This window comes from Balaenoptera ricei, chromosome 5 (genome assembly GCF_028023285.1).
Source record: "Balaenoptera ricei isolate mBalRic1 chromosome 5, mBalRic1.hap2, whole genome shotgun sequence".
NCBI lineage: Eukaryota > Metazoa > Chordata > Mammalia > Artiodactyla > Balaenopteridae > Balaenoptera > Balaenoptera ricei.
The window spans coordinates 6,747,966-7,901,398 of record NC_082643.1 but is presented as its reverse complement, the minus strand read 5'-3'; the positions used below and the strand labels follow the sequence as shown (position 1 = coordinate 7,901,398).

The following is a 1,153,433-nucleotide window of genomic DNA, read 5'->3' as shown; positions in this document are numbered from 1 at the left end:
TGATCCTTTTAATGTATTCTTGAATTTGGCTTGCTAATATTTTGTTGAGAATGTTTGCATCTATGTTCATCAGGGATTGGGCCTGTAGTTGTGTGTGTGTGTGATATCTCTGTCTGGTTTGGTATAAGGGTGTCTGGTTTGGTATCAGGGGGATGCTGGCCTCATAGTATGAGTTTCCTCTGCAATTTTTTGGATTAGTTTGAGAAGGATAAGTGTTAACTCTTCGCTAGATGTTTGGTAGAATTCACCTGTGAAAGAATCTGGTTGTGAACTTTTGTTAGGATTATTCTTTAATAACTGATTCAGTTTTATTACTGATAATTCATCTGTTCAGGTTTCTATTGCTTCCTGTTTCAGTCTACAAAGACTGTACATTTATAGGAATTTGCTGATTTCTTCTAAGTTGTCCATTTTATTGGTGTATAATTGTTCATAGTAATCTCTTAATGATCCTTTGTATTTCTGTGCAGTCAGTTTTAACTATTCCTTTTTAATTTCTGATTTGATTTATTTGGGCCCTCTTTTTCTTGATCAGTCTGACTAAAGATTTATTGATTTTGTTTTTTGCAGAGAACCAGCTCTTAGTCTCATTGACCTTTTCTATTGTATTTTTCAGTCTCTATTTCATTTATGTCTGCTCTATCTTAATTATTTCTTTCCTTCTACTTACTACAGGTTTTGTTTGTCTTCATTTTTCTAGTTTCTTTAGGTATAAGGTTAGATTGTTTATTTAAGATTTTTCTGTTTCCTAATGTAGGCTTGTATTGCTACAAACTTCCCTCTTAGAACTGCTTTTGCTGCATCCCCTAGATTCAGGATCATTGCATTTTCATTTGCATTCATCTCCAAGTTTTTTTCATTGCTTCTTTTATTCCTTCAGTCACAATTAATTGCTTAGCAGCATATTGTTTATCCTCTACATGTTTTGAGTTTGTTGCAGTTTACTTTTTTCTTGTAGTTGATATCTGGTATAATAGCATTGTGATTGGAAAAGAAGCTTGATATGAGCTCATTTTTTTTTAACATCTTTATTGGAGTATAATTGCTTTACAATGGTGTGTTAGTTTCTGCTTTAACAAAGTGAATCAGCTATACATATACATATGTTCCCATATCTCCTCCCTCTTGTGTCTCCCTCCCACCCTCCCTAACCCACCCCTCTAGGTGGTCACAAAGCACCAAGCTGATCTCCCTGTGCTATGCAGCTGCTTCCCACTAGCTATCTGTTTTACATTTGGTAGTGTATATATGCCAATTCTTAATTAGCATTAGCTGATTATCCAGGTAAATGAACTTTGCTCTCTTTCATGCTCTGTTTCTGGCAGGTTTACAGATCAAAGACAAGTAGGTTAAAGCAACATTTACAAGTTAAACATTTTTGTCACCTCAATCACTCATTTCACAAGTAATAAAAGTTACTACCATTTATTAGTTAACCATGTGTCAGTCTCTGAGTGAGGACTCAACCCACATTAGCACACATTTAACTTCACAGCAAGTCTATGAGTTAGACATAATCCTAGTATTATAGGTGTGAAAACTGAGATTTATAGAGGCTGAGATCATATAGCTACTTAGTGGCAGAGTTATGTGACTCCAAAATCCGTGCTTGTAAACTTATACTCTTCTACGAATTCAATGAACACTACTCTGCTGACCTCTAAGAGGACATCAACTATTTGGGGCACAGGCTTAAACTAATCATTAAAGCTATGTTTGAGTTTGTATCTTGATCTTATTTGCTCATTTTATCTTTGATTTTTTTTTTTTATCTTATAAGGAGAAAAAAGTTAAGAGTAAAGATTAGGCTTATATTAATCAAATCTCATCCTAATACAGCCATGATCACAGCCTCAGGCAAACCTACCAGACTTCCACAGTTGGTTTCCCTCTCCAAAATGACCATCTTATTCATCCTCCTCTCTCTTCTCTGTTTTTTTCACGGCTCTGCCATTTCACATCCCCTGACTCAGCTGATAAGGTAGCTTCATTTTCTTTTAGGAAATCAGTACAACTGGAAACCTCTCACCTTCCTGTTATAAGCCCTACCCCACTTACTGCACCTGAAACCTCTACTCCTTCTACAAAGGATGAACCATCTGCCCTTGTCAAGGACACCCCCATTGGAGTCCTGGATCCCAGTGACTCTTGCCTTTCAAAGATCTTCCTCCTGTGTTTATCCTCTCTCTCCCGCCCCATTGGTTTCTTCCTTTTACTGAATTGTTCCTACTTGTATATAGACATACTTTCACCATGAAAAAGCATCCTCTCTTTAGCCCTCAATACCCTGCTCTTCATAGCAAACTTCTTGAGTGTTCTGTAGTAACTGTCTGTATTTTCTCACCATCCATTTTCTCCTCAATGCACTCCCACCAGGCATACGCAGTCTCAATCCTGTGAGACTGTGCCTGACACAATGGCCGACGAAGTCCATTTCCCAAATCCAGTCATCACTCCCACTGACACTGACTTCTCAACAGCATTGGACACAGCTGAGCACTCCCTTCTTTTTGAAACATTTTCTCCTCTTAGCTTCCATGACATTTCCTTTTCTGGGTTTTCTCCTACTTGACCCTCTGTCTCTTTTAGCTTCTCCACTGGACCTATAAATGTTGAGCTGCCTTTGGGCTCTTCCATTTACACACACTTGCTTAGCCGATTTAATGGCTTTGATTGCTCTCAAAATATCCCTAGCCCAACCTTTCTCCAGGATCGACTCACCTACTTAACACGTCATTTGTCTCAGAATAAATGTCTCAAACTTTTATTTTTTTTCTTCCTGTTCTTCCCCTGATCTTCTCATCTCAGTAAATAAAATCATCATCCTCTGAGTTACTTAAGTTATTCTTGATTCACCTCTATGTCTTCTTTCTCCATATCCAGTATATCTATCAGAATGGTTCTTGGTTCTACCTCCAAAATATATTCTGCCCAATACTCTCAATCATTACCACTATCACCTTAGGACAACATGCTGGACTACTGCTATGGGTCCCTCACTATCCCCTGCTTGTCTTCTCTACAAGTGACTTTTTGCACTCACCCACCTAAAACATTCCTCAGTACCGTCAAAGAAATCATTTTTTAAGCTGCAGAGCAGATGCACTCCTAATATAAATACTACTTTTTTTCCATGAAAGATTCAGGTGTGTATATCTTTGTAGATGCCCCATGATTACTACAGCTAATTTGCAAACTGCTCAAAAGAAACTAAGACATGAAAGAGCACAGTGAACAAGTATCTGCATCTTTTATTCTTGAGGAAATAGATTTAGGTTTCAAATATCTTACATACCAATGACATTTTCACTATGATTTATTTGCCATGCAAAACTGAGAAACAAGCTGATGCTAATGGATTCCTACTTAAATGCCAAGAGCATAGCCCACTGACTATAATGAATTTTGGTGCATTACCATGACTGTGAATAAACAAATGGCAAGCCACCACTTCTACAACTGTAAATTCCTCCCATTTCATTTTGTTTTTAAAAAATCAGGGTATCTGTCTCTTTATTTCTACTGTCTGGCCATGATTGCAAACAATTACAACCACACACATAGTTATTATTTATAAGTAAGAATTTTTATAAATACATATTTAACTTGTAGATGAGAAAAGCTGCTTGGCTTATGGGCTGAGTAGGAGGGGAAATTGAGGGTTCACACTCTACCTAGGTGTGTGCCTTCAGTAAATGCTGTTTTTTTGCTTCCTGACATGTCTTTTGATGGATGTCAAATCAATAACTCTTAATGCATAAGAGAGCACAAGAGGCTAAACACTTCTAAGGAAAAAAATATATTTGTATGAGGGTACTGGATTCTAAACATAGTAAGAAGCAGAAGCTCAGTACTGAATTTGGTTACGGGATGGAGGTTGGGTGACAGGGATTCTGAAGCTGATCCCCAGTAACAGCCTCCCTCCCTCATAGGTCTGTGGATCTAGGAGGGTCTTCAGAGGCTCCTGTCTAATTTGTGCTCCCCTCTGGCAGTGCTCACACATAAGATGGTCTAGGCATGCCTGTTTGGGCATTCTGTGGTCTTTTGCTTGTTCTCTTTCTCAGTTCTTTGATTCATCCTTTTTCCTGAATTTTCAGACCCTGGACATAACTAAATTAATGGCTTATCTCATAATTAGTCCTCTGTTTATTCAGTTTAAAGAACCAGAGGAAAGAAAGTGGGGAAAAAGTGTTAACACAGCAAACTATCAATTGACTGCCCCTCTAAAATGTATAATGAAAAGCACTTTCAAGTTTTTGTTTGATTTTCTAAAATTGCATTGTGGTTTCAATTCCCTAGCAATATGACTATTAAGTGAGGAAGACCTCTATGGCTGTCTCTTAGCAAACCAGCTAACTGGAAGGCAAATTTTTTTCAAGTAGTGTGCAGGTGTAATAGGGAGGAACAAATCTGACTCCATATTGGATCTGTTTCTTTTACTTTAACCTTTGTGTTCTATTGCTTTTGCTGCAAGGATGTTGGTTGCCTGTAGCCTAAGATATACAGGATAGCCCATTCTCAACTTTATGACCTTTAAAGCTATAATACTTTTCCATTCATATAGAGATAAAAAGTTGCAGAACAGAGAATAACATCTGCCTTGTGGGAGATTTACAGGAACATTGTGACTGGACCTACCTGGACAGTTGCAAGAACAAAGGATTCTGACACCAAGAAGTCTGCAGCAACCAACCACAACCCCTCCCCTTTTAGTATAAAACAAGCCTGAATTCTAACTCGGGGAAGATGGTTCTTTGGGACACTAGTCCACCATCTTCTCGGTCTGCTGGTTTTCTGAATAAAGTTACAATTCCTTGTCCCAACAACTCATCTCTCTTTTTTTTTTTTTAAGACAGGATTTTGGTTTTCTTTTTAATTTATTTATTTATTTTTGCTGTGTTGGGTCTTCGTTTCTGTGCGAGGGCTTTCTCTAGTTGCGGCCAGCAGGGGCCACTCTTCATCGCGGTGCGCGGGCCTCTCACTATCGTGGCCTCTCTTGTTGCGGAGCACAGGCTCCAGACGCGCAGGCTCAGTAGTTGTGGCTCATGGGCCTAGTTGCTCCTCAGCATGTGGGATCTTCCTAGACCAGGGCTCGAACCCGTGTCCCCTGCATTGGCAGGCAGATTCTCAACCACTGCGCCACCAGGGAAGCCCACAACTCATCTCTTGATTTATTGGCCTGTCGTGCAGTGAGGAGTAAGAACTTGGACTTGGTAACACGGTACTTATGCTAACAGAAGAGGCATCTCGAAGCTCCGCTGATAATGATGGGCATTTAATATACAAAAGGATACATGCAATATTTATGGTTATTTTTAAATTCCTTATTAAATTATTTACTATATAGGCCTCAATAAGTATTCATTACTGGCTCCTTGATGAGGGTGGTGTGTTTTATATACACTTTTTTGGCTACTCCTCACGGTTACAATATAGGCTGACTATAGTTTAAGTTGTTTTTTTAAAAGCTTCTTGGATATTTTGGTTCCAAATTCTTCCAGGGCTGACTAAGAGTGCCTAAGTTGTTTTCAGGTATTTTTTTAAGAGGCAAATAATAATTTATATTATTAGTGGTTATATAGAATTTTTCTTGCCTTTCAGAATTGGAGAACTCCCTGAGGCTGGAGTGAGCATTTGGTGGCATGGTGAGACCTTTGTGCTAAATTTGCAGTTGAGCAACTAGTACCTGGGGGGATGAAAGACAATTTCAATGGTTCCTGGAATTCAGGTGTTCTTCTTGAACCCCTGTGTTATAGAAAAATGAACATGGGAGCTTCCTCTATCTCCGGTCAAGGTAAGAGGTTAGGGATGATGGTTGGGAAAAATTATTTCATTTGCATCATATTGGGGGAAAAACTAAGAACTCCTGTGATCATTTGAGAAAACTGTGTATGCAGACACTTGAACCTCTCCTTATGATATATATGCCCTCAAATCTGTAATAATATCACCATGCTTTCCTTTCTATAAACTAAACCTCTTCCCTCTGATCATTGTGAATATTTTGCTATTTATCTGTTTAGTTCTGTTAACTATTCCACTTCTGTGGTTAAAAAAATCCTCTGTTATTCTTCAAGTAAGTCACCTTATGGAGATCGGTGTGTCTTATTATAAGCAATGGTTCCCAAAAGTAGTCTGCAAGAGACTACATCAGAAATTACAGTCTTTTAATGTATGTATTTTCCCTCCCTCATATGTAGGTGTGTGTGTGTGTGTGTGTGTTCCTGGGTCTTACCTCATTTATCTGGCAATTCTTGTACAAAAGGCTGTGTGGAAAACCCCCTAACTAATGTCACATTCCAAACCCCCTCATTCGGCCTTTATAGAAAGATGTAGGAAGTCCTCATGTTATCTGTTGGGTCAGGTTTTCAGACAGTGAGGTTTTTATGTGAGTTGTGAAGAGACAGAAATTTTTATCTTAGTTTAAGAATATCACTCTTGTAGATTTTGTGTCTTTTACGGGCTTTTCCTGTAGGATTGGGGTGTTAAAATGAAAGCAAGTCTTCTCCAGCTTGTGAAGATGTGCTAAAATCAGGCCAGGGCTCAGGAGAAAGTAGGCAGGGTGTTGTATCTAGGTGGGCTTTCATCTAGGGCAGGTCTTGAGTTAGAGTGGAAACAAGCAGATTGGGTCCTTGTGGCCTTTCTGAGGTTCAGGGAGCAGAGTCCTGGCTAGTAACAAAATATTTATGTGCCTGGAGGACATCATCTTTGTTGTAAATACTGCCGGGGAACTTGCTGGTGTGTTACTGAACCAAACTTCGATCCACTTGCCCCTGGGCAGTAAAGCCAATCTACTGACACCGGGTTGGGGTGAAGGAGAGTGCAGTATTTATTGCAGGCGCCAAGCAAGGAGTCCGGGGCAGCTAGTGCTCAAAACACCCGAATTCCACTTGGGTTTCAGCAAAGCATTTTTAAAGGCCAGGGGTGAAGGGGAGTCCTAGGGTATGTGATCAGCTCTTGCACAATTCTCTGATTGGTTGATGGTGAGGTAACGGGGTCACAGGGGTTAACATTATCAATCCTTAGGCACCAGTAGGTCTTGGGGCTCATGGTCATTAAGTAGTAAACTTCTTCCATTTGCTGGGGCTTTTAGCATCTGTAAAACAACTCAGGAATGGGCATCAGATACTGTTATCTAGGTCCTTCAAAGGGGCTACGGTACAGGGTATGGGGAAGGCATCTGTCCCGGGAAGGCATCTGTCCCAGGAAGGCCCCGTATGGTCCTGCTTGGTTACAGGTGTCTCTGCACCCTGGAAGGTAGGTTACAGAATTGGTGGAGTTAGTTAGAATTCTGCTCTCATGTTGTGGGAGACACCAATACTCACCAATGCTGCAGAAAGGAAATGTGTACCTGCAGTCAGCAGGAAGTAACCGTCCTCGAGCGTCCTGAGCGTGTCATTACCTAGGAGACCTTAACTTTTCTGACCTGACATGTCACGTTACAAAAGCAAAGCAAAATAAACAAGATCCAAACCTGTTATAAAAAAAAATCAAGGTTATCAGTATTAAAAGGCCCTTTTAAAGTCTTGGCCTTGATCTGTGCTCTTGGACTGTCACTACGGACTCTCTGCTCTTTAATTCCTAAAATGAAGTTTTGTTTGGGTCACATCTGACTTAGGGCACTCAGAACCCCAGCACTGCTGAAATGCAACACCCACTGGAGAGAAAGGAAGGCTTGAGGAGCCTTCCCAGGCCTGCGCGCGCCTGTGGAAGGGTTCACGAACTCTCGCAGAGGGATGGTTTAACCCAGGTGTCATCCTATTTGACTTGACCACTTAAAGGGCTGATCTTCTTTATACTGTAGCAACTCGAACAGATTCCACATCTCTTTTATCACTGAACTGTTTTCTTTCCAACTTGTTATTTTTTTATGTGTGAAAGTCTTTAGATCAGATACTGAGAGGCTCATAACAGTAAAGGGAGCTTAATTAACATCAAAGGCAAATTCACAGTAAGAGAAAATAAAAGCAGCCAGCAATAGAAAGCATAGAAGCTAGACCTACATGCCCCTCAGGAGTAAACCCACGAGGCTTAATGCCCTGAAGACAGTGTACCAGATCAAGGGGGGCAGAATAAAAAGTTGAATCCAAGTTAAAAGAGAAATCCCCTCATTGCTAATCCCAAATTCTGCATTCAGTATATCCTTAGGGCAGACATCCCACAGGGGCAAATCCCTTTTCTTTTTTCTTTTATATTTACATTAAACCAGACTTTTGTGATCCCATGGCATGTGATGGGGCAGGCCTCTAAGGAAGCCTTTCACAGGTGGACGTAGGGGCTTGGTTTGGGAGTGGAAGGGTGACTTGGAGTATGATCACCTTTGTGGCCTTTATCTCACGAGCAGAGTGTCCGTGTGGATGAAGCCGGGAGAAACATAGCATCTTAGCATATGCTGGGTCTACAGCAGCTGTAGATTCCTTGGGTCACTGTCCTCTTCTGAGTTTCTAATGGCCTCGGTCCATCTTATTACTCAACTCTTTGCTTGGTTTGAGCCTTCGGTGATGTGACATGGCACACTGAACCCAGGCTAATGAGAACAACACAAGGGGCTGAAACGAACAAGATCTCTAACATTTTAAGATTTTCCTGCAGTCTCTGATTACGTTTGCCGTTTGAGGATCATGTGTGTTCCAAGGCCTAGGTTATAAAAAGAATCATACATTTTCCACATGGCCATTTGGCGGTTAGAAATTCTGATAGAAACCCCAACAGATTTTTTATGCACATTACATAGGTTGCCGTGGGAATATCATGAGCTTGCAGTCTTTCTGGTAGCATAGCAACAATTCCAGGCATGACGTCTCCTCAGCACATGCAGCAAAGCAGCGCCTTCAGTGCTTTCCTGTAACTTGCTAGTGGCTGAGCCGACATCTGACTACAGGCTGGCCTTGACTGATTATGCTGTGGGCGGTGCTAATAACGTGAACAGTAACAGAACTCTGCTTCAAAGCCTTTCCCTCTTCCTAAGAATAAACCTGTGTTTAAGGGTCTTTGTTATTATTTATGTCTATACACATGAAACATACCTTATGATATTAAGACAAAAGGGATCCTCTTATATTTCATTTAAGATGTTAATTCCATAAATGATTAAATATTTACTGAAAAAGCAGAGAGGTCCATTGGCGTGATTGTCTGGACATTATTTTACAATCATTGGTTTAATGTGCTCCCCTCCCCTCGACAGCGATTTTCTAAAACAAAACAAACCCAAACCAAATCCAATCAAAACAAGACAAATAAAACCCTGCAACAACAACAAACAGCTAACATTTGGGCATGCTTCCTATCTGCACGAATAAAACTAAGCATTTCACTGATATCATCATGAACCCGTTACCCCCATTTTGCAGATGCAGAAACTGAGGCTCAGAGAAATTGAATATGTTATCAAAACTACAGAGGAAGTTAGAGGTGGGATGTGAGCCCAGGTCTATCAGACTCTAAAACCTGTTCTACAAGCCACCCTCCCTCTTTCTCCAGAGACTGTGATCTGTCATTGTACATCCAGCAGCGGGTACAGCGCCTGATGCTTTAGGCATATGGTAAATATGTCTGGAGTGACTTGATCCAGCTCCACACAGATATTCAGTCAGTCTGAAGAGTTTTCTGTTTCTCTAGGCACTTTAAATTATGTTTGGAATTCCTTTTGGGAAGCCCGAATTCCAGGAACTCAGTTTAAAACTCAAGGACCCTGTAACTTTGGTACAGACAGCAGTCTTACTTGGGGACTTAGTCCACGCAGCCTGCCTGACAAGTTGGCAAATGAGAAAAGTGAGGGGCATTTTGCTGAAGGACTGGAGTGAGGTGAGTAAGCAGGGAAGGGAAATGGATAAATTTGTTGTTGCCTCAGAGGTTAATGGAAAATGTCCGTGCTTTGCTGAGCATAACTCACTGAATAAAAGACGGAGAAAAGTTGCTTCACAAGGTCACTCAGCTCTGGGGAGATTTTGGATCTATGCTCAATCAAAGCCTTTCACCTGCAGTGGCCGATCAAACCTTGCAAGTGGAGTCAACCAAATTAGTCACCCGGAATTCAAGTGCCTGGATTGCACTTTCTTAGGATTTAATTCCTGTTACTGTCACACCTGGGAATGACACCTCCTAATTGAGTGTCTTCAGTAATGCCCAGAGGCTCCTCTGTGATAAGCCCCAGAGGACAACCATTTATCTTATTTAGATTCGGACTACTTGCTGAAGAAAGGCATTTGTGTCAGCAGAAGAAGCCAGCTTTGGAATATAAGGAGGACCCCAACACTGTATCACCTTCTAGATGAACAAAAAAGAGGCACAATTTTTAAAATTTTTGAAAGGCATAAGCATAGGGTTAAGAATTAAGACCAGCATTTTTGGTCTCAGCTGCCATTAAGGAGCAGAGTACCTTGGCCCAATTCCGAACCACTCCAGACATATGGTGTTTCTACCCAGAGTCCAGAGTAACAGGGAGAGATGTCAAAAACACCTATTTACTGCGATGGTGGATTATTTGCGTTCAGTTTCCTGGAAATCCTTTAACCTTGCTATTTTAAATATTATGATAGTGAGCTGTGATGACACGTCTTGCCTGATTCTATTTCTGCAGGTATTACAGCATGTTGACTACACACTATGATGCTCAAGCAAGACTCGTTTCCATAGCATTAGATCTGTTGACTGCGTGTAGAGCAACTCAGTTCTTCAATAGTTGTCCTCTTGGCTGAAGAATTGGGTTTAATTACATACCGTTCACCTGAACTATTGAGATTGTACTGTAACTGGTCTTCTCAACTTGTTTCTCCCCACACCAATTATTCCTACTCATCGCTGAGATATGAATCATAACTTTGCCCAAGACACTTTTTCTGCATGTACAATTTTTGTCTCCCTAATGCTTACAGAATGAAATCTAAAAATCTTAACGCAATTTTCCAATTATTTGTCGCACACATTCAACTATTCTGCAGTGAAATCTAGATGCTTTTTCTGTGTGCAACATATATATTTTTCTTCCTTATTTTTGTCTGTGCTTTTACTGTCTCCTGAAATTCTTGTCTTCCCCATCTTGAGGACATTCTTTCCATCTCTAAGTCTATCTTTTCCATGAAGTTTTCTGATGTTCTCAAAAAGATGTATTTTCTTCCTTTGAATCTGTGTACTTAGCACTTCTCATGGTAATTATTCTTACAGTTTATTTTTATTCTTTATTTATTCTATCTTTATCATTGTTTATAAATTCATATCATCCTCTAATCAGGTTGTAAGTAACAGGAGGTTAGGGATTATGTCCTATCTTTGATTTGCATGTAGTAGGATATCAGTTAAAATTTATTGAACTGATCTCCTGCTAATAAGACTGATTTAATTTTTCTTCTAAGTCTCCACTTGTTTCCTTTCCATCTAGAAAGCAGTGTGTGTCATTGGTGATAATCTAGCACCTGTAAATTCTTTTCAGTAGTATGTTAAATACCGATGTCTGTCAAATGTGATCCATTTCTAATGTTAAAAGGAAGTGGGTTAAAGCCCATGGGAAAAGGTTACATTTGTGCTTGAATTTCCCCCTAGTTTTAATTCTATTTGTCTTCAAAGGAATTACCCCTCTGCAGCATTTGATTACTTGTAACATTCCAAACTACTTGACATTCCACAAAACTAGTTAAACACTGTGTTTTGTGGAAAATGATACAGAAAACTAATTTTCATGTAATTTTCCATATATTTACTCTGAGAGGAACTAGAAAATGAGACTGTATCCAGTAGCCCTCCTACATTTAATTTGCTGTTGTTCTCATTGCTGTTTTAATTCTCAGCATTCTCCTCTGGCATTTAAATACTCCAGAGTATGAAACTGACATCTGTGAATTACAATGGTTTGCCACTATACTGAGACTTGACTGAAGCATTGTAGCATTTCAAACAGAATTGAAATAAAAATTAATCAGTGGCATTCATGCTTCAGCAGGATTCACAGGACAAGAACTTGCTAAATGTTCAATGGGCTCCTCAGTGATACCTAGCTCTCTCAGGTTCACAAGCTTGAGGCTTAAAAAATTTCTCAGAACTACAATGAAGTTTCAAGCAGAAACATAAATTGGAATTAACCCTAATTTGAAAACTACTATTCAAAATTATTCTGACAGCTTAAAAACTGTAATTCAAGCTTTCCATATAAACTTTTAAATATCTAATATGGTCTATTGTCTTGCACCTGTAGAGACTCAACAAAAACTAATAAATATATGAAATTATTAACTTCCTTACTATGATGATATCTTATTTTGTCACTTTTGTCATCCAGGGTTTTTTAGGGCTGTCTAGAACAATTAACTAATTTGAAGAAAAAACCCTCTTTATTGTTAGGCATGGGCCAGATACCATTTTTTAGGACTCAGCAGACTCTCTGAACTACAACTTGAGAGTGAATCTATTTATATATGTCTGTAGTTACCATCAACAAAAAGGTGATTATTTCCCTTCCTGATGATTTTAGAACTCGTGTATTTGCCAGCCTAATGCAGCTTTGAGGTGTTGTCATAATGGGCTTTTTACAAACTCTCAATTTCTGTTATTACTTTACCCTTTATTGGAATGTAGCAGCAAAATAAATGACCTTTGAAATAAACATGCGCTAATTTTAGAATAGTTTCTAGCTGCTCTAGAAATGTTAATACTTTCTGCAGGGACAGTGTCTGGAGACCAGACTTAGCTTGGTCCCATCCCCGCAGGATGTCAGGCACTCTTAGTGGATGTCGGTTATCCCATAGCCACATGACGCTGTAGTGTGCAGAAGGTTTGCGAATATGCTCAGGGATGTTGTTTCATGATTGTTAGTATCAGAGGCAGGTCCCAGATGAAGAAGCAGTGATCACCACAATCAGTCTAGTTAACACCCATCACCATACATAGTTACAATTTTTTTTCTTCTGATGAGGACTTTTAAGAACTACTCTCTTAGCAACTTCAAATATACAATACAGTGTTATTAACTATAGTCATCTTGCTGTACATTATACCCTGATGCTTTATTTATTTTATAACTGGAATTTTATACCTTTTGATCCCTTTCACCCATTTTGCCCTCCCTCCCACCCTCCACCTCTGGCAACTACCAATCTGTTCTCTTTATCTATGAGCTTCGTCTTTTGTTTATTCATTTGTTTTTAGATTCCATATACAAGTGAGATCATACAGTATTTGTCTTTCTCTGTCTTATTTCACTTGGCATAATGCCCTCCAGGTCCATCCATGTTGTTGAAAATGGCAAGAGCTCATTTATGGCTGAATATTATTCCACTGTGCGTATAGATGTGCTATATATATAGATACATAGATATCACCTTTTCTTTATCCAGTCATCCATTGACAGACACTTATCCATACCTCAGCTATTGTAAATAATGCTGAAATAAACATGGTGGTGCATTTATCTTTTCAAATTAGTGTTTTCATTTCCTATGAATAAATACCAAGAAGAGGAATTGCTGGATAATATGGTAATGTTATTTTTAATTTTTTGAGAAATCTCTGTACTGTTTTCCATAGTGGCTGCACCAATTTACATTCCCACCAACAGTGCACAAATGTTTCCTTTTCTCCACGTCCTTGCCAACACTTATTATCTCTTACCTTTTTGATAATAGCCATTCTAACAGGTGAGCAGTGATTTCTCCTTGTCATTTTGATTTGCAGTTCCCTGATGATTTGTGATGTGAGCACCTGTGTATGTACCTGTTGGATAAATAAATAACTTTTGAATATTTTTTTAAAAAATCAATTATTTATCTCAACTTTATAAAATGGTAAAAATGCATAATTGACAATGTTTCAGTGTACCCTAAACTATCTGTTAGTTTTTATTTTCTTATGAGAGAACAAATTTTTCTTTAAGAATATTAAAAGTAACTTGATTTTTCTGGTGGTCCAAACCAAACTGTTAATGGAAAAAAGTTAATATTGTGGAGACAAGCCTATCACAATGTGAAGGGTGGGTGAAAAGTGTTTACTTCACTGTTTTTTGTTCACAGGCATTTCATATAGTCTTCCCTGGGTTAGTTCTAGGTTAAAAAATAATTTGTGCTTATGCATCTTTTGGTCAGAGTCTTGGCAAGAAACAGGTGAAACTCTCTTTGGGGTAATTGAAGAGAGTTTAATGAAGGGATTGTTTTAAAGTCGTGAGCAGCTTAAGATAACCAATAAGAAACTTAATAGTAACTATGGGAAACCGATACCATCTTCAGCCTGATGAGGAAACAAAGGGAGTTTTTACTGGAACCCTGGGAGGGCTATGTCTGCAGGAAAGGGACACCCGACAAAAGAGGTATGCAGCAACTGTCAACCATTTTGGCACAGAGGGAGCCCAGGGAGGAAACATATTCTCTTTCCAACAATATTCCAATATCCTGCTGTGTCCTCCGCTGGCCAAACCCAACTGGAAGCCAGAGGGAAGAGAATTGGTTAATATGATGCTTAGTGGTCGGCCTTCTTGGGCCATAGATCAGGGCGGCAATGGGTAGAGTGTGGATCTGGTAGGGCGAAAGGAATGCCAGCACACCTATTGTCAAATCTTTTAAATAATGATAATGCACAATTCATTCACATGAGTTGATAGAAAACCTGGCAAAATATCTCAAAACCTTAAAAATTCCAATTTTAAGAATGTATTATAAGAAAATGGCATAAATAGACACAATAACTAAGCTACAAGAATGTTCTTCAAAATAGTATTCATAATAGTATAAAGCTGGAAGTAATCTAAATGCCTTAAAGCAAGAAATTGATTAAGTAAACTGTTTTTTATCAATACAGAGAAGTAAAATTAAGTCATAAAAAATGATGTTGAACTATATCTTATGACATGGTACTACATTGCATCATAGCTTTTTATAAGATAGACTTATGGTTGACAATTATTTTGTATATAAAGAAACAAGATATATGTATGTAAAGCAAAAGGGTTAGAAAGATTGTCATCAAAAATAGTTTTTAAAAAAAACATAGTGTTTTTTTCTGGTAGACTATAGATGATTATTTAAAGTAAACATATTGGTTTGTCCATAATTTTAATATTTTATTTATAGTGAATATCTATATTAATTTGGTTATTCAAATAATATTTTCAATATGGTCAAATGAAAGCTGTTCTGTTTAAAGGGGAGCTCTTGAGGTCCCAATCAAGAAGGTAGAGTAGGAAGATCCTGAGCTCACCTCCTCCCATGGACACGCTGAAACTACAAGTACATGCAGACTAACTGTCCCAGAGAATGACCTGAAGACTAGCAGAAGAGATGTTCTACGATTAAAGGTATTAAAAGAAGGCCACATGGAGACAAGTAGGAGTGGCAGAGACACGATCCAATCAGAACCCCCATCCCAGTGCAGTGACCCACAAGGGGTATCACAACCGCGGAGGTACTCCTTGAGGAACAAGGGTCCAACCTCCACATCAGGCTCCCTGAGCCCAGGGAAACTGCACTGGGAAGACAAGCCCCCATAATATCTGGATTTGAAAGCCAGCAAGTTTACACCTGGAGACACAAAGGATTATGGGAAACCGAGACTTGGCTCTTGAAGGGTTCATGAACAAACTCACTCTGAGTCCCAGTGCTGAGGCAGCAGCTTGAAAAGCACCTGGGTCATATGAGGAGATTCAATGACTAATTTTAGCGCATGTGGGTAGAGATCTGGTAGAACTTTCTCTGGGAATGGAAGTGTGATTGGTGCCATCTTTTTAATACTCCTTCCACCTAGCTGGCCCAGCCATTTCTGTCGCTCTTCAGCAACCTAGCTAACATCATGCCCTGCCCCAGCAGTCTCCTGAGAACCTGCTCCACCCAACCTATCCACCCCAGTCAGCCTCTCCAAAGCAGTTCTTACTCCACCCCACCTGAAAGGCAGCCTCAGCTGACCCTGGAAACCCTTCAAAGCAGCTCCTGCTCTGGGGGCCAGCTATGCACACCAGTGGGCCTGCAACATTTGTGGCTGGGCCTCAAAGGCAGTCACGCCAGAGGAAGCCTGGCACTTCAGCATGCCTGAAACAGTTGTGGCCAGACTGTTCAGCCAGGTGGGCCAGGGATCAGCCCCCCCACCAGGGTATCTGCATCACTCACAGCTGAGCTACATAGCTAGCTGGACCAGGGCTCAGCCCTGCCACTAGCACACCTACAGCAATCATAGCCCAACCACAACAGGAGGGCATGCACAACCTCACAGGGGATACCCTTGGACACCTGGCTCTAGTGACCAAGGGAGATTGTGCCATAGGGCCCCACAGGACACCTTCTACATAAGGCTACTCTTTCTCAAGACAGGTAGATGTAACTGATACACCTAATATACAGAAACAAATGAAGAGAGTTAAGCAAAATGAGGAGACATAGGAATACCTTTCAAACAAAAGAACAAGACAGAATCTCAGAAAAAGAACTAACCAAAGCAAAGATAAGCAGTTTACCAGGTAAAGTGTTTGAATTAATAGTCATAAAAGACTGAACTTGAGAGGAGAATGGATGAACTCATTGAGAACTTCAACAGAGATAGAAAATATAAAAAGAACCAATCAAAACTAAACAATACAATAACTGAAATGAAAAATATACTAGAGGGACTCAACATCAGATAAGAGGATGCAGAAGAATGGATCAGTGATCTGGAAGACAGGGTAGTGGAAAACACCCAATCAGAAGAGTAAAAGAAAAAAAACAGTTAAAAAAAAAAAAAAAAAAAAAAGGATAGTTTAATGGACCTTTGGGATAACATCAAGCATTCTAACATTTGCATTGTAGCATTCCTAGAAGAAGAGAGAGATAAAGGGACATCAACCGTATTTGAAGAAATAATGTCTGAAAACTTCCTTAACCTAGCAAAGGGAACAGATATCAAAATCCAAGAAGCATATAGAGTGCCAAACAAGATGAACCCCCAAAGACCCACACCAAAACTCATTATAATTAAAACGTCAAAATTTAAAGACTGAATCATAAAAGCAGCAAGAGAAAAACAACTAGTTATGCACAAGGGAAACCCCATAAGACTACAGGTTGATTTTTCAGCAGAAATTTTAGGGGTCAGAAGGGATGGCACAATACATTCAAAGTGCTGAAAGAAAAAAACAGTACAACCAAGAATACTCTTGACAACCAACAAGATTATCATCAGAATTGAAGGAAAGATAGTTTCCCAGACAAGCAAAATCTAGAGGAGTTCATCACCACTAAACTGGTTCTTTAAATGTTAAAAGAACTTATTTAAATGGAAAAGAAAAGGCCATAACTAGAAATAAGAAAATTATTAAAGAAAAAATCTCACTGGTAAAGGCAAACATATAGTAAGTGTAGTGGATCAACCATCTATAAAGCTATTGGATTGGCCAAAAAGTTCATTCTTTTTTTCTGTAAGATGGCTCTAGGAGCACTTAGTTTTCTTTAACTTCATTTGAAACAATTTTGTTAGATTGTATGTGACAGCTTTCAGATCAGCATGCATTTAAAAAAAGACTTATCAAACTGGTGAGTTTTTGTGTAGCCATTTTAATATTGAAGATGGAAGAAAAAAGCAACATTTTTGGCATATTATGCTTTATTTTTCAAGAAAGGTAAAAACAGAACCAAAATGCAAAAAAAAGAAAAAAATATATTTGTGCAGTGAATGGAGAAGGTGCTATGACTGATCAGATGTATCAAAAGTGGTTTGCGAAGTTTTGTGCTGGAGATTTCTCGCTGGATGATGCCCCACAGTCGGGTAGACCAGTTGAAGTTGATAGCAATCAAATCAAGACATTACTTGAGAACAATCAATGTTATACCACATGGGAGATAGCCGACATACTCAAAATATCCAAATCAAGTGCTGAAAATCATTTGCACCAGCTTGGTTATGTTCATTGCTTTGATGTTTGGGTTCCACATAAGTGAAACAGAAAAAAACCTTCTGGACCGTGTTTTTGCATGAGATTCTCTACTTAAACGTAATGAAAACATTCCATTTTTAAAACGAATTGTGACAGGAAATGAAAACTGGATACTGTACAATAATGTGGAGTGAAGAGGTCGTGGGGCATGTGAAATGAATCACCACCAACCACAGCAAAGGCCAATCTTCGTCCAAAGAAGGTGGTGTTGTGTATATGGTGGGATTGGAAGGGAGTCCTCTATTATGAGCTCCTTCCGGAAAACCAAATGATTAATTCCAACAAGTATGGCTCCTAATTAGACCAACTGAAAGCGGCACTCTACAAAAAGTGTCCAGAATTAGTCAACAGAAAATGCATAATCTTCCATCAGGATAACACAAGACTGCATGTTTCCTTGATGACCAGGCAAAAACTGTTACAGCTTGGCTGGGAAATTCTGATTCATCTGCCGTATTCACCAGACATTGCACCTTCGGATTTCTTTTTATTTCGGTCTTTACAAAATTCTCTTATTGGAAAAAGTTTCAATTCCCTGGAAGACTGTAAAAGACACCTGGAACAGTTCTTTGCTCAAAAAGATAAAAAGTTTTGTGAAGATGGAATTATGAAGTTGCCCAAAAAATGGCAGAAGGTAGTGGAACAAAAGTGTGAGTACGTTGTTCAATAAAGTTCTTGGTGAAAATGAAAAATGTGTCTTTTATTTTTACTTAAAAACCAAAGGCACTTTTTGGCCAAACTAATAGTATGAAGGTTAAAAGACAAAAGTAGTAAAGTCATTTATATCTAAAATAATAAAGTGACACACAAAATAAAAAGATTTAAAATATGATGTCAAAAACATAATATGTTGAGGGTTTAAAATGCAAACTTAAGTGACCATCAACTTAGACTGCTATATACATAGGTTGTTATATATGAACCTCATGATGACCACAAAGAAAAAAACCTTTAACAGATACACAGAAAATAAGGCAAAAGACATACAAACATAACACTAAAAATAGTCATCAAATCAAAAGGGAAGAGAACAAGAAAAAAAGAAAGTAACAGAGAAGAACTACAAAACAATCAGAAAACATTTAAAAAATGGCAATAAATACATATCGACCAATAATTACTATAATGTAAATTAACTAAATGTTCCAATTAAGACATAGGGTAACTGAATGAATAAAAAAACAAGACCCATACATATGCTGCCTATGAGAGAATCACTTCAGAGCTAAAGATACAAACAGACTGAAAGTGAGGGGATGGAAATATATTCCATGCAAAGGAAACGAAAAGAAAGCCAGGGTAGCAATACTTATATTGGGCAAAATGGACTTTAAAACAAAGACTGTAACAGGAGACAAAGAAGGACATTACATTATAATAAATTGATCAATCCAACAAGAGGATATAACATTTGTAAATATCTATGCATACAACATGGAGCACCTAAATCCATAAAAGTAAATATTAACAAACATAAAGGGAAAAATTGACAGTAATACAATACCAGTAAGAAACTTTAAGATCCTACTTACATCAATGGACAGATCATCCAGACAGAAAACCAATAAGGAAACACTGGCCTTAAATGACACATTAGATCACATGGATTTAATTGATAGAGAGATAGAGAGATAGATGATAGCTAGCTAGATGATAGCTAGCTAGCTAGATAGATAGAAAGCAAGAACATTCTATCCAAAAGCAGCAGAATACACATTGTTTTCAAGTGCACATGGAACATTCTCCAGGATAGATCATATGCTAGGCCACAAAGCATGTCTCAGTAAAATTAAGAAGATTGAAATCATATCAAGCATCTTTTCTGACCACAATGGTATAAAACCAGAAATCAACTACAAGAAAAAAACTGCAGAAAACACAAACATGGAGGTTAGACAATATGTTACTAAACAATGAGTGGGTCACTGAAGAAATAAATAAGAAATCAAAAAATACCTGGAGACCAATGAAAACAGAAACAATGATCCAAAATTTATGGACCACAGCAAAAGCAGTTCTAAGAAGGAAGTGTATAGCAATACAGTCCTACCTCAGGAAACAAACAAAAAACCCTCAAATAAACAACTAACCTACACTAAAGGAAGTATAAAATAAAAACAAACTAAGCCCAAAATTAATAGAAGGAAGGGACAATAAAGATTGGAGTGGATGTAAGTTAAATAGAGAGTAAAAAAAAAAAAAAAAAAGAAAATATCCATGAAAATAGATCTGATTGTTGGAAAAAATAAACAAAATTGATAAAACTTTAGCCAGACTAATCAAGAAAAAACAGACAGAGGACACAAATAGATAAAATCAGGTATGTAAGAGGAGAAGTTACAACCGACAGCACAAGAAAACAAAGGATCATAAGAGATTACTACAAACAGTTATATGCCAATAAAATGGACAACCTAGAAGAATGAATAAATTCCTAGAAACATGAAATTTCCCAAGATTGAATCAGGAAGAAATACAAAATATGATCAGAATAATTACCAGTAATGAAATTTAATCAGTAAAAAAAAAAAAAAAAACTCCCCAAAGCAGAAGTCCAGGAACAGATGGTTTCACAGGGAAATTCTACCAAACATTTAAAGAAAAGTTAACACCTATCTTCAAATTATTCCAAAAATTTGAAGAGGAAGGAATACTTTAGAACTCATTCTACAAGGGCAGCATTACCCTGATACCAAAACCAGACAAAGGCATAGAAGAAAAAGAAAATTACAGGCTGATATCCCTGATAAACATAGATGCAGATATCTTCAACAAAATATTAGTAAGCTGAATTCAACAATACATTAAAAGGATCAAACACCATGACCAAGTGGGATTTATTTTAGTAATGCAAGGATAGATCAATATCTGCAAATCAAACAATGTGTTACACCACACTAACAAAGCATAGGATAAAATTCATATGATTATCTCAACAGATGCAAAAAAAAAGCTTTTGACAAAATTCAACATCCATTTATGATAAAACTCTCAACAAATTGAGTATAGAGGAAATATGCTTCAACATACTAAGGCCATAAATGACAAATCTATAACCAACCTTATACTCAGTGGTGAAAAGCTGAAAGCATTTCCTCTAAGATCAGGAACAAGACAAAGATTCTGACTCACCACTTTTAATCAACATTGGATTGGAAGTCCTAGCCATAGTTGAACTAAGACCTGAAACCATGAAACTTCTAGAAGAAAACATAAGCAGTATGTTCTTTGACATTGGTCGTAGCAATATTGTTTGAGATATGTCCCCTCCGGCAAGGGAAACAAAAGCAAAAATAAACAAATGGGACCTAATCAAACTAAAAAGCTTCTGCACAGTGAAGCTGATTATCAAGTCTAGTCAAATCTATCCCTTATTATTATTTGATTTCATAATCCCTTTTCCTTTTCAATGGTCTTTGATCTATTCTCATCCATCTGGGTTATGTCAAAGGCTACCTAGGAGATCTCCCTGACAACGAATTCCCATCCTATAATGCTGCCTCTATATTGGCACTAGAGTGACTTTTATAAAATGCATAATTAATTATGCTCTTTCCTTACATAAAAAGTCTTGAATGACTCTCAGGTTTGAATATAGCCCTAATAACTTAGCTTGGTGGACAAGGTTCTTGATTATCTAACCTCTCTCTAGTGTTTGAACCTCATTTCTCAGCATATGCGTTCTTGTTTGTTTATTTTTATTTTGGCGTTCCCAGTTTAACAAGGTATTTGGTTGGCCAAAAAGTGCCTTCGGTTTTTAAGTAAAAATAAGATACATTTTTCATTTTCACCATGAACTTTATTGAACAACATACTCACACTTTTTTTCCACTACCTTCTGCCATTTTTTGGGCAACTTCATAATTCCGTTTTCCCAAAACTTTTTATCTTTTTGAGCAAAGAACTGTTCCAGGTGCCTTTTACAGTCCTCCAGGGAATTGAAATTTTTTCCATTAAGAGAATTTTGTAAAGACCAAAATAAATGGAAATCCGAAGGTGCAATGTCTGGTGAATACGGCAGATGAATCAGAACTTCCCAGCCAAGCTGTAACAGTTTTTGCCTGATCATCAAGGAAACATGTGGTCTTGTGTTATCCTGATGGAAGATTATGTGTTTTCTGTTGACTAATTCTGGACACTTTTCATAGAGTGCCGCTTTCAGCTGGTCTAATTGTGAGCAATACTTGCTGGAATTAATCGTTTTGTTTTCCGGAAGGAGCTCATAATAGAGGACTCCCTTCCAATCCCACCATATACACAACATCACCCTCTTTGGACGAAAATTGGCCTTTGGTGTGGTTGGTGGTGGTGCATTTCGCTTGCCCCACAATCTCTTCCATTCCACATTATTGTACAGTATCCACTTTTCATCGCCTGTCACAATTTGTTTTAAAAACGGAACATTTTCATTACATTTCAGTAGAGAATTGCATGCAGAAATATGGTCAAGAAAGTTTTTTTCGCTTAACTTATGTGGAACCCAAACATCAAAGTGATGAATATAACCAAGCTGGTGCAAGTGATTTTCAACGCTTGATTTGGATAGTTTGAGTATGTCAGCTATCTCCCACGTGGTATAACGTTGATGGTTCTCAATTAATGTCTTCATTTGATCATTATCAACTTCAGCTGGTCTACCCGAACATGGAGAATCATCCAGCAAGAAATCTCCAGCACAAAACTTCCCAAACCACTTTGGACACGTCCAATCAGTCACAGCACCCTCTCCATACACTGCACAACTCTTTTTTTTTGTTTGTTTTTCAGTTGTTTTTTTACCTTTCTTGAAATAATAAAACATAATATGCTGAAAATGTTGCTTTTTTCTTCCCTCTTCAATATTAAAATGGCTACACAAAAATTCACCAATTTTGATGTCTTTTTTTAAATGCATGCTGATATGAGAGCTGTCACATACAATCTAACAAAATTGTTTCGAATGAAGTTAAAGACAACTAAGTGCTATAGAGCCATCTTATGGAAAAAAACAAATGAAACTTTTGGCCAACCCAATACAAGTAGTTTCCAATGTGGCTTTCTCTTACCTGCCCAGTCTTCGATCCTACTGTTATTTCTGCTTGGGGTACTCTCCCGTTCTGACAATCTCTGACTTGTCCTATACAGTCCACTAAAGCAGTACTGTAGCGGGTGGGATTGTGGCCTTCCGAACAACATCTTGAAGTCCTAAACCCTGGTACCTATGAATGTGACCTTGTTTAGAATAAGGGTGTTTGCAGATGGAATTAAGGTAAAGATCTCAAGATAAGAGACTCCTGAATTAGGCTCTAAATCCAATGACCAAGGTCCTTGTGAGAAACAAAGGAGAAGATACAGAGACACCCAGGAGGAGTCACGTGGGGAAGGAGGCAGAGCTTGGAACTGTGCTTTCACAAGCCAAGGAACACCTGGAGTAACTGAGAGCTGGGGAGGAAGGGAAGGATTATCCCCTGGAGCTTCCAGAGGGAGCACCGTCCTGCCGGCACATTGATTTTGAACTTGCGGGCTGCAGAACTGTGAGAAAATAAATTCTGTTGTTTTAATCCATCCAGTTTGTGGTAACTTGTAATAGCAGCCCTAGGAAACAAACGCAAGCAATTCCTTAGGAGACCTCTCTTTGGGAAGCAGTATCTAATTACAGCTGCACATGAGTACTTAGGTTTCAGGCAGACTTGTGTTGAAAGCTCACCTTTTTAAGAATAACTGTGATTTGGGACTAAATAAGTAACCTCTCTGAGCCCAAGTTGTTTTTTTTTTTTTTAACCTGTAAAAAGGGGTAATAATATTTACCTTATAAGATTGTAATAAGGAATTAAATGAGACAATCATGGGAAATGCCCACAAGATATAAGAGCTCAATAAATATGAACTGTGGTGTTAGTCTTCTAAAACCCCACCCCTGGTCAAAATTAAGTCCCTCCTTTTTCTGAGTTCCCGTAGCATCTTTTATCAACCCCTCTTATGGGGTTCATTACTCTGTAATCTCCTTACTTTTAAGTAAGATATGTTTATAAATCTTTCCCCCCAGCTGCCTACTAAACTCAATAAAAGCAGAGCTATGTCTTATTCCTTCCCGTCTGCCTAGGGTGTTGTACAAAGCCAAGCCGATGGTAGGCAGGCAGCACAACTGAATTGAGGGACTGTGGCAGCATGACGCTTTCCAGGTAGGGCCTGGTACAGCGCTATGAAAGATGACAAGATGCTTAACAAATATTATTCTCTGATGCTCTACAATAGGGGTCCCCAACCCCCAGGCCATGGACAGGCACCTGCCCATGGTAGGAACTGGGCCGAACAGCAGGAGATGAGCGGCAGGTGAGCGAGCGAAGCTTCATCTATATTTACAGCCGCTCCCCATCGCTCGCGTTACCGCCTGAGCTCCACCTCCCGTCAGATCAGCAGCAGCATTAGAGTCTCATAGGAGCGCGAACCCTACTGTGAACTGCGCATGCAAGGGATCTAGGTTGCGTGCTCTTTATGAGAATCTAATGCCTGATGATCTGAGGTGGAGCTGGGGATTGGCTGCAAATACAGATTATCATTAGCAGAGAGGTTTGACTGCACAGAGACCCTAATCAATCAATTGCTTGCAAATTCATATCAAAACCCTCTCAGTGAGTGGCAAGTGACAATTAAGCTACATCTTAGGGAGTAGACTGGACATAAGCAACACACGTTGGGTATCACTGTCTCCCATTACCCCCAGATGGGACCATCTAGTTGCAGGAAAACAAGCTCAGGGCTCCCATTGAATCTGCATTACGGTGAGTTGTATAATTATTTAATTATATATTACAATGTAATAATAATATAAATAAAGTGCACAATAAATGTAATGCACTTGAATCATCCCCAAACCATCCCCCCACCCCGGATTGTGGAAAAATTGTCTTCCACGAAAACAATCCCTGGTGCCAAAAAGGCTGGGGACCGCTGCTTTACAAGACTAATGGAAAAACTCTTGAAATTTAGATAGAGACAACAATTGACCCACATAACTCCATTTATTATTTTATTTTATTTTTTAAATTGAAGTATGATGGATTTACAATGTGTTAGTTTTAGCTGTACAGCAAAGTGATTCAGTTATACATAAATATATATTCTTTTTCAGATTCTTTTCCATGATAGGTTATAACAAGATATTGAATATTGTTCCCAGTACTATACAGTAGGTCCTTGTTGTTTATCTATTTTATATGTAGTAGTGTGTATCTGTTAATCCCAGGCTCTTAATTTATCGCCCCTTCCAGGTTCCCCTTTGGTAGCCATAAGTTTGCTTTCTATGTCTGTGCTTATAACTCCATTTATTATTGAACTACTTTATTTTCAATTTTAAGATCACAGAATCTTAAATGAATATGGGCCTATGTGCTCATGACCTTGCTCAAGATAACCAACAAGGACCTACTGTATAGCACAGGGAACTCTACTCAATATTCTGTGATAACCTATATAAGAAAAGAATCTAAAAAAGAATGGATATATGTATATGTATAACTGAATCCTTTGCTGCACACCTGAAACTAATACAACATTGTAAATCAAGTATGCCCCAATAAAGTAAAAAAATAAAAATAAATAATTATTTTTAGAAAAGAAAAAAATAATTCCTTGCTCTGTGGAATTCTACCTCCCCTCCCCAACCAAGTTAGTTATTTCCTGTTGTACTTTGTGTATGTTTGTGCTCTTCTGAATAGTCCATACTTACCTCTTTAGTTGTCTAGGCTGTGCACTGCTTGAGAACAAGCTCGTTGTGGTGTTCTTCTCTGTATCCTCAGCGCCTAGAAGGTGTTTAGGCGCATAATAGGCAACAATGAATATTTCTTGAATGAACAAATGAATGAATAAAATCCCATTGTTTACAGGTGATAAAAAGCAAGATCCAGAGATATGGAATTGCTCATGGTACCTATTTGAAAATTTGGGATCAGAACTCAGAACTCCTAGTATCAAGTTTTGTGCTTATACATTGAAAGGCAAATACTCTTTGGGAGAATACTGAGTAAATATCCAGTATCAGTTCTAATTCTCAGAGGGAGTTTTATACTCTGCAACAAAGTTAATCACTCATCACTTCCAATTTATCAGCCCACTGAAACTTGGAACACAGAGGAATCATAAAGCCCGAATTGCTTGTCATGGACTAAACTGCTCTCTTCCCACGAGGTTGTTTGCCCACTTAAATCAAAATTCATATGCTGTGCTTTCTCGATTTAGGCTTCATGGAACGTCAAACATTTTTTTATCATTGGTTGCATAATGCAGCCCATTTATGAATGGCAGTGGGTATAATAATCTTTTCCATAAGGCTGGTCCCACAGAGGGGAGGATTCTGTCATGACACTGTGATGAAAGCTAATTATGTTCCCCCTTCCAACATCCTTCTTCCATTATGCCAAGAATGACTATCAGGAGATTGCCAGCTGGACCGCTCTCCTCTTTCACTCAGACTCTGTCAAGAAACTTATTTACCACGGAGATGGAAAGTATCTTTCCTCTTGCCTTAGGGCTTCTACATATAATTTTGACAGCCTTTACTTTATCAAAGAAATTGTGTCAATTTAAAAAACCATAGCCTCTCTTACTCTGGTTGAATATCAAATTTTAGACACAGAACGATCTCTTGAATGCCACATTTGAAAAAGACCTTGAGCCCAAATGAGTGAAAATTTATACTTTTGAAGTGCCATTAGTGTTATAATGATCACTGTGGCCTTCCTTCAGAAGGATTTCCTTAAGTTTGAATTTTCACTGTACACCACTATCGTTTAAAGCCGTTAACAGGTATACCTGCCACATGCATGCCAGGCTATATATATATATGTGTATATATATATATATATATATATATATATATATATATATATATATATATATATATATATACACACACACACACATATATATATAATCCCAACCTGCATAACTTTAGGCAAGGATTTCTGATGGAAACACAGAGCTAAGCATCTCTGAGGCTGATGCATCTCAACAAATGCCAGAGCAGGTGCCACTAAGGATTTGATGGATCCTTTCCAAATAGCAGCAGAAGTGTCCTTATAGACCAGAGCATACCCTGTCTTTGTATTTGGAATTTTTTTCCTGCTTTTCAGGGGTTCTATGTCCTGGCTGCACATTAGAAATATGTGCACATTATAAATACCTGAGGGAGCTTTTTTAAAAGTTTGAGAATTGGGTCCCGTCCTAGTCCAATTAAGTCAGAAAGTCCAGGGATGAGATCCAAGCATGGGTACTTTTAAAAAGCTCCCTGGGTCATTCTGTTGTTCTTTAAAGCCACATCCAAGCTAAGTTTTAACTTGCAGTCACATTAGGGGGCTGACATAGTCCCCAGAAATGCATTTAAAACATCATAGCACGAACTTCCACTGTCAACGAGCTACCAAAATGGTTATTAATGGTGTTCTTTTGCTTCAGTCCCTTCCCTGCTCACCGCCTCAAACTCCCTCCCCAAGGCACAGTTTCCAAACAACTACAAATTTAAGTGAAAAGTCAAATCAAAGTAAGACCAGGGTGAACAGAGGAGCCAGCCTTATACTATGCCCAGAACAGCCTCTAGCTTGAAATGCCTAAACACACAGAAATGACCAGAGGGAGAGAAATGGGGCAGCAGAAATATTCTAGGCAGACAAAAGCCTTTTCTCAATTTCAGCTGCTCTTATTTCAGTCTAGTCAGATTGTGAGGGCTGTCCTTGTGTTTCTCGTATTGCTGCACCGTCTTTTCACTGATGCTTCTGCTTAATTGGTTGCTCCTTCCCCAGAATTTGAATTCAAGGTAAAGTTACTACGAAAAACCTTATCTGTCCTGAACCAGTTATTATGGAAAGAAAGACTTTACGTGATCAAATCAAGCCTTTCTTCTCAGCTATCAACCATAACGCCTGGTCCACAGCACTCCACAGAAGTTGACTCCTGGGGCTGGGACCCATCTCTCAGGGCCATGATGTCTGGTGACCTGAAAGGAAAAGTATTTGGGCTGCTCCTTCCTATTTAAGATTCACTACTTGTGCTGACTAGAGTAGACAGATTGCAGCTGTGGTAAAACCTCTATTTGTTCGAGTTGGTTCTTTCACTCTCTACTGGGCCATCTTTTAAATTGGCAGTTATAAGTAATGACAAGGAGACCCCCTCAAGGTTGGCAGGTAGGATGAGTAAGTAACAGGCTGACATATCACCTGCACTAGAACAATCTCTCAGCTGTCCCCCTGAGATGGAAAAAAGCCTATTCACCTTTATCAGCTCCCCGCAATGAGTCCTGAAATCTCAGCTTCTCTTCACCATGAGCCTTGACCCTTGGTTTGATTTAATCTCACAGCAGCCTCTATTTTCTTCCTCTAATAAAAGCCTAAGCTATTTAACAGGAAATGCAGTGAGCTGGCATACCTATTGACTTCATTTTGGTAGGTAAATTCACTGGCTGACGGAAAATGTAATCCACCAGGATGGAAAGAGAGACGGATGAGCAACCCTTGGACAGATTAGCAATTCAAGGTTGGCTTGGATTACAGCCATCAGAATCAACAACCCAGAGTGAAATCCACCAATTCATCGTTGATTAAAAAAACTCACCTGTTTTATAGAGTCATTGTCATTTTAAAGTTGAATCCACTCTATCAACGTGTCATCTATTTAAGTTTAGAAGAATAGATGTATTATTTATTTATATTTATTTTATTTAATTCTGTTTTGTCTATGGCATCAAGGGCAAATGATGTAGCTTTTAATCTGGTTTTTCACATGGTCCACTTCCTGAACGTCAAGCACTAGTAACTGATTTTCTGGACTATTAATCAAATAGATTTAAATTGATGAGGGCCTTTGGTTTGGGAACATTGTAATTCAAACTTTGTTTTTTTTTTTTGAGTGGCTATCGGCCCTGATGTGTTTTTTAATTTTGTTTTGTTTTGAGTTACCACTGTAGGCATATTTCTGGCACTAAATTCAATAATAAATTCTCTTTACTAATCTCCCAGAAAAGTCAATTTAATTTTCATATACTTGGATTATAATAGCTTTTGAAAGCAATATGGATTAAAAGGCAAGGTTCAGAATTCCTGACCTATTATTAAAAAGAGCTATAATCATTATTACATCTATAATATTGTTAGCGACTCTTAATCCAGTGATCATTCACCCACTAGACCAAGAATTAGTCACACTTCTTTAGAAACATTGTGATTTATCATCTTAATAGGAATTTGAGTATTTTAGAAACGAGATGGGCTACAGCATCAGGACTCTTTTCTGCTGTTGCCAGAATGGTTATTCACTGGGAGGTTTATATAATGAACAATTAGCAGGCTATGCCCAGTGAATGCTACCTCTGCTGCACACCTGGAATTGCTTTTCCATTTTTCTTATAAATGCCTCTAGGCATTAGGCCACTATGGAATAATGACCAATGATTCATTGCTGTTAAAATGGAAAGGGCCCCAATCCACCTCAGCTTTGTGCCTTTCTCCTTGTTTTGTATCACATATAACCTGATACCTCCAGTTATTATCTTTTTAGATGAAAACCTCCTCTCTTGTGGTCTTCTTCATGCCCGTAAGCAGTTGCTCATTCCCAACTCTTGGAACCACAATGGAGAGTAGAAGAACAATGCCATGGTTATGGACCAGGCACAGATTTGGCTTACAATAAAGTGGAATCCTGAAGTTCTCAGGAAAACTATTGTGGAAAACAAGATTATTTCAACATCAAAGATCTCTCCTACTGAGTGTTTAGTTCTCTGTTAAAGAGAAGGCCAAGGGTGTCATTGGCTCCATTTGGTTCAGATTCTGGAGGTCACTTGGGACATTGCTCTGGGTTGGTAATAGAGAGGCATGTCAGCATTTCTAGGATCAAGACCAAGTACATCTAAACCCTGTATGGCCACGAATAAACAGTATCAGCTTTATTGATGTTTGACATAAGAGTCAGAAGCAATGCGTATTGCCCTGTAGCAGTAGCTGGCTTAAAGCTAAAGTTGGAAACAGTGGTGTTTTTTGTAATGGAAAGGCATTGTTTTGTCCCTTCCCTCCCAGGAACAGATTTTTCCCTTCTTTTGGGGAGCTGCATTTCCTTCCACCTCAACTAATTATTTCATTTCATTCTCTTAGTCACAGGAGTAATAGCATAACCCAAGCTGGAATATTTAGAGTACTTGTTCATTTCTTATTTTGTTGCTTGTGCTTTAGGTGTCATAACTAAAAAGTTTTTGCCTAGACCAATGTCAAGGATCTTTTTCCTTATGTTTTTTTCCAGGAGTTTTATGGTTTCCAGCCTCACATTTAAGTCTTTAATCTGTTTCAATTTATTTTTTGTGATTGGTGTAAGATAGGTTCTAGTTTCATTCTCTTACATGTGAATATCTAATTTTCCCAGCACCATTTATTGAAGAGACTGTCTTTTCTCCATTGAGGATTCTTGGTTCCCTTGTCAAATATTATTTGACCATATGTGCATGGGTTCAGGCCCTCAGTCCTATTCCATTGGTCTATGTATCTGTTTTTATGCCCATTCCATTCTGTTTTGATTACTATAGTTTTACATTATACCTTGAAATCAGGACGTGTGATGCCTCCAGATTTGTTCTTCTTTCTCAAGGTTGCATTGGCTACTCAAGGTCTTTTGTACTATCCGTGATGGATTTTTAAAACATCAGGGCAAATAGGCACTATCACCAAAACAAATACACTCAAACCAAAAGGGTTTTATTCTAAGTATTTTTCCTTAACAATAAAAATGTTTGTTTTGGGGCTTCCCTGGTGGCGCAGTGGTTGAGGGTCTGCCTGCCAATGCAGGGGACACGGGTTTGAGCCCTGGTCTGGGAGGATCCCACATGCCGCGGAGCTACTAGGCCCATGAGCCACAACTACTGAGCCTGTGCATCTGGCATTGAACTCTCAAAAACCTGGATTTGAATTCTAGTTTTAATTTGTTAGCACAGGGAACTCTACTCAGTGCTCTGTGATGACCTAAATAGGAAGGAAATCTAAAAAAGAGGGGATATATGTATACATATAGCTGATTCTCTTCGCTGTACAGCAGAAACTAACACAACGTTGTAAAGAAACTATACCCTAATTTTAAAAAAAATAATAAAAAGAGTATTAGGAGCCCTGGTAGCTCAATATGAGGGCAATTTGGTTTGCATTACATTTTTAGCAAGATCATATATCTGTGAAGAACTTCCTCAGTTCTACATGTGGATGACCCCATGGCACATAACAACATATCAGCCCATTAGTGTCTCAAAGCACTTTCTGAATTTTAAGTAAAAATCAAATATTTTATAAATGCATATAAATACTTTGTGCATATGAACATTAACAATAATGTAATTGTATGTAATGTAAATACTTTTCTACTTCTAATGCAGGAGGGACTGTAAGAGTTCACTAATCTCATGTCTAATATGGCAGCAGCTTTTGCCAACTGGCGTTTCTCTAGAACTATTACTTGTTAATGTTCCGAAATGTGCTACTATCATTGCTGTCCAATAACAGAACATTCTGCTGTGATCTGAAGTGCCTACATTGAACTGAGAACAACACACTGCCCTCGCTTATGAATTATTTAATTTTTTTATGTAGGTGGAAAATATAACTGAACCAAGTAATAATTATTAGTTATTTATTTAAATATATCTCATAGTCTGTAGAAGTCTTTGACAATCAAGGGCAGTAGTTGCTCATATAGAAAATTTGGAACTAGTTTTTCCAGTGAAAAGAAACTTTTACTAAACCCTAAGCTGTTTTCTACATTAATCCACATTTTTGGAGATATATTTATCTTTTCTAAGAGTATTGTCTCATTATTTATATTTTGTGCAGTTCACATATGAAACAAGTCTTCAGATAAGACTCAATTCTGTTACGCACCTTGTTTACTCTGTAATGAAACTCATTTACTGAGGGAAATAATTATTCATAAAGTCTTCAGAGTTTTTCCAGGAAGGCACACAGTAAATGTGAAATATTCATTATAATGGGAACATTTCAACATTTTTCTGTGCTTGTTATTTTGCTGCAGAGAATATCTACCAGTATCTACTAAGAAGTTCACATTTGACCATTTTTAAGAAATTTCAAAAAATTGGTGATGTTGAACCTAATTACTTTTTCTTCTTTTTTTGCAAGCGTCACATTAACCCTTTTGCCTCCTAAATATTTATTTTATTAAAGTTAGGCCTAGGTCTGCCACACCGTGGAGTATCTTGTGGAAAATCATAGAAAATTAAACTTGGTTATCTATTGTTGATCTGATATTTAGTAGAGTTATATTAAAATCTATCTTCATTGACTGCTTTCTCAGAGGTCATAAATCCCAGCTTCTGTAAGGCACATCACTGAATTGCTTTTCTCATATTATTTTGCAAAATAATATATTTCATATCAGGGAGATAAGTTAAGATGCAGCTTATTGAGGCCAACTTGATCAGATTACAATAGTTAATTCAGCTACTATATATATATATATATATATATATATATTTTTTTTTTTTTTTCAAAGTGGTTGGTTTATAGTCAGACTAAGCATCAAGAAACTGTATTTATCCAATTGTGCACAGCAGGGGCAGGAAGGAATGTACATAGGACTAAGAGCCCTGGGGGAAATCAAACAAAATTCAGGAGTGATAGCATCATATTCACACGGAAAAGTAACTATTGATTGATTGAACTCTATAATGTAGCATCAATTTTATACATATGAAAGAAATATGGAATACTTCTTAAAAGTATCAAAAATATAAAATATTTATAGAGCTAACAGTTCTTCCAGTTTTCCATAGTGCTCAGAAATATTTTGAATTTCTGTTTGGTCCTTTCTGTCTGTAGCACTTATACTATGTTCATCCAGAATGAGGAAAGAAATTCCTTAAATATATGGGTCGACTTCTGAGTCACAATGAAAAGATTTACTATTCTTAACTACTTAGTGTATGTTTTGAAATGTACCATAATGAAGATAATTTCTTTATTTTTGCATTTTAAATGAAATCTTAGTTAAAGCTGAGTAGCTAAGATACAGTCAACTCCATCATTCAAAGGGGAATCATCACTTAACATTCTGATTATAATTCCATGTGAAATAAGCAAAAAAAAAAAAAAAAAAAATCTTTTAGCATCCAAACAATATGGAGAAAAATCACTTACTTCTTCATTGAAGCCAAATGCTTTAAAATTCTATTTACTTTTCTAATTACTGGCAGAGGGCTGGTAAAATAAATTATGGCATCTTTGCAAGGGAAAGTTCTGTAGCTTACTGGGTCCAGGGCAGGCCACCCCTCAATGGCATATAGGTTATTTTGAATTAAAGATACTTAAGAAATGGCCAATGCAAGAGGGATACTCAGACCCTCGCTTGTATCTCCCTGAAAGCAGGAAATAAATATCCCACGTGAAAGGTCCTTTCCCTGCATCTGGACAGCCTACCGTTAGAGATCGGGAATTTGGGCAGAGAAGCCTGTATAAACAAACATTGTTTCTTCTTTACTACTCCAAGCCCAAACTTTGTTTAGATTCTTCCCTAATTGAGCACCCAAAGCCTAAATCCTTTGTCCTGTTAATTCCTCACAAATTTGTTTCTTTGTCTAAAAAAGTGTAAAAGCTGTTTGCTTTGGCCACTTCTTAGGTCCCATTTCTGAGACCTCCATGCAAATGAATTAAAATTTCTTTCTTTTTCTTCTGTTAATCTGTATCATGTCAATTTTATTAGTCCAGCCCCAAGAATTTAAGAGGAGTCAAGGGGGAAATTGCCCCCTCCCCAAAACTCATTAAAAATAATGGAGTAGATCCATACTTCTAGGAAGAAAGCAAATGGTGAACTAATATGTATTGTATAATACTAATTGTTTAAACGAAGTTTAAAAGGTTGCCCTTTGTACGTCTTTTATCTTTGTGTATGCTAACCATTTTCTAGAAGGGACTTTAGACATTTCCAATGAAAATTTGGGCTGTCGATTTGAGTGGGGAGACTTTTATATTTTTATGTAATGTTGGTTCATGTTCCTGCTTTACTTGTATAATTTAAAAAATGAATTAGTTTATTTTAAAGATGAGTTGGTTTTCTCAGATCCTACTTCCTTAATGTTGCACTCTAAGGTGGGAGCTTTAAAATTACAGAAACTCAACTTAAGCCAGTTTATGTAGAAAGCAGAAAGGATATTTTTTATATTTCATATTTTATTTCCGCTCTTCTCTCTGAGTTGGCCTCCTTCCAACTTTACCACATTGTGAAGGAAAGAGGTGCTGTCAGCAGGTAGGCTGGTACCCTCATGGCCTTTCCATTAGTCTCTAGAGGGCTCTTCGCCCCAGTCACAGGAAGGAACTCTGATTATCCCAGCTTGTGTCACTTGCTAAGGCCCTGGACCAACCCCTCGCAGAAGGAGTGGTGTTTGCAGACATATGCGATGTTATTGCCTCAAGACTCAAGGCCCATTATCATGGCAAAGGAAACACAACCAGAGCAAAAAGAGGTAGCCTGTTTCCCAAATAAGGGAGAGGTGCTAGGTGGGCAAAACCCACAACATACACACATACACACACATAATATTTGGGACATTTATCTAGATATTATTTTGACTAATAAAATAGAAATCATTTAAATGTATTAATAAATCAGTAGTAGCTTTTGTCAGTATAGATTTTATCAAACACTAGACACTAAAATTATAAGTTTCTTTTTGTAGGAAGGAATAAACAACGTTATAACACTTTAAAATTTCCTCATGTTCAAAGAGTTGAAATCACTGGTCGAGGTCTGAACTAGACTGTCGGTAGTATTAATGGAGAGCAGGTGCAGATGAAGAGATGTTTTGGTACAGAAAGTAGAGAAGTTGGAAACTGTCAATTATGGGGGCAAAGAGGCGTAAAAATTACATTCTTTCAATGTCCTGCTAATTATTTTTAAAACTTCACAATAAAACAAGAGTGTCCAGATATATGACAGTCAAGAATCAAACTTAGTAACAAATATTCTGCCTTTCTGCTTTGTATTTTACTCAATACACTTATGCAGAAATAATACATCCTTTATTATTGTTTATTTTAGACAAGAGGGTTATCGTGTGTAATAGTTTGGGAATGCCAGACCTGGGGAGAACTGAGCAGGTTAGGGAGACATGTACTGGACTTTTGGACTTGGGCTTGGTTTCTGCAAGGAGTATATAGTGAATGCTTGATGGTACAACCAAAATGCTTTTGGCAGAACAATACAGAGAAAACCCCACTGGCTTCCAAGGACAGGAAAGAGTGATTTTATAGTGACACTGTGTCCTGGGCTGCCCTTTTGGTCAGATAGTGAGTACACTTGCAGCTGTGAGTGAACTGAGGTGCTGAGAGGTTGAAAGGACCAGCGAATACATTTGAGAAATGCTTTTCCCTGTAAGAAACATCACCACCATCGTGCACAATACAAACATATTTTTGAATACCTACTATTTGATGTAGCTCTTAGGTTTCTGGAATGAATTTGAATTGCCTTTTGCTTGAAACAAGGACATTCGTTAAGGGAGAATATGCCATCAATCTCTGCTTCCTAATATAACTTAATGAATACCTAGGCCATACAAATCATGGGTAATTCAATGCTTAGTTAATGTTTGTTGGCTCAAAGAGAAATCAATCCTACTGGGACACATTACGATAAAGGGTGTTTTCTGGGACGGTCCAATATGTGCTCTAGAATATTCCCTGAAAATGGTAGATTCAGTCTATTCTTGACAAATTTTTGGAAGAACTATTTATCCTAGGATTTTAAAGAAAGCCAAAAAAAGAAATTTTAGTGTTCCATTATTAAATGTCCTCCTGACTGCTGTGGCTGGGATAAACAATAAATGGCTGTGTGAGCTGGGAGTGGGCGTTCAAGCACCTCGTCCTTGGGGGAACAGAGGGAGGCTGGTGGCAGAGTGGCCATGGATTTGCTGGGGCCCAATAGAGGCAGTCACCTGCCCAGGGAGGCATGTGTCATGAGGTGAGGGTCTTGCATTATCCATGGCTCTCCTGGTTGGTGGCCCCATTGCGGTAGGAAATGAGAAGTGAGCAGGGAAGAGAAAGACAAAGGAGGAGGTTCAGTTGGTAGCAAAGGGTCACCAGCTGTAGCTTCAGGCCCCGCAGGCCTAGGGCAGAGATCTGGCCCCCTCCACCTTTTTCAGATGGAAGAAGAAAACAAACACCCAAGGGTAATCGAAATTGTGATTGGCTCACCAATAGCCCCAGGACAAAGTCAGAGATCACTACCCAAGCATAAGTTTTCCTAAGCTGCAGAAATAGAAAGACTTGCTGAGCATGTCATAGGATGAATTATGGAAGACACATATGCTTCCTTACAGCAGTTAGATTGGCCCTGCCCCACTTGTGCCCAGCAAGTGTAAGCTCTCCTGGAAACTGGTCCTCTGGACAAAGACCAGAGAAGAGGAGCAAAAGAAGAAACAAACACATCAATAAAATATTGCAAAAGCTAAGCAACTGACAAAGGATTGAAGGAATAAACAGGCTCTGCAACCAGAGCAAAATCATTTGATTATTAATCTCTGGGAGGAACACTAAGATATCTTCTTTGGATTTTAATGAAGATATTATTTAGTAAATGAAGTCTGACCATATGGAAACATTGTGTTAGTTCTAAACTCAGTACCATAGTAACTTTTAAGCTTGGGTGTTGTTTAAAAACAAAATCCAGCTGAGCAAATTTGTAGATCTACTTGGCTTTATTTAATGATTCATGAATCCAGAAACATCCCATCTAGTAAATAGAAGGGCATTCTGTGGAGCTATACAACATGGAAGGTTTTTATAGAAATGGTGCGGGACAAGGAGGGTATTAACAAAAAAAAGAAAAGAAAAGAAAAAAAGAATTGTTTCTGGCAAGGTTATCTCACTAGTGCTGACCAGGAAATTCCAGAAATTTTATTCCTGGGAGAGATTGAAACTGCAATTTAGTTTTGGTTCGCTGTTCTCTGGGCAAGTGACTTCACCTTCACTTACTTACTTACTTTCTTTCTTTCTTTCTCTTTCTTTCTTTCTTTCTTTCTTTTTCTCTTTCTTTTTCTTTCTTTCGTTCTTTCTTTCTTTCGTTCTTTCTTTCTTTCTCTTTCTTTCTTTTTCTTTCTTTCTTCCTTTCTTTTTTCTTTTTTTCTTTCTTTCTTTCTTTCTTTCTTTCTTTCTTTCTTTCTTTCTTTCTTTTTCTTTCTTTCTTTCCTTCCTTCTCCTTCTTCTTCTTCAGCAATTTACCCCTTTTAATCAAACTGTAAGCCTAATTGAGACATATGATCAACACTTAAGGCACCAGGGTCACTCTCAGCTACTGCTCTGTATTTCTCATGGCTTTATTGATCTTTGGTTGGTAACCATAGGTCATGATGTTTTTGCTTAGTCCCTGTGGCATTCACAGGTCATGGTTTCAGGTTCATAATGCTTTGCTTCTTCTCTGATGTTCCAGTCCTAGAGAGATTATTTGCTTTGTGGTTAGCAGCTGTGAACATGCATTTAAAGCTTTTGAGAGAATACAACAAATATGCCAGGGGGATTATTAGCAGGATAATTCCAAATGTTTGGAGTGTAGTTTGGAGCCATGGTCACCAAGACACAAACCAGTCAAAGAAAGACCCTCATGAAGGGGTCACCCTTTTAAGGCAAGTGGCTTTCTCAGGGATCTTACATAAATTAGTCTTAACTTCCCCAGAAATGTCAATCCAGGTGCAGCAGGTGGTGCTGGCCACAGCACAGACACCTCCTTGCTCAGCTAAAAGATAATCAAGGGCTGTTCTATTATCAAGAGGAAACTTGGCCAGAAAGTCTTAGGATTGTTGCTGGGCAGCTAGTGTCTTAATGATGGAATCTGCAATATCTCTAAGAGTTAAGAAGAGGTGTCTGATCACATTCTCATTTATCTCTACTCCTAACCAGAGAATGGATTTATTCACAGGGATTGCTGCATTTACCCATTCAAGCCAGGGGTCAGTCAGGTCTTTAGCACATGTGGGAAGAGATTTTCCTAGCCTAAAATAGTCATCCTAAATGCCTTGCAAAAATGGGTGCTGCTGGTGAGCTCTCTCAGTGAGTAGGGGCAAATCTGGTCTAGATAGCTATGGATAGATCAGAATCTTTGTGACAAACCCAGAAACTTGAAAGTTTACCCCCGTTAGCAATGGTCTGGGAGATACAGATGAGGGTGCTACCTTTCCATGCCAATGCCTGAGTAAAGAAACGGAAAAGAGGAGAAAGGGTGTCGTGTTTAAAGCATGAAGTGTTGATCCATTACCTTTGGCAGAAGCAGTTGTACCTCAATGTCAGCTACTTCTCTTCCCCATCAATTTGGTTTGGAAGTCTCCAGCATTTGTACAAGACTAGGTATCAGGTGGGGTTCTTCTTTGGTTTTAAGATGGGTATCCAAGGTTCAAGTCCCTGAAGTTTACTGCCATCTGGGTAGTAAGGAGGACCTAGTTCAGTCCCTTCCAAGGAGATTTAAGAGCAGTCTTTGTTTCTAGTGATTCCAAATATGGAGGGTGGGAGAAAATTGGAAACATTACTTTGGTGAGTTATAGACAAATATTTGAGGAAACTAGAAGAATTCAGGATCCAGTCTGGTTTACAGTTATATAACAAAACCTCAAAGACAATTATGAGGATTAGACTCTAATATCCAGAAAGTTGCAAACATAATTTTTCTCTCTATAATTAGTCCCCTCCCCATTTTTCACCAAACATAATAAAATGAATTTTTCTGTATTAAACTTAGCTTGATTATTTATATAAGTGCAGATAAAAAATAGTGATTAACCATCTTTTAAAGACTACTTTGTTGAATCTTTTCATAAGGAGTCTCAGACTGAACCTTCAAAAGCCTCTGAGGCAAGGAAGCCAAGTCAAGGATATACACATTCAATTTTACCTGTAATACAATTTCAGTCAAAACCTTGGTAATATAGCCAATGTTTTCAATTGTGTTCTATAACAAGGAAAATAGATTCTTACTGAACTTATGCAAATACAACTATATATATATATATATATATATATATAGTCATAAAAATAAGAATACTCACTGAGAGTTTCCAAATGCTGGAGGAATCAGGTAGGGAGAGAAATTAAATGTTTCATCTTTGTTCATAAAGGTATACTTTACCAAATTGGTGATAACTTAAGAGAAAAGATTTCTTTAAATCTGAAAAATATTAAAGGACAGCTATATTTTAAACACAAAATCATAAAAAATGATAATTATCCTCATTAGTTAATTCAGTCTCTTGTTACTAATTCTTGTTCTGCTTGAGTCCAGTTTTTTTCATTAGTTCTCTTGACCTTGCCTGATGATTGAATGTGATAAGGACAATGATAATTCCAAGAAGTTTACAAGGTTGCCATTAAGGCTCGTATGATTTGTCCAGTGAAGTGGGTGCCTTCAGTGTTGGAAATTGTGTAAGATAAACCTCAAATGGGAAACACATTTTCTAATAGTTAATTTGCCACTGTGAGGGCATCAGCCTTGCAGCCTGGGAAGATTTCATCCAATCTGGAAAATATACACACAATAACACGAACATATTGATAACCCATACTAAGTGACAGTTGGTTGAAGTCCAGTTTCAGGTGCTCAACTGGTCCAGAGGGAGGACATCTGAGGCTTCTGAGGACAAAAATAGTTTTTCCAGAATTATGGACCTGAAAGGTTAGACATTGGTGGTAAACCATTTTTTAAAGAAGTCTTTCCACCAATGTATATTTACAATTGGAGTCATCTTAAATGCACTATGGTGGGTGAAGAAATGCAAAAGCTGCGTTTGCTAGGGGGCCAGGAAAAATTGAACAGCTGTCTTGGGTTTCCCATAGCTCTGACTGTGTGTTTAATTAACAGCAATTATATACCCATCTTAATTTCTCTGATTTAGGAGTAGACTGTTGTCATGTTACAAGGAAATCAGGATGGTGAGAGTCTGGCAATAAGGGGTTATTTTTTGCATAAGCAGCGTGGACTCAATCTACATGTACAGCAATCTTTTTAGATTCCATTTGTTGCTGCCTTTGCAGTCAGACAGGGCACTTCCCTGATACTCAGGTTTTGTTCTTTTGGTGTGAGCTTCAATTTGGATGTCAGCAATTTCAAAACGTTACATAGTTATGAGAAAACTTACCTCTTTTAATGTTGAGGGTACTAGGTTTAGGTAATCAAAGGCCTGATAAACTCAGGAAATTATTTTGGCAAAATACAGAATCCTTGTGTTCTAGGCAGATTACTTTAAAAGCTAAAGAAAAACCTTTCATAATCTCTTATTATCAAGAGTAGACCAACAGTCCAAGAAGCCTTTGACCTTTTAGCCAATGAAAGGAAATAAAGATCTAGTTTTACATCACTATACTATTAATATTAAAGCTCATTCTTAAAATCCCCACAGTAACAATTCAATTTTAGGCAACTTGATTACACAAGATTTCTTCTCTCTCTCATTTTCTCCCTCTTCCCAAATTTCTATGTCCCTAGATTGTCCTTCACTTTTTTCTTCCCATTCTGAAATAACCAAAAGTTTTATTTTAGATAAAATTACTCTCATTTTCCTTAACGAGAATGCATCTTTATACCTCATACCTTTTCTTAGCCAAAAAACACATCCTACTGCCCTTCCACAGAGAATTGTTTCCATTATTAGTGCTAGTAGTTTTAATTAGGCATATTAATTAGAAATATTAACCCCTAGAAACCTTAATTTCTAGTGAAAACTAAGAACTAAGTAAAGATGAAATATGTCATACAAGCACTTTTTTAGATTTACAAATTTATGAATATATTTTATAATTTCTAGAAATGTGTGCTTCTTCACAGCATAGCCTTTAAAGATGACACAAAACATGTTTACTAAGAGACCCAAATTTAATATTTCTGCAATAGGAAGGCAAAAGTATATAAACTTACATTCTATAATATATGTTTCACTATTTTGCCTTATCTGGAAATAACATAGCAAAACTCTAAAATTACAAGTTACCAAGAAGATTTTGGAGCTATTTTTAAGTACACATACCAGAAAATATAATTGCTACTAAAAAAGTTTATTTTTAAACTCTTACTTCACTTACATATATCTAAATCATTTGCTACCACTAAAGAAGAAAGAAGGAACAAAAAAGAACTGCAAAGAGAAAACAATCAACAAAATGACAATAAGTACATACATATCAATAATTACTTTAAATGTAACTGGACTAAATACTCCAATTAAAAGACATAGAGAGGTCCCTCTGTCTTGCCTTTGTCCCAGAAAAAAAAAAAAAAAAAAAAGACATAGGGGGGCTGAATGCATAAAAAAAAATAAGGCCCATATATATGCTGCCTAAAAGAGATTCATTTCAGATCTAAAGAAACTCTGATTGAAAATGAGGGGATGGAAAAGGTATTACATATAAATGGAAACAAAAAGAAAGCTGGGGTAGCAATACTCATATCAGACAAAATTGACTTTAAAACTGTAACAAGAGACAAAGGATATCACATCATGATAAAGGGATCAATCCAACAAGAAGATGTAACAACTGTAAATATCTATGCATCAAACACTGGAGGACCTAAATACATAAAGTAAATGTTAACAAACATAAAGGGAGGAATTGACAGTACCACAATCATAGTAGGCGACTTTAACCCATTGCACTTATATCAATGGACAGATCCTCTAAAGAGAAAATTAATAAGGAAGCACTGGCTTTAAATTACACATTAGATCAGATGTATCTATATCTATATATCTATATCTATCTATTATCTATCTATCTATCTATCACATTCCATCCAAAAGCAGCAGAATACACATTTTTTTTTCAAGTGCACAGGGAACAATTTCCAGGATAGATAATATGTTAGGCCAAAAAACAATTTTCAATTAATTTAAGAAGATTGAAATCATATCAAGCATCATTTCTGATTAAAACATTATGATACCAGACTACAAGAAAAAAACTGCAAAAACCAGAACACTTGGAGGCTGAACAAATACTCTACTAAACAACCAATGGGTCACTAAAGAAATCAAAGACGAAATTTAAAAAAAACCTCGAGACAAATGAAAATGGAAAGACAACAATCTAAAATCCACGGGAGGGACTTTCCTGGTGGTTCAGTGGTTAAGAATCTGCCTTCCAATCCAGGGAATGCAGGTTCAATCCCTGGTTGGGGAACTAAGATACCACATGCTGTGGGGCAACTAAGCCTGCAGACTGCAACTACTCAGCATGTGGGCCACAGCTTGAGAGCCTGCATGACTCAACTACAGAGCCCACACACTCTGGAGCCTGCGTGCTGCAACTACTGAGCCCACGTGCCACAACTAGAGGGAAGCCCACGCACCACAACAAAGAGCCTGTGCACCACAGCGGAGGATCCCACATGCCACAATGAAGATCCCGCATGCCACACCTAAGACCCGACGCAGCCAAAAGTAAAAAATAAATAAACAAATATTTAAAACCCATGGGATGCAGCAAAAACAGTTCTAAAGGGCAAGTTTATAGTAATAAATGCTTACCTAGGAAAACAAGAAAAATCTCAAATAAATAACCTAACTTTAAACCTAAAGGAACTAAAAAAAGAACAAAATCCAAAGTTAGTAGAAGGAAAGAAATAATAAAGATAGAACAAAAATTAATAAAATAGAGACTTAAAAAACAATAGACAAGATTAATGAAACTAAGAGCTGGTTCTCTGAAAAGATAAACGAATAGATAAAAAAGAAAAAAAGAAAGAAGGACCAAATATATAAATTCATAAATAAAAGAGGGAAAGTTACTACTGATACCACAGAAATACAGATCATCATAAGAATTACTACAAGCAATTATACACCAATAAAATGGACAAACAAGAAGAAATGGATAAATTTCTAGAAACATACCATTTCCCAAAAGTGAATCAGGAAGAAATCCAAAATATGAACAGACTGATAACCAGTAATGAAATTAGATCAGTAATCAAAAAAACTTCCAACAAACAAAAGTCCAGGACAAGATAGCATCTACCAAACATTTAAAGAAGAGTTAAGACCTATTCTCAAACTATCCCAAAAAATTGAAGAGGAAGGAATGCTTCCAAACTCATTCTACCAGGCCAGCATTATCCTGATACCGAAACAAGACAAAGATGTCACACACACACACACACACACACTACAGGCCAATATCCTTGATGAACACAGATACAAAAATCCTCAACAAAATATTAGCCAACCAAATTCAATAATACATTAAGGGATTATACATCATGATCAAAAGGGATTTATCCCAGGGGCACAAAAATTGTTCAATATCTGGAAATCAATCAAAGTAATACACCCCATTAACATACTGAAATATAGAAAACATATGATAATCTCAAAAGATGCAGAAAAAGCTTTTAACAAAATTCAACATCCATTTATGATAAAGAATCTCAACAAAGTGGGTATAGAGGGAACATATCTCAACATAATAAAGGCCTATTGACAAACCCAGAGCCAACATCATACTCAACAGTGAAAAGCTGAAAGCATTTCCTATAAGATCAGGAACAAGACAAAAATAAGTCAGATAGAGAGAGACAAATCCTGTACGATCTCATTTATATGTGGTATCTAGAAAACAAAATAAACAAAGAAAGCAAAATGAAAACAGACTCATAGATACAGAGAACAAGCGGGTTGTTTCCAGAGGGGAGGAGGGTAGGATGGGGGTCACCCAATGGATGAATGGTTAAGAGATACAAACCTCCAGTTATAAAATAAATAGGCCATGGAGATGTAATATACAGCATAAGGACTATGGTCAACAGTATTGTAAGAGCTTTGTATGGAGACGTTGTTAATAGACTTATTTGTTGATCATTTTATAATACATGAAAATGTCGAATCACTATATATTACATCTGAAACTATTATAGAATTATACATAAACTATATTTCAATAAAAAATAAATATTAAAAAACACTTAATTGATAAACCATAAAGAGAGAACTAAGTAGATGGAAAGGTAAATCATATCCATGAATAGGAAAGCTCAATATCATACAGATATGTATTCTTTTCATACTGATCTATAGATTCAGTTCAATTCAAAACATCATTTCAGCATGGTTTTGGAGGAACTTGACAAATACATTCTAAAATTTATGTAAAGAGCAAAGAGTCAGTGATAAAAGACAACCCTGTAGAAGAGAAATAGAGCAGTCTACTTAGTAATAAGGCAGTGAGGGTGCTGGCCTAAAGATAGGTAAATAAAAATAAAAGAAAATTGAGAACTTAAACCTATACATTATATATAATAGGGATTGTGTTTGCAGATCACTGGGAGAAAGAAAAGACTATTCAGTAAAATATTTGGCATTATCACATATCCTATGACACAGAAATTTCTTCCTAGATGTATTTTCTGATAAACTCCTGCACAGAGATGTACAAAATGTTCATATCAGCACTACTCAATAGCAGTAAATAAAACCATTATTTCTATTTCACTTTATAGATTCAATTTACGTTTCTGAAAGAGTAAGACTTAAATGTAGAAACAAGATCTCAAAATTTTAGGGAACAATACTGAGAGAAAAATCGTCATAATTTTAGTAATAAGAACAACAAAAGATAAAATTACTATGTTGACACTAAGGACTTATTTCCTTATTAAAGATATGATAAAAAGTGACAAGACAAATACATAAGATATTTACGATATATACAACTGCCAAATAATTCATATATATCAATAAGAAAACACACAGAATCAAATGGGAAAAAGAACAAAATATGTGAACAAGCCTTCCACAGGAAGAAGACATGAATTATAAGTGAGCATCTGAAAATGTATTCAACCTCATTAATAAATAGAGAAATGAAATGTAACATGATTTACAGCTACTAGATTTGCAAAACTTGAAATTAGTTAGTATCAAGTGTTGCAGAGAATGTGACTCAATGGAACATCTTATATGCTGTTGGTGGGAGTATAAATCAGTGCTACCAAATGGGAAAAATATTTGGCATTATCATCTACCCTATGATACAGAAATTCTTATTTTAAATGAATTTTCTAGATAAACTCCTACACAGGAAATATTCAAAAATGTCCTTAGCAGCACTATTCATCATCATAATAATTGAGAACAACTCAAATGCCAGTTAAAAGTAGAACTGGAAAAAAAATTTAGACATTGATGAGGGTATGTCAAAGGGGCACAGAAGCCAACTCAAAGAGCTCCCAGTGGCCAAAGCAGTATTTGGTTATAACCCCAAATTAGAGTTAGATAGTGATAAATGTTGCACAACATTATGAATGCACTAAATGCCACTGAACTGTTCACTTTAAAGTGATTCATTTAATGTTCGTGTAAATTTCACCTCAAAAAGAGGTACTAGGCTGCAGGATTAGAAGCAACCTCTGAAGAGCAAAATAGTAATAAAGTCAACAAAGTAGCATGACATCACTCCACATTCTTCCATAACATTCTCTGTTTTCTTATATTTCTAGAAAAAATAAACGTTATGGTGGGAAATATTTAATTTCCATGGTAAAGAAGCAACAGCACGGAGCATTGATATTTAGAGATGTGCTCTATTTGGTGTATACTTACCAGAAAGTGAAGCTTGGGTCATAACAACTAAAAGTATTAACAGTTGTTATTAATGAATAAAGCGATCACACATTTACTGAATTTGCTTACAAAAAAGTGGTACACTAAAAAGCTGATTGGAAGTCTTTGCACATGCATGGGGCTTGTTAAATGTCGAGTGTTAGCAGGGACACTGAATGTCAAAGTCTTTAGGTCTTTCCTCATGGGCTGTTCAAATTCTTCAAACAAGTAGGTTGCCAGATTTAGCAAATAAAAATATAGGATGCCCAATTTAATATTATTCTATTTAAGCGAAGAGTAATTTTTAATCATAAATGTGACCCAATTATTAATGGGGATATAGTTACATTGAAAAATTATTCATTCTTTATCTGAAGTTCAAATTTAATTGAGCATCCTGAATTTTATCTGGCAACCCTATAAACAAGCCTCTTATAATCTCCTGCCTGGGGGTGTAGAATCCTTGCTGCCGACATTCTTGGAGCTAGGTTCAACCAGAAGACTGAGGTTACCATATTTCTTATATAAGTTTTCAAACAAATGCCTGTTTTGAATATAGTTTCTTATGGTCTGTTTTATTCCCGCCGAAGAATAAAGTTACAGTGTTCTGCTGGGGTGGAGAAGACCATTTGGCAATTCAAATCTTGTTAATCTACTTTAAAATTTTACATCTATTTTGAGTTCCTTGTTTACACCTACTTCACTTCTACACCCTCACTTCTAGACGTACTTGTTACCACCAGTTCCTGAGAGTTTTGCCATCTGTGGTGGAAATTGTGTTTCTTCTTGGCTTTCTTTGAAGCCAGTTTAGGATTAAATTTACTCCAGTCTTCTGTGACAGTTATCACTTATCTACCTATTTTTCAATTTTATAAATCCATCCATTTGGGCAGGGAGAAGAAGCAAATACACGTCTTCAAATCTTCTTTAAATCTTCAAATCTTCTTTAACTAGACTGTCTTTGTCTGTTCAGGCTGGTGTAACAGAATACCATAGACTGTCATACTGGTCATAACAATAGAAATTTATTTCTCGTCGTTCTGCAGACTGAGAAGTCCAAGATCAAGGTGCCAGCACACTTGGTATCTGGTGAGGTACTGCTTCCTTGTTCATATACAGCTGTCTTCTCCCTGTGTCCTCACATGGTGGAAGGAGCAAGGGAGCCCTCTGGGACCTCTTTTATAAGGACACTAATATCATTCATGAGGGCTCCACTCATTAACCAATCACCTCCCTAAGGTCTCAACTTCAAATAACACTACACTGGGGATTAGGTTTCAACATATGAATTTGGGGGGCACACAAATATTCAGGCTATAGGACAGATCTAGATGTTTTAGTAGTGACAAAGAAGAGATAATCTTAATCGTAAATAAACTCTTCTTGAGAATAAAAAGTGAGAGAATAATTACTGACTCATCTTATGAGGGAATATAATTTTATCCAAAAAATCAGAAAAATATTTACAAGAAAATGAGTTTAATTTTTCTCACAGATATTAAGAAACCATGCCACACAATTTATTGTGTATTTTTTATATTAAAATACTTTAAAACAACATCTTGAGCAAGTTGAATTTACACCAGGAATATAAGGATATTTTTAATATTCGAAAGTCAGTTAATGTAATTAATCAAAAGACACAAAGAAAAAATATATAGCTATATCAGATAGAAGAGGCATCTGATAAAATTCCCCATCTGATGTAATTCAAGAGAAAAACTCACAGTAAATCAGAAATTTAAAAGCAGGGATAACCATATTTCTACCAAATAATCAAGACTAAATTTCATATTTATCTACCAGATATCAAAAATAAACTTAATATTTATCGTTAGTAGCATTCTAGTTCATGTCAAGAACAACAAAAGGATGCCCACTATCTCTACTGCTAATCAAATTATACTGGAGGCTTTGATCAATTCAGTAGTTTGGGAGTAAGAAATAAAAGGTGTGAGAGTATTAAAAAAAATAAATACACACTTTACAGATAGAAAGATGGTCTACAAGAAAATTCAAAATAGTCTACAGGCAAATTATTAAAACTAAGAGTGCAGCACAACTAATATTGCACAGAAAATATGCAAAAGATAATTGCAATTTAATACATCAGAATTTTTTAAATTAAAAATGTACTTTTTGAAAGACAGAGGAAATGTAAGTGCCTAGATAAAATCTAACAAATGAGGTTTTAGACTTTTATAGGGAAAATTATAAAACTCTATGAAAAGACATATTAAAATACCTGAGTAAAATGATGTTTAAGTTTGGAAAATTTAAATGAACAAAATGTAATTTAGCTTCTAATTAATTTTTATTTTTATTACAAAATCCCTTAAAGTTCCAATAGAGTTTTTGTTATTTTATATGGAAATTTAAAAGCTGATTTAAAAATTCTCTTGTATCAGTAAAGGGTTATGAATAAACCTAAAAATTTGAGGAATACAGACAGTATGGATTCACCTTAGCAGATATGAAGACTTTTGATGAAGCTGTAAAAATATAAAATGTGACAAATTGATGCAGAGTTTGAATGCTAAGTCATGCAACTGAGAGCTAAGAATGAGACTCATTCATATGAAGACACTTTGTATATTATAGAGGTGTCATTACAAATCCAGGAAGGAAAGATGATCTAGTCAATACATGATGCTCAGGTATTGGAACAATAAAATTAAATCCCTGTCTCACAGTATATATAAATTAATTTCAGATGGACTAAAGGCCTAAATGTGAAAAAACAACACTTTAGAGTATTTAACAAAAATATTGAAGAATATCATTGTCATTTCAGCATAGAGAAGGCTTTCTTAAATAAGATGCAAAAAGCACAAATCAAAAATTAAAAGAATTTATGATTTGATTTATATCAAAATTATAAATTTCTGCATTTCTAAAGACACTATAATCAAAGACAAGTCATGTCTTGAGAAAAAAAAAATATTTTCAACAAAAGATTAGCATCCAGAATGTTTAAAGAAATGAAAAGCAATAAGAAAAAAGACATCACACAAAACTCATAGATTAGTAAGCCCAAATTGGTGGTAAAAATATAAACCTACATAGTTATAAGTCAAGGAAATAAAATATTTCATACTCATCAGATTGGAAGTTTTTTAAATATGAAAATAGTAAATGTTGTTGAAGACGCGAAGAACAGGAACACTCGTACATAGCATGAAGAAGGTGAGAGTGTAACACTACAACCATTTTGAAAAATAACTCGATCATATTTAACCCAGAAACTTCACTTCTAGGCACAAGTCTTTATTGAAGCATTGTTTTTAAGAAAGGAAAACTGAAAGCAACTTAAGTATTCATCAGCTGGAAAACAGATACATGAGTGTGGTACTTTCATACAGTAGAATACTGTTCAGCAGCTAAAATGAATGAGCAGTGCTATATGCATGAGCATTGACAATGCTCAGAAAGACCATAGGAAAGGAGGCGGGACTCAAGGTGGCAAAGCAGGAGGACATGGCGCTCCTTCCTTCATGAACACATCAAAAGTACATCTACCCCCTCCCCCTGGTAGCCATAAGCTTGTTTTCTACATCTGTGACTCTACTTCTGTTTTGTAAATAAGTTCATTTGTACCATTGTTTTTTAGATTCCACGTATAAGTGATATCATATGATATTTGTCTTTCTCTGTCTGATTTACTTCACTTAATATGATAATCTCTAGGTCCATCCGTGTTGCTGCAAACTGCATTACTATGTATAAAACAGATAACTAATAAGGACCTGCTGTATAGCACAGGGAACTCTACTCAATACTCTGTAATGACTTATATGGGAAAAGAATCTTAAAAAGAGTGGATATATGTATATGTATAACAGATACACTTTGCTGTACAACAGAAACTAACACAGTATTGTAAATCAACTATACTCCAATAAAAATTAATTAAAAACAAAAACAAAAATACATCTACATGTGGAACAATTCTCACTGAAAACTAACTGGAGACTGGCAGAAAGACTCCCATACAACCGTGGCTGTAAGAAAGATACACAAAGAATTGGGTAGGAAGGGGAGGAAAGCAATCAGACCAGGACCTATGCCCGTGGGAAGGGACTCAGAGGAAAAAGGAGATTACATGGGTGGAGATCCTCCCTGGGAAGTGAGTGGCTCAAGCCACACACTGGGAGTCCCAGCCCTGGGGTCCGACACAGGGAAGATAAACCCCTTTCAGTGGTTGGAGGGCTAGTGGGGCTAGGAGGAGGGCTGTGGGAAGCCTGGACTCTGCTCTTTAGGAGACAGACTCACTTGCTTGCTCCTAGAACAAGACAGAGAGGGCAGGTTCAAACCACATGTGTGGCTGACTGGTCTCTTGTGACCACCCCACTCTGTGCCCCAGCCTGGGCCAAGCGAATGCTCCAACACCAATCAACCTAAGTACTCATATATATATATGGACGTATATATAATGAAATATTACTCAGTCATTCAGCCATAGAAAATAATGATATTTTGCTATTTGCAACACTGTGGATGAACCTAGAGAGTATTATGCTTAGTGAAATGAGTCAGACAGTAGAAGACAAATGTTATCAGTTATATGTGAAATCTAAAAAATAAAACAAACATATATAACAAAACAGAAACAGACTCACATCTGTAGAGGCCAAACTAGTGGTTACCAGTGGGGAGAGGGAAGTGGGGAAGGGCAAGATAGGGGTATGGGATTAAGAGACACAAAGTACTACGTATAAAATAAATAAAGACAAAGATATACTGTACAGCACAGGATAATATAGCCATTATTTTGTAATAACTTTAAATGGAGTATAATCTATAGAAATATTGAATCAATATGTTGTACACCTGAAACCAATATAATGTTCTACATAAGTCAACTATTCTTCAATAAAAAAATAAAAATAAAAAAATTTTTTAATTAATATAAATTAAAATAAAAAGAGCTAGAGGCAAAGAAGTTTCAGGCACATTATCAGCATTTTCAGCTAAAAGGAAATGAATAAGGAAATTGCTTCATACCTTTTGGCCATTTAAAAAATTAAAGTCTTTACAAAAAAATAAAGAACATATAGAATCAAAAATGCAAATTAAGAAATAATATGTAAAGTTTAACAGCATTATAAAGTCATGTGTAGTAAATCAAAATATTGTTCTTGGATACATGCACAAGTAGCAAAATTATAAAACTATACATAAAAATGATAAATTCCAAATTCAAGATAGATGTTATGTCTGGGGAAAGAATGAGAAGGAGGGAAACCAGAAGAGATATACAGTAGGCTTTACCTGTATCTGAAATGTCTAATTTCCTAAAATCCTCCAAGGCAAATTTAGTAAAATATTAAGATAGACAAGATTGTTGTTCAGTATATTATTCTGTAGTTTTTCCTATATGAAATATTTAATAATACAAATTATTATTAAAGACAAATACTGTATGATATCACTTATATGTGGAATCTAAAGAATACAACAAACTAGGGAATATACCAAAAAAGAAGCACTCATAGATATAGAGAACAAACTAGTGGTTACCAGTGGGGACAGGGATGGGGGAGGGGCAAGATAGGGGCAGAGGAATAAGAGGTCCAAACTATTAAGTATAAAATAAGCTGTAAGAGTATATTGTACAACACAGGGAATATAGCTAATGTTTTATAATAGCTATAAATGGAATATAACCTTTAAAAATTGTGAATCACTATATTCTACACCTGTAACTTATATTGTACATCAAATATACTTCAATAAAAATAAAGTTACTGATATAATCACGCACACCCCCCAAAGATTTAGGCGTAAAAATAAGAAACTTCGGGAGATAAATGAAAGTTATTTGCTCCATCATGCGACAGGTCACTCTAAAAATGTTTAGCCTTCTTTCTTCACTTTTTTCAGTGGGCAGTCTTTTTCTAGCATGCCTCACTAATGAAGAAACACTCATCATATTTTAAAAATCTAGATCAAGTCTTATTATAAGTCACTGGGCCCATCTAAATGCACTTAGTCCACTTGGCCACCCTCTCTCCTGTCTCCAATAGTGGTCATTTCGTTATCTTTACCACCCTTGTCCCAATTTCTCTCAGCCCCACTCTTTTTTGTCCTTGCCCAATGACCTGCCCCTGAGAGGCTTCTCACACACCTGCTCCTATCCCTGCCTTTCCCTTGAGGCCCAGAGGATGTCAGGTCCCTCCTTTTATAAGCTTGTTGCTGCACACTTAGGCATCTCTCAAACACTTTTCCTTGTTTTACTGTGTCTTTCTTACCTTCTCTGAATCTGTTCTCTTATCTGTAAAATGGGGGCAATAAATACTAATTTCCAACGTTGTTATAATGATCAAGTGAGACCAAACAGAGAACCTATGTCAATGCTAACTTTTACTGTATAAGCCATATGTCTTAAAAGAGTTGTAATTTATAATCTAGGTTTTTAAGTGTAGGAAAATTTTATTGACTTCTTAGAAGAGTTCTATTTATATAATATTTGTTTCTAAAATACCTACAAAAGCATTTGCAAAAATAAATTCATGAACATAAATCAGGGAAGGAAAAGAAAAGTAAATGTGTACCAAGTGTTAAGATGGGACTGCAGGAAAGATTTTTGAAAGTTTGCAGAGAATCATTAATTTGATAGTCATTTTGGTTTTTCTCTCCACTCTACCTTTTTCCCATAAGGTGATATTTTCTCCACCAGAACTAGTCAGAAGAATGTTTGAGTTTTGAAAGAACATGTTTAAAATTGATAAAAATGATGAATTATCTTATGTTTGAATTAGTAAATTGATAATAATGCTTTGAATGAACAGCAGGACATCAAAACACTTTTGAACAGTATTATGAAGCATTAAAGATGCTTCTTTTGGACTAACTGCTCATTTCCTAAATAAATTTGATAGCTTTTCTCATTTAATAAAAGGGTGAATTGGAAAAATATGAACAGATTGTAATAACCAGAAATAAATGAACTCAACAACCTGGAAGAGGAACGATTGCCAACAGACTGAATAATAATGTAGACGAACTTTGGCATGCACAATCTACGTATGAATAAGAAATATAATTTTTGGCATTTAATTTTAGAACAGACTGCTTAGAAGTGGATTTTGGAAAAAATAACCTTTTTAATATCCTAAAAAATGTTTTTCTAAGATATATAGTCAACTGTTTTACCTAATAATTTAAAATATCCTGTATCTCTCTCTCTCTCTCTTTCTTCTTTTCTTACTTCATTTCAAAAATGCAAAACAAAACAAAAAAATCCTGTAAAGTATGACTATAATGAAGATTATAGTTCTTCCTATTTTGATTCCATAATACACACAAAAAGTGGAAATTTTGCTCTTTTGCTTAAATATCTTGATTATAGTTGATATCTCTGAAAAAAGAATCATTATCTTAATAGAAAACTGGCATTTTCATTCCAGCCATTTCCTGCTACCTGTGCAATTTTGTGCAAGTCACTTAACATCTCTAAGTCTCAGTTTCCTCATTTATAAGAAGAAAATAATCAAGAGTGTTGTGATAATTAAAATGAAGTAATGCATCTGACAGTATGTTAAAAACTATAAACTTTACAAACCATGCAAAAATAATATATTTTACATATTTTCACACATTATTATTTCCCCATTGGAATTGTCTGGCACCATATATTAAGAGCATCCAGGTAATGAGCTTTTATTTTTCATTCACATATTTGTCATTGTGTAGAAACATCCAAGCAGCCATAAACCAATTGAATCTAGTTAAGCATTTAAGTAAAGGGCCTCAAAGAGGTGGTCTACTCTCTTCATATCATAGCTAAAGAAACAAAGGCACAGAGAAGTAAAGGGAGAAACCCAAGGACAAACCAATAGCTCGGTAATAAGAGCAGGACTTTGGGCTCAGGTGTTCCAAATGTCTTTTTACTATTCCGTACTACCTTCATTTACATAGGATAGGAATGGAAACCAGTGCTTCCTGACTGTGAGTACTGTGTTAGGCGTTTTATGTACCTTCTTCCAAACATGAAATGTTTGTTGAAAACATACCGTGATAGGCAATGGGAATTGAAAAATAAAGATAAATGGTGGGGGAGGGATGGATTGGGAGTTTGGGATCGACATGTACAACTGCTATATTTAAAATAAATAACCAACAAGGACCTACTGTAAAAAAATTTTTTTAAAGAAAATAAATAAAAAAGAAAAATAAAGATAAATAAAACAACCGTTGGCCACAAGGAATCACAATGCAATGAGGAACAAATATATATGAAAAGAACAGCAAAAAACCAGGATGTGGGCTTTAATAGAAGTAGGTTAAAAAAAAGGTTCATTGACGATACTGAAAAAGGGAACAGAGAGGTTGTGGTCAAGTAAAAAGGGGAACACTTGACTGATTTGGATGAGGAGTTTGCAAATTGTGTGTGTGTGGACATGGGGTTGGAAGGACCTGGTGGAGATTGCTGGAAGAGAACATCCCAAGTATAAAAGGAAGACACGTGCAAAAGTACTGAGGAAGCAAAACACCTTGGTGTGTTGGTGAAACAGCAGGATGTGGAGTGTGAGGGAGGGGTCAGCAGAAGAGGGATTTAAGGAAAGAAGAGGTGGAGAGAGGTCCGCCCCGTCCAGCAGACCCGCGTTAAGATGTGGGAATGAAGAGGAAGAGCAGGCACTACAGTGTGGAGTTCTTACCGTCAAAACCGGTGGAAAGATCTTCATGGCTTTAATGTAGGCAGACAGGCCTCACTTAAATTTTTTTTTTTTCCAGTTAAAAAAATATTACTCCCTGGAGCAGAATGGAGAAAGAATTAAAGTGGTAGGACTTCCCTGGTGGCGCAGTGGTTAAGAATCCGCCTGCCAATGCAGGGGACATGGGTTCCATCCCTGGTCCGGGAAGATCCCACACACCACAGAGCAACTAAGCCCGTGCGTCACAACTACTGACCCTGCACTCTAGAGCTCGCAAGCCACAGCTACTGAGCCAGCGCGCCACAACTCCTGAAGCCTGCATGAACTAGAGTCCATGTGCCGCAACTACTGAACCCACACAACAACTACTGAAGTCTGTGCACTCTAGGGCCCGTGTGCAGAAACTACTGAGCCCGCGTGCTGAAACTACTGAAGCCCATGTGCCTGGAGCCCGTGCTCTGCAACAAGAGAAGCCACCACAATGACAAGCCCACGCACAGCAACGAAGAGTAGCACTTGCTCACCGCAACTAGAGAGAACCCGCGCATAGAAACAAAGACCCAATGGAGCCAAAAAAAAAAAAAGAAAGAAAATAAATTAAAGTGGTGAAAAGTGGAGTGGGAAGGCAAGTTAGGAAACTACTGAGAGAAATGACGGGGGTTTGATCTGAAGTAGTGGCAGCAGGGATGGGAAAATGGATAACAAAAAGGATGAGGGTGTTGATATCCCCATGCTTCAGGTGAACAAATGGAAGCTCAGAGAAGCTAAGTAATTAACCCAAAGTCACACATCTAGTAAGGAGAAAAATCAAGATTGACTCTAATGCCAGGACCAGCTTCCAAGCTGCATTCCCTTGGTGGGTCACATCTACATAGAGGATGGAGACCTCCAGGTTGAGGTCCTCTTTCTTAATCAGAGCAAGGGGACCTCTTTCTTAATCAGCAAAAGGCACTTAATGAGCCCAAGAGCCATGTTCGAACATAACACTGTTTCTAATGTGGCACCATGTGTCCTGGGTCAGACATTTTACTTTAGCAATTTTATTTTATTTTGACAAAACTACTACAAGAGTACATATGACTTTCTTTTTGGAAATGCTATTCCTAATGATTAAGTAATATCTCTGAGCTAATCTTGGTCCCTGAGGGGGGAAAAGAAAATGTTCTTTAAAAAAACTATTAATACAACACGTCTTTACTTCGGAACAGGCTTGCTAATCCTAAGTAATTTGCTTAGGCTCACTCCCTTCCTTCCTTCCTTCCTTTCTAACTACCTCCCTCCCTCCCTCCCTCCCTCCCTCCTCTCTCTCTCTCTCTCTCTCTTAGAGAATACTGGGAAATACAGTCAGCCCTCTGTATCCACAGGATCCACATCCTTAGATTCAATCAACTGCAGATGGATTTGCTAGAACCTGAGGATGTGGAACCAGCGGACACAGAGGGTCGACTGTATTACTGCACTACTGTCACTTTATATAAGGGATTTGAGCAATTGAGGATCTTGGAATCCATGGGGGATCCAGGAACCAATGCCTCCAGGCACCATGGGACTATGGTAATCTGCAAAAATTATGGAGGTAGAAAAAAGTTAATAGAAAGTCTAAAAAAATCAAAGCCTTGGTTAGTACTTGGAATCATTTTTTTTTAAACATCTTTATTGGAGTATAATTGCTTTACATAGTTGTGCTAGTTTCTGCTGAATAGCAAAGTGAATCAGCTATATGTATATATATATATATATATATATATATATATATATATATATATATATATATATATCCCCATATCCCCTCCCTCTTGCGTCTCCCTCTCACCCTCCCTATCCCACCCCTCTAGGTGGTCACAAAACACCGAGCTGATCTCCCTGTGCTATACAGCTGCTTCCCACTAGCTATCTCTTTTACATTTGGTAGTGTATATATGTCCATGCCACTCTCTCACTTCGTCCCAGCTTACCCTTTCCCCTCCCCTTGTCAAGTCCATTCTCTACGCCTGCATCTTTATTCCTGTCCTGCTGCTAGGTTCTGCAGAACCATTTTTTTCCTTTTTTAGATTCCTTATATATGTGTTAGCACATGGTATTCGTTTTTCTCTTTCTGACTTACTTCATTCTGTATGACAGATTCTAGGTCCATCCACCTCACTACAGATAATTTAATTTCGTTTCTTTTTATGGCTGAGTAATATTCCATTGTATACATGTGCCACATCTTGTTTATCCATTCATCTGTCGATGGACACTTAGGTTGCTTCCATGTCCTGGCTATTGTAAATAGAGCTGCAATGAACATTGTGGTACATGACTCTTTTTGAATTATCGTTTTCTCACAGTATATGCCCAGGAGTGGGATTGCTGGGTCATATGGTAGTTCTATTTTTAGTTTTTCAAGGAACCTCCATACTGTTCTCCATAGTGGCTATATCAATTTACATTCCCACCAACTGTGCTAGAGGGTTCCCTTTTCTCCACACCCTCTCCAGCATTTATTGTTTGTAGATTTTTAGACAATGGCCATTCTGACCGGTATGAGATGATAACTCATTGTGGTTTTCATCTGCATTTCTCTAATGATTAGTGATATTGACCATCCTTTCATGTGTTTGTTGGCCATCTGTATATCTTCTTTGGAGAAATGTCTATTTAGGACTTCCGCCCATTTTTAGATTGGGTTGTTTGTTTTTTTGATATTGAGCTTCATGAGCTGTTTGTATATTTTGGAGATTAATCCTTTGTCAGTTGCTTCGTTTGCAAATATTTCCTCCCATTCTGAGAGTTGTCTTTTCATCTTGTTTATGGTTTCTTTTGCTGTGCAAAAGCTTTTAAGTTTCATTAGGTCCCATTTGTTTATTTTTGTTTTTATTTCCATATCTTTAGGAGGTGGGTCAAAAAGGATCTTGCTGTGATTTATTTCAAAGTGTGTTCTTCCTATGTTTTCCTCTAAGAGTTTTATAGTGTCTGGCCTTACGTTTAGGTCTTTAATCCATTTTCAGTTTATTTTTGTATACAGTGTTAGGGAGTGTTCAATTTGCATTCTTTTACATGTAGATGTCCAGTTTTCCCAGCACCACTTATTGAAGAGGCTGTCTTTTCTCTACTGTATATTCTTGCCTCCTTTATCAAAGATAAAGTGACCATGTGTGTGTGGGTTTATCTCTGGGTTTTCTATCCTGCTCCATTGATCTATATTTCTATTTTTGTGCCAGTACCGTACTGTCTTGATTACTGTAGCTTTGTGGTATAGTCTGAAGTCAGGTAGCTTGATTCCTCCAGCTTCATTTTTCTTTCTCAAGATTGCTTTGGCTATTCGAGGTCTTTTGGGTTTCCATACAAATTGTAAAATTTTTTGTTCTAGCTCTGTGAAAAATGCCATTGGTAGTTTGATAGGGACTGCATTGAATCTGTAGATTGCTTTGGATAGTATAGTCATTTTCACAATGTTGATTCTTCCAGTCCAAGAACATGGTATATCTCTCCATCTGTTTGTATCATCTTTAATTTCTTTCATCAGTGTCTTATAGTTTTCTGCATACAGGTCTTTTGTCTCCTTAAGTAGGTTTATTCCTAGGTATTTTATTCTTTTTGTTGCAGTGGTAAATGGGAGTGTTTCCTTAATCTCTCTTTCAGATTTTTCATCATTAGTATATAGGAATGAAGAGATTTCTGTGTATTAATTTTGAATCCTGCTACTTGACCAAATTCATTGAGTAGCTCTAGTAGTTTTCTGGTAGCATCTTTTTTTTTTTTTTATCTTACATATACTTGTAAGGGTCTTTTTCAATGGCAATGGGAAACCTTGATTCCATACAAGGACCAATAAACGGCTATCTTCACTAGAACGTCTGTGTTTTGGCTTTCAGTAACAAACAGTTTCCCATTGTCTTTCTTCTTTTCTTTTGAATTTTTGAATTTTACTTTATTTTTTTATACAGCAGGTTCTCATTAGTTATCCATCTTATACATATAGTGTATCCATGTCAATCCCAATCTCCCAATTCATCACACCACCAACACCCCCCACCACTTTCCCCACTTGGTGTCCATACGTTTGTTCTCTACATCTGTGTCTCTATTTCTGCCCTGCAGACTGGTTCATCTGTACCATTTTTCTAGGTTCCACATATATGTGTTAGCATACGGTGTTTGTTTTTCTCTTTCAGACTTACTTCACTCTGTATGATAGTCTCTAGATCCATCCATGTCTCTACAAATGACCCAATTTCGTTCCTTTTTATGGCTGAGTAATATTCCATTGTATATATATACCACAACTTCTTTATCCATTCGTCTGTTGATGGGCATTTAGATTGCTTCCATGACCTGGCTATTGTAAATAGTGCTGCAATGAACATTGGGGTGCATGTGTCTTTTTGAATTATGGTTTTCTCTGGGTATATGCCCAGTAGTAGGCTTGCTGGGTCATAAGGTAATTCTATTTTTAGTTTTTTAAGGAACCCCCATACTGTTCTCCATAGTGGCTGTATCAATTTACATACCCACCAACAGTGCAAGAGGGTTCCCTTTTCTCCACACCCTCTCCAGCATTTGTTGTTTGTAAATTTTCTGATGATGCCCATTCTAACTGGTGTGAGGTGATACCTCAGTGTAGTTTTGATTTGCAATTCTCTAATAATTAGTGATGTTGAGCAGCTTTTCATGTGCTTCTTTGCCATCTGTATGTCTTCTTTTTGTATCCTGCAACTTTACCAAATTCATTGATTAGCTCTAGTAGTTTTCTGTTGACATCTTTAGGATTCTCAATGTATAATATCATGTTATTTGAAAACAGTGACAGTTTTACTTCTTCTTTTCCAATTTGTATTCTTTTATTCCTTTTTCTTCTCTGATTGCTGTGGCTAGGACTTCCAAAACTATGTTGAATAATAGTAGCAAGAGTGGACATCCCTGTCTTTTTCCTGATCTTAGAGGAAATGCTTTCAGTTTCTCACCACTGAGAATGATGTTTGCTGTGGGTTTCTCATATATGGCCATTATTATGTTGAGGTAGGTTCCCTCTATGCTCACTCTCTGGAGAGTTTTTATCATAAATAGGTATTGAATTTTGTCAAAAGATTTTTCTGAATCTATTGAGATGACCATATGGTTTTTATTCTTCAATTTGTTAATATGGTGTATCACATTGATTGATTTGCATATATTGAAGAATCTTTGCATCCCTGGGAAAATCCCACTTGATTATGGTGTATGATCCTTTTAATGTGTTGTTGGATTCTGTTTGCTAGTATTTTGTTGAGGATTTTTGCATCTATATTCATCAGTGATATTGGTCTGTAATTTTGTTTTTTTGTAGTATCCTTGTCTGGTTTTGGTATCAAGGTGAAGATGGTCTCATAGAATGAGTTTGGGAGTGTTCCTTCTTCTGCAATGTTTTGGAAGAGTTTGGGAAAGATGGGTGTTAGCTCTTCTGTAAATGCCTGATAGAATTCACCTGTGTAGCCATCTGGTCCTGATTTTTTGTTTGTTGGAAGATTTTTAATCACAGTTTCAATTTCAATGCTTGTGATTGGTCTGTTCATATTTTCTATTTCCCGGGTTCAGTCTTGGAAGGTTATACCTGTCTAAGAATTTATCCATTTCTTCCAGGTTGTCCAATTTATTGGCAGAGTTTCTTGTAGTAGTCTCTTAGGATGCTTTGTATTTCTGCAGTGTCTGTGGTAACTTCTCCTTTTCCATTTCTAATTTTATTGATTTGAGTCCTCTCCCTCTTTTTCTTGACGAGTCTGGCTAATGGTTTATCAATTTGGTTTATCTTCTCAAAGAACCAGCGTTTGGTTTTATTGATCTTTGCTATTGTTTTCTTTGTTTCTATTTCATTTATATCTGCTCTCATCTTTATGATTTCTTTCCTTCTACTAACTTTGGGTTTTGTTTGCCCTTCTTTGTCTAGTTCCTTTAGGTGTGAGGTGAGATTGTTTATTTGAGATTTTTCTTGTTTCTTGAGGTCGGCTGGTATTGCTATAAACTTCCCTCTTAAAACTGCTTTTGCTGCATCCCATAGGTTTTGGATCATCATATTTTCGTTGTAATTTGTGTCTAGGTATTTTTTGATTTCCTCTTTGATTTCTTCAGTGATCTCTTGGTTATTTAGTAACATATTGTTTAGCCTCCATGTTTTTGTGTTTTTTACATTTTTACCCCTCTAATTGATTTCTAATCTCTAGCATTGTGGTCCAAAAATATGCTTTATATGATTTCAATTTTCTTAAATTTACCAAGGTTTGATTTGTGACCCAAACCTATGTGATCTGTCCTGGAGAATGTTCTGTGTGCACATGAGAAGAAAGTGTAATCTGCTGTTTTTGGATGGAATGTCCTATAAATATCAATTAAATCTATCTGGTCTATTGTGTCATTTAAAGCTTGTGTTTCCTTATTAATTTTCTGTTTGGATTATCTGTCCATTGGTGTAATTAAAGTGTTAAAGTTCCCCACTATTAATGTGTTACTGTAGACTTCCTCTTTTATAGCTGTTAGCAGTTGCCTTATGTATTGAGGTGCTCCTATGTTGGGTGGATAAATATTTACAATTGTTATGTCTTCTTCTTGCATTGATCCCTTGATCGTTATGTAGTATCCTTCCTTTTCTCTTATAACATTGTTTATTTTAAAGTCCATTTTATCTGATATGAGTATTGCTACTCCAGCTTTCTTTTGATTTCCATTTGCATGGAATATCTTCTTCCATCCCCCACTTTCAGTCTGTATGTGTCCCTAGGTCTGAAGTGGGTCTCTTGTAGACAGCATATATATGGGTCTTGTTTTTGTATCCATTCAGTGAGCCTGTGTCTTTTGGTTGGAGCATTTAATCCACTCACATTTAAGGTAATTATCGATATGTATGTTCCTATGACCATTTTCTTAATTGTTTTGGGTTTGTTTTTGTAGGTCCTTTTCTTCTCTTGTGTTTCCCACTTAGTGAAATTCTTTTAGCATTTATTGTAGAGCTGGTTTGGTGGTGCTGAATTCTCTTAGCTTTTGCTCGTCTGTAAAGCTTTTGATTTCTCCATCAATCTGAATGAGATCCTTGCTGGGTAGAGTAATCTTGATTGTAGGTTTTTCCTTTTCATCACTTTAAACATGTCCTGCTATTGCCTTCTGGCCTGCAGAGTTTCTGCTGAAAGATCAGCTGTTAAACTTATGGGGATTCCCTTGTATGTTATTTGTTATTTTTCCCTTGCTGCTTTTAATATTTTTTCTTTGTATTTAATTTTTGATAGTTTGATTAATGTGTCTTGGCACGTTTCTCCTTGGATTCTTTCTGTATGGTACTCTCTGTGCTTCCTGGACTTGATTGAGTATTTCCTTTCCCACGTTAGGGAAGTTTTCGACTATAATCTCTTCAAATATTTTCTCAGACACTTGATTTTACTCTCTTCTTCTAGGGGCTGTATATTTCAAATGTTGGTGCATTTAATTTTGTCCCAGAGGTCTCTGAGACTGTCCTCAATTCTTTTCATTCTTTTTTCTTTATTCTGCTCTGTGGTAGTTATTTCCACTATTTTATCTTTCAGGTCACTTATCCGTTCTTCTGCCTCAGTTTTTCTGCTATTGATTCCTTCTAGAGAATTTTTAATTTCGTTTACTGTGTTGTTCATCATTGTTTGTTTGCTCTTTAGTTCTTCTAGGTCCTTGTTAAAGGTTTCTTGTATTTTCTCCATTCTATTTCCAAGACTTTTGATCACCTTTACTGTCATTTCTCTAAGTTCTTTTTCAGATAGACTGCCTATTTCCTCTTCATTTGTTTTGTCTGTTGGGTTTTTACCTTGCTCCTTCATTTGCTGCATATTTCTCTGTCTTCCCATTTTGCTTAACTTACTGTGTTTGGGGTCTCCTTTTCACAGGCTGCAGGTTCATAGTTCCCTTTGTTTTTGGTGTCTGCCCTCAGTGGATAATATTGGTTCAGTGAGTTGTGTAGGCTTATTGGTGGAGGGGACTGGTGCCTGTGTTCTGGTGGGCAAGGCTGTGTCTAGTGGTGTATTTTGGGGTGTCTGTGAGCTTAGTATAATTTTAGGCAGCCTCTCTGCTAATGGGTGGTGTTTTGTTCCTGTCTTGCTAGTTGTTTGGCATGGGGAGTCCAGCACTGGAGTTTGCTGGTCATTGAGTGGAGCTGGGTCTTAGCCTTGAGATGGAGATCTCTGGGAGAGCTTTCACCATTTGATATTACATGGAGCTGGGAGGACTCTGGTGGACCCATGTCCTGAACTCGGCTCTCCCACCTCAGAGGCTCAGGCCTGACACCAGGCCAGAGCACCAAGACCGTGTCAGCCACAAGGCTCAGAAAAAAGGGAGAAAGATAGAAAGAAAAAGAAAGGAAAAGAATATAATATAATTAAAATTTAAAAATTATTAAAATAAAAAATTTAAAAGTAATTTTAAAAAAAGAGAGCAGCCAAACCAATAAACAAATACACCAATGATAACAAGCGCTAAAAACTATACTAAGTTAAACATAATAATCAGAAAGAAGTCAGTCTCAGACAGCAAACCCAAGCCTACCATTACTCCCGAAGTCCACTGCCTTAATTTTGGAATGATTCGTTGTCTGTTCACGTATTCCACAGATACACTGTACCTCAAGTTGATGGTGGAGCTTTAATCCGCTGCTCCTGAGGCTGCTGGGAGAGGTTTCCCTTTCTCTTCTCTGTTCGCACAGCTCCCGGGGTTCAGCTTTGGATTTGGACCCGCCTCTGCGTGTAGGTCGCCTGAGGGCGTCTGTTCCCCGCCCAGACAGGACGGGGTTAAAGGAGCAGCTGCTTCGGGGGCTCTGGCTCACTCAGGCGGGGGGAGGGAGCGGTACGGAGGAGGCGGGGCGCGCCTGCGGCGTCAGAGGCGTCGTGACGTTGCAGCAGCCCGAGGCGCGCCGTGCGTTCTCCCGGGGAAGTTGTCCCCGGATCACGGGAGCCTGGCCGTGGCGGGCTGCACCGGCTCCCGGGAGGGGCGGTGTGGAGAGTGACCTGTGCTCGCACACAGGCTTCTTGGTGGCGGCAGCAGCAGCCTTAGCGCCTCATGCCCGTCTCTGGGGTCCGCGCTGATGGCCGCGGCTCGTGCCCGTCTCTGGAGCTCGTTTAGGCGGCGCTCTGAATCCCCTCTCCTCGCGCACCAGGAAACAAAGAAGTAAGAAAAAGTCTCTTGCCTCTTCGGCAGCTGCAGACTTTTCCCGGACTCCCTCCCGGCTCGCCGTGGCGCACTAGCCCCTTCAGGCTGTGTTCACACCGCCAACCCCAGTCCTCTCCCTGCGATCCGACCGCAGCCCGAGCCTCAGCTCCCAGCCCCGCCCGCCCCGGCGGGGGAGCAGACGAGCCTCTCGGGCTGGTGAGCGCTGCTCGGCGCCGAGCCTCTGTGCGGGAATCTCTCCGCTTTGCCCTCCGCACCCCTGTGGCTGCGCTCTCCTCCGTGGCTCCGAAGCTTCCCCGCTCCGCCACCCGCAGTCTCCGCCCGCGAAGGGGCTCCTAGTGTGTGGAAACCTTTCCTCCTTCACAGCTCCCTCCCAGAAGTGTGGGTCCCATCCTTATTCTTTTGTCTCCTTCTTTTCTTTTTTCTTTTGCCCGACTCAGCTATGTGGGGATTTTCTTGCCTTTCGGAAAGTTTAAGGTCTTCTGCCAGCATTCAGTAGGTGTTCTATAGGAGTTGTTCCACATGTAGATGTATTTTTGATGTATTTGTGGGGAGGAAGGTGATCACATCTTACTCTTCCACTATCTTGAAGGTCCCCCCAGTACTTAGAATCATTTAAAAATTTTCATGTATATCAGATTAAATATCCTGTTTCATATATCTATTTTCTAAGAAAAAGTAAGATGAAGATTATTGATGTTTCCTTTTACCTTGAGACTAATCTATAAATAAGAAAACTACACTCTGATTTCTTGTAGGAATCTTTTACTAAACTAAAGGAAGCTTTGTCAATGGAACTCTAAAGAAAAGAAAAACAAAATAATCCTTTTTTTTCAAAAGTGTACAATTTTGAATTGTCTAATTCAAATAGTTAATGGTTTATTTTAATCTTGGCAGACTTGAGAGGGGACAATTTTAGGGAATACAACTTTGGTGAAAGAAGTCAAAAAATTTGCAGAATCTAAGTTTGATGATGACACAGAATCAAACTGATAAATGCTTTAGTTTATAATTGCTCTTGGTAAATTTCTTGTCTGTGGAATAAACAAGCGCATGTTAAATGGTGTGTCTTATTCTTTAAGCGCCTTGGTTTCAGTTGCTTTGAACAGTAGAATAAAAAATGGGTTTAAGAAACTGTGAAAATTGACTCGGGGGTACAATTTGATTCAAGACATATTTGACTAAACTTTTTCAATTTTCTCATCTAAGAATAAATAATACCCATCTGTATTAGTCAGTGTTCTACAGTGAATCAGAAACAACAGAAATGTTGCCAGGAGAGTTGTAGTTTGAGACCAAAGGCAATCTGATGGCAGAGTTCAAAGTTCAAAGTTCAGAGGTCAGCAGTTTCTTACCCTGACAGGGATGATGTCCTCTCTTTCTTCATTAATTGTGAATTCTGTCAAAGCTTTTTTATTTTTTTGAATCATAGTTTCAGAAACGCTCAGATTCCTTAATAAACCATGTCTTTTCTCAAACAACTTTTCTGATTTCCCATTTATTGCAAGACGGTTTGAAATCACTACCTTTGTTTATGAACACCCTTGGCTCTTATTATTTTTTGCACAGACTTTGAATTGCTTGTTTGCTTCTCATGTCATATGGGAGTTCATTCCGTGTGCAGATAGTTTTGCTGTTTCTGGTATGAAAAAGCTCTATTTTGCTGCTTCTCTTTTGTCCCAAGTTCTCTGTTTCTCAGCTTTATTAATAGTTAATCTTCTAAAGGCCTCTGCTCACGCTGTAGTTGTATTTGTTCTGGGTGGAGACCGACAGGGTGGAGGGTAGGGCAGCTCTGAGCAGCTCAGTTGGGCAACTTGAGAAAATGCGGTAAAGATGTTTTGGGTACCCTCTGCGCTAATTTTGGGTTCCCAACCCTCCAACTCCTGAAGACTGCTCCTCCCTTTTCCACTCTCCAGCCAGTGCCCCTCCTCCGCTTTAAGATCCTTCTACCTCTGAGAGGCTAATTTTTATTCAAGTGTTAGGTTACTTCTTAATTTCCATTATATATGAGGGCCATAGGAAGAGAGCAATATTCAGCCCAAAGAAATATGAGTTGAATACCCAGGAATGGATAAGGTGTCCTTTCAACCATATTATATAGGTGATTACACGCTCTATTTGTCTGGGGGTCCTTAGAGAAGGTCTCACCATGAAGTAGAATGTGTTGGATTCCTGGTCAGCACACCAAATGTAACGGAAGCTCCTGGTTTCCCACTCTGATCCCCCTATCCTGCTGGTGTAGCCATCCTCCAGTTGCTTAACGTGTCAGCTGCTAAGGAATCACACCTGTACCCTTCTCAGGAGAATCCCCATCCAACAACTGAAGGCACCTAGCTTCAAAATTCCTGGGCAGTTATTCTCACTTCAGGGACAGCCCATGGCCATGGCCATGGCCAATGGCAGACTGATACACAGGACAAAATCCCAGCCACTCAGCTAAAGCTGGAACTACAGTGGGTTACCATTCAGTCTCTTGAACTCCTCATGGGCTCAGCTTGAAGCTGGTTTCAGCTGAACCCACGTCTTTGCATAGCTTCTACCCATCTTTACTCTGCTTCCTTCACCTCATAGGGTTCTCCCAAGAGCACGGCCTCAAAATCACTTGCACAAAAGCACACCCTTAGGCTCTGCTTCTAGGGGACATTACTGAAGGCCCTGAGCATATACTTAGGGAACCAGCAAAGCATGGGACCTAAAAGAGACGAGGGACATTTTTTGCAGAAAGAATTTGGTATTGCAAGTTTTAGAAAATAACATTGCAGCACTTGCCGTGAAGGAAATCAGAATTTTGACTTCTTTTTTAGAGTTTCATATTGTTTTTCTTCTGAATTACATCAGACAGGGCACCTCATCTCTTGAGTGCTTAGTTATCCTACACATCTTAACCAAGCATTGGTAGTAGGAAAGGGCATCTCTTGCACATTCCTATTTGTCTTCCATTCATTCAAAACCACATATCTCTGTGGGTTCATGAAAAGCAAAAACATAGATAAACTGTGGAATTCACAAATTTCACCATGTGCAAATCTCATAACTACAAATGAATCTTCCAAAAGAAGTGCATAGGTGAGTTGCTGGGCGGCAGCGCCTACTGTGGGGATTTGCACTTGGCCGCTCTAGGAGCCAGTTCTGGTCCAGAGAGATGTGGGAGGCTCTGATATATTCTGTATATGAAAGGAGCTCGGGCACTTCCAGAACCCAGTCACAACTGCGGGCTCATTTTGCTGGGCCTCCTGTCTAGAAAACTTCCACGAAAACAGAGAAAACCCAAAGAGTTTTTCCTTCCATGGCAGCAGGCTTCGGACTGACCATGGAACTGTTCAAGTTTAGGTGACCCTCTTATTAGATGGGCTATATCTCTTCAGTTTTTCACAACCCAGAACCATGTCTGTCTATGCTCACATCTCACATTCTAAGGCAGCCAGATTCGCCCATGCAAGGCACATTCTGTCCATAAAATTTGTACCTTCCTTGTTATTCTGCATCTTCTCTGGTTCTGCCCTGATTGAACGGTGTTACACCCCATCTCTGATCTGCCTCTGGACCTTCTCATTTGACATTGTTATTTGGGTTCACTTGGTTTTGATTCCTTGCTCCTCCTTTACTTACGCCTCTTCCCTGCCTCTTCACAGGAACTCCTGCAGATGGATAATCCATTTGGGCATCTTTCAGGTTAAGTGCACTTGACAGCAGCCCATCCCTCAGGCGCCACTGCCTCACAGTGTCTTAGAAAATGTTCCCAGTGTGTCCCTTATGATAGAACAAGACAAACAGAACACAGGGGAAACCACCAAACAGGCAGGCAGCTTTCCACTGTCAAGCTTCCAAATAGATTAAGCTCTTAAATTCTACCGCCTTTGCTCCAAGTACCGTGAGGTCCCAGTGGGGTGAAAGGTGAGCTGATTTCTTGAACCTCTCCGTTGACCTCATCTTGTCGACCAGGGTTTCTCACTAGGGGATTGCTAGCGTATAACCACTCCCCAGCCCACACCTCCGTCCATGTTGCAATTACTGGAGCTCTAGGAACAGGGTCAAAAATCTTTTTTTTACCATGACTACATCTACTGCTTGCTGTCTTTCATTGCACACCCACTATGGAACAGTTACTGTGCCAGATACTTTCAGAGTCACCATTTTTAATCCTTACTGCTATGTGCAGGCTAGGTATTAGCTCCATCCTGCAAACGAAGTTGTGGTTTAGAGGGGTTCAAGTCAGATATTAAGTGATATATTTGGATATGAACCCACATGCGTCTGAGTTCCAAGCCTTTGTGCTATTACCTCCCTTTTTATTATCGTCTTCCAGCGGCTCACCTCAGCCTAGCAACCATCCATTTGCAGAGCCCCTTGGATTAGTTACCTATTGCTGCATAACAAGCTTAGTGGCTTCAAACAATGCACATTTATTATCTCAGTTTCCATGGGTCAGGAGCCTGACCATGACTTACCTGGCTCCTTTGCTCAGGGTCTCAAAAACTGCAATCAAGGTGTCAGCTGGACTTCCTTCCTTTCTGGAGCTTGGTGTCCTCTTCCAACTGTTAGCAAAATTTATTTCCTTGCAGCTGCATGCCTGAGAGCGCTGGCTTCTTACTGCTGTTGGCTGGGGGGGTTCCTAAAGGTCTCCCCTTTTATGTCCCAGGGACCTCCTCTCCTCTCCAGTGTGTTACCATGGAGTCTTACAAATGTAACACAACCAAAGGAGTGACAGCCCAACACCTTTGCTGTATTCTATTGGTTAGAGGCAACTCACAAGTCCCTCCCGCACTCAAGGGGAGGGGATCCTACCAGGAGTAGATTATTGCGGGATGATATGAGGGGTGTCTGCCAGACTCCTTTGCCGAAGTTCTCACAGGGCTGCTGAGGAAGGTTCGGGAAGCACGGCCCAGAGCAGGAGGGATGAAGTTTCTGCTGCAGCAGCTGGTCTCAGCTGCCATTTTCCTGCCCCAGTTAAGTGGGGAGGATATTATTTATCTACTTTGCTGGGGCAGGGTGACAATTTGGCCATAGAATGCTTTGATATCCGTGATGGAAGGTTCTTTATAAAGCCAAAGTACGTTTTTCCTCCAAAAGAAAAATAGAAAGAAGTCATCTGTTGCTAGGGAAACCACAACCTTTCCCTGTGCTTATTTAGAAAAGACACATATTCAAGACTCTTCTCTGTAGGAACAGAGATTGTGCTTTATGGTGGTGAGAATAAACAAAGAAAAAAATATTCCACTCAAAAAGAAAATCCATTATTTTGTGTCTTGCGGAAAATACTTTATTCTCGGGGGGTAGGGTGGGGTTCCATTCAAAATTCACCCCTTTTCCCCCTTGCTATTTATGTCTTGTTGGCATATGAAGCTTCATTTGAAGTCGTCAGAATCTTTGGGTCTGGGCAAGACTGGAGAAGCTGAAGGGATCCTGGACAAACCAGCAAACACCCGTTCCAGGAATGCCTGGTTAAAAGGCCACGGGACTCCCCCTCGCGCCCAGACAGTCAGGAAAGAGTCTCCAAGTATTTTAAATACTCTTAGTGCATCACCATACTCCTGGATTATTGCTAAACTATCACATTCTTGTTTAATTTTCGGGTGTCTGGAATTTGAGCTAAGCCCCGCCGCCTTAGACCTTTCGATCCGCGGCATCCCCTTTGGGGCAGGGCTGGGGCTGCCTCCTCCAGCGCCCGTCACTGGCTGCCTGAGCGATGCCTCCAGGCTGCCGGCCAGGCTGCCACCGCTCCCGGCCCAAAGGAACTACTAGCTAGAATCTCTGCAGTGATCTCCTGGGGATATTTTACTTGTAAAGTGGGGAGGAGAGGCAGGATGGGGCAAGGAGGAGATAAAAACTGGAGCGTTCTGACCTGCAGAAATACTATCACATAACAATGGTGGGTGTCTAGGAACAGGACCTTGCGTAGACTCAGAGTCGAAAATGAAGAGAAAAGGCATCTGAAAATGGAGGAGAATATTATTTTGGCTTGGCCTTGCGTGTATTCTCTATGGGACTAATTCTTCTGCTGTTAGTTACTGTAGGGAAGCTATCCCAAAGCGGGTTTTATGTCTTCTCTTCCTAGGGGAGGAACTGTGTGCTCTTGGAGACTTTCCTCACCACCTCCCTCCAAAGGCCCCCATCATCCAGGGGCTGGGGAGAGGGGTGTGGACCCAGGAGCCAAGTCATCCAAAACCCATCTGCTGGGCCAGCAGAGCACTGCAGAGGGTTAGCTGCAACTGAACTAGAGATAGTCAGCTAACAGGTGAACAGTGATTTTATTCCTTGCTTGTCTCAGACAACCCTTTCATATTTATCCTTGCTCTGTGAGTCAAGGCCTGTGCTGATGGCACAATATTTTATTCATTATTGTGCTATGTTAATTCAAGCTGTTAAGTTCTCTCTTGGAAAACTTCTCAAATGATCGCAACCATAGTTTAAACTAATCTTAATCGTAAAACAATAGAAATAAGTGTGGAATAAAAAATTCATTCCTCAGTTTAACATAAAGAGTTAAACGTAACTTTTAAATCAGTGGTTTTAATCATTATTTTGCCGTAGTCATTTGAATCATACTAAGAAAGAACTACTTGAACTAGATTTCTAATGATCAATAAGGTTTAAATTTCTACAGGAAACTTTTTATGGGGAAAAGACAGCCATTTTGAACTCTGCATCTGCCCACAAAGGAAACATCACAGGAGGCCAGATGTGTGAATGACTAGAAATTATATGGAATACTTTATCTAGGGAATATAAGAAGGATAAGGGTTTCAAAAAGCAAACACGCCATTGAATTCCCTAATTTTCAATTACTATTCTAATAATTGAAGGATCAAACATTTTGGTTAGGAGTGAGAATGCTAATATTCTTCTAATTATAAGTTACGGGCAGCACAATATGTTGTTAATAGCACTAGATATTTTGTTGGTATTCTGTAGTAAAAGAAAAAAACATTAAATCCAGTCAGTGGACAGGTTCCATACCAATAAGGCATAGCTGTTTTTAAGCTCTTCTTCAAAAGTGAAGCTCACACGTTACTCAAAAACTATGTAACTATATTCTCTGCCTCGGGTTCCTATGTTGCTGGTAGATAAAAGCATCAGGAAGGTAAATGAAATGGTCAAGAAGAGAAAGAATAATTGGAAACACTTGACTGTGGTTAGCTTGTTCTGCCTGAATATAAGAGTATCATGGCTTACAGTGGCAAATTCACCAACCAAGTTTATTTCTTGGTAGTCCATCTAACTGCTATTTTAGATTGATTCACAGCCTACCTAACACTCAGGGAGAGGTAATTTCATAAACTGGAAAAGAGAACTGAAGATTAAATATATTTCTAGAAAATAATTCAAGAAAAAAATTTGCTAAGTTTGAGAAAAACATGTCTTTTAACATCAAATTAAGCCTAATTTCAGACCACACAAAAATATTTTTCTTCTTTTAAAAAACTGTTAGAAATTGAAATAACCATCAAATTATTTAGAAATCACTTAATTACCTTGAATCAGATATCAAGCCATGGACTTGGTCTGCAAAGTTACTGATTACAGGACTTAGAATTAAGATACATCAAATGAGGTTATTAGCCAGCCCATTCTAAAAGTCAGTAATTGTGTTATTTTTCAACCTTCTCCATATACTCTGTTGCCTGTGAAGTTGGCCTGAACATATTTTCAATGGGAATTGACAATTGAAATGGCAGAGAAGTTTCAAATACATGTTCAGAGAATCTCCTAATCTTTCTCATCAGACAGATAATTTCCTGTGACTTGTCAGTAAACAGTGGAGTGATGTAATTACAGACTCATTGTCTCTACCTTGTTTTGCTCTGTGGAAGGTGGGCAGACATGACATCAGATTTGTATTTTTCAAATCCCACATTTACTTTGTATAAATACAAATGCAGGTATAATATTATATCATTGAAAGGGACCTTAGCAATCAACAAATCCTAGATCTGAGACCTTGAGAGGTTAAAGTGATTTGTCTCAAGTCATGAAGACAGATAGTATCAGAGCTGAGATAGAACTGAAGATTTCCTGGTTCTTAGCCCAGTGCATTCACAACCCACTACTGAGGCATCAGGATTTGTTTTAATTGTGTGAAGTAAGTATAAAAGTACTACATTGTGATTTTCAGAACTCTTTGTGGACCTCCATAGGATGTGTTTTCCAAATGATTTTGGAAGCTTAAGTTAACACCTGCTGCTTTTAAATAAATGAAAACATTTTTATTCTTTATACATTTTCCTTGCTTCCACTGCACGTGCCAAACAACAGTACACAAGCTGTCAGTATCTCCATTACAAAATCCACAACAGAAAGTGGTTTAGAAATTCTTTTTTTTTTTTAACATCTTTGTTGGAATATAATTGCTCTACAATGTGTGTTAGTTTCTGGTGTATAACAAAGTGATTCAGCTATATGTATACATATATCCCTATATCTCCTCCCTCTTGCGTCTCCCTCCCATCCTCCCTATCCCGCCCCTCTAGGTGGTCACAAAGCACCCAGCTGATCTCCCTGTGCTGTGCAGCTGCTTCCCACTAGCTATCTATTTTACTTTTGGTAGTGTCTATATGTCAATGCTTCTCTCTCACTTCGTCCCAGCTTACCTTTCCCCCTCCCCGTGTCCTCAAGTGCATTCTCTACGTCTGTGTCTTTATTCCTGTCCTGCCCCTAGGAAGCAACATAAGTGTCCATCGACAGATGAATGGGTAACAAAGATGTAGCACATATATACAATGGAATGAAAAATTCTCTAGAAGGGATCAATAACAGAATAACTGAGGCAGAAGAATGGAGAAGTGACCTGGAAGATAAAATAGTGGAAATAACTACTGCAGAGCAGAATAAAGAAAAAAGAATGAGAAGAACTGAGGACAGTCTCAGAGACCTCTGGGACAATATTAAACACACCAACATTCGAATTATAGGGGTCCCAGAAGAAGAAGAGAAAAAGAAAGGGACTGAGAAAATATTTGCAGAGATTATACTTGAAAACGTCCCTAATATGGGTAAGGAGATAGTTAATCAAGTCCAGGAAGCACACAGAGTCCCATACAGGATAAATCCAAGGAGAAACACGCCAAGACACATATTAATCAAACTCTCAAAAGTTAACTACAAAGAAAAAATATTAAAGCAGCAAGGGAAAAACAACAAAAAACATACAAGGGAATCCCCATAAGGTTAACAGCTGATCTTTCAGCAGAAAACTCTGCCAGCCAGAAGGGAGTGGCAGCCCATAGTTAAAGTGATGAAAGGGAAAAACCTACAACCAAGATTACTTTTCTTTATCCCTGATTTTAAGAGATTTGTTTATGATGTGTCTTGATGTAACTTTTTTTTCATATAACTTGTGCTTGAGGTTTGTTTAGGTTACTGGATCTGAGGGCTTACAATTTTTATCGAATTGGGGAAGATTTCAGCCATTATTTCTTCCATTTTTTTCCATCTCCCCCCATTCAAATTTCACAGCTCATTTTTTTCTCATTCCATATTTCATGCCACAGTTCATTTTTTTTCTTAGTCTTATTTCTTTCCATGTTTCATTTTGGATAGTTTCTACTGCAATGTCGTCATAATAATTAATCATTTCTTATACAGTGTTTAATCTACTATTAATCTCATCAAGTGTATTTTTCTTCACCTACATTTTTTTTTTTTACAGAAGTTTGATCTGGGTCTTTCAACTCTTTTCCATGTTTTCCATGTCTCTTATCATGCTCATGTTTTCCTCAACCTTCTTGAACATATGGAGTATATTTATAATAGCTGCATCAGCATCCTTGTCTACTAAGCCTATCATATGTATCATTTTTGTGTGTCCTACAAAAAAGTGCAATATACAATGAGTACATAAACTATAGTAGATTGCATTTTTTCTGCTTCTTTGCATATCTGTTATTTTCTATTTGTATGCTAAACTAGATGTTGCAAATTTTACCTTTTTGGGTGCCCGAGTTTTTATTTTGTATTTCTTAAATATACTTTGGCTTTGTTCTGGGGTGAAACAAAGTTATTTGGAAGCAGTAGACCCTTTATAAGCTCTGTTAGATGAACCAGGACCGTCCTTAGTCTTGGGCTTACAGTGGCACCACATTCTTCTGAAGATTCCATGTGATGCTTCATGTGTTAGAAAGTCTACACACTCGGCTGGTTAGAACATGAACTATTCCTGGTTCTTTTTAAGCTCTGGGGATTTCTACTTCTTCAAAGTAGCTCTTTCCCCCGACTTTTTGGTTTTTTCATGGCAGGCACCGATCAGGTGAAGCCTCGAGGAAGACCCTGTGCATACCTCCACGTCTCTGTCTGGGCAGCTCTCTCCTCTTCAGTTCTCTGCCTTAACCATTCCGGCCATCTTGGTCTTCCTGAACCCTGAACTCTGTCTTCTCAGCTCAAGGAAACCAATGGGCTAGATTTGTGTTCCCCCTCCCTGCACTGCAGCTTGAGAACCTCTCTAGGCAGTAAACCCAGACATTTTTAGGCCTCACCTTTCTTCTTTTTTTCCTCTCAACACTGCTTGTTGTACAATGTTGGAAAGCTATTGTTTCATGTATTTTGTCTAGCCTTTTAGTATTTTAGGTGGGAGGAGGCAAATCTATTTCCTGTTACTCCTTAATGGATGAAAGTAGAAATTCTGGGGCAGAGGTTTTAATGGCATGTGGGAGGAGATTTTCCTGTGATATGATTTTATATCTAGGACACAAAATAAGATTGTACAGTAATGCAATTTCCTTCAAAAGTAAAATTAATTTTGGTATGTTTTTCAAATATATTCTTTGCTCTCATATCTTATGGGAATTGTTACAAGGATCATAACAGGCAATTATTTGCCTCATTAAGTAATGCTAATTTTCTGTTTAGCGTTTTCTTATAGTATTTATTAGTTGAAGAATTGAATATAATGTGTTATTTTTTTCTTTTCATATTTTTTAATTCCATAAGTTAAAAGTGTTTTAATTAAATTGTATTTTTTCTATTAGTAACTTTCCTTTAAGTGCTATTCATATTCCTTATATTTTAAACCACTAAAATGATTGATTTGTCATTTAGTTGACAGTATATAGTTATATTCTCTAAACAAGATGCTTGGATCTATGTGTAACCATATGTAATCCTAAATTTCTCCAGGAGTACTAGGTTTGGGGCACAAGTGAAATTACATTTATTTTCTGAATCGTCAGAATTCTGATGATTCTCAACAATACCCTTCATAGTCAAGCAGTGTCTCAAAGCATTTCTCAGCTATTTCTGGGAAGCCCCAAAGGCATATCTCATATATGCCTATAAACCAGTCTTATGCCAGTGAGTCACCTGCAGTTCGTCATATAGCATCCAGCATTTTTGACACCCACTGTGTATAAACTCACTCCACAAATCCTCTGACAAGGTGGATGGCACTCATGGTGAAAATATCACAGTTCTTGCCAAGGACATTAGCTCATGACTGCTACAGTGATCATGTCCTGCTGGTTTCTGTGCAGAGGCAGGGAGAATATGCTTGGGTTTCTCCCAAAGTCTCTCTTAAAAGAGGTTAATTTCTGGCATTCATTCTTCACATAGAATTTCATCAAATATTTTATGAATATAGTTCCATCAGTTTCTAGCCTTTACTTTTCTAATCAATATGATTCAAACTGGTCTGAAGGAGGCTAATGGGTAACAGATATAATAAATTCTTTTAACTATCCTTTTTCCTTTCTCCTTCAGTAAACCTGACCTAACCAAGCTACTTCCTCCTTCTGTATTATTACAAAATAATCCCCTCCACGTGTATTAAAGTATACAAATTATGCACTGAAACAGGATGGGTGCTATTCCCACCAAACAAGTCAAATTGCCCAGGTACTTTTAGAAAATTGATTCCAGAGAAGCTTTGAACACATACATTATGAAATGTCCAGTCTCTAATAAACCATGCATAATTAACTCTATTCATATATATCAATAAATGGGCCATTTCCTACATCTACACTGTGCAGTTTGCTTATTTTCCTGAATAAATAATGATTGATTATTGAGTGCTTTACATGTATTAACCTATCTAATCCTCACAACAACCTTACACATTAACACATTTATATTTCCATCTTACAACTTGCCCAAGTTTCCATAACTAGGAAGTGGAGGAGCTGAAATCAGAACCGTGTTAGTCTTGTTAGTCTTACTATGGCTATTTTGTCCCTTTTAAAGAAAAGTAGACTGTAGAACAATTTAAGTTGATTATCATTTTGATTCCACTTTGAATGCTTATATATAAATGTCTTATGTACTTTTATTTTCTGATTTTCCTTTAAAACATTATACTTCTCAAAATTGTCAGATTGTGGATGGAGGTACATAAACCAAATACCTGGATGAAAACTGAATATTTAGTAAAACAACTGGTTATTTCTAAGTACTTTATACTGATTAGGTAAGTGATTACATTATTCTTTTATTTTTAGACCTTTCATATATTGTCCTATATATATACACAAGTATATACACACATATTTCCTGACAATGCTGTATTTGGGTATTAATCTATTTTACTTGAAGATTATAAAAATATTTTTGTGTGTGGGTGTAGTGTATTGGTATCTTTTTTAAATTCAAAGTGACATAGACATACATCTGCTTGAGTTAAGATTACTCTAGTGTGCCTAACTCTGGAATAGAATAATGAACCAGGCAAATTTTTTTTTAATCCAAATACATTACTAATCCAATTTCAATTAAATGTCTTGTTTAAAACAAATGATCCATCTACAGGTTTCCCACGCTTTCTGAAAGTAAGAGAGTTCCTATGAAACCTTTTGTAAGTTGAAATCGAATAAAGAGAAGGACACATGCCACTAACGGATGCACAAAATAAATTGAGAAAAAGCAGATATGCAGCCAGACACAGCTCAAAGCTATGGCGGCTAGATGCTTGATGCTGAGTGTAGGTCCTGGGAAGGAGCTTGGTGGCGTCACTCTCCCTGCTCGGGCTGCGAGCTGCCTCTATAATGGCTCAGGTCACTGCAGAGCAAACGCTGAACACTATTTTTGATTTTTACCTTTATTCTTAAAAGCGAAAATCTCCTTCGGATTTTTATTCAGTTAACAAAAACAGGTACTACTGTAAGCCTTTCAAAAAAGCGAAATGCCAAAGTGAACTTTGGAAAACTGGGGGACACCTGGAACGCATTGTAATGTCAATAAATTGGAATTAAAAGGGTGGATCAAGAAGGGATGTGGGAGCATTCTGCATTTTATTGAGATATGAGCACAACTGGTGCCCAGGGATCAGCGCCAGCTGTGAAAAGATGATTTCATGTGAAGTTCTATAAACTTACCTGGGAAGTGGACTCAGCCAAGACTATTGCCTGCAACTATCATACGATATCCTCAGTCTAGGCAACTCTCTGTAATTATAATTGAAGGGGCTACTTGAACTCAGGTTCTTCTGCTACCAAACAGCTAGTTGTTCCCTCGTGTTAATACACTGGTGTGCAGTCACGGAGGCAGTGGGAGAAGGGGTGGTCAGGGAGAGGTGGGCAGTTCAGATCTGAGTGCGAGGGTGTTGCCGTGTGAGGCTTGGAGACGCTGTGTCTGCCGTGGTGGGACGGTTAGAAGAAGGGCTGCAGACAAAGGACAAAAAGGGGAGCATAGATGATGCTTGTTTCAATATTTCACCACACAAACTCTGTTCTCAGCTGAATTCCAGGAGGTCCGTGCTGTAAGCCACATCTTTAACTACCTTAGGTATTTTCACATATCCTAAACCCAAACAATGTTTCCCTTGTCCCTGAATTTCCCTGATAGTCATTTACTTTTTTGCTACCCTCTTTAATTCTTTGTTGATTGATGTTTAGATTAAAAATCTTTGTTTTTTTAGCTCCCCAGTAGGAAATGGATGAATCCCCATCTTGAAATATCATTTATACCAAGATTTCTTTTCAGGTCAGTTCATTAAATAGCCACCAAGTGTTAATGATTAAGTTATTTTGCACATTTGAAAAATGAGTATTATATACACGAACTATACTGAAGCAGCTGAGAAATGGCTTCTATACAGTCTTTTGCAACTGACATTGACCAACACTAGAATAATCTTTGTATCAGAGGCTAGTTTGAGGAATTTGCTTTGTCTTGTCCTGTGCATGGAACAGGGTCATCTACACAGTGTGTGAACAAGTTAAATGCCACCATTGAAGTGGACTTTCAGAAGGGTCAGGCTTCCTGCCCTGCAAGGCTGTTAGCTGTGCAATTCTTTATATAGGCTTAATGCTAATTTTCCTTATAACTTATTGAATACATTTAAGCATAGTACTGAATATATGCATTCCAGTCCTTTTTTTTCTTTGATACTTCCATTCTTAAGGAGTTTGACGATTCAGGGTAATGTACATGTGAGTTTATGTTTATAATTTTTTATGATTATAAGAAAATTAAGTGATTTCTTATGATAAATTGAATGAATACTTGTCTTTATTCAAGTCATGAGGGTTTTTGTCCTTGTATTATACATAATAAATATATAAGTGATATCAGTCATAACATATCCCTATCCATACGTGTAACCAATAGATGTGTACCATGTGTGGAAGCATGAGGATGTGCCCCTGTGCCCCAGAGATCCCCTTCAAAAGAGAGCAGCCAGCTGAGAGCCTCCTGTTGTCAACCCCTTCAGATCCTCCTCAGTTTTTGAGTCAAGGTCACACTATTTTTGAGGTGAGCCAGTCAATGATCAAGCAAGTCTGTGGAACCAGAGCTTAGCCATTTCCACCCCAATGGGATCCTTTACAGGGGTAACCTCTGCTCCGGTGCCCCCTTGGGGAAGCAGGGACTCTGTCAGACCTGTACTGCTGTATCACGGCTCCCTGGACTGATCCTGCTTCTGTTCTTTTGCTTTCAGACTCCAACTGCCATAGTAGAGTATAAAGTTCACCTTCCACTTTTGCTTTTCATTCTGATCTCCAACTTCTCACTAGAAATGTAGGGATTAAAGAGAAGATGTATACTCTTGCCTCATTTATCAAAGATAAGGTGACCATATGTCCATGGGTTTATCTCTGGGCTTTCTATCCTGTTCCATTGATCTATATTTCTGTTTATGTGCCAGTACCATACTGTCTTGATTACTGTAGCTTTGTAGTATAGTCTAAAGTCAAGGAGCCTGATTCCTCCAGCTCCGTTTTTCTTTACCAAGATTGCTTTGGCTATTCAGGGTCTTTTCTGTTTCCATACAAATTGTGAAATATTTTGCTCTAGTTCAGTGAAATATGCCATTGGTGGTTTGAAAGGGATTACACTGAATCTGTAGATTGCTTTGGGTAGTATAGTCATTTTCACAATGTTGATTTCTCAAAATTTTCTTTCTCAAGATTGCTTTGGCTATTCGGGGTCTTTTGTGTTTCCATACAAATTGTGAAATTTTTTGTTCTAGTTCTGTGAAAAATGCCATTGGTAGTTTGAAAGGGATTACACTGAATCTGTAGATTGCTTTGGGTAGTATAGTCATTTTCACAATGTTGATTCTTCCAATCCAAGAACATGATATATCTCTCCATCTGTTTGTACCTTCTTTAATTTATTTCATCAGTGTCATAGTTTTCTGCATACAGGTCTTTTGTCTCCTTAAGTAGGTTTATTCCTAGGTATTCTATTCTTTTTATTGCAGTGGTAAGTGGGAGTGTTTCCTTAATTTGTCTTTCAGATTTTTCATCGTTAGTGTATAGGAATACAAGAGATTTCTGTTCATTAATTTTGTATCCTGCTACTTTACCAAATTCATTGATTAGCTCTAGTAGTTTTCTGGTAGCATCTTTAGGATATTTTATGTATACTATCATGTCATCTGCAAACAGTGACAGTTTTACTTCTTCTTCTCAAATTTGGATTGGTTTTATTTCTTTTTCTTCACTGATTGCTGTGGCTAAAACTTCCAAAACAATGTTGAATAATAGTGGTGAGAGTGGACAACCAACCTTGTCTTGTTCCTGATCTTAGTGGAAATGGTTTCAGTTTTTCACCATTGAGAACGATATTGGCTGTGGGTTTGTCATATATGGCCTTTATTATGTTGAGGTAAGTTCCCTCTATGCCCACTTTCTGGAGAGTTTTTATCATGCAGTGGAGAAAAAACAGCCTCTTCAGTAAGTGGTGCTGGGAAAACTGGACATCTACATGTAAAAGAATGAAATTAGAACACTCCCTAACACCATACACAAAAATAAACTCAAAATGGATTAAAGACCTAAATGTAAGGCCAGGCACTATAAAACTTAGAGGAAAACATAGGCAGAACACTCTATGACATAAATCACAGCAAGATCCTTTTTGACCCACCTCCTAAAGAAATGGAAATAAAAACAAAAATAAACAAATGGGACCTCATGAAACTTAAAAGCTTTTGCACAGCAAAGGAAACCATAAACAAGACAAAAAGACAAGCCTCAGAATGGGAGAAAATATTTGCAAATGAAGCAACTGACAAAGGATTAATCTCCAAAATTTACAAGCAGCTCATGCAGCTCAATATCAAGAAAACAAACAACCCAATCCAAAAATGGGCAGAAGACCTAAATAGACATTTCTCCAAAGAAGATATACAGATTGCCAGAAAACACATGAAAGGATGCTCAACATCACTAATCATGAGAGAAATGCAAATCAAAATTACAGTGAGGTATCCCCTCACACCGGTCAGAATGACCATCACCAAAAAAATCTACAAACAATAAATGCTGGAGAGAGTGGGGAGAAAAGGGAACCCTCTTGCACTGTTGGTGGGAATGTAAATTGATACAGCCACTATGGATAACAGTATGGAGGTTCCTTAAAAAACTAAAACTAGAACTACCATATGACCCAGCAATCCCACTACTGGGCATATACCCTAAGAAAACCATAATTCAAAAAGAGACACGTACCACAATGTTCATTGAAGCACTATTTACAATAGCCAGGACATGGAAGCAACCTAAGTGTCCATCAACAGATGAATGGATAAAGAAGATGTGGCATATATATACAATGGAATATTACTCAGCCATAAAAAGAAATGAAATTGAGTTATTTGTAGTGAGGTAGATGGACCTAGAGTCTGTCATACAGAGTGAAGTAAGTCAGAAAGAGAAAAACAAATACCGTATGCTAACACATATATATGGAATCTTAAAAAAAAAAAAAAAAAAGGTTCTGAAGGACCTAGGGACAGCACAAGAATAAAGACGCAGACATAGAGAATGGACTTGAGGACACGGGGAGGGGGAAGGGTTAGCTAGGACGAAGTGAGAGAGTGACATTGACATATATACACTACCAAATGTAGACTAGATAGCTAGTGGGAAGCAGCCGCATAGCACAGGGAGATCAGCTCGGTGCTTTGTGACCCCCTTGAGGGGTGGTATAGGGAGGGTGGGAGGGAGACGCAAGAGGGAGGGGATATGAGGATATATGTATACGTATAGCTGATTCACTTTGTTATACAGCAGAAACTAACACAACAATGTAAAGCAATTATACTCCAATAAAGATGTTAAAAACACACACACACACACACACACACAAAATTACATTGCACATCTGCTTACATAAATAAATAAAGAGACGATGTAGTGTACTTCAGTCTTCTTTGGGGAACTGCTATTATTTTCCATCCTCCTTGGGCCCCTGGTTGTGTGAGGGAGTGAAACCAGTTTTTATAAATACACCTTTCCTTTCTTGGACTAAATTACTGTGATGCAAAATGAGGGTGGAAATTTTCAGACCATTAAACTTAAATTTAAGCATGATCTTTTCCTTTTCATTAAAAAGAAAAATCCAGCCTACATTTCCACCTTGATAAAATAGACTGCTGACTCCTAATTGGTCATTTTAATAAAAGAAAGTGACTTGTAATCATATAAGCTTCAGCTATTAAAAATGTTGTTTCAGTAACTCTTATACGTGCCTGCTCTAATGAACTCTTCTAGTTCTCTATGTGCTAAGACGTTCATTTGGGTCTTTTAAAGTCAATTCTATGAACCTTTAAATATGCAAAATGATGTTAGTACCCTATCCTAAGGCTTCTAAAGTTTAAACTAGGGCTGAAATGCTTTTCATTAAGTTAATTGGCTCACATGTGAAGTTTATAATTACCAAGTACATGCAGTATAGAGGCGAAAATAGATAAAATGCTGCTTTTATAGAAAAAGATAAAGCTATTTACAGCTTCAGTTGGCTAACTGTTGAGATAGTAAATAAATAAAGCAGCAAAAGACTCAGGAAATACTCTCCTTCCTGGAATATTTTTGCTCTCTAGTTTTCTAAAACAGTTATGGAATTTCCACCATAACAATTTTAAAAGGCTGGATTTGAAATCAGGATACCTGCATTTATACCATAGCCCTGCTACTCACCTTCTGTGCAAAAAATAGTATCATTTAACTTCCCTTAGATTTGTTGTTGTTGTTGTTTTTGGTCTATAAAAAACTTCAGAAGATTGTTGTGATCACCAAATGGGAAGATGTAAATGAAAACACTTTTCAAGCCTAGCAAGGTTTATGCTGGTATCAAATATTATTATTTTTTCTATATTATCAAATCTAGAAAACAGATCCAGCTTATTTTGAGAAAAGTTACTAGGTGTTTTGTAAGGAAAATGGGTAAAGTTGATATTACTATCAAGACACCATTATTACTTTACCACAAACAGCTTGGGAAGCTTTAAAAGATGTAGAGTGACTGTGTCTAAAATCTACCACTTTGTACACATTGCACCCTGTCTGTCACGGAGTGTGCAATCAGACGCTAGTCTTTGTGCCATATTCATTTGCTAAGTGACTGTGTGTCTCTGAATTTGAAATATATATATGTATATATATATATATATATATATATATATGCATGTATTTGTTAAGAACTTTTGAGTTTTTATATAATGTACTCTTGCTCATATATTCATACACACGTAAACTCTAGTCTTCCTTCTCCTTTTAATCTTCCTTTTCTGTTATATTTTTGGTTAAGGAATACTACTTGTATTGAGTCATATTTGGCCATAAGTGTAAAATTATACAGCCAGAAGCCCCTTTCATGGCATGACTTGAACCACCATCGTTCTCTTCCAGAAGGACTGCCTTTCCCCTTAACTATCCCTCTGAGTCCTGGAGCTCCTCTCCAGAGATGTCTGCAACGAACACGGGCTACCTGCGGTTGGGGAACCTCAGCGAGGCCTAGAGATCAGAGACCGCTCTGTGTCCCATGGTCTCTGCCTGGCCCAGCAAATGCTTGTTTACCAAACATTTGCTTCTCCACGTGAGTTGCCTTCCTCCCCTCTGAAGTCCACAACCACTCTCCCAACCACGGCTTTTATGTCATTAGCTGAAACTCGTATTTAAAGTGAGGTCTTTGCACATTGGCTTGAGTTACTCATTTTTCCTGGGTCTCTCCCATATCCACGTTATTAAAGTCTTACTTGATTTTTCTCCCATTTATCTGTCTCATGTCAATTCAAGTCTTAGACCAGCCAGAACAACCTAGAAGGGTAGAGAAAAATTTCTTCCCCCCCGATCCTTTGAAAGCAGCTCTTTTGCCCCTTTCCTGTTTGCCTGCTTCTGTTCCCCTCTAACCTTGAAAGAACCTAATTGTAGGAGTGAACCACTAGGCAATTTAACCTAACTCCTGACTTATGCTCTCCTGAATGCACACCATGTCTTGTCTAACCTGTTGATTATTTTCCTAGATAAAAAAGAAGTAAGAATGAAGAATTAAGCAGTTAAGAAATGACTAACTCTCTACCCCAAACAGCACCCTTAGCAATCCTGCAGGCAGATCACACAGGTAGGATAACATCTGAAGGGAGAGGGTCTGCACTCAATGGAGAATGACGCAGAACCCAACCTCCTGCCTCGATGACTCACTGAAATTCTTTCCCCACTTTTTCCCTTTAAAAACTGTCATGGTTGAGCAGAATCTTTGGAGTTGGTCTCTGGACATGAGTCCATCTTCTTCCCAGATTGCTGGTAATTAAAGCACCTTTCCTTTCTATTGACACTTGCCTCTCAAATTATCATTTTTTGAATGGCAAGCAGCTGAACCTGAGTTCGGTAACAACTTTATTAAAATTTCAAACATTACACAAGTTGGACATAAAATGCAATCTTTCCTTCCTCCTTCCTCCCTCCGACATTTCCATTACCACTCCTCAGAAGTAGCAACTTTTAACAGTTTGTTGTGCGTCCTTTCAGAGTGTTTGTGTCTGTGTGTGCGTGTGTAATACTGTTCTGGTCAGGCTGCTATAACAAACTACCATAGGCTGAGTACATTAAAAGACAGATATTTAAGACATTTATTTTTCATGGTTCTGGAGATTCTGAAATGTAAGATCAAGATGCCAGCCATTCTGATTCCTGGCAAAGATTGTCTTCCTGCCTTGTAGACAGCTGCCTCTCACTGTGTCCCTAATTAGTGGAGAGAGAGCAATCTCTCCCTTCCTTTAATAAAGTCACAAATCCCATCACGAGGGATCACCCTCATCATCTCATTTTGCCCTAACGACATTCTAAATGTTTCCGTCTCCAAATATCATCTCATTGGGAGTTAAGACTTTGACATTTGAATTTTGGGAGGAACACAGTTGAGTCCAAAGCGTATGTATCTACACACACACACACACACACACACACACACACACACACACACACATTTAAATATATATGTGTATATATATAAGACAATTTGAATCATATGAAAAGAATTGCAAAGTTTTTCACTGGAGTAATTTTTAAAATAGATTTCAGTTTTACAGAAATTTTAGTTTCAGAGCAAGATTGAGTGGGAGGTGAAGAGATTCCCCGTATACTTCCGTGCTCCCACACAGGCATAGCCCCTTCCATTGTCAACATCTTTTACTAGAGTGGTACACTGATTACAGTTGATTAACTTACATTGACATATCATTATCACCCAGAGTTCATAGTTTAAATGGGGTTCACTCTTGGTTTTGTACATTCTATGGGTTTGGACAAATTTATAATGACATGTATTTACCATTATAGTATCATACAGAGTATTTCAAATGCCCTGAAATCCCTCTGTGTTTTGTTTATTTATTCCTCCCTCTCCCCTAACACCTGGCAACCACTAATCTTTTAACTGTCTCCACACTTTTGCTTTCCAGAGTGTCATATATTTGGAATCATACAGTATATAGCTTTCTCAGATTGGCTTTTTTCACTTAGTAATATGCATTTGAGATTTCCCCATGTCTTTTCATGTCTCGGTAACTCATTTCTTTTTAGCACTGAATAATATTCCATTGTCCAGATGTACTGCAATTTATTTTTATTCATTCACCTACTGAAGAACATCTTTGTTGCTTCCAAGTTCTGGCAATTATGAATCAAGCTGCTATAAACATCATTAATGTGCAGGATTTTGTGTCAACCTAAGTTTTCAATTCCTTTGGGTAAATCCAAAGGAGTGAAATTTCTGGATTATATGGTAATAGGTAATAGTGTGTGTAGTTTTATAAGAAATCACCAAAATTTCTTCCAAAGTGGTTGTACCATTTTACATTCCCACCAGAAATGAATGGCAGTTACCGTTGCTCCACACCCTCGCCAGCTGTCAGTGTTTGATGTTGTCAGTGTTCTGATTTTGGACATTCTAATCGTTGTGTAGTGCTATCTCATTGTTTTAATTTGAATTTCCCTGATGACATTTGATGTGGATCATCTTTTCTTGTGCTTATTTTTCACCTGTTCAGTTATTTTGCCCATTTTTAAATTGGGTTGTTTGTCTTCTTATTGTTAAGGTTTAACAGTTCTTTCTATATTTTGGATAAGTTCTTTATCAGATATGTCTTGCAAATATTTTCTCCCAATATGTTGTTTGTTTTGTTTTTCTCTTGACAATGTCTTTCACAGAATGTAATTTTTTAAATTTTAATAAAGTCCAGCTCATCAATTCTTTCTTTCATGGATATTATGCCTTTGGTGTTGTATCTAAAAAGTCATTGCCATACCCAAGTTTATTTCAATTTTTCTCTTATATTATCTTCTAGGAATTTTACAGTTTTATATTTTGCATTCAGGTCTGTGATTCACTTTAAATTGATTTTTTTTGAAGGGTAGAAGGTCTATGTTTATATTCTTTTTTTTTTTTTTTTTTGCATGCATGCACATATCCAGTTCCATCACTGTTTGTTGAAATGACCAAGTTTTATCCATTGTGTTGCCTTTGTCTTTGTCAAAGATCAGTTGACTATATTTATGTGTGTCTACTTCTGGATTCTCCATTCTGTTCTACTGCATTTTTTCACCAGTACCACACCCTGTGGATTACTATAATTTTACAATAAGTCTTGAAGTTAAGTAATATCAGTCCTCTAACTTTGTTCTTCTCTTTCAGTATTGTGTTGACTATTCTGGGTCTTTCGCCTCTCCATATAAATTTTAAAATCAGTTTGTTGATATCCACAAAATAACTTGCTGGGATTTGACTGAGACTGCTTTGAATCTATACATCAGTAGTTGGGAAGAACTAACATCTTAACAGTATTCAGTCTTGCTATGAAAGAACATGGAATATCTCTCCATTTACTTAGTTTTCCTTTTATTTATTTCATCAGAGTTTTGTAAATTTCTTCATATAGATCTTGTACATATTTTGTTATATTTATACTTAATATTTCATTTTTAGGGACGCATTTGACTAATTTTAACTTGAGTAATTTTCATTGTGTAAATAATGCAATAACAACATTAAGAGAAATTGAGAAAACCAAAATCACTAAAATAATGTTACCCATATGGTTTTGTTTATTAATACTCTCTTCCAGTTCTTTCCCATATGAATATCTACTTTGCATAGTTATAATTGTATTGCACACACACTTTTGAATCCCATGCTTAAAAATTGACATTGATGTAAATATTTTCCTTGTGACTATGTGGTCTTAATAATTAGCCTTGTCAAAAATTGCAAGTATGTATATCATTATTCATTCCTATTGATAGCTGATTTTTTTACATATGACTGGGAAGTTGGTTTTAAAATTCACAACTTACTAGGAAAAGTAGTTTGAAAATACTTATATATGGCTACAAGTGTTCTGTTACTTTCTAGCTATGTGACTTTGAGTAAGTTCCAAGCTTACTAACTATGCCCTATTTTTCTCATTTGTAAAGTGAGTCCAAATAATACATCTATCCATTTCCTGGAGTGTAATGAGGGGTGACCCCATAATTCATGTTAGTCCCTTAAACTATTCCAGCACATAGAATGTGCTAAATAAATAACATATATATATGTTTATTAAAGATATTATTTACAAATGCTTATGTAAAATGTTTAACATATTTTAAATGTTAGATATATGGTTAAATTAATATCAGAAAATTTGAGGTCCACAAACTAAAATATCAACCAACAAACACTGCAATAATTCTATCAAAAGAAGTCCAATGATTATAAAGCTGTTTTTCTTTTCTGTCAGCACTTCAGTAAAAGATGAATAGACCAGTCGTGGATGATTCAACTTTCCCCATTAGGCCAAAACTTCCATTGATTCAGTTGATTGCTGACAACTATTTTCTGAATATTTGCAAAAATCACTGAATGGGTAACCTACAGAAAATATCATTGCGAGAAGACTCCATAAAAAAATGCAGTAGACCATTAAGAGTTTACTGCACTTAGCAAAAAACACAATATTCCCAGGGCTGTATCCTTGTTGGTGATGAAATAGTAAGTCTTTATACCTAAAATGCTCATATCCTAGAGAGGCGGACATCTTGTTTCAAGGTTCTTCTGAACAAGCCATGAAGAATAGCATTAGCTTACCCTCAGGGTATGATTGACTTTGCTATACAGGGCAGCAAGAGCAACCTCAATTCTGTAACCATCAATGGAGATTTATGATCTGATTATAAAAAGCAAAATGCAGAAAATGCATTAAGTGCTAATAGAATCCACATTAAAAAATACTTACAAAGTTTTGCGCACATGCACATACATGCATGCATTTTGGTTGTTGCTTTGCCAGAAAGAGGTACAGAGGAGCCTTCAGTGTACGACTTTTCTTGATCCAGAAATGACTGAAAATGATGAAAAAGTATACTTTGAAGTAAATCATAGCCTTATACCCCTTCCTTATACTTCTAATGGTCCTGAAAATTTCCCTTAATGTTTTTTTGTTGAGAAGAAAGTCTGAATAGGTTGAATCTATGCATAATTATTTTATGGTTGAGCAAAATTTTATACTTCTCTACAACCATCCAAGAGAAACTGGGATTTCTTCCAGGAACTGTCCCATGCTTCATTAATTTTAAGGCCACCTTCATCTGCAAAGATCATGGTTACTTAAGGAGAATTCTTTTATCATAAGGACAGATAAAATTACTATTGGTTATTTAGGCATTTGATTCTTTTCCAAAAGTCATAGGGAGTGTTTTCTGAAATTCTGGGAACAGATGCAAATTGAACACATTCAGGGATGGGGTGATCTTGTTTAGCCATAGTTTATATGAAAAATATTTGAGTATATTATTCATCAGAAATTGTTTCCTGCTGGAGTTAAAATAATCAAGTAGGATTTCAATAACACCATTGGCAACTTAGAGAATAATCAGAGGTCAAAATTTGGGTTACCATCTAATGTTTAATAATCTAAGAACTCTAGTCTTGTATCCACAGAACCTGGGGGAACAAAAAGATAAGGAAAATTTACATTGCATGGGGATTTTTCAGTTCATGGAATCTTGGACTCTCCTGGAGTCTGGACATCACTAGCTTCCCACCCCACCGCATTAAAAGACCATCTCCTGTGTCTCCCATGGTGTTTTTGTCATATGGTCATTCAACTTCTGCCTTGATATCCCAGTGTAGGAGAGCAGAACTTGTCACCCCCAAATGTGTCTCTTTGGCATGAGGGTGAATTTAGGCTGATTATTTTTAAGAAACAGGAGTTTAGGAAAGTTTTTCTTGTTACCTCCCTCTTAACTGCCTGAAGAACTTAGATAAAGGTCCCGTTCCCAGAATAGAGCTATTTGCACCAGAGACATCTCCAAAGAGCATGGGCTAGGTGTGGAGGGGGAAACTGCACAGGGCCTCGACACCAGAGTCCACTCTGTGCCCCATTGTCTCTGGCTGGCCCAGCAAACATTTGTTTACCAAGCATTTGCTTTTCCATGTCCACATGAATTGCCTTCCTCCCCTCTGAAGTTCCAAACTACTACCCCAACATCCTTTTTTGTCTTTGGCTGAAGATGTTGTTTATTAAGGTGAGGGCTTTGGCCATCTTGGTGAGTTGCTCAGTCTTCCTAGGTCTCTCCCATGTGTACATGTTACTAAACTTTGGTTTGATTTTCTCCGGTTAACCTGTCTTATGTCAATTAAAATCTTAGACCAGCCAAAAGAACCTAGAAGTGTAGAGGAAAATTTCACTCTCCACACCAGCAATTCCACTGTTGGACACATCTAGTTGCTGAAATCACTTATATGGAGATGAAACTCCTCCCCAAAATGCTCACTAATTTTTCCTGGATCTGCCTCTAAATAGGAGAGAAGATTTGTTCCTTTTGTTTGCTGATCACTATTTATATAATTAAAATATTATAACAGCTTAAGGAAAACTATTATGTTTTTCCCAATCTCTTCTTGCTCAGGCTAAGCAAAGTTACATGCACAGGTTTTGGAGCCCAGCTGAGATAAATTCCTTCTTGCCTCTTCCTAGTTGTGTGATATTATTGAACCTTTCTAAATCTTAGTTTTATTGTCTGTAAAATAGCTACAAAGCAACTGACCTTATACATATTCTCTGAGGATTAAATAACAATGCAGGCTCTCAACAGATGTTACCTACTATTTTTATTCTCTTTAACCATTCCTTGTGTAACTTAAATCCTTAAGAGCTAGAATAGATCCAGATAATTTTAATTTGAATCCATCTCTTTGAAAAATGTCAATGTTTAATTTCTGTAATTTTTTGAGAGTGAGAAGGTGGAGAGAGGGGGTGAAGGAGAGGAAAAGAGAGAGAGTGGGAGAGAGAGAAAGAGAGGAGAGAGGTGTCTGTGTGGTGCAGATGTATTTCTCTTGTATCTCAGGCTCTGGCATTTTAACTCCATCGGAGGCTTGCTTTGTACCATGTAGGATATGGCACTTCCTTTATTTCTCCTGGAGTCAATTAAACATGAAATTCAGCCCCTTTCTGATTGCACACATTCATACATAAGCACGCACGCATGCACACACACACACACACACCAAGTCTCTGAATATGTAGCAACATTGATAAAGGTTTGAGAAATTAAAAGGGCTTTGCTTTGCAGTATATGAAAACTTAAACTGAATATCTGACATGTTTGTTCTTGTGAGGGAGGAAAAATAATTTTCTCTTTACTCTTCTAGGTTCTTGGCTGAGGTTCCTCTGTAATAAAAAGACAGATTAACAGGGGAAAAAAGACAGAAGTTTAATAACATGTATACATTCTGGTATACAAGGGAGATACCCAGGAAAACTGAGTAACTTCCCAAAATGGACCAAGCAATCACCTTAAATATCATTTCCAATTAAAGACAAAAGAAAATGTTGGGAAGTCAGGGGAGAGTCAGTTATGAGAGATTACCAGTAAAAGCAAAGTAAAAAAGGGTAAAGTTGTTGAGTAATTTTAAATAGTTGCCATCTCCGTTGATAAGAATTTCTAGAGATTTAGAGTCAACCCCCTCTTCCTGATACAGAGAGGAAGACATCTTTACAAGTGGAGATTTCTCTTGTATATGTAAATGTCCTTACAAAAGGGTAATTTCTACTCAATTTTCATATGTCTGCTTCTTAAAAAATTAATCAGCCTATTGTGGGCTGGCAAATTCTGCTCTCCTTTGCCAATTAAAGAATGTCACTTGCCAGCTGGTTCTACAAGGATTGAGTCACTATCCACTGTAGTCGCTGACCTACAATATACCCTGGGAAGAATTTGGGGCAGGGATCGCGATGAGGCACACTGAGTCCTGGGAAAAGTGGCAGAACAGGCTCTGAGATAGTTAGATATTTACATGAGAAAATTTTATGAACCAGGTTCTGGCATCTTCCCATACTTAGAAATGAACTAAAATAATTGACTGAGTTATCTGTTCCTAGTGACTAGCAGTATCCTACTCAGATGTGTGCTTGACTGTGCATATCTCTTCACCAAAATCACACGTTTACTGGCCTCTCCCCTTACCTATTCGGAGCAGTTTCTCAAAGCTTTCTGAGAGTCTATCTCAGGGCTACAGACCTCAGTAAGTTCCCAAATAAAACTGAAACTCACAGCTCTTGTGCATTTTTTCCCCTCAATGAATGATCCTTCATTCTAAAATACTTCCTCTACATTCAGCTATGTATCTTTGCCACCTTTTCTGGTCTCCTTCCCCTCTCCCAGGAGCGAAACAGAAAAATTCCTCTGAGTCTCCTTCATTAAAGGATCAGATTCTTAAGATTCAATTGGTTAGACTCTAAGAGTACTAGTGACAGGTATTACAAGAGTGATTTGGCTCTAATTAATAAATTCCTTTTTTCAGAGATCTTATCCCTTTATAAAATTCAATAACAAAATAATGTAATCCTACAGAGAGTTTTTTGCACCGCCAATTTGAGAAGGCAGTGCAGTTATTTATGGAAGATCTTTAAACAAGAACAGTTTTTATTACTTTGAAATCACTTGCAGATGTTATTCAACATCTCTGCAATTGCCATAAGATCAAAACTAAGATATGGCACTTGTAACAGCCATCTGTTTAATGCTTTGTTGAGAAACTTTATTTCTTCTAGTTTTTTTAAGGATAATTTCTGTGAGTCCAAGTCTCTGCTAAGGTGAATGTTTAAAATCATTTTCTTCATGAGTACCTAGTACTTGTGAAACTGCTAAAATACATCTCGTGGGGCTCTGAAGAGCTCTGGTCCTTTATGTCTCAGCACAGAAAGAATTCAGTGAGAAGCAAAGTGACAGATAAGAAGTGATTTATTAGAATAGGACACTTACGAGGCTTACAAGTGGGCAGGTGAGAGGGTGTTGCACCCTGAGAACTTAGCGGGCTACAGTTTTCTAGTCAAAGGAAAAGTGGGGAGGGAGATAAGACCACCTTCTTCCTTGTTCTTGAGTAGATGTCAAGCTTCTATTATCACCTCCTCCTCCATGTCAGGTGGGGGAGTTTTCTTGTGGTATGGTAAAAAGACCTCTTCAGGTGGACAGAGCTCCTCGCCCACAGAGGCCTGGGGACAGGCTCTTATATATGGTAAAACTGGAACTGTCATGGTGCTATGGAAATGATCAAAAATGCAATGATATATACTAAAAATGGTAAATCATCTCAGATTTCAGTATAATGTCACCTTTTCCTTATACTTTTGTTTTTTAGGGTACACAGAGGAGCGTGTCTAGGAATCATTAACTTACTGAGCTCACTGGGCAGGATGTGGGTCTCATTCCACCATTGTTTTATTGTTTTAGGGGCAGGTCTCATGTTTCTGTTGCATGGCTTTTTAATTTTTCCTTTTTTGTTTTTTTTTTTCATTTTAAGTAGACTTTATTTTTTAGAATAGTTTTAAGTTCATAGAAAAATTCAACAGAAAGTACAAGAGTTCCCATGTACTCCCTGTCTCAAACACATTGCACGGTTTTGTTGCTAAGCAAGCTTGCTTGGCTTTGTGGTTAAGCAAACCTGCTTTCTTGAGTGATCATTAACTTACAGGAGTCTTCCTTACTTTTTTCTTTACTTACAATCCCCTAGTGGGATTTAACTATTTAATCACCTACTTTGTCCATTTACTCTGTCCCTATCATCCCCCCTGCAGGTGTTTACCCTTTTATGCTTAAAAGGGGGGTAAAGGGTGACAACCGATTGTTAACTGCTTCCTACTGAGAAGGGACGTAGGCCTGCCTGGGGAAGGAGTAAAACACCTGGCTGACTGTCCCTTCTCTGTTGGGAGAACTGTAAACCAATGTCACTTTGCTTAATATCTTTTAGCCCTCTTTGATGTTAAGCATTGGAGGATGAGTTTATGAAAGATGTAAATTAAAAGAAATACAGTAATAAGCATTAGAAAAGTCACTAAAAGAGATTATAAATATGATTTTGGAGATCCAAACCATTTTTTTAAAACAGTTTCCAAATCTGGAAGAAGGTCAATTAAGGTCTCAATCTGTTTGTGTTTGACTAGGTCCAGAACCTCAATGTTTCATACTTTGGGGTCTCTCAAGTCTTTTATCTCAGTTATAGATTTAATCTGTTCTTTATTTTCTGTTAATATCTTTCGGTAATAAGGGTGGCTTCCTTGTCCCTCGAGAAACAGAGGGACAATTTAGTTAGTAAGTCCCTTCCATTAAAGAGATAGGACAGTCAGGCACAAACAGAAAGGAATGTAAAAATGATCAGCTTTTGCTGTTGCACAAAAGGGGTTACAGGAAAGTGTGCCCCTGTCTCTTTCCTGACTCTCCCATTACATATTTTTTTATGATTGTTAAGACTTTCAATCCTTTGGGTTAAGACCAAAAGAGTTGCACCAGTGTCTATGAAAAATTCTTTCAAATGGCCCACCACATCAATGACCACCTGGGACTTGACACTAGTTATGTAAATGGCATCTCTAGGCAGAGCCACTTTTGGCCTTGGGTCCCCTCAGTCTTCTGATTGCAAAACCATCAAAGGCCGAGGGGCCTCCGTCACTCTCTGGCATCTGGGGAATTCCCTCAGCCAATGTCCTGGCTGTTTGCAAAGGGCACATGGATCACAATCTTTCCTCCAGTGCCCCTTTTGTCCACACGTGGTATACTGGTTTTTTCTGTGTACCCATGGGCCTTGTGGTCTACCACAGCCAAATTGGCCTGGAAAGTCCAGTCTCCTATTTGGTGGTCTCTGAGTGGACAAAGCCACTGCCATCATTTGGGCCTTTTGTATATTTCTCTGGGTGTGTTCAGCCTTTTCAGCTATATCCCTGATATTGAAAACTGAATAAGCCAATTGGAGCAAAGCGTTCATAGGGGTCTGAGGACCAGCAGTTGCTTTCTAAATTTTGTGCCTGATGTCTGGGGCAGATTGGGCAGTGACATCCATAGCCAAAAGGGCCTGTCCCTCGGGGGACGAGGGCTCCACATTCGCATACTTTTTAAAAGCTTCCTCTAATCTCCCTTGAAAACGGCCGGATTTTCATCTGGTCCCTGTTGGACTTCTTTCACTTTTTCAGAATTGACCGCTTTTATTGTAAATTTTTTCATACCCTCTATTAAACAGTTAATCATATGGACCCATCTATGCTTATCAATAAAATTTATCTGGCAATTTCTTTGTGGATCTGACTCTGGGACAGGATTGTTCCCCACCCGCTCAACTGCATGGCCCTGCTGGTCTCAGGCTGCCACTTGGTCAGCTTGGACTCTGGCTGCCGGTATTATATGCTGTTCTTTCTCAGAGATGCAGCAGTGAGATAAGATCTGTAAATCCCACAGGTGAGATCAAAAGATCTCATCAACCAGGTAAACTCCTTTGTAAAAAGTTCAGAATCCTCAGAAAAACTTCCCAATTTATCCTCTGCCAGACTTAGATCAGACATTGAAAAAAGCACATGAACTCTTATTGTCCTTGATTTCTATCAGAAATTTCTCTCAGAGGCAGAACCATAGGGGCAGTTGGTTGGTAACTTAGGCTGCTGTGGGTGCTAGTTAGGCTGAAAATGGGCCCCTTGGGTAACTCAGGGTACAAAGGAGCTCCTGGATATGGAGGTCTCTCCTCACCCTTGGGTGTGTTTTCCCCTGGGATAGTAACCTCGGCTGGAGCAAGGGTTCCCACCTGTGAGAGAGCCGTTGCTGGAACAGCCTTTTCCATGGATACGGCAGCTTCCATCAGAGCAATAGTTTTCTACTAAAAAGTTTCATTCCCTTTCTCAAAATCCACCATGCAATTTAATTAAGATTTGTAGTTACAACTATAGATGTTATCCCGTCCAAAGCAGTCTCCCAATGAGGTGTTAACACCTGAGAAATTGCCACAAAGGAATGGTACAGAAGGTGTCCCCAGTGGTGTTGACAATGAGCAAGAACTGGTCTGACTGCAAATTGGAAATAAAGGGTCAGCATTTGTAAGGGTTGGAGGGAGAGGAAGACTGACATCAGGGCTCAGGAAGTCCTCCGTTGGGCACTTCTAGGAATTAGGGGGAAAGTACCTTAAGTCTTGGAAGTTCATTCCCTTCAGTTTTCTTGGGCATTATGTACTTAAGAATATCTGATAAGAGGCTGGTTTTATCTAGGTTGGACATAGTCCTTTAAACAATTTTTGTCTAGTATGTATAGTCCCCTGGTTATAGATTATGGGCATCTAACCTTCATCCAAAGATAGATTACAGTGACCAGCATCAGAAACAAGTTTAGAATATCTTCTTAATAACTCAGTTAAGCTTTACAATAATATAACATAGCAAGAAAGAGCTATTTGAAAAGTAAGTTTTAGACAGTAGGTACTGACCTCAATTAGCAAAACTAAAATTTAATATCATCTATTAAAACATAATTTCTTTTTCTCTAAAATTACCCTTGTTCTTACCAAACATAGCCAAATTAAGATTAATTTGTTTTAAAAATGTCAGGTTAATTGATCACACAGGCTTGTATAATTTGTCCAATAAAGTGGTTGCCTTGATTGCTAAAAATTGTAGAAAGTATACTCCAAGTGAAAAACATATTTTTAACCTTTCTTTTTTCACTATGAGGGCATCAGTCTTGTAGCCAAGAAAGGCTTTAACCCATTAAATAAAAAATGAGGTTTGCCAGGAAGCTGGGAAGAGTCAAGTGACCATCTTAGATTTCTCATAGCCCTGACTGTTTAATTTATGCTATTGTTTACACATTTTATTTTCTCTCATTTAGGAGCAGACTGTAACCATACTACAAGGATGTCAGGATGGCAAAAGTCTTGACAATAGGGGTGAATTTTCTTTCTGACAATTTACAACAAATATAAACTTATTGACTTTTAGTAAAGCCAGGTACAATAAAGTATTATACTTAATGTTGAAGACTCTAAAGACATGTCTGTGTTATAAAGCAGAAACTAACACACCATTGTAAAGCAATTATGCTCCAATAAAGATGTTAAAAAAAAATATTTGAAGTAAAAAAAAAAAAAAAAGACATGTCTGTATTTATTAACACACCTTAATAGTTAAGTTTACAGGCTTGAGTTTAAACAGGGATAGATGTAGAATGTAGGAGAAAAGTCTTAGAATTAAGAAGGAGAGTATAGTTTGCTAAATCCTGTCAGAAGCAACCCAGACAGTAAAATTTCTTCCTTTTCACATACTGTTTCCCTTGTCTCCTGCACCAGCAGTAAGATCCCTTCCACATCTCTAAACATCCACACCACCTTTCTATGGCAACCCATGTTGATTGCCACCGTCCCTCTGGTTCCCTGTCTTTAGATATCCATACCATCGTTCCTCTGGTCTGTACCTAGGTACCCAATCAGAGCCCCAAAGCATTTGGGGTTGATCAGCCTGTCTAAAATGGGCAGTCATTGACTGAGTGTCCTCTCCAGTGCTCCTGGCTTGTGGAGTCCCATGGCCCTATTAGGACCTGGCCCCCGACCTTCTTATTTACCACATCCCATCTGGGTCGCCAGCTGAAACTGCTAAAACATGTCTCAGGGGGCTCCGAGGAGCTCCTGTTCTTTATGTCTCAGTGAAGAAAGAATTCAGTGAGAGGCAAGTGATAGATAAAAAGTGATTTATTAGAATAGGACACTTAGGAGGCTTACAGGCAGGGGAGTGAGAAGGTGCCTCACCCTGAGAACTTAGTGGGCTACACTTTTTATAATCAAGGAAAAGTTGGGAGGGGACACTTCTTCCTCATTCTTGGGTAGACATCAAGCTTCCATCATCAGCTTCTCCACGTCAGGTGGGGGAGTTTTCTTGTCCCTACATGGTCAAGCCAGGACTGTCGTGGTGCAATGGAAATGAGCAAAAAGGCATTAACATATACTAAAAATGGTTAATCATCTTGAATTTCAGTGTGATGTCACCTTTTCATTACATTTTTGTTTTTAGTGTGTGCAGAGGAGCATGCCCTAGGAATTGTTAACTTACTGAGCTCACTGGGCAGGATGTGGGTCTCAAGCCACTATTATTATATCATTTTGGGGCATGTCTCATGTTTCTGTTGCATGGTTTTGTTTCTAAGCAAGCCTGCTTGGCTTTGTGGTTAAGAAAACCTGCCTTCTTGAGTAATCATCAACTTACAGGAGTCTTCCCATACTTTTTCTCTACTAACAATCCCCTAGTGGGATTAACTATCTAATCACCTACTTTGTCCCTTTACTCTGTATCACTTGTGGGGTTTTAAGTCTGTCTTTACTCCTAGATGAGATTGTAAGCTCTACAAGGGCAAGAATCCTGGTGTGTTGTTCCCTGCTTTTGCTCGTCACTTGGCAAAATGTCTGGCACACGGTAGAGTTTTGCAGTGGAGGGAAAACTTTCCTCTACCCTTCTAAGTTCTTCTGGCTGGTCTAATAATTAAATCGACATGAGATAGATTAACAGGAGAAAATCAAATTTTAATTTCACATATATGGGAGTTTATAGAAATATTAGACTCAAAGAAATGACTAAAGCAGGCAGCTTTTATTCCTTTTAGACAAAGAGGCAATACATTTGTGAAGAACTGACAAGACAAAGAAACTTAGGTTTGGGTACTAATTAGTGGGGAAACTAAGCAGAGCTTGTTTACATAGCCTCTGGTTCCTGAATTCCCTGTTTCTGGCAATAAGGATGTGTCTCTACTTCCTGATCAGAGAGGGTGCCTTTCACATGGGAGATTTAGTTTTGCTTTGAGAAGGGCAGAGAGGAGGGTCAGAGTGTCTTTCTTGCATTGGCTGTTTCTCAAGTAACTTTACTTTAGAATAATCAATATGCCAAAGTGACATTTTGGGGGCAACCCCCCCGATTGCATCAATTTCCATAAATATTGGTTGAATAAATAAATGAATGAATGAACAAAATTTTTAAGATTTGTTACAGAACAAAAATGGCAAAAACTCCCTGTAATTCTTTTTTAGAGAAAGGAAATCAAGATGTTAATATCTGCCTAGTTGCCCAGTCTTTTAAAAATTAAAACCATAGTTTTAATAATTATAAACATTGTAATTACGATTTGGCACTAATCATAATCACATAATCATAATGCCTAATTATGATTTGACATTAAAATAAAATGTTATGGAGAAAAGCGAAAGAACAGACCAGCGAGGCCAAATTTGAATTATTTTGGTAACTACTGATATTTCTTTTTACGACTCACATCAGAACAATGATTATTGGTGAAAAACAGTATAGGAGTAACCTGTTATCATTTGGATAACTGTAGATAGAATTTTCACAAGACCCTTTTGTTAGAAATCAAGGCACAACTGCCCCCCTCCTCTCTCCTCCCCCCGTAAAAGGCAGTTTAACACAAGGTCCAAGAGGGTGAACTCTGGACTCAGGCTGCCTGAACCCACACCTCAGCTCTGTACCTTCCAGGTCATAACTCTCTGGGCAATCTGCACAGCCCTCATCAGCTCAGTTTCTCACTTGGAAAATAGAGATGATAACGTACCTACACCTTAGTGTTATTTACTATTTCTAGAGGTCTTGAACAGTTCTCAGTCTTCTCCTGCCTCCTCAATTCCCCTTCCTTCCTTCCTTCCTTCCTTCCTTCCTTCCTTCATTCATTTTTCTTTCTTTTTTTCTTTCTTTTTTTTTTTCTTTCTTTCTTTCTTTCTTTCTTTCTTTCTTTCTTTCTTTCTCTTTCTTTCTTTCTTCCTTTCTTTTCTTTTTCAAAGTTGTATCCCCTTAATTGCTGCTTCTTTCTATAATAATTTCCTAATCTACTTTACATTAATTTGAAACATATGAAACGTGTTCATGGTTGAAGGGAAGCAGAAAATGCCATCCCAAAATATGCCTCTTGGGCAAAAGGATTATTTTAGGCTGATTATTTTTAACACATGGCAGACAGAGGGAATGCTCTGAAAACTGAGTAGACATTGCCCTTTCGTGAGGGGTGTTTACATTTATAAGGGCGTCTCCATCTGTAGGGTGTCCCCCTCTCTGTACCCGGAAGAGGAGGATGACTAAATCTCTAGACACTCTTATCAGTGGAGAAGGCAAGGACTTAAATCTGCATAACAGCCTTTGCCTTGTTTACTGTGCTTTTCTTGGTCCTCTCCTCTAACTGGACTCCTCCCTCACAGCGTCTTCTTTGGTCTTTAGCTGGAGATCATATTTAAGGTGGTAGCTTGGGCCATTTCAGGGAGTTATTTAGTTTTCCTGCGTATCACCCATGTATACGGGAGGTATACATGTTATTAAACTTCTGTTGTTTTTTTTTTTCTCTTGTTATTCTGTCTTTTTATTACAGAGCGGTATCAGCCAAGAACCTAGAAGTGTAGAGGGAAAAATATTTTTCCTTCTCCACAATGCTTTTTGAGGACTACAAATGATAATTTATAGCCTTCAGAAAAAGATACAATAAACATAAATAAGCAGGTAAATCATGCTTAGAGATAATGTTTCAATTAACATTTGGTCTATCCTCTGTTTTCCATATAGAACTTTTTTCCCCTGTTCTGAATAGGACTATCGCAGCTATCACATTATTATCTCTATAACTTAATTTTATTTATTTTAAGATTTTTTTCACACTTCAACATCTCTGAAATTGAGATGCATTTTCCAATCCATAGAGTATGGTAACCGCTGTCAGCCATGCACCTGGCATTGTGTGTGTACATGAATTTAGTCATAGCTGTACATACTGTCCTGCCTGCACTGGGGTTATATGCATTGCTGATACTGCACATTTTGAGTTTAATTGTGATTTTAAATGTCTAAAATGTATTAATTTATAGTTTGGCCTTTTAAAAAAAGCTATGGGAAAAGCAAAGGAAACAGAACAGTGAGATATACTTCTGATATTAATGAAGCAAATATTCATTTGCTGTATCAATTTACATTCCCACCAACAGTGCAAGAGGGTTCCCTTTGCCATTTTGGTAGCTTTTTCTGTTTTTTGTTTTTTGGGTTTTTTTTTTTTCTGTAGTTCTTTTTTGTTCCTTCCTTCTTTTGCTGTCTTCCTGTGAGTTGATGACTATATTTAGTGTTATATTTGTATTCCTTTCCCTTTGGGGCATGTGTATCTTTTATAGGTTTTTGGTTTGACATTACATGAGGTTCATATAAAACAACATATACACATACATGATTATTTTAATTTGAAAATCTCTTAAATTTTATCACATTCTAACAACCCTGACATCTTACTCCCTCCCCATGTTTAATGTTTTTGACATCATGTTTTATATTTTTTTTTGTTTTTTATATCTCATAACTACTTGTTGATATAGATGATTTTACTATTGTCTCTTACCTTTCTTATTAATTTTATATGTGGTTTATCTATTGCCTTTACTGTATGTTTGCCTTTAACAAAGAGATTTTTCCTTTCATAATTTTCATATTTCTAGTTGTGCTTTTTTCCAGTTAGAGGACTCTATAACATTTCTTGCAAAGCTGGTTTAGTGGTGCTGAACTCTATTTTTAGGTTTTGCTTATCTCTAAAACTCTTTATCTCTCCATCAAATCTGAATGAAAGCATTGCCAGGTAGAGTAATTTTGGTTGTAGTTTTTTTTTAATCGCTTTAAATATGTCCTGCCACTCCCATCTGGAAGGCAAAGTTTCTGTTGGAAAGTCTGCTGACAGTGTTATGGGTTTTCCCTTGTATTTAATTTGTTGCTTTTCTCTTACTGTTTTTAAGATTGTTTAACTTTAGTATTTGCTGTTTTAATTATCATATGTCCTGGTGTGAACCTCTTTGAGTTCCTCTTTGTGGCACACTCAGTGATTTCTATGACTGTATGTCTGTTTTCTTTCTCAGGTAAGGAAAGGTTTCAGATATTATTTCTTCAAATAAGTTCTTTGCGACTTTCTCTCTCTCTTCTCCTTCTGGGACCCCTATATAGTGCAAATGTTAGTATGCTAATGTTGTCCCAGAGGTTGCTTAAACTATCCTCATTTTTTACAAATTCTTTTTTTTTTTCTTTTTTCTGCTCCACTTCAATGATTTCCCCCCACTGTGCCTTCCGATTTGCTGATCTATTCCTCTGTATCATCTAATCTACTATTGATTCCTTTTAGTGTATTTAAATATTAGTTATTGTTTTCTTCAGCTCCGTTTGTTTCTTCTTTATATTTTCTAACTCTTTGTTAAAATTCTCCCTGTGTTCATTCATTCTTCTCCTAGGTTTGTTGAGTCTCTTTATAATCCTTACCTTAGACTCTTTATTGAGTAAATTGCTTATCTCCACTTCATTTAGTTCTTTTTCTGAGGTTTTGTCTTGTTTCTTCATTTGGAACCGATTTCTCTCTCCTCACTTTGCCTAATTCTTTGTGTTTATTCTTATGTATTAGGTAGATTAGTTATGTTTCCTGATCTTTGAGAAGTGACCTTATGAGGTAGATATCCTATGAGACCCAACAGCTCACTCCCCTCTGTTCACCAGATGTATATACTCTGGAGGTGTCCTCTGTGTGGGCTGTGTGCACCCTTCTGTTGTGATGGGGCCAATTATTGCGAGTGTGCTGGTATGTTGTGCTGGCCCCCAGTCCAGCTGGCTGCCAGGCCATGCCTCATGTAGCTGCATGGCCCAAGGGATCCCAAGGCTGTGACCAGTCTGCTGATGTCTTGGGCCATCTCCTCCATGGGCTCCACGGGCTGGGGGTATGCGCCAAGTCTGGTGATGCCCCACTGTTGGGCAGGATTGGGCCCACAGGCAGCTGGCTATGGGTCTTGGGACAGGGGCAGGACTGGTGCTGGCTTGCTGGTGGGTGGGGCCTCTGGCTTTAGGGCCTGAAGGGCTTCAGAGTTGGTGCTGGCCTGATGATGGGCTGGTAAGTCCCATATACTAATAGGATAGAGAGAGGACTCTAACAGGACACTTGCCCCCACTGATGTCCTCGTTGCAGACAAGCTCCCCAACGTGTGTCCCATCATCGTTCATATCACCAGGAGCAGTCTGAGTTGTCACCTGCCTCTCCAGAAGGCTCTCCAAAATCAGCAAGTAGGTCTGACCCAGGCTCCTTTCAAATTACTGTCTTGTCTCTGCACTGGAATTTGGAGCATGTGAGATTTTGCACACTCCCTTTAAAAGTGAAGTCTCTTTTTCCCGCAACCCTCTGACTCTCCCATATGTAAGCCCCACTGCCTTCAAAGGCAGACATTCTGGGGTCTAGTTGGGGTTTTTGTGTTTTGTTTTTGTTTTTGTTTTTTGCTACAAGCCCCCTGTGATGGGGATTCTGATGTGGGGGCTTGGGCCCCTCACTCCTTGGAGAGATCCTCTGAAATTGTGATTATCTTCTTGTTTTTGGATCACCTCTCCCAGAGTTTTGTTAGATACTTCCTCTTTACCCCTCCTATCTATCTTGTTGTGGTTCCTTCCTTAGGTATTTAATAGTGGAAAATCTTATCTGGTAGTCTTCAGGTTGTTTTCATAGCTCGTTACTCTGTACAAAGTTGTAATTTTTGTGTGCCCATGGGAAGAGGTTAACTTGGGGTGTTCCTGCCATACCATATTGGTCACACCTCTTATGCGCCTCTTTTACATTCTATTATTGATTATAACAAACAAATTCAATAACTAATTTTACATTATGTCTTCTTTTATTGGGCTTTTGTCTCCCTGGATAGCATTATTCAAAATCAGGTTCACTCTTGTCACCAAACTAATTTGTAAAAATTTAAAATACAACATTAAATAATTTTTTTCTTTTCAATCTATTCTTCTGCAAATAGTAACTCCACTATGCCACTAACTGTGATGATTATGTGACACAAAGCGATAGATTTTTGCTAGATTTTAGCATAATAATTTATACATTAGCATTATGAATTTAATTATAGCACAAGTCTAAAACCATTAGTAACATGCATTCATTACTATCTCAGAGAAACTGTAATCCAGTCTTTCCCAAACTCTATCCTTCGTGGAGAACCATATACAAAATAAGTGAGGTAAATTGTGAGTACAACATTAAGAACAACTATCTACCAATGAATTGGATAACGTAGAAGAAATGAATAAAATTCCTAGAAACATAAGAATTGTTTCTACCAGGACTGAATCATGAAGAAATAAAAGATTTGAACATATCAGTAATGAGTAAAGGGGTTAATCAGTAATCAAAAGCTCCCAACAAAGAAAAATACAGGACCAGATGGCTTCAGAGGGTAAAATCTACCATATACTTATACAATAATTGATGCCAATTCTTCTTAAATGCCTCTAAAAAATTGAAAAAGAAGGAACCCTCCCAAACTCAATTTATGAAGCCACTATCACTCATATCAAGGCCAGACAAAGACACTGCAAGAAAACAAAACTATAGGCCAATATCCCTGATGAACATAGATGTAAAAATCCTCAATAAAAGACTAGCAAACAAAATTTAACAGCACATTAAAAGGACTGTACACCAAGGCCAAGTGAAGTTTATCCCTCAGAGGAAATAGTGGTTCAACCTATGCAAGTCAGTAATGTGATATAGCAACACTAACCGAATAAAGGACATTAGCATCTCCATAGATGCAGAAAAATTTTTTGACAAAACTCAACACAATTTCATGATAAAAACTTTCCACAAATGGAAGAAATTTGTCTTAACACAACAAAGACTATATGTGAAAAGCCCACAGCTATGATCATAATCAATAGTGAAAAACTGAAAATTTTTTTCTTAGACCAGGAATAAGGCAAGAATTCCCACTTTTCCCACTTGCATTCAACATAGTACTAGAAGTCTAAGATCAATTAAGCAAGAAAAATGAATAAAACGATGATGGAAAAAATTGAAGAAGACACAAATAAATGGAAATACATTCTGTGTTCATGGATTAGAAAACTTAATATTGTTAAGGTGTTATACTATACAAGGTGATCAACAGATTCAATGCAATCCCTCTCAAAGCACCAGTGACGCTCTGTATGGAAATAATAAGAACTATTCTAAAATTCATATAAAACCACGAAAGACCCTGAATAGTCAAAGCAATCTTGAGCAAGAAGAACAAAACTGGAAATATCATGCTTCTTGATTTCAAAATATAGTATATCACAACTATAATCAAAATAGTATGGTACTGGCATAAAAACAGACATATAGCCCAATGGAACAGAATAGAGAGGCCAAAGATAAACAGTCAACTGATCTTGGACAAGGTTGCCAAAAATACACAATGGAGAAAGGACAGTCTCTTTAACAAATGATGCTGGGAAAAAAATTGATATCCATTTGCAGAAAATGAAATTGGACTCTTATCTTACAGCATGCACAAAAATAAACTCAGAATGGACAAAAGATTTAAACATAAGGCCTGGAATTGTGAAACTTTTAGAAGAAAACATAGGGAGAAACTTCATGACATTGGTCTTGGAAATAATTTCTGAGATATGACATCAAAAGCATAGGCAAAAAAGCAAAAATACAAAAGACAAGTGGGACTACATCAGACTAAAAAGTTTCTTCACAGCAAAGGAAACCATCAAAGAGTGAAAAGGTAATCTATAGAATAAGAGAAAGTATTTGCACATCATCTATCTGATAACGGATTCATATCCAAAATATATAAGGAACTCCTATAACTCAATAACATAAAGATAACCAAATTTTTAAAAATTGACAAAGGTCTTGAACAGACATTTCTCCAAGGAAGAATCAACAGGGAAAAATTAAATCAAAGTCACAATAATACATCACACCTCTTAGGAAGGCTATTATCAAAAAAAAAAAAAAAAAAAAAAAACCCAAAAGATATTATCTTGGCAACACTTATTAGTGTTGTCAAGGATGTGGAGAAACTAGTTCCTTGTACACTGTTGGTGGGAATGTAAAATGGTGCAGCCACTATGGAAAGCAGTACGACAGTTCCTCAAAAATTTAAAAACTGAATTAACATAAGATCTAGCAGTCCCACAGAAGTATACATCCAAAATAATTAAAATCAGGATCTTCAAGAGATACATGCACTCCCATATTCATTGCAGCATTATTCATAATTTCAAAAATATTGAAACAATCTAAATATCCATCCACAGATTAATGAAGAAAGAAAATGTGATTTATACATACATCAGTCAGCCTTAAAAGAGAAATAAATCCTGCCATAGATGACAACATATATGCAGCTGGAGGACATTATGCTAAGTGAAATAAGCCAGTCACAGAAGGACAAATACTGCATGATTCTACTCATATAAATTATCTCAAACAGTCAAGCCCATAGAAACAAAGAATAGGATGATGGTTGCCAGGAGCGGCATGGAGGGGAAATGGGGAGTTGCCATTTAACTGGTATAATATTTCAGTATGTAAGATAAATAAGTTCTAGAGATCTGCTGTACAACCATGTACTTATGCTTAACAATACTGTGTATTTAAAATTTTGTTATGAGGGTAGATCTAATGTTTCGTGTTCTTTACCATAATGTTTTTTTTAAATCTATGGGAAAAAAAGTAGAAACCGCTATTCTGTGATTTGATTATAAAAGTAGAAACCAGTAAACATTAGTACACATTCATTAATTTTAGGGTCTAAAATTCAGAAATTTTAAAATTTTGTTTTCTTCTGGGTTCAATGCCCTGTACCTCGCAAAGAATCCTTCTAGTATTACTTCAAGTGGATTTTCCTTTTCCATACTCCATCAGTTATTTTCAGAATATATTCCAGTTTTTCTAAATTCTCGATTACTTTATCTATTTTATTTATTCTTTACCTGTGTTTTGGACAGTCGTCTGTTTACCGTCTCCACCCTGGAGGGCTTTGTTTCTGCAGGACTGCTGCATAGATGTACGTGTGGAGGGGTAAACTTCATTCCTTATCTGGATTAGATGCACTGTTTCTTAGATTACAAACGTTTCTTAGTTAACTTCCTCATAACCAGAAGTAATTTACTAAGGAATGGTTTGCGCAAAAGAAGCTTATCTTAGCATGTTGAAAAAAGGTTTTTTTCTATTTTTACATTACTTTATAATTTTAAAACCATAACAATTTAAAACAGTCTTTCCTCAGGACACTGATTTTTAGCATTCATTGTTGTTGGTGAGAAGTCTTACAGTAGTCTGGTTTTTGTTCTTTTGTAAATAAACTGTTTTATTTCTTCCTCAGAAGGATTTTAAATCTTTTCATTATTGATGTTCTGAAGTTCCACAATCATACATCTTCTCTTGGTTACTTGTTTGTATGTTTATTTAGTTACTGTTCTGGGTAGACCTTTAAATATGAAGGCTTGGGTCTTTCAATTCTAGCAAATGCTCTTATATTATCTCTTTTATAGTTTCCTTATCTACATTTTCTTTATCCTTTTTATTTAGAATTTCTAGAATTGGAAGGTGGACTATTTCATTCATGTGTGTATTTTATTTCTCATATCTTTTTTTTGTTTTTTTAAATTGTAATGAAATTGCTTTACAATGTTGTGTTAGTTTCTGCTGTACAATGAAGTGAATCAGCTATATGTATACCTATATCCCCTCCCTCTTGGACCTCCCTCCCACCACCCCCATCCCACCCATCTAGGTCATATATCTTTTGAATTTAATCAATCAAGAAATGTTCAAGCATAAGTATTTTGACTACTTGTACACTGCATTTCTTTTTTATCTTCAGTCTTGCTTTGGATTTATATTGACTTCTGCAATCATCATTTTAATCTCAGAATTTTTTCCTTTTTCACTGAACAAACATGCTGTTCTTGTTCTATGTATGCACTATGTCATTAAGTGAGTCTGAGGTACTAATTTTTTTTTTATTTTCTGTCCCTTGAATTATCCTTGTCTCCTTCAGTCTTTTTTTTCAGTTTGAAATTTCTCTTTTATGTTCAAAGCACTTAAATATTGGATACTTCTGGTTTGTCCAATGAAGGATTAAGACAAAACAAAAGGTTGATTTGAGGCTGGTGTATTGAACTTACTTTCTGATGATTAGGCATCACTTTAAGATGTTTTAGTGGTAGCTCTTTTAGCCATATTAAAGCCTGTGGAGGCCTGCTGGGAACAGGACTTCTAAAATGACAAATATGTCTGGAAGGCTGTGGTCCAAGGCCATTTTTTCTGGCTATAAGCTCTGTCTATGGAACAAGAGGGAGCGCACAACTCTTCTGAAAATTGAAGGTGTAGATGCTCGAGATGAAACTGAATTCTGTCTAGACAAGAGATGTGCTATGTGTACAAAGAAAAGAACAACATAGTAACTCCTGGTGGAAAACCTAACAAAACCAGAGTAATGTGGGGAAAGATAGCTCATGCTCATGGAAACAGTGGTGTGGTTCAGGCCAAATTCCAAAGTAATCTTCCTGCTAAGGCCATTGGACACAGAACCGAAGTGATGTTGTACCCTTCAAGAATTTAAACTTATTGAAAAGTAAATAAATAAAAATGTGGATTTGTTCTCTTGAAAATAAATAAATAAAAAGATGTTTGACTGGTAAACTATGATGGGACACTTCCTTCTAATTGACAATATTGAGACCATTGCCCAGATAAAGATCCTAAGCCAGAATATCCATCCAATTTCAGTTCATTTAGAGAAAAACTATTAGGTTTTTGTGCTTTGGTTTCTTTGTTGAGGAGAGAGAGTTAAAGAATTTGGGAGGCCATTGTGAAAGGAATATTTGCATGTGTGTTATAAATACACATATATCTGTATATGTTTGAAGTATTTTTATTGATTTTGGAACTCATTGTTGACAACAGTATATCCAGTTCAAACAAAAATGATTGAATCATTAAGCTTTGGCTTATATGATACCAAATTAAATGGCCTTGTCCATTACATTAAGTGGATAGTTAAATTAAGTATGTTATCTACATAATCAAAATTTGGATGTGGGATTGAGACTGGTGAGAACATGAAATTCATTTCTATGTTCAGGTCTATGTGTGCAAGTTCATTAATATAAACTGTCGTGATGTAAAATCACTCTAAATAGAATAGTATCCTACTTAATATATTTACACATTGAGCTCCTTTATTAGGAGAATAATTTGAGCTTCTGAGGTACAGAAGATGTAGTACTATAGTGTCCTATCCAGAATGCAAGTCAGCAGAATTCTGTGGAAGTTCTGACCATGATAGAGCTACCAGGACACAAATGAGTAGTCTGGCTAATTCCTCAGGAGATCATAAGAAAGATCTTTTCTTACTGACACTATCTAGTTTCCATCTTCTCAGCAATCAATAATACTTACTTTGTGCAGGTACTCTATAAGGCAGTGTGAGAAGAATAATAATAATAAACACAAATACCAAAATATTCCTTAGGTGTGACAAAAACTTAATATAATTTCCACTTTCCAGAAAGTTTTTTTTTTTCTGGATGCAAGCATATATTTATTTTATTGTGGTAAGAACACAATATGATATTTCGTCTGTTAAGTGTACAACACATTATTGTTGACTATGTTGTACAATAAGTAAGCTCTCTTTATTTATCCTGCATAACTGAAACTTTACATTTGTTGATTAGATACTCCTCATTTCCCCCCCAACCCCCAGCCCCTGGCAATCACTACTCCACACTCTGAGTTTATAAATGTGACTACTTTAGATACCTCATATAGGTGGAATCATGCAGTATTTGTCTTTCTGTGACTGGATTATTTAACTTAGCATAATGTCCTCCAGTTTCATCTGTGTTGTCACATATTGCAGAATTTTCTTCTTTTTTAAGGCTAAATAGTATTCCATTATAGGTATATACCATGTTTTTCCTTATCCATACATTTGTCAATGGACATCTAAACTATTTCCACAATATAATTTTGAATAGTGAATAATGCTGCAATGACATAGGAGTGCTAATATTTTGAGAACTTGATTTCAGTTCTTTTAGATAAATACCCAGAAGTGCAATTACTGGATCATAGGATAATTCTATTTTTAATTTTTGGAAAAACCTCCATAGTCTTTTCCATAGCAGCTGCATCATTTTACCTCCCGTCAAAACCATGTAACAATTCACATTTTCCCATATCCTCACTTGCTATCTTTTTGTTGTTGTTGTAGTTGATAGCCATCCTAACAGGTATGATAACTGCATCGTGGTTTTGATTTGCATTTCCCTGATTATTAGTGATGTTGAGCATTTTTTCATATATCTGTTGGCCACTTTATGTCTTTTTTGGAGAAACATCTATACAAGTCCTTAGCCTATTTTTATTTTGGGGGTTTTTTGTTTGTTTGTTTTTGGCTGCGTTGGGTCTTCGTTGCTGCACATGGGCTTTGTCTAGTTGCGGCGAGCGGGGGTTACTCTTCGTTGCAGTGTGCGGGCTTCTCATTGCGGTGGCTTCTCTTGTTGTGGAGAATAGGCTCTAGGTGCACGGTCTTCAGTAGTTGTGGCGTGTGGGCTCAGTAGTTGTGGCTCATGGGCTCTAGAGCACAAGCTCAGTAGTTGTGGCATATGGGCTTAGTTGCTCCGTGGCATGTGGGATCTTCCCACACCAGGGATTGAACCCGTGTCTCCTGCATTGGCAGGCGGATTCTTAACCACTGTGCCACCAGGGAAGTCCTCCTTAGCCTATTTTTAAATCCAGTTATTAATTTCTGTAAATTTATTTTTAATGAACCCTAATTTATTGTGCAAAGGATTTTCCAACTTATTTTGTTAGATCAAACAACTAAAATACACAGGGAAACTCATTTTTCCCTGTCATCTACCTCCTTCCCAGCTACTCTTGATTTGTTCTTAAATCTGAGAGATTCCTCTGAAGTAGAAAGGAGTAAGGGCTCTCGTGTCAGAAAGGCTCTTTCTAACACTCCCTAATTGTGATCCTGAGCAAGTTGGTGGCTTTCTCAGTCTCAATTTGTCATCTGCATAAAGATAGCAATAACAGTGACCTCATTGGATTGTTTGGAGGATTAAATTAGATAACACGTGACAGTGCCCAACATTGGCTAAGTATACAATATGGTCTTGAAAGTGAAACCCCTTTTCCAGTCGAATTTGTACTCTTCTTGTCGAGGTTTCCCATATTCCAGTTGACATTTAGCTAAGTCTTTGCAATGTTTTTTTCTCCAGCCTAGTACACAGTTTCCTTCACATTTTAATCTTTAGAGTATTTAGGTCCTTCAGAAAATAAAGCTCATCACTGCAAGATCCCATAGCCAAGCTAGACTCATTCATTCTTCTATGGACAATTTTCCTTTGTAAGAGAAGCCAAAATCAAAGTTTCCTGAAACATGAGAGTTTTCTGTGCCAAAGACCTTAAGGAATTCCTTGTATTCTCCAGTACCTTAAAAACAACAGCAACAGAATTTTTGGAGATAATTTCATTATTTCATGGCATCACTAACCAACTCTTGGTTTTTATGGGAGTAATTTTTTCATTTGTAGATTATCCTTGTCCTTGATTTCTCTGCCCTTATCTTGTCTGCCCCTTGGCTATTTTTATAGCTCATTAGTGCCTCCATCAGAGGATGGAAAACGGAAATAAAAGAAGATGAAACTCAAACTCAGGCAGCACCTATGCAACATAAAACGGACCTTCGGGGATGAAAGAAAACCCACCGGGTTGTCTGTGGAGGTCTTAATGACGGAATTATGCTTACTATTTGATTTCAGACTGTTATTCACACAGTGCAGGTTGGCTACTAAACTCGATTTTCTCACAATCCTTAAAATGGTTTATTGGTACTCATTACTACAATGATATCCCTCAGGCACCCAGGCCATCCGGCATGCTGACTGAGTGTCTTGGTCTTTGATCAGTGGGCAGGTGTCTTCACAGAGCTTTCAGTCTCATCCTGGTCTGTATGCTGATTCACATCTTCCTGTTAGGGCTTTGCATCTCATAACAACTTCAAATTTAGCAGGAACCTGTCAGACACAATGATATCCTGGGAGCCAATGTAGCTAGTGACTTCTAGGACATAGAATGAACTGACTTCACTCACTTTTCAGGCTGGAATGAAGGTAGGATTGGTTTACATTCTTGAATGATGTATTCTGTGTTAGGCTTGGCCATCAATAATTTTCAATTTTTTCCTAAGAGTTTGTTATTCTATAAATGACATAGTCCTTGCCAAAAATATAACCTTGACAAAAACTGACTTGTTTTCCAAAACATAAACATTCAGTTTATTACAACCAGTTACACCATCTATAGTTATCTTAGTGTTCTATTTTGTTAACACAGATTTGGTTGTGAAACTATAGATGTCTGTGGATTTTCAAGTAAGTCTGCTTTAACTTCTCATTAGCATGAGAATTAAGAGTGGGGTACAGTCAGCTGAACTGTGTGTAACTAAGTTATTGTTTAGAAACAGTACTAAGAAATGCTTGGCCAGAGTGTTTTTGCATTATTTAACAATATGAATTTTAATACAACTTTTGAAGCACCTATATATTAAACATTTCTTTTAAATTCAGTGTCTCCCAGGGAGTTTTCTTTCCCATAGAAACAGGAAAAAAAGAAACCATGATAAACTTCTAGTCAGACAATCTTTGGATGTTGCAGTTGCCTGAGTGGGGTTAATACTGCCCTTTCCAGTTCTCAAATCTTATTCAGATTTCCCAAAAAAGTGCACCTGAAAACTGAAATATTAAATATTGAATCTCCCTCACCCCATTAACTGAAACTGCCACAATCATCCTCTAAGTGTTGGAATGACCCTAGTAAGGAAATTGGGAGTAACCGTGGCAGTTACTCCAAATTTTCCGGCGATATTTTTGCAATACTTAGACTGAACACATTCATGACAGGACATGGTGAGGAGGCAAAGAAAACTGGGATTAGAAAGAAAAGGGAGGAACAGAAAATTAATGAGGAATTTGTATGAAGAACAGGGAACAGTAGAGCTGTAGTTTCCTAAGTTTAGGGCTGTATGAATCTGCTCTGTGTCCTGCAGCTTGAGAGACAGGTAAGCCAGTTGCTGAAAGTCTGTTCTTCTTTGAATAGCTTTTTAAATTATTATTATTTTTAAAATAATTAGGCTGAAAGGAAAATGTGTAAGGTAAGTTGGCAACGTGTAAAATTCATTTCACACCCACTACTGGGTCTTGAGAAACTGGCTCAAAGATTTGAAAGGGCCAATCACTGTATGTGTGAGAAGCAAGGACCCGGTCTTGAAGACACTGCCTTGGCAGACAGTAACCTCATTGTGAAAATTTAGGACAGCTGTGAAATTAATTAGCTGTCTTCTCCAACCGTGTGAGGCTACAGCAAGAGTTAGAACTCAGAGGAGCCCCCAGCAGTGGGCACGCACTTCACGGGGAACTAGGAAGGGGGGTACTTTTCTCTCATCGAATTGTCACATTCATGTCACAAAGAAAATGGATGAAAACAAACAAAGAAAAAAACACTTTTTTTCCCCCATCTTGAGTATTTAATTGAGATCTTAGGTTGCTTTTAAAAATGAAATATGGTGGCGCAGTGGTTAAGAATCCGTCTGTCAGTGCAGGGGACTCAGGTTCAAGCCCTGGTCCGGGAAGATCCCACATGCCACGGAGCAACTAAGCCCATGCGCCACAACTACTGAGCCTGCGCTCTAGAGTCTGCACAACTACTGAGCCCACGCGCCACAACTACTGAAGCCCGCGTGCCTAGAGCCTGTGATCTGCAACAAGAGAAGCCACCGCAATGAGAAGCCCGCGCGCCACAACGAAGAGTAGCCCCCGCTCGCCGCAACTAGAGAAAGCCCGCGCACAGCAACGAAGACCAAACGCGGCCAAAAATAAATTAATTAATTAATTTTAAAAATGAAATATGGGATAATTAACTCTCTTATCAGACAACAGCTAGACTGCAATGATTACTTAGGAGAGTTAGAAAGGACGTCTATTCTACAGTCAACATGACCTTCATTATTTATTAGGTTGTTTATCTGGTTGCTTTAAAAAGTTTTTTCAGGATCTTTTCTTTTTAACTACATGGGTAAATATCATTGTAGTCTTTACTAATTGATTTTTAAAGTCACATTCAGAGTTCCACGCCTTGCATTTGCAAAGGTCAGAAATGTTTTGAACAGAAGTGGCATTGGGAAGGGGGCATCTATAAATACTATTTCGGATTTTAAAAGATCACATGAGAAGGAAGAAAAATTTCATCTTTGTACTTTGCATGTCTCAGACATATCATGTGCTTTTGTAAATGAGTCCTTTGCCAACATACCATATATGTTCTTATTAATGCTAACCTTCCCCCTCCATAGTCTGGATTTTACTGTAACTTGGTTAGAAGGAAAGAGTATCCCTCACATGGCTCAGCAATTGATACCCATCTAATTAGGGAGATGTTTGGAACCACGAGACTTTCAAGTTGAGAAGAATGTTAAGGATTAGCTTAAATACCTTCTTTTACCAAAGGAGAGATGAAGACCAGGCATTTGACATGATTTGTTCTAGTGAGAGAACTAGTTATGTCAGAACGGAACTAGAACATAGGTACCCTGATTCCCAATTTGTACTCTTTATTGGTGCAATCTCTGTGAGCTACTAGAAATGCTTCCTTTGGAAGGAAGGGCTTCAAAAATATAATTCTTAAAAATAAAGTCCTAGTTAGAATTTATCTTATTTTAGTAATATTTTGTTTAAAATAAATCTTTATTGAAGTATGATATAAATACAGGAAAGTGTCACATGTAACATGTATAGCTTGATGAATTATCACAAAGGAAACACATTCATGGAATCAATACCCAAATAAAGAAATGGATTATGGCAAGCACCCCAGAAGTTCCCCCTTGGGTCCTTTCTCAATCACTACTACTACCTGCTCCCCAGAGACAATAACATTCCTGATTTCTGTCACCTTACATTGGTTTTTGCCTGTTTTTGAACTTCTAAGGCAAGGTTATAGAGAAAAGGGAACTCTTGTACACTGTTGGTGAGAATGTTATATAGCCACTATGGAAAAGAGTATGGAGTTTCTTCAAAAATTAAAAATGGAACTACCATATGATCAAGGTATTCCACTTCTTAGTATTTCTGAAGAAAACAAAAGCATTAATTCTAAAAGATTTATGTATCCCTGTGTTCACTGCAGCATTATTCACAATAGCCAAGTTATGAAAGCAACCTTAGAACTATCAATGGATGAATGGATAAAGAAGATGTGGTGTATATATAAAATGGAATATTAGCCATAAAAAGGAATGAAATCTTGCCATTTGTGACAACAAGGGTAGATCTAGAAGATATTTTGCTAAGTCAGAAGGTGAAAGACAAATACCGTATGATTGCACTTATACAGGGAATCTAAAAATAAACACCCAAAACACAAAAAAAACAAACTCATAGGTACAGATTGGTGGTTGCCAGAGGTGAGGGGTGGAGGATGGGTGAGATGAGTGAAGGGGATTCAAAGGTACAAGCAAACTTCCAGTTAAGAGATTAATAAGTCCTGGGAATATAATGCACAGCATGGTCACAACAGCTAATAATACTGTATTGCATATTTGAAAGTTGCTAAGAGAGTAGATCTGAAAAGTTCCCATCAGAAAAAAAAAATTATGTAACTAACTATGGTGACAGCTGTTAACTAGTCTTATTGTGGTGATCATTTTGCAATATATAAAAGTATTAAATCATTATGTTGTACATCTGAAACTCACACGTCAATTATACCTCAATAATAAAAATCATTGCTTTTTATTTTATATAAAGGTGTTATATATGTTCTGTTCAAATAAACTTTACTATATTTAATAATATTCAATATTACAACATTTGTAATAATGAACTGAAAGTTTAATTCAAAAACTACAAGGGGAAATCTTTCCTTTCTGAGGTCCTCCGCCCACAGAATATTGGCACTGAAAGCACCCATATTTTGCTTTTTCCCATTTACATTTCATATTAACTTTAACTCATCTCTCCCCTGTCCCCCTTTGTCTAATAACAGAATGGAAGCTCCACCATGCCTGCCGTGTCTGATGCACAGGAAAGGGTACAAACTTAAGTCAATGCTTCAGTGAGTGCGTTGATCTGACCAGAAGAACCAGAGTTTTCCTATTGTTGCCCCATCACTAGCTGCTCCAGAAACCAGGTCTCATTATATATACTTAGAGGCAAATATACAGCACTCTCTTTCAGACTGATGGTCAGAAAGATTCTGGGCTTAGCAAAGAAGCAGATAATGAGAGGAAAAATCAAGGAGAGCAGAGTTGGAGTCAATTCATCGTTGTTAAGAATCTTCATGGCAGAAACGCTGGCAGCACCAGCTGTGAGATTCCAGTTGAAGGTGAAAGGAAGAAAGTCTTATTTTCATTCTCCTGGAGAAATAAGGACTACAAATGGATTGGACTTGGGGAAAAAAGTGAGCAGAACATTTTCCTCTGACTGATCAGATTTCTTCATAAAGCTCCATATCTAAGATTTTCAACTTGCTCCTGGAAAGAATTGGAAACATGGAGAGATGCAAATTATAGGTGCAGTAAGAATGAAAGTAAATCCAACAAAAAGCTCTCATTTTCTTTCATTTTAGTGAAATATCTCTGCATTTCTTACCTCCTACTTTAGTTTTTATTTCTATTAAAATTCATGTAATTCGTAGTTGTGAAGATCAAATCATCAAGCCTCCATCCATGCTAATGTGTTAAATGGAGATCTTTTTCTTTTGTATCATCAGGATTTAAATGTTCCCTTGGTTATAAGTTGTCTGAAAGTGGAAATCAACTGGACGAGAGTTGAGAGTACTTTCTCACTGAAAGAAAATTTTATTGCATTTGTTAAAATCTCAGAATTTTAATAATGGAGTATTTCATGTTTAAAGTGACAGAATATAATTTTGATTTTATTTGGTATATATCTTTTAAAAAGTATCGAGTGAGCTTTACAGACCTAAGTGAGTTTTATGTGGGATCAACTATAATGAATATTGGCTCTTATATTAGGTAAGGAGAACATATGGAGTGACTTCCTTTTTTATAGGTGCTGGTAGGTGTGGGGTGAAACTTATCAGGATGACAGTGAGAAGACTCACATTCTAAACCATCTCCCCTTTGCCTGTCCCAAAATACTAGCTCCAGTCAAAATGCAAATGCTCATGTCACTGTTATCTTTCCCATCTCAATAGCAAAAAATTTAATCTTGCTGCAGATAGAGGTTGGTTATTTAGCGCAACAAACAAATTAAATCACAGAGAATATGGAAACTGCCCAGAATTCTCCAGACATTTCTAGTCATTCTTAGTTTGACCAAATGCTAAAAGTAATTCATCCTGTAGAGGTAATAACAAATTCAGATATTTAAGGTCAGATATATAGCTAGGTTGGAACTAGATTATATTTCATTAAAAAACCTTATATTTATCTAGTAAGATTTGGTTCTTTGTCCAATCAGAAAGATACAAGACCAGAAATCTCACTGAAATTTGCCTGTTTATGACTTTCTATTTTTCTTTCGCTCCAGTGAAAATAAATGTATTCTTTACCTTAGAGTCATCTATGAGTAAGTAATACCTAAAAGCTAATTTTTACTGAAAACCCACTTTAGATAGAGTTTTACAAGCACTATCTTAACGTAAACTCGTGAAAGCTTAGGAGGTAGTTTCTATTTTTGTCACATTTATTTCACATATGAGAAAACTGAGGCTTAGCAGTGGTAGAGCTAAGGTTATAAAGCAGACTTTTCAAAATCCAGGAGAAATCAGGATTGCCACATATGAGGCAATCCAGGCAGCTAGTCAGTGAATAATTGATCTAGCTGTCTCTATCAATATCTATCTACCTATCTATCTGTCTATCTATCTATCTATCTATCATCTATCTATCATCTATCTTCTATTACCTATCTCTCTATCATCTATCTGTCACTGATTTTCACAGAAATATGTACAAAATTATGAGTATATTTACTGTAAATAGATGGTATGTGTGTGTTTTTACAGCAAAGGAACATGTTACTGAATTTGCTTATCTCTCTAAAATTAACTCACGTCTCTCTTAAGATTAAATTACACAGTATCGGTTAGGGTTCTTTTTAGTTACAGGAGATGAAAGCACTTAAACTGGCTTAAGCAGAAAGAACAGTAGTAAAATACTGGCTTATGTGACTAAAAGGTCCAGGGGTGGCATGATTAGCGACGCCATCGGGACCATATTTCTCTTTATGTGGTGGTAACCTGGCTGCCATCAGTATCAGGTTTCTGTGCTCTGAGGACAAATGTACAAGAAAACTTGCTTATTTTTTTTCAGCAGATCCCCCCCACGTCCCAGTACTAATTCTGTTGACTCTGTCATGTGGCCATTCTTAAGCTATCATTGTCCAAGGGAAATGTTATGCTTTCCTTGTCCAAGTCTGGGTCATATATTTACTCCTGTAACTGGGGTTGAGGGAGTGGGCAGCCCTGTGCAATCCATGTGGACTAATGATGGACATTAGTAGGTTTTCAAATGAAATTCAGCAAATTATTATCATATAAAGAGGAATGGATACTATTTGGCAAAAAAACCCCAAGTTATACTACAGTGTTCCCAATAGTTCAAATATTTTACAAGGGATATTGAATCCCTTTGCAAGAAATTTGTGGTATTAAGGCAAAACCAATTTTTAAAATGCATATCATATACTGATTTTGTAATAAAGCATTTAAAAATGCCGAGTCTTTACCAAATACTAGGGTATGATTTTTGTGAGTTAGTTACAATAGAGTTGACGGATAATGAAAATAAGATCATCCATTATAATTGCTGACTAAAAATAAATCCTTGATGTTACTGTATAGGAGGGTAAGACATTCTACATTGAACTACTAATATGGTCTATCCTCCAGTTCAGAATTTTCTGCCGAGGGTCTTATTTTGTGGAGAAAACAAATGGTAGATGCCCACAGTATCACTTTTTCTAAATGATCTGATAACAATGTAACTGCCACGTCAATGTACTTCACAAGTTCCCTGAGTCATTAGTTCCAGGATTGTTGTCTCTGCTGGTCTATATCTCTTCTCTTGGCACTTTGGGTAATGTCCGAAATATGGAGCTGGCGTGATCTATCAACCTTCTTGCTAGCACTCTTAACAAGATTATTGGAAAAGGAGTTCAGTTAGTAAGAAAATAAACACAAATTCCAACAGCAGAAAAACATTTGCAAGCTGAAATCCTTCACGTCAACTCATGTCGGTGCTTTAGATGCATCCCACCTTATCCTCAGTGTCTGAAACGATGGAGAGACTTTTTTTGATCACTGACCTTAGAAAAGTGTACATGATTTAACCCTGGCTAGAGTAACCAACATTTCCAAGTGTTAGATTGATTCTATCCCTTTCAGGTGATTAAGATTTTTTTTTTGGTCATCTTATGGCTGTCATTAATGGAAGAGATTTTTTAAATTTTATTTTCTTTCAGCTTTATTGAGATATAATTGACATATAACTGTGTAAATTTAAAGTGTACAATGTGATGATTTGATACACGTATTTACTGCAAAAGGACTATTGCGATAAGTGAGTTAACGAATCTATCACCTCACATAATTAGCTTGTGTGTGTGGTGAACATTTAAGATCTACTCTCATAGCAGCTTTCAAGTACGTACAGGCATACCTCAGAGATACTGCAAGTCTGGTTACAGATCCATGCAATAAAGCAAGTATGTCAGTAAAGTGAGTCTCATGAATTTTTTGGTTTCCCAGTGCACAAAAAAGTTATGTTTGCACTACACTGTAGTCTATTAAATGTGCAATAGCATTATGCCTAAAAAAACAAAATGCTAACCAGTATCTAAAAATGCAGGATTGCCACACACCATCAATTTGTAAAAAAAATGTAATATCTGTGAAGTTCAGTAAAGTGAAGCACAATATGAAGTTTCCTTATCATAGAGTATGTTAACTAAAGTCACCATTGCTGTACATTAGATCCCCAGAATATATTCATCTTATAACTGGAAATGTTTACTTTGGGGCCAACATCTCCCTATTTCCCTACCCTTGCCCCCAGCCCTTGGAAACCATCATTCTACTCTCTGTTTCTATGAGTTCAGTGTTCTTAGATTCCACGTATGAGATTGTACAGTATTTGTCTTTCTCTGTCTAGCTTATTTCACTAAGAATAATATCTGCTAGGTCCATCCATGTTGTCGCAAATGGCAGGATTTAATTTAATGGAGTAATATCCTATTGCATATATATTATATAATATCACATTTCCAATATTATTATTATTAATATTATACATATATATATATCACATTTTCTGTATCCATTAATCCATCAGGGGGCATTTAGTTTGTTTCCGTGTCTTGGCTATTTCGTGAATAATGCTGCAACTAAACATGAGAGTGCAGATATCTTTTCAAGATACTGATTTCATTTCTTTCAAAAATACATCCAGAAGGATTGCTAGATCACATGACAGTTCTTTTTTTAATTTTTTGAGGAACCTCCATAATGTTTTCCATAATGGCTGTACCAGTTTACAGTCCCACCAACAGTGCACATCCTTGCCAACATCTGCATCAAGCAAGGCTATCAGGGCCATTTTTCCAAGAGCATTATTATTTTTTTTTTTTTAAGATGTTAGCTATGAGGTTTTTTTGTTTGTTTGTTTGTTTGTTTTAATTTATTTATTTATTTATTTTTGGCTGTGTTGGGTCTTCGTTTCTGTGCGAGGGCTTTCTCTAGTTGCGGCAAGCGGGGGCCACTCTTCATCGCGGTGCGCGGGCCTCTCACTGTCGTGGTCTCTCTTGTTGCGGAGCACACGCTCCAGATGCGCAGGCTCAGCAGTTGTGGCCTATTTGCTCCGCGGCATGTGGGATCTTCCCAGACCAGGGCTCGAACCCGTGTCCCCTGCATTAGCAGGCAGATTCTCAACCACTGCGCCACCAGGGAAGCCCCCAAGAGCATTATTTTAAAATTAATGTTTTTTTCTTCCAGTTTTCTTGATACAATAATTGACATACAGCACTGCATAAGTTTAAGATACACAGCGTAATGATTTGATTAACATACGTCATGAAGGGATTATCACAAGTTTAGTGAGCATCCTTCTCATCTCATATAGGTATAAAATTAAAGAAATAGGGCTTCCCTGGTGGCGCAGTGGTTGAGAATCTGCCTGCCGATGCAGGGGACACGGGTTTGAGCCCTGGTCTGGGAAGATCCCACATGCCGCGGAGCAACTGGGCCCGTGAGCCACAACTACTGAGCCTGCGCGTCTGGAGCCTGTGCCCCGCAATGAGAGGCCGCGATAGTGAGAGGCCCGCGCACCGCGATGAAGAGTGGCCCCCGCTCGCCGCAACTGGAGAAAGCCCTCGCACAGAAACGAAGACCCAACACAGCCAAAAATAAATAAATTAATTAATTAATTTTTTTAAAAATTAAAGAAATAGAAAAAAATTTTATTTTCATATACAACATACCACAGTGTTAATTATATTTATAATGTTGTACATTATATTCCTAGTGCTTATTTATTGTTTAACTGGAAGCTTGTATCTTTTGACCCCCCCTTCACCTAATTACTGCCCTTGCCCTACACCTCTGGTACCACAAATCTGATCTCATTTTCTATGATTTTGTTTGTTTTGGAAATATAATTGACCTACAACACTATGTTAGTTCTTGTTACACAGCATAGTTATTCAATATTTCTATACATTTCAAACTGATCTTCATGATAAGTCTAGTTACAATATGTCACCATACAACAGATATTATGTAGTTAGTGACTATATTCCTCACACTGTACATTTCATATCCATGCTGTTTTTATTGTTTCATTGTTTTTTTAAATGTAATGCCATTGCACACTTAATAGAGTACATTGTAGCATAAACATACCATTTACATGCACTGGGAACCCCCCAAAATTGTGTTACTTGTTTCATTGGATATTCACTTTATTGCAGTTGTCTGGAACTGAACCCACAATATCTCCCAGGTATGCCAGTATTAGTTCCAACAGTTGTTTGGTGGAATCTTTAGAATTTTCTACATATAAATGATATCATCTGCAAACAGAGACAATTTTACTTCTTCCATTCTAATTTGGATGTCTTTTTTTTTTTTTTTTTTTTTTTGACTAATTGCTCTGCCCAGAGCTTCCAGTACTATGTTAAATAGGAGTGGTAAGAGTGGGCTTCCTTGTCTTGTTCCTGATCTTAGAGGAAAAGATTTCAACTTTTAACCACTGACTATGTTGTTAGCTGTGAGATTTTCATACATGGCCTTTATTATGTTAAGGTATATTCCTTCAACCCAATTTGTTGAGAATATTTATCATGAAAGGATGTTGAATTTTATAAATTATTTTTCTGCATATAAGGAGATGATCATATCATTTGTATCTTTCACTTATTAATGTGGTATATTACATTGATTAATATGTAGATGTTGAACTATCCTTGTATCTCAGGGATAAATCCCACTTGATCATGGCATATGATCCTTTTAATGTGCTGTTGAGTTCTGTTTGCTAGAATTTTGTTGAAATTTTTTAATCTATATTTACTAGGGATAATTGCCTCTAGTTTCCTTCTTTTTGGTAGTGTCCTTATCTGGCTTTGGTGTCAGGATAATGCTGCTTGAGGGAGTGTAAAGTGAAACTGGTCCTCTTACCCTCCTCAGGGCATCTAATTTTGGATTTATTTTTCTCTAACAGTGTGCTGGAATTTCTGTGTTGGACTCCTGGACTTCCACAAAGGCTCTCTTGTCTTAGGGTGAGTGTCTAAATCAGTGTTCTTAGAGGGGAAGATGGCAGGAAACTCTTGTTCTGCCATGTTGATGACATCACTCTCTATTACTGAAAGAGATTTAAGCTAAAGTCTGGAAAACTCTGAAAAGCAATTCATTCATTACAGGGGAGAAATGTATGTTACCAGAGGTTAAGCAATTAATGGAAAGCTTGACCAGGATTCTCCCTCACGAGGCATAAGAGTACAGGATTTTTCTTTATTACAAAATTGGATTATGTTTATATTTTCATTGGGTGTAAATTTACCACCATTTCAGAATGAATAAAATGACTTTTTCATGTCTGATTGGCTTTAGTTCTCTTAGAGTCCTTTCTGTGTTGGTAATGGTTACATTTCTAAGCACTGATACGATATTACTCATAATACTATTACTAACAAATATAGCTGACTCTTATTGAATGTTTACTATGTGCTATGTATTTTGTTAAGCACTTTTTAAGACTTTTTCTCAGCCCAGACTCCTGAACAGAAATCCAAACCCGTATACCTGCCTACCAGACGTCTTCCTTTGGGTATTTTTAAGGTCTATGATAATCTTCAACCCCAAACTTTCTATTCTTCTGTGCTGTCTGGGTTAGTAAATTGCATCTCTATTACTCAGCTCTTCAGTCTTGGATCTGGACATCCTATTTGGCTGTTGTTCTCTCTCTCCATCTTAATGGATGAAATATCAAGCCCTTGTTTATAAAGCTGTCAATTCTAGCCTTGCAAAGCCGCCTATCTTTCTTCATCTCCATGCCTGTCACCTGGCTTATACCCTACCTGTCCCATTACAAGGGGCTCTTAATGGATCTTCATATATCCATCCTTGCTGCCCCTTGACCTATGCTCCACGCTGTAGCTAGAAACATGGTTTAAAAAGCCAACATATTCATGTCACTTCCTTATGAAACACCCTTCTATAGAAGAAACATTTACTTCCCCATTCTGTCGCATCTACCGCCCCCTTCCTTACCCCATACTTTAGCATTTCTGAACATTCAGGTCTTAGTTTAGAAGGCACTTCTTCAAAACATGTCCTTGATTTCTTACAATTGTTTTGGTTTATCTATCATGAGTCCACAGTGCATCTTATTTTTCTTTTTTAACTCTTCATAATTATGTTTATACTGCCTATCTTCTCCACAGGACAACTGCATAAAGGCAGGAAATACAGTCATGCTCACCACAATATTTATATTGTTTGGCATAAGGTAAGACTTCATAAATGTGTTTTGAATGAATGAATAAATCCTACACGGGTCCTCCGCTTCTAAGCCTGGCCCCTTCACGCTATGCCATTCTGCTTTTAGACACATTTTGATTTAATATTCATGTTATAAAAAGTTAGCATTTGCCTCAGGGCTTCAAGAGGATCACCCAATATATTCAATATAGACATTTACATTTTGTTTTCTACTTAGCCAATATCTCAGTTTTTCTTATTAATAAAGATCTCAAGGCTCTTTTTGAAATCATTAGCAAAAAGCTCAGAGAAGAATGGATATTTCTGAGTTAACGTGATTAAAGTATATTTTCAATAGTACTGGATTATCCTAAGGCAAATTAAAAATGTGTTTCGGGCAAAAGATTTTGAATATTGACATTTCTTGAAAAGAAAAAAGTCATCCTAATGGAGAAACCAGAAATTCATTAAATTTCCTAAAACTCATCTTGATGTTAATTATTCTTGTTACTTTTAGTTAGACAAGAGGGCACAATAATATTAGAATCATTAAAGGTCTTAACAGGACTCAATTTTGAATATTAGTGTTAAAGAAAAATACTTGATTTTCTACATTTTCTAAACCAAGTTTCTTTCAGTTTTTATGATAATAATAAAAACTGAGAAGGATTGCATCTCAGATAGTGTGGTAGGTATTTCACATGTATCATCTCTAATTCATGTTACCATGAAAGTTAGGTGTTATCCCCCAATTCTATAGATGAGAAAAGTCAGAGTTAGGATGGGAAGGTAACACAGTAACCTCCCCCGCCTGCAGGCTTTCTGCCAGGTCAAACTGTTCACTCTGTGTGACAGAGGGTGTGCCATCCTCCTCTTCGTATTCATTCTGATAAGACAGCTCCAACGCGGACAATGCAGCAGGATTGCTCCAATCTGCTTCAATTGGCTCCTGCAAACCTGAAGTGAAGCCCTAGCAGCTCAATAGGAAATCTATATATTCCAACAGGATGCCCACAGAGAAGCTGCGGATCTCTAATTTGTAACGATCAGCGTAGCAGGGAGTGTGGCAGGGCTGCTTTGGATAAATGTACAAGAGTTTCAGTCATTGTAGTTGGCAGAAGAACTGAGAATTAGTGTAGGAACTAAGCGTTTTCTTTAGAATCAGTCATTGCATGGGTCAGGAGTCAGCAGCTAAATTTCCTTTATTCATGGGTGCAGCTATGTCGCTAACCGGCCAAGAGATGTTATTTAGACAGAGACCAGTATTCAGTATTTATAATGCTATGGATAAAGTTTGAGTAAATCAGTTCCCATGGTAAAACTATTTTGATCCAATAAAGTGTATTGAATAAATCAAATGTACCTAAGAAAGTCTAGAAATAGCTAAGATGAATTGGGAAAATGCTACAGCTGTAATTTGTGGCTGATAATCCTTGAAGAGACGGTCTGTCTTAACCCTCAGAATCTCTGGCTTCCCTCCCTGAGGTAGGCCCTTGAGTGGCCTGGGTCAGGGCCAGCCGCTCTCCTTTGGTGGCATGGGTATATCCTGAATGCCTAGAAAGAATGCTGCCGCTGCGCTGGACCTGGATTAGTGTCAAGGGGAACCCAACGTGTACAAGTTAGAACGAGTTTCCGAAGAAATACATAGGAAAAGCAGTGAGAAAACGTAATAAATCATGCAGTAATTCACCAATGAACCAGCTTTACCTCAAAGGTAGAGTAATAACATTTTCCCTTAGTTTTAATTTACTAGAAAATTTCCTCTTTCTTTTTTTAAAAAAATATCTCCTTCATAATGCACAAATTTAAGGTAGCCCTTTCCTTTACAAGCCAACTTCCCCTGCTGATTACTCACCCTCTTCCATTTTCTTAATGCATTCTCATCCCCTGAGATACTGTTTGACAGACTGACTTTCCACCTGCCACCTTCTTGCCTCTTCATGTGAATTTCAATGAGTCACAGTGACTGCCTATTTTAACAGTTCAGCATGCAGCTAGTTCTGTAGTTACAAATGCATCAACTTGCTCCAAATCATGGAAGGTGATGGTTAGAATATGGTGTTCAGGATAAGTGTGCTTATCCTCTTACAGGTAAATTAGCATTACTCAGAGAAATCATCTGTTCTAAGTGTACCATTAAGGATTATATCTCTGACCCCAGGGATAGAGCATGCCATGCATATAAGGTGAAGCCAAGACTGCCTTTGACTCCTGATATCCATTCTGCTTTGACTTTAGTCAGAGTGAATAAACACAAAGGAAAAAAGCCTAGGACAGCATTTCCCAGCTTCCCTTGGAGCAAAGTGTGGTCATGTGTCCAAGGATATACTGTAGGTATGGGAGTGATAAGCTGGAAAGAGCCTGTGTACCTGAAGCTTCAGAGCAGGAAAGCTCAACCCTGCACCTCCTATGTCCAGATTTCTCTGTGAGAAAGGGATTAACCCCTGTCTTGTTTAAGCCACTGTTATTTCTGGTCCTTGTTACTCAAAAGTGAACCAATCCTAACTGATTTATAAGGCAAAAACGTGAATGTCCCAAAGACTGTTAATAAAACTGTTAGTTTTATGTAGAAATTATGTCTTCAGAATATTAGTCAAAATGATGAAATAGTTAAGCACAATACTTAATAAGTGAGCATTCAGGATTATATTTTGCATTAACTCTAACAAAATTATTTTTTCGTCAGATTAAATTAAATGAGAACAAATATAGGTCACCTGATGAAGTACCAAGTACATAGTGAGTGCTCAGTAATATTTATACTCTCCTCCTTCTAAATAAAGGTACTCTGTTTCCTTTGTAAAGCTCTTGCTACTTATTTTTATTATAAATATCATTATAAAGTAGCAAAATAGGGTTTTTTCCTGATCTGAATGAAATCTGCCCCACTATAAAAGCATTCAGATAATCTGGTTACACTCTCTAGAATAATTCTGTCTAAAGACACAAGTTGTTTATTTCAAAGCAGTAATTTTTTTCCCACTTTGCACGTGGTCACCCAAGTGGCCCTCAATGAACAATGCCTCCTGGTAGCCATACTGTCATGTGTTGATTGCCCCCCTCACATTTTGACACTGGGCTTGGCCAGGTGATTTTGCTTTGGCCAATGGGACATCAGCAAACACATGGCAAGCAGAAGATTGATATAAATGTACACATTGGAGCTTGTTCTTTTGGAATATTGCCGCTACCACTTGAAGAGGCTTGGACTAGCTTCCTGAAGCATAAGAAATCACATAGAATGAAGGGCCCACCTGTACCAGCTATCCCAGCTGAGTCCAGCCCATAATAACCCTTCAGCTGAAGACAGCTGTTTATGTGAATCTAGGTGGGATCATCAGAAGACCTAGAGTCATGAGAAATAATAAATAATCATAGTCTTACACTAGTAAGTTTTGGGGTGATTCGTTACTCATCCATAGATGACAGACATGTTCACACACACAAACTTCTTTGTGTATGATGTATTTTTTTTATAGTAAGAGATAGAATAAAAAGGTGACTTAGCTAAGTTTTACTTTTCTCCTTGTACTTTGATATAAACTTAGGAAAAAAAACTTACTTCGTATTTTGTGTGTTTGACAGCTAGAAATCAGAGGAATATTAACTATTAAATTTGTGCACTGTGTAAGATTTGACCAGTGACTGATGCTTTTGTTGGTTGCATTAGGAGCCTATCCGCATGATAACACATTTTAATAAATGTGTTATAATAAATAAATGTATTATAATACATTTTAAGTATTTTATATTTAAATTTCAGAAACTTTAGTGAAAGCTAAAGCCCAAGATGGGAGGGAGGGAGAGAGAGAGAGAGGAGACTGAGATTGTCATTCTACGCATATTTTTAAGAAGCAAAGAACTGAGGAATCAATCATTTAACTCACCAGGCTATTCCCTAAGAGTCCTGTTTGGGTTGAAGGGAAGCAGAATTTGTCACCACAAAATATGCCTCTTTTGCATATTGATTATTCTAACCTGGTTGTTTTTAAGTAACAGCACACAGTTGAAGTTCTGAAAACTGAGTAGAAATTACCCTTTTGTAAGAGACATTCTCATTTTTAAGGGAAATCTCCATTTGTAAGGTATTTCCCTCTCTGAACCAGGAAGAAAAGGATGACTCTAGAAACGTTCGATCAATGGAGCAGGCAATGACTTAAATCTGCATAACAACTTTACCCTAGTTTACTATGCTTTTCCAGGTAACCTTTCATAACTGGCTTCCTCTCCCCGACCCTGGGTCCCCCAACATCTTTTGGCTTTAGTTGTAGATGATATTTAAGGTGATGACTTGAGCCATTTCAGAAAGTTATTTTTCCTGGGTCTCTCCTGTGTTTACAGTAGGTATACATGTTATTAAACTTATGTTTGCTTTGTTTTTACTGTTAATCTGTCTTTTTATTATAGGGGTATCTCAGCCAAGAAACTAGAAAAGTAGAGGACAAATTATTTTTTCTCTCCTACAGTTTGGCAACATATGAAGGGACTTTCTGAGACACCATATTCTCTCTGAAGACCACAGCCAGGATCCTAGAAAGCTGGCAGAAGCCAACGAAGGGTAAGAATTCTTACCAAAGTCAGATCTCCTCGATCTCACTCTGTAGAGCCCAGTCAAGACAGTGTAGCCGAAATTCATCCTCTGTACACTGGCACCAAATTGGATCTCAGAGACAGAGTTTTGGGTGAGGTAGAGAAGAATAACTTTATTGCTTTCCCAGGCAGAGGGGGCCATAGCAGGCCAATGCCCTCAAAACTGTGTGTCCCAACCTGAGGGGGCTTGTGAGGAGTTTTAGAATCAAGGGGCAGGGTTGCTGGTAAGGGTTAGGGTGCCTGCAATGCCTGCATTCCTTCAATCCAGAGGTCATCTGGCATCAAGTGGTTTCATGATGGGCTTTTGTTGTTCTTGGGTTTATCAAACTATGACCTTCTCTCTGGAATGAAGAATGCTTCATCAGGTAGCTAACATCTTCCATTGGGTGGGGTTTTTAGTTCTGCAGAAGAGCTCAGAGACATTTTTATGTCTATTCCTAGAGGAGGAACCAGGACCCTGCCCCAAGTTTGCATTATTGTTTCTTAACTGCTCCTCCCTTGTCTCTGCACCCCATCCCTTCCCTAATTAGCAACTGTTTGAACCTGCCCTTTGGAACTCAGGGAAGGTCATGGAGGCTGAATGAAGCCCATTTCCTACAAATAAGAAACAGGGGACACAGAAAGACTTTTGTGCCCAGGAGCCCCACAGGGTCCTGCTGAGTTTCAAGAGGAAGGTAAAAGTTTCTTGTTCCTTTCATCCCAAATTTAAACCATCAAGAGACAATATTTGTGTGAATTAGTTCCTTGGGTATAGTAACTTTGCTAAAAATTTGTTCCGAATGCTCTTGTTTTCTATTGATCCCTTTTCTCCCAGAGATGGTCATTGTTTTCTTTTGTCTTTGTCTTTTGTGTCATTTGTCGTAAGGAGGGGAATCATAGGTGTAATGGGGTTTTCCTTTCATCTCATTCTATATCTTCAGAGTGTGGCTTTGTGATCAGTGGGAATAGTCTGTCTGGTCTCTGCCAGCTGAAGGATGCATGTATGGAAGCATCTGGCAGACAGTCAGACAGGCTGAGGATCTGAGGAGCAGCGATCTCTTCGTCCCACCTCGTGTGCTCTCTGGGGAGTTTGTCAGAAGTCCTGGTACCTAAGGGATCTCTGTTCCCTCACTGTCTCCTTACTGCCGGAAATGTCCCTTTCCAGCAGAATCTGCCCAGTGTCACAGAGTATAGGGTCTGTGACTGAAGGTGTCTCACATTTTTGTGGGAAACCAGAGACACTGTTTTCACCACACCATTCTTACCACCTGTGGCAACAAAGATCTTTGCTTTCTTGGGCAAACTTGGGGTGTAAACTTTCTGGATCTTGTGAGGACCGCATCTTTTGCGCTCTCTTTTGGGATGCCTCTTGTGTCCATGTTTAAGTCCTAAAAAGCCGTAGTGGTTTGAGTGACCATTGAGATGAATATAAGATCCTGCTGGTCAATGGCCAGATGATGGATCCTGTGAGTTAGAAAACCTTCTATCTTTGAGAAAACACTTAGAGTGTTTTCATCTAAAACAATTGTTTCATTGGTTCCTATATGGGAAGACAAAGTTGAAAAAAGGCCACGAAAGAGTATGGTGGTTAGTCTTAGGGACTGCCTTAAAAAGATGAAATTACAAAGCTCTTTTTGCCTCCACTTTTAGAAGAGTCTACAAAATTTAGAGAGGTGTTAAAAAATTCTTGGTAATTCACAGCTCCCACTCATAGGGACCTTGATTGGCTGCTAAAGGCTGATCTTTCCTCCCATGATACTGTACTTCATCAGATAAGCCAAACAGCCCCCTGGGGGCCCCCTCCCCCCCCCCCCCCCCACAGAGAACACAGATGACTGGAATTTTTCCTAGGCCTTCCTAAAAATATCAGCTGAAGGCTGATATTCAGGGGTTGACAAAAACAATAGTAGAGGTTTTTCCCTCTAAAGAGAATTGGTCCCACTTTGATTTGTGCACTTAGAAAGAAAGCCTTTGTTGAATGCTTCATACAGATTTTTGAAAGGTATACTACATCAGACTCTGAAGTTCCAGAACATAGAAATCTTTTGATTTACATCTTAGGTAGAAATCTCCCTGATTTGATAAAGAAATAAACTAAAAATTTAAAGATTAAAGAGAATATAGTTATATGGGCTGATCAGCTTTTTGATATCATTTAGTCTACAACTCAATGCTTTGAGGATTTGGAAACAAATGCTTTTGTCTTGCAAATCTCTACAAAACCAGAATTGCAGCTCTAGGAGCAATTCAACATCCACCTATCCTTACCAATCTCGAAACCTTGCCAATTCATCTCAAAATGCTTACAGGTATTGCCAAAGATTAGGATATTGGAAATAGAACTGTTCTGCACTTAAGAAGAAAACATTTCAATAGTAATCACTCTAGATCTCTGATAATACACAAATATATCCCTAAACAGTTGTGTCTTTGTGATGTAGATTTTCTACTCCCATCTTCTCTAGGACCCAAGAGCCATTCTTTGAAATACAAACTTTAAGGAGATGTTTCTCATTAAAAAGAGAAAAATGAACTATTTGGAAATGGGGCTGATAAAAAATTTTAAATGTCCTCTTCATAAATATTAGTAAAAAGCTTTAGGCATATAAGTAGGTGAATTTAACTTATTTCAACTGCCAAAACAAAATTTGGATCCAACTGTTCTTTTATAAACATTGTACTATTGTACTTGACTCATAACTAAAATTTTAGAAACAATAGTTATGTCTCTGTTTGCATCTGTCAGTATGTTTATGTGTGTCTATATATGTATGTTGTATTTGTCTTATTTTTCTACTTCTCGATGGTATTGCCAAAATTAATTTGTAAACGAGCTCTGTTTAGTTGAGTTGAAGGACAAGCACTTGCAAGGATTGGGTATTCTAAAACTCTCAGAAATATGAAATTAATCCAAATGTTTCTCAAGTTCATGTGATCTGGGACAATCTTTGGTATAAAAGCTAGTTGAAGTTTGTTTATTTAATTGAAATAGGCATGTCTTCAGAGTTATTCAATCTGGGTTTGCTATTAAAATTTGTTACCTCTGTTATAAAATCTGTCAGGAAGAAAAATAGCTTGACATGACAGCTAACTTCATCTAGTGTCTCATGAAGTTTTCAAGTGTAGTCTAAACACAATTGTTAAGAACAAGTGATTTAGATAGATGCAACTGGGATAAGAATTTTAAGGTGAACTTTTCACCTACAATTATGTTTTATGTTGTGTCTACTTAAAAACAGTTTCCCAAATCTTTTGGTAACTTCCACGGTTAGTTTTGTGAAGTTAAATAATGGAAATTCATTGAATATCTAGATCATTTCTAAATAAGATTATATATTGAACATTAATTACTGAACATAGGTTTACCTACATTTGTCTTCTTATTACAGAGGAACTAAAGATATTTGGGTTTGTTATTAAACATGTCTTGGCCACATTGAAAGACTGTAATATTTAAAAAGGGCACATGCTTCTATAAATTATTAAATATATTCATAAATTTGCCAGTCTTCAGAATGTTGGTGTAATATACAGTTTGTAACAGGGAAGAGCCAAATCGGACTACATGTTGGATCTACTACTTTAACCTTTCTTCTACTTTAACCTTTGCTTTCCGCTGCTTTTGTCCACTAAAAAGATACTGTCTATGCATAGTGGCCTACTTCAGGGAACCCTGCCCCTCAGCCTGAATGTTAAACCAAAGTGCCTTTGTTCAGGGAAACATCCGGACTCTGTCCACCTGTGGATGGCTGCAAGAAAAAAGAAATTCACACATCCCCTCCCCGACGCTGGCCATTCTAGGTGATATTTGCAAAACTTATGGCCTTTTTACTTTACTTCCTCATCTCCTCCCCCTCTCTGTGCTATAAAAGAAACTGGCATCCAAACCCCGATAAGATGGTTATTTTGAGAGTTTAGTCTGCCATCCTCTCGGTCTGCCAGCTTTCTGAATAAAGTCGTATTCTTTGCGTCAGCATCTCATCTCCCGATTTATTGGCCTGTTGTGCAGCAAGCCGGGCGAGCTTGGCCTCGGTAACAAGTTCACATTGTGTATTTCTTAGTTTTCACTAGAAATTAAGGTTTCTAAGGGTTAAGAATTCCAATTAATATATGTAATTAAAATTACTAGAAATAGTAAGGGAAATAACTCTCTATGCAAAGGAGGTAGGATGTGCCTGGGGGGGGTTGTTTGGCTTTTTTTGTTTTTTCCTTTTTTTGGTTAGAAAAGGCATGAAGTACAAAAGTGCATTTTTGTTGAGGGAAATGAAAGTGATTTTTTTCCTAAAGTAAAGCTGGTTATTTCAGAACAGGAAAGAGGAAAATGAAGGACAAACTAAATATAGACATTTGGAGAGTTACCTTGTGTAATCAAGCTGGCAAAAATTGAATTATTATAAGGGTTTTAAAATTAAGCTTTAATATCAATAGTGTACTTAGGTAAAACTGGAACTTAATTTCCTTACAAGTTCTATAAAGGCAAAGTTATATTGCACTATTGTCTGCTTTAATAAGAGTCTGTGAAAAGTTTTTCTTTACCCTTTAAGTAATCCGCTTAGAAAGAAAAGATTCTGTGTTTTATCAAAATAATTTCCTAAGCTTTATGTTGTCTTAATCATGTCTTTGATTACTTAAGAAACTTAAATCTTCTCATTATTAAAAGAGCTAAATTTTGCTTACAACTATGTAACCTTCTGTATTTGTCTTTGAAATCTTTTACTGTCACATTGGTTAAATAGATAACAAAGTATTGTTTCATAACGATCCCTGAATCTCATCTAGTCAAGTGTCCAAACTTTTTGATGTTCTTAACAAACTTCTGAAAATCAAATTCTAAATGAAATCCTTTTGACCTGGAAGTAACTTTGAGATTTTCCAAAGGGACTCTGTAACATCTCAAAAAATTTCTTCTTTTTCCTTATAAAAGAGAGATATTAAACTAATCGGGTTTATTTGATATGTTAAATTAAACGAGATGCATTGTCAAATGTGAAGAAATACTAAGCCTTCTTTATGTTGTATTTGTATTTGTATATAAGTGTTTCAGAAGTTACGTGAAATTCCTAAAATTCTGATATGTGCTGGTATAATGTTAATCAGTTATAATTCCAGCTATTATCTTAAAGTGTTATACGTAATGGAAATGAACAATTTCCTTGTCAACTGCATTGTAATGAACTCTCATTAAATTTTGAACCATGACAATTTTTAAGTCTTTTGTCATTTATAGTTATTATTATACTCTGATGCGTTTGCAAAAAATGTTCCTGCAAAAGTGCTTCATCTTCAAGGAAATTCATGGAAAGCACTCTGGCAAACACAAGTTGCTGATAACTTTAAGATCATAAAGATGAACTGGGTAAGAATTTCCAGAACTGATGGAAAAAATGAATTCAGGAGTTAATAACGTGGGGCTGAATGAACTGATGAGGCTGATTGTAATGTGTGTGACTCTTGCTTGAAACATTGATGGTTCTTCAATGGTTCTTTCAGGTTTTCTTTGTGCCTGCCGCTTTGCGGCCACTCAGAAAGTTTCGCTGAGCACCCAATTACATCATCAGAAACATCCAAATTGCAAAGGATACTTGGACCCTGATATCTAGAAATCTTTTTGACTGGCTGCCCCTGAATCAGCAACTGGTTTCTAATTTACTCCAAACGTTAACCTTTGTTTTTCTTTTATTTCTATAGAAATTCCTTTTACTAAATACCTGGTTTCTTGAATAATATAGGCCTAACTTGGGGAGCCCATCTGCATCACCACCTCCTGAAATGAGACACAACAGTTTAACTGAATTTACCAATTTTCTGTACTAGGAGAGTGTTTCAGTAAGCTGGAGCAGTCAGCTTCTGGATTATAAAACTTCTAGGGGTAGTTTCAAAGGCAAGACTTAAGGGAATCAGGATTTGTCACCCCAAACTGTGTCTCTTTGGCATATTGATTATCATAAGCTGGGTTTTTTTTGAAATAGCAGACATAGGGGAACCTCTGAAAATTGGGTAGAAGTTACCCTTTTGTAAGCAACATTTACATTTATACGGGAAATCTCCATTTGTGAGGGTGTTTTCCTCTCTGTACAAGGAAGAGAAGGACGACTCTAAATTTCTAGACACTCTTTACCAATGGAGAAGGCAATGGCTGAAACCTGACCCTTGTTCACTATGGGTTTTCTGGTAACGTCCCAACACGGGCTTTCCTCCTGCCCAGCATCTTTTGCCTGTAGCTGGAAATAATATTTAAGGTGGTGGCTTGGGTCGTTTGGGGGAGTAACTCAGCTTTCCTGGGTATCTTTTATGTGTACAAGAGATACACATATTATTAAACTTCTGTTTGTTTTTCTCTTGTTAATCTGTCTTTTTATTGCAGAGCGTCTCAGCCAAGAACCTAGAAGTATAGAGGGAACATTATTTTTCCTCCCCACAATGTGTTTATTCCATTAGCGAAAGACAGTGGTTGGAGGCTACCAGTAGATGGAATTAATTTGCAAACCAGGCAGAATTGAGTTCACATTTGCCTTTCCATCATGATAATCTGCTTTCTGGACCAATGTTTTCTAAATGTTATATCTTGAAGTATTTTAGGGCAGATAGAAACAAAGTATCATTTATATTTAGGTGGTATTTGTTCCATAATTTCAAAATCCCCTTCCCGGCCATAAACTGTCCATATCATTTGCAAAACAAATGAACTCACTCCTAATGAATGTCTTTCCCCTTGATTCAGTCTTATGATAAGTCAGACACATAATAAAGCATATATTTTATTATAATTTTGCTATTTTGTTAATTAATTTCTTACAGGTATCCCAAGGATCTTTTTTGATATGCGTAATATTGTGGGTAAATACTGAGTCTGAAAGTCAGAATTCCTGAATTCTAGACCAGATGTAACATTGTCTAGTCACATGACTTACAAGCAAGCAATTTAATTTAATTACTTTTTACTTTAAAACATGGGCTTAGTAATATCCTCTCTGTTCTCTTCAAAAGACTTTTAAAGAACAAGAGATCACATATGTGAAGGTATTAATTAACATTAATGACACCTTACAATTTAGAGTAATAATAAAATCTCTTAAATTATAACTGAAAAATTCTTCCTTAAAACCTTCTTGATAGTTCTTAAGTATTTATGCATTCTCAGTTTTTGGCACTGTACACTGATGGTAGTCCTATGGATAGTGGGCTAAGAAATAAACATTCTCTCAATGCATTTGAGAGAATATTATTGAGGAGCAAACAAAAAAACTTAAATCTGGAAAAATAAAAGCATGAGAAAATAGCACATTTTTGTAAGAGAACTTTCCAAAATCACAATAGAATTATTTGGCTTTTGAAAGTGTTGGTTAAGGATGACGTGAACTTTATTCAAAGTGACATTTGATCTACCTTGCTACATTTCAGTTATATATTAATTCCCTGCTAATAATTCTCAGCATTTGATAAGTGAAATGTTTACCACTTCCTCTGAACCTGTTTTCTTTGTACAGCAAGCACTTTGGAAAAAATATCCTAGAATATACAGAAAAATATATTACAGACAATGTTATGCATACCATCAATCTTATTTTTGACTTCAAAAACGCTACTGGAATCATTTGCATAAAAACAAGATCTTTTTGTCTTTTAAGAGATTATCTCCTCCTGCTGCTATTTATCTTACACTGGATTATGCCTTCAAGTGAGGGAAAAACAGCAGGAACAGATGAACCCTTAAAAATAAAGATCCTGTTTCCGTGCAAATACCTCTAATAATTAAAACAGAGAAATAGGAAAGGCATACACAAATTCTCTGACAAAATCCAATAGAGTTTTTCAAGAATAAAAAGGCTTTTATGTTTTGATTTAACATCTGACGTCAGTGGAGTTTGCATGCGTTACTTTGATCTTTAAAACCCTATGTGGTCCTCGGGCTGGTGACTTTCAATGAGGCCTTTTAGGCTTCCCGCAGTCCTCTTGCTTAAAAGGGCTGAGGGGAAACTAAACATAATTGTTTTCTCTCAGAGTTTAGTTTGCAAACATTTGTTGTATTTGAAGATTATAATAATAATGTGTGTGGTATATAACACGTCTACGTGTGTATATGTCTAATTGCTATAGTAATTTATATTTGATTAGCTGTATCCATAAAATATATTTCTCTAACAGAAGAGTAGCTTTCAGCCATTTCAAGGATGGGAATTGTTTTTATTATCAAATAATTTTAAGTCCCCTCTTCACATGATAAATGTTACATTTTCCTTTATTCTAACTTTGGACAATGCTTATTGTGTATATGGATTTTGAACCTCTTTTGATAGCTGTGCTTACCCCACTCCTCTTTCCAAAATAGCCAAGTCAGTACGTATTTGATTTGCTTACTTATCACTGCGCCTCTGCTCTGTGTGGTGTGTACAGGGCAGCTTGACTGGGCTGGTGGATCTCCTTCCATCTTGGCTCACCTATATGGCAGCCAAGGTGGGTGTGGGCTGGTGGCTGGGGGCCCCGCTGGCCTGTTGGCCAGGGACCTAATTTGCTTTCCACCTGGGTCTCACTATATGGTGCTGGGGCTTCTTTGCAGTTTGAAAGCTGGGTTGTAATAGGGAGTATTCATTCCACAAGACGATGGAAGCTGCAGATCACCTACTGGCTGGGCTCAGAAACGTGCCCAGCATCGCATCTCCTCCTGTACTTTATCTGTCAAGCAGTCACAGAACGCACTCAGATTCAGAGGAGGGGACACAGACCCCATCCTTTGATAAGACTGTCAAAATTTTTGGCTACTTTTAATGCACCACAGTTTGTTTGTTTGTTTGTTTATGATTCAGGATCCAGATACTGGCAACCAAGCTTTACTTCATTCCTTCAAAAAATCAGCCTCCTCCGCTACTCACTGTAGTGGGCACAGCACATTCCAGAAGGCCGACTCTGTTTCCTTTGCCCTGTCCTGTGCTAGGGCCCCTTGGGGACTGCAGAACAGTCTGCAGCTCGACACACTTCCACAGACCTTCTTCCAGGAGTTGCTCACTCACACCCCACCAGTGGGCAAGGAATTCTTCCTCACATTTGAGGTCCTTGGTGACCTTCGGGCCTTCATTGGGAATACTCAAACCTCCTGTGGGAATGGTAGCCGCAGATCAATGGAGGGAAATCCTGTAAGAAAGAAAAGCATGGGGCTTCCCTGGTGGTGCAGTGGTTGAGAATCTGCCTGCCGATGCAGGGGACACGGGTTCGAGCCCTGGTCTGGGAGGATCCCACATGCCGCGGAGCAACTGGGCCCGTGAGCCACAACTACTGAGCCTGCGCGTCTGGAGCCTGTGCTCCGCAACAAGAGAGGCCGCGATAGCGAGAGGCCCGCGGACCGCGATGAAGAGTGGCCCCCGCTCGCCACAACTACAGAAAGCCCTCGCACAGAAACGAAGACCCAACACAGCCAAAAATAAATCAAATAAATAAATAAATAAGCTTTCATTAAAAAAAAAAAAAGAAGAAGAAAAGCGTGGAATCATGAAGTACCATTGCAGCTCATCCTCTCCAGGAACCTCTGAGTCCCTGATCCTAAGGTCTTCATGCCCACACAGGCATGAAGAGAGTTGATTTTTCCTTTTTTGAAGGGTTGGTGTCACTCCATTGCCACACCTGTTTAAATAGCAAGAGGCCTTACCTGAGTAAGCTCAAACTAGGAATGCTGGACTTGGTATTCAAATGAGTGGAAGGTTGCTATTTTCTGGGTGTGAGGACTGATGGCTGACCTCTCCAAATGGTGACTGTGTGGCTTAGATAAGCTATAGCTTGTGTAGTGGCCACCGTTTCAGAGGACAGCATTACCGGGATATATGAATCATACTTGGGACAAAGGTCAACATTTGCAGGTAGCCCCTACTTCCTTCCCAGGTCTTCACCCACTTAGAGCCTCACCCAGTACCTCTTTCCTCCTGTCACCTCGGGCTTAATATAAAGTTTCCCAACCTACCTCCTTCTCTTTTGCCTTGACCCAGGCTTTTGTGGGCTTGATTTATACATATACACATCTGTTTAGTATGACTTAGATGTTTTCATTTTTAGATAGAATGGAGGTAAGTGGAGGATTTGAACTCAGTATTAAAAAAAATGACAACCATGCTCCAAACTCTAAGTTCAGACCTCTAGGCAGATTATACTTTCCTCTGAAAGGGAAATAACTGGCTGGGTCAGTCCTGAAAGTATTATGCTTCTCAATTATATAGAACTAAAAACAGGTTGTGAGAATAATCTAGTCTTATATAACCATTTAGTTTTAGTTGTTCCTGTCCTGTTTCACTTTCACGATAAATAATGAAATATGCAGAAGCAGTAAGTTGATTTTCAATTGTCCTCTTGCCTATAAATCTCACAAGAGCCATTCATTTTCCTTAAGTTGTAAATACAGGAATAGGGAAAGACATCCATAGTTCTATAATACCTTAGTAGGTCTGCATGATCGTAGCACAATCAGATGTTATCCTAAATATGTGAGCGTGGACCGTCCATGGTCAGTGACAATGAATCCATGAGTGGCACAGACTGCACTTCACACTGACCTTGTCAATCTGACCCTGGGAACATCGGACCTTTTCTCCTATTCTGGGTCATTAACTTAAGGGATCATCAATTCGTCTAGTGTGAGAAGTGCACCCGTTTTTAGATTAAACCAGTTTAAGCTGTGAATTGCTCAAATAGAATGTTAAGAATTAAAGAGCATATTAATGAGGGGCTAAAATTTCTAACATTTGGGGGAATGATTCTTCCCTCTAGTCTTCTCTCCCCCCTAATCATTTCCTCCTTTGTTCATCATAGATGTGCCAGTTTTCTTTCTTCTCTTGCTTTTCCATTCCCTTTGGATTTAGGGCAAACTATTTTTGCCTAAACTTTTTTTTTTTTTTTTTTTTGGCTGTGTTGGGTCGTCATTTCTGTGCGAGGGCTTCCTCTAGTTGTGGCAAGCAGGGGCCACTCTTCATCGCAGTGCATGGGCCTCTCACTATCGCGGCCTCTCTTGTTGCGGAGCACAGGATCCAGACGCGCAGGCTCAGTAGTTGTGGCTCACGGGCCCAGCTGCTCCGCGGCATGTGGGATCTTCCCAGACCAGGGCTCGAACCCGTGTCCCCTGCATTGGCAGGCAGATTCTCAACCACTGCGCCACCAGGGAAGCCCTAAACTTTTTATTAATGGTGCAACTTTAGATAATAATCCAAACTTTACTAGCCTAACACCTCCTGTGATCTGACTCCTAAAATAAGCACATTTTAATTAGTGTGCCTCTTGGTGCCATAGAATTGTCAAGTAGGAGAAAATTTTTTCCTCCAAAAATCTTTACCAAATGAGCTACCTGATTGACCACTGGTTATAACCAAGTCCTGTGGTGTGAGACACCCAGATTAAGAGCAGTAATAATGAAAAGGTGAAAAAAGGGAAGCCTGACTGTGTCAACTACAAAAATGAGATTAAAGTATTTCTTCTAAACTTCTATTATTTTATTAACACTATCTTTCCCTAATTTAAAACTTCCATTGGATTTGAAAAGAATAGTGAAGGCTTAAAGGAATGTCTGAGTAAAGGATCATTCTTAGTTGAATATCAGCAGAAAGCTCCCTAGAATAAGTACCTTTTACTTCTTCACCCAAAGTACTCTCACTCTGTACCAGGACATAGTCTGGTCGCTCAATCCAATCTACCCATCTACTCTGCTTCCCTACAGGGCTATTCCATAACTATGGAGGTCCACAGTATGTGTTATAAAAGAGACAACAGGCCCCAAACGGAGTCCCTGTGCTAAGTCCTACACCTGCAAACTAAGACTTAATACCTAATCTGATTACAGTTTCAGCCTTTCCTGGAAGTGTAATCTTAACCAGTCAGTCTGGAATTTCCTGGCCAGCACTAGTGAGGTACGCTACTTCTAGGCCCCTGCCTTCCCCCCAAGGAAGGTGATTCTGTCTGAAATGATCCTTTCTTTTGTTTATGACTTCCCTGTCTCACCTCTTTTCTGCCTTTATAGCTCTTTCCTTTTCTGCACCTCTTTGGAGCTGCCTGATTCATGAATACTTGAATAAAGCCAATTTGATCTTAAAATTTACTCAGTTGAATTTTGTTTTGTAACATATGGAAAACAGATACTAGCCTATTTCCCTTCTTTAATTCCTAGTTAACTTTCCCCTTCCAGTATAATAGCTACATCAGCAAAGTGTTTTACAGTGGTACAATTGTTAATTTCATGTGTCAGTTTGGTTGGGCCATGAGATGCCCAGATACTTGGGCAAACATTATTCTGTAAGGGTGTTTTTGGATGAGATTAACATTTAAATCAATGGACTTTTCGTAAAGAAAATGACCTCCATAATGTGGGTGGGCCTTATCCCCTCAGTGGAAAGCTTGAATAGAATAAAAGGACTGGCTTCCCCGAGCAAGAGAGAATTCTCCAGCAGACTCCCTTTCATCTGCAACATCAGCTCTTCCTGGCTCTACAGCAGACAGACTTCAGACTCAAATTGGGACATTGGCTCTCCTGGGCCTCCAGTCTGTGGGCCTGCCCTGCAAATTGTGAACTTGCCAGTCTGAGCCAGTTCCTTTAAAAGTAATAAAAATAATAATAAATACATAAATAAATAAAGTAAACACACACACACATCCTATTGGTTCTGTTTTTCTGGAGAATTACCACAAGTAGGTTTCCATGTGACTTCAGCTAATGTTTATTACCAATTAGCAATCATTTATACTTTAATTTCTCTTAATCTCTGTTGAATATCTTTCGTTAAATCTTTCTAGGAATATTGATACATGGAATAAAATATTTACACACTATACCCAGATATGCAAAAAATTAGTTTTCTCTTTTGTTTATAAAGGTCCTCTTCTTGCCACTGAACCACCACCCCACTATCTCTTCAAGTTTAGAACAGTTCCTTTAATGTCGTCTCAGTTTGTTTTGGATAATAATTTAATAAAATTCAAAATTCAACAGCCAGTTTTCCTCCTCTCTAAAAATTTTACCATTGCCCCACCTCTTCCTCAAAATATGCTACTCAGATGTAGGAGGAAGGTCATGGTGATGGATGAGAGGACACTGGAAGGGCTGGCCTGCCTTCTGGTCTCTGTGTACTTCTCACCGACCTCACGGAAGTGTCCCTAGTCCATCTCGGTCACTGGGCATGCTGTTGAAATCTGCCACAGGTGTACATCACTAATGAAAATCATGACCTCTCCTTTCTAAATTGGCAAGAGTCCTGGGAAGTTGGGACCTTACCCTCCACAGAGGAAGATCCATTTTGGTCCTGGCTGGCACTAAAGAGCCCCCTAGTTCTGGCTGTGACTCCCATTCAGTCTTAGGCTTGGTGGTCCACGCAGGCATTTTCCGTGCAAGAACACTTTACCTCTGCCACAGTGACCACCACTAGTCCCACCCATTGGCAAGATTGTTAGCCAAGTACTATCTGCTTTCTTCTATAGTTCCTCCTAGGCCACATAGGATTTGGGATACCTTTTATACTACACATGAACCTAGGGACATCACTCATACTTGTTAGCTTCTGCTTTATAACAAAGTGAATCAGTTATACACATACAATATGTTCCCATATCTCTTCCCTCTTGCATCTCCCTCCCTCCCACCCTCCCCATCCCACCCCTCTAGGTGGTCACAAAGCACTGAGCTGATCTCCCTGTGCTATGTGGCTGCTTCCCACTAGCTACCTATTTTACATTTGGTAGTGTATATATGTCCATGCCACTCTCTCACCCTGTCACATCTCACCCCACCCCCTCCCCATATCCTCAAGTCCATTCTCTAGTAGGTCTGTGTCTTTATTCCCGTCTTGCCACTAGGTTCTTCATGGCCTTTTTTTTTTTTTTTTCCTTAGATTCCGTATATATGTGTTAGCATACTGTATTTGTTTTTCTCTTTCTGACTTACTTCACTCTGTATGACAGACTCTAACTCCAGCCACCTCATTACAAATACCTCCATTTCATTTCTTTTTATGGCTGAGTAATATTCCATTGTACATATGTGCCACATCTTCTTTATCCATTCATCTGTCGATGGACATTTAGGTTGCTTCCATGTCCTGGCTATTGTAAATAGAGCTGCAATGAACATTTTGGTACATGACTCTTTTTGAACTATGGTTTTCTCAGGGTATATGCCCAGTAGTGGGATTGCTGGGTCGTATGGTAGTTCTATTTGTAGTTTTTTAAGGAACCTCCATACTGTTCTCCATAGTGGCTGTATCAATTTACATTCCCACCAACAGTGCAAGAGTGTTCCCTTTCCTCCACACCCTCTCCAGCATTTATTGTTTCTAGATTTTTTGATGATGGCCATTGTGATCGGTGTGAGATGATATCTCATTGTAGTTTTGATTTGCATTTCTCGAATGATTAATGATGTTGAGCATTCTTTCATGTGTCTGTTGGCAATCTGTATATCTTCTTTGGAGAAATGTCTATTTAGGTCTTCTGCCCATTTTTGGATTGGGTTGTTCGTTTTTCTGTTATTGAGCTGCATGAGCTGCTTGTAAATCTTGGAGATTAATCCTTTGTCAGTTGCTTCATTTGCAAATATTTTCTCCCATTCTGATGGTTGTCTTTTGGTCTTGTTTATGGTTTCCTTTGCTGTGCAAAAGCTTTTAAGTTTCATTAGGTCCCATTTGTTTATTTGTATTCTTATTTCCATTTCTCTGGGAACTGGGTCAGAAAGAATCTTGCTGTGATGTATGTCATAGAGTATTCTGCCTATGTTTTCCTCTAAGAGTTTGATAGTGTCTGGCCTTACACTTAGGTCTTTAATCCATTTTGAGTTTATTTTTGTGCATGGTGTCAGGGAGTGTTCTAATTTCATACTTTTACATGTATCTGTCCAATTTTCCCAGCACCACTTATTGAAGAGGCTGTCTTTTCTCCACTGTATATGCTTGCCTCCTTTATCAAAGATAAGGTGACCATATGTGTGTGGGTTTATCTCTGGGCTTTCTATCCTGTTCCATTGATCTATATTTCTGTTTTTGTGCCAGTACCAAACTGTCTTGATTACTGTAGCTTTGTAATATAGTCTGAAGTCAGGGAGCCTGATACCCCCAGCTCCATTTTTCGTTCTCAAGATTGCTTTGGCTATTCGGGGTCTTTTGTGTTTCCATACAAATTGTGAAATTTTTTGTTCTAGTTCTGTGAAAAATGCCAGTGGTAGTTTGATAGGGATTGCATTGAATCTGTAGATTGCTTTGTGTAGTAGAGTCATTTTCACAATGTTGATTCTTCCAATCCAGGAATATGGTATATCTCTCCATCTATTTGTATCATCTTTAATTTCTTTCATCAGTGTCTTATAATTTTCTGCATACAGGTCTTTTGTCTCCTTAGGTAGGTTTATTCCTAGATATTTTATTCTTTTTGTTGCAATGGTAAACGGGAGTGTTTTCTTAATTTCACTTTCAGATTTTTTGTCATTAGTGTATAGAAATGCAAGAGATTTCTGTGCATTAATTTTGTATCCTGCTACTTTACCAAATTCATTGATTAGCTCTAGGAGTTTTCTGGTAGCATCTTTAGGATTCTCTATGTATAGTATCATGTCATCTGCAAATAGTGACAGCTTTACTTCTTCTTTTCCGATTTGGATTCCTTTTATTTCTTTGTATTCTCTGATTGCTGTGGCTAACACTTCCAAAACTATGTTGAATAATAGTCGTGAGAGTGGGCAACCTTGTCTTGTTCCTGATCTTAGTGGAAATGGTTTCAGTTTTTCACCATTGAGGACAATGTTGGCTGTGGGTTTGTCCTATATGGCCTTTATTATGTTGAGGAAAGTTCCCTCTATGCCTACTTTCTGCAGGGCTTTTATCATAAATGGGTGTTGAATTTTGTCGAAAGCTTTCTCTGCATCGATTGAGATGATCATATGGTTTTTCTCCTGCAATTTGTTAATATGATGTATCACGTTGATTGATTTGCGTATATTGAAGAATCCTTGCATTCCTGGGATAAACCCTACTTGATCATGGTGTATGATCCTTTTAATGTGCTGTTGGATTCTGTTTGCTAGTATTTTGTTGAGGATTTTTGCATCTATGTTCATCAGTGATATTGGCCTGTAGTTTTCTTTCTTTGTGACATCTTTGTCTGGTTTTGGTATCAGGGTGATGGTGGCCTCGTAGAATGAGTTGGAGAGTGTTCCTCTCTCTGCTATATTTTGGAAGAGTTTGAGAAGGATAGGTGTTAGCTCTTCTCTAAATGTTTGATAGAATTCACCTGTGAAGCCATCTGGTCCTGGGCTTTTGTCTGTTGGAAGGTTTTTAATCACAGTTTCAATTTCAGTGCTTGTGATTGGTCTGTTTATATTTTCTATTTCTTCCTGGTTCAGCCTCGGCAGTTTGTGCATTTCTAAGAATCTGTCCATTTCTTCCAGGTTGTCCATTTTATTGGCATAGAGTTGCTTGTAGTAATCTCTCATGATCTTTTGTATTTCTGCAGTGTCAGTGGTTACTTCTCCTTTTTCATTTCTAATTCTATTGATTTGAGTCTTCTCCCTTTTTCTCTTGATGAGTCTGGCTAATGGTTTATCAATTTTGTTTATCTTCTCAAAGAAACAGCTTTTAGTTTCATTGATTTTTGCTATTGTTTCCTTCATTTCTTTTTCATTTATTTCTGACCTGATCTTTATAATTTCTTTCCTTCTGCTAGCTTTGGGGTTTTTTTGTTCTTCTTTCTCTAATTGCTTTAGGTGCAAGGTTAGGTTGTTTATTCGAGATGTTTCCTGTTTCTTGAGGTAGGCTTGTATTGCTATAAACTTCCCTCTTAGCACTGCTTTTGTTGCATCCCATAGGTTTTGGGTCGTCGTATCTCCATTATCATTTGTTTCTAGGTATTTTTTGATTTCCCCTTTGATTTGTTCAGTGATCACTTACTTCGTTATTAAGTAGTGTATTGTGTAGCCTCCATGTGTTTGTATTTTTTACAGATCTTTTCCTGTAATTGATATCTAGTCTCATAGCGCTGTGGTCGGAAAAGATACTTGATACGATTTCAATTTTCTTAAATTTACCAAGGCTTGATTTGTGACCCAAGATATGATCTATCCTGGAGAATGTTCCATGAGCACTTGAGAAAAATTTGTATTCTGTTGTTTTTGGGTGGAATGTCCTATAAATATCCATTAAGTCCATCTTGTTTAATGTATCATTTAAAGCTTGTGTTTCCTTATTTATTTTCATTTTGGATGATCTGTCCATTGGTGAAAGTGGGGTGTTAAAGTCCCCTACTATGATTGTGTTGCTGTCAATTTCCCCTTTTATGGCTGTTAGTATTTGCCTTATGTATTGAGGTGCTCCTATGTTGGGTGCATAAATATTTACAATTGTTATACCTTCCTCTTGGATCGATCCCTTGATCATTATATAGTGTCCTTCTTTGTCTCTTGTAATAGTCTTTATTTTAAAGTCTATTTTGTCTGATATGAGAATTGCTACTCCAGCTTTCTTTTGATTTCCATTTGCATGGAATATCTTTTTCCATCCCCTCACTTTCAGTCTGTATGTGTCTCTAGGTCTGAAGTGGGTCTCTTGTAGACAGCATATATATGGGTCTTGTTTTTGTATCCATTCAGCCAGCCTGTGTCTTTTGGTGGGAGCATTTAATCCATTTACATTCAAGGTAATTATCGATATGTATGTTCCTATTCCCATTTTCTTAAATGTTTTGGGTTTGTTATTGTAGGTGTTTTCCTTCTCTTGTGTTTCTTGCCTAGAGAAGTTCCTTTAGCATTTGTTGTAAAGCTGGTTTGGTGGTGCTGATCTCTCTCAGCTTTTGCTTGTCTGTAAAGGTTTTAATTTCTCCATCACATCTGAATGAGATCCTTGCTGGGTAGAGTAATCTTGGTTGTAGGTTTTTCTCCTTCATCACTTTAAGTATATCCTGCCACTCCCTTCTGGCTTGCAGAGTTTCTGCTGGAAGATCAGATGTTAACCTTATGGGGATTCCCTTGTGTGTTATTTGTTGTTTTTCCCTTGCTGCCTTTAATATGTTTTCCTTATATTTAATTCTTGACAGTTTGATTAATATGTGTCTTGGCGTGTTTCTCCTTGGGTTTATCCTGTATGGGACTCTCTGTGCTTCCAGGACTTGATTAACTATTTCCTTTCCCATATTAGGGAAGTTTTCGACTATAATCTCTTCAAATATTTTCTCAGTCCCTTTCTTTTTCTCTTCTTCTTCTGGGACCCCTATAATTCGAATGTTGGTGCGTTTAATGTTGTCCCAGAGGTCTCTGAGACTGTCCTCAGTTCTTTTCATTCTTTTTTCTTTATCCTGCTCTGCAGTAGTTATTTCCACCATTTTATCTTCCAGGTCACTTATCCTTTCTTCTGCCTCAGTTATTCTGCTATTGATCCCATCTAGAGTATTTTTAATTTCATTTATTGTGTTTTTCATCATTGCTTGGTTCCTCTTTAGTTCTTTTATGTCCTTGTTAAATGTTTCTTGCATTTTGTCTATTCTATTTCCAAGATTTTGGATCATCCTTACTATCATTATTCTGAATTCTTTTTCAGGTAGACTACCTATTTCCTCTTCATTTGTTAAGTCTGGTGTGTTTTGACCCTGCTCCTTCATCTGCTGTGTGTTTTTCTGTCGTCTCATTTTGCTTATCTTACTGTGTTTGGGGTCTCCTTTTCACAGGCTGCAGGTTCGTACATCCCGTTGTTTTTGGTGTCTGTGTCCAGTGGCTAAGGTTGGTTCAGTGGGTTGTGTAGGCTTCCTGGTGGAGGGAACTAGTGCCTGAGTTCTGGTGGATGAGGCTGGATCTTGTCTTTCTGGTGGGCACGTCCACGTCTGGTGGTGTGATTTGGGGTGTCTGTGGCCTTATTATGATTTTAGGCAGCCTCTCTGCTAATGGATGGGGCTGTGTTCCTGTCTTGCTAGTTGTTTGGCATAGGGTGTCCAGCACTGTAGCTTGCTGGTCATTGAGTGAAGCTGGGTTTTGATGTTGAGATGGAGATCTCTGAGAGGTTTTTGCCGTTTGGTATTACGTGGAGCTGGGAGGTCTCTTGTGGACCAGTGTCCTGAAGTTGGCTCTCCCACCTCAGAGGTACGGCCCTGATGCCTGGCTGGAGCACCAAGAGCCTTTCGTCCACACGGCTCAGAGTAAAAGGGAGAAAAAATAGAAAGCAAGAAAGAAAGAGGCTATAATATAGTGAAGTAAAATAAAGCTATTATAAAGCAAAGGTATACAGACAAAATCTCACCCAGAAGCATATACATATACACTCACAATAAAAAGGAAAAGGGGAAAAATTAATATATCCTGCTCCCAAAGTCCACCTCCTGAATTTGGGATGATTCGTTGTCTATTCAGGTATTCAACAGATGCAGGCACATCAAGTTGTTTTGTGGAGCTTTAATCCGCTGCTCCTGAGGCTGCTGGGAGAGATTTCCCTTTCTCTTCTTTGTTCGCACAGCTCCCGGGGTTCAGCTTTGGATGTGGACCCGCCTCTGCGTGTAGGTCGCCTGAGGGCGTCTGTTCCCTGCCCAGACAGGACGGGGTTAAAGGAGCAGCTGCTTCGGGGGCTCTGGCTCACTCAGGCCGGGGGAGGGAGCGGTACGGAGGAGGCGGGGCGAGCCTGCAGCGTCAGAGGCGTCGTGACGTTGCAGCAGCGTGAGGCGCGCCGTGCGTTCTCCCGGGGAAGGTGTCCCCGGATCACAGGAGCCTGGCCGTGGCGGGCTGCACCGGCTCCCGGGAGGGGCGGTGTGGAGAGTGACCTGGGCTCGCACACGGGCTTCTTGGTGGCGGCAGCAGCAGCCTTAGCGTCTCCTGCCCGTCTCTGGGGTCCGCGCTGTTAGCCGCGGCTCGCGCCCGTCTCTGGAGCTCATTTAGGCGGCGCTCTGAATCCCCTCTCCTCGCGCACCAGGAAACAAAGAGGTAAGAAAAAGTCTCTTGCCTCTTCGGCAGCTGCAGACTTTTCCCGGACTCCCTCCCGGCTCGCCGTGGTGCACTAGCCCCTTCAGGCTGTGTTCACGCCGCCAACCCCAGTCCTCTCCCTGCGATCCGACCGCAGCCCGAGCCTCAGCTCCCAGCCCCGCCCGCCCCGGCGGGGGAGCAGACGAGCCTCTCGGGCTGGTGAGCGCTGCTCGGCGCCGAGCCTCCGTGCGGGAGTCTCTCCGCTTTGCCCTCCGCACCCCTGTGGCTGCGCTCTCCTCCGTGGCTCCGAAGCTTCCCCCTCCGCCACCCGCCGTCTCCGCCCGCGAAGGGGCTCCTAGTGTGTGGTAACCTTTCCTCCTTCACGGCTCCCTCCCCCTGGTGCAGGTCCCGTCCCTATTCTTTTGTCTCTGTTATTTCTTTTTTCTTTTGCCCTACCCAAGTACGGGGGGAGTTTCTTGCCTTTTGGGAGGTCTGACGTTTTCTGCCAGCGTTCAGTGGGTGTTCTGTAGGAGCAGTTCCACGTGTAGATGTATTTCTACTGTATCTGTGGGAAGGAAGGTGATCTCCGCGTCTTACTCTTCCGCCATCTTCTCTCCTCCCTCATTGAACTTATTTATAAAGTTATTATAGTATTAAACATCATAATATGTTTGAATAAGCTGATAGTACATAAATATGGCTTAATCTACTTTGTTTACTATTTTTATATTACATATCTGGTAGTTTCTTATAATCTAGAGGTGAATGTTTCTATGACATTATTCAAAAGCATAAAAATTATTGTTGATAAAGAGTATATTGTTTAGGGTTTCTTTTTAAGGTGATGAAAATGTTCAAAAATTGTTGTGAGGATTGCACAGCTAAATATACTAAAAATCATTGAACTGTATGCTTTCAATGGGTGAATTGTATAGTATGTGAATTATATCTCAATCAAATTGTTAAAGAAAAGAATATTGTTTAATTCTGTCACAACAATCACCAGTGTTTAAGTCTATTTGCCTTAGAGCAGGACACGCTAAGGCAGAATGTCAATTTCACTTTTTTCTAGGTTGTATGTTCTCCTGTGCCATCAGTAGGCAGGTTAGAAAGGAAACAACAGGCCCTGAATGGAGTCCCTTGTGCTCAGTCCCATGTCAGCAAACCCAGACTTCATACCTAACCTAACTGCAGTTTTAGCCTCTCCCAGGAATGTGACCTTTAACCATTCTGTTTGGAATGACCTGCTCAGCCCTAATGAGGTAATCTACCTGCAAGACCTCACCTTCCCCCAAAGGAAGGGGACCTTGCCTGAAACAATCCACTCTTTGCTAGAATAACTTCCTTGTTCCACTTCTTTCTGCCTATAAATGTCTTCCATTCTGTACAGCTCCTCTGAGCCCTTTTCTATTTACTAGATGGGATGCTGATTGATTCATAAATCATTGAATAAAGGTAATTAGGTCTTTAAATTTACTCAGTTATTATTATTATTTTTTTAACAGCAGCATCAGCCTTGGGAGCCCTAATGGTCATAACAACTACAAGTGTCTGAGTTCTAATATGCCAGACCCTGTGCTGAGCATTTTGTATACATTATTTAATTCACTGAGATAGGTAGGTGTTAGTGTCTCTGTTTAACAGATGAGAAAACTGAAGCTGAGAATAGTTAAATAATTTAACTTCATTTGCATAGACGGTAAATAGTAAAATCAGGAAGGGAACCAGGTCTGCTTGATTTCAAATACCTTACTTTAAATTCCTGTCCCCTCATAGGATCCCCTCCTGTTGTGATATTCCCTTGCATTAAGATGGTGAAGGGCAGCAGAATTTGCCATGCTAAAATATGTTTCCTAGGCATAAGGATTATTTTAGGCTAATTCATTTTAAGAAACAGCAAACACAGGAAAAAAGCATTGAAAATGAGTACAAGTCACTCTTTTGTAAGAGACATTTGTATTTAGAAGAGAAATCCCTATTTGTAGGGTATCTCCCTCTCTGTACCAGGAAGAGAAGCATGACTCAATCTCTAGAAACTTATCAGTGGAGAAGGCAAGGACTTAAATCCGTATAACAACAGTACCCTTGATTATTGTGCTTTGCCTGATGGATTCCCATACTGCTCTCTCTTCCCCCAACATCTTCCTTTATCTTTAGTTAGAAATGGTTTTTAGGTGGTGACTTGGGCCACTTTGGAGAGTTACTCAGTTTTCCTGGGTGTCTCCCAGGAAACGTATACAGGAGGTATACATGTCATTCAACTTCTGTTTGTTTTTTTCCTATTGATCCGTCTTTTCTTTACAGGGACATCTCAGCCACGGACCTAGAAGGATAGAGGGGAAATTGTTTTTCCTCCCTCACAAAGGGAAATAGTTTAAATAATTACAAATATTTTCTTGAACAGCGCCCTTTCCTCCGGTAGTCATTCTTTCCATCTCCATCTCCTCCTCCCCCTCATTCTCCTCCTTGGCAGCCTCCTTTCCTCCTCCTCTTCTCCTTTTCTTTCTCCTCCTCATGCTGCTTTGTTTTGAGGCAGGAGATAGATGGGCCCCAGACTGAGCAGCTGGGATCTTGCCTGAAACAATCCACTCTGTGGACAGATACACCAAGATAAAGATAATGGTAGGAGCAAGGAGGAGCTGAGTCCTGCCCAGATAAAAGATAAAGAGACCACCTATTTCTCATTCTTGAGGTCAAGGAGACCTCCTGACTACACGTGTGCAGAAAAGCTCCTCAGGGGTCAGAAAGGAAGGGGGTGCCACCCCATAATAGGTGGTGTCAACCTTCCCACAGGCCTCTGCGCTGGAATCCATCTTGGCTAAGAGATGCGCATGCACACAAGGGAGGACCCTGAGTTAAACCAAATATGGGCTCAGAGGCAGGCAGGGCAAGAGGATTGGCAGGAGGAAATCCAGAAGAAATGCCCCATATAAGTCACTCAAGCTACCACAAGGGCGTGACTCTCTGAGCCCACCTGTGTGAGTCTATTCACAGGTACTCTTTTCCTCCTAATGAACACTTTAGTTGTTTCACTACTTTCTGTCTCTTTGTTGAAATTCATTTCTCCAAAGCAGACAAACCAGGGCCTTGTCACCAGCCATTGGCCCCTGTGGTCTAGTGGTTCGGATTCAGCGCTCTCTCTGCCGCGGCCCTGCTTCACTCTCTGTTTGGGGAACTGAGATCCTGCTTCAAGCCGCTGCAGGCCGAGGCCACCCGAGATCAGTTTGAAGCTGAAAACTAAAAGATAATGAAGAACTTTGGCAAAAAGTAGAAACCTGAATACGTAATTCAGGAGTAATGGCAGTTTAATTAAATTCTGGCTCCTTTTTGCAAGTTTTATAGAGGAAAAAGATATGGTCTTGGACTTTATCGTGTTATAAAATCTTGATTCTAATTCCTAAGAATAGACTTCCTTTTTAAGGTTGCCATCTGTCTGGGACTGGCTCAGAGTGGCCACAGATCACGCACTGGTATAGTGGGACATTCCAGATGGGAACTGGAGCAGGGGAGACAATCGCAGACTGTCCATTTTTTTCATGAGAATATTGTCCTCTTTACTATCTAGGAAGGCACCTGATGTTTCCTGTCATTTGAATCTTCTCATATTAGTAAAATTATACATCAAACGTTCATTAAGTGCCTCTCATGTACATAGCACTATTGTATAGCTTTGGGGCTGAAGGGTAATGGGGAGTCTTTATCAACCCAAAATTCTATCAGACTCTCCACCATCACAAGTGCCCCAAATAAATATATAATCTACATAAAAATGTTTCCTTTGAAAATGAAGTTTCACGAGAAATCCTGCAGTTCATCCCAACCTCCCCCCTCAACAGAAGAGGCTGCTAATCCCTTCCTGTAGAGAAATTTTGAAACTATCACTACTGAAAAACCTAATTTGTTTTTTCTTTTTTGGCCGTGATGCACGGCTTATGGGATCTTAGTTCTCTGGCCAAGGATGGAACGCAGGCCGCCCAGCAGTGGTAGAGCCAAGTCCTAATCACCGGACCACCAGGGAATTCTCTGGAAAACCTAAAACTTATAAAGTATGCTGTTTTCCTTCAATGAGCTTATAGTCTAATTGGAGAGTAAATGCATAAACTTGTGGGAAAAGTAAATAGCGTTAAAATATTTACTGAAGTTTTTTTTGGTGGGGGAAGCACGATTTTTTTATAAAAATGAGTTCTTATTTTCCACTTGTTAAAAATCACATTCAATTAGGACATGAGCCTCTTTGGGGGAGTGTTATTCTGCCTACCAGAGTGTTTAACTTGATTTAAATGTATAGGTTTAAAGGATTAATTTACATGTCTGGGTTGCTCAAAACCTGCATATTCATTACAAATGCCTATCTTCAGGAATGGCCTCAGACTGGCTCCTGGGAAATGAGTTCTGATCCATTAGAATATTCTGTCTGAGAAGAACATTTTTGTATGCTTGACATTTTGGGCCAAGTGGTACAAATCCGATTAAATAGTTCATTCTTAAAATGTGGAGAAAAAAAAAAATCACATTCAAAAATCGGCAAAATAATAATAATAATAATAATAATGCCCTGGAGCGTGAGTCATGGGAGGGGAGGCGACCCCAGCCCAGCCCAGCCCTGGGGGGAATGGGTACAACACCACATGGGGCAGCTCAACAGGCAGGACAGACCATGTGCTGGACCAGGGGGCACCCTGTGGGCAGTGACAGCAACAGGACGCGGGGCCGTGGGGCTGGACACCTGGAGGCCACACTGAATGGCCTGGGGTGAGGCGGACTGCCCGCTGCCCAGGCTGGTCCCATATGGTCCTGAGCAGGCTTCACCCAGCTTTGGGGCAGTGGGATGTCAGGGGCCAGGCATGATCCACAGGTACCTTTCTGTGGCCCCTGAGTTTGAACATTTGGGGTGGGAGGAAGAGGGGCTGCGGCAATGAGGGTGAAGAGAAGAAATTTGCCACCCCAAAATATGTCTTTTTGGGCAAAAGGATTATTATAGGCTGATTATTTTTTTAAATAGCAGACACTGGAAAAGCTCTGAGGGCTGAGTAGAAGTTAGTCTTTTTAATCAACATTTACATTTGTAAGAAAAATCTCCATTTGTGAAGGTGTCTCCCTCTCTGTACCTGGAAGAGGAGAATAACTAAATCTCTAGACACTCTGGTCAGTGCAGCAGGCAGGGACTTAAATCTGCATAACAGCCTTACCCTTGTGTACTATGCTTTTTCTGGTCACCTCCCATAACTACTCCCTTCCCCAACATCTTCTTTCTTTAGCCGGAGATATTATTTAAGGTGATGGCTTGGGCCATTCTGGGGAGTTACTCATTTTTCCTGGGTCTCTCGTAAGAGACAGGCATGTTTTTAAACTTCTGTTTTTCTCCTTTAAATCTGTCTTTTATTACATGGGGGTCCCAACCAGGAACCTAGAAGGGTGGAGGGAAAATTATTTTTTCTCTCCTGACAAGAGCAGGAACACCTGCTACCAATACTATTGCCCAGGTGGAGCGCCACCATGTCTAGGGAAGGTGGCAGGGAAGCAGCCAGTGACACAGTGACTCTCCCAGAATGAGGGCAGGAGCCAAGGTACTGTGGGAGGCCCTGGGGCCAGGGAGACAATGGGCCCTTTCCTCTACCAATTGGCTGGAGAGCAGACAACGCAGGGCTCTCTCCCCGTCACAGGAGGGATCCTGTGGGAAAATTCAGGTACCATCACAAGATCAACTGTCACAAAGTCAATAAGTCCCAGAAGCATCACAAGGAGAGCAGAGGTCAAGAACGAGCATCTGGAGCTCTCGACCTCGGTGTCAATCTGGTTCCATCACTTGCTGCCTATGTGCCCCCAGGCTTCAGTTTTCCTAGCCATGGAAAAGGGAAACCATAGGAAGCTGTGAGGACTAATTAACACACCTAAAGTGTATAGAACAGTCCCTGACAGCACAGAGTAATGTGCTAACCACCATTACTGCTTCCTGAAGGAGGGACAACCTCAGGTTGGAGTGCTCAGGCGAGCTGCTCGGAAAAAGGGAATCGCTTGGACTGGGTTTGACAAAAGACTGGTATTTGAACGGCAGGAACTTCTTAAACTGTAGAGGAGCAAACCTTGTCACCCCAGAATGTGTCTCTTTGGCTTCAGGATTACTGGGGGCTGGTTGTTTTTAAGAAACAAAGGGCTCAGGAAGAGTTTTTTACTGCCTCCCTCAATAGCCTAAAATAACTTAGATGAAAGTCCTCTTCTAGGACTTCCCTGGTGACGCAGTGGTTAAGATTCTGCCTGCCAATGCAGGGGACACGGGTTCAAGCCCTGGTCCGGGAAGATCTCACATGCCGCGGAGCAACTAAGCCTGTGAGCCACAACTACTGAGCCCATGTACCACAAGTACTGAAGCCTGCGCGCCTAGAGCCCATGCTCTGCAACAAGAGAAGCCACCGCAATGAGAAGCCCGTGCTCAATGAAGAGTAGCCCCCGCTCGCGGCAACTAGAGAAAAACCTGCTCGCAGCAACAAAGACCCAACGCAGCCAAAAATAAATAAATTTAAAAAAAGGCCTTTTCTAGGAAGAAGAAATATCGCTGTAGACAACTATGGTGTAATATAAAGGAAGTGTGGAGAAAAGCCTGTTTGATCAAAGTCTCCTCCTTGTCCCATTGTCTTTGTATGGTCCAGCAAACATTTACTTACCAAACTTTTGCTCTTTTCATCTTCCTATAAAATGACATTCTTTCCTTTGAAGACCCAAATCCTACCCCACTTCTCGTCTCTCAGATGGCATGTAATCTTCAATTGCCTAACTTGTCCTTGGGCCCCATATTCTTATGGAACCCCCATACCTACACAGTTAACTTTGGTTTTCTCCTGTTAATCTGTCACATGTCAATTTAACTCTTAGGACAGCAAGAAAAACCTAGAAGGGTAGAGGAACGCTTTTTCCTCCCCCACAAACTCAAGACTCTAAACAGCATGTGTGAAAAGAATAGAATGTGTGAAAACGGTATGGTGTTTCTTTCTGTGATGCTGCAGTGAATTCTGCCTCTTCTGTGTCTCATCCAATAATAGTTCCAGGTAAAAGTGATTAGCATCTACTATCAATGAGTAATGGTAGGAAAGTGTTAGAGAATCATTGCAGCTAAGCATTTTCACAGTGCATTCTTTATCTTTTTAAATTTAATTTATTTTTTCATTTTCTTTATTTTTTATTTGAAGTATAGCTGACTTATAATATTGTATTAGTTTCAGGTGCACAACATAGGAATTCATTATTTCTATACATTAAAAAATTATCACCATAATAATTCTAGTGACCATCTGTCTCTAAACAAATTTATTACAATATTACTATGTTGTGACTCCTTTATTTTGTAATTGGAAGTTCGTACCTCTTAATCCTCTTCACTTATTTCACTCATCCTCCTATGCCCCTCCCCTCTGAGAACTAACTGTTCGGTCACTGTATCTATGACTGTGTTTCTGTTTTGTTCTGTTTGTTCATCTGTCTTGTTAAAAAACAAAGAGTCCACATAAAAGTGAAATCATATGGTGGTTTTCTTTCTCTCTCTGACTTATTTCACTTAGCATAATACCCTTAGGTCCATCCATGTTGTCGCAGATAAAGATTTCCTTGTTTTTTTATGCATAGTAATAGGCCACTGTATATGTATACCACATCTTCTTTATCAGTTTATTCATCAGTGGGACTAGGGTTGCTTCCATAACTTGGCTGTTGTAAATAATGCTGCAATGAACATAGATAGGGGTGCATCCATCTTTTAGAATCAGTGCTTTTGTTTTCTTCAGAAAAATACCCAGAAGTAGAATTGCTAGATCATTGGTGGTTCTATTTTTAATTTTTGGAGACACCTCCATATTGTTTTCCCTACTGGCTGCACCAATTTACATTCCCACCAAAAGTGCACAAGGGTTACCCTTTCTCCACCTTCTTGCCAACACTTGTTATTTATTGTGTTTTTGATAATAGCCATTCTGAAAGGTGTGAGATGATATGATGATATCTCATTGTGGTTTTGATTCGCATTTCCTTGATTATTAGTGATGTTGAACATCTGTTCATGTGTCTGTTGCCATCTGTATGTCTTCACATAGCTGGTAGACAGAGTCAGGATTCCGATCCTTATCCATTGTATCATGCTATTTCTCTGAAGTCGTATTGGATTCTTACATGGATAATAATTAACTAGATAAGCACTTTCTTTTTCAAGCATTCATTTCCTTGTTTATATAGTAAGAAAGTGAATATCTTTTTGAGTTATTGGAACTGAATGGTTAAATAAGATAAAATATTTGTAAGACTCTTAAATAACAGATGGCAAATATTTCAATGATCAATAATTATAGGGCAATTTGATAAGGCAGTCGAAAATAAGACCAATATTTATTGTAGTAATAAAAAAAATTGGATATTTTTTCTTTTTTTAGTTAAGGTATCTTGAAACTTTAACTAAAAGCTTCTAGACCTTTCTGTTCTGTAATTTTCTGATATATAAAATAAGTGATATTTTGTTACATATGAATAAATTAAACCATTTCTCCAATTTACATTATTAGTATACATTACTAGGACATTTATAGTAGAATTTGCAGTTTTTCTGATCTCTAACCCACTGATAAATACCCTGACAATACTTTATACAATTAAAACTGTCAATACAATTTTGCTGTCATTTAGATTTATTTTAATACTAAGACAGCTCACAATATTAACCAAGCTTTTCCTTTAAATTCAAAACATGGTCAGGGCTGGGAATCTTTCTCTTGTTGAGATGACATCCCCTAGGAGAATATAAATAAATGAACTTTGGATTTGGAGGAAAATGGATTTGGACCTTCAGGGAAGAGCCTGAGATAGGGAGATCTTGGTGATCCTTACCATCACAGGCCACTGGGACTGCTCACACACCAACGTGTTTCCAGGAGTAGACGCTAAACTTTAGTTTGTAGTTTTATGATCCTTCTTTATCTGTATGCATGGGCTATGCTTTTTGTAAGATACCTTCCTAGAAGTGGAACTCTTAGGCCAAAAGTTATGCATATTCTAAATATTGAAAGATATTACAGGTTGTCTTTTTTAAATTCCATCCATAGTGTATAAGAGTTCCTGTATACTACACCCATTCCAACACCAAATTTTATGTATCTTTTAAAATTTTGCAATTGAACACCCCAAAAATTTGTATCTTATTTTTTTGTTGTTTTGAATTCCTTTGATTATTAAAATGTTAAATATATTTGTATGTTTTTATATTGACAGGTTATTTGCCTTTCTTTTTCTGCTAATTCTTTGGAAACTTCACCCATTTTTATTGGATTTGTCAGAACTCTTCAAATATTATGAAAATTTACCATTTATCTGTTACACAAACTATTTATATGTTGAAAATATTTTCCCCAAATTTTTTGCTTGTATTTTAATTTTACTATACCATTTACTGAAAAAAAATTTAAATTTATATACAATGAAATAATTTAATTTTCTCTTATGACTGCTGAGAATTGTTTAGAAAATTTCTTCCAACCTAGAATTATGTTAAAAAATAGTACCCTGTATGCCCTACTAATTTGTTTTTTTAGATTTTTGTGTTTTGTTTTGTTTTTTTTTTTTTACATTTGTATATTTAAATCTACCTGGAATTTATTTTTGAAAATTATATGAAATAAAATATAAATCAATTTTTCCCCCAAAGTACATCTAATTTCTTCAACATCACTCATTTGACATTTATGCTTTAAAAGTACTAACATATAGCTATTTTCATATGTTTATATATCTTTACATGTACTATATATTTATACACATACTACACATGAATGTTAGCAGTTTTCACATATATAAATATAAATATAAACACACACGTGTATATATATATATATATATATATATATATTGTCCCATGCATGTGTGTGTATATATATGTACATATATATATATGTTACCTGCTTATATTCATATAGAGTATATGAATATATACACATATATAATTGGGTATTTTATTTTATAATGTATATTTGTTATAATTTCTGTGCTAATAACACATTATTTTAATTAATGTATTTTATAATATATTTTGGTGTACTAAAGGACAAGTTGCTACTCATCATCCTTTTTCTCACATTTTAGGGAGTATTCTTGTACATTTAATTTTCCAGATGAACTTCAGAATCACCTTAAGGTCCATTTAAACATCCAATTAAGATTTTGATTGTGTTTGCGTTGAATTTATAGGTCAATTTGGGGAGAATTTAAATCTTTATAATATTGAGGATTCTCAACCAGAAAATTAACATAATTGTCTACTGATTCAAGTTTTCATTTATATCCTTCATTAAATAAAGTGTGTTTTACATAGGTCTTTTACATTTCTTATTATTTTGATTCCTAGGTATACCGTCTAGGACTAGATTTGGCTGAAAGTAAAAGAGACTCAAAGTAATAGTGACTTAAATATGAGGGAGATTTATTTCTCTCTCACATGAACGTGTGTCACAAAGTGCTGGTAGGTCAGCTCTCCCACACAGTCTTAGGGTCTCAGTTTCCTCTGCATTGTCCTGTCAGTTCCGGTCCTCATGACTCACAATAACTGCAAGAGTGGCAGCTGACATATCTGCATTCCAGGAAGACTGAGGAAAAGGTACACAAGAAGGAGACAAGGAGAACATCCAGATATCTTACAAACAAGGCCTCTGGAAACTGACACAGAATAATTCCACTCGTATCCTACCATTTCCCGCTGGCCAGAATAAGGTGTCACATGGCCAGCCCTCAATGGCAAGAGAGCCAGAGAAATATTTCCTTTATTCTGGGACACTATGAATCAGCTAAAAGTCCAGGCTTCTATTAATATGGAAGAAGGGAAAATGGACATTAGGGGACAACCAGCAGATTCCACCGCAGTAAATACTTTTTAGTTTCTGTTACTATTATAAACACATATTATTTTGCATACATATTTTTTCACATACATTTTCTTATGAGTATGTAAACAGATTTAAACTCAGTTATAACTTGTAAAGTAGTGCCCTCCACCAAAATCTATCTAATAAAATGTAGAATCATACCACTGTGCAGTTAGTAAAATGACCAAGGTGAGACCGTGTGACAGCCTGATCCAAATTAAATTTGGTGCTACCTGGGACAGTTCTGTATTCTTCTCCTGGTTGGGCTTCCGGGGTGTCTGAGACAATTCAAGGAATTGTCAGATCAGATGGTAACCCTTCGTTGATCCCACTGGGGAAGATCAGGCTGGTAGAATGTGGAAACACAGGAATCTACCTTTTCCTCTCCTAGAGTTCCCTGTCCAGCAATCATTCTCTTTCCACATGCCCCTCACCCAAAGGTAAAACTCGAGCCCACCTTTCATTTAGAACTGGTGCTCAGAGGAAGTGTATTATTTGCTTTGTATACAAATTCCTAACAATGCGAGACACATTATAACAGTGTTTTGGTAATACATGCACTTTGTAATAAAAGTAAAGACAAAGATAAATATAAAAAGTAGGCAAAAATCACATATAACTCCATATATTGAAAGTAGGAAATATTATTTTTTTTTCTTCTTTCTCTCCCTTTCCTTCTTCCTTCCCTTTTTTTCTTTTTCTGTAAACTTATAAGTTGACCATGAGATGCGGAGTAGATTGAATTGCACAGCTTTGCTGTTCAATCACCCATTCTTGCCACCTATAGTGTTCAAACCTTTCCCATATCATTAATCTCAACTGAGCTAGTGGGAATCGGACCCTACAAACAGTTTTTCTGCCAAAGGAGATGTCCCCAGGTGAATGTTTACAATATTTTTACCTAGTAAGCCAACTTTTTGTGTTTTTTTTTTTCTTTAAACTAAGTCAAAACAAAAACAACAATCTGTTCTCCCCATGGGCTGATAAAATGGCTCAAAATATGTTGGAATTGAGATGAAAACAAATCACCTCCGTACACCTTCAGGACTTGCAAAATCTAAACTAATATCTAAAGAAAAATGTATAAAGCAGTAGATAAAAACTCATACTTCGGTGAGTGAATATTCTTGCCTGGAGTTAGATAAAACCATTCATCACATTCCTCATGAATGTAATCATCTAAGGCTGTATGGTTTGGAGGCCAAAATGATGGGCTCAGTTGTCAGGCAGAACTGGTTTGTAATCTCTCTTTGCCTATCCATACAATCTTGGCTACATTATTTGTTCCTGCTAAGGCTTAGTTTCCTCATCTTTTGATTGAAGGTAATAACAACACTTTCCTAGTATCATTGTTCTGAGCATTAAAAAAGATAATCCACGCAAAGATTTCAGACCACAGTGAACTCAATAAACATTAGCTATTATACCACATAATAATGATAATAACAATAATTATTATCATATATTATTATTATTTGTACTCCTACCATGTGAAAATGTTAATCTAAGCTCCAGTGAATCACACTGCCCTTCATCTATGATTCCTTTCAATGCAATATTACCATTTCTCCCACAATTGGTGGAATCTATCTCTATATTCCTTGAATCTGGGCTGGCCTTGAGATTCGCTATGGTGAAAGTGACATTGGGTGATTTCCAACCCTAGACCGTAAGAATTCTTGCTACTTCCACTCTTGCTCTCTTGAAACATGTCTGCCATTATAGGGAGAATCACTATCTAGCTTCCTGGAGGATGAGACACCACGTGGAAGAGAACAAAGGCACTCTAGGCAACATCCAGTGCACACTGCCAGATACGTGTCTGAGGCCATCTTGGATCTTCCAGCCCCAGCCGAACCATCAGATGATCTCAGGAGAAGTCAGCAGAGGACCCTTCCTTCTGTGCTCAACCAAAATTGTTCATGAGCAAGTAAAATCTTTCTTGTTTTAAGCCACGATTGGTGGTTTGTTATACAGCAATAGTTAACTGATCCAGTTTTATATATTATTTTCCTCTACAAACTACTTTCACTTAAATAGTTTAAAGGCCCAAAGCTGTGCTTGTGCATATTCTTTAAAACACATATGCTGGACCCTAGGAGTAGAAGTTTCAGCTTATGCTTGCTGAGTCAACCTGCAAATGGAGAGATTTTACTTGGAAAGGAGGGAAGCTGCAAGATACAGACAGTAAATCATATGATCTAAGAAAGAACAGGACAATTTTATATTTTTTGTAATTTCTGCTTGAAATCTAGTGAGAAAAATACATTGCGCTGATGTTGAAAAAGTTAAGTAGAATATGTGGCAACATTTTAATAATTAGAATTCTCAAGGGCTATTTTCCTTAGCAAGGCACTTGAAGCATTTAAGGAATCAGGGAAATTGGGACCTGAAACAAGAAAAGCTTAACCATGCTTGGTCTCAGGGAATATCAATCATCTCTGCTTTGCAAATGACATGGGAACCAGAAGTAAACCCAGGCTAGATGCAGGAACTTAGGGAACAGCCCAGTGATAAGCCATTTCCTTGAAAACAGAAATGAAAGAAAACAGGAAAGGAGAAGGTGTAGGAATTTCAGGGGTTGAGAACTTTGAGAAAGGGTAAAAGATTGGTGTTCAAAATAAATGTGGTTCAGCCTAAAGTCTGAAAAAAAGAAAAAAAAGGAGGGAGGGAGGGAGGGAAGGAGTGAGGAAGTTTTTGTGGTCAAATTGGGAATTTTCCTAAAGTCTGTGCCAGAGCTTAAAAGGAGCACATTAGTGGAAGAATTAAGCTTCTTACAGATCAGGGTAAGGAAAGTTCTTGGGAGAAAACCAGAGAAGGGCTTCTCAAAGGTCTCAGAATCTTTGTGGATATTGTGGTGTAGTAAGTTGATTTTTCTGGTAAACTTATTTGGGCTCATGTTAAGTGACTAATCGATTCTAATTCTCATCTCACTTTGAAGAGGGTAGTTAAAGACCACTTTGTTTCTATTTTCCGCTATGTAAACCTATTCACATGAAGCAAGCAAGTTAAATATTTCAACTGTGTTTTAGTATGACAATATTTTGTTGTAAACCTAGAGAAGGAGAACTCAATCTTAAAATATAGATGAAGCCCTCTCATTTCCTCATCATGCAATGTATCAAGAAATGTATCATACACTATCTTCACTTGCTTTTCTTCCACTTACTTTTAACTCACTGAAATAAAGTTTTACTCCCCCATCAATCATTGACTCTTCTTATAAGGTCCCCAAGTTTGCAATGGAAACATTTTAGTCTCTATTTTCACGACTAGGGTAAAGCAGTTGACAGTAACGTGTACTTCCTAAAATTCTCTCTTCCCTTGATATCTATGACACAGATTCTCCACCTCTCTCTAGATTCCCTCCCTTTGTCCTTTAAATACCGTGACCCAAAGTTCTATTCTGCTGTTGGAACTCTTTACTTTTGTATTTGCCATAGTTTTTCTTGTCAATATTATCTATCCTCATCCATAATTTAAAAATATTTTTTATTATATAAGTTTCAGGTGTACAGCATTATGATTTGTAGGGTATGTGTATACCCTACAAAATGATCACCATCACAAGTCTAGTTACCATCCATCACTATACAGTTGACCCTCTTCCCCCATAGTTTTTATATCACCAGCAAGTTGTTTACTCCAAGGTCTGTGTCTTTAGCCTTTACTTCTATCTCAAGCTTAAAACTCTTATATTCAACTGTAATCTGAGCATCTCCTGGATGTTCCTGGCATCTAACACTAATTTACAAGACAGAAACTTGAGTCATCCTTGACTTTTCCCTCTTTTTTTACCTTAAACACCCAATTAGTTACCAAGACCTATTGACTAACGGATAATTAGGAAAAAATCTTTAGTGTCTCACTTCTCCAATCCAATTATAATATTGCCTTAGAGCTCTCTTTGTAAAACCCAAATAAATCATCATCCTACTAAAGAACCTTAGATGGTCTCTCATCCTCCTCCAGATAGCTCACAATTTTTTTAGCCTGGTAGAAGTGAAAGCCTTCACCAGTGGCTTCATGGACACTTCAGCCTCATTTGCACCCACTTTCACTGCAGTTAATGCTGCTAGCACAGAACTATTTTGCATTTCCTGAATAGAGCATGTAATATCGTGCTCTATACCCTTGTACTTGCTAATCTATTTGCATGGACCTTCTTCCTCTCTTCCATCTGGTTATGGAATAGATTAAGGAAGGAAACATTCCTTAAGACACAGCTCACACACTCTTTGCCTTATGAAGTCATTCTTAACAGTCTCAATTTTTCTTCCTAGTCTTTTATATGTACTTTTATATAGAACTTATCACACTGATTTATAATCATTTGTCAACAACAGGGAACTTCAAATACCCAGTCCCTAGTGCAAAGCTTGAGCGTTGGTATGATAGATAAACCAATCAGATGGTTTATTAATGAATGAGTGATAGCACTTGATATTTTTATGCCAGACTCTCACGTTCCTTATCATACTTCTAACGCAGACTTTCAAGCTGAACTAAAAATGCATGACTTTGTAATATGAATGTTTCTTAGTTAGTGTTTCCTTTCAAGAAAATGTGCTGGTAAGATTGACATTAAGAAGACAAATGTTGATGACTTGACTACTTCTCTCTTCTTCCCCCCCACCACCCCGAGCTAATTACTGAATCCCTGGGTTACTGATTATAATACTCCTGGCAATGTTGATTTTCATCTTGTTGAATGTAAATTATAGATTCAGGTCTCTAACATAATCAAGGTTCTTCTTCATCTGATTTAAATTTCCACATCATGAATAACTCTGTCACTTTGCACTTTCACTGTGTTTTGTTAACTTTGTTTAGAGGCTCCACACATGGTTTTGTATACCTCACTGAAACTTAAGTGCAGTAGTTATTTAGAAGATTTTACAGTGATAGGTGGTGTTTAAAAAGCCTAAAAACAAAGCATATATTGGCTTTTAGTAGTGATTATTGATTTTATTTAAAACACTCTTTAAAAAATTATGTCTTTTCCTGGGTCAGGTAATCAAACAGAAAATTCTGGCTAAAATAGCACTTAAAGGTAGAAATCCTGAGATTTTGCTTATATATTTTTTTGTCCTTTGAATGGTCACATTCTATTCCATTGAATAAATGAATCAAAATTTAACTAAAGGACAAAATTTGACTGGAGGACATTTGTATAGCCTCCAAGTTTTTGCCACTACCTGCAATGCTATTCTGAGCCCTTTTTAACAAAAATCTGTTGTCCGACTTTCAAATTGTTCCCAGACTGATAGAGGAGAAATGATATCTTGGAGCAGTTTTAAAATTTCATTTTCCATTATGATGGCTCAAGATCAATTGCACATCTTATTACATGTTTAAGGACCATTTTCATTTCTCTTTCCACAAATTGTTCACATATTATGCCCATTTTTCTACCTGATTGTTGGTTGTTCCTTCTGTTTTAAGCTACTTAAATATTAGGATTATTAATACCTTATCAGGGATTTCCCTGGTGGTTGGCTGGTTAAGAATCCACCTTCCAATGCAGAGGACGCAGGTTCAATCCCTGGTCGGGGAACTAAGATCCCACATGCAGCTGGGCAACTAAGCCCAAGCGCTGCAACTACACTGAGCTCGCTCACTCTGGAAGCTGCGCCACAACTAGAGAAGCCTGCGCGCCACAATGAAAATATCCCACATGCCACAGTGAAGATCCTGCATGCTGCAACTAACACCCAATGCAACCAAATTAATAAACAAATATATTTTTAAAAGCTTATCAATGATAAAATATCATATAAGTTGAATATATGACATATAAGTTAAAAAAAGTTAAAAATATTTTTCTGGGTTTCCTTTTTTTTAAATCTTGATCATGATAATATAAAATGTTTCCATACACAAGAGTACAGAATTTAAAATTTATTTAAATTTAACATTTTATTTAGTCCAACTTATGAATCATTCTCTTATTGCATCTTGATTTTGAGTAGCGTTAGAAAAGTTTTTTCCAGCCCCAAGTTATAGAAGAATTTAGCCATGTTTTCTTGTAATACTTGAATAATTATATTTTTTACATTTAAATATCCCATCTATTTAGAATCTATCATAGTATACAGGAACAGATTCAATTTTATGTTCTATTATTTTGCTGTCCAGTCATTTTGATACCATTTATTAAAATGTCCATATTTTCCCCAATGATTTAAGGTGCAGCCTTTATCATGTGCTAACTTTTTATATGATATTGATTCTATTTCTGTGTTTTCAATTTGCTTCCATTGGTCTACTCACTTATTCATGCTCTAATGCCACACCATTTTAATTACAGAAGCTATATAATATGTTTTAATATTTGACACAGCCAGCTACTTCCTAACCCCCAATTGCTTTTTTTTTTTAAATGGAGATATAATTAATATAGAAGATTATATCAGTTTCAGGTGTAAAACATAATGATTCAATATTTGTATATATTGGGAAAAGATTGCCACAATAAATCTAGTTAACACCCATCACCACACATAGTTACAGAATGGTTTTCTTGTGATGAGAACTTTTAAGAGCTACTCTCTTAGCGACTTCCAAACATGCAATACAGTGTTATTAACTATAGTTGCCATGCTATACATTACATCCCCAGGACTTATTTAATTTATAAAAAATCAAAGTTTATATCTTTTGACACCCTTCTCTCATTTTGCCCGTTCCCCACCCCATCTGGCCTGGCAACCACCAATTTGTTCTCTGTATCTATGAACTTTTTTTTTTTTTTGATTCCTTCTACATATTAAAGAGATCATATGGTATTTGTCTTTCTCTGTCTGACTTATTTCACTTAGCATAATGACCTTGGGGTCCTTATTTTTATGGCTGGATAATATTCTATTGTGTGTATATATATGGAATATTATATATTGATATATATAGTATATATACCATATATATACATATCACATCTTCTTTATCCATTCATCTATTAACAGACACTTAGGTTATTTCCATATCTTGACTATTGTAAATAATGCTGCAATGAACATGGGGGTGTGTATATCCTTTCAAATTAATGGTTTCATTTTCTTTGGATAAATACCCAGAAGTGGAGCTGTTGAATCATATGGTAGCTCTACTTTCAATTTTTTGAGGAACCTCCATACTGTTTTCCATAGTGGCTGCACCAATTTATATTCCCACCAGCAGTGCACAAGTGTTCCCTTTTCTCCCATCCTTGCCAGCACTTGTTATTTCTGGTCTTTTTAATAGTAGCCATTTTAACAGATGTGAGGTGAGATCTCATTGTGGTTTTGATTTGCATTTTCCTGATGACAAGTGAAGCTGAGCGTCTTTTCATGTACCTGTTGACCATCTGTGTCTTTTTTAGAAAAATGTCTATTCAGGTCTTCTGCCCATTTTTAAATTGAGTTGTTTATTTTTGTTGTTATTGATTTGTATGAGTTCTTTATATATTTTGGATATTAACCCCTTAAAGATACATGATTTGCAAATAGTTTCTCCCATCAGTATGTTGATGATTTCCTTTGCTGTGCAGAAGCTTTTTATTGATGTAGTCCCACTTACTTATTTTTGCTTTTGGTATCAATCTTAAATAATCATTACTAAGACCAATGTCAAGACCTAATTCTTTTTGTTTTTAATATTTTCCTGGCTATTCTCACTTATTTTTTCTTTCAAAAAAATTTCATATTCAACTTGTCTAATAGCAGAATAACCAAAAAATTAAGTGTTTTTATTATAACAATTATAATTATAATTAAGTCATCCTGTGTGCTCTTGAATCCACCCCCAAAAATCCAACGCTTCTCTAGTCAGAGCCAACAATGTCACGTTTCAAAACCCAATGGCTAAGTTTCAGTTCTCCTTTTACTGGACATACACTTAGTATTTGACACAGTGGGTCATTTCTTCTTCTTTGAAACACTTTCTTTACTTGATTTCCAGGACATCACTGTCCTAGTTTTTCTCCTACCTTACTGGAAGTCCCTTCTCCCTCTTCTCGCCTGGTTTCTTTGTATCTTTCAGATCTCTAGACTGCAGGGAGTCCTGAGACTCAGAATTCTGGCTCCTTTTTTTCTATCTAAACTCAACTCTTGGTGATTGTGTCATGCCTTACAGGTTGAAATGTCGTCTATTTGCCTATGACCCTCCTGCTTGGCACCTCTCCCAGTTTCCAGCACCTGTATCCATCTGCCGTCACCTGAATATGTGATAGTCTACACCTCCACTTAGATTTCTAAGAAGCTCAAAATTAGCACATCCCAAACTGAAATCCTGATCTTCCAACCTCAAACCTGTCACTCCTGTTCCTTTTTTCTAGTCTTGTAAATGGCAAATATATTCTTTCAGTTGTTCAGTCAGAAGTGTTGGAGACATCACTGACTCTCCCTTAAAGAAGTTACCACCATCTCTCTCCTGGATTAATGTGCTAGCCTCCTACCTGGTCTTCCTGCTTCTACCCTTGCTGCATGTCATATATTCTCAAAACAGCAGGTAGAGTTATCTTGTTAATACACAAGTCAGACCATGTTACTCCTTTGCTCAAAATTCTGTGTTCCTATTTTGCTCATCAAGCCAAAGACCTTACAATGCCCCAGATCCTAACAACATCCAGTCCTTAGTTGCTTTTCTGACTTCATCTCCCAACTCTCACCCTCTGTTTCAGCTGCTTGTACAAGGAAATGCTTTTTGCCAACACATCTACATCATTTGTCCCCTATACCCTTCAGGTCTTTCTCAGACGTCATCTTCTTTATTAAGAACTTACCACACCACAGTGCTTAAAATTGCAACTAGATTCTCATTCCTTGGTACATCCTACCCACCTTCCCTGCCTTATTTTTGCCCATGGCTTGATCATTTAACATTCTATTAATTTTATTTATTTAGTTTGCTAGTTCACTTTTGGTATATCCTGCTGAAAAAATGTAACCTTCAAGGACAGGGTATTTTTTATACTGCTCTATCCCCTGCACCTAAAACAATATCAGGGACTGTTCACTAAATATTTATGGACTGACTCAACAGCAACAACAAAAAAGTGTGTATGCTTTAATTTCACTTAATATATTATTGATTTTGTAAGATGATCAATATTGAAAATGATCATATTAACTGTTAGATTATTAATTTATTTGACTCTATTAAATAGATTTCAAGACATTTCTTTTTGATTTTATCTTCATTTTTAGCTTTCAATATTTCCTTCCTTCTTTCAGTCTATCAGAGATAAATTTTATTAAAAAGGCAAATAACTCTAACACAACATTGTAAAGCAACTATACCCCAATAAAAAAATAAGATAAAATAAAATAAAATGAAAAAAAGGCAAGTAACTGAACTCAAAAAGCTGAGCCAGTTTAATTTATAAACACATTACTAAATGAATAGACAGATTATTAAAATTTTTAAGAACATATGATTAACTAGGACTCTTTCAAGGAAATGTAAATCAAGCAAATATTTTTTCTAAGGGGGTCAATGAATCTTTAAGCGATCTGAGGTCTTTTCACTTCCAACATTTTTATGATTCCATGTGAGAAATGGCCATTGATATTTTCCAGTAGTAATGTAATGCAAGAATCTGGTGGTGAATCATCAGTTTAGTAATGTTTTCCATAATATCTGTTCTGAAACAAAAATGAAATACATGAACTTATGAGTTAAGTTCATTGGGCTCATAGATGAGATTATTCAAAATCAAAAGGGGATATTGGAAAATTTATGCCATGTGGTAATCATAAAAGGTCTTACTGCTTCCCTATATCCTGGTGAACCATCTTCAAAGTTCAAGCTAAATAAATTAGGCCAATCTATGTTCCAGCAGGTTAGTCAGCCATACACAGTGTGGTTCAAAGACAACTGAGGAGCCCCACTAACCACCACACACACATTTCCCCTCCCGAACTTCTCCTACCCTTGAGGTTCTATTTTTGAACTTTTAGTTGTCACATTAAAGGCATCTAGTAATATGTGTTTCTTGGGTGGGGTATCATTAGTTTTTGTTACCTTGGAACAATGAATTTCTCAATTTCTTAAGATGAAGAAGGATCTGGAGAAAATGGAACACAGGGCAAGGTAACTTGCAATGGTGAGAGAAGGAGACAGGAAAGACCGAAATCTTGAAGTTTTGCTTGCCTTGATGTTGGTAGTCCTCAGTAATGGAGAGGTAACATGACTAAATCAGCTACCCGTCATGGAGTTCTGGAAGGGAGAGGTTTGATAGTGACATCTGATCAGATTTGGAACATCAGCTTTGCCTCCTTCATATTTTGGATAAAGGCAATGGCAAGCAAATAGCAGAAGATGGTTTTCCATAGGTTACCCAAATAGAGGAAGCTATAGCTATAAGAAAATTATGAGGTAGTTAGCCCTCATGTAAGAAAATATCTTAACTGTTTCACATTACATCAGCTCATTCTCTTTTAGTGTAAGAGATGAAAATGGAAAATCACAACATTAAATAGCATGGAAAAAGTACTAATGCACAAGGTACATATGAAGCTGAATTTCAATTACTTTAATCTTAATGTTGTTCGTGGTAGAATTGATTATCAAGCCCAAACTCGAAAAGTGATTACCCCTGGGCAAATGCTAATGTTCTGAAGACCCCTAACATGAGTATATTGAAAAAGGTGAAAAGAGGTTAATAAATTGCATCATGAGATCATCCTTTAAGCTAGATGTGTCCACCAAAAGATCACATCTTCTCTTAAATGTATGAGTTTCCTTGAAACTATCCCAATTAGAGAAGCAGTCAGCTTTGCATGCCTGAAAGCCACAGCATAATCTGTATGTGAGTAAAATTCTTATATCCGAAGAGAAAAGCTCATTATCTCACCACAGCAGCACCGAAAGTGCTGAGAGTGACTTTGTAATGGTTCGAGTATGTTCTGAAGAGGAGGAAGGGAGCAAGGGAGTGTCATCTCACAGATGATATGCTATGCCATGTGTGACACTGGACACTGGAAAGGGTCATGCTAGAAGGTGGGGATTTACAAATATGCTTACATCATATATTTGTAAAGAGAATTAATGTTAAACGTGATGGAAAAATTAAATTTCTGTCCTAAAACTTATGCTAAGCATCAATTGTTTTCTTTTTTTTAATTTTTATTTTTAATCTATCACGGATTTATCAGGTGATTTTAGGCAAGTTGACAGACATCAGCTGGACTATAAGTGACAAAATTTGTAAAACAAGAATAATTCCCTTACTTGTTTGGAATCTCCCTGGTGTAACTGCTACATGAATATTGGGGTTTTGAAGCTATTTTAAGGAAAGTCTTATGTAAATAAATAACCATATATATTTATTTTATTGTGTCAGCCAATATTCTTTGGATATGCAACAGATTCTTCCTTTTATATTACACCTCTGTATATGGTAGTAACATAGGGACTTGAGAAACATATTAACCCCTCCAAAAATCTTACGGTCTTATATTGTAGCAAAATACCCAGTATATGACTTTGCGCCTAAATAAATAACTGTTGCCAGTTATAGGTCATCATTTGTATCCAAATCATTTCTATTCATCAACCATAGTATAAAATTTGTTCAAGATTTATTTTAGATTACTAATAAATTCCCAGTTTTCAGATAATTTCATTTTATAAAGTATCTCAAAAACGTCTGCTCTTTTTTTTTTCTTTTTGTAACAATGAGAGCACTGAAGATATAGCATTGAATAACTAACTCAAAATCACAGACACAGTAAAGGATGGGACCAAGACTCAGGCTCTGGGTTTTGGACTCCACATATTCCTCTGTTAACACTCATGTCGAAAAGAGGATATAAACATTTCAATATACTGTCCAAATTGTTTATGAGTTCAACCAAAAAGAGCAAGATTTTCCAACAAATTGTCTCTGAATGATACGAGCAGCATGAGTATGTTAGACATGAGATTTTTAGGTGTGGTATAAGCATATTTAGCATTTGAAAAAACACAGTCAGTTCTGTGTCAAACTATGTGAGAAGGGCATGTATTTCTCTCTGAAAATTATCTCCCTGAGTTTCCCACATAATACTACTGTGAATTTCTCATAATATGCTTTATAACGTTTTCACAAAATGTTCTTTAAAAGAGAGAGTTTGGAGGTAATGCTGATCGCATTCTGTCTTCCCAAAGTCAAAATAAACTTTAAAAAGTAATCCATTATTTCCTTTTCTGTTTTTATGATGTCGGGAATGAAAGGTTGGATGTTTCATGAAATTGGCTGATATTCTTATGTCAAAATTGACTGGATTTACTGGTTGTTTCAGTGGTGGGTAATGATAACTAACAAGGAATAAATAAAGAATTCAAGGAAATAGATTGTGACTTGAGGCATTATTTTCAATGGTTTTACCAGTGAAGGTTTCTTAGAGGAGGTAGCATCTGAACTGAGTCCTGAATAAAATCAGGAAGAAGATACCTGGGGAAAGAATATCATAAGAAGAGAAAACATTCAATGCAAAGGCTTTGAGGTAAGAGCATGCTTGGCTGATTGAAGAAATGCCAGAGGCCAGTGTGGCTGGAATTAGCGTTTCAGAGTGAGTGTGGTAAGGGATGTTGATGGGGAGTTAGCCAGCGCCACGTCATATAACTTTGTAAATTTAAGATAAAGACTAATTATTTTCCTAACTATGATAAGAAGATACAGAAGTGTATTAAGCAAGGAATAAGCAGCTGTAATGTCTTAAAGGGATTACTACAGTTGCTCTGGTGAAAAGACTTAAACGAGTAGAAGCAGGGAATCAGATAGGATGCTTTGATCATGTTCTAGATAAGGACAATGATGGCTTGGAATGGGGTGATAACAGAGGAGGAGACAAGAAGTGGTAAAATTAGCATTATTCTTTAACAGACTTTGTTAATGGACTTGATGTAGGATGTGATATAAAATGTGACACCAAAAATGATGACAGTGCTATTTACTGAAATGGAGAAGCCTGAGGGAGAAGTGTTGGGACTAAGAATTTGGTTTGAGAAGCTTATTGTAATGAAGACTTCTGCATATATCAGTCTGAAATTCATTAAAGAAGTTGAGTCTGAAGTGAAATTTTAAAGTCCGCAAATAAAGACTATATGTAAAGCCCATGAAACTGGATGAGATCATCCAGAGAATTAAGTGGATAGAGATAAGTTACGATGAGTATATTCCTGGAGCACTCCAGTATTTACAAGTTAGGAAAGAAAGATATCCATCACAGGAGATAGAGAATGGTCAGATATAAGAACAACTAAGGAAATATGATGTTCCAGAGGTCAAATGACCAAGTAAGGCATTTCAAGAAGGACACAACTGAATGCTTCAAATGTTCCCAAGAAGTCATATAAGATGAAGACTAAAAATGAAACATTGGAAGAAGTATGGTGGAGATTATTGGTTAACTTGACAAAAGCTGTTTTAGTTGAGTGTATGGAATGAAATTTTGATTGAAATGACTTCTAGACTGATCCACTGAGTATGAAAGTAGAATCAGGAAGTGTGGACAACGTAGGTTTTTCTTTAAAGGAGAGCAGAAAAACGAGGCAACAACCTTAAGAGAGATTTTATTTTTAATATGAAAGAAGCAATACAAGTACATTTGTATGCCAACCTCAAGATCCAGAGAAAAGATAAAAATTAATAATGCAAAATACAGTCAGAGTACTAAGAGTGGGATAGCTCTTGCTCAGATGAGAAGAAATAGGATCTAGGGACTAAATAGAGTGATACCTTAGTAGAAACAGGTGTATTTTGTCTGTTGTACACACCTGTACAAAAATACCACCTATTTTTGTGAGAATGAGGGAGTATGGAATGAGAAGTTCTTCATCTGCATGTGGGAAGGGGAAAGGGGGTTGGGAGATTCAGGAAAGACTAGAAGGTAGGAAATAATTGCCTGAGAAAGTCAGATAATTAATCGACTAAGACAATGTTGTAGGATTGTAGGCAGCGATGAGAGCTCCCGGGATAAGTTGACAAATTACAAACTTGAGCTTGATTTGGGCAAACACAGATATACAAGTAAATCCAACATAGCAGGTGAAGAGTCTGACAGCTGTGGTGTCTAAGTAGCAATCACATTTAAGCTTGGGTAAACAGCTACATTAGTTTCCCAAGCAATTTTCTGACGTGGAGGGCGCCAGGGCTCACAGAGGGATACACACCCCAGAAACTTCCTTGTATGAAAGAGATCATCTGATATTACACTTGTTATCATGATTCTAACAAAGTCAGTGTTTAGAGTAGGTCTCCATTCCAAGCAAGGAACATGGAGTGCTAATTCCAGAAATTGAGGCAGAAACCCAATCTTCAACAGGAGAAGAAAGGAAGAAGAGAAGAGTGCGTAGCTGTGGGCATTCAGGTATCCACAACCTACCCAGCTCACTGGTTCCTGAATCGAATGTAGTATGACTTGTCTCCGACCAGAAATTCTGATCGGTGGGGTCTCCTAATACATTCCTCTCCTGGTCAGGTCAGGCTCAGCGTCCACGTGGGACTGGGCCTCCAAAGAAGGGCCAAGACAGTGGCAGATAAATGGAGCCACCGAAGAAAGCAGGATTGAAAACGGAATTTTGAAGAAGTTTACAGATTTGATAAGAGTTCAAGAATGTGTATTGGAAATATAAAACTGAATGGTGGACTTCCCTGGTGGCACAGTGGTTAAGAATTCACCTGCCAATGCAGTGGACACAGGTTCGAGCCCTGGTCCAGGAAGATCCCACATGCCGTGGAGCAACTAAGCCCACGCGCCACAACTACTGAGCCCACGTGCTGCACCTATTGAAGCCCGCGCACCTAGAGCTTGTGCTCTGCAACAAGAGAAGTCACCTCAATGAGAAGCCCGTGCACCGCAATGAAGACCCAAAGCAGCCAAAAATAAATAAATAAATAAATAAATTTATGAAAAAACAAAACAAAACAAACCTGAATGGTGCCTTTAAATTTACCAGAAAAAGTGAAATGTTTTCAGGACCAGAATTGAATTACAGTGTTTGATGAGTAAATGTGATGCTGTTTTCATTCAGATTTAAAGACTAAAGAAAGAAACACAGCTTTTATCTTGTGACAACAGAAAGCAGGCACATCCATCTATGCAGATGATTTTTTTTTTTTTTAACTAAACCAAAGCATAAATTGATCATGTGTGTCCTTGGATGGAGGGCACTGAATGACAGAGGGCACAATATCCTGAAGCACAGTTTTACAATCAGTAAGGAAAGCCTGTACAATCTTCTTTTTTTTGTTGTTTTAATCAATCAATCCTCCGTAAAGATAGAGGGTTCGACACTGAATTGTAACTAAGCAGAGTCCAAGCTGTGAGGCGTGAAGATGAAGTTGTGCAGAAACTTTGTTCCTGATGGTCAAGCTGGAAGCAATGTCAGAACTGATGTCTCTCTATTGAGTGAGTAATTAACACACTCGTTATGAAACAGCTCTCAGATACCAAGTATCATAAAAGAGTTTTGTGCAGGTGTTGGAGTTCATTCATGGGTTCAAATCCTATGAGAGCTCCTAAGAGTCAGATGTTTTACACTTATGATCACAGCAAAGCCTGGTGATCAGATGCCCAGCAGGAGGGAAGATGGATGAGACAGCAGACGTGGCATCACGTGGTCCAGCCATGTAAGGCAGCTATTGTCGCAGCTCTGTGAAGGCCTCCACTTAGCCTCGGAAGAGGGGGCCACATCCACGCTGCTCACGTCAGTCCCCCCAGGGGAGTCGTAACTCTCATGTAATTTTCTGTTTCTCTGTCCATCAATGCAGTGCTTAATGATGAGTTCCTTACATAGCAGAACCTGATAAATTTGAACTCAGTATTTTATGGCTATATAGATCAACATAACAAAATTGATTCACATATTGTGAGTTGCTCCTATAAGGGGTTTTCTTATGTAGTCTATGCCAAAGAATAAAATTAAATAAAAATATTTCCCCCTTTTTGCCTTCTGTTGCTTATATATTATATGGGTTTTATCTCGTATAATTCATTACATAGAATGCCTAATTTCTATTTTGGTGTCATGGAACTCAAATTCTATTAAGACTGTGTTTTATTAAATCTCATACTATACTTTTCTTTTTCCATCAGCATGATTTTGTGGCAGATGAGTAATGACTGCTTTCCAAAAGAAGAAAAAAATTACTCTTATTTACCAAAAGCATTGAATAGATACGAGACAAGTTAAGAACCAAAGAATGTGGGTATAAAAAATATAATACTCCCCAATATAGTTACATTTCAAATAATAAAAAATTATGTTTATATTTTGATTTTTTTGTGTAGTGTTCTTTTAAAAGAAACCTTAGACATAAGATGACTCAGTTATTTTACAGAGTGTGTGTGTGTGTGTACACAAAATTTTATATAATTGATGATTTTTGGACTCATAGAAACCTGCTAGTGGCCAATTTTCATTAATTTCCTTTTTGAATGAATATCTGATTTGGAAGATAAACATTTTATGCAGTATGTTTAGTTGCTTTAGGTAGTATTTGATACACTGCATACTCTTCATGTTTTATTTTTAAAAATAGTGTGTTTTTTAACGTATTGTGGAATTAATTGTTTAAAGCTCAATGCAACACCACTTAATTATGGGTATATTGTTTCAATTTAATGTATTATTTAGTTTTGAAGTAAAATATTTTTCCTTCTATCCACATATCACCATAGTATATGTTCTCTCTACTAAGTAAAATTGAGAAGGCTTCTTCATAAAGGTTTTGAAAATTCACTATTTAGTAAAGAGACTCTAAGTCAGAGTCATAATTCTGCCAGGGGTAACCACAGAATTTTATAAAAACCTCTTAACCTTTTGGGGCCTAGTTATTTTATCTAAATATGGTCTAAATAATTTCTGAGATCCTTTTGAGCTTAATATTCTAAAATTCTATGAAATTGTCAAGCTGTGTTGAGGTTTTTATGAAAATAGATAACAATGTAATTACAGTGCTATGTTGGTATGTTATGAAAAGCTGTAATAATAAAGTACAAACATTTATCCACAGAAGTTTGTTTAATGACTGGTGTGCTGACCACCAAAAAGTTAGTGTTATGTTTTCCTCTTAAGAGGATTTAATTTTTAAAATAAACCCTCTCATGTTCTTAAATCCACGGGTGGGAGAGCTTGCTACAAAAGGAAATCCGAAAGAAATATGCTTACACAAGATATGATTACTTTAAGGATAAAATACATAATGAATATATCAGGTTAGAAAATGACTTCTTTTAAAAAGAATCATGTAAATATAAATTTCCCCTAGAAAATACCTTATTTTAAAAAAAACCCTGTAAATATAAATTGACTACCTAATTTAAATATTCAAAATAAACGTTTTTTTAATTGAAATATAGTTGATTACACTGTTTCAAGTATACAGCAAAATGATTCATTTTTACATATATATGCATTTATTCTTTTTCAGATTCTTTTCCACAATAGGTTATTACAAGATATTGAATATAGTGCCCTGTGCTATGCAGTAGGTCTTTGTTGTTTATCTATTTTATATATAATAGTGTATATCTTTTAATACCAAATTCCCAATTTTCCCTCCACCCCTTTCTCCTTTGGTAACCATAAGTTTTCCATGTCCAAAATAAACAGATTATTAATGACAAAACCAGCTCTTAACAGTTCCAGACGCCTTTCAAACGCATGTACTCATTTGATACTCACAACGTGTTAGAGCTGCAGTGCCCAGATTACCATTTCTAATACAGAAGAAGAGGGAAATGGAGAGAGAGGCATAGTGCACTTTCTAAGGACTTACTAGGGGTCCCGCACCCCTCTTCCCACTCCCTGGTGTGTGCACGGCCCCGCCTGTGCAACGGGGAGGTGAGACAGGAAATGCAGTGCCAGGCTTTCCCAAGCTGGGCCACGTGTAGGTCCGCAGCTGCATTCGCTCATCCTCAGAAGTGGGGCTGGCGCTTTCTCAGCCTCTTCTTGCTTGGGTCAGAAATCAGACACCGGCTTCTCCGAGGACTGCTTGCCCCAGAATAAAACGCACAGTTCTTTTCTTGAAGGGTCAGATTCATATTATACAAAAATATAAAATAAAATATACACAAAACAAACCCAAGAGCGTGGACCTTATTAATAGTATGGTCTATTAATATTGTCTATTAGTATTGTTTTACACAAGAAGGGAGGTCCTCCTCGTATTTTAAAGGCAGACCCTCCCTCTAACCCATCTCCTTATTTCTTCTCCAGCTCCTCCTTCCCAGAGGGTTCCCTGCCCCGACCTCTCCACGTCTCCCCGGGAGAAAGGCGTCCTCTTGGGGCCTTGTTGATGCGCAAATGTCAGCTTCAGCCCAGAGGCTGCCGGGAACTTTCCTGCTGGCTCCTTCCTGATGTTGAAGGGGGCAGGCGGGTTCTTTCCTCAACAGGCAGTGGGCTCTCACCCTAGTCTGCCTTTCCCCTCCCCCAGCAAGTCACACGTTACCTCAAACTTCAAACCTTGACCTCAGACGGTGAATGTTGATTTTCTTTCAAAGACTGCAAATGTAGTATCCCATGAGGAAAGTTTATTTGCACTATTACTGTGACTTAGGCTGTCCTCCTTTTGAGGGGATAATCCTGACTCCATGGTTCTAACAGCAGTCGACAAATTGCAGGGCCTGCTTAGGTTACAAGGACCACCTCATTAATCAGGAGTGACTATGAACCCGCTGTGGGGGGCAGGAGTCACCCCAGCGTAGATGGTTTTGATTCCAAACTTTCTGCTGACTGGGGACGAGGTTGCCTTCAGCTCCCCCTGATGATGTAGCATGTATATGAATATTATATATGTGTACACACACATATATGCATATGTCTGTATGTGTACATATAGATATAATATCCAATTTTCACTATTTCATGTTGCCTTTCAACTTGGTAAATCTCTGATTTTTGCTTTCGTGTTAATAATTACCAAGAAAGACTTTACCAGTGTTTTCCAAGACTTTCAGTTTTCCTTTCTTTCTTGCCACACACCTCCTTGAAACTAAGTGTGGCAAAGTGACTTGCTTTGGGCAATAAAATGTGAATGAAAGTGATGTGTGTTACTTCTGGGTAGAAGCGTCTGCCTTGAAAGCTAATGCAGTTTCTTCATTCACCTACCTCCTGCTATGATAAACTTTAAAGCCATATATCAAGATGGTGATATTATAAGATGTAGACATCTGTCTCTAGCTGAATCCGTGTTGGACATAAACAGTGAGTGAGAAATAAGCCTTTGCAATTTTAAGGGTGAGATTTTGGGGTGTTTTGAACACAACATAACCCAGCTTATCCTGACCATTATAGCAACTCTTACCAATATGTTTTATTTTTTCTTTATAAATTTATTTATTTATTTATTTTATTTTTGGCTGTGTTGGGTCTTCGTTGCTGCGTGCGGACTTTCTCTAGTTGCGGCTAGTGGGGGGCTACTCTTCGTTGAGGTGCGCGGGCTTCTCATTGCGGTGGCTTCTCTTGTTGCAGAGCACAGGCTCTAGGCACGTGGGCTTCAGTAGTTGTGTCTCGCGGTCTCTAGAGCTCAGGCTCAGTAGTTGTGGCGCACGGGCTTAGTTGCTCCGCGGCATGTGGGATCTTCCCGGACCAGGGCTCGAACCCATGTCCCCTGCATCGGCAGGCAGATTCTTAACCACTGCGCTGCCAGGGAAGCCCTACCAATATCTTTTAATTTGGTGATTCCTGCAACTCACCTTCTTCTACCTGACCCTTCTAATGCTATTTCACTCTATTGAAATACCTTTTTTACTTACATTGCTTTGTGGAATGTTTGTGTTTTTTCGTTTTTATACATACAAATTCTGCCACAAACCTCATGCTAAACTGGTTGTATATTTATTTTCTTCTGAATATTTTAAGTACACAATACACTTTTGAACCCAATGGCACAATTTTTAATATTGCTACAGAAGGTTTTTTTACTAATTATTTGAAAATATTTGAGTATATAGAGGGGAATAAGAAGAGGAATACACAGGCAAAACTCATAAGATGTGTTAGGTGTGGACATATAACGTGTAAGCAAGTAGCTTGCAAAATATAGTAGATAAGTAAGGTTGTAAGCAGAGCCTGTGTGAGCTGAACATAGATATAAAAAATAGAAAGGTCAGAAGGCACCTAATATTCATGGTACCCTAAATATCACGTAGTATTCGTGAGGTACTAAATAGATGTAAGCCATTGAGTGTTCATAAGGTTTTTTTTCTTCAACATCTTTTTTGGAGTATAATTGCTTTACAATGTTGTGTTAATTTCCGCTGTATAACAAAGTGACTCAGCTATATGTATACATATATCCCCATATCTCCTCCCTCTTGCATCTCCCCCCCACCCTCCCTATCCCACCCCTCTAGGTGGTCACAAAGCACCGAGCTGATCTCCCTGTGCTATGCGGCTGCTTCCCACTAGCTAGCTATTTTACACCATAAGGTTTTAATTTGGTCACTCATTGCTAATGTCCTCTGGCCTATGTCCTCCACTCAAGAAACACAGATAAAATCCACAGCTCCTTACAGACTGAGTCCAGTGATTGGTTGGGCATATTTCCCTACATCTCTGTGGCAGAGCAAGTATGTGTGCCGGGCCCAGGCCTCTTCTGTCTGTTGAGTCTATGTACTCAGACCTCAACTCGGTGCTTATAACTATACCATTAGGGGCTAGGGCAGCTCGGGAGAGAGAGATGAAAATTATATAATATTATAATGTTATATAATAGATATATGTGTCTATATATCTATTATATATTGGAGATATGTGTATATATCTATTATATAATCTATCTAGCCATCATCTATCTATCTCATCTTTCTATCCATCTATATAGAATCACCCAGAAGTTAGTTGGTGTGGTGTTCCATTCTTTACATTATCTTAAGTTCAATAACCTATGCCATCTTTCCCCTTTGCTTCTCCCTGTGTGTTTTAGCTGACTAAATAAATCGTGTTATTTGAGCATTTAAATTTGTTCTGTGAGCGTTTCTCTTCTGTGGCTTTTGGGATCTTGCCACCAGCGGATTTGGAGAATGCTGTCATGAAATAAGTAAGATAACTTACTTCATGACAGCATTTTTCATAACAGGAAATATTCTAAGGAAGGACTAATAGATATTTTAGCAATAACAGTTTGGCTGCTATATTTGATGGTCATTAATTCTGCTGCCCTGTCAGCAAAATTTATTTGTAGAAATGCATATTTGTTTTATTTTTCTGAAAAGTTACCAAAAGAAGAATGCTCTGAATGCCACAAAGCATCCTTCAGCCTATATTTCTTTATAGGAGTTGTTTTCAAAATATTTTATGACTCTTTCATAAACTTTGTTCAAGGGCCTTCTATGTGTAGTGCATTATGTTACATAATATGGAAATTACAAAGGTGAAGATATAATCTTTGTCTTCAAGAAACTGATGTTTAATGGGGCAAGGAATGTTCATATAAGGTGAAACAGTACAAAGATATAAAATGTAAAAATATGCAGAATAGAATATTATAGGAATCTAGAGGAGGGACCCAGAAGAGGGAAAGATGTCATTTATAAAAAGGGAATCTGGGAAGGCTTTCTGAATTTAGGAATAGAAGGCATGTGTAAAGATAAAAATTTGCCAAGAAAAGCCAACTGCCTGCTCAGGGAACTTACACAATAGCATTAGGTTGGAGTGAATTTACCAAGTAGTAAGGTCAGTTCAGAAGTTAATTTGATTTACCTTCAAATGCACTGAAACAGAAGTAAACTTAGTTATTATGCTACTGTAGTAGGAGCACACTGAGAATTTATAATTCTATAGTAAAATATTGAAAAACATGACTGCAAACATCTTTGGGACAGAAGGCATATATTGACCATGGAATTATCTTCCAGAGAATAATATTATGTATCTATTCTTAAAATATCCTTTATTTAAAAATATTATTGACCATCATTATTATTTACATAAATCTTATTTTAATGTCAAACTTACATAAAATTTGCAAACAATTCCATATATCCTTTATGCAGAGTCACCGATTATTTATATTTTGTCCATTTATTTTATAATTCTCTCTGTACATATGTGGGTACAATATACTCTATGTTCTATATTTTATATATGTATACACTATACATAGTATATATACTATACAAGGTATATATACTATACTTAGTATATATACACGTACACACATTTTTTTTTTTTTGAGTCACTTGAGAGTCAATTGAAGACATCATGCCTTTTTACTCCTAAATACTTTGGTGTGCATTGGTTAGGACAAAGATATTCTTTACAGAACCATGATACAATTATCAAAATCATAAAATTTAACACTGATACAATATGATACAATGCTGTTATCTAATCTATAGTCCATGTTCAGATTTCATCAACTGTCTCAATCATGTCTCCTTTATGTCTATTCTTTTCCTGTTCCAGGGTCACCAATTGCATTTAGTTGCCATGTCCCTTTAGCCTCCTTTAATCTAGAAGAACTCCTCAGGCTTTCTTTGTGTTTCTTGAACTTGATAATTTTGAAAAGTTCAGACAAGTTATTTTATAGAATGATGTCACTCAAATTCTGCTTGCTGTCCTCATTATTAGTTCCAGGTTATGCATTTTTGGCAAGGTTACTACAAAGGTGATTTGTGTCTTTCTCAGAGTATCAAATCAGGAGACACATGATGCCCATTTCCCCATTTATTAGAGACGCTGTCTTTGATCACTTGGCTTAGGTGGTGGGCACCCAGTTCCCCCACTGTACAACTGCTACTTTTTCTTTGCAATCAAAGAGTAATTGTGGGGAGATTCTTTGAGAATATGTTCTTCATCAAGCCTTTACCCACTACCTTTCATCCACTGATGATTTTCTATTCCGTAATTCCTTCTTACTAATTGGTCCATTCAAACTGATTCCCTTGTCTTTTGACATGTCTCTATCAGTGTTTGAGCACATCCTTACTTCGTGGCAGAACAAGATGTTCTAGGATCATCTTGTATTTCCTCTGCTCTGGCAATGACTCAACCATTTCACCAAGGAGTCCTATTTCCTTTTAATGGAGTATGGTATTTAAAAACCAAGATTTGGGTGCTGTGTGTGCTTACTGATACTGGTGTATTATTGCTTCTAGTTGACCATTTTATTATCTGTTCACTTGGATGTGATGGTGGGGGGAAGCAACAAAGAAAAAACAGCTTAGAAGTGGAAGGGAAAAAAAAGAGAAAGATGACCAGGACAGAGATTCCCCTCTTCCTCGATAGCTCTCTGAGTCTTCCCCACCTTCTCTTTCCTTCTATTCACTCTTCATCACAACCGTATCTCCCTCATTTAAGAAAATTTCTTTTATTGAGGTATAATTGACATACTGTTATATTGGCTTCAAGTGTACAACATAGCGATTCAATATTTGTATACATTGTGAAATAATTGTCACAGTAAATCTAGTTACCATCTGTCACCATACAAAGTTAACTTTTGGGATTTACCCTCTTGGTAACTTTCAGGTATGCTCTACAATATTATTAACTGTAGTCACCATCTGTACATTACATTCCCATGGCTTGTTTACTTTATAGACGGAAATTTGTATCTCTTGACCTCCTTCACCCACTTTGCTCAGGCCCCAACGGCCCTCCCCTCTGGCAACCACCACTCTGTTCTCAGTATATATTATTCTGTTTTGCTTTTTAGATTCCCCATATAAGTGAAATCATATGGCATTTGTCCTTCTCCTTCTGACTTATTTCACTTAGTGTAATGACCTCAAGGTCCATTCATGTTGTCACAAATGTCAAGATTTGATTCTTTCCCAGGAATGAATAATATTCCATTTTATATATATATATATATATATATATATATATATATATATATATATATCGTGTATATATATATATATATATGGTATATATATGGTGTGTATATATATATATATACTATATATATATATACACACACACACCATATCTTCTTTATCCATTCATCCATTCATCTATCACTGGAGACTTTGGTTATTTCCATATCTTGGCTATTGTAAATAATGCTGCAGTGAACATGGGGATGCATGTATCTTTTCAAATTAGTGTTTCTGTTTTCTTCAGATAAATACCCAGAAGTGGAATTGCTGGATCATTTGGTAGTTCTATTTCTCATTCTTTGAGGAAAATCCATACTGTTCTCCATAGAGATTGTACCAATGTACATTCCTATCAATAGTGTATAAGAGTTCCCTTTTCTCCACATCTTCTCCAACACTTGTTATTTCTTGTCTTTTTGGTAATAGCCATTCTAACAGTGTGAGGTCATATCTCATTGTGGTTTTTATTTGCATTTCCCTGATGATGTTGATCATCTTTTTGTGTGTCTTTTGGCCATCTGTATGTCTTTTTTGAAAAATATCTATTCAGATCCTCTGCTTGTTTTTTAATCAAATTGTTTTTTTTTTGTTATTAAATTTTATGAGTTCTTTATATATTTTAGTTATTAACCCCTTATCAGATACATGATTTACAAATATTTTCTCTGATTCAGTAGGTTGCCTTTTTATTTTGTTGATGGTTTCCTTTGCTGTGCAGAAACCTCTAAGTTTAATGAGGTCCTATTTGTTTATTTTGCTTTTGTTGCCTTTGCTTTTGGAGTCAGATCTAAAAATTCATTGCTAAGACCAATGTCAAGTAGCTTACCATCTATGTTTTCTACTAGAAGTTTTATGGTTTCAGGTCTTGCATTCAAGTCTTTAATCCCTTTTGAGTTACTTTTTTGTGTGGTGCAAAATAGTGGTCTAGTTTCATTCCTTTGCATATAGCTGTCCAGTTTTCCCAACTCCCTTTATTGAAGAAAACATTCTTTCCCCCCTGTATATTCTTGCCTCCTTTGTTGCAAATTAATTGACCATGTATGAGAGGGTTTATTTCTGGGCTCTCTATTCTCTTGCATTGAATTATGTGTCTATTTCTTTTAATTGAAGTATAATTGATTTACAATGTTGTGTATTGTCTGTTTTTATGGTTATACTTTACTGTTTTGATTTTTATACCTTTGTAATAGAGTTTGAAATCAGGAAGCCTGATGCCTTCAGATTTGTTTTTCTTTCTCAAGATTGTTTTGGCTACTTGGGATCTTTTGTGGTTCCATACAAATTTTAGGATTGTTTGCTTTCTTTCTGTAAATATGTTATTGGAATTTTTATAGGGATTGCATTGAGTCTATATACTGCTTTGAGTATATAACAATTTTGAACATTTTAAAAATATTAATTCTTCCAATTCATGAACATGAAATATCTTTTCATTTCTTTGTGCCTTCTTCAATTTCTTTCATCAATGACTTACAGTTTTCAGTGTAGAGGTCTTTCACCTCCTAGGTTAAATTTATTCTTAGGTGTTTTATTCTTTTTGATGCAATTTTAAATGGAATTTTCTTCTCAATTTCTCTTTCTGATAGTTTGTTGCTAATGTATACCAAGTTTTGTATATTGATTTTGTACCCTGCTACTGTATTGAATTTGTTTATTTGTTCTAACAGTTTTATTTTTTTTTTTGGTAGAGTCTTTAGGGTTTTCTATATATAAAATCATGTCATCTGCAAATAATGACAGTTTTACTTCTTCCTTTCCAATTTGGATGCCCTTTCTTTTTCTTTCTTTCTTTCTTTCCTTCTTTTTTTCTTTTTTTCCCTTGCTTAATTGCTCTGGAAAGGACTTCCAGTACTATGCTGAATAAAAGTGGGGAGAATTGGCATCCTTGTCTTTTTTTCCTGATCTTAGAGGAAATCTTTCAGTTTTCCACCATTAAGTATGATGTTAGCTGTGGACTTCTCATATATGGCCTTTATTATGTTGAGGTAGTTTCCCTCTCTACCTACTTTGTTCCATGTTTATCATAAATGGAAGTTGAATTTTGTCAAATACTTTTTCTGCATCTATTGAGATAATCATATGATTTTTATCCTTCATTTCGTTAATGTGGTTTGTCACACCGATTGATTTCTAGATGTTGAACCATCCTTGCATCCCATCCCTGGAATAAATCCCACTTGATCATGGTGTATGATCCTTTTAGTGTATTGTTGAACTTGGTTTATTAATATTTTGTTTTGCATCTGTGTTCATCAGGTATATTGGTCTTCATTGTCTTTTTCTTCTCTTTCTTTCTTTCTTTTTTTTTTTTTTTTTGATGTCCTTATCAGGCTTTGATGTCCAGGTAATGCTGGCCTTGTAAAATTAATTTGGAAGCATTCTCTCCTCTTGAATTCTTTTGAAGAGTTTGAGAAGGATAGGTATTAATCTTCTTTAAGTGTTTGGTAGAATTCACCAGTGAAGCCATCTGGTCTTGGACTTTTGTTTGTTGGGGGGTTTTTGATTACTGACTTAATCTCCTTACTAGTAATCTTTCTATTCAGATTTTCTATTTCTTTCTGATTCCATCTTGGAAGATTGTTGATAATAAAAAGTTATTAATTTCTTCTAGGTTGTTCAGTTTGTTGGCATATATTAAAACATTTTTAAGTATGAACTTCATACAGTACAAACGTTGCTATTGACTAAAATAAGACTTATAAAACATTACTGTCAAATCTTACCAATCTCATGAATTCTGCCACTTTAAGTATAAGTTCCACTGCAAAATATATATATAAATTAATGTTTTAAAAAAAAACTTAGGAAAATACAAATATGCATTCTTTAGGTGCAACTAGAAATATGGCAATAAAATAGCACTGCTGAAATTTTAGCTATTCTTTTCTTCCTTGTTTAGCTTTTGCTTGAGATATTTGGCAACTAAAATGGTCTTGATTTCTTGGGAATAATTAATGGTGCTATATATACAAAAGATTAATGAAATTATATACGCCTGTGTGTATTCTTGGTCAAATTTCTGAAAAATACCAGGTTTCTTCTTATCGTGCCTCTTTGCTGAAGACCGTGAGTGATTGAGCAGTGCCAGCACAGTGTGTCCCTGCAAAGTGCTGTCCATGGTGCTGAACCCAGCCTCCCTGAACCAAGTGCACAGCTTCATCATGAATCCAGCAAAGCACTTGCTCCTGCTGTACATTTATGTGACTAGAGGAATCTCAACTGCATACCCAAGAAACGGCCATCAATTTCTTATAGATGGCTCACAAATTAAAACCTATCAGTCAATCCATGTCTAATATTATGTCTCATCCTTGCATGTACTTCAGAACTTGTGGAAGAAAATTCAGGTTAGTAAGTATACAATAAACTGATCTATAAATTGGAATAATAATTTATTAATTTTCATATTAAAAAGTAATGAAATGAATGCTTACCAAGAGGATAAATGCTCATTTTAGTCAAAAATGATTAATAACCAGCATTTAGTCTGCGCTAGGCACTGTCTAAAGTGCTTCATATATATATTAGGTGATAAAATCATCACAACAAACCTATAAAATAAATACCCATAGTTCTTGTTTTATAAGTAAAAAACTTGAAGTACACAGATAGAAAATGATGGAACCAGAATCCTGCCTCAGGAACTAGTCAGGTCAGGAATATAGGCCAGGGTCAGGAATATGGGCCAGGGCCCTTATTTCTAATGCTTTTATGTGTGTGTGTGTGTGTGTGTGTGTGTGTGTGTCCTCACTAATAATAATTGATTCAACTAGCTATTTCTTTAAGTAAAGGCAATATTGCATAGTGATTACGAAAGCTCAGGGGATAGACTTCCTGGGTATTTAGAAAAATACCTGGCACATAACAAACCTCAATAAATATCAGCTATCATTATTGCATGTTTTCATGGCATTAATTACATTGCAATCAGATGTTTGATAAACCTTATCTTGTTCACAAAAATCTTGTGGCCATAGGACATGGTTTAAATATTTATTTTCTTTCTTATGCATTGCTTTTTTATAATTTAAATATAGAAGTTTGGCTGCTCTTCCACCCCCATACACATCTTCTAAATTTGGTATATGTGGCTGGGTAAACAAGAAACAACATAAATTACATACGAAGACATCCAGATAGACAGTGTTTTTCACTGTGCAGCTGATTTACAATGTATGATATTGATAACAGAAAAGTAATTACTATAAGCATTTGTATGTGAACCAAGTCAATTAAGTTAACAGAAAAATTAATGTTTCTTAGCATGTATGATTAGTTAATCATTATTGGGCAACCAAGGAAAAAGTGGTCAGTTGCCACAATAAGATGGTCAGAAGAGACACCCTGTATAAATATCAAGCCAGTATTAAATCAGGGATTTAAATAAAATAAGCGCTTTTGGAAATGTTGCAATGCAACAATTCCTCATACAAATTGTTTCATTTTAATATTAAAAGCAGTGTCATTAATTTACCAAGCATTAACTTGATTAAGAAATTATTCTAGGCTTGATAACTAGATACTCTGTTAAATTTTAATATACAAAGTAAAAAAAATGAACAAACAGAATGCAAGATGAAGTTTTCATCCCTAAAATATTTGAAACTGATGGGAGAGATAAACAAGTAAACAAATCACGGCAATAAACTCTGAAGAGGTAAGTATAAAGTGGCATGGGAATAAACACAAGGAGAGGCATGTGAGGGAGATTTCAAAGAGTATGTAGTTTTTTGACCTTCTGGACTAGCATCTTATGAGAAAGTATAGTTTAGTTTTAAAGGTGTGGGTTTGAAGCCAAGTTTAAGTCTTAATTTTACACGTTATGTTTGGGTGAACTTGTACAAACCCCTTAAGCTTCATCTCAGCTATTATAATGAGTATTAAATGAGATAATGCATACAAAGTACTTAAACTCTAGCCTACTGGTTTTCAATATCATGTTTCTATTATGAAAAATGAGAAAGAATTTGCCATGAAAAGTTTATGGAGTGTAGGTGAGTTCCTTTCGGAAATGGGAAGGAAATTACCTAAAGCAGAGATGCAGAGAGAGTGTGGCACTTAAGTAAAATGTAAGTACATGTGGGCGAGCAATAGAAGAATAAACTAGAAAATTAGAAAGAGTCTAGACTTTATTTTCAATATGAACTTTTAAAAATACACATAAAGGAAGATTAAACGGCCTGGGCAAACATATAATGACCAGGTCAGTATGAAGTCAGTCATGTTTTAAATGAGCTGGCATTTAATTAATCACAGTAGCCTAATTTTTAAAAAATAGTAGTTTGCAAATGTAAAATAGATAGCTAGTGGGAAGCAGCCGCATAGCACAGGGAGATCAGCTTTGTGACCACCTAAAAGGGTGGGATAGGGAGGGTGGGAGGGAGACGCAAGAGGGAAGAGATATGGGGATATATGTATATGTATAGCTGATTCACTTTGTTATAAAACAGAAAGTAACACACCATTTTAAAGCAATTATACTCCAATAAAGATGTTTTAAAAAATAGTAGTTTGTATATAAATGAGACTGATTAGTTCACAGAAAATTCTTGGGTGTATAAGGATTTGTAGATCATCTGCAGCACGTCTGGTTGGAAACTACTGCCAATGATGATGTAAAACACTGAAGGTATTGTTCAGGGAAATGACATGATCAGGTTTGCATCTGAGAAAGGGTACTCTGCATGGTTGAAGGATGTGCAGTAAAAGGGCTGGGGAGAGGGTGAGGCTGTAGGCATGAAATCAATTAGAGGCCATTTCAGTGGTTTGGAAAAGGGCTATGTACCTGTGTGTGTCTTGATAGGAAACAAAGGGCACAATCTGCTAGGGTTTATTACAAGACATTTTAGTAAAGGAAATACTTAGTGATAGGTGAGTAGAGTTAAAGAAACCAACAGGTTAGGACTAGCAAGAAAAGAGGCCACTACCACCCTGAAGCCTTACTACCCTTCTACTCTTAAGGTATCATGGGAGGCTGTTTGAGGGCTGAAATCCTGGGGGAAGCTGAAATCAGGAAGCAAAGTCATATCCATCAGAAGCACACTGAAACAGAGAGGGACTGGGGAAAATATCAACTCAGCTCTCTCTCTTCCCACTCTCCAAACCCAACCCAACCAGAAGGCAGGGGGCAAAAAAAAAAAATCCATGGGAGTCAACTCTCTGGGGAACCGAGAAAGACAAAGAAGAATATAGAATAGATGTAGGAGGGGAGAGAGAATATCCAGCACAAGATGAAAAGGGTCTAAATGAAGGCGATGGCAAGGGGGAGAAGAAGAATACCCAGAAGAGATTTTTGTGAAGTAGGATCCATAGGACTTGATGACTATGTCCCATCCCTTAAGACTCTACTAATTCACATGATAGCATTTGATTGGAAAACATATAATGACTGAATCATATGATGTCAGACATGTTTAAAAGGACTGGCATTTAATTAATCAAAATAGAATAATCTGTTAAATAATAGTTGTATGCGTATATATGAAATATTTTTTTTTTTAATTTAATTTAATTTAATTTAATTTATTTATGGCTGTGTTGGGTCTTCGTTTCCATGTGAGGGCTTTTTTCTCTAGTTGCAGCAAGTGGGGGCCACTCTTCATCGTGGTGCGCGGGCCTCTCACTATCACGGCCTCTCTTGTTGCGGAGCACAGGCTCCAGACGCACAGGCTCAGTAGTTGTGGCTCACGGGCCCAGTTGCTCCGTGGCATGTGGGATCTTCCCAGACCAGGGATCGAACCCGTGTCCCCTGCATTGGCAGGCGGATTCTTAACCACTGCGCCACCAGGGAAGCCCTATATGAAATATTGATTACTCCAACGGGGTTCAGTGAGAAGAGAGATCTTGCAGGGATATTTAGATTTCTTGCTTGAAAACTTGGACGAATGGTGGAATTGTTTACCAAGAAAAGAATTACAGAAGGCAGAGTAGGAAGGAAGAAGGGCTGGAGTTGGAGTTAAGAAAAGGAATGGCATGAGATTCATTTTTAACGGTTAAAATTGCTATTTTATTATACTCTAGTTGGGTTAATTTAGTTCTCAAAGGCTTCAAAGTTAATACTGCTCTAAAGTTGCAGTACTAACTTGTTTGGAGAGAGGGACAGCATACAAGTCCACAGTGGAATATAACAATTTTATAGCTAGTTATCACTTACTGTGGAAAAAATGTGTCTGCACTAAAAATTACCCTCCCACCTGATCAAGACAACTTCACAGAAAACTCTCCCACTTAGATATATGGCTTCGGGGTCTCAGATTCCCTGGCAACAACTCCAGAGAGCTTATTAATGTGATATCAGGAACTAAACTATGATTTTACAACGTTGGTAATTCTATTAGGCTCAGCAGTGCTTGAAGAATGGCATATTGGTTGCCCCAAATAATTTTTCATTGGTTGGAAGTTATTTTATCGACAACATGACTCTCGGCCTTAAAAGCACTTGTTTCCTTTTTTTAGATTATAAATCACTCTTTAATGAACATTTTGGCAGATAAAAATTTTCCCCTCTATTTCTGGTTATTTCTCTATGGTAGATTTTAAAAAAATCAACTCACTGCCTCAAAGGCTGTGGAAATTTTTAAAGCATTTGGCACATATTATAAGTTATAAAAATCTTTACTTGATACTTGAAAATTTTTACCTCAATTTCTAACTTTGAACTTTAGACTTGAATTTTCACACTTGTCTTGCCACTGGCATTTCTTTTTTTGTAATTTCTTTATGTCTTTCCTTCTCATCTACTGAGGTCTTAGTGCTTTTGTATTGATTTGTATGAACTCTTTATATATTTAATATATCAACAATTTGTTATAAATATTTAATACAGTTTATTAAACTTTAAATTTTTGATATTCAAAATTTTTTTGGTATTTTTGATATTCAAGAAGTTTTGTTATTTAATAAAATATATTACTCTTTTAATTTTTTATTTCCTTCATTGCTTATATCTTAGAAAGTCCTTTCCTAGAGATAAATGGCTACCTGTATATTCCTCTTAATTTAATTTTAAATTTACTTTTATAATGTTTAACACAAATCCTTCCAGACTTATTTGGTTCATAAACCAAATAGAGCAAGTGATTTAACCTCTTTGTGCATCAGGTTTCTCTTCTATAAAATGGGAATAATAATTGTACCTACCTTAGAAATTTGTTGTGAGGTTTAATTAAGTTAATTCATGTAAAATGCTTGGAGCAGGACCTGACACATTGTAGGTACTTAATAAATGTTACCCGTTATCATTCACAATTAATTTACTAAATTCTAAAATCTAGAAATCTCTGAATATTGAAAACATGTTCATGACTCATTTGGTACAACATGACCTGAACTGACTCATGGCTTCTTTTATCAAGCTGGATGTGAACCTTCAATATTTTACTGCAGACATATTGCTGTGTTTGATTTCAGGGTGCTTATCTAGACCACTGTGGGGATATTACACAAAATACATTATATACTCTTTTCTTTCTAAAAGGATAAATGAATAAAAACTTTTAGGATGCAGTTAGTCTCCGAATCCAGGATTTGGGGCTATATTAGTTACTGATCAGCTGCTAAATGCCAGACACCATCCTAGGTATTATCATTCTGTTATTTTACTTAATCATCATGATGATCCAGTCATATATTCACTCATTCAACCGAGAGTTTCCAGATCCTGTTCAGGGTGTTTGGGTGTAGCATTAATAAAACAAATTAACTTCTCCTTCCTTCTTTGAGATAGCATCTTATTTCTTTGAGACTTTATCACCAATTCTTGTTATAGCAAATAACTTTTCAGGAGTGATGAGAAATAACACTGTATTAAAATTACTCTAGAAGTACACACGTATCTTGATTTCAGAAACATTGCAATAAATTAAGAAAAAAATAACTTTAGTTGCCTTTTACAGGAGGAAGTGAGGTTCAGAGAGTTTAAGATATTAATCAAGGTCAATGGCAAAACTGGAGTTAGAACCTTTTCGAAAGCCACTCTCTTTTCACTGCTCTAGTTTTACATCTGTTGGAAAACTCCCCAACAGACTAGATCTTCCTTTCTTCTCTCTTCCTCTTCCTTCTCCTACTTCTTTTTCTAGTCACCAATATCAACCACGCATGATTGAATGTTCCTTCTATCTGTACAAGACACAGCTCAGGAAGCCCATTTAGATTTATTAAAACTATTACCCAACCTTTATGTCACACTTCCAACTCTACTTTCTTTTCTCATAAAATCCTCTCAAGTACGACAGATGTCATTAACTTCCTTTCCCAAATGAGAAAGCTAAGGTAGCTAGGTTAAATAAATTGCTTAAATCATAAAAGACATCAATAAGAGAGTCAGGTCCAGAAGCAAGGTCATAGCACTCTGAGCCCTTTCCATATGGCTCTCAGTGTATGGTGTACTTCAGGAATGAAAGTTGACTTGGAAAATCAGGAATGCCTACTAGGGTCTTTCCTTAGTAAATATGTTTGTTAGTGTTTTCTCCCATAATAGTTAAAAAAGATATAGCCTTAGAAAAGCAGTATGCTATAAAGATTAAGAACTATGACTCAAAAATCAGAGAACTATCTCCCTGTTGTGAATATCTCATTGTGTTGTCCTTAATTCCATGTTTATAAATGGGGTCAGCCAAGGTAATTGAAGTAATTTGAAGATATATACATGATCACGGGTGGAAATACTGAAGGCAGATCACTCATGCTATTATGACAGCTGAATACCATGAGCATTTGATTAAGAAAAATTCCCACTTATTATGATGAAGAACTAACATATGCATAGATAAATCAGCCTCTCTACTTTTCAAATACTTTTTTTAAAGAAGAGATTGTATACATACACTTTTTCAAAGCCTGCTGCTGTTATACATAACTTCCCTTTCCTTTCACAAGCAGTATGCCCATTTCAAGAGAACTTTCCCTCATCCTTTCATCCACCTTTAAACGAAAGTAGTTCCTCTATGACCATTTCTATGTCATGTTAGTGCCGGTGACCTGCTACAGACACCACAGACAGAGCACCTGGAAGATGAACATAAGAATGGGACAAGCCTCCTGCCCTGTAAAATAAGCATGTTTAATGACAGAAGAACATTCTGAAGCCAGAGTCAAGATAACATTTAATATTTATATCACATGTGTGCAATAGACTAGTTGGTCTGCTAACATATGTTATGAATATAAGGAGTCCTATTATTTGTTTACATTTTTATTTCATAAATGAGAAATTAATACAAAAAGCTAGGTTAGCAGCATACCTTCAAAGAATGATACTCTGTGATGTGTACCTTTTAACCTTTCCACAAATCCATTCAAATAATCCTTGTTAGCAGATTTGCTGAACATCACCCAATTATCAAAAAGGTGAGATAAAAAAGGATTTTGGAAAAATCTATATACTAAAACTTTCTATTTAAAGAAGCTTGCTTATACATCTGTGCCCAGGGAATATTATTTTCTATGATAAAAAACGTATGGGTCCTTTGAGATACAATGTGTAAAATGATCTATTTTCCTTGTTAATATCCACAGCAGGGAGGGAAGCCTTTGTTTGGATGGGTGATGCAGTTTGTCTTCTCAGATCCACTAGTGGACTAACTATATAGAGAAGATAGTTGCTGAGGTAGTCTTTGTCTTCATTTAAATTGTTAATGTTTTTTTCGTTTTATTTCATTTTACAGTGATCTGTCTCCAAGTATAAAATCACTGCACCTTGCTTTCTGTCTGAAACTCTTTAAGGATACATTAGAAACTAAAATGTATTTAGTATCCTGAGATTCCTTTTCTTTGTAAATAACTTTGGAAGCATTTCATTAACAGGGATAATGGAAATAAATTTTGTGATGGATTTAGTAACTGATAGCAAAGTTCACAAAGGCATATTGTCCACCTCTCTAAATAGGATATGTATATAGAAAATCATGCTTTTACTCTTTCAGAGGAAAAATTATCTAAAAGTTGCTAGTGTACCATTAGGAGGGCAGGCTTTATGTGTTTAGGCTGATATAATAAAATCTTAACTTTGACTAGTTACTGGTTTAGCTGCCTGGACAACTTTTGTAACCCCTTTAGGTATCTGTTTCCTCATCTTCAAAAGAGGTTAATAAGACATTCATGTCATGGGGCAATTTTAACGATCAAAGGGGCATATTCATGTAAGCATTTAGCACAGTATTTGACATATAATAAGGACTTAATAATATTAGTTTTGCTTCTTATGTATTAACAAATTCATACCTATGAAAGCTTGTTTTAAAAAGTCACTAGCTATTAATGAGTCTATTAATTAGGATAAAACCAGAGTGTAAAAATTTTACATTTCATGAAATCCACAAGGGAAAATACTAAAATGTGTTTATTTCCCCCCTGAACAGTCATTGATTTTGTGAAGAGAATCATGTATCAATATGAAAAAAGTGCAGCCAAGCATCAATAATTGAGGCAAAGTTAATACTTCCCCTCTGAATCTTCAGTTTCAACATTTAATATATTCACCATTTAAATGAAATTCTAAGGTTTATATGACTTCAGATGTAATTTTTTTCTAAGAATTGTGACACTTTTTTCAATGTAACAATTGGATGTTTTATCTTATTTATAGCCATCCATTTGGATAAAAATATCTTAAAATATTCAAACAGCATGACTTAAAAAATTATAAATAAAGAAAAAAGCATGTTTAGAAGTGGGAAATGTCAGTGACAGAGGCAAGGATCTTGGTAGGTTAACACACAGAGAAAAAGTTCTCGTAGAGATGTAGTCAATTCACTTTGCTAAGATCAAGGGCCACAGCGAAGGCCACAGCACAGTAATTTTAATTCTCAAAGAAGGCCAGAATTATATAACTGGAGACTCTTCCATAGGACCAAATAAATGAACACATATGAATGCATTTCATTTTTCTTAAAGTAAGAGATAGAGGTTTTGCTTTAACCCTTTAGAGCAGTGATAAAAAAAGTAAAAGTTGAGGGACACATTTTCTGATCTTTTTGGTTATTTGTCTCAGTTTCCCAGATCTGCTAAGTCCCTGTGACCTTCTTCTTGTCTCCACACTTGGGTCTTAGCCCAGAGAATGCTGAAGAACGTCAAGATAAACCGAGGCAATGAAGATAGATGGGGATCAGAGAAGCAATCTAGGAAGGAAGGTTTACAACTTGACCTTCTGATATACTTAGAACAGCATCATTAGCAGTTCTAATTAGCTTCTTTCAAGCAATTAGATCGTTTTTCTATTCTCCAAGATGGTCATTGCTTACTTTACCAAATGCTTACCTCTTTTAGTTTTTTCCATCTAGTTTATTTCCTAGTTGCCCTAAATTTTAAAAATCTTCATTATTTTGTTATTTAAAAATACTTGTTTCTAAAAGTTGTTCGTGCATTTTATATGTCCTTTTGTACTTTGATTTGAAGGAAAGAATGTCATTATCCTTAAAAGTTTATTTTAATCTAAAAAAAGTAAGAATTGTTAACGAGGATGTTAAAATACCTATTTCTAATATATATATATATATAAATGATACCCCAAATATTTTAACTTGAATATAAATAAATGCAAGTTAACACTTATAGATTTCCTACATTATTTGCAAACTATGTACTTCATGGCCTTTTGGATATATTTTTTTAAAAATAATTTCTGATCTTGCTTTCTCACAGTGTATTAACTTTACTTAAGGAAAGTCCCAGTGAATTTCACAATTTCATAATTCATAACACCTGTTGAATACAGCCCATAGCCTTCAGGTTGTTATTCTATTGAGTACTCCTCCTTGTATTTACAAAGATTAAGGAGTTCCTCATTGTACCTATATTTACAATAAACGCTGTTCCTAGTCTCTCCTTCTAAAGGATGATGGTGGATGACCCCACTGGCAGAGTCCCATGTTCCTACCTAGGCTCTCTCAGGACAGCCTGCCTCTTGTGTCTTATCCTCTTGGTAAGCATTCATTTCATTACTGGCTGTTGGTGGTCTCCTGTGCAACCTTAGTTTCTTCTAGGGGTGAGAGTGGTGGATAATCTTGAGGATCTCGATAGACTCCCTGAAGCGCTGATTAGTAAGAGAACAAACTCTCACTTGTCAGACTCTGTTCTCTGAACAGCCAGAGTTTTTAACATGAAGCTGCCCTAGACTGATGTAGGGCTGGGTCTCAGATCTGGCTGGCGCGCGTGTGTGTGTGTGTGTGTGTGTGTGTGTGTTTCCCTTAATACAGGGAAATCTTCAAAAGTACTGTTTGCTTACTCCTCTAATAAAACATGTATTGATTTTATAAAGAATATTAAGTAAAAAGAACTGATATTACATCTTTTACGGCTCTTAACGCACCTCTTGTGATTTACATGGTTTTATCAGCTAGGGCAGTCCCTGGGTGAGGCCACGAGGAAGTCACCTCTAGAGTGCCCAGCGGTGTTTGGTGGGGAGGAAAGGAGAAACAACCTAAGACCGCGGGTGAATCTCTGCCATTAGCTCCTCTTTGGGGAGCCGAGGTTTTTCCGTGTTAGTTTCCTGGGTCATCGCGCCCCCCTAGTTTCCCGATGCTTTGTTTCAGATTCTTTCACCCATAAACAGTACACGCCTTTCTTCATCCTTTCAGCAGCTCGTCGCTGAGGCTGCCGCCGGCCAGACATCCTACACGCTCTCGCTGAGGTTGGGGCTCCGCTGTCCCGGGGCTTCTGGTCATGTCCCGGGGCTTCTGGTCATTTACCGGGCTGCAACCTAGGTGTCCGTCCGCGTGCTGGGGCGCATGAACTGCTGAGAAGCCGAAAAACTTTCTGCTCACCCCACGCCTCTGCCGTCAGTCCCAGCGCCGAGATAGGAATCTTCGCAGCGGCGCCCGCACTTCTCCTCCTGGGCTCCGCCCACCCTCACCCCGCCCGCACTCACCCTCGGAGGCACCGCGCGGCGGACCCCGCCCCGTACTGCCCTTGACCCCGGCGACCCTGTCCGGGAGGGCCCCCGCTGCGCCTCGGGCCCCGTGCCGCCTCCGCCCGCGCTGCGTGCCCGCGTGCGCGCCGGCTTAGCCAGGCTTTGCGCACGGCAGATTTCCGCCGGATGACATCATGGGAGCGAGTGAGTGCCGGCTCCGCCGGGGGGACGGAGAAGGGGCGGGGGGAGAGGAGGGCAGAGGCTGGGAAGCGGAGCCGCAGCCGGGTGCCTGCCGCCGGCCGGCCGTCCGCCAGCGGGAGAGGAGCGCTCCGCCCGCGGCTGACAAAGGATGGGAGGATGCCTGCGCCGCGGGAGGCGGGCTGCGCGCAGCCGGGCGGCCGCCTGAGCGGCTTCTCCCTCCGCCGGTGAGTGACCGCGAGGATCCTCCAGGCAGCGCCGGTGCGAGCTCGCAGCCCCTCAGCCCGCCGTCCCGGAAGCCTGGGTCTCCGACCCGAGCGGGGCTCGGCGCGGCGCCCGCCCGGGAGCGCAGGCAGCAGGTGCCCGTGCCCGGTGGGTCCGCGCGGGAGCGGGAGCTCCGGGTCGGCGTCCGCGGGGCCGCTCGGACCCGCCTCCTCGGCGGCCGCCTGGGCGGTCGCCCCCGCCCGTCCGCCGGCGCTCGCCCCGTGCGCCGGCCCTTTCTGGGGGGCCCCCCGGTGCGCGGCAGCGGCTGACACCGGCTTCGTGCCGGTGCCCGACCGCGCCCCTCGGGCAGCGCGGAGTCGATGCCAGTCCCTCGTGAGGCTCGAGTGCGGGCGTGAGGGGCTCGGACGCCGGTTCCCGGGGAGGGCGCGCGCCGCGGGCCGCCGAGCGCAGCCTTTGTGTCGGGTGAGCGCCGGGGCGCTCAGCCCTGCGCGGGCCCTCGGCCGCTGTCGAGGGGGGCTCGCGTCCCGGCCCCGCCCGCCTGGCGGGGATGCCGTCGTGTCCTTGCCGCCGGCGGGACTGAGACCCCAGCAGGGTCTTGCGCCCGAGGGTGAGTGTCGCAGGTGTCCAGGTGCAGAGCGAGCTTCTTAAGCTCCAGGAAGTGAAGTGAGCGGTCGAGGCAGAAAGACGCCCGAGTTCTGTCCCCAGGTGATGTGAGTGAAAGGGCAAACTTAGCGGGACTCCCTCGCGCTTTGTTTTCTCGTTTCCGAAGCGCTCTTCCTGAGGATTGTTTGTGGCAGGTGGATGCAGTTAGAGGCACGTCCAATATGTACTTAGGGAGATGCACGTCTTCCTGGCAATCCCTTTTGTTATTCAGTAGTGCCGGAAGAGGTCCGCTTGCTAAATATTTTTGGGGTCGGAATCTGTTCTGTCACAGAGCTTTGTGGGCTGACCGAGGAAAGAGTGGGAACCTGCTCGCGTCCCTTCGTTCAGAGTTGGGCTGCCTCTGAGAGCTGCAAGCCACGGCGCCCACACCCACGCCGCCTCGCTGCCCGGGGGTTCCACCAACCTTTTACCCGTGAATTTCTTCTGTTTGGGGGAGAGTCCAATTTTCAGATCGTACAGAAGTAGCGAAACCTATTGGAATATTTGACTTTAATGTCAGTTTATTTCCAAAAGAAACACTTGGTGGAAAAGGTGAAAGAAAGTGAAAGTTTGCCACTTTGGGGTTCAGTTACTTTGTTTTGGAGTTTCATCTACTGTCATTGCCGTGTAAGATATTTAAAATTTTAAGAGCTATTTCATATTCATGAATTTAGTGTATAATAAATTATCTCGGAGTACTAACGAGATTCTTGGTATACGGATTCGCTATTGCAGCATCTAACATAGTAGGAGGGTATAAGGAAGTAATCAGTCATAATTCGGAGGGTCATTTTATTGCCTTTTTATTAAAAAAAATTTGCTGCTTTTCCTTTAGAATGTTTCTTTTCCTTTAAAGACGGGCATTCTTAAGTAAGCTTTTCCAGAACAGAAGCATCAAAGTGAGTTTTTTTGATCAGTGCAAGCTCTTGTGATAAACTTGAGGTCTTTTCAGAACAGACTTGATAGAAAATTGTTGGAGTAAGAAATGGGGTGGAAGTGAAAAAGGAACTAGGTGAGATCATAGAGGGAGGTTTTCCTAAATATAAGCCGTGGAACGAAGATGGGTCTCAGAGGATGTCACATCAGTTTTGCTCATTGTGGCTTTTACATGCTTCTTTCTCTTTCTGGGGAGGACATAATTAAATGTTTGATTGTGTTACGTTCTGTTGACGGACCCGTGATATAACCAGAGAGAGCCTATCTTTATCCAGAACTTCTGGGTTTGGAAGCAACATTTTCTCCGGTGATTCAGAAATAATTTTTACTTTATTATTTGTTTCCTGACTTCGTATCAGAAAGGGCTCCACCAGTTTCTTCAAAAGTTTTCTCTCTTTCTAACTTTGTTGTGCTCGTCTCTTTGTAGTAAAGCTTAAGGAGCTTCACGTGAAGGTTCTTAGAGAGCCTGTTGCTTATATTGGCTGTTCTCCTTAAATATAGTAATACCAGAATCTCTCTGAAACTAGCCCAGTGAATGTACGGTCTACTGATGTGCTCATGTGATGATGTGCACCGGACATAATAATGTACATTTATGTAAAACATATAATCCTGATCTGACAGTCAGCCAGCAGAGATAAGCAGGAGGTGTATGGTATTTGGCTCATGGTTTTTGCAAATGTTATTTCCTTTAACGATAAGATATTTTACTCCCTTTACATGGTGAATGAAAATGTACATAAAGGCAACAGGTTATACTTTATGTCTGAAATCTTTTATTTCAAAAATATTTATCCAAGCAGGTGAAAATGCTCTGATGCTTCACTACACACACACTAGAATATGTGAGGAAAGTCCTCAGATAGTGCAAGCATCTTAGAAATCTATATTGTTTAATATATTTGATAGGCAGTACAAAATTATTTTTCAAAATGTATGAAGTAATATTCTCATAATGTGCTTTAATATATTTCACAAATATTTTGGCTATTTTGTTACACAAGGACTCTGAATTGGGAAAAATGAGAGGAAGAAGAGGAAGTTGTAAGACAAAAACAAAGCTATAGTATGTTTTTTTTTTTTTTTTTAAAGATTTCTATTTTATTTATTTATTTTTTGGCTGTGTTGGGTCTTCGTTGCTGCGCGCGGGCTTTCTCTAGTTGCGGCGAGCGGGGGCTACTCTTCATTGGGGTGCGCGGGCTTCTTATTGCAGTGGCTTCTCTTGTTGCGGAGCACGGGCTCTAGGTGCGCGGGCTCAGTAGTTGTGGCTCATGGGCTCTAGAGTGCAGGCTCAGTAGTTGTGGCGCACGGGCTTAGTTGCTCCACGGCATGTGGGATCTTCCTGGACCAGGGCTCGAACCCGTGTCCCCTGCATTGGCAGGCAGATGCTTAACCACTGCGCCACCAGGGAAGCCCCAAAGCTATAGTATGTTGCCCAGAGTAGGTATCAGTGATGTTTCAAGGTCATGGAAAAAGAGCACTATGTCAGAAGACTGGAAGATTTCCAAGAAAAGATGATGTATGAGGATTAAGTCTGTACTATTTGGTGGCCTCTTGGTTTGTTGTTTCAATTGTCTGATTTGAACAGGTAATGTAGGATTTCTGTGATACAATAAAAGTCTCTTCACCTTCCTTGAGGCTAAATTAAATCTTGAACCCAATCAGAAGTTGGTTTTATGGTATTTTCTGTGGTGTAATTCAAATTCTAGCTTAAGGATGCTTTATGGATCACAAAGCATCGTGACTTTAACTTTTGTGTAGGCCTTGGATATTGAAGTTGTTTAGTAAAAGCCTTTTGGCTGAAAGGTTTTGGCATTTCAGCCTTTTCTTGGAATTATAATTTAAGAGTGAAAACCAACAGTATGGAATTGTTGAAAATATTCAGGAGTGTGATGATATTTATAGGGGTAAGGTAATTTTGTCAATGCAGTTTTTAAAAATAAAATTTTTTAAAAATTGAGAAAAAATCCTCAGAAGCCAGAGTTATCCCCTTTTTATGTATTGGACACATTTTGCAACTTAATGGACTCCTTTGATACTATTAATTCATCTTCTGCTTCCCGGTGTAAGAATGTTGAGCACTGGGTAAGAAAAATGTGTTCTAGCTTTGACTTTGTCATCTAATTGAGGACAAGTCTCTGAACTTCTTGGATAACACTTTCATTTTACATAAAATAAAGATAGTATCTGCTCTGCCTTTCTCACAGGGAGTGGTGTATAGTAAATGAGCTAATGTGCAAAAGGAAGTGCAAAAGTTTTTCTATTTAAAAATAGAGGAAGAACTATCTAACAAATATTATTTAGTTAACTTTTAAACCAGGTATTTTCAGTTAAAGAAGTAAATTTATATAAAGGTGAAATTAGTTTGTGATTTCTACTTTAAACATCTGGTATTTTTAATTAGTAGCATTCTTGACAACTCATTTATTATAATCTTCATAAAAATTGTTACGTAGGCTGTTATATATCTTTATTATTGCAACTTTCCTGGCAACAAATTCTCTCATTTGTGTGTGTGTGTGTGTGTCTGAAAATATTTTTATACAGCCTTTATTTTTAAAGAATATTTAAGCTGGGTATAAAATTTTTATTTGGCAGTTGTTTTCTTTCAACACTTTACCTTGTTATTCTTTTGACTCTAGCTTCCATCAGACCTCTCAATCTTGTTGTTGCTTTAAAGATAATTGGTCTTTGTCTCTGGCTGACTTTAAAATTTTCATTTGTCTTTTTTTTTTTTTTTCCACTTTTACTATGATGCACCTGGGTATGATTTTCTTTTGGTTTAACTTCCTTGGAGTTTGCACAACTTCTTGAATTTGTGGATTGATGTCTCTCATCAAATGAAATTCGTAGTGAATTCTTGATACTCTACTCCATTCTCTTTTCTTTTTCTGAGATCTCAATTATATGTTTAATACATGGTTTCACTGTGCCCAGCATGGCTCTTATACTTATTTCACTACTTTCCACTCTTTATTTCTCTCTATGCTTATTTGGAAAGTTTTCTTTGACCTTTTCTTCCAGTTCACTAATCATCACCTACACTATGCCTGTTATGCTCTCAGGCTCATCTATGGGTTATTACTCTAATTACTGTATTTTTTTTCCAGTTTTCAAATGTGTATTTCATTCTTTGTTATGGATACTAATTTATCTATTTTCTCCATCTTTTCTTGTTACTTTGCCCATGCTAATCAAAATTATTTTAAAGTTTTTTATGCTAATGCCAATAACTGGATTACTGTGAGCTTCTTTTCAGTGTCTCTCTTTACTCTTGATTTTAGTAATTGTGTATAAAAATTGTAGAGGCTCCAGACAAATTCATCCAAGACCAAAGAGTTGTCAACATTTCTTCTGCTAAGCAGATAAAATGGAGTGATGGACAGCCATTGTAATCCAGTGGGTGATAGAGCTAACTCCAGTGCAGATGGACTTCACCCCCTGCAAGGTTACCTAGCTGCCAAGGCACGGACATCCAGAGCCTTCCGCGGGTGCATTCACAAGTACTAAACACAGTCAGGGCAGGACTTCTGAGAATCCTGCTCTTCTTTTCAGAAGCTTTCTTCTTACCGTCTTAGCCTCTAATCATACATGCAACATCATATGAGCAAATGTCATGTGGGTAAAACCAGGCATGTGCCAGTTTGGTGCTTCATCATTTGTTTCTCACTGGGATCTCGGCCGGTCCTATATCTAATCTTTTATCTTTCACCGTCAAAGCAAAAATTTCTTCTGGATTCTCTATCCCATCTCAGTAGTCCTTTGCTCAGGCAAAGCCCATATTCTTAACCTTTTGCCATGTGTTTAGAATGACAAATGCCCCCATTCTTCATTCCAGGGGAGAAAAGCACCCTCAACAATTCAGTTTACTTCTTCAATGCTTCCTTTATCTGGAGTCTTGAAGCCTCTAGTCTTGGCTTCTTCAGAAGATCTTCAATAGTTTTTAACAGATTTTTTTCTTATATCTGGCTTTTCTAGTTGTTCCAGGTGGTAATGTTGGTCACTGTGAGTTACTCCACCTTAACTTTCAGCTGAAGTGAGTCATCACTTTTCACTGAGTACAAAATAGATGTGTAGAGATGCAAGATCATTACTTTGTGATAAAGCTGGAGTTAGTAATCTCAGTAATCTCAGCCTTACGGGCTCCTAGGCAATACAGCTAACTCCAAACCCATTTGATTTAAAAAAGTATTGTCATAAAAAGAGGTCAGATTCTACTAATTATATATTATAATTATACTGTAGCCATATTTTGTACAATATGATTTGGAAACAGTTTGACTATTTCCTTTTTGAGATAGAATTTAGCGACAGTGGAAGACAGCGTTTCAAATAGCTAGTAAATTGACATTCACGGTAAGTAAACACAATGAATTGGCGAAACTTCTTCCTCTTAGGAGTGATACAACACACGACACACACACACACACACACACACACACACACACACGTGTGTATAAAAAATAACATTCCTTTCTGGACATAAGCACCCCGTGATTTAGGAATCATCTTAATTTACAAATAAATTCTACATAAAAGCAGTGAATAATGTGGGAAGTCTAGAGCCTCGCTCTTTGTAGAAACAACTGTCTTTTGTTTTTCAAATTGTTACTCTGGAAAGCAAAGATACAGACTGATAGCTTTTCATATGCATGTAACAAGAGTTAACAAGTTAATAGTATATCAAGTTTTTTCTTATTGGTATATGGATGAAACTCAGAATATATTTCTTCCAGAATAAATGTTGCAAATGATGGTCAGTTGTTTTAGAAATAATGTCTTTAACAGTATACTTAAAGCATGACCTAATTTAACTATACTTCTGTGGATTAGCCTAGAAGTTGTATTGAATCTGTCTGTGGATGGATGTATACTCAAGGTGAACTAAAATATGTAATGCTATTTCTAAGTGATTATATATTCTACGTAACATATAAGAAACCACTGACGTTTTGGGACACAATCAGGTGGAAATTGGAGAATGCCCAGAATGAACTCTTTTTCTGCCTTCCACTCAGTGTCCTAGGGTCCATCAGGAAATTGAGTAATGCTTGGTGGGAGCGATAAAGTAGGCACTGTGGAGTTGCTGGCTCGCTATTTGGGGCTGACACTCTGAAGATCAGTGCTTTGATTCTCACAGGCATATCACATGCCTCTTGGGCCCTTCCTGGCCTCCCTTCAGCCTCACTTCTGGTTCTGTCTGTGACTGTGGCAGACATTATAAGAAGGCTGTGACTCAGTTGTGTTGACTTTGCACCTTGAGCTTGTGCTGAGAACCTTTTCCTTTCTGGTCTGTGATCTACCAGCATGTCTTACCCCTGCCCCTGGAAGTGCAGTGCAGCCTAGAAGTGGGAAGAGTGGGACAAGTGGGCAGTTCGGAGAGGCTTTCTGTGGGGCCTCAGAAGGTCCAGGTTGGGTGGAACCTCAGATGGCCATGATCATGACCCAACTCCATACACCCGTAGTGGCTTTTATTCTTTGCCTGTTTCACTTTACCTGGGGCTTCTTTCTTATTCGCTGAGATCACCTTATACTATTTGCACGTAAATTTTTATTTCAGCCACTGCTTTTAAAGGAAGCTTGGCCTGAAGTATGTGGTAAATTAGCTTCTCCTCTCTAGAGGAAAATGAAAAACAAACAATCAAAAAAAAAAAAAAAAAGAAAGAAAAAGAATCAGGACTAAAGCCTAAGCCACACCCATTTACAATGCGAGAAAAGTGATAAGGAAGAAGTAAAACAACATATTTCTCAAAGGTATTTTATTTACAAAGTCATCATTTTTCAAGTCACCAAATGGGGCCGTTTAAATAATTCTTTTAGTAACTATGAGGTCACCTGTTGACTTAATGATTAATTTCCCTCCTTCCCTTCTTTTCTACTTCCTTTTAATATATATTTACTGGTGATCCACTCTACATCCTGTACTCAGCTGGGTCCTGGTGATATGATGATTGAAAAATGTGGCATGATTCCTGCGTCTTTGGAGAGTTTTATTTTGTGAAATTAATTAAACACTCAAGCAGATGCACATATGGGAGAGCGAATGCACTGAAGGACAGGTACACACTGATTAGAAAGCCGGTTACAGGGGAGTTTGACTTAGTTCAGCTATTATAGGAGAGGTCTGGCCAAGCCTTCTGGAGGAGGGGACACTTGAGCTGACAGCAAAAGGTGAGAGCGAGTTAATCAGGCAGCGAGAGAAGGAAAGAGTCTTCTAACAGAGGGACAAATGGAATGTGCTCAGGGCCCTGTTGTTGGGGGAAGTTTGACAGTTTTCAAGGAGTCGTAGGCAGCCTGAAGGAGGGCGTGTGATATGGTTGAGGAGATGTGCCACGTTTGAGGGGCTGTCCCAGAATGTTCCAGATGTCGACGACTGAAGTGTGTGTGCATGTGTGTGTGTAACTGTGTTTGTGTGTGATGGTGGCAGTAAGGAGGGGCCTCATAAATAAATGAGAGGCTGTATTAGCAAAAAAGAAATATGCGAGGCATCTGGGGAGAACGCTGTATAGTATATAGATTAACAAATAGTGAAAGTGATGAATATTTGAAAAATGTGAGAATTGTAGGAACGGATCATTCTAAATTAGTGCATTTCTAAAAAGAGTTGAAAAAAAAAAAGGGAGTGAGATATTCATGTATTTGTTGCTCTATTTATTTGTCCTAGCTCACGAGATCTTAAAAACTGTATAAAAGGCTTTTTATTAATTACCCAGTCCCAAGTCACTTCCTGCACTGAGATTTTAATAAAGTTAAATTGCCTGTGTACCCACACAAGTTTGGATTCTGGTTCTGCTAATTCCTCTCTAATTTAAAATTCAAGGGACTAGAGACAAATTATTTTCCACTTAGAACCATATTTCCTTTGATATGTCTCAGGAATTTTGCCTTAATAGAATCCAAAGTTATATTCCAGACACAGTGTGAAATGACCCTTTAAGATTTAGCATAATATATATAACAGCTCTTGATGGTTATTCTGTCTTCTTGATGAGATAACTTGGTTTATTTTTATGTTACTTTTAAACTTAATCTTTTATGAAATCTCTTAATCTTGTGTGTCTCATTTTTAAAAGTTTATTAAATAAATGGATATACAAGTATTGCTTCAGCAAGTACAGCGTGAAAGAAAGATTTGTTCCAGAGAATTAGACAGAAATAGGGGAATTAATTGGGCAGATTATTAAGATATTGAATAACAAGTATAAAAGCGAAAGTCTGGGACTCTTTGATTTGTTCCTTATGATGGTGGCGGATAACCACCCCTAGACTCAGAAAAACAAGCTTAGAAAAATCCCTTCCCCTATTTTCTGTAGACCAGAAGTAAGAAAACAAGTCTTAAAAGCAATGACAATAGATATTATTTTCATGGACTTTTGCTATGGGGACGAACCATAGTTGTCAACTTACAGAAATTGTTAAAAGTGATGCAAAAAGTGTTAAGTTTTTTTTTTTAGCACATATTGCCCAGTAACCCAAAAAGCCCAAAACTGTATTTTGAGGACATGTAAAAGGGATCTTAGTATTTGAAGTCTAATTACAATAAACTGTTTTCCTTTAAACAATGAAAGGAAGTATTTCAAAATATTGATATTGGTCATAGGAGTATGGTTAGTTTATTTCCTACTTTTTATTTTCCAAATAACTTTTCAGTAAGTGTGATTTATTTTCATAATAAAAATGTAAATAAATACTTCTTGAATGGAAAAAATGAATATCTGAAGCAAACTTCAAAGTGATAACCTCTGTTAAATTTGAAGGGTTCTTTTGTGGGTGTTTGCTATTTTTTAATACTTTTCTGCATGATATATATATTTTATGATAAAATTAATCATAGAGAAAAAATGATGTGAAAGGAATCTTCTATTTCATGCTAAGTTACCCTCTATGGTGATACATCTAGTGCAAAAATTACTTGAATAATGTGCCTCTCAACAGTATAAGAGACAACGTATGTTTGGCTTTTTCTTACTGGGATCCAAAATTATGTTTGTTTCAAATAAATTGTTTTAAGGAAATTGTTGGTTATCCTAACTTGTCCTAATAAGTAAGAGAACAATTTAATATTGCCAACTTTTGCTTTTATGTGTTTTCATGAAGAGCAAAGAGTTCTCCACATTTTTTGCCTTGCTTTTTTTTTTTTTTTTTTTTTAGTGGTGGTAACAGTTGTGTGGATTACACACTCTGAACTCACAAGCCCCTTAGCCCGGATTGGGGTCCTGCTCAGCAGCTGCCGTGTAATTTGATCATGTGCACTTCACCATGTGGGTGCTAGGGGTGTCCATGCTTTTAGAGATGCAGTGCTTTTGCATTAGTTCTTCCTCAATGAGTGAAAAGTTATTATACTTTACTTAGGTTAATATTTGTTATATAAAGAAAATTTGAAAATCGGTTTTAAACAGAAAGACTCAGTATCCCTGTTAGAGGAATGGTGTACAGTGGTAGCCGGAAAAAGCTCAGACTCTTAAGTCATTGAAATTCCCACTCATTAGTGAGGTACACTAATCAAATTGCTTAACATGGTTGAATGTTGGCTTCCTTATCTGCAAAACATGGATAATAGTACCTTCCTACTAGGGTTGTTATGAGGATCAAAGGTAGTAAGTAAATTCCCTAATAAATAGTAGGTATTTAATACAAGTAGTTCATACCATTATTAAAGCTAGTATTATATACTCTCTATGTTGTCTTGGTACTTTTTAGGTGTGGATGAAATTTGAAGATTTAGTTGCATGAGAAACTAAGAAAGTTGGCAACAACTACCATTACCACCTCCAAATGAATTAATTAATGCATGTATTCATAATTGGTATCAATTTACAGTGAGTGCTTTTATTTTTCCTTTTTTCTCTTTATTTTTAAAACTTTCAATGATGAGAGCACAACACTTTGATAATAGCAATATGAAGGAAACTTTATTTGAAAGATGGATTATTTGCTTAATTATTAGTTTGTGAATCATAGACAACAAACATTCAATCTGATATCCAAGGGTACTGTTACTATATCATAGTAGGATAATAAGCATAATGCAAAAGAAAAGAACAAATGTGGATTTTTTCAGTGGTTTTGTAGCTATAAAACTACAGGGTAAAATAGGCTTGTCGTAAAGAGTTTAAACAATATGGAAATATCTTAGTAAAAAGTGAAAGGCCCTCCTTAATTCCCTCTGAACTCAAAAGTATTGACTTTCTTCCTGAGATGTAGCCAAAATATAGACATTTTATGCTCGTATATATCCTATGTATTTATGCTCAGCTGTATTAGAACATACACCTTTTACTAAACATGTATTGGGCTGTACCTTATCTTTTTATCATATCTCTTGGATATCTTACTAGTATAGTCTACAAATTGTATGACATTACATTTCTGGGAGTATTCAGTGATTTAATTTCTAAAAAGCTCTTGCATGTGGGTACAAAGAGACGAGTTTATGAGAGTATCTTTGTATTAGTTTAAAAATTCTAAAAATCATCAATTATGGTATCTCGAGGCAACTGAATACTATATAGAAGTTAAATGAATGACCTAAAATTTACATGTCTAGGTAGATAAATCTGTAAAATTTAGCTTGTGTGAAAAAGAAGGTTGTAAAAGGTAATTATTTTTTTTTTTTTTGGTTGGGAGCTCATGCTGCCATTCTTTTTTTTTTTTTTTTTTTTAATTTTATTTATTTATTTATGGCTGTGTTGGGTCTTAGTTTCTGTGCGAGGGCTTTCTCTAGTTGCGGCAAGTGGGGGCCACTCTTCATCGCAGTGCACGGGCCTCTCACTATCGCGGCCTCTCTTGTTGCGGAGCACAGGCTCCAGACGCGCAGGCTCAGTAGTTGTGGCTCACGGGCCCAGCTGCTCCGCGGCATGTGGGATCTTCCCAGACCAGGGCTCGAACCCGTGTCCCCTGCATTGGCAGGCGGATTCCGAACCACTGCGCCACCAGGGAAGCCCTTGTTAATTGTTTTTATAAAAACTCGCATGCCTTCCACATGTCACGTAGCCCAGGGGTCCCCAGCCTTTTTGGCACCGGGGACCGGTTTCGTGGAAGACGGTTTTTCCACGGACGGGGCTGTGGGGACAGTTGGTTCAGGCGGTCATGAGAGCGATGGGGGGCGATGGGGAGCGGCAGAGGAAGCTTCGCTAGCTATCTGGCTGCTCACCTCCTGTGAGGCCGGGGGCTTGGGGACCCCTGATGTAGCCTAAACAGCAAGATGTTTGCCCAGGTTTTTTTTTAGGAACTGGGAATCAGCTGTGTCCACTTTGAGCTTGAGCCTGTTAAGAACATGAACCCTCCACATGGGCTTGCGCCAGTGTCCACTTGTGACCTTTTGATGTCAGAGGGCCCAAACTCCACCCTCAGAGCGTGCGGGTGCTGCGGTTTTCTGAGCGTGCATCCCATGGGGAAGCCTGTAACTTAGTTATGTCTTCACAGAATGATTACCTCACCTTCTTCTTGTCTGCAGTTACCTTTCCCTGTGCCTCAGCTTTATCCCATAAATACCCCGAGCCCCTCACCTTCGGGTAGGCAGATTTGAGGTTTATTCTCCCATCTCACTTGGCTGCCTCGTGAATCCTCCCTTTCTTGGCTGCAAACAGACCTTAGCATCTCAGCATTTGGCTTGCTGCATTTCAGGCAAATAAGCCTGGTTCAGTAACACTAATTCTTATTTTTTTTCATTGTCTTGGCTGTCCTTATAAACTTGTCCGTATTATTTTAGAGTCTGCCTGTTAAGTTCCGTAAGACATTCTATGGGACGGATATTCTTTGGTTGCTTCTTTTGACCATTTCTCCATGGAGCTACATCCCTTGTGCTTCTTTGTCTTCTGACTAGTGGCTGAGTTTAGCCAGTGGGAGACAGCAGCAGGAGATTGGGGTGGAGAAGAGAGAGGTAAGGGAACTTATCTTTCAGGCCCCCTCTCTGGCCCTTAGCAGATGTGGCAGTAAATGCAGACTTCTGTGCCTGCAAGCCCTACACAGTGGTCCCCCCCTTGTCCAGGATTTTGCTTGCTGAGGTTTCAGTTACCGTGGTCAACCTCCGTCATAAAATATTAAACGGAAAATTCCAGAAAAAAAAATTTATAAGATTTACATTGTGCGCCATTCTGAATAGTATGATGCAATCTTGTGCCTCCCAGCTCCATCCTGCCCAGGACGTGAATCATCCCTTTGTCCAGCATATCTGCACTGAATACACTACCCATCTGTTAGTGCTATAGGAAAAAACATAGTGTATAGGAAGTTCAATACTGGCTGAAGTTTCAGGCATCCACTGGGAGTTTTGGAGCATATTCAAGGTGGATAAAAGGGGGCTCCTGTGCTACAAAGCTTCAGTTCCATCTGGATTCTGTAACTCCACACCTTCCCTTTGTCCCATCAAGCCTGGGAGGTAGTGGTGGTTGTAGTAGCCAAGGCATAGAGAACAGCATCCTTTTTTTTTTTTTTTTTTTTTGCCACACGGCGTGGCACGTGGGATCTTAGTTCCCTGACCAGGGATCGAACCCGTGCCCCCTGCAGTGGAAGTGCGGAGCTCTAACCACTGGGCTGGACCTCCAGGGAAGTCCCAACAGCATCCTTCTTTTAACTGTCATCACATCTCAGCACTTTGTCCCTTCGGTTGTGATACCTCTTTCCTTCAGGCTTCTGACATACACCCTGGTGGGACTGGAAGTGCATTTTGATCTCATAGTTTAATTTGAGAGAACTGTCATTTTTACGATAGAGCCTTTTTTACCCATATATATGTTACACATCTCTGTTTGTCGAGTTCTTCTGTGTGCTTCCATGAGGTTATATAAACTTTTTTAAAAATAAAGATCTGGCTTAGTTTTTTTTTTTCTGAGATTTATTCCCAGGATTATTATCATTTTTGTTATAATTGTAAATGAGATATTTATAAAGATATATGTTCTAAATGGTTATTGGTGATGGATATTGATTTTTACGTGTTGACTTTCCATCCAGCAAACTTACTAAACTATTTCATTTTTTCTAATAGATTTTTTGGAGGTTCTCTTTTATAGGCTAGGTAGATAATTATATTGTGTCTTTATAATAAAAATAGTAATAACAATAATTACTAAAACTTATTAAGAACTAACTTTTCTGAAAGACATACTTTAGTCACTCATTTAATCTTCATTTCAATCCTATGATATAGATATTATTATCATGCATTTATACTTAAAATTTTTATTAAAAATATGTATTTACTTTTTCCAACTTTATTGAGATATAATTTACATATAACACTGTATAAGTTTAAGGTGTACAATGTGATGATTTAATACATGTATATACTGTGAAATGATATGTTTAGTTAACATATCTATCATCTCATATAGTTTATTTTTTGTGTGTGGTGAGACATTTAAGATCTACTCTCTTAACAGGTTTCACATATACAATGCAGTATTATTAACTATAGTCACCTCCTTGTACATTACATCTCCAGGAGTTATTTAACTTATAACTGGAAGTTTCCACCCTTTTACCTTCTTCACCTATTTCCCCCAAACCCCAGCCCTTGGCAGCCATCATTCTACTCTCCGTTTACATGAGTTTGGGTTTTTAGATTCTACGGATAAACGAGATTGTACAGCATCTGTTTCTCTGACCTGTTTCACTTAGCATAATGTCCTTAAGCTTCAGTGTTACAAATGGCAGGATTTCCTTCTTTTTATGATAATATTCCCAAATACACACATACATATGTATATTAACATATTAATATCTATCCATCTCATGTTTTCTTTATCCATTCCATCTTATCAACATTTAGGTTGTTTCCATGTTTCCATGTCATGGCTATTATGAATAGTGCTGCAATGAACATGGGGGTCCAGATGTCCCTTTGAGATCGTGATTTCATTTCCTTTAGTTACATACACAGAAGTGGAATTGCTGGATCATATGTTAGTTCTCTTTTCAATTTTTTGAGGAACCTACGTACTGTTTTACATAGTGGCTGTACAAGCTTACATTCCCACCAATAGTATACAAAGACGTTCCCTTTTATCCACATCCTCACCAGCACTTGCTATCTCTTGTCTTTTTTGATAACAGCCATCCTAAGAAGTGTGAGGTAATATCTCATTGTGATTTTGGTTTGCACTTCCCTGATCATTAGTGATATTGAGCACCTTTTCATGTACCTATTGGCCATTTGTATGTCTTCTTTGGAAAAATATCTATTCAGGTCCTCTGTCCATTTAAAAAATTGGATGATTATTATATTTGTTGTTATTGAGTTACATGAGTTTCCTACATGTTTTGGAGATTAACCCCTTGTCAGATTGTTGGTTTGCAAGTATTTTTCCCATTCCATAGGTTGCCTTTCTGTAGGTTCATTTTATTATTTCTTTTGTTGTGCAGAAGCTTTTTAGTTTAATGTAGTCCCAGCGGTTAATTTATTTTTGCTTTTGTTAATTTATTTTGTACTTTTGGTGCCACATTTAAAATTTATTGTTAAAACCGATATCAAGAGCTTTCCCCCTGTGTTTTCTTCTAAGAGTTTTATGGTTTCAGATCTTGCATTTCAGTCTTTAAACCATTTTAAGTTAATTTTTGTGACTAATGTAAGATCTAGGGGTCCAATTTTACTAATCAAGAAAAAAAGAGAGAGGACTCAAAATCAGAAATAAAAGAGGAGACATTACAACTGATACCACAGAAATACTTCAGGGACATGAGACTACTATAAACAATTCTATGCCAACAAATTGGACATTTCTACCAAATGATTATGGGTGTTAAAATTCAGAACAAAATATCTGGAAAAATAACATATATGGGTATATTAAAACAGTAACAGTATGAAAAAATGGGGTTATTTCTAGGAGTACAATGAAAGTTTAATTTTTGAATACCTATTAATATAATTCATCCAATGAACATTTTAAGGATAAAATTGCCAGAAATTTTCAATAGATGCTCAGGTGATTTTTGAAAATATACAGATACATTTCTGGTTAAAAACGATTAGTATAAAACAATAGAAGAAAATTTTGTAGCATGTATGGATACATATCTAACTGGTTATAATTTCAGAATGCCTTCTGTGAAAGGTTAGGAATAATACAAAAATCTCCACTATCACCATTATCATTTAGTATTTTTCTGTAAGTGGTGGTCAAAAACTAAGAAAAATAAAATAAGCAGAAATTTGGACAGGAGTAGGCAGATTTATTATTTTTTGAAATCTGACTATCCCAGGGTACGGTAGTGGCTCCTGTGATCACTCTCCCTTCCTGGGGTGCTTGGTCCCTCTGAACAGTTGTCAGTCTGTAACAAGATTGTCTCTTTTGGGTAACTAGACTGCACCTGAAAATACCGAAGAAATGATTATGAGATAATCATGGGTCTTTGCTATAGCAAGTGATCTGAATTCGAGTACAAATGTTATGTGGTTGTAGTTAGTGATGACACAAACGATGAGGAAATTATTTTGAACTAAACTGCTCTCGAACACTTAGAAACAAATCATCCTAATTTTTTTTGCAAATGTAAATAACATGTACATTTAAATAAACATGTAAAATGTTTACAATATAAAAAGATATGCTGGGACTTCCCTGGTGGTCCAGTGGTAAAGAATCCGCCTTCCAATGCAGGGGACGCTGGTTCGATCCCTGGTCGGGGAACTAAGATCCCACAGGCCGTGGGGCAACTAAGCCCACGTGCCGCAACTACCGAGCTTGCGCGCCTCAACTAAGCCCACCTGCCACAACTACTGAGATTGCGCACCTCAACTAGAGCCCGCGTGCCGCAACTACTGAGCTCAAGCGCCTCAGCTAGAGCCTGTGTGCCTCAGACTACAGAGCCCACATGCCCTGGAGGCTGCACGCCACAACTAGAGAGAAGCCCGCATGCAGCAACGGAAGATCCTGCATACCTCAACGAAGCTCTCACGTGCCGCAACTGAGACCCAACGCAGCCAAAAATAAATAAAATAAATAAATAAATAATAAATACATCTTTTAAAAAAAGATATGTTAAAAAGCGTACTAAAATGTGTACTCTATGAATGCGATTATATAGATAACTGGCAAGTATTAGGCAAAAATGTAAATGTATTGTTACAATGGTAAGTTTATGGTTGATTTTTTCCCTTTAAAAATGTATTTAATATTGTTAAATCATCTTTTTAATAAACTGCTTCCCCCGAATCATAGTATCTGTTATGTGACTATGCAGAAGGGTCAGGCCTTGTCCTGTTGATGTAAGACAGACCCTCGCCTCCTGTGAATTTGAACACATGCAACGTAAGAAAAAGAATCACACAATTTTAACCTACATTTATGGTATTATTTAATTTTCTAAGAGATTATATTCACATGCATTATCCAGTGTAGTTATAACTACAGTCTTTTACATGCTGGTCCTTCAGCTGAAGGTAAACTTTAGAAGAGCCAGGATTATATATCCTTAGAACCCACCCATATCCTGGCCACAGTTAATTATCGGGTACAAATTCAATGGACTGTTTGTTGGGGTGGAGAACCCCTGTGAAGTATGCAGGAGAAGGATTATTCTTATTCTTATGAATGAGAAACTTGTTTAGAAAGGTTAATGATCTTGCCCTGATAAACACTGGCAGAAAGTGTTCTTTGGTATTAGGAGCCTTGTTCTTGTGCTTGCTGGGTCGTACATCACTGATCTCACTGGACCATCTCCACACTCTCTATTCAACAGGAGAATCAGTGAGGTGGAATATGCTGTAGACCCAGGGTATGCAATATAGGGAAGCACACACACATATGCCTCTTGATATTAATATAATTGCTAAATAGTGAAATACAGGCAATTACATTGAATGCCAGTCTTGTTTACAGTTCAGTGGCTGGTTCGAAGTCATCACCTGATTATTTAAACTCTTTTAAGTCTTGAATAGCCCTGACTCCACTTTTGTTCTTTCTTCCTCCAAAGTCTCATGCCCTGGAACGATGGAGATGAACTTTGGTGGCTTCTCTTCTGATGGGGTCCTGTGGATCCCTTTTAACTGCTGATGTTATCCTCTTATCTGTGATCCTCTCTTAATTTGCCAGCTACACAAGAGAAAATTTGCAGGTGTTTGTTTTGGGACCCTGGAATCCTCTTTCAAAAGATAAGAACTAGTTATATTTGCTTTAAGCTGTTTGTCAAATATTCAATATTCAGATTTTCTCACTTCTCAGTGGAAAGAAAATTGGCCTGTCTTAAATATACCTGGTTTCTGCCCTCATTTTTTGTTTTTAGATTCAGTCTGTATTTAGTAAATTTTTTATTTTAGATCATCTGGAAATGTCTTTTCTTGTACCATTTATTGGTTATGTAAAAGTTTGCCACATGTAAGTTTGAAACAGAATGGAACACATGCATGTTTTATGTATACTAAATTGTTTTCTTATGGGATTTACTATTAATAAGTCTTTTTCTGCCTGGAGTATTGGATTGTTAGGGACTATGGCAGTTGTGTGTGCAACAAGAGTCTACGTAACCTAGTCAGTAATTTTTTTGTTGTTGTGAAAAATGATTCTAGCAATTATATTTTATAGAAACACATGTTTCCAGAAAAACAATTGGGGCAAAAGTGAGACAATCTGGTAGGACTGTAAGTAAAAGAAAATAAAATTTCAAAATAAGAATTGGAACAGAAGAACACCTATTTGTAGATGATATTTGTAGATGAGTTTCTGTTTGTCTCTGTTGCTCACGAAACTGTGTTAAATCTTGTTATGCAAACTCCCTGCCTTTTTATATCTTTGTTAGTATCTTCACCTGTCATACCTGACTAGCCTTTGATAAATCGCAGATAATGTTTTAAATTTTAACTCGTGACAGAAGCACACCATTTGAACCTCAGTTGTGTTGGTTATTACTTTATGTTATAAAGGAACGTTCCTGACCTCCTCAGGGTAATAAAAGGTGCCTGTTTTCCAGTCCAATTAGTCTTAGGTGTCTGTGTGTCTATAAACTTTGGTGCAGGCCAGTGATGTAGGCAGAACTTCTTATGGCTCCTGTATGGCCCTGACCTTCATCCACATAAATCATATGCCCCTGGACTCATGTCCCTCAGACACTTACACTAACCAAAACAATTGTTGTTCATTTAGATCCTTCTGGTGTGGAATACACCACTGTTTTCTTCTAATAGTTAAGAAAATAGAGAGTTGGCCGTTTGAGAACAAAATAGATTGTTCACATGTGTTTGAAGGATTACTTGTTTTAAAGGATGTGTATCTGTGTATTACACACATAACTGTCCATAGGTTTTAGATATTATTCATTGTTCCTTAGAAAATATTTTCTATATAAGTCAATTTCTTTGTTTGTTCACCCACTATCTTTTACTTCAATACCTGAGGCATACTTAAATTTAAACTGCGTATTTGGTGACTAAGCCCTTTGATGTTCACTGAGGGGAAAAACATGAAGAGTCAATCTTAGAATCCTACAAGTGCTTAATGTACCCAGTGTGCTCCAAACATTCTGGATTTATGTTGATACTTCTGGGCCAACTAGGTAGGGATACATGATTAGAATTGTTGGTGTTCATTTTTGTAATTGAAATTAAACTATGTGTTCTGTGGTTATTACAGTACAGTGTTATGTATGTAATTTTGAAATCCATTCCAAAAGTTCATATCATTAAAGGCAAAGTTCCGCCTTAGTAAATTACCTTTTGAAATTGTCCATGTTTAAAAGTAAACCTCAGAAAGGCATGACAAGGGTTAATGTTTGATTAATAAATTCTCACGGTGAAGTGTTCTTTCTGGTATATTCACCTCTCCCTACCCAAACCAGCTTCCTATAGTTGTAGTGAAATACAGGCAGAGTTCATAGTAGCATGAATGTCTACAAAAATGTGAGAAGGATATACAAATATTGAATCATTATGTTGTACACCTGAAACTATTATATTGTTCTATGTCAGTTATATCTTAGCAAAAACAACTAGAGAGTGATTACAGAGGCAGAGCTCAAGAACGAGGAGAGAGGGAAACTGACCCTGTTTTCAGATAAGTAGCACTTGCAGTAAACACTGCAGATTTTGTGTTGTCCATAATGGAGGGATACAAATCCCCTTATGGATTTATACTGTACCAGTGCATGTAATAGTAAATTAGGAAGTGTGACAACAGCTGCAGAGAAAGGAGGAGGGTGGCTGATGAAGGATTTAATTTAATTTGAACTTTAAATAACTGTAAACAAAGAGAATAAGAAGTCTTGTAATGAGTACCAAAGGTTTGCTGTAAGGAAGTAGCTATTTTGAAAAGCAAGTGCGGAACATACAACACTGTAGGAAAGGGAAGAGAATTAGCTAATCAAACACCAGAGGAGGACGAGGGTACAGTCAGGGTTGAGCTGCTTCAGCCGCATTTAGCCAAGTGTCCTTTGTGTGAATGACTGATCCTTAGGACCAGAACAGTGCATATCGTTAGGTTCAGCTTATGTGTATTTGCTTAAGTTATTTGTCAACAAACCATATGCATATGGTTTACTGTCAGTTGTTGGTGCAGGTATTCTTTTTTTTTTTTTTTTAAATGGAGAGGTATCTTTATTTATTTTTGGCTGTGTTGGGTCTTCGTTTCTGTGCAAGGGCTTTCTCTAGTTGCGGCGAGCGGGGGCCACTCTTCATCGCGGTGCGCGGGCCTCTCGCTGTCGCGGCCTCTCTTGTTGCGGAGCACAGGCTCCAGACGCGCAGGCTCAGTAGTTGTGGCTCACGGGCCTAGTTGCTGCGCGGCATGTGGGATCCTCCCAGACCAGGGCTCGAACCCGTGTCCCCTGCATTGGCAGGCAGATTCTCAACCACTGCGGCCACCAGGGAAGCCCCGGTGCAGGTATTCTTCACTAAGTGTTTCTGTTTTTATAAAATTCAGAGTTAGAAAAAGCTTTCAGCTCTTACTATAAATGAGTATATGAAAATGATCATTGCAGTTGAAATTTTGGTGCCCATAGCTGGGAGAACAGTGCCGAGGGCCATTTCTTCAATGTTTTCCCCAAGCACATCCATGGAGAGACTTTTAGAAGGGCCGTTAAAATGCAGAGCCCTCTTCCCAGACCAGCTCTTCAGGTGGAACTGAGAAATCTACACTGAACCGTCTCTTTGGGGGATGCGTCTGTAATAGGAAGAACATTTTGTATTCTATTACAAGTTAATCACTAAAAGGATGTTGTCTATAAGCTTAAATTATACATGTGGCCCATCTCTGGGAACCCCGCTTCCCAGGTAATGAACGTTCAGCTAAAATACCTTTGTTTAGCTCACAGGAAACAGGAAACATTCTGACCAGGCCCACCTGTGAATGACTGCAGGAAGGAAGAAATGAACACATCCCGTCCAATAGCTGATGGGAATCAGGAAGTGTTTGACTTTACTCCCTCCCCTTTTAGTATAGAAGGGTCCTGAATTCTAACTCGGGGAAGATGGTTCTTTGGGACACGAGTCCACCATCCTCTTGGTCTGCTGGCTTTCCGAATAGAGTCGCTATTCCTTGTCCCAATAACTCGTGTCAATTTATTGGCCTGTTGTGCGGTGAGCGGTATGAGCTGAGACTCGGTAACACGTGTATATAATGAGCCACAACTTAATAGAATAAAGCCTGTTCCTGTTTCTGTATGACACATGCCATGGCCTGACCGAGGGCATTCTATTTCGTCTTATTTTTCTTTTCAGCCTTCTCTCTCAAACCATTTTAAAGTGAAGAAATAGTAGAGACGTAAAGATCTACAAATACCAGGAATGTTTGTTATGGATCCTCTGGGGACGAAGAATTCCTCTTCTTCTCCCTCAGTGAGGGCCAGATGCCTGAGAAGCCTTCTGCCTCTGGAAGCCTGGCAAGAGTCCACCTGCTGTGTTAAACATATTGCAAAACTTGGCAGAAAAAGAAAAATTTTTTTTTCCTCCCTTTGGATAAAGCTGGAAGCTTTTATCTTGTAAGATAAAGCCAGTGGGAGGAAAACCGGTGGCTCTGCTGGGTCACAAAGTCTTCAGTAGGATGCTCTTGGTAGTGACGACACAGTACAGTTCTCCTGGGGCGAATGTTGCGGCAGTTGAGGCCCGGTACCTGCCTGGCACACTGGTCACGTGGATGGTCCTCAGTTCCTGCTCACATTGGCTGCTAAAATATGCCACTCTCTGAAATAATGCCATTTTTAATTTAAAAGTCTGTATCAGTAGTTCTCAGCTTTTGGTGTGAATCACAATCACCTGTAGAGCTGCTAAAGATCCAGATTCCTGGGTCCCACAGCAAGAGATTCTGACATTTTGAGTGAGAACAGCAGTCTGTCACTTTCCTAGTGGCCTGTGTCTCCCAGAGAGATGGACTTACAGCTACAATGTAAGCACCTATGTTGTAGCACTATCCATACTTGTGAGGCTATTTTTTTTTTTAATTAATTAGTTTATTTTATTTATGGCTGTGTTGGGTCTTCGTTTCTGTGCGAGGGCTTTCTCTAGCTGCGACAAGTGGGGGCCACTCTTCATCGCGGTGCGCGGGCCTCTCACTATCGCGGCCTCTCTTGTCGCGGAGCACAGGCTCCAGATGCGCAGGCTCAGTAATTGTGGCTCACGGGCCCAGTTGCTCCGCGGCATGTGGGATCTTCCCAGACCGGGGCTCGAACCCGTGTCCCCTGCATTGGCAGGCGGATTCTCAACCACTGTGCCACCAGGAAAGCCCTGTGAGGCTATTTTTTAAAAAATAGACATTGTTACAGCAAAGAACTTGCTATAGGAAGAAAAATGAAGCTCTAGAGGGTGCCTTATTTATTTCATAGCACAGCTAGTACATTGAAATTGCAGCATAAATAATTTGAATGTTTTGTTGCGGGTACAATTGGTTAAACTGTATTTTCACCATGTGTGAAAATGACTATGACTAGACTAGACTAGACTAGACTAGACTATGGACTATGGTCTTTCATGATTTACTTACAGCACACCAGGAGTAAGGACTGCAGAGAAAATCTTTCTTCTCTACAGAAGCAGCAGCTAAGGGATCTGTCTTGGTGTGTAGCAGAAGTAGTAGCTTGGTCGAAGGGTTTCACTTCAGACGGACCTGCTGAAGTTTAGAGCTTTTAAATGCCTCAGACAGCAATATTGAAAACAATGGCAAATGAGAGAAAGCGTGAACTCCTCCCCAACCATCACTTCTTGAGTAGAACACTATCTCTCAGAACCCACACCCACGTGATGACACACGTCACTGGAGTTAATAGAACGCTTAAAGGCACGATGCAGACGTCCACATCTTCCAAAGGTTCTGTAAGAGCTGGGTGCAAAGGAATGGAATTGCCTTCCTTTTAAATACACCTATTGCACTAGCAATGTTCTCTCTGAATCCCCAGAAGAAAGCGCATATCTTTGTGTTATTTGAGGTTAGGGTTTGTAGAGTAATTACAGAAACTCCTTTCTTAAATGGATTGAGATATCAGAATTTATTAACATATCTTCTTCCAAACACTTTAAAGAAAAACGCTATTGCTATAAAAGTACGTGAAAATAGATTAAAAGACCTTTGGAGCTTCTTTTTACATTTCTATGTTTTTTATTTTAATGTCTGGTTGCTGAATGTCCCATATCATCAGTACTTAGAAAAAGCCAGTTCTTACAATAACAAATATTACTCAGTAACTTTTTCTTTTTTGTAAACTATGCTGAACTTGGTTTAGTAGCCAGAAAAATAGATTTAATTTTCTTGGGATGATATTAATAATATTAATCTAATTACATCTTGCTTTACAAACTGATGATCTTATTCCTTGACTTCCTTCTTCCTTAATGATACCAGCATAAATGATAAACTGCTTATATTAACCAGCTCTCGCCATTCTCATTTGCCAAGAGTCCTCTCAGTGTACACTGTCTTTGCACCCTTTTTATGTCCCCAAAGCAAAAACCGTGTTGAAAATGTCGTTTATTTTTGTGAAATTAATTTCAGATATTCTGTTTAGTAAGTCTCATTTTGAAATTCTCACTCTTCTGTTTCTTATCTTAGTTTTTTCTTTTTTATTGTTTTACAAATTTTCCTAGGTTTTATTTTACATTTTTTTAATTTTGCATTTTGATCATGAAGATAAACTAAGGCATTACCATTGTGTTTTTTAAAATTAATTTTTATTGGAGTATAGTTGATTTCCAGTGTTGTGTTAGTTTCTGCTATACCGAAAAGTGAATCTGTTATACATATACATATATCCACACTTTTTTAGATTCTTTTCCCATATAGGTTATTACAGAGTATTGAGAAGAGTTCCTTGTGCATGCAGTAGGTTCTTTTTTTTTTTTTTTTAAGATTTTTTTTGATGTGGACCATTTTTAAAGTCTTTATCGAATCTGTTACAATATTGCCTCTGCTACATGTTTCGGATTTTTTAGCTGCCAGGCAGGAGGGATCCCAGCTCCCTGATTAGGGATTGTACCCACACCCCCTGCATTGGAAGATGAAGTCCCAACCACTGGACCAACAGGGAAGTCCCCAGTAGGTTCTTATTAGTTATCTGTTTTATATACAGCAGTGTGTATATGTCAATCCCAATCTCCCAATTTATCCGTTCCCCCCCTTTCCCCTTGGTAACCATAAGTTTGTTTTCTACATCTGTGACTTTTTATTTTGTAAGCAAGTTCATTTGTACTATGTTTTTTAGATTCCACATATAAGCTATATCATATTTGTATTTGTCTGACTTCACTTAGTATGATAATCTCTAGGTCCATCCATGTTGCTGCAAATGGCATTATTTCGTTCCTTTTTATGTCTGAGTAATATTCCACTGTATATATGTTTTTCTTAAACCAAGCCAAGGTTTCTTTCATCTTCTAATTCTTTCTCTGGCACAAAGGAAGCTTCCCTTTGCTTCATATTCAGTGTTACTTGGCCAGTGACTTTCTCAGCCTTTATGCCCCTCAGTCACGTTGGTTGTCTCTAGGCTATCCACTTATGACCTCTATTTGTAGTCATGCCGAGAGATCCTGGGGGCCCCTGGCACCCATCTAAGTGTTCACTCTCCCCGGGGCTCCCTGTGCAAGGAGCAGATACCCCCTAGCAGGAGATGCTTTGCAGTCTGTTCTGAGTCACACCTCGGGCTCTAGTTGTATGCTGTGGACTGACTTCTGTAATCTCAGAGTTGTTGTGGGGGAGATGTTTGTGCCTTCCTGGGGAGTAATTCGTATTCTATTTATTGGAAAAATACAGTCACAGTGTACAATTTGTGCAGTCTTTCCCTCTCTTTCTTATGATTCTCATCTTGCCACCCGTCACCCGAGCACTGGGAATTTACAGAATCTGCAGGAGAATCTGAAACTCTTCCTGATGTTATGATCCCTTCCAGAAAATGGATACTTCCTTTTTCTTACGAGGTTTTGGGGAAAAATCATTTCTGAAGTATCTTTTTTGTACAAACTTCGTACTTAGCTGAAAGTTTTGTTTTGTCAGTATTGGGGAGGACAGAAAAAACCTAGTTTTTATCAGTTACAAGATATTTACCGATTGACGCTCAGTACTTACGATAAAATGATAACTCACATTCATTTCTCCATTGCCTCTCTCACTGTAGGATTCGGACTTTCTTCTGTATTGAAAATTGATTGAACTATAATCAGAAATTTTTCTTAAGTGTATTTTATTACATTATAATTTTTTTGAATTGGCATTTCTTATATGTCTTATGTAGGTGTGGTAGGCAGAATAATTTTTTTGAATTGGCATTTCTTATATGTCTTATGTGGGTTTGGTAGGTGGAATAATGGCTCCCTGGTCCCAAATCTCCATTTCCTAATACCCAGAGCCTGTGAAGGTTACTTTATGTGGCCAAAGAGAGTTTGTACGTGAGATTAATTTAGGGATCTTGAGAAGGGGATGTTATCTTGGATTATATGCGTCGGCCAAAGGTTATTGCAACAGTCCTTATGAGAGGGAGGCAGCAGGAATCTGAGTTAGAGAAAGAGATGTGATGACAGAGCAGAGAACGAAGTGATATGCTTTGAAGAGGGAAGAAGAGGCTGCAAGCCAAGGACCGTAGGCGGCCACTAGAAGCTGAAAAGGCAAGGAAACGGAATATGTCCTCAGAGCCTCCAGAATGAGCCAGCCCTGCCAACACCTCAACTGTAGCCCAGGGAAACTGATTTTGGGTTTCTGACCTCTGCAATTATAAGATGATAAATTTGTGTTGTTTTGAGATGTTAAATTTATGATATGTATTATAGCAACATTAGGGAACGAATACAATCAGCATTAGACTTGCCTCTCCCTGAAGATGACAGACAATATTTTACTGTACTTGGTATGATGTGAAATTGGATTGGCACACATGATTTTTAAACACAGCCTCTGTGCACAGATCAGGCAGTTTGGATATTTACAGTCCCAGGATAATACAAGTAATAGTAGCTTTTTCTTTTCTAGGATTATTGAAAATATGTGTGTGTGTGTTTGCTTAAATATTTGTGTGCTTATTATGAAACATTAATAGGTTTTAAATGCATTACAAAGATTACAATTTAATCCTCACCGTTCTGTGAAATACGTGTTGTCATCCCAATCTTATAATGAGGAAACTGAGGTTTAGTTAACCGAAGTCATTCAATCACTAGGTGATAGAGTTGAAATGCCACTTTGATATTTCTGACTTCGAAAGCCAAATATTTACTTGGCAACCGTGTTACATTGTCTTCAGTATGTTTGAAATTTCTTGAAACCTTCTGAACAATATAAGGTGATAAATTTGAAATGCACTCTTACATGTGACTTTACTGTTTTACCTCAAATGCTAAAGAAATATTTTTTTCTTCTTCCTCCTTGTTTCTCCTTTCGTGTTATATTCTTTTGCAAGTAACTGCTGTGTACTGATAAAACATCTCTATAAGTATAGTGGCTCTGATTATGATATTCGAGTTCTATAAATTATAGAGTATTTGAAGTCTTATGACAATCTTTACTCTCTAAAATTGCGTTAATTCCAGCAGCATTCCTATAAAAGGATATAAAACCTACAGTATTGGACAAACACTGGAAAATACGTACTATACTCTATAAACAGGATATACTAGGAAAAAAATAATCACCAGCGTTTCTTATATCAAGATTGGTTGTTCTGAATAAGATTGTTAGTGGAAAAAGGGTACTTCAAAATGGGGAGCTGTTGACTGGCTGATGTCTTGATATTATTAACTTTGTGCTTTATTTTAATAATACTGTCGGAGATGAGAAGAACTTGAAAATGCAGAGGCCTTGTAATGTTCTTCAAATTTTACTTCTACTCAGGAGTTGGACCAGAAAATATTCTTGTAGTTCATAGCAGATTGCATTTTTTTTTTTTTTCATAGCAGATTGCATTTTGAGAAGTGCAAAGAACTCTTTCAAGTCACTGGTATTGGTTTTAGCGGACATACATTAGATACCATGAAGTTAAACATGAACTTGTAAGTGGGAGTACAGATCTTTTTTGGAAACTAGCAGTAGATTGATCTCCAGAATTGATTCAAGAGCCCTGTCAGAGAGAAGGCTTTCATCTTCTCCCCGACCACTCTTGCACTCTGCTCTGTGTGCATCAGTACCATCCCTGTGTGTCAGGAAGAGTTAAAGTCCCAGGTAGAAGAAGATCTTCTGGTGTACAAAAGCTTTGCTTACCGTTAGAACCTCAAAGCAGGTTTTGTTGATCATAAACTAACAGTCTTCACTAGAGTATAAGGTGCTCTAAGACAGGGAGCTTGTCTGGCTTATTCTTTGTGATGGTATCTTCAGTATCTGGAAAGGTGCATGAAATATAGTAGTGTCTCGATAAGTAATGTTTGAATGTATGAATGAATTGGCCAAACATCCACTGCCATGGTCACATACAGCTAAAGACCAGGAGATCATATATTAGTTTAGGTAAGAATCACGTCCATGTTTTTCTTTTTGCTTTGTTTTATAATGCTTACTTTATTATTATTAATTCATTCTCTGACCCTAGTCTCATTTCTATGTAGAAATGATATTGTTATTAACCCCCAAGGAGCTTAGAACTTCATGGCTCTCAGACCAGGCTCTACGCCTTCTCAGAAGCGTGTGCTGTCTTCTGTTTGGGTCCTTTGTGAGGATCCCAGCACAGCAATGTCTACTTAAAAACAAGCTATCTTATATCTGTGTATTTGGCTCCTCCAGATCATGGGAACACCATGAATCTCAGAAGAAGTTGGGATGAGAGAAATCCCAACTTTAATTTATGGAGTAGAAGAGCCTTGTTCTCATAAGTAAGTATTTTAATTAAATAAAGATTATCCCTCTACTTCTCATTTCTTATTGCAACTAATCAGTATGAACTCGCCCCATTTCCCCCCAGTAAAGGTAGTTTATAAATCAGCACCGGCTGAAGTGCAGTCTGGGCTGCTGAACAAGCTTTCTGCTTTTAAATAAGGCTGATTTCCTATGAAGAAAGTCAGGCAGATTCTCTTGATGCCAATTATTGGGCAAAATGTTACATTTTTATCTCTCCCTCTTCTACCTGCTCCTAGAAAACTGCAGAAATATCAGATTACCACTCTCCACCCTGCCCCCAACACAGGCAAGTGTTCAGTTCGCTCTCATTTAGTTTGTTATTTAATTCTACCTGTTCTCCCTTTTAAAAACAATATTTTGAAGTCTAATGGGATTAGAGATAAGGCTAACTTCTTAAAAGCTGTGTATGGACAAAACGAATATATAGAATAAATTGTGTTAAATGTCATGAACAAACATTTTCTATTCACTGTATTTAGCACTAAAGTAGATTCTTTTCATTTTGTTCCTTTGACCACCTTGATTCTGGCTTTCAGTTTACTATCTCTAAATTAATGTCCACGAAGCACAGAAACTCCTCAGGGACTACAGAACTCATAAATAACAATTTTCCTTAGTACTGCTCTCCATTAAACAGCTATTAAGTGTTTTATCATATGTTTCATTTTGGGGGCTAAGATTAGGAATATGTCTTGATTCTTCTAAAGAAATGGCAGCATAGTGCAGATACAAGAACTAAATAATTTACCCACTTTGGGAAATGGGATAAGCTGCCTTTTATCAGTATGATAAATGAAAATAAAATAAAAATGGCGAAGAACAGGCAAACGAGATAAATTCAGCATCATTCATTAACATGACACAGGGGGTACAGCAGCCCCTTGGAAGAGAGTGGTGATTGAGAACAACATCTGTCCCCTTTGCTGAAAGAGACGTTTGTTTCTGGCAAAGAAAAGAACTTACCCAGTTCTCCATTGCTTCAGCTCTGTGGGCCATTCCTCAGCTGGTAAGTCACCAGGGGCAGCTCTCGCTCAGCCGTTTGGCAGGACACATAGAAATAAGGGGCGGAATCTCTGCTAATGCAAAGTGAAGGATTAAATACAAATAAAGATATTTGAAGGAGATTTTCTGGAACACACGTCACTTCTTCATTCAGCTTAGTCCAAAGTCAAGCTGTTTCCTACAATTATGTGTTCTTCATTTATTCATTCAACAAGTGGGGAGCAGCTAGGATGGGCCAGACCCAGTTCAAGAGGCATGGGAAACATCAGTAAATAAAAACACAGTTCCACTCTTCCCCAGCACACACTCACTCGGAGGGTAATCCCAATTGTGAAGTCTAGCAGAGAGTGAACTTAAAAAAACTAGAAATGTGAATGCTGGCTTATAAGTCTAAAAAAAAAAAAAAAAAAAAAAAAAGTGGGAAAATTTTAAATTAAAGAATTAAATTAGTTTTTACTTACGTTTACATTTTTTTCTTAAGGACCTGTAAAGAGGAGTAGTCCAGAGTCACTTAGGCATTATGAAAGTCACTGTAATGTATATAGCTCTGTGTAAATATGCATTCACTCACTCGTTCATTCATTTATTCAACAAAGTATTAACCCTCGTGCCAGGTACCAGTGCTAGGTGCCGCACAATGAATCCGTCTTTTAAAATGATGCATCACCATCTCTGAAGTGAAAAGACTAAGCATTTCTTACTATATTTGAGTATATGCACACTGGTTTGGGGATATCAGCTTTGACAGGATCGTTCAGCACGTGGGACCAGAGATACCAGAAGATGAGACCCAGCGCCTCCACGGCCTTTTGGTCTAGCCATTGCACATAATCTTTAAAGGCTAAATGTATGTGAACAATGCAGTTTAGGTACATAGTCTCTTCAAAAAATAATGAATTGTAGAGAATCACAAAACGTATTTGCTTTTTAAAAGTATAGGGGATTTTTATGGCAGTGAGTCTCCCTATTCAATACCAATATTTCTTTTGCCTCCTTATTACTTGAGCCCAGCTCCTAGAAGACTCATGTCCTATATCCTGATATATCTAGGCATTATCTGTTCAGTTCCACTTAGCTCATGTATTCAGAACTAAGGAGAACAGAGTCTCAGCTCTGAAACCCAGATGTGTGGTCATGGGCTGTGCACTCGCCAGGTCAGCTCTTAAGTAATGTGACTTTGTCTCAGGAGCAATCAGACCATTGGCCTGATAAAATTCATGTTACTGTTAAAACACTCTTTATATAAATACCTGATCTTACTTACCTAATTACTAATAAAGGCATTATGAATGATTTTTATTACTGTGAGAATCATTAAAACAGGTTTTAGTATATTCTTATTAAATTCTTCAGGGATCTTCCAATATTTGCAGTGTATTATCAGGCTCTGGAACTCAGAAATACTTTAGCGTTGGTGAAAGCGAGGAAATAAACAACTTGGAGAAAATGGCAACAGATGATAAAATAACAAAACTGCATTTAATAGGGAAGCCAAGTCCTAACGTGAATATTTGCAGTTAACCACAGTGCACAGTAGAATGGTAAGCAGAGTGACATCTGCTTGATGGTATTACAGCAACGATTTAAAGTCGTGGCTTATCGATTATAGATTTAGTACCTAGCAGGGTGCTTGGCACATGAAAACTGTTTAATTACTGTTTCCCACGGGGAAAAATTAACTAAATGAGTCCATGAACTGCCTTTAGTTATGAAGAACCAAACTTTTGAAACAGAGAGAACAAAAGACTTCTTTAGTTTAATAATCAGTCTCCTTAATTTGTGGGACCGGGTGGTGGGTTTGGGATAGGTGTGTTTCTTTTGTTAGAGGAGGTCAGTGAGAGGACGTGACCGCAGGTTGACCCATGAGCTGGTCCCAGGGATCCAGGTTCCCCCCCGCCCCGTCCTTGGAGTGCATGCCCCACCCCCGGTTCCCACAGTGGGAGCTGTTTTCAAGGACGCAGCCTGGAGAGAGCAATGCGTTGCCGAGACCATCTAGACTGAATATGGGACTAGGCACTGAGCCCCGTTAAGGCCTCTGTACAAGCGTTGCAGATTCTGGCTGGTGGCTGTGGAGATCTGCTTGTCTTGTGGTGCCCACGACAAGCCTCACATGTAAGTTAAAGCTGCCACCTGCCAGTCTGGAGTGGCTGTCTCTTCTGTCTCTCCTTGCTCTTTGTGTCCAGGGCCAGTTCCAAATGTCACTTGGGGAGCTCTCGAGATTGCAAACAAACCACTTTTAGACCTGTTTTGTAGGTGTGCAAATGTATGGACCAAAAGGTTAGGTTTCGCCAGAATTTATAGTTAAGTAGTGGCAACAGAACCGACTCCAAATTCATTTCTGTGTACTGGTCCATTAAAGCTAGTTGCCTTTCTAGATCCTCTTTCTTTTCCTTCTTTCTTCCTTTCTTCCTTCCTCCCTCCCCGCTTTGTCCTTTCCTTTCCTTTCCTTGAGATTATTTCATTCTCACTGTGGTATGAAAGACTGATGGGCAGAATTTCCCTGAGCCATTAAAAAGCCAGTTAATATAAATCATCCCTAACTTGTTGGATAGAAAGCTTTCTGTATGAAGCCAGCCTTATTTGAACCCCTTTCCTGTGATGGGGCACAGCCTTTGCTCTGACTCCCAACAAGAGCAGAAAAACAAAGCAACCTGGGAGTAAGCTTTGAGAGCTCACCTGCCACACCTGCAAAAAGAGGTGAGAAGAGGGCGACCTCATACTGACAGTATTCACAGACTGTGTCCTTAGAGCAAATGTAGCCTTAATACAAGTATAAGCAACTCCTACTGTGAATGAAAATGTTCTTTCAGTAGATTGGTTACAGCTTCCAAGATTCATTATTTTAAAATATGAATATTTGCTTTAAAAGGAGAGAAAAATCCTATAACCATTGCTACATATAATAAAATAAACGGAGTTAGGAAACTGATTTGTGTGAAAAAATGATGGTGGTAGTGATCTCTGGGCCCTTTGAGGCTGGTAGTTTATTTTACAGTGGATATTGCACATCCCATACCTAGCCCGAAAGACAAAATCCTTTGTGGTTAATATTTCCACTCTCTTTGCCTCAACCAAATACCGATACTACGTGACTGTTATACGACCACTCCCTGCTGTTTACTGAACACTCCTGCCTGACGTGGGCTCTCCTTCAGGCATCCCGGCAAGTCTCAGAATAGTCAGTTTGGTTGTTTAGTCTGTCATCTATCACAGAGACGGCACTTGTTTTCTCTTTGGTGGTGCGGGTAGAAAATCCTCCGTTTCACAACTGTGAACCTTCTGCCTCAGCATTTTATATTCATGAATTTGATACTAATGTTGTCTTTCGGTACAGCAAATGCAAGTTCATGAACTCCCATTGAACAAGTAACTCTGTTCTTTCCTCAACTACTTGTGTTAAGTAGAAAAAGGAAAAGGTTGCTATTGAAAATATTATATAGTATACATTACTAAGCTTGCCCGATTGGTGATTGGAGGAGAGAATATATACATATGTATATGTATATATATATACATAATTTTATAATGTTTACATTGCATCTTTATTATGTAAAATCGGAAACACAGACAATATCAGAGAGGACAGTAAAATGAACACCCATGTTTCTACTGCCCAACCATAACAGTGATCAACTTGCGGCCAATCTTTTTTTTGTCTTTCTTCCACATTCCTCCCATTCCCCCAGATTATATTGAAGCAGTCCCAGACATTTCATTTCACTCTTATATTTCAGTATATATTTTAAAATACAAAGACTATTAAATATCTATACCCACAGTTCCAAAATCCTACCTGAAAATTAGCAACATTGGAAGCACAGTTAATAGAGGCAGCTTCTAACCAACTAATTATATTGAAGTGTTCCCTTTCTAAGGCCACTTGCAGAACCTCTCACTCAAAACTACAATCTTACGATGCTGAGTTGGCATCCAGACTGTATCACAGATGGCCAGTTAATCAAGATGCAAGTGTGGCACTAATTACATTGAGTTCTAGGTGCTGAAATCAGGGCTTTTTTCTTTCCTGTGCTCCAGGCCAGCCCTAATGTAAGTTGCAAAATGCAGTAAAGCTCATCTTCTTTTCTGCATCTTGAAAGCCAGCTCAAGCCTGTATCCAGCCCCCAGGGCTCACAGTCTCTGCCTGCTGCCTACCACCTCCCTTTGCTCCTTACTCCCAACCCTGGGGCAACATCCGCTTCTCTCGGAGTCCCATGTCCAGAGTCAATTTTGGTAGAAAGGTCACATCTGTACTAATATACACCAAATGCATGAATTAGAAATAATCATTTTTTGAAAAGCAACCTTTTTTATTTTTTTAACATCTTAAATTTTTTAATTAAAAAAAATTTTTAAACATCTTTATTGGAGTATAATTGCTTTACAATGGTGTGTTAGTTTCTGCTGTATAACAAAGTGAATCAGCTATACATATGCATATATCCCCATATCCCCTCCCTCTTTTTTTTTTTTTGCTGTTATTTCTTTTTCTTTCTTTTTTTTTTTTTAAACATCTTTATTGGAGTATAATTGCTTTACAATGGTGTGTTAGTTTCCGCTTTATAACAAAGTGAATCAGTTATACATATACATATGTTCCCGTATCTCTTCCCTCTTGCATCTCCCTCCCGTCCTCCCTATCCCACCCCTCTAGGTGGTCACAAATCACTGAGCTGATCTCCCTGTGCTATGCGGCTGCTTCCCACTAGCTATCTATTTTACATTTGTTAGTGTATATATGTCCATGACACTCTCTCACCCTGTCACATCTCACGCCTCCCCCTCCCCATATCCTCAAGTCCATTCTCTAGTAGGTCTGTGTCTTTATTCCCATCTTGCCACTAGGTTCTTCATGACCTTTTTTTTTTTTTTTCCCTTAGATTCCATATATATGTGTTAGCATACTGTATTTGTTTTTCTCTTTCTGACTTACTTCACTCTGTATGACAGACTCTAACTCCATCCACCTCATTACAAATGCCTCCATTTCATTTCTTTTTATGGCTGAGTAATATTCCATTGTATATATGTGCCACATCTTCTTTATCCATTCATCCGATGATGGACACTTAGGTTGCTTCCATGTCCTGGCTATTGTAAATAGAGCTGCAATGAACATTTTGGTACATGACTCTTTTTGAATTATGGTTTTCTCAGGGTATATGCCCAGTAGTGGGATTGCTGTGTTGTATGGTAGTTCTATATTTAGTTTTATGAGGACTCTCCATACTGTTCTCCATAGTGGCTGTATCAATTTACATTCCCACCAACAGTGCAATAGGGTTCCCTTTTCTCCACACCCTCTCCGGCATTTACTGTTTTTAGATTTTTTGATGATGGCCATTCTGAGCGGTGTGAGGTGATACCTCACTGTACTTTAGATTTGCATTTCTCTAATGATTAGTGATGCTGAGCAACCTTTCATGTGTTTGTTGGCAATCTGTATATCTTCTTTGGAGAAATGTCTATTTAGGTGTTCTGCCCATTTTTGGTTTGGGTTGTTTGGTTTTTTGATATTGAGCTGCATGAGCTGCTTGTATATTTGGAGATTAATCCTTTGTCAGTTGCTTCGTTTGCAAATATTTTCTCCCATTCTGAGGGTTGTCTTTTCCTCTTATTTATGGTTTCCTTTGCTGTGCAAAGGCTTTTAAGTTTCATTAGGTCCCATTTGTTTACTTTTGTTTTTATTTCCATTTCTCTAGGAGGTGGGTCAAAAAGGATCTTGCTGTGATTTATGTCATAGGGTGTTCTGCCTATGTTTTCCTCTAAGAATTTTATAGTGTCTGGCCTTACATTTAGGTCTTTAATCCATTTTGGGTTTATTTTTGTGTATGGTGTTAGGGAGTGTTCTAATTTCACTCTTGTACATGTAGCTGTCCAATTTTCCCAGCACCACTTATTGAAGAGGCTGTCTTTTCTCCATTGTACATTCTTGTCTCCTTTATCAAAGATAAGGTGACCATATGTGTGTGGGTTTATCTCTGGGCTTTCTATCCTGTTCCATTGATCTATATTTCTGTTTTTGTGCCAGTACCATACTGTCTTCATTACTGTAGCTCTGTAGTATAGTCTGAGGTCAGGGAGCCTGATTCCTCCAGCTCCATTTTTCTTTCTCAAGATTGCTTTGGCTATTTGGGGTCTTTTGTGGTTCCATACAAATTGTGAAATTTTTTGTTCTAGTTCAATGAAAAATGCCATTGGTTGTTTGATAGGGATTGCATTGAATCTATAGATTGCTTTGGGGAGTATAGTCATTTTCACAATGTTGATTCTTCCAATCCAAGAACATGGTATATCTCTCCATCTATTTGTATCATCTTTAATTTCTTTCATCAGTGTCTTATAGGTTTCTGCATACAGGTCTTTTGTCTTCTTTTGTAGGTTTATTCCTAGGTATTTTTTTCTTTTTGTTGCAGTGGTAAATGGGAGTGTTTCCTTAATTTCTTTTTCAGATTTTTCATCATTAGTGTACAGGAATGCAAGAGATTTCTGTGCATTACTTCTGTATCCTGCTACTTTACCCAATTCATTGATTAGCTCTAGTAGTTTTCTGGTAGTATCTTTAGGATTCTCTATATATTATATCATGTCATCTGTAAACAGTGACAGTTTCACTTCTTTTTTTCTGATTTGGATCCCTTTTATTTCTTTTTCTTTTCTGACTGCTGTGGCTAACACTTCCAAAACTATGTTGAATAATAGTGGTGAGAGTGGGCAACCTTGTCTTGTTCCTGATCTTAGTGGAAATGGTTTCAGTTTTTCACCATTGAGGATGATGCCAGCTGTGGGTTTGTCATATATGGCCTTTATTATGTTGAGGTAAGTTCCCTCTATGCCTACTTTCTGGAGGGTTTTTATCATAAATCGGTGTTGAATTTTGTCGAAAGCTTTTTCTGCATCAATAGATATGATCATATGGTTTTTCTCCTTCAGTTTGTTAATGTGATTTATCACATTGATTGATTCGCGTGTACTGAAGAATCCTTGCATTCCTGGGATAAACCCCACTTGATCATGGTGTATGAGCCTTTTAATGTGCTGTTGGATTCTGTTTGCTAGTATTTGTTGAGGATTTTTGCATCTATGTTCATCAGTGATATTGGCCTGTAGTTTTCTTTTCTTGTGGCATCTGTGTCTGGTTTTGGTATCAAGGTGGTGGTGGCCTCACAGAATGAGTTTGGGAGTGTTCCTCCCTCTGCTATATTTTGGAAGAGTTAGAGAAGGATAGGTGTCAGCTGCTCTCTAAATGTTTGATAGAATTCACCTGTGAAGCCATCTGGTCCTGGGCTTTTGTTTGTTGGAAGATTTTTAATCACACTTTCAATTTCAGTGCTTGTGATTGGTCTGTTTATATTTTCTAATTCTTCCTGGTTCAGTCTCGGAAGGTTGTACTTTTCTAAGAATTTGTCCATTTCTTTCAGGTTGTGCATTTTATTGGCATATAGTTGCTTGTAGTGGTCTCTCATGATCCTTTGTATTTCTGCAGTGTCAGTTGTTACTTCTCCTTTTTCATTTCTAATTCTGTTGATTTGAGTCTTCTCCCGTTTTTTCTTGATGAGTATGGCTAATGGTTTACCACTTTTGTTTATCTTCTCAAAGAACCAGCTTTTAGTTTTATTGATCTTTGCTATTGTTTCCTTCATTTTTTTTCATTTATTTCTGATCTGATCTTTATGATTTCTTTCCTTCTGCTAACTTTGGGTTTTTTTTGTTCTTCTTTGTCTAATTGCTTTAGGTGTAAGGTTAGGTTATTTGGGATGTTTCTTGTTTCTTGGGGTAGGATTGTATTGCTATAAACTTCCCTCGTAGAACTGCGTTTGCTGCATCCCATAAGTTTTGGGTCATCTTGTTTTCATTGTCATTTGTTTCTAGGTATTTTTTGATTTCCTCTTTGATTTCTTCAGTGATCTCTTCGTTATTTAGTACTGTATTGTGTAGCCTCCATGTGTTTGTATTTTTTACAGGTTTTTTCCTGTAATTGATATCTAGTCTCATAGCATTGTGATTAGAAAAGATACTGATACGATTTCAATTTTCTTAAATTTACTGAGGCCTTATTTGTAATCCAAGGTATGATCTATCCTGGAGAATTTTCCATGAGCATTTGAGAAGAAAGTGTAATCTGCTGTTTTTGGATGGAATGTCCTATAAATATCAATTAAGTCTATCTTGTTTAATGTATTATTTAAAGCTTGTGTTTCCTTATTTATTTTCATTTTGGATGATCTGTCCATTGGTGAAAGTGGGGTGTTAAAGTCCCCTACTCTTATTGTGTTACTGTTGATTTCCCCATTTATGGCTGTTAGCACTTGCCTTATGTATTGAGGTGCTCCTATGTTGGGTGCATAAATATTTACAATTGTTATAGCTTCTTCTTGGATTGATCCCTTTACCATTATGTGGTGTCCTTTGTCTCTTGTTATAGTCTTTACTGTAAGGTCTGATATGAGAATTGCTACTCCAGCTTTCTTTTGATTTCCATTTGCATGGAATATCTTTTTCCATCCCCTCACTTTCAGTCTGTATGTGTCTCTAGGTCTGAAGTGGGTCTCTTGTAGACAGCATATAGATGGGTCTTGTTTTTGTATCCATTCAGCCAGCCTGTGTCTTTTGGTGGGAGCATTTAATCCATTTACATTCAAGGTAATTATCGATATGTATGTTCCTATTCCCATTTTCTTAAATGTTTTGGGTTTGTTATTGTAGGTGTTTTCCTTCTCTTGTGTTTCTTGCCTAGAGAAGTTCCTTTAGCATTTGTTGTAAAGCTGGTTTGGTGGTGCTGAACTCTCTCAGCTTTTGCTTGTCTGTAAAGGTTTTAATTTCTCCATCACATCTGAATGAGATCCTTGCTGGGTAGAGTAATCTTGGTTGTAGGTTTTTCTCCTTCATCACTTTAAGTATATCCTGCCACTCCCTTCTGGCTTGCAGAGTTTCTGCTGAAAGATCAGATGTTAACCTTATGGGGATTCCCTTGTGTGTCATTTGTTGTTTTTCCCTTGCTGTTTTTAATATTTTTTCTTTGTTTTTAATTTTTGATAGTTTGATTAATATGTGTCTTGGCGTGTTTCTCCTTGGATTTATCCTGTATGGGACTCTCTGCGCTTCCTGGACTTGATTGACTACTTCCTTTCCCATATTAGGGAAGTTTTCAACTATAATCTCTTCAAATATTTTCTCAGTCCCTTTTTTTTCCTTTCTTCTTCTGGGACCCCTATAATTCTAATGTTGGTGTGTTTAATGTTGTCCCAAAGGTCTCTGAGATTGTCCTCAGTTCTTTTCATTCTTTTCTTTATTCTGCTCTGCGGTAGTTATTTCCACTATTTTATCTTCCGGGTCACTTATCCTTTCTTCTACCTCAGTTATTCTGCTATTGATTGCTTCTAGGGAATTTTTAATTTCATTTCTTGTGTTGTTCATCATTGTTTGTTTGCTCTTTAGTTCTTCTAGTTCCTTGTTAAACATTTCTTGTAATTTCGCCATTCTATTCCCAAGATTTTGAATCATGTTTACTATCATTACTCTGAATTCTTTTTCAGGTAGACTGCCTATTTCCTCTTCATTTGTTTGGTCTGGTGGGTTTTTACCTTGCTCCTTCATCTGCTGTGTATTTCTCTGTCTTCTTATTTTGCTTAACTTACTGTGTTTGGGGTCTCAATTTCGCAAGCTGCAGGTTCATCATTCCCTTTGTTTTTGGTGTCTGCTCCCAGTGGGTAAGGTTGGTCCAGTGGGTTGTGTAGGCTTCCTGGTGGAAGGGACTGGTGCCTGTGTTCTGGTGGGTGAGGTTGGATGTTGTCTTCCTGGTGGGCAGGACCACGTCTGGTGGTGTGTTTTGGGGTGTCTGTGACCTTAGTATGATTTTAGGCCGCCTCTTTGCTAATGGGTGTGTTTGTGTTCCTGTCTTGCTACTTGTTGGGCATTGGGTGTCCAGCACTGTAGCTTGCTGGTCATTGAGTGGATCTGGGTCTTAGCGTTGAGATGGAGATCTCTGGGAGAGCTTTCACTGTTTGATATTATGTGGGGCTTGGAGGTCTCTGGTGGACCAATGTCCTGAACTCGGCGCACCCACCTCAGAGGCTGAGACCTGACACCTGGCCAGAGCCCCAAGACCATGTCAGCCACATGGCTCAGAAGAAAAGGGAGAAAAGGAAAGAAAGAAAGAAAGAAAGAAAGAAAAAAGAAAGAAATAAAATAAAGTTATTAAAATAGAAAAAAATTATTAAAAATAAAAAAGTAATAGAAAAAAGAAAGAAGAGAGCAACCAAACCAAAAAACAAATCCACCAATGATAACAAGCACTGAAAACTATAGTAAAAAAACCAAAACAACAACAAAAGGCAACGGACAGTCAGGACCCTGGGACAAATGACAAAACCAAAGCTATACAGACAAAATCACCCAAAGAAGCATACACATACTCATTCACAAAAAGAGAAAAAGGGGGAAAATATATATATATATATATAAAATAAGAAAAGGAAGAAGAAGGCAATCAAATCAATTAACAGATCTACCAATGGTAATAAGCTCTAAATACTAAGCTAAGGTAAACATTAAACCAGAAACAGATTAGATGCAGAAAACAAACCCCAAGTTTACAGTTGCTCCCAAAGTCCAGATCCTCAATTTTGGGATGATTCATTGTCTGTTAAGGTATTCTACAGATGCATCAAGTTGATTGTGGAGATTTAATCCGCTGCTCCTGAGGCTGCTGGGAGAGATTTCCCTTTCTCTTCTTTGTTTGCACAGCTCCCGGGGGGTTTCAGCTTTGGGTTTGGACCCGCCTCTGCGTGTAGGTCGCCTGAGGCGTCTGTTCTTCGCTCAGACAGGACGGGGTTAAAGGAGCAGCTGCTTCGGGGGCTCTGGCTCACTCAGGCGGGGGGAGGGAGCGGTACGGAGGAGGCGGGGCGAGCCTGCGGCGTCAGAGGCGTCGTGACGTTGCAGCAGCCCGAGGCGCACCGTGTGTTCTCCCGGGGAAGTTGTCCCGGATCACGGGACCCTGGCCGTGGCGGGCTGCACCGGCTCCCGGGAGGGGCGGTGTGGAGAGTGACCTGTGCTCGCACACAGGCTTCTTGGTGGCTGCAGCAGCAGCCTTAGCGTCTCAGGCCCGTCTCTGGGGTCCGCGCTGATGGCCGCGGCTCGCGCCCGTCTCTGGAGCTCGTTTAGGCGGCGCTCTGAATCCCCTCTCCTCGCGCACCAGGAGACGAAGAGGTAAGAAAAAGTCTCTTGCCTCTTCGGCAGCTGCAGACTTTTTCCGGGACTCCCTCCCTGCTAGCCGTGGCGCACTAGCCCCTTCAGGCTGTGTTCACGCCGCCAACCCCAGTCCTCTCCCTCGGATCCGACCGAAGGCCGAGCCTCAGCTCCCAGCCCCGCCCGCCCCGGCGGCTGAGCAGACGAGCCTCTCGGGCTGGTGAGTGCTGCTCGGCGCCGAGCCTCCGTGCGGGAATCTTTCCGCTCTGCCCTCCGCACCCCTGTGGCTGCGCTCTCCTCCGTGGCTCCGAAGCTTCCCCCCTCCGCCACCCGCAGTCTCCGCCCGCGAAGGGGCTCCTAGTGTGTGGACACCTTTCCTCCTTCACAGCTCCCTCCGAGAGGTGCAGTTCCCGTCCCTATTCTTTTGTCTCTGTTGTTTCTTTTTTCTTTTGCCCTCCCCAGGTACGTGGGGAGTTGCTTGCCTTTTGGGAAGTCTGAGGTCTTCTGCCAGCGTTCAGTAGGTGTTCTGTAGGAGTTGTTCCACTTGTAGATGTAGTTTTCATGTATTTGTGGGGAGGAAGGTGATCTCCCTGTCTTACTCCTCCACCATCTTGAAGTCGCCCTCTAATTATTTTTGATAACACTCTTTGGCAGGTAAAACAGGGATATCAGAGATGGAGACTGGAACAGTAGCCATTTGTCTGTCTGGGTCACAATGTGTGAGATCTGGGTGTCTTGAAAGTAGCAAATAAAGAAGACATGGCCGAGGCATGTTCTAGCCCATTATTCTCTCTTCTCTTTCTTTTTGCACACCTTTCATTTTTCTTTGTCATAACCTCAGTAGGAACAGAGAGAATAAGAAAATAAGTTAGAAGGGAAGAATAAAAGGTAGAAAAGAAAGACAGAGGTTAGGGAAATTTAGGAAGGAGATGGATTCTTTGTGGTATGTGGAACTCTGTAAGGTCCTGGCATATTTCTAAAGAACAAAAGTGTCTTTATTAAAATGATTTTTTATGATAGGAACAGGAGTTTACTTTATTGTCTTCTCTGCTATTGTGTTTGAAATGTTATGTAATAAAGATAAAGATAAGCCAGGGTATAAATATAATATGAAAGGGCTGATGTTGAGATTGAGAAGATTGAAGGAGGTATTTGGAGAAGATTTTTCTCTTTACCAGTGTGCAAATCATTTATCCTGAGAGTTGTAAGTTATAGATGTATGCATATAGAGGTAGTATGTACACACACAGACTTATGACACTATATATAAATGTGGCAAAAAGGGAAGGGACATGGGGTGAGTTAAAGCGTTCTTTCAAGTGCTTTACAAAGTGACCTGTTAAGGCCCATGATTTTAAAGAAAAAGAACGGAAATGCACTCCTATGGCATTTTAATGGCCTGGTAATAATACCTACGAAATACATGCAAGTATGCATGTAAAACATAAAAGGCTGAACAAAAGAAATTAAAATGCTAAAATCCACTTGTACAAATGACGAGTCTAGAATCAGAGATGTGCACTTCCCATCTTTTTCTTCAAAATCTTGTGTTTCAAGGTTGCTTTGTAAAGCATTTGAAAGGATGCTTTAACTCACCCCATTTTACTTTTCTTTCTTTCATGGGACCTTAATTATTCACCATTATAATTAAATCTTGCATTTATATTATTTTTTTAATGTTACTTATTTTGAATGGCCTACTATTTACTTTCCTATTACTTTGCCACCAGTAAATTCTCTAAGATTGTAGCAAAAGGTAATACTATTTACTTAGGAAAAAAAATATATGTATATGTATAAATATATATATTTAAATGAAAGGGGATAGAAGAAATATTAACTAGAGATATAAAAGACAAAAGTCATTTGAAAAATGGTTTCATCAGGAAAGTGCTAATGGTTAAACATCTCAGGCTTTCAAGCAGCCTAATTATCTACTGACACACAAAGAATATAAAGGTTTAATTCAGGAATAGATGTGCTTTTATGTGTCTGCAAGTAACATTCAAAATTGTTTTTATAGAACTGGATCATCTTTATATTTAGGGCTACCTCTGGCAAAAATGTGATTTATATTTTTTAACAAATACAGGTATAGTTTGAATGGTTGGGAATAGCCTCATTTCCCCAAATGTGGGAAAAAACCCAAATAGTGTTGAATAATCCTCCAGACAAGAGCTCTATTGCCAAGTAGGATGGCGGTGTTTTGCCTACTGGAATCCTATTCCATATCAGTCAATATTGCATTTTTGGAGACCCCCTTAATGCTTCCATGCAGAAAACCAACCATGTGTATATTTCTCACCATGTTCTTGCAGTAGTTTTACTACATCTTCACATGTGAGCAGTGTCTGTTTCGTGTACAGTAAGTCCTCTACATAACGAATGAGTTTTGTTCCTGAGAGCGAGTTTGTAAGTCCAGTTTGTTTGTAAGTCCAACGAAGTTAGCCTAGGTACCCAACTACCACAATCGGCTATATAGTACCGTACTGTAATAGGTTTATAATATTTTTCACACAAATAATACATAAAAAACAAACACAAAAGTAAAGAAAACATTTTTAATCTTATAGTACAGTACCTTGAAAAGTACAGTAGTACAGTACAACAGCTGGCATCCAGGGGCTGGCATCGAGTGGACAGGCAAGAAGAGTTACGACTGGAGGAGGGAGAGGAGGTGGGAGATGGTAGAGCTGAAGGAGCCTCAGCAGTAGGAGATGGAGGGCAAGCTGCAATGTCACTCATGCCTGATGCTGATGGCACAGGTGCTGGTTCCTTGTTGGATTCAATTCTATCTACCCTCTTGAAAGAATGATCCAGTGATGTCTGGGTAGTAGCTCTTTTTTTTTCTTGTCATAGAAGACCTGGTAGCACTGGATTGCATCCTGAACGGCTGCTGCAGCCTTTGTGTACCATTCTCCGTTCGGGTCCTGTGCCTCAGCAACTAACAGTGCCTCCTCACATAAAGAAAATCCCCTTGCCATTTCCTGTATCGTGAATCTCTTCAGTTCTTCAGTCACTTCTTCTTCCTCTTGTCTCTCTTCATCCTTTCTCTGGGAGCGTTTGCATCTTTGAAAGTTTGCAACTTGAAGGTTCATGTGTAGGGGACTTACTATATTTGTAAGGGAAACTCTGTATCAGCTGTATTTTCTACTTGATGGGTTAATTATCCTGAATTACACAACTTGCACAGTCTGAAGCCCACAGGAACTTCAAGAGGATGGCGGTGGGACCCGCCCTGCGTCTGTCACGCTCAGAGCCATGTGCTGCCGCTGGGCCTTGAGCCAAGGGAGTGATGGAGTGAGTGATGGAGGGCGTGAGTCACACGCAGTCCCAGCCTCCTTGTGAAGCGGGCTTGTCCTTGCGCTAGGGGATGAGATGTCCACCCAGCAGACTGTTCTGGAAAGACTCTGTGGGCTCTGAGCAGACACCGCACTGCCCTGTGGTTCAGGTGACAAAATAAGGTGTGCAGCTGGAAAGGCTGTTTCTTCCCACATCTCCCACAGGACCAGACAGCCAGTCGTGTGGCTTCAGAAGCGCAGGGAGACCGCCCCTGGCCTGGACTTGGGATTTTCACAAAGAGGCTTTCTCTGGGGTCACCCCAGGGGAGGTGCTGAAGCAAAAGAGGAGAACCGAACAGATGCTGTCTGCAGGGGCAGCTGGCAGACTGGTGTGTGAGCTAGAGGTCCTAGTAGAGCCCCAGGGAACACCGGGACCCTGGGAGGAGGGAGGACGTTGATACAAGTATGACTTCTTTTCCCTCTTTCTTTCCTTCCTTCCTTCCTTCCTTCCTTCCTTCCTTCCTTCCTTCCTTCTCTTCCTTTCCTTTTTGGGAGATTATTTCATTCTCATTGTGGTGTGAAAGATTGATGGGCAGAATTTCCCTGAGCCATTAAAAAGCCAGTTAATATAAATCATCCCTAACTCACTTCCTTCCTCCCTCCCTCCCTTCCTTCCTTCCTTCCTGCCTGCCTGCCTGCCTGCCTGCCTGCCTGCCTGCCTTCCTTCCTTCCTTCCTTCCTTCCTCCCTCAAGCTGGTGAAACCTGGACCACATCAACTACTTTTCTTATATTTTAATTGAAATATATACTGTTTTAACACTTTGGGCAGGAAAAGCTTATAACTTTCAAAAGAATCAGTTGTCACAGTTTCCATAAGTCAAAGATCGTCGTGGAGGTCAAGGACAGTTTCCTTTTGCCAAAGCACATCTGTTAATTTCTGATGATAATGAGGGTTTTATTTGTCTCTGGCAGTTTTTAATCTCTTTTCCAGGAATCCAGTGACAGAACTTTGTCTGGGGTGGTAAGTCCCCTTCCTTCCACAATGAGGTAAAAATGTAGAATGTTGAGGGAATCATGAAGGGATATTTAAGTTCTAAACATAGAATGCATTACACATGATTAGGTGGGTAAGGTGATTGAAACACAGCAGTGATCCTGCCAGGAAAAAAATCTTTCCTGGAAGTTTTTTCTGTGGCAGGGATGCTGAAACTAGGGATCTTTGGTGATTTCCTCCAGTAGAGTGTTACCACTGAATGCTGTAAATTAACATTTAATTTGAAAAGTAGATATTTTGTCTGTTGAAATATATGGCACATAAGCTGATACACTGACTTAGCTATACACTGGGTCTTTGTTCTTCAGTTGCCATGTTAAGCGTTAGTATTTGGCTGCTTTAAGAAATAGATAAAGGCTGACACTGCAATAAATTTTTCACACCTGACTGGGTGAACACATTCTTTCTTTAACTGTTGTAAGGTTTTGAAGTATCTCCTTGCATTTGATATACAGTTGTGGAGTGCATAAATCTAAATATTATGTCTTGCTGTTTTAAAAATAAAAAAAATAAGTATTTGAGTGTTGTTAACATTTCATTATCCTTCAGAACACATCTGGTTGCATCATTTTTCCTTATTCAGATATGAGAAAACGTCTTTAAGTGAAATATTCTAAATCTAATTTTAGAATTTTCTCCACATATATATTTTCTTAAATTTATTTATTTATTTTTGTCTGTGCTGGGTCTTCGTTTCTGTGCAAGGGCTTTCTCTAGTTGCGGCAAGCGGGGGCCACTCTTCATCGCGGTGCACGGACCTCTCACTATCGCGGCCTCTCTTGTTGCGGAGCACAGGCTCCAGACGCGCAGGCTCAGTAGTTGTGGCTCACGGGCCCAGTTGCTCCGCGGCATGTGGGATCTTCCCAGACCAGGGCTCGAACCCGTGTCCCCTGCATTGGCAGGCAGATTCTCAACCACTGCGCCACCAGGGAAGCCCTCCACATATATTTTTAAAGCCCCTTGAAAATCCATGCTCCACAGTTAGGCTTCTGCTGTTCTGTTTCTGTAGGGTAGAGGAGAATGTATATCCTCCATCGGGATGGCACAGATTTGGACTCCTGAGTCTCAACCCTGACGCTAACTGCACACTAAGCATCTTTGCTTGGACTCCCTGCATACAGCGTGCATAGGACCTGCCCCACCCTGGGCTTCTCCCCATCTGCTCCTCCTCCTGGTTTACAGGATGCCTGCACCAGCTTTCCAGCTGCACAGGCTAGAAACCTGAGCTGGAAAGTCGTCCTAGATTCCTTTGTTTCCCCTAAATTCCTGTATCAAATTAGAATCCTGGTATTAACGACAGGTTTCCTTTGTTGCTGCTTTTTGTTTGTTTTTCCTTCTCTCTACTGACGTTGCTTTAGCATAGCTATCCTCAGTTCTACTTAAATTACTGGCGTGTCATTCCAAGTGGCCACTGCTCCCAGTGTCACCTTCATACCCACAGCTCAGGAGTATCTGAACTTGTCACTCCTTGACTTTAAAGCCTTTCACAATCATGTTCGGATTCCCAGACGTACAATATCCTTCCTGTGTTGCCTCTGCTCTTCTCACTGACTTTAGCCCAGCTGTCTACCACATTCCTCCCTCTTGCCCCCAACTTAACTCCAGCTGTCACAAAAGTACTTGAGATTCTCTCTTTAATGCTGTGATGCTTCAGTCTGTCATTGCTTGCACAAACTGTGCTCTTCAGTTTTCCTTCATTCTTTAAGGCTCATCTCAAGAGTCACATCTAGCAGGGGGTTTTGCTGACTGTCATTGATCTGTGCCACCCCTCTGCTTTCTCAGACTCTGCATGGATCCAGCAGAGGACTTGTAGCTGCTGGTCAACTTGCCCATCTCCTCATCAGATTACTTGAGGTTAAGGTTGTATTTCCTATTACTTTTGTCTTTCCAGTGCGTATAGCATCGGGTGTATAGTAGACTCTCAAATGTATTTCTGCTATCTGAATACAAGATGATAACAATAGCTCACATTTATGAGTACCTGTGCGTGTCAGGGATTGTTCTAAGCCCTATACATGTTTTCACATTTAATCCCTTACAACCAGTCAGTGAAGGAAGTACCGTTATTAACCCTGTTTCACTGTTGCAGAAACTGAGACACAATAAAGTTAAGTAAAATACCCAGGGTAACAGCAAGTCAGCAGAGAATCTGAGCTTAAACTACAGGCAGTCTTTTTATTTGGCTCCAAAATTTATTCTTTTAACTCATACCTATGAATAAGTGAACTTTGTGGTTTGGTTAATAGTTACTTCAGAAAATCTGTAGTTATTGCCAATCTCGGTTATATCAACAAAACTGTACAAACAGCACCTTGAACTTGTCAGACAGGCACTGCTCTACTCTGTGTATCCTCACATGCTAGCTTCCTGTAGCACTTTGCTGTGCTCCCAAGTTCCTACCTACCAACTCGCGGGCCTTTGCCCGTTTCCTTGGTACAGTTTCCCCTCTAGCAGCCACGATTCTCCTAGCAAATTCCTATAGAGTCACACGTTCTATTATCTTTATTATTACTTTTATCTCTCCAGGCATCCAGTTAATCCTTGTTTTTAAAAAATAACTTTCCTTTCATCAGAATTTAAGTTTACTTTTGAATGTGATGTAGAACTGCTGGCTGTTTCTGGAGGTCAGAAGATGGTCTGGACGGAAAGATCCAGCCATTTTGCATCTCAATGTCCTGTAACTGTGACCACGCCCAGACTGTTTTGATGTTGCATTTAACCCTGTGTAAGAACTTGCTGTTTCCATCATGGTATCCTCAAAGGAAAGCTGTAATCCTAGTGAAGGCAAGGATAATATATGGAAGAGAGATGTGAGAAGAAAAAACATAGTTTGAAACTTAAAATAATAGCAAGCTTTATTTTGCTGACTGATGAGACAATATGATGGTTCGGGAGTCTGAAATGAAAAATATTATGGATTTTCTTACTATTAAGAAAAGTTTTCAAGCACTTTTAACTGAAAGCTTTAGAATAGAAATAAAAATGTAAAATGATGAAATGTGACTAGTACATAGCCATGGTTCCTATGTTTTTAAATCTTAATGAAAAAATTTTTTATTTCTGCTTTTATTTTTCCTCTTGCTACTAGATATCATTTATTTTGTGTATTGTATCTTTTGCTATATTATAAATTTTTTATAAAGTAGAATGTTTCTGTCACATTTTTATACATCCTGGGATTCCTCTTTTAGTCAAGAAGGTGTGATTTGTACATGTAATCTCTCAGCTATTTGGTACCCTTCTTCCTAAATTGGTTTTGTAAGTAAGTTTTCTGTAACTTAAAACAATTTTTTAAAATTCAACAATTTTTAATTTACATTTCAAATCATCTGAAATTAATTGTTGTATATGGAGTAAGATAAGGCTCCAGTGTAACATTTTTAAAAGTGTGTAGCTAGTTAAGCCAATAATTTATATGTAATCTATCATTAAAAAAACCTGTATTCAACCACAACTTTCATCAGCACCTGTATAGATACATATATATATGTATACACACACATCCATATAATATTCTTATGATAGTAACATATCAATGTGATTATCCTGTAATATCTTATAAGGCAAATCTCTTCCCTTTCATATATATATATATTTTGTTGTTTTTTTTTGTTTGTTTTGTACTGTTGGATATTCTTGGAAATTTATTTTTCCATATGAGCTCCAATATCATTTTATTTAATTACAATTTATTGATATTTTAATTCAAGTTGCATTAAATTTATATATTAATTTATTATTATTATATAAGGTGTTAACATAAGTCATCCAAAAAAATACAATGCATCTTCATTTCATTACATCTTTTTCTGAGTCCTTCAGAATTATTTTATATTTTTTTCATATAGATCCTGTGACTTTCTTGTTAAATTTAGTACTAAAGATTTTATACTTTTGTGGCTCTTGCAAATATTTTTCTTTTTTCCTTTCAAATTATTTATTGCTAAAATAGAGAATAAATATTGATTTCTTCAAGCTATTTTTATATGCAGAACTTTATCAAATTATCTTATTTAATATAACAATTTTTAAACCTAGATTCTCTTGAGTTTTCAAAGAATAAAATCATGTCATTCATTCATTACACAAAGTTTCGTATATTCTTTTCCATTCTTTACACAGGTAGTTTCATTTTCTTGTCTAATTATTTACTACAACTTCCAAGGTAATGTTGAATGATATTGTGATTTCCTGTGCAATCTCCAATTGTAATTGAAATTGTTTTAATGTTTCAATATTTGGGATCATATTAGCTGTTGATTTTTCTTAGGTAATTGTCATTATATATTTGTAGTGTTCTTTTATTTCTGTTTTACCTAGAATCCCTTTTAGGAATATATGAAATGTGTCAAATGCCTTTTCTACCCATAATTATATGATTATATGATTTTCTCCCTCTGTTTATTGGTAAAAATGATTGTTATCAGATTTCCTGAAATTGAATCACTCATATGCATATTTTTTGTATATGAGTGATTCAATTTCAGGAAATCTGATAACATAGTAATCTGTAATAATTCATATTCTTTTCATAAACCCTACTTGGGGCATGGGATATTAATCGTTTTACACTGGACTAGATTTTACTTAATATTTTCTTTAAAATTTTGCATTGAAATAATTTAAATTGGTCTCTTTTTGTTTGGTTTGATCTTTATTAGATTTTGGTGTTAAAGTTTGCTGTCTTTTTCAAATCAACTGAAGAATTTTCCATGCGCTTTCACATTGTTGAATATTGTAAATAACTGAAAATATTTGTTCTTTAAAGGTTAGAGATTAGATTGAATTTGCTATGAGTCCATCTAATCCAGATTCTTTTTAAAATAGATTTTTCATCACCTTTCCAGTCTCTTTATAGGTAATTGATATATTCCAAAATTTCTATATACTTCTTCTTAGGTCCAACTTGGAAATTTCGACTTTGCTATGAAATATTTTACTTCCTGTTCATTAAAAAAATTTATTGACATAGTTTCAATGATAAATTTTATCATGCAGTGTAATAGCTGGTTATGTCTCTTTTCTCAACCTTTATCTTCTATGTTTTTTGCTATCTAACCACTCCTTAATCAAAGGTTTTATCTGCTTTATTTGTATCTTCATAGAAGTTTTTGATTTGTTTATCCTCTCTAGTTTTAATTAATTTCTGCTTTGTTTTCTTTTCTAACTTTTAAAATAAATTTTGTTAAAGGTATCTGTGTTTCTTATAAGATCTATGTTTGTGTGCTTTCACCTTTGATAATGATAAAGGCATGAAAACTGTATGGTTTCCTAAATCAAGCTTTTTCTATGTCCCATGTATTCTGAGATGGTGTTTACTCATTTGTATGCTTTTCATATTATTTATATTCAGTTTTGCTTTCCTCTTTGATCCAGGGGTTATCTTAGGAATATATTTGTTAGTTTGAAATTGGTTAAGATTATTTGACATTTTTAAATTTATTGGAATATGGTCAGTATTTCTAAACTATAAGATCTTCATAAGAAAAAACCCACCAGGTTTCCTTGTGGCCAACTATGTGATTTATTTTTGTTAGTTACCCACGAACATACTAAAAAGTATAAATTTTCTAATTGAAGAATGTAAGGTTCTATATATATCTTTTAAATCAGTTTTCTTGATTTTTAAAAGTAAATTCTTCTTTGTATTTATGATTTCCATTTATATTTTTCCTGTTTTTAATATCAATTGTTCTTTTCATTTCTCTTTTTAAATACTATTTTTTTGGTAACAGCTTTTTTGAAATATAATTCACATACTGTACAATATCACAAATTTAGAATGTCTGATTCAGTGGTTTTTCATATATTCACAGAGTTGGCCAATAGGCACATGAAAAGATGCTTCTTATTTTACATATTTAACTACTATGTTTTGGTATCTTCAGGTTTATAGGCATCATGTCTCTTCTAATTACATAATATTCCCCTTTACATATTGTAACTGTGTAAACCTTAGGCACCATGTGATCTGATAATATTATTGCCATCCTAGTATTATTTTGTTTGCATCTATACGTGTTTTTCGTGGATAACAACTATATTCCCTCAAGGGAAATTGTCCTTCCTTAACTGTCTTCTTGCACCCACTGCACACACCAGAGCAAATTCAGAATATTTTTACTTCTCCTTTGCTGACTCCCTCTAGGCTGAAACATTTAACACTGTATTCTTCCACCCACAACTCCTTGTTTTGAAATCACTGCAATAAAAGTTATGGGTTTGTTGTGAGAATTAAATGAAAAATAAGTGCATGAAACATTGCTTTTGATGTGTAAGCAGTCAGTAAGTGTTTGCTATAATTATTACCATTAAGTCCACTATTTTCCACTTGGATTTATCTGTTAGTAATTATGTTACAGGTCATTGGTCACCTTTATTGACTGTTCTGTGTACCTTCCCATCTCCAGGTGTCTTGTGCTTTCTTTTCAGTTCTTATTTCATTTGGGGGAACATGGGTAACATACTCGCAGATCCTTTGCCTAGCTTCAAAAGTCTTCCTTTAATGCTGACAGATGAATGAGAGTGATTCTTGGGACGCTGTCCTTGAATTTCAGTCTCTCGTGTTTTTCCAATACCTTCTTGCTTCTGATGTTGCAGGTGAGAAATCATATGCAAATCTGATCACCTTTTCCTTTGCAGATAACTTATTCTTTGTATATGGAATAGTGTAATAATTTTTTCTTTTTATCCTTGGCATTCAGACATTTTACCAGGATGTATAATGATTTTTGTCCCCTTGTATCTTTTCTCCATTACTAAAATGTTTCTTTTTACCTGATTTTTCAAGCTACTAAAGCAGGTCTCAACAGGATCTATTATGCACTCCTTACATTTATCTACTGAATCCTTTACTTTGGGAATCTTTTAATTTTTAAAATGATTTTGTTAAGCAGTATTTTCTTCAGCAAGACTTTTCTTTGTACTGTAAATGCATCTCCTTAGGTATTCTGATTATAATTTTTGTTGACGTCATCAGCTGTCTTCTCCAGTGGTTCCCTATCACTGGCATGTGCTTATTTTTATCTCCCTCTTGTGGTTATTGGGTCCCTTTAAATTTCAATATACTGTTAGGTTAGTTGAAAATCATCTCTATTGGAGCAGCCCAAGTGGCGACTGTCTCTCGTGTGTCAGATCCCCAGGATCCCCCGGGTCCTTACCCCAGCACTCTCAGAGGCTGGTGTCCTCTCACTCAATCTATCATTGAGAAAAACCACACCAATTCTCTATCTTGAGACTCTAACCAACACCTCACACCTGGCTGGCCTTTGGCTCAGAGGAGACAGTGAAGCTGGAGCTGGGAATGGAGGGGCAGTAAGCCATGTCTGAAGGCCATCTCCCCAGAACATTGGTTTTCTAAATTTTATATCCCTGATCATATTTTAAGGCCATGACTATGGATTTACCTATGGGAATCTTTTGTTACTGTGGGATCACCAGTTTCAAGGGCCTGGGTTTTTTTAAAGGATCTGAATCCCTGGCTCTTTCCCGTGTTATGGTTAACTGACATGTTTTTAGTTTTCAGTCTTCTTCTCTTTGTTTGCTTGTGCATGTGATGTTCATGTTTATCTGGGATGGTGAAGGGTTTAGATTTTGTAGGTTTCATGAAGGAAACCTGTATCAGACCAGAAGCCTGTATTTGCTTACCAGTGGCTCTCAGTCTGCAGGTGGAGACTGGGGTATGAGGACGGCCTTGCTCTGTTCCTTTTCAGAGCTGGGTAACTTCTGGGACATTATGTTTATGAGAAGGAGTTCATCTTGTCCACTATTTCTCATAAATTGAGGAGCAAGAATTCCTTAGTTCTGCTTCTGGTGTTCTCCTAGGCCTTTCCTCTCAGAGATTTTAGGAAATATCTGGCAGAGAATTCTGGGATTAAATCCCTAATGAGTGAATTCTAGCTCATCAGAAAATTTTTGTGATTTCTATACACATTAAGTAGAACGCAAATTCCATGAAGATAGAAAGATTGTTTTGGTCTCCATTATTACTTCAGCATCCAAGATAATGTCTGGCATAAAGTAAATGCCAATAAATACACGTTGAATGTAAAGTTGGATTCAGTAATTGACTGAAAAAATTGCATATTGTTTTGCTCTTCTCATTCTGGGATATAAATATGACCCAGGCATGGCCCCAAACAGTGTATAAATCATTCACGAAGCCTATTATCTCATCTCTGTCTTTGTTTTCCTCTTCAAGTAAATTATCTGAACTAAAAAGTAATTCTTTAACATGAGGTTGAACTTTAATAATATAACATTTTTCATGTTCTTTCTTTATATCAAAGAGCCTTATCAATGACAGTTTTAAAGAGATCTACCACATGCGGATTTATTAAAATAGAACATTTTTTTATTAAAATATTTTTTCTCACTTTCCTCTGGAAGAACTATTGCATGTAGCACAGTTAGGGGCACTCAGCCGGGGAAGGCTCTCCTGTTCGAGGTGCTGCCTGTTTTGTTTGCTCCCTGTGGCATCAGGAAAGTGTAATTGTCTTTGGGAGTCCACTCAGTCAGGTCCAGACAACACCTGAAGAGGCTCTTTAACTCCATACTTTATAATGACAACCAAATAAGATGGGTATTATCAGGTCACAGGGTGAGCTGAAGATTATATAATTAAGAATAAAAACATATGTGTTCTCATATAGAAAAATGTTACAAACGAAATAGATTACAATTCTGGCATTAAATTTCAATTTCTCCTATAAAAAGAACTTCAGTGGCTAATATGATCTTGCATTTCCACTCCTGGACATATATATGGAGAAAACTATAATTAGGAAAGATACATGCACCCCAGTGTTTATTGCAGCACTATTTACAATAGCCAAGACATGGAAACAACCTAAATGTCCATCGACAGATGAATGGATAAAGAAGATGTGGTACATATATACAGTGGAATACTACTCAGCCATAAAAAAGAATGAAATAATGCCATTTGTAGCAACATGGATGGACCTAGAGATTATCATACTAAGTGAAGTATGCCAGACAGAGAAAGACAAATATCATATGATATCACTTACATGTGGAATATAAAATATGACAAAATGAACTTATCTACAAAACAGAAACAGACTCACAGACATAGAGAACAGACTTGTGGTTGCCTAGGGGGAGCAGGGTGGGGAGGAATGGATGGAGAGTTTGGGTTTAGCAGATGCAAAGTATTACATATAGAATGGGTAAACAACAAGGTCCTACTGTATAACACAGGGAACTATGTTCGATATCATGTGATAAACTGTAATGGAAAAGAATATAAAAAAGAATGTATATATATATATTTATAACCCATCACTGTTGTACAGTAGAAATTAACACAACATTGTAAATCAACTATACTTCAATAAAAAAAAAAAAAGTACGTTAGTGGCTAAGTGAAACATAAGGGCAGTCCTTTGTAATCCAGGTTCTGTGGGGTCTGCTGACCTTGTCCTTGTCACATTACACACATCCCTTCCTGCTTCAGGGCCTCCAGTAATAGCTGCCTAGACTTCACAGTCGGTAAAAGGACTCAAGGTTCTCCTTTACACAGTCAGCATTCAAATGCATTTCTATAGACCAACTATCCCAGTCCCTCACTGTACACAACTTGATGCAATTCCTTCTGTATTTACCACATTTAAGAATGCCACTTCTTTTGTCCTATAACATGTTCTCTCTCTTTGTAGGGTACTATTTCTTTCTGACATCAGCGTCTATGTCCTTACACATAATATCCAGTCATTTTCACGTCCCAGTTTCTGAATTATGTTGTGGTAGTATGAAGATTTTGTGCTAGCTCTCTCTTCAGAAGAAAAAAATAAATTCCAGATTGAGTATGACAAAACCCATATCTCCCCCACTAATATCAAACACTTCCTCAGACTGTGGTTTTTACTTTTTTAGCCATCAACCGCATGGTTGCAGGCTATAGTGCACTGTTTTTTTCCAGAATACAAGTCTGCAGTTGATAAGAGCTAGCATTTTTTTGAATAAATACCATGTGCAAGGCCCTATAATAAATATTTACAACTGTAAATTCATTGAATTCCTACACCAACTCTCTATCAATTAGATTTTGTTATTATCCCCATTTTTGTAGATGAGGAACCCGGGGTGGAGAGAAATTAAATAACTTGTCCAACTCACAGTTTTAGTAAAAAGAGGAACTTGAATTGAAATTCAAGCAATCAGGCTCCTGAGTTTGCACTTATGACCATTATACTACGACGCCTCTCAAGACCTTGAATTTTCACTCTTTCTGGAGTTAAAAGTAAAGTGCAATTTCTGTCCTGTCAATGGTAATGATATATTTAGACGAAGAACATGGAATCAGGCTGGAGTCCTCAATCCTAGTTGAAAACGATCCGAAATTGCACAGACCTGCGTCTGAACATGTTATCACGTGGGTCTTATGGCTGATGACTGTATCCTGAAAATTGCTTTTTCGCCAGACCATAAGTGCCTCACGAGGAAGGTACAAGTGAGCAGAGAATCAACACACAATCTACACAATCCAGTCTCCCATTTACTCAAGCCTATGCAGAGCTATGCATCCTTTGGTTCTCAGATTTTTCAACCACGATCAATACAACTGATATCCTGCCCTCCTGCAACAGGGTCGTCTATTCTGCATTATCTGATGTCCTTCCTGAGGCAGAGTCTGCTGCTGGTCTCCCAATATTCACTCTCCCTTCCTGAGCAAAAGTGGGGCTCAGCCAAGCTAGTTTCCAGCTCCACTTCTTCGTAGGAGCGATCAGGGGACCAGGTTCCTGTCAGTAAGACATGAGCAGGTGTGTTCAGGGTGTGGAAGGAGGCTGTTCTTGTTCCCCCTCTTGCCGGATGGTGGATGTTAGGATTGCAGGTCTGGCAGCCATCCTAGACCATGAAGAAATGGGGCATCCTCCACGGATGGCTGGAAGGAGGCTGGATCTGAGGACAACCTTGCGGAAGTGCTCTGCTGGCCGTGGACACCACATGTCCAGGCTTTTTAAATATAAAAGAAAGAAACTTCTGTCTTGATGAAGCAACTCTTATTTTGGGTTTCATTGCATCATACCAGCTGAACTTAACTGATTCATTCTAAGTATCAATAGAAGTGATGAGTTTTGAGCAATAGAAAAATAAAAGGACAATAGAAAATGAGGTAAACCGGTTAATAGTAATTTCCATGTGCTGTGGTTTAGAGTAGAGTTAGTTGCTTAATCTTGGAATAGAAATTTATTTATTTTACTTGTATTGCTTTTCAAAGAAAATAGTATTCATCAAAGACATGTCTTCCCGACATTATCCACCAGAAAGAAAGTATAGTGATCAAGGCTACATTAGAATAACTCAGCATAAAAGAAGTACTTTTTCAACAAAAAGATATTCTTTTGTTCTCTTACAGGTAGGTGTCTTTCACTTCTCTTAGGAAACTTTTTTGTGTTATTGTTGCTTTAACATAGGACGTGTGGAACTTGGATATTTTAAAATATTTTAGATAGGTTTTGTTATTTTTAAAAACACAATATTGGTACTAATATTTAAGCAAAACTTTCCTTACTTTCTCTTCTTTCCTATCTCTTCCTCCTAAATCCCTTATGAATTTGTTGTTCCCTAAAAATGAGCCACCTGAGATCTGAATACTAACTAGCGAGCAAAAGTCTTTTGTTATTCTCAAAAGTTGTTGCTAGTGTGACCTATTCATCCCCATTTTTACCAATCCCTTACCCCAAACACTGAAGTTGTTGCCACCTTCGGCATGACTGGCTAGCTGGGTCCAGGCGCCGATAGACATGACTTCCTGTCCTGACTCTACCACTGAGGACCTTGAGTAATGGTAGTTGCTGACATTGTTATCACTTCCAGGTTACATATTAGGAAAGTGAGTCAGAGATTAAATAATTTGCTCAAGTTTTTATGGTTAGAAAGTAAAGAAGCTAGACTTACAACTCAACCCATCTGGTCCAGATCCTGCATTCATCACCTCTACTTGGGACCTCAAGGTATATAACCTCTATAAGACTGTTTACTCATCTCTTAAATAAGGAGGCCTCTTAGCCAGTCCTTTTGATAGCTTATATTTCAGAGTTTGTTATTAACACTGTGTAGCTATACTGTTACTGGGTATCACCTGGTTTTGATCTCATATAACTAACGGTTTTCCAATACCTCCCAGTGAACCAGCCAGGTATTTTGTGAAAATAAGATTTCCTTAAAAAAAGATTTCCTGAGGCCACTGAAAGACTTCAGCTCTCTGATACAGGTCACTAGCTGGCCTGGAACATCTAGAACAAGTTCTAAATCATCAGCAAAATGGACTATGAATTCAGACACTAGACACATTTGTCTCCATATGCTATCTTTTCTTTAAAATACATCTTTATTGTAGTTTAATTGCTTTACAATATTGTGTTACTTTCTGCTGTACAACAAAGTGAATCAGCTATATGCATACATATATCCCCACATCACCTCCCTCTTGAGCCTCCCTCCTACCCTCGCTATCCCACCCCTCTAGGTCGTCACGAAGCACCGAGCTGATCTCCCTGTGCTCTGCAGCAGCTTTGCACTGGCTATGTATTTTACATTTGATAGTGTATATATGTCCATGGCACTTTTTCACTACATCCCAGCCTCCCCTTCCCCCGCTGTGTCCTCAAGTCCATTCTCAATGTCTGCATCTTTATTCTGGCCCTACCCTAAGTTCATCAGTACCATTTTTCTAAACTCCATATATATGCGTTAGCATATGGTACTTGTTTTTCTCTTTCTTACTTACTTCACTCTGTATGACAGACTCTAGGTCCATTCACCTCACTACAAATAACTCAATTTCGTTTCTTTTTATGGCTGAGTGATATTCCATTGTATATATGTGCCACATCTTCTTTATCCATTCATCTGTCGATGGACACTTAGGTTACTTCCATGTCCTGGCTATTGTAAATAGAGCTGCAATGAACATTGTGGTAAATGACTCTTTTTGAATTATGGTTTTCTCAGGGTATATACCCAGTAGTGGGATTGCTGGGTCATATGGTAATTCTACTTTTAGTTTTTTAAGGAATTCTCCATACTGTTCTCCATAGTGGCTGTATCAATTTACATTCCCACCAACAGTGAAGGAGGGTTCCCATTTCTCACACCATCTCCAGCATTTATTGTTTGTAGACTTTTTGATGATGGCCGTTCTGACCTGTGTGAGGTGATAACTCATTTTGCTTTCGATTTGCATTTCTCTAATGACTGGTGATGTTGAGCATCTTTTCATGTGTTTGTTGGCCATCTTTATGTCTTCTTTGGAGAAATGTCTATTTAGGTCTTCTGCCCATTTTATGATCGGTTGTTTGTTTTTTTGTTACTGAGCTGCATGAGCTGCTTGTATATTTTGGAGATTAATCTTTGTCAGATGCTTCATTTGCAAATATTTTCTCCCATTCCGAGGGTTGTCTTTTTGTCTTGTTTATGGTTTCCTTTACTGTGAAAAACCTTTTAAGTTTCATAGGTCCAATTTATTTTTGTTTTTATTTCCATTTCTCTAGGAGGTGGGTTAAAAAAGGATCTTGCTGTGATTTATGTCATAGAGTATTGTTCTGCCTGTGTTTTCCACTAAGAGTTTGTTTTTTTTTTTTTTTTTTTTTTTTGGGTCACTCGGTGTGGCATGCAGGACCTTAGTTCTCTGACCAGGGATCGATCCCATGCCCCCTGCATTGGGAGCATGGAGTCTTAGTCAGTGGACTGCCAGGGAAGTCACCCTCTAAGAGTTTTATAGTGTTTGGCCTTACATGTAGGTCTTTAATCCATTTTGAGTTTATTTTTGTGTGTGGTGTTAGGAAGTGTTCTAATTTCATCATTTTACATGTAGCTGTCCAGTTTTCCCAGCACCACTTATTGAAAGGCTGTCTTTTCTCTATTGTATATTCTTGCCTCCTTTATCAAAGATAAGGTGACCATATGTGTGTGGTTTTATCTCTGGGCTTTCTATCCTGTTCCATTGATCCATATTTCTGTTTTTGTGTGAGTACCATACTATATATATATTTTTTTAAAAATAAATTTATTTATTTATTTATTTTTGGCTGTGTTGGGTCTTCGTTTCTGTACAAGGGCTTTCTCTAGTTGCGGCAAGCGGGGGCCACTCTTCATCGCGGTGCGCGGGCCTCTCACTGTTGCGGCTTCTCTTGCTGTGGAGCACAGGCTCCAGACGCGCAGGCTCAGTAGTTGTGGCTCATGGGCCTAGTTGCTCCATGGCATGTGGGATCTTCCCAGACCAGGACACGAACCCGTGTCCCCTGCTTTGGCAGGCAGATTCTCAACCACTGCGCCACCAGGGAAGCCCTACCATACTATATTGATTACTGTAGCTTTGTAGTATAGTCTGAGGTCAGGGAGCCTGATTGCTCCAGCTCCATTTTTCTTTCTCCAGATTGCTTTGGCTATTCGGGGTCTTTTGTGTTTCCATTCAAATTGTGAATTTTTTTGTTTTAGTTCTGTGAAAAATGCCATTGTTAGTTTGATAGGGATTGCATTGAATCTGTAGATTGCTTTGGGGAGTATAGTCATTTTCACAATGTTGAGTCTTCCAATCCAAGAAAATGGTATATCTCTCCATCTGTTTGTATCATCTTTAATTTCTTTCATCAGTGTCTTATAGTTTTCTGCATATAGGTCTTTTGTCTCCTTAGGTAGGTTTATTCCTAGGTATTTTATTCTTTTTGTTGCAATGGTACATGGGAGTGTTTCCTTAATTTCTCTTTCAGATTTTTCACCATTAGTGTACAGGAATGCAAGAGATTTCTGTGCATTAATTTTGTATTCTGCTACTTTACCAAATTCATTGATTAGCTCTAGTAGTTTTCTGGTGACATCTCTAGGATTTTCTATGTATAGTATCATGTCATCTGCAAACAGTGACAGTTTTACTTCTTCTTTTCTGATTTGGATTCCTTTTATTTCTTTTTCTTCTCTGCTGTAGCTAACACTTCCAAAACTATGTTGAATAATACTGGTGAGAGTGGGCACGCTTGTCTTGTTCCTGACCTTAGAGGAAATTCTTTCAGTTTTTCACCATTGAGAACGATGTTGACTGTGGGTTTGTCATATATGGCCTTTATTATTTTGAGGTAGGGTCCCTCTATACCCACTTTCTGGAGAGTTTTTATCATAAATTGCTGTTGAATTTTGTCAAAAGCTTTTCCTACATCTATTGAGGTTTTTTTTTTTTACATCTATCATATGGTTTTTATCCTTCAATTTGTTCATATAGTATATCATATTGATAGATTTGCATATATTGAAGAAACCTTGCATTTCTGGGATAAACTCCACTTGATCATGGTTTATGATCCTTTTAATGTGCTGTTGGATTGTGTTTCTTAGTATTTTGTTGAGGATTTTTGCATCTATGTTCATCAGTGATATTGACCTGTAATTTTCATTTTTTGTGACATCTTTGTCTAGTTTTTGGTATCAGGGTGATGGTGGTCATGTAGAATGAGTTTGGGAGTGTTCCTGCCTCTGCTATATTTTGGAAGAGTTTGAGAAGGATAGGTGTTAGCTCTTCTCTAAATGTTTGATAGAATTCACCTGTGAAGCCATCTGGTCCTGGGCTTCTGTTTGTCGAAAGATTTTTAATCACAGTTTTCAATTTAAGTGCTTGTGATTGGTCTGTTCATATTTTCTCTTTCTTCCTGGTTCAGTCTTGGAAGGTTTTGCTTTTCTGAGAATTTGTCCATTTCTTCCAGGTTGTGCATTTTATTGGCATATAGTTACTTGTAGTAATCTCTCATGATCCGTTGTATTTCTGCAGCGTCAGTTGTTAGTTCTCCTTATTCATTTCTAATTCTGTTGATTTGAGTCTTCTCCTGTTTTTTCTTGATGAGTCTGGTTAATGGTTTATCAATTTTGTTTATCTTCTCAAAGAACCAGCTTTTAGTTTTATTGATCTTTGCTATTGTTTCCTTCATTTCTTTTTCATTTATTTCTGATCTGATCTTTATGATTTCTTTGCTTCTGCTAACTTTGGGTTTTTTCTGTTCTTCTTTCTCTAATTGCTGAAGATGTAAGGTTAGGTTGTTAATTTGAGATTTTTCTTGTTTCTTGAGGTAGGATTGTATTGCTATCAACTTCCCTCTTAGAATTGCTTCCGCTGCATCCCATAGGTTTTGGGTCATCGTGTTTTCATTGTCATTTGTTTCTAGGTATTTTTTGATTTCCTCTTTGGTTTGTTCAGTGATTTCTTGGTTGTTAAGTAGTGTATTGGTTAGCCTCCATGTGTTTGTATTTTTTACAGTTTTTTTTCCTATAATTGATATCTAGTCTCATAGAGTTGTGGTCAGAAAAGATGCTTGATGTGATTTCAATTTTCTTAATTGTACTTAGGCTTAATTTGTGACCCAAGATGTTTGTTCTATCCTGGAAAATGTTCCATGTGCACTTAAGAAGAAAGTGTATTCTGTTGTTTTTGAATGGAATGTCCTATAAATATCAATTAAGTTCATTAGGTCTAATGTGTCATTTAAAGCTTGTGTTTCCTTATTTATTTTCTGTTTGGATGATCTGCCCCTTGTGGTAAGTGGGGTGTTAAAGTCCCCTACTATTATTGTGTTACTGTTGATTTCCCTTTCTATAGCTGTTAGCATTTGCCTATATATAGTGGTGCTCCTATGTTGGGTGGTTAAGTATTTATAATTGTCATGTCTTCTTCTTGGGTTGATCCCTTGATCATTATGTAGTGTGCTTCCTTGTCTCTTGTAATAGTCTTTATTTTAACGTTGATTTTGTCTCATAAGAGTATTGCTACTCCAGCTTTCTTTTGATTTCTATTTGCATGGAATATCTTTTTCCATCCCCTCACTTTCAGTCTGTATGTGTCCCTAGGTCTTAAGCAGGTCTCTTGTAGACAGCATATATATGGATCTTGTTTTTGTATCCATTCAGCCAATCTGTGTCTTTTGGTTGGAGCCTTTAATCCATTCACATTTAAGGTAATTATCAATATGTATGTTCCTATTACCATTTTCTTAACTGTTTTGAGTTTGGTTTTGTAGGTCTTTTCTTCCTCTTGTGTTTCCTGCCTAGAGAAGTTCCTTTAGCATTTGCTGTAGAGCTGGTTTGGTGGTGCTGAATTCTCTTAGCTTTTGCTTGTCTTTAAAGCTTTTGACTTCTCTGTTGAATATGAATGAGGTCCTTTCTGGGTAGAGTAATCTTGGTTGTATGTTTTTCCCTTTCATCATTTTAAATATATCCTGCTCCTCCCTTCTGGCCTGCAGAGTTTCTGCTGAAAACTCAGCTGATAATATTATGGGGATTCCCTTGTATGTTATTCGTTGCTTTTCTCTTGCTGCTTTTAATATTTTTTTTGTATTTAATTTTTGAGAGTTTGATTAATATGTGTCTCAGCATGTTTCTCCTTGGGTTTATCCTGTATGGGACTCTCTCCGCTTCCTGCAATTGATTGATTATTTCCTTTCCCATGTTAGGGAAGTTTTTGACTATAATCTCTTCAAATATTTTCTCAGACCCTTTCTTTTTCTTTTCTTCCTCTGGGACCCCTATAATTCGAATGTTGGTGCATTTAATGTTGTCCCAGAGTCTCTGAAACTGTCCTCAATTCTTTGCATTCTTTTTTCTTTATTCTGCTCTATGGCAGTTATTTCCACCATTGTATCTTCCAGCTCACTTATCTGTTCTTCTGCCTCAGTTATTCTGCTAGTGGTTCCTCTAGAGTATTTTTAATTTCAATTATTGTGTTCATCATTGTTTGTTTGCTCTTTAGTTCTTATAGGTCCTTGTTAAATATTTTTTGTATTTTCTCCATTCTATGTCCAAGATTTTGGATCATCTTTACTATCATCACTCTGAATTCTTTTTCAGGTAGACTGCCTATTTCTTCTTCATTTGTTTGGTCTTGTGGGTTTTTACCTTGCTCCTTCAGCTACTGTGTTTTCTCTGTCTTCTCATTTTGTTTAACTTACTGTGTTTGGGGTCTCCTTTCTGTAGGCTGCAGGTTCGTAGTTCCTCTTACTTCTGTTTTCTGTCCCCAGTGGGTGAGGTTGGTCCAGTGACTAGTGTACGCTTCCTGGCTGGGGGGACTGGTGCCTGTGTTCTGGTGGGTGGAGCATGATCTTGTCACTCTGGTGGGCGGAGCAGCACCTGGTGTTGTGTTTTGGGGTGTCTGTGAGCTTCGTATGACTTTAGGCAGCCTGTCTTCTAATGGGTGGGGCTGTGTTCCTGTCTTGCTAGTTGTTTGGTGTGAGGCATTCAACAATGGAGGTATCCAGCAGTGTAGCATCCAGCAATGCAGCTTGGGTGGAGCTGGGTCTTAGTGTTGAGACAGACACCTCTGGGAGAGCTGTCACTGATTAAGAGTTCCATGGGGCTGGGAGTTCTCTGGTGGTCCAATGTCCTGGACTCAGCTCTCCCACCTCAGAGGCTCAGGCCCAACCCACGGCCAGAGCACCAAGACCCTGCAAGCCACAGGATGGGGAAGAAAAGGAAGAAGAAACAGAAAAAAGAAAAAAAAGAAAGAAAAAAGAAAAAATACCTCCAAAACAAAACCCCAAACGAATGAACAGACAAAACCCCAAGACAAATGATAAAAAGAAAACTAAACAGAGAAAATCACACAGAGAATCATACACACATGCACTCAGAGAAAGAAAAGAAAAGATAAAAGAAAAAAGGAGAAAACAAAGTAGACGAGAGCAAACAAACCAATAAACAAACCCAAAAATGAAAACAAACACTAAATGCTACACTAACAAAAACATAAAACCAGAAACAAATCAAATGCAGAAAGCAAACTGAATAAAAAGGCAATGAAAGCATAAAACAAACACAAGAACAATAAAAAAGGTAAAGACAGAAGAAAGATGAAAACAAAAGGAAAAAGTACAAAACAATGAAGTAGTACATTAAAAACAGAAAAACAGGAAATATATTTAAAAGTAAAATGAGAAAAAAGCAGAACAAAGGAAAAAAACCAACACGAGCAAAAAACACAGTATAACAAAAAAGTCTAGCAGAAATAGGAAAAAAAAAATAACATGTTAAAAATAAAAGCATGAAAAAGAAAAGAAAAAGTAAATAAAAAATTAAAATTAAAAGAATAATTAAAAAACAACAACAACAAAAAGAAAGCAGTGGTATTTTCCTGTGGCTTTAACTGTCAGTGTCCTTGCCCTCACAGTGAGCCCCAGCCAATCCCTGCCTGCCCAGGACGTCCTCCAGTAACTCTAGGTTGGTCTCTGGACCTGCTGTGGACACTTTGGGGGCCGCTCACACTCTCATCTGGTGTTACTCCCATGTGTACTTGCCCCCAGAGTCCACAGTTGCCCCCAAAGTCTGCTGCCTCAGTTGTAGGAACACTCGTTGTATATTCAGGTGTTCCACTAGTGCAGGGTTTACCCAGTTGATTGTGACTGTGGGGATTGAATCCGCTGCTCCTGAGGCTGCACAAGGATATTTCCCTGTCCTTTCTTTGGTAGCACAGTCACTGGGGTCAGCTTTGGTTGCGGCCCCGCCTCTGTGTGTGGGCCGCTGTCAGGCATCTCTTCCCCACCCAGGCGAGAGGGGGTGAAAGCAGCAGCTGATTAGGGCTCACTTGCTCCTTCAGGCCAGGGGAGGGAGGGGTATGGCAGTCACAGTTGGGATGTGTGGTGAGTGCCTGTGGCGGCAGAGGCCGACGTGAAGTTGCAAGAGCCTGAGGCGGGCCGTGTGTTCTCCTGGGGATGTTGGCCCCGGACCGCGGGACCCTGCAGTGGGGGGCTGCACAGGCTGCTGGAAAGGTGTGGGCAGTGACCTGCCTTGCACACGGGATCCTTGGTGACATCGGCGACAGCCTCTGGGGTCCAAGATAGCAGCCGTAGCTTGTGCTCGTGCTTGCGGAGGTGTGGCCCTGTTGCCTGTGAGTGCACAGAACAGGAAGCTCCTATGGTGGGTTGCCCCTCCAGCACCCCACAACAAAGGTCTCCTGCCCCTTCAGCAGCTCCAGGCGTTTTCCCGGACTCCCTCCCGGCTAGCTGTGGCGCACTAACCCCTTCAGGTTGTGTTCACGCCGCCAGCCCCAGTCCTCTCCCTGGGATCCGACCGAAGCCCGAGCCTCAGCTCCCAGCCCCCGCCCGCCCCGGCGGGTGAGCAGACAAGCCTCTCGGGCTGGTGAGCGCTGGTCGGCGCCGAGCCTCCGTGCGGGAATCTCTCCGCTTTGCCCTCCGCACCCCTGTGGCTGCGCTCTCCTCCGTGGCTCCGAAGCTTCCCCCCTCTGCCACCCGCAGTCTCCGCCCACGAAGGGGCTTCCTAGTGTGTGGACACCTTTCCTCCTTCACGGCTCCCTCCCACTGGTGCAGGTCCCGTCCCTATTCTTTTGTCTCTGTTGTTTCTTTTTTCTTCTGCCCTACCCAGGTACGTGGGGATTTTCTTGCCTTTTTGGAGGTCTGAGGTCCCCTACCAGCATTCAGTAGTTGCTCTGTAGGCGCTGTTCCACATGTAGATGTATTTCTGATGTATTTGTGGTGAGGAAGGTGATCGCCACGTCTTACTCCTCCACCATCTTGCCGCGCTTCTCCATATGCTTTCTTCCTTGCTGCAGTGTGACTACCTTCCTTCCTCATGATAATGTGCTTGGCTGGATCTTAATGCTATGGAACATAGTTCTGCATCTTGGAGTGGTTTTTACCTTGTAGAATTAGAAAACTTTGATGGAAATATTGCCCGTTGGTGTATTAAGTTCTCACATATCTACCATATTTCTGCAGTGGTTTGCTAACTGCTGTATCAAGATGGTAACGAGTCTTTTGCATTGCTTCAGTATTTTCCACAAGATGGTATTGTAATTGAAAGTTAAAGGTCTGTGGAATTTTTTTTTCCTTGAATTAACCTAATACAGAAGAAAGCTGAAGTTGGCCTTTGATGGTCTTATTGGCACTGTTCACTTGGTTTTAATGAAATCTGAAATGCTCTCTGGGGCATGGACAGTCTTGGTGCTTAGTGTTTAAAATGTAGCTTGGCCAACTCCCTCAGCATCTTGCCGTACCCTGGCCAACTCCCTCAGCATCTTGCCATACCCTGGCCAACTCCCTCAGCATCTTGCCGCGCCCAAGTAAACTGCTCGGTAATGTCATTCCTGTACCCTATTTGATACTTACTTGGCAAGTGACTTCTAAATCATTTCTGAAAGTTGTATTGTCACTGTCATAGAAAGAAGTTTTTAGTGCAAGTGTTACCAGCGAAATAGCAATTCCTCAGTCCTTGTCCTCCTGAAGGAAAGAATACAATCAGGAGACATAGAGCAGTTTTAAGTAGCAAGCGTTTTATTAAGCGACATAGAGCAGTTTTAAGCAGCAAGCGTTTTATTAAGCAAAGTCAAAGTATGCTTCCTGGAAAAAGGAGAGTGGGCTGTCTGTCTAGAAAGCAGAAGCAGCCCCACAGTGGGGGTAGGGTTGGTTTTTCAGAGTGGTGGGAAGTCCCTCCTTGTGTCCTGTATCAGTTGATTGACAAGTTGATCAACAGCTTTAGGTTGTGTAACTTTTGTCCTTGTGCACGGGTGCTTACCCATAAGCACCTGAGTGAAACCCATGGTGGGGCAAAGACTGCAATGCTAATTTATTACAAATGTGGCATGATGAACCCTGGGTTACTTTGAGCCACTTTTTGGGTCTGGTGCACCTGTGGCAACCTGTGCTGGTGGGCTCGTCTTGCTTGGTCCTGATGAGGCTGGAAACTTAGTGGTGCTCGACCACAAAAGGGAGGATTTCTGGGCATGCCCTGATCCCCGGTGTCCAGTGGGGAAGGAAACGATAACCCCAGCCAGGACAGGGCAGGGACCTGCTCATGTCTGACCTACTACCTAACACAAGCAGTCGAAGTATACATTTTCCAACAATTTCTTGACTGAGTAAAGGGAAAAGGACTTCAGAGATTTCATTTTGGTTAGTATAGTGGAATAAAATCCATTGCATTGTAAACATAGTGAACATAGCACACAGTAAGGATTCAAGATATGTTCACTCTATGAATAAGAAGTGATAGGAGATAGTGAATAAAAGGCATGATGGCAAGGGCCACATGAATAAATTACTAACAAAGGACTAACAAATACTTATGTACAATTTTTGCATGGTCTCAAAATTGCACCACATGATGTAGTCTCTAGAATATAGTAAATTTTCTAACACTTATTAAGTGTATTTTAGTTTGGTTGGAGTTCTCAGGGTTAAAGTCTCACCTACCCCAGTGGGTGCATATGGAAGTATTGACTGGCAAAACTCCTGTTCGCAAAGTAAAGCGTTGCTCATAAGCAGAACAAAGTGAATTATTTAGAGTCAGTGGCTTACATACAGTTGAGAAAACTTCTGAGGTAAAATAAACAGTTGAGTCCTTCCTTCTATCCCTTGGGTGGTGTGGAAAGAGACCAGTTATTTCCAGGTGACTTTCCCTGGAGAAGTGTGATGCACAAGATTGGTACACTTAGTTCTCTCATTGTATGGCTCTGTCATGCTAGCAAATAAGACCAAGGATAATTACCCCTGTAGACAAGGTGTGATGAACATTCCATCTTAAGGTCTGAACTTGACAGAAGTGTATTTTTCTCTAGTTTCTACAGAAGTCATGTTGAAAGAAATGATCTATTCTGACACAGATCAGAAAGTGCCAAGGAGCAATTTGGGTTAGAGGATACGGTCACAGAACATGCTGCATGAGCATAAGTGAAGGGTTCTGTGTAGAAGCTGAAGGATATTAACTTTATCTTCGAAGCAGTGAAGGACTTTAAGCAGGGGAATGTTGGAATTTGATATATTGGTTGAAGCCCTTCCTCTGACATCTGAATAGAGAATGGATTAAAATGGATGCAACTGAAGCTGGGGAAGCTGTTTTTTTTCAGGCAAAAGATAACAAAGATCAGAACTGGGGCAGATTAGTAGGTATATAGGAGAAGTAGTGAATTTGAGAATTATTAATAAGAAAAAAATATGCCAGGCCTTGATAATTGATTGAATGTGGGAGAAGGAGGCTCATTCTGACTCTCAGGTTGCTGGAGTGGGTGACTTGGGTAGATTTAAGTGTCATTCACCAAGTGAGGCAATCTAGGGAGAGGGATTTTTTGGGAAGCTGATGCATTCAGTTATTCATGGCTTTTGTTTCCTTTAAAATACACATGATTTTGGAGAGGAAACTCATTAAGCTGAGGAGCTATTTAAAGCTGGTGATATTATCATTATGGGTCTTACTTGAAACTTGGGGATCAAAGGGAAGCAAGATGGAAAAAAATTGGTCCAAAATAAAAGACAAGGGACTTCCCTGGTGGCGCAGTGGTTAAGAATCTGCCTGCCAATGCAGGGGACATGGGTTCATCAGTCCCGGGAAGATCCCATATGCTGCGGAGCAACTAAGCCCGTGCGCCACAACTACTGAGCCCGCGTGCCACAACTACTGCAGCCCGCATGCCTAGAGCCCGTGCTCCACAATAAGAGAAGCCACCGCAATGAGAAGCCTGTGCGCCGCAAGGAAGAGTAGTCCCCGCTCACTGCAACTAGAGAAAGCCCGCGCGCAGCAATGGAGACCCAACGCAGCCAAAAAGAAATTAAAAAAGATACAATAAAAGACAAGAGAATCATGTTCAAAACATTAATGAGAAAGCCATAAAGCTCCTCTCCATTTCAGGAAGAGCTTCATGACACATTTAGTTACATTAGATAGGGTCTTTCTTATTTGATGCATGAACATTGTTACAATCTAATTCCTAGTCTCCATGTAAATATGTATTTCTTACGTGAAACACATCTGCACCAAAAATTTTTGGGAGTAGATGTAACCCAGATGAGATTGCAAATCCATGACAAATTTCATCTAATCAGATTATGAAAAAAATGTTCACACACACAAAATAATCTCCAAGGTTAATGTGACTCAACATAATATTTGGAACCATAATTTTTTCTCTTAGTTCCATAGCAACTGAAAATTAACTACACTGATCTCTTTTTAAATGTTTCAGAACTTAAACACACGGTTTGGACAGATGGTCAGTGGAAAGGTTTCTTGAAGAATTGTTCAATGAATTGTACTCTTTAAGAAAATGTTATGTTTCCTTAAAATATGCATAGTAGAGACATCAGTTAATTATATGTATCTCATTCCAAGATGTTCCAAAATGTTTAACTTTGGTTACTTTCATATTGAGCCATAAAGCTAAAGAAGCTATTTCTGTAACTGAAATTCGTATTTTATCTTTCTTCTTTTTTCTGCCTCAAGATTACCTTAGAGAGTGACTGAGAGCTTGTTTAAGAGAATCTTGGGTGTTTTGAATAGTAATCCTCATAAAGATAGCTCAATACATGTCTGTCTACAATTCAGTATAGAGCACAGTCAATGAAAAAGAGTAAGTAATTCAAGAACACTCACCTTTTAGCATACTAAATAAATGATAGAGAGCAACTTCTTTGTCCCTGGAGGCAAATGCAGCATGTACAAAGCTTTTGGAATGGTTCTACCTTTTCCTTTCCCTGGAATTCTTTAAAATGAGTTCTAAGGCAAAACCTCATAAGAAGGAAAGGGTTCTTAGTGGAAAGTTTGAGCACACAATCTTGAAACTAGGTTTTTAAAATAGAATCTGTTTCTGATTTTAATGTAGACCCACAAATTGCTAAATGGAGAAGAAAAGAATCAATATTCATTCTCCACTGTCATTATTAGAAAAATTCCTAAACTGTGTGATAAATATATTTTTATATTTTTTCAATGATCTCATTTGCTTTGTTCTCTAAGTTTCCTTATGAAACTATATTTCTACTGTTTTCTTTAATGATTTAAAATTAAGGAGCTATATAATAATTTAAGCAACTAAATTTCTTGCAGGGCAAATTGTTACACATGGTAAAGGACTAAACACCATGAAATAATAAATACTTCATCTACTGTTGTAAATAAATTTCAATTTTCTGATAAAGATACAAACACATTTTCAGAAACAGAATGGTTTTAATGGTCTCTTAAATCAACATGTTCTTTATAAAAACACTTTCTTCTCAAGGTAGATCAGTAAAACTCAAATTCAATTTTCCTAATGAGTTGGAAAATAATTTAAAAGGAACATCATTTTATGTGTTCATTTTTGCACTGCCTGAGTTTGGTTTTACACATCTTCTTGGTAAGGGAGCTGTCAGGCATCAGAAAAAGAGCAAGCAACGTAATCGCTCTTTGTGATTCACTGTTAAGTAATTAAACAAAGCACAGAGTTACCATTACCTGGCTTGCCCAGAAATTCCTCATACATACTCAGTTTCTGGCTGAGTTCTTTTCCCCCTTAATATCTTCGGGCTTACCATCAAATGGATCTTATTCTGTTGAACTTGCTTCAATTCCACAGCTAGTTATTGGTTGGTTATTGGTTGGTTACCATCAAATGGATCTTATTCTGTTGAACTTGATTCAATTCCACTAGTTACTGGTTGGTTACTTGAGCTGTGCTAAGCCTTGAATATAGAAATAAAAAAGTACAGGAAGACGTCAATTTCTTCTGTCCTCAAGGTACATATAAATGTGTTAAGAGTGCAAGTCATAGTTTATTAATCCTTAACAGTTGTGATGCCTGCCACCATAGCCACTTTCCTAAATTATACTGCCTTGCCCCCAGCCCCCCGCTTGAGGATACTGTGCCTCATGTTCTTGACACAGAGGTGAACTATTGACCCACAGCACACCGTCTGTAGACTTGTAAGCAAACTCTCAGACCCACAGGAACGGTTCTGCCAAAAAGGTCTCGTTATCATTGATTTTTTCTGAAATGCAGAGGGTGGAATAGGGCAGGCACACAGAGAGAAGCAGAGACATGATACGAACACACACTCACACAAGACGCTTTATGTATATATACTATGTATGTATGTATATGTGTGTGTATGTATGTGTGTACACACACAAAGTCCTGGTTGTGAATTAACCAGCACTTGGTAGTTTCCCAGAATTATAGAAAAGAATTAAAAATTTTTTGCCACATACATCAATGGTAAAATAGACCTTCTTTAAAAATATCCAGGGCAGCTAATTCTATATAATTATATTTCTATCCTGTTTTCAAGTTTATTTGTTCTTGCTGCTTAATTTTTCTTTATGCTTAAATTGATGCTCTCTTTGCACAATATATATTTTTATTATCTATCTGTCCATCTATGTTTACTAATATAGAATTTTTATATGATGCCAAGACAACACTCTTTTTCTCTGTTTCTTATCCGGTGATCATTTTATGAGATCATACGTCTTTTAAAAAATTTATACTTTGCTTTTTCTTAAATAATAGCTTTTGTAATCATCTCACATAATTAGTTGATCTCTTCTGGAGCTTGGGTAGTCAGAGAAGTACAAGGAGTGCAGAGTGAGCTACTTTTCTGAGGAAATGATCGGGCTCACAGATCCATCTTTAGAGAACGTGATTTGAAATCAATAGATTCCACCAATGATATCATTACCATTCTCTACTGATTTCTTTGTCCTGGAATCCAGAAAGGAAAATAGCAGATAATTTATCCTCCACATATGCTTCACAGTTTAATGTAAGTATAAACTCTGAGTTAATATTTGCTGATATATCTCACATTCAATGCTAGGCTTCAATGAAATGTCAAGATCCTCTGTGAATTATGTCAAGTCATGGCATCATTGTGATTTTGTTCTACCTAGAATTAATGATATCCTATTAAGCTTTGTGATTTCTGAAAGGGTGCTTGATCTAAGTACTCTAGGTAGAGAGGCACATTTTCTGGTCCTGTCACTGCAGCTTTTCTCATATATTGCTTTTTATTCATTAGTGTATAGTTACCTCATCTGGCAGATATGAAAGAGTCGGTGTAGCTATAAGACAACTTGAAAATTTGACATGTTTAGTAGGCTCAAGTGGCCAATAATGTGAATGAAGACACATGATTTGAAAGCATTACAGCACAATAGTTTTGAAGACTTGGACATTGAGCTCATATATTCTTCCTGAAACGAGGCACATCAGGGAGTTGCACCAGCTTAGAGCTTCTTGGTCTTGTTACATTACACGTTTCCCTATAGTTTTGTTGTGCCTATACTCTGTCTCCTAGCTGTAGCACCAATTTAAGGGCATAACCTGTTTTTTTGTTTTGTTTTTTAAATTAATTTTGATTGGAGTATGATTGCTTTACACTGTTGTGTTAGTTTCTGCTGTACAGTGAAGTGAATCAGCTATACGTATACATATATCCCCTCTTTTTTGGATTTCCTTCCCATTTAGGTCACCACAGAGCATTGAGTAGAATTCCCTGATCTATTTTTAAATTAATCTGTACCTTTAGCATTTAGCACAGTCTCTTATGTAGAGGGTGACCGTCTCAATCCACAAACAGAATATTTCTGTTGCTGTTGTTGAAGTTAATTTCTCATGGGGGTCTCCATTCCTTGAGTAGCAGAAATGCAATGGCATTGGATTCAGACTTTTCCTTCCTTTTGCGCAGGGGGTTGGGGGTAGGAGGTAGGAGACAGTGGGGTAATACAGGGATTACATGGGGTTGGCATGGCCACACATACACTCATGGACCACTGACACGTCCATCACTTTATCTCAGCCTTGGAGGAGTGAACCCGTTGCTGCTAGTTTTCCCTTCCATTCCTGAGCTCAGAGCCCCTTCAGATCCACCCCCTTTAGATGCATCAGAGTTCATTTGGTTACCCCCTTTATCATGCTGGGCTCTAAGGACCTCTGGGAGGCTTTGTCTGCCTAAATACTGGAGTATATTTTTCCAAATCTTTGAAAAGCACAGCTCAGTTTTTCCCTGTTCCCTAGATTTATAAACTCATCTTAGAGTTGTGTCCTCAGTTCAGAAAATCTAGAGAAGCTATATCTTGCTGGACAAGACATGAGTTGTGGGTTGTGAGGGCATCTAGTTTCTCTTCCTTTTGTGTTCCCCGAATCTTTATAGCTACTTTATTTATTTATTTTATTTTATTTTTGGCTGTGTTGGGTCTTCGGTTCATGCGAGGGCTTTCTCTAGTTGAGGCAAGTGGGGGCCACTCTTCATCGCGGTGCAGGGACCGCTCTTCATCGCGGTGCGCGGGCCTTTCACTATCGCGGCCCCTCCCGTCGCGGGGCACAGACTCCAGACGCGCAGGCTCAGTAGTTGTGGCTCACGGGCCCAGCTGCTCCGTGGCATGTGGGATCTTCCCAGACCAGGGCTCGAACCCGTGTCCCCTGCATTAGCAGGCAGATTCTCAACCACTGCGCCACCAGGGAAGCCCTCCCCGAATCTTTAGATGTTTTGTTCAAGCAAGAGTTTTTCCTGTTCCTCCAGGCCTGAGGGCTTAAAATTCAAAAGTCAGAAGGAAATAATTCAAGATTAGAGGGCCACAGGGTAAGAAAATACAGAAAACGAGTGTGTAACATCCCTAAATATTACCTCTCCCAACATTTAAAATTACTCAATGAGTAGATGTTTCATTGATGATGATTAATTTATGGCACCTTGAATACCTAACTTTTAATCAATATCTTTTGTGTAAGAGGCTAAATTAATATTTTCTCTTTTTATTTTATTAAATATCGTCCCTCTTTTCCAGAGAGGTGATAGATGGGCACAAAAAGACTCATTGTTTTGTTTTAATTTATGAACTTTCTGGATGTGCACTGACTTACATTTTGACATTCATTCGTCTTTTAATCACCATTTGTTCACCTCAGTTTTAAGAGGAATATTTTACCGTTTGTCACAAGTATAGATTATAATCTCAGTTTAAGGAATATTAGAGAAGGGTCTAGGAGGTAACTTGAAATCAAGTGAGTATTAATGATTTCCTGAAACAAGTGAGGAGAGAATTGTCTAAAGCTGGATTGTGCAGGAGAATTGAGTCTGATGTGGCAAAGGAAAGGGGAAGTGAGTTTAGCAACAACTGTGAAACAAGGCTTGATTTCTGACTTGGACGGTGACCTTGGACTAGTCACCTTTTCTTTCTGGAATGCAGTTTCTTCTCTGAAAAATGAGCATGTTTGATTTTAGTGGATAATTTCTCAAGACCTCCTAGAATTCTATAATTCTAATAAAAGAAAACTGCTGTTTGTATGTTCTCTCCCTGCTTTTGGACCCCTGCTCCTACTTCTTTGTCTGATTTCATCTAAATGACAGCTTCATCCTGAAGCCACCACTCAACAATGTTAGTCTTTCTCAAAATATTCTGTCCTTTTCCTTCATAGTACTGACTCATAGTTTGTAAATTTTGTATCTGCGTGTATGTTGTATTTATTTGGTTAGTATCTGTTTTCCTACCTCGAGTACAATCTGCTTGAGGGTAAGGATCCTGCCTTTTTTGGACTACAATTGTTTCCCATTTCCTGGGATAGTGTCTGACATACCTAGTGCACATTAAATTTGCAATGAGTAACTTAAGGTGTGACTTGATGAATGAGGGTGTCCACTATAATCAAAGCAATGTGTTTTGGGGTTTTATAAATGATGTTGGAAACTTAGACTATGTCTACATTCATAAATCTATTCGACGAAAACATTCAGATTCACCAAACACCTAAAAATCTAAAAAGCAACTTTTCTAAACAAAAACTAAATAAAAATGGTTTATTTACTAAATTTAGCTTTCTTCTTCCCACAAACAAAACAAAAGAAACAAAAACCTGTGGACCCCGTAACAGACACAATTCTGCTGCTCAGGGACATACTTTATAAAGACCTAACATGAGAAAATGATGGATGCATCAAGAACATAAAATTTTGAAGTGAGTATTTAAGGAATCAGGAAGCATTTGTAAGTTCTCGGATCACAGGTGTTTTCATTGTACTTTAGGGAAATTACGTATCTTGTATGTGCCTTGCTGTAACCCATCTCAATATAAGGTTATTTCCATTGGAGTGAGTTAACACTTGAAATCCAAAATAGGAAACTGAGAATTTATGTAAATTCTCGGAAATTATCCTTAAAGAAATCTGAGCCATATTTGACCAATGCTGCTGACTGACTCTAAATAGTTTCAAAATGAATAAAGACACGAAGAAGTGGCAGGGAGAGACACTGAGAGGTCACACATGCTTTCTCATTTATTTCAAAATGCACTTGCGGTACAGGTAAAGGCTCTTAGTTTACATTAGTAACCCATCTTCTATGTTACTGGCTTGGTTTGCTTCTTTGGAATGTAATCAACTGTGGCTAGAGATCTCACAGTTTGCATTTTCCTCCTGTAACTTGCTCTGAGCTCAGGGATTATCTTCTGGGACGTTTATACTTGTTTTTCTCCCTCTGGTTATAGCTAATCATTTAACATAATTTCTGGCATCTCTTCTGCAATCTCCTATTTATGATCCTAATTGCAAGCTTCTGTACTACTTCGTGGCTTGCAATCTTCCAGTCTTGAGGGATTCATTCATAATTTGATTGTTTTTAAGAGTGTGTTTTAGAATGAAATAGCTTGCCAGTAGTCCATTTGGAAGGGATTCAGTAGCATGTCAGCTTGATGTCTTAAATGCCAGCAGTGGATAGGGGTAGGGGAGCTTTGCTCAGACTTACCACTCAGGGTGTTGATCATCCCAGTAATGCCCACGGGGGCTGTAATTTTCTTCTTTCCTAATAGCAACTAGGAAAATCAAATTCCCTTTACTTTGTCCTCATGAATTTCACTTAAGATCCCAGACCTGAAATGTGTGTGGGTGTGTTGGTGGCGGAGGTCGGGGGCATGGGGCATGGGTGCTTGGGGTAGTGAGGGCTTGGTGGAGTGAAGTTAAACCTATCCCCCCAAGCCCTGTGTTTAGTTAATATCACTTGTGTGGTCCAAGAACAGGTGACAGGGCATGACTACTATTCCATGTAGGGATGAAGAATGGTGATTTGTGAACACCTGCTCTGTGCCAGGCACACTGACAGGTGGTCCACACACCATCTCATTGATCCCTCATTTCATCCTGTGAGGTATCAAGGAGGAGGAGAAGGAAGCAAAGACTCAGAAAGTTAGATCACCTGTCCAAGCTGGCCCTTTTCCTCTGGGTGCTTCCAGAAAATACTCTCCTTCACCATAAAGACAGTCTTCATTTCTTAGAAGAGAAATGTGTACTCTTATTAAAAGATTGAGTTTCTTAAGGTTATTCTACAGAAACAGATCATAAAGTTTGGTCACAAATCATCAGGCAGAGAGGGGCCTACTGAGCTCCAGGGGCCCCTTATGGAAAGAAAGAAGGCAAACATGAGCTGGGCAGCTGACAGCCTGTATGTTCGCCTGTAGGCACACTGTCTTCCAAACCAGAGACAACAGCGCTCAGCTCCAGTGGCAGAGATAAAATTACAGATCCCAGCGTGGAATGCCTGGTGTCCAACTCTTCCCACTGCAGAAAGATAAACATCTCTTAGTGATTTTAAAGATCTCATTTTGAAGCCTTATTATTTGTAAGCATGAAGATATGCTTGTAATTATGTCTAACTGAACTTCCTTTTGCAGACAGAGTCCTTCTCCAGGCCTTCACTGAATATTCTTAAAGAATATTCTTAAAATAATATACAGGCCTAATTAGAATATTCTTTATAATAGAACTCATAAACATAAAAACAAGTGTTATTAGGCTTCCTCTCAGCCTTATCTTCTGTAACTGAACTTCTCAGTATTTTAGGAGTTGCAAATAAGTTTTTGTGTCACACTTCATTTTGACTCCTTTGTCAAAGTCGGCCAATTTCATGAACTCTGCCAGCTTTCAACCCTTGTACAATGTTTTTCCTTCCACTTTGGGACATTTTCATTCTTTTTGCCGTCCGTGATGTTGAACCTTCGGCATTCTTCCTTTATTTCATTGATTTTTTTTTTTCCCTGTTGGTTTTCTTCTTTGACTCTTCGGCTCTCATTAAATATATGAGGTCTTTAAATTTCTGACATTGGCCTTCTTTACTGGCTCAGTGTTTTCCCCTTGGGTAACTGCACCCACTCCCAAGGCTTAGCTCTCAGCACTGTGCTCGTGCATCCCTAATGCGCAAATCCAGCCTGGTCCGCTTTCCTCAGCTCCAAAGAGAATGCCTTTTCTATCAGATGAACTTACTCCCTCTCTGTTCTACAGAATTCGGTGCAGTTAGATCCAAATCTAATTTAAGACAGCCTTACAGATACTGTGTTTCTTGTAACTATTTTTCACCCAAGCTAGAACATACATAGTGCTCCACTTTCTTTTCCTTATTTGTCGGGTCCTGGCAATTATATCTTGAAAATACTTCTGTCTTCCGTTCTCATCTTTCATTTCTACTGCCACTGCCATGAATCGGTATATCTGGTTCCCCAACCTCGAATGCCTTTTCTCCTTTAGCATTGTCTCAGAGTCCTGGAAGTTCGTGCTCCTTTTTTTTTTTATAATTTTTAAAAAATTTTATTTATTTAAATTTATTTATGGCTGTGTTGGGTCTTCGTTTCTGTGTGAGGGCTCTCTCTAGTTGCGGCAAGTGGGGGCCACTCTTCATCTTGGTGCGCGGGCCTCTCACTGTCGCGGCCTCTCTCGTTGCAGAGCACAGGCTCCAGACGCGCAGGCTCAGTAGTTGTGGCTCACGGGCCTAGTTGCTCCGCGGCATGTGGGATCTTCCCAGACCAGGGCTCGAACCCGTGTCCTCTGCATTGGCAGGTGGATTCTCAACCACTGTGCCACCAGGGAAGCCCCGTGCTCCTTTATAAAACTTACATGTCTCCCGTTGTCAACACATTAAATAGTGAATTGTGTGTTTGGGCATTTTAAGTTCTGGTCTCACCTTAATTTTTAGTGTGTTTGTTATTCATGATATCTCTCCAAAGACCCTATCCTAGGCAAATTAGGCAGGCACATATTCACATCTGTGTGGATTAGCTTTTTCTTTTGTTTTCCCATCTTTTTTTCCCTTTCTATTCACATCTTCCATATCCTTTAATGTTCACCTTAAATGCCACCTCTTTTTTGTCACCACCCTGAGTCAGATCAGGCAAATGAGTAAATCTCCCTCTTTTATTATTTGGCATGTAGCTATCTGATGCACTGATTGGACTTATTACCTTCAAACTAGTATCACTGTTAATTTCATGCATGTTTTTCTCCAACAGTATTGTAAAGATATTAGTTCAAGGAGTGGAAATTGTCAGGAGACTGGAAAATCTCTAGAGAGGAGATTTGGGCCTTGGGGGAAAATGCCGTTTTTGAAATTTCAGGCTATATTGAGACGTCCGTGGACAGACAGAAAGCTAGGCTTTAGCATTTATAGATATCTCAAAAGCTCATTATGGCCAGCACTAAACTCCCATAAGGATACACCATTTGGCTCCAATTAGCCTGGTGTACAGTTCGTTGTCTGAAATATTGTTTCAGCCAGAGGATTTTGAAGGTGAGCTGAGAGCAGCCATTAAGGCGGATTCTTTGTGATAATGAAGATGATTATAATGATAATGATATTCTGTGCTGGGGGAAGGAGTAGGAGGGGGGAGAGAGAGCCACTTAGGGCTGAATTCAACACCTAGTCTTTTATAAATATCCTGGTCCTGGGAGATTAGGCTTAGGTAACTTAAGTTTTGACTTTTATTCGGTTGTTTAGGGATTCCAAGGCTACAAGTGGGTGCCATATTTATTGATTTAGATGTTTTTCTTCCACTGAACACACTTGTCGATAGAATTTTGTTAGATAGTGTGTGAATTCTATTGAAAATTGGGATATTTTACTTCGTATAAGACATCTATTGAAAATTGGCCCACTAGACAAGCAGCTCAACTGCTGCCCAACCTCAGAAAATCATGGAACAGAGACTGGAACAGTATTTGAGATCTAGGTTATTTTCATCAGTTGCACCAAATAGGAAAACTCTTTTGTACATCTAGGGTCTTGCAGCCCTGGCTGGAATGCTTAGATTGAGCTTATCAGATTTAATTCAGGCCGCAAAAATCCAACTTCCTTAACCTCCAACAAATTGTGCCTCCTATGCATTTGGTTACTTGATTTGTTTCGTTAAGCTAATACCCCATTTCAATAATAAAGGCAAGTTCTAAATTTCTCTCTTATGTTAAGGCCTGCAGCTTTCAGATGCAATGATTTCTTTCTATTACATTATTTCTAAGATTTCTATTTAACATGTTAAAGTTGTCAGAACTTCTAGTGCTAGTTTTTTTCCCTCCATTAAAAATAGATTTGAGAACTATAAATTATTGTGGACAATTAAGGGATTTGGCCTAGGAAGTGCTCTTAATGGAGGGAACCTAGCTCTAATGGAATGAAAATAATGCTACCTTCACCCAATAAATATTTGTTGGATGAACATGTGCTTAATACATACTTTTAAATGATAATTTTGAGCAGGTATTTGATGAGTATGAATATGTCAGGAGGAATATATTGTGGGCTAGAATGAGTGCATACTTTAAGATGTATTTTGTATAACATGTCAAGATTTAAAGGAAAATACACTTGAAATGCAGTTTTTCTATACCTTATTTTACTTACACCTTTTTATCCTAAAAAAAAAATCTAGCATTTTACTCTATAGAGGATACTACCTGAAAGGAAAGTGAATTATCTCCTATCACTTAACTCCTTATAACCATAGCAGAGTACCTCACTTTGCTTCAGTCTCTGTGTTTATTTAACTTGGAGAATAATAAAGTATAACCTCTTTCTAGAGATACTCTCAGAAGAGCAAGTCTTTCCAGGAACCGGGGTGTCATTTATCCGAAGAAGCAATAATATATTACCTATTACCTTAGAGAGGTGAGGTCTTTGTAAACGTACTACAGGACAAAGACTGTTTTAAGCTCTGCTGAGAGTTGAGTGTAACTTTGTGGAAAACAAACCTGAAAGGCCTTTAGAGAGACAGACTCATAATATTTCAGAGATGACTGTAAATCCATGCAAAGGTATTGTGCCACATCCTACTGTGTGAAGCAAAATATGAAAATTGTTTACAGTATACAAAGGGGAATTGTCCATATTCTGTGCTGTAAATCAGGTGGTAATGGGTTACTTACCATGGGTATTCACTGCCCAAACTTTGAAGAAAATATCTGTTATGGAAAGATTTCAGGGTCATAGGGTTCCTGTTTTTGTTTTCACTTGTACTCAGAAAGAGAAGTGATACTGCATTAAACTGTTCAATATGTTTAACCTCTCTTTGCAATGCGAAGCCACTCTGGAGGGGACTTTATTTTTTATTTTTTTATTTTTTTTCCTCTCTTTTTTTTAAATTTAATTTAATTTTATTTTTTTTAAACATCTTTATTGAAGTATAATTGCCTTACAATGGTGTGTTAGCTTCTCCTTTATAACAAAGTGAATCAGTTATACATATACAATATGTTCCCATTTCTCTTCCCTCTTGCATCTCCCTCCCTCCCTCCCACCCTCCCCATCCCACCCCTTTAGGTGGTCACAAGGCACCGAGCTGATCTTCCTGTGCTATGCGGCTGCTTCCCACTAGCTATCTATTTTACATTTGGTAGTGTATATATGTCCATGACACTCTCTTACCCTGTCACATCTCACCCCACCCCCTCCCCATATCTTCAAGTCCATTCTCTAGTAGGTCTGTGTCTTTATTCCCGTCTTGCCACTAGGTTCTTCATGGCCTTTTTTTTTTTTTCCTTAGATTCCGTATATATGTGTTAGCATACTGTATTTGTTTTTCTCTTTCTGACTTACTTCACTCTGTATGACAGACTCTAACTCCATCCACGTCATTACAAATACCTCCATTTCATTTCTTTTTATGTCTGAGTAATATTCCATTGTATATATGTGCCACATCTTCTTTATCCATTCATCTGTTGATGGACATTTAGGTTGCTTCCATGTCCTGGCTATTGTAAATAGAGCTGCAATGAACATTGTGGTACATGACACTTTTTGACCTATGGTTTTCTCAGGATATATGCCCAGTAGTGGGATTGCTGGGTCGTATGGTAGTTCTATTTGTAGTTTTTTAAGGAACCTCCATACTGTTCTCCATAGTGGCTGTATCAATTTACATTCCCACCAACAGTGCAAGAGTGTTCCCTTTCCTCCACACCCTCTCCAGCATTTATTGTTTCTAGATTTTTTGATGATGGCCATTCTGACCGGTGTGAGATGATATCTCATTGTAGTTTTGATTTGCATTTCTCTAATGATTAATGATGTTGAGCATTCTTTCATGTGTCTGTAGGCCATCTGTATATCTTCTCTGGAGAAATGTCTATTTAGGTCTTCTGCCCATTTTTGGATTGGGTTGTTTGTTTTTTTGTTATTGAGCTGCATGAGCTGCTTGTAAATCTTGGAGATTAATCCTTTGTCAGTTGCTTCATTTGCAAATATTTTCTCCCATTCTGAGGGTTGTCTTTTGGTCTTGTTTATGATTTCCTTTGCTGTGCAAAAGCTTTTAAGTTTCATTAGGTCCCATTTGTTTATTTGTGTTCTTATTTCCATTTCCCTGGGAGCTGGGTCAAAAAGGATCTTGCTGTGATGTATGTCATAGAGTGTTCTGCCTATGTTTTCCTCTAAGAGTTTGATAGTGTCTGGCCTTACACTTAGGTCTTTAATCCATTTTGAGTTTATTTTTGTGCATGGTGTCAGGGAGTGTTCTAATTTCATACTTTTACATGTACCTGTCCAATTTTCCCAGCACCACTTATTGAAGAGGCTGTCTTTTCTCCACTGTATATGCTTGCCTCCTTTATCAAAGATAAGGTGGCCATATGTGTGTGGGTTTATCTCTGGGCTTTCTATCCTGTTCCATTGATCTATATTTCTGTTTTTGTGCCAGTACCAAACTGTCTTGATTACTGAAGCTTTGTAATATAGTCTGAAGTCAGGGAGCCTGATTCCCCCAGCTCCATTTTTCGTTCTCAAGATTGCTTTGGCTATTCGGGGTCTTTTGTGTTTCCATACAAATTGTGAAATTTTTTGTTCTAGTTCTGTGAAAAATGCCAGTGGTAGTTTGATAGGGATTGCATTGAATCTGTAGATTGCTTTGGGTAGTAGAGTCATTTTCACAATGTTGATTCTTCCAATCCAGGAACATGGTATATCTCTCCATCTATTTGTATCATCTTTAATTTCTTTCATCAGTGTCTTATAATTTTCTGCATACAGGTCTTTTGTCTCCTTAGGTAGGTTTATTCCTAGATATTTCATTCTTTTTGTTGCAATGGTAAACGGGAGTGTTTTCTTAATTTCACTTTCAGATTTTTCGTCATTAGTGTATAGAAATGCAAGAGATTTCTGTGCATTAATTTCGTATCCTGCTACTTTACCAAATTCATTGATTAGCTCTAGGAGTTTTCTGGTAGCATCTTTAGGATTCTCTATGTATAGTATCATGTCATCTGCAAATAGTGACAGCTTTACTTCTTCTTTTCCGATTTGGATTCCTTTTATTTCTTTTTCTTCTCTGATTGCTGTGGCTAACACTTCCAAAACTATGTTGAATAATAGTGGTGAGAGTGGGCAACCTTGTCTTGTTCCTGATCTTAGTGGAAATGGTTTCAGTTTTTCACCATTGAGGACGATGTTGGCTGTGGGTTTGTCCTATATGGCCTTTGTTATGTTGAGGAAAGTTCCCTCTATGCCTACTTTCTGCAGGGCTTTTATCATAAATGGGTGTTGAATTTTGTCGAAAGCTTTCTCTGCATCTATTGAGATGATCATATGGTTTTTCTCCTTCAATTTGTTAATATGGTGTATCACATTGATTGATCTGCGTATATTGAAGAATCCTTGCATTCCTGGGATAAACCCCACTTGATCATGGTGTATGATCCTTTTAATGTGCTGTTGGATTCTGTTTGCTAGTATTTTGTTGAGGATTTTTGCATCTATGTTCATCAGTGATATTGGCCTGTAGTTTTCTTTCTTTGTGACATCTTTGTCTGGTTTTGGTATCAGCGTGATGGTGGCCTCGTAGAATGGGTTTGGGAGTGTTCCTCCCTCTGCAATATTTTGGAAGAGTTTGAGAAGGATAGGTGTTAGCTCTTCTCTAAATGTTTGATAGAATTCACCTGTAAAACCATCTGGTCCTGGGCTTTTGTTTGTTGGAAGGTTTTTAATCACAGTTTCAATTTCAGTGCTTGTGATTGGTCTGTTCATATTTTCTATTTCTTCCTGGTTCAGTCTCGGCAGTTTGTGCATTTCTAAGAATCTGTCCATTTCTTCCAGGTTGTCCATTTTATTGGCATAGAGTTGCTTGTAGTAATCTCTCATTATCTTTTGTATTTCTGCAGTGTCAGTGGTTACTTCTCCTTTTTCATTTCTAATTCTATTGATTTGAGTCTTCTCCCTTTTTCTCTTGATGAGTCTGGCTAATGGTTTATCAATTTTGTTTATCTTCTCAAAGAACCAGCTTTTAGTTTCATTGATTTTTGCTATTGTTTCCTTCATTTCTTTTTCATTTATTTCTGACCTGATCTTTATAATTTCTTTCCTTCTGCTAGCTTTGGGGTTTTTTTGTTCTTCTTTCTCTAATTGCTTTAGGTGCAAGGTTAGGTTGTTTATTTGAGATGTTTCCTGTTTCTTGAGGTAGGCTTGTATTGCTATAAACTTCCCTCTTAGCACTGTTTTTGCTGCATCCCATAGGTTTTGGGTCATCATGTCTCCATTGTCATTTGTTTCTAGGTATTTTTTGATTTCCCCTTTGATTTCTTCAGTGATCACTTACTTCGTTATTAAGTAGTGTATTGTGTAGCCTCCATGTGTTTGTATTTTTTACAGATCTTTTCCTGTAATTGATATCTAGTCTCATAGCGCTGTGGTTGGAAAAGATACTTGATACGATTTCAATTTTCTTAAATTTACCAAGGTTTGATTTGTGACCCAAGATATGATCTATCCTGGAGAATGTTCCATGAGCACTTGAGAAAAATGTGTATTCTGTTGTTTTTGGGTGGAATGTCCTATAAATATCCATTAAGTCCATCTTGTTTAATGTATCATTTAAAGCTTGTGTTTCCTTATTTATTTTCATTTTGGATGATCTGTCCATTGGTGAAAGTGGGGTGTTAAAGTCCCCCTACTATGATTGTGTTGCTGTCGATTTCCCCTTTTATGGCTGTTAGTATTTGCCTTATGTATTGAGGTGCTCCTATGTTGGGTGCATAAATATTTACAATTGTTATACCTTCCTCTTGGATCGATCCCTTGATCATTATATAGTGTCCTTCTTTGTCTCTTGTAATAGTCTTTATTTTAAAGTCTATTTTGTCTGATATGAGAATTGCTACTCCAGCTTTCTTTTGATTTCCATTTGCATGGAATATCTTTTTCCATCCCCTCACTTTCAGTCTGTATGTGTCCCTAGGTCTGAAGTGGGTCTCTTGTAGACAGCATATATATGGGTCTTGTTTTTGTATCCATTCAGCCAGCCTGTGTCTTTTGGTGGGAGCATTTAATCCATTTACATTCAAGGTAATTATCGATATGTATGTTCCTATTACCATTTTCTTAAATGTTTTGGGTTTGTTATTGTAGGTGTTTTCCTTCTCTTGTGTTTCTTGCCTAGAGAAGTTCCTTTAGCATTTGTTGTAAAGCTGGTTTGGTGGTGCTGAACTCTCTCAGCTTTTGCTTGTCTGTAAAGGTTTTAATTTCTCCATCACATCTGAATGAGATCCTTGCTGGGTAGAGTAATCTTGGTTGTAGGTTTTTCTCCTTCATCACTTTAAGTATATCCTGCCACTCCCTTCTGGCTTGCAGAGTTTCTGCTGAAAGATCAGATGTTAACCTTATAGGGATTCCCTTGTGTGTTATTTGTTGTTTTTCCCTTGCTGCTTTTAATATGTTTTCCTTATATTTAATTTTTGATAGTTTGATTAATATGTGTCTTGGCGTGTTTCTCCTTGGGTTTATCCTGTATGGGACTCTCTGTGCTTCCAGGACTTGATTAACTATTTCCTTTCCCATATTAGGGAAGTTTTCAACTATAATCTCTTCAAATATTTTCTCAGTCCCTTTCTTTTTCTCTTCTTCTTCTGGGACCCCTATAATTCGAATGTTGGTGCGTTTAATGTTGTCCCAGAGGTCTCTTGAGACTGTCCTCAGTTCTTTTCATTCTTTTTTCTTTATCCTGCTCTGCAGTAGTTATTTCCACCATTTTATCTTCCAGATCACTTATCCTTTCTTCTGCCTCAGTTATTCTGCTATTGATCCCATCTAGAGTATTTTTAATTTCATTTATTGTGTTTTTCATCATTGCTTGGTTCCTCTTTAGTTCTTCTATGTCCTTGTTAAATGTTTATTGCATTTTGTCTATTCTATTTCCAAGATTTTGGATCATCCTTACTATCATTATTCTGAATTCTTTTTCAGGTAGACTACCTATTTCCTCTTCATTTGTTAAGTCTGGTGTGTTTTGACCCTACTTCTTCATCTGCTGTGTGTTTTTCTGTCGTCTCATTTTGCTTATCTTACTGTGTTTGGGGTCTCCTTTTCACAGGCTGCAGGTTCGTAGTTCCCGTTGTTTTTGGTATCTGTCCCCAGTGGCTAAGGTTGGTTCAGTGGGTTGTGTAGGCTTCCTGGTGGAGGGAACTAGTGCCTGAGCTCTCGTGGATGAGGCTGGATCTTGTCTTTCTGGTGGGCACGTCCACGTCTGGTGGTGTATTTTGGGGTGTCTGTGGCCTTATTATGATTTTAGGCAGCCTCTCTGCTAATGGATGGGGCTGTGTTCCTGTCTTGCTAGTTGTTTGGCATAGGGTGTTCAGCACTGTAGCTTGCTGGTCATTGAGTGATGCTGGGTCTTGATGTTGAGATGGAGATCTCTGAGAGATTTTTGCCGTTTGGTATTACGTGGAGCTGGGAGGTCTCTTGTGGACCAGTGTCCTGAAGTTGGCTCTCCCACCTCCGAGGTACGGCCCTGATGCCTGGCTGAAGCACCAAGAGCCTTTCGTCCACACGGCTCAGAGTAAAAGGGAGAAAAAATAGAAAGAAAGAAAGAAAGAAAGAAAGAGGCTATAATATAGTGAAGTAAAATAAAGCTATTATAAAGCAAAGCTATACCGACAAAATCTCCCCCAGAAGCATATACATATACACTCACAAAAAAAAAGGAAAAGGGGAAAAATTAATATATCCTGCTCCCAAAGTCCACCTCCTGAATTTGGGATGATTTGTTGTCTATTCAGGTATTCAACAGATGCAGGCACATCAAGTTGACTGCGGAGTTTTAATCCGCTGCTTCTGAGGCTGCTGGGAGAGATTTCCCCTCCTCATCTCTGTTCGCACAGCTCCTGGGGATCAGCTTTGGATTTGGACCCGCCTCTGCGTGTAGGTCGCCTGAGGGCGTCTGTTCCCTGCCCAGACAGGACGGGGTTAAAGGCGCAGCTGCTTCGGGGGCTCTGGCTCACTCAGGCGGGGGGAGGGAGGGGTACGGAGGAGGCGGGCCGAGCCTGCGGCGTCAGAGGCGTCGTGACGTTGCAGCAGCCTGAGGCGTGCAGTGCGTTCTCCCGGGGGATGTTGTCCCCGGATCACGGGAGCCTGGCCGTGGCGGGCTGCACCGGCTCCCGGGAGGGGCGGTGTGGAGAGTGACTTGTGCTCGCACACAGGCTTCTTGGAGGCGGCAGCAGCAACCCCAGCGTCTCACGCCCATCTCTGGGGTCCGCGCTGATAGCCGCGGCTCGCGCCAGTCTCTGGAGTTCGTTTAGGCGGCGCTCTGAATCCCCTCTCCTTGCGCGCCGCGAAACAAAGAGGCAAGAAAAAGTCTCTTGCCTCTTCGGCAGCTGCAGACTTTTTCCAGGTCTCCCTCCCAGTCAGCTGTGGTGCGCTAATCCCTTCAGGTTGTGTTCACGCCACCAGCCCCAGTCCTCTCCCTGCGATCCGACCAAAGCCCGAGCCTCCGCTCCCAGCCCCCACCCGCCCCGGCGGGCGAGCAGACAAGCGTCTTGGGCTGGTGAGCGCTGCTCGGCGCCGAGCCTCTGTGCGGGAATCTCTCCGTTTTTCCCTCTGCGCCCCTGTTGCTGTGGGATCCGCGCTGTTAGCCGCGGCTCGCGCCCGTCTCTGAAGTTCGTTTAGGCGGCGCTCTGAATCCCCTCTCCTCGTGCAACAGGAAACAGGGAAGAAAAAGTCTCTTGCCTCTTCGGCAGCTGCAGACTTTTTCCCGCACTCCCTCCCGGCTGGCTGTGGTGCACTAACCCCTTCAGGCTGTGTTCACGCCGCCAACCCCAGTCCTCTCCCTGCGGTCCGACCTAAGCCCGAGCCTCAGCTCCCAGCCCCGCCCGCCCCGGCGGCTGAGCAGACAGGCCTCTTGGGCTGGTGAGTGTTGGTCAGCGCCGAGCCTCCGTGCGGGAAGTGCGGGAATCTCTCCGCTTTGCCCTCCACACCCCTGTGGCTGCGCTCTCCTCCATGGCTCCGAAGCTTCCCCCCTCTGCCACCCGCAGTCTCTGCCCGCGAAGGGGCTTCCTAGTGCGTGGAAATCTTTCCTCCTTCACAGCTCCCTCCCACTGGTGCAGGTGCCGTCCCTATTCTTTTGTCTCTGTTATTTCTTTTTTCTTTTGCCCTACCCAAGTACGGGGGGAGTTTCTTGCCTTTTGGGAGGTCTGACGTTTTCTGCCAGCGTTCAGTGGGTGTTCTGTAGGAGCAGTTCCACGTGTAGATGTATTTCTACTGTGTCTGTGGGAAGGAAGGTGATCTCCGCGTCTTACTCTTCCGCCATCTCCAGGAAGTGATCGGGGACTTTATTTTTAATCTATTTTTTTTTAGCATTTAGCATTTATTTTTATGTACTTGTTCCATATTTGAAATTGCTATAAAAATACTACTTGGTAGTGAGCGGTTCATAAAAAGATGCATTTATGCTTAAACTTGAACCATGCAAGCACTTTCATTTATAAGACTAAAAATTGTTAATGTGTTAGACTCCTTTTATATGTACATAAATATTTCATTTATTTATTTATTCATTATTTTTTTGGAGGTAGCTTATTAACTTTTTTTTCTTTTTTAACATCTTTATTGGAGTATAATTGCTTTACAATGGTGTGTTAGTTTCTGCTTTATAACAAAGTGATTCAGCTATACGTATACATATATCCCCATATCTCCTCCCTCTGCGTCTCCCTCACACCCTCCCTATCCCACCCCTCTAGGTGGACATAAAGCACCGAGCTGATCTCCCTGTGCTATGCGGCTGCTTCCCACTAGCTATCTGTTTTACATTTGGTAGTGTATATATGTCCATGTCACCCTCTCACTTCATCTCAGCTGACCCTTCCCCCTCCCTGTGTCCTCAAGTCCACTTTCTACGTTTGCGTCTTTATTCCTGTCCTGCCTCTAGGTTCTTCAGAACCTTTTTTTTAAGATTCCATATATATTTGTTAACATATGGTATTTGTTTCTCTCTTTCTGACTTACTTCACTCTGTAGGACAGACTCTAGGTCCATCCACCTCACTACAAAAAACTCAATTTCGTTTCTTTATATGGCTGAGTAATATTCCATTGTATATATGTGCCACATCTTCTTTATCTATTCATCTGTCATTGGACACTTAGGTTGCTTCTGTGTCCTGGCTACTGTAAATAGAGTTGCAATGTACACTGTGCTACATGACTCTTTTTGAATTATGGTTTTCTCAGGGTATATGCCCAGTAGTGGGATTGCTGGGTCGTATGGTAGTTGTATTTTTAGTTTTTTAAGGAACCTGCATAGTGTTCTCCATGGTGGCTATATCACTTTACATTCCCACCAACAGTGCAAGAGGGTTCCCTTTTCTCCACACCCACTCTAGCGTTTAAGGTTTGTAGATTTTTTGATGATGGCCATTCTGACCAGTGTGAGGTGATGCCTCATTGTAGTTTTGATTTGCATTTCTCTAATGATTAGTGATGTTTAACAACCTTTCATGTGTTTGTTGGCAATCTGTATATCTTCTTTGGAGAAATGTCTATTTAGGTCTTCCGCCCATTTTTGGATTGGGTTTTTGTTTTTTTGATATTGAGCTGCATGAGCTGCTTGTAAATTTTGGAGATTAATCCGTTGTCAATTGCTTCATTTGCAAATATTTTCTCCCATTCTCAGGGTTGTCTTTTCGTCTTGTTTATGGTTTCCTTTCCTGTGCAAACGCTTTTAAGTTTCATTAGGTCCCATTTGTTTATGTTTGTTTTTATTTCCAATTCTCTAGGAGGTGGGTCAAAAAGGATCTTGCTGTAATTTATGCCATAGAGTGTTCTGCCTATGTTATCCTCTGAGAGTTTTATAGTGTCTGGCCTTACATTTAGGTCTTTAATCCGTTTTGAGTTTATTTTTGTGTATGGTGTTAGGGAGTGTTCTAACTTCATTCTTGTAGCTGTCCAGTTCTCCCAGCACCACTTATTGAAGAGGCTGTCTTTTCTCCATGGTATATTCTTGCCTTCTTTGTCAAAGATAAAGTGACCATATGTGCGTAGGTTTATCTCTTGGCTTTCTATCCTGTTCCATTGATCTATATTTCTGTTTTTGTGCCAGTACCATACTGTCTTGATTACTGTAGCTTTGTAGTATAGTCTGAAGTCAGGGAGCCTGATTCCTCCAGCTCCATTTTTCTTTCTCAAGATTGCTTTGGCTATTCAGGGTCTTTGTGTTTCCATGCAAAATGTGAAATGTTTTGTTCTAGTTCTGTGAAAAATGCCATTTGTAGTTTGATCGGGATTGCGTTGTATCAGTAGATTGCTTTGGGTAGTATAGTCATTTTCAGAATGTTAATTCTTCCAATCCAAGAACATGGTATATCTCTCCATCTGTTTGTATCATCTTTAATTTCTTTCATCAGTGTCTTATACGTTTCTGCATACAGGTCTTTTGTCTCCCTAGGTAGGTTTATTCCTAGGTATTTTATTCTTTTTGTTGCAGTGGTAAAAGGGAGTGTTTCCTTAATTTCTCTTTCAGATTTTGCATCGTTAGTGTGTAGGAATGCCAGAGTTTTCTGTGCATTTTTTGTATCCTGCTACTTTATCAAATTCATTGATGAGTGCTAGTAGTTTTCTGGTAACATCTTTAGGATTCTCTATGAATAGTATCATGTCATCTGCAAACAGTGACAGTTTTACTTGTTTTTTTCCGATTTGGATCCCATTTATTTCTTTTTCTTCACTGATTGCTGTGGCTAAAACTTCCAAAACTATATTGAATAATAGTTGTGGGAGTGGACAACCTTGTCTTGTTCCTGATCTTAGTGGAAATGGTTTCATTTTTTCACCATTGAGAATGATGTTGGCTGTGTGTTTGTCATATATGGCATTAATTATTTTGAGATAAGTTCCCTCTCTTCCTACTTTCTGGAGAGTTTTTATCATAAATGGGTGTTGAATTCTATTGAAAGCATTTTCTGCATCTATTAAGAGGATCATATGGTTTTTCTCCTTCAGTTTATTAATATGGTTTATCACATTGATTGATTTGCATATATTGAAGAATCCTTGCATTCCTGGGATAAACCCCACTTGATCATGGTGTATGATCCTTTTAATGTGCTTTTGGATTCTGTTTGCTAGTGTTTGTTGAGGATTTTTGCATCTGTGTTCCTCAGTGATATTGGCTTGTAGTTTTCTTTTTTTTTTGTGACATCTTTGTCTGGTTTTGGTATCAGGGGGATGGTGGCCTTGTAGAATGAGTTTGGGAGTGTTCCTCCCCCTGCTATATTTTGGAAGATTTTGAGAAGGACAGATGTTAGCTATTCTCCAAATGTTTGATAGAATTTGCCTGTGAAGCCATCTGGTCCTGGGCTTTTGTTTGTTGGAAGATTTTTAATCACTGTTTCAATTTCAGTGCTTGTGATTGGTCTTTTCATATTTTCTGTTTCCTCCTAGTTCAGTCTTGGAAGGTTGTGTTTTTCTAAGAATTTGTCCATTTCTTGCAGGTTGTCCATTTTATTGGCATAGAGTTGCTTGTAGTAATCTCTCATGATCCTTTGTATTTCTGCAGTTTCAGTTGTTGCTTCTCCTTTTTCATTTCTAATTCTGTTGATTTGAGTCTTCTCCATTTTTTTCTTGATGTGTCTGGCTAATAGTTTATGAATTTTGTTTATCTTCTCAAAGAACGAGCTTCTAGTTTTATTGATCTTTGCTATTGTTTTCTTCATTTCTTTTTCATTTATTTCTGATGTGATCTTTATGATTTGTTACCTTCTGCTAACTTTGGGGTTTATTTTTGTTCTTCTTTCTCTAATTGTTTTAGGTGTAAGGTTAGGTTGTTTATTTGAGGTGTTTCTTGTTTCTTGAGGTAGGATTGTATTGCTATTAACTTCCCTCTTAGAACTGCTTTTGCTGCATCCCATAGGTTTTGGGTCGTCGTATTTTCACTGTCATTTTTTTCTAGGTATTTTTTGATTTTCTCTTTGATTTCTTCAGTGATCACTTGGTTATTTAGTAGTGTATTGTGTAGCTTCCAAGTGTTTGTATTTTTTACTGTTTTCTTCCTTTAATTGATATCTAGTCTTATAGTGTTGTGGCTGGAAAATACACTTGATACGATTTCAATTTTCTTAAATTTACCAAGGCTTGATTTGTGACCCAAGATATGATGTATCCTGGAGAATGTTCCATGAGCACTTGAGAAAAATGTGTATTCTGTTGTTTTTGGGTGGAATGTCCTATAAATATCAATTAAGTCATCTTGTTTAATATGTCATTTAAAGCTTGTGTTTCCTTATTTATTTTCATTTTGTATGATCTGTCCATTGGTGAAGGTAGGGTGTTAAAGTCCCGTATTATTATTGTGTTCTTGTCAGTTTCCCCTTTTATGGTTGTTAGCATTTTCCTCATGTATTGAGGTGCTCCTAAGTTGCGTGCATAAATATTTACAATTGTTATATCTTCTTCTTGGATTGAGCCCTTGATCATTATGTAGTGTGTTTCTTTGTCTCTTGTAATATTCTTTATTTTAAACCTATTTTGTCTGATATGAGAATTTCTACTCCAGCTTCCTTTTGATTTACATTTGCATGGAATATCTTTTTCCATCCCCTCACTTTCAGTCTGTATGTGTCCCTAGGTCTGAAGTGGGTCTCTTGTAGACAGCATATATATATGTGTGTCTTGTGTGTATCCATTCAACCAGTCTTTGTCTTTTGGTTTGAGCATTTAATCCATGTAAATTTAAGGTAGTTATCGATATGTATGTTCCTATTACCATTTTCTTAATTGTTTTGGGTTTGTTATCGTAGGTCTTTTCCTTCTGTTGTGTTTTCTGCCTAGAGAAGTTCATTTAGCATTTGTTGTAAAGCTGGTTTGGTGGTGCTGAATTCTTAGTTTTTGCTTGTCTGCAAAGGCTTTAATTTCTCTGTTGAATCTGAATGAGATCCTTGCTGGGTAGAGTCATCTTGGTAGTAGGTTTTTCCCTTTCATCATTTTAAGTATATCCTGCTACTGCTTTCTGGCTTGCAGAGTTTCTGCTGAAAGATCAGCTGTTAACCTTATGGGGATTCCCTTGTATGTTATTTGTTGCTTTTCCCTTGCTGCTTTAATATTTTTTCTTTGTATTTAATTTTTGACAGTTTGATTAATATGTGTCTTGGTGTGTTTCTCCTTGGATTCATCCTGTATGGGACTCTGCACTTCCTGGACTTGATTTACTCTTTCCTTTCCCATATTAGGGAAGTTTTCAACTGTAATCTCTTCAGATATTTTCTCAGTGCCTTTTTTTTTTTCTGTTCTTCTTCTGGGGCCCCTATAATTGGAATGTTCATGCATTTAATATTGTACCAGAGGTCTCTGAGATTGTCCTCAATTCTTTTCATTCTTTTTTCTTTATTCTGCTCTGTGGTAGTTATTTCCACTATTTTATCTTCCAGGTCATTTATCCGTTCTTCTGCCTCAGTTATTCTGTTATTGATTCCTTCTAGAGAATTTTTAATTTCATTTACTGTGTTGTTCTTCATTTTTTGCTCTTAAGTTCTTCTAGGTCCTTGTTAAACGTTTCTTGTATATTCTCCATTCTATTTCCAAGACTTTGGATCATGTTTACTATCATTACTCTGAATTATTTTCCAGGTAGACTGCCTATTTCTTGTTTATTTGTTTGGTCTGGTGGGTTTTAACCTGCTCCTTCATCTGCTGTGTATTTCTCTGTCTTTTTATTTTGCTTAATTTACTGTGTTTGGAGTCTCCTTTTCACACTCTGCAGGTTCGTAGTTCCCGTTGTTTTTGGTGTCTGCCTCCCATGGGTGAAGTTGGTTCAGTGTGTTGTGTAGGCTTCCTGGTGGAGGGGACTGGTGCCTGTGTTCTGGTGGATGAGGGTGGATCTTGTCTTTCTGGTGGGCAGGACTGCGTCCGGCTGTGTGTTTTCGGGTGTCTGTGACTTTATTATGATTTTAGGCAGCCTCTCTGCTCATGGGTGGGGTTGTGTTCCTGTCTTGCTAGTTGTTTGGCATGGGGTGTCCAGCACTGGAGCTTGCTGGTTGTTGAGTGGAGCTGGGCCTTAGTGTTGAGATGAAGATCTCTGGGAGACATTTCACCAATTGGTATTACCTGGAGCCAGGAGGTCTCTGGTGGACCAATGTCCTGTTCTTGGTTCCTATCTCAGAGGCTCAGGCCTGACACCCGGCTGGAGCACCAAGACCTTGTCAGACATTCGGCTCAGAAGGAAAGGGAGGGAAAAAAAGAAAGAAAGAAAGAAGTAAAATAAAATAAAATAAAATAAAGTTATTAAAGTAAAAACTTTTTTTAAATTTTTTAAAAACAATTACGAAAAAGAGAGCAACCAAACCAAAAAACAAATCTACCAATGATAACAAGTGCTAAAAAGTATACTAAAAAAACCCCACAAAACAAATAATGGACAGACAGAACCCTAAGACAAATGATTAAAGTAGTTATACAGACATATCACACAAAGAAGCATACACATACACACAAAAAGGGAAAAAGGAAAAAAAAATATATAAAAAGATTAAAAAAAGGAAGAGAGCAATCAAATCAATAAACAAATCTACCAATGATAATAAGCTATAAATACTAAACTAAGTTAAACATAAAGCCAGAAACAAATTAGATGCAGAAAGCAAACCTCAAAATCTACAGTTGCTTCCAAAGTCCACCTCCTCAATTTTAGGATGATTTGTTGTCTGTTCGTGTATTCCAGAGATGCAGGTACAGCAAGTTGATTGTGGAGATTTAATCCACTGCTCCTGAGGCTGCTGGGAGAGATTTCCCTTTCTAGTGTTTGTTCGCACAGCTCCTGGGGTTCGGCTTTGGATTTGGACCCGCCTCTGCGTGTAGTTTGCCTGAGGGCGTCTGTTCTTTGCTCACACAGGATGGGGTAAAGGAGCAGCTGCTTCGGGGGCTCTGGCTCACTCAGGCCGGGGGGAGGGAGGGGTACGGAATGCGGAACGAGCTTGCGGCGCCTGAGGCTGGCGTGACATTACAACAGCCTGAGGTGTTCCGTGTGTTCTCCTGGGGAAGTTGTCCCTGGATCACGGGAGCCTGGCCATGGCAGGCTGCACCGGCTCCCGGGAGGGGCGGTGTGGAGAGTGACCTGTGCTCGCACACAGGCTTCTTGGTGGCGGCAGCAGCAGCCTTAGCGTCTCATGCCCGTCTCTGGTGTCTGCGCTGATAGCCCCAGCTTGTGTCCGTCTCTGGAGCTCATTTAGGCGGTGCTCTGAATCCTCTCTCCTCACGCACCCCGAAACAATGGTCTCTTGCCTCTTCAGCAGCTCCAGACCTTTGCCTGGACTCCCTCCCGGCTAGCTGTGGCGCACTAGCCCCTTCAGGCTATGTTCACGCCGCCAACCCCAGTCCTCTCCCTGCGATCCGACCAAAGCCCGAGCCTCAGCTCCCAGCCCCGCCTGCCCCGGCGGGGGAGCAGACAAGCCTGTCGGGCTGGTGAGTGCTGGTCGGCGCCGAGCCTCCGTGCGGGAATCTGTCCGCTTTGCCCTCCGCACCCCTGTGGCTGCGCTCTCCTCCGTGACTCCGAAGATTACCCCCTCCACCACCCGCAGTCTCCGCCCGCGAAGGGGCTTCCTAGTGTGTGGACACCTTTCCTCCTTCACAGCTCCCTCCCACTGGTGCGGGTCCCGTCCGTATTCTTTTGTCTCTGTTTTTCCTGTTTTCTTTTGCCCTGCCCAGGTACGTGGGGAGTTTGTTGCCCTTTGGGAAGTCTGAGGTCTTCTGCCAGCGTTCAGTAGGTGTTCTGTAGGAGTTGTTCCACATGTTGATATATTTCTGATGTATTTGTTTGGAGTATGGTGATCTCCATGTCTTACTCCTCCGCCATCTGTAAGGTCCCCTCCATATCTGTTGGAGTCTTTTTAAGCTCTATATGGGTCTTGTGTTTTCACCCTTATCATTTGGCACTGTATTAGGATGTTTTACTAGTTTAGATTTTGTGGATTAAGACCTGACTTGTCTTGTGAAGTTATCAGAATTCAAAGCCATAAGGTCTCAAAATGAGGAGATTCATGGTATCTATTTAATACTTAAGTAAACATGCTTTAGGTAAACTGAGTTACATGGTTTCTCTATCTTATGGCTTCCCACCATTGCTTTCTGAATTCAATTTTTAAAATTTTTATTTTTTAATTGAAGTATATTTAATTTACAACGTTGTATTAGTTTCAGTTGTACAGCAAAGTGATTCAGTTACACGTATATGTTATATATATATATATATATATATATTCTTTTTCGTATTCTTTTATAGGTTATTACAAGATATTGAATATAGTTCCCTGTGCTATACAGTAGGTCCTTGCTGTTTATATATTTTATATATAATAGTGTGTATATGTTAATCCCAACCTCCTAATTTATCTGCCCCCTGTCGTGCTATCTCATTTGGTAGCAGTAAGTTTGTTTTCTATGTCTGTGAGTCTATATCTGTTTTGTAAGTAAGTTCATTTGTATCATTTTTTAGATTCCACACATAAGTGATATCATATGATATTTGTCTTTCTGGCTTCACTTAATATGATAATCTCTAGGTCCATCCATCTTGCTACAAATGGTATTATTTCATTCTTTTTAATGGCTGAGTAACATTCTTTTGTACATATGTACTACATTCTCTTTATCCATTCATCTTTTGATGGACACGTAGGTTACTTCCATGTCTTGACTATTGTAAATAGTGCTGCAATGAACCTTGGGGTATATGGATCTTTTTGAATTATGGTTTTCTCCAGATATATGCCCAGGAGTGGGATTGTCAGATCATATGGTAATTCTACTTTTAGTTCCTTAAGGAACCTCCATACTGTTCTTCATAGTGGCTGAACCAATTTACATTCCCACCAACAATGTAAGAGGATTCTTTTTTCTCCACACCCTCTGCAGCATTTATTATTTGTAGACTTTTTAATGATGGCCATTCGGATTGGTGTGAAGTGACCCCACTCACTTTAATACACTTTTTATTTTAAAATAATTTAAAATTTAGATTTACAGGGAAGTTGCAAAGCTGGTATAGACAATTCCTATATACGTCTCCTCCAGTTTTCCAGCTTTTAACATTTTCCATAACCGTGGTCCACTTATGAAAACTAAGAAACCATTAGCGTTACTGCATTGCTATAAACTGAACTCCAGGCTTTATTGGCACTTCACAGGCTTTTCCCCTAGTTTCCTGTCCAGGACACTGCATTCTGTTTAGTGTTTCCTTGGTCTCTGCTGGGTTGTGACAGTGTCTCAGTCTTTCCTTGTTTTCATAACTTAACCAGTTTTGAGGAGTACTGCTCAGCTCTTTTGTAGGATGCCTCTCAGTTTGCGTTTGTCTGATATTCTCACGAGGAACACTGCAGAGGGGAAGTGCCCTCCCCATCATGTCCCCACAGGGGTCTCTGCGATCAGCATGATTTCATCATAGCTCATGTTCATCGGGTCACCTGGAAAGGGGCCTGCTCACTAGGTCTCTCCACCCTCAGGTTGCCTTTCCCTGCCCGTCCCATACTCTTTTCTTTGGAAGTAAGTGTTAAATTTCAACCAACACTCTAGGCTCCCTACCTAGTTTTAATGACTCAGGGAATATATGGAGGAAATTTCCTTATTGCTTCCATTGAAGAGAATTTTAATAACAGTTACCATTTCTTCTCTGTTTTCTATATTCAATCCACTATACTAAACATGGTATATCAATTGTTTCTCTTACTATGACAGACCTATATATAGAGGTTATTATTTCATCTTACAGATGTGGAAACTAGAGTGAAGGATGAAGCAATTTGACAAGGTCACAGAGAACGAGGGCGTGAACCAGGTCTGCTGGGCGCTACAGCCCTTGCTGCGAACCGTTAGGTTATATAGCCTCCCTGATAGACACCCCAAACCTCACCAAATTTGGCCATGAGAAATTTATGCATACTCTTTGTTCTGGCTTCTTGGTTCCCTCTATATGCAAAGATTCATATTTGGGGCAAGTATTTGTATATCAAAAAGTTTATATAACTTGAAAATTCACCTTTTCTAGAGACTATTTATTTCCATGACAAGTGCTGCGCAATCATATATATGAGGTAAATGTGGGATCAGGGTGTAACAAAGCAACTGTATACAAGTGCGTGAATATTAAATTATGGTTGCTGAAGCTCTTCCATCAGTTAAAACTTCTTTAACCATCAATGGAATATTTGTGTTGGTTAGAGAAATCAGCAGCAATGACAGATATAGAAGAAATGTGACTCATCTTCAGCAAGCCAAGGATCCCCAGACTCTTGGGGTGGGGCTTAAGCATCACTGATTGATTTTTCTGACACTGGTCTTGGGTCATAAAACAACAATCACCACCTCAAAACTAGTGTTATTACTAATCACTTTTTAAGTTCAAACAAAATTTTTTACTTGGGAATTTCAAAATTCTTCTTGTGATTATTAAAGGTATTCTAATTATACAGCTATACAGAAACAAAGCTGGAAATTTCTGTTTAAGTGATTCCTGCTTTCTGTTGAAATGCCAGACAGATTTCTCTCCTGTAATTGATAGTGTGTGTGTGGTAATTGTTTTGCTTTCTAATTCATTCTTAATTCCTCTTCATTCCACAACACACTCTTTATCTAATCAATTACCAAGTGCTATTGATTGTAACTGTCTAAATACCCTCCCTCCTTCACCCCTTTTGCACTAGTTTAGGTCATCTTCTTCCATTTCTTTAGCAAATGCTGCAACTCACTACCTGGTCTTCCTACTACTGTTCTTTCTTTTTTCTCGTATGAGAGCTATCTTGATCATGGGGCATTTTTTCTTAAAAGTTCCAGTGCCTTCCTGTCATATGCAAAATTGATATTCAAAGATATAATGCCAAGTTGTTTAAAAACTTGAGACCTGTCCAATGGTTCTACCTTAATCCAGCAAATGCTCTCTTGGGATCTTATTCTCCCACAATATTGAATCTAGTTTAGTTCAAATAAAATCTTGTTTTATTTTTCTATGACTTTTCACATACTGCTCTCTTGTGTGAAATGTCTTCTAGTGTCCTCTATGACATAGTAAGTATTTAAGTTGTGTATTTAAGTTGTCGCACCCTGAAGAACTTTGTAATTATTTTTAAGTATACATACCACTCTGTACATTTCTTGAGACCAGGAATCATGAGATATTTTATTTGTGTTCACAGTTTCCGTGACAGTGCTGGGCATGTCAAGTAGAAGTTCAATAAATATTAAATTGAATTGGAATGTATAATATGTGCAATGCATACAGTTAATTGATGTGTGAATCTGCTAAAAATTTCTTGATTTGAAAAGATTTCATAGAGAAGACAGAAGAAGAGGATTGTAAAGGAGAGGAAGAAAAATTTAGAAAACCTTAGGAACCAGGTGGTTTATGTAGCATGTGAAAAAATATATAGTCTAGACTTGGGACAGCAAATAGATTCTACTTGTAGTATTGACTCTAGTGAGTTGGTTGTGGCTGAGCCACGTGTAAGAAGAAGGTTGAGTCTATGGCAGGATTCAGAAGGCAAGAGAGATACAGTTGCTTTGTAACGCTGCCAGGTCACGGGAGGAAGGATGGGGGGCACTGAGCTTTGAATTGGTTGAGTTGCATCTGGAGCAGTAATTCTCAGGCTATTTTGTCGGAGAACACGTATTGACAAGGGAAATTTACATGTTTTGGATCGAGGCAAAAGTAAGAGTCTTTTCAAGCTACTCCCTGTCTTGATGCTTAAATTCTCGTAATTGATCATGACACCAGAGTGACATGACATTAGGTTGAGAATTGCTGGTTTTCAGCAATGACTTCCAACTCTGGGCCTTAGATTCCTGAAGGACCCTTGCAAGAGTCCTTCATGTTTACAGGCACAAGAAACATTCTGTTAATTTTTAAATAATATCATTTGATCATATGTACTGTAATTTAAAAATTTATATATCAGAATTGTGACTCTTAATAAAAATAACATTTATATAAACAATTTATTAAGTGTATAGTAGCTTCTTGTCATTATGGGTTTTTTTGGATTAATGACCACTAAAATATTTTTACTGTCACATAAGAACACATGATATTTTTTCATTTTCAAATGGTTTCTTATACTCAGAAACAATGAAAATAATTGTTTAAGAAAAGACAGTGAATCAAATTTGACTTTCATGGGTGTTGTTAAAGAAAAGTGATGGGATGGTCGAATGATTAGTTAGGAGAAAGAATTAATATATAGTATATTAATATATATTAATATATATATAGTATATATATATAGTATCCTGAATCTTACAAGATTAGTAGAAGATTTTAGGGAGGGGTGACATTGTATAGCAACACATATGAAAAACAGTTTGCCAGTAGAGTTTGAAATGGTTACAAAATACACATACTCTTGATTTTATTATCGTAAAAACATATATGGAAAAAAGTTAGTTATAATAATATTACTGTGAATTCATGGCCGCTGTTGTTCAGTGATTCTAAGATGTGCATATAATACACATTTTAACATTTCTGAAATTGATATGCAAACTTGCAGTTGGCTATTGGCCAGTTGGAAGTTGAGATACAGTTTTTATTGCCTTTACATTGGTAGACTGAGTTATGGCATGTGTCACTCCTGGGGGCATTACAGTACAACTGTACCATCTTGGCAGTTTATAACAACCCATGTGAAAACCATTTAAGGGGGAAAATGATTCCTGTGTGTTATCTGGAAACTGTTTATTGACATCTTCTGCTAAGATCAAGAAAGCGTCAGCATCAAAACCTGTAGTGTGGGTGTAAGAAGCTTGGAGACAATAGTAGAACTATCTTTTAAGAACTGATGCTTCATCAATTTCCTTGGTGGAATAGAGGATCATTCTGTATGAAAGAAAAAAAAAATCACTTTGAATTGTAAAACATTTCAGAGACTTTAGATTCTGAATATGAAAAAGCTTTAGAAATAATCTTAAGCAATTTATTTTGCATTTATTTTTCAACAGGAGTTGGCAGTAGTCTATGTACAAGTAAATCTAGAAGAGCCTTTTCAATAAGAATTACATAAATATTCTGAGTTACAAGAAATTACAAGGTCAAAATTTTAAATAGCAGATGTGGTTTTTCCTTCTTTAGTGATACATGAAATAATGGGATATTTATAGTTGATGACATCTTACATTCAATCAAATATGGAAAATCTTTAGTAGCTAGCATTATGTAAACCAGAATCGCTCTTAGTTGATACTTCAACAAAATTTATATGACAGTCTCAATAGTATTTGTGGAAGGCATGAATGCGTAAATTATAGTAAGTATAAATGACATTAAAATACCTGAGAGAATATAATACATGTAAAGAATCCATGAATCATCAAGGAAATATGTATTTGTATTTTACTGTATATAGAATGGTAATCCAGACATCACTCTTTACAAATCAGATAATTTTGTTACCAAAACAGTGATTCTGTAAACCAGTAGTTTAAAGAAAGTTTATTGTGTTTACATTCATAGCACTACAAATAATATGCAATAAATTATTTTACTTATATGTATGGATAATCCTCTACTTACAGTGGGGTTACATCCCAATAAACCCATTGTAAGTTGAATATAGTAAGTTGAAAACGCATTGAATACACCTAACCTACCGAACATCATGGCTTAGCCTAACCTACTTTAAACATGCTCAGAACACTTACGTTAGCCTATAGTGGGGCAAAATCATTTAGCACAAAGCCTATTTTATAATAAAGTGTTGAATATCTCATGTAATTAGTTGAATACTATACTGAAAGTGAAAAAACAGAATGGTCGTCTGGGTCTAGAATGTTTGTGAGTGTATCAGTTGTTTACCCTTGTATTCGCATGGTTGACTCGGAGCTGAACTGCCAGCGTCACTAGAGAGTATGGAACTGCATATCACCAGCAAGGAAAAGATCAGAATTTCAAACTCAGAATTCAACGTGAGGTTTCTACTGAATGCGTATAGCTGTCTCACCATCAGAAAGTTGAACCATTGTAAGTTGAGGACCTTCTGTAAGTGAAAATCTATTACATTAGATCTTCTCTAAAGCAGACTTCTTCTATTACTGCAATCCAAGTTTATCCAAGTGATCAAGAACTTCATTTATAGTGTTGAATTATAAAATCAGAATGGAAAAGCTGTAACCAATCTTTCACAAATTCTTAGGTATTAAAAAATTGTAATCTGATGACATGCTTTATCATCAGCAGAGTTGGAGTTCTCTGATCCTTAATCACAGTCTCAGGGTTACCAAGTATTTTTTTTTAATTTCAGTTTAAAAATTAGAATAAACAATGGTAATACTACAGATAATCATCATATTAAAAAAATGTCTACCTAAGATTAACACATGTAAAGGGAAGATACTAGTGACATATCTGAAGCTAAAGTTATTTAGATCTATCTTCTTTGTCCTTGTTTGAAAAATGTGTATATTTCTAGAAGTTAAACAAATAGATTTTGTGGATAATTTTTCATGATCTTTCCTTCATGAGCTATTATATGACAATTTGAGATACTGAGCATAAAATCAATTCTTAGCTTTCACAAAAATGAAGTATGAATACTTTTCAAGTTATTTTCATTATTTTTCAGCATTTCCTTTTTGAACTATATGATTAAGTATTCATTGATGCATTTTATCTTTAAGCCACATAATTGAGATTCTCATTTATAAATTAGCAAAAATTAGGCAAGTAAGTAAGAATATATATATAGAGAGGGGACGTTCTTGAGTTCTTAACTCAAGCAGTCTTTTTCTTTTCCCCAATCATGGTGCTAATTTACTGACATCACAAGAGTTTAAAATAGAGAGGATTAGCTTTTGAACTTTAAGAATGGTTTTGACTTTTGAAAAGCAGTAAGTTAGTAAATCTCAAAAGTTGATATAACGTTTTTTGTAATGCAGTATCTTTTTGTTTCAATTGATGAAACTTCAAATAACGTAAGAAAGAATAGGTAGGTCTCCTTGATTTTTTATGTAATCTTAGAGACATCATTATTCATCCATTCATCAAACTTGTACTGAGTGACTGGCCAAGGACAAGTGAAGGCGCCAAGAATGCCTCTGACTTGAGAGTACATCTGTTAGTGGGGAAAACAGATATGCAGATTAATAGTTCCAATCCTTGTGCAAATGCTGTTATAGAGACATATATTATGTGCGTCAGGACACAGGGAAAGAAAGGTGTGTGTGTGCGCTGAAGGATTTCAGAACAATTTCAGAGAGACGTGAAACAAGACAAGAGAATTCCATGAAGGCATAGACTTACTAGGAAACAGCAGGTCATTTGTTAACAGCAGAAGTGTAGATCCCAGTGGTAGATGAGGCTAGAAAGAAAGGCTGGGATTACAGTATAAAGAGCTGAGTATTTTGATCTCTACATTTATAGTGATGATAAACCACTGAGGTGTGTAACGTGCGGTGTGATACGATCAGAGGTTTGAAAGGTCTTTGTAAGAACAGGATTGAGGATGGAGTGGTGGAGAGTGAATAGAGACACGAGAATTTGTAGCCTATGAAAGTCTGGTCAAATGTGGAGTAAGGGGGGTGGACGGCAAGGTTGACTCTGTTATTGCTTCAATCAGGGGAATGATGGTTTCAACATCATAAAGAAAACAGAAAATCTGTTTTCTTTAATCACTCCCCCAACTCACTAACTTCCCTCCTGCAACCCCTTGCTTGCCTCTTTCCATTACACAAAACTGGCTACATCCATGAAAATATGTTTGCAAGTCAAGCCCAACATTTAAAAATCTGTTTCATAGTGATTATAAAACCCCAGGTAATGACTGATGTACTTCACGTTCATTTAAAAAAAACTCCAAAATCCAGATATCAGAAAATATAAACCCATCTGTTAAACCACAGAATATCAAGCTACATAGAAATCTGTCCTAAGACTGGGGCCATGAGCAAGGCCACCCTTGGGAAGTTCCCAGACCTCCTGGGACTGGTATCAAACAACCCCAAGAGTGGGTGTCACTTCATTGTTAGGCTTCCATGCAGAAAGCCCCAGTTACTAGAGTTTGTTTTATATAAATGAGGCTTGATATATACTCAGCCAGAAAAATATCTGTAATAAACGAATGAGGACATCAACTTAATTAGGATAAATTGGCACAGTGTTTATTAAAAAAAAAACCCAGAAAACCCCCAAAAAACAGTATAGCAAATACCACAAAAAACAAAAACAAAACCCTTCAATATCCATAAAGTATTTTATCTGGAATAGTCCAAGTCTCAAGCATTCAAGATTTGAGTACTTTTTACCTAACTAATTCTAACAAGTACAGTGAAACAATTTGGATAGTCAAGGAACGAGAGAATTTGAAGTAATAGGAAGTAATAGGATTAGTTCATAAGTTTTCTTTATTGATGGAGAGCTAAATTAGTATATACTTCAAAGACAGTCAATTAGGAATGTTAAGTGATTTCTGAGAATTCAATGGTGGAAACTCCTCATGTTTATCTTGAGTCTTTCCCAAAGATTTCAAAAGGACTCCATCAATGAATAGAGCAGGTCTCTAGAAATGTAGTGAAAGGTGAAAATTTCACTGGTACTTACATAATAATATAACTATGAGGAGAGAATGATGATTATTGAATGGGAGGGAAATCTCTTTTGTGTTGCTTATCTTTTACATTTCATCTGGCTTGATGACTTTCTTTTTTATCTTCACTCACAATTAGTTTGCATCAATTCTGCTTTCACACCTAGAAATTGTCATTCTGTGTATTTCCTTTCTAAATTTCTTGTTCATATAGCCACCCCTTTTGTAATACTACTGAATACCACCGTGGTCTGATCTCCACCCTTGGGAAGAACTCCTCTCTGACCCACGGGGCTGTCACTGAACGTCCTCGGCAACATTTGCTTTCCTTTTCCACTTCATTTCTTGGAATTCATTCCAGTGGATTCACTTTTTCATCCCCTACTAAAAATACTCATTTTAAAAATTAAAAAATTATTTTAATCTATTTTAGAGTATTCTAAGTAGCTCTGGCTCTTGTGGTAAGCTTTTTTATGTCTGTCTTTCTTTATCCTATGCACAGTGACAGTGGCTGCTTCTAAAGTTTGTGAAAACTCAGATCTCAACGCCAAGTCTCTTACCTTGAGGATTCGCAACCCAGGATTTCCAACCATACAGATCACGGGTTTAATCTTGCCTGTGACATTTCTCTTTCCTTCCTACACTCACACAACATTTCTTTTTTAGATACTCATAAGCTTCCCATAGCAGCCTTAGTTAAAATTGTATCTTTGTTTTTTTTCTGGGCCAGTTTATATTAGCAGTTGTAGAATTCATTTTAGTGTGCTCTGATTTTCAGCTTCTCAGGGAAATACATCACTGTAATCTAATGGTCTAGTAACAAATTTCTAAGAACTTGTTTCCACATGCAAAACCTTACATAATACAGCCAACAAGAAGCTATTCTTAAGTGACCTTCTGGAATTCTTAAGAAGACAGATACTAGTTTAGTTTTCATGCGGTGCCAGCACCACTGCCATCACAGTGGTGAAAAAGATGTTTTTCTTTTGCACATCATAAAGTGAGAGAGATTGTGCAGATCTTGAAGTTTGAATAAAGGACTACTTCTTTTTTTTTTATTAATTAATTAATTTATTTTTGGCTGTGTTGGGTCTTCGTTTCTGTGCGAGGGTTTTCTCTAGTTGTGGCAAGCGGGGGCCACTCTTCATCGCGGTGCGCGGGCCTCTCGCTGTCGCGGCCTCTCTCGTTGCGGAGCACAGGCTCCAGACGCGCAGGCTCAGTAGTTGTGGCTCACGGGCCTAGTTGCTCCGCGGCATGTGGGATCCTCCCAGACCAGGGCTCGAACCCGTGTCCCCTGCATTGGCAGGCAGATTCTCAACCACTGCACCACCAGGGAAGCCCCAGGACTACTTCTCATTTAAGTTCTGCGAAGGCTGCGCTCATGGTAGCCGGGAAAAGTGATGCAGTCTCAATGACTTACAGATTTGACTGACTGGTTCTAAGGAATGCCAAGGAGTGTGTTCTCTTAATCTATATGCCCAGCATCATGTTTGCTGCTCTGAAACTGAGATCTCTGTTATAACACGACTACTCCCTCTTAAATTGTGTTGTCGTTTAGCTTATCCTGGAGGCCGTCCTTTGGAGTGACAGGCAAGGAACTTCATAGTGAAAACGATGACAGGTAGTCCTTGCCTACTTGCCCTTAACATGAGTTCATTTGCCATGAGGATGGGCTGTTTTTCCCTTGTCTCCATTCCCATGAAATCCTTGTCATATACTTGACTATTGATGGCAGTGACTTTGCAGAACCCTTGACCTGAGTGATGCAATGACCTTTAATGTAGGCTTCCACCGTTTTGCATTTTATACGATGTAATTTTATACACGCGTATGATATAACATATTTTATAACAATATAACATATGCACATAAAAATAATACATAAAATCATCTAAGATACATTTCCAGGCTCTTTAAGGAGGGATTAAGATTCATGATACCAAAGAATTGCATCAAGTTTCTGTGTGCCTCTAGAGCTTTGTACGTTTTCTAAAGAAATGTGTTATTCTGAGGAAATAGTTGGAACAAATGATCCAGTAATTATAAATTAATTGGCACTAAACATTGCTAAAATATGTGACTACATTTATAGGTAGTAGCTAGTTTCAAGGATGTTGAGGGATTGATAAAGGAAAAAAATGACACAGTTCACTGTACAGTAATGGTCATGTGCAGGGGGAAACATTTTACTTTTTAAAAAAAAATATAATGTTGTGTACTGATTTCCTGTGTAGGGGTACCAGATAAAATTCAGGAGGTCCAGTTAAATTTAAATTTCAGATAAACAATGAATAACTTTTTGTGTGTATGTATGCAATATTTGAGATATATTTTACTAAAAAAATTATTCCTCGTTAGTCTGAAATTCAAATGTAACTGAGTGTTCTGTGTTTATATTTCCTAACTCTGGCGACCCTACTCCTGTGCATGTTTATTCACCAGTTAAGAATTATCTCTGATTCCTTGCTGGAAAGTGGCTTGCCTGAGAGATGCGTTTCCAAACATACTGATCATAAGAGTCATGTGTGGGGCTTGTGAAACATTTCCAAATCACAGTTTACCCAAAACATGATGTCTACGGAGCTACATGCCATTCTCAAGCAAAGGAGTTGAGTCTGACTTCTTCCCGTCTCTGAATCTTTTCACTGAATTTAGGAAGGCTTTGTCTTCATCGTCAGTTCCACATAGTTTATTTATTATTGTTATTGTTTTCATTATTATGTTGTTTCTAGTATTTGTCCCTGTGTCTAATCATTGAATCCAGAGTTTGACCACAACACACTTAATTCTGCTTGATAACCATGTTGCACATTGCTACTTAAGAGAATAATGTTACGGGGATTATGACGAACTCTTACTTTTGGAAGGGGAGGGAAGACTAAAAATTTATCACGAATAAGAGTTTACACATATTGGAAAAGGTTTTTATACTTGTATTTTCCAGGTATTCATGCTTTAATTTTATTATATATCAGCTCTTTCCTAAACATATGCATTAAACCAAGGTGACCAAATCCACACGTGTGAACTCACAAAGCTGTATATTTTCTGTTCACTTTATGTGATGAATATTTATTTTTAATCTCAATGGTGTCAGGATATATGGAGAGCTCTACTCAAAATTAGCCTTCCTTAAAAATGAATGTGGTTTGGGTGACAAATTATTCCTCTAAGAGAATCAAGGAGAAATTTGATGTGTTATTTCAAAGAGATGAGGCAAAAATTTAAATTTTGTCAGTTAACAGAAAGAGGGAGAATGAAAGTTCAATTGTATTTGAAATAAAAATGACCTGTCATCCAAGAGACTTCATGACACATGTTGAAAGACACTGGCTCTGTCTGTGCCAGCTTTTCCTTATAACTCTATGATTCTCCACGGAAAACAGAAGACAATAATTGTTAAACAAGTCCTGTCAGGTCATTAGTTTGTTTATTAGTTTGTTAAATTAATTTAGGTAAAATGTTTTGTGTTAGTATTTTTTTCATTCCTGATGGAATTATCTGTTAATCATGTAAACTTGCAATAAGTAAGCCCTTAGGAAAAACGAGATAAGTGAAAAATAGAGTTTTATTTTAAGACTAAAACTTAAACAAATTATGTGTATCTTGTTTTTGTTTCCAATGAAATACCTTGCTTTCATTGAATAATATTTCAATGAAATATTATCTTACTTCTTCTATATTTATTTTATTTGTTTACTATTTTTGGCTGTGTTGGGTCTTCGTTGCTGTGCGCGGGCTTTCTCTAGTTGCGGCGAGCAGGGCTACTCATCGTTGCGGTGCGCAGGCTTCTCATTGCTGTGGCTTCTCTTGTTGCAGAGCACAGGCTCTAGGTGCATGGGCTTCAGTAGTTGTGGCACGTGGGCTCAGTAGTTGTGGCTTGCTGGCTCTAGAGTGCAGGTTCAGTAGTTGTGGTGCATGGGCTTAGTTGCTCCGCAACATGTGGGATCTTCCCAGACCAGGGCTCGAACCCATGTCCCCTGCATTGGCTGGAGGATTCTTAGTCACTGCGCCACCAGGGAAGCCCTCATTTATTCTATATAAGTGAGATAATACATGTATAATACTCCAGGTAAATGATGGACATATATTAAAAACTTAGAGGTTAGATACTGTGGTTTTTTATTATTCACATGATGAACTTTCGAATGCAAGTTTCATAAAAATCACACGGCCAGGGCTTATGATTAAAATTTCCCTTTATCTTTTGGGGAGTCAGACACAAGTAGACTGCTCTGCTGAATACTGGGAAATAAGTTCCATAGCTGTTTGTTGTCATGATTACAGTTTATGAAGTATTTTCCTTGTTCTTATTAGTTAAATTTAGATTTCTATATTGTTTTAAAAATATAGAAATTATTTATTGTCATTGTTTTACTTGCATGTTTAAATTAAATTAAAATATTGTCATTGTTTTACTTGCATGTTTACTCCTCCCCAGGAGTGCTGGTAGGGATGAGATGAGACCAAAGTAGTCTAGTTTGCTACTTTTTATCAGATATTCTGTTGGGAGAGCATTACCATTAAATTTTCACTTTATATAATCTGTGTCCTCACTTTGGCCTCTTTTAAAAAAATACAGTGAAGATGACACAATTACTAGGATATTCAATTTAAAACGTAAGGTAAAATAGCTTGATTAGTAAATAGCAGTTCAGTTTTTAGGCCTTTTTTTGGTTGTTATGAAATAATAGTTCCTAGTGACATCTCTTACAGTTGTCTTTGTTCTGAAGTTCTCACAGTTCTTAAAATTTTAATCATAGATATGTTCTAGTTCAGCAGGGTCAGGTAATTTTTTTGTTGTAAATAATATTTTGCACTCCCCCTTGAAGTAGTAAAACCACTTTTGTAAAATGAACACTTGCTGAAGAGACGGCAGTTGATTTTATCTATGTGATCGGTTCATGAAGGAGAAACAAAATCAGCCACCATAAATGAGTATGCATTTTAGCTAAGGTCATTGAAAGAAGCTTCACTTTTCGTAAGTTAAAAACGCAAACATATTTGGATGACTTTTTATCTAATTTTCCCATGTTGTATTTGGAAAAGTTGTGCTCAATATATATGTTGTTCTACTAGTTTTACTTCTCAGTGTGTATCAAGGAAGGAAAATTGTTGTGATGGTTGAATGTCTTTGTGGTTTTGACCCAGTTGTCTTATAACGTAGAAGGTAGTTACTGGAACCAAGCAGGCGTCTGTGAGGCAGTAGAGCGTCTCCTGGAAGTCAGAGAGTGGGACCAGCCTGTTCTTGGTTTTCATGTGTTCCCAAGTGTGTGGAAACTATGTAAAACTATTTAAAAGGTTTTCTTTTTAAAAATATCTGAGTTGGTTTCTCAGCTCCTCCAAAGTGAGTTGCTTGTTTTAAGATACGTAGCGATGACCTGAATACTCAAAGCCTTAGTTACCTAGTTGCCATGATATGTTTTATAAAGGTGTAGGTGTCCAGAAACAGTATAGGACACCCTACTTCCTGTGAGGTTTTTCTACTCCAGTGAATTGAAATAGACCAACTATCTTTTTTTTTTTTTTTTTTTTTGTCTTCTTTAGCTTAAGGACTGGAGTAAAGACAAACTGAGTGACCTCCTAAATCTCTTTCCATTTGGTCTACACTTACATGTGCATCAGAATACTCATATGAATGAATTTTCAAAAACATTTCATTCTGCATCACATCCAAACTAAGAATGTGTTTTTGCTTTTTTCTTTTTTAACATCTGTGAGCTGATTTGGATAGCCAGCCATCCATCCAAAATCTTATCTCCTTCCTCAGTCTCAGTATCTTTTATATCCAATTCATTGCTAAGTCTCTCCAATGGAGTTGATTTCAAACATACCACAAATCAATTTTAATTGTTGAATCAGTTGTCTTTTTAAAATGGCATTCTCTTACTTAACCTCAAGTAGAGTTTGACATTTAATAACTGTTTGAATCAGGAAATAATTTCTGTTTCTTCTGTTTATAACAAAACAGTTCCTTGCAGAGAAACATAATAATATACTAGACCAAATCAGAATTCAAAATCTTTTTAAAAAATCCTTCTTCCCTTGGTTGCTATGATGTTCCCTGATCCCATCACCCTCCATATACACTCCTGCCTGAATTTTCTCCGATCTTCTTCTACTGGCTTGGGTTTTTTTTGGCAACATCTTTTAAGGTTTTTGTTGGTGTGTCTGGACTCCATTATGCTTTTTTCTTTTTCTTTTTCTTGTTTTTGTTTTTATTTTCTGGCTGTGCCATGTGGCCTGTGGGATCTTCGTTCCCCAACCAGGTATCAAACCTGCACCCCGTGCATTGGAAGGGTGGAATCCTAACCACTGGACCACCAGGGAAGTCCCATTCTGCTCTTTTCTTACTGTATAAATCACTGTGGGTTGTCTGACTGTCTACAAAGCCTTCAGTGAGTACACGTGTATATACTGATGGGTTCTCAAGACTTTCTGGGCTGCTGGCACTCTTGCAAACAATGCTCTTACCCCCCTGACCCCCATCTCTTTCTCTGTGTTCTGTCTCTTAGTGCGTAGCACCATCTTTCCTCATTTCCCAGGCATCTTCCTTGAGGGCAAGGGTGGAAAAAGATAGACTTTGTGAAGAAAAGATGAGGAATTTCCTCTAAAGTGGCTTATGCATGGTGTGAATGTGGTAGGGAAGGTGTATTTGATATTGAGGAGAGGAAAATCGTGACATACTGAACGCAGAGTGGGTAAATGAAATGAATAAATAAAAGAAGTAGGCTTTTGGGACAATATTGACTTTTTCCCCAAGAATAGAAAGATGATTGGAATAGCACAGAAAGAGTAGCAATAAACCCAATTAAAGAAACTAGTATATCATAAAGGTGGCATTTCAAATTAGTGGAAAGAAATGAATTATTCAAGAAAAGGTGTTGAAACAACTGGCTCACCATTTGGAAAAAGAATAACAGTGGTTCATTCCTTGTGACATAAACCAAAATAAACTCCAGATGGATTATAGATTTATATTCAAATATTGAAACCAAATTTATTACACTTGTCAACTTGGCCCAGCAAATAGAAGGCTAGATGTTTTGTTTACAGATTTAGGTACATTTCAGGAACAGGTATGAGGCCCTTTAAGGTATAAATTCAGACTTCTGGTTTCCATTTCAAATTTCTTAAAATTTATTTTTTTCTAATATTATTAGACCCATTATACTAAGTGATTAGATAGTGGGGAAGCCAATGGATAAAACTGGAACAAATACTTCTATTTTTCTATCCCTGAGCTCATGCTACCTAACTATAAAGATTTTGGCTGTAACTTTGTACTCCTGAAAATTTCCCTGGTTCTTTTAGGACAAAACTAGTGATGACTAAGAGAATCGTTGAGCAATTATACAATACTTTGGGGAATGAAGAGAGGACTGAATGGGATGTCTTCTAAGGCTTTTATGTTTCAGGACAATAGGGAAAAAATACATTGCTTATAACCAACCTGAATACTCAGCGGCATCTGGATTCAGTTGTCTCGCAATGTCCTAGTTATTATATTTTTGTCTTTATTGTGGCACATAATCTTTCAAGAACATGAGCATCATTTATTGTGTTGCAAAAATACGTAACGACACAGAGTAGTGAGATCAGTTACTTGAAATATTCAAGCAGAAGCCTGATTGTGTCATGACTGTTTTTAATTTGTTCAGTTCATTCATGCTATAAATAAGTATTGAATAACTAACTACCACATGCCTTTTTTTCTTAAGGGCTGGGTGTGCAAGTCATAATACTTTCCATCCGAGAGCTTCCACTCAAAGTCAAAGATGACGTAGTGTAGCAAGTACTCTAATAGGGATAAAAGATGTTACGGGAGCACTGATCTGGGACTGGCGAGTAAAAGGAGGCTTCCCTGAGGAGGTGATGCCAAAGTTGAATCACGAATGACGACTACAGTTGTCAGCCAAAACCAGGAAGGCGGAGTGGGTGGGAAAGGCATTTTCAGGCAGAAGAAAAATATGTGCATAGATCTGAGGCAAGAGAGGATATGGAGTATTTAGGTGAACTTAGAGGGGTTCTGGACTAGAATATACAATGCTGAGAGGTGACTAGACAGGAGGTTCAGGGATCTGGATCACAAGAGCCCATACGTTATGTTAAACCTGTCACTTTATCAGGAGGGCACCGTGAAATACCACTGAGGGGGCACAGTGTGTGCCACCTGGGCTGCACATCACATACGTCACTGCGGGCTGTGCGGCCGCTGATTGGCCCTCCTCCTTCTAAGAGATGAGCTGAACTAATCGCAAAACGTCCAGCACTTCTGAAAGCTTGAGGGACACCCATACATTAGATCTCTCTGACTTTCAGTTATTGTAAGGTTATCCTGAGACCAGCTACGCATCCAGCTACACTGGACATCTGATGGTCCAGTGTCTCATATTTGCTTCCCTCCTTCACCTGTTCGCTCTACCCCCTGGGCCTCTTAGTTTCTAATCTATAAACTCTCTCATACATCACTTTCTTGCATGAACTGAGTTTCATTTAATGGAGTTTGTTTCTTCTCTCTCACATCATATATGTCATGGAAGAATCCTCCCTGCTGCCAATAACCACTTTCAAATCATTTTGACTCTTTGCTCCTCCAGGCCCTGCCGTCGTCAGCGCTCGGACCACCCGTTTGCACCACTCTCTGCTCGCTAACAAACATCGTCCCCAGCTCTGCAGCCCACCCATAACTTCGACTCTGCTCAGATCTTTTCCAACTTCATCATCCTGTATCCTGGCCTCCTAGTTCCTTGAACTCCTCACCTTTATCCACCTCGGTCACCCACTGGCGTGATTACACCTGCACTCTTATTATCACCAATCATTCCACCATCTCCAGTATCTCAGTTTCAACAAACTTGCACTCAGACCACCGCCTACCAACTCCCTTTATGTAGGAGCAGTATTTCCAGCTCATCAGCCCTCCCAGTACATTTACCCATATGGCCTCACCACCTGTCACCACTGTCCTGCTTCACTGCCCATAGAGGTCCTCATTATAAACACTCCCTTGCAAATGCCCTCAATTCTCTTGTCCGTCTTTCCCTCAAAAACACACAGCTGGTCTTTTGGTCAGAATGCTCTTCGTTGCAAGTGTCAGGAACACAACTCATTTGAATAAAAAGGGAAATTTGTTTCTCACAATTTGGAAATCTTAGAGTCCAGAACAGCTGGATCCGGAGGTTCTAGAACAATCAACAGGCTCTGTCTCTCTGTCGCTATGCTCTCTCTTCCTCTGTAGGAGTGTTATTCCCATGCAGTGAGAATGACTCCCCCAATAACACTAGACCTAAACAATCCTTAAAATCCATGGCCTTAGAGAAAGGAGATCTTTTCAGTCACTTATAAGTGACTCTGACCCTATTTGCATTATGTGCCCATCTTTGCATCAGTCTGGACAGTTATTTGTTGTTGTTAAGAGTTCAGTGTTTGAAGTCATATGGGCCTATGTTCAAACCTCAGTTCTGCTTTCTGCTGGATTTGTGAATTTGAGGAAATAACCTTTTTAAACTTTAGTTTACTCAATGCTAAAATGAAGATAATTATGAAATGGGTATACCAATAATGTTTCTTGTAGAATTATTGAGGGGATTAACTGAGATAATCTATGTACATACTTAGTATAATTTCTGTGCACATTAAATATCCAATGATCCATTAAATCTCATAATCTATTACGGGATGGGACAATGCCCCTTCAATTAACTTCTGTTTTAAGGTTTATTTTTTCCTATTTTTTCACTTCTATACTAACACACAGACTTAAGAATCATTGTGTAAAGTTTTCAAAGAAGGTTTTTTGGCATTTTGTTTAAGGTTTATTAAACCTATGGGTAAATTGGATGGAAACTTGGGTTCCCCTAAAACATGGTGTGTTTTTTACTTTTATATCCCTCCGTAAAATTAGAAGAGCCTTTACATTCCTTAATATATATATTTATTGGTATAAAATAATGTTGGTTGTCTTTGAAAATGGAACCAAATTTTAAAGTCTTATTTTTAACTGATTATTGCTGATAAAAAGTTGCTGTGTTTTGAATATGAATTTTGTCATCTGCCACCTTCCTAAATTTTCTTAGTTCTAGGGGTTTTCCATTGTACTGATTGGATTATCAGGTAGACTGTCTTGTGCATAGATAACTTACACTCTTCCATTTTATAGCATAAAAGTTTTATTTTGTCTTCTCTTATTTATTTGAAAAAGCTACAAGAACCTTTTGATAGACTGTACATTAGTGCAGGAATTATGTTACCTTTTTAACTATGTTTCTGACTTCTAGCACAGGGCAAGAATATAAAAATTTACTTTTTTTTTTTTGCTTTTGGCACCTGGGGAAAAGAATATATAATTGTATTATTCAAATTATTGAATAATTATTGTAATAAATTATTACAATAATTAATGTAATGTAATAAATTATTCTAATCAATACTCAAAAGATAAACTATTTTTAAAATTTCCAGAATAATACATACTTAGTTGGGTATTTGGTTCATGCTTTACAAAGCTGGTTTTAATTTGATAATATTCTATTTAGGAGTTTTCATTTGTATTCAGTACTCAGATTGGTCTGTGGAATTTTGATTTTGTTTCTTTTGCCGTATTTAGTATCCAGGTAATTTTTGCTACACACAATGATTAGGTAAGCAATACTTAGACAAAATTTTTAATTATCCCTTACGTGTTTTATCCATTACAATTTTTATTTCCTCCTAATTAAGTCTGGTATACTTATCTAAAACTGTTCAATTTATGAACATATAATTTTATTATTCCACAACTTTAAATAGAATTTCTCTCATTTTGAAAAATGTTCATTTATGTATGGAACACCTTTTATTTATGTTTGTTAAATTAGTTTTGACAGAGGTGTATTATATTGTTCTTTCTTATTTATCAATTCTGTTTTCCTATTTTTTCTAATATATTAATTTATGCACTTATTTTAAAAAATCTTTATACTCTTTTTATTTTGTTTTCTTTCTATACTTTCTTCAGTAATTAGTTCAGTTATTTTTTTCTTGAATAAAATTTTATCAGGTTAGAAATTTTAAATCTTGTGTAAAATTTTATCAGGTTAGAAATTTGGCTGTATCCTTTAATTTTTATATAGTCTAAATTTTGGCTTTTTTTCCCCCTAAACTAAGAGTTTGTAGATCACATTTTAAATTGTATACAGATTTTGGTTAACCATGTAAAAACATATGTTGATTTTTAGGTGAAATAGAAAACTGAGTTATAGTGATAAAAACTGTGAATGGGCTTAACTAATACACCATTAGGTGTGCATATGCATGTATACGTGGAGATTTTGGTAAATTTGTGTATGGTGTATCTGTGGGTTTATTTTTACCTTTCCTAACTCATTGTTTAGTCTAAATCCTGGGGAGGGGGTGGGGATACAGCAATCTGATGGTGTGAATAAGAAATCAAGTCTGTAGAGCCAAGCAACTATTTTATTTTAACTCTCCACCCACCTCAACATTTCGTTCATATAATAGATTGACTCCCAAAAGGAATTAATCCATATTGGGTTTTATCATACATGTTTCAAAAGCTACTGCTAACAAAAGGGGATCCAAGAGTAACTTTATCTGCTGCTACTCAGATACATTTTATTTCAAAAACATACACTGAAGCATTGCTGGTAGATCCTTAGGAAAACATATTCACATGTAACTTCCAATCACACTGAACCATATTTGAAAGATTTTTCAAGGTCAGCTCTGGCATAAGCTAACATTATACCACTTAATCCAGGAATTATTTTAGCATTTGATTAATGACATATGTTTGATACATAATATAATTTTGTGAACACTAAATCAAATTTTAACTTTATTAGGTTGATTTAGTGGTTTTGGAGAAAGCTTTAAATCTTTTCTGCTAATTTGTTGCTTAGTTTTCTGTTTTATGTTTTTAAAAATTCTTACTTATTAATTTTGAACCTGCCTTTTAATGATGATTCCCCTTAATTGGGAAGTAATGTGAAGGCACTACAGCAATTTGGCCAGCTTTCTGTATATGAGCCCCGCTATCCTGATTGAAAAATACATCAACTCTTTCTTTTCCTCATTCATTCCATGAACTCTTACTTTTTAAAAAATTTTATATTGGGGTATGGTTGATTAACAATGTTGTGTTAGTTTCAGGTGTACAGCAAAGTGATTCAGTTATACATGTACATGTTTCCATTCTTTTTCAAATTCTTTTCCCATTTAGGTTATTACATAATATTGAGCAGAGTTTCCCTGTGCTGTACAGTAGGTTCTTGTTAGGTATCCATTTTAAATATGGCAGTGTGTACATGTCAATCCCAAACTCCCTAACTATCCCTCCCCTCCACCCTTCCCCTCTGGCAACCATAAGTTCCATGAACCTTTATTGACTACACCTGAGTGCTAGGTACTGCAGTGAACATTGGACAAATCAGTGGTGAGCAAAAGCAGAGTCCCTGCTTTCAGGAGATTTACAGTCCAGTATGGGAAATATAAATTGTTAAATGTGAAAGTGCAATTGATGTACATACAGCGTGCAGTACATGCTGATATGTGAGCACACAATAAATGGGTGGGAGGCCGGGGTGACTGCAAAGAGAGTGGATCTTCTGCTGAGACGAAACGTTGAGCAGGGATTCGCTAGGCAAAGTGGAGAGGAGATCCTTTTTGGCAGGGGGAGGCTGCGAGCAGGGGAAACAAGGTCTATAGAAAGAACTGAGGAAAGGTCTGAGTGGCCTTTGCGGTCTGAATGGCCTGGATATTGAGAGCCAGTAGAAGGGGCGTTAAAAAGAGGCCTGAGAGGGAGAGGGTGTCTGCATTGTGGAGGGCCTTATGTTGTATGAGAAGACGTGTCCTCTACTCTCCATGCAGTGTGAAGGCCAAAGAAGTGCTTAAAAGGGGTGACGTGATCTGACTTAAATTTATCACTACATTTAACAAGTACTTATCAAGTGCCTACTGTTCATCAGACATTCCTATGGGCACAAGAAATGCAGCAGGGACTAAAACAGACAAAAAAAAAACTGTCCTTATACTGCTGGTAATGCAATGCAGTGTGTAATAGGTCAGAGAAATCCTCATAGAGGAAGTGACATGTAAGCAAGAATCTGAAGAAAACGAGGAGATCCAGGGAGGGAATGAATGATACCGAAGACCGGTGAATACACGTCAGCCAGAAGAAACCATTCCAGCTGTCCTGACTCTGGACTCTGCAGCTCAGAGGGCACTGATGAGCTCTCACATATATGTATGTGTGCATGCACGCATGTAATGGGCAGTAATTTAAGAAGTGGACATGAAGAAAATAGGCTACAGAGATAACGTAGGGTGAGGGGAGAAACAGATGAGGACAAGATTTTATGGCTGGATGGAAAAAGCTGAAGCTGCTCTGAAGATGGGAGAAAAAAGCCACAAGTATGTTGTGTGAATTCAAGGAAAAAGGAAGGCAGTGGTTTCGTCATTAAATGGTGTTGACAGGTAAGGATAAGAACAACTTATTTTGGGTTTAGTGACTGGAGGGTTACTAAATCCTGTTTTGATGGAGTTACGGAAGCCGAGTCCACTAGAATGGAGAAACGAGAAGTGGAAAGCGTCAGAATAGCTACATTTTTGAAAACTTTTCAAAGATACGAAAAGGAGAGACTAAAATAGTATCTGAAGATTATAGAATCAAGGAAGTCTTTGTTTGTTTGTTTTTAATGGGAAAGACTGTGTTATGTTTAGAACTTGATGAGATCCAATCAAGATGGAGATGTTGAATATACAAATGAAAGAAGGGAAGTTTAATAATACTGTTTAATGGGTAACTCGAACTTGGCAAATATTATAAAGTTTTGTGGAGGCACAACTACAGAGGCAGTATCTCTCTAATAATCATCACAATAATCAATTCATTTATTGTTATCACTTTAAATGTATTTTTCCAGTATCAACTAATAATCTCTACTTAACTAATGATGTTGCTTTTTAAGGAAAAAGGGAAAATACCTTTATCTTTCTCTTAGTTGAGTATTTGACTTCAATGATTTATGCTTCAATCTCTCTTCACCAAAGATAAACAAAATCTACATATTACTACCTACTGTTACAATGCATGACAGTTTATAAATAGCTAAATTTTAGGAGCTACTATTAAGTCCTTGAGTGGATTTTAATAAACCATTAATCTCTTTCTCACTTCTGTGTTATTTATCAACTTTATGTCAAAGGACAAGGACAAATTATCCAAACATTGTTTAGTACAATCATCATTAATTAATTAACACTTATCCAGTGGGGATTTTAACCTTTTCTCCCCCCAAGGGTTATTCTAATGTCAGAGTAGGATAAAAAATATCTATAGCGACCCTTACCTCTTTCCGACTTAACGTTTATCGTAAGTCAATTAGCTCTCTACTAGAAGCAAGGAGGGGAACAGCTGGTTGTGGAAGTCTGTACAGCAACAGCAGAAAAGGAACACAACTTCCAGAAAAATCCTTCCTAATTCTTCTCTTATAATTTAAAATATATGACATGATTAATGACCCATCCTTCTTTACTTTCCATTTCTTTTCTTGGAACTCTTTGTTGATATGCAGTTGCTGTACTTAGATTAAGGGCAAATAAGTCTTATCTCATTACATTTTTACAACTTTCAGAAGAGTATCTACTTTTAAAAGTGGATTCTAAAGCACACGCCGTGTGTCATGCAGAGAGTTAATAAATCCTGGACCAACGGTGACATTTCAAACCTAATCAACACTGGCATTCTTTACTTGCACAAACAGCCGTGAACAACAGGGGATTTGAGAATGGTCTTCTCACATGTAATATAACTTTCAAATTGATTTTTCTTTTAATAATTTTTTCCTGGCTGATCCGTGTGAATCCCCTTTATTAAGAAAAGTAATCTATCCAGGATTCAGTGAAGAACCAACTAACACGTTGTTAATCATTCAGGGAAATGTTGCAGGCTTAAGCACTTTTAGAGGTAGATATTGAACCAACTACTTGCTATAAGCAAACTTTGAAATACAGATAAGCCCCTGTGAGTCATCTTCATCTGCTGAAAGGATGGTTAGGCTGCATGTGCACAAATTATGATTTTCTACCCACTTGCTAACCAACAAGGAAAAGCTCCAGACAGAGTGGAACCTGAGTAAATAAGACGTGTTTGTTTCTGTAGAAAATAATTTACCACCACTGTCTAGTTAGTTTTAGACGAGATAAATTTAACTTTGTGATTTATTTCGTAAGATATTGTCTTCTCTACTGTAAAGCCTCGTGCCCAAAAGACTGATTTTGAGTGTTGGTGGCCTCTGATAAATTACCTCAAATACTGTCAGTTTGAGCTGAATATTGATTTCTTTATTCCTCTTTTAAGAACATTTTTATTTGTTTATTACTTTTTCAAAAAATTTGGAATAGATCTCATTTGCCTGTTTTCTTCTCTCTTTTCGTGGTATTAGGGATTTGGCTTGCTTCTATGAATAAGCTGGAACATCTTCAGAAATTGTTTGATTGAAAACACCACCAGTGGAGTTTCATTAAATTTTAATTACTGTGACTAGGAAACATATACACCTATCTTACTGAGATTATTCTACTGTAGTTAGTGTTATAATAATAGCTCTGTTTAAGATCAATAACTTGAATATTTTCTAAGGTTTTATACCAGTTAAGTTTCTTTCTTAGGAGGTCATATTCTATCTTACAGCTAACCAAATGAGTTTTATGTCTTAGCATAGATGGTTTACAACTTTCTGTTTATTCTTTACTAAGAATTCTGTTAAAACATTAACTCGAGGCAGGATTAAGATGGCAGAATAGGAAGACCCTGAGCTCACCTCTCCCCATGAACACGTCAAAACAGCAATTACATATAGAACAACTCTTTCTGAGAACAAACTGAGGACTAGCAGAAAGGCTCGTCTACAATTATGTATATAAAGCAGAAGCCACACCCACATGGGTAGGAGGGGAAGAAAAGTGATCTAGTCAGGACTCACACCCCTGGTAGGCAACCCAGAAGAGGAAGGGGATATCACAACCTCGGAAGTCCCCCTTAAGGAACAAGTAATTTGAGTCCCACTTTGGGCACCCCAGCCCCTGGGAAACACCTGGAGCCAGCTGGTTTTGAAAACCAGTGGGCTTGCAACTGCAAGAGCCAGGGGCTGTAGGAAACTCAGACTCTGCTCTTAAAGGACACAGACTTTGCTCTGCACAATCTTACTCCCAATCCCAACACAGAGGCAGCAGAATGAAAAGTGCCTGATGTTGTAGCTGGCCTGCCAAAACCACCCCAGAACATCCCTCAGCCCAAACTGGGCTTAGCTTCAATCCGTCCACCACTGCCAAGGCAGCGGCTCTGGTGAACCCCAGGAAAAGCCTAGGCTCTCGTGGCTCCAGCTTCACTCCCTGCCAAGGCAGCAGCTGTCAGTGTGCCCTGGGAGAAGCACCAACCTATGTCAGGCTCCAGCTCCATCCCCGCTTCACCAGTTTCAGCCCACCCCTGCCAAGGCAATGGCCCTGGTGCTTCCCAGAAAAAACCTGGCCCACAATCACTTCAGATCCAGCTCTCCCACCAAAGCCAATGGACACATGTAGTCTGTATAGGGACGCTCCTACACAAGGACAGCTTTTGAAGAATGGGATAGGTGATTGTTTTGCCTAATTTCATAGAGACAGAGAGAAAGAGTCAAAATAAGACAGACGGATATGTTCCCAACAGAAGAACAAGATAAAACCCTAGAAAAAAATCCTAATGAAATGGAGATTAGTAGTTTACCTAATAAAGAGTTCAAAGCAATGGTCATAAAAATGTTCACCGAACCAGGGGAAAGAATAGAGGAACACAGTGGGAACTTCAACAAAGAATTAGAAAATATAAAAAAGAATCAATTAGAGCAGAAGAATGTACTCACTGAAATGAAAAATACACTAGAGGGAATCAACAGCAGATTAGGTGATACACAAGAATGGATCAGCAATCTAGAAGAGAGAATAGTGGAAATCACCCAATCAGAACAAGTAAAAAGAAAAAAATAATAATGAAGATAGTGTAAGGGGACTTTGGGACAGCATCAAACACTAACATTCACATTATAGGGTTTCCAAAAAGAGGAGAGAAAAAGTAGAAGAAAATGTATTTGATGAAATCATGGCTGAAAAATTTCCTAAGCAAAAGAAGGAAAGAGATATCCAGGTCCAGGAAAGACAGCGAGTCCCAAACAACTTTAACTCAAAGAAATCCATACCAAGGTATATTATAATTAAAATGGCAAAAGTTAAAGATCAAGAGAGAATTCTAAAGTCAGCAAGACAAAGTGTCACAAGCAAGGGGACTCCCCACCATGAGGCTATCAGCTGATCTTTCAGCAGAAAATTTGCAGACCAGAAGGTAGTGGCATGATACATTTAAGGTGCTAAAAGGGAAACCAAACCAAACCAAACAAAAAAACCCAACAAAAAAACTACAACCAAGGATATTCTACCCAGCAAGATAATGATTCAGAATTGAAGGAGAGAGAAAGCTATTCTCAGACAAGGGAAAACTAAAAGAGTTCATCGCCACTAAACCAGCCTCACAAGAAATGTTAAAAGGTCTTATTTAAGAGGAAAAAAATAGTAATAAAGAACATAATAAGAAATAAGAAAATATATGAAAGGAAAAATCTCACTGGTAAAGGCAAATATATAGTAAACACAGTGGATCAACCACTTAAAAAGCTAGTATGAAGGTTAAAAGACAAGAGTTGTAAAGTCAGCTATAACTACAAAAAGATGTAAAATATGATTTCAAACAGCAAAACATGGGGGGGGGGAGGTAAAAAATGTGTTTGAACTTAAATGACTGTCAGTTTAAAACAAATATATGTATGAACCTCATGGTAACCACATACCAAAAACCTACAATAGATACAAAAAAAAAAAAAAAAAAGAAAGGAACTCAAACATTACACTAAAGAAAACCATAAAACCACAAAGGAAGAAACTAAAAGAAGAAGAAAAGAGCAAAGAAGAACTTCAAAAACAACCAGAAAACAAGAAACAAAATGACATATAAGTACATAACCTATCAATAATCACTTTAGATGTAAATAGACTAAATGCTTCAATCATAAGACATTCGGTGGCTGACTGGATACAATAAGCAAGACCCATCTATATGCTGCATACAAAAAGCTCACTTTAGAGCTAAAGACATACACAGATTAAAAGAGAGAGGATGGAAAAGATATTCCATGCAAATGGAAAGGAAAATAAAGCTGGGGTAGCAATACTCATGTCAGACAAAATAGAGTTTAAAGCAAAGTCTATAACAAAAGACAAAGAAGGACATTATATAATGATAAAGGGGTCAATTCAAGAGGAGGATATAATAGTCATAGACATATATGCATGCAACATAGGAGCACCTCAATATATAAAGCAAATATTAACAGACGTAAAGGATGAAATTGACAATAATACAGTAATATTAGGGGACTTTAATAAATGCACTTACAACAATGGCTTGATCATCCAGATAGAAAATCAGTAAGGAAACAGAGGCCTTAAATGGCATATTAGACCAGATGAACTTAATAGATATTGACACATTATTCCATCCAAAAACAGCAGAATACACATTCTTTTCAAGTACACAAGTACACAAACATTCTCCATAATAGATCACTTGCTGGGTCACAAAACAAGTCTTAATACATTTAAGAAGACTGAAATCATATCAAGCATTTCCCCAACCGCAGTGGTATGAAATTAGAAATCAGTTACAGGAAAAAAACTGGAAAAAAGCACAAACGTGGAGACTAACAACATACTAGTAAAAAATAAATCAGTCAATGAAGAAATCAAAAGGGAAATCAAGAAATACCTTAAGAGGAATGGAAACAGAAACAAAACTTTCCCAAATCTATGGTATGTAGAAAAAGCAGTTTTAGGAGGAAAATTTATAACAATACTGGCCTACTCCAAGAAATAAGAAACATCTCAAATAAACAACCTAACACTCCACCTAAAGGAATTAGAAAAAAGAAAGCTCATAGGTATCAGAAGAAAGGAAATAATAAATTGCAGTGCAGAAATAAATGAAATAGCAAAAAAACAATTGAAAAGATCAATAAAATTATTATTTTTTTTAAAGATAAACATAATTGGCAAACCTTTATCCAGAATCATGAGGAAAAAAAGAGAGAGGGCCCAAATAAATTTAATTAGAAATGGAAGAGGATAAGTTACAACCAATACCACTAATATATAAAGGAGATTAAGAGATTACTATGAACAGTTAAATACTAACAAATTGAGCAACCTGGAAGAAATGGATACATTTCAAGAAACATATGATCTCCCAAGACTGAATCAGGAAGAAATAGAAAATAGGAGTAGAACAATTACCAATAACAAAATTGAAGTATTAGTAATAAAAGTTCCCAACTAACAACATTCCAGGAACAAATGACTCCACAGGTGCATTCTACCAAACATTTAAAGAAGACTGAACACTTATCCTTCTCAAACGGTTTTGAAAAACTGAAGAGGAAGAAATGCTTTAGAACTCATTCCATAAGACCAGCTTCACCCTGTTACCAAAATCAGACAAAGACACCACAAAAAAAGAAAATTATAGGCCAATATCATTGATGAACATAGATGCAAAAATCCTCAACAAAATATTAACAGACAAAATCCAACAGTACATTAAAAGGATCATACATTATGATCAAGTGGGATTTATTCCAGGGATGCATGCATGGTTCAACATCTGCAAATCAATCAGTGTGATACATCACACTAACAAACTGAAGAACAGAATCATATGATCACCTCAATAGATGTAGGAAAAGCTTTTGACAAAATTCAACACCCATTTATGATGAAAACTCTTAACAAAGGGGATGTAGAGGTAATGTACCTCAACATAATAAAGGTCACATATGACAAACCAAAAGCCATCATCATACTCAATGGTAAAAAAGCTGGAAGCATTTCTTCTCAGATCAGGAACAAGACAAGGATACCTACTCTCACCACATTGATTCAACATAGTATTGGAAGTCCTAGCCACAGAAATAGACAAGAAAAAGAAATGAAAGGCATCCAAATTGGAAGGGAAGAAATAAAGCTGTCACTCTTTGCATATGACATGGCACTATATATAGAAAACCTAAAAACTTTACCAAAAAACTATCAAAGTAAATGAATTCAATAAAGTTGCAGGATACAAAATTAATATGCAGAAATCTATTGCATTTCCATGTTCTAATAATGAACTATCAGAGAGAGAAATCAAGAAAACCATCCCATTTATAATTACATTAAAAAGAATAAAATACCTAGGAATAAATTTCACCAAGGAGGTGAAGACCTATACTCTGAAAATTGTGAAACATTGATGAACCAAATTGAAGACAGCACAAATAAATGTCTTATAATCTGCATTTCCCTGTGCATTTATGAGAGTGAGCTTCTTTTCATATGTTTACTAGTCATTCTTTTTTCCTTTTTTGTTTATGTATTTTGCTCACCTTTTCCATTTTATGATTCCTTTTACTTGATTTTTGAGAATCCATTATATTATGTATTCTGAATATACATTCATTATATATGTTGCGAGGATTTAAAGTTTATAATTTTTCTTGCCACTTTGTGGTGTCTTCAAAATATAGAAGCTTTATATTTTAAGGCAGTCATAAATGCATTTTTCCACTTTGTGTTGCTTATTTTATGGCCTACCAAAGGACACAAAAATTCTTATTTATTTTTATGTAAAATCTTTCAGTATCTTCCTGGAACCCATCTTGAATTCATTTCTGTTTATGGAGTGAGATAGGTGATGCAGTTCAATTGTTTCACATATAGATAACCACTTGTTCTATAGCTGCTGTAACACATATCAGAAAGTGGATTAAAATAACACATATTTACCATTTTATAGTTCTGCAAGTGAAAAGTCAGAGGTGAATTTCACTGGACTAAGATAAGTTGCCACCAGGGTTTCTTTCTGGTGGCTCTAGGGTAGAACTCATTTCTTTGACATTTCTAGCTTTTAAAGACCACCCACATCCTTGTCTCACGGTCCTCTTCCTTTATCTTCACAACTAGCAATGTCACATTTCTCTGACCCTTTTTTCCTTGTTACAATTCTCTTTCTCTGCCCTCAATCAGAAAAAAGTCTCCATTTTTAAGGAGTCGTGTGATTAGATTGAACACATCTGGATGATCCAGGAAAATGTGCCCACCGCAAAGTGTGTATTCTTTTATGTTTTTTTTCTTTACTTTTTAACATATTTATTGGAGTATAATTGCTTTACAATGCTTTGTTAGTTTCTGCTGTATAGCAAAGTGAATCAGCTATACGTATACATATATCCCCATATCCCCTCCCTCTTGTGTCTCCCTCCCACCCTCCCTATCCCACCCCTCTAGGTGGTCACAAAGCACCAAGCTGATCTCCCTGTGCAGTGCAGCTGCTTCTCACTAGCTATCTATTTTACATTTGGTAGTGTATATAGGTCCATGCTACTCTCTGACGTCGTCCCACCTTACCCTTCACCCTCCCTGTGTCCTCAAGTCCATTCTCTACATCTGTGTCGTTATTCGTATCCAGCCCCTAGGTTCATCAGAACCATTTTTTTTTTTTAGATTCCATATATATGTGTTAGCATACGGTATTTGTTTTTCTCTTTCTGACTAACTTCAATCTGTAGGACAGACTCTAGGTCCATCCACCTCACTACAAATAACTCAATTTCGTCTCTTCTTACAGCTGAGTAATATTCCATTGTATATATGTTCAACATCTTCTTTATCCAATCATCTGTCGAGAGACACTTAGGTTGCTTCCATGTCCTGGCTATTGTAAATAATGCTGCAGTGAACATAGTGGTACCTGACTCTTTTTGAACTATGTTTTCTTCAGGGTATATGCCCAGTAGTGGGATGGCTGGGTTGTATGGTAGTTCTATTTTTGGTTTCTTAAGGAACCTCCATACTGTTCTCCATAGTGGCTGCATCAATTTACATTCCCACCAACACTGCAAGAGGGTTCCCTTTTCTCTACACCCATTCCAGCATTTATTGTTTGTAGACTTTTTGATGACGGCCATTCTGACCGGTGTGAGGTGATACCACATTGTAGTTTTGATTTGCATTTCTTTGATTAGTGACGTTGAGCAACCTTTCATGTGTTTGTTGGCAAATGTATATCTTCTTTGGAGAAATTTCTATTTAGGTCTTCTGACCATTTTTTTTGATATTGAGCTGATTGAGCTGCTTGTATATTGTGGCGATTAATCCTTTGTCAGTTACTTCATTTACAAATATTTTCTCCCATTCTGAAGGTTGTCTTTTCTTCTTGTTTATGGTTTCCTTTGCTGTGCAAAAGCTTTTAAGTTTCATTAGGTCCTATTTGTTCATTTTTGGTTTTATTTCCATTTCTCTGGGAGGTGGGTCAAGAAGGATCTTGTTGTGATTTATGTCATAGAGTGTTCTGCCTATGTTATCTTCTAAGAGTTTTATAGTATCTGGTCTTACATTTAGGTCTTTAATACATTTTGAGTTTACTTTTGTGTATGGTGTTAGGGAGTGTTCTAATTTCATTCTTTAACATGTAGCTGTCCAGTTTTCTCAGCACCACTTATTGAAGAGGCTGTCTTTTCTCCATTATATATTCTTGCCTCCTTTGTCAAAGTTAAGGTGACCAAATGTACGTGGGGTTATCTCTGTTCTTTCTATCCTGTTCCATTGATCTATATTTCTGTTTTTGTGCCAGTACCATACTTTCTTGATTACTGTAGCTTTGTAGTATAGTCTGAAGTCAGGGAGCCTGATTCCTCCAGCTCCGTTTTTCATTCTCAAGATTGCTTTGGCTATTTGGGGTCTTTTGTGTTTCCATACAAATTGTGAAATTTTTTGTTCTAGTTCTGTGAAAAATGCCATTGGTAGTTTGATCGGGATTGCATTGAATCTGTAGATTGCTTTGGGTAGTATAGTCATTTTCACAGTGTTGATTCTTCCAATCCAAGAACAGGGTATATTTCTCCATCAGTTTGTATCATCTTTAATTTCTTTCATCAGTGTCTTATAGTTTTCTGCATACAGGTGTTTTTTTTTTTCCTTAGGTAGGTTTATCCCTAGGTATTTTATTCTTTTTGTTGCATTGGTAAATGGGAGTGTTTCCTTAATTTCTTGTTCAGATTTTTCATTGTTAGTGTATAGGAATGTAGGAGATTTCTGTGCATTAATGTTGTATCCTGCTACTTTACCAAATTCGTTGATTAGTCTAGTAGTTTTCTGGTAGCATCTTTAGGATGCTCTATGTATAGTATCATGTCATCTGTAAACAGTGACAGTTTTACATCTTCTTTTCCGATTTGGATTCTTTTCTTTCTTTTTCTTCTCTGATTACTGTGGCTAAAACTTCCAAAACTATGTTGAATAATAGTGGTGAGAGGGCAACCCTGTCTTTTTCCTGATCTTAATAGAGATGGTTTCAGTTTTTCACCATTGAGAATGATGTTTGTGGGTTTGTCATATATGGCCTTTATTATGTTGAGGTAAGTTTCCTCTATGCCTACTTTTTAGAGGGTTTTTATCACAAATGGGTGGTGAATTTTGTTGAAAGCTTTTTCTGTATCGAGAAGATCATATGGTTTTTTCCTTTAATTTGTTGATATGGTGTATCACATTGATTGATTTAAGATTCCGTAGTGTAGTGGTTATCACGTTCACCTCACACATTGATTGATATGCGTATATTGAAGAATCTTTGCATTCCTGGGATAAACCCCACTTGATCAGGGTGTATGATCCTTTTAATGTGCTGTTGTGTTCTGTCTGCTAGTATTTTGTTGAGGAGTTTTGCATCTATATTCCTCAGTGATATTGGCCTATAGTTTTCTTTTTTGCTGACATCTTTGTCTGGTTTTGGTATCAGGGTGATGGTGACCTCATAGAATGAGTTTGGGAGTGTTCCTCCCTCTGCTATATTTTGGAATAATTTGAGAAGGATAGGTGTTAGCTCTTCTCTAAATGTTCTATAGAATTTGCTTGTGAAGCCATCTGGTCCTGGGCTTTTGTTTGTTGGAAGATATTTAATCACAGTTTCAATTTCAGTGCTTGTGATTGGTCTGTTCATATTTTCTATATCTTCCTGATTCAGTCTCGGAAGGTTGTGCTTTTCTCAGAATTTGTCCATTTCTTCCAGGTTGTCCATTTTATTGGCATAGAGTTGCTTGTTGTAATCTCTCATGATCCTAGCATTTCTGCAGTGTTAGTTGTTACTTCTTCTTTTTCATTTCTAATTCTGTTGATTTGAGTCTTCTCCCTTTTCTTCTTGATGAGTCTGGCTAATGGTTTATCAATTTTGTTTATCTTCTCAAAGAACCAGCTTTCAGTTTTATTGATCCTTGCTATCATTTCCTTCATTTCGTTTTCATTTACTTCCGATCTGATCTTTACGATTTCCTTCCTTCTGCTAACTTTGGGGGTTTTTTGTTCTTCTTTCTCTAACTGCTTCAGGTGTAAGGTTGGGTTGTTTATTTGATATTTTTCTGTTTTTCCTGAGGTAGGATTGTATTGCTGTAAACTTCCCTCTTAGAACTGCTTTTGCTGCATCCCATAGGTTTTTGGTCGTCGTGTTTTCATTGTCATTTGTTTCTAAGTATTCTTTGATTTCCTCTTTGATTTCTTCAGTGATCTTTTGGTTATTTAGTAGTGTATTGTTTAGCCTCCAAGTGTTTGTATTTTTTACAGATTTTTTTTCTTGTAATTGATAACTAGTTTCATAGTGTTGTGGTCCGAAAAGATATGATTTCAGTTTCCTTAAGTTTACCAAGGCTTGATTTGTGACCCAAGATATGATGTATCCTGGAGAATGTTCCATGAGCACTTGAGAAGAAAGTGTATTCCATTGTTTTTGGAAGGAATGTCCTATGAATATCAATTCATTCCATCTTGTTTAATGTGTCCTTTAAAGCTTGTGTTTCCTTATTTATTTTCATTTTGGATGGTCTGTCCATTGGTGAAAGTGGGGTGTTAAAGTCCCCTACTATTATTGTGTTCCTGTCAATTTCCCCATTTATTGCTGTTAACATTTGCCTTATGTATTGATGTGCTCTTATGTTGGGTGCTTATATAGTTACAATTGTTATATCTTCTTCTTAGATTGATCCCTTGATCATTACATAGTGTCCTTCTTTGTCTGTTGTAATAGTCTTTATTTTAAAGTCTATTTTGTCTGATATGAGAATTGCTACCCCAGCTTTCTTTTGATTTCCATTTGCATGGAATATCTTTTTCCATCCCCTCGCTTTCATTCTGTATGTGTCCCTAGGTCTGAAGTGGGTCTCTTGTAGATAGCATGTATTCAGGTCTTGTTTTTGTATCCATTTAGCCAGTCTGTGTCTTTTGTTTGGAGCATTTGATCTATTTACATTTAAGCTAATTATCAATATATATGTTCATATTACCATTTTCTTAATTGTTTTGGGTTTGTTATTGTAGCTGTTTTCCTTCTCTTTTGTTTCCTGCCTAGAGAAGCTCCCCCAGGATCCGCTGCTAAGCTGGTCTGGTGGTGCTGAATTATGTTAGCTTTTGCTTGTCTGTAAAGGTTTTAATTTCTCTGTTGAAACTGAATGAGATCCTTGCTGGGTAGAGTAATCTTGATTGTAGGTTTTTCCCTTTCATCCCTTTAAATATGCCCTGCCACTCCTTTCTGGCTTGCAGAGTTTCTGCTGAAAGATCAGTTATTAACCGTATGGGGATTCCCTTGAATATCATTTGTTGCCTTTCCCTTGCTGCTTTTAATATTTTCTCTTTTTATTTAATTTTTGATAGTTTGATTAATGTGTCTTGGCATGTTTCTCCTTGGATTCATCCTGTATGGGACTCTGTGCTTCCTGGGCTTGATTGACTATTTCCTTTCCCATGTTAGGTAAGTTTTCAACTATAATCTCTTCAAATATTTTCTCAGTCCCTTTTTTTCCCTCTTCCTCTTCTGGGATCCCTATAATTCGAATGTTGGTGCATTTATTGTTGTCCCAGAGGTCTCTGAGACTGTCCTCAATTCGTTTCATTCTTTTTTCTTTATTCTGCTCTGTGGTAGTTATTTCCTCTATTTTATCTCCACGTCACTTATCTGTTGTTCTTCCTCAGTTATTCTGCTATTGATTCCTTCTAGAGAATTTTAAATTTCATTTATTGTGTTGTTCATCATTGTTTGTTTCCTCTGTAATTCTAGGTCCTTGTTAAACGTTTCTTGTGTTTTCTCCATTCTATTTCCAAGAGTTTGGATCATCTTTACTATCATCCCTCTGAATTCTTTTTCAAGTAGGCTTCCTATTTCCTCTTCATTTGTGTGGTCTGGTGCGTTTTTACCTTGCTCCTTCATCTGCTGTGTATTTCTCTGTTTTCTCATTTTGCTTAACTTACTGTGTTTGGGGTCTCATTTTCACAGGCTCCAGGTTCATAGTTCCCATTTTTTTTGGTGTCTGCCCTCAGTGAGTAATGTTGGTTCAGTGAGTTGTGTAGGCTTCCTGGTGGAGGGGACTGGTGCCTGTGTTCTGGTGGATGTGGCTGGATCTTGTCTTTCTGCTGGGCAGGACCGTGTCCATTTGTGTGTTTTGAGGTGTCTGTGAAGTTAGTATGATTTTAGGCAGCTTCTCTTCTAATGGGTGGGGTTGTGTTCCTGTCTTGCTAGTTGTTTGGCATGGGGTGTCCAGCTGTGGAGCTTGCTGGTTGTTGGGTGGAGCTGGGTCTTAGTGTTGAGATGGAGATCTCTGCGAGAGCTCTCGCTGATTGGTATTACAAGGGGCCAGGAGGTTTGTATGGACCAATGTCCTGAACTTGGCTCTCCCACCTCAGAGGCTCAGGCCTGACACCCGGCCAGAGCACCAAGACCCTTTCGGGAAGTTTGAGGTCTTCTACCAGCATTCAATAGGTGTTCTGTAGGACTTATTCCAACTTCAGATGTATTTTTGATGTATTTGTGGAGAACAGGGTGATCTCGACATCTTACTGCTCTGCCATCTTGAAGGTCCTCTCAAATTAGCTTTACAAGAAACGCTAAAGGAACTTCCCTAGGCAGGAAACAGAAGGAAAGACCTTCGAGGTGTGGGTGCTGGAACCAGTCCTGCCCAGCACGTGAGAGCTGGCTTATTCCTGCTGGAGCGGCATCAGTGGTGGCTCTCAATGTGTGTATTCTTAGTCACACCTGAAAAGTCCTTTTCACTATAGAAGGTTACGTATACACAGGTTCCACGTTTGGGGGGTGGACATCTTTGAAGTCTGTAAGTCTGCCTATTACATCACTTGCCCTAACGTAATTGATTAAATTCTCCATCATTAGCTTAGTGATTTGCAGTGACATACCTATCAATTATCAAAATTCCTTTAAGCATCGTCCTTTCCTCTATTTTATTCCATAGGTTTACTTCTATTCGTACATCATGCTGGAAGGAGTTATTACTGCAGCTTTAAAATAAGTCTCAAGACTCATTGTAAAGTTTTCACTACTTTCTTTTTCCTCTTCTTTAGAAGTAACTTGACCATTTTGGCTCTTTTGTCTTCCATATACATTTTAGAATCATTTTGTTGAGTTTTAAGAAGAATTCTGCTATGATTTTGATAGGAATTTAATTCAATTCTGGATAAATTTTGGAAAATTTGTTATTGCTATGAGTTTTATTGTTTTATACACAAATAGGGTGTATCGTGTCTTTTTTCGTTGTTTGATAAGATTTTTTTTTTTTAACATGGATGAGTATTTAATTTTATCAAATGTTTCTCTGCCTTTTCTGGTTTTATTATGATAGTGATATGATTTAGCTCCTTTAATTAGTTAATGTAATATTTTACATTTATGGATAGTTATAACTATTGAAAGAACCTTGAATTCAGGGATAAACCCAATGTGATATTTATTTAACAGATATTTATTGAGTATGTCTATTATGTTACAAATACTTTAGGAATACTAGTAAATCAAACAGACAGAAATGTCTGTCATTTTGTAAGTTATACTCCAGAATTTGCAGACAGACAATAAACAAATAAACATGTATATTTATAGGTCATTAAGGATGATAAGTAAAATGCAGAATATTAAAGTAGGAGAGAGCGTGGGAGTGTAAGACTGTAATTTTAAATAAGATGATCAGGAAGGTTTCTCAGAGAACGGGACATCTGAGAATACCCTTGAAGGACATGAGAAAGCAATTACTATGTTTATCTGGGAGCGAAATCTCCCAGGCAGAAACAACCATAAGGCAAACACCCTGAAGTAGGAGCATCTTGGAGATTTTAGGGAACAGGAAGGAGGCCAGGATGACAGTGGCAGAATCAGCCAAGGGGGGGTGGTTAGAAGGAGATTAGGATAGACAATATATGGATACCAGATGGGGGCCATTTCTCAGGCCAGTGCAAGGATTTTACTTTTACTGTAAATACCATGAGAAACCATGAGAGATTCTAGGGCAAAAGAAGTGGCATAATCCATTACATGCTTTAAATGAACACTCCAGCTCTGTATTAAAGATTGATGGTTGGGTCCAGAGCAGAAGCAGAGGGGCCATTCAGAGGCTATTGCAAAAAGTTTCATGAAAAGAACAAATTACTTAAAAAAAAAAGAACATACCCAAACTGAATTAAGGAGAAATAGAAAATCTGAATCTTATCTTCTCATCTTGAATTAGTAGGTTAAACCTCCCCCTCTCCAACCAAAAAAGGAAAGCTAAAACGAAAACCAGCTCAGACAGTTTCACGCCAGAGTTCTAGTATGTAAGGAACAGTTAATTTTACTCTCACAGAAACTCTTCCAGAGACCAGAAAATAAGGCACATTCTCCACTAATTTTATGATAGTCGTATAATCTGCCCATTAAAGTTAGATAAAAATAGTACAAGAAAAGAAAATTAAAGGCATATCCCTTTCAAGAATATAAATCCCTGAATCATTAGAAAATGGTAAGGAATAAAAAAGCTAGTACATTGTAATGGACATCCCAAAGTTAACAGAAATTCAGACCTTCCCTACACTATCACCACCAGTCTTTTCTCCAAGTAAATGGCAACTTTTTCTGTCAAGTTGCTGAGGTTTCCTACTGCCTGTTTCATCACATGACATTCAGAATTGAACCACTTCTCATCACCTCCACTATAATCATCCTAGTCCAAACAATTACACATATTTTCATTATCAAAAGTTTAATGTGTAGTTTTTTCTCATACCTTTCTGGACAATCTTTTTGTACTCTAATATTACTCAGAGTCTGATCAGGAAAACAAAAGCCATGGTACATATTCCAGTAATCATAGTTTCATATCAATTAGGGGCTTATACTATTATTGGAAGAAGTAGGGGAAGTAGACGTCAGGAAAGCAGCTAGAGAAGATTAGAGTAGCTCTGTTTTATATCTGAGATCTCAGCCTAAAAGACCAGAGAGTGGGTACGAAAACTAGAGCTTATGGGGTTTCTGAAGAATTTGTGAATCCCACCTTGACTGACAGTGAGGGCTCATGAAGGGGTCTGCAAGCCATCACATCTGCCCAAGCTGCCATAGCTAATCCCAAACATCCTGAATCCGAAGACCTTCTCTTCACTTTCCTTTCCAGCTCTCAAGAGGTTCTTTCATTAGGAAACTCAAATCTGCCAACAACGCACGTGGAGGGAGACTTTGGTCAACACAGTTCCCAGGCTTAAACGGGAATGGAGGTGGCACCCTGGGCATCCAACAGGGTTTTCTTGTTCTTTTCTCATAAGTTTAATTCCTTCTTTTATTTTTTAACCACACTAACATATTATTTTATAATCTGTATCTAATAATGTAGACATTTGAAGTGTTTTCAGGTTTGAGTCTGCTGCTCGTGTTTCTGCTAACGCTTGTCGCCTTGTGTTAGTGTTACCGAGTCCAAGCTGTACTCCTGGCTGCCAATAAATCAAGAGACTAGTTGTTGGGGCAAAGAATAGCAACTTCATTCAGAAAGCCAGCAGACCAAGAAGATGGTGGACAAGTATCCCAAAGAGCCATCTTCCCCGAGTTACAATTCAGGCTTCTTTTCTTCTAAAAGGGGAGGGCGTACGGCTGGTTGTTGCAGACTTCTTGGTTGCAGGAACCCTTTGTTCACGCAGCTGTCCACGAAGGTCAGGTCACCTGTTCCTGTAAACCTCCAGCAAGACAAATGTTATTCTCTGTTCTGCAACTCTTTATCTCTCTATGAATGGAAGAGTGTTACACCTTTAAAGGTCAGAGCCTTAAGAAAGTGCTATGCTGTATATCTCAGGCTATAGGCAACATTCTTTTATGAAGGTGCAGAGCCAGCACGAGTAAGCACAGGCAACAGAGCACAAAGTTTAGAGCTAAAGGGATAGATCCAGTGTGGAGTCAAGTTTGTTCTTCTCTGTTACATTACCATGTATTTTGTGATTTTTGTCGTCAGAGACTCACGGTCTTTGAAACCTGATATATAGGTTTTCTGGAGGCCTGGTTGGATGGGGTATTCTTCCAGAGAGAATTTATCTCTACCAGACACTTTGGACAGTTACCAACCTGAGACCACTTGGAATTAAATTCTCAACTTGCAGGTTTGGGCCACATACAGGTAGTGTGTGTTCAGGCTGAAACCTGTTTGAGAGCTGAATTTTGGTAACAAACCACACAGGGACCATTCTCTATCCACTGGCAGCTGGGGCCATGGGAAAACTTACTGTCTGTCTTGCAGCATTTATTTATTTTTTATTTCTAGTTCACACTTTCACTCAGTGCATAGCATTTATGGGAGGATCTCCAAACCAAGTTTGTACTTCGTGTGAACCCTGGCTTTGCCCCCCTGCTTCCCCACCTCCCATATGCCATGGGACTCAAGGTGTCAGCCGTTACTATGGTCATCTCAAAGTCTGACTGGGGGTAAGCCCTCCTCCAAGTTTACTCACAGGATGCTTGGCTATATTCAGTTTCCCTCAGGTTGTTGGCCAGAGATAGTCCTCAGTTTCTTGCACATGGACCTTTTCATTGGGCAGCTCACAACGGGACAGCTGGCTTCATCCAAGTGAGCCACCAAGAGGGAGAAAGAGAGGCGAGGAAGGTTGGAGGGAGGGAAGTCACAATATTTTATAACCTAATTTTGGAAGTGACATCTCATTACTTTTGTTATATTCTACCGAATAAAAGTAAGTCACCAGGTCCAGGCCACATTCAGTGGGAAGGGATTACACAAGGGCATGAATACTAGCAGACAGAGATCATTGGGAACTACTTTAGAAGCAGCCACAATATCTTATCCAGAATATATCTTATTCAGGGCTTCAGATATGATCTTCTCTGGTCACTCTAATAAGAAATGACTCTTGTACATTCTCCCATCTCACATTTTCTCTCATCACAGACCTCTGTGTTAGAATCTGTGTCTGTCTTGATTTGTCATGAATACTGCACGGTGGTGTTCACAGCATTTCATCTCACCAAACCTTAGCAGCTTATTCAATCTTGAGCACGTATGTGGCTCTTAATGAATGTTTCTTAAATTGTGGAATTGAATTAGTATCATACCCCCCTTGTTTCTCAGCTAACAGGAAGAATTTATCATGTCTGTATTTTAGTGAATGGTTCTATTAAAAGTTGCTTTTGTCCATGTTATTGCGTTAGATTAGAATACAGATGTTTAATGCTAAAATAAATTGTCAAGATTTTGTTTGAGTCAGAGCTCTCAGTTTGTATATCAGACCCCTATTTTCCTATGTAAAGTTCCTCTTGAAATGGGCAACCGTTACAGGGAATTCATCAATCCTGTGTCCTTTTCTGAATGACAAAAATAAATATTTAATTTGCAAATTTAGAGAAATAAACCTGAAAGTCAAAGAGTCAGGTGGGATATGAGACCCGTTGGCACTGCTTAGCACAATACTGATAAATGTGGGTCCCAAGAACTCTGGATTAGAATCTCGGAGTCGCTATGTGGGCAGACGTGTGTTTTGAGAATGGACCTAAACAAGTGATTCAAGGCTGTCATAGATATTGATATTGTTAGTTGGAAATGTTATTAGTTTCTGGTTGTAACAATAATATTAATGATAATAACAGCTGATAGTTTTCTTTTAATAGGGGTTTACAGTTTTCCAATGCCACTTTTCATTCATCTCACTTGATCCTCAGTAACAGTTTGAGTTGGGCAAGACAGCAATGCTATGGTCCATGTTTCCTAGTCTTTATTTAATTTTAATGTGATAAGAACAGTTGACATGAGATCTACCCTCTTAATAGATTTTTAAGTATATAACACAGCATTGTTATCTGTAGGCATAATGCAGTATAAGCAGACCTCTAGAAATTATTCATGCCGCTTCATTGAAATTTATACCCATTGGTTAATAATGTCCTCTTTCTTCCTTTCTCCAGCCCCTGGAAACACCACTCCAGTCTCTGTTTCTGTGGGATCCCTAAAATCAGTGGAATCTCTCACTATTGCCCTTCTGTGACTGGTTTGTTTCACTTAGCATAATGTTCTCAAGTTTTATACATGATGTCACGTGTTGCAGGATTCCCTTCCCTTCCCTTCCTTTTTTTTTCTTCTTAACATCTTTATTGGAGTACAGATGCTTTACAGTGTTGTATTAGATTTTGCTATATAAAAAAGTGAATCAGCTATATGTATACATGTAACCCCATATCGCCTCCCTCTTGTGTGTCCCTCCCACCCTCCCTATCCCACCCCTCTAGGTGGTCACAAAGCACTGAGCTGATCTCCCTGTGCTATGCGGCTGCTTCCCACTAGCTATCTATTTTATATTTGGTAGTGTATATATGTCCATGCTACTCTCTCACTTTGTCCCAGCTTACCCTTCCCCATCCCCGTGTCCTCAAGTCCATTCTCTATGTCTACATCTTTATTCCTGGCCTGCCACTAGGTTTTTCAGAACCATTTTTTTTTTTTTTTAGATTCCATATATATGTGTTAGCATACGGTATTTGTTTTTCTCTTTCTGATTTACTTCACTCTGTTTGACAGTCTCTAGGTCTGTCCACCTCACTACAAATAACTCAATTTCGTTTCTTTATATGGCTGAGTAGTATTCCATTGTATATATATGCCACATCTTCTTTACCTATTCATCTTTCGATGGACACTTAGGTTGCTTCCATGTCCTGGCTATTGTAAATAGTACTGCAGTGAACACTGTGGTACATGACACTTTTTGAATTATGGTTTCCTCAGGGTATATGGCCAGTAGTGGAATTGCTGGGTCGTATGGTAGTTCTATTTTTAGTTTTTTAAGGAACCTCCATACTGTTCTCCATAGTGGCTGTATCAATTTACATTCCCACCAACAGTGCAAGAGTGTTCCCTTTTCTCCACACCGACTCCAGCATTTACTGTTTATAGACTTTTTGATGATAGCCATTCTGACCGGTGTGAGGTGATACCTCATTGTAGTTTTGATTTGCATTTCTCTAGTGATTAGTGATGTTGGGCAACCTTTCATGTGTTTGTTGGCAATATGTATATCTTCTTTGGAGAAATGTCTGTTTAGGTCTTCTGCCCATTTTTGGATTAGGTTTTTTTTTTTTTTGATATTGAGCTGCATGAGCTGCTTGTAAATTTTGGAGACTAATCCTTTGTCAGATGCTTCATTTACAAATATTTTCTCCCATTCTGAGGGTTGTCATTTCTTCTTGTTTATGGTTTCCTTTGCTGTGCAAAAGCTTTTAAGTTTCATTAGGTTGCATTTATTTATTTGTGTTTTTATTTCCATTTCTCTAGGAGGTGGGTCACAGAGGATCTTGCTGTGATTTATGTCATAGAGTCTTATATCTGTGTTTTCCTCTAAGAGTTTTATAGTGTCTGGCCTTACATTTAGGTCTTTAATCCATTTTGAGTTTACATTTGTGTAAGGTGTTAGGGAGTGTTCTAATTTCATTCTTGTACCTGTAGCTGTCCAGTTTTCCCAGCACCATTTATTGAAGAGGCTGTCTTTCCTCCATGGTATATTCTTGCCTCCTTTGTCAAAGATAAGGTGACCATATGTGCGTGGGTTTATCTCTGGAGTTTCTATCCTATTCCATTGATCTATATTTCCGTTTTTGTGCCAGTACCATACTGTCTTCATTACTGTAGGTTTGCAGTATAGTCTGAAGTCAGGGAACCTGATTCCTCCAGCTCCGCTTTTCTTTCTCAAGGTTGCTTTGGCTATTCGGGGTTTTTTGTGTTTCCATACAAATTGTGAAATTTTTTGTTCTGTGAAATATGGCATTGGTAGTTTGATCGGGATTGCATTGAATCTGTAGATTGCTTTGGGTAGTATAGTCATTTTCACAGTGTTGATTCTTCCAATCCAAGAACATGGTATATCTCTCCATCTGTTTGTATCATCTTTAATTTCCTTCATCAGTGTCTTATAGTTTTCTGCATACAGGTCTTTTGTCTCCTTAGGTTTATTCCTAGGAATTTTATTCGGAGTGTTTCCTTAATTTGTGTTTCAGATTTTTCATCATTAGTGTATAGGAATGCAAGAGATTTGTGTGCATTAATTTTGTATCCTGCTACTTTACCAAATTCATTGATTAGCTCTAGTAGTTTTCTGGTAGCCTCTTTAGGATTCTCTATGCATAGTATCATGTCATCTGGAAACAGTGACAGTTTTACTTCTTTTCTGATTTGCATTCCTTTTATTTCTTTTTCTTATCTGATTGCTATGGCTAAACCTTCCAAAACTATGTTGAATAATAGTGGTGGGAGTGGGCAGCCTTGTCTTGTTCCTGATCTTAGTGGAAATGGTTTCATTTTTTCACCATTGAGAACGATGTTGGTTGTGGGTTTGTCATATATGGCCTTTATTATTTTGAGATAAGTTCCCTCTATTCTTCCTTTCTGGAGAGTTTGTATAATAAATGGGTGTTGAATTCTGTTGAAAGCTTTTTCTGCATCTATTGAGATGATCGTATGGTTTTTATCTGTCAATTTGTTAATATGGTATATTTTCTTGATTGATTTGCGTATATTGAAGAATCCTTGCGTTCCTGGGATAAACCCCAATTGATCATGGTGTATGATCCTTTTAACGTGCTGTTGGATTCTGTTTGCTAGTATTTTGTTGACCATTTTTGCATCTATATTCATCAGTGGTATTGGCCTGTAGTTTTCTGTTTTTGTGACATCTTTGTCTGGTTTTGGTACCAGGGAGATGGTGGCCTTGTAGAATGAGTTTGGGAGTGTTCCTCCCTCTGCCATATTTTGGAAGAGTTTGAGAAAGGTTTTAGCTCTTCCCCAAATGTTTGGTAGAATTCGCCTGTGAAGCCATCTGGTCCTGGGCTTTCGTTTGTTGGTAGATTTTTAGTCACAGTCTCAATTTCAGTGCTTGTTATTGGTTTGTTCATATTTTCTATATCTTCCTGGTTCAGTCTCGGAAGGTTGTGCTTTACTAAGAATTTGTCCATTTCTTCCAGGTTGTCCATTTTATTGGCATATAGTTGCTTGTAGTAATCTCTCATGATCATTTGTATTTCTGAAGTGTCAGTTGTTACTTCTCCTTTTTCACTTCTAATTCTGTTGATTTGCGTCTTCTCCCTTCTTTTCTTGATGAGTTTGCCTAATGGTTTATCAATTTTGTTTACCTTTTCAAATAACCAGCTTTTAGTTTTATTGATGTTTGCTATCATTTCCTTCATTTTGTTTTCATTTATTTGTCATCTGATCTTTATGATTTCTTTCCTTCTGCTAGCTTTGGGGTTTTTTTGTTCTTCTTTCTCCATTTGCTTTAGGTGTAAGGTTAGGGTGTTTATTTGAGATTTTTCTTGTTTCTTCAGATGGGATTGTATTGCTATAAACTTTCCTCTTAGAAGTGCTTTTGCTGCATTCCATAGGTGTTTCGTCATTGTGTTTTCACTGTCCTTTGTTTCTAGGTATTTTTTGATTTCCTCTTTGATTTCTTCATTGATCTCTTGGTTACTTAGTAATGTATTGCTTGCTTCCAAGTGTTTGTCTTTTTTACACTGTTTTTTTTCCCTTGTAATTGATATCTAGTCTCATAGCATTGTGACCAGAAAAGATACTTGGTACAATTTCAATTTTCTTAAATTTACCAAGGCTTGATTTGTGACCCAAGATATGATGTGTTCTGGAGAATGTTCCATGAACACTTGAGAAGAAAGTGTATTCTGTTGTTTTTCAATGGAATGTTCTATAAATATCAGTTAAGTCCATCTTGTCCAATGTGTCATTTAAAGCTTGTGTTTCCTTATTTATTTTCATTTTGGATGATCTGTCCATTGGTGAAAGTGGGGTGTTAAAGTCCCCTACTATGATTGTGTTACTGTCGATTTCCCCTTTTATGGCTGTTAACATTTGCCTTATGTATTGAGGTGTGCGTATGTTGGGTGCATAAATATTTACAATTGTTATATCTTTTTCTTGGATTTATCCTTTGATCATTATGTAGTGTCCTTCTGTGTCTCTTGTAGTAGTGTTTATTTTAAAGTCTCTTTTTTCTTATATGAGAATTGCTACTCCAGCTTTCTTTTGATTTCCATTTGCATGGAATATCTTTTTCCATCCCTTCACTTACATTCTGTATGTGTCCCTAGGTCTGAAGTGGGTCTCTTGTAGACAGCATATATATGGGTCTTGTTTTGGTATCCATTCAGCCAGTCTGTGTCTTTTGGTTGGAGCATTTAATCCATTTACATTTAAGCTAATTATCGATATGTATGTTACTGACCATTTTTTATATTGTTTTGGGTTTGTTATTGTTGGTCTTTTCCTTTCCTTGTGTTTCGTGCCTAGAGAAGTTCCTTTAGCATTTGTTGTAAAGCTGGTTGGGTGGTGCTGAATTTTCTTGACTTTTGCTTGTCTGTAAAGGTTTTAATTTCTCCATCACATCTGAATGAGATCCTTGCTGTGTAGAGTAATCTTGGTAGTAGGTCTTTCCCTTTAATCACTTTAAATATGTCCTGCCACTCCCTTCTGGCTTATAGAGTTTCTGTTGAAAGATCAGCTCTTAACCTTATGGGGATTCCATTGTATGTTATTTGTTGCTTTCCCTTGCTGCTTTTAATATTTTTTGTTTGTATTTAATTTTTGATAGTTTGATTATCATGTGTCTTGGTGTGTTTCTCCTTGGATTCATCCTGTATGGGACTCTCTGCACTTCCTGGACTTGTTTGACTATTTCTTTTCCCATGTTAGGGAAGTTTTCAACTGTAATCTCTTCAAATATTTTTTCAGACCCTTTATATTTCTCTTTTTCTTCTGGAAGTCTCTGAGACTGTCCTCAATTCATTTCATTCTTTTTTTCTTTATTCTGCTCTGCAGTAGTTATTTCCACTATTTTATCTTCCAGGTCACTTATCCATTCTTCTGCCTCAGTTATTCTGCTATTGATTCCTTGTAGAGAATTTTAAATTTCATTTATTGTGTTCTTCATCATTGTTGGTTTGCTCTTTAGTTCTTCTAGGTCCTTGTTAAACGTTTCTTATATTTTCTCCATTCTATTTCCAAGATTTGGGATCTTCTTTACTATCGTTACTCTGAATTCTTTTTCAGGTAGACTGCCTATTTTCTCTTCATTTGTTTGGTATGGTCGGTTTTTACCTTGCTCCTTCATCTGCTGCATATTTCTCTGTCTTCTCATTTTGTTTAACATACTGTGTTTGGGGTCTCCTTTTCACAGGGGCCGTTTTTAGTTCCCATTGTTTTTGGTGAATGCCCCCAGTGGGTGAGCTTGGTTCAGTGGCTTGTTTAGGGTTCCTGGTGGAGGGGACTGGTGCCTGTGTTCTGGTGGGTGTGGCTGGATTTTGTCTCTCTGGTGGGAAGTGCCACGTCCGGACGTGTGTTTTGGGGTGTCTGTGACCTTATTATGATTTTAGGCAGCCTCTCTCTTAATGGGTGGCGTTGTGTTCCTGTCTTACTACTTGTTTTGCATGGGACATCCAGCATTGGAGCTTGTTGACCTTTGGGTGGAGCTGGGTCTTAGCATTGAGACAGAGATCTCTGGGAGAGTGCTCTCCGATTGATATTATGTGAAGTCTGGAGGTCTCTGGTTGTCCAATGTCCTGAACTCCTCTTACCTAGCTCAGAGGTTCAGGCCTGACACAAGACCGGAGCATCAAGACCCTGTCAGCCACACGGCAAGATATGTGGGGTTTTTCTTGCCTTTTGGGAAGTCTGAGGTCTTCTGCCAGTGTTCAATAGGTGTTTTATAGGAGCTGTTACACTTGTAGAAGAATTTTTGATATTTTTGTGGGGAGGAAGGTGATCTCCATGTCTTACTCCTCCGCCATCTTGGAGGTCCCCATCCCTTCCTTTTTAAGGATGAATAGTATTCCACTGAGGAATCTGAAGTTATAAGAGAGTAAGAGACTTATCAAAGCCATGTATCCAGGAAAAGGTAGACTGGACAAGATATGTATCTCTCATGAATGACCTGTGTGAGTAGAGCTTTCGTGACCCCTTTAGCACTTTATTCTAAACATGAGGTACCCACTCACTTACTTACTGATTCATTTAGTACTCTTTTGGCATTTACTGAATATTCCAAGAACTCTATTGACTGTATGTAGAAGTGAACAGAAGAGGCATGGTCCCTGCCTTCATGGCAGGAGCTGATGTTAAATAATGAAACCTTCCAGTTGTTTTAAAATTATAAATATGATGAGCTCCTATATGATGACCACACAGAGGGGAGGCAGTTAAGGAAGTCTCCCCTGAATCAGTGCCACTTAAGTGGAATTATCATTGATAATTAGTAATTTGTTAGGGTTAAAATGGTCTAGGCAAGAAAGAGCAGGTACAAAGACCTGAATATGGGGAGAGGTTGTCTTGGTCTGGGAACTGCAAATTGTCTGAAGGCCTGGATCAGAGTGATGGGGGGAAAGTGCTGTTAAATGAAGCAGGAGATGTCAGCAGGTTCACGTTGCCCTGGGCCCTGCAGGCCACGCTAGGATATTAACGTAATACAGACAACCGAGAGTATAAGCAGCGAGTGAAAGCATGATTGTATTAAATATGTATCTGTAAAAAGTTCGTTTAAAAATGCAATTTAAACATATATGGTATTCATATTTAACAAATATCAAGTGCTTACTATTAGCCTGCTACAGTCTTTAGCTACTTTGGATGACACAAATATTCTAAATTGGCAGAATTTCTTCCATGAAGAATCCAGAAAAGGTGTTCATAACAGTGTCATCTGGATATTTTATGAATTTCTTGGAATGATTTTTATCTATACTTCTTGGCAGAATTATAATTGGCTGTGAAATAGGTAATGATAATTGTCTTCTGTTCTATTTTCAAAATTTCTAATTACTTAGTAATTTCAAAATTTCTAAATACTTATCATATATATTTATCTTCAATCTCTTTGTCAAATTCTGAATAGCTTATTTCAACTTAATATTTACACTAAGGCAGGCAGTCCTGCAGCCTGTGGAACTAAAACCACATTCACAGAAAGACAAAATGAAAAGACAGAGGGCTATGTACCAGATGAAGGAACAAGATGAAACCCCAGAAAAACAATTAAATGAAGTGGAGATAGGCCACCTTCCAGAAAAAGAATTCAGAATAATGATAATGAAGATGACCCTGGACCTTGGAAAAGGAAGGGCGGCAAAGATCAAGGAGATGCAAGAAATGTTTAACAAAGACCAAGAAGAATTAAAGAACAAACATCTAGAAGAATTAAGGAACAAACAAACAGATGAACAATACGATAACTGAAATGAAAAATACACTAGAAGGAATCAATAGCAGAATAACTGAGACAGAAGAGTGGATAAGTGACCTGGAAGATAAAATAGTGGAAATAACTACCACAGAGCAGAATAAAGAAAAAAGAATGAAAAGAATTGAGGATAATCTCAGAGACCTCTGGGACAACATTAAACACAGCAACATTCGAATAACATGGGTCCCAGAAGGAGAAGAGAGAGGGAAAGGACCCAAGAAAATATTTGAAGAGATTATGGTCAAAAACTTCCCTAACATGGGAAAGGAAGTAGCCACCCAAGTCCAGGAAACACAGAGAGTCCCAGGCAGGATAAACCCAAGGAGAAACACTCTGAGATACATAGTAATCAAATTGACAAAAATTAAAGGCAAAGAAAATTATTAAAAGCAACAAGGGAAAAAGGACAAGTAACATACAAGGGAACTCCCATAAGGTTAACATCTGATTTCTCAGCAGAAAATCTACAAGCCAGAAGGGAGTGGCACAATATATTTAAAGTGATAAAAGGGAAGAACCTACAACCAAGATTACTCTACCCAGCAAGAATCTTATTCAGATTTGATGGATAAATCAAAAGCTTTACAGACATTCAAAAGCTAAGAGAATTCATCACCACCAAACCAGCTTTACAACAGATGATAAAGGAACTTCTCTGAGTGGGAAACATGAGAGAAGAAAAGGACCTTCAAAAGAAACCCAAAATAATTAAGAAAATGGTAATAGGAGCATACATATCGATAATTACCTTAAATGTGAATGGATTAAATGCTCCAACGAAAGACACAGGCTCGCTGAAGGGATACAAAAGCAAGACCCATATATATGCTGTCTACAAGAGACCCACTTCAGACCTAGGGACACATACAGGATGAAAGTGAGGGGGTGGAAAAAGATATTCCATGCACATGGAAATCAAAAGAAAGCTGGAGTAGCAATTCTCATATCAGATAAAAAAGACTTTTAAATAAAGAATATTACAAGAGACCAGGAAGGACACTACATAATGACCAAGGGATCAATCCAAGAAGAAGATATAACAATTATAAATATATATGCACCCAACATAGGAGCGCCTCAATACATAAGGCAAATGCTAACAGCTATAAAAGAGGAAATTGACAGTAACACAATAATAGTGGGAGTCTTTCACACCTCATTTACACCAATGGACAAATCATCCAGACAGAAACTTAATAAGGAAACACGAGCTTTGAATGACTTAATAGAGTAGATAGATTTCTTTGATATTTCTAGGACATTCCATCTGAAAAGAGCAGATTACAATTGCTTGTCAAGTGCACACAGAACATTCTTCAGGCAGATCACATCTTGAGTTACAAATCGAGCCTTGGTAAACTTAAGAGAATTGAAATCATGTCAAGCGTCTTTTCTGACCACAGTGTTATGAGATTAGAAATAAATTGCAGAGAAAAAAACATATAAAACACAAACACATGGAGGCTAAATAATACGTTACTAAATAATCAAGAGATCACTGAAGAAATCAAAGAATAAATCAGAAAATACCTAGAGACAAATGACAACAAAAACACGACAGTCCAAAACCTATGGGATGCAGCAAAAGCAGTTCTAAGAGGGAAGTCATAGCAATACAATCTTACCTCAAGAAACAAGAAGAATCTCAAACAATGTAAACTTACACCTAAAGGAACTAGAGGAAGAAGAACAAACAAAACCCAAAGTTAGCAGAAGGAAAGAAATCATAAAGATCAGAGCAGAAATAAATGAAATAGAAACAAATGAAACATTAGCAAAGATCAATAAAACTAAAACCTGGTTCTTTGAGAAGATTAACAAAATTGAAAAACCATTAGCCAGACTCATCACGAAAATAATGGAGAGAACTGAAATCAATAAAATTAGAAATGAAAAAGGAGAAGTGATAATGGAAACTGCAGAAATACAAAGCATCATAAGAGACTACTACACGCAACTCTATGCCAATAAAATGGACAACCTGGAAGAAATGGACAAGTTGTTCGGAAGGTATAACCTTCCAAGACTGAACCAGGAAGATATAGAAGATATGAACAGACCAATCACAAGTAATGAAATTGAAACTATGATTAAAAATCTTCCAACAAACAAAAGTCCAGGACGAGATGGCTTCAAGGTGAATTCTGTCAAACATTTAGAATAGATAAAACCCATCCTTCTCAATCTCTTCCAAAAAATTACGGAGGAAGGAACACTTCCAAACTCATTCTACGAGGCCACCATCACCCTGATACCAAAACCAGATAAAGATATTATAAAAAAAGGGAATTACAGACTAATATCACTGATGAATATAGATGCAAAAATCCTCAACAAAATACTAGCAAACAGAATCCAACAACACATTAAAAGGATCATAGAACATGACCAAGTAGGATTTATCCCAGAGATGCAAGGATTCTTTAATATACGCAAATCAATCAATGTGATACACCATATTAACAAATTGAAGAATAAAAACCATATGATCATCTCAGTAGATGCAGAAAAAGCTTTTGACAAGATTTCAACACCCATTTATGGTAAAAACTCTTGAGAAAGTGGGCATAGAGGGAACCTCCCTGAACATCATAAAGGCCATATACAACAAACCCACAGCCAAAAACATTCTCAATGGTGAAAAACTGAAAGCATTTCCTCTAAGATCAGGAATAAGACAAGGATGTCCAGTCTCACCACTATTATTCAACATAGTTTTAGAAGTTCTAGCCATGGCAATCAGAGAAGAAAAAGAAATAAAAGGTATACAGTTCAGAAAAGAAGAAGTAGAACTGTCACTGTTTGCAGATGACATGATGGTACACATAGAGCATTCTAAAGATGCCACCAGAAAACTACTAGAGCTAATCAATGAATTTGGTAAAGTTGCAGGATACAAAATCAATGCACAGAAATCTCTTGCATTCCTATACACTAACAGCCAAAGATCAGAAAGAGAAATTAAGGAAACAATCCCATTCACCATTGCAACAGAAAGAATAAAATACTTAGGGATAAACCTACCTAAGGAGACAAAAGACCTGTACTCAGAAAACTGTAAGACAATGAAGAAAGAAATCAAAGATGACACAAACAGATAGAGAGATATACCATGTTGTTGGATTGGAAGAATCAATATTGTGAAAATGACTATACTACCCAAAGCAATCTACAGATTCAGTGCAATCCGTATCAAATTACCAATCTCAGTTTTTACAGAACTAGAACAAAAAAATCTTAAAATTTGTATGGAGACACAAAAGACCCTGAATAGCCAAAGCAATCTTGAGGGAAAAGCTGGAGGAATCAAACTCCCTGAATTCAGACTATAGTAGAAAGCTACAGTAAAGAAGACAATATGGTACTGGCACAAAACCAAAAAAGATCAATGGAACAGGTTAGAAAGCCCAGAGATAAACCCACACACCTATGGTCAACTGATCTATGACAGAGGAGGCAAGGATATACAATGGAGAAAAGACATCCTCTTCAATAAGTGGTGCTGGGAAAACTGGACAGCTACATGTAAAAGAATGAAATTAGAACACTCTCTAACACCATACACAAAAATAAACTCAAAGTGGATTAAAGACCTAAATGTAAGACCAGACACTATAAAACTCTTAGAGGAAGTCATAGAAAGAACACTTTTGACATAAATCATGGCAAGATCTTTTTTGTCCCACCTCCTAGAGTAATGGAAATAAAAAGTAAAATAAATAAATGGGACCTAATGAAACTCAAAAGCTTTTGCACAGCAAAGGAAACTACAAAGAAGACGAAAAGACAACCCTCAGAATGGGAGAAAATATTTGCAAATGAATGAATGCACAGAGGATTAATCTCCAAAATATACAAGCAGCTCATGGAGTTCAATATTAAAAAAAACAAACAACCCAATCAAAAAATGGGCAGAGACCTAAATACACATTTCTCCAAAGAAGACATACAGATGGCCAAGAGGTACATGAAAAGCTGCTCAACATCACTATTTATTAGAGAAATGCAAATCAAAACCAAAATGAGGTATCACCTGACACCAGTTAGAATGGGCATCATCAGAAAATGTACAAACAACAAATCCTGAAGAGGGTGTGGAGAAAAGGGAACCCTCTTTCACTGTTTGTGGGAATGTAGATTGATACAGCCACTATGGAGAACAGTATGGAGATTCCTTAAAAAACTAAAAATAAAATTATTATATGACCCAGCAATCCCACCACTGGGCATATATCCAGTGAAAAACATAATTCAAAAAGACACATATACCCCAATGTTCATTGTAGCACTATTTGCAATAGCCAGGTCATGGAAGCAACTTAAATGCCCATTGACAGATGAACGGATAAAGAAGATGTGGTACATATATACAATGGAATATTACTCAGCCATAAAAAGGAACGAAATTGGGTCATTTGTAGATATGTGGATCGACCTAGAGACTGTCATATAGAGTGAAGTAAGTCAGAAAGAGAAAAACAAATATCGCATATATGTGGAATCTAGAAAAGCTGTACAGATGAACCTGTTTGCAAGGTAGAAATATAGACACAGACGTAGAGAACAAATGTATGGATACCAAGGAGGAAAAGTGGGGGCGGGGTGGTGGGATGAATTGGGAGATTGGGATTGATATGTATACACTAATATGTATAAAATGCTAATAAGAACCTTCTGTATATAATGTAGAATAAATTTCAATAAAAAATTAAGGCAAAAATCACAATCTTATCCTCTGCATTATGAATAAGATTTCTAATAGGAGTGTGATAATGTATGCTGTTGTAGGTGTATATGAAATAATGATAATGAATTGAGGGTTAATAATTTGTCAAGAGCAAAGCTATGAAATAAATCAAACTGAGGAACAGTTCTGCAGAATTAAAATTGATTTAGGAGCAGCTCTGACTTCCTCAACACTAGGAAAATTTGCAACATGATGGTGGCAGATCTTATGTCTCAATTTGGACACTTCCTAACTCTCCATGCCTCAGTTTCCTCATCAGCAGAAAGGAATGAATAAAAGTAAAGTGTTTCTCATATTACCCTGCAGATGATAAGAAGAGCTTAATTTTCAGTAAGTGTTTGTTTTATTGAGTGGAGCTGCCTCATCTAATCTTTGCATGGTTTTTCGTTTTAAAAAGGATAAAGAATATATTAATGCATACTAACTGTTTAAATATATATTTTAAAATATATATTCATATATAGATATATACAATTTGCAAATATCAAATGTGGTTTTGTGGTTTACACTCACAGCGCACACTTCTCTGCTCCCCCCTCCTGCCCGTTGCTTTCTAAATGTGTCTTTTCTGCCTCAACTTTCCCCTGCGATTCTCATCTCCTGGTCTTCCAAGGTTTCCCTCTGTCTGCTGTCTCTCACTTACTAATACACACACACACACACGAACACACAATTTGAAAAGTACCCCCTTCTCTTTTTCTTAGAGCTTCCCCCCAAATGTCCTTAATAAAGTCAGCCCTCGTGGGCTCCCATCCTTCTCATCCAGTCCTCTTCTTGCCCCCATTTTAACTCACTCTGTTACACAAGGAAGGGGCAGTAAATACCTCTCTTCTTTCCTGTTATCCTGATCATTACAAGATCTTTGCGGTTCCCATGGATGCAGGAGCAGGGCACAGTATTTCTTTGATTCACCATAAAATCCATCCCACTCACAATGAATACCCACTTATTCCTCCACGTTCTATAATTGAGAGATTATAACTGCCATTGTGACACACACTTGAGCATCATTAAAACTGAACATTCCGGTTCCCTGTTTCATACCCCAAATAAGTGCTGGCATCCCACTTGCCCAGAGTTCAACAAAGTCCAGTGCTGGTTCTGAGTTGTCCACCATGCTTGCAAAATGCAAAGAGATTGATTCCCCATTCACGATCATCATCTCGTGTCTACAGGTGGAAAAAAATGATTTGGTTAAAGACACAAAGTGACTCAGGCCTGACTGGGGGTGGTGAGCAGAAATGACAGAGCAAGATCCTTGCTTGTTGGGGATCTAATTTTGGTGAGCCGAGGCATATTTTCTTCCCACATGTGTCACATTGTCATGCATTACGTATTTAAAAAAATTTTTATGTTATATTGGAGCACAGTTGATTAACGATGTTGCATCATTACCTATTAACAAGCACTTTTTATATACCAGGGACTCTTCCAGTCTCGGGGTATGTGTTCACTTCTAGGGAGGTGCACAAAATCATTAAGACTCATTCTCGCATGCGGCATTCTTCTCAGTTTAACGGAAAGGGACAGTCAAAGAAAGTTTTTATCAATTGATAATATATTAGGTTGGTATAAGAACTATGATTATATATTTATACATTTATTAATACATTCTGTTTTACTTAAAAATAAAACAGTCTTCGTGGTCAGGAAGCCATTATTGTAGAAGTGATATTTGAACAGAGACCAAATCCTTGAAGTAGCTAGCTCTCTGAAGAGTGAGTGGGAAGGTATTTCAAGTAGAAGGAACAGGAAGAGCAAAGGACCTAAGCTGGTAATCCCAGCCACTCTGGGGAGAAGATAATGACTGAGGAGGAGAGGGATGCAAGAGGGTGTCAGAAAGATAGTCAAGAAGGAGTTAATGTAGAGCTGTGATCAGAGTTTGCATTTTATTCTGTGGAAAGAGAAAGCCAGTTGAAGACTTTAAGCAAGGACTTAACATGATTTGCAGTACACTTTTTAAAAGTTGCTGAAAGGAGAATGCATTGGAGTGGGTCAAGAGTGGATGATTTTGGACAAGTCCCACTCTGAGGCATCATTTCCTCATATGCAAAATGGGCATAATGATAGTATCTACCTTACTGATTATAAAGTGTACCTGTTTTCTATGGCTGCTTAACAAAGGATATCAAAATGAGCTTAACAGAAATGTATTGTCTCACAGTTCTGGATGCGAGAAGTTCAAGCTTAAGGTGTCACAGAGCATGCTCCTTGCAAACGTGCTGGGAAGGCTCTGTTCCAGGCCTTTCTCCTAGCTTCTGGTAGGTAGTTCCTTGACCTGTGCGCAGAACTCCAGTCTTCACGTGGCATTCTCTCCATGTATCTGTCTCTGTGTCCAAATCCCCACTCCCCTTTTAAAAAATAAGGACACACTCACAATGCATCAGGTCCCTCAACCAGTGCCTCATCTTAAATAATTACATCTGCAGTTTCCAAATAAGGTCCCATTTTGAGGTATTAGGTCTTAGGACTTGGTTATTTGAAATTTGTGGGAACACAGTTCACTTATAACATGAAGATCAAATGAAATTGTATAGGTAAAGAATTTAACAAAATAGCTTCCAAATAGAGAACACTCAGTCTTTATTATTTTATCATATATAGCCATACCTTTGTGTTACTGGTAGGTATGTAGCTTGTGAAAGGTAGAGTTACTCATCTCCTGTCCCCCCTCCCTCATAGCTCATGGCGTGGGACCTTTGCGTACCCCAGGTATTGAATATCTGAGGAAGGCTCTCTGGTCCTGTATAGACTGTTACACAATTAGTCTGTATGTTAATAAAGTTGATGTTTCTATGAGTATCTGTGGTCATACGTGTTTACTCCAGTAAATACCTTGAACGAGGGAAAATAGCATGAGTGGAATTGTCAGCCAGGGTTTGCTGAGCTCAGCTGTGTGCCATGTTAGGTTGGTCAAGAGAAATATCTAGTGAGGTGAGGCCCTGGAGTATGGTGGGTAGGTAAGCACACCAGGTGGAACCCAACTGGAGAGAGACAGAACAGGGATAGAGGGTTAATTTACCATTTGCTGGAGTGAAGACTGATCCGCAATTTCCACACCATTTAAGTCACCTTAAAGAGCGTGCCATTGACAGATTTATCTTTGTCTCTTACTTTGGGCTGACACTGCTTCAGAACAAAGCAATTTATTCAGCCCCGTAGGCTCATTATTCTGGAGGTTTATAGGTTACAGATATCTGGAGTTTTGTGAGCCACAGAGCATGAAGTGGGATAGGAATAGTGATGTGGGTGTTTGCAGCACCTGTGAACACAGAGGCTGAAGCTTGAGGGCTGATGACCCTGAGTTAGAGGAAAAGAGAAGATCAAACTTTATTTTAGATCCTTCTCAAAGTCAAGAAGAAGAGAACTTACCTCCACATTCTAGGATATTATCTTTTTACAACTTGGTCACTGGTTCCCACTCCTGGTTATATTAGAATCACCTGGAGATATCTAAAAAGTATGCTCAGCCCTGCTCCAAGTCGATTGAATTATTGCTGGGGGTGTTGGACTGACAGCCAGGGTTGAGAACATTGTTAGGCCAGAGGTTTTTGGGTTTTTAAAATTTTTATTGAAATATAGTTGATCTACAATGTTGTGTTAGATTCAGGTGTACAGTAAAGTGATTCAGTGATACGTGTACATATTTATCTATTCTTTTTCAGATTCTTTTCCATTATAGGTTACTACAAGATCTTGAGTACAGCTCCCTGTGCTTTACAGTAGGTCCTTGTTGGTTATCTATTTTATATATAGTAGTGTGTATATGTTCATCCCAAACTCCTAATTTATCCCCCCCTTTCCCCCTTGCTAAGTTTGCTTTCTATGTCTGTGGGTCTATTTATGTTTTGTAAATAAGTTCATTTGTATCATTGTTTTAGATTCCACTTATAAGTCTTATCATATGATATTTTTCTTTCTCTGTCTGACTTACTTCACTTAGTATGATAATCTCTAGGTCCTTCCACATGGCTGCAAATGGCATTATTTTATTCTTTTTTATGCAGTCCAGAGATTTTTGGTGGCAGTCAAGCATACGTGAATTACAGAATGGCAACTGAACGTAGTTTAACTTATCTCCAAAGAGCTGAACACCTTTAAATCTGATGGTTACTGGAAAGTGACTAAATCTATGCAAATGCCAGAGGTTATGTCCATATACTTGTTTCAAGGGTCACACAGAATTTACATATGTAACCTTCTACAAGGGTCACAGAGATTCACCATTCTGGAAGAAACCAGAAAGCTTAATAGTGCAAACTACTCAAATGTTATCCTCCTTATATTTATTGCAACTATGCATCTTGATTAATCATTACAGAAGAACCAGTGTTGATGGGTAGGTGATTCACAGGGATGGCCTGAGGTCAGCCTCTGCACCATGGGAGATTCAATTTAATACAGATTTACTGTTCATTGCTAATTTTTTTGTTAGAAATATACCTAAATCTCCTCTTTAAATTTTATAAACATAGTGCCTATTGTATAGGAAGTCCTCAGTAGGTTTTTGTCTGCTTTTTTTTTTTTTTTTTAATGAATTAACCATCTGGCATAAAGGATGGACCAACTTTTAATGACTATATACTTGATTTTATAATCTCATTTATGTTGGTCTGTAAATACTGAAATATCTTCGGGTCCCAAAGGTTAGTATCTGCTTCTGTAATTCTGAAATGTCATTATTTTTCACTGTTAATAAAAGCCTTTGACTTTAAAGATAACAATTCCCCAGAATAATCAAACTTGAGCTATTAAAGTGAGTGAGACAACAGATGAAAAATAAATCCAGACCTTTTTTGAATACATATTTATAATTAAAGGGCTACACTATATTTTGAAGCCAAAAATGGAAATGGATTATAAAGTGCCTGCATACAATGATTAAAACATGAGCCTCAAGTGCATTTCCTTGATACAATCTTCACACATCGCAGAGACTCATTTTATCAATTGCCATCCAGTGGCAAAGAACACTAAGACTCAAAAGTTAGATTAACTAGGATCCCTAGGATAGAAGATGACTAAAGCCCTGAATTAGAGAGCGTCACACCCTATTTAACTGTGGAACAGAAACCAGAACTCGGGTCTCCCCACTCTTCCTGAGATGGTGTTGCCTTCTACGAGTCCAGGCTACTTTTCTTAAAAAAGCTTTCTCGCTTGCTTGCTTTGTGGCTCTGTTTTATTGCTTTTATGCCAGCTTTCCCTTATATCATACAAAACATGAAAATATAGAAATTTAAAAAGTATTGTTTCTATCTTAAAAATTTACAAATTTTTATTTTTCTGTATTTTCCTGCAGAACCTATCCATATGCACAATTACATTTATTACAATTTTCATTTTTGCATTCTACTAAATATTGAAAAATACCTTATACATTGTGTATTTTCAATTTTTCATATACATATTTTATTTATTGCTAACCCATGTTTTACCCCAAAATATTTACATTATCTAACAAATAGTTATTAGGTCATAATAAAAGTTAGCCTAATAAAATATAAAACAAATATGTTAGAAAGGAAAAAGGAACATAAAATGGAACTGGCAATTTATTATAACATACAATCAAATATTTTTTTGTGATTGGGCCTCCAATATAGATCTAAGGTTTTTATTAGTAAGCATACAAAGGGAAAAATCTAATCGATAAAATTTATTGTGTCTATAAGAAAAATAAGATAAATCATCTAATTATGTACCTCTCTTTTTTTCAATTCTAAGATAAAATTAAGGGTATAAACATATATCGATCAGTCTGGGGGTAGACATGCTTGTGTTTATATTCTGAATAGGCAACCTTTTTTTTTTTTTTTTTAAGGGTTCTTTTTTCTCTACATCCTCACCAACACTTGTTATTTCTTGTCTTTTTGTTTTTAATACATCTTTATTGGAGTATAATTGCTTCGCAATACCGTGTTAGTTTCTGTTGCACAACAAAGCAAATCAGCCATATGCATACACATGTCCCCATATCCCCTCCCTCTTGAGCCTCCCTCCCACCCTTCTAGGTCATCACAAAGCAACGAGCCGATCTCCCTGTGCTATGCAGCTGCTTCCCACCAGCCCATGGAAACAACCTGAATAGGCAACCTTTTATCTCTGCATCACATTTTAGAGTTTCACTGAGTAACTGCATTGAAATTTTAAGTGAGAATTCATCTACTGATTAATATTTGTGATATATCCAATTTTTGTATATATTACGTGATGAACAGTTTATGGGTAGCTATTCCCTCTTTGGACTACTTCTTAAGGATAAATTCCTCTGATTATCTTTGATTTTCCCATGAAAATCTTTGATTCTTGGTGTGTATTGTTAGGTTATTATTATTATTTTTTAAAAATTATTATTTATTTATTTATTTATTTATTTTGGCTGCGTTGGGTCTTCGTTTCTGTGCGAGGGCTTTCTCCAGTTGCGGCAAGCGGGGGCCACTCTTCATCGCGGTGCGCGGGCCTCTCACTATCACGGCCTCTCTTGTTGCGGAGCACAGGCTCCAGATGCGCAGGCTCAGCAATTGTGGCTCACGGGCCTAGTTGCTCCGCGGCATGTGGGATCTTCCCAGACCAGGGCTCGAACCCGTGTCCCCTGCATCGGCAGGCAGATTCTCAACCACTGCGCCATCAGGGAAGCCCCCTAGGTTATTTTTCACAAGAGTTGTGACAAATACACTAGTGTAATCGATTCATGAATACATCGACTTCCCCTACAGCCTCACCATCTTAAAATATTTCTTCCTTTTTAAATAAAGTACACTTGGAAATAAAGTTAATAAGTGATGGGGTATGAAAGTTTAAAAAATAATTATGACCAAAATACACACCAGATTATCTGTATCACCTTATATTCCTGCCTTTAAGTATGCTTTTTGGGCATAGTTATCGAAATCTTCTTCTAATTTATTTTACAGTACTTGGTTCAGCCATGTTTTCCATTTATTCCTGGACTTATTTTGATGATTTATGTTTTTTAAAATGTTATTCACATAAACTAGATTTAGAACTTATTTTAATAATATTTTCATGGTATTCTTTATAATACTTAAGTGTTTTCTCAGTCTCTGCAATCAAGTGCCCTTTTTTCACTTCTAATAGTGCCTGCTTTTGTCTTCTTTCTTTTTTTTCCTGACTTTTCTTGTCTATTCAATTAGTTTTTTGAAAAAAACAGTGCTTTTTATATAGTCAACTCATTGGTTTTTTTATCTTCGTTATAGTCTTTTTCTCTTTTTCTTTTTCTTTTTTCCCCTACTCTTGTGTTACAAGTAAGTACACATATTCAGTCTTTTTGCTTCACCAAAATGCATTTAGGGGTATCAATTTTATTTGGATCACCACTTTGGATATATCCTAACGTTTTGGAAAACAGTGATATCATTTGCATTAAATTTCCAAAACTTGTATTTTTATTTAACTCACAGTTTTCTAAATATTATATTGTGATTAGTGATTAGATAATGACTTTTATGATATAATTAACAATTTTTTTTCCTTGAAATGCCTCTGTGGTCTACTAGATAGTCAAATATTATAAATACTCCTTCAATGTATGATTAGAAGGTATATTCTCTACATATTTGAGGCAGAAAGCAATTATGTCATTTGTTAATTATATAATTCATAACCTCAATGCATTCTTTATATTTTACAAATTTGGTCCATTAGTTTCTTTGAGAGTTATATTGTTATCAAATATGATTTATGATTTTTTGACTTTTCTGAAATTATATCATTTTTCTTTATATATTTTAAGGCTACTGTATAAGGTACATAAATATTTGGGACTCACATCATTTGTTATATTTCTTTGTCCATTTGAAGAGTTTTCCTCTTTGATTTTAATAATTCAACAGCTATTCTATTTTATCTTATGATATTACTTTTCGCATCCTATTCTTTTTGATTTTAAGTGGGTCGATTATAAGCAACAAAATTTGGATCTTGTTGTCTGTGATATTCTCCATCTTTTAAATAAGTGTCTATAACTCATTTATATGCATGGTACTGTTGAAAACTTTGGGCTTATTTTTGCCATATTATTTTGCCCTTTCTTCTATTTTCGCTTATTTATTTATTTTAATTTTTATTGCCATTTGTCTTTTTTTTTTTGAAGATAAGTGGCTTTTTTTAAACATCTTTATTGGAGTGTAATTGCTTTACAGTGGTGTGTTAGTTTCTGCTTTATAACAAATTGAAGCAGCTACACATATACATATCTCCCCATATCTCCTCCCTCTAGCATCTCCCTCCCACCCTCCTTATCCCACCCCTCTAAGTGGTCACAAACCACCGAGCTGATCTCCCTGTGCTATGTAGCTGCTTGCCACTATCTATCTGTTTTACATTTGGTAGTGTATATATGCCCATGCCTCTCTCTCACTATGTCCCAGTTTACCTTCCCTCTCCCTGTGTCCTCAAGTCCATTCTCTACGTCTGCATCTTTATTCCTGTCCCGCCCCTAAGTTTTTCAGAACCATTTTTTATTTTTTATTTTTAGACTCCATATATATGTGTTAGCATACGGTATTTGTTTTTCTCTTTCTGATTTACTTCACTCTGTATGACAGTCTCTAGGTTTATCCACCTCACTACAGATAACTCAATTTTGTTTCTTTTTATGGATGAGTAATATTCCATTGTATACATGTGCCACATCTTCTTTATCTATTCATCTGTCAGTGGGCACTTAGGTTGCTTCCATGTCCTGGCTATTGTAAATAGACCTGCAATGAACATTGTGGTATATGACTGTTTTTGAATCATGGTTTTCTCAGAGTATATGCCAAGTAGTGAGATTGCTGGGTCGTATGGTAGTTCTATTTTTAGTTTTTTGAGGACCCTCCATACTGTTCTCCATAGTGGCTGTATCAATTTACATTCCCACAGTGCAAGAGGGTTCCAATTTCTCCACACCCACTCCAGCATTTACTCTTTGTAGACCTGTTGATGATGGCCATTCTGACTGGTGTGAGGTGATACCTCATTGTAGTTTTGATTTGCATTTCTCTGATGGTTAGTGATGTTGAGCAACCTTTCATGTGTTTGTTGGCAATCTGTATATCTTCCTTGGAGAAATGTCTATTTAGGACTTCTGCCCATTTTTGGATTGGGTTTTTTTTTTTTTTTTTGGATATTGACCTGCATGAGCTGCTTGTATATTTTGGAGATTAATCCTTTGTCAGTTGCTTCGTTTGCAAATACTTTCTCCCATCCTGAGGGTTGTCATTTCTTCCTGTTTATGGTTTCCTTTGCTGTGCAAAGGCTTTTAAGTTTCATAAGGTCCCATTTGTTTATTTTTGTTTTTATTTCCATTTCTCTAGGAGGTGGGTCAAAAAGGATCTTGCTGTGATTTATATAATCGAGTCTTCTGCCTATGTTTTCCTCTAAGAGTTTTATAGGACTTTAATCCATTTTGGACTTTAATCCATTTTGAATTTAGTTTTGTGTATGGTGTTAGGGAGTGTTCTAATTTCACTCATTTACATGTAGCTGTCCAGTTTTCCCAGCACCACTTATTGAAGAGGCTGTCTTTTCTCCATTGTATATTCTTGCCTCCTTTATCAAAGATAAGGTGACCATATGTGCCTGGGTTTATCTCTGGGCTTTCTATCCTATTCCATTGATCTATATTTCTGTTTTTGTGCCAGTACCATATTGTCTTGATTACTGTAGCTTTGTAGTATAGTCTGAAGTCAGGGAGCCTGATTCATCCAGCTGTGCTTTTCTTTCTAAAGACTGCTTTGGCTATTCGAGGTCTTTTGTGTTTCCATACAGATTGTGAAATTTTTTTTTTCCTAGTTCTGTGAAAAATGCCATTGGTAGTTTGGTAAGGATTGCATTGAATCTGTAGATTGCTTTGGGTAGTATACTCATTTTCACAATGTTGATTCTTCCAATCAAAGAAGGTGGTATGTCTCTCCAACTGTTTGTGTCATCTTTAATTACTTTCATCAGTGTCTTATAGTTTTCTGCATACAGGTCTTTTGTCTCCTTAGGTAGGTTTATTCCTAGGTATTTTATTCTTTTTGTTTTCAATGGTAAATGGTAGTGTTTCGTTCATTTCTCTTTCAGATTTTTCGTCGTTAGTGTATAGGAATGCAAGAGATTTCTGTGCATTAATTTTGTATCCTGCTACTTTAGCAGATTCATTGATTAGCTCTAGTAGTTTTCTGGTGGCATCTTTAGGAATCTCTATGCATAGTATCATGTCATCTGCAAACAGTGACAGTTTGACTTGTTTTCTAATTCGGATTCCTTTTATTTCTTTTTTTTCCCCTGATTGCTGTGGCTAAAACTTCCAAAACTATGTTGAATAATAGTGGTGAGGGTGGGCAATCTTGTCTTGTTCCTGATCTTAGTGGAAATGGTTTCATTTTTTCACCATTGAGAATGATGTTGGCTGTGGGTTTGTCATATATGGCCTTTACTATGTTGAGGTAAGTTCCCTCTGTGCCTACTTTCTGGAGGGTTTGTATCAAAATAGGTGTTGAAATTTGTCGATACCCTTCTCTGCATCTATTGAGATGATCATATGGTTTTTCTACTTCAGTTTGTTAATGTGGTTTATCACATTGATTGATTTACATTTATTAATGAATCCTTGCATTCCTGTGATAAACCCCACTTGATCATGGTGTATGATCCTTTTAATGTGCTGTTGGATTCTGCTTGCTAGTACTTTGTTGAGAATTTTTGCACCTATATTCATCAGTGATACTGCCCTGTAGTTTTCTTACTTTGTGAAATCTTTGTCTGTTTGTGTCATCAGGGTGATGGTGGCCTCGTAGAGTAAGTTTGGAAGTGTTCCTCCGTGTGCTGTATTTTGGAAGAGTTTGAGAAGGACAGGTGTAAGCTCTTCTCTAAATGTTTCATAGAATTTGTCTGTGAAGCCACCTGGTCCTGGGCTTTTGTTTGTTGGTAGATTTTTCATCACAATCTCAATTTCAGTGCTTGTGATTGGTCTGTTTATATTTTCTATTTCTTCCTGGTTCAGCCTCAGAAGGTTGTACTTTATTAAGAATTTGTCCATTTCTTCCAGGTTGTCCATTTTATTGGCATATAGTTGCTTGTAGTAATTGCTCATGATCGTTTGTATTTCTGCAGTGTCAGTGGTTACTTCTCTTTTTAATTTCTAATTCTATTGATTGAAGTCTTCTCCCTTTTTTTCTTGATGAGTCTGGCTAAAGGTTTATCAATTTTGTTTATCTTCTCAAAGAACCAGCTTTTAGTTTTATTGATCTTTGCTAATGTTTTCTTTGTTTCTGTTTCATTTATTTCTGCTCTGATCTTTATGATTTCTTTCCTTCTACTAATGTTGGGTTTTGTTTGTTCTTCTTTCTCTAGTTCATTTAGGTGTAATGTTAGATTTTTTTTATTTGAGATTTTACTTGTTTCTTGAGGTAGGATTGTATTGCTATGAACTTCCCTCTTAGAACTGCTTTTGCTGCATCCCATAGGTTTTGGATTGTCGTGTTTTTGTTGTCATTTGTCTCTAGGTATTTTCTGATTTCCTCTTTGATTTCTTCAGTGATCTCTTGGTTATTTAGTAATGTATTGTTTAGCCTTCATGTGTTTCTATTTTTTACAGATTTTTTCCTGTAATTGATATCTAGTTTCATAGCGTTGTGTTTGTAAAAGATACTTGATACGATTTTAATTTTCTTAAATTTACCAAGGCTTGATTTGTGACCCAAGATATGATCTGTCCTGGAGAATGTTCCATGAGTACTTGAGAAGAAAGTGTAATCTGTTGTTTTTGGATGGAATGTCCTATAAATATCAATTAAGTCCATCTTGTTTAATGTATCATTTAAAGCTTGTGTTTCCTTATTTATTTTCATTTTGGATAATCTGTCCATTGGTGAAAGTTGGGTGTTAAAGCCCCGTACTATGATTGTGTTACTGTCAATTTCTCCTTTTATGGCTGCTAGCATTTGCCTTATGTATTGAGGTGCTCCTATGTTGGGTGCATAAATATTTACAGTGTTGTATCTTCTTCTTTGATTGATCCCTTGATCATTATGTAGTGCCCTTCTTTGTTGTAATAGTCTTTATTTTAAAGTCTGTCTTGTCTGACATGAGAATTGCTACTCCAGCTTTCCTTTGATTTCCATTTGCCTGGAATATCTTTTTCCACCCCCTCACTTTCTGTCTGTGTGTTTCCCTAGACAACATATATACGGTCTCTTGTATACAGAATATATATGGGTGTTGTTTTTGTATCCATTCAGCCAGTCTAAGTCTTTTGTTTGGGGCATTTAATCCGTTTACATTTAAAGTAGTTATCGATATGTATGGTCTTATTACCATTTTCTTAATTGTTTTGCGTATGTTATTGTAGATCTTTTCCTTCTCTTGTGTTTCCTGCCTAGAGAAGTTCGTTTAGCATTTGTTGTAAAGCTGGTTTGGTGGTGCTGAATTTTCTTAGCTTTTGCTTGTCTGTAAAAGTTTTCATTTCTTCATCAAATCTGAATGAGAGCCTTGCTGGGTAGAGTAATCTTGGATGTAGGTTTTTCCCTTTCATCACTTTAAATATGTCCTGCTACTCCCTTCTGGCTTGCAGTGTTTCTGCTGAAAGATTAGGTCTTAACCTTATGGGGATTCCCTTGTATGTTATTTGTTGTTTTTCCCTTGCTGATTTTAATATATTTTCTTTGTATTTATTTTTTAATAGTTTGATTAATATGTGTCTTGGCGTGTTTCTCCTTGGATTTATCCTGTATGGGACTCTCTGTGCTTCCTGGACTTGATTGACTATTTCCTTTCCCATATTAGGGATGTTTTCAACTCTCATCTCTTCAGATATTTTCTCAGTCCCTTTCTTTTTCTCTTCTTCTTCTGGGAGCCCTATAATTCGAATGTTGGTGCGTTTAATGTTGTCCCAGAGGTCTCTGAGATTGTCCTCAATTCTTTTCATTCTTCTTTCTTTATTCTGATTTGCGGTAATTATTTCCACCAGTTTATCTTCCAGGTGACTTACTTATCCGTTCTTCTGCCTCAGTTATTCTGCTATTGTTTCCTTCTAGAGAATTTTTAATTTCATTTTTTGTGTTGTTCATCATTGTTTGTTTGCTCTTTAGTTCTTGTGGGTCCTTTGTAAACATTTCTTTTATTTTCTCCATTCTATTTCCAAGATTTTGGATCATCTTTATTATCATTGCTCTGAATTATTTTTCTGTTAGACTGACTATTTCCTCTTCATTTGTTTGGTCTGGTGGGTTTTTACCTTGCTCCTTCATCTGCTGTGTGTTTCTCTGTCTTCTCATTTTGCTTAACTTAGTGTATACAGGGTCTCCTTTTTGCAGACTGCAGGTTTGTAATGCCCGTTGTTTTTGGTGTCTGCTCCCAGTGGCTAAGATTGGTTCCATGTTTGTGTAGGCTTCCTGGTGGAGGGCACCAATGCCTGTGTTCTGATGGATGAAGCTGGATCTTGTCTTTCTGGTGGGCAGGACCACATCCGGTAGTGTGTTTTGTGGTGTCTGTGACCTTATTATGATTTTAGGCAGCCTCTCTGCTAATGGGTGGGGTTGTGTTCCTGTCTTGCTAGTTGTTTGGTATGGGATGTCCAGCACTGTAGCTTGCTGGTCATTGAGTGGAGCTGGGTCTTAGCACTGAGAAGGAGATCTATGGGAGAACTTTCGCCATTTGATATTACGTGGAGCTGGGAGGTCTCTAGTGTACCAATGTCCTGAACTTGGCTCTCCCACCTCAGAGGCACAGGCCTGACACCCGGCCGGAGCACCAAGACTCTGTCAGCCACATGGCTCAGAAGAAAAGGGAGAAAAAAAGAATGAAAAAAGGAAGAAAAAAATAAAATAAAGTTTTTAAAGTAAAAAATAAAATAAATTATTAAAAATAAAAATGTAATAAGAAGGAAGACAGAAAGAACGAAGAGAGCAATCAAACCCAGAAACAAATCCACCAGTGATAACCTGTGCTAAAAACTATGCTAAAGAAAAAAAAACAAATAAAACCGGACAGACAGAACCCTAGGACAAATCGTAAAACAAAGCTATACAGACAAAATCACACAAAGAAGCATACACATACACACTCACAAATAGAGAAAAAGGAAAAAAAAAATATATCTATACATTAAAAAAAAAGGAAAAGAGCAACCAAATCATTAAACAAATCTACCAATGATAATAAATTCTAAATACTCAACTAAGATAAACATAAAACCAAAAAGAAATTAGATGCAGAAAGCAAACCCCAAATCTACAGTTGCTCCCAAAGTCCACTGCCTCAATTTTGGGATGATTTGTTGTCTATTCAGGTATTCCAGAGATGCAGGGTACATCAAGTTGATTGTGGGGATTTAATCCATTGCTTCTGAGGCTTCTGGGAGAAACTTCCCTTTCTCTTCTCTGTTCACGCAGCTCCTGGTGTTCAGCTTTGGACTTGTGCCCGCCTCTGCGTGTAGGTCGCCTGAGGGCATCTGTTCCCTGTCAAACAGGACGGGGTTAAAGGAGCAGCTGATTCAGGGGCTCTGGCTCACTCAGGCCGGTGGAGGTAGGGGTATGGATGTGGGGTGAGCCTGCGGCGGCAGAGCTCAGCATGACGTTGCAACAGCCTGAGCGGCGCTGTGTGTCTCCCGGGGAAGTTGTCCCTGGATCACGGGACCCTGGCAGTGGCGAGCTGCACCAGCTCCCGGGAGGGGCTGTGTGGAGAGTGACCTGTGCTCGCACACAGGCTTCTTGGTGGCTGCAGCAGCAGCCTTAGCGTCTCATGCCCAGCTCTGTTGTCCGCGCTGATCGCCGCGGCTCGCGCCCGTCTCTGGAGCTCGTTTAGGCGGCGCCCTGAATCCCCTCTCCTCGCGCATCCTGAAACAATTGTCTCTTGCCTCTTAGGCAGTTCCAGAGTTTTTCCCGGACTCCCTCCCATCTAACTGTGGTGCACTAGCCCCCTGCAGGCTGTGTTCACGCCGCCAACCCCAGTCCTCTCCCTGGGATCCGACTTCGAAGCCCGAGCCTCAGCTCCCAGGCCCTGCCCGCCCCGGCGGGTGAGCAGACAAGCCTCTCGGGCTGGTGAGTGCTGCTCGGCGCCGAGCCTCCATGCGGGAATCTCTCCGCTTTGCCCTCCGCACCCCTGTGGCTGCGCTCTCCTCCGTGGCTCCGAAGCTTCCCCCTCCGCCACCCGCAGTCTCCGCCCGCGAAGGGGCTTCCTAGTGTGTGGACACCTTTCCTCCTTCCCAGCTCCCTCCCACTGGTGCAGGTCCCGTCCCTATTCTTTTGTCTCTGTTTTTTTGTTTTTTCTTTTGCCCTACCCAGGTATGTGGGGAGTTTCTTGCCTTTTGGAAGTCTGACGTCTTCTGCCAGCGTTCAGTAGGTGTTCTGTAGGAGCTGTTCCACGTGTAGATGTATTTTTGATGTATTTGTGGGGAAGAAGCTGATCTCCACGTGTTACTCCTCTGCCATCTTGAAGGTCTCTCTTGCCGTTTGTTGATCATTGCATTTTTCCCTTCACTGGTTCAGCAGTTATAATTTATATTCTTTTAGGGGCTATACTTAGAATTTTTTTTTCTATTTTTTATTTTTTAAACTTTATATTTTGAAATAATTATAGAATCGCAGAAGCTGCAAAAATAGTACAGAGATATCCATGTACCCATCACTCAGTTTTCTCTAACGGTAGCGTTTAACATAACTACAGCACATCATTGAACCCCCAAATTAACACTGGTATATATAATCAGAGACTTTAGATTTCACAGTTTTTGTATGTTTCATTTACGTGAGTGTGTTGTTGTATGACATTTGTCATGTGTATAGACTTGTATAAGCAACACTGCAGTCAAGATACAGAGCTGCTCTGTCCACAAGGAATCCCTTTGTAGTACCCTTTATAGCACCTCCACCTTCCACCCGCCCCTGGTTAGCACTCATCTGCTTTACTCTACAATTGTGTCTTTATAAGAATGTTATAAAAATGGAATCATACAGTCTGTGCACTTTGAGATTTTTTTTTCATTCTACATCCAAATTTTGTGTGACTCTATAGTTTCTTCCTTTGTAATGCATCCGTTGTATAGGTGTCCCAGATTCTTTTTATCCATTCAGTTCACCCCTTGAAGGAAATTGGATTATTTCCAGTTTGGGGCTGTTACAAAAATCTGCTGCGAATATTTGTGAACAGATTTTTGTGAACATATGTTTTCATTTCTCTAGAATAAATGCCTAGGAATATGCTTACATTTTTTTTTTAAAATTAATAGCTACTCTGTTTATTTATTTATTTTTAGCTGTGTTGGGTCTTCGTTTCGTGTGAGGGCTTTCTCTAGTTGCGGCAAGTGGGGGCCACTCTTCATCGTGGTGTGGGGGCCACTCTTCATCGCGGTGCACGGGCCTCTCACTATCGTGGCCCCTCCCGTTGCGGGGCACAGGCTCCAGAAGCGCAAGCTCAGCAGTTGTGGCTCACGGGCCCAGTTGCTCCGCGGCATGTGGGATCTTCCCAGACCAGGGCTCGAACCTGTGTCCCCTGCATTAGCAGGCAGATTCTCAACCACTGCGCCACCAGGGAAGCCCTATGCTTACATTTTTAATACAGAATTAATCTTGTATCTTTTAAAACAATGTATAGATTAATCAGTAGTCATATCCTCCCCTAAAGAAATCAATATAGTGAATATACTAAATAATCAGATTGTACTTTTGTTGTAATTCACTACTATTTTCCTATTGTCTGGAATTTTAGTTCCAACTTCTTAAAAACATTGTTTCTAACTTGTACCTATTTAAGTATTACAATAGATTTTATTCATTCACTTGCTTTACTGTTTTTGCATCTTATTATTTTCTTCTAGCATGTTTTTTTTCTTCTTGGTTATATTTAGAAAAGGTTTTGTGTGTAGTCTATTTTCCAAGTCCTCTGGTGTCTGCAGCTGTCTTTACTGAGCCTGTCTCCCTTGAATAAAAGTTGGACTATTAGAGATCTCTAGATTTAAATTCTTTTCCTACAGCATTTTTAATATATTATTTCTATAGGTTTTGTATTTAATTTTGCAAATCATAAGATTGAAATAGTATATTTTCTTCATTTGGTATTAATCTATCATTTCTATTTGAAAGCTTTTAGCTTTTTTTCTTATCCTTTGTTTTCAAGTTGCATTTGGACTGTGTTATTAGGCCCTATTGATTTGTTTTCATCCTTTTTATTAGTCAGTGGGCTCTTTCAACTGGAGAACATGCCCTGTCCTTTACCCCCTCCCAGTTTGGAAAACACTCAGGCATTCTTCCTTCAAATATGAATTAGTTTACATTCTCACTTATATTCTCTCTTTTTTCTTCTTGGGAGCTACTTAGAGATAGATTTTGGAAACTTGTGAATCCATGTTCCCCATTTCCTTCTTTAGTCATTTATTGAGTTTCTACTATAACAATTATATTTTTCATTTGTAATCATTTTATTACTGTTAGATGTTTATTGCATTACCTTCTATGTTTATTTCATGTAAACTTTTCCCTCCTTTCTCTGAGGATATTAACCTACTTATTTTAATATGTTAATACTGATTGATTGATTGATCTTTTTGTGTCTAAGTGTTTAATGTATGAAATTTGTTGATTCTTTTGATAGTGTTACCAAACCAAACTTGCCCAAAACCAAGATTGCCCAGTAAAGCCAATCTACTGACACTGGGTTGTGGTGAAGGAAAGTGCAGAGTTTATTGAAGGTGCCAAGTAAGGAGAACAGGCAGCTTATATTCAAAAGACCCCAACTCCCTGATGGCTTTGAGGGAAGGGGTTTTAAAGGCACTGTGAGGGAGGGAGCTGCAGGCAGTGTGAGGGAGGGAACTGCAGGGTGTGTGATCATCAGCTCTTGCACAGTTCTCGGCTTGATTGGCATCAAGGTGAGGTTTTAAGAGTCGTCAACCATCTAGTTGTTTTTTTTTTTTAATATTTATTTTATTTTTGGCTGCGTCAGGTTTTAGTTGAGGCACGGGGGCTCTTCGTTGCAGCACATGGGCTTCTCTCTAGTTGCGGTGCATGGGCTCAGTAGTTGCAGAGCATGGGCTTCAGAGCGCATAGGCTCTGTAGTTGTGGCATGTGGGCTCTCTGGTTGTGGCCCGTGTGTTCAGTAGTTGCGGCATGCAGGCTTAGTTGCCCCACAACATGTGGGATCTTAGTTCCCCGACCAGGGATTGAACCTATGTCCCCTGCCCTGGGGGGCAGATTCTTAACCACTGGACCACCAGGGAAGTCCCAACCATCTAGTTTTAACCAGTCTAGGGTCTTTGTGCTTGTGGTCAGCAGTTTTCATCTGGTGAGGGTATGCTTCCTGTAAAAAACAATTTAGGAATGTGTGTTATACCTTTATAACTTTCAGGGAACTGGGAATTCGGTGATTCTGCCACACGGCGTATTTATAGTCTAAATTGTTACCAGTTTCTCCACCCAACAGCTATTCCTTGTTTCCACATCTTCACTTTCCTTATCATTAACTCTGCAGCAGCCTTTAGAGACCCAGGGGAGGCTCCAGAGACTAAAGCAAAAGCCTTTAACTTCAAAGGGCAGGGACACAGGGGCTTGTATATGGTTTCTATAGTGTTGGTCTTTCTATAGTGTTTGGCCTCCCAAGTGGCACACCTCGGAGGCTGTGTCTCTTCGGTCCTGAAGCCGGTACCGAGCATGGGCACGGCTATGGGGGCGAGGATAGACTGAGAGGACGTCCCAGTGCTTCCAGGTGGAAGTTTATTGCTAGGGCCACATCTCTCCCCTTTCCCTGGGGTTGCCTCTACTGATTTTCTTTTTCTTTTTTTAAGGATGTATACAGTTATTAATTTAAAAAATGTGTATCTCTTCTACCTTTTCTAAAGGCTTGGTGCAAGAATGGGAGAATCCAGCTTGTACCTAATTTTCTTATAAGCCGAACATTTTGACATATTCCTAGTAACAGTGGCCTAAATTATACTTAGTTCTGTAGTAAACTATCTTTCTTTATTCTGTTGCTTAAGTTATAGAGGGTAATCAAATCTCTTTGGATTTTTTCTTGGCATCCATGTACAGGGAAGTTTAAAAAAGTTCAAATCCATTTGAGTTTAGTTTAGCAATCATATTATCTCTAGAATAATTTGTGTATTTTTCTTCCCCAAACATTATTTTGTGATGCTTTATCTAAGATGAAAATTACTGATCCTTTAAGCAATCAAAATCATTTAAAAAAATCCATTGGTGTTTTGTGCCTTTTTTGAATAAAATTAAATAATTATATTTTATATTTCTCTCTTAATCTTCTTAAAATTGAGTTATCAGTGTATTATTTTGTCAGTTTTGAAATGTATCTTTTTATTCCCCCAGTGATTTCCATCCTGTTAAGAGTGTATTTATTAGTATGCAGCTATGGTGTATTCTGTTTCTATGTGGAGAATTCTGCTGGAAGGGATGGTAAGGCAATACAGAAGTGTTTTTATTTAAGCCAAGTCTTGGATTTCTCAAAATCACTGTGCATTATAAAGGAGGGAGCAATAAAAAGTTTTGTTTTATCAATACTACATAAAGTAATTTGCCTTTACCATCATCCTGATACATAAAGGGCAAAGCCATATCCATTTACACATGGTGTAAAACAACAGTGTAAGGATTGAAAGTGGTCATTGTTGCCGTGTGAATTTTGCTTTGGCCTGAGGCTCAAATTTGGCACCTGTGTGGTTGTGCAGGATTTGACAAGGAGGAGAAGGGCCAAGAAAGAAAAACTGCCAGGGCAGACATTACATTTCTTTACACATAAGCGTCCTCAAGTGTTGTCAGTCTCATGGCTTACACTGTATCTTTTTTCTATTGATCATCTCATAAAATGGCAGTAAAACATTGTGAGTTTGAATTGGGTAAATATAATTATACGTTCTGTGTTTGAAGTGGTATTATGCCTTAGAACTATGGAAAGAATGGCTTACTGTGCAATGTTAATAAGCAAAGAGCGAGTTCAAATAGATTTTGCGAGGGAAATACATTTCACAAATGAATAACTCAGCAAAGAAGAACATAAGTCTTATATTAAATATTTAATTTTGTATAATGACTAGCACATTGTTGACCATTTATTTATATTAAATCATTACGCTAGTGATAATTGTTCATGGTAATATATTTCCCTATTTTTGTTGTGGTTCTATTAAACATGGGTAAGAAATGATACCATTCAAGTCTTTTCAATTTTCCTCTCCCAGATTAAAAAAGAACAAAATGAAACAGGTAGGGAATAATGAATTTACTCGATTAGGACACATTTAGATACTCCTGGTTGATGGATTTGAAGGCCTTGATTGATTCTTCCTTGTTCATTTCCCTTTTACATTATATTTCCTCCTTTTTCTTGTTCTAGTGTTGTTAAAACACTTTCTCATCCTATTTACCTAGAGTCTAGTTATTTTTAAAAAGTTAAACTGCTTTAGTTGTAACAGATAATGCTATTGGTTTTTTAGTAATTAAAAAAACAAACTCCAATTTATCATTTTACGAAACTTATGATTAATTATTGATTTATTTACTTAATCAACCTGGGGTGACCTTGGGGATGAGAAATAATTTCTCAAAATATAATTAAAATAAATATCATTTATTAATATAATGCATGTGATATTAGTTTTATTAATTAAGAAATCTCAAAGTAGAAAATTGTGTTACCATTTTTCCTATAGATTTATTTGCCAGTTTACACAATGACATCAAAGTAATACTGGAACTCTTTTATGCAATTTTATCTTTTAAATTTTCCACATTCAGAGCATCTTCTATCTTGGCTTTGGGAGAGAAAAATTCTAAAATCTGGTAACAAGTGAAGATCTGTAAGATGTAATGATTCATTTAAGTCTTTACTCTTACAAATATTTGCCTTCTGTTTTCTTTGACTACCTCTCTTCTCTCCTTGTTTTAATGCTATGTTATACCGTTAAAGCTCTGTAACTTAATGGCTTGTATTGTGCATATGACTCACTCAAAATCTGCCTTGGATCTGCCTTTTATTGGAGCTCCAAACTCATTACCCAATACCATCCCCTGAATTTTACGCCTCTTCTTCTAACTCAGCATGACTCCAGCTGACCTCGTGGTCTTTCCTGGATCTGTCACTCACTCGCTAAGTGATCTTGGGCAAGTCATCTCAACAGCCTCAGGTTCCCCAGCCAGTGTGAGGCTGAACGAGCTAACACCAGGGACGTCCTTAGAACTGTGTCTGGAGGCTCCCAATAGTTGTTTGCTCTTATGGCCAACTCTTCCCTCCCTGACCCCCTCTCTCCGAGGAGTGAGCTTTCCATTTCTCTCAGGGCAACCGCCATCCACTCACCAGATCATCATTTTTCAGTTTGTGCTTTTCCTTGCCTCCCGTATCAAATCCATGAATTCCCACCAATTGCTTTTCTTTGATCCCAAGTGACTCTACTCTGGGTCAGGATCTACTTGCCTGGTTCATTTCATAATTGGCTTTTACTGTTCTTCCTGACCCCTGGCTCTTCCTTCTTTATTTAGTTTTTATACCTTGCTAGGAAAAACTTTTGAAATACAGTTCTGAGTGTCCTTCCACTACTCATAAATTTTCAAGGGATTCCCCAGTATCTGCAAGATAAAGTCCAACTTGCATTGTTTTAGATTCAGGACCCTCAATAGTGCGGTACCCAGGCGTTTTCCCTCTGTCTTTACTGTTCTCTTTGCAAACCTTGCCTCACATCACAGGAAGCCACTTTGATTAGACGCATACACCACGTGATTTCCTTTCTCAGACTCTTTGTTTATGCTCCTCAGTGCCTCAGAACATCTTTCTCCTGATGCCCATATGACCAAAATCATACCCATATTTTATAGGTACAACTCAGAGCCTTCCCTCTTTCTAGTGATTTCCAGTAATGCAGTTATTTCTTAATCTAAATTTTCACTTCACCTGTATGATTTGCCACTTTCTGCTTTATGTTAGTTACATGTCCTCTCTCCCCGTAAGTTTCTTGATGGCAGAATCCATATCTTCATCTTGGAATTCACTCAAGGGTAATAAATAAGCTCTTCCTATAGTACTTCATAAACATCTGTTGAATAAATAAATGGATATGTATTGATTTAGTTATCACTCATGTGATTCCCAAAAGGATTTAAGAAAATTTGTGAGGAAAATTAATGAATATAGCAATAAAAATGTGCAGTCCTTGTTATAGTAGACTTTCTGTAGTATGAGAGTGGTCTCAACATTTGCCACTCATTGCTTATAAAATACTTTGAGATGCTGAATGAATTTATTTTTACTGTGGTTTTGAATTTACATTCAGAAGTACTAAGCCAGTTGGATCTTAAAAAATCTGGAGTCAAGTTAAAAATGTGAGAATCATTCCTTTGTTTCTTTTGCAAAATGTTTTTCAAATGATATATTTATTAAGCAACCTTAGTAAGGTGGTGTTTCCCATTCAGTAAGACACGTCATAGGAGAGGAAATATTTTAATTGATGATAATTTTTAATTCATGAACAATATTTATTTCTGCATAAATATCTTGTGGAACTGGGATTTTCCAGATTTTATTGCCATAAATATTCAATGATGTTTTAACAGTGGTTTAAATTCTTAACAACTTTACTGAAAGATTTTTTACATTTTTGACAAAAGTAGGTTACGTGATTTTTAAAGAGACAGCAAACTGTTTGGAATGAACTATTCTCAACATGTTTTATGAGATGCAGAAAAGGTTATAATTGCCAATATACTTAACATTTTTGTCTAACAGATGAAATTATGAACTTTGAGGAATTTTTTTTAAAACATACTTTTCAGTGATTCATTTAGCCACAACATATTCTGCCCTTTAAAAAAGAACATCTCTGTCAGTACTCCAAATATATTCTATAATTTAAGCTTCTAATTAGGAGCTTTACCACAAAAACTTTGCATTAGGATTTTGGCATAACATAAATATTGCACATTCTTGGTTTTTCAGTTCCCAAGACATACAGTTAGCCATTTGTGTGTGTGTGTGTGTGTGTGTGTGTGTGTTGAATTCTTAACTGGTAGCTTTAATTTACTTTGAGATAATTATTGAATGTCTTAATTTTAATTACTACTTGGTTTTGTTGTATTATTAATAATAGCATAGCTTTTACTATCCTGATGAAAGTTTACATGGTAAATGTTTTATATTTTTAAAAGCTGAAGACAGAGGAAAGGGCTGAAAGCTAACCATGCTGAATTTTAGTCTCCGTGTTTTCATGTACTCACTTGTTTATTAATTCACACATTTGTATGTTCAACAAGTATTTCCTGAGTGCAGTAAAGAGGGAGTGGAGCTGCAGGATACCATAGATTTTGGAACTACCCCGACTCCCATCTTAGAGTCAAGAGGAGGAAAGGCTCAAGGCTTCCAGAGCTTGGATTAGTTGTCCAAACAGGAAACAGTGGAATCTGTGCCGAAAACCAGATCCAGCCTTTCCTTTATGCTGTGATCCATCACCACGAGGTCATTAAATCTCTGTGCCACACATTCTGTTAGGTTAAATGAAGGGAATATTCTGGATCTTTCCAACCAAAAGAATATGGTGGGGTAAATGAGATCATGTAATTGAAAGCTTTTTGAGTTTCTGTGAAGAATGATGCCGTAAAATTTTAAGGTACCATCATGTGATAGTGGTAAATTTTATGAATCCATGATCTTTTCCTCTAAATAAGAGACTTAACACCCTGATAGTATTAGCCTGTGTTCCAACAACGCTTATATTATAAATTGTTCCAGAAGTCTTATATAAAATATGAAAGGATATTCTTTTTCTGTAGTGTCTAGTTTGGTGTCAGGGTCCGGTTTTGTAGTGTTTGGTTTTGGCCACTTAAAATGAATTTGGGGGACTTCGCTGGTGATCCAGTGGTTGAGACTCTGTGCTTCCAATGCAGGGGGCATGGGTTCGATCCCTGGTTGGGGAACTAAGATCCCACATACTGCGCGGCATGGCCAAAAAATAAATAAATAAATAAACAGGAAAGTGTTTTTTAAAAATTGAATTTGTGAGTGTTCCATCCTCTTCAACCTTTTGGAAGAATTTAAGAAAGATAGGTATTAGTTCTTCTTTATATGTTTGGTAGAATTCCCCTGTGAAACCATCAGGTGCTGGACTTTTGTTTGTTGGGAATTTTTTTATTATAAATTCAATTTCACTACTAGGGAGTGGTCTGTTCAGATTATCTATAAAGACATAGAAAAAAACTAGTGGTCACCAGTGGGGAGAGGGAAGGGGGTGGGAAAGATAGGGGTAAGGGATTAAGAGATACAAACTACTGTGTATAAAGTAAAAAAGCAACAAAGATGTATTGTACAGCACAGAGAAATATAGCTATTATTTTGTAATAACTTAAAAATAAAACATAAAATATGAAAGAATAACATCATAGTCATGGAATACAAATGATGTTTAGTGATGTGTAACACGCATGCACTTGAAACAAACAAAAATCTTTGTAATTCAATTTACAGTTTTTGGTTTTGTTGTTGCTCATATTGTTATTAGCAGATTGCAATAATGAGGGAGAAAATGTTTACCTTTAATTAAAAAAGATACATCTCGTTTCAAAATTGTTAAGGTTCGAGTTCATTTGTTTTTTCACTGATCTCACGAAGTAATTTCTGAACAAAACGCCAGCAACACTTGGTAAATAGTTTTGTCTTTGAAAAATAATAATCATGTCTTTAGGGATCAGATTTGGTTTATTTACATATTCCAGTGAATTTATTATGAAATTTAGAATTTCCTCATTCTTATATATAAAATAGTATAGTGTACCATGATCTTTACTTTTTAATCCTCCGGGTTGCAAGAAGAAATCAATATAAAGGAATAAATAACAGTTGCTTTAAAAATAAGATACCCCCATTAATGTTTTTTACCTTTTCGGCAAATGTTCTTCTGAACTTACATTGCCAGTTGTAAATGCTGGGCAATTTATCATCCCCAGGAACCAACGCAGAATATATTGCATATATATTTTGATTATTAAAAATCATTATTCATTTATTCTTGTTCTGCTTACTTCCCCTCTTGACATATAAAATAATTATTTTTTATATGGAAATTTAGGTTGAGTTTCAGAAGCTGCTTTAGGATTTGCTGGAACCTTTGATAACGTGAAGGGGAAATAATGAGAGGCACAAAAGTCAATTTCTAAGACAAGTGTTATAATCACGTTTAAACCAAGAATCAGTGTCACCATCATCATTGCAATCATTATGCAACCATTACTAGGCAGACATTTAACAGTCTTTAACAATGGGACATTTACTCTCACCGTGCACCTTGGAACTGATGCATGTTAAATGTAGCTGCTGAAGTTCCAAGATGGTAAAAGACTTGCTCAAGGTCACAAAAAAATTACAGAGTTTGAGAAATAACCCATGAAATTACATTACTAGCTTAACTGTATCGGTCACAATAACCTTACTCTTCCACTAGTGTTTAATGGAAAAATTGTATGCCGTGATTGATGTATGGGGCAGTATTGCAGATGTAGTATAGGTCAAGTGCTAATTTCTCTAGGGCCTGACCTTTGTATAGCTGTAAGCAAATCATTTTAATTTCTAGATCTTTAGGAGTGTGATAATGTTCACTGATGACTTCCCATGTTTACTAAGTGTGGATTACTATGGGATGATATGGGTAGATTATATTTTTCAATATGGCCTCAACAGCATCTCATACTGCACGTACTCTTGAGCAGTGTGACTTTGCCATCTCCCATCAAGGGTAAGGGTGTAATTCTGCTCGCCTGACATCTAAGCTGGTCTTAGTCACTTACTTGTAAACAATAGAACAGTCCAAGAGTGATGCTGCTTGAATTCCCAGGCCAGGTCAGAAGAAGCCCGGCCCCTTCTCCCTTGGTCTGTTGGCGCTCTCACTCTTCTTCCTCTTAGATTTCCCCTCTGGGAACCCCAACTCATCCTGAGATTCCCATCTTCCTGAGAGGCCACATGTAGCATTTACAGTTCTAGCTGAGCTCAGCCTGTACATCGTCCCAGTTCTAAAGCCAGACTTCATTAGAGAAGGAGCCTCCAGATGATTCTAGATCCCAGCTCTTTGAGTCGTCTGAGACCCCAGGCAGCTCGTACTAGATACAAGCCACCTGCACTGCACACTGTCCAAATTCCTGACCTACAAAAATATATAAGCAAAATAAAATGGTTTTTGTTTATGCTACTAAGTTTGGGGAACTTGTTTATGCAGCAGTAGATGATTTGAACAGAGGGTAAAACTAAACTCTTTGGACAAAATAAAAATTGTCGTACTATCTATCTCTTGAGATCTCTGCTGGAGCAGAGAAGTTTTGATAGTGGAAGTGTAGAGACAGGTAACGGTGTCACCACCACCACGCATGTTGAGCTTCTTATGCACAGGGCATCCTCTCCCAGGGTGTCAGCAGCCTGACGAGTTGCACGTCTTTTCCATGAGATCAGTCATCTCCCTCACAAATTCTGCCTATTTGGATCAACAAAACTAGGAGTGTAAGCACTGATCTGTAAAGTACCTACAGCAGCCAATGGGCAGGGGTCTTTGAATTTGGGACATACCCATAGTGATTAATGATCTCTGTAGAAACTTCAGAAGTTGGAGTTTATTTTGATACAGAGGTTAGCCTCCTGGAAGACAGCAACCTGGGTGGGGGAGGGGAAGTCCCTGACCTTACCCAGAATCCTTCAGAAGGCTCTCTATGTCTAGTTGTTTCTTTTGCTACCCCTCCTCCTAGGGTTGATTTGAGTAATAGTAAAAGAGTTAAAATAAACCTCTGAAGAAAACAGCAAGATTCTAACCAATACATATACCATAATTCCACTTTTGTAAAAACTGTGTGTGTCTGTATGTGTGCATGCACACAGGAAATCTATGTGTAAAAGAGTGAAAAATAGCCTTTTAGGGAATATACCACATTGTTGGGAGTGGGTAATCACCTCTAAGGAGAGAATCATAAGAGTTGAGAGGACAGTTTAAGAAATGAGGATTAAATGTCTCTGTCTCTGCCTCTCTCTCTTTCTCTCCTCCCACCCTCCCCACTTTCTCCCTCTGTGCTGAATATGGCAGAACCAAATCATGACAACGTAGCTCTCACCTTGGGTCTCCTCGATCAGTGTCGTGTAAGACTCGGTCTCCTAGCCGACATGTATGTTCCATGTTTGATCAGGCGTCCATCGCATGTCACTAAAGATACTCTTGGGCTATTTTGTTTCAACTAGTACTGAGTCAGCCAGGTCCACGTAGGTGCCAATAGACTCACTCAGGTGCGACATGACAACCCCTCACCTTGTGCCCCAGCTACGTAACTGTGTTCCTTGCCCAAGAGCTGCTTTGTTGACTCCAAAGTGTGGGGTGCTTAGCACACGTGCAGGCAAAACTCAAGTGTGAGGGATTTAACAGTCCCTCACAGACACTTTTGACCCATGGAAAAGGGAGGCAGTAAGGAACAATTTCCCCCTTTCCCCCTCCAGGTGGAATGTCCTAAGGTGAAGTTTCTGTGGCTACTCACAAAGCAGTTCTATGAGATTGCAGTCACATTGCCACGGCCAGTTTGATAGAGCGGCCTCACATCATCTCTTCCTTCTGTCCCATTTCATTCCCCTTGTCTAGCACTGGTGTTGCCTGGGATTGCATTTCCTTATAAATTAGTAACATATGAGTCTACGCTTCAAGCTCTGCTTTTTGCTAAACCCAGAATGCAATACGTAGAAAAGAGGAATTTCTCAATTGTAGGTCTCTTGTCAAAACCTCAAACACATATTATCTTGACAAACTATTGTCAAGCAAAATTAAGACTGTGGCCAAACATTAAACTATCTAAGGCTTAAACTCATGGCATCAATGTGTTCTGAGTGACCACTGGCCAAAATATCAAATGCAAAAAGTGAAAATTATAATTTTATTTTAGTGGAAGCCATTTGTTTGTAGAGTGATTGGTGAGAACTAAGGTAAGAATGGCTTAGGACCACTTATTTCCTAAGGAATTAAGAGACAGGCAGAGGAAGAAGAAATAGTTCTTATTAAAAATGAACACTGGGAGTGTTGGGAGAAACCCAGGAGGGAGTGAGATCTGGAAGTCGAGTTCAAATGTTGCAGGAATGTAAAGTGAGATGAAGAATGAAAAGTCTCCATTGGAACTGGTCCTGGAAACTTGTCCAGGCAGCAGTATTTATTGTGGAAAATGCTCTCTAAAAAACATGGCTAAAGTTCTTTCAGTACAAAACCAAATACAATAAATAACAAAATATTATATTCACGTTACCCCTCATGCTGGTACTTAGTGGTCACTTCTAATGACTTGTTTACTACTTATATTCTAATGGAAAAATTCTGTGATCTAAAATGAGCTTGAAGAAACTCACTGAAGGGGTGGGGATGAAGCAACATGGCTGACTGATGGTACAGCTGGGCGGGAGGCCAACTCTCCTGGTTCTTATTCTGTGTGTCCCTTCAGGTCATACTGTCCTTGGAATGACCAAGTCTGTCTTACTCGTCCTATAAGTCTAGTGTCTACCTCAAGGCTTACCACCTAAAAAGTGCTTGATGAGCATTTATTGAATTAACAAATAGCTATGACCACACCATAAATGTTTAAGGCACAGATGCTCTATTGCTATATTTAAACGTGTACTAATCAATACAAGATAAGGAGGAAAGGAATGCTTTCATAGGATAATAATAGTGTTTAATTAAGAATGCTTTCTTGCTGTCAGAAAGATTTTCATCAATATGAAATCAGTATTAAGTTCTGGAAAACTGCTAAGGAAGTCAAAGGTATGAAAGAAAAACATGGCACACACACCTTTTTAAAAAATTATTTATTTATTTATTTATTTATTTATTTATTTATTACTGTGTTGGGTCTTCGCTTCCGTGCGAGGGCTTTCTCTAGCTGCGGCAAGTGGGGGCCACTCTTCATCGCGGTGCGTGGACCTCTCACTATCGCGGCCTCTCTTGTTGCGGAGCACAGGCTCCAGACGCGCAGGCTCAGTAGTTGTGGCTCACGGGCCCAGTTGCTCCGCGGCATGTGGGATCTTCCCAGACCAGGGCTCGAACCCGTGTGCCCTGCATTGGCAGGCAGATTCTCAACCACTGCGCCACCAGGGAAGCCCACACACACCTTTTAAAAAAAATTCTGTGAGTTTTCAGTTTCTCAAGAGACAGTCTATTTTAACATCAATGCTTGCTTAAGGTGTGATAGTTTTATTACTGAAAATGTTGACAGAGTCATGATTTAGATGGGTTACCAAAGTCTCTAAGTACAAGGCATTTTCAAATTTTGTCAAAACAGTTTCTTGTGCTCAAAACATGTTTGAATTACTGGTAATGTACTGCCTCCCAACAGAGCGATCTGAACACTGTGTAATCCAGCAGGAAAATCAAAGATATCAAGGACAGCTTGACTCTAGTCATGTCAAACCACACGATTTAGATGATATCTGGGGAGGCGTGTTTTGTGTTTTTGTTTTTGTTTTTTTTGACATACTACTGAAGTTTTTAAAAAGTTCTCAAATACTGAAAAGTCTCATAATAAAACAATTAACTATTGGCAGATTTTGAAATAATGTTTTTTAAAACCACAGTAAGGCCTCGAGTATTGTTACTGAACCAAACTTGGGTCTGCTTGCCTACAGGCAGTAAAGCCAATCTGCTGACACTGGGTTGTGGTGAAGGAAAGTGCAGCCTTTATTATAGGTGCCAGACAAGGAGTCCAGGACAGCTAATGCTCAAAAAGCCCAAACTCCCCTATGTGTTTTAGCAAATTATTTTTAAGGCCAGGTGAGGAAGGGGAGTCACAGGGTAAGTTATCAGCCCATGCACAATTCTCTGATTGGTTGATGGTGAGGTAACAGGACAGGGTCACAGGGGTTAAGGTCATCAATCCTTAGGCTCCAGTAGGTCTGCGGGCTATGTCCTCATGGTCATCAAGTAGTTAACTTCTTCTTCTTGGTGGGAGTTTTCACATCTGTACAATAACTCAGGAAATGTGCATCGGACACTATTATCCAAGTACTTCGGAGAGGAGAGAAAGCAGAGGATGGGGGGAGAGGTCTGTCCAGGGAAGGCCCTATAGGGTCCTGCTCAGTTACAGTATCTGCATACAGGCAGGAATTAGTAAATAAGTAAAATTATGCCTTTATCCAAACAAAACAGATTTTCCAAACTTCTTGAAGTAAAGCTAATGTGCTTGATCGTGACACAGCCACTTTGCCCCTCACTCAGAGCCGATTCACTTTTATTGATATAGATTTAAATAGAGCCTCAGTCTGCAAATTAGGAAGGATGACAGGAAAACTTTAAAAATTAAAAGATTTGACACTAATAGAAAGTCCTTCTTTTAATCAGGAATATCAGTACAAACTTGATCAGAATTTGGTTAATTAAGGTTTTATTTTATATGTTTATAAATACACATTGTTTCATTAGAGACATGGTTTCTTTTTCTGGAAACTCAGTAACTGTTTTCTAGATTCAACTGTAATATTGCTACTCTAAAAATATCTTTCTATACCATATTTTGTTAAAAGCATTGTATGGGTCAGGCCACTCAAGGTGGCTGTCCTCTTGCTCTCTGTCCATCCCCTGCCCGACCAGTGCCAGCTTCACCTACACCTACTCGCATGACTGACCTTCCTACAGACTTGCCCCAGAACCCAGCTAGTGATCGTTCTAGCTTTAGGTCAGAACTCTCCACTATACTTATCAAAGCGGTGGTGATGAGCCAACCTGATGTCAGTTCCCCCACCCCCCCCCACCCCCCCGCCCCAGTTATGGTAGATTATCAAGAAAAGCCACATAAAGAAGAGTAAGGTTGTTTTGCATATTTAGGTCATTGCCTTCTGCATTGATAAGAGGTTCTAGAGATAAGATCATCTCTGCTTCCTGGTACAGTGAGGGAGACACCCTTATAAATTGAGATTTCCCTTATCCATGTAAATGTCTCTTTCAAAAGTTTTCAGAGCTTCATCTATGTCTGCTGTTTCTTAAGAATAACCAGCTTAAAATAATCCTCATACCAAAAGGACATATTCTGGGGTGGCAAATTCTGGAAATTGAATCTTCCCCCAAGAAGTTTCATAGTCCAGAAACTAAGTTGACAGATTCCTACGTATATTACTAAACCGTCTCAGTCTTGAGAATAGCTCAGTTCAGTTAAACAGTTGTGTCTCATTTCAGGAGATGGTCTTGCATGTGGGCTTCCAAAGTTAGGTATTTAATAAGAGGCATTTCTATGGAAACAAAAGAAAAACAGAAGTTAATGATTTGAAGCAAATTATAAACCCAGTGTCTGAGTCCTGAGTGCTGCCAGTGGAGAAGATTTCTAGATGTCAGGCTCAAAGGATCTTCAGATGGAGTGAGGGCAGGTAGTGGCAATCTGACAGATTTTCCTGGTTTACAGTTTGACTGTCTCTGATGTCATGGAGTATATTGGTAAACTTTCTGAGTGAATCACACAGCAACGGGCACAAAGAAGATTGTTTAAACATGAACTATTGTAGTGATTTCATTGAAGTTTATATCAAGTTGTTCAGCTTCAGTTTGCAGAGCTTCAGGAAAAAGGGCAGCTTTAGTTCTCAATGATTCCAAGTCAAAAATATAAGAGAGAATTGAAAATGTTAATTTGGAGACTTGTAACCAGATGTTGGAGGAAAGTAGAAGAATTTAGGATCCTGGACAGTTTATAGTAAACAACAAAATCTCAACGGCAATGAACAACAGTGGAATCTAATAGCCACGGAGGTGTGCTATTGAAACATAATATTTCTCTATAAAATCATCCTCATTTCTACCAAAGATAGCCAAATTAAGACTAATTTGTTTGCAAAATAAGTCTAGATTCAATGAACTTGGCCTGGTTATTTATAAAAGTGTAGCAAGAATAGTGACTGATTGGATAGGCTCTTTTAAATGTGTTTTGCTGGAACTTTTCTAAGGAATCTCTTATTTAAACTTTAAACAAACAATCTCTTGAGGCAAGAAACTAGGCCAAATACTTGCCATCAGACTGTGCCTGAAATACTTACAGATTTGGGTGAATTTCTCTCTTCTTGAGAGAAAAATCCTGAGGTTCCTGCACCTGCCAGGAAGTGATCTTCCTTTCTCACCTGGTGAGGCTGCCAGGAGCCCTGTAAGCAAAGTATCAGGCGAATCGTTCCAAGGGTCTTTATTGGCTCCATAAAGCCAACCATAGTTCCCGAAAGCTGTGGGTTAATATCTGAATCCATGCACGTCATTCACAACTATGACATTCCAGTCAAAGCCTTGGAATTATAACCACTGTTTCCAGTTGTGTTCTGTTACAAGGAGAACAGTTTCTTATTGAACTTATGCAAATAAATATATAGTCTTGAAAATCAAAATACTAAGAGTTTTTGAATTCTGGAGGTATCAGGTAAGGAGCAAAGATAAATGTTTCATCTTTGTCCACAAAGGTATATTTTACCAAATTGCTCTAGGTCATAGGTAGCTTAAGAGAAAAGAGGAGTTTCATTAAATCTGGAGAAATAAAACATTAAAAAATGAGCAATGTCATAAAATTATAATCATCTTTAGCTCATTCAGAGCTATGTAATTAATTCTTGTTGATCTTGATCTTTCATTAGCAGTTTTATGAATCCCGTTTTTCCATTAGAATTCTGTTAATTCTTACCCAGTTCAGTGGTATGATCTTAAATTTATCATAAACCTGTGTGTATCAAAAGTCCTTTCCATGGATCTCCTTGAGATTGAAGCATTTTTGCAGGAATATTTTTACAAAAGCATCTGAGTAAAACAGTGACTCTCTGTAAATGACAAAAGACTTAAAAATTGCCATGGTTAAAGATCTGATGAGAATTTATTGTAATGGAATTAACAAAGAAATTTGATTATTTCTGTAACATAGCACATTTTAAGATAATTGGAATTATGACTGATAACATTACACCAGGATCTAACAGATTTCTAGAAATTTCACATAACTTCTGAAACTCTTATATACCTACATAAACACAGCACAAAGAAAGTTGTGTATTACTTCTTATTTGACAATGTTTCTCATGTAATTTAACATATCATATAAGCCTAATTAGTTTAACATCTCTTTTTATAGGGAGAGGGAACAAATCTTTTGAAATGTTCCAGTGGCCCTCTGGAAGATTTTGAAGTTAGTTTGAGGTAAAAAAAAAACAACTTTATTTAGAATTTGATTTTGAGAAATTTGTCAAAAATATCAAAAAGGTTTTAAAATACTTGGTCAGATAGGCTCATAGATCAGTGTGAAACAATGCTTAGTTTGTCATTTAGCCAAAGTGATGATAGAAGATGTTAAAGGCAAATACAGAAAGTTAAATCATTGTAAAAACAAACAAACAAACAAAAAACTTAGTTCTTTTAATAGAGAAGATTCAGCTTCCTGAACACAGAAAATTGTGGCAAAACACAAAATCTTGTTTTTAGACAGATTATTTTAAAAGGTGCAGAAAAACTTTTTACAGTATGTTATCAAGAGCAGACCAATAGCCCAAAAAACTTTGTTCATTCTAATTTTGTGGGATCTTACTTTTGATATTAAAACTCAATTAAATTTAGTTCAATCTTAGCCAGTCGTGACCACAAATGAAATTCATTTCCAAAGACTCCTTTTTCATGAATTTTCTTTTACTAAAAACACACATCATACTTTCCTTGCATATGGAGATGTTTTCCTTATTGTTTGTAGCAGCTTTAACCACATATATTAGATATTTTTTTTAACCCTTAGAAACCTTTAATTTCTAATGAAAACTAAAAACTAAGCAATTATGAACTGTCTTTTACATTAGCATTTTGCAGATTGGCAAACTTATACTTTTTATAATTTCTAGAAACGTGCTTTCTCATAGAAAATTTCTCAGTGTGGTACCAAATATGTTTATTAATAAACCCACATATCTTTAGTTTGTCTGTAAGAGGAAGCCAAAGTGGATAAACCTATTTTCAGTAATTAATGTTTCAGTATTTTATCTTATTTGGGAATGATCTAGGTATTCAATGGCTATCCACCATTTAATCTAACTTAACAAAACTTTAAATATTCAGGTTTTCAAAAACACATGGTGAAACTGTTTGAAAAGGTCACCTAGAAACTTTTATATCACTTACATCCATTTAATTTACTTGTTTTCAGTGATTATGTTTAGATTCCTTATGAAAATTTCCTCTGACCAAGTTATTTTCCTTACTGACAAGTTATGTAACAGAGATAACATGAACTTATTTGACTAATGAATTCAGGAAGAAAAAAAGTTGTATGTCTGCATTATAACCAATGTTGATAACTCTGAAGACATGCATATTTTAATTAAACTGACAAACTTCGACTAGCTTTAATACCAAATAATTTCTCACATCTTGTGAACCTGAAAAGCATTTGGGTTGGTTAGCTTCTATTATATTTCTGATAATTTTAGAATACCCAATTCTTACAAGCACTTGCCTTCAAGCCGACTAAATAGAGCTCTTTATATAAATTAATTTTGGTAAAACCATCTGGAGATAGAAAAATATCACACATCATATATATATATATGTATGTGTGTATATATATATATATATATATATATGATATAGATATATATGAGAGAAAGAGAGAAACATACAGATAGATGCAAACAGAGAGCTTACAACCTCTGTGGCTAATGCTTTTGTTACTAAAATATATGGAGAAGATTTTTAAGATTTCTCATTTGCCCAACTTCCAAATAGTCCCCTTCCCCCTTTATTTTTCCCCCTGAAGGGAATAATTTTCCTAAAGTTAGTATTTCAAAGAATGGTTCTTAAGTCCTAGAGCAGGTAGGGTAGAAGAACTACATCACAAAGGCACAGAGAAAGTATCTAAGTTTTTTCAAAAATGGAATTTTGGGGGCATATTTGACTATTATCAGAGGTCTAGGCTAGTTATTGTTTAAAATTATTCTTCTTTTTCTTACGTGCAGGACAATTCTATTTCTGATGTCTCAATATCCACAAGCATTTTGACATGAATAGGGGAGGTTTTGGGCTGGGTGAGACTTTGTTTCTGGAAACACACCTCTGTTTCTGTAAAGACTAGGTTTGTAAAAACAAAGGACAGCTGTTTTTAATTCCTCAGAGAATTGGCTTGTTGCCTGAGTAGTATCAGTGGCCTGATCTGCCTGTCCAACTATGTTATTTCTAATTTGCGTCTTTCTCTCTGTGTGCATAGTTTCTTAAGGATCTGCTCTTTTCCAAAGGGACATAAATTCTTTGTGGTGGGGATCAGGATACATCCACAAAAGACATCATACAGGAAGACCTGAAGCTGGCGGAGCCTGATTACAGAGCCCTGGGAAGTAGGAGGAGTTGTAAAAGACAGCAAAGCAAGCCCTACTAACCCCTCTTGAGGCTTCTGCTAAGTTTATTTCCTGGATTTTAATGTTTACACTAGTAGCTTGTATATTGCAGGCCTGGAGATCAGGCTGGAGTGCTCTCTGTAAATCTTGTAAAGGGAGGGAAATCAAAACAGGCAGCTGGGTATTTAAGGAATTCTCTGGAGAAGTTGGAGAGTTTTTGGGTTCTAAGGGAATTTGCTAAGGCAGTGGGTCTGGATTTTGAGAGGGAGTGTTTAGACAAGGGACCCAGAGATCAAAAAGATCTTCTGGAGGGTTGGGTCAGGGAGTTGTGGATAAATGGGCATAGAAAAGGGTGGAATTTACATTAGATGTGGATTTTAATTTTTATTCTAAGTTTAATTTCTGTTCTTTCATCTTGTTAAGGGAGTCTTTAAGGCTAGCGGTTATATTTCATTTTTTTTTTTTTTTTAATTTTTATTTATTATTTATTTATTATGTTTTTATTTTTGGCTGTGTTGGGTCTTCGTTTCTGTGTGAGGGCTTTCTCCAGTTGCGGCGAGTGGGGGCCACTCTTCATCGCGGTGCGCGGGCCTGTCACTATCGCGGCCTCTCTTGTTGCGGAGCAGAGGCTCCAGACGCTCAGGCTCAGTAGTTGTGGCCCACGGGCCCAGCCGCTCCGCGGCATGTGGGATCTTCCCAGACCAGGGCTCGAACCCGTGTCCCCTGCACTGGCAGGCAGACTCTCAACCACTGCGCCACCAGGGAAGCCCTTATATTTCTTTGTATCTGCTTTTTAATTTCTTTTTTCCAAAGGTACCAACGAGACAGTTGTTTAGGATGAAAGCTTTCTACACTTTTAAAGATTATAGCCAATCTAAAGCATCCATTGTCTGGATTTATTAATCTCACTCGTGACTCAAACCAATAAGCCTTTTTATGGCTTAACCAAGGATGCCAGAGGCATCCTACAAGAGAGTACAAAGAAAGCAAACCTCACAAGATCCAGAAAGTTCACTCCCAAAGATAGTCTAAGAAAGTGAAGACCTTGTTGTCCCAGGTGGTAAGAACGGTGTAGTGCAAATGGTGTCTTTGGTTTCCCATGGAAATGTAAGGTGCCTCCAGTAACAGACCCCTTAATCTGTGACACTGAGCAGACACTACTGGCATGGGAGTTTTCCAGAACTAACAAGACAATGAAGGTTTAGATGACAAAGCCCCTTGCAGACCTGAGCCCTTTATGACGAACTCCCTTGATTGCTGGCCTGGCCAGAGATGCCAGTCACAAGCCCAGGTTGTCACCTGTGCTTCTAACCAATGGCTCATTGAATCCACAGCTTATTCAGCTGCCTGCTGGATACACGCCAGTACATTAATTCTCCAGTTGGTGGAGACTGGAAAGAATATTCTCACTGGTCATAAAGCCAAGTTCTCAGGATGTAGAACCACATGGGAGAGACAGAAGACAACAGTGGCCATCGCTGGGATCAGTAGAAAACAAGAGCACTCATAGCAAGTGTTTCCCACTGTCGCTATCCCCAAGCAATTAGCTCCACAAATGTTTTTTCCTGCTAATCTAAAGTTAGAAAATGAAGAGGAGTCTCACCACTCTTTCTTCCATTAGGCCCTGCAGGCAGGCAGAGATTTGGGAGATGGAGGTGGTGACCACCCGTACCGCCAGAGGCCCCACCATCCCTGAGTTCCAAAGGCTCCGGAGTGAGCGGTATCCAGCCAGTGAAGTGTCCTGCCAGCTGTGTACACTGTTAGGGAGGAAGACTTTTCTATTCTCCCTTTCTAGGTTCTTTGGCTGGTTTAATAATTAAATTGATATAAGACAGGTTAACAGGAGAAAAACAAGCAAACGTTTAATAATATGCATACCTCCTGCATACATGGAGAGACCCAGGAAAATTGAGTAACTCCCTGAAATGGTGGAAGCCTCACGTGAAATACCATCACCAGCTAAAGAGAAAAGATGTTGAGGATGGGGATGCAGTTATGGGAAGTTATCAGGAAAAGCCCACTGGAATTTTTACTGTTTCCTCCAAAATATTTTTTAGCATCTGAAAGAAATATATAGCAGGTTTGTATTTTAATCTTTTCAAGAAAACATATTCTTGAATCATTCCTCCTTTTTAATGTTTGTAAAAACTCCATATCTGAAATGTTTTTCATTGTGTATTTGGCAACATTTAGGCCTGTCTCTAGCGCAAGCACAAAGCACTGAGCTGCATTTTAGAGGGAAGGTTTAAGGACAGAAAGAAACACGTTTTGAGAGGTGTTATATAAATATACTATAGAAAATATTATAGAAATAGAATATTATAGGAATAGAAATATAGAAAAAGAATACAGTAGACTAGGAAGGGAGTATCAGAGTGCATTGCAGTTAATAAGGAGAATTATTTTGCAACCCTTTATTTCAAGTATTTTCATGTTTCTGTGTGCATGTGTGTGTGTGTGTGTGTGTACATGCACTAAGTCATGATATAACACGTATTTGATATTGTGGGTTGTAGTTAAATGCAAAACTGTAACAATTTAGTAACACCTTGATATTCTTTATTCAAGGGAAAACAATCCATGGGTTGGGGGATACAGTGCCTCAGCACTGGGGCCCTCTTTCTGAGGGATTTTGGGCAAGAATGAGTTTTACAGAATGTTCAAAGTGGCAACGCGGAACTGGCATGAATGCCTGAGGTTGTGTATCTGACCTTAAGTAGAAAGATCAAGGGACAAGGAAGTAAGTGTAGAGCCCGGAGTTGGTGGCATTTGGGGATTGGCTGACTAAATGTACTGCACTTCTGGTCATTTACAGGTGCAGGAAAGTTCAGTTGGCTGACATGGCACCCTGGATGGGAGTGGTTCCACCTTGGGCCTAGAAATGTATTTCAACATTAGTCAAAATGTTTGAATGTCCTTGGTCTTAGAAGTGCCTACAGATAGTGGGAGGGAAGAAAAAGAGGAGATGGTTACAGAGATAGAAAAGCAGCTGCATCGAAGATCAAGTGTCAAATAAGCAGGAGAAGCACGATGTATGAGTGGAGAGAGCGTGAGGCAGCAAGTGCCCCGTGCTTAGATAACATCTGAGCCAAAGCCCCCAGAATTGGCAGGAAAGAGGTTTTTGATGTCAGTGAAGAATGAAATTTTAATTGGGCATTGGATGCGGTGGCCAGATTTTTAAAGAATTAAGGGCTAATAGGGAGATGAAGTCATGTTATCGCAGATCAGTGATGTATTCAAAGATTTGAACATAAAACAGAAAGAAAATGAATAACAGTTAAGGAACATGGCACAGTCTCAGAAAAAAGTTGTTCAAGATGGTAGGAAGTTGAGTCTATTTGAAAGGAATGCTTGGATGTGGGAATTTGAAGAACCGAATGAGAGAGATGAAGGCGGAGCAGTTATGTGATGCCGAAAGCCGTGGCGGATTTACTGGCCTGCAGTTAACAGAGGTGCACAATGGCCAGTGAAGTGGAGATGTTGGTCAAATAGGAGGATGTTGGGAATACATCAAATTAACCCAGTTTGTAGGAGGCAAAGAAAAATATGGTCTTTAAATTTCAAGGTCATTTGAAATGTGGTCTAGTTCACCGGTTGTGTACTTGTGGATTCATGTACTCACTGAGATGGATTTGTAACCCCCGAGGCAGTGCTCTCACTGTTGCCCACATGCACAGAGGAGCTAAGAATGTGAGCGCCAGATGCACACATTCCCAGCTGAGGTCAGACGAGGGGACATGCTGACTTCTGGATTTGTTACCAAACTCAGGTTCAGCTACTCAAAAACCAAACCTCGAGACACAGGTGTTGGTTGGAAAGGAAGGGCTGCCGTAGTCAGAAGGCCAGCAACCTGGGGAGAAGGTGGACTTGTGTCCAAAGAGCAACTGTAAAGATTCCGCTGACCATCAGAGTTTTTAGAGGGAGAATCATTTGGGGAGGGGGTCAGAGTATTGCTTATCTTCCACTGTGTGCAGACTTTCCCCTGATTGGTTGGTGGTGAGGTAACAGGGCGGTGTCCCAGGAATCTGGTGCTCAGCCTGAAGTGACCGTCCTCCACTTGGGTGGGGGGCCTTAGCCCCTGCAGAAGAACTCAAAGATCTTGTTCTGTGTATTCCTTGAGGAGAAACACACCCTGCTCCGAGGCTGCACTATTGTTTCTTCACTGTTCCGCCCTCGTCTCTGCAGCCCCTCCTTCCCTGATAAAGCAACTCTTTGAACCTGGCCTTTGGAACTCAGGGAAGGTCAGGGAGGCTGAATGAAGCCCATTTCCCATAAACAAGAAACGGGGGACAAGGAAAGACTTCTGTGCCCAGGAGCCCCACCGGGTCCCGCTCTGTTTCAGTTTCAGTCTCTGCTGTGGACAAGCCTCCCTTTTGCAGTCTATTTAGTGCCATGTTTTTCACACTTCTGTGAGTTTCGTCTGTGATTTCACTGTGTAAAATGGCCCCAAGTCTAGTGCTGAAGTGTTGAGTAGCATTCCCACGCGCCTTTTACAGAAGTTACGTGTGTGAGACAAGCATCATTCAGGTGTGCGTGAGAGTGCTTTGGCTGCGAGTTCAGTGGTAATGGAGCAACGGTACATATTAAAGAAGGTGTCCTAAGGCAGTACAGTTTGCCACCCCACCTGTGGCATGAGGGTTAAGGTAAGCTGATTATTTTTAAGAAACAGAAGGCTCAGGAAATGTTCTTTTTACCTCCCCCTTAGCTGCCTAAAGAATTTAGATAAAGGCTCTGTTGCTGGGATAGAGCTCATCTCCAGAGATATGTGCAAAGAATATGGGTTGGGTGTGGTAGGGGAACAGGGCCCAGACACCAGAGTCCGCGCTGTGTCCCATTGTGATCTGCAGGGCCCAGCAAACACCTGTTTACCAAACATTTGCTTTTTCATCTTCACCTGAGTTGCCTTCCTCTCCTTTGAAGTCCCAAACCACTACCCCCAAAGTCCTCTTTTGTTTTTAGCTGAAGATGGTATTTAAGGTGAGGATTTCAGCCATTTGGGGGAGTTACTCAGTTGTCCTGGGTCTCACCCACATATACATGCTATTAAACTCTGTTTGATTTTCTCCGGTTAATCTGTCTCATGTCCATTTAATTCTTAGGGCAGCCAGAAGGTCCTAGAAGGGTAGAGGAAATCTTCCTCCTCTCTGACAGTGTCTTTCAACAGAAACAGACCTAAAGCAAGGTTATTTATTGATCAGTTGGTAGAAACGTGACCAGGTGTTTGCAGGGACCTAATCCAGTGTTTCCCCTAGAAACAGAGGTTCAGTGTTTGCTAATTCTTGTTCAGTGATTGTTCATATCCTAACTACTGCCAAAGACAAGAACTGACTGTACTTATAAACAGCTCAAAACTTAGATGGATGATTAAAATGGAATATTGATAATCCTTTAAAATATTTCTCAGGTCTGTGTTTTATTCTGCCATAATCATAATATAACTATTTTTTGAGTAGGGGACATGGTTATGGATAAAACATTTTTCAGAAGTTTCTATATTAAAGCAAAGAAAATGCATTTTTTTATCTGTCCACAAAAGCTCAAACGGATTATTTGCAAGAAATTTCACAGTAATTTATTCAGTTGTTATGGATCTTTCAGATAATGAGCCATTCAAAGTGGCTTGTGTGTTAAAATGATTTTTAAACAATGTTTTTTTAAAAATATTTTAAATGGTTTTATGCCATAAATAATAGAATATCAGGATGTGTGTTTTCTTCATCTGAATTTGTATCTTTAGTGCACATCCTTTTCTAAAATGTGATCAATATTCTGAACAATTCCTTATTGTTTCCTCAGCCTTCTGTTTCATTGGTTCAACTATTTTTCCTATAAGCATTTCTGGTATAATGTTGCTGTTCGTATCATAAGCTAGAAAACCTGGTAGAGAAGCAAAAATAAAAAATAAAATAAAATAAGTTAAATAAAAGCAATAGTTTTACAGTAGTTTTTGTAGGAACTATGGAACAAAGGTGTTTGAGATCAACCTTCTTCTGCCTAGCTCTTCTGCACGCCAAGGAGAAATCACATGACAAATTAGTTAAAGTTACCACTGTTTGCGTCAGAGGGCTCAACACACAACAGGTTTCTTAATATTTAATATAGATCCTTCTGAGAATTTAACAGAATGGCACAGACTGTTCGTCAGTTTCACCAGCATTTAGTAAACCAAATGAGGTTAAGTGGAGAAAGGGGTGATAAAATAAGGTTTCTGTGGTAAAAAGGTAGAAATGATTGAAAGGAGGAGTAATCAGGTGAAGACTGCAAACTCCTTAGAGGCTCTGAGCCAGAGCCACTGGGCCGAGCGCTTCCAAATTCCTGACCCTCAGAGAGCGTGTGAGGTAACAAATACATGGTGTTTTAGTTTAGATTTCAGAATACAGGCGATGCCGTGTCCCCTTGTGTAAAAGGCCAGGGCGGGAAGTGGAGGAATGAGGCAAAAAGAAAGAATGGATTTAGCCAAATAGAGCCAAATTCCCTATATAACTGGGTTTCTTCACTAATAGCTTTGGTGGAGAAGAAGAGCAGTAAAGAAATTAGACAAGAACTTAGAAAGTAAATGACAAGAAACTTACTCTGAGGAGGTTCTGAATCCCAGCACTCATCACAGGGGAAAAATACTAGGACAACATTTTAGGGTAGGATCAAGAATTTTCCTGAAATATATGTTCTCTTGTAGTTGAAGGGGAGCAAAATATGCCTCTTTGGCATCTTGATTATTTTAAGCTGGTTATTTATTTATTTTTTTCACCTCTATAGGTTATATTATTATTATTATTTTTTAACATCTGTATTGGAGTATAATTGCTTTACAATGGTGTGTTAGTTTCTGCTGTATAACATAGTGAATCAGCTATACATATACCTATATCCCCATATCACCTCACTCTTGTGTCTCCCTCCCTCCCACCCTACCTCCCACCCCTCTAGGTGGTCACAAATCACGGAGCTGATCTCCCTGTGCTATGCGGCTGCTTCCCACTAGCTATCTATTGTACATTTGGTAGTGTATATATGTCCATGCCACTCTCTCACTTCGTCCCAGCTGACCCTTCCCCCTCCCTGTGTCCTCAAGTCCATTCTCTACATCTGCGTCTTTATTCCTGTCCTGCCCCTAGGTTCTTCAGAACCTTTTTTTTTTTTTTTTTAAGATTCCATATATATGTGTTAGAATACGGTATTTGTTTTTCTCTTTCTGACTTACTTCACTCTGTATGACAGTCTCTAGGTCCATCCACCTCACTACAAATAACTCAGTTTCGTTCCTTTTTATGGCTGAGTAATATTCCATTGTATATATATATACCACATCTTCTTTATCCATTCATCTGTCAGTGTCCAAATGGAGATTTCCCTTATACAAAATGTAACTCTTTCTCAGTTTTCTCAGAGCTTCACCTGTGTCTGTTTCTTAACCACCTAAGCTGGTTATTTTTAAGAAAGAGACAGACACAGGTGAAGCGGAGAAAACTGAGAAAAAGTTACATTTGGATAAGGGAAATCTCCATTTGGAAGGTGTCTCCCTCCTGTACCAGGAAGAAGAGGATGACTCTAAATCTCTAGAAGATTCTCAATGAAGGAGGCAAGGACTTAAATCCGCATAAACCACCTTGCCTTCATTTGCTGCGCTTTTCCCGGTCACCTCCCGTAACAGGTCTTCCTCCTCCCAACGTCTTTTGTCTTTAGCTGTAGATGATGTTTAAGGTGATGGCTTAGGCCATTTCAGGGAGTTACTCAGCTTTCCTGGGTCTCTCCCAGGTATACAGAAGGTGTACATGTTACTAAATTTACCTTCGTTTCTCTTCTGTCAATCTGTCTTTTTATTACAGGCATGTCTCAGCCAAGAAGAAGGGAAGAGGGAAAATTATTTTTTCTTCCCCACATAATAGATCTAATACATTAAAACTAATAGAAAGTAAAATGCAATATTCTAAAGAGTGAGTTGACGCTTTTGTGTAGTTTTGTTCTGCAGCGCCATCTGAGATTTGGAATTTGAGATACAGGGAAATAGGGACTATTCCCACAATCCTTGTGTGTGGAGAAGGCAGGAACTAAGCTGGATGTAATCAAGAATATTTTCTTGGAAACTTTACAATGTACACGTGAGGAGAGAGTGATCTGCAAGGACAAGCCTAGGGGGACAGTTTTAGGGAAGGTCCTTATTTAAGGCATGTGAGGAGAAAGAGGTGTGAAGAAAGGGAAATTAGAAATTAGAGCTAAGCTGTAGAAGGAAAAACAAGATAGGTGTTACAAAAGTATGGATACCTCAGCTTAATTTAAGAGTGATTAATTTGGTATAAATTCACTTAATTTGGTATAAATTCACGTTTTCGCTCTTCATCTTGTCCCAGCAAAGACTATCAGAATCTCTTTAACTCAGTAGTACCGCTGGGTAGAAATTCAGATGTTGAGGTAAAGAAGGATCCTGGTAAGGGTAGTTTAAGTGGAAACCTTTCCCATTTTATCTGACGCTGGAAATCTTTAAAAGAATTCTGTATCTGTCTTTGATTTGAGATCTTATGGTGCCTCAAAATCATATCATTTTCATTGTCTATTTCTGTGGGTTTAAGAGAGTACGGAGAATTAGTTCTAATACCAGGGCATCTCTTGAAAAAGCTTATTCCAAGTAAATCTATTATAAACTTTCATTACCTCTGTCTTTGACTGTTCCCCTTAGAAGTGCATTAAAGTTATGCATTTTGTCAAGGAAAAAAAGGACAAGTAGTCTGAGACTCTGTATTGGTCATTTATTAGGACTCTCACAGACGTCAATAAAATGATTTCACTGGCTAAAGCAAGGTTTTAACAGTTTTATTGTTTTTATGGTCATCTCTTGTTATATCATTTGAAGTTTCTGGCAAAATATATCATAGAAAAGGTAAATATGCATGACATTATATTTTTGTAGGTAAGTACCATAAATGGCTCTTGTATAGTTTATTCAGCATGTGCATACATTATAAGACATTATAAAAAGGTATTAGAAGCCTATCAAATAATTAATATTAAATATTTTTCTATTGGTTACCCAGATGTAGATAACTCTAGCTTGTTAAACGATTTTATAGCATCCAGAAGGTGATTTTTGTCCTTCATAGTAATTTTTTTTTTTTAATTTTCTTTCTTTCTTTCTTTTATTTATTTTTGGCTATGTTGGCTATGTTGGCTATGTTGGGTCTTCGTTTCTGTGCGAGGGCTTTTCTCTAGTTGCGGCAAGCGGGGGCCACTCTTCATCGCAGTGCGCGGGCTTCTCACTGTCGTGGCCTCTCTTGTTGCGGAGCACAGGCTCCAGATGTGCAGGCTCAGTAGTTGTGGCTCACGGGCCTAGTTGCTCCGCGGCATGTGGAATCTTCCCAGACCAGGGCTCAAACCCATGTGCCCTGCATCAGCAGGCAGACTCTCAACCACTGCGCCACCAGGGAAGCCCCCCATAGTAATTTTTGATAGGAGACACCTCTGATAGGAGCTTCCCAGAGATTCTCTACTTCATCTTAATTCATAGTGTCACGTAGAACTCAACTGATAGAGGTATTCCGGAAAGAGAAAATTTCTGGAATTTTCAGAAGCATAAATCCTCATTAAAAAAAAAATTTCAGAAAAAATGTCCCATCTGATTTGAACTTCAATTTATTATATTCATGTGGCAACTAAATTATAAGGAAGACTTGACTTTCTTGTAAATTAAGATATTTATAAAGTGACTTTATAGAGGTAACATTTAGATTTTATGCTTAGTTTTCTTTCTTGGTGGCGATGGTATTGGTATATCCTTTCTTAAATTTCACCAAACCTGATTCAATTTTCAAATATATAAGATGAAGGAGACGTTATTTTTCTACAGACTGAACTGACCAGGGAAGTAATATTTCAGGATCTGCCCTTTTTGGTTGGGCTAGTTGAAGAGGAAAACGGCCCCCTGGGAGGGACAGGAGACACAGTTTGATGTCCGGTGTGGGGACAGCCTGCTCAAGGCCTGGATTTTAAAGGTGTGGACACCGTCCATAGGCACCAGTCCTGCTGCATTGTGGGCCCTGAGGGGTTATGTCCAGGTGTGTCATGACAGGTAAACAGGGACAGGCTCTGATGGATGTAAGAAGAGAAATGAATAGAAGGCAGGCCTACAGCTGTGCACGCAGATTCTGGTCTTGGCAAGATCCCAGACCCTAAGTTCTACTAGGGGGATTCTTTAGGGATTTGGGATGTTGAGCAAAATGTCAGGATGCTATACCCAGAGAGATGATGTCATTGGGCAGGTTGATGAGACTGAAATTTTGAAGCAGTGAGCAAGATTGGTTATTGGTACCCTGTGAACTGAAGGGTTGTTATTTTAGAAATAAGCAGAAATCCCGTTATGAGAGTTGTACCCCAAGCTAAGAGTTAGGGATTAAACTTGCAGATAACCTTTATTCTTGTATTTAACAAACACTTAGAGGGATACTGTTAAATACCAAATACTCTGTTATGATCCTGAATCCAAGAATACTACTTATTAGGTGCTTAGAAACCTCCTGTATAATTCCAGAGTTATTTCTAAAGCACAGCTGAGCCTATAAATATGGTTCAGGGCGCATTTTGCAGAGGTAGGAGATGAGGAGGACCTGACAAAGGCAGTAGTTACACACAGTGCTGAATGAATCTCATGTTAACTAAGCAAGACGCTTTATAAAATGGGCCATAATACAGCACACGTATGCAGTTATATGTGTGTGTGTGTGCGTGCACGCACGCATGTGTGTGTATAATTATGTAACATTTATTGCATCTTGTGCTGAAATTGAAGACACAGCTTGAGTTGCATGTATACAAGATTTCTTAAATACTCCTTGATCAGCTAAGCAAAGGATATATTATTTTATAGCCACAATCCAATATAACACATGAGAAAATAGTTTTGTTACGATATCATTGAAGACCTGGATTTTTAATTTAATATATTAAGCATATTATTCATGGGTCAGAGGTATAACCACATATTAAATACGTTATTATCAAAATCTATAAATCCTTTGATGGCTGCATATAGGCCAAGGGTGAATTTGTGGTATAGGAATAGTTTTTCTAATCTTCAAGATATGAGAAACAGGGATTTATATTTTTTGGTTTATTGGTTATCACCCACTGATATCAATATGTCTGTGTCTGAGCCCTGTCATGTGTTTTTCCTTGTCATTATACCGTCTTTTGTCATCACAAGGCATTATATACTCCCCTGACTTCATTTACTCGTGTGTGTGTGTGTGTGAGATAAGATTTTATATACACAAAGACACCTAGGTAGATTCAGCTGTAGTCCCAAGAATAGTATTTAAGCATTGTGAGGAATGTGTGGTGTTTTATAGCAATGGACGTAAGTGTAGTTTGATAACTCTTTATATTAACCTTCAAAAATTAGCAGTCATTTTTGTTCAGCATTCAAGTGATTATAGCCAAAAGATGATGAATGAAAATGGTGTTGCTTGATTAAAATTAGGTTTTACTAAAATTAGTACTGCCTTTGTTCTTTGTGCACTAATCAAGCTTGTCATATAAGTGGTTGCCTTCTTTTCTTTAGAACAGACTTTATGTAAATGAAATAATATGATGATTTAATTCCCAAATTTCTCACTGGTCAGTCATTCTATTATACGTTTTATGATATTGTTATATGAGCTAACTCAAGACATTTATTGATGATATGACTAGAGGTCATTCAATCACTTTCATTACAAGGATAGAATTAGAGCATAGAAGTTGTCCATAATCAGTGATGTGTCCAAAATTAGAGTTGGTTATAGATTTAAGAACTTATTCTCCTGTCAAAATGTATTATCCCCTCTTAACCTTTATGAGTCTGACCTATAATATTAGAGGTTCAGGGAAAAGAGTATGGAGGAGAATATATCAATACTTTTTCAACAGTTTAATGTTGGGCATTTATGTGTAATTTGGGCTGAGAGCTAGGAACAAAAGACAGGACATTTGGTCTAAAGCCATGAATTTGGATCCCCAGCTTTTAGTCTCACACTGCACATAAAAATGCCCCCACACATTTATTGCTCTTTGATTCTGTTCTCACTTAGGAGTGTGTGTGTCCAGTGCTTCACAATGTGCTTTTCACATGTCTTTGCTGGACTTAAAAGCTGACATGTTAGCTATTCCAAATTTGAAGGATTTACGTGCTAATTTTTTTCTATTTCTGTCTGAATAGCAGAAGTATGTCCAAGGGGAAAGGGGGATTTGAACCTACCAAGAATCTAACATTTGGGGTTTCTAAATTTTAGCATGCTTTAAAACGTAAATTGACCAGTTCTCCATCAATGGAATTATGAAAGAAGTAAGCCGCATTAAGATATGTCAGAAATATTGTGGAAGAAAATTCTGTGGAGGCTGAACTTGATGGCTTGTATTTTTGTTCCACCTCAAAACTTTTTAAAAATTATGTTTTCTTCTTCTTTTAAATATCTCTTTTATGCTCTTTCTTTCCCCATCAAAGCAACATAGAATTAGTGTTGGGGACAGACTTTGGACAGAACTTGACAAGCTGAAGAAAATACATCATTTCTTTTTGCTCTTTACTTTAAGTACCAAACTTTTATATCCATCCACATCTTGTTCACTAAACTAGGATTCATTAACCATTTGTGTTCTATTTTTATATTTGTATTGTTCCCAGATTTCTAGGCAGCAATGCTTTCAGGGATAGGATTATTCTGATATACCAGAGATTTAAAAATTTTAGTACTATACTTATTTGAAACGACACTTCATTATTATCTCATAAATCAGTACGCTAAGCAGTCAAAGCAAATGCACATTTAAACTCTTTACCAAAAGTAAGAATAGTAGCGTGTATTAGTTATTTATTGCTGCATAAAAATTGCTCTCAAATTGAGCAACTCAAAACAACTTAAGAGGGCCTGAACTTGGTGTTTCTAGCTAAGAGTCTTCAAATGCAATTGTAGTCAAGATGTCAGTTTGAAAAATGGGCAGAGACCTAAATAGACATTTCTCCAAAGAAATTTAAAAATAAATTTTAAAAAAAGATGTAACTCTGGGTTATAACTAGATGAAGCTGAGCTGGGGCTAGAGGTTCCACTTTCAAGAAGGACCACTCACGTGACTGTTGACCAAAGGCTCAGTTCTTCATTGGCTGTCGGCAGCTGGCCTCAGTTCCTTGTCATGTGGGCCATTCCATACTGCTGCTTGGGACATGACAGTTAACTTTCCCTGGAGTGAGTGATCCAAAGAGAGAGAGCCCCACGGAAGCCACAGAGTCACAGAGATGGCTTTTATGTCCCAGTCTCTGCAGTTACATACTAGCACATGCGTCTTATCCCATTTATCATTGGAAGCAATGCACCAAGGGTAGCCCACGCTCAAGGGGAGGCAAGCAAGAAGGGAGAAGTATTAAGGAATTTGTGGACATTTAAAAACTACATGACACAACTATTGATAATAGCTACCATTTAGTGAGAGCTTATTATAAATTAGACACTGTTCTCTATAAGCGCAAAGCTAGTTCTATGTCACTTGCCTTTCTTTCTCCTTCACATTTGCCTGATGCCCACAGAAGCCCCTGCCTTAGACATCCTCACAAAACTGTGCTATCCATCTTTCCCTTGCTTCCTCTTATGGTTCTGGTTTAAATGCCAGCTTTTCTTTGTCTATTGATTTCATTACGGGCTTTCTTTCATGTATTACTCTGTCCTCTTCTCCCTCTGTTGAGATGGGGATTTGGTCTACCTGTCCCAGAGGCATCAGTTTGTTTTCCCTGATCAAGAAAGGCAATAGGTTTACACGCATTTGTTCACATGAGCTAAAAATTTTCAAGCAATCCTTAGCAAAGGGACTCGAAAATAAAACTATATCCTTTCCTATGCAATATCTGAAGGCAAGGGAATTGTGGAGGACCCTGAATTTCCCCAAATGTTCTTGTTTCAATAATTAAAAAATAAGAAATAGATATACACTCTGAGTTTATTCCTGGTAGATGCATTAGGATTAAGGGAAACATTTTTTTCCCTAAATCTTATAGATTTGTCCATCATTCAGTCTAGTGCTTTTTGGAGTAATCTCCATGGTAAACCAAATGGTCACACATGAAGATTAACTGCTAAAGAGAGCTTTTCGAAGTAAAGGCTGTTAACCATGATAATTAGTAGAATAAAGCTACTTACAACATTCCATTAAACTCAATTAAGGACATGCATGTGTTTAATTCAGTCTATGGTTATTCTCTAATAGATTAAGGAATATTTAAGATAATAGGGCCAAATAAATAAAATATAGCGATAGCAAAGTAAATTCAAGCTTCTGTCACCAAGGGGGGAGTCTGTGCCCCGAAGCTAAGCTTGAATCTCTGTAGTATTTAGATCACATGGTTTCCTGAGCTGAGTGGGTGCTTCTCTTCAAGTGTTACCATTATCGTTATCATCAAAATCATCATTTATTGAAGACTTACTATGTGAGTAGTCTTTCACAAACATTCTGCAGTTTTAACTCTAAAAACATGTCTATAAATCAGTCCCCTTAAAAAAATCCATTTTAGAGATGAGGACACTGAGGCATAGAGAGATTAAGTGGCTTGTCTAAGGTTACGTTTCGAGGGAACAATCAAGTCCAGGAGTTGTTGAGGTACCTATGTTTTCAAGTTACCTTTCCGTACCGTCCTCTGACTATACCATAGCTCTTCCTCCATGTATGACACCACCTTTACCAGCCACCTCCTGGCTCTGTCACAGGGCCACAGTGTTCATCACAGCATAATAAGGTATCTGTCTTCTCCTCAAACCCTGAGCAAAGGGAGGAGGTCCTGAAATTGGCTGAGTGTACAAATATAGATGGTTTTTTATTAGCAATCTTGGGTGGGCGCGCCAGGAAATGGTGGGATATATCCACCACTACAAGAGCACTCCTCTAGTCCTCCTTTTCCACACTATGTATATATATATACATATATTCACATTTTAATAAGGTAACACAGAAATAATATAATACCTCTGGCTAGTTTTAATATATTCGTCAACATCATGTCCTTTATCCCCAGCATAGTTTGTGTAAGGAAGTATTCCTGTCATCAAATATCGGCAAATGCCATTCTCTTCAAATTCTTTGACATCCTGACATCCTTGACCACAGATTTTGGATCACTGTTAACAGCTTTGTTATTCAATGTTCCTGGTTTCCTGTGTTTAAGATGCTGATAAAAATGGGGTGCGGTGGGGTACTTCTCCCAATCTCTATTTACTGACTCTTACATTCTGTTTCTCCACTAATTCCTTGGGGAAAATGATATTGTAGTAAAATCTGCATTTCAATATTTTCAATAATAAACCTCTTTGGCTTTTTGGCTATACTTTCTATCAACCATTATGGATGAAAATCTTTCAACCAGAAAGCAAATTAATGTCAGAGAGATCGGGGTGGGAGCTTGGAAGGAGAAAGACATATAGAGCATAGTAATCTGATGTGGTTCATGGCCCTTTGAAATGTGTTGTTTGTCTTCTATACATTAAGTACACAGTTCTATTTATTATGTTCTATTATACAAGGTTCTATTATATATATATGTTTAGTAAGGTGTATTACATTTATATACACACATATATATGTGTATAGGCACACATGTAGACACATACATGAACATCTGGTGTATTTATATATATGTAATTGCTGCCTTCATCCCCATCTGTATTTGTATATGTGTGCACATATGTAAATGGATAAATATGTGTGTATATTTGTGTGTGTATATATAATGCACATATATATGTCTTACTAGACATATTTTACAATGTCCTATTCTGTCTTCTGTGTCTCTTCTCTATTTTCTCTCATTTTTCATTTGTGTTTCTGCACTGAATTTTGCAAGAATCTTTTGGGTCAGTCTTTCATCTCAGAAATGTGATTTTCAGTTGATTAAGTCTACTCCTCAACTGATTTTTCTTGTTCTTTTGTTTTCCACATGTTTTTATTTTGGCAAACAGATTTTTCCCCCAGACAACTCCAATAATAGTTTCCTTTTTTCTGTCATAACTATCTTTGTTGTTCATTTGTGGAGGTGATAGCCTTCTGAATATCTCTGAAGGTATTATATTTACTTTACTGAGTTTTTTCTGCTTTTATTAATGATGATGTTGTTCAGAAGTTAGCCTGTTTGCAAAATTTGACTTCCCTTGTTCTTTTTTTTTTTTAAAGAAACATTTTTCATTTTCACCAAGATCTTTATTTATTTATTTTTGCCTGTGTCAGGTCTTCGTTGCTGCACGTGGGCTTTCTCTAGTTGCTGCGAGCGGGGGCTACTCTTCCGTTGCGGTGCGTGGGCTTCTCATTGCGCTGACTTCTCTTGTTGCAGAGCACGGGCTCTAGGTGCACGGGCTTCAGTAGTTGTGGCTCATGGGCTCTAGAGCACAAGCTCAGTAGTTGTGGCACATGGGCTTAGTTGCTCTGTGGTATGTGGGATCTTCCCGGACCAGGGATTGAACCCATGTGCCCTGCATTGGCAGGCGGATTCTTATCTACTGCACCACCAGGGAAGTCCCTCTTGTTCTTAATGTTAATTTTCTTTAACTTTTTGGTGATTTGAGGCTATCAGTTTATATTTGTGGTTAAAATTTTATCTTAAATAACACTGGCAGCTAGAGCGCATTTAAAGTCTAAATGTGGATTATGGAAAACCAATGTTGTTGCTCACTGGTTGCAGGGGTGAGAGCACAGCCAGGAGCAGGATAGACCCAGGGGTGTGTTTTCTGAGTGCGGAGTCTCCTGGCCTCTGCTCTTGGCCATGGTTAGCTGAGAACACTTTAACTCCAGAACCCATTTAGAGAGCCCAAGTCAGAATTACAGAGCTGCAGCTTCAGCTGTACACACAGAGTTTCAGGGAGGCTTAAAAATAATTATATAGTACTGTATCCAGGTAGCTAAAACTATACAAACTAAGTATTAAAATAAATGTAAATGAATCAATACAAACACAAACAAAAGAACTGTTGAGCATCTGCTATGTTCCAGTATCTCAAATGAAGATAAAAAGCTGATATAAAAGGGAGAGTAGGAATGAGTTCCTAGGGAGTGGATGGATATTCAGGTGAAGAGCTGGTAAATCGTAGTAAATGGAAGAGGGTCAGGCTGTGATCTCAGTTTTCATGTACTCTGCCAGTATTTTCACTTTCCTAAGCTAAGTTGGTGTTTACGTAAAGGAACTGTAAAGCATATACTTGTTATGCTCACAGCAGATATGTAGTTTCTGCAGAGCAGGTGTCAACATCTAAAGCATGGGGCAGTGCTAGAGGTTCAACCTTGCTTCCCTACGCAGACCCTAAGTCAGCATCCTCCAGGAGCTGAGTGCATCAACCTTGTATGTGGAGTTTCTGAAACATACAGATGCATAGATCACATGGTGGAGCCCAGGTCTTTATTTTTAAAAATGTCTACACTTGGTTCTGAGGGACATCTTGAATTAAGGATCACTGGCCTAAGCAAAAGAGAAGGACAAAGAGGAAAGAAAAATGAGTAGAATGTAAGAAAAGAAATAAGACCAGAAATGGAAGACAGTAAATGATGGAAGGGAGTTGGTTGTATAAAATGCATTATGTTACAGTTGATGGTGTAAAACCCCTCCTGCACTTGCTAGTTCTTGATCTCCTAAGACTATTTCCATCAATAACCTCCCTGCAAGATGGAATGAAATAACTGAAATTTAATCAGGATAAGGAGGTACTCAAAGCAGAAAATAATAGTTATGCTTAAATTTGTGGCATGCATTAAAACCAGTGGGAAATATTTCAAATGGCTGCTTAAGCCTGACAAACTTGGTGAAGAATTAGAAGTATGTGTCATTTGTAAGAAATGGCCAAACTCTTTTTCTATGTGGCTGTTCCATTTTATATTTTTATTAGTAATATATGAGAATTCCAGTTGCTTCACGTTATCACCAGGAGTTGATTTAGTCAGTTTTTTAAAAAAATGTTTTAAAATTTAAATTGAAAAATTATAAATTCTAGTATTTAGGTAGTGGAAAATATAAGAGTATGAATAACTCACAGGAAACATGAGTAGCAGGTCTTCTTAGTTAGAAAAGGCACACCCTTTCATTCGATCGTTAATATACAGTAGGATGACCTAGAAGGAATAATGAAGTCAGAGGCCAGTCTAATAACTAAGTAATACGAAGAGAACATATAATTATGATTGATATGCTCATTAGTCCTAGTGCATTTTTCCAATTTTTTTTCCATGTTTACAATCTTCAGTTTCAGTTATCAGAAGAACCCCTTAAGAGGATATCAATCTTGTCACGGGATGCCATAGGCAAAGAGAAATAGGCAGTGGGCGAAGTTTCTTGAATGCCTGTACCATTTGATCTTACCCATTCGATTTTATAAAGTTTCTTTTAAAAGTATATTGACAAAAGAGAACAAATTTGAGACAGAAAATAATCTATGCATTGAACAAATGCTTCTTAAATGTGTACTTTATAAAAGGCATTCTGTTAGACACTGCAGCAGACACAAAATAGAATGTAATTTGGTGCAGGCAGGATAAGACAGTTATACAATTAACTCTGGTCCAAAGTAGATTGTGAAATGTACCATGGGAGACATACCCCACAGAGCTTGTGGAGTTGGGAGGCAGAAGCAATGACATCTGTTAGGGGGAATTAGGGAAGGCTTCTTGACAACAAAGAAAATCAGTTTGTCCCTGAAGAATGCATAATGGTTTGTCTGTTTGTTTATTTGGTTTTAATTTTTTTGTTATGAAATTAATGTTATTGGAAAAAATTTTGAAAATCCAGATACTTAGAAAAATTTTTAAAAAACAACAAAAAACAAATCTTAGACTTCACCACCCAAATAAAATCATAATTAACACTTGAGCATATTTCATTTTAGCCTTTCTCTGTATTACTGTTACCAAACTGAGGTTCATTTACTTGCCACTCAAAAGCCAATACTAAAGAGACAAGCGCTGGCTGGAAAAGGAAAGGTTGCTTTATTCAGGAGGCTGGGAACCTGAAGAGAAGGTGGACTTGTTTCCAAAAACCAACTCTGAAGATTCTGCTCAACCATGAAAGTTTTTAAAGGGAGAAAAGGAAGTTAATCATTTGGGGAGGGGGTCAGAGTCTTCGTTATCTTCCACTGTGTGCAGACTTTCTTCCGATTTGTTGGTGGTGAGGTAACAGGGCGGTGCTCCAGGAATCTTGTGCTCAGCCTGAAGTTACCATCCTCCACTTGGGTTGGGGGGGGACTTAGTTCCTACAGAAGAACTCAAAGATCTTGTTATGTATATTCCTTGAGGAGGAACCAGGACCCTGCCCCAAGGCTGCGCTATTGTTTCTTGACTGCTTCTCCTTTGTTTCTGCATCCCCTCCCTTCCCTGATGAGCAGCTGTTTGAATCAGCTCTTTGGAATTCAGGGAAGGTCAAGCTGGCTGAATGAACCATATTTCCTACAAATAGAAACGGAGGATACGGAAAAGATTTGTATCCGGGAAGGCCCCTCAGGGTCCTGCTGCATTTCATTGCCTCATGTATTTGAGAGAATAGTATGCTTATAATTTTATATGCTGCTTTTGAAAATTAATATCATATTAACTTAGATAAATAACAGTTGCACTGTATTTTAAAACTTTTTAATAATTATTATAATGTTAATGGTTGTTTATTCCACCTTTCTGAATATTCTAAATACTGAGCCAGCCCTCTCCTATAGGACATTTAGGTAATCTCTTAGGTTTTGCTAATATAAGTTACATTTTGAACATCCTTTCATGTAAAGTCATTTTCTACATTTTAGATTTTTATAGGAGAGATTATTAGGGAAGAGGCTACTAGATCAAAGTCTGTGGAAGTTTTTAATGCTAGTGATATGAAGGTAGATTGGAGAGAGAAGGTAGGGGTTGGGATGTAAGTAAGCAAAAATGAGAGAAGAACACAAAATTAAAATAGCAAGAGAGGTAAGAAATCTAAGATATATATGGAGAGTATCTAGTCCTCCACTTTGACTAAATAGTGTTGGGAAGGAAGAAATTTTCCTCACCCTTCCAGGTTCTTCTGGCTGGTCTAAGAATTAAATTGACATGAAACAGATTAACAGGAGAAAATCAAACTAAAGTTTAATAACACGTCTACACAGGAGAGATCCAGAAAAACTGAGTAACTTGCCAAAATGACCAAAGCCCCTAGCTTAAATACCATCCTCAGCTAAAGACAAAAGAGGATGTTGATGGTGGAAAGGCAGGTATGGGAGGTGACCAGGAAAAGCAAGGTAAAGAAGGGTAAGGTTGTCATGCATATTTAAGTCCTTGCCTCCTTCATTATTAAGAGTTTAAGTCCTTGCCTCCTTCATTATTATCTCAGTTCTAGAGATTTGGTCATATTCCTCTTACTGGTACAGCAAGGGAAACACCCTTACAAATGGAGATTTCCCTTATAAGATGTTTCTTATGAAAGTGTAACTCTTACTTGGTTTTCAGAGTTTCCCTCGTGTCTGCAGTTTCTTAGAAAATAACCAGCTTAAAATAATTAGTATGCCAAAGAGACATATTTTGGGGTGGCAGATTCTGCTTCCCTGAAATAGTGTATATGGAAAGATGCTGTAAAAGAGAATCCTGGAAATGTCCTGAGGCAAGACTAAAACTTCCTGAATTGAAATATTGGTTTCTTTGGATGCTAGTGGGTAGCAGAAAAGAGTGCTCTGGGTACAAATAAATTCAGAAATTTGACAATTGAATAAGTTAATCAAATTTAAAAATGTTTTTCAGGAATTTTTAGAGCCTCTAACATGTTCGTGTGTGTCATTATTCTCTAAAAGGAGAATACAATATGTTAATAAATATGTTTCCTACATATATTTTACCAAGGAACACTCTTTTTAAAGAGCAGGGTTAGTAGTTCATGAAACACACTTTGGAAAATGGTAGTCTCTGCAGAAGGGATTTGATTGCTGAGGAATCTGAACTCAGTTTGAAGGGCATAAAAAAAATCACTGGGGTGAGCCTATCTGCTCACTGTTACAATAAATGGTGAAATTTTTATCTTTGGATCTTCTTCCCAAAACACTGGACCTAGTTCACATAACTATCTGTTGGTTGAAGAATGAATGAGATCGGTGTTTTTCATCTGCTTTTCCAAGAAGCTTGTTATTGCACTGATTATTCAATCTTTTGACTTTCTCTGGTGCCTTTTCAAGAAATGCTCAAGTCCTCAAATGTTGCTGTTAGCAGTCACAACTGTCAGCATGTGTATGCATTCACCAGTTTCCCGCTTCTCCCTTCACTCTTCTGGTTAATTAAGAATGCAGTAATACAAGCGTTTTTTCCTCCCTGTAGGTTTACTGCTGTCATTTTGCATTCCTAAAACTTCATTATTGGCTCAACTCTACAATATGTCCTTTGAGGTCTTCCTCAAATTTCCCCACACACTTTATTATTACTACTGAGTTAATTGATACATAGTTCACATGCTCTATCAAATATTGCCCTTCGGGTAGTGGAACACATATCATAAACACCGAACAGTCATAATCTGTAAAACTGCCATCAAAATCTACAATCTCTCCTTACTATTTTTGATTAGTCAGATATTTGCTATAAATGATCCATCCTCCCCCCCTTCATCCCTCCCTTTCTCTCTCCTATTTTTCTACCTGGCAGACACTGTTAGAACTCCCTATGGGAAACGCTCCCTAGGAAAATCTGAATGAAAGCTATAATTTCTGTTATCACTACAAGTCTATGCTAGTAAGTCCTTTTACTTTTACAAAATTATTTTACTCACAATCCAGTGTGCCTTCATTCATAATATACATAAATCATATATTTCATACATATACCTGAAGAACCACCTATTTTTATGATGCCTTTCTGAAATATTTCCCATAAATTAATTTCCTCAAACACATAAAGCATAAAAATCATAATCTAAATGAACAAGAAGGTAAGAGAAAATAAAAAGACACATGTCGATTTAAAATCTAAAATGCTAAAATATCAATTGCTATTCTAAAGAGTGTTGACAGGTGTTATTCAAATACATTTTCTTTTTTTTTTTAATAAAATGACAACAAAACAGCTCCCATTTGTCTTTCTACAGAGAGTGTGATAATAAAGTGTACCTGCCTAACAGATTGAATTAAAGGTCACCTACATAAACTTTCAAGCTTTCTAGCTTATTCAATTATAGTCAATTTCTGGAGGCTGTTTAATAGCAGACACCAACTATTGTTTTCCCACCCTCTTGCCTCACCAGGTCTTTTTCTTTGCTGCCTAAACGCTGATTTCTTTAAATACTGACGTATATTCCTTGAGCTCAGGGAATGTGGTTCAGAGAAGGATCACAGTTGATCCAAACCAGTCCTGGTAAGCTCATTTTCTCTTGACCTGAAAATGGACATGTTACCCGGTTTTTGCCAATAGAATGTAAACAGAGTCTGCCAGATAGTAAAGCCATCCTCCCCTTCTTCTTTCTGCTTGGAACTCTGATGTTCAGAAGGTAGCAGCAGCTGTGTGATCATGAGGCAACAGCAATAGCATAAAAACCAACAAAATATTGATGGTGGAGGAGAGAGGAAAAAAAAATGTCCTGTGTATCTGAAAGCATCACTGAGCATCTGTAACCATCCCTGGATTTCTATCTCTGGATGTCTGTTTGCATGAGAAAAATAAACTATTATGTGTTTTATTTCGTAGGCAGGTTGGTTATATTTTCAACGAAGATCATTTCTATTGGATGCAAATTTGATGCTATATATTGTTTTTTACTCAATTATGGTTTACATGAATGTAAGGGACTCTGAAAATGACATAATCCTATATTTTTATGAATTTTATTTTCTACTCTTACATCAGATATCAATTGTTATTATTTAATTCTCCCATAATTACTACCGTAATATCATGTGTTTCTCCTCAGTTATAGTTCAATTTTATTTATGTAATTTCTTATTTAATATCTGCTTTATCCATTAGATATCTGCCATCTCTGATGTTCTGAACATTGGTGCACAGATATTTCATAATGTTTAGTCTAACATAAATTTAACACAGTAATATATAGATTTGTTCCCTTGTGTTTTTAAGAATGGTTTCAGTGTGGAGATATATCCTTACTGTCAACAATTCACCAGCAAATTCATAGACTACTCTAGTTATATACACCCTAAATCGACTGTACAAAATGTGATAATCTCCCATAGTGTATGTTTAAAATTATGGACTACATCTTTTGAAGGATAAGACCAGTTTTAAAGGGAAGAGAGACTCTGTCTTTATCCCTTTTTTCCCCCATACAGTTCTTTCAGACTCCATTAGGAGGAAAAGCAGAACAAACAAAAATATTTTGAGGCAGGAAAAGATACTTGCCTAAAATGCCCCTAAAATTTTATTATTCAATGTCCCCACTGCTTTATTTTTGTTAATATAATGGACTTCATTTCTAATAACTTTGACTATGATCTGTAGAGATGAGCAATTATAATTTTCAAAAAGTTTTCAATACTTTTCACGAAATGTAATTTCCAGAAAGTAAAAATATAGCCCTCATTCAGATACAAAATGATAACCATTTTATTCAAATTATTAATTAGGTAGGGACAAATAAGATGGTAAATCTGGTTTCAAGTACCTTTGAGAAACAGGGATTTTGGTAAAGTATTTTAAAATGTTAGAATAAGATTGCTAGGTTAGACACACACAAAGTTGATTACTGTATCTTACAAGGTGATTAAACCATAACCTTAGGGATATATCTTCTTTACTGGACAGAAATCTACAAGTTAACATGTAACTTCATATTGCCTATAATTAACTATATTCGAATAAAAATGGAAAAAACAAACATAGATATATTCTCTTGGAGATTTAAGTAATCCTTGAGTGGCTTTGTTAAACTATGTCATGGTGTAATAGTAAAAGTACATATTTCCCACCATATTTTTTTGTTTTCTTTTTCCTGAGTTTTAATTACATTTTAAGAGGGTAGTCAGATACACTATACAGTTAATAACTTTTAAAAATGTACAGAGGTATTGAATTTTTAAGTAGGTCCTTTTGAGACTTGAGAGCTCTTGTTTTCTAAATCATTTTAGTGTTAATGAAGGATAGCGCAGATATTACCTCCTACTTTGTGATAACATTTTATCAGTGAGAGTGAACTGAAATTTTGAATGATCCATCCCTCTAAAATTCATAAAATGAAAAACTGCTCCAACCTAAATGTAAATACACTGGAATTTCAAGGTCTATATTATAAAACTTGATTTTATTTTGCTTTTATTATGATAAACTTGATACATGTTCTTTATATTGTTTATTACCATATTGCTTTGAAGAAAATTTATTTGAAGATCATTGGTTTTAGAATAGAGATAAAAAATACGTTCTGAACTGATTTCACAACTAGGATAAAAACAGCTTGTGAGTGTGGGAAGACAGGTATCATTTTGTTTATGAATGGGTCTTTTGTTCTTGAGCCATCCTATTATTGTTCTTTAGGCACTAATAGTGTTTACAACAGGACTAAATATTCAACTTTAATAAGGATGGACATGTACTGGAGCTGAGGGTTCTGTTCTTGCACTTTGTTCTCTAATTATTTTAATAACACTTATAAATGTCTGGGCAGAATGTGTTCCTGAGAAAGGAGTAAGCCTTCAGTACTGACATCTGACAATAAGTCTTTATCACCCAAGGTGACATAGTCATCCCTGGGAAACCCTTACTTATTTGATGGTGATTATTTTAAAATAATTTTGGGGGAAAAATTGTTTTTTTCCATACTAATAGCTTATCCTCAATCCTTAACAATACTAGTTGGCACTTTTCCAAAAAACTTTTACATAGACATTTTAGGATTTTAGCTTTTTTAAAAAAAATTGAAGTATAGTTGACTTACAATTATATATTAGTTTCAGATGTACAATATAGTGATTCGATATTTTTATAGCTTATGCACCATACAAATTTATCATAATATTATTTACTATATTCCCTGTCCTGTACATTACATCCCAGTCATATATTTTATAACTGGTGGGTGGTACCTCTTAATCCTATTCACCTGTTTCACCCAGCTAGCCACATGCCTCCCCTCTGGCCAATACTTCTCTGTTCTGTGAGACTGTTTCTGTTTTGTTATATTTGTTCATTTGTTTGTTTGTTCATTTGTTTTCTGTGTTTGTTTTTTAAATTCCACATTTAAGTGAAAATATACAGTATTTGTCTTTCTCTGTCTGACTTATTTCACTAGCATAATATCTTCCAGGTCCATGTTGATCATGGTATGTGAACCTTTTAATGTATTATTGAATTCAGTTTGCTAGCGTTTTGTTGAGGATTTTTGCATCTATGTTAATCAGTGATATTGGTCTATAATTTTCCCTTTTTTTTTTTTTTGTGGTGTATTTGTGTTGTTTTGGTATCAGGGTAATGTTGGCCTTGTAACATGAGCTTGGAAGTGTTCCCTTTTCTATATATTTTTTGGAATAGTTTGAGAAGGATCAGTATTAAATCGTCTTTAAATGTTTTGTAGAATTCGCCTGTGAATCAGTCTGGTCCTGGACTTCTGTTTGTTAGGATTTTTTTTTTTTTTATTACTGATGCAATTTCATTACTGGCAATCAATCTTTTCATTTTTTCTATTTCTTCCTGTTTTAGTCTTGGATTTGTATGTTTCTAGGAATTTATCCATTATTCTAGGTGTTCCAATTTGTTGGAGTATAATTGTTCAAACTATTCTCTTATGATTGTTTGTATTTCTGTGGTGTTGGTTGTAACATTTTCTCTTTTATTTCTACTTTTATTTGGCTTTCTCTGTTTTCTTTTTGGTGTGTTTGGGTAAAGTTTTATCAATTTTGTTGATCTTTTTGAAAAAAAACAGCTCAGTTTCATGGATCTTTTCTTTTTTGGTTGCTATTTAATTTATTTCACTGTGATCTTTATTGTTTCTTTCCATCTGCTAATTTTAAGCTTTGTTCTAGTTCCTTTAGGTACAAAGTTAGGTGCTTATTTAAGATTTTTCTCATTTCCTGATTTATGCCTACATTGCTATATACTTTCCTCTTAGAACTGCTTTTATTGTATCCTATAGATTTTGGAAAGTTGTGTTTCCATTTTCATTCATCTCAAGGTATTTCTGTATTTTTCTTGTTATTTCTTTGTTGCCCCATGATTTTTTTAGTACCATGGTTTTAGTCTTGAAGTATTTGTGCTTTTTTCCTATTTTCTTCCTGTAATTGATTTCTAGTTTCGTTCCATTGTGGTCAGAAAAGATTAATGATTTCATTCTTCTTAAATGTATTGAGACTTGTTTGGTGGCCTAACATGTGATCTATCCTGGTGAATGTCTATATGCACTTGAAAAGAATATATTCTCCTATTTTTGAATGGAATGTTGAGCAGTTATCTATTAAGTCTATGTGGTCTAATATGTCATTTAAGATTACTGTTTCCTTACTTATTTTCTGTCTGGATGATCTGTTCATTGATGTAAGTGGGGTGTTAAAGTCCCCTACTATTATGGTATTATTGTCAGTTTTTCTTTTTATGTCTGTTCATATTTGCTTTATATATTTAGGTGCATATATGTTTATGAATGTTATATCCTCTTGTTGGATTGACCCCCTTTATCATTATGTAGTGCCCCTCTTTGTCTCCATTACAGTTTTTGTTTTAAAGTTTATTTTGTCTGATATGACCATTGCTACCCCAGCTTTCTATTCATTTCCATTTGCATGTTATATATATTTTTCCATCCTCTCACTTTCAATCTCTACGTGTCTTCAGCTCTGAATTAAGTCTCTTGTAGCCAGAATATAGATGGGTCTTGTTCGCTGTCTATTAGCTCACCTTGTTTTTGGATTTGGGCTCTTAATTCATTTACATTTAGAGTGATTATTGATAGGTACTTACTTATTGCCATTTTGTTCCTTGTTTTCTAGTAGTCTCTAGTTGTTACATATATATATATGTATGTATATATATACATACACACACGTATATATACATATATATGTGTGTTGTACGTACATAGACATATATTTTAAACTGATAGTCATTTAAGTTCAAACACATTGTAAAAACTCTACATTTTTTACCCCTCTTGTTTTATGTTTTTTATGTTATATTTTACATCTTCTTTGTATCCTTTAACTACTTATTGTTGTTATCAATGCTTTTCTGACCTCTGTGTTTTAATCTTCATACTAGCTTTTTAAGTGGGTAATCCAGTGCCCTTACTATATATTTGCCTTTAGCAGTGAGATTTTTTTCTTTCATATACCTTCTTGTTTCTTGTTATGATGCTTTTTGCTTAAAGAACCCCTTTTAACATTTCTTGTAAGGATGGTTTAGTGGTGATGAACTCTTAGTTTTTGCTTGACTGAGAAATTTTTTATTTCTCCTTCAATTCTGAATGATAACCTTGCTGAGTAGAGTATCCTTGGTTGAAGGTTTTTGTACTTTAAATATACTGTGACACTCCCTTCTGCTTCCATGATTTCTTCTGAAATAATTGGCTGTTAACCTTATGGGGGTTCCTTTGTATATGACTCTTTTTCTCTTGTTGATTTAAACATTATTGATTTTTAACTTTTGACATTTTAATTGTGATATGTCTTTGTGTGAGTCTTTCTGGGTTCACCTTGTTTGGGACTCTTTGTACTTCCTGGACCTGGATATTTGTTTCCTTCTTTAGATTAGGGGAGTTTCAGCCATTATTTCATGAAATAAATTTTCTGCCCCCTTTTCTCTTTCTTCTCTTTCTGGGAACCCTATAATGTGAGTATTAGTATGTTCGATGTTGTCTCAAAATTCCCTTAAACTAACCTCATTTAAATTCTTCTTTCTTTATTTGCTCTTCTGATTGGACGAATTATACTACTCTGTCTTCCAGATTGCTGATCCATTCTTCTTTATCACCTAATCTACTCTTGATTCCCTATCGTGTAGTCTTCATTTCAGTTATTGTATTCCGATTGCTCTCGTTGGTTATTTTATATATTTTTAATTCTTTGTTGAAGTTTTCACTGTGTTCCTCCATTTTTGTCCTGAGTTTGGTGAGCATTTTTATGACCTCAGCTTTGAACTCTATTGGGTAAATTACTTATCTCCATTTCATTTGGGTTTTTTTCCTGAGGTTTTATCTTGTTCTTTTGTTTGGAACTATTCCTTTGTTTTCTCATTTTGTTTGATCTTCTGTGTTTATCTCTATGAAATTAGGTGAAACAGTTACTTCTTCAGGTCTTGAAAACATGCCCTTGTGTGGGAGCATCCCTATGCAGACTGCGTGTGACAGGTGGTTTTTGTGGGAGGGCAGGGTCTGAATCTAGCGTGGACTGTGGGTTCTCCTGGGGCACATTGGACCCACCATCTTGGCTGGATAATTTGAATTGGAAGTGGAGCCTAGTGGGTGCTAGGGCGTTTCCTGGGATGTGTCAGAAGCAACTTCCTTGGCTGGGTTGGGGGGGTGGGATTTGAGCCATAGCCCAATGCAGGCCAAGGCTTCTCCCAGGGAGTGTTGGAAACTGCCACCTTGGTGGAGGTTAACTGGAGCCAGTGGGGATAGAGTCAGGGCCCCGTGCAGGCAGGGCTTCTCCCAGGGCATGCTTGGGGCCACTGCCTCGGTGGTGGGGTTGGAGACAGAGCCAGGGGTGGGCCTGGAGATGTGCTGGGGAAACCTTGCCAAGTGCTTATCATTCTCCTGCCCCTGTGCTGTGACTGGAAGTAAGTTTGTGCAGGTGCCCTTTAAGTGCAGAGTGTCAGTTTCCTACAGCCCTCGGGTTCTCCCAGTTGTAAATCCTGCTGCTTCTCCAAACCAGTTAAGGGAGATCATCTTCCGGATCTGGTTCCCAGGGCTGGGGTGCCCAATGTGGGGCTTGAACTACTCGCTCCTTAAGGAGAACTTCTGAGTGTGTGACCTGCCAGGGGTGTGGGCCCTGACTAGTTTACTTCTCCTCCCTCCTACCAGACTCTGTGTGGTTCTTACTTTATATCCTTGGTTGTAGAAGTGCTGTTCTGCCAGTCATCAGGTTGTTCTCAAAGAGAGTTGTTCTACGTGTAGTTGTAGTATTGCTACATTCATGGTAGGTGGTGAGAGCTTTTAGCCTTTGATAAATGATAAATGAATACACAGAATCAGAGTTTTGTTTGTTCGTTTGACAAAGATCTCACATTTTTTGCCTTTAGGAGAATTCTTATTTTATTCCCAGCTAAATAAATTAATGCCTACATCAGAATCTTAGCTAGTGGGATAGGCAAGGGATACTTTTCCCAAAATGGTTTTGGGAAGTTATCTGATCTGACTGAATGAGGATATCAAGAAAAAAAATAGGCTAATCATATGTGAGTGGTAATGTAGTACTAATAGTCTGGAGTAATGTAATTCTGTTCAACGATAGGAAAGAATTGTTGGCAAGCAGTTGAAACATTGACAATTTGTTATCTTTAATAAATGAGAGTAGAAAGGTGCTTGCTCTAAAGGTTTCCATTTATTTCTCGTAGTTCTAATTCTGCATTTGTACTCCAAGGTATATTTATTTTCAGGCTATCAGTTAAATTAAAATATCCTGAATATTTCTATAATCTTTCTATAAGCATGTTTGGTAATATGTAGTTATATATTTTACAAAATTAATAAAAAATTAATATTTTTGGATTTCAATAGTTAACTAACATAGATCACAGAGAAAGGTGGAAATATTATCATCTTTTTAAAGTCAGGAATTTTCCCTGCAGCAGCAGAGACCCTTGAAGAACCCTGCTTTCAAATGGTTTTCTCATAGAATGTGACACCTGTAGGCCATAGATAATCCCTTTATTTTTCAAAGAGGTAAAAACTGAGAATGAACTATATATTCAATCATGAAGCTCAGGATAATTAAAATTTAAATATTTTTCTTTGTCAGTAATCAATCTAATCCAAGAAATGACTTCACTTTATTAATAGAAAAATTAACTAAACGTGATCATTCCATTGTTAGCAATTGGGCTCCAACTAATTAAATTTTCACTTAATTATTTTTTCAATCTGCTGCCATTTCTTATAAAGCATACGTTTTTCTGCTTTTTCCCTTATTAGCATCACATACCCTTTCACCTTATATTGGGAGATTTAATGAAATACTAATGAGACTTTCAGATTCAAAAGAATGTTTTACAATGCTATTTTCCAAGACATTTAGAATAAAGAGCTGTAATTGCACATCATTTTTCCTTTGGCTACCTGACAATTTCTTATAAAAGACATACTTTTATTTCTAAACAAATGAATCAACTGCCACTGTTAATACTTACGGTGTTTTCTTTTATAAAGATCAAGGGAGAAAATGGCTAAGCCGTAAAAGGAAATACTTCCATGTATTCAAATGTTGGCATCGTCATAAAAACATTTTTTTTCACAAAGACTTAAACATTTTTTTTTTAATACTAATTATTATTATTATTTTATATAGTTTTTATTTTTGGCTGCGTTGGGTCTTTGTTGCTGCGCGCAGGCTTTATCCAGTTGCGGCGAGCAGGGGCTGCTCTTCACTGTGGTGCGCGGGCTTCTCATTGCGGTGGCTTCTCTGTGTTGTGGAGCATGGGCTCTAGGCGCATGGGCTTCAGTAGTTGTGGCTTGTGGGCACTAGAGCTCAGGCTCAGTAGTTTCGGCGCATGGGCTTAGTTGCTCCGGGGCATGTGGGATCCTCCCGGACCAGGGCTCGAACCTGTGTCCCCCTGCATTGGCAGGCGGACTCCTAACCACTGCGCCACCATGGAAGTCCCTCACAAAGACTTTAAATGGAGTTTATGTTAGTTCTATCCTTGGGAAACATTTCCTATGTTGCCGGCCCCACAGAAAATTGAGTCCCAAGTATCCTCATTAACTATATAGGCCTTATATGAGAACCAACTTAAACACAAAAGTAATATTTTTCATACATTTTTCCCAGTATGTTCTTTGATCATTTCTAATTATTTTTCAGCAATTTTATTGTATCAGTTTTTATAGAAAAAGATAGTTCGGAGTTTTCTCTAGCATGGTTGCCTGAAAATTGTTTTTACTGTTGTTACTTTAGAAAAGTATATTTCACGTTCACAACTCATCCCTGGTAGTGCTATACAATCCTTTAGGATAATTATCAGTTTTTAAAATTTTTGCCCTAGTGTTCTGACTGTTCCTGATCAGCCTTATCTCTTCCTCCTCAAATCCCTTAAATGTTAGATTCTTCTCAACTTCACTTAATTTTGTTGTTTGAAGTTCTTGGCCAGAGTAGCACAACCTAATTATTTAAAGAGTTGAATAGTAATGAGAAAACATGATGAAGGTTTAAGACAAGAGGAATTGGTAGAGATTATGGTGAATCTTGGAAAGTGTGTCCTACCAAAATGCATTAAAGTTTTAAAAATGTACTAAAACTTTCTGTCTACCAAAAAAACCCCACAAAAACAAAAAACAGACTCTTGGCCAGAAGTTGCCCCAACAATCTACCAATGTGTGACTTGTCTTCTAAACTGACAAAGACTCTGAAAATCAGAATTTTAAGCCCTTTGTCTAATGTCACAATATAATGGTAGAGCTATGAATTGGATCTAGATTTGCCATTTACAAAATCTTTGATCTTGGCTTGATAGTACATTATTATATCATATAATCTGATATATTATTATATGATAATATAATGTAGTTATATGCAGTTAAAATGTAGGGACCATTTTCATGAGGATAATGGGGGTTCATTGAAGGGAGACACTATAACCAAAGGTGTGTTTTAGAAGGAAACTTTTTTATACTAAAAAACAGATTGTAGACTTGCAAGTGCAATGTGGTGTCATGTTAACCAGATAGGAAGTTGTTAGGAATTTGTGTAACAAGTTATCATAAATGTAGTAACTTAAAACAACATCCATTTATTATCTCACAGCTCTTAGGTCAGAAATCTGAGTGGCTACCACCCAAAACTACTGCTGCATCTTCTGTTCCTAATACTACTATTTCTTTCTATATTTTAGGGCCTATACTAAGTACCTTATTTGCTTTAGCTCATTTAAATCTCGTAACAACTCTATGAAGTAAGTTTTTAGCATTTTGCTGATTTTAAAGATGAGGGAACGCAACAGTGGTGGTCATTAGAATTGACTCCATCAGCAATGGAGTATTTCTCCCATTGAGTTTCTTTACCCACTTCACTTAAAAGTGGAAAGTAAAGAGTTTCCGGGATGAAGAAAAAAGTAGAGGAAGTTACTGCTGTGCTGAGGTATTCCCTGGAGTACTAGTGATGTCACTTTCATTTAGCTAAAATAGTGTCGTCCTTTCTCCTTCTCCCAAATATGCGAGAGTAACCTCTCACGAAAAATCTCTCAGTGTATTGCTCATCCTTCATGCAAGAAAACAAAAACCATTATAAATATTGATAACAAACACAAAGAATTTTTTACAAAAGTTTCCAGACTGCTGGAGGAAGCAGGAAGTTGATATATCCTTGATATTAATAACAGTTGGAAGCTCTTTTTATCCTGTTGGGATAAATAAAGACAGAGTGAGGAAACCAGAGTCCAAGAGCAGCTCTGCGTTGGGAGTTCACTGCTGCCCGAAACCTCTGATACTCTGCAGAAACTTCAAAGGCCACTCAAGTCTCAGGCCACACGCTGCTGACAACAGGACGGACAGACATACCACTGGGAGCAGAAAAAAGAAGTTCCTCCCTCCCACTTCTACTTTCTCCTAGTGCTTTCCATTGGTGGGGCCCAAACTAATACAGCATGAAGGAAAGTCTAGAGAATGTAATTTGTGGATTTTCCAGGTCTTTGAGATATAAAAGCAGAATAGAAAGTGGCTGGAGGGGCTTCCCTGGTGGTGCAGCGGTTGAGAATCTGCCTGCTAATGCAGGGGACGCGGGTTCGAGCCCTGGTCTGGGAGGATCCCACATGCCGCGGAGCAACTAGGCCCGTGAGCCACAACTACTGAGCCTGCACGTCTGGAGCCTGTGCTCCACAACAAGAGAGGCCACGATAGTGAGAGGCCCATGCACAGCGATGAAGAGGGGCCCCCGCTTGCCGCAACTAGAGAGAGCCCTAGCACAGAAACGAAGACCCAACATAGCAATCAATCAATCAATCAATCAATCTAAAAAAAAAAAAAAGAAAGAAAGTGGCTGGAGAGTAGCAACAAGCAAATAGTCAGATTTTAACATACTGGGGACCAGAGTTGTGGGAAGCTTGTGTAGTTCTTCAAGTTCCATGTTTCCTCTTCACACCCATCCATCACTCTTCGTCAACCCTGGGCCTTCTTCCTCTGTTTCAGGGGTTTGTTGGAAGGAGGTGTCTATTTATTTTCCAAGGGTCCTTTCGCCTGTCTGCAGTTGCTAGAATCTTCCTACTTCATAGTACAGTTCAGTCACAATCTCTGGTCCTGTTCGTAGCATCTATCCACAGTGGCATAGATCTTACTGTTTTTAATTTGGGAGAGAAAAGCAGTAAATTCTTGGATTAGTTTGTTTTGTTGAAATCAGAACTTCTTACTGAAATTGTGAATGTGAAAATGTTCAGTTGTTAAGACGTTTTCCTACATTTGCTCCATGAGCTTTGATGTTTTAGCTTTTACATATACGTCCACGAGCAACCTCAAATTAATTTTTGCATATGAAATGAGATGGAGTCGATTCATTTTTGCCATAAATATATTTCTGTTGCACAGCATCATTTATCAAAAGGCATTCTTTTCCCCATTTATTCAGCATGATATTTGAAATATTCCATTTTTCACTTTTGATAGTCTTTTAGTTATGTTTAGCCTTCTTTTTATGATTGTAGTTTTTAACAAGCATTTAAAAAAATTCTGTTTTTTTATTTGTGTGTGTGTGTGTGTGTTTATGTGTGTGTTTGTCAACCATAGAAAATCAAATAGTGTTCAACTCATATCTTGGCAGTAAGAACTGTGTCTTTTCTCCTGAAGAACAATGACTTTACTGCTGTACATTTATTTCAAAAGAGCTCTGCTTATATTCCCACGATATACTCAATTGTATATGAAAAATAAGATGTCACGAATAAGTTGACACAAAACCCTCATTTTAATTTTAATCAAGTTTTAATAATCACAGGAAAAAAGTCCAGAAAGTTATGTTAGACATTTTAATGTATCCATTGTTAGGGCTAAACTGTTAAGATCTCTCCCCAACTTTTCTAACTCCCCAGGGTGCTGGGCGTTACCCACAGTTAACTGTGTCTCACAAGGTATACAGGGGGGTGAACAGCAGAGTCCAACAAACAGGCAGGGTAACTCTGAATTGCTTAAAATCCTGTTATGTCTCAATATTTCTGTTAATGGATTGATTTTTAACATACACGTCACATTTTTTCTCATTATAAACGTCACTGCTCCTTTAGTTTTCATGTTTCATTTTTAATTTCATTTTAATTCATGATTTTTAAAGAAACAGAATGTCATGAAATGATAACTAATGACTGTCATTCTCAGGCTTAGTCATATATTTATTTTTATGTGAATATTCTGGGTAGAATATATTTACTAAAACTGACAATATAAAGTATAAGTTTTTTATTAGGGTGAAGACTATGTACATTTTATCTGAAGGTTCAAACTTAAAAACCCCAAATTACTTGTTTTTGAGTTAAGGTTTTATGAAAATTTCCATTTCCTGCTGTCCAAAAATTGTTCTTGAAAACTAGTTGAAATGGATTGCATTTTTTTTTTATTTTTCAAAATTGAGATATAATTGACATATAACATTATTTTAGTTTCAGCTGCACAACAAAATGATTTGATATTTGTATATATTTTAAGATTATCATGAGGACATCCATTACTACACACAGTTACAAATTTTTTTTCTTATAATGAGAACTTTTAACATCTACTCTGAGCAACTTTCAAATACACAATACTGTATTATTAACTATAGTCACCATACTGTACATGACATCCCCAGGACTTATTTATTTTATCACTGGAAGTTTACCTTTTGATCACCTTCACCCATTTCCTCTACACGTCATCCCAGCCTCTGGCAACCAGCAATCTGTTCAGTGTTTCTATGAGTTCATTAGTCTTAGATTTCACATATAAGTGAGGTCATATGGAATTTAACTTTCTCTATACGACTTATTTCCCTTAGCATTATGCCCTCAAGATTCATCCATGTTGTTGCAAATGGCAAGATTTCCTTCTTTTTAATTTTATGTATATATATCTCACATCTTCTTTATCCATTCCTCTGTTGATGGACACTTAGGCTGCTTCTATGTCTTAGCTATTATAAACAATGCTGCAATGAACAGTGGGGTGCATGTATCTTTTTCACTTAGTGTTTTCATTTCCTTCAAATAAATAACCAGAAGTGGAAGTGATGGATCATACTGTAGTTCTGTTTTTAATTGTGTGAGGAACTTCCATAGTGTTTTCTGTAGTGGCTGCATCAATTTACATTCTGTGCACAAAGGTTCCCTTTTCTCCACATCCTTGATAATATTTGTTTTTTTGTCTTTTTGATGATAGCCATTCTAACAAGTGTGAGGTGATATCTCATTGTGGTTTTGATTTGCATTTCCCTGATGATAAGTGATGTTGAGCACCTTTTCATGTACTGTTGGCCATTTGTATGTCTTCTTTGGAAAAATACCTGTTCAGGTCCTCTGCCCATTTTAAAATCAGATTGTTTGTTTTTCTGCTGTTGAGTTATATGAGTTATTTTGGATACTAACCCTTTATCAGATACTTGATTTGGGAATATTTTCTCCCATTTGGTAGGTTGCCTTTGTTTTGTTGATGGCTTCCTTTGCTGTGCAGAATCAAATTACATTTTAATTCATAAGATGTTTGTTATTTATCATGTACATATGTACATTTCTAAATGTACTTTCATAGAGCAGAGAATCAACATTTTAGGATAATATAATTTATTGGGCCCAAAGAACATCACATATTTGATGTATACTCTAAATTTTTCTGAAATTAGCTTCTAATGTTAACATTTAAAAATATTAATGACATAATATAATTTTATTAGAATATATTTATATATTACTGATATCACTTTTTTGTTGCCTGTTATCAATGTGCTTTAAAAATAAAATTCCAGAGAAAAGTGATTAAAGGCACGTTGAAAATTTATCTGAGTTAAGAAATGAATTACTGATGATAGGGATTTTTATAAAAATACACACATATGATATTAGCACACATACGTATGTACAGGCTTGTCCTTTGCCTGTTTGCCATCAGTCGCATTTTTGCCCTTTGCTGTTTTGCCCTATCTTTCAATGTGTGTGAATCTATATCTATATCTTTATCTATATCTAATCTGAAATAAGATAGTGAAACAAACGTGTGTCTTCTCTTAACCCATGAAATAACAAAAATTTTTAAATATAATAAATCTGTTTAACATCTCTGGAAAGCTAGAAAACAGAAAAACATATTTAGTTAAATAGCACAGGCTCTGGAGACGGACACATTGGCGTTTTCAATGTTTGACTCACCTCATCATGGCTGGATGATCTTATACGTAAGACACCTTAGGTTTCCTCATTTTTCTCCCTTGTAAAATGGCAGAAATAATGGTTCCTAGTATGGCTGTCATGAGGAATAAAGGAGGGAAATGTACGTCAAGAGATTTGCGTAGCACTTAGAACGTGGTGGGTGTTCAATAAATGTTGTTGTAGCCCCTCTTCTTCTCCTTCATATCATCTTCATCATCATCGTCATCATCGCTATTATTCATTGCTTTTAAATGAAGTCAAACACCACATGACACCACAGTAATGTTCTCCCTTATCAAGGACTTTGCTCCATTGTTTTTCTACATTATTTCCTTGATCTCTCCCTTTCCAAATTTTTTCCCATAAGTATTCAAACAAGTTGTATTGTCCTCCAACTTAAAAAAAAAAATTCATTTAAATCTACCTCTTCCCAATCACTCTAGGGTAGCGGTCCCCAACCTTTTTGGCACCAGGGACCGGTTTCCTGGAAGACAATTTTTCCATGGAGGGGGGAGGGGAGAGATGTTTCAGGCGGTAATGTGAGCGATGGGGGAATGGTTCAGGCGGTGATGCGAGCGACGGGGGGAATGGTTCAGGCGGTGATGCGAGCGACGGGGGGAATGGTTCAGGCGGTGATGCGAGCGACGGGGGGAATGGTTCAGGCGGTGATGCGAGCGACGGGGGGAATGGTTCAGGCGGTGATGCGAGCGATGGGGGAATGGTTCAGGCGGTGATGCGAGCGATGGGGGGAATGGTTCAGGCGGTGATGTGAGCGATGGGGGAATGGTTCAGGCGGTGATGCGAGCGATGGGGGAATGGTTCAGGCGGTGATGCGAGCGATGGGGGAATGGTTCAGGCGGTGATGCGAGCGATGGGGGGAATGGTTCAGGCGGTGATGCGAGCGATGGGGGAATGGTTCAGGCGGTGATGCGAGCGATGGGGGGAATGGTTCAGGCGGTGATGCGAGCGATGGGGGGAATGGTTCAGGCGGTGATGCGAGCGATGGGGGGAATGGTTCAGGCGGTGATGCGAGCGATGGGGGGAATGGTTCAGGCGGTGATGCGAGCGATGGAGAGCGGCAGATGAAGCTTCACTCTCTTGCCCGCTGCTCACCTCCTGCCATGAGGCCCAGTTCCTAACAGGCTTCGGACTGGTACTGGTCCACGGCCCGGGGGTTGGGGACCCCTGCTCTAGGGTCCTTCAAAGCAAAATTTACTAAAATAATTGCCTAAAGGTCATCTTCACTTTCTTTGTTCCAGTTCTGACTCCCTATTCCCGTATACCTTCTGAGTTGGACAGATTCTCTGGCTGTGTTTATCCTTTACTCACACATACAGTACTTCTGTCAGCAGATGTGTGGGTTTTTCCACATATCAAGCAGTTCTCTGCGACATCAGCTGAGTGTCCTACAGTTTAATTCTGGCGCTAACAGGAGTTAGTGCAGACACCACAGGTTTGGGGCTCCATCCCATCCCATAAGACTGCCCCCCATTTCAGATGCCAATTGCAAGTAGTATCCCCACACCTTCTAACTTTCTTAAGGCTCAGTATTGGATTTACTTATTTTTAGCTCTGTTAATCTACTCTCATAGCATTAAACACTATTTGTATGCCAAGGTATGCTAATATTTGTATCTCAAACTTAATATGCCCCAAACTGAATTCTTGTTCTTTCTTCCACATCTAGCTTCTATTTTTCTCCATTTCAGTTTAAGGAATCTACATTCATCCCATTGCTCGTGCTAGAAATTGAGCAGTTAGCCTTGATTTCTCTCTCCCTCACCTCCTCTATGGAACCTGCCATGACACTGTCAATGCTACTTCTAAAATGTTCTGTAGCTTTAAGCCATCAACTTCTCTTCATCTTCAGCGTTGCTGGTTAATGATGCAACCCCTCTCACACTTGGGCACATGTAATTATTTGCTTATCAGTCCATCTGTTTCCCCTCTTGTCTCTTTCTAATCAATACTCCATACTGCAAGCAGAGTGCTATATCAGTTTTTCTTTACATATTCTTCTATTTATAACTGAAAACTAAAATAGTACAGTAGAACTTACTTTTGCACTACTCATAGAAAAATACTTTCCAAGAAAAAAAGTAAAAAACATTTAATTATAGGGAACTTGCCTAACCAAGATGTTTATTCAACTAACTCATTTAAGAGTCAATAAGGCCTAATTATTTCTTTTTTCTTAACTGTGTTTTTTAAACACTTTTTTTTTCTTCTTCTAGTGGTTGAGATACTTCTCATTATTAATTCTAAATTACACATGCTTTTCACAAGACTCAAATTTTCTTCTAGAGGCCACTCAGTAAAATTAATTAAGAGATTTTTCATATTAGTGAAATATTCCAATTACAGATACATGTTAAATGAAGAGGACTGGTTATAGGAGAAGAGGCAGTGACTCATGAAGGAAAAAGGCAATTTGTAATGCTGTATTTATACAATGGGGACAATTAAAATCATTGATATGATTAAATTGTTTCCCAAGAAGACACAGTAATCTTTGCTTCCTCACTAGGATTTGCCTACATAACATCAGCTGGGCATAACTGCCACTTCTCACAGGCTGAACCAATAATGAAGCGAGTGAGGAAAGGCAAGACTCTTTACAGGTGGCATCAGATAAGAACATTGCTACAAATGGGACAAAATAGCTCTTGTTTTGTTTCATTTTGTTTTTGGCCATTCCTTGTTCTCCAGAAATATGGATCACTTTGCCTTAATGTTGGTCATTTTGTGTTGCAGAATTTCCAGAAATATATGTCCCGAGGCAGCCTTGTAGTGTCAGAGACTGTCTGGCTACTAATCCAACCCACCTCTTCTTCTTCCTGGGTCCACAGACAGACTGTCTGTCCCAGACTCCATGCAGTTAGGTAGGACTGAGCTCTAGCCAGTGGATTCTGAACTGTGAACTGTGAAAAGATTCCAGCCCTGGGCCATATAAATATCCTTTGTTTGATGTTTCCTGCTCTTTCTGAGGTTTGATATATAGGTGAGCATGGAGATCTTGGAAATCACATTTTCAAGATGACAGAGCTATCATTTGGAAGGAAATATTCCTGAATTACCATTTGGAGGAGAGTCGTCTGATCAGGAAGAACATTTTGCCCTTGACTTGAGCAGAGAAACTAATGTTAATCCACTAATATTAGTTAAGCCATTGAGATTTTTGGAGCTGTATCCATCACAATAGCGTCACCTTAATGAATGTTAATGCCATAAAATGGTGACCTGATTCTCTTGCTTTTTCATTTAAGGTTTATAATACAAGAAGCTTTTAAATGTTCAATTTTCATTATTCAGAGCTTTTACTCACTTCCTTCTGAAATAACACTGTTTTTATATGATGCGACCTGTAAAGATTCTAACCTTTTTGCGCTTGCTTGATCATCTCTTCAGTTTGTAGGGAACGGCAGTTATCCCCAGACTGATGTTATGTAGGCAAATACAAGTGGGAAGGCAAAGATTACTGTGTCTTCCTGGGAGATATATTTAAATGGCATCTAGAAACTGGACTCAGATTTAATTTAAGGTAAACTTCTGCAGTTGGTCCATGAAAGTTCGGCTTCAGGTTAAACTCCTTTCTGGATCCTTCGGCCTGGACATTAAGTAAAGCTCATGTTTCTCAATTTGCAATAGAGGCAGAAGGAGACAGGAAGAATCTAGACCAGGAAATCTGAAGAAGCCATCTTTCCTCCATAAAGCCCGTCAAATACCTTCCCATTGCATCTGAGTCAAATTCCACAGTCTTAATGTGGAATTTTAATAACCAGGCCCTGGCCCCTGCCTGTCTTTCCAGCCTCTTCTCAGATTTCCTTTATTTTGATTCAGCGACTCTGATTATTTCATTCCTTGAAGATACAGAGCTCTCTGACCTCAGGGATTTCCCACAGGCGGTGCCCCCAAGAATGCTCCTCCCAGAAACCATCGCGGGGAGGCTCTTTTCAAGGCTCTGCTTAAATATCGTGTGTTTAGTGACGTCTTTGTCTCTTTCAGTCTCAGTCAACATTGTTTCTTTCTTTAATAAGTTTTCTTAATAAAGTATGCTTTTCCTTTATTGAAGCTATCACAGTTTGTATTTGTAAATTGGCTTTGGGATAATTTGTTTAGTGCTGCGTGTTTTATTCCCATCTGCGTTTGTCCCCATTGTCTGTAACCTAGTAGTCGGAAATATTTATTAAAATGAATAGATGAATGAAGTTAAAACAGAAAATTGACAGTCTGGTAAATTTATTGGCCCACAATTGACTAAACATTTCCAAATTGGCAATGCTATACCAGTGTGATCATGTTACACAAATGTATTAGGAAATAATGTTTCTATGCATTATAAAATGCAAAACAATGATGACTTGTTTTGACATAAATATTACTATTCTTCAGTTTCGTTAAGAATGGCTTCCATTCTACTAAAATTTTATTTGGTATATATGCTACATTTTAATGGTAAATTAGTATATTTTTTATTTGGTAAAATCATATTTGTTAATCATAATTTTAAATTTGTTTTTTCCTTATTTTAATTTGCAGAGTGTTTTTGGGTTTTGTTATTGTATAATTATTACATGTATTGACTATATCCAATTAAATATGCGAATATCCTATAATTACCTATATGAAAAATTGTAACCTAGTTGTTAGTAATAATTAATTTTAAAAAGAATGAGTTTTATGGCTCTGAAAACTAAATAGACTTTATTTGAAACAAAGAAGAATGTGAAGGCTGTGTTGTAATAAGTTAAGGGGCAAAAGTTTTTCTTCTTTTATATTCTAATTCTTAGTTTGATGTCTGACATAGAACAGAATTGTGTTTAAAAATTTTGGGAAATTGAAACTTCTTTTTGTTTTGGTTTTAATGAGTAAGGATTTTTGGAGCAACTTTGGTCCCATCCAAGAGAAAGTGAGCAAATAGTACAAAGGTTTCCCTTGGTCTGTGCGGTATAAAGTAAAAATTAATCATTTCTCATTTTCACTTCTTGCCAAAGATAAGTGAGGGAGGGGGTGTCATCCTATTTTAGTGTTCAGAGCAGAAATCTAATAATCCAGAATAGAGTGACTCGTTTACAGTTTTCAGTCTTGAACTTAAATTTTATGTTTACATTATTACAGCTGAGCCTATGATTAATGGTCATTGTTGATGAAGTATGAATTCAGTTGTATCCCCTTCGGAAGATATTACTAAGAAATGTATCATTCTGAAAAGTTTTATCAAATAGTGTAGTGTGGTTAGATTTTTAGTTTTCCTTGGCTTCCTTACAATTTATTTTTACTATCTTTTTATGGTTGTAGAGGTATCTTACAGTACTTTAGGTTAATTGAATTTCAAGAACAATTAGATTTTTTTTTAAGTAGAGAATTTTGGCGTACCATATTAGTTAGATAGTCAGAGCTGAGAAATCACAGGAATATTTCAAATTTCTAGCAAGTATTTCAAAGCAAACAAACAAACAAAGCCATCGCTTCGTAGCATTGCCAAATCCTCAATGGGCAGGCAGGGTAGACCTATGTGAGTACTCATTTAGAGCACTTTTGCGTGTTTTAAATTCAGTGAGAGACTTAAAATCCTTCTTCTTATTACATAATCTTAATCCCTGTTGGAAAGAGACACGGAGCAGAATGATTTAGAGCAGGGACTTTGCTATTGTAGAGACCAAGGTTCCAGCCTGGGTTCTTTTGTGTGATTGGACAACTTATCCTGAACAAACTTTATTTTCATTTTTCAAATACAGATATCACTGTGTTGTTATAAGTATAAAATAAAAGCTCTTTGCCTAGGTTGGGAACATACTGACTGGTCAATAAATATAAGCTCTGGGCCGTTATTAAGTGCTAAAATGTAGCCACTTTTAATATATAGGTTGTTTTTCTTTCTGTCAATGGCTAATAATGTAATTAATTCTCAGGCAACCATTTTTTATACAGAATTAAGAATAAGGTTTTCATTCAGGATCAGAAAAGACTACAGGATTTTAAGTTATTAAGCTGAAGGAAAGAATACAGTAAAACACTAGAGAAAATTAAAACGTGTCCTCAAAGAAAATGTTCACGACGTTTCGATAATTTTTGTTTTAAAATAATTGAATACTATTTTGTTTAACTTTGTTTATACTGAAAGAAATTAGGTTTCTTGACTGCATAGAGACATCTAAATACTGGAGTGGTAGGAGAGAATTTCATGTTGTAAATGTAAAATTAAATATTTAATGCTCCCAGTTACGTTTACAAGTCCTTGAGGAATTCACCTTCTGGCAAAGCTGAATGAGGCTGGAAGTGTTGCTGCAGAGAGAGCCCTGAGTTCTCTGCTCAGGACACCTTTTGACACCTCCATCGTTCTCTTTGACATTCTTTTCACAGCCTCCACCATCACTGGCTTTCTGACGCTGGTCGTTGGAGGCATTTTCAGGATTCCAAGGTTTCTGAATCAGACAAGCTTCTTGCATATCTTATTAAGCACAAAGCTTTTAACCCAGAATGGTTAGATATAACTGGGTCATTGCTACTGAGTGGTGAATGACACATTTCATGTCATTTTTCACTGGCAAAATCTGCTCTGTATTTACAGTGAAATGTGACTCACACAGAATGAAAGGCTCTTATTATTTTCCCTATTCTTGTCTGAGTCAAAGAGCAAAAAGTAAAATCGTGATTTTTATTTATTTATTTATTTTTAATTAATTAATTTATTTATTTTTGGCTGTGTTGGGTCTTCGTTTCTGTGCGAGGGCTTTCTCCAGTTGCGGCGAGTGGGGGCCACTCTTCATCGCGGTGCGCGGGCCTCTCACTATCGCGGCCTCTCTTGTTGCGGAGCGCAGGCTCCAGATACGCAGGCTCAGTAGTTGTGGCTCACGGGCCCAGCTGCTCCGCGGCATGTGGGATCTTCCCAGACCAGGGCTCGAACCCGTGTCCCCTGCATTGGCAGGCAGACCCTCAACCACTGCGCCACCAGGGAAGCCCCAAAATCGTGATTTTTAAAAACAGGTTCTTTTATGGAGGTACATGTCTAAAGTCAGGAGGAAAACATTCCTCATCCCAAAGAATTTCTGTAAGTGAAAAACAGGGGTATGTATGTATGTATGTATTGATTGATTGATTGCTGTGCTGGATCTTCGTTTCTGTGCGAGGGCTTTTTCAAGTTGCGGCAAGCAAGGGCCACTCTTCATCGCGGTGCACGGGCCTCTCACTATCGCGGCCTCTCTTGTTGCGGAGCACAGGCTCCAGACGCGCAGGCTCAGTAGTTGTGGCTCACGGGCCCATTTGCTCCGCGGCATGTGGGATCTTCCCAGACCAGGGCTCGAACCCGTGTCCCCTGCATTGGCAGGCAGACTCTCAACCACTGCGCCACCAGGGAAGCCCCAGGGGTATTTTTTGACTGCTGTTATATGTTGATTTCTAATGTTTGTTCTTCTAACTATGTTCAAAATGGTGAACAATCGAAGGATATCATCTTTTACTTTGAGTGAATGACATCATCTAGGGATTTTTCCACTTAATGAAACTTCATGCAAGAAGCTTTTATTTAGCGCCTATCAACCATATCTGGACACATAAAGAAATAATAGAGCCTGTTCCTCACATCTAGGGGGAAAATATCACCTCAGAACACTTACAGTGGAGGGAACAGGTGCCAGCAGAGTTAGGTGCAGACACTACAGTGATGATTCTAGAATATAACACGTCTGTTAATACATAAATAAGTAATTGCTTATAACTGAAATTAGCTTATCTGTGGATCTGTATTTAAACACGATAGTTGAATAAAGCAAATTTTGCAAGTTAATGTAACTCAGAACTTCTGGTTTACAGGTCTGTCTGTTATCTTCTTCACTTTCTCCCCAATTTTCCTCCACCAACATGTCTATTCTCAGTGAGGGTGTTTTCCCCAATGTTCTGGACTGAACGTAAGGCAAATCTCTGACTCTCAAAATCCTCTAGTGATGGTTAACTTTGTATGTCAGTTTGGCTGGGCCATGGTGCCCAGATCAGATCATTCTTCAAGTGTTATTCTGGGTATTTCTTTTTTTTTTTAATTTGTTAACTTTTTATTTTATATTACAGTATAGTTGATTAACAATGTTGTGTTAGTTTCAGGTGTACAGCAAAGTGATTCAGTTATACATATACATGTATCTATTCTTTTTCAAATTTTTTCCCATTTAGGTTATTACAGAATATTGAGCAGAGTTCCCTGTGCTATACAATAGGTCCTTGTTGGTTATCTGTTTTAAATATAACAGTGTATATATGTCAATCCCAAACTCCCTAGCTATCCCTTCTCCCCACGCTTCCCCCTTGGTAACTGTAAGTTCTTTCTCTAAGCCTGTGAATCTGTTTCTGTTTCATAAATAAGTTCATTTGTATCATTTTTTTTTTTTAGATTCTGCATATAAGCAATATCATGATATTTGTCTTTCTGTGTCTGACTTACTTTACTTAGCGTGATAATCTCCAGGTCCATCCATGTTGCTGCAAAAGGCATTATTTTATTCTTTTTAATGGCTGAGTAGTATTCCACTGCATATATGTACCACATTTTCTTTCTCCATTTATCTGTCCATGGACATTTCGGTGGCTTCCATGTCTTAGCTATTGTAAATAGTGCTGCAATGTAAATTGGGGGGCATGTATCCTGTATCCTTTTGAACCATGTTTTTCTCCACATATTTGCCCAGGAATGGGATTGCTGGGTCATATGGTAGCTGTATTTTTAGTTTTTTTTTTTTTAAATTTATTTATTATTTATTTATTATTTATTTTTGCCTGTATTGGGTCTTCATTTCTGTGTGAGGGCTTTCTCTAGTTGCGGCAAGCGGGGGCCGCTCTTCATCGTGGTGCGAGGGCCTCTCACCATCGCGGCCTCTCTTGTTGCGGAGCACAGGCTCCAGACGCGCAGGCTCAGCAGTTGTGGCTCACAGGCCTAGTTGCTCCGCGGCATGCGGGATCCTCCCAGACCAGGGCTCGAACCTGTGTCCCCTGCATTGGCAGGCGGATTCTCAACCACTGCGCCACCGAGGAAGCCCTTTAGTTTTTTCAGGAACCTCCATACTGTTCTCCATAGTGGCTGTATCAATTTACATTCCCACTAACAGTATAGGAGGGTTCCCTTTTCTCCACATCCTCTCCAGCATTTATTGTTTGTAGATTTTTTGATGATGGTCATTCTGACTGGTGTGAGGTGACACCTCATTATAGTTTTGATTTGCACTTCTCTAATAGTTAGAGCTGTTGAGCATCTTTTCATTTCTGTTCTGTGAGGATGTATTTGGATGAGATTAACGTTTATATCAGAGAACTTTGAATAAAGCAGATGTGTTGGGGGGGCTTGTCTAATCAGCTGGAGGCCTGAATAGAACCCGCCCTGAGCACAGAGGAATTTTGCCAGCAGGCTGGCTTTGGATTGAAATTGCAGCTTTTCCCTGAGTCTCCAGCCTGCCAGTGTAGCCCATCAGATTTTGGACTCACCAATCGTGTGAGCCAATTCCTTAAAATAAATAAATCCTGTTGGTTCTGTTTCTCTGGAGAACCCTGACTAACTCACCTTCCCTAACCAGTTTAAGTTTCTGTGGAGTTTTATATCAACTTACTCTTACCCCTTGACCCTGAGGAGAGGGTACTGCACAGCAGGGTCCCACACGGCCGTTCTACAGCCATCGTCTTCCTCTGTCTTCTCCAGACACTTCTGAAGTCCAGAAGGTTCTGCCTGCCTGTCTTTCTCCCTCCCTCCCTCTCTCTCCTTCCTTCCTTCCTTCCTTCCTTCCTTCCTCCCTCCCTCCCTCCCTCCTTTCTTTCTTTCTTTCTTTCTTTTTTCTTCCTTTCTTCCTTTCTTTCTTTCTTTCTTTCTTTCTTTCTTTCTTTCTCTCTCTCTCTCTCTCTTTCTTTCTTTCTTTCTCTCTCTCTCTGCCTTTCTTTCTTTCTTCCTTTCCTTCCTTCCTTCCTTCCTTCCTTCCTTCCTCCCTTCCTCCCTTCCTTCCTTCCTTCTTTCCTCCCTCTTTCCTGAGTGTTCAGAAAAATGGCTGCATTTTATATTCTCTCTTCTCTGTGGTAATTATCATTTTTGCTTGAGTTTTTGACATGCAGACTATTCTAAAAATCCCATAAAACCCCAGTAAGTACCTGATTATAGGAATTGAAATCCAGAGCTTTCATGACTGTTGTCCATATCAAGACAGAAAAGAGAGAAAGAAAAAGCAAATGAAAACAAAAATCAGAAACTCAGTCCACTCCGTTGTTCTCTGAGTGTGTGTGTGTGTGTGTGTGTGTATGTGTGTGTGTGTGTGTGTCACTGTTTTGGTTTAATGGTAGACAGGAATAGGTTAAAATGAACTAAGAGAATGAAAATTACATTGACTACTTCAAAGTATTGTTCCATTACAATTACTGTAGGTTGGTTAAGGAAATTCAAAGGGAGAAACATGGAACTTTAGTTTTAAGCACCTTGAAGAATGCCTTTATGTTCTGCAGATGACATAAGCAAATATTTGGAAGTATTTGGGAACTATGATTTTTGTTATGTGGATACAATAGAAGGAGGTGACAGGATATAAAGCAGCAAAGTACTGTGGAAAAACAGTGGACTTTCATCAGACAAAATTAGATTTAAATGCTGGTTCTAATACTAGTTATGTGCCTTGGACAGGTTGCTTACACAAGCTAAGCTTTGATTTTTTTCACATATATAATAGGGATAATAATAAATATTTGCCTGATAAAGTTTTTTTGAAAATTAATTTTTACACATTCTAGTCTTTTAAAAATGTGTTTCAAAATTATACCACATTTCTTCTTTAAGTATTTTATTTTCTTAACAAGGATTAAGACACCTTATTTCCTGTAACCATGACCCTTAACTCCTTCCTGCCTCTGCAACCATATTTCACCCCACTTTTACCCAACCCTCTATGAGTCAGTCATACAGAACACTTTCGGTTTATGAAATCTACTGCATTCTCTCACCTTTGGGTTTTGGTGTAGATTGTGTCCTTTGCCTGAAACTCTCCTTGAACCATCTTAAAGAGATAGCTTAAGGAGCTACCTTAGATAAGGCTGACTTCTCTTCAGATCATCTCAATGTAATGCCATTTCCTTGGGCTGACTTCCCTGACCCCTAATCAAGTCAGCTCCCCAAGATCTACGCTCCCGTACTGCAACTTCTCCTTACACAACCTTCATAACACATGACATTATTTGTTGCATGTTTCTCTTCTCTCCAAGTTGCAAACTCCAGCACAGCTGAAATATTTTTGTTTTGTCCACCACTGTATCCCTAGGACCTAGTCTCTGACTGTGAATGCTCAATTAACATTTGTTTAATTGAGTAGAAACTTAAAGTATCTGGTTCAGTGGATGAAATCATTCTTAGTTACATTTTCCCTTCTCTCCCTAATATTTTGAGAAACACATTATATATTGCATTTATAGCAAAAATATTTAAAACCCTCTACGTTATACTAAGTAATTTGGACATTAAAGCCAAACTATCCTTTCGACAAACAAAATTCTGAGTTTCTGCCCCCAAATCTGTTCCTTTCCCATTTTTCCCCATTGAGATGACAGCACTGTCCCTCTAGCTCAAACCAAGAATCAAGATGTTGTTCTTAATTCTCTCTCTCCCTTGCCTCCTATATGCAACCCATTAACAATTCCTCCCGACTCTAGCTCCCAATTCACCATTATTTCCTTTTGGAAGCCACTAACAATCTCGATTGTACTAGGGCAATAGCCTCCCAGCACTGGTCCTGCTAAAAATCCATTTTCTCAAAGCAGTCTTTTAAAACGTAAATCAGGTTTCATGCCAAGAAGATGTCAGGATCTTCTGTCATTCTAAGATAAAACCCAAATGCCTTTTGGTGATTTGTAAGGCCAGTATGAGTTTCAGCATCCTTATCTCCTTCCACCACTCTCTCCTGTGGCTCACTCTTTTGAGCCAAGCTGAGCTGGCATTCTTTCTGTCCCCATACAATCCCATCTGTCGGTGTGCTGTGCCTTTGCACTGGCTGTTCACTCTGCCTGGAAAGCTCTCTGGCCCACACGCTCAGGGGTCTTAGCTCAGTTGTCACCTTCCCGGGAAGATCTCCAACCATCTGTCTGCATGACCCTCCAGTTGCTCCCTGTAACATCATTCTGTTTTCTTCACTTCCCTACTACTTGGTACTGTCTGAAATTATCTATTTTTGTTGCTTATTTATTTTTCTACTTACTCTTACTGAGATATATAAGATCCATCAAAGCAAGGATCTTTCTGGATTATTTACTGTTGGAAACTCAGTGCTGGGATTGTAGAAGACATTCCATTTTTGTAGAATGAATTCTTGAAGAAATATACCCTTTTTGTAGAAAGATAATTGTGGGAGCAATTTAATTTACAAACTTTTGTTCAGTATCTTTGTATTTGACAAGAGAACTTGAGGACTTGCTAGAAAAAAGAGACATGAACAAAGAAATACTTTATAGAACCGTACCTTGAAAGATGAATGGAATTGAACTAGTTAGGGAAGAGGTACATGCACAAGAAACAGGTACAAGATAAACTGAGAAAGTGGCAAGTCACCATCTGAGTGTAACTCAGAGCCTGACACATCAGAGGGTGGAGAGGCAAAGTGTCCCTTATTTCTCAGTTATTTTAATCCTATTGAGATTACGCCGTCCTTGATACTTCTTCTGGAAAAATCTCAAAATGACTGTTTAATGTTCACAGTGACATTTTACAGATATCTAGTTAAAAAATAGCACGACAGGCACTAGGAAACAAAAATAATATGATGGATAAGTCACTGTAGAGGGACGACGAGATCCATAGCACATGTAAATGTGGTAACTGCGGCGTACAGATCTGGGTACCATGTTTGCACTCACAGAGAAGGGGCACTTCTTGGAGACCAGAATCACCCAGGAAGGCTTAGGCAGAAGTGATATCTTAAGTGGTTCTTAAAGGAGAGGGTGACCAAAAGCAACTGGGGATTGCAAGGAGGTCCTGGGTGAAAAGCACAAGGGCAAAGACACACAGGTGCAAAAGTAGGGCACTTCTGAGGACGCTTTCAGCAGTTCGCTTCTCTGAAACACACAGCCTGGGGGTCCTGTGTGATGAGCGGGGAGACTGAACACATGCATAGGCCCCAGGCCACAGACAACCATGTGTGTCATGATAAGATGGCTGGGAAGACTTAGGGAAGCTGCTGAAATTTTAAGCAAGGGTTATATCTGTTCTTTATATTTTTATTAGAGTACAGTTGATTTAGAATGTTGTGTTAGTTTCAGGTGTACAGCAAAGTGATTCATATATATATATATTTATTTATTTATTTATCTGTGAATGGCAGAGGAGGGATAAGTTAGGACCATGGTCCTAACTTATCCCTCCTCCACCATTTCCCCCCTTTAGTAACCATAATTTTTTCCTATGTGTGTGTGTTTCTGTTTGTAAATAAGTTCATTTGTATCTTTTTTTTTTTAGATTCCACATAGAAGTGATATCATACGGTATATTTCTTTCTCTGACTTGCTTCACTTAGTATGATAATCTCTAGGTCCACTCATGTTGCTACAAATGGCATTATTTCATTCTTTTTATGGCTGAGTAATATTCCACTGTGTAATGGAATATTCCAAAAATACTTTATCCATGCATCTGTATCATTTTGTGTTAGTATTGTAGACGGATTTGTGGGGAGCAAATTAAGAGGGTGAAGTTCAGTATCAGAAGTTTATTGGGTAGCTGTGTACAAGAGAATGTTGAAGGTCTGAAACCCAGTAGTGATGGTCAGGATGTACAGAATGGAAATATGTGGGATATAAACTAGGCAAATTTTGAGACATTATTTTGAGACAGTTTACTTAAGCTCATTAGACTATCCCAATGCTCTCTTGCTATGTGTGGGTTATAGGATTTGGAACATACAGTCAATCTAAGCACATATAAGTCAGCAATCTGAATAAGATTGTTAAAATCCACAAAAATTTTACTGCGGGGATCTGGGATAACTTTTATTTACTATTTCCCATTTTATTTGAATCTATTGCTCATATGTTTATAGTAAGGGTTTCAGGAAATGTATTTATATTTGCTTAGGATTGCAACCATTTAGTTCTGTGCCTTTCCCTTTTGGTTATGTTAGATATTATAATATGGGACAAAATGATACTTCTATTCTCAATTCACTGATTGAAAAATGAGACCAAAAAAAAAAAAAGCACCCTGTGTCATTTCTTTGGAGCTATTTACTGGTGGAATTATGGCTCAGACACAAATCCCTAATGTCTGCTCTTCTAGCTCTTCTCAATGGACCAATGTATTAACTTATCTTCTTTCTGAATGTTTTCCCCTAAGTCCCATACATCTGTGAAAACATATTATAGGGGAATATTCTCTTTTAATATAGCATGTTTAGTAAATATAGTACACATGCCTAGTACCTGCTGAAAAAGATCTCAAGATCCTTGTGGAAAAACTGACGAAAACCAGTAATATTATTTTCTTTGCTTACTAAAAACAAATAAATCTCAGAAAGGAGAAAATTATTTCTCTCTAAATTGATATATATGCTTTTTAATTTTACTCCTATATACTTTGCTATAGGTAAAATTGGTTAAATCTTATGGTTTTAGTTACGATTTGACAGAACAGATACAACTGAGATCACATTATAAGTGAGAAATGGAGAATTCATGATACTTTATAACACTTGAATTACCAATTACAAATCAAGCTCTTTATTTGTGAGCTTTTTGAAAGATTTTCAACCTAAAGACAGCCTATATTGTTAGGTATTTTGGAAAACACCAATGAAAGATATACTTAGCTTTTTAAAACATGATTTTGGCATTTTACTTATTCTTTCATTTGAGAGGAAATCTCACCAAAAAGATGTCTTTTTATGTTCACTGTGTTATTTATTTTCTGTTATGAATATACTCAGGTTACTTTTCATGTAGTGTATAGATTCAAAGATAAATCATCCGGTTCCAGGTCTCTAAAACAAAGAAGTAGTGGGTACTTGTGACGAGTGACAATAGGATAGAGAGATGTTTCCTGTTCATTCACAAGTATTCATCGTGGGCACCAGGTACCATTTCTTTTCATCTCCAGTGACACATAGCTTCTTACAAGAAAGATTTTATGCTAGAATAATTTTTCTGCTTGACCCATGTTACCTGTTATTTTCTTCACACATCAGAATGGTGAATATTAACTAGGACAGCAGCTTTCTAGAGCATTTATCTATCAATTATCTTTCTTTTCTCACTCATTCTCTTCTTTTTCTTTTCTTTAATGTTTATTTATTTGGTTGCAGTGGGTCTTGGTTGTGGCAAGCGGGCTCCTTAGTTGCGACAAATGGGCTCCTTAGTTGTGGCAGGTGGACTCAGTTGCAGCTCGTGGGCTCCTTAGTTGTGGCATGCGAACTCTTAGTTGCGGCATGAATGTGGGATCTAGTTCCCTGACCAAGGATCAAACCAGGGCCCCCTGCATTGGGAGCTCAGAGTCTTAACCACTGCACCACCAGGGAAGTCCTGTTCTTTTTCTTTTCTTAAATTCTTTCCTATAGAGGGAAAGACACTACAACCCAATTAATACTTCTTGCTCTTGTTTTCAAGTAAAATAAGCTCAGTGATAAAAAAGAAAAATGTAGAAAGAAACAAATTTACAATGAAAATAATGTTAAAAAGATAAAACAAATTACAATGAACTTATTGCTAAAGCAAATTTTATGTACATTTTTGGGAAAAGAATATTGTGCTTTATACCTGATTTTATATTTTAAGACAATGATTCATAAGCCTAAAGAAACTTAATATACTTTTTATTTTTATAATATGTTGCAAATTATTTAATGATGCAGAATCATTGTCCAGAGCCAATGAAGCGTCCTCGAGGACATTACACATATATCTACTTTAGCAAAAAAAGTGTGGAAAAGAGATATCCTCAGAGAGTAATAATAAATAACAGTAATCGATAGTAATAATAACAGCAATTAAACACTATGATCTAACTCAGGGCATCGTCAGTGATACCTTTATCAGTCAAGGTATTTATCAATGTATTGATTGTTGGAAAATTGCAGCAGCACAGCTAGATTCTAGTTGAATTTTCAGCACCGACTGCTGTTTTTTATTGTTATTGGAGACCTCAATAAATTCTAGTCATAATCCAATTTTAGTTGTTCATATCAGATTTCAGTAGTCCCTAATAACTCACTTGTTACACCATGTATAAAAATAAAAGTCTACAGCATGTCAGTAAAACTCAAAAAAAGATTTATAATTTTTGATTAATTCCAAACCCAGTAAGACTTTATGTATTTGAAGTGTCAGTGGTCTACATTCAACTTTATTGCTGGTCTCAGTGGTCTGTCAGGTCCGTTTTAGTTCTGAAATTCCCTAGTTCTTTCAAAGATGAAAATGAGACCATGAGCATTTGAATTCTAAATCCTGGGCACAGGCCAGAGAGTTGAAGAATCAGAATGAGGGCACAGACTGTGTAATCCAGGGTCCCTTGTGCTACACAATGGGAAAGTAACTTTCTGTTTCTGTTTGCCATGGAAGTTGTTGGAATAAAAAATTTTGGAGATCTTGAGGTATATACTTTACTTAGTGTCACTATATTTTACCTCATAATCTGTTTAAAATATTTTTAATATCCTAAATATGTCATATTTCCATGAAAACATTAATATAAAAAGTCGATTTCGCTTTTTAAATTCTTCATTATTTTCTTAATAGTAGCATAAGAAACCTGATTTTAACACTTAAAATTATATTTGGAAAAGCACTTTCCTTTTACTCATTCAGTAAACATATGCTTGTTACATGAAAAAAAAGTGGTTAGATATTGATGGAGGTGTGGTTACAAAGATTAGTAAAAAATGAATCATGTCCTCAACCAACTTAGAATGAATGGAGTGCTGTAAGGAAAATACGTTTTCTTTTCACAGTCAGAGTAGTTTTCACACCTTTCAGCAAAGGTGTGTACATTGGTGAGTTAGAGTTTAGTATAACATAATTCATTTTAGAATTTATGAAGTACTAAAATTTTGATTTTTACTATTTGATATCAAATGGTTAAAACCATGCTTCTCTTCTTTCTTATGGAAACCCATTAAATGCTCATAGAACATGGCCTTAACATTTTGATGTTAGTCAAGAGTATCGTGCTAAATTTTGCTGTGGAATGACAGCATATAATTAAGAGATGGAGACAGTGAGTATGAAAAGCTAATTAACTGCAAGATTTGACAGACACCAGGTAATTAAAAATTAAAATGAAAATAGTTTTTTTGAAAAAACTGAATTAAGTTGTATTTCATGTTATGATGCCAAGAAAAATGGAAGGGGATATTTCCCATTAGAGAGGTTTGTTCATCCATCATGGCAGTTCTCACATTTTGCTCCCAGTGAAGTCATAATGCACTTCCCACCTGCAGAGCCCTTAATCTGTTTCTGAAAGCAATTTTAGAAATTAGAATACTGTGGCATTAAAGTTTAATACTTTGTTGGCACCATGGGCAGAAACTGCTAGATGAAGAAAAAATACCAAATTGAAACTAAAATTATGTTTCTTGCCCTTTTCTCTTTTCACAAAGAAATGGAACTTGTGTGTAATATAGTCATGAGGACAAACAATTTAATTTATGACTCACTCATCAGCTAAACCTTGTTATGTCTTGAACTCAGTTGCCCGATATTTTTATTTTGTTGATGATTCTGTTTGATTTCACCTATTTTTGAAAGAGACAACTTAATCCTTGTGAATCACCACGATCACCAGGATCTTTAAAACGGATTTTGGTCTAGAAATCTTTAGACCGCTAAAGACACTGATTTAGAACTCTTAACCACAGAAATCAAATTTCTTGGGGTATTTGACCAAGAGCCAGTTGCTTCTTAAAGACAGACTTGTTTACTGTAAGGCTCTTGGCTTGAGATTATCTGAGGAACTGGACTACTGGCCTGAATGTTACAGATCTCCCCAGAGGACTGTAGTTGACAGGGGCTGGAAGATTCGAGGCAGCATTTATTCATTCACCAAATGTTTATTGAATGTTTATGATGTGATGATTATTATTATAGCATTGAAGATGAAATAATAACAGACATGGTATCTGCCCCCAGAGAACATCCATGAGCCGTCCATGATGTTCAATGTGAACAGGATTTAAGTAAAAATGTAGAAAGTGAATATGTATCAGTGAGTGTGATTATAGCTATTTCAAAGAAACCCATTTAAATATAGGGCAAATAGGAAGTACAATTACTACTGTAAAAAGTTGGACAGTATTGGCTTAAAATAATCCATTTACCTCACGTCTCTAACATATTACTTATCATAAAAACTTTACCAAATAGTGATTTTCAGAACAAGTACAAAATCACATTTCCAGTGTAAATTTGATTAATTCTGCAATTGTTTGTAGAGAAGGGGCAAATCTCAGAGTCATTGCTCAAAATTGCACTTCTCAAAATAGAAAATATGAATAAATAACACTATTTCTGAGAAATTTGTAGAAACAGTTGCAAAGGTAATTCCAAATATTGTACTCAGAGAAAAAGTGGAACAAGTTAGCAAAATATCTTTGTTAAATGACACTGCTTAGTGCCATGCTGTATTAATTGTGTACATTGTAGAAAAGTAATTACTTTTTAACTTGTATTCTAACAGACATTTGATTTTATAGCTGGATTTATCAATTGATGTGCAGATTATGAATCAGTTCTGGGCAGGTGTCCAGAGTATGAGGGAGAAGTGTTCAGTGGTGATTCAACCCTGCCTCTTAATGTGAGGATTAAGAAAGGACATATTTACTTTGAGAGGGTTTTGCACTGAATTTTGGTTATATTGCATGTTGCAGGAAATAATGAAAATTATTATTATGATCCAATTATCACCACCAAATATTATTCTTTTCAGTATTAAGAGAACCATGTAACTTTGCTTGTCTACTCTGAGGTCAGCTGACCATTGAGGGTAAAGACAATTTCTCAAATGTTTGAAAAGAAACAAACAAAATTCAAACATTAAAACAATTGCTTCTTGATAACAAAAACACAAGTAAAGAGAAGTTCTATGATTTCAAGGGACATGTCCTAAATTAACTATCTTAGTAATGTATCTGAAGCCCTTCAAAGCGTAAACCTATTGCATCAAGACCAAATGAGAAAGATTACTTATCATGTTGATATGATATCAGGATTTCATATGAAGAACAAACTCAGTAATCAAGAATTTGACACTCTCCTGACCTCTTTCTAAAAATTTTTCTTTTGAGAAAGTATTTTTTGTATATGTTTGGGCATATGTAGGAGCCACAATGAAATGTAGCAAAAGTATAGGAAAATTATTTCCAGGGCTGTCAGCAGTCAAAAATCAGATATGAATTCCATACACTGCCCTTTCTCCTAAAAGAAAACCTTCCTTCTAGTTTTGAATGTGCCTTGCTCACTGACTTTGCATCTGAAGGAGTGCTGCAAATGACCCTCAGTGAGAAAGCACTCATAATTTCTAGGTGTTTTCGAACTCAATCTGGTTATTCGGAAGGGCTTTATAGTGCCCAAAATGATTACTACTTAGAGTAATTTATGTTGGGAAATTAGATTTTCTAATCTGTGGAATTAAAGAGAGAAGATGTGGAAGCGGACCGGAGGTACAAGCTCTGTGCTGTTGACAAGGTTGAAAATATCTTCCTTGGTGAACATGATTATAAACAATACAACTCCTATCATTATATGAAACGATTGTGACAGTCATTGCGAAAGATGATGCTTTATTTTGTATTGCTGAACATTGTATTAATTTCTTTTAATTCGCCTACCGTTGTGACCCACATCGCCAAGCGCTCAGCGGGTCCTGCCATCAGCGCTGTTGCAGATGCTGGGCTGGCCTCCTGGGCTCCGTTGATGTAACCAGGGAGGTGACAACAGCCCAGATGATTTCGTCAGTGTACTCGTCTCAGCACAGTAGGCGGCGTGAGCTTCACGTCCACGTTCGTGTCAGTCGCCGAGGTGGGGTGGTTGGGTAGATGGGTGTGTGTCACCGGGAGAAGCTCAGGAAATCCCTGAGTCGCTAGGGGACTGCTACACCTGCTGGTCCTCCATTCCCGGGAGAGACACGACCCAGCCACCCTCTAACCCAGGCGACACACTTTCTGTATCACCCTGGAATATCCCCGGGAGAGACGGGGAGCTTCACTCGAGTGCCCTCCTACAGAAGCAGATCTGTCCCTGCCCCACGGCAGCGTTGCCGATGTCCTCGGACAGAACTGTCCAAGCCCTCTGCTCAGGTGTGCGGAAACGCCAGACCCGCGGTGACATCTCCCTGCACAGGTGCATCCACTGCCCTTAAATGGTGCGCAGACGCCGAGAGTCTGAGCAAGATTCGATTATAACGTGGATTTGCACTCAAATGAGGACTGCTTCGCTCATAGTTTAAGGCTATTTGAAAACATTTCAAGTCATATTATTTTTGGTGGGAACTTCATATATATTGATTTACAAACATGAAAGCAACTCTGGCACACTTAGACACTCTCGATCTGGCCCGAAGCCTCTGGACTAACCTCCACCTACCCCGCTGATATTGAGATTAAGGCACATACCTGCAAGGCCCTGTCCACAGGTAGCAAACTGAGGACTGTCCCTTGTATTATAAATAAACCGATAACACCTAACTAATTACGTGGGAGGAGAGAAGAATGAACTCTTCTGAGATCTTTAATTGAGCTAAAACCTAAGAATCCTTGAGTAATTCAGCTTTGCCCTGAGGCTTTTACTCGTGTGAGCCCCTCACTACTAAGAAAGTGTATAAAGACATAGATCTAAGCAGATTGTACGTTTATTTATTTATTTATTATTTTTTTGGTTTAAAAAATTTTTTTTTAAATTGAAGTATAGTTAATGTACAATGTCATGTTAATTTCAGGTGTGCACCACAGTGATTCAATTATATATATATTATATATATATATGCACATGTATATTCTTTTCCAGATTTTTTTCTATTATAAGTTATTACAAAATATTGAGTATAGTTCCCTGTGATATACAGTAGGTCCTTGTTGGCAATCTATTGTATATATATTAATCCCAATCTCCCAATTTATCCCTCCCTCACCTTCTCCCTTTGATAACCATAAGTTTGTTTTCTATGTGTCTGTTTTGTAAATAAGTTCATTTGCATCTTTTGTTTTTTCTTTTCTTTTTTTAGATTCCACGTATAAGTGATGTCATATGATACTTTGTCTTTCTCTGTTTGGCTTACTTCACTCAGTAAGACAATCTCTAGGTCCATCCATGTTACTGCAAATGACATTATTTTCTTTTTTATGGCTGAGTAATATTCCACTGTATATATTTACCACATGTTCTGTATCCATTCCTCTATTGATGGACATTTAGGCTGCTTCCATGTCCTGGATACTGTAAATAGTGTGTAGTTTTTAATTACAAATGGGAGAGCTCTTTCTCTTCTCAGATTATACCATTTCCTCTCTGAAGAGGATGTGACAGTAGCGGTAGATACTAAGAAATGCTCCCTTCCAAATAAGAGCCCAGGAGATGGACTGGTCCACAGGGTGATTACTACTTGAATGACAGTTGGTGGAAGGAAGTTAGGAGCAAAGTTTCTGTTCTCAGAATTTCACACAACTGGGTCACATAGAGCTTGGCTAACAATGACACACATTCTATTAGGTTGATAGGTTTTTAAAGGGAGAGCTGTATACTAATATAACAATTTTCCTATCCTTGAAGAGATCCTGAACACTGTGGGGCTTTAGGATTGCCCCATGTTTCCAAAAGTTATTGAAACCAGAAATCAGCCCTTGTCCTATTAAACCCTCAGCTAAAATAACAGACTGTTGCGAGGAAATTTAGATAGTGGCCTGAAAAGTTTTTTGTAACTAGTTCTATCTCCCGCAATATAAAAGGAGTTTTAGTGTTTTTTTTTTTTTCCTGGAAAATAAGTGACCTATTTTTATAAATCATCTGGGTATAGTCTTATTTCAATGAGGAAAAAAAGGTTTTGTTTTTGAATCTCCCCAGAGTTTACAGCAAAGATTTGCTCTTCCTTTAAAGGAACTGAGTCTCAGATGACATGAGAACCAGCAGGAAATTTAATTGTAGAAATATATTACTTTTCAACAATCCTTATGCATCTAAGGACTTAATGTTGCTTCAAAGTGTAGGTAATTCTATAATAAAATCTGTTCCATTAATACATGGTAACATTGGATAAGAACCTTTTTGCTGTGTGCAGAACTTAAAGATTGATTAACCTTGGAAAGAAATTTTCCTAACGAAGTTATTGAATGTACTAATTGCAGTATTTTTGTCATTGAAATAAAAGCAAAATTCAATAAAAATAAGCAGTCACCTAAATGACTTATGTGTGCCATATGTGTATCACCAAATGTCAGCGTTAGAGCCTTGGTCAAAACTAATTTTGTATGCTAATACAACACAAAGCTAATCCAAACAGAAACAAGCCTCAGAGTAGGAGTTTATGTGGAATTTTTTCCGCATTTTTACCACCCATCCTGAGTAGCTAAATATAAATTTTAAAGAATTTTATGAGGGCAATGAAATGGTTTGTTTAGAATTTTATACTGTTTAATACAATTTTTAAAATTTTTGTTTTGTTTTTTAATTTTATATTTTAATTTAAAAATGTGGTAAAATACACATAACATGAAATTTACTGTCTTAACCATTTTCGTGTATACAGTTCAGGGACATTAAGTACTCTGACTTGCTATGATGTCTTTACCACCATCCATGCACAGAATACTTTTCATCTTGCGATACCAATATATATATATATTTTTTAACATCTTTATTGGAGTATAATTGCTTTACAATGGTGTGTTAGTTTCTGCTTTATAACAAAGTGAATCAGTTATACATATACATATGTTCCCATATCTCTTCCCTCTTGCGTCTCCCTCCCTCCCACCCTCCATATCCCACCCCTCTAGGTGGTCACAAAGCACCGAGCTGATCTCCCGGTGCTATGCGACTGCTTCCCACTAGCTATCTGTTTTACATTTAGTAGTGTATATATGTCCATGCCACTCTCTCACCCTGTCACATCTTACCCTTCCCCCTCCCCATATCCCCAAGTCCATTCTCTAGTAGGTCTGTGTCTTTATTCCCGTCTTGCCACTAGGTTCTTCATGACCTTTTTTTTTTTTTTTCCCTTAGATTCCATATATATGTGTTAGCATACTGTATTTGTTTTTCTCTTTCTGACTTACTTCACTCTGTATGACAGACTCTAACTCCATCCACCTCACTACAAATAACTCCATTTCGTTTCTTTTTATGGCTGAGTAATATTTCATTGCATATATGTGCCACATCTTCTTTATCCACTCATCCGACGATGGACACTTAGGTTGCTTCCATGTCCTGGCTATTGTAAATAGAGCTGCAATGAACGTTTTGGTACATGACTCTTTTTGAATTACAGTTTTCTCAGAGTATATGCCCAGTAGTGGGATTGCTGGGTCGTATGGTAGTTCTATTTGTAGTTTTTTAAGGAACCTCCATACTGTTCTCCATAGTGGCTGTATCAATTTACATTCCCACCAACAGTGCAAGAGGGTTCCCTTTTCTCTACACCCTCTCCAGCATTTATTGTTTCTAGATTTTTTGATGATGGCCATTCTGACAGGTGTGAGGTGATATCTCATTGTAGTTTTGATTTGCATTTCTCTAATGATTAATGATGTTGAGCATTCTTTCATGTGTCTGTTGGCAATCTGTATATCTTCTTTGGAGAAATGTTTGTTTAGATCTTCTGCCCATTTTTGGATTGGGTTGCTTGTTTTTTTGTTATTGAGCTGCATGAGCTGCTTGTAAATCTTGGAGATTAATCCTTTGTCAGTTGCTTCATTTGCAAATATTTTCTCCCATTCTGAGGGTTGTCTTTTGCTCTTGTTTATGGTTTCCTTTGCTGTGCAAAAGCTTTTAAGTTTCATTAGGTCCCATTTGTTTATTTGTGTTTTTATTTCCATTTCTCTAGGAGCTGGGTCAAAAAGGATCTTGCTGTGATGTATGTCATAGAGTGTTCTGCCTATGTTTTCCTCTAAGAGTTTGATAGTGTCTGGCCTTACATTTAGGTCTTTAATCCATTTTGGGTTTATTTTTGTGTATGGTGTCAGGGAGTGTTCTAATTTCATACTTTTACATGTACCTGTCCAGTTTTCCCAGCACCACTTATTGAAGAGGTTGTCTTTTCTCCACTGTATATGCTTGCCTCCTTTATCAAACATAAGGTGACCATATGTGTGTGGGTTTATCTCTGGGCTTTCTATCTTGTTCCATTGATCTATATTTCTGTTTTTGTGCCAGTACCAAACTGTCTTGATTACTGTAGCTTTGTAATATAGTCTGAAGTCAGGGAGCCTGATTCCTCCAGCTCCATTTTCGTTCTCAAGATTGCTTTGGCTATGCAGGGTCTTTTGTGTTTCCATACAAATTGTGAAATTTTTTGTTCTAGTTCTGTGAAAAATGCCAGTGGTAGTTTGATAGGGATTGCATTGAATCTGTAGATTGCTTTGGGTAGTAGAGTCATTTTCACAGTGTTGATTCTTCCAATCCAAGAACATGGTATATCTCTCCATCTATTTGTATCATCTTTAATTTCTTTCATCAGTGTCTTATAATTTTCTGCATACAGGTCTTTTGTCTCCGTAGGTAGGTTTATTCCTAGATATTTTATTCTTTTTGTTGCAATGGTAAATGGGAGTGTTTTCTTAATTTCACTTTCAGATTTTTCATCATTAGTGTATAGGAATGCAAGAGACTTCTGTGCATTAATTTTGTATCCTGCTATTTTACCAAATTCATTGATTAGCTCTAGTAGTTTTCTGATAGCATCTTTAGGATTCTCTATGTATAGTATCATGTCATCTTCAAACAGTGACAGCTTTACTTCTACTTTTCCGATTTGGATTCCTTTTATTTCTTTGTCTTCTCTGATTGCTGTGGCTAAAACTTCCAAAACTATGTTGAATAATAGTGGTGAGAGTGGGCAGCCTTGTCTTATTCCTGATCTTAGTGGAAATGGTTTCAGTTTTTCACCATTGAGGACAATGTTGGCTGTGGGTTTGTCATATATGGCCTTTGTTATGTTGAGGGAAGTTCCCTCTGTGCCTACTTTCTGCAGGGCTTTTATCACAAATGGGTGTTGAATTTTGTCGAAAGCTTTCTCTGCATCTGTTGAGATGATCATTTGGTTTTTCTCCTTCAATTTGTTAATATGATGTATCACGTTGATTGATTTGCGTATATTGAAGAATCCTTACGTTCCTGGAATAAACCCCACTTGATCATGGTGTATGATCCTTTTAATGTGCTGTTGGATTCTGTTTGCTAGTATTTTGTTGAGGATTTTTGCATCTATGTTCATCAGTGATATTGGCCTGTAGTTTTCTTTCTTTGTGACATCTTTGTCTGGTTTTGGTATCAGGGTGATGGTGGCCTCGTAGAATGAGCTGGGGAGTGTTCCTCTCTCTGCAATATTTTGGAAGAGTTTGAGAAGGATAGGTGTTAGCTCTTCTCTAAATGTTTGATAGAATTCGCGTGTGAAGCCATCTGGTCCTGGGCTTTTGTTTGTTGGAAGATTTTTAATCACAGTTTCAATTTCAGTGCTTGTGATTGGTCTGTTCATATTTTCTATTTCTTCTTGGTTCAGTCTTGGCACGTTGTGCATTTCTAAGAATCTGTCCATTTCTTCCAGGTTGTCCATTTTATTGGCATAATAAAATGTAGTAATTGTAGTAATCTCTCATGATCATTTGTATTTCTGCAGTGTCAGTGGTTACTTCTCCTTTTTCATTTCTAATTCTATTGATTTGAGTCTTCTCCCTTTTTCTCTTGATGAGTCTGGCTAATGGTTTATCAATTTTGTTTATCTTCTCAAAGAACCAGCTTTTAGTTTCATTGATTTTTGCTATTGTCTCCTTCATTTCTTTTTCATTTATTTCTGATCTGATCTTTATGGTTTCTTTCCTTCTGCTAGCTTTGGGGTTTTTTTGTTCTTCTTTCTCTAATTGCTTTAGGTGCAAGGTTAGGTTGTTTATTCGAGATGTTTCCTGTTTCTTGATGTTAGGCTTGTATTGCTGTAAACTTCCCTCTTAGAACTGCTTTTGCTGCATCCCATAGGTTTTGGGTCGTCGTGTCTCTATTGTCATTTGTTTCTAGGTATTTTTTGATTTCCCCTTTGATTTCTTCAGTTATCACTTCGTTATTAAATAGTGTATTGTGTAGTCTCCATGTGTTTGTATTTTTTACAGATCTTTTCCTGTAATTGATATCTAGTCTCATAGCGTTGTGGTCGGAAAAGATACTTGATATGATTTCAATTTTCTTAAATTTACCAAGGCTTGATTTGTGACCCAAGGTATGATCTATCCTGGAGAATGTTCCATGAGCACTTGAGAAAAATTTGTATTCTGTTGTTTTTGGGTGGAATGTCCTATAAATATCCATTAAGTCTATCTTGTTTAATGTATCATTTAAAGCTTGTGTGTCCTTATTTATTTTCATTTTGGATGATCTATCCATTGGTAAAAGTGGGGTGTTAAAGTCCCCTACTATGATTGTGTTGCTGTCGATTTCCCCTTTTATGGCTGTTAGTATTTGCCTTATGTATTGAGGTGCTCCTATGTTGGGTGCATAAATATTTACAATTGTTATACCTTCCTCTTGGATCAATCCCTTGATCATTATATAGTGTCCTTCTTTGTCTCTTGTAATAGTCTTTATTTTAAAGTCTATTTTGTCTGATATGAGAATTGCTACTCCAGCTTTCTTTTGATTTCCATTTGCATGGAATATCTTTTTCCATCCCCTCACTTTCAGTCTGTATGTGTCTCTAGGTCTGAAGTGGGTCTCTTGTAGACAGCATATATATGGGTCTTGTTTTTGTATCCATTCAGCCAGCCTGTGTCTTTTGGTGGGAGCATTTAATCCATTTACATTCAAGGTAATTATCGCTATGTATGTTCCTATTCCCATTTTCTTAAATGTTTTGGGTTTGTTATTGTAGGTGTTTTCCTTCTCTTGTGTTTCTTGCCTAGAGAAGTTCCTTTAGCATTTGTTGTAAAGCTGGTTTGGTGGTGCTGAACTCTCTCAGCTTTTGCTTGTCTGTAAAGGTTTTAATTTCTCCATCACATCTGAATGAGATCCTTGCTGGGTAGAGTAATCTTGGTTGTAGGTTTTTCTCCTTCATCACTTTAAGTATATCCTGCCACTCCCTTCTGGCTTGCAGAGTTTCTGCTGAAAGATCAGATGTTAACCTTATAGGGATTCCCTTGTGTGTTATTTGTTGTTTTTCCCTTGCTGCTTTTAATATGTTTTCCTTATATATAATTCTTGACAGTTTGATTAATATGTGTCTTGGCGTGTTTCTCCTTGGGTTTATCCTGTATGGGACTCTCTGTGCTTCCAGGACTTGATTAACTATTTCCTTTCCCATATTAGGGAAGTTTTCAACTATAATCTCTTCAAATATTTTCTCAGTCCCTTTCTTTTTCTCTTCTTCTTCTGGGACCCCTATAATTCGAATGTTGGTGCGTTTAATGTTGTCCCAGAGGTCTCTGAGACTGTCCTCAGTTCTTTTCATTCTTTTTTCTTTACCCTGCTCTGCAGTAGTTATTTCCACCATTTTATCTTCCAGGTCACTTATCCTTTCTTCTGCCTCAGTTATTCTGCTATTGATCCCATCTAGAGTATTTTTAATTTCATTTATTGTGTTTTTCATCATTGCTTGGTTCCTCTTTAGTTCTTCTACATCCTTGTTAAATGTTTCTTGCATTTTGTCTATTCTATTTCCAAGATTTTGGATCATCTTTACTATCATTATTCTGAATTCTATTTCAGGTAGACTACCTCTTTCCTCTTCATTTGTTAGGTCTGGTGTGTTTTGACCCTGCTCCTTCATCTGCTGTGTGTTTTTCTGTCTTCTCATTTTGCTTATCTTACTGTGTTTGGGGTCTCCTTTTCACAGGCTGCAGGTTCATAGTTCCCATTGTTTTTGGTATCTGTCCCCAGTTGCTAAGTTTGGTTCAGTGGGTTGTGTAGGCTTCCTGTTGGAGGGGACTAGTGCCTGTGTTCTGGTGGATGAGGCTGGATCTTGTCTTTCTGGTGGGCACGTCCACGTCTGGTGGTGTGTTTTGGGGTGTCTGTGGCCTTATTATGATTTTAGGCAGCCTCTCTGCTAATGGATGGAACTGTGTTCCTGTCTTGCTAGTTGTTTGGCATGGGGTGTCCAGCACTGTAGCTTGCTGGTCGTTGAGTGAAGCTGGGTCTTGATGTTGAGATGGAGATCTCTGAGAGATTTTCGCCGTTTGGTATTACGTGGAGCTGGGAGGTCTCTTGTGGACTAGTGTCCTGAAGTTGGCTCTCCCACCTCAGAGGCACAGACAGCCCTGATGCCTGGCTGGAGCACCAAGAGCCTTTCATCCACATGGCTCAGAATAAAAGGGAGAAAAAATAGAAAGAAAGAGGATAAAATAAAATAAAATAGAATAAAATAAAATAGCGCTATTATAATAAAAAATAAGGAAAAAATTATTAGGAAAAAATTTATTAAGAAATATTAAAAAAATTTTTTTTAAATAAATTTATTAATTTTTTATAATAAAAAATAAGAAAAAAATTAAGAAAAAATTTGTTAAGAAAAAAATTTTTAATTTTTTTAAAATAAAAAGTAAAAAACTTATTAAGAAAAAATTAAAAAAAAATTTTTTTAAATAAAAAATAAGGAAAAAATTTTTTAAGTAAAAAAAAAACAAAACAAAACAGACAGACTGAACCCTAGGACAAATGGTGAAAGCAAAGCTATACAGACAAAATCTCACCCAGAAGCATACACATACACACTCACAAAAAAAGGAAAAGGGGAATAATTAATATATCCTGCTCCCAAAGTCCACCTCCTGAATTTGGGATGATTCGTTGTCTATTCAGGTATTCAACAGATGCAGGCACATCAAGTTGTTTGTGCAGTTTTAATCTGCTGCTCCTGAGGCTGCTGGGAGAGATTTCCCTTTCTCTTCTTTGTTCGCACAGCTCCCGGGGTTCAGCTTTGGATTTGGACCCGCCTCTGCGTGTAGGTCGCCTGAGGGCGTCTGTTCTTCGCTCACACAGGACGGGGTTAAAGGAGCAGCTGCTTCGGGGGCTCTGGCTCACTCAGGCGGGGGGAGGGAGCGGTACGGAGGAGGCGGGGCGAGCCTGCGGCGTCAGAGGCGTCGTGACGTTGCACCAGCCTGAGGCGCGCCGTGCGCTCTCCCGGGGACGTTGTCCCCGGATCACGGGAGCCTGGCAGTGGCGGCTGCACAGGCTCCGGGAGGGGCGGTGTGGAGAGTGACCTGTGCTTGCACACAGGCTTCCTGGTGGCGGCAGTAGCAGCCTTAGCGTCTCATGCCCGTCTCTGGGGTCCGCGCTGATGGCCGCGGCTCACGCCTGTCTCTGGAGCTCGTTTAGGCGGCGCTCTTAATCCCCTCTCCTCGCGCACCAGGAAACAGAGAGGTAAGAAAAAGTCTCTTGCCTCTTCGGCAGCTGCAGACTTTTTCCCGGACTCCCTCCCGGCTCGCCGTGGCGCACTAGCCCCTTCAGGCTGTGTTCACGCCGCCAACCCCAGTCCTCTCCCTGCGATCCGACCACAGCCCGAGCCTCAGCTCCCAGCCCCGCCCGCCCCGGTGGGGGAGCAGACGAGCCTCTCGGGCTGGTGAGCGCTGCTTGGCGCCGAGCCTCCGTGCGGGAGTCTCTCCGCTTTGCCCTCCGCACCCCTGTGGCTGCGCTCTCCTCCGTGGCTCCAAAGCTTCCCCCCTCCGCCACCCGCAGTCTCCGCCCCGCGAAGGGGCTCCTAGTGTGTGGACACCTTTCCTCCTTCACGGCTCCCTCCCACTGGTGCAGTTTCCGTCCCTATTCTTTTGTCTCTGTTATTTCTTTTTTCTTTTGCCCTACCCAAATACATGGGGAGTTTCTTGCCTTTTTGGAGGTCTGACGTTTTCTGCCAGCGTTCAGTGGGTGTTCTGTAGGAGCAGTTCCACGTGTAGATGTATTTCTGATGTATCTGTGGGAAGGAAGGTGATCTCTGTGTCTTACTCTTCCACCATCTTGCCCAGACCCCCGCGACACCAATATTTTTATACGGCACACTCCATGCAGGTTTCGGTGTTAGTGTCCAAATCAAAATTGCTAAGAACTTGGGCTAAGCTGAGATCAAGGGGACAGTTGTTCTAATCAGGCTCAGTTCCCTCTGTGTACCAAATGGTCAGCTCCACATTGAAGTCCAGTGTTGCTTCAGGGGCCATTCCACCAAGGGAGTTAATGTTTGATGATGTCCTTGCTTACGTGTATCGTTCTCTACTGAGTTTTCATCAACTATCTTCTAGGCAAGGTTTTGCTTCTGGCTGCTGCTCGGCATTCGCGAGACTTTTTTTTTTTAATTTTTATTGGAGTAGAGTTGATTTACAATCTTGTGATGGTTTCAGGTGTACAGCAAAGTGAATCAGTTACACATACACATATATCCTCTTTCCTTTTTCTTTTTTTTCTGGATTCTTTTCCCACATAGGCCATTACAGATTATTGAGTAGTGGTGAGACTCTTCATTTCTGGCTGAGCCAGCATTTTCAATGCAGCCTGTATCCTTCTGTGTACATAACAATGGATGTGTAACTTTCGGTAGAAAGGGTTACTTTCTCTTTGTTATGGAGGCTAAAAGTGGATTCCCAGTCACCCAGTAGTGAAGATGGAAAACCTAAATGAGGTGTGTAGTGAAAGCATATAAATAATATTCACTGGAGATATTATTTTCTCAGCTTATTTCAAATCAAATCTTGCAAGTTGATACCTACAATCTGTGGGTGGTGGGGAGAGAATATAAAAAATAATAAGATTACCTAGAGTGAATTGCAGGGGCAGGAACCAGGATGTGAGGTGAGTTTTTCAACATTCAGTGATGAGTACTCTTTAACTTTTTAGTCTTTGAACCCTAAAATCCTATCACTTATTAAAATTCAGTAAAACAACAATTAGAGAAAGGAAAGTGTTTAAAGTTTTAAAAATATAAAATATGAGGAAAGTATAAGTGGGATGAGTTTATAACAGGCAGAGGGAAGGTAAAGGTAAATTGGCAAGAGTCTTCAGGCTTAAATGGTTTGACTTAAAAATGAGGGATTTAGGCCTTGATCTCTTGGTCACTTCAAATTCTGAGACCTTATCATTTGACATGAGGGGTTTTTATAAAGTGTTATGTCCAAATATTTTCTTTCTCCATTAAGAAGAGCTCAAAGCAATTGGGCTTAAATTTTCAAAGGAAAAATACGATGTTAGATTTGGGAGAATTTCAAATTATCCATTTCTGATAAAACAGGCCGACTTACATGTGTCGGACATTTCCAGGTAGTTGAGTTTGAGACCTCCCTTTTTGTTTTATTTAAAATTAATTTATTTAATTTTAAATGACAGATACAATCCTTGTAAAACCTCTAGTAGTATAAAAGTGTATAAAGTTAGGAAAAAATGACTCCAACTTCTTCAGTCCTACTCTGCAAGGGTAGTTACGGTATTGTAACTGCTTTTTCTTGCACATACATCAGACATTTTTATAAACCTACATGCATGTACTAAAAATGTGTGTATTATATATGAACGAAAGAAAAGAGAAAGAAAGAGAGAAAGAAAGAAAGAAAGAAAAAAAGAAAGGGAACTAGGAAGGAAGGAAAGAAAGGAGGGAGGGAAAGAAAGAGGGTTTTTTTGTAAAAGAAATGAGCTTACATCATCTCAAGTTGCTTCTTTTACTTACAAATGTGGCTTATTTAATCTTCCTGATACCTTTACATCTACCTCAGAAGATATGTACTGTATGACTTTTGCTTTTTGAGATATATTTTTGTATTATTTGTATCTTAAGGTGCTCAATTTTGTTTTTGAAAATATTATATGGGAACATTAGTAGGATATGCAATTGGCTATATGTCTATTGGTCAAATATATTGACTATATTTTGCAGTCGTCTCTACATTATCCTTCATTTATTCATCTTGTTAACCTGTGGTCGTCTCCCTCTGCACAGTGCCCTCCAGGGAAGTGCTCTAGAGGGACACTGGCTTGGTGTAATTTTCAAGTCTTTATGATTTGCCTTCTTAGCGTCATGTAGCTATTAATCATTTCATTGGCAATGAAACATCTATCTGTGGATTTTGTTCTTTAGTTCATTTTAATAAGTTTCTGAGAAAAGAAGAGAAAACATACCTGAAGTGTAGGTTGGCAAATGATTAATTCTGTTTACATTCAGGGAATTTGTAATGTGATACTAAAAATTGAATTTCAAGAAGCTGTGACATAGTTCTTAGCAAAAAATACGTTAACTTGACACAGAATTTAAAAATAATATTAGTTGTGCTGCAGCAATGTATAAACAAGTTGACATATCTAAAGAACACAGTCTATTTAATTATAGAACATCTTTGAATTAGGACCATATTGTCATGTTCTAAGCAGTACTTAGGCCATCTATTTGATGGTACTAAAAATATAATCACCTTCCCAAAGGAGCATCATAATTTCACACTGTTCATTATAGAAAATTCATCAAAAAACTGTGGTGGAAATAAATAACTTGGAAGTGATTTTGTTTTACAAGACTTCAGAACTATGATGCATCTTCTGTGCCCTCAAATTTGAGTCCTTTCTTTGGCCATCTAATCTGTCCTACCGTGGAATTAGTTGTAGTTCTTGCATGTAGTTGACATAATTTATACTTATCAGGCCTTAGTATGTGCCAGAAATTAGGCGTGGAAGTAGAGATAAAATTATGAACGAAAAGTAGGTACAACCTCTGCCTTCATGGAGCTTACAGTCTAGTAGAGTAAAGTAGATTTACATTCATCAAATAATCTCACACACATTGTATATGTATATAATTAATATATGTATATATCTTATATTCCTCACTATATGTGTGTGTGAGTGTGTGTGTGTGTGCGTGTGTGATATACACATAAATGTTTATGTGAAAGTGTTACAAAAGATACACAGGACTATGCTGGGAGCTAAAATTGAAGGTTGAGTAGGAGTTACCTAGTCAATGAAGGAGGCTCATGTATTCTAGCAGAGGAAGTACCCCAGCAAATGCTTTGAGGAGAAGAAAAATTGGTGGTGGTGAGGAGCGGAGGAAGGCTTAGGGGGCTGACATGGGAGAGGCGAAGGGGACCCAGCATTATGGGGAACTTGCAGGCCATACTAAGATTTTGCTTTTGTCCTAAGAGCAATAAGAGTCTAGTAAAGGATTTTAAACAAGGACATGAGGTGATGAGGATTTTAGTTTGACACGCTTTCTCTGACTACAGAATTGAAAGTAAGTTTTAGGGAGGCAAGTGGTACCTAGAAGGGATGCAGGTAGCATGGTTCAGGTGAGAGCTGGCAGTTTGGACTAGAGCAGTGCGACTAGAGATGGTCAGTGGACGTTGCACTTCTAATGGCATTCATCCCTCAAATACTAAGTTCTACGTTAATCTAAATTTAGTTACTTCCTAATTACTTACTAAATCTTACTTACAACACAGTAAGATTTAGAGTGACTTGTAAGAGACTTAGTAATCTAACTTGTCCCTGAGGTGCAGGTAGATTTAGGATACCTGCACACATATTGCTGTCTTAATGTAAATAAAAAGTTCGTTATCTGCTTAAAGATGTATATCACTGTCTCTTCTGCTACATAAGCTTCCTTATAAAGTAAAGGAGCTTCAAGGCAGTTACCATATTTTTATTTTTTTAAAAATTTATTTTATTGACATATAATTGATTTCCAGTGTTGTGTTAATTTCTACTGTACAGCAAAGTGATTCAGTTTTATATATATATATAACTGAATTCTGATTCATATTCTTTTCCATTATGGTTTATCGCAGGATAGTGAATATAGTTCCCTGTACTATACAGTAAGACCTTGTTGTTTATCCATCCTATGTATAATAGTTTACATCTGCTAATCCCAAACTCCCAATCCATCCCTCCTCCACCCCCTCCACCTTGACAACCACAAGTCTCTGTGTCTGTGAATCTGTTTCTCTTTCATTGATAGGTTCATTTGTACGATAATTTAGGTTCCACATATAAGTGATAGCATATGGTATTTGTCTTTCTCTGTCTGAGTTAATTAATTTAGTATGATAATCTCTAGGTCCATTCATGTTGCTGCCAATGGCATTATTTCATTCTTTTTTATGGCTGAGTAATATTCTGTTGTGCATATATACCACATCTCCTTTATCCATTCATCTGTTGATGGGCATTTAGGTTGCTTCCATGTCTTGGCTATTGTAAATAGTGCTGCTATAAACATTGGGGAGCATGTATCTTTTTGAATTAGAGTTTTGTCTGGATATATGCCCAGGAGTGGGATTGCAGTATCATATGACAGGCGGTTACCATATTTTAACAAAACTTACACCTCAAAGTATTTTATTGTTACCAAGCGCTATATAATTTTCATGGTCAATGTGACTTTGAAATATAATTTAAAAATTATTAGATGTAGAGTGGGTTCAAGATAGCAGAGTAGAAGGAAGTGCACTTGCTCCCTCCGGGAAGAGCACCAGAATCACAACTAACTGCTGAATAATCATCGACAGGAAGACACTGGCACTCACCAAAAAATATACACCACATCCAAAGACAAAGGAGAAGCCACAGTGAGATGGTAGGAGGGGCACAATCACAACAAAATCAAATCCCATAACTGTTGGGTGGGTGACCCACAAACTGGAGAACAATTATACCACAGAAGTCCACCCACTGGAGTGAAGGTTCTGAGCCCCATGTCAGGCTTCCCAACCTGGGGGCCTGGCAATGGGAGGAGGAATACCCAGAGAATCAGACTTTGAAGGCTAGCGGGATTTGATTGCAGGATTTTGACAGGACTGGGGGAAACAGAGACTCCACTCGTGGAGGGCACACACAAAGTAGTGTGTGCATCAGGACCCAGGGGAAGGAGCAGTGACCCCAGGGGAGACTGAACCAGACCTACCTGCTAGTGTTGTAGGGTCTCCTGCACAGGCAGGGGGTGGGTAGCTGTGGCTCACAGTGGGGACAAGGACACTGGCAGCAGAAGTTCTGGGAAGTACTCCTTGGTGTGAGCCCTCCCAGAGTCTGCCATTAGCCCCACCAAAGAGCCCAGGTAGGCTCCAGTGTTGGGTCACCTCAGGCCAAACAACCAACAGGGAGGGAACCCAGCCCTACCCATCAGCAGACAAGGGGATTAAAGTTTTACCGAGCTCTGCCCATCAGAACAACACCCAGCTCTACCCACCACCAGTTCCTCCTATCAGGAAGCTTACACAAGCCTTTTAGATAGCCTCATCCACCAGAGGGAAGACAGCAGAAGCAAGAAGAACTACAATCCTGCAGCCAGTGGAATGAAAACCACATTCACAGAAAGATAGACAAAATGAAAAGGCAGAGGACTATGTACCAGATGAAGGAACAAGATAAAACCCCAGAAAAACAACTACATGAAGAGGAGATAGGCAACCTTCCAAAAAAAGAATTCAGAACAGTGATAGTGAAGATGATCCAGGACCTTGGAAAAAGAATGGAGGCAAGATCAAGAAGATGCAAGAAATGTTTAACAAAGATCTAGAAGAATTAAAGAACAAACAAACAGAGATGAACAATACAATAACTGAAGTGAAAAGTACACTAGAAGAAATCAGTAGCAGAATTACTGAGGCAGAAGAACGGATAAGTGACATGGAAGACAGAATGGTGGAAATGGAAATCACTGCCATGGAACAGAAAAAATAAAAAAGAGTGAAAAAAATGAAGACAGCCTAAGAGACCTCTGGGTCAACATTAAATGCACCAACATTCACATTATAGGGGTGCTAGAAGGAGAAGAGAGAGAGAAAGAACCCAAGAAAATATTTGAAGAGATTATAGTTGAAAACGTCCCTAACGTGGGAAAGGAAATAGCCACCGAAGTCCAGGAAGCTCAGAGAGACCCAGGAAGGATAAACCCAAGGAGAAACACGCCAAGGCACATAGTAATCAAATTGACAAAAATTAAAGAAAAATTCTCAAAAGCCCAAGAGAAAAATGACAAATAACATACAAGGGAACTCCCATAAGGTTAACAGCTGATTTCTCAGCAGAAACTCTACAAGCCAGAAGGGAGTGGCACTATATATTTAAAATGATGAAAGAGAAGAACCTACAACCAAGATTACTCTACCCAGGAAGGATTTCATTCAGATTCAATGGAGAAATCAAAAGCTTTACAGACAAGCAAAAGCTAAGAGAATTCAGCACCACCAAACCAGCTCTACAATAAATGCTAAAATGCTAAGAGAATTTAGCATCACCAAACCAGCTCTACAATAAATGCTCTACAATAAATGCTAATAAAAGTGGGAAACACAAGAGAAGAAAAGGACCTACAAAAACAAACCCAAAACAATTAAAAAAATGGTCATAGGAACATACATATTGATAATTACTTTAAATGTGAATGGATTAAATGCTCCAACCAAAAGACACAGGCTCGCTGAATGGATACGAAAACAAGACCTGTATATATGCTGTCTACAAGAGACCCACTTCAGACCTAGGGACACATACAGACTGAAAGTGAGGGGGTGGAAAAAGATATTCCATACAAATGGAAATCAAAAGAAAGCTGGAGTAGCACTACTCATATCAGATAAAATAGACTTTAAAATAAAGAATGTTACAAGAGACAAGGAAGGACACTACATAATGATCCAGGGATCAATCCAAGAAGAAGATATAACAATTATAAATATATATGCACCCAACATAGGAACATCTCAATACATAAGGCAACTGCTAACAGCTATAAAAGAGGAAATCGACAGTAACACAGTAATAGTGGGGACTTTAACACCTCCTTACACCAATGGACAGATCATCCAGACAGAAAATTAATAAGCAAACACAAGCTTTAGATGACACAATAGATGAGATAGATTTAATTGATATTTATTGGGCCTTCTATCTGAAAACAGCAAATTACACTTTCTTTTCAAGTGCACATGGAACATTCTCCAGAATAGATCACATCTTGGGTCACAAATCAAGCCTCAGTAAATTTAAGAAAATTGAAATCATATCAAGCATCTTTTCAGACCACAACACTATGAGATTAGAAATAAATCACCAGGGGAAAAAACATAAAAAGCACAAACACATGGAGGCTAAACAATACGTTGCCAAATAACAAAGAGATCATTGAAGAAATCAAAGAGGAAATCAAAAAATACTTACAGACAAATGAAAACGAAAACACAACAATCCAAACCCTATGGGACTCAGCAACAACAGTTCTAAGAGGGAAGTTTATAGCAATAAAATCCTACCTCAACAAACAAGAAAAATCTTAAATAAACAATCTAACCTTACACCTGAAGGAACTGGAGAAAGAAGAATGAGAAAATATAAACAGACCAATCACAAGTAATGAAATTGAAACTGTGATTAAAAATCTTCCAACAAACAAAAGTCCAGGACCAGATGGCTTCACAGGCGAATTCTATCAAACATTTGGAGAAGAGCTAACACCCATCCTTCTCAAACTCTTCCAAAAAATTTGCAGAGGAAGGAACACTCCCAAACTTATTCTACGAAGCCACCATCATTCTGATACCGAAACCAGACAAGGATACTACAAAAAAGAAAATTACAGACCAATATCACTGATGAATATAGATGCAAAAATTCTCAAGAAAATACTAGCAAACAGAATCCAACAAAACATTAAAAGGATATATACACCATAATCAAGTGGGATTTATCCCAGGGATGCAAGGATTCTTCAATATTTGCAAATCAATCAATGCGATACACCATATTAACAAACTGAAGAATAAAAAGCATATGATCATCTCAATAAATGCAGGAAAAGCTTTGGACAAAATTCAACACCCTTTTATGATAAAAACTCTCCAGAAAGTGGGCATACAGGGAACCTACCTCAACATAATAAAGACCATATATGACAAACCCACAGCAAACATCATTCTCAATGGTGAAAAACTGAAAGCATTTCCTCTAAGATGAGGAACAAGACAAGGATGTCCAGTCTCACCACTTTTATTCAACATAGTTTTAGAAGTTCTAGCCCCGGCAATCAGAGAAGAAAAAGAAATAAACGGTATACAAAATTGGAAAAGAAGAAATAAAACTGTCACTGTTTGCAGATGACATGATACTATACGTAGAGAATCCTAAAGATGCCACCAGAAAAGTACTAGAGCTAATCAATGAATTTGGTAAAGTTGCAGGATACAAAGTCAGTGCACAGAAATCTCTTGCATTCTTATACACTAACAATGAGAGATCAGAAAGAGAAATTAAAGAAACAATCACATTCACCACTGCAACAAAAAGAATAAAATACCTAGGAATAAACCTACCTAAGGAGGTAAAAGACCTGTACTCAGAAGACTGTTAGACACTGATGAAAGAAATCAAAGGTGACACAAATAGATTGAGTGATATACCATGTTCTTGGATTGGAAGAATCAATATTGTGAAAATGACTATACTCCCCAAAGCAGTCTAGAGATTCAATGCAATCCCCATCAAATTACCAATGACATTTTTTACAGAACTGGAACAAAAAATCTTGAAATTTGCATGGAGACACAAAAGACCCCAAGTAGCCAAAGCAATCTTAAGGGAAAACAGAGCTGGAGGAATCAGATTCCCTGACTTCAGACTATACTACAAAGCTACAGTAATCAAGACAGTATGGTACTGGCACAAAAACAGAAATACAGATCAATGGAATACGATAGAAAGCCCAGAGATACACGCATGCCCCTATAGTCAACTAATCTATGACAAAAGAGGCAAGGATATACAATGGAGAAAAGACAGTCTCTTCAATAAGTGTTGCTGGGAAAACTGGACAGCTACATGTAGAAGAATGAAATTAGAACACTCCCTAACACCTTATACAAAAATAAACTCAAAATGGATTAAAGACCTAAATGTGAGGCCAGACACTATAAAACCCTTAGAGGAAAGCATAGGAAGAACACTCTTTGACATAAATCACAGCAAGATCTTTTTTGACCCACCTCCTAGAGTAATGGAAATAAAAACGAAAATTAAAAAATGGGACCTAAGGAAACTTAAAAGCTTTTGCACAGCAGAGGAAACTATAAAGACAAAAAGACAACCCTCAGAATGGGAGAAAAGATTTGCAAATTAATCAACGGACAAAGGATTAATCTCCAAAATACATAAGCAGCTCATGGAGCTCAATATTAAAAAAAAACCCAATCAAAAAATGGGCAGAAGGCCTAAATAGATATTTCTCCAAAGAAGACGTACAGATGGCCAAGAAGAACATGAAGAGCTGCTCAACATCACTAATCATTAGAGAAATGCAAATCAAAACTACAATGAGGTATCACCTCATACCAGTTAGAATGGGCATCATCAGAAAATCTACAAACAATAAATGCTGGAGAGGGTGTGGAGAAAAGGGAACCCTCTTGCATTGTTGGTGGGAATGTAAATTGATGCAACCACTATGGAGAACAGTATAGAGGTTTCTTTAAAAACTAAAAATAGAATTACCTTATGACCCAGAAATCCCACTACTGGGCATATACCCAGAGAAAACCATAATTTAAAAAGACACATATACCCCAATGTTCATTACAGCACTATTTACAATAGCCAGGTCACGGAAGCAACCTAAATGCCCGTCGACAGATGAATGGATAAAGAAGATATGGTTGGGCTTCCCTGGTGGCGCAGTGGTTGAGAATCTGCCTGCCAATGCAGGGGACATGGGTTTGAGCCCTGGTCTGGGAAGATCCCACATGCCACGGAGCAACTTGGCCCGTGAGCCACAATTGCTGAGCCTGCGCGTCTGGAGCCCGTGCTCTGCAACGGGAGGGGCCGCGATAGTGAGAGGCCCGCACACTGCGATGAAGAGTGACCCCCGCTTGCCACAATTGGAGAAAGCCCTAGCACAGAAACGAAGACCCAACACAGCCAAAAATAAAAAAAAAAATAAATTAATTAAAAGTAACATTAAAAAAAAAAAGAAGATATGGTACATATATACAATGGAATATTACTCAGCCATAAAAAGGAACGAAATTGGGTCATTTGTAGAGACGTTGATGGACCTAGAGACTGTCATCCAGAGTTAAGTAAGTCAGAAAGAGAAAAACAAATATCGTATATTAACACATATATGTGGAATCTAGAAAAATGGTACAGATAAATGGGTTTGTAAGGCAGAAATAGAGACGCAGATGTAGGGAACAAACGTATGGACACCAAGGGGGGACAGCGGAGGGGGGGTCAGGATGAATTGGGAGATTGGTATTGACCTATAGACACTAATATGTATAAAATAAATAATAAGAACCTGCTGTATAAAATTAATAAATAAAACTTTTTTAAAAATTAAAAAAAATTATTAGATGTACGTTAAATGGACTGCTGGAATACTAGTAGATTGCAGTCTCATGTAACTGATGTCTTGAAAGGTTAGTTGTGCTAATAAATCTTCAATTTTAGGCAAGGGGATTTTACAAACTTATGTAAAAAATTAAATGACACAAAATTCTATATCTTCAAATTTAGCACACACTGAATTTATCTAATAAATCTGTATTTATTATATCTAATAAAATTCTTACCAGAGCAGAATCCATAATTCAATATAAATTCCTAACTTTAAAAATCTATAAGTATGTGCCTAATCATGACATTTTTGACAACTAAAGTTTGGAAAAATTGTACTTGTATTTGAATTCATTGCAGTCACTACTAAAGGATACTACCATTATCAGCATCCTGTGATCTAAATCAAGAAACAGTTATTCAGCTCTTAACGATATACAAATACTAGTCACTGTTGGTGATTCAGTGGTGAAGGAAACAAAACACTCAACATCAAGAGTTTTAACATCTAGTATGGAGTTATATTTTGCTAGTCTGTCCTTGCTGTAAACAATCAGCCAGTGTTCAAATTCTCCTCCCTCTGGAAATTATTGGAATATTCTTAGGTTGAGCAAAACTTTCTTCTCGATACTTTCCCCATCTTGCTTTGTCTTTTTATAGGTTAGAGGCCATCTAATTGTTTTTAAGCAAAATTTTCTTTTGAGAAGAAAAATGTCTCCTAGAGATTTTACCAGATGGAGAGTAATTAACTGCAAATGAGAAGGCATACTAATAGTATCTTATAGGTCATAATAGCCTATAAGAATGAATGTGCAAAGTTTCCTCATTAAAGTGCCCTTTACAGTGTGTGTCTGTGTGTGTGTCTATGTGTCTGTGTGTGTATGTTTTAATTCCAGGCAATTAATTTTTATAGTTGACTTTTATGTTACTTCCTAAGATGAATTAGGAAAATTGCATTTTTCAGTGGTTTCTGTGCCACTTTGTGGACATACTGTGACTTTAAAGCTATTCAGTATTATTATACTCATGTATTATCTTATAATTCATATAACCTGCTACTTTTTCCCTTTATTTGTTCAAGTATTACATATTTTGCCATGAAGACATGGCTATGAGAAATTGAGGAGTAAAGAAATTACATTACAAGGCTGTTGGCAAGTGGTGCGTGTTAAGTCTTAATAATTTTAGGTTAGATATAATGAGAGTTTACTATATGCAGGACCCTATGCTAAGTGATTTTCTTAAAAACTATTTTGATTGAATCCTGGAAAGAAGAGGCCATGGCTTCCTCCTTATCTGTCACCTGCTGCTTCTGCTACCTGGGGTTACCTACCTGGTAATTCACTGGTTGAGAAACCACGTAAGGATCCAAAAGGCTCCTGGGGCAGTGCTGGGAGAAGAACAGGTCTCCTCCTGAACACACCACCATCCCAGGGACGGCTGCTGCTGTGTGCTTTTCTTCTCTGAAAACTGAGGCCTTGAATTTGTTCTGTAGATAACATTGCCTCACCTTTAAAAAAAAGCCAGCAAACAACTATGAGGCAAACTTCTTCCATTCACAGGAGAAACAGTACTCCATGTCTTTGTAATTCTCATTTTCCCTAGGCCTACAGTATGATTATATTCTTCTTACCACACTTTTATTTTTTCTCCTTGAGTTACATTTCTTTCTTTTAACTTCTGTAGTTAAATAGATCACTGTTTTTGAAATAAGCCAACATTTTATCATTATCTGACATAAATCTTCATTGTAAAAGAGAAAACACCAACTCCTCAGATATGGTATAGTATTAAAAATTGTAGTGATGTATAGATTTTCATATACAGAATAGCATCATCAGTAATCTGTGATTTATTCTGGGAGCATACGTCAATTACTGCTTGAGCTCCTTAAGTCTGATGGGATGTTCTTAAATAATTATAATTGTTTCTTTCTCTGTCATCTCATTAGTTCCAATTGTTAAATTAAAGTGGGTGAGGAAACCTCACTCCCACTGTATCCGTCTTGAAACCTTTCCTGCCACCAGGGTGGCTTACCCGTCTTCCTTTAGAAAACCCAGATCTCTCCTGGACCCGTAACTTTGCCCCTGCTCCCCCCTCCTCCCTCCATCTATCCTGCATTTTGGCCTCTCTGTTAGAGTTATCTCTTTTCCAGAAGCTTTCCTATCTACTCTGGCTGCATCAGCCGGGTCTAGGCATCTCCAGACTAAAGTTACTTTATCCCTTTGCTAAGAAAGACCCTCCACAAGAGTTACAAGCAGGAGATGATGCAGCTTTATTGTAGAGGGTATTTGAGTGTAGAGGCAGGTATTGTATTTGAATTACGAGTGTAATTGGGTTCAAGGATGTATTTTCAGAAAACTGAGGGGTTATTTGTGAAAGTGTCACTGTACATCAATGCCCTGTTTTAGATCCACAAGAAAAAGTGTTCTGTGACATCCCTCTAGGGCAGAGTGTTACAACTCAAGGACTCTGGTGATGGAATTACTGTCCCTCCCTGATGGGTCAGTGTGGGTGCAATGCTTATTTATGGTCTGAGGGGGGCCAGGACTACACTTATGGCCACGCTCTGTCTCCCACTCTCTCTCTTCTCTCTGTCTCTCTCTCTCATACACAAACATACACACAAATCTACATGCCATTTAACAGCATGATATTCTATCTGAAATTGTGAAAATTGCAGCCCTTTATTTACCCTGGGTTTGGGATCATCCATTTTCCTCTTTAAGAAATACAGTACTTCCTAGGTGTCAACATTAAAACTTGCTTTCATTTAACTCACATCTGGTGAGTGTGTGTTCTTCATTAAAAGATCCACCTTGTTAGAGGGCGAGAACCTGTTCTTAGTTCAACCTTAACACTAGAAGATGTGTCTGTATTGAGTCTGAAACCCTGGACATTTGCTTCTTTCCACATTCATCTCCTTTGGTGGTTACAAGCCATGCAATTCTTGGTGCATGGCAATTGCACGGTATTGGAAGTCAGAAACCTTGGGTTTTGTATTCAGTTCTGCCCCTTCCTAATGGTGTGATTTCAGCAAATAACTTTACATCTCTGTCTTGATTTGATTGCCTACAAAACGATCTCTCTTTTGACCACAGGGAAGTTACTTGCGTGAAATAATGCATATGAAATGATTCACACATTTAGTCATTTGATCAGGATTTATGAGCAGCTTCTTCTTTTTTTTTTTAATGTCCATGCTTTACTTTATTTATTTTTTCATTGTAAATGGATGACCACAACAAAAGCAACAATGATTGCAATTACCAAACACGAAACACCCTCATACTATGTCATAATATTGACATTCAGTCCAGTAATCCTCCACTGTAACAGCTCCTTTACTTTGCAGTGAAAATTGATTTGTATATTCTTTGCCTCTGAGTCCTTGTGGGATTTTTTTTTTTTTTTGTATTCAAACAGAAAGTCACAAAAATTATACTCATCCTCATCAGTTCACTCAGTCCCATGTAATTAATTTTTTTTTCATCTTGATCTTTTGTTAGCACTTTTACGAATTCATCAGTTTTCCATTAGAGTTCTGAAAATGCTTATTCATTCAGTTCAGCAGTACAGTCAGTTACCAGAAACCTGTACTTGTCAGAGTCTTTTCCATGAATTCCTTGAAGATGAAACCCTTTTATAGGAACATTTTTGCAAAAGCATCAGAGTACACCCAGAACTGTCTGTAAATGACAAAAGACTTAAAAATGACCATGGTTAAAGATTTGATGAACGTTCATAATAATGCAGTTGACAAGGAAATTTAGTTATTTCTGAGATATACATTTTAAAGTAATAACTAGTAATAGTTATAACTATTCTAGTAATAACTAGAATTATGACTTATAACATTGTACAGAGCATATTATGAGCAGCTTCTATGTGCACGCAGGTCCTATTCCAGATGCTGGTGAACGAGAATGGAACAAGACAAAGCTCCTAATTCCCATTAGCTTCATTGCAATACACTTGACACTTAAGTACTATACAAAGGTAAATATTAGAAAAGGCTGTCTAACTTTAGCGTATATTATTTATGTGACTGTTTATGCTGTCCACTTAATTAAATTCTTAGCTCCATGGAGATAAGAAACATGCCTTAATTCTGTTATATTCTCTGCAATATATATATAACAAAGTACTCACACATATGTCAAATTCAATTATAGCCAATTTTTATGAAGAGAAACTCTCCTCCAAATTAGAAACAATTAGTTAGCTATTAATGCCTTTAAAAAGGGATGACTCTTTCTTGCTCCTTAATAATTTGTCAGATTAGTTTTCTTGGTCAGTATTTTCTAAGAAGATTGTGTGGGTAGTTGGCACAGCTATACGACTATTTACTAACTGTTAAATATTAGTGTATCTATTTTTAAAGAACTGGTTTAGAATAAGATACTTTCAGTTTGACCTTTAAGCTGTGGGGAAAAAATTAAGGCCTCATAAGCTTAATAGAACCTCTTCACTGACATCCCTACAATCTTCAGAGTGACTGCTTGGAGAAGTAATCTCAACAGATCCAACAATAAGGTTGAGTTTGCTCTGCCAGCTTTTCGGATGTCTCACCACTGCTTACTTCATACCCGTGGCTGCAACCTTTCTCAAGTCTTTCTGTCGGCTGAACAACATCATAGTTGTATTTCTAATGCCTTACACAGTGTATTGTGCTGAGTCAGTCATTCCAGAGAGAAAGGAAGGAGGGAAGCTAGGAAGGAAGGAATATTCCTAGCAACACTCACTTTTTAGCTCTGCATTTTCTTCACTTCAATCTGCTTCTTTACTTCTGTAACACTCTTACTGGTGTAATTGGCCTCCCAGCAGCTGAGAGGCTCCGGAGAAGGGAATCAGTGCAATGCAGGCGCTGATGCTGTCTTTTCAGTTCTCTTCCTTTATCGTTCCTCTGCATCTCTTGCTACTGCTTTGTCACACATTGTGAGACCCAAGATTGCACCTTTGGAGCCCAACATGTGCTGAGCCATAGTGAGAAATACTTACCGTCTTTGAACTTTCTTATTTTAACGCAAAAAGTAATACTGATCAGCTTTTTCTAACAATTTTAGAAGATCGGTGGACACTGTCATGTTAGATAATTTCTGCAGAGTAATGGCTTATGATATTGCTTATCTGTGGAATCTAAAAAATGATACAAATGAACTCATTTACAAAACAGAAACAGACTCACAGACATAGAAAACAAACTAATGGTTACCAAAGGGGAGGGAGGGAGGGATAAAGTAGGAGGTTGGAATTAACATATACTCACAGCTAGATGTAAAATAGATAACCAGCCAAGGACCTACTGTATAGCACAGGGAACTATACTCAATATCTTGTAATAACCTATAATGGAAAAGAATCTGAAAAAGAATAGATGCGTATATATGTATAACTGAATCCCTTTGCTGTACATCTGAAACTAACACAACATTTTAAATCAACTACACTTCAATAAAAAAATAAATAAAAAAACTCAAAAATAAAAAATGAAACCCGGTGAGAAATTTTCCCTAGACATGGAACGACCCGTTATAAACTTGGGAAACATGTTTTAAGGATGAGAAAGGATGGAGATTGCATGTGTATCATTGTTACTTTAACCTAACAGTGTGTCTGATCTGCTATTGTGAAAGTAATCTGTGTTGATGACATTCAGTACAAATAGTCAACCTCATTCAGCTTTTGTTGGAAAGTAATGACTAGAAGAACCAGTCCTAATAAGGTGCATTTTGGGCCGAGTAATATTGGGTAGCCAGTGTTATGGCCAATTGTTAATTTTATTTGTTCTCCTTTAAACTCAATCATATTTGACATTAGATTTCCTTAGAATAGGCATCAAGAAAAAATTGCTCTTCAGGTTAAAAGATTTATTTGTTCTGGAACTTTATAAAAATTGCTCCAAGAAGTCTAAATGGAAAACGCAAAACCTAAATGTTTGGAAATAAATAGCTGGTTTCTTTTTTACTCATAACTTGAACATTGTACTTTGTCAGTTGTCACTCCATTAGATTTCAATTTTAAGAATTCTGTGAAATAACTATTATAGCGGTATTTTTAAAAATTGCTTTTTATATAGTAATCCATCAAATACACAATAGTAGAACTTTAAGATATATATATATATATTACCTTAATTTTGTCCCTTAATTTTCTTTAAAAAAGCTATTCTTGTGTGGGAATGGAGATAGTGTATTGTGCATCCTGAGTATGTGATGAAGAGGGAGGGAAAATATAACTTTTTTTACAATGTGTAACTTGCAAAGCTCTTTCTTCTATGATCTAAAATTGTTTCTGGATATAAGTTACAGACTTGGAGGCTGCAAATTGACTTTTAACTCAAATATTGGTTTGTGTGTGCTATTGGAGATTTATTATTATTATTCTAAAAATAATTTGTCATTGCCTAGTCTGTATATGGGAAGACACTGATAACGAATAAGCTTAGTAAACTCAATGAGCTTACAGTATGCTGAGAAGCAGTGGGCAAGGCTTGAATTTTTTTTAGTAATCCCTTACGAGAGAAAAAAATTAACTTAGGTCTCTGATGCTCAGAAAATATTACTTTCTAATATTCATTCTAACTTAACAAACTTTTAAGTGATTACTAGAAATGGTGTATTGTGTTCGCTGCCCTTAAAGTGATTACAGACTGGTAAACAAGAATTCGATTTCCTTATAGGTTTTGATGAACTAATTTACTTGTATTCTCCCTTCTAGTCACTAGGGAGAAGAATAAGGCCACGCAGATGGTACATTGTAATTCCTGCTCCAACAGACAAGAGAGAATGGGGGGTGATGGATGATCATGAGTTAGACAAGAACTGAGCATCAGAGTATGGGGAAAAGAAGTGATTAGTGCGAAGGTTCCACGTTGGAACACAGGGCTCACGTTTGGCATCTTAATTCTACCCCATGGCTGTGATGTGGAGACCATGGACCAGGCCTTATGGGTGGAGGTAATGGTAAACTCTGCTGAATAGAGTGGAATATTCCCTGGCCAAAACAGAATGTCATTCTTACAGAGCCATCGAAAAACTAGAGAAATACTGGATTTGCTGTAACAGCATTGTTTTCTTAAACTCAGATTTGCATATGGTTGGGAAATCTCCAGAACAGCAAAGTTTAAAGAGTCTAATGCATTTTTATTTTCTCAGCACTCATTCCCAATATCATGAGGCTGATAAGTGACAGGAAGACTCAGTATACTGAAGAACTCGATAATGAGTTTTGTTTTTTAACTTATTATTCTTTACAAAATGTACTTAAATTTCTATTAGGCTTTGGATTCCAGTAATTTGCTTTTCTTAATAAGTTTTGGGAAAAAATAATGTACCCTTACTTTTTCCTTTTAATGGCATAATAGTATAACTTTGACAAATTTTTTTATTTTTAACTCTTATTTGAAAAATAATCATCCCTAGAATCGCCTAATCACTTAATTCACTTAATGTGACACAGTATAAGCATGGTGATAATTTGTGGTCAATGGGCAATACACTTTAAAGGCAGGTAGGTAGACATAAGCACACATATATATTAATTATATTATTACTCTATTGTGGATCTTAATGTTGCTTGATTATATAATCATTTTTCTAAGTCAACAGTAAATTACAGTGATGGAAACACCCAAGATCATAAATAATCACTCTCTCTTTTTACCATTTAAGATGATTGGAATTTGTAAATCTTTCAGTATTCCCATTGGAAAGGAAATCTTCAAATAAATGGTGAAACAATTAATGTTTACTAAAAGGGCAAAAGTACTGTGCAGTGCAAATACATCATAAGACCTTTTTTCCTGGTAGGCTAGTTACACTTGCCACTCGGTTCATTGCAACATTTATTGAATCAAAGAATAAACATTTTAAAACATTGGTTGCATCCAAGGATACACATTTGTTTTTTCTAATTGGGAGCATATACTGGTAGCCAGCCATAATGAGTGATATAATTCTAGGTGAATTGCATCAGAGTTTTTTGACGTCTTTATTAAAGCGCATGGAACCATCACAGTTACTCGTGAACATCGGTAGCCTGTGAGCGTGGATGAATTTTTCATGCCAGTCGGCACATCCTAATGGCTTCTCTTCTGTGTCTGGATCACATTTACTCTCACCTCCACAGGGATTTGCTCCACCAGTTTTGAATAAATTTCTTCCTGGCATTTACCTAAATTTTATGTATCCTTCAAAATTAATTTTAGGTGTAATCTCTTGTTAATCGTGTTTAAACGCCTCTGCCCTGCTCTGCTCCTGCAGCACCACTGGGCCTGCTTCTCCCATCGGTCATCAGTTCACTGTGGTCAGTGATTGACTGGGCAACCCTAACAGACTGCAAGCTCTCTGAGGGCAGGAACTGTAGATAAACCAACATTCATTAAACACGTGCTAGGCATGGTCATGTCCGTTATCTGGTTACATTACCTCATTCAATCTTCACGGCAGCAGTGATTAGGAAAGATAACACTATCCCTGACCCAAATACAATAAACATTTGTTGAAATATTATCTATGACATTAATAATGTCCCTGGTGAGCCTGGAAGCATCAGTCTAAAAAAGAAGTTGTAAACTCCATCACCCATTTAATAGGTGCCGCTGACATTTATAACAACTCTAAAGGTATTTTCATTAAAGGCAGTTAATTCCTGTTAAGCTTCATGAACTCTACCTTTGCAACATATGCTAAGGCTTTTTATGGCCAAAACAAAGTAGTTTAACTTACTATGTTCTTAGAATGGCACACTGACATTTTCTTCAAAATGTGTTTACTGTTTCCATCAAAATATGAAAATTTAAATTTTCATGGTAAGAGCTGGCTCATACTTAGAGGACCTAAAGTGCTATCTTTTCATTTCTTTTTTTTTTTCCTTTTGTTTGGTTTTCCTGGACACCTGGCTTTCTGGGAAGATAGCTAAGAGTTCTGGCTTTCAAAATACTCCTGAGTCCAATTAAGCAGGGCCGAAAACACAGGGATCAGTAAGAGTAAGAAAAACTGGCATGCGAGGTGACCTTGCTAAATGAAGGGTAAATGTGTATTTGTGAGATGATAGAGTTTTAATTCTCCAAGTGGTTTTAAATTACTTGGCTGTGCTGTCTGCCTGAAAATGATGTATAGGTTACTAAGTGAGCGAGTCATTCTCATAGGTAAAGACGGTAAATGGGGAAAACTGGGCAACTGACGCCAGGTACCCATGGGGCAGAAATGCAACCAATGTCCAACAGCCCTGGATGCTCATGGTCTCGTCCAATTTCTGTTGTTTCAATAAATACCCTCTTTTAAATATGCTGAAAACTCTTTGCTTTTATACCTGTTTGACATTACATACATTAAAAAAAAAAACTTACATTTCTTTTTGGGGGTTTATAAATTGTCATTATGCCAACAGAATACATTTTAAAATTAAGGACAGGTTTAGAGACTAGTATTTTCTTTGTAATCCGTGTCTTTTGAAAACACTCAGCATTTTGCTATATGATTTTTTGGATAACTTGATTATATGAGTGAGGAAATAATGAAAAGCCTTTAACTAGCTTCACACTCCATTTGGACTTTGATGGAATTTTCTTAGACGGAACAAGCTCACCCAACATGCCTGTGTATTTATCATCTTGTGCATGAAATAAGGGCACCAGAGGAAAAGGCATGAAAGACAAAGGAGCGCTTCAAAGGCAGGGATCCTGATTAGGCTGATGGAATTCTATCCCCAGGTTGATTTTTGATAGGCATAAAATTCTTTGAAATTCTTATCCCAGATTCCAGTGAGAGTGGGTCTTGTTAAGAGTTGAGCATATCAGGCTCTGTTCCTTGCATGAATTAACTTCTAAAAATTCCTTGCACATGAATTGCTGCATTATTTGCTGTGTGTATTCAGACCCTGTACTTTGCTATGTGAGTCAAGCAAACAGGAAAGGGAAGGAGCAACTGGATGGTGTCTCACTCCTGTGCTGCTTTGTTCACCAAGGTCTGTGATCAGACTGGTGACGTGGCAGCCGCGTGACGCACTGGAGTAGTAGAGACAGGAGAGAGAGGGGACTGAGAAGGGGAGCGCTCCGGCTCAGCTGATGGTCTCAAAGAAAGAAGCAAGACATGGGATTTGGGGTCATCAGGAAAAACAGAACTCAAGTCACCGCACATCCCCTCCGTGCCTACCCCAGTGTTGATCCAAAATGCAGGGCCTTTCAGCTCATGCACACTTAGTGTTTTTGTTCTACAAAAGGTTCTTTAATGCGTAATCCTCATTCACCAGGCACAGTCTGCATAATGTAGTGAAAATAAAAGCTAGAGGTGTCTCAAGTCAGCTCTGCTGCCATTACAAAATACCATTGACTGAGTGGCTTAAACAACAGAAATTTATTTTCTCACAGTTTCGGGGGTGGGTGTCCAAGATCAGGGTCCCAGCATGATGGCTTTCTGGTGAGGGCCCTCCTCTTGGCTTGCAGACTGTCCATTTTCCCCCATATCCTCCCATGGCAGGAGGTGGAGGGGATGGGACACTGGGGGCACAGAGAGAGAGATGGAGACGGACAGCTCTCCCGTGTCTCTTCTTATAAGCACGCTAACACTATCAGATCAGGGCTCCACCCTTACGATCTCCTTTAACCTTAATCAGCTCACAAAGACCCTGTCTCCAAATGCACTCACAATGGGTGTTGGGGCTTCAGTATATGACTTTTGGGCCATAACAATAGATATATAAAAAGGGGGGGTAAATTAGGAGGTTGGGATTAACATATACACACTGCTATATATAAAATAGATAACCGACAGGGAACTATACTATATAGCACACGGAACTATACTCAATATTTTGTCGTAGCCTATAAGGGAAAAGGATCTGAAAAAGTATGTGTGTGTGTGTGTGTGTGTGTGTGTGTGTGTATAACTGAATTGCTGTGCTGTACCCCTGAAACTAACATGATATTGTAAATCAACAATTGTCTCTGGCCCAAAGCCTTTATCAGAAGGATTGCCAGAACCACTGCTCAAAGATTCTGTCTCCCTATTCACAGAATCCTTGAGTCTTCCAACATGTGCTCTTTGCATTTCAAGTCATCGGATCCCCTTCTCTTGGTTGTTTACTGTTCTTTCTACATTTTACTGATATTGGTGACTCCAATCCTAGCCACAGCCAGGCTTCTTTCTCTTACGATGGTATGATTCTTGTTCTATAATAGATGCTTTCTTCTAATAGTTGAATGAGTCAGGGAGGGAGGAAGGAAATTGGGGACGGTCTTACTTACCCCATTGCTGTTTTCTTATTAGAGTAAGAGAAACAAATTGTATTCACAGAATAATGCTACTCATCCTTACATGTACTACTGCATTTTATCTTTACAAAAGCACTATATGATAGAGTTATCTGTAAATGAGACTAATGACTTCTTCTGGATCATACAGTTAGAAACTAGTGGAGCCATGATTCAAACCCATGTTCATATTCATTCAAAGCCTTGATTACCCTGTCAATCCACGGAGGTTTCTCTACCACCAAATTAAAGTTATTGAACCATTATTTTCTTACAAGACCACAGTGGTACACACTTGAAACCACAAATTATTTGTGTATATGATTTAGTATACAACTCATTTCAGTCACTAAATTGTTGTGAACATTGGGCACTTCTTTTTTGTATACATAACCTTTTTATATCATCTTTGAATATGGACGGAATTTATCAGGCGTTCCTCTACTCACTGGATCTAAATGTTTATTTATTCATAATCTCAGTATATTTCATATTGTTGTGCATAAAATTCTCCTATTATCTTTTTATCATATGCAGTATCTGAATTATGTCATTTTTATCACTCCTGATATTGGTAATTTGTATCTGCTCTCTATTTTTCCTGATCTATCCAGGTAGAGGCTTTTCCTATATTATTAATATTTTCAAAGTGCCAGCTTTTAGTTCATGGATTTTTTATTTTTTTCATCTATTTTCTATTTCACCATTTTTCCTTTAATATTTATTATTTCCTTTATTCTGCTTTCTTTGGGTTTAATTTGCACTTGTTTTCCTCATTTCTTAAGAAAGAACTCAGGTCTTTGATTTGGGATCTTATTTTTCCCTTTTTTTTTTTTAACATCTTTATTGGAGTATAATTGCTTTACAATGTTGTGTTAGTTTCTGCTGTATAACAAAGTGAATCAGCTATATGTATACATATATCCCCATATCTCCTCCCTCTTGTGTCTCCCTCCCATCCTCCCTAACCCACCCCTTTAAGTGGTCACAAAGCACCGAGCTGATCTCCCTGTGCTATGCGGCTGCTTCCCACTAACTATCTATTTTACATTTGGTAGTGTATATATGTCCATGCCACTCTCTCACTTCATCCCAGCTTATCCTTCCCCTTCCCCGTGTCCTCAAGTCCATTCTCTATGTCTGCGTCTTTATTCCTGTCCTGCCCCTAGGTTCTTCAGAACCATGTTTTTTTTTAGATCTCTTTTTAATATAGGCGTTTATTCCTGTAAATTTTCCTCTAATAACTGCTTTAGCAACATTCTCCCAAATTTTGATATATTTTTGTTTCATTTACTTTCAGATCAATATATGTTCTAATTTTCCTTTTGATTTCTCCTTTGCCCCATGGGTTATTTAGAATGTGTCAACATTACTTTGTTTCATTTCCAAATGCTTATGAATTTTACAGATATCTTTGTTCTATTGATTTTTAATATAATTTCCTTGTAGTCTGAGAACATACTTTGTATTATGGCATATCTTTTATTTGAGACTTATTTTGTCACCCAGATGTGGTCTATCTTGGTAAATGTTCCATATTATCTTGAAAAAAATGTACATTTTGTTCTTATTTGGTGAAGTGTGCTATAAATGTCAACTGGGTCGAGTTGGTTCATAGTACTGTTTAAGTGTTCTATGTACTCACTAATTTTCTGATTACTTGATCTATCATTTATTTAAAGAAGGTATTGAAATCTTCAGCTGAGTCTTGATTTGTCTGTTTTTCCTTCCCGTTATGTAAGTTTTTGCTCTATGAATTTTGAAACTTCAGTTTGTCCTGTCTTTTATATTTTTATTTTCTCTCCTGCTTGACTTCTCTTGGACTGATTTACTATCTTTTTCTTTCCAAGTGTTTCCCTCTACTAATCTGAAAGTGATATAGAATAGAACTATTCTTTTAGCACTTGCTCTAAACCTTTAATTAACACACTTTAAAGTTAAACATCAAGCAGGATCATAACCTTCCTTCCAAGCACTGCAGGGAAATTTCAATCACTTTATCTCCAATTACCTTGTGCCTTACTTGCATGCTATTTTGGTTTTGTATTTTAGTTTTATCTTGATTTCTGATTCCCTCAATATTATTATGATAATTTTATAAATCATTTTTTTTTCTTTTCAAATATTACCACATAGCCATCAGTTTGTGTGGTTTTCATTTCTTCCTGTATCTAGGATCTTCTGTGTGGGGTAACTTTATTTTTGCTTGAAAACCATTCTTTGCAATTTTGATGAATTTGGTCGATGGCAAAATCTGTCCGTATTTTTCAAAATTTTTCTTAATTTATCTTCATTCATGAATGATATTTTCATGGAGTATAGAATTCTAGGTTGACATGTATTTTATTGTAGTACATAGAAAATAGTATTCCACTGTTTCCTGGCTACGAGTGTTGCTCTGGAGAAGTTAGCTGCTTAAATCAGAGTCTTTTGTGTGTGTGTTCTGCTCTTCCCCCGTAATTTTGCTTAATGATGTTTTCTTTTTATTTTTCCTGCTTTGAATTTTCTGAGCTCTTGTATCTGATAATTAGGTCTTTCATTCAGTTTAGAAAATTCTTAAGCATTGTCTCTACATTTCGCCTGAGAACTCAGGTATATATTGTTCTGGATATCTTTTTTGACCTCTTATCGACTCACCTCTAAGAGGCTGACTCGTAGGAACTGCAGTAATGACCTCCTTTGCCCTCTGGTTTCCAGTGATGTTCAAAGACGGTAAGGCACAGGCAGTGGATGAGAGAGAGGGAGGAAAGTGAACTTGGCCTCTTACTACCGTTGCTCCTCAGCCAGGCCGATGGACCATTTACTGAAAGCCGTGCTCCTGTCAGACAGCCCTTTCCCTATGGCTGTCCTCTCTGGGCCCCATCACCGCTCCCTTACCTTTCCTCACCAGTCCTAAGGAGGTAGTGCTTCCCACAGTTACTAACCTGGGGATACTAAAATGCATCATGCAGTTTCCTTAAACTATGGCCCCAAATTTATACATGGCCATTCTTAACCTCTCCCTAAACTGCCCAGTTGGACAGTACTGTTCCCAATTCAGACTCTGACTCATACCAGTGTGCATGACTCTCTCAGTCTCCAGGCCACTTAACCTGCCTGTCATAACTGGTGTCTCTATGTCTGTGTTACATTCTGAGTCATTCCTTCCAGTTCAAATCTTCCTTCTTTAGTTCTAATGATTTTTGGACTAAATGACTATACTTTGAACTTCTAAAAGTTCTATTGGGTTCTTTATCAAATCTGTTTGGTAATTGATTTATATAGTCTGTGGTTTTCATTTATATTTTATCTTCCTGGTTTACAGCTTTGAACATACAAAACATATTTCTTTTTTATGCTGCCGGATGGCTCCTGTACTCGAAGTCATCATGAGTCTGATTCTGTTGACAGTTGTTTTCATTGCCTCTTTCATGCTTTGTTTCTTTTAGTGTTTTGTGCTTTTTTGAGTGTGAATTCATATTTCTTGGAATTTAATTTATGGACATTTTCTGAGTCCTGGGATAAAGACAGTTTCCTCTAAAAGATTGGTTTTTCTTCTGACAGGTCCCTCAGTCAACTACATTATCAAGGATCACTATAAATTAAAATTTATTATTGGAATTTAGGTCATATGAGGGATGGTTCATGATTACTGCTAATTATTAGCAATAAGACAGGTGTATATAATTCATTTTTACATATGTTTATAGCCATTTGGTGTCCTAGATCTTTAGAGTGAATTTTTTCTTTTAAATCCTCTACTGAGAGAGGCTCCAGGCTTTGTCTCTTAACCTTTAAGCTATACAAGGCCATGAGAACATCACCTCAAATTTATGAGGTCTAACAGTTACCTTCAAGATGAAAGCTATCATCAGTGCTTCATTTTCGTTCCCACTTTCACTGAGGTTTGGCCTGAGCAATATTACTATCATCATTATTCTTTTATTATTATTATTTTAAATCTTATGGTGAGATTTAAAAATATGCTTCCCTAGGTTTTATCCAACATTCTTACTTTTTTTCAGTTGAATGGTTGTTTAGCATATCTTGTTAGCAAAAATGCTGAAAGCAGCAGCCATTATTTTATTCTTATCCTTTTGCCATTATGTGTCATTTGTAAAGAGCATAGAGTTGATTTTACTTATATTGAATCTGAGATTCTGTGTCTTTTAATTGCATGGTCTGTCTTCTGTTATCTTGTTATATGCTCTCTGATCTTTACAGTTCTTTATGTGGGTTATTCTTTAAAAGTTTCATGGAGAAGGTAAGCCTTAAGCTGAATTGTGATGAAAGTGTACCTGCCAGTTGGGGTTTTGTAATGAGAAAAGAACGAAAGAGCACTAGCCCTCAGTGATTGAATTCATATGTTCATTTTGGATCATGCTGTTTCCCTTATTTTAAAAGCAGCATGTAAAAAATTATGTCTTATCCAAAGTTTTTTCTTTTTTTTTTGATGTTAGTTATCTTCCTAAGCAACAAGTTTTTCTGATAATGGATATTTTAAAGTTCTTTAAGTACAGAATATTTTCTAATTTTAATATTCACATCATAAATATAAAATCAGATTATGATAGTGAAATTTTAATATATTCCTATGAAATATGGAGTTTAAAAAGTAAGAAAGTCTTCAGAATTTATCTGTGGTAAAATCGATTGTTTAAAGTTTTGTTCTGAATAAATATTTATGTTTTGTATTGCTAAAAAAAAAAAGAATTTATCTGTAATTTGGATGGCTGATTAAATTTATATTTTATACCGCTTAACAATAATAATAAACATAATGGTAATGGCTCTCTTGAGTATAATATTATGAAGGATTCTAGGGTTAGGTCCTGGCTCAGTAGGAAGGATGTCTTGAAGGAGAAGTCATGTTTTTCAGAAGCATTTTACAGGCCGAAACACTGACAGTTGCATATTTAGCCACAGTGACTACGTTCTCTGGGCTCAGGGTACAGATGGGGAGAATAAATAAGGTCCAGATCAGAGGCAGGATCTGCTGGGCTCAGGCAGCACTCAGTGGCAGAGACAGGGTTTAGCTCCACTCTGAGTCCAAGTACACTTCTCTCTCTAGTGCACTGTATTTCCCGTTAGCTAACGTTTTCCCATGTCTAATAATCTCCCCCAGAAATGTATCATAAATATTTCATTTATAGCTATTTCACACCAATTTTACAAACTTTTCTGCACACCTTTACAAATATCGCCTGGGCTAACGCAAAGCTTATACTGAGAATATTTCATCATGATTTGCAACCTCAGAAAGTCCTGTTGTTTGCCTGAGGTGAGGGAAGTCTTTATCAACTACTTTACTCATCATTTCCAACATATTTTAAAAAGTCACCGTTCAGAATAAAGTACAGGAACAAAGTCCTAATGAATTTATTCCTTTTCATTTATTCCTTATTCGTGTCTTTTATCCATATTGTCTATTTTAAAAAGTGAGAAACATTTATTTTATTCAAAGAAAAAATTAGATTTATATATATTTATCTTAAATAGTTTTATTGTAGAGAAAACCATCTGTGACTATGCAATTTATTTAACAGGGATACAATAAATATTTGCACCATTGCACCTAATCTCTAATTCCCAATAGTTTCCCGGTAACACTTTTTTTAGCTTCAACCATGTGTGTGGTATTTGACCCTTAGAGTGGCCTTATGAGTTTAATGACTTTATTATCTGAGACTTGGAGAGATTAAGTAATTTGGCCATTGTCACCCAAGAATTAGGGAAATGGAGTCTAAGTCTGTCTAAATGCAGAGTCTGAGTTCTCAACCCCAGTGATGTACTGAAATCTGAAGCACATGAATACTTGGCATAAAGCAGCATAAATATTTCTAGAAATACACATGTAACATTTCTGACCACTGTGATTATTATTGAGACGCAGGCTTATGAAGAGTGTCTGTCATCATTACATAAGTTGGCTGCTTAAGTGATGCATTTTTTCAGACTTCAAACTTACAGACATCTATGTTTATAAAACCGGATGGTATCAAAACAATTGTCTTTAAAAATAAGAGCCCCAATGAAAAGGAAATATTACTGGGATAATATCTGACAAAGAGTAGAAACAAATAAAGGAAAAAAAAATACTGGCCAAATTGGGAAAAGAAACAGACAAGAGCTCATTAGAGTTTGAGCAAAACCAACGGAAAATTAGAAGAATCTGGAAATCTCAGAGGACAAATACTTACTTAACACTTTCTATGGGTCAGGCCCTGTACCAGGTGATAAGAATTTGCAGATCAGTAAGATATGTGTCTTTCTCTGAAAGAATTCACAAATTAGTGCATAACCTCATAAACAGCTAACAATAATGAGTGCAGTCAAAGTACCAAAACAATTAAGGGTGATACAGAAGAAGGGATTAATTCTTCTGTGGAGGGTAAGGCAGGGCAGGGGGTGCAGGGGATGGAGGCAAGAATGGGATCTAAGCTGATCCTTTAAGGATGACAGGATTTGGCCAGGTAGGTAAAGGGAAGGGCATTTGAACCTGACCGTTAAGGAAAAGGCCCAGAAGTAATATTCTATGTTTTAGGGAGCGATGTGACGGGAACAAGGAGTGTTTATCCTTGGAAGGAGTAGGTATTCGTTTTCTATTGCTGGGTAGCACACTGTCAAGAATTCGGCAGTTGAAAACAGCATTCCTTTTTGTCTCACACTTTCCGTAAGACAGAAGTCCAGGCATGGCTCGGCTGGGTTTTTTTCCTAAGGATCTCAAAAGCTTAAATCAAGGTGTCAGCCACTCTACATGCTCTTCTAGAGGCTTGACTAAGGAAAGCTCTGCCTCAAAGCTCGTTAAGGTTGTGGGCAAAATTCATTTCCTTGAGGCTGTAGCATTCGTGATAGTTTGTGTCCTCAAAGCCGGAAACAGAGATAGAATCTCTGCTACTTATAGTCTATGGCTTCCAGACCCTTTTTATTTATTTATTTAAATTAAAAAAAACTTTATTTGTATATTTATTTAAATTAAAAAAACTTTATATTTTATATTTTATTGGAGTATAGTTGATTTACAGTTTTATTAGAGTATAGTTGTTGTGTTAGTTTCAGGTGTACAGCAAAGTGAGTCAGTTATACATATTCATATATCGCCTCTTTTTTAGATTATTTTCCCATATAGGTCATTAGAGAGTATTGAGAAGAGTTCCATGTGCTATATGGTAGGTCATTATTAGTTATCTATTTTATATATAGTAGTGTATATATGTCAATCCCAATCTCCCAATTCACCCCTCCCTACCCTCCACTTTACCCCCGGTAACCCTGAGTTTCATTTATTTTCAAATAGCTTGGAATATAGGAGCAAATTGATTTTCCAATCTTAAGTGCTCCAAGTTCGTTTTTTTTTTCCCAGTCTGTCCACTGTTTTGGTTTCAACCTGTACATTGGCCAGTTCATTGATGAGCTCATTCATGTTTTTAATATCTTGCCAGAGACTCAACAGAAGTCAAATGCACAAAACTAGAATTCTTTCCAACCAGTGCCTTCAAAACTCCAGATTCAGTGGCACATGTTTTTCCTTCCAAGTAATCTCAGGTGACAGCTTGAACAGGTATTTTGCCATCACATAACGTGGGTCACCATTTTTTTCAGCTTCCAGTTTATCTTCTCTTGACAATTGACAGTGAAGTCCAATGTTAGGTTTTTTTTTTTTTTACAAAAACAAACCCCTTCTTGAAGGCACCAGTTTTGGTACTAGTTATGATATGTTCACTACTCTAACTGACAATCAAAAGTCTCATCTCCTGACGCGCTGGGAGCTTAGTTCTCACAACACAGCCCGGAGCAGGTTGGCAAACGTGCGGGGGTTCGTCTCCACGCCGTGCAGTCAATGCGGGCCTTAGGTTTCTTTCATCCAAAAACTCTTCATCCTCTAGGGTCTTATGAGTGCTCTGGATCTGACCAGAAGAGAAGAGAAGGGCGGTGGAAGATTTTTGTCTAACCCTGAACCTAGCCCTAACCGTAGCCCTAACCAACCAGGCAGCATATGTCACAGACCAGGTGATATTTTTCCCTTCTACTCAGATTCTACTGACCCAACACTGTAACAAGTCCACATCTAACTGCAAGGGGTTCTGGAAAAGGATGGCCGACCACATCCTCAGGAGAAAATGGGAGTGGTTTTGTGAACACTTAGCCAGTCCCTGCTATACCTTTAGAAAATTATGTAACAGACCAGGCAAGATATGATAAAGACCTATATTAGGCACTGAAAATTAGCAAAGAGGTAATTCATTCATTTATGTACTCATTCAGCAAATATGTACTGAACATTGGCTCTGAGCCAGGTGATGTATTTCAGATCTGGCAAGTCATTCCATCATAAGTTAGATAGCCAAGGTCACCATCCTCTTAGATCTTACATTACAGTGAGGTTTAAAAGCATCGTGGTGAAGCTTATTCGGTGTCCTATATAAGGATGTCACCTTTAAATAATTTTATAGGGTATAAACCTAACATGAGCATTAATAAAAAGCACACAGTACAAAGTATTTATTGATTTAATTAATTTTGCCACGTACACTTCTGGGTATGAGAAATGGATGGTGATCTAAATCAGTGTATGTCTTAGAAGACACACAGATGGCCAAGAGGCACATGAAAAGATGCTCAACATCTCTAATCAGTAGAGAAATGCAACTCAAAACTACAATGAGGTATCACCTGACACTTGATAGAATGGGCATCATCAGAAAATCTACAAGCAACAAGTGCTGGAGAGGGTGTGGAGAAAATGGAACCCTCTTGCACTGTTGGTGGGAATGTAAATTGATACAGCCACTATGGAGAACAGTATGGAGGTTCCTTAAAAAACTAAAAATAGAACTACCATATGACCCAGCAATCCCACTACTGGGCATATACCCAGAGAAAACCATAATTCAAAAAGACACATGCACCACAATATTCATTGCAGCACTATTTACAATAGCCAAGACATGGATGCAACCCAAATGTCCATTAATAGGAATGGGTAAAGAAGATGTGGTACATATACACAATGGAATATTACTCAGCCATAAAAAGGAACGAAATTGTGCCATTTGCTGAGACATGGGTGGACCTAGAGACTATCATACAGAGTAAAGTAAGTCAGAAAGAGAAAAACAAATATCACATATTAACACATATATGTTGAGTCTAGAAAAATGGTACAGATGAACCTGTTTGCAAAGCAGAAATAGAGACACACAGAGAACAAATGTATGGACACCAAGGGGGGAAAGCGGAGTTGGGATGAATTGGGAGATTGGGATTGACATGTATACACTACTATATATAAAATAGATAACTAATGAGAATCTACTGTATAGCACAGGGAACTCTACTCACTGTTCTGTGGTGACCTAAATGGGAAAGAAATCCAAAAAAATGGGGATATATGTATACGTATAGCTGATGCACTTTGCTTTACAGGAGAAACTAACACAACATTGTAAAGCGGCTATAGTCCAATAAAAATTTTTAAAAAAGATTAGTAACCAGAATACTTCAGAAGTACATACAAATCAAAGAAGCTAAACAAGTGAAGGAAAAGTTTACAAAGGATATATGGAGGCAATTATCACAAGAAACACAAATAGTCAATAAATATATTAAAAGACATAAAAAAATAAATCAATGTATGTCTTTATCCTTCTTTACCTATGTAACTGGCATACTTTCCAAAGAAAACACTATTGAAAGTAGCTTGGTGTCCAAGGCATGTGAGGCCAGGCCAGTGGTATAGTCAATGTGACAGGATTCCTGGTGGAGGATGGTGGGGAACAGATGGAGGAATAGGAACAGCAGGTATGGAAACAAATGGGCCAGTTTGGCTGGGGAGAGGCTGCTGTGGGACACTGAGATAGGATAATTTTGCAATTAGAGACTTCTTTCATTTTCTATATTCCATGTATTTGGTTTAAATTTCCTTATAAGAGTGCAAGTACAAAATACATAGGCATTATCATTTTTAAGTGAATTTGTCCTCATCAAAATTGTACTTGTCACGACCACAAAAAAGTGCAGCGCTCATCTGATTAGATGTTGAAATATAGTAGAAACAGAGTCTAATTTAGCCAATGAAAACATTGACTTATTTCTAAGTGTGACACTGATTAAACATAAGTTTTAAGAACAAGAACTTGTCATTTCTGCTGTGTTTTAAATATAGCACCAAGTGCATATGTAATGGAGCATGACCCAATGGGCCCTTCCTGGGACACACACCCCCATCTCCGCTGCCTGTCTCTTGTTTGTAGAAAAACTTTAGCGAAAGAACAGAATCAATCAGAGAAATGAGGAAATACAGAAAATAAAGGAAAATAATCAAGCAAAACAAGATAATAATAGTTTAGTCATTAAACAAAGTCAAGGACCTTTGGTTCCTTCTCAAGGGCTATCATAATATTCTGAGCCGTATCCTGTGAGCTGTGTTGTAGATGCTGAAACTCCCCACCACGTGAAAGAAGTTAATTACAGGATGACCAGGCTGTAGACATGACATAAGCTGCTCCATCTTACACAGTTCTAAGAACTGGCCTCAAAGAAATGGCAACAAAGCGACCCTGAAACTGAAGATTAGCTGTGCTTAGAACAGTCAAGATGACGCTGATCAGACCGCCACATGACTAATTTCAAGACGACGGTCAGAGCTGACTGTGCTGTTTCTGCATGCAGCCCCCTCCCTCCATCTATACACCCCTGAAACTCCCCTTTAAAAACTCCTCCCCCCTGATCAGCAGCAGGGGAACGGCTTTTAGACATGAGTCTGCCTTCTCCCCAGGTTGCTGGCTTCCTGAAAAAAGCAACCTTTCCTTGCCTACCAACACTTGTCTCCCGTATATTGGCTTTTTTTTTTCTTTTTCTTTTTTAAATTTATTTTATTTATTTATTTTTGGCTGCATTGGCTCTTTGTTGTTGCGCGCGGGCTTTCCCTAGTTGCGGTGAGCGGGGGCTACTCTTCATTGTGGTGGGTGGGCTTCTCATTGCGGTGGCTTCTCTTGTTGCGGAGCACAGGCTCTAGGCACGTGGGCTTCAGTAGTTGTGTCACGCAGGCTCAGTAGTTGTGGTGCACGGGCTTAGTTGCTCTGCGGCATGTGGGACCTTCCCGGACCAGGGCTCAAACCCGTGTCCCCTGCATTGGCAGGCGGATTCTCAACCACTGCGCCACCAGGGAAGCCCCCGTATATTGGCTTTTGAGCAGCAAGCAACTGAGCCTGAGTTTGGTAGCACATACACATACTTCCCTATATGCTGTTGATGAATTTAGCCAAGTGAATGTAGAAGAACTACTGAGCATGGTAATGACTGAAAGATGCTTCTGAAGACTCATCCAAGAAAGCATTGGGAAACATTAAAGAATTAGCTGTGAAGTTGCATTTTTTTAATGTGTGTGATGAGTTGAATTGTGTTCCCCCCCAAAAAGATATGTTGGAATTCTAACCCACAGTAACTCAGAATGTAACCTTATTTGGAAATTGTGTTGTTACAAATGTAATTAAGTTGAGATCATCCTGGAGTTCGATGGGCTCCTGGTCTGATATGACTTGTGTCCTTTTAAAAAGATGGCTATGTGAAGACACAAACACCCACAGAAAACATCATGAGAAGGCAAGGCAGAGACTGGAGGTATGTAGCTGGAAGCCACGGAATGCTAAAGATTACGGACAGACCAGGAGCTGGGAGGGGGCAAGGAAGGGTTCTCCTATAGGCTTCAGAGGGACCGTGGCCCTACCAACACCTTGATTTTTGGCATCTAGAGCTCTGAAACTCTAAGTCTCTGTTCTTCTAAGCCACCCAGTTTGTGGTGTCTTGTTATCTGCAAACCTAGAAAGCTAATACAATGTGCAGTGGAATAAATCAGATGCACAGAACAGTTTCCAATACAGAGTAGTCTGCATTATTTTCACAAACTATGAAGCCTCTAATTTCTTAAGGAAAATATTCTGCTTTATCCTGAATGATGTTATGCCCAGAAGTTGTCTTTCAAAGTTGTTAAAATAATTATCTTAACATCAATTTTAAAACTATTGTTTTTTAAAATTTATTTCTTACTCAAGTCTAGTTGATTTATAATGTTGTGTTAGTTTCTGGTGTACAGCAAAGTGATTCAGTTATATATATATATGTGGAAAGTATTCAGTTATATATATAACTGAATATGAAAAAGAATATATACATGTATTCTTTTTCATATTCTTTTCCATTATGTTTTATTACAGGATAATGAATACAGTTCTGTGTAAAAACTATTGTTCGCTAATGCTGTTTTTTGGGTGATTCTTCAGAAGCATGTTTCAGTCATTCCTATACTTATTTTTTTTTTTAAACATCTTTATTGGAGTATAATTGCTTTACAATGATGTGTTAGTTTCTGCTGTATAACAAAGTAAATCAGCTATACATATACATATAACCCCATATCTCCTCCCTCTTGCCTCTCCCTCCCACCCTCCCTATCCCACCCCTCTAGGTGGTCACAAAGCACTGAGCTGATCTCCCTGTGCTATGCGGCTGCTTCCCACTAGCTATCTAGTTTACATTTGGTAGTGTATATATGTCCATGCGGCTCTCTCACAAAAGTACATGTAAGTTATTCTACTGTTTTTTAAAGAGTATTCATTTACAAAACATTTCACACGTATAACTCACAATGTATGAATTGTATCCTGCTCACATTTATGTTAGCTCTTGAGTGGCACAACATAATATAGAACAGGTAAATAGAGAAATCACACTTCTCTGGCTTTTTATAGTTTACAGAGCAATTTCTGAAAGTGTCATCTCACTTAAGGTAAAGTTAGAACTTCAAAAAATACATGAATATGTTAATGTATTTTTTATATTGTTGTATATATGTATATATCAGACATGTTTTATCTGATTTTTTTAACAGTATATGTATTTTAAAAATCTGAATTAAGATTTTAAAAATCAAATTATATTTTAAATGCACAGAATAGGAGACTGTTGAAAATAATCTGTGATGGATTTTTCTTTTTAATTTTGGTGATTTGTATTATGTATATTCTGAAAGTCAGCATGTTTTGTCCGTGGAGAGCCCTTTGCATAAAAATCAAATTTATTCCTAAGTGGTGATCTGTGAAAAGTCAAGCCATTCTTCCTCAAATGTGACAGATATTTTCCTTCATATGTGGCATGCTTTCTTTTTTTTTTTTTGCTTCTTGTTTGTTTATTTATTTGTTCATTTATTTTTTTAATGTTTTTATTGGATTATAATTGCTTTCTCTATTAAAAGGAGTATTATATCTATACGGTGATATAGAGATACACAGGTGATATTGTATAATATAAATTATAGTGTTTGGCTATGTCTCAACATTTTCAAACTTTTAATTTAACATCTCATATTTATATATTTGAGTTTTTCTCAAAGGTTATTTATCCCTGACACTCCCTGGTGAGGTACTTGAGGTAGAGTTATTCCTTCCACACACTGCTTTAGAAAGTTTTCTTTTATTTTAAAAGGATGTGGGTGGTTTCAAAGTAGATAAGCAGAGAATAGGTATGTTACAATAACAGATTCATTTTGTAACTCTAAGATGGTTTGAACTACTGCTTCAGTCATTGAGGGTTGGTGCATATTTGTGTATTTCTGTGTGTGTGTGTGTAATCTAATCATTATTTTTGCCTATACTCTCTCAAATTCTCTGGAAGGATGGGGGAGAAAAGTATTTTTTAAAGGCATAAGTGACAAAATGAAATAGTTTTTTAAAAATTCAGAAATAATTTTGATACCATCTTGGCTAAAATAATCTCCTAAAATAACCTCTGTGTCACTCTGGTTCCCATTGTTTTATTTTACTCATCAGCACCTGAACTTATAATTTGGTGTGTACGTCTAAACGAAAGCACCTGTTTGTTGTTTTGTTTCTGTCTTTCTCACATTCCCACTAGAAGATAAAACTCCATTAGAGAACGAATTTGCCACCCTTAGTCATCACTGCAACCACAGGACTCAGAACAGTGCTTGGCAAACGCATGAATGGATGGATACGGTTAAAGTCATATGTGCTAACGTCCACTCAACCAGCTGTTCACAGTAGGGTTGTGAAGGGTGAGAGTCAAAAACACCTAAAGAATGGGAAGGTCAGGAAAGGCACCATTTATAACAAGTTAAGTAAACATTTCATGGGATTAGTGGTTAAGAGATTTAAGGCTGTTAGCAAATAAAACTTGGGGTATGTGAGAAAAAAGCACTGTAGTCTTCTTCTCCTCTTTTAGATAAAAGCACAAAATGAAGTAATGTAGAAAACATTTAGGCCAGTGCCTGGCTTGCTGGTAGCAGCTCCAGTGGAGGAGGGAGCCTGCTTCTGCTACTTGGATGACCTTGGGGAAGGTGACGCAGCTGAGGCGTTTTCATTCAAATCCGGGAGCACAGCAGAGTTCAGAAATGGACTTGAGGGACCTCTGATTCTCAGTGACACTCAGTTCTGAGCACAATTTCCTCCATCTGGGGCAAGTGCCCAACAGGAAATCTTACTTCAGGAAAGGGCTGTTCTTCACACCGTAGAAAGGTAATTCTGTTCTGCCTTTCAGTTACAGCACATCATAGGTAAGAATAAAGCTTTGCCCGGGAACCAAGGCTGTCAGCTTTGTCACCATGGACAGAGGGCATGGGTGGCCGTTTTCATACTGTGCATTTGAACTTACAAGCAAATGGACTTGCAGGCAATCTTTCAAAATCCAAATGGAGGGGTTTCTGTGATGTGTTTCTCCTCAGAACTCTCTTAACTCTCCTGTTCCTCCTTGTCTTAGTTTTCTGTTGCTGGTGAAACAAATTGTCACAAACTTATTGGCTTAAAATAACTCACATTTATTATCTTACAGTTTGGATGTCAGAGGTCCAAAATGGGTCTCACTGAGCTAAAACCAATTGTCAACAGTGTGTTCCTTCTGGAGCATCCAGGGGAATCTGTTTTTCCTTGCTTTTTTTCTGGCTTCTAAAAGCACCCATATTCCTTGACTCCTGGCCCCTGTCCGTCTTCAAATCCAGCCGTAGCCGATCAAGTATTTCTCACATCATATCACTCTGACACTGACATTTTTGCCTCCCCCTTCCCATTTAAGGACCCTTGTGATTACATTGGGTCCTCTCAGATGATCCAGAGGTTAGCTGATTAATAGCTGTAAATAACTCCACCTGAGACCTTAAGTCTCCTTTGCCATGTAATTAACATTTTCATAGATTCTAGGCATTAGGAAACGTACATCTTTGGGAGACAATTATTGAACATCTTTGGGAGACAGTTATTCTTCCTACCACATTATATATTTTATTTATAAAGATTTGGGCTTTTCTGAAAATGAGCACATCTCTAGAAAAGGGACAATTCTACTTTCATGTCTGGTTGAAATGGCCTAGATCTAGGAAAGAAGAGCATCTAAACCTTTGTTTATTTCTAGTCAGTTTATTCTTCTAAGAGGACCAGTCTCACGGTTGCTGGAATGGGATGAGGTCAGAAATGTCACAGCTGCACTTGTTTTTTTCCAATTAGACTTTCTGCTGTTTAGAAGAAATACCTATTCTCTTGTGAAGAAAGCAATCCCATTCATTGTTACAGGTAATTACCTTTTTGCAGACACACAAGTCTCAGATAGGACTTTATATACATTGTTTTTTGGTACACTCCCTGCACTTAGTGGGAACATTTGAACTAGTGCTTTACATTTGCAAAGAACACAACACTTCAGGCACTTCCAAAGTTTTTAGAAAATAAAATTAATACCAAATCTTTTGAAATCATTATTATCTGTCCAAGTGAGATTTAATAATGACTCATATATTTGACCCCCTGTGGTAGATTCTAAATAAGAATTAATCTCTGGTATTAACTTGCAGTGGAATTTCACTTTATAATTGTGTGCAGGCAAAACCAACAGTTGCTTATTTTTTACTGTTTTTGTCAGTGACTGTTCCATCATATTGTTTTATGAGGCAATAATATAGCATCTAAGTAGAAAAATTCTGGGCACAAATAATTTATCCTATTGAATAACAGAGAGATTTCCATCAATAAATCAGGAAATCAGATTATTATTCATGTGAGGCGGGCCCAAGTGAGACACATAACTACAGTAAAAGCCATGATTAATGATGTTTGAATGTCAAAAGTTTGAAAACTTGATGTGAATTTATTAAATATCCAGAAATCTATAACGTAATCCATACCTCAAACAAGCTGTCTGAATTTCTTTACATCACTCATCCAACACCCACTACACTGGGGAAGCTTCTGATTTATCTGACTTAATTATGTCCAAAACTCTGTGAATTCATGGTGTTCCTGACCAAAAACATGAATTTTTACTACTGACTCAAATCTAAAAATAGTTGTTTTTACTGAAAGAGTCCTTGAAGCTGTTGCTAAGGAACGAGCTTTGGAAAATGAAGACAAAATATCATCGAAATCTCTTAGTTAAAAAGGAGAAAAATTCTGAAAAGCAGCCATTTCTCAGGGAAGCTGATATGTAGTGATCAACTTTTTCAGGCCTGGCCCATCCCGAGTTGTCATGCCATGAAACTGTCTTCTACTCGACTCTCTGTAATCCATGTTCTGATATTCACCAAGATGTCATCTGTTAGATTTAATAACAATTCACTTTTCAAATGTGAAGGTTTCAGAGAAGTCTAGAGTCCTCAGGCTACATTAAACACATGTGCCTGATCCTTGCCTGTAGGAAATTAAATATCATGTTAGGATATCATATATATATATATATATATATATATATATATATATAACAATTACATTAGTGTCTTTGCCCATGTTAATTGTTATGGATGGTCAGAAGGAAGAAAAGGCAACATTTGCTTGAATCTCTAAAATCACATATAGGAATTCATCTTTTCTTTTAAAAAAGTATTATTCACAATACACAGTTGTCAGTTAGCCAGAGTTTTCTAAAGGCCTTAAAATGCACTTAACAATCGTTGGCTTGGTTAATTGCATTTTTGTTAAAATGACAATTTTTCTTTTTTTTTGAGGACCTTCATGGAATGCTATAGGAGTCCTAGCTTCAGGCAGTGGCTTAAGTGGAAGCAGTATAGAAACAACCCTGCTCGCCCAAGGATTTTACAGACTGAAAACCTATTGGGAAAGCTAAGTTTTGAACAGTGAGACTAGGAGAGGGGTAAAGACTTGGTAGAATGGGGTGGTGATTAACTGAGGAGAAGATGGCTGTCCATCATTAGCAGGGATAGATTACTTAGCCAGAACCTGTGGATTATGGTGTTTTTCTGAAGAGTCTGAAATATCTGCTCTCATTAGTCAAGTAGTGTTATTTTCACGCTCACTCGTTTTAGAATTATATTCAAGAATTGAGCAAAATCCAGTGAACTCACACCATGTCAGCATCCGCTACTGGTCCTCTGTTAAATAGATTGCCTCAGTTAAATGCATATGTGTCTTCTTTACCTGGGCTCAGGATATTTTTGTTATAAGAAATTAAAAGAACTGAGTACTTATTCTCAGAACATGACTAATATCTTAATTCAATTTGATTATAAAAATTTAAATATGATTGTAATTTTAATCAAATTGTTATCATATTTGAATATTCTGTGGGTTATTCTCTCCTATATTTAGCTAAACTCTAGAATGACTTTTTAAATTTAGTTTGTGTTCATCTGAGTAATTACATGGGACAACCAGCATTATTTCTAAAGGTCACTGGAACTGTTATTTCTGTACTGTTTGGAAGGATAATGTGAAGAATTTGTATTTTTACCAAGTAGCCATCTTACCTAAAGCTTGCACATTACCAGTTGGAATGATGAACTCCATGTTGCAACTAGTAGGGATGTTTTTTAAAATTATTACTAAAATAACTAACCTTAGTGTGAAAAGTTCACTGCCTGAAGGCAGGACAAAAGATAGTATGATTTTGTCTGGTAGGGTACATACAGACTTGTTATCCTAATGGAGAGGATGGGAGAAGTTCTTTACAGAAGTTTCTTTATAAGGCTTTCCTTTATAATGAGTTACCACAAGAGAGCTGAAAGAAACTTGCTACAACTGTTTTCTTAATGAAGCAGATAAAAATTAACACTGATTGATCCCATCAAGAAGGAGTCAATAGCTGTTGCAGAGACAAATTTCAGATCTTAAAATAATATTGGACAGGGAAAGATTCTAGAAGCCATCACCCTTAGAGAATGCTTGTGGTGGGGTTTATTTGCCAAAGGAAAGGTCAGGAAGCCAGTGTTTCCCGCTGCTTCCATCACAGGAAGTAGTTGGTGATGTTTTCTCCCATTTTCTCTTAAAGATAAACTCACCAAGTGAACAACTTCATGAAGCCCATTTCAGAAACTTCCCATTGAGAAGAATAGTGTCAGGTTATAGGGGCCTGTTACTAAAAAAACCCTCAACACTAGCAAATAGGTTTAAATTCTTCTGCTAACCCTCATGAACGGTTAGAGACTTCCTGACAGGACAGTGTTAGGGCACTGTCTTGACAAAATTTAGAAGGTCATGTTCAGGTTTGTTGAGGAAGGATGTTACGATTAGTTAGAGATATCCTTATGGATGAGGGTGTAGTGCTATAGGTGTAGCCTGAGTCACTCTTAGCAACTAGAGTTCAGGTAATAAATATCTATATCCTTAACTCCAAGGGTGTTTTTTATGGTGATATGGGTGGAGAAATGTTGATGCTATTAGTCCAAAAGATAAAAGGGTTAATCCAGAGATGGAGACCTTTGATTTGTTAACTGGCCCTTAGATTCATGACATAGATTATACCTGATAAAATAGGATAATTAACAAACCTTTGTTATTGGGGGCAGGGGAAAAAAGATGAAGTGAGGTATGTCATCTTTTGTCCAGAACTTCTAGTGAATCTAAATCTAACTGAGCATTTCCTTATTTCCTAAAAGTAAATAGAGTTCATAATATATATTATACATTATTTTTGAGCATTCACAATAGGCATTAAATACACATACTTGTGTATAGTGTTCTTTGAATTTTAATTGTCATGTAGGTGTAGAGTTGGTTTCCACAGAGAATACTCATCTTCCATCTGTGTCTGTGTCCTGGCCCATCCCAAGCCCACGACGGCTGTTTGTCCTACAAGCACACCTGTACTCAGAGCCTGGGCCCTGAGTCTCAGGAGTGACCCAGCCTCCAGGGTCAGGCCTTGCTCCTCCCTCCTACTTCTGGTTGCAGCACCTGACTCTTCTTTGGTTCACTGACACTTTATCCCTCTTGTGAGAGTCACAGTAGTGCTTGTGGACAATCACATCGGTACATTTCCCGGAGTGGCGTTTGGCAAGCAGCGTCATGCATGGGACATGATTTAATAGTGCAGGTTGGGCTCACTGGAACCCAGACACTTTTCTTTTCAATGTCTTTCCTTCAACAAATGTCTTTCTAAAGATCTGGGCTGAAGTCTTAGGGGCTCCAGCCTAGGTTATTTAGGGAATAACTTCTAAATAAGCACATACATACACACTGAACAAGCAGTAGTCAAATTAATACAAAATTAAGGAAAACTTCTCCCAAAGATGCATTCATGTTAATGACCTTCTCCAGACACAATGGGAGATGACTCTCTTTATATTTAGATAATAAAGAGCCTTCTCAAGTTAGTTTTTCAGAACTAAAGAGACTCATTCCACAGACGCAACCAAAGGTGCAGCCCAAACTAGTTGTAATATTAAAATGATAGCTCCTCCATAGGTTATGCCCTTCAAGGTTAGCATACAACCAATCAAACAAACAAACAAAATTAAATATCCTGTAAAAATTTGTATTTTTTTAATTGAAATATAGTTGATTTGCAATGTTGTATTAGTTTCAGGTGTATAGCAAATTGATTCAGTTATATGTATCATATATATACACACACATATATATGTGTATATATATATATTCTTTTTCAGATATATTTCCATATAGGTTATTACAAGATACTGAGTATAGTTCCCTGTGCTATACAGTAGGTCCTTCTTGGTTATCTATTTTATATATAGTAGTGTATGTCTGTTAATCCCAACCTCCTAATTTATCCTTCCCCCCTTTTTCCCCTTTGGTAACCATCAGTTTATTTTCTATGTCTGTGGGTCTCTATATTCTTTAAAAAATTTTAACTAAAATGCATATTTTGTTTTTGTTGTCGTTTATTAACTCAGTTGTTAGTAAGTATATAGACTCTCCTGATCTCTTCACGGTAAATAACCTCTTCTCCCATAGACCTTCCACACAGCCCTTTGACCCTCTCTTGTGTCCCTGGCTTTTTAATCCTTTGGGTACTTCTGTCTTTATACTACACTGTAAACTCTATGAGGAGAGAGACAAAGTGATTTTTATCTCTGGGACTCTCGTCACACTGCTGTATCCTCCTTTCAGTAAATATGCCTCCATTTTTGGTAAATAGATGTCTTTTTGTGTAACTGTTTCTTTTTTTTAACTTTTTATTTTATATTGGAGCATAGTTGATCATCAATGTTGTGTTAGTTTCAGGTGTACAGCAAAGTGATTCAGTTATACATATACATGTATCTATTCTTTTTCAAATCCTTTTCCCCTTTAGGTTGTTACATAATACTGAGCAGCAGTTCCCTGTGCTATACAGTAGGTCCTTGTTGGTTATCCATTTAAAATATAGCAATGTGTACACGTCAATCCCAAACACCCTAACTGTCCCTCCCCCCAACCCCCCGGTAACTGTGAGTTTGTCACTGTTCCTTAAGAGTCTTGCATTATGTAAGACTGCTGCTTTAGAGCAAAATAGTAATAGAATCTCAAGGCTACTGGGCTGCTACCTTTAATGCTCATGATCGCTGACCTGGAGGTATGAGGGTGATGGTTCTCATGAGTGTAAGAATGTCAGACGCAGATGTGAGCAGGTTACTTCGCACCTGCACCACGAGTTTTCTCATCCATGAAATGAGGATGCTAATGGTACCTTCTTAGTGTGTTGTAAGGGTATTTGAAATTATTTCATAAAAAGCTTTTAGAACAGTATCAGATGCGCATGTTTCTTACTCAAGAAAGGTTAGCTGAACACTACTGACATTGCCTTGGCAGTCTGAAAGATATCTTTTTAAGTCAAGCCCCAGGGGAGGAATTAAATATACTAAAAATATACAACATCTAGCCTAGGCTTCTCTGTCAACAACTTGTTATTTGTTTAGTGAGTTCAATTCAGATATCTTAGTTTTGTGGTGTGCAAGCTGCCAAACTTCAGTAGCCCATTGACACAGGCTCGGCTTATATAGGGGCATGCTAGTTTCTAGGATTAAAAGAAAGTAAAGGTGACAATTACATAAAGAAAAGAAAAACTATATCATGTGAGAGATCAGTAAAAAAGTAAACTAATAAACTAGATGAAAAAGAACTTAAGATAATAAAATGTCTTGGTTGGTGCAGGAAGTTCTCTAAGAAACATACACACATCCTATCCCCGAGTTCACAGCAGCTGCGGTCGCTGTAGGGACTTGACCCTGAGAAGTCGGCCCTGGCTCTGTCCTCACTGCAGTGAGAAGCACCTGGAGCAGCCTGGTGACCAAGGAGCAAAGAAACGGCTGTGAATTTCAGAAATTACTGCTAGGGACAAGCGTGCTTTCAAGTCCTTTACATTGGGTTCACTTCACAACCATTTCCTCAACACCACCCTTCAGGAATTCCACTGCTATCAGTTCTTCTGACTAACTTCTTGTCATTTGTACATTTATTTTGTTTGTTTTATTTGTAGCCTAAAGATTTTGGTTCGATCACAGCAAGGGGAAATATTCCCCCAAAGATATGGAAATAGTACAAATGATTAGATGTAAAACTGGAATTTACCCTTTCATCACTCACGACGTACTCTGTTCCGTGTCATTCTCAAAAATAAGATACTGAATGTTTCTTTTCTATTGTGACATATTTTACCAGGAATACATATTTTGATATATTCTGAAAAAAAAAGAGCTATTAATATTAGATATTGGCTTAACGAACCTAATCCGTAGCATTTGGCTGAGCAATCTGAAACTTACAACTCATTAATATTGTGAAAGGACGTTGATAGCTGAATTTTCCTTGCTGCTATTAAAAAAATCATTGCTCTGTTGATGTTGCATGAAAGATATTACCACGTATTTTATCATCAAGTTTTGTCTGTCATGTTCTATTATCATGATATCATAGAAATATATTAACATAATCATTTTATTCAGAATACTTCTCCTTCTGACATATTCCGGATTTTCAGTCTACTAAGTAAAAAAGTTGTCTGTTAAGAAGACAACAACAGAAGTCCTGACAGCTTTAAAGCTGGAAAATGTATAGAATTAATAGAAAGTAGACATCAATGGTAAAAATTACCATAATACTTAGGTAAATAATGAGAGCTGTGAAACTTGAATTGAATAGAGAGAATTAAAATAGCAATATTTTTGACTAAAGTAAATTTTGTCATATGATTTAAATCTCAAAGTTTTTAGTTCCCTTTATATATGAACAGGTTATTTAGACCATTATTTCCTTTCATACATTCCTCTGGGACCCAACAAGATCTTAATATAAATCTTACTACTAACTCTCTTTCCCAGAGATGTCTGAATGATTAAGAGAGTTATGTGTCAAAAGTCTGCATTTGTGTTTCCAAGTGGTAGAATGGCATATTTTTTAGATATAGCTAGCCTATGTCACAATACTCCATTTTCTATACGCTTCTTGTCTTCCACATCATGGATTACGTTCATAGTCATGACTGTACCAGGGAAATATTGAATTTTAATAGAGCAAAGTAACTTTTTGCTGTGAGGTATTTATATGGAGCAGGTAAGCACCAGATGCTGTACATAACACCTAAGTGACTATCTTCTGAAAATGAGAAAACATTTGTCCAACTTTTTCTAAAAGGCAACCTACTGGAACCTACATCTTCTTGGTTACATGGATCTCACCCTCATTCTGGCCTTCTCTTGGCTACTGCGGTTTATTGAATCACTATGTTACCCCAGGCTGAGCACACTCGACTACTATCTTTCATCCCCATTACTACATTACTTGTAGTAATTCCTGCTACAAGTCTAGGGTGCTGATGCTTAACGTTCAGGGGTGATGGAGCAAACGACAACCTAAGGAAAAGAAAGAATGAAAACTAAGCTTTGCTGTTAAATTCTAAGTGTCTAGGAGAAAAAAAAAAACATGCTTTAAATTTTACAGGGGTCATCTCCCAGAAATACCCATATTCCTTGTTTGATAGAAGACTCATGAAATTCTTACCACTTTCCTAGGCAGAACAGTTCACTTCTCTTTATTGTTAGCCTTGTCTTAAACACTCTGCCTGGAGATCAGTCTGAGTGAAAGAAACAAAGCTATTACAATCCCTTCCCAAAGAGCCATCTATTCCAAATCATCACCATTAGCTATACAAAGACCAGGCAGAGCTTTGAAATTATAGTCATTTCCCTTTTTTTGATATCGTGCCGGATCAATATTTTAAGCTAGCTTTCCACTCCCGTTACCTTTAAGGACTGAGGAAATCCTTAATGGTACTGTACAGGAACTGCCCCTGTGAACTTCAGAAAAGAAGAGATTCCTCTTGTAAACAGGTTCGAAGCCCTCAGTGTGAACAGCACTCATTCCACAGGGAGAACGCAGGCGACACAGAGCACCACTGTGAGCCATCCACTCTCCGAAAGGCACGGGCTCTACGTAACTGTTAGTTAATCATCTGATAACCCGACTTGGGAAACGTAGGTAAGGGGCATTTTCTAGTCACTTTCTGTCTTAAGTATATATTTTCTGTTGTACTCCCATTTATTTATATTAACTATTTACTCAATTTTATGTACCATATCTCGTCAGCCAGGAGCAATTAAACCTTCCTTTTGTTTTAAATTGCTCAGTCAAATGCTTTTAAGACGGAGTAAAGCTTAAAAACCTTGATTAGGTGTATAAAAACACACAGAGCCAAAATTTTAGTGAGCAAAGTGAATAGATGTGATAAAAAATAGTTCTTATACAGTAGTACTCAAATAGACTTTTTCTCTAAGTGATTCTCATACATAAATAGCAATTCAGAGTGACCTAATTATGACTATTGACATTTTCTTTACCAAGTATATCACTCTTGATCAATAAAATGCTCATTTTAGAACCTTTTATTTATTTATTTTTAAATTTCTGTTGGAGTATAATTGATTTACAATGTTGTGTTAGTCTCAGGTGTACAGCAAACTGAATCAGTGATATATAAACATACCCTCTTTCTAATTTTTATTTATTTTATTTTATTTTTAAAAATTTTTATTGGAGTATAGTTGCTTTACAATGTTGTGTTAATTTCTCCTGTACAGCAAAGTGAATCAGCTATATGCATACATATATCCCCTCTTTTTTCGATTTCCTTCCCATTTAGGTCACCATGGAGCAGTGAGTAGAGTTCCCTGTGCTATACAGCAGGTTCTTATCAGTTATCTATTTTATATATAGTAGTGTGTATATGTCAATCCCAATCTCCCAATTTATCCCTCCCTCCCTCCCTCTATCATACAATATTTCACTTTCTGTGTCTGACTTACTTCACTCAGTATGACAGACTCTAAGTCCATCCATGTTGCTGCAGATGGCATTATTTTGTTCTTTTTTATGGCTGAGTAATATTCCATTGTATATATGTACCACATCTTCTTTATCCATTCCTCTGTTGATGGGCATTTAGGTTGCTTCCATGTCCTGGTTATTGTAAACAGTGCTGCAATGAACATTGGGGTGCATATATCTTTTTCGAATTATGGTTTTCTTCAGTTATATGCCCAGGAGTGGGAATGCTGGATCATATGATAGCTCTATTTTTAGTTTTTTAAAGAACCTCCATACTGTTCTCCATAGTGGCTGTACCAATTTACATTCCTACCAACACTGTAGGAGGGTTCCCTTTTCTCCACACCCTCTCCAGCATTTATGTTTGTAGATTTTTTTAATGATGGCCATTCTGACTGGTGTGAGGTGATACCTCATAGTAGTTTTGATTTGCATTTCTCTAATAACTAGTGATGTTGAACATCTTTTCATGTGCTTTTTGGCCATTTGTATGTCTTCTTTGGAGAAATGTCTATTTAGATCTTCCGCCCATTTTTTGATTTTTTTTTTTTATATATTGAGCTTCATGAGCTGTTTGTATATTTTGGAGATTAAGCCCTTGTTGGTTGTTTCATTTGCAAATATTTTCTCCCATTCTGAAGGTTGTCTTCTCTCTTTGTTTATGGTTTCCTTTGCTGTGCGAAAGCTTTTAATTAGATCCCTTTTGTTTTTATTTTCATTACTCTAAGAAGTGGGCGAAAAAGATCTTGTGAAAGCGTGTTCTGCCTATGTTTCCTCTAAGAGTTTTATAGTGTCTGGCCTTACCTTTAGGTCTTTAATCCATTTTGAGTTTAATTTTGTGTATGGTGTTAGGTAGTGTTCTAATTTCATTCTTTTACATGTAGCTGTCCAGTTTTCCCAGCACCACTTATTGAAGAGGCTGTCTTTTCTCCATTGTATGTTCTTGCCTCCTTTGTTATAACCAGAGGCCACATATGCACATATGCCTAACTAAAGACTGAACATTCAGGGTCAAAATGGCTATAGGAATATTTATCACGTCTAGCGCCAACCTAAATGATACCAGTGTTTAATGTTGGTGATTGAGAAGAAGGCAGAGGAAAAGTGAGCACAAGCTGGGTGAGGGAAAACCTTAGTTCTGGTCCTGGCTCTGACCTACCTCAATACATGACCTTGGGCCAGGCGTATGGTCCCTCTGGATATCTTTTTCTTCATCTGGGAAATAAAGAAGCTACAGCTCTATCTAGAGTTCCTCTATCTTAATATTCTATGGATATAGGTTTTTAAATATTATATTAAATATAAAAATGGTTTGGGTGTTTTTATCTTAAATAAATGTTTATTAGCTATTGATTCTTAAAGCTGAATTCAATATATGACTCACTTTGATTCTAATTGCTAATGCATTTGTTATGATAAATCAAACCTAAGCATTATATTCTCCCTGTGAATTGTTTACTTCCTTCACAATTTTTGCTAGTAAATGCACTTGTTAGGTGTCCACTGCTATTCTTTAGAACAGAGATTGGTTTGGTATGTTTATTTCAGCATTTGCCGTGAGTTACTCTCCAAATAAATACTCATTTCTTTGAATTTTATAGCCATTCCTATTGTAACATGATTTTATGCTTCCAAATGAGTATTAACATTTAGTATGAAAATTCAAATTTTCATTGGACTATTGGCTCTATTATTTTAGTTTTAAGTTTTAGCTATTTTTATTGATATAATTCACCTTATGAAGTCCCGTTCAGTGGTTTTTAGTCTAGTTGCAAAGTTGTGCAACCATCACTACTAATTCCAGAATATTTTTGTCTAGTTTCCAAGGAAATCCAGAATGACATTCTTCATTTTTCATTCAGAAAATCATTTTTATGAATATAAAATTAATATTAATATAAATTTTATATTTGATTTAAGCATGTAAATTAATATTTTGTACATCTTCAGAATTTAAATTTTTTAGACTTAGATTTGCCTTATGTTTTATCCAGCTTCTCTTCGTCCTGTTGGTGAGGAGAAGACTCCTGCCTTAAGGTCATGGGGCTGACTGAACACAGCACCCAATGATGGAAAGATGAGACCGACAGCAGTTTCTTAGGCACATATGCTCACAGCCCCAATGAAGATGACACTACCCTCAATGCAAGGCCACACAGGGTTGCACCCAGAGTGAGGAACCAGGGGTTCAGGAGGCAGGCTTTATAGTATCAAGAGGAGATGCATCCCCTGGTTCCTGCTGGAGGATCTGACTGGCTTGTTTGAATAATTCTGTAGGCAGGCTGGCAACTGAAACCAACTACTCAGGGGCAGGCAGGGATGGTGCCTGGTGCCCTTGGTAAGGAGGATTGTTGTCTAGGGGACTTTACCCAAGGGAACAGAGTGGGGAGAGGACTTGTAGTTAAGCCACTCAAAACCCCCTCATTTTACCAGATGTCAAGGCTGCACAAAACATCGGGCCTTAATCTTTTTTTTTGGTCTTTTTAACGTGAATCAAAGGTGCTTTAAATTTTATTGTGCTTTACAATTTTCAAAAGTTTCATACACATGATTCCATATAATCCCATAATAACCCTTTTTTCCCTAACCCTATTTTGGCCCCCCCCTTCCCTCTCCCCACTGGTAACCACTAGTTTGTTCTCTATATCTGTGAGTCTGCTTCTTTTTTTTTTATACACTGGTTTGTTGTATTTTTTAGATTTCACATATAAGTGATATCATACAGTATTTATCTTTCTCTGTCTGACTTATATCACTTAGCCTAATGCCCTCTAAGTCCATCCATACTGCTGCAAATGGCAAAATTTCATTCTTTTTAATGGCTGACTAGTATTCCATTGTATATCTCTGTCTCTATCTCTGTCTATCGTATCTTCTTTATCCATTCATCTGTTGATGGACACTGAGGTTGCCTCCATACCTTGGCAATTGTAAATAATGCTGGTATGAACATTAGGGTGCATGTATCTTTGCAAATTAGTGTTTTGCTTTTGTTTGGATACATTCCCAGAAGTGGAATTGTTGGGTCATATGGCAGTTCTATTTTTAGTTTTTTGAGAAACCTTCATGCTCTTTTCCACAGTGGCTGCACCAATTTACATTGCCACCAACAGTATACTAGGGCTTCTCTTTCTCCATATCCTTGCCAACATGTGTTATTTGTGTTCTTTTTGTTGATGGCCATTCTGACAGGTGTGAGGTGATAACTCGTAGTGTTGATTTGCATGTCCCTGAAGATTAGTGATGTTGAGCAACTTTTCATGTGCCTATTGACCACCCAGATTTCCTCCTTGGAAAAATGTCTATTCAGTTCTTCTACCCATTTTTAATATTAGGTTCTTTGTTTTTTTGATGTTTAGTTGTATGATCTGTTTATATATGTGGAATATTAACCTCTTATCAGTCATATCATTTGCAAATATCTTCTCGCATTCAGTAGGTTGTCTTTTCCTTTTGTTGATGGTTTCCTTTGCTGTGCAAAAGCTTTTAAGTTTAATGAGGTCCCATTTGTCAATTTTTGCTTTTACTTCCTTTGCTTTAGGAGGCGGATTAAAAAAAAATACTGTGATTTATTCAAAGAGTATTCTGCCTATGTTTTCCTCTAGGAGTTACATGGTATCTCGTCTTACATTTAGATTTTTAATCCATTTTGAGATTATTTTTGTATATGGTGTTAGAGAATGTTCAAATTGCATCCTTTTTCATGTAGCTGTCCAGTTTTCCCAGCACCAGTTATTGAAGAGACTGTCTTTTCTCCACTGTATATTCTTGGCTTCTTTGTCATAGATTAATTGACCGTAAGTGTGTGGGTTTATTTCTGGGATCCCAGTTCTGTTGCATTGATTTATTTGTCTGTTTTTCTGTCAGTACCATGCAGTTTTGAGTGCTGAAACTTTGTAGTCTAGTCTGAAGTCAGGGAGCTTGAATTCTCCAGCTCTGTTCTTCTTTCTCAAGATTGTTTTATCTATTTGGGGTTTTTTGTGTTTCTATACAAATTTTATTTTTAATTATTTAAAAATTAATTTTTATTGGAGTATATAGTTGCTTTACAATGTTGTGTTAGCATCTATATACAAATTTTAAAATTATTTGTTCCAGTTGTGAAAAATGCCACTGGTAAGAGATAGGGGCTACACTGAATCTGTAGATTGCCTTGGATAGTATGGTCATTTTAACAGTATAGATTCTTAAAATCCAAGAATATTGTATATATTTCCATCTGTTTGTGCCATCTTCAGTTTGTTTCATCAGCATCACAGTTTTCCAAGTACAGGTCTTTTTCAGCTTCCTAGGTAGGTTTATTCTGAAGTCTTTTATTTATTTTTTTATTTTTTTAAACATCTTTATTGAAGTATAATTGCTTTATATTGTTGTGTTAGTTTCTGCTGTATAACAAAGTGAGTCAGTTGTACGTATACATATATCCCCATATCCCCTCCCTCTTTTTTTTTTTAAATTAGTAGCTACTTTATTTATTTATTTAATTTATTTTTGGCTGTGTTGGGTCTTCGTTTCGTGCGAGGGCTTTCTCTAGTTGCGGCAAGCGGGGGCCACTCTTCATCGCGGTGTGCGGGCCTTTCACTATCGCGGCCCCTCCCGTTGCAGGGCACAGGCTCCAGACGCGCAGGCTCAGCAGCTGTGGCTCACGGGCCCAGTTACTCCGTGGCATGTGGGATCTTCCCAGACCAGGGCTCGAACCCGTGTCCCCTGCATTAGCAGGCAGAATCTCAACCACTGCGCCACCAGGGAAGCCCCCCTCCCTCTTACATCTCCCTCCCACCCTCCCTATCCCACCCCTCTAGGTGGTCCTGAGTCATGTACCACAATGTTCATTGCAGCAGTATTTACAATAGCCAGGACATGGAAGCAACCTAAATGTCCATCGACAGATGAATGGATAAAGAAGATGTGGCACATATACACAATGGAATATTACTCAGCCATAAAAAGAAACAAAATTGAGTTATTTGTAGTGAGGTGGATGGACCTAGCGTCTGTCATACAGAGTGAAGTAAGTCAGAAAGAGAAAAACAAATACAGTATGCTAACACATATATATGGAATCTAAAAAAAAAAAAACAAATGGTTCTGAAGAACCTAGGGGCAGGACAGGAATAGAGACACAGACATAGAGAATGGACTTGAGGACATGGGGAGGGGAAAGGGTAAGCTAGGATGAAGTGAGAGAGTGGCCTGGACATATATACACTAACAAATGTAAAATAGATAGCTAGTGGGAAGCAGCCGCATAGCACAGGGAGATCAGCTCAGTACTTTGTGACCATATTCTGAAGCCTTTTATTTATAAACGGGATTGTTTTCCAATTTCCTTCTGATAGTTCACTGCTAGTGTGTAGAATAGCAACAGGTTTCTGTGTATTAATTTTGTATCCTGCAACTTTATCGAATACATTGATGAGCTCTAGTAGTTTTCTGGTGGCATCTTTAGGATTTTCTAATTATAGCATCATGCCATCTGCAAACAGTGACAGTTTTACTTCTTCCTTTCCAATTTGGATTCCTTTTATGTGTTTCTGTTCTCTGATTGCTGTAGCTAGGACTTCCAAAACTATGTTGAATAAAAATGGTGAAAGTGGGCATCCTGTCTTGTTGCTGATCTTAGAGGAAATGCCTTCAGCTTTTCACCATTGAGTATGATGCTAGCTTTGGGTTTGCCCTATATGGCCTATATTATGTTGAGGTAGGTTCCCTCTATGCTCACTTTTTGGAGAGTTTTTATCATAAATGGATGTTGAATTTTACCAAAAGTGTTTTTTTCTCTATATTGAGATGATCATATGGTCTTCATTCTTCAATTTGTTAATATGGTGTATACCTGTGAAGCCGTCTAGTCCTGGACTTTTATATTTTGGGAGTTTTAAAATTATTGATTCAATTTCATTACTGGTAATTTGTCTGTTCATATCTTCTATTTCTTCCTGGTTCAGTCTTGGGAGATTGTACCTCTCTAAGCGTTTGTCCATTTCTTCTAGGTTGTCCATTTTATTGGCATATACTTATTGATAGTGGCATCTTATAATCTTTTGTATTTCTGTGGTGTCAGTTGTAACTTCTTTTTTATTTCTGATTTTATTGATTTGGGCCTTTTTTCTCTTTTTCTTGATGAGTCTTGCTAAAGGTTTATCAATTTTGTTTATCTTTTCAATGAACTAGCTTTTAATTTCAATGATCTTTTCTATTGTTTTAGTCTCTATTTCATTTATTTTTGCTCTGATCTTTATGATTTCTTTCCTTCTACTAACTTTGGGTTTTGATTGTTCTTTTTTCTGTAGTTGCTTTAGATGTACAGTTAGGTTGTTTATTTGAGATTTTTCTTGTTTCCTCAGGTGGGCTTGTATCACTATATACTTTCCTCTTAGAATTGCTTTGCTGTGTCCCCTAGGTTTTGGATCATCATTTTTTTTTTTTTTCATTTTCATTTGTCTGTATGTATTCTCTGATTTCCTCTTTAATTTCTTCACTGATTCATTGATTGTTTAGTAGCATGTTGTTTAGCCTCCATATGTTTGTGTATTTTTGCAGTTTTTTTTTCTTGTAATTGATGTCTAATCTCATAGTGTTGTGGTTGGAAAGATGCTTGTTATGATTTCAATTTTCTTAAATTACCAAGACATCTCTTGTGGCCTAGCATGTGATCTATTGTGGAGAATATTCCTTGTGCACTTGAAAATAATGTGTATTCTGTATGTGTCAGTTAAGAATACACATAATTTGGATGGAATTATGTGTATTCCATAATTCCATCCAATTATGGAATTGCTTTTGGATGGAATGCTCTGTATGTGTCAATTAAGTCCATTTGATCTACTGTTTAATTTAAGGCCTGTATTTCCTTATTGGTTTTCTGTCTGGATGATCTGTTTACTGATGTCAGTGTCATGTTAAAGTCCCCTTCTTTTATGGCTGTTAGTATTTGCCTTATATATTGAGGTGCTCCTGTGTTGGGTGCATATATATTTACAATTGTTTTATCTTCTTCCTGGATTGATCCCCTGATCATTATGTGTAGTGTCCTTCTTTTTCTTTTGAAACAGTCTTTATTTTAAAGCCTATTTTGTCTGATATAAGTATTGTGCCTCTGGTTTTCTTTTGATTTCCATTCACATGGAATATCTTTTCCGTCTTCTCATTTTCAGTCTGTTTGTGTCTGTAGATCTGAAGTGGGTCTCCAGTAGGTGCCATATACATGGATCTTGTTTCTGTATCCATTCAGCTACCCTGTGTCTTTTGGTTGGAGCATTTAGTCCATTTATATTTGAGGTATTTATCAATATGTATGTTCTTATTGCCATTTTGTTAATTGTTTTGGACTTGTTTTTATAGTTCTTCACCCCCCCCCGCCCTTTCTTTTTCTTTTGTTCTCTTGTGATTTGATGAGTATCTTTACTGTTGTGTTTAGATTGCTTTTCTTTTTTGTGTGTGTATCCATTATTCTATTATAGGTTTTTGGTTTATTGCTACCATAAGGTTTTTGTATAGCAGTCTATATACATATATATGATTGTTTTAAGTTGCTGATTTCTTAGTTTCTAATGTATTTTAAAAACACTGCATTCGTACTCTCCTCCTGTAAGAATTACTGTTTTTGCTATAGTATTTTATGTCTAATTGTTCTGCATATCCTTTAAGTGCTTATTGTGGATACAGATGATTTTACTACTTTTGTCTTTTAACCTCCTTACTAACTTTGTGGATGATTTCCTACCTTTACTGTATGCTTGCTTTTACCAGTGAGCTTTTTTCATTTCATAACTTTCTTATTTCTAGTTGTGGCCTTTTCTTTTTTCACCTACAAATGTTCCTCCTAGAGAATGTTTAACATTTGTTGTAAAAGCTGGTTTGGTGGTGCTGAACTCTTTTAGCTTTTGCTTGTCTATAAAGCTTTTCATCTCTACATCAAAACTGAAGGAGAGCCGTGGTGGATAGAGTATTCTTAGTTGTAGGTTTTACTCTTTCATCACTTTAAATATATCATACCACTGCTTTCTGTACTGCAGAGCTTCTGCTGAAAAATCAGCTGATAGCCTTATGGGAGTTCGCTTGTATGTTATTTGTTGCGTTTCCCTTGTTGCTTTTATATTCTCTCTTTATCATTAATATTTGTCATTTTGATTACGATGTGTCTTGGTTATATTCCTCTTTGGGTTAATCCTCTATGGGAGTCTCTCTGCTTCCTGGACTTGGGTACCTGTTTCCCTTCCCAGAGGAGGGATGTTTTCAGCTATAAATATTGTGTTCAAATATGCTCTCAGCCCTTTTCTCTCTCTCTCTTCTGCTTCTTGGTGTACTTAACATTGTTCCAGAAGTCTCTTAAACTGTGCTTATTTCTTTTCATTCTGTTTTCTTTTTTATGTTCAGCAGCAGTGATTTTCACTGTTCTGTCTTCCAGATCATTGATCCATTCTTCTGCCTCATTTAGTCTACTACTGATTCCTTGTAGTGTATTTTTCATTTCAGTTATTGTATTCTTTAATTCTGTTTGGTTGTTCTTTATATTTTCTAACTCTGTTGAAAACTTCTAACTTCTTGTTCTGTGCCTCCATTCTTCTCCCAAGTTTTTTGATTATCTTTATGATCACTCCTCTCAGGTAGAGAGCCTATCTCCACTTCACTTAGTTCTTCTGGGGTTTTATCTTGTTTCTTCATCTGGAGCACATTGCTCTGCCACTTCATTTTGTCTAAGTTGCTATTGATATTTTTATGTTTGCAGTAGGTTTAGTTACATTTCTCGACCTTGAGGCAGTGCTCTTCTGTAGGAGGTGTCCTGTGTGTCACCGCAGCACACTCCCTTCTCTTCACCTGATCTATATCCTTTATGGGTTCCCCCTAAGAAGGCTGTGTGGGTCTTTCTATTGCCGTGGGCTGACTATGTGGGCAGTCTGGTAGGCTTTGTTGGCCCCTAGTCCAGTTGGTTGCCAGGACCTGTCTCATGTGGGTGCTGCCGCCTGCTGTTTAGCAGGGCCTGGTCATGAGTCCGCTGGTTGCGGAACCCTAGGAGGCCCTGGGGTTAGTGCTGGCTCACTGGTGGGTGGAGTCAGGGCCAGAAGACTCTGGGGCTGTTGCTACCCCTCTACACCAGTGGGCGAAACCAGGTCCTGGGATTCTTGCCAGACTATTGGCAGGTAGAGTCAGGTCCTGAAGTCTGGCTTCAGGGCCCAGGGATCTCAGAGCTGGTGTCAGATTGCTGGTGGGGGTGGCTGTGTTTCCTGACACAGTTGGGTGTGGTGTCCGGGGTGTTCCAAAGCTTATGTTGGCCTGATAGTCGGCAGGGCTGGAGCCCAACTGGTCCCAGAGTAGGGTTTGGCCTGCTCTGGGCAGGCTGAGTCTGCATTCTGCAGGTTTATGGTTTTCTTCCCTCTGGTGTCTGCCTCTTGGTGGGTAGTTCTGGTCTAGGGGCTAGAGCAGGCTTCCTGGAAGGCAGGGCACGTGCCTGCCCACTGGTGGGTGGAGCTGGGGTTTGGCCTTCTGGTGGGCAGGACCATGTACAGAGTCATGTCTAGAGGTGGCTTTGGGCTCAGGAAGTCTTAGGCAGCCTGTGTACTGATGGGTGAGGCTGTGTCCTCACCCAGTTGGTTATTTAGCCTGAGGTATCCCAGCACTGGTGCCCCAGGCTGTTGGGTGGGATCAGATCTTGGTGCCAATGAACTAATGCCCCCCACTAGCACTGACTTCTGCCCAGTCAAATGAGCTCCCACATATGGCTGATGCCTGTGTCTTGTCCCTATGGCGAGCCACGGCCATCCCCCACTTCTCCGGGAGACTCTCCAACACCAGCAGGTGGGTCTGGCCCAGGCTCCTATCCAATTACTGCTCTTGCCCTGGGTCCCAGTGTGCGTGAGATTTTGTGTATGCCCTTTAAGAATGAAGTCACTGTTGCCTGCAGTCCTTTGGAACTCCTGAAATTAAGCCTCCCTGGCCTTCAAAGCTGAATGATCTGGGGGCTCATCTTCCTGGCCCAGGACCCTGGGCTGGGGAGACCTGTGTGGGGCTCAGAACTCTCAGTCCTGTGGGAGAGCCTCTACCAGCTGTGGGTAGTCCACCCAGGGAGTATGGGACTTGATTATACTGTAAAGTCATCCCTCCTACCTGACTAGTTGTGGTTCCTTCTTTATGTCTTTAGTTGTAGAAGATCTCTTATGGTAGGGTTCAGTCTTTTTCATAGATGGTTGTTATGCAGATAGTTGTGGTTTTGGTGTGCTTATGAGAGCGGGTGAGCTCAGGGTCTTTCTACTCCACCATCTTGGCCAGAATCCCCTTGGGCCTTAATTTTAAGCCTTATTTTGACTTAAATTGATAAAAATAATGTTTTGGCTTTTAACTATTTTGATAACTTGCAAGGTAACTTGATATTATTTTGAGAATTGAAAGAATAAACATCCTGTATGCAGTTTAGCCACGGGACTACCAGAATAGTCATTGTCAATGATGAAGAGATGTTAGATTTAATGTAGGTTTTCAAGGTGAATAAATATGAAATGTGTAGAGGGTTCATTGAATGTATAGGGGGTTAAAGTTGGAGCCAATCTTTCAAAAATTTATTTTGTGTGACATCTCTGTTGCTTTCATTAATTCAGAATATGGTATTGATTATAGGTTTCTGATTTTTTAAAGAGCTGTTTCAGTGTGCAGAAAATATCTTTTCTTAGAACCAAACTCAATCCATTTGAAAAAACAAATATAAAGAAATTTATTAAGTTAGTGGATGAATTGGACATAAAGAGAGCTTCTGCCCCAAGTTAGTCTTTCTAATGAAATAAAAATAAGCTTTTAAAAATATCATGCTGCCTCTTCTTGTTCTATTATTTTTATTATTACCATTATTATTCAGTAGTAGTTCAAGTTATCCTACATATTTCAGCAACATACCCATTCATCACAGAACATTATCGCCCATCATAATATACTTAAACTGACCCTATACTGCACAGAAGAAAATAAATGGAGATTTGATCATTGAAATTAAAGATTCCCGACGGGGGGTTGCAGTGGTGAGAGATTCTCTGCTTTCACAAGAAGAAATGCTCTTAGACTACCTTTTGAGAGATTCAATTTAACAAGAGGAAAGTTTTCTGAAATGGAAGTAGGGCTCTGTTGCTAGGGAGGCCAGAAATTCCTCTAGAAATGTCCAAAGACATGATAGAACCTCCTAAGTTTGGGAATAGTGTCCTATTGACAGTAGCAAGTAACACTCGATAATCCCTTGCAGAGACCTGTCACACACTATGTGAGGATTCTGCACCTGAAACAAGGGACTGCGAAAGCTAGAGAACCAGCCTTAGAAACACTAGTTATCCTTAAGTGTATTTTATTAGTGTTATTTAAACATAAAAAATAAATATTTTAGGAAAAAAATGGATGATATTAGTTCCCTCTAAAATTTCATGTTTAGAGACAGTTTTAATTGGTTTTATTAATATAAAAAGTTTAAAAAAATGAGCAAAGAAAAAAAGAAGAGGCTCAAGTGAATCACTGAAAAAGTTGAAAATACCATTTTAATTTATAATTAGATACAATAATTTTATGACCCATAGATGTATAGGAACATAAATATAATATATATTACAGTTTGATTCTTATAGTCATTCCTTTTTCTAGGTAGATATATCATTTCTAATGTACTTTATTATTATAGATAGAATTAATACATTGATATATTTTTAAATTTTAAATATACATTTATACTTTTTTCTTCTTTGATTTTTTTTCGTCTTCAATAGTTTGAGAAAATATTGAGGAAAAATATATTCAACTTTGAATTTCTTTGTTTCCTAGAGCTTGCTAACCTTGTTTTGCTGCAAATAATAACAAAACCATTTTATATTTTTCTGATCTTTGATTCAGTTGTATTTGAAGCAATGCTACAGGGATATACCTGTTTATGAGAAGTCATTATGACCTTGTAATGAAACCATAGAAGTAGGTTAAAGGTACATACTTACCTTCAATCACTGCATATGATTCTTATATATCTCAGGTTCATCTGGCTCAAAATATCTTTTTATTTCCACCCTCTACCTCTCCGACCGCATTGTAACCACTGTTGCTACCACACCTTCTGAAAAATACTCTTAACTGAGAGACTTACTAATCACTTTAAACTCTCTCAGGAATCCACTCCTTTCAGGCAAATAAATACTAAAATGAATCTTCCTCCAATGTTCTAATATTTCCCAAATAATAATGTTTTATCTGGTTCTCCTTAAGAAATTGTCATGATGTATTTCTCAAGTATCTAATTAATCTTCACTCACTATATTACTTTTTATAAAATAATTTATCTGTTACATTATATATGACTTATAAGTGCAGCAGTCTTTTTACACATTTTATATATTCACATTTAAATCATGTTAACACTTTATGTATTTGAGTATGTATATAATATGTAGTCATATATGTGATTCATATACATATGTATAAATACATAATAATCAATATAATAATTTCAATGATAACGTTTTTCTTGAATTCCATTTAAAGTAATCTTGGCACTGTCTAAAAATGTATTATCACATTATAAACGTGTATCGACTGTATCTTCTATGCTCTAGCAAACAGATGCGATCTTCTGTTAAAGATTTGAGAGTCATTATTCTAGGGCTTAAGTATAAAAATATTCTAATTAAGAGTCTTTAAAAGAATCTATGAGCCTAGAGTACACCCCTAAACATTCTGATTTGTTGGGACTGAGACGAAGGCTCAAGCATTTGCACTTTTAACAGGCAATTCTAGTGACCCTGATGCATATATTTACTGGATCACATTATTTAGTATTCCTATTTTAGATGACAATCACCTAGCTCAGTATCAAATGCAATAATGCATTAAATAATTAATCTTTTTTTTTTTTTTTTAGCAAATTTGGTCTTTTTTTTTTAAGATTATTTATTTATTTATTGATTGATTGATTGATTGATTGATTGATTGCTGTGTTGGGTCCTCGTCTCCGTGCAATGGCTTTCTCCAGCCGCGGCAAGTGGGGGCCACTCTTCATCACGGTGCGCGGGCCTCTCACTATCGCGGCCTCTCTTGTTGCGGAGCACAGGCTCCAGACGCGCAGGCTCAGCAATTGTGGCCCACGGGCCCAGTTGCTCCGCGGCATGTGGGATCCTCCCAGACCAGGGCTCGAACCCATGTCCCCTGCATTGGCAGGCAGACTCTCAACCACTGCGCCACCAGGGAAGCCCCAATAATTAATCTTTTTTGATGCCTTTAATAAATTTAAGCAGACCCTTCACTGAATTGTTGACTTGCTTTCATGCTAAGAGAAGTGCTAAAATTTACAAAAACCACAGTGTTGTATATTTCCATATATAATGACTTCTTTACTGTTGGTTGTGTTTCCAAATGGAACTCTATAATTTTAATTTGAGCATAGCCCCTCTCCAATATTTCTAATTTATATGGAGCCGAGGAGGCTCTGCTTGGAAGAAAGAAGACATGAGATGCACTAATAACAAACCAGGAGGACCCTGTCCTTTTATTTGAATAAGAGGATCTCAAAGACAACAGTCAAAGCAAATTCTACATGGAACTCCTTCAAAGGACACAAGGAAAATGAGAGGAAATATCAAAGGTACCTATTACTCTGCCTAGACCTGACAGATGTTATCCAGACTATGGTCAACTTACTCCGTACCTTAGTTGCCTGGAGAAATAATTGCTCACTTAAACTTGGGAAATTAGTTTTTCTCTCAGGCTGATACTCTGATAGACTCTATAATACTTGGATTTGTGCCTTGAATCTTCTGTTGTTTTTTAATTGGTAATACATGCACATGCCAAAAGAAATTCAAGGACTTCAAAAAATAGAGATAAAAGTAATTCTGTCTTTTGCCCCTGTACAGTCCTCTAGTTCTCCTCCTTGGAGACCACCCCTATGAGGCATTGCTTATGTATATTCCCAGAGTCTTTTGAATATGGTGGTGTGTGTTGGGAGCAGGCAGGAATATAAATAAATGTAGGTCCGGAAATTCCCTTGATTTTAAATTAGCAGGAGATGTGCACTAAAGAGTGTCACTGAGCAGCATATTTACCACCAGAGAGTGACTTAGATACAAGAGGAAATATAATATATCCTTCATTTAAGTATGTACACTATCAGGGTAAAAAAAGGAAAATTTTAAAGCAGGTACTGCTTTCAGCAGACAACAGACATTTAAATGAGAATGCCTTTTAGCATAATGAAATTTATCTGAGTTTTAAGATGCCCTCTTGAGACTGTAGCAACACTGGTAAGCAGTCACTTGTTCTGGCAGAAGAAGGTCACTGTGCACCTTATTGTAGTAATGTGTTTGGAAAGAAAGTAAAAGGGGAAATTGCTTCCCTTGATCCATTCATGACATTTCTTTGTAATACCAAACTGAAAAGGTTTTAGAAAGATAAAAAAAAATCATGGCCATAAAACGGCCAAGTTCATAACTGATTATTGAATAAGAATGACTTTGAAAACAAAACTTTAATTGAATATCTACTGTTTATAGTATACTATGCTAGGGTTATAAAACACCCTTGAGGAACTTTTAATATCTTTAGGAAATGACATATAGGTGAAAAAAAATAGTCTTGGTCTAATGCAGTACCCATTTAGAAAGTGAGACCATCGTAAGTGGACTCTGTGAATCAGATTCTCTTCAGACATAACCTACTCTTTATTTTTTTGGCGAAGTGCAGTGGCTTATCCAGGTTAATGAGAGGACCACCAGCTATAACAGGTGGATGGGTCATACCCACTGTTGGCATGACCCAGATGCTCCTTTAGTACATATCACATTACAAGAATTTTAGTTTTCTTTTAGGCTGTACTTCTACTAGCCCTTACCAACACCCTATGTAATTTATTTTTGGTAAAGTTATCAATAACTGATTAGTCTTTGGGCATTAGAATTTATGTAGGTCAAAAACATATCATCTTTGTTTAGGTAAAATTCCACCGTCTGTTGCATAGCACCCAGGATGCGTGTATCCTGATGAGATCTCCTTAGAAAGATACCCTAAAGTGACCGAGCTACATACAGTTTCCTTGGGTCTGCTCCCAGGTGCAGCAATCAGGCAAATTTATTATTCTTCCTTGATAGGAAGTTAATTTCAGATCTGGGGCAACTATAGTACAAGTAGTGCCTCGGACATTGTATTCTACGAGAAAGCAAGGGAGCTCAAAGACTAATGGGGTCATGTTAAGAGGAGAGATGACCCAGTTTGAAGGTGTTCCTACTGGATAAATGATGAGATATTTGAGCATCTGAACATGATAATGTCTACAATTGATTATAATATACGGTATAAAAAATCCACGAACCCTAATCATAATAAATACCTACATGTGTACCTATGTATGTACATACATACATAAATGAGAAAGGGGAAAAAACAACTTCTTCTGTGAGAGATGTGCTAGATATAAAAGTCTATGGAATGATAGAATTAGAAATTCAACATTCATACCTGATTCAGGGAAAGGTATTCATTCAGTGCTAAAACCATCATATAGATGGTCGTTGGGGAGCAGGATATTCAGATGTTGGCAAATCCAGCTCAGATTGCAAAGAGAAATTGTACATTTACTGCAGAACTGGCCGTCATCATCTGAGCCAGATGAGTGCATTTACAGTTGACTATCACTAATAGTAGGGCAGTGCGATGATTTTTCACTTTCTGATATGATGCCTCATGAAGAAAATTATTAGTATTCTTGCTAATAATGTTAACCTGAATCTAATAAAGCCTCTGCACTCCATTCCAGAGCCTAGCAAGAAGGAGAGAAAGGGAGGGAGGGAGGACAGGTGGGAAGGTTACCTTCTTTCTCTCTATTTCTGCCCTACAACAATTTCTCTCTCTTGACGTATGAATCATTTTTTTCTGCCAAGCACACAGATAGCTACCGGTTTTTGTTTATTTTGTTTTATTTTGTTCTATTGGCTGTTCTGTGTAGGATTTCTTACTGTTAGAATTTAGTACATTTCAAGGGGTGATTTAAAAATTAGTGTTAATATGTAAGATTTGTAAGTAAGTGTCCTCTTGTAATTTTTCTGGCAAGGAATAGTCGGTCAATGCATTCTGGAGAAAAGCATTTGCTTTTCTTAATAGAAATTCACATGACATGTCTTACTTGTATTCAGTACAGAAACTTCATGGAAAAAGTTACATTTTAATGTAAAGCTAGTTAATTCACGGAAGGCCACTCAAGAACTGTGCTTAAATGTGCTATTTAAAGGAGTGAATTATTATGAGCTACTCAGAGTAGCGGATGCAAGTTTGCAAACAGGGCCATCAGTAGAATTTTAAAAGGTTTGCTATCCCCTCTGATAATTAATTCTTAGAATTTCCAGTGTCAGACCTTAAAAGTACAGTCACAAATAGTTTCCTAATCTGTTTACTCGTAACCTTACAAAAGAGGCAAGTATAAATTCATGTTACTAATGTAATATTAATTTGTTTTTCTCAACCAGTGCTTAGAAACTATCTTTTTCCTTAATGAGCATTATGCCACCATTATAAAAACTGCTCTTTCAAGTTTTACGACAAATTAGGTTTACAGTTACGGGATCACATTTCCAAACATCAAATGTAATTTGCTCTGACAGGAGGAAATTTTTCCCGTAGACAAATGTTCAAGCTCTTCCATTGTTTAATGGCAAATTAAATAGAAAACTTTTCATACCTGCATGTACTTTATTTAGCTTCCTTCCATCTGCTCTGCAAATGTCCTCATAAAACTGTATCCCATGGCAACCCCCAATGGCATTTTAGCTCCCTGACTCCCAAATGAGCTAGTCTCTCCCAGGGAAACCACCTTAGCACTTCAAGGACAGCATTTTTCATTAATTTAGAAGGGGCTTGGTTAGTGAGGACCCCTTCCACAATTTCCATGATTGCATATATGTTCCTTTATGTGGATAAGAAGGTACTTGATCTTCACATGGTTTGTGAATCATGTTTCAATCCCAAAGAAGAGGATGAATCCCATTATTTCACAAAATCACTACTCTCCTGTCTGTAGACAAAGAGATGATCATTTTTATCAATGTGAAAAAGGTCTCTATCCTAGAAAGTTACTTGAAAGAAAAGCTTATAAATTTAGAATTTTACAGGGAAGAGAAAAATTCAAGTCCATTTACTTATAATACATAACTATATCATTAACTTGTTAATTATTGCTGAGAGGTTTGTGGATCCTGGGAGGGATTGTGAGCCCAAAGCAGTCAACTCAGGGTCTTCCCAGGGGGTCACTTACAGCTTTAATATTTAGAGGTTATTACTCTCTCTAAACCTCAATTTTCCAGTTTAGAAAATGGGTGTAACTTCGCAGGGTGTTGTGAAGACAATGGGAGATTCTTATAAAAACTCTTCGTTAACAACAAAGCACTATGAGGGGTTTATTATTACACTCTCCTCTTCAACATTTGATAAGTGTAAGCTTTACACAATTAAAACATAACAATGATATTGTAGCTTTAAGCACTTTATTCAAAATAATGAAATGAGTGAAATTCTAAATGAAATCATTGTTGGCATTTGAAATCATGAGAAAGGAACAGTAAACTGCTTTCTACATAGTCTTTCTTATGAAACAAAAGCACTCTGTATTTGAATTTAAAATTGCTTTTATACCTTTGAATACACATCCATATTTTAATAACTTTTCAAATCATAATTATTTTGAAAAGTGCTTTAGCATTCTGTTGTGACAAACCACTATGAAGAAACTAAAATTTATATGTGCTTAAAAAGATATGTTTATTTTTTAAAATTTTTATTCCATTTTTCCTTTCAGATGTTATCACTGGTGCTTAAATTTAGAATGATTATGTTTATAAAAGTAATGTGTGACTTTTGCATTCTAATGAGTCTTAACCAAAACATTATGCTAATTTATTTCATATGCTTTTACAACACTCTAAATTGTAAATTGTAAATATACTTGATCAAAATTCAGTAGCATAGGATTTACTTTCTAAAATAAATGTGATGATTTTAGAAAAATTTTTAAACTAAAAATTTATTTAGAACAATAATTCATTAAAAAAAACCAACATTTGCTTGTGCCAACTGATATGGAAGAAACTGGGAAAAATCTACAGTGACCCAATATTTCTGTATATAATAAAAATCATGTAGTGAGTAAAATCATATTGTGAGTACATAATAAAATTATATAATTAGCTAATACAGAGAAAAGTTCATATAAGAAGTTGGAGGTGCTTATCACCGAACTTTTCAATGACCATTCTGAGAGACTGTGGCAGCCCTCTGGATAATTTATTCTCAGATAATTCATTCCAGCTTCCAAATTAGGAGAGGCTCAAATACTTTTCTATTTTTGCTTAACTGCAAACAGAGTAGGAAAGTACAGATTCATACTAGTAAATTATATTAATTGGTTTCCTTAATCAGTGTTTCAAGCTATATGTTTTCTTAAAGAGTACTACCAAGCCATTATAAAACATTTTATCAAGTTTTAAAATAAATTAGATTTATCATTGTGAGGTTGAGTTTCCAAATGACAAATGACATCTGTTGTGACAGGAACTTCTTCCTCCTTCATCTTAATCACTACTATTCTGTTGTAGAACAGAAAGAGAAAATCCCAAAAAAATCTACATTTCCAGATGGGCTAATATTTTGCTACAATAACACTTCCAGTTTCTCCTAGGAGCCCTACTGCCTTTTAGTTGAGAGAAGTATTTAAAAATCAAGATCTACCTTCTTTATTGTCCCCTGCTTTCCCTTCATTTCCCTTCTCTTTCTAAAAATCGAGTTCAAAAGCCATCAGATGGGACCAAACGAGGAGGGCATCCCTTCTGGGGGCGGGTTGAGCTGTGAGAGGACAGAGCAGGGGTTGGAGTTCAGGAAGGGTAAAGCGGACCGTGATGGAGTGTAAGGTGTTGGTGTTGGGGACCACATCAAGGGGCAATTCCATGCCGGGTTTTGGAGCCCGTAGAGGGGACGTCCATGAGGGGAAATGGAACAGAGATGGTGAATGTTCTTTCATGTTGGCAAAGGAGTATCTTCAGTGTAGAGTGGGATCACTCGGTTGATGTGTAAATCCATGAACACTTCCGTAGGATTTTGCAGAGATGCCCTGAGTTCTCATCAGCAGTGTGTGTGTGTGTGTGTGTGTGTGTGTGTGTGCACACATTGCTTCCTTTCAGCTTTGCTGAGGTGTGCTCGCAATAATTTTTTTTTTTTTTTGCCAACCTGAGAAATGAGGGATAGTATCCTTGGGTATTTTTAAATTGTATTTTTTTTTATTATGAGTACATGATTTCATGTGTTTAAAGGTCATTTTTATATCTTTTTCTTGTGAATCCTCCGTTTATACTTTCTGAGCATTTCTACAGGCGTTTGGGGGTTTTAAATTCTTTTCTACATAGTTAGAAAGAATGTGGTCAGTACTCATAGCTATTTGTCTTAAGAGCTTATAATTTATCTTTCGAATTTGCATATGGTTCATTTTATTATTTTAAAAACATAAGTGAATGTATCTGTATTTTAAAACATAGGTGAATATATCTGTGTTTTCTTTAATTGCTTCTGGATTTTATATCATTTTTAGAAAATGTGACCTCAAAGTTATAAGGAATTAATGCATGTTTTCTTCTGGTGCATGTTTGTTTGTTTGTTTTTGCTTTTGAGTTGGATGTCTGATCTACTTAAAGTAATTCTGCTCTAGTGGTATAGATCCAGGTTTTTCCAGATGGCTACACATTTTTATTTAAAAATCCATTTTCTCCCAGAGTTATATTGATGAATCTGATTCTCGAATGTCTGCTCTGGGTATATTTATGGCCAGTACAATACTGTTTTAGTTATAGTGGCCTTATGGCACATCTTACTTTCACTAGGGCTAAGGACTCTCATTTCTTTTGAAATGTTTTCTGGCTCTTCTCCACCGTTGATTTTTCCACTTGTATTTGAGAGTCAGCTTGTCCAGCTTTAGAAGGAAAAACAAAAAAGAAAAAAACAAAAAAGAAGAAAAGATAAACCTCTCATCATTTTGTGGGGATAATTAAAAATGCATATATTAACTTGGATAAAAATTATTGTTTTATGTTTACTTTGCATCTTTCATAAGTAATTTAAAGTTATTTTTATATAGATTGCTTTTTTCTTGATAAATTTATTCCTAACCATTTGGTCTTTTTGTCGTTGTTGTTGTTTTATTGTAACTGAGATATTTCCTTGCATTATATGTGGAAATATACAGCAAGACCATTGATTTTCAATGTCCATTTTACATTTCTCTATCTTACTAAATGTGTGGTTTTAACATGGGTTGTAGCATTCTTTCAGCACATGGGTTTTGCATGCAAACCATTCCCCCACAAATAGGCATAGTCCGCTTCTTTCTTTCCAATGTTACGTCTCTAGTTCTTTTCTCCTATCTGATTACTTTGGCTACTAAATCAAATAGTAGTGAGCACCCCTGTCTTGCTCTTAACTTTAGTGAGGAAGCTTGATAATTCTCTGTTAAGATTTTGCCTGGAATGACTGGGTTGGCAACAGAACCAAAATGAATCCTTTGAGCCTACTGACTGAAAAGCAAGCTTCCTCAAACTCTTTGTAACATTAACTCAGGGAATATATAGCAGTATACCAGATTCAACATAAATGTGAATTGCTCTTTACTGAGCTGAGTACTCTGTACCAGGTAGTTGGAATTGTCTTTTTTGTAAATACGTAATTCATGATGTGAAGCAAACATTGCAAGAGAATGAGAAGAGAGGATAAAAACTGAGGGCCACCAATCCACTGGCTTCCCTGAGCTGAGATGGTTCACATCCTTACCTGCCAAGCCACATTTCTCAGAAACATGTGCCTCCTAGAAATGAGTGGTGACTGGGATTTATAAGACTCTTGACATGCATGCTGTGTTGCCTGTTAGACACCCTTTCTCCCTTTTTTCCCCAACTTTACTGAGGTATAATTGACAAATAACATTGTAAGATAGTTAAATTGTACAGCATGATGATTTGATATCCATATACATTGTGAAAGAATTTCCCCTTCAAGTTAATTAACACCTGTTACCTCACATGTTTGCTTTTTGTGTGTGTGTGTGAACATTTAAGCAACTTTCAATTCTACAATACAGTGTTATCAACTACAGTCACCATCCTCAGATCTTATTCATCTTATAACTGAAAGTTTGGACCTTTTAGCAATCAACATCATTTATGAACTAGAAATTGGTCTTGGTTAAAGCCTATTGTGTCTCATGAGCTTGGCTGTCATTCTGAGGTTACAATTCAGAGTAGGAGTTACAGTGACTTTTGGGTGAGATTATTTATTTTATGATGTTAAGTATGTATTTATCAATTCGTATCCCTAATTTTCTTATTAAGAGTGGATGTTGAATGACAAAAACGTATTCAGCACTTAAGATGACTGTAAAGTTTTTCTCCATGAATCTATTTATATGATGAATGCTGTTAATGAATTTCTTAGTATTGAACTACCTTGCATTCCTGGAGTAAATCCCACTCTATAATGATGCATTAAGTTTTTTTAATGTGCAGTTGGATTCTATTTGCTAATATTTTACTTACGATTTTTCATGAATGGGCATATATAGATCGATCTGTAGTTTCTTATGCAGTGCAATTTTATCAAGCTTTGGTACCTCTTATATTCACTTCATAAAAATAATTTTAAAATATTTCTTTGTATATTCTCAGGAACAATTTAAATAGTCTTCACTTTATTAGGTCTTTTAAGATTTGATTGATTTCATTTGTGAAAATATCTGAGCCTGGTTCTTTTGTGTGTAGTATTTGTTTTATAACTTTATTTTTTCTGTAGAAATAGCTCCACTTAAGCTTTTTTCTATGCTTTGTTACATTTTTAAAAATATGTTTGCATATGAAATTATCCATTTCAGCTAGAATTTCAAATTTATTCACATAAACTTGTGAAAAGAGTCAAGATTTTTGAACATTATCAGTTTCAAAAGTTATTCCTCCTTATTACTTCTCAGGTGGTGTCATTATGATTCTGTTTTCTATTCATTAGCTTAGTTCATGGTTTTGTTGTTTTTCTTAATTTTTTCTCAAAGAATGATTATTACTCCTTTAAAATTTTTTTTAATTTCAATTTTTGCATTATCTTTGTATGTTCTTCCTTTTGCTTTCTTCTGGCTTAATTTTTCCCCAAAATTCTGCATTTAATATTTGATGCACTTATTTTTACTTTTCATATATACTGACCTATGGATTTGAAGATATGACTTTCCTTTGATTAATGCTTTTAATATATCCCATAGATTCTGATATCCTAAGTTTTCATTATCATTATTTTTTGAAATATTTCAATTTTGGTGTAAATTATCCCTTCTAAATAGAATTGCATAGGTAAGATTTTTAAAAATTTGAGGTGACAGAGACTTTAATAATTGTTGGTATTAATTTTTAGTTTTATTTCATTGTGACTAGAAAATATTGTTTGTCTTATTTCTGCTATAAGACTTGCTAAGGTTTTTAAGGACCTAGTATATGGTCACTTCTTATTAGTATGAAGAAGATGTGCCTTTTTTTCAGGGGATGTGCAAAAAACCCTTAGCAGTTAACCCATATTAATAAAACCCTTATTAATTAATATATAAATTGTATACATTTATATTTTAAAAATATGTTTCCCACTTGCGTCTTGGTCTGAAAGTCTTGAATTATTAGTGTTTTCCTATTAATTTCTTCCTGAATCTACTTGTTTTGTTTATTTTGAAGGTGGTTCTAGTGTTATTGCATTCAGATATTTATAACTTATAAATTCATTATGATTTTTGGTCTTTAGCATTACAAAATGTTCTTTGTTGCCTGTTTTAGTGTTTTGGGATCTGAATTTTACTTTCTTACATCAGAATTAAAAACTAATGGCATTTGGCTGGCATCTTATTTGATTTGCATTGGCTGGAGCACCTTTGCCCATCCTTTTAATATTTTGCTTTTCTGGACAATTTTGTTTAGCTGTGGCTCTTGTGTACAAAATAGAATTGTATTTAGTTTTTTAGAAAAAAATACAAAAGTGAATTAAGCATCTTTACATTTATTTATATATTTTTATTTTTTAATATTTCATGGGATTTCCATCTTTTTCTAGTGATTAAATTTGTTCTAAGACTTGTTACCATGCTACCACTACTTTCCCCTCACTTATCTTTCTACTATTTGGCTTGTCAGGATTAGCATTAAATAATATCCATTATTTACCTCTTCCTACACAGCGATTAGACTAGTATTTTCCTTCTCCTCCTCTTCTCATTTTTTAGTTTAATTATTTCTACTGTAATTATTTCTACTGTTAATTATTTGTACTGTCTCTAAATTCATAACCCTTCCTTACTAAATTCTTCCACAAATGTCCCAACCTATCTTTTTGGCTAGGTTCACAAATAAATACTGTATACAATGCTCATCACTGTTTTTTTAATCAAAATTTTCCTAATCATCTCTTGATTAGACCTACTTGATCAGAATTTGCATTTTAAAAAGGTCCCTAGATGATATGTATGCCCATTAAAATGGGGAAAGCATTGACCTAGAATAATGAGAAAGTTATTATTTTTTAGTATTGTAAAATATTCTCTGAAAGTATAAATTATTCTATTATTTAAAGGAGACATTGATTTGGCATGTTGATATGGATTATAACTTTGGATAAAGAAGGACTAACAATGGAATTCAATGTCAAATTAAGCCATCTTTTTAATTCTGGCATTTTCTAAATGGCATAGATTAGTATCAATGTCAAGAGATTCAGCCCTTATTACCTTGGTTTTTCCTAATGCTTTCAAGGGATACACACACACACACACACAAATACACACACCGACATTTTGCATTTTTTTTTTCTCTAAAACAGTACTGTGCAATAGAACTTTCTTGACATGCCTTCTCTCTGCAGTGTTCATTACAGTTGCCACCAGCCACATGTGGCTATCGAGACTTGGAATTATTGAGAACTTGAGAATTTTTATTGCTTAAATTTAAATTTACATGTGGCTAGTGGCTACTTCATTAGAAAAACTCTAAAACATAAACTGGTAAACTATGGCCTGCTTTTGTATGACCCATGTGCTAAGAATTTGTTAAATGTTTTTAAAGGATTGTAAATACACACAGACACAGAATGTGCAACACAACAGTATTGTTGTGACAGTATGCAGCCTGCAAAGCCTACAGGCTCTTACCCTCTGGCTCTTCACAAAAAGTTTGCAGACTCCTGCTCTAAAATGTTCATTTTACTTAGTACAGCATGCAGAATTAAGAAATAAATTTAAAAGCAGATATTTTGGAAGGTGTACCATCATCTATCCTTGTCATCAAGAGATTTATTTGAAACAGTGCATGATAAGCTTTGAGTTTTTCGTGGTGTGTAGGCATCGATTTAACTTTCCCATGGAATATTTGTAATGTTTTAATGTTTATGATTGAGAAATATTCAATATCATTTAAAATTTAATTGAAGCCAAGGAAAGTTGTTAAGATCTTCAACCTTATAAGACAAAATCAGGTATGTCCAAAGAAATTTGTGCTGTGTTATTAAGTATTCATGCTTACAGACTAGACAGCAAAAGAATTTAGAATTCCTAAGGTTTTTTTGAGTATTTTCTCCTGAAATCAAAATTTTACTGAAATCTATTATGTTTTCTGTGTATTTTGTGGCAGCTACGGCGTCCGCTTAGCCATCAGTTTTCCCCCCTGTATTTGGAATTCAAGAATCTACAAAAATTGTACCTGTTGTCGTACCTCCTGGAAAAAAATATCTCCAAAATGTTTACATAGAAATAGTCAAAATTTCAAATGATCAAATTCTCAATAATTATATTTTGTTATACAATGCTTATAGTATGAACTGTATATAAAATAATTTGAGTAACATTTAGCATTTCCTTCAAAATTAATGATTCATTACTTTTTCAATAAATCTAATTATTCAGCTTGGTATATCATTCCTTAAATGATGTGTCATATTACTTGATGCTAGTGTTCTTAGTCTGAATAAACATTCTTTCATAATACTAACAAGTTTTACTATGATCGTTGCCAAATGCAGAAAATTTCCATTATAACTCATAAAATTTCTTTGGATGATATTCTGTACACAGTTGCCTTGCCAAAACCAAATTTATGTATATTATATGATCAAGAACTTATTATCCTTTCTTATTTTCATTTAGGGTCTGTTCTGCAACAAAAATAGTTATTGATTTTTACAAATTAGATTTTAATGTTAAGTACCTAACAAACACTGTGCTAGCTACCCAGTTCACTTCATTCATATTTACTCACTGCCTATAATTGATTTTGTTCATTCTCAACTGATTCAGAGATTTTATATCTGCAGAAATTCAGACTAACTGCAAGTTGCTTTGCATAAAGGAACCAGAATGTAGTCATTTTTTTTTTTATTTGAAAAAATCAGAGTGTATCAAATATCCCAAAACCTGAGCTATCTTTTGTATAGTCAAACTTTCTTTTATGAAATGGATGATTTTTCAGCAAGAGTAGCTCATTGATGAATATTTTAAAATATGTCTACATTCTGGGATTTTAAGGGAACACATTTGATTTGATGGTTTTTTTAGGATTTTTTTCTCTGCTAGTTTTTCTTGAAAGTCACTAGTCATTGCAGACTGGGAGATGGGCGATAATATCATACCCTGTTCCATCAATGATGACTTATGCTACATTCTGCTAAACTTAATAGCTCTGAGGTTCTCGTTCCTTTTTTCTTTTTGATCATTGAATCCTCATTCTTCAAAAATATTTTTGATGTTCCAAATAATTTCCTCTTTATTTTTTTGTGTAAGGTTTTCCACTTTTTGTTTACTAGTCTCAATGATTTCTATTATAATAAAATACGTTTATTACAATGATTATATTCTAATAAGTTTATCATAAATTTTTTTGTGTTTCTAATATTTAGGGAAAATAATAAAATAATTTGATATGCTATAATATATAACCTGTATTGGAAAGAAACAGCAACTTTTAACACAGCATTTAATAGTGGTACTGACCAACTATTTACACTAAGAAAATAGCAATTCTTGTGCTATAATGAGTGGATCATTATACAGTAATTTTAATTTAAGCCTATATTAGTATTTACTTTTGGATTATTAATGATTAATTAATAACACTTATGTAATGATTTGTGTCATATTTAAAGCACCTTCTAGATTTAAATGGGGGCTCAGCAATATCTTTATGTTTCAGTAAACAAAAACCAGATGGTGCAAACTACCATAAAATTGTATTAAGTATAGCCATTGCACTAACACCAGTGAGAGATTTTTTAATTGTGTGAATATATATACATATATACGTGCATACATCCAACCGCAGATAGATTAGATACATAGTTAGGTAGATCAAGCAGACTGAATTAAAATAGAATGATAGAAAGGTTGATGGTTGTAGCAATTTGAAACCCAGCCACTTGTTTAGAAGCACAGATTATCATAGATGTTTTTAAATCAACACTATTTTTTGATTATCCAATCTTTAGTTTAGCAAACTTATTCCTCCTTTGTAAATCCAAGTAAAGTGATGTATATTGATCCTTCTATAACAGAGCAATTTATCCCATTTACTGGAAGTTTGTCATAATAAACATGCAAATCACCTATTTTGGATTAGATATTTATAATAAAAATATACAAATAAAAATGTTTGCTATGAGTGAGGCACCCTTAGATGTGCTAGGCTCAATCTGAGGAACAAATGCTGTCCCACTTTTTTTTTTTTTTAAAGATTTATTTATTGATTGATTGATTGCTATGTTGGGTCTTCGTTTCTGTGCGAGGGCTTTCTCTAGTTGCAGCAAGTGGGGGCCACTCTTCATCTCGGTGCGCGGGCCTCTCACTATCGCGGCCTCTCTTGTTGCGGAGCACAGGCTCCAGACGCGCAGGCTCAGCAATTGTGGCTCACGGGCCGAGTTGCTCCATGGCATGTGGGATCTTCCCAGACCAGGGCTCGATCCCATGTCCCCTGCACTAGCAGGCAGACTCTCAACCACTGCACCACCAGGGAAGCCCAATTTCCAACTATCTTTATAAAGCAACTGTATTAAACCGGAGCCAGATATTATAGTCTGATTTTTTTTTTTTTAGTTTGTCATCTGTCTTTGGGGCTTTTGCTGAGTGTCTTAGCTGTTCAGCAGCACATAAATGGCATAAACAGCCTTTTTATGTCTTACACTAGAAGAGATCATTATGAACTTTTTTTATTAGAAAATAAAACTTCAGTTGACTCTTCTTAATATACTAAAAGTATTTACACATTTTGAAACTGTAAGGAGATTGATATAAATTCTTTCACATGATCTGAATATTGACATAAATGACATTGGGAACACTCCCTATTACATTATAAAGACTATTTAGATAGACCCACAATTTGTGCAACATTTGTGGGATCTTTCCATTACACAGAATTAGTTTCCTTAAAGTTAATTTTTTTTTTTTTTAAGTTCAGCCTTTATGTTTATTTATTTCAATTTTCTTTTTCAGGAAATGTACCCAAGAGGAGTTCTGAGACCATGTCCTCAGATGTTCTGCTGGGATTAAACAAGACACTGCTGTATTTTGTAAGTTCATCTATTTTTATCTTAGTAAAGAAGACTTTCTGCTGCAGAGAACCAGTTTTTTGTTTTTGTTTTTGTTTTTTAATTTGGAATTGGAGTCAAACTTTGATTTAATAGAAGACTTAATTTTAGTTTTTCAAGATTTTTTACCTAAATTTTATTCAATTTCAATGGATAGTGAAAAGCATTTCTTTGTTAGATGAACTCTGTTTCATTGTATGTATTAGCCAATATTTTAATGACCTGTGAGAGGAACTTTATCAGTTGGTGAGCTAATTTAAAAGGGCAGTGCTCTCAGTAATACCAGTTTGGCCTGGGTGAATATATTGGTAATTATAATGTCCTGTATTTCACTGAACAAATATTTTCAACTTGATCTGTAACAACTACTTCTTGTGGCCTGATAGAGGTAACCGAATACTGACCCTCTTTAGGAAACATATTGATTTTCTTTTTGTTACTAAAACTTAGATTTTACATTCCAGGATTATTCATTATGATGAGATGTGTACCACATTGTTTGGATGTACTAAAATCTGTCTAACACTTATGAGTTTTACATGATGTGAGGCAAACAAACAAAAGCTACTGTGTGGAGAGTCATGAGTGACATTAAATTGAATGTTTCCTGAACCTTCGAATTTACAACCCTTCTGATGACCTCAAAGTTGAGAATTTTGCTATTTCAGGTTCTAAAACACAGTATAAAGCAAATCAGTTTCTCCCTCTTTTACAAGCTCTCTTCTGATATTGATACAGAATAGCCCCCTTGCCTCTAGTTACTTTTCTATGACTGACTCAGGAGATTGAGAATGTAATACACCTCATGTAATCTGACATTTGCAACTTTTTCTTTTCTTTTCTGTGCTTTTTTTTTTTTTTTTTTTTGCTTTTTATTCAAGTAAACTATTCCCAATAAACAAGAGAAAAAATTGTGCTATGTCCCCCCATAGTAAGTGGATGGGGGGGGTCATCTGGATGAAATAGTGTACCTGGAGATCTGTAATCAGCAGTGCAGTGGCTATTCCAAGTGCATTCAGCAGGGGTATTTTGTTGCTCTAGTATTTTTGAACAAGCTGGATTAATACTGAGTATGGTAACATGAAAAACACACTCAAAAGTTAGAATAGATTTTAGAAATGTATATAGTATTTTGGAAGGCATAATCAGTCAAAAAGATCTTGAAACTGGTGAAGAATCACTCACAAAAAAAGAGGGAAATTTTGTAAAGATAAATATTAACATATCTCATAAATAAATAAGGATTTATTTAGAAGATTAAAAAATATAAGATTATATAGAAGACAAAAAATAAGGATTATATAGAAGATTAACAAAAAATATTTGTCTTAAATTTAAACTAAGACATAGCAATTCCACTTTTTTCAAGTCCTGTCCATTTACATTATTATTTTTCAAAATGGAAACCAGGGAATTCTCCCCCTAAAACACTGCATTTAATAAAAATGTTCAATTTTCTATTTTTATTAAGGATTTCTCTATGTATGTATCTTCCTCATAAATTCCAAGTTTTATCGTTGAATAGCAACAGCATTTAAATGACTTTATACAATTTTATATTAATAAGAAACATTTGTTGAATATTTAGTATGTATCAAGCCTTATGCATGAAAAATGGCAAAGACATTTAGTGTTGAATATGACCTGTGCCATCTGATCAGTGGTGAACATACATTTTCTATTAGGATTTCACAGAAGTTTCCTGTTCCCCTATTACTACATCAATCCCTACAGCTCTAAGAAATCCAAGTTGGGAACTACGGACGTATTATTAGAACTTAGACTAAAAAGAAAGATTTTTAAGAACCAGGAACAAATGTATTCTTGGCTGGATCACACTCTTCTTGATTTCTCTGAGCACTTGTAGTTTATTCAGCTAATGAAGAATCTGGAATGTACCAAGAAGGTACAGGGGAGAAATAAAAATTTTGATTAAATTTTCTCAGTAATAGAAGTATACTCCAATAAAAAAAAATTAAGGAAGTAGAATAATTCCATTTGAAAAAGAAAACATACTGAAATAACTGAATATTATTCTTCAGTGTATATGAAGAAATCTTACAAAAACGTGACCCATTCTTTATTTTGTAGTGATTTTTAAAAAATTCAAAAACCTTGACTATTAATAGCGCAGATTTCCATGCTGAGAGAATTTTTAAGTGCTAGAATAACTACAGATGCATCTTTGAAAATCCCTTATTTTAAAAGACTTTTCAAGCAACACAGATCCTATCTTGCAGAGACTATCTGAGAGAAAAAATGCTAATTAATTCAACATGAAGTTTTCCAAACCTAGGATTATATGATCATATGTTGGTTGCTGCTTTACATTCTGTAATAAGTCATTAGCTTCAGTCAATATTGACTTTGCTTTTCTGAGACAGTACAAAGGAGGAAGTTAACTGGTTTAGCAAAACACCTCCTGCTCCGCTGTGGTGTCAGTTGAATACTGTCTAGTCGCTAATGGAGAATTAGTACACTTTTCTCTAAGGGTGTGAAGGATGATCAAAGTGGACCCTCTGCCTTTGGAATGAGAACCTCCCTGGGAGCTCTACTCATTTCATCTGACTGGAAGTCATCTAAACAGATGTTTTAAGGAGCATATTAAAAAAAAAAAACTCAGAGCTATCTTTTTGCTGTCCAATATTGCTATTCCCTTAAGAGAGGATTATACTTCACAAGGTAATATCTATCAACAGAGAACATGAATGATTCTAGCTTAGATCATGAATGATTCTAGCTTAGAAATCACTCTATCTTCTGGCTTATAATGCTAGTTATTTTATAGACTTTCTTTTCCAAGAAACTCAGTAGCGATGAAATCAGCACTATGTTTTGTAAGATTTTTTAATTCAATCAAATGATTGAATTATTTAATTCAATCAAATGAATATTTGTGCTAAGAACTGTGGAGAATACAGGAGAATTGCAAAAGACCAATGCTTCCAAATTGCTACAGTTTCATTGTGGAGAAAAATCAATTATATAAAAATTAAATGTAGGATTAAAGTCAGTAAAAAACTCAGACTGTATTGTAACTCTCTGACTTCCTGCAACATCTTAAGTGTACCCTTGTATGCCACATACATATTTAAAGAGATGGAGAAAAGAACAATGAATGAATGAATGAAGTGCTGCAGTTATTCAGAGTCAATGTAATTAAATTTGAGAAATGAAACATAGGAAAAACTAAGGGACTCACATCACAGATCGGACAAAGTAAAAAGAGACTTGGCTTAAGAATTTACTTAGGATATGGTGATAGATTCTATCTTTAAAGGTCTTGGAAAGCGAATTTTATAAAATGAGTAGTGAGCAGCAAAGCTAAGAAGTAAGATTGGTCTAAACGAGGAAAGGTCTTAACTCCACGCTGTGCAACCTATACTTTATTCAGTGGGAGGGTCAGTCACCAGAGACATTTCAGTGAAATCCTCTCCTATCAATTCCTGAATAACTGACATGGGGGGAAGAGGTGAGAAAAATCAAAGACTATGGCATACTTCTAACTCTGAATAAGTGGAAAAAATGTGCTGAGAATGGAAATATGAAAATTAAGAGGTTGGGGTGAAGAGGGCAGTTGGTAAGGTTGATGTAAGTGGTGAAATCTTCCGATTTTGAAACATCCTTAGCTTATTTTCCAAGAGTGACTTATCTCTACTTATATTTCTTATCTCAAACCTATTCTTTTTGCTTTTAATGTTATTGGCATTTTTGATAGTAAAACAAATGGGTTGTTTGTATTCATTTATAATTTATACTGTCACTGCACCTCTAGTCTATCTAAAAGTGCATTTTTAAGTGAATAAACAGGAATTATTGAAATGGTGAAAGAAATATTCATTCATTTTGGAGTAACTTTTACTCACATAAAGTCCCGAGTTGACATTCAGGAGTAATTATTTGCTTCGTTATAGACATTGAACAGTTTTTTTTTATAACTTTGGACATTTTGTAGAAATAAAATGGATTTGATTTTTTTGTTCCATTGACAAAGATTCTTCTTACTTTCCTAAAAGACAGAGAGACACTTGGTCAGAAAGAGATAACCATGAGGTAGAGACCTAGTCATTTCATGTGTTGATTTTTCTCATCCATTAATAGATATCTATTTGTGATGTGGCCAGAAACAACTTAGACATTCTCTGAGGAAGACAGAACTATGCTTACCCTGATTTAAGGAACATTTGTAAAAATATACATAGTGTATACAAAAGAGAGTAGTACAGATGGTATAGCTGCCTACTGAGGGAAGTTGACATAAAAGAAAGAAAAACAACTTAATATTTCCCAAAGTGTCAGTGAAAAATAATTTAGAATAAAAATATTTATTAATGACTTTTCAAGAGGATTATGAAGCACAGGGAGATGTGCCCATGTGGATTCTTTTGGGGCCTTTGCAACCAGTTGTGAAAGACTAGAATTGATAACAATGATTTCAGCAAGACACATTAATTTCTCATAATCTGTTCTTCATCTGTTTTCACTATTTTGTTTTTAACATATATCATAATATATTTTTAATGTTGTTAAATATTTTCTAATCTAAAAGTTGTTTGATGATTGGCCAGAAAAATACAAACTGTGAGCCAAAAGCCACTGGTATATGATGAAGGGCATGAGCTGAGCACAGAATTGGACTGGAGATTGTTTATGTCCAAACAAAACAAATAAATATGTTGGGGAAAGCTATGGCATTTCAGAGTATAGCTTTAAGTTTGTTAGTCTAACCTTGTCTAAAAGACAGGATAACAGTTCATCAGGAGAATCATTTCTCTCCCCCATATGTTATAAGGCTGCTTATACGACTGAACCACATAATGGCACGCATTCTCAACAGCAGCTTTTTAAAATATATGAAAGGTCTTCCGCATACGGTTGGTTGTTTCTTGTATGAGCCTTTGGTAGTCACCTTGAACAAAACTTAAATGCAATTACACAAGGAAACAAAGTGATTATGGTAGCTTTCTGATTATCTACATACACAGGGAAGAAGCCTGAAGAATTGTGGAGGACTAAGTAGTTGACAGCTTATTCCTTAGACAATTCTTGAACATCAACTGTCTCCAGCAGGTTTAAGGTAGGAGTTTTATGGCAGACAACTCATAAGTGAAGTTCTACTGAGGATCTGAAGGGTGGGAATTTTTCATTCCTGACTGAAAAAACACCTCTATGTTATAGATATCAGCCATGTTGAAAATAAAGACATTTCATTGTGAAAGTTAAAGGTTATCAATTCGTTCACTTAGCTACACAGATTCTTTGGTAGCATATATTGCTGGCCATTCTGTTTATCACCAGAAGTTGAGGCACCCATGTGCAGGATGGAAATTTTTGTCAGGAAGGAACTCTAAATGCTTAGGAGTGCTAAAAGGATATCTGAAAGTTCTGTATGTCTTTGTCTTAAAGATACGGCAGAAGATCTTAAAGATACGCTACATACCATCAACACAGTAAAACCTAAGTTTTCTCTCTTAAGGAGTTTAATCTGATTGAAATTCCACTGTGATGAATCTGCTAGGGAAACACTGTGTCCAGGTAGAGTGATGGAAATGTGTGCACTTCACCCACTCTTTCTTTCCTTATCTGTGTTCTGTACTGGGAAGTTATGGCTCTTTTATTACTTGGAGTAAAGCTCTTTTAATGCCTCTAAATGGGGGAAAAAACTACTGTGTAATAATGTAAGTACAAGCAAGTAAGTTTAAGTGTAAAAATTAGAAGTCTCTAAAAGGAAAAGTCAGTTTCTTTTCAGTTTATATTCATGGATAGAATAGAGATCAACACAGTAAGTGTCAGTTCTAAAAATAACAAAATTTCATACATTATTTCTTCTCATCAGCTGTACCAGTGGTCCTTGCTTATTAGCAGAGAGACACATCTCTTCTTCTTTATTCATAATTACCATCAATTGCATCATTGGGCATCTGTGATACACACTACTATATATAAAATAGATAACCAACAAAGACCTTCTGTATAGCACAGGGAACTATACTCGATATCTTGTAATAACCTATAATGGAAGATAATGTAAAAAAAGAATACGTATATAACTGAGTCACTTTGCTGCACACCTGAAACTAATACAACATTATAAATCAACTATATTTAAATAACTTTTTAAAAAAAATTAAAAAAAGAAAATATGACAAAATCAAAAATCATTAGTTTCTCCATTTTTATTGTTTTCTAAAAATTCATACGTACATAGACACACACACACATTCCTGACATTATAGCCTCAGAAACAATATTGACAAAAATCTCCTTTTGAATAATTTAGTTATTTAAAAAAGACTTTCTTTAAGTCTGACAAACTCTTAATTTGTTTCCTCGGCATAATTAACCACTGTGACTTTCTATTTCATTTGTCTTAACATTCACGTTAATGAATTCACCTTTTGTCCTGCTTTGAACTTGATATTGAAAAAGGTTTTATGCATCATTGCTTCTTAATATGCCTCAGGTAATTGACCCTGTTACAGTAGCTTATATAATACTTCTCTGAGAAAATGAGAGGGACTTTCCCAAGAAATAGAGTTTATCTCAAACTGAATTTGTTTCAGTGAAGTCATTATGAACATGGGAGATGTTTTGACAAAGAAATATATGAAATTACAGAAATTGAGAAAAGTTTTTATACACAGACCAACAGACATTTAGTATTGTTGCATGTAGCCTCAAATCTCCTTAATATTAATGGTCTACATTCCAACTTCCTATTATTAAGTAAATGAAAATGAGCTCCTTGCAAATTTATATGGGAGCAGAATAGGACATAAATATCAATCTGCTGAAATAGACTTTTCCAGACTGTTATTCTACCTTTGCCAACTCTCTGAGTCTTCTGTGGATTAAAGAATGTGTACAACTAAGACCTTTTTTTTAATGTTGCTTAGAATCCTGGTTTCTGATTTTCTGTTGTATTTTGAGAAGACTGGATCGAAGCATTGTTGATGGTGACAAACACAGGCATTTAATTGTGTTTTGAGGGTTCCCCACCCAAACCTAACATTGGTCATATTTGAAATGCTACATCTGCAAAAGGTTATCTTTTCTGCTTTGCAGTGGTACAGAAAACTCTATATCATTTGGAGCCAAAAGGGGAAAAATCGGCTCCAAATGATGTAGAGTTTTCTGTACTTTTCCAAGGGTTAGTTTGAGTAGTTCCTCAGTGTTGTTAGTCTAAAGGCAAAATGGTCATGTGTCTAAATGCATTACTCCTTATGTTCACGGTTAGACAAGAGTTAGGAATGTAGGTATTCAGCTTCAGCCATTGCACAAAAACAGTCAAAAGAGTTTTTGCATCACATTCAAATTTCGATCTGAGTATGTCTCTCTTGTATGATTGAAGAGAGAGTGTAAAGCTCTCCATTCTAAAATGGCTGGGTATATATTGGTGATGTTATTCTGTCACTTGTGTTGTGACACAAAAAATCACATACATTTCTTAAAAAACAACTATAGAGTAAGACTGATATATAAGACTCAATATTATGCCATGGGAGAAGACTGACGTGTATTATGAATTCAACTAGAAGCAGAATTAAATTATCCCCTTGAATTGAGTCGTGGCACTTTAGAACTGCCCTTCAATAATTCATTCTCACCCTTTGAAACAAACACTTTCTGGGGCTATTTTCTGTTTTTTTTTCCCCCTTCTGCTCTCCATTTCAGGGTTGTCTTCCTGACATATCCTGACCTGAAACCATTAGATATGTGGTATGTGATTAAATATGTGACTAAATTGTGATTAAATTGTTTTATTGTGAAGTTAACTTCCATACATTCTCGACCAGAAAATGTCAGCCAGTACTTACTTTTAAAGTTAGAATAAATGTTAGCTAATTTAATGGCCTTATAGTTATCAGTGTCTTGTGATAATTCAAAAAATTTGTTTTAAAACAGGGTTTCTTAACATAATTTTTGTGCTGTATCAGTTAGTATTCCATCAGAGAAGTTGCAAGATTAGAAAAAAGTATATATTTATTATAAGAGCTTTTTATAAGGATTTACATAATTATAGGAGCTGGTTAAAAGATGTCAATAGGGCCGCTGTCTTTGCATGTGTCTAGAGTTTAAATCCACAGGACAGGCAGCTGGGAAGAGAAGATGGATGTAGTGTGGGAAGGAGTATGCTGTAACTCACAAGCATTTGGTGAAACCAAGGGAAATGGATTGGAAGTCATGTCACTTCTTACTTTTCACTGCTTTCAACCTTGGTGATACAGATGTCATTCAGGAGAAACTGGGGCCATGATCATTACAGAGCTAAACACACATGTGACGCAGGAGAGGCTGAAGGAGGATGAATAGATAAGATACACTGTGCGTGATCTACAGAGGCACCTGATGACTCAGCCCTGCCCTTCCAGATAAAGAACAACATGGCGGCGGCTTCACTTGTACCCACAAATCTCACAAAATCGTCTCCATGGCCCACACTAACTGGAATCATACAGGGTAGGGGGTTCTGAGCAATGTTTTTGTCCTTGCCCAGCTGACATAACACAGAGCCACCACAGTGCCATGGGTCCATTTGGAATTCTGATGAAGTTTATGCATCCCCTTTCAAAATAATGATTTTAATATTTTAAATGCATATAATCAAATGCTGAGGATTACACAGAGAATCAATTTTATTAGAATACAGTCATCAAAACATGAGAAATCAAATTTGTAGTGTAGTCAAACACAGGCATCATAATACGGTAAATAAGGTCTAGGCAAATGTGTAATAATAAGAGTAATTCTGAAGCTGTGATGAGTGTAAATCACACTTTACATAATTGTAATAAAATATATGAAAATATAATCCTTTGTATGAAGAAAAGTTCATAAATGTTGCTATTCCTATTGTGCTTTGTTGACTAACATCATAATTCAAGAAAATGATAAATTTTCACTTAGAATTCAGTGAAAATTTGACTTTTTTTCCCAACACACATGCACAGATCTATTCTGTTCATTGACCTCTCATAGATAAGATCTGTAAATCCTAGGATAGTATCCCTCCTTTGGAGTCACAGACTCTCTTGGTGAGTGATCTTTACCTGTACTTATTTTTTAAGGTAAAAAGTTCAAAGAAACATTTTTGAGGTCTACATGCCCGGCTGTGGGTATCACATGCTAAATGATGTCTGTAGTATAATAAACCTCACGCTAACTTTTTTACTTGTTTATAGTTATAAAGTCTTAATCATAATGAACAGCATCTCGGTATGTCTCTGTGAAAAGTAAAATCAACATTCCACAAGAACTGTCCACACTAAATTGTTAGTAGGGTCCCAGGATTTTTCTTCTTGCTATGAAGGCTTCAATGATTTTTTTCGCAGTTTAGACATAGTAAAATAGCGCCATTTAGACTCCTGAGTATGGCAGTTATTAAATGCTTTCAAATGAATTTCTTTCAATCTGTATTATATTTTATAAGGAAAATTTTTCTCTTTGCATGCGGTAAGACTGCAGAGTAATGCACAGCTTATTAAATAGATACTGCTGCAAGGATACAAAGTGAAATAATATTCAATATTAGTATAGAATGTCAAATTTCTGTCTCATTCTTTTTTCTTTTAATTCTGTTTTCTCGAACTTTGGCCGTTTTAAACTTTGTGTTCAACTTTGTTTTTGCATACTCTTAAGAAAAGAGGAAATCTACAGGTACAATTTTGTTTCTTTTCTTTTTTATATTTGATAAATTTAGCATGTTACACTTTGCAAGTTTAAGGTGTACAGTGTGTTACCTGATACATTTATATATTGTACTATGATAGTCATTGAAGTAATATTTATCATGTTATATCATTATAGTACAATATTATTATCTATATTCATTATACTGTACATTAGATCTCCATGGCTTATTTACTACTCATTACAAGTTTGTATCCTTAAATACCATCAATCTTACCCCTTCAGACCCCATCCCCTGGTAACCACCATTTTACTCTCTGCTTTTTTACAGTTTTAACTTATTTAGACTACATATAGAAGTGGTATCATACGGTACTTGTCTTTCTCTGTCTGACTTATCTCGCTTAGCATAATGTGTTCAAGGTCCATTCATATTGTCCCAAATGGCAAGATATCCTCCTTTCTCATGGATGAATACTATTCTATTGTGTACATATACCATTTTTTGCAAACTATGTATTGGATAAGGGGTTCATGTACAAAATATATAAATTAACTAATACAACTTAATAACAAAAAAACAATGTGCTTAAAAATGGGCAGAAGAAATGAAAACAGTTGATTCTTGAAGATCGTAGGTTTGAACTGTGCAGGTCCACTTATACACACATTATTTTCAATAAATTACAGCACTACACGATCCTCAGTTGGTTGAATCCGTGGATGCAGGACGGTGGAAATGGAGGGCCAACTGTAAAGTTACATGTGGATTTTCACCTGCGTGGTGGTAGATGGCCCTAACCCCTGCATTGTTCACAGGTCAACTGTGTAGACATTTTTCCAAAAAGGACATTAAAATGGCCAACAGGCACATAAAAAGATGCTCAACATCACTAATCATCAGAGAGATGCAAATAAAAACCACGAGTTATCACCTCACACCTGTTGGGATGTCTGTCAACAAGAAGACAAGAGACAAGTGCTGATAAGGATGTGGTAAAAAGGGAGTCCTTATACACTGTGGGTGGGAATGGACATTAGTCCAAACACTATGGGAAGCAATATGGGAGTTCCTCAAAAAATTAAAAATAAATCTACCACACGATCCAGTAATTTTACTTCTAGGTATATACCCAAAGGAAATGAAAACAAGATGTTGACTAGATATATGCACACTCATGTTTATTGCAACATTACTCACAATAACCAAGGTATGGAAACAACCCAAATGCCCGTCAACAGATGAATAGAGGCACGATTTTTAATAATACATTAAAAATTTTTGCTGAATTTCTATTATTACCTTATTTTTAGAATATTCTCAGAGGTAGAAAGTTTGGTGACTTGTTTACAGTAACAGATACTCTTCACAATTAGGAATTAATAATTATTATCTATTCTAATTGTATTATAACATCTAAAAATCACTTTAATATACATTATTTCATTTGATAATCTTGACACTATAGTGTTGAGAGGGAAATGTTTATTCTCTTTATTTTATGGATAAATAAGCTCCAACAAAGTGAGGGAAAATGATTTGCCTAAGGTCACATGGAAGAAACAGAAGGTGCTTGTTCTAGAATTTAAGATTTCATACTTTATGTTGTCTTTCTCTTATGATGATAATAGATTATTTGATGTTTAATTTTACACCTCATAAAAGTATTTTATAGATGAATAAGAAATTGTGGACTTTCATAATTCCTGTATCTGCTTTTGGGAATTATAGGAAAATCAGTAGCCCAATATTTAATGAAGTGGTTTTAAAACAATTCTGGTTACTCCATCAACTGTGTTCTCAGGTGTAAATTCTTTCACAATTTGACTTTCTATGTCTTTCTTGGTTTGATTTTTTTAATGTTTAGGAACTGATTCTTGATGGCATGTTCATCATAGTACTGAGGTTTCATGTTGGATTCACTGCTGTTTTTGCAGTCATTTTAATTTAATTTCCCTTTTTGTCATTGGTGGATGGAGTAGTAGAATTTACGCTGTGTAACCTATGTAGCTGGCTTCTGAATATTAGAGCCCCCTTTCCTCCCAGATGGTACATTCATCCAGACCTTTGTCACTTCTTTCTCACCCAGCTTTCCAATCTGTCATTCCTCCTGGCTGAAGTTAGATAACTCTCCACCACCGCAATTTTCCTCAGCCCTCCGGCCTAAACCTTCGTTTGTGGCTCCTGGGCTGTGCCTAGTGCCAGCGTTCTCCCATCTCTGGGTGTGCAGTAAGCTTGGTTTTATAGTCTCAATGTTGCTTTTTACCTTTATTTAAGGACATAAATGTTGTATATGTTTTAGCCATTAAAATAAAAGTTGAGTGTCAACCAGGGTTCTAAATGGTTTCTGTATGCATTCATTTAATTCCTTTAAGGTAGGAATAATTATTGTTGGTATTTACCTTCATATTCCAAAAAAAAAAAAGAAACAAACTTAGAGAAGTTAAATAACTTGGCTGAGGTAATGCCATTACCACCCAAAAGTGTTTGGATTGGAAACCAGGTAGGAGCTCCAACCTTATTCTACCACTTCAGTACATAGACTACAGTGGATTATATTAACCCTTCTAACACCATGAGGTCAATGAAAAGCTCAAGCTTTGGAAGGAACTTAAATTTAGGTCTTGACTGTGATCCTTTCTCATTGAGTAGACTTGGGTTTTGGACCAAGTACTTCCTCAATATCAGCCCAGCTGAACCTGTTGGTAAAATGGTGATGGTCAGTCTTCACCCTTTCATGGTTGTTATGTGCTTTTCGTGGCACAGAGCAGGCCTTAATAAACGTCAGTTAGATTTTCTTTATATAATGCCATGGACATTTAATTTATTAAACATTATAAATATTTAACTAGAAGGTATTTTAAAATAATGTGGCAATTACTTTGATATGTCTTCTGAATGTTAACCTATTTTTAAACTTTTCTATGACACTATTTTCATTTCCCAAGTAATATGGACATAAATTCTCCCAATATATCATTGATTCTCTATGTTTTTTTCCTTTAGGATGCTTTGTGTGTCTCTAGTAATTATTATGTATTCTGTAATGTCGAACTAGTCACTTTTGGTCTTCTTTGTCTCTGACCAGTTTTCAGAGGTGTTGAATTCTCCCCAAATACCTCAAGTTTGGAGCATTTCATTATGCGCTGCATGTGGTCAAAAAGGTACTTGATGTAGGTCCCTTGTCAGGGTTTTGCCACTAACGTTGTCACCTGGGAAAATCCATTTGGTTTCTCTGGGGTGCAGTTTCTTTTCTTTTCTTTTTTTTTTTGATAAAAGAAGAGGAATAAACTTTATAAAATACATTGTCTTTCCAAAGGCAAAGATTTCTTTATTGCACTAGCCCTTCTAACTTTCAAAGCATATTTACATGTACTCCAAATCGATCTAATGGTCATCTCTTTTTAAAAGATGAGACACCTGAACAAAGCGCTTTATGATGTGTCTAAGGTTTGATCACTGGTAGCAGAAGTAAAACCAAGTCAAGTTTTTTCACCATATCGTTACCTTTTATAAGGTATGAGACAAATAACAATATTAATCGTAATTTTATTTTCCTTTCAAACTATAGAAGTGATACGTATCAAAGTTGGAAATCATAAATTTGACCTATGTCAAGTTTGAAAATAGGGAAAACATTTTGGGTTGTATTATATTTAAAGTTATTTTAAAATTTACATATTTATAATATTTATTCTACCCATTTAAAAGCATTATAAAACTCTTTACTTTTCAATTTATCTTTCTTAGTAAAGATTTGTAATTTTTGAAATGCAGGATCTGAAGATATCTTATTTATTGCTATATATTTTAAGTTTTGATGCAATCACAAAGGAGTCCTTTTTAAATTATATTTTTAACCAGCTATTGTTAATAATTTCCATATGTTTAATGAGATCTTTAGGCAACTTTCTGCAATCACATAAATTAGCTTTATTAGGTTATCAGTTGAATCTTTGTTTCCAGGCTTAAATTCATATATATATAGCGTAATAGCAAACACAGTTACCACAATTTCAAAAGTACTTCATCTGTAGGAACTCATTTATCTTTACAATAACTCTTTTTGATACGTGCTATTACTAGCCTTATTTTACAGATGAGTAAACTGAAGTACAGAGGTCAAGTAATTATCTCAAGGTCACAAAGTTCTTTGAGTGGCAGCTAGTGAGGACTAGACCCTGGAATATAACACAGGGCATCTGCCTTTGAAGTCTGAGCTCCTAATTTCTATGCTGTGAGGCCTCTCATAACTTTTTTTCTCCTTTCCAGCTCCTAAATGTATTATTTCTGGTTAGTGTTTTGTTGCATCAACTAAAGCTTTTAGACCATAGTAAAGCATTAGTGATGTTATGGGTATCTTTTAACTATATTCAGGCTTTAATGGGATTGCTTTTGGTTGTTTACTATTAAAATTTCTATGGGGGAGGGGTGTTGTTATGATAAAGATATACTTCCTAATGTAAAATGTATTCTTATATTCCTGTTGAACTCAGAATGTTTCTCAGAAATGTGTTTTGAATCCTGTTAAACGGCTTTTAGCATCAAGATGGTCATAATCCTTTTTTTCTTTTGAATCAAAGTTATATTTTATTGATAAGTTTCTAAATAGCTTAATAGTGGTTTTTTTTTTTCAGTCTAGCAGTAGATAGCCCTTAGTCATGGCTCTGAATTCAATTTGCGTAAGGTTTGCTTTTAATATCTGCATTTATAGTCTTACAGTAGCTTTATGTCTCGTGTAATCCTTGGCAGGCTTTTATATCAAGATCATATTAGGTAATTGTCAGTCTTGGGGACTACTTGTACATGGTCTCTTATTTCCGCACCGTTGCTCTTTCAGCTGAGAATTGGTTTTAAAAAAGGAGGGCTTATGTACCCTGTGGTATCACATTCATGATGACTGCAATGTGATTACTGGCATCACTGGATGCCAGTCTTCCTCTGTGCTCTCCGGACTTTGTTAGAGCCCGTGACTCCTTCTTGGGCCAAATTGGCTGCATGTTGGGCTGGGTTGCATTGTGTAACCCTTTCCTCTTTCCCCCATTGAAGTCTTAGTTCAGTTGGTCCATACCTGTCTGCTGCCACAGCGTCATTCTCCCCTGCCACATGGTGACCCAAAGGTGTGTACACTGATTTTAATGCCAGCAGTCTACCATGTGGGAGTGGCTTAGAAATGAGAGAGGCTTAGCAGTACAAATTATTTTCTTTCCTTTGCCTAACCACAGTTCTGCCCTTTTTGGCATTCTGAGCTCCCCTTCCTCTTACACGCATGTCCTGTACAGCAGACATAAGAAGTCCAAAATGGTGATTGGAGAGTAACCTCTAGATCTTCAGTATCCCTCTCAATCAATCAGGTGTGTCCCTCCCTCATCTGGACTGAACCCTAGAAGAGTGACTTGGGGCACATGTCAGTTAGATAACAAAAACCAGTGTAGTTGCTTCAAACAGAGAAATATTAAATTAATACTCTCTTTGTTATAACAGTGTTGGAAGAACTGGAGGAACAAAAGGGAGTAAGACAAAGGTATGGGGCAAAAAGAGGAAAAGATAAAGCAACTCCAGATTTAGTAACTGGTTTCCCTTTTCTGGGCTGGAGATGCAAACACTTTCCCATACACTAAGGGTGCCATGCTGAGAAAGCTTCTGTGCTGGATTCCAGATGCCCCGAGCTTATTCTAGTCTAAAGCAGCTGCCTGGATCCTTCACTGCCATTGTTCTCTCCTCCAGTGCTGAAACTTTTCCTGTGCTGTCCTGCTGGAGATGCCTCCAGAAACTTGAAGTGAAGAGAGTCACATTTCTCTTTCTTCTGCCTTCTAAACTTTAATATGTGCCTCCTATTGGAAGCTTAACCAAGAAAATCTTAGAAGTGCCTTTTGTGGTGTCACAGAGGCCTTATAATATAACAGAGCACAGGAGGTAGGAATGGAGGTTGAGAGCAAAGGGATGAAAGGTTTCTTGGTGTCTGTTCTTAGCCTTCTATGCGTATGTAATTTCCAAGCAACAATAACAACACTTTCATGTTTTTGCCTGATGTGATAAAGCCACTGTCATACAAATGAAAGGCTTTTACCCTCTTCCCCAAAAGGAAGAAACAAGGTTAATCAGTCCTCAAGTCCATCTCTGGGAATAGTAATTCCTCTTGTGGTTTAGTAATACTCCCAATGGATCTATTTTAACTTAAAGAACATTTTAAAGTATAAAATATTAGAAGAAAAAAGGGGGGAAAAGTAAGTTAATATATTCAAATAAATAAGGAAGAAACTATATAATTTTACCGCTAATGTTCTCATTTCTATAACTTCCTTATTCACCATGGACTTCATCTTCCCCGGTTATTAGCCAGAACCCTAGTTTGTAAAGGTTCTTCTCCAGAGAAGTGACCCAAGCCTTTATTTCCAGAAGATTTTAAGCTCTGTGATCAAGAATTTATAGAACTGTTCCAGTTTTCCATTAACACTCACCATTGAATGTGGAATGATAAGAGAAGCACCAGAGAATCCCCTGGGCTCCAGACATAATCATTCCTGTCCTAGTATATATCAGTAAACCAATTTCCTTCTGTTAACTGAGATCAGTCAACCTAACCAGTAAAGCTACTTTCTTCTTTACCAATTAGCTCTACGGGAAACGAATTCAATAGTGAACTGGTGGCAGCTTCAATGTCCAACTAAATTAAAACAGTATTTTATCCTTTGGGGAAAGCATTACATCCTCAGGAACCAAGAACTCTGAACCATCAAAGGCAAAAGTTTTGAGTAATAGAACTAAAAATTCTGCAAGTAGGTTATTAGGTCTAATAGAGGAATCACTTCCACTGAATCCTTGATTTCTGGACCCAAGTATTCTAGCTCTAGGCTAGAGCATTTACCCTTGTTTACTTTATATAACACATCCTATTAAACTGCCCTCCAGCTTCACAGATTTCTTGAACTGAGACTTCAACAGTGCACTCTACTCTCCTGTCAGCTGAGCGGCCACTGAGTAACAGGGTACATCATGAGAAAAGTGAATTCCCTGACATAAACCCTTTGTTGTTCTTTGGTCCAAACCAGTGTTTCATGGGATCCACAATGGTATTAAGACCTGAGAAGTTCACAGATGCAAGGTTTGCAAAGGCATTTTGGTCAGGGAAGACAAATGCATATTCAGACCAAGTGTCTATTCCAGTGAGTACAAATCCCTATCCGTATCACGATGGAAAGAGCTTCAGTGTAATTAACCTACTGCCAAGTGGCTTGCTGGTGCAAAATTGAGGACTTATTACTGGTCTTTGCTGCGGACAAGTTAGGCACCCAGCAATGGTAGCCAGACAAGCCTCAAAGAGGAAAGACCATATTGTTAAGCTATGTATAGTTTCTATCTATCCCTGCCAACATAGCTACACTCTGTAACCCATTTCACTCTTGGGTGAGTGGAAAAAGATGACAAAAATTCACATTTTGGTTCATTTAAAATTTTTCCACCTAATTTTTGAGATCCTACACACACACACACACACCCCCCACTTTGTTAGCACTTCATGGCTCTGCTTAGATATCATTTACTCCTACAGGTTTCCCTGAAATTCCAAGAATTAGTTAGGTGCTGTGTGTCACATACTATTCACACTATATCTGTAACACTATATTGTCTCTTAAACGTCATGCCCAATTTGACTATAAAATATTTGTAGGCAGTCCATCTCTTGTTTATTTTTGAATCTCTAGTTGCTAGCCCTTTTCTGTCACATATTACTTTATGCTGATAATTATTGACAATGATTGCAAGTAGTTCTTACTTTATTATTTGCATTTACTATTTAGACCATGAGTCATATATTTTAAATTTTCAAGTGATTGTGCTTTTCTGAGTGCCTATCCAAACTTCATTATTAATAGATATTTTTGTTTAACTATATTCTTAGAATATGACATTTAATTTTTTTTTGGAATTTATTGAAATTTTATGAATGACTGCTTGAAGGCTTTGTGTTAGAAAATATTTCAACATTTTAAAATATGTATATTTCTGTTACAGAACACAGTACCTGATGTATAATAATTTTTTAATCAAATAGATATCATAAAATAATCTATATCTTTTATTTCTTATTTATTTATTTTTAATTAACAGGATCTATCAATGCCTGAGAGAGATGTGTTCAAATGTCCCATTCTATCAAATGCTGGTAGTTGTTACCAGACTATTTGGAGTGACCTGATTTCTTTCCATTTGGATACCAGTTACATTATCTCCTAGAGTTGGAGCATGAGTGCAGAGCCTAGCCCAGCTCCTGTGATCTGCTGGCATTTTTAAGGTTGCTCTGTTGTTCTGAAATGGGGTGATTTCCTTGGACCACAGCCGGGGTCTTAACCAGTCCATCAAGTGGGGTTTCCGGAGAGAATGGTCTTCACCTTTCTTCAGGATCTTCCTCTGCCCTTAGCTTTGATGTTTTACTCATGATGTTCAAATGACAGCCAACTCCCTCCCCCACCAGCTTTCTCTGAACCTTATACACTTTCTTTTTTACATCTTTATTGGAGTATAATTGCTTTACAGTGTTGTATTAGTTTCTGCTGCATAACAAAGTGAATCAGCTATACGTATACTTATATCCCCATATCCCCTCCCTCTTGCGTCTCCCTCCCAACCTCCCTACCCCACCCCTCTAGGGGGTCACAAAGCACCGAGCTGATCTCCCTGTGCTATGCAGCTGCTTCCCACTAGCTATCTATTTTACATTTGGTAGTGTATATATGTCCATGCCACTCTCTCACTTCGTTCCAGCTTACCCTTCCCCCTCCCCGTGTCCTCAAGTCCATGCTCTATGTCTGCGTCTTTATTCCTGTCCTGCCCCTAGGTTCATCAGAACCATTTTTTTTTTAGATTCCATTTATATGTGTTAGCATATGGTATTTGTTTTTCTCTTTCTGACTTACTTCACTCTGTATGACAGATTCTAGGTCCATCCACCTCACTACAAATAACTCAATTTCATTTCTTTTTATGGCTGGGTAATATTCCATTATATATATGTGCCACACCTTCTTTATCCATTCATCTGTCGATGGTCACTTAGGGTACTTCCATGTCCTGGCTATTGTAAATAGTGCTGCAATGAACATTTTGGTACATGACTCTTTTTGAGTTATGGTTTTCTCAGGGTATATGCCCAGTAGTGGGATTGCTGGGTCGTATGGTAGTTCTATTTTTAGTTTTTGAAGGAACCTCCATACTGTTCTCCATAGTGGCTGTATCAATTTACATTCCCACCAACAGTGCAAGAGGGTTCCCTTTTCTCCACACCCTCTCCAGCATTTATTGTTTGTAGATTTTTTGATGATGGCCATTCTGACCCGTGTGAGGTGATACCTCATTGTAGTTTTGATTTTCATTTCTCTAATGATTAGTGATGTTGAGCATCCTTTCATGTGTTTGTTGGCAATCTGTATATCTTCTTTGGAGATTTTTCTATATAGGTCTTCTGCCCATTTTTGGATTGGGTTGTTTGTTTTTTTGATATTGAGCTGCATGAGCTGTTTGTATATTTTGGAGATGAATCCTTTGTCAGTTGCTTCATTTGCAAATATATTCTCCCATTCTGAGAGTTGACTTTTCGTCTTGTTTATGGTTTCCTTTGCTGTTCAAAAGCTTTTGAGTTTCATTTGGTCCCATTTGTTTATTTTTGTTTTTATTTCCATTTCTGTAGGAGGTGGGTCAGAAAGGATCTTGCTGTGATTTATGTCATGGAGTATTCTGCCTATGTTTTTTTCTAAAAGTTTGATAGTGTCTGGCCTTACATTTAGGTCTTTAATCCGTTTTGAGTTTATTTTTCTGTATGGTGTTAGGGAGTGTTCTAATTTCATTCTTTTATGTGTAGCTGTCCAGGTTTCCCAGCACCACTTATTGAAGAGGCTGTCTTTTCTCCATTGTATATTCTTGCCTCCTTTGTCAAAGATAAGTGACAATATGTGCATAGGTTTATTTCTGGGCTTTCTATCCTATTCCATTGATCTAGATTTGTGTTTTTGTGCCAGTACCATACTGTCTTGATTACTGTAGCTTTGTAGTATAGTCTGAAGTCAGAGAGCCTGATTCCTCCAGCTCTGTTTTTCTTTCTCAAGATTGCTTTGGCTATTTGGGGTCTTTTGTGTTTTCATACAAGTTGTAAAATTTTTTGTTCTAGTTCTGTGAAAAATGCCATTGGTAGTTTGATAGGGATTGCATTGAATCTGTAGATTGCTTTGGGTAGTATAGTCATTTTCACAATGTTGATTCTTCCAATCCAGGAGCATGGTATATCTCTCCATCTGTTTGCATCGTCTTTGATTTCTTTCATCAGTGTCTTATAGTTTTCTGCATACAGGTTTTTAGTCTCCTTAGGTAGGTTTATTCCGAGGTATTTTATCCTTTTTGTTGCAATGGCAAATGGTGAACCTTATATACTTTCTGATTAGTTTTTTGCCACCTTGGTGTCTGCCCTGATTTTTTGGTTCCTAGTAATGATTGGCCACTCATTCTCAATCACATTTTCTCAATCTTCGAGTTAGTTAATTTCACCCAGATTTGGCCACTATATTGGTTGTTATCATGTATTTTCTGTGTTATGAGTCTTTGCCTTTTTAATATTTTCATAAGTATTTTGTTATGAAGCTGGAGAAAGTGATTCAAAAGATAACAGATTATATTTTCAACCAAAATTCTGCAAACATTAATTTTAATGGATGCCTACTATAATGTCTTAGATATACTCTTTCATGGATTTTCAAAATTTAATGCTTATAATCAAAATGACAAAAGTCATTTGTAGAAATCTCTATTTTAGATTTCTTTAGAATAGATTCACAGAAGTAGAATGACTCAGTCATTTGGTATGAACATTTCTGAGCCTTTGCTATATAGTGAGAAAATTCCTTCCACAAAGTATGAATCCATTTATGCTTACATCAATACCACATGAGAGCCTTTGTTTCAGTAATTCTCAGCTGTATTGGAATTTTTGTTGAAATTATTTTCATCCGAAATTGCATGACAAAAATGATATTTCATTGATCTAATTTATATTTTTTTAGTGATTTTTGTGCTTTATTCACACTGTTTCCTCCTTGTGTTTCCACTTTAGCGTGTTGTGTGATAATATGCTGTGCTCATTATCAGTTGACTTTTAGAATATTTCTTAACAGTAAATGTTCTGCTTCCATATGAATTACGAGTCTTTTACTATTTCTGTACAGAAATACATCTTTTAAAAATTTTAGCAGAAATTTTATCTAATTAGCATGTATTCATCTTTCGTGAATATAAGTATGACGATAAAATCTAATTTATGTTTGATTGCTAAAATTCTGTCAGATTGTTGGAGATGCATACCCAGAAATTTGTTATCTAATATTTATTTGCATGGACAATATTAATGTGATATTTTCATATTTATTTGATTCTTCCTCAAGAAGAGAAAGAAAACAAAACATTGTGAACTGAATGTTATCCGTTTTTTATAGGCAAGGGGCACTATTGCCTTGGAGAATAGCTTTTATAGTTAAGTGAATTTAAGTGGCTGTAAGGAATATAATCCTAGGAGCACTATCAGGGTCATTCTAGGTCAGATGTGTGTTTTCATGAAGCTTAAAACTGTGTCTTTGATGTTGACTCAAGAAAAAGAATCCTCCATACATTAATAAGTTGATTCTGTTTCCATATCAGCATATATCTCTTCTTAGATGTAATTTAAAATAAAGGAATCTCTATTGTATAAAACACTTTTTTCCAAGAACCCTGTCTCTCCACTTTCATGATTATCTTATCAATTTGTCTTTTGGATTTGCAGACTTTAAACAGATGCCCTCTGAGCCTTTACAACTCCAGATTATAAATACTTCTTAATTTTAAACATTTATAAATATACAATAATCTTAATAAGGAAAATATTAAATCACTGAAATTAATTATGTTTTAACTTTTCAACCTATAGAATTATCAAGCTTTATTCATAGGAACCTTTGAAAGCCAATTAATCTATTCCCTCATTTTGAAGTAGAGTAATACTTACATATTTGTTATCAGTCTATAAGTAACAAATTCTGAAAGTATCTATCTTAAAGACTAAGCACATTGGGAGAAACATACAAATGCATTGTTAACAAAGTTGGTTACCTTTTCTGACATCTAATTATCCCTGCTTCTGATTTCCTGATTTATGGTTCTAGGGAGGGGAAGTGCTTTTCTCTGTCTCTAAATCCCTTCATGTGTTGGAAGACCCCTTTTAGGTCATGTCTCAATTCGACACCTCTAACTTTCTTCTGTATTCCAGGGTCAGCATCCTCTCCTTCAAGTGTAATAGCAACTCTGGAATTTCCGGAGTGATGAGGGCCAAACAAACGCTTCCATTTCTCCAAGATCCCAGCTGGGTTTTGTGTCTGTTAGTTTGGAGGGTCTGAGAAAACTCTTCGTTATGGACTACAATGAGGATTTATTCCTTGATGACACTACAGAGCCATTTTGTCTAAAATCCCTTGGATTTATGCTAGATCAAATAATTATTTTATCCTAGACTGGTGTGCACATAGCTGGGAACTTGGGATGAAGATAGAATTGGCTTAGGAGTAAATTGTGAGTAGAGAATGTCCATATTGTATGATTTTAATTGATTCTTTGTGTTTCCCTGAGTTTAATCCACGGGTACAACCTAACTGACCTAATTGATGGGCATCACGAGAGTCTACGTAACTCCCTTCACTCCACGATCTATTTTACTTTTCTCACTGATTCTTCATATACACTTTGCCTGTCGGTATTTCTTTTCTTGTTTTTTTTTTTAACGTCTTTATTGGAGTATAATTGCTTTACAATGGTGTGTTAGTTTCTGCTTTATAACAAAGTGAATCAATTATACATATACATACATCCCCATATCTCCCCCCTCTTGCGTCTCCCTCCCACCCTCCCTATCCCACCATCACCCTGATGCCTGTCTATATTGCTGTCTCTTTATGTTCTCACTCATAACAATTATAGCTACTTTACAGGAAGACTACAAACTTTTTCCTTAAGAATCTGATTATGGTAATTGACTTATACAACATCACTCTGAAATATTTATGAAATATATTTTTGCACATAATAGAGAATAGTTCTAGCCAGCACTAGTAGAGAAAGAGGAAAATATTTAATCATAGAAATGTGCTACTTTTGCAGTTATTGATTCATTTCCAGCATTCTTAAATCTTTAGCAAAATAGATCAAAGATCAGTAAGTGTCCAAAACATCCAAATCCAGCTGGCTGAATTAACTGTGCTTCATTTCTGAGGCACAGTCATGTGGCAGCACTGGTCTCACTGTACATTTACAATTGCTAAGACATATTAATTTTCCCTTTCGTTCATTAAATAATTATTTATTATATAATACTATGCTCCACACATTGTGATTGGTGCTTCATTAAAACAATACCTTCTAAAGAAGTTTTTAAAGTTAGTTTTCATACCATTATGATCTTAATAACTTCCATTTTGTGAGTATTGTTTTAATATTTCCTTTCATTCACTTCACAGATACTCCTTCCTCTTCTCAAGCCACCATCCATCTTCCCAAAATTATATCAGTGATCTCAGTCCACATCCATGATGGCAAATCATTAACAGAGATTATTTTGAGTTCTTGATGATAATTGACATTTTTAATTAGTACTTTCAGCTAACATCTGTCAGTTCCTTAAAAAAAAAGTGCTGTGTGGTTTACTGATTAAACACAGAGTATAAATTCTTCTGCACTTGAATATCAACTCTGCCTCTTTTTTAGCTATGTGGTTTCTAATCCAAACACTTGGGTTCTTAATCTGTAGCCTGGGTAGATGAAAGAGTTCAGTGAGATAATATGCAATACGCAATTAACACTGAATGAACATCAATCTTAATAACTGGTATTTACAGTGGTAAAGCATGTTGAACTTTTCATGACTAAATGTGAAATGTATTATATTCATGAAGAATCTAAGATTATTGTTGGCCATCTATATATTCGTTAAAAAATGGCTTCATGTCTTGAAACAAAAGTGTAGTTCAGAAAAATCATAGTACAGCATGTTTTTCAAGTGATAATTGTTTGATAAGGTCCATGATACACCTCCATGGTAAATATATATTTTTAGCCAGTATTCATAAAAATTATATAGTGGTCTTAGCTACAGGAAATAAAAGTGTGCCTTGGTGTGTCAAACCTAACCAACACTTGAAAACCTGAAGCATATTTAGAAAAAGAAAAGTAAATTTTCATCCTCTAGGGCTAGTGGTGTTCAGCCTTTAATAATATTATAAATCCCAAGATTTAAAATGAACCAGCCAAACATTTTGGAAGGTTGTATTTCCAGAAGGCACATCATTTATTCTTAATTGTTTTCTCCTTCTTTTTAGTTATATTTATTAACCAAAGTCATCAATTCCTTGTAAAAATTCAATAACTCATTCCCATACAAAAATTTTTCTATAACTCATAGAACAAGGATGTTTGGCAAGATTTTTTTTCACAGTTCAATATTTACCTTGTTCCAATTTTATCCTCTCATCTCACTCTTACCCAGAAAAGTGGTGAGGAATGCATAATCATAATTATCCCTCATAATAGAAATGATTTTCATGCACCAAGACAAGGGTGGGAGGGAGATGCAAGAGGGAGGGGATATGGGGATATATGTATATGTATAGTTGATTCACTTTGTTATACAGCAGAAACTAACACAACAATGTAAAGCAATTATACTCCAATAAAGATGTTAAAAAAAAAAAAAAGAATTGCACTACAGAATTGTTGCAGATATAAAGAAGAAAAAAATCAATGGCATTTGCCTTTGAGAAAGTTGTAATAACTTCTTTTTAGGTGCCCAAGAGTTTTATTCTTGATAAGTATGTATTATTTTTAATGCACAAAAGCTCTTAAATTACAATATTCTTTCTTTAGTCTGTCCTTAATGTCAATGGGAATTTGGCAAATGAAATGACAATAGGATGTGTTTAAAAGGTAAAGTGCTTTGTTGAGAGCATAATGTGACTTATTATTATGACTTTGTACTATTGGGTTGAAGAATATAATCCTCTTGGATCTGGATATTCAGAATTTTGTTTTTTTAATCTTAGCTCCATTATGGCACTGTACATAGTGAGATAAATAAGAGATTCTCCTATAACACATGGTTTTGAAAGGGTTGAAAATCTCTTTTTATGTAACAGCAAATTTAACGTGGAGTAAATCTTGGCAATTTATTGCCTCAAAAAATCTCATAAAACTAATATTTTTGGCTTATCTAGGGATTTAAAATAAATTAGAAATCAAAGTATATCTTAGATTGATATGAACTTATATAAATAGAATTGTGACATACAAATTTTGCTGTACCTCAAATAATAGATCCACTACGTGGAAAACATTACAGTTGCTGGAAAAATAATCCTGTATTTTTGGATATGTCAAATTAGATTATGTAGATGAAAGAGGTATATTAAAAGGAAAAATGGAGAGAAAACTTAGTAAATGGTCCCTAGGTTAAGATTATGTAATTAAGCAATAGAAGGTGGCCGGTGGCAGCATAAAGAAAGATCTTCTTTGGGCTCTGTGGTCTTATTAATAAGTGAATTCCTTCAATAAAATATAAAGTATAAATATTTGATCTCATTTGTTAAAAAAATCATCATTAACCTTTATACTGTCGTGGAAGCATTGCTTCATTTTATATGTTCTCATAAAATCATCACTGAGGTTTGTTTCTTTGACATTAATAATGGTTCAAGCAATATAGCTAAAGAACGGAATCTTAGAGTAAAGAGCTGTGAAATCAAACACGTCTCCCAATTAAAACAGTGATAAAGTGGTGCTCAATTTGCAGTATTTCTTACTTGAATTTTGGAAGTCTGCAAATCTATAATTCATATAAAACACTAGAAGAGCAAATTATAAACACTTAATCTTGGAAGCTGGCAAATTTATCACTTATGTAAAATACTAGCTTAGAATAGCAAATAATAATTGCTTATTTTAATAAGCTTCTGCAACAGCTATTGCGTTTGTATAATTAAGTTATTCTCCAAATTAAGAAAGTATTTCTTACCCAAAGTATGGAAATTCTTCTCTCTTCCTTATTTAAATACTTCATCTTAAAGATAAGGTATCTAAAATGTGCCTTATCTAAAGTATGGAAATTCAATTCAATTTAATTCACCAAATATTTATTGTATACCTTTATATCCAAGAAATGAATTGGTATAGCTGGGAAAAATAATAAATAATAATCCATGATTTCATACCTTAAATAAATTATAACAAATTACAGTTACTAATGCAAGTTCAACATCTCTAAAACAGAAATTTTTTGTCCTAGAAAATTAGATAAGAGAGAGAACAATTTCAACTTCACTTACTGGCTGTATGACGGAAGCTAATTTATCCTTATTTTATGATCCTTAGTTTCTTTACCTGTGAAATGGGATAAATCACAGCTCCCTGATGATGCAGTGATGGTGCAATGAGATAAGCTTATACCCAGGTGTCTAACATAGTCCTTAGTAAATGATAAATGCTCCCTTTAGCAGCCCCTTCGCTAAGTCGGAGATATTTTGCTATGAGAGGGTAATGGAGAATACACCACAGATGCTAAAACATGTTAAAAAAAAAAAAACAAAATCACATCCCTAGGTTAAAATAATCTAAAAGAAGTATGGCTGATGGAAATAGAAATTAAATGTACTACAAATCATTTCTATATTTTTTTCTGTTTTTGTGCCTTTGTGTTTTATATCGTAGTGTTGGAAATTAGTCATAGGGGTCCTTTTGGGTCTATTTTGTGAAAATGTGGAATCAGATTTTTAAAAATGTGACTGAAGCGGAATTAGGTGGTGCTAGAATTGAATAAGGCCACCAGAAACATTTGCTCACTTTGGTTTTGTTTCCTCAGGGATCTAACCAAGTGCCTTTCCGAACCAGATCATCGGACGCAGCTTAGACTTGGGGGAATGCTGTGCAGTTCACTCCATTAAAAAACAAAGTGTATTCTTTTTGGAATAATCTGTTTGACTATTGCATCTATACTGTTTTCTGCATAAAAGCAGGGCATTTCCTTTGCCTGGCTGTTGTCGCTGCCCGCATGCCCTTGGTACCAATTCCATGTTGCCCGTTTATGAGCCGGGAATAGAGCCATCACACCAGCACTCGCCCCTAAAGTGCCCCTTTAGCATGTGCCAACATGAATCGTCGGCATATCAATTTAATTTTTTATGGCACTTGGACCAAGAGAAAGCCAGATTATGTCAAAAAGGAACGAAGGAAGGAAGGAAGGGAGTGAGGGAGGGAGGGAGGAAGGAAGGAAGGGAGGGAGGGAGGAAGGAAGGGAGGAAGGGAGGGAGGAAGGAAGGGAGTGAGGGAGGGAGGAAGGAAGGGTGGGAGGGAGGAAGGGAGGGAGGGAGGGAGGGAGGAAGGGAGGGAGGGAGGAAGGGAGGGAGGAAGGAAGGAAGGGTGGGAGGGAGGAAGGAAGGGAGGGAGGGAGGGAGGAAGGGAGGAAGGGAGGGAGGAAGGAAGGGAGGGAGGGAGGGAGGAAGGAAGGGAGGGTGGGAGGAAGGGAGGAAGGGAGGGAGGAAGGAAGGAAGGGTGGGAGGGAGGAAGGGAGGGAGGGAGGAAGGGAGGAAGGGAGGAAGGGAGGAAGGGAGGGAGGGACGGACAGACGGAACCAAAACCATAAAACTTTCAGCTGCATCCAACCTCATTTGACCATTTCTCATCTCTTACCCACCTGAGCTCCTCCTTTCCTTCAGTTTTCTGAGCAGAGACAGTGGAAGCATCACACTGGTGACTTCATTTGTCCCCTCAGAGTATAGGTAAAATGCTACGTGCTCCAAGTGAGGGGAAGGAAGGCCGGAAGTATAGTAAACGGGAGACCTTCCCTTTAAAGCCACCATTTACATATCTTTTCTAGTGAAATATAGGAAAAAAAAAAAATCTCAACATTTAAGAAGAGCTTTGAGACTTGAGATTCAGGGTAGAATAATGGCAACATGAGTTTTTAATGTGGATTCTAATTTAAGTATTCCACACGACTGGTGCTGATTTGTAGCAGTGATTTGTGAGGATGTGCTTCATTACAATCCTGTTTCTCCTCTGCTTAAAATGGGTTGCAAATCAGGATGAGGGCACTGGATTTGGCTAATTTCAAAAACGATCACATTGCTTGCTTCGTGGGTTTGAAAATGAGATACAGTTTATGAATTGGTCTATTTTTAGCACAGCCATTTCTTTGCCATTACTCTAAACAAATGAAAGTAATAATGTGATGCCCAGTTACTTGATTTTTTTTTTGTAGAATGGTCTCAAAATAATTATCTAAGTTAAAGTATAGATAGTGTTTGCATGTTTGCTTTCTAGGAAATGTGTGAAGCTTTTTAACGAAGTGAAATTTTTACTATCCCTTTCTGCTTCTTTTTCTTTGAAAATTCCCTGTAAAATTGGCATCTTCTATATTGTAAACAAATTCAAAGACATATTGAAGACCAAATTGGGGGGGAGGGCACAGATAAGAATTACTGTAAAGGTCTTTCATCTGTTGCTTCACTTCTTATTATGCAGATTTTTTGTTAAAAAGATATAATGGAGTCTATAAATTAATATATTTAAACTGATAGCAATAAGAAATATAGCATCTGTTCCTGGTGTTCTTGAGGAAAATTTACTTCGTTAATACATAATTTCATACCTTGTGAAAAAGAGAAACTCTTGACTGCTGAAGGTGAAATGAGAAGTCAGGCTTCACTGGAGAAAAGCAAACTCGTGTTCTTTGGAGAATTTGATATTTACAGGGAATATGCATATGCATATAGGGGGAGGAGGAAGCTTTGGGGAAAGTAGTCTCCTGGGGCTGTTGCCATAATTTGGAAAACACTGATACATGAATAACTTGCTCTGCTCTGCTGGTGAGGTAGACAGGATGATGCACAGGACAGAGTGAGCAAGCCTGTGTACACTTACCAGCCAGAAGGCATGAGACAGTTTCCTTTTTAGATGATGTCTTCATTCGCTTGTTTTAGTCAAGTTGACTGTTAGTCTAGTATGGCTTTAGTAGAGCCGTGGATAAAATGCAACCATAATGGGAAAAACCAAAGGCTAAACATGTCCGTAGGTAAAGGTCTAGTTACCAGATTTCCCAATCGCTCATGAGGAAAGAGAAGGACCCAAGATCTGGATTCTGCATTAGTGTGTGTGTGTGTGTGTGTGTGTGTGTGTGTGTGTGTGCAAGCTAGGAAACCTTGCCTACAGGAAAGGCATTTTTCTGAATGCCTTCTGAATGTTTCTGAATCAGAAACATTCCTGATTTCAACAGTTTAATATGTAAATAATATCTCTCAACTTCAAGAATTTATCTAGTGTGGCTTTCTTAAATCGTGATGTGCAAAATTAGAGATAACTGGTTTGACCTTTGTCCAAAAATAACTGGTTTGACTTTTGTCCAGTAACTTTTAGAGTTTCCTTGGTTTTGAAAGTAACTGCAAATTTCATTTATAAATCTCCAAAAAATTAGGGAATTCTGTGTTTTTCATGCTTTTAAAGTATTTATATCTTTTACTTTCTAAATTTTTATTTTATATTGGACTATAGTTGATTTACAGTGTTGTGTTAGTTTCAGGGGTACAGCAAAGTGATTCAGTTATACATATACATGTATCTATTCTTTTTTCAAATTCTTTTTCCATTTGGATTATTACGGAATATTGAGCAGAGCTCCCTGTGCTACACAGTAGGTCCTTGGTTATCTATTTTAAATATAGTTGTGTGTATATGTGAATCCCAGACTCGCAATTTATCGCTCCCCTGCGCCTTTCCCCTTTGGTAACCATAAGTTTGTTTTCTATGTCTGTGAGTCTGTTTCTGTATGGTATTGGCACAAAACCAGAAATACAGTTCAATGAAACAAGATAGAAAGCCCAGAAATAAACCCACGCACCTATGGTCAATTAATCTCCGATAAAGGAGGCAAGACTGTACAATGGAGAAAAGACAGTCTCTTCAATAAGTGGTGCTGGGAAAACTGGACAGCTACATGTAAAAGAACGAAATTAGAGCATTCTCTAACCCCACACACAAAAATAAACTCAAAAGGGATTAAAGACCTAAATGTATGACTGGATACTATAAAACTCTTAGAGGAAGACATACGCAGAACACTCTGTGACAAAAATCACAGCAATATCTTTTGATCCATCTCCTAGAGGAATGAAAATAAAAGCAAAAAATAAACAGATGAGAGGTAATTAAACTGTAAAGCTTTTGCACAGCAAAGGGAACCATAAACAAAATGAAAAGACAAACCACAGAATGTGATAAAATACTTGCAAACGATGCAACTGACAAGGGATTAATCTCTAAAATTTGCAAACAGCTCATGCAGCTCAATATTAAAAAACAAACAACCCAATCAAAAAATGGGCAGAAGACCTAAATAGACATTTCTCCAAAGAAGACATACAGATGGCCAAGAGGCACATGAAAAGATGCTCAACATCACTAATTATTAGAGAAATGCAAATCAAAACTATAATGAGATATCACCTCACACCAGTCAGAATGGCCATCATCAAAAAGTCTACAAACAGGAAATGCTGGAGAGGGTGTGGAGAAAAGGGAACCCTCTTACACTGTTGGTGGGAATGTAAATTGATACAGCCACTATGGAGAACAGTATGAAGGTTCCTGAAAAAACTAAAAATAGAGCTACCATATGATCCAGCAATCCCACTCTTGGGTATGTATCAGGAGAAAACTATGGTTTGAAAGGATACATGCACCCCAATGGTCATTGCAGCACTGTTTACAGTAGCCAAGAAATGGAAGCAACCTAAATGTCCATGGACAGATGAATGGAGAAAGAAAATGTGGTACATATATATAATGGAATATTACTCAGCCATTAAAAAGAATGAAATAATGCCATTTGCAGCAGCATGGATGGACCTAGAGATTATCATACTAAGGGAAGTAAGACAGAAAAAGACAAATATATATTGCTTATATGCAGAATCTAAAAAAATGATACAAATGAACTTATATCATTTACTTTTGACTCTTCTGCTAATGTGTTGCAAGAATATACATTTCACCGTTATCAAAATAAAACAGAACAATATATAATAGATTACTATTAAGTAAGAGTCTTTGAAGTCAACAAAAGGTAATGGAGAATAAGTCTTAGTAGAAGTTTGTGCTTCACTAAAGATAAATGAAGGAAGAGATTCTGTGGAAAGGTTTATATAATTTATGACTCAGGAATTTCTTCTTGTGAAAATCTATGCTCCATTCTCTCCCTCAACCTTTCCCTCCCTCATTTTTGAAATAATGAAAATACAATAAAAACATGTAATTGGATATTCGGAAATACAATAAAGATTTTATCTATTATGCATAGCCAACCACACTCCAAAGTTTATTGGCTTAAATAAATTAACTACTGTGTTTGTTCATGATTTTGCAACTTGCGCAGGGTTCAGCTGGATGCTTCTGCTGATACTGCCAGTGGTCAGTCATGTGACTAAAATCTGTTGGTGTGTTAGCTAAGGCCTGGACTCAGCTCTGATGCCAGAAAGCCTAGGAATCTGTCTTATTCCACATAGTCTCAGGACCTCTTATTCTCTTATGTGTTATGTCCGAATGGCCTCTTCAGCCAGATAGCCAAAGTACTCACTTGGTGTCACTGAGCTCCCCAAACCACAAAAGCAGAAGCTATAAGGGCATCTTAAGGCTTAGGGTGAGAATTGCACATTGTCAATTTAACTGTATTTTATTAATTAAAATGAGCCACAGAGAGAGCCCCAAATCAAGAGAATATGATTTCACTAAGGAGTGAATACTAAGCAATGACTCATCATGAACTACCAATATAATAGACAACCACACTGATACTAATATATTGTGTATAACATTATTTACTCTTTCCATAATACATTTGTAATATTAATATTATGGAAAGGTATGCAACTTAAAGTGCAAGTAAATACTTCTTTTAGTATCGTGTTGTAAAATGTGTAAATTGAGTTGTAAAATTTTATTTTATTTTGAGAATGGTCAAATTATGACTACTGCAAAGTAGATGAATAGACATAGAAAAGTAGATAAAATTTACCAAAAAGAAAAAACACACTAATCCTTTTATAAATGAGTATAAGTAATTAGCAAAGCTTCTAAACTAGAAGATTCATTGAATTTCTATGTTGGAAACGCTTACTGTTTTATTAAATTAGAAGTTATATGAGGCCACAGGTTTATTCACAGTTCTGGTAATATTTTCTTAGGTATCCATTTCATAATGAACTCTACTAAAAATAAAAAGACCTGCTGTCTAGACAAATATATTACAATAAAAATTAAACATATTTATTAACAGTATAAAGAATAGAATTTTTATAAAATTACTGACTTTGGCAGTCACTACAATTGTTGATTACTTCATGGTAAAGAAGTATAATCATTGTGATCATCTGATTTCCATTTTCAATTTGGCTGAAAATACAAACTTCTCTTTGGTTCACTGATTTTTCCCCTGTGTTTCTTAGAATAGTGGTCTTCCTGAAATAGTAGAACCATTTTTTGACAAAGAACGAACAAGGGGAAAATATTTGCCATATGTAACACACAGAATGTTAATATCGTAATATAAAATATATTTTACAGTGGAATAAGAAGCAAGTACATAATTCAATAGGAACAGAGACAAAACATCAATAAGCACCTTACAGAGGAAGATACGAAAAAGGCCATAAGTGGATTAAAAAAATGCTCAAACCTTTATTTTTAAAAATACAAGAAATGCAAACTAAAGTGATAATGGGATACAAATTACTACCTATAAAATTGGCAAGGGTTTTGAGAAAACAGACTGATATACTGTTGGTGAGATTGTAAATGTGATTTCTGAGCATCAACACAGAATTTTAGACCCAGAAATATACAAAAACATTTCTTAACAAAGAAAGTAAAATAGTCATGTCTAATGTGCTCATAAGCTAGTCCTTGAATTTTTAACTTCAGCTATAGTATTTGTTTCTAAAAGTCGTATATAATTCTTTTTCAAAAAGACTAGGTTATTTCTCATAGTTTCCTATTAACTGGTATTAATTTAAATATTGTCTTTTATTTCTTTGACCACAGTAAGCATAGTTTTCTTTGAATTCTAATATCTAATGTATTTCCAAGTCGTTTCTTGGTCTTTGTTTCTTATAGGTTTTGTTCATGGTTTCTTATTTCCTAATGTACTTAACTTTTTTTTTCTTGTGAGCTGCCTATTATTGCTATTATTTTTTTTTTTTGAAAATTGTTTGTTGGGGTTCTTTGAGTCCTAAGACAAAAGCTGGCTTTTGTCAAAAAGATATTTGATCTTCCTCTTTCGAACACCTCAGTCACTACGACAGGGAGCTGGCCTCTTAGACCCCACCCCTACCTTGGGGCACACCCTGGCATTTAATGCTCTTTCCCAATCCCTGTAAATACAGCAAAATAAAAGCATATACAGCACAATGACTATAGTTAATATTACTGTATTTTGAAAGTTATTAAGAGAGTAGATTTTAAATTTTCACAATACACACAAAAAAAGTAACTACGTGAGGTTACGAATGTGTTAACTATCCTCATTGTGGTAATCATATTGTAATATATACATAAAAAAAAGCATAAATTCATTCAATTTGGCAAATACCCTCAGGACAAAATGGAGTTATGGGTCCAGTTAATCATCTGAGTTCCAACTGTCACTTAGATTTTATTTTTTATTGAAGTATAGTTGATTTACAATATTACATTAGTTTCAGGTGTACAACATAGTGATTCAGTATATTTTTATAGATTATACTCCATTTAAAGTTATTACAAAATAATGGCTATATTTCCCTCTGCTGTACAATACATCCTCGTTGTTTATTTATTTTATATGTAATAGTTTGTATCTCTTAATCTCATACCCTTATCTTTCCCCTCTCCGCCCTTTCCTCTTCCCACTGGTAACCACTTATTTGTTCTCTATATCTGTATGTTTCTGTTTTGTATACGTTCATAGTTTTATTTTTTTTTATATTCCACATATAAGTGATGACATAATTTGTCTTTTTCTGTCTTATTTCGCTAAGCATAATATCCTCTAGGTCCATCCACACTGTTGCAAGTGGCAGAATTTTATTCCTTTTTATGGGTAATATTCCATTGTATATTTACCACATCTTTATCCATTCATCTGTTAATGGACACTAGGGTTGCTTCTATATCTTGGCTATTGTATATAATGCTTCTATGAACAATGGTGTATCTTTTCGATTTAGTGTTTTCATTTACTTCAAATATACACCTAGGAATGGGATTGCTGGGTCATATGGTAGTTCTATTTTCAGTTTTTTGAGAAATCTCCATACTGTTTTCCACAGTGGCTGCACCAATTTACATTCCCATCAACAGTGTAGGAGGGCTCCCCTTTCTCCACATCCTCTCCAGCATTTATTAGTTGTAGACATTTCAATGGTAGCCATTCTGACAGGTGTGAGGTGACATCTCATTGTGGTTTTGATTTGCATTTATCTGATTAGCAATGTTGAGTATTTATTTCTTTGCCTGTTAACCATGTGTAATCCTCTTTTGAAAAATATATGTTCAGGTCTTCTGCCCATTTTTTTTTTTTAATTATTTATTTATTTATTTATTTTTGGCTGTGTTGGGTCTTTGTTTCTGTACAAGGGCTTTCTCTAGTTGTGGCAAGCGGGGGCCACTCTTCATCGCGGTGCGCGGGCCTCTCACTGTCGCGGCCTCTCTTGTTGCGGAGCACAGGCTCCAGACGTGCCGGCTCAGGAGTTGTGGCTCACGGGCCCAGCTGCTCCGCGGCATGTGGGATCTTCCCAGACCAGGGCTCGAACCCATGTCCCCTGCATTGGCAGGCAGATTCTCAACCACTGCGCCACCAGGGAAGCCCCTGCCCATTTTTTAAATCAGGTTTTTTGTTTGTTTGTTATTTTGACATTGAGTTTTATGAGCTGTTTCTATATTTTGGATATTAACCCTTTACTGGTCATATCATTTGCAAACATTTTCTCCCATTCAGTAGGTTGTCTTTCATTTTGTCATTGGTTTCCTTTGCTGTGCAAAAACTTCTAAGTTTAATTAGGTCCTATTTGTTTATTTTTGCTTTTGTTTCTTTTGCCTTAGGAGACAGATCAAAAAAATACTGCTACGATTTATGTCAAAGAGTGTTCTGCCTATGTTTTCTTCTGGGAGTTGTAGGTCTTCAGTCCATTTTGAGCTTTTTTTTTTTTTAATATCTTGTGAAGGAGTGTTCTAATCTCATTCATTTACATGTAGCTGTCCAGTTTTCCTAATACCACTTGTTGAAAAGACTGTCTTTTCTTCATTGTATTTCCTTGCTTCCTTTGTCAAAGATTAATGACCTTAAGTGTGTAGGTTTGTTTCTGGGCTCTCTATTCTGTATTGGACTTGGGCTTAGATATCTGTTCTCTATTCCTGTAATAATGCTGTGTAACAAACAATCACAGTACTTCAGTGATATATAAAAATAGGCGCACATTGCTCACGTATCTGGGGTGGTCAGCTAGGCAGCTCTGAGGATCTTGCTGGGGTTTGTTTAGTTGCGCGGGGCCAGCTAGCAGGACGGGGGTGACTTGATGCTGCCCCTCATGGCTCTCATCCTCTGCCTGGGACTGTACAGGACCAGCCTGGGTGTGTCCCTCGTGGCTACCACAGAAGGTATTGCTACTGAACCAGGTTGCTTTGCCTGGTGTGCAAGCCAAACACTGAGACACCAAGGTTTGCAGCAGAGAAAAGCTTTATTCCCGAGGCGGCCAAGAGAGGTTGGGAGAACATCTCAGATGCACCTCCCTGAAGGTAAGAGGCCCAGGATATTTACGCGATAAAGAAACAGGGTGGTCTGAGGTGTGGGAAAGGTGATCGGAGGTACGAAAAAGGTGAAGTGATTGGTGTTCTGTGCAGCATATCTGAGTTACATGCTTCTTCATTTTATGCATGTTCAGAAAATGGCAGCATTAGCATGATCTGAGGGTGGAGTTTGGGACCCTCTGACAGTTGGAGGGTTGGTGTCCATCCTAACCAGTCTTAACCAGCAGGGACCTGAACCAAACAAGAGCTAACTCCAGCTTCCTAAAAACTTATTTAAGCCACTGTTACTATAGTGACCCGTAGCTCAGAGGAGTTATCTGTCGGGAGCTGCTAAGGAGTCTCGTGATGTATTGTCTAGGCTACGTGAAGCTTAGAAGGTATGCAATTCACAGGAACAATTAAAGCAAGCTTGGTCAGTGAAGGTGGTTTTAGGTTATTATTTATTAAGCAGATTATGGTTCAAGAGATCTAACTGATGATGGCCCTCAGTTCCCATATAAGTGAGAAAATCCAAAGCCATAAGCACCTTCCAAGCTCCTGCTTGGAGCATGCTTGCCAACGTGGCATTGGACCAGGGTTGCTGTGTGACAAAGGGGTGGATACACTTCGAGTTGAAGAATGGGGGTATAATTTACAATTTAACTTTCCTCAGTAATTTCTTACTATCTTTTCAGATCTGTGATGCTATTAAGAAGTTTATTGTTTTTATATTTATCTAATATTTTTGCTGTTTTCTTTGGTTTATTTGGTTCAAATAGAATAGCCTGAGAGAACAGAGCCTGTTTTCATTGATTTATTTTTTTTCATTTCTATAATTATTAATCTATTTTAACATTCTGAGGCAGATGTCATCAAAATAAAGCACATATAATGTGACCATTACAAATGGTGAATTGGTTGGACCAAACAGGGTAGCATTTTTTTGTTCTTATACTTAGATAAAATATTAATTTTTTTCTTATAATGACAATCAAATATATAGATTTATACAATGAAGAAAATATGAACCGTACTTAGCCTAAAGCACTGAGGAGAAATCACTGCAGATGGATTTAAAAAATAATAGGATAGTGCTGTTCATACTATATATAACTTGCTTTCATTTCACCTCAAAACACACTGAGGAAAGCTTCTCACGTCTATAAATACTCCTCCTCTACTACATACTTTTAATGACTACGTGTTATTTTATTCTGTTGTTTATCACAATTTTTTCAGCCAAACACCTACTTTTAGACAGATGGGCTCTCCTTTTTTCAATATTATAAATAATGCTGCAAGGAATAGTCATGTAGATTTTTCTGTTTTTTTGTATTAATTTCTTGAGGATGAATTACCTGAATTAGACAAATTGATTAAAGCTTGTACCCATTTTCAGGGATGGGATACATGTTTCTGTATTTGCCCCTGGAAATGCTCACCCGTCGCACACTCTATAAGTGAATGAGGACCGCTCCAGTGAGAACCGGTGGAGGATGTTTGCACCGGGCATCAGTCATTATCACCTGCCCACGGCAGTGACCCTGAGGCAGTCAGGCACGTGGGAAAGCTTTACAGAGAAAGGGGAGGTTTCTGATTGGAGGTTATGGGCATGGGAACATTGGAGGCAGGCTAAGTAGCAGCTGAGCAGTGTATGTGATTGGTTTGGGAGCATATTTAGCTTTCTCTGGTTGGTCCTGAGTTGGAAGCAGGGGAAAAGAAAAGTTACTTGTGGATTGTTGGTTAAGTCCTGACTATTCTGCATCAACAGCTGCAGAGGTTTGGCTCTTTGGCCGGATTGTTGCAGAACCTGTGGTTTGGCTTCCAGGACTTCCTGTGTGATCAGAAGTCTCTTGCCATATAGGGTCTGGCTATTGCTCATCTGTATATTCAGTCTTTTAATATTGAAAAAGTCATCTAAGAACTAATGCTTCATTTGCATTGTGATTGTATCTATTTTTTAAAAATTGCTTTTACAATTAAATATTTATGGAAAGATTTTAGCAAAATAATTAATCCATAGCAAGGTCTCAGCAAATACTAGCTATTATTGTTTACTCACTTAAGTTTAACTTTCTAAAATAGTGTGTTCATTATATTACCCTTTATCAAAACTCAGTGGATAGGGAGGGTGGGAGGGAGACGCAAGAGGGAGGAGATATGGGGATATATGTTTATGCATAACATTCACTTTGTTATAAAGCAGAAACTAACACACCACTGTAAAGCAATTATACTCCAATAAAGATGTTAAAAAACAAAAACAAAAAAACAAACAAACAAACAAAAAGATGTTAAAAAACCCCCAAACTCTATGGCATTTAATATCCTACATGGTTGTCTTAGTTCAGGCTAAAAATGTAACAGAATACCATAGACTGGGTGGCGTATAAACAACAGAAATTTATGTCTCAGAGTTCTGCAGACTGGGAAGTCCAAGATCAAGCCACTGACAGATTCAGTGTCTGGTGAGAATCTTCTTCTTGGTTCATAGACAGATTTTTTTTTTTTTTTTTCGCTATGTACTCATATGGTGGAAAGGGTAATGGAGCTCTGGGGTCTCTCTTGTAAGGACATCTATCCCATTCATAAGGGCACCAGCCTCATGACCTAATCACCTCCCAAAGGTCTTACTTCCTAATACCATCCCACTGGGGATTAAGTGTCTACATATGAATCTTGGGGAGACACAACATTCAGTATAGCAATGATGATATGAGTGTATTTAACTGATATTCAGAGACTTTCATATATATTCTGCCCTAATGTGTACATTTGTGTACTATGCATAAACTCAAGGCATGCGTCATAACTTACTCATAATGTCTACACAAGACACTGTATTACAGAGAAACTTTGCTCCTGGCACTATTTACATTATTATTTTTTTTCTGGAATTCCTTCTCCCTTTCTATGTGAATTCTTCAAAACTCACTCATTTTCATCTTCTATGTTAAGACTGGTTACCAACAAACTCTTTCCTTTGAATTTTTATTATATGTACTTGATATCACTATTACCAATTTGATATCATATGCTAACTTTTTTCCTATCCTATTTGACCAGATCAATTATGTGCAAAATTCTCACACTTGTTTATATCTTCTTTATCACCTAATGTAATAACTTCCATTAATAGGTACTCAATACATAATTTTTGATCAATTAATATTTTCTTAAGAAACCAAGAATCTAGGGCACTAATAAAGTTTTTTTTAGAGAAACTTACTTAACTTCATGGTTTTAGTGCTCCCATTTTTGTAAAGGAGATAATGCTTCAATTTCCTTTCAAAGAAATGAGAATAATGAGAACATTTAAAGTTTATCTGTTTTTAGTGAAGACACTGATGAGTGAATAATTCTGCTGATAGGAAAACATGAATAAACATTGGGAAATAATTAAGCTTTTATATTTGGTATAGGAAAAAGAAATGACCTAACCTCAGCAGTTTCTGTGTTACTTTAACTGCATGTCTCGTACAAAGCATCAAATAGGGAAGAAGTTGTGGCTTTTGCTTGTTAGAAATTACTTTGTTTTCTAGATTTCTAGATTTTGACCAGCTCAAAGTGCAGAGCAAAAAAAAACATTTTTATTACTTCTCTCTGTGGTTTCAGTATCTTTTGAAAAAAAATCTACAAATGTATGCTCATATTGTTAGCATTGGAATTATCTATTTGATATGAATTCTACTTTCTTGCTGCACTAAAAAATGCATGAGAGATACAATGAAATATTTCTCTTTCAGATCAGAGTAAGGTAGCTGGTAAGAAGAAGGAGGAAAGTTTTATTTCGTATAGTGTGTACTTACAGCAGGGACCAAACACACACAGCAGGGTGAGAATTTTAAAAGCAAAGTTTACCATCAGGGGCTGTGGGTTGTCAGTAACAACCTGAGGAGGTGTCTTATAGAAAGAAATCAAAGCAGCAAAGCACCTCAAAGGAACAAGACAGAAGTTTAAGCATTGATTGTAACAAGTTGGATTAATTTGGGCAAATGTCATTGTCTATGTTTGCTTTATTAATATTAATTTTTAAAAGCATATTAAATAAAATACAATCTTCTATTAAACACAAGTGAGATTAATAACTATAGTTTTGTTCCTTGATGGACAAAAACACTTTGTATTTTCCTACTGTGTTTTTAACTAGTATGTTTTTGTTTTTTTTTTAATGTCTTTATTGGAGTATAATTGCTTTACAATGGTGTGTTACTTTCTGCTTTATGACAAAGTGAATCAGCTATACCTATACATATATCCCCATAACTCCTCCCTCTTGTGTCTCTCTCCCACCCTCCCTATCCCACCCCTCTAGGTGGTCACAGCGCACCTAGCTGATCGCCCTGTGCTATGCGGCTGCTTCCCACTAGCTATCTATTTTACATTTGGTAGTGTATATATGTCCATGCCACTCTCTCACTTCGCCCCAGTTTACCCTTCCCACTCCCTGTGTCCTCAAGTCCATTCTCTACATCTGCGTCTTTATTCCTGTCCTGCCCCTAGGTTCATAAGAACCAGTTTTTTTGGGTTTTTTTGTTTTTTTTAGATTCCATATATATGTGTTAGGGTACAGTATTTGTTTTTCTCTTTCTGACTTACTTTACTCTGTATGACAGTCTCTAGGTCCATCCACCTCACTACAAATAACTCAATTTCACTCCTTTTTTATGGCTGAGTAATATTCCATTGTATATATGTGCCACACCTTCTTTCTTCTTTATCCATTCATCTGTTGATGGACACTTAGGTTGCTTCCATGTCCTGGCTATTGTAAATAGAGCTGCAATAAACATTGTGGTACATGACTCTTTTTGAATTATGGCTTTCTCAGGGTATATGCCCAGTAGTGGGGTTGCTAGGTCGTATGGTAGTTCTATTTTTAGTTTTTTAAGGAACCTCCATACTGTTCTCCATAGTGGCTGTATCAATTTACATTCCCATCAACAGTGCAAGAGTGTTCCCTTTTCTCCACACCTCTCCAGCATTTATTGTTTGTAGATTTTTTGATGATGGCCATTCTGACCGGTGTGAGGTGATACCTCATTGTGGTTTTGATTTGCATTTCTCTAATAATTAGTGATGTTGAGCATCCTTCCCTGTATTTGTTGGCAATCTGTATATCTTCTTTGGAGATTTTTCTATATAGGTCTTCTGCCCATTTTTTGATTGGGTTGTTTGTTTTTTTGATATTGAGCTGCATGAGCTGCTTGTAAAGTTTGGAGATTAATCCTTTGCCAGTTGCTTCATTTGCAAATATCTTCTCCCATTCTGAGGGTTGTCTTTTTGTCTTGTTTCTGGTTTCCTTTGCTGTGCAAAAGCTTTTAAGTTTCATTAGGTCCCATTTGTTTATTTGTGTTTTTATTTCCATTTCTCTAGGTGGTGGGTGAGAAAGGATCTTGCTGTGATTTATGTCATAGAGTGTTCTGCCTATGTTTTCCTCTAAGAGTTTTATAGTGTCTGGCCTTACATTTAGGTCTTTAATCCATTTTGAGTTTAATTTTGTGCATGGTGTTAGGGAGTGTTCTAATTTCATTCTTTCACATGTAGCTGTCCAGTTTTCTCAGCACCACTTATTGAAGAGGCTGTCTTTTCTCCATTGTATATTCTTGCCTCCTTTATCAAAAATAAGGTGCCCGTATGTGCATGGGTTTACCTCTGGGATTTCTATCCTGTTCCATTGATCTATATTTCTGTTTTTGTGCCAGTACCGTACTGTCTTGATTACTGTAGCTTTGTAGTATAGTCTGAAGTCAAAGAGCCTGATTTCTCCAGCTCCGTTTTTCTTTGTCAAGATTGCTTTGGCTATTTGGGGTCTTTTGTGTTTCCATACAAATTGTGAAATTTTTTGTTCTACTTCTGTGAAAAATGCCATTGGTAGTTTGACAAGGATTGTGTTGAATCTGTAGATTGCTTTGGGTAGTATAGTCATTTTCACAATGTTGATTCTTCCAATCCAAGAGTATGGTATATCTCTCCATCTGTTTGTATCATCTTTAATTTCCTTCATCAGTGTCTTATAGTTTTCTGCATACAGGTCTTTTGTCTCCTTAGGTAGGTTTATTCCTAGATATTTTATTCTTTTTGTTGCAATGGTAAATGGGAGTGTTTCCTTAATTTCTCTTTCAGATTTTTCACCACTAGTGTATAGAAATGCAAGGGATTTCTGTGCATTAATTTTGTATCCTGCTACTTTACCAAATTCATTGATTAGCTCTAGTAGTTTTCTGGTAGCATCTTTAGGATGTTCTATATATAGTATCATGTCATCTGCAAACAGTGACGGCTTTACTTCTTCTTTTCTGATTTGGATTCCTTTTATTTCTTTTTCTTCTCTGATTGCTGTGGCTAAAACTTCCCAAACTATGTTGAATAATAGCGGTGAGAGTGGGCAAAGTTGTCTTGTTCCTGATCTTAGTGGAAATGGTTTCAGTTTTTTACCATTGAGAATGATGTTGGCTGTGGGTTTGTTATATACGGCCTTTATTACGTTGAGTTAAGTTCCCTCTATGCCTACTTGCTGGAGGGTTTTTATCATAAATGGGTGTTGAATTTTGTCAAAAGCTTTTTCTGCATCTATTGAGATGATCATATGGTTTTTCTCCTTCAACTTTTTAATATGGTTTATCATATCAATTGATTTGCGTATATTGAAGAATCCTTGCATTCCTCTGATAAACCCCACTTGATCATGCTGTATGATCCTTTTAATGTGCTGTTGGATTCTGTTAGCTAGTATTTTGTTAAGGATTTTTGCATCTATGTTCATCAGTGATACTGGCCTGTAGTTTTCTTTCTATGTGACTGCCTATTTCCTTTTCATTTGTTTTGTCTGTTGGGTTTTTACCTTGCTCCTTCATCTTCTGTGTGTTTCTCTGTCTTCTCATTTTGCTTTACTTACTGTGTTTGTGGTCTCTTTTTTGCAGGCTGCAGTTTCGAGGTTCCCATTGTTTTTTGCGTCTGCCCCCAGTGGTTAAGGTTGGTTCAGTGGGTTGTGTAGGCTTCCTGCTGGAGGGGACTAGTTCCTGTGTTCTGGAGGGTCAGGCTGGATCTTGTCTTTCTGGTGGGCAGGACCACATCCAGTGGTGTGTTTTAGGGTGTCTGTGACCTTGTTATGATTTTAGGGAGCCTCTCTGCTAACGGGTGAGGTTGTGTTCCTGTCTTGCTAGTTGTTTGGCATAGGGTGTCCAGCACTGTAGCTTGCTGGTTGTTGAGTGGAGCTGGGTCTTAGCATTGAGATTGAGATCTCTGGGAGAGCTTTCACCGTTTGATATTACATGGAGCCGGGAGGTCTCTGGTGGACCAATGTCCTGAACTCGGCTATCCCACCTCAGAGGCACAGGCCTGACACCTGGCCAGAGCACCAAGACCCTCTCCTCCACATGGCTCAGAAGAAAAGGGAGAAAGAAAGAAAGAATAAAATAAAATAAAATAAAATAAAATAAAATAGTTATTAAAATAAAAAATAATTATTACAAATAAAAAAAATTTAAAAGTAACAAAAAGGAAAGAAAGAAAGAAGAGAGCAACGAAACCAAAGAAACAAATCCACCAATGATAACAAGCGCTAAAAACTATACTAAAAAAGAAAAAACAAACAAAACAAAGAGGCAAAACCCTAGGACAAATGGTAAAAGCAAAGCTCTACAGACAAAATCACACAAAGAAGCACACACACTCACAAAAAGAGAAAAAGGAAAAATTCATATATATCGTTGCTCCCAAAGTCCACTGCCTCAATTTTGGAATGATTCGTTGTCTGTTCAGGTATTCCACAGATGCAGGGTACATCAAGTTGATTGTGGAGGTTTAATCCGCTGCTCCTGAGGCTGCTGGGAGAGATTTCCCTTTCTCTTCTTTGTTCGCACAGCTCCTGAGTTTCAGCTTTGGATATGGCCCCGCCTCTGCATGTATGTCACCTTCTGGCATCTCTTCTTCACCCAGACAGGAGGGGGTTAAAGGAGCAGCTGATTCGGGGGCTCTGGCTCACTCAGGCTGGAGGAGGGAGGGGTACGGATGTGGGGCGAGCCTGCGACGGCAGAGGCCAGTGTGACGTTGTACCAGCCTGAGGCGCGCCATGTGTTCTCCCAGGGAAGTTGTCCCTGGATCACGGGAGCCTGGCCGTGGCGGGCTGCACCGGCTCCCGGGAGGGCGGTGTGGAGAGTGACCTGTGCTCGCACACAGGCTTCTTGGTGGCGGCAGCAGCAGCCTTAGCGTCTCATGCCCGTCTCTGGTGTCCGCACTGATAGCCGCGGCTCCTGCCCATCTCTGGAGCTGGTTTAGGCGGCGCTCTGAATCCTCTATCCTCATGCACCCCGAAACAATGGTCTCTTGCCTCTTAGGCAGCTCCAGACTTTTTCCCGGACTCCCTCCCAACTAGCTGTGGCGCGCTAATGCCTTCAGGCTGTGTTCACGCAGCCAACCCCAGTCCTCTCCCTGCGATCCGACCAAAGCCCGAGCCTCAGCTCCCAGCCCCGCCCGCCCCGGCGGGGGAGCAGACAAGCCTCTCGGGCTGGTGAGTGCTGGTCGGCACCGAGCCTCCATGCGGGAATCTCTCCGCTTTGCCCTCCGCACCCTTGTGGCTGAGCTCTCCTCCGTGGCTCCGAAGCTCCCCCCCCCCGCCACCCGCCGTCTCCGCCCGCAAAGGGGCTTCTAGTGTGTGGAAACCTTTCCTCCTTCCCAGCTCCTTCCCACTGGCACAGGGCCCGTCCCTATTCTTTTGTATCTGTTTTTTCTTTTTTCTTTTGCCCTACCCAGGTACGTGGGGAGTTTCTTGCCTTTTGGGAAGTCTGAGGTCTTCTTCCAGCGTTCAGTAAGTGTTCTGTAGGGCTTGTTCCACATGTAGATGTAGTTTTCATGTATTTGTGGGGATGAAGGTGATCTCCACGTCTCACTCCTCCGCCTTCTTGAAGGTCTCCCCCAACTTGTATGTTTTTAATCACTATTAATTTTTGTTTTTAAGAGAAAAATATAAAGAGAAAATATAGATTTTTCACTTATAGTTTTTATTTGTGAAAACTATTATATATAGTCTAAACCCAAACAACTCAACTGATAGAGAAGAATTATGATTTTTTTCTATTTCTTTTAAATTTGAAAACACTGGTATGTTCTTTTGAGAATACTTATTGATAGTTATTATCAAACTAAATTACCACATAAAATAAAAACCCAGATGTTTTCTCTAAAAGGGACATGAAATGCTGCTTACTTATTATTACTTTTTAAATTTGAAAAATGATGTTTGGCTTTGTTTGTAGCTCAAAGATCAAGGTCAAAATAGATTCTTACATTATGTAACTGAATATTCTAACAGAATGAATTGGGGCATTTAGTCTGGCGTAAACAGGGTGTTGTGACTCTGCCTACGTTGCAGGTATTTAGTTGCCTATTAACATACAGGAATAGAATTCTCTTTGCACTTCTTAGAAGTTCTTCCAAATGAATAATTCCTTGTTATAGAGTCAGGATAAATGTGTAATTTGTCATCTAACCAGGATCCTATTGAGAGGGAAAGGAGTAGTAACTAGATATTATGGTGGGCCAACTGGAATGGATGTGTGCCATCCCAGAGAAATCAGAACATGTGGTTGTATTCTTCAAAGAATACACATTGAAACCTTCCCCACATCTCCCACTCATCAGTCTTTTCAATGAGCCCCATTTTAGTCTTATATACACATATACACTTTAGTAAAATTCTAGTTAAGGACCTTCTCACATTCATGAGTACCATCTCAAACTTCTGGGTGGAAAGTGACCTCCACAACTTTCATAGGGTACATTAATTTTTTTTTTCATTGGCGTATAGTTGCTTTACAATTTTGTGTTATTTTCGGCTGTACAGCAAAGTGAATCAGCTATATGTATACATATATCCCCTCTTTTTTGTATTTCTTTCCCACTTAGGTCACCATAGAGTATTCAGTAGAGTTCCCTGTACTATACTGTAGGTTCTCATTAGTTTTTTGTTTTATACATAGTAGTGTATATGTGTCAATCGCAATCTCCCAGTTCTTCCCCCCCCGCCTTGGTATCCATAAGTTTGTGCTCTACATCTGTGTCTCTATTTCTGTTTTGCAAATAAGTTCATCTGTACCATTTTTCTAGATTCCACATATAGGCGATATTATACAGTATTTGTTACTCTCTTTCTGACTTACTTCACTCTGTATGACAGTCTCTAGGTCCATCCACATCTCTGCAAATGGCACAGTTTTATTCCTTTTTATGGCTGAGTAATATTCCATTGTATATATGTACCACATTTTGTTTATCCATTCCTCTGTTGATGGACATTTAGGTTGTTTCCATGTCTTGGCTATTGTAAATAGTGCCGCTATGAACAGTGGATTGCATGTGTCTTTTCGAATTATGGTTTTCTTTGGATATATGCCCAGGAGTGGGATTGCTGGATCATATGGTAGTTTTATTTTTAGTTTTTTAAGGAACCTCCATACTGTTCTCTATAGTGGTTGTACCAATTTACATTCCCACCAAAAGTGTAGGAGGGTTCCCTTTTCTCCACATAGGGTACATTAATATTGAAGGCCTTTACATATCACTTAAGTATATATTAAACATTAAATGCCATGACACTAAATTCTTTCAAAATATCTATTCTACATGTTTTGAGGCAATCGTTGCTACAACTCAGTTTTTCTGATTATACTGATGTAGAGAGGGCAAAAGTACAGTATGAAATGTTAAGAATGATATTTGGATTATAACAGTTCAAAATAAAGCCTAGAAAAATTTAAGCATGGTGAAATAGGCTCTAACTTTTGTTGAATTTGAGAGAAATAAAAAGGGGCTAGGCTAATTACGAGGAGCTAGATGATATAATGGTCACAGGTGGCAAAATCAAGCTACTTGAGTACAAGTTTACTTATCTTTTTTTTCCCCATTGGACTACTTCAACGGAAATATTCCAAAGTGAATTAAAATTGTAGGACAAATGAATTCCATCCTGAAGCACTGATTGAAGTTTTGAAGATGAACCAGTTATTCCTATTTGGGAAAACATAGTGAATGAAAGAATTAATGAAAGACCAAGATAGTTAAAGTGGGGAAAGTTGGAATTCAGAAGCAAAGTGCCCAAAAAGCATGACAATTTATGAAAGAAATTATTTTAAAAAATAGTTTATGAGCAAGTAGAAATAACAACATTGTAAGTGGGAACCAACAAGATTCTGATGTGCATGGCGTGATTAATTAGCCTTTTTTTTGGTCTTTTGTTGCTATTGTTCAACTCATAACTTGTTGGACTGTTGTAGATGTAGAAAGATAATATATATCTTGTATATATAATCAAGATGTATAATAATCTCTTACGATGACTTAGCAAAACAAATGGATGACAGAGAGCACAATGGTAGGTTAGTTGGTTGAATTTGTAAGTGATCAAACAACCATTGTCAGACAGTATCGATTAATAAATTGATGTAACTTAGAGGACCACCCTTTAGCATCATGTAACTTGTCTCTTCAACATTTTTGTTAGTGGTAGAATGGGGAGACTATTTATACGTATGGCAAATCAGAATGTGATGCATAGATGAAAAGGATAAAATACATGGTTTAGGAGAAATGCAGAGAGGAACATCTCCAGTAGTCCTTCTAAACATCCATTTCATCTTTAGAAAATTACAAACTTTTAGAAAGTTCTTAAGATTATTGAAGGAAATTTATCTCCTTGAAACTTCTACTTAGTTTTTTTGGTTCTCTCCCTTGGGGGTTATAAAGAATGTTGGACCTTATTTTCTAACTGAAAGCCATTTAATTATTTGAAAGCTCTTGTGATTGTTCCCACTTTGTCCTGGTAAACATCCTCGTTCTTTTTTCATTATTAAATGACATGGTTCTGCATTTGTGTGCAATCGTTCTTAATACCCATTGGTCACAAAATATTTTTGTACACTTTATCACATCTCATTCCAAGACTACAAATAAAATAAAAAATATTCTGAAAAACAAATATTCTCTGATAAAATTAGAATAGTGTATGATTATCTCCCTTATTTGAACTTCTGCTTTCTGTTAATATAACTTGAAAGCGTATCAGAAAGTTGTTCTCCAGTGAGGTCACTCTCTATTAAATTCTCCAATACATTTTAAAATATATGCTTATGCTAAACCATTGTTTAGATAGTAAGATTAAAGTGCAAATCCTTAGTTAAATTCTTACAATTTTACATTATACTTACGGATCTTGTATCAAAATATGGATATTTGGGGAATAAAAAAAGGACCATACTTGATTTAAAAATCCTTTATTTTGTTTGTACAAAAAGTATACTATAAGCAGAATGTGACCCAGAGAAAAAACTAAAATTATTTGGTTTTGCAAATTGACTTATATACTAAATTATCTAATTTACTTTTTGACAGAATTTTCATTCCACACATGAGAAAACTGAGACACAAAGCAGATAAACAGCTTGACAATGTTTATATCAATAAGAAGTGGCAGACTGGAGATGCAAGCAAAGGGGTTATTTACCTACCTCCCATGTTGAGTGTGTTGCAAAAATAATTTGTTTACTTAATTTTGCCCATCTTTATGAAAAATCACGGTCTAATTTTATTATCAAATTTTATTACATGAAAACAAGTGTACAATTGTAAATCATCAGATAATACAGATTTGTGAGTTTCACATAGTGTGCCATTCAGAGTGGATTCCTTCGTTAGGAGCTACCAAAATGTACCCACCATGATGACTGTGGACATCTGTATTTATTTACATCAGGTTAATCTTGATTGGAAAACATAAAAATAGTACAACTAAGCTCAGATGTTTGATTTCATTTTCATTGCTAAGCTTGATGGTGCACAAAAGCTGCAATGCCTCTTACGTGACCAGGGTTTTTTGCCAATAAATTCATATAATGCCGACAAAGCTGAAGAAGCATGTTTTATTTATCCATCCTGAAGATGTATAAATCATGTGGAATTTTTGATGAGAAGTACCAATTTGAAAAGGCAAGAACTTTATCAAAACTTGAATTTGCCTAAACACAAAAGCCTTGTCTTGAAGTATCCTACAGAATTGCCTATCACATTGCTAAGAGGAAGAATGTGTATGCATTGAAAAGCTCTCAGTGAAGTCATATGCCCTGGAAATGTCAGCGTGGTTTATGAGAAAGCAAGCCAAATCAATGCCTCTATAACAAGACATCATTTACTCCACTCCTGATATTGCTTTAATATTTTGAAGCAGATGATGGAGAAATTGGTAGTTACTTTCCTTCAATATACAACTGGAAGGAACCCTGCAATGTTCTTAGTACAAGCAGCTCTTATGTATAAGCATAAAATATCTACAAAGAACTCCTTTTCTATGAGTCCCTTTTGCAAACTGTTAAGGACATCAGTATCTTCAGATGGTGAAGAATGTCTATGCCAAGCCAGACTTCAACTGGAAAGAAAATCTTGTTGCTCTAAATAGACGGAGCACCTGCAGATTTTGGCAACATATCTGAATTTACAATTTTAGGGAACAGAGAAGTTCCACAGGCATCATTGTGACTCACTGGTTTCTATATCTGTGAATATTTGCATTAAAGACTATGCCAGCCACTCCAAGTCCATCTTTTCCGTTGTCCTGAAAGTTGTCATTTTCGTCAAAAACAGGGGTTTGAATAACCACATTTTCAAGAGGTGTTTTTTTAAATCAAGACATGGCATAAAATGTGAAGTTCCTTTTTACTGTCATGGATGAACATGGGCTTTCAGTGGATGTGTCTCAAAGAGACTGATTAGATTTTAGACATTTTAAGGGAAAATAATTGCCTTTTTTGTCAGCTGAGGTTAAGTTTGCCTACATAAAGGAAGTACAGATGTAGCCAATTCAGAGAGATGGCATTTCCATTAAGGATCTAGGCTTCTGTCTTTCCAGTTTATTATCTTCACCCATTGTTTCTAGTCACACAGCTGTCTCCTTAGCCAAGATGGTTGTTTCATGTCTGAGTTTCAACCTCTAAGAAGGATGGAAGGCAAATTGGCAGAAAAATTTCCTTCAGCTATAAGGCAACTTTCATGGAAGTCCCCCCAACATATATATATGTTTAGGTGTCAGTGGCCAGAACTTAGTCACATGACCATATCCAGATACAAGGGAGACCAGAAAAATCTAATCTGAATTATACAAAATTATGTGTCTAGAAAAATAGGTGTCTGTTACTAAGAACAAGTGGATGAAATGGAAGTTGGGTTAAGCAACTAGCAGTTTCTACCACATTGACTCAGAACAATTTGCTGGATGCAGTTCTTCTTAGCTTGACTTAATTAGTGGATCTTCTTGTGTTGTTAATGAGGTAATACTTTTCTTCAAGGCACTGCAGTCTTTATTATAATTATTACAAAGAAAAAAAAGGTATGATCAGGGCCAGCTACCTAATTTATGGTGTCCACTGCAATATGAAAATTTGGGGCGCCTTGTTCTAAAGCAGGAGAAAAAGCTTTTTGCTTTCTTCTGCAGTCTCTCTCTTTCAATGTCACTGTGTTTTTATTTGCTATTTAATGTCATGCTCCCCTGGCAGACGGCTGCTCCTGAGGTGAGTACCAAATTTCACACGTGCTGGCCACCCTCCCTGCAAGTCCACGCGGCCCTCCCAGGGTCCACACTCAAGCCCCAGTGGGGGCACAGAGGCTGCAGTTGCTGCGTCAGTGTGGGAGAGTGAGGGAGGAGCTGAGACCCTGTCTGCCCCAGGGAGTTGAGGGGGCAGGATGCAGGACCACAGGTAAGCAGAGGCCCCGGGACCCTGCTGCTGCTCCAGGGTCCCGTCGTACCTTGCTAACAAAACATAGACTCAAAGGTAAAATTATTAAGAATTTCAAGATGGCGACCACAGAGTACGAACCCCAAGTGTCATCATGGGGTCCCTGTCTGAGCCTGGAGCGAGTCCTGTGCACCTACACTGGTTACAAGCTCTCAAAGCCAGCACCGGTTATGAGTTCTTCTACCCAGTCAGTTACTCTAAACGAACAGGTTGGAAACTGATAACACCATTAATATGTATAGGTAGAATTTTCCAGTGGCAGGCCCTGACGTGAGCTCCTGTGAAAGTGGTTCACTAGGAAGTCTTCCCAGAGAAGCGTGGTAGGAGCCCGGAGAAGTGGGGTGGGAAACACAGGCACCCAAGTGACAGCCTACAAGTTCTCAAGGGAAGCTTGTCCCACATACTTGGGAGCGCTCCTGAGTCAGTGTAGGCCAGACCTCTTGAGTTGTCCTGACCGGACCACAGGAGAGCTAAGAAATATCTGCCCGCACGGGGCAGTCCCCACTTCGGGGATACCCCCCAGGAAACTAAATTCCCAGTACTTTCTGTTCTCCCAGTGGCGTTCAGCCAGGGCTGACTGGGGAGCCCTTCGGCAAAGAGATGGGAGATGCTGGTTGAGGGAGAGAAAGCACAGGGATCCACATCCCTGGGGCCCTAGAGGTGGTGACAGGCACAGGGGACATGGCCCAGGCACCAATAGCACGTCCTGCAGTAACATCCCAAACTGAATGGCTGCTTTGCTGGCAGTGGTTGGACTTTTTTTTTCTGCTGCAGGTATCTATAGCCAATTGAACGCATTACAGATTCTTTGAAGGTTACTTCTGCAAGGTGGATGCTTGCACCTTTCCTTGGTGACAAAAATGAGCAGCGTCAATAATGCAGATGTGACTAAAGAAGAACAGGTTTTCTTGCACAAAAAAACTAACACTGAAATCTAACATTCAGAGGCCTTCAGGAAATCAGGTTCTTCTTGTTACAAGCCCCATCTGGCACAGTTGATAATGGGGATATAAAATAAGGAGGCTCGAGAGTGTTGCATGCATATGTATATGTGCATTTTCCTATAGAGTAACTATAAATTTAATCCAGTTTCAAAGCAATAGTCCCCAGAGGACGATTACTCTGGGACTGTATTCTTTTCCCTAATCCATGCTACTTAACATGTGTTAAACCAAAAAGAAAAAATGTTTAAGTGGACCAGAAGTTCAGTATAAATCTACCTTTATTTATAACTCCTCTCCTTTTCAGTTTACTTATTTGTTCATCTAATAAATACTAATTTAGTGCCTGGTGCCTGTGTTCTGGGAGAGAAGGGCTCAGGGAGGATACCCTTGACCCTCCACAATCCAAGGGGCTTCCCTTTCCCCAGTGTCTCATCACTTGGTCTAGGGTTTTTGCCTTCACTGTAGTTTTCACTAACTTACTGTACCTTTTTCATTTGCTCACTTGTTTATTTTTTCATACCCCCTCAATCACGTAAGCCCCAACAGATTTAACAGAGGATTGAATTAAACAATATCCAAAGTCACTTGCAACTTTCATACTACCTGATGCTGTAAAGAATAATTTTCTAACGATTAGAGCCATCTCAAATCAAGGTGGCCTTCTTCATGACACAGTGAGTTGTTTATCGCTGCACTTTTTCAAAGATATTCTGACTGTTGACTTAAAATGCTGAAGAGATGATTCCTGCATTAGAGCATTAGAAAATGAGGTTGCGTGAGATACCCTTAAATATTATTTTCATCTTCGAGAGTAGAAGCCAAAAAAAAAAAATAGTAAAAGAAGAAGAAGAAATATAAAGTAAAACGAAGAAGGATGGCAAGGTACTTAGACTGTTTCTTTATGGGCTGAAACAGGGCTATTTCAGGAGTTTAATGGAAGAAGCATGTGGAAAACACAGTTAAGCACTACTTTAAATGCTTCCCAAGGGCTAGGCACAGTTAGGAAAAACATCTTTTTCAGAGGAAAAGTGTCCTGGGCCTTAAAACCTGAGATTTAAGTATTGCTAGTCAAACAGAAGTTTACTGTAGACAAACTAGAAAACCAGGAGATGGATTATGTTTGAACCTTTTTAATCACATGCAAATGTTGCCATGCCAAGCATCACTGTCACCATGATGTGTGCCAGCATCACGAACTGTGCCAGCGCTTTTACTATATTCAAACATGGCATCATTGAACGAGAAATATCATCAGACTCCTAAATTTCATTTCTCAAATCATATGTATGGGATTGACCCATTGAAGTGATATTATAGGTCAAAAATGCTCAAAAGTCAAGAATTTCATATGGTTTAATCTAAGTCCATGAGACATAGTCATTGATAACTTTGAAAGAAACATCAAAGGACACCCTGCCTTTTTTATGAATTCAAATAGACTTTCTTCAGACCGAATTTAGAAAAGTTTTTCACTGTACACTGTATGTTATAAATCCCAAATTTATTTCTAAATCAATATGCTTCCTCCCCGAATAATTTACTAAATATTTGGAAGAATTTAATAATTCTATTATTTTTGACTATCAAATAAGATTTAATTACATTCTCTTTTGAAAGAACTCCAAAAGTGGAAAAGATGAAGAAACTGTAAGAGCCAAAAGCAAAGAGGCCATCTGAGTGTGAAAACCCCTATTGGGAAGGAAAGTTCTACAGTGAGTTGATTCCTTTCATGGTTCTACTCTAGGATAATTTTAAGTACCTCTAGTTCGATTCTCCTAAGTAGTTTTTACCCCCATTGGTGACTACTGTGATTTCCCATCCTGGTGTCAGGAACTGGCATGAGATTTACCCGCTTGCAAGATAACAGGTTATCCTGCCACTTTCTAGATGCTGGCAGAAGACACAGGCCGCTGGGTCAGAGACAAAAGGCTGCTATTCGCAGCACAACAGGCAGAATGGGCTTCTGTAGCATCCGTTTTTTTCCCTCTGTTTCCTGGGAGTGATGAGAAGCAGCCCAGGTGGGTGCTGTGCACATAGTAGGTCTGTGTCACAGCCAAGGAACCCTGAGCTTGGGAAACCTTTAATCTTATAAGGGGCTTCTAGCAAACCTATCCAATCTTTGCCCAGGAGGAAGGCATTATCTTTATTATCCTGATTTGAGAGAGACACAGCTTCAGCTTCCAAGGCTGTGTGCTTTGAAAATGTCCTTGAAGAGATAATACAAAACAAAAAAAAAGCTGTCATAGATGTATAGAAACATCTCAGAGAATTGTCTTATAACATGGGTACCAGGATTTTTTTTTTTGTAGAAATAAAATAGCAAGCATTGTCATTTGACTTCAGCTATTTATCAGTAGGTCAGAGTCATATATATATATATATATATACACATATATATGTGCATATACATGTACATATACACGTATGTGTGTATATATATATATATCTTGATGAGGATTTTAATATCTGAAATCTCATTGTTGCAGTATTCACTTTCCACGGATGCAAATGAAAAGTCTTAGCTTTGAAAAGGCTACATTGTTAAAGTAGAAGTGTCCTCTAAAGTATTCAGAAATGCTCCATTATTTTGAAGGAATCAGGCTAATTCTCTATAAATCTTGTATTATCTCTAAAGACTTCCGTAGCCCTAATGAATTGCCTTGTTTTCCCTGAACATTACTGAAGGACATGGCAATTAAGTATCTGAACTGTGGAATCAGATAGACCTAAGATAAATGCTGGCTCCGCTGCTAACTAGTTACATGTTCTTGGGAAAGTTACCTGTCCTCTGTAAGTAGTGGGCACCTCTTCTGGTAAGGGAGAAGATATTACAACCTATTTCATCAGAATGTGAGACTTGGTAGAGTGTCTAGCCCAATGTCAACATGCAAAAAGTTACCCATTAGATTAAGAATACAAATTTAGGATATATAGAAAAGCATGAATAAGAACTTAAAATTTTTCCCCACTAGGAAAAAGCTCTATTAACATTCTGGTTTATCTGCTACATGAACACATGAACACATGCTACATGAACACGGACACACAAACACATATGGACCATATCACACCTACTGTGTTCTGAACTACTGTTCCTTCTTAAAAGTATGTCAGGTGCATTTAGCCAACTCAAGTTGGCTAAAAATTTTATAAAAGACATACTTATCTTTATGACCTAGAGGGGTGGGATAGGGAGGGTGGGAGGGAGACGCAAGAGGGAGGAGATATGGGGATATATGTATATGTATAGCTGATTCACTTTGTTATAAAGCAGAAACTAGCACACCATTGTAAAGCAATTATACTCCAATAAAGATATTTTTAAAATAAAAAAAAATTTTTAAAAAGGCATGCTTATCAGTGGCTACACATTATGATACCACAAAGATGTATTATAATCCAATTAACAGACATTTAGTCCGTTTCCACACATAAATGTATATATACTTTTATGTATACGTCTGAGATGCATCATTATATACACGATAGAATCTGAGGAATGGAATTAAAGGATTAAAGGGAGTGAGTATATTAAGATCTTTGGAAACATGGTAGCAAATTGATCTCCAGCATTGAGCAAAAGTGTGATATAATCTCTCATTTTAAAAGAATTACTCTGGTTACCACACAAATAGAAGGGCAAGGGAGGAAGCAGGGATGTGAGGTAGAATAGTACTTACCAATTTTAATTTGCCTGTGACCACATGGGGCATCATTAAAATGCAGCGTCTCCTTCAGTTGTCCAGTGGGCCTGTGACCCTGCATGTCCAGCCGTCGTCCAGGTGTTGCTGATGCCGCCTGCTGGACCACGTTTTGAGCAGCAGGAAGTTAGGTGACAATTTCAGTAATTGAGATGAGAGATCACGGTGTCTTAGATCAGAGCGCAGCAGTGGAAGTGCGAATGTTTGATGTATTTTGAAGGTAAACCTCACAAGACTGAGAGAAGACTGAATGATATCCTCAGGTCCTTGATCAGAGCTACTGGGGGGATGGAAGTGATGTTAATGGAGATGTGGAACACAGTCGGAGCAAGAGTTGGAGGGGGGCTAAAGTCAGAGTTTTAGTTTTCGACATATCCAATTTGAGGTGCCTAACAGGTATCCAGGTGGAAATATTAAGTAGCATTTGAAAATGTACATGCAGAGTTCAGGGAAGAGGTCTAGATAGATACTTGCATCAGAGACGGTATCATGCTATAAATATGTGCCTCTCTTAAAAGGTGCAAGGAGACAGTGGCAATAAAGATATAATTTCATTAGGCTTCTCAGATGTGTATGTGTGTGTATGCATGTGTGAAGTATATATGACAAGAGTGAGATGGCATAATTTCCCTTCCGGGAGCCAAACTGCTATGTTTTAATTCATCAGTTTGTTAGGAAAAACAAGTGAGGTAATTATTTTGTGATATTTTCTGTTAATTTCGTTTAGAAAAAGGGATGAACAGATGTGGCCAAGGATATGTTCTCAATGTATCATACAGAAATGAGTGTGATATACCACAGTGGTTAAGACTTTATGTTTTGTGTCAGAAGTCATGGGTTTAGTAACAGCTCTAATCCTTAATATCTGAGGAAATTCAGTCAAGTTAATTAACCTCTCTGATCCCTGGTATCAACATTTGTGAAAAATGGATTAAAATACATGTTCCCCAAGATTGTTGAGAAGAATAAATCAGAAAGTGTTTTTAACCTAATAACTAACATTAGGTTCTTACCATCTGTTAATTCATATTCAGTAAATATTCTCTTTTAATAATTAGCATATTTTTTCACTAGATTAGAAATTTTTGTGTAAGGCAATTACATAGAGTTGATTTTTTTCTGTGCTTTTTCCCCCCCATAGGTAGGTAAACGATAAGTAAAGGTGTGTAAAATATTTTATGAAGGCAGCTAAAAGATGATAAGATTTAACATATTTAAGTCAAAAAAGATGAAAAAACCCTGAAAATCAATTCTAGAAGGAATTTTCAATAGCTTTTTGTATTGATTAGACTATTGCAGTGGGAAAAATAACTAAGACAAAAGTTTTCAGGAAATTGCTAAACTAGATAAATTGAGATCTGCACATTTTTAAAAGGTCAAAGGCAAAACCTCTAAGGAAAATGCTTTCAATGTCATGATTGGGTAGGCATGAGACCAGAAAACTGAAGTGAAAAAGGAAGAGGAACTTTGAAGGTCCATAGATGCAGTGTAATATCTATGTCAAGAGAAAACTAGAGTCATAGTGAAATTTTCAGAAGTAAAAATCAGCTATGTACTTTGTTGTTTCTGAAAGAACCTTAGAAGGCCAGCACACACTAAGACAAACAGTCTGACCAGGTCATAGTGAAGGAAGATGTGCAGCAAAAGGGTGGTCATTTGACCTTTGTCTTCCTTTCAGCTCTTGCATTTTTGTGGAAGCACTCAAAAAGGAGCTGGAAGGTATTGCTAATATAAAGACTATGTTTTAGGTAATTTGATTAAGTTGTTGTTGTTGAATTTACATTCTCTCTAACATTTTCAGCCATTACTTATTTGGTCTCATTAGTTTTTAACTTTTTCCCTGTGTAGAATAAACTATTTTATATATTAGATTCTTGAATTTTCATTGTGCACTGTCATGATATGCTTCCTGGGTTAGTCTGGAATGACTAACAATATTCAACATCAAAATTTATGTGATTATGTGCTGAATTCGAAGGAATTGCCTAGTAGGTTTAAAGTGTAAATCAGAAATAAAAGTGTAGATGTGTTTAAGCTGATTTTTAAAAATTTCTATTTATAAAATTGGAGCTGAGTAATAATATATTTTTTCATGTGACCAGGGAATATGGCATCTAACTAAAGGTCATGGACCATTTTTCTTACAATTTAATTTTTATTAACTTTATGTTATATTGCATATCTATTGAGATTTTGTATTGTTTTGTCTTTTGATTTTGCTTTTTTCAGTAGAAAGAACCAAAAATATATTAACTACCATAGGCTTCTGAGAGAATTTTGGATGTGATAGGCACTGCCTTGGGAAGGAAGATGGTTACTAGAGGGTAAAATAATATCATTCACCTTTAGGAGGTACAAATCTCAACTGGGAAATGAGGTGAATAAATGAGAAAATATAATTACAAGTGCAAGGCACTAAGTATCTGCCCACAAATGGATTTGTATAATATGAACATTGGTGTTTATCAAATTAAAAATTTCTTTAGGCCCAGATACTCAAAGATAAAAATCATTTTACTTGGGATTTAGGCTAAGCCTTGAAGGATGGATATGATCTTATTCAGCAGAAATGGCCCACAGAGGTCTTTCTGGAAGACTTAAGAACAAAATAATAGTGGTTAACGAACATATGTGTGTTCAGGAAACAAAAGTGGAGAACAGATTAGAATTAGAATATCTCTGTGGTCAAATATGGGGCAGGGGGCAGTGGTAAAACCTGCAAAATTAAGTTGGGATATGTTTACAGAATGTCACTGTATTTGTTTTCTATTGCTGCCATAACAACTTACCACAGATTTAGTGGCTTAAAACAATATTCTTTTACTATCTAATAGTTTGGGAGGTCAGAAGCCCCTGTGGACTCAGCTGGGTCCACAGGTGGAGGATTCCTCTGCTCCAGAGGAGTCCCACAAGACTCAGATCAAGGTACGGCCGGCCTGGGCTCATATCTGGAGGTTCTGGAGAAAAGTCTGCTTCCAGGCTCATTCAAGACAGAAGTAATCATTGCCAGGTGGTTGTAGGACTGAGGTCTCTGTTTCCCTGCTGTCTGTCAGCTGAATGTCATTCTCAGCTGTTATGGGCATCCTCTGGCTGGGGATGAATATATATGAATGTCACTGGGATTAGGAGCAGAATCATCAAACGAGTGTTTTAAAAAAATATATTTGGATATGCCTTTAAGCCAAATTTTTTTATTTCAAATATATGAATTATATTTAATAACATTTATGAAAGGTTATATTCCCTTGAGGAATATTCATTTATTTAATATAATTAAGTTTGTGGCAGTGATTTTTGTCCTGTGGTTTCAAGTCTAGTATAGCATATTCTAACCTTCTTATAAAAATATTAATCTATGTTTAGTTTGCATTTTCTTATTTTCCACCAAAATATTCCTTTCTCGTAAACAGATCTGGAAGTACTTCATCCATAAAAGTTTTTCTTGTGAGTTCTCATCAAAATAACTGGCTGTTCTCCTTCACTCTGTCCTGGATGATCATATTTCTATAGTTATTTTCACTAATCCTCACACTAATTGTGTAATTTATCTTTCTTCTCATTCATAGACATGCAGTGGTGTCTTGAAAATAATGTTCTTCATGTTCATTCATGTATAGTAGGTCCAATGTGTTTGTAGTTTTATTAATATTATTACACTGAATTATAAACTCATTACAGGACAAGGAGGTGATTTCTGCCAATAAGCTATAATTTCTAGTATTGGGGAAAGACATATTAAGCATTTAATGAGTTATTTTAGTAGGAAAGATGAAAATTTTTATATTCACATTGGCCGTTTAAGAATATACCAATAATTAGTCTGTGATAATGCGATGAAATAGTGCTTATAATTGGACAAATTTTCATCAGTTAATAGAAAACTGGAAATGAGCACCTATTATGTGTTAGAAGATAATTCCCCATGGGTCTTTTGTGTTTCTGCACATCTTGTGAACAGAGGCACAGATAGCTTTTGTTCTGGATGATCTTTTCAAGAATATTTGTGGAGCAAACAGCCTTGGAAGATAGAAATAGTGTCTCTTCTGGGAAAGAAGGAAGATGTGTTGGCTGTCCAGTGTAATAAGGATAATGTGTCCCTCTGGGGCAAAGGCGTGTTATAAAACATTGGGATTAAGCCTGAGGTCCTGTTCCTGTAGTGCAAACCACTGTATATGCAGGTGTCACCTCCCTCTTGTTATGTCAGCCTGTGATAAGTGGGGCACAGGGAACTGGTACAAGAAAATGATCGTACTTTGGCTAGTGCAATTGCTATGAGTAATTAACTGCCTTTTGCCTTGTTTTCTGCCAGCATCCATGAAACTGAGGCAGACTGGCTTGTTAGCTTGCGAATAGGGTAAACCCATCCCTTCCTTGTTTTCGACATGTTTCAGGTACTTTGCTCCACGTCTAAGGTTAAAGAAGCTGTACCTTACCCTCATGCAGTTAATCTATCTTGGGTTGTTTTTATTTGAGACAAGAATGACGGAGAAGAAAATCAGGAGGAGGAGGGTTTTAGGGGTTTTTTTGTTTATTTGTTTTGGTTTTTTGCTATTTTTTAAAGTAAGCCACAATACTTTCATCGGTGTAATACCATTATTTCTGCATTAAAAAAAAAAAAAAGAAAACAACTAAACTAAACTTGAATAACATAACCCTAACATTTGCCAAGAGGATATCAATTTTTAATTAATCAAAGGTGTATGCATTTAGAAAGTTTAAAATTCTTTAAAGGGTCCTTTTTTTGTTGTCTTCTTGTTTTAGTTGGTTAATTAGGGGTTTTTTTTTTGAGATTTTTAGGAGTGCTTTGACTTTTGTTTTCAGTTATCATACAGTAATATTGACTCCTTTTTCTTTTGATGTCCATGTCTATGATTTTAGATATGTGTAACCAGAGCCACGTCAGTTCTATAAGCCCCCAAACTCCTAGAGGGTCCTTATTTTAATTTCCATTTTCCTGAATTACTGGACAGGTCACCTTTTCTTATATTTGCTGAGCATTAGAACCTCAGTTCCATTCCCCCATCTACTTCCAGACTGCCCTGGGGGAGTTGTTTTAGGATTAGGGGAGGGAAATATGTTATAAAATAAAAAACGATGATACAGGGTGATTTGAGGAGGAGAGAGGAGGAAGGCTGGGAGCCAGGTTCCCAGGCGTGATTCCATCATCTGCCATCCGTTCCCTCAGAGGCTAACCTCTCCTCTCATAGAACAATCATTTTAAGTAGTACTTGAATTCTTATTCCGTCTGGAGGGACAGAGGGGTCTCATCCTTGGATCCTGGCCAGGATGAACAGTCCTGAGGATGAAAGGTAGAAGACAATGGTAAACATATTTCACTCTTTCAGAAAATATTCATTAAGAGAAATAAAGTGAGAATGGTTGGTTGTGCCATCTTGCAGCAGGGTTGGGGACTGGAGACCAGTACTGGCAGTGCCGGCATGACACATCACGGGAGCGAGGAGGGGCCTTTCCTGTTCTAAGCCCAGATCGATCATTTAAACCCGGCATGGGACCATTCTTTTTCCTACACAATTCCCATCTTAATTCTAAGGCTCTATTTGGTGCTCTGTAATGACCTATATGAGAATGGACTCTAGAAGAGCGTGTATATGTATATGTATTACTGATTCACTTAGCTGTACAGCAGAAACTAACACAACATTGTAAATCAACTAGACTCCAATAAAAAATTAACTAAAAAAAGCTTAATGTTCTATGGGAGGTACAAAGAAAAGCAAATGAAAGATTATAAGCCTGCCATGAATCTTTAGACCAATAGTTCTCGAAACTTAGCCTATATCAGAGTAACCCAGAAGGTTTGTAAAAACATAGGCTGCTGGGTCCCACCTTCAGAGTTTCTGATTGAGTATATCAGAACCAGAGCTAGCATTTATAATAAACTCTTAGCTGCTGCTGTTGGTGGTGCTGGAACTACACTGTGAGAACCACAACCCCAGGCTGTTGGTAGAATGGAAAGGAAAGTACATTTAAATATTCTAATCTAAAATACAGTGCTCTTTGTTATAAGACAGGTACTAATTTGGCTCTGTGATTAATGTCTTCATCCACTCCACAAATAATTGCTAAGGACACATCAACCAAGGAATCACTGTGCTAGTAGTTATGGCAGATCATTTGAGGAGGTAGGCATACATCCCATCCACAGATGGCTTCCAGGCTCAAAGAAGAGATAAGGCATGTAGAAAACAATGATTTCCAATAGAAAGGCTAAGAGCCACAACACAAAGTGTAGCATATGGAGCTCTGGTGGGGAAAGGAGGGAGGATCTGGCAGAGATCTACAAGGTGTGGAGGTTCTGGTGACCAGGATAGGTTTCACAGCTCCAGCCATGGCCAAATTCTCTTCTTGCCATATAAGATATATTTGATTTGCATGTTTAGGTGCTGCCGTGAAATTCTCTATCTACTTGTGTGACAAATATCTGAGAGCTGGAGCTGGTTGGCTTCATAATATAATACGTGGTAATAGGTTTATTATGTTATGATTCTATTAACATTGTCATTATATATACCTATGAGATTTTAAATTAAATTTATTATCTGAGAGCTAATAAAATTGCACACTGTCAGGAAAGGTAGTAGTGAGTGTATATTTGATAAAATACGTACACGATTTTAGCGAGGTAGTCTTTCAGCATAACTCAGATTGATATTAGATTAAGCAATTCAGAGTTTCCTATTATATTCTATTATCCTTAGCTTAGAAAATGGTCACTGTTACTTTCCATGTTCAGTTTCTACACAGGAAACTCCAAGCACAAAATAAGGCCATTCCTTTAAATACGAGAGAGAAGTAAGTAACAACAAACATATTTGCTGGTGTTAAAATCTTATTTTGAGTATTAAAGAGGAAACAAAAAAAACCATTGCCATGTGTATACACAGTTCAAAATCCAAAATCATACTGATATTTAAAATATATTTAACATTCGCATCTTCTAAAAATCTACTTATCAACCATCAACACAATTCATTCCAATTCAGAAGACTAATTTAAAAAAAATTCAAACATACATATGTAAAAGTTTATATAAATGTAAAAGTTCATGAGGTGGGCTTTATTTTATCCAAGATGAATACGCATATTCCCAGCTGTTTTCCTTGGCTGTTTCTGGAAGTAGGAAATGCCACAAGGTGGAACTCAGTTTTATAGTACTCAGCAGGGGAAAAATGTACCTATTCAAATACTCCACAGGAAAGACCACTTCCATTTTCTTAAACCAGATGTCAAGAATTCTCAAAGGACTCATTTAATACTCCCTGAAACTCTACTATCATGTGGCATTGGACCACAATAGGAAACTAACATGTCTTTGATTTGTTTATCGTGTGATGATGTGGAAAGAAACAATGATTAGAAACAAGATTAACTTGAACTGTAGCAATAGTAGATGGACGTTCATACTTGGTGGTGCCTCCTGATCAGTTCTTTCTAGAAGTTACTGCAAATTCCAGGGAGTATGTGTCTTTGACCATGTGCATTGGGAAGAGTGATGGATATATTTTTAACTATGATTACATGAGTCTTGTGTCTTTGGCGGTAATAACATGAAGAAAGGACTTCTTATATTAAGGACATCGCCACTCTTCACTTAATTTTGTTGCATAGATTTTTACTGTTACATGGCAAATGCAATTTCAACCCAATTTATTTCTCCATAACTTTATTGGCATGTCAAAATCAATACAAGTTGCTACTTTGATGCCAGAAGTTCCGCAGAGAGTCAAGTTATATACCAAGCCGGTGGCTCCTATTGCTTTTCAAAGCATCTTAAAAAGATAAATTTGTGTGTATGCCCAGTAGTGGGCTTGCTGGCTCATGTGGTAGTTCTATTTTTAGTTTTTTAAGGAAGCTGCCTACTGTTCTCCATAAAAAGGAATGAAATTGGGTCATTTGTAGAGATGTGGATGGACCTAGAGTCTGTCATACAGAGTGAAGTGAGCCAGAAAGAGAAAAACAAATATCGTATACTAACACGTACATGTGGAATCTAGAAAGACAGATGAACCTATTTGTAGGACAGGAATAGAGATGGAGACATAAAGAATGGACATGTGGACACGGGGGCGATGGGGAGGGTGGGACGAATTGGGAGATTAGGTTTGACGTAAATACACTACCATGTGTAAAATAGCTAGTGGGAACCTGGGGTATAGCACAGGGAGCTCAGCTCGGTGCTCTGTGATGACCTAGATGGGTGGGATATGGAGGGGGTGGGAGGGAGGTCCAAGAAGGTGGGGATATATGTATACATATAGCTGATTCACTTCACTGTACAGCAGAAACTAACACAACATTGTAAAGCAATTTTACTCCAATTTAAAAAAAAAGATAAATTAGCAAACATCACTGTATTTGAATTTTAAAAGTAAAGCAAATATACAGAGCTTTTTCCATTTCTCTAAATGAATGACTAGAGGTGAATAGCTTATTTTATTCTCTAATCTAGTGTATACGTATCTGTGTATATGTATCTGCTCAAATTCCATATGTTAGAAGTTCATATTGACTATAAACTTGAAGGTATGTGTTGAATTAATGAGTTTTCCTTCATCTTTATCTTACTTGAGGTTACAGGTCTCCTGTAATCACATTTTATTGTTTTATTTTATGTTAGTTTATTCATAGTCAATTATATAAATTATTGATTTATCACTTGAAAACATACAATGGGAGATAATGAATTTGGTAATACAAAATTTCATAATCTCAACTCATAACAAATCATTTTAAACATCAAACAATGCCATGGGATTAATAAATGTACTACTTATAAATTAGCAAACAGTCCTCTAGACACAGGAAGAAGTTACTGGATGAAGTTGAGACCAATGGGTATAAGAAAGATGGAAAGAGAGAGATGGGAGTTTGCCAAAGGCAACCATTCTACCCTGCAATTTTCTGTACTTTGTTGGTCTCTCCTCCTACCTGAATTCAGAGTAGAGCTAGAGAAACTATTAAATCATCAAGAAAGTCTAACATGAAAAAAAGGACCACATTTTTTTTCATGACTACTTCTAGCTTATACAGCACCTGTACAAATTTTAATAAGATGGTCATCAACCTAGGTTTAAAAAATATACTATATTAATAGAAAACTAGAGGTATAGTAAGGCCAACATATCAGAGGATAATTTCTATTAAAAACACAGTTTATTACTCCCAGTTCCCAAGAGCAAGTGTCTCAGGCATATTATTGAATTGTGTACAACAAGGTGTGTCCAGTATATGCATGAAGGACATATGTTAAAGCATTGAGTTTACAGAAGTTAGAAACATGGTTAATGCATTAGACGAGTTGGAAAGATTTATCTCCAGCTAGTTATCCTGGTTGACTCTCCAGACCCACTCTCTGCCTTTCTTTGCTCTGCTCTGTGCCCTGAGAGGCCGACCTTGATGTACCACATTACTCCAACTCTCTTTCCCTCTGCTTGCAGGTAGACTCAGCAATGAGACACACCTGCCAGAGATTGGAGGTGGGAAGGAGAATGGGCCTGGCTATTTATACTATTCCAGCTCCCTCCCTTCTGACACTGTCCTACTTGTAGTTCTAACCTCTATCAGGCAGCCCTTCTGCCACCACTTCTGCTTTTACCAATATCTAGTGACATTCACATCATCCTTTTATAGTAAGGGGTTGTTATGAATTCCCATTGTCTATGTGTGCCCTGTGTGTGTTCCTATCTCTTGTAGATTTTCTGCATGTTGCACATACTTCTGTAAATACTCCCTTCAATAAATTATCTTCAATTAAAGTATGAATACACCATTTCTTTTTCCTGCTGGGACCCTAATGCGACACACTTTTTCTAGTTAGGCACAGCCCTGCCAGTCCCAGCTTGGTGAAGAAAGGTGTCCTTTGTACTAATAAAAAGACATCTCTCTTCTTTGTCCAGCCCAGTGCCAGGATGCAGAGTTTGGTAAGTAAACACAGACTACATTTTAGCTCCCGCTAGCCTTCTCGCCCTGTGCTTCACACACTGGAGAATGCATTCACAGAGGAAAGAATGTCACATGTGTGCTGCACTTACCATGGAAGACAAGTAAGGACGGAGAAATGGCAGAGTCCCCTGCCTCTTCCACAAGTGTTTATGCTTAAGGTTCTTTTTCTGTAATACAATTATACATTAATAATGTGGCTGTACTTGTTACTCACAATTTTATGTGGCAGATTTCATTCAGAGAGGAAATACTGTGGTTCTTAATGCATCACAGTCTCATGGAAGCTATGGAGATTACGTTTATGTTCTTCTGTAATGAAACATTATTATCCTTTTCTATACAAATTCACTTCTTTTGCTCTACATAAATTATGGACTGATGTATGAAGGTCATGTATAAAAACACACAACTTGTATAGATTTTTTTTTTTGGTGGAAATTCATAGGTTCATCAGTGAGGCTCATCTTTAGTGCCCAGAACTAGTATCTGTTAAAAATGATAGGATTTATGAGGTTTTAGAGTAATTTGGACAGGAAAATGGGAGCTTTCTAGTTAGGTGAGCAGGAGGGAAAAGTGAGGGATGAATATGAGGGGTTAGAGGGACTTAGACATCCAGAGAGCATATGGTGGTGCCCAGCAGTGGAAGGCTGGAGAGGAGACCTACTGGACTGGGAAAGGGGTCCAGAAGAAGTAGTTGGAAGGTGATTGACATGTATTGTATATCATTTTACATTTTCATTTCTGTAATATATTCATAGCTCTTAACATTAACTGTAATTGTAATCAGGCCCTGTATTCCAATTAAATCACACAGTCACTTTTTTTAGCTGTCTGAATCAGAAAAAACAGATTTGTTTTTTAATTTTATTGAAATATAGTTGATTTACAATGTTGTGTGTAATTTCTGCTGTACAAAAAAGTGACTCAGTTATCCATATATATATTCTTTTCCATTATGATTTGTCACTGGATATTGAATATAGTTCCCTGTGCTATACAGTAGGACCTTGTTGTTTATCCATCCTATGTATAATAGTTTGCATCTGCTAATCCCAAACTCCCAATCCTTCCCTCCCCACCCCCTTGGCAACCACAGTCTGTTCTCTATGTCTGTGAGTCTCTTTCTCTTTCATAGATATGTTCATTTGTGCCATATTTTAGATTCCACATATTAGTGATATCATATGGTATTTGTCTTTCTCTTTCTGACATACTTAGCTTAGTATGATAATCTCTAGGTCAATCGCTGTTGCTGCAAAAGGCATTATTTCATTCTTTTTAATGGCTGAGTAATATTTTATTGTGCATATATACCACATTTTCTTTATCCATTCCTCTGTCGTTGGACATTTATATTGTTTCCATATCTTAGCCATTGTAAGTAGTGCTGCTATGAACATAGGGGTGCATGTATCTTTTTGAATTATAGTTGTTTGGGTATATGTCCAAGAGTAGGATTGCTGAATCATATGGCAAATCTATTTTTAGTTTTTTGAAGAAGCTCCATACTGTTCTCCATAATTGCTGCACCAATTTACATTCCCACCAACAGTGTAAGAGTGTTCCCTTTTCTCCACACCCTCTCCAGCATTTATTATTTGTAGACTTTTTAATGATGGCCATTCTCAGTGGTGTGAGGTGGTACCTCATTGTTGCTTTGATTTGCATTTGTCTAATAATTAGCGATGATGAGCATCTTTTCATGTGCCTATTGGCCATCTCTATGTCTCCTTTGGAGAAATGCCTCTTGAGGTCTTCTGCCCATTTTTTGATTGGGTTGTTTGTTTTTTTGTTATTGAATTGTAGAAGCTGTTTGTATATTTTGGAAATTGTTGGTTACATCATTTGCAAATATTTTCTCCTAGTCTGTAGGCTATCTTTTCATTTTGTTTATGGTTTCCTTTGCTGTGCAAAAGCTTATAAGTTTGATTAGGTCCCATTTGTTTATTTTTGCTTTTATTTCTATTGACTTGGGAGACTGACCTACGAAAATATTGGTACAATTTATGTTGGAGAATGTTTTGCCTGTGTTCTCTTCTAGGAGTTTTATGGTGACTTGTCTTATATTTAACTCTTTAAACCATTTTGTGTTTATTTTTGTGTGTGATGTGAGGAAGTGTTCTAACTTCAGTGATTTACATGCTGCCGTCCAGCTTTCGCAACACCAGAAAACACAGATCTTCACAGCAGCTTTCTTCAGTCTCTCGATCCCCTCTCAAACTGTATTATAGACACAACATTGACAAGCTAATGGTATCTGTCAAATTGTTCAGAAACCGTAATTAAGGGAGATTATCCATGGGTGAGGTAGATAACTAAGGTCCCAGAACTTCATTACCATTAATTCAAACTAAAACATATATCGTTTTTAACAACTCTTTTTGGTAATAAAACCCTATTAATTTGATCTAATTCCATTAATTTTTTCATCTATATAAAGTTTACTTAGAACCAGAGAATCCACTGTGTTTGATTTTAGTACTCTCATTAAAAACATTTAATATATTTTTGCTAGTAGTTTTTCTTTTCAGCCCTGGTGATTTATTTACATGGAAATGGAATTTTATATAAACCATATATATGTATAATGGAACTTTACTCAGCCATAAAAAGAATGAAATCTTGCCGTTTGTAACAACATGGATGGACCTTGTGGGCATTATGCTAAGTGAAGTAAGTCAGACAGAGAAAGACAAATATTGTATGATCTCACTTATATATGAAATGTAAAAAAAAAAAAAAAAAAAAAACACAAACAAACAAAAAACTAGCTTATAGATACAGAGAACAGATTGGTGCTTGCCAGAGATGAGGGGTGGGCAGAATGGGTGAAGGGGATCAAAAGGTACCAAAAAACTTCCAGTTATAAAATAAATAAGTCATGAGTATGTAATGTACAGCATAGTGACTACAGCTAATAATACTGTATTGCACACTAAAGTTGCTAAGAGAGTAGATCTTTCATCTCATCATAAGAAAAAAGTTGTAATAAGGACTCAACAAAAGTTTACTGTTATTATTCTTCCTTTGTATTGGTAACTATTTTTAGGACATTAATAGTATCTGCATACCAAAAGAAGTAATAATTTGGGCAATGAAAACTTATTTCACTGTATAATCATTCTGAGCATTTTAGCTTCAAAAAGATTTTCTATTGTACTTGGTATTTTGAATGTTTTCTGAAAGTCATTTTTTTTGATGAAGCTGATGAATAGTGAGTCACATTTTAATATGTTAAAATTGGTTGCAAAAATGAACAAGGGAACATTAGGAAAAGTGCAAAAATAAGGTGAGATTAAAAGGCATGTTTTTGAGCCCAGAGTATATTTGCCACACAGGAATCATTGCGCCTCCTTGTACATATTTCAGTTGTTTTCTTTTAAGTAAATAAGATTTACGTTATATATTAAGGTGCTGCTATGTTGGGTGCGTATATATTTACAATTGTTATATCTCCTTCTTGGATTGATCCCTTGATCATTATGTAGTGTTCTTCTTTGTCTCTTATAACAATCTTTATTTTAAAGTATATTTTGTCTGATATAAGTATGATACAAATAAACTTATGTACAAAACTTAAATAGACCTACAGACATAGAAAACAAACTTATGGTTACCAAAGGGGAAAGTCAGGGAGGGATAAATTAGGAGTTTGAGATTAACATATACACACTACTATATATAAAATAGATAACCAACAAGGATCTAGTGTATAGCACAGGAAAACTGTACTCAATGTTTTGTAATGACCTATGGGGGAGGGGAATCTGAAAAAGAATATAGATAGATAGATAGATAGATAGATAGATAGATAGATAGATTTATATATGTATAACTGAATCACTTTCCTGTATACCTGTAACTAACACAACATTGTAAATCAACTATACCCCAATAAAAAAGTAAAAATAAAAATAAAGTAAATAAGATGTTGAGAAATATACTTTTAATAAAATATCTTTGAATTTGAACACTTTTTAGGTGTAATACACCCATTTTCAGGAAGTACACCTACATACATTGGAGTTTTAATTGACATAAAGCAAGCACACATTCTAAAGGAGCAATATTCCACTCCAGTCCCTTGTTCCAAGGCAACCACTGAAAACCATCCTTGCTTTTACTTTTCTCAGTGCCTGCATTTGTCGGTCTCCATTACTTATACTTTAATTCTCGCCAATGCCTTTGACTCACACCAGGACAGATGAAATGTAGCGGGTTTTCTACCCCCGCCCCCATCATTTCTACCCACGGCACTCTAATATTTTAAATGAGATTACTGTGATTCATTTTCTATTGATAGCTTTGTAACTTTATTTTTTATCATTAAATGCTTTTATTTCATCACTAATTCTCATGTTAGAAATGCAAACATTTCCAGTTAAATACATACAGAATCTTCTATTTCTTGTTCCATAAACATTAGACATTAACTTGGGGCTCTTGACTACAAAATATGAGAATTTTACATCCTCCACCGTGGATTCCATCATTTACTCCCTTTCAGCTTCCCATGAGAGTCTCATACAGGTCCATCCACGTTGTTACAAATGGCAAGATATCATTCTTTTTATGGCTGAGTAAAATTCCATTATACATATATATGGCTTATATAAAATTCCATTTTATATTTATATATATACACACACACACACACACACACACACACACACACACACACACACCCCACATCTTCTTTATCCATTCATCCATTGATGGACACTTACGTTGCTTCCATATCTTGACTATTTAAGTGATGTTGCAATGAACTTAGGGGTGCATATATCCGATGTCATTTTTTTTTCTTGTAGAATAAAGTATAGCACAGCATTCTCATATACTCAAAATTGTCTTCTCTTACCATCTCCTTCACTCCTATCCACTTACATTCTCTTCGCAGCATTTTCAATTCACACTCCAATCTCACTTGCTCAGAAAAAAAAAAAAATTACCTCTTATACCTACTGATTCGTTCATGCTGAAAATTATGTTGCAGTTACTATCCACACAGATTTATGTGTGATACTGTATTATCTTAATTGCTAAATAGATCCTGTTTTATAAGTCTGAACTCCTCTGCAGTGCTATATCCTCATGCTTTCTTGCACACCCCACAGTGCCTAATACCATTCTGGATACTCAGTAAACATTCCATAGAGTTGTTGGATTGTAATTTAAAGATGAGGACACTCAGGCCTGTCATTTGTGATTAGGCTGAATCTTTTGTGCTAAGGTGAATCGTTAGTGTCTGTAAACAGGTAGTTTGATCTTGAAGGGGATGCAAAAATAGGTGGCAGATTATTATACAAGGTTGTCATAGAGCAGCATTTCATCACTGACAGAGAATTTATGATAAGAATAAAGTCTTCTAAGGAAGAACATTAAAAATGCCTTTGCTGCACTTGGAGCTTATTAAACAATAGAAAAGGTGTATTAGCTCCTGCTCTAAATTTTTAAACAACAAGCTACATTCCCATTTTTCTCCAAAAAGCCATCTTTTGGGGGAGGGGGTTTACTCCTGTTTTTCTATGGAATATTCCATTTGTTATTATATTAAAATAATATTCTTTTCAAGTCTAAATTTTAAAATGGACCTTTTGTAAAAGATAATTAAAAGCATTGAGAAATATTATTATTTATAAATAGAGGAAACAGTAGCACATATGTCTTTTTAAATATTTCTTTTCAGAAAATACAGCTGTCCTCCAATTGGTTGTCCGTTTTCCAGGTGTTTTTTTCCATTCACTGTTGTCAGTGTGTCACTTGTAAAACCCCTATGAAAGGTAGAACACAGAAAGGAAAAAAAAGACACTTTTTCAAAATTTTTCTCAAAAGAATACAATGTTTAAAAATATAATTTGTTAAAAAACTCACGTTGATTGGAAATAAAGCATTGTAAGAAGTATCTTTGGATTTAAGGACAGCATTTGAAACTATGAAATTCCTGATGCATTTTTCATATGACTTCAATGTCGATGGCTTCTATCTACAAATCCTGGAATAAACTAAAAATTTACCCTTAGTATCATATTCAATCAACCCAAAATGTATCACTTAATAAACTTACTATAAATCAATACAAAGAAGATGAGGTTTAATAAGTTTTAATATGCCCAGCAATCTATGACCACAAACATAGGTACAGAGACGCAGCCCAGCAGCACTTCCTGAGACAAATGGAATTTTTCTGTTCTTCATTGTATGACCAGGTGATCCCTAGCCACGTGTGTCTCTTGCACACTTGAAATGTGGCTAGTGGAACTGAGAAAGTGAATTTCAGTTGTATATAGTTAGCCATGTGGCCAGTAGATAATGTATCTGACAGTGCAGTCTTAGAGAAAAGGAGGACTTGGACACAGCAACAGTCAGTTTCCTAGCAGGAAACTCATTGTACAGTCAACAGGGTTTAACTGAAAAAAAAAAAATAGTGACAATATATTGTGTTTCTGCGGCACGTGTGAAGTAAAATATGTGACAATATTGTTGTAAGGCTTTTACAAAAGCTATTATAAAGGATAGTTTTCAACAAATGGTGCTGGGACAATTGGATGTCCATAGGCAATAAAATTAACCTTGATGTACACCTCATATCTCATATAAAATCATATTCCTTAATATATCAATACAATGTAAAACTATAAAACTTCTATAAGAGGCTATTAGGAGAAAATACTTTTGTCCTTTTGTTAAGTAAGAAGTTCTTGAATACGATATAAAAAGCACACTCAAAATAAAGAAAAAAAGATAAATTGGACTTTATCAACATTAAAATATTTTAGTATTCAAAAATTTTTAACTGAAAAGACTCAAGGGAAGGCCCATATATCAAAGTATTTATAGGGGTTAAGGAAATAAGAAAGGGAAGGGGAAACCCAGAGACTACAGCAGCAGGATGCCATTTCACCAGAGTTAACGGCCAGAGAGTCAAACAATGTTAGCACAACCCAGTAAGAGCTAATACCCTGGAAGAGGGCTGCCCAAGAGAAGCTTTATTTGATGAGGAAAGTATCCACTGGAAAAACAATCTACTTCTAGCTACCTGCTACAATTATCCTACTTTGGCATCCCAAGTGGAGTCTAGAGGCTGGGGGACCTGACTGACAAAGTCCACAGAAGTCATCCCTTCAGGGCACACACAGGGAAGAACAGTAAAAGCAAGTGGATGAGAGGAAATGCGCCTAAGATTCTACTCTCTTTACCCATCAGCTTCTGTTTTTGTCCTTTGATTAATTTCAGAAAAATGCATTCCCTACTTAGAAGAAATACGAAGTCCCACAGTCACGGTATCTTTGCAGGGTGAGGCCAATCGTCAGTTAATCTTACCTGGATCTTAGATTGTACAGAAGGTCTAGGTGTATAGCTGTTTTTCCAGAGCTTTTTCATCTTGATAACTGGTCAAAACTGCATCTGGAGAAAGCTTGGGGGAAGATTTACAGTGTATGCTTGTTGCCATGTTGCATTATTTCAAAATAACCAAAACCTCCCTCCAAGTTAGTATACTGCAAGTCTGTAAACTGACTCAGGTCTAGGGTGAGGTTAATGGGTCTGTGAAACCCCAGTGGTATTTGATTCAAATGTATCCCCACCACACACAGATGCTTTATCTCATATTTTATTCAGAATCCTTGGTGAATACTCCCCTATGGAGAGTCTGGCTCAGTCCAATGTCACAGTGTCTCTTCTTGCATATAACATCATTAGAATATTTTCCAAAACTCTCCCTTGGCTCTTGACAAATGAAATTATCAAAGATCTTGCAACTCCTTCGGCATATACAGTTTCTCCTTTCGGAAAAGACTATGCACTTTTTTCCCTCTGGTTAATACTCAGATATTAATCTCATTATGAGACCAAAGGCAATGAGGGGTGATGAAGATAGATCCTGAGAATTATCTGCATATTATTTTGAGGCAACCACCCAAATGAAGTCCCTGAAACATTTCTTTGCAAGGAAGATTAGTTCCCTCAGCTGAAGGAGCAGAGCTGCTTCCACTGTCAAGAACACTGCAGGAGGGCTTTTAGATTCCACATTTCAGCTTTGTCTGCTTTTGCCTAATGTCATGGCTCCACTCTTTCCCAACAAATTTTCTTTCCTTAGGAGTAAATGACTTGGCGAGTTGTGCATTTCAGCGACATTGCAACTCTGCATCTCCTGCAGACAGACCCTGGATTTGATCTTCAGCCCTGTCTGCCCTATGCTGCTACAAATTAGGGATTATTTTAAGGCTGCTATTAAGGTTTTCTGGATCTCCACCTGTGACGTGAATTGAGAATTCAGGTTTTTGAACATATATTTATCTTTGTACTCTTCAGAACAGTCAGAAACAAACATCCCATCCCATAATCTTTGCGATAACCTTTTTTTTCTTGCCATAGCCACTAAGTGCCAAAGACTATTGATCACTAAATGGTTTGCACTCAGTAATTCATTCCACGTCACTCCAGTGAAAACCTGAAATCTGTGATGCTTCTCCGTCCGGTTATCAGTCACTCCCACATAGGAGAGGCGCCCTAAGCAGAGTCCCACTTATGGTACCAATTATTGTATCGGCTGGGGTTGCAGCAGGAAACAGAGGGCACGTTCCAAATGGTTCTAACACAAAGAATTCAAAGAAGACAGAGCTAAGTGAACCAAAGAGAGATGGTGAAGACAGGCAGTGGGGACTTGTGGTGGGAATCCTGAAGGGAACAGCCAAGAAAGCACAGTGCATCTGGAGAGATCTGGAACAGCTGGTGTACCGCCCAGCAAATGCTCTCACTGAAGAGGAGAGCAGCTACTGTCAGAAATGCCATGGCACAGAGAAGGAAGAGGGAGAGAAAAGGACCCTGGCCTCACTCTCCTCCCACCCTCCACTCCCTCCTGGTGCCCTGCACTTACAAACCCAGCCAAGGTCAGGGGATAAAGCAGTACCACTGATGCGGTCTGTGCTGTATCTTAGGATGCAGAGAAGGGCAGAGCAGAGAAGAGAGAGAGGCCAACAGGAAATAATGGGCACAGACACTTAAAAAAATTCTCAGGCAACTGCAGAAAGACCAATATGTTACCTTCTCTCGTGACTACAGATTTTAAAATAAAACTTAGGGGAACTAACTAGTAAATGGATTTTGTAGTATAATCTAGATGGCATCCAAGAGCACCCTGTCTTGTTATATTAAAAGCGTTTTAACTTGAAAACCACAATGGCATTCTGTGATGAGTCCATTATTATTTATAAAATATTTGCATTTGGTATGCATTATTATGGTAAGCAAAAGTAACTGTAAAATGCAGAAGTTCAGTTTACCAGGAAATTCATCAATTATACAACTGTATATAAATGATAATAAGCATATGTATTATAATTTTTATTTTCTTTGAATGCCTTTATTGTCAGTATATAATGGTATCTAATTATGATTTAGTTTGCTTTTCCAGATTACTAATTATTTTGAACACTGTTTTATATACTTATCAATTGTATATCTTATTTGGTGTGACATCCATTAAACTAATTTGACAACTTTATATTTGGTTGTTTGTCTTATTATTGAGTGATAAGAGATCTTTTTCATTTTTGCAATGTATAACTATGTCTAAATAGACAGAGGTTTATGTATTAATATAGATATGCTAAAATAGATATAGATGTTTATAATCATATATATTAAAAATATAGAATTAATAAATAGTATGAATGAAAAGGTAAGCTGTGGAGTGGGAGAAAAATATGTATAATATGTTATGATATATTATTTATATATTTTGTTATAACAAAATATATGCAAAATATATATATGATATAATATTTTCTCCCACTCCATAGCTTACTTTTTCATTTATTTAATAGTATCTTTCAAACATGGTGGTTTTACTTGAATTAAATTTATCAAATGTTTTCCTTTTATATTCATGGCTTTCTTCAGGCAAAAAATATTTGCCTAACGCAGCATTACAAAGTTTTTCTCCTGTGCTTTCTTTTAGAGACTTTATTGATTTCGCCCTTATACTTTGGTCTTTGTTCTCAGTTGGGTGAAATATTGTCTATGGTGTAAGCTAAGGATCAATATGCATTTATTTCCAATTACAGATATTATAGCACCATTTGTTAAAGATATATAATTCTCTTTGTTGAATTAACCTGGCATGTTGTAGAAAAATCAGTTGACCACGGATGTGTAGGTATATTTGAAAACTTCCTATCTGTTTCCCTTGGCCCATTTGTCTATCCGTATACTAATACTGCACAGTTTTGATTACTTAGCTTTATATTAAAATCTGGTAATCCAAGTTCCTCAGCTATGTTCTTATTCAAATATATTTCATGTCTTGTTTCTTTGCATTTTTATATAAACTTTATCATTAGTGTATCAATTTTTATACAAAATCTACTAGGATTTTTATTTTAATTGCATTGACTCTATAAATAAAGTTAGGGTGAATTGACATAATATTGATACTCTTAAAAAACATAATATATCCATTTATTTAAATCTTTATTTTCTCTCAGCAATATTTTATAGTTTTCATTGTATAGCTCTTACATACACTTTATTTAATTTATCCCTAAGTAATCTTGTTTTGGGATGCTATTGTAAATGGTGTTTGAAAATGATATTTCATCATTGTTTGTGTCAGTATGTACAAATACAATTGATTTTAGCAATACGGACTTTCAATTCTGTAATTTGTCTTAATTCACTTAGTTCTAGTTGCTTTTTTGTGAGATTCCTGAAGCTTGTCTGCTTACCTGATCCTGTTTTCTAAAAACAAAGACAATATTGACTAGGAATTATGAATCATCTGGTCTTGTTTCTGATCACAGGGAAGAAAGCATTTGGTTTGTTTGTTTGCTTGTGTAACATTAAGTATGGTGTTTGCCAGAAACATTTCATAATATATATATAATAAACTCCACAATGCATTGTTTTAAATAATCAATTTTTAAGTAAAAAATTTTAATGAGACAAGAAATATCTTTTATAATTACTTATAAATATACCATTTCTAGCTCTCATCATGTCTCTGTGTGGATACAGATTTCCATCTGGTGTCACTTCTGCCTGAAAAACTTCCTTTAACATTTTTTGTAATGCAGGACTGCTAACATAAATTTTGTCAGTTATTATTTGTGTGAAAATCATTTTTCCTTTATTTTGAAAGATATTTTAATTGGTATTTAACTTGACTAGTGTTTTTTTCTTCCAGATGGACTAAAGAGAAGTTGGTGTGATTCTTATTTTTCTTCTTTTGTATTAAACATGTCTTTTTCCCTCTAGCATTATTTAAGATTTTTTTTTTAGTTAAAGGTTTTCAGAAATTTGAACTTGGTGTGCTTGGGTCTGATTTTCTTTATATTTCTTTAGTTTGGGATTTGATAAGCCTTTTATATCTGTGGATTTAATTATCATAAATTTTAGAAAAAAATTTAACCATTATGTTTTAATTTCTGCCCCCCTTCTCTCTCTTTTCTTTCTGGCCCTTCATTTGCATGGGTGTTAAAATGCTTGACTTTCTCCCATATTTCACTCCTCTATTATTTTACAGTCTTTTTATTTTTCTCTCTGTGAAAAATTTAGATAATTTTTTGTTGTTATGTCTTCAAGTTTACTTATTTTTTTCTGTAATGTCTAATTTGGTTTTGAATCTATTTAGTAAAATTTCATTTCAGATATTATATTTTTATATTTATAAGTTCCATTTGCTTCTTAAAAATATTTTCATTTCTTTCCTCCTACATTTGTTTTCCTCTGAGCCAATTTATAATAGCTATTATGATGACAGTCTGCCAACTCCATCATCTCCATAATTTCTAGATTTGCCACATCACTGACATTAATCCTGACTATGAATTATATTTTGCTGCATCTTTATATGTCTAATCATGTTTTATTCAATGCCAGACATTCTGAATATTCCATTGTTGAGAATCTGGATTTTTCTATCTTCCTTTAAAAAGTACAAAATTTTGTTTTAGCTAACAGTTAATTTACTTGAGGTTTAGTATGTTTTTTTTTTCTAGAGGCTGGCTTTTAAGCTTTGTTTAGAGAACGTCTAGAAGAATTTACTCTCTTAAGATATAATTTTCCAGGGATCTCTGCTGAGTATCCGACGATTCCACAAATTCTCTTCTTTCTCACTTGCTGGATCTTGAACCGTGTGTAGCCTCTGGGATTTGCTTGGTTTCTGGCTCTCAGCAAGTTGTTCTTTCATTCCTTCTTCTTGCAGAGTGTCACCTCATGAACATGCAGATTAGTGTGTAGCTAAAGACTCGAGGAGAAACTTCTACAGATTTCTGGAGCTCTTTCTCTGAGGTCCTTTCTGGTTCTTTGGTTCACAAATTTCAGCCATCTTCATTTCCCTCCATCTCAATCTGTATCTCCTCAGTTAAAATAAACAACCAGGTTCTGGTTTTGTTCTTCTTTGTACCAGAATCCAGAAGTTGCCTCCAGGCAGAAAACCAGAAAATTGTAGGAATCTTCTCATTGTTTCCCTTTTTAAAAAAATCATGGATCTCTGTTGCCTGATTGTCCATTGCCTGGAAACATCCGTGTAATATATTTCCCCAGTTGTATATTTCTTTACAATTGTATATAGTTATATACAGTGGGAGAGAAAGCCTCAGAACAACTGAGAAAGAAATCTCCCCACCACCACTTTTAATCTCATGTTGCTTCCTTCCTCATCCTATCTAGCTTGCCTCTTGTATACCTTATTCTGTGATTTCCTTTCTGTTCCTAGGTGTTTGTAACTTAAATTATTAGAGTGCCCAGAATGTGTCATGATCTATCTTGTGCTTCGCACATATTGTATAATCAAACCACATACTTTTTAACTCTTTATGTGCTGACCTTAGATGAAGTTATTAAATGTTTTCCTAGTATTCATCTCATATAGACTCCATATAACAGTAAATGGTTGTCTTTATTTTAAAGTAATTTAAGGAATAAAATATATATTAGCCTTTTCTTTAAAAGAAAAATTAGATCAATGAACAATATGATTGCAGATGCATTGAACTCTCTGTTCTTAAATGGAAATTTTATGGTCATTACTTTCTTTCATGTCTTATTAATTTGCTAATTGTAGCTATTTTTAGAAAAATGATCCTTGGGCAATTGCAGACTCTTTTACAACAGATGAAAAATCCCCAGTTAGTTTTAAAATTCTAAACAGAGATCTATGTTTTTATTGCTTCTTTATATTGATGCAGTTTTATATAGTAGTAAACATTTTCTTAGGTAGTTGTTCTTCTGTGAAGGAAAGGATATCAAATTTTAAATTATGTAAAATGTTCATAACAGAATCATAGTTCAGATTGCATTTTATTTTCAAACCAATTATAGATATTTGTCCACTGTGTGGTCTGGGAATAAGTACTTCTTAATATTCTACTCAAGTGTTCTTTCTTCCTTGGTGGACTCCACAGGGACTAAAGATAATTTTTAAATTCCATCCAACTCAGTAATTGTATCAGTAAATATTCAACACAAATAATCCAATTTATTCTTTTTGGTAGTTTAGATGAAGTTGTTCGGTTTCTCTGTGTGTGTATGCAGACCTCTTAGGGGAGCGAATTAAGTTTGTTTTCTAAAATTTAGGTACTTATGATTATTTGACATCCAGGGTGACTACCATCTGTGAAAATTTTCAGGAAATAGTGTCTTCCCAAACGCTTATCTTTTCAGTTCAATGATTTATAATCTGGCATAAAAATAGTTTATTTTTTCCACCTTTTAAAAATTAATTTTCTAGATTTTTGGCCTGTTTTAGTATTCTCTTGGTCCCACATTCTTGAGGAAATGACCTAACAGTATAGGAGCTTGTGATGGATATATTTGTTTGCCCACTACTATGAAAGTGAAGACGTTATGATAGAATGCGTTGAGCTGGGTGTCACTGTTACTAAAGCTTTAAGAACATCCATTGACTGGCTTTGTGGTGTGGACTACAGGGATGGCGTAACCGGGGTACCATGATGAATCTCATCAGCACTCACACATCAGTATCGTAGTTGTTCTCCATTCCATCAATCCGTTCTCTCTATTAACATGTTGTTTCAAAGGTGTTTGGTGTCAGGCAGAGTTATATTTAATCTTAAGTCTGTCATTGACTATATGTGGGAACCTGGGCAAGTCATACACCTCTCAGAACCTCAGTTCCCTTCTCTGTTAAATGGGACAATTCTTCTGCCTAGAAAGCTTATAGTGAGAGCCAAGTTAGGTAACATATATATGCAGAGTGCCTGATACATTAATTGGCAGATAGTAGATGGTTCAACAAATAATAATTACTATCGTCATCATTGGTATTTTCTGCAACGTAATAATTCAGATGTATAATAACTGAACTGAACTGCTGCAACCCTCTGATCATGAAAAGTTACACTGTATAAACTAAGGTACAAGGTGTATGCTATTTTCTTATAATTCTTAGTTTTTAAAGAGTGCAATTCAACTTAGCATACATATTTATGTTTAATCAACAAGTGGAAATAATTCCCTTTACGTATGAAATATTAGGTTTTACTGTTTGAATACTCCTTTCTTAGGTAGAGTTTGAAGGAACATACTCAATTATTTCTTCTTTTTTTAAAAATAGATTTATTTATTTATTTACTTATATTTATTTATTTATTTTTGGCTGCGTTGGGTCTTCGTTGCTGCGCAGGGGCTTTCTCTAGTTGCAGCGAGCAGGGTCTGCTCTTCGTTGCGATGCGCGGGCTTCTTATTGCGGTGGCCTCTCTTGTTGCGGAGCACGGGCTCTAGGCACGCAGGCTTCAATAGTTGTGGTGCGTGGGCTCAGTAGTTGTGGCTCGTGGGCTGTAGAGCGCAGGCTAAGTAGTTGTGGCACACGGGCTTAGTTGCTCCGCGGCATGTGGGATCTTCCCGGACCAGGGCTCGAACCCATATCCCCTGCATTGGCAGGTGGATTCTTAACCACTGCGCCACCAGAGAAGCCCCTCAATTATTTCTTTAAAAAACTATATTTAATCTTCATTATTCTTTTAAGTATCAGTACATTTTTTGTGGTTGAAACATGTATTAAACTTCATCAAATATGAATGATTAACACTTACTTAGTGCTTCCTCCACAACAGGCCGCATGCCAAGAAGTCGACATGCATTATTTGATTTATTTAAGTATTTCCATAGAACTCCTGTTAATAATTAATGCTATTTAAAAATCTTACTGCCTTTGAAAGTTAAAAAATCTAGATGATTATTAATAATGTTAAAAATAAGAAGGTATTTGAATGATTACTGTGATGCTCTAATTTATCAGATTTTGGAGACCAAATCATGAATGCAGAGAGCATCCTATAAAAATGATGTAATGTCCATCTGATAAAGTTTTTGATTTATTCTTCTTAAAAAGTAGTTACAGTAATACTGTTTATTTAATATTTATTCAACAGTCCATTTTCACATATTTTATATTATTTCATACATTTTACACCCTTTAATCTTTTTATTGAATGTCTTTTCTTTATGAATTTTTTATAGTAATAACTTTAAAAAATCTTTAGTATTTCAAAGTTAACTATGTTAGGAATCTGTTCTATTATTTATGCCTCCTTTTAGACCTTTTACATGTAGAATCCGTGTGTGTGTGTGTTTTAGTCAATCATTTTTAAATTGTAGAAAAGGAATGTATAATTGAAAAGCAATATAGTCAATAACTAGACAGTTCAATTCTTTACACTGTTGCCACAAGCTGGTGATTTAAATCTTCTGTGATAAAATCTAACACCTCTTATCCCCTGTGCTTTTTTCTTTTATTTTTTTCTGCTCTTTTTTTATAGTAAGTCATCAACAGCAGCACTCTTCCTACTCATGTTGAATTCCCCTTTACTAAAATATATCGCTTCAAAACATTACTATCTTTATACAAGGAACAATCATAGGTACAAAGGATAAACACAAGATCTAATGTCACCGAATCCCCAATTAAAAAGTACTTCAGAATTTACTGAATCCAGCCTCTAAAAAGATTTTTTGTGTATTCCTTTATCATCCCAGTAAGTGGTTGTGTATCTCCTATTTGATCAATAAAGTTTGTCCCTAAACTGTAGAATAAAAAAATAGCCTGTTTTTATTTTCACAGAGCTCTGACTGTCATAATTTTCCTTCTTGTATTGGCTCAGATGGGCCTCTAACTGCTAGACTATATTCAAGGCAAGGAATATGTGTTCCGTTATTTCAGAGTACACCAGCTGGCCAGGCCACTTGAGTTCAGCCATTTACCACCCTTCCCATGCTTTTTTTCTAGCTGTGACAAGGCCCTGTAACCACACATAAGGCAACAAACAAAATGCAGACCCTGGTGTGTACTCTTCATCCTCAGGCTGCTTTTCAAGCTGTTTTTTTCTGCCCGTGGCTCTCGCTGCATTATCCTTGGTCTCCTCTTTCTATCCTTAGCTGTTTCCCCAGGACTTGAGGCCCATTGTTATCATCTGACTAATGTTTTGCTTCTTGTTAATGGTTACTCTCATTTCCCAAAAAGATACGCCATTTCAGGACCCAGTAGTTACCGCCCTTCTGCTAAGACTCCATCCCCAGGACCATCTGCCTTCACCTGGCCCTTTGTCAGCCCTCATGTCTTATGTATCGTGCCTCAGAGGCTCCCCTATTTGTCCCTCTCACGTGGGTCATTTCCTGTTGAACACACCTGCCTGATACGGAAGCCTGGACGCCCGCTGGAATATCATTTCCGTTTTCCCAGTTATCCGAGTAGCATGTCTTTCTTGATGCTCAGATTTCAGTAAATTGCTTTCTAATTTTTGTACACCTGTTATTTGCCTCTTACTGGAAAGTGTTTCTAGTTTGAAGAAAAAAGTCACTAGATTTGATGAGGAATAGAGTCTATTGTATAGAGTTAAAAACAAGGATATCTGAGTGCTTTTATTAATTCTTTTAGTCAGCATTTGAAACGTAGAAATGCAAATTTATCCTTTGAATTTATCCTTCCTTTCCTCTTTTCTAGAAAGAGATCAGACCTATCTTAGCTGTCTGAATATGGAGTAGGTAATGTTTAGCCAAAATTGTATTAATTTATCAACAAAATATGTAAGCAACCAATAGGGAGTAAAGGTTTCAGTTGTTCCTTATCTTCCATTCATGATATTGTTTTTATAATGGTAAATTGAAATGTTGACATAATGTTTTCATCCATATTAGATTATAATTTAGAGTATAACATTAATTTTAAAATCAAAATATATGCGAAGAGAATATTTAGTGAATTTAGTATACTTTTTCTCTTCTGGGACCATTATATTAGCTACTCACAATTAATAAGTAGCTCATTTCTTCTTTCATTTACTTATTTCTGAAACTCTGCAAGGAAAAACATGCTGGTTTAAAAAATAAGAATAAGCAACTTTGTTCTCAAAAGGATCAAGAGATAGTTTTGTATACTCAATGGTCTCTTAAAATACATTGTTCAACTGGGGTTATACCCAGTTATTTTCAGCAGCTCATTAAAAATTACTTATACACTTTTAGAACAAGGTTAATAGTAAAAATGATTCAAAGGACCTGTCAATAGGAGTCAGTTTCCTAGGGCTGCCGTAACAATGTACCAAAACTGAATGGCTTAAACAATAAAAAGGTATTGTCTCACAATTCTGGAAGTTAAAAGTCCAAGATCACAGTGTCAGCTGAGACGACTACTTCTCAGGACCCTATGGCAGCATCTATGCTGGACCCAGGCTTTTGGCAGTCCCCTGGCTTGTGGTAGCAGAGCTGCAAATTTCACATGGCATCTCCCTCCATCTCTGTGCCCAAATTTTCCCTTTTTTTGAGGACATCAGTTGAACTGGTCTGGAGCCCAAACTGATAACTCATTTTAAATGTATTACCTCTGGAAAGGCCTTTTCTCCAAATAAAATCATATTGTGAGGTTCTGAGGGCTAAGGCTCTGACATATATTTCTGGGGAGACATAACTTAACCCATAACATGGAGTAGTATAGCTCACTGAAAAGAGGTATTACTAAGTTCTGATGGTATTCTATGTCTTATGTCTAGAAGTCTGCAAGGAATATACATGCTGGTTTAAAAGAATTAGAGTAATCACTTTTGTTCTCAGAAAGATCAAGAGAGAGTTTTGTGCACAGAATGGTCTTGTAAAAATACATTGCTCAATTGGGGTTATACCCAGTTATTTCTCAGATTCTGTTATTTTGAGTAGAAAAACAAACCCTTAAGCTACAAAAACTGGGAAATTAGTGGTAACTGGTTATTGAAAGTAGCATATTTTTCTATCTTCCAGAAAATTTTTTAGAGCTTTTAGTGAAATGAGGTTTCCAAAGAGGAGATACATGTAATTCACAATTATACCATAAAATATATTTCTCTCAGAACAGCTAACACGGACAAAATAAATGCATCATGTGCATAAATAAATGTATTTATTACATAGCTTGTTTTTATTTAAAACATTTCTAATATACAGATTGCCAACAAACACATGAAAGGATGCTCAACATCACTAATCATTAGAGAAATGCAAATCAAAACCGCAATGAGGTATCACCTCACACCGGTCAGAATGGCCATCGTCAAAAAATCTACAAACAATAAATGCTGGAGAGGGTGTGGAGAAAAGGGAACCTTCTTGCACTGTTGGTGGGAATGTAAATTGATACAGCCACTATGGAGAACAGTAGGGAGGTTCCTTATAAAACTAAAAATAGAACTACCATACGACCCAGCAATCCCACTACTGGGCATATACCCTGAGAAAACCATAATTCAAAAAGAGTCATGTACCACAATGTTCATTGCAGCTCTATTTACAACAGCCAGGACATGGAAGCAACTTAAGTGTCCATCGACAGATGAATGGATAAAGAAGATGTGGCACATATATAAATGGAATATTACTCAGTCATAAAAAGAAACGAAGTTGAGTTATTTGTAGTGAGGTGGATGGAGCCAGAGTCTGTCATACAGAGTGAAATAAGTCAGAAAGAGAAAAACAAATACCATATGATAACACATATATATGGAATCTAAAAATAAAAAAAAAATGGTTCTGAAGAACCTAGAGGCAGGACAGGAATAAAGACGCAGACATAGAGAATGGACTTGAGGACATGGGGAGGGGGAAGGCTAAGCTGGGACGAAGTGAGAGAGTGGCATGGACATATATACATTACAAAATACAAAATAGATAGCTAGTGGGAAGCAGCCGCATAGCACAGGGAGATCAGCTCTGTGCTTTGTGACCATCTAGAGGGGTGGGATAGGGAGGGTGGGAGGGAGATGCAAGAGGGAGGGGATATGAGGATATATGTATACATATAGCTGATTCACTTTGTTATACAGCAGAAACTAGCACAACATTGTAAAGCAATTATACTCCAATAAAGATCTTTTAAAAAAATCTCTAGCTGAGACAGCATGTAATTTTGATTAAGTCTATGCATGTAGGAATTACAAATAAACACCCTTGATTTTCAAAAAATGAAAAATAAAAATAAATAAATAAAACATATCTAAGTTTTATACTCGTAAGGTTGGGCCAGATCATGGTGAAAGGGGAGGAGTCTCTGTGAATCAGGAGACCGTTCTGCATTCTCTCTGTCATCAGCTAGTCTCCAAATATGTCACAACATTCAGTCTCCTGGGACTTAATCTGGTCATCTCTAAAATGCTAGGGTGCTTTCCAATTTTACTTCCAAATATAAAATTCTATGATTCTATTTTCAATTTACACTGAATAAAGACCAGTAAGAGAAATTTATTTATAGAGAATTCAAATAAATAATATTTGAGCAGATATGTGTATCTCTACATCTGGACTTAAATTTTATTTAGGAGTCCAAAGTAATGTTACTTGTTTTGTGTTTTTTGTGCATGTGCTTGTATATGTGTGTGTGTGTGTGTGTGTGTGTGTGTGTGTGTACCTGATTAGGAATGTCAGGGCCAACTGTCCTTTGCATAATATCTTAAAACCATACAAGAAGCACTTAATTAAATTTGCTCTTTAATTTTCTGATGCATTAAGTCGGAGTTTTGACACGAATGAGGAGAAACTACTATTTCCTTCTTTAAGTCATTGAAAGTCTGAGAGGAGCTTTCCTGCTGGGCTCTGAGGAGGCGGGGGTTCCTGAGACCCTGGAGATGCTGACAGTGGCATTCCAGAATATAGAGGGCAGAACATCACTACCCGTGTGAAAATGACCCCCACCCCATTCCTTGAAGACCGGGTGGCAAGGTTCTGAAGCAACAAGTGACTTGAACACTACCGTGATTCCATCTCCCCTCTAGATGCCAGTTTATGCTTTGGGATAACTGCTTTCCATTTTCTGAAGATACGTGAAAAAATAGATATTTGCCCTAAGAGATTTGTTTTTTCTTATCTGTTCCTTGTTCAACCAGATATATGAATATTTTGAAAGTTATAGAGGACATTAGCAAAGACTAACTTGTAGATTTATATGGTAGGAGAGCAAGGCTGTTTAACTTTATTTTCCAAAATAAATCTTGGTTTTTAAACAAAATTTTAGTTCTATTTGTCTGGCCAAGAAAAAAAAATAGAACATTAAATACTCGCCTTTATTTAATCCTAAACTATGTCCACAAAGCTAAGTAAATAATAATATATGCTTATGTTCCTTAGAATTTTGATTACTTCTAACATGTCATTTTTTTAGATAATTGAACGAAATGACCTTTTTTACTTTCCCTTAGCAAATTAGAAGGGAGCAAAGATCAGTCCTATGAAATTAATAAGGAGATTCTGTTTCTGATGATATTCTTTTGTCATGAGCATAATATAAAAATACAAACTAGTACAACTGACTATTTCAGCACCTGCTGTAATTATCACACATTTTATGTGACTGTGAGGATTGCTATTGATTCTCCAAAAGACTGAAATGAATTCCTTGGCTTCATTGTAATCTGCTTCAACCTCAGAAAATAGATGTGTCCAAAATTAGGACCAATGCTTTCCAGAGAATAAAATCAAGGACTTTGAAAGTTCATCCCAGCCATCATCCTGTCTTCAGTTTCATAAGTTGATCATCTGATTGCTTCTGAAAGGTCTTCAGGGATAAAATGTCTACATTAAATGGATGTTCTTCTAATTACGAAAGATGCTTGTATATACCAAATATAATCACAAAGTGAATTCCAACTATCAGACAAAACACAGAAAAACACACCACTTTAGAAATGCTTCATTACATTGCACATTTTTTATAAACCCAGAACCAGAAATTTTAATTATTTCCCCCCTTTTTTTTTTCCCTCTCATTATTCCCGTTGATCTTATTTTGCTTGTTTGAGTTTTTCCCTAACCCTACATAACTCTATATAAGCATATGGTTCAATACTTCCCCAGTAAAAACAGCATTTTCAATCCAAGTTCCTTTCTCCTCTTTTATCAGCTATCATAAAGTCTTTGTGTGGTGCTATCTTGTTCATCCATTCTTCCTGATGACCTGTGACAGTGGCCATCCAGTGCCTTGTGCAATGGCACCTCGAAAGCTCATTCCATCCAGGTTTCCTCCCATTCAACAGGGACACGTTATGAAATCTCCTTTCCCCAGCTCAGAATGTCTTGTTTCCATTTTCAGAATTCTCTTCAAGTTCTTACCTTTATTACTTCCATGCCCTCTATCAATGCATTTACAACTTTGATACTGCTTTGCCTAGACTTTCTGTTTGAGTCCTTTGGCCTGATTTCTTCCTCCCAAGTTTCAATCAGTGTCACATTCGAATGGCCATACATGGCTTAAACAACTTGATAACCTGAAACAAATTTTCTGTCGTTTTAAAAAACGTGTGTCCTGAACTTGAACCTGCCAATCTCACATTCATCTCTATGACTTGAAGTGACTCGATCACCTTCTCTCTACTAAGCCCCAACCCGGACCCCAATTCCTCCTTAAGATGAACTATTTAGACTTATAATGATTTCTTGGTGCTCAAACCTTCTTTGGCCCTTACATTCAATATTCTATATTATGTTTTGAATGTTGATTGTATTTTACCATGTATTTTTCAAACTGACTTACCTGTGGAAGTCCTATCCCCCTAAAGACACAGCAAATTTCTTGACTACTGAGATTGTCCCACATAATTTTATATATTACCTCCTGCCCCTTAATTCCTAGCCTGGTTCAGAAAACACAGAAGATGCTCAATAAATGTTTGTTGAATTATCAGTTTCTCCAGTAAAGCATTAGCAGATGTTTACTTGGTTCCTTGTCTTTGCCTAATAATGAGTTTCTTTTCTTGCTTAATTACAATCAAACCTAATAAACCTTTTAGAGGTCATTTTTTAGTTCTTGAAGCTGGCAAAGACTGAGGTAGGTCCTATAGTAGAGGATCAGATGTATATTTCATTTTGTTTTCCTTTTAAACTAGAGACAACCGAGGCTATTGAGAGCAAGGAGAAACACCAAATCAGAACCTCTTCAGAAAGTCCGAGGTCCCAGCATTAGAATCATCAACTGCAAACCCCAAAGTTATTAGCCAGGGGAAGTAATTAGGGTACTGTCCCCAGAGCCAGGGGTTGGAAGCCAAAAGAAATGCAATTCAGGTGTGTGTGTGGAATAGCATCCAGGTAGAGAGAGAATATTCCAGGGTGGTTTCAACGATAATTATGGTCAGTAGTATCCACAAAAATCAAGTTTGGAAATCTGGATCATGTCTTATGATTGTGTATGTAGAGACAAATCAGCTGAGTGATTCTAGAATCTGGGCCTCTTCTCTGATATGGGGGCCAGTGTCTGGTCGTGCTCAGCTGTTGAGTGCACTGCTTCTTGTTTATCCCGTAGAGTTTAATTAGTGCGCGAGATAGACTGTGCTCCCACAGGAGAAATGCATTCCATTACATTTTTCTTAGCTTTGGATTGTTACATAAAGAGTCATCCCAGTGAGACTTCATGCTTCTAGCTAGGAGAGCACCCTGGGAGCTGGTTAAGCAAAGGTGTTAGATAAATGCGTCCTTGACACTGGCTGTTGTAGGTTCCAGTGTTCCAAGGCTGCACGGTATTAGAACCCACAGAGTGTTCAAAGCATTTTTTTTCCCCTGATTTGAAAATTTTAAAAGCTTAATTTGTGGCAATACCTCATACAGTACTAGGGAAGTGTTTATTAAACATCCTGATTATTAATTATTCCTGTTATGAAGCATTTAGTTGAAAATACATGATAAACCATGTTTATTATGTTAATAAGAACTAAACTCTTGTATAGTGTGTAAAATACTTGACAAGGTAAAGCTTTTTCCTGATTTATATTCTAAACTTTAAGATAAAAGAAAGCTAATTGAAATGACTCAACCACATAAACAAAATTAACTTGAAATTCAAATCTGAGTTTTTAAAAAAAACTCAGAGCAAACAAGGGATAACAGCACATGCATAATGAGGTAAAGGATTAAGATACCAGTTTAGTTAATTCAAGCTAAAAATCTCCTTTCCTGTGACTTCAATGAATATTTTAAACAAAAGTATTTAAGTCTAAATTATCTGGAAAGCTGCCTTAGCTTTTTACGGAAATTCTCATGGATGTAAACACAGACGATACTACTTTTCTAAACAGGTTCATAATTTACATTTTAGTATTTGTCACACACTATTAAATTTACAGATTTCTGTTTACATCCTTTCCTTAATTAAGACAGTCCTTTTAGATAGAGGGATTAATGGTTATTTTTAAATTAAGGAAATGCCAACCTCACAATGACAGGTCATAGGTGTGATCCTTGAGCTACAGAAATGTTTAAGCATTATGTACTTAACTTTGGACGTGGCAGTTTTGGAAGAGTTTGGCTTTTAGTCCCTTCATTAAAGCTTCACAGATACACTTTGTGACCTCAGATGATGAATAAATACTAGGTTTAGGGCTATCAAACTCTATTTTTTACTATTTTAAAGCAAGACATTTGTCACTAGGTAAACTTGAAATAGCTTATTGTTCCAAGGTTATTTTATTGATATGCTGTGGTGATTCTCAAACTTGTTTTATGTTCGAATCCTCTGTGATATATTAAAGAAGCGTCTACTTCACATTTTCCCTGCAGACTGGCTGAACATGAATCTGTCTTAAAGTGAGTCTCAGATATCCATCCCCCTGTTATGAAATCTCCCAGATGAGCCTGGTGGCCAGAGAGCCAGGGCTCCAGTGAGGGGGCAAATTTAGGCTGAAAATAGATTAAACTTGCAAGTACATCAAAGTGTTCATTTCAGTAAACATTTAAAGATTTTTAGCAATCTTTGATGATCTTTGGCTTAATTGCCAATGAGAATACTACCTTTTTTGCTCTTTATCTTTGCCCGAGTTTAAACAAATTGAATGTCGTATAGAAATGGCATTATTGTTATGGAATACAAAGCTAGTTAGAGATGAATTGCAGCTAGAGACTACTCTGAATATCTCCTATGTGATTAGGGACAAATTTGAACACGTAAGTGCCTGAAGACATGTAAAAACAACAAATTTCCTGAATGTTGCTTTTTTTGGGGTGAAGAAGCACAAAAGATAGTGGGAGATTTGATTTACTCATAACGTCTGGAAAACAGAAAGTGCATGTATTAAAATAAGAAAAGTCTGTCCTTTTAAAAACAGAATACCAAATACCCTAACAAAGAAGACATGATCACAGGAGAAAAAGGATTTTTTAAAAGTTAATATATTTTGAGAACTCACTCCACTGAGAGATTGGATTTTTTTTTTTTTTAATTTGAAGGGCAGAAATCTGGATTAAACATTCATTTTCTCCAAATTGTATATCTATAAAGAGGACAGTGAAGTCTTTAGCAGAGTCTGCTCCCTTCCTGGAAAAGCAAGGAGAAAATACTCTTGGTTGTAACAGATATATTTCCGGGAGCACAGGAGTGGCAGTTAAAGCAGAAATGGGCAGTTTGGGGCTCCAAGCCTCGGAGTAAGGATGCCTGACTCCTGTTGCCGATGTCTTACTGAGGAAGTGCAGGCAGTAGGCAGCTCTCTCTAATAACCAGCCAAAGAAAGACATTTGCACTTGTTCCCAGTCTCTTATTTTTTCAACACCTCGTTGGACGCTCTTCACTTCAAGGCAGATCCTTTGGCCTAAGCAGATTATCGCGATGCATTAAGGGCACAGCCAGCTAGCCGTGCCTTTCAGGGAAGAGATTTGGCTCCAAATAGGACACTAAGCTTTTCAGCCTTCTGCTTATTTCCCTAGTCAGCAGGATGCGGTGTCTCTGGGAGCTCAGCGGGCTCCCGGGGAATCAGGGAGAAACAAAAACAGAAGTGGCAGCCGCTGCAGATATGGGAGTCGGTGCCATTAAAGGAAGCGGTTGCTAATAAGGGCCTGTGAGACCTACGTTTCCTTGGTTTCCATGACAGTTATTAGGTACCCTAGAAATTGAATTGTCTCCCACAATGCTCTCAGGGGAGAGGGGGTGCTCCAGTGACAAAGCGGAGCGGTTATGACTTGCAGTCAGTCGTTCTTCTGAGACGCAACCCCCCCTGGATTATTTGCTCTTGCATTTCTTTTCCATTCCCTTTCGGCGTGTTTGACATTTTGGCCAGAGACCCTGGCTTCTGCTGCACAGTGTCTCAAACACTATTTTCCCCCTTTTTGTTTAGAACTGAGCTTGGCAAAGCCAGGATATGAACAATTGTGCAGGTGGGCTCCTGAGGGCGAGTGAAGAGCCACCTGCAGCTCTGCCGCTATGCCCCTCCACCAGATTTCCGTAATCCCCACCCGGGAGGCGGCCAGCAATGGGCGAAGTTCAGTGGGCAGAAACAAAGAGAAGAACAAGGAAGTCGAGGTAAGAGGAGGTTTGATTTGATCAACTAGGACAGCCAAGCCAACTGCCGCCAGCACTGCTCTGTGTGCCCCCAGGAGTGGCCAAGGCTTAAGAGCATCTGGGCTACCCCGCTCAGTGTGTGATGGTCCACTGGAAGAGGACCGTCCTCTTCGTGACCAAATCCATCATTGGTAGCGAACAGGAGCATATTAAGTGTAACCTTTATTTTCTGAATGAAGGAACCAAATCCTTGAGGACACTTGCTGCTTGAAAGATAAAAACTTCTCTTTGTCTAAACATCCTACAGAGTCCCTTTGGACTCGGATGGCGCCCAGGGGTGCCCTGGACGGCTGTGACACTGCTGTCATTCATTTTCAGACAGTGGGGCTGTTGATGGCTGCTAATTTTGCCCACTGCCCATTAAGCTACAATGTTTGAAAATAACTTTCTTAACGCAGTGACACAGAAGTGAGAGCTGTGACAGCTGTGTCGCTGATGACATAATATGAATTAGGACGGCACTTCACTGCCTCATACGATCTACTGCTTCCGTATTCGTTCTCAGGGGTGTGTGTGGATTACTTTTGTTTGATGTCTGTTTCATTTGTATTGTTTTTCTCCATGAAAAAAAAGCGTTATTTGAAACTTACATGGGCTAGAGAAATAGAATATTCAACTTATTACATTTAGGCTTTATTTTGCCTAGTGAAATCTAGTCGGGGCTGTTCTAAGTGAAACTGCTTGAAAGATGCTGGGAACTTATTTCAAAGCATTTTTAAGGAGATTGAGCAGACTCAAGGATATTACGTGAAAATATTATAAATGTTGTTGTGTTCCCCTAAAAGGGATCTTGAGACAGAATGCTAGAATCTGTAATCCTGTTGTTCCCCTCAACGTAACTGTTGTCTAGTCCTCAGGACTCATTAGCTTTGTAGAAAATGAGCTTCCCCCATGTCTAGTTCTGTATGTTCATTCTTTTTTCTTAAGAATGGATGGTAGGGACAGAAGGGGCAATGAAACAAAACCAAAATGAAAGAAACAAAGGGAGTGGAGTGTCAAGGAGAGCCTGAGAGGAAGAGAGTAATGAACTCGAATCACCTTCAAGGGAGAAAAGACATGTGTAGCCTCTTTGTACTTTCTTTGTACTGATTTTGAAAATGTGATCAAAGAGCAAGCAGATCATGACGTGTCTAGAGTTTGTAGGAAACGTCGGAAGATGTGTCTGACTCATGTAGTGACAGACGCTTTTACTCCAGTCATTGCCCTGCCATAGGCTCATGGCGTATTTGTGGAGTTTCTGAGAATGAAATATCTGCAAAGTGAGGAAATTTATCAGCTAAGTATTAACTGGACCTGTTCTCTATGATATGGCTCTTTCTTTTGACTTGGTGATGTGATTATTAGAATATCAAAGAGCCATCTCTTAAGTGTATTGGGTGGGGTGTGGAGTGAGAGACACTGGTCAATTCTGAAAATGGGTATGAAAATGCTAAAAGCAAGATTTATGAAAGTTATACATTATTTACTCATCATCTAGATTCTTTGCATGATCCTAAGATGATTTGGAAGGAAACTTCACATGAGAATACTGGGTGGCAATTTTGTTTAATATCCATAATGATCAACATCTGAACCATATTTGGAAATGAAAACACTGTTTTGATTCCCACCCCCTTCTTTGGCATTATGTCACCACCAGAAATGTCCTGCTGTTCATGTCTACTTGGCAGTGAGTCAGATAAAGCTGGAGTGGCTTATGTGACTTTTTAAATAAATCACACTTGGTTGTTTCCTTGTTAGAAATAATAATGAAATTATTCAACCTCAAATGTAAATAACCACGATCTTTATCCTGATGTTGATGTTAAGCCACATCTTTAGAAATCCTCAAGAGTCTTTTGAAAAAGTTTCCATTTATGAGCAGCTGTGTTTTCTTCAGGGGCAAACACACTTATTATGTCACAGTGTGAGTCAGTGGACATTCTATAGGAAAACTGGGTTAATTATGAGAGAAATAAAGGAAATTCCCAGCTTATATATTACTTTCTTAAAGAGACATAGTTCTGAGCATCAGAAAGGGAAGCTCTTTTCAGGTTCAAGTACATCTTAGTTTTCTATAGGATGGAGTTAAAAGTATTTCTTTAAGAGTATATTGAAACATACTGTTAAATCTTATGAGCCATTAAATTGTTTGTCTTGATGGACTAAATAAATAGTCCAGAAAAGTTGTGAATGCCATTTAAATTGGATAAATTAAACAGCATACCCTGTGTGTGGAAAGCAAAACGAATCTATTCAGGACAATGATTTCGGTAATTTCAAGTCTCGATTCTCTCCAAAGGAAGGCAAAACATCTTGTATACATGGGGACATTTCCTGATGGTTGAACAAATGAGACATATCCTCCTTTGAAGTTTCCTTAATGTATTTTGCCTGTGCTAAAGTTATCCAAATAATACATGTGCATATGGGGCAAACCATCTAGTTTCAGAATTAAGACTTTGCTAATTTAAATGTGAGTCAATTTAATTTGTTCTTTTAGAAACTTGGAGTCTTTCAAATATACTAATCTATTAACTTTATATATAGTTTTTTTGTTTGTTTTTGTTTTAAGGCATATAAAAAAAGAGAAAACGTGGAAACTATTTCGTAGCTATTATTACACTCCAGAAGATTTAAGCTGTAAAAAATACATAGATTAAGATCTTAAAAAATAATAAATCTAACCCCAAGCTTTATAATGCATATACATTTTGACATATTTTGCATGGTATAGCATTATAATCATTTATCTATTTAGTTAACTAACCCTGGAAGTGCAAAACACAAAATAACATAATCCATCCAGTTTGGACATAGTTTGTATTAGTGCTCAAGGGAAAGATGCAGATTCATCTTCCAGAGACATCGGCTCTGGAGGTCCTTGGGCAGTTAAAGGGTGGTGTGCCTCGGGCTTGCATTTCAGACACAAGATTTTATCAGCACAACCAGAGGTGATCAATCTCTTACGAAGTGAACAGACTCATCAAAATTACAGAAGGTGTATGTGCAATGCAGTTGGTCAAATTTATTAATTTGTACCTGGAGATATTTATTTTAGTGATGAAATGCTTGACTGCAAGCAGGAAAGTTCTGGAAAGGGAATTTGTAACCAGACATTCCTTCGTAGCGTGGAATCAGGAGGGAAATCAACTGGTTTGGGGTGGGGTTAGTTCATCTACACCTGGGGAAAGCCGGGATGTTGAGAAGGCCACGGGGGAAGTGCACCTCTGATGAGGTCCCTAGCTCCAGGTCTCTCCGGAGCTCTCCTTCTCTCGTTGAAGACAGAGACTGACCAGTTTGGCTTCTTTAACTCTCATTTGCCTGCTTTTCCAAATGGCCACTTTTCTATTAATCCAGTCTTCTCCTTTTTTACATAGATTAACATCACTTATTAGGCTGCAGTTAATTCACACTAGGGATCTGGGCCTATAAGACATCTGTCTCTTACAAGGGGAATCAAATTCTTAGACCTCAGGGGTATTTTAATTTCATACTCCATAACAGGAAATTATAAGGATTGTACAAAGTCCAGTGTTTAGTTAACCTGTAGCACGTACTCCCCATGACCTTCTGGAATTTATAAGCAAATGTCCCTAAGATCCATTGTATTGCAAATGTGGAGATAAACCAGGGACCAAGCGCAGTGTTCCTACTACTTGCCCTGCTGCGTGCTGCCAGGCCTCTATCAGCACAATCCGTCATTCCTCAGATGATGGGGGCCGCGTCGGAGGAGAAAAGGCTGGAACCCTTTCCTTCCAACTTTTCCTCACTCTCAAACTGACCGTGCATGACAACCATGCTTTTGAAGGGTTTTGGGGGGAAGAAAACCAAAACAAATAAACCTTTGTTTATATGTACATTTTCCTTCCCTGCGTTCACAATTTTATATTTCTCTACTTCAATCTTCCTTTTTTTTTTTTTAAAGAATCTTTAACTTCCCTTCCTCTTTCCTAGGATACCCCTTTCAAGATCTTCTATTTGTCTTTCCAGTGATAGCCCAAAGGGACACCTTTCCTTACTCCAAGTAGCGGCTGATCTCTTACTTGGCAATCCCTTCATGAACTTTGGCGAATTGAAAAAAATATGGCTTTTGGAATATTAATCATTTTGAAATAGTGGATATATTATAGATTTATTAGTTCTATTTTTAGAATTAGAAAAAGCATAGAAAAATCATAAAAGTTAAATAACATATTTAATCTCAGGGCCAGAGGCTAATTTGAGATTAGCCAATCTAATTCCAAATTCTATGTGTTTCTTTACAATTAAAGTACCACAGACTTTTCCCATTGCTTAACCAAAATTTGTGGATCAAAGGGTTCCAGAATCAGAAAGTCCCTTAAAAAGTCTTTTTCTTAATTCCACAATTGAAACCCACAGAGGATGAATAACTTACTTACGTCATACGAGTAGTTAGTGGTAAAGTTGGGACAAAAACATGGGCCTTCTGACTGCCAGTTTCTTTGTCCTTTCTATTATTACCGAATTTACTGATTTTTTTCTTTCAAGGCACAAAATTACAATCCCCAAACTTAGAAGAGTTCATGTAACCCTCGAAGCTGCTAACCTCTGAACGGGGAAGTTTGGGTTTCTTGTTGTGAGGGTTAGCTGCCCATGACTCATAGGTTAGATGCAATACAAAATGGGTCCAATTTATAGAATATACCTAGAATTAATTTTATTAAAATTTAGAAAATAAGGTAAAAATAAATAATAATGCTCAAAAGAGTTTGGTAGGGAGGATACTGTACTGAGATTCAGAGTACCTGAAATGCAGTCCTGGCTTCCCTAAAGCCTTTTAACCTTGAGAAACTCACTCAACATCTCAAGCTTGTCCCCTAGAGAAAAAAGTACGTTTACTGGTAAATGCAGAAAAAAGTAAGTTTGCTAGATCTCATTTCAAAAGTAAGAGCCTTGGGCTTCCCTGGTGGCGCAGTGGTTGAGAGTCTGCCTGCCGGTGCGGGGCGCACGGGTTCGAGCCCTGGTCTGGGAGGATCCCACATGCCGCGGAGCAACTAGGCCCGTGAGCCACAATTACTGAGCCTGTACGTCTGGAGCCTGTGCTCCGCAACCGCGATAGTGAGAGGCCCGCGCACCGCGATGAAGAGTGGCCCCCACTTGCCACAACTGGAGAAAGCCCACGCACAGAAACGAAGACCCAACACAGCCATAAATAAATAAATAAATAAAATTTAAAAAAAAAAAAGAGCCTTTTATCTTCTTCTGTTACTCCTTTAATATAACCATGTGATCGTGCTTCACTCTGGACACCCAGGGACGCGGTTGTCCCCAAAGGCAGGTTTAGCTAAGGCAGGATGGGACACCTGCTTCAGTGGACACCTGCTATCTGCTGCCCACCATTCATTCTGCCTTCTAGTAACCGTGCTCAGAGAACCAGCCCTGCCATGTTCAGCCGAGTGACTCAGGACAGCCTTGATGGGCTTAAACCGATCGTGTATCGTAATACTCTGTCATAGGAAATGGCTCAGGACTGGAAACATAACTCCATCAGAATCGATAGCACACGTGGAGCCTTTAGTAAACTTCCTGGGAAGAGAAGCCTTACTCTTCCTGAAAGCCTCTGGAATAGACTAGCTCTCTTCTTCTGAATGGTTTGTGTGAGGACTTCAGGTCTGTAACAGGATATTGTGAGGGAAAAGGTTGGCGCTTCAAGGGGACCAGAGATGCGGTGGATGCTGAATCTGACTTGGAAACAGGCAGGACAGAAGGAGAGAAAGAAAACGTACGTTCTACGTGATGTCGGTTGAGCCATGGGGTCAGTTCTTGCTAGAAACCAAACCTTGTTCAAAACCAAACAAAATGATTCAATATATGTTCTTTATTGTTTAAGTCATTTTCTTGTTTGGATATTAAGTCACTTACAACATGACAGGGTCCTAAATGATTCTTTGCCAAAGTGTAGCAGCTGACTTCTGAGGTTGGAGAGAGCCGGGTTCTAGGTAAAGCCATCACAAACGTTAATTTATGAATAACCTGTGCACATTTACCCAGAATGCTCTGTATTATCCAAGTGAAATGCATTTTGAGCAGGTGTGAGCCTGACGCTACAGGGAGAATGCCAGGGGGTAGAAAGGCTAATTCACTTTTCATTTTTCCAAAAGTACACTTTCCAAGGACTCTCCTGAGTCTAAATTGTGTATGAGAGTCCCATGTGCTTAGTGTGAACTCCACTGGGCATGCTAATAGTATTGAAAGACTTTTCTATAATGAAAACCAGGAAATTTCCGTATTATTATGTGCTTTCAGAAACAAAATTAGCGTAATTCACATTAATTTTTCTTGTTTAAAACAGATGTTGTGGATAATTGCATTAATCAGTAAGACTGAATAACACATTTTATTGACTATTAAATGAAAATAGTAATTGCCGACACACCCTGGTCAGTAGTTTTTAAATTGTGGGCTCAGTTAGGCAGGTAGATTGTTAAAACTCCTCGGGTGTGGATTTTGGAAATTATTATGAACTTATGGCTGATTTAATGAGACTCGATGTGATCACTGTGTTTGAAAGATTGTAGAACAAAATTCTTGATGCGGAAGTGTCTAGGAGCATGGGAGGAACAGGTGTCGCTATCCATGTTTTATTAATCAGGATATTTAGAACTTGCTGATTAGCCCACATTTAACTCGATTCTCTGCAGCACAAAGGGAGCACTGAGGATGCCAACATGCATTTAGAATCTCTCGGTTTGAGGGACCGCTGAAGGGGGAGGATGGCAGTGAGAGCATTGCTTTCCCCGGCTCATTCCTACGACATCACCTCGAGCCACTTGCCGCCGCCTTCATAACCTCCAGGTGGGGATGAGAAATGACATCTATTCAGTACTGATTCTCTCCCCTGTCTCTGCAGCCCTGTTAAATAATTGAGATAGGCATGACACGAGGGTAGGACTGGTGATGAGACTTGGCTCTTAAAAGAGGACAAGAGGCAGAAACAACCAGAGTGCTTCTGGGTGTGGAGTTCCTGACATGATGGCCCCATTCATCATCTGGTGCAAATCTGGACGCGGCAGGCAAGGAAGACAATTGCAGAGGGCTCTCTTCCCCCAGCCGCTGCCGGAGAATACACAGTCTCTGACACACAGGAGCGCTTGGATTTGTGCTTTCGTTAGGATGTGTGCTTTTGATGTCAACATCAAAAAGAGCTTCTTAGGAAAGCATTCTGGCTCCAGGAAACTGCTGGACCCGCAGTGCCGCAGGGCACTGGAAAGCTCAGGCGGGAGATACAGAGTGAACACACAGTGGTTAAGTGAGGCACCGGCTATGTTTTCACAGATGGTCACATTTTTTAACAGAGAGTAATTATTCCTACCTGTAAACCTGAACACTTAATGCTAAGCAAGTTCCACACGGTGGTATAGGGCTGTGAATGCTTCGTGGTGGCTGAAGGTTGGGTTCAGGTTGTTCAGACTTAGATCCACAGCAGTTTTACTTTCCAATTTTATTCAAAATGAATTTTCATAAAGTTACAAAGTAGGAAAGGGATTTGTTATTGTAAATTTTACAAAGCTTTAAAAATTCAAATTCCAGCAAGATGGTTTTGTTTTAATCTGAAACGACTTTCTCTAGGACCGTTTACTATGAAACGACTACTGTAGTACATTCAAGTTTCGGAAGAAGTGATTTCTGCTCATCATTAGCCAATAACACAGTAGAGGATTTGCCTGTGACTGGCAACGTTACCTTCTTACTCAGGCATTCTGTTTGGTGTCCAGTGAGCGCATAATAGAAGTGTCATGGCTTAGAATTAGAACAAATCTCTTGCATGTTACATGTGGAGAGGCTACAGAGCAAGGTAGTTAAAAACGTGTCTGGAAGAAAACTAATGGGGTTCAAATGTGAGCTTTGCCACTTTTAGTAGTGGGACCTCGGCAATACTACTTGACATCTTTGTGCCACAGTTTCCTCATGTGTAAATAGTGACAAATGTGAGACGTACCTCAAAGTTATGAGAATTAAAATGAGTTAATAGTTCTAAAATGCTAGGAAGATTCATTGGGACAAAATAAATACCATTAAGTGTTTGATAAATAAAAGTGGAAAAAGGAATCAAATCCCTGTTTTTCATCAACATAGTTTATTATTTGCAGTGAATAAGACTCATTAGTTAGTACCTTCCCTTAGTGATGAAGTGATGAAGACCCAGATCGAGCCTGTCATAATAATGGTGATGATAAAAAATAATGAAAATAAAAAGCTAACTCATTGCTATTCGAAGTTTGCCCACACTCTGACCTTTATGTGTTTAGACCCTCTGTTTGCCTTAGATAAGTGAAACCTAACCTATGGCTTTTCTTTACTGTCTGAATGTCAGTCTCACAGCTGCTAAACCAAGAATTTTCTAGAGTCAAGAATTTGTAGAAAAATGCATGCTGTCTTTCACTTCTGTTCCATGTACATATTGCCAAGTGTTCTTTACTTATGGTACTATTTCTCAACATTTCATGGGCCTTTAAATTTAAGTATTGTAAATATCTCTTTGATAATTCTTTTTACTTTTCTTCATCTCTAAGGGGGTGATGCTCTCAATTTCCTTTTGTTTTAACAACTCTTTAGTTATTATGTAGAATAGCCCATGCTATGAAAAACTAAAATAACCAATGATACTGAAAGGGAAAGTTTGTTGAAAGTTTACACACATAGGATTGTCTTGTGAATATCTGAGCACTTAGGGAAATGGTCATTTTTTTTTTTTCATTTTTCTAAATCAAAATAACACTCTTCTTCACAAAGTAACATTGTTCTGAAGATCTTTTAAATGGTCTTCAAGTGCAGGATGAAGACTTTATTATAACTGTTGAACCTACAGCATTTACCTGAGGTACTGGCCTGGTTTAATTCTAAGTGAATTGCTCTATGAAAAGTTTTATTTTTTTTTCTTCTGATATTCTTTAGGGACATTAGTGCTTTCAACTTCAGTGAAATAACTTGGAGAGTAGAAATGCCTAAGAAAAAGCCACTACCCTGAATTTGAATTGGGATAACAGAATATGAGATCCTTGGGAGTTGATTTACAGGGACTGGCTAATGCTACGGGTGATGTTTAATAGGTGTCAGTTACTCTGCCTTTGTATGATGTCAACAAAGGAGGTGACCATTTTCTCCCAGGTGCCTCAAGCTGCAGAAATTCTGGGCTTAGTATGTAATTTCTGGTAATCAGCCTTAACAGATAATCTCTGTTCCCAACCTGCTAAATGAATGTGCTATAAGGGTAAAGGCAGTTTTCTCTAATCTCGACATTAATATAATATATATAATGTATTTAATGTATTTATAATAATCATCGTTACTATATCTAATATTGTTAAGTACTACATGTCCAATAGGAATAGTTTTATGTGCTTTCCATGGTAACTCACAACTTCTCTATGAGATCATATTCTGGTTGCTCTTTCTGTGTAATGAATTGCCCCAAAATTTAATGGGTTAAAGCAACCGTCTTATACTGCCCATGAATTCTGTGGGTTGGGTATTCGACAGCACAGAGTGAAATGCTTTGCTGTGTGTGTCTCTGACTTCCAGCCTGTGACTCCCAGTCTATGACGCTGAGGTGACTCAAATGCTAGGGACTGTCTGAGAGGTCATTCACTCAGATGTTGGGCACCCGACCTGGGATTATTAGAAGACTAGGACCACCAACTGAATAACCTGCACATGACCTCTGCATGTCTCTGCATCTTCACGGCAGGCGTGGTGCTTCAGGGTAACCAGACTTCTTGCATGGAGACACAAAGTGCTAAGTGTGACTTTTCCAGCAAACAAATCAGAAGCTGCATTGATTTTCATTTTCCAGCATCTCTTAGGCGGTAACCTATTAGTCAAAGCAGTTGCTCACATTCCTACCCAGATGCAAGGACAGTGGATATAGAGCCCACCTTTTGATGGAAATCGTGTCAAATAAATTGGAGCTCATGTTTTAAAGCCACCACAGCTCACCTGTGGTCACAGTTACTTACACACCTTCCTTTGCATTCCAGGGTGCAAACTACAATGATTCCTTTCCCCAAGCCCTCTCAGGTCTCAATCCATTTTTTCATCAACTAACAAGTCCAGGATCTTGTCGTCTAAGCTATCTAGGTGCAAGTGAGGCTTCTTGGGTGCAGTTCTTCTAGGATGGTTGTTTTCAATAGGATGAATTCTAAAATAAAGAAACACACTGTCTCTCTGCTACACACTCAACACTCAAAGGTTGAATCCCCTCCATAGACACTCCTATTCACGAAGAAAGAAATAAGAGACTCACAGCAGACCCTGGTCCATAATAGTTCTGAAATCTGGGTACTTGTTGCAAATTCTTTGACTAGGGTTTGTTCCTGCCTCCCAGAAGCAGTTTCCTGAGGCTCTTGGTTCTGCTGTCTAGGGCTTGGTTATTCCCTTTTCCTTATTCTTTCTTTTCTATAAGATATCGTCTGTCCTTCAAATGAAAAGCCCTCTCAAGCTTGCTTCCTGCTCACAAAAAGTGGCCAAGGCCTCTTTTCACTTTGGACTGTCTCTGTCCTTTTCAGTCAAAGCTGACCAATTTCCTTAAACATTTTGTAGGTCTCCTGTGTTTTGATTTATAATCCATTTAATTAGACAAAAGTCATACGCAAAATTTTCTTCAAGATCAACTCAACTATGTCGGCTTCCTGTGAGACAGCTGGACACAAGGATCTTAACCTTCTCAGAATCCCCATGTTTAACAGGGGGAACTTTCCAGGGATGCTCTTAAGATCCTTAGAGGGCTTTTCTCTCTTGGAAAGGGTTTACAAGGCACTACTTCTAATCCTTCTAAGCTCTTAGAGTTGTTGTTTTTTTTAAATTTATTCTTATTTATTTATATATTTGGCTGTGTTGCATCTTAGTTGTGGCATGCAGGATCTTCTTTGCCGGCTCCTCTCCAGTTGTGGCGCGTGGGCTCAGTAGTTGTGGTGCGTGGGCTCTCTAGTTGTGGTGCACGGGCTTAGTTGCCCTGCGGCATGTGGGATCTCCACTCCCCAGCCAGGGATTGAACCCGTGTCCCCGGCATTGGAAGGATGATTCTTAACCACTGGACCACCAGGGAAGTCCCCCTGAAGAATTTTTATAATCATTCCCTTGAATTCGTTTTAACTCAGAGATGTTTACCTGAGAGGAACCAGGATTTGATATTTGCACTGAGGCATTTTCTTAATTTGAAACTCTTCTGCTGAGAGAGACTACGTATAGAAAAAATAAGTTTATTTCTAAGCAAAAGGAGCAAGGCCTGGTTCTCTTATATTTCCTCTAAATTTTGCTTCAAAACTGAAGTTCTCTTTCCATTTGTCTCTACATTGGTATCTTATCATATGCAGCCTGTAAATCTCTTCAGCTGCTTTCTCATCATAAGTGAGCGTGTTGCCAAACTTTCTGCCACTAACAATGTTCACCCTTTTTTTCAACCTCCAATACCAATTTCTTCCTAAATTTCCCGTCCTTGATCAAATCTCCTTGAGATCTTTCCATCTGTCACTAACAGTCTCTTAAAGGTTGGTATTAGGGTTCTTCAAAATACCAATATATGGTCAAGCTTTATGTGCTAAAGCCTGCCTTTACACTTGATAAATTTGTACAGCTTGTTCATTAGTCCCTGAAGAGGTTAAATACAGATTTTGTGCTTGCCACACTGTTTTTTTAAAGGATATGACAACCTATTTTAATACCACATTTATATATAGAAATCATCTCTGCCATTGCTGGATTGGATAATCTCAGCTGCTAAATTAACTTTACAACTGTAACAGTTACTCTGATAGTGACTAATTCTGATTCTTCCAAATCGAGCCCTTTAGATTTCCATACCTAGCTGAGCTCTTAAGACATATATTTAAGACATTTTTTTAGTACAACTATCCCTTGCAATATGAATAAATCTAATACTTAGAAGTAGAGTGGGGCTTCCCTGGTGGCGCAGTGGTTGAGAGTCTGCCTGCCAATGCAGGGGACACGGGTTCGAGCCCTGGTCTGGGAAGATCCCACATGCCGCAGAGCAACTAGGCCCGTGAGCCACAACTACTGAGCCTGCACGTCTGGAGCCTGTGCTCCGCAACAAGAGAGGCCGCGATAGTGAGAGGCCCGCGCATCGCGATGAAGAGTGGCCCCCGCTTGCCGCAACTAGAGAAAGCCCTCGCACAGAAACGAAGACCCAACACAGCCAAAAATAAATAATAAATTTAAAAAAAAGAGTGTATTTTAATTTTTTATAAATTGAACAATATCAAATGCAAACTGCAGAATCCTTTTGACAGGGCTCTTTCCCTTGGCTAATTCATATTTCACTCTTTTTATAATATTCTGAATGACAATATAAAAGGCATACATACTTCTTAAATATGTAATATCGTATTTGGAAGACTCAATGTTAGACAGTATCTGAAGAGATCAAATCTTCTCACCTAGCCCCTAGACCTTTAAATATAGTAGCTCTCCAGCACACCTTTTTCATGGAGAGTGTATTTTTTCAAACGTACATGGGTGAAGACTCTAAGTCTTTCCTTGCCCCATGCTCTCCACCAAATTTGATTCTGTGGGATTTTCACTAACAGGACCAACCTGTCTGGCAAATCTACCGTGATAAACTGGCACTAGCCTAACTGTCAATCACTACAATTACGTTACATGTAATAAAACTGTCCCCTGGGTTTTCTTTGGCCAGTACCTGCGAGCTTTTCTTCAGTTTTGGGTACATGAAGCTCATTTCTGCCTCAGGGATAGGATTTACCGTTTCCATTTACCTGTGATGCTTTCCCCCTACTTCTTTATATGTCTGGCTCTGCCCACCTGTCTGAATTTGTCTTAGTACTGCAGCTCCCTACCCCACTTTCTGTCCCACTCCTTGGTATTATTTACTTGGTTAATATAGATCCCAATCCAAAATTACCTAACCTGTCTACTCCTCCTTGAAAATAAGATACAGAAGGGAGAAGTGCTTTGCCTCTGTTCTTGTTTATAGCCACAGCGCCCAGAGCTGGGCTGGTGCATTGCAGCCCTACGGTAAATATTTGTGGGAAGAAGAAACTGTGTGTAGCACTCGTGAGCTGATGATCTTCCTCCAGTCTGTACTGTTCAGAACTTGCAACTTGCTGGCAGTGTTGGGTTTAGTTCCAACTGTTGCATTTTAAAAGCACTGTGGACAAACCAAAGCATTCCAAGAAATGGACAACCCAGGGAGGTGAAGAGGCTCAAAACAATTTTTCTATAAAAATTTAAGAGCATATGTAGAGTATGTATGTCTTAGAGAATAAATATTATGCATAAAATCACATTTTTTCCCGAGTATTTGGAGAGTTGAGCTAGGGGAGGGATTAAATATGTTCTATCTAGTACTAGAATGCATAACCTAGAATTAAGAGGACACAATGTCAGAGTCTGATGATAATTCAGATTAAAAGTAACCAAACTCCTCTTTTCAGATTAAAAAAAAAAAACAAACCAGAGTGTTGATATCAAAATATGCCTTAAGATGTCACAAATTTTGAGATGCATGTAAAACTAGAATCCAGGTTTGCTGGCTCTCGCTCATTGTTCTCTACATTCTAACATTCCTTCTTTCTACGAAACAGCACTTTCAAGCCTTTGAGACTCCATTCATTTGTCATTCATTCACTCATTCCCTCACTCAGCTAACAAAGACGTATTGAGCTCTAACTATCTGCTAGCATGTAGCACTTGGTGATAGAGTCGTTCTGCACACAGACGCATTCCTGGTCCTCATAGAGTTCACATGCATCCTGTGGGAGAAGAGGGATTCCGCTAAGTATGATTACGGAGGTCAGAAGTAGGCCTGTAAGGAGGTAGAATCTTTTTTCACTATACATAAGGACTTATAAATCTTGAGAACTGGCTATTTCATTCTGACAAGAGAAGGCCTGGTTCATGAAGCAGAAGGGCTCCTGAGCCACTGAGGGGTTCAGTCAGGCAGGGAGAGGATTTGGAGGGAATATTCTAGAGGGGATTCAACTTCCAAATGGGGAGACAGTCCTGTTCTTTTTCCTCCAGAGTCTGCTTTGCTGTGTTTTGAAGCATGCCCCATGCATGACTGATCTGTCATGAAGGACTTAGGGGACGATTCAGTGTAGTTCCTGGGTGGTCGGCTTGGTCCCAGGATCCTCCAGGACCCAGGGGAGAGCAGAGTAATGAGCGATTCTCCACTCAGACAGCTTGATGCAGTCCTGGATCACAGTGCATTCCTGTTCTCAATCAGATGATACTCAAGGCAGTAAAAATAGAGGTCCACAGCTTACTGTAACTCTTCAAGCTAGTAGGTTTACCCCAAAGAATTATTTTTATTTTTAACTTTAATTTTTTTTTTAATTTTATATTGGACTATAGTTGATTAACAACGCTGTGTTAGTTTCAGTTGTACAGCAAAGTGATTCAGTGGTACATATACATGTATCTGTTTTTTTTCAAATTCTTTTCCCACTTAGATTATTACAGAGTATTGAGCAGAGTTCCCTGTGTTATACAGTAGGTCCTTTTTGGTTATCTATTTTATATATAGTAATGTATATATGTCAATCCCAATCTCCCAATTTATCCTTCCCCATGTCCTTCTTTCCCCCTTGGTAACCATAAGTTTGTTTTCTACATCTGTGACTGTATTTCTGTTTTGTAAATAAATTCATTTGTTTCATTTCTTTTAGATTCCACATATAAGCGATATCATATGATATTTGTCTTTCTCTGTCTGACTTACTTCACCCAGTATGACAATCTCTAGGTCCATCCATATTGCTGCAAATGGCATTATTTCATTCTTTTTTATGGCTGAGTAGTATTCCATTGTATATATGTACTACATCTTCTTTATCCACTCCCCTGTTGAAGGACATTTAGGTTGCTTCCATGTCCTGGCTATTGTAAATAGTTCTGCAATGAACATTGGGGTGCAAGTACATTTTCGAATTATGGTTTTCTCTGGGTATGTGCCCAGGAGTGGGATTGCAGGATCATATGGTAGCTCTATTTTTAGTTTTTTAAGGAGCCTCCATACCCGTCTCCATAGTACACCTACTATTCTGCCCAACGCCATGAAGACATGACGTGAACGGAACCTGGAAAGGTGTCACGCCGTCAGAGTAATGATGTCGTTGTGTCTTGTGTCTGAGGCTCTGTCTCTCTGTCTCTTGGAATGAGTGAGAAGAACTGAGCCCTGCTCTGTCCTATCACCCTCCTGCCCTTCTCCTTGCCAAGTGTCACTCTGGTGAAGTGATTTAATTACAAATTTGACTCTAAGTCCTGTTTATTTAAATAGTGGTCGCACATTTCAGATTATTTTGAGACTGTTTGTTGCTGTTCTCCTTAATTCTTCCCCCAAATGTGTGTTATGAGCTTAATAATTTCCGTTCATTTCCTCTCCCACTTCATTTTCCACTCGAACCTACGTCTGTTTGCCGAATGGTAAATGCATTGATTGATAAGCTACATGGCATCAAGTTTAAGAAAAATTGGATGATAGAAACAAGTTGCATGTAGCATGTATTTCTGTTTCACGTCATTTGTTTTGATCTGTTGCCCATCCAGATGGACTCCAACATATGCCACTTTATCCCAAAAGATAAATAATGGAAAGATGAACTTCCAGTCTGAGGAAAACCATTTTCACTTTTACATTGAATACAATTTAAGTTTCTGTAAAAGGAGACTGTTAAAATACATATCCCTGTTATCCTGTCACCTACCAGCTTTATTGTCAAGAATCAATTCCCCAGAAAGCGTTATTTCTTCCCTGAAATCTATCACCACTCTGACTGAGATCTCTTTGAACAGATTTTAAAGCATTTTTATTCCAGCACAAAATTTGCTTTTAACTTGTAGAAAATGCCGTAGGAAACATACTGAATTTCATAGCGCTGCTCTTATATTTTCTTAATTGAAACGGTACTCTTACATATTGAGCTAGCACAGCACGTGAACGTGCAAACAAACACAGTTTGCCAGCTGTGCGTGTGTGTCTGTGTGTGTGCGTGTGTGTGTCTGTGTTTCTGTGTGTCTGTGTGTGTGTGTGCGCGATCCCATTTCTCTGGCAGCGTGCAGGCTCCGACTGTCTCTCAGGAACCGCCCCCCACGCCTTTCTTGTCAAAGCTCTTGGAGAAACAGGAGATCACTCTGGAGAGCACCTGCCCAACCTGCCCCACTGGGTCTCTGCTGAGAGTGAATTCCGGCCCTGTGCCTGTGGCTAGCTGCAGCCCCTAGCGGCTTCCCCGTTGTCACCTGCGGATCCTGGCGGTTCCCAGGACCTCGAATCCTGCGGACCAGGCTCTGCCACAAAGCCATCTTCCTCCCTGCTTTGCGTGGGCCAGGGGGAGTAATTAAGCTTAGCCCTCCTAATTAATGCACTGTGGCTAGACACCATGGATTTGGATAAACAATTCCTGAGCCAGGAAGTCTACTTTTTGTTTTGTTGCATTTTATTTTCCAGGGCTGATTTCATTTCAGAGCTGTTTGTTGGCTGAGGGGCAGATGGACGAGGAGTGGTGCTGAGTGAGAGAGGAAATGATTGCCAAATATTAGGATTTGGGGGTTTGCATCTACAATCCCAGGCTTCTCTTAAGTGCAAATGATGTGGTGTGCCCAACTGGGAATGATGCCCCGGAGCTGTCGGAAAGCAGAAAGCCTTTATTCAGTGCTGGGCACAGAGTAAGAGCTCAGCAAATGTCCGTGAAGTGTAATGGTGTTTTTGATGAATGCTCTTTGTATGCTTTAAGTGCTCTAAGTATTATTTAATAATGGTAATACATGCACAGTGATTGACTTTTTTCTGTATTCAGAGAAAAACAACTACATGGTGGTAATCATTGTCTTTGAAACAAGTAGTAAAATGTTTCTAAGTGCCGAATTTGGAAATTACCCAGGTAGAAATTTAAGTCTAACTTTTCCTCTTACTTTATTTATTTGTGCCCTGTTTCCATAATAGGAGTGTCTTTAAGTGAGCATTAAAATGCCTTTCAACAACCAAAACAAGACTTGCATTTTTCATGGGTCATAAGGTATAGTGAATAGGGTCCAAGGAGCATACAAGAAGCTATTTGCAAATAAAGGATTCTCGTGCAGATGGGTACAAGGAGCCTTGAATTTGATGCTCTCACTAGGGGAATACTTGCAGCAAATGAATACTTCCAGCAGCAAATACCAGTAGGATGAAAGATATTTCCAGCCATGCCAGGGGGACTCTTATGAATGCTTAATGGATAGCATATCAACTAGAAACATGAATGACCACTTCGATTGTTAATTCCATGTGTTGAATTGGATGTTTTTCAATGAGATTAATATTTAAATTGGTAAGCACATTGCTCTTCATAATGTGAGTGGGTCTCATCCAATCAGTTGAAAGCCTGAATAGAATGAAAATACTGGGCTCCTCAAGGAAGAGGAAATTCTCTGGTAGACTGCCTTCAACCTTATCTGCCATATCTGCTCTCCTGGATCTCTGCCTACTGGTCGATGCTGCAGATGTTGGACTTCCCAGCTTCCATCATTGCATGTGCCAAGTCCTTACAAAAAAAAAAAATCTCCGTATATTATATAAAGAGATTTATATACATACTATATAATACAAAGTGCAGTATGTTAATGCACTGTATATATATTATTTTCTATTTATATGCATATGTACATATATATCTCCTCTTGGTTCTGTTTCTCTGGAGAACACTGACCCGTACGACCACCACTAGCCTTTGAACGTCTCTCTTTGTTGCACTGGCTGAAGGAAGTAGTGGGGCCTGGGGAAACTAGCTGGGTGGTAGGGCAGAAAGTGAGAGCGCAGGAAAAACACTGGCAGCTGCGGATTACAGCATGGCTCTGGTACTGTTTTGATTGTATTAGTTGTGCAAATTGCGAAAGTGATTTGCATTTCTTCAAACATGTCTTCAAAGTTAAAAACACATGGGCCAGGAGGAGAGCTGTAGCGCAGGGAGATCAAGTATTGATCCCCGATGGTCATGGTCGCTTATTTCCTCTTCCTTCCTCTCACCGCTTATTGCTCCTGACTCCTCTCTGTCAAGGACCAGGCTTGACTCTGTCAACAGGTTAACTTCGTAGAAGATAATTTGACAATATCACGCCTCTGCTTAAGTGACTCTGATTACTTCCCACTGTCTTCCCCATAAATCTAATTTCCTTGTCATGGTACACAAGGTCCCTTAATGATTGGATGCCAAGGACATTTCTCCTTCCAGGTCTCACCAGAGTCATTTCACTCTGATTGCTGTGACCTCATTGCTCTACTGGTCACTGCCTGAACAGACAGCCGTGCTGGCATTTCCCCCTCTACCCTGTGCTTGAATTTTTCCCCAACTAAAAAGGGAAAATATTTTCCCTCAGCTGTAAAATATTTTCCATTCCAGAGAATCAGAAAAATCACCTCCTTTTTGCTGTCAGAGCATGTTTTTGCATGTCTGTGATAACACCATCACACCAATTTTTAGCAGACTTCACTGCGTACACGGCTGGTTTTTCTGCTGGAGCAGACAAACCTGGCTTGGAAACTCAGCTGTGCTACGTGATAGCTGGGTGACATGGAAGGTATTTCCTCCTAAGGCCCATTTCCTCATCTGGAAAATTGTGAAAATAGTACGATTGTTAGGAAAATTAAATGTTTTAATACATGAAAGTATTTAGAACAGTGCCTGGCATAAAAAAAGAGTTCTAAAATATTAGCTTTAATTCATTTATCTATTGATTCTTCAAGAAATATTTATGGAGTATCTGTTATGTACCAGGCATTAGCATGATCACCCTTATAATTACTGAGTTCACATTCATTTTTTTTTTTTAGAAATTCACGTTCTTTTATTTATTTATTTATGGCTGTGTTGGGTCTTTGTTTCTGTGCGAGGGCTTTCTCTAGTTGTGGCAAGCGGGGACCACTCTTCATCGCGGTGCGCGGGCCTCTCACCATCGTGGCCTCTCTCGTTGCGGAGCACAGGCTCCAGACACGCAGGCTCAGTAATTGTGGCTCACAGGCCCAGTTGCTCCGTGGCATGTGGGATCTTCCCAGACCAGGGCTCGAACCCGTGTCCCCTGCATTGGCAGGCAGATTCTCAACCACTGCGCCACCAGGGAAGCCCTCACATTCATTTTTAAATGCTGAACACCTAGCCCAGTAAACGTCACATAGATGTTCATTATATGTTTATCAACATAAAAATTGCTTTGGTCATTAGGCTTAACTACTGGGAAATTGGATACTCAGTTTCCATTCTATTTATTAGGTAAAAAGATACTGCCTGTAGCTATGATAAACATGCTTTATACACGAATGCTGTTTTCCTTAATGGTTCAGAATTTAGATAACCTAATTAAGATAAAACAATACCTTCTTTGTATGCAAAATAACTATACTTATGAAGATAAAACCTTATGAAATTATATTGGAAACACCAATTTATAAATGGTATGATTGTGTGTTTTCGTCTTAGTGTAATAAAGTTTAGTATAATTAGATATAAATTGTAACCTTTGAAATATTAATAATCTCAACTCTTTGAAACTAAATCAATATAACTTTGCAAGAGCTACATATATAACCTTAGCTGTTAGTAATAACACACGACCTCAAATGCCAAATATACTCAAATTTTATAATTTTTACGTTATTGTGTCTAACATCTCAGTCTCTGGTATTTTATAAATTACACTGAAAATTGTGAGAAATACAAATGAAAGTATGTCCTTTTCCACATATATGTATCCTTACGTATACATGGAGGTAATGCATACGCTCTTAGGTATCAAATACTGGACCTATTAAGTGAATGGACCACAGTCTGTTACATATGCAACTTTACTATATAACTCATTCAGTTACTCATTTAAAAAATGAGTAACAAAGCAGACTCCTTGTTATGTGCTCTATGTGGTTTTCCACAGGACTAAACCTGTTCATTTGGGGATAATTGGTGTAGATCAACTTGGTTTAACTCTACAGTGTTATAGTCTTTTCAGGCTAACAGTACAGATTTTATAAATTCAGAGCTATTTTAGAGGTGAACCTGTCAACTATTCTGGTAAAAGTGTCATGTACAGTACGAGTAGAGCCAAGAAAGAGACAGATCTGTGTTCTTAATGCTGCCGTTTGGAACTGTTTTAGAATTGTACTGTCTCATTGCCTTAAAAGAGAGCGTTGCATCCTAGTCACAAGGACCCCAGTCTCTAGGACCAGTCTGCCCAAGTTCAATTCTATTAACGTATTCTCTGTGACTCAGTTTCCTGATCTGTGCAATGGGGATGCTGAAAAGAACAGTCTCTACCACACAGGGTAATCATGAGGATTCAGTGGGTCGATATATGTAAAGTATGAATATATAAAATAGTGCACATCTAGCCCTGTGGCAAGCATGTGCCTGAATACCTCACTCTAATAAGAGAGATCTTTTCTATGTTTGAACAGAGTGCTTAGAACCTCCATAGCTTAGAGCAAAATCTCATCCATCCCTCTTGTCTTCCCCGAGTCTGTAAGTAGCTGTGATTGTGCCCTATTCAGCATTCTCCCTGGTTCTAGTTAACAGAGGAGCTTAACAAATGTCTGTCGTTGCCTATGTTTTCTTGGATTTTTGTTTGTTTTTTTAATTAATTAATTTTAATAATTTTTATTGAGTATAGTTAATTTACAATGTTGTGTTAGTTTCAGGTGTACAGCAAAGTGAATCAGTTATACGTATACATATATCCACTCTTTTTTAAGATTCTTCTCCCATAAAGGTCATTACAGAGTATTGAGTAGAGTTCCCTGAGCTATACAGTAGGTCCTTATTAGTTATCTCTTTTATATGTAGTAGTGTGTATGTGTCAATCCCAATCTCCCAATTTATCCCTCCTCCCCATTCCTCCCTGGTAAGCATAAGTTTGTTTTCTACATCTGTGACTCTATTTTGTAAATAAGTTCATTTGTACTTTTTTTTTTTTTTAAATTCCACATATGTGATATCATATGATATTTGTCTTCTTCTGTCTGGCTTACTTCACTCAGTATGACAATCTCTAGTTTCATCCATGTTGCTGCAAATGGCATTATTTCATTCTTTTTTATTGTTTTTTAAATCACTTGAAAATCAAATATTGGTGTTTTTTTCCTTTTCAGTTCACAGACATAATTCTTAAAGTTGTATAGAATCCTTGGCATGTAGCGCCATGGCAAAATGATCAATAATTCACACTGTACATTGAATTTTTATTTACTTTTACCTAAAAACAGTTGGGTACCAACTCTGTACATCAGGCACTGTGTTCTTGGGCACTGATGGTACAAGAATATACTGGTATAATCTCAACCCAGGATGAGCTCAAACTTGATCATTTAATGCTGTATTTCTGAATCAAAAGTAGAAGGCAGTGGGAATTTTGGCATGTTCTGTATGTTTGGAGGACTTTACATGGAGAGGCAGGGATGACCTAAAGGCACTGCCCATGGAGAGGGTTGTAAAGCAGAGAAATCACAAAGGGGAGCAGCCCAGGATGAGAAATGGAGAAGCATAGTAGACAAACTTATTTTTACCTGATTTATAATTTGGGGGGGACTAACAATCCTAGAAAATACTGTTTGGGGATTATCTTCACCCTGAGGTTCTCAAAATGTGGTCCGGGACCTGCAGCGTGAGCGTCACTTGGGAACCTGTTAGAGATGCACGTTCTTGGACCACATTTCAGACCTTGTGAATCAGAAACTCTGGGGGATGGAGTCCCCCCAATCTGGTTTTCACAAGCCCTCTAGGTGGAACCCCGGTCATAACCTAGCCAGATGGCAGGTAGACAGTCATTGACGTTCAGTGCTTATTAGGTAAAGGTAATGAAACAATTTTAAAAATATCATTGTAATCTCTACATAACTGCTGTAGATGGAGGTCGTGCGTTTCTGCTCGTCCTGAAGATGAAGAAGCAGCTATATTCTGCTTTCTTGTTAGAGATAAAGAAGTTATAAATAGACAGCTAACCATCCAAAGCAGTATTTGCTTAGCATCAGATGATTATTTTTTGTAATAAATACTATAGATATTCAGAGGAGGTGGTGATACCCACAGGGCAGGTGACTGTAGACAAAGTCAGGACAGAGCATTCAGTGGAAGTGGGTCGTCGTCGTGTTCCGGCTCTGGTTTCTAGGCAAGTCTCCAGATGATGTATTGCTGAGTAAAAAATCACCCCAAACTTGGTGGCCTAATGCAACAATGTATTATTATCTCTCATAGTTCTGGGTTTGCTGGGCTCAGCTGGGAGGTTCTTGCCTGGGGTCTCCTCTGCATGTGCAGTCGGATCGTGTTACTGACCAGGGTTCTTGGCCTCCTTAATCCATAAAAATTGATGAGAGGCCAGACAAAATATTCAGGCAAGGCTTTTTTGGAGCCCCTGCTGCACCAGCGGGGAGCGAGAACAAACAACAGTTTCCCTTGCTTGCTTGCTTGCCGAGGAGGGAGTGAGCTGGTTCCTTATATGGGGTGAAGGTAGGGGTGTGTCCAGGGATCAGGCCAGAGGGGTGGCTTAGGTGTTTTGACCACCCCTTTGGTGGTGCTGAACGCAGGGGGTATGTGCTTTTGCTTTTGCTCCAGATACCCTGCTTTTTGGCTCTTCAGAAGTGGCAGCTGAGTTTTTTTCAGTCTTTTTGTATCTTATTGTCCATAATTTGCACCAACTGTGCATGCACACGGTTATTTTTGGTCCCTTATAGTTTCTTTGTATTTTGTTGCTTGAGGAGATATTTGTCCAAGTGCAAGCACTGCGGCAAAGGGTCCCAGGTCCCAGCCTGTCTCAATTGCAGCTGGGCGGAGTTCTCCAAAAGTCTGAGGAGGATGGATTCAGTGAGCACTTTTGCACTCACAGGTCGTGACCTCTCTCCCTCTGCCCTCAGTGTCCAGGACATCTCCACGTGACTTGGGCTTCTCCCAGCGTCCAGGTCTCAGAGTCAAAGCCGTCACAGGTCAAGTCCCAGTTTAAGGGGAGGGAGGGCACAGGTGTGACTACTTGGAGGGCCATCTTCTGGAGACTAACCGGTGACCACAAGTCGCTGACAAACCCTGGAAAATGTTGGCTATGGCCTGGATGACCTCTGGAGTGTTCTTTCTTGCAGCTTCACCTCTTATGACCTTCCAAACTGGCCTCCATAAATGGTAATTCACCAAGGAGAACAGTAAGATATATCTAAAGTGGATATTGTCAATTTTCTCTCCCATGGCGTTTGGTTTTCAATTGGTTACCAGTATGGACTGTTGAAGTACACAGAGAAATTTCTCTTCAGGTTATAAAACTACCAGCAACCTCCCAGAAAAAATATATCCTTATGTTGGTGAAGCATCTTGGCTTTAATTTCATCTCTGTAATCAGACCACACTAATCATAATCTCGAAGTGGTGATATATAACCAATGCATGTGTGTATGTAAGTTTCTTAAAGTCAATAATGTCCTATAAATTCATTTTAGTGTACTTAGGGGAACTTTTAGCCCATTACAATCATTATTCCTCAAAGAATAATGGTTCTATTCTGACCCAGATGTTTTGCAATATAAGGTTCTGTAGAGAAATGCAGTGCCTTCTAGGAAATCCTGATGAGTGAAAATAAATGTGGATTTTCCTATAATTTTATGAATGTACAGACTCTCTTGCTCAGAGTATCTCATGAGATCAAGCCAGATGCTATTCCTTGTATGAAAGTCATTAAAATTTTACCAAAGAAGCAAACGAAAAATTTAAGCTCTAAATAATTAAAAATTACTTTAAAAATTGCTTATTCTCTAAAAAAGTAGTAAAGGATTTTTATGTTTAAATTTATACTAAAATATTTATAAAACGATTCTTCATCAGAATGCCAAAAACATGTCTTCTTTAATATATTACTATAGCATCTAAGCTTTTAAAATGAAAGAGAATGGGAATGTTTATATTTTATTTCTAGACAGTTTCTTTCTTTTTTTTTAAACACTCTTCAGATTTGAATACCTAAACAGAACATTTTTCTTTATGGTTATAGTACACTGTAGTATAATATACTATACTACCTGCTATTCAAATTTAGGTCACGGGTCATAGTATATTTTTTAATCATTCTCTACATCAGTTAACTAGGGGCTGTGGACTTGTGAATTCCCACAGATGGCATTTTGCTTTATCTTTCTCATCCAGCCACCTCCACCTTGAAGCCTTCCCGGAGCGCTCCGTATAAGTTGCCCCCACCCCTCTACTCATCTTATTGCTTCCAGCATCTAGCACGGGCCTGCCATAATGAATGTGCACAATAAGCATTTGGTGAATGAATGAAAACCTTTGCCTCCTTAATTGGATGGAAAGCATTCCTGGTCCCAGATGACTTCAACTTGTACCTGAGTTTCTAAGATCACCTGGATTAGGGATGACTCTATCAGTTTTTTAATTGCAGCTTACCCTAATTGAAAGCTTTGCAAAGCCTAGGTGATTGGGTTTTTTGGGTGAAAATACTAGAAAAAAACATTTTAGAAATGAAATTTAACATAGATACCAACAAGTTGTATTTAGTATTAACTTTTAAAACATTCTATTTTTACAGATTAGTTCAAATGACAGTTTAAACATTTTAACAGACAATGTTTCCTAATTTCAAAGTAAAAAAGGAATGTTAAAATTTTCCTCTTTGCCCCCAGAAATCTGGGCCATATCAGTAAAACGAACAGAAAAAATGAGAATCGCTAGAGCATCGAGAAATGATGAGTATTCTCTTCTAAAAAATGATAATATGTTCTGCTAGTTACAGCCTTTCATCAAGGAGTTCCAAGTGTGCTAGTGAAAATTAGCACAGGTGTCCTCAGTGCATTAGTACCGTTAGCCTCAGGATGTATTTTTTTGTTTTTTAAGAAGTTTTTTTTAAGAATCTTTCTTATTTATTTATTTATTTTTGGCTGTGTTGGGTCTTCGTTGCTGTGCGTGGACTTTCTCTACTTGCGGTGAGCAGGGGCTACTCTTTGTTGAGGTGCGTGGGCTTCTCATTGTCATGGCTTCTCTTGTTGTGGAGCATGGGCCCTAGGTGCGCAGGCTTCAGTAGTTGTGGCACATGGGCTCAGTAGTTGTGGCTTGTGGGCTCTAGAGCACAGGCTCAGTAGTTGTGGTGCATGGGCTTAGTTGCTCCGCAGCATGTGGGATCCTCCTGGGCCAGGGCTCGAACCCATGTCCCCTGCATTGGCAGGCAGATTCCTAACCACTGCGCCACCAGGGAAGCCCAGGATGTATTTTTAAGTACAGTATTTAAGAGAAAGTATTTTTAATCTTATTTTTTAACTTTGGTGAAAAGGAGTCAAAAAGAAGTTACATAAAATATTAGCTCAAAGAATAGCAAAGTCATTTGCTGAGAAAGAGATGAATAAGCAAGTCTCTGGACCAGGCTGGCTGCGTGTCACTTTGATCATTAATGCTGCTTCAGCTGATGGCAAACTGTGATAGGATAAGAGTCTGTCCCGGTTATGGGCAAGGGTAGCACATGACAAGTTTTAAGGGAATGGTACCATGTAACTTTCTTTTATTATTATTTTTTGCTTCCATTTAAGGGAACTAGTGGTTAAAAAACTCAATGATACTCAGCTAGTCTCACACAATAGCAATGGTAGAAACATTTGACTTTTATCATTTTAAATGAAAGCATTAGTGCTCATTTTAAATATAAGAAATAGCAATGTCACATATGTTAGTCGTCCCTAGGACTATTTTTTTTTTAATTAATTTATTTATTGATTGATGGCTGTGTTGGGTCTTCGTTTCTGTGCGAGGGCTTTCTCTAGTTGCCGCGAGCGGGGGCCACTCTTCATCGCGGTGCGGGGGCCTCTCACTGTCACGGCCTCTCTTGTTGCGGAGCACAAGCTCCAGACGCACAGGCTCAGTAGTTGTGCCTCACGGGCCTAGTTGCTCCACGGCATGTGGGATCTTCCCAGACCAGGGCTCGAACCCGTGTCCCCTGCATTGGCAGGCAGATTCTCAACCACTGCGCCACCAGGGAAGCCCATCCCTAGGACTATTAATGCTTGGCATTTATTATATGGAAGGTCATTATGGGATTAATTGCTACTTAATAACTCTTCTATAGCCATAAGTTCTCTATTGCTGCTGTTACGGATTGAATTGTGTCCCCCCAAAATTCATAATTTGTATCCCTGCCCCCCAGTGTGACTGTATTTGCAGATAGGGCCTGTAGGGAGATAATTAGGGTTAAATGAGGTGATAAGGGTGGTACCAAATCCAGTAGGATTGATGTCCTTGTCAGAAGAGGAAGAGACCGAGAGTGTTCCTTCCACACACATGGGGAGATCCTTCCACACACATGGGGAGAGTCAGGTGAGGACACAGTGAGAAGGCAGCCGTGTGCAAGCTAGGAAGAGAGCTCCCACCAGAAACCAGCCCTGACAGCACCTTGATCTTGGTCTTCCAGCCCCCAGAACTGTGAGGAAGTAAATTTCCATTGTTTAAACCCCCAGGCTGTGGCATTTGGCAGCCTGAGGGGACTGATACGGCTACTGAATGAACCTCTCTGAGTTTCACTGGCTCAAAACAACCATGATGCTCTTTGCTCCCCAGTTCCGAGGATCAGGAATTTGTGTCCAGTTTGGCAAGGACAGCTCTCCTCTGCCCGCTCTGGTGTTGTGCAGGGCAGACCAGCTGGGCAAGGAGACTCCCAGGTGACCCCATGCTCACGTTGGGGCCCAGGTGCTGGCTGTTGGTGGGAGGGCCACAGTTTTCTCCACGTGGCTTTCTCTTCCCGCGTGTTTCTAATTCTCAAGGGATGGGCTGACCTAGACTTTGTTACATGGAGATGGGTTCCCTCTTTGTGAAAGTAGGATCTGTGAATCCTTTTGAAAGCTCAGAATCAGAACTCCTAGAATGTCACTTTCACTATTTTCTTGGTCAAAACAGGTCACTCAAAATAGTCTGAAACTACTGGGAGATTTTGTGTGTGGTAAAATGAAACAACATTTTCAGGAATGAACTCTCTTTTTTTTTTCAATAATTTCAGCTGGCTGTAGACTGTAGTACACTTTAAAAGGCCAACCTAGGTCACTAAGCAATAAAAATAACATAAAGAAAATTTTAAAAAATCAGAGTGAAGAATATGGTTTTAAAGTTGCTTATTACTCTTTTCCTGAGAAAGGCTAAATTTTATCTGTTTTATGTTGTATGATCCCAGTTTTTTCTCCATATGTAGGACAGTCAATATCTTATATGAATAAGAAAACAACTTAAAGAATGTATAAGAATCAAAGGAGAATATATTAATTCATTGATTTACAAAATTAATAATTACCTGTTACACGCTTACTATCTATTATGTTACAAGCTTCCGGACAGTGGACATACCGGAGTAAACAAAGTCGCCAGCCTTGTTTATTCCCTAAGAATGCTCCTAACACTGTCTTCAGAGCTATAACTTCCTAGTGGTTAGATAACTAACAAACACTTATGTATTAAGTCACATCGTAAGGGCGATTATTAAAAACAGAAAAAAAGATAAAGTGATTAAGAGGCAACTGGGAAGGGAAAGTTTGATATTTTAAATGAGGTAGGTTAAAGCTGTCAGAAAAAGGTAAAATTTGAACATCTGAAGGTAATTAGGGAGTTAGATCTGCAGTGTCTGGAGGAAGCTCCTTCTGTGCAAAGGTTCTATGGCAGGAATGCTCTGGAATGTTCTAGCAAGAATGGCTGAAGCACCATGAAGGAAAATGGAGTTGAGAAGTATCCAGGGGCCAGACGTGCAGAATATTTCAAGCTATTGTAAGGCTCTGATTTTTATTCTAAGTGTGATTAGAAATTATTTAAGTTTTTAAAAGGCTCTCTGAAGGCAGTGTGGAAAATAAACTGGAGAAACATGAGTTGAACCGAGAACCCATTAGGAAGCGTTTACAGGAGTCTGGGAAAAGTGATGATTCGTATCAGACCGTGGGTGATGCTTGTGGATGTACAGCAGGCTCTCAGATCCACGACACAGAGTGAAAGCAGAGTAGATCTACTTACAAGAAGGAGGTTGGGTGTGAGGATATAAATAGTCCAAAATAACTTAAAAATGTTTGGCCTGGGCAACTCAGTGAAAAGTAAGAGCTCTTTCCTTAATTGGCATAATGGGAAAAGAGCAAGTTTCAGTATAAAGGAAAGCACGAGTTTAGCTTATATGTGGAAGCAACTAACACCGTATCTGGCACACATTTCAATAAATGCTCAGGCAATTTGATAATCATCTTTCCCTCTTTCATAACTTTTTTTTTTCCCTACAACATAATAAAATGTATCCTTAAAAAAGAAAAGAAGAAAGAAAGGGCAGAAAAGAGCCAAGCTGTTGACTTACCAGCAGAGCAGAGCATTCTGGGTAGGATTACCAGCAGAGCAGAGCATTCTGGGTAGGATTACCTGCAGAGCAGAGCATTCTGGGTAGGAGTTTTCATATATTCAAAGAAAATTTGAAATCAGCGGATGGTATGGGTTCCTGCCATCCGCTGGGTTTGATACCAATTTGGTTTTGGTTTCATGAACTGAAATAAAAGAAATCCTAAAACCACTGCTAAGATTAATTTCTCATTATAGTCACTACACATCTACACAGAATTTCAGAAAATAATTTGTCACGTTACATTAATGATTATACAATTTAATAAAGTATTTAGAATTTAGTATCACAGTTTAATTACACAGCTATATTTTTTCCCAAAGAAAAACTATTCTCAGCTGTAACTATGAAGTTTCTGTTAGTAGATTCAAATTTGTCTGTTAAAACATGCAGAAATTCTATTATATACTTTAATACAGTTCTTAAACAGTTGAAAATAGTTATTTAAGTAATAAAAGCTACATAAAATTTCTATATTTGGAGAAAAATAAAAATTATTTTCTGAGTTTCTAATAATATAGATGTAATGTAGACAAACATTCTGGGATAAGTGGAATGAGTAAGCAGGACAGATTCTTATTGACTGAATACTTATATACTTATTGGCTAAATATATAACCAACACAGTATGTGCAGTTTTGAAGTCTTCTGATGAAGAAACAACCTTACCGGGATTATTTCAAATTGAATGATAAACATACTATTTAAATGCTTATATAGATCTTTACTATAGAAAGTCACTTTGCCATTTCATAATCTACTTGTTCATTTTGCCCCAAATCATTTGTCAGTTATTTCAGCACAGGAATTATACTATCTAAAATAATTTGTGTATCATATATTAAAATTTTACTCTTAAAATGTTAAAATAATATGGTATATTTTACTGACATCTTTCTTATTTTGTTGCCCTTATAGAAAATGTTCTCCTTGGTATTATCTTTATTTGTTGCTTAAAGAAACAATTAAGTAAGATAAAAATCTTCTTACAAATTAGTAGTGGGCTGAAGGTCTTATTGTCTGGTGTGTCCACTCGAACAGGGGCATTCTGGCAACGGTACTGACTTCCTTCACTGGCCACCTCCACAGTGACTTTAATGATAGGATTTCCAACTCCAGAGTGATCACGTGCTGTGTTATTCCTGTAGCAGTGGTCCACTCAACAAATACCTTTGAGGCCCTACTATATGGTAGGCATTTCAATAAATATTGAATGACTGAATGAGTTGAGGATATCTGGCTTGTCACTATGAGTTGAGCAGAATTTTTCTTTGACTTTTTACTTTGGAATAATTTTAGATTTACAGACAAATTATGAAGATGCTAGAGAATGTTCACATATACCCATCATTCAGGCTCCCCTAATTTAACATCTTACATAATTGTAATTTTTATATATTGTTTTTGTCAAAATTAAGAAAGTTAGCATTGGTACTATTCTAGTCACTACAGAATTTTTGAGTTTCACCATTTTTTCCATTCATGTCTATTTTCATGTCCCAGGATCAAATCTTGGGTTTAGTCATCATGTCCCCTTATCTGTTTCTACCTGAGACAATTTTTGAGCAAACTTTTACATCTATGTCCAAGTAGTTGAATGGTTGGCATTTCTAATGTATTTTATACAGAAATGAAATCTGTTTCATTTATTTATCAACTCATTGAACACTTATTAAATGTCTATTATAATACACTGTTCTCGGCACTGGAATATAAACATGATGAGATTATTCTTATCCGAGAGGGGCTCATAATCTGCTGTGAGCAAATAATTCCAGCAATGCCGTAAGTGCTTAGGAGAGGAATTGGGAGGATGTTAGGGGAAGGATCTGACTCTGACTGGAAACAGAGGTCAGGTCCTCAAGGAGCATAAGTGAGACTTCTGCGGGTAAATAGGGTTGTTCAGACAGAGAACAGCATATGCAAAGGCACAGAGGTGAGGAGCACGGCACAGTTACTCATAAGACTGGCACACGGAGTGAGAGGATGAGTGTGAGAGAGTAGGACGGCATGTGGGGCGGTGGGCACTCAGATCCCGAAGGACTCGTCTGTTCTGCTAAAAAGTGTGGGCTTCATCTCATAGGCAACGAGAGCCACTGAAGTTTTTTTTTTTTAATGGAAGCTGTAAAAATTTGTCTCTATATTAGGTGACAGTGACTGTTAATAAGATCATTGGATCACTCTGTGGAGTTATTCTTGTCTATTAGATTTTTATTCAAAACAGTGTCTTTCTCAAAGTAGTTTCATTTTCCCTTAATGTTTAACTAGGATTAGGAAAGACTTTAAGACTAAGGCTATCATTCATAAACATTTTTAGAAGTTATTTTTCTCCATAGGTAAATTTTAGTAATAACCAGTAAAAACATACCTACATTTCACATCCATTGTCCAAATTTCCCATTTTTTTTTCTTACAAGTAAGAGATATAACGGGACACTAAAAGCAAAGGCAACAAAAGCAAAAATAAATAAGTGGGACTACATCAAACTAAAAGGGTTCTACATGGTGAAGGTCGCCATCAACAGAATGAAAAGGCAACCTCCTGATGAGAGAAAATACTTGCAAATCATATATCTGATAAGTTGGTTAATATCCAAAGTATGTAAAGAACACGTACAACTTGACATCAAGGAAACCAGCTGATTGAAAATGGGCAGAGGATCTGAGTAGACATTTTCTCAAAGAAGATATACAGATGGCCAACAGGCACATGAAAAGGTGTTCAACATGGGTAATCATCAGGGAAATGCAAATCAAAACCACAGTGAGATATCGCCTTACACCTGTTAGAATGACTATTATCAAAAAGACAAGAAATAAGGGTTGGCGAGAATGTGGAGAAAAGGGAATCCCTGTGCACCATTGGTGGGACTGTTAATTGGTGGGTGCAGCCACTGTGGAAAATAGTACACATGTTCCTTAAAAAATTAAAAGTAGAACTACTTAAAGATCCAGCAATTCCACCTCTGGGTATTTATCCAAAGGAAATAAAAACACTAACTCAAAAAGATATCTGCACCTCCATGTTCATTTCAAGATTATTAACAATAGCCAAGACATAGAAGCAACCTAAATGCTTATCAATAGATGAATAGGTTAAAAAAATGTGGTATATATATACAGTGGAGTATTATTCAGCCATTAAAAAGAAGGGAATCTTGTCATTTGTGACAACATGGATTGATCTTGAGGGCATTATGCTAAGTGAAATAAGTCAGACAGAGAAAGGCAAATAGTGTATGATCTCACTTGTATGTGGAATATATTTTAAAAGACCCAAACTGATAGATTCACAGAACAGATTGGTGGTTGCCAGAGTGGGGCTTGGATGGTTGGCGAAATGGCTGCAGGTGGTCAAAAGGTACAAACTTACAGATATAAAATAAATAAGTCCTGGGTATGTAATGTACAGCATGGGGACTACAGTTGAGTTCTCATCACAAGAAAAAAAAATTGTAATTACTTGTGGTGATGGATGTTAGCTAGACTTCTTGTGGTGATCATTTCTCAATACATACAAATATCCAATCATTATGTTGTACATCTAAAACTAATATAATTTTATATGTCAATTATATCTCAATAAAAAGTACAATGGATGTGGACAGAACAGAAGACAGTAGAGGAACACAAAGAATGTTGCTACAATCTGGAATTGGTTTTTAAATGTGGAACAAGGTGTGACTTTTGCAAAAGGATTAACATTTTAAAATCCCAAACAGTATAATAGTTTGTTGAAAACTCCAGGTCATGCCCCAGAGGAAGGAATTTTACTCTGAATTTATGCCAGGTAAAAAGAACAAAATTATAAATTCTCAGACAAGGCTATGCTGTTCTTTTGTGTGTGTTGGAAGCCAGTATTGTTTAGACCTTGCAACTCACTGTGTGATAAGCATCCCCTGGGAGCTACTGAATCAGTACCTGCGTCTGTCACAGAATCCCCTGTGATTCATGTGCACTTCAGGTTTTAGGAGCACTAATTTAAGACACTGTTTATTAGATTTTAAATTTTTTATGAACAAGAATGTGATGGCCAAAAATAAAATCATGGCTATAATTTATTTTTAAAAGAAGAAAACTTGTCAAGACTATGTGCATGCTAAAATTCTTCTAGAAAGGAAAGAATATTGCTCATGACTATTGGTCTTTTTAAATATGAATTTTATTTTTACCTGAGAGCATGCAGGGGACAAAATGTCCCCTCATTACATTTCACTCCTTCTGATTATGCATTTTTAATGACTGAATGAAATTTATTATATCAATCTTCCAAGAAAGTTTTAGATATGGAATGTTAGATGCTAAATTCTTTCAACTACCACTTAAATATTTGGGTTTGTGTTAAGCATGACTTTTTTTTTTTTATTTATTTATTTTATTTATGGCTGTGTTGGGTCTTCGTTTCTGTGCCAGGGCTTTCTCCAGCTGTGGCAAGCGGGGGCCACTCTTCATCGCGGTGCGCGGGCCTCTCACTATCGCGGCCTCTCTTGTTGCGGAGCACAGGCTCCAGACGCGCAGGCTCACTAGTTGTGGCTCACGGGCCTAGATGCTCCACGGCATGTGGGATCTTCCCAGACCAGGGCTCGAACCCGTGTCCCCTGCACTGGCAGGCGGATTCTCAACCACTGCGCCACCAGGGAAGCCCCAGCATGACTTTTTTAAAATTCTGAATTTCTTGGGAATTTAATTATGATATCTTAATATTCTATATGATTTCTGCAAGAACTATAATTCCCTATGTGTATTTTAAGTGAAATTTTAGTAAATGAAACTTAGAAATTATTTACCTTTCACAGAACCTGTGTCCTTTATCTAATTATTTCTTTATATATTTAAAAGTATCTACTTAGGGCTTATTATATTCAAAACTGCTGTTAGAGCTACAGTGATTTTTGCCTTCAGGAAATTTGCATCAAAGTCTGGGACACTTGCTCATGAATCATTCTGATTCAGTTCTCTCTTGTTACTAATCTAAGACAGGGGTCAGCTGTCTTTTTCTGTGAAGGCTGAGTAGTAAATATTTTAGGTTTTGTAGCCCATATAATCTCTTATCTACTCAACTTTGACCTCTCAGCATAAAAGGAGCCATAGCCAGCACATAAACAAGTAAGCATGAACCTGTCCCAATAAAACTTCATTTGTGAACATGGAAATTTCAATTTCATATAACTTTCTTTTTCTTTTGATTTTTTTCAACCACTTTAAAAATGTAAAAGCTGTTCTTAGCTCGAGGGCTTCACGTAACAGCCAGTGGGCTGGGTCTGATCTGCAGGCTTGGTTTGCTGGCTTCTGATGTAAGTCACTGAGTCTATGAATGGGTATTCAGGGTGGTTCACTACTGACTATAGATTCCATAGGAACCTGATGAGTCCTGGTACCTTAACTATGACATGGGCTTATGTTTTTGTTGATTTTAGACGAAGACCAGAGACTGAAAGAGAAAGAGGTAGAAGCAAAGAGAACTAAAAGTCATTGTGACTCTGCTATGTACTAAACCCCGTGTTCAGCCTCTTATATCTTCATCTTGTTTAAACTTCACCACACCTCCGTGAAGGAAGTAACATCATTGCCATTTGACACATGAGAACAATTGAGGCTTAAATAACTTTTCCAGGTCATTCAGCAAGTGAATGGCAGAATTAATCCAAGTCTGATTCCAAATCCCGAGAGATTTGCACTATACCACACTGGCCGCGTGACTCCCCCAACAGGAATGCACCCAATATACTAAAACAATATATTTTTAGAGGAAGATGAGGGAGAGTGTCACATAGAATGTAATGCTTGTTTGGAACCTCGGAGTGGAACTCTGACAAGTAGTTTGGAAGGTAGAGGAAGGCAATCCAAATATAGGGGTGCAAAGCCAAGGAGGAGGTATTTGGAGGCTGAAAAATAGGCAAATGGGAGACCACTTTTAAATTCCCAGTGGATGTGACATTGTCTTTCCTTTCACTCCCCTTCATTTAACTTCCTCTTCCCTTTGTAATTTTTAGCCTTAGTAGCCTGACCAAAAGAGAATTTGTTCACATTCTTCTTTTTACTTTTCTGTCTCTGTTCTTGGATAAAATTTTTCAGAAAGTAAACTCATGGCTGTTCACCTGGCAATTCAAGTCCCCAAGAAAAATTTCAGAAGACGCCTCTAATCTCCAGCAGTTGTACTTGGCAGTGGGCTGTAATCAGAGACAAAGGAGGCAGGTCATAGGGGTTGTGTCTTCCATACACCATTGCCTTCTGTACTCTCTCAAAGCAGATTACAGCCACATAGCTCTTTAGATGCTATGCACATTATATCTGGTCACAGTATTTGAGCTGGGTGATAATTACTATGGAGGTGGAGTGGTGAGTATTTCATTAATACAAGTATGCACCTTATGCAGACTCTGTTGGGTAGTGAGAGTGTTGAGAAACACAGTCTACCTTTTCCTCTTAATAATGCAGTTGTATTTAATATCCACTTATTCTTTAGGCATTTTAATTATTCTTTGTTCAGGAATCCCTCACAGCCGAAAGAGCTGAGGTAAGACAATGAAGAAATTAGTCCAGAACATTTGCACAAGAGTCTACAGTAAATGTTAGAAAAATGATATGAGAAAGTTACACCCTAACAGAGATTTCACATGTCGTTGGGTTGGCGTCTTCTACAGAGTAGGATAATGAAAGAATAAAAGTATGTGTGGAAGAGTCTATGATATTTAACAGCATTCAACTTTGATTCAGGAGATAGAAAATATAACTTTGTATTTGGAAGATCAAATGCAAATATTATGTTTCTCATGCCCTAATGTTTATCTAGAGAAAGTTAAGCAATTTTCATGGAGTCTTAAAGAGGTAAGAGATCAATAGAATTTTTGTTGCTACTAATGACTATTTTCCAAGATTAAGAAATGTTCTATCCTTTATAAATGTTAAATTATAGGTTGAAATGGAAAATGAGGAAACAGGCAAGAAATATTTTATAAAAGTGTTGACTTCTGTAATTCACAGTATGTAGCATATTTTGCAATAGTGACCTGGGGACTGTCTGCTTATGAAAATATTATTCTAAGGTGCCTTTAGCTATAGCTCTTTGAAACAGCAAATGTTTGGGGAGCTACAGCCATGAGTCCAACTGTTCCTTCCTAAATGATACTCTGGGATGATCTAAGCTGTCCCTAGAGCTTTAAACTCAACTGACTCCTCCACACAATCTGCCCAGGCAGGACCCAGAGAGCAAGCTGTGAACCTCAGTACTTGCTTTTGACAATTATCCTGGTCCCCTTTCTGCTTTATCTTTCTGCTTTTTCTCTTGCTCTTTCCTCCTTAATTCCCAGATTTCAGTTCTCACTCCCTTGGAGCCTTCATTTCAGGACTACCTTCAGTTAGTCATGTAGGTTTTCTCTCTATTTGCCAGGACTTTACTTTCTTCTTGGTATTTGCTTTGGTTTTAGTTTTGGCCTGTGTATTTTCCACAAGGATGAATTCTGTTCACTTCAATAGGCACATTTTTCAAGCTCTACTATCCCTAACCTTTCCACAGGGTTACACTTAATGTTCATGGTTTTTTGCATCTATATAGCAATCTGTTTTGTGGGTGAAAGTTCAGGACAAGTGTTAATTTAAAGGCAGTGGAGGGAGAGTAGGAGTTGATGATAGATTTAAAGACAAAATTGCAGATATGGTTAAGAATGAGTACAAATACAGTTGACTATTTCCAGAAGTAATGATCCTTTTTATCTACTTTTTTTTTATTTGAAGATCAATTTTCCCTCTTTTCATCTAATATTTCAGATGAAGTTTAACACATTTATCAGAATACCATCAAACTGAGTGAAGTAATATTTTTCTGTGCTTTCATTTTTTTGAGAGCTAATCTGTTCAGTCTATGTGACTTGACTCTGGCCAAGACTATGAGATCTCAACCTTTGCAATAACTGCAGTAATCTATAAATTATTAAAAGTCACTTGGCTCATTGCCTCCCTTGGAAAGTGTTCTGTGGAGCTGATATCAAGGTGAGGTTGCTTCTAATGTCAAGGAGAAATATTTATTTAGATTAATTTCTTGAATAAACTTACACACTCATAAAATACAAATAACCCTATAAATTAATATCTTTTATCACCCTAAGAAATCATTTGTAATAGTTAAGCATCACAGCATGAGCTACGGGAATTTCATGTGTCACATGTCGTAGATCCTTGAAGGGCCAGGTGGCTCCAGGATTAAAATCTTCCTATCCATTCACACTCTCTAAACTTGGGGTTTCTGGTGTTTGGTTTTCACAATCTTAAACCCATTGTGCTAATCATTGTTTTTTAATGCTTTCATCACTTCTGCTTTCTTGCTCAAGTTTCCACAGTGTTTCCAAGTTGCTGCTGACTGCTCCACTAGTTGTGGACTTCTCTTCTTGTTTATTCTAATTGTCCACTATTCCTCCATACTACAAAGTCATCACAGTCCTGTGCTTAGGTTTTTCTGTGTCTTTACTCTTGTTGTTTGTCTACTTGGAATATCTTCTCTCCTCTTCTACACACAATTTTAAGTCCAACTCATGTTCTGTCTACATAAAAGGCTTTCCTGAGAAACACACTCTCTTTGATCATCTTTCTTTATGCATACCATTATGACTGAAATACCTGGCAATTCATCATGTACTACTTTTTTCACTAATTTGTGTTGTTTCCCTAACTTGATTGTAAATTTCACATAGGTGAGGAATTAAAGTTTTTGCTCCCTAAAGTCCTAAAATACTAGGCATGTAGCAAACTCTTAGAAGACTGCTCTTTCTAATGAAAATAAATGTGCTCTCTTTACTATATTAGGGCAGCTACAATTAGCTTAAACTCAAAGAATTTGCTTCTTAATATGAAAAAAGTGTAGCCAATGATACTGTCTGATTTGACAGGAGTATTGTTAGTGAACCATTGAAACGCAAAATGCACCATGTACTGCCATTTTAGGACACTGACTATTAGTTTAAAATGCTATTGTATGTTTTGTGCCTTTAATTTTATAGCTAGATTTTGGTTTTGTACATTATGTAGACTAATAATGTGCTGTAGCAGAGGGAATAATATGGAAAAGTAGATGGTAAGAAGGCAGAACACGTAATCAAAGGGAGCAGTGATGGTTGGGGATGTTACCCAGTCCAAGCTCATAGAGTTCACTGCACGACAGGCCAATAAATGGAGAGACAAGTTGCTGGGGTAAGGAATAGAGACTTTATTCAGAAAGCCAGCAGCCTCAGAACATGGTGGACAAGGGTCCCAAAGAACCATTTTCCCTGAGTTAGAATTCAGGCTTCTTTTATACTAAAAGGGGAGTGAGTGTGGTTGATTGTTACAAACTTCTTGGTTTGGAATCCTTTGTTCTTGCTGCTGTTTACATAAGTCAGGTCACTATGTTCCTATAAACCTCCAGCAAGACAAATGTTATTCTCTGTTCTGCAACTTTTTATCTCTATATGAATGGAAAAACACTATACCTTTAAAGGTCAGAGCCTTGAGAATGAGCTATCCTGTATATTTCAGGCTATAGGCAACATTCTTAACTTGTAGCAAAAGCAATAGAACACAAAGTTTAAAGTAAAAGAAATAGGTCCAATATGGAGTCAGATTTGTTCTTCCCTATTACAAGGATGGAAGCAAAGACGTCTGCATTGGGGAATATTACTGCATACCTTTAGAATTTTGATAATAGTCAACAGAAGTAGAAACAGTTAAATCATGTTTATTTTTCTCCTAAGAAGCTATAATAACTACAAAACAGCTTTTAGTACCCAGATGTGAAAAAGAAGATAAATAATTATGAACTAAAGGTGGCTCAGCATACACAAAAGGAAACTAAGCTACCTAAAAGGCAATATAAGCTATGCTGCTAGTTCCTATTTCTAATGTAAAAAATTACCACAAATTTTGTGACTTAAGTCAAACCAAAAATTTATTATTTTATGGTCTGAATGTCGGAAATCTAAAATTGGTCTACAGGGCTGTGTTCCTTCAGGAGACTAAAGGAAAGAACACATTTCTTTGCCTTTTCTAGTTTCTAGAAGCTGCATGCATGTCTGGGCTTGTGCCAACACATCACTCTGACCTCTACATCCACTGTCATTTCCCCTCTTTGACTCTGACCCACCTGTGATTATAAGGGGTTCCCCTGGATAATCCAAGATAATCTCCAATCTCAAGATTCTTAATCATAACTTGAAAACCCTCTTTGCCATATAAGGTAACATAGTCATAGTATTTGGGGATTCAGACATGGACATCTGTAGCGGGACAGTATTCTGGCCACCATAGCTACTAAGGGTATAAGGACCATAGCTCATCATCTTCCTACTCTGAGTACCTGGAAAAGAGTCACCAAAAAATGTTTAAATCTGCAATTTTTAGACCATCTTTTTAGTAAGTTATTATCATATAAAGTGAAATACCTTTCTCCAAGTGAATTTAGTGATGATTTTTCTCAAGTCACAATCTTCAAATGTATTGTTCCACATTTATACCATTTCTTCATGCACATGCTGATTCAAAAATGTTCAAATAATTATTCACTGTTTGATGAATGTGCTATTTTTATCCATATTTCAAAAACATGTTTGAAAGGCAAACGCTGCCTACATTTTAAAAATTCTGTAAATAGGTGCCCTGTATTTAAATACAGATCTGGACTTTCGTTATCTTTGTAGAATTTGGTAGAATTTTCTAACGGTATAGAGGTAACATCTCAACAGAATGTCGCAGTGGTATTTAAGGGATATTTTAATACATAATGCAAATTCATCCCATTGAAAACAGATCATGGAAAATGTAATCATTTTTAATTACTGAGAGGGACGATTAAAATGCTACTGTGACTTTAAAAAGCATGACCACAATCAGATAAAGTTCGAAAGATTACTTAAAAATAAATTAATTAACATCGTCCACTGTGCTCAGCATAATCTGAAGCCTTTTGGGGAACACAAAAATAATAGAAGCATGACCTTTTCTATTAAGCTATTTGGAGAGATTAGGTAGATATTCAAGTAAATTAAATTGCCGTAGAAATTGGGAGATAAACATAATTGTCTTGTCTTAGAGGAATCAGCAACCTTTTCTGGAGGAAACTACTTTACACTGATGAATTGGATAGGCGAAAATGACACTGTGGACTTAGATATGCAGTTGATAAAAAAGAACAGTGTGAAAAGAAAAGCAGGATATTATGGACTCTATTTTGGATGGACACAATGGGGTCAGATTAAAAGGTTCTTTAAGGGCAGTTAAAAAAATTTAGGCTTAATAATACAGGATATTTAAAAATCAATCAAACAGACAAAACCCTGGAGTGTAAGGTCTCCCCACCCCACATGCACACAAGAAAAATATGCAGTGATGGGGATTTTTGTTTATTTTGTTTATTTTTTGCTCAGAATGAAGCTTGATATACATTTATTGAATTTTATTGAATGAATGAATTACTTGAATTCATTTTCTGTGTAATGCTTTTGTAAACAATCAACTTTAAAACTAATGGTTTTCAAATGTAAAATAGATAGCTAATGGGAAGCAGCCGCATAGCACAGGGAGATCAGCTCGGTGCTTTGTGACCACCTAGAGGGGTGGGATAGGGAGGGAGGAAGGGAGACACAAGAGGGAAGAGATATGGGGATATATGTATACATATAGCTGATTCACTTTGTCATAAAGCAGAAACTAACACATCATTGTAAAGCAATTATACTCCAATAAAGATGTATTAAAAAAAAAAACCCAAAAAACGAATGGTTTTTGTGTAAATGATTTAGCATCAATTTGATGCCATATAGGATTAGGTTTCTCCTTTTTCCCTAAGTGTACTAAAAGTACAGGATGAGGAGCTGAGTTACATATTTTCCATACCCCAGACCTAAGAAGTAGGGAAGCTGTGAGACACACTGAACTGTCCACTTAGCATTAGAAAGATGATTCTGTTTGGGCTTTTCTTTAAGGCTGAACCATCCTGGACTCTCCAAGGCAGAAAGAAACCTTTTCTTGACAAAAGCCTGTTTCTTAAACTGACCAGAAGGCAGAGTATTCTAACAGCTTTCCATAATATGCTGGTGAATTCATCCCTTTTTTCTTTATTTTATCCTTTGAAATATCAAGATGACTCAATAAATGAATTAGGTGTACACAGGGGCAGCGCAGTTTTCCATTAGATTCATATGCAAAATATTGAGTTGCCAATAATAAGCTAGTATATAGAGCTAATGAAATTTGAAACTGATGTAAAGATCTGTACTTGCAGCATTGTGGGGGGTTGAGCTCAATAATTCAGAAAGACCTAGGCTTTGGGGGTTTTGTTGGTAACTTAACTATTAGACAATCTAATTTTGAAGCATTATTAGTGATGATCTTTGATGCCATTTGAAAATTATACTACTTGCACCTACCCACCATAATGAACCCCAAACAGATTGACAATCATATATATTATGCTTATCATAAAATTTCTCATCTTACACGACAGTAGAAATTTTTGGCTACCTTTTTTCCTCCTTGGAACACCTACTCTCCAATTAGTGACCCAAAATAACTCAAAAGTTTTCATGACAAAGAATCCCAGAAAAACATATGGCTGGTCTACAACCAGGAGTTCAAAGAAAATTGAGAAAAGCATAGTTTTCTGTAAAGCTAGAGATAACAGATGAGACATTATTTTCCTGACATCTTTGGGAGTAGAGGCTAAGGTAGGAATTATAGGGGCATTTCATATAGCTGAGACTCAGCTTTTGTGAGTGTTGTTCATGTGTGTAAGACAATATCATTTTGTATTTTACCTGTACTGCTAGGACTGTACCATAAAAAAATTGGTTTATGGAGATGGAAGGGTGGGCCACTCCTGTGCTTGGAGTCCCATGGATATGATAGTCAATTGATACAGGTGACTTCATGATTTCTGTCTTGCTGCTGTATCTAATCGTTTTAGTACCAATTCCTGCAAGACTCAATCAACCAAATTGTCATGGAAGACTGACATCGGGCAGAATGGAAGAGTAGAAACAACACTGGATTTCCCGTCAAGAGACACATGTTCTAATTATGTCTCTGCCTCTAGTTAATGTGACTTTGAACAAGTTCCATTATGGGTATTGCCTCAGTTTACAAGTGTTACACGTTGGACTTTCCGGAGCAGGTGTTAAGGGGAGTTTAGGGTGGAAGATGTTTCTTAGACATCGACACTTGACACAAAGGAAAGAAAGTAAGAGGAAGCAGGGTTGAGTCGAGGAAGACTTTGAACTGCAGTGCAGACCCAACACTGCTCTGGCCGACTAGGCTGAGATCTCAGGAGGGGATGCTGCAGGTGAGGGTGCCCTGCGACCAGCTGGAATCACGGGGAGTTTATTCTGCACCTTGCTTACTCAGTCACTGGGCGTGAACGGCGCCCGGCAGGGCCTGCCATCAGCGAGGCGGCTTTCTGCTGCAGAAGCAGACCATAAAGGGGGTGCCAGCTGGAGACTGCCTGTAGCCCATGCTCACCCCAGCGAGATGAATCCTTCCTTAAAGGGAAGCATATTCCTGTGTCTGCTACCCTGGGTTAGTAAATGGCAGAGTGTGATGAAGGGCTGTAGTGAAGGCATTTTGGATGAATGGTAATGGGTGAATTATAAGATGAATATAAGATTTAACATTCTATAAAATGTATGATTGTGACCAAATTAAGCCCAAGGTCAAATTCCCAAGTAGTCTCTAGAACCAGCCCAAGGACAGAGGTGCGGTTTGAAACACTATAAGCATTTACAGAACACAAATGCCAGCGTATCCATTAGTGATACTCTGAGTTGAGTTGTGTTTGTCTAGAATCCAATTCTTTTTTTCTCCTGAACAAAACCTTGATTTTCTTATGGAAAATCACAGCTCTCCTACTGTTGTGGTCCCGTGCTCTGCTGTCTCGCTGTCTCCTGGCCTAGATGTAGGCACGTAAGACTAGTTCAACCAGTAAGATGCATTCCCCCTAGAATTTGAATTTTGGGAGGAATGACAAGAGTAGGAAAGAGATGGTTGAGGCTGATTCATCAAGGTGGCAGCTTTCTGAAAAGATTGCCCTCAAGCCTCAGGGCCTGGTTCTTGCTCTGCTTGAGATCTAAGTGTTAAAATGCTGCTTTGATTCTGTGAGTGATGTAGTAGTATTCCAATAAATTCCTTACTTATTTTCTCTTAGTTGACAAGAGTTGGTTGAGTTGCTTATAAAGTGGTCCCCTACAGGTGGTGCCCAGGCTAATCCCAAATAATAATGATAATGATAATAACAACAGTGTTGTTTTGATGATGGTGATGATGATGGTTTCTGAGAATGCTGAAGGAACCAATATACCCATTTTATTCTTTTTTTGAAGGAGAGTTCTCCACCAGATTAACACAGTTCCACATTAGAAAGGTGGTAATGGTGGGTGGTGTAGAATCCAAAGGAATTAATGTATGAAAACAAGGAGAAATCTTATTTGAGAGGAAATAATTTCAACTTATTATAAGGGAGAATTTTCTATCAAAAAACCTTTCCAAAATAGATCTGGGGAGGTAATGAGTGCTCCCCTATTCATCCCCATCAGGAGGAAAAAAATAGAGTAGAAAAATGTCCGGCTTGCAAGACGGTTGGTGAGGATGGATTGCCTGTCAGTTTTCCCAATATGGTATATCCACCACCATCTCTCCGCCCAGGTAATATCACACCTGTTCCATCAGCTCAGGCTCTCAGGAGCCCTGCCTGGTACCATATGTAGCACAAGGTCAGGAAGCTGCCCAAGAGGCTTACAGAACAATCGCCTTATTATCTTGATGTGAGTCTTAACAGGAGCTACAATTAGAGGAACAACTGGCTTAGCCAGGAGGACATGTTTCTAGAACTCCTGGATATGAAGGAGATTGTTAAAACCCATGACTACTTTCTTTGCTTTACTACTTCATACTACTGCACTTTGAGGATGACTTCCAGGTTGGCCATGGTAAATCTGACCACTTTTCCAAGGTGAAGATGATGTGGAACATTGCAGCTTCACAGATATTTCACAAAATCAGGCCATGACTCATGAAAGTTGTAATATAAAGCAATAGAAAATAAATATTTTAACATGCTGTTTTGTTGTTCATGACCCCAAAGACAACAGTTTTATTGAGAAAGTGTTTCTAGTTTAACCAGTCCTTCACACTGAATTTCATATATTGTGTATATGACTTTGACCAAAAAGTAAACACAGAAGAAAGTTCTTTGGCTTAAGAAACATAACATGGAAAGAGGCAGACAGGTTTTACTTTATTTGTTTTTTATCTGAAGTATTTCTGAGTGTAAGTTAACACTTTTAAAAATTGAATCATAAATTTAAATAGTAATTTAAAAATACTTTCATAGCATTTGCTATATGCCAAGCACTGTTTTACATGCTTTACATGCATTGAATCCTGTAATCACTGCAACAGCTCTGTGAATCTCCTTTCCACAAATGAGAAAACGGAGCTACTTAGGTAAACTGTTCTTCAAGGAGCAACCAGAAAACTGAGGAATGTCTCTGTAAAATCAGTGATAAAGGGAAATCTGCCCTTTGGGCAGAACTTAGAATAGTATATTTTGTTGTCGGTTTTGTATGGGTTGGGAAATACCCAAAAAGGTCCCATGGAACTAAGTAGCAGGACCGCAGCTGGAGAGCAGGGAGGGTCCCACACAATCCGAGCATGTGTCCTTCACTGCTGTTTAGCACACAGAGCTACTTCTAACCCGAAGGCTGTGTTTCCTTACTGCTGTCACATCCGCAGCATTGGTTCGTGCCCTAACCGTGGTCCATGCTCTTTCACTCTCGTGGTTTCTTGGAATATCCTTTTCCTCCCTTTACCTTATTCGCCTCCATCCAGCACCCAGCTCAACCCCAGCTCCTTCACAAAGCCTGACTTGACAACCATAGTGAAGACAGTGTTTGCCCTTCTTTTTCCTCTTGCTACTGAGTCCAAGCTCGTACTGCTCACTGCGTGACGGGCCAATAGATGGAGAGATGAGTTGTTGGGACAAGGAATAGTGATATATTCAGAAAGCCAGCAGACCGAGAAGACGGTGGACTAGTGTCCCAAAGAACCATCTTCCCCGAGTTAGAATTCAGGCTTCTTTTTTTTTATTATTATTTTAAATTAATTAATTAATTTATTTATTTATTTTTGGCTGCGTTGGGTATTCGTTGCTGCATGCAGGCTTTCTATAGTTGCGGCGAGCAGGGGCTACTCTTCGTTGCAGTGTGTGGGCTTCTCATTGCGGTGGCTTCTCTTGTTGTGGAGCACGAGCTCTAGGCGTGCAGGCTTCAGTAGTTGTGGCACAGGCTCAGTAGTTGTGGCGCACGGACTTAGTTGCTCCGTGGCATGTGGGATCTTCCTGGACCAGGGCTTGAACCCGTGTCCCCTGCATTGGCAGGCGGATTCTTAACCACTGCACCACCAGGGAAGTCCCCAGGCTTCTATTATACTAAGGGGTGTGGTTGGTTGTTGCAGACTTGTTAGTGTCGGAATCCTTTGTTCTTGCAGCTGTCGGTGCAGGTCAGGTTGTAGGTCAAGTCATGGTGTTCCTGTAAACCTCCAGCAAGACAAATGTTATTCTCTCTTCTGCAACTTTTTATCTCTATATGAATGGAACAGTGTTCCACCTTTAAAGGTCAGTGCCTTGAGAATGGGCTATCCTGTACATTTCAGGCTATAGGCAACATTCTTAACTTGTAGCAAAAGCAATAGAAAAAGTTTAAAGTAAAAGAAACAGATCCAATATGGAGTCAGATTTGTTCTCCCCTTCAGTGTCCTATCTGGCCACCACACCAGGCTCAGCTCTCAACCCTCTGAACTGCAGAGATCAATACAGGCTCCAACGTGGCAGCTTTCTCAGGGGGACCAGCCGGCCGCCTCGCTGTCGAATGATTACACCGAATACCTTCCAACAGGGGGAGGCAGTAATTTGCCCTTACAAAATGGGACTGTATTCTGCATATATATTTGCTTTCCCTGTTTAAAACGCTTCTATTAGCACCAAAATCTATGGTCTTATTTACTTTCGTTATGTTCCTAGGACATTGCCTAGGACTAAAATACTCATTTCACACAAAGAGGAGTGTTCCGGTGGGCTCATGCCCATAAAATTATCTGGCCTTCTTCATGCACTCCTTCAGTTTAAAGTAGGTACCCTGATCAAATGCTGGAATGGTCTATTTAAAACTTAATTACAGTGCAGTTTAGAAATTATACCCTTAGAAAACTAAATTCTATTGTGTAGGATGGGTAATATGTTTTGAATTGGTGACCAACATATCATGTCATTTTTCTCTAGCTAGAGCTAGAGCATGGGTCTGATAGTCAAGGAGTGGAAGATGAGTGGTATCACTCACTATTTCACTTAATAACCCTTTTGCAGAATTTTTGCATTTCTTTCCCATAACTTAGACACTGCTGGTTTTAATTTCCTAAGGGAAAAAAAATTTCACCGGGGGACACAGCAATGGTTTCACTGAATTAGAAATTGACTGACACCTGGCCAATTTGTGCCTCTCCTGTCATGAACCAAAAGGCAGGTTATTACAGTGGCTGACATGATTGATCCTGATTACAAAGAAGAAATTGGGTCACTGATATGTCAGCAAGCCTGAAAGATGATCTGTGATGCCTCCACCCAAGGGCACAAGTTAGTGGGAAATTATAGCAAACCCAAATATTAGTATACAAGACCACTGAGGATTTGGATTTTTTAGGAATGAAAATTTAGGTTGGCCTAAATTTGTCATTGCTGCCAATGACAAAAGGTCTATGGACTTGATAGTAGAATAAAGAAGTTACAGAAACCAGTTACAGCTCCATAACCAGTTACAAAATGATAACGCCTTTTAGTAACTGTTAGTGCAATCAATATGCATATTTTATTAAGTACTTGGCTATATGAGTATGCATACATGTGTATATATGTTTGTATGTATGTATTCACTAATTTCTTTTTTCTTCTCCCTTATTTTATTTATTATTTTACTTAAAACTTGGTGCTGGTGGTTTACTTCAAAATTTAGCCTTTAGGTTACAGAATATTCAGAATATTCAGTGTGACTGAAATAGAGCAGTAATGAAAATCTCTAGAGAGGTGTAAACTACTGTCTCTAGAGATGGATACATAATGGTTTGGATTTTGTACCTCCCTTTTTAGGGAGCAGGTGAGAGTTCTTTCATTTACATGGAATCTATTTGCAACTTGTTATACAGAAGCATAAAACTGGTACTGTTTAGACTGGGGATGGATTGTGTTCCAAACCCACTCTTAATGTATTCTGCTTGGAGATGCTGAACCTGAGATTCTGAAAACTACCTTCTCCTTTGTCAGCTGATTCCCTGTGAGCTCACCCAACCAGAGACCCTGGAGGGAGGTGGAAAGGCAGGAAGAAGAATCTCTTTCATGTCAGTATCATCCTAGCAAATGGTGTTTCACTCAATCAGCAGCAGTTGGTTTACATCTCAAGCTTCTTAGTCATTTCCAGAACCAGCCTGAATGTTCCCACTCAGAGATCCCAGCAGCAGGGGGGTAGCATCTGCTCCCCTGAAGTCTCATAAAGACTCTATCTGCAGATAGAGTTACATTGGCGGTTAGCTTTCAACCTATGAATTTGGGGGGAACACAGTTCAGTTCATAGCATTCCCTGGCCCCCTAAAATCTGGGTCCTTATTGCACAGAAAATACATTCATTCCATCCCAACAGCCCCCAAAGTCTAAAGTTTATTCCAGCATCAACTCTGCAGTCTAAAGTTCAAAGTCACATTTAAATATCGTCTAAATCAGGTTCGGGTGAGACTCGAAGTATGATTCATCCTGAGGCAAAATTCCTTCCAGCTGTGAACCTCTGAAGCCACACAAGTTACGTGCTTCTAAAATTTGATGGTGTGACATGCATAGGATAGACAGACATTTCCCAGAAACATCCAGAATAACATTTGACCAAATTTCTGTGCACCGTGGCCCCGCCAAGTTGACATGTGAAATCAATTGTCACATAAGACATCACATCATCTTTAAAGGTCTGAGTCCCAACTCTTCTGGGACCCTTCTTTGGGCTTCTGAGGTGCCAGTAGCAGCCAGTGGTACTTTTTCTCCAAACAGTTTGAATCTCAGGTCTGTGGCGCCCCTCCGCTGAACTTCTAAGGATTAAAAATCTCAATACCTTTCCTTTAATCTCCCTAGTCCAGGAAGTGATAGTTGATTCCGGCAACTATTGTCTGACTATACTGTTCCCTTTTTGTTTTTCCAGTTCTGTAACGCTGTCTAACAAATCCCCCATGTTAAGTTCTGCATATTAAAATATTTGATGCCATTTCTATTTTATCTGTTAGACCATGGTGGCCGATACACCATTACTGTCTTTAACATAGGTGGTGTGGCTTATAAACAACAGAAATTTATTTCTCAAGTTTCTAGAGAATGGAAGTCCAAGATTAGGGTACCAGCATGGTCAGGTTCTGTGAGAGTCCCCTTCCTGATTTGCAGGCTTTGTTCTCACATGGCAGAGAGCAGAGAGTGGGGCAAGATCTTGTGTCTTCTTGTAAGGACACTAATCCTACTCATGAGGGCTCCATCTTCATCACATAGTAACTTCCCAAAGGCCTCACCTACTAATATCATCACATTGGGGATTAGGATTTCAAACATAATGGATTTTGGGGGAACACAAATATTCAATCCATTTCAATAATTCTGGTTTTCCTGGGACTGTCCTAATTTATGTCTGTTTTCCCATTGTGTTTTTAACTCTCATTGTCTTTTACTCTCCAAAGTATCCTAGTTAAACAATAAGCGATACAATCATGCTAAAGGTTTAGAACAGCGTTCTAGTCAGGACACCTGGGATCTAGCACTGACTGTAAAAAATGCATGTGACTTTGAGCAATCACTCAAATCCACTCTGAAGAGTAAATGACTATTTCCACCATTTATTACAGCTCCCAAACTCTCAGATCTTGTAATCTATCATGGTATCATACAATTTATTTATCCAAATATATTCAAATATGTTACCATTGAGATATTGACATAAATCTGAGTAGCATTAGAAGGTGCCAGAATTGACATGAATTTTGAGCAGTCTTCTAAGAAACAGAAAGCAATCTAATTGACAAAGATGAACAACCTGAAAAAGGGTTGTTAAATCAATCCGATCACTTCAACACCCAAATTATTGCAGCAAGAAAGGATAGAGATATTTGATAAGTCTAATGTACATACAACTATATTATTATATTACTATTCACTAATTTTTTTTTTCTCTGTACAGGCATTAGTTTAAGTGCTTTGCATATACAGGTTGACCTTTGAAAAACATGGATTTGCACTGAGTGGGTCCACTTATATGTGGATTTTTTTCGATAAATACTGTAGTACTACACGATCCAGAGCTGGTTGAATCCAAGGCTGTAGAACTGCAAATATGGAGGACCAACGATGAGACATGAGCATCTGTGGATTTTGGTATCCCTGACGGGTCCTGGAACCAACCTGCTCAGATACCAAGGGATGACTGTAATTATTTAACTTTGACAATAATCCTGTGAAGAAGGCATTATTATTATCTCTATTTTATAGATGAAATATTCAGAGAGGTTAATCAACTTGTCTGAATAGACATAGCAAGGAAGTGCTGATTCTGGGAATTGCACCCAGTAATCTAGTTTTATAACTGCTATACCATAATTTTAATTATCAAGACCAATACAGCTTTATGTGGCATGATGGAGGTATTAGCTAACCCTACCCTGGTCATCATTTTGCAACAGATAAGTGAATCAAATCAATGCATTGTATACCTTAAGCTTACACAGTATTAAATGCTGTTTATATCTCAGTAAACCTGGGAAAAAAGAATATAGCTAGATAAAGAAGAAATATAATTACAATGCAAGTTTGATTAGAGAAAATCTTCTACTTAAGCTCTGTTAAAATATATGTGGATTGTTCTTTTTCAGAATTATAAGAAAATATTCCTGTGAAGATGAGAGTCGTAGAGTATATGGCTCTAGACTGTCTAAAATTAATCATCACATTCCTGAGCCTTCCCCTTGGATAATCCTGCAATAATCAGATGTTCTGATTCAGTAGGCCTGAAGTGAGGCCCAGAAATCTGCATTTTAATTACATTCCCAGTGATAGTTTTGTACCCTCAAGTTTGAGAACAACTATTTTCTAGCTTTTGGAACATGAAGAAAGCAATGAAGTACCCGATAGGCACGCTGTATTTGTGTGCTAGGGCTGCCATGACAAATAACACAGGCTGATGGCTTAACCAACAGAATTTTATTTCTGGAGGCGAGAAGTCTGAGGTCAAGGTGTTGGGAGAATTAGTTTCCCCTGAGACCGCTCTCCTTGGTTTATAGACAGACATCTCCCCAGCCTGCCCCCTCACAGCTGTCCCTTTGTGCCTGTGTTATCTGTGTCCCGACCTCCTCTTCTTATAAGGACACCAGTCATATTGGATTAGGGCTCATCCTAACAACCACTTTTTAAATTAATTACCTCTTTAAAGATCCTATCTCCAAATACAGTCACATTCTGAATGACTAGGGGTCAGGACTTCAACATATACATTTTGGGAGACACAATTCAGCCTATTACACCCCTGACCATGCATCCCATCTTGTTCAGAATAACCCCAGTTTACATCTGATGTGCTGGGATGATTTTTATTAAAGCCCCCTTTCCATCTCAAGAGTATTCTAGTTTGGACCATAAGTTATGTGGTCTCCCTATTTAAAGGTTACAAAGTTACTTAAATAGAAATATAGCTCTCTTATTTTTCTATTTTGTCCCACTGGTATCTTGAGGACAATTCTTAAAGTATAGAAAATATTAGATCAGTGAACTTACAAAAGTTATATTAAGGCAATAATGTTTTTTAAATTATATTAAAAAGCATAATTAAAATTAAAAACCCAGTGAAAGGAAGTTAAAGTGCTTATAGTAGATTTTACCACTCTCTGCATGTGCTATTTTTCTTGATTTTCTTACGTGACATATTACTTGTTCATAGCTAGTCTTCATAATATTAATATATGACTTAAGTCAGGATTTTAAAGTTTTTGTTCAAAGGCTGCTACAGACATAATTGAAATGTCACTTCTAGCCAGAGTTTTCAGTCAAAAAGAATATAGCAACTGATCTTTCTGAAGTTGTGATGATGCCGGTTAGATTACCCCAAGTCAATTAAATTCTCTTTGTCCTGGTTTCCTCATCTGTAAAACCTGAGTCAAAATATCAACTACCTTAGAATTATAAAATTGTAAAGTTCACACAAAGGCTAAGAAGATACCTCTGCCCCCATACCTAACTCTTCTTCCTTTTCATTTTCTCCCAGCACTTGTCATACTGCTTTATCTCTTATCTTTGTTTTGTCCTCGCTATTGGGGTGTTGGCTTGGGGCAAAGACACCGTGTTGGTGTGTTTGTATTCCTTGGGCACAGCAGATGAGCGGCCTAGAGATAACAGTAAATATTCATGGAGGGATAAGTAAATTAACACAGAAGGAATGAAGGGTTGAAGTTGGCAAAGGCAATTTGCTTCAGTTGTCTCTACTGTAAAGAACTACATAAAAGAATTGCATAAGAGATCATTCAAGGACTTGAACATCTAATTGAGACTTTTCTAGTATGAGCAAACTATACATACACAATTCAAGCATCAAGTGCTTAATTCAGAAGTGGGCAATCAGAAAGAGAGAACTTTCTCTCAGCAGATAAGTGAAAGAAAAATGTACAACTTTTCCTTCCTCGTATTCCCTTTGGCAAAGAAAAAAATTTAAATCTTAGTATTGGTACGAAAGCCTTTTGCTCGTGAGTCTTCACTTGCATAAATGCACACGTTCCATGTTTAAAGAGAAGTTAATCTGAAAGATCAGCTCAATCCCATAGTTCATCTTGGAATCCTTACAGAATGGATACACTGTAACTGCAGAGGACATTTCTGATGTTACCAAGAATTCATAAGAATTCTTCTGTCTTTCTTTCTTGAGTACAGTTTTATGTTATTTGCTTTAACTTTGTATATAGTCTATTCTGAAATTACTCTGCCCACTAACCAATGAACCTGTTTCATTTCATTTCTCTTCATTTCATTTTATTATTTTATTTTATTTTATATCATGTCATTAACATTTCCCAATTCTATTAAAAAACGATGATGAGCAGATTTTATTTAAAGAATTCCAGGAAGGCATTTTACACCTTTGTACTTTCCCTTTCTCGGTGGGGCGCTTCCCCTGGCACCTGCCTGTGTGGCCAATGCTAGTGCTGGTCATGCAGGTGGTAAGAAACTGTGGTGTCTCTCTAAGCTCTCTGAGATGCTGATTCTCCCTGCCTCTCCCTGCCCTCCCACCTCCCCCCGCCCCACGTCTCTTGGGTGAACCAACTTGGCCAAGTACACACGTAATGTGCCACCCCTCCCTGCGTTGCTTTGTTTAAACTAGCAAATAAAGTGGTGCCCTGGGCAGAAGCTGGCAACCCCAGCATTCTGAGATTCCAGACTTCCTTGCAGTGAAGATGAAAAGCCTGGTGCCCCTTGCGTCATGGGACACACGTGTAGCAGTGGCAGTGGTCCCTTCTGTGATTTGCGGCAGAGTTTTTAAATGTCACGACTTCTGAGCTTATTCACTAAGCCTTGGACTTCAGCAAATCACTGTTTTGGATTGGTTTGAACCTGTTTCATTTTAGAAGTGGAAAAGCTGTTTCTTGAACTTGTTAGGATCATTCAACATGAAGTATCAGAATCATGGAGTCATACACAAAACTCTCCTAGATGCTCACTTTGAAAATAGAAAGGAGGCCCCTGCAAGACTTAACGCTTGCCTGGTTTCATGAGTGCAAAGCAACCTCTTCTCGTTCTCTTCTTTTTCTTTTGTGCAAGTGTTTTTAGGCCAAGTATGATACCCAAATTCACACACTAAACTTTAGTTTCAATGGATGTAACTATTTTTACCAGTTTTTTACAGTTCTTTGATACCTCAATTAAAAAGTTTACAAAGCATATTCTATATGACTTGGTTTTATTTGCATTCTGTACTTGAATGCAACTAAAAAAACTCAAGAGTACTTTGAAACTAAATACTTCTGGGGGTAGGAAGAGCTTTGGAGAAGTATTTCCAAATTTTAATCACTAACTTTCTTTTTTATATTAGACATTTTATTTTTCTCCATTACGAAGATGCATTTATTAACGTCAAAATTTCTGTTTAGGTTTCAATGAACAAGTAATAGATTATTAACTAATAATTTAACTGTAACCCCCCAAATAAGCAGTTACTCCAAGAGATTTGGTCTAGTAAAGGTCTGTCACACTTCAATCTTGCCTACCTAATATGTTCTACCCAAATATTTATCTTCTATTTTCACATGAAAATTGTTAGATGTTTCTGAAAGCTCTGTCTCCAAGCTTCTTTGAAAGGGTGACAGATACAGATTTTCATAATTATTTCTTTTGAACAAAACTCTTTTTTTTTTTTAAACTATTCTTTTTTTTTTCTTAATCTATTTATTTATTTTTTGGCTGTGTTGGGTCTTCGTTTCTGTGTGAGGGCTTTCTCTAGTTGTGGCAAGCGGGGGCCACTCTTCATCGCGGTGCGCAGGCCTCTCACCGTCGCGGCCTCTCTTGTTGCGGAGCACAGGCTCCAGACGCGCAGGCTCAGTAGTTGTGGCTCACGGGCCCAGTTGCTCCGCGGCATGTGGGATCCTCCCAGACCAGGGCTCGAACCCGTGTCCCCTGCATTGGCAGGCAGACTCTCAACCACTGCGCCACCAGGGAAGCCCTGAACAAAACTCTTGATATATCTCACTTGATCTCTGTAGTTTTTTAAAGCATCTCACCTGTTGAATACACAAAATAATGTAGCAATGGGTTGATTTAGAAGAATAATTTCAATTGCCAGATAACTATTTCTCAACAGTAAGTATAGAGGTGCTCACTAGGGAGCATTTCCACCTGGACCTTCATGGAACATTCACTTACTGAGTTATTGAGGTGTCCGAGGAATGGACATTCTGTACAGAAGTAAACGTGTGGGCCCCTGGGTGCCCAACAAGTGCTGCATGTCTGTGCTTTTGAGTTGAATGGCTTCGCATACGAACAAACCTTCTACTCATTTTCTTTTATTACTCTTTTCCTTCCCACTCTTTACTTTTTCTTTTTTTTTTAAATTGAAGTATAGTTGATTTACAGTGTTTCAGGTGTTCAGCAAAGTGATGCAGTTTTTCAGATTCTTTTCCACTATAGGTTATTACAAGATATTGAATATATAGTTCCCTATGTTATACAGCAGGACCTTGTGGTCTATCTGCTTTATGTACAGTGGTGTGTATCTATTGACCCCAAACTCCTAATGTATCCCTCCCCCTGCTTTCCCCTCTGGTAACCATAAGTTTGTTTTCTACATCTGTGAGTCTGTTTCTGTTTTGTAAATAAGTTCACTTGTATCATTTTTTTAGATCCCACATATAAGTGATATCATATGGTATTGTCTTTGTCTGATTTACTTCACTTAGTATGATAATCTCTAGGTCCATTCATGTTGCTGCAAATGGCATTATTTCATTCTTTTTTATGGCTGAGTAATATTCCATTGTGTATACCACATCTTCTTTATCCTTCCCTCTCTTGAATGGAGTATCTGCCAGGAATTATTGTCAGGTAGATAGAAAAACAGATTTCAAAACTGACGGTCTTTGGCCAAACACGGTCACTTCCTGTGACAAGTTCTTTAAAGAAGCTTATCAGTGATTTCAGTCCTTCCTGGAGAGACCAAATTCAAGTCCACTGGAGAGCTAGAACGGGAATAACCTGTGCCTCTGGGATGTTAGAAAACTCATTGAAACTTGAGATTCTGCAGAGTTTCACTCCTGAGTACGAGCCATTGTCATGTTATTTTATACCTGTACCCATAGGGCTGGACCAAAAATCAATTGGCTCATGGAGATAAAGGGGTATCTATGGAAATACCTTTGTGTAAGTATGTATTATGTTGCTGTTCAGTTTCTTTTTCCACAAGTTTATTACATTATGAATGAATTATAAATGATGGGGTGGGGGGATGGCAGCAGAGCAAGTGCTTTAGAGATTGGACTTTGAAGCAGAACTTTCCGGTTTTGACATCAAGTTCTAGGACCTGCTAGCTGTGTACCCCAGCCCTTCAGGTTTCCATCTTCTCCACCTACCCCCATTTCCTCATCTGAAATGTTATACCCACCTCGCTGTGTCAAAATGATCAAGTGCATTTATGTTTATGAAGTTGTAAGAGAACTTCTTGGCTCTAAATGTGCTTTGTTAAATAAAATAAGTGAAACCTCCACAGAAATTGAGTAAAGAAAGGGAAACTCCTTTATCTGTTACTACACTGTTTTCTGTTGCTGTCCCTTGTTCTGTAAGACGTCTGTGCCCTCGAACCTGCATGCGTCATGTCACACTTGCTGAGATGCTGAGATGCTCTGTCCCTCGTGCCCCTTCCCTGCACTCCTTCACTTGGAATGTTCCTTCCTCTCATCCTTGCATGTCCAAGGTCCAGCTGACCTCGAAGACTTAGCTCAAATATACGACTCCTTTCATTACTCTCTAAATGAGGATGTGAATTTCTTCCTCCTCTGCGACGTAAAGCTTATTGTTCTACTATAGCATTTAAGTTCTTTCTATCTTGTGTTATAGCTCCTTGAATATGACACTTCATCTAGATGAGAGGTCTGTGGAGATGTTGTGCAAATCCTTCTATATACTTCATGAGTTGAGCACTGTTCTTTGCCCAAAGTAGATGCTCAACAAATACTTGTTGAATGGATTAATGAATCTTGATTTAAATATATTTTACAACTAAAATATATTGTTTTTAAAAATGAAATATTCTAAGAATATCTATTTATAGGACAAAATACTCACGATATAATGTTAAGTGATAGAAAACTCTATAAGCAGTATGACTCCAATTTTCTAAAATAAAATATCTATCCATCTATTTACCTCTTATCTATCTATCTATCTACCTACCTACATATCTATAAATTCCTACCTATCTATTCTGAAAAGACTGGAAAGAAACTTCACAGATGTTGACAGCATTTATGTCTACATTATAAGATGCAGGTGATTTAAATTTTCTTTTAGTTTTTGATGAAATCTCTACAATCCCAGTACATCAACTTTATAATTATAAAAGCTTAGTATTGCAACAACATAAATGCTTATACAAAAATAAGATTGCTTTAGCCTAGAAATATAAGAACACACCATCATCTTTGAATAGTTTAGATTAAATAGATTAAAATAAATTGATTTAATAGATTTATCTGCTGGCTCTTCAGCATATAGACCTTAGACATCCTGGGGAGAGACAGCATGTAAGACAGTTTCCCTCTCTCTTGCTTAATTCTAAGTGCAATAAATAGTTTGTAATAAAAACTGGAATGTTCAGCTTGGAGAAGTAAAAAGTAATTTCAATAAGAAATCTTAAAAGAACTACTAAATATTTTCCATACAGAACTTTTAATTATTGAAAGCAAAGTGTATTTTTGACTTGCTCTAAATATGCAGAAAGCAAAAAGCATGTAGAGAGAAATTAAGAAATACCAATAGGGAATTGAAAGGAAGCTGGCCATATATATCTATAGAGTGTTTTTTTTTAAATGATTCATTTTGAAAATGGATTTTATAGTGCACACATAAAGGGATAATGCATATCTATTTTGTTGATATGAAGGTAAAATATTTGTCATTTCAAGAAAGCAATTAGAAATGAGTTCAATTGATCATCTAAAATGTATCTCCAAGAGGTTATTCTATTAAGTAGACTTATCTTGTGTTGTTAAGCAACCCTGGGTCACCATTACTGTGCTCTTCAAATACTTATTTTAACACCTTTTCTCAAAAGGACTTTCTTCCAGTCCTGTAAGAGGTACACACGTCTGTCATTTGGCTCCTTAAGGAACTTCTTCATCTTTGACAAAATTTCCTCTATTTCTCTAGCTTTTCTTAGGATAAAATTTTCTTATGGTTTACTTGGTTGAGCTGAATTTGACTTTATTGGTGAGAGATTTTTCTCTAAAATAGTGCTGAAGAAAAGTTTGTTGAAAGAAAATGCACTTTTATGTATCCATGGAAAGAAACAACCCCACAGAGATAAAATGGGAGCAGAGGAGTTGTTTGCTCAGTGAAGAATATCTGTTGATGTGTGTCTTTTGGCATTAAAAGGAAGTTCATTACTTTTCGTGAATGTCTTTATTTAGCTGAAATATCTATCTAATGTCATTATGAAAATACATTAGAGAGACGTTTCGGTAAAGTACTATAGGCCGGCACAACTCACTATACAATAGCCAGAGGAAACTTATGTTTTGTTTAGTACCGAAAATGGGTCTAAAGTGAAAAACCCAGTGTTCCTGTTGTGTTCTTTTTTATATGGTGTGGGAGGTTCAAAGTACCTTTCCAAGTGCTCAAGATTCCTGAGAATTTTTTCCCAGTTTAAAAGTATACTAGCTAATTTAGAAGAATGAAAGAGAAAACAATCACTTTTCCCTCCCAAAATTTAATCCTGGCTTTCCCAAGAATTAGGCAATTCTGAAAAATCAAAAATTGATTTTTTCTTTATCATGGTATCAACTTTATATCTTTTTTTTAATCCAAAACAGCTGTAATATTCTAAGAAAAAAATACACCACAGAATTCTTCCTGAAGTATGTTCTTACTCTTTCTTACCTTATTAAATATAATTACATTGTCTTACTTTGCTCTGTTACCATTCTGAGTCATCATGAAAGGGTTCTAATGATGGTCAAATTGTTTATGAACACCACCATCCATGATAATTCCCATTTTTAGAATTCACAACACATTACCCTTGTATTGAAGGCAAAAATATAGCATGAGTGTAAACTTCTATATCTACTTGCTTTCTTTTGAGCCAGTGACTTAAATCGGCCCCAATACAGGCTCATAAACATCCTAAGTCTGATACCATGAGAAGGTTTTTAGTGTCATCCTCAGGCAAGATTAACCTTAAGCTACTGCAGCTGAATGAGGGTCTCGTCAATTTCCAAACATCCACGGGGGAATCAGATTCCATCACAATTCATAGCATCATGAGCAGTTTAAGAACATTCCTATCAGGCTGTTTTCTTCTTCTCATTTAAATTTCTTATTCGGTATCTTCAATCATTTTAGCCTAACTTTGCTCTCCTTAGAAACAAAGACAGTTGCCATCATTCTGTTTGGAGAACAGTATTTGATATAATTCAATATTCAAACCTGCTACACCTTTCCAAATTATATTTGTTTTCAAAGTTAACATTATTAAAACTTTATAACTTTTATTTTCTAAACTGTAGCCAGTTTGGTGTTTTTTGTTGAATCCTTTGTACTTTTTATGAGTTTCTTTTTTTTTAACTTTTTATTTTATATTGGAGTATAGTTGATTAACTATGTTGTGTTAGTTTCACGTGTACAGCAAAGTGATTTAGTTATACATATACATGTCTCTATTCTTTTTCAAATTATTTTCCCATTTAGGTTGTTATATAATATTGAGCAGAGTTCCCTGTGCTACACATTAGGTCCTTGTTGATTATCCATTTTAAATATAGCAGTGTGTACATGTCAGTCTTAAACTCCCTAACTATCCCTCCCCCCGACCCTTCCCCCTTGATAACCTTAAGTTCCTTCTCTAAGTCTGTGAGTCTGTTTGTTTTGTAAATAAGTTTATTTTTATCTTTTTTTTTTTTTTTGGATTCCACATACAAGTGATATCATATGATATTTGTCTTTCTCTGACTTAGTTCACTCAGTATGACAATCTCTAGGTCCATCCATGTTGCTGCAAATGGCATTATTTCATTCTTTTTTTATGGCTGAATAATATTCCATTGTATAAATGTACCACACCTTCTCTATCCATTCATCTGTCAGTGGACATTTAGGTGGCTTCCACGTTTTGGCTATTGTAAACAGTGCTGCAATGAACATTGGGGGGCATGTATCCTTTCAGACCCTGTTTTTCTGCAGATATATGCCCAGGAGTGGGGATTGCAGTATCATATAATAGCTCTATTTTTAGTTTTTTAAGGCGCCTCCGTACTGTTCTCCATAGTGGCTGTACCAATTTACATTCCCACCAACAGTGTAGGATGGTTCCCTAGTTTCTGTTTATAAGATTCTTACATTGTTCAAATCACACTAATTAAAAATCTGCTCAGTCCTGGAAATTCCAACCCATAACACAGAGGCATCGTTATTCTTAAGACTTATTTTTGCCAGAAGACTAATTCATTTCGCTCAACATAAAATTAAAATTTGACATTATGGCAAAAATGCTTCCAATTCTAGCAGCTCCTGACCAACCAGGAGAGTTCTTATGCAGACTAATTCTTGCAAGAACGTGAACCAATCCATGGGTATCCTGGTTCTTACACGTGGACAGTGTTTAGCCCATGTTTCCAGCTGGCTGTTTATTCTGGGTAAAGAAAGCAGAACTTGACCTTCGATCATTTCTAAGTATACCATCTACCATTTCCTCACTGATCTGGGAGCCACAAAGTGGATATACCTTCTCTGCGCCAGATCCTACATATGTGGTTATCTCATTTTAAATTAGTCCTTCTAATAATCTTTCTAAGAAGCCCATGAAATATTAGTTATTCTAATTTTGAAGGTAAAGATATACAATTATGAAGATTTAATTTCTTACCAAAATCACACTCCTTGACAGGAGCTGGATTCAAATTGAGTTGTGCTCTCTTTCTTAGTGAGACATCTGTTTTCCTGTAGATTGCTAGATCTAATGTCTTCCAGTTAATATTAAATGCCATTAAAATAGAGGGGTCCTTAAGATGTAGTGTTAAAGTCAGTTCTCAGTCCAAAGGACTGGTTAAAATATTTCTGGATATTTTGAGTTATTGAAACATCTTAGCAAACTTTTTTGAAAATAAATACATTGATATAAGAGAATTCATGTCCATACTACAATATATACAATTCATTAGACTGAGCTACATAATTGGGTGTAATGACAGGAAAAATGGAAGTCTTTTAAAATGTATGTTTTTAATTTTTTTTTTTTTTTTTTGAAAATGAGGCTTTATTTATAGAGGTTTTTAGTAACTTATAAAACTAACAGCGTTTGACAAAGTTGGCCAAGCTTTATAGTCAGAGATCAAGGGCTGTCCACAGCAGGGAAGAACAGTTTAGAAAAATTATGAGCTATCCTATTTTTAGGTAGGTTATGAATGTTATCTATCTGAGTGAATTCTTATGCCTTGGTCAGAGGTAATAGCTATACAAAGGAGTTGCTTACCTTGGCTTTCAAGTCTGACTTTTGTGTGTGTGTGTGTGTGTGTGTGTGTGTGTGTTAGCTTCTGCTTTATAACAAAGTTAATCAGTTATACATATACAATATGTTCCCATATCTCTTCCCTCTTGCATCTCCCTCCCTCCCACCCTCCCCATCCCACCCCTCTAGGTGGTCACAAAGCACCGAGCTGATCTCCCTGTGCTATGCGGTTGCTTCCCACTAGCTATCTATTTTACATTTGGTAGTGTATATATGTCCATGACACTCTCTCACCCTGTCACATCTCACCCCACCCCTTCCCCATATCCTCAAGTCCATTCTCTAGTAGGTCTGTGTCTTTATTCCCGTCTTGCCACTAGGTTCTTCATGGCCTTTTTTTTTTTTTTCCTTAGATTCCATATATATGTGTTAGCATACTGTATTTGTTTTTCTCTTTCTGACTTACTTCACTCTGTATGACAGACTCTAACTCCAGCCACCTCATTACAAATACCTCCATTTCATTTCTTTTTATGGCTGAGTAATATTCCATTGTATATATGTGCCACATCTTCTTTATCCATTCATCTGTTGATGGACATGTAGGTTGCTTCCATGTCCTGGCTATTGTAAATAGAGCTGCAATGAACATTTTGGTACATGACTCTTTTTGAACTATGGTTTTCTCAGGGTATATGCCCAGTAGTGGGATTGCTGGGTCGTATGGTAGTTCTATTTGTAGTTTTTTAAGGAACCTCCATACTGTTCTCCATAGTGGCTGTATCAATTTACATTCCCACCAACAGTGCAAGAGAGTTCCCTTTCCTCCACACCCTCTCCAGCATTTATTGTTTCTAGATTTTTTGATGATGGCCATTCTGACCGGTGTGAGATGATATCTCATTGTAGTTTTGATTTGCATTTCTCTAATGATTAATGATGTTGAGCATTCTTTCATGTGTCTGTAGGCCATCTGTATATCTTCTTTGGAGAAATGTCTATTTAGGTCTTCTGCCCATTTTTGGATTGGGTTGTTCGTTTTTTTGTTATTGAGCTGCATGAGCTGCTTGTAAATCTTGGAGATTAATCCTTTGTCAGTTGCTTCATTTGCAAATATTTTCTCCCATTCTGATGGTTGTCTTTCGGTCTTGTTTATGGTTTCCTTTGCTGTGCAAAAGCTTTTAAGTTTCATTAGGTCCCATTTGTTTATTTGTGTTCTTATTTCCATTTCTCTGGGAGCTGGGTCAAAAAGAATCTTGCTGTGATGTATGTCATAGAGTGTTCTGCCTATGTTTTCCTCTAAGAGTTTGATAGTGTCTGGCCTTACACTTAGGTCTTTAATCCATTTTGAGTTTATTTTTGTGCATGGTGTCAGGGAGTGTTCTAATTTCATACTTTTACATGCATCTGTCCAATTTTCCCAGCACCACTTATTGAAGAGGCTGTCTTTTCTCCACTGTATATGCTTGCCTCCTTTATCAAAGATAAGGTGACCATATGTGCGTGGGTTTATCTCTGGGCTTTCTATCCTGTTCCATTGATCTATATTTCTGTTTTTGTGCCAGTACCAAACTGTCTTGATTACTGTAGCTTTGTAATATAGTCTGAAGTCAGGGAGCCTGATTCCCCCAGCTTTGTTTTTCTTTCTCAAGATTGCTTTGGCTATTCGGGGTCTTTTGTGTTTCCATACAAATTGTGAAAATTTTTGTTCTAGTTCTGTGAAAAATGCCAGTGGTACTTTGATAGGGATTGCATTGAATCTGTAGATTGCTTTGGGTAGTAGAGTCATTTTCACAATGTTGATTCTTCCAATCCAGGAACATGGTATATCTTTCCATCTATTTGTATCATCTTTAATTTCTTTCATCAGTGTCTTATAATTTTCTGCATACAGGTCTTTTGTCTCCTTAGGTAGGTTTATTCCTAGATATTTTATTCTTTTTGTTGCAATGGTAAATGGGAGTGTTTTCTTAATTTCACTTTCAGATTTTTCGTCATTAGTGTATAGAAATGCAAGAGATTTCTGTGCATTAATTTTGTATCCTGCTACTTTACCAAATTCATTGATTAACTCTAGGAGTTTTCTGGTGGCATCTTTAGGATTCTCTATGTATAGTATCATGTCATCTGCAAACAGTGACAGCTTTACTTCTTCGTTTCCGATTTGCATTCCTTTTATTTCTTTGTCTTCTCTGATTGCTGTGGCTAACACTTCCAAAACTATGTTGAATAATAGTGGTGAGAGTGGGCAACCTTGTCTTGTTTCTGATCTTAGTGGAAATGGTTTCAGTTTTTCACCATTGAGGACAATGTTGGCTGTGGGTTTGTCCTATATGGCCTTTGTTATGTTGAGGTAAGTTCCCTCTATGCCTACTTTCTGCAGGGCTTTTATCATAAATGGGTGTTGAATTTTGTCGAAAGCTTTCTCTGCATCTATTGAGATGATCATATGGTTTTTCTCCTTCAATTTGTTAATATGCTGTATCACATTGATTGATTTACGTATATTGAAGAATCCTTGCATTCCTGGGATAAACCCCACTTGATCATGGTGTATGATCCTTTTAATGTGCTGTTGGATTCTGTTTGCGAGTATTTTGTTGAGGATTTTTGCATCTATATTCATCAGTGATATTGGCCTGTAGTTTTCTTTCTTTGTGACATCTTTGTCTGGTTTTGGTATCAGGGTGATGGTGGCCTCGTAGAATGAGTTTGGGAGTGTTCCTCCCTCTGCAATATTTTGGAAGAGTTTGAGAAGGATAGGTGTTAGCTCTTCTCTAAATGTTTGATAGAATTCACCTGTGAAGCCATCTGGTCCTGGGCTTTTGTTTGTTGGAAGGTTTTTAATCACAGTTTCAATTTCAGTGCTTGTGATTGGTCTGTTCATGTTTTCTATTTCTTCCTGGTTCAGTCTCGGCAGTTTGTGCATTTCTAAGAATCTGTCCATTTCTTCCAGGTTGTCCATTTTATTGGCATAGAGTTGCTTGTAGTAATCTCTCATGATCTTTTGTATTTCTGCAGTGTCAGTGGTTACTTCTCCTTTTTCATTTCTAATTCTATTGATTTGAGTCTTCTCCCTTTTTCTCTTGATGAGTCTGGCTAATGGTTTATCAATTTTGTTTATCTTCTCAAAGAACCAGCTTTTAGTTTTATTGATTTTTGCTATTGTTTCCTTCATTTCTTTTTCATTTATTTCTGACCTGATCTTTATGATTTCTTTCCTTCTGCTAGCTTTGGGGTTTTTTTGTTCTTCTTTCTCTAATTGCTTTAGGTGCAAGGTTAGGTTGTTTATTCGAGATGTTTCCTGTTTCTTGAGGTAGGCTTGTATTGCTATAAACTTCCCTCTTAGCACTGCTTTTGCTGCGTCCCATAGGTTTTGGGTCGTCGTATCTCCATTGTCATTTGTTTCTAGGTATTTTTTGATTTCCCCTTTGATTTCTTCAGTGATCACTTCGTTATTAAGTAGTGTATTGTGTAGCCTCCATGTGTTTGTATTTTTTACAGATCTTTTCCTGTAATTGATATCTAGTCTCATAGCGTTGTGGTCGGAAAAGATACTTGATACGATTTCAATTTTCTTAAATTTACCAAGGCTTGATTTGTGACCCAAGGTATGATCTATCCTGGAGAATGTTCCATGCGCACTTGAGAAAAATGTGTATTCTGTTGTTTTTGGGTGGAATGTCCTATAAATATCCATTAATTCCATCTTGTTTAATGTATCATTTAAAGCTTGTGTTTCCTTATTTATTTTCATTTTGGATGATCTGTCCATTGGTGAAAGTGGGGTGTTAAAGTCCCCTACTACGATTGTGTTATTGTCGATTTCCCCTTTTATGGCTGTTAGTATTTGCCTTATGTATTGAGGTGCTCCTATGTTGGGTGCATAAATATTTACAATTGTTATACCTTCCTCTTGGATTGATCCCTTGATCATTATATAGTGTCCTTCTTTGTCTCTTATAATATTCTTTATTTTAAAGTCTATTTTGTCTGATATGAGAATTGCTACTCCAGCTTTCTTTTGATTTCCATTTGCATGGAATATCTTTTTCCATCCCCTCCCTTTCAGTCTGTATGTGTCTCTAGGTCTGAAGTGGGTCTCTTGTAGACAGCATATATATGGGTCTTGTTTTTGTATCCATTCAGCCAGTCTGTGTCTTTTGGTGGGAGCATTTAATCCATTTACATTCAAGGTAATTATCGATATGTATGTTCCTATTCCCATTTTCTTAAATGTTTTGGCTTTGTTATTGTAGGTGTTTTCCTTCTCTTGTGTTTCTTGCCTAGAGAAGTTCCTTTAGCATTTGTTGTAAAGCTGGTTTGGTGGTGCTGAACTCTCTCAGCTTTTGCTTGTCTGTAAATGTTTTAATTTCTCCATCACATCTGAATGATATCCTTGCTGGGTAGAGTAATCTTGGTTGTAGGTTTTTCTCCTTCATCACTTTAAGTATATCCTGCCACTCCCTTCTGGCTTGCAGAGTTTCTGCTGAAAGATCAGCTGTTAACCTTATGGGGATTCCCTTGTGTGTTATTTGTTGTTTTTCCCTTGCTGCTTTTAATATGTTTTCTTTATATTTAATTTTTGACAGTTTGATTAATATGTGTCTTGGCGTGTTTCTCCTTGGGTTTATCCTGTATGGGACTCTCTGTGCTTCCTGGACTTGATTAACTATTTCCTTTCCCATATTAGGGAAGTTTTCAACTATAATCTCTTCAAATATTTTCTCAGTCCCTTTCTTTTTCTCTTCTTCTTCTGGGACCCCTATAATTCGAATGTTGGTGCGTTTAATGTTGTCCCAGAGGTCTCTGAGACTGTCCTCAGTTCTTTTCATTCTTTTTTCTTTATCCTGCTCTGCAGTAGTTATTTCCACCATTTTATCTTCCAGGTCACTTATCCTTTCTTCTGCCTCAGTTATTCTGCTATTGATCCCATCTAGAATATTTTTAAGTTCATTTATTGTGTTTTTCATCGTTGCTTGGTTCCTCTTTAGTTCTTCTATGTCCTTGTTAAATGTTTCTTACATTTTGTCTATTCTATTTCCCAGATTTTGGATCATCCTTACTATCATTATTCTGAATTCTTTTTCAGGTAGACTACCTATTTCCTCTTCATTTGTTAGGTCTGGTGTGTTTTGACCCTGCTCCTTCATCTGCTGTGTGTTTTTCTGTCGTCTCATTTTGCTTATCTTACTGTGTTTGGGGTCTCCTTTTCACAGGCTGCAGGTTCGTAGTTCCCGTTGTTTTTGGTATCTGTCCCCAGTGGATAAGGTTGGTTCAGTGGGTTGTGTAGGCTTCCTGGTGGAGGGGACTATTGCCTGTGTTCTGGTGGATGAGGTTGAATCTGGTCTTTCTGGTGGGCACGTCCACGTCTGGTGGTGTATTTTGGGGTGTCTGTGGCCTTATGATTTTAGGCAGCCTCCCTGCTAATGGATGGGGCTGTGTTCCTGTCTTGCTAGTTGTTTGGCATTGGGTGTCCAGCACTGTAGCTTGCTGGTCGTTGAGTGAAGCTGGTTCTTGATGTTGAGATGGAGATCTCTGAGAGATTTTTGCCGTTTGGTATTACATGGAGCTGGGAGGTCTCTTGTGGACCAGTGTCCTGAAGTTGGCTCTCCCACCTCAGAGGCACAGCCCTGATGCCTGGCTGGAGCACCAAGAGCCTTTCATCCACACAGCTCAGAATATAAGGGAGAAAAAAATAGAAAGAAAGAAAGAGGATAAAATAAAATAAAATAAAGCTATTATAATAAAAAATAAGAAAAAAAATTATTAAGAGTAAATGTATTCAGAAAAAAATTTTTTTTTAATTTTTAAAAATAGATTTATTAATTTTTTATAGTAAAAAATAAGAAAAAAATTTTTAAGAAAAATTATTAAGAAAAGAAAATTTTAATTTTTTAAATAAAAAATATGAAAAAATTTATTAAAAATTTTTTTAATTTCTAAAAATAGAAAATACAGAAAAAATTATTAAGAAAACATATATTAGGAAAAAAAAATTTTTTTAAGCAAAAAAAAAAAAAAAAATGGACGGACCTAACCCTAGGACTAAAGGTGAAAACAAAGCTATAGAGACAAAATCTCACCCAGAAGCATACACATATACACTCACAAAAAAAGGAAAAGGTGAAATTAATATATCCTGCTCCTAAAGTCCACCTCCTGAATTTGGGATGATTCGTTGTCTATTCAGGTATTCAACAGATGCAGGCACATCAAGTTGTTTGTGGAGCTTTAATCCGCTGCTTCTGAGGCTGCTGGGAGAGATTTCCCTTTCTCTTCTTTGTTCATACAGCTCCCAGCGTTCAGCTTTGGATTTGGACCCGCCTCTGCATGTACGTCGCCTGAGGGCGTCCGTTCCCCCCCCAGACAGAACGGGGTTAAAGGAGCAGCTGCTTCGGGGGCTCTGGCTCACTCAGGCGGGGGGAGGGAGCGGTACGGAGGAGGCGGGGCGCGCCTGCGGCGTCAGAGGCGTCGTGACGTTGCAGCAGCCTGAGGCGCGCCGTGTGTTCTCCCAGGGAAGTTGTCCCCAGATCACGGGAGCCTGGCAGTGGCGAGCTGCACCGGCTCCCGGGAGGGGCGGTGTGGAGAGTGACCTGTGCTCGCACACAGGCTTCTTGGTGGCGGCAGCAGCAGCCTTAGCGTCTCCTACCAGTCTCTGGGGTCCGTGCTGATGGCCGCAGCTCGCGCCCGTCTCTGGGGTCCGCGCTGTTAGCTGTGGCTCGTGCCCGCCTCTGGAGTTCGTCTAGGCGGCGCTCTGAATCCCCTCTCCTTGCGCGCCGCGAATCAAAGAGGCAAGAAAAAGTCTCTTGCCTCTCCGGCGGCTGCAGACCTCCTCTCCGGCTCCCTCCTGGCTCGCCGCGGCACGCCAACCCCTTCAGGCTGTGTTCACGCCGCCAACCCCAGTCCTCTCCCTGCGATCCGACCGAAGCCCGCGCCTCAGCTCCCAGCCCCGCCCGCCCCGGCGGGTGAGCAGACAAGCCTCTCGGGCTGGTGAACGCTGCTCGGCGCTGAGCCTCTGTGCGGGAATCTCTCCATTTTTCTCTCTGCGCCCCTGTTGCTGTGGGATCCGCGCTGATAGCCGCGGCTCGCACCCGTCTCTGGAGTTCGTTTAGGCGGCGCTCTGAATCCCCTCTCCTTGCGCGCCGCGAAACAAAGAGGCAAGAAAAAGTCTCTTGCCTCTTCGGCAGCTGCAGACTTTTTCCTGGACTCCCTCCCGGCTAGCACCAAAGCCGGAGCCTCAGCTCCCAGCCCCCGCCCGCCCCGGCGGTTGAGCAGACAAGCCTCTCGGGCTGGTGAGTGCTGGTTGGCACCGAGCCTCTGTGCGGGAGTCTTTCCGCTTTGCCCTCCGCACCCCTGTGTCTGCGCTCTCCTCTGCGGCTCCGAAGCTTCCCCCCTCTGCCACCCGCAGTCTCTGCCCGCAAAGGGGCTTCCTAGTGCCTGGAAACCTTTCCTCCTTCACGGCTCCCTCCCACTGGCGCAGGTCCCGTCCCTATTCTTTTGTCTCTGTTATTTCTTTTTTCTTTTACCCTACCCAAGTACGTGGGGATTTTCTTTCCTTTTGGGAGGTCTGACGTCTTCTGCCAGCGTTCAGTGGGTGTTCTGTAGGAGCAGTTCCACGTGTAGATGTATTTCTACTGTATCTGTGGGAAGGAAGGTGATCTCCGCGTCTTACTCTTCCGCCATCTTGCCCCTACTCCTCTGTTTTTAATTTTTTTAATTACGTTAATGTATTTATTTCTAACTATAAATAGTTTCTATTTGTCATACAAAATCAGAGAAAATAAAGCAAAATACAGAGAAAAAAAGCAATACATACATAAACTTTCCAGTTCAAGACATTGTCATTTTTATATCCTTCCCGATCATATTGGTAAAATATCTTTTTTAGTTAATTTGTAATTTTCAGTACAATATTTTAGATATTTCATATTTTACTTCCTTTTTTGAGAATCATTTGTTTGCATCCATTTTCCCATGTGTTGTTAATTGTTTTCTTAATGGAAGTTCTTACTCTCACCTTCTCGAAGGACTTCCCCTTCTCTTTCGTCAGCTCTGGCCAGCTCTAACATCTTTCTCCAGTATTTTCACAATGGATTTTAAGCCAACAAAAACTGCTTTAACATTTGCTCTTCAAATGAAATCCAATCCATAATAGCGTCCGTGAGTCCGTGGCCACTCTCTGGATTCCTGCTCATGAAATCAGTATCATCTCGTGGACAATGTGTCAGTATAGTTTCTTAAGTTAAAAGGAAAGAGTAGCCTTTTGCTTTAGAAATGTTTATGACCTTGCAACAACATATCTCCCTATAGGAAAAAAACAGAAACAAAAAAAACCCAAAAAACAAATATGTTAAAAACAACTTAATTTCTCCTGAGTTCATACCACAGGAGAAAGAGTATCTATTAAGGCCAAACCATTACCAACATCCCTGCACAAAATCCACACTGATGAGGAAACACATATAAATTGATGCAGATAGTATATTTCTTTTTATCACAGAGCTTATCTTGAACAAATGATACATTGCTCCTCACGGCTGATTTCTAACCAATTAATTCCCAGTTAATCCACACATTAGCAAAAATAAGCACACAACAAATAAGTAAATGAATGAATAACAAATAGACTCCAGGTATAAACTTCTTTATTGTCTGAAAGAGTAAAATGTTAGACATATTTTGATGGACAAAAACGTCCATAGTTATGAAGTAAAGTGGTGTATTTCCAAAGATGCAGTTTTTTCACATCATTCTTTATTGCCACACACCTTTCAAACGAAACATGCTAGATTTTCCCCAACATTCTCACATTTTGGCCTCCTTAACTTTAGTTGATTGCAAGTACTTTCATATATTTCTCCACCTCACCTTGTGTTCTCTTAGAGTACATCCTATAAAAGATACAACACAGTGAAGAGAACGATAAGACAAGCCACAGATTAGGAGAAAACATTTGCAAAAGACATATCTGATAAAGGTCTTGTATTCAAAATGTACAAAGAACTCTTAAAATTCAACATACAAGAAATGAGAAACCTGATTTTAAAATGGGCCAAAGAAACAGTACCTCACCAAAGAAGACATATAGATGGCAAATAAACATATGAAAAGATGTTCAGCATTATAAATTGCAAATTAAAGCAATGGATACCTATCAGAGTGGCCAAAACACTGACAGCACCAGATACTGGTGAGGATGTAGAGCAAAAGGAACTCTCATTCACTGCTTGATGGGAATTCAAAACGGTACAGTTACTTTGCAAATCAGTTTGGCAGTTTCTTGTAAAGCTAAATATACTCTTACAATAGATCTAGTAATCATGCTCCCTGGTGTTTACCCAAAGGAGTTGAAAACATATGCCCGTGCAAAAACCTACACACATATGTTTATAGTAAGTTTATTCATAATCGCTGAAACTTGGAAGCAACCAAGATGTCCTTCAGAAGGTGCATGGATAAATAAACTGTGGTCCATCCAATGGAATATTATTTGGCACTAAAAAGAAATGAGTGATCAAGCCCTGAATAAACATGGAATAACCTCAAATGCATATTCCTAAGTGAAAGAAGCTAGTCCGAGAAAGCTACACACTGCATGATTCCAGCTATATGATATTTCGGAAAAGGCAAAACTATGGAGGCAGTGAAAAAGGATCAGTGGTTGCCAGGGGCTGGGGAGGAGGAAAGATGAACTGGTGAAGAACGGAAGGTTTTTAGGGCAGTGAAATGATTCTGTGTGATATTTTAAGGGTGAGGGTCATTACACATTTGTCAAAACTCACAGACCGGACAACACCAAGAGTGAACCCTAATGCACACTGTGGCCTTCCTCTGGGTAACAGTGATGTGTTAGTGTAGGTCCATCAGTTGTTAGAATGTGTCCCTCTGGTGCAGGACTTTCCTGGTGGGAGCCTGTGTGTATGTGTGGAGGCAGTAGGTATATGAGGAATCTGAACCTTCTGCTTCATTTTTCTGTGAACCTAAAATGTCTCTAAAATTAAAGTCTATAAAAAATGAAGCGCAGAGAAGTCACCTGTAGCCTGACTTGTCTGATAGGGCCATAGAGAATTTAGCGCACTTAGTGGGCTAGTTTCTGTGACTCATGGGACCATCAGAAAAGCAGTGATCATATTTCTGGCCATTTGGAGCCACACATTCAGCGCTGCCTTTCCTCTCAATTCCTTCTCCTTGCACTCCTGTGCCCTCACACACCTGTACACCTGCCCCCGTCTTGTCTCGGATTCTGACCTGCCATGGTTCTTGGAATGACCTCTGCTGGGCTAGAGTGGACAAACTCGTCATTTTGGTGCCAGTTTTCCTCACCTGGGATCTAGGGCTGGGGTAAGGGAGGTCCCTCGGTCTGGGACAAATGTATTAGTGCCTGGAGCAATTTATGGGGATCCATCTTTCGAAAGACTGTGGGAAAGTAACATTAAATGAGAAAGGGATTTCTGCTTTCTACCTACCCTGATCTAGCTCCACAGTTACAGGTACTGATACACATTTTTTTCCAGAGATGCAGGTAATCCTGCCTGATCCTGGTGTTTATGGGGCTCTGAGCCCCATAGCTTCTCTGAGAAGTTTGCAACAGATTTAGCTCAGATTCTTACAGGGTTCCTTGGGAAGACCTGACTGTCCTAGTGGTAGAATTAATTTCTGTCCTTTATAACCCCCCAGTGGAGTATTAGAATTAAGTGTTTTATACCCTAGTACTTAAAGCAGAAGGTTTTTGGATCTAACCACTAGTCAAGTAGGAAGTCAGGCCAACGCTCGCAGATCCTACCAGCTGCCTTTTTAGGGACCACCTAACTATTCTAACAGCAATCCCTATTTTAATAAATACAGTTCAATAGACTATGTATTCATTTTTTATTAACAGACTTTATTTTTAGAGTAGCATTAGATTTATAGAAAAATTGAGCAGGTAATACAGAGGGCTCCCACATACCTCTCCCACTGTTTCCCCTATTATTAAAATCATATTACATTAATATGGTACATTTGTTATAATTAATAAGCATTTATTAACATATTATTAACTAAAATCCATCGTATATTCAGATTTTCTTACTTTTTATCTGACGTCTGTTTTCTGTTCCTGGATCCCATGTGGGATACACATCACATTCAGTTGTCAGGTCTCCGTAGGCATCTCTTGGCTGTGACAGTTTCTCAGGCTTGCCTCATTTCTGATGGCCTTGACAGTTTTGAGGTGTACTGGTATGGTGCTCTTCTATTGGATTTATTCCTGATATTTTTAAAAAAATTCAACTGGGGTTATGGGTTCAGGGGAGGAAGATCACAGAGATAAAGTGTCATTTTCATCCCATCTTATCAACGAAGCAACTATTTCTTTTTTTGTTTTTAATTTCAAAGCAACCTAGGAATTTTCTTTATTTCTCTTTTCCTCTTCACTCCCCCTTTCTAATCTTGCTCTCTCACATTTTAATCTTCACATAAGAGCAAAATGTACTTTTTTCTTTAAAGGAAACAAAGCCTGTTCTCCTTTAGCCACCCTCCCCCCCCATACATCCCACTGCTCTTAGAACAAGATATACAAAGACCTCCCTTGTTTTGCGACGCCCTGCGGTGATCTGGTCCCTGCCTATCTCCCCAGACTTATTCCAGCTTCTCCCCTGCCCCATTCTGCCACCGCCGTGCTGTTCCTCAGACCAACCAGCTCCAATTATTCAGCATAGTTATCCTGCAATAACAGCTGAAGGACTCACTGATAATACGCAGTGTAGACTCAGGCTCCAAGGAACAGTTCACACCTCCATGAAGCAGAAATGACAGTGAAGCAGAACTCAAGTCCGAACAAAACACAGGAAGATTTGTTTAGCAAGGCTTTTATCATCTGCCAGCTTCACTCATCATTCTTTTATTCCTCCCAAAGTTTTAGGTGTTCTTATCTGCGAGTTTTCCACATAAACTTTAGAAACTCATCAGTTTCTTAAAGAAAAAAAAAAAAACACTGCTGGTACTTTGATTGGAATTACATTATATTTATAAAATAATTTGAAATATTTGATAGTTTTATTGTACTTGCCAGAATGTTGTACATTTAATTATTTTATTCAAAACAACTAGCATTCTGATATATAAATTTTACTTTTATTGATATTATTTTTAAAAATAATTTTAAAATACTTGTTTTTTTAACTTATTAATTTTGCTTTCAATCTTTAATCTTTCTTTTCTCATATCTTCTTTAGCCTTGTTCCTAGTATTTTGAAATGAGTGTTTATTTATATTCATTCTTATATATTTATAAATAAATAACTTCAAAAAAAAAGAATTTGCTCTAAATATAACCTGGTCACTTCCCTTAAGTTTTATTTGTAATTTTTTGGATATCATAATTTTCTTAAAAATCTGGTCTTTGCTTTCTCTTCAATCAAAAGTATTTTTAAGAACAAGCCTTTTTTTTTTTAATAAAGGAACTTGTTTTATTTTAAGAACTTTTAATATAATAGAAACTTCTATTTTATTATGTTGTTTAAAATATTATACCCGTATAAGTTCTGATTTGGGGAATATTTTCAGGCATTCTTAATGGCTTGATATCTGAGTGATCTGTTAAATTTTTAGCATGTGCTTGAAAGGTACTCTTAATAAGGTACAAAGCTCAATTTCTTTTTCTGAATTTAATCTTAATCATCATAAAACCATATACTCTATTCTTTTTACTTTCTGGTGTTTTTTAATATTGAAAAAAGCAGCCATGTTTTAAATTCCATACCTTAACAATTGTATTTGTTATCTCCTTTTATACCTGACAGTTTTATTGCATGTCTGTATTTAATAGTATGTAGGGAGAGGATTAAAATTTTATGACTATTTACAGGCATTCTCTTCTCTTACATCCATTGCTTTCTGAAAACATTTGTAAAAGTCAAGCAGTTTCTTTCCCAGAGAGCTTTAAAACCCTTCGCTTATAGTAGGGCAGAATTACAGTTGAGAACCTTTTTTAAAGGTTTATCAAGATTATATCCCTTGTAAAAAAGTGATCCTCACTTCCATGAAATGGTACTGTACCAAAGATTTGATGAGAATGTCTGTAAAAGAAAAGAACATTAGTCCATAGTTAAGAAACATTTTAAAGGATGTAAACGAGGTTGTAAAAAGTCACTTGTAAATTGAATTTTTCATAAGTTTTGATATCCATTCTCTCCTAAATAGAGAATAAAAAATTTCCGTATACTATATAAATTATGTAAAACTTGAATAATAACTGCCAAAAAAAGATCTTTATTCCTACGAATGCACAAAGAACAAATCCAAGAATGGAGACCACCTTGCTATGGTCTCTGATGTCACCAGCCTCTGTCTGCTGTCATAGCCTGCCACCACCCGCTGTGCAAATGTTAAAGAAACAAATGTATAATAAGGGGAATGAAAGGCAGAAGTCTAATCAGTTAGCGTTTATTGATGCCCAAGATATGCTGGGTTTGTGCACTTAGACTGTGGTGACGGTTATAATCAGTGACAGTAAGAAGTGTCAGGGGGAGGGACACCAGGGCACCAGTGTCCAGAAAACAGTGAAATTGGTGTTATGACAGCTTCACACATCCAATAAAAGTGTGGCCATTACAGAACAGAGCTCAGTTTCTCTTCAATTATCTTCCTCTTTATAAAAAAAGTGTTAAATATAGACTAGCAAGTTGTGTGGGTTTAATACCCTAGTTTTTAGTGCACATCGTGGCCTAAGGCAAAGGGAATTTCCTGGCACTTTCCCATGAGTAATGTAAGATTCCACAGAGGTAGTGGGATTTCAAGACTTGTATGCAGGGAAAATAGAAAGTTTCCTTGATAAGGGAAGAGGGTTCTAGACATGAGAATATAGCCCTGGAAAAGATGGTTACTGTTTCCACAATAGGGTCTCAGAAAAGGCTAGACTCTGAGTACAAGGCAGTGTTTATTTTCATTACAAACTAAAGCAGAAGCAAATCCCTCTTTGGGGGCACAAGCATTAATCAAGAACCCTATAATCATCAAAAATAGAGACCTGAACAGCAAGCCCTCAAGCTTATGTTGAACATCATTACGCATGTGTGTAATTCACACAAAATGCAGAAAACATATGGGTCTTCTAGCCCTGCCCCTTGGGGCACTTTGATTAGTTAAAGAGAAATAAGTAATAAGATCTTCCACTTTTGTATAACTTTGTAATTTAAAAAACGCAAGGCCTTAATCTCTAAATGTCTCAAAAATCTGTTCAGATACCATTTATCAACAGACTCTGTTCCACAAAGGAAACTTGTATTTGATTGCAAACTGTAAAGAAAAGCAATTTAACATTCGTAATGTATGATTTATCTAGGAAAAATGACTTGTTTCAAATTAATGAGTGATTTGCTTTATAATAATGTGTCTTTTAATTTACATAGTTCTATTTGTCACAGCATTTTTACACACTTTGTTTCCTGTGACATTACCATAGTGACTTCCTAAATAATTTCTCTTATTCCTGCAGCATTATTTTTTGATTTCCATGGATTTTAGACCAGGGTTAGGGCCACTAGACAACTTTGCAAATGCCAGTCTTACACTGACAGGCTTATTCCACTATAACAGACAAGAAGAATGATGGTTAGCTGTCTTAATGATCAATGTGGATCACCACATAATTGAGTTGAAGCTAAGCAAATGGTAATAACCAGGAAAATGTCAAAGCCATCAAATTAGCCTCACTGAAGTCCAATTCAAAAGCCAGCTCTTGTGGATTTTAAGGATAATTTCTTGTATGCAAATGTCTTTTTCCACTCAGATCTGTCTTTGAAGACAATCTGAATTATCACTTGCTTCCGCATTCCATGGAGCTACCTATAATACTCTGGATAAACCTGCATTTAAAAGTTACTGGTTCTTTAGGGGATAATTATGTAACATTTCTTTCTTTAGTTGGTTCAGATCCAAATGAAAGATGGTTTCTTTTTTTCACTATCTCTTCTCTTTTTTTCCTTAAGTAAGAGAACCTTGAGTTTTGAGCTGGACAGATGACTTCCTAAAATAATGGCCACATAGTACAGTCTCCTTTCCAGCAACTACGTGTGGTGATATATCTTCGTTCTGCCGACGGTTTGTAAGCAGAAATGCTCTTACACCAAGGATGCCTGGTTTCTCTCCTGATTTTTCTTCCTCTTGGCTGGAATGCAGATGTGATGGCTGCATCTGAAACATGGAGATAACCTGTATTCCTGAGGGCTTCACAGTGCTGGTTTACCAGCTCCAGACGAAAGATTTTGTTTTCATAAGAAAAGCCATATCTCTTGCTTAAGCCACGCTGCATTAGATTGCAAGGGCTGCCATAACAAAGTACCATAGACTGGACGGTATAAACAATGGAAATTTATTTTCTCACAATTCTGGAGGCTAGAAGTCTGAAGTTAAGGCATTATCAGGGTTGGTTTCTTCTGAGCCTTCTCTCCTTGGTTTATAGATGGCCATCCTCTCCCTGTGTCTTCACATGGTCTTCCTCTGTATGTGTCTGTGTCCAAATTTCCTCTTCTTCTACGGAAACCAGTCGTATTGGATTATGGCCCACCCATATGACCTTACTTTACCCGAATTACCTTTTGAAAGGCCCTCTCTCCAAATACAGTCACCTTCTAAGGTACTGGGGTTAGGACTTCAACATATGAATTCTGGCAGGACACAATGTAACCCATAGCAACTCTTTTCTCTCCTTTTCTTTTTTAACCTGTTGCCAAACGTATCCCTGACACTACATGGGGATATTCAAATGCTGTAATTACTGATGGAAGCTGGGTCGGTAGATGGCCTGGCTTAGATGTCTGGACGTCAAAGGCCTCCTACGTCTTTGCTCCTCAGTAACCTGACTTCTCGCCCAGTCTAGGCACACACCACCCCCTGGAGGGCAAAACCTGTCCTAGCAAGTTTATCATTGCTGGGTAGAGAGCGAACAGGAAGTGTGTTTCCTGTGCTCCAAGAAAGAGATGGGACCCAGGAGACACTAAAACATGTGCGTGAACTTCTTCTCCCAAACCCACCAGACAGATGGCTCAGTCACTGCACCCTCTGATGATAAGGTATGAGCAGAGAGGCACAAACCTGAGGCCTCTCATTAAAAATTCTCCACGTGCAAACATGAAGCTAAGGGAAATGACTTTGTTCTCTTTTCTCTAATGCTGGATAAACTACCTCTCACGTACCTGGTACTACTGACTTTTAAAATTTTATTTTGCATTTAAATTTTTTTAAAGGCTGATAACATTGCAAGCCAGAAGTCTTGAGCACATGGCCTATGAGTTTATCAAAGTTATTATTAATTACTCAGACTGTCTCTTGTAGGAGAGACTTTTCACCAGGCACTTTGGAAGATTACTATTTGGGAAACTTGGTAAAATTTGGAGCACTCGAGATGGTATATTGTAGGAGTCACAATACATAAGGAAGAGAACATATTGCTGGAACTTAAAGCCACTGGCAGTGCTGTGGTCTCAGGATTTAGTCCATTTGCTGGCACGGACCCAAGTTTGGCAAACTATGGCAGTTTCAGCCCTTTGACTATTTTGCCAGTAGTTTTATTGGAACACATTGTTTATACAAGGTCTATGGCTGTTTTGTGCTAAGACAACAAAGTTGAGTCATTATGAAAGAGAACGTATTGTCCACAAGGCCTAAGATAGTTATTGTGTGGCCTGCTCTGGAAATATTTGCTTTCCTGGGTATAGAAGAGAGTCATATGTGATACTTTCATTTTTAGCCATTAGTTTGCCCCTTTAAAATGCCAAATTATCATATGTAATTGGTTATGTTTAGTTTAGTTATTCATAGAAAAATTTTATGGATTAATTCAGATATAAACTGATGAATTCTACATTTCTTCACAGAAGAAGGTTTTGGTCCTTATATGTAAAATGTTCTGCTATGCTTAGAAAATTGTAAAATGCCTCTTCATGTAGGCTAAGAACCAGTGTTCTAGTTAAGATCTGATCAGATAATTTTATTTCCATTGCACCCTAATGGGAAAATGGGTTGATAATTTTTTAAACAGATGTAAAGTGTAGCTAGTGAAATTTTTTCTCAGTGAATTAATGGTTTAGGATACTTATTCACTAACATGTCTCAGTTTCACTAATATGAAATACAAGCTAACTCTCAGATCATTCTCCTTTAAATATGTGTATGCAAATAACTTGATGGTTTTCCAGGGCACAGTTAAAAAAAAATCTCTGAAGTAACTTAAGCTGGGTTACCTAATTTTATTTTCTATGAAACTAAAGTTCTTTAATTCTTCAAAATCTAGTCAGATTTCAATCACTAGTGTAATAGATTAAATTAAGGGAGATAAGCCTTTATTTTAAGCTCATAAATCTGAATAAAACTTCTGATTGAATGCTGCTTAATGAAAGAAAAATGAGATTCAGTGTTGTATTGTAAAATATGCCCCTCCCACTGGACTGTTGAACCCACTCTCTTATAGAGGGCAAACATTTTCAATTACAGGCATAGAACGCTTTCTCTCTCCCTTGAAAATATTTGTAATGTTTCATGGTAATTATAGTGTGAGTATGGATTAAACATGATTGTAGGTGTCATTCATACTTACCACAGTAGGATACAATTTATGGGCTTGCAATGAGAGAAATGCTATGTTTATGCATATAAAAGATAATGTTAAGCCTCTGAAATCAGGATCCTGGAGTGCTACAAGAGTTTATTATCATCTCACATTTAAACATTTACTGTTTGTCTTATTGCTGGTAGTTTTCCATAGTAACCACTACCTGAACACAATTTAATTACCTTGTGTAGCAATTTAAATTAAGTTAATCCAGAAGGGGCTGTTTAAAGAAGGATATTATACTATAGTGTATAAATTAACACTTGTTAAAAGTAATTTTTAAGCCTAGGAGTGCCACACAAAAACTGCATTACTGGGAAAAATTATAATGTTAAAAAAGAGAAAATAATGAAGTGTGTTATTGATTTTCTTAATGTTATATTCTGGCAGAATGAGATAAACTTTATTGATCCACTGGTTTTACATTCTCTATAGACTGTTATATCTTTACTGTGTGTTAATAAAACTGTTTAAGAAAAAAGTATATAGCCTTTAAATCCATTAATTCCACTTCTAGGAATGTAAATGCAAAACTTATATGGAAGGATGCCCACCATAGATTATTTATGATAATAAAAAAAAGTCAACCTTGGTAATAAATTAATTGAGATCCAGTCCTATGATGAAGTACTGCACAGCCATTTAAAAAGAGGTTTAATATGAATTTCAATTAAATCAATAAAAGCCCATAAAATTATAAATGCAATATCTATACACACACAAATACATATATATATACATTATATATGTATATATATATATATATATATATATTATATATATATACACACACACACACACACACACACACACACATATAAATGCTTAGTAGTTATCCCTAGATTGTGGCTTTTACATTTTTTTCTTTTATATTTTCCTAATTTTCTACAGTGACCATGTATTATATTTGCTACTGGCTAAGAAAACTGTGAAATCTATTTAAAATGTAAAAGTATTGATCAGTTATGAATTCTAGGAACACTTGCTCTGTGTAGGGCAGAATTTTTTCTATGGTATGCCTGGCCTGTTCATTCTTCCAGAGATATATGAACACACCCCATAGTTATCTATTTACAACTGTCCTTTCAGTTTGACCCAGTGATGTTACTTACCTCTGTTCAGAGGCTGCAGAAAAGATACATTGTGCCTATAGTGACCATTTCATCAGCATGTCAACCATTTACGGAAATTGAAACCTTTTAAAGAAATGGGCTTTTTCACCTCAGGTAAAGAAGCTAATAGAATCAATAAACTTGGTAACTGGAAATGATCTCTTTTAATCATGTTCTCCCCCTTCTTATTTCTTACCTTATTGCTCTGGCTAGGACTTCGAGTGTTATATTGGTGTGAGTGGTGAGAATGGGCACTCTTTTCTTGTTCTTGATCTTAGAGGAAAAAGTTTCACCCTTTTACCATTGCATATAATTTGTAGGCTTGTCATATATGGCCTTTAATGTGTTGAGGTACTTCTCTACCCAATTTGTTGAGAGTTTTTATCATGAAAGGGTGCTGAATTTTGTCAATGCTCTTTCTGCATCTATGAAGATGATTATGTGTTTTTTATCTTTCATTCTGTTACTGAGAATTATCATGCTCATTGATTTGTGTGTGTTGAACCAACCTTGCATCCCAGGGATAAATTCCACTTAATCATGGTATATAATCATTTAAATGCTCTGTTGAATTTGGTTTGCTAGTGTCTTTTTGAGAATTTTTGCATTTATATTCACCAGGGATACTGGTCTATAGTTCTCTTGTAATGTCCTTATCTAGCTTTGGTATCAGGGTAATTTTGACCTCATCAAATGAGTTTGAAAGTGTTCCCTCCTCTTCAATTTTTTGGATGAGTTTGAGAAGATTTGGTGTTAATTCTTCTTTAAATGTTTGGTAGAGTTTACCTGTGAAACCATTCGGTCCTGAGCTTTCCTTTGTTGGGAGGTTTTGATGATTGATTCAATCTCCTTACTCATTGTTGGTCTGTTCGGAGTTTCTGTTTCTTCATGATTCAGCTTTAATGGGTTTCACGTTTCTAAGAATCTATCTGTTTCTTCTAGGTTTTCCAACTTGTTGGCATATAGTTGTTCATAGTAGTCTCTTATAATCCTTTGTATTTCTGTGGTATCTCATAAGTTTGGGTATACTGTGTTTCCATTTTCATTGTTTCAAGATATTTTAAATTTTCCCTTTCAATTTCTTCTTTGACGTTTTGGTTGTTCAGGAGTATATTGTTTAGTTTCCCTTTATTTGTGGATTTTGCAGCTTTCCCCCTGTTATTTATTTCTAGTTTTATTCCATTGTGATCAGAAAAGGCATTTGATATAATTTCTATTCTCTTGAATTTATTGAGACTTCTTTTGTGGCCTAACATGCAATATATCCTAAAAAATGTTCCATGCGTTGTTGAGAAGAATATGTATTTTGTTCCTGTTGGAGGGAATGCTCCATATGTGTCTTTTAGGTCCATTTATCTATGGTGTTGTTCAGGTTTGCTCTTTCTGTATTGAGTCCCTGTCTAGATAATCTATCCATTGTTGAGAGTGGGGTACTATAGTCTCCAATTATTATTGTACTGCTGTTTATTTCTCCTTTTAGCCCTGTTAGTATTTGTTTTACGTATGTACATGCTCTGATGTTAGGCGCATGAAGGTTTTCAATTTTCATATCTTCTTCATGAATATATATAATGAATGTATAATGACTGCCTCTTTTGACCATTTTTAATTTAAAGTCTCTTTTGTCTGATATATATATATATAGCTTTCTTTTGGTTATCATTTGCTTGAAATACTTTTTTGCATCTCTTCACTCTCAGTCTATGTGTGTTCTTCAGGCTGAAGTAAGTCTCTTGTAGGCAGCATACGGTAGGATCTTGTTTTTGATTCATTCGGCCATTCTGTCTTTTGATTGGAGAATTTAATCCACTTACATTTAAAGTAATTGTTGATAGGTAAGGACTTATTATTGTCATTTTGTTAATTTTTTTTTCTGGCTGTTTTGTAGGTGCGTGTTCCTTGCTTCCTCTCTTGCTCTCTTTGATTTGATGACCACTTGTAGCCGTATGCTTTGACTCCTTTATCATCATCTTTTGTGTATCTCCTCAGTTGGACAAGGGTCCAGAGTTCCTCGTCAGTGTGCTCCAGGATTGGATGGAGTCACTGGCTGGGCCCCCTGCCTAGGCAAGGTCACAGGCTGCATTCAGCAATCAGGCAAGGCTGTTGGGATGTAGTCTGGGCCTCATGGCTGGGTTGTACAACATACTGGGTGCTAAGGCTGTCCAGGGTCACTTTCAGGCTCCATGGTTATGCAGGGCCAGCAGCTGTACTTAACAGCTAGGTGGGCTGCTGGCTCAATTCCTTGCTCAAGTGCAGCTGTAAGATGGGCTGTGAAGCGGTCAGGATTCTCCGGTCAGGCTTCCTGGTTGCATGGAACTGGAGTCTATATTCAGCTGTTGGACAAGGCTGCAAATTTGCTTCCGTGTCCGGGCAGGGTGTTAGACTTCCCACCAAGCTCCAGTCAGAGCCACTGGCTCTGCTTTGCAAATGAGCAGAGTTGTTGGCTGGGATTTCTGCTTTGGTGCTGCTGCAGATATATGTAAGATGGGCTACTTAGCTGCCCAGGTTCTCTGGACAGGCTCTCTGGTCAGGCTGGACTGAAAGCTATACTTAGCAGTAGGCGGGGCTTTGAATTTGCTTCCCTGCCCCGGTGGGACTGTAGAGCAGTCTCCATGGCCAGTATAGCCCCGTTGGCTGGACATGAATCAAGCGGAACTGCCCACTGAGCTCCCTGGCCAGACTGGCTCTGCTGGGTAGATGGGCAGAGCTGCTGGCTGGGGTGTCCGCTCAGGTGCAGCTTCAGGGAGGAATGTGGTCTGACAACATCTGAGCACTGGTTCCCTTAAGCCTGCCCCACCTCTCCGTTTCTATCTGATCCTAGGTGATCAAGCCCCACAAATTTCCTCAGAGATCCCTGTGAGGCAAGACCCAAGTAGACCTCCTAGGAAGTGCCCCTCGATGCTGGGGAAGCTGGATGTTCACCTTGGGTTCTTTTTTTTTTTTCTTCTTACTGGAGAAACCATAGGCCAGCTGGTTCCCCTTGGTGTGTCACTATGCCGGCCTGGGAGGGGTGATGTAGTTGGAGTTTAGCTGCTCCTCTTACCCTTAGAATGCAGTTGTTTCCAGTCTCTGTGGTCCAGGAAGGAGCATGCTTCAGCCTCATCCCTGGTTTCTGGATGTATCTTGCCATTGTGATGATATCACTCCTAGCTTGTAAGTATCTAGGACTGAAAATATGAATTAGTATAGTATATTTTTGGTCTCTTACTCTTTCTATCTCTTTCTCCCACTCTCTTTCTCTCTCTCTGATGGTGTCAAGAGAATATCTTTAATTAATGCATGCTACAAACATTTTGAATGTCATGGGTACATGGTTAATACTGTTGACTGAAACCCATTACCTATGTCAAGGTGAATTTTCATTTTGGTATGTGCAGAAGACGGTGGCAGACTTTCATATTACTAGCTGGTTAAACTCTTTTGTTTGGGTAGGATGTGGGCTGACTGTTGATCTTCTTCCTCTCGATTACTGAGCCCTATTGCTGAAGTCATCCCGTGAGATGAGCCGCCACCACTGCGCGTCTCCTCATATGCGTGCCATGTGTAGATGTCGGCTTGTAGGAGCATTTGGAGACGTGTCTGGGGAACATGGGAATTGAGTGCATTTGGAGAAGTGTGTTGTGTAGCCAGTTGAGTTGTGGGATGCAACAGATGTATTCCAACACCAGTCTCCAGGTCCCTTGTTTTATTCTCTAGGTACCTCACTTCCATCGGTGTTGGAATATAATGGGTGACCCAGGTGCTGAGAACTCTTTAACATGTATTGTCCTAAATTAATAAACCTTGGTGAAATTATTTAGGGAGTAAGAATTTCTTAGTAAGTGGCATAGTTCAGCTTGATTTAATTTCTAAATAGGAGAAATGAACCAAAATGGACAGGGCAGACTGACCAGATCAAATAAGAAATTACAGTTCCAATTCATTCCAGCCTGTCAACTCATCTAAACTTTGTTCTCCCTTATACACCATTATTATATTATTTGATTAAAAATTCAGTCTAGAAGTTAAAGTTATTGCAGAATGTTCTGATCTCAGATCTCTATACAAATTGTACCTGATTGGTTTAGAATGAAATGTTTTATTCTGTTATGATCTGGGTGCTTTGTTTGGATGGGAACATTGCCAGACAAATAAGGTAACCTATACATCTCCTAACCTATACATTTTCATTCAAAGCATTACTGAGTTTTATATTGTAAGCTATTACTGCTCTTACAACTCATTCTCCTGTATACACCCTATTTTTTCTTAAAACAACTAAACAAAATGACACAAACACACACACAAAGCCAACCAGTTTTTACTGACATGTAAAGTGTATTCCTTTCATTTACGGTTTATTTTCTTAAGAAAGGTATAAAACAAAGATCTTACAATAGAAATATAAAATTAAAAAGTCATATAAATAAGAAATGCAAATGTATAAGAAAAAACTAATTCATACGATTAAGCATAAAATTTAGCTGTGAGCTTCCAAAAACAAGGCAAGTATGGAAAAAGGACTGCTGTGTAATTCTTACTATCAGACCAGATAAAATGCATACGTTATTGAAGAAACTCCATTGTTTCTGACATTCTATAAAGAAATTGATCACATGGATTCAAAAACAAGAGTTAAAGACAGTAGATGATAATATCTGAACAATGGATTGGTAAAAGATGCAAAAAATGTTCCTAAAAATATTCTATCTATTGATTTTCAAGGAAAGCCAAAGCAAATGATTAAATTAGTACTGAATAAAATTATGTTGGTAACTTGGTGTGTGTGTGTGTGTGTGTGTGTGTGTGTGTGTGTTTAACCTGATATCAAAGTCAAGCCTTAGATACCTGATCTCTAAAAGACAAGAGATAGCGTGTCCCTTAAATAGTCTTTGTCAAATACCAGTGTTCTTACTGAGGACTCTGTTGGCTAAAGCAACACATGCAACATGAGAGCCGTGAGTGCAGTTTTATTTGGGGCTTACTGAGGACTATAGCCTGGGAGACAAGCTCTCAGGTAGCTCTGAGAAACTGTTCTGAAGAGTAGGGGGAGGTCAGTACGTCTGTGATTTTGGTGAAGGGAGTACATGCGCTCAAGCGCACATCTCAGGACAAGCTTGCTGCTAGCCTCGAGGAGCAGAAGTCTCTGTGAACAACTCAGTGCTTTTGAAGGTATAAGAAGATGGAAGAAATTGGCTTCATAAAACCTTCTCCTGAAATTACCTATATCTATCTGAAGGCCTGTTTTGCCAGTTTTTTCCAGAGCACAGAGGGCCTCATTCCTGATCTTCACCCTGAACTTTCAAGGTGTGTTAAAGGTCAGCAACTACAGTGGCTAGTGACTTCATTCTGGTAGAGTCAGATGGCGAGCGGCATTTTTTTAGTTTCAGGACCTGGAGAGGCATCAACAGAAAGTTAAGCTTCCTGTTCATAGCCTGAGGTGCAAAACAAAATACAAACCTGGTTTATTGCTGATAAAAGGAGAAACATGTTATTTGGAATCTAGCCAGATACATAACAAGCTTTCTCTTCTCTCTTCTTTATCTCCTCATCTCCGTTCTCCTCTTTTCTTTTGTTCCCTTGAACCTGAGCAATATTCTTGCCTCTCCAAGGTAAATCCTAATGAGCCCAGATACATCTCAGGTTCTCCCTCAATACCCCCTTTATTTCCCCAGTTACACATTAAGGCTCAGGAGAGATGCTTAATTCTCTGTGGGTAGTGGTTGGTGGAGAAGATGAGTATAAACCAGTGTTCAGCAAGAATTTCCTCCTGTGGAAGATGGAAAAAAAAACTATTACTACACATCCGCTAACAGTTTTGTACTAAATAAACTATCCTTTGTTCTACTAAATTTCAGAGGTAAATTATAGTGATATTGCTTCATGTATCCATTGGATAAATCTTAGGCTTTCCACAAAATACCACAGAGATTTAGTATCAATATCTTTTATCTGTCTGAGATGCATGGAGTTAATACGAATGATTAAGCCACATATATTAACAGGGAAAAGTATGAAAACCATTTTTGAGCTTTCCTTGCAGGTTGGGAGAGCCAATGATAGAGTTTGGATGGTAACAGGTTCAGCTGATTATATGGCTGGGATACATTGTCAGCAGAAGAAATACATTCGGTCGCGCTATTATCCAGTTTCTCTTCCAGAGATCAGACGGGAAAGGAAGCATTGGTAAATGGGGATCTTCCCACCCAACCAATTAGCTTAGGAGTCTGAAATCATCTTAGCCTTCCCACACCTCACAATCGCCATCAGAAGATGCTCACAAGTAAAGCAACAATACAGGTTGCCTGAATCTGTGGCAATCAGAAATTAACTCTTCAGGGATTTCGACTGGACATCATTTACATAGCAGAACTGTCCTTACCCCGACTTTCACCAGAAATTCCTCCCTTAAATACTTTATTTCCTCTTTGTCTATGATATCTCAGCTATATATCCTTGAAAATATTTGCAAAATAAACTTCAGATTGAAGTGAACTCAATATTGGGATAGTCATATTCTATTTCAGAAGTTCAAGCCGTTAAGCTTTAGATAAAAGGTTTAGAGAAGAATCATTAAAGGAGCATATTAAGTTTGATTAAGATTCAGTAGGTAGTTCAAATAGGTCATTAATTATGTGAGTCAATGTCCCTAATGGGTGCTCAATAAATATTTGGTGAATGAAACTGAACATCATAATAGTCTTGTCATTTAGAATTATTTAATTTTTTTCACTTTGTTGGTTCAAAATCAAAGTACAATAATGTTCATTACGCCCTAGTTTCTTCATCTGTAGTATTAGACATACCTACCTCCTCAAATGGATGATTGTAACTTTATTAAAGTAGTATCAACATAAGGCACCTAAGAAGCATTGTTCAATATACTTGACATATTTGCTCTAAAATATGAAACATAAAATTTTTATTAATGACATCGCTTAAAATATAGAAACAAATTGTGTGAAGCATAATAGAAACAATGTTTTAACTTTTGTAGCAGAGCAGGTTCTAATTTGCTTTCCTTAAGCAATGTGAAATACAATATTGGAGTCGTATGCATCTGTTAACACCAAGCCAAGAGAACCAGCACTGGGAGATTCAAAATGAGTTTAAAAGTGCATACATACTCACACACATATGGTTTTTTAAATTTAAAACTATCTAGAATATGCATTAACTGTTCCTCTGTCCAGAATGGGGTGTAGGACTGTTTGATTCCCAGTAGTAGTGGGTAGTAGTGGGATCTTCACAAGGTAAGCTCTTTGCAGACAGTGCGATCATTCTGTATTCAGTGTCAGCAGCCTTGGTGAGCAGACAAGTAATGAGGGCATTTCAGCTCGGGACGCTGAGGTTTACTCATTTCTGGGTCTGCTTCTCAAAGTTTTAGTTCAGCCTTGGAAATGGCTGCAGCTTATCTCAAGATATTCCTGTGAATTAGAGATGGTTTAGTTGGCAATGATTTCAGAAATACCTGTTTAACTCTTTTAAATAGAAGAAGGTAAGCATACAATGGTTCAGTTTGCTGTTGTAGTTGAAAATTGTATGACTATTTTAAATAAATGAACCTAAAATCCCCAACTAGTAATGAACATAAAGTTTATGTAGAATATTCAACAATCAGTAGAATAACAAGGTTTTTATTCTACCTAAGCTTTTAAAATGTCTTCTTACTGTGTAATGAATTAAATAAAATATGCCTAATTTATAATTGAAATGTACTTAAATCAAATTTATCCTATTCAAAAGTACAAATATAGATCATCTGAAGAGCATGACCCAGATTACAGTTACTTTTTGTTTAATGTATGTCACACTTGTAAGAATCATGAAACTTTTCCATGTGGCTAAAATGGCTAATTCTTACAAATGCAACCCTTTTAGAATTCAGCCTTGAAATCTTAATACAACTTCTTTGAATCATAGAACTCCCCCCAAATTACATGCTTAACAAATTCAAGTTAACCTGAGATTAACTAAGTTCTAAAATGTTCAGTTAAGTTGGAATCTTCTCTGTTTCTTAGCTCCTGAGAATAACCTTTTTATCATGGTTATGTCAGGACCATAGTAGTATTGAAAGTTTAAGATCCTTGGAAAGGAGATACATAGAGAAATCTTAAAATGTGAAATATCTACTTTAATGGGGTAGGTGCTGAGTGTTAAAGGCAATCAGCTAAAAAGGAAGAACAAGATAGTGGGTGTGTCAAATAGACAGCCTTCAGACATCAGGAAGGTCCAGCCAAAGAAATGGAGTGTTTGCTGCAGAGGCTGGACACAGCTGGAGAAAATTCATATTGGGTGATACAGCCCTTGGCACTGTAGCTATTAGGGAAAGTCTGTTGTCACTATTCCAAAGTAGAGAATATTTATTTATCATTTATATCACCTGGTCCCAGGCTCTAGGTTTCTTCCCTGAAGGAGCTTATATTTTATTTTCTCAGCATGGTTTTCGGTAGTGTATGTGTGTACACATGCATAAGGGAAGGAAAATATAGGAAAGATCATTTAAAAACCAAAAATGACTTCACCTCCAACACAAAAGTTAAACATTTGAGACGATCTTTCAGAGACTTCAAGTAAGCCTTCCAAGATTATGTAATTTGCCTGAACTGACAGTAACCTGAGAATTCTGGCTCCTCAATCCATTTTGAAGACATAGTAGTTATTAGGGATCGTTTTAGAAATGGGGGTCACTGGGGACGGTCTGCAGAGGGTGAAGGGGGGAGAGGCAGTGGGTGTACAGGTTGAAGGCGGTGGGTGAGGACAATGACAGCCCTTCAGCCGAGGGGAACAGGCAGGGTTTGGAGAAGAAGGACCACAGCCCACGTTATGCTCTAGTTCTTACTGTAGCCCCAAAGCAGGCGTGATGGTAGAGTCGACAATAGCTTTGGAAAGTGTAGCTGCAAGTATAGCAGGGAATTAAGGCATACGATGTTTGGGAGCTGGACAGAGCACTTATTTGCAGAGGTAACAATCAAATAATCATATGTTTATTGTGATGGATAATAGGATGCTTTCTAGAAACAAAGAGAGTCCATTATAATTATTTCCTTCTGATAGAAAGACTAAGCTCTTGTTACTCCGTCTCAATCAGGGAATCTGGAATATGACAGTTTTGGCTTTTCTAGAACAGCACACGGAGGAGTTCCTATCTGAAGCTCTTTGTTTAGGGATGAAAAAGTCATTAAAGATGCAGTAGGTGGTTTGAACAAATGTATGCACATTACATTATGATGGAAATCGTGTCTCAAAGATTTTCTCATTAACAGAAGGGCCAACAATCAGTTCATAGAAAACACTTCATGTCTGTAGTCTGATATACTCACCATTTCAGTGCCACTTAAGGTACTCTGAGAGCCAGCGATAGCATTATCCTGGTCTATATGATCAACGGTCTCTAATTAGGGCATCAGATCACTTGAAAAGATGTGTATTGCCTTCTTAATATTTAATTAGATTTAAAAAATTAGCCTCCTGTGATGGTAATGTGGGCACATCACAGCTGGTAGAACTCACTGAGAGAGCCCTGTGGGGTTAAAGGTGTGCTCAACACCAGTTTTAGAACCTTCTCAAATGTAACAAACAGTGCTTTTGACGTATCCTTTCCCATAGGCTTTTCATCACCCCTCTTTGTGGAGTATTGGGGGATATGAAAATTACCAGCGGGCAGGGTTTCTTCCCCACTGGCAGCGTTTTCTGCTCATCCAGAAATTTTACAGCAGAATTTCTCACTGAAGTGATGTGGGTATAATTCCATTTGCTACAAGTGTTGGAATTTACTTGATATTAATTTTAAAGAGCTAGAGCTTTTGAACATCAGGACAACAGAACCAAACACTAGAGGCAGAGCTATATTTGCCCTGTGGTTTATTCTGAAGTTCCTGAAATGACTGCTTCCGTAGATGGGATAAAAGGGGAGATTGTAGATATTTAGTTGTTCCCATAAATTTCGCAAAAACCTCCGAATATTTGAAATAGGACACAGCAATTGCTCTAGCAGGAAGAGAAATGTCATTCTTGCCCATTTGTTAGTCTGTGCTTTTCTATAACAATTTTAACTCTGAAAAAATATCCTCAGGGTCAAAATCTTATTAAAGCTCTGTGTGGAGTAAGTGTGCTGCCTTGGGCGCTCTATAGAGCTGCAAAAAGAGAGAAGGTTGGTCCTGCTGGTAGGGGCAGTAAATCTAATAAAAGCCACAGGCAAATAACAAGGACTGTATTACAAATAACCATATTATACCAAGAACAGGGCACACACTATTGCTACTGCTATTACTAATAGTAAATACCCTGAAATCCTCTTATGCTAGGCAATTGACTTAGCTCATATTAAGTCTTTACCACAGCCCAATAAGATAGTATAATTATCAACTGAGAAGAAAGGTAACTGTTTTTTTTATTAAGACTATTTTTTTTTAATTAATTTATTTATTTTTGGCTGTGTTGAGTCTTCGTTTCTGTGCGAGGGCTTTCTCCAGTTGCGGCGAGCGGGGGCCACTCTTCATCGCGGTGCGCGGGCCTCTCACTATCGCGGCCTCTCGTTGCGGAGCACAGGCTGCAGACGCGCAGGCTCAGTAGTTGTGGCTCACGGGCCCAGTTGCTCCGCGGCATGTGGGATCTTCCCAGACCAGGGCTCGAACCCGTGTCCCCTGCCATTGGCAGGCAGATTCTCAACCACTGCACCACCAGGGAAGCCCCTAAGACTATTCTTTTTAAGGGCAATTCAAGGTTCACAGCAAAATTGAGGAAGATACAGAAGTTCCCATCTACTGCACCCACACATGCACAGCTTCCCCTATTGTCGCCATCCCCCGCTAGAGGGGTACATTTCTTATAACTGATGAACCTACACTGACATGTCATCACCCAAATTCCACAGTTTAAATTGGGGTTCACGTTTGGTGGTGTACATTCTACAGGTCTGGACAAATGTATAATGACACATATCCATCGTGATATGGGCGTGGATACAGAGCATTTTCACTGACCTAAAAACCCCCTGAGTTCCACATATTTATCCTTCCCCCCTACCTCCAACCCCTGGCAACTGCTGATCTTTTTATTGTCTCCGTAATTTTTGATTTTTCCAGAATGTCATATAATTGGAATCATACAGTGTGTAGCCTTTTCAGATTGGCTTCTTTCACCGAGTAAGATGCATTAAAGTTTTCTCCATGTCACTTCATGGCTTGATAGCTCATTTCTGTTTAACATTGAATAATATTCCATTGCCTAGATGTACCACAGTTCATTTATCCATTCACCTACTGAGGGACATCTTGGTTGCTTCCAAGTTTTGGCAATTATGAATATAGCTGCTATAAACTTGTGTGCACGTTTTGTGTGAACATCAGTTTTTAACACCTTGGGGTAAAAAACAGGGAGCACGATGGCTGGATCCTAGGACAAGAATATGCTTAGTTTTGTAAGAAACGGCCAAACTTCTTCCAAAGTGGCCGCACCATTTTGCATTCCCGCCAGCAGTGAATGAGCATTCCTGTTGCTCCACACCCTCACCAGCATTTGGTGGTGTTGTTACTGAACCAGGTTTGTTCTGCCAGATGCACAGCAAGTCAAAACAGTGAGACCCCGAGGTTTGCAGCAAAGAGAGGGTTTATTCTTAAGGCAGCTGAGCAAGGAGATGGGAGAACAAGATCTGCCTCCCTGAAGGTGAGGGGATTGGGATTATGGAAGAACGAATAAAGCAGCAGGGCGGCCTGAGGCATGGGGAGTGTGGGGAAAGGTGGTAGGGAGAAGGTGCAGGAATGGTCCTTCTGCACAGGTGTAACTAAGCTACAGGCCTCTACACATGGAAGAGGTTACAAGCAGAGACTAGTGCATGCCTGGCTAGCGGGGCAGTGGTCCCATCCAGTCTTAACCAGCTCAGTGCAAACTAGAATTAATTAACTGACTCCAAGTTTCTAGAAAACAACTCAGGCAGACATCTTAGTATTTAGGCTACATGCCACTTGGAGGACCTGCAACTCTTAAAATGATCTTGATTAATGAAGGCAGGTGACATGAATTTAACCTCCGGTTTCCTTGTCAGTGCTCTGGATTTGGCCATTCTAATAGATGTATAGTGGTATCTTGTTTTACTTTGCATTTCCCTGATGACACATGATGCGGAGCATTTTTTTTATATGCTTCATTGACATCTGTAGATCTTCTCTGGTGAGTGTCTGCTTAGGACTTTGGCCTTTTTTTGTTTTTTTTTTTTAGAAATAGGAGACTTTTTTTATTAATTAATTAATTAATTAATTATTTTTGGCTGCTTTGGGTCTTTGTTGCAGCACGCGGGCTTTCCCTAGTTGCGACGAGCAGAGGCTACTCTTCGTTGGGGTGCACAGTCTTCTCATTGCGGTGGCTTCTCTTGTTGTGGAGCATGGGCTCTAGGTGTGCGGCTTCAGTAGTTCTGGCACGTGGGCTCAGTAGTTGTGGCTCGCGGGCTCTAGAACACAGGGTCAGTAGTTGTGATGCATGGGCTCAGTAGTTGTGGCTCATGGGCTCTAGAGCGCAGGCTCAGTAGTTGTGGTGTACAGGCTTAGTTGCTCCGCGGCATGTGGGATCTTCCCCGACCAGGGCTCGAGCCCGTGTCCCCTGCATTGGCAGGCGGATTCTTAACCACTGCACCACCAGGGAAGTGCTGGCCTATATTTTTAATCAGGTTTTTTGTTTTCTTATTGTTGAGTTTTGAGAGTTCTTTGTTTATTTGGGGTAACAGTCCTTTACCATATGTGATTTTTGCAAATATTTTCTTCCAGCCTGTGGCTTATCCTGTCATTCTCTTGACATTGTCTTTCACAGAGAGAAAGTTTTAAATTTTAATGAAGTCCATCCAGATTATCAATCTGTTCTTTTATGGATCATGCTTTGTGTTGTATCTAAAATTCATCACCATACTAGATTTTCTCCTATGTTATCATGTAGGAGTTTATAGTTTTATTTTTACATTTAGGTCTGTGTTCCATTTTGAGTTAATTTCTGTGAATGGTGTAAGATGTGTGTCGAGATTCAGTTGTTTGCATGTGGATGTCCAGTTGCTATAGCACCATTTGTTGAAAAGACAGCTTTTGCTCCATTATATTGCCTTTGGTCCCTTGTCAAAGACCATTTGACTGTGAAAAGTAAGATTTGAAGAGGCAAATTTACTTAGCAAAGATCACCCAGATGGTGGGTTCAATAAATTATATATCCCACTGGGGTTAAAGAATTGTTAGGGTCAGATACTTGAGGTAGAGAGTTGAAAGATATGAATTATTGGGAAAAGAGTAAGATGTCTGACCTTGAGATTAAGGATGTAATGTAATGACAAGGTATGTATGCATATACGGTGACTCAGTAGCGATTGGCCTTGGGAGGGTGAAGATAAGATAAAGGGACTTAGAGGCCGCTGTGTTGGAATGGTTATCTCCATGGATTTTGAACTTATCAATGTTCAGGAGTTGTGGAGAGAATGAGCAATGAGATAAGCGCTCAAATATTCAAGAAATTAAGGGGAGTAGACCAAGGGTGAATTGATTGTACCTGAATTAATGTGGATGGTGTGGTTTGGTGATATACATTTGATGACTGAGGAGATTCAGAGAGGAAAGCAGGACAATTGTCTAGAAACATGGGTGGCACCCATCTCCCAATCCTGTGGTGCAAGGGCTGGGGTGGGAGCGTGGGAAGTCACCATGGTACAGGTAAGATAATAATTTCGTATTTTGTTCAATACTCTTTTTGATGCACTTGAGAAAATTAACTATTTTTATTAGGATAGTGTCAGGATCAGAGACAGGTATCCAGAGGACTGATTTGCCAACTGTAGTTAAAATAGATTAGAGACAGAGGAGAAGAGAGAGATCAAGAATAATGCTATTTATTATACAACTGCTAGTGAGAAGTTACAGGCATATTGGAAGAAGGGATGACATAGCAGGACAGTTGGAGGAAAACCAAGAAAGACACTGTATAAGGAAGGAATTCCAAGAAGAGAACGGCCATCCTTAGATTCTCAGAAATCCTAGACACAATAAGGGGTGGAATGCCTTATATTGACCATTTCCAGATCTGAAAACTGAAGCACAAAGAAATAAATGATTACTCTGAATTGCGTGACTGATTCCAACGTGGTAGAGCTGGAACCAGAGTTCAGCCTTCCTGACTATTAGTGCCATAGAACAAACAAAACAACCAAGTCCCAGCTGAATCCCGTAGTGTCTGTTCTTGGTTTTATCATCACTATAATTGTCGTTATAATTAATCGCATGCTAATACATCCTAACTTGAACAGAAAATTATTCTTGATTCTTTTTTAGCATAATGTATATTTAACATAAATTCAACAGAAAACAAGAAGACACAATCAAAAGAAAATATAAAAGTATAATCAGAGGGAAGTGTTTGCACACTATATTTTATAATTGGTTATAGAAAATCATTTTTATTTCACAAAACAGTGATTTCAAAGTGTCTATCAGTGCTACTCACAGTGAGGTAGTTGAGCCACTTTTGCTGGGAACTTTTCTTTCCCTGTTTGCAGTTGCATGTGTGTTTATTGTTGGATGGTGGTATCGTGCGTGCTGCGTGACTGAACAGCGATGGCCAAAGGGAGAGTCAAGGATTAGTTCTGAGGGAGGCGAGGGCCATTGTCCCTCCACTCCCTGCATGCAAGTGGTAACTCAGCGTTCACTGAGTATCCCCCCAGCAGTGTATGCAGTCAAAGCCTCTACTTATAATCAGTAAACCAGAAAATACAAAGCAAAATTAGCTACCCCCACCCTCCATGTGCAACCTGGTCAGCACAGAAGAGCTTCAATCAGGAGACTTCCCTCAGTCTGCGAGACTACAGGCTTGGAGATGGAAACCCTCAAACCCATCAGCTGTCCTTCCTGCCCCCATCTGCACTGTGCACCGTGCACCTCAGACTTCGGAAGGGCAGGGGCCGACCACATGAGCAAGGAACCCGAGAAATACATTCAGCCCCTCTTCTGGTCCAGGTGGCGGGTGTTAGGTTTAGGTTGAGATAGTTTCTTTTACGCAGCAAACACGGTGCTTGTCCTTGGCCGGGCATCACTGTTTGATCCAGTTCATCAAGCACCCAGGAAGTGTAGCTGTCTCAGGAGAGCAGCTTGTCCTAAAATGATTTATTCCTTTCTAGCGGAGAGTTTAATGGGCACTTTTAAAGAAATGAGGTAGTGGGGGCAATAATGAAGCTAAACAATTCCAAGTAATTGCTACCCTAATTGTAGAAGTACACAACACAACTTAATCATTTAAATTGCTGAAAACTTTGGTGCTGTAGACTTTCTAGCTATTGCAAATGCATTGTTATACATGCTTGTTTGTAGGTAAAACTACATATATGTGTGCATATGTAAATGAGTGTACTTCTTATCTTTCAGCAAGATGATTTTAAAGTGCCTTCAGTATGTACCTATCTTCATTCTTACAAAGGCTGGCAGTGAAGCTTATCTCTTCATTAACTGATCATTCATTCATTGATTCTGCATATATTTATTATAAATCTAAATAGCTTTGTACTGAATGTTTGGGGTATTTAGCGAAGGTTATGGTTCAATTCTTGCTTCAAATTTTCTTATATAGCTACGTGGAGATTTAGACAATAGACAACTACAATATAAAGTGCCGAATGCTACAATTAGGGTACTATAATAACATAGAGGAAAATTGCCAAACCAATCCAGCCTGGAAGGAAGGTTTACTCTCACAGTTAGCTGAGTCCTAAAGGATGACAGACTTCAACCCACTGTCCCTAATAGGAAATAATATTAATTTGTACTTGAGAGTCAGTGGCCTTGTAATTCTGAATCACCATCTTTTTTTAAAAGCAGCTTTATTGAGACATACTTCACATATTATGTAATTCCCCCATTTAAAGTGTACAATTCAATGAATATATACTGAGTCACCATCTTGCACTGCTTTATTTTCTGGGATTATGCAAGAAAAATGAGGACGTGGGTGAAACAATTTATTTGAGGTACTTAAAGTCAGCCTTAATCCAAGTTATCGAGGAACATCATGAGTGTTCCTATGCCATTTGACCAGTGATCAAACTTCGAGTAGGTAATCAGTTTCTTTTCTGGCTGAATCATCCACACTGCCTGTGAACACTTCTTTGATGATGTTGGCTCCTGGCTGACTGGCATCTGGTGGCTCCCTGGTTCACTCTTACACTCTGTAGTGAGACTTCAGTGAATGTTTTAGGGAAGCTACTAAGTGTCCCTTCATCTTAACCTAAAAGAAAAATCATTGCTATTTATTCATACTTTTATTCAAAACACATTTGTTAAGCTATGTGTGAAAGGCTCAGTACAGTTTCCTAATGTTTTCTCATATAAATTTTAGAAATAGCAATTAGCTATTCAGACAAGTGAAGAGAATATTATGTAAATGTTTGATAATTATTTACCCAGGTTCCCTATCCATTTGTGTGCTTAATGAGTTGGAAGAAAATTATCCATGGGTGTCTTGCATTTCTGCACATCTTGCCAGTGGATGCATCAACTATCTTTGTTCCAAACTATCTTTTCAAAGATGTTTGTATAGCAGATGGCCTTGAAAGGTATAAATGGTATCTCCAGCCAGAGCAAAGGCAGGTTTGTTTACTGTCCATTATAGTAAAGATAATGTCTCCCTCCAGGGCTTACTGCCTTTTGTAAAAGATCTGGGTAACCTAGTTCAGGGTTCCTCTCCTGCTGGGCAACCCAATGTGTGTACAGATATTGTCAAATCCTCTTTGCCTTAGCGTGTGGAAATTTGGGTTCAAGGAACTGGCACAAATATTAATCCTCTGGCTATGGCTGTTGCTGTGAGTAACAAAGTCACTTGCCCCCGATCCTGGAATCCCATGTCTTATGCCAGCATCCATGAAATTAGTGGCTAACTAATTAGCTTGCAAATACACCCTTCACGGTTCTTGACATGATGTTCTCTTAAATTACCTCTTTTCTACCATCATCTTGTTTCCTTATGGTGAAATAAATAAATAAATAATAAATAAATAATTCCCCTTTTTCAGTTTTTTAATTGAATTATAGTTGATTTACAATATCGTGTTAGTTTCAGTGAACAACAAAGAGATTCAGTTATATATTTTTTTCAGGTTATTTTCCATTATAATTTATTATAAGATAGTGGATATTGTTCCCTGTGCTATATAGCAAATTCTTGTTGCTTATCCATTTTATGTACATTAGTTTGTATCTGTTAATCCCATACTCCTAATTTATCCCTCTCCCATGTCCCTTTCCCCATGGTAACCATAAATTTGCTTTCTATGTCTATGAATCTGTTCCTGTTTCATATATAGATTCATTTGTATTATTCTTTAGACTCCATATATAAGTGATATCATATAATATTTGTCTTTATCTATCTTACTTCACTTCGTATGATATTTCCTATGTCTATCCATGTTGCTGCAAATGGCAATATTTCATTCTTTTTTATGGCTGAGTAATGTTCCATTATATATATATATATATATATATATATATATATATATATATACACACACACACACACCACATCTTCTTTATCCCTTCATCTGTTGATGGACCTTTAGGTTGCTTCCATGTCTTGGCTATTGTGCTGCTATGAACACTGGGGTGCATGTATCTTTTCAAATTATGGTGTTCTCCAGATATATGCCTAGGACTGGGATTGCTTGGTCATGTGGCAGCTCTATTTTCAGTTTTTTAAGGAGCCTCCATACTGTTCTCCATAGTGGCTGCACCAATTTGCATTCCTATCAAAAGTGTAAGAAGGCTCCCTTTTCTCCACACCCTCTCCAGCATTTATTATTTGTAGACTTTCAGATGATGGCCATTCTGACCAGTGTTAGGTGATACCTCATTGTAGTTTTGATTTGCATTTCTGTAATAATTAGGATGTTGAGCATTTTTTCATGTGCCTGTTGGCTGTCAGTATGTCTTCTTTGGAGAAATATCTATTTAGGTCTTCTGCCTATTTTTTGATTGGGTTGTTTGTTTTTCTGATATTGAGTTGTACGAACAGTTTGCCTGTTTTGGAAATTAAGCCCTTGTCAGTTGCATTGTTCACAAATATTTCGTTCCATTGTGTAGGTTGTGTTTTTGTTTTGCTGATGGTTTTCTTTGCTGTGAAAAAGCTTTTACATTTGATTAGATCCCATTTGTTTATTTTTTGCTTTTATTTCTTTTGCCTTCAGATACTGATCTAAGAAAATATTGCTATGATTTATGTCTGAAAATATTTTGCCTATGTTCTCTCTAGGAGTTTTATGGTATCATGTCTTATATTTAGATCATTAAACAATTTTGTGTTTATTTTTATATATGATGTGAGGGAGTGTTCTAAGTTCATTGATTTACATGAAGCTGTCCAGCTTTCCCAACACCACTTGCTGAAAAGACTGTTTTTTCTCCATTGTATATTCTTGACTCTGTTACTGATTAATTGACCATAAGTGTGTGGGTTTATTTCTGGGCTCTCTATTCTTTCCCATTGATCTGTGTGTCTTTTGTGTGTGTGTGTGTGTGTGTGTGTGTGTGTGTGTGTGTGTGTGCTAATACCATGCTGTTTTGTTTACTGTGCTTTGTAGTATAGTCTGAAGTCTGGGAGGGTTATGCCTCCAACTTTGTTCTTTTTTCTCAGCATTGCTTTGGCAATTCTGGATCTTTACTGATTCCATATAAATTTTAGGGTTATTTGTTCTAGTTCTGTGAAAAATGTCATGGGTGATTTGTAGGGATTACAATAAATCTGTAAATTGCTTTGGGTAGTATATCCATTTTAACAATATTAATTATTTCAATTCAAGAGCATGGGATTTTTTCCATTTTTTTTGCATCATCTTTCATTTCCTATATAGTTTTATAGTTTTCAGCATATAGGTCTTCCACTTCCTTGGTTAGGTTTATTCCTAGGTATTTTATTTTTTTGACACAATTTTAAATGGGCTTTTTAATTTACTTTTTCTTTCTGATATTTCATTGTTAATGTAAGGAAGTGCAACAGATTTCTATATATTAATCTTATATCCTGCTATCTTGCTGAATTCATTTATTAGTTCTAATAGTTTTTGTGTGGAATCTTTAGGGTTTTCTATATAGAATATCAGGTCAATAATTCTTTTTTAAAAAACTCATTTAATATGTCTCTTTTCCTTGTACCTGTACTCTTTATGACAAATATTTGCTAGATGATAATAGCTATAGCAGTGTGTACCTTCCCAAGTCAAGCAGCATATTTCTTAAGGAGTATTTTTTAAATTAAGCTGTACAGAGCCTCAGTGGGCCTTGTGGTTGGATTGTGAGCAACTTGAAGGGTCTGTCCCATTTCAAACATGGCAGTTCCACTCTTATATGTTCTATGTGTTACATGTCTGTCTAATGTTTCAGGCTGTAAATGAATAAAAGAAAGAAAAAATGAATGAATATAGGAATATGTAACAAGGAAATATTTTAAATCACTGTTCTATATGACGCATGTAAAAGGTTTCTAGTCTGGGAGAGAGCTGCTTAGGAACTGGTGCTCATGCTTTTCCCACCTTATTTCCCTTGTTAACTTAAAAATGTGAAATTCAGTGAGTAGATGAGACCATCTGACATTTTTTTTTTTAATTTTCTACATGTTCAAAATTAACTTGTTAAGATGACAATGGGCTGAGGGTTCTTTTTTTTAGTTTTTGTTTTTTTAAATCTGTGGAGACCCTTTACTGCTTCATTGAACAGGGTCAGGTTAATAGCGTCCAGTCTCATTTGATGATGGTGAAGTAGAAAGCAGGACACGATCTTGTACAATAATTATTTGCCATTGTGTGTGTTATTAATCACCACTTGGAGGATGATTATCAAGTCATGCATGTCAGAGGAGAAGAAACAAAGTGCAGGGCAGTTTGCTGTGCTTTCTGCCATAGTCTGCTTTGGCTCTAGTTGGATTAGCCCTGAGAAGGTGAAGGGAATCAAAGCTCCCCTAATTCCCAGTGGGGAGCAGGTCCAGTCCTCAGGTGGCAGAGGTCCCATCCTGAGGGAGCGGGGCACACATTTCAGGGGACCAGTGGACAGCCTCTGCTTGTCCTGTGTGATGAGGACTGCTTTTCCAGCTTTTTGTTTCATTTTTGTGAGTTGAGAGAGTTCATAAATTTCCATAGGCAAAAGTACTCCTTTGTGAAACATATTTTGGAATAAATGCTTTGGATCTATATCCACTGGGAATTTATTTTAAACTTTAAAAATGAGAAAACAAAGCACAAAGCAGGAACAATGTGCAAGTAATTTAATTGGGAATCTCAGTTTTGCGTTCTTTAGTTAACACCTTTTATTCTAGATTTTCCTCTTAGACAATCAGGTGTTAAAATTATTCAACATATGAGCTAGTGAAGCCATTTATCTTCATGGGACCTAGGCAAGAAATCAGGAAGACAATTACTCACTTCTTAGGGTGAAAATTTAATTACTGTTTGTATGCTGCCAAGATAAAGCATGGAAATAATTATTACTAAAACATATACAACAGAGTGGTCAAAATTGTGACCTGACAAGATTTTGGTGACCTTTCCTTTCCTCACATGGTGTCCCCTGGGCTTTGAAGCTTGATATTGTCTTTGGTGGTTGAGATATAGGTTAATTATACTAAGTAGTATGAAATCAGAAAAATAAAATGAATATAAGCAAGAGTAGCATATTTCAAACTTGCCTGACAAAATTCTCTGAATATTTATTCATTTGATTAGGCACAAGTCTGTTCCTGGTGTTGAACTAGGAAGCAAAGAAAAAAAAAAAAAAAAATAAAGAGGCCAGGTTTGAGATCCAGCAGAAATTTTACTAGTTATAACAGAGAGCTGGCTTATCCCAGGTTAATGACATTTCCAGAATTTAAATATTATGACTCCAAAAATACACAATTATTATAAAAAGCAAGGATTGGTTAAAGATGGCAGAGTAGAAGGACGTGCACTCACTCCCTCTTGCGAAAGCACCGGAATCACAACTAACTGCTGAACAGTCATCGACAGGAAGACACTGGAACTCACCAGAAAATATACCCCACATCCAAAGACAAAGGAGAAGCTGCAGTGAAATGGTAGAAGGGGCGCAATCACAATAAAATCAAATCCCATAACCGCTGGGTGGGTGACTCACAGACTGGTGAACACTTATACCACAGAAGTACACCCACTGGAGTGAAGGTTCTGAGCTCCACATCAGGCTTCCCAACCTGGAGGTCCGGCAACGGGAGGAAGAATTCTTAGAGAGTCAGACTTTGAAGGCTAGCGGGATTTGATTGCAGGATTTCGACAGGACTGGGGGAAACAGACTGCACTCTTGGAGGGCACACACAAAGTAGTGTGTGCATCGGGACCCAGGGGGAAGGAGCAGTGACCCCATAGGAGACTGAACCAGACCTACCTGCTAGTGTTGGAGGGTCTCCTGCAGAGGCGGAGAGTGGCTGTGGCTCACTGTGGGGACAAGGACACTGGCAGCAGAAGTTCTGGGAAGTACTCCTTGGCATGAGCCCTCCCGAAGTCCGCCATTAGCCCCACCATAGAGCCTGTAGGCTCCAGTGTTGGGTCGCCTCAGGCCAAACAACCAACAGGGAGGGAACTCAGCCCCACCCATCAATAGTCAAGGGGATTAAAGTTTTACTGAGCTCTGCCCACCAGAGCAACAGCCAGCTCTACCCACCACCAGTCCCTCCCATCAGGAAGCTTACACAAGCCTCTTAGATAGCCTCTTCCACCAGAGGGCAGACCACAGAAGCAAGAAAAACTACAATCCTGCATCCTGTGGAATGAAAACCACACTCACAGGAAGATAGACAATATGAAAAGACAGAGGACTATGTACCAGATGAAGGAATAAGATAAACCCCCAGAAAACCAACTAAATGAAGTGGAGATAGGCAACCTTCCAGAAAAAGAATTCAGAATAATGATAGTGAAGATGATCCAGGACCTCGGAAAAAGAAAGGAGGAAAAGATTGAGACGATGCAAGAACTGTTTAACAAAGACCTAGAAGAATTAAAGAACAAACACCTAGAAGAATTAAAGAACAAACAAACAGAGATGAACAATACAATAACTGAAATGAAAAATACACTAGAAGGAATGAATAGCAGAATAACTGAGGCAGAAGAACGGATAAGTGACCTGGAAGACAGAATGGTGGAATTCACTGCCGTGGAACAGAATAAAGAAAAAAGAATGAAAAGAAATGAAGACAGCCTAAGAGACCTCTGGGACAACATTAAACACACCAGCATTCACATTATAGGGGTCCCAAAAGGAGAAGAGAGAGAGAAAGGGCCTGAGAAAATATTTGAAGAGATTATAGTTGAAAACCTCCCTAACATGGGAAAGGAAATAGCCACCCAAGTCCAGGAAGCACAGAGAGTCCCAGGCAGGATAAACCCTAGGAGAAACACACCAAGACACATAGGAATCAAATTGACAGAAATTAAAGACAAAGAAAAATTATTACAAGCAACAAGGGAAAAATGACAAATAACATACAAGGGAACTCCCATAAGGTTAACAGCTGATTTCTCAGCAGAAACTCTGCAAGCCAGAAGGGAATGGCATGATATATTTAAAGTGATGAAAGGGAAGAACCTACAACAAGATTACTCTAGCCGACAAGGATCTCATTCCGATTTGACAGAGAAATCAAAAGCTTTACAGACAAGCAAAAGCTAGGAGAATTCACCACCACCAAACCAGCTCTACAACAAATGCTAAAGGAACTTCTCTAAGTGAGAAACACAAGAGAAGAAAAGGACCTACAAAAGCAAACCCAAAACAATTAAGAAAATGGTCATAGGAACATACATATCGATAATTACCTTAAATGTGAATGTATTAAATGCTACAACCAAAAGACACAGGCTCGCGGAATGGATACCCAAACAAGACCCCTATATATGCTGTCTACAAGAGACCCACTTCAGACCTAGGGACACATACAGACTGAAAGTGAGGGGATGTAAAAAGAGATTCCATGCAAATGGAAATTAAAAGAAAGCTGAAGTAGCAATACTCATATCAGATAAAATAAACTTTAAAATAAAGAATGTTACAAGAGACAAGGAATGACAGTACATAATGATCAAGGGATCAATCCAAGAAGAAGATATAACAATTATAAATATGTATGCACCCAACATAGGAGCACCTCAATACATAAGACAAATGCTAACAGCTATAAAAGAGGAAATCGACAATAACACAGTAATAGTGGGGGACTTTAACACCTCACTTACACCAGTGGACAGATCATCCAGACAGAAAATTAATAAGGAAACCCAAGCTTTAAAAGACACAATAGACCAGATAGATTTCACTGATATTTATAGGACATTCCATCTGAAAACAGCATATTACACGTCCTTCTCAAGTGCTGATGGAACATTCTCCAAGAAAGATCACATCTTGGGTCACAAATCAAGCCTTGGTAAATTTAAGAAAATTGAAATCATATCAAGCATCTTTTCCAAGCACAACACTATGAGATTAGAAATAAATTACAGGGGAAAAATACGTAAAAAACACAAACAGATGGAAGCTAACAGTACATTACTAAATAACCAAGAGATCACTGAAGAAATCAAAGAGGAAATCAGAAAATACCTAGAGACAAATGACAACGAAAACACAATGATCCGAAACCTATGGGATGCAGCAAAAGCAGTTCTAAGAGGGAAGTTTATAGCAATGCCATCCTACCTCAAGAAACAAGAAAAATCTCAAATAAACAATCTAACAATACACCTAAAGGAACTAGAAAAAGAAGAACAAACCAAACCCAAAGTTAGTAGAAGGAAAGAAATCATAAAGATCAGAGCAGAAATAAATGAAATAGAAACAAAGAAAACAGTAGCAAAGATCAATAAAACTAAAAGCTGGTTCTTTGAGAAGATAAACAAAATTGATAAACAAAATTGATAAACCTTTAGCCAGACTCATCAAGAAAAAGAGGGAGAGGACTCAAATCAATAAAATTAGAAATGAAAAAGGAGAAGTTACAATGGGCAATGCAGAAATACAAAGCATCCTAAGAGACTACTACAAGCAACTCTATGCCCATAAAATGGACTACCGAGAAGAAATGGACAAATTCTTAGAAAGGTATAACCTTCCAAGAATGAACAAGGAAGAAATAGAAAATATGAACAGACCAATCACAAGTAATGAAATTGAAACTGTGATTAAAAATCTTCCAACATTTGGTAATTGCAATCATTGTTGCTTTTGTTGTGGTCATCCATTTACAATTCTTGGTGTCAGTCTATTTATCTCTTGTAAAAATAAAATACAGTGTGTGTGTGTGTGTGTGTGTGAAAAAAAAAAATCTTCCAACAAACAGAGGTCCAGGACCAGATGGCTTCACAGGTGAATTCTATCAAACACTTAGAGAAGAGCTAACACCCATCCTTCTCAAACTCTTCTAAAAAATTACAGAGGAAGGAACAGTCCCAAACTCATCCTACGAGGCCACCATCACCCTGATACCAAAACCAGACAAAGATACTACAAAAAGAGAAAATTACAGACCAATATCACTGATAAATGTGCAGCAAAACTCCTCAACAAAATACTAGCAAACAGAATCCAACAACACATTAAAAGGATCATACACCATGATCAAGTGGGATTTATCCCAGCGATGCAAGAATTCTTCAATATATGCGAATCAATGTATGTGGTACTCCATATTAATGTGTATTAATATGGTACACCATATTAAATTGAAGAAGAAAAACCATATGATCATCTCAAGAGATGCAGAAAAAGCTTTCAACAAAATTCAACACCACTTATGATAAAAACTCTCCAGAAAGTGAGCGTAGAGGGAAACTACCTCAACATAATAAAGGCCGTATATGACAAACCCACAGCAAACATCATTCTCAATGGTGAAAAACTGAAAGCATTTTCTCTAAGATCAGGAACAACACAAGGATGCCCACTTTCACCACTATTATTCAACATAGTTTTGGAAGTCCTAACCATGGCAATCAGAGAAGGGAAAGAAATAAAAGGAATACAAATTGGAAAAGAAGAAGTAAAACTGTCACTGTTTGCAGATGACATGATACTATACATAGATAATCCTAAAGATGCCACCAGAAAACTATTAGAGCGAATCAATGAATCTGGTAAAGTCTCAGGATGCAAAATTAATGCACAGAAATCTCTTGGATTCCTATACAGTAACAAGGAAAGATCAGAAAGAGAAATTAAGGAAACAATCCCTTTCACCATTGCAACAAAAAGAATAAAATACCTAGGAATAAACCTACCTAAGGAGGTAAAATACCTCTACTCAGAAAACTATAAGACACTGATGAAAGAAATCAAAGATGACACAAACAGATGTGGAGATATACCATGTTCTTGGATTGGAAGAAGCAATATTGTGAAAATGACTATATTACCCAAAGCGATCTACAGATTCAATGAAATCCCTTTCAAATTACCAGTGGCCTTTTTTACAGAACCAGAACAAAAAATCTTAAAATTTGTATGGAGACACAAAAATCCCCGAATTGCCAAAGCAATCCTGAGGGAAAAAAACAGAGATGGAAGAATCAGACTCCCTGACTTCAGACTATACTACAAAGCTACAGTAATCAAGACAATATGGTACTGGCACCAAAACAGAAACATAGATCAATGGAACAAGATAGAAAGCCCAGAGATTAACCCACGCACCTATGGTCAACTAATCTATGACAAAGGAGGCAAAGATATACAATGGAGAAAAGACAGTCTCTTCAATAAGTGGTGCTGGGAAAACTGGACAGCTACATGTAAAAGAATGAAGTTAGAACACTCCCTAACACCATATACAAAAATAAACTCAAATGGATTATAAGACTGGACACTATAAAACTCTTAGAGGAGAACATGGGAAGAACACTCTTTGACATAAATCACAGCAAGATCTTTTTTGACCCACCTCCTAGAATAATGAAAATAAAAGCAAAAATAAACAAATGGGACCTAATGAAACAAAATCTTTTGCACAAAAAAGGAAACCATAAACAAGATGAAAAGGTAACCTTCAGGATGGCAGACAATATTTGCAAATGAATCAACAGACAAAAGACTAATCTCCAAAATATATAATCAGCTCATGTAGCTCAATATTGAAAAAACAACAACCCTATCAAAAAATGGGCAGAAGACCTAAATAGACATTTCTCCAAAGAAGACATACAGATGGCCAAGAGGCACATGAAAAGCTGCTCTACATCACTAATTATTAGAGAAGTGCAAATCAAAACTACAATGAAGTATCACCTCACACCGGTTAGAATGGGCATCATCAGAAAATCTACCAACAACAAATGCTGGACAGGGTGTGGAGAAAAGGGAATCCTCTTGCACTTTTGGTGGGAATGTAAATTGATACAGCTACTCTGGAGAACAGTATGGAGGTTCCTTAAAAAACTAAAAACAGAATTACCATATGACCCAGCAATCCCACTATTGGGCATATTCCCAGAGAAAACCATAACTCAAAAAGACACACGCACCCCAATGTTCATTGCAACACTATTTACAATAGCCAGGTCATGGAAGCTCCTCAAAGCCCACTGATAGATGAATGGATAAAGAAGATGTGGTACATACATACAATGGAATATTACTCAGCCATAGAAAGGAACGAAATTGGGTCATTTGTAGAGACATGGATGGACCTAGAGATGGTCATACAGAGTCAAGGAAGTTCAGAAAGAGAAAAACAAATATCGTATATTAACACATATATGTGGAATCTAGAAAAATGGTACAGATGAACCAGTTTGCAAGGCAGAAATAGAGACACAGATGTAGAGAACAAATATATGGACACCAAGGGGGGAAGCAGGGGGAGATGGTGGTGGTGGGATGACTTGGGAGATTGGGATACATATATACACTAATGTGTATAAAATAGGTAACTAATAAGAACCTGCTTTATTAAAAAAATAACAAAATTCAAAATAAAATTAAAAAGCAAGGCTACTCTATCACATGACATATCAACCACAACTGCAGTGAAAAATTAAAAAGTAAATAATAAGTATGTAATAAATATATAATTAAGAATATGCCTCTGTCTAATTAGGAAAGTAGAAAATGCTCTGAGTATTTAAACAGAGGGAGTGTAATTCAGGGAGCTGGTACTGCAGGTAAGGGAATTGCTGATAAGCCGTTCCTCACTCCTCTCTCTGTTACGTGATATAATTCCTAATTACTTTCAGATCACCATGCCTCCTTCTTCCCTAAAAAAACACTAGCATCGAAGCTCATTCTATCACAATGTACTACCTAATAACTCTCTTTGTTATAATCACCTACAGGCCATTGATCTATCCCCCTTATTCCTTGAACATGTTAGCTCCTGGATAGCAATCTTCAAAATTGTTCTCTATTCTGTGTAGAATTGGTATGGCTCTTAAAATTTGTTCCTGTAATAATTGATCCTTCCAGTGATCTTGTGTATCATTTATTTGTCCTTCAATATCCTAGCCTCCATCCTAACTAAGCCATCCCTTCTTATGGCTATATCTTACACCAGTTCTGTTCAATAGTACCTTCTGCAGTGGTGAGAATGTTCTGTACCTATGCTATAGACGGAATGTTTGTATCCTAAAACTTATGTTAGAACCTAATCTCCAACGTGATGGTATTTGGAGGCAGAGCCTTTGGAAGGTGATTAGATCATGAGGGTGGAGCCCTCATGAATGGAATTAGTGCCTTTCTAAAGGAGATCTCAGAGAGCTTCCTCATCCCTTTTGCCATGTGAGGATAAAGCAAAGAGATGACCATCCATGAGCCAGGAAGCAATTTCTCACCAGACAGTGAATCTGTTGGCATCTTGATCTTGGACTTCCCAGCCTCCAAAACTGTGAGAGATAAATAGCTGTTGTTTAAGCTCCCCAGAGAATGGTACTGTATTATTGCAGCTGGAACAGAGTAAGAGTAAAACAAGTAACCAGAAACCACATGTGACTATTGAGCACTGACATGTAGCCAGTATGACTAAGGAAGTGAATTCTAATTTTACTGAATTTTAATTAACTTAAATAGCCACATGTGGCTACTCTCTTATACAGTGCAGCTTAGACCTTGTCATTAACAATAACTATACCCACTTCTTAATCTCATTGCCATGTACATCTCTCTCTGACCACCCTGCCTGTATTTCTAGCTCACTCTCTCTAGAATCCATCTCCAACAATCTTTAGATATCCTCCCCTTAGACCTTGAATCCATTGATCTTACCACTTTTCACTGTCTTTAGCCCAGTGAGCTTCTCAGTGTCCTTCTTACATAACTTAGATTCCTCGATCCATCGTTGTAATCACTCCCTTGTATGTACCATTCATCTTACTTGCCCTTCTTTTCCTTCTAGTATTTGGTTGGAAAACTTCTAAGTCTTGTTAAATCTAATTCTTTGCCTATTCTGGACATTTAGCTGTGCCCTGAATGCGACTGAAGAAAAACAAGCCTCCCACGCCTGCCTTTAACTTCCTGGCCACTTACCACAAGCAGACCCATAGAGCTACTCATCTGTCCCTATTTCTCTAGCTCACCCACTCTCTCACTAACCTAATCAGCTATTTTATACCTTCACCCTGAGACCCCTGAGGCCTCCTCTCTCATCCTCCCTCTCAAGTGATGTCCTTGCTCTGTTTCTCACCAGAATAGAAGCAACCAGAAGAGAATGTCCATGAATCCACAAGCCCTTCCACCATCACCTACCTCCACTGCTCCATGCCCATACACTTGATACTTCCCTCTTTTGGCTGAGTAGTTAAGAGTCCACGATCTCAGCTGAGGCAATGCCTCAACTTGTGTGTTAGATACAATTTCCTCCATCTTACTGAAAGTCACTGGAGAAATTCTTCCAGAAATCATCAGTATGTCCCTTGTACTCCATCATTCCCATCAGCATTCAAGCATGTGCCATTAATCCCATCTTAAACAACAACAAAAGACCTCATAACCCAACATACCATTCCAGCTAAGCCCATTTCTCTATTCCCATTTACAGAAAAAAAAAGAAATCCTCAAAAATTGTCCATATTTTCTGCATTCAGTTAACGCCTTCCCTTTCTCTCTTGAGCCCACTCAAGCAAGCTTTCTCCTTCTTCATCAAAACTGCACTGTCATGGTCACCAGTGACCTTCGCCTTCCTAATTTAATGGTCAAGTCTCAGTTGTCTTCTGACAGAGCATTTGATCTATGTGGTTAATTCCTCCTCCTTATAACTGTCCCCCCAGTTGACTCCCAGGACACCCCACTCTCTCATGGTCAACCTCCTCCTCACTTCATTAGCTGCTGTTTTTCCTCAGACTTCTTTACTGGCTCTGCACATTCTCCTTATTTATCAACTGTGGACTTCTCTGGGGCTGAATCCTTAAACCTCTTCTCTGTTTTTACTTATTCCCTAAGCGATTTCATCCATCTCTTGGCTTTAAAACTCAGCTACATGCTCATTACTCCCAAAGTTATACCTGCATCCCAGATCTCTCTCCTGAAATCTATACTCATGTATCTAACTCTCTTCTTGACGCTCTTCATGGAGTCTAATAAACACTGCAAATTTAAATATGGTTAAAAAAAATTTCTAATCTCCCCCTTCTCAGAAACCTAATGTTTTTGGTTTTTGTTTTTGGCTGCATCAGCGGCATGCGGGATCTTAGCTCCCTGACCAGGGATCGAATCTGCTCCCCCTGCAGTGGAAGTGCAGAGTCTTAACCGCTGGACCGCCAGGGAAGTCCCAAAATCCTAGTGTTTTATATTGCTCCCATCTCATGAAATGACCGCTCCATTGTCCTAATTGCTCTGATCCAAAACCTCAGGGTCATCCTCTATTCACCTCCCTCAAACTACATCCAAACAGATAAAAATAAATCCAGAATCTGGCTACCTCTCTTCACTGCTTACCCAAACCATCGTCATCTTTCTACCAGATTACTGCAAGTGCCTCTTCATTGGTTTTACTAAATTGCCCTTCCTCCCTCATCACAACAAAGTAACTAGAGCAAAACTTTTATTGACAAATTAAATGTCCACTCCTTGGCTCATTCCCCACTACTTTCCAAGCCTTGCCCATTCCATGCTCAGTCTCCCTCTGCTCTGGCCACACTGGTTTTCTTGCTTTTCCTGGAACAATATCAGACATGTTCTTTTTGCATTTTCCCTTCCTTCTGTATGCCGGGATGTCTGTTGTTACCTTCACATCATTTCTATCACATTTCTTAAAAGGATTCCTCAACATCACATTTCTTAAAACCTCTTACCTTAGATGGCTCTGGTTTAGAGTCTACCAGTAGAGCTTCTGGAGTTCTTGAGATTCAAGTCGTAAAAAGCTATTCAGTACTGATGGCCACGATCTTTGGCAACAGATTCCCTGACCTTCCCTCCCCAGCCTTTCCAAAGCTTATGCAAGTCTCTAGTGACTTACATGAAAACACTTCATACTTGGAATACAAAGAATGGCTTCTGTTTTCCTGAGTGAATCTGACATACACTCTGCAGGGAAATAATCTTCCTCTTGAAGCTATAGCCTTCTTCATTTCCTTCAGATGTCTCCTCCCTACTCTGTATTAAATAACACCCCCATTCTCCAACCCCCTTTTCTGCTTTCTAGGCATTGGTTTATCTCCACAGCACTTATTACCAGCTGACACACTTATATTGACTCATTTGTTTAGTGTCTGTGTCCCCGCAATAGAAAGTAGGCTTCTTAAGGCAGGGATGCTTTCTCTTTAATTCAGTGCTACATTCTCATTGCCAGAAGCAGCTCCAGCATATAGTAGGTTCCTAACACATATTTGTTGAATGAAAGAAGGAATAAATCTGGTTGTACTTGAAAAATGAACATAACACTAATGTTTAAATAGTGTTTGCTATTTGCCAGAAACCGTTGTAAGGGCTTTATATAATATTAATTCATTTAATCCTTCCAACGACACAATGAAGAAGTCATTTTCACTCCATTTTACAGGTGAGGAAACCGAGGCACATGTAGATCAAGTAATTTGCCCAAAGTCACACAGTTAATGGAGGTCAAGGGTCAAGGTTTGATCACAGTCAGTCTGACCCTAAAGCCTTATGTCTGGCATTTTATTGGGACTCAAAAAACAAAGAGAGAAACAATAAAGAATAAAAATGGCGAGGGGGGCTCATTTTTAAATTTCAAAACGCCCTGAATATTTTGTAATATAAACATAGAAAATTCTTTTTACTTACTAATTCTGACACAGAAACATCAGAAATTACAGCATACATTCCTACATTTAAAATGTAGCAAAAATAGTATATGGTATTTATTATTAAGATTTCTTTTTGATCTGTAGATAGTGGTCTGAAAGTAATAACTTAAAAGGTGGATTTTTTTAAGGGCATGTGCAGAAGTGTAATAAGAGGCTGATACAGTTTTCAGAGTCACCAGCTTGGGAATGCAGGACTTCTGGTCTATAAAATAGAGTATAAAAGGGAAATAGGATCAGGACATGATTCTCATTGCACGTGAGGGAGGAACAAACGTTACTCAGGAGATACTCAGGCAGTCCTGGGGCTAAGGTCTGAGAAATTTAATCAGGATCTCTTCTGTCAATCTTTTATCTATTATCTTAACCTCTTCCACCATGTAACATACATTTGTCAAATGAGTTTGGCTGTACTGTATGGTGGTGAGACAGAATTCCTGCTCTACTTACATTTATAATTAAGTAGGAACACGTAAGAAATCACCATATAATGTAGCCTCTTTGTTAAAAGTGAAGCCTCTGGACTCCCACACCCTGGGTTTCGGTCCTGGTTCTAAGACTATATCTGAGCAAGATATTTAACCTTTCTGTACCTCAGTTCTTTATCCCTAAAGTAGAGATGAAAAGAATATCTACCTCATAGGATTATTAAAGAATTAAATGGTTTAATATTTATAAAGCACTTAGAACAGTGCATGGCACATGGTGAAGACTCTATAAATGTTACTTGTTATTTTAATGCAATATACATAATATTACACTAAATTATGATAAACCACTTGTGTCCCCGGAACACGGCATTTCATTCCAGATAGCTCTAGTTTCTCCATTCTTTTCCTTCTCCTAACATTTTGTATTGCAAAAGCCTACAGTTCTCTTTTTGGGTCCTAGCTTTATTGTCACACTGCTGTCACATGTACAACGCTTCCGATGCCAGATGTATGGGAGCTTCCCCCCCCCCGACAATCAGTTCTCTGTGGTACCAGCTGGGTGTGCTACAATTTAACTCAATTCTGACACTTTCTACCTGGAGACAGCATCAGAGCCCACAGGCTGAGGGCTCTGTCCCGCAAGACTGCTCCCACCCCACCTCAGGTGCCGATCACATGTAGTAGGTCCCCAGGCTCCCCATAGCTTCTGTCTGACTTGGCTACAACCCCCTTTTCTGGTTCAAATAATTTGCTAGGGCAGCTCACGGAACTCAGGGAAACACATACATTTACCAGTTTATTAAAGGATATGATAAAGGATACAGATGGAGAGACACATAAGACCAGGTCTGGGAGAGTCCCGTGCGTAGGAGGTTCTGTCCCCGAGTACTTGGGGTGCACCACCCTCCCAGTATGTGGATGTATTGAGCCACTTGGAAGCACCTAGAAACCTGCGCTATGGGCATTTTTATGGCCGCTTCTTCACATAGCCATGACGGATCACGACCTCTGTCCCAGCCCCTCTCCCCTCCCTGGAGGATGGAGAATGGGGCTGAAGATTCCAAGCTCCTAATCGTGGCTTGGTCTTTCTGGTGACCAGCCCCCTTCCGGGAGCCATCCAGGGGCCCACCCTGAGTCGCCTCGTCAGACCAAAGACGCTTCTAGTGCTCTTGTCACTTAGGCAGTTACAAGGGTTTCTGGAACCCTGTGCCTGGAACCAGGGAGCCGAAGACCAATGTATAGATTTTCTGTTTTCTCACACAGGTCCTTCCCTGATTCCTCATTAACTCCGCCTTGTTACTGAAACTCAGGTAAAGCATCAACTCAGAGCTCAAATAGCATTTATTATAGCATAGGTAGTAGTTGATACAATTTACTGTGGATGTTGATTTACTTAGATACATTTTTCTAGCTCGCAGGGACCGTAATGAATGATCTTGCACCCTCAGCATCTAGCACAATGTCTGGCGTGTAGTGCAGGAGTTAAGCAGGAAAAAGAAAACAGTGCTTGCTGAACACAAAGCAGTGAGGATATTGGAGTGGTATTATGCTCTCCAAGAAGAGGGCCTTAGGCTACCTCCCAAGAAACCTTCAGAAGTCTTGTGTCTTGATGAATTTCCACTGTCTATCTGAGCCTCAGCCTTAAGAGCTTAGAAAACGAACTGGAATGCACACCAATCCGTTATTCATTTCTCAGGAGTGGACTCTGTCTGACCTAATTAATCAGATTGATGAAACCAGACGGCAGTTTATCAATTAACTGTGAGAAATGACTCTCACACAGACAGGAATACTCAAAGTGCAAAAATGACTGTGTTTTCTTGCTAAGGACAGACGTTTGGGAGGATCTTCAATAAATACATGTAGAATAAAGAATGAATTCAGGTAGAAATACTCAAGGGAGAATTTTGGGTTGGGAAGTGTGGTATTTGAAGGTGTCGAAATGGAAAAGTCTTTTAGGCATGAGAATTTGGGGCTGGGTGAGAAGAGGCTTCAGAGCAAAAGTTTAGGTAATCCTTGACTTTTTCATCTTATCTTTCAAAAATACCTCTTCATCTTACAGGGGGAGAGTTCCTTGTGTCTGAAACCTGACATGGGCTTTGAACTTTTTAGCATCAAGGATCTTTCAGACTTTCTCCTGCTAAACGCCCCTTCTTTCAAAACCCTCATCAAGGAAAATGAAACTTGCCTTTCACTTTGGAAGTGAGAAATCGTATGTAGGTTCTCTCCAGTCACAACAGGTTTTTCTTCCTTCAATTACATTTACATTTTCTACATTTTTTTCTCTATATGAACAGAAAAATCTCCAACCCCCAACCTCTTCTTTGCTTACTATACTGACCTTACTTAATCTCAAGATTTGGGTGATTTTTGGTAATGCCTACCTAGCATCTATTTTCTTTACACACTGCCTCACCATAGCTTAAACTAGGGGTCTCCAAATTTTTTTTAATTGAGTCTCTTTATTCTTTAAAAATATTATCACACATTTCCAAGTATATTTTATTTTGCTATATTTGTTAATAAGCTATATGGTGGATCATTGCATTCGGTAGACTATAAAACACATAAAAATAGAAATTAAAAAACTGAGAGTGGTGAAAAAATTATACATTTAAAATATATTATATTATTATATTTTAAATGTTATCCATGATGATGATGTCATACAATTATTTAGTTAATATTTCAAAGTCCAAAGCACAGAGATAGCCGGGCACACCTCCGGTGATAGAGGAAGACGGGAAACAAGTTTGAAATCATAATCCTAAAGTTTGTTGTTTTTGTGACTCTAAGATCTGATTAAATCATCCCTACTTTGTAACTGTAATGTGCCTGATGAAGGGCTTGCTATCCCTTTTTACAATTATTTTTTGCTTGTGTTACTTTATTATTTTCAATCTCTGGTTTCTTGTAAGGTAGCTATAAGCCACTTGTCCAATGAATGAAGGTTAATTTACTAAAGCAGATTAAATAACCTTGAAATCCATTTGACAGGGCATGTCTAAACTAAGGGAGGTTGAAATATGCTGCAATTAAATGGCTGAGTGAGGCAGCCGCTGTCCGTTCCTCCCCAGGAGGGATGCTCTCTCCTCCGGAACCTGGGTGATGTGATGTGTGTTACCAGTGTGGGAAGGGATGCTGTGCCGGTCACTGACTAGTACAGCTTAGTTTTCTTTGTTGTTACATGTGTGCACATACCTATTTTTTTCATCCTAAGCCCTACTCCCTGCCTCATTTGTTTGTTCTACTGCGGACTCCCACTGATTTAAATGCAGTACTTTTCCAAAATTATCCCCAAAGGTCACCAACTGCAGAGGAAAGCAATTCACACTCCTGGAGATTTGGGCATTAGCTTTAAAAGGACAGTCACTAAAATTTTTTGAAGTTTTCTCATTATATCTTTAAAAGTCCTTAAAAGTAAAATAGCTTTAGCATTCATCATCATATTGATTTTTAGATAAAGTGTCTTTTCAATAATTAACCATTTTCTAAAACCATGTCTGTCTTCTGGCTTGGTCTGTCTCTTGGCAAATAACTATGTTTATGTAAGTTTGCAAGTTTAAGGATTGCAGTTTTGGAACAAAGATAAAAGAGATCTCTTTAAATGTGTTCAGGGTAATTTGAAATCGGTTGGCTCTGTGATATTGATGTTTCAAAACCCTGGTGACACCAGCAGCACCTGTGACCTTCTCAGTACCAAGGGATCTTGGAACCGGTGTCTCTCAGTAAACATGGAGATGAGGGGAATAGGACAGAGGTGCAGCCCCACTGCTACTTTATCACATTTGTACCCATGACCTCTCAGAGGGAAGAGAGGCTCAGACCCTCCATTTTAAAATTTTATTTATTTAGAATATTAAGAAAAATGAAGGAATACTCAAATATGGTCATAAAATGCAGTTCATTTTAAGACAGAAAAGGAAACATTCTATATTCAGGTGACACGAGATACCTTTATTTGATAATTATTGAGTTTTCTTAATATGACTGCTTTCTCCTTTCTTTCTAGAAATACTTTAAGCAGGGATTTGGGCCCCAGGTTCCAGGGGACCTTATGGGGGCCTCTCAGGGTACCACTTAGGCTGGATCACTCTACAAAGTTACGTTTCCCTGGATTACTAAGTGACTTGGGCACATGTGACAATCAACCATCAATCTCTTTATTCAGAAACCAGTTTTCAGACACTATTTATGAAACCTAGTAAATCACGTATTTCTCCCTCCTTGAATAAATAAGGAGCTGTTTTTTATTTCAGTACAGTAATTGCCAGAGGAAGTGGTTAGTAATCATGGTATTTGCAATTCAGAAACACCAAACATCAATGAACATCAATTCGCTATTTTTTGACAAATCTATTAGATGTCCCTAGATTAGACACAGACAGGGGCAGGCAAAGAGCTCAGTATGGCAGTATATAAGTTGGATATTTACTAGCAGTACTCGGTAAATAGAGTTGCTAGATTTAGCAAATGAAAACATAATACATCAGTTAAATATGAATAGCTGATGAAAACAAATAATTTTTTAGTACAAGCATGTCCCCCACAAAATTTAGGGCATGCTTATACTAAAAATATTCATTGTTTATCTAAAATTTAAATTAAAGCAGGCATCTTATATTTTATCTGGCAGCCCTATCTTAAAGCCTCAGGGAAAAAAATATCACAACCATAATGTCCTTCTAAAATTTCCAATATTGGCAGTCAATACTCTGTTACCAGATAGTACAACATCTGATCATTTTTTATAACAAATCTTAAGATTCCTTAATTAAGAGTTGGATCGCTTACTGGAACCTTTCAGCAAGTCAAGAAACAATAAAGAATATGGTTAAGAAACCTTAATGACTAGGTGATTATGAGCCCTCAAATCTTCATACGTAAAATGGAAAAAATACCTCTGTATGTAATTCTCAGTTTTTAAATAAGTATCAATAATAAGTTAATTAAATGGAATTTATTTGTATTTATCAGTGGAATGGAACGTATTACCACTGTTCATACTCAGTGAAGGAAAGTGGAAGGAAAGAGATGTTAACATCTGCTTTCCTTTTCCAATCTCAGTTCAAAAACAAGGCTTAACATTAAAAAATATAGAGTCAAATTCTTAATCGAATTTCCTGCCTTTTATCTGTGATATGGCAATCACCCATTTCTAGCTAGATATCCTTCCAAAGCATCTTGAATGTGTTTTACTTTTGACTTTGGCTATGTTTAAAACACCCTAAATTTCTATAAGGTCAGACCTATGCATGTTCAAGTCTAAGTATAAAAATGCATTTCAGAGATTATTAGGTATGTATGCCATGGTAGTAAAATGGATTATTTGGAGGAAAGCAATAGATCTGACCCACCAGACTTCACCAGGCATCAAATTCTCACGTGAAATCAGCAGATCAGGCAGAAAGGTGCCAATGTCCACATGTCAGAGTGGAATCTAGCGGATACAACATAACCAAAGTCAAACCGGGTGCCAGCATCTCTGGGCATCTTAGTTTGTATGAATGATGTGTGGTTGATTGAGTCTCCTTTTAATAAAGTTGTTTTATAATCATTAGGTATATGTGTCTATTTCCAGTGGTGGGGAGCTGTACAGGCAGGGCACACAATAGCAAAGGGAGCTACTCCCAAGCCTCTAGGACAACCAGAAGTTACGGTATGAGGCGAGAGCAATGGGCTTGTTTCCTGCACAGCTGGCTCCCAGGTGCTGAATTATGTATATTTCACCTCCTCTGGAATGTAAACTATGTGTTCATGAAATTATTTTTTAATGTTTTTATGTGATTTCAACATTGGACATCTAATATAATAGTGAGAGGAAAAAGAAAACTTACCAAAAAAAGTGAGCTAACAGTGGTCTTCAACAGGCTGTGTCTTAAGAGGCAGAAGTCAAAATAGAAAGACAATAATTTAGACAATTTCTATAGATGATGAAATTGAAGAGATTTGTTTATACATTCATAATCCCTTTAATATGCTGTAGCTGCTTAGCTGACTAAAAGGGCATGTTTCCTCCTGAAGACAAGAGTTTCCCTGGGACCCAGGAGCTCTCAGGCTGTTTGGGTTCCGACTTTTTAAACAAATTTTTATTTTATATCAGAGTATAGTTGATTTACAGTGTTGGGTTAGCTTCAGGTATACAGCAAAGTGATTTATTATACATGTTCATATATCTATTCTTTTTCAGATCATTTTCCCATATAAGCTATTACAGAGTATTGAGTAGAGTTCCCTGTGCTATATAGTAGGTCCTTGTTGATTATCTATTTTTCTAATAAATCTTTATTGGAGTATAATTGCTTCACAATACTGTGTTAGTTTTTGCTGTAGAACAAAGTGAATCAGCTATACATACACATATATCCCCATATCTCCTCCCTCTTGCAGCTCCCTCCCACCCTCCCTATCCCACCCCTCTAGGTGGTCACAAAGCACCGAGCTGATCTCCCTGTGCTATGCGGCTGCTTCCCGCTAGCTATCTATTTTACATTTGCTAGTGTATGTATGTCGATGCTACTCTCTCACTTTGCCTCAACTTCCCCCTCCCGTGTCCTCAAGTCCATTCTCTATGTCTACCTCTTTATTCCTGCCCTGCCACTAGGTTCATCAGTACCATTTTTTTTTTTTTTTTTTAGATTCCATATATATGTATTAGCATACGGTATTTGTTTTTCTCTTTCTGACTTACTTCACTCTGTATGACAGTCTCTAGGTCCATCCACCTCACTACAAAAAACTCAATTTCGTTTCTTTATATGGCTGAGTAATATTCCATTGTATATATGTGCCACGTCTTCTTTATCCATTCATCTGTGAGACGTGTACCACAATGTTCATTGTAGCACTATTTACAATGGCCAGGACATGGAGCCAACCTAAATGTCCAACAACAGATTATCTATTTTATATATAGCAATGTGTTAATCCCAACCTCTTAATTTATCCCTCCCCCCCACCTCTCCCCTTTGGTTGGCTTCTGACTTTCTGATCATCCTCCGTGGTGCAGGTAAGCATTACTGTGTCACCTTAGCACTGGCAAAAAGAGGTTAAGTGAGCTCACTGGCTTAATATTACCAGCAAGTCCCAGAGATGCAGTCCTATGTTTATTTCAGTGACAGAGTCTTCCCCTAATAGTTAACTCTTTTAAAATCAGTTTCAAAACCAGACATCCAAAACCTTGCTCTTCCATCTCTGCCCTGTGAAGTACTATATTTCTGCAAATTTGAAAGAGAAGCAAATCTCTTGACCTGTTGAAAACAGAAAGAAATCAGTAAATAGGATCTGATACTGCAGACAGTACCCACAATTCATTGTTTATGTAGCTTTCTTCATGAAGTGACAAAGAACTTACGATTTTATTTATAGATGTTTTCACTGGAGTAGACTCATAACCAAGTTATTTTATTTTCCTGACACTCCCTTGAGGGGATGACAGTAGAGAAGCATTAGACTGCCTTGTTTCCTCGTGTACAAGAGGTAGTGTTCAGATTTAATAAATCGTGTCTATCTACATGGCTTTGACTGTTATTATTGGTGTTATGTGCCCAAGTAAAGTTCATAGATATGTTTCTCTTCTTAAATCTTTTTCATTGATTCCTGTAGAGTAGCTCCTATATTTCCCATATTCCTTATCTTTTCTCCCCCTAATCCCAGGCAGGTTGACTGGTTTATTATTTCTCTTCCCCCTCCCCTTGTTATACATTCAGTTATTTCGTAGACGAGGCACCCTGAGGGCAAGAAGCCTGTCATGTGTCTTCTCCCCCGGAGCCCAGCAAAGGCACAGAGTGGGCACCAATTATGCGTTTGCTGGATGGTCTTATTCCTCGTGCTTCACAGAGTGAGTCAGATATGTTCTGAGTGTAAATGTGCACTTGGATGCGATGGGTGACGAGGGCGTGAGGCTGTGCAGATTTCCAGCTCCCCCATGTCTGCCCTGTGCTGTTGTCCTGATAATGTCACTGTGCCTGTCTCCTCAATCCTTTCTTTGTCTCTATTTATGTCTAATTCATTCTGCAGTCAAATACTTCCCTCCTCCTCAAGTGAGTCTGTCAGTGTGGAAGCCTGGAGGCTCGCTCACAAGGGGATGAACGGGATACTTGGAGCAGGAGCTCAAATGGAAACTCAGGATATATGTGGAATATTTAACAGTTTTAAATCCAGCTAATGCATTTAAATTAAATATACCCTCTTCCCCTACATTAAAAAATACAACTTTATGCAATAAATTGCTTTTAAGAAATATAAAGCTATATTTTTATACAATGATGAATTGACAGAAATTCACAGACATATTAATTTCACTATTTCTGCTCACGTCTACGTGTTCTTCATTCATGGATCAACAATGTTTGGAGGAATAATGCAGTAAAACTTTCTTAATTCATATCTTATTATGTATTTATTCACAAAAAGTTATTTTCTTGCTTTCAGCAAAATAATTTATGTTGTTACAATCAATATTTTTTATATAATTTGGGTTTCAGCAAAAGCAATAATCTAAATGATTAAAAGAGTAAAACGTAACTGTATTCAAAATATAGAAAATTCAAATATATTATAACAATGTCCTTTAATGTAAATGTAAAATATAAAATTTAAATTATTTTCATATTACTTAAGAATTATTTTTCTAAATATTCAAAGTTGCCTGTTATAATTAAAAGGTAAATTATAAATTGTATTTATAAACTTCAAAATCTGAAAGGAAAATTATTTGAAAGGTGAAAATTTTAAATTTATTTTCTGAAAAGTTTCTGGCATTTTATTAAATAACTTTATAAACCTAAAAGTATTTTCAATTCTATATCAACCTCTTTGCTAATGTATTGATCAGCGCCAGATTTCATATATAACTCAATCCACACATATTTATATATACACATACTATATGCATACAGTATTGGTTGATTAAGTATTTATAGTATTTACTTTAGTACTATATATGTACTATTATAACATTTAAGAAGATTATAAATTGTTTAGTATTGCAAATTTTTCCTTATCCATGTGGGCGACCATTGCAAATGCCCTGCCCATGGTCATTGCCTCAAGCACTGTGTGTGGGAACCTTAGGACAAGCGAAATCTCCAAGTACCCCTCAAACTATATCCACTAGCTTTTATCCTCAAACTTTTGATTTTAAAAACTATATACACACACACACACACAGACACACACGGACACACACACACACACACCACTCCAACTCCTTTGTCTAATAGATTAGTTTTGAATTACCAAAATGACATATACTCCTTGTAAAATTCAAACAATATTTAGCAGATAACATAAAATCTGAAGACCATTTCGGTTACTCCACTCCCTCCATAGTTCACTTTTCCAGGAACTGTTGTTGAAGTTTGATATAAAACGTCCTAGATATTTGCATGTGTATGTAACACACGCAGATACACATGCACACACATACACACGCTTTTCTTAAATGGAGGGGATGGTACTATCTTGAGCCTGAAACTCGCTTTTTTACTTTAAACGATGCATCATGAGTGTCAGCCTCCTTCTTTGTTTATAATGTAAAATTGATTTAATTGTATCCCGTGAAGGACATTTAGATCGTTTCTACTTTTCTATAACTATAAATCATGCTTCCATGAAAGTTATATTTGTATAAATGTTATATAAATGTAGCTGGTGTACGGGTACACTTGTGCCACCTGACAGCCATGCTGGTGTCCTAGGCACCCTGGTCCCCAGGGATCCCATCTCATCGCCTCAGTCGCCCCAGGACCCTGCACTCCTCCCCCTGATGGGGAAACTCCAGAGGCAATGTGTGGCCCACAGGCAGTCTCCAGGACTCTGCTGCGATGTGCTCAAGTTATACCAAATCCGAACAGCCCTTTCAGGGTCACCTGAAAAATGCGTTCCCCTCCTCAACTTCTTCCTTGGGGACAGTCTGAAATTTCTTTCTGTTAATAGTCGAATGCTTCATTTTGTTTTACTGTGGAGCCAGATGGTCCTTTGTTCACTGTAATCTCTCAGGGCACAGATGTGTTGGGAGCCTCTGTATTACGTGTTGCCACTGCAATGAAGGTGCCCACATCCCCCGCTGAGTCCAGTCCTGAACATGGCATGGTGGAAAGGGGCATCAGGTAGCAGCCAGAATAAATTTACCTGGTGAGCCTGCCATGGCTGGTACAAAACCCGACTGCAGCTGGTGCACAGGTGATGGTATCTATAATTTATTTTTTAATCCTACCTAAGCCAAAAACTGCTGAGGAGACTATTTGATGGCTTAGGGAAAGAGTCCTTCAGTTATGTGAACAAAGAAGCTCTACAGTCCTCCTCAGCACCCACCAGAGAAATGGACTCACATGTCCCAGTCCTGCCTAAACTTCACAACAAAGTCATGGGGCGGGATTAATCCAAAAAGGCACTGAGGGCCTCCCAGATCCCGAGTTAGGAAAGCCTTGCAAGGGCCAGGATGATACCCTAAAACCCAGGAAGCCCCAAAGCTGTGCCTAGCAGGTCACAGTTTCCATCAACTCACTGTCCGAGCACAGGTCAAAGTCAGAGCAATTACAGATTCTAGTGGGTGACCAAATATCTTTTTTTTAATACCAATACCTCCCACATCTGCTGCTTACCTCCTCCGGTTTAATGCTCACCAGAGTAAAGAAGCTGGTGCTATGCAGAATCAAACTTGTTCTTGGAAAGCATCTGCCATAAATGTATGTGACCGCAGGGCATTTGGCAGAATTCCTGCAGACGTTTGCCAAACGAGGTCAAGGAAAAAGGGAGTACACGAAAGAAGCAGAGGGCTCTTTGCTCCTGATGAAGGAGCTGGAAGAGAAAAGTGAGAAACATAGGAGAGAACGTCTTCAGATAGCTTGAGAAACTTCCTGTGACTCCATATCTCAGAGTGCATCCCCTCCTCTCCCTACCCTGCACTTTCATGCCTGTGTGTATATGTACATCTAGATGCGCACACGTACTTGCATGGACATACATGAAGACCACGGGAAGAGACTGGGCTTCATTCTCAGTATAACCAGATGGTTGGAGGGTTGTACGCAGAAATTATCCAATTTACACTTTTTATTTATTGTTTTTAAAATTGCAGTATAGTTGATTTACAATGTTGTATTCATTTCAAGTGTACAGCAAAGTGATTCAGTTATACATATATTTTTTTCAGATACTTTTCCCTTATAAGTTATTACAAAATATTGAGTACAGTTCCCTGTGCTATACCGTAGGTCCTTGTTGTTTATCTGTTCTATATATAGTGTGTTTATGTTAATCCCAAACTCCTAATTTATCCCTCCCCCCCTCCCCTTTGGTAACCATAAGTTTGTTTTCTATGTCTGTGAGTCTATTTCTGTTTTGTAAATAAGTTCACCTGGATCATTTACATTTTTAAAAGCTTGTTCTGCCTGCTCTGTAAAGACTATCCTATCAGAGGACAAGAATATAAGCAGTGATATCAGGGTGGCAGCAGTGTAACTAAAATCCAAATCCCACACTTTTTAGCTATTGTGCGTGTAAGAAGGTGGACGGTGCAGATTTCGGAGAGGAGTGGTCACGAGTTTATTTTTGGACATGTTAAGTTGAGATATCGAAGAGGAACTTGGATTTATTAATCTATACATGAGGAAAGTAAGACATTGAGGTGAGATAAAATTTGAGAGTGTAATAGATTATTTTCCAGAAAATGGGAGAGAATGTAGAGCAGTGATTCTCAGCCCTGTGTTTTCATTAGAAAAAAAAAAAACAAAAACAGTGCCCACATCCAAATACACATTAATTGAATAGAAACGACTGGGATGGGACTGAGGCAATGGTAATTTTTTAAAACTCTCCGACTGATTCTGATTTGCAACGAGGGTTAAAAAACATTGTTAAAGAGAGAGAAGAGGACTAAACCCTGGACATGTAGGAAGAAAGAGATAAATGGTGAACGTATTGGGATTAAATCACTGATGCTTCTGTCACTTAGACATTTAATCAAAAACATTTCTGTAGCGATGAAAATAACTGATCTTGAGATCACAAGTGATGACAGATGAAAGGGGCTTATAATATAAGGCTGTCATTATCATTTATACAGTACAGTTCTTAATACAGTCTCCATAGAGTTAAGCACGGATTAATAGCTATTATTCCAAAACCTGTGGAGTTTTTAAAATATAATTTGGGGCTATTTTCTGCTCCCTAGAACTTTAAAGAATTGATGCTAATTAAAGAATAATTTGAAACAATTAAATTTATGATTGAATCCATAAAGTTATTTTAAAGTATCTGATTAATCATCAAACACCATTAGCTGAGAATTTATGATTGCATCCATAAAGTTATTTTAAAGTATCTGATTAATCATCAAACACCATTAGCTTAACATTTTGCTCTCTGTCATCTTTTCAGCTATCAATATTTCTTCTTGTAATTATTTGGAAAGTCTGGCTGGTTAATTTTCGGATTTAACTAGTGAATTGATGAAAGAATATTCCATATCCACATGGAAGATGGGAGAATGTAATCAGCAGTAGACTGAAAAAAAGCAAAAGATATCACTTTGTATTTCTATCCTCACCTCTTCCTTTTTCACCATCCTGTTTTGGGGCAATACCATGTATTTCTTTTCTTTTTTTTTTTTTTTTAACATCTTTATTGGAGTATAATTGCTTTACAATGGTGTGTTAGTTTCTGCTTTATAACAAAGTGAATCAGTTATACATATACATATGTTCCCATATCTCTTCCCTCTTGCGTCTCCCTCCCTCCCACCCTCCCTATCCCACCTCTGTAGGTGGTCACAAAGCACAGAGCTGATCTCCCTGTGCTATGCGGCTGCTTCCCACTAGCTATCTGTTTTACATTTGGTAGTGTATATATGTCCATGCCACTCTCTCACTTTGTCACAGCTTACCCTTACCCCTCCCCATATCCCCAAGTCCATTCTCTAGTAGGTCTGTGTCTTTATTCCCATCTTGCCACTACGGTCTTCATGACCTTTTTTTTTAGATTCCATATATGTGTGTTAGCATACTGTATTTGTTTTTCTCTTTCTGACTTACTTCACTCTGTATGACAGACGCTAGATCCATCCACCTCACTGCAAATAACTCCATTTCGTTTCTTTTTATGGCTGAGTAATATTCCATTGTATATATGTGCCACATCTTCTTGTTACCATGTATTTCTATGGTTTCTAATATTACTTCTATACCAATAACTACCATTATTTCTTTACCAATAAGTACAGTCCTAGCCCTGATCCCCATCCTGTTTCACAAGAATACGTCACACCCTTCAGACTGCCGCTGAGCTGGAGGCTCTTCTGGCATCTCCCACCCCATGTGCGGAAAAGGGGGACCAGTGAGTAGGCTGTTTAATAATCCAAAGGAGAGCTGAGGAATTGGAATCAAGCCAGCGGGAGCAGGAGATGGAGAGAAGAAACTGGATTTGAGATGCATTCTGAAATCAATCTTTATAATCTGGGGGCTGCCTAGACATATGGGGAGGATAGTATCCATGGGTGGCATCCACATTTCTAGTTAGGAACCTGCGGGGATGGGAAGTCTGGACAAAAATGGAAGTTTTAGGTGACAGAACAATTTTGAGGAGAAGGTAAATCCATTTTAGACATAGTAATCCTGCCATTCTTTTTTTTTTTTTTTTTTTTTTTACAAGTCCGGTAATTTCACATATTACATTCAATATATTTTTTTTAATTTTGATTTTATATTGGACTGTAGTTGATTTACAATGTTGTGTTAGTTTCAGGGGTACAGCAAAGTGATTCAGTTATACATATACATGTATCTATTCTTTTTCAAATTCTTTTCCCATTTAGGTTATTACGGAATACTGAGCAGAGTTCCCTGTGCTATACAGGAGGTGTTTGTTGGTTATCTGTTTTAAATATAGCAGTGTGTACATGTCAGTCCCAAACTTCCAATCTACCCCTGCCCCCAGCCTTTCCCCTTTGGTAACCATAGATTCGTTCTCTAAGTCTCTAAGTCTGTTTCTGTTTTGTAAATAAGTTCATTTGTATCTTTTTAGATTCCGCATATAAGCCATATCTGTCTGACTTACTTCACTTAGTATGATAATCTCCGGGTCCATCCATGTTGCTGCAAATGGCATTATTTCGTTCTTTTTAGGGCTGCGTAATATTCCATTGTGTGTGTGTGTGTGTGTGTGTGTGTGTGTGTGTGTGTATACACAGGACATTGTATGTATCAAATGTATCCACACAGGACGTTGATGTGGATACATTTGCAGTTAGCTGTTGAGTCTGGATTTGGGGAAACAGGTTAGAGCTGCATTGTAAAATTTGGTGTTCCAGTGTCGTGTCAATGTATGCTGTCTAGAGATTGTCAAGACAGTTTCTCTGGGAATTTCTTCATCTTTAAGATGAGAAGAATGTGTCTAGTAAGGGCTAATAAGCAGTAATAATATCTAATCAGTAATTTAATAAGGGCTTTTAAAATTCCAATTCTGATAGTTTGCTTTTCTTTATCTACACATGTCTTTATGGTTCTGTGTTCCCTAATTTTCTACCATTATCTCTGCCTGAAATCTACTTTCTTCCCTCTTCCAAATACTGATTGGTTACCCAGCCTTCCAAGGTGTGCTAAATTGCCTCTCAGATCTCCTGGTCAGAATCATGGACTCATTGCTCTGGATGGGGAACAAGCAACATCCCCCAGGCAGCCTACTGAATGAGAGAAATTAACCTGACTCTGTAGTATTGTTTGCACAAGTCTTCACAATTTACAAAAACCCTAATAAAGCGGTTCAGTAAAGATTTTGTAGTTTGGTTTAAACATGGAAAAACTGAGTTCAGTTTTCACACGTTGGTACCTGCCATACAAGGGGGACAAATAAAGGTTTCGACATTTTATTCAAAGCAAAAGGGAAAGTTCATGAGCCCAATTTTCCTCGTGTCATTGAGCGGGGTGGGTCATGCTGTGGAACATGGGAGCAGTTCTCGTTGCTTGCTGTGTTGGGGAATGTAATCAAGGGAGTGAATTTTCTTTCAGATTGTGATTATAATCTTCACCATTTTAAGGCAGTTTTGGAAGAAATTGTGACAGCTTATTGAAATTTGGCATATTTCACTGCTGAGTCTTGCTGAGTTGCTTTTTATCACATCAGTGACTTTGGAATTAAAGAGTTCCAAGAGACTCAAAACTGGGGGACCTCCCAGTGCGTCACTCGTGTTTGTAACAACATTTGTATGAGCACATTTAACTGAAGACTAACTGAAGAAAAATTTTCAAAAAAGCATCAGTGATGTGTTAAAAAGAAGTGCAGGCATTCAGGATCAAATCCAATGCAGGTTTTCAGGTAAGACCGATAAAATAGAGCTCAGTCCACCATTATGAATTATCCTGGACAGACAGAAATCACAGAAGGAGGCAGATTATTGAGATATCATGTAGACACAAAGTCAAAACTTCCGAAGAGATTCATAAATCTTACTGCATATAAAGATACTTCATATCTCTGTGGTTGAAGTGCATACCTCAAGGCTGTGTGCAAAATGTTGTTCTTTTTCTTTTTTCTATACATTTGGATCCATTTCAGGAAGATTGGGTAGAAAACTTTCCTTAAAGGAGGACAACATAAAGGTGATTATATAAAGTGCAGAAGTTTCCTGAGAATTTAAGTAATCCCATGCTTCTGCACAATAAAATCTCAGTCACATGGATATCCATTTACTTATGTGTCTTTGGGACTTATAGTATTTGGCGTGCAGACTGATACGACACACCAGGACTACCAGACCAGCTATTAAAATAGTGCAATACCTCTGCTCCAGGTGATAAATAATGCGGACCTCAGCCTTCTGAGTGAACTCTTGCCACCTGGCTGCCCTAGCATCTCTGGTAATCCAACATCCAAGAGGATAACATCTGCTGTAATTGGTAGTCCTCATGCCATACTGGTCGTTAAATATTTTGAATGTCACTCAGTTGGTGACTCTTGCTCTAATCCCTCTATTTATCTGTTTTGCTAGACTAAGAGCTCCATAACGACTCAGCCTGGACTATTTTCATGTGTATAGCCTTCCAATGCCTGGTATATAGAAGGGAATGTTTGTTAAACTGAATTTAATTCTTTTAAATTCTTTAAAAATAAGAGTTGACATCAAAATTCAGGTTTCAATTCCTGTGTCAGCCCAGGCAGTCTAGGAAAAAGAGGCTGAAGCAAGGTTTACACGCTAATGCTTTAGTAGGGGTGCAATTGCAGAACAGCACAGGGGAGGGAAAACACATAAAGATACTGCATTATCTTTCTTCCCATAGCTTAACAAGGAAACGTGACCAGTCGGCTTGCACAGAGGAAGTGTCCAGCTAGAACACGTAGAACCACTGTGCCTTAGAACAGTCCCTGAGCAGGGAGGAAGGGCAAGGAATTCGTGTCACGTTCTCTCACTAATCTTAGTTTCCCTACTGGGCATTAATTCCCACACACTTCTGGATGGTGTCACCAGGTGAAGATGGTGTTCCCCAGATGCTGGGGAACCAGAGCTCCAGGGACCGGGGCTGTCAGAGCAGCTGCAGCTTCCATCACAAGGAGCCTGGTGGGCGCCAAGCGCAAGTCCAGCCCTGACCACTGCCTCACTCTTGAAAGGAGCTGAGATCAACCAGAGGTGTCAGGGAATGAGGCAATAGCAGCAGAGGCCAAGGGGCTCTGATGTGGCTCCTAAGTCCCAGGGGCCAAGGGAGCCTGGATTGACACATAAATAAGGACCAGAGCAATTTCTAAGAGGCTTTGCATTTGAACACTTAAACTCAGTCACCTCTACCCCACCCTAATCCCCACGACCACTGCGTGAGTTGTGGACTTGGTAGATAGGAAGCTTAAAGGGAAACTTGCCTTAGGCTTCAATTTTGTCAGTCTGATAGAAAGAGGAAGATTGTCTGCTACCTGAAAAAGAACCTTAAGAGGTTGATTTTTTAAAAAAATTTCCAGTGAATTGGGTCTTCCCAGGATGACTTTCTTATTTTTAAATAAATGCTGAGAAATATCACAACATATGGCCATATATATACACATTTCTGGTATTCTGGTACAGAATATCTTGAATGTATCTTTTTTTAAACAACTTTTTGTTTTTTTTCCAGCTTTATTGAGGTACAATAGACAAACAAAATTGTATATATTTAAAGTATATGAGATGACAATTTGATATACGTATGCATTGTAAAATGGTTACCACAGTCCATTACTGCAGATGGTTACATGTCTCTTGGCAAATGTCAGGTGTGTGATACAGTGTTACTAGTTCTGGTCACCGTGTGATACATTACATCCTCATGACTAAGTCATCTTGTAACTGAAAATACGTGTCCTTTGACCAACATCTGCACTTCCCCGCCCCCAACCCCTGGCAACACCATTCTACTCTGTCTCTCTGAGTTCCACAATTTTTTCTTGAAAGTATTTTGAAAGTAAAATATGAATTGTTTGTTTTGGCCAAAATACTTTTTGAATACAGGTAACTTGTAGTTGACCATGTTTATCTTTTTACTTAAAGATATAGCATTATTGTGATATCTCTTCTGATGTATAAGCAAGAAATGTGTCTTTCTTATTGCAGAAAAGGAAAGCATGATTATCAAGTATTTCTTACATCAGGTATATTCTTTGCTGAGAGCTTTTAGCCTCCAATGAACTTTGCAAAGATTCTGCTTTCATCTTCTATTGTGGATACAGAGTTACCATTCTTCAAGGGTCTACTTGTGTAGATGTAAATGAAAAGTTAAGTGTTCTTTGGCATTTCACACTAATCAAGTGTTGTTTTGGTCTTCCCTTTGGGAAGGCAATTAACTTAGTTTCAGTTCAAGGTGATGGACTTGCTCAGACAGCTCCAGTGAATGTTTTATTCACTTTACATATGACATAAGTATTGGCTAAAAGAATGCAGGATACCTAAGGTTATTTTGAATTAGAATTAAATATCGCTTACACCGACATATTTAGAACTTAGTTCTGCTGTGTCTAGTAAAACACCCAACTTCATGTAATGGTTGGTTTTATTGTATTACTTCTCTTAAATTTTTTCTCTTAAGCATCTTCATTTCGAATACTTTAAGCTGCTTTTTGACTAAATTAATTAATAACGAACTCCAGTATCAAATATCCTTCTTGGCTAATAAAACTCAATTGTTTTGGACATTATAGGTCATGAAATTAGTCATTTTAGTAAGCTGTCTAAAATAAACTTTTCCTACATTTAATTCTGGATTACTCATTAACTGGGAATTCCTGGTCTCAAATACTGACAAATGAAGATGTATTGTACAGATGGAGATATCAAATGCATATCCTGTGACTATTACCTTCTATGTGTGGTTTCTTAGAGTCACATACATATACTTTAATGTAATTAACCAAATTTAAAATGTGTCTTTCATGTCAATTCATTCTTCTATCCTGCCTTTCACTTTCCTACACCTTTTACTGTGAAGCCCTCTAGAGAGCAAAGACTGTGTTTAAAGTTCTCTGAATGAGCCCTACACAGCACCACAGGCAAGAAGGAACTTAAGGAGTGCAGTTTTGATGTTGGGATAGATAGTATTAGGCATAACACCAGTCAAATACTAATCCTGTTATTATCCTCTACCCAAACAAGTTTTCCCCCTATTAGATCTTTCACTAAACACCTCCAACTGTGCCATACCATGTAAAAAATAGTGCTGTTTTGTACTGACTCTTCAAATATGACTGGGGATAAGAATCTTACCATAATACATAAGGGGAAAAAAGTACTTTGTTTCTCACGTATGAAAACCCATGATTTATGTTTCATTGATTTAAGAAATTTTTAAGTCACCTTAATCTTCCTCTGAGCTGTGATGAGAAAGGCAACGTCTCTAGACTGACAGTTTCTTTAAATTCATTCCACTTTGCTTCACTGCAGTGTTGGGTAAATGTGACAGCAATCAGGAAGAAATGTGCACTTCAGATTCTTTGTCATGTAGGTTAATTAATTGAAAAAAATATTTCCCTTCTGCAGTACGTAAAACACTATTCATAATATGCCAACAAGCGAAACCAAGCCAAACAAAAAACTTGGGTACTAGGCAGAAATGCAACATCTCTGCTCTGTTTTGTCTATATCATAAATATATTTGGGCAATGACAAGAGTAATAGAAAATAGGATTGGTTTGAATGACAAAGCTTTTCAAATGGAAAATGTTTGTGACGCATCTTACTGACAATAGTCATTTGGAACCACAAGACATTTTAAATATAATACAGAAATTTAGAAAAAATTCTATATACATAATCGAAAAATAATTCTTTCTATTTTGAATTTTTTTCCCTTATATTATTGTACTTGAATCACATAGAAATTCTGTTTAGCCAGAAAATTGACTGTTAAACAGTCTGAAGTGTTATATGTTGGACCTTTGACTCAGTAGCTAAATTGAGTTTCAGATTCCTAGAACAAGACCAGTATTTGAGTATGTATTGAATACATTTCTTAGGCTTAAGATTTCTGTAATATTCAAAGACAGTCTTGGGAGAGTTCACTATTTTGCAAGATGCCTATTTCCAATATTATTTCCACCAATCTTCTTGCATGATGACTAAAATCCAGCTTGAAATTTTGGTGCATGGACAATATGTAGTAATGACAAGAGAGTCTTGACTTTAACAGTATAAAATCTGGACAAGGTGTTATATTAACTCACCTAAATCATGAGACAATTAATAAATATCGCTACATAATGTTGTGTAATATAGAGTAATTGTTGGTTTCATATTACTTAATAGCCTTAGTGTTTTCTTATCTGAACAAAATAGACTTTTATAATGTTCTTTAATAGATAAACTGCTGGAAAATGCTCTCTTATTTCAGGATTATTCTATTCCCCTTGGGTTGTCAGACAGAAACTATATGGGGAGAGTTTTCAACAGTAGCAACATATAATGTGTAACTTGTGTTTTTATTTGGTGGCGAATTCTGGGATCAAAGAAAGCAAGAGATGAATGGCCCCGAGGCAGACCTTACGCCTTTTCTGGAACTGCAGTATCTCTGGTCAGGGTTTCATTTCTCAACCTACTGAATGAGCACATTGAGTCTGCCTGCAACTTGTCCGAGCAAATCCATTGGGTAGTTCTTGTTATTGGGATTTACCATCGACAAAGGTCATGAAGCATCTTTACAGTAAATTCCCTAAAGAATATCTGCTATTTACACCTGGCTGTTCAGAAGCCACAGTTAGGCCTGCATAAATCAAGCTATCATGGATCTAGATTATGATTGGGAAATAAGGCATGATACCTCAGCTCAATCATGTAATTCCTTCCCGGGTTTTTCTGTAGATATCCTTTTTTCTTTGGCTACAGTGACCTTGTTCCTTTTAAGCTATTGTTTAAAGCTTCAGACATTTCTTGTGCATTGTGAATTAAATTTTAAGAAACTATTTAGCATGTTGTAGAGGATCTATTAAATGTTACAGAAAAGTGTGTGGTCAGGAATCTGGCAGGAGGACATAGTGTCATATTAGAACTTTCTATTTCCTATTCTGGAAAAAAAAAATGTTCTTAGGGTCAATACTCCTTGCTTGTCATCACACAAGCAATCTATGGAGGGATATAAAGTCAACCAAAGTCCCTTTTTATTTTATTGTGTCAAAAGCAAAGTTTCCTTCTTCTTTTATGATCAGTTCAACGTTTTTTTTTCCACAGTGGAGCAGGATACATTTTAAATGTCAAATTTATCTTCAGATGGATCTTCACAGATTCTGTTTTAAAACTTACTATTCACATATCCAAATTTAGCTCTCATGGAATCAGTTCCAAATTACACATTTGCTTATGTATATACATGCATGTTCTTTTCTCTTTTGTGGTGAAATTAGTGGCATTAGAACTCTGCAGAAGCTCATATCTTTTTAAATGTATTTTATTCAAGTATAGTTTATTTACAGTGTTGTGTTAATTTCTGCTGTACAGCAAAGTGATTCAGCTATACATATACATACCTTCTTCATATTCTTTTCCATTATGCTTTATCACAGGATATTGAATATAGTTCCTTGTGCTATACAGTAGGACCTTGTTGTTTATCCATTCTATATATAATAGACATAATTTTTTGATGCATTCAAATGAAGTTTTAATTTTTCCCTTTGAGAATGAACTGTTGAATAGTTTTCTCTATCTTATATTCTCTGGTTTGGTGCCAACTTCCTATTTGTCATAAAAGTAGTTTGTAGTTTTTGTCATATCCTGACAAAATGACTTCTCTTTATGACTTTAATTCTAACTTACATTTTTATGGCATTCTTTTTTTTTCTTTTCACTTTTGGCTGCGTTGGGTCTTCATTGCTGTGTGCAGGCTTTCTCTAGTTGCGGTGATCAGGGGATACTCTTCCTTGCGGTGTGTGGGCTTCTCATTGCGGTGGCTTCTCTTGTTGCGGAGCACGGGCTCTAGGTGTGTAGGCTTCAGTAGTTGTGGCTTGCGGGCTCTAGAGCACAGGCTCAGTAGTTGTGGTGCACAGGCTTAGTTGCTCCGTGGCATGTGGGATCTTCCCGGACCAGGGCTCGAACCAGCGTCCTCTGCATTGGCAGGCAGATCGTTAACCACTGTGCCAGCTGGGAAGTCCCTATGGCATTCTTATACATAATGTATGTGGACAGTATGAAAAGATGGCTCAGCATTGAGTAATGTTTTTGCTTTTCATTAACATATGGAAAATATTTTCTTTATTTTGACAACCTGCATTTCTTCTTCCTATTTTAATATTCATCTAACATTACTGAGTATCTGCTTTGCGCTTTGATTTGGTTTTGGTCCTAAAGATACAAGAGACTCATTTGAAGACACCCTCACCGCTTTCTCAGACTACCCTCAACACAGGTAGAGAGGCAGACAATGAACAAATAATAATGAAATGCAAAAGACTCTCTGATGGTGGAGTAAATAAACCGCCAAGTTCTCATAGACGGGGAAGCAGGTAAGGAACCAGGCAAGATATCACAGGGTTACCGCTGAAGTAGTCTAGTGTAGACTGATGACAAAACTAGGAGAGCTGAGAAGAGACATCGCAGGGAGATGAACACAGAAAAGGAGACTACAAGGAGGCTTACAAGGATCAGCTTCTCAGAAAAAAAAATTCAAAAGTGATTTATTAAAAGTTAATATACCTTTTCACACTTTGAATTTTGGATATCACTTTATAATCAATTAAACTGTGATATTTAAAACCCAGATATTACTGAATATTTAAGGACAAGTCATTTCTGGGAGTGGCAAAGATTAGTTTGTGGCAAATAAGTGTACTATTAAAAAAAAAATCTTGGTAGTCGATATGTGAATTATTAGTCAGGTCAAGTGTCCAAGATAAAAATAAGACTGAGTATACAATAGCATACTTATTGTATTTTTGACACTGAAATGTAATTCTGATTAGGTCACATGCAATAATTTTAATGTTAAAAATAAATAAATTCTACTGTATTATGGACACCGTATGTTCAGTTAACCTCATATATGAAAGGAAATCCACAAAGAGGCTTCCATCTGTTTAATATTAAAAATTTTTGCTTACAAATCTTATACTTACGATGATTATTACTGGTTATTTAAGAACTTAAAGAAATGAAGATGGCAAGTTTAAACAATGAAATATTAGAACCGTATGGCCTTTTTTCTTCATTTAAAAATAATTATTTATTTGTTTATTTATTTTTGGTTGCTTCATTGATGCACGCGGGCTTTCTCAAGTTGCGTCAAGCAGGGGCTCCTCTTCATTGCAGTGTGTGGTCTTCTCATTGCAGTGGCTTCTCTTGTTGCGGAGCACGGCCTCTTGGCGTGTGGGCTTCAACAGCTGTGGCACGTGGGCTCTAGAGCGCAGGCTCAGGAGTTGTGGCGCACGGGCTTAGTTGCTCCGCGGCATGTGGGATCTTCCTAGACCAGGGCTCGAACCCGTGTCCCCTGCATTGGCAGGTGGATTCTTAACCACTGCGCTACCGGGGAAGTCCCTCTTCATTTTGTATAAGTATCACAATTGGAGACTAGATAGAAAGGGAAGAAGGCGGTTCATTGTGAGTGAGCACTAAGTTTACCGATTCTTGGTATATACCTGCAACTAAAAATCTGTTTTTCTGAATGTACCTTTATAACTTGCAAAAGAAGTTTGAATGAGCTGCAAAGATATATTTGGAACATCAGGTAAAAATGTAGGCATTTAGGGAACTAGAAGACAACTAATAGTATAATTTAATATTTTCTGATGTTTCTAGTATACATTTTACATACTTAGTGTTACCCTGAGCATTAATGAGGTTCAAACCTTAACAAGTGATCAGGGTTACACTAAGTACATAAAAAATATACTAGAAACATCAGAAAATATTAAATTATACTGTTAGTTGTCTTCTAGTTCCCTAATTGCCCATGTAAAGAGAGAAACATGCAGCTCTTTTCAAACAGTTACAGTGTCAAAAAGATAAACTCTCTCTTTGATTATAAAAATTGAATAGAAATTTCAGCTGGTAATGTAGGAAAAGGAAGGCATAGAGGTCCACAGTCCCACAGTGTGGACAAAACAAGGAAACTGTTTATGAAATTTTTACTACCTTTACATAAATGATAAAAGTCCCCAAAATAAACCTAGAAATCCAGGCATCTCTGTATTTATATTCTCATATATATGTTAGCCGTGCAGAATGTCATTGACATTAAATGACGTATTTTGGTTTTAAGGGAGAAAATGTTTAAAATATTTGATGTGAAATGTTCAGTACCAGCTACTTGTTACAAATGAATATGCCTTTCAGAAAGTTCCCTTGAGTAATGCGTGACACAATCATCTTGAAATCAGCTCAAAGACCAAGAGAATTAGAAAAGAAACCAGTATTCCTGGAAGCTATATTTTCAGGCCCAATGAGGATGGTAAAAACTATATATTTGAAAATTTTAAGCAAAACACCTAGACATTTCAATGACTTTCAAGATGTAAAATATAAATCTCTGGGATGGATTACGAAGTTACTACAATCAGAAAAAATTCACATGGCAATGTCTTTTCTCAATAAATACATACTTAAAATATACTTAGTATTAAGTGAGTGGTTTGCTAAATTTTTATGATAAAAAGATAGATAAAAAAATGTTTTCACACTGGAAAACTTTGGAAACCCATATTTTATTCAAACACCTTTAAATGTGTTCACAAAGCTACTCAAGAAACCCAGAGTTCCTTTTTTGTTGTTTTGTTTTTCATTCTTATACGATCTCACTTTCATGCTCTTGGTAAACAGAATTCTTGAGGAAGTGGATATGTCTGATGCACATAGCAAAATGTGTACTTCAAAGGCATCGCACTCAATTTTATGAATTTCACTCTTTCACTAAGTTCCCTCATTTCTAGAGAGATGAGGCTGGAAGTTAGGCTATTTTCAACCCAGTGGTGATTATTTTGTTTGGAAATTTGGGTAAAATCAATGTGGTCACTTTTGAATCCCAAACAAGTAGTACATACTCTTCTGCCATTCTCTTGTAGTTATTTATTTATTTCTCCTAAGAAGGTAAAAATAACTCCCGTCAAAATTTCTAACTTCATCTACAGCCTTTCTCTGTAATAAGCATCCGAACCATGTAATTTAGAACAATTTGTTGGACTAATTAAATCATTAGTCTTTGGAAATGTGCACTTTCCTACTGGTTATTGATTAGAACTGTATGGTGAAATAAATTGTAGTTTTCACAGACCTGAAAAATAAAATCCACATTTTATTTTTTAAAATAAACTTTTCAATTTTATATCACTTTTAGATTTACAGAAAAACTGTGACATAATGCAAAGAGTTCCCATATACCCTGTGTGCAGTTTTACCTATTAACATCCTGTATTAGATTGGCACATTTGTTCCAATTTATGAACCAATACTAATACATTAAAATTAATTAAAGTCTGTACGTTATTCGGATTCCCTTCATTTCTTCCTAATGTCACTTTTCCAGCATCCCGTTCAAGATACATTACATTTAATCCTCATGTCTCCTTAGGCTTCTCTTGGCTGTGGCAGTTTCCCAGACTTGCCTTGTTTGATGACCTGAACAGTCCTGAGGATTACTGGTCAGGTATTATGTAGAAGATTCCTTAATTGAGATTTTTCTGATTGTTAGACTGGGGTTATAGGTTTTGGAGAGGAAGACCCCAGAGGTAAAGTACCATTGTCATCATATCTTAAAAGGATACGTACTATCAATATGACATCACCATTGATGTTGCCCTTAATAACCCGGCTAAGGTGCAGTCCGTCAGTTTTCTCCCCTGTGAAGTTACTCATCTTTTCCATCTTTCCATATTGTACTCTTTGGAAGGAAGTTACTATATACAGTCTGCAATGGAGTGGGGAATTATGTTCCTCCTCAGCCTTTGAGGGTGGACTACCTACATAAATTATTTAGAATTCCACATGAGAGCTTTGTCTCTTCTTCATGTATTTCCTTATTCAATCATTTATTAATATCAATAAAAACTCATAGATAGTTCACGTATGCTTTGGGTTATACTCTGATTCTAGCTTTGGCCATTGGGAGGTATTTTGTTTGGCTCCTGTGTCCCTTTGGCAAACCCATAATTGTGTTTGGTTGGTTGCTTGGTTGGTTGGTTTTGTTTTGTTTCTCAGCATTTCCTCACTTTCTGGCACTGCATACGGCTTCAGGCTTATCTTGTATATTTCCTGTGTCCGTCCTAGAATCAGCCATTGCTCCCAAAGCAGCCCTTTTATTGGAGAATAGTATTAGAAACCAAAATCTGGGCACTAGGGATATTCATTGCTTCTAGGCCCTCTCAACTGATAGAGCAGGGAGATATATGTATATGTAGTAATCCGTGTATATGCACATGTTTGTAAATATTTCTATGTGCAATTAAGGTAAACATGAGATCATACTGATGTTTGCATCTCTAACACCATGTGGCATACCTTTTCATACTTTGAATTTTTGATATCGCTTTGTAAACAATTAAACTGTGATATTTAAAACGCAGATATTACTGAATATTTAAGGACAAGTAATTTCTGGGAGGGGCAAAGATTAGTTTGTGGCAAATAAGTGTACTATTAAAAAAAAAATCTTGGTAGTCGATATGTGAATTATTAGTCAGGTCAAGTGTCCAAGATAAAAATAAGACTGAGTATACAATAGCATACTCATTGTATTTTTGACACTGAAATGTAATTCTGATTAGGTCATATGCAATAATTTTAATGTTAAACATAAGTAAATTCTACTGTATTATGGACACTGTATGTTCAATTAACCTAATGTATGAAAGGAAATCCACAAAGAGGCTTCCATATGTTTAATATTAAAAATTTTTGCTTACAAATCTTATACTTACCATGATTATTGCTGGTTATTTAAGAACTTAAAGAAATGAAGATGGCAAGTTTAAACAATGAAATATTAGAACCGTATGGCCTTTTTTCTTCATTTTAAAAAATTTATTTATTTATTTTTCGTTGCTTCGTTGCTGCACGCGGGCTTTCTCTAGTTGCGTCGAGCAGGGGCTCCTGTTCACTGCGGTGTGCGGTCGTCTCATTGCAGTGGCTTCTCTTGTTGCCGGGCACGGGCTCTCCCCCTGTTTATCTGTAACCTCCCACTCCAACACTGAGAAAGCTCGCCCTCCTTACTTGCCAACCGCTTACTTTGCTGTTCAATCCCAGCATACCTGTCAAGCTGTGTCAGAATTGTCAACTCGTACTTCTGTGGGGAACAATTATATGAACTAGAGCACAGTGCTGATGTACAATATTTTTTGCTTTAATCCAACAGATTCCACTATTTCTAAAGTTCTTAGGTCAGCACATTTTCCCTCATGCTCTTCGGTGAGGTCCTTTCGTACGTTTGTCACGTATTTAGACTGTATTTTTCACATTCCATCTTGGGATCTCCCAACCTTTTTTTTCTTTCGAAGGCAGACTTCTTTTTTTGTTTGTTTGTTTATTTATTTATTTTTGGCTGTGTTGGGTCTTCATTTCTGTGCGAGGGCTTTCTCTAGTTGCGGCAAGTGGGGGCCACTCTTCATCGCGGTGCGCGGGCCTCTCACTGTCGCGGCCTCTCTTGTTGCGGAGCACAGGCTCCAGACGCACAGGCTCAGTAGTTGTGGCTCACGGGCCCAGCTGCTCCGCGGCATGTGGGATCTTCCCAGACCAAGGCTCGAACCCGTGTCCCCTGCATTGGCAGGCAGATTCTCAACCACTGCGCCACCAGGGAAGTCCCCAACCTTTTAAATGACATGTTTTAATTTGCATCCATTTTCAGGTTTACACTTTGTGCTGTGAAATTCTATAGACTGTCACAATCCCACAATCTGTTACCGTGTCATACAGAATAGTTTCACTGACCTATCACTGATTATTTTACTGTTCCTATAGTTTTGTCTTTTCCAGAATGTCATATAACTGGAATCACACATAAAGTAGCCCTTTTCAGACTGGCTTCTTTAACATGGCAATATGCTTTTAAGATTCATTTATGAATCTTTTTATGGCTTAATAGCTCATTTCTTTTTATTTCTGAATAATGTACCATTATATGAATGTACCACAATTTGTTGATCTCTTCACTGACTGAAGGATATATTAGTTGCTTCCAGCTTTTAGCAATTATGAATGAAGCTACTAGAAAAACTTGTGTATAGGTTTTTGTGGAAACATAAATTCTCAAATCAGTTGGATAAATATGCTTTGCATCCTTGGCCAGCATTTGGTGTTATCAGTTGGGTTCAAGCCATCCTAATAGATATGTAGTGGTATCTCATTGTTTTAATTTGCAGTTCTCTAATGACATATGATGGTGACCATGTTTCATATGCTTATCTGCCATCTGTATATCCTCCTGGTGAGGTGTCTGTTCAGATAATTTGGCCATTTTTTGCTGGGTTGTTTGTTTTCTTGTTATTAATTTTTAAGAGCTCTTTGTATATTTTGGATACAAGTCCTTTATCTGATAAGCAGTTTTCAAATATTTTCTCCAAGTTTATGACTTGAGTTTTCATTCTCTTAAGTCTTTCAGAGAATAGAAGTTTATAATTTTAATAAATTCTAACATCAGTTTTTCTTTCATGGATCATGATTTTAGTGTTTTGTCTAACACTTCATTGCTGAAGCCAAAGTCACTCACATTTTCACCTTTGTTTTCTTCTAGAAGTTTTATAGTTTTTATTTAAATTAGGTCTGTGATCCATTTTGAATTATTTTTTGTGAAATGTGTAAGGTTCTGTGCCTAGATTTGATTTTTTTCATGTGGATGTCCAGTTCTTCCAGAACCATTCATTGAAAAAACAATTTTTTCTCCATTGCGTTGCCTTTGCTCTTTTTCATAGATGAATTAATAATAATTATGAGTTTGTTTGAGTTTGTTTTTGGACTCTCTATTCTGTTTCATTGTTTTATATGTTCATTCTTTTGCCAATATCACTCTGACCTGATTACTGTAACTTTATGGTAAGTTTTGAAGCTGGGTAGTGTGAATCCTTCAGCTTTGTTCTTCTTCGCTATTGCCTTGGCTATTTTAGGTGTTTTGCCCCTCCATGTAAGCTTCAGAATAAGTTTGTCAGTATCTACAAAACAGCTTATTGGAATTTTGATTGGGATTGTGCTATAGCTCAAGTTAGGAAGAATTGACATCTTAACAATATTGAGTCTTCCCATCCATGAACACAGAATTTATTGGCATTTATTTAGATGTTCTCTGATTTTTACAATCAAGATATTGTAGTTTTCCACAAAGATTCTTTAAGTATTATTTTAGATTTATACCTAAATATTTCTTTTGGTGCTATTGAAAATGGTATTGATTTGTACAAATTCCAGTTGTTCACTGACAGTATACAGGCCTTCAGGTATATAGGAAAGCAGTTGACTTTTGTATATCAACCTTGTAGCCTGCAAATATTTCTTCAGCTTTGTTATCTTTATTTCTTCTTCTGGTATTCCAATTATGCCTATGTTACATCTTTTGAAATAATCCCTCAGTTCTTGGATGTTCTGGTCTTTTTTTTTTTTCCCATTCTTCATGCTCTTTGCATTTCTCTTGGGAAGTTTCTACTGTTCTCTCGTCGAGCTCATTGATGCTTCTCTTGGCCATTTCCAGTCTGTTGATGAGCCTGTCAGACACATTCTTCGTTTCTGTTCCAGTGTTTTGATTTCTATCATTTCCCTTTTTTTCTTTCTTGGAGTTTCCATCTTTCTGCTTACCCCACCTGTCTGTTCTTGTATGTTGTCTACTTTTTCCGTTACAACTCTTAATACATTAACTATAGTTATTTAAATTTCCCTATCTGGTAATTCCAGTATCTTTCATATCTGAATCTGGTTCTGATGCTTTCTTATGTCTTTTCAGACTTTTTTCTTGCTTTTTAGTATGTTTTCTAATTTTTTTTTGTTGAAAGTCACATATGTTGTTTTAAGTAATAGAAACTGAAGTAAACACACATTAAGTGAGTTTCTATTATTCTGGCTAGAAATAGGGCTGTATTTAATGTTTGCTATCACTACCAGATGCTTCAAATCCTTCTAGCATCCTTGTGTTTGTTCTGTTGACTTTGAGCCTTCCCTAAGTGCTCCTCCTCCAAGAGAGTTTGTATCTTGCAGTGTTTTCAGTTATAATCTGCTATTATTATCCTGGAGCCCTTTTGGTATGGTGGGAATGTAGAGTAGAAGGAAAGTATTCTACAATTGTATGATTAAATCTCCAAGTCTTTTAGTGGGCCTGTGTTCCTGGGCTGTGGCCTTCACGGGTGTTTCTTAGCTTCCCTCCCCACCTTAGGTGAGGCAGGAAGCCTAGAAATACCTGGAGTGGGAACAGTGCCCTTCACTCAGGTAGGTTAATATGACTCTGCTAAGATATTTTCCCTGAAGAATGGGTCTTTGTATAAGAGTGTTCTAGGGCATTTCATGATGGTTACTCTTCCCTCCTCCCTAGTAGTGCCACAGTGGCACCTTTCTGAGCTGTTCATCATGAGATCTAGGTCAGCTTCCTGGTGGTGAGACCCAGGAAACTCTGGGGCCTCCACTAAGAATGCAGCCTCCAGGAAGTTCTCCTTCTCAAGCTAGGCCATATTGTGCCTCCAATAATACATCAAAATTACTGTGTGCTAACACCAGTTTATGGTTCTAGCAGCTTCTCTGCATGTATTCTGAAATTGGCCATGCATCTCTGTAGGCATCTGTCTCTCCATATTTGGGGGTAGTAGTTTTTTATTACAACTTCATTCTCTGATGGTTCCAAGAAATATCATTAATTTTCAGTTTGTTCAGGTTTATCTTTTTGTAAGGATGGGAGTGATGGTTTCCACACTTGTTACATGTCAGTGTTTAAACTAGAAGTCCCTCACACTTCACTTCTGATGTCTCGAAGATTGGCCCAATGTATATGCTAAGGGTTGAGTGACTACCACACTCTCATGAAGAGGCTTCTTAACCATCACTAAAGAAGAGCTCCTCCATCTCTGGTGTGGAAATGTGTGTGTGGCCTTCCCTTCATCTGCATCTGTATTAAGACTGGAGTAGGGCTTCCTTGGTGGCGCAGTGGTAAAGAATCTGCCTGCCAATGCAGGAGACACGGGTTCGAGCCCTGGTCCGGGAAGATCCCACATGCCGTGGAGCAACTAACCCTGTGCGCCACAACTACTGAGCCCGCGCTCTAGAGCCCGCGAGCCACAACTACTGAGCCCATGCGCCACAGCTACTGAAATCCGCGCGCCTAGAGCCCATGCTCCGCAACAAGAGAAGCCACCGCAATGAGAAGCCCTCACACCACAACGAAGAGTAACCCCCGCTCAGCACAACTAGAGAAAGCCCGCATGCAGCAACGAAGACCCAACGCAGCCAAAAATAAATAAATTAAAAAAAAAAAAAAAAAGACTGGAGTAGTCCCTGCTATTATAGTTTTCCCAAGGTTGCTGACCTGGAAGCTGCCCCCTCCTCCTTTTCTAATGACCTCAGTGTTACGGTTCATACTGCTACCAAGACTGTCTCTTCAAAACCCTTCTCTCTGCACTGCCCCAACAGAGGGGGAATAGGAGCCCCCTACCTTTTCTGTGCCATTTCTTTATTCACCCCCAGGCTTCCTCACAAGGCTAGAGTAGCTTGTAAGACTTCACAGAAAGACGGGTGCTTCTAAAAGGAATTGCAAGGTAGAGGGAGAGTTTTTAAAAAGAAAACTATGTACTAAATATATCTTTCCTATAGTCCAAGCAAAAAAGCACTTAAGAATTTAAACATTCTCTATGAGTCACCTTATGGTGGTTCCTATTTCTTAACTTTACCCAAAAGGGGAGAGCTCTTCTTTATTTTCTCATTTATTTTATTGTCAACAGTTATTCATTGGGCTCTGTATCAGTCAGTGTTCCACATCTTAGAAGGCAGCTACGAACCTCTCTGTGCATTTGGGAAACCTCACACCCTTCTCATAGAGATCAGAAGGCCCTCAGGACATATTTCCATTTCATAGCGGTAAATGTAATAAATAGTTACCTCGTGTAAAGACTACCTGGTCTGAAGACTTCCCAGCAGGCAGTTCTTGATGGTTGTTAGGACTCCATGTCTCCAAGGACAATTCACAGTTGTGTGTGAGAACTTCAAAACATCCACGGAGGCATCCAGTGTAGCAGTTGGTGTGACTTTTAGGCATGTATGTTATAGTCTTCTGAGGGTCTAGAGAGTACTCTTGGAGCACACACACACACACACACACACATACACACACCTTTTCAAAAAACAAACATTAATTCTCAGAGATATTGCAGCCCCCTGAGGAAGGGAAGCATGTTCTTAACTGTCCCTTCCTTCTCTTATTTGCAAGTTGTTTCTTTCATAATGGAGATTGATCTTCAGGTTTATTCTGGTGGGGTGAGGAAAGTGTTCAATTGTTGAGACATTTTTCTTAAGGATACTTAGCTAAAGAAATATATAGTCAAATCTCTAAAATTTTCGTTTGAAAAATCCTTTCAAATTCTTTAAGACAAGGACTATCCTCAAGTTTCCAATTTGAGGATGGTTGTGTACATGAGGAGGTGGGGGAGACTTTCTCAGTTACATGTATGTGGTGAAGAGGGAAGGACTTGACTAGGCCCTTAACTATACTGTACTGGATATGGCAGGGAGTGGGCAATGTTTTAGGAAGGAGAGAGTTGAGGAGGTAGACAGGCAAGGTAGAGGCAGGCAGCTGCGCTTTTTTTCTATGAGAAAAAAATGTTCTTTTTTTTCTTTAACATCTTTATTGGAGTATTATTGCTTTACACTGGTGTGTTACTTTCTGCTGTATAACAAAGTGAATCAGCTATACATATACGTATATCCCCATATCCCTTCCCTCTGCGTCTCCCTCCCACCCTCCTTATCCCATCCAAAGCACCCAGCTGATCTCCCTGTGCCATGCGGCTGCTTCCCACTAGCTGAATTACATTAGTTTTGGGGTACAGTAAGGTAATTTTAATAAGCTCACCTGGAGAAATCGTCTGGCCCTTCTTTCCGCCAGGCAGCGTAGCTGCAGGAACGCCACTCACATGGCGGTTACGTGGAGCGCACCTCTTGGAGCGCAGTGCCATTTACATGGATTACAATGGGAAGGAGGCCCCCTAGCGTTGTGTAGCAAAGCTGGTTGTGGCAGCCTTTGGAGTAGTAAGAATTTTAATTTTCATGTAAGTTATCTGTAGTTGTATTTTCTTTGGAGAGTTGTCCAAAATCAACAGTCTCCTTCAGCTGATATTAAGTCAAATGTCTGTTCTCAAGGTCTTCATAGTACTCATTGCACTGCTATCATAAGTTGATTGACTTGTCAGTTTCCCTCTACCTGGAACTCCAGATCGCTTTAATCCCTTGACCAGTAGTTCCAAGCACGCTGTCTGGCACAAAGGAAGGGTTTGCTAAATGTTTCTGAATTAAAAGTAATTATTCTCTATGACATACACCCAATTGCCCTGCAGTTTTTTCTTCCTAATTTTAATTTGTTGTCAATTTAGTTCGCAGAGAATGCACTGTGTTTCTATTTATTAAATTAAATATCTCCTAGGGGTAGCATATTAAAAATTAAGCTTAGTTAAATCTCAATTTCCTGTGATCATTATATAAGCTGCTCATTGCTGCATCTCATATTAGCTTGGTTCAATGGTTAGGTGGTAATTGACATGAATACTTAATGACCACTTTTCCATTCTGATATATTACTAGTGATACTTATAGTTTAAAGTGCATTAGGGTTAATTATAAATGCTGATCATTTGCCCACCCTTCTGACTGACAGTATATTCTTACACCTCAGAATATGGTGCGCACTCCAGACCTGTGTAGGAAGAATACTGGTCTTCAGAGGCTCAGCAATCACCATTATTAACCCTTCCGTTATCTCAAATCTATAACCTAAACTGTTTCTGGAATCTCTACTTTGTCATCCATGTTGCCAAAAAAGATCGTTGTGAAGTGTAAGCTAAAGTCTGAGTGTTTTGTGATAACAGAGAAGAAGATGTTATCTTTAGCAACTATCACAGTCTCTTACCCACAGGAATTTGCAGGATGAGGCAGTGGACCTCTCCTTTCTTCCCTGTCTCCCTCTCTTTCAACTCACCTGCACCTGTGCTGCTTCCTTGGGGGCCACTGAAACGTTGGTTTCTTTCAGATACGATTCTTCGACTCAAAAGTAGCTGGTAAAGTGGGTGGATGCACCCACTAAGCACGTCATTAGACAAAAGCTTTTCTCTTACAAGGTGATGTGAGTGTCCACATGTAGTAATGTAACCATCAGAGGCCTTTCTTATACTCTCACGCATTCTTCATTCATATGATAAAAAGGTGAAGTGATGCTGTCTAGTTAGATTGCTCTGGTCATTTCACACGTTTCACTTTCTTTGTGAATATTCCTATGAATGTGTCCAAGTTCAAAGAGAAGCTTTCCAGTCTTCCAGACCATGGCCATGTATCATGTTTCTTTTCTGTTTTCCCACAACAGACAGGACAGTGTCCATGGTAAATATTCGATGATGATTATTTAGGGAAAAAGAGTATATATTTAACTGGTTGAATTATTTAACCTACTTAATCATCCTAGAATTAAGATAATATCTGTTCCATGCAAAAAAAAAACTAGAACGCAGCTGACGTTTTATTATACTACATCAGCAGGTGTAGTCCAAAGTTTAATAGCCCTGTCACGATGACTTGTTCAACAAAACAGTTCAGAAAGATGGTTTGCACAAGCAAACTTCAGGGAGGACGTCTAAGATCAAAAGGGGCAGGCAGTCACCTTGGAGTTGAGCATATAAGTTCACAAATTCAAAAATTAGGGAGTCCGGAAGATCCTAGTTATGCTTGGGTTTTAAAATTCTCGAGAATATTGCATTGAATCTGACTCAAATCAAAAATGAAAGTCATCTTCCTCTTAGGGCTTTTCCATGCCTACTTCAGTACCTACAGTATAGTAGAGGCTCAAGAAATACTTAAGGATTAATGTTGACTGAATAAGGAGGAATATAGCTATGACCACCACCATCACAAGAGAAGGCTGCAAATGAAATTAAACTGCTTTATTTAATCTCAGAAACTGAATAGGAAATAAGAAGCCGACTGCTTTAAAAAACATATCCCAGAATGGGTACTGATGATATAATTTTTGTGGGCCACTTTATTATGCTTTTTATTCATGCATGAATTCAACATTTTATTATAAGCACTAAAGTGATATATTTAATTATGGAGTTAATTTTTTTTTTTAATTGCCAAATGACTTACAAGTAGAACATTTGTTTGTACTTGATTAAACTGTTTTGGTCATTGTGTATCATTTCACTCCCTGCTTTTGAATAAAGATACTCATTTTCATTTACTGTTAGTACACTTCAAGAAATGTAATTAAAAACTGATGACTAACCAAGATACTGTGTACCAGGAATGTGGAAATATTTACTTTCTGTGGAATGCAAATTAGTTGGGTATGCAGATTTTGCATTACATAGATCAGAGTTTTCAAATAAAATCTCAAGCAATGTGTTTGAAAGGGCAAACATTAATAATTTGTTGCTCATTCACACAATTGTTTTGAAGCTCCCCTCCCCATTTTCCTGCACCTCAGATGAATGATTCACTCATATAAGATTGCCAGTCTTATTTAAAAGGCCATTCCATTGAGTATCTTAAACTTAATTTTTATGAAAATTTTTAAAAAATAATTTCCAATTTACATTGTTCAGGTCCATTTCACTTGAGTATTTTGTCATTTAGAGTAATAACTCATCAATCCGCTAATGCAAACGTTCTTAATGTTACTTTTCTTAGTCCTATGAAATGTGCTATTTTGAACCTCTGAAATGTTATAAACCACCAGATTGTTAATTGCTTTGGATGCTGTGAAAAATAATTACTCCACATTATTTTTGATATTTAATTGACAGTGTAATGCATTTAACTAAAGATCTGCAATGAACTATTTCTAATTACTGAGGGTGGTGGAGTGGAAAAACTAGGCTGTAAAACTTTACAAGGAAACAATGTTTTCTTCATTACATTAAAAGTTATTGTTGATATAACTTTTTCAGAGACAAACAAAAAAATTCCTTAAATGGGAAGTTCTGGAAAGCTAGAAAGAGTTGTGGAATATTTTTATTCATGATATAGTAAGGAGATTTTTAAAATTATTATTTTAATAGATTGGTGATGGGTGTCATATACTAATTTTACCATGCTTGCACTAAAATTTCTCGTTCTTTAGTTGGCAGAATTTTATGAGAGAGATAGTCATGCCACTGCCAGAATGAGTAATGTTCATCACTGGCCTGTGTTCAATTCATTCTGCATCTGTAGGACATTCAGCTGAAAAGCTATGCCAAATTTTAGATATTGAAATATGTAGATATATCAGGAACTGAGTCTGTTCTTAGCTCTCAAGGTAAGAACTTCTTGTTAGAAACTGATCTTTGAAAATAACTTAGAACCTGATGCAAGGAATTCCCACCATCTACAAGTGTCACAAATCGGGGTGTAAAACGTTAGGCTCTTTGAGTAAGACGTGTACTGTTTTCATTGCCTGTGGTTCTGAGGTCATTAATGATCAGTGTATTCTTCTTTTCTGCCCTGTAACACCTGGCTAAAATAAAGTGCCTCCACTGGTATTACATTAAATTGCTTATTTCATTTCAATGATGTACATTTTCCAAAAACAGACATCTAAAACAAGTGACCTGTTTCAGGGAATGTAAATTATTTTCAGAATTTCAGAAATTGAAAAGGGATAAGAGGAAGGAGAAAATGCTGGGCTGGTGTGAAGCGATAGCGCGTAACCCTCGCAGGATCCCAAACAACACGCGGACCCCCGAGGGCTCAGAGGAGTGGGCTGACGCCTCGCAAACCTCCACACTGGTGAGTGCAGCCGTGGTACCTCCGATGGCTTGTGCGAACGGATGCGGAGGGAATGGGGAGGGGGCCGGGGAGGGCTTCCTCAATGGTTCTCTGCTTTACAATGTATTATATTGCTCATGTAGACGTCGCTTAATCAACAGGTGGTAATAAGAACATCTTAATTTCATAGAATCTAGAGTTTAATTCAGATTAACAATTTCTTTTTTTCTTTCTGTTTCTTTGGACATCGCCCGTCCGTTATGTCAGGGACCTTACAGAGACATTTAAAGTTTATACCTTGCGTTCTACACTTCGGTAATGGCATCAATGGAGCAAAACAAGTAACGTTATCCAAAAATAATGAAAAATCAGAATCCTACCTTCTGTATTTTCCTATATCGAATCCTTTTTAAAGGCATTTTTAAGAATATATAGGATTCAAAAAATTATAATTTTGATATAAAATCGTGAATTAATTGCTAAAATGATTTGAAGACCAAATCAATAACATACTCGTTCTTGTTTTGTTTTCTGCTTTAAGTTTACATGTTCGGCTTCAGCTAGCTTTTATTTCCCAGTGATTAGGAAAAGAGAACTCATTAGCAAAAGGAGTTTTATAAGTTCTTTGTTTAGATTTTGGCTGCAACATACTTCATTTTGATTTAAGGAAGGAAAATTCCATTCAATCTCTAAGTTTCAAATTGACATGTTAGTTGTATTTTAATTGCTATTTTACCATTTTATAAGAACACCTACTTTCATTAGCCTGATTTATTAGTTGATGAACATATAATTAAATATAAGCAAAGGTTTTAGGTTTTTTTTTTTACTTTTGAGTTATTTGATAATTTCTATCATTTTACATAAAAACAATGGTCCTGAGCAAACATTATTGAGTGAATTTCAAGAGAAACCATCGAAAGGAAGAGGCTTTCAATTGAGAAAACATAGAAATGGGAATTCTGTTTAATTCCATCATCTTAGACTGTAGGGAGAGGGCTGAGGGTATGAAGAAAGTATGCAATGTGATTGGACAAAGTTCTAGGGAATACATTCTTTGAAATTATTATCTGCAGTGTTTCATCTCACTCATATGCTCTTTTGTAAATTACTGTTTTCAATAAAACTGCTTGGCATGAGTTAACACCATTTAAATGCACATGTTGCACAATATTTATACATAAAGCTGGATTTTGTAGGTACCATGCAATAACTAAAATTTTTTAAATAAAAATATTACTTCTGTGATGTCATTAGAGTGGCTTTAGTGCTTAATTCCTATTTCATAGAACCATAGATCAAAACCATTAAAAAAATCTTGAGCAAACATTTGGCCTGACTTTCTCTTATAATTTTGGGTAACCTAATATTAGCTTCATTTTACAAATGTGTAGTGGCCCAGAGAAGTTAAGTGACTTTCCCAGTGTCACTTAGCTAGTAAGTGTCACTTCTAGGATTACTAGAAGGCTGGCTTCTGAAGGTAAGGCATACTGTATTAGGGCAATAGTCTTCAGTCACTGTAACCTAACCCCCAAATCTCAGAAAAATAAAATATTCCTTATGTCAAAGCTCATGTGTCTGGGGCAGCTCTCCTTGGGGGTTCACTGTCAAAGGTTAACTGATTATTCAAAGACTCCATCCATCTTTTTATGCTGCCTTCTTAAGTACATGGCCTCTTAGGTCACTGAGGAAAGGAAAAGGCTATGCAGTCCATTGTGCATGAGCTATTACGGAGCAACCTGAAACGTGTAGACATGCTTCCATTTGCCAAAACCTAGTCTCATAGCCCCATCTGAACTGCAAGGGAGGCTGGTGAATATCAGGAAGCCATGTGGGCAGGAAAAGCAGATAAGGACATCTCTGCCAAAGTCCACTCTTCTGGTCGCCAAACATTCATGTCATGTTTCCACTCTTTCATTAAGAAGGTTATTATTTTCCAAGAGAGATAACTAAAAATTCTTTCAGTCACTGGATTCAGTTCAAATTCATGGTCTCTGGTTATTCATTGTCCTCATCTAATGATGATGAGGGTGAATCACCTATAAATAAATGACCTAGAGGTCAGGGAGGATCCTTGAATTGGCCTTGACCCTGCTCCCTGGGAGATCTCCCTTGTCCATGCTTTTTTCTAGCCTCTGGATACGCCCTCTGGGAAGTTCTTCCTTTTCTATTATTCTCCTTGTCCACATTTAAAGTGCCTAATGAAACTTGTATAGCCTTAAAATATTTTATTTTCCTGTTTGGGGAAAACTATGGAACCAAGAGTTGTTTTAAGTCTTAAGGATTTCAAGGCTCATACTGCTGGAATCATGGTATTTCAGTACGACAATCCTCTGAAATCTGCCAGGGTTCTGATCTCCTTGCTTCCTGATAGTCCGTGTGCCTAGCAAAGTTCTATCTTGGTCGCGCTTGATTTCCAGTTCTTCATGTCTCTATCTCAAGATGATCGTATCTTGAAAAACAGGCAGGAGGACCACATCTTTAACCTCTTTGTCCGGAGATGCTTTGTTCAACTGAGAGGGTCCACTCGGTATCAGCTCTAAAAATCATATTAGCCTTGAGTCACTTTATTCAAATGTAACTTTTCATTGGACCTTTGTTACTCAACACTCACTTCAATGGCAGGTCTACCAGTTGGGGTTTAGAAGAAGCCAGGCATTGGGTCCAACAAACCTTGAAACTTTCAGCTTCTCTCTATTCCTAGTCAGATCTGCTTTCACACAATCCACTTACTTCCTGAGCTCACATTTCTCCTGTAACACCTTGCTGAATGTAGCTGATAGCAGTTAACATACATTATTAAGTTCTGTTTTTCAATCTATTTTGAGTGTTGCCAGCCCAGCAGGCCCAGGGTCTGCCTCTTGAGTTAATTCAAGTAGAGATTTTGCCAATAGTTTTGCCCAAACGTCATGCAGATAAATAGCTTTCTACCTTTGTAATCAGTTTCCCCCCTCCCCGTTGCTTACACATGAAACAAATGCCACATATTTTAGACTTTTCTTATGATAGCACAGACTTTGGCTGCTGATTTCTGTATTTGGATAGTTGTAAAAGTTGGGGTATAGTCAAGAAAACAGAAACAGCCAATTTTAACGGAATATATAATGTGAAAAATTATTTAATCTGCTATTGGGAGATTGAAAATGTCAGAAAGGTACACACGTTTGGAAACTGCAAGAAGTAGCGACCACCCATGCAGAGGAGTCACACAAGGAGGAGACTAGAGCTACTCAAACCTAAAAGGTTGACGGAGGGACCCCTCAGAACTGCACCCCGACTCTGAGGACGGACGCTTCTCAGCTGATGCAGAAACCTTGGAGCTCAGAGGAAGGGCCCTGAAGATCTAGGACGCAGACCCCTGAAGGGGATGCACTTCTCAATCCTTATATATTCAAGTGGGGGGAAGGGGCTGGTGCAATAAAGGTAGTTCAGGGACTGTGAAAAAACCTTAGAAACTGGACCCACCTTCCACTGCCGACTTAAGTCTTGTGGGATAGCACTAACAGAAACGGAGCCCTCTCTCTGCTCTTGTCTTCTGGTTTCTTTTAGCACTAGCATTGGCAGAGCCTGACCAAGAAGTAAATGTCAAAGGAGACATCTGGTTTGAAGGCTCCCAGCTCCAGCATCTCGGCGTAGAGTACAGGAGAACGGATTTAGGGCTGAGTGATATCAGCTTAGTAATCAGTATGGAAAATTAAGAATGGAAGCTTTAACGAACTCAGAAATTTCATAGGCTTAACATCATAAAGGTTTGTTTTCACTCATGGCTCAGTCTGATACAGGACATTTGATCCTCAGACAGTGAATGCAGAGATCTCTGCTGCTCGCATCTCCCAGGGCTGCTGTCTTAAACACAGGCCTGCTAGTAGTGAGTTTATCAGATAAGGAGTGGCGTCTGAATGGGTGACTGTGTAGGTATCAGTTTAGGTTTGGAAGTGCTAAGCATCACTACCCTGATGCCGTTGGGTGGAACCAATGACATACCCCAGTGTATCTGTCAGACTGATGGGAAATAAGGTCTTCCTATATGACCAGAATAGGGAAATTGAGAGCATTTGGCCAGCCTCTACCACAAATGCGTTCATTCTTTGAGTGCTAGCAGTTTTGTACCTGCCTTTCCATTTTATATCCCCAGGCTTTAACTCTATTACTCTCTGCTGTCACCCAGAGCATTTGAGGCTTTTCTGTACAAATCATACCCCATCTAATGATGATAAGGAGGGGGGGAGGAGAAAAAGGAGGTTGAGGAGGATGTGGATGAAGATTGTTTGCCAGGAGCTTTTCTAAGCATTTCACACACGTTCCTGTTTGTAATACTACAAGGATCCGGTGAGGTAAGCATGATTATTATCCCTATTTTGTGGATAAAGAAACTGAGTTATAATAGAGAAATGTAAAACCTGCTGAAAGTGACTTAGGTCTTCGGACTGGTGAAGCTGAGATTCCAACAGTCCAAGCAGTCTAAAACCAGAGGGCTGCTCTCCTGTCTCTCAGGTTGGGGGAAAAAGTCATTATTTGAATTGTATACATTTGGTCAAACACAAAGATTGTAAAGGAGATAATAATACATTACAGTGTGTGACATAAAAACAAACAGGGCCTTTTCTTTATAATCTCTTGATTACATGTGTCTGTTAGATTACTCTCTCCTCTGCATTGACTGACATATAAATATGGCCAGTATCACCATTGCATCCTCAATAACTGACCTAATTGAAAAAAAATAGCACTTTTTTTCATCTATAATGCAGTTCAAACTATCTGCTTTTTAAATTCAGAAAGTGCTTACTTAGCCTAAAATCCCTTAAGTTGAGTGAGAACATTGAAGGGTTTGAGAGATACTTATTAAGCAACCATCTTCATAGTTTTAACCTATGGGGTGAGGGAGCCCTTTGTATAACAGGCAGGGAAGAAACCTTTCAAATTTATTGTAACACAAGTTTACATGTTAAAAACAAAACAAAAAAATACCTTGTACTGACTATACCCTTAAGCAATTTCTTGAATCAAAACAGAGTTCAACATTAAATTCAAAATGAGAGCAAAGGATATCATAAGAAATAGAAATAAGAAGGTGAAAGATTTTATGAGGAATGGAGTTTAAAAAAAAAAAAATCTGTGGAAGTCAAAATAAGGAGATCGAAAAATGTCATTTCAGGTAGTCATCAATGACTCCAGAAAAAATTACTTTCCTCTAATCAGTGATGGTTCTTTAAGGCTATAAATAGACTATGGTTAGGTAGAAAAGAAGAACAAAGTGTCACTCTGTGTTAGATGAGGTGATTTGCCACTTTCAATCATGTATGCCTCAGCTCAGGACACATTTTCCAAGCTTCTGTGTCCATGGTCTGGGATGAGGTACTTGCTGCTCTAGAAAAGGCTGAAGATACTAGATAAGAAAGCTTTCAAGGAGAAGTATGTTTCATATATATATACACATATATGTATATAATTATTTGTAATAAGACATATATTTATAAAGCTTTATAATTTTCAGGCAGTCTTTATGTCCATTGTGTCATTATAACTCACAATCATACTGAAATGCAGGAGTCCCCAACCTCCGGGCCACAGACCTGTACCAGTTGATGGCCTGTTAGGAACCAGACCACATAGCAGGAGGTGAGCGGAGGGCAAGCAAGCGAAGCTTCATCTGTATTTACAGCTGCTCCCCATTGCTTGCATTACCGCTGTATTTACAGCTGCTCCCCATTGCTTGCGTTACCGCTGTATTTACAGCTGCTCCCCATTGCTTGCGTTACCGCTGTATTTACAGCTGCTCCCCATTGCTTGCGTTACCGCTGTATTTACAGCTGCTCCCCATTGCTTGCGTTACCGCTGTATTTACAGCTGCTCCCCATTGCTTGCGTTACCGCTGTATTTACAGCTGCTCCCCATTGCTTGCGTTACCGCTTGAGCTCTGCCACCTGTCAGATCAGTGGCAGCGTTAGATTCTCATAGGAGCGCGACCCCTACTGTGAAGTGTGCACGCGAGGGATCGAGGTTGCGCGCTCCTTATGAGAATCTAATGCCTGATGATCTGAGGTGAGGCTAGCGCGCTGGGGAGGGACTGCAGATACACATTATGATTAGCAGAGAGGTTTGACTGCACAGAGACCATAATAAATCAGTGCACTTGAATCATCCCCAAACCATCCCACCGCCTGGTCTGTGGAAAAATTGTCTTCCACGAAACCAGTCCCGGGTGCCAAAAAGGTTGGGGACCATTGCTGAAATGTACACAATACAATTTAATTATTCAAATACATAATGAAGCAGAGATGCTGTTAAGAGTTTAAGTAGTTCACTCCAAATCATAAGGACCCAGGTCTTCTAATTTCCAGGTTATTTATATACCACACCCATTATGAGAAGTTGATAGTGTTTTTGGCATAATATAAGTGAAAATAGTGCAACTCAAAAAGGTGAAGTAATTCACCCCGGTGGCAAATCAGAATTTGTGATTCTGATTTCTGTCTAATTTTAAACCCCAAGATTTTTCCAACTTGCTGTAAACTCTTTCTAGGAATAATATAACTTAATAATACACATTTTAGAAATCAAATTTTCAGCTACTGGACGACTAAGTACCTCCTTACATAGCCTGATAAGTATTTATTAATGAAACAAGCAGCTGAAAAGATTCATGCTTAATTACGGCATAACCTTATTTTCAAAATAAGGTTATTTTCAAAATAGAACAGTTGTGTTGAAGGTTAAAGTTCCATAGTTATTAAGCTTATGAAAAATCAGAAATTAAAATGATGCACTTTTATTTTTGCTTCTTTTTGTATGTTTTCATTGAAAAGCCATACCATCATCAGCTTTTTTGTTGTTCTTGTTGCTCATAGACTTTACTAGTATTTTCTTTGGTTTATATTAAACCAGCCCACTTGGACATTTGTGTAATATAGATGAAATCAGCCCCTGAACTTGAGACTTCTGCATCTGGGATCCCATTCTTTATGATCTAGTGAACAATGGCTGGATATCATACAGAAAATGAATGCATGCCTAGAATTTATGTAACTTTAATTAATTACAAGTGAGCCTACCATTTCAAAGAACGATAATATCACAAAAGAGCAAAATTAGATGAAAACATAAAAGAAAGTCAGGTAGAGCTTTTGCTATAGACAGATGGATATAACATCTTTTTCCTTAGTCTGTGCCAAGATTTGTAATGTTGATATCATTTGCTGCTGGAAATAGCCATATTATCCAAGTCTAGTAGGTTGAAGTATTTTGTATTCAAAATTAACAAAATGTTTTAAATCATTTGCCTTCTATGCGTAACTTTCAGCAACGGTGTTGTTTGAATTGATTAGAGTATGGTGTATTGAATGTAATATATAATATTTAATCATTAAATTGGAGTGAAGAAATACATCCTTTTGATCAATGACCATAATATTTGATCCAAGTCAACTATCTTTATGCAAGAATGGTAACAAATAAAATTGAGGGAAAAAGGAATCTGCTTCATAAATTAGTAATATGGAGATGATGTTTATTACGCAAATGAAGGAGATGGGAACAGGGAGTATATGTGTATTCCTAATAGATCTAGATTATATGCCGAAAAGCTTCTTTTCGTAGATCCTTGCATGGCTAGCTTCTTCCTTCAAGACTTGGCACATCTACCATAGCAACTTTGACTGGAGCTACTCCTGATTTTCATCCAACTATACCTCCCCCATTCCCTCTCTACACCAATTCTGATTTTCTTTTTTCTTTTTAATAGATTCATCCTAATCTGAAAATAGTTACAGAAATATGAATGCATGTTGGTTTATTTTCTGTTTTCTACACTAGGATATAAGATGAAAAGGGAAGATCTGTCCTGTTTACCTCTATATCCCTGGTGCTTGGAACAGAATAGGAACTTAATAAAATTTGTAGAATGGATAAACAGCTTGAGCAGACAGCATAAACTGAGAGAAAGCAAAATTATTTTTTGTTTACAAAATTCTATTAAGTACGATATCTCATATTAAATCCCTTCTTATTAGAAATGCCTACGCCTTAAAATATGGAAAAACTAGTCTGAAAGATCGAACAATTCTGAGATAGTTTCTATGACAAAAATACATAAAGTTTTGGAAACTGAAATCATGATTATAAAAACTACATTCTGTTGGAATAAGGCTCCCCTTTGGTAAGAATTTAAAATATTTCAGATAGCTTCCCCAGTGCATGAGACAACGAAATGTAAATGTGTCTTTATTAAGAAAACACATTTACCGATTACGGTTTACCAGAGTCATCTTCCTTACTTTCTTTCTTTCCAATTATCCCCTTAGTCTATTTTTAGTCTTATCAGGCTGAAGGAAATCATATATCTGCCTACAGCAAATGGACTGGTATTGCCCCACAAACATAACCTCTCTTAGAAACCAAATAAATGGTAAATAAAAAGAGGAGATTGAGTATATTAAATTTCTCATTAAACATATTGACTTATTTTCAATAGGTTCACCCTTATTTCTTTCAGTCTCTGAGCAAGTGGGCCAGCTTCTCATTGTGTGATGGCCTGTACACATTCTGAAAATAAATAAGTCAGGGCAGATAGAGTTTGCAAGGTTTTTTTAACCTCATTTTCTTCCTCCCTTGGATTCTTTCTTATTTGATCGTTTATCAGTTATTGCATTTAATTGCTATTACAAAGCCTTTACTTAGTACTGCCAAAGGCAATAGTGAATGAAATCTAAATTTTTATTAGAATAACTATAAAAAACAAAGGAGGGAAATGGCATAAAAGACATTATGCCTTTCAAAACCTTTGATTTTTGTAAGGAAGTAAATCATTAAAAATATATCCCAGTGGTTTTTATGGAAACAGATTGAACTGAAGAATGCAGAGGGGGGAGACTGGTGCCTCAAACATCACATCACAAAGAAAGGTTACATTCGCTGTGCAGCTTAAAGTAATGCATTAACTTTAATTGTATAGTTACTGAACAATGTCAAAACATGATTATTCACAATAGTAGTGATTGATCTAAAAATGCTTCTCAGAGGAAGAGATCTTTTCCTCTACAGAGTAAGTCACGAGATCAGATTCAGAGCTGTTCTTTGTCAAAACGTGTCATGTCTTTCTGTTTCATTTAGATATAAATTAAATTGTGAGCTCCTCAAAAAAATGTTTAATTCTCAATGGTTGTTTAATTCTACTGTCTGTGTAGTATTTAGAACGTACTGATTTTCCAATATACTGATTTAATTATCTGAGACCCAATGGTCACTTTCGTGTGTACCCAGATAGACAAGTGTGGAGTTGAGGTGCCTTCTTTCTCTCCACTCACAAGTGATACAGACAGCAAGTTGTCTTCTTTGTGTTGGTTTTTGTGGGAGTGTCGTCATGTTTTATAGCAAGGAACCAGGCAGGACACATTGATGTGATATTTGTCAAGTCAGCTTGTTTTGGCCTCAGAATTAAAAATTGTACCTGGAAATAAGTGGAACATGTCAGAGTGGTCCTGAAGAATCCAAGCTATTTCTGTGCAACAATATTCTTACTCAATCTTCTTACTCAAATAGGATAGAGTTCATTTATATCTCAGATACATTTATATCTCAAAACACAATTACCAATAACATAGTAAGAGTATTTTTAATGCCTGTTCTATGCTGACGAGTTTAGATGTGTATCTCAAAATGTCCTGGTAACCCTGAAAGCAAGTACTGCTGTTCTGATGACACCTACAGAGAAATGAAGATGCAGGAAGATTAGAAACGTGGCAGAACAGGAATCCAGAGTTCTATGCTACTTCATAGAGTGTATTTTGTTCATTGAAATATTTGATAGTCACATCATTTAATACAATGATGCTTAACCTAGAGCAACTACCCTACTAATTCATCACTATGGTCATTGAAAGGCCTGATGAATGAATTGTTTGACACCCAGGGCTGTCCATTGTTGAGTTTCAGTTTGGGACTCCAGAGCTGTCTGTTGTCATGGAACAAAATAGGGGTAAGTAAGTCTCGGGGGAAATTGAGTGAGTCAGAGCTATCTGAATCACAGTTACCACCCAGCTTATAACGTGTCTTCATTTATTCATTTAACTACTCTGTATTGATAGTTAGCTTTGTGTGAAGGCGTGCACTATGCAATAAATATACAGTACTGAAAAAAAAAAGACAGTCCTTATCCTCAAGAATCTAGGGAAGAAAACAAATAAATGAGTCAGTCAAAGGTAGGATAGGACAGGGAGTAAACATAGGGTGTTAAGACCCCTTAGGTGACGCTGGTCCGGCTGTGGGAGTTCAAGTTCCCCGTAGACACTGAGAGTTGGAGATATGAAGAGGACAGTGGTAAGGAGGGACGAGAAGGGGCATTCCATGACCCTGTGTAAACCATTTGTCATGTGAAAATTAAACTCCTGAATTTCGTTTACTTTTAAAGACATATTATCTATTTTGTGTAGTTAGTAAGCAGAACCATCTTCAGGAATTGAGTTAGAGAAATACACGTGACCTAGCACAAGACTGTACTTTTGTTCCTGGTGAGTGTAAGGTTCTTGTCTCCTCACAGAAAGAATTCAGAAATGAGACAGGGAGTTTAGGAAAGTAAAGTGAGGATTTATTTAAGCAAGAATATGCTGTCAGAGGGAGAGTGGGCAGACAGGCGAGGGGCTGCCCTGGGTTTCTTTGGCAAGCCGGTTTTGCGGGGCGTAGAAATGAAGGGGCAGAACGTTCATTTGGGAGAAGGAGTTTGGAGGTTGTATTTCCTGATTTTCATCCCAGCTCCACCTTCCCGAGGGGAGGAGGGATTTTTGCCCTTATTTAGCTTAGATCAGAAGTGTCATGGTGTCGGTGCATGATGGGTACTTCTTATCTGCAAGGCTAATTTTATTGTAATGAGAGCATAATGAGCAACAGGTTACATTCAGACGCAGGAGAGTCCCGCCTTTCCTCACCTTTCTTTGTCTCTAGGACACTTATTACCCCAACATGCATGGTTTCCTTTCAATCTGAAGGTTCCTGCTTTTCTTTGTCCATGGACCCCTGCTGTTTACAAGCTATGTGGTTTCCTGCCACCTGGCCCCTGTCCCCCTTTTTCTGCTCATATCTAGCTACCTACCTGCTGTAACACTTTCTATAGGTAGTGGAGTTAACTAAATATTTTTGTATATTTTATTCAGCCTTAATATCCAACATGTTATCTTATATATACAGACTGTAATAATTTGGTGGCCCCATGAAGGTAAGTTCCTTTGAGAGAACAGTGAGACTTCCTAGTGAAGAGAAGCTGTGTGTCAAAACACATCCTTTGGGAAGGAAACAAGGACATGTAAATGTACTTGTATTTGCTCACTTGGCAAAGCACATGGTGGGAAAACAATACAATAAAAGCTAATGTTTGTTGAATACATACTGTGTACCAGGCTTAGTTCTGAGCACCTGACATTGTAACAACCCATTTAATCCTTACTACAGCAGAGGAAAGAGGTAACTTGCCCAAGTTTATTTTGCTAGCAAATCTTATTCTAGAATCCATGCTGTATTACACTTTTCTATGCTGCAAAGAATATGCTCAGGAAAAGATAAAAACACTGACTTTATTAGAAATAAGCTTAATTCAGATTCACATTTAACTCTGAATTTGTTGCACACTTTGAACACATTTTATGTACATATATACATAAATATATATTTTATATATATATATTGTATGTATATAATAGTATTCTCTAAGCAGTGTATGATTATATTTTATATTATATATAATATATTTTTTTAATTAGAAAAACAGCCCTTATATTCCCCATTTCACAGATAAAAAAACTTAGGTTTTGACTAAATATCTTGCCCAAGGGGATTCGTCATCATCTAAAATAGCTCAATTTAGTGCATTTTTATAGGAGTGGTAATCTCTTCTGAGTTTTTTATTTGCACCTAATAAATGTTAAAGGGCAAATGCAAAACAGTTTTAAATAGTGTTTAAAATGAATTTGGAGGTAAGAAGCATACTTGTTGGATCTATATTTGAAATCACTGGTTGATTATCCTCATGTTCTAATAATTATCAATGACATTTCTGGAGGAAGGGATAAGGTTATTTCATAGATTCTCCTGTGTAGGCTTAATTCGTTTTAACTATTTAGCGCAATATCATCCAGCAAATTATCTGTTCTACATAGGAAGCGAGTCCTTTAGGTTAAAAGCCAAAGCAACCTTTTAGTTGATGGTCTGTTAAAATATTTTTATATCACCACAGTAATTGTCAACTGTATTATTAGGTGAAATAATCCATGGGTACAGCCCTGTGATCCCACATTAGGAAACCAGCAACTCAAATGCAGATATGGGAACTTACACACCTGGTTTCTATGTGTCTGATACATCCTACAGGAATAAAGTTTAATTTAACAATCCAGTAATTCTTTGAAGATAAAAATGAAATAGCTTTCACATTGCAGTTACCAACCGTCAACTTTCACAGACACAATGTCACACCAACCAAATGCTATTACACATATCGCAATGAGACTGCAAACAAAAATGTGTTGTCTTGTTTTCATGGGTTGAGTAATTTCACCTATGGAAATTAGACAAAGCAGCAATATCCATCGAGAGTAACATTGCCGATTTGTTACTGCCTCTCACTATGCAAGAATAAACTCAAAAATTAGTGCAGTCGTATGCATAGTGTTTTATCAAAGCCCAGAACCACATTATTCACTATATTTTCTGAAAAGTCTTAGGATTAGCTCCACTGCCACTGGTTTGTATTAATTCTTTTACAGAGACATATTTACACTTAGCGAAAGACATTTAAGAAAACATGTTCTTTTACCCAGTCTTTATGCAGTGTATGCTTATCTTTGCACTACTATAATACATTGATTTAGGGCACACAAGTAAATGCAGAGTAGAGGTTAAAAATAAGTTTGCTAAAAAAAAAAAAAAAGTTTGCTTCTTATAAAATTATTTACAAATTTATTTTAAAAAATGATATACTTTCTGATTTAAAAGGAATCAAGTGATGTTTTCTTATTAGATTAAAAGTGTCTCTCTCAAATCACCTGCTTTTCTTTAAAAATAAAAATACTTGCCTTTCTTCTCAAATGTCTATTTCCCTTTCAGGGTAGTGATTCACCCCCTTTTCTTCCTGAGATCCCAAAGAAGGAATATATAAAAATACAAAAAGGAATAAATCCATAACAGCAAAAAGGGATTTCAACAAATTTCAGAAAAGTGGAAAGCAGAATTTATCTCCTTTCTGTTTAAGTTTTGATAAGTCATGTTTTTCTAGAAATATGGTAATTTCATCCACATGATAGTAGATTCTGAAATTTATTAGTGTAAAATTGGTCATTTTTTTTTTAAACACTTACAGGATCTACAACATCATCTTTTCTTTCTGATACTGGTATTTGGGGCTAATCTCTTTTTATCATGATATTTCTTGCCAGTTTTGACCAGTATTTTCCAAAGAACAAATTTTATACTTTGTCAATTTTACTTTTTCTTAATATCTCTATTGAGATATATTTTAAATACCATTAAGTCAACCCATTTAAAATGTACAGTTCAGTGGTTTTTAGTGTATTTACAGAGTTGTGCAGCCATCAGTATAATCTAATTTTAGAACATTTCTAACATCCCCCAAAGAAACTTGTACCCATCAGTAGTCACTCAGCAGCCCTCCCTCCAGCCCCCACGCCTTGGCAGCTACTAATCTACTTAGACTCTATAGATTTGTCTATTCCGGATATCTCATATAAATGGAATTGTACACTATGTGATCTTTTGTGACTGACTTCTTTTACTTCGTGTAATGTTTTTGAGTATTGTCCATGCTGTAGCGTGTATCAGTGCTTCATTCCTTTTTATTGCCAAATAGTATTCCATTGTACAAATACACCACATTTTGTTATCCATTCATCAGCCGATTTGGGTTATTTCCACCTCTTGGCTATTGTGAGTCATGTTGTTATGAACATTCATGTACAAGTATTTATATGAACATATATTTTCATTTTCTTGGTTAGATGCAGGTCGAATCAATTGGTCATATGGTAACTCTTTCTTTCACAACTTAAGGAACTGCCAACATGATTTTCATTGTGACTGCACCATTTTAAATTCCTACCAGGAATATACGAGGGTTTCAATTTCTCTACGTTCTCTCCGGCACTTGTATTGTCTGTATTTCTGATTGTAGCCATCGTAGTGGGTGTGATGTGGTCATGATTTTGATTTTTAATTTGCTCACTAGTGATGCCGAGCATCTATCCATATATTTGTTAGTCACCCGTGTGTCGTCTTTCAAGAAATGTCTTTTCAATTGTCTTTTTTTTTTATTATTATCTTTGGCTGTGTTGGGTCTTCGTTTCTGTGCGAGGGCTCTCTCCAGTTGCGGCAAGCGGGGGCCACTCTTCATCGCGGTGCGCGGGGCTCTCACTGTCGCGGCCTCTCTTGTTGCGGAGCACAGGCTCCAGACGCGCAGGCTCAGTAGTTGTGGCTCACGGGCCTAGTTGCTCCGCGGCATGTGGGATCTTCCCAGACCAGGGCTCGAACCCGTGTCCCCTGCATTGGCAGGCAGATTCTCAACCACTGCGCCACCAGGGAAGCCCTCAATTGTCTTTTTTATTACTGAGTTGACAGAGTGCTTTACATGTTCTGGACACAAATCCCCTACTATAAATAGGATTTTATGATAAAAATATTTGCAAATATCCTCTCCCAGTTTGTGGATTGTCATTTCACTTTCTTGGTGGTGTCCTTTGAAATCTAAGTATCAATATTCTGTTTTATTGCTTGTGCTGTTAGTGTGACATCTGAGCAATCACTGCCTAACCAAAGATTGCAAAGATTTACTCCTGTGTTTTCATCTAAGAGTTTTACAGTTTTAACTCTTACTTTTAGATCTGTGAGCAACTTTGAGTCAGTCTTTGTGCATGGTGTGAAGTAGGGATTCACATTTATTCTTCTGAGTGTGGGTATTCATGCAGTCTACTTGTTTTAGCTCCATCTGCTGCTAACTAGAAAGACTAAATAGGAAGACTGTTCTTCCCATCGACAGACAAATGGATAAAGGAGATGTGGTACATATATACAATGGAATATTACTCAGCCATTTAAAGGAACAAAATTGGGTCATTTGTAGAGATGTGGATGGACTTAGAGACTGTCATACAGAGTGAAGTAAGTCAGAAAGAGAAAAGTGAATATTGTATATTAACACATATATTTGGAATCTAGAAAACTGGTACAGATGAACCGGTTTGCAAGGCAGAAATAGAGACACAGATGTAGAGAGCAAACGTATGGACACCAAGGTGGGGGAAGTGAGGAAGACTGGTGATGGGATGAATTGGGAGATTGGGATTGACATATATACACTAACATCTATAAAATAGATAACTGATAAGAACTTGCTGTCTGAAAAATAAATAAAATTTAAAAAAGAAAGACTATTCTTTCCTCATTCAGTTGTGTTGACCTTTGTATATTTGTTTTTAATTTAATTATTTTGTTCTTTTGATTTACTGTTTTCTTTCTTCTATTTACTTTGGGTTCAATTTGTTGTTTATTTTCTAATTTATGGAGACAGATACTTAGATCATTGAATATCAACTTTCTTCTTCTCTAATATGGGAATTTTAAGGCTATAAATTTCCCTCTGTGCAGCTTTTACTTTATGACTTATTTGGTAGAGGAAATATATTTTTTAAATTATCATTTGATGTAAAATATTAATAGTTTCATACTTTCATTACAATTTTTTTTATCTCATAGGATATTTTTTGGATGGATTTTTCTTGTTTTCCGTTATTTTGTTTTTTGCTTTTTATACAATTTTTAAAGGTTACACTCCATTTATAGTTATTACAGAATGTTGCTATGTTCCCTGTATTGTACAGTACATCCTTATAACCTGTCTTACACCCAATAATTTGTACCTCCCACTACCCCACCCCTGTATTGTCCCCACCCCTCACTGGTAACCACTAGTTTGTACTCTCTCTCTGTGAATTTACTTCTTTTTTTTGTTATATTCACTAGTTTGTTGTATTTTTTAGGTTCAACATATAAGGGATATCATCATTTGTCTTTCTCTGTCTCATTTATTTCACTTAGCATAATGCCCTCCAAGTCCATCCATGTTGTTGCAAATGGCAAAATTTCATTCTTTTATATGACTAAGTAGTATTCCATTGTATACATGTACCACATCTTCTTTACCATTCTTCTGTTGATGGACACTTAGGTTGCTTCCATACCTTGGCAATTGTAAATAAAGCTGCTTTGAACATTGGGGTACATGTATCTTTTCAAATTAGTGTTTTTATTTTTTTCAGCTATATACCCAGGAGTGGATTTGCTAGGTCATATGGTAGTTCTAATTTTAGTTTTTTGAGAAACCTTCATAATGTTTTCCACAGTGGCTGCACCAATTTTCATGTCCATCAACAGTGTAGGAGGGTTCCCTTTTCTCCATATCCTTACCAACATTTGTTATTTGTGTTTTTCTGTTTTGATGATAGCCATTCTGACAGGTGTGAGTGATATCTCCTTGTGGCTTTGTTGCAGTTCCCTGATGATTAGCAATGTTGAGCATCTTTTCATGTGCCTGTTGGCCATCTGCATTTCCTCTTTGGAAAAATGTCTATTCAGTTCTTTGCCCCATTTTGGCAAAAGATATGACTCATAAGGGATTAATATCCAACATGTATAAACAGCTCTTATAACTCAACATCAAAAAAACAAACAACCCAATTAAAAATGGGCAGAAGAACTCATAGGCTATTAGAAGTATACTTCTTAGCTTTCAAACAATGGGGGGGGGGGATATTTCTGGTTATCATTTTATTATTGATTTCAGTCCTTTTAAATTTGTTCAGATTGCTTATATGCCACCAAATGGTAATTTTGGTAAATGTTCAAGGTCCCCATTCTCTTGGAAAGAATGTACATTTTACAATTATCAGGTGCAGTGTTTTATGAAAATCAGTTAGCTCAAGCTAGTCAATAATGTTTTTCAAAGATCTTATACCTTCGCTGATTTTCTTTTTGTTTGTTTTTTCTAGCAGTTCCAGGGAGGTTTCTTACTATTTTTCACTATGATTATAGGTTTATCTTTTTAACTTTGCCAATTTTGCTTTAAATAATTTTTATTTTTATTTATTTATGGCTGTGTTGGGTCTTCGTTTCTGTGCGAGGGCTTTCTCTAGTTGTGGCAAGCGGGGGCCACTCTTCATCGCGGTGCGCGGGCCTCTCACTATCGCGGCCCCTCTTGTTGCGGAGCACAGGCTCCAGACGCGCAGGCTCAGTAATTGCGGCTCACGGGCCCAGTTGCTCTGCGGCACGTGGGATCCTCCCAGACCAGGGCACGAACCCGTGTCCCCTGCATTGGCAGGCGGATTCTCAACCACTGCGCCACCAGGGAAGCCCCCAATTTTGCTTTATATAATAATTTAATTATTCATTTCATAAAATTTTAATTATATCTTCCTTGTGTAGTGACCATTTTATAACTATAAAATGTTCTTATTTAATCATAGTAACAATTTTTTCCTTAAGGTTTACTTTGATGTCTGTTTAGCTACACCAACTTTCTTTTTGTTAGTTTTTGTTTGATATATCTTTTTTGAACTATTAATACTTTCATTTTTCTCTATTCTTATATGTAAGTTGTGTCTCTTATATAGAGCTTTGAATAGTTGTACTTATTTATCCACATGGAAATATTTGCTTTTTAATTGAGTTTAATCTGATGACTTTTAATTTTGATGTTTAAATCTACTATCTTAGTCTTTTCGTGTGTGTGCCAACTGTTTCTTTGTTCCTGTTACTTTAATTTGAATTATAACTCTGTGGCTTCCTACTTGTATAATCATGGTCAAATTCAGGCTCAGTATGTTTAAATGATTGGATCAAGTCTAATAGTACTGGGATTGAGAATTCAGTCCTGCCTTCTCCAAATACTGCCTCTAATTGTGATTTATGGTATTTTCATTTTTGAATCTGCCACTGACTAATGGTGTGTCTTTAAGTTAGATACTCAACTTCCCTGAGATTGTAAGAGTGCGGTCTTTTTAATGTCCTCCCTACCAGAAAAAATATTGCATTCTTATCTCTCCAAAACAATCCTGTGGTATATTTAGAGCAATTATTAAAACCCACAGTAGAGTGGTTTGCTTCAACTTGCTCACCTAAAATTCAACCTCCTCAGTTTGTTTTCCAGTTACTCTGAGAGTGTTCAGGGGGGCCGAGTCCTTTAGAGCTCAGAAATAACTCTCTCAGATTCTCCAGTCACAGCTCTCTGGTCAAGCAGCCTCTGAGCTTTTTGCTGCCAGGGGCCACTTGGTATCCCTGTTTTGGGGGAAGACAGTTTCTTCTGCTGATGATTACTGTTTCTACTACTCTGTGAGCTTCGGCCATTCCTCATTTCTTGTCTTTGTCTACCTTATTCCAAAGGTGACGCTTGATTCCTCATAACAGAGAGACTGGGGTACGTGTTTTAACAAGCCCTAAGTGCAGGGTAAAGAATAAGTGTGCATCAGAAGATAAATTACAGCTATTAGGTAGGTATGGATCTGAAGATGGGTCCCTACAAAGCCAGCTTCTTCCAGTTACATGGAACTCTTCCTGCAAACACTCTAATTAGCTTCATGCTAATTCCTGACACTAGAAAAAGAAGTAAATATTTCATTCAATCTGGCCTGAGACCACCATATGTTGTTCATAACCAGCCTATCCAAGGGAACTGTGCCAAGCCAAGTCAGTCCATTTTTATTTCTTCTTTCAAGAGACTCATTGTTATGTTACTTTTCCCATCTCACAGATGAGGAAGCTGAAATGAAGACGTTTGAAGCAAATTTTTCCTTGTCACTAAGCCAGGTAATAATAAAGAAAAAGAATCTTTAATTATATTACATTAACTCTTTACATAAGGTAATTATATATGCTTCTGTAAACCACATGTGAAATCCTCAAGTTTGAGATAAACAGCCCAAATCCATGGATGACTTGCATCACTCCTCTGTCTGCCTGTCTATAAAGACTTCTGACTCTGGGATTCTAAGAACCCTGGATGTGGCCTTACCTGTTCCATACATTGATTATAAATGATAATAAGTATTCTGTCCTAGTTATTATACTGGACTTTATTTACTATAAATATAATAATATAAGTATTGAATATTTATTTGCATTTATAACAACAGCATATGTCTACCTATCCAGAAAGCTGCCCTGACCTGAGTAGACGCCTATGAGGACAGGGTATAAATATAGAGATTGACTTAAGATCTACTATGTGAAAAAAAGTTTTATTGTCTCAACACAAATTGACCAAGCATAACATATCATGCACGTCCAATTTTAGTTATATATAACACAAAAGTTGTTTGAGAGTACACAAAGCAGTCTGTGTAATTTCTCTAATTAGTAAGGTTATTTGACAGGTTTTATCAGGTGACCAATTCCTGCTACTTATTCTCTTAAAGTTACAACTCTGATGTACCTAAAGCAAGGTTGTTTTTTTACATACTTTTGTTTCTGTGTCAAACATGATATTAACTCAGGTGCTGACTTACAGATATTTGTTTTGTTTTGTTTTGTTTTGTTCTTGATAAAGAACGTATTGACTCTTTCTCTTCGAAAACAAAGGAGCGCAGTACAAACACATGGTGTAAATTTTGTAACACCTAAAATGGCTTATGTTCATTGCCTTTTGCTTGTCAGAATGGCTGAAGAATGAGACCAGGTTCCCATGTGTGCCTGCTGTTCACTTGTGGACATGGACTTAATAATGAAGTTGCAGTTCCCTGTGTGTTTCTAATTGCTTCTGGAAAGCTTTGACTGATGTTACACAAGGCTGCGCACGATAAACCGAAGTGCGTTATTCCATGGTAATTGTCCCCATTTCCATGGACATCTCTGACTCATGTCCACTTTACTCAGTTGTCTTTCTAAATAAAATAATGGGCTCCAAACCATTATTCTTTTTCATCCAAAAGGAGCCCAGCCCTCCCGGTCTGAGGTTAAAAACAATAAATAACATTTTGGATCAAACTTTAAACTGAGCTAGATGAAGGAAATGAAATTTAATTTTTCAAGGTTGGGAACTTTTTACAAACATTTCTAGTTTTTCCAAATGAGTTAAAAATCACAATCAGGAAAAAACAACTTAATCTTCATGTCCCTGTCACATGAGCTCCTTTTCTTCGGACATGAATTTCATGTGTGTTGGAGGACAGATGTTCTTACCTCCATTATACAAACAAGAGGGACTTGAAGATTAAGGGATTTATTCAGGGTCACACAACTCATCAGGAACAAGACCAGCTCCAGAATCATGTAATCCTGACCTTCTACCTTGCTGAGTCCTACCTTGTTCTTTTTTTTTTTTTTTTTTTAATTATTAGCACCTTTAATTAATTAATTATTTATTTATTTATTTTGTCTATGTTGGGTCTTCGTTTCTGTGCGAGGGCTTCCTCTAGTTGTGGCAAGCGGGGGCCACTCTTCATCGCGGTGCGCGGGCCTCTCACTATCGCGGCCTCTCTTGTTGCGGAGCACAGGCTCCAGACGCGCAGGCTCAGTAGTTGTGGCTCATGGGCCCAGTTGTTCTGCGGCATGTGGGATCTTCCCAGACCAGGGCTCGAACCCGTGTCCCCTGCATTGGCAGGCAGATTCTTAACCGCTGCGCCACCAGGGAAGCCCCCTACCTTGTTCTTTATTCCCATGAATTCCATGCCTGTTCTATGTCTTTATAAAAGGCATCACACTTTATCCATTTGTGCACATTAGAAAGTGCATCCTTTCCTGTCGTGTACCTCCAGTCTCTCACTCACTGTTTCATCAAATTTACCTGATAACGTCTTTTTTCCTTTACCTGATAATGTCTTTTTTACCTGATAACGTCTTTTCAGTCCTCATTTCCGCTCATGCCACCATCATGTCTGCCCTGTAATAGTTCAGTAGTCTCCTAAGTTGTCTTTCTGTTGCTAGGTGTTATTGTTTCTAATATGTTTTGAACTTTGCTTGAAAGTTGTCTTTCCAAAACAATAAATAGAACCAGTGCCCTGAGACCATCAATGCTCAGCTTTGCCTGTAACACAAACTCCGAGCTTGTTAGTGTGGTGTGTGAATGTGGCTCTTCAAGTTCAAGCTCTGTATTTACTACCACGAATTCCTTTAGTGGCCCAAGCTCTGCCACACCAAAGTGTTGCCACATACCCTGAAAAAAAAGACCACAGAAATGCTGTCTGGAGGAAACTCTATACCTGAGAAAAGGAAGTACAGAAGGGAGAGAGGTGAATCTGGGGGCTGAGAAATTCCTTTGGACCATTGCCTGTTACGTTTCTGCATGAATTAGCTTTCCTGCTTCCCTTTTCCCTGAAACCTCCGTTTTGGCCATTGGCTTTCTTTTTTCCTTTAATTCTGTTTTGATTTGGATTTAGTAAGTAGACTGACTTTGGACCATAGATGTGGTTCTAACCCGGCATCACAACACTCTGGGTGTTGGGCCAGGAAAAGTTCCTTGGTTCTAAGAACAGAAAATTCCGTTGAGAGCCTCCGGCCCTCACTCCCTTTATCAGTCAGGGCTCAGTACCAGAAACAGAAACGACGCGAGGAAGATCGTTAAGATGGGACTTAAGTTGTTGGAAGGGCCGAAGACTATTTGGGCTGAGCTTCTTGGACATACTCCCACGACGACACTCTTGTCCCCATAAGGGGGAGGTCACTCTTTGTCCGGAACCAGGCTGGAGCCAGAGCCCCATCTGCACTATCACAGCTGCCTCGCAGCGTCTCCGAAGCTCATAACAGGTACTTCACTGCTGCTGTTGGGACACCCGAACATTTTCACACTCCGGACTGAAAACAGCCACTGCCACACAAGCACCAGAAAGGAGACCTCGTTTCCACTTTTCCAGATCTCAGGACGGCGTGTCATTGATGGGCCTAATTTACATTGAGGACCCTAGCTGCAAGGGAATCTGGGAAAAGCAGTTTGGGGCTTTTCCAGATGTAGAAGGAGGGAGGACTGTGGGTTGAATGAATCAGTCCAGGGTCCTCAGTAACCTTCCAGCTCCAGCTCCCTTGCAGCTCCTCTGTTGGCCTGATGTTCGTTTCCTCTCCCTGCTGTACTTTCTTTTTTTCAGGTATAGAGTTTCCTACAGCCAGCAAAGGAGGTATAGAGTTTCCTCCTTTAGTCCAACTTGACCCATCAATATAGTATGATGGTACTGACAAAATACATGGATTTAAACACAAGCAGAAAAAAAAAAAAAAAAGAAGAAGAAAAAGAAACATTCCTAGGTAATATGTGAAAACTTGGGAGTTTATCAGGCATTGTTAGATCTAGTTTGTATTTATCTTCCAAACCGGTAAAGCAGATACGAAACTGAACTTAACTATAAAATGAATACAATTCCCAGAAAGCGCACACATTTTGAATTAAGCTTTTGGAGGTTTTAATTCAATTGTTTACAATTCGACCTTACTCACAAAATCCTGACATTTCATCATTGCTCCAGGCTATACACAATGTGTTTTAGAAGCTAAGCCCAAAACTGGATTGGCTAGATACAATCTATCTGCTATTTAAAAAATAAGTCTCAGAAAATTCGGAAGTCAGGCAAGGCCACGTTATTAACCTGTCTGCTGGAATAGGTGAGAGGGTTACCTCCCGTGCACCCTGGACTTCAGTTCAATTGTTTGTCTAATTAATTTACACGCAAACATAGCTGCGCACATTCCCCTCGGTACAGATCTGTAGGGAGGAACTTAAATTCATAAAGTACCTCTGCACTTATAAAAGCAATGCTGGCAGAAACAGCGTTTACAAGCGGAAGTGGGGGTTTTTAATGCTGGTGCGGATGTGGTCACCATCCTGCCCAGGAGAAGAGCTGCCTCCCTTCCTTCTGCACTTTCCTGTGGGCCTTTGTGCACTTGCTAGAGATCCAGGGAAGGGGGCCCTGGGCTGTCTGGCTGTATGAGCTGTATGGAGATTTGGTAATTTCTGAATATTTAAGTGGGTGACTTGAACTGCCACATATGAAAATGTGTAAGTCATAAGAGAGAGTCACAAATATGCTAGTGACACATGGTGTCTAGAGTAGCTTCTAGGAGATGTGATTCAAGCAACTTGAATCTTGGTTTTATGTTAACTGATGCAGGTCTTCTGGTCTTTCTCTGCCTCTTGATTGCAGAGTAAATATGACAAAATTCTTATCATCTAACTTGTCACTGTACGGTGGTGTTTCACAAACTGTTTTGGGTTTCTCTTAGTAAAAGGAGTTCTTAGGCGCTGAGTGAGAAAGTATGCATCTGATGGTCAGAAATCACGCTGATAAAAATGGATCTTTCTTTGGAGTGCCCTTTCCTCTTGCACTTTTGCGTGTGAAGGGGCTCTGACGGTGGCCTGCAGCACCCCTAGACTCGAGGGTTGATTCAGCTGCTCAACTTGAGTGCCTGGGGGTCCCTGCCCCATCTTTGTGCTCCTTGTGTGTCCTTCCTGGGCCTGTATGTCTGTTCATCTGTAGAGAATTACGTTACCAGGATAAGATGTGCTTCTGTTCTTCAGTCAAATGTAAAAGTAGCTCTGTACTCCCTGCCTGGGATCCCCAGACTGTCTTCTGCTTTTGTTTAACAGGAGATTCACAGTGTGAAGTTATAAATGTTTCTGATGAATTTGTCTCCAAAACAAATCTAGAACCCAAGCACTTATTTTTTGACCCCTTTTCTCCTAATGTATAACACAGATTCACACAGCCAGAATAGCCAAGGTTCAGGGCTGAGGGAGAAATTAAAATGGTGTTTTATTGGCCATAGTGAGTTGCTTTACCAACCATTTTTTTCCTTGTAAGTTGTCTTTGAGGCTTTGTGTGTATGTGCATATAAAACTGAATACATATTTTTTCTGTTTTTAATGTAAATGCCCCTTTATTTCTCCCTTTCTTGACATCAGCTTTACTTGCCTTACAAAAAGAACTCCAGGCATCAATGAATACGTTTTTACCAAAGTTTCTTTAAAAATGTTTATTTAAATTCCTTGAAATGTGCCTCCATTCAGCTGCCTCATGTAGAAGTCACACTTATATAAGAAAAATCACCACAGAACAAAATTCCATAATGTCTGAGGCATTAGGTCTTATTGTAAAATGAGGAAAAGAAGAATAATATAAAAGGTAAAATCAGGTATGCAAACCAGGACTCAGTTATTTCTTATGTTTCCTTTGACTCTTTCAACATGCTTCTATAAAGTTAAGAGCAAGTATGAAAGAAATAAGGAACGCTTTAAAAGTAAACCAAAGGCAAAAGTTTTTGATCAGGACGGCCATAGGATCACATGAGGAATCTGTGTGTGTGTGTGTGTGTGTGTCTGAGTGTGGGTTTGCTGGTTGGAGAATACCCATAGTTGTGCCTCTCTCAGATCCACTGAATCGACACCCATGGTGTGCACTCTATAAACTCACTTACACAAGACAATGATTTCAGTTCAGGTTTGTGCTTGTTTAGCTGTATTGATCTAAAAGTCTCCAAGAAAAAGAAAGGTCTTGTTTTCATTGGCTGTGTGTCTCATTGTATGGTCCATTTCAATACTGCAAAATTGCAAAATAAAGTTCAATTAATAGTGTACAAAGAATGAACAATATTACCTGTAACTTACAAAACATCCTTGGAGTATACCCAAGATTAGCTAGTGCACAAGCGTTTTTCTGTACAGCCATATCTTACTGAATACTCACCTCACCACGTGGCAGGTGTGGGCTAACCTGAGGGCCTTGCCTTGCTTTCATGAAGCAAAGGAACTTGGGCCTTAAATGAACTTATAGTCTAAAAGGAAACATTTAATTCAGTGTCAGAAATAATTCACTAACCGCTATTTTAACCAATCTATCTATTCAACAGATTTATAAATCATGTCAGTGAAAGTAGAAGCATAATCTCAGCTTTTTCAAAGACGTTATTTGACATAAGTTCTTATTTTTATAATGGAATTAATTAGAATAATCTCCTACAGAAGTGTCAGGTGTTGTAATCTTCAGATAGTTTTTGATGCCTTTAATGTTGAGGTCCCTCTCCCTGACTCTCCCAAGCCAATGGGAAAAAGTCAATATGTTGGTCAGAAATCTGATTTTTGAAAGTTCCCTAAAGCATCAACATGCTTAGAAGAGGTTTGTATGTAAACAGTTCTATACCACTACATATCTTATTTTTAACCTAAGGTAAAAGGAGACATGCATTCCTATCTGCCTCTCAAAGCTGCTATAAGAATGAGTATAAAAAAAAAAAAAAAAAAAAAAAGAATGAGTATAATATGAATACTTTTAGTTTCCATTGGGAATGGCAGCAAAAAAAGATATATTTTTATTACTGATTCTCTTTTTCATTCTAAAAAATGAAAATATTCATATCTTCTATATGCAAAGGGAACATAAGTTTATATAACCTTAGACTGTAGAAAATATTCTGTAGTCATTAATTCTGCAGAGAAAAGTGTGAGGAAACCATAAATTTTACCTAGTTTTTCTTTCTGGGAATTGTGGGAAATGCCTCAGTATTGTTATTTATAAGTTAGGTTTGCTAATACTATTTTATTTCTCTGTTGTGCTTCCTTTGTTCCTCTGCTGGGAGCAACCCCATACACTTCCTGGCCACTCCCTGAATTACCCATGGAGATACAGAGCTAAGCATAAATACTGTTATCTTTTCAAAAAATTTATTTTATTGAAGGACAGTTCATTTACAATGTTGTGTTAATTTCTACTGTACAGCAAAGTGATTCAGTTATACATATATATGCATTCTTTTTCATATTCTTTTCATATGGTTCATCATAGGATATTGAATATAGTTCTGTGTGCCATACAGCAGGACTTTGTTGTTTATCCATTCTCTATATAATAGTTTGCACCTGCTGACCCCAAACTCCCAACCTCTCCCTCCCCCAACCCCCTCCCCCTTGGCAACCACAAGTCTGTTTTCTGTATCTGTGAGTCTGTTTCTGTTCATAGATAAGTTCAATAAATATTGGATCTTCATGACAGCCTTCTATCCTTTCAAAGTAGGGATGCCCTTGTTATTCTGGCAATACCTGTTGTTTGCTCATAGCACTGACTATATTTTCTAATTATTTAATCAATATATTGTCTTACATTTTGTGTATTCCCCTATGAACTCTGTGAAGCAGGGTGCATGTTGATTTTGCTAAATGTTGTACCTTAGTGCCTAATACAACACTTCTAGACTCTCAGTGAATATTTATTAAATGAATACATACCACTTGAATATTCTGTAGTTCAGTGAAACCTATGTTTATGTACAACTTTAAGGTATTCATTTTCATAACTGTATGAATTTGGGGAATCACTTTATCAAATATTTCAAAATTTTTCATCAAGAAGGATAATGAAAATATAAAATCTTGAGTGAAATTTTTAGATAATAATAAATTGTGATTATTTTTCTTGTGTTGCCTTTTTCCTAAACCAAAGAGAGAAGAAATGACTTCTCTGATGCTTTTTGGGCACTAATAGCTTTCTAAGATACCTTTATAGCTGTTGGATATGTAATGTGCAAGTAAATTGCCAAAGCCAGATTATAAATGGTACTACAAAAGTTGTTAAATACTAGATAATAATCTAAATAAATTAAACTAGGTTAATTAATTAACTAGAGAATAACACATTTTGTCAGTTTTTTTTTTTTAATTAATTAATTTATTTTTTTATTTTTGGCTGTGTTGGGTCTTCGTTTCTGTGCGAGGGCTTTCTCTAGTTGCGGCAAGCGGGGGCCACTCTTCATCGCGGTGCGCGGGCCTCTCACTATCGCGGCCTCTCTTGTTGCGGAGCACAGGCTCCAGACGCGCAGGCTCAGTAGTTGTGGCTCACGGGCCCAGTTGCTCCGCGGCATGTGGGATCCTCCCAGACCAGGGCACGAACCCGTGTCCCCTGCATTGGCAGGCAGATTCTCAACCACTGCGCCACCAGGGAAGCCTTTGTCAGTTATTTTTAACATCTTATAAAATCGTATTGTTTTCCAACTGGTCCATTTTCATCATTTCATGTCTGTAAAAGTTTCATGACGAAACAGAGACCTTTCAGTGCTTGATGCTTAAGATTGGCTCAAAACCTATTGGTTCCTATTTTCACTCATTGATCAAAAGTAGTTTTACTCATAGGTTGAGTAACCATAGCCAATCCACTCCCACACTCTCCACAGGAAGTGTGTAGGAGAACATGTATCCTGTCCGGATAGCCAGACGTAACTAGCTTCGATAAACCCACGTTCATCACAGGAAGAACTGAAAGAGGAATTGGTAGGAGCTGATTCAAGTTATTATTTCACTGAAAATCTGAAATCAGTGAGTATACCTTAAAGGAAACATGTTTTAGTGAAGACTAATTAATTATTAAATAAATAATTTAAATGATCAATTGCGTAAATAGTTATGAAGTATTATGTTGGCATTTATATTTCATTCAAGATTTTAGAACTGAATAGTTTATAAGCTCAGAAAGGACAGACTGTGTTCAAAGATAATTCATTAATTTAATGGCAAAATCCTATATAAGTGAGAAGTATTGCAAAAAGAAACAATAAAGCACCTTCTTGAGTGGTAAGACTTCTAGGTTACATTAACAACCGCTCCCTATGACATACGAAAATCAACAAAATAAGGTTCAGTGTTGGTAAAAAGTGGAAAAGAAAAGTACCTCTGAGTATACAGATCCTGAGAGCATAAAGCACCAAAAACACATGAGGTCAAAGGTCACTGTTTCTCATAAACGGTAGTCCTCCTTTATCCATGGGGGAAATGTTCCAAGACCCCAAGTGGACCCCTGAAACCACAGATAGTACTGAACCCTATATATACTGTTTTTTCCTATGCATACAAACCTATGATGAAGTTTAATTTATAAATGAGGCACAGTGAGAGAATATCTGAATTGCCAGCCTCACTACTCTTGCGTTTTGGGGGCATTATAAAGTAAAACAAGAGTTCCTTGAACACAGGAACTGCAGTACCGTGACAGTCAACCTGATGAACAAGATGGCTGCTAAGTGACTAATGGGCAGGACATGCTGGACAAAGGGATGGTTCACGGCCCGGGCGGGACAGAGCAGGACAGTCAGATTTCATCACACTACCCAGAACGACGTGCAATTTAACACTAGTGAATTGTTTATTCCTGGAATTATCCATTTAATAGTTTTAGGTGGTTGTTGACTGAGGGTAACAGAAACCCCAGAAATCAAAACCACAGATAAGGGGGGGACTGGTGTAACAGGTTTCAGACCCTCAACACCTAACAGGACAGGTGTTCATTGTGCTGATCATACAGCCTTTAGTACCTACCGTGAGCATATTTATAATTCAATACTGACTCCACGCAGTGATCTGATGGAACCAATGGAAAGGAAAAGTGAGAGATCAATAGCACAGAGAGAAGCTGGTGTTGGGAGTCCCAGAGCAGGAAAGCCAGGAGAGCAAAGAGAAACGCAGAAAGAACACAGCTCATGTAAGCGATCCCAGCACGGTTAAGGCAGGCTGGGCTAAGCTGTGATGTGCAGTAGGTTATGTGTAGTAAACGCATTTTCAATTTACAGTATCTCCAATTTACAATGGGTTTATCAGGATGAACACACAGTAAGTCAAGAAGGATCTCTATATGACTTTAATTTAAAATAAACACATATAACACATATGTGTGTGTGTATATATATATATATATATATATATATATATATATATATATATACACATGAACTTTGAGTGATGACATTAAATATTTATTGGAATGATCAAAAACTGATTCTGTGTACTAAGTCTAAATTGCTCATTTGTTTATGTGCTTTTTTTGTAATCCCATCCCCTCAAGTTATAGTTTGGTTTTATTTCTACTCTTCCAGAAATTGTGATCCTGGGACTTCATCCTTTAGATAAAGACTGAGGTTAAGGGGATTTTATGATTTTTAAATTTTTATAAGAAGGGAATATATTATCCACACTGGCTATAATTTCTTTTTCTCAATTTCTATTGTTGAATCTCTAACTTAATTTTCAATGTACTTTTGGCTCAAAGTCCACTGATTGTGTTTTATTAAATGTAGAAACTGAAATATAATTTTCCTGAAGGTTTGACATGATTTGATCATCCTCACCATTAGTTTCCTACTGGTCACATTATCTCAGCATACTTTAATTACTTCTGATCATTCTGCTTTGTAAATGTTTATGCCCTAGCAGCGATAATGCTGAAATGGTTGAATCAGGAGAGAAAACTATCAACTCAGTTAATTATCTAAGACTAATTTAATGACCACTGGTGTGGTTTTCAAAACAACAGCAATGGTTTATATTTGATTAGGAATTTGGTTAGGACATTATTTTACTGTAAAATTAGAAGAATAATGGTTCTCTTAAATCTCTACTATCCTAATGTATACCTTTTATCTTGCATTAGGTAAAATTCAAGTAGTGGACAGAACAAGATGTTTAGAATTGATTAGATTTGTGTGTAGATTCTGGTTCTGCCATTTATCAGCTGCTGGATCCAGGCCAACTTGTCTTCAACTCTCTGACACTGTTTCTTCATCTGTAACAGGAGGGTAATGATGCCTTTCTTGCTGGGTAGCTGTGAGTTAGTGAGATGGACAAAGCAGCTGGCAAAGCACTCAGCATTGTAATGGGTTTTTTGACACAAACTTGAGACATCAGAACACTTTGGAGGTCTAAGTGGACATGTGAAGGAAATTCTTTGTCCATTCCCTTAATCCTCTGACTTTTGGGGGTCTATAATTCTATCACTTTCGTAGGTGTTATGGGTACAGATGGCATAAAACTAATGAACATATAGTGAGACTATTTGTGTTGGAAGCACGATGGATTTAACAGCAGGTGAAGAAGACTGTAAGTAGTTACACTCTTAGAGTCTACAGTCTTTAACAGGGTTTCTACACTCAGATCCATGAATGGAATTCAGGACACTACAAATCTCCTGATGTTTTATGTAAAATTGTACGTGAAGAGTACTTTTCCGGAAAAAGGAGTCACAGATTTCATCCTATTCTCAATGACATCTATGACCTCCACACCTCAAATAACTGGCTTAAAATCTAACACTTCTTTTTTTTTGCCTTACCATTCAAATAGTTGGCAAATAAATAGATGGCAGTGATGCTTTTAATAATTACTTTTGTATTTTCCCAGTTGTGTATGCATGTTGCAGCAAGTAGAAATAGTTATAGATCAGGTGACTTTCAGAATGGAAGGTCAGCAAGAAGGAGTGAGCCTCCTTAGTGAAAAATAATCATGTGATGTGTGCACAGAATAGATGTTCATGAAAAGGAATGCAAGCCTTTACTCTCTATAGTTACATATTCCTTTAGATTCCCTACTTAGAAATCAAACAACAGGTGATTTCTATCTAAGAAATGCAAAGTTGAGAACATGGCTGAAAAAAAAAAAACAGGTTAAATGAAAAGTAATTAAGTCTTTGCAAAGCATAAAAAGTCATGCAAAGTTATGCTTTTATTAACTTTATCTAACGACATTATCTCATAACTCTACCAATTTCCTTGCATGTCTCCTGCTGGTGGCTGTATGAGGAGAAGAAGTTATAGAGGGAAGTTTGCTCTGTGCTTTCTTTTGCCAAAGGAGCTTCTGTTTTGTGACAACAGAGCCACAGATGATGCTTTCCTGAAGTGGGATTGCAACTGAGTAGTTTTTCCAAGGCCTTGACAATAAATGAGAGGTTCAGGATTTGAAGCTGGAATTTTCTACTTTTGCAGTCTTTTGTTCTACAAAGGACAGCTTTTCCTTGATTTGTGGAACTAGTCATTTCTCAGTCGAATTAGGAAAGAGATGAAAATTAGGGAGAACCTAAAAACTAATTAAAGCAATCATTTTTTTTTAATCGTGATAAAATTTTCATGATTAATTTTTAGTTTACCTTCTTTGAACTTTTCAATTTTGGCCCATAGTATTTTTGATTTACCTCTTAGTGTCAGTGATTTAATTTAACCACAAATTTATCAGCCTGGATAATTGAAATTACTTATGTTTAATATTGTTCCCCAAATATTCATTGAATGCCTACTGTTGCCAACTCCTATACTAAGCATTGGCCATACATGGTTCTTGACCTCATGGTCTAGTTAGAGAAATAGCCATTAACTAAATTACCGAACACACACAAAATGTAAAATTGAAATTGTGATGAATACCAAAGAGGAGTGGTAATTGAGGTAAAAGTGTATATAATTAGAAAATGAGACTGTCTTGAAGAAGTGGCATGTATTGAGAGCTGAGAATTAGAGCTCACTAAACAAAGAAGGGAGGGAAGTGTGCCCCAGAATGAGGAAACCGTGTGCAAGCACCCATGGAAACGAAGACTGTGAGTGTATCTGAAGACCAGGAGGCCCAGTGAGATTGTCAAGAGTAGTCCAAGATGAAGGTGGAGAGGTAGGGGTGGGCCCAGGTTGGACATTGCAGGCTGAATTGATGAACTTTCATTTTATACTAAGAGCAACACAGAATTTTAAGCAGGTAAGTGGTGTGATTCCATTATAGTTTCATTTTAAGCTCCTCCTGCAGCATAAAGAGTGAAGTGGCACAAGAGTAGAAATGGGTAGACTACTTAGGAGCTTATTTCAATAACCCAGGAAGGAGATGATGATGATAATAGACTAGAATTCATGGGAGGTGGTGTTTGTGGAAACAAAGAAGTGGATGTGAATGAAACTTGCAAAGTCAACTTTACAGGATTTAGTGAGGGGTTGGATGTGGAAAGAAGGGAGAGATGCAAAACCACCCTCGGTTTCCAGCCAGCATAATTTGGTGACTGGGTTACTGTTATTAGAAGTAGAGAACACTGGAACAGAGCAGGTTTGGTGGGCTGTGAGGAAGAGAGTAAAATTCATGGTAGGCATTATGAGTTTGCATGTTCAAACTAAGACGTCAGTAGACTTTGAGTGAATGATTTGCAGAGTAAAGAGTGGCCTGCAAAGTGTGGCCATGTATTTGTATACCATTGAATCTGTGAGCGTGAATGATTTTCCCAGTGAGAAAGAATAAAATGAGAAAATGAAAGGACCTAGAAGAGCTGGAAATCCTAATGTTAATGGCCAGGTAGAGAAGGATGACTTCTAAAGGCGACAGAGAGGAAAGCTGGAGATTCGTAACAACCAGGAGAGGGTCGTGTTGTGGAGGTTTATAGAAGAGAATGCTTCACTGAGGTCAGCATTCTAGAAGGCTGCTGAGAGGGCAGGTTAGAAGAGTGAAAAGTATCGACTGCAGTTGACGATGTAAATGCCAGCACTGACCGTACCAAGAGCTGTTTGACATAGCCTGGAGAGTAAGTGGGGGTGAGAATGTGGAGACAGTGGGCACAGATAACTCCTCTGGGGAATTTGGCTGTGAAGGAGAGAGGGCACTAGCTGGAGGGGAACATAGGGTCAGTTTTCTGTTTTTTAAAAATATTATTTAGATATATTTTCTTTTCTTGATTGCACAGACTTGTGCCAATTTGGAGATGTAGAAAGTTATCAGAGGTATAATGAGACTCAAAAAATTTTGAAATGGTTGTGGTGAATTGGAGAGGAGGCTTTCAGAGAGACAGAGTCAGGTTTACAGAAGATACTTCAGGGCATTTTTGAGTTTGCTAATCATTGATTTATAGTGGATTGAATATGTCCTGTTGTGAAACTCTCCCAAGCAGCACTCAGCTGCTCTGGGGAAACCACAGAACTCAGATGTGCAGGGGTTTCATTACAACCAGTAGTTCCACCATCAAATGTGATGACAAAAGAGAGAGGCTGAGACACCAGAAAGTGCATTATTAAAATAAAAAACTATAGAGTATCAACTTGATAATGAGAGAAGTAAAGAACATAAAGAGGACCAAGGACTGGGATGTCCAAGAGCGGTTTAAAAATGATTGTAGTGGGTGCAGTCGAATAATAAAGGTGGATTTGGAAGTGCATTTGTTAGAGGTGAGCACCAGTCTTGGCTGTAACTCTGGCGTGCTGTCTGAAGCGCCAAGGTAGAGAAGCGCACTGGGGTCAAGGAGGCCACGGTGATGCTGGGTCATTAGGGTGAATGTTGTCCTCAGGCAGATGAATAGCAGGCTCTGGGCCAGGAAAGTAGACTGTGAGCCTGGTACCTGAATCTTCAATGAAAGTAGAAATGTGAGCAGGATGTCTGCAGACATTAAGAGTGAGCACGTGTTGAGCATGATGGCATGGGCTTCAAAAAGAGAAGTAGCTGCCTGGGAGTTCTAAGTGAAAGTAAGAAGAACGTCAAGTTCTCTTCTTGACCATGAGGTTCACAGGATGGTGAGAAAATAGCCAACACTGAAAAACTAGTGTCTTCAGAGGCAAACCAGAATTCAATTAAAACATGGAGAGGACACAGCGGGGCTTTGCTGCTTTGGGAATGGCAGTTCCAGAGGGTGACATGGCAGGGTTTGGGTAAAGGGGGAGGGATTAAAGCCTGAGTTTGGGACAAAGAAAACAGAGCAATATGGGAATGAGGTACTTGATTTGAAATGTTCCAGTTTTATCAAGAAATATCAGAGAATAATTTTCTAGCTAAAAGTAAATATTAATTCACGTTGATTTAAAAACAAATATTATGAGATGTATCCCTTACATCAGTTAGGCTTCGTGAAACATGGATAAAAGAATATTTTGCAAAATCCCATAAGATCAACAAGATAGAGAATCTTTTATTATCTTCCCCTTAAAAAAGGAAGCAGATTAAAACATAATAATGAAATAGGAAAAATTGAAATATTAGTAAATGAAGCAACATAGAACAAAGTAAAACATCTGAGTAATAATTTCATTGCAGATACCTTCCCAAGTAGTTTCAAAATGTATGTAAATTCTTGACAGAAATGCCACCCAATCCTGATTGATATGTAAATTGTATTTTTAATTCACCTGAGCATACATACTATTTGGGCGCTATTCTGTTGGACACAGACATATTCTTGAGTGCAACAGACCATGAAATGTGGCTTACAATTGTATAAAACTAGCTCCTTTTAAAGAGTAAAGAGATATACTGGTGAGGGCATAATTTTACATCAGGGAAAGATGATATGCTTCTGAAACGTATGATACACATAAAACAGGAGAGCAACCAGTGCTGAAGGGTATAACACAGTGAATAGTGGTATAACAGACATGGTTTATTGCAATCTTGAGTGAGTTCTAATTATTAAAAACACGTCTGACCTTGTTTTTCATCTTACGACTATTTCCAAACCATTCTGGCATTTGATCTCATGCAACTAATGTAAAATTGCTGAGAAAGTAACTGGCAAAGCCAAGGCACAGAAGAGTAGACAGGGAAGAGGTTTGGGGTCAGAAAGACCTAAGTCATAGTCTATTTTCACCACTTGGTAGCTATGGGCCTTGACCAGGTTTGTTAAATCCTCTGAACCTCAGTTTCCTTAGTAAAATACAGAGCATCGTAGCTACTGGGAGCTTGCTTTCTGAGCCAGTTAAGTGAAGTGCCGTGGACAGGGTATGGCCAGTGCCTGGCACACAGGAACTGCTCTGGCACTCTCATAGAAGGTGTGTAATGTGACCACTGAGCCTGTGCCCGGAAACCAGACTGCTGGTTTCAAACCCCAACTCTGTTACTTCCCAGCTATGTGCAAGTCACTTACCCTTCCTGAAATTCAGTGTTCTCATCTGTAAGTGGAGATAACACCACTTATCTCAATGGGCTGTGGTCAGAATTAAATAAACCTTTTCCTCTTTGAACACAGCCTGATACATAGCATCCAATAAATATTTATTTGTAGAATTGTATTAAAATTAATTATACAATAGTATTGACAAATAAATTATTATTAATAGTATCATTAAAGACTTTTTGGTTAGGACATGCAGTCAAGAAGGGGAAAATGTATGAAGATAAAGAGTTTTAGCTGAACCACAAGATATTTTTAAAAATCACACTAAGGTAGTATTTCACTCATCTGATGTGGTCTGTGTACTTCTTTGAAGATCAATGTAATTTGTGGTAATTATCTGCCAACAAGTGCACAGGACCATATGAGAAGTCATCTCCTGCTTATTGATCAGCCTCAGGTTTTATTCCCTTTTCTCAGCTAGTTTTCAACACCTTCGCAGCAGTTTACATGTAATTACAAACATCTGGTCCCACTGACATCCCCTTAATTTTACTGTGTTATTGCTCAAGCTCCAGACATTCCTTTGAGAAGTCCCATTGTATTGTTCATTTAGTAGAAATGAGGCAACTCTGAGTACAATATGGTTGCTATGAAATAGAAATTTCTGGCAACCCATAGAGACAAATGTTTACTACTTTGGTCTGGTAAATACGTGTGTTTGCATTTTCCTTGAACATATAATATTACTTGGAGATTATATTTACTTTTCTCCAGCCACAGAAAGGGAAGATGAAAGGAGTTAATATGATTGAAAAAAAGATGGTTGCTATTTTAATTTTCATTTGGTTGGCTCATTTCCCCACATTTCTGCATTAATTGTTAGGCCGATAGTTCCCACAATTTTTTCTGGGAAGGAAGAACTAAGTGCTTTTCTGGAATGTCTCTTTTTTTAATCATTTGTCATTTTTATACAATTTAAAGGTTACTTTGCATTTACAGTTATTACAAAATAATTGGCTATATTCCCTGTGTTGTATAGTACATCCTTGGCCTATCTTATACCCAATAGTTTGTACCTCCCCCTCCCCACTGATAATCACTAGTTTGTTCTCTCTATCTGTGAGTCTGCTTCCTTTTTTGTTATATTCACTAGTTCGTTGTATTTTTGATTCCTCATATAAGTGATATCACAGTATTTATCTTTCTCTGTCTGACTTATTTCACTCAGAATAATGCCCTCGTGATCGATTCATGTTGCTGCAAATGGCAAAATGTTGTTCTATTTTATGGCTGAGTTGTATGGAATGTCTCTTACATAATGTTCTCATATCTTATACAATCTGCATAGACCGGTCATTCAAATTATTGAGTCTTGGAAGATTATGATAGCCCTAAATCTTTGACATCTTTGAAGAAAAGTCTTACTGTGTGGAACTATAAAAGCACAGAAAGATAAGACTGTGGCAGATTGCAAAGAAACTGGGCCTTAGGCCTGGTATTTGAGGGTTGGACTCCTGTCTTTTCCATCAGACAGCCGTGGAATCATCATGAAGGTATTTCATCTCTCTGAGCCTCTGTACAGTAGGACTAGTTAATACCTATCCAGGTGTTATGTGAAGATTTCATGCAATCGTGTGGATAATGCAAGAATACCAGGCATTACTCATAATTGATGTCCTGTTAAATTTCTTCCTTTCTTTATCAGTAAGAAAATATAGCACCATTTTCTAGATCTGCCACAAAATAAGTTTCTTTCAAAACTTCAGTATGGTTACTTGGGTGTTAAAGGAATAAAGACTGAGACCATTTTATTTATGAATATGTACATGTTCACTAGGATCTTTGGGAGTTTTAAAAATCTTGGCTTAAATGGAAAACTTGTGAGAACATGTTACAATAAAAGTAAAGTATCCAAACTTATTCTTGTTTAACATGTTCATATAAGATTTAAGGTAGAATGCCAACTTGAACTTTATTATAATAATATTGCCCTTACTACTCTATGTTCTGGACAAAGAAGCCAAACATGATAAAGAAAATTCTTTGTTCATGAATATATCTGGTTAACAACTGTGGCCTTTTCATTCCATCTTAACTTTTAAAAAATGATGTTGACCATTTTCTAGCATAGATAAACTTAATTGCAAAACCAGTAGAAAAGAATCTTCAAAATTTCAAACTTGTACAAATGTATTTTTTTTTTTTACAATAAATCATGAGTTTCTAAAAAGAGATACTTACATTTTTTGGCATTATAGAATTTTTAAATTATTTTAACTTGTTTATATCATTTCAACATCTCACACTCCTTTAGTGTTTGTTGATAGTTTTTGCACAGACCAGAAAACTAAAATAGAAAGAAAATATAGGATTTGCCCAAAGTCCCACGACAAAGAAGCTTTTGAACCAGAAATAATAAGTTTTCTGACTTGCAGTCTGTCTCAATTTACATTACATTGTACTGCAAAGTTTTCTTCCCCCAAAAAAGTGTGGTTACAGCAAATAATTTTCTAGTCATATGAAAGTAATTTTTTTCAAATATGTTACTTATTGGCTTCTAGGATGTGTGGTATTTGCAACTAATTTAGTCATTTTATAGGTTTATTTTAGAACGAAACTGCTTAACAAAATAATCAGAATCTTGTACATAACAAAATTGAGTGAAAGTAATTTATGTATTAAAATATGGGCAGATGTGATGCAATTTCAGCTTTTGTTCCTTAATTTCTTTTTAAAAATATAGTTGACTACACAAGCTTTGTAGAAGTCACATCCACGTAATATCCTAGTATAGCGTTTTGGTTGGGTTAGCAGTAATGCATGTTGTGTATTGTCCTGAGGAAATCTGAGGGCAGAATAGTCCCATGAATAATAATGCTTATTTACAGGTGACCAACCATGATAATAAAGTACGTTAGCAGAATCGAAGCAAGATATCAACTAACATGCAAAAAAACTGACCTAAGAGTCAAAGCAGAGTCTACATGTTGGGATTGGACAAATATGGGTTTGAATTCCAGGGTTACTTAAACACTCTGGTCCTTGGATTCCTCTTCTTTGAAGCCACTGAAAGTGGCTTAGGGGCAAGTGCATGGGCTTAGAAATCAGCCTGACTGTTTAAGACTCAAATCTATCAATGACCAGTCATGTAATTTCCAGCATGTGGTAAGTCCACAATTCTTAAATCCACAAAGCTCTGAAATCCCAATGATTTTTATAGCTCTGACTACAGTACCACCCGTCCTGAGCTGACATGAGCTATTTATAATGTTTACTTATCCCACTTAGTGTGTGAAGAGTCTATGTTTGCTGGTATCACCCTATATGCTATTGTGAGGTTGTACGATTTATGGTTCATGTATGATGTTACCTTCTAAAAACAATAATAAATGATAACATTTCTGAATTTCAAAGATCATTTAGCTCCAAAAGGTTTTAATCAGACACTGTGGACCTAGGTCTAATATCTCTAAGCCTCAGCTTCCTCATCTGTGAATGAGGGTGAAAACCACAGCTGAGTTACTAAGTCGTTGTGGAGATTAAATGGGATGATCCAAGTGAAGCACAGCGCCTGGTCCATTGTTAAGTACTGAATAAGTAGGAATCATGATAATTATACTAGAGTTTCCCCAATTTCTCAGATTGTCAGTTCTTTTCTAATAAATTTTCTAGGTTTGACCTTTACCTACAATTGAATTATATTCTTCTTTCCTGCTCACATACAATTGCCACCAAGGCATCAGAAATTTGATTCTGCTATTTACACGTCTCCCTCTCCATTTCGGTTTTCTGAAGACTAAAGGTATTGAGGAAATTTATTTTGGCAATCAGGGACTCTGCATTGTAGCCTGTTGAGTGGATTGAAAGCTTAGAACTTGGGCCTGTCTGATGTATAAATATTAATATAATTTTGCAAAGGAACAAAGTTTGAAAATTAGACAAACCACATTCTGAGAGTTTGAAAAAGTCAAGAAAGGAACAACTCCAGATTTGACTAGATGAAAGACTTAAGGTCTCATCTGTTGTGTCCTGGAGAAGAAAAACAGGCAAACTGACAGATTTCCAATAAAATGGCCCTTTACTGCAGTGAAACTTCTTTGCGCTATCACAGATGTAACCGATAAAACAGAAAAGCGGTGATACTACCACTCCTTGACATTGACAGTAGTGCCTGAGTCACTATTGCTTAAAGATTTACTCAAGCAAATTCAGTGGTTTTGTGGGTATCTTTGGAAATGAGGTGAAGGGGGATGGCTTCAAAGTGATTTCTTAACCGTGGGTGAAATTATAATTGTCAATAGGTCATATTTATATTCACTTAATTAGTGGTAAGAATTCAAAGACATTTCTTAAACATATTAACATTTCAGATTTATAAAAATAATGAAACAATCAAAAATATACTTAGCTAATTTTAATTTTAAATTCAAGCAGTATTTTGGTCTGTGAATGAACTTTTTTTAAGGGTAAGAACTTCAGTTTTAATTTTAACCTAGAAAAAATGTTCATACCATCATGGAAATTATTGTCATATGAAAAATATGCTGAGCCATTTGAGACCACATGGACGTGGTAAACCCAGAAAACTGTGGGCCACAGAGACAGAGATGGATTCACCTGTCGACCTTACATGCTCAGGCTCCGGAGACGCAGTAGAACCTGATTTTTTTCAAGATTTGTTGAGATAGAATTGGTATACAAAATACTGCACATGATTAGTATATATATAAAACTCGGTGAGTTTGGACATATGTATACACTTGTGTTACCTTTACCATACTCAAGGTAAGAAATATATCCACCACCTCTAAAAGTTTCCAGTATCCCTCTGGCTTTCTTTTCTGCTTTTTTTTTTTCACGGTAAGAACACTTAATCTGAGATCTGAACACATAATTTAAGTGCACAGTGCCTGACTGTTAATTACAGGCACTAGGGTGTACAGGAGACCTCTGGCACTTGCTCGTCTAACTTTTTACCCAGAACCTGATCATTTTTGAGTGAAAGTTTGTATTTACTACCTTGTAAAAGAACATTGAATGCAAAAAGAAGACCTCATGGGAAAGTTCAAAATATTGCTGGGTATTCTTTTTTAAAATTTATTTATTTATTTATTTTTGGCTGTGTTGGGTCTTCGTTTCTGTGCGAGGGCTTTCTCTAGTTGCGACAAGTGGGGGCCACTCTTCATCGCGGTGCGCGGGCCTCTCTTGTTGCGGAACACAGGCTCCAGACATGCAGGCTCAGTAGTTGTGGCTCACGGGCCCTGTTGCTCCGCGGCATGTGGGATCCTCCCAGACCAGGGCTCGAACCCGCGTCCCCTGCTTTGGCAGGCAGACTCTCAACCACTGTGCCACCAGGGAAGCCCTTGCTGGGTATTCTTAAATGTGTTTATCATCATTTTAAAATTATTAACAATTTTTTAAAATACTATTGACTTACAGATAGTGGAAAGCACCATGATGGTTCTGAGTTTAACACTGCTAAAGATCTTTAGTCAGCCCAGAGCGGGGGCTTCCTCAGGCCGATACACTGACTCTTCTCATTACCCCCCTCTTTTTCCTTCACTTTATACAACCTTGGCAGCCTCAGTTTGTCCACATCAAAGGTGGAGTCCACACTTGGAAAGGCAGTCCTGGAGACTCACTGTAAATGGTTTAATTGTGGGCTGCCAGGTTCCGTGTCAGTCTTTCCCGGTTGTCTTGGGGGTCTGGCATTCAAACTAAAGGTGTCTCCCAACCTGAGAGTTTTTGCTCAGAGCTTTTAAAATGGTATCATTTACAAGAAACCTTACCAAAGACAGAAAAAGAAAGTGAAGCTTTATAGAAGTTACTGAACTAAGCGAAAAATCTATAGCCTTTCTTCTTTCTATCACTGCATTATTTATACAATAGGAGTCAGTCCTTTAACATTTTAAAATTATATTCTTATTTTAAAATATTTTTATTTTGACCAAAAACTTACCACATATATTATATATATGTCTGTGTTTGATTTTTATATAACTTATATGTATATCCACACATATATAAAAGTAATGGAAACGAAAGAAAAGAAAATATATATATATCTTTTTCACATAATAATATCCGCAGCAGATACTATGAGCCTCATGCAGTCCTGGTTTTCAATATAAATTGTGACCTTTCCTCTGACTTATTCTGAAATCATGGAGGACTTTATAATAAGAGAGAGTGAACCAAACAATTTAACATTTTCAGTTCTTGGGGAAATTTTTTCATACCGAAGATGTGGGCAGAACTGGTATTTATTACTAAAGTGCTATTTTGAAATAAATAGAAGTGTGAAATATTATAGATGTCATTATAAAATGCAAATATCACTGCAGAGTGGATTAGACATTGAGGTCTCAGCTGGATTTTTCTTGAACCTATTACTTTATAAACACTGGTAAAAAGTTTTTCTTTTTGCGGTTAGTAAACTGCTCTGCATAACCCATAGCTAGTCTAGTCTTACACAAATCATGACCCCTTTTTAAGGTTTCGCATAGAATAGGTCTTAATTGGCTTAACAGTAACAAAGCCTTTTTAAATTTTAAATCATGTGTTAATTATCATTTGTAGGATTAAAGTCAGGGAGGGATGGTGAGTGAAAGCTGGGAGTCAGCTGCTAAGATACAAGAAGGGAAGGGGGCAGGCAGAAGGAGGGAGGACTTGCTGTGTTCGGGGTGCAGTGGCAGAGATGGTGCGGAGTTTTGAGGTCCCGGCTCTGTGTGAAATGAATGAGGTGGTCTAATCTGGCCTCCACCCAACCAACGTACCTCATTTTCTCCTTAAATACAAAAGTGGATTTGAATGCATTTCCGTGTGACCTATCCCTCATTTTCACATCTCCTAGGCCTCATTCAAGTGATATCAGTGATCTCTCTGACTCTAATGTACACACTGCTATGTTTTAAATGGATAACCAGGGACTTCCCTGGCGGTCCAGTGGTTAAAACTTCGCCTTCCAATGCAGGGGGTGCAGATTCAATCCCTGGTTGGGGAGCTAAGATCCTACATGCCTTGTGGCCAAAAAACCCAAAATACATAAAACAGAAGCAATATTGTAACAAATTCAGTAAAGACTTTAAAAAATGGTCCACATCTAAAAAAATCTTAAAAAAAAAAAAAGGATAACCAGCAGGACCTACTGTGTAGCACAGGGAACTCTGCTCAATATTCTGTAACAACCTAATTGAGAAAAGAATTTGAAAAAGAATAGATACTTGTATGTGTATAACTGAATCACTTTGTTGTACACCTGAAACTAACAAAACCTTGTTAATCAACTGTACTCCAATAAAAAATAAAAAGTTAAAAAAAATTAAAAAACACGTCTGTTAACCAATATTTAATTTCCAAAATTAAATATAAAAGATGTTTTAATTGATACTTATATTTGAAATTTTCTTTCAGCTGTAGCATTTCCAATTCAGGCTGCAGAACTTCTGCTAAACTAGGTCAATCAAGCTGGAGCGGACTTGCCGATTATGTACTTGAATCAGAAAAGCTTATATAGAGAAGCCATGGAGAAAGGACGGTCCAGTCAGGATGTGATTAGTGAAATGGATGTTTTATTTTATGTGAGCAGGAGTTATAATTGGGTTTTGGTTAGCTGTGGTTTTTGTTGCAATTACATTGCCTAGTTAGAAGAAGCTAATGTCACTCAGTATCTGCATATAAGTAATTGTTTTTTCTCTCTCTCAAAATACTGCATCACAAAATAGCACAACAGGAAGCTAGCAGTTCAGGAAATGTGTGTAGGACTGAGGGGAAAGAAGCCCAGGGAAGAGGCTGAATTTTACTATGATTACCCGAGACTCTGAATAATCACGTCAGAGTCGATTCTGTAATTCAGAAGCAATGTTTTAAAAATACTGCTAGAAAAGTGTTAAACCTTTGCATATAACAATTTTATAACAAAAATAGTAAATACTGATTGGGTAAAATACAGAAAATCATAAAGAAGCAAATAAAAATTACCTATGATTTCACTACTCAGAGTTAAGGACTATTAAATTTGGGGTATATTTATTTCCACTATTTGTTCTATATCTATGTTTAATGTAATTGAAATAATTCCATGTGTATAATACCATACTCTTCTTCTTTACACTGAAGCAGAACCATTTTTATAATCTTACTATAAATTCTTCATTAGCATTATTTCAATAGTGAAATAATAATGAATGGATATGTCAAATTTTATTTAAAGTGCCCCTTTTATAATACTGGGATTACTTCTAGTTTGTCACTTCCACAATCATCTTTAGGCAAGAATTCTTTGGGTAATTTTGAATTATTTTCTTGTAATAAATTCCTAGAAATGAAGTTGTAAGATGATAATTGGAATGAAGATTGTAAAGGCTGCTTGGAAAAAGTACTGAATTGCTTCCAAAACAGCAGTTTACATATCCATAAATTGTGTATAAAATGCTCATTTCACATGTAGGCATGCGTATGTGTGTCTCTAAATTATAACACACACACACACAGCATATAACATTTGACCGAAAGCTGTAATTTACCTTACATTTCTTTGTATCAATGATACATTTTTAAATGTTTATTAGCCATTTATGCTTTCTCTTTGTGACTTGTCTGTTTATATATCTGACCTATTTTAATACTGGAAACATTGTTCCCATCCTTTATCAATTTATATAACCGTTGTACAGAGTAATCACTTTTTGAAATTTTTAGTAAATATTGTGCTATGTTTCTTCTGTCCAATTATGTTTTTTGTTTAGGATTGTGACAAACAGAAGTGCTTACAGAGTAATACACTGTACAGAGTAATCACTTTTTGAAATTTTTAGTAAATATTGTGCTATGTTTCTTCTGTCCAATTATGTTTTTTGTTTAGGATTGTGACAAACAGAAGTGCTTATTATTTTTGGTTTTCCGTTTTATCTGACATTTCCTTTGTATCATCTTTCATTTTCAAGCTTGGAGAAAAATTTTTCATCTGATATTTATGAGACATACCTTTTTGCTTTCTTTTAGATTTTATGGTATTGTTTTTACATTTATCTCCTTAACCCATCTGAAATTTAGTTGGTTGAGTAATGTTTTATTAGTCTGGAATTTTTTTATTGTGAGTGATCACACTGTTTTGGACTAAAGTGGGCAGGTTTATTCTATAAAATTGGGAAGGGAAACATTGTACCTGGGAATAAGAACAGTTGGAATCAGACAGGATGCTGTCTCCCATCTCTCCTCCTCTCTGCATACTGGTTTCCTTTTCTCTTTGCAGTGGGGAAATGGTGCCCATCTATTTGTATCTTCAGAGCTTTGCCACCAGAGAATAAGTCCCTCCCTGATAAAGCTTTCTTAAGAAAGAACGTCAGTTGTCACTTCATGGGCTATGTGTCTACCCCAGTGGCCGGAGAACCAGGGTACTAGGGTTAGTGGTCCCCACTGGAGCCCATAGCTGGAGTGGAACAGCAGTAGTTACCAAAAAAACAAAACAGAGGATGCTGCAATTAACAGGAAACGAGAAGGTGCTAGATGGATGGAAAGGCACTGGAGCTCAGAGGTGGGACTGAGACGTTCCCTTCAATGTTCTGTTTCAGTTTGTTTCCCTTTTTGGAGTTTAGGGGCTTGCTAATCACGCTGTCATCCCTCCCATTCTTTCCACTCTCCCAGAATGTGAAGCCAACTGAGAAAGAAAGGAGGTTGTCAGATAGATGGCACTTAACACGTTAATGCATTGCCTATAAAGTGGATGGGAGAAAACTATGTGCCTGTTTGCCCTACAGTTGGGTTTTACGTGTAACTCCTAAACTGAACCTATTCTTTCCTGCTACGGGCCTGCCACTAGTAAGGGCAGAGCCCCCTGGTAAGCCCAGCGCATGTATAAGCGGAGAATCCAAGCATCTCCCCTGGGACAGGCACTTCCGAGTTTGCAGATTGTTCCCAAGAAAGTGAATAAAATGAAATAATGTGTGTATCTTCACACATTATGTATCTACACACAAATAATGTGTGTATCTTCACAGATCTCCATCTTGCCTTCATGGATAATGCAGGTAACCAGTTGTCTGGGCCATTATCCAAAGGTGAAAAAATAAGCTTTTCAAAGCCTCCTTCAGAATGCATAACTTTATTACAGTCATTTCAATATTGGAATCATTGAAATTTCCAAAAGAGTTGTGTTCTATCATTAAAGTGAGTGATTTGAAACACAAGGCACTAAGAGGCAATGACAGACATGCAGCTAAGAATGAAGACAAGACAGGGAACAGATCAGACAGGAATGCTTCGAAGAAAAATAGAGGTGCAAATAAGTCATTTCTACATTTTTATTGTTCTAATGCACCAGCTAGTGGGCATTAGTACAAACTTTGGATTTCTACTCTATGAATGACTCATTCACCTTTGCATGGACTGTTATTTTATTATAGTCATAGATGTCTGGGAGATAAAACCTCTTCTATTTTCTCACAAGAGGTGGGAAAACAGGAAAGTTTTAATTACGTTGATTTAGTCTGGTGATGTTTTTGCTTAATTTAATTGAAAGTTTAATTACCGACCTCTAATTTTTCTTTCAGAGCTTCTCATATTCTTTTAGTTCAGTATTCCTTTTTTTTTAGGTTTCATAGAAAAGCTTTAATTCAATTCAAAGTAATAGACAATAGAGAATTTTGTTTTGCAAACTATATACAACTTGATTTTTTAAAATATTTTTTCTACTTTCTTTTTTATTGAAGTAGAGTTGATTTACAATACTGTGTTAGTTTCAGGTGTACTGCACAGTGATTCAGTTATACATGCATATATATATATATATAAAATATATATATAATATATATTTTCCCTTATAGCTTATTACAAAATATTGAGTATAGTTCTTGTTAGAGTAGGTTCTTGTTGGTTATCTATTTTACATATAGTAGTGCATATATGTTAATCTCAACCTTCTGATTTATCCCTTCCCCCTTTCCCCTTTGGTAACCATAAGTTTGTTTTCTATGTCTGTGAGTCTGTTTCTGTTTTGTAAATAAGTTCGTTTGTATCATTTTTTTTCGATTTCACATATAAGTGATATCACATGATATTTGTCTTTCTCTGTCTGACTTACTTTACTTAGTATGATAATCTCTAGGTCCATCCATGTTGCTGCAAATGGCATTCTTTCTTTTTTATGGCTAAGTAATATTCCATTGCATATTTCTATTAATGGTGGTTTGCAAACTTTGGTGTGCTTCCGAATCCCCTGGAGAACTTGTCCCCAACCCTAGAGTCTCTGATTGAGTAGGTCTGGGTGGTACCTCTCAAGTTCTCAAGCTGATGTTGACAGTGCGGATCTGAGGACTGCACCTAGAGAGCCAGCGCTGCAGAAAACTGACTGTGACTCAAAAATAAAGGTCCTTGATGTGGTTACTTTTCAGATATTTCAGTTCTTGGTTTTAAAGTCAACCGTGTCTCTGGATGTTGGCTGCTTAGAGTTAGAAATTTGTGGGACCCACAGGAATACAGTTTTATGAGTGAGTGAGGATGTTATGAGTAGTGCTATTGTGGTTCCATAATGGCAGTTCTTTAAACAGATCATCTCACTATGATCTTAGTTTGGCTCAAGAGCTGCTTCTCAAAGATGATTTTGTCTCAATCAAGAGTGCACTTTAAGCATTAATATGAAAAGTAAGGTCATACTGGAAGTAAATAAATAAAATCATGCCTGCCACGCTGCATGTCTTAAGAAGCTACTGTTTCAGCTGCAGAAATGAGAAATCCAATGCTTGGTTTACAAGTGATTTCAAACAACTCTTCCAAGATAATCTCTTATATTTGTGTAAGTACAAGAATATACTTATATAGAAATATTTTGCTAAAATACATTCTTGACTTTGCAATGGTGATTAAAGACTGAATTTAATATTCTCCCCCAATCCACATGGAATTGAAACGAAAAGATACAAAAGACCATTACATTGGGAGAAAGACTGACTTAAGCTTCAAGTAGAGATGCCTACCACCTTTTACTAACAATATAATAATCTCAAGTGGGCACTGCACTTGAGCTGTATACAAAGTATTACATTAAGGAGAGTGTGATTGCAAAGTTAAGAGCTATTTAACACTTGGCGGATCTAATTAAAATGCAAAGTTTAGAGACACCTCTGAATTCAGGAGACTCTTCGAATACATGTTTTACATTAAGAAAATATTATTTTAAAATATTCAAAATAGATTTACTTCCCAATGTTTGCATAGCTATGAAGACTACTTCTTCCAGAAATTCCAACTGGAGTTTTAGCAAGAATTCAACAGACATGAAAGTCTAGAGTCAGAGGAAACACCTTAAAATGAGGCTTAATGGGGTGAATCAGGTAGTAAATGAGTGTTTCCTTTACCGCTTGAATGTGAGGCAAGAAGTCATTTTTGTACATGAAAGAGAAGTTCTAAATTAGTATTAGGATCATCAGGGCAATGACTTTATATTAACACTGCATTCCCTGTGATTGGAGCAAAGCACCTAGATTTCTTTAACTGATTCATCTTATTATTCTCACCAGAGGAAAGAGAATAATTTATCTTTTTTATAAATCAAATAAGATCCTGTTAGTATTATGTTCAAAGTTACAGAGTACAGACCCTGGGCAAATCAAGGGAAATTTTGGTCAATGGTTTCCTCTCAAGAATTGAATGTATCTAATGTATGTTCAAAATTACTTTTGCTTTTCAATTTCAAATACCTTCTCTCCATTACAAAGAAATCCTCTTAAAAATACTCCTGTAAAAAATCCTGAAACTGAGAAACCATATTCTGAATATAGCAATTAAAACTAGGAATGAAAAACATACACATGCAGCACCATGTATGAGTTTCAAGATCTTGTGTTGAGTGAAAGAAAACAGACACAAAAAGTGTATTCGTTGTTATTCTATTTGTATGAAGTTAGAGAACAGGCAAAATTAATGGAATGTGATAGAAGTACAACTAATAGTCACCTCTTAGGAGGAGGAATTGACTGGGCAGAGGAAAGAGCAAGCATGGGTTGCTGAAGATGTGTATTTTGATCTGGCTACACATGTTGGTGTGTACAAATGTAACACTTCATTGTGCCGTATACTTAAGTTTAGTACATCTTGCCAAATGTACGTTATACCTTAATAAAAAATAAAGTGAAAACAAGTCACTGTAGGTCGTTCAAGTTATTTCAGTGACACAACTCAAAATATTTAAACATAGCATCATGAAAATAGAACAAAAATCAGAGTTTATTTAGAGATTTTCAGGAAACTGGTAGGTAAGTAGATACCCAGGGACATTTTCTTCAGAAACTGGTGCCTCAAATATTACAGCCCGTCCCTGTGTTGACTTTTGGACGATTCCTAACAGTCCATTTGAAATCCTTCCATGATCAAAAATTCATGGATTGTCTGTAACTAAAAACAAACAAAAAAAATTAGGATTTGTCCTTTATAAGTTCTGGGTAAAAGATTAGCCAGAATGTATAGGTGGCTTCTTCTTTTTTTTTTTTTTTTTGGCTTTCTTTAAAAAGCAAAGTATAATCTTTGTTCTCTCTCTAATTCACAAGTGATATGGCGATGGTATTACAGATTCTTTAAGGTTTCCAGTGGAAAGATGAGAGCGGTAGTGAGTCTGCTCTGTGAGCGCCAGTTATAGCCGAGGTGGTATTCTTCCCGTGAATAGTTCAGTTCATGGTGCTGGGCTCGTCTACGGAACTTAAGAGGGAGATCACTGATTTCAGAGCCACCTCGAGCTTCTCAGTTATTATCTGTTTGTTTGCTGGTGTGAAATCTGGCCTTGTTCCCTGGAGTTTGGAGTAGTTGAAGACCTCTTACCCAACGTCTTTTCCCTGATGGAACATCTACAATGGTATTATCATTTAAAAAGTTTTCAACTTCTTTTTGCAATGATTCTTGATGTTCTGCAGAGTCAGAAGACTTTATCTTTGAAAAATCAGTTTTAAAAGTAAATCATGTCATAATAATTATCTAAAGTCTCAATATCAGATGATACTTTGTTGTTTCTTGCTTAAACGTAGGGAAAAGGAAGTCAAATATATTTTATCATAGAATATAGCCTAGAATTATGTTTATAAATTTTTTGATTGTTACCAGGATCCTGTGTTTAAGACTATTGAGAGGAGATGGGAGAGAGGTGTTTTATATGGCTCAATGCCTATTAATTTGTATTTAAGGTACTATTGTAAAGAGAAAAGGAATTATATGTTGCGTGTTTTAATAAAATAGAGTACCAGAGGAAAATGATGTTGAAAAGACAGCATATGTGCCAATAAAATAATAAATACTAGTTTATAATTAATAACATAATTTAAAATAATAAAAATTAAAATTAAGACTGTTACAGTTTTTAGTTTAATTCTTCATGATTAAACATCAAATAATGGTTAGAGCCTCATTTTTAAGCTCTGTAAAGATATTACATGTTGTGAAGAATTTTTTCTTAGAATCCAGTGAAGAAACATCAAATATTAGTAGGTGTGGACATTTGTTTTTTTGTTATTAAGCTTCAATTGACTTAGACTTATGTACCTTTATACATGCTCGTTCATACTTGCCTGATTTAGCAAATAATTAAATCTAATATTTTATTTGTGCCTTTTTGAATATTCTCAGACATTATATTCACTTTTAGAAGGGTATACAACATTTTTGCAAGCATGCTAGAAAATGTACATTCTTTCATCAGTAGAGCTTAGAAATTAAGGAGTGCCCAGAGACAATGCTTTGTCAGAATCATCAGAAATTATTCACTAAGAATCTCTTTGAAGGCACTTAGATGAGCGCGATCTCACAGAACTTCTGTGATGATGGAAATGTTCTGTCTGTACTACACCGAAGATAGCTGCTAGCCCCATGTAGCTATCAGGCACGTGCAATGTGCCTAATACAAATAGGAAAACAAATACTTAATTTTATTTAATTTAAATTTAAATATCATGTGGCTGGTTGCTATTGCATTGGACAGTGCAGCTTTAGATACAAAAAATCAAGCAGAGGGCTTCCATGAAGATAGCAGTACTACCTGACACTATCACTGAGAAGATGAAATGACCTGAAATGGTGAGGTGCCTACATAGTGCCTGGTCCATACTAGATGTTGTACATAAGTCACTTTCCTTCCTTTCCTTTTGTAATTCGATACTTAACCGATCCTGCTGATCCTTGAGATTCTTGACTTTTCTACTATTTTTATAGTTTGTTCCCTGTTCTCCCTTTATGTTCCCCTAAAATTCTCTCTCTTGTTTAACTGAACAGTCCATTTTACTTTTATTTCTACTTATCTACTCTTTTGTTTTCTCCTTCCCTTCGTGACAGGAAAGGCTACTCAACAATTACTTCTCTTTCCCAAGATGCTCTATCCTGAGTATAAATATGACCTGGAAATGAACTTGCTTGATTAGAATTTGGCATTGAGTGCAGGGAAATAAGTCTGCCCTGATAACGTGTAACCATCTCCCAGACCTCATGTAATGTAGGGGTCCAAATACCCCCTCAAAATGAGAATCAAATGTAAAGTGATATTACATTCGTAATGCTCCCAAGTGCAAATACATATCCACTCTTAAAGAATACACCTTCAACTGAGGCCTCCAAGAACTTCCAAAAGTTCCAAGAAACGTGAGCTTTGAGATTAAAATCACACACAAAAACAAACTCACAAACTCTCACAAGAATGCGTGCAAGCAGCAACAAGGACCACAGAATAAGGCCCAGAAAATTTAGAAGTTGAAATGACCAGGCACAGAATATTAAATACCTATGTTAAAAAAAGCAAAAGAGAAGCTGGAAATTATGCGTAAGAAAGGAGAGATTATTTTAAAAATCAACAGAATTAGAAAAGAGTCAAATGAAATTCTATAAATTTAAAAATATAATTAAGACTAAAAACTCAATGGACAAGTTAGAAACAGATTAAATGTAGCTCAAGAAATTAGTGGAGTATCAAACCAAATACCCAAAATGCAGCAGAGAGAGAAATACATGTAAATTATAAAAGAGATTTTAATCAAAACTGGGAATACTGTCTAATATATATCTATATATATCTAATATATATCTAATGTCTAATATATATCCATCTTGAGTTCTGAAAGGAAATAGAGAGAAATAGTATGTGGCAATATTTGAAGAGATAAATTTGGCAACTTCAAGAGTTGTTGAAAAACACTAATCCCAGATCAGGAAGCCCAAATAATCTCAAATGGAATAAACACACACACACACACACACCATATCACAGTGAAGCTGCATAATACCAAAGACAGAAAGAGCTTAAAGAGCATCCACAGAGAAGAGACAGACCCCTTAGAAAGGACCACAGACTTCCTGACAGCAAGAATGGAAGCTTCAGGCAGTAGAAAAATATCCTCAATATATCTGGAGGAAAAAAATAAACTCAGCAAATATGAACTACATTTCAAGAATGGGGTGATAGTGGCAAGATGGGAATAAAGACACAGACCTACTAGGGAATGGACTTGAGGATATGGGGAGGGGGTGGGGTGAGATGTGACAGGGTAAGAGAGTGTCATGGACATATATACACTACCAAATGTAAAATAGATAGCTAGTGGGAAGCAGCCGCATAGCACAGGGAGATCAGCTCGGTGCTTTGTGACCACCTAGAGGGGTGGGATGGGGAGGGTGGGAGGGAGGGAGATGCAAGAGGGAAGAGATATGGGAACATATTGTATGTGTATAACTGATTCACTTTGTTATAAAGCAGAAGCTAACACACCATTGTAAGGCAATTATACTTCAATAAAGATGTTTAAAAAAAAAAAAAAAGAATGGGGTGAAATAAAGACAAAGAGAAATAAAAGAGTTTGCTACCAGTAGACCATTATGAAAGGAAATTCGCTGGTATGCCTCTGACATTAAAAAATAATCCTAAATAGAAGGAATTAGATAAGACTAGCATAAAGGTGTGAGATGTGGTCAGATTTAAAACATTCTTAGGACATTTATTGTTTAGGAGGAAAGTAAATGTGTTCTTATACTTCATACTTTATTAAGTAGGAAGGTTAAAAGCTGTATAACTAATAAAAAAAAATAAGAGCAAAGAATGTAATTACCAAAGAGTGAAGGGAAAAGAATAGAATGAGGAGTAATCCAAAATAAGTCCAGAAGAATGGTGGGAATAAATATCAAAATAGATATAAATGAAATATACTCACTAATTAAAAGAGAAAAATGTCAGACTATATTAAAACATACATAAACATAATGATGTACTATTTTTAAGAGATGCACCTAAAACTTGACACGGAAAAGACAAAAGATAGCAAGGTGGATGTAAAGCTAAACATCACCCCTTTAACCTTTCTCTGCTCCTGGCTAAAACAAAAACAAAAACTGGTGTGGCAGTAGTAATATCAGACAAATTAAACTTTAAGTCAAATTTATTGCTAGAGATAAAGCCTGGCTACAGTTGATAAAAGTTTCAATTTCCTAGGAGAACATGATAACTATAAATTTACATATGTTAAATATTCTTCATAACTTGACAGAATTACATGGAATAGTTGATAAATCATCATCATAAGGGAAAAATTTTAACATACTCTATTAGTAAATGATAGATGAAAGGAGAAAACAATAAAGCTAAAAAAGACCTAAACAACATAATGTGAATATTTAACAAGATTGCACTTCTATACAGGCATACCTTGTTTTATTGTGCTTCCCAGATATTGCATCTTTTATAAATTGAAGGTTTGCAGCAACCCTGTGTTAAGCAGGTTTGTCAGTGCCATTTTTCCAACAGCATTTACTCACTTCAGTCTCTGTGTCGTGTTTTGGTTATTCTTGCAATATTTCAAGCTTTTTCATTATTATTACATTTGTTATGATGATCTTCAGTGTTACAATTGTAATTGTTTTGGGGTGCCATGAACCGTGCTCATGTAAGATGGCAAACTGAATCAATAAATGTCATGTGTGTTATAAATGAATTCTGTAAAATTGCAGGATACAAGATTAATATTCAGAAATCTGTTGTTTCTCTATACACTAATAATGAACTATCAGAAAAAGAAAGTGAAAAAAATCTTATTTAAAATCATATCAAAAAGGTAAAATACTTAGAAATAAGCTTAACCAAGAAGCTTATACTCTGAAAATTACAAAACACTGATGGAGGCATTTGAAAGTGATACAACAACACGGAAAGATATCCAATGTTCTTGGATTGGAAAAATTAACATTGTTAAAATGGCCATACTGCCCAAAGCCATCTACAGATTTAATGCAATCCCTATCAAAATACCCATGACATTTTTCACAGAACTAAAACAAACAATGCTAAAGTTTACATGGAACTATAAAAGACACCAAATTGCCAAAACAATTTTGAGAAAAGAGAACAAAGCTGGAGGTATCACACTCCCTGACTTCAGACTATACAACAAAGCTATAGTAATCAAAACAGCAAAGCACTGGTCCAAAAACAGACACATTGATCAATTGAATAGAATAGAGAGTCCAGAAATAAACCCACACACTTATGTTCAATTATTCTACAACAAAGGAGGCAAAAATATACAATGGAGAAAAGACAGTCTCTTCACTAAGTGGTTCTGGGAAAACTGGACAGCTACATGTAAAAGAATGAGATTAGAACATTTTAGCACACCATATACAAAAAATAAACTCAAAATGGATTCAAGACCTAAATGTAAGACCTGAAACCATAAAACTCCTAGAAAAGAACATAGGCAGAACACTCTTTAACATAAATTGTAGCAATATTTTTTTGAGTCTGTCTCCTAAAGCAACAGAAACAAAAACAAAAATAAACAAATGGAACCTAATTAAACTTAAAAGCTTTTACACAGTGAAGGAAACCATCAACAAAATGAAAAGACAACCTCCTGAATGGGAGAAAATATTTGCAAATGATATGACTCAAAATCAAAATAATTAAACAATATGATTAAAAAATGGGCAGAAGCCCTGAATAGACATTTTTCCAAAGAAGACATACAGATGACCATCAGGCACATGAAAAGATGCTCAGCATTGCTAATCAACAGAGAAATGTGTATCAAAACTACAATGAGTTACCACCTCACACCAGTCAGAATGGCTATCATCAAAATTTCTACAAATAACAAATGCTGAAGAGGGTGTGGAGAAAAGAGAACCCTTGTGCACCATTGGTGGGGATGTAAATTGGTGCAGCCACTGTGAAAAACAGTATGGAGTGTTCTCAAAAAATCAAAAATACAACTACCATATGATCCAGCAATTCCACTCCTGGTATATATCCGAAGAAACTAAAAACACTAATTCAAGAAGGTACATGCACCCCAAGGTTCATAGCAGCATTATTTACAATAGCCAAGATATGGAAGCAATCTAGGTGTCCATAAAGAGATGAATGGATAAAGATGTTTTGAGATATATATAAAATGGTGTATTAGCCATAAAAAAGAATGAAATTCTGTCATTTGCAACAACATGGATAGACATAATTAGTATTATGCTTAGTAAAATAAGTCAGAGAAGGAAAAATATTCTGTTATCATTTATATGTGGACTTAAAAAAAATAAAACAAATGAATATATATAACAAAATAGAAAAAGACACACAGATATAGAGAACAAACTAGTGGTTACCAGTGGGGAGAGGGAAGGAGGAGGGGCAAGATATGAGTAAGGGATTAGGAGGTATAAACTACTACGTATAAAATAGGTAAGCAACAAGGATATACTATATAGTACAGGGAAATATGGCCATTCTTCTGTAACAGCTCTAAATGGAGTATAATCTATAAAAATATTAAATCACTATATTATATATCTGAAACAAATATAATATTGTAAATCAACTATACTTCAATAAAAAAAATAAAAATAAGTGTTGTGTGTTTTCTGACTGCTCCATCGACTTGGCATTCCCCCATCTCTCTCCCTCTTCTCAGGCCTATTTCCAGAGGCACAACAATACTGAAATTAGGCCAGTTAATAACCTTACAAGAAAGAGTCACATGTCTCCCACTTTAAATCAGAAGCTAGAAATAAATAAGCTTAATGAGGAAGGTATGTTGAAAGCTGAAACAGGCCAAAAGCTGGGCCTCTTGCACCAAACGGCCAAGTTGTGAATGCAAAGGAAATGTTCTTAAAGGAAATGAAAAGTGATCCTCCAGGGAACACACAAACGATAAGAAAGCGGAACAGCCTTATTGCTGATATGGAGAAAGTTGTAGTGGTCTGGATAGAACATCAAAGCAGCCACAACATCCCTTTAAGACAAAGCCTAATCCAGAGCAAGGGCCTAACTTTCTTTCTTTTGTGTGTGTGGTCAAATAAAAGATACTACAGTTTGTTATTAACAATTAGAAAATGTCCACATCCTGCTCCAATTACATAGATTTAGCAAATTCTCCAATTACTATGTATTCTCCAATGGGATGAACTGATTTATTGTTACCTTCCTGTGTCCCTTCAGGTCTTTTTTAACATCTTTATTGGAGTATAATTGCTTTACAATGTTGTCTTAGTTTCTGCTGTACAGCATAGTGAATCATCGATATGTATACATATATCCCCATATGCCCTCCTGAGCCTCCCTCCCACCCTCCCTATCCCACCCCTCTAGGTGGTCACAAAGCACCGAGCTGATGTCCCTGTGCTATGCAGCTGCTTCCCACTAGCCATCCATTTTACATTTGGTAGTGTATATATGTCAATGCTACTCTCTCACTTCATCCCAGCTTCCCCTTCCCCTAGGTTTCTTTAATTCTTTGAAGGCTGGCAGAGATTAAGAAACTGCAAAAAAAAAGGTTGAAGGCAGCAAAGGTTGGTTCATGAGGTTCAAGGTAAGAAGCCATCTCCATACATGAAAGTGCAAGGTGAAAAAGCAAGTGCAGATATAGAAGCTGCAGCAAGTTATCCAGAAGATCTAGCTAATTCATGAAGGTGGCTACACTAAACAACAGATTTTCAATGTAGACAAAACAATCTTATACTGGAAGAAGATGCCATCTAGAACTTTCATAGCTAGAGAGGAGAAGTCAATGCCTGGCTTCAGAGCTTCAGAGGACAGGCTGACTCTCTTGTTAGGGGTTAATGCAGCCAGTGATTTTAGGTTGAGCAAATGCTCATTTACCATCTGAAAATCCTAGGGCCCTTAAAAATTATGCTTAGTCTACTCTTCCTGTGCTCTATACATGGAACAACAAAGCCTGAATGACAGCACATCTCTTTACAACATGGTTTACTGAATATTTTTTTAATAGATCTTTATTGGAGTGTAATTGCTTCACAGTACTGTGTTAATTTCTGTTGCACAACAAAGCGAATCAGCCATATGCATACACATGTCCCCATATCCCCTCCCTCTTGAGCCTCCCTCCCATCCTCCCTATCCCACCCCTCTATGTCATTGCAAAGCACCGAGCCGATCTCTCTCTGCTATGTGGCTGCTTCCCACCAGCCAACTATTTTACATTTGGTAGTGTATATATGTCAGTGCTACTCTCACTTCACCCCAGCTTCGCTCTCCCAGCCCATGTCCTCAAGTCCATTCTCTATATCTACCTCTTTATTCCTGTCCTGCAACTAGGTTCATCAGTACCATTTTTTTTGTTGTTGTTGTTAGATTCCATATATAAGTGTTAGCATATGGTATTTGTTTTTCTCTTTCTGACTTACTTCACTCTGTATGACAGACTCTAGGTGCATCCACCTACCTACAAATAACTCAGTTTCATTTCCTTTTATGGCTGAGTAATATTCCATTGTATATATATGCCGCATTGTCTTTATCCATTCATCTGTCGATGGACATTTAGGTTGGTTCCATGTCCTGACTATTGTAAATAGTGCTGCAATGAACATTGTGGTACATCCCCAGTAGTGGGACTGCTGGGTCATACAGTAGTGCTATTTTTAGTTTTTTAAGGAACCTCCATACTGTTTTCCATAGTGGTTGTATCTATTTACATTCCCATCAACAGTGCAGGAGGGTTCCCTTTTCCCCACACCCTTTCCAGCATTTATGGTTTCTAGATTTCTTGCTAATGGCCATTCTGACTGGCGTGAGGTGATACCTCATTGTAGTTTTGATTTGCATTTCTCTAATAATTAGTGATGTTGAACATCTTTTCATGTGCCTTTTGGCCATCTGTATGTCTTCCTTGGTCAAATGTCTATTTAGGTCTTCTGCCTATTTTTTAGCTGGATTGTTTGTTTTTCTGATATTGAGCTCCCTGAGCTATTTGTATATTTTGGAGATTAATCCTTTGTCTGTTGTTTCATTTGCAAATATTTTCTCCTATTCTGAGTGTTGTCTTTTTGCCTTATTTATGGTTTCCTTTGCTGTGCAAAAGCTTTTAAGTTTAATTAAGTCCCATTTGTTTATTTTTATTTTTATTTCTGTTATTCTAGGAGGTGGGTCAAAAAAGTTCTTGCTGTGGTTTATGCCGAAGAGTGTTTTTCCTATGTTTTCCTCTAAGAGTTTTATAGTGTCTGGTCTTACATGTAAATCTTTAATTCATTTGGAGTTTATTTTTGTGTGTGGTGTTAGGGAGTGTTCTAATTTCATTCTTTTACATGTAGCTGTCCAGTTTTCCCAGCACCACTTATTCAGGAGGCTGTCTTTTCTCCACTGTATGTTCTTGCCTCCTTTGTCATAAATTAGGTGCCCATATGTGCATGGGTTTATCTCTGGGCATTCTATCCTGTACCACTGATCTATGTTTCTGACCACAACGCTATGAGATTGGAAATCAGTTACAGGAAAAAAAACTGTGAAAACCCACAAATACATGGAGGCTAAACAGTGCAGTACTAAATAACCAAAAGATCACTGAAGAAATCAAAGAAGAAATTAAAAAATACATAGAAACAAATGACAATGAAAACACGACGACACAAAACCTATGGGACTCAGCAAAAGCAGTTTTAAGAGGGAAGTGTATAGCAAGTCAGTCTCTCCTCAGGAACCAAGAAAAATCTCAAATAAACGATCTAACCCTACATTTAAAACAACTAGAGAAAGAAGAGCAAAGAAAACCCGAAGTCAGTAGAAGGGAAGAAATCATAAAGATCAGAGCAGAAATAAATGAAATAGAAACAAAGAAAACAATAGCAAAGATCAATAAAACTAAAAGCTAGTTCTTTGAGAAGGTAAACAAAATTGATAAACCCATAGCCAGACTCATCAGGAAAAAAAGGGAGAGGACGCAAATCAACAAAATTAGAAATGAAAAAGGAGAAATCACAACTGACACTGCAGAAATACAAAGGATTATAAGAGACTACTACAAACAACTATATGCCAATAAAATGGACAACCACGAAGAAATGGACAAATTCTTGGAAAGGTACAATTTTCCAAGACGGAACCAGGAAGAATTAGAAAATATAAACAGACCTATCACAAGTAATGAAATGGAAACCATAATTAAAAATCTTCCAACAAACAAAAGTCCAGGACCAGATGGCTTCACAGGTGAATTCTATCAAACATTTAGAGAAGAGTTAACACCAATCCTTCTCAAAGTCTTCTAAAAAATTGCAGAGGGAGAAACTCTCCCAAATTCATTCTATGAAGCCACCATCACCCTGATACCAAAACCAGAAAAAGATACTACAATAGAAGAAAATTATAGACCGATATCACTGATGAACATAGATGCAAAAATCCTGAACAAAATACTAGCAAACAGAATCCAACAGCACATTCAAAGGATCATGCACCATGATCAAGTGGGATTTATCCCAGGGATGCAAGGATTCTTCAATATCGGCAAATCAATCAATGTGATACACCACATTATCAAATTAAGGAATAAAAACCGTATGATCATCTCAATAGATACAGAGAAAGCTTTTGACGAAATTCAACACCGATTTATGATAAAAACTCTCCAGAAAATGGGCATAGAGGGAACCTACCTCAACATAATAAAGGCAAGATTTGACAATCCCACAGCAAGCATCATACTCAATGGTGAAAAACTGAAAGCATTTCCACTAAGATCAGGAACAAGACAAGGATGTCCACTCTCACCACTCTTATTCAACATAGTTTTGGAAGTCCTAGCCACAGCAATCAGAGAAGAAAAAGAAATAAAAGGAATACAAATTGGAAAAGAAGAAGTAAAATTGTCACTGTTTGCCAATGACATGATACTGTACATAGAAAATCCTAAAGATGCCACCAGAAAACTACTAGAACTAACCAGTGAATTTGGTACAGTTGCAGGATACAAAATTAATGCACAGAAATCTCTGGCATTTCTATACACCAACAGTGAAAAATCAGAAAGAGAAATTAAGGAAACACTCCCATTTACCATTGCAACAAAAAGAATAAAATACCTAGGCATAAACCTGCCTAAGGAGGTGAAAGACTTGTACTCTGAAAACTATATAACACTGATGAAAGAAATCAATGACATAAACAGATGGAGAAATATACCATGTTCCTGGATTGGAAGACTCAATATTGTGAAAATGACTATACTACCCAGAGCAATCAACAGATTCAATGCAATCCCTCTCAAACTACCAATGGCATTCTTCACAGAATTAGAACAAAACATTTTACAATTCATATGGAAACACTAAAGACCCCGAATAGCCAAAGGAATCTTGAGAAAGAAAAATGGAGTTGGAGGAATCAGGCTCCCTGACCTCAAACTATACCAGAAAGCTACAGTAATCAAGAGAGTATGGTACTGGTACTGAATATTTTAAGTGCACTATTGAGGCCTACTCCTCAGGGGAAAAAAAAAAAAAAAAAGATTCCTTTCAAAATATTACTGCTCGTTGACAATACACCTGGTCACCCAAGAACTCTGATGGAGATGTACAGCTAGATTAATGTTGTTTTCTTGCCTGTTAACTCAACATCCCTTCTGCAGTCTATGGATCAAGGAGTAATTTTTATTTCAAGTCTTATTATTTAAGAAATACATTTCATAAGGCTGTAGCTGCCATAGAAATTGATTCCTTATTTAGATCTGGGCAAAGTCAACTGAAAACCTCTGGAAAGGATCCCCCATCCTAGATGCCATTAAGAATGTTTGTGGTTCATGGGAGGAGGTTAAAATTTCACCATTAACCAGAGTTTGGAAGAAGTTTACTCCAACCCTCAAGGACAGTTTTGAGGGGCTCAAGATTTCAGTGGAGGAACTAATCGAAGATGTGGTGGAAATATCAGGAGAATTAGAATTAGACATGGAGCCCGAAGATGTAACTGAATGGCTGCAATCTCATGGAAAAATTTTAACACATGAGGAGTTTCTTCATATGGATGAGCAAAGAAAGTGGTTTCTTGAGATGGAATCTACTCCTGGTGAAGATGCTGTGAAGGTTGCTGAAATGACAATAAACGACTTAAAATATGACATAAACCTAGTTGATAAAGCAAGTGGCAGGGTTGGAGAGGACCGACTCCAATTTGGAAAGAAGTTCTACTGTGGGTAAAATGCTATCAAAGAGCATTGCACGCGTGCTGCAGAGAAACTGTCCCTAAAAGGAAGAGTCATTGTCTTATTTTAAATAATTTCTCCAGCCGCCCCAGTCTTCAGCATCCGCCACCCTGATTAGTCAGCAGCCATCAACATCAAGGCAAGACCCTCCACCAGCAAAAAGATTAGGACTCACTAAAGGCTCAAACGAGGGTTAACATTTTTTAGCAATAAAGTATTTTTAATCAAGTTATGTACATTTTTTAAGGCATAATGCTATTGCAATATAGTGTGAACATAACTTTTATATGCACTAGGAAACCAAAAAATTCATGTAACTTGCTTTACTGAGATATTCATTTTATCACGGTAGTCTGGAATGGAACCTGCAATATTTCTAAGGTACGCCTATACAAGTACAAATTTGTTAGAAAATATTCTTAAAATACCTGCAAATTAATCCAACCAAAAATGTGCAGCATCTTTTTTTGAAACACACTGAAAAAGATTAAATAAATATAGTTGGATAGAAAAAATCAATTTCAAAAACAGATTTTTATGAATTTGTAGACACAATTCCATTCCAGTGTAGTTTGTTCTGCAAATTGATAAAACGAGTCCCAAATATATATGGAAAGAAAATAGGTGAAGAATAATCAAGACATATTAGGAAAAGAAGAACAAGATGAAGGGCAGTGTTTAAAGTAGACAAAGAATTTTCTATTTCTTAATCTTGGTGGACTTTTAAATCTGCTTTATTATATTTAACACCCAAATTATTTTTTATATATATTTTTATATACTCTATTTCAGAACTTTTTAAAAAAAAAACTAACAGTATAAATCTGAGGCTCATAGCTCTGAAGAATTGACAACTAAAAATGAGGATATTTTACCATTTTATATATGGAACTCAATAATTGTTATTCACTCTTTAAAGTAAAATATATTTTAATATAAATGGAATGCATGTGTAATCAAGGAAATTTGGAATATACAGAAAGTATGCACAAATAAATAAAAATCATCAGGATCCAGGTTAAGCATCATGAATATCATTATACTTCTAGTCTTTTTCTCTGCGAATGTGTGCATCTGTTTGTGAATTTGTGAATTTCTACAGAGTTACTGTTTCATTATATATCCATTTGTGTTACACTTTTTCATTGACTATTACAAATTTATTATTTGATGTGTTAGGAATTTTGAAAAAGTATACCTTTTATTATGAAAAAGTATAGTTGAAACTGATGTGCTTGGTCAAGCAAACCTCTTCAGAAATAGCAATATTTTAGAAACTAAAACTTGAAAATGCATCGGAGGTTACGTCCCCTGAAAGATATATAATGTGCAGGAAGTATATATTTTTAGTAATCCAAAAAAAAGGGGGGGAAAGACAGGGGAAGCATGTATTTCATACACTAATGTCAACCTGAATTGTCAGCACGCTGCACCACAGCTGCTGCTTTTATTTGTTAGTTATTAAAATGAAGGAATAAGGGTTTTCCGTAAGCAGTTCCCTCTCAGAGGCTGTCCCCAATAATTTTCATAAATGACACTTATTTTAACAATTACTGAGAGAGAAGATAGCATAGTGAACTTAATAGTGTGACCGAACACTTTCTACACTGTTCTTTCTATCACAAAAATCAAATTTATTTTCAAAGCCAGGAAATATCTTGAGTAGTGTTTCAAGGGAGAGGAAGGGGACATTTCTTAAAGGTTGAGAAATTCTTCCCTTGAGGTCCATATCTTTTCGTCCAGCTACTTGGGGAGAATTACAGGCCTGGGGATGGATCTGCCCTCCAGCAAGTAACTTTATGAATCCACCAATGCCAGTCACAACTGAGACTTTTCTAAATACTGTTTTCAATCTGTGAAATATATTCCTGTTACTACCTAAGTAGAGAGAATAGTAGGATGATATTTGCATTGCCATGGCAACTTGCATCCCTAGATTGAGATGACATTTTTGACTGTTCTACTTTTCATTTAGGGATAACATTTTTTTACTGCCTTTTAATCGAAAATGACACATGGTGTTCAAACAAAGGGAGACTAAAATTTACTTAACACCTGCTATATGTCAGGCATTGAGTTGAGTTGTTTGTACACACCATTGCATTCAGTTCTCCAAGGACTCTTGGACGGTAGTGCCATTTTAGGAGGAGACAGAGAAATTTCAGTACCTTGCTGTGCTTGAGGTCAAGTTATGTAGCAATAGAACCAGGGTCTATCAGAGCTGGTGGCCCTAATTCCCAGGCCAGGGCCTCTTCACTGCTCCACACTTCTTCCTCCAAGCTTTCTCCCTGGATTCCTAGTCTAACTCTCCCCTGTAACTGACAACAGTCACCTTGTGAAACACCAGTATGTGCGTTGCAATATACATGTTTTAAGTGGTGTGGTTTTTAGTGTTTAATTCTAAATTCCATGTATAGCAAATTGCATCTAAATCAGGATTGACTTGATTATGTTTTACTTCTCAGTTAAAATAGTTATTCAAATGCTTTAATTGCATGCCACGTGCATTAGAAGATGATACCAATGAAGTAGTTAGGACTTAGCTATACATATGATGGGGATTTAGTTATGTCACTATGGAAGAATTATATCGATACTTTAATACAAATTTACAGAAGTAGATTGTGTGAAATGTGCATTGCAAATATTAGATTTTGAAGATCAGCATGCATTTGTTGAACATAAGAGGATGTCTGTTTGGATCAGAAGAGCAAAGGAACAAACATGAATTATATTTATAAGCCATCAAATTAAAATTAAGCTAATTGCTAAATTCTCCGTAGAATCTAAATATTGTTTACTGAAAATTGGATATCATTTTCTTTACATTTTGTTGCAGAGATTTTTTTTTTCATCTCAAATAAAAGAATGTAAAGACTTATGCAAAGAGAAGATCCTTTGTGGTAGACTTGAGGAGATATTTAAATAGTTTTGTTGTGATAATCTGTTAACCTAGAAGCAACTGCAGGAATGAAACAGTGAAAATTCTGTTCATGGATTCTGTCTTTATGAAGCAGCAAGTGGGAGGAAGTGTTTTGATAGTAGAAAAAAGGTGACACCATGGTTTAAGAACCACACTTTTTTTTTCCCTCTTGATTCCCAGCAAGAAAAGTTCTCAGAAACAGTTACTATTTGGGCAGTTGAGGGGCATTAGTATTTGAACACAAGAAAATTTCAACAAGAAAATTTTTACTAGAGTGACATGGGCATAAACGCAGAGAGGAAGCTTTTAAGGATTGGTGGGCGATGAAAGCAGAAAGCACAGGAGAAGTTTAGGAGTGAAGAGTAAATCAAAGGAAAGAAACAAATCGAAGATGCAAGATTAGGTTGGAAAAGTTGTGTTGGTCTTTGGAGCCAGGAAGGAATGCCTGGGTGACCAGATTTGCTTTGTAAAGAGGAGGGGACCCTGTTCAGGAGCCAGGGCCTCAATCCTTCTTCCGTAGTCCCGTAATACCCACCCTTGTTGATCAGGGGTGAGGTTTACGCTGGTATGATGTCATAGTCTAACATAAAAACACTTTTGATTGACAAGTTATTCTGAAGTTAATATGAATGTGTATAATTTCCAGAGTACGAAAAATACTAAGATGTTACGACTCATATATAATTTACCTTTGTCAGCTAAAAAAAATACACAGCCTAAAAGTTGAGTTATGTTTTATTCGGTGGACAAATCTGAGGACTTAAGCCCCAGGACACAGCATCTTAGATAACTGAGAAACTGTTACGAAGAGGAAGGGAGGGAGCCAGGATATATAGGAGTGTTTTGCAGCAAAACCAGGTGGTCGGAACATAAAAAGATTACTATTAATAAAAAATAATATACAATACGATAAAACCAGCTCTCTCATGTTAAGGGATTTAGCGCTTTTCTATGTATGAGAAGATGCAAGAGTCTGGGCTCATTGAAATCATTCCTTTGATATGCACCTCAGGAATCTGGGGCCAGTATCCTGTGCTTCTCATCCTGAGTCTCCTTAGGGGGTACCATCAGGGGTGACTGCAACAGCTGACTGCTACATGGCAGGTATTCTTTGCTTCCATCCTGAGCTCCCTCAGGGCTCACTGTCGGGGAGGCTGTAATGTGGTGGCTTGATGGCTGCAACATCCTTTGTTCACTGATGTGGCAGGAGGCATTCTTAGTTTACACGTTTAAATGAAACTGTAGCCCTCAAGATAATTACACTAGGATATTCTTTGGGACTTCAATCCTACTATATATGGGCTTGGTTTGTACAAGGGACACATTATGGAGAAAACCCATCAGTGATGGAATAAATGCAGGAGTAGCACACAAAATATATAACAATGGCCACATAGCCACACACCTGTCGTAAGTCTCTAAGTCAGAGGTGGTTCATTTTCAGCTAGAAGAAGAAAACATTCATATATGCTGTAGTTCAGGGAGTGAGTAAACGTGCTCTTACCATGTTATTTTCTTTATTGTGCCTTCGGAACTCTTGAGGTACCGTGGTTTTATGTTCTTATTCTGAAGTCGTTGTCAGAATGCCTTCCATGCTAAACCAGAATCAATAAATGAGTAATTTTCTCATCCCTTTTTCAAACATATATTACAGGAGACTTAAAATGAGGTATTTGCATTGCTAGGAGGTGTTAATGAGACTCCTGACGTAAAAAACTTGCCCCTTAATTACATTCCTTGCACGCTAACAGCGTCTTCAGCCAGGTCACGAGCCGCTGCAGAAATTCTGTTTTCAGCCCTCATCCCAGTGTGAGAAGGTGGCTTCCCTCTCACCCCCTACGTCTCATGTCACTGCCGCCTAAGAAGACACTCTCCCACCCCCAGGCCCCAGCACTGCAGGTTCAGTTTCCAGTCAGCAGTGCTGTTAGTGGATGAAAAACGTATGCTGTTACAGGTCCAGACTCATCACTCCTCTGGGTCCTTTTGTTGCAGGAAAGGGGCCCCCTTCTGGGTCCCAAGAGTGGGCTCTTGCCTAACACTCAGAAATGAATTGTCCGAGGAGACACACGTGCTGGCAAAGCAGGAGACTTTATTGGGAAGGGGCGCCCGGGCAGAGAGCAGCAGGGTAAGGGACCCCAGGAGAACTGCTGTGCCGCATGGCTCGTGGTCTCCGGTTCTGTGGTGATGGGATGAGTTTCCAGTTGTCTCTGGACAATCATCCTGACTCAGCGTCCTTCCTGGTGGTGCACTCATCGCTCAGCCAAGATGGATTCCAGCGAAAGGATTCTGGGAGGTTGGTAGGACATATGGGCTGGCGTCTTCTCTCTCCTTTTGACCTTTCCCTTCCAGTTGGTGGTAGCTTGTGAGTTCCACATTCCTTACCAGGACCTCCTGTTGTAAGATAACTCATGCAAGTGGTTACTATCGGGCCTGGCCAGGGTGGGCGGTTTCAGTCAGTGGTTCCCCTAACAATTTTTCTAAGAACTCTTCTTTCAATCCATCAGTTTCTAGGATAAGCTGAGTCTGATTTTACTCTGAGGTGCAGGTGGTTTTTATTTCAGGTCTTTGTATAACCGAAGAGACATATTAGTACCTAAGTGAAGTTTGTGTAGAGAGGCGAAATATTCTGCCTTCTGAGCCCTTGTGAATATCCATCCTATGAATAGCTATGTTAGAAGGAGGACATGGGTTTTTGTTGTTTCAGCATCTTCTATCAAGTGGTTCGTTTTCATCCACATCACTAAGTAATTTAAAAGAGCCACTACCATTTGTCTTTTCAGGGCTACAGACATTTGATTTCATGAATATCAATAAAGGCTTATCTGACCTTTTGGGAAGATTAAAACAGTAGGAAAATAAAGCACTGTTAAGCTGCAAACTTCTTTTAAAATTTCCTTATTGAACACACTTAGCAAGTAATTACTATACCTTTACTTCTCATATTTTTTAATATCACTAGGGCCCAAGAATGCCAAGATCACAAAAAGACACTGTGCTGTCAGTCATTGACACTCTCAGTGAGAAAGGTCTCTGCATATATACATTAAAGGTGAAATAGTACATTTTGTAACGTAACTTCCCAGGCCCTACATGGGTCAATCTTAACTTGTGTTTCATTCAAAGAATTACACCCAGAAGTAAAAAGATTACATTTCTATTTAACCATCTCAAGGAAGAGTAATGGAGATTTAATGTAAAACTCATCACATTTCTCAAAATCTTCCTTTTCTCATTCCTTCTGATCTCAAAGAACCCAAAGCCACCCCAAAGACTCCCTTTCTTGATGCTTCACTTTTACCTCCATGTCAAAATGACCTTCCAAACTCGTTCTGTGCTGCATTTCTTTCTCTTTCTGCCAACCTTCACCACCATATTTTTTCTATTATCTTTATTAGCTACATCAAGTTAGCTTCTCTGGCTTCTTTGCTTTCTCTCTGAGATTTACCCACTCATCAGAATTCTCAAAACAACTCAAGCCCAGAAGCTGACACAGAAAGCAAGTATCTTTGTTCCTTATAAATTGGGTCAAGAGGAAAGATATGAACACGCATGTGTCAAGGATTTTTACCTGGTTTACATACATCAACACACATGTGCTAAAATACATTTCAGAAACTGTTGCTATGTTTCCATAGTTTCAGTACCAACTGTAAGAAATACATTCTCACATTGTATTAATGAACTTTTTAAGTTGACTAGGAAGTGGGTGTAGTCTACAACTTTAACAGGAATTAAACTTCAGCACCAGCTAACATAAGTCTTAGCAAACCACATAGAGTCTTTGCACATTAACTGAACTTTGAGGGAGGTACCTTATGCACATAAGTGCTAAAAAATACATCTATGATGTTTCTAATTCGTGTTAACAAATTTGTCTTTGGTTAGATATGTCCTAAACAAATGAAGTTGATATCTAAGACATTGAGTTATTAAGAATAATAGGAATAGTGATAATAATAACTTGCCAAATATTAGGCTTGTGCCAGGTTTTTTGGTACAGAATTTAAATGCACTATCTTATTGTATTTTCTGGGATTTACAGGGGTAAAATAACTTTCCATTGTCATAGCTAGCAAAAGGCAGAGCTAGAACTCAAACCCCATTTATAATTCTTTTTTTTTTTTTGGCTGCGCTGGGTCTTCGTTGTGGTGCGTGGGCTCTTCATTGCAGCACTCACGCTTCTCTCTAGTTGTGGTGCGTGAGCTCCAGAGCACACGGGCTCTGTAGTTGTAGCGCGCGTGCTTCTCTCTAGTTGCAGCACGCAGGCTTAGTTGCCCCTCTTAGTTCCCCGACCAGGGATCGAACCCCCGTCCCTTGCATTGGAAGGCGGATTCTTAACCACTGGACCACGACGGAAGTCCATATTATAATTCTTTTTAAAGTTCCCGTGAGTGAATGACCACCTTTTGTAAGCATCCTTTGCTTATACCTACCGAGTGCTATAATGAAACCAATAAGATGGAGGACAATCAATAAAGTATTTGAAAAGATGAAAATTCTCCTCACCGTAGATATTTATCATGCACATTTTTTGTGTGTGGTTGTTCTTACTGAACTGGTGCTTCTTGAACTTGTCAATGTTATTTTCAAATTTGAAAGATATGATTTTCACTCTTTTACTTACATAATTCATGACTATATTAAATGAAGCAGATGTAACACTGAACTTATGGCATTCTTAAACTTTTTCTTAATACATGACCTTTTCTAAACATTTCCCCTTAAGGTCCTCCAAGCAAGTTCCTACAAATCCATTTATTCACAAGTAGAAAGAAAGAAGGAAGCTCAAGTACTATACTTTTTCCCACATATTAAACAAGTGATATTATTGATGTTTACTTCAAGCAATATATATCAAACTTTTTCATGTGTACATATCAGAATCACCTGGCATATTTATTAAAATGCCAGTGTTATACCCCACCACAGACCTGCTAAATATACAAATACAAAGATACAAATATATGGAGGGAGGGCCAAGGATCTGCATTTTATCAGGTTCCTCAGCTGAATCTGACATGCATACCTTTACATTTATTTTTAATATTTTACAGAAAGAATTTATATCATTTATATTTCTATCCCACAGTATTTGCATGTTTTAAAATATGAGGTTAAAGAGCAACAAAATTTTAAATGAGAGTTTTAGATTCTAACCCAAAGAATAAAATAAATATCCATGAATCTCTACTGATATTAAAAAATGTCTGAATATATATATGAAAAGAGACATATTGTTGCACAAAAATTTCCAATTAAAAAATGCAGAAAAAATAAGAGAAATGTAATATCACCATTAGAACATCCCAGTAAGAATTGCTGCTGTCAAGATTCACTAATAAATGCTCAAATTAGTGGGAAAAACTTTGAGGAGAAACAGAATATTTGCATAGCCTCAAAATATCACCACCAAAATATTAATCATGTGAGGCTTCTAACATATTTCCGTGGATTCATTGATTCTGCTCCCTGCAGGAGGTGAAGCTGAATCCCCCACCTCTGGAGTGCAGTCTGGGTTTAGGGAAAAATACTCTGCAGAAACCGGGCAGACACCCTGTACCAAGTGATCAAGGTTAACACCAATAGCAATAGGTCATATGGATAGCACACCCCTGCTGATGGGATGCAATCAGAAAGGCCCTTCATCTCCATGGTGTTCCTTTCCCAAGAAAAAATAAGACAAACCCCAACTGCTGGACATTCTATAAAACACCTAGCTAGTATACTTATAAAGTGTCAAGATCATGAAAAACAAGAAAACACTGAGAAAATTTCACAGATCAGAGGAGACTAAGGAAACATGATGAACAAATGCAATATGGTATCCCTGATTAGATCCTGGAACAGAAAAAGACATTAGTGGAAAAACTAGTGAAATCTGAATAATGTCAGAAATTTAGTTACTATCAATGGAGCAATGTAAATTTATTCATTTTGATAAATATACTTAGGTAAAATGTTAACATTGGTTTAATGTTAGAAGATTATGCAGGAACTCTATCATCTTTGTTAACATTTTATTGTGTTTGTAACCCCAAATTGTTAGAAAGCCAAAAAGTTTTTTAATATATAATAAGTTTAACATTTAGTTTTCCAGGAATATTGGCAAAATTCATGATTTTGTGAACACTAAATATTTATTTACTCTTTTTATTTTATATATTTACTATAATGTCTTATTGTCAACGTTTAAAAAGCAAATTTAATAATTTGCATTACTATTTTATTATCATTCATTATTTATGTGAAAAATTTGTATAATTTTAAATATTATATATAATTTATATATATATACATAGAGAAAAGATTTCTACTTAATTGCTACAATTAGTTTGAAGTGCCATTTTAGGAATAATTTTCATTGTCTATATCTTCAAATCTATCCCAAATACATAATCTGAATTTTAACACCCTTAATTTAATTTCCATTAGAGATTTATAAATATTGAAATTCAAAAAGTAGAGGTGTGATTGAGTGAATGTATGAGCTTCCTGTTGTAACAAATAACCACAGACTGAGCGGCTTGAAACAACACAAGTTTATTATCTTACATTTTTGGAGGTCAGAACTCCTAAAATCCAGATTCTAGCAGGACTGAATTCTTTCTGCAGGTTCTAGGGAAACCCATTTTTTGCCTTTTCCACCTCTTGAAGCCACCTGCTTTCCTTGGTTCCAGACCACTTCCTCTATATTCAAAGTCTGCAGCATAAAGTTTGCAAATCTCCCAGTCTCTCTGTCTCCCTCCCCACCAACCCCCTCTCTTTCTCCACCCTTGGTGTCCTCATATCATATCTCCTTCCCTGACTCTGACCCTCCTTTCTCCCTTCTAAAAGGACTCTTTTGATTATACTGGGCCCACCAAGATAATCCAGAATAATCTCATCATCACAAAAGCCTTGATTTAATCACAGGTGCAAAGTCCTTTTTACCATGTGCGGTAACATATGCATAGGTGTTGAGATTTGGATGTGGACCTCTGTAGGGGGCATTATTCTGTCATTAACAGTGACTTTTCTTCCTCTGACATCCATTAAATTGGGGTAAATGTGTTACTTTTAATCAGATACTGTGGGAAGATATTTGACAGACACTGCGGAAATATATTAGTATTATCTGCCTCTTCTAACAAAGTGTAAAGCAGAATCCTTTATTCTTCAATTAATAGCCTCTAACAGCATGGAATATTGTTCTCCCATGTATTTTCACATTGTGTTTCATAAGTAAAATTTTTTTTTTGAGAATGAAGAAAAAAAGCCACTGTCTTCATTTTATTTCAGTTCTACCTAAACGAGAATAATAGAAGAATAAATTGAGATCAGTATTTGACAACACCTCTATTAGAAAAGCCTCCTTAACTATGATTATCAGGGTGTGAAATACCAGCTGCTTTAGATAAAATACCTGAGACACACTTTGAATCAGAGCAAACTATAGACATGGGCAAGTAAATTGTGGTCCTCTGTATGAGAAACTGTGGAGAAATTTTCAAGTTATAAATTAATATATTTGGAGAACTAATGCTATTTATGTCATTTTCCTATGTGGAGAACTACAAGTTGAAATACTTAATTTTTCATCATGCTAAGTTCTCAAATCTGTGATTCTGATTTCTAGCAGCACTAGACCTACAAACTCAATGCAACCCAAATGTAACTATTTTAATGTTTTTTAAGACTAATTATTCCTCTGGTATTTTTCTTGTCCTAATGCTGTGAACACATTTCTCCACTCTGCAGTCAATATCTTGGCTGGTACAAAAGGATATTGATTGAGATCAGGCAGTGTTTTACAAGAATGAAGTTGAGAGACCTACAGATCAGATAGAAATCTTTGCGTGCAGTGTTTGAATTTCTCAGTGAGTGCTGGGGAGATATGCAAATCAAGAATATCTAAAGTGGAATATCTACTGGTGGGAATCAGGTTTTTCTATCAAAAGTTGCTATTTGGGGAAAAAAAAAAAACCTTCATTTGAAATTAATCACTAGAAGAACGTATATATTGATTGCTTATTCCATTCTTTATTTGCTAAGCAGTTAAGGTATTTAACAATTATGGACTTCAGCAGTCCCTATGAAATAGCATTATCTCCCAGTTCTTATTTTTCCAGAAATGGAGAGCCAAATAGTAAGCAAATTATCAAAGATCTTATGTCAGCAGCGTAGGTAGAAACAGACCTACTAGCTGAGTTTTCAGACTGTGACTTGGCTGAATTGCTGTGGTGCTCCAAAACAAATTTGTCCTGGAGCTCCAAAAAGTTCAATTAAACTTAGGATTCGTTAAGGAATAAAAATATTCTTCCATCCATCAGACCATTTCATCTTCCTCCTACGAGTATCAAACAACACCCCAAGTGAGAAGATAACTCCATCTGAAAGAACTTGGTCCTCTTACGGGTATAGGTTAGCTGATATTGTAATACTTTTCAAAATGAAACTTTTTTGTCATCTTTTGTCACTTAAGATAGGACAAAACATTTCAGGATATCTGAAGTTTTGGCCATAAACATTAATTTTACAAAACTAAAGAACATCAATGAATATTAAATAGAGTGGCTGTCCTCTTCACCAACAAAATCAAGACCAGTGTTTGGTGGATTCATTGAAAAAGTTGGTTAAAGATGTAACAATTAAAAAAAAAAAAAAAGATGTAACAATACAAAATATCTATATACACCTTATATTTTTAAAAATAAAATTACATAAATGCATATCATTCACTAAGTTGTTTTTATTAACATCTTTATTGGAGTATAATTGCTTTACAGTAGTATGTTAGTTTCTGCTGTATAACAAAGTGAATCAGCTATACGTATACATATATCCCCATATCTCCTCCTTCTTGCGTCTCCCTCCCACCATCCCTATCCCACCCCTCTAGGTGGTCACAAAGCACCAAGCTGATCTCCCTGTGCTATGCGGCTGCTTCCCACTAGCTATCTATTTTACATTTGGTAGTGTATATATGTCCATGCCACTCTCTCACTTCTTCCCAGTTTACCCTTCCCACTCCCCCATTCACTAAGTTTTAGACGACACACACTTCCTTTGGATTGGAGTTTGTATGCCCTCAGACTTTGTTTCAGAAGTGAACTGGGAGATATGACTGGTGCAGGTGGCAGCAGATGCAGTGTGTTTTTGGGGTACTGTGGTGAGACAGGTTTATCATTAAAGCAGAAGAAATGTGATCCTGGTTCATGGGAGTCTGCAGCTTACTTGTCAGGCCAATTCCATGCTGTGTTTCTAGAAGCCGTCTTATAAACTTGACCTATAGCCAAGGACCCCATCCTTTCCAAGGATTCTGTGAGCTGCATCATATCTTACATTAAATCTCTCCCTGTTTAATCTAGGTGGAGTAGATTCTGCTGTCTAAAATTTAGAACTTTGATGGTCAGAAATTTTGACTTTGCCATTTGCTAGTTTCCATTAAGGTTACTTTAGTCTGAGCTTCAATTTTATCATCTGTGAAAGGGTAATAATAATTGTACCTTATGGGTGTAGGAGAGGAAAAATATCTTTCTTGTTTACCCTTCTAAGTTCTTGGCTGGGGCCACTCTGAAAAAAGGACAGATTAACGAGAGTAAAGCATACACATTTATTAAATATAAGTTTATTAAAGTTGTACATGGCATGGGAACCCTCACATGGAAATGAAGACTCAGAGAAGCAGTTAAACCTCACTGTTTTTAGGCAAAGTATGACGAAGAGTGGAGAGTCATGGAAAAATGTGATAGGACAAAAAACGGTATGAGCTAAGTGTAGTAAACTGGAGGAAAGAGCAAGGCCCGTTCATTCAGATTCCTCTCGGCATCTTGGAGATGAGGATGTTCCTTTCCTTCAGGTATAGGGCGGGCTCCTCTCACATAACCTGCTTCAGGAGAAGGTCAGAAGGTCCTTCCTACACAAGCCATTTCTTAAATTCCTCTAGCTTAAATTATTCAATATGCCAAAGTGCTACATTTGGGGGTTATTTGGGGCTTATTTTGAAAATTAAGCATTTACATAACAACACAGTGCAAGACATACATTGGATAATTGTGGTTTGTTAACATTATTTGTTAATTTGGGGATTTAAGTCATCCAAGCATCTGGATCTTGCTCCATCTCTAATTTAAAATGACCAATGTAATTTCCCTTGTTCTTTTGTCCCTGGTTTTGCCTGACACTACTATTTTAATAATCAGGGTCTCTATTCTACCATTTTCCTCCCACTCCAAGTTCTTTACCTTGATAGTCTACTGGGCACCTCGGTTCCAATGAGACTCAAATTCCGCACTTCCCTTGCATGGCTATTGAAGACTGGAGTCCTAAATCGCAGTACTAGTACTTCCTGTTCTTTCTCCCTGATGCCCTTGGATACATGCCTATCTTCACAGCACGCCCGTGGGTTCACACTCTCCATCCCTGTGCCTACGTGCCTGCTTGCCCATGACCATGTGCAGGACATTCCAGTGCCTACTCAGTCTTGACTGTCATCTGCTGCCCGTTGCCATACTGGCGGACAATGCCAATCTGTCTCATCGTTACCCCGAGATATGCCCTGGGCACCGACCTCATCCCAGAGAGTTTACCGGGTCTCTGAATCAGAGTGCCTCTGCTTCTTCCTACTTAATTCCCATTTTTTCAGGGGTTGTCATAATACTAAAGCTATTCTGTTCTCATTTAGAACATATTGTTTTTTCTCTTTTGAGTCAATAGTAATAGTTTTCTGCAGATAACCATGGAAGAGGGCTTTCCCTTAATTTTTAAGATATATACATATATTTTTCTAGATAGTTGAACACATGCACAAAGAAGCTATAGAGTGTTACTGTGATATGAGGGGACCTATAACTTTTAGTGGTCTTAAGATGAACATCATCTATGTGACTCAGACTGTAAGCACTGACCTTATCCAACTTTACCTGGGCAAGGACTCTGGAATGCCACAGGTGGTTTTGTTAGATTAATGGTCAGATGGAGATCTTAACTTTGTAAAGGCAATCTCTAACCATAAATAGGTATAACTCACATATGACCACTCCAAACTTGGCCTCCTTTGGCCTTGGGCCCTGTATCAGAAATGTTTTCCTATTATCTCTCTCCTTTCTCTTTTTTCTCCTTTATTCTTGCTGCAGAAAACACTGAACCTGTGCAAGATGGCCTGTGGGAATTCACTACTCTCAACACAACTTCTGCCTATTTTTTCCTCTCCCTACTCCTTAAGCAAACACGGATCACTTGCCAAATTTGAATCCTACTTTCAGCTGAACCCCCTGAACCCCTTGGCCATTAGTGACCTTAGCCCATCTTCCCGCCCAAGGCATCAGTCAGGACTCCTTTCGTTCCAAATGACAGAATGTAAAATGATACCAGATAAGTCATGCTACAGGCTCCCTCCACACCCTGCAAATGTGGCCATGGACAGAAAAGTCCAAGACTACATCTGGCTCCCTGCCTGACAGAATCTAGGTCAAGACGTTTTCTCTCTTCTTTTAAACTGACCTTTCCTTATGTCTTCCAACAGTCAAAGCTCATACCCCACCAGCCTGTTGATCCCAGTAGTAAAACAGTGTCTTCCACTTGGGCTCTGGCAGAAAACTACTGAAGAGGGACCTGACTCACCCCGCTTCAAGCACGTGCTGTTTCTCAGACAAGCACTGTGGCCAGGAGGTGTGAGGTGTAGCACTCTGATTGGCCGGGGCTGGGTCACATGGATGCCGCTGTAGGAGATGCAGACAGTTCTACCGACCTCGCAAGAGAATGATTTCCTTGTGGGAAAGGGGGTTCTCTCATCAGAAGGAGGAAGGCGTGCTTGGAAATCAGAAACAACAATCCACTCATTGCCCAGTATCCATGCACACTTGTTTCAAATGTGATCTTCTCAAGTGTCCCATTCACATAAACCAACTAGTCTTGTAAAATCCAAGTCAAAGTTCCCCATTTCCTAAAGGAAATTCTTTTCTCCTCACTGCCTTCACCTTTAAGTCCAGGACCACTGAATTGTAAGCCTTCCTATTTTTTTTTTTTAATACATTTATATTTATTTATTTATTTATTTATTTATTTTTGGCTGCATTGGGTCTTCGTTGCTGTGCGCGGGCTTTTTCTAGTTGCAGCAAGCGGGGGCTATTCTTTGTTGTGGTGCACGGGCTTCTTATTGTGGTGGCTTCTTTTGTTGTGGAGCATGGGCTCTAAGCACACGGGCTTCAGTAGTTGCGGCACGCGGGCTTCAGTAGTTGTGGCTCGTGGGCTCTAGAGCGCAGGCTCAGTAGTTGTGGCGCACGGGCTTAGTTGCTCCACGGCATATGGGACCTTCCCGGACCAGGGCTCGAACCCGTGTCCCCTACATTGGCAGGCAGATTCTTAACCACTGTGCCACCAGGGAAGTCCCAAGCCTTCCTATTTCTATGAGCTGCAGAGTGTCTCCTCGTGAACAGTTCTTGTAAGATGTTATAGCTTCCTTTTATGATTAGAAATGACATCTGGAAAAAGCTAAATACTTTCGCTTGGGAATTACAGAGAATTAATGGCAGATTTAGAATTCCCAGCCTGACTGATAATTTCCATTATCTGATCAGTTAACTTTTTCAGTATTCTGCTCACATCGGGGTTTATACTCGATTCTACTTCATGAGAGTCACAATTCAGTAAAGGACAATCTGCAGAACCTCAATAATATGTTTCCGAACCAAACTTGGGTCTGCTCGCCCGTGCGCAGTAAAGCCAATCTACTGACACCGGGTTATGGTGAAGGAAAGTGCAGCCTTTATTGTAGGCACCAGACAAGGAGTTCAGAGCAGCTAATGCTCAAAAATCACCTGAACTCCCCAATGGGTTTCAGAAGAACAGTTTTAAAGGCAAGGTTAGGGAGGGGAGTTGCAGGGTATGTGATCAGTTTGTGCATGATTCTCGAATTGGTTGACAGTGAGGTAACAGAGCGGTGTCATAGGGGTTAACATTATTCATCTTTAGGCTACAGCTGGTCTGGGGGCTATGTGCTCATGGTCATCACATAGTTAACTTCTTCCATTTGGTGGTGGTTTTAGCATCTGTAAAACAACTCAGGAATGTGCATCAGATACTGTTATCTATGTCCTTCAGGGAGGAACTAAAGATTCTGTGACTGCTATATGGCTGATTTACTATTTAAATTCTTATCAGTTTTCCTGGCCCAACTGCTATTTTTGTCACTACATGTTCACATCCTTTCAATCGGTCATTCTTGAGCCAGGCTTTTGTGACTCGGGGAGGCCTGGGAGACTACAGCTTTGCTACAAACAAGAAGCAGGCAGAGGGCATGGGGGGAGGAGTTCGTCCTGGGAAGGCCTCAGAGGGTCCTGCTCGGTTACATATCTTTTCATCTTGAAAAATGAGTTCTAAAAACTTGATAGGTCATGCGGGAGACAAGGAAAAGACACCAAGACACTGTTAAGCATCCAAAAACTTTTGGAGTGTCTAATACGTACTAAGCATGATTCTAGTTGCTTGGACAGAATTCTTGCCTCTTATACCTTACATTTCAGTGACTTTCCCTGTGCATCCCATTGTAAGAAGGCAAAAGCAAACGCGGTAGAATCATCCTGTATTTATTCCTTACCTATGAACAAAGATTACGGGCATAAGAAAAATTCTCAAATAATCTTTTCAGGACTCAGACCCCTTTATTAGAAGTTAGTTTTGGTTGTGAGTACATTTTAATATTTGAGAGAATATTAAATGAGAGAAGTCTGTTTAGCAAAATGTTAGATTCTAACAACGTGTCCCTACATTTGTGAATAAGAGTGGATAAGTGTTCTCAGGGGTAAGTCAGAGAAATGTCTGATCTAGTGATCTATGTGCAGTCGGTTTACCCGCTGTCAACTCCATGAGCCAATGCAGTTTCCTCTAATCGGACCTTTCACCACTCATACTGAAGCAGGGGTGAGGTGGATTGGTGATGGAGGGAAACAGTTGTTTCAGGGCACAGACAAAAAAGGCAGCATTCCAATCCGTTTTCTGAAGCCAACAGAATACTTCAGAATAATGACACCTTTGGAAAAGTGGCCATTGGTAAAGTGGATCCAGGGTCGTTTAAATGTTTTGAAGTAAATGCCATCGTTTGTCACTACTGTCTGGATTGTAGCTTGATTGGTGTAAACACGTTTTTTTAAAAAATCATGTTCAATTCCTACCTTTACCTGCTGTTTAGAATACTCCTACATTTCTATGCTTCAAGTTGGAATGCGAAGCTAACAGAACTACCAGTGTTTCATCGTAAAGAAGAGTCAGGTTTGTGACATCAACCTGTGAAAAAGAAACTATAATTTTTTAGCATCGTCTTTATACTTGTTACTGAGCTAAATACTCAAGAAATGCCCAGTAGCTGTTGGTTGGGTTGCCCTATTCTTGCTTCTAGGCAGTATGTAATTTACAGCTTTACTTATAAGAAATTATTAACATACTGCGTCCAGAAGTCACACCAATCTGAGGTATACAGAACTGTAAGGAATAGCCTAATTAGCCACTGAAGTATTCTCAGTAAATTAATAAACAGAATTTTGCATTGAAAAGATTCCTCACAGCCAGATGTAACATGGTAAAAAAAAAAAAAGAGAAAAATACTCTCCTGGGGTTTCTTAGAGATAGTATTAGGTTTAGGGAGAGAAATTAATGTGTATTTAAAGAGCCTTATAAAGAAGTCTATCATTTTGTCTGTTCAAGACTCCAGTTCTCAAAATTCTACTCAAGACTTAGTCCCTAGGCTGTGGGAGTTCAGTGACCAGATCTTGTTGCTTGGGTGGCAGACCTGAGGGGGCAATGGCAGGTGAAAGTCAATCTTTTGAAGCCAGATTTGGGTTACTTTCTTTGCTTTACTGCATTCTTTTAAAATAAATGATGTAAGAAGACAAGTAGTCCTCACAAATGGGCAAAAGATTTGAACAGACACTTCGCCAAAGAAGATATATAGATGGCAAACAGCCCATGAAAATATTCTCAGCATCATTATTCATTAGAGCCATACAAATTAAAATCAAAGTGAGATACCATGGCACACCCACTAGAATGGCTAAAATTTGGAAGACTGACAATGCCAAGCATTAGTGAGCATGGGATCCTTTTGAGATGATGTAAATATTCAGAATTATTACTGTGATGATCATTACCCAACTATACACATTTGTCAAAACTCAGCAAATTGTACATTTAAAGTTGGTTATATTGTGTGTAAATTACAGTCAATAAAACTGACAGTAAAACGGTACAAACTATGGTGAAGGAAAACCTTAAGTAAAAGTATCATCACATGTTCGGATAGGCTTGCCTCTTGTGCCTGATATCCTAATACTCTTGAACATTTTTCACAAAATGAGAATAAAACATGCTAAAATAAATAAACAGAGAATCCCTGAATAAAACATATGGTCTCTCAGCTGATCCCACGCTCTCGGTTTTCAGTGTTTATCACTGTGGTATTAAGAAAATATTTTTTTAAAGAATCAATTGATAATAACCCATGTAATTTTTCCACAATAAGCATGTAATATATTTCAATAGAAGTTTTGAAGCAGAACCCAAAACATCCACAGAAGCCACCAGAGACCTTAAAATGATGCAATGCAGACATCTGAGAGAAAAACAGATATGCAACTCCGTGCTATGTTGTTAATTTTAGAACACAGCCTTTCATCATTAAAAAAAAAAAAGGAAGGAGTAAGTGGTCCATCGTTAGCAAAAGAAAATATCTTTTTGTGGCCTTTACGTTCTCATTAAATTCCAGCTGCAAGGCTGCCATGTGAAAGGCCCCTTTATCTTCAGGGAAGGCACAACCTTATCCTCATGGAGGTTAGCATGCAACTTAGACTGGATCCATCGACCTACGCTTCCGAGGAGGCGGTGTCCTGACCTAGATGCAGATCATCATAAAACGCTCTGACCTCCATCACAAGGATTGAAAGTCTATGTGTTGTCCCTTTAAATATCAATTACAAGTGATTTCCTTTGTAAAGAGGTTGAATTAAAAAGCCAAAGAGGCTAGAGCAAAAGGGTTCATAAAGAGAGTACAGTGGCAGTGTATCTTGAGGGTAGAAAAATTGCCACAAATTGTTCCCATCTCTCCAAATGACTATTTTATCAACATTTTAGTAGAGGATCTCTACTTTCAATTCAAATCTTTTTAGATAGTCTAAATTCTGTGATCAAACCCAGCCTCTCTACAGTAGTGATGATATTAGCAAGTTGCCTCCGTAATACCTCTTTGGATTGTCTTGTTTCTAAAATTTTACCTATTTTTCACAGAAAATAATTTGCATATCTTCTGTGTATAAAACAATATGCTGAGTCTTGGCGATACAGAGCCATGTGAGAAATGTGTCATTCCCCGGTGAATGGATAATCTAGTGAAGAGGAAAGCAGGAGAACAGTCAAGCATCACAAAAGGCAAAATGCATTAAATATTCAAATAAAAGTAAAAGCTTAGCTCCAGCTGGGACATTTGAGCATTTTCTTGGATACACATTTTTTTAAATTTTCTTCTTTCAGCATCTGTTAGGTTGGCGAATCTCAGCTATATAAACAGCAACCACAAAAACTGAACAAGAGAGAATGGGGGAAGTGGATGCTGAAAGGTAGATCTGGACTTGAACACTGATTTGTAGTTGGATCTAAATAAATTGCTAGTTTTCTTTTTTTCTCCACCACCCCCCATGCCCTTTCATATCCATATGGCCTTCCTGGCAGAAATATAGCCGAAAGTTGCACTCTTTCCAGGACATGGTTAGCAATGTTTCCAGGGCGGTTCTTTACCTGCATTCTCACTGCATCGTTACAACCACTTTGACCACCTGCAGACACTGATAGCACTTTAATTAATTAATTAATTATTTATTTATGGCTGTGTTGGGTCTTCGTTTCTGTGCGAGGGCTTTCTCTAGTTGCGGCAAGCGGGGGCCACTCTTCATCGCGGTGCGCGGGCCTCTCACTGTCGCGGCCTCTCCCGTTGCGGAGCACAGGCTCCAGACGCGCAGGCTCAGTAGTTGTGGCTCACGGGCCCAGTTGCTCCGCGGCATGTGGGATCTTCCCAGACCAGGGCTCGAACCCGTGTCCCCTGCATTGGCAGGCGGATTCTCAACCACTGCGCCACCAGGGAAGCCCCTGATAGCACTTCAGACAGAGTGCAAACCCTCTCTCCTTGACCATCCATCACAGGCTGCTCTAAATGACCCCACCACCTGGTCTCCCCCTTTTTTCCCTCTTTTCTTTTATACTCGACTCAGATAAATTTACTCACCATTTCCTCCTTGGAAATATTCTGCTTCACCCCAAACTAAGCACTTTTTCTAACATCTGTCTTAAGCCCGCCATTCTTATTATTATCTTTAAATCTGTGAATCAAGTCCTTTAATCTGTCCCTGAAAATTATATCTGCTCTATGTAAAGCCCTGGCTGGACTGACGGTTGGCCACAAATACCTCTTAAACCTTCCTGAGCTGAATTTGAGACTTTTACGGCCTGGACACATAATGCATGTTCTCCTTTGATATTATAAAATATTAATAATTCATATATTCATGCAACAATATTGGAGTGACTACCACATGACAGGCTTTGTTCTAAGAATAAGGGGCATAGCACTGAACAAAAGAAAGCCATATTCTCATGCAGAGAGACAGGAGACAGACAACAAACAGGTAAACAAATACATAAATAAGTACTATGATGAAATATGAAGTAAAGTAAGGGGAGAATGATTAAAGGTTTGTCTGGTACGTTGACATTTGAGTAAAAATATGAAAGAAGTAAGCAAGTAAAGCATGCCGATGTTGGTGGAAAGAGAATTCGGGAAGAGAGAGCAGCAATGTAAAGATGGAAAGCAGGAGCTTGCCTGAGTGTAGCTGGAGCAGAGTCGGGGTAAGTAGGCGGTGAGGTTGCAGCAATAGCTAACTCAGGACCCTCCTAGTAGGAAACAATAATGGTTTGGGATGTTACTGAGAAGAGAGGAGAATCCATTAGACACTTTGGAACAAAGACGTGACACGACATGACTTGGGGGAAAAAATCAAAGCGAAGTGTGGACACAAATTCCAAATCTCTTACTAGATAATGCTGAGATATCCCCACATTTTTGAGGCTCACTTTCTTTTTTTTTTAAAATGGGGAAAATAACAACTGCCTTGTCAAATTGAGAAAATTAAATGAGTACTTACCAGAATGCCTAACACGTGATGAACCCTTTATTAAAAGTACAATACTAAACCTTATCGCATGTGCGTTTGTCAATATCAGCTTTACCTCTCTCCATAATAATGATTTTCTTGGGATCACATCTAAACAACTGTGGTCACTTTGGATAGATACCAAAGATACCCATGTCCTTATGCTTTATGTATGCAATCTTGAGTCATCTCAAGCAAAATCCCCAAAATATTTGGATTTAAGGGAAAGCTGCAAAACCAGGTATGATTCTAACTTACTGTGAATACTGACTTGACCTGTTTTATATGGTTTTAGAGGCACCATTCATGGCTTTAAGTGTTTTTTTATTGTAAATGAATTCATGAAAACCTGTCTTAAGGGAAACAGACATGTAGAATCTTTGTCTTATTCTCACTGATTAATTCTCAAATAGACTTTTCTTCAAAACCTTACGTAAAATGTCAACCCTTTGCAAAGTATTTTGGCAGAAGTTTGAACCCAGGGGAAAAGGAGATTATTATGTATAAAACCATAATAAATTTGAATTCTTTCTTTTTTTTCACTGAAACTCAAACCTACTTTTTAAAATTACATTATAAGACTACCTGTCTATAATGGGAATCTGCTTAACGTTTTCTAAAATTATTATTCAGTAAACAAAAGCAGAACATTGATCTAAACCCAAAGTGAGACAGCACAGCATTAACAGAGAGGCCTGACAGCGAGGAGTAAGGCAGAAACCTTGCCCTCTGCTTGCCTACAAAGGAGCAGGTGTCAGGAAGCAAGATGTGGAGGACCAAGGCAGCCCCAAGGTCAGGAGCCTGTGAGGCATGTGACAAACGGGGTGTCACCCATTGCTGGTGTCACCCATTGCTGGTGTCAGCCCCATACCTCACCGTCTCTTACCTGTAATGAAGTGGGAGGGAAGATAAAGTCATTTCCCTCTATTCTGTGTTGTTAGAACATCATTACCATGAATCTGTCAAGAGAATCTTCACTCTTAGCCGGGCAACCCCAGCCCTGGCCCCAGAGCCCCAAGGAGCAGGATGAAGTGGTGACATTCTGTGGCTTAGAAAAGTCTGAAAAACTTCATTCAGTGCCGTCATCCCCCTACTTAAAATCCTGAAGCTCACAGGAGGTGGGAACCTCTCTACTTCATGTTCACTTTACAATAAAGAGGAAACAATATGTTAGCAGATTTCTCCTCTGGGTATCGCCTGGCTTGGGGTACCCAGCCTCCCGCTGAGGACGCTGGTTTCTGGGCTGCCTCGTGCGGGGGGGGTTCTGCGTCTTCCTCCTCTCCCCGCTACGTCAGCCCATGACGGCTCCTCCCTCGTGTAGAGCCCCCCACTCCTCTGGGGCACATCCCGCCTCCCGCTGGAATCTCTGCTTTCTCCGGCAACATTTCTCTCATTTGTTTCTGTTAAACTTCTCCCCCGTTGCCTGTAGCAGCATCTTAAAACTTTCAGTCGCCTTGAAGCTTTGAAACTGAAACTTTTAGCAAATTAAACACTAATGTGACAAATAGAATAGAGGTCTGCAGACATCCTGCACCGCACAGCCAGATTTACGTTTACCATCACACCTTCCTACCTCCTTCTTTTTTCTGATGCCACAGAGGTTGCCCTTCCATGTGGGGCTCATCACCGCAGGGACTCTGTGTGACAGGCAGAGTTGTCCCCCAAGATTCCCTGCCCACCCCCAGCATAATCCTTGTGGATGTTAATATATGGATTTTATTTTCATGGTAAGGTTATTTTATGGGATGGTTGACTTTAGGAAAGGGAGTTTATCTGGGTGCCAGACCTAATCACATGAGAAAAGCAGAGATTTTTATCTGGTTCCTGGCAGAAAAGAAAGTCAAAGATTCAAAACCTGAGAAAGGTTCAGTGAGCTATTGCTGACTTGAAGATGGAGGGTCCCATTGGCAAGGAATGTGAGTGGTTAGAAGCTGAGAGAAGACCCCTGCTGACAGCTTTCAAGGAACAGGAACCTCAGTCCCACAACCACGAGGAACTGAACTTTGCCAATAAGAAGAATGAGTTTGGAAGTTGACTCTTCTCTGGAGCTTCCAGACAAGCCAGGCTCATACCTGGTTTCAGCATTGTGGTACCCCAACAAAAAACCCAGTCACACCTGCAGAACTGTGAAATAATAATGGATATTTTAAACTATTAAGCTTGTGGCAACGTGTTACACAGAAATAGAAAACGGATACACTCTACATCTATTCTTATCTTTTTTTAGGAATCTTTTCATTAAATTGTTTTCAGTCTTCAACCTCTCCTTGCTGCCTCATTTATACTGTCATCCCCACCAGCACCACCACCACCATCACCACCACCTCTAATAGTGAATGAATATGCTAGACACTATGTTTAAATTCTGCCAATGTATTATTTAAAGTTTCACAAAAGCCAGGGCTCTTATGAAAACGCAGATTGCGTCTGTGGGTCTAGGTTGGGGTTTGAGATTCAAACCAATTCCCAGGGGATGCCTCATAGCTTTGTTTGTGGATATAACTCAAGAAATTCAACTAAAATTTGTAGTTGCATGGCTAACCCTGTTGAAATGTGTAATTCCTCTTAGGCACCATTCTTATAAGTTAGATAATGGTCATCAAGTGGTGTTGAATTGACTTTGATTGAAGTAACTACATACTCAGTCTGGTGTTTCTCAAAGTGTCACCTGAGAGAGGGGAGTGGAATGTAACCTGAGGAAAATAACCGGGTGCTGATTCCTGAATTCCGTCTCTACCCCTGAGATGAGAACTGCTGGATGCAGAGCCCAAGAACTTGTATCTTTAATAAGGTCCTCAGATGTATCTTATGTTACTCAGAAGCAGGGTTTCTCAACCCCTGCACTGTTGATGCTTTGGATGGATAATTCTTTTCGTGAATGGCTGTCCTGTGCACTGGAGAATGTTAATAACATTTCTGGTCTCTACTCAATCGATGCCAATAGCACACCCCCTCCCCAGTCATAACAACAAAAAGTCCCTCCAGACTTTGCTAAATGCCCCCAGGGAGCAAAATCCCGCCTGGCTCTAAATTTCAAAGATTGTTGATTTAGGCTTTATCTAGAAAAGACATAACTGAAAGTGTGTTTAGCACAGGACTCAGTCACCTTTTTTTCTATAAAAATAGAATAAATGTATATCCATAAAAATACGCTATGAAAGTTATAGCATGACTTAACTTGTTAGATAGACACTAATTTCTAAGTGCAACTTTTTTCAATCAATCCTTGCTTAATTCAGTTTGAACTTTGCAATAATTGACTTTAAGTTGTGAAGTCCTGGTTAATACTCATGCCTTTATAAGGCTTAGCAGTTCTAGTTTTCAAAAGACTGTAACTGTCTGATAAAAGCTATGAAAAAGAGTGCTTGTTAAAAAATTATGTCCTCAACATTTCTCATGAACCATGAAATACTGTTTCCAACCCTTCTCCATTTTTTCCCAACCAGTTTAGTGGTCCTTTGCTTCTGGCAAATCTCTCTGCTGAATAGCATGTCACACTTTTCTCTCCACAAATGAGACAGATCAGTAAAAATCTGACTCTGAAACTTTCTACGGGTCTGTGTAATTCCCATCACTATTAAATGACTATGTGTGTGTTTTCAGTGAGGAAAAATGTATTCTGACGACCATGCTTCTGTATCACCAGTAATAATGCCTGCTTTGAATTCATATTTCATGTTGAAGTTTATTGTTAAGGCAATCTAGCAAATAAGCCATGTGTGTATCTGAGTAACTTCAACTCCTCATTTTGCCCTCCTTACGAGACACAATCCTTTCTTTTCCAGCTAACTATTTTCAACACAATTGTAAGGTAAAATCACTAAAAGCGTGATTTTAAATATGTACACAGTGAAATAGTCTGTGTGGTAGGTGCAATTACTCATTTAAAAGTAAGTCTGTCTCTTTGATTGGAGCATTCAGTCCATTTACATTTATGGTGATTATTGATATGTATATTCTTATTGTCATCTTGTTAATTGTTTTGGGGTTGTTTCATAGGTATGTTTTATTCCTTTCTTCTTCTTTTGCTTGTTTCCCTTGTGACTTGATGACTATCTATAGTGTTATCTTTGGATTCCTTTTTCTTTTGTGTATGTATCTATTATAGATTTTTTTTATAAAGAAGTTGTGAAATCACACACACAAACACACACAATGGAATACTACTCAACCATAAAAAAAGATAAAATTTTGCCATTTGTAACAAGATGGATGGACTAAGAGAGCATCATGCTGAGTGAAATAAGTCAGATAGAGGAAGACAAATACTGTGTGATATCACTTATATGTGGAATCTGAAAAATAAAACAGGGAATTCCCTGGTGGACCAGTGGTTAGGACTCCACGCTTTCACTGTCAAGGGCCCAGATTCAGTCCCTGGTTGGGGAACTAACATCCCGCAAGCTGCATGGCAAGCCAAAAATAAAAATAAAAAATAAAATGAATGCATGAATATGACAAAACAAAACCAGACTCACAGATATAGAGAACAAACTAGTGGTTACCACTGGGGAGAGAAAAGGGGGCAGGGCAAGATAAGGGTAGGGAATTAACAGGTACAAACTATTATGTATAAAATAAGCTACAAGGATGTACTGTACAGCACAGGGAATATAGCCAATATCTTATAATAACTATAAATAGAGTGTAACCTTTAAAAATTGTGACTCACTATGTTGTACAACTGAAAGTTATAATATGGTACATCAACTATATCTCAATAAAAAGAGAAGTGGAAAAAAACTTAAGTCTATCCCAGCTACTGCTAATTTCTCAAATCCAGAGGCCATCCTAGAAGAAATGGTTTACTGAGCAGAGTTTAGTCACTCTGTTAAAGGTGGCCTGAACACTGCTCCTTTATTCTCATGTCTGTCACTTAGCATTTATTTGGAAAAACAGTGCAGAGGAATGGAATTAGACATGGTCTTCAGAGTAGACAGACATGGGTTTGAGTCTAGCTGTGTGCACCATTTTGGCAAATAACGTAAATTCTCTAAATCTTAGTCCCCTCATTTGAAAAGGGGATGAACCAACCTCACAGATTTCTTGTGAAGATAAAATGCAATAAAATAAGTTCAGTGATTAGCACAGGACTAGGCCCATGGAAAGTATTCCATTTATGTTATTAATAAATAATAATACTATTAACTAATAATATAGTAATATCATTTTACTTCTCCTGATCTATTGCCTGTCTGGCTATTTGTTTTCCTTAATCTTAGGGGTAGACATAAAGGCATGGCTAGATCAGAAATTTGTTTGTTCATATTAATTCTTATATATATATTTTTACATATATACTATATATGTAATTAACATATACATTTATATATAGCTATAAGTCACTTGTTAAAATATCCTGGTCTGCTTTTAAAAAGCACAACAGAAAAATCATCTCTACAGTGGCCTTTTGCTAATTGAGGAAAAACAGGACTTATTATTACTTGGACTTTTCACATAGTATGCAGTTTAAGATATATATTCACACTAAATATTTTCAGGATTATTGTAGACACCAATATGTCCAGATATTTAAGACACAGAGATTTAATGTCAATTGAAGAGCTAATGGCTTAATGAAAAAGAAAGTACAGGAAAGTTCATCCTATTTCTACAGGCAGGAAAATTATTGACTTTAAGTTTTTACTTTGCTACTTGTTTGTCAAAACTCAAACCAAAGAAACGAGCCTCGATTTGGTTTGTAGAATTTTCAGAAACTCACTACAAAGTGCAAAAGTTACACTGAATAGTTCCATAATAAGCATTGTACTGAAGATGACTCACTCCGTCTTTGACATTTATTCAGGCTCTTGCAAAATAATAATTACCTACATGTTGCTGAAGAAAAAAGAAATGAAATTATTGTAGCATTGTATTAATAAAATATTTCAAACTTTTTTCACCTGACTTTTTAGATTGAGGGCAACTGAATGACCTTCCCTGTTAGCAGCACTTTTCCTGTTGTGTTTTTCCCTCAAAATCAGAGTAGAACTACCCATACTTCTAGCTAGTTTGAATCATGTTTATGATACATTCATAATTTTTTAATGTAGCCAGTTCAGTGTGTCTCTGTAACTCACTGAGGTTGTGTTCATAGTGTTCTTTCAGCATGAGGGGTTTAAACACATTATACTGATAATTATGACTTTTTTCTAGTTCTTCTACCTTTTAAGAATTTCAGATTGCATTATAAATGACACATGAAATTGTAAGATATTTAAAGTGTACATCGTGGTGATTTGATATACATTGTGAAAAGGTTCCCCTATCGGGTTAAGAAACATATCTATCACCTCACATATTTTATCATTTATTTATTTTTTGATGGGAACATTTACATTCTCTTCTCTTGGCAAATTTCGATCACACTAGACAGTGTTGTCAACTAGAGTCACCACATTAGAGCCTGAGACTTCTTCATTTGACAGCTGAAAGTTTATACTCTTTTGCCAAGCTCTCTGATTTTCCTTTTAATCTAAGAATATGTGGCAGTTGAAAGGGTTTTAAAATGTTTCCTAACATTAACCAAATTAAATCCAATTCCACATTTCACCTGTAATTTTTTTTGGAGGAATTCCTGTCTGATGACACAGAGGGAAGAGAAAGTTAGACCAGCCAAGAGGGTCCATGTCTCTGCAGAGAGAACCAGATGAGATTTCTCTTCTGCGTTTATGTGGGGAAAGAATGAGGCATCCTGGAGATCAGTTAATGCAACTCAGATACTTAGATCCTGTTTTGCTTATTGGTAACATTTGGACTATTTTAAAGAGAAAACAGGATCTGTCCTTTTAAAATAATACAGTGGTATTTTAAAGGGAAAATGGGACCTGTCCTTTTAAAATAATACAACGGTATTTTAGAAGAGAATGTTGTTCTGTTTGGGAGAGAAGCAGGTCTGAGTGTCTGAGAGTTTTATTGTGTTTTAAGAGTCAGAGTGAAGATCTCCAACTGGGGAGCAGATCTTACAGTGAAAGCAAAGGGTGAAAAAAAATTTTTTTAAGTAAAATTAAGAAAAAATGTAGTCCAAAATGCTTCAAGGAAGCATTATCATAGGTTGTGCAAACTCCTAGACACTCTAGAGAGTATTCAGTTCAACTTCAACACCGAGAAAATCAAACCTTACAATCATATTTTTAAATTTTTCCCTTAAATCTTTTAATAAATATAATTGCTCATTTTCAGCTTTTTTTTTAATGAAGAAGTTTTGTTTTGTTTTGTTTTGTTTTGTTTCATAAATGCATTCTTTCTAGATAAATCTGGCCATACAGAGAGCTCCAAGCTGAAAATTTAAACCGAACGGGTAAAACCCCAAATTTCCTCCTTGGTAAAAGGAGATGATTGATGCCAATGTGCAGCTACAAACATCGGTAGCAACATTTATAAATCACATAAAATTAGGTTCTTTCATTCTTAGTTTAGTTTTTCTTTTTTTTTCTTTTTAAGAAAATCCTGTTTCGAGGTCTAGTAATACTCACTGAAATAAAAGAAGTAAAAGCAAATTTTGTAATGTTAACTTGAGGGAACAGATAAAACCACGCAATCTGTAGATAAGGATAGAGCAGAACATTAGGGCAGGGAAAAGGCCAGCCTAACGTTTGGTGTCACCGCTGGGTCAAAAAATGGCAATAATGGGGCTGAAGACAGGGCACTGTGTTCTCTACTGATAACTAGACAGAACCAAAATTCCTCATATTTTCACTGGTTATTAAAAAAGCAGTATCCTCTTGTCTAGATTGCTTTTCCTCCCCAGTGGGAATGAGTGGAATTTCTAGGAAGGAAACTTAGAATCAGGCGGATATCCACACTGACAGGCTATCCCCCCTTGGGCGAGACATTTAACTTTGCCACATCTCCGTCTCCCTATCTGAAAATACACAGCAGCATGTACCCTGAAGATGTTTCACAGGGGTTAAATGAGATAATGAAAAATTGTACGTCATAATGCTTGGCATTTGGTAATTATTATTTTTACAACCGATGATAACAATCTAGGTATTACGTTAGAAAAATCCCTCAGGAAAACTTTTTTACGTATAGATAAAAGTTGCAACATTTCTATAGTAGATGCAAAAAGATTAAGAAAACTCTCAATGTTTCCATGGCTTGGAAACATTGTATAATACCAGAGGATTTCTTTTTGTTAGTAAAAGGTAAATAATCCATCTAGCTCGAAAAATGAAGCAAATGTTTAATTGTCCCTTTGAAAGCATTTCCTGTTATTAGGTAGGTAACCTGTGTCCTGCAGTGTTTCTGTGACTGAGTGAAGGATTGTACGAATTAACCCGCAGAGGTACGGTTTTCTCCCTTATTTGGGGGAGAGGCCTTTACTTTCGCAGCCAGGGCCCCAGGGTACGGTGGGCGGTCTACCAGTGGGAGGGGGTGGACACGAGAGGGGAACAGGGTTGACAAGGCTGGGAAGGCAGCTTCTTCAAGGACCTGTGAGGGGGGCACTGATAAACCAGCTGCTTTGGAACGCTGATGCACAGAGAGGTAGGAAATTCAGAAGCAATCCCAGTCTGGTGAATTTGAACCTGCCTCTTAGATTTAAGGTTATTGGAAGTCAAACATGTACACTTGGAAATCAATGCAGTTGTAGTTTATCTTATTTAAGAGTGGTTTTGAAAAGCCTCTTTTGTCTCATCTCTGCTAAGAAGAACCAAGTAAAAGATCTTTGGGCCCTGTTTTGTTTGTTTTGCTTTTCTAGCCGTTTGTTTGGAGTTTGGTTGTTATTTATTTATTTATTTATTTTAAAGAAATATGTGCTGTGCTAGTTTTTTTTTTTTTTAACTTTTGGGTTTATTTATTTATTTATCCATTTATGGCTGTGTTGGGTCTTCGTTTCTGTGCGAGGGCTGTCTCTAGTTGCGGCAAGTGGGGGCCACTCTTCATCACGGTGCGCGGGCCTCTCATTATCGCGGCCTCTCTTGTTGCGGAGCACAGGCTCCAGACGCGCAGGCTCAGTAGTTGTGGCTCACGGGCCCAGTTGCTCCACGGCATGTGGGATCCTCCCAGACCAGGGCTCGAACCCGTGTCCCCTGCATTGGCAGGCAGATTCTCAACCACTGCGCCACCAGGGAAGCCCGGTTGTTGTTATTTTTTTAACAAAGGGGAGTATTCCCCTGTGGGAGCAATCCCCCTTAGGTGGGGTTCTTGATGGCAAAATACCACCGTGAGCCTATTCTGGCAGCTATGCATTAATAATGAGCCAGTAGGTAATGCCCAGCTGCTCAGAAATAGAACAAAGGTGGAATGTGTTAGTCTATTAAAAGGTGTGGGGTGCCACCCTACCTCTTTTTCCTCCTTAAGACTGACTCACCTGATGAGATTGAGCTTCAAAACGTTAGATTCTGTCCCTTTTCCCAGGGGCTCATTTTAAAACATGATAGACCTGCAATTAGATTGTGCATTCAAATAAAGATATTTCTTGAGAAGCCATGATCAGCCATTTATATTTTACTTTTAATATGATGTGCTAAATTCTCAAACCTTTAGAAGTGTAGATAAAGTGTAAATATGGGGTGAGAAGAATTGAGACAGAAAAGCATTCTCTTCTCCAATTTACATAAGCATCCGAAGACTTCTGGATCTTCTTACTTTCTCCAAGGTTACATTTGTTTTCTCTGGACGACATTTTCTGTGTACATTTTTCCTTTAGTTTCTCCAAGTGAGAATAGAAATCTCAAGACGAATGCCTAGATGATATATAGGTGTCACCATACCTCTGGTTTAAAAGTATCATCTTCTGTGATATACCATTTAGGAGTATTTTATTGTTTTCTAACTTGTCAGGAAGTTGCTGAAGTTTGACTCATTATGATTGCATACTCATGTGAGAACTCATTGATAATCATAAAAAGAAACTCAAAACATAAATTAAGGTAAAAAGCAATCTTAAACCTGTCATTCAGGATTCAGAACACAGAGAGGAAAAAATCCTTCTCTGAAATCCATGGCAGACCTCCCTCAATGCCATTGCTCTTACCACTTCGGTGCACCGTTTTTCTCTTACCTGGGACAGGGAAAGAAGCCTCCAAGCCCACAGTCAGCAGTTAGCAAGAAAGGAGAATCTGTGTGGCCAGGCAGTGGCAAGTTCACCAAAAGTCCTAAGTTCTGTTCTCAGCTCTGGCAAGGAATAGCTGCGCACTGAACACAAGTTATGCCGCACACAGCGATATCCTCAGCTGTGTCTCTTAAGATAATGATACTTTCCTATCTATTCACGAACTTTATGGGGATCCATGAGATGTTATGTAAAAAGGTATGAAAACTGAAAATTCCATATAAATAGAAGGTATCTCTTCTAGCCCCTAATCTGAGAAGTCAATTAGACTTGAGAAAACTTTATATGATATGAGAATAAAGTCAATAAAATGTTCATATGAATAATATTATTTTCTTAGTTTTAATTACCCATCTCATTTTCTTCTAATATAACAGTTGAAAATTATGACTGCAGAGATAGGGAATATTCCATGAATATTTATTGAGTTATTTCATAATACAGCCAGCTAGTTCCAAATGTTGCCATTTGTACGCTAGGAAAGGGGTCAAGCCATTGGTTCTATGCCTGAGACAGTGGTGTTTAATAGGTATTCACCCAAAAAAAAAAAATCTGCATACCTATCCGTATATACATTTATTACAAACTTTACTGACATGAAGGATCTGTAGCACACAGTTTACAAATAATAATGTAATATGTAATACTTTTATTGTAGATTCTATGTAGTCAGTTGATGATCATAGAATGCTTTAATTACTTTTTGTGATATGTTCTATCCATAGATAACCTATGGCTGCAATTGACAGATGAGTGTTGTTCCAACAAAAATGCTGGTTGATGCTTTTGTTTTATTTGACAGTAGGATGAAAGTGAAACATCAGAATTGTATGTTGGAGGGTCATGTATTCATCAATGGTCAGTGATGAATGTTTTCTTTGGTAAATTGGAGAATACTCTTCAAATACTGGAAGAATATAACCTCAAATTTTTATGTTACTTAAACTATAATGGTTACAGACAAAACACACTTTTAAATTTAATCTCCATTATTAACATTTTCTCTGCAATCTTAAATCTAACAATCAAGGAAACAACAAACCTTGATTTGTAGCTTTTGCCGATTTCAGTGGTATACGCTCGCCATGACTGAGATCAAGCTACCAATGTGACCTCATTAAATGCAGAGTTGAGAAGAGAAGCACAGTAGCAAACACCATTATATAGCGTTTCCACCATACAGATATAATAGTCATCAATAACCTCAAGAGCTCAGGTAATAGTAAAATGTAGTAAAAATTTAAGAAATAGTGAGATTGAGTGTTTATTATTTTTGTTTTAGTATAACTTATTTAGTTGTGACTTTACATAATTTAACTTCTTAATAATGCCTGTGATTAACAACTGCTCACAATATTCCTGAAGCTTTAACAGTTGGCTCTCATGGGCCAATACAAACCAGCTCCAACATACTGATACTATTGGTCCCAGTTGTGGTGTCATAATGACAACCTGCAACAAAGTGGGAAATGGTTGAAACTAATAATACTCAGCTGCTGACTCACCACTATGTCTAATCTCCATTAGAGATTATAATCTTATAACCCCTCTTGGGTCTTCTGTTGACACATTTACATGGTCACTGTAGTTGTCACAGTGAACTTGAGACCTTGAGACCATATAATATTCAGAGAAGGGTATATTTTAGGAATTTCTCTAATCTTAGTGGATTTCCACTACAAAGATAAATTTTCTCAAAGTGAAAAATGGTGTTGGGCAGGAAAAATTTTCCTCTACCCTTCTAGGTTCTTTTGGCTGGTACATTAATTAGATTGTTATAAAACAGATTAACAGGAGAAAAACAAATTTAAGTACATACATATGGGAGCTTCGGAGATTTGAGACCCAAGGGCAAGTTGAGCAGTTGAGACTACATGAATCCTGAGCTAAGAAAGGGGTAGGAGCGGGGACTTCAAAGAGGTTGAGGGCATGAGAGCAATTCACAGGAAGATAAAAAGAGCAGATGTTTATTAATTACATGTTTGCCCTGCCAGGCAGATAGGTCATTCAGATGAAAGTTATCTCTGGTCTTAGCTCTCTCTCTAAGCCAGGTCCATTATCTAAATTCTTTTAGGTAGTTCAGGGGGAGATAAAAAGCTCTTCCTGAGTCTTTTGGGCCTTGCTTGTCTTCAGCTCAAAATAATCCACTTGCTGAATTGGCACAGTTTGGGGAGGCTCATTCTGAACCCCTTCAGTGGCTGGCAGTGAAGTTCTCTTATGCTTTTCTGTGGACACATGTGCCACTGTTTCTCCAAAGAATTAGCAAATAGAGAAACCTCTATTTGGTTTTTTCCTCTGTGCTCAGACCTCAATTTTTAGTGCAATAAAATAAGAATTTTAGCCACTGAAAATATTTTACGGAGCTTCTGCTTCTGCTTTCTACCCTTTAACATATTCTTCTTCCTATATTATTTGTCTTATTAAATGTCACTTCTGTCCACCAATTATCAAAGCAAGAAACCTGGATGTAATACTGGGTTCTTCTTTTTCCCTCATTTTTACAATGTGTAAATTGCCACAACCTGGTGTTTCTTCTTCCTAAATAGTATTACCGTCTATTACAATCTAAAGCGCTAGAACAATACATGGACCTAGGAAGCCCCCAATAACTCTTTTGATGAATGTGTGGTTCAGAGGGGTTGACTCAGGCTCAGGCCAAAAAAAAAAAAAAAAAGAAAAGAAAATGAATTGGGTCTATTCCTTGTGGTGAAGGAGTAAAGTCTTGTATTTTTGGCCTTAATTGCCTGCACTGGCATAGACTTGGAATGGTGTTTATTTCTTCATGAAAAATTTAAAATGACAGATTTCCAAAAAGGTGGGGTAATGGGGGTTATGTGACTCTAGCCTTATAGCTGGTATCATTTGAAAACAGATTTTAACTTTTTTTTTTTCCTTGAGTCTAATTTACTTGCACGCTTCATACATGATATTTAGGACTAAATAATTCACTGCCTGTATAACAGTCTGACTCAGTTAAAAAGTAGAGTTATGAGTCCTTAATATCAGAGCCTTCATTGTTCTCCAGTACAAAATGTCCCCAAACAAGGTGTGACTGTGGAATGCCACGCAGTGTATGAAGACTTTATTAGCAGACGGTAGAATGCTGAGGGGAAGTCGTTCAGACATGCTCTAAAGCAGTGATTCTTAAACTTTTGTTGGTCGGAGTTCCAGTGAGGGTCTTATAAAGACCTGGATTCCTCTCCCCAGAAAAATGAGTATCCCCATATAACAGACAATTTTGCATGAATTACACAGGGCATTTTACAGTCTACAGATTAAACATGCTCCAGAGAAACTCAGTTTAGGCAAGCCTTGGCAAATACAATTAATGAATGTTAAGCCAGGGGAGGGTTAATTCTCCCCTAGACAGGACGAGAATGCTGCAGCCCTTTAAATAAACATTTGTTCACTCCTGCTCAGTGAACAATAATGCGGGAGCAGGTATGGAAACAAGGATAAGCACAGGTCATGAACTCATCTACTCGCTAGAGGCTTTCCTAGGGCTTCCCTTGATTTCTGTCCTCAGACTTCATTAAGGGTAGAATGAACTGCAAAGGTTCAAGTGCAGGAAAGAGCTGCATCCTGACAGATTTCTAAAGAAATAGGAACCATAAAGTCTTCTCATTTAAGCTTTCCCTTTTACTAGGCGTATAAAAAAAAAAAAAAAAAGTTAAAATTGTGCTCAGAATGCAATAAGCACATTTGATGTCCCAATGCCAAGAGCACTGCATTTTGCCTCAAGGGGACAACAAAGGGACAACAGAGTTTATGTTATCCCTTCAACATTTCAATATAATTAGAGCCTTGTTATGTGCAGTAGGGAGATACATGATTATTTTATAATGAAGAAGACTAGAGTAAGCTTATCAAGTGGCCATGTATGTTTTCATTGTGGCCCTACTCTTTTTATCATATTCATAATGAACATCAGGGAAGTGTCTGGTAAGAAAATTAACCCCAAAATAGTCAATACATAATGTCCAGCTAAGATACATGATCACATATTAACCCTCTAAATAAAATATATATATATTTATATATAAAACGCTGCACCAAGGTTTCACATATGCAACAAATATATGCTAGAAACATTTTTAAAGATTTCTTAATTATTAAAGTGTGCTATTTGTATAATTTTGAATCTTTATAATATATATTTACAATGATCAAATAAGTGATAATAAAGGATGTATTTTCTTCTAAAATATTCTAGAATATAAAAATCTTCATTCTTAACATTTAGATTGACTTTGATTACATATATCTAATATATATATATTATAATTTATCTAATATGTAAATATTATGTGAATATATTATATATTATATAAATATTCTAGGTATATATTTCTGTCCAACTTTCTGTGCACATAATGGGATCTGGACAACCAGGACAATTTTGAAGATAAAGTAGCCCAAATAATGCAATTTTGCCTTAAATATCCAATTTAAAAGGTATTTTTTCTTTGTACATGATCCAGGTAATTGTTGGAATTCTTCTCTTGATTATGTACAACACATTCATAGTTACTTTTGCCATTTTCTTTAAAACAAAGTCCAGGTTATACATTTTTTCACCATCGTTAGAACAGAATTTTCTGAAAGCTGGTTTCATAAAAAGCTGTGTATTAATCATATAGGCCAGACATACAAATGTGAAACAAAATAATGAATAAATGGAAACATCTGAATAATACAAAGTAAGCAAGCTATTTTGGGAAGAATAAAATTCAAGTGAGAGAGGCTTTTGAAAGAAAAACCTGAAATAACACAGATAATACCTCAATTTTCTATTTCATTTTAGCTAGTAAAAGTATTGCTCTACTCTGTCAAGGGGTACCTTAATTCCCGTCCTATTCCCTTATTTCCCATTTCTGAAATAGAATAAATTACTATTTGGCTTGAAAGACCAATGACATCTGACAATATACTGAGAAAGAAAAATGATAAATCTAAAGTTTTTATCAGTGTTTTTTATCCCAAAGAAAAATATTCTATAATGTGTATTTCAATAAAACAACTCAATACCCACACTGAGTGTGGAGGAGGGAAAGGGGCAAAGCAAGGTTATGTGTTGTTCTTATGGTTCGAGACTCACCAGAGATGAATATTTTGTTGGAACGTAAGTGTTCCCGGACGGTGTGTGGCGGCTTTGTAACGTGGCCACTTGGCAAGTTGCACAGACTCCCTGCACTGTGTGTTTCCAGGTCAGCTGAGCAGCAAAGGGCGACGGTGGGACTTGAGCAGGGAGGGCTAGGCAGCTGCCCTTAACATCGTTCTGGGTCTTCCTTTAGCTTCTGCTCCTCCTGGACTCGATGACAAAGGGCCTCAGGTTCTACAGGACACCAGTATCTTCAAGGGCAGAGGCAGCAAGAGCTGAATGGGTTCTGTTCTGTTCTCCTAGGACTGAACCCATGCTCGTAGCTTACAGCTTACCCTCGCCCTCCCCTTCTTCACATCTATCTTTCCTCCTCCACTTCCTGCTCCATAGACTTTAAGCTCCAGCATCAGACACATAAAGGAGAGAAACTGCTTCACCAGCTCCCATAACTGTGGAAAGTCAAATCTGTATAACAGAGTCAATGCATGTTAGCTGAACCTATTGTGGTAATCATTTCACAATAGGTGTAAATCAAGCCATCACGCTGTACACCCTAAAATTATACAGTGATGTATGTCAATTATTTCTCAATAAAACTGGGGGAAAAACAGCCTCCAAAAATAGTAGTAACAATAATAATAAAGGGGATGGCAGGAAACTTCGGGAAGCAATGGATGTGTCCATGGCCTTGGTGGTGGTGATGGTTTCACAGGTGTATACTTACCCCCAAACTCATCAAACTGTATACTTTAAATATGAGCAGCTTTTTACACATAAATCATACCTTAATAAAATGGGTTTTTAAAAATGAAAAATAAACCTGTCTAACAAACCTTTTCATCTATAAATATATATTCTAATGTCTCTGCCTGTCTATTAAAATCTGACTGATTGATAGACTAAACATCTTAGCCTCAGAACTTCTTATATTTTTTTAGTTTTAAAATGATTGTCTTCCAAATGCAAATAATTTTATGCTTGCATTATCACTATCCTAGTAGTAATCCTTTATGGTTATTTTGTTGGGTACATTTTATTTGCAGAACATTGCTAGACACTTTCTTTGGAGTCTCAAACTTAGAGTTGGATCAAAATTGCAAATTCAACAAGCAGTGCCTAATGCCCTACCTATTTGAGTTTAGCAGAAATACATTTAACTGATGAAAAATAAACACTTTCCACTTTCCAAAGAAAAATAAGATGGAAAATGAATTTATAAGATGAAATATTAGCCAACCCATAATAACTAAGTTAGTGGCTTTAAAAATTGGGTATACTGTAAGACCCATAGTGAATTTCTGAGTTAATTTTTAAAAAAAAACTTCGGCCTTTCCATGCAAAGAAATGGAATTTTATATGAACTCAATTCTACATTGCAGTAATACCCAATGAAAGAATCTTTTAACGTAAGTCTCATCTCCAGTTCCTCATCCCTTGGGAAAATCTGTAACTAGAAACACTTGTCAGCATATGTGCAAACTGGTAAACATCAGCCAAACCAGAAAAGAAAACATTTCATGTTACTCTGAGAGGAAAGGAAGGGCATCATTCTACTCTCTACCCAAGCATTAGGATGAGAATAAACCGGTTACAATGTGTGGAGGATAGAAGAATGGCCTCCCCAAAATGTCCACATCCCAATCCCCAAAACTTGTGAATATGTCATGTGACACGGCAAGAGGGAATAAGAGTTGCAGATGGAATTGAGGTCACTAATCAGCTGATTTTAAGACAAGGAAATTATCATGTATACTGTGGGTGGACTCTGTGTATCACAAGGGTCCTTTAACAGAAAGAGGGAAGCAGAAGAGCCCTAATCAGAGATAGCATCATGAGAAAGACCTGATCAGTCACTGCTGGCTTTGGGGACAGAAGGGGGCCACAGGCCAAGGAATGTGGGCAGCCTCTAGGAGCTGGGATAGCAAGGAACAGAGTCCCGCCAAGAGCCTCTAGAAGGAACACCATCTTACTTATAGCTTAATTTTAGCCATGAGACCCATGTCGAACTTATGATCTCCAGAACTGTAAGTTAATAAATTCATGTTGTTTTAAATCACTGAGTTAGTGGTAAATTTTTACAAGAGCAATAGGTACCTAATACACATGGCATCAGAACAAAATGAGTGATTGAAGTCTGCAGCTTTGAGAGAATGATGTGCTCACATCAGCTCTCTCAACGCTACTAAAAATCAATGGGGAAAATAAGAATAAGTGTGCAGTTAGACAAAATTCACATAAAGGGAAGTGTACCCATAATGAGAAGAAAATCATAAGGAAATGTTGTTTTCCCAGGTTTCTAACTTTTATAAAAAATAAAGGAATCAAAAGAGAAGGAAAAAAAATTTAAATGAACTTGTGCAACACTGACTGACTAACATCTCCGTATCTCCCACTGCATTATATCTTTTGATTATGCAGAGTTCATTTCAGCTCAATGTAGATTAAATCGAATAGTGACATTCCCAACAGGACAACCAGATGGAATCACATTTTAATTAACTTTTCAACCAGCATACAGATGTGCTTTTGTGATCATTATCAAGAAATCATTTGCAAAATGAGAAGCCCTGGTGGCAGATTGTAGTTTAGAATGATTGATCACATCGTGAGATCATTAACCTTAAAATGCTTTTAATCATTTATTGACCAAATGAAGAAAAAGCTTATAAACCATTATTGAATATATCTAAGCCAAATTATCATGTACCTTTCGGGAGATTAAATTAAAGGAAATATTGACATGATAAAATAATGATCCATGCATGTATATTATATTATTAATTTCCCCAGAAAGCCACGTGGTTTCTAAAATTATACTTCCATACATTAAGAAAAGCTCATACCATAAGAAAAAGAACTTACCCGCTTCCACCTTTTGTTCTCCATCACCATAAAATAATTCCAACTCATATTTGACGCTTTAAGAATAATAAATAAAGCCCCTACCTTCCAAACCTTTACACTTTGAAAACGATCACCGGCATGAATAATTTGTTCTTAAATAGAAAAATAAAGTGAATATAAATGAAACATAAAAGATAATTAAAAATTACATAAAGATGAAACAGCTTGTGCATATACAACTTATTATTTGATTTAATGTTTACTTCAGTTCTTTCAAGCTGTAACTAGTAGCTCTAGTAACTAGGATTCTAGTAATTAAAAGCACTAGTAATAAGAAGACTTTCCTAATATTTGAAAAACTTTTACTTGCTTATTCCAAAATTTATAGGTGAAAGTCAACATGTAAGACATTGCAATTATTATCATTGTGGACCGAAATAAAAATGTTCAATGTGAGAGCTGTGAGTGTCAGTTTTATTTGGGGACTTACTGAGAACTGTAGCCCTGAGACAACTTTTCAATGCTGAGAAACTGCTCCTAAGAGGTAAAGGGAGAGGCCAGTATATATATGTGATTTTGGTGAAGGAGGGTACATGTATTCAAGCACACATCTCTGTAGAAGGAAGCACACATCTCAGTGACTGCTAGTCACAAGGAACAGATATCTCAGTTAGTGACCTTAGTGCTTTTCTAAGTATGGGAAGGTGCAAGAGTCCAAGAAATACATAAAAATTTCTTCTGAAATATTTCTAACTATCTGAGAGTCTATTTTGCTCGGTTCCCCAGAACACAGAGTACCTCATCCTTGTTTTCAGGGTGTATTGTAGGTCAGAGACTGCAGTGGCTAATAATTCAATCCTTGTAGAACTGGATGGTGAGTGACATTCCTTAGTTCGCAGTGCCCCCTGTAGGTCATATCAACCAAGTTTTGGGAGGTATTTCATGACCAATTTGTCCCATGGGGCTTAGGAAGACCCATTCCTAGGTCTGGTAAGGGTTTCTTTTGCTGGGGTCATATCTAAATTGCACTCAAGTAGCCTTGAGTCCAAGGGAATCCTAGGGTACATCTTCCTATCCATCCTGGCAGCAGCCAGGGCCATAAATTGGTACCATAAAGCCGTTGAGTTCCATTAGGTACAACCCAGTATATCCCTTGTCATCTGATCCAGCCTGTACCAATTGCTATCTTTAAGGATAATAATACACTAGCATTTTCCATTAGGCACCCAGCCCAATTTCTTAGAGTTACTAGGCTTATTATCCTTAGTATGATTTAATTGTTCCCAACATAAAGGGACCTTTAAACTCAAATGGCCATAGCCTTGTGTGATCCATATAAATCCATCCCATAATTGCAGGAGGGTTCCTCCTAATAAGCAGGAAGTTATGGTTTTTGACTGAGATTCAGCTCTTTGTTCTGACTGAGTTTGAGAAGGTATTTTTGATCAGCCAAGTGATGGGATCCCATCTAGTAATATCAACAGTGGCCTGAATAGAACTATAACTTCTTTCCTCTAAAACGAATTTTCTGAGGGCCATCCAGTCAGAGCCTTGGAGAGAATAAATCCACCAAGGTAACCAGAAGTACTGGGTGTAGATAATTGACTATAAACCCAACAATTGGATTGATTTCTAAAATTTGCATAGGATCATGCCCATGATAGAAAAACATTTGATTCATATGCAAAAGTCTAAGAAAACACTATAAGTGATCATACGGCTGAGGTCTGGCATCTTCTTGTCTTGGTGTGGGTGTCATTTATCCTCTGTTTGAGCATTCTTTTAAGGTGATTTTGAGGTCAGCAGTCCTCTCCTTAGACCAGTCCAGTGCAGATTTTTGGTAACTTAAAACATATGTTAATTAGAAATCTCAACTCTTGAAAACCTTAACTTCTAGTGAAAACTAAGAAGTAAGCAGTTATGAACTGTATTTTCCATAAGCATTCTGTAGCTTGGCAAACCTATAAACATTATTTATAATTTATAATTTCTAAAAACTTGCTTTCTCATAAAGAATGTCTTAGTGTGGCACCAAACATATTTATTAATAGTCCTAAATATCTTTAGTTTCTCTGTAAAAGGAAGCCTGTGTTAAGCAATTAATGTTTCAACATCTTATTTTATTTGAGAATGATCTGGATATTCAATAGACTTTCATCATTTAACTTAATTTTGCAAAACTCTGAAGTTTCAAGTTACCAAAAATCTGGAGAAACTATTTTAAGTAGACATACCATAAAACATAACTATTCCTAAAGAGGTCACCTAAAGAAACTTCTTACCTTATTTATATTTAATTTACTTATAAAAATTTTTCATACCAAGATACTTTTCTTGCTGACAAATGTTGTAACAGAAGTAATGTCTTATTTGACTTCTAGAAAACCTAGGTACAATAAAAGTACTTTTGTTGATGACTCTAAAGACATGTCTGTATTAATTAAACCAACAAAATTAAATTTTTTTTTTCTTATTTATTTTGTTTTTGGCTGCGTTGGGTCTTTGTTGCTGCGCACAGGCTTTCTCTAGTTGTGGCGATGGGGGCTACTCTTCGTTGCGGTGCGCAGGCTTCTCATTGCAGTGGCTTCTCTTGTTGTGGAGCAAGGGCTCTAGGCGCATGGGCCTCAGTAGTTGTGGCTCACGGGCTCTAGAGCGCAGGCTCAGAAGTTGTGGCGCATGGGCTTAGTTGCTCCGCGGCATGTGGGATCTTCCCGGACCAGGGCTCGAACCCATGTCCCCTGCTTTGGCAGGTGGATTCTTAACCACTGCACCACCAGGGAAGCCCCCAACAAAATTAAAGTAACTTTAATATCAAATATTAATTTAATATTGAATATTTCTCAAATCACATGAACCTGAAATTCATTTGGGTTAGTTTCTTTTGTATTTCTGAGAATTTATGTAAGTGCTTAATTTTCTTTAAGTCAATTAAATAGAGCTCATTTACAAATTAATTTTGTCAGTACCATCCAGAGGTAGAGATATATCATATCTATAACATACTCCAGACATATAGACAGACACAGCCAGAGATCTCTTAGCTTTATTTTGAAACTTAGTCATGAATGAGGTATTAAAACTCACTAATTTATAAATAACAGTTGAGATAAGTTTTAAAAAGGTCTCTTTTTCTTTGTCTTTTTTTTCTCAGTCTCAGGAATTAGAGATGATCTAGATAAGAGTAAGATAAGCGCTCCTGAGAGCCCTGGTAGGACATTTACATCTCAAAGGCACAGGGAGAAAAATGTAAGCTCCTCCAAGAAGGACTTTATCCCTTAGAGTAAGAATTTTGAAAAGATGCTTCATCAAGCTGGCTTCCTCTAATTGCGTATGCAAAAGTCAGTTGTCAAATGTGAAAAGAGCCCCAATTTGACCCATTTGAGGTTGGGATCTCCTTTAGTATAGCTTCCCCAATTAAATAAGTCCTTGCAAGTATAAGTTCCGTGTCTACATAAACCTGGCAGGGGTGTTAGTTGGAGGTTGGCTCTTTGACACCCCTCATTTCTCTGTTTGAGAAACATTTTTCCCCATTGTAATGTTGGTTTGTTGGGATAAAATTACTAACTGTATGCAACTGTATGGTGAGTTGGTGTGCTGTGTGTGAGCTTAATTCCTCTAGGTGTCATGCTAGAGTCATTTCAGCTCTTTTATGTGTCCCTCCAGCAGTCGAAAACGGCTGTGGCTCTTCAGAGCACTGAGTGACCAACTCTTACATTGTGCATCCCTGAAGCTAGTTTTTAATTAATGAGGGGGTTAACCTATAAGACTGCTGCTCAGTGTGAGGGGACTTGCCTCCGTCACTCCCATAAATTTCTCAGGTGTCTGAGAAAGCCATAACCAGGTGGGAGGACCTTTCTTTGGAGCAGAGAGCTCTTATACAATATGTTCACTTTTATCCTAACAAATTCTGTTAAATGGTTAACAGAATTTGTCAAATTGAGGAAAGATGTTAGGCCGGCCTCCTACCAAATCATCCGGTCCAAACCACTCAATGTCTTTCAACTGAGCAAATCTTCCTAAGTGTCTCAACTGAGAAGTCATGTGCCTTTTTATCAACCACCAAATAAAACTCAGATTGTCAACTAATAACAGGAGATCTGAAAGCAGAGGAGACTCACACAAATTCATCTGGACTTGCCAAGGGGGTGGATGGGAACAAGGGACCCTTACTGATACCAAGGCCCCAGATCTTCATAGAGTTCAAGGGAAGGAGAGAAGTCTGCTCTGGGTCCCTTCATGGTTGTCAGAACCGTTGCCTGAGATAAAAATGTACAGTGTGAGAGCCGTGAGTTTCAGTTTTACTTGGGGACTTACTGAGGACTATTGCCCCAGAGACAGCCTCTCAGATAGCCCTGAGGAACTGCTCTGAAGAGGTGGGAGGGAGGCCAGTATATATTTGATTTTGGCAAAGTGGTTCATGCAATCATGCATGCATCTTTGTAGAAGGATACTGCTAGTCACACGGAACAGATATTTCAGTTAATGATTTAGTACTTTTCTAAGTATGGGAAGATGCAAGAATCCAAGTTCATAAAAATTTTCTCTATAAGATTTCTAACTATCTGAGAGCATGCTTTATCTTTTTTCCCAGAGCAGAGGATAGTGCTTCATCCAGATCTTTGCCCTGAATTTCTTTCAGTGTGTACTGTAGGTCAGCGACTATAGTGGCTAATGCACTATAAATCTGCATCTTTATTCCTGTCCTGCCCCTAGGTTCTTCAGAACCATTTTTTTTTCTTTTTTTTTTTTTTAGATTCCATATATATGTGTTAACATACGGCATTTGTTTTTCTCTTTCTGACTTACTTCGCTCTATGACAGACTCTAGGTCCATCTACCTCGTTACAAATAACTCAATTTCGTTTCTTTTTATGGCTGAGTAATATTCCATTGTATATATGTGCCACATCTTCTTTATCCATTCATCCGATGATGGACACTTAGGTTGCTTCCATGTCCTGGCTATTGTAAATAGAGCTGCAATGAACATTGTGGTACATGTCTCTTTTTGAGTTATGGTTTTCTCAGGGTATATGCCCAGTAGTGGGATTGCTGGGTCATATGGTAGTTCTATTTTTAGTTTTTTAAGGAAACTCCATACTGTTCTCTATAGTGGCTGTATCAATTTACATTCCTACCAACAGTGCACACTTCCTTTTATACCACTGATCTCTCTAAGAATAGAAGCTATTTTGGTGCAGTAGAAAAAGCCCTGGAATAGGAATTAGACAGATAGGGTTGGATTCTGGCTCCAGGTTTACTAGCTCTATGACTTTGCATAAAGCATCCTTTTTGCTCTGTACCCCAATGTTCATTCTTGTCTAGGGGCTATTGTGATGGTCTAAGTATAAATCGTATGTGAAAGTATTTGTAAGTGCAATGTTGCTTTAAGTGTTAAGTAGTACTTGAGTTGCTTTGAGGAGTCACAATTGGAGGGGTAAGGTTGCCACCAATATAGATCTGATAGTAGCTAAGGCCCAGTAACTTGGATTCAACTGTAATACCCTTTACTTCCCTGGAATGACAGAGCTTGTGTGTACCTTTATCTGGTTCTCTATGTCATCTAGGAAATTTCTCATCTAGCACCAAATTTATTGAGCTTGCTCATGCAATCTAAACCTCACCAAGAATTTATATTCTTTACTAGCTCCCTTGTTATAATAGAAATACAGCATTGCTTCCTCAATTATTTGGGTGATTTTATTTTCCTTTTCAGATGCTCAATAGTCCAAAGGTGCCTGGACCAGCCAAACAAATCGTTTCACCTCTTGAGTCCTTTTCTTTTAGGAGAAAAGTTGGATCTTTGCTCTGTGGCTCACTTTTTCTTTCTTTCTGCATGATCTGCTCAAAATGAGAGAGGGTCAGACACAGCAAGACAGCTGTGTTCACTGCTGATGTTAAGTTTGGAAATTAAATTGACGGAAAAAACCAGAAGTTCCAGTGTTGTCAGGGACTCAGCATGCAAGAGAACGTTCATTATATATATTTGTGTCTGTATTTGAAAGAACACATGGAAAGAACTTCACATATCATCAGTCTTTTGAAGAACCTTGCATAAAGGGCACGTACCTTTAGCTTTATTGGTAACGAAAACTTATTTTGCAAAGAAGTGGTGGCAATTTAAATTCCCACTTGCAGACTACTAACCATAGCAATACATTCGTACCAAGATTTCATATTTTTAAAATATTTAGTTTTTGCCAATTTAAAGGAAGTAAAATACTATCTTATGGATTTGCTTATCTTTTATGATTACAAAATGAGGTTGAATGACTTTTCACATGCTTATTGAACATTTGTGATATTTTTTCTTTGAAGTGCCTATTTAGACTATTTTTGTCAATTTTTCCTGGCAGGGAAAAGTTGTGTGTGTGTGTGTGTGTGTGTGTGCTCATGACAGCATTGCTTTTTAAAAAAAAAAAATTATTTATTTATTTGTTTGGGCTGGGTCTTATTTGCGACAGGCAGTCTCCTTAGTTGCAGCAGGCAACCTCCCTAGTTGTGGCATCAGAACTCTTAGTTCTGGCATGCCCTTGAGATCTAGTTCCTTGACCAGGGATTGAACCCAGGACCCCTGCATTTGGAGCGTGAGGTCTTAACCACTGCGCCACCAGGGAAGTCCCCCTGATAGGGTTTTTGTATTTCATTATTTTTTAAGTATTCTATGTATATTCTGTATATTAATCCTATGTCAATTATATGTTCTGCAAACTTTGTATTCACATTTGTGATTTGTCTTTTCTCCCTTTTATAATAATAACATTTAACACTTATGATGATCCCACAATATTTGTCTATTTATTTATTTTTTTGGTTGTGCTGGGTCTTAGTTGCAGCAGGCGGGCTCCTTAGTTGTGGCATGCGAACTCTGAGTTGCGGCACACATGTGGGATCTAGTTCCCTGACCAGGGATCAAACCCGGGCTTCCTGCATTGGGAGCACGGAGTCTTAGCCACTGCGCCACCAGGGAAGTGATCCCACAATATTTGAATGAAGCAAGTGAGGCCAAAGTTACATTAAATCTATGTATCACTTGAGAAGTGATATTCTTCAATATTGTATCTCTCAGTCATGAATATTAGGTATTTTTCTCTATTTATGTAAGTCTATGTTACTGTGTTTCAATAAAATTTTATAATTTCCTCATAAAGCTCTTGCTCACTTGATGTTATATCTATTCGTATATCATATATTTTAATTTTTGGTAGTACATAAATTTGCATTTTATTGTCATATATTAATTTTATATCTAGGAATTTTCAAAAGCCTTTTTTAGTTAATTATGATTATTTATTTGTAGATACTTTTGAATTTTTCTGTTTAAAATTGTATCTCCTGAAAAAAATGGCTATTTGATATTCTCTCTCCTCTTTTCTGTCTTTTTTTTCCTTTTGTTGTGCCTTTTCTCATGGCTCAGACTCCAAGACAATGTTACATAGAAGTGGTGGCAGCTGATATCCTTGTCTTGTTCTTAATCTTGAAAGAAATATTTTTAGTGTTATACATTAAGTATAATATAAATATGCCCTGGTTTTTTTTTTTTTTTTTTGGTATCTGTTCTTACATCAGTTACAGAAAATTCAATTATATTCTTATTTTACAAAGAATATTTATCTTGAATTGATCCTGAAGTTTATCATTTTCCTATATCTTTTAGTATAAGCATTTTAAATTTGTTAATGTGGTAAAATGGAAAAATTCTTTCTAAATTTAGTCTACTCCTACATACCAGAGAGAAATACACATTTGTTAATTTTATTATCTTGTTCTATATCCATAGATTTGGTTACTAGCATTTTGTTTAGAATTTTGCATCTATGTTTATGAATTAGACTGTCTTTTAATTTTTTCTCTTAACTGTTCTAGTTTGGGTATCAAGGTTACGCTAATGTCATAAAATGAGGCAGAGGCATCCTTTGTTATTTTTCAGAGGAATCTGTCTTGCTTGAAACTATTTTCTCCTTGAAAGTTTGAGAGAACTCATAAGTAAAGCCATCTGAGTCTTGTGTTCTCTTTGTAGAATATTTTTCACTATTGATTGTGTCTTTAATAGGTATAAGGTGTTTGGGCCTGGGATCTCTAGGAAGCAGAATCATCTTAAACATTTCATTCACAAGAAGCAAGAATGAGGGACAAAAGGAATGAAATAGAAAAGGACAAGGACAGAAGCCAATACTTGGATATATTAATGATTTAGCCTCTGTTAAGTGCTTCTGTTGGCTGATTTCACAAAACAGTCCCTGAGAATCTATATAACCACATCATACCACCAACTCAGTAGATTCAGAAGGTACAGTTGACAAAATTTAATAACTGTTCATGATAAAAATTCTCCATAAACTAGAAATAGAGAAAAGAACCCCCCAATTTAATAAAGACCGTCTACAAATACTTATAGCTAACATTATACACAGTGGTGAAGACAGAACTGCCTAAGATGTGGAAAAGGCAAAGATGAATACCCGCATCACTTCTCTTCAGCATTTTACTAGCGCTCACTGCCAGGGCAAGAAGCAAGAAAAGGAAATAAAAGTCTTAAAAATCAGAAAGCAAGAAGCTAATCATTTTATTTACAAATGAGCAGATGGTGGAGAAAATCTATTATATTTCTCTTTATTTATGAAAATAATTTTAAAATGAAATAGAAAATCAATACTATTTACAATGGCATTCAAAACATAAAATACTTGGGAATAAAGTCAACGAAATAATCCACAATACCAGTACACCTAAAACTATGAACACCTGCAGGGAAAAAGATTTAAATAAATATGAATAGATATGCCACATTCATAGATTAGAGACAGGAAATCACAAAAATACCAGTTCTTCTCAATATGATTGTAGTTGCAATGCAATACTATTAATAATCTTAGCAAGCATTTTTTTTTTTTAGAAATTAGCAAAAGGATTCTAAAATATACATGGAAAAGTAAAAGACTAGAAGACCTCACTCTGTCTTTTCTGGCTAGATAGATCTTACACCTTCTCACTCAGTTATTCATCTCTGCACTTCTCTGTTGTATTTTTATTTCTTTGCCATATTCTAAAAAATTTATTTATGTTATCAGCAAATCTAATTTATTGTTAAACCCAATCCCAGAGTTTTTAATTTAAATTATTACATTATTATATATCATTTTAGTTCTAGAAGTTCAATTTGATCTCTCTTGGAATCTGCTGGATAATTTTTAATAGACTTTTCTTCTTGAGTCATATATTTAATTCCTTCATTTATTTTATTAAACATTTAAAATATATTGTTTATTTCATACTTCCAGAATTTGAAGACTTTGTATGTCAAATTCAGCTGTCAGTTAATTTGCTGATTCTCATATATGATACCATGTTTTCTTGTGTATTTTGAGTTTTGACTGTGAGCTCATATATCTTGGAATATTACCTGTGGGAATTGTTTTGAGATCTAAAACTAAGTTCCATCAGAGAAAATTTATATTTGCTTCTGCCAATGCCTCAGGGCACTACCAGCTTGAGATCACTTTAAAATAAATTCTCAGCTTGAGGTATTTTGGTCCAGCCAGATAATGTGAATTCAGGGTCGTTATAGTTACAAATTCTCTGGGGAAAGTACTTTCCCCTCTTATAAGTGCTATGCTTCATGAAAGACAATTTTCTTTATAGTTCCCTGAAAGGAGGTGAAATTTTTCTATTCCCTCATGACACTGGCAATGTAAGCCTTTAATGCTTCAAATTATGTGTCTCTCCTATTAAACAGTGCCATTGGCAGACTCTGAACTTTGTTTCCTGTACCTCGGCAGGGTATGATGTTAGAAAATGTTGATCAAGTTCACCCAGCTTTGAAAATGTGCTCAAGGTCAAAGACCATTTTAATGGTCTACTTATCTTTCTTACTTTGTGCTTCTGAGTAAGAAGCCTCAGTCTACAAAACTCCCCCACTGCTGATGTACCATGAGGATGAGGAATCCTGAGATGAAGTCACTTTGCTAGCTTATGAGTAGCATGGTACGGGTGCCAGGTGCCTTAGCCTATGTTTCTGAAGAAATAGAGCCTGAGGCAGAATAATAAATGCAAAATTCTAAGTGAAAGAAGCCACTCTGAAAAGGCTACATAATGTATGATTCCAGCTACCTGACATTCTGGAAAAGGCAAAACTATGGAGACTGTAAGAAGATCAGTGGTTGCCAGGAGTTAGGGAAGATGGATGGATGAAACAGGCAAAGCACAGAGGATGTTTAGGGTAGTGAAAAATACTCCGTATGTTACCATCATGGTGGATACAGGTCACTCCAGACTTGTCCAAACGTATAGAATGTACAACACCAGGAGCGAACCTTAATGTAAACCACGGGCTTTGGGTGATAATGATGTGTCAATATAGGTTCATCAGTTGTATCAGTTGTAAGCTGTACTACTGTGATGCAGGTTATTGATAGTAAGGGAGGTGTGCCTGTGTAGGATCAAGGAGTATATGGGAAATCTCTGTCCTTTCTGCTCAGTTTTTCTGTGGACCTAAAATTGCTCCAAAAAATAGTTTACTTTTTTAAAAAATGAGGGTGTCTATTACAGAACCTTCCCAGCGTCGCAGCAGCCCAGCTTCTCTCAGGTGGAAGGGAATTCCTAAACTCCTCAGAGGAGAAGAGCAGCGTCTTGCTTGCGGGATACTCCTTGCTGTCACGTTAGCAGCTCCTGAGTTTTCCCATGGCTTGCTGCTGGGATGGGCAGCTGAAGAATGCCACTTTTGATCCGATGATGCACTGCTTGAGCAGAATGCGTGAGAAGGTGCGAAGGGTCAGTACAAAGCTTTGCGAGAGCTGCACACCGGGAGTCAGCGTGCCTGCCCACCTTCCAGCAGAGGGTGTTCGTGGGTTAACCTAGCATTATGGCCGCATTAAGGGATCTTCCCTACAATTTTTTTTCCAGTTTTTAAATTGCGGTAAAATGCACATAGCATAAGACTTAACCACCTTTAACCATCTTTAAGGGTACAGTTCAGTGGTCATACATAGATTCATAATGTTATGCTACCATCACCGCCATCCATCTCCAGAAGACCTTGAATCTGGTAAAACTGAAACTCTATACCTAATAAAGAATAACACCCCATTCCTCCAACCATCCGGCCCCGAGCAACAACCCTTCTCCTTCTACTTTCTGACTCTATGATTTTGACGACTCTAAGGACCTCATAAAAGTGGAATCACACAGTATTTGGATATTGTGTTTGGCCTATTTCACTTAATGTCCTCAGGGTTCATCCATGTTGTAGCATATGTCAGAATTTCCTTCCATTTTTTAGCTGAGTAGTATTCCACTGTGGTAAATACCATGTTTGCCTATTCATTCATTCATCAGTGCATACCTGGACTGCTTCTACATTTTAGCTCTTGTGAATAATGCTGCTGTGAAGATAAGTGTACAAATATATCTTCAAGACCTTGCTTTCAGTGCTTTGGGGTATATACCCAGAAGGGAAAGTGCTGGATTATATAGTAATTCTATTTTTAATTTTTTGAGTAACTGGCATACTATTTTCCACAGGAGCTAGAAAAAAATCTTACATTCCCACCGACAGTGCACAAGGATTCCAATTTCTCCACATCCTTGCCAACACTTGTTATTTTCTCTTTTTTTTAAAATCCATAATGGTGTTAGGTGGTATCTCATTGTAGCTTTAATAGTAGTGATTAGTTATGTTGAGCAGCTTTTCATGTGTTTATTGGCCATGTGTATATCTTTTTGGAGTAATTTCTATTCAAGTCTTTTGCCATTTTTGTATTGTATTTGTTGTTGTTGTTGAGTTTTAGGACTTCTCTATATATTCTGGATATTAATCCCTTATCAGATATGTGATTTACAAATATTTCCTCCCATTCTGTGGGTTGACTTTTACTCTGTTGATCAGGGCTTTTGATATACATTAAAAAATTTTTTTTATCAAGTCCAATTGTATTTTTTATTCAGTTGTCTGTGTCTTTGGTGTCACTTCCAAGAAATTATTGCCAATCTAATGTTGTGAAGCTTTTACCCCGTGTTTTTTTTCTAAGAATTTTATGCTTTTAGCTCTTACATTTAAGTCTTTGATCCATTTTGAGTTAATTTTTGTGTATGGTGTTAGGTAAGTGTCAAACAATTCTTTTGCATGTGATATTGTTTTCCCAGAACCGTTTGTTGAAAAGACTCTCCTTTCTCTATTGAATTATCTTGGTACCTTTGTCAAAAATCATTTGACCATATGTGCAAGAGTTTATATCTGGGTTTTCAGTTCTGTTCCATTGATTAATATATCTGTCTTTATGCCAGTACCACACTATTTTGATTCCTATAGCTTGTGGTGAGTTTTGAAATTAGGAAGTGTGAATCCTCCAGGTTTGTTCTTATTTTTCAAGATTGTTTTGGATATTTGAGGCCCCTTGAGTTCCATATTAATTTTAGGATGGGGTTTTCAATTTCTGCAAAAAACAGAATTGGGATTTTGGTAGAGATTGCATTGAATCTGCAAATCACTTTGTAGTGACATCTAAACAATAAGTATTAAGTTATTGATGTCTTAACAATATTACCTTCCAATTCATGAACATGGGATGTGTTTCCATTTTGTATGTCTTTTTAAATTTCTTTCAGTAGCATTTCAGAGTTTTCATTGAACAAATTTTTCACCTCCTTGGTTAAATTAATTCTTAGGTATTTTATTCTTTTTGATGCTACTGTAAATAAAATTATTTTCTTCATTTCCTTTTCGGATTATTCATTGTTTGTGTATAGAAATGTAACTGATGTTTTGTGTGTTCACTTTGTATCCTAATATTTTGCTTATTTATTTATTAGTTCTAATATTTTTTTGTGGAATTACATTTGACATCCTGAAGTTATAACACACCAATTTGAATTTATACCAGCTTTACATCAATAACATACAAAAACTCTGTTTCTTTACAGCTAACTCCATCCCCACCCCTTTCAGTTGTTGTTGTCACAAAATTATATCTTTATACATTGTGTTTCCAAAAACTTACACTAATGATTGTTTACATATATTAGTTTTTTAAAAATTATGTAGAAAACAAATTGTAGAATTACACATCAAAATTATAATAGTGCTAGCTTTTAAACTAGTAATTTTTTTTAGTGTACTAATCTCAAATCATCTAGAAAATAAAAACTGGATTAATAGCCATTGTTATAAAATACTAGATGTTATAATTGCCCATGCATTTATCTTTACTGAGATCTTTTTTCTTCATATGGCTTCAATTAGCTGTTTAGCATCCTTTTATTTCAACTTACAGGACTCCCTTGAGCATTTCTTTCAGGGCAGATCTGATGGTAATGAACTTCCTCAGCTTTTGTTTATCTAGCAATGTCTTAATTTCTCCCTCACTTTTGAAGGACAGTTTTTCCAGATATAGAATTTGTGGTTGACAGTCTTCCTTTGTATACTTTGAATATATTGGTCCCTTGTCTTCTGGTCTCCAAAGTTTCTGATGAAAAATCTGCTGACAGTCTTACTGAGGAGCTCTTGTATGTGATGAGTTTCTTCTCTCTTGCTGATTTCAAGATTCTTTTTTTTTTTTTGTCTTTGTCTTTGTCTTTCAAAAATTTGATTATAACATGTCCCTGGAGGTCTCTTTGAGTTCATCTTATTGGAGTTTGTTGACCTTCCTGTATTCATGTAATTCATGACATTTGAGAAGTTTTCAGCCATTCTCTCTTTGAGTTCTCCCTGTGCCCCTTCTATCTCTGCCCCTTCTGGGGCTCCCACAATGCATATGTTGGTCTACTTGATGGGACTCAAAAGGTCTTTAGGCTCTGTTCACTTTTCTTCAATATTTTTTCTTTCTGTTCCTCAAACTTGATCATTTCCTTTGTCCTAAATTTTAATTTGCTAATGCTTTCCTCTGCCAGTTCAAATTTGTATTTGAATCCCTCTAGTGAATTTTTCATTTCACTTACTATACTTTTCAGCTCGAGAATTAATTTTTGGTTTCCTTTTCGATTTTCTCCTTATTGATGTTTCTGTTTTATCCATACATAATTTTCTTTCCACATCTTTTTCAGCTCTTTGAGCATCTTTAAGACAGTTGTTTTAAAGTCCTGGTCTAGTAGATCTGCCATCCAGTCTTTTTCTGGGACAATCTCTGTTGGTTTTTTTCCTTTGAATAGGCTATACTTATCTGTCTCTTTGTATGCCTTGGGATATTTTGTTGAAAACTGGACTTTTGAATCTAATAACATGGTAACTCTGGAAATCAGATTCTCCCCCTTCTCCAGGATTTGTTGAAATTTTTTGTTTTTGTTTATTTTTTTAAATTATTGTTGTAGGCTGTCTTTGTGCTGCAGATCAGCCTGAAGTGTGAACTCAAGGTCATCTCAGGTCTTTTCTGAGACTGCTCCTTTCCCTAGGCACATATAGTAACTTTCTAATTTCTCCCATTTATGCAGTTACTTTTGAATGTCCTAGTCGCTACTGTCTGGCTCCCACAAGAGAAAAAAGAGAAAAATGAAGGGAATGGGGAAGGATGTCAACCATTTAAATCCCCTGGGAGCCCCTTCAGCTGGAGGAGGAGGAGGTGTGTGTAACCATTGGGGTTTGGGGTGCAACAGTAGCCACCTGCCTCTTTGTCCTCATGTCTGAGACCAGAAACAGGAGAGCTGAAACTGACCAAAATTAACCATCATTTACCATCCAAGCTTTCCCTTGGAAATTTTAAGCTTTTAATGGACTCCAGAGTTCCAAAATCATTCCAACAGACGGATTCTGCCAGTGAAATTGTTGTCTAGGTGGGGAGATGGATTCTTGGACCTTCCTACTCTGCCATCTTCCCAGGATCCCATTCCCTCTGTGTTTTTGAGTGTGTGATTGAGTAGATTGCCCACTACATTACTATGTCCCTTGAAAAATAAGCCATACAACAATTTTTGAAACTAAGTGTTAGGAAAATTTTCATTTCTGGTGTGAGATTGCTAGGTTTTTAAAATAGGTAATCAAAGTTTGAAACTGGTTTTGTTTTTCTTTTTGCTTTGGTCACTCAGAGCCAAATTTTCAGCCTTATTTAGTGGAAAAAATGTAGAACTTAATGTCTATTTTTCATAATCTGTATATTATCTTACTCTCCAGTTTTACACTTTTTAGTCTATCAATATATTTTCTGGCTCAATTTTACTTTCAGTTTTATTGTGGTTTCTATATTTTTATAAGTTGTCTCAATCCTCTGTGAAATGAGGCAATCTACATACACATACATAAAAGGAGCCTTACATTTTACTTTAGGGCCAATTTATGGCTGGGCTCTCACCTTTCAACTGTGATGTAAACCATACACAATCAAGCAGCAGTGGGGGGAAATGCTCTACACATATACTTCTTCATTTGCCAGGTGTTATTCTAGGCACATTTATATCTTACAAATTTGACCTTCACACAATATTTACCAACAAATTAGGTATTTTTCTTTACCTTTTCAGACAAGACAACTGATGATCAGAGAGCTTAAGTAACAGTAAATTCTAACTGACTCTATAATACAAGCTCATTTCAATACATGGTACTGATATTTATCTAGACAAGACCTGAGGAAATGCTTATTATATAGAGAGTCTATTGAACTCAGATGAATAACATGCTATTTTCCCATGTTATTCTTGGAATGTGTGGACTTTTATTATAACTCTGCACCTGAAATATGCAAAGCATCACCCTAAACAGAATAAGATAAGAGTAAGATGTCTATTTCCTTTTGTACTATAGAGAAAAAAAAGACTTTGGTTTGATAATACAAATAAAATTCTGTGAAAAGTCACCCAGTGGGTCCTTGGAGTCTTCTCGTAGTAACAAAATATTCCCATACTAATAAATCAATCAGTGCTCCCAGAGAATGGGTTAAGTACAGTCATTTTGAAAACTGCTCCAGCACCTGCTCATGAAGTAGAAATTGATTTGAAAATAGATGTCAGGTTTTAATTTAATATTTTATGGAATAATTCTATTTGAAGTATTTCTCACTAAAACTAAGGTGATTTATTGCATATACTCAACCAAAGCTGCAACTACAGCCACAATGTATTGTCACACATCTGAGAGTCTGAATTGTGATACAGAATGCATATTTCAGTACCACATTCAGGGTATTTATTTGTTATACTTTTTTTAAGTCTAAGAGAGATTACCAATTTCAGCAAATTGTTTAGCACTACTCTGTGAAAGAAGGTGTATCACCTTTCCATTTTTTATTATTAATAATTGAATCTATTTAAACGGAGAAGCAAAATTAGGTGGGGTAATTAGTGTCCTTTTCTTTATACATTAACTTTACCATAATCAGCCACAGAGATAAGAGCCTCAGTATTACCTCTCTCTCATATACCATCTTATTTGCCTGTCTCTGATTACCATAGAGAACAATCTCCTGACCTTGACTTTATTAGTCCTGATTTCTACTGACTGAGCTATACAATCTGAACTATTCCCATCTGTTTGCATTCCTACGGTGCAGTTGCCCTCCAGGAATAATCGAGTAAATGAGAGTTTCTCATAAGGGGTCCCTGTGGAGCTAATGCCCACATAATAGTCCCAGAGATGTTGCTGGAAATATCAGGAGGGTAAGGAGTGAGGGGTGGAGCGTGGTGACTGGAGATCAGACTGGAGCTCCTCAGTCTGATGCCACCAAAGGAAGAAGTAGGTACTTCTCCTGTTTCCACAAAGCAGAGCAATGCATATTGCATTTATTACTCAGAGCTTGGCAATTGGTCTTATCAGGGAAGGAAAGAAAAATATAACTTTAAACTGAAGATCACATATTTTTCCTGGAGCCTATTGGCCATAAGTGTTCCCAGAGGTGAGGCCTTCTCTCTCCATTGCTTGTAGCCGACCTCCATGTTTCAAGGGCCAATTTCTCTCGCCTTCACTGGAATCCTATTTGACCTTCTTCTCTCAGGTCAGGATCCAAAACCAAACTCTCCTCAACACCAACTATAAAAAGGATTCTTCTCAACCCCAGGACAAGGCTCCATCCTTCCTGCTCCAGGATAGATGGAGAGAATTCCGTCTCCCTCAAAGGAACCCTCACTGCCACCTCAGCGCTCATGCGTACATTCATAGCGTGGTCTCATGTCCTCTAAAGCCCAGAAGGACAGCCACTGGAATCAATAATACATGCCTTAATGTCTAAATTACTCAATCTATTGGGACACAGGAGTCAGCAAGAACCTCCACTGAGATTAGTTATAATTCTAATTATTTGAGGACTGATTTTGAATTACTAATTTAATTTATATTAGTAAGCAATCTATGACAAAAACATAAAAGGAGTGAATTTGTATTACTTCACAAATCTAGAGACTGTCTATTTACATGGGTAAATACTTTTCTTACATTAGCCTTGCTTAAAAAATTCATCAATTTCTGCTTGACAAATAAGGTCATCTATACCATTTTCCTAAATGGGAGGGAAATCCAAAAGGGAAGGGATATATGTATAAGTATGGCTGATTCATTTTACTATGCAGAAGCTAACACAACATTGTTAAGCAACTATACTCCAATAAAAATTAATTTTAAAAAAGTTCATCAAGTGTCATGTTAAAATTCAGAAAATATTTTGTTTCTTCAAATGCCCATTTTCTAGTTTCAATCCTTTGAAGCGTCTAATTCCAGCCAATACGTAGAAACATGTGTCAGCCTTAAAATGGCATTTAGGGCTTCCCTGGTGGCACAGTGGTTAAAAATCCGCCTGCCAATACAGGGGACACAGGTTTGATCCCTGGTCTGGGAAGATCCCACATGCCGCGGAGCAACAAAGCCCGTGTGCCACAACTACTGAGCCTGCGCTCTAGAGCCCGAGAGCCACAACTACTGAGCCCGCGAGCCACAACTACTGAAGCCGGCGTGCCTAGAGCCCATGCTCCACAACAAGAGAAGCCACCACAATGAGAAGCCCGTGCACCGCAAAAAGAGAAGCAACCACAATGAGAAGCCCGCGCACCTCCATGAAGAATAGCTCGCCGCAACTGGAGAAAGCCCGCGTGCAGCAACGAAATTGCAACACTTGTTTTCTCTGTCTCAACCTTTCCTGGTGATGTGACGGGTCCTAATCTTTCAGAAGTAGAAAGTTAATCCCCTTTAGGACTGGTTGGTTGCCTGTCTTGTTTGTTTGACTTCGTTCAGTGTTCCCAGCGAGCCCGAGGAAGAGGAATGAGAAGAGAGAGTACCAAGGGAGAGCACAGCTCACCCGGTGGATTTGGTCTAGGGTCATAAAGAGCACTTCTGTCAGCTGTGGTCTCCAGGATTTGGGGTCATGCACCCATGAAAAAACTTTGGAAGCACACCCTTGGTGTGCTATATTTAAAAAAATAATTCAAAAATGAATACACTACTGTGTTGATTCATTATATAGATAATAAGCATATATAAAAATAGAAATGACAGGATGAGATAAAGGTAAGTAGAATTGTGCAACATGGTGAAGGTGCTTAATGCCACTGGATTGTACACTTAAAATGGTTAGAATGGTAAATTTTATATCATATATATTTGATCATAATAAAAAAATGTTGACATAAGTAGAGATAGTATTCAAACATATCTGTCCAGAATACCTGGTGTGCCCTGTGGTGGCTGGCTGGAGCAATGAGAAAAGCTTAAAGCCAGAGTGAACGTACCACAGTCCTGGTCCCCACTATTAAAGGCCAGACCTCCTGGGAGACAGACTTCCTTCCGGAAGCATCTATGACATCGGAGGGAAACCAGCTATGTGATCTTGTGCAAGTCACTTAAACACCCTGATGTTAGGTTTCCTAATTCTTTTAATGGGAGGTAAGAAATGTTTACATTTATCTACATCAAATATGTACTAGGGTAATTTACATGAAATATTTCATAAACCCATGGGGACAGATGGTTACTAGACTTATTTTGGAGATTGTTTTATAATGTGTGCAAATGACAAATTACTATATAGTACACCTGAAACTAACATAATAGTGTATATCATCTATATTTCAAAAAAATGCATGATCTTCAGAATAGCTTTATTTTTTAATTTTTTAATTTTTTTTAAAGATTGATTGATTGATTGATTGATTGCTATGTTGGGTCTTCGTTTCTGTGCTAGGGCTTTCTCTAGTTGCGGCAAGCGGGGGCCACTCCTCATCACGGTGCGCGGGCCTCTCACTATCATGGCCTCTCTTGTTGCGGAGCACAGGCTCCAGACGCGCAGGCTCAGTAGTTGTGGCTCACGGGCCCAGTTGCTCCGTGGCATGTGGGACCCTCTCAGACCAGGGCTCGAACCCGTGTCCCCTGCATCGGCAGGCAGATTCTCAACCACTGCGCTACCAGGGAAGCCCCAGAATAGCTTTATAATATAGGTTATTATTCAGATGTTTTAATGAAAAAACAAAGATTAAGTTAGGTAACTTAGCTAAGATCACTAGTTCAAAGGGGGCAGACCCAGGATCTGAATCCATGTCTCTGCTTTCAGTGCAAATCCGTATTCCACCCCTTAGAGGTGACAGGAGGTATACCCACTGGCAAGGGTTTTTGTGAAGATCAATCAAAATGATCAAGGTAATGTATTATGCACAGTTACTAGACAGAATAGATCCTTTTTGAAAACTTTCTAGCAGACAGTTTCTTCATAATACACTGCATAATAAGTAAGTTAATAAATAAATGAAGATTTGGGTTTTCCTTAGGGAGCAAACTAGGGGTGACGTTAAAGGCAAATTAATCTCTCTCTCTCTCTCTCTTCCCCCTTCTCTTTTATTCTCTACTCCCTCATACACACACACATAATAACAATCCTGAGCAATTAAACCGTGAAACCATGAATAAAAGAATAACTGGGGTAATAGAACGGGGCTGGAAATGGAAATGTGACTTCTTCATTTTACACAGAACACTTGAGACTCAGTGATTTTGAATGACTAACCAAGGTCACATAACTCATATGTAGAAGAATTGAGTTTAGAAGCCAGTCTTCTGACCCCCAGGTAGTGTGCTCTACATCATACCCTCTGCCCTATAAAGAGTAGTAGATAAAAGAGTAACAGAAAGAAGAAAAAACAATGGAGAAGATAGTTCACAAAGGGACAAGGGTCTAAGTGGAAGAAAGGAGAGGTCCCTACTGACAAGCGTCATTTATTAGAAATGGCAAGGCTCTTCTTTGCAGTAGATGACGTGGAATCTCCTTTTCCCCAGTTGCCCCCGTGTGTCTTCTGGTTGCTCTTGAGTAGCAAGATGCATAGCTTGTTGTGAACTACCTGCCTTAGAGTTTCTTCATTTCACTCTTTACCTATTCAGGGAAGACAACAAAAATGCATTACAGTAAGTTAAATTAATGTTGGAATACAAGTCTCCATGAATCTCTCGCATTTCTGTGCATCTCGCTAGGAGAGGCACTATGTTCGTACCGTCTCTCCAAGGATAATATATAGGAAGAGCCTTGGAAGAGGGAGACTATGTGTCCCTCCAAAGCACCGAACAGGTGTGCTTTCCGGCCGTTACCAGTGATTCGGGTTCCTAAAGCCCAGGGTTGCTCTCCTGTTACACATCCCCCTGAGTGTAGACACTCTCTGGCTCCCTCCGCTTTGTCCAGGGTAAATTAGCCATGGGCAACCAGCATAAATGCTGGTACTCTGACTCCGAGTAACAAACTGTCTTTGTCTTTGATCCACAAGTCTTACATCTTCTGCCTGCATCAGTGAAACAGGACCTGTCCTGGACCGAAGCATGTAATGGTAGGCGACACCAACAAGGGTGGCCTGCATTGCGGGGGGTTAGTGAGAGCAGAGTAGCCTGGCAGGAAGGGGACAGTGGATGAGGTTAGCTAGTTTTTACAACGCCATCGGTCTTTATCAGGGGCTAAAACTGAGCTCGCTCTCAGGTGGTGTGCAATCATCAAGTCTCTCATTTCAAATGACTGTGAATCAACGTCAGGTCAATCGTGCAACCTGCCTGTAATGACCAGGTAATATACATGTTGGTAAGTAAATGGCAAAAAGTGATTGCAACAAGAAGAAAGTGAATCACAATTTATTATTTCTTTTACCACCATTCAGGCATTCTGACCTATGAGTGGAATGCCATATCAGAGGGAATTAGGACTCCACTGAGAAATGAGAAAAATAGAGTTTTTACTACAGGACAAGATGCTTTGAAGTCTTAAGTGATGATTGTTACTGTATTTTAAAGAAAATGGACTTTAATCTTAACATGAAAGTGTGAGTAGAAATTATCTCTGAAAATTAGCATATAAAAGAAGTTTAAATGACTGAAAACTTTCCTCTTGAGAATTTATTCTGAATGTCGTGTTAGTGAATTTTATTTGATTATCTCTTACACTATTTTAGTTGTTAAATAGCAAATAGTGTTCTATTAAAGGCTTTTAAAAGTGTGTGTAGTGGGCAGTGGTTTGAGTTCATGGCATTTCAATTTAGTGTTCTTTTACTAAAGATATGGTGTACTTTGAAATTACCGTTCTGTCATTCACACATACAGTTTCGTCATTCTGCCTGGCATAAATGTCAAGAGAAGGCACGCCCTTTTCATCATACTGAATTTTCTCATATATAACAATTAGCCTCCATAATCTGTGAATAATCACTTGTTCCATGAATTAGTCTACTGTGTCCTTTTATGATTTGTCTAGTTGTCCTCGTATTTCCATGTATAAAGTCTGATTCAGTGACCACCCTACCAGGGGTCTTTGTAATGCATCACATGGAGGAAGAGTATAAAATCTATTTACATTCAGTGTGTTGTACAGGGTTGTAAGATTAGCTGAGATGCAAACAAATATTTATTCCACATGTAAACTTTTTTTAGAGAAAAGAAATGAAAATCAAAATGCTATCAAATTCTATTTTGTAGAATATTTGCTTGATTTTTGTGACAGACTAGTATTTTCTTCCATAAGGCAAATATCAGTAATCTGACAATAAGAAAAAAGCCTTCTGAAATTTCAACCATGGGCTTACAGATCTCTTTTCCTTTTTTCATCCACGGATTCTCATCAGCCACTGATACCTCAGCTAAAAATTAGTTAGGAAGGAGGTAAAGGTTAGTTACTGTGCCTGAGTGTCAGGAAAATATATGATGTTTGAAGCAATTTGTAATTTAAAAAGATGCTTCAGGTTTTAAAGTTTCATGAGTGCTTTTTCTTGCCATTTATCCAACTGTGGTTTTGTGTTTATAGCAGTGAAATGTTTTTCTCAGGCTAAATCCTGAACAGAAGAATGAAATTCTGTTCTGCTTTGCATTTGTGAGAACTGCAGTTTGGGAGATGTTAAAGCACTCTCTAAAAATACCATTTTGAATAAGAAAAATAGCCCTTTATCACGTACATAAAGACATTTGGGGCATGTTTTGGTATCTAATACGAAAGTACCAGGTGGCAGATAATACATTACTTTTCAATTTGAAGACGCTTTTGTTGCATAAAAATGTATAGGCTCATGTGTCATATTACCTAAAAGGCAATAATAGATGATGCAAATAATCTTTAAAAAATATGTAAAAGTTCTCTGATGCTAAATATACTTTGGGATCTGATAAGGCTTGAGTGAAACAAAACCCCAGGCCCATAAGCATTCAGCTTTGTTCTTTCAAAGCCCGAAAGAAGGCTTTGGTTCTCTGGTGGAAATTTCTAAAATCAACTGAGAAAGACTCACGTTTGCTTCAAGGGCCTGAATTGAATATAAAATATGCCTTTGGAATTTTTCTGTTGACTCTACTAATTAAGGCCAATTTGAAAACAGACTCAGATCTCCTTCAGCCTTTTCTGAAGCACCTAGAGTCAGAACTGAACCACTTTGGACTGGGAGTTTGGGGTTAGCAGATGCAAACTATTACATACAAAATGGATAAGCAAGGTCCTACTGTATAGCACAGGAAACTATATTGAGTATCCTGAGAGAAAACATAATGAAAAAGAATATAAAAAGTTTATATATATATATATATATATAACTGAATCACTTTGCTATACAGCAGAAATTAACACAAACATCGTAAATCAAGTATACTTCAATTAAAAAAAAAAGAACTGAACCACTTTAGTAAACAAGGTCTACAGGGCAGACCTGCCTGCAGACTTCAGAGTAACACAGAACCCTACCATGCACCCTCAATGCATGCCTACCAGACCACCAGGAAGCCTAAACTGCTTCCAGAGGAAGCGACAAAGAAAGCTGTGAGTGCTGGAAGGTGATTTGACCGAAGGGGCGTGGCCACAGGCTTTGTCCAGTTGACAGACGCTTAGACAGAGACCCTGTTGACCAATGGTTGCTCCCTAACACACCCTCCTCTTCTCTCCATGAACAGAGGGTTCTGCCTCTGTGCCTGAGCCACGAGGATGGCGTTTAAAGAAGTTTAGACACAGCCCTACGCTTGTTTCTCTCCTTTCACGTGTGTGAGTTATGGTTGGTTTTTATGTCATCTGCAACTGAATATGTTAGGTCCATCATAAATTTATGAGCCTTTCACTTTTGTGTACTGAAGAGAAAACTAAGAAAGGATGTAGCGTTAAACGACTATGAACAAAGTAAAGTATATCTTAGGCGAGACTTTATTTGTAATGAAAAACAATTTCTTGCTCATACATGCGCAAAAACTGTTAACTGTAATAGAATAAAAGCATTCCAGTTGAGCACTTTGGAATTTTTTATTATGTTTCTTAGATATGATATAACTTAGTGTCATTTACTATTGATTTTTACAGCTTTTAGGTTCTTTAAAGTAGCCCATGTTTTTTGCCCTATATTTCTTAGGCTTCCTTACATCTTAGGCATTTTGCAGATCACTACCCATTTCAGCACGATTCTTTTCACTTTGGGAAAAGGTAGGTTGGGAGCAGTATGTACAATTTTTTAAAAATTTTTATTGGAATCTAGTTGATTTACAAAGTTGTGTTAGTTTCTGCTGTACAGCAAAGTGAATCAGTTATACATATACATGTATCCACTCTTTTTTAGATTCTTTTCCCGTATAGGTCATTACAAAGTATTGAGTAGAGTTCCCTGTGCTATACAGTAGGTCCTTATTAGTTATCTGTTTTATATTTAGTAGTGTGTATATGTCAATCCTAATCTCCCAATTTATCCCTCCCCCCCTTTCCCCCTTGATTCCAATCCTAACACATAAACTACTCCAGCATATCATGAGAATGACCAAAAAAAAAAGGAAAGGAAAATTTTAAAGAAATGACAAGGGCTATTCCAGAACAATAGCCTACAGCGAAAGGTTTAGCGTTGTCTAGGGAATTGCATCAATATATCTTTATTGAGTGCACAATATGTTAGCTAGTGTTCCAGGTGATGGAGTTTTAACATAGAACAGAACATAAAGGTTCTCCATTGCCATAGCTGTCCTTTCAAACGGGGAAAATGGACAATAAATAAATAAACAGTTATTTAATATCATACCGGGTGGTTATGATAGCCAGGGAGATAAATGGGTTGGGATAATGGGATCAAGAGTGGAACGGGGGACTTCCCTGGTGGCACAGTGGTTAAGACTCCACGCTTCCAAGGCAGGGGGCCGGAGTTCGATCCCTGGTCAGGGAACTAGATCCCACATGCATGCTGCACCTAAGAGTTCACATGCTGCAACTAAGGAGCCCGCCTGCCGCAACTAAGATGGGGCCCAGCCAAATAAATAAATAAATAAAATATTAAAAAAAAAAAAAAAAGAGTGGAACAGGATGAGTTTGTAGGGGTTCCTCTAAATGCTGTGGTCAAAGAAGGCTTCTCGGAGGAGGCGGCATTTGATTAGAGAATAGAGCAAGTGAGCAAGCATCTGTGAGGATTCGTAGGGAAGATGTGTGCAGTTGAGGGAATAGTAAATGCTCCTGATCAGGGGCATGTCTGATATATTATGGGCCAGTCGGGAGACCAGATGGAGTTACAGGGGCCAGATTATGTAGAACCTTTTAACTCAGCGTAGGAACTTTAAATTTTATTCCAAAACAGTGGGAAGGCAATAGAGGGCTTTGAGCAGAAGAGTGGTAAGATCTGACTTAATATATTTTTACAATGTTATTGAGGTATAACTGACATACTATAAATTGCCAATGTTAAAAGTGTACAATTGGATACATTCTGACATATGTATAGACCTGTTGAAACCATTATTGCCACCAATGTAATGAACATGACCTTCTCCCAAAGGAGGTCCTGTATCCCGGGGCAGTTCCTCCATCCTGCCACTCCCCACCATTCTCATCCCCAGGAGGCTACCCATGTTTCTTCTATCTCTAGAGTAGTTTGAATATTCTAGAATTTGGACGTTCCATTCTATAATTGGAATATTACAAAAAGTATGCACTCTTGTCCAGCTTCTTTTTTTATTTTTTAATATCTTTATTGGGGTATAATTGCTTTACAGTGTTGTGTTAGTTTCTGCTGTACAACAAAGCGAATCAGCTATACGTATACATATATCTGCATATCCCCTCCCTCTTGCGTTTCCCTCCCACCCTCCGTATCCCACCCCTCTAGGTGGTCACAAAGCACGGAGCTGATCTCCCTGTGCTATGCGGCTGCTTCCCACTAGCTATCTGTTTTACATTTGGTAGTGTATATATGTCCATGCCACTCTCTCACTTCGTCCCAGTTTCCCCTTCCCCCCTGTGTCTTCAAGTCCATTCTCTAGTAAGTCTGCATCTTTATTCCTGCCTGACCCCAGGTTCATCAGTATCGTTTTTTTAGATTCCATCTATGTGTGTTAGCATCCGGTATTTGTTTTTCTCTTTCTGACTTACTTCACTCTGTATGACAGACTCTAGATCCATCCACCTCATTACAAATAGCTAAATTTTGTTACTTTTTATGGCTGGGTAATATTCCATTGTATATATGTGACACATCTTCTTTATCCATTCATCTGTCGATGGACACTTAGGTTGCTTCCATGTCCTGGCTGTTGTAAATAGAGCTGCAATGAACATTATGGTACATGTATCTTTTTGAATTATGGTTTCTCAGGGTATATGCTCAGTAGTGGGATTGCTGGGTCGTATGGTAGTTCTATTTTTAGTTTTATAAGGAACCTCCATACTGTTCTCCATAGTGGCTGTATCAATTTACATTCCCACCAACAGTGCAAGAGGGTTCCCTTTTCTCCACACCCTCCCCAGCATTTATTGTTTGTAGATTTTTTGATGATGGTCTGGCTTCTTAACTCAGCACAATTATTTTGAGAATCATCCACTTTGTGTCACATCAGTAATTCAATCCTTTTTATTGATGACTAATATTCTATTGCATAAATATTCCACAGTTTATTTCTCCACCTGCTAAAGGAAATTTAGATTGTTTCCAGGTTTTTTTGCTATTGCAAATAAGGCTTTTATGAATATTTGTGTACAAGTGTTTCTATGGACATATGCTCTCATTTCTCTTGGGTTAAAACATCTAAGAGTAGAATGACTGAGTCATATGGTAGATGTATATTTAACTTTTAAAGAAACTGCCACATTATACTCCAAAGTACTTGTACTATTATACATTCCCACCAACAGTGGATGAGGGTTCCCATTTCTCCATGTCCTGCCAACACTTATGCTGGTCAGTTGTTTTGTGTTTTTTTTTTTTTGTTTTAAAATTTTGGCCACAATAATTATTTTGTCATGGTAGCTCATTATGGTTTTAATTTTTATTTCTCTAATGCTGGACTAATGATGTTACATGTCTTTCATGTGCTTGCTTGCTATCTGTATGTCTCCTTTGGTTAAGAGTTCAAATCTTTGCATATTTTTTTAATTGTTTGTTGTCTTTTTACTGAGTCTTGAATCAAGAACTTGCAGTGAGTAATGCTCACAGGATTCCTATTCCTGAGTGGCCTGATTTGCTTTTTAAAGAATAATCTTAATTGCCATGAGGAGAATTGATTGTGTATGTGTAGTGGTGTGTTGGGCCATAGGGAGCTTTATCCTACTTTTTTTCTGAACATAATTAAAATTCAGTTTTAAAATTTATTCTTTTGGTTAAACACCAAGGGCTTCATGAAAGGTGTGCACAGTGGTGTCTCCTTTCAAGTGCAATTATCTAGAGCAAGCCCTAGATTATCTGAGTTGTTCTTGTCCTGCGTCGTTGTAGGGATGACTTAGATTCGGACAAGGAAATTTGAGTTGCCTATTATATATCTATATAGAGATGCTAAGTAAGTTTTTGGAGATGATGAGAAGGAAGTTGGGCAGGTGAGTCTGAAATTCACAAGAGAGATCAGACAAGGAGTTATGAATTCAGAGCCTTCATCCTACTGGTTATCCTTAAACCCGTAGAACCGGAAGAGCACGCCCAATAGGTTAAGTATAGATAAAGAAGAGAAGAAATTCAAGAGGTAATCCCTGGGGCACTCCAACTTTTAAGAGTTTGAAAAAGGAGGAGAATTCAGCAAAAAGACTGTTACCATGGTTAATGGAGGTGGAGGTGGCACTGAGAGGGGGAGAAGCAATAAAAAATAATTGACTTTTGTTGGGGTGTGATGCCAGGAACTCACTGAACCACAATTAATAGGTACATGTCATGCTGTTTGGATATGGAAGAAAGAAAACAGCAGTTAAACAAGTAAAGAAACTATCAAAAGGGCACTCCATCTTTAATGGAAGATGTGACAGGGCTGGTTTCAGTTTCCTTAGGCTTGTGTGGGTGCGAATCCTGAATGACAGTCAGCTTTCTTAATGTCTGTACTTGAAATGAGAAGCAATGTACTTATGAAATAAGCCCATAAACATATGTCGGTTCTGCTGTATGACTTTATGCTGTAAGACGGGAAGGTAAATGACTGTATTGGATTCCCCAGGGCTCACTCAGTTGAGGTTAATGTAATGGAAACTCACGTGCTCTGGTCCACAGGTCTTAGCACTATTGCTATTATAGGTAGCAAGCTGATTACAACTAGTTGAAACATGGCAATCATTTTACCTGGTCTTCTCTTTCCTATGTGAAGGTTACAGGGCATATAGACCTTACTGTCTTTAAAACTCTTCTCATCATTTCCTATTTCTGTGAAGTTCAGGTTGATAACCGCACAGATCGCTTAGTAAACATTCTTTAACCTCAATAAAATTTATATACGTACACTATAAATGTTAGTTATTTTATGCCCTTTACATTTGCCTTTTACTCACTGTATTGTCAAAAAGCAACAGAGGGTTATAGCTGGGTGTCTGATACCCGATATTATTTGTGTCAGTAAGTGTTTGTTGATTGAATGAATAAATGAATGAAATAATGAATAATGAATATTGAATAAGTTCAGCTGAATAAATGCTAGATTTATGGCAGAAACCGAGGTGCCACAAGTTAACCAGGGCCTCGAGTAAATTACTTCACTCATTCATATCTTTTTCATCTGTAAAAATAGAAAGTTCAAAAGGTTCCTCTTAGATCTGGCCTTTGGTAATGAATGCTCTGATGGCTCATGCTAGCATATTTCTTCATGCAGCGTTACTTTTAAAATATTAATTTGATAAAATGTGTAATTCTATGCAATAAAATGCAGTGAAATGTTAAAAGTTAAGGACAAGTGATCACTTATGTTTCTCATCATTTAAAAATTTTTTTTGCATTATTAAATCAATGGAAGCCATGAAAAATAAAATAAAATAATGTCATTCTAAACATGATAGTTTAATAAAAATGAAAAACAGATATTAACTTGTTATAGGCTAAAATATTTAGTATCCCATTTAATTCTTACAGTAAAGATATTTAATGATAAGTACCATTGTTACTTACCTTTTACAATTACAGAAACAGGCACAGAGGCGTTAAGTAAGTGTCCTAAGATTGCGCAGCTAATCAGCAAATGATAGAGCCAGAACTCCAGCTTTGGAATTTCCGACTTGAGATTCTATGCCCTTACATGCTGTTCTATACTGCCTCACAAATACAGACTATGAAAATTTTGAGGATTTATTTTGAAATTAATTTTCGAAACCACTTATTGAATGGAAAATGCATTACTATTACCACTTAAATTCCCATTTTTAAAATGTTCTTTTACCATGCTTTGTGTTTTCTTCTTTTGTGCTACTATTTTTATCACCAATTTTTAAAATGCTTGAAATGTAAACTTCTCCCTAAAACAAATTAATCAACAACTATCATGTTATACCACTCAGGACATTTATTTTTTTCAAGAGACACTATAAATTAACACGTTATTAACTCAAGAAATGTATACTACTAAAGAGAAGCCATTAACGTCTATGAGAAGAGTTGCCAATTCGTCCATTTAGAGTAACTATGGACAGTATCCTTCTAGATTCTGAATAGTTTCTAAACCTGGAGTTGCTTCTTAGCAGCCAACTGACACTTTGGCAGTTCTGTGCCCCTTTGGTTTTTAGGTGGTGTTCTTTTGCACGTGGCTGCACTCCAGCGCTGCCAGCTGCCCGCGGGTGATTTACCCCCTGGTACCCGGGGACTGACCGGAGGCATGGTGGTGCCCTGCGTCAGGGAAGTTAGCAGCACTGCAGAAACAGAGGGAGCGGTGCGTCCCTGGGGCTCCACATGCCAAGGGAGCAGGTCCACAGTTCTTTAACATGATCGGTTCTATATATATGTTTATAAATTAAGCTTCTGCTTCCCTATATCCATACATAGAAATAATGGGCTTTTATGGTTTTACAGATTGCCTGATTTGAAGCTGACTTTACTTCTGTCTAGAATCAACATCTTAGAACCATCTATATTATCATCCAGAAGGCTGTGAAATGACTCTTTTCATCTATTACTATGAAGGCAATTTGCAAATTTCTCCGTACATATAAACGTTATAAACTTGTGCATCTTCTACTCTGAAGCAAATTTTAAAATTAGGACTAAAGAGAAATAATTGTATCTGTTGAATGCTTGTTTTTGCTTTTAACTTAATTTGAATCACATTTACTAGATTTGATAGGCTTCTTAGAACCTGCCAACAAGTGAAGAGCCATCATAAAAGTTCATTTTGTTCTTCCATAAAGACTTGCAGAAAACTAGTTACATAAGCAAATAAATCTTCTTGGTGATGAATAATAATTCACTAACATTGTTTTATTTTGAACCAGAGATATTTTGATGACAGCCCATATTTATCTTACTGTATTCTTGGTAAAAGTTTCTTAACTTTACATTTTTTTACGCTTTTCAAAAATTTCAGAAACTGAATTGTTCCCTGGACTGTCTTATTTTAAGTGTAGATCTAGGAAGTGTTGATTTTTTATTGATCCCATAGAGTGTGGTTGAAATTCATTAATTGTTTTGAATCTGCTTGTGGTCAAAGATCTTAATGCCTTTTGAACTTCTGATATTGAAGTAGAGAATTTTCAGCAGATATACCAGCCCTGATTTTATTATATTTTATCCCTAGAGATTATTTCTATTATGAGAAATTCAAATGTCTTTAATAAATAGTCATTAATTCATGCTCCCTTCTTCCATATATGTTCATGTCTTGGATCTGAGAGATTTCCACTGAGATTAAAGTTCAACCCCTTCAGATTTCCACATCTGAGTGGCTGAAATCATGTAAACACTTTATAAACCTAGAAAATCTCAAATATATAAAAGCTAATACCTGGGGGAGAGTCAGCTCAAGTAGATGCAGTGTAATACCAGAATTCCAGGTAATACTTTTCAGCCAGAATCAGCCCACTGTTCTTTTTACCTCTTTTAAAAACGTCAGCTTACCATCCTAGGTCAAAGTATGATTGCTTCTGATTAATCCAGCACTGCTACAAAACTTTCATAAATAATGTTACCACATGAAGGAGTTGATAATATTGTATGGGATATCCAAAATATAATACACTGTGATCAAAACAAAGCCAATATTACTTGATATTTGTGACTTCATAATTTAGCCACATTTTAAAAATAGGTATGGATTTTAATTTTTTCATTATAAATGCAGAAAATAAAGGCATATTTTATTATTCATGAATGAAATATCACGTATATTACCATCATATGCTTGCTGTCTAGTAGTATTCTCATGAATACATATGCTAATATTTCTCTGAAACATAGAGAATTAATAATAGTTCTCTCTCATTTATTAAACACTGATGATATTTCACACAGGTATTGGATCAGATTTAAAGGGAATAAAAGTATAATGGAAATATAATCCCTTCCCTTGAGAAACACTTTATCAAGATAGTAGAATAATAGATAAACTTACCCCCAAATCAATTTCATTTGTAATTGCTACTTATGTACAATGAGTCTTTTTTTATGTAAAAGAAGTTTGAGGACAGTAACAGAATTGGTAGCTAAGGGATTTCTATACAAGTTGAGTCTGCATAGCAAGCAAATTTTTCCTTATATTGTGTGTTTATCTGGGATAGCTTTTATGTGTCTGGCGGAAAATCAGGGGGTTCCTGAAACTTAAAGGCTCAAGCCAGTTCTATCACTTTTTATTGAAACATGTGCCAGAAATCTTACTCAGTCCGGTGCATATAATATTGATATTTCTTTTTTTTTTTAATTTTTATTGGAGTATAGTTGATTTACAATGTTGTGTTAGTTTCTGCTGTGCAGCAAAGTGAATCAGTTATACGTATACATATATCCACTCTCTTTTAGATTCTTTTCCCATATAGGCCATTACAGAGTACTGAGTAGAGTTCCCTGTGCTGTACAGTAGGTCCTTATTAGTTATCTATTTTATATACAGTAGTGTGTATATGTCAATCCCAATCCCCCAATTTATCCCTCCCCCCCGCCTTATCCCCTGGTAACCATAAGTTTGTTTTCCACATCTGTGACTCTACTTCTGTTTTGCAGATAAGTTCACTTGTACGCCTTTTTCAGATTCCACATATAAGCGATATCATATGATATTTGTGCTTCTAACCATGAAAACCCAGAGAGAGAATAGCATGAGGCACTGAAAAGGAAAGTGACGGGGCCAAGGTCACACAACGAGTGAGAGGTGGACTAACCTAGAATTTGAACCAGGACCCCCCAACTGCAAAATCCTTATGCTTATTCATTATCATTACCGTCTTACTACATGTCTACTGTTTGCTGTCTAACTGGGTAGCCATCATCGTTTCTTCCCATCTCCTTAGAGTTGTCCACCACAGTGTGCCGACTTGCTGAGCCTTTTCTAGCGGTGGCCAAGCCCCACTGAGGCTGTGAGTGTCACTCAGGAGACAGCCCGAGGCAGGTGTCCCGTCTACACTGGCTTTGTCCAAGGGGATGAGTCAGGATCTCACCCCTACCACTACCCATAGGGGTAGTTTGGATTTTATGAAGAAATGCTTCATATCGTATATCTAAAACGAATTTTTCCACATTTTCAAGAAATGGATTCAGAACTTCTATTTTTAACAGAGTATGCCTCGAATGTAATGAAATACAGCCTGCAGAGAAATAAGATTTAAAGTTTTTATAGAATATGAGATTAACTGTGCTACCATTTCTTGAGCCCATAATGTACCACGCTGAACACATGATCCCACGCTCCAATTTAATTCTCACAACCACCTTGGGAGGACTGTGTCAGCCGAAGTTGCAGATGCATCGGTAACTTGCCCAAGATGGCGTCATAAGTGATGTAGTTGGAATTTGGGTCCAACCCTCCTGGTAAATTTACTCTTTGTTAATTATAATGCTCTATGAGATAATCACTCGCCAGTGCCTTTCCAAATCATCTCCTGGATCCAAGAGAGTGCATGTGTGGAAAAATTAAATTTGATTTCACTATGGGCTCTTGTGAGGTCACTTGTTTTCCTACCTTCTTTCATTGGTCTAATAATTATTCTAATAAGAGTAGACAAGAATCCCGAAATGTGTGAAATCCTAAAGTGTGAGTTTGGTTTTTGTGTTTGTCTCTTAAATGGCTAGTGAAGGGATTACTCTAGCAATGCAAGGTGAGCAATAGAAAAAGATAAAGACAGAAAGGCTGTCTTAAAGCTGCTATAAAGATTTAGAAACAGTTTGGCTGTGATCTCTTGCGTGCATGCTGGGATTTGCATTCATGCAAACTAAGTTTGACTTTCAGGCTGTTTTTCTAAAATAACCCATAAAATGTTGCCTCAAAATTTGTAACTCCACACTCCCTGGTGGGCCAATGTTATCATATAATGAGGAATATATGTATATGTATGGCTGAGTCACTTTGTTATACAGCAGAAACTAACACACCATTGTAAAGCAATTATACTCCAATAAAGAGGTTATAAAAAAATGGACCATAAATAAATGCCAGTGAGGGAAAGGTGTGACACCTGGGCAGTATCACCTTTTCTAGGACTGTATTCTGGGCCCTGTCTAGGTCAGTGTCCCCATTTGCCCAACTAGGGAAATCTCATGTGTCCTCAGCTATTTTACAGAACCAAAATGTACATAACCAGGGATAAAATTTCATCACATTTCTTTATAAATTACTGACGGAGGAAGGAGAGAGAAAGTTGCATAATAGAGTCGGGGAAGCACAAATAGGAGAAGGCTGGCATAAGAATGGGACAAACAGGCTTGAAGTAGCACCATCACAAAGTGAGGCTTTTCCACAAGTACAGAAGGAAGAATTGCCAACCTTTGCACAGACCCTGAAATTGCCGAAACATACATTTGCCGAAACGTATGTGTGTGTGTGCTCCCTGAAGGTTTCAGAATTTGTTAATCCTATTCCAGAATTAAGTAAAAAAAACTTAGCTTGAATTTTCCCTGACAATGTCTTAAGAAATAGATGTTTTAATCATGAGAGTGCTTTTTTAATGCACTTCCAATAGAATGGAAGATGAAAAATGCTAATGCAAGCATCTGACCAAGTGACACATTTTAAATGCTTGGTCTCTAATGTGTATACTGTCTTATAAACATGTCTCCAATCTTAAATTAAACCCATAGAAGAAAACAATATAACTCTTATACCAAAAGTGGCTTGAAAGCTACTTGATAGATTTCCTAGTAGCTGCAGACTGTGGTTGATAAACTATGACTGTACCTCCAGAGTAAACTTCTAAAATCTTAATTTGACTAAAAAAAGCAAAAATTATTAATAATAATAACAATAAGGCTAGGCAAAGAATACTAAAGATGACTTTTCTCCATCAGGGTCTAGAAAGAAACAGATGGCACTTCCAAATTGGATAATTAGGGGAGAATTAAGAGTCTATTTACAGCAAGTGTGAGCACAGTATAAGAAAATACAAGGGATAGGTCAGTACCCCCTGGCTGGAAGCAGCAGTGGGTGGTTACCACCTACAGGCTTGAAAAGGCGAGGAGAAGGAACATTCTCTGGACCAGAGACAGAGAGGACTTTGTGGACAGGGCCACCTGACTCCAACTGAGGGACACAGCCAGCCTCTGGTAGGTCTCAGGGAGGGGACGAAGACCTCTGACCTCATTATCCTCTGTTCCTACAATCTCCTACTGGGCTCTGCAATGGTGGAATGAAACTGCAAGTTAGAGAGGAAAGGAGGCTGTGATGAAATTCTTGCCGGTGTACTTTCTGGGCACGGAGCAGGGTGGAGAGTGGGGCATGGATCCCAAGGGACAAGTGCAAGATATCAGGCACACCTGCAAATACATTTGCAACTCAGATGAACACATGAAGTCTTTATTACTGAAAGTCTGAAATTCCAAGGCAGGAAGAAAAGCCTAAAAGTCAGTGAAATGTTAACTAATTATAAGAAAAACAGTCAATTAATTAATAAGGTATGAATAATTAATAAAGAATGTTTTTTAAAAACTTTAAGGAAACTGATGGCGGATTTTCCTTTTGGCAACATGGAGTAGGAATATTATTGTGAAAGAAAGAATATGACCAAAGGGAATTTTATACGTGGGTCAATACGAAATCTGAGAAGTTTTGTCAATTACGTGTATATTCTTAGAATACTTGAGGTTGGTGAGCTTCCCACTTATAATGTGAACATAGTCATATAGGACAGAATTGTGGGAATGAACAAAATCGCTTACATTTCAGTTTTATGAGTTCAACTGCTGTACACTAAGAGCTTATGCTTACCTGACTTTATATAATGTAAAAATACTGTATGACATCACTTATATGTGGAATCTAAAAAATACAACAAACTAGTGAATATAACAAAAAAAGAAGCAAACTCACAGATATAGAGAACAAACTAGGGCTTACTACTGGGGGGAAGTGTGAGGGGAAGGGCAAGAGAGGGGTAGGGGATTAAGAGATACAAAATAATTGGTATAAAATAAGCTACAAAGATATATTGTTCAACATGGGGAATATATCCAATATTTTATAATAACTATAAATAGAATATAACTTTTAAAAATTGTGAATTACTATATTGTACACCTGTAACATATAATATTGTACATCAGCTATACTTCAATTAAAAAAGAAGTAATTACAAAAAATAAAAATAAAAAAGTAGTAACCGCCTTTCACACAAGCCCCTGAACTGAAGCCGTCACCTCCCGCATTTAGCAACCATTCTGTGCCCCTTATTCTCTGTCTTTTCATAACTGTAAAGTTGTGGGAATTAAACCCTCACAGTCTTTTCCCTGGTGCTCTGGTAACTTAGCCAATAATCACTTTTCTATCTTAGTTTTCTTTCCATCCAAATAAGACTTGGTTTGAAACACTGGAGTGTGCAAACTTTTTAAAAAACTCCTCTCCTTTTGTTCGCATGCTAGGAATCATGAGCACTAACTTGTCCAGAATGCCAAGTCCCTCATCAGGAGACAGCCTTTCTTTCAGAAGTGTGGATACTGCTTTTATATAGAAAGGTTCTATATACTTGTTTTTAAAGAAATGAAATCACCCTCTACACGTTGTTCGTTAACTCTTTTTTCCCTGATAACATATCATATATATTACCATTTGCCTAACTTCATATGTGATTATAATTTCTGTCTGTGCACCACATCCATATATAATTTTACGTAAACAATTTCCACATGTTCTTTTGCTTTTTAAGGGTTTTTCCCCTTATCTCCTCCATCTGCCCTCCCATCCGCACCCCCAGAAATTCATGCGTATCTTTCTGTGACTTTTTCCATCTTCACATAGCCGTGTAATGATGCGTGTCTACACACAAATGTGTGCACACATAGACACTTACAGAGGGTCTGCCCTTATACGTTTTACAAATAGTCCTATTATACCACTTCCCATTTCACTTTTCACACACAGTCTTATTTGGTGGAAATCCCTTTAGGTCAAATGGCAGAGAGCCTATTCGTCCTTTTTCATTATTGGATAATATTCCAACGTGTGGCTCCACTATAACTTAGTTAATCATTTCTCTATTGATGAGCATTGTTTACTCTGTTAGTCAGGTTCTAGTCAGGAGAGAGAAAACAGACTTTTTGTTTTATCACAGAGAATTTATTGTAAAGATTTATTGCCTGGCTGTAAACAATCACTAAGTAACAGAGAAGGGGGGGAAAAAAAAAGAAAAACAGAACAGCAAGATATTACAAATTGGAATTGCAGGAAGCAGTCATCCCGCCTAGGTCTGGGTGAACAAAGGAAAGAAATTGGAATTATTAAAAGCTTGGAAGAGGGGCCCCATGGAACTGAAACTCAGACTTCTGAGGAGGGAGCCAGCTGGCGGGTGCTGGTGTCTAAAACCTGTTTCTGCAGGTGTGAGAAAAGCCGCACAGGCTCAGCAGTGGCTGCAGAAAGGAACTGCTGCTGCCAGGGTTGAGAATCGTTCAGACACGAGAAGCAGATGAGAAGCCAGCAGGAAGCAAATCCTGTTTTCTTTTCCCAAGCTTCCAGTTTCCCTGCAGTGTCCTTCTTCAGAGGGAGCAGGGTGGCTTCGCAGAGTCCCAGCTTCAGAGTAGAATTTAGGAGGGTGGGTTTAAAGGTTCCAGACATTAAATTAACAACTGGCACATCTTTATTGCCAAGATTTTTTGTCAGTTAAGAATAGAGCTGTATTGTGTCCTTATTTACATATCCTTTTGTACCAGTGATTTTATTTCTCTGGAATAGATTCCCAGGAGTGAGATTACTGCATAAAATATTTTAAATTTTAACAGATGTTGCCAGATGTTTTTTTTTTAATGATACTGCAAAAATTCACACTCCTGCTAGCAATTTTTGAGAGAAATCTTTCTTCTTATCCCCACCAGAAATAGAGGCTAACACTCTTTTCCATTTTTCCAGCATAATGGGTATAAAGCAATGTCTTGTTACTTTAATTTGCATTCTCCTGACTGCTTGTGATTCTAAGTATGTTGTCATATGCTTATTAACAATCTATAGTCCTTTTTTGTGCATTTCTATTCCTATCTTTTGCTTGATTTTTTTTCTATTGGGATCATTCTGTCACCTTTTTCTGTGACTAGACAAAACCTCTTTGACTATTATAGAAATTGAACTTTATCAGTCTTCTGTGTTGTACTTTTTTCTAACTCAATTGTTTGTTTATTCACTTTCATTTTTGTATTTTTTCCAATATAATGTAACCAGAAGCAACTTATTTCTTCTGGCTCCTGTATCAGTTATATAGATCTCCCTCACTCCAAGACTGCATTTATAATATAGGCTTATTTTAAAAACTTTATTATTTTTTACATTTTAGACTTTGTTTTATCTGGAGTCTGACTGTATATGTTATTTGATATGGGTTTCACCTTTTCTTTCACATGGATAGCCAGTTGTCCAGAAGCATTTATTATATCAACTATCCTTTCAATATTAACTTGAATACTAGTTTTTTTAAATGTGAAATTCTTATGCCTATTTTTGGATTTCTTGTTCTGCATTTTACTGACTTTTAATTAATTCTTATGCCAATACCATATTGACTTAATCACAGTGACTTAATGTGGGCAGTGCTAGCACAAGGAGATGTCCTTTTTTTTCATTATTTTTTGGATATTCTCAGGCATTTCTTTTTCTATATATGTTCTTTAAGATCATTTTATCTATCTCCTTTCTACTTCCAAAAAGAAGAAATAAACCCAGTTGGAGATTTCACTGGAACCACATTCTATTTATATGGCAATTTGTAGAGGATTTATATTTTATGAAATATTCTTGCCATCAAAGCATTTGTTCAGATCATGATTTATACTCCTAAGATATGATACTTTATATTTTTAATAAGACTTTATGATTTCCTTGTTAAATTTATTCTTAAATGTTTTATAGATTTGGTTTTTATTTTTACATTTCTGGATATTTAAAACTAGAAGAGAGAAAGCTATTGATTTTGCAGTATTTCCATTAGGCTAGACTAAACTGCTATATAAATAAATCCAGAAATGTGGTGGCCCCAAAGAAACACAAGTTAATTTCTCTCTGGTGATGGTTTAGAGTGTGTGTTCCAAATTGGCACATGGCTTTTCACTGTGTGGTCATTCAGGAACTCAGGGGAATTCAGCTCTACCATCTTTAGTGTGTGGTTCCTGGCTTGCTCTGATAGACACCATCCTAGCACAGAGCAGTAGGAAGGAGTGTGGAGGAAAGTTTAGATGTACGGGACAAGCAGGAAACTGACAGTTGTTAGCTCTATCCACATCTCACTGGAGGGAATTTGGCCACAGGCAACCTGTAGCTGGAAGGAAGCCTGGGAGATGTAACGTGGCTGGGATGATGTATACCTAATTACTATTTTCTTAGGACAGAAGAAGGGATAGTGGGTTTTAGGAAATTTAGTAGACTCTGCCATGATATTCGTATCCTGTATCTAGCCATCGTACTGAAGTCTCATTTACTGCAGTTTTCTTTTATAACTAGAGGCAGTTGGAATTTCTATCATATCATATCAATCAGAGAAAATTGGTTTATTGCTTCTTTTTCAATAATTTTTTCTATCAAATATTTCACTTTCTTGTTGTTAAATTTGTTAGAAACTCTTAAGTCAAGTTGAATAATAATAGCAAGAGCAAGCAGCCCTAATAGAATTTCTTTAATTAACATAGTTCTAGTATTTTACCATTTAGACTAATATTTGGTAATGGTTTTTAGGATATTGTCTTTATCACTTTTAAAGATTTCCTTCAATTTTTATTTTACTTAGAGCTTACATTATAGTAACACTGTTGAGGTTTGTTAAACATCTTAAATATAAGATCATAGTTTTTCGCTTTTGATGTATTAATCTAATGAATTGTTGATCGATTTCCTGATAAGGAAGTATCAGGAATAAACCCTATTTATTTTATTCCTTCAGCATTTTTTGGTACACTGCTGGTGTATCAAAGATACATACTACTATTAGATATATGCTAATATTTTAAAAGAATTTTTGTGTCTGTAGGCCAAAATAAGACCAGAGCATAACTTTCTTTTCCCTCTTTATATCTTTTTGGATACTGTCTTAACACATTTGGAGATTAACTTATGCAGAATTAATAATATGGATTAGGGAAGTTTATGTTCCTATGGTCAAGAATACTGTAAATAAAATTAGAATTATGTGTTCTTTAAAAGTAAGATACAACTCAATTGTGAAATCATCATGCCCTTATCCTTTGCAGGGCATATAGACTTTTATTTACTTACCCAATCTCTTCTTTGTTAATTATCTATTCAAATTTTCCTCTTCTTGAATAAATTCTGACAACTTTTATTTTGCTAGAATGTGATTCATTTCCTCTAGGTGTTCAAATTTGTTGTAATACCATTACATGGAGCATTCTCTTTTAATTTTTCTAGTCTTTTCTGTGTCCTTGATTATCCTTTCTTATTTCTTACATAGTTCTGTTCTCCTTAATAAGTCTTATAGGAAATTCATCTATTTTGTAATTATTTTTGAAAACCTGCTTTAAGAAATATTTCTTTATCCTTCTTATTTATATCCATTTAATGAGTTTTAGCTTTTATATTTTATTATTTCTTTTTACTGCATTCTTTTGTTACTGTGTTCTTTAATAACGAAGGCCTTTACAGTCATAAATTTTTATCTGGATATAGCTTTTGTTGTGTTACATAGGTCTTAGTATAACATTTTCCAGAGTTTCTGTCTATAATTTTCCAGTTAGTTATTGCTTTGGACCAAGCATTATCTTAAAATGTGTTAGTTTTGAGGTGATCAAGATTTATTAGTAACATTTCAAATTTTTATTTCTAATTTTACTGACTCAATATCAAAAGAAGTACCCTATAAAATCTCTACTTGAAGATTTTTATTGAGGTACTATTTGAAGCCACATAAATTTTTAAAGTATTTTTTATTTAAAGGACATGAGATTTTTAATACATCTATTAATTGAGTTTTATTGTATCATTCAGTTCCTCTGTGTCATTTATTTTTTGTTTACAAACCACATTGCTTTCAAAGACTTTTCTTATATTTCAAGTTTTAATTCTTTAATTGTTCTCGCAGAAATAGTTTCATGGTCTACTTAGAACTTTTCAGATGACCCTCAAAATTGCCTCATTTATTTTTCTCCTTTCAAATATCTTGACTTTTAGCCTGGGGGGAGAGGGGGTGGGGCAGAGGACAAAGGAGGAAAACTACAGAATAGCATCATAGCAGTGGTCTGTGTGAGATTGTCTTATTCTGATTTCTGAACTCAGAAATAATTTGTTTTTTCCTTTAGTTTACATAAAAAATAAAAAACAAACAAACAAATAAAACCCTCCTTCAAACTTCCTTACTGCCCTCTTCTGATCGATGGATATACAGAGTATTCCTCTGTAGATAAATACAAGTCCACTGCATTATACATTCTTTAACACAGAGCATCCCCTTTTAAAGGAATTATGTCACCTTCCTTAGATTACAATATTAAATATATTAAACCAATTTAGTAATGATTTCCTCATTTGGTAATCATTTTTTCTGGCTGGTAATAAAAATCCAACCATGTTCAGTAAGGTCAAATTTGAAAAACAATTATTATATTAATAATAATAATCACAAAACAAAACTAATAATATCAGATACATTCATATCAAACCAAAAATTAGAAATTTTGAAAAGATTTAAACATGCTTATGAAACTAGAAGTCTCTCTCTCTGCATACTGTGAACAATCTGCTAAGATTGATCTACTGGGCTTCCCTGGTGGCGCAGTGGTTGAGAATCTGCCTGCCAATGCAGGGGACACGGGTTCGAGCCCTGGTCTGGGAAGATCCCACATGCCGCGGAGCGACTAGGCCCGTGAGCCACAACTACTGAGCCTGCGCGTCTGGAGCCTGTGCTCCGCAACAAGAGAGGCCGCGACAGTGAGAGGCCCGCGCATCGCGATGAAGAGTGGCCCCCGCTTGCCACAACTAGAGAAAGCCCTCGCACAGAAACGAAGACCCAACACAGCCAAAAATAAATAAATAAATTAATTAAAAAAAAAAAAAAAAAAGATTGATCTACTAAGATAGCTCATCAACATTATTGCTTGAAGATCCCATAATTTTCATGTGGACTTGTCTGGAACTCTTGTTGCTTTCAGCTTTTAGTGACCTACAAGGTCACTATAATTTGGGTACCAGTAAGTTATATTAGATTCTGAGACAGCTTCTATTTAATCTAAGGTAAAGAATTTAAACTGATCATAATGAGGTAGGACAACCATATTTGGCTAATCTACAAAGAAGAATATGCCATTGCAATAGTAATGGGACAAGCCATTCAACTAATTAGTAACAAATTGAACAGATTGCTTTGGAAGTGTTCCAAGAGGGAAAGTGCTTGTGGAGCTTTGCTTCAAAAGCAAGGCAGACCAGACTTCCTTAGTCCCCTTTGGTAGAGAGAAATTTGATTTTCCATCCTTGAATTTTATATGCCAGAATCTAATCCACAGTAGAGGTAGAATTGCAGGATAGAGATGTGTTTATGTTAAAATTATGGGTCTAGTAACCTGTGATGATTGTCATGATTTTTGAGGGGGCTCTTTGGGTGTTTCCTCTACCTGTGAATAATAATGGAAATATTATAAACTTGTAATCTCTAAAATGTTTTCATCTATAACTCATTTGATCCAATCCCCAATATATTATCTGCCCATTTCACAGTGAGGAATTTGGAGGTCTGGGATCTCAAATACACTCCTGCTAGAACTAGTGCACGGGTACAGGTCTAGTTCAAGTCAAAACCCCATTTTATATCACCGCCGTTGCAGCAATAGGGTAACCTCTCTGTTCCCGTGTGTTAACTGGAATAGAAATAATAGACACCTTAGCCACGGCCAAAAGTTAGCCTTTGCCTAAGCTTGTTTATTTCCTTCAATGCCTAACCTTGTATTAAGAGGAAATAGAGCTAACTGATTTCAATGTAAAAGGTCTCTTGAAGTACGAGATAGTAAAGCAGAGGCTCCCTCCCATTAGACTGGGGGAGGCGGAAGCATATGAGAATTATCTGCTTATTACGACCTCACACTGAACTCATTCACAGTTGTGGAAGGACCTGGCTCTCCTTGTTTTTAATCTCAAAACACGACAAAGTCCCGTTTGGTTGGAAAAATTAAGTAATCTGATGCCAGATCAATTTCTTGTACAAATAGTACTTCTTGGTTCTTGCTGAAGAGTTTTCAATTCTCGTTCCTTGATCATGTTCTCAAATATCATGTAAAAATAGAAAACATAGTAAAACAACCAGGACAACCAAACTCCTCTCAAAGCCTGTTGTATCATTGACCTCTGTTCTATGCAATAGTGTGTCAAAATCCTCAATTTCACTGAGAAGGAAAGATGGATTGGTTTTGTTTTCTTGTCTCTAGAAGAGGAGTTGAAATGTCAGTAGAAAAGTACCTCTCTCCATCACCAGAGGAAGCTAATCAAGGAAAAATGTCTTCAGGGAACACACACATTAATCTCCAGCTGGATCACGGGGCTGTTAGAGGTGTAACTAATCGTACGGTTGTGACTCATCCCAGTCTGTAATAACATGCTCCACCGTGACATCCGTGGTTGGATGAGATGGATGTCGCATGTAAAAGAAAAAGTACTGTTCAGCTGAAATGTCTGCAAGCCTGTGCCAGACAATGACAGCTTGCAGTGAGTGCAGCAACTGTGTTTCCACAATAACACATTTACCCTGTGTTTCTGAAACTGTCTCGAGCAGTCATCACAGGACAATTTCAGACCCACAGGTTGTTATAACAGCTTCGTTCTCAAAAATGACCCCTGTCAAGATGCACTGTAGTTGTCTCCTCAGATCCATTGTGGTGTTCAGTCCAGATGCTCAGAAGTGTTTTTTAAAAAGAATCCTAAAGTGCTAAATACAGATCCTTCACAAACTTCTGGTTTCCAGAACAGGCTCTTCCAACTCTTTTTCCACAGCAGGAAAGGGGTGCTGTGATCTCTTGGTATATGTACCACACATTCTGATTTGTCGGGTCAATTTCCCGCCAGCTCTGGCCATAAGGCCCTGGACTGACCCTGCTTACAGGCAACAGAAGGCCTCCAGGCTTTGAATGAGGTGGTGCCACTCTTCAAGGACCCATTCTACTTTACAGTTGTATGACTTTAAAAAAAATGTATCTATTCAAAAGCTTTTTTTCATGCTTCTTTCCTCTGAAATTGGAAATTCCTTAAGAGGCAAGAACTGAGGTATAATTTTTTAAAATTATACACTACCAAACGTAAAATAGATAGCTAGTAGGAAACAACCGCATAGCACAGGGAGATCAGCTCAGTGCTTTGTGACCACTTAGAGGGGTGGGATAGGGAGGGTGGGAGGGAGGGAGATGCAAGAGGGAAGAGATATGGGAACACATGTATATGTATAGCTGATTCACTTTGTTATAAAGCAGAAACTAACACACCATTGTAAAGCAATTATACTCCAATAAAGATGTTAAAAAAAACAAAAAAAAACCAAACTTATTTTTAAGTTTTAAATTTTAAAATAATTTCTAAGTATTTTTAATTTAAATGATTAAATGTTTTAAAATTTTAAATTACCTTTAATTTTCTTTAAATTTTGAAAATAAAATAACTGAACAGACAGATGAAATGTATTTTAGCAGAACAGGAGTTAGATGTTATGCACCATGTACCCAGTATGCAATATTTACTGACACTGAGAACCGGAATTTACTGGTAGAAGAAGAAAAGGGGAAATAATGGACTATATTTTCATTTCTAATTCTATTTCCAAGGAACTTCATATGTTTTTCTAGAGAAATAAGTGTTTCCTGGAAATAAATATTCCTAGACTGATATATAACCTGATAATAATTGAAACATTTTCAAAAGGACACCGATATATACTAGAGAAATAAAATTTGGTAAAAGAAATACCATCCTGTGTAAGCAATTTTTATGTCTCTTAGAACAATACAGAGAACATCTACACGTTGGCCTATGCTGTGCTTTCTTTTCTCAGCAGCAAAGAATACTGCTATATTTTTAATCAATGTCTCTAATTTTATTTTTCAGAATGACAAATCCCCAGGGCGATCTGCAAGTCGATCAAGTAATATTTCAAAAGTAGGTGAACTGTATTCACTTTCTTAATTGTTTATTAATTTACATATTTTATGAGTTCAAGTAAATACTTTCTAACATTTAACCTACTACTGTTATCTGTGAGCAATACACAAACATGACTTGTTAATGATCTTAAATATTTTAAGAGTTTACTGTGATTGATTTCATACAGCAAAATGAGTGAAGCTATTTTTCCTCTTCAGTGCTGTATGCAAAAGATAATTTGCTACTTTCCGAGTGTCACTCAAAATATGTTTCCTCTCTCACTTCGGCTCAGAAAGCTACCACACACCCAAGGTGAAACTCTATCAACATCATGGTACAATTCCCATGAATTCAATTTTTCCAGGAGTATGGGCTCAACTGTACTGGAATCTAACCAGGACAGGTTTTAGAAAACAATTTAATTTAAGACACTAGTTTGGTCATATTTGCTTTATAGAGTCGATGGATGAATAAACCAAAATACTCCCTAGACTGCCTATAAATCCAAGCAAGACACGAGGGTGTTGAAAATCTCATGGCATGGGAGACATCCTCTAGATTTTTATTTCTCCTAGAAAACAAAAATTAAGAGCTATTCTCTAAGATGAGGCACTATGCAGTTTATAGACTTGGTACTTGGGGAGTGAAAAATCATCTAGAGCCATTTGTGAAATTGGAAAATTATGACTTCCAAAAATATAATTCTGACAAAGCTGAATTTACCATGACGAGAACTTCCACAGCAGGGCCCCTCACTTGCCAACACCACAGCCCTGAGCTCCATTTTGTAAATGTAATTTTGTATTATTTTCCTTCAAGGGGGCCCCCAAAACAGCAATAAACCATAGGCACTACAGAACACAGACCCACTTCCAATTTAGAAAAGTTTTTGTTTTGTTTTGTCTTGTTTTCACAAACAAAGGACTTTATTGCAAATTGAAAAATAGCAGTAGCCAGATTATCAGCATTTTCTTAAGTGCGTTTCCTGAGGCTGATCTTATGAGACAATGTTAAGATGGTCAGTTGACACCCGTCAACACACTGGGTTGAGTATGGGAATGGAATCCTGCTCTTAGGAAACTCTAGTGTTTTTAATACACAGTAAGGATGCCTGTCCAGCACTCCATAGGGAGACCACATCACTGTGTTGCAATGCTCTCCACTGTACAAACATGCTTAGTAAGATAGTCCAGAACAAAAGCAGTCAATGTTTCTACTTCCAAGGTGTGCAGAGATGCAAGAGACCCACAGAGAATTGTATCTCAGTAGTTGGAACTGTACATCTCTAAGGACATTGCAATCTGGGCACCTTCCTAACATTTGAGAGCCCATGTGGCCCAGTGGTTAAAGCACTAGCTGTGCAGACGGAGGACGTGAGTGTAAGTCGCCACTCTCACTTCCTACTTATGGGACCCGAGACACTCACTTAACCTCCCTGAGACACACTTGCCTCCACTGGGACATGAGGCGATGGTATCAGTCATTGAAGGTTTTCTTAAGTGGTTGTAAATCAAAACAATACCTTTCAAATGTCAATCGTCTCCATCACATCACGGAGAGCCTTCCCTGCAACTACAGGACATCGTCAGCTTTCTGAATGTGAGTGTTAATGTTGACCTACAAACCTGTAGGCAGTACTGGCAACTCCTTTGTCATGACAGTTGCTTCGTGATCCAGGGGTAAAATTGTATCTGCGTTTCCAAACTGCTGTTTGACTTTGACATAATGCAGCCTGTTCATAGCTTTTACCTTTTCATTTATTCTTTAAGAAAAAGTCAGAAGTGTAGTTTCCCTTCATGAATTCGCCACCCAGGCTCTGATACATGTTTTCTGTGTGTATTTGCATCTTCAAGAGCAACGCTCTTGATTTTATTGGTACAAACTATTGATTTTATTACTGTTTAATGTATATCTTTCATGTACATCTTATTACTCTCAGAAATACTTTTTTCTTTTGTATTAACAGTATTCACAGACTATTGATAACACTTTTAAAATAGGAGTAGTATGAAGAAATTTTATTCAAAGATGATACAAGTTTGGGACAATAAGACAAGTGTGAGCTGTCATCAGTCTAACAACTATTTGCTAATCCATATTCTATGAGATGACCTGCAAAAGGTATTAGATATAAATATTGGGTGTTATCCATTTTGATGGTAATTTATCTTAGATTAGGAACATGAACTGGCAGGTCTTATTGACTGGTTTGCCAAACTGCATCATAAATGTTCTAGACTCATTCTTTTTTTTTTTTCAATTATGACTAAACAGTTTATTTGATACATTTTAATTGCAGGCTTGTGTGGGAGACAATTAATGATAAAATGCATTCTATTCAGAGAGAAAAGAAAAGCTCTCCCCTTAAACAGTCATTGTAATTGTACAGTCACAAAAACTCAAACCATCACACGCCCATGGGGGTGAAAATATTTCAGTGTGCTTAAGTTTATTAGACTTAAGACAATATATTGCTACTTTTACTTATATTCAGAATGACAGCCACAAATCCTAAATCCACTGTTGAGCCCTCACTACTATTTAATGAATTACTAAGTGATAAACTCTTCATTAAGACCACATAACTTACCAAGAAGGAGGTGGCAAATTCTAGTAATATTTGAGTCCTTTAACTTTTTTATTTTTAACATCTTTATTGGAGTATAATTGCTTTACAATGGTGTGTTAGTTTCTGGTGTATAACAAAGTGAATGAGCTATACGTATACATATATCCCCATATCCCCTCCCTCTTGCGTCTCCCTCCCACCCTCGCTATCCCACCCCTCGAGGTGGACCAAAACACCAAGTTGATCTCCCTGTGCTATGCGGCTGCTTCCACTAGCTATCTGTTTTACATTTGGTAGTACATATAAGTACATGCCACTCTCTCACTTTGTCCCAGCTTACCCTTCCCACTCCCCGTGTCCTCAAGTCCATTCTCTACGTCTGTGTCTTTATTCCTGTCCTGAACCTAGGTTCTTCATAAACATTTTTTTTTTTAGATTCCATATATATATGTGTTAGCATACAATTTTGTTTTTCTCTTTCTGACTTACTTCACTCTGTATGACAAACTCTAGGTCCATCCACCTCACTACTAATAACTCCATTCGTTTCTTTTTATGGCTGAGTAATATTCCATTGTATATATGTGCCATATCTTCTTTATCCATTCATCTGTTGATGGACACGTAGGTTGTTCCATGTCCTGGCTATTGCAAATAGAGCTGCATTGAACATTGAGGTACATGACTCTTTCTGAATTATGTTTTCTCAGGGTATATGCCCAGTAGTGGGATTGCTGGGTCGTATGGTAGTTCTATTTTTAGTTTTTTTTTTTTTTTTTTTTTTTTTTTTAGCACTTTTCTTTTTTATAGCTACTTTATTTATTTATTTTATTTTATTTTTGGCTGTGTTGGGTCTTCGGTTCATGCGAGGGCTTTCTCTAGTTGAGGCAAGTGGGGGCCACTCTTCATCGCGGTGCGGGGACCGCTCTTCATCGCGGTGCGCGGGCCTTTCACTATCGCGGCCCCTCCCGTCGCGGGGCACAGGCTCCAGACGCGCAGGCTCAGTAGCTGTGGCTCACGGGCCCAGCTGCTCCGTGGCATGTGGGATCTTCCCAGACCAGGGCTCGAACCCGTGTCCCCTGCATTAGCAGGCAGATTCTCAACCACTGCGCCACCAGGGAAGCCCCTATTTTTAGTTTTTAAGGAACTTCCATACTGTTCTCCATAGTGGCTGTATCCATTTACATTCCCACCAACAGTGCAAGAGGGTTCCCTTTTCTCCACACCCTCTCCAGCATTTATCGTTTGTAGATTTTTTGATGATGGCCATTCTGACCAGTGTGAGATGATACCTCATTGTAGTTTTGATTTGCATTTCTCTAATGATTAGTGATGTTGAGCATTCTTTCATGAGTTTATTGGCAGTCTGTATATCTTCTTTGGAGAAATGTCTGTTTAGGTCTTCTGCCCATTTTTGGATTGGGTTGTTTGTTTTTTTGATATTGAGGTGCATGAGCAGCTAGTAAATTTTGGAGATTAATCCATTGTCAGTTGCTTCAATTGCAAATATTTTCTCCCATTCTGAGGGTTGTCTTTTCATCGTGTTTATGGTTTCCTTTGCTGTGCAAAAGCTTTTAAGTTTCAGTAGGTCCCATTTGTTTATTTTTGTTTTTATTTCTATTTCTCTAGGAGGTGGGTGAGAAAGGATATTGCTGTGATTTATGTCATAGAGTGTTCTGCCTATGTTTTCCTCTAAGAATTTGATAGTGTCTGGCCTTACATTTAGGTCTTTAATCCATTTTGAGTTTATTTTTGTGTATGGTGTTAGGGAGTGTTCTAATTTCATTCTTTTACATGTAGCTGGCAAGTTTTCCCAGCACCACTTATTGAAGAGGCTGTCTTTTCTCCATTGTATATTCTTGCCTCCTTTATCAAAGATAAGCTGACCATATGTGCGTGGGTTTATCTCTGGGCTTTCTATCCTATTCCGTTGATCTATATTTCTGTTTTTGTGCCAGTACCATACTGTCTTCACTACTGTAGCATTGTAGTATAGTCTGAAGTCCAGGAGCCTGATTCCTCCAGCTCTATTTTTCTTTCTCAAGATTGCTTTGGCTATTCGGGGTCTTCTGTGTTTCCATCCAAATGGTGAAATTTTTTGTTCTAGTTCTGTGGAAAATGCCATTGGTAGTTTGATAGGGATTGCATTGAATCTGTAGATTGCTTTGGGTAGTATAGTCATTTTCATGATGTTGATTCTTCCAGTCCAAGAATGTGGTATACCTCTCCATCTGTTTGTATCATCTTTAATTTCTTTCATCAGTGTCCTATAGTTTTCTGCATACAGGTCTTTTGTCTCCCTAAGTAGGTTTATTCCTAGGTATTTTATTCTTTTTGTTGCAATGGTAAATGGGAGTGTTTCCTTAATTTCTCTTTCAGATTTTTCATCATTAGTGTATAGAAATGCAAGAGATTTCTGTGCATTAATTTTGTATCCTGCTACTTTACCAAATTCATTGATTAGCTCTAGTAGTTTTCTGGTAGCATCTTTACGAGTCTCGATGTGTAGGATCATGTCATCTGCAAACAGTGACAGCTTTACTTTTTCTTTTCTGATTTGGATTCCTTTTATTTCTTTTTCTTCTCTGATTGCTGTGGCTAACACTTCCAAAACTATGTTGAATAATAGTGGTGAGAGTGGGCAACCTTGTCTTGTTCCTGATCTTAGTGGAAATGGTTTCATTTTTTCACCATTGAGAATGATGTTGGCTGTGGGTTTGTCATATATGGCCTTTATTATGTTGAGGTAAGTTCCCTCTATGCCCACTTTCTGGAGGGTTTGTATCATAAATGGGTGTTGAATTTTGTCAAAAGCTTTTTCTGCATCTATTGAGATGATCATATGGTTTTTCTCCTTCAATTTGTTAATATGGTGTATCACATTGATTGATTTGGCTATATTGAAGAATCCTTGCATCCCTGGGATAAATCCCACTTGATCATGGTGTATGATCCTTTAAATGTGCTGTTGGATTCTGTTTGCTAGTATTTTGTTGAGGATATTTGCATCTATGTTCATCAGTGATATTGGCCTGTAGTTTTCTTTCTTTGTGACATCTTTGGTTTAGGTATCAGGGTGATGGTGGCCTCGTAGAATGAGTTTGGGAGTTTTCCTCCCTCTGTCATATTTTGGAAGACCTTGAGAAGGATAGGTGTTAGCTCTTCTCTAAATGTTTGATAGAATTCACCTGTGAAGCCATCCGATCCTGGGCTTTTGTTTGTTGGAAGATTTTAATCACAGTCTCAATTTCAGTGCTTGTGATTGGTCTGTTTATATTTTCTATTTCTTCCTGGTTCAGTCTCAGAAGGTTGTGCTTTTCTAAGAATTTGCCCATTTCTTCCAGGTTGTCCATTTTATTGGCATATAGTTGCTTGCAGTAATCTCTCATGATCCTTTGTATTTCTGCAGTGTCAGTTTTACTTCTCCTTTTTCATTTCTAATTCTATTGATTTGAGTCTTCTCCCTTTTTTCTTGATGAGTCTGGATAAAGGTTTATCAATTTTGTTTATCTTCTCAAAGAACCAGCTTTTAGTTTTACTGATCTTTGCTATCGTTTCCTTTATTTCTTTTTCATTTATTTCTGATCTGATCTTTATGATTTCTCTCCTTCTGCTAACTTTGGGGTTTTTTTGTTCTTCTTTCTCTAATTGCTTTAGGTATAAGCTGAGGTTGTTTATTTGAGATGTTTCTTGTTTCTTGAGGTAGGCTTGTATTCCTGTAAACTTCCCTCTTAGAACTTCTTTTGCTGTATCCCATAGGTTTTGGGTCCTCATGTTTTCATTGTCATTTGTTTCTAGGTATTTTTTCATTTCCTCTTTGATTTCTTCAGTGGTCTCTTGGTTATTAAGTAGTGTATTGTTTAGCCTCCATGTATTTGTATTTTTTACAGAATTTTTCCTGTAATTGATATCCAGTCTCATAGCGCTGTAGTCGGAAAACATACTTGATACGATTTCAATTTTGTTAAATTTACCGAGGCTTGATTTGTGACCCAAGATATGATCTATCCTGGAGAATGTTCCATGAGCACTTGAGAAGAAATTGTATTCTGTTGCTTTTGGATGGAATGTCCTATAAATATCAATTAAATCCACCTTGTTTAATGTGCCATTTAAAGCTGTGTTTCCTTATTTATTTTCATTTTGCATGATCTGTACATTGGTGAAAGTGGGGTGTTAAAGTCCCCTACTATTATTGTGTTACTGCCGATTTCCCCTTTTATGGCTCTTAGCATTTGCCTTATGTATTGAGGTGCTCCTATGTTGAGTGTCTAAATATTTACAATTGCTATATCTTCTTCTTGGATTGATCCCTTGATCATTTTGTAGTGTCCTTCTTTGTCTCTTGTAATAGTCTTTATTTTAATGTCTATTTTGTCTGATATGAGAACTGCTACTCCAGCTTTCTTTTGATTTCCATTTGCATGGAATATCTTTTTCCATCCCCTCACTTTCAGTCTGTATATGTCCCTAAGTCTGAAGTGGGTCTCTTGTAGACAGCATATGTATGGGTCTTGTTTTTGTATCCATTCAGCCAGTCTGTGTCTTTTGGTTGGAGCATTTAATCCATTCACATTTAAGGTAGTTATCGATATGTATGTTCCTATTACCATTTTCTTAATTGTTTTGTGTTTGTTATTGTAGGTCTTTTCCTTTTCTTGTGTTTCCTGCCTAGAGAAGTTCCTTTAGCATTTGTTGTAAAGCTGGTTAGGTGGTGCTGAATTCTCTTAACTTTTGCTTGTCTGTGAAGGTTTTACTTTTTCTGTTGAATCTGAATGAGATCCTTGCTGCGTAGAGTAATCTTGGTTGTAGGTTCTTCCCTTTCATCACTTTAAGTATGTCTCACCACTCCCTTCTGGCTTGCAGAGTTTCTGTTGAAAGATCAGCTGTTAAGCTTATGGGGATTCCCTTGTCTGTTATTTGTTGTTTTTCCCTTGCTGCTTTTAATATTTTTTCTTTGTATTTAATTTTTGATAGTTTGATTAATATGTGTCTTGGCGTGTTTCTCCTTGGATTTATCCTGTATGGGACTCTCTGTGCTTCCTGGACTTGATTAACTATTTCTTTTCCCATATGAGGGAAGTTTTCAACTATAATCACTTCAAATATTTTCTCAGTCCCTTTCTTTTCCTCTTCTTCTTCTGGCATCCCTCTAGTTCGAATGTTGGTGTGTTCAATGTTGTCCCAGATGTCTCTGAGACTGTCCTCAGTTCTTTTTCTTCTTTTTTCTTTACTCTGTTCTGCAGTAGTTATTTGCACTATTTTATCTTCCAGGTCACTTATCCGTTTTCTGCCTCAGTTATTCTGCTAATGATTCCTTCTAGAGAGTTTTTAATTTCATTTATTGTGTTGTTCATCATTGTTTGTTTTCTCTTTAGTTCTACATCCTTGTTAAACATTTCTTGTATTTTCTCCATTCTATTTCCAAGATTTTGGATCATCTTTACTATCATTATTCTGAATTTTTTTCCACGTGGTCTGCCTATTTCCTCTTCATTTGTTAGGTCTGGTGGGTTTTTACCTTGCTCCTTCATCTGCTGTGTGTTTCTCTGTCTTCTCATTTTGCTTAACTTACTGTGTTTGGGGTCTTCTTTTCACAGGCTGCAGGTTCATAGTTTCTGTTGTTTTTGGTATCTGTCCCCAGTGGCTAAGGTTGGTTCAGTGGGTTGTGTAGGATTCCTGGTGGAGGGGACTGGTGCCTGTGTTCTGGTGGGTGGGGCTGGATCTTGTCTTTCTGGTGGGTAGGACCACATGTGGTGGTGTGTTTTGGGGTGTCTGTGAACTTATTATGATTTTAGGCAGCCTCTCTGCTAATGGGTGCGTTTGTGTTCCTGTCTTGCTAGTTGTTTGGCATAGGGTGTCCAGCACTGGAGCTTGCTGGTCGTTGAGTGGAGCTGGGTCTTAGCGTTGAGATGGAGATCTCTGGGAGAGCTTTTGCTGTTTGATATTACATGGAGCCAGGAGGTCTCTGGTGGACCAATGTCCTGAACTCGGCTCTCCCACCTCAGAGGCTCAGGCCTGACACCCGGCCGGAGCACCAAGACCCTGTCAGCCACACGGCCAGGTACGTGGGGAGTTTCTTGCCTTTTGGGAAGTCTGAGGTCTTCTACCAGCGTTCAGTAGGTGTTCTGTAGGAGCTGTTCCACATGTAGATGTATTTTTGATGCATTTGTGGGGAGGAAGGTGATCCCCACTTCTCACTCCTCTGCCATCTTGAAGGTCTCCTCAAGTCCTTTAACTTTTAAAGTGGTGGAAAAAAAGACATTAAAGTAGAACAAGGGTATTTTTTCTCTAACTTTGTCAAAATAATTTTTAGGTCAAAAAAAGACTGAGTTTCTCAAGGGTGTGATAATCAGCATAACAGAGTAATTAAGAGTATGGATTCAGAGTAACTGCTTAGCAGCATATTTAACTTCCTTAGTAACTTTATTTGTAAAATAAGAATATCTAACAGTATCTCTCTCAGAGGGGTACTTAGCACAGTACCCAGCACTGTGTAAGTATGAGCTGCTCTTATTATGGGGCTCTTAATACTGATGTCTCACAATACAGTAAGTACTCAGTAATCTTTTTGTGAGCAAGTGAATTTGTGACACGGGTTATAGTATATATATTGTTTTCTCAGTGGAATAAGAATAAGTAACAGATTGGACAGGATTAAGTTAAATTTAGGATTAAGTAAAACGTTTGTGATGTGACATAATTTTATTGAAAAAATACTGCACATTCTTGTTTCATTAAAAAGTGCATGTGTTTTTTGTTTGTTTTTTTTTTTTAAAGATTTATTGATTGATTGATTGCTATGTTGGGTCTTCGTTTCTGTGCGAGGGCTTTCTCTAGTTGCGGCGAGCGGGGGCCACTCTTCATCGCAGTGCGCGGGCCTCTCACCATCGCGGCCTCTCTTGTTGCGGAGCACAGGCTCCAGACGCGCAGGCTCAGTAATTGTGGCTCATGGGCCCAGCTGCTCTGCGGCATGTGGGATCTTCCCAGACCAGGACGCGAACCCGTGTCCCCTGCATTAGCAGGCAGATTCTCAACCACTGCGCCACCAGGGAAGCCCGCATGTGTTTTTAACAATAAAAATTCTGTTAGGTCAGTAGCACTAAAACTCATAATGGGCATCTTCCTTAACTGTTGTCAAGTTTGTGCCATCCCTGATCCTTTGATAAAGGGAAGTCACAGTTCAGAGGACTCCTTCCAGGCTGAGGTAGCAGAACCATCCTGCATGCCACTGAGTCTGCTTTCCTGCCTGTTTCCTACAGTTTCTTAATGAATCAGACCTTCTAGTCATTAGTATTTGTGGAATGTCTCCGTCAGCAATCTTATTCTATACTGGGAATGACGGAGTCATGAAAAAATCCCCTCCAAGTCCTCAGTGAGCTTACAGAGAAGGAGTTGAGATATGACATAGATATATAACTTGTAATTTAATATATACGTACATTATAATTTAATATATGTTAAGTAGAACTATGTGCAAAAAAGATAACAGAGCAAGCAACCCTGCGCCTCTCACCTTTAGAAAGGCCTGGCCTTTGGTTGGCATCTGGGATTTCAGGAGTGGGGTACCACCACCCTAACTGGTAAGAATGGCGCATGATGCCTAAATTGTGCAAAAAAGACAGTTCATCCTAGATTCCTGCTTTCCTTCTGGGAGTCTGGGGTTTGGGTACATGCTAGACAGTTGGTACCTATAAGACCAGCCCCCAGTAAAAAGTTGGAACACTGGGTCTCTCACGAGTCTCCCTGGTAGACAGCACTTCTCATCTGTTCTCACAACTCACAGCTGCAGGAATTAAGCGCATCTGTGTGACTCCCCTGGGAGTAAACTTGGGGAAGTTTGGAACTCTGCTCCTAATGTCGTCTGGACTTCACCCCGTGTGCCTTTTTCCTTTGCTGATTTTGCTTTGTGTCCTTTCACTGTAATAAACCGTAGGGATGAATATGGCTACAAGTTCAGTCCTATGAGGGGTCCTAGGAGATCAGATCACTGCCCCTGGGCATAGTCACGGGACCCTCTGGTGCTCCAGCCAAAAGAGTACAGACCGCAGGCTGTGGGAGTTCAGAGAATGACCGCTTCCGTCTGGTGACAGGATAGCACTAGGGAAGAACTGTATATAAACAGGGACTTGAAGGAGGGGTGTGACTTGATCAAAAACAAGGAAAGTATGTTTAAAGGCATATAAGTACAAGGCATGGAAGGCAGAAAACATGGATTAGAAGAAGAAAGGTACTCAAAATAGTTTTCAGGGGCCTTTGAGATGGAACGTTGGTCGTAGGATACATTCTCTTTAATTGTACAAGTGTTCCCTGGCTTGGAAACATAGAGATGGATTTAGAATCCATCGAGATCCTTGAGACATTTTTTTTAGTAAACAGAACCTTAGAAACGGAACATTATTATTTTTGATATTCAGGATTGTGTAACTCCTGAGTGATCTTGCTGCTGTGAATATGAAATATCGAAGTGTGGGATAAATAACAAATGTTGAATTGTTAGTAAACATTTAAACTTTTTCTCCTTAGTCTTTATGTCTGAATCTTTCTACCCTATATTATTCAGTTGTGATTATACTTTGAGTTTTCTGGTCATTCCAACTCTGAGTGTTTTATTAGTTTATATTCCTAGCTTGTTTTAGGACATATAAGATATACTTGTGACTCTTTTTTTTTTTTTTTTTTTTTACTCTAATAGGATTTCTGTGCCTTGGATATGTTAACGCTCCTCCAAAAGTTACAGAGAAGCTATATAAGTTTAAAACAATGTATGTGAGATTGTCAAAATATCTCAGTGTGAACATGCCAGTTTTCATTTTTTTCTCACTTACTTTTCCTCTGAAAAGCTGCTTTTGATATTAGTGTTTGTTGCTGCTTTTTAACACACATATGGCTCACAAATAGGTTCCTCGGGAAGCAAAATTAGCCAAATTTGGCTTTTCTTTTCTTTTTTCTAGGGTGAGGCCTCATTACATTCAACTAGCAACAGTATATTATGTATTTCACAAGAAAAACCTTTCAAGAGCAAACTGTCAAAAGGAAAGAGAGGCTTGTACTTTCAGTTGAAATCAACGTCTAGCATTTTCTTTTAAACAAAACACTTTATGCTTTTTGGTCTATGTAGGAAGCAGCTCATGGAATCTAATCTACTTATGAAAAGAAATTCAAAAGCTACTACCTTAAAATGATGTTTCAGTTAGCTTCCATTATTCCCTATTGTATACCATAGACCTCACTTACTTGACAAAGCGTCATCTAAAATGTTCAGTTGGTATCTACCTAGGAATATCATATACAACGTTAAGGTAAAGACAGTACATAGTGTATGAAATATTAATGCTAAAGTGTTTCCTTTCCCTCTCTGTGTGCCCCAGCTTATTCTGCAATAAATAAAGGTGTATAGTATAGTCAACACAATTTATTCAACAAACATTTTTAAGGATGTACATTTTAAATAGGTGTTTTCTTTTGATCAAGTAAATACCTTGATTCTACTTCTGTAAATCTTCATCTCTTCCTATTTTGCCAGCTTTGCCTTTAAGATTCCAATGTGTTTTCCAGCAAGGTAAAGGTGAATGTGCTCCACCAATTTAACATGTATTGGGAGTTCGTTCAGCTGAACCTGAGCCAAGTATTTGCATCTCTGAACAGGCATTTAATGTTCTGAGTTACTGAGAGATCCATCTTGGTTTGCTTATACAAGGGACCTATAAATCAGCCATACCTTCAGACTACATACCTTGAGAGGGTAAATTTGACAGGTTGTTGAAGTAAAATGGGATGTAGAATTAGGAAACAGCTAGAAATGAGGTGGACTAATTTGAGAACTCTCATAGAGCCTGGGTCAGGATCTGTCCTGAGACCGAAACTGAGGAAATGAGTAAACATTTAGTTGAATTAGTAAAAGTGGTGGTGGTAGATTAAGAGAGCCTGAGACCTTCTTATATCATGCGGCTTTTTCTTTATATACACTCACTTTTTAGGTGAACTCATCCAGCCTCATGACAGTATAGAATCAATATGCCAACAACTCTCAAATAGGTATTTCTAGCCCAGATTTGTGCCATGAATTCTAGGCTCAAATATCCTACTCCACTTTTCCACATGAATGTGTAATAGGAATCTTTCTTACGTCATGTGTCCCACAGCAGATGCTGAGATGGGAATCTTTTGCAGTGATGTATTGTGGGAGTATATTAGGAGAAGCAGGACAGAAAGAGGAGGAAGTCAAGAAAAGTCCCCCCGATCCTGCAAGGGGACCCTGCAGTATAAAGTGAACTTGACGTTGTCCCTACCTGAGGCAGAGAAGCAGGGCTTCTACCCTCCTCACCAGCCATCCAGGCTCAGGTCACTTACACAGAGGGAAACGTCCAGGTACTGTGACTCTCTCGCATCAGGAAGCTAAGACGCCCAGGGCAGTTTTCCAAAGAGAATCCCAGTGGCAGAACTTTAGAAACCAAAGTGCCCAGGTGCTTCAGGAGTCAGGACCTCACATGGTAAAAGGGGCCAAGCTGGGTGTTGGTGGAACCCTGGCAGCATCCACTGTGGTCTGTCCGTCACACCACCCAGATCTATGTGAACCCACAGATACTTAGAGGTGATGACTGGTCAGGTCACAATATCTGAGGAAGAGATGACAAGACGTGGCTGGTAGGATGAGCTTTTGCTATTGCTGCTGCCGAAGCCATCACTGCTTTATCCCCTCCTTCTACCCATTCACTCATCCACACTATCCCTCATTCTTTTTTCCTTTATTATTATTTTTTTTTTTTAGAAATTCACGTTCTTTTATTTATTTATTTATTTATTTATTTATTTATTTATTTATTTATTTATTTATTTATGACTGTGTTGGGTCTTCGTTTCTGTGCGAGGGCTTTCTCTAGTTGTGGCGAGCGGGGGCCACTCTTCATCGCGGTGCGCGGGCCTCTCACTGTCGCGGCCTCTCCTGTTGCGGAGCACAGGCTCCAGACGCGCAGGCTCAGTAGTTGTGGCTCATGGGCCTAGTCGCTCCGCGGCATGTGGGATCCTCCCAGACCAGGGCTCGAACCCGTGTCCCCTGCATTGGCAGGCAGATTCTCAACCACTGCGCCACCAGGGAAGCCCCTCCTTTATTTTTGAATTTTATTTTATTTATTTTTTATACAGCAGGCTCTTATTAGTTATCCATTTTATACACATTAGTGTGTACATGTCAATTCCAATCTCCCAATGCATCACACCACCACCCCTGCTGCCGCTTTCCCCCCTTGATGTCCATGCGTTTGTTCTCTAGATCTGTGTCTCTATTTCCGCCCTGCAACACGGTTCATCTGTACAATTTTTCTGGGTTCCACTATATGCGTTAATATACGATATTTGTTTTTCTCTTTCTGACTTACTTCACTCTGTATGACAGTCTCTAGATCCATCCACGTCTCTACAAATGACCCAATTTCATTCCTTTTTATGGCTGAGTAATATTCCATTGTATATATGTACCACATCTTCTTTATCCATTCATCTGTCAGTGGGCATTTAGGTTGCTTCCGTGACCAGGCTATTGTAAATAGTGCTGCAATGAACACTGGGGTGAATGTGTCTTTTTGAATTATGGTTTTCTCTGGGTATATGCCCAGTAGTGGGATTGCTGGGTCATATGGTAATTCTATTTTTAGTTTTTTTAAGGAACCTCCATACTGTTCTCCATAGTGGCTGTATCAATTTACATTCCCACCAACAGTGCAAGAGGGTTCCCTTTTCTCCACACCCTCTCCAGCAATTGTTGTTTGTAGATTTTCTGATGATGCCCATTCTAACTGGTGTGAGGTGATACCTCATTGTAGTTTTGATTTGCATTTCTCTAATAATTAGTGATTTGAGCAGCTTTTCATGTGCTTCTTCGCCATCTGTATGTCTTCTTTGGAGAAATGTCTTTTTAGGTCTTCTGCCCATTTTTGATTGGGTTGTTTGTTTTTTTAATATTGAACTGCATGAGCTGTTTATATATTTTGGAGATTAATCCTTTGTCCGTTGATTTGTTTGCAAATATTTTCTCCCATTTTGAGGGCTGTCTTTTCGTCTTGTTTGTTGTTTCCTTTGCTGTGCAAAACCTTCTAAGTTTCATTAGGTCCCATTTGTTTATTTTTGTTTTTATTTCCATTACCCTAGGAGGTGGATCAAAAAAGATCTTGCTGTGATTTATGTCAAAGAGTTTTCTTCCTGTGTTTTCCCCTAAGAGTTTTATAGTGTCCAGTCTTACATTTAGGTCTCTAATCCATTTTGAGTTTATTTTTGTGTATGGTGTTAAGGAGTGTTCTAATTTCATTCTTTTACATGTAGCTGGCAAGCTTTCCCAGCACCACTTATTGAAGAGGCTGTCTTTTCTCCATTGTTTATCCTTGCCTCCTTTGTCATAGATTAGTTGACCATAGGTGCGTGGGTTTATCTCTGGGCTTTCTATCCTTTTCCATTGATCTATATTTCTGTTTTTCTGCCAGTACCATATTGTCTTGATCACTGTAGCTTTAGTAGTATAGTCTGAAGTCAGGGAGGCTGATTCCTCCAACTCCGTTTTTTTCCCTCAAGACTGCTTTGGCTATTCAGAGTCTTTTGTGTCTCCATACAAATTTTAAGATTTTTTGTTCTAGTTCTGTAAAAAATGCCATTGGTAATTTGATAGGGATTGCATTAAATCTGTAGATTGCTTTGGGTAGTATAGTCATTTTCACAATATTGATTCTTCCAATCCAAAAACATGGTATATCTCTCCATCTGTTGGTATCATCTTTAATTTCTTTCGTCAGTGTCTTACAGTTTTCTGCATACAGGTCTTTTGTCTCCCTAGGTAGGTTTATTCCTAGGTATTTTATTCTTTTTGTTGCAATGGTAAATGGGAGTGTTTCCTTAATTTCTCTTTCAGATTTTTCATCATTAGTGTATAGGAATGCAAGAGATTTCTGTGCATTAATTTTGTATACTGCTACTTTACTGAATTCATTGATTAGCTCTAGTAGTTTCCTGGTGGCATCTTTAGTACAGTATCATGTCATCTGCAAACAGTGACAGTTTTACTTCTTCTTTTCCAATTTGTATTCCTTTTATTTCTTTTTCTTCTCTGATTGCCATGGCTAGGGCTTCCAAAACTATGTTGAATAATAGTGGTGAGAGTGGACATCCTTGTCTTGTTCCTGATCTTAGTGGAAATGGTTTCAATTTTTCACCATTGAGAATGATGTTTGCTGTGGGTTTGTCGTATATGGCCTTTAGTATGTTGAGGTAGGTTCCCTCTATGCCCACTTTCTGGAGAGTTTTTATCAGAAATGGGTGTTGAATTTTGTCAAAAGCTTTTTCTGCATCTATTGAGATGATCATATGGTTTTTCTTCTTCAATTTGTTAATATGGTGTATCACATTGATTGATTTGCATATATTGAAGAATCCTTGCATCCCTGGGATAAATCCCACTTGATCATGGTGTATGATCCTTTTAATATGTTGTTAGGTTCTGTTTGCTAGTATTTTGTTGAGGATATTTGCATCTATCTTCTTCTGTGATATTGGTCTGTAATTTTCATTTTTTGTAGTATCTTTGTCTGATTTTGGTATCAGGGTGATGGTGGCCTCATAGAATGAGTTTGGGAGTGTTCCTTCCTCTGCAGTTTTTTGGAAGAGTTTGAGAAGGATGGGTGTTAGCTCTTCTCTAAATGTTTGATAGAATTCACCTGTGAAGCCATCTGGTCCTGGACTTTTGTTTGTTGGAAGGTTTTTAATCACAGTTTCAATTTCGTTACTTGTGATTGGTCTGTTCATATTTTCTATTTCTTCCTGGTTCAGTCTTGGCAGGTTATACCTTTCTAAGAATTTGCCCATTTCTTCCAGGTTGTCCATTTTATTGGCATAAAGTTGCTTGTAGTAGTCTCTTAGGATGCTTTGTATTTCTGCGGTGTCTGTTGTAACTTCTCCTTTTTCATTTCTAATTTTATTGATTTGAGTCCTCTCCCTCTTTTTCTTGATGAGTCTGGCTAATGGTTTATCAATTTTGTTTATCTTCTCAAAGAACCAGCTTTTAGTTTTATTGATCTTTGCTATTGTTTTCTTTGTTTCTATTTCATTTATTTCTGCTCTGATCTTTATGATTTCTTTCCTTCTACTAAGTTTGGGTTTTGTTTTTTCTTCTTTCTCTAGTTCCTTTAGGTGTAAGGTTAGATTTTTTATTTGAGATTTTTCTTGTTTCTTGAGGTAGGCTTGTATTGCTATAAACTTCCCTCTTAGAACTGCTCTTGCTGCATCCCATAAGTTTTGGATTGTCATATTTTGCTGTAATTTGTCTCTAGGTATTTTTTGATTTCCTCTTTGATTTCTTGGTTATTTAGCAATGTATTGTTTAGCCTCCATGTGTTTGTGTTTTTTACGTTTTTTTCCCTGTGATTTCTAATCTCATAGCGTTGTGGTCAGAAAAGATGCTTGATATGATTTCAATTTTGTTAAATTACTGAAGCTTGATTTGTAACTCAAGATGTGATCTGTCCAGGAGAATGTTCCATGTGCATTGAGAAGAAAGTGTAATCTGCTGGTTTTGGATGGAATATCCTATAAATATCAATTAAATCTATCTGATCTATTGTGTCATTTAATGCTTGTGTTTCCTTATTTATTTTCTGTTTGGATGATCTGTCCATTGGTGTAAGTGAGGTGTTAAAGTCCCCCACTATTACTGTGTTACTGTCGACTTCCTCTTTTATAGCTGTTAGCAGTTACCTTATGTATTGATATCCCTCATTCTTGATTATCAGTTCTTTTAGACTAGGCCGGTTGCTGGTGAGGTGTCTCTGATTACCTTGCCCTTAACAGGTTGTGCTTGATATAATCAACGACTTGAAGTTAAACCTGTGTTTGGATAAATGGAAAAATGCTACGGCAGATCCCCCAAGTTTGAAACTTATCTTGATTCCTCATTATGTAGCAGCCACCCTAGCTCCTCTTGATGGCCAAACTGTTGTTGAGTGAATTGCTGCTCTGTCTACCAGACAACATAACTTGTGTCACTCCTGAGGGAAAGCTCCAGTCCTGTGGTCCACTGATGTCCTGACCAGTCTTTCTAGAGCCAAGTAGCATACCAGGAGCTGCTTTCTACACTATGAGAACTTTGCAATGGTGTGACCTTGATCCAAAACACTAAAGTTTTCACTGTAATTCTCCATTTGGGACTTGACAGAGAACCCGCCTGGCATTCCTATTTACCATGGTAATGATAATAGTCTGGGACTTGCCACTTATTACGGCTTTGGCATCAAGGTCGCTTGTATTGCAGCTGACACTGCTGCAGAAACTTCTCTCATTCTAGTCCCCACTCAAAAGTGGTAGCCTTCTGAGTCATCTGATAAAGGGCCTGAGAATTATTCCAAAGTGTTGTCTTGTTCTAAGACTCAGAATCCTACCGAGCATTCTGGGTCTTTCTTCATAGCAAGATTAGATGCCAGATGTGTCTGAGGGAATGTCTTGACACGCACAACAAAATGGGATCCCCAATATTTTCACTGGTTTGGCCAATTCCTGAATGTTTGTGGAATTTTTCTCCCTCCCTCGTGTCCTAAAAAAGCCTTCAGATTATTGGCCTTCCCTGCTCATTAGACCTGATTAACATGATATCATCACAAAATGGACTAAACTGATTTTGACCATCGTCAGACCATCAAGGTTACCTTCAGTCTATATTGTGACGTATCTCTGGCGCAGGACCAGGAATGTGTACTGCTGTCCATGCCAGGTGAATGCAAACTGGTTTTGATCCTCATTTATGATGAATATTGAAAGAACACGTTACTAGGAAAGTAGCTTCATACCACATGCTGGTCTGCTCTGATGGTGAGGGTGGCTGGCCCACCAGGTTTCAGCAGGAACAGACTAGAAATTAAGTGACATGATGGAAACAACCACCCTTATATACTTTTAAGTCTATTCTCATGAAACAGCCAATATGATCCTTTTCAGATATATGCCAGATAGTGTCTTGCTCCTGTTTCAACCCTCCAGTCATTTCCTATATCACTCAGTAAAACAGAAATCCCTAAGCTGTCCCTGCAGTCTCTCTCATTGTATTTCTTATTGCTCTTCCTCTGGGTTACTCAGCTACCGACTCACTGAACCCCTCTGCTTCGGGGCATTTGTCTCTGCCCTGGCTGCTCAAAAGGCTCGTTCCCCACACGTCTACATGGCTTGCTTTCTCGATTTTCCTACTTAGATACCACCTTATCAGTGAGGACCTATCTCCTTTCCTGCTTTATTTTCCCTTAAGCATTGTGTTGTAATCTGCAATATTATATATTTTCTTTATTTGTTTAGTTTAAGGTCTATGAGAGTAAGAACTTCATTTCTTGGTTCAATATTGCTTCCTCAGCACCTAGAAATGTGACTAATAAATACACTCAAAAAATATGTGTTGAATGAGAGACTAGAGCCTGCTTTGTTTTGTTAGCTTTAGAATGTATGTTCCTAATGTGGAATCTGTGGGTGCACAGATCCTTGGACCAGGCCAGTCCGTGACTCACTGTTCCAATACACACAAGACAGGCGAAAGTACACGTGTTTATAATGGATGCAGTTGATGCCCCCCCCAGATGCCCAACACCAGCCACCTTCTCCCAGCTTCTCTGAGTGTTTTCACACAATTCACCAGCTGCCTCTTTCTTCAGAGATTTTCCCTAAGTCAAGTGGGTGAAGTCTAGCCTTTCACCCTAGATACATAACATGTGAGCATTTTTAAAAATCGTACTTTAATACCCACCAACGAGCATCTGTTGCAGAAGAGGTGCTAAATAGGTGGAAAGGATGGCTTATCCAGTGGATTTCAGCCAGGCTCTGTCCTAAGCTCCCCCATTGCTGTGCCAGAGCCCATAAATGGAATAACTCTGGTGGCGGAGAAGGACGCCTTGCGTGGGCACAATGCCATGGTCTCCTCCTCACCAGGGGTGATCCAGCCACCTGCCTTGCTGAATGAACACTTGACCTGAAGAAGCAGAAGCTATGTTGAGCCCCCTAATTTACTACCGTTTATCAAGAAAACCAACCAGCACCCTGATAGCAGCTTGATTGCGTCACAGGCCTTCTGGGTTTGCTTCTTTTGAAAAGTTAGAACTAGGGTGAAGTAAGAAAAGCACTAGGCTCAGACACAAGCTGCAACAGGGTGCCAAAACACTCAGTAATCAAGATAAATTTTAATGCAATACTTTAAGAAACAAGTGTCTTGCAAAAACTCCATGATAAATAGGATGTCAACATTTTAAATAAAAACAGGATCAGTGCTGTATCAGGCCATATGCAGCCAGAGGCAAAAGGAAAATTCTGAATTACTGATTTTCTCTATATTTAATTTTTTGGTGTTTGTTCATCAAGGATTTTTTGCATTTTTTAAAATATTGTTTTAAAGTTTTTTTTCCTCTTGATTATTGAGTGTTTCGGTGCCCCCTTATGTTGCATGCCTGAGGCGAGTGTCTCATTTCCTGGTCTGAGTCCTGGCTCTGTGCCTCATGTAACAGCTTCCAGCCACTGTCAGCAGTCTGAACTCAGCATCTGATCTACCAATGCAGGATTCTGCCAACATCACATCAGACCCAGGCACTCAGTGTAAAGCAGAAGGGTGCAGCCGTGTGTGTGTGACTGTGGGATTCACAGGCCTCCCGCAGCACATACCCTGTCTGCCAGATGCTGTCAGCCTGATACAGCAATTATACAGACTTTTGAAGATGGCTGCGAGCTATCAGCCTAGAGAAGACTCCCTGGGAGAATGGGACGCTATCCCACAAGATGCATTACGTGTGTGAAACCAGCACCCCGGAAATGGTGCCTTGTTTCTTACAGGTCCAGTTACCCTTCTCCCGGTGATCCATTTGTGGACTCTGTGCTTCCCACAGCCATCACTTTAGGCTCGGTGGGTTTCTAAGTGCTGGTTCACAAGGCACACAGTCCCACCGGAGGACACAGTAAGAATCCCACTAAACTGAAAGCTATGACTGCTGTCTGGTCACCTTGAGCGCCTCCAGCTAGTATCCCAGCAAGTAAAGAAATCTGTTACCATTCTAGCAGGAACAATTAACGTTATCCTTAACCTTTATACAAAATTGGGGCAGGGGGAAATATGTTTGCCTCTCATGTGATTTACTAGCATCTCTGTTCCTTTCGCTGTGTCTGTAAATGGGCAAGTAGAACAACTACAGCCTGATAAGGGCTTAGTAACCAGGGCTCAGTCCCTCAGGCAAGCCACCGAGACCAACAGAACGGTTGACAAAGGTGAAAGGAATTTAGAAGGGGTGTGCAGTCAGGAAGATGATGAGTTATCAGTCATGATCTCTGGACCAAATGCAGCAACGGGGGCTATATTTCATCCCTCTTAACCTCCTCTGCTGAGATTTTCCTGAAGGTGGAACCAGTCAGAATCCTGGAGAAGCTATGTCAAGGTGGGGTGAACTTGATGGCAACCGCAGGTGGATCTGAGTGGTCCAAGGCATCATCTCAAGTGGACGCTGTCGAGACCCCACCCAGATCCCTACTACAGACCCCGTCACACAGCTGCTGTGAGCGCTGGCTGATAATGTAACTCACAGCTGCTCCCTCCCCAGAGACCTGTCATTGGCCACACGGGAACTTTATTGCCCACGAGGTCAAGGGCTGCTGGAAGGAAGCGGGCACTGACCCCCTTGCCTCAAGGTGGGATTAATGCTTGGTACAGTGTGGGTGCCAGAGCCACCATATGGGATCAGCTGAAGCTAGCGTTCAGGTAAGACAAAGTTCTGCCCGGCTCTGTAGCTCCTGTTCTGTAACTTCTCCCCTCTTTCCACTTCTAAAAACACCACCCTAGTAAATCACTTGGACAAGAATTCTTGTCTCAGGCTCTGCTCCTAGGGAATCCGACCTACGCAGCTTAGAAATTTTTTACCAATTTTACATTCTTACAACACGCAATCCCACGGCAATTTTTAATTGTATTTTCAAGTGTATTAGTCCGTAAAGGATTGTAGAGAAAAAAAGAGAGAAAGAGAAAGGGTGGGGGAGAGGAAGAGAGAGAACGAGAATTGGTTCTTTACTACAGATAATCTGCCCTGGGGCATCTAATATGTTTTTAGAAGATCCAGATTTCTTAATTGTCTAGAATGCTTTAGAAAGTCCAGAAAAAAAAAAAAAGAAATTACTTCAAATTAACTTGAGTGTGTGTATATTTATGCATTTGGGGAGAGACTACATAGTTTTCATCATCCGAAAAATGTGCAGAGATGAAAATTATGTCTCCACATATCTATAGAGAAATACACATGAAAGATCAGTCTTTTGGATCATCATGAGCTTTGTTTGTTTGTTTGCTAAAACTGGTTCGATCTGCCCTACTACTTTTTGTAAAACAGAATAGGACGGCATCTATGATTTTTCACTCATACCTTGAATAGTTATAGAATGCCCAGTTATTGTATGCAAGAAATTATTTTAAATGCTAAACATTCAAAGCTATTAGAGCTACTCTAGTCACGGCCATTATGAAATATATATTCTAGGATTATTGAACATTTCTCTGGTTTGTTATCTTTAGCTAAAGGATTTATTTTGGCTTTTGTTTGTTTGGTTGGTTGGTTTTTTTGGAATTTCCTCTAGGACGGGTCTCCGTAAGCTCTCTTGGATTTCAAGAAGTAGGAAAAGCCATACGTTTGGGAAGCGTTGGGTGTCGTAACAGGTCAACTCTGCCTTCTGCTAAAGCATTTTGAAGATACGGTGGTCTAGTGCTGGGGCTAGCCTGGGGAAGGCTGTTGACATGACCACTGGTTGAGGTGACCTCATGACCACACCAAAGGTGATAAAGGATCGTGATTTGGATACTGTAATGCTAGCTGGTTTTTGTTATCCAGTTAAATTATGTATGTGTATTCTGGCAAGCGATAGGTAGCAGAGGGCTTGAAATAACACTCTCTCCTTTCTCCTTCCCTAAACTGTGTAATCTTTATTTAGTTGTGGTTTCTTTCAACAACCGTACCATGTCAAGCCTTCTGACAATAGGAAGAGTTGGAGGTACTTTTCTCTTTTAGTTTCTGATTTACTTAAGAGGTAATTAAGTAGGGTGGAGCCCAGGCATTGGTGTTTTTTAAGATGTTTCCCAAGTGATTTGAATGTACAGCCCAGAGGAAAGCCCCTGGGACATCTGGCAACATCTGGAGATACTTTGGGTTGTCACAGCTGGGGAGGGGGATGTCCCCGGCATCTCGCGGGGGGAGGCAGAGATGGTGCCGAGCACCTAGGATGCGCGGGACAGACAGCCCCACCGCAACAGCGCCGCCGCTGGAGGGCGCACTGGGGCTGGAGACAAGCCGATCTGAAGGCAGACGCCACGTGGGCAGAAACTGACGGTCCAGGTGGGAGGTTAGACGTTCCACGGAGGCAGGATTTAGTGGGCCGGTAGGAGATGTGTCAGAGACAAAAGCAAAGTTCACAGATGTGTTCCACCAGTGGCCGGCGTCATCTGGAATGCTCCCTGGGCTTCTGGACAGGTGGGAAGAGCAGGTCTGGGGAGAGACGGCTAAGCCCAGACCAGGGTGCCGTGCTCCCGAGGTTGTGTGGGTCGTCGGGGTGAGATGGCCCAGGGGTCATCTGGCGTCTGTGTGGACAGGCTTCTTAGCAGGAGCCTCTTCTCCTCTGTCTGCAGAACCACCCCGTGGCTCTGGGTCACTTCCCCATCTTTGCACCGCAAAGTACTGATTATTATCATCCTTCTGGAACCTTCTCCGGCTTAGAGGAGAATTCCAGCCCAGAGGTCTCGCACAGCGAGTGACAGCTCCTTAATGCCAGGAGCAGCGTGGGCGTGGAAGGCGGGATGTCCAGGCCTTCAAGCCATCGTTTCTGCTCCTTTGTGATGTGGGGGTTCCCTGTCGCGCCTTCGGTCACAGCTTGTCGGCGTCTGAAATAGGAAACGTGGGGCTGATACCCCCATCCCCGCCCCCAACATGGGGTCAACGGGGTCCAGCCTGGTTCCTTGGCAGGCGGGGAGCTGAGTCTGGGTAGGAGTGTCATTGAGATCTGAGGTGAGGTTGGCCGTCCTTGGAGACACTTTTCAAATGTACCTTAATGTGACCAACATGTGGATGGTGGTGGTGAAAGGGATTCACCTCTAAAACAAGAAATGTTGGCTTCATAGTTTCTAAGGTCTGCTTTTAATTCCACTTTCAAGTATTGTCAGTGATTAAATCCCTGAACAGAACACCTGCTAAGATGTTAGGATCAGTAACATTTTATCTCCCCCAGTGCTTAGTAGATGGATGTCGTCTTCTTTCAGTGTTTAATCCGTTTGCATTGTATTGCCTCTGTAAACATCCCATAAGAAGAGTGACTCACTTTAAGTGAAGTCCAGAGTCAAAGTAATTTTAGTTGAAAACAGAATTAGTTGATAATAAGGACTATGTGTGTGGAGGTGAAGTTCAGAAACAAGGCTGCAGGCTGGCCTGGGAATCAGACACCAGTGGTGAGTGGGAATCGCTGTTGGCATTTAGTCTGTGTACCCTGGGTCTCTTTAGGTGAAGAACTCTGGATATCATGACAAGTGTAGACAGCTCAGATCTCCTGACCCAATGCCCAGCTAAGTACAGGCTCCTAAAAAACTCAGAAAATAGGTCATGCCAACCACTCAGTGGGAGAGAACAGGCAGAATGAGAGAATAGTGCCAAGATATTAAGTAACACTGGCAGTGGCCAACCAAACATGTAAGAAATGGACCAGTTCGATTTAACTGAAACTCTTCAATATTGTACTTGAATATTTTAATTTCTTTTTTTTAGTATAATATAAATTAATAGATTTGTGAGATGAATTTAGGATATCGTGTCATATACCTGTCTAATGATGTAAAGAGTTCTCATCCATCCTACAAGTAATGGGGGAAGTCTGTCTCAAAGAGTCTGGGTCCTTTGGGGCAAGATGAAAAAGATTTGTTTTATGACACATATGGAAAAAAATATTCTATACAGGTGAATTTACAGTAGTAAGTAGCTGGTTACTGATTCTTAAGCAGCATGGTAGCCATTAGCCATGGGTAGCTATCTAAATTTAAATTAATTGCAATTATATAAAATTTAAAAATAAGTTCGTCATTTGTGCTGGCCACATTCCAGTGGTTACCATACTGGACAACATAGGGACAGAATATTCACGTCGTCACCAAAAGCTCTATCAGACAGACTCTGCTGCTCTAGAAAATACATTAAACTCTTCTGTGGAAAGAGGTAGGTGAATGTTGCCTAGACAGTTTCAACACAGTTAGAAAGATAAGCCCAATCTGTGATAATACTTAGTTATCTGTGACAGTTATTATCTGTGATAATATAATATGTGATCATACTTAATTCAACAATTTGCAAGCTCTTAAATCCTGATGCCTGCCATTCAGCCTTGCGTGGCTTAATGTAATATTCTCGTAACAAGAAATACTGAAGATCAAGAACTATTGATCATGAACAGGTGCCAGGGGACATATGACAGGGCTGTAATGGTTGTGACTGTGGTTCTGTGGTCATGTTGGAAGTAGTTTTTCCAGATGGGGTCATAAAGCAAAAGGGGGCCAGTATTCGGTTCCCTTAACAATTCTGAAAGGGAACGAAGACCACATGGTTTTGTGGTGCCAGGGTGGAAATCATCCGACATCACTGATCATCCTTCTACTTTACAGAGCAGAAACAAAAAAACAACCTTGCAGCTGTAGTTTCTTTTCTAAAGGAAGGGGTTTATTTTAAATGAGACTGATTGCATTCAGTGTATTTCTGATTTTTGCAGATACTCATAAATTCCAGTTATTGAATCTCTGATGAAATAGGAGCATACATTCCAAGTCTAACTGGTCATGAATGAATAGTTTCCTGAGATTCTGGTGGCTGTGGGTGGGAGATGGGATAAGCAAGAGGAACGAAGTCTGTCTATTGACACTCTAAGCAATCATAACTTTCTCCCTCTGGATTTCCTCCACTAAAAGTTCAAGGCAAGAAAAATTGACCTGAAGCCAAACGGGTGTTTGTTTTCTTTGGATATGTTTAAACTTTGGATAGTTTAATAAGCTATACCAAATGTACCTAAATTCATCTTATCTAATGTGGTAGTTTGATGGATACCCTCTTGAATTTTTCACCTATGATTTTATTTTAGGAAATAGTTTAATTTTGAGATCTCCCCACTCCTGACAATAGGCTGCATTTAGCTCCAGCAACCATAAAGATTGATCTCTTAAGGACTTAGACACATGCTAGTTCAAATACTACAAGTAAATAAAGGAAGCATTGTTTAAGTCATTAAAAGCCAAAGAAGTAAGTTTTTGATCATCTTTAACCCACTTAAACAAAAGATACTGTATTGACATATTTTCTATGGCATTACACTGACTTCTCCTCTGTGTCTCTCTCCTTCTCTGTTATTTCTGACATTATTAGATAATAATTGTCTGTTTAAATTTGTGGGTCAGGTCTTGGCTTTTTTTTCTTTTTTACAGGTTACAATTGAATCCTGTATTTTTGCTTTTCTCAGTTTCATTGATTCGTTTACTTGCTATCACCTAATACTTTTTTCCTTCCTGTGTCCTTCATCACCCCTTTCTTTGAGCTCTTTCCATGTATCCTACAGTGCGGAGAATGTTGGCAGCTGTGTTGGTAATGTAATTAATGTGCATAGTCAATTTGGATTGACTAGGCCATATAAATCCACTTTGAGACTTAAACTAGCCAATTTGGCTGTCTTTGCCAATCAGATTAGCTGGATAATTGTCAAATCTCTATCTCACTACTTACTGCAGAGACGCATGGTGTATTGCCTCATTTGATTCTCATTTCGTTGTGATTTACAGTCTAAGCTCTATGAAGGCATGGTGACATATAAACAGCACCAATTTAAAATGAAATTCAATAACCACTTGCATTGTTTTCTGCAAGTGAGGAAAGGGGAAAGTTATAAGAATACATCGTTTGTGCTGCCACCAGGGAAAGCGAGAAAGAGAGAAAGAGGGGACCCTACACCCACTAAACCCAAAGCTCATACACATACTTCCCCTCGCAACATACTGAAATTCTCAGTCTTAATAGCTTTTGATTTTTAGCTTTAAAAATGAAAATAGAATAAGTAATTACGTTTTGGCTCACCATAGGCCTTCAGTCTTCAGAAATAACATTGTTGCTGACCAAACTACAGTAAACTAGTGTTTTATTTTTTTACTCAGTGAACTTTTGTACTTGTACAGTACACCCTGTACTGGGAGGAATTCAGGGCAAAGATCAGGAATGGTGGGCAACATTTTTTATTTTATGATCACCTCCTTTTCATTCTTAATTTCAATGACTCTTTGGGAGGCATTTCATGACCACTTTGTCCCACAGTGCTAGGAATGCTCATTCCCAGACCAGACAAAGATTGCGTTGATAGGCCACTCCATGTGCTATTACTATTAACCATAACCAGAAATCTCTGGACCTCCTGTCTTACTGGTCTGTTATGGTCCAGGAAATGGCTCCCTCTTGTTGCTTCTTCCCATATATAGAGTTACACTATTACAATCATTGATCTTACAGAACTATATTTGATCAATCGTTTAAAGTTGCCTAGCCATCATTATTTTTATTGGAGGTTCAGTCACACATTTGGTAATGCAAGAAACAATAGTCAGGTAAAATAGGCAGAATACAAGTAATAAAGAGAGTAGCATTAATCAGGTCATAAGTAAGTATTTAAGCTAAGATCTTCCTTTAGGTGTGGCCCAGTATCTCCCCAGGTGGTCTGACCAGTCTGTCCTGCACCAATCACTATCTTTAAGAGACATGATAGATTGGCTTTGTACATAAAGTTCACCAAAGATGTCTGCATGTACAAGGTGAGTGGTGGGTCATCATGACCCATTACAGGATTGAGAAAGAAATGTTATCTTCTAAGGCTGGCGTCAGAAGAAGAAAAATGAATCTTTATGGCTGAGGAGGTATTTCTGCCTTTGGGGAGGTCTGGAGAACACATAACACAGATGCACAATGCACACCAGAGGGGAGGGAGGAGGCCAAAGGGCAGAGAAAAAATTTTATGTTTAAATTTTTGTTGTCTCGCCTCAAAATAGAAATTTTATTTCATCACTTCTAATGGAAGAGTATTTGGTTTTGAGAAAACATCTTTGTTCCGAGAACTGAACAAATAGCTAAAAGTAATAAAAATTATAATAATTATTTAACAGTTCCACAAATATTTCAACTGAGTCCTGTATTCCTAGGTTTTTCACAGTGAGTTGTAATGGCAGACTCGTTTTCTACATGGGCATACCCTGTATGAAAAAGCATTTTTCTTATGTCAGCTGAGTCTCTGACTTGCTTTTTCTTTTCTAAATGGACAAATTACAACAATAATAATAATAGTTAACTTTTATTGCAAATTTATGTGTTTGCAATAAAAAAATGTTATGAGCTCAACATTTAACCCAGGAGATGAAGGTTTTTCAATGTGGGTAGTCAGAAAATCAGACCTTATGATAGAGATAGTTCAGTGAGTGTATATTTAAGGTACTTGAAGGAGATCTGGAGAAAGACATTAGCAGAGATATGGCCCATCCCTCCATCTTTCCACATACTTTATCCCCTGCCATGTTCAATGACTCACATACGAACCCGAGTGAGGAAACAGAACAACACATGATTTACATATAGATCTTTCTGCCCCAGTGTAAAGAGAAGCTTTGCTTGCTGTTTAATGCATAATAAAATTATATTTAAAAAATATATATCTGAGGGAAAAATATTGTTTTCTATTGAAAATTGTTTTGTTATTAGCACAATACCGGACTGGGTTTTAAGTTTCTTGAGGTCAGAACTTTGCTATGTCATATTAACATTAATAAGAATCCTTAAGGACACCTGCTGTTATTTATTGAGCACCTACTATGTGTCAAGCCTCCTAGTTGGTACTGTACACGTATTATCACTAATAAGTGTGAGCCTTTTTAGATAGATTACAATTGAAAGATTAGAAAACTAAGACCTAAATTAAGTAGTTTACCCTAAATCACAGGACAGTTTGGTGGCAGAGCCTGGATTTTAAGCTATGTGTTACACTCCAGGAGTTACTCATCCACGGTCGCAAGTGACAGACCACCCCACAGGACTCCTGACTTTTCTTCAGTGTGACACACGCAGAAATGTGAATGGCCATCCCAGATTATGTAGGACTCACAGCACAGAAGGAAGAGAAGTGATTGCGAATATAATTGGAGAACGAATGTGGTTGTATTAAGGGAAGATTTGGGGCGGCTTATTTTGATGGAGGGTGGGAAGCCATTTGGGTTTCTTGAGCAAGGGAATAGCATCATAAAAATGGCACTTAAAAAACAGTGCTGTGAAACTTGTCACATGGTGCGTTTATGATATATGCCTTTCACTGTATGTGAATTTTACCTTAAAAATTATTGTACACAAATACTAAGTGCTGGTTACTGGTATACATTCTAACTTATTTACCAATAGAGTGTACTTTTACATGCAATTTATTTAGACATGAATCATAAAAATATGCTGGATTTGTAACTGGATAGAGGTATGGATAAATAGAAAAATATGTGATAAAGTAAAATTAGCAAAATTTTAGAAATTTGTGTTTTGGTATACTGGTGTTACTGCATAATCCTTTCAGGTTTTATGTATAGTTGACATTTTTCATAAGATGCTAGAAAAAATGGAAACATTGGTAGCCATACATGGGAGAGATTGGCGGAGCAGAAAGCAATGCTTAGAGACATAACAATAAACTGGATCTGAGCTGTTGAGTACTTAGGCTAGTTAGGAACAGTGGGAAAGAAGAAATATTGATCATGATTGATATTTAGAATAAAGAAATGAGTTACTTTTTAAAAATTAGAAATAAGGGATGAAATAAAGAGAAATGAATCTTACAGAGAGATTCTAGCCTGGGAGAAAGATCAAATGATGGTGTTCTGTCCTCTGGCGTCGAGGTGCTGGTGTGACAGGTGCCCAAATCTCGGCTCTCTTGAGGCACTTCTGTAGCAGGTGTTTTTGGAGACTGCCCAAACTGGAATTCTCCCTGATGTTGACAGCAGACTTTGTACCTAGCATCTCCTGACCCCGCTAGAGCTCCACTTACTGGCTATGCCAACTCACCATACCCCATGCCACGTGCTCTTCCTGCAACGTGACATCCTCACCTGTCCATCAATACCAAGAGGAAGACCCAGCTTCCCCCCCCTTGAAAGTAGGTGGACCTTTGTAATTTCTGCAACCAGTTGAACGCAGCAGAAGTGCTACTGTGTGTCTTTTGCCTAGCTACCTGTCTCCCATGACTCACTCCTTGAGAGTCTGAGACGCCAGTGGAAGAATCCTGGCCTCCCTGAGGCCACCATGCTGGAGAGACCACATGGTCAGCAAACAGAGAGAGAGAGATGCCCAAGGAGCCTCAGCTGCTCCAGCCCCGGTGGTGGACACATAAGCCAGAGAGCCTCCACGGAGTTCCTGCTGAGCCCCGCCCAGATTACACATCTGTAAGAGAAATACATGTCATCACTGTAAGCCACCAAGTTTGGGGATACTTCGTCACTCAGCCAACATAAGTAGAACACATTCACACAGACTTTTTCCAGGAAGGTCACGTTGTCCTAGAAGGAAGACCCAACTTCTTTCAAGACAACTTAAGCCCGCAGGAAGCAGGAACCCATGCTCCTTAGCAGTTATTCTTATTCCATCTTATTACAACTGGTTTCTCTCCTCACTCAGCAGTAGTGCCTAGATTCAGTTAGTCTCTCATCTTTAAACTTTTCTAAATGAGAGACAGACTCTCTGTAGCTTCCAAAATTTAGACAGTAAATACCAAACTCGAGCCAACCACCAGTGCATATGTGCCCTTTGTGCAAAGTAGAGAAAGGCACCACTTACTCAAGATATCATACTTCCCTCATAAAATTCTCATCATATTTACTAATTTTACTAGAACAAAATATTTTACTTCTGCCACTCTGAAAATTATTTTAACTATACAAAACTATAATGCCTATGATGTGAATGGCACCCCTAGAGCGCAGTATACAACCTGCACAACTGTACATGCCAGTCTGAAAATTCTTCTCCAAGGTTTCCTTACTTGGCTTGAAGTGGATGGAAGCATTCTCTCAATCACACTGAATAGCACTTCTCCCCTTTCAATCTTAGCCTGAAGATGATTAATGATCTAGAAGTGTCACAGAGCTAGTTTGAGGGGGCCATCTCTTAACAAGCCCTACATAGATTCAGTAGCACAGCCCTTTAAAATATGGGGATACTGTTTACTTGTTTTTAGGTGCAGTTCAGGAAGAAAAACAGTCCCATTTAACATAGCCCAGTAACATCTGGTTATTATTCTCTATTTAGCCAGTATTTATTGATTCTATGTCTATATAGGTATATATATATATGTATGTATATATATATAATCAGACACAGTGCCAGGCACTAGGAATATACTGATGAGCCATGGAATTTACAGTGTAATGGGTTATTCAAACAGTTATAAGATCATACAGATATATGAATATATAATGGTAAATGCTGATGAGTGTTACGAAGGAATTTCAAGTCATAGAGGAATGTTTGGAGCACAGGTCCGGATTGAGAATAGAGTCGGGATTTATCCCATAGAAATGGTGGTTCTAAATATAAGAAATGATCATCACAGGGAGTAAAGGTATGAAAAAAAAGAGTTGCAGTGAGCACCCTTTGTTCCACAGAGGAAGGTGCCCTGGAAGAACAGGAGAAGTGGCAGAGAGACACGAGCAAACCTGAGTCAGAGCCTCAGAACACAACAAGGAGGCTGTTTCAAAAAGAGCTGGTGCTGTAGAGGGCAAGTGTCCTTAGCTTAGGGACGATGACCACTGAGGAGAGGTTATTCGGTTGGACAGATACGTGAGCACTGGCCACCTTCAAGTTTAGAAAAGGGTCCTGAGTTTTTTGATAAGGACGCAAGGAGAATATTACAGCTTCACGAGGAAGAGGAATTCAGATTTAGGCTATGGCATCCACGGAGGCTTTGGGGGTAGGTTGAGCTCCAGCTGAGTTTTACAGGTAAAGCAATAGTGAGATAAAAAGGTGCTGGAAGCCACGGAGAAACAGGAGAGGGTGGCGTGTTCTGGAGCTGCCAGTGGTTTGGGGCAAGCGGTTGCATTTGAACAGATGACAGAGACGGGGCTAGGGAGGTAAGTGGGATGGACGAGGTCACCCAAGATCCCTGGACGAGGTCCAGGAGTGGAGCCTGATATGAAAGGTTATGCGAAACGTTGGAAGGTTTAAAACAAGAAAGTAACGTTAAAAGATCTAAGTTTTAGTAAGAGCACTGCAGCAGTAAGGTTGATCAGTTTCAAAAAAAAAAAAAAAAAAAGACACACACAAAGCAAGAGATCAGTTACGAGGCAACTGCATTTGACCCGAGAGTTTCAGGGGTGGAGATACATGTGATACATGTGCCTATCCTTTAAAGGCCAAGTGTTAGGACTTGAAGACTCTGGAGGCTGGGGGCAAGATGAGGGAGGAGGCTAGGTTGCTGTGAGGTCTCCGTCTTTATTCCCAGGATGAACATGTGGGGCAGGGACTGCACTTACCGCTAAGGAGGACACAGGGGTAGAAGAAGACAGGGTTGAGGTATCCTGGGGTTTTCTAAATGGCAGCAGGCTCTAGGCAGAGGGATCTGGGCTGTGGGAATAAAACAGACATATCAGCATATACACTCAGATTTTCTTCTGGAAAATGATCAGCTCAGGGTGTCCTTAAATCTGGAAAAATAGTCCTGGAAAATCCAGTGATTTTTGAAACTCATGACACAAGTTTAAACATTAAGCCCAGAAATTCTCACTTCATGTTCTCCCAAAGCACGCTGGCAGGAAGGGAAGTAATTTCACCCCCTCCTCTTTCAATTGGTTTGAATGTTTCGAGAGCCAAACACTATGATAATGACTTATGGCCACAACTCACGGCCCACTTCACACCTTGTTCCCTTTGCCCAGATCCCATACCACCATGCCCAGTGCTGATTCCCAACATCTACCACTCATTAGTCCGTGGACTCATTTTTAAAAAATCACGACAGTGGTAGAAATAAAATGTTCCTTTTCTAAATTGCGTTGACAACTGCAGAAAGTGGTTCCATCTAAACGGAGCTGCTTTTGCACTTAGTGAAAAGTTGAAAGTGACTGTAGTTGCCCAGCTGATTGAATCACCCGATGAATAAGACTTAATTATATTATGTTAATATGTGGAAGAACAGCAAGGCACCGACCTAAGTTTTATTAAACTTTGATAATTCCAAGAATCCAATACAAAGGAAGAAAATATAGAAAACTTCAAGGTGTTCCTGAAAGCATAATGTGAGTCCCAAAGAGACATTAACGAGAACAGTATTCAGCCTAGTGCTGTCGGCTGCATTCCACATAACTCACACAAATAGCTTGTTTTCCATCCAGAAAATGTTCTAGGATAGTAGGAGAGATATACTGAGTGTTTATTCTAAAATTACTGAGTGTGAGGCTTAAGACATTTGTTTCCTTAAAGGAGTCTGCCTGACATTCGAACTTCCTTCTAAAATTGCATTAAAGATGTATCAGCTTGGAGGGCCTATCAAAATAGAATAATGCATTTTCAATTTTGTCTTGGTTACACTTGACCTGTTTTAAAGCGTTTCTCTAATGAAATGGAAGCTATACCAAAGTTAATTCTATGCGAGAGGCACGGCAGACTCCGTATAACTTAATCACCGTGGACAGCATCCCCTTTGCCTGAGCGTAGAAACAGTACAGAGCCGGAGATGGCTCTAATCTGGCAGGCCTGATAGCATTGTCACCATCATCAGAATGAAGTTCAGGAGGTTTTCTGACCTGAAGGTAACACTAATGTTTTACTCTAAGGAATAAGGAAGGGCAGAGACCCAAAGAATTCTGCCGTGGCCGTTTTAGCTTATAGTGGTACCGGTAATCCTGTATTGAGGGCAATTGAGCTACGGAAGGAGGGGCGAAAGCCCAAGCTTCTTCATTACCATCTCCGATGTATCTGCTAAAAGCTGGACACCTTTCTAGGCATTTTCACATGAATTAACTCATAAGAGAGTTCATCCTTACGATCTAGCTCACTTCTTTAAACACACACACGAACCATTTGAGACAAGGAAACTGAGGCCAGAAGAGTTCCAAAATGACACAACTGGTGAGCTGGAAATCTGGGCTTGCGAAGGCCCTGCCCTTCCCTTCTGCCCGCTGCCCTATTCAGTGATGCGTGTGAATCACACACAGTGTGTGCCGTGTCTGCTAAGGGTGGGCGTGTGCGGTGGATAAAAAGTCACGTCCCCGATAGAGCTTTCACTCTAGTGGGACAGACCAAGAGTACGCAAGTCAAGATATAAGCCACACGGTGTTATCGGATGGTGGTAAGAGCTGTTGAAGAAATAGTGGGCCTGGAGAATTGGGGAAGGGGAAGAGTTTTTTGGTTTTTTTGTTTGTTTGTTTTCAATGCAGTATGAATAGGCAAGGCCTCTCTGAGGAAGAGGTTTTTTTTAAATTTATATTGGAGTATAGTTGATTTACATTGTTGTGTTAGTTTCAGGTGCACGGCAAAGTGATTCAGTTATACATATACACATATATCTATTCTTTTTCAGATTCTTTTCCCATATAGGTTGTTACAGAATATTGAGTAGAGTTCCCTGTGCTCTACAGTTAGGTCCTTGTTGATTATCTATTTTATATATAGTAGTGTGTATATGTACCCCAATGTTCATTGCAGCACTATTTACAATAGCCAAGGAAGAGATATTTTAAGGAGAGACCTGAATGGTGCAAAATCACTAGATGTAAGTGAGAGACTATTGTAGCACCAGCAGTAAACTCCAGAATCCTGCGCAAGAAGGAGCTTGGCAACTTCTAAGTAAGTACCAGTAGAAGGCTAGTCGGGCACAAGTGTAATAAATAAGGGAGAGAAAATAGTGAAATAAGAGGGAACAAATCATGAGCCGTGAGAGATGTGTAGAACCCTCTAGATTTTATTCTAAGAATAACGGGAAGCTACAGAAGAATTGTTTAAAAAAAAAGACATAATCTAATTTACATGTTTAAAAAATTATTCTAGGTTCTGTGTGGAGAACAGATTGCTTATTTTTTATATACATGATGGCAGTTTTTGAGAGGGATATGTAAAATCTCAAATGACAATCGTTTGTTCATTTACCTGTTTCTCCCTGGAAAGTTTTGATTTATATGTTTTGAGTCTGTCTTATAGGAGCACATATGTTTATAACATCATGCCTTCTTTTCCTATTGTTTTCTTTTCCAGTGTAGCATATCCTTCTGTGCACACATGATACTTTTTTCTTAAATTTTATTTTGTTAGGTTTTCAAATTGCTACCCCAGGTTTACGTTGCTCATATTTTTCCTTTTAAAAGATTTTGTCTTTTTGCTTTAGGAGTGTCACTTGCAGAAAACATTATTAAATCTAATTTGTTATTCCCCAGCCCTCATTTTATTAATATTTTCTAGAACTGAATTTTTAATTTTTAGGGATAAACTTACTAGTTTAACTAGGTCCTATGATTTTGTGCTTGTTCTCTCTCTCTCTCTCTCTCTCTCTCTCTCTCTCTCTCCCTCTCTCCTGTCTCTCTCCCTCACATACACACCCACACACATACACACACACTAAATGTTACTGAATAATTTGACTACCTCTTCTTCACCTGGTACTTGTAACATCTTTGGGGTTCTTTTTTATTTTTCTTTACTTCTTTGAGTACTTACTTCAAGAATGTTTTCATTGTATGACATTATCAAAAGTTCTGAAATTTTCAATGCATGAGAATATGTTTACATCCTCATGTTTGAAGAATTATTCAACTGGATATTCTTTAATACTTTAAAAATATTACTCCATTTTTGTTGTATTATGTGTGAGCTATCAAAATGTTTGACAACCTGATTCTTGTTCCTACATGGAACTTTGCTTTTCTCTCTAAATGTTTTCCAGAACACTCTCATTGTCTTTGATTTCTTAAATTTAATTATATTTGTTAGGTAATTGTTTTCCCTTCTCCCCTTGTTTAGAATCCTAAATTCTTTCACCCTAAAGTCTTCCATCTTTCTTTAATCTTGTGAAGTTTGTATTTATTATTATATTTTATGTATATTTTTCTGTCTTCTGGAAAAGTTGTTCCATATTATCTTCCAAATCACTAATTTATACTTCAACTATATCTACCCTGGTATTTATCCCTTCTATTATGTTTTTTATTTCAACCATTATATTTTATTTTATTATTTTTTTAAGTTTATTTCCAGTTTACGATTCTGATGCATCTTTTCTTTTTTTTTAAACATCTTTATTGGAGTATAATTGCTTTACAATGGTGTGTTAGTTTCTGCTTTATAACAAAGTGAATCAGCTATACATATACATATGTCCCCATATCCCCTCCCTCTTACATCTCCCTCCCACCCTCCCTATCCCACCCCACTAGGTGGACACAAAGCACCCAGCTGATCTCCATGTGCCATGTGGCTGCTTCCCACTAGCTTCTGTTTTATATTTGGTAGTGTAAATATGTCCATGCCACTCTCTCACTTCATCCCAGCTTACCCTTCCCACTCCCTGTGTCCTCAAGTCCATTCTCTATGTCTGTGTCTTTATTCCTGTCCTGCCCCCAGGTTCTTCACGACCTTTTTTTTTTTCTTTTTAGCTTCCATATATATGTGTTAGCATACAGTATTTGTTTTTATTTTTCTGACTTACTTCACTCTGTATGACAGACTCTAGGTCCATCCACCTCACTACAAATAACTCAATTTCGTTTCTTTTTATGGTTGAGTAATATTCCATTGTATATACGTGCCACATCTTCTTTATCCATTCATCTGTCGATGGACACTTAGGTTGCTTCCATGTCCTGGCTATTGTAGATAGAGCTGCAGTGAACATTGTGGTACATGACTCTTCTTGAATTATGGTTTTCTCAGGGTATGTGCCCAGTAGTGGGATTGCTGGGTCATATGGTAGTTCTATTTTTAGTTTTTTAAGGAACCTCCATACTGTTCTCCATAGTGGCTGTATCAATTTATATTCCCGCCAACAGTGCAAGAGGGTTCCCTTTTCTCCACACCCTCTCCAGCATTTATTGTTTGTAGATTTTTTGTTGATGGCCATTCTGACTGGTGAGAGGTGATACCTCATTGTACTTTTGATTTGCATTTCTCTAATGATTAGTGACGTTGAGCATCATTTCTGGTTCAACCATTATATTTTAATATCTAATGTTTCCAATTTTATGACATTTTTCTTGTTTCTTATTGCTGATGTCTTACCTTTTCTACTCAAGCATAAATATTATACTTATTTTAAATTATGACTACAATGATTGTGCTTTGAATGGTATATGTTGTTCAATTTAAACCTTTCTTTACAAAGGTTGTATTACCAGGTGTCCAGTATTTGATTTATGAGCTCCTGCTTCCCTGAAGGCAGCAGTTACTCTGGGAAGGGCTACTAGCTGGGGCCGTGGATGGGGGACAGCAGAAACCCCCAACACCCAAACCCCCGCTGACAACCTCCACCTGCTGTCACTCTTCTGGTTAAACTCATGGGTCAGGGTTTCGTGTCAGCTTTGGAGATGAAATAAGGAGCATGAAGAGGAGTCTTCCTTCCTAGGTGCGACTCTTGCCCTGGGGACTTAGAGGAGGCGATGCTGCCCATCACTTTGTCTCCCTGTTGCTCATGTTTGGCTCCGTTATGTTTTTCGGCCCTGATTGCACCTTAAATCACTATCCTCCAGGTGTTGGTGATGAGTTTGAGGATGAGACAGGAAAGAATGATTGTCTGAAGGCATGAAGGGGAGAAGCAAAGAGGAACTTGAAAGGCCCCTTCACCACTTCCCACACTCCCGGGTCAAGACATCGGGCAGTCTCCTAGGGGTGGGTCAGGTCGGAGTGGTTGTTTGTTAACAGGTGATGCCCGTAAGTCATGTTTCTACTCTCATCTTTGGTTTTTCCAAGTTTGATTTTGAAGGAGTGGCTAGGAACTCATGCTAGCTCACCATCATAACAGAAGTAGAAGTTCTGTTTTTTTTCTCGTAGTTCTTTGATTTGAATCAATGCTATCTTTATTCTCCAACTGCAATTCATGAATTATACTCATGACAGATTCCAAAAGTCATATATAATATATCAAAGTCTGTGGCATATGGCAAGCACTTAAAAAAAAGCAACTTTTGCCTTTTATGATATTATGTTTATGGATGTCTCTAGGAAATCACAACTTTATTTCTTTCCTTTTTCAGACGTTTTAACATCTCATATTTTTGTCACCTGCATTTCATGGAATAGGTGTTTTACGATTGATAGGAAAGCAAATCTTATTTAATAGGATATCTTTGTTCTGTTAGCATTGTATTTCAATATAGAAAACTAAGAAAAGTCCTCATTTTGTTATTGAAAACTGACTAGGCAAATAAGAAAAAGAACAACTAAAAGCCTAGTGTTAAGATGATTAGAAAGTTTGGAAATTTTGAAATGCTGAACATTAAAATAAAATGCAGCTGTCATGAAATCTGGGTCAGAGTGTAAATTAATACCACATTCTTGGATTTAATTAGATAATGCTCACTCAATTAGGCTTTTGCTAAATCCTAAATAGGGCAATATTGAACAAAAGTTTTAAATGGACATGTTATTTGACCAGAAACTTATGTCTAGAAATGTATTCTAAGAAATAATGAAGAAATACGCACAAGTTAATTTCTCCAAAGATGTCCATGTCCAAAGCCCTGGAACCCATAAATATGTTGCCTTCCACAGCAAAAGGGATTTTGCAGATGTGGTTTAATTAAGGACCTTGAGGTGGGAAGATGATCCTGGATTATCTGAGTGGGCCCCGTGTAATCACAAACGTTCATGAAGAGGGAGGCAAGAGGGTTGAAGTCAGGAAGAGAACATGGAACAAGAGAACCAGAGATTGAAGCGATGTACTTTGAAGAGGGAAGAAGGGGGTGGGCCCAGCAATGCAGGTGCTTCTAGAAGCTGGAAAAGGCAAAGAAATGGGTCCTCCCCTGGAGCCTCCTTAAAGAGCACACCCTTGCCGACATCTTGATTTTAGACTCTGACGTCTAGAACTGTAAGATAATAAATTGGGTTTTTTAAGCCACTAAATTTGTGGTAATTTGTTAAAGCAACGATAGGAAACTAATAAAGTACATAATAGGAAAAAGTTAAAAACAAATCAACTACAAAACGTTAACTAATTAATGACACATCAAAAAATATGTATTATGCAGCCATTGGAATTGTGTTGTAGGACAATATTTTATGTGCTGCTCATATTATGTTATTAATTAAAAATAAGTCATAAAACAAATGTTAACTCATTTTTAACAAGGAAATTACAAATGAAAATAGCTGCATTTTAAGTGCTTTTATGTACAGCAGGAAATTTTAAAGAGCTTTACAAAGTGGATATACTATCCCCATTTTACAGATGAGGTAATTAAGGCACTGAGTCAGTAGGAGCTCACAGTTAGTAGGTAACAGATTTGAAACCAGGACATGAGACCCCTGAGCCTGCACTGTTAGTCCTCTTTACATAAATAACCCTGGACAATAAGCAAAGCAAACTTATAAAGCATGATAATATTATGTGATAGAAGATGTCCATGTTTTATGTTCTTCTTTTCTTCATCTGAACAATAAACTTTAATTACTTTTGAAATGAAGAAAAAAATAAATTTCCAAAAGAATAAAACATAAAAGTTTTAAAAATCTGTTGAGATGGTCTGAAAAATAGTTTCTATTCTCACTTTCATTTTTAGAAAAAATAACACCTGTCTCATTTCAAAGTAAATTGCTATAAGGATTTTCTCTAAGTATGTAATGGTCTAGAGAATGAGATTATGTCATGACCTACTTGATTACATACCATTCAGAGTTTTGCAAATCTAATGTATGTATATTTAAATACCAACACATTTACTTATAAATACCAATAAAGATACACATGATAAAATGTAGCATTAGGAATTGAACTAAAAAATTAACCCTGGGGGAAAATGGGATCTGATTAGCCCCTAATATGGCCCACCCTATGACACTTACAAGGAAAGTACCTACAAAGACATACAGAAAACTACCAGACTAGAACCACACTAAAAAAAAAAAAAGAAAAATGCTACGGTAAAAGATTTACATTGTATTCTTGCTGAAAGAAAACTATCAGACTCTGCCTCTACCTGAACCCTTATTCAACATGTAAATTCTCTACTAACGAAATCTTGGCGGCTCTCCCTCTACTATGAGTCCTCTGCTTTCCGAAGTAGCCAGTGCTGATTCAAACACCCTCAGTCACTCTCAGCTTTAGTACATCTTATTGATAATTGTATTTCCCAGAAAACAAAAAGGCAGGTTAACAGAGAAATGGCTATAATCATGGAAGAGATAAGGCACAAGAGCCTTGGTACAATAAGTAGTGACGATTTTGTTTTTTCATTTGAGTCATCCATTTATACGACTAGGCAGTAAGTCTAGGAGAACATCTATGTATCCAACTGCTAAGACAGAGAACAGCAAAGAGTAAAACAGCCATGAGCTACATCCTCCATAAACCCCCCAGCTAAATGCAAGGGAAAGGATTTAACGAGCAAACAAGTGAACCCAGAAGGAATGAAGTCAAAGATAATCTCATGGTCTTCCCGTTGACACACTAGGTCTGCCTGGCCCTCCTCTCGTTTGAAGATTAATAAACAGAAAGAAAAACACACTTATAATTGCCAGGTACTATAAGACAAGAGAAAGGAAACACCTCGAGTTTCATAAGAAAAATAGAACCATTACAGTGATTGACAATCCGAATAAGAACATTTGTCTGTCTTGTTAACAATTATATCCCCAGCTCCTAAAACATTTGTGTGACTGAGAGTGGGCATTCAATAAATACTCACTAAATTAATGAATAAATCATTTCAAAAAGTATTCCACATTCTCAATGGGTAACAACAAGTCTTTAAAATCTATGAAGCATGAATGTAAAGCTATAGAGAGAATAAGCTGAGAGAAGAAAAAAAAAGAAAAGAAAATGTACAAAGTAAGAAAATTTAAAAGAAAATAAAAGTGCAGGTTGAGAGAGTAATAGATGATGGACATAAAGAATGTGTCATTATATATGAATCAAATACTTATTCTCAGTCTATAACTTGTCCTTTAGCTTTGCTATTTTTTTCACATTAAAGACTTTATTTTTTAGAGAAGTTTTAGGTTACAACAAAACTGAAAGGGAGATACAGAGATTTCCCATATACCCCTGCCCCCCCCAAATAACTTTGCTTTAAAATATTAAAATTTAAAATATTAAAATTAAAAAATATTAAAGTACGGAAATATTTAAATTTTATATAGTAGAATCTCTCTCTTTCTCTCCCTCTCTTTTTGTTCTTTCTGGTTTCTAGTATTTATGTCTGACTTAGACAGGCCCTTATCATATTAAGATTATAATTTTTTCCATTTCTTCTATAGTTTTTTATGTAAGCCTTTTTAACTCAACTGAAATTTATTAGTATGCATGATGAAGGATTTGTGTTTAATGAATGATATTTAAAGAAATAAACTTTAAGTCACCATAGGTGACTTCCGCTCTTTATAACTAATTAAGTAATCTGGATCATTACTCTCACCAAAGACAATTAGAAAAGCTGAAAAAATATTTAAAAATCATTTTTGGGGCAAGAATTTGGAGAATTAACATGACAGGGATGAGATAACAGGCAAAGATCCAAAGGGGGTAAAAATCAGGGAGGGGAGCTTGGCATCTGGGGCTACTTTTCCCTATACAGGGAAATATGTGTAAGGTATTTAAGAATTTCAGAAGTGGCCCAGCAGCTGGCAGTCTGAGAGGCCAAAGTAGGGGTCCAGGGCCCACCCAGCCAGGCGCCTGGTGAGCGTCCCTCACTTTGGTGGCCCTTCAAGGCTCAACCCTAGGATGAAGTGCGAGCAGGAGGCAGACATGCCTCAAAGCACCTGCAGCTTGTTTCACATCATTTCAGTGCCCGGAACAGAATTAATGCAATTCTGGATCACCAGTGACACGAGGTGCCCAATACGAACAAACCTAAACTCTCACTTTGGTTCAAATTATTTCTAAAAAGCACTCTTAGGAATACAATGTCCAACAGTAAAGATAACCAGGCATACAAAGAGACAAGACAGCAAAACTAGAGCCAAGTCGGGGTTCAGTCAGAAACAGAGCAGCTACTGATGCGTGCCAGGTACAGAGCATTTAATGGGAGCCCTGGAAGCTTCCATCCACCCTGGAAGATGGGAGGGAGGACCGCAGAGCTGAGAAGCTACCACGGAAAATTACTGCCCTCAGCCGCAAGTAACAAAGTAGGACTTCTCAAAAGCTTTTCAAAAGCTGCTACAATTCTCAGGAAATTCTCACAAGTTCCCACAAATACCACAATCTGCAGAAGAGAAATGGGTGGATCTCAAGGTCATTGGAAAGCCACTGTGAAGCTCAGGCCAGCCCACACATCAGCTGCAAAAGCCTCTGGGGAATTATGGCTTCCTTTCTATCTTCCCAATCACTCCTAAGAGTCTCTCACCAAGAGCACCCAGGGAGGGGATCTTGCGTTCTGTGTCCTTTGGCTTATTTTCTTGGTTTCTAGAAGTTATGTAGAAACATGAGAGAATTTCTTAATGAATTCAGAACAGTGAAAGACTTCTAAACTATGATGCAGAGAGCACGGACCATAAAAGAAAAGATTGATTGGACTGCAGTAAAATGAAGAAACTGTTCATCAAAAGACATCATTAATGGAGTAAAGAGGCAAGCTACAGAGTATGAAATGATATCTTAAACACACATAACAGACAAAGGTTTATGTAAAGAACTATGGCTCAGTAAGGTGGAAAAAAATCAACCTGACAGCACAATAGAAAAATGGCAATTAACAGCATGTCACAAAAGAAGATATACAAATAGTTTTAAAAAATGTATGAAAGATATCCAAGCTAATGAGTTATCAAAGGAACACAAGTTTAAAGCATAAAGAGATACTATGACACAGATATTAGGATGGCTACAATTTAAAAGACTGAAAATACTAAGTGTTGGAGAGGATACGGACCGATGGGAGTGGATGGGAAGGTTAATTGAAACAACCACTTCTGGCATTATCTCCTAAAATTGAAAATCCATATACGTTATGACCCAGCATTTCCGCTCATTTATATATTCAATAGAAATGTGTGCACATTTTTACCAAGATGCATACAATAATCTTTCTAGCACCATTAATTTTAATAGTGCAAACTGGACCCAAATTTCTAAATAAAATAAACTGAACCCAAATTTCTAAATATCGTAAAAGAAGTTATGGCATGTTTATAAAATTGAACACTATACAGCAATGAAAATGGACGCACTGCTTATACGTGCAAAAAATTAAATTAATCTCAAATATAATGTTGAGATACCCGTCAGAACATAATGCATACTATACGATCCTCTTTACATAAAGTTTAAAAACAGGCAAAGCTGTATCATAGTTATTAGGACTACATATATAGATGCTGAAAATACTCTTTCAAAGAAAGAAGGTAATATCATAAAAGACAAAATAATTATTCTCTTTATGAAGGAAAAAGGTGTAGGTGACCAAAAGGGGGCATGAAGGCTGCTTCTAAAATGAACATAATGTTCTATCTCTGGACCTGATATATTTTGCGATAACTCATTGATACTTCTAGCTAATTTTGGTGACTTTTCTGCATGTTATACTACTAAAAGGAAGGCACATATGAGGTTTTCACACTATCCTTTACAATTCCTTCAGTGCACTGTCAATTGGGAAGATGATTAAGGAGAAATAATAAAGAAACCTTGCTTCTGATAGATTTGGTTTTGAACTTCAGAAGTATTAGCCCAAGCCATCCTTACTCTTTCAACTCACCACTCAGCGCTCTGCTGATGCCATGTTTCAGTGGGAATAAAGGTGCTGTCCACTTGCCTCTTATTTGGCTTCTTCCCCACGTGTATCCGGCAGGTCCTGGTCTCCCCTAAAGACCACCCCATTTGTTAGTGCTCTAACCTTTCTCTGTCCATTCTTCTCTATTATTCCCCTCTTCCTTCTTAGAATTAGTCACTTCCCTGTGCTATTCTCTGTCATATGCGTGAGCCTTATCAAGCAGCGTGTACATTAATTGCTTGCATATCTGTTTCACTTGTAAAATTGTGGCCATTCTTGAGGGTGGGTACTGACTACGTCTGACTCATTTTCTATTACCTGCACTTAGATCACTGCCTCCCTGAGATTAGGATCCAGCTTGGCAGTGAACTTGTGAACTCTGGATTTGTTCGGAACATACTAAAACAAACTATAGCAAAGTTTCTCCAAATTATCATTGTTTATACCACACAGTGATATAACGATTTCATGATCACTTGGTCATATATTTATATCAGATGGTTCAATCACGAAAGTGCCACCAGTGTTTCTAACTGGAAATATTTGGCATATAGGGGTCGTGCTTACATTCATTCTAACATAGGTCCTTCCAAAATAAGCTTTTAAAGAAAAGCAGGACCATAAAATATTACTTTCCCCTCAAATTTCAAAGCTGTTTGATGTCCATTTCTTATAATGGACATCAAACAGCTATATAACCTTAGAAAATATTCTAAAACTAACAAAGATTTCCTAAGGAATTCTCCACTCTTCTAGGGGCTTCTTACATAATTCCAATCTTACTTGATTAAGGAAAGTAAGTGTGTGTGTTTTGATGTCAGTAAAGGTTTTGACCCAATCAGTAGAAGGCTATTTTCAACATCTTCTAAATTATGGGGCATTGTTGTTCAAGCCTGCAGTGTAGAGAGGAAAAGTACACGTAGTTAATGATTGAAAAGTGCAGTACTTTTCTCTTGCTGGCGAGTCCGTGGTAGCAGGCCTGCAGCCCAACTTCGGTTCACCCCCTGCGGTTCTTGGTCAGAACATCTGCAAATAGTCACACTGCTGGGTTTTCTAAAAAGTATTTTGCATCACACTAACTGGCTTTAAAAGAAAATGGTGTCGAACCAATTTTTTGTTTATAAGACTTACCCCATATTATTTTAGTCACCAAATATTAAAGATGGCAAGGCAGTGTATGGATAACACGATGAGATAAAAGGTAAAATGATAATAATGATAAAAATATTAAAAAATAAATGAGAATAATGATAAAAGGTAAAATGATAAGATACAGTAAAAGATAAAAATGTTCCCTTCTTTCAAAAAATTTGGAGTTCTTAGTGTCTAACATGAGGATTCCAAAAATTCAGGGCTTTGTGATTTTAGTGTCATTTCTCTTTGCCAATTTAAAAGCAGAATTTAAACTGTGTTTGAATTGTATTTTTAAATGGGAACGTATAACACTGGTAAGAAACAGGAAGTACAAAGCAGAACCTTCAAGTCTCCGAAAACAGGCCCAAAAAGAAAATTCTGTGAATTCTATCTCGTGACATGGCATCTGTCGTCTGATTGCTCTGCCCCCTGAAAATAAACTTGATAGTGGAGACCCGTGGAAAGATGGTCAACCCATTGACTGAGAGTAAGCATAGCAGTCAATTCAGGAAGAAGGGACAGTCACTATTTTAAATGAGTGCTTCATGTTTATGGAGATGCAGGTGGTCTAAATCTGCATGTGTGCTTCTTTGACAAGTTCCTGGTAATAAATTTAGTAAATAACGCTGTTGCTGCAGCATTTACACAGCACTGGCGCAAAACCTGAGAGGGTTTATTTTGTGTGTGTGTGTGTGGAACTAAAAAGAGGAAGAGTTGGTTAGGAACAATAAAGTGAAAAACGCTTTTTTTAATGCTAAAGTATTTCTTCAAAATCAGTTTCAAAATCACCTACAAGATGAAGCTCATAAAATAGAAAAAAATAATGTTATAAAGCTGTGTGTTACAGTGGCCAAAACTTTAATCACACAAAGTAATACTATCAAATGATGTATTTTATGGTTTTCAGAAGACTCGTGGGCAAATTGTTCCGATGCTCTGGTTAATTTTGTTCTGTAGAATCAGATGGACGAGGCAATATTCATGACTTGGACCATTTATTGATACTTGTTCTTGGGATTAGAATGACAATGGGAATAAAGTAATCAAGAATGAATTAAGTAAAATAAGACATGTTAACTTACTGTATGAGATTTTAGTAAGAGTGTTTGCATGCAGCATAAACATGAATGTTTGCCCGAAAGGGTGTGGGCGTGTCCCCCACATCAGACCCACTGGGTGCAGAGCCTCACGTTCATCAGAAATCTCTCCTTCCGAGAGGTTACGTCAGTGTGCCCAATGCAATAGAAAACTGGTAACTTTTAGCTATTGAAAAGCAGTTTAAGATGTTTTCAGGAAGATTTATAATAAAATGCAAAGTATCTTTGAGAGTTGACTCTAGAACACAGATTTATTCTGTCTCAGGCAGTGGTGACAATGGTTAGAGTTTTCTACCTAGCTTGGGCCATTTTTTTTTTTTTTCCCATGGAGGAAAGAAAAGCCACAACAAAGGGGAAAAGGATGGTTAAAGGCAATGAATTCACACTTCACCTTAATAAGCTTCAAGCACAAAGCTGGCTTATGTAACAGGGTTGTTTCTTTAAATGTTATACACTCTCCAGCAATGCTTCGAGGGAATGCTATTTCTATCACACATATAAAAATTGTTGTAATAAAAGAAAACTATAGTGTGAGTGAAAGAACATTCTTAGTCATCTCTACTGCCTGAAAATGCACTTTGAAGAGGATTTCTTTGAGGTGGTAGGACTGGACGGCTCCTTTAAGTTCCGCTGTCCCCAGAGCATCTGTAGTTCTTAGAAGAGGCTGCAGCCAACTAAGTTCTCAACCAGAGCAGGCTTCCATTCTGGGCAGTATTTTATTCCTTTTTAAAAAAAATTTTATTGAAGTATAGTTGATTTACAATGTTGTGTTTCAGGTACACAGCAAAGTGATTCAGTTATACATATATATGTATATATATATTCTTCTTCAGATTCTTTTATGTTATAGGTTATTACAAGATATTTAATATTGTTCCCTGTGCTATACAGTAGGTCCTTGTTGTTTATCTATTTTATATATAATAGTTTGCTAATCCCAAACTCCTAATTTATCCCTCCCCTCCTCCCCTTTGGTAAACATAAATTTGTTTTCTATGTCTGTGAGTCTATTTCTCTTTTGTAAACAAGTTCATTTGTATCATGTTTTTTTAGATTCCACATATAAGTGATATCATATGATATTTGTCTTTCTCTGTCTGGCTTACTTCACTTAGTATGATCATCTCTAGGTCCATCCATGTTGCTGCAAATGGCGTAATTTCAGTTATATTCTTTTTTTTTTTTTTTTTTTGATTGATTGATTGATTGCTACGTTGGGTCTTCGTTTCTGTGCGAGGGCGTTCCCCAGTTGCGGCAAGCAGGGGCCACTCTTCATCGCGGTGCGCGGGCCTCTCACTGTCGCGGCCTCTCTTGTTGCGGAGCACAGGCTCCAGACACGCAGGCTCAGTAGTTGTGGCTCACGGGCCTAGTTGCTCCGCGGCATGCGAGATCTTCCCAGACCAGGGCTCGAACCCGTGTCCCCTGCATCAGCAGGCAGACTCCCAACCACTGCGCCACCAGGGAAGCCCCTCAGTTATATTCTTGACAGAACCTTTTAAGCAATTTAAATACGTTGTAATTTGTACCTGTATAGTTACTTCCATCTGTATTACTAAATATTATGACATCAAGAGTGACATGTGAATTTTCCTGTATACTAACACTTGTAACAGAATCGGTCCTCTTTAATTCTGCAGAATGTTCCCAAGTTGTTGGGATCAGGACCACATCATCCTGTCCAGTAACTACTGGGGCAGATGGAGAAGGCTGCCGTATGACTTTCATGGGCCCAAAGCACTGTTGCCTCTGGTGGGCCCCTTACTCCAAAAAAAAAAAATTAAAATTATTCCTTATGACCGTGTTAGTATAAAGACAAATATAATCTAATCTGGCTTCATTGTTATACATTTATATTTATCATATTAATTTTAAAGAAACTAAAATCAAAATACTTTCATGATCCCTTAAAAATAGCACTGGGCTTAAGCCCTGCACCTGCTGTGCTTGCTGGATAAACTGACCCTGCAAATGGAATATGTCTTTATTCCATCAGATTAGGAATTTCAAACGTGATCTTTAGATTCAATAAACCTCCATGCAGGATTTGGTTCATTCAGAACTGTTTCTGAGGACTCCTTAATTTTCTGGAGTTGCCTGCCCTGACCAGCCAGGAGGCAGGAGATCCCCTCCCCTTCTTTAAAGAGAACATTTAACTTTCATCTATTTCATATTCTGGACTTGCTTGGTAACATTTAATTTGGAAAAATGAGCCTTACTGCTTTTTTAAAAAAGATAGAAAATCATTAATACAGAATTTATATGTTTACAAATAGAAATCGATTGCTGTGTTTCAAAGTATCTTTTTTTTAATTAATTAATTTTTTAAAAAATTTATTTATCTTTGGCTGTGTTGGGTCTTCGTTTCTGCGCGAGGGCTTTCTCTAGTTGCGGCGAGCGGGGGCCACCCTTCATCGCGGTGCGCGGGCCTCTCACTATCGTGGCCTCTCTTGTTGCGGAGCACAGGCTCCAGACGCGCAGGCTCAGTAGTTGTGGCTCACGGGCCCAGTTGCTCCGCGGCACGTGGGATCTTCCCAGACCAGGGCTCGAACCCGTGTCCCCTGCATTGGCAGGCAGACTCTCAACCACTGCGCCACCAGGGAAGCCCCTCAAAGTATCTTTTAATTAACTTGATCTTTCGTAAATACCTTGGAATTTTCCGAGCAGTATATGCTCCACATACCTTTTGACTACCGAGAACAGGAGTACTTTACTTTCTTTACCAGGGAGAGACAGATGGAGACGGTGATACACAAGTTCATCGCTTTAAACTCTTTACTCTTTGATTTATTAAACAAAACATTTTTGCCAGACCTTTTCAGCATTACAAGTGCCTGTGAATTTTATTGTCTGTGAAAAATAAGATAGTGTAAATACTCTTACTTTATTTTTCAGTGTTCAGTCGCCAGTTAAACAATGCAAATCCGTGTATCACAGCTGACTGCATTTGTCAGCTCTTTGGTATTTTTTTGTTTTGTTTTTAACTACCCTATTTTGGCAAGTACATTGAAGCCTTGCCTTAGCTGTGTTGTTAGCTCTAAGTTCTGAAGAACAATCTAGTAGCAAGAGATTTTCAGAAGAGATAAAAGGTGCAGAGTGGAAGATACGGTGATAAATATGAAAGCCTCGGGATTTTTAGCTTCTATTAATTTCTATGTACTTGATACTTATTTCTTCTGAATGTTAGAGAATAGATATCAACATGAGCTTGTGTTACGTTGTGATTTATAATAAATATCTATTTGGTTTTTATCCCTGGTTCTGTCACAGAGCTTCTAAGACCCTTGGAATTTCCTCAGTGATAAGAGCTATAACGGTGTCTTGATATTCATCACAAGGCCCTTTCCACCACACCTGAGTTTATGTTGATGAGGTGACTTTGGAAAGCACCTAAGGAAGGGGGCTGTTGCCAGGGGAACCAACCAAGAACAGAGGGTTGGAACTTTCAATCCCACCCCCTGGCCTCTGGGGGTGGGAAAGGGGCTGGAGGTTGAATCATCCACCAGTGATTTAATCAACCGGGCCTATGTAATGAAGCCTCTATAAAAACCCAGATCGGGGGTGTTCAGAGAGCTTCCAGGTTGGTGAGCTAGAACACTTGTTGTGAACCACCCCGCCAGGCCCCCAAACTCCACCAGGACAGAAGCTCCTTTGTTTGGGACCTGGCACGGAGTAGCTCTTCCTCGGGCTGTTGATTTGTATCCTTTAATATCCTTTGTAATAAATTAGTAATGTGGTGAGTAAACAGGTTTCCTGGGTTCTGTGAGCCACCCCAGCAAATTCATCGAAGACAGAGAGGAGGCTGTAGGAAGCCCTGATTTATAGCCTGTTGGTCAGAAGTACAGGTAGCAACCTGGACTTTTGATTAGCATCTGAAATCTGAAGAGAGAGCAGTCTTGTGGGACAAATCCCTTAACCTGTGGTCTCTGATGCTATATACAGAGGGTCAGAATTGAGTCAAGTTATAGGACACCCAGCTTGTGTCAGAGAATTGCCACCCCCCGCCACATATACACACACATTGGAACTGGGTCTGGTACCGTTAGCTTGTATACCTTAGTGTATATTAAAGTCAAAAGGCTTTGGAAGAGATCCAGGGACACAGTGTGTTGGAGGGAACACTGACCAGGAGAGAGGTGACCCTGGCTCTGCCACTTACTGCTTGCTCCTGGGTTGGTCATTTAGTCTACAAGCTTCCACTTCCTTGCCTGTAAAACCCATTGTTGGCAAAGATAAAAATAAGACAGTAGAGACTAGTGGTGTTGCAGACAGGATGATCTGAGATAATTCCTAATATTAAAACTTAGAAACACTAGATTAAAAAATAGCAAATATCCTTATCCATGCTTATCTGCATGAGCAAGAGGGCGACAGCAATCTCCAGGAATCAGGAAGGAAGAGGGCGCCGTAAGGCAGTGAAGCTGGCCTGAGAGCTGACAGGCGGCTGCCCTGGGAGCTGGTCACTGTGATCACGCGGTGAGGGCCACGCCCACTCAGGAAAGGAGCCAGGGCAGCTGACCTGCATGGGATGCAGAGTTAAACTCCCCCCACCCCTACCTTTAAAAAAGGGAGGGGGGCTCTTTAAAATGCAACTGTCTCAGGGAAAGTATCTACCAGGAAAAGAAAACAAATCCAACCAACCCACACAGAGAGATAAAAAGGAAGAAGCTTGTCCTTTTTTTGACCTGAATTCTGTGTAGACAAGAAAAAAAATGTTCTCTGAGAAATTTAATCACGGATCTGTGCTACATGCCAGTTGGGGACTCAAATTTGTCTAATCTGCATGAACTAGGATCCCCCAAATTAAGAAACATTTTTGTTCCAGGCCAATGTTAACCCCAGGCGAATAAACACAAACCCTCAGAAGGGTTGTCCTCCTTGAAGGACGAACAGGTTTCCCCAGATGACAACCTGAGGAAGGTGAGCTCATAATCAAACCTTAAAAAGACACAAAGAAACAGCCACCTGAGGAAGAGTAAGCAGCACCAGCAAATGACAGAATTAAATGCCCCCAAATTTCAAGTACTTGAATAAATTAAATAGAAAATTTCAAATTAGTAGGTTTAAAATTATTAAAGACATAAAAAAGAGACCCCAAAATAAGAAAATATCATGAAACCACGAAAAAATGGGTTTGAAAAAATATTAGAAATGCTAAACTGAAGAATATAGTAAATGTGTTTTTGAAAACTCAGTAAGTAATTAAACAGAAGGTAAGACACAGCTTAAGAGAGAACTGGAATTCTGGTTAAACCAGAAAGATGGATTACATATGTTTGCACGTGTTCTTTTTGAAACTTCACTAATATTATAGTCAAAATATTTTATTTAAAGTGTAAACACAAAGGGACAAAAAATTGTGGAGAGGAGAAAGGAGACAATAACAAAAATATTGGAAGTTGGAAAAGTGAGGAGTACCTCAGCAAGTAGGAAGCAGTATCTTGCTGGCTGTAAGAGAGAAAGCCAAAACTAAACCAGCGTCCAAGAACAAGAAGAAAGCTGCTTCGTGCTATGGAACTCCAGGAATCAGAGGTGACTGGTACTTTGAAAATGGGGTTCAGATTGGGCTGAATAAAAAGAAACTGGATTGAAAGTGTGTATAAGAATCAGAAAGGCCTGCAGATCTTCGCCCAGCCCCAGGCGTCTGGATGACTGTCCCCTCCCAACCTTGGACACAAAATAATTCACATGGATTCTGCATTTAGGAATCAGGCTCAGCTTAGGGTGGAGTTAATGTTGTAAAACAGCTTAAGTGTAAGTCTGCACATTGAGTGGTGATGAGTCCTCTTTCCTTGCTTGGTCCCAGAATTCTGGCATCAGCCATATGACTTAAGGCAAGAATTGGCAAGATTTTTTTTTTTTAAGAAACTGAGGAAGCAGAGAAAATAGCTGAAGACATTGAGTTGAGGAAATTTCCCCCCAAAACAGTCCAGCCTGATCACCCTATGGAGAAGACCATCTGTCAACTAGCCCCAAATGCACACATAGAATTTCTAATCAGCTTTTTAGTGACTTATTCTTAAATATGAATCAATGTCCAAGGATCAAAGAAAATAGAGCCATTGAAAGGAGTAGAAGGAAGTTTTTAACACAGCATTCCATAGAGAGGAAAGATATTGTGTCTTTGAAGCAAGACAGGTAACTCTTATAAAGGAAGATTCAATGAGTAAAAAAGAGTGCTTGGATATTACAAGTATGTGAGGAGAAATAAAAAGTAATTTAAAAGTTTGGAAGAAAATCTTGAGGAAAACTTCCAGAAAGCACAGCAACAAGACAAAGAAAATAGAAAAGATAGTTAAGGAGCTTCAACATCCAAATAATAAGAGTTCTCCGTGAGAGTAAAAAGAAAGAAAAGTGAGTTGAAATCATCAGGGAAATAATTCAAGAAAACATCCCCAATCTGAAAAGCATATGTTTCCAGATTGCATGGACAAACTGAGTGCCCAATAAATTGGATTTTAAAAATTTAAAGCACTGGAGACAAAGACAGTATCCTACACATCCAAAAATAAGTGATTTTGTTTGAAGAATCAAGAAACGGAATGAACTCTAACTTCTCAATTATTACAATAGATTCTAGGGGGAAAAGGGGAACAATTTCTTCAATTTTTTGAAATAAAATATTTGTAATCTAGAATTTTTTTGTCCCACCAAGCAATCAGTTGAATGGCAAGGTAGATTAAAATATTTTCAGAAATAAAAATCTCAAACTTACAACCCATTCTCTGATTCCTACTGAAATCTGTATTCCTTGCAAACAAAGGAAAGCTTCTAGAAAAATGAAGACTTTGGATCCAGGAAAAGGGCTTCTGAAATGGAATCATGTCAAGTGGTAGCAGAAAGTGTAGTACATGACTCAGTGTTTATACAGCGTAGCCAAAATGATTATACAGTTATATTAGGAGAACAGAAGGAAGGGATGTATGGGTGGAGGAGAATTGTAAGAAAGGTAAATTTCTTAATTTCCATAGTAGGGAGTCAACAAATAACATCCAAATTAAAAATAATAATAATATCAATAATAATATATGTTTAGCAATACAAAGGTAAATTCCAAAAGAAACATCTCAATGAGCTGAAAGTGGTTTATCTGTAGAGGAAGAATCAGAGTGAAAAATTATAACACTTGGAATTCCATAATAATAGTGAGAAGAAGTGGGGAAGACTAATTTTATGGAATTTATGAAAATCATGAATCCTTAGATCTAAGAAGGTCAATGTCACGTAAAAATCCAGACTGCAGAAAGTAGTGAATGCAGAATACCATAGTCAATAGGGAAGAGCAAAATAGAGCAAAGACAGGTACCTTCAAGTAAACTAATCCCATATTTTTTTCCAACAAAATGAATAAAATCCAGAAGAAAATGAAATACTATCATGTAAAAGCTAAAAAAAAAAAAAAAATCCACAAACCCTGTCAATGTAGAATTATATACTCAGCTAAATTATTTTTGAAGAGAAAGGATATAATAAGTTCTGATGGAATTTACTACAGATCTTAACAAAAGAACTAGAAAATTTACTTATTCAAGAAGAAAATTAGGTACAAAATGTCACGAGATACGAGAGGAAATGATGACTGAATAAATTAACAAATGTAGGCATAGAGCTAAAGAACTATAACAATAATAATGATTAACTTAAGGGCTTTTAACAACAAGGTGGAACGAAAAATGAGGAACCATAACTGGTAAGATGAAAGGGGATGACAAACATTTAGCAAGAGATCAGAGGATGCATGTTAAAAATTTAAGAGTAAACTTACAAAATAAAAGTAGAGTGTATAACTTCCAAACCCATGCAGATGGAGGTGGGAAGGAGGTAAGAAAGGGATACATGATTAGAGGAAACTTAATTACAAAGCAGAAAAGAAAAAAAGGCAAAGGGAAAAAAAAAAGCATGGTAAATATTAAGTACATAAAAAGATAATAGAAATAAATAGGAATTCACTATGTAACTAATCAAAATTAATATAAATGAGTTAAACTTGATGTTTAATGATAGAAATTGTGAGATGGACTCAAAAGAGCAAAATTCAGCTGTTTGGGGTTTATAAAAGGCATGTCTAAAGTCAAAGACACAATGATTGGAAGTAAATGGATAGAAAAATAGATAACAGGAAAATAAATGGCAAATGAAAGTTGGTGTTTATATCAGGCAAAATTGACTTTCTGAGAAGAACAATTATTAAGGCTGAAGAGGAACATATAAGAAAAGGAACAACTCACCTGAAAGTTACATGAATTCTAAACTTGTAGGCACCAGTAAGTCTTAAAAATATAAAAAGTACAATAATTTGAAAGAGAAATAGAGAAATCTACATTAAAAAGTTTAATACATCCCTCTCGGTACTTGCTAAATCAGAAAAACAAAACTTTACAACGTATACAAGATACCAACAATGCAATAAACAACTTTATCTAACTCGCCGTTTCTCAAGGAGGATGATAGAGGTGCTGTCCGAACACAGCGATCCCTCAGTCAAGAAGATCCTCGCGTTGCCGCGGTCCTGAGCCAGGTAACCCCGTCTGTCCAGGGGCTGCCTCTATATACCCTGCTTCCTGCAAATAGTATCCTAATTTTTTTTTTAATCATTTATTTATTTATTTATTTTTGGCTGTGTTGGGTCTTCGTTTCTGTGCGAGGGCTTTCTCTAGTTGCGGCAAGCAGGGGCCACTCTTCATCGCGGTGCGCAGGCCTCTCACTATCGTGGCCTCTCTTGTTGTGGAGCACAGGCTCCAGACGCGCAGGCTCAGTAATTGTGGCTCACGGGCCTAGTTGCTCCGCAGCATGTGGGATCTTCCCAGACCAGGGCTCGAACCTGTGTCCCCTGCATTAGCAGGCAGATTCTCAACCACTGCGCCACCAGGGAAGCCCTATTGTAATTTTATATATAAATCAACACATGAAAAATGTTGGGAAGCCCCAATTTAAGATCAGACAAAAAAATTGAACGCCTGTGCGGGGTACACAGGCGTTCAATTATAATGGCCTCTATACTGTTTTGTATGCCTACAATATTTTATAATTAAAAAGTGAGAGACTCCAAAGTGTTCTTGAGTAGCTTTTACAATCTCTGATCTTCAAAAGGCAGAAATACAACATTTGACACAAACTTCATCTGCCTCTAATTTTTCTTTTCTCTTGCATTTTTCCACCCTGTTTTTTGGGGTTTTTTTTTTTTGGTTTTTTTTTTTAAATAATTCTTTATAGCTGCTGACTTCATTCCTATATTTCAGCTCTTTCTTGAATGTGTTCTAGTCAGGCCTTCTACTCTTGCTGTCGAGGGCAACAGTGATTTCCATGTTGCAAAGAGGCTTCTCAGGACATCTAGCACAGTGGTCCTCTCTGGCCTTCTCAAACTGCCTTCTCCTTTCACTTGACTTTCAAGGCCCCCTCTCTGCAGGCTCTTCTCCCACCCAAATGGTCCCTGTTTCTGAGTCTCTTTCAGTGGTTCCTCTTCATCTTTCTGAGTTCAATGTCAGAGTGCCCCAGAGTTTGTATCCTTACCTCTCGTCTCTTTATGCAGTTCCTAGGTTATCACACCCATTTCATGGTTTTATTTATTTATGTATTTATTTATTTTTTGTATTTTTTGGTTTTATTTTTTTTAAGCAAGAGAAACAGAAGCTTATGAACATGTATACCTCATGTGTACATGGGATATCCCAAGGAAAAATGAGTAACTCAAAGCAGTGGCTTAGAACTCTGACTTAAATACCATCTTCAGCGAAAGACAAAAAAAAAAAAAAGCTGTGGAGGAGGCCAGTTATGGGGAGATTACCAGAAAAAGCACAGTAAAAAGTGTAAGATCTGTTACACAGATTGAAGTGGGTGCCTTCTCCCTTGATAAAAGTACAAAGTTGTGTCTGGGGATGAACCTTTGTCCTTCACAGTAGGGAAGGGGAAGAGGGGGGAAGAGGGACAGCTTTGCAAATTTATGTCCTGCTTTTAGTCAAATAGGGGGAAGGCAGAGAATTTTTTCTTATATCCACTTCTACTCAGTTGCCTTCAGCTCAAAATAATCCTTATGCCAAAGTGGCATATTTAAGGATGCCATATTCTTCTACCTTTCATTTCCCGCCTTTGAAACGTCCCCAAGAAGTTTCATGGTCCAGAAGTTGAGTTGGTAGATTGCTCCACATCTCACTGAACCTGTCTCTTAGTCCTTAAAAATAAGTCAGTTCAGTGAAGCAGTTGGGTCTCATTTCAGGAGGTGATGGTGAAGGTGGGCTTCTATCAAAGTGAGGCCTATAAGGTGTTAGAAATCAGGTATTTAATAACAGGCATTTCTATGGAGACAGAAGAAAAACAACTTAATGATTGGAGAAGACTATAAAAAAGTTTCTAAGTCTGGAGGGCAGCCTGTAGCGAAGATTTTAAGATGTTGGGCTGAAAGCATCCTTTGCAGTTTGGATACCTCTGGTGATGTCATTGGCTCTTCCAGTGAACTTTCTGAGGGGGTCACACAGCAACAGGAACAATGGTTTTGCATACATGAACTGTTGTGGTGATTTCTCTGGAATTTATGTCAGGTTGCCTAGCTTCTGCTTTCAAGGCTTTGAGGAAAAGGGCAGTTGTTTTTTGTTTTTTTTTTGTTTTGTTTAATTTTTATTGGAGTAGAGTTGATTTACAATGTTGTGTTAGTTTCAGGTGTACAGCAGAGTGAATCAGTTATACATACACATATATCCACTCTTTTTTTAGATTCTTTTCCCAAAAAAGGCAGTTTTTGTTCTGAGTAATTTCAAGTCAGAAGGGTGGGAGAAAATTGGAAACATAAGCTTGTAGAGTCATAGCTTAGACGTCAAAGGAGACTAGAAGAATTCCAGTCTAGTTTACAGGTCAATGACCAAACCTCAAAGACAATGAACAGGACTGGAATCTGGCGTCCATAGGATGTACTGCAGAAGTGATTCCCTCACCGCAGATGGACGTGTCCCCCTCTGCATCCCTGGGTGGGCAGAACCATCCCCAGACAATGGCTAAGAGAGGCTAGAGCTGTACTGCAGGGCTACTTCAAGACCTGCAGTCAGACCAAGGTCAACATGCCTATCTCCAGGGCCATGGATGGCTTATCTCTTGGAGGGTCCCTGTACAGGCAGGAGTGTTCCCAGCCCGTGGCTGAGAGGGGCTGGTGCCAAGGTACAGGGCCGTTTCTAGATCTGCAGTAGAAACAAGGTAGGAGAGCCTGCCCCTAGAGCCCGCACGGGCATGGCTCCCTGCGGGTCCTTGGGTGGGTAGGAGCGTTCCCTGTCCAGGATGTGAGGGGCAGGAGCTGGGTCATGGGCCACCTCAGAGTCCACAGCTTGGGCTGAGGTCAGTGAGTCTGTTACTGGGGCATAGGTGGGTGTGACCACTGCAGGATCCCTTGGCAGATGGTGCTGGCGTTGGACCAAGGCCACATGGGTCTGTATCTGAGTTCACAGCAAGGCAGAGCTGTTTCTGGGTCTGTTACTGGGACCACAGTTGGCTAGCCTGCCACCTGACCATGGGCCTGCCTTCTTGAAATGAGCCTCCTTGGTCTTGGGCCCCGCTAGGGTTTTACAGTCTCTTTCCTGGATCTCAAAGCTCCCACAAAAGCCTTTTTATGGGTGGCTGTCGAATTGTTGTTGCTGAGGGGTGGGTATGAGTGGAGGACCTATTCCACTTTCTTGCTGACAGCACCCAATTCCATGGCTTTAAATACCATTTGTACAGTGTGATTCCAGAATGTATAACTCCGGTCTTATATATCCACCTACTTACTCATCATCTTTACTTGGATATCAGATAGGCATCTCAAGCTTAATATTTCCAAGACCAAACCCTAAAATCCAGAACACCTGTCCAAGGAGAAACCTGATGTGTCTCTAGGAGGGCTCCTCATCTTTGAAATGAGCCTACTCCGTCCATCTCATCCTAAAGGCCAAAACCTTGATGTCTACCTTCTCTCCTCTCTTTCTCTCCTATTCAACAAACTGTCCCATCATCAACTTGTCAGTCATTACGTAAATAATCTTCACTTTCAACACATATCCTAAATCCAACCTCTTTTGCTTCTCTCTCTCACCACATCCTAGACGCAGCTTCTGTATCTTTCTCCTGTTGCAGTAATCTCATAACTAGTCTCCCCACTTCCACTTCTACGCCCTAAGCTCCATTCCCCACGCATCACGCAGTGCTCAACAGTCAAGTTTAAATCTGATTGTGTTGCTACCCTTGTTTTTACCACAGCCTACAAGACATAAGTAATCTGACACCTGCTGCTTCTCTGACCTTTTTTTCTCATCGCTCTGCTTCTCGCTTGCTCTGCTGCAGCCATAGTGGTCTCTTAGCTGGCCCATGTCCATTTGCAATGGCACTTGCTGTTCTCTGTCTGGACTGCCCTTTCTCAACATATGGTTCACTCTACCACTTCAGTCACTTCTTCAGAGAGGCCTTCCCAACCACTCATTGAGTTGCAAACCCCTCACCAATGACTTTTCAGCCCATTGTCCTGATTAACTGACCTTAATAGTTCTTATCCTTACCTGATGATCGTATAAGGCATTTTCTTGTTTTTTTATCTTTTCAATGTGCTGTCTCCAACCCCCCTTCCCCCAACAAAATATAGGAACTCCATAAGTGAGACATCTTTGTTTTACTTACTATTATATCCCTAATGCTTAGCACGGCACTGGGAACAGAATCAGAGACCAATAAATGTTTGTTTAATATTTGCTCAATTAATAAATTGGGACTTTACCTAAGCTACTGGCAGACATTAAAAATTGGATAAGAAAATACCACTTGGTGTTTTTGTTTTCTTCAGATATATACCAGGAGTGGCATTGCTGGATCATATGGTAGTTGTATTTTTAATTTTTTGAGGAACTTCCATACTGTTTTTCATAGTGCCTGCGACAATTTAAATTCTCACCCACAGTGTGCAAGGGTTCCCTTTTCTCCACATCCTCTAAAAGATATGTGCACCCCAGGGCTTCCCTGGTGGCGCAGTGGTTAAGAATCTGCCTGCCAATGCAGGGGACACGGGTTCGAGCCCTGGTCTGGGAAGATCCCACATGCCGCGGAGCAACTAAGCCCGTGAGCCACAACTACTGAGCCTGCGCGTCTGGAGCCTGTGCTCCGCAACAAGAGAGGCCGCGACAGAGAGAGGCCCGCGCACCGCGATGAAGAGTGGCCCCCGCTCTCCGCAACTGGAGAAAGCCCTTGCACAGAAACGAAGACCCAACACAGCCAAAAATAAATATAAATAAATAAATTTAAAAAAAAAAAGATATGTGCACCCCAATGTTCACAGCAGCATTATTTAAAATAGCTGAGATGTGGAAGCAACCTAAGTGTCCATCAACAAATGAATAAAGGAGTTGTGATATATATATATAATGGAGTTTTCACCATAAAAAAAGAATGAAATTTTATCATTTGCAACAACATGGATGGACCTAGAGATTATGATGCTTAGTAAAATAAGTCAGAGAGAGGACAGATACTCCATGTTATCACTTACATGTGGAATCTAAAAAAACAAATGAATATATACAACAAAACAGAAACAGACAGATACAGAGAAAAAACTAATGGTTACTACTGGGGAGAGGGAATGGGGAAGGGGCAAGATAGGGGTAGGGAATTAAGAGGTACGAACTAGTAGATATAAAATAGATAAGTGACAAGGATATACTGTACAGCACAGGGAAATATAGCCATTGTTTTGTAATAACTCTAAATGGAGTATAATCTATAAAAATATTGTCACTATATTATACACCTGAAACAAATATAATATTGTAAATCAACTATACTTCCATAAAAAAATTTAAAAAGAAAAGAAAGAAAATACCACTTGGAACTGTGTGTACACATATGAAGTTATCTGGTTCCTTTCCCTTAACTGGAAAGTAAAACATTTCTAGATCCTTCTGAAATATTTAGAAGAAATAAAAAATACGTTGAAAGACACAGGCAGGATTCCTGCTCTCATGGCTGAAATTTGTGGTAAGAGCCATACAGCAGATAAAGTTATATGTGAGCTGAAAAGAGGAGAAGTGGCTATTTTAGATACAGCAAATTAAGGGCCTTGAGATGAAGCTGAGTGACAAGTAGAAGGAACCTACTCTGCCAGCAGTTGGAGGAGAGTCACAACAGCCAGAGGGGAGAGGAAATATACTCGGTCTTCCAGGAGGACCTCAGTGTGTTGAAGGAACAGAGAGGAAGAGAGCATGGCTGGCCCAGCGCAAGTAAAGGGAACATTGTAGGAGATGACGTCACAAAGTTACACATCACCTGGGACATCTTCAGCCGCCATTAAGAGTTTGAATGTTACTCTGAATACAGTAGGAAGCCATAGAAGTGTTTTAATTCGGGGAGACCATGTCAGTTTGGTGTGAAAAAGGACTATGGGAGGAGTAAGTGCAGACTCTTATGGGAGAAACTTGAGAGGCATCTGAAACAGTCCAAGAGAATCAGAGAAAGCTTCCTAGATAGTAATCACAAGGTCACAAATAATTCAGAAGGAGTAAAGTAGAAGGTGCAGAGAGGGAGGGAAGAGACTGCAAAGATAACCAGGGGCCAGATCATAAAGCCTAGTTAGCCAAAATACAAAGCCATGAATTTCTTTAGGCAAGTGGAGTATCATTGGAAGAAGCTCCCATTAGGAGACTGCTGATGTCATTCGATCAAGAAATAATGCCTTGAACTAACACAACATTGTAAAACAACTATACCCCAATTTAAAAAAAAAAAAAAAAAGAAATAATGCCTTGAACTAAGTTTTGCAAAAAAGAGGGGGGAATTCCCTGGAGGTCCAGTGGTTAGGATTCTGCGTTTCCACTGCAGGGGACACAGGTTCGATCCCTGGTTGGGGAACTAAGATCTCGCAAACTGCTCGGTGTGGCCGTAAATAAATAAAGTCATTGAGAAAAAAAAGAGGGAATGGAGAAATGTAGATAGATTAAGATAGTAAAGAGGAGAAGGTAGTAGAACTTGATGACTGCTTGGATGTGGAAAATAGTGCAAAGAGAAAGGAGTTAAAGACAAGACCTAAATTTTCAGTTGAAGATGCTATGGCAGAACCCGACTACTTACCTCTACTTTTCTTTAGCCTGCCACTGAAATAAAACTAACGGACTCTGGGGCTTCCCTGGTGGCGCAGTGGTTGAGAGTCTGCCTGCCAATGCAGGGGACACGGGTTCGAGCCCTGGTCTGGGAAGATCCCACATGCTGCGGAGCAACTGGGCCCGTGAGCCACAACTACTGAGCCTGCGCGTCTGGAGCCTGTGCTCCGCAACAAGAGAGGCCGCGATAGTGAGAGGCCCGCGCACCGCGATGAAGGGTGGCCCCCGCTTGCCGCAACTAGAGAAAGCCCTCGCACAGAAATGAAGACCCAACACAGCCAAAAAATAAATAAATAAATAAATAAATAAATAAATAAATAAATAAAATTTTTAAAAAAAAGGTTTCTAGCTCTGGCTATTTCACAGATTTGTTAAAAAAAAAAAACAAACTAACGGACTCTTTTACAAGCATAAACCCGTTTAAAAAATAGGAAAGAACATTAAAAACTTGTGGTATTTGAAAAGCAGATAGAGCTGTGGGAATTGAAGAAGCAGTGTTAAGAAAGCTGACACCTAAGTTTGCAGCGGGAAAGGCTAAGAAACCACTTCATTTCCAGCAAGGAATTCCCAAAAGGCCAGCCTTTGGAGGTGGGCACAAAGGTGGGAGTGAAAGTTCTAGTAATGGTTGAAAGTCTGTTTCAGAAGCAGTTAAACCTTCAGATCCAGATCGTATGGTGCTTGAACGTCCTGAGAAAATTCAACAAATGCATAGGGTACACTGAGAGGAAATTTTATAAGTACACAGACTAACAAACAGAAACTCATAACATAACAAGGAACTCCAAGGTACCAGTCCCAGCTGGTTCCCAGTGGCAGTCGAAACAAGCCATTCATTCATTTATCCATTTATTCAAAAAATGTGTATTGATTCAGTTTAAGGTGATGATTAGATTATTGACTCTGGAACTAGACTTCCTGAGTGCAAATCCCAGCTCTGATACTGGGTGGCTTTAGGTGGCTTACGTCACCTCTCTTTGCTTCATGTCCTTTTTTGTAAAATAAGACCATAGAAGTATCCATTTCATGTGGTTGTTATGAAGATCAAGTTAATATTTTTAAATGCCTGGCATGTAATAAACACAACGTTAAGTATCTGCTTCTCCTTCTGTGACTTCAACACGTCCAATTGTCCCAGTCTCTGGGATTACGGTCGAAAAAAAGACAGTGTCACAAACATTCTAGGCTGGAAGACTAGTTAATACATGAAGAACTCTCAGAGAGTGAGAAATGCTGCAAAGAAAGTGGATTATCCATTGTGAAATTGTTCACTTGATATCTGTTTTCAGATTAAGTAAACGCGGAAGTGAATGAAAAGATTTTAATTGGCGTTGCATTGTTACTCTGTGGAATTCAATTCCCAGCAACATATTTAAGGAAGAAGGGAACTAACATAGCAGGTGTACTAGACACTTTACACTGCATTTAATGTAAGCTTTAGAGCACATACAATGCAGGAATATTATCGCTATTTTATAGACGAAGAAACAAGACCGGGGGAAATTCAGACACTTTCATGGGGCTTCGGAGGCTTAGGATTAGTGAACTGGAGAGCAGAAATGAAACAAGTTTGTCTGACTTCAGAGCCCATGCCAGAGTCTCATAATTTCTAGATACTTTAATCTTTTCCATTGTATAAATATTTATCTTTTTCTACCGTTAAACTTAGAAAATGGCTTTGTTTTCCCTTTTTAATTCTTTTTTATTAGTTTCTTACTTTAACAGCTACTCTTAAATGATTTAAATGCTTGATTATGTTTAGTTATCTCAGAGTTTTCAGCACAACTTTTTGTTATCCCAACTTCAAGCTTCTCAGTGACCTCACAAAATGATACCCAGTATATTTGTAGAAGTCCTATGCCACGGCCTTTTATAATATCTCCTATGCTTACTCATTCTTTTCACTCTAACATGTGAATTTTAATCCCTACACATATCTTGTCACTAACCATGTCTTTCACCCCAAAGATCTACCCAGAACTGTTCATTTCTCATCTTTAGTAAAGGCCTCCTTGTTGCCGACTTCCTGTGCAAACCTTCTCATGAGGGTGAATTGGAGTGCATTCTCTGTTCTAATAATCTCAAGTGAATTGTACTTAGTCAGCTACTCATTTTGCCTTTATCCTCACAGAGGTATTCTCTCTGTCTTCCTGAGGTGGAGAGTGTAGCCATTAAGCGATTATATCACAGACACAGTGACAGAGCCAGGTATAAACAAGGAGAGACTCCACAGTGTATCATAAGGGGCGTTTCAGTTAGCTGTGTCTGAGGAAGAATGCTGTGTGTGGAGGTTTGTTTTTTTTTTTTTTTTTAGCATCATGCACTTTAAAACTGACATCAGGCTAAGAGGTTAGGAGTTCTGAGACCTTTGTGTGGTGAGTCTCTGCAACCTCAGCTACTAGGAAACCAGCAAGGCCCAGCTTTTTTTTTTTTTTTTTTTTGTGCTTTTATCTTTTTTTTTTTTTAAACATCTTTATTGAAGTATAATTGCTTTACAATGGTGTGTTAGTTTCTGCTTTATAACAAAGTGAATCAGTTATACATATACATATGTTCCCATATCTCTTCCCTCTTGCATCTCCCTCCCTCCCACCCTCCCTATCCCACCCCTCTAGGTGGTCACAAAGCACCGAGCTGATCTCCCTGTGCTATGCGGCTGCTTCCCACTAGCTATCTATTTTACATTTAGTAGTGTATATATGTACATGACACTCTCTCACCCTGTCACATCTCACCCCTCCCCCTCCCCATACCCTCAAGTCCATTCTCTAGTAGGTCTGTGTCTTTATTCCCATCTTGCCACTAGGTTCTTCATGACCTTTTTTTTTTTTTTCCTTAGATTCCATATATATGCGTTAGCATATGGTATTTGTTTTTCTCTTTCTTACTTCACTCTGTATGACAGACTCTAGGTCCATCCACCTCACTACAAATAACTCAATTTCATTTCTTTTTATGGCTGAGTAATATTCCATTGTATATATGTGCCACATCTTCTTTATCCATTCATCTGTCAATGGACACTTAGGTTGCTTCCATGTCCTGGCTATTGTAAATAGAGCTGCAATGAACATTTTGGTACATGACTCTTTTTGAATTATGGTTTTCTCAGGGTATGTGCCCAGTAGTGGGATTGCTGGGTCGTATGGTAGTTCTATTTTTAGTTTTTTAAGGAACCTCCATACTGTTCTCCATAGTGGCTGTATCAATTTACATTCCCACCAACAGTGAAAGAGGGTTCCCTTTTCTCCACACCCTCTCCAGCATTTATTGTTTCTAGATTTTTTGATGATGGCCATTCTGACTGGTGTGAGATGATATCTCATTGTAGTTTTGATTTGCATTTCTCTAATGATTAATGATGTTGAGCATTCTTCATGTGTCCGTTGGCAATCTGTATATCTTCTTTGGAGAAATGTCTATTTAGGTCTTCTGCCCATTTTTGGATTGGGTTGTTTGTTTTTTTGTTATTGAGCTGCATGAGCTGCTTGTAAATCTTGGAGATTAATCCTTTGTCAGTTGCTTCATTTGCAAATATTTTCTCCCATTCTGAGGGTTGTCTTTTGGTCTTGTTTATGGTTTCCTTTGCTGTGCAAAAGCTTTTAAGTTTCATGAGGTCCCATTTGTTTATTTTTGTTTTTATTTCCAATTCTCTAGGAGCTGGGTCAAAAAGGATCTTGCTGTGATTTATGTCATAGAGTGTTCTGCCTATGTTTTCCTCTAAGAGTTTGATAGTGTCTGGCCTTACACTTAGGTCTTCAATCCATTTTGAGTTTATTTTTGTGTATGGTGTCAGGGAGTGTTCTAATTTCATACTTTTACATGTACCTGTCCAATTTTCCCAGCACCACTTATTGAAGAGGCTGTCTTTTCTCCACTGTATATGCTTGCCTCCTTTATCAAAGATGAGGTGACCATATGTGCGTGGGTTTATCTCTGGGCTTTGTATCCTGTTCCATTGATCTATATTTCTGTTTTTGTGCCAGTACCAAACTGTCTTGATTACTGTAGCTTTGTAATATAGTCTGAAGTCAGGGAGCCTGATTCCTCCAGCTCCATTTTTCTTTCTCAAGATTGCTTTGGCTATTCGGGGTCTTTTGTGTTTCCATACAAATTGTGAAATTTTCTGTTCTACTTCTGTGAAAAATGCCAGTGGTAGTTTGATAGGGATTGCATTGAATCTGTAGATTGCTTTGGGTAGTAGAGTCATTTTCACAATGTTGATTCTTCCAATCCAAGAACAGGGTATATCTCTCCATCTATTTGTATCATCTTTAATTTCTTTCATCAGTGTCCTATAATTTTCTGCATACAGGTCTTTTGTCTCCTTAGGTAGGTTTATTCCTAGATATTTTATTCTTTTTGTTGCAATGGTAAACGGGAGTGTTTTCTTAATTTCACTTTCAGATTTTTCGTCATTAGTGTATAGAAATGCAAGAGATTTCTGTGCATTAATTTTGTATCCTGCTACTTTACCAAATTCATTGATTAGCTCTAGGAGTTTTCTGGTAGCATCTTTAGGATTCTCTATGTATAGTATCATGTCATCTGCAAATAGTGACAGCTTTACTTCTTCTTTTCCGATTTGGATTCCTTTTATTTCTTTGTCTTCTCTGATTGCTGTGGCTAACACTTCCAAAACTATGTAGAATAATAGTGGTGAGAGTGGGCAACCTTGTCTTGTTCCTGATCTTAGTGGAAATGGTTTCAGTTTTTCACCATTGAGGACAATGTTGGCTGTGGGTTTGTCATATATGGCCTTTATTATGTTGAGGAAAGTTCCCTCTATGCCTACTTTCTGCAGGGCTTTTATCATAAATGGGTGTTGAATTTTGTCGAAAGCTTTCTCTGCATCTATTGAGATGATCATATGGTTTTTCTCCTTCAATTTGTTAACATGATGTATCATGTTGATTGATTTGCATATATTGAAGAATCCTTGCATTCCTGGAATAAACCCCACTTGATCATGGTGTATCATCCTTTTAATGTGCTGTTGGATTCTGTTTGCTAGTATTTTGTTGAGGATTTTTGCATCTATGTTCATCAGTGATATTGGCCTGTAGTTTTCTTTCTTTGTGACATCTTTGTCTGGTTTTGGTATCAGGGTGATGGTGGCCTCGTAGAATGAGTTTGGGAGTGTTCCTCCCTCTGCAATATTTTGGAAGAGTTTGAGAAGGATAGGTGTTAGCTCTTCTCTAAATGTTTGATAGAATTCACCTGTGAAGCCATCTGATCCTGGGCTTTTGTTTGTTGGAAGATTTTTAATTAGTTTCAATTTCAGTGCTTGTGATTGGTCTGTTCATATTTTCTTTTTCTTCCTGGTTCAGTCTCGGCAGGTTGTGCATTTCTAAGAATCTGTCCATTTCTTCCAGGTTGTCCATTTTATTGGCATAGAGTTGCTTGTAGTAATCTCTCATGATCTTTTGTATTTCTGCAGTGTCAGTGGTTACTTCTTTTTCATTTCTAATTCTATTGATTTGAGTCTTCTCCCTTTTTCTCTTGATGAGTCTGGCTAATGGTTTATCAATTTTGTTTATCTTCTCAAAGAACCAGCTTTTAGTTTCATTGATTTTTGCTATTGTTTCCTTCATTTCTTTTTCATTTATTTCTGACCTGATCTTTATGATTTCTTTCCTTCTGCTAACTTTGGTGTTTTTTTGTTCTTCTTTCTCTAATTGCTTTAGGTGCAAGGTTAGGTTGTTTATTCGAGATGTTTCCTGTTTCTTGAGGTAGGCTTGTATTGCTATAAACTTCCCTCTTAGCACTGCTTTTGCTGCGTCCCATAGGTTTTGGGTCGTCGTATCTCCATTGTCATTTGTTTCTAGGTATTTTTTGATTTCCCCTTTGATTTCTTCAGTGATCACTTCGTTATTAAGTAGTGTATTGTGTAGCCTCCATGTGTTTGTATTTTTTACAGATCTTTTCCTGTAATTGATATCTAGTCTCATAGCGTTGTGGTCAGCAAAGGTACTTGATACGATTTCAATTTTCTTAAATTTACCAAGGCTTGATTTGTGACCCAAGATATGATCTATCCTGGAGAATGTTCCATGCGCACTTGAGAAAAATGTGTATTCTGTTGTTTTTGGGTGGAATGTCCTATAAATATCCATTAAGTCCATCTTGTTTAATGTATCATTTAAAGCTTGTGTTTCCTTATTTATTTTCATTTTGGATGATCTGTCCATTGGTGAAAGTGGGGTGTTAAAGTCCCCTACTATGATTGTGTTGCTGTCGATTTCCCCTTTTATGGCTGTTAGTATTTGCCTTATGTATTGAGGTGCTCCTATGTTGGGTGCATAAATATTTACAATTGTTATACCTTCCTCTTGGATCGATCCCTTGATCATTATATAGTGTCCTTCTTTGTCTCTTGTAATAGTCTTTATTTTAAAGTCTATTTTGTCTGATATGAGAATTGCTACTCCAGCTTTCTTTTGATTTCCATTTGCATGGAATATCTTTTTCCATCCCCTCACTTTCAGTCTGTATGTGTCACTAGGTCTGAAGTGGGTCTCTTGTAGACAGCATATATATGGGTCTTGTTTTTGTATCCATTCAGCCAGCCTGTGTCTTTTGGTGGGAGCATTTAATCCATTTACATTCAAGGCAATTATCAATATGTATGTTCCTATTCCCATTTTCTTAAATGTTTTGGGTTTGTTATTGTAGGTGTTTTCCTTCTCTTGTGTTTCTTGCCTAGAGAAGTTCCTTTAGCATTTGTTGTAAAGCTGGTTTGGTGGTGCTGAACTCTCTCAGCTTTTGCTTGTCTGTAAAGGTTTTAATTTCTCCATGACATCTGAATGAGATCCTTGCTGGGGAGAGTAATCTTGGTTGTAGGTTTTTCTCCTTCATCACTTTAAGTATATCCTGCCACTCCCTTCTGGCTTGCAGAGTTTCTGCTGAAAGATCAGCTGTTAACCTTATGGGAATTCCCTTGTGTGTTATTTGTTGTTTTTCCCTTGCTGCTTTTAATATGTTTTCTTTATATTTAATTTTTGACAGTTTGATTAATATGTGTCTTGGCGTGTTTCTCCTTGGGTTTATCCTGTATGGGACTCTCTGTGCTTCCAGGACTTGATTAACTATTTCCTTTCCCATATTAGGGAAGTTTTCAACTATAATCTCTTCAAATATTTTCTCAGTCCCTTTCTTTGTCTCTTCTTCTTCTGGGACCCCTATAATTCGAATGTTGGTGAGTTTAATGTTGTCCCAGAGGTCTCTGAGACTGTCCTCAGTTCTTTTCATTCTTTTTTCTTTATCCTGCTCTGCAGTAGTTATTTCCACCATTTTATCTTCCAGGTCACTTATCCGTTCTTCTGCCTCAGTTATTCTGCTATTGATCCCATCTAGAGTATTTTTAATTTCATTTATTGTGTTTTTCATCGTTGCTTGGTTCCTCTTTAGTTCTTCTACGTCCTTGTTAAATGTTTCTTGCATTTTGTCTATGCTATTCCCAAGATTTTGGATCATCCTTACTATCATTATTCTGAATTCTTTTTCAGGTAGACTACCTATTTCATCTTCATTTGTTAGGTCTGGTGTGTTTTGACCCTGCTCCTTCATCTGCTGTGTGTTTTTCTGTCGTCTCGTTTTGCTTATCTTACTGTGTTTGGGGTCTCCTTTTCACAGGCTGCAGGTTCGTAGTTCCCGTTGTTTTTGGTGTCTGCCCCCCGTGGCTAAGGTTGGTTCAGTGGGTTGTGTAGGCTTCCTGGTGGAGGGAACTAGTGCCTGATTTCTGGTGGATGAGGCTGGATCTTGTCTTTCTGGTGGGCACGTCCACGTCTGGTAGTGTGTTTTGGGGTGTCTGTGGCCTTATTATGATTTTAGGCAGCCTCTCTGCTAATGGATGAGGCTGTGTTCCTGTCTTGCTAGTTGTTTGGCATAGGGTGTCCAGCACTGTCGCTTGCTGGTCGTTGAGTGAAGCTGGGTCTTGATGTTGAGATGGAGATCTCTGAGAGATTTTTGCCGTTTGGTATTACGTGGAGCTGGGAGGTCTCTTGTGGACCAGTGTCCTGAAGTTGGCTCTCCCACCTCAGAGGCATGGCCCTGATGCCTGGCTGGAGCACCAAGAGCCTTTCGTCCACACGGCTCAGAGTAAAAGGGAGAAAAAATAGAAAGAAAGAAAGAAAGAGGCTATAATATAGTGAAGTAAAATAAAGCTATTATAAAGCAAAGCTATACAGACAAAATCTCACCCAGAAGCATACACATATACACTCAGAAAAAAAGGTAAAGGGGAAAAATTAATATATCCTGCTCCCAAAGTCCACCTCCTGAATTTGGGATGATTCGTTGTCTATTCAGGTATTCAACAGATGCAGGCACATCAAGTTGTTTGTGGAACTTTAATCCGCTGCTCCTGAGGCTGCTGGGAGAGATTTCCCTTTCTCTTCTTTGTTCGCACAGCTCCCGGGGTTCAGCTTTGGATTTGGACCCGCCTCTGCGTGTAGGTCGCCTGAGGGCGTCTGTTCTTCGCTCAGACAGGATGGGGTTAAAGGAGCAGCTGCTTCGGGGCCTCTGGCTCACTCAGGCGGGGGGAGGGAGCGGTACGGAGGAGGCGGGGCGAGCCTGCGGCGTCAGAGGCGTCGTGACGTTGCAGCAGCCCGAGGCGCGCCGTGCGCTCTCCGGGGGACGTTGTCCCCGGATCACGGGAGCCTGGCCGTGGCGGGCTGCACCGGCTCCCGGGAGGGGCGGTGTGGAGAGTGACCTGGGCTCGCACACAGGCTTCTTGGTGGCGGCAGCAGCAGCCTTAGCGTCTCAGGCCCGTCTCTGGGGTCCGCGCTGATGGCCGCGGCTCGCGTCCGTCTCTGGAGCTCGTTTAGGCGGCGCTCTGAATCCCCTCTCCTCGCGCACCAGGAAACAAAGAGGTAAGAAAAAGTCTCTTGCCTCTTCGGCAGCTGCAGACTTTTCCCGGACTCCCTCCCGGCTCGCCGTGGCGCACTAGCCCCTTCAGGCTGTGTTCACGCCGCCAACCCCAGTCCTCTCCCTGCGATCCGACCGCAGCCCGAGCCTCAGCTCCCAGCCCCGCCCGCCCCGGCAGGGAAGCAGACAAGCCTCTCGGGCTGGTGAGCGCTGCTCGGCGCCGAGCCTCCGTGCGGGAATCTCTCCGCTTTGTCCTCCGCACCCCTGTGGCTGCGCTCTCCTCCGTGGCTCCGAAGTTTCCCCCTCCACCACCCGCAGTCTCCGCCCGCGAAGGGGCTCCTAGTGTGTGGACACCTTTCCTCCTTCACGGCTCCCTCCCGCTGGTGCAGGGCCTTTCCCTATTCTTTTGTCTCTGTTATTTATTGTCTCTGTTATTTCTTTTTTCTTTTGCCCTACCCAGGTACATGGGGAGTTTCTTGCCTTTTGGGAGGTCTGAGGTCTTCTGCCAGAGTTCAGTGGGTGTTCTGTAGGAGCAGTGTAGATGTATTTCTAATGTATCTGTGGGGAGGAAGGTGATCTCCGCGTCTTACTCTTCCGCCATCTTGCCCAGACTCCCTCAATGCCCAGCTTTTACGTTGCAGACACTATTTAAGTCCTAAAAACATCTGTTCAAAATTTTACCACATCAATCTCTCTGACTAAGAGATTTGGAAACAAAAGCATTGATTATCACCAACTATTTTCCGCAATATCCTTTTCTTTGGGGCAATTTGTTTTGATTTATAACTCTCTGCCCATAACTTTGTCTTCCATTGTTGCATGAGGTGTTCCTTTGGGTTGAAAGGAAATTAAGCTTCAAGTAGTTAAATTCCAAAAATGCTCCAGGAAGATGTTCTTTTTGTGTGATGTGAGGCCTCCAGTTGCCTATTTCAGAGAATTCATTCGTCTTAATGGAATATCCAGTCTAATGGAACATATTGTGCTCAAAGAAAAACTCATTCTCAGAAATATTTTGAACCAGGTATATAATTTACCAGAAATGAAGTTAAGTTCAGCATATTTTAGAAAAATGCATCACATGTGGCTTGGATCTTGTACTAGGCATTCAACATCAATAGCACTGTTTGCCTTCAAGAACCATGATGATTTGAGGAAAGCCTCAAAATATTGTCACATTGGGAAAAAAAGCTGCATTGAACTCCCTGTGTTATTACTAGTTTTTTCCCCAGTGATGGTATCTGTAGCAATACTTCAGACCATAACAGGCAAGGACAGAAAGAGATTGTTTCAATTGTTCTACTTGTATTTGCTTGTGTAGGGGAGCAAATTTGCCATCCCAAAATGTATTTCATTGGCGTGTGGATTATTTTATTTTTTTAAATTTATTTTATTGAAGTATAGTTGATTTACCATGTTGTGTTAATTTCTGCTGTACAGCAAAGTGATTCAGTTATGCATATATATACACTTTTTATATTCTTTTCCATTATGGTTTATCACAGCATATTGAATAAATTTCCTTGTGCTAACCTGTGGGTTATTTTAGACTAATTATTTTTAAGAAATAGAAGACTGAGGAAGTCTTTCTTTTTACTGGCCTGTTAGCTGCCTAAAGGTTTGGATAGAGGGCCTGGTCCAGGGAGAACACTATCACCAGGGGTATCTGCAGAGAACATGGCTAGATGTGGCAGGAGAACAGGGCCTAGAGACCAGAGTCCACTCTGTGTACCATTGTGATCTGCCTGGCCCAGCAAACATTTCTTTACCAAACATTTGCTTCCCCGCCTCCATGTGAATTGCCTTCCTCCCCTTTGAAGTCTCAAACCCCTGCCCACTTCTTCTCTCAGAGGGCATTTAAGTCTCAATGGCCTGACTTGTCCTTGGGCCTCATATTCTTATGGGCCTCTGTACCTACGTAATTAAATTGGATTTTCTCCTGTTAATCTGTCTCATGTCAACTTCATTCTCAGATCAGCTGGAAGCACCTAGAAAGGTAGAGGAAATTTTTTTTCCATCCCAAACATACGTTTTCTGTTACTTTGCCCAAACATTCTTCTTTTTCCCTCTCACAGCCATTCTTCTCTGAGTTGCTGTTTAGTACTAGGGTTGTAGTTTTAATATATGCTCATTATTATTTTATATGTCTCTGCCCTTTTCTCTCCATGATAATTTTTAGCTCCTCCATTATTTTTATTCTCCCCACAACATTATATATTTTCTTTTCTCTCCAGCTTTTTTTTTTTAATCTGACATTGAAGGTGGCCAGCTGGGCTTTTCCCCATTATTTTTTACCTTTACTATAGCCCAGGTTACGGGAAACTTTTTCTATGGAGGACCAGATAATAACTATTTTCATCTTTGCAAGCCACATGGTATGTCACAACTACTTAACTCGGCCTTGTAGTGTGAAAGCAGCCACAGACTATATGTCTATGAATGAGTGTGTTTCTGTTCCAGTAAAATGTTATTTACAAAAACAAGCAGTGGGCTTCCCTGGTGGCGCAGTGGTTGAGAATCCGCCTGCCAATGCAGGGGACACGGGTTCGAGCCCTGGTCTGGGAGGATCCCACATGCCGCGGAGCAACTAGGCCCGTGAGCCACAACTACTGAGCCTGCGCGTCTGGAGCCTGTGCTCCGCGACAAGAGAGGCCACGATAGTGAGAGGCCCGCGCACCGCGATGAAGAGTGGCCCCCGCTCGCCGCAACTAGAGAAAGCCCTCGCACAGAAACGAAGACCCAACACAGCCATAAATAAATAAATTAATTAATTAATTAATTAAATAAAAAAAAAAACAAGCAGTAAGTTGGATTTAGCCCAATGGGCCAGTTTGCTGACGCCTGATAAAAACTATAAAATGACAAAGTGAATGAAGTGTTCGCGATTAACTAGAAGAGATGCAAAAATGACTAACTTGCCTAGTTTCATGCACCAAACTCCAAACGTTTGGACACAGGAGATATGCCTTAAAATCACGGACTCACTAAGTTTCATAATATAATATAATAATAATAATAATATTATATATATAGATATAAAATATATTATTCTTAGGCAGTATTCTGCACAGTGGATAATATATTGTATCTAAAATTGATCTCACTAATTAACAATCAAGCCTAATACCTAGAAACAAAGATCTATATGAAGATAAATATTTACTTAGTCTCAATTTCACGTTTTGACTCAGAAAAACAATTTTTCTTTAAAGGGAGTTTGGAAACATTTTTATTAACTACATGATTCATTTTTTTAATGGGTCCCTAATGTTAAGGGGAAAATCCTAAGTTTTATTTCATGTTAATAGAGAAACTTTATTAGGTGATACTCTTTCTTGTAGATCAAAACTTATCAACCAGCCTCCTGAATTTGCTTCAGTATTTGTGGAGAACATACACTGGAAGGACATTTCTGAGAAAACAATATTTTACTTAAAATGGTTAAAACATTAAGAAAACATGGTACTAAAGAAAATATAGAAATATTTTTATTGGCTTTACCTAAAAGTTATAAATTTTATAATTAAAAACATTTTTTTGAAGAAACAAGGTAGTATCACTTATAAAAGCACTATATAATCTGTAGAGAGATAAAGCACATTTGAACTTTAAGATAGCATAGGAGGAACATCACGCACTAACATCGTAGTTTCCACACATTCCTTGTTCATCAGTCCCATCTGCATCCCACCCTATTTACAAAAAATATATGTAGGGGAGGGATAAATTAGGAATTTGGGATTAACAGATACACACTACTATCAATACATATAAAATAGATAAACAACAAGGACCTACTGTATAGCACAGGGAACTATATTCAATATCTTGTAATAACCTATAAGGAAAAAGAATCTGATAAATAATATATATATTTATATATAACTGAATCACTTTGCTGTACACCTGAAACATGATAAATCAACTATGCTTCAATAAAAATTTTAAATATATATAAATATATATATATGTAAATATATATGTATTTATATATGTGGTTTTCTTCTACATGTTTTCCTTCTGGCCGCTTTCTTTCTGTTATAACAAAATGGTAACAAAATATAAACTGAAAGCTAATTTTGAAAAACAGAAAGTTGTTTACCTATCTCCCCCCAAAAAGGAAAGAATGTCTAAAGAAATGTAAATCATTGAAATCACTGCTAAGTATTCAGAACTCACCTCTGTGTTCTAGTCGTGGTTCTCCAGGGAAACAAAACCAAGTGAAAGTGATTTATTATGCGGAATTGTCTTGAGATATTATAAAGGTTGAAAAGTCTGCCATCTGCAAGCTGGAGACACGGGAAAGCTGGTGGTGTGATTCCATCCAAGTCTGAAGGCCTGAGAATCAGGAGAGTTGATAGTATAAATCCCAATCCAAGGGCAGGAAAAGACCAGCATCACAGCTCAGCAAGCAGGAAGCAAAGAGGGACATATTCTTCCTTCTTCCACGATTTAGTTCCTTTCAGGTCCTCGCAGATTGGGTGATGGCCACCCCCATCAGGAAAGCAAACCACTTCACTAAACCCACAGATTCAAATGCTAATCTCAACAGGAAACACCCTCCCAGACACACCCAGAAATAATGTTTAATCTGGGCACCCCTTAGCCCAGGCGAATTGACACATAAAATTAACCATCACCCTAGGGAGTTACAAGAAAAGGAACTACAGCAGTTTTCCCCTTTAATTGATTATTTCAAAATCGATGTTTGGGACTGATTTATTCATATAAATATAATTCTTCTTTCTTGTACCCTATCTCCATTTTTAGTAACAAGCCATCTTTTAAAAAAAAATATATAGAAGTAAGGTATTTCAATTAGTATTTCAATTAGTGCTTAACTCACACCAATAAGGACCTACTGTATAGCACAGGGAACTATAATCAATATTTTGTAATAACTTATAAGGAAAGAGAATTTGAAAAAATAGATATACATGTATGTATAACTGGATTACTTTGGTGTACACCTGAAACTAACACAACGTTGTAAATCAACTCTACTTCAATAAAAAAATAAAAGGTACATGAATGAGCCCATCAAAAGTCAACAGAGAACTAACCAGATGAGCTCAGCCCAAGTCACAAACCCACAGAATCATAAACAAATTAAACGTGGTGGTTTTAAGCCAAAAATGTATACACACACACACACACACACACATACACATATATTTAGGGGAAGTTACACAATTACAAGGATTAAAAAACAAATCATTAGGAATTCAGGAAGAAAAAGCTAGATACATGTAAGCCAAGCAAGGAAGTAGGAGAAAGTATGAACTTGTTGATTAGTTTCTTCACATTTTATGGTACTGTCTAAAGTACCATGTAATTAAAAATAAATAAAGAAATTTTAAAAAGGTATATTTTTTCTTATTCTTAATCTAAGACTTTTCAGTTTCTTGCCTAATCGTGGTGTTAAATAATTCCGTACATTGTAGTCACATAATTCTTTTGTCACTCCACAGATAGAGGTGTTTTTAGGAGGATTATCTGACAAGTCCACAGAAACATAATACCCTAGCTCTACAAAATAAGGTTAGCAGATCTGCAGTTCTGGAGGAGCAAACCAGACAGATAAATAGTATATCCAGTAAGCTTCCATTAATCACCCAACCATTTGCTTCAGAGCATAGGAAACAATCCAATTGTAACGGTGGCTACAGAAACAATTTTACAAAGAGATCTAGCAAATTTGTCTCCTTAGTCAAAGACAGACATGCAATCAAGTCAACCAGAATGCCAGGTAATGATGTATCAATCCAATGAGAATGGGTCACGCGGAACTGAAGTGACTTTTAAGCAAGCAGTGACAGCTATCCACTTTAGTGGAAAAATAAATCCAGGCAAACCAAGACTCCAGGAAATTTAATTTGACTATTAAAAGGTCAGGGACTACTTCCCTGGTGGCGCAGTGGTTGAGAATCCGCCTGCCAATGCAGGGGACACGGGTTCGAGCCCTGGCCCTGGAAGATCCCACACGCCATGGAGCGACTAAGCCCGTGTGCCACAACTACTGAGCCCGCGTGCCACAACTACTGAAGCTCTGCAACAAGAGAAGCCACCGCAAGGAATTTGTCTATTTTTCTTTCCTGGAGAACAACAGAAACCGAAAGCCAACCCTCAAAATTACCCTCGAGAGAAAGGCCAGAATGAGTGTAATGATTGCACTGCCACATACTCACAATGAGGAACTGTCACCTAAGCTCAGTTGAAGTCGTTGAGCAATTGATCCACATATGAAGTCACATTACTGACTCTTTGTGATCTGGTCTGTGATCACATCAGGAGATCAGCCTGGATAACACAACCACTGGAGAACGGGCAGGCTTGTCCTTGCGGGAGTGACGCTGGAGGGGGGGAGGCTCCCCTAAGAATAGGAACACAGTGTCTCTGTTGCGGGAGTGACGCTGGAGGGGGGGAGGCTCCCCTAAGAATAGGAACACAGTGTCTCTGTTGCGGGAGTGGGGCTGGAGGAGGGGAGGCTCCCCTAAGAATAGGAACACAAGTGTCTCTGTTGGTGACCTTCATTCAGCAGCTTCCGTACACAGTGCCACGCCAGCCAAAGAAAGGAGCAAAGTGGGATCATACCTAATTCCAACATAGATAAAAACACCTTTGATTTTGGTACCGCAGATCTCTGGCATTAGTCTGGAGAGGAAGAACCGAAGAGCAAGAAAAAAGAAGAAAATACACGGAAATCAGAGAGAGAGAGAGGGACCACCCAAGAGCATTGCCTTTGGGGATTTTTGGTGTTCCTAAATATAGCCATTGGATTGATGTTTCTCAACAAAAACCCAAGAGGAGGGACGCCCTGTCCCCACTGTAGGGGAGGTGACCTTTCTCTTCTGCCGTCTTGGGGTTTCCAGCTGGGACAGATTAACAAGAGGAAAAGATACAGATTGTATTGAATCAAATCTTACAAGTAATGGGAGTTCTCACAGGAAAATGAAGTCCCAAAGAAGCCGCCAGGCCTCAGTGCTCATATACCAGGCCGAACAAAGAGATGCAATTGTGGAAAAGTAACTAAAATACATGGGGAGACTCAAGGAAGATAAGAATTATCATAGCCAGGTCTGTTTGCTGAGGTCATCTCTCTGGGCCTCAACTCTCTGTCTCTGGTGGTAAGAATGTTTGTTTCCTCCTGGTACTGGGACTGCATCTGTCGCGTGGGAATTTCATCTCCTTCTTTCAGGAAGTAAAGGGGAGGTCAGAGCTCCTTTCTCGCCCCTGGTGTTTCTCAAGAACTTTTACCTCAGAATAATCAACATGCAAAAGAGGCAGATTTGGGGCATGTCCAGGACTCCCTCACTAGCATGTAATATATTTGCTTTCCATTGAAGTAAGCTTAAAGATACTTATTCACTCCTGAAAAAGTTCAGGAATTAATATCTTCCTTGTAGTTTCCTACCCCTGGTCTAATATGTGATAATCACATAGAGTAGACCCTTGAAGGAATACATCCCAAGACCTTCAGTAAAACCCAGATTTATGAAGATTGCAAGAATTCATTTCCCTTAGAAACCTCTTTTTTTTTTCCTGCAAACAGCCATCATTTTCTTATATGATTACCAGTCATAACAACTAAATTACAAGAATCATAATAACTTTAGTTCTTCTCTTTCTTCTCCCAAATAGTATTACTTGATTTCCCTATGCTCTCTCAATCAAAGTTAAACTATCATTTTATTCTTGAAAAATGACAGATTTGATGAAATAACAACTTGGATGTTAAGAAATATTCTTTAGCTTCTTATAGCAGACACTACTTAGAAATTAACCTGTAAGAAGTGCAAGAATGACATAACATTAAGCAAATGTATCATATATGCCAGAAGCTAAAGATGACTAAATGACTTTAGAGATAACAAAGGGAATGCACTTATAGGTTGACATGATAATGAGATTTTGTGTTAAAACCATAAAAACACAAATTATAAATGAAGGAAGTGTGAAAACTGAGACTAATATTAAAGTCATTTTCTACATTCTTATCTCATTGCCCATTTGTACCCCTTTGGCATTTGAAATACAAAAGTAAACATTGTCTTTGATACAGATAATATGATTTTAATGAAAAAGAATGGCCTTAATAGACAATGAGCCCAATTAATGTGCTTTGCTTATTTGAAATGTCAATAATCCTGTATAAAAATCTAACTTATGCAGTGACTTAGGCATGAAGTTGGCAAGATGTCGAACTTGGTGGTTATAATAGAAGGTGACAGCTCAGGCTGCTAAATATATCGTAGGTGGTTTGCTGAATATTTTTGTATGGACATGGTAAAATGTGATTGGACACACTTTAAAATTTTATCTATAACTCTGGCCCATGGTGTTGGCATGTGAGATCTTAACTGTCCTTTTGTCTGTGCACTTGAGTGCACCTCAAAAGTTTCTTCTGATAACACCTGGCCTTGCCTCTGGTTAAATCTTTGCCTAATTTGCTTGTGATTGTTTGCTAGATTTTTATTCAGACACATTTTTGATAGGATCCTCAATATATGTAAGAAGATATATATTGACCTTGTCTTGACTCCACACTTAACTAGCCACACAGAATAGCTTCATGGAAGCATATGCCCAGGAATATATAACTCATTTCAACTCTTCATCAACACCCTTTATGATACATAATATTTGTAAAGTATTATCTGATCTATAGCTTTTCCTCCAGGTGCTCTAAATTTGATTCCTGAATTCAACCAGATAGTAAAGAGGACTTTAGGTCTCATATCTTGTTCTCTTGTAGGGCTGTTTTTCTTGGATACAAACTAAAGAAATCTAGGCCTTCTTGCTCCTAATTTAAGTTCTGCGTCGACACAAAATGTCATTCAAAAGAAATGTAATTCCAATTCTGACGGCGCTGATGAACTCTTTCGTAAGGGTTTCTTTCGAATGGTCTATGGATTAGAGGCAGAGGTGGATATAAAGTTGGAATCAGGGCGAAGAATATACAGTAAAGACTCCAAGAGATCCTTTCCTTATCTCCATTCCCCGAGTCCTCATTCATTAAAGCAGAGGCTCATCTTTGTCCATTCACAAAACTCTCAAAGCTGTTCCCAGCTCCCTATCACTCTGTCCTTACTCCGTCTCCTTATTAGATCTTATTTATTTCCTTTTCAAACTTTTCCTTTGTAATCTATTCCACTTCTTGTACTCCCTTAAGTAGCACTATCCGCCGATCCAAATAGCGTGATAACGACAAGCAGTGAAGATTTAAAAAGGGAGAGGGTAGCGGAAGGAGCTAAGAATATTTTGTAATGAACACAGCAATGAATTTCAAACACACATCCATTATTGTTTCCCGATGGCATAGTGTCAGAGTAAAACTTTTCCTGTCACACTGCATTTTACCTTGACATTATGCCCCTGGAAAATAATAGTGGACGTGTGTTTGAAATTCATCACTGTATTCATTTAAAAAATTTTGTTGGGCATAAATGTTCATCGCTAGTTCTCTTAAATGGTCACGCAGGACGTGAGAGTTCTTTTTGGTCTCAGCACCAGCAGTTGTGCTTCTTCTAATGATTCAGTTTGTTTTTGTCCTATGGCAAGTACAAATTATGTGATTCTTTGTATCAGGGGCTAGAAAACCTAGCACCACCTTGGGGTGACTGCTCTGGCCAGTGTACCCAAAGGTATGTATCTCATCTTTCCTGCTCTCATTTCTTCTTTGTCCCATTTTCTTTGACATTTCTAAAATTTTTAATTGTAGTTAAAATACACCTAACATAAAATGTGCTATCTCAACCAGTTTTAAGTGTAATGTTCAGTAGTGTTAAGGACGTTCTCATTGCTGTGCAACCAATATCCAGAGCTCTTTTCCTCTTGCAAAACTCAAACTCTATACCCATTAATCACCTCCTCATATTACCCTGCCCCACAGTCCCCTGGTAACATTCTACTTCGTGTCTCTATGAATTTGACCACGTATAAGTAGCTCATGTAAGTGGAATCACACAATATGTGTCTTTTGGTGACTGGCTTATTTCACTCATCGTAATGTTCTCAAGGTTCATTTGTGTTGTCAAATGTATCCGAATTTCCTTCCTTTTTAAGGCTGAATACTATTCCTTGTATATATATAGACCACATTTTGCTTATCTATTCATCTATTGATGGACACATGAGTTGCTTCCACATTATGGCTATTTTGGATAATGCTACTATGAATGTGGGCGTACATATATATCTTCAACGCCCTGCTTTCAATTATTTTGTGTACATACCCACAAGTGAATTTGCTGGATCATACTTGTAATCCTATTTTTAAATTTTTTAGAAGCTGCCATAGGATTTTCCATAGTGGCTGTGCTATTTTACACTCACACCAACAGTGTACAAGCATTCCAGTTTCTCCACATCCTTGCCAACACTTGTTATTTTCTGGTTTTTCAATAGTGACCAACCTAATTAATGGGTGTGAAGTGGTATCTCATTGTGGTTTTGACTTACATTTCCCCAATAATTAATGATGTTGAGCATCTTCATGTGTTTATCAGTCTTTTGCCCATTTTTAAATGGGTTGTTTGTTTTTTGAGGCTGTTGAGTTGTAGAAGTTTGTCATATATTCTGTATATTAACCCCTTATATGATATATGATTTGCAAATATTGTCTCCCATTCAGTAGGCTGCCTTTTCACTCTGTTGATTGTGTGCCCAGAATTTTTAATTTTGATATAGTCCAATTTATCGATTTTTACCTTTGTTTCCTGTGCTTTTCATGCCATATCCAAGAAATCATTACCAAAACCAATGTCATGAAACTTTCCCTCTATGTTTTCTTCTAATAATTTTTTACATTTACTTTTAATTATATTTAAAACTGTATTTTTGGTATTTGTGTTTTGTTTGTATTTATCTAATTTGTGTAAATTACCTTAAATTCATTTTTGAGCAAGAGATATATGAAGAGACATAAGGTAGTGTTTTTTAATTTTTCACCTCTTTTTTGACACCATTCCTTAAACCCTCTCCAAACTAATTAGCAGCCATGCTACATATCTTTTAAAGTCCTGCAGTTGATTTTATATTATGTATTTGAATCTTCATGCATATCTGTTTATTCTATTTAAGATATGCCTTAAATGCTTCATGTCTCAGAAGATCCAGTTTAGAACAATAACTAAGCAACATAGCTAAGTTAAAAAAAAATTGATTTCCTGCAAAACTGTGGAATAAAGGCTGGAGTGAATAAAGTTTTCCAAACTGTAGACAGCCAGACTCCTCTCCACAACATGTAGTATATATAAATATAAATATCTTTTTGTTTTTTCTTTTATCCCTCCTTTTTATTATTTCATTTCAGTTCTATTTTTCCTTTTTCTCTGCTCCTTTTCTGACCTCAGCTTTTTTCTTTCCAATTTCTTTTTCATTCCAACTTGACTCATCTTTCTTATTTTTAACTTTTTCATTTCTCTCTTTTTTCCCTCTTTCTTTTGTCATTTCCTGCTTTTAACTGCATTCCCCTTCTCATATTCTATAGCCTATGTTAATAATCTCTTACCTTGAACATAGAAATATTCTTGCTTCTATGGAATCCAGTCTGTCTTTTCCCACCATAATCCATTTTTCACAATATTGTCTAATTAAACTAAGTTTAGATTGTTCTAACTCAAGCAAATAGAACAATAGACTGCATCCCTTTAAGTTGTTCAATTCACAGAGTTTTGACCTTAGAACCTGCCAAAATACAGAATATTTCTATCAACCCCCCAAAGAGGCTTTGGACTCCACTGGAGTCCATCCATCCCACCTTCCACCTCTGTCACTAGCAGCCACTAGTCTGCTTATGTCACAAAGATTCGTTGACATTTTATAAATGAGACTGTACTGTATATAGTCTTGTAACTAACTTCTTTCACTGAGCATAATTATTTGGAGATTCATCAGTGTTATTGCATATATCAGTAGTTTGTTCCTTTTTATTACTGAGTACTATTCTAAGGCATGAATATACCACATTTTGTTTATCCATTCACCTATTCTTGGAGACTTGGATAGTTTACAGTTTGGGCCTGTTGTGAATAAAGCTGCTATAAACATTCATATATAAGTCTTGGTGTGAGTGGACATGTGATTTCATTTCTCTGGGGTAAATACATAGACGTAGAATGGCTAGGTCATATTTAACTTTTTATGAAACTGCCCAACGATTTTCCTTTTTACATTTCCTCCAGAAATGTGCAGAACTTCCTGTTACTTTGCATCCCTGCCAGTCCTTGATATTGTCAGTATTTTTAATTGTAGCCCTTCTAATGGGTATGTAGCGGTACGTCACTGTGGCTTTAATTTGCATTTCCCTGATGACTAATGATTTAGAAGAATCTTTTCAAATGCTTATTGGAAACTCATATATTCTTTTTTTATAAGTAGCTGCTCAAATCTTTAACCCATCTTTATTGGGTGTTTGTTTATTTTTGAGCTATAAGAGTCTAAGAATTCTTTACATATTTTTATCCAATATACACCTTGCATTTTATCTCTCATTATAATGCCTTTCTGAGAACAAAAGTTTTAGTTTATATGAAGTCTGATTTACCAAAAATTTATTTTATGATTTGTTGCTTTTTGTGTCTCATCTAGAAAATCTTTTCCTACTTTTAGGTCACAAAGATTTTCTCGCATATTTTCTTCTCAGAGTGGCATAGTATTAGATTTTTTTTAATTATCGAATCATTTTAAGTAATTTTCTAACCTGTTGTAAGGTAAGGACTGAGATTCATTTCTTACATGTGGATGCCTATTTGTTCCAGCACCATTTGTTTGAAAGATGTTCCTTTCTTCATTGAATTGCCTTGGCACCTTTGACATAAGTCAGTTGAGCATATTTGTGAGTCTATTTTTGGACTCTCTATTCTGTTCCATTGATGACTTTGTAGGTATTTTATGGTTTTGGTGCTGTTGTAAATAGAATTTTTTTTAATTTCAATTTTCAACAGGCTTATTTTTTAAGAGTTGTCATCATCTTTCTCTCCTAATCAGAACCTTCACTGATTACATATCAGATAATGTAGAACACTACTTAACCCGACATTGAAATCCCATCATTGTCTAAAATCTTCCTTCACAAGATGTATCACCAGCATCCTATGTTTCCAATAAAATGAAGTACTCACTGCTCCTAACGTATACTCCAAGCTTACATATAAAACTGCACATGTATACTCTAAACTTGCATAAGAGGACCAGGACCAAGGATGGTGTGCAAGAATACGGTATACATGAAGATCAGTGAGTAGTAAAGGGCCCTGATATAGAAGAGAGACTCAGAGAGTAAGCAATTTCTACTTGGCTTTGGAGGGTAAAACTAGAATTAGTGCTGGAAACTGCAGAGAAACTGACTTCAGTGTGATACTAGGATGATACAGACAGACGATGTAGTTAGAGAAATGCAAGGCGCTTTCTCAGGAGACAGTAAATTTTGTTACTGGCCAAGCAGGGGCTGAGTGATCAGCTACTGAGAATGTGATGAAGAGAATAAATAGTGTCACGTGGGGATTAAATTGGGTCACCTTTATAAAGTTCCCCCTAGTGCCGAGATTGCATGAAAATATTCTCTAAATTTATTTATTTATAGTCATTAAATATCATTTCACAACCAAAAGGAGTCTTTCAGTTTGCATTCCCTAGAGCCAGTTTAATATTTCCTCTAATTCTTAACTCTTGAACATGCTACTCATGAACTACTGCTGAAATTAACAGAGGCTTTTTTAAATAGCAGCTTCTGCAACAGCACTTCCCGTCGGAAGTTCTAGAATCATCCTTGACAGGGTATTATTAATGTATTACTAAATAAGAGAAGCCATTTGTAAATGGTTATGCATGATCATTCTTTGTCGCATCCATAAATTATCTATCGGGCTCTCCTAGCGGAGTGGCTCTAAACGGGTCAGAGCAGGAGGAGGCAACAGCTTTAGCGTCTTTTGAAACAATAATTAATTTTCAAAATGCCAAGGCCAACTGGCAATAGTTAACATTGCCCCCAGAGCACAACCATGGCCTGGATGCCATAGAGACGAGTTGTCTTGTATTGCCTATAAATGGATTCTCAGAAAACCTAATTTGAAATTACTGCCTTTAATTATACTGCTGATATAAATAACTTTTGTAAAATTAGTGCAGCTGGCCTCCTGTTTGTTTTTCCCACTTGAATGCACTGTACAGTGTAATCATCTGAAATAAACATCCATTACAACGAATGCTTCATTTCAAAGGACATATTATTTTGTTCATCCAGCCAATTGTTATTTTTCCCTCCCCAAATACATTTCTTTCTTGTACCTATTAAAGGGATGAGCAAATTACCAAACTCTCATAATGTACCAACTAGCTAATTAAAACAAGTTATTGATGCTGAATAGGGCCATGCATTTAAAAGATTTTAATTCAGTTTTATCCTCAATTACCATGTCTTCTTTTTAAACAGACCCTGCCTGCTTAAAAATTGTTGGAAGACACTCTTCTCTACACAGTATAGTTATGTCATTTCCTAACTAGAAATCTCTATCTTTAAAAGAAAACAGAGCATGCATCTTGCATTTGATATGCTTTTTAACCCCAAAGTCCATGGAAGGGATCTCAAGAAATATATAAAACTTAGGGCTCAGTTCGTTTACTTTGTTACAGAGCAGAAATGCCTCTTTTACAGATAGTGGAGCCCTTTCTCCACAGTGGTTCACTGTAATGCGATTGTCATCTGTCTCTCCACCACAGTCAGGACGGGATTTACCAAGGTCAATTCAACTCCGTCCAACTACTCCCAAGCTCAGTTCACCTCAATGCAACTATTACCAAGTTCAGTTCAACCCCACAACTCTTTATTAGATACCTGCTACATAGAGGACACTGTGAAGATCCCCAAAATGAGGAAGATGTGACCTCTTTTCTCAATCTGGTACAGAAGGTTAACCATAGAACATTATGGCAGTTTGGAAATGGTTAGACAGGAACATGGCTGATAAAATAAATGCTAGAGCAAGGTGGATACCAGAAGAGAAGAAGGGCTCCTGGAGTTCAAAGGAAATTGCTGGCAGAGAGCTGGGAAAATTAACTGGGCCTTGAGGAAAATTCCAAGCCTTTGCTTTTGCTCTTTTCTCTATGGAGAAAGGCATAGGAATAAAAGTACAGGACATATTTGATAATAACAAATAAGCTTGGTTTTGCTGGAATCTGGGAATGAAAAGGACTGACTGATGTTAATACCAGAAAAGTAGATGGGATGCAGAACCCAGAGGCCCTAAAATCCCCAAAACTGGTCTCTTTGTATTTAATTTATTAGACAGTCAAGAACCACTGAAGCCTTTTGATAAGACAAAGGAAATGACTGGGGAATCTCCCTTAAGAAGATGCATCTCAAAGCTCATGGAATACAGACCAAAATGGAGAAGAATGGGAGGCAGCGAGAACTATGAGAAGAATATTTTTCTTCTCTCTGGACAGTTAACTGCACCAAGGAAAGGGAAGGGCCAGGATCTGGAACTGGATCTTCTTGCAAAGAGACTTAGATTGGGCAGCAGACCTGCAAGTAGAGGGCTATGGGCAGTGGAGAATACACACAACAGCAGGAGTGTGGGAAGTGGTCCAGGCCAGCAGGTGCGAAGGCGACAGCCAAACCATTTACCTGATGTACAGCCCACCCTAGAACTCCAGGGTCTGAGTTGTTCTCACACAAGCAGGACCCGGGACAAGGACTTGTATGGGTACCCTGTATGGGAAGTGTTCCCTAGGCAGCAGGAGTGAGGGAGAAGGGGAGTGAGACAGAAAAGGGGGAGAAGCCAATAGAAGGGTGTAAAGAGGCCACTGGTAGAGTGATGGGCTTGAATCCCTAGGATCTCCTATGAAACGTAAACAATGTCGCCAAATCCTGCGAATTCTTCAGACTTGGTTTTTTCATCTGTTAAATGGGTATAATAATAATAATCCCTAGTTTCCAAGGTTGTATATGTTTGATATATATAAGTAAAGTACGTTATAAGGGTTTAGTAAATGATCACCAATATTTACTATTGACTATTTCTGATTCTTACTAGTGTTGCGATAATTACCATTGTCACTACTACCTATACAAATGCATCTGACAAGTGCTGTGGTTTTTCAAGAGACTGCTATCTGCCTGACTCTTGCCTGATCTTCATTTTTTTATTGAAGTATAGTTGATTTACAATGTTGTGTTAGTTTCAGGTGTACAGCGAAGTGATTTAGATATATATTCATATGTACATATATATATATATTCTTTTTCAGATTCTTTTCCCTTGTAGGTTATTAAAAAATATTGTGTATAGTTCCTGGTGCTATACAATAGGTCCTTGTTGGTTATTTATTTTATATATAGTAGTGTGTATCTGTTAATCCCAAACTCTTAATTTATCCCTCCCCCCCTTTCCCATTTGGTAACCATAAGTTTGTTTTCTATGTCTAGCTTAAATACCTAAAAACAGAAACCTAGGCATTACTTTTAGGCATCCAGAGAATTGTTTGCTTTTAAAATCTCCCAGAACAAAATAAAACTAGTATACGAGACTTCCAAAAAAAAAAGAATATTGCCAAGAATTGACCGCCTGAATTATTGGGGGCTGGTGCACTTTTCCTCTGGCTTCTGCCCCCTTTGGGTTGAGGACTGCCTCGATACCATCTCTACACTTGGGGATATACACAAAGCACCTCTGACCAAGCTGAACTGACCATTCTCTTTCATAGAAGCTGCCAAGGCAGGAAACCGAGCCAGGCAACTACGTGTCCTTATAATTACCATTGGTGCTTCCTGTACAAATGCTAGAGCTACCGCCCGCTTTCCACCACCTGCACCTCAGCCAGCCCAGGAATAGCGATGCTACAGCTCGCTAGGCTTTATCACCGCCCTACCTGCCACCAGCAAAGGGTTCCCTGTTATGTCTAGCCATGAGTGACCCAGCTCCTAAATTCTATGCGGGTCTGCTTTCCAGCACTATTTCTGATACCAGCTACGTCTCAGTTTGGGCTCCCCTCAAAGCACTAGTGGCAACAATAGACTTTTGGTGCAGGTGGTATATTTCAGAAGTCATCCCAGAAATCGTAAATGAGGGATTAAGGCACATGAAACAAGGACAGGCAAAAAGTCAAGTTAAGGGTGCATTTTGAAGTCAGTTATGGGGGCCTGATTCTAATGGGACTCCTGAGAAATATCCAAAATGTCTCTCAGAATTTTCTACCTGAGGGATAGGAGGGTGGGTCATTTATCCACAAGCTCCTGGCGCCTGTGTCTTTGAGGGCTACCCCTGGACTCAGGAACTCCCTTGCCTTCAGGATTATGTAAGGCCAAGTGGGTTCCCATGGAATTAGGAGTTGGAAGTACAAACAATGTGGCACTCACTTGAGGTGGGTCACTGTCACCATGAGACCAGCTGACTCTCACAAGGAGTGTTCACCGGGGCTGCAGCCATTGGACGTAGACAGAGGGGGTGTGATACAGGGGACCAGAGACACCTGTCTGAGTCTGCTTCTCCATCCACTCCCAGAATGCCTGCATCTTACTAGATTGCCTGGGTACAAGAATGGGTCCTCAACTCCTTCACAGTATGGTCCCTAAGCATCCCCCAAGAGACGACCCTTGCTCTCAGAATCAGACCTATCATCTCCCGGTCCCTGGTCTTACTGCTGCCGAGGCTTACCTTGGATCTAATCTATATCAATGGGAGTGGATGGCCATTGAGAACTGGGAGGTAACACAAGCTGGTGCTTTAAATGAAATTCCCGGCCATGGCCTCCCTGCTGACGGTCAGTGCCCCATCTCTGTTTCCAGTAGGACATACAGGCTGGCTCAGTTTGGCCTCTGCAGACCCCTGCGGCTCCACTCACTGGCCTTCCAGGACCTTTCAGGGCAGGCTAGGTTCTGCACCACTGGTTGCAGCTTCTCTTTTTGACCTGCAGATCTAGCCCTGCTCTAAGCCTCTCTCCGAATGATATGAATTGCCAAGGGTAGATTGGATTTTCCCCTTTTGAAAAGATGTTCGCTTCCTTCCAAGACCTGGTGTCCCAAAAGGAGCACTGAGACAACCTGCCACCCTGCTCTTTTCTGCTGTTCGTGTCTGGCCTGCTTCCTCTTTAGGCACCAGCTTTAATTCACAGGATTATAGACTCAGCTTCAAGATTACTTTCTTCTATCAATACATCCAGGTGTTGTAATCAGCCAGTGGTGTGGATGTGTGCTACCCAGTTTCGTAGGGATCCCACATGGCCCTCAGTGTGTAGTGTGGTGAATTTTTGCACAAGACAGGGAAAAAAACATGTGACTCTAAAAGTAACCTCAGTCCCCCTATCTTCCTCTTAATAAGCCCTTTTACCTCTGATATGGGAGATGTTGGATTTTTTTTCAAAAAAAGACCTCAGTCTCTACCCATTCAGAACTTAATCACATTCAGACTTTTAAACTTTCTCCTCTTTTCCCTTCAGTTTTCGGAATAGACTGGGGCAGCGGTTTCTATTTAGACCTTTATCCTACAGGTTTTTACCAGCCCTGTTGCTAAAGCACCAACCCCTGGCTGGTGGACCTGGTGACCAGCTCGCTCTGACCCTCCAGCCAGTCTGGGTTTTCACCACCCTTGCCAGGCCTCTTGCCTGGGTAGTCTTTTCTGTGCCTTCTGGTGTGACGTCACGTTAGCTTGAACTCTGGTGACCCTTGCTTACCCCGCCCCCCCAGGCTGGCCATCTCACACAGTCGCAGAAGCACAAGGCCTCTGGATGCTTGGCCCACACCAGGCGGAGCTAGGGGAGCTGCTCAGGCCCATCCTCAGTCTCTCCACCTCCGGAGCAGGTGCCAGGCTAGGCACCGCCCGTGGCCACCCAGAAGCTGATCTGAAAGACAAGTCTTTCCAGGGAAGGGAAGAGCCATCACGCTCTAGGTTTTCCCCCAAGCCTATCCTGGCGAGCCTGCCACGTACCCTGCCTCGCCCCAGATTGTGCTGTTGGGGGATAAATGGGGAGGGAGACACACCGGAATGTCATCCCTGGTCTTCTGTCCCTGCCCTGCCCTTCAGCACAAGTAGTGGTAAGCAGAGCGTGATTCCTATTCCTGCGAACTGTAAATTTCCTTTAAGTCCTTCCCCTTATCTCCCTACACCATAGGTTGTAGTAAAGTAATGACCAAAGTCCAAGATCTCTTCTAGATATATAAAAGTCTGATTTGGGAATTCAGAAAATATTTTCACTCTCACAAAAAAAAAATCAGGATTTCAAGAATATTAGCCCTGGAGTCTCAGGGGAAAAAATCTAATATGAAATTTAAGGTAGAATAGTGTCCCCTTTGACCTAAGCTTTAACTTTGGATATACATGGAGTCACAGCTTTAAGAAGACTGATGGTCAGGTCCTATGCCCTGATGCCCATTCCTCAGAGACTCTGGAATCAGGCACAGGAAGAGGTATTTTTTTCTTAAAACTTCCCTGGTGGTTCTAAATTTTAGCCAGGATTGAGAACCATTGAATTAAGACTGTTGCATGTCTTCTTTCTGAAAGAGGGGATATCGTTGAGTTATTTGTAGAGAGAAAAAAATTCTAATATTTCAAAATCAGTGTCCTATTACAGCTCTTAGACACTCAAAAAGCAGTTATCTGATCAATGATTTCATGTTCTCTTCCTAACAATCCTTTTATGTAGATGTTGTATTGACTACATGTAATTGAAGGAGCAAAGTGGAGCTCAAAAAGGTTAATAAGCAATGACTTTATCACTTAAATATTGGAGGAAAACACCCACAAATCTTGATTCTTGATTTTAATCGTTGTGATTTATCACATCATCATTAATATGATTTAAAAGTTCTTTTTACTTTTATTAAAATTAAAGATTTTAGATATTACAGATATATTTAACCTGAAGAATAAAGATTTGTTATAATCCTGCCTTACAAAGATAATCACTGTTGGTGGCTGGGTGTGCACTCCTCCAAATGTGTCCTAGTCATATGATAACATACATCATGAAAGCGTTACTTACCCAAATGAGATCGCACTATATAAAATTTTGAAACTTAGCTTTTCACTTAAAAATGTATCCTTCAAATGTGTGTGTGTGTGTGTGAGTTTGTATGTGTGTGCATCTCATTCTTTTAATGGCTTATGTATTTCACTTTAAATAACAACATTTGTGTTGTTTCCAATTTCTTCTTATAATGAACATATCTTTGGCCAATTGTGCAAGTATTTTAACAAAATTGATTCCTATGAGTAAAATTTCTGACTTGAGTAACATAGACAATTTCTATTTTAATAGTTTACCAAATTGCCCTCCAAATTAGTCATGCCAATTTATGATTAGTTCAACAATGCATTAGTGATGCTTGGTCCCCTCACCTCAGGTACACTGGGTATTATCAATTTTTTTTGAATGTGCTGATCTTTTTTTTTTTTTTTTTTAATAGTTTCTCTTTTTCTTTTTTTTTTTTTTTTAAACTTTTGGGTTTATTTATTTATTTATTTATTTATTTATTTTTTGGCTGTGTTGGGTCTTCGTTTCTGTGCGTGGGCTTTCTCCAGTTGTGGCGAGCGGGGGCCACTCTTCATCGCGGTGCGCGGGCCTCTCACTATCGCGGCCTCTCTTGTTGCGGAGCACAGGCTCCAGACACGCAGGCTCAGTAGTTGTGGCCCACGGGCCCAGTTGCTCCACGGCATGTGGGATCCTCCCAGACCAGGGCTCGAACCCGTGTCCCCTGCATTGGCAGGCAGATTCTCAACCACTGCGCCACCAGGGAAGCCCCTGAATGTGCTGATCTTATAAGTGAAAGTAAATACCATTGTTAGTGGAATCAGCATTTCTTTGCTTACTGAGATCGAGCATCTTTTTACACAAGGCTTTTGGAATTTCTTCTGCGAATGTGGAATTCCTTCTCTGTCACCTACCTGTTTTACTCCTTTGCCTCTAAGAACAATCAATTTTATTTTTCTTGATCTGTAAAAGAGCTCTGAATACTAGGAAAATTAGCTGTTTGGCTTTCATATATGTTATGAAATGTGGCATTATTTATGGCTTTGACTTTTGTCTGGGGTAGTATTGGTGTGTAGGTATATGTGCTTCCTTTTTATAAATTAGAAGTTTTAATTTTTTAAATTATTATGATTATCTGTCTTTTCCTGTATGAGATTTTTGTTCCATATCATCCTAAGAGAGATATTCCCTTCCACAATATTATATCATATCAGTTATGTTTCCTTCTCATACTTTTATCGTTTATTTTACTACATTTAAGTCTTTCATTCACATAAACTTCAGTGTAAATGGTAAGGAAGGGATCAAGCTTTAAATGACTATAGTCATTTTTGCCCATGCTATTTATTTAATAACCTAGCCTTTTCCCACCGAAAAGTTGAAATGCAACTTTATTATGTACTAAGGTATAGAAAGATAGATATATAGATAAATACATTTCTATTTTAATGATGTATCTTTGCCACCCACATATTCTTATTTCTGAAGCTTCACACTATGTTTGCTATTTGGTAAAAGTACTCTGATTTCACTTAGCTCTTATTAAAGATTCTCCTAGATGTTTCCCCATGTTACTTTTTTCAGCTGATCTTTCAAATAATTTTTATCATATTTAAAAATAAAACAACCAGTTGGGATGGTGTTGCTTAAACTTTTCCTTTCCTCCTTCCCCGCTGTATCCTGGATATAACAAATCCTAATTCTTCTCCCTATTTATAGTCAGTTCTGGACCTTCCAATGCTCAGCTGCCAAAGTGAGCTTTCTAGTGCCCAAATTTAATCATTTCCATTTGCTGCTGATTATCTCAGTGACTTTCCATTTATTTGAGGATACAACCAATGCATTTCAACGTGGCATATAAAACCTCCATCTACTTCTTTCTCCTGACTTTGTATCACTTCCTATCTCCCTCACCACCTTCTCTCCGGCCATTACCAAACTCTCTGTGGTTCCCAAAACAAGCCATGGTCTCCCCACTCTGCTCTGACACACCCTTCTCCCCCTCTGGACGGTCCTCACCCACATGACCCACACCACACTTTTGAGGTGAGGTTTTCTCTTCTCTGGGACACTTCCTTTAAATCTCTGCTCCACCCTCCATTAGGTGCCCTTCCTTCATCAGAACTCCCGCTACTATACTATCAGGATACCCTAGACTGTATTAAAATTGCCTCTTCACTTACACCTCTTCTCCACTAAACAAGAAGCCCTGTCAGGATGCCACCCATTTCTTTATTCCCAGAACTCAGCATTGTGTTGATTATATGATAGATCTTTATTCATGTTTGCTGAGCAAATGAATCAAAAGTGACACAGCTAAGATTAATTTCATATCAATCAGCTGGTCAAATAGATTCCATTCAGTTTAGATGCTGTCTCTGTCAGGTGCAGGTAGTTTTTCTGGGAAGCACACAAGGCATGAAAAAAGTAAGAGAAAGGGGAAATGCCAATAAAGAGCGTGTTTTTTTTGTTTTGTTTTTTTAACATCTTTATTGGAGTATAATTGCTTTACAATGGTGTGTTAGTTTCTGCTTTATAACAAAGTGAATCAGTTATACATATACATATGTTCCCATATCTCTTCCCTCTTGCATCTCCCTCCCTCCCTCCCTCCCTATCCCACCCCTCTAGCTGGCCACAAAGCACCGAGCTGATCTCCCTGTGCTATGCGACTGCTTCCCACTAGCTATCTATTTTACATTTGGTAGTGTATATATGTCCATGACACTCTCTCACCCTGTCACATCTCACCCCTACCCCTCCCCATATCCTCAAGTCCATTCTCTAGTAGGTCTGTGTCTTTATTCCCGTCTTACCACTAGGTTCTTCATGACCTTTTTTTTTTTTTCCCCTTAGATTCCATACATATGTGTTAGCATACTGTATTTGTTTTTCTCTTTCTGACTTACTTCACTCTGTATGACAGACTCTAACTCCATCCACCTCACTACAAATAACTCCATTTTGTTTCTTTTTATGGCTGAGTAATATTCCATTGTATATATGTGCCACATCTTCTTTATCCATTCATCTGTCAATGAACTCTTAGGTTGCTTCCATGTCCTGAGCTGTGAACAAATGGGCCTTGATCCAGCTCAGGACCTTTTGAGAAACTCTGGTAGCCACCTCAGAACTGCCCCTGGGAAGATGGAATAAGCCAGGGCATTTATCCACTGACTCCAATCCAAGAACTGTCCCCAGGGCTTTAACTTATCCCACACTCCCAGGCTGTGCCTGTGTGCCGCCCAGCAAGTGCACGTGGTACCAGGAGAGACCCAGGCAGAGAAATCAAGTGGGGACCAGTCCACAGGCAAGTGAACTCAGGGTAGGACGAAGATCCAGGGAGGCACTGACAGCATCTGCTCCAGCAGTAGCCCAACTGCCCGCTCAATACGTATAGACTAAAACCGGATGTGAGCTATTTGAAGACTCTTGGGGGGCCGCAAGGAACAGTTTCAGTCCCCTTCAAAATCCTTCAGGGTTACAGATATAAATGTTATTTGATTCAGTGTCATGGTGGACCAAAACTCTCTCCAAAGGAAAGCTGCATGTTTTTTAATGTTCTGTGTTATTATTAATTGATAAATCACCTTCCCATTGCAGAATATGCATTTGCCCAGACCTGTGAGGTTATAAAATTTGTTTTATCATGATGATGTCTATTGCAGCACCTTTGCCTGTGCAACTTCATGGAATTGTTTTGTTTTTTTTTTTTTTTTTAATATAAATACTCAGTACTATATGTGATTCTTATTTTTTTTTTAATTTTTATTTATTTATTTATTTTATTTTTGGCTGTGCTGGGTCTTCGTTTCTGTGCGAGGGCTTTCTCTAGTTGCGGCGAGCGGGGGCCACTCTTCATCGCGGTGCGCGGGCCTCTCACTATCGCGGCCTCTCTTGTTGCGGAGCACAGGCTCCAGACGCGCAGGCTCAGCAGCTGTGGCTCACGGGCCCAGCTGCTCCGCGGCATGTGGGATCTTCCCAGACCAGGGCTCGAACCCGTGTCCCCTGCATTGGCAGGCAGACCCTCAACCACTGCGCCATCAGGGAAGCCCCATGGAATTGGTTTTAACGCACCATTAAGTAGCCATGGATACCCATTATGATGCTCATTGTATTGTGGTTCACATTCACAGTCACATCATCAGTGACTGAAGGTCATTTTGGGGCTGCATTGCTTTTTTTTTTTAACATCTTTATTGGAGTATAATTGCTTTACAATGGTGTGTTAGTTTCTGCTGTATCATAAAGTGAATCAGCTATACATATACATATATCCCCATATCCCCTCCCTCTTGCATCTCCCTCCCTCCCACCCTCCCCATCCCACCCCTCTAGGTGGTCACAAAGCACCGAGCTGATCTCCCTGGGCTATGCGGCTGCTTCCCACTAGCTATCTGTTTTGCATTTGGTGCATTGCTTTTTTAAAAACAGAATGAGGAACAAACTTCACACATGTGGCCTATATTCAGTGCCTGCTGTATGCACAGCTTCCTATGAACCTCAATGGGTGTACGTGGAATAAACAGTGCACAATCTGGCAAAACTTACTGCTCACTGAGTCGAGTACAGAAATACTTCTATTTTTACAAAAACTGGCTATGCTTTTGATGGGTAGATATGAAGTTGATCTAAATTAGAAGCCTTGAGATAAGTGAGTTTTAATACAAATATTGAAGGAGATAATAAAACACAGACTGGTGTCCAAAGATGATGTTCAAGACTTTAAAAATACACCACGTTCATGGGTTGACAGAAAAGACTCAGAAAGTTAGAAGTCAGAAGGGTGCAGATGTTACAAATAACAAATGCTGGAGAGGGTGTGGAGAAAAGGGAACCCTCCCTTGCTGTTGGTAAGAATGTAAATTGGTGCAGTCACTATGGAGAACAGTATGGAAGTTCCTCAAAATCTAAAAATAGAGTTACTATATGATCCAGCAATCCCTCTCCTGGGCATATATCCAGGCAAAATGCTAATTCAAAACGATACATGCACCCCTATGTTCATAGCAGGACTATTCACAGTAGCCAAGACATGGAAACAGCCTAAATGTCCATCGACAGATGATTGGATCAAGAAGATGTGGTACATATATACAATGGAATACTGCTCAGCCATAAAAAAGGATGAAATAGTGTCATTTGCAGCAACATGGGTGGACCTAGAGATTATCATACTAAGTGAAGTCAGAAAGAGAAAGACAAATACCATATAATATCACATATATATAGAATCTCAAATATGACACAAATGAACTTATCTATGAAACAGAAACAGACTCAGACATAGAGAACAGACCTGTGGTTGCCAAGGGAGAGGGGGGTGAAGGAGGGAAAGATTCAGAGTTTGGGATTAGCAGATGCAAACTATTATATATAGGATGGGTCAACAACAAAGTCCTACCATATAGCACAGGGAACTATATTCCATACCCCGCAATAAATCATAATGGAAAAGAACATAAAAAAGAATATATATGTATATCTGAATCACTTTGCTGTACAGCAGAAATTAACACAACATTTTAAGTCAACTATACTTCAGTAAAATAAATTTTTAAAAAGGAAGTGCACAGATGTCGATCAGTTTGTTAGAACACATTGAGAATGCCATCCTTCCCTATCAGGACACTGCTTCCCCTGCCTAGAATATTTTTAATCTCTTTGTTAATAACTCCTTCTTTCCTTTTAAGCTTAGCTAAAATGTTACCTCCTATATTAGTTTCCTGTGACCGCTATAACAAATTACCACAAACTTGTCTTAAAACAACACAAACATATCATAGTTCTAGAGGTCAGAAGTCGAACATGGGTCTCACTGGGATACAATCCAGATATAAGCAAGACTGCATTTTTTCTGGACCCTCTAGGGAGAGCTTATTTTCTAGCCTTTTCCAGCTTCTAGAGGCTGCCTGCATTCCTTCACTCAGAGCCCCCTCCCTCTATCTTCAAAGGCAGAAGTGTAGCATCTCCCCTCTCTCCAACCTCTGCTCCCATCCTTACGTCTTCTCTCTCTGACCCTAACTCTATTGCCTCCCTCTTAGAAGCATTCTCCTGATTACACCTGGCCCACCTGGATAATGCAGGACCATCTCCCCATCTCAAGGTCTTTAACTTAATCACCTCTGCAAAGTCCCTTTTGTCATGTAAGGATACAGATTCACAAATTCCAGGGATTAAGAAGTTGACATCTTGGCTGGGGTGAAGGGGTGTATTATTCAGCCTTCTACACCTCCTCTTGAAGTTTTCCTAACCTTTTGAGTTAGAATTAGTTCCTTTTCCTCTGGATCCCACAATCATCTGCATTTACCTTTTTCTTTTTCTTTTTTTTTTTTTTTTAGCTTTTTGTAAATTGAAGTATATTTGATGTACAATATTATGTAAGTTACAGGTGTACAACATAGTGATTCACAATTTTTAAAAGTTACACTCCATTTATAATTATTATAAAATATTGGCTGTATTCCCTGCATTGTGGAATATATCCTTGTAGCTTACTTACTTTATACATAGTAGTTTGTACCTATTAATCCCCTGCCCCTATCTTGTCCCTCACCTGTTCCCTCTCCCCACTGGTAACCACTGGTTTGTTTTATATCTGAGTCTGTTTCTTTTTTGTTATATTCACCAGTTTGTTTTATTTTTCAGATTCTGCATAGAAGTGATATCATACAGTATTTATCTTTCTCTGTCTGACTTATTTCACTTAGCATAATACCCTCCAAGTCTACCCATGTTTTTGCAAATGGAAAATTTTTTTCTTTTATGACTGAGTAATATTCCATTGAATATTATCTTCTTTATCCATTCATCTGTTGATGGACACTTAGGTTGCTTCCATATCTTGGCAATTGTAAATAATGCCACTGTGAACACTGGGGTGCATGTATCTCTTCGAATTAGTGTTTTTGTTTTTTTCAGATGTATGCCCAAGAGTGGAATTGCTGGCTCATGTGTGGTAATTCTATTTTTAGTGTTTTGAGAAACCTCCATACAGTTTTCCACAGTGGCTGCAATGTGTAGGATTGTTCCCTTTTTTCCACATCCTCTCCAAAACTTGCCTTTTGTTTTCTTTTTGATGACAGTAATCTTGCTGTGTGTGAGGTGATACACCATTGCGGTTTTGATTTGCATTTCCCTGATGATTAGTGATGTTGAGCATCTTTTCATGTGTCTGTTGGCCATCTGAATGTCCTCTTTAGAAAAATGTCTATTCAGGTCCTCTGTCCATTTTTATAATCAGGTTGTTTGTTTTTTGATGTTGAGTTATATGAGCTGTTTATATATGTTTCATATCAACCCCTTATCTGTCATATCATTGGCAAATATTTTCTCCCATTCAGTAGGTTGTCTTTTTGTTTGATGATGGTTTCCTTTGCTCTGCAAAAGCTTTTAAGTTTAATTAGGTCCCATTTGTTTATTTTTGCTTTTATTTCCTTTGCTTTAGGAGACACATAAAAAAACATACTATTACAATTTATGTCAAAGAGTGTTCTATGTTTTCCTCTAGGAGTTTTATGGTTTATGTCTTACGTTTGGGCCTTTAATCCATTTTGAGAGTTTTTTGAGTTTAGTTTTTTTTTTTTTTTTTGTATATGGTCTGAGGAAATGTTCTAATTTCATTCTTTATATGTAGCTGTCCAGTTTTCCCAGCACCACTTATTGAAGAGACTGTCTTTTCTCCACTGTATATTCTTGACTCTTTTATCATAGGTTAATTGATCATTAGTGCATGGGTTTATTTCTGGACTCTCTATTCTATTCCATTGATCTATGTTTCTGTTTTTGTACCAGTACCATACTATTTTGATTACTGTAGCTTTGTAGTATAGTCTGAAGTCAGGAAACCTAATTCCTCCAGCTCTGTTCTTGTTTCTGAATATATTATTGTCTATAGGGGGTCTTTTGTGGTTCCACACACATTTTAAAGTTATTTGTTCCTGTTCTGTGAAAAATACCCTTGGTATTTTGATAGGGATTGCACTGAATCTGTAGATTGCCTTGGGTAATATGGTCATCTTAACAATATTAATTCTTCCAATACATGAACGTGGTATATCTTTCATCTGTTTGTGTCGTCCTAATTTCTTTCATCAGTGTCTTATAGTTTTCCAAGTACAGGTCTTTTATATCCTTAGGTAGCTTTATTCCTAGGTAGTTTTATTCCAGTTTTTATTCTTTTCAAGTTGATGGTAAATGGGATTGTTTCCTTAATTTCTCCTTCTGATAGTTCATTATTAATATAGAAATGCAACCGATTTCTGTATATTAATTTTGTATCCTGAAACTGTACTGAATTCATTGGTTAGCTCTATTAGTTTCCTGGTGTTGTCTTTAGGATTTTCTATGTATGGTATCATGTCATCTGCAAACAGTGACAGTATTACTTCTTTCTTTTCAATTTGGATTCCTTTTATTATTTTTTTCTCTGATTGCAGAAGCTAGGACTTCCAAAACTATGTTAAATAAACATAACAAGAGTGGACATCCTTGTCTTGTTCCTGATCTTAGGGGAAATGCTTTCAGCTTTTCACCATTGAGTGTGATATTAGCTATGGGTTTGTCATATATGGCCTTCATTATGTCGAGGTATATTCCCATTTATACCCATTTTCTGGAGAGTTTTTGTCATAAATGGATGTTGAATTTTGTCAAAAGCTTTTCTGCATCTATTGATGTAATCATATGGTTTTTATTCTTCAATTTGTTAATGTGGTGTATTACATTGATTGATTTGCAGATATTGAAAAATCCTTGCATCCGTGGGACAAATCCCACTTGATCATGGTGTATGGTTCTTTTAATGTACTGTTGGATTCAGTTTGCTAGTATTGTTGCTGAAGATTTTTGCATCTATGCTCATCAGTGATATTGGCCTGAATTTTCTTTTTTGTGTAATATCTTTGTCTGGTTTATGTATCAGGGTGAGGCTGACCTCATGGAATGAGTTTGGAAGTGTTCCCTCCCCTGCAATTTCTTTGGAATAGTTTGAGAAGGATAGGTATTAACTCTTCTCTAAATGTTTGGCAGAATTCACCTGTGAAGCCATCTGGTCCTCGACTTTTGTTTGTTGGGTGTTTTTAAACTACGGATTCAATTTCATTACTGGTAATCAGTCTGTTCATATTTTCTATTTCTTCCTGGTTCAGTCTTGGGAGATTGTACATTTCTAAGAATTTGCCCATTTCTTCTAGGTTGTCCATTTTAATGGCATATAGTTGTTCATAGTAGTCTCTTATGATCTTCTGTATTTTTGTGGGGTTGGTTGTAATTTACCTTTTCCATTTCTGATTTTATTGATTTGGGCCCTCTCTCTTTTTTTCTTGATGAGTCTGGCTAAAGGTTTATCAATTATGCTTATCTTTCCAAAGAACCAGCTGTTAGTTTCATTGATCTTTTCTATTTTTTTTTTTTTTAGTCTCTAGTTTGTTTATTTCTGCTCTGATCTTTATTATATCTTTCCTTGTACTAACTTTGGCTTTTGTTTGTTCTTTATCTAGTTCCTTTAGGTGTAAGGATAAGTTGTTTACTTGAGATTTTTCTTGTTTCCCGAGGTAGGCTTGCATTGCTATAAACTTTCCTCTTAGAACTGCTTTTGCTGAGTCCCAGAGATTTTGGATGATTGTGTTTCCATATTCATTGGTCTCCAGGTATTTTTTATTTCCTCTTTGATTCCTTCAGTGACACCTTGGTTGTTTAGTAGCATATTGCGTAGCCTCCACATGTTCATGTGTTTTTAAAAATTTTTTTGCAGTTTTTTCTTGTAGTTGATTTCTATGTATATAACTTTAATATGGAGATTTTTAGAACTGCTTTGAAATTTGGGGTTAATCTTTCTACCTTTACTATTATTTTCTTGGTGGCAATTTCATCTGTGCAGTCAGAATGGCCTAAATCTGGACCTGGGACTCCCTCAGTTACCTCTGTGTAAAGGAGAGGGGTGCCTTTCTAGGTGGGAATGAGAACAGATGGAGGGGCAGGATTCCTAACCCGAAGCCCTGCTCTACCACCTACTAGCAAGGAGCAGCACCGATTTCTCAGTTTCCTCATCTGTAACATGGAAGTAATTCTAGTATGTGCCACATGTGTTTCTTGTGAGTATTAATGAATGAACATATGAAAATTACTTAGGACAGTGCTTGGCACATAATATTCCCTCAAAACTGTTAGTTATTACTATCTCTCTTTTGTGAGATTATTGTAAGGATTAAAGGGACAGTAGATAAATCACAGCACCGTGACTTAACCACAGTAAATTCTCAATACGGTCTAGCTTTTGATTTGTCATTATTGTCTGTACTAAATACAACAGTTGAATAAGTCAAAATAGTGAAGAAAATGTTGTGTTTCAAAGGTAGGAGTTTCATGAAATGGACTCAAATTTGTGCCAACAATATGCATAATTTCAGGCTCTCTTATCTTAGGTTAAAAGATATGAAGGTTCAATAATGTTGCAATGGATAGATTTTATTAGTGTCAATGATGAAATAATAATAATCACTGCAGGCTTTTAAATATTATGAAGTGTTTTCAAATATATCATCTCATGGGGCCTTAAAGTGACAAGGTTAACCCCAGGCAGTATCTAGCAATCTAAGGGCTATTTGATTATTTAAGCTTCCCGGATTATTATCACCCTTGTCACATAATAGACATTGTGTCCTTTCTATCATAGGCTATTCGGGGGTTGCCTATTTGTTCCCAAGGCAAATTGAGCCATTCCCCCTCAAAAGTTTACAGTAAATAGAATAGAAACTTCTGGAATCATCTTCCTCTCTCACAAATGAAGAAACAGCAAAGTGGTACAGCATCTCAGCTGTTCCAAGTTCCTCAAATCAGTTTTACTTTTGCAAAACCGGCCCTCCGACTTCCTATATCCTGTGAGCTGCCTTACGAGCAACATGACCGGCAGCCGCATTTGTTGTAATTTTTTAAATATGTGGAAAAAAAGCAAGATATCGACCATGTATTACCTTAACCAAGATGCCAAATTATCTAACTTGTTTCTCCAGGCGAGCAGCCCGACCACAGGAACAGCTCCCAGGAGCCAGTCAAGGTTGTCTGTCTGTCCGTCCACTCAGGACATCTGCAGGTAAGTGCCTAGCAAATGATCCCGTTTGGTGTTTTTTGAGACCAGTGCTTTGTACTCTTGCTGTGTGTGCTAAGACTGTGACTCTTGCCTCTGCCTTACATTGTCCGTGGGTAATTTAGACCAGCCTAATTTTTCTCCCTTAGTTCATTGCCCTCATTTGATCTTTATTTACCAACTTTGGGTCCGTGCTATCATTTTCATCGCTCGCTCTCTCTCTGTTTTCCCGTGGCTTTCCTCTCCATTCCCATTTCCATGGCTTTCCTCCCCATCCCCATTCTCCATCCTTCACCTGCTGCTTTGTCTAGATCTGCCATCTTACATGACATGTCAGAAGCCTCACTTGAGCAAAGCACCCCGGTCGTGGTGCTGAGCCCTGCTAGGAAGGAGTCTGGTAAGAAATCAGTAAAGCAGAGGCCTAGGAGGAGGAGGAGGGCTGCTCTGAGGTACAAGCACACAGAAGAGCAAGTGAAAGGGAGAAGAAGCGATTCTCACCTCCAAATCCCCAGCCACCGGTGGAGTGAGACTGACACAGATTCTTCAGATTCATCTTCCACCGATGAGAGTCACTGGATTCAGGCAAAAAGGAGAGCCCAGGTGAAGTTCCGCCTGTCTCGGAGAAGGAGAAATAAGAAACCAAGTGGAAACTTGGATGTGTCTTCCGCTCCTAATGAAATCCATCCAGTACATTTGGGATCCGAAGGTAAAAAGCGCCCAGAGCTGACCGAGTGTGAGAGCTACTCTTTAAATCTCCACAGAGGAAAAGGCACAACATACCAAGGATGCAGTGGTTCCCTGCCAAGATGGTCCTCTGACATCAAGAGACCCTCAAGGAAGCATGAGGAAAGCAGAGGCAGGTACCGCCGCAGGGATCCTCAGCTCTTGCACAGTCTTGGGCAAAATGAAACAATCAAGAGAATATTTTCAGAGACAGATTCCAGCACTGAAATGCTGGCAGTCAAAGAAGGTGGCAAGACTGTGAAGCCCGCAGGATTCCTTCAGAAGCCTCCTGCCACCTACCATGAGGGGTCTGATCATTTAAAAACATGCAGGTCAGTCACTCCAGAGAAAGACTTGATTACAGCCAAATATATCTCCTCCTGCTGTGAGTTACGTGTGTGTGTGTGCGTCACCTACCCTCAAAACATAACCTTGATTCATACTGTTATTTGTCCAGTTGGATATAGGGTGATAAAACGAGCAAAGCGATGGGAAGAACAATGCACAAGTATCCGTGGGTTTGAAAGCTGTTCCAGAATACAGTTAGATTTTCCCCTCCCCCTTCTTTTAACTGAATAATGACTTGTCCTGGTCAAAAGACTGACAAACCAATTGCGTCCTGTCCCTACGCTCGGTAAGACAAGAATTGTGGAGGAAACATGAGTGAGAGTGTGAAACTTCAGACTCTTCAATGCAGATCTGGTGAACTGTTAGTGCTCTGACAGAGGATATTCAGGGCTTGGGGGGTTTAAGGTCAGATTTTTGTATCAGAAAAATTTCCTCTGCAGTTGGTGCTAATTTGTTCTCCGGTTATCTGACTCAGCAGCATAATTCGAGACTGAAAGGGCACAGAAAAAAGTCAGGGACATATCTGCGGGGTTGCTGGGGCCTTCGGGGAAGGAGACCACATTAACTTTGGTGATAATTGTGTACTACAAGGTTTCAACGTGTAGACAATTCATAGCTCTGAGACTGCTTGTTTGCACTTTTTACCCGACTGGATACAATTTTCAAAATAACCTAAAATTTAAAAGAATGATGTGACTCTCCAGGCTAGTATGCACAAATAAGACAATGTTAAAAACAAAACAAATATTTTGGATTTTCCTATTATACCCAGTCATTTAAGTGGCTTGGATTCTGTTTGGGAGCAAGTGATGTTTTCGTTGCTTGGTTTTGGGGGCTTATTTTTATGAAAGTTGAAGTTATTTTATAAAACATGTATGTGTGTTTTGTGCGAATCACGTGACCCAGAGAACACTTTCTATGTATGTTCATTCAGGGCAGGATGAGAAGGAGAATTAGGCTCTGGATGTAAATAATATTATAATGGTTTGTTTCTCTGAAAGTTTTATGAAATAGTCATTCATAAAATGTTCGTTCATTTATTCACTCAGGCATTTGTAATGCATCAGGCACTGAAAATATTACAGTGCCTAAGATTTGTAGGGTCTCTGACATCTAGAGCTTACAATCTGATGGGAATAACAGACACGAAAGCTATTTCACAGTTAGTTACAATTGTGATAAGGAATGTAGGAGCGTATAATGAGGAAGGTTTACCTATGCTGGGAGATCAGAGAAGGACTCTCTTAAGGAAGTGACAAGCTGACTGAGACTCAAGCATGACAGGAATTGATCAAGGAAAGAGCAGGGAAGGCCGTCCAGGCAGCGTGCCAGTAGGGTTCCAGGGAACTGAGAGCCGGATGCTGCTGCCGGGGGGCGGGGGGGGGCTAGGTGGGGGGGGCGTGGCGGGGATGGGGGGGCAGGTGGTGGAGCTGAGGCTAGAGAAGTGGAGAGGACCCTGTAAAACACACTAAGTGGTTTAAAACAGAAGTGACACCATTTGACTTAGACACTAATACGAGTAAGTTTCTTGTAATCTTTTGACTATGATTTAAGTGTGAGTTTGCTAAAATGTCTGGGGATGGACTAAAACACTATTTCTAGTCTAGATGAAGAACTCCCCAATCACAAACATCTGTGGTCATTCCCCAAATCTACTTCCAACATAATTTAATGAAAGAGAATCAGAGAAGCTAGTTGTAGGCTTAACGGTAATTGGAGAAAAAAGTAATGCTTGTAATTAAAGTCATAGAGGCTGGCTCTCTGAAGTTAAAAGCACTGCTCTGGAGGAACATTTTCAAAGACAGAATATTTAACATAGACTTCTGTTAATGAAAGTGAGATCGATGGACCTATAGTTATCATTTCTTACTGTGGGTTATCGTCAAAATACACCCGCTAAGCAAATCCTATGAGCCGTATAATATACTGGGAGCGGAGGATAAAGTGACAGAAAGACTTGATTCTTCCCTTAAGTGGCCTATTTTCTAGTGGAAGAAATCAAATGTATACTCGAAACGATGAATGTTCAAGATAGCACAGGGTAAGTTTAAGAAGAGGAATACTACAGGAATTTGAAGGAAGAAAAATTGCTGAGAGCCCACATCATCCAGGAACCCCTTGAGAGGTGGGACTGGGACTGAGAAAAGGAGAAGTTAGCCTGGCAGAGATGCACGGCCTGCATCCAGGCCCTCCAGGCAGGGACTAGGGAATGCCGCTGTGCACCCGGGAACTCTTTGTGAACTGTGTGACTAGGTTAGAAGGTTTGCATAGATGGATAACTAGAATATTTTTTAAAAAGACATTGTGAAGAAAACACGCATATCCTCCCAAGGAGCTTAACTCTGGTCCGTGCATCCCTGTTTTCAAACTGCCTTGCTGAGCCTCTGGGTGCCAAAGAGGCTGCCGAGGACAGATCAAGGCAATTGTGCTCCCGCTAGCCCATCTTTAACCAGAGGGTTGGGGTTCTACATAACATTCCTTTAAGGAAAAAAAAAAGAAGATTCCACTGTAAAAAATAATGTAGAACAGCCTTTGCTAAATCAAATAGGCTTGATGAAGAACAACACGTAAGAGTAGTCACAGTGACGCCAATGATGTACTGGAAGGGGACCTAGATTGAGGAGAAGGAGTGGTGATGTGGTGGAAGCGGCCTACTTCGGGGTGAGTAGGATGAGGATGGTAAAGGGGAATGAAAGGGAGGAACACATGGCATGCAGGCATTTGCATCCCCCCAGGTGGGCAGGATCCCCCAGGTGAGCAGGATTCCCGCCCCCCACCCCCCGCCAGGTCATCAGGAACAATCTTCGTGCTTGCAGTCGGTGAGGGCAGAAGACAAAGAAGTCAAGAAAGACTCCAGACCTTGGAAGTTGGGAGGTAGTAAAAGCCGATGTTACTGACAGAGGCAGAAGAGGTCAGAGACCAGTTGGTTTGGGAAAGACATGATGAGTTTAATTGCAGGCAGGCTATTTGTGGTGCCGGTGATGTCCCAGGGTCGGCTGTTGGGCAGATAACATGAGTCACGTCACTGAAATGCAGGAGGGCAGTCAAGGCTGGGTCTTTGTGATTTTTCAAGCAGTAGTGAACTATACACAGACCAACACTAAACAGCTGCACATTTGCAATGGTCATTAACGTGGTGTATGAGCACAGGGCAATCGCATCAAGATATTAAAAATGAAAATCTCAAGGTCACGGGGACATATAGATTTGGGTATCATTCTCAGGGAGGTGACTGAGATGCCTGGAAAGTGAATGAAGTCTCTATATGAGATCGTATGTAGGAAAAAAGCCTCTATATGGACCCAGCCCGAGCACCAGGGTCCCCTGCGTACGGGAGGAAGATGAACTTGCACTCCTGCCACTTGACACGGACGGGCAGGAAGAGTCTCAGCTACAACCACAAAGCAGAAGAAGCTCCCGAGCCCTTCTTCCTTTTTCCTTCCTGGCATTTAGTCCCACGGGGACACGCTACCCACTCTTGACCCTCATCAAAGCCTCGCGCAGAGAAAGTTTCCCTATTACCTTCCTATAACTTAGAGGGAATTTAAATCATCATGCTATCACACCCACACTTGTGGAGTAGGAAAGGCTTTGCCTTTTTTGGTAGAAAATTTACATTTAAAAAAAATCATGTTAGCTCATGCGTGAAACTTGTCAGTAGCCTCTTAGTTGCCGTCAGTGGCAAGTTCAAAATCTTTAATAGGATTTACAAGGCCCTGCATGATCTATCTGACCTGCCTGCCCAGCTTCAACAGCCTCATTAACAATGACCTACTCATGCCGGTCTGTCTTCAGGTCTCTGAAAGAGCCAGGCCTGTCCCTTTCAGGGCCTGGGATGCCTTCACATTACCTGCTCTGCCCTTCACCAGGCTAACTCCTGGTCATTCTTTCTTGATTTAAATGTCATTTCTTTAGGGAAGCTTTTGTGATTCCCTAACCGACACTCAGGTCCCCTTCAGTTCCAGAGCATCATTATTTTATTTTGTTTTATTGGAATATAGTTGATTTACAATGTTGTGCTAGTTTCAGGTGTACAGCATTGTGATTCAGTTACCATAGCATAATTTTCAATTGCCAACATCTATGTATTTTTGTGGTTAACGGTATCAGATTTGCTCCCTGGAGTGTCCAAAGTGCCTGGAACAGTGCCTGGTAAATAGCACATACTCAACGTACAGTTTTTGATTGAATAGATTTAGGGAAAATAAATTTTTTGAAGGGAGTCATTCTTCCTATGTGAAACCATAACAGTAAGTGGTGGATTACCTCTCCTGCAGTGGAGTCCCATGTAAAGAATAGTCTTCACGAGCAGCTAGTGGATATCAGTATCAGCTATGGGGCCTGTAAAAGGCAGACCACTGCCCCCACCTCCGGAGATTCTGATGCCCTTCCTCTGGGGTTGGGCCCATGACTTTGCGTTTCTAAAACATTCCCAAGTGATACAGATGCGGCTGATCCAGGGACCACGTTTTGAGAACCACTGTTCGATGCTACAAATTCTCCCTGGGCCTTCTGTGGGAAAGGCTGAGTTTGGGAAGCATAATTAGAGTTTTCTGTCATCCTCTGCCGAGTGCTGACACAAAAAGCACCAAATCAGATCACTTTCCTGTATTTCATGCTGTCATACCAGCATGGGACAGGTCATCAAGCTAAAACCGTAGGCTGACAAAGTCCCAGCTTTACCAGGAACTCAGCTGTCATGGTTTGACTATTGTTTCCCTTCAAACACACTTCCTCATCCCATCTGTCCCCACTTCTGTCAGTGAGTTCACAGATCCCCTGAATTTCCAGTTTTGACAATGTTTTCTTCTCATTGGGTATATACGGTCCCAACCAAGTTCTGTCACTTCCTCCAGATACTGCTTTGATCTGGGTCTTCTTTCCCGTTACCACCATCCCCTTGTGACTCTACTCTACACGTCTGTTCTTTCTCCACATCCACCGTTTACCCCTGTTTTGGTCAGGACTCGTCTCCCAGGTTAAGATTGGCTGAAACCAGTTCAAATGAGCTTGATGTCTTAGCCACAGAAATAGAAAATCCGGGTACACAGATGCCCTCGGGGCCTCCAGAGAGTCAAGCAATGTGGTTCCCTCACTCTCTCTCCTTCTCTGTGTGGTTCTTATTTTCTCTGACTGCAGACAAGCTTCCTCTGTACAGCAGAGGGAAGAAACATTGTGGACAGAGACAGCGGCAGGCTTACATTTTACCAGCAGTGGCTTAACAGAAAAGGGAAATGTTCTCTTCAAGCAGTTACATGGAATCCCAGAGAAGGAATAGAATTCACCTGCCTTAGGTCACATCCAAGGGGTAATCACTGTCACCAGGGCATGGGTCATTATGCTTGGACCCAGTCCTTGGGTGGGAAGGTTGGATTTAAAATGTGGCTATGGGCAACCCCTTCAGAACCTTACGAATTGGGGAAAGAACACGTCAACACCAAAAAGAACAGCACTAGTACCAGAAGAAGTGGGAAAAGAATTATGAGCAGGAAAAAACAAAAAAAAATACAGTACAAGGTCCTACTGTACAGCACAGTGAACTATATTCAATGCTCTGGGATAAACCATAATGGAAAAGAATATAAAAAAGAATATATATATATATATATGTATAACTGAATTACTTTGCTGTACAGCAGAAATTAACACAACATTGTAAATCAACTATACTTCAATTAAAAAAAAAAAAAGTAGTGTTCAACCACCATCAAATGCAATTCTTTCCTTCCTAAATGTCTTTCTCTTCCTCTCCAAACACCCGTATTTAGATATGCTTTCTCATTTTTATCCTCTTCCATGAAGCTTTTCCAAAGTATTCTGGTCCATGGTGACATTTTCCTTCTTACAATTCCCATAACCTTTATTCTCAATATCACGTGTTTGGTATTCAGTCATTTTTTTAGTGGTTTCAAGTGTGTTGGTTCCCTTTTCTCTACACAACAAGCTCCTTGAAGGTAGGACTCATGTCTCACACCTATTCTGTGCCCTACGCAGTACTCAGAATAACTTGGGAATTTAGCGATGGCTCACACAGAACTTTTGGAATGGCTTTGTAATCAGTGAAACCTAAGAGAGGAGACTTGCAAAGAACATGGGTACTATAATGGGAATTGGGTGACAGAGGGAATATTGAATTCTTTCAATGGTTTCATTAAAACAGGAAGAGCCCAAAAGTAAATAATAATTCCTGGTAATGTTTTAGGTCTATCTTGGGTTGGATGGTGAACTTGAAGATATACTTTATGTTATTTTTCTCTAGCCTTCACCTTCATTAAGAAAAAATTTTGAGGCAAATTGGATGAGAAAATGATAAAAATATTCTATATGTTGACTTGTTTAATCGCTGCAATAATTTTGATCTGGGTATGGGAAAGTAGAGGCAGAAAATTTCTAAAACTCCAAGTGTTCGTAGCAGAAGACTGCCTTTCAAAAGCAACAGAATCATGCTTTTTGACAAAGCACTGGGGTTTAGAAAATTGATTTAGATTATTTTTGAATCATAGGCCTGAGCTCCTAAGAAAATTGTGCTTAAAATGGACCTTTTTCTTATCCCTGTCATGATATCTGTGTGCCCACTTATTCATTCACACATCGAGCAACTCTTTCTTGGGAATTTACTCTGTATCAGAGCTAGGTCCTAGAAGCTGGAAATACAGTGGAAAATGCAGTAATGGTCTCATCCCTAATGAACTTATATTCCAGGTGGTAAGACAAATAATCAAACAGGCAAATGTAAAAAAAAAAAAAAAAAAAATCCATGAATAAACGAAGCTAAAGGAACATACTGATCTAGTAGAACAAAGCAGGTTTCCCTGTGGAGCTAATAAAGGAACAATCCAAAGGAGAAGCAAAGAGAAGAGATAACCTGTTTTAGGAAAAGGATATGGTACAAGTGAGCACACAGAGATGAGTGAGATTGGGGAGAAAAGGATTTCCCTGTAGCCCCTCAGGGAGCAGGAGCAGGGGGTGGGGGCCAACCACGGGGTCTTTATCAACCACAGTTAGGAGTTTGGACAGTGTTCCAATGACAAGGGGAAGTTTCCGTTGACTTTTAAGTAAAAGAACAACACTGTCACTTTTGTGTTTTGGAAGAACACTCAAGCTACTTTTGGAAAACAGATAGGAAGGGCAAGACGGAAGCTGAATGAACCCGGTTAGAAAGCCAGCGTGGTGTCTCAGGAAAGAGGTGATGGTGGCCATGAGAATAAAAAGAAGTAGATGGATTTTTAAAAGTATTTTGAAAGTAAATCAAACAGGACTTGATGATTAAGTACCTATAGATCTGACCTCAAGTTTCTGATTTAGAAAACTGGGTAGATTCTAGTACCATTTACTGTGGAGAGAACACAGTGAGAAGCAGAAAAGGAGAGGAGTTCAGTTTTAGACATGATAGTTTGAGGCACAAAACAAACATCCAAAGAGAGATATCAAAGAGACATATATAGGTCTAGAGGTCAGAAGTGGCGTTGCAACTTTAGATGAAGACTAGGAAGTCTTGAGCCGATAGGTGGTGATTGGCGAGATCTCCCGTAGAAAACTGAAAACTGAGAGGATGAGGGCACGGAGAACCCCATGGAACAGCAACGTTTAGTGACCCTGGGAAAGGAAAAGGAGCAGAGTGTGTGAAGGAAAGAGAGAATAGACCAGGTGGAGGGAGAGAGGAATTTGGGGGCTTGTTAGTGCTTTTTATTTAGAGAACCCTTGGCCTCAAAGAAGTTGAAGATGCAGGAAACTGGGGGGATTGCTTATTTGTTGAGGTCCCACAGGGAAGGTAGAAAAGGATGGGGCCCAGAGCCCAAAAATAGAAGGATCACTGTGGTGAGGAAAATAGGTATGTCTTTCTTTCCAATAGAAGAGAACAAGGAAACGGTAGATGTGAACAAATGCAGATCTACAGATTATAACATTTTCTTTTTATGGCCTTGTAGAATGAGGGAGTTTTGCAGGGTCAAACATCCAGGGAAATTTGAATTTCAGATAAACAACAAATAGTTTGTCACCGGGGCACACTCATACAGTAAAAAGTATTCGTTGTTTATCTGAAATTCAAATTTTACTGGGCATCCTGTATATTTTTTCTAAGTCTGGCAGTGCTAAGAATAACAAGAGAGAAAAGCACATTGAAAGTGCTGCTGAGACTCATAACTGAGTTTATGGGGCCACAGCTGCAGGAAGTGCAGTTTCCCTCTGCAGCTCATCGTTTAACTGCAGATATGACCAAAGGAGGGCAGTTGAACAGGGACCTAAAGGAGTGACATCATGAAATAGCCAGCTTTCACACGTAGCACAGCTTCATGTATTTATCCCTATGTGTCCCCAGGGACACTCTTCACATTTACATTTTGAATTTACATTTTGAAATGTAAAAACTAAGACAAATATGCTTTACAAATTAAGATTTTTAAAGCAAAATAACATTTCACTGAGTAGTCTTTCTCTCCATATGTATTTAGAGGAAAACACATACTTCTCTTTACCTTCCCCTTTTAGGCAATTATGACGGTCATTGCGAAGACTGGGTTCCTAGGTTCATGGACCGTCCAGGTCGCTTTCCAGTTTGCTCTTTGAGGATCCTTGAATATCAGCACTCTTATTATCTATTGTTAGCGAACCAAACTTGGGTCCGCTTTCCCGTACGCAGTAAAGCCAATCTACTGACACCGGGTTGTGATGAAGGAAAGTGCAGCGTTTATTGCAGACGCCAAGCAAGGAGTCCGGGGCAGCTAGTGCTCAAAACCCGAACTCCTCAGTGGGTTTCAGCAAAGCATTTTTAAAGTCAAGGCGAGGGAGTGGCTCACAGGGTATGTGATCAGCTGGGGCACAGTTCTCTGATTGGTTGGCAGTGAGGTAACAGGGTGGTGTCACAGGGGTAACATTATCAATCTTTAGGTGCCAGTAGGTCTGGGGGCTACGTGCTCATGGTTATCAAGTAATTAATTTCTTCCATTTGGTGGTGGTTTCAGCATCTGTAAAACAACTCAGGAAATGTGCATCAGATACTGTTATCCAAGTACTTCAGAGAGGAGCTACAGCAGAGGATATGGTGGAGGGGTCCATCCCCAGAAGCCCACATAGGCTCCTGCTTGGTTACATTATCTCTTCCTTGGACATATCTTTTCCTGGGAGCCTCTTTCCTTCCAGAGCCTCTAATTGTGAAAGCATTCTTTGTAATAGTTAATAGCCTGTGTCCTTCTATTTTCTATTTGTTAGTCCTAGATTTATATTCACTCAGTAGTAGGTTTTTCTTTTACTTTTGTTACATATTCTATTACTTCTATTAGTTTTTCTGTACAAAAATGAAACTGACATTCTTTGTCAACGTCCATTCCATGAGTAAAAGATAAGCTGTTCACCGTCTTCAACATTCAGGTGAGAAAGTTTATCCAAAGTGACCTAAAGAGAAGCATTCATTTCCAAGAGGTAACAGACTCTTAAGGAATTTCACAAATTTATTGTCTTCCTTATGCCTTTGCCTTTGTTTTGCTGAGTCTTGTAGGAATTAATAACAGCCTTTCTCCTGTTCATTTTAATAACGGCTGAGTTGGTAGGAAATACAGGCATGAACATTGCTGGTGACCCTCCAGAGATGAGTTACTCGGGGTGACTCAACACAGAGTCACAAGGTCTCACTTTCAATTCTTGCTTTCTGTCTACTTGAAGCAGGCAGGCTGCAAAAGGTGAAGTGGCCCTCTCTTCATTTATGTCAAAATGATCAAAAATGTGAAAAATTGATGTGTGTTGCAAATAGGTGTGTTGCTAGTCTAATACAATGTTTTAAACTAATTTCTTTCCTCCAAGTGAATAACTGAATTCATTGCAGTCCTCGGCAAAAATTCAGATATACATGATGCTACTTTATTTCACAGAGTAAAGGTTCTCAAAAAGATAAACATTGATGACACCACATTTTAATGTTATAAATGTTTGGTGTGATTTCACATAGAATTTCAACATTTAGCTCAGTAATTTGTATTTTGAATGAAAAACAATAAATGAAGTCACTGAGATACACACACACACACACACATGAAACATATAAGAAAAAAACTTGAAAGTCTAGCAGAAATGGCAATTTATATCTTTTTTTTTCTATCTTTTAAAGACATGCAGGCTTTTTTCTAATTGTTCTGAATTGGGAGATAATCTTTCCAGGAATGAAATGATAGTGTCATCAATAATACTGATTGTCTTGACTGTTAAATTATCTTACATGACCAAAACCAAGCGGGTTGATTCATTACCTTCTAATTTGGCTAATCAAGTACTTCTGATTTTTGGAAAGAACATGTATTCTGTAGGCAAATGATTTAACAAGTAGTACATTTAGAAAGGGAAAAAAACCAGAATTTTTTCTGCATATAAAAATGCCTTAAAGTAGATTTGAATCAAGCAGGAATTTTCCAACCTCAGAAAACTTCAGGCAAAGGTACATAGAAGTACAAAGCTCCTTCAGAGGTAAAAGGAAATATGTACATATTATAAAGCTGTTTATACTGTTCTGCATTTATCTTTTCTTTGGTAATTTCCACGATTGTGAAATGCCCAATCATAGCAAAGTGCAAAATACTGAGTGAGAAGGAATAGCGATTAGATCAAGTTTATCTACTTCTAATTTAAGAGCAATATGTGTTCAGGATTACAGTTATTTTGAACTATATCCCTTCTCTAATGAACTTATATGTGTTTGGCAATATGCAAAAAAAAAAAAACAACAGGAAAGAAAAACACCCTCTCTCCTTTTTTTTTTTTAAACATCTTTATTGGAGTATAATTGCTTTACAATGGTGTGTTAGTTTATGCTTTATAACAAAGTGAATCAGCTACACGTATACATATATCCCCATACCCCTCCCTCTTGTACCTCCCTCCCACCCTCCCTATCCCACCTCTCTAGGTGGTCACAAAGCACCGAGCTGATCTCCCTGTGCTATGCGGCTGCTTCCCACTAGCTAGCTATTTTACATTTGCTAGTGTATATATGTCAATGCTATTCTGTCACTTCATCCCAGCTTACCCTCCCCTCCCCGTGTCCTCAAGTCATTCTCTACGTCAGTGTCTTTATTCCTGTCCTGCCCTTAGGTGCATTAGAACCACTTTTTTTTTTTTTTAGATTCCGTATATACGTGTTAGCATACGGTGTTTGTTTTTATCTTTCTGACTTACTTCACTCTGTATGACAGTCTCTAGGTCCATCCACCTCACTACAAATAACCCAATTTCGTTTCTTTTTATGGCTGAGTAATATTCCATTGTATATATGTGCCACATCTTCTTTATCCATTCATCTGTTGATGGACACTTAGGTTGCTTCCATATCCTGGCTATTGTAAATTGAGCTGCAATGAACATTGTGGTACATGACTCTTTTTGAATTATGGTTTTCTCAGGGTATGTGCCCAGTAGTGGGATTGCTGGGTCATATGGTAGTTCTATTTTTAGTTTTTTAAGGAACCTCCATACTGTTCTCCATAGTGGCTGTATCAATTTACATTCCCACCAACAGTGCAAGAGCATTCCCTTTTCTCCACACCCTCTCCAGCATTTATTGTTTGTAGATTTTTTGATGATGACCATTCTGACTGGTGTGAGGTGATACCTCATTGTAGTTTTGATTTGCATTTCTCTAATGATTAGTGATGTTGAGCATTATTTCATGTGTTTTTTGGCAATCTCTATATCTTCTTCGGAGAAATGTCTATTTAGGTGTTCTACCCATATTTGGATTGGGTTGTTTGTTTTTTTGATATCGAGCTGCATGGGCTGCTTGTAAATTTTAGAGATAAATCCTTTGTCAGTTTCTTCATTTGCAAATATTTTCTCCTACTCTGAGGGTTGTCCATTTGTCTTGTTTATGTTTTCCTTTGCTATGCAAAACTTTTAAGTTTCATTAGGTCCCATTTGTTTATTTTTGTTTTTATTTCCAATTCTCTAGGAGGTGGGTCAAAAAAGATCTTGCTGTGATTTATGTCATAGAGTGTTCTGCCTATGTTTTCCTCTAAGAGTTTTATATTGTCTGACCTTATATTTAGTTCTTTAATCCATTTGAAGTTTAGTTGTGTGTATGGTGTTAGGAAGTGTTCTAATTTCATTCTTTTAAATGTAGCTGTCCAGTTTTCCCAGCACCAATTATTGAAGAGGCTATCTTTTCTCCATTGTATATTCTTGCCTCCTTTATCAAAAATAAGGTGACCATATGTATGTGGGTTTACTCTGGTCTTTGTATCCTTTTCCATTGATCTATATTTCTGTTGTTGTGCCAGTACCATACTGTCTTCATTACTGTAGCTTTGTAGTATAGTCTGAAGTCACGGAGGCTGATTCCTCCAGCTCCGTTTTTCTTTCTCAAGATTGCTTTGGCTATTCGGGGTCTTTTGTGTTTCCATCCAAATTGTGAAGTTTTTTGTTCTAGTTCTGTGAAAAATGCATTTAATCTGTAGCTTGCTTTGGGTAGTAGAGTCATTTTCACAATGTTGATACTTCGAATCCAAGAACATGTTATATCTCTCCATCTGTTTGTATCATCTTTAATTTCTTTCATCAGTGTCTTATAGTTTTCTGCATATAGGTCTTTTGTCTCCTTAGGTAGGTTTATTCCTAGGTATTTTATTCCTTTGCTTGCAATGGTAAATGGGAGTGTTTCCTTAATTTCTCTTTCAGATTTTTCATCATTAGTGTATAGGAATGCAAGAGATTTCTGTGCATTAATTTTGTATACTGCTACTTTACTGAATTCATTGATTAGCTCTAGTAGTTTTCTGGTATCATCTTTAGGATTCTCTATGTCTAGTATCAAGTCATCTGCAAACAGTGACAGCTTTACTTCTTCTTTTCCGATTTGGATTCCTTTTGTTTCTTTTTCTTCTCTGATTGCTGTGGCTAAAAATTCCAAAACTATGTTAAATAATAATAGTGAGAGTGAGTAACCTTGTCTTGTTCCTAATCTTAGAGGAAATGGTTTCAGTTTTTCACCATTGAGAACGACGTTGGCTGTGTGTTTGTCATATATGGTCTTTATTATGTTGAGGCAAGTTCCCTCTATGCCTACTTTCTGGAGGGTGTTTATCATAAATGGGTGTTGAATTTTGTCAAAAGCTTTTTCTGCATCTATTTAGATGATCATATGGTTTTTATCCTTCAATTTGTTAATATGGTGTATCACATTGATTGATTTGCATATATTGAAGAATCCTGCATTCCTGGGATAAACCCCACTTGATCATGGTGTATGATCCTTTTAATGTGCTGTTGGATTCTGTTTGCTAGTATTTTGTTGAGGATTTTTGCCTCTATGTTCATCAGTGATATTGGTCAGTAGTTTTCTTTCTTTGAACATCTTTGTCTGGTTTTGGTATCAGGGTGATGGTGGCCTTGTAGAATGAGTTTGGGAGTGTTCCTCCCTCTGCTATATTTTGAAAGAGTTTGAGAAAGATAGGTGTTAGCTCTTCTCTCAGTGTTTGATAGAATTCACCTGTGAAGCCATCTGGTCCTGGGCTTTTGTTTGTTGGAAGATTTTAACCACAGTCTCAGTTTCAGTGCTTGTGATTGGTCTGTTTATATTTTCTATTTCTTCCTGGCTCAGTCTTGGAAGGTTGTGCTTTTCTAAGAATTTGTCCATTTCTTCCAGGTTGTCCATTTTATTGGCATATAGTTGCTGGTAGTCATCTCTCATGATCCTTTGTATTTCTGCAGTGTCAGTGGTTACTTCTCCTTTTTCATTTCTAATTCTATTGATTTGAGTCTTCTCCCTTTTTTTCTTGATGAATCTGGCTAATGGTTTATCAATTTTGTTTATCTTCTCAAAGAACCAGATTTTAGTTTTATTGATCTCTGCTATTGTCTCCTTCATTTCTTTTTCATTTATTTCCGATGTGATTTTTATGATTTCTTTCCTTCTGCTAACTTTGGGGGTTTTATTGTTCTTCTTTCTCTAATTGCTTTAGCTGTAAGGTTAAGTTGTTTTTGTGAGATGTTTCTTGTTTCTTGAGGTAGGATTGTGTTGCTATAAACTTCCCTCTTAGAACTGCTTTTGCTGCATCCCATAGGTTTTGGGTTGTCATGTTTTCATTGTCATTTGTTTCTAGGTATTTTTTATTTCCTCTTTGATTTCTTCAGTGATCTCTTGGTTATTTATTAGTGTATTGTTTAACCTCCATGTATTTATATTTTTTACAGTTTTTTTCCTGTAATTGATATCTAGTCTCATAGCGTTGTTGTCAGAAAAGATACTTGATATGATTTCAATTTTCTTAACTTTACCAAGGCTTGATTTGTGACCCAAGATATGATCTATCCTTGAGAATGTTCCATGAGCAGTTGAGAAGAAAGTGTATTCTGTTGTTTTAGGATGGAATGTCCTATAAATATCAGTTAAGTCCATCTTGTTTAATGTGCCATTTAAAGCTTGTGTTTCCTTATTTATTTTCATTTTGGATGATCTGTCCATTGGTGAAAGTGGGGTGTTAAAGTCCCCTACTATGATTGTGTTGTTACTGTCGATTTCCCCTTTTATGGCTGTTAGCATTTCCCTATGTATTGAGGTGCTCCTATGTTGGGTGCCGAAATGTTTACAATTGCTATATCTTCTTCTTGTATTGATCCCTTGATCATTTTGTAGTGTCCTTCTTTGTCTCTTGTAATAGTCTTTATCTTAAAGGCTATTTTGTCTGATATGAGAATTGCTACTCCAGCTTTCTTTTGATTTCCATTTGCATGGAATATCTTTTTCTATCCCCTCACTTTCAGTCTGTATGTGTCCCTAGGTCTGAAGTGGGTCTCTTGTAGACAGCATATATACAGGTCTTGTTTTTGTATCCATTCAGCCAGTCTGTGTCTTTTGGTTGGAGCATTTAATCCATTTACATTTAAGGTAATTATCCATATGTGTGTTCCTATTACCATTTTCTTAATTGTTTTGGGTTTGTTTTGGTAGGTCTTTTCCTTCTCTTGTGTTTCCTGCCTAGAGAAGTTCCTTTAGCATTTGTTGTAAAGCTGGTTTGGTGGTGTGAATTCTGTTAGCTTTTGCTTGTCTGTAAAGGTTTTAATTTCTCCATCAAATCTGAATGAGATCCTTGCTGGGTAGAGTAATCTTGGTTGTAGGTTTTTCCCTTTCATCACTTTCAATATGTCCTGCCACTCCCTTCTGGCTTGCAGAGTTTCTGCTGAAAGGTCAGCTGTTAACTTTATGGGGATTCCCTTGTATGTTGTTTGTTGTTTTTCCCTTGCTGCTTTCAATATTTTTTCTTTGTATTTAATTTTTGATAGTTTGATTAATATGTGTCTTGGCGTGTTTCTCCTTGGATTTATCCTGTATGGGACTCTGTGTGCTTCCTGGACTTGATTGACTCTTTCCTTCCCATATTAGGGAAGTTTTCAACTATAATCTCTTCAAATATTTTCTCAGTCCCTTTCTTTTTCTCTTCTTCTTTTTCTGGGACCCCTATAATTCGAATGTTGGTGAGTTTAATGTTGTCCCAGAGGTCTCTGAGACTGTCCTCAATTCTTTTCATTCTTTTTCCTTTATTCTGCTCTGCAGTAGTTTTCTCCACTATTTTATCTTCCAGGTCACTTATCTGTTTTCTGCCTCAGTTATTCTGCTGTTGATTCCTTCTAGATAATTTTTAATTTCATTTATTGTGTTGTTCATCATTGTTTGTTTTCTCTTTAGTTCTTCTACGTCCTTTTTAAACGTTTCTTGTATTTTCTGCATTCTATTTCCAAGATTTTGTATCATCTTTACTATCATTACTCTGAATTCTTTTTCAGGTGGTCTGCCTATTTCCTCTTCATTTGTTTGGTCTGTTGGGTTTTTACCTTGCTCCTTCATCTGCTGTGTGTTTCTCTGTCTTCTCATTTTGCTTAACTTGCTGTGTTTGGGGCTCTCCTTTTCACAGGCTGCAGGTTCGTAGTTCCCGTTGTTTCTGGTGTCTGCTCCCAGTGGCTAAGGTTGGTTCAGTGGGTTGTGTAGGCTTCCTAGTGGAGGGGACTGGTTCCTGTGTTCTGATGGATGAGGCTGGATCTTGTCTTTCTGGTGGGCAGGACCCCGTCCGGTGGTGTGTTTTGGGGTGTCTGTGACCTTATTATGATTTTAGCCAGCCTCTCTGCTAATGGGTGGGGTTGTGTTCCTGTCTTGCTAGTCGTTTGGTACAGGGTGTCCAGCACTGCAGCTTACTGGTCCTTGAGTGGAACTGGATCTTAACATTGAGATAGAGATCTCTGGGAGAGCTTTTGCTGTTTGATATTACATGGAGCCTGGAGGATTCTGGTGGATCAATGTCCTGAACTCGACTCTCCCCCATCAGAGGCACAGGCCTGACACCTGGCTGGAGCACAAAGACTCTGTCCACCACACGGCTTAGAAGAAAAGGGAGGAAGGAAGGAAGGAAGGGAGGGAGGGAAGGAGGGAGGGAGGAAGGAAGGAAGGAAGAAGGAAAGAAAGAAAGAAAGAAAATAAAGTTATTAAAATAAAAAATAAGACTAAATTATTAAAAATTAAAAATAATTTAAAAATAATTTTAAAAAAGAAAGAAGGAAAGAAGAGGGCAACCAAACCAAAAAACAAATCCACCAATGATAACAAGCACTAAAAAGTATACAAAAAACAAAAACAAAAACAGACAGACAGAACCCTAGGACAGATGGTAAAAGCAAAGCTATACAGACAAAATCACACAAAGAAGCATACACACTCACAAAAAAAGAAAAAGGAAAAAAAAAATATATCTATATATAAAAAAAAGGAAGAGAGCCACAAAATTAATAAACAAATATACCAATGATAATAAACTCTAAATACTAAAGATAAACATAAGACCAGACACAAATTAGATGCAGAAAGCAAACCCCAAGTCTACAGTTGCTCCCAAAGTCCACCTCCTCAATTTGGGACGATTCCTTGTCTATTCAGGTATTCCACAGATGCAGGTACATCAAGTTGATTGTGGCGATTTAATCCACTGCTTCTGAGGCTGCTGGGAGAGATTTCCCTTTCTCTTCTTTGTTTGCACAGCTCCCGGGGTTCAGCTTTGGATTTGGACCCGCCTCTGCGTGTAGGTCACCTGAGGGCGGCTGTTCCCCGCCCAGACAGGACGGGGTTAAAGGAGCAGCTGCTTCGGGGGCTCTGGCTCACTCAGGCGGGGGGAGGGAGCGGTACGGAGGAGGCGGGGCGAGCCTGCGGCGTCAGAGGCGTCGTGACGTTGCAGCAGCCTGAGGCGCGCCGTGCGTTTTCCCGGGGAAGTTGTCCCCGGATCACGGGAGCCTGGCCATGGCGGGCTGCACCGGCTCCCGGGAGGGGCGGTGTGGAGAGTGACCTGTGCTCGCACACAGGCTTCTTGGTGGCGGCAGCAGCAGCCTTAGCGTCTCCTGCCCATCTCTGGTGTCCGCGCTGATGGCCGCGGCTCGCGCCCGTCTCTGGAGCTCATTTAGGTGGCGCTCTGAATCCCCTCTCCTCGCGCACCCTTTTGGGAGGTCTGAGGTCTTCTGCCAGCGTTCAGTAGTTGTTCTGTAGGAGTTGTTCCACGTGTAAATGTATTTCTTATGTATTTGTGGAGAGGAGGGTGATCTCCACATCTTACTCCTCCTCCATCTTGAAGGTCTCCTCCTCTCCTTTCAGTCACATAAATTCCTTTTTAAACCTATATATTCATATATTTATGCAAACAGGAAATGAACACTGTGTACATATGCTGATGAATATTGGGTACAGTGCTTGTTGCTACCAAATCATGATTTGTCTCTGAGAATGTATTTATAGCTTGAGCATTTCCTCCATTCCTAATCACCATATTTGAGTTTTCATCCTCCTTGTAACTGTTGCAGAGTAGTGATACATTCATTTCAAATCTTCTGCAACCATCCTCAGACATAGGTAAATTTAAATACAGTGTCTAATTCGGTTCAGAAATTAAAATGCCCCTGGAGCAGCCCCAGTGAGTTGTCTTCCGTTCATAGCACTCTGAGCGTCTCAAACTCAGCACCGTGACCGTCCTCCCGCCTCTGTTCCAGAGGACTCTTGGTTCCCCTGCACTCACTTGCATGTTTTTGCAGACTGAAGATGCCATAATCCCAGAGTCCTGGGTTTAGGTAGCTTCTTGGAGGTGGACTTTACTTTAGACTTTAGGCTGAAAACTTTCCTCTTTCCTTCATGGTTATCTAATAAATAATAATCAAAACCTCCCTATTTTCTGCCGAAGTTGCACCACTTTGTTCTTGTTTGGCTCTCTGAGCCTCACCTTAACAAATTCTGGTGTCTTTATTTTAGGGATTTGGGGGTTTAGGCTAGGTCACAACTCTCCGAGGGTGTTAACTAAGGTGTTTTGCCACACTCTCAGCCAGTGCCAAGGGAGAAAATTAAGGAGGAGGAAAGATAGGAAAAATAATAACTAGAATGAAATAGAAGTCATATACACTGTCAAAATGTCCCATGATTGGAGAAGTCCTGGTTCCAACCAGCACTTGAAAGCCTCAAAATCCTACCAGGTAGAGCTGGAAAGACCTAGAGAGCTCACCTCACCCAGGGTTCTCAGTCTGGGCTGCACATTAGACTCACCTGGGAAATTAAAAAAAAAAAAAAAAAAAGTGTTGCCACCAGGGCTTCATCCAGATCCCTCTGGAAGCGATGTCTCAGCACAGGCACGTGTATAAAAGCATCCTAGACGATTTTCATGCACAGTCAGGGCTGAGAATCACTGATTTCCAGCTCAATCTTGGGTGAACAGATTGACCCCCGGAAGACACGTGTGTCATAAGAAACCTACTTCGGGTAGCAGCCCACTTGGTGGCACGTCTGTGATCTGGACTCAGTAGAATGGACCCTGGGGTGAACGACGGGTACAAATAATTTCCTCTCGTCTCCTGAAACCGTTTGGGACAGGGGTTCCCAAACGTGACAACTTGATTGGAGGCAATAAAAGATACAGTTGTCTTTTACAGTTTTCATCTTTGATGAAACCTCGAATTTCTCATCTAGTTGCAATTCACTTACAAATGACAGGATAGGAAATAAAACCCAGCTAAATCCTTGGTTCCCAAAGGATAGTCCCCGCACCCATAACATCAGAATCATGTGGGAATTTGTTCGACATGCAAACTATCGGGTCCCAACTTAGACATATTGAATCAGAAGCTCTGGGAGGGGGCCCAGCCCCTAGTTTAACTGGCCCCGGCCCTCTGTGTGAGTCTGATGCAGGCTCATGTTTGGGAACCACTGGAACAGAGGCTGCAGAGGAGAAAACAGACAGTTGTAACAGAGTGTGTTCATGCCCCCATGGGTTGAGCATAGTGTTCTGGGGAGGGTAAGGAAAAGGATCCCGAGGCAAGTCATGCATGAGAGACAGCAAAACACAAAGCAAGTAAAGGAGATGATACATGTTTGTATTTGAAAATTTCCTATGTCCTTTTTAAATTGTTTGACCCCTTTTTCATGTATATATATGTGTGTGTATATATATAGGTATACATGTGTATATGTGTGTGTGTGTACACACACACACACACTCAAAATGGATAAAATAGGAAATTGAGAAAATCAGGACACATGAAAAGAAGGGTAGAAAACTACTAAATCCACAAAAATGCATATATGGAGATTTACTACAAGTTTAATTTTCATAGACACAGTGGTCAAAGCAAAGAAAGAAACAGGATTCACAGAAAAGCAAATCGAGCGTTCAGATGAAACCCAGCTTTTGCTAGTAAAGAATGACTGAGCAAAACTTCTTTCCTTATAATGAGAGCATTTCAATATAGTGGATGGCATCCTTGGCTACCTGCGTGTAAGCAACGTGTGCCACTTTCTTTGACAATCAAGGCTTGGCAGAAGACAGGGTTAAGGCCCTATCAAGAAACTAGAGAGCTACCTCAAGATAAGCACTTAAAAGGAGGCTTCCCCAACTCCAAAGCTCCCTAGACACTCAGTATTTGTGGGAAAAAGAATGTCAAAGAAGCAAATGTCCGTGTCCACTGGCAGCCTGCACTTTTTCTTGAGAAATAGCTCAAGATCAATCCTCTCTTGTGTAACCGCTTCACTTTCCCATGATGATATGTAATGACTTGCACATTGTTGCAAGGGTGATTTTTAAAATGATACCATGCTTGGTTTTCCTTTGTTGTGTTCCATTTACATTTTATGTTAGTCTTAAAATGTGCCATTGCAAGAGCCTATTGATTTTATAAGAAATACAGTGATGTATCCTAAAATTCATGGCTGATATATTTTTGATCATTTTGCGTGGTCTACTATATACAATATATCATTTGTGAAGAAGAGAAAAGGCTGGGGTAAAATCATCTTAGATTCACTTAGGAAGAGCCTTTGAAGAATAGGATAGGAACAGAATATGCTTCTTCTTCCTCACCACACCTACTCACCTTCCCCACAATGAACCAACATGACAAAGTATAACCACAGGTTGGGGCCACTCAGCTAAAAGAGCATTCGTACCGAATTCCCACCTATGAAGCCACAGCCTTCAACATCCCTTGGGAGATATCTTAGCCCAAATTCTACTCTGTGCAGAAATAAGGCTCACAAATGACTTTAGCTTATGTAGCTTCTTCGTACCTTTGCCAGTGGTTAGTTAGCTGCAGATTAATTTTCCTGTACGTATCACAATGATATGTTGCAGCGATAAGGCAGACGCCTTTTGTTCCATTTGCAGCTGTTTAATTCCCTTACTTTTTGTCAAATGCCATTAAGGGATCGAGCGTGGAAATCAGCAAACCCTGCATCAGTGTGGTTCATTGATATAATGTGAATATTCCTTATGGACTGAAACATATACATTTACATTTATAATATATGTATATGTGGGTATATATACAATAGATATGTAATCATCTATAATAGTTAAAGCTGTTATAGTTAGACTCAAGTGAAATACTATTTGTATGAAATCAAACTGAAGCTACTAGCAGTTTATGTTCACCATGTACTTCCTTAGAGAATATACACATTAAGATGCTATTTGAAAATTAAAATATAATTTGAAAATAAAAACCAGTAACATATCGCTTTCCTGTTATCTCTGCCTTTTTGTTATGTCTTTGAAGCAGCTGTCTTTATGTGAATATAGAAACAATTAAAATTTTTTAAGTGTATAACTTCAACATGGGGTTTAATGAAAGGTAAAGTAGAACATTTCTTTTTCATGCACAAACTACAGAAGTGAAAAATGCAAGTGCAAAATGAAAACCTCAAGCATGGTGTTGCACTATACAAAATGCAAGATAAGTAAAATAAAGAGGAGATGAGTATCATGATGAATTCCCAGTTTGTTTTGGTTTCTGATGATTTGTAGCTGACATATAATATGAGCAAAAGTAATGTTGCTCCTCCACTTTCTTGATATCAGTGCAGACTGTGTCTTTTTCTTTAATGCACAGAGAAGAGAGAAGGTAGAATTCTGGGCTTAATATTTAGAAACCTCTTGGCTGTTCTACTGCTGATTGGAAAAAAGTCTATTTCAAATAGACTTGTTATTTGAAATAATTATTTGTTATAGGTAATTCTGTTGCTATTTGGAAAAACATCTTTCAAATATGTTTATTCATTGAAATATCTCAAATCCAAGAAAACAGCATCTATGAGAATGTGTGGAACTACTTCCTTCTGCTTTTCGAAATGACCCTCCCCATATAGTGTAACTAAGTTAAAAATTAAATTATGAACATTATCGTTTCCAAGTGGTGCTTGTGGTGACAAACCAATGCTCAGAGGCCCTGTAAGTAGGTTAATCTTGAACCTCTGTCCGGAGAAGCTTTTTTCTTTATTTTATTGGAGTAGAGTTGATTTACAATGTTGTGTTAGTTTCAGGTGTACAGCAAAGTGACTCAGTTATACATATACATATTCTTTTTCATGTTCTTTTCCGTTATGGTTTATCACAGGACACTGAATATAGTTCCCTGTGCTATACAGGAGGACCTTGTTTTTTATCCATTCTCTATATCATAGTTTTAATTAAAACCCTGAGGTCAGTGTCGTCAGTCCTTTCCTCTCCTCCCAGAGTACATCCCTGTTCCTCTTCCCAAGTTCGTGTCTACATCCCACCAACTTTATTCAGGATCTCCTGTTATCTTTTTTCATTGTCACGACTATTACACTAGTGCATGTTCTTATTACTGTTGATTTTGATGATTGTAATATCCTCTTCTTTTTCTTTCTAATCTCTGAGGTTACACAGGCAGATTAATCTTTCTAATAATTTTCTTTCTTAATCCAATTCTTTATTGAGTTCCCCCTCCAACTGAATATATTGATAGTTAAAACTTTTTATGTGCATGCCTCCGGTGTGTGTGTGTGTGTGTGTGTGTGTGTGTGTGTAAATGTTGGCGCTGGGTGAAGGAAATGTATTTTAGGCTCTCCACAATCTTAATTTGTCAGCATGACATCCCAATACAATCCTACCCAAACTTTCATGTTCCTTTCAAACTTAGCCTCATACTTGACCCGATTACCTGGTGATTCCTACTTCTAGGCATTCACTGAAAGGATCTTCTATGTCTGGAGTATTCTATCAACTTCCATCTCCATCTGCCAAAAATTCTCCCCAGGCTCCAATTCCAGTTCCTATAAACATCTTCCATTAGGCTCTAACTACCCTCCCCCCACCCCCAATCTACACATTCTCTTTCCCTGCCTTGCACAGCATTTGATATGGCATACATCACATGGTGACTTGGATTCCAGCTAGCTGTGCAGGTGTCCAATGTATAAAGTGTCAAAGTATAAGCTCCTTGAAGGACAAAGACTGAGACTTACTCATCTTTGCATTTATCTCAGCACCTCGTATAACCTTGCACACATGACACAGATTATTTGGTGAGAGAATGATTACATGAATAAATAAACAAATAAAGGAATACGTGAATAAATGAATCAAGAATGACCAGTGTTCACTCAAGGTGGCTGGAGCTGCTATAAAACATCAATATTTTGCCAAGACACTCGCTTGCCTATGTAGGAGAATTTATATGCAGAAGCATGTTTTTAATTCATTCAGTGCATTCTTGGTTATCTGTAAATAAATTACCTTCTTTGTCAGTTGTGCATGGCAACTTGAGACTTCCTTTGAAGGAATGCTCCACCAGATAAGATTCATGAATAGACAAAAACAGAAGGAAGTCATGGTTGAGGACGAGGTTATGAAGATTCAAACACTAAGCAATCACAAAAAAGCGCCATCACAAAATCAATTTGAATTAAGGATCTCTTCCACATGCAGAAAAGTAAAAGGACTAAAAAGTTATAATGATAAGTTTTCTGATAGCTCTGTTATTATGCATGTACAAAAGCCCTATTCTGCATCTGACCAAATATATTTCTTTGGTTATATCTACACAGAAAGCAAATGAGTGTGTGTTATCTGTCCTTTTGTTTTTCCTTTTCACTTCAACGCATGCGGCTAATAAAAACTGAGCCTAACAACTTTAAGAATTCCTGCTTAGAAATGTCTCTAGTTCAATTTTGTCCATCTTACGAACACACACAGAAAGGTCTCAAAGCTGACAGAAAATGAATGTTGGTGACGTGTGAGAGTGTAGAGAGAATCATTACCTCGGGATATTTCTTCAATGTTTATTATCTATTAACTCATCTATGTGTCACCAAAATTATAAGGTGGGATCTGGAAAAGTAAGCACCATTGGGGAAAATCCATTTCTCTACTCAGAAGTAGACCGTGCTCTGTCTGAACCCACCAACAGAGTGTGGATGGGAAGCAAGGTGATGGTTAACAAGGGAGGGATTATCCCATAGGGCACAACCCATCCTTTGATCTCTCCTGACTTGGAGGATTTGGACCATCTGAGCTGATACTAAGACTAATGAAGAAGATCTATCCTCTTGTTGGGTACACTTGGGGCTGGGACTCCTGGGGCTACACATGCCAACACACAGGGGAAGAAATCTCACGTACTCCATGCACCCACGGAGACATCTCAGAAAGCCCTCCAAGAGGACCTAGCCCACTATGAGATTGAATCACTAGCCTAGCCACTAATAGGGGAGTTCTTATGACAACCTTCAATCCCAATCAGGGTTTAAACTCCTGGGATCAGTAGGTTCAAACCATCACCAGAGGTGATAGGGCTGCAAGGGGAGCAATTCCGATAGCATCTTACCAAGCCACTGCAGCTCACCTAACCCAAGTACCTAGGAACTCAAATAAGCCTTGGCTTCCTCTGCTTCCATCAATGGCACAAGTGATCACTTTCTTCTTCTTCTCCACTGTTTTCCATCGTGTGGTATCCGATGGGAAGAAGATGCAGCTGATTAGCTGTGACTTTGGATTTGCTCCAGGATCCAGAGAGGAGCCAGGGACATTGCTATGTTTCTCCCTTTGTTGTTGATCCTTCCCTGCAGCTCTGTGCAGATGGTCTGAGGTTTTGACCAAGTCCGTGGTGACAAATTAGGGCATGAAATTAAACTCAGGAAGTCATGGTATATACCAGGTTTTTCGAGTTGAAAATATTCCTTTGAGAAAACAAAACACTTAAAAAAGTCACTTGTGTGTAAAGTGCTGTCACTCATCTGTAGATGTTAAAAAGATTGTAGATTCAGAATGACCAATCTTATGATTATAAAAATTGTATCAGCTCTCTACAAAATACTTTTATTCCTATGTCATAATTGTACCTTTAATAGAAGTTTTCAAAATATTTTAAATCTCTGGCTGAATGGTAGCTCGCAATACTTATCTTCATCTCTGTAGGGAAATCTTAGAAACCTGATTTGCAAGGCCTTTTTCTTTTAATTCTAAATTATATTCTGGCTCCATATCAATAAGAGTTGCTGGAAACAGCTGCTGGTAAGAATAATACTAAATACTGCCTATCTTCTTCTCTGCTTATTAAATAAGAGTTACTTCTCCTTTCTGCAGCAGATCGGTTTGCTTGACTTCCTCTGATGCTCAGAGAGGGTGTAAAACTGGTACACCTCAGTTTAGTTCCTCAAATGCAAATGAAGAGTGCATGGTACGTGTAAGGGTCATACATTTCTCACTTTCATTATAAGTGAGTCTTCCCGAAAAGTAAACAAAACACTGGTAGTTGGTAACATCTTCTGAGAATTGATAAATCATCTCACTAACCTAGGCTATCTCTTTTGGTTTGTACATGCTTAAACAGTAGTTTAAAGTATAGCATTCCCAATCCATTTGCGGTCTAGGAATCAGCCATCTTCACCTTGACTTTTTAACGCTCCCATCACTTAAATTACTCTTAATATCCTGCTATTCTTTCCATACAAAGAAGATCCTGACCCTCAAAATTAATCAACAAGAATGTATTCAGCTCATAATAGCAGAACTTGCATAGATGAAACAACAAACAGCAAAGACCGGATCTGTATCTGTGCTAAGAACAATGACACCTCTAACACTGTAGGGAAAGAAGATCTAGAGTCTATTTCATGAAGGATGTGAGTCTCAGGGCAGCTTAAATTTAAATGAAGTGTGATCAAGAAATAAGAAAAAAAGATTAAGCTGATATCTGATAATAGCAACTGTTAAAGTCTTTATATTTGTTTTCAGTGTGGCCTAACTTGACAGTCTAGCAAATAAATGTTTAGTGAATTTAAATTACAATTGTATTTGTGTTTAAACTTCTGTAGATGTCTTCTGTGTCTTATAAGAACTCAGAAAGATGTCCCGAGGACCTTATTTCTTTAATTTTCACTAAAGAGATACAATCTGTACACTTTTTGAAAAGTTAACAATTACTTTCTAGAATGGAGCTAACACTGGACATAAAAGTTATGAAAATATGGAATAAAGTGTATTTTATTATAAATACAAAATATAAACAATTTCTTTTAAAATGAAAAAAAAATAAAAAGAAAGAAATAGGGTCTCAGGGGTTTGGGATCATATTTGAGAAAATTCCCAGAAGCGCAGTCCCAGAACACAATAGGCTGAGGAAATAAACATCAGAGCATTAATTGAAAAAAAATAGTATTTAACCGTTATTGACACTTAACTTCTTAATTCTTATAAACAATCCTATGAAGTAGACACTGCTATTTTCCTATTTTATTGGTGAGGAACTTGAAAATACCAGAGATTAAGTGAGGTAACAGACATGGACTGGCAGAATTAGGGTTCTAATGGTGATTGTACTATTAAAAACCACACCAGTGTTTCCCAACACTTTCTACATCATGACACGCACAGAACATGATAACATTTGTGAGTTAACTGGGATTAATGGGCAACACACCCAGACCCTTAAAATGCCCTCTAGACAGAGAGGAATCAAGATCTTGGCACAGTGGTTAAGTTATTTGTGGCAAAACTCATAGTTTCTCAGCTGGTAGATTCTGTAGCATGCTGCTATGCCTGTATGTTAGGGATTAAGAGGAAATACAGCAGGATGGGTAAGGTAAATCCAAATTATGGAAGGTCAGCTGAAAACCAGGTGAAGTAATTTGGATTTTATTTGATTGATGATAGGGTTCTTGAAGAATGGCAGTATTTTAAGAGGATCTGAATAACTGTATGTTTAAAGAATGATTTGGAAGGAGCAAAGGCTTTAAGACAGTTTGTGTATCTGGTGACAGTTCAAAACTACCAGAGCAATGGCAGTGAGGATGAAAAGAGGAAAATAATTTTAAAAAAACAAAACACTAAGGGAGAAAAATTATTGGCATATTGATAATTTGAATTTAGATTACGAAGTACCTGAAAGGCTCAAAACAAAGGCAAGCAATAGAACGGGACGTTGATGTTGATGGAATGGCATCTTTGGGAAGAGAAGCTATTTTGGAGATGGTGAGATGCAGGAACCAGTAAGAACCGGCTGAGGTTTCTTGCTGTTGGAGGGGCAACGGTTGGTTTTGGAGATGAATATTTTAAATTCACAAGTCTAGGAGCAATGCTTGAACTTGTGGTCCAGGATGGCCTCCCTGGGGCCGTCAGCGTAGAATGGAAAAATCAAAGGGTTAAGTACAAAACTCCCAGGATAAGCAGAGGGGAAATGCTGACAAAGAAATTTCAGGGGGTGGAGCAGGGAGGTCGGTCTGCTGGAGAGGAAGGAAAAGAGACTCTCAACACTAGAAATTTTAGGTCATGTAGTTTAAGTACCCTTGCTTGAATCCCTTTACACTATGCCAGCCATGTAATCACACAACTTACGTTTGTTGCTTGAGTACCTTCCATGGTGGGAAATCCACACCCTCCTGGGCAAGCTCAGTTCATCTTTGGAAAGTTCTGTATATATCAATATATATATTCTTTAACTTGTACTCCCTGGATCCAGTTGTGGTTCAGAATAAGACCAGCTGCCCTTTCACACAATAGTCTGTCATATATCTAAAGACAATTGGCATGTAATGGCCCTGCCTTGCTTTTTTGTTCCCCTCCAAGATGTTAAATGTAGGACTTAGTATTTTTTTTTTGATTTGTCCCAAAATGAGTACACTCATACTTTAAGAGGTGGGCCTTGTAACCTACAATATTAAATTATGGTAGATGAGTTTTAACCATGAATTTAAATATGCTGAATTGTATACTATTCTCCACATGGTAACTCACCTGTTATGTCTTATCATAGGATCATCTCCCCCATCATCTCTCATCTTTCCAGGTTCCAGAATACCGACATTTTGGGTCGGTCCTCCATAAGTAGTCACTATTTCAATCCCTACAATCATCCTGCATACTCTTCTGATTCCACTTTTCCCAAGTTTAAGGGTAGTGATATAAGAGCGGTGTCATATAAGCCAAAAAGGGAGAAGTTTCAAGAAGGAGGGGTTAGTCCATAATGTAAAAGGACATCAGGAAAGACGGAGAACTAGAGAAGGTCCTTGGACTTGACTATGAGGAGGACGTTGGTAGCTTAGGAGAAAAGTAATCTCATTAGTACGGTAGATTAGGAAATATCTCCCTTACTTACATCACAGTCCTATGAGATGAAAAATGACAAAGTCCTGTGAAGTAAAATGCAGACATAAAAAATTGTGTTGCTTTAACCTAAATGTCCATCAACAGAGGAATGGATAAAGAAGATAAATATATACAATGGAATATTACTCAGCCATAAAAAGGAATGAAATTGGGTCATTTACAGAGACGTGGATGGACCTAGAGAGTGTCCTACAGAGTGAAGTAAGTCTGAAAGGGAAAAACAAATATTGTATATTAACGCATATATGTGGAATCTAGAAAACTGGTAGAGATGATCTGATTTGCAAAGCAGAAATAGAGACACAGACGTGAAGAACTAATGTATGGATACCAAGGGGGGGAGGGTGGGATGAACTGGGAAACTGGGATTGACACATAAACACTATTGATACTCTGTATAAAATAAACAACTGAGGGGAACATACTGTATAGCACAGGGAACTCTACTTAATTAACTGTGGTGACCTAAGTGGGAAGGAAATCCAAAGAAGAGGGGATATATGTATACGTATAGCTGATTCACTATGCTGTACAGCAGAAACTAACACAATATTGTAAAGCAACTATACTCCAATAAAAATTAATTTAAAAAAACTAAAAAAGAATTGAGTTGCTTTTCTAAAAAAGCATGCATTTATTACCTAGCAGCACTTTTTGTTGACTTTATTGACTGTTTATGTATTGGCAATAATGCCCTACTTTGGGATAATATTTATATTTTGCAGTATTTTCTCATATATCTTATTTGAGCCTCATGATAGCCATGTAAAATTTTACAGATGAAAAAACCAATTGTCTGAAAACTTGTCTGAGAGCACCCAACATACAGAAGAGTGAAGCTGAATCCCATCCCAGGTTTACTCTACACAGATCTAAACACACTCCCATGCCAAGATTTCTTTGAGACATGTTTGTGACTCGACTAACCTGGGGATTCAAAGGTGTTGTAACTAACTCACCTGGATCCTGTCAGAATTCATGACCTTGGCCTTACAAGCACTTGCTTTAACTGACTTCACAAACTAGCTGCTAAAAGCTGTTAGTCCCAGTGCATTGGCAGCAGTAACATAGAAAAACCAAATTAATAGTAGTAGTAGCAATAGTATTAATCCCATGATCCCATGATAAAATTAACAAATTAGCCATAATAAATTAACAAGTATTAGATTGCCTACTATATGGCAGACATGTACTCTTTTATTTAATCCTCATGACACCCTAAGAGTTATTTTTGACCTCATTTTACACATGAGTAAACAGAGAACTTCTCCAGTTTACTGGAGCGGAAAACAAGGATGTGAGTCAGGATTGGATTTGCTTGTGAACCTCAAGCACCAAATAAGTCTATATTTTTTATTTTCATTTTTTCTGTGACAATGGAAAAAATACAACAGAAGGGATAAGAATTCATCCGTGAGGGAGATGAATGCATACTGTACACAGAGACCATCTTTGTCCCATTTCCTCCTATTTTCAGCATCTGTTCTTCCACATCGCTGTGTCTTCTAGTCTCTCAAACCCATCCTTTTCTCATCATACAATGACCGTGAAGTGGTTTCACTAGCTTCCCTGCTCAGTTCATCTAGACTTTATGACAACTATTTTCACACCGTCTTCTCTGATGCACCAGAATCCTTCACTCCTCGTCCTTCCCCAGCCTGATCTAGTGACCTCGGGATGGAGAGGTTGTGCTACCCTGTGTAGGACCTCTCTGACTGCTCAGCATACTGAGTCCCAGAAGGTCCACCATAAACCCATGCTGTCTCATCTCACCGGGGACCTCGTCCCAGAAGGTCCACCATAAACCCATGAGTCTCATCTCACCGGGGGCCTCGTCCCAGAAGGTCCACCATAAACCCATGCTGTCTCATCTCACCGGGGACCTCGTCCCATAAGGTCCACCATAAACCCATGCTGTCTCATCTCACCGGGGACCTCGTCCCAGAAGGTCCACCATAAACCCATGCTGTCTCATCTCACCGGGGACCTCATGGCTGCTCCACGATCCTGATATACATGCTTGGTTAATTTCCCATCACATTCTCCCAGTGGCTTTCTTTAATTATTTACAGCCTCTGTGAGACTGTAACCCCGTGCTTTCCTGCCTTCCCTTTAGTAACCTGTTGTCTGTTATATCAGGGAAGATAGTAAGATCCCCCTAGGCCCAGGGGCTGCACCTTCCCTGCCCCCACCTCCTTTCCATCTTCACCTGCCGTTTCTCCTCTACCTCTTGCTCACAGGAAATGGTGTCTGTTTCCCTCCTGGATACCCTTGCACTTGTCCAAAGATGTTCCTCTACCATTTTGTCTTTCCCCACACTCTCCTGACTTCTCAAGAAACTTCATTTAACAGTGGGTCATTCTCTTGCCTGATGATTTCTGTAAATGTCTCGCTCTCTGTGGCACCTTCACTTCTGCTTATGAACACATTCAGCTTTTACTGTTAAAAAAAAAATGAAATGAAAGTGAAAACTAAAATTTTCTCTAGTCCACCATCCTTTCATTGCTCTGCTATATTTCTCAAAAAGAGAGGTTATATATCCTCACTTGTTTACTTGAGCACTAATTTCTCATAACTGCTACTACCTTGCAACATGGCTTCTGCCCAACATGTGTTCTAATCATTTTTTAGCTTAAGAAAGTGAATTCTAAGAATGGACATCAAAACACAACCATACAGGGCTTCCCTGGTGGCGCAGTGGTTAAGAATCTGCCTGCCAATGCAGGGGACATGGGTTCGAGCGCTGGTCTGGGAGGATCCCACATGCCGCGGAGCAACTAAGCCCGAGAGCCACAACTACTGAGCCTGCATGTCTGGAGCCTGTGCTCCGCAGCGGGAGAGGCCACGACAGTGAGAGGCCCGCGCACCGTGATGAAGAGTGGCCCCCACTCACCGCAACTGGAGAAAGCCCTCGCACAGAAACGAAGACCCAACACAGCCAAAAATAAATAAATAAATAAAATTTAAAAACAAACAAACAAAAAACACACAACCATACAAAATCTATGGGATGCAGCAAAGCGGTTCTTAGAGGGAAGTTCATAGCAATACAGGCCTTCTTCAAAAAACAAGATAAATCTCAAATAAACAACCTAACCTAACACCTAAAATAATTAGAAACAGAAGAACAAAAAAAACCGGAAGTCAGCAGAAGGTAGGACATAATAAAGATCAGAGAGGAAATAAATAAAATGAACGTTAAAAAAATAGAAAAATATCAATAAAACCAAGCTGATTCTTTGAAAGGCTAAGAATGGGCACCAAACTCTGAAGCATGATGACTAGTTTTGAGTAAAGATTAACATCCAAATTAAACCATTACAAACATAGCAGTGTCCATAAGTACTGTGTTTAAAGCTTATTTAGTTAGAGAGGAGGATGGAAGAAAATGTAGGTAAGGAAATGAGGGGATAGAGAAAGGGAAAAAAATGGCATGGAATATGGGAAAAGAGTTGCAATGCTGTCTGAAGGTTACAGGGATGACTGCCTTTAAGAGTCCCATGTTGTTGATGTGCTTCAACGCCAAAGCTAGTAGTCACGGAAACCAAGCAAGTCCCTTGGGGATCCTGACACACTCTGCAGGCTGTCTCCCATCTTCTCCCAAGTGTTACCACATTGTTCCAGATTCTTAATACCTAGATGTTTGTAATCGTTGCCCAAATGGTGTCCCTGCCTTCAGGTTCTCTTCTCTTCCTCTCAAGTCACCCTCCGTGCAGATGCTAGTGTCTGATTTTCTTTGCATGTAGCAAGAACTAAGAAAATGTGAATGAATTAAATAATGAATGAATGAATGAATGAATGAAAAGAATTCTAAAGTTACATAATCACTATGGCCCTCACAAAGATTTTTTTAAGTGATGAATTATTTTTTTTAAAAACTTATGCATAAAAAAAAATACTATTCTGCCTGAGCCAAGAAGCCTTGGCAAGGGATGGGGGCTAGGGGTGGCAGTAGAGGTCATTTTCAGATCTATAAGACTGAAAAAAAAAAAACCAACTTTTCTTAAAACTCAAACATTAAGGGGGGACTTGAAGCTGCAAACATGCACACACACACATTTTCTAAAATTTAATTTGCTCAATAGCATTTTGTGGTCCACTCTTTACAGAAAACTAGAAATTATATGGAAGTAGATGTTTATTCACGTCATAAATGGTGAAAGCCTAACACATGGTGGTTGGATTGTAAGCAGCCAGTTAAAATACTAAAATGCCAATAATATCTGTGAATTCAGCTTGTTCCTGCTGCTAGGTGACAAGACACCAATGTAGATCATCAATGATTTTTAAAAAATCACTTAATTCCCAAGTCTCGATTTCCCATAAGGTAAAAATGCATCAAAATTATGATTATTTTACAATGCATTTTTATTTTATTATTGAAATCATTTTCTCTACACAATTATTCTGTTGGAAAAAAGCATGTTTATATTTTTATTACTATGCTTTCATTTATAATTTTGCAATTATGGTTTGTGTGAAGTGTATCCATTTAAGAATTGTTTAATTCTTCCTGTAATGGCTCTGTCACTTTATTTTCATTTCTAGCAGATATTTGAAGTCGATATTTAGCTTTTAAATTCATTTAGAACAATCTCAACATAGTTTGAAAAAGACTCTTAGGAGCCAACCTGAGTTGGATAATTTATAAAAAATTCAAAATGCTAAAATCACATAAAAAGAAATCTTGTGAAATGGAAATGCAAATGAACCAAGCTTTTGATTTTTCCTATGGGAAATAATCTTAACTTTATGAAAAAATGATATTGCCAGTGATGCTTCAGGTGACAGTTTCAGGAGAAGTTTTTAAAAAAGAATCTGTAAGATATAAGAAGTCTTGAGTACAAACAGAGAACGGTTCTGGTCAGTCTGAACTCAGTAATCAGTGAGGTCGCTGTTTACATCTGCTTATGATGAATTACTTCTTCAAGTTAGTAAAAAATCAGAGCCTCAGAATCATCTTGGCAGCTGTGCAGCACTTGACCCCCTTTGTGGTGACGAATTATGAGATGGCATTAACTGCGAAGTTTTCTTTTTCAAATAAGAAACTTTACCCCCCGTCCCTGCAGACTGTTACGGATCAGCGAGCTTCAGTGGTGGGTCAGGAGGGGCTTTCGTTTTTATTGTGTGCTTCTCTCTGGAACCTTTGCTTCAACTTTTGTTACTTGTAGAATTGGGGCTGATTTATTTTGTGAACCTTGTTTTCATCATTGTTGATAATAGTCAGACATTGTCTTTAACTCAGGATCACCATGTTTAAGACATGTGTTTTCTGTAAAGGGCCAGATAGTGAAGATGATAGTTTTTGTGGCCACATGGCCTCTGCATCAACTCTCAGGTCTACAGTTATAGTGAAAACACAGCTCTAAATAATACGTAAACAAACATGTGTGGGTGTGGTCCAATAAAACTTTATTTACCAAAACATGCAGCAGGAAGAAACGGGTCATGGCGTGCTGGCCCCTGATCTAAGGGAGTATCTTTGTGTGGGATCAGGTAGAGAAGAGCGTCAAAGGACTTCAGAAATCCCAGCCGCTCATGATGTATAATTCGTTAGGTTTCAGTGACTCAAAAAAATAAATATTACAATAAAATGATGTGCTATAGAAACCCAGATTTGCTTTCACTGGTTGCTTTTATAATAAGTCACAGTTTGTTGACTGAACAATTCCTTTCGTCAACAAGCATCTATTGACCAACAGTCTATCCGCAACAGGGATGCTATAAAGTATACTTAAGCCCTGATCCTAGGACCTACACGTTTGGAGAGAAGACATATCTCGGACTTTCATATTAAAGAATAGGCTCTGAGATGATTTTTAGTTTTTCCCCACCACGCCAGCCTCTGACAGGTGCTGCAACATCCAACACTGATACCTCCTAACTCTGTCCAGGGGAAGGCGGATGCTGATTTTGAACTTTCCTGTGTTCTCATCCTGTCACTCCACCCAAAGAACTTTTGAAGTCAGTGTTCCTCTTGGCCTACTTTATCTTTACTTAAGAAAAAGAGATCCAAGATACTAGTGTACTGTGTCATACTTCTTTATTTTGAGGTTAGGGGAGGGTTGGGTTTCAATTCCTGTATCTCATTGCAGTAACAATCTGACCAACCATCACATTTCCCCTGGGGAGACAGCTGAGCTAGATAAATATATTTTAAAATCCACTCTTTAAAACATGCTTCTGGAGAAGAGGGATGAAAGGAAAGATCAGTGGCAGCAATTCAAACATTCTTCCAGCCTACCCCTGTGACTCTGCTCCAAAAAATTACTATACAGGTGTTTGGGGAACATTCCATTCATATTTCTAACAGAGTTCAAGCAATATTTCTAATCAAATTTAGTAACAACTTCTAACAGCTGGTTATATAATAAGAGTTATTGAAGTTCTAAGGTTTGAATGTGTGACCTGGTGGTATAAAAACTTATCCAGTGAGGAAAACAAATTATTTTTTTAAATTTGAAGAGGAGAATAATGACGATTTCATAGGCTATGAATCTATGACACTAGAAGTCACAGTAATTCAGTAAACTACTTGAACTAGGAATTCCTCGGAAGATGTAGTAATTAACATTTTAAAACAGTAGGATTTACCGTACTTGGACTTTCTGTAACCAGTAACTTTTGTGACGATGATTACTGAGAGTTTAGGCCTTTTGTTTTGACCAAATATGTGTGCATCTTCCTAGGAAAATCTTCATAGTATTTCCAAGTTGAGACTTTCTATATTCACTTTATTCCATAGTAGCACGTTAAAATGTTTCAGAATTCTTCCACATTGGTAAGATACCATATGTAGTAAAGTATACACCCCATAAAACTACCATCAAAGTAAAACATTGAAGTTACCAGGTTCCAGCGTTCCTTAGAATACTAAGTCGTAACTTTTGTATATGAAAGCAAGCTTGTGCCTATGGGCACTGACTTTTAACAGATGAAGGTGGGGACATAGCTCAATAGCTATGCTGTTAAAATTGACTTCTGTGTAGGAATGATCGCACGTTTTTGATGTATTGGTGTCTAATGCCTTTGAACATGACTTAAGAGTCCAGCAATGACTATGCAAGGGAAAGGAAATTAGTATCGGCCATAGATTCAGCTCTAGCATTAAGCTGAAGTGCAATGTCCGTGGGTCTGAACGTGAGGTTGCGGTTTCTAACACAGCCTGGGATGTGCGGGAGGAGGATTCCGTGTGCTCCCCGAGGGGGAGATCTCACCCGGCTGCTGTGTCCTCCCCAGGATCTGTCACTGCGAAGGGGATGAGGAGAGTCCTCTCATCACGCCCTGCCGCTGCACGGGCACCCTGCGCTTCGTGCACCAGGCCTGCCTCCACCAGTGGATCAAGAGCTCTGACACGCGCTGCTGTGAGCTATGCAAGTACGACTTCATCATGGAGACCAAGCTCAAGCCCCTCCGCAAGGTAGGGTGTCGCTGGGTGTCGCTGGTGTGAGAGAGACGGCCGACAAAGCGGGCGTTTTGTTCATCGAAGTATAGTTGACTTCAGTAAAAATGTACAATGTTGTGTTGGTTTCAGGTGTACAGCAAAGTGATTCAGTTACACATACATATTAAAAACCCATTTCTTTACACAATAAGATTTTGCTAACATGCTAGTATCCGCTAAGAATACACATCTTGGGTTGGGCTCAATATGTGAAATGCAGCCAAGTGTTTTCAGATAATCCTCCCTACTTCTGTTTTAGAGTCTAGGGCCTCTGATTTTTGTTTCACTCTTCAAAGTCAAAGAAAAACATGTGCATGTGTGTGTGCGTGTGTATGTATGTGTGTGCATATGTGTGTGTGTGTGTGCAAAATATACCTGTGGGTCAATGTAATTGAATTGATGAGAGCTGTGAGAACATTGTATTGATACTTACTGAAGTCAGTTCCCGAGAAGGTTAGATAATAGATCCCATAGATTAAACAATATGAACTCACCTAATTTCTTGAAAGCCAGGCATTAGGTAATGGAAGAGAATGATGTCTTCTGTAAGGCGTGGACTCTTTTTTGTGTTTGCCTTTATCTGGGGATTTGGTTTGATAGTTCATGTATTATTTTTATTTTTTCATGTATTATTTTTCCATATTGTGCATCAAGCTGCAAGAGAGAGGTAAGTATTTTTATCTATAAATTTAATCTTCAGATTTCTCATTTGTGTTATATTTTTCTAAAGAATGAAGGTAAGAATTGAGTTAAATATAAAGTTAGCATCTAAATCAATGCTGGCAGAGGATAGCTTGTAAAGGATGCAAACGAAGACAATGAACTTTATATACTTCATGCATGATAGCTGGGACCCTGGATTTTAGCATGTTAACTTATCTTTTAGCCTAACTGAAGCCTTATGTATACGGATGCCTCAATTTCCAAAGGAGAGTATGGAGACTGCAACTTAAATAATGAATCTCCCTAGAGCTGCTTTTTCATTTAAATTTCATGCAAAGAAAAAGTGGATTAAGGTGATGGGTTCCAGGATGAGCAGAGATGTAAAGCAAACAAGAATATTCCAATAGACGTCTGATTGGTGGCTGGCCATTGCAAATCTTCATGAATTCTGTAAATTACAGAGAGGGAGAACGACAGTCCCAGCTTTCGTGATAGCCTTGATTTTTCAAATCTGCCAGTGGCTTATAGATGTCAAAACTGGTGCATAAGACACCTTTGAGTTATGGATTTTTTTAACATGTGGGGTGACCTGAGTGCCAAAAGGCGACACTCTGATCCTCCCAAGTCCCAAAGCAATCGATGCCAGAAATAGAGATGGACCCTACCTCCTTGCCCTTTGCTTTAGCCACTGAAGGGTGCTGTGTGCTCTCTGCAGCTGCTACATGACACACTGTGCTCTGTGATTCTGTAAATTTCTCTTCTTGCCCCACAGGGAAGTACCAATTGTTTCATAACGTCTGTATAGTTCTCCATTTTTTTCAACCTACATCTGTATAAAATTTTCATTTCAACTTTTCAAACGTAGTATTTCAATATGAGAACAACAATCTAGGATAATAAAATATTCTAATTTTCTCTTCTTCATACTGTGTGCCCCTCCCCCATTTGTGTATCATAAACAGTACATGATGCTGTATGGACCTTGGAAGGTCTTCTACCTTCAGCTTTTCTAGACTCACCCCTGACTTACAGCTTTGATCCTTTCTTAGTATTCCATTCCCAATAAGTTACAATCCTTTCAAGAGATCTTTTTTTTTTCCTCAACCAACCTGTTTACAAACCAGAGAAAGACTACGAATACATCTATCTTTTTAATCTTAATACTCAGCCATAAAAAGGAACAAAATTGTGCCATTTGCAGAGACGTGGATAGACCTAGAGACTGTCATACAGAGTGAAGTAAGTCAAAAAGATAAAAACGAATACCGTATAATATCGCTTATATGTGGAATCTAGAAAAATGGCACAGATGAACTTATTTGCAAAGCAGAAATAGAGACACAGAGGTAGCGAACAAACTTATGGATACCAAGGGGGGAAGGGGGTGTGGGATGAACTGGGAGATTGTGATTGACACATATACACAACTATGTATAAAATAGATAACCAATGAGAACCTACTGGATAGCACAGGGAACTCTACTCAATCCTCTGTCATGACCTAAATGGGAATGAAATCCAAAAAAGAGTGGATATATGTATACGTATAACTAATTCACTTTGCTGCACAGCACAAACTAACACAGCATTGTAAAGCAGCTATACTCCAATAAAAGTTTTAAAAAATATGTATTGCAGCAACCTAGTGGGCACATCCTATCTGTTGATTAATGAAATACCCCAGTTTCTTTTCACAGACGTTTCCTTTGATTGGTCATAAGTATTGATGAAGGGCAGCATGTCAACATCCTTCATTTTTAATAGCATATATACCTACAGAGGATGTCAGAATCTAATCCAGAGGCTGCTTCCCAACAGCCCACAGATGTGTTTTACTTGACCCACAGGGCTGAAAATTTGAATCTGTGATTATTTCATGTAAAATCCCATACATCTGTATTTATTTGAAAACCCCTGTATCTGGCTTGACAGGAACCACGTTTCCATGAGACAACCACCAGTGTAGCTAGCGGGAGGCTGGCCCCTGTGTGAAGCTGTTTGCCCTCAAGGGCCCTGCATTTCTCCGTCCTCCCTCTTTCTGATCCTGAAGGATCTCCTCTCATTTGAGCATGAGATCTCAGTGATCTCTGAGCATGAGATCTCTCTGTGGCTCCAGTGTACAGATCTGAATTTTCAGCTCCTGGTCTAACATGGTCTAACACAGTCCTAGACATAAGAAACATGCATGCTGTTCCTACCTCTATGATTTATGGGCTTTAAAAACCTAGAAAAGCGATTCCACACTTTCACTTTCTCCCTTAAAATTATGGGGCCCTGTGATAATACTTCAATGGCAGTATCTGAAATGACTTTTCAGATTTTGAAGTGATATGAACTATACAGACATGAGGCATATTTAAACGGTTCTGGATGGTTTGTTTTCATGGCACTGAGATTCATCAACAGTTTTCTTTTGGTAGTTTTCAAGAGGTCATTAAGAATGACAGGTATAGCATTTAATTAGAATATATTCAAAGTACATCTAATTAATTGCTCTCAACTCAGTAATTCTATTACAGTTTATAACATTCTAAAGACCAACCACATGAAACAATTAATTTAGCTAATGATTCTGAATTTCTATCATTAGCCAATGGAGGCAGGAGATTCTGTGGAGATGAAATGGTTTCTTGAAGTAGAAAGGTACAAATCTTCATAGTCTGACAAACCTTGGGACTTAATAGCCTCTAAAGACATGAGTGAAAGCTTACTTCATTAATTGCTGCTATTACTACACCAAAATCTAAGTTAGTGAATTCATCAAGGTATCCTAATGTTTCCAGAAGAAAATCTTTAAAGTCTAAATAAAAGCAAGGCCTTATTTGAGAAAAAGCAATTTTCATCACCTTTAAGTCAGTGGCTCAGCTACTTTTATAACACTCAGTAGAAGTCTCATTAATCTACTGAGTTACCAAGAATCAGAAATAATTCTCAGGGCCCAGAAAAGTCAAAAATATAGAAAACACAGCAACGACTAAGTGCAGTCTGGAACTGCATGCAATCTCAGTTAGGACGAGGAAACTAATCTGTTCTGAAGCTGAAGAAATGCATGGGGCTCAGATCTGAATCTCACTCCTGAATGGGAGAAACCAGCTACCGGACAGAAAGCTAAGCTTGTGAGGACAGAGAATACTCCTGACACTGTGTGTCCTTCCCTGAAAGAGTTCTGTACATGGTTTTCCATTTACAAACTATTTGACAAATAGATAATACAAAATATGCAAGTCCATGCATCAATTCCTTGTCTCATTTCTACAAATAAAATGAGGCAGTGAATCAATTCAATTACCATTGCTTTAGTAACAATTAGGTCAAACCATATGCACTTGTCATTTTTATAGATCAAAAGCAGTTGAAGTTTGGAAAGTTCATAAATGTAAGTTCTGTAGAACTTATTATGCTAAATAAAAAGGAATAATCATTTTGATATTTTTAAATTTGTTTTATTGGAGGATAGTCGATTTACAATGTTGCGTTAATTTTTGCTGTTCAGCAAAGTAATTCAGCTATACATGTATATACATATATATACATGTATATATATATTCTTATTCATATTCTTTTTCATATTCTTTTCCATTATGGTTTATCACAGGATATTGAATATAGTTCCCTGTGCAATACAGCATTTTTATATTTCTACATTTCCACCATAGTGACTTACAACGCTTTAGCTGAAATACCTATTTTTAGAAAATAAAGAACTCTATTTAACAACTACCGTGCTATTTTTTTCCTTTCCTTAATTTGAGGTAGCATCCGTCTTTCAGAATAGCCAAGAGCCACTGCAAGTTGCCATAGCAGGTCAGCCATCCCAAGGGTGTTACTGATTCTCTGCTGAGCTGGAGCTCTTGCAGTTCGTAGCCTTAACATTGGACCAGGCAGGATGCAGTCAGATTCCTAGCCAGCAGCTTCTAGCACCCTCTTGAATAATCATACATAATAATACAGAAAGGGAATTCAAAATGCATCCTTTACTTATCATTACGGGTGATGTGCAGTTTCACTAATGCAACCACCACAGACTGAATTTTCTACTCTGTGCCAGGCATTTGGAATGTATTTCTCAATTAATTTCATCTCATTACAGCCCCATTGTGTGTAGGCACGTGCAGCCCATTTTACAGATGAGCAAGTGAGCCACTTGCTGTCTCACACCCCGAGATTCCTGATTCCATAGCATGTGCTCGCTGCATGGCATCTCACTGCCATAAGCACTGGGAACCTTGCCCTTTTTTTTTTTTTTTAATAAATTTATTTATTAATTTATTTATTTTTGGCTGCGTTGGGTCTTCGTTGCTGCACACGGGCTTTCTGTAGTTGCATTGAGCGGGGGCTACTCTTTGTTGCGGTGCGCTGACTTCTCATTGCAGTGGCTTCTCTTGCTGTGGAGCACAGGCTCTAGGCGTGCGGGCTTCAGTAGTTGTGGCACGTGGGCTCAGTAGTTGTGGCTCACGGGCTCTAGAGTGCAGGCTCAGTAGTTGTGGCACACAGGCTTAGTTACTCCGCGGCGTGTGGGATCTTCCCGGACCAGGGCTCGAACCTGTGTCCCCTGCATTGGCAGGCGGATTCTTAACCACTGCGCCACCAGGGAAGTCCGTGGGAACCTTGCCCTTTAAGCATCAAAACTTCAGTTTTCACTTAAACTATCTAGTGGAAATCTTTCAAATTAAAACTTTCTAAAATAAAATTGTTTCTAAAACCTTCCTTTTTTATTTTTATTTTTATTTTTATTGAAGTATAGTTGATTTACAATGTTGTGTTAGTTTCAGGTGCACAGCAAAGTGATTCAGTTATGTATATATATAAAACTGTTTCAGATTCTTTTCCCTTTTAGGTTATAACAAAATATTGAGTAGAATTCCCTATGCTATCCAGTAGGTCCTTGTTGATTATCTATTTTATATACAGTAGTGTGTATCTGTTAATCCCAGACTCCTAATCTATCCCTCCCCCTTTCCCCTTTGGTAACCATAGTTTGCAAACCCTTCTTTTTTAAACATGCTGGTTTCACCCAATATATTTTCCTAATACTCAGTTTCATCATTATATAAACATCAATTATTTTACAGGCTGACAACATTAACAGCCTCGGCCGTTTATCTTCACTCCGATTTGCCAGCCTACTGTGCTTTGCCCGCCCTTCTCTCTGCTTTTTGTTGTTTCTCTTTCTTCCTGCGCTCAGAGCATGTACTTCACTCCTCTGCCTCTTCAGTAGCCCTTATTCAACATATTGCATAGCTACTGCCTTTTCTCTTTAAACAACAGAAACAACAAAATCAAAATTATGGACTTGGGTCTATAAAAGGCTGAAGTCCGTTCTAGATGAACTTCTGCACGGTCCTCTTTGATCATCGGCAGGGGTTTTAGCAAGCGTGTCGTGCTGACGTCGGTCTAGTGCTGTTGGAGTTTTCCACAGCATCCGTCTTAATTCTCAGTTTTACTCGAATTACCTGGGATTACATGATAAGAAAGCCCTTCGCAAACGAACTTTTGATGTCTCCAGGCTGTTCCCTTATAGTCAGCGCCCAGCTCTTGGGAGCAGGTTTGCTATTTCATTTCTTCACAGATGTGGAAGCCTGGAAGCAATGAAAATCTCTGCCCTAGTACAGGGCCAGACAGAGCTTCCTTTATACCACTTGCAGAACACCCATCCTCATAATTTGCGATGCATGCTCATTCAACCCTCTTCTTGCTGAGTTTCAGTTTCGTTATTATATGAGCCCTCAGTGATTTAGAATATTCTTAGGAAGTGATTCCGTTTTCAAACTCACAGTCTCCAAATGATCCAGGAGGTTTTCCACACAGATTTCTCACCGTCCAGTGGTGGCCTTGTCTCCAGCCCGGCACTTCCCTTACCTTCCAAGGGCTTTATTCTGTGAGAAGGAGGGGCCAGCAGGCTCCTAACTGCTTGCTGTGGGAAGGGAGAGAGTGAGTAAACCACCAGATAACAGAAAGAAGATCATTAAAAGAGAAGTAGTTCAATTCAACTGGAGCATTATCTTCTCTACTAAAACATTTTTCTTGGTTTTTGTTGTTGTTATTTGTTTTATTGCCTTACCCTCATGCTCTCGATTGAACTACAATTGATATTTCGATTAAAATAATATTCCAGGGTGAGTAGATAACAATCCTGACATGTCTGTGTCAGATAATCATGAGATGGAAAATACAAGCATCTCGCATATTTTTCTGATAGGTACCTGGGAATTATCACATGGCCTCATCCTTTTGTCTTTTGAGGAAACACTCGCAGGTCAATTAGTCTGTAAAATTTCAAAAACAAAAAAACAACTGTGTAGTCAACTGGGCTCAATAATATAGAATAATTGGTTCAAAATAGAAATATTCTTCTCTGGGGAGCAGACCTTCTTCTTTTGTGAAGCTTGCATCCATAAATAGGCCTCCCCCTAGGCAGAGTGGACCCCACAGCCACGGCCAGCTGTGTTCTGAATGGTTGTTCTGGAAAGGGGCCAATGGGCCCAGTTCACTCATTCACTCAGCTCCCTGTAGGATCTACCACGTCTCAGTGGTGCTCAGCAGAGAACCAGATAGAAAACCCCTGCTCTCAGAGAGCCTAGAGTCCCCTGCGAGAAGGATGGAAAAGGATGAATAACTTCCAATAAGCTGTAATAAATTTGAAAAGCATGGTAGTTGGTGGGTAGTGATGTGGGAATCAAGAATTTTCTGTGGGAACGGGAACGGTCATTCAGAGAGAGCAAGCCACCGTATATTTGGTCTTTATTGTGAGACCATCATATCAAGAGGGGTTTTTTTTGCAGTAACTATAGACACATAGCAAAGTGTCTCTTCTCTTTTGTTCTCCATGCTTCCCATAACCTGGGGTAATCAAGAAGGTATTAGTTACCAGTTGGACATCTGGGAAAACAGAGCAGAATTTGCTAGGTCTCCCAAAGGAGACATAAGTAAACTATCCCTGAATGATCATTGTTGGCTGGAACATTTCTCTTCAGTACTTCCTTATTAGAAGTCCCAATTGTATACTAATTTAGTTCAGTTTCTCTCTTTGAACATTATCCCTTGAAGAATATAACTTCACTGGGTTGGTTAGAACGTTACCTGGTGTTAGTATTCTAGATATGAAAAGAAACACTTAACTTACATTATATTCTTTACTGAAGTCTTTAACTGGACACAGTGCCCCCCGCTTGGGAGAATCTATTTTTCTTTTGCCAAGGATAAGGGACACACAGAATGGAACTTCTTTTTTATACTGTGTATTTTGATATTTGAAATGTAAACTATGGTTAAAATGATGGAATCAGTGTTGCAATGATCCATATGGAAAGCATAAAAGCATCAAATTAGAATGTGCAAAAGCAGATGCACATCTGCACGTGCACACACACACACACACACAGTTACAAATAAAGCTTTCCCCAAAGCATCATCTTATGACGGAGGGTTTTTTATGGGAAAGAGGTATGTATATATTTTTTTAACATCTTTTATTGGAGTATAATTGCTTTACATTGTTTTGTTAGTTTGTGCTGTATAACAAAGTGAATCAGCTATACGTATACTTATATCCCCGTATCCCCTCCTTGCGTCTCCCTCCCACCCTCCCTATCCCACCCCTCTAGGTGGTCACAAAGCACCGAGCTGATCTCCCTGTGCTATGCGGCTGCTTCCCACTAGCTCTCGGTTTTATGTTTGGTAGTGTATATATGTCCATGCTACTCTCACTTCGTCCCAGCTTACCCTTCTCCCTCCCTGTGTCCTCAAGTCCATTCTCTACGTCTGCATCTGTCTTTATTCCTGTCCTGCCCCTAGGTTCATCAGAACCATTTTTTTTTTTTTTAGATTCCATATATATGTGTTAGCATACGGTATTTGTGTTTCTCGGAAAGAGATATATTTATATTTGTCTTGCACTTTCATTTTTCTTAAGACAGTGGAATGATTATCAAATTACTTTCATATTTAAATTTTCCTCCAACTAAACATTTTTCTCTCTTGGCTGAGGTTTTTTTCTTAATTCATTGCTCAAATCTTGGCATAAAGCATAAGAAAAAATTTTCCCTAATTTTTTGGTTTAATATTTTGAAACATAAGGCACTGGGAATCAACCTGGCCTTTTGAAAAACGATTTAAACCAAGTCAGATTCCTTTTCTATTGGATTGACAAGTAAGAGAGAAATGAGGGAGGCTTTGGTACGATCTATCTGGGAGGATGGTGTCGAGCCCCACCTCGTCCATCAACATGCGTGTGTGATGCTATGAACATTATCATGAGGTCAATGGCTGGAAGGTTTCACTCTAAAAGAGGACCAATCCCGCACAAGCCAGCTTCCTTCCGATTTTCTACTCTTGTCCCCCTGGTACCGTCAAGTGGCTCCTCTTTCTTGCTTCCCACATAGATACACCACAGCCTCTTCATACCATGCTGTCACCCTGCATATGAACACTTTGCCCCAAATTAGGCTGATTTACCCCAGCCTGATATGGCAGGACCTGCCCCTGTGAAATGTACAGCGTGAAACATTATAAAAAGTGGGGAAAGTGGGTCAGGAGGCAGAGAGGTTGGGCAATCCGTACCCCATTCTCTTTCCCGTTCTCTCTGAGAGGCAAGCTATTCTCCCCTAAGGGAGATCCTTCCACACGGAGACCTGAAGCAAAGGGAAGAGGTTTCCCTGGAAGACAACAGCTTGCATTGTCGCTTGCATCATAGGGATCTTCTTCCAGGGGACCTCACACTCCACTCCCAAAACACAGAGACCCCGACAGTCAGGAATGAGTCATACGTTTAAATCCTCTTTTAACTGAAATATACAGAGAGGAGTTACAGTAAATTAAAAAAGACAAATAATCCATTCAAATAGTAAAGGAAAGAGCTACAAGTCAGAAGATCAGATTTTATTTTAATATGTGATTCTTTTTTTTAAGATTTACTTACTACTTATCTATTTATTTTATTTATTTTTGACTGTGTTGGGTCTTCGTTGTGGCGCATGGGGCTCTTCGTTGTGGTGTGCGGGCTTCTCTCTAGTTGTGGAGTGCGGGTGTTCTCTTCTCTAGTTGTGGCGCACAGGCTCCAAGGCGTGTGGGCTCTGTAGTTTGTGGCATGTGGGCTCTGTAGTTTGTGGCATGTGGGCTCTAATTCAGGTGCGGGAGCTCAGTAGTTGTGGCACATGGGACTTAGTTGCCCCGCGGCATGCGGGATCTTTTAGTTCCCTGACCAGAGATCGAACCGGTGTCCCCTGCATCGTAAGGTGGATTCTTTACCACTGGACCACCAGGGAAGTCCCAGAAGATCAGATTTTAATTCTGGTTCTGAAACGTAATCCCTCTGACCTTTGCCTCAGTTTCTTCATCTGTAAAACGAAGAGTCTGGACAAGATTATCTTTTAAGTTTTTTCCAACATAAAATTCTGTGATTTCACAAAAAAGCAAAGTGAGGAATCTGAAAGAGAGAAAGGAAGGAAGGAAGGGAGGGAGGGAGGGAGGGAAGGAGGGAAGGGGGAGGGAGGGAGGAAGGGACCTCACATTAAATGAATTTTAAATGTTCAGAAGAAAAACTTCACACCCACAGTAGCTCAGGTTGTACAGGACAGGATGCTGAGTAATAGAGTCCAAGTTCAAGTCCTGAAGAAGTAATGTGTGTGCTTTCTCAATCTTGTTACCCTTTAGAGCAAACCATGGTGGGAAAAACAAGACACACTCTCTCCACATTCCAAAAAGAAAGCCAGTGAAAAGCATGACTAAAGGAAGACAGGGAAGAAGAAAGGGAGAGGGAAGAGGGGAAAGAAAGAAGCAGAGAGAGGAAAGGGGAGTGTATGGGGCGCTGAGTACCCGAGGTGTCCTGGGAGGTGACTGGAAGCTAGAGGGTCCAGGCCACACTCTTCTTTTTTTTTTTTTTTTTTATTAATATTTTTATCCATTTTCATTTATAGGCACATATGTTTCTTTTAAATTAAGGTTATGGTTTATGTATAGCAAAGTGTACAACTCTTGTACAGATCAATTTTATATATATATATGTCAGATACAGAACATTGGCATAAACATTTTAGCATCTCAGTATTGATTACATATTACAAATTGCTTTCCAGGAAGTCTTTTTTCTTATAAGATGTAAACAGGTCGTTAAAAACTAAAAAAAAGTCAAGCAAATTCAAATGGTTCTTGACAGCAAGCTTCCGCTACATGGAAGACTCCTGGCCCTAAGAAAAGAGGCAGGCTGGGCTGAAAGTCATCTTCTCTTTGCACAACCAAGAAAACCAGTGTAGACTGAAGGGTTAGTTGAATCCAAGAAAGATTCTGTTTTCTTGAAGGCTAGTGTTTCTGTAAACGTAGAGCCAGTTTAATGCAAAAGTTGATGTTTTGATGAAGTATTTCTACCAATAAGCAAAGCTAACAAATTTTTGAGCTAGATCTTTTCTGCCTCCAGGAAATGACTTATCTCCCAAGAGACTGATAATCTCCTACTAGACTCTCTGCATAAATAAGACCACACCATAGATAAGGGCCAACTGTGTCTGAAGGACCACACTGAGAGGGTTCCAGGAATGCCCAGTCCTGATACACTACTCCCACTTTCATTCAGTCAGTCAACAAACATTTACTGAGCATCTACTATGTGCCAGTCAATGTCCCTGGTAGTAAGATTAGAGTGATGAACAAGCAAAGTCCTCTGATCCCAGAGAATTTACATTCTTGTGAAGTGGGGATGAAGGCTGAGAGTTTGAAAATGAGTTAGTCAAAATATTTTGAAGTAGACTTAAAAACTATATGGGAGATATTTTTAGTAACTCTGGGCAGGGTTAATAAAATTCCAGCTATTACATTATAATCAAAAGGAAGCTTATGGGACTTTTTAGGTATTGTGAATCCTCAATTTCACAACTACCTCTCTGTTCCATTAGCAGAACAATTTAATAAAGAAAATTAAATGAAAAGGTTGTTGAGTGAGTGAGGAACCAAAGCTGGGAAGATACACAAAGACAACCCTGCTCAAGTTGGCTGAGAAAAATTACCCCATGTCTGTGGAAAGCTGCTCAGTTCCACAGAGAATTCACTTTCTATTGGGAGCCAGGCAGGTAAGATAAATGAATGAAGCAGCCTGGTTTTGGGAGGATAAATGGCAAATAAGCCAATACCGGTCAGGTGATAAGGAATGGCAGAGACTGTGGCACTCTCAGATAGACACTCCTGCTCTAAACAGAGCAATCAACAGTAGTTGATTGTTGCCAAGTCAACTGCTTTTCCAGATGAAGCCACAATTCTGGATTTAGCTTAATCTCTTCTGATTTTTAAAAAACAATCGTAACTAATCAAACTCAAAATCTATTCGGGCAAAGCAAAACAGATCTGAAGGCTAGATTCAGCCCCCAGACCAAGAGTCTATGACCTCTGCAGGGTAGAAATGCCTATCTGTCTTTGCAAATATCTCCCCAGTGGAGTAGGGCGTGATGCAGTGAAAAGAACCTGGGCTGAGTGTGCGGGACAGCGGAAGTCAAACCCCAAGTAGCCACCCTGTGGCTATAGGTGCATCCTGTGACCTGAGATGGGATCTATCAAATTAAAGGAGGAAGGGTGGCAGTAATATTGATATCTACTTTGCCAACTTTTCAGTTTGTATTGAGGAATAAAATGATGTAAGTACAAGTCCTGTGTCAGCAGTAAAGTCCCACAAAGTGGCGGTGTTATTATCTTCCCCAGTTTCCCATCACCCGATGCTCTAACAAATTCACTTTTCCACTCTTACTAAATCAGCATTTAGCATTGAATTCACTGGAAGGCCATTAAGAGAGTAGCATGCACATTTTCAAAGAACTATTTCTAAAGCATTGGATGATTATAGGGGTACATGCATTGATTAATTTGTTCAGTGATTCGGGGTGTTTAGTCATCCACATAAGAGTTATGTTGGTTTAAGCTTGCAACTTAGTTTATCTATAAAGAATTTGCTGAGCAAATTAATAATGTAAGCAAGGTGAAGGCAGGAAAATCATTAACGTACTGAAAACTTCTAAGGAGTTCATAAAAATGTTCAAGAAAATAATTAGCCTTGCCTGGCATATTTGACCAAAATTTATTTCGTGTTTACTTTCTAAAGGGTGACCGCTAAGTGTACTGGGCAGTCATTTGCATATGAACACCTGACGTAGTTGTTAATCATTATTATTGATGCATTGAAATATTTCTTTTAAAAACTTGTGATACAGAGTAACTCAATAGCGTGGTTATTTTTATTTTTTTCTACCTGACTGTGTAATGATTAGGGCTTGAGCTCTGGAGTCAGCCTGCCAGTGGTCGCACCTTGAAAGGAGTCATTGTAGCTTTAGAGCTTTGGGCAAGTTACTCAATTTCTCCATGCCTGTATTTCCTCATGTGTAAAATGGAGATAATAAAAGTGTGTACCACCCGATATGGTTGTTAGGCGGTCTGAATGAGATAATACATGAAAAGCACTCAGCACTGCATCTGGAACATGATGAGAATAAATATTAACTATTAGTATATGTAAATTTTAAGTGACTTTAATTTCAACTTCTCAGCCTTGTTTATGGTCCTAGAATTTTTAAGTGAGAAGTGTCTTTTGAAATTGTAACTGGTTTCCAAAGCTGTTTAAAGCTGTAGAACTCCCCTCCTTTTTTAATGTAATTCTATTTAGAATTCAAAAATATAAAAGAGGTAAGAGGACACAGGGTAAACGGAGACACTACAGCGTGACTCGGGAGTGGCCCCCTGATTGACAGTGGCATTTCCCAGAGATCAGCAAAGCCATGGCACGCTCACTGAAGCCACACAGCCTAGTCTGGAACAGCTTAGGGTGTAGGAAGGTGGGTTCCAAAAGATCATAGACACAGATTGGGTGCTTGACTTCAACCCCTAGCTTTGATGAGCTAGTACCAATGATTTGGTTCAAGAACCGGGCTGTTGGGCTTCCCTGGTGGCGCAGTGGTTGAGAATCTGCCTGCTAATGCAGGGGACACGGGTTCGAGCCCTGGTCTGGGAGGATCCCACATGCCGCGGAGCAACTGGGCCCGTGAGCCACAACTGCTGAGCCTGCGCGTCTGGAGCCTGTGCTCCGCAACAAGAGAGGCCACGATAGTGAGTGGCCCGTGCACCACGATGAAGAATGGCCCCTGCTCGCCGCAACTGGAGAGAGCCCTCGCGCAGAGGCGAAGACCCAACACAGCTAAAAAAAAATAAATAAAATAAATTTATTAAAAAAAAAAAAAAAAAGAACCAGGGCGTCAAGTAGAAGAAACAGCAGTGGAAAAACTCAGCAACAGGCTTTGCCAGGAGCATCAAACCATACCATTTCAGTGAAGGGGAGACCCCGTACCCACCACTGCTGCAAACACTTGTCCTGGGGGTCCCGATGCTTCTGCACCTGATTCACCTGAGCCTCTGGCGCTGAGCAGCCCTGAGCACAGGTGCCTCCTCTTGGCATTCATATTGGGATTCTTAGCATTATGATGCCCGAGAAACATGTCTGGAGTCTCTGGTCTTTCTTGGGCACAGTTCCTGGAGACATTCATAGACCAATTTGTACAACTGTTTGCCTTTCCTGGGGAAGATGATCCCAACAGCCTAGATATGTATCTCTTCCTCTGGGTGCCCTGGCAGGGGAAGGCTGGCCGGCACTGGTCTTCTTCTGCCTTAGACACACAGTTCTTGAGGAAGGTCTGTGTCCAAGCCCTGATGTCACCAAGCATTCCAGACACCTTTAATGGGTGGTCTCGGGTTGAAAGAGACCAAGCTCAGGGATTAATCTGTTTCTGTAAGAAAAATAACCACCCACCTTTCCTCACAGCCTACATCTTCTGTCCTCCCTTTGGGCATCTCCTCGTCCAAATTTCTGAATCACAGAGCGTTGTCAGGTGACTTTGAGGAAATAGCAGAAATTAACCTCCCAACTTACCCCTTGAGTTTAGCTCAAAGAACAGTCCAAAAAAAGAAAAGTACAACCAAAATCATGACAACTGAAGAATTCCTGCCCCTCACGGGCCAGCATTTATCAACATTTTGATGTTTGTGGAAATTGGAGGACGTCAGGGCCTGTAACTTACATAACACCAGTGTTATTTAAACACGTCCAGTGGGGAGGGAAAGAATGACGTTTCCAGCATTTCTCAGGAAGCTGCCATAGCATTACTATCAGAACTTGACAAAGAAATCTTAATTGATTAAATTGTATATTTATGTTTCAGGCACCCATCAATTAAAAAAAGTAAAAAAATTTCCCTTAGACATCAAGTAGCTAATAAGAATCATTCAGTGAAAGACTTGAAAAAGAAAGTTGAACAAATATTCCAGAAACTAAAATAAAAGGATAAAAGGAGTAAAACAATTTTTTAAGTCGTAGAATAGACAAAAAGGCAGAGAAAATTATCAAAGAAATAATGCAAGAGTGCTTCCGAAAAATGAAGGGCATGATTATCCAGCACAAATGAAGAAATACTTAGATAAGTGTTTGCTACTGTAAAACTCCGAAGACCAAGAATAAATAAAAATGAAGAGTAAATTCAGGAAGCTTTCAAAAGGCTTTTAATGAATTCCATTGTAATCAGAATTATTGTGATAATTGTTACCATAATTTGGTGATAAAGAGGTGGTTTAGTAAACACTGGCATATTCTAAAGGAATGTTCAACCACAATTTTAATACTTAGCAAATATACCAACAAAATGTAAGAGTAGAATGAAGATTTCCAGACAATGCAAGGATTCTAAAAATTTACATCCCATGGCCTCTTAGGAAACTTTTCAAGGGAATCCTTAAGCAAAATAAGGGACTTGACAGGGGAAAAAGTTAAGGTTGGAAAACCACAGGAAGCAACACAGCAGAGAAGCAAAGACGCTCTCAGAACAAGGTCTGGGCACCCAGCATTTCTAAACTATTTGAAAGGGACTGCCCCCGGGGAGGGTGCAGAGGACCGAAAGAAATCCGTCCAGCAAGACAGTGACGTGTTCAGAATGGGGAAGAGGATAGAAGCCTCAGGGTCAGAGGTCAGTGGAAAACTCAGTTTGGTAGGATATCTGACTTGCTTCAGAAGTAAGATTAAGGGGCTTTGGATAGATGGATTGAAGGATATAGAAAAAAATTAAAGTAGGTACATTTTAAGCAAATAATTAAAAGGGAATTATCTTTAAAATGCAACAGAAATTTATTAAGAAAGTGAATTATTTCTCTAGAGCAGCAATTCCCAAACATTTTGGTCTCAAGACGCTTTTACAAATTATTGAAGACACCAGAGAGCTTTGGTTTATGTGGGTTATATCTACCGATATTTACCAGGTTAGGAACTGAGACTGAGAAACGTTCAAATATGCACTTATTAAATTATTTTAAAATAATAAGAAACATTTCATGTTAAGATAAGTACTACATTTTTAGGAAAAATTATATTTCCTAATCAAAAAATATTTAATGAGAAGAGCTGCACTTTCTCACTTTGCTAATCTCTCTAACATCTAATCCCTTTAACGTCTGGTCCAATGGAGGACAGCTGAAATCTCGGGTCTGCTTCCGTATTCAGTCTGCTGAATGTGTCATACTTCATGTAGCTACTGGAGAATCCCACCATACCAAGATCTTTGAGAATTATTATTAAATAGCTTTGACTGCACTGATCTCTTGAAAGGATTCCCAGATGACACTTTGAAAAACACTGCCCTCAAGTAACACTTGATTTCTTTAGTGAATACCGTTTTATATAGTTATAATTTCTTATGTTGATATAATCAAACTAGCCACACACTTGTACTGAGAGGATGAATACGAGTGAGCGGGGCTGCGGCTGAGCATTAAATCCTCAGCAACAACAACAAGAGATCAGTAGGTGACGTGTAATATCAGTGAGTTGTCGTAACAGTCGAAGCATATTACGGAAAATGAGGGGAGTAAATATCAGAAGCAGCACCTACTATAGCACCTCACAACCGTCAGAATGGCCGTCGTTAAAATACCTACAAATAACAAATGCTGGAGAGGGTGTGGAGAAAAGGGAACCCTCTTGCACTGTTGGTGGGAATGTAAATTGATGCAGCCACTATGGAGAACAGTATGGAGGTTCCTTAAAAAACTAAAACTAGAACTACCATACGACCCAGCAATCCCACTACTGGGCATATACCCTGAGAAAACCATAATTCAAAAAGATACATGGACCCCTATGTTCATAGCAGCATTGTTCATAATAGCCAAGACATGGGAATGACCTAAGTGTCCATCAACAGAAGAATGGATAAGGAAGAATATATATATACACACACACACACACACATATGTATGTGTATATATATCTAATGGAATATTATTCAGCCACAAAAAATAATGAAATAATGCCATTTGCAGCAACATGGATGGACCTAGAGATTATCACACTAAGTGAAGTCAGACAAATATCATATGATATGGATCATATGGAATCTAACATATGACACAAATGAACTTATCTATGAAACAGAAACAGACTCAGAGACATAGAGAACAGACTTGTGGTTGCCAAGGGGAGGGGGGGCAGGGGCGGGATGGATTGGGAGTGTGGCATCAGCAGATGCAAACTGGTATATATAGAATGGATAAACAATAAGGTCCTATTGTATAGCACAGGGAACTAATCCAATATCCTGTGATAAACCATAATGGAAAAGAATATGAAAAGAATGAATATGTATAACCGAATCACTTTGTTGTACAGCAGATATTAACACAACATTGTAAATCAACTATACGTCAATAAATTAAATTTTTAAAAATATGTTAAATTTGAAGTAAAAAAGATGCAACACCTACCACATTTAAGTGATTGCCTCTAGATAAGGGTAGAGAAGGGTGCAGTAGGGCAGAGCAGGAGATTGTCATACGATGAAATTCTAGATGGTCTTTAAAATGAACTTTCCTATAGATGTATGGAAATAAATCTCAAGAAATATATCAAGTTTTGATTGTTCAGTAAGCTTCAGTAGAGCATGAGATTCTGCATAACTAATAAGCTCGCAGGTAATGCCAGTGTAGGACCATGCTTTCTGTAGCATGGAGTCGCGTAAGGAGAATTTATTCCTAACTTGGAACTTAAGACATCCTGATGCCATCAGAGAGAAAACCTCACTTAGGTACTACATTGTCGCTTACAACTCCAAAAGTAGTCTCCAAACTTTCTTCAGGGAACAGTGTCTAGTTAAAAGTTAAAAGGGAATTTGTGGGAAAACTGGTGAAACCCTAACAAGTCTGGAGTTTCGTTAATATTAATGTACTAGTGCTGTTTTCTTCCTTTGACAAATGTATTACAGTAACTTAAGATGCTCACATTAGGGGAAATTGGGTGAGGGGTACATACAGCCTTTATTATCTTCGAAACTTTTCTATAAATCTGAAATTATTCCAAAATTAAAATGTTAAATAAAAGAGTGAATAACAAGGGGTAAAAGCTGAAATACTCTGCTTAGACCAGTGAGAAAAGTTACAGAAGGGGGATTCAGAGTCCTTCCTGCTCTTGGTCCCCTTTGACTTCTGGTAGCCCCTGGGACTCCGAAACCCCTGGCCTCTAAAGAAAAAAGATCGGAAATCTTTTTACTTTTTTAGGGGCAGAAAGACACAAGACCCAAAGATTATTACACCTCTTACACATTTGTGTAAAATGAGGACCAGAAGGCAAGATTTCCTTCTGTGTCATATTTGTTGCTTTTCACCAGTTGTAGCTTTTATTTAGATATGCCTACTTTCTGCTCTGAAATAGAGGGGTTTTCTTCAATGTGACCACAAAGATAGACTCATGTATTTCACCCAAAGAGTTCCCATGTGAGACTGACCCATGTGTGGTCACGCTGAGTGGCTCAAAGGACAGGTGAGCCATTTATTGATACCTTGAGGAAAGAGGTCATTGGAGAGAGATGAGTCCTGTCTTCGTGGGTGAAATTCCTGTTTCCCGTGGTCCTAGAAGAGTGTTTGCATAGGAGATATATTGGTTGGCTTGTCGACTGATGAGGTTAAAGGACTTAGCTAAGAGCACAAATTATGGCTTAAGATTTGTTTGCATTCCCTATATTCTTATCTTGATTGAGAAACCCTAACGTTTAAGATTGAATCAGAAGCTGTCCAGGACTCCTTCTTTGGCCTACTTCCCAAATAACATGCCTATTTTTCTGCCTGGTATCTGGCCAGCGAGTCATTGTTGATGCTCTGCCCATTCACCTGTCACCTCTAAAGATACACCTAAAGAGCAGTGTCCCCGGCACCCTTTGGCACCCTCTAGGCTGTTCATAGGCTTGAAGGGATGGCTTTTGCCTCCAAGATACATAAAAAGCCTCGTGATAACACTGGACTTTACTGTAGGGGATGGGTCCACCTATTAGGGCTTCCTGTCTATTTCGCAGGAGAAAGAAAACAAACGCCACTTGGAACGAAAGCTGTCTTAGTTCTTAGCCTTCACGCTCAGTGGCTTACTCTGCTGGGTTACCTTGGCCCTGCAGGTGTGGGATCTGCCAATGCCTGCCTATTCGTACTCTCTAAGCCCGCAGGAGTCTGAGCTAGTGCTTCTCAACTTTGTTACTACAGAGGCAGTCCCTCTGTCCTAATATGTGTCCCTCTGGTCCCCATTCCCTTCCATGCTCCTAAAGCCAAGAAATACAAAAGGGAAGGGCAGCCCAGATACTCAGGGCCCATCTCGGATGATATCAGGTAAAGCATAGCCTTAGACTAGATTGAAAGCAAAACTCATACTGCAGTTTAACCAAAGAAAAGCATAGTTCTGCTTACCTTTTTTTAAAGAAAAGGCTCTATGAAAGGAAAATCCAAGCTCCTCATTCAAAATTGCTTGATGGAGATTTTAGAAGCAGAATCTCAAAACTGTGTACTTAGAACAGGGCCAGAAAGGGTTGCTTGCTGGAGGGTGGGAAGAAACAAGCTTGTTTTCAGTAACAGGCTTTGTCTTTGAGGCTTGATGATCTGCAGATAAATCTCTCCTCAGCCCTGCCAGGATAATTGGACTAGAGAGCATGCATATTAACAGGTTTTGTTTTCACTTCCACTAATAACCAGCTTTGTTGCGGTAACCCTTATTACGCTCATTATTTATGAATATGCAATATGGACATGGGATATTCCCCACAGAGAAGCTTTGTGGGAGACTGCTGGGGAAATGAACAGAATCGGGGCGAGACACCTTTTCTTAGCAGAATTGACTTTCAGAGAACATGCAGGGATCCCTGGAGCCCTGTTGGGGGTGCAGGTGTGTGGAGGAGAGTGGGGAAGACTCTTTAATAGAACCCTTGTACTTCCTGTTTTCTTACCCCTCTCCTATCTTGCCCACCTAGAGTTTTCATCTATTTTCTAACAAGGTTCATGATAAAAAGTGAGAACTAATATTTCATAGGTCAGGTAACACTGCCTTGCAGTGGGATTTGTTTTCTTTTAACCTAACTTGCGAGATAGTTTGCAATCTTGACATACCAGAAGCTCCTGCATTGCCATGGATTTCTTGATGCAACTAACCCATGTTGTCAAGGCAACCCACTTAACTGCTTTCTCCCCTCTAGAAAACCATTTCCAGTGCTGCAAACCCTAAATCTCAATCATCTCTTATAATACACAGGGTCAAATACATCCCCTGCATGCACAAAGCTATTACTTTTTTATAAGATATCGTGTCATTACAGTGAAAGAATTTGACTTGAGGGATAATGTGTATATTAAAGCGTTAACGTTAGTTCCATAGCATTTGTGCCCTATCTCTGCATTTCCAGGAGATGTGAGGTTGTTTGCTAAAGGCAGTTACATTTTTGGAGCTGTGGTAACAATGTCGGCATATTTCAACTAATTTCTATGTAAATTGATTGCAGTCAACAGCTTTTTCATGGTTTGTGAAATTAAATCACATAAAAGACAAAGTATTTTCTGAGGTTAATAGCACCCACCTGTTGTATATTTCCCCCCTTTTTAAGAGTCAAGACCCAGTTTTGAGAGTTCTTTCCATGTAATTGGGCTAACTCCACGATTCCCTAGGAAGCTATGACAGCATCATGCTTGAATTCAGATACTGACATCAAGGGGGAAGGTGTCTCCCCAGAGATCTGGGCTCCCGAGATGTTGGTTTAAAAGAAAATCTCAATAGAAGAATAGTAGGGGTCATTTTACTATTTTTGCTAGCTCACTATTAACAAGAAAACTGGGTTAGGTTAAGATTCTTACTGAGGTTTAAAGATTCGAAGACTGTTTTTTTTAATTTATTTTATTGAAATATAGTTGATTTACAATGTTGTGTTAGTTTCAGGTGTACAGCAAAGTGATGAAGTTATTCATATATATACATTCTCTTTCATATCCTTTTCCATTATGGTTTATCACAGAATATTGAATATAGTTCCCTGTGCTCTACAGAAGGACCTTGTTGTTTATAATTTGCATCTGCTAATCCCAAACTCCCAAGCCATCCCTCCCCCACCTCCCATCCCCCTTGGCAACCACAAATCTGTTCTCTATGTCTGTGAATCTGTTTCTGTTTCGTAGATGAGTTCATTTATGTCATATTTTCGATTCCACATATAAGTGATATCATATGGTATTTGTCTTTTTCTTTCTGACTTACTTCACTTAGTATGATAATCTCTAGGTCCATCCATGCTGCTGCAAATGGCATTATTTCATTCTTTTTCATGGCTGAGTAGTAGAATATGCAATGGAATATGTGCATATGTGCATATGTACCACATTTGAAGACTTTATTTTTAACCTAGTCTTGGCAATACAACTCACAAGCTACATTTAATTATGTAAATAATTGGAAGTAATTCTTAGTCACTCATGCAATACTGCTGGCACGGGTTTCCAGTTAGTTTTTCAAAAAGTCATATGATTTCCCGCTCCTTACATTTTTGCTCAAAAGTTGATCACATCAAAGGGAGCCATCTTTCACTTCACAATTCCCAAAGCTTTGAGACACAAATATGGCTGTAATGAAGTTTCTGCGTGGGGCTTACTGGCTCAGAGCATTTTCATGTTGCACGTTTATTAGATAAAACACACCTCAGTACCTTTCAGCTGCCATTCTTATTTCAATAAAGAGTTTTATCTATACAAAATAGTGCAGATTATCATATCTACTATTGAAGCATTGGCATTATTTTCTTCCCATTATCGTGATTTGACAGATCAGGTACTCACCTGTCAGTCTGTCTACAAAGCCTTTCAGCTCAGCCCTCTCCTATTACGGCCTTCAACGATTATTAGCACCCCATCACAATGCACAAAGAACTTGAGCCTGCTTTCGGAAATCCATTCCAAAACATAAGGGAAAGGATGAGGAGGTTGTAGGAAAAGAAGGTGAGTGAAGTAAAATCCTAAAGCAAACATAAGGAAGATTCGTACCATGGTCTGTATGCTGTTTACATGGGAAGAGCTGTGTGCTTCCAATAGTTTAGCAGCCAAACCAAAGAGAGAAATGTGGTCAATTAAATAATTCTTAGTATACAAATAGAAATATTTCAGCAAATATATAGATTATCAGGTCACTGAGGTCCAAAGGAAAATTTCCTCCTGGATTACCATTAAGTAAATTTGGTAGCGGTGTAGATCATCTACAGTAATGACACACTAAGCTGCATTATGTTTGTGGCCTCCATAATCAGCCAGAGTTCACTGGTTGCTTACTGGTGCCAAGCCCTGTGGTGCATGCTTTGTTATATACCTAACCTCCTTTAACCCTCCCAAGAAACATGAAATAGGTGTTCTTATCATAGTGTCAGAAGTGAGTAAACAGAGGCCAGCGGAGGTTAAATAAACTGTTTAAAGTCTCAGTTTTTACACGGTGGATCTGGGATTCAGACTTAGGTCAACGTGTTATGCCCAGGTCTATGGTTTTAGGTAGCCCATACTGCCTCTGTGGTTCAGAGTAGGGGTGATCGTGTTTGCTGGATGGTTAGGAAATGCTTCCTAGGAGAGGGGGGAACTGAAACTGGTCATAAATGGTGATTAGTGAGATCTAGAGAGTTGAGGATATTCTAGGCAAGAAAATAGTGCATTTACGTGCATAGAGTATGAATAATTCACAAGCTGAAAATAGCTGGCTTTGCCAGAGAGAAGGATGACCATAGGCAAGTTTCTTAATCTCCCATCCTCACCTACAATGAAAGTAATAATAAGATGTCCATCATAGAAAGGTTGTGAGAATAAAATGAACCATATAAAGCTATTAATATTCTTGTTAAGACAGATAATAGATGAGGTTAAATAGAAAGCAAGTGTCAGGTAATATAGGATGCTCTGCTAAAGAATTTCAGTTTTATCCAGAAGGGAATGGAAAGACACTTCAGGGTATTAAGTAAGGAATGAATATATTTGTATTTTTGCAAGATAGCGCTGCAGCCATGTGTGGAGGGTGCATTGCCCGTGTGAGTGAGCAAGCGAGGTACAACATGCAAGCTAGGAAAGAAAACGATTCAGTACAGCAGTAGCCGAGGGGATGGAGAGGAAGGCATGTGGTGAGGTTTAGCTCCTGAGCTACTGCAAGGACCGAAGATGAAGGATGAGGTGTAGGAAACCACCCATGATGGCTCTCAGCTTTCTGCCTTGCGTGACAGGGGGAAGGGTCTGATTATTCACTGGGGAAGAATATACATGCAGATGAGCAAATCCGGGGACATAACATCAGAAGTCCAGGCAGGACACATGCGCTTGAGATGCCTGTGGTCAGCCAAGAACAGGAGGTAAGTCTCAGGGAGCTTGAGTCTGGATGCAGAGAGAAACGGCCATCAGGACATTTCCGGTAGTGGAAGCTTCAGACCCAGATGAGCCAGTGAAGAGTGAGAAAGTGTGATGAGAACGGGGATGAAGATGGAGCCCTGGAGACCAAGATAAAGGGGAAGGTGGAAAAGAAGAGGCAGCAGAGAAAGATTAACAGCAGCAGCCAGAAGGGGGCAAAGGGCCAGTGGAGGAGAGTCACACTCTTGAAACCAAAGTTTTAAAAGAAACTGGAACAGAACTGACCTCTTCGCAATATTGAGATACACATGGCCGATGAGATTATGAATGATTTTATTTCTGATTTACTTTTCTGTATTTTATACATTTTCTATAATGAACATGCAGTTAAATAAAAATAACAAACTACAGTAAAATAAAATCTGGGAGAGACATAAAAGCAGGTTTTTATATTGAAGGGAAAGGGGTTGTATCCAGAGAGAGAGAAGTTTAAAATAAATGAAAAGATACAATCACAGGGTGAAGGGTCATAGGGAATGATTCATTTGGACCGTGGAGGGACATTTTGTCAGCTGAAATAAGAGGAAAGGAAGTAAGAAGGGTATGATGCATTAAGTCTGAAGACAGGAAGTTAGGGGAGTTTACCCATGAGAGTCTCAGTGTTCTCCAAAGTAGAAGTCACAGTTAATAAGACCCACCTGTTAGCACATGTGTCCATCCAGAGGAGAGAAAACTGGCATCAGGAGCTGCCGCTTCATCACCCTCTCTCCAGTTCGTCCTCCACAGAGCTACAAGAACGGGCTTTCTAAGTCCCTAAACCCTAAACCCTAACATCCTTTCCACCGTACCCTTGGGAAATTTGCTTAAACTTGGCCCAACTTCAAATCCATGGTCTGGGATGATCTACATCTTCCTCCTGCTTTCTGCAGGTACCTGCAGCTTATTTTCCCTCTTTTTACATACTCTGTCCATACAGGCTATCCCACTTCTGTTCATATAAATCTGACCTCAAAAATCAGCCACTTTGTAGGTGTTTGTCCCCAAATACGCTCAACGTTTGGTGAGTGCAATAGCAGGAGAGAAATCTCATCATGAAGCCAGGGGCTCTGCCCTCTCCCCAGCCACTCCCAGACTCTCTCCATCCCCCCATCCCCACACCTCCTCGGAAGGACAGACAAGCTCTTCATTGTCTCCCTCAAAGAGAGCAGCCCGTATTCCCGTCCTGCCCCCAGGTTCTTCACGACCTTTTTTTTTTTTTCTTTTTAGATTCCATATATATGTGTTAGCATACAGTATTGGTTTTACTCTCTCTGACTTACTTCACTCTGTATGACAGACTCTAGGTCCATCCACCTCACTACAAATAACTCCATTTCATTTCTTTTTATGGCTGAGTAATATTCCATTGTATATATGTGCCACATCTTCTTTATCCATTCATCTGTCGATGGACCCTTAGGTTGCTTCCATGTCCTGCCTATTGTAAATAGAGCTGCAATGAACATTGTGGTACATGACTCTTTTTGAATTATGGTTTTCTCAGGGTATATGCCCAGTAGTGGGATTGCTGGGTCATATGGTAGTTCTATTTTTAGTTTTTTAAGGAACCTCCATACCTACTAGAGAATGGACTTGAGGACACAGGGAGGGGGAAGGGTAAGCTGGGACAAAGTGAGAGAGTGGCATAGACATATACACACTACCAAATGTAAAATAGATAGCTAATGGGAAGCAGTCACATAGCACAGGGAGATCAGCTCGGTGCTTTGTGACCAGCTAGAGGGGTGGGATAGGGAGGGTGGGAGGGAGGGAGATGCAAGAGGGAAGAGGTATGGGGATATATGTATATGTATAACTGATTCACTTTGTTATAAAGCAGAAACTAACACACACACAAAAAAGAGAGCAGCCCAGGCTCACGTCCTGTGTGTCTCGCTTTTCACTCCAACTAGTCGTGAAGAAATCGCTTTCAAACAAATTCCATGAAGGAAATCCGGGAAGAACATTTTCTGTTTCTCCCCATGTGTTAATGCATCCGCATCAATCCCATGCCCCAGATTCCCACGCTTTGGGTTGGTACTCAAGGCTCTTCATCACCTGGTCCCATCCAGTCTCCCCTCCTCACACTACACTCTGAGTCTTTGCAGTTTCCTCAGACAAATCTACCCCACACCACTCTAAACTGTCACATAACCCCAAGTTCACCCTCGTCCTCTTTCCCTTTGTCACACTGAGCTCAAGCATCAAAAGGCTTTTATGATCTTTGGCACAAAGGGGATATTTAAATGGGACTATTAAACCTTCCTTCTTCATTTTCAATGGGGATAACTGAACTTCTCCTCATTGTTTTTATAAGAACACATTATTGGAGTTATGTTAGATTGTCTTACCATTTAATTTGTGTCCTTTTCCAGGGATTCAATGGTGCTAGAGAAATTGACAGTGACACAGAAAGGTGTTTATTTTCAAAAATTTAATAACTGGGAATGAATGACCTAGAGAAAGAAGCAGGGCCAACCCATTTTTATTTGATTTCCATAAAGACGGGGTGGGGGGCGGAAATGACAGACTATTAAATAAGAACTTTTGAATAAGAGCTTCTTTCATACTCACTTCTCACTCTTAAGCTCCAGGAAGGAAAGCGGAATCTGTTCTAGAATGTGAACAATTTTCACGTGTGTCCCAAGAAATTCCACACACACAGCAGTCAGACCTAAGGGATCATTTCAGGAAACAGACGCCTTGGCAAGGACCTGAACACACCATTCTGGTGTCCTCGGAACTGAAAGGAGATGCTTAGCCACCCAAAAGCTTTCCCTGGTCAAAGCAACTTCTTCATAAAATGGAGGGAAACTAGATGTGGGGCTGGTAGGATGGGAACAGTTGCTTTTCTTATAAAGATGCTCTTATATGAGCATCTCCATGACAACACGAGCAAGCATCACGCATTCTCTCCCACCACCCAGGAGGCTGAGAAGGAGCTTTTGGGATTGGAACCCACTCTAGGTTCTGCAAATGAGGAAATCTGGTCCGTTGTGGTTGCAGAGTTATTCTTCATTTCCCAAACTTGTCAAGTCCCCAGACCACAAGTTTCATTTCCAGCCTGTAGAGATTCTATGTACCTCTCATCCTTCCCTGGTCCAGGGCTTCCTTATTTTGTAAGAAGTGGATGCACCCAGTACTATTAAACCAATTCAAGGGAGAGCAGTTTAAAGCAAGGGCTTTTAATCCGGAAAATGTCTCAGACCTCTTTGAGAATCCAATGCAAATTACAGACTTCTCCCCAGAAAAAGGAAATACACACAGCATTTTACATACAATTTAGGGAATTTATATATAGGCAAACCATTTTATTGTGCTTCACTTAATTGCACTTCACAGATACTGCATTTTTTACAAATTGAGGGATTGTGACGATACTGGCAACATTTTTCCGGAAGCATTTGCTCACTTCCTATCTCTGAGTCACATTTTGGAAATTCTCAAAATATTTCACACTTTTTCATTATTATTATATTTCTATGGTGATCTGTGATCAGTGATCTTTGATGTTACTATTGCAGAAAGGTTAAAACTCACTGAAGGCTCAGATGATAGTTAACATTTTTTAGGAATAAAGTATTTTTTAATTAAAGTATGTACATTGTTTTTTAGACATAATGCTATTGCACACTTAATAGACTACAGTATAGTGTAAACATGACTTTGATATGCACCGGGAAACAAGAAACTTGTGTGACTCGCTGTATTGTGATACTAACTGTATTGTGACAGTCTGGAACGGAACCCACAACACCTCTGAGGTGTGCCTCTACCCCTGAAAACTCTGAAGAACTCTTCTCTTTAATAAAAAGTCTTCAGTTTTAGGACAAAATTCTTAGCAAAGGGTCAGTCGATAAAATGCCAAAAACAAGTTCAAAGGTAATATATTGAGCCAATTAATTATGCTTGATGTCAAAGTACTGATAAAACTGATTTTAAAATATATTACCTAAAACACTATTTGTTTTATTTGTATTATTATCTGCAAAATGTGAATCAATATTGAGAGAGATTAAACCTTCATTAGCTGCCATTCAAGCTGAGGAGACCATATATTTATTTATCTGATTTATTTCAAATTTTTATCTGACTAAAATACTCTGAGAGTAAAAAACAACAGCAACAAAAACAAAGACAACAAAAAAACTCAACCCAATTACATTATATACAACGTTCAGACATGAAAATAAGCATTGACCGTGGGCTGTCGTTAGAATCAGGCTGGCACTACTGCACCATAGCGATTTCGGGGAGAGACTTCTCTTTTTCTTTGTTGCCACCCAAAGGAATATTTTAGAAAGATAAGTACAGAAAACACACACACACACACACACACACACACACACACACAATAAAAGACAGCTGGGAAAGGGATAGAAACGCTTATGAAACGAAAGCCCATTATATCTGATTGATGGACGATTATACAGTCCGCTGTTCCAACAAATACAGAAAAATCCACAATTATGACACCAATGTAAACTTCATAAAAGAAGAAGTCTTGACTACCTTGCTCCCTGACACCTAGAATAAATATCCGATACTTTGTGATGCTTCAGCAATTAGCTTCTGAATGATAAAAATCTATTACCCAATAAAGCTAGGAAAAAAAAAAATCTACTAACAACTTACTGTATTACCCTGGGTAAATCAATTCAGTTCTCTTGGCCTCAGTTTCTTCATCTAGAAAATGAGGAGGTAAAATGGGTCTTTTTTTAAACATATATATTTTTTATTGAAGTAGAGTTGATTTACAATGTTTCAGGTGTACAGCAAAGTGATTCAGGTATATATATATATGTTCTTTTTACAGATTCTTTTCCATTATAGGTTATTACAAGGTATTGAATACAGTCCCTATGTTATACAATAGGTCCTTGTTGTTTATTTTATATATAGTAGTGTGTCTGTTAATTCCAAATTCAAAACTGGGGCTTTTTAAAGTCTTCTAATTTCCCAGTCTCTGGTTCTACTTAGCACACAGGCAATTTCTCCTCAAGTGCAAGGCTATGATCATTTAGGCACAAGCTGGTACCTGGCCTGTGAACACCCCATGTGCACTGTGGATATTCACTAAAGAGAAACAGGCTTCTGGGGAGAACACCGTGGACGGCAGGGCGAGTCCCAGAGTCCCAGGCGAGGGCTTGACTCTGTGGGGAAGAGGTGACGTGCCATCTTATGAGATGTAGCCCAACTGTCTTCCTGTTTTCTTTTTGAAGTCTCAGCCTATAATTAAGTATCCCCTGGACTCAGCACCCTAGATTTCTCCACTGGTTCAACATGCCTGAAGCAGTGACACACTCACAGTGCTTCCAGAATGTTCCACATGATATTTTCAGCATAACCTTTGAGGGAAAACGGACAACCAAGTTTGGTTAAGTATTTTTAAAGTAACTTTGTTTAAATGCATCTATTAATTCTTTAAGTAATTTGTGTTCTTACATGACAACATGTTAGTCAACCCAGATATGGGCTGGGTGGTATATTTTCACTCTCGCGAAAAAGTATTAGAAATTACAGCGCCTCTTTAAAATATTTCTCTGGGTTTTTTTTTCCCTCTCAGGGAAGTTATTCTCAGACTTCAGCACACATAAAAATCACTTGGAGTGCTTATTAAGAATGCAGATACCTAGGTTCTACCCCCAGATATGGATCTGGACAGAGCCTAGGAAATCACCTTTTAACTATTACCATAGCAATTCCAATGCACATGTTCCCCAGAACCACATTGTATATCTCCCCTGTAGAGAGACCTATAAAATAAGCCTGTGTCCGTTTCGATATTTTCCGCTATAATCCCTTCATCTGTGATATTTTTGCACCCTCTAGTGGATGATTTCACTCAGCAAATTGTTTTTCTGTATTACAAATGCCTTGCTCAAAACTTTTAGGAAATTCCATCTCTCATGAACTCCTTGAAACAATGGGAAATCAGGAAAAGGCTCATAAGAAAAATTGCTTCAAGGAACATGAGATTCATATATATTTAGATATACATTTAATGTGTAATATACATACATATGATAGAAAAATTTAATCCTGATCAAGTTGGCTGAATATAGCTAATCTGTTTTATTAAAATATTTTAGAAACCTTGGATTTACTGGCCACAGTATTTTTAGGCCATTTACACCTGTAAGATTAATATTCTCACACACCAGTTTCCTAATACACTCGTTCCAGCAAATCAATACGATAACTTGGATCTTCCTGACTGCTCCCTTCTGGGCATCTCTTTAGAACCTACTGGCCCTTCTGACACCTCTCGTGTTGGCTTCTACGATCGACAGCTCTTTTCAAGATCCTGAAAGCTCTGGATGTGTTTTGTTTTGTTTGTGGCTTCCATCTCACTGAAGAACTTTGCTTACTGATGCTATCACTTCCAGAGTCACAAATTCAGTTGCCCACAGGCACCAAGCAGGTGACACAGATGAGTGGGTGGGCAGGGTGTAAACCAAAGACAGTGGTGGAGACTAAAGCAAACTGAGTTTGTTACATTTCAAGGAATTCAAGAATAATTATAATTTTATAAAGCCCACTATGGGCCTAATTAAACATCTGTGAACTGCATGAAACTTTGTTTCGTGAACCAGCTAAAGACCCCTGATTTACGTGACGGCTTACGAAGTGCTGACTGTGTATGGATATGGTTCTCACATAATTCTAACGACAACCCTTTACAAGGGATAGTTTCACATCCCAGTTGTACCCACCAGGAAACGAGGGTTTAGGAGGTAGTTTCCTCGCCCCAAGCCAGACAGGTGAGGTTCCCTGGCGCAGGCTCTAATCCACGGTGCCAGAACCGAGGGTCTGCCTCCTGTCACTTCACCCCAGGGCCTCTCTCAGCAGAGCGCTTCCAGCCTTTCCCACCTGAATGTCCCAATGTGCTCCTCTCCCTTCCCGCCACCTCGGACCCCCGCTGCCCGCCCACACCCCCTGCCACCCAGGCTCTTCACAACATCTTCTGTTCCCTTGGCCTCTGCTTCTACTGGTGTCTTTGCATTTGGGCAGTTTCTCATCAGGTAGCTGACACATCTCTGCACCAGCACTGGGCTGGTTGCAATTCTTAGGAACTTATTATCCCATTGCAAACGAATGTGACAAATATAATATATCTGTATAATATATATATATTCAATATATATAAATAATAATATATAATTAATAATATATATGATATATAATATAATAATTATATAGTATATATATAAATAATATAAATATATTATACTGAATATATATATATATTCAATATATATAAATATATTCAGTATATTTTTACTGCTATTGTTTTAAGTAGGTGCACGTTTTCCTCAAGTTTTAAAATGATATTTCAGTAATGCTCGGATTTTTGTTACAAGTGGAATTGGCCCTACTATAACACCCCCTACCTTTCTACTCAATGGACCCGTTCCAGGTACCACTGTGAATCCTGTAAAATGATGGGAGATCTCTGGGTAAAGCCCTGTTGTGTCAGCTGGCCTCAAAACATGTTTTTGAAAAGCAAACAGTAAGAGTCATTATGTATAGAAATCCAAGTGAATTACCTTTGAGGAAAAAGAGCCATTTCTTCACTGATCCATTCTCAGGTAGCTGCTTGGGTTTTGCGATCCCGAAGGCAGAACAGCGGCCCTGGAGCACGTTTCCCACCAGGCTGCCTCTCGTGGATTACGTTACTCGGGGAAGACACAGTTATAACCGCACGCTCGCATCAGTGCTGCGGTTTATGTGGAATATTTGAGTCCCTTTAACCTTCTGTGAAAACTGTCACCGAAAACAGTATTTCTTTAGGTGGCTTTAACATAACATTTTGATTTGAATTTCCAGACAAAAAGAATGAGAAGTTACTGGGACGTACACTGCAACCTGTGATATATTCTCCAGTCCTAACAATAAAGAGTGTATTGTTGTGCAGTCTTTCAACAAGAGAGTCCACCTAGGATATGCACAGTAATTCATCCACTTGCCCTTCTTTGTATAAACAGTTAACACAAACAAACTGTATTTCTCTGCTGTGAGAGTCAATATTCAGAAAAATCTATTTGTACTTGGAAAATAGATGGGGGTGGGGCGCTTCGACTGCATTAAGTCTGCAAAATGACCAAATCCCAACTCATCCCTTCCTCATCCTCCAGTGATGGTATCAACATGAAGGTAAAAGCAACCAGAGGCTAACTGGCTGAGGTGCTGTGGTGCTGCAAGGTCCAAGTTATGATAACCGTTCGCTGAATTCTTTCCAAGTGCCTGATGCCCTTCTCACTATGTGCATTAACTCACTTAAACTTGACCCTGTAATGTACGTACTATTCTTTTTTTAATTGGAGTATAGTAGAGTTGATTTACAATGTTGTGCTGGTTTCTGGTGTACAGCAAAGTGATTCAGTTATACATATACATACACATCCTTTTTCACATTCTTTTCCATGATGGTTTATTATAGGATATTGAATATTGTTCCCTGTGCTGTACAGTAGGACCTTGTTTATCGATTTCATAGATAAAATATGGTAACCATAATTCTGTTTTCTATGACTGTCAGTTTCTGTCTTATAAATAAGTTCATGTGTATCACTTTTCAGATTCCACATATAATCATATATCATATGATATTTGTCTTTTTCTTTCTGGCTTACTTCACTTAGTATGATCATCTCTAGGTCCATCCATGTTGCTGCAAATGGCATTATTTCATTCTTTTTTATGGCTAATTCCATGGTATATCTGTACCACATCTTCTTTATCCATTCATCTGTCAGTGGACACTTAGGTTGCTTCCATGGCTTGGCTATTATAAATAGTGCTGCAATGAACATTGGGGTGCATGTGTCTTTTCTAATTAGCATTTTCTCCAGCTGTATTCCCAGGAGTGGGATTGCTGGATCATATGGCAACCCTATTTTTAGTTTTTTGAGGAAACGTCATACTTTTCTCCATAGTGGCTGCTGTAGATACTATTCTTATCACCTTTTTACAGGTAAGGAAATGGAAGGACAGAGGATTAAAGTAACCCAGCCCAGGGCACACTGCACGTAGTGGCAGGGCCCTCATTTTTAGCAGACGTGCTTGGACCACGGACCAAGTGTGCTCTTGGTGATGGAGTCGGTGAGGTCTGGTATGTGTGCTGGGACCTTACCTGCCCAGAGGCTTCTGTTAGACAGCCAAGGCTGAAAACTACTTCTACTTATAAGGACTCCCAGAGCTGAAGAATCTGTATTATTATTCCCTCCTTGTCCAGGTAATACCCATTACTCAGTAGTTCTGGATGCCAAGGGTGGTAGCAAATGAAGCCATTGATTCCATGTTCCCAGGTATTCCTCTTCTTATTGGGAAAATTTGTAAACCACTTTTCAGTAAGACCGCCACTTGCTTGCAGTGTTATCTTTCCTGCCCTGCATGTCAATGACTACTTCCCCCAACTCCAGATCAACATGTGCTCCAAATGTCCTGCAATCAGAGCTGTCAATCCCATAGTTACATTTCAGCGGGAGACTTCACGGGTTCACTGCATGTGGCCCACACTCACTGTTCCTGCTTGCGAGTTCTTTGGATGTGGGTCCCAGCCCCTGCTGCAGCGTGAGGCCATTTCCTCTTGTCCTGTTACCAAGGGAAATAATAGAGGAGCTGCATTCAATCAGAAATGTATAATACCCCTTCACGTGGGACCATGCATGAACGATGCTAAGTAGTAATTATTGGTGGACCAAAAGGGAACAGAACACTATGGGGGGGGGGGGGGAAGAGTTTTTCCAGGAGATTGCGGTAGACCCACAGAACATTTATGGATGTCACATTTGAGGTTTTGACTCTTAGCAAGAAAACCAGGCGATCTGTGTACCTGGTTATTTGTAATTCTGTTGAGGGACCAGCTCGCATCGTGTACACTTTCTGACTGGTGTCCATTGTGAGACATCTAGAGGCTTAGATTTTGGTTTGTTCATGTGGGCGCCCAGGCACTGAGCCACCTCAGCCAGATGGCCTCCTTCTTTCATTAATGTCACACTGACAAGTCCCATGTTGATGCTGATGCCCCAGGGAAGCTCTTTAAGAACCTCTGCCCCAGAGATAAACAACAAGCTCCCACTGTATAGCACAGAGAACCATATTCGATATTCTGTGATAAACCATAATAGAAAAGAATATTTAAAAAAGAATGTATATATATGTATAACTGAGTCACTTTGCTGTACCACAGTAATTAACACAATGTTGTAATTCAACTATACTTCAACAAAAAATACATTAAAAAAGCATTCTCATTAGGCAGTGCTTTTGAATTTATATTTTAGGACAGAAGGCAAATACAAGTAATTTAAATTAGAAAACTCGCTCAGTTTCATCTCGCTAGAGCAAATGGAGAATTTCACAGAAACAGTATCTGCATCAATTTTGGCTCCAATTTGGAAGTCTTTTCAGAACAATCTAATTGTATATTTCTAAGTTGAATAACGGAGTTCTGTTCAATTCTCTCTGTCGTTGAGGGGTCTGGATAAGGGATCAAAGGCTAAGGACGGTAAAACAGGTGCCAGAGACCCAGGGATCCTGTAAAGGGAAGTGAGGTCCCGGGCGCTAAGATTGCGAAGCTGGTGTTGCAGGTGAAGGGAACGAGCAGGCCGAGGAGGGCAAGGGCTGGCGAGGAAAGAGGCCCAGGCGCTCGAGCGACTGTGCGGCCCCCCCCTCCCGCGCTGCTGCTTCTGGTCACTTCCACCAGCTCCTCTGAGACCCCCTGCAGAGACGCGTCCCCTTAAAACTGAGCACCCAGGAGGCTTCTCTTAACGCTCCACAGGTGGGGGGGGGGGCGTTTCACAACGGACACGTGGTCTGTGGGCATAAGCACACATTACTTTATACAGCTGGGCAGGGAAGCCCGATGCTATGTGCATTTGTGCAGATCAGCGCTGTGCCATCACAAAATCTTTTGCGAACTGATGGTGTTGAATTTTAGCATCCCAAATAATAAATTAGTATTTGCCCTTTCGTGACAACTTTGTTAAAATAAGATTTCTATCTTTGCCTTCCCGATCCACTTCTCACTGTGGGGCTTGCAAAACTTATTCAAACTTTGTATATAAACCTGAAAGTACAAAAATGTGGACGAACATTTTATGAAATTGTTGACGTTTCTGCGGATGCCTGGCGCTGGGTATCGTGTGCAGTGATATGATCGCCCGGACGAGGGCGCTGTGGTACCGCGTTTACTCGTGTGCTGTCTGGTGAATTCCTGAGTGGTCCCTGCGAGGATTTCTAAAGGAAAGTAGCAACGTTTGCTGGTCCTTTTACACTCCATAAAACGCTGCTGAGATTAGGAAGTGACAGCTTCAGAACTTCTATTGTCTGGAGCTAAAAGGAGTTTGGTTCATCCCTATCAGCGCCGCTGATATTTTTCTATTTGAGGCTCATTACTTTTAAAGAATGTGCTTCAGCCACTTCATCAAAATGCTCCTTAGATTGAAGAAGATTCACTTTTTAAGCGTTTTTTCCAAAGCCAGACTTACAAGTGAGGGTTGATTTGGTATGGATATTTTAGTATGAAGGTATCGCCATCTGCTTGGAACGTTTAGGAAATTTGAACATGGAAAGTTGCCCTTCTGCACCATCGTGCACTTTTTATCTGATCATACTGGATACTGAGGTAATCCAAGAAATAGTTATTAAATCACAAAATGCTATTGCCAAACAATAATGTTCTGTTCTATAATCACACAAATTATTCAGATTAACATCATAATAAATCAATAACAAAATGAAATTTTAAAAATCAATCTTTCACACCTATGATGTGAAGCTTTGATAAAAGCTAAGATGCACATCCTGAAATCTTCTCAATTCAATATTGATTAATTAAAAATAGATTTTAGATTGAAGCATCTGGTTTCCCCGTAGCTTCATTACTAAGGTTTTCCATTATTTACTTAGAATAATATATAAAATATAGTTTGTTGGAAAAGAAAGTCCAAGATGAGGTACGAATGGTTAGTTGGCTCTAACAGACTCTGTAAGGAAAACTCTGTGACGATTACCCGGGCAGTAAGAGAGGAACGGATAGTGTTTGTAAAGAAAACATTCCTTTCTCTAAAATGTTTAAGAAGCTTTCTAGAGGGTCATGATCAGACTTTAAGCATTGTGCTCTCTTACAAATGAAATGATAGGACCTTCACATTCAGACCGGAAGGGAAGTTAGGAGGTTTCTATTTGATCCTATCAGGAATGGCCTCTGACAGCGAGGACCAGAGTCCTGAGAAATAACGGCTCAGCCAGACAGGGCTTTCTTTCCCTCGCATATGACGGGCAGCCGGAAGTGAGCTGTGGCCGATTGGCTGAGGTCTCTCCGATTCTCAAGGCTTTTCCTCAAGGTTGCAAGATGACTGTTGGGACTTTTACCATTAATTAGGAACTCCTCATTAATAGCAAAGAAGAGAAAATGAAAGAGGAAGGGGCAATTCCTGGGTCAGGAAGACAAAAACTCAGCATCCCAGGAGATAGCCACTCACATCTCACCGGTAGGAAGCAGTCCTTGTCACCTCTGCCAGGAAGGTGGGAAAGCAGCTTCAGCTGGCCCAGTGCCAGCCTCAGAGGTTTAGTCTGTTAGTGCAGGAAAAGGAGAGGAGTGTATTCTCCACCACACCTGTCCATCACACCTCTGACTCTAAGGAAAATGAGGCATCTGGGCCCGGAAAGACCGAAGGCTTCACCCATGTCCCAGAGCTGGTGGCAGAGCCAGGCTTCAGGGAGCATGACGGTGGGGTGGGATGGGAGAGTGCCTTCTGAAGCTCTAAGGGTTCTGCTTTTAGCGAGAGCATAACAGGTAAAGAATGTGACGAATCGTAGCAGCACTATTCACACCACTAGCCGAGATCTGGAAGCAGCCTAAATGTCCATCGACAGGGGAGTGGGTAAAGAAGATGTGATATATATATCATACACACACACACACACACACACACACACACACACACACACAATGGAATACTACTCAGCCATAAAGAAGAATGAAATAATGCCATTTGCAGCAACATGGATGGACCTAGAGATTATCATACTAAGTGAAGTCAGACAAAGACAAATATCGTATGATGTCACTTACATGTGGAATCTAAAAAAAGATACAAATGGACCTATTTACAAAACAGAAATAGACACACAGAAATAGAAAACAAACTTTTGGTCACCAAAGGGGATAGGGTGGGAGAATGGATAAATTAAGAGTTTGGGATTAACAGATACACACTACTATATAGAAAACAGATAAACAACAAGGACCTACTATATAGCACAGGGAGCTATATAATATCTTGTAATAATCTATAATGGAAAAGAATCTGAAAAAGAATATATATATACATTTATATGTATATAAAACAGAACCACTTTGCTGTACACCTGAAACTAACACAATATTGTAAAACAACTATACTTCAATTTTTAAGAAAAATGAATGTAAAGAATCATGGATTACTGAAATAATCCATGATCTAATAAGATCATAGTGGTTTGATTTTCCTATAGAAATATGCAAAGAAAAATAAAGATCAAATCCTAACACTGTAATCAAGTGATAGTGTCGCTGTCAAGGCATTAAAATTTTGTTTGGTAGCAAAAATTTCATTTGAGAGCCTATTACTTCAAAGTAAATAATGGAGATGTTCCCTCATGTAATCCTTGACTTCCTACTATAAACACTGTGGCCCTCCCCCTCTCGCAGGCTGAGGGCACCGCCCTCAACTTCCTGAGGAGTGTGACTCGGGTACAGTGATTGTGACAGTAGTGGCAGCAGCAAAGGCAAGGCTGCTCTGAAAGGGGTTGCAGCTGACTTTCTCCCGTTGCCGGGAGGATAAAACTTGTCTTCTAGGAGAAGAGTTGTGAACAGATGTTGACTTTCTCTCACAGATATCATTCAGCCATTCAAATACTTGTTAAATTGACACATTCAAGAATGCAACACTGTATCAGGTTATGTATTAATCCAAGAAGAGACTATGTATTACTGCTTATAACCTACGACCACAGAGAAGTAATATGCAGACACCTGAGTGGAAATGATTTCTGAAAATTGTACAATATTAAAACTGGCCCCTTCGTGTTACAGACAAGGGAACTACAGGATAGCAAACCAGGAATGACCTAATTTAATTCATTTGGAGAATAGGAATTTTTTTTTCATTTTAATATATGCTTAAGTTGTTATAACTCCACGGGTTATGATTTCAGATCTTTTCAAACACAAAGACTTATGTGAATATTATAGTGTCATCTAAAATGACAACTCTTCAGTGTTTTCCCTCGATTCATGATTTATGCCTGGGGTATAAATGGGGAGCGACATTTACGGGTTGGGGATTCAGTTGCGTGTGATTCCTTTGTAATTGCAGTGGGAGAAACTGCAGATGACCAGGAGCGAGAGGAGGAAGATATTCTGCTCTGTCACCTTCCACGTCATTGCCATCACCTGCGTGGTCTGGTCTTTGTACGTGTTGATTGATCGGACAGCGGAGGAAATCAAGCAAGGCAATGATAACGGTAAGAGCATGTGTCCATTCTCTTGCCCTCTTGGATCCTGGGACGACACCCGAGACAGGCAGGGAAGATGTTTCCCGGAGCACGTTGGGTGCACGAGCAACACCCAGTCCTGGCGACAGGGTCGGCTCCAGTTATGTTATTGATGACCACTCGGACGTAAAGCACTGGGCATACAGGGGTCCCAAGCTGAGAAATAAGATTTATCAAGTAAACCTTAGTGGAGGAGGAATATTCAGAGGCCGTGCGCCACTTTAGGCTTTTCAAGGAGCTGATAAGTATCAGGTTCTGCCTGATGGGAAAAGGCAAACAGCGGTAAAAATAGAAGGTCTTTCATTGTATTTAATTCTCCCCAATCAGGGCTTCTTGTAACACACAAATAAGATGGCAATTAGTAGAGATGTGTTACAGCTTATTAATTAGCACGCTATAAATTTGATAGAGTGGATTAACACTGCAGTTTGAAATATTTGCCATGCTAAGTTTGATAGAGAAGGATGGTATCAAGTCTGCAAAGAGAGATGTTTTAAAACCACTGAGGCATATTCTAACATTGTCAATGGATAGGTCCTTCAAAACAGGAGCAAAAATGGCTTGTTGATCTTCACCTCCGTACCCAGTTCTGTTTCTCAGCAGGTTCTGCTGGCTTTTGGCCTGTAGCCTAAATCACAGCAGGTGAAACAGTGAGGAATATTCCCCTAGCCTCCCCCTGGGGGGGAAATATATATATTATATAGAAAACCAGCAGTGAATTTGGAAGGAGAAGTTGTTCAGATGATAACACTAAGTTTGTGTCTCCCTCAAGAAAAGAAGAAAGTGAAAGAAAGAACAAGGTGAGAGGCAGTGAGGGAAAGAAGGAAGGAGGAAAAGAATTTTTTAAAGGAGAGGTTTCTTTCTTCTGTGTCTCTTTGTTGGGATTCACAAAAGCAGGGGGGAGGGCCCCCCTTCTCGTGTTCCTTGGGTGCTGCTTCTGGGCAGAACAGGGCTGGGCTCAAAAGGACCGGGACCCCAGACCCCCTGGGATGTGTTTTATGTAGCTGGAGCATGTGTGTGGCAGGGGTTCTCTAGAGGCAGTGTCCTCTTCAGAACGGGAATGAAAGTGCTAGAAAAAACAGGTGGCGGGTATTTTTGTGTCAGCGCTAACTCATTTATATACAGTTTATACCAAACTACGTTGTTTACAACTACATTATGCGTTGTTCCTGAGATGCTGGATTTTAAAATGTCTATCGAATCCCTGCTGTCTAAGTCCCTTCAGGGTAGGAACTTTTTATTTATTTATTTTAAGCCCATATCGCCTATGGCTACAGGAACTGGCTCAAGCCAGGTAACAGAGAGTATGTCACAAACATTACAGCTGATCGTGTGCGTACGTGAAGACGAAGAGACACCCCATCACCTTCCCCACCTCGCTACACCCAGCCTACGACCTTAGGACTGCAGTGTTTCCTCACAATCCAGAGCAGACCTGAAGCCGGGCTGGATATGTCCCAATGTCTGATTCAGCGTCCCAGCGTAGCCTTGCCCTCTCCCGGAGGCCACCCTGCCTGGGCCCGGCTGCCCCAGCCTGCGGGGCTCCCGCTGCTGTCCCCCAGCTACAGGGAGGGAAACAAGATGATGGCACCTCTCCTGGACAGAACAGGAGGATGCACTCTCATTGCACTCTCATGTCATCCATAGGCAGACAGCTCAGAACCTCTCTCTTAACTCATTTACTCAATCCCACTTCTGACACCTGTGAGTGAACAGCAGTCGTTTATCCCACAGTGGACATGACCATCACAACCTCAGCCCTGAAACCCGTGACCCATGACCCATGCCTCTTTCAATTTCTCTCCCTCTCTAGTCCCCCTGGGTGTCATTAATTATGTCTTCAGGTGTCACTTCTATGCTGATAACCCCACACACACATGCAAATGATCTCCAACCACACATCTACCTGCTTCCCAGACCTCTCCATTTAAAGGTCTCCCAGGCACCCAGACGCAGTGTGTCCAAACTCCTAAGCTACCACCACTTCCCACTCTGACCCCTGTGGGAACGGCATCGCTAACCCCCAGTAACCAAATGCACCCCAGGCTTCACTCCTCGCCACCTCCAACGTCCACCTTACATTGGTCACCAAGTCCTATTTAGTCTGTGCCACACACCTCAGGGATCGGTCCCTTTCTCTCCCTCCCCACTCTGCCACCACCCGTGTGCAAACGATCATCTCTTTTACTGGAAAACTGCTCCTTAGCTAGACTTTCTCCACTTTTGCCCACCTTCAACCCACATCCAGAAATGGACTTGCAGCAAATTTACAAAACACAAATCTGACCACATTCTACCCGTTTACTCATGTCTCTTAAAATACACCCTGGACTCTGGAATGGGGCTACGCTGACCTCATGACCTGGCTGAAGCCAATTATGCCGAACACTGGTTCAGCTCTTACAGACCCTGCTCTGCTTTTCCGTCTCCATGACACATGTCCTCGAGCTTCTCGTGTCCACCCCGCACACTCACTCACACGCTCGTGGGTCATCACACACCTCCCTGAGCCCCACTCAGCCTTCACAGTTTACCTTAGACATCACTCCCTCTTGGAAACTCAGTTCAGCTCCCTGAACTAGAGTAACTGTTACTACCTCAGCAGCTCTCAGCATGTGGTCCCCAAATTCACAAGATCAGCATTACCTAGGTACTTGTTAGAACTGCAGTTTCCTGGCCTCTCCCCACCCCAGACCTATGAATCAGAGGTTCTGCGGGTGGAGCCCAGCAACGTGTGGGTAGCTGACACCCTCTAAGTGTTGAGAACACCTGCTCCTGTAGCCGCCCTACCTGGACCACCCGTCGCATCCCCTGTGCAGAGTCCACACCACTACAGAGTGTGCGTTTTACCCCCACAGGTTTAGATTCAGTTACCCCTTACATGACTCTGTTGTGCCGTCAGGCTGAGACGCTCTGCCCTACCAGGAGGCTTACCACACCTTGTCACCGCCACTCCTTTACTTGTCTGTCTCCCGTCACCAGTAGACTAAGCTCCAAGCAGGCCGGGCAGCGTCTGCCCTGCTCACCGGCACATCCTGGCCGCTGAGCAGTGTGTCTGGGACCTGGCAAGGGGCCCAGCCAATGGAGGGGGAACGGTGACAGTGAATGCCTCATACACACGGTTTTCCACTTTTTTTCTTTCTTGTGGAATTTTTCTTCAAAACATTTTTTCTCTTTCTCAGTTCTGGGTAGATGATGCAGGATTTCAGACCACAGTCTCCAATGGACTGTCCCTCAGAGTCCTCAGTCATATTTCCCAACAGAAAAGGTTGAATGATAATCAAAGGTCAGCTTCTTAATATCTATAGCTATCTATACACATATATATACACAGTATATAGGGTCAGCTTTCTACCATATACTTTTAAAAGTTATTTTCAGGTTTTTAAAAATATTTATTTATATATTTATTTATTTATTTATGGCTGCGTCGGGTCTTGGTTGCAGCACGCGAGATCTTTCGTTGCGGTGTGCGGGCTCTTCATTGCGGCACACAGGCTTCTCTCTAGTTGTGGCACACGAGCTCCAGAGCGTGTGGGCTCAGTAGTTGCACCACGCAGGCTTAGTTACCCTGCGGCATGTGGGATCTTAGTTCCCCGACCAGTGATTGAACCCACATCCCATGCACTGGAAGACGGACTCTTAACCACTGGACCACCAGGAAAGTCCCTATTTTCAGTGTCTTAAAAGCAAGTGAAAATGAGATAGCTTTTATCTTTGGTGTTCAGAGCTTCTGAAATAGGAAGCAAGATCTTTATCACGAAGCAGTTCCCATGGTTATTCCTACAGAGTCACTGACCAGAGGGACAGCTCCTGACTTGGGTAATGTCAAATGGGACCATGGTGACTTTTGTAAAAGTTTTTTAGTAGAAGACTCTCTGCACTTATGTTCAAATTGTACTTAACACCTAACTTCCCAAAGTACACATTTTCGGGTAGTGTGGGCATCTGTGTGAGTTATTATTTTAATCTTCCTTTGGCGTTGGAACAGGGGGAGCTGATCCTGAATTGGCTTTTAAAAAGTTTTGGGAAAAACTGCGTAATTTAAAAGTCAAAATATTTTAAATCCATCTTGAAAACCTTCAAAAACTTTTGAGGAGGAACAATTTGCCCTTCTTTAACCAGAGTGGAGGTCAAATATAAAACAGCATCTTCTGAGCTGTAAAAACAACACTGCCAGGAAAAAGTCCTTTGTATGTTTTTAAGTGGCTGTCCTTTTAGATTAAATAAACATCATGCCCCAGATCCCTCTCTTTCTATTTCCTGTGATGAAAACAAAAACAAAAATAAATACATGGTACTTGAAACTTTAACTCCCTAAATTATCCATGTTGCCAACTCTAATTTGGGAGAACAATTAATCCTCCTGCCTTATCTTTACATATTCTAGAGGAATGCTCCAGGGTACTATCTATCTGTGTGCTGAAAACAAATCACAAAAATACAGACCACGAAAACGAAACAAAAGTTCATGCTGTCTATTTTTTTTTTAAATAAATTTATTTATTTGTTTAGTTATTTTTGACTGCATTGGGTCTTCGTTGCTGCACACAGACTTTCTCTAGTTGCGGCGAGCAGGGGATACTCTTCGTTGTGGTGCACGGGCTTCTCATTGCAGTGGCTTCTCTTGTTGCGGAGCACAGGCTCTAGGCGCGCGGGCTCAGTAGTTGTGGCTTGCGGGCTCTAGAGTGCAGGATCAGTATTTGTGGCACACAGGCTTAGTTGCTCCGCGGCATGTGGGATCTTCCTGGACCAGGGCTCAAACCCGTGTCCCCTGCATTGTCAGGTGGATTCTTAACCACTGCGTCACCAGCAAAGCCCCATGCTGTCTATTAAAGGGACTATAGATGTTAAGGCTGCCGCAGGAACATTTAAATGCATAGAAGTGAGGGACTAGAATAAGAAATTGATTTTGTCTCACTCCCCTGTGAGCCTCCGAGAACATCCAGGGCTGGGCCGTGCCTGCTGGCTGTTAACATCTGCTTTGAGAATGTCTTAAAAATACTTTCCTGCCATCCATATTATATTCTCCTTTTCAGCACTGTTGCTTAAACATTCCTTTTTAATGTAATTACACATGCTCTTATTGTGAACAACGCCAAAGTGGTAAACACCGGCTTGGGCAAGTGGTCAGAAGGACAGGGTCTCGTTCTGCCTTGGTCATGTGCTAGTTATCTTGAATAAAATAATTATCACTCTGAAGCTCACTTTTCTCATTTGTTGACTAAATTGGACTGAACATTCTCCAAACTTTCGATGATTCATTTTTCAAAAACACCATGAATTTGCCCTTGCATCAGATAAATGGAAACAAGGTGTTTAGGGCTTCCCTGGTGGTGCAGTGGATAAGAATCCATCTGCCAATGCAGGGGACACGGGTTCCAGCCCTGGTCCGGGAAGATCCCACATGCCGCGGAGCAACTAAGCCCGTGCACCACAACTACTGAGCCTGCGCTCCAGAGGCCACGAGCCACAACTACTGAAGCCCGTGCACCTAGATCCCGTGCTCTGAAACAAGAGAAGCCACCGCAATGAGAAGCCCGTGCACCACAATGAAGAGTAGCCCCAGCTCGAAAGAACTAGAGAAAGCCCACGCGCAGCAACGAAGACCCAACGTAGACAAAAATAAATAAATAAATAAATAAATTTATAAAAACACAAAACACATACTAAATTATTTTAAAAAAAGAAACAAAGTGTTTCTACAAACAGCACATGTATCATTCATGTTTACTCACAGTAAAAATTACCATTAAAGCTAGTTAAGGAGAGAGACCTTCAAGATTGCTGAAAAGTAAGACGTGGAGATCACCTTCCTCCCCACAAATACATCAGAAATACATCTACATGTGGAACAACTCCTACAGAACACCTACTGAACGCTGGCAGAAGACCTCAGACTTCCCAAAAGGCAAGAAACTCCCCACATACCTGGGGAGGGCAAAAGAAAAAAGAAAAACAGAGACAAAAGAATAGGGATGGGACCTGCACCAGTGGGAGGGAGCCGTGAAGGAGGAAAGGTGTCCACACACTAGGAGCCCCTTCGCGGGCGGAGACTGCGGGTGGTGGAGGGGGGAGCTTCGGAGCCACGGAGGAGAGCACAGCCACAGGGGTGCGGAGGGCAAAGCAGAGAGATTCCCGCACGGAGGTTCGGCGCAGAGCAGCACTCACCAGCCCGAGAGGCCTGTCTGCTCCCCCGCCGGGGCGGGCGGGGCTGGGAGCTGAGGCTCGGGCTTCGGTCGGATTGCAGGGAGAGGACTGGGGTTGGCGGCGTGAACACAGCCTGAAGGGGCTAGTGCGCCACGGCGAGCCGGGAGGGAGTCCCGGAAAAAGTCTGGAGCTGCCCAAGAGGCAAGAGACTTTTTCTTACCTCTTTGTTTCCTGGTGCGCGAGGAGAGGGGATTCAGAGCGCCGCCTAAACGAGCTCCAGAGGCGGGCGCGAGCCGCGGCCATCAGCGCGGACCCCAGAGACGGGCATGAGACGCTAAGGCTGCTGCTGCCGCCACCAAGGAGCCTGTGTGCGAGCACAGGTCACTCTCCCCACCGCCCCTCCTGGGAGCCGGTGCAGCCCGCCACGGCCAGGCTCCCGTGATCCGGGGACAACTTCCCCGGGAGAACGCACTGCGCGCCTCAGGCTGGTGCAACGTCACGCTGGCCTCTGCCGCCGCAGGGTCGCCCCGCCTCCTCCGTACCGCGCCCTCCCCCCGCCTGAGTGAGCCAGAGCCCCCGAAGCAGCTGCTCCTTTAACCCCGTCCTGTCTGAGCGGGGAACAGACGCCCTCAGGCGACCTACACGCAGAGGCGGGTCCAAATCCAAAGCTGAACCCCAGGAGCTGTGCGAACAAAGAAGAGAAAGGGAAATCTCTCCCAGCAGCCTCAGAAGCAGCAGATTAAATCTCCACAGCCAACTTGATGTACCCTGCATCTGTGGAATACCTGAACAGACAACAAATCATCCCAAGAGGTGGTGGACTTTGGGAGCAATGATATATATACTTTTTTCCTTTTTCTCTTTTTGTGAGTGTGTATGTGTATACCTTGGTGTGAGTTTGTCTGTATAGCTTTGCTATTACCATGTGTCCTAGGGTTCTGTCTCACCGTTTTTGTTTTGTTTTTTTTTTAGTATAGTTTTTAACGCTCCTTCCTTCCTTCCTCCCTCCCTCCCTCCCTCTCTCTCTTTCTTTCTTTCTTTTTCCCTTTCCTTCTGAGCCGTGTGGCTGACAGGATCTTGGTGCTCCAGCAGGTGTCGGGTCTTGGTGCTCCAGCGGGTGTCAGACCTGTGCCTCTGAGGTGGGAGAGCAGAGTTCAGGACATTAGTCCACCAGAGACCTCCCAGCTCCACGTAATATCAAACAGTGAAAGATTTCCCAGAGATCTCCATCTCAATGCTAAGACCCAGCTCCACTCAACGACCAGCAAGCTCCAGTGCTGGACACCCTATGCCAAACAACTAGCAAGACAGAAACACAAACCCACCCATTAGCAGAGAGGCTGCCTAAAATCATAATAAGGACACAGACACCCCAAAACACACCACCAGACGTGGACCTGCCCACCAGAAAGACAAGATCCAGCCACATCTACCAGGACACAGGCACTAGTCCCCTCCACCAGGAAGCCTACACAACCCACTGAAACAACCTCAGCCACTGGGGGCAAACACCAAAAACAATGGGAACTATGAACCTGCAGCCTGCAAAAAGCAGATCCTAAACAAAGTAAGTGAAGCAAAATGAGAAGACAGAGAAACACATAGCAGATGAAGGAGCAAGGTAAAAACCCACCAGACCAAACAAATGAAGAGGAAATAAGCAGTCTACCTGAAAAAGAATTCAGAGTAATGATAGTAAAGATGATCCAAAATCATGGAAACAGAACAGAGAAAATACAAGAAACGTTTAACAAGGACCTAGAAGACCTAACGAGCAAATAAACAATGATGAACAACACAATAAATGAAATTTAAAATTCTCTAGAAGGAATCAAAAGCAGAATAACTGAGGTACAAAAACAGATAAGGGACCTGGAATATAAAATAGTGGAAATAACTACTGCAGAGAGAATAAAGAAATAAGAATGAAGAGAATTGAGGACAGTCTCAGAGACCTCTGGGACAACATTAAACACACCAACATTCGAATTATAGGGGACCCAGAAGAAGAGAAAAGGAAAGGGACTGAGAAAATATTTGAAGAGATTATAGTTGAAAACTTCTCTAATATGGGAAAGGAAATAGTTAATCAAATCCAGGAAGTGCAGAGAGTCCCATACAGGACAAATCCAAGGAGAAACACGCCAAGACACATATTAATCAAACTATCAAAAATTAAATAAAAAGAAAAAATATTAAAAGCAGCAAGTGAAAAACAACAAATAACACACAAGGGAATCTCCATAAGGTGAACAGCTGATCTTTCAGAAGAAACTCTGCAAGCCAGAAGGGAGTGGCAGGATATACTTAAAGTGATGAAGGAGAAAAACCTACAACCAACATTACTCTACCCAGCAAGGATCTCATTCAGATGTGATGGAGAAATTAAAACCTTTACAGACAAGCAAAAGCTGAGAGAGTTCAGCACCACCAAACCAGCTTTACAACAAATGCTAAAGGAACTTCTCTAGGCAAGAAACACAAGACAAGGAAAACACCTACAATAACAAACCCAAAACATTTAAGAAAATGGGAATAGGAACATACATATCGATAATTACCTTAAATGTAAGTGGATTAAATGCTCCCACCAAAAGACAGAGACTGGCTGAATGGATACAAAAACAAGACCCATAGATATGCTGTCTACAAGAACCCATTTCAGACCTAGGGACAAATACAGATTGAAAGTGAGGGGGTGGAAAAAGATATTCCGTGCAAGTGGAAATCAGAAGAAAGCCTGAGTAGCAATTCTCATATCAGACAAAATAGACTTTAAAATAAAGACTATTACAAGAGACAAAGAAGGACACTACATCATGATCAAGGGATCAATCCAAGAAGAAGATATAACAATTGTAAATATTTATGCACCCAACATAGGAGCACCTCAATATATAAGGCAAATGCTAAGAGCCATAAAAGGGGAAATTGACAGTAACACAATCATAGCAGGGAACTTTAACACCCCACTTTCATCAATGGACAGATCATCCAAAATGAAAATAAATAAGGAAACACAAGCTTTAAATGATACATTAAACAAGATGGACTTAATATTTATAGAACATTCCATCCAAAAACAACAGAATACACTTTCTTCTCAGTCGCTCATGGAACATTCTCCAGGATAGATCATATCTTGGATCACAAATCAAGCCTTGGTAAATTTAAGAAAACTGAAATTGTATCAAGTATCTTTTCCGACCACAACACTATGAGACTAGATAATCAATTACAGGGGAAAAAAATCTGTAAAAAAATACAAACACATGGAGGCCAAACAATACATTACTAAATAATCAAGATGTCACTGAAGAAATCCAAGAGGAAATCAAAAAATACCGAGAAAGAAATGACAATGGAAACAAAACAACCCAAAACCTATGGGTTGCAGGAAAAGCAGTTCTAAGAGGGAAGTTTATAGCAATACAATCATACCTCAAGAAACATGAAAAATCTCAAATAAACAACCTAAACTTACACCTATAGCAATTAGAGAAAGAACAAAAAAACCCCAAAGTTAGCAGAAGGAAATAAATTATAAAGATCAGATCAGAAATAAATGAAAAAGAAATGAAGGAAATAATAGCAAAGATCAATAAAACTAAAAGGTGGTTCTTTGAGAAGATAAACAAAATTGGTAAACCATTAGCCAGATTCGTCAAGAAAAAAAGGAAGAAGACTCAAATCAATAGAATTAGAAATGAAAAAGGAGAAGTAGCAACTGACACTGCAGAAATACAAAGGATCATGAGAGATTACTACAAGCAACTCTATGGAAGTAAAATGGACACCCTGGAAGAAATGGACAAATTCTTAGAATAGCACAACATTCAGAGACTGAACCAAGAAGAAATAGAAAATATAAACAGACCAATCACAAGCACTGAAATTGAGACTGTGATTTAAAATCTTCCAACAAACAAAAGCCCATGACCCGATGGCTTCACAGTCTAATTCTATCAAACATTTAGAGAAGAGCTAACACCTATATTTCTCACTCTTCCAAAATATAGCAGAGGGAGGACCACTCCCAAACTCATTCTACGAGACCACCATCACCCTGATACCAAAAGCAGATAAAGATGTCACAAAGAAAGAAAACTACAGGCCAATATCACTGATGAACATAGATGCAAAAATCTTCAACAAAATACTAGCAAACAGAATCCAGCAGCACATTAAAAGGATCATACACCATGATCAAGTGGGGTTTATCCCAGGAATGCAAGGATACTTCAATATATGCAAATCAATCAATATGATACACCATATTAAAAAATGAAGGTGGAATACCATATGATCATTTCAATAGGTGCAGAAAAGGCTTTTGACAAAATGCAACACAGTTTTATGATAAAAAACCCTCCAGAAAGTAGGCATAGAGGGAACTTTCCTCAACATAACAAAGGCCATATATGACAAACCCACCGCCAACATCGTTCTCAATGGTGAAAAACTGAAACCATTTCCACTAAGATCAGGACCAAGACAAGGTTGCCCACTCTCCCCACTATTATTCAACAGAGTTTTGGAAGTTTTAGCCACAGCAATCAGAGAAGAGAAAGAAATAAAAGGAGTCCAAGTCAGAAAAGAAGAAGTAAAGCTGTCACTGTTTGCAGATGACATGATACTAGACATAGAGAATCCTAAAGATGCTACCAGAAAACTACTAGAGCTAATCAGTGAAAACTACTAGAGCTAATCAATGAATGAAACTACTAGAGCTAATCAACTACTGTAGCAGGATACAAAATTAATGCACAGAAATCTCTTGCATTCCTATACACTAATGATGAAAAATCTGAAAGAGAAATTAAGGAATCACTCCCATTTACCACTGCAACAAAAAGAATAAAATACCTAGGAATAAACCTACCTAAGGAGAAAAAAACCCTATATGCAGAAAACTATAAGACACTGATGAATGAAATTAAAGATGATACAAATAGATGGAGAGATATACCATGTTCTTGGATTGGAAGAATCAACATTGTGAAAATGACTCTACTACCCAAAGCAATCTACAGATTCAATGCAATCCCTACCAACCTACCAATGACATTTTTCACAGAACTAGAACAAAAAAGTTCACAATTTTTATGGAAACACAAAAGACCCCAAATATCCAAAGCAATCTTGAGAAAGAAAAATGGAGCTGGAGGAATCAGGCTCCCTGAGTTCAGACTATACTACAAAGCTACAGTAATCAAGACAGTATGGTACTGGCACAAAAACAGAAATGTAGATCAATGGAACAGGACAGAAAAGCCCAGAAATAAACCCAGGCACATATGGTCACCTTATCTTTGATAAAGGAGTCAAGAATATACAGTGCAGAAAATATAGCCTCCAATAAGTGGTGCTGGGAAAACTGGACAGCTACATGTGAAAGAATGAAATTAGAACACTCCCTAACTCCATTCACAAAAATAAACTCAAAATGGATTAAAGACCTAAATATAAGGCCAGACAGTATAAAACTCTTAGAGGAAAACCTAGGCAGAACACTCTATGACATAAATCACAGCAAGATCCTTTTTGACCCACCTCCTAACAAATGGAAATGAAACAAAAATAAACAAATGAGACCTGATCAAACTTAAAAGCTTTTGCACAGTAAAGGAAACCATAAACAAGACAAAAAGACAGCCCTCAGAATGGGAGAAAACATTTGCAAATGAAGCAACTGACAAAAGATTAATCTTCAAAATTTACAAGCAGCTCATTCAGCTCAATATCAATAAAACATACAACCCAATCCAAAATTGGGCAGGAGACCTAAATAGAAATTTCTCCGAAGGAGATATACAGATTGCCAACAAACACATGAAAGAATGCTCAACATCACTGATCATTAGAAAAATGGAAATCAAAACCACAATGAGATATCACCTCACACCAGTCAGAATGGCCATCATCAAAAAATCTACAAGCAATAAATGCTGGAGAGGGTGTGGATAAAAGGGAACCCTCTTGTGCTTTTGGTGGGAATGTAAATTGATACAGCCACTATGGAGAACAGTATGGAGGTTCCTTAAAAAACTAAAAATAGAACTACCATACGACCCAGCAATCCCACTACTGGGCATATACCCTGAGAAAACCATAATTCAAAAAGAGTCATGTACCACAGTGTTCATTGCAGCTCTATTTACAATAGCCAGGACATGGAAGCAACCTAAGTGTCCATCGACAGATGAGTGGGTAATGAAGATGTGGCACATATATACAATGGAATATTACTCAGCCATAAAAAGAAATGAAATTGAGTTATTTGTAGTGAGATGGATGGATCTAGAATCTGTCATGCAGTGAGGTAAGTCAGAAAGAGAAAAACAATGTATGCTGACACATATATATGGAATCTAAAATAAATAAATAAATAAATAAAATGGTTCTGAAGAACCTAGGGGCAGGACAGGAATAAAGACGCAGACATAGAGAATGGACTTGAGGACACAGGGAGGGGGAAGCGTAAGCTGGGACGAAGTCAGAGAGTGGCATTGACATATATACACTAGCAAACGTAAAATAGATAGCTAGTGGGAAGCAGCTGCATAGCACAGGGAGATCAGCTCAGTGCTTTGTGACCACCTAGAGGGGTGGGATAGGGAGGGTGGGAGAGAGACACAAGAGGGAGGAGATATGGGGATATATGTATATGTATAACTGATTCACTTTGTTAAAAAGCAGAAACTAACACAGCATTGTAAAGCAAGTATACTCCAATAAAGATGTTTAAAAAAAAAAAAACTAGTACAGGAAAAGATTACAAATATGTGAAATGGGGCTATTTCCCTATGCAAAATCCCTTCATTCTTGAAAAAAACAGCCCTTCAGAAGCCATTAACCATAATAAGGGAAATCTTTGTAAGGTTTGATCTGCAAAGGAATTGAATACAAGTCTGAATTATTTGAGATTGGGGTATTTCTTAGCCAGGAAAGGGGGACCTTCTCAGAGTGAAAGTGAGAAAATAGTGACTATAAAGGAAATGAAAGAGACAGTCAGTGGCAGTGGTCCTGTGGATTAACAAACTCTAGTCTCAGGTTCCTGAGGGGAAATGCCCTTCACCCCAATCCCTGTCTCCTGACGCAACCTCAATGGAGGATGTGTTGAGGAAGATCTGGGCGATTTTTTATGCAAAAAAGTTACAGGTTTTACTCTGTCATCATGTTTACCTTACTCTTTTATCATGTTTACATTCAATTTCTATAAATACAGTTAATTTTACCTGGACTTCCCTCTCTGGCTTGCTAGAAAAATCTTGCCTAGATGCAGAGCCTAGGATGAGCTGAATGGTCTCTGTGCTCTTATTTGTCTAAAGTGCTTTCACTCACCCTTTACACTTCTTTACAAGTTGTGTACTGATTTCTGTGTTTCTGGTAGCACTGCACTTTCAGGAAGATGGAATGTAGCATTTGATTCACGTAACTCTATAATTTGTGAAGTCTTCAATACCGTATCACAGGACAAATCTACAGACCATCTTAAGCCTTTCCTGGGAAGCCTATTAGCAGGTCCATTGTTTTGGGATGGCACGGATATTGTTGCAGCCCTCAAGGACCACATCACACACATATGCAGTTATTAAAAAAGAGGCCTGGAAGAAGACTTTTAACAACTGTATATTGAGACGGTTTGAGAATTTATTGCCCATTTTTGTGGGATTGACATGACAATATTAAAAGTGAATGCATCAATTAAAATGCATCTATTATGAGCAAGAGAAGATTCCCATTTCCTTAGAAAATGACTGACAAAATATCTGCTCCTCCAATTCTTGCCCAAGAATTCCCAAGCATCGTCTCCCATCAGTGCTTAGGAGGTAGGGATGGGCAGAGCGTTGACTCCTGCACCTCCAGAAACCCTTGCAGAAAGATCCCAAGCAGAAAGGCAGAAGTAGAGAGAGACCCTTGGGCTTCAGAGAAAAAAAAACAGATGATTGAATTGTCTGAAGATGGATCTTCCAAATTCATCTTCTGAACTGGCAAGTGGGGTCAACTTTGTGCTCTTGGCATTTCCGAGTTCAGGCTCCAGCTTCAAAGAATTCCTTGGGTTACACAAGGGGTCCACAAGGAACACGTCCCTGTGCATCCCTTCTTCACCTCAACCCTTCCTTATTGTGTACCTTCTTTCTTCTTCACGGAAGACAGCACAGAACTGACTAGTCCAACATAATTGACTATGAAGACAACGTGCTAAGTCTCAATAAAAGAAAGCACGGGACTTCCCTGGTGGCACAGTGGTTAAGAATCCGCCTGCCAGTGCAGGGGACACGGGTTTGATCACTGGTCCGGGAAGATCCCACATGCTGCAGAGCAACTAAGCCCGTGCGCCACAACTACTGAGACTGCACTCTAGAGCCTGCGAGCCACAACTGCTGAGCTCACATGCCACAACTACTGAAGCCCACACACCTAGAGCCCAAGTTCCACAATGAGAGAAGCCACCGCAATGAGAAGCCACGCACTGCAAAAAAAGAGTAGCCTCTGTTCGCCACAACTAGAGAAAGCTGGCGAGTAGCAAGGAAGACCCAACGCAGCCAAAAAAAAATTAAAAAATTAAAAAATAAAACTAAAAGGAAGCAAATGCATCTCACCAGTGAATGAAAACAATCTTGAAAAATCCATTTAGCCCCATTTTGGCATCTCCTCTCATGACGTCCGTAGTGAGTTTTCCAAGGTAAAATCTTTTATAACTGCTCAATAATTTCTAAAGAAAACAAAAATCCTGCCCACTTAGTGAAAGGCAAAGAGAAAGCTCAGCCTGTCTCTGAAAGATGATGGTCGTCTGGACAATGGGCTTGTACCCAAATGGCTTTTGGATGTGGGGTGTGGAGTACTCTGCAAACTTTGTCTAGGGAAATCGCCGGAGCTTTGACTCCCCAGGAACGTATAAAGGAAGAATGACTTGAGCAGAGGAAATCGATTCAGAGACACCTTGTGAAAGGAAGTGCAGGGGTCAGAGTCTCTGAGAACTGATGGAGAAAATGGCAGCTGGTTACTCCTGGCCCGTATTCTCAGGTATATCATGGGTTCTGGTCACTGTTTCTGGAAGGAGAGGTGGGGCAAGGATAGAATCTTCAGCTTGTCCAACAAAGCGGAGCTTCACTAACAAGTGAAGAAAAGCTGTCACTTCTGGTTATTTTGAAAAGATTGAGGCACAGCAATCAGAATTAGAGCTTTTTTTACAGTGATGCTTTAGTTTCTGCTGTACCGCAAAGTGAATCAGTTATACATATATCCACTCTTTAGAGTCTTTTCCGTATAGGTCATTACAGAGTATTGACTAGAGTTCCCTGTGCTATACAGTAGGTTCTTAATAATTATCTATTTTTTTATATAGTAGTGTGTGTATGTCAATCCCAATCTCCCAATTTATCCCTCCCCCCCTTCCCCCCTTGGTAATCATGTTTGTTTTCTACATCTGTGACTCTATTTCTGTTTTGTAAATAAGTTCATTTGTACCATTTTTTTAGATTCCACATATAAGCAATACAGATGGCCAAAAAGCACGTGAAAAGATGCTCAACATCACTAATTAGTTGAGAAATGCAAATCAAAACTACACTGAGGTATCACCTCACACCAGTCAGACTGGCCATCATCAAAAAGTCTACAAACAATAAATGCTGGCGAGGGTGTGGAGAAAAGGAACCCTCTTGCACTGTTGTTGGTGGGAATGTAAATTGTTACAGCCACTATGGAGAACAGTATGGAGGATCCTTAAAAAACTAAATATATAACTACCGTATGATCCAGCAATCCCACTCCTGGGCATATATCCAGAGAAAACCGTAATTCGAAAAGACACAGCACCCCAGTAGTGTTCATAGCAGCACTATTTACAATAGCCAAGACATGGAAGCAACGTAAATGTCTGTCAACAGAGGAATGGATAAAGAAGATGTGGTACATATATACAATAGAATATTAGCCATAAAAAAGAATTAAATAATGCCATTTGCAGCAACATGGATGGACCTAGAGGTTGTCATACTGAGTGAAGTAAGTCAGACAGAGAAAGGCATATATCAAAGTTAGAACTTTAAAAGCTTTCATTCATCCCTAAAATGTCCACTGAGCAAGGCAGGGTGGAAAACAAAGACCAACCAGACGTAGATCCTGCACTGTCAAGATTATGGCACAGCAGAGAACAACTTATGTCAGAGAGCGACTCATGCCACAAGTGTAACAAATAACATGAAACTGGAAGAGTGAGAACGTTTATTCCCAGCTGGAAATTATTTCCGAGTCAGGTTTTGTGGGACAGGTAGGCATGCAGAAATAGAGAAGCAAAATTCTGAGAGAAGAAATAGCATGGGCAAAGGCTTGGAAGGAGGGAATCTCCAGGCACTTCCAGGGCACAGGTGGTAGTGTGATTTAGGAATCAGAGGGGAAAATGAGATGTAATCCATGGGGATTTTCCTAAAAATGGGAGACAAAGCACGCTTCAGCTTGTCTGTGGTTAACATCCTTGTAAACAAGGAGACACTACTGCTCAGTGGAACAGCTGAGAGCAAACATCCTTCTAAATCTGGAGAAGTCCAAGGTGTCTTACTTGTATACTGAGTCTTCCCGCAAGTTTCTACATAAAGGAGCTTAAGTAAGTGATCACCTTCTGCAACAGGGCTTCTCACCTCAGCACTCGTGGAACTCTGGACCGGGTAACTCCTCGCTGTCCTACACGTTGCGCGATGCTGGCAAAGCAGCATCACAGGACTTGCTGAGTCAGCAGCCCCCGCCCCGCACCAGGTGTAACGATCACCACTTCCAGACACTGCTCAGCGGCCCGGGGCACACAGCCACCCCCAGCTGTGAGCTGCTGGCCCCCCAGCTCAGTGAGTCAGGCCTGCTCTCCCTGCAGAGACAGGAGGAAGGAGCAAGGCAAGCCCTTCAACGTGACGCAAACGGGGCAGGGGTCCATTTTGCTTCCAGAAGCATAAAGTATTCATAAATGGCACTCTTACAAAATGCAGACAGGATGTTTCTTATGACTCTCTTCACTGTTATAAGTAAGTAAAACCTGACTTCCCTAAAGTGTGGTTTCCAACCCCCCCTTCTCTTGTACTTGACAGCCTCTCACAGGAATGAAGGCAGCTATCACGTCCTCCACACCATCCTCATGTTGGCAAGAGCTGGTCTCTTGACCATCATATATTTAACATTTATAATTATGTGTGGCCTAAATACTGTTGTAGTTACAGAAACGCTCGTGACATAGTTTTAAAAACTCTTTGTGAAAGAAAGTCTATTTCTAGTTACGGTGATGGAAATTAAGAGAAAATATTGATTGATGTCTAAGAAAGAGATGGTTCTCAGTAACAAAATATAAGATTGATAAAACGAGTGACTAAAATCCTAAATCTTATGCATGTCTGTACTCAGGAATTCTGAGATGTGGCAGCTTCTTTCTTTTTTTTTTTTTTTAATTTTAAAGGTAATGAGGGTGGGGAGGGGACCCATGGGTACAATCCCACGCATGTACCTATTACGTTACCTTAAGAGGATCCTAAAGTCTGATTCTTTCACTCAGTATGTGCGCTATCCTTCCTTAAAGATTTACCTGTAAGGAATAAATGTCGAAGTAAGTATCTGATGTAGTATCTGATGATCACAGTAGGTTCTTGATGGCTAAGAGAGATGAGAGACATCATTACAGTGGTAGGGGAGAGAATTTCTTCATGTACAGTTTTGGCAATACCTGGAGAATATTTAAAGCAATTAAGCAATCAGGTTATAATTCTTACTAGTTGTTAAGAATATATTCCTGATCTATGAAATATTAACAGGCTGGCATGATCCTTTGAAGGAACCATAGGAAAAAAAATCACCAAATCCATCAATAAAGACTTGGTGGTAATGTCCTCTCTTTTATTTCAAAGGTGTCCTTGAATGGCCATTTTGGACAAAACTGGTTGTGGTGGCCATCGGCTTCACGGGAGGTCTGGTCTTCATGTACGTACAGTGCAAGGTCTACGTTCAGCTGTGGCGCAGGCTGAAGGCCTACAACCGTGTGATCTTTGTGCAGAACTGCCCCGACATGGCCAAGAGGCTGGAGAAGAACTGCTCCTGCACGGTGAACACGGACGCCAAGGACGCCGGGGCAGTGCCTGCCTTACAAACGGGGACCAACGCACCGCCACCTTCGGAGGGCGGCCCCCCCGAAGTCATACCCGTGTGACGGGGCCGGCCGGGAGCGTGTCACTGGAGGATCGCCTGGCCCTCAGCCACTACAAGTGACAGACGTGATCCTGAGTTAGTCACCCTCTTTATCGTCTCTCCTCTTTCTGACTCACTTGTCCTCACTTTGCTCAAAAAGGAAAGGAGAAGAAACACCAGATGGTCAGAGCCCATGAAGCAGTCTCCAGTGTGAAGAGAAAATGTGCAACGTTGGCTGGAGAATGATTTCTGAGACCAGGGCCGCTGGAGCAAGGGATGCTTTCAGGCAACGAGGAGAGACTAACTGGACAGACCCATGAGTCTTCCCAGTAACAGGGCAAGGTCAAGAATACGGACTTGAATTGCAACGTGTCTTTCTTCTAGGGCCTCGTAATGTTAACTCTCTCATCTGGAAATGACAAACACATTTGGTTTTAAGCTTGAAATTGTCTGCATTATCCCTAAGGCACATCAGAAGCAAACTCAGAAGATGCATATTTTGATATTCATACTTCGACAGCTAACAGGTTTTTATGGCTATAGTGGAGTCCAGTTGTTTTGACAGATGCATGTTTTTAAAATAGATGCAATACACATTTGAAGATATTGATACTTGGAATTATGTTTAAATCATGATTTTCAGAGATTTTTGGGTTTAATTAGCTCTGTTAAATACCCACAGGAGCCTTGTATGCTCCACCTGGACCCTCTAAAACAGTGTTGTCCAACAGAAATATAATGTGAGCCACAAATGAAGGCCACATATGCAAATTTAAATTTTCTAGTAGCCCCATTAGAAAAAGTAAAAATAAAATAGGTGAAATGAATTTTGATAATATATTTATTTTATTTAACACTATATACCCAAGTTATCATTTCAACGTCATCAATATAAAAAAAGTATTGAGTTAGTTATTTTACATCTTTTTTTATGAACCAAGTTTTCAAAATCCATAATGTTTACAGCATAGCTCAATTTGAATTAAACTTATTGGCTAGTGCAGCCCTAAAATTAGAGACAAAGCCTCTGCTTCATTTAACAATTGAATCTTTCAAAACAGCAGCTTAATTCATTCTTTTATTCAAAGTATCACAAATACTATTTTACAAAGCACTAAATTAATCAAATTAAATATCTTGGTTAATAGTTAGATGAAGTTACCATTTCTCTAAAGGGTGAAAAAACAAAACTATAAAGCAATCTGCCAGCGGTAAGTTCTGAAATTAACTTGTTTGCTACTATGAAGCACTTATAATAGGGAAAATAAAAATTCAATATCTTTCTTTGTTAAGTCAAACGTACCTTTTTTTTTATGAGGTGTCAACTTGACAGATGAGTAGTTATGACCAAGCATTTAGACTGTATTTTAAAAAGCTGACAGTATTTCCCTTGCTCAGCTGGAACGCAAAAATATTCAACAGATTCTGTGATAAGTAATAAATTGAATTGTTTAGGTTTGACAGTTCAGTTGATTATTGTATTCTTTGCATATTCATGTAAAACTGAAGTGTGAATGACATAGCAGTGAGCTAGATTAATGATTATAAATATAGTGGCCTGTCAAAGAGAGATGTCTTACATAAAACGAGGTGATTTATTTTTGCTAGCTGTCGTATTTATTATTGTGAAAAGGCAACCGTGATGGCCATAGAACCAAAGCATGGGTACCGCATTGCACAAATCTGGGTATCACACTGATGCACTTTGTAATGGTCAGTGGGCTTTTTCCTCACAGGTTACCGTAGGGAAAGAAAAGAGAAATAAATCACCTTTTACTGAGGAGAAGGTTGACACGATACGAGTAGTGGTTGACACTGAGTCCAGATAGTCCCAGTTCCTAGAAATAGAGCAAAGGTCAACAGTATCAACTTCGTGTGTGTGTGGCATGTGTTTGTTCCTGTATATACGTGAGAAAAACGTCAAGGTATTCAGTCAGGCAGGAAACAAAAGGTTTAAAACCCATCTTTCTTAAAACTTGCTGTAGGAGCGCAGAATGAAGGCACAGGAAAAACTAAGTCGAGGCAACTAAACTGGACCAAAATTTCTGCACAAATAAAGACATAGTGGTGTAATTAAAAATATAGGAAGCTTAAACAACCTGGATTTTGTATTAACTCCTTAAATTTCCATTTTCAAGGTTTAAGATAAATACACTCATGGATAATGAAGCTTTAGGTGATTTAATCATGGCACCTCACCCAAGGGATTAAACGTGATTCATTTTTTTCTGATAATTTTCCTAAGCATTTTACCAATCCATTTCTCCTGAGGTTTAGCAATGGCAACAATTGTTTACAAATATTCCTGAGGGAACAAAATCTAGCCACCAGCAAAGAAATGTTGATTTCTCTTTTGTTTGCTCTGTAAGGAAAAGGATTATTTACCTGAATTATACCATAAAATACCATTTAAATTCTGTCCGAACTTTAGCAATATAGGTAAATGCATAATTTCACAGTGGAAGACGATTGGCTTAATAAATAATAATTTATTAAGGGGCATACTGAACACTAAGAAATTCTAGTATGAAAAGTAAATATAAGCATTACTGTATTAATGATAAAAAATGACATGGTGTTTTAAAACCATACGTAAATTCTCAAAATGAACTTGAATAGGCTTTGACTTTCTTGAAATGAGAAAATAATACAGCTCCCTAACACATTAAAAGTCAACATTATTCTGCTATTCTTTTTTAAACACTGAACTCCCAAATTTAAATCTTTAGAAGTTTTCCCGTAATGGCTGTTGATAGTTCAAACCATCTGAAATAACTATGTGCATTTAAAACCTAATGTTGATTCTTTTCTTTATGTTCTGTGTGGCAACGGTACATTTGTCCTTTCAATGACCGGGTTTGGCTTTGTGACAACACTTTTGTGGACTGGATATACCCTTCAAAAAGAAAAACTGCTCTCCGGAATGGCAATTTTTTGAAGCATGCTCACCTGCTTATGTAAGAAATAAAATGCAATTGAAACAAAGAACTGAAATTGAAGAATAAACTTATAGTTCTGCTACAACCTTGGCTTTTTATCATCATGAATCTGTGGTATTATCAATACCAGAAAACGTATATTTATGCTGTTGATTTTTTAAAGAATTGTCACTCTAATTGTGTAAGATCAAAGATTAAATTGTAAAGATATGAAATCCAGTATTTTTTTTAAAGTGAAGCCCAAAGGGCAATTAAACTTAAGTACAAACAAAATGTAAAAAAACAAAACAAAAATGTTCCCATCGACTTGGGACATAAAGCAATGGAGAAATAAAAGGAAGACAGGTATATACTCTGAAGGAGTCTTTCAAAATGCCCTAGGATTAAATCTCACTCCGAGCTTGTTACATGTGATTACAGTCCCAGAGATGGCCACATAGTTACATTTATCTTGTTTTGCAAAAGGTCCCTAAAACATCTATTTATTCTCACTCCGAGCTGCTGTTACATGTGATTATAGTTCCAGAGAGATGGCCACATAGTCACACTTATCTTGTTTTGCAAAAGGTCCCTAAAACATCTATTTATTTTGGCCGGAAAACTAGCTCATTAGAGCAATGACATCACTAAGATACTCTAATTGTCATGGAGGTGAGGTGGGGAGGAAGATTTTTGCATCTGCCTGACACAATTTACCTTTCCTTGCCATGCCAATGAATATTTTGGAACAAAGTAGAGCTCTTAAAACTTATCATTATTGTAGTTGTCATACGGTAATTGTGTAGGACTCACACTTTAATTAAGAAAGATGAAAATTAGTTTTCTTTCCTTAAGTCAGCCCAAAGGTGCTATTTTACCTACCAATACAGTTGAAAGGAAGTTCTGTTATTTTGGGCTGCAGTGTTTCCTCCACATCTGAAGAAAGCCCATTTGAAACTGCATTAAAACAAACAAGGAAAAATTATTTTAACTGTGTGCAATTTTGGGGATTGAGCATTTGTACTTTTTTGGTTTTACCTAATTCTCTTGCATTAACAATTTACTGTTTTGTGAATAATGTGTACTAAGACAAATTAAGGAAAAGAAAATAATTACCTGTGAAAGAAAGACTTTGTATATTAAACAAGTGATCCAAACCTTTGTTGTGGTTTCTATATTTTTTGCCTAACTTACCTGGATTTCTGCAGATTTGTATCTGCAACATTCAAACAGCCTTAAGATTTTTTTTTTAATATATAAATTTACTTGCTTTATTTTTGGCTGCGTTGGGTCTTCGTTGCTGCACACGGGCTTTCTCTAGTTGCAGCGAGCGGGGTCTACTCTCCGTTGCAGTGCGCAGGCTTCTCATTGCGGTGGATTCTCTTGTTGCAGAGCATGGGCTCCAGGCGCACGGGCTTCAGTAGTTGTAGCTCATGGGCTTAGTTGCTCTGTGGCGTGTGGGATCCTCCTGGGCCAGGGATCCAACCCGTGTCCCCTGCATTGGCAGGCGGATTCCTAACCACTGCACCACAAGGGAAGCCCGAGTTCTTAAGATTTTATAATGGTCTGGGTTTTTAAGCAGGGTCTGAACGTATTTTAAGGCCAACATAGGTTGATCAACCCATGACATTTTAGGAAGGATTAAACAGGTGCATTAACACGGGAAAACCAATGCAAATAATCTATACAGACTTTCAAACCCTGTTTTAAAGAAGAAGAAAAAAAAACTTTAAGAAAAGTCACATGTAATCTAGAGAAAGGATTTTCTCATGAATAAGGCTTGGATATACAAAAAAATATGACAGCATTTTTCTACCCAGAGATAATAAATACTAAGAGAAAGACTTTGGAATCTATTTCTAACCTAAGAGGAGGTCTGGTGATTAGTGAAGAAAATGTCCCCCTCCAAAGCCCCAACTTCTAAGCCTGAATCCGGCGGGTCAACAGACTACCTGGCCAGGGTGCCTGCCGGCCTACTAGACTAATTGTACGAGCTCATTCTTCTGCCCAAATTGGGTACCCACACGTGTAGTCTTCTCACACCTCCCAAGTTACAACACACCTAGATCACAGATCATTGTCACTGTGTGTTCAGCCAGTGATCTAAAACTGGGAGCTGTGACGGGTACCAAGGGCAGCAAGGGTGGGGCGGATGCTTTAACTCAGGGAAACGGCAAGATAGGCAGCAAAGTCCTGAACAAGAAATGCCCAGCAAGGTTCAGCCAGTAGGGAAACAAGCCCTTGTTAGAGTAAGTTCATCACTTACAGAGATGGCAAAACAAAGATGAACAGAGGTGCCAGCTCCCCAGGGGTCTCGTCCCAAGTGAAGGCACCGAGAAAAAAGGGGCCAGAGGAGGGGATAACACACTATCCGGGGCAGGACGCCGTTGCTGAGAAGCCAATGCCATGATGCAGCTAAGCAACTGTGCAGCCTGCAGCTACGCCCGAGACTGAGGCAGGACAGTCTCGTGCTTCGTCGGAACCCGGGAGGCGATGACCACCCGCCGCACTTGTCCTCCCCGGAAGACAGGGAGGCGAATGTGGAGCGCCCTGGGGTACTTCCTCACAAGCGTCCTATGTCCTCCTCTTCCGAGAGGACCACACAGCATTCTCCTTAGGCTCAGCTTAGCTGCGACCAAGCCTGGCCTCGGTGGACACACACAAAGTCATCAGGGTGCCGGCAGAGTTCCGTCCCACCCTAGGAAAGGACAGAAGGCCAGCGTGTCTGAAATGAAGCCAGCCAAGGGCACGTGGAAACAAGCTGAGGCTGGAGACGCCGTCAGGAATGAGATCATGTCAGGCCTCTCTGGCCATGGTACGGCATGTGAATTTCATTCCAATGTGCTGGACGTCAATGCAGGTTCATCCGCTGTAACAAAGGTACCGTCTGGCGGGGGACGTCAGTCAGGGGCAGGCTGGCAGGGACGCTAGGCGTGTGGGGCAAGGCGGTAGACGGGAGACCTCTTTACCTGCCTCTTGACTTTGATGTGAACCCAAAACTTCTTTAAAAAATAAAAGTGGTCAGAAATAAAATTATACCCCAGCAAATAAACATACCAAAGAGGACACCTATTCAACCTCCTGCCCTTGAAGCATAAGCATTACAAGAGTAGAAAAGGCTATTTGAGGTGAACAGAGTCCCAAAGAGAGATCTATGTCTGCAAGGCAAGAAGTGGCCAGATATTAGGAACAGAGACTGCAGATACCAGTAACCGGGTCTGAGCTTAGAAACGTATCATTAGCCCAAGTCCATGGAGTTCAGCTTGCTGATGTAGACCAGGGGTTGGCAAACTGTGGCAAGCAGGCCAAATCCAGCCTGCAGCCTATTTGGGTATGGCCACAATGGGTTTTATATTTTTAAAGGGTGGTAAAACACACACACATACACAAAAGAATATGCAACAGAAACTGCATTTGGCCGGCAACATCTAAAATATTTACAATGCTATCTGCCATTCCATTTTACTATTTGCCAGCCACTAGTTGACACAGAAGTGCCAACGAAGTGTTACTCTTACTCTGTTCCACGGCCATGGACTGAAGAAGCCACCTTACAAAGGTGTAACACTCACCGAAAAGGGGCCGGGAAAGTGTCACTGAAGAAAGAACACGCTCCACAGACAGAGGCTAAAGGGCCGTCTGAGAGCACTAGTCTAAAGACAAATGATCTCTTCGGCTACCGTGGTCCAGCCAGGAGCCACGTGACAACTACCATCCTAAAGTCATTCATTCAACAAATATTTATCCGTTCTGGTTCCAAGCAGTATAGCTTGTTATACTTTTTGCTTTGAAAGCATAGGGAAAACCAGGGACAAATGTTTGAGGGGGAGAATGATCTGCTATTTTCACAAGTTATTTACCTAACAGTAATGTTTTTTAAATATCAGACCAGACAAAACGGTTTTTATTCTCTTTACTGTAATTTATGGCTCAGTTTTTATGGCCATTTTGAAACTAAAAATGAATCCCCTCCCCCCAAAAAAGGAGAAGGAAATTTTCCAATGACTAAAGAGATAGGAACTTATTATATAACCATAAAACCATACTTTTGCACAGATTACTTAAAGCCCAAGCAAGGCAGCATCAGTTAAATCATTAAACATTAAGTAATTAGAACCTTCAGAAGTAACATCACAGAAATGTTTTATTTTTAATTTTCTGAAGTGAAAACAACTGTTAACAAGACTTAGTTGATACCCAGTTACGTCGTACAGCATTTCTTTCCTTGAAAATACTCACATACTCCTGCATTGCATTCTTCAGGAAACAGACCAGAAGACACCTGCATGTAACAAGTTCTGTGAAGAACATTCAACCACATCCATGTTTTTCATGATACTAGAAATCCTGTTATATGTCAATTTAACCTATCTCTTAGAAGAAAAAATAAGATAATTGAAATGACTAGTTTTCTAATCTTTAGTTCTGTTTCCACAAATAAAACCTATCACTTTTCACAATGAGAGAGCAAAAAATAATACACAAACCGAAAGAGCTAACCTGAAATCATTCATCCCCTTTATCAAGATAACAGGTTAAATGCAGGAGATAAACAAAACAAGAATAGTTACTGGTTTTTTTAAACCATTTAACTAACTCTGGCTCAAAGTTAATAAATAACAGCAATGTACAATCCATAAATGTATATAAATTCCGTATCACATTTTCCCTATTTTAAAAGGAAAGAAAATAGCTTTAATGTGTAAGAGGAAGAAGAGTAAAACATATTACTAAAAGGCAATTTTGCCATTGTCACTGCTCAAGAAGTACCACAGTAACCTTCTAGCAAACAGCTGCTGCCCATGCCCCAAAATGTGAGATTAGGTGATTCTAAGTAAACATGAGGGGAAAAATTACAACATTTTTTTTGTCCCCGTTCATATTGCTCTCCCAGCCCCAGAAATTCAGATTAAATGGATTTTGCAGAGCATTTCTACCTAGTCTAACAATGTAAACATAAAGCAACATTCATTTTTAAGTAAAAATCATAACAGTGTTTTTGAAACTGAAAATGGGATTCTCATCATACAAGAGAATAAGCTAAACAGCAAATGCTGTATGGAGACAATTATTTGCCGTAATCAATTCAAGTGTAACTTGAAGTTCTCAAACTATTTATTTTCACCACAAGTGAAGACAGTTAGGCCACTGCAATCATCTCCTCATCCGTGTCACCTGATTCATCTTTCAGTTCCAGTTCTCCTAAACCTCTGTCTACAGCTGTCACAGTTTTCTTCTTACACTTCTTAGGCACTGCATCATTAGCACAGATTTTTCTCATTTTAATGTTTGGCAATTTCTTCAGATCAAAATCCCATTCCCTAGACGAAAGAGAGAATGCAGAGGGTTGGTGAGGGGTGAGGTAGGGAAGTAATAAAGTCAATATTCAAAACTAAGCAGAAGAAAGTTTATAAATTTACAGCAGATTCAAACGCACTAGAAGGAAACAATATAAATGCACTAGAAAAAAAATAATGTCCCAAGAACTGAGGTTTGCTTTTTCCATACTTACTGCACTTTCTCATTAATCTACAATAGCGGTTAACTGCACAGACAATTCCACACATTCAAAATTTCCAAAGCAATGCAGGAAAATATTAGGCAAAAGTTACAAGGAAACTCCGTTCCATTCTTTTATTCTCCCTAACCCAAACACTTCCCTCTATTAGGACATATATGGTATCAAGAATCTCAGAAGTAGGAACTACATCATCCTGGAAAATCTCCAAAATGCACAGTCAGAAAAGGTTTTTCTTTTCACACACAATGGTAAATCACAATTCAGTTTTAGTAATCAAACAATTTTTTTGGTTATAATAAAAAACTTTTAGTTCTTCAACCCCAGCTTTTCTGTGACAATCCTATGTTCACAATTACTTTACGAGCAATGTGAAGATTCTTCTGAGAACTGAACTCTGATACTAACAGTCTAGGCTAATTTCTTCTTATTTCTGGCTTTCTTTGCGGGAGGCATAACATACACTGTTTTAGGAATAAAGAGAACATTTATATATCTGATTACTTAACATTACAGGCAAAAAAAATTAATGTATAATCTTAAGCTCCATGTACTTATAAATACATGTACATAGGCTACACAGTGAATCACTTCTTAAATATGATCAATAAATTCTATTAGAGCTAATATTTTATGAATATTAAATATTTTCTATGAATTCAGAAGTATAAAAATATAAAATAAGCTTAAGGGTTTCAAATAATATGGACTTACATGTATCTAATTTCAATTAAAATTTCAGGCTGATCAACATGGTCTAGCTAATATCAAAATGATTAATAAAAATTATGTTCTAAAGACAAAGAACCCTGTTTGAAAACTGAAAACAGGAAATCCTACTCACTGGTCCCTCGGTCACACAGCACTATTAGAGAGACCACTGGGGCAACAACTGGTTCTTTATGATTTAACCATTTCCCCATACCACTTCCCACTAACCACCTTCTCCAGAAGGGGGTGCTGCAAACAGTATGGGGACAGGACTCAGCCAGCAAGTCTGCTGCTGACAATTTATCTTTTTAAAAAATAACAGCTGGGGAGGAACAAGGATATCATGTTCTTTAAGTACTATATTAAAGAATTTTAAAGTATTTTGAAAAACAAATAAAAGCACCAGGTCATTATCATTTCAGTGTACATCAGGCATCTCTAACAGATGCTAAACTTAGGAAAATTCTTACTTCAACTGATGAGGGGAAAGGTTAAAAAGAACCCCCTAATTTTCTTTAAGCTCTAACGTCTAGACTCAAAAGGGAAGAACGTTTCTCTCTTATGTATTTTACTTGCAGCTTCGAAGAACAAAAGCAACAGACTCACCTAAAAGTTTTCAGATTACCTGCATTTAAAATGTCTGGAATCTCTGGAAAAGAAAATAATTTATATCTATTAGGCAATGCTTTCTATTATAACATTTATAGTTTCCTCGTTTATTATCTCAGAAACAATAATAACTGACAGACAGCAAGAACATCCAAAGAAAAACAAAATTTCAAAGCATGATTATAATGCTATAATGAAAAGTAAGTTTTGCAAGTATAAAGGACTTACTTTAAGAAGGTGATTCAAAAAGAACACCATTAAATAATGTATTCTACCACAGAATCTATAAAATAAAACAAACCTATCAACAAAATAAACTCTGTCCTTTTAAACAGTAAAGGTGCCTGGCAAATTCTAACTATCAATCCCCTACAACAACATGCTCAGTTGTTTTATATATTTTCTTGGTGAAAGGTGCAATTTTTTCAAGCATATACTTTGCTTTGGCAAGGTAGAGTTTGTCTGAGGAATGCAAGGATTATTAGATATTAAAAAATACTATTAAAAATGTAAAAAAAATTTTCAATAAACTATCATCAATAGATGTTCATTAAAGTTCAATAAAATTGAAACCCACTTTGAATAAAAACTGGGTGGATGGCAGCTCCTTGTCATGACTAGAAAGTGGGTCAGAAACCTGTATGCACGGATCATCCCTGCCGGTGGAACACGAGGCATGTTTAACAAAAAATGGAACACTGCTGCAAAAATTCTGGCCAATGGATAAAATATTAAACAAAATCCAGTATCAATTAATGAAAAAGATAAAAATGTTTGACATGACTGTATACTGACTTTTACAATAGCTTCAGAAAATAAGAGTAGGAGGGGTCAGGTGTTTAAAAGGTATAAATTAAGCACAATTATTTTTTTTAAGAAATTCTAATAAAATGAGTCAGGAACAGTTATACCACCATGGAGCAAGTGGGAGAGATGTCAGTTGTCTTCTCTGAACCTTATCAACACAGCATTTGGTGACAATCTGCCCACATGTTTCTAGATGCTTGTAAACTTGAGAGAGTTGACAAAGTTTTTTTCACCAGACACATTCCATGCATCTGGAATAAGGACTGTGGCATAACTGGAAGACGAGGTCTGAGTGTTAGCACTGGCTCCACCACCAGTAGATGTCTGACCTGGAATGTGCCATCAATCACTGCTGATTAACCTGGCGGCTGCAGGCTGAACAGACTGAGCACAGAGACCACCTGGGAGGCTGTCACGACGGCAGAGCTGAGACGGTGGTGGCTCGAGCTAGAGGCGCTGGGGGCAGCAGCGCAAGCCGTCAGGCTCTTAAGTACATCCTGCTGATGAGCTGCATGTGGAATGCGAAACCATCGCAGGGTTTCTGACACGAGCGACGGGGCAAGTGGTGATGTCACTGACGGACACACGGAGCTTGCGGGAGGAAGGAGTTTTAGGAGAAAAGCTGGACTCTGCTTTGGGACGCAAGTTGGAGATGTATATAAGACATTCAAGTAGATACTCTGAGAAACCCAAGTTTGATAATGCAAGTCTGGAGTTCTAGCGACAAGTACTGACAATATAAATTTGGAAGTTATGAGCATTTAAATGGTATTTAAAACCACAGGACTGAATGACATCAACTCAGGAATTCGTGTAAATAGAAAAGAGTGGAGGCCCAAGGACAGGGACATGGGTCAATATTTAGTTTGTGAGGCTATGAGGGATTCAACTCAGGACACTGAAGTCATGGCCAGTTGACCTGGAGGAAAACCAGGGAAGGTCAGGGGCTTCTACCCCGAATAAAAAGTGTGACGAGAAACGAAGGGATCATCTGTATAAAAACACTGCAGGAAAGCTGACTACGCGAGCGCCCAGTACAGGCACGAAGCGTCTTAGCAACTTAAAGGTCGTCGGTGACGAGGGCTTTTAGTTGAGTGGCGGCTACAAAAGCCTAATTAAGGGGTTCCAATAAAAATGGAAAAATGAGGAAATGGAGACTACAAGCATAGACAAATTTAGGTGAAAAGGACACAGGACTGGCTGAAGCTCTCCCTCAACCTCCTACAGTAGGTTCTGTGTCAGGCACTTGATACGTGAAATCTCACTTGCCTTTTAAACAACCTGGGAAGGAGGTGCACTATTTACCTCTATTTTTAAATGGAAGGTAACAAGGCCAGCGAGTGGGTGGGAAGTAACTTGCCCTGTTATATAGTAAGCTGTAAGGGTCTAAGTCCAGATCTGTCTAGTTCTGAAGTTACTCTGCTGTTTTTTCAGTGAAGAAACTCACTGCTTAGGAATGACGGCGAGGAACTGCCATCTGCCCAGGGCTCACAGTGCCGCTGAAGCTAAGTGCCCGATGCTAACCTTCCGACTGTCGAGGTACCCGCTGTGAAGACATCCAACTCTACGGATCTACTGCCAGACTGACACGGCTACAGCAAAACAACGAGGTGAGGGACCAGGCTCCCCACCCACGAAGTTCCCCTATTAGAAAGCCCCGGGGAACGCAGACAGCTGACCGCCTGAGTGACCCCGTTCCCCCTTCTGGCGCCTTTATGAAGAGTGAACCCGTGAAACCCTAGGCGTCCCGCCTATGACCCTAACAAAGGCAGGGCCCCAAGTCCCTGTCCCCTCCCTCTTTCTCTACTGGAGACCTCGCTGTGTGGCCCTCAGGCATGTCCTGTACTGTCCAGGACTTTTAAGCACTAAATCTTGTTTTTTTCAAAGCTCCCTGCTGGTTTTTGCTGAGGTGCACCCAGCAATCACAGTAAGAACCGCCAGGGTGGGTCCAGCCACAACACTGGCTCCAGTGGGGAGAATGCCTGTGGAGGCCGCCCCAGACCTTCCTGGCACACAGTATCGCTCTGGACAGCCTGCGACCAACACAACAGTCACCCACAGGGTACTTCCTCCAGGGCCCTACTGTTATTATTAAAATTTAAACACCTAATGTAGCTTTAAGCATTTCATTTACTGCACTTCCCAAGCAAATCCGCACAGGAATGCCTACAGGGACCAGGCAGGGAATGTGAATGGAGGAAGGTTTGGGGCCACTGAATGCTCAAGTCTAAAAGCGACAGTTGCTACTTTGCTCTAGCAGACGATCGCATGTTTTACGAGAAGCCAGAAATCTACATTTTTCATGTGAAACCAGCAGATTTGTTTATACTGACAATCAATAACCCAAGCAAGCCCCATGTGCAGGCCATGTAGCCCTTGGGTCATCACCTGACTCTGGGCTTTGCAAGCCCGTACAAGTGCCCTCTCCTCTCCTCCGAAGCGCCTTTCTTCAGACAGTGTTGTTAAGCCCACAACACACTTGTCTTCAGGAACTGTAAGAAATGCTAGTGCTAAGAAAGAAAACTTGGTTTCTATAATTTCTCAAGAAACGCTGCAGCAAGTACAGCTCTTTACTACAAGACTTACAAAGACAAGAAGGACACAGTACTTACTCTAAAGAAACTTCAGTGTGGTTGGAGACGGGCAAGTAATAACTCTAGAACAAAGCAAATTAAGTATACACCGGAAGGGAGAGGAAAACTTTACTGTCACAGTAGAAAGATATGTCACTGTCAACACTGACAGTTTTGGGAATGTAGGAGAAAAAAAGAATGAATTCAAAAATTACTCCAAACACTCAAAAGGAAAGGAAATCAGAGGAAGAAAATCTAACTAAACTAAATAAATAGAATAAGTAAAGCCAAATCTGACCAGAAAGAAGGGAAGGTACCCTGTGAACACAGCAAGGCCGCAGCCCCCGTACCGCCGCCCCTCCCGCTCCTACCGAGGCCGTAGCCCCTGTACTGCTGCCTCTCCCGCGCCACAGTCTGCTTGATGGCCGCCTCTCGGGAGCAGTGCCGCCGGCCCTGCCTGGCCTTGACGCTGTTGTGTAACTCAATCTGCTCCAGCTCACTGCTGAACCGATTCAAATACCTGAAAAACAAGAAACTGATCTGACTTACAGGGTCTCTGTTTGGCTTATATTAGTTCATTTAAAATATAATCCCCCCCCCAAAAACAACCATAACCCCCAGCCTGCGCCTGTCCCTTAAGTTTTTATATTCCTCTGAGTTCCTGAAGTTCTCAGACCTCAGACCTTCTCTTGGTAACTAACCATTTTCAAAATCTCTAGGACCACATCACAGCCTGCCATTAAAGTGTCTGTTAAACAAACTCCGTGTCCTCGTACTCAGCCACCTCCTGGACATCTCCATCTGGCTTAACACACCACCCCTGGACTCGCCTCCATGCTGCCCCTAGGCGCCCCGCCCCCCTCCCGACCCGCTCCATCCCCTGGTACACCCATTCATCCAGTTGCCCAAGTGAGGAGTGTGAGTGCCCCCCTTGACTCCCTCCCCTCTCTCTTTTACGCCACATCTAAGTCGTCATTAAAGACTTGGGACTTCCACCTCCTTAAAGTGCCTGCACTCTTTCACTTCTCTTCACCACACTGCTCCCACCATCACCTCTTGCCTGGACTGCTTCATCAGCCTCTCAACAGTCTCCCAGCCAAAGCCTGCCCCCTCATCCATTTTCCTCCTTCCTCCAACTGTGACCTTTCTAAAGTTTAAAAATGTGACCATCTCAGGTGCTTGCTGTAACTGTGTCTCCCACAGTCCTTGGATAAAGTCCAAACTCTTACACTGATATCTGAGATCTTTCATAAGCTGGTTGTTTATCCTACTTGTCACAATTCCCTCCTTGAACCTATTATTTCAGTCTTATTAGATGTCTGGCAGATCACTAAATATGCTGCTCTCACCCCTGGGCCTTTCAGATCTTGTTCTCTCTGCCTAGAGGCTCCTCAAACTACCTCACCTCAATCTGCTAACCCCTATCTTCAAATGTCAGTCTAGATGACATTCCTCCAGGAAGCCAAGAAACTGGGTTAACTACCACTCTGATGCCCAGAAAGGTTACAAAGCTACTAAAATGGCTAAGCTAGTATAAGAATCCAAAGTTTTGATAACAAAGCTCATTTGCTCATCTATAAATCCCGAATAGAACTCTGAATCTTGAAGAATCAAGCTGGGGAATTCCTGTTACCGACCCTTTGCTCATAACATGCCCAGTGTTTACCTTTCAATTAATTCACAAGCATCTCTCTTTGAATATCCTACTTTTTTGGGATCAAGATGATTTTGAAACCACTGCAGTTTTTCACCTATAACAACAAGTACCAAAACAGTTTAACACCACAAGTCATCATTCAAGCAGAGGTAGTCATTATAATTTTCAACATCAATGCGTTTAAAACAGTATCAAAATTTATTTCAAAGTTAAATACAAAGTTTTGTGTGGGCTCAAAGCTAACTAAACCAGTCTGTCAGAAATTAAATTGTCACATTTTAATTTGGGGAAGAGACAAGGGTAGCAGGGATGCTTTTCTGTATATATTTCTTATCCAGTAAGGATACAAAAAATTTAAAAAAAGAAAGAACACTCTAACAGAACATGAAGTTCTGAGTATTTATAAAGCAAAGAATAGAACTTGCTGAAATAACAAAAATGAGAGTCTGATTAATGAAGAGGATGACGTCTGCTGAACATTTAATAAGCAGCAGGCACTATGTCAAGATCTTTACAATCCTATGACAATTATTATTATTATTACTATCATCTCCATTTAGAAGAGAAAGGTTAAGTAACCTGTTCAGGGCCTCAAAGTTAGTAAATATCTTAAGCATACAAGATCTGCCAGATACTGTGCAGAATGACTGACATTTATGATCACGGAGCTAACAGACCTCATCCTTATGAGTAAATCTTACCATTGGGGTGTCACTTTCAATTAGATTTCTTAATATTACAAATCAAGAAATGGCCCTACCCAGGATTACTGATAAACCATTTAGAAATACTATTCTATTGCCTGATAAAGCATTAGAGTTAATGGTTCAAATACCTTTCATTTTGGTTATAAAGCCTAATAGCCACTCTTTTGAAATCTCAGACTTGTCACACACACAAAAAGACTGTAACACTGAGATACAGACTGAGGATGTATATATTCACATCATTAAATATGAATTGTTTTCAAAATCCTTCATAATTCTAATGGTCAGGGAGCTAGAATTAAACTTGAGAGAAAGACAGAGAGAGACAGGAAGGGGGGATGGATAAAAATAGGTAGGTAGGTACTAAACAGTTTCTAGAAAACTGAGCTAGGTATTATTAACACTGTTTGTTCTCAGAGTTTAATGATTGATTTTATTTTGTTTTGATCAAGTCTGGTAGAGAAAATTCACTTAGATAAAAATAGTATTTTACTAAGAGAGTCAAAAGAAAATAGGTATAGAGAAGAACTTCAAATAAGTATATCCACTTACCAATAAGGTTGAGACGCAACGCCTTTTCATTCTTCAGTCTTGGGAGAAAAAGTGTATGTGTTAGAAAACTTCCAAAGCAAGTTTTAAAAATCTGTCAAAAACAACAAAAACTACCCAAAGAACCTTAATTCAAAGATCATTCTTTTTTGCATATGAAATTAATTTTTAAAAATTATTTTATTTACTTATTTGGTTGCACCGAGTCTTAGCTGGAGCAGGCGGGCTCCTTAGTTGCAGCACGTGGGCTCCTTAGTTGTGGCATGTGAACTCTTAGTTGCGGCATGCATGTGGGATCTAGTTCCCTGACCAGGGCTCGAACCCAGGCCCCCTGCATTGGGAGCACGGAGCTTAACCACTGCGCCACCAGGGATGTCCCGAAATTAATTATTTTTAATGAAGAAACATTGAATACCATGCTTCTCTTTTAAATCACTGGAACAAAATGTTGTTAAAAATTCTTTTCCTGCTCTGCAATGACTACATGATACCTATAAAACAAATTGGTTTTGAGAACACAAAAGAAACCTTGATTATATTTTGTAATATGCAGAATACTTGTGCACAAAAGAATAATGAGGACCTTCTAGAAGACTGAGTGCTGCCACCAAGACCAAAATGCATCACTATCACCTTTTAAACTTCAACAAGAACAAAAGAATGTTTACTTTTCATCAATTTGGTAAGAATTATAACAAAGAAAAAGAACTTATTTACTCTCAAAAAATTGGTCTAGGTGATATACACCTCCTATTGTTGTTATTCTAAATTCTAATTCATTCAGAAAAGACCTTTGGATGCTAGTTTTTGCAACACTTTATGCTAGCCACTAGGGATACAGCAATGAAGAAAAAAAAATCCACTGTCCCTGCCCTAACAAAGCAGACCAGATTTACCCTCCCACTTAAAACAACTAGAAAACTGGAGAACTAAAATGAAGCCTTTTTAATAAAAACTTTTTAGCCACAGAATGGAGAAAATATTCACAAAACAAAAAACATACCTGCATTAAGAATATACAAATAGTTCTTTCTACTTAACAACAGATAAAATTCAAAACCAAAAGGAAAAAAATTTTAAGAGACTTCTCACCAAAGACATAAAAGTGAACAAAAAGCACATAAAAATATATCATTAGTCATAAAGAAATACAAATTAAAATCACATTGAGATACTACTGTACACCTACTAGATTGGCTAAAATCTGTTTTAAAACTGAAAATACAACATGTTTGAGAGGAAATGGAGTGAATGTAACTCTTACACATCACTGGTGAAAAAATAAAATGGTACCATCACTGCAGATAAGGTAATTTTTTATATACTTAAACATTACTACCACCACATGACTTCACTCTTTTAAACAATTTCTTAAAAACTCAATTTTTTATTTACTTAAACATATATCTTTTGTATGACCCAGCAATTCCAGTTCTAAGAACTGAAAGAAAAATGTTTTATGTCCACAAGAAAGACCCGTACACGAATGTTCATGGCAGCTTTATCAAAATGTAACAGCAGGGTTGATAATCTTCGCTTAAATGTCAGCTAGTAACAAACCAGGCTTTGAGGGCCATGTGGTTGGTGTGTCATAACTACTCATCTCTGCCACTGTAGCCTCAAAGCAGCTGCAAACAACGTGAAAGGAATGGGCATAGCTGCTTTCCAATAAAACAAACTTTTTTTATAAAAACAGGTGGATGGCCACTTAGTTTGCAGACCCTGAAAAGAGCCAAAAACTATAAACAACCCAAATGACCATCAACAGGTAAAGGGATTAAAAAACTGCATATCCATACAATGGAACACTACTCAGTAATAAAAGAGAAAGACAACAAATTTCACAAACATTATAACTGAAAAAAACTGGCACAAAAATTGCATACAGTATGACTGCATTTACATGAAACACTACGGAAGACAAATCTCATCTACCAAAATAAAGAGCAAATCAACAGGTGCCCAAGGCTAGGGGCGGAGAGCTGAGACTCGACCGGGAAGAGCTTTGTGGGGATGGAAACGCACTCTACGTACACTGACCGCAGTGGTTATACCATGTACTGTCAAAACCCAGACGCTGTACACTTCAAACATGTCTACTTTGTCCTATCTTATTTATACCTCAGGGAGGAGTCTAGTTAGAAGTCAAGTTTGCTACGGTTCTAAATGAACGCACTGGGGGCCTGAACTACAGTGGGGTGGAGCTGGGATAAAGAAAAGAAGAGAAACCTGAGACTAATTCTCAAAAACAGTTGTTTCCTAGATTCTTACCCATTATGCTTAGCTTCTGTCTGTTAATCTTCCGTATTAAGTAATCTTCATTTGCTATGTAGAGTTCTTTGCTACATACACAATGGGACAAAATATGAGAGTACACAGCAGCAAGATGTCACTACGCTGAGAAGTCATAAAATAAAGCTAAAATCATGATACAGAATAACTATTTGCTGCCTGTAAACTGTGCACCACTTGAAATGTGCCAGTCTTCAAACCACACTAGTTTCTATTCATAGGAACAGAAGCAGTATTTCACACAGTCCTAAATCAGAGCATTCAAATGCTCAAGATGAAGGGCGTCTGACTCTCCCTCTGTGCTGCTCGTCACACCTGCAGTACCTTCAGGCAAGCAGACCCCACCTCTAAGAGTCTACCTGATGAATCCAGCAGCTCTGCGCCCTAACAGTATCCTGCCCCTGATCCTCCCCCACCTCTCTCACTCCCTAAAAATGAATCTTAGGAAGCAGCACAAAGAACCCTGGACCCTCTGCTAAAGAGCAGAGAGCAGACACTCGGGCTGCTTGGCTACCCCCCTTCCAGATAACGCCAAGTGTCTTCGGCGGGCAGGCGCTACCGGGACGCGGTGACACCCAAGACGGCCCCCACTGCCGACTCTCGCTGCTTGGATATTCACGCCCCTCTCCTCCCTGAGCGTGGCTGGACCTAGTGACTCGTTTCTAACAAATAAAATAGTGCCACAGTGATGGATGTGACCTAGAAATGACGTTACAAACGTGGTCTTCTCTTCTCTTTTTTAAACTGAGCCAAGGAACGGCCCCTTTATTCTGAGGCTGAGCAGCAACGGACTCCCTCCCTTCTGACTGCTCCGCCCTCCACCAACAGCTGCCGCAACAGGTCTGTGGACCACCACGTAAACAGCCTGGAAGCAAAACCTCTCCCTATCAAGCTCTGCGACGAATGCGGCCCCAGCCAACACCTTGACTGTAACCTTGCGAGAGACCCTGAGCCCGAAGCACCCAGTTAAGTGGCTCTGGGATTCCTGACCAAGAAACTGTTTCAAGCTGCTGAGTAAAGCAGCAGCTGCTAACTGCTATTTCTTTGTAAGAAGTCACAGGCACCTGACATTCAAGGTAAGCCCTGTTGGTACCTCTTCTATCACGTTGCTTACAGCTGCCACTACAGTCTGAGTATCTTATCACCAACCATCTTTTGAAGATATGCAATTCACCATCTCTGTCTTGCTGGAAGTGCTGCTCTAAGGCAGGGAGATGAGCAGCATTTCAAGATGCCATTTGTGACCATGCCCCCACTTAACTGAATAGGACTCACGGTCACTGACGCTGCTACTCATGACAAGGGTAAGCCTGCAGACACTATCACAACTGTACGTGTGTTTGTTTCTGGGGCTGTGACTGCTACACTGATGACTTCTTTCAAATAAATTAAGAAAAAAGACAAAGCTCAGTCTGTTTAGAACATCACCGAAGCACAAAAAAATTAAATATTTTTCAACTCTGTACTATTAAAATAGAACCTTGGCCAACAACAGAACTTCTTTAGGACAAGTTTTATATATGAGATTAGCATGTTGTTCTGCTTTATCCTTAGGTAATCTTTCTGTAATGCTGACTGTAAATCAACATTAAATCAGTGCATAGGATCCTGAATATAACTAACAACATATAAACATCACACGTATTTACAGTGAACTGAAGTACTTAATCATATTCTAAAGCATTATTTCTTAAAATACTGCAGGTATACCACTGGTACTCTGTAAGGTAATTTTAGGTAGTTCATATACACAGAATTAAATAATCTTTAATCAAATGGTAAGCAAGTTACTTTTCCCGTCATTTTCTTTGGACCCTTTCCAATTACATTAAGGAGAAAACTTAGTTTAATGTTAGTTTATTTTACAAGTCTTCCAACCTTTGCCAAATCTTTCCACCAAAAATCAGCAAGCATGCCTCAAGCTCAAACCACTCAGGGAAGACAACAGTATCTACTCGGTTTTAACAGAGATAAAATGTCTCCTTTAAAAACAATGTTCAAGGGAAAATTACTTGTAAAGAACATAATTAAAGAACACTATACATCAGTGCCTGAGCCAGCAGCAACAGCATCAGGATTACTGGAAACCTGGCAGAAATGCAATACCTCGGCCCTGTCCCAGGCCTTCTGAATGGAAACCTCTAGGAATGAGGCCCAGAAAACTACTTTAATACACCTTACAGGTGCATCTCATGTATACCAAAGTTTGTGAAATACTGATATAGGTGATAGCAAAATCATGTAAGCAGTATATCATGTCAAAAAGATACAGAAAAGAGAGGACCTTCAAGATGGCAGAGGAGTAAGACATGGAGATCACCTTCCTCCCCACAAACACATCAAAAATACATCTGCATGTGGAACAACTCCTACAGAGCACCTACTGAACGCTGGCAGAAGACGTCAGACTTCCCAAAAGGCAAGAAACTCCCCACGTACCTGGGGAGGGCAAAAGAAAAAAGAAATAACAGAGACAAAAGAATAGGGACGGGCCCTGCACCAGGGGGAGGGAGCCGTGAAGGAGGAAAGGTGTCCACACACTAGGAAGCCCCTTCGCGGGCGGAGGCTGCGGGTGGCGGAGGGGGAGCTTCGGAGCCACGGAGGAGAGCGCAGCCACAGGGGTGCGGAGGGCAAAGCGGAGAAACTCCCGCACGGAGGCTCGGCGCCGAGCAGCACTCACCAGCCCGAGAGGCTTGTCTGCTCCCCCGACGGGGCGGGCGGGGCTGGGAGCTGAGGCTCAGGCTTCGGTGGGATCGCAGGGAGAGGACTGCGCAGGGAGAGGACTGGGGTTGGCGGCGTGAACACAGCCTGAAGGGGTTAGTGCACCACAGCTAGCCGGGAGGGAGCCCGGGAAAAGGTCTGCAGCTGCCGAAGAGGCAAGAGACTTTTTGTTGCCTCTTTGTTTCCTGGTGCGCGAGGAGAGGGGATTCAGAGCGCCGCCTAAACGAGCTCCAGAGACGGGCGCGAGCCGCGGCCATCAGCACGGACCCCAGAGACAGGCCTGAGACGCTAAGGCTGCTGCTGCCGCCACCAAGAAGCCTGTGTGCGAGCACAGGTCACTCTCCACACCGCCCTCCCGGGAACCTGTGCAGCCCGCCACGGCCAGGCTCCCGTGATCCGGGGACAACGTCCCCGGGAGAACGCACGGCGCGCCTCGGGCTGCTGCAACGTCACGACGCCTCTGACGCCGCAGGCTCACCCCGCCTCCTCCGTACCGCTCCCTCCCCCCGCCTGAGTGAGCCAGAGCCCCCGAAGCAGCTGCTCCATTAACCCCGTCCTGTCTGAGCGAAGAAGAGACGCCCTCAGGCGACCTACACACAGAAGCGGGTCCAAATCCAAAGCTGAACCCCGGGAGCTGTGCGAACAAAGAAGAGAAAGGGAAACCTCTCCCAGCAGCCTCAGGAGCAGCGGATTAAATCTCCACAATCAACTTGATGTACCTGCACCTGTGTAATACCTGAACAGACAACAAATCATCCCAAAATTGAGGGGGTGGACTTTGGGAGCAACTGTAGACTTGGGGTTTGCTGTACGTGACTAATCAATTTCTGATTTTTATGTTTATCTTAGTTTAGTTTTTAGCACTTGTTATCGTTGGTGGATTTGTTTATTGGTTTGGTTGCTCTCCTTTTTATTTTTTATTACTTTTAGTATTTTAATAATAATTTTAAATTTTTTATTTTAATAACTTTATTTAATTTATTTATTTTACTTATTTATTTTTTCCTTTCTTTCTTTTCTCCTCTCCCTTTCTGTAAGCTGTGTAGCTCACAGGGTCTTGGTGCTCCAGCCAGTTGACAGGCCTGAGTCTCTGAGGTGGGAGAGCCGAGCTCAGGATGTTGGTGCACCAGAGACCTCCCAGCACCACATAATATCAACTGGCGAGAGCTCTCCCAGAGATCTCCATCACAACACCAAGACCCAGCTCCACTCAATGACCAGCAAGCTCCAGTGCTGGACACCCTATGCCAAACAACTAGCAAGACAGGAACACAACCCCACCCATTAGCAGAGAGGCTGCCTAAAATCATAGTAAGTTCACAGACACCCCAAAACACACCACCAGACAGGGTCCTGCCCACCAGAAAGACAAGACCCAGCCCCATCCACCAGAACACAGGCACCAGTCCCCTCCACCAGGAAGCCTACACAACCCACTGAACCAACCTTGGCCACTGGGGGCAGACACCACAAACAACAGGAACTACGAACCTGCAGGCTGCAAAAAGGAGACCCCAAACACCATAAATTAAGCAAAATGAGAAGACAGAGAAATACACAGCAGATGAAGGAGTATTGTAACAACCCACCAGACGAAACAAATGAAGAGGAAATAGGCAGTCTCCCTGAAAAAGAATTCAGAGTAATGATAGTAAAGATGATACAAAATCTTGGAAACAGAACAGAGAAAATACAAGAAACGTTTAACAAGGACCTAAAACTAAAGAGAAAACAAACAATGATGAACAACACAATAAATGAAATTAAAAATTCTCTAGAAGGAATCAACAGCAGAATAACTGAGGCAAAAGAACAGATAAGTGACCTGGAAGATAAAATAGTAGAAATAACTACTGCAGAACAGAATAAAGAAAAAAGAATGAAAATAATTGAGGACAGCCTCGGAGACCTCTGGGAAAACATTAAATACACCAATATTCGAATTATAGGGGTCCCAGAAGAAGAAGAAGAGAAAAAGAAAGTGACTGAGAAAATATTTGAAGAGATTATAGTTGAAAACTTCCCTAATATGGGAAAGAAAATGGGCAATCAAGTCCAGGAAGCGTAGAGAGTCCCATACGGGATAAATCCAAGGAGAAACACGCCAAAACACATATTAATCAAACTATCAAAAATTAAATGCAAAGAAAAAACATTAAAAGCAGCAAGGGAAAAACAACAAATAACATACAAGACAATCCCCATAAGGTGAACAGCTGATCTTTCAGCAGAAACTCTGCAAGCCAGAAGGGAGTGGCAGGATATATTTAAAGTGATGAAAGAGAAAACCTTACAACCAAGATTACTCTACCTAGCAAGGATCTCAATCAGATTCGATGGAGAAATTAAAACCTTTACAGACAAGCAAAAGCTAAGAGAATTCAGCACCACCAAACCAGCTTTACAACAAATGCTAAAGGAACTTCTCTAGGCAGGAAACACAAGAGAAGGGAAAGAGCTACAATAACAAACCAAAAACAATTAAGAAAATGCTAATAGGAACATGCGTATCGATAATCACCTTAAATGTAAATGGATTAAATGCTCCAACCAAAAGACACAGACTGGCTGAATGGATACAAAAACAAGACCCATATATATGCTGTCTACAAGAGACCCACTTTAGACCTAGGGACACATACAGACTGAAAGTGAGGGGATGGAAAAAGATATTCCATGCAAATGGAAATCAAAAGAAAGCTGGAGTAGCTATACTCATATCAGATAAAATAGACTTTAAAATAAAGAATGTTACAAGAGACAAGGAAGGACACTACATAATGATCAAGGGATCAATCCAAGAAGATATAACAATTATAAATATATATGCACCCAACATAGGAGCACCTCAATACATAAGGCAACTGCTAACAGCTATAAAAGAGGAAATTGACAGTAACACAATCATAGTGGGGGACTTTAACACCTCACTTACACCAATGGACAGATCATCCAAAATGAAAATAAATAAGGAAACACAAGCTTTAAATGATACAATAGACCAGATAGATTTAATTGATATATATAGGACATTCCATCCAAAAACAGCAGATTACACGTTCTTCTCAAGTGCACACGGAACATTCCCCAGGATAGATCACATCTTGGGTCACAAATCAAGCCTCAGTAAATTTAAGAAAATTGAAATCATATCAAGCATCTTTTCTGACCACAACGCTATGAGATTAGAAATGAATTACAGGGAAAAAAACGTAAAAAAGACAAACACATGGAGGCTAAACAATACGTTACTAAATAACCAAGAGATCACTGAAGAAATCAAAGAGGAAATCAAAAAATACCTAGAGACAAATGACAATGAGAACACGACGACCCAAAACCTATGGGATACAGCGAAAGCAGTTCTAAGAGGGAAGTTTATAGCTATACAAGCCTACCTAAAGAAACAAGAAAAATCTCAAGTAAACAATCTAACCTTACACCTAAAGAAACTAGAGAAAGAAGAACAAACAAAACCCAAAGTTAGCAGAAGGAAAGAAATCATAAAGATCAGAGCAGAAATAAATGAAATAGAAACAAAGAAAACAATAGCAAAGATCAATAAAACTAAAAGTTGGTTCTTTGAGAAGATAAACAAAATTGATAAGCCATTAGCCAGACTCATCAAGAAAAAGAGGGAGAGGACTCAAATCAATAAAATCAGAAATGAAAAAGGAGAAGTTACAACAGACACTGCAGAAATACAAAGCATCCTAAGAGACTACTACAAGCAACTTTATGCCAATAAAATGGACAACCTGGAAGAAATGGACAAATTTTTAGAAAGGTATAACCTTCCAAGACTGAACCAGGAAGAAACAGAAAATATGAACAGACCAATCACAAGTAATGAAATTGAAACTGTGATTAAAAATCTTCCAACAAACTAAAGTCCAGGACCAGATGGCTTCACAGGTGAATTCTATCAAACACTTAGAGAAGAGCTAACACCCATCCTTCTCAAACTCTTCCAAAAAATTGCAGAGGAAGGAACACTCCCAAACTCGTTCTATGAGGCCACCATCACCCTGATACCAAAACCAGACAAAGACACTACAAAAAAAGAAAATTACAGACCAATATCTGTATATCTGATGAATATAGATGCAAAAATCCTCAACAAAATACTAGCAAACAGAATCGAACAACACATTAAAAGGATCATACACCATGATCAAGTGGAATTTATCCCAGGGATGCAAGGATTCTTCAATATACGCAAATCAATCAATGTGATACACCACATTAACAAATTGAAGAATAAAAACCATATGATCATCTCAATAGATGCAGAAAAAGCTTTTGACAAAATTCAACACCCATTTCTGATAAAAACTCTCCAGAAAGTGGGCACAGAGGGAACCTACCTCAACATAATAAAGGCCATATATGACAAACCCACAGCAAACATCATTCTCAATGGTGAAAAACTGAAAGCATTTCCTCTAAGATCAGGAACGAGACAAGGATGTCCACTCTCACCACTATTATTCAACATAGTTCTGGAAGTCCTAGCCATGGCAATCAGAGAAGAAAAAGAAATAAAAGGAATACAAATTGGAAAAGAAGAAGTAAAACTGTCACTGTTTGCGGATGACATGATACTATACATAGAGAATCCTAAAACTGCCACCAGAAAACTGCTAGAGCTAATTAATGAATATGGTAAAGTTGCAGAATACAAAATTAATGCACAGAAATCTCTTGCATTCCTATACACTAATGATGAAAAATCTGAAAGAGAAATTATGGAAACACTCCCATTTACCACTGCAACAAAAAGAATAAAATACCTAGGAATAAACCTACCTAGGGAGACAAAAGACCTGTATGCAGAAAACTATAAGACACTGATGAAAGAAAGTAAAGATGATACGAACAGGTGGAGAGATATACCATGTTCTTGGATTGGAAGAATCAACATTGTGAAAATGACTATACTACCCAAAGCAATCTACAGATTCAATGCAATCCCTATCAAATTACCAATGGCATTTTTTATGGAGCTAGAACAAATCATCTTAAAATTTGTATGGAGACACAAAAGACCCCGAATAGCCAAAGCAGTCTTGAGGGAAAAAAATGGAGCTGGAGGAATCAGACTCCCTGACTTCAGACTATACTACAAAGCTACAGTAATCAAGACAATATGGTACTGGCACCAAAACAGAAACATAGATCAATGGAACAAGATAGAAAGCCCAGAGATTAACCCACGCACCTATGGTCAACTAATCTATGACAAAGGAGGCAAAGATACACAATGGAGAAAAGACAGTCTCTTCAATAAGTGGTGCTGGGAAAACTGGACAACTACATGTAAAAGAATGAAATTAGAATACTCCCTAACACCATACACAAAAATAAACTCAAAATGGATTAGAGACCTAAATATAAGACTGGACACTATAAAACTCTTAGAGGAAAACATAGGAAGAACACTCTTTGACATAAATCACAGCAAGATCTTTTTTGATCCACCTCCTAGAGTAATGGAAATAAAAACAAAAATAAACAAATGGAACCTAATGAAACTTCAAAGCTTTTGCACAACAAAGGAAACCATAAACAAGACGAAAAGACAACCCTCAGAATGGGAGAAAATATTTGCAAACGAATCAATGGACAAAGGATTAATCTCCAAAATATATAAACAGCTCATTCAGCTCAATATTAAAGAAACAAACACCCCAATCCAAAAATGGGCAGAAGACCTAAATAGACATTTCTCCAAAGAAGACATACAGATGGCCACGAAGCACATGAAAAGATGCTCAACATCACTAATTATTAGAGAAATGCAAATCAAAACTACAATGAGGTATCACCTCACTCCTGTTAGAATGGGCATCATCAGAAAATCTACAAACAACAAATGCTGGAGAGGGTGTGGAGAAAAGGGAACCCTCTGGCACTGTTGGTGGGAATGTAAATTGATACAGCCACTATGGAGAACAATATGGAGGTTCCTTAAAAAACTAAAAATAGAATTACCATATGACCCAGCAATCCCACTACTGGGCATATACCCAGAGAAAACCGTAATTCAAAAAGACACATGCACCCGAATGTTCATTGCAGCACTATTTACAATAGCCAGGTCAAGGAAGCAACCTAAATGCCCATCGACAGACGAATGGATAAAGAAGATGTGGTACATATATACAATGGAATATTACTCAGCCATAAAAAGGAACGAAATTGAGTCATTTGTTGAGAAGTGGATGGATCTAGAGACTGTCATACAGAGTGAAGTAAGTCAGAAAGAGAAAAACAAATATCGTACATTAATGCATGTATGTGGAACCTAGAAAAATGGTACAGATGAGCCGGTTTGCAGGGCAGAAGTTGAGACACAGATGTAGAGAATGGACATATGGACACCAAGGGGGGAAAACTGCAGTGGGGTGGGGATGGTGGTGTGCTGAATTGGGCGATTGGGATTGACATGTATACACTGATGTGTATAAAATTGATGCCTAATAAGAACCTGCAGTATAAAAAAACAAACAAAACAACTAATACTAAACTTTCATTGGGTTATTTGTATGGAAATATGTTAATATAAATGTTTCAGACATTACATGAAATTTCTAAAAATCTTATATTTGTATGTGTATGGAAATATGTATGGAAATATGTTAATATAAATGTTTCAGACATTACATGAAATTTCTAAAAATCTTATATGTTCTGGTATAATGTTATAAGTAATAATCCTAGTTATTACTTTAAAATGTATATCTCAGAAATAACTAATTTTCTTGTCAACTGCATTATTATGAACTTTCATCAAATCTTTAACTGTGGTCATTTTTAAGTCTTTTGTCATTTACAGACAGTTCTGGGTGTACTCTGATGCTTTTGCAAATATGTTCCTATAAAAGGGTTTCATCTTTAAGAAATTCATGGAGAAGACTCTGACAAGTACAGGTTTCTGGTAACTGACTGTACTGCTGAACTGAATGAATAAGCATTTTCAGAACTCTAATGAAAAACTGATGAACTCATAAAAGTGCTAACAAAAGATCAAGATGAAAAAAAAAATTAATTACATGGGACTGAGTGAACTGATGAGGATGAGTATAATTTTTGTGACTTTCTGTCTGAATTAAAAAAAAAAAAATCCCACAAGGACTCAGAGGCAAAGAATATACAAATCAATTTTCACTGCAAAGTAAAGGAGCTGTTACAGTGGAGGATTACTGGACTGAATGTCAATATTATGACATAGTATGAGTGTTTCATGTTTGGTAATTGCAATCATTGTTGCTTTTGTTGTGGTCATCCATGTACAATGCTTGGTGTCAGTCTATTTATCTCTTGTAAAAATAAAATACAGTGTGTGTGTGTGAAAAAAAAAAAACTAAAAATAGAACTACCATATGACCAGGCAATCCCACTACTGGGAACATACCCTGAGAAAACCATAATTCAAAAGGACACATGTACCCCAATGTTCACTGCAGCACTAATTACAATAGCCAGGACATGGAAACAACCTAAATGTCCAATGATACATGAATGGATAAAGAATATGTGGTACATATATACAATGGAATATTACTCAGCCATAAACAGGAACGAAATTGGGTCATTTGTAGAGATATGGATGGACCCAGAGTCTGTCACAGAGAGTGAAGTAAGCCAGAAAGAGAAAAAGAAATATCATACATTAACGCATATGTGTGGAATCTAGAAAAATGGTACAAGTGAACCTATCTGTAGGGCAAGAATAGAGACAGAGACGTAGAGAACGGACATGTGGACACAGTGGGGGAAGGGGAGGGTGGGACGAACTAGGAGGTTAGGTTTGCCGTAAATACACTACCATGTGTAAAACAGATAGCTAGTGGAACCTGCTGTATAGCACAGGGAGCTCAGCTCGGTGCTCTGTGATGACCTAGATGTTGGTGGAAGGGGAGGAGGGAGGTCCAAGAGGGAGGGGATATAAACATACATATAGCTGATTCACTTCATTGTACAGCAGAAACTAACACAACATTGTAAAGCAATTTTACGCCAATAAATAAATAAATAAAAATAAAATAAAATGAAGATGTACTCTTTATATTCCAAACCCCACCCCCCCAAAAAAGTGCTAAGGCTACTCTAAAATAATCTAAATGATGATTTCAATTTTGATTTCATAACTTCATTTTAAGGAATTTTTTTTATTTGACCCCATAGCAGTTCCTGGGGACTGTCAGAGCCCACAGATGGAGGGAAAATAGGCAGATTACAGTGCGGGACGCTGATCAGAGAAGGGTGGCTAAGGGATAGGAAGGGGAGCAGAGAAGGGGCGGCACACACATATTTAATTTTCCTAAGAAGAAAACTTTCCTATGAATTCTTCACATCAAGAATATAGGCCAGGGCTTCCCTGGTGGCGCAGTGGTTGAGAATCTGCCTGCCAATGCAGGGGACACGGGTTCGAGCCCTGGTCTGGGAAGATCCCACATGCTGCAGAGCAGCTGGGCCCGTGAGCCACAACTACTGAGCCTGCGCGTCTGGAGCCTGTGCTCCGCAACAAGAGAGGCCGGGATAGTGAGAGGCCCACACACTGCGATGAAGAGTGGTCCCCACTTGCCACAACTAGAGAAAGCCCTCGCACAGAAACGAAGACCCAACACAGCCATAAATAAATAAATAAATATTAAAAAAAAAAAAAGAAAAAAAAAAGAATATAGGCCAACTTTCAGAACGGCAGAATAAGAACTGAAAAAAATCTACTCCTCCATAAAAGCAAGAGAACACTGATAAAACTTGTCAAAATCAACCTTTTCAGAAGTATAAAAATTAACCAAAGACTTACAACAATCCAAGGACCATTTACTCAAGAAAAATGACCCAATCTCAGTAAGAGTAAGCTCTGTGGTGTTTTAATCCCATCCCCCTCTTCCCAGCTCTGCAGTAGACTTGAAAACCAATAGACTAGCAACTTATGGTCGTTGTAAAAAGCCATCCTCCTAGCAGCCACTAGAACAGACTGGGTTTGGAATTCCCCAAAAGCTCCATCCTGAGAACTGCCACCATCTGACCGAACCAGCAGCAGACTGAAGACCTCCAATCTCAGAAGTACTTTATTTCACCTCCCTCAGAGCTAACGCTGTGGAAGCAGCCGTATCCCCAGGTTGCTTCTCAGAAACAATCTCAGCAGCAGTTGTCTAACACAGCAGCTGCCTGAGTGATATTACCAGTTGGGGGCTAACAAAAGGCTGACCAAAAAAATTTTAAAGGAAAAATTAAGGAGTGGAAGGCCCATAGAGGGCTTTGAAAAGCTAGCTCCAACATACTCCTGGGAATCTAGAATGCCATGTGTACATTCAGCACTGTGTTCGTACCAAAGAAAGATCTGACGAAGTCCTCCTCTCTCACCTCTGGGTAACCCTGAGGCTCTGTGCAAATGAGAAATGAAGTCTATAAACTGCCTACTGGAGCACTGAAAGCATATCCAACAGACTAACATAGCCCCTCAATAGAGGCTGACTCATTAGTTAAAGGCAATTAAAGAAATCCCTGTCCAAACATTAGGTGACCACTAACTCAGCAGAAACTGCAAAGGCCACACACAACAAAAAGGCTTTACAAAATTAGCCCAGGAAAGTCACAAAGCAAAGAGCAACAACACAACAACAGCAAACCTGACTGAGGCTGGGGGTAGGGCATGTCTGATTAACAAGATTGTCAAACTGCTTAAAATGTCCAGTTTTGAACAAAAAAGTACAAAAAATTAGGAGACCCACGAAGAAACAGGAAAGTAGGGCCCATACTCAGGGGTTAAAAACAGCATACAATAGAAACTGCTCCTAAGGCAGTCCAGAGGGTTGGACCCATGGACAAAGACAAGCAAACGTCAGAACAAGTCAGTTGAAATTATCCCATCTGAGCAACAGAAAGGGGGCACCACCAAGCATACAGCAATATGCATAATGGGAGTCACAGGAGAGGAGGGACAGGACCAAAAGGATAGCTGAAAAAATAATGGCCCCAAACTTCCCAATTTGATGAAAAACATTAACCTACATGCCTCAGAAGCTTAACAAACTTCATGTTGGATGAACTCAGAGATCCACACCTAGGCTTATCATTGTCAAACTATTGACAGTCAAGGAGGATATCTTGAAAGATCAGGAGAAAAGTGAAAAGTCACATACAAGGGATCCTCAATAAGATTAACAGCTGACTCCTAATCAGATCCCTGGAGGCCAGAAGGCCAAGGGGTGACTTCCAAGTGTTGAATAGGAAGACTATGAACCAAGAATTCTATACACAGTGGAACTTCAAAATGAAGCACAGTCCTACAGAAATGAAAGAAAAATTAAAGACGTTCTCAGATAAACAAAAATGAGAAAATCTTGTTATTTTCAGACCTGCCTTACGAGAAACACTAAAGGGAGTCCTTCTGGCCAAAATGAAAAGACAGTAAATAGTAATTTGAATCCACATGAAAAAATAAGGAGCACCAATGAAAAAAGGTAATTACATAGGTAAATAAATAGAAAAGACAGTATAAATGTATTTTCGTTTGTAACACTTTTCTTGTCCTAACATGGTAACTGCATAAAAATGATAATCATGAAATTATAAGCTTATGGTGTATAAAGATGTAACTTATCTGACAATAATAGTACAAAGAAGGGGGTCATGGAGCTATAGTGGAGCAAGTTTTTCCTATACTACTGAAATTAACTTTACATTAACCTGAACTAAGCTGTTTTCAATTTTAAGATGTGAATTGAAATTTCCAGAGCAACAACTAAGAAAACAACCCAAGAAAAAGAAATATATACAGTGCTTACTCTCCATTTTACTAAATCAAATTACTAAATCAATTCTCAGCGTTAATCCAACAAATGACATAGGTTGGTCAGTGTTTTCTCTTTGAAACACTATCTTTTTTTCCCTCTTTCTCAGGCTTGAGTGTCAGAGCCTCCTCATTTCTCCAACTTCTGAATGGTAGGGGCCTCTGGACTCAATCCTTGACGCCCCTCTCTCTCTCGTCTCTTCATTTAATTGGTAGGTGATCTTATCCAGTCTCACGACTTCGAGTTCCAGCTACACGCTGATGGCTCCCAAGCCTGTGTCTACATCCCTAACCTATCCTCTGAGCACCAGACCCGGCACACCCAACTGCCCATTCTATCTCTCGTCTTCCACATCTAACAGGCACTTTAACCTACTTGCCTAATATACGTCTGCATGGCTCACTGCCTCACACCTTTCAGCTCTCTGCTCAAATGTAAGGTCTTCAGAGAAGCCTTCCACAACTGTCTTATGTAAAACAGAACCTCTCCCCCACTCTGTATCCCATAATCCTTTAAAATTTTTCTTCACTGCCCGCATCACAACCCATTTATATTTATGTATCTGTTTTAGGTAAGCTTTAAGAGCTGAATCCTTGTTCACTGTGTTACCTCAGTGCACAGAACATACTCAAACATTTATTAAAGGAAGAGAAAGGGAATATTGATTAGGAATAAATGTATAAAAGGGCTTTTCACCAATGCATAATACAAACAATGAAGATACTTACTTTTCCTTTTTTTCTTGTTTGTGGGCCTCTCTCGTAATTTGAGCCGCTTTTCTACTATATGGATGGATGACTTTTTTTTCTTGTCCTACACTTTTTCCCTTTGGTGCTTTAGGCTAAAATGTAGAGAAACATATGGCACACACAGTCAGATACATAAATGACTTCTCTCAAAAAATTTTCTTTAGAAATAAAACTTTAAAACAGTAATATAACAGAAATACTGTGAGTCACAAATACTACATTACGAATCAGGAGATACGCCAGACTCAAAGTCTTTGTTTCCATGCTCCTAACAGAAATGATATACAGTTGACCCTTGAACATCGGTTTGAAATGCATGGGTCCACTTAAACACAGACTGATTTTTTTCCCACAGTAAATACTACAGTGTTACATGGTCCACGGTTATGGAGGAACTGAATGTATGGAGGGCCGACTACAAATTATAGGCAGATTTTTGACTGTATGGAGGATCAGTGCCCCTAACCTTTGCATTGTTCAAGGGTCAACTGTATTCAGAACTATTCTCCATTAATGTAAGAAAAGAAAGGCACAGAATCAATAAACCCAGCTCTTCAACTGTTCCAGCTTCACAGCAGATACAGAGAATGCAGACAGTGCGGAGACTCAGGGCTGGAAATTTGCGTCAAAGGTAAGAAAGTTACAAGAGGGCAGAAGGAGCACGGGATGTTAACGGGAGCCGGACTGCAGAAGCCGCACGTGGAACAGTGGGCAGTGAATAAAGCAAATCAGACTTGGGCTCACAGGAAATCAGGAACAGAGGAAATAATACAAGCCATCTCGAAATTAGCACATCCCATTCAAGCCTTATGCCAGTTAACTAGGTCCTCTAAACTAGTTGTCTAGCATTTCAGTAACTTTTTAATTCCTACATAATTCTGTATCTTATATATGACCTATATTACTTGGGAATTTTGTTTGGCTTTAATAGAAAGCCAAAATAATAGTGGCTTAACCCAGATAAAGTTTAGCTCTCTCATGTAAAAAGGAGCTGGAGGTTCTGTTCCACAAAGCCCTGAGATCCAAACTCCTTCCACCTTGTTATCCCACTATCCTTAGGCTATAACCTCGTATCTATCCAGAGTTCAAAATGGCTTAACAGCAGGGCTACACTCCAGCCAGTGAGAAGTGGAAAAGAAAATCAAAAGGCATATTCCTTCTATATTATATGTAAGGGAGGATTACATAAGGGATTAGTAAATATAATCTTTATTCTCAGAAAAAATACAGGATTACAAAAGAAAAAGAAAGAGGCATTAACATACCTAATTCTCAAAAAGGTTGTGTTTCTAGAATATTCTCTTCAAACCTACTGTCACTGTCTTAATTCAGTCTCATGATCTTTCATGATTAGGATGGCCTTTAGGTTCTCACTGCTAGTCCTTTTTCATTGGAAGTGACAGAGCTTATCTTTCTAGAACACTAATTAGTAAAGTCCTTCTCCCCTGCTAAAGAGCTCCACTAACTCAGGTCCTAAATCCTTAACATGGAAAACAATCTACCCCAACCTACTTCTCCAGCATTATATCCCATTCTTCAAAAGACCCTTCATCCCATTCTTACTAACTTCTCACCATTTCTAGAACATACCCTGCTGTTTTTTTACATCTGGAAACTATACTTGTTGCTACCTCTGCCTGCAAAATCCATTTCCTTACTTGTCCTTTGACAAGACGCAGCTCAAAGTCACTTCCTTTGTAAAACTCTCCAGGTAGAATTAGTTAAAATGACCACCTCACACATGTACTCATTTCATCAACAAATATTTACTGAAATATTTAATAAATATTTACTGCTCACTTCTTGATAAACCTGACCAGAGAAGATTAACTCCAAGTCTGAAACCCAGGATGCCCCTGGAAGCTGTTAGAAGTATAGGAGTATAAAGTGTGAAGCCATCATAAGAGTATGTGCATTCTTTTGTGTGTCTCTCTGCACACGTGGCGGGGAGGGAGGAAGGAGAAAAGAAGGTGGGAGAAGGAACTTCTGCGCGTGAAGTGTACCCAGCAAACATAAATCAAGTGTGTTTGTGCCCACCTGCAATCCCCTCCCCGAGCGTGAGCTGGACCTAGTGGCTCACGTTACTGGCTAGCCTTGGGCAAAAGCGATGAGTTATCAATCCCAAGACGAGGTTATGAAAGGACCCCGGCTCTGTCTCGCCCGCTCTCTTTTGCCCTCTTCTGGCTCACTCTGATGGAGACCAGCTGGCTTGTAGTGAGCTGCCCTACGTACGCAGAGGCCTGTGTGACAAGTAACTGAGAGCGGCCTCGGCCGACAGCCACTGAAGAACTGAGGCCCTTGGTCCAACAGTCCACGAGGAGCTGAATCCCACCAAGAAAGACGTGAGTGAGCTGGGAAACGGATCATCCACAGCTGTGCCCTGAGATGAAACCACAGCTTCAGGTTATACCTTGACCGAAACTGGTGAGAAACCTTGATGGAGAGGATCCAGGTAAGGATCCTGATCTGTGACCCAGGAAAAGTATGAGATAATAAATTCTGTTGTTTTAAGTTGATAAATTGTGGGATAGCATGTTAAAGAGATAACTAATGCAAGACCAAAAAATAAAGCAAAGATCTCTTTGAAAAGATATCTTTATTCCATATATTCCAACAAATAAAATGCTTAAAAAAATGAAACAAGGTCACAAAAATCTCAAGACAAAAAGATGGTTTCTGAAGCTGTAAAACTTAAAGTTACAGAGCTGTGTAACGTTTCAGCAGTATGTCCAAGTCTATAAAAAATTTCCTTTAAAGATTTAAAAACTTTCTTTAGAACAAGAAATACTGGTACTGTTGGAGTATAAAAATGTCTGCACAGCTTTAGAAGATCTCAGTTAAAGAACCTCCAAGACTTATTACAAAGAATATACAAAAAACTGAACTTATATTCTGACTCAACTGTAGACTATGATTTCTTATAATAAGTTATTCATGAAAAGGTTGCCTCAAGGCAGGTTATAAATATATAATAAGGCACAGAAACATGTATCATAAAATATTAAATTTCAAAACAATTTTATGTTTCAGTATATTACTTTTTAAAAAAAAAACCAACAAAATACTTCAACAGGGGAAAAGTGAAGTAAAACCCTATCAATGAAAATTAATCTATCACTTACGGTCTACTCAAGCTAAACATCTCTTAATTAAAAAGCAATTAATCTCCATAAATCAGGGATTGTCCAAATTTATTTTGTAAAACATCTGACAATTCATAAAAAAGTACAGAATGTAAACGTATAACAAAACTGGGGGGAGAGGGATTTAAGGTGTATTTTCAATTAAAACTTAGTATTTTATGTTTCAAAAAGCACCAAATTAAACTCTCAAAGATACAACAAAAATACATTTTTTTCATATGCATCACAGAATACTCTGAATAACAGAAACTTTCGAAAGTTTCTGGCACCACAGAAATATTCCGGTTAAGAAAACTGATATTAAAAGTCTCTTACACACAATCTTTAATGATTACTTCAGAAAATTCATTATAAACTAATCTTTGGATTCATACTTCAGAGTAACAAAGAAAACACACAAGTAGTTTATTCAAACAACACAACAACAAAGAGAGGTATTTCAGGAGCAATATGCTTTAAATACTCCTGTTAAAATCATAAATAACAAAATGGAACTTTTCCTAAAAGACTATCAAAGCCATGAGAGAATCTAGGCTCAACTAGAAACAAAAGTGTCATTTAGACTGCCCAGTTCAACTAGAAACCTAGAAGAATGATCATTTCACCAAACACACTTAAGGTACACAAAGATATATGAATACTTTTTTTAAAAAAAATGTAGAAGAGTAAAGCCATGCCTACAACTGAGAAAGCTTACAGTATATAATACCTTAAACTCCAAATACCCTAAAGCACAAAATAAATTCTAGAATATGATATACTAAGTCACTTAACATCGAAGACATAACAGGAATATAATGAACTAATTAACAGAATCTGCACCATTTTTTTGCAGGCACTCTACCCTGAAGAACCCTAGGGCATTTCCCTTGCTTAACAGGTAAATTTGATGCCAACGACAAACGTCAACGACAAATACCTAGTTAGAGCATCCAGAAAGGAACTTAACGGTTCTCCACATAAGCCTTGCTAAACCCCATTCAATTTTTTGGGACCATCTCCAGTTCACATAATTGTGAAGATATCCACAAATGTAACCATTTCACGTCTCAGTATCCCTTCTCTCTGGGTGGCATTTCTCCCGTAGCACTTAACATACTGCGCTGACCAGTCATTTAATTCCACGCGTGTGCTTATCTCCTACATTGCAGCTCCCTGAAGACTACAAACATGTTCTACTGGGTTGAAAATAATAGTTGGAAGGAAAGAAAGGAAAGTGGGATGTTGACCCAAGTGAATATTTTACTGTATACTGCACACTGAGTTACTGTGTATACTGTACATTGAGCTACTGTCAGTAAAAAATATTTTAAAAAGTTCTTTAAAATAGTGTGAAATACCTCATATAAAAATAATTTTTAAAGGCTCATAAACAATACTCTCCTTAACATTAAAAAAATATCTTAATAATTCTCTAATGCCGACTTGACCTTTCATGCAAAAATCTAACACCAGGCTCAACTTTATGTTATTCCTGACTTACCCATGGATATCTACTCAGAATTAACCATTTCTCCCATTCTTCTGCTACCACTCTTTACACCTCTACCTTATACTAACGTTCACTGACCAAAAAAAAACAAAAACAACCCACAAACTTACTGAGCACATACTACCATATATTAAAATAGGCACTGAGGTTCCAGGATTAAAAACAGACAAGGACTTGCTTACAGTCTAGTTAGTTATATCCTAACTACATAATTTACAATCTAGTTATCTCATGAATAACTATGTAATTTAATAAGTGCTGGCCAGAAAACGGGCACCATATAATAGGTGTACCTAACTTTGGGAAATCAGGAGGAGACTCCCCGAGAAACTGACTTGAGACCTACTTGGTTTTTTAAGGATAATGCGAGCTGCTGCATAAAGAACAGTTTGGACGGAGATACAGTAAGAAGAAACAAGACTACTGAAGTATTGAGGTCATTAAGAAAAAAATGACAGTTGAGTGGCACAGCCGGGGTGACAGTGAAGATGGAGAGAAATGGCAAGGTATGAAATGCATTTTGAAGACAGAATGACAGGACTGACTATGGACGGTGAGGGAAAGGGAGGAGTCCAGTATGACTCCCACGTTTGCAACAAAGCAACCAAGTGGTCAGAACTCCCACTGACTAAGACAGGAATTGGCACATGGAGACAGGGGGCATCAAGAACCCACTTTCAGACACTGGTTTAAGATGCCCTGGAGACTGCTAAGTAGAGATGTAAACTAAGTAAATAAAGTTATGAGTCTGGCACCTAGAAAAAAGGTCTGGGCTGAAGATACAAATTTGGGATAACTTGGGGTTAAAGGAGGTACTTTAAAGCCACAGAGATGAGTCTCTTCAGTAGAATAAGAAAAGGGGCTAGGGCTAAGCTCAGATGAACAGATATTTAATAAGCACCTACAATGTAACAGGCACCATTATGAAATCAATGAGAAAAAGACCAGTAACTTAAAATAAAAACAGGTCACAAGAAAGAGTATAGATAAATGCCTTTTAAGTTTTGAAAAGATGTGTGCTCTACCTTAAAAGAAATGTAAATTAAAACTTCAATAAGCTATAATTTTTAACGTACAAAAAATATTTTAAAAAATTATTTATTCACACTGCATTAGTGACACTGTGGGTGAGTTAGTAGTCTCACTAATAAGTGGGAAGTAAATTGGTACAATCTTCTGGAAGGCGATTTGATACTTATCAAAATAAAAACTGTACATCTTTTGATCAAGGAATCCTACTTCTTTTAATTTAGTCTACAGACATATTTACATATGTACAAAACAAATAAGACTAATCAATGCAGCAGTGTTTGCAGTAGCAAAAGAATGGAAACAGCTTAAGTGTCCATCAGAGACCTGGTAAATAAATTACAGTAAAAGCAAACAATAGGATGTCAGCTGTTAAAAAAGCAAGAGGTAGATCTACGTGTACTCACGTAGACTGACGTCTAAGATCAGGTACAAGAAAAAGAGCAAGGGGCACAGGATTGTGTCTAGCATACTGTTTCTATGTATGGGAGGGAGGTCAGAGGCCATATATACTTGCACATTCATATGAAATATCTGAATGGTTACCTAAGAAACTGTGTTCTAATAGTGGTTGTTTCTCAACTGAGCTAGGGAATTAGGTAACAGAGTTGGAGGCAGACCTACTTTTTGTTGTAGGTAGAATAATGCCCTCCCTCCCAAAGATGTCCATGCCCAAATTTCCCCACACCCATGAATGTGTTACCACACATGGCAAAAAGGACTGTACAGACGCCATCAAAGATCCTGAGAATGGGAGATTATCCTGGATTATCCACATGCGCCCAAAATAATTGCAAGGGTCTTTATAAAAGGGAGGCAGAAGGATCACTGTCAAGAGAAAGAGATCTGCCTTCTCTTCAGGCAGATTTGAAGATGTTACACTGATGGCTTTGAAGAGAAGGAAGGGGTCAAGAGCCAAGGAACGTAGGCAACCTCTAGAAACTGGAAAAAGGGAAGAGATTCTCCACTAGAGCATCTTGAAGGAAGACAGCCCCAGCTACATCTTGATTTTAGCTCAGTAAGACTCATTTTTGGACTTCTGATCTCCAGGAATATGAGAATGAATCTGTGTTGTTTCAAGCCATTAAATTTGTATTAACTTTTCACAGCAGTAAAAGGAAATTAACACACATTTCACAGACCACCACATTTTACTGTGTTTTTTTTCTTTAAACCACGTACATGTAACATTATTCCAAAAGTTGGTATACTAGGTAGATTTTCATTAATGTTTTTCTTTAGTTTTACTAACTCTCAGAAGCCAGTTTTTACTAGCAGGCAATCGCTTTAATACTTACTACGCTTATAGGCATAAAAAGAGAAACATAGACAAATAAAACAGAATCGAGAGTCCAGACAAGGGAACCAAGAATATTCAATGAGGAAAGGACAGTCTCTTCAATAAATGGTGCTGGGAAACTGGACATTCACATGTAAAAGGATGAAAACTGGTCCCCTACCTTACACCACTCACAAAAATTAACAAGATGGATTAAAGATTTGAATGTAAGGCCTAAGTCGTAAAACTCTTAGTAGAAAACATAGGGAAGGGCTTCCCTGGTGGCGCAGTGGTTGAGAATCCGCCTGCCAATGCAGGGGACACGGGTTCGAACCCAGGTCCGGGAAGATCCCACATGCCGCGGAGCAACTGGGCCCGTGAGCCACAACTACTGAGCCTGCGCGTCTGGAGCCTGTGCTCCGCAACAAGAGAGGCCGCGACAGTGAGAGGCCCGCGCACCGCGATGAAGAGTGGCCCCCGCTCGCCGCAACTAGAGAAAGCCCTCGCACAGAAACGAAGACCCAACACAACCAAAAATAAAAAAATTAATTAATTAATTTAAAAAAAAAAAAAACAAGAATAGTTCTTTAAAAAAAAAAAAAAAGAAAACATAGGGAAAAAGGTTCCTTGACATTGACCTTGGTAAGGACTGTTTGGATATGACACCAAAAGCACAAAGCAACAAAAGCAAAAATAAGCAAGTGGGACTACATTAAACGAAAAAGCTTCTGCACAGCAAAAGAAATGATCAACAAAATAAAAAGGAACCTAGAGTTGGGAGAAAATATTTGCAAAATCACTCATCCAATTCATTAACAAAAAAAAAATCTAAAAATTGGACAAAGGACGTGAATAGATACTTTTCCAAAGAAGATATACAAACGACCATCAGGTACTACTACTATTACTAAGGTTAATTACAATAACATTCACTAAGTACTAGATACTGGGCTAAGTGGTTTACATTTAATTTTCACACTTCTATAAAGTAAGCACTATGATTACTCCAACTTAACAGAACAACTGAGTCTTAGAGGGGTTAAGTAACTTCACGAAGACCATAATTTAGCAAAGACGGGTAGCAAACTCATCCTCCAGGACTCCACTGTCCACATTCTGAGCTGCATGAAAGAAGTACAGAGCAAGTAATAGAGAAGTCTAGATGGAAAACCTCCAGTTCCAAGCTGAGTTTAAATTCAAGAGAGGATGCAGCAGAGCCACCCTGGCTGATGCACCAGAACAAAGTGACAGAGCAGGAAACGTGTCAATGAGAACAGATTTATATGCTGCTTTCTTGACTCATGACAAGGCAATATACTCCTACTATACAGCCTGACAAAAGCGACGTTCTGATAGTCAAAAACACAACTACTGTCAAATGCCAACCCCCCAATCACTCACACAATCCAACTACTAAGGTTTTAATGTTCCAAGCTGAAAAGGAAAGCCTAGAAAAGAAAATTATAAAGAGCTGGCCACCGCACACACTGATTAATAAAAAGACTGAATTTACACAAACGTATATAATCTAAAGCAAAAAGACTGCAGACAGACATGAAAAATAAGAATACAATGAAAAGGAAAAAGAGAAAATGGAAAGTGACAGAGAAAGGGGACTAATGGCACTGAGACCAGAGTATCATAACTTTTTACCAGATCATAAACTTTTTTTATGCTGTTGTTTCCATTAGAAACTAACTGAAAAGTGACTATTTACAAAACATGTTCCTATTCAAGAATTATTCTCAAGAACAGAAAAAAAAAAGGAAAAAAACAGCAGTTTTGCAATATAAACACAAGTGGCAAATGTAAAAGCAAGCAAGCATAATTTAGACACTGTTTACCTGTGAGTGGTTCCTGGAGATATAAGTTCAAGAAGGAGAACACAGAAGGGTTCTTAAAGTGAATAACGGATAAACGAGAGCTCCTTATAGTTTATACTTAAACGTGCTATATAAGCGCTCTTTTGCATCCACTGCATTTTTAATAAAAACAAAGTGTCAGGGCGGTGGAGGGGAAGAGGGGCGTGGAGGCAGGGTCTGGGGCGGGAGTAGGGCACTGGGGGGTGCAGAGCGGCCGCGAGGACCGGCGACTACGCCGTCCCCGCCGCGCCCCGTCCGCCCCCCGCTCCTACACCGCTGAGGAGGGAGTACACGGAGACCCGCGGATTTCCCGCGGGCTGTGGGCAGCGGCGGGCGCCCTACGAGCCCTGCAGGACCCGGCCTGGAACCCGTGCCGGCACCGCAGGCCGCGCACCGCCCGCCGTTCTCCCTCCGCACCCCGCTCCCAGCGGCCCGACGCCGGCCCGCCCTCCCCGCCGCCGACCGGAGCCTTCCAGGAACGGGTGGGACCCACCATGGCTGCGTCCTCGCGGCCTGGGACCTCCGGACCTCCGAGTCCACACCGCGGGACCTCAGGCTCGGCGGCGGCAGCAGCTCACGAGGCGACGCCGGCCAAACCCACGAGGAGCGGAAGAAGCCGGGCGCACCTGACCGGAAGGGGGAGGGACGAGTGTTCTTCCCTAAAACGTCCCCGGAAACAAGACCTCACCTTTGTGGGCCGCGGCGGACTCTCACGCCCCAGCGGCGCAGATAGGCTCCCCGCGTGCTCGCCGGGCGCCGTGGGCGGCGTGGTGGAGCTCGGGGCCAAGGGTGAACGAGGCGGCGCCGGGCGTGAGGCCGCGACCTGGGCCCGGCCCCGCGGGATCTCGGGCGGCTGTCCGGCGCGCAGCTCCCGGGCCGCACAGCCCCTTCGGACGTGGCGGCCCCGGGCTCCGGCCTAGCGCACGCCGCCCGCTGCCGGTGGCGCCCAGGGCCGCCGCGTTCCCCGGGCGCAGGCCTGTCCTCCGCGCCTCCGGGCCGCCGGAGCGAAGTTCCCCCGAGGCTGTTTCCCCGTGAAAGCCCCCTCTGCCCACTCGAGGCTCCTTCCCACCCGGTTTTTCTGTGTTCTTCTCAAAATGTGTGAGTTCCATCTGTACTTGGGAGGATTCCGTGGACAATATATTCGTTCAGCAGACACTCAATGATCTCTTACTGTGTGCCAGGCCTTGGGAATACGCCGACGATATTCCTGCCCTAGCTCAGCTCATATTCCAAGGCGACGTGTGAAAAAAAACACCTAATTAATATTGTTTCCAGTACCATACTGTTCTGAAAAACATAAAGCTGGCAGGGTAGGCAAGAAAGCTGTTTCACACGTGCTGGTCTCTGAATCCGCTTTTGAAAGTAAGAGTTGAGCAGAGACCTACATTAAAGGCAAAAAATTGAAGGAAAGGTAAGGCAGACTTTATTCAAGGGGTTCCTCCTCAGTCTGTATAAGGATCACCGCAGTGGGGGGAGATACGGGCTCCCCTTGGAATATACGGGGACAGGAGGGAACTGATAGCCCAGGAGAAGGGTGGCGGGTAGTGGATGGAAAATTACTAAGAGGAAACATTAGGGGTAACGGGGCATTCTGGCTACACCAACCTAACAGGACTCTCGAAATAGGCAGGCTGGTGTGATCAGACATCACCTGGAAGATGGTGAATGATCCGGAATCTGATGAGTTACAGACATGGAGGCTGACCAGATGTGGAAGATGGGGACTCTGGCTAAACCGACTTTCCTGCTAAAATTGAACAATCAGATACGAACAGGAAATCCGAAATTCCAGGCCTAGTTGAAAAAAGATTTCAGAGGAGCCTGAGTAGAGTCTGGTCAAGGAGAGAATCTTGTCACCTGAATGAAAGGAGAAAACCAGGCATGACAAGGAGCTACAGGTAGGGTGAAGTGGGGTATATGTGTGCAGGTACATGAATTTAATCAACGAATATAGCCACTGAAAACTAGATTAAATTGTAAACAAGAATGGGTGACCACAAGATCCCTGAATCTAGGGGCAAGGCTTTTAAGTGTGTGAAAGTGCATTCCGCGTCAATCTACACAATGAAGGGCACCCTTGTAGCATCTACTCTGGAGGCACTACTCTACTGAGAACTCCGGTTAATCCATAACCTTTGCACCCTACTTCTATACGATAACCGTTTCCTGTGACGCCAACTTACACCCACTCTACCCCGTTTCCGAAATCCGGTCCAGTGCAAGTCACCATCCTGAGTTCTATGTTAGTGCAAATCCAGTAAGCATTAAATTCTTGTTCTGGCTATTTCAGCTGTTACTGATTGCTCTACCGATCACAGAATTCCCTACGTGCTCCTACCCCATTCTTAATTTCAAATTGCCAACAATCCAACAAACCATGTATCTTCATTTTTTTTTCATTTTAATTTGGGTTTGAAAATAAAAGATTTTGTATTTTCCCCATTCAGATTCAACCCCTAAATAATATTGATTATGGGCAAGGCACCATGTTCAAAATACACTGTAGCAAATGCAAGAATGAGTTACACAGAGTACAGTAATGCACTATATATATATATATAAAGTACAATAGTGAAGACTAATATTTGGTCATAATTTACTGTGTACATGCACCACAGTGAAAAGCAGAATGAAGCCTCCTACTTCTCCCCCCCCTCCAGTATCACACCCCTGCACCCTGCCACCCAGTAGAGAGTTGGGAGATATCTTTAGAGATGTTTCCCTGTGCTTTCACAAATTACTAAGGCATGTGTGTGTGTGTGTATGTGTGTGTGCATGTGTAGGGGTAAAGTATTGATTAACATTAGATACTGATACAATAATACAGGAATACTTTCTAGGGTAACCACTAAAAGAACAGAAAACAGGGTATATGACTTTGAATAGGATATAAACAAGTAGAGAAAATGAAATGATAAAAAAAATTCAGATAATTCAAAGCAATGAAATTTAAAAAAAAACATACTACTGTAGGGAAAATTTTTTAAATGTGGTAGATTTAAATCCATATAACAATAATTATGGACTAACTGCCTGCAATTTAAAAAATGAATATTTTACATTGGATTTAAAACATACAACTGTGTTCTGTTTATTGAGACACATCTGAAACATAAGGAAACAGGAAAATTAAAAGTCAAAGATGGAAAGAGGTATACTAAACAAATACTAACCAAAAGTATAGATATATTAATGTTATAGAAGATAGACTAAGTCAAAAAGTATTATGGTAGTTAGAAGAGGTCACTTCATAAAATAAAAAGGTTCCATTTTAGGGCTTCCCTGGTGGCGCAGTGGTTGAGAATCTGCCTGCCAATGCAGGGGACACGGGTTCGAGCCCTGGTCTGGGAAGATCCCACGTGCCACGGAGCAACTGGGCCCGTGAGCCACAATTACTGACCCTGCGCGTCTGGAGCCCGTGCTCCACAACAAGAGAAGCCGCGACGGTGAGAGGCCCGCGCGCCACAACCAGAGAAAGCCCTCGCACAGAAACAAAGAACCAACACAGCCAAAAATAAATTAATTAATTAATTAATCAAAAAAAAAAAAAGGTTCCATTTTAAATTTATATACTTATATTCATCTAGTAATATAGCCCCAAGTATATAGTGGAAAAACTGATAAAATTTCAAGTAATGGTAGAAAACAAACAGCCTTGGAGGAAAATTACCTTTTTCAGTAATTAATAGAACAAGCTGATGAAATATTTACAATGATTTGGAAGACTAGACCACCAACACAATTTGACCTAATGGGTCTCATAGAACGCTGCTTCCAGTGCTTGCAAGAATACTTGTGTTTTCCAACATATATGGAATAGTTATCAAAAATGATCATAGTTTGGGCCAGAAAGCAAATCCAAACAAATTTGAAAGGCCTGAAATCCTACAGAATGTGTTCTCTAACCACTGTGCAGTTAGATTAGAAATCAACAAGAAGAAGATAGCTGGACAATTCCCAGATAATTAGAAATTAAGAATTACACTTTCAAATAAGTCATGAGTTAAAGAAGAAATCATATGGAAACTGGAAAATATTTGGGGCTGAAATGATAACAAAAATACTACATATCCAGATTTGTGAGATACATCCGAAGCAGCAATTAGGTCCTTTGGTGTATGTGTTAGCGCCTCAATATAAATGTTAGGAAAGAGGAACGGCTGAATATTAATGAGCTAATCCACACCAAGAGGCCAGGAAAGGAACAATAAGGGAAATTCAGAACAGAAGGTGGAAGAGAGTGAAGACCAGAAATTATTGAAATTGCAAAAATAGACATAATTGAGAACAGGAAAGTAAAAATTTGGTTCCTTTTAAAGAATGATAAAATTGATACATTCCTGCAGGACCACTCAAAAAATTTAGAGTAGACCCAATTAACCAATACTGGAATTGAAACAGGTGATATCACTTCAGATGATGCAAGCATAAGAGGGTATTATGACCAAATAAATTTAAATAAAATAGCCAAATTCTTAAAAAAATATAACCTATAAAACTGACAGAGGAATAGAAAACTTGAATATTTCCATCATCATCTCTAAAAATGCTACACAAATATCTTCCCACGTTAAAATTACAAACACAGATTTTTTTAGATTTTATAAATACATGTAAATAGGAATAGAACACTACTCTTTAATATGATAAAAATGTGGATCGGTACTAGTGATAGTAGATATCATTGTCTTATTCCTGACCTCAAAGAGCAAGCTTCTGTTTGTTTATCCACTTTGGGAAACCACTCTGGCATTATCTGAAAAGTTGAAATGTGTACATCCTCTAATCCAGCAGTGGCATTCCCGGACACATACCCTAGGAACTCTAGCCCATGTCTCTCAGGATACATACATGAAAACATTCCTGACAGTACTGTTTGTAATAGCCCAAACTAGAGAAAATCTAACTGTTCATCAACAAAAATAGAAAAATAAGTGTGATAAATTCTATACAGCAATGAAATTAACAAACTACAGTGATGGTAAACATTGATTTTTAATCATAATATAAAAGAAGTAATAGACAAGAGGATGCATACAGTTCATTTGTAAACATAAGTTCATTTGTAAAGTTCATTTATAATGTTCAAAAACAGGCAAAATGAGCTACATTTTCCAGATATACTTTCTTAAGTGGCCAGCGATATTCTTAACCTGAGTGGTGGTTACCTTGCTGTTTACTTTATAATTTTTCTTCATGTGTCACACTTATGGTTTATGCACTTCTATGTTTGTAGGCTATACTTCACAGGAAGAAGTGTTAAAAAAAAACTTAGCGCAAATGTATTATTCCATTGTCTTTTGCATCCAGTTTTACTGTTGAGAAGTCTCACTTTGGGCTAATTTTTGTTCCTTTGAGGGTGGTTTACTTTTTGTGTGGAATCTTTTCATAATTTCTCTTGCCTTTGCTCTTCTGCAGTTTTACTATAGCGTGTCTAGGTATTGGTATTTCCTTATGTGTCCTGATACTCACGGCCTCTCAATTCCTTTTGGGGATTTGTATTATCTGGATATTGATAATTCTGTTCTCCCAATCTTTCAGCCTTTCTCCTGTATTTTCTGTCTCTTTATTTCTGCTGCCCCTTGGATTACTCCTAATTTCATCTCCCAGTTTACCCTTTTATTCTTTGATGTAATCATCCTGCTAGATATTCCATCTTGTGTCTTCATTTTAACTACCTTACTTTTAACAGATATGTATCATATATCACTTGTTTTCTGGAAGAGTTTATCACTTTGCTTTATTACCATATTCTTCTTCAACTCTTGAACATGTACTGTACTCATTTTAAATTATTGGTTCATCTGTTCCAATAACTCTGCTTAAGGTGGCATGTGTTGTTCAATTTCATTATTATTATTTTTTTAATTTATGGCTGTGTTGGGTCTTCGTTTCTGTGCGAGGGCTTTCTCTAGTTGTGGCAAGCAGGGGCCACTCTTCATCGCGGTGCGCGGGCCTCTCACTATCGTGGCCTCTCTTGTTGTGAAGCACAGGCTCCAGACGCGCAGGCTCAGTAGTTGTGGCTCACGGGCCTAGATGCTCCACGGCACGTGGGATCTTCCCAGACCAGGGCTCGAACCCGTGTCCCCTGCATTGGCAGGCAGACTCTCAACCACTGCGCCACCAGGGAAGCCCCAATTTCATTATTTTTAACTTTCTGTTCGAGTCGTACTCCTCAGGTGTGTATATTCCTTGAACCTGTAGCATCACATTTCACTGAAGGAGTCAGCTCTCTTGTCCTGTAATGTGTACTGGGGACGTGCCGAAAGTCACACCCTCAACTGTGTCAGTCTTGGAAAGTTTGAGAACACGGAGGGCGAAATCACAGAGGAAAGACTCCAGGGACCAGAGGACTTCAGCTGACAGGAGAGCAGGAGGCCTGAGGGCCCGAGGGCAGCTGTCTTCCTGCGCCTGTTTTCACCTCTCCTTACTTAGCTGGGCTCCGTCTCCCCCGCCAGCGCCTCACACCGCTGGGACACCAGTGATGCCCCCCACCCCTAAGGTGAAGAAGGGAGACAAGGGCTCAAGTTAACAACCTCTCCAGACCCCCAGACGGACATCCTCCTCCCAGGCCGCTGCCTCCCACCCCTGGCTCACGAGTCCCCATCTTCCCAGGGGGTTCACAGTCGTCATCTCACTTCTAGCAGCCAGTTCCTTCCTGCTGCCGTCATTTTTCAGGGTTGTTTTCGAGGAGCCTGTGCTTCTTCACCATTTTATCCTACTTATTGTTGGGCGTCCTGATCACATTAATAAAATGAGCCTTTTGTCATATATGATGTAAATTGGTTGGTAATTTTTCTTTTGAACGATCTGTGACAATTTTTTTGCGGCGGAGAAATTGTAAAATGTCTTTCAGTAGGGAACTAGTTGTTATACAAAAGAGTTAAAGGTGGTCCCCTATAAAGTTGTATCTTGTTTTCTTCCTCACAGCAGGCTGGGACCCAGTAACTCAAAAGCCTGATTGGTGCCAAAATCAAATGTTTACACATCCGATTATTTGAAATATAGCTCCGAAGAGCAGATGTTTAGCCATTTAGAGTCTCCCTGCCTTGCATACCCTGTGAAACATCACCCAGCATCTGCTACCTGTAGGCGAGATCAACCCTGGGGCTGTAAAGGACCCCAAGCCACTGCGGCTCTTCGAAGTTACCTGGGCCTAGGGTCTCCCCTCTCTGATGCCCCACCACTACCCTGCCGGAGAGTGGTCCACCCTGCCTTTGGGAGGGGTCGGCGCTGAGAGGCTTTCCCCGCCCCCATGCAAATCAGTCGGAGTGACTCCCAATAAAGGTGGTTGTGCACTAGTGCCATCTCGTGGTCACATCCTCGAGATTGCTACTCTAGTTAACAAGTCAAGATTATTTGCTGCTGCTTTAAAAAAGGATTTAAATCAGTATGTACTGATGTGGGCAATTTTATAGACTCGTTAAGTTGAAAAAGTGAGCTATAAGACAGTGTGCATAAGAAATCCCACTTAGAACAAACTGTGGAAGGAAGACAGTATGGAAAATATCAGCAAGGATAACAATCAACTGTTAATAGTTTACGAGATGAGGCTTGAGGTGGGGGGAGCTCGGAAAATAACTCTTCACTCTGTTCTTCTCTAGTGTTTGATTTAAAGCAATATTTTAAAAACTTTTCCAATTAAAAAAAGGAAGATTGAGAAAAGCTGAATTTGATGGTTAACGTGGTCAAAGACTGTGGTGTCATCAGAGATGTGTTAATACAAACAAAAACATAAGGGCTGGTGATCAAGCTTAGGGTTCAAGTGCACAAGTCCTAGCCTGTAGCACCTCAGAACGTGACCTTATTTAGAAACAGGGTCATTGCAGATGTAATTAGTTAAGATGAGGTCATTACTGGAGAAGGGTGGGCCCCTAATTCAGTACGACTAGTGTCCTGATAAAAAGAAGAAATTTGGACATAGACACGCATGAGGGAGAAGGCCATGTGACTATTGGAGTTATACGACCACAAGACAAGTGTTACCATTTGAACTGCTCCCCTCCCACCCCCAAAAGATGCCTTGGAGTCCTCACCCCTACCTCAGAGCGTGACCTTGTTTGGAGATAGTCTTTCCTGAAGTAGTCAAATTAAAAGGAGGTTGTTAAGGTGGGCCCTAACCCAAAATAACTGATGTCCTTCTAAAAAGGGGAGATATGGATAGAGACATGCACAGAGGGGAAGGAGCCATAGGGAGAAGACAGCCATCTGCGAGCCAAGGAGAGAGGCCAGGCGTGGATCCTTTCCTCATGGTCCTCAGAAGGACAAGCCTGCTGACACCTCGATTTTGGACCTCCAGCCTCCCGGGCTGTGAGATCATCACTGTTGTTTTAGCTCCCACCCCCAAACCCCAGTGTGTGATCCTTTGTTACTGCAGACCTGCTGCTTTCTCCACTTCTTGTTCTCAATTTTGTCAGATAATTCTACTTACTTGCATTAAATTTAATGTTCAGAACTATATATATATGTATTTTTTTTTTGGAGTAACAAATGAAATTTTGTTTATTACACACCAAGTTAAACTTACAGGAACTTAGAACATTTGGAAATTGATCTGAAAGAAAGAACGTAATAAATGGAACAGAAATAAATAAGTCCTAATGGAAACCATGACACTTAATTCTGGAAATGTAATTTTCCCTATTATAATTTGTGTTTATGATTCACGAATTGTCTTATAATTTTCTGCTACACTTTTGTACCATACGTGTAGCAAACAGAAAAGTTCCTAACTACAGCTCTGTGTACAGGGGAATTTTCTATCAACGTTTCTGTAGTCAGAGTTTCATTTGCCTTGCCCAGGATTCACAGGAGGACTGGGACGCCCAGAGTCATACTAGGACAGATTTTTATGGAGGTAATGAGATGAAGAACTCCCTAGTCTGACTTTGGCACCATTGCAAACCCTCGCCTTCCCCACGTTCATTTTATCTCTCCTAACACTATCAGAACAATTTTCCCAAACACTGCCATGATCAAGATGTTCAGATGATAAAACCCTTTCCACTGCACTTCACCCTCAACCCAAAAGCAAGAGAACAAAACAAAACTCAAAAACAACTCACTTGGCTCTATTTCAAGGCCTTTTCAAAATCTGGCTTCCTGCTTTCCCCTCACTGTTCTTAGCATGAATCTTCCCTTCCTGTCAGATTAGAAATTCTCTTTGGCTACTTTTGTAACTTGGCTCTTGACTTCCTATCAAGGTTACACTAACCAAAATCATACCCATTCTACAAAACCTAGGTTATCTGGAGAGTATATGCCCCATGGAAGGTATTATGGTTCAAAATATTTTAAAATGCTGTTCTGAGACTACGATAGGATAACTAGAATGAGACTTACCCTTTAGCCATAAACAACAACAAAACTAGAGACACTCTAGAAAGCAACAGTGTTCATACGTTGGAAAACAGGCAGGGCAGAACCGTGATCCCTAGAGAAGAAAAACAAACAAGGTAAGCCACATCATCTTCCTGGAGGCACTTTGCAGACAGCACTGCAGGGAAGGCTGTCTTACACAGAGCACAGCAGAATTCTGGAGGTCTCTACGAGGCCAGGCAACGGGTAGCTTCCGGGCAGTAAATGAAACAGTTCCCAGAGCTCACAAAGCGCTGACTGACACAACTGAATCTTGACCGGCCAAGAGAAGAGGGTCCTTGCTGAACACCTGGGACCTTCATTGGAGACCCCAGGGAGGTTATGCTTTTGCAGTAACACCAGAGTGAAGCATACTTTATATCGGTCTTAACAAAATTTAAAAAATGTAAAGCACCAAGCTGTCTGCTAGAATGAAATCCAACACCCTTTAAAAGAATTTAATGAAATAAAATATAGCACCCCCAAACAATGTCCATCATTTAATTTTTAAATTACTAGCTATTTCAAAAAGCAGAACAGTGTAACTCACTGTCCGAAGAGAAAACAGGCAATAGGAGCAGATTTAGAAATAATGGACTTAGCAGAGAAGCACTTTATTTTTTTTCTCAGCTTTATTGAGGTATAATTGACCTATAATATTGTGTCAGTTTAAGGCATAAAATGTGATGATCTGATACACATTTATATTGCAAGATGGTTACCACAATAAGGTTAGTTAACACCGCCATCTCCTCACAGTTATAATTTGTGCGTGTGTGTTTGTGTGTGTGGTGAGAACATTTAAAATCTACTCTCCTAGCAACTTTCAAATATATAATATAGTATTTTGAACTGTAGTCACTATGCTGTACATTACATTCCCAGGACTTCTTCATCTGAGAAGCACTTTAAGAAGTAGGTCTTTAGAAGTAGGTCTTTACTGTCTACCTCTCTCCCCTACCAAAAAAAATAAGGACTCTATAAACTATGGAAAAAGTAGAACCATCAGTGATAGCATCTGCCATAAATTTCAAAAGCAATAATTCAAGAAAGTAGAGCACCTTTCTTCCCCCAAGAAACTTACTGCCCTACACAAGAATCTTACCCTCGCTCACTCCATACTTAGCCCACTAAACTAACCAAATTCAAATAAAGGAAGAAAAAGGATGAATGCATCATTTGCGTCTTTCATTGATAAAATTCCATTTTAACAAAACTCAACAGTTCAGATATCAGCGAAATGTCAGTGTTCCCAATCTATATACAACTCACTCTCAAACAGTGGAAATGTATATTTTCACAAATTGGTGTAGACCTCCTGAGTAATCAGTAGGGGTGTCTTGTTTCCTCAGAAGCTGCACTTACCAATTCTTGCTATTTATATTTTTCCCTCCATAGCTATCTGTATTAGTGCTCTGGTTGGGTTTTATTTTCATTTGAAGTACACACAATAAATTTTTTTTTTGTACTATGAGAAAAAATTATAGTGAAAAATTTAAACAAAGGTAAAACAAAATATTTATTTATTTACAACATGCCTTAAATCAGGGGTAAAACTGGCAGCCTGAAGAAACGGCTTTTTCCCCCAACAAAATGTTCACAAATTTTTCAATTTTGAATGCCTTTAGGTGGGCTTGTATCCTCCAGTTTGTCACAGGCCCCTCCAATCCTCTTACATTATATCCTACATTCAGTTACGCATTTAACTCCCTACTCCAGAGGTACTTGAGTTTGCCAATCCCTACTTTAGGTGTATAAACCGAAATTAACAAATGAATAATTTCTTCCTGTTTGCAGAAAACTTCTGACTATCTTCCAAAATGAGTTCTAAAATGAGTAATGGACTTTTCTCCAAGACAATTAAATTTTTGCCATGTTGGCTTAAAAATTGGGGGCTGGCCTTTTGTCAGTAATAGTCTCTTCTAAATGGAGAAAATAGAATGTGGTGTCATGTCTCTGATTTACTTGACTAAGCTGTGTTCACGGCCACACTGGGTGATCTGCATTATCAAATTATGCATACTTCATACTTAAATGGTTACTTTCAACTGCATATTTGAAAATATATTTTAAAAGACTAAAATGCCTACAAGGAATATTAATAATTTATAAATAAATTTCCTTTCCTTCGTTTAAAAAATCTCAGAACACTTTAAAATATTTTACAGATAATTTACAAAACATTCTTTTTTTATGTAGTTAAAAAAGAAATCCACACGGTCTCACAGAACAACAGAGGGAAATTCACACTCACTATCTAGGGTATTAAATCTTCAAGACTACATTCTTTTCTTAAAAAAATTGATCGTTACTAATGTTAAGAACTTTCCGTTTAATACTTTGGGAAATAGTTGTGCAATACTTCAAACGAATGGAAGAATTTGGGAACTTTAAAAGAAATGTTAAGTACTTATTTCTCCCATTTTTTTCAGGTAAACACTGCCTCATAGACCATTTTTATACTATCACGTGTACCAATTGTTTGGGTTTATTAGAGCTCTCCTTAGCCAAAATAATAGTGAGTTACCTATGTTTATATTCACTGCCTTCCTGTCAGCCCCTAATAGTTTGCTATTATGATACTACGAATATTTTTTTCTTTAATTTCCATCTGTACTCCCAGTTCTAGTTTGGTATGTTTTTATTTTCTCTTCCTTTTTTAATCTAGTAAGCAAGCACTAATTCGTAAAGGGCATGCAGAGTAAATACAAGATGACCTTCTAAGGATTCTTCCGACTCCAACATTCCTTCAGCAAGTCTTAAAATCTTGTCAGTGTCATACCATTATGGTTTATTCTAATATGTATTCTTAAATATAAAAACGGTAGAATTAATTTAAGTGGCAAATAATATTTAAATTTTTTTCTGAGTTATAAGAGATATACAAAGAGTAGCAAGACCCCTGAGTTAGTTGTTTACAACCCAACTGAACATTGAGATTATCTGGGGAGTTTTAAAAATTACCGATGCCTAGATCCGTTACCCAGAAACTCTGATTTAATTGCTTTGGAGTGCAGCCTGGACATGAGACTTGTTTTTTTAACTCCTCAGATGATTCTAAAGTACTACCAACATTGAGAACCACTGGTGTAAGCCTATCTGCAGATGACTGATTCTTAACTTTGACGAAACATCAGAACTGTCAAACCATAATCAGTATCAAGGGTGCCAAGAACAAAGAGCTTTATTGAAGTCTTAGGAATTGCAATTCTGGAGACATAGACTGGGGTAAAACTGAAAGAGTGTGCAGGGAAGAGAAAGAGTCAGGGGCTTATAAAGACAAAAGCCACAAGGTTGTTAAAGTTGTCTGGCAAGAATTATGACTGACCCTCATGCAGGAAGGAGATATTTGTCCTTAAGTGATAGGCTATGAGAGTTACTTAGGGTAAGGGTCCAACAAGCATCTTAAGTTTCTGGAACATTGGGCAGGTGTTCTGGATGCCTGTGTTAAGACAACCAGCGGCCAAAAGTTCGGAATCCATTCGGAATCACTTCTTCAGTGGCCTCCCGGCTCCATTTTGGAGAGTTCTCTTAGCAACACCATTTTATTTTCCGCCCAGAGAATCAAAAGGTGCATTAAAACTATAGCGTCCGAGACTTCTAGTAACACAGATTAAAATTCGGCTTGCCTAAGGTGGAGTCCAGGCGTTTTTGCTTGTTTTTTGTGTCCAGTGTGATGATTTTAATGTGAAGTTAATACTTATTATTAACTTATTATTACTCAAGAGTCAAGCTGTTCAACACCGCAGAGTGGGAGAGGATATAGTACTGTCATTGTGTTTTTGTTTTTTTAGACAATAAGCTATAACCCTTGCCCGCTAGAAGTGTTCCATGGCACAAGTTTAGTTTTATAACTAAAGCAAGTAAATTCATTTTATTTAAAAGTTATTATTACTAACAGTATTTTAGGGTATACTTGGGAAACTGCAGTTCTAGATACGCCACCATTCAGCGGGTCTAGATTTCACCTTTCCTGCACCTTTTGGTACTTCTATCTGCAAGTCACAGACAGGATTTTCAGCTGCTCTGAAAAGTCTCGTTGACACAGAGCTGCCATATCGGTTAGACTGAAAGTGACTTTGGATAATTCCCATTAATGCTCGGCTACAGAACCGTGAGGATGTCTCGGACGTGGCTTCACGGGATGAAAAAAAAAGCACGACTTCAACAAACAGCTTCCCGTAACACACGGACAGAAGAATGCCCCCTTCTGAATTTATACCACGAGGAAGGGTATGAAGACATTTAATTACTTTTCATAATGTTGAACATGCCGGCGACAAAGTAGTAAAAACCCACTCACCGGAAGAAGAAGGCGGGGCAGGGCGAGAACCCAAGCCGGCTTGGCGAGCAGTTTCCGCAGGGAGGCGGGGCCGGCGCGCGCTGTCACCTGACGAAGCCGCGGCAGCGGTCACGTGACGGCACTGCCCCGCTCGTTCCCCCGGAGGCGGGGCCAGGGCGCGCCGTTACGTGACGGGACCGCCGTAGCACCGCCCCTTTCGCGGCTCAGGAACCGGGGAAGACGCCAACGTGGCGGACGCCGCCCCGCCCCGCCCCGGAGGCGACCACCGTGCTGGTCCTGCAGGACTTGGCCAACCGCCTGCGCACCCATTCCGTCAGGGCCACCCCACGTCGTGCTGCAGCGCGGCCGACGTCGTGTCGGTGCTCTTCTTCCACGCGACGAGCTACAGACAGACAGAGCCGGAGCCCCCGGACAGCGACAGGTTCGTCCTCTCCAGGGGCCATGCGGCTCCACTGCTCGGTGCCGCCTGGGCGGAGGCGGGCGGCATCAGTGAACCCGACCTGATGAACTTGAGGACCATTCGCTGTGCCCCGGAGGGACATCCCACCCCCAGACTGTCGTCTGTCGACGTGGCGACAGGATCGCTGGGGCTGGGTTGGGCGCCGCGTGTGGAACGACTTACGCTGGCGAGTACTGGGCCAGAGCCCGCTACCGGGTGTTCTGCCTGTTGGGCGACGGCGAGGCCTCGCAGGGCTCTGGCCGGGAAGCTTCGGCCTTTGCTGCCCACTACAGTTTGGATAACCTCGTGGCAGTCTTCCCCGTGAACCGCTTGGGACACAGTGGCGTGCCACGCCCCGAAGCACCGCGCAGACATCTGTCGGCGTCGCCGCGGAGCCTGTGGGTGGAACACTCGGGTAGCGAGTGGATGGCCAGGACGTGGAGGCCTTGTGCCACGCGTTTTGCCAAGCGACTCGAGTGAAGAGCAAGCCCGCTGCCGTAGTTGCGAAGACCTTCCGGGGCCGGCGTATTCCAGACGTTGAGCATGCGGAGAACTGGCATGGAAAGCCGGTGCCGAAAGGAAGAGCAGATGAAGTCATCAGACGAACTGAGAGTCAGATACGGACCAACAGGAATCTCATAGCCCCTGTTGAAGGCTCACCTCCAGTCAGCGTCACAGATACAAAAATGACCTGCCTGCCTGATTATAAAGCGGGTGACAAGATAGCTACTCAGAAAGCATATAGTTTGGCTCTGGCTGAACTGGGCCATGCAGATGAAAGAGTCATTGTCCTGGGTGGTGACCCAAAGAACTCCATCTCTTCTGAGATATTCAAGAAAGAACACTCTGAGCGTCTTATTGAGTGTTTTACTGCGGAACAGAACTGGCCTGTGCTACACGTGGTCGAACCGTTGCTTTTGTTAGGACTTCAGCTGCCTTTTTGAGCAGAGCATTTGATCAGATCCGGAAGGGAGCCGTATCTCAAACCAGTATCAGTCTTAGTTAGTGGTTCCCACTGCGGGGTGTCCGTTGGTGAAGATGGCCCCTCCCAGATGGCCCTGGAAGATCTAGACATGTTCCAAAGCATCCCCAGTTGCACTGTTTTCTATCCAGGTGACGCCGTCTCGACAGAGCATGCTGTTTGTCTGGCTGCCAACCCCAAAGGAAAGTGCTTCGTTCGGACCAGCTGGCCGGAAACTGCAGTCACCTATATACCACAAGAAAATTTTGAGATGGGACGGGCCACGGTCATCCGCCACAGTGTTAATGACAATGTCACAGTTATTGGAGCTGGAGTTACTCTGCCTGAAGCCTTAGCGGCTGCCGATGCCATTTCTCAACAGGGTATTTCTCTCTGTGTCATTGACCCGTTTACCACTAAACCCCTGGATGCTGCCACCACCATATCCAGTGCAAAAGCTACAGGCGGCCGGGTTGTCACGGTGGAGAATCGCTACCGAGAAGCTGGCATTGGAGAAGCCGTCTGTGCAGCCGTCTCTGGGGAGGCTGGCGTCCACGTTCATCAGCTGGCAGTGTCAGGAGTGCCTAAAAAGAGCGAGAAACCTAGTGATTGCTGGATATGTTTGGAATCAGTGCTAGACACATCATAGCCGCTGTGAAATCCACTTTAATGAACTCAAATAGCTGATTTCTTAAAAAAAGTCAGTCTGTTCACATTGGTTTTAAAACACTGGTCTCATTTTATATTACATTCATACTTGTTGTGACAAAGATATCATTTATATCTATAGTGTTGGGCCTTTTTTTTGTTTTTTAAACAAAGCCATTTAACACCTTTCTTCATTGCTAATTCAGAAATTCAAATCAACTACCTTTCTCTTAAACTGTGACTATATATACAAATGTCACTCTCATTTTTGAATCATTAAAGCAAGTTATAATCGTTTAAGTAACAGAATAGTAAACAAAAGAACCACCTCATACAAAGTTTGCTGATAAGACTACAAATAATCGACCAGGTTGGGAATTAACATAGAGGTAACAGTTCTTTAAATGTGTGTAATTTCTTCGTATGTAAAGAAAATGTGAATTTCATTGTAGACTTCAGTAGCCTAGGTTTTGAAGCAAGTTGGAGCTTTCACGTAATGGCATCCTACCTGCAGCTTCCTGGATAATGTTTGACTGCAGTTCCCTGGGCATTTCCTTGGAAGTTTGCCTTCATGTCTCCTCTGCAGTTTAGAGGCTGAAGGACAGCAGTGAAAGCTCTTATGATGTACTGTGCTGTTTGCAGAGACTGTTCTGTAAAGAGATGAAAGCCTGACTAGTTCTAGTTTGCACACTACACTGTTTTGTGAGGTTTCAGAAATGTTTCATTTTCTCAGTGACCAAACCAGTTGCTAACTTGATTATATTCATCTCCTAAGGAAACTAGGGTCAGTGAAATAAAGTATTTAAAAACCAATAGCTTTATTCAGTTTGTGCCACGTATGTGTGACTTGGTTTCTCTCTGATAAAGAAAAACCTTCTATCTAAACCGGAAGCAGAAAGAGTCATGTCCCCCAACAGTAATCCTGGGAAAAGGTCCGAGCTGGAGACAAATCACTGGAAAACAATGTGTGGGCTGAAGCAGGCCCCTTGCTTTTCGCTGTGAGTATGTAGATTATGTGGCTGGAATACAAGAACAAAGTACCAGGCAGGAAAATCAAACACGGACCCAAGGTTCAAAAGTAAGTTTAAAATTACTTTTTGTCAGGTAATTAGCTCCTTAGTTTTATTACCTTCACTAAGTGCCCTCATTAAGTTCTTTGGAGACATAACCAATTTGTCTCAGGGTCATTGTTCTGGAAGGTATTGCAGAGACCAAAAGTTGCCAAGTGGAGAATCAGAGAAGTTGGGGCCTGCTCAGGATGATAGTAGTGATGTCTGTCCTTTTTCTCTGAGCTGGTTCTGGTTTCTCCTTTGGAAAATTGATCATGATAATTGCTCTGTTTATTTCCTAAGATTTAAAAATTATTTTGTAAAAATAAAAACAGTTGCTATAGGATTATTGTAGAAATTTAGAAAATACAAATGCACAAAAAAATTTACCTCATTTGTCTCACAGACACACAAAAAAATCCATTTATAGCCTGTGATCTCTAACTGTAGATCTTCCAATATGGTCATTCCCATCTAGTAACATCAATCAAATATATCTGTGAGTGGGTTGCTATTGAATAACAGTTCTTCATCCTTAAAGTTTTCAAACCCTAGTATTGATGCAGGAACAGAGTAAAATAGATAAAATACCAGCACAAAATTACTTGTCCTAACTTGAGGGTGTATACTAGGAAAGGGCTTCAGCTTTTATGGCTTGTAACTTGAATGTGGGGTGCAAGATGGTCTGTTTGCAATCAAACATGCATAAACACACCTTTAATAATGACAGCCTATCAGGGTTTGCTTTTTGTTTTTAATGACTAATGGAATCTCAGAGAGGAACAAAAATGTTTTTTGTAGGAGGGTGGGGAAGCCCTTAATCTCTCCTGTAAAGGTTCTGTTCTACGGGGCGTCAATCCGTGGCTATCAGGTGCAGAGAAAAGAAACAGGAGGTGAGACTTCTTACCTTGTGTCTACAATTCTTCAAGTAAGATGGAGTCAGATCCAGTTGTGTTGTATTGAATATTCTCTAGCTTTGAATCAGTCTGGAGATCTTGTAAGTGTCCATGGAAATCAGAGAGTCATCCTGACTGATGCTAATCCTTGACCACTAAAGCTTGTGAAGATGCAGTTTTGATTTGGATGAACACCTTGTCCCTGGGTTAACTCAGGTCTCCTATTCATTGTTTTGCCTAGAAGAATGTCATCTAGATTATCAAGAAAGCTTGATGACATTCTAGAGACAGCTATGACTACAACGGCTGCCTTGTTTATGGTTTTGCTAGCAAAGACCAGCAAGCAGTCATGGAGAGTATCGCTGGTCATTCAGATGGTGAATGGCTCGCAGGTTATTCCCTGATTTCTATGACTCTTAAGAGATAGCAAAAGAAGAAATCAGGACATTAAACTTTTATTTTACTTTATCTAAATACATCAATAGCTCTTAAGCCACCTGGAAGGTCAATTGAGGGACCCATTTGGGAAAATAATTTTTTTAAAAAAGTAAATTGTTCAATGTTTCTGATGTCTAAATTATGTAACAATAATGCACGGTATTGATAGAGATTTAACATCCCCAAGTTTACTGAACTCTGCAGGAATTACTACATACTCCAAGGCCCAATCGGGGGTGCGGGGGGGAGCCGATGAGAAGTATTGATCTATTTTGGTGGCCATTACTATGGTGATATGTAAGGGCGGTCCTGGGACATTGTTGTGATAGGAGTGTATTGTTCTTAGAAACTATCATCTCCTCCAACTTTCCCGATCCCTTCACTGATTGGGGTGGGGGAGAGTTTCCCTGAGAGAATTGCTTACAAGGTTTGGGGTTAATTCCCAGGAGGTATTTCCTTGCAAGACTGGGTGTTGGTTTAGACATGGGCTTGCTTGCCTGACCTTAGAGATGCAGGGATGGGGAAGAACAGGGGGTAGCAAACGCCAGAAGGCAAAATCCATTTGCCTTCTGTTTTTGTGTGACTGCAAGCGACGAATGACTTCACAGTTGTAAATGGTTGCAAAAAATTTTTAAAGAGTGGTATTTCATGACACGTGGAAATTGTATGAAATTCAAATGTCCATGAATAAAATTGTAACACAGCCATATTCCTTCGTTTACCTATAGTCTGTGGCGCCTTTGGAGCTACCTCGGCAGAATTGACATTAGTTGTTGACATCAGTCATAGTTGTGACACACTCTTTATGGTCTACAAAGCCAAAGGACTTACTCTCTGGATTCTTACAACTGAAGTTTGCAAATCCTGGGGTAGAGCATTGGAGCCAGATGAGGGTGACCATATCCAGGTGGAGGGGATAAGGATGGCCTCTTAAGGTTCAGGCTTTACGGCCACCTCTATCTTTGACTATAAAGTGTTGGTAGGATTGGAGGTTGCAGGCTTGTCACAGGCCACCATGTTGAGGAGTAAAGAGGCACACGCATCAGAGCAGTTCTGTGTGCTGCCTGCAATTTGGGAACAATAGGAAGGTGTGATCTCACCTAGAAAGGGACCACCAATGCTTAGAGTACCTACTTGCTGTTAAACCCAGGGTCTGTTGGCCCCAATGTTGCTGTGTTTATGTAGATAGGCTGAATTGGTAGTGGTTTTCAACCGAGAGGGGACAAGGATGTATGTGGAGAAACCATTGGGAAGTCGGATGGAGGAAAAGTGTAAGAGAAGAAACCTCCCTTTTATTCAACTCCCACTGAAGGAACTGGGGAGAAAGGGAGAGCTTAAGATTGTAGCTTTAAAGATGTGTAGCTAAATTTTAAAAATATAACAA

At 38.2% G+C, this 1,153,433-nt stretch overlaps 3 protein-coding genes, 1 long non-coding RNA gene and 1 pseudogene across 5 annotated transcripts; 3 read left to right on the top strand and 2 right to left on the bottom strand.

The window, feature by feature from the left end:
- The first annotated feature begins 106,279 nt into the window (after positions 1–106,279).
- LOC132366326 (large ribosomal subunit protein eL33-like) lies at positions 106,280–106,648 on the top strand (annotated as a pseudogene).
- An 88,682-nt stretch (positions 106,649–195,330) lies between these two features.
- MARCHF1 (membrane associated ring-CH-type finger 1) lies at positions 195,331–1,093,378 on the top strand. 2 transcript variants are annotated; one of them, XM_059922368.1, is made up of 10 exons: positions 195,331–195,497; positions 518,599–518,675; positions 609,153–609,337; positions 755,559–755,707; positions 899,076–899,126; positions 999,812–999,891; positions 1,000,197–1,000,940; positions 1,036,092–1,036,272; positions 1,074,039–1,074,186; positions 1,092,258–1,093,378. In XM_059922368.1, exons 4-10 carry the CDS (start codon positions 755,597–755,599, stop codon positions 1,092,554–1,092,556), a joined length of 1,614 nt encoding a protein of 537 aa, XP_059778351.1. In that variant the 5' UTR covers positions 195,331–195,497; positions 518,599–518,675; positions 609,153–609,337; positions 755,559–755,596; the 3' UTR covers positions 1,092,557–1,093,378. The 2 variants fall into 2 exon arrangements, with proteins under 2 accessions (XP_059778351.1, XP_059778352.1); XM_059922369.1 differs by lacking the exon at positions 1,000,197–1,000,940.
- Positions 1,090,621–1,096,428, bottom strand: LOC132365731 (uncharacterized). Its single transcript, XR_009503205.1, has 5 exons — positions 1,096,335–1,096,428; positions 1,094,305–1,094,372; positions 1,093,838–1,093,932; positions 1,091,873–1,092,943; positions 1,090,621–1,091,233 (listed from the first exon to the last, which is right to left on the bottom strand). It is a non-coding gene; the product is annotated as an uncharacterized LOC132365731 (long non-coding RNA).
- A 3,150-nt stretch (positions 1,096,429–1,099,578) lies between these two features.
- TMA16 (translation machinery associated 16 homolog) lies at positions 1,099,579–1,134,580 on the bottom strand. Its single transcript, XM_059922370.1, has 7 exons — positions 1,134,452–1,134,580; positions 1,125,133–1,125,245; positions 1,108,587–1,108,624; positions 1,107,337–1,107,421; positions 1,106,042–1,106,190; positions 1,102,288–1,102,330; positions 1,099,579–1,100,773 (listed from the first exon to the last, which is right to left on the bottom strand). The coding sequence occupies exons 1-7, from the start codon at positions 1,134,452–1,134,454 to the stop codon at positions 1,100,593–1,100,595; spliced, it is 612 nt and encodes a 203-aa protein (XP_059778353.1). The 5' UTR covers positions 1,134,455–1,134,580; the 3' UTR covers positions 1,099,579–1,100,592.
- Positions 1,134,581–1,147,789: 13,209 nt separating this feature from the next.
- Positions 1,147,790–1,149,876, top strand: TKTL2 (transketolase like 2; the record flags this gene model as incomplete). Its single annotated transcript, XM_059924324.1, is given in 8 exon segments — positions 1,147,790–1,147,931; positions 1,147,934–1,148,206; positions 1,148,209–1,148,408; positions 1,148,410–1,148,478; positions 1,148,480–1,148,939; positions 1,148,942–1,149,060; positions 1,149,062–1,149,623; positions 1,149,626–1,149,876. Coding segments are annotated over 8 exon segments (1,905 nt in total), but the record flags the coding sequence as incomplete, so codon positions are not given.
- Between the last annotated feature and the right edge of the window lie 3,557 nt (positions 1,149,877–1,153,433).

Bases quoted from the DNA above. Each gene is read 5' to 3' on its own strand.
- MARCHF1 (XM_059922368.1), top strand. From the start codon at position 755,597: ATGCTGGGCTGGTGTGAAGCGATAGCGCGTAACCCTCGCAGGATCCCA. The intron at 755,708-899,075 runs GTGAGTGCAGCC...TTTATTTTTCAG, and splicing joins CCTCGCAAACCTCCACACTG to AATGACAAATCCCCAGGGCG. The intron at 999,892-1,000,196 runs GTAAGTGCCTAG...TGCTTTGTCTAG, and splicing joins TCCACTCAGGACATCTGCAG to ATCTGCCATCTTACATGACA.
- TMA16 (XM_059922370.1), bottom strand. The intron at 1,108,625-1,125,132 runs GTAAGTATCTTC...TTTTCTCCCAAG, and splicing joins AAACAAGAAAAAAAGGAAAA to ACTGAAGAATGAAAAGGCGT. The intron at 1,100,774-1,102,287 runs GTGAGTCTGTTG...TCTTTCGTCTAG, and splicing joins GGTAATCTGAAAACTTTTAG to GGAATGGGATTTTGATCTGA.